General features: G+C 38.7%; 2 protein-coding genes, 1 long non-coding RNA gene, 2 other non-coding genes and 3 pseudogenes across 6 annotated transcripts; 3 read left to right on the forward strand and 5 right to left on the reverse strand.

Annotated features, from left to right (window-relative positions):
* The first annotated feature begins 63,746 nt into the window (after positions 1-63,746).
* LOC128780200 (uncharacterized) lies at positions 63,747-549,841 on the forward strand. Of its 2 annotated transcripts, XM_053918121.1 has the most exons (8): positions 63,747-64,237; positions 64,372-64,441; positions 401,959-402,156; positions 403,434-403,507; positions 438,251-438,390; positions 438,507-438,575; positions 456,765-456,825; positions 469,850-470,041. In XM_053918121.1, the coding sequence occupies exons 4-8, from the start codon at positions 403,437-403,439 to the stop codon at positions 469,950-469,952; spliced, it is 444 nt and encodes a 147-aa protein (XP_053774096.1). In that variant the 5' UTR covers positions 63,747-64,237; positions 64,372-64,441; positions 401,959-402,156; positions 403,434-403,436; the 3' UTR covers positions 469,953-470,041. The 2 variants fall into 2 exon arrangements, 1 of the variants encoding a protein (XP_053774096.1); XR_011650856.1 differs by lacking the exons at positions 63,747-64,237; positions 64,372-64,441; positions 401,959-402,156; ... (1 more) ...; positions 456,765-456,825; positions 469,850-470,041 and adding exons at positions 511,352-511,636; positions 526,705-526,809; positions 549,444-549,841 and having other exon boundaries at positions 438,158-438,390; positions 438,503-438,575.
* Positions 100,481-100,876, reverse strand: LOC112305026 (agouti-related protein pseudogene; annotated as a pseudogene).
* On the reverse strand, positions 256,781-257,923 carry LOC112305037 (PCI domain-containing protein 2 pseudogene; annotated as a pseudogene).
* On the reverse strand, positions 515,016-523,256 carry LOC139440519 (uncharacterized). Its single transcript, XR_011650748.1, has 3 exons — positions 523,085-523,256; positions 516,432-516,568; positions 515,016-515,236 (listed from the first exon to the last, which is right to left on the reverse strand). It is a non-coding gene; the product is annotated as an uncharacterized lncRNA (long non-coding RNA).
* SOX2 (SRY-box transcription factor 2) lies at positions 523,406-525,955 on the forward strand. Its single transcript, XM_053918120.2, has one exon. It carries the CDS (start codon positions 523,885-523,887, stop codon positions 524,845-524,847), a length of 963 nt encoding a protein of 320 aa, XP_053774095.1. The 5' UTR covers positions 523,406-523,884; the 3' UTR covers positions 524,848-525,955.
* Positions 549,842-563,135: 13,294 nt separating the features above from the next.
* LOC112309627 (U2 spliceosomal RNA) lies at positions 563,136-563,323 on the reverse strand. The gene has a single exon (XR_002975286.2). It is a non-coding gene; the product is annotated as a U2 spliceosomal RNA (small nuclear RNA).
* A 381,566-nt stretch (positions 563,324-944,889) lies between these two features.
* On the reverse strand, positions 944,890-945,053 carry LOC112309619 (U1 spliceosomal RNA). Its single transcript, XR_002975284.2, has one exon. It is a non-coding gene; the product is annotated as a U1 spliceosomal RNA (small nuclear RNA).
* A 101,231-nt stretch (positions 945,054-1,046,284) lies between these two features.
* On the forward strand, positions 1,046,285-1,046,838 carry LOC112305048 (large ribosomal subunit protein eL18 pseudogene; annotated as a pseudogene).
* Positions 1,046,839-1,056,357: the final 9,519 nt, after the last annotated feature.

Below are 1,056,357 nucleotides of genomic sequence, written 5' to 3' on the forward strand. Positions count from 1 at the left end.
CAAGAAGAAAAAAGAATCCCCCCCAAATGATGATAGTGTAAACTGTCTCTGGGACAACTGCAAGCATTCCAACATTCGCATCATAGGGGTGCCAGAAGGAGAAGAGAAAGAGCAAGAAATTGGAAATCTACTTGAAAAAATAATGAAAGAAAACTTCCCTAATTTGGTGAAGGAAATAGACATGTAAGTCCAGGAAGCACAGAGAATCCCAGACAAGATGGATGCAAAGAGGCCCACTCCTAGACACATCATAATCAAAATGCCAAAGGTTAAAGATAAAGAGAGAATCTTAAAAGCAGCAAGAGAAAAGAAGTTAGTTACCTACAAGGGAGTTCCCATAAGACTGTCAGCTGATTTCTCAAAAGAAACCTTGCAAGCTAGAAGGCATTGGCAAGAATATTCAAAGTCATGAAAAGCAGGGACCCACAGCCAATATTGCTCTACCCAGCAAAGCTATCATTTAGAATCCAAGGGCAGATAAAGAGCTTCCCAGACAAGAAAAAACTAAAGGAGTTCATCATCACCAAACCATTATTATATGAAATGTTAAAGGGACTTTTTTAAGAAAAAGAAGATCAAAACTATGAACAATCAAATGGCAATAAATACATATCTATCGACAATTGAATCTAAAAAACAAACTAAGGAAATAAGAAGGACAGAGACAGAATAGTGGATATGGATAGCGTTTGAATGGTTGCAAGATAGGAGGAAGGGTGTAAGGGAATGAATGAAGAGGTGAGGGGATTAAGAGGTACAAATAGATAGTTTCAGAATAACCATGGGGATGTAAAGTACAGTATAGGAAATGGAGTAGCCCAAGAACTTGTACATATGGCCCATGGACATGAACAATGGTGTGGGAATTGCCTGAAGAAGTGCAGGGTGCTGGGGGGAGGGGCCAAAGGAGAAAAATTGGGACATAATAATCAATAAAATAATCAATAAAATATAATTTAAAATATGTATAATTATATATCCCCACCTGGTTCTGTTTATCTGCATAACCCTGAATAATACATTAACCTTGTCCATTATCAGGGAAATGTAACTTAAAATCACAAGATCTACACATTCACAGGAATGTCTAAAATTTAAGACTATAAATCTCAAATGTTGAAAAGAATTTGGAGCGATGGAAATTCCCATACACAACCTGTGATTATGTAAATTACCGCAACCACTGCAATGAACTGAATGTGTCCCCCCAAAATTCATATTTTGAATCCTAATTCCCAAAGTGATGGAATTAAGAGGTGGGGCCCTTGGGAGGTAATTAGGTCATGAAGTTGGAGCCCTTGTAAATAAAATTAGTATGCTTATAATTGTACCCAAAGAGCTCCCTTGCTCTTTTCTGCCACGTAAATGTATATCGAGGAGTCAGCAGTCTGTAAGCTCACCAGAACTGACCATGCTGGCATGGTTTATAAGCCACCCAGTCTATGGTATTTTGTTATAGCATCCCAAACTGACTAAGACAATCACTTTGGAAAACTGACTGAGATTCTTCTAAATTTGAACATACATGTATGTTATGATCCATCAACCCCACACTTTGTTATATACTCAATATACAAGTGTGCACGTGAGCCCCAAATACATGTACCAAAATTTTCATAGCAGTACTATATTTAGTAGCCCCAAACTAAAAACATCCCTAATCTCTATTAACAGTAAAATCAATACATAAACTATGATGACATACAATACCAGACAGCAATTAAAATGAAAAAAACTACAAGTACATGCAGCAACAATGAATCTCACAAACACTGGTGAGTGAAGGAAGTTAGATACAAAACGCATACTGTATGGTGATGTTGGGAACCGCCCTGCCTGGTTTTAGAAGTTGTAAACCCTCCATGGCTAAGGCTGAGACCTTGGGATCATAAGCCACTAAGGAGACAAATCTTATCTCCCTGGCAGGGGCACCACCCCTGCCCACTTCACTTTATCCTGCTTGGCCCCGAGCCTGACCAGTTAGCCAATGACAGGTAAGATTCCTTAAGGGAGGGATGACCTAAGACAGGCATGGTCAGGAAGAGGCCCTCAGGGAATGACATGGGAGGCTATAGAAAAAGGGGGTGATGGACTCTCGCCCCTCAGCTTTGACATAGCCTGAGTCCTCATTCTGTCTGCAAGAAGTCTCCTAATCTCTTGACTGCCTTACTTCCCCAGCCTGACTTAAGCCTGAAACAATGACAGAGGGCAGTGCAGCCCTGTGCTGGAAAGGGAGGATTCCCTGGGGCAATCAGGCCTAAGAAAGAATGCATAAAATCCTGTGAAACCTGCTTTGCTAAGAATGCCCTCAATTCTCTGATAAGGGCCCAAGCATGAAATGAGTTTGTTTCCCAAAGTTTTATAGTCCTTTAGCTAACTGACCCTAACTCCGAATAAGCCCTCAGAGTTCTTTGTATGTTATCTATTGTTTGATCCCTACTGCCTGACAATGACTGATGAGCTTTACCTGTATTCCTGTACAAATTGAACCCAATAAAAGCCCACTGAGGAACAGGCTTCTGGTCCTTCTACTTTGAGAGATCAGCTGCTTTTCCTCCCCGAGCAGATCGTGTCTTGGTAACCTTATTCTCATCCGTGGTGGATGGGGGAGGAGGGGCCCCGGGTAGAGCCCCCCAACATGGCTTCACTTTAATATAAAGTGCAACAACCAGCAAGACTACTCTGCCATTTAGTCCTCCTAAGAGAGTTGAGTCCTGTTTAAAAAAGCAAAGGGTGTAAAAGAAAGCTTCTGGGGTACTGGCAGTGTTCTAGCTCTTGACTTGGGTAGTGATTACATGGGCATGGTTACCTGATAATAATTCACTGAGCTCTAGACTCTTCAATTGTGCTCTTTTCTATATTGTGTTATATTTCACTAAAAGTTTTGTAATGTAGTTGTCATTTTTTAAAAAGGTGCTCGGCAGTAACAGATCCTTCCTAAACTAGTTCATAGTATGTCAGGTTAATCTCAGTCAGTCTGTGGCTGATGAGGGGAGCAATAAGTTAAAAAGATAGAGAAAGCGTATAATACATGAGAAATTCATACAAGTGCTGTGATCTCAGTGGGTAACCCAAAAGCTTTTAGTTGCTATTAGTTGTGGTTATCTAATTGTGCTGAGGAATAACTAAATAAGACCTACTGCTAGTAGGACTACCCAGCTGCTAAGCATTTTGAGAGAGATGCAATAATTTAAATCATTAGGCAAGAAGCTCAATATAGAAGTCACAGTTTTTTATTGAGACTAGGAGAGAATGAATTATTTGAAGTCCTTTTCCAGCACAACAGAATGTTGTATTAGGAAGCAACATGAAAGATTACCTACTGAGTCTGAAGATGAAAATCCTGACACCTGGAGAGGTTAAGTAACTGGTCAAGATCAAGGTCATCTATGTGGAGGCAAAGCCAGGAAAACAACTCATATCTATTCCTAGTACAGAACATTATCCATTTCTCCAGGCCGCTTCCCCACCACACCTGCTTTGCTTGTTATGGTTGAAAAAAAATTTTTTGAAACCCAAGAATATTGAAAGTATCCCTTTTTTTGCCACTGTTGTCTTGACTTGCTCTTAAGAACAGGGTTTAATTTTTTTTTAACGTGACTGCATTTGTACCTCATTCTCACAGCACTTCTGCCAGAACTTATACCTTTGCAAATGCAACAAATGTTATTACTGAGAAATTCACTCCAGTGCTTACCTCTCAAATTCAGTTTTTAGAACATAGTATAATGTAATTCCTAAGTAGGTAAAGACATACTTAAAGAAAAGTACCAGAGACCCAATAAGAATATATCTATCTACCTTTTATATCTGGGGCCTCTGGGTTTCCAAATTACCCTAAGGAAACAGTGGTAACAATTGAGTGTCCTCTGTAGGAAATCTGCACTCATAATTCCATTTCAGTTCTCTATACATTTTTATTCCTATTATTTCTATTACCTGGTAACCATGGAAGCATATATCACAAAGACACTGCAGGAAAAACAAATCTGTAATACACAATTTGAAACACATTGGTACAAATGATGCCCTTTGAATAACCATTCTACTTGGATTCTTTCCTCTTTAACAGATTTTAAAACATCAATTTGTAATTGCATACCTAATTAAAAGGGCTCTTCCTGCAGGCAGGTACCACAGGTTAGATTTCGTAAATGTCTATAAGGAAAGCCCATCCAATGTATTTCTCTGAAAAATCAATGAAAATCATTGGTGTAAAACAAAATAATTATCAGGCATAAATACAGGGTGGGCAAAGGTAGGTTTACAGTTGTATGAAAAATAATACAATTAATAAATAATAATACAAGTATTAACTGTGTTTCGCGTACTCACAACTGTAAACCTACTTTTGCCCCACCCCGTATTTCCAGAAGGATTCACAAAAACCTGGTAATGGTGGTTGCTTCTGAGAGAAGAACTTTGAGAGAAAAATAGAAAACATACTTATCCTCTTTTGATCTGTTTTGAGTATTTACCTCCTGTTTTAAAAATAATTAAAAATAATTAATGCCACTCTATTTACATATTCATTTTATATGTTTCAAAAATAAAATATTTTTACATTTTTCTCCATCTCCCCCTTTCAACCACCACTCCCTCCCAAAACATATACTCACAAAGGAGCCAGTGTTTTCCTAAAAATACATATTTTGTAAATGAGACCAGTTTTCAAAAGGATGGAAGAACAATCAGGTAGTCACCTATCCCTACCTTCTCTCCCAGAGCTTCCTTAAATAGTTTCTCCTTTTAGACACTCAAGACATAAAAATAGGAATTACATCCCTTTTCCTAGGCAATAGGGCACCTACCTGCCCCTCTGACAAAAACTGGCTAACCAGGGCCTCCCAGAGGCACTAACCCACTTCCCATTCAAGGGGAGTTGTTATATTCTCTTAAGGACACTCAGAGTGACTCTCTATCCTTTAGTGCTAGAGAGAAAATTTTTGATACTCCTGGATTGTAACTGCCTCTCGCTTCTCACCCTGGAGGTGGGTGAGTTCGTCAGCTGGAGGATCAGAGCCCCTGGACCTCATGTCTGAGTTTAGTGAAGCTAATTTAACCAGAGTCCAGGCATGGAGCGCTGGATCTCAGTCTCCTTTTTTCTCCACCCGATCAGTGGGAGACATCAACCTGCGACAGAGTACTGTTTAGAATACTCAAAGTTAGTTCTGTCCTACAGTCTGTTGCCAACAAAACGAACAGATTTCCTCCCTACTTGCATATCCTCTTGACTCACTTTTGAACTGGTTTTAAATTGGGATAGAGAACAAGGGTGCCATTTATCAAAATATATCAAACACTCTAACAGAAATATTATCATGTTAAATGTATATCTTGGTCACAGAACACACTCTAATTCATAAACATTAAAATGGCTGGGAGTGAGGGTCTTTGAGTAAAGGAAACAGGATGTATCCTCATAACTCAAACAGTTCAAACTCACTCCTCCCTCAGTTGTTAAATTCCTAACCTGGCATCCCGTATCCAAAACCTAGCCACTGCCAAAAGCATGTTTAGTAATCAATAGCTAGACAGTAGTAAAATATATTTCATTGTCTTAACTGGAAAAAATAATAAGGCATGCCCAACCCATCCTAAACTCCTCACTAATCACCTCAAATATCAGTAAAACATTATTAAATGGCTATATAACAACTCACCAAGGATTTCTGCATAACATAAAATGTTTTAATACACAAACAACCTAATCATTAAAACAAAAAACCCTATTAGTTAGGCCTGTTTGTGGACAGTACACATAGATAATGGATTATCTCATAGATAATCAGATGAGAATTCCTTCTTCAATGTAACAAACATGTTTTTAAATGTAAATAACAGTAAAATAAGGTAGTAAAGATAATATCTAATTTGAACCTGGTAGAAGAAAATATGGGGCTGATGTAAGGCTAACCCTCAGACACAATACAACATATTTAAACAATGGAGACAAAAAGGCAGGATCCCGTTGAACAAAAAATATCTAAGATGGGCCCACCACTCACTCACATCCCCTCTCTCTCCCTTCTTTTCTTTCTAAAAGGAAGTTGGGGAAATCAATTAGCATCTGTTGAATGCAATATAGAACAGGCATGTTATCAGAATTCCTCGTACCGTCTCTATGATATAGATACGGTTGCCTCCATTCTGTGAATAAAAACATGGAGACTCAGAAAGGTTAACTGCCCATGAGTCAGGTCACACCACAGCTGGAAAGTAGCAGAGATGAGATCCAAGTCCTGTCTCAGTTAAAAGCCCTACCTTTTCCTATGAGCTCCATCCACCGCTTTAGTTGCTCAGGCCAAAAGCCTTAGAATCATCTTGACACTCTCTTTCTCTGACAACCTTTGTCTGTTCTGTCAGCAAATCTTGTTGGTTCTACTTCCAAATATATTCAAAATACAACCATCTCCAGCATTCTGTTGCAACCCTGATCCACACCATCATCCTCTCCTTCCTGGATGACTGCCCAGCAGCCTGGTAACTCTGTCCCTACCCTTTCCCCCAACCTCAGTCTGTTTTTAACACATCAGCCAAAGTGATCCTCTTATAACCAAAGTCAGGTTATGTCTCTCCTCTGATGAAAACTCTCCAAAGGCTCCCCAAAGCCAGGCACAGAGACCGATAAGACCCCACCTCTTTCACACACACATGCACTCACACGTACACTATAACCCTCTGACTCATGGCCACTTTTCCTCACTCACTCCACTCTACCATTCTGAACATGCCAGGTTTACTCCTACACCTCAGAGTCACTGCACTAGCTGTTCCCTCAGCCTGCCTGACACACTCTTCCCTCAAATCTCTGTGTGATTCCTTCTCTCTTTAAGATTTCATTAAACTGTCCCTTTCTCTATGAGGTCTACCCTGAAATCATAGCAACACTTCTCTCCCACCACATCCCTGATCTCCCTTACCCTGCTTATTCTCCCGTGGCACATACACACTTTAATATACGTTAGGATGTGTTATGTACACTGCCTGCCATCTGTCTCCTCCCACTTGAAACGTAACTTTATGAGGAAAGGATGGGGGGGAAGTTGGGTCACTGCAGTACCAAGAGGCTAGAACAAACAGTGCCTGGTACATTGCAGGTGCTCAGTGAATACTTGTTGTTGACCTAAACACTGCCTCCAGGTCATCCATTACCATGTCCGTGGTTATTTATTGACCTTTTAAAATATCTTTAGGTCATACAGCTAGCTCATTGAGAATCTCATAAAAGCTATGGACTCTCTCCCCAGAAAAACATATATTCACAGAAATATGTATGTACACTCAAAAAAATTTTCTATATAACTTCACTGGGTCTCTGGGCTTCCAGAAGACTGTCCATGAAGACTGAAACCCACAGGATACATAGACACTTAACACTTGATACAGATACACAATGACACTTACTTAGGTGTCATTGATAGGCCACACGGGACACCATGAATGAAGTAAGAGTTTCTACACTTCAGAGCGAGTTAAGAGTTTCTACATGTCAGAGCGAGTCCACAAATCACCAGATATCCCTTGTTGCAGCAAGCACTGGAGTAGGGGCTTTCAGGAAGGGGGCTTTGTGGAAGGAGAGCCTCAAAATAAGACTGTGCTAAGACCCGAGCAGCGAGTAAACAGGAACAACAGCTCAAGTACTTGTTCTTCCCTTCTTCATTGCTATTATCCGGATGACCATGCCTCTAGTCCCCACCAACCCTGCCCTAGATTACATTAAAGTTTGATCAGGAAGCAGGAGCTGGCCTCCCATAGAATGGGGAAGGTCCACAAATAGCTTTGGGGTCTACAGTGGTGGATAGAAGGAATACTGCCAAGTAGATATAGTTGCAAGAGCAAGAAAATTCCAGTGGCCTCCCATCTGGGACAATCATTCTCAGTTATTCATTCATTTATGTATGGGTGTGACTACTTCAGAGACTCCCCAAACAAAGAGAAAAATAAAATGTTTAAGGGCTTCCTATTTGTTTTCAGAAGAAAAAAACCCTCTATAAATGTATATTCAAAATCATTCAAAACTATGAAATACTAAGAAATAGAAAATATTCATTAGAGCGCAAAAGATGTTTTAGAGAAAATGGTCTCAATTTTCTTTACAATAAGATTGATAAATAGTAGACTATTAATTGAAAACTTATTGTACTAACAGAATGACCCCACCAGGAATATTTGGCCTTCGGTGTTCCATTTCCTTTCCTGCCACAGAAAGAGAGCTCATGTAAATAGTAGCAGGAGCAGAGAAGAGAGGAAGTAAAGGTGTCATTCCAGGAACTAGGGAACAAACACAAAATTCAACATAAGCAGGCTCTCTTTCAAGACAGCTATTACTAGGGAGCAGAGTAGTGACATTGAATAATCGCTTTAAATGTCTGCTTAAAGGGCCAGTGCAAAGAGAAGTTTTTTCTTGTCTGGGAAGCTCTTTATCTGCCCTTGGATTCTAAATGATAGCTTTGCTGGGTAGAGCAATATTGGCTGTGGGTCCCTGCTTTTCATGACTTTGAATATTCTTGCCAATGCCTTCTAGCTTGCAAGGTTTCTTTTGAGAAATCAGCTGACAGTCTTATGGGAACTCCCTTGTAGGTAACTAACTTCTTTTCTCTTGCTGCTTTTAAGATTCTCTCTTTATCTTTAACCTTTGTCATTTTGATTATGATGTGTCTAGGAGTGGGCCTCTTTGCATCCATCTTGTCTGGGATTCTCTGTGCTTCCTGGACTTACATGTCTATTTCCTTCACCAAATTAGGGAAGTTTTCTTTCATTATTTTTTCAAGTAGATTTCCAATTTCTTGCTCTTTCTCTTCTCCTTCTGGCACCCCTATGATGCGAATGTTGGAATGCTTGCAGTTGTCCCAGAGACAGTTTACACTATCATCATTTGGGGGGGATTCTTTTTTCTTCTTGTTGTTCTGATTGGTTGTTTTTTGTTTCCTTATGTTCCAAGTCATTGATTTGATTCTTGGCTTCACCCACTCTACTGTTTCCCTGTAAATTGTTCTTTATTTCAATTAGTGTATCCTTCATTTCTGACTGGGTCTTTTTTATGCTGTTGAGGTCCTCATTTAGTTCCTTCAGCATGTTTATATCCACTGTTTTGAACTCTGCATCTGACTGATTGCTGATTTCCATTTTATTTCGTTCTTTTTCTGGAGTTTTGATTTGTTCTTTCATTTGGGCCATGTTTCTTTGTCTCCTTATTTTAGTAGCCTCCCTGTGTTTGTTTCTATGTATTAGGCAGAGCTGCTGACTCCATGTCTTGGAAGTGTGGCCTAATGTAGTAGGTATCCTGTAAGGCCCAGTGACACAGCCTTCCCTATCACTCAAGCTTGGTACTCAAGGTATGCCCTTCGTGTGGGCTGAGTTCACTCTCCTCTTGTGTTTGAGCCTTGGTTGCTGTTGGAAGATCAATGGGAGGGATTTGTCCAGGCCAGTTATCTGCAAGGATTGGCTGTGACCACTTACCACCAACCTCTACCCTCTGTGGAGGGTCAGCTGTGCAAGGGCAGGGTGGTGGTGCTCCAGTGGGGTCTGTAGCTGTCCACTTGCTGCGTAGGCTCTGAAGTTTCCTGAGTGGTGCTGGCCAAGGTCAGCCCCCTACTGTGTTTTGCTCAGGGCTACCCTGCCTGAGTTATAAAACAATCTGAAGTGGCTGCTTCTTGTGTTGGGCTTTGAAATTCCCAGGCAAAGCCAAGCTGTGAATCTAGGCTGGCTGCTGCTAGTGCTCGGCCTGGGACCACTTAGCAAGTGGTATGGGGGCTGCAGGCTCACTGAGACCAGCTGTTGTTTGTTTGAGAGGATCTAGGAAGTCATGAAGCATAAGCCAAGACCAACCATTCACATGGAAAAATCATTGTTAACAGCTTGGGTGGGCCCATGAGTTGGGTGGGATGAAGCTTTAAGGGATCTCCAGGGTGAGGTAAACAGTGTTAGCCAAGTTGATGGGTCTCAGATATGGCACTAGCCTGCTGGCTCCGTGGCTCTGTTGGGGGAGGGTTCAGAAAAGGGGCAATGGCCTCTGCCTGCCTTCCTGTCTGGGAGATGACTGTCCTTCAGCTTCCGCCTCGATGCCAGACATTTCAGTTCCTCCCTGTGTGCTGCTGGTGCCTTTCAAGCTGCTACCCTGGTGCTGGAGCACAGAGGGAGTGAATCTTTGTAAGTCCATGTGTGGGTTTTTTAGGGGGAACTGCTTGAGGCTCCAGAATTTACTTCCATCTACTCAAACCCTGTTGGTTTTTGCAGCCAGAAGTTATGGGGAGTTATCTTCCTGACACTGGAACCCTAGGTTGAGGAGCCTAGTGTGGGGTTGGGACTCCTCACTCCTGAGATATTCCTCCTGAATTTATATTCACTACACATGGATGTGGGACCAGCCTCTTCCATGTCTGCACCCCTCCTACCAGTCTGGATGGATGTGGTTTCTTTAATTTCATAGTTGTTGGACTTTCATGCAACTCTATCTGATGATTCTGAATGATGGTTGTACTATAGTTTACTTGTAATTTTGATGTGGTTGTGTAAGGAGTCGCTCCATGTTTACCTATGCCGCCATCTCCACTGGAAGTCTATAATTATATGTATTTAATTATTATGAGAAATTGGCTCATGTGATTTTGTAAGCTGGAGACCTGGGAAAGCCAATGGTATAATTCAGTCTATATTTGAATGCCTGAGAACCAGAGGAATTGATGGTGTAAATCTCATTCTGAGGATCAAAGATTTGATGCCCCACTTAAAGGGGCAAGGCAGAACAAAAAGGGTATATTCCTTCTTCCCCCACCTTTTCTATCAGATGATAACCATTCACACTGGGGAGGGAAACCTACTGAGGGATTACATGATAACCATTCACTTTGGGGAGGAAAATCTACTGAGCCCACCAATTTAAATGCTAATCTCATCTGAAAACATCCTTACCATCATGACCAGAAATAATGTTTAATCTGGGCACCTTCTGGCCAATTTCATGCATAAAACTAATCATCACAGTTAGTTATTGATTTTTAAAATTGTATGGGCCATTTTTTATTGAATTTATTGGGGTAACATTGGTTAATAAAATTTATAGTTTCCAGGTATACAATTCTGTAATAAATTACCTGTGTATTGTATTGTGTGTTCACCACCCCAAGTCATGTTTCCTTTCATCACCATATATCCCCCTTAACCCTCCTCTACCTTCACCCAACCCCCTTCCCTCTGGCAGTCACCATACTGTTGTCTATGTCCATGAGTCTTTCTTTTTGGGCCATTTACTTTTTAAATTTTTTTTATTGTTGTTCAGTTACAGTTGTCCCCACTTTTCCCTCATTACTCTCCCATTCCCTGCCCACTCCTCCTCCCACATTTAATCCCCACACTTCTCCTGGTCTCTGGGTCCTTTATACATGTTCCTTGACTTGACCCTTCTTCTTCTTTCACTTATTATCCCCCTACTCCTCTCTCTCTGGTCACTGTCAGTTTGTTCTTTTCCATGTCTCTGGTTCTATTTTGCTTGTTTGTTCTGTTGCTAGGTCCCATTACAGGTGAGATTATATTGTATTTGTCTTTTACTGCCTGGATTATTTCACTTAGCATAATGCTCTCCAGTTCCATCCATGCTGTTGCAAAGGGTAGGAGTTTTTTCTTTCTGCTGCATAGTATTCCATTGTGTAAATGTACCACCACTTTTTGATCCACTTATTTACTGATGGGCAGTTAGGCTGCTTCCAGCACTTGGCTGCTGTAAATTGTGCTGCTATGAACATTGGGGTGCATAGGTTCTTTTGAATTGGTGTTTCAGGATTCTTAGGTTATTCTATTCTATTCTTCAGGTTGTACTCCAAGCAGTGGAATTGTTAGGTCAAAAGGCAGTTCCACTTTTAGTTTTCTGAGGAAATTCCATACTGTTCCCCACAGTGGCTGCACCAGTCTGCATTCCCACCAACAGTGTACTAGGGTTCCCTTTTCTCCACATCCTCTCCAGCGCTTGTTATTTGTTGATTTGTTTATGATGGGCATTCTGACTGCTGTGAAATGGTAACTTGTTGTGGTTTTAATTTGCATCTCTCTGATGGCTAGTGATGTTGAGCATCCTTTCATATGTCTCTGGGCCCTCTGTGTGTTCTCCTTAGAGAAGTGTTTGCTCAGGCACTTTGACCATTTTTTTAATTGGATTGTTCGTCTTCCTGGTGTGGAGTAGTGTGAGTTCTTTATATATTTTGGAAATCAAACCCTTGTCTGAGGTATCACTGGCAAATATATTTTCCCATACAATCGGTTCCCTTTTCATTTTGCTGATGTTTTCTTTAGCCATGAAGAAACTTTTTAATTTGATGAAGTCCCATTTGTTTATTCTTTCCTTTATGTCCCTTGCTCTAGGGGATATATTGGTGCAAACATTACTGCATGCAATATCTGAAATTTTCCTGCCTATGTTCTCCTTTAGGACTTTTATGGTGTCACATTTTATATTTAAGTCTTTTTTCCATCTTGAGTTTATTTATGTGTATGGTGTAAATTGGTAATCAAATTTAGTTTTCTTGTATGTAGCTGTCCAGATCTCCCAATACCATTTTTGAAGAGGCTATTTTTACTCCATATTATGCCCCTCTTTGGCCATTTATTTTGAATTGCACTTCTTTATAACCTTATCCCATAAACATGAGGTACTTTTCATTCTTCCATTTAATATACTAATATTAGATCTAAGTGGCACTTTGTAAATGCTTAAATTAATATTAGCCACAACCAGTTTAACATCTGTGATACTTACTAAGTAAATAAGTTTATTGGTCATTTAGTTTTTCATCTTTGTGAAGAACCTGGTCAAATTTCTTCCTGTTTTTCAATTTTCTTTTGTCATCCCTTTCCCATTAACTTGATTTTTACTCTTGTCTAAGTGTGTGTTTTGATGAATAGGAATTCTTAATTTTAATGTAGTCTAATTTATCCAATTTCCTTTTATTGTTAATGCTTTTTGTAATCTTTTTAGGAAATCTATCTACTCAAAGTTCAGGAATCTATTAATTCTAGTACTTTTATTGTTATTTTTACATTTAGACCTTCAGTTTACCCCAAACTGAATTTTTTATGTGAAGTTTGAGACAGTGGTCAAATTTCCTTTTTTCCTATGTGGATAGCCAGTTGAACCTGCATAATTTTTTGAAAAGTTTGTCATTTTCCCCACTGCTATTTTGTTCTATTTGATATCATTGAAGTATCTACACATATATGGATTTTTTTCTATTCTGTTACTGTGGTATGTATGTCTATGCTTACCAATTCTACCCTCTCTTATTAGCATAGGTTTATAATAATTTATGTATGCCACTAGTAGACTAAGTTCTCTCACATTGAGTTTCTTGGTTATTTTGGCCGTTTTTTTCCACATGATTTTGGAATCAACTCATCAATTTCCACAAACTATTAGGATTTTGAATGGGATTTTACTGAACCTATGGATGAATTTTAGGGGAAATGATATTTTAAAAATACTGAGCCTCCCAATTTTGAACATCTTACTACCTTTGCTTGCTTTTCTGTTCTGTGTGTACTTGAAAAAAATGCATATTCTTTCATTTTTGCATTCATTGTTAAAGACTAGCAATTGGTTTGAGTTTGTTCGTTGTATTCTTAAAATCTCTTACATCCTTTCTAATTTAATATCTGCTTGTTCTACCAACTACTGCTAGAGGTTTGTTAAAATCTTCGACTATGATTGTGGATTTGTCCATTTCTCTTTTTAATTCTGTCAATTTTGATATATCAGATATAAATCATTTATATGCCAGGTGCTCTCTATATGTGTATATATGTAGTATCTTTATGCTAGGTTTATCTATGTATTATGTATACCACATATATCTTACCTGTAATAATAATATTTGCATTAAGTTCTACTTTATTGAGTGATTTACTGATGTAATAATATATAACTTTATACTGATATAATAAAATATAAACTTTTACCCTTCTCTTTTCATTATTTCTATATTTTTATGTATAAGATGTATCTTTTGTAAGAAGCAAATATTTGGGCTTTTTGGAAGTCTAGTATGACATCTTTACTTTTTAATTTAATGATTTAGCCTATTTATATTTATTGTAACCACTGATATAATTGGGTTTAAATCTACTATCTTACTATGTATTGTCTATATGTACCATTTATGCTAAGTTCCTTTTAACTTTTTTGAGCCTTGTTTTGTATTGTTTTTATTGTTTTATTTTTTCCCTTATTATCTTTAGTTATATACTCATTTACTCTCTTTTTTTACTGATAAATATTGGTATTATGTCATGAATCTTTGATATAAAGTCTAATTTAAATGTATGCTTTTACCACTTCTTGAGCAATGCAAGGATCTTAGTATATTTTAACTCCATTAACCCTCCTCCCAATTTACCCATATATTTACCCCTTTCATTGTTATTATGTCTGAACTTCTGCACTTCCATCTGAGATTTTTTCTCCTAATGAATAACTTTTAGTATTTCTTTTTTAAAAAGTTTGCTGGTGATAACTCAGTTTTTATTTGTCTGTTAATATCTATATTTCACTTTTATTCTTTTTAAATTTTTAAATTTTTAAATTTTTGTTCAATTACAGTTTTCCCTATTTTTCTCCCAATGCTCTCCCCTGCCCTGCCCACCCCCTCTCCCCCACATTCAATCCTCTCCCCTTGTTGTCCTTGTCCATGGGTCCTTTATACATGCTCTTGGACTTGACTCTTCCCCTATTTCACTTTTATTCTTAAAGAATATTTTGCTGGCTATAGGCCTCTTGGTTGGTAGTTAATATTCTCAATTTTCCACAAAGTTGGGGACAAAAGCTAGTTGATTTAAGCTGTACCAGGGAGGTTAAGGAAAGATTCCTAGTTAAAAAATTACTGACCATGATGTAGTATGTAACAGCATATTCTTCAGACTGCTAATTCCATGGGCTTCTCTAACAAAAAAGGACTACAAGACCTCATAATTTTGTGTAAACATGAATCCTCTATTGCTTTTACTGAAATTCACAGTGCATTTTAGGCCCTGAAGAGGCTGCTGTAATAAAATCCATTTAACTTTGTTAATTCAACATTCCCCCCCAAATATTTGGTCAGTAAACTATTGTTCTGGGTAATCTCTAATGAACATTTCAAGCATTTGGTGATATGAAGCATGCATTTTGGGAGAGTCTTTTTAAGGGCTATATGGTCCTGGGATGAGAATAAAAATTTCTGTGTGAGGTTTTTTTTTAAAAAAAGATTTTATTCATTAATTTTTAGGGAGAGAGGAATGGAAGGAGAAAGAGAGGGAAATGGTGAGAGAGAAACATTGATCAGTTGCCTCTCACACACCCCCAGGTGGGGACCTGGCCCACAAACCAGACATGTGCCCCCACAGGGAAATGAACAAGCAACCTTTCTGTTCACAGGCCAACGCTCAATCCAATGAGCCACACCAGCCAGCACTGAGGTTTTGCTTTCTTAAGATTAGGCTATTCTCTGTCACTAGAAATACTCTTAAAAGCTATTGTTCCAGTTTCTGGCTATAGACAAAGTCTTTCATGGAACTCAATTTCACAGTTGTAGTAATAACATAGTGTGACCAGTACATAGAAGCCATTCTGATGCAAGTGGGTAAAGCTCCTATAAACTGAGATTTGCTCTGAGTTAGAAATATCCATACTCTGTGCAGAGATGGGCATCTGGCTGATCCTCAGGTCACACTCTTTGCAAAACAAGGGAACAGGCATTTACTCATTGTACTCTAAGGACTTCAGATATTCAGGAAGGGCATAGAGGAAGCAGTAAGTCAATCTTATCTAGTGATCTGGTGGGATTTTTTTCATAGAGTAGCATAATGTGTGTCTGATTTTTTTCAGACACCTGTGACCCTTTCATTTAAGCCTCTGTGCAGAACAGGACATTATTTCTATCACATTCAAGCCCAGCTGGCATTAAGATCTGATAGAGATTACCACTAAAACACCCCAAGTGAATGTACCCATCAGATCCCACAGAGAAGGCAGAGGCTCTCACACTGGTATATATGGACAATGTTGCTGGTGACCTTGAGTGATTAGAGGACTAAGGGAATGGCTTCTGGCAAGTCAGCCAACAAAAGAGCTGCTTCATGTGTTATCGTGTGCCTGTCTGACAGCCACCAGCTTACATTCTCTCTGCTTCCTTGTGGATTTTCAAGGAACTCAAGAAGCAAACCCTTGTTGCAATCCCCTCCTTATCTTTGATGCTGCACACATGCAGCTCTGACACGCATTATATTATTAGTTCCTACTTTCTCAATTTTAATTAAAAACAGAAATGAATTATTTTAATCTACCATTTTTGAGAGTCAGCATTATTGTATGCGATTATCCATTGAAATGGGGTTGGCACATAAAATTAATGATATTTAAAATATTATCTTTACTATTTTAGTTTGCTCTCCCAGCAAATCTTAATTTAGTCCCAAAATCTCTGTATACGTGATCCTAGGTAAATAGGCATTTAACCAATGAATTGAGAATCTAAATGTTAACCTTTCAAGTATTAGTTGAACTGTTTTTCTGTCATTAAAAACCACAAAATATCTTAGAATATATAACTGTACACTATATAAAAATCCCCCAAACAAATCACATAGTTAAAAGTACTCAATAAGTCTTCTATAAGTAGAGTGACCACATGGTCCTCTATTTTGCTCAGACAGTCCTGGTTATTCCTGTTGTCCTGGACCAATCACAGATAGTAACCACTTTCACTTTCAAAAGTGTCTTGATTTAGAGAATAAATTATTTGATGACTCTATCCATTAATCCAATTATAGAAATTATCGGGAAACATTTATTTTGATATTTAAGGAAAATAGAAGTTTTGGGTTGATCTATAATTCCCTCTGGTAATTTTCTCAACTAGGTCAGTGGTTGTGGTTTAGAATCACATTTAAATCATCCATACACCAATTAAATAAAAAATCTCTGGAGGTGGAACACAGGCATCAGTATTTTTTAAAGCTTCACAAATAATTTCAACTTGTAATCAAGGTTGAGAACCACTGAATTATGTAGTTTTTGCATTTAAACTGACTTCCTTTGCAGGATTATTCCAAGAAATTTTAAATATTTTTTAAGTCAGCATATCTAGCTAATGTTCTAATTCATTGTGTTTGAAACTTGTTAAATATATGCATTAAACCAAGTCAATGAATGCTTTTTATTCTCTTTTAAAAAAGTATTTAAATTTTTTCTATTACAGTTGACATACAATATTAGTTTCAGGTGTACAGTGTAGTTTTTAGATATTTATATAACTCATGGAATGATCACCCTGATAAGTCTAGTACCCAAATAAATGATTTATGAACTAACTACCATCAGCAAATGACCAAATAAGTCACCGGCCAATTTAATCATGAAGATTAACTCTAATAATTGGGTCAATTTTCAATTTCTTTTTCTTTCTGTGTATTGATTAGATAAACTTTTGAGTGGCGAATCTTAGAACTCAGTTTGTAAATAGCTGATGCAATTATCTTTTATATAGAGATAGAAGACAATTCTTGGCATGAATATTGTCTTGGGAATTATTAGAGTCATTCATAAGGAATTCAAAGGTAGCTGCTTGTTTAGAAGATTTCTTAGGGAAATATACAGTGATATATTCTGAAAATGAACCTGCATATTCACCATAGTATAAGAATGGTTAACACATGGGAATAAGAGCTACAAAATTACAAAGAGTTTGGGGGTTTCTGACTGTGGGGAAAAAATAGCATGTTGACCTTCACTCAGATGTTTCCTAAAAGGTACCAAGGTTGGACCTCCCCTGAGGAGATACCCTGCCATTAGTTGGGACAGGAGATATCTATGCCTCCATACAAACATAAGTTAAATAATTCATAAGAAATTGAGAGTCTTAAGTATTAACAAAATATTCAGATAAGTTTTATTGTTTAAGAGTGCTTTTAATAAATTTATGACCACTTCACAGCCCCTGTAAGTGGTTATCTTTATCCTGAAAGTCTTTATTATATTACTGCTTCCTTATATTTTGGTTTAAAGATGAAATCCTCTTCTAACTCTACCCAATTATTATACTTTGAAGGAACTGACAACACATTCTGTGAAGGTCTCCATAAAGAAGCCAAGGTCAATTTGTTCTACAATTCTTTAGAGTAGTTGATGTTCTATATTACATTTTTTTCTGAGTCCTTAAGGTGAAAATATTCAGCTGTATTAAGATTACGTGACTTCAAAAAGAGCGTGAGCATTTGAAATATCTAAAAACTCAAGATAATGTACCATATGTTAGAAGGAATTTATCTCAGTTCAAATATACTTTAAAAAAAGATAGAAATGAACTTTTTTGAAGAACTTATTTTAGCAAAATATGCTTTTGGAATATTAGTTTTATTTAAAGCATATACGAATAAGCTGATATTAGCCTTTTTCATGTGTGGCCTGCTACTCATATAATCAAATACATAGGCCTAAGGATGATGTACTGGGCTCTAAGATTTTGAAAATGAATGTGTGTTGAAAAATGAATATTCCGAGGCAGGGGTTCTCAAAATGTGGTCCCTGGGCCAACAGCATCAGTATCACCTGGGAACTTACCACAAATGCAAATTCTTGATTTTCACCCAAGACCAACCGAATCAGATTTCTGGAATGTCGGTCAGCAATCTGTATTTTATCAAGTTCTCCAGGTGATTCTGATGCATGTGCAAGTTTGAGATTTCTAGGGATTGAAGCGAGAGGTTAGTGAGATAAGGATGAAGCTTATGTGGTATAGCTAGATGACATGGAAATGGACATACCTGTTTCTCACTCCTGCTCTAGGCTCCTTGTGTGTGCTTAGGGAAGGGGTGTCTAAGGATGGGTGGTGAGGACAACAGAGAATTCATAATTCCAGGGTTCCTAATGTCTGCCCTTGGGGAGTGATGGGAGAAGAGATACCTCCCTCAGTTTCCTCGGTCCCCTGGAATAACAGGGTGTTGACCTTTGGGCCCTTTGCTGGAAGCTTCTTTCTGACTACATCTGCTTTCTACTCCATCCCTCTTCTAAGATTTTCACCTGCAAGAACCATGATTAGGAATTTTATAATATTTTATAGTTATAATGTGATGGAATTCTTTACAACAGGTCTATTGTTTGATTTTCAGAACTTCAACTTTTAAACATTTTCCTAGGAACATTTGTACCAACCTTGTACATTGTAAAGAAAGGACTATCTTTATAAGAGTTAATATGCAGATATTCAAACATTACACAGGACAGCTTAAAGAGGGACCAAAACTCATTTTATATTAACACTTTTAACAAGAGGACTATTTTCCAATTTCTTGCCTAATAGAAAAAATTGATAAGTGGGGAATGATGCACTGGGGAAAATAGTTTTATTTTGTGCCCTTAAACTGTAGACAATATTAGATTATGAAGAGGTTCCTGTGAATTGTTTGTAGTTGTGACAGAGATTCTGAGCATTTCCAAATTATAGGATATTTTCAGAGCAAGATATGAACTCAGAGATCATGTAAATCAATCATCTTATTTTTCATATTAAAAATGTTAGCTGTGATTTCTGTTTCTAAATGCTGGCAAGAAAATGACCCAAAAATGAACATCAGCCCAATTGTATACATACTCTCAAAATATTCACCTGGTAGAATAAATTGAACATCTCACGTTTATCAGGTATTATATTAGCTGTTGTAAAGTAGTTTTTGAATTGTTCCTAAAAAAAACCAAACAAGTTTTATTATTCCTATTTTACAGACCAGTCTGTGAGCCATGCTTGTTCAGATACTTTGGAAACAACTTATTCTTTTTATAATGTACTAAGTTGGAATTATAGGAAGTCCCTCCATAAATGGCCATAATTAAAAACTATTTGAATTCAGGATGCAGTTCCTTAAAGGCACAATGTTAGAAGTGGCAGAAATTCTCAGATTAGCCTACAAATTTTAAAGCTTTCCTATCTGTGATTTGGCTGCAGTTGTATTCATTTCTAATGAGAAAGCAAACTGCTGCTATCCTAGGACTTAGCGAGAGATTTTTTTGCTTTATTATTATTTTTTTTACTTGAGTAAATTAAGTAAATGAAGGGATGATGGGGCAGTAGAGGGAAATGGTGAAATTTCCGTTGTTACTCTTGCTTCATGTCTTCCATCTCATGACTTTTCTTTTCATTGATATAAACATATAACTGGTATTCTCTTCTTATGCTTACTTAACACACTTAAGCTGGTGTGTTTATTTATTTTTCTCAGAATTTTAAATGAGAACAGATAAGGTAAGGTGAAGAAGATAAATTTATATGAAATTGCAGGGCAAGAATTGGAAAAGAGTAGGGAAGGGAAATGTGAAAAGGTTGCTGTCTGAGATAGAGAACTTGAGAGACACGGCCTTTAACAGATTTGTCAACGAGCCACGAGGTGGCACCATCATCTAAGGACAGCTTAGTGCTTTCAGGCTGTGAGAGCTTGCTCTGGGTGCAAGAGTTATCACAGAGTGGAGAGCATCAAGTAGTGACCCTATTGCTTTCCTTTCATATGAAAGGTGCAAAGATCTTATGACAACAAGCTTAGTGAATACTTATTAAATCAATAAATGATGGCTTATAAGCAAGTAGCTTTATTTTACCAACTTTGATTATTCTTTTATTTTTCTTCCCTTTGAAAGGGTTTTCTGTTTCAATTTTTAATAAGATAAAAAAATTATAGTCAAAATTTCTGTAATTCTTTTTATTGGATTGTTATTTTTATATGACTTTATGTCCAACTTTTAAAAAGTAGAGTAGCTTCATATCTAGAAAATACTTTTGTGAAAGACTGGATCATGCAAAAAAAAGTATAAGCAAAAAGAGCAGAAAAGACTACTAGGTAAAGGTTAGAGATAACAAGAGGAAGAAGATTTATTCTTGAAACTCAGATGGAAAATCATTGGAAAGTTTTAGGGATAAGAGATATGTAGTTAAAAACACGGGGCAAAGGAGAGCAATGGGGAAAAAGGTGGGACAACTGTAGTGAACAACAATAAAAAATAATTTAAAAACAATATGGTTCTTGTTGGTATCATTTGCCTTTAAAGCTACTGAGACTTGGGAAACACATGAGAAGATGTTTGCAAACTATTCAGAAGCAAACAGGGATTTTTCTAATGTGACAAAGGAAACTATATAGATCTTGACTCAGCTTTGGAAAGAAAATATAAGTATCTCTTTGTAAGTCTGTAACTTTTTTTACTTGTTGGAATCTTGAAAATTTGTGTGTTTATTTTCACTGATTGGTGTGTAAGACATGGAAATACAATGTAGAGATAAAACAATTTATTTTGTTTGTGATTTTGTGATGCAGAGTTTAAATTTGGTGAATGTTAAATTTTGAGCAGTAATCTAACACTGAATCCTATTTTTTAAAAAAGATTTTTAATTTATTTATTTTTAGAGAGAGGGGAAGGGAGGGAGAAATAGAGGGACAGAAGCATCAATGTCTGGCTGCCTCTCACATGGCCCTCACTAGGGACCTGGCCCACAACCCAGGCACATGCCCTGACTGGGAATCAAACCTGCGACCCATAGGTTGGCAGGACTGCACTCAATCCATTGAGCTATACCAGCCAGGGGGTTGAATCTCTTTTAAAAGTCACTGGGTGAATGGCAATTATAGTTAGAAAATGATGACAAAGAACTTTCAGTGAAGGAAATAAAAGCCTTTGTTACCATAAAGAACTAGGTTTGTATCTACTTTCCCAGACAAAGGATGAGCCCTCATTTAGGTTTCAATTAATTGCAGAGTAGACCATCAATAAAAGAAGGCCTTTTAAGACAAGATAATACAACAGCAAGAAAAATATAATTTTGTGTCTCTAACCCCAAACTTCCTAAATATTAGTGACAATTACATAAAAAACCAACAAATGTTCTTATTGCCTCCCAACTAATGTATTTCTTACGAATATTGTGAGGAAGAAAAAGACCACTGGATAGATGAGAAAGCTATGTGTCTAAACCTGACTTTTCTCCTGGGTCTTTGGCCCATCTGTGCCCCTGTCTACTCCATGTATTCATTTAGATGTGGCATTTCAAACATATTATGTCTGAGACATCTTTCATCACCAAGGGGTTTTTACTGAATGTTGTGGTTATACTGATTTATTTTCAGCTCTTCGTTTCGACAGTGTTTTCTCTCCTCTTTGTGACTTTGTACATGCCCTCCTCTCTCTCTGAACTACTACTACCTTACCCCTACCACACCTAAGCCCATCCTGGGGCTTCGGTCTTCCATGTTTATATGCTTCTGTAGTATGCTGTATTTCTGCCAGTACAGCTCCTATCACAGCACTCTCTTGTCAATATCACCCACTAGAATTTAAGCTCTGTGACAAGAGACCAAATTTACTTTATTTCCTACTATATCATCAGTAAGCACCTATGCCAGGCATGTGTGAGATCAGTCATATTTGTTGAATAAAACAGAACTTAAGTTTCATACTTATGGTAAGGAATCAACATAGAGCACAAATTTTCAACCAGGATGCCACAAGGATTTTTAAAACATGCAGTGACTGACTATTTAGTTAGGGGCCTCAGACATCTTTTCCCTTAGATTGTCAAAAAAAGCAATAGTCAAAACAACAGTAGCTGTCCAGTGTGAATGAATCAAAGTTATATCTATTTTTTTGTCAGATTGACAATAAATAAAATATTTTTTTAGTGTACCACCAAATTTTAGTACTTACAGTTTATTTGTGCCATGAGATGAAAAGGTTCAAAATCGCTGACATAAGAGAGATCCAAGATGGCAGTAAAATAGGTGGATATTATACCCACCTTCTCCCAGTACAAAACTGGAATTGCAACTAAAATATAGAGCCTGAAGAACCTATGGAAGACCTGCTGAAAAGAAGTCTTATAACCAAGGATTTATGGAAGAAACCACAAAGAAACTGGTAGGAAGGGCAGAAATGCAAAAAGAGCTTGCCCTGCTCCCATGGGTGGTGAGTGAGATTCTGGAGGGATATCTCAGCTGCAAAGGTTCCTCCTGAGGAGTATGGGGTTTCAACCACACACCAGGTTTCCCAGCCCAGAGCACCAGAGCCAGGTGTCCACATAACATCTGGTTGTGAAAATCAGCAGGGATTCTCTCTGCCAGGAAGAGGCAGAAGTCTGCTAGAGTTACAAGTGCTCTCTTAAAGAGCCAATGAAAGAAATCTTGTTTGCAGCCACTCATTCTGGTCTCTGGCAGATGGAGGGCAGAGTGGACTAGAGTTGTGTGAGAAAAGATTAGGGTTTATGGCTCTGGGGAGAGAGTTGAGGGGACAACACTGAGACCTCTGTGCTGAGTTTCTTTTCCACACTGCAGGTGCCATCATTTTTGCATGGAGCACTCCTCTCTATATAGCATCAGCCTGGGAGAAAGCAATAGCCCACCCTCTGAACTCCCTGTTGCCCCACCCTGTAGAGCTTGCACCCTGATGAAGAGTCAGCTGCCTGGGCCAGGGTGTACAAGTCTGGGCAAACTCAGGGGGTGTCAGTGCCATTGTCCCCACTTTCCCGTGAACCTGACTGGTGCTTCGCCCTTAGAGGAGATCCACTAACTCTACTCTCTGGGCTACTGTCAGCCCCACCCCCCTGTTGCCTGGTGGTTTAGCCATGACAAGATGTGGGCAGAATCTGGGACAGACTAACTTGTGTGGCTCTGGGGCAAGGGCCACTCCCTACACCTTCCCCCAAACCTGATCCATACCTCCCCCTCTCTCAACTCCCAGGGGTGCTGCCCTGCTGAAGTTGGGCTCCTGGCAGAGACTGGGATAGACTGAGTTGTGTGGCTCTAGGATAGGGACATTTTTCCATCGCACACCTGACCAGTGCAGAACACTCCATAAAATGGCTAAATCTAACTCTGCTGGCCTCATCCTGATGATTCCCTGAGACCCTGCCCTACCACAAATGTGTGCAAGCATTTAGCAGGTGGAAGCTAGACTTGATATACCCTGGGATACTTGCTGAATGTCCTCAGACCCAGCACTGACACCGCGTTTGAACCTGTATAAATTTGGTGAACACCACTCATCTCTACCTGCTGACTCTCTGAGAACATACCTCATACAACTTCAGTACCACCAGAAACTCTTTTAGTGACAGAGCCTAACAGGGATCTGGCAGGTGGAAGCAGGTGGGGGCAGACCTTAGGATTCTTTGGGACTTTTGCTGACCTGCCCCTGTGGCTGGTGTGGGTGAGAGCCAGCCTTGGTGAGCCACTTGATCCTTCCCATGTACAATCAGGTCCAACAGAGGTATCCACAAACCATGGATTGCTTTGTAGCTCCAAACAGGTCATCCAGGGCCAGTCACAGGCAGCATCTGACATTCGTCTGCACCAGAGTCTCTCCCAAGAGTCCCTAGAACCAACACACTCACTGGCCAGCTTCAGAAACATAAGAGCAGAATCCAATTAGCTTCACAAGTGGCACATCCAAAGGGAGATCTCAGCAGGCACCAGATCCTGCTGGGGTGAATTCTGCTTCTTCTGATTGGCATCTGCACAGCAGCTCTTACATTGTCATGAAGGTTAATCCTCACAGTCAGCCAGCCTGATAGTTCACCCCATGCATGAAAAGGCCAACAGAAATCAAGACTCAATTCCAAGAGAAGGTTTACATAACCTACACAAGGGACATTCCTGGAACATTGAGCTCACATCATCAAGGAGACTGTGCCACTGGGTCTACAGGACACCTACTACATGAGACTACCCTACCAAGAATCAGAGTAATACAGATCTACCTAATACATGGAAACAAACACAAAGAGTCAGCCAAAATGGGAAGACAAAGAAAAATGACCCAAATGAAAGAACAGGAGAAATCTCCATAAAAATTTAGCTAAATGAAATGGTAGCAAGCAAATTACCAGATATAGAGTACAAAAGATTGGTTGTAAGGATGCTCAAGGAACTTAGAACTACAACAGCATGAAAAAGGACATTAAACCCATTTTTTAAAAAGTCAGAAATGAGGAATACAATATCTGAAATTAAGAATACAGTAAAAGGAATAAATATTATGTTGGATGAAGCAGAGAATCAATTAAGTGATTTTTGGAAGACAAGGTAGCAGAACACACCCAATAAGACCAGGAAAAAGAGCAAACAATTTTTAAAAATTGAGGATAGTTTAAGAAACCTTTGGGACAACATGAGGCATACCAACAACCACATGATAGGGGTACCAGAAGGAGAAGCACATGAACAAGAGATTGAGAACTTATTTGAAGAAATAATGACTTAAAACTTCCCATCCTGATGAAGGAATTAGACACACAAGTCCAGAAAGGGCAGAGAGTCCCAAACATGATGAACCCAAAGAGGCCCACACAAAGACACATTATAATTAAAATGTAAAAGGTTAAAGACAAGAATCTTAAAAGCAGTGAAAGAAAGACAGTTAAGTTACCTACAAAGGAGCTCCCATAATACTGTTAGCTGATTTCTCAACAGAAACATTTCAGGCAAGGAGGGATTGGCATGAAATATTCAAAGTGATGAAAAGTAAGGATCTATAATCAAGATTACTTTACCCATCGAGGCTATCATTTAAAATTGAAGGAGAAATACAGAGCTTCCCAGACAAGGAAAAGCTAAAGAAGTTTGTTACTTCAAGAAAGAAATCAAAAGATACCTTGAAACAAATGAAAATGAGAAAACAACAATCCCAAATCTATGAGAGAGAGTGAAAGCAATACTAAGAGGGAGATTCATAGCCTTACAGGCCTATCTCAAAAAACAAGAAAAACTAAAAAAAAAAAACCCACACACACACACACAAAACCAATCTAACTGTACACTTAAAGGAACTAGAAAAAGAACAGTGAACAAAACTGAAAATGAATAGAGAAAGGAAATCATAAAGATCAAAGCAGAAATACATGAAATTGAGTCTAAAAAAAAAACAATACAAAAGATCAATGAAATCAAGAGCTGGTTCTTTGAAAAGATAAACAAAAGTGGCAAACTTTTAACCAGACTCACCAAGAAAAAAGAGAGAGGGCCTAAATAAATAAAATCAGAAATTGAAAAAAGTAACAATTGACACCAAAGACATACAAAAAATTGTAAGAAAATATTACCAATAAGCCAACAAATAGGATCATCTGAATGAAATTGATAAATTTCTAGAAACATACAATCTTCCAAAACTGAATCAGGAAGAATCAGAAAATCTGTATAGACAGATTAGAACTAATGAAATTGAAGCAATAATTTATTTTTTTTATTGTTGTTCAAGTACAGTTTTCTGCCTTTTCCCCCACCCCAGCCCAACACCCCAGCTCTCCCCACCTCCCTCCCCTGTTTCCACCCCCCCTCTTGTTATTTTCCATGTATCCTTTATAATTGTTCCTGCAAACCCTTCACCTTTTTCCCCTGAAATTCCCTCCCCTCTCCCCTCTGGTCATTGTCAGCCTGTTCTCAATTTCAGTGTCTTTGGTTATATTTTGTCGAAGGAGTAATTTTAAAAAAAACTCCCAACAAACAAAAGTCCTGGACTTGATGGCTTCACAGGTGAATTTTACCAGGCATTCAAAGAACTAACACCTATCTTTCTGAAACTATTTCAAAAAATTCAAGAGGACAGAACATTCCTAAGCTCATTTTATGAGGCCAGCATTATTCTAATTACAAAACCAGATGAGGACACCACAAAAAAAGAAAATTATAGGCTAAGATCCCTGATGAACAAAGAAGCTAAAGTCCTCAACAAAATATTAACATACTGGATCCAGCAATACATTAAAAAGATCATACACCATGATCAAATGGGATTTATTCCAGAGATGCAAGATTGGTACCATATCCACAAACCAATGAATGTGATATACTACATAAACAAAATGAACAATGAAAATCACATAATATCAATAGATGTAGGAAAAGCATTTGATAAAATTCAACACCCATTTATGGTAAAACTTGGACATTTCTCATAGCAATATTTTTCTGATATATCAACTCAGACAAGGGAAAATAAAGAAAAAATAAACAAATGGGACTATATCAAACTAAAAAATTTTTGCACAGCAAAGATACCGTCAACAAAATGAAAAGATAACCCACTGAATGGGAGGATGTATTCACCCATGATACATCTGCTAAGGGGTCAATATCCAAAATTTATAAAGAACTTACACAATTCAACACCAAAACAAAACAAACAATCCAATTAAAAATGAGCAATGGACCTAAATAGATAGTTCTCCAAAGAGGACATACAGATGGCCAATAGATATATGAAAAGATGCTCAACATCACTAATCATCAGAAAGATGCAAATTAAAACCAAAATGAGATATCACCTCACACCTGTAAGAATGACTGTCATCAATAATCAACAGACAAGTGTTGGTGAGGGTGTGGAGAAAATGAAATCTCATGCACTCTTGGTAATGTGGGTCGGTGCAGCCACTGTGTAAAGCAGTATGGAGTTACCTCAAAAAATTGAAAATGAAACTGTCTTACAACCCAGGAATTTCACTTCTGGATATATATCCAAAGAAACCTGAAACAGTAATTTGAAAGAATAGATGCACCCCTATGTTCATTGCAGCATTATTTACAATCACCAAAATTTGGAAGCAGCCAAGTGTCCATCAGTAGATGAACGGGCAAAAAAGCTGTGGTATATTTATGCAATGGAATACTACTCAGTTGTTAAAAAGAAGGAAATCTTAACTTTTGTGACAACATGGATGAACCTGGAGAGTATTATGCTAAAAAAAAAAAAGTCAGAAAAAGACAAATACCATGTGATTTCACGTACATGTGGAAACTAATGAACAAAATAAAGTAACAAAGAAAATAGAAATAGATTCTTCAGTACAAAAACAGACTGATAGCCCTCAGATGGGAGGGATTTGGGCATCTGGGTAAAAAAGGTGAAGGGATTAAGCAAAAATAAACTATAGCATGGTGATTACCAGAGGGAAAGGAGAGTGGGGAGACATGGAATAGGGTGAAGGGAAGAGACTTGACTTGGGGTGGTGAACACACATTTCAATATACAGATGATGTATTATAGAATTGTACACCTGAAACCTATAAATTTTATTAAGCAATGTCAACCCAATAAATTCAATGAAAAAAAAAAGAACTTGAATCACAGACACACACACACAATAATTATCATGAACAGCATGGCAGATATAACAGTGTATCAGATTAATCTGCTGTACCACCAGCTCCTCATTGCCCATGGAGAGATGCAAGGGGTGGGTGGAGCCAGATGAAAAGTGAGAGGTGGGAGGTGATGGTGGTATGGAGCCAAATGAAATAGAAAAGGAGCTTCTTCCTGGAGAGTAAAGGAGCTCTCCCTAACTGCTCCCCCCTCTGCTTGCTCTCTCAGCATTCTCTCCAATTCTAATTATCACCAGCTGGAGCCACTTAGTCCTAACTGTTTACATATTACTAAAGCATCTGTGTGAATGAAGCACTCTAAGCTTCAGATAGCACCAAACCAAATAATTTTTTTCCTGATTTCTGTTGTTATACCTTTACCTTTTAAAATAGATTACTCTGAGGGATGGGACGAATGATATAGATCAGATTATTTATTAGAGTTATAAGAATGTACCTCCTTGTATCACATCCCAGGGACTGGCACACCTGGACTCATCCTGAATTGCATTTGCTATAACATCATTACTTAATTTATGGATTTAGGTTCCAAAAAGGTTAAGGATAAAAATATACATATGTATGCATCAGGATGTATGTTGTTATCCATTCTTTTGGAGGAAAACAAAAGGGGGGTTTATGAGGACCTAATTCATAGTAAAAACGATTTTGTGAATTAGATAGTATCTAGCTTATAGATTTGGACATTGGATATTAAAGATTTTAGATGACATTACAAATTAGTTGATTTGCCCATTTTCTTTGAAAATATCAACCTGTTCTTGTGTCTACCCAGCCCTTTCTCTTCCTCATTTCCTATGCCTGGAGTGCCTCCCCAAGTCCTTCTCATGGGTAACTTCTATCTGGCTTGTAAGACTTATCTCATCCATCCCCTGATTACTTCATTCCTGCTCTCTCTAGACATTTCTTTAGCATTTGGTCTCCCATCACACCCCATGCTTTGTTTCCATGGTACCATATGTCTCCTTAACCAATTCTTTTCAGAGACTGGGTTTTTTCAGAAAATGGCCTGAGGATTCTAGTCTACTGGAAAAGCCAGGCAGAGCTGGCCCTTCCACAGAACGCCTTATTTTTTTCACAGAAAAACGAGAGCTTGGTCCACTTTTTTTCTGGTCTGTCTACTCTAGTTACCTTCTAAATGCTACTCCATCCCAATCCCTCTTTAGTATTAAGATGTCATATATGGAACACATCTTGTCACAGGAAGTGTGCTTACGGTGTTTCCTCCTGAGAGAAGAGCATGCAAGCTGTTATGGACTGTTTGTGCCTCCCCAGAATAAATGTGTTGAAGCCCTAACCCCCAATGTGATGGTATTTGGAGGTGGATTTTCGGGAGGTGATCAAATTTAGATGAGGCCCTGAGAGTGGGACCTCCACGATGGGATTAGTGTCCTTATAAGAAGAGGAATATTCTGGAACTTGCTTTCTCACTGCCACGTGTGGATACAGCAAGAAAGCGACTACCTACAAGCCAGAAAGAATGCTCTTACCAAACACCAGATCTGCTGGCACCTTGGTCTTGGACTTCCCAGCCTCTAGAGCTATGAAAAACAAATGTTGTTTAAGCCACCTAGTCTATGGTGTTTTGTAATAGCAGCTTGAGGTGAAAAAGCTATAAGCCAAAACTCAGTTTTATAGTGTCATTGGAATACTGCCTTCAGGGCCACAATGGCCTAGGATGAAATGCTAGATATACTAGCTTTGAGAACTTGGGCACATTTCCTAACTTTTCCATGTCTGTTTCCTCATCTATAAAATAAGATTGATAAGTGTCTACTTCTAGGGTTGTTATGAGGAATAAATCAATTAATGCATGCAAGGCATTCAGAACATTATCTAATACATAGAGCTAAACACATGTTAACTGTCATTATACATATCCTACTGCTGAACATGGAATGCAAATTCTGATGAATGTGGCTGGTGCCTCAATCCAGGCCCTTGGTGGGTCTTGCAATCCTCTTGGAGAAGTACTCTTTGGATGACAAACCTTTCAAGGTTTTGCTTATTGTCAAAGATGCTCTTGGACATCCTTCTTTTATTGGTGTTCTTCATCCCAATATCAAAGTGGTGTTTTTCCCTCCAAATATTACCTCTTTGATCCAACCAATAATCAGAGAGTTATAACAGTTTTAAAGGCCTACTATTTGAGGAGGACCTTTGCCCAGGCTGTTACTGCAACTGAGGAAGATACTGAGAAGACATTGATTTAATTCTGGAAGGATTACAACATCTCGGACTGCATCAAGAACTTTGCCTCGGCTTATATCACCAAGCAAAGAAGAAGAAACTCCAGCGGTTTGTCCATGACTTCAAAGGATTTGCTAAGAAAGAGGAAGATGCAAGTATCAACCAGACATGGTTGAGGTGGCAAACAAGTTTAACCTGGGTGTGGATGAGGATGACATTGAGAGTTCCTAGAGATAGTTCCAGAGAAATTGACTAATAAGAAGTTGTTGGAACCAGAACAGAAACACATTGCTGAAGAATAGGCAAGAGAAAAGGAAATAGCAAGAGTAGGAAAAGAAGAAGAACCCCAAAGAAAATTCACAGTGAAGGGTGTAGCAGAAGCTTTTGCAGACCTCAACAAGCTCCTTTAAAAAGTTTAAAAACATAGATTCCTCCAACACTGAAGTATTTCATTACTAGAGAGGAATGTTTGTGGCATTTTATCTGCTTACAAGCAAATCTATGACAGAAAAAAGAAACAAATCAAGCAAACCACCATGGACATACTTCTGCGAAGAAGGATAGACACCTCTTCAAAAGGAGCCTGGGGCAGGGCCTTCAGGAGTTGCTCCCAAAGAAGGTGTTGTCATCATAGGAGAGGACTGCTCCATGTGTGTTATTTCCCCTGCAGACCTTTTGGTGGGACAAGATGTGACGTGGAAGACAGTGATATTGATGATCCTGACCCTGTGTAGGCCTAGGATAAAGGATGTTTTTGTCTTAGTTTTTAACAAAAAAAATTAAAAATAGAAAAACGCCCCTGGCTGGTGTGGCTCAGTGGTGGAGTGCCAGCCTGCGAATCAAAGGGTTGCTGGTTCAATTCCCAGTCTAGGGCACATGGCCGGGTTGCCGGCCAGGTCCCCGGTGTGGGGGCACATGAGAAACACCACACATTGATGTTTCTCTTGTTCTCTTTCCCTCTCCCTTCCCCTGTCCAAAAAATAAATAAAATATTTAAAAAAAAATAGAAAAATATTTATGGAATAAGGATATAAAAAAGAAAATATTTTTGTATAGCTGTAACAATGTATTTAAGCTAAGCATTATCATAAAAGAGTCAAAAAGTTAAAAAAAATTAGCACTGACTGGTGTAGCTCAGCGGGTTGGGCATCATCCTGCAAACCAAAAGGTGGCCAGTTTGGTTTGATTCCTAGTCAGGGCACATGCCTGGGTTGTGGGCCAAGTCCATGGTTGGGGTTATGCGAGAAGCAACTGATATGTATGTCACACATTAATGTTTCTCTTCATCTTTCTCCCTCCCTCCCTATGTCTAAAAATAAATAAACTCTTTAAAAAGTTAAAAATATGTAAAGTAAAAAAGTTACAGTAAGCCAAGGTTAATTTATTATTGAAAATAGAAAGATACTTTTTTAGTAAATTTAGTGTAACTTAAATGTACAATGTTTATAGAGTCTACAGAAGTGTACAGTAATGTCCCCGGCCTTCACATTCACTCACCACCCACTCACTGACTCACCCACAGCAACTTCCAATCTTCCAGTCCTGCAAGCTCCATTCATAGTAAGTGCCCTATACAGGTGTACTATATTTTATCTTTTACACTATGTTTTCACTGAACCTTTTATACGTTTAGATACACAAATACTTACATCGTGTTACAATTGCCTAAAACAGGGGTGTCAAACTCATTTTCACCAAGGGCCACATGAGCCTCACAGTTGCCTTCAAAGGGCCGAATGTAATTTTAGGACTGTATAAATGTAACTACTCCTTAACTAGGGGCAAGGAGCTCTACATTCAGCCCTTTGAAGGCAACCTCGAGGCTGATGTGGCCCCCAGTGAAAATGAGTTTGATATCCCTGGCCTAACATATTTAGTACAGTAACATGCAAAACAACTTTGTAACCTAGGAGCAATAGGCTATACCATACTGCCTAGGTGTGTAGTATTCTGTACCATCTAGGTTTGTGTAAGTGTGCTCTGTGATGTTAGCACAGTGATGAAACTTCCTAACAAGGCATTTCTCAGAATGTATCCCCATTAGTATGCAATACATGATGACGCACACACACTCACACACACAGAGTTTGGTGACAGTGTAGAGCCTGAGCAAGTGAACAAGGTGTATGAGGAGTTGGAGACTATTAGCATGCCCCAGGCATGAAGTAACAAGACCCTGAATTGCCTCTGTGGCGATGACAAGAAAAATCTTAGATGTATAAAGTATTGTGAGGCAAGAATTGATGAGAGAAGCCAGAACAGCAAGTGAACCAAATTTTCTGAATACAGACAGCCCCTCTGGATGTCTGCAAGAGCATGAATGTGGTGCGGATGATGGCCACCATCCCTCTCCTGCACATACACACTCAGAGGAGCCTCCCAGGTGTAGGTGCTCAGGTGGGACTGAGGCCACTGATGTGGAAACTGGCACTTCTATGTTGTTTATATTAAGACAGCCTTTTGATTTGCAGCTGTGACATCTATTTGCAGGATTTGACTAATTTTTTAGTTTAGATTCATGTTCCTTCCCTTTTCTTTTAGCTCAGAAATAAACAGTGTGCTCAGAATCATCAATGAGAAAGGAGGCTGAAAATCCCCATTTGAAGGCTTTTGAACTGACTTAGAGTTCATTGTCATGGGTTTACTGCTGCAGGATATCAATTACGTAAAGGCCAAGTGCACCTGGCTCGCTCTGTGGTACAGAGGCCTCGGTCCAATTCTTTTGAAGGACACAAGGAGTATGCTTGGAAATCAATTAAAGAGATTTTTGTCCCTAACTTTATAAAATAATGAAAATAAACACACCATACAAATCACTTGTGTATTTTTATTTTGCATATTTTCTTCTAGTCTTTGATCATTTACATAGGTCTTACAATTATACTCATGTTTCCAATTTTATTTACCATTTTTTCTTTTAATACACAAATTATTACCCATGTTTCCGTACATTCTTTTGAAATATCCTTTTTCGTGAATCCATAATATTTCACAGGTTTAAGTACCTCAATTTATTTTATCATTCTTTTACTTGAATATTTTAGATTATTTCCAAATTTTCACTCTTAGATAATGTTGCAGTTCATATAGTATTTTCCCCTGTTAATTTATTTACCCAACATAAATTCCTCCAGTTAAACAGTAAACACCTCTTGAACTCCTGACACATATTGCTAAATTGCTTTCTTAAAGGACTACAGCAACCATATATTTAACGTGTATGAATGCAAACATAGTTGTATACTTACCATGTACAGTGTCCTGTTTTAGGTACTTTGAAGCAAGTGATATCATTGGGAGAGGGAGAAATGGCATTATAATGTTAAGACTTGGCATTATATGGTTGGAAAAATACAGAAACACAAAGAAAATACAAGTCTTAGAAGGACACAAAATTGTGGAACAAGACATGTAGGAAGTCGAGGAGATACTGAAAAGATACCAGCTATGTTAAAAATGCAAAACTGGGTTTCTTAAATGTAGGGCTGAGGTGGAATGAAATTGCTACAGGAGAAACAGGAAGTGTTTTAGGCTGAGCCCTGTGTTAGTATCCTGGGGCCTCAGTAACAAAGTTCCACAAACTGTGTAGCTTATACAACACAAACTTCTTGTCTCACAGTTTTAGAGGCTAGAAGTCCAGATGAACGTGTTGGCAGTGTTGGTTCCTTCTAAAGGCTGTGAGGGACAATCTGTTACATTTCCCTCTCCTACCTTCTGGTGGCCTCTCTCGGGCATTCCTTGGCTTGTAGATGACATTATCCCTGAGTCTAGTTCACATTGTCTTCTCTCTATGTCTCTGTGTCCAAATTTCCCCTTTTTATAGGGGTACAGATTGGACTAGGGCCCACCTTAATAGCTTCATCTTAACTTGATCATCTGCAAATACTCTATTTCCAAATTAAGGTTACATTCACTGGTACTGGGGGATCTGTGGACTCCAACATCCTTCTAGGAGACTCAATTTTATTGTGTATTAGTTTCAGGTGTTCAGCATAGTGCTTGGGAGATGTTTTTATTTTATTTCTTATTGAAATCCAGTGCATATTGTATATGTACAAGACATTTCAACTTGGACTAGCCATGTTTCAAGAGCTCAATAGCTTTACGCAGCTAGTGATACTTTGTTGGACACCGCAGCTCTAAAGTGGTCCTTCTAAAATGCAAACCTGATTATGTCACTTCCCTGGTGAAAAACCTTCATCATCCCCCCATTGCCTATTACATAAGGTTCCAACTTCACGGAGGGGCATAAAAGACTCTTTATGATCTGTCCCTGGACTAGCAGTGTGGCCTCATCTTCCTGTGTCTAGTTTATACTCCAGGCATGCTGAACAACTTGCAGTTCCAGAACATTCCACCCGATCCTTTCAATGCCTTTTTGTTGCCTCCTCCCCCTGCTGGAGTGGTCTCCCTTGATTGTCTACCTGGCAAGAAGCTACTGATCCTCCTGGTACCAGACCAGCATCACCTCCTCAGTGATGGCTTCCCTGACAGCCCAGGTGGGAGCAGGCATTCCTTTAACCATGAACTTTGTACTTCTGATCATATTTGTACTGAAATTGTTTCCTGTCTGCCTTCACCAAACCAAGAGCTCCCCAAAGGCAGGGGTGTCTTTTCATGTTTGTATTATTAGCATCTACCCTTGGTTTTTGTCACCCAGGAGGTGTTTAGTAAATACTAGCTGAATGAAAGAATAGAAAGAAGTGAAAATCTCCAAGGTTTTGAGTTTGGGTAGATAGGTGAGGATTTTGCCATCAAAAGAAAGAAGAATTTATCAAGGAATTCTGAAACATTATAATGAGTATTTTGAAAAAAACCGTCTGTGTGTAGCACACAACTATAGTGCAAGGATTGTAGAATGGGAGTCAATAGCCATGGAAGAGCTCATTTGTGACTCTCAAATTATTGCTCATAGAATGAAGGAAACTTGCAGCCAATACTTTATAAATGTTAAGTCATAAGTGAAAATATTTTTGGTGAATACAGAAGGGTGGAGAAGATTTAAGGCACTTGAGAATGAGTGCAAAAATGAGGAGGTTCTGTTGTCCATACAAGTTTTTCATTTTAAATTTGGTGTTATTCCTGGCAAAATTTATTTTTAAAAGTGTAACTGTATAAACCATTATTGAAGACAATTTCCAAGGCTAAAGTGTAAGGGATGATTTTCCTGTCATTTGTCACCCAGCAACCTGCACTTCCAGTGCTGTGATTATTTCAAGGTGAAAGGTGAGAAGAAATGCTCCTCACAGTTCATTCAGCTGGGCTGTCAGTAATGGTGATCTCAGTCGCTACGGTGTTGTAGCTTGTTGGCTCTGAAAGGATTTACTCTTTTATACAAAGAGAGAGTAGAATGGTGGTGTCAAAGATAAAAGAAATGAGATTTAGGAAAAGTGGATTTCTGTGTCCACAAAATAGCTTTTTGTTCAGGGAAATTTTAATGGGAATTAGTAGTATTGTTTCACATAAAGGGCTAGATTAAATGCAGTGTGATGAAAGGTAGATGTATTTATAACTTAAAAATTCATACCTCTCTATGACATCATTTGTGAATGAAAAATCAGAGATGAGAATAAGGCTAGTTCCTGTTATTATTAAAACATTCTATTTTATATTTATAAACACACATATAGATTTAGTTTGAATATTATATTTAGAAGGTCTCTTTTAGGTATAGGAGATGGTGAAAGAGAGCAGGTCAACCCAGGCATTGAGAAACTAGAATTAACTTCCTTTCTGTAATTTTAGTCAATGGTCAAATCTTTGTTTAACTACAACTTCTGAAAATGACAGCATTAGTCAGGCTTTTGGGGAATCATTTTATATGTTTTGGAAAAGTTGAAATGAGCAAAAGATGCAGCACCACCTCACTAAGAGCTGACAGACTTAGAGAAAATCAGTGGCCTTAGAAATAAATAGATCTTATTTTTATTTTATTTGCCTAAGGTCTTAGAAATGGGATTTTAGAGATCCTATCCAACCCATTTGTTTTACAAATGAGAAAACTGAGGCCTGGGGATGTTAAGTAACCTGTTTAAGGTCTCATAGCTAGTCCATGGCAGAGCTCAGACAATTTGCTTTAGGCCCACTGCATTTTCTGGGGCACCACACAGCTCACTTTGAGCACACCAGAGGAAAGTGAAGAACATGTGGGGGTGGGTGGGGAGCCACTAGAGCCTTTGGGCTTTTAACAGTTACTGTTCTTACTTACTATTTTCTCAATGAAAAGTTCACTATCTAATTTCAGTGTGGAGGTTAAAGTTAAAAATAGATGAGTGGGGTGAAAAGTGAAGAGGAACAGAGTGTATGTCTGAAGCTTGGGTTTGCCTTGACCTTCACTATCTGCGGGATTTGGACAACTCCCACTGACTCTGGACTTCAGCCTTTTCTGTTAACATTTGTTTTTTGCTATCATTCTGATGGACATTTGTTGGCCAGTCAACATCCATTTCTCTCTTTTTGAGACAACAGCTTGATTTCCTGTTTTGGGATTTACTTTTCCCCCTTAGTGAGACTATTATTCAAGGTGTCCTCTCTGGGACTGTTGGTCCTGAGAAGATTACAAAAAGGCTCTTGTTGGTGATGATTCCCTGAAGAGATATCCATCATTTCCTTCTACTTGCATTTCTGGGGTCACCTTTGTTCCTGTCTCCTCCCAGATGGACAGATGTTTCCACTCCAGTATTCCCTTCAAGACATTGAATTGATCAAGATCTTTCTATTTCAGTTTTCTGCTTAAGTTAGCTACATTTAGTTTCTATTGCTCATAACCTAGATTGATATACTTATGAGGCTAAAATAAAAAGTAAGCCTCTAGTCAGATGGATATTATTATATATATGTCTGTTACTCCTTTCGTTTTCAGAGTTTTCTAAATTCTATGTTTATAGGTCCTGATGTTTCTGTGTCGTCACATGTCTCAGCCAACTGGGTATAACACACGGCTTTAGAGTGTGGGAATTTGGGGAAACAAGGTAAATATCCTCCATCTTAATATTTAAGGTTCAGGAGCAGATGGAACCTTAATTCTTTAGGGAGGGAATAGATGTAACAAATAAAATGTTCGTGAGGTCTCACAGCCAAGAATAACCTTGACTGGTAAAGGGCATGCAGATGTCTGTAAGCAGGGATCCTCTTTCTCATCCCAGATGGTGTCAAGCCAGGGTGCTGGAGCTCTGATGGAGATTCTGCTCAGAGCTTTAGGGCATGTTGTGCTCTGCACTTACTTTGTATTTGTGTTGCTTATGTCCACAGAGTCTCCCTTGTGTCCTCTCCTGCTCCCATGTCATTATTCCCTGAGAGAATGAAGCATTAAAGAGGAAATACTATATCAGCCCTGAGGCTGCCCAGAGTGACGCTCCTAAAATGACCCTGTAATTTCTTCAAGGTTGGCAAAGCCTGTGAGAAACAAGTGATATACACCTTGATCGTGACGGAGAATCTTTTATATAAATGCACACAAAGCAGTGGTTCTCAAACCTTAGCACTTATCATAAACTCCTAGGGGCCTTGTTAAAATGCAGATTTGGGGGCCCCATCCCTGGAATTTCTGATTCAGCTGCTGTAGAGATGGTCCAAGAATCTCTGATAATCTGGAGATCATGCTTTGAGAATTATTGATCTAGGGTAATAATTTTAAAAGTAAATTAATATGTTTATTGCTTACATTCTGGGGTACATGTTGGAGAGGCCAAAGAGGGGATTAAAGTAGAATTGTAGCCTTCATGGGTACAAAGAGAAACAAAGGGTTAATAATCAGCTCTTACCAAAACAGAATTTTCAAGCATGCGATTTGACAGGCTTGAAAATGAAACTATGTTGATAAAGTATTTTGTGAACTCCTTTATCTCCTTCTTTAACATATAAAGAGGCAAGCCAGTGAACCTGATTGCATAATTTTTGTTTTTGTTTTGTTATGCTTTGTTGGCCATAGAGTTTTAAATGTGGGAAGTGTTGGCGAGCTGGAAGAAGGTAAGAAAAGGTGGGGGGAAAGGTGTTCTTTTTCACCCTCCTGGACTGAGGGCAGGAAAACCAGTAGTGAGATGTGTGTCTTTCTCTAGGCTGAAGGCTTAGATGGGGGTTGAACAGTAGGTCATGATAGAGGGACTCTTGCCCTAGTTTCCACTGCAGTCTGGAAGCAATAATTCAGCAGCCTGCACAACTATGTCCAAGTTACTTTTGCTCAACATAGTTAGATGGGGAGAGAATCTGAGTTTAGGTGTCCTGAGTATCCCTTAGATTCCAGGTAGTGGGGGGGAAATCCAGAAGTTCAATTATGCTCTCTGGAGGGGTGGGGAAGGTAGCTGAAGGTGCTGCTGAGTTTATGTAAAGGGTTTTTCCTTGTGATGGGGACGAAGTCCACAGCTAAAAGCTGTAGTGTGGATACCTGAGTCAGAAGTGAACTGGGAACCCCAATTTACCTTAGGGAAGACTGCAGCCCCCGGGAGAGCTGGAGTGGGGCTCAGTTCAGTACAAAGGTGACCATTGCTCAGGGACAGCATTGCCTCAGCCAAGAGAATACCTGTAACCTTTAGCAACAACAGATGCCCACAGAATGATCAGTAATGGGACTGGTTGTACCAAGTAGTCAGCTATCGATGGAATAACCAGACCAGCCACTCTGCTATAGAGATCACTGTGGGCCCAGAGAACAACTTGTGGGAGAAGCTAGTTCTATCCCCCAAGCCCCTCAGGCCATATTCCTCTTTCTCACACCTATGTGCTTTTTTAAACATGAGTGGGAGGGCCCAGAACTTTGAAACACTGAGATTTACTTGAGTCTTTCAAGCAGAGACTGAGTTAAATTATTGGTGTCAACTGAGATTACCAGGTAGAACCAGTGTTTTTTTCCACTTGCCCCACCCCCCACCTGCTACAACTACACAATTACAGAGAAATAAAGACATTTTCTTTGTACAACTGAGGATGGAATTGTTAGCCTGTGCACTGGGAAAATCCAATAGTACCAGGGTTTTGTTTTTTTGTTTTTTATGTTTTTTTTGGCATACAGGGGTTCAAAGAACATCTGCAGCATTCTCTTTCTATCTCTCAGGTCTGTTTTTATCTTTTATTGACATTATTTTTAGGCAGGATTTAAAAAAATGATTTTTTAGAAAGGGAGAGAAAGAAAAAAAACATTGATTTGTTGTTTCACTTATTTATGCATTCATTGGTTCCTTCTTGTATGTGCTTTGGCCAGGGATAGAACCCACAACCTTGGCATATTGGGATGACATTCTAACCAACTTAGCTAAGGGCCTATGCAGGATCTAAAACTGGCGGTAAGGAAGATCACCAGCAGCTCATTATGCTCGGTGATATTCTAGCATGCTGATCAAGCCTCCCAAAAGGACTCTGGCCTGCTGAGTCACATGCAATCTCATATGGTGGGAGGGGTTGGACTTTGTAACTGATGTCCTCACTTGGTGGGGGAGGAGCCTTTTCTGAAAGGAAAAGTGCTGGACTAATACTTGTAAGAGATGTTGTCTAGAACTGAATTGTGGCTGTAGGCCCTACTGTTAACCGTGATTCTACCTAATGCCTGGGAGAAAATAGTCTTTGCGAAATTATGAAGTGCCCCGTGTCACTTGCATATGTGTTTCTGGAATTTGGAAATGGTGAGGGACTTGTTAAAAAAGGGTTTTGAGGAACCAGGATTCTCCACAAATGTGACATTACATAATTTAAGTGTCCATGGGGTCTTCATCCCCCTTCTTCACTTGGTTGTCTAATTTATCCTTTATGACTAACTCAGACAGCACTTCCTCCAGGAAGCCCTTCGAGTGCTGGAGTGAGGGCCTTTCCATAGTTTCCATAGTATTCCTACAAATATGATCACATAATTTGTTGTCTCCACTGGTACACACAAGATTAAAATTATGAATGCTAATTTTTTTTAAGATTTTATTTATTTATTTTTAGAGAGAGGGAAAGGGAGGAAGAGACGGAGAGAAACATCGATGTGTGGTTGTCTCTCTCATGCCCCCAACCAGGGACTCAGCACGTAGCCAGGCATGTACCCCAATCAGGGATTGAACCAGCAACTCTTTGGTTCACAGGCTGGCACTCAATCCACTGAGCCATGTTGGCCAGGGCATGAATGCTAATTTTAAAAAATTGTGCTAAAATAATAGATACAAACTGAAATTGTCTCAGGCAATGGGGCATGTGGTCCTCCTCTCTATGGATGCCCAGCTATGGTAATTATTTAACTTGTCTTTCTTCCCCACTAGCTAGTGAACCATTTGATGATGGAGATATTTTTTCCTCAAATGCTCAACACAGTGCTTGATAAATGCTTTTTCACGTTGAACGAAGAAGCTCTTCATCTTGGGGGCTGGCAGATTGACTTGGTCTGTTTAGAGGTAGAAGGTTAATACATTCTTTAGATGCATTGGATCAATTCCCTTCCCCTGTTTATTCTTGAATATTAGTGTATATATATATTTTTCTTTGTTGGTGTATATATATATTCTTTGAATGTTGATATATATATTTTTTTCTTTGAATGATGGTATATATATATATATATATATATATATATATATATATATATATATCTTTCTTATGTATCTCTTCAATGTGGGGGAGGCTAATTACATGATTCTACCTTGTATAATCTGAACCACCAACAAAAGGGAATCAGGTTGCTTCTACTAGTGTTTAGATCTAGTAACTAACTCCTTCCTTTTGCTTTATTTGAAAATTCTTATTTCATATATCACATTATAAACCGACAGCCTAAATATAGTAATAGCTTAATTCATTTTGCTTTTTTTATGGAAGGTTTGTGTAAAATTCATTTCAAAATATAATCTTCTAAACTCACAGATATTCATAATCATTTAGAAATGATAAAAAAGTTTTCAAATACTTGTAATTATAGAAATTGTTACTTAAATTACAGGAAGCTTAGAACAGCTTTATTGCTGCTTAGTTTTGTTTGAGTGTTCCTGAGTGTGCTATTGTGCTATTGAGAGCTTTGATCAATCAAGAGGGCTGGAAGATGGAAATGGCCTTAGTGTTTAAGTTACATTTCACTTAAATCCATTTAATTAACTATTTTCACAAACATGATGTTGTTTTGTAAGAAATATTTTAAAAATAATTTTCTTCTGTTTTCCTCTACAGAACCAAAAAAAAAAAAAAAAATCCCTGCATGCCTTTGTATTTCTCATTCTTTGGTTTTCTTCCAATGCATGTATATAATTATATGTTCATGTTGTCATGGTGATTCAGGGATAGTATTGTGAGACTGTTGTAATCACTTGCTTAAGCCTGAAACACGCTGTCCAGCCCAGCTAAATCAGCAATGTAATGCTAGACGGTCAATGTATTCTTTGCTGTGGATTAATCTGTTGTTAGGGTATTTTAAAAAATATTTTTAACTACTAAAATGTATTCAATATATAGCCTTAATTTGTGTTACAGAATTTAAAAATTAGTTCTTCAGCTTCTTACATTTAAATTTCATTGTGATTATTTTTTTTTAAATCATAGTCAGATGGCCCAGCTTCTTCCCAGCTTCCCCCTCCACCCCAAACATAGTTTCTTCCAAAAAGGAATGTATATTTTTTTAATTCACAAAAGCAAGACATTGGCATTTAAAATATTCATAAAATACTTACCTCCATAAAATATTTCTCCATTTTAGCCCCCCTCCCAGATTTCTAAATGCCACAAGATAAACACCATTAATAGTTGTGAATATCCTTCCAACTTTTTCTTTTTACCGTAACCTGGAGCACACTTTGCACACTGTATGTCACTTGACTTTCTGCACTCAATATTTTGCTGACACCTTTTAATGTCAGTTTATGTTGATTTACTTTGTTTTTTAATGTCTGCCTAATATTCTGTTGTATAGATGTAATGTAATATCTTTGATAAGTCCTTAAGTATGTGACTTTTATATTGTTTCCTGCCTTCCCAATTACAAATTACGATAGCGTTGGTGGACATTGGGTACATATATCTTTTTGGACTTCTATGTGTGTTTTCATGATATATATACATATGACTTCACAGGTAGTGCTAAATATTCCTAATTTTTTCCTCCTGGTTCTTGTATCATTACTGTCATTTATTTCAGTTATATACTTATAAATACTTATATATAAGTGGAATGAATGACAGCAATGGTACAAGGGAGATATATATACATACACATACTTACGAGTATAGTATAAATTATAATATATTATATACAAAACAATCTTATGCCAACAAATTAGAAAATATAGATTAAATAGACAAATTCCTTGAAAGAAACAAATTAGTAAAACTGACAAGAAAAGGAAATGTAAATAGACCTGTAATCACAAACAAAGAAATTGAATTCGTAATTTAAAATATATCTACAGAGGAAAACCCATGCCCAGATATATTCATTGATATATTCTATCAAATCTTTAAAAAATAAATTATATCAATCTTTCAGAAACTCTTCCAGAAAGTAGAGGAAGAGGGAACATTTCTCAGTTCATACTGTGAAGCCAGTGTTATTACTATGACACCAAAGACAAAGAAAGATATCACAAGAAAAGAAAACTACATAGACTGATATTCTTCATGAATACAGATACAAAAATCCATAACAAAATATTGTAAAACCATATCTATAAAAAGGTTATACTGCATCATCAAGTAAAATTTACCCCCAAAATGCAAGGTTTGTTTACCATGTGAAAATTAATTAGCATAATATACTGTCTTAATAGAATAAAGGGAAAAAATCACATGGTCATCTCCATAGATGCAAAACAAAACAAAAAAATGGGGTGGGGGCATTTGACAAAATCCAGTGCCCATTCATAATAAAAACTCAACAAATTAGGAATAGAAGAGAGCCTCCTCAACCTGATAAACTGCATCTATATTAAAAAAATTTACAGCTAAAATCATACTTCATAGTGAAAGACTGAATGCTTTCCTCAATAAGTTTGGAAATAGGCAAGGATATTTTACCCTCATAACTTTTATTCAACACTGTACTAGAAGTTATAGCCTGATTAATAAGGAAAGTAAATTAAAAAAAGAGGAAAAGAAGGAAAGAGAAAGATGAAAAAGAAAGAGAAAGAGAGAAAGAGAGGAAGAGAGGAAGAGAGAAAGAGAAAGAAAAGAAAGAAAGAAAGAAAGAAAGAAAGAAAGAAAGAAAGAAAGAAAGAAAGAAAGAAAGAAAGAGAAAGAGAGAAAAGAAAAAAGGCAGAGAGGCAGGTAGGCAGGGAAGGAGGTAGGAAAGAAATGAAAGGAAGGAAGGAAAGAAGAAAGGAAAAGAAAGAGAGGGGAGGAAAAAAGAAAAGAGGTGGGGTGAGCAATAGAGAGAAGGAAGGAAGGGAGAATAAAAACCAACCAAATATGAAAGGAAAAAGTAAAATAAATCATATCTGCTGCAGATATGAAACCTCAAGGAATTCGTACTAAAAGAACACTACAACTAATAAACATGCAATGTTGCAGAATGCAAGACCAATATACAAAAATCTATTTTATGTCTCCCTGAATTAACCTATAGATTCAATATGACCCCTATCAAAATTTTAAGACTTTTTTTTGTCAGAAATTTGACATGCAGACTTTAAATTTATATGGAAATGCAAAGGACAACAAATAGCCACAACAATTTTGAACAAAGTAAATGTAGGACTTAAACTTCAAAATTTTAAAGCTTTCAAAATTTATAATAAAGCAACAATAATCAAGACAGTGTGGCACTGGCATAAGTATAGATATATAGTTTGATGGAACAGAATTGAGAGTCAAACAATAAACCCTTACATTTCAGGTCAGTTGATTTTGGACAAAGGTACAGACCCCATTCAGTGGTGGAAAGGACTGTCTTTTTAACAAATGTTGCTGGGACAACTGGATCCATAAACACACAAAATAATTTTAAAAGGATTATATCCTAAATGTAAAAACCAAAATTATATAACTTCTAGGAGAAAATATTGGGCCAAGCAAACAGTTTAGAGACAATACCAAAATCATGCTCAAAAACAACAAATTGTTCAATTACACTGTATTAACTTTAAAAACATTTTCACTTCAAAAGACATTAAAGAAATGAAAAGACAAGCTATAAAAAGTAGAAATATTTTCAAATCACATATCTGATAAAGGATTTGTACACAGAATATATAAAGAACTCTCAAATCTCAATAATAAGATAAAGTAATCCAGTTAAAACAAAAGATTTCAATACATATTGCACCCAAGAATATGTACAAATGTCTGGTAAACATGAAGAAGATACTCGACATCATGAGCCAGTAGAGAAATGAAACCACAGTGAGATATTTCTGTATACTAGCTGGAAGGGCTGAAATAATGAAAAAAACCACACACACAATAAGAAGTATTGACAAGATGTGGAGAAACTGATAGGAATGTGAACTTGAATAGCCACTTGGGAACATAGTTTGGTACTTCCTTAAAAAATTAAACAGAAACTTACCATATAATCCAAACAATTTTATTCCATGGACATGAGACATGAAAACATATGTCCACATAAAGATGTGCATGCAAATGTTCATAGCAGCATTACTTACAACAGCCAAACACTGGTACTATCCAAATATCTATCCATTGATGGGTGATGGATAAACATGATGTGGTGTAGCCACACAATGGAATATTATTTAACCATAAAAGGAAATGAAATACTAATGTTTACTGCAGTGTGGGTGAACCTGAAAAACTTAATGTGACATGAAAGAAGCCAGACACAAAAGACCTGTAGTGTATGATTCCATCGATATGAATGGTTCAGGAAAAGCTAATGTAAAGAGACAGAAAGCAAACCAGTGGTTGTCTGGGGCTGAGGGTGGGAGTGTAAAAGGACATAAAGGAGCTCTTGGAGGTGATGGAAATGTTCTTAGTGATGGCTGTATAATTCTATAAATTTACTAAAATCATAGAATTGACACTTAAAATTTTATAGTTGGTTAAGTGTGCCTCAATAAACTGCTAAAAGCACTGTCAAGGACTTGAAGCCTATAGGAACAACTTCTGCAAGTTATTAGAACCTCTTAGACTTAAAATAACACCTAAAAATAACACTGAAATTCCAAACGTTTATGGTTTGAGGGCAGGTGGCAACATTAAGCAATGCATAGTGTGTGATCTGCATTCTGGGATTGTGGGTATGTTACAAAAACTAGAAAGGAGTTGTAATTTTGTTCTTTGAAAATATAATCAAGTAAATGGGTAAAAACTGGAAAAGTATACACTGATCATTATTATTGAATTGGCTGTTTTGTTTCAGTATGTTCCTGGACAAGGAACATATTAATAGTCTTTTCCAGTTGTCTTGGAAAAACCCAGACTTTTCTTGATATGGCTTGCTTGTGCTAAGTGTGTGTAAATGAAGGGGAGTGTGGACTTGGGAAAGGTGGGACACAAATACAGCTTCACCCAACCCCTGAAAACCATTGTCCTTTTACTGTCTTCATAGTTTTGCCCCTTTCAGAATGTCGTATTGTTGGAATCGGATAGTACGTAGTCTTTTAAGATGGGATTCTTTCACTTAGAAAATGCATTTAAGGTTTCTCCATGTCTTTTCTTGGCTTGGTAGCTCATTTCCTTTTAGTGATGAATAGCATTCCATTGTCTGGATGGAGCACAGTTTATTTATCTCCTCACCTGCTGAAGGACATCATGGTTGCTGATGAAGCTGCTGTGAACATCTGTGCACAGGTTTTTGGTTTGGACCTCAGCTTTCCACTCATCCGAGTAATATCAAGGAGCACATTTGTTGGCTTGTATGTGCACAAGTGTCTTTTTAATGAAGGAAATATGTTACATTATTGCAGAAAAGATATATGGGTTTAGTAGGGGAGGGTGCTCAATAAACTGGTAAGATTTAGTTTTAACATACATGCAGACAAGACACAAAATTCAGAGAACAGCCTATAAAAGTATGTATTATTACATGGATTTTGATTTTTTAATCAACTCTAGCCATCAGAATTTTTAAAATTAAAATTGTATAAACTTTAAAAAATAAAAGTAGTATTACATGTCCACTTAGAAAAGTAAAGGCCTTACCTATTCCTTTTCCCTAGAAGTAATTATTAAGGATTTGTTTATCTTCTCTGACATTTTAATGCAGAAACAAAGGTATGTATGATGTATATATATTTAATATAATCAGGGCTTACACTATATATATTGTTATGCCTTTTTCTCTCTTTTTTAAAAAATTTATTTACTAATTTTTAGAGAGAGGGGAAGGGAGGGAGAAAGAGAGGGAGAGAAACATCAATGTGTAGTTGCCTCTCACCCTCCCCCTACTGGGGACCTGGCCCACAACCCAGGCATGTGCCCTGACTGGAAATCAAGCCAGTGACCCTTTGGTTCGCAGGCTGGCACTCAATCCACTGAGCCACACCAGCCAGGGCACCTCTTTCTCTTTCTACTTACTCTATTTTGCACAACCTTTCATGTCAGTCCATAAGTTTTACCTCATTTAAAAATGTTCAGCAATAGACTCGTGAGTGCAAAAAGACATAAAGGTTTCATTCTAAACTTGAATAGCTGAAGTCAGAAATTGTTGAGTGGACTGACTTATTATTTTTGAAAAGTATTTATTTCCCCTGCTAGAACTGCAACACCATGAGGGTAGGAGCTGTGTTTATTTTGCTTACTGCCTTTTCTCCAGTATCTAAAACAGTCATAACCATAACACCTAATACTTACTGAATGCTTACTTTGTGCATTTTGTACACTTCCTCTCTTTAAATGCTTAAAACAAACTTGTGAAGTCGATACTATCAGTATCCCCATTTTATATTTTATATAAATTTTATATAACAGAGACACAGAGAGGTTGAGAAATTTGCCCCAAACTACACACTGGTAAAGGTGGAGCCATAATTTAAGCTCAAGCAGTCTGATTGGGCCCACGCTTTAAACCACTAAGCTAGACTGTTAACTAAAGGGCGCAAGATCAAGAAGAGCCATGCCTGGATCCAATGAAGAAAAGTCCATGCCACCTTCAGATTCTGAACTTCTAGCTAGGTGCAGAAACAGGACACAGCGTTGGGTTGTTTTCCTTGTAGGAGGAGTGAGTGTTTTTCGTTACTGTGTGTACATAAGAATGTATGTGATAGCTGTACGTATTATAATAGGTGTTTGTGTGAGGATTAGCCTAGAGTGCAGTAGGACTTCTCAGGTTTTTATCTGTCCAGCACTCCTTCCTCTCTTCTTTGGTAGTAGCTTCTCCTTTGCTTTGAAGATTCTTTCTGCCCCGTCCAAGTAGCACAAGATATCCCTCCTGCTAATGTCGGCCTGTCAATCAGAGCATTTCTCTGGGATTCTTACAACTAGAGCAAAACAGAGAAGCCCTCTCTTCTGCATAAATGTACTTGGATTGGCACTTGAACTTAGAATTCCATAAACACAGCCAAGCATTTTTCATGATTGACTAAACCCATTATGTAATAAAATTAAATACAATTTATAATAGAATTAAATTAAACAAAACTTTTATGCATTATACTACAATAATTATTCTGGCTTTAATATCCAATTATCTCCTCATTAAAGCATTAGGAAAAACAGTTAAGTATGATTTGTCTTCTGGTCCAGGATGAGTTCCTTTTCTTGCACTGAAGTCTGCTGGTCTTCTGTGAGGTCTACAGTATTCTTGTGTCTCACTAGTCTATGCTAGGGATAGCCACTTCCTGTCATCAGAGCACTTTGTACTTGTAATAGGCTGAAATATTTCCCGCCTCCCCTCCCAGAGATAGAAGGTTCTAATCTCTGGAACCTGTAAATATTCCATTATTTGGAAAAAGGGTCTTTGCACATGTGATTAAGTTAAGACCTGACATGAGATTACCCAGGTTTATCCAGGTAGACTTGAATGACATCAGATGTATCTTTATAAGAGGGAAGCAGAGGGAGACTTTACACACAGAAGACAAGGTACTGTGAGAACAGAGCAGAGAGGGGTTTCAAGCTGCGGGCCTTGAAGACGGGAGTCATGTGTCCCTGTGTCAAGAAATGCTGGTAGCTATAAGAAGCTGGAGGAGACAAGGAGTGGACTCTCCAGTAGAATCTCTCTTTGGAGGGAATGCAGCTACCCCAACACCTTGTTTTCAGTGCAGTGATATCAATTGCAGACCTCTGAGCTCTGTAACTGAATGGAATTAATTTCTATTGTTTCAAGCCATCAAGTTTGTTGTAATTTGTTATAGCAGCCACAGGAAACTAGTACAGTACTATATTCTGATATTTCAGTTTACCTCAAATTCATTCGATTTCAAAATCTTTATCGGTAGTAATTACCAAGATGGCTTTCATTTTCCCCAAAAATGTTTTTGCAATACATTAACTTCCTGCTCTCTACATGGACTCACATGGTAACGCAAGTCTTTTTCTCACTCACCTTCTCTCTCTTATCCAAGTATTCTTTATTCTGGCATTATGTTTCATTTTGGTCTATTTCTCTGTTGTCTGCTCCTCTGGGACGTATCAGGAGAGTCTTATTCTCATTCTTCTGATAAAAAGAATTCTTTTGGACCCCCAAAATTGTTGGGGCCAAACTTATATGTATTTCTCCAGTGAGAGGAAATGTGAACATCCCCCATGTTTACAAAGGCCTGGCATTTATTATTTTGTCATTTCATGCCCAATCTCATATAAGGTAGACTTTCTTCTTGGGATATCCTAAAACATTTTTGTATACTTCAAAATATCAGAAGAAAATTCAGAAAGCCTTACTTGATATGAATATTTTATTTAGTAACATAAGAAATGAAGTTAGAACAGAGAAACTTCAGATGGAAGTTGGTTAGAACTTGCTTTCAGTAGGTACAGCTTGGCTTATAAAGAATGAACGAGTGAGCAAATCGTCTTCTCTTGTGATTGGTGACTAGAAATGTATAATCCTTTCCATTGCACGAACTTGTTTGTAGCTGATTAGCTAGGAGACTGTAAGGGTATGCTATAAGGACATGAAGAAAGCTTAAGTTTTGTTTAAGGTCAGAGTCAGCATTTCAGGTAAATTAGGATGGTTTATTTTTTGGTTATGTGACTGTGAATTTTGGTCTAGTGGTATATTCAAACAGTGACCTTCATTTTGTTTTTTCTTCAACAGAAATACATGTGGAGATCTAGGATCAAAGCACCTAGCATTAAATCTCAGCTCTTACACTTCTCAATTGTGTGAGTTTTTGTAACTGTTTACTCTAACCTTTTTAGGCCTTGGAATTTCTCATCTGTAAAGTGGAGATAGCAGCAAGGTTGCTATAAGGATTAAAGAGTTAATATAGGCAAAGCACTTGGAACAGTGTCTGGCACAACAGAAGTGCTTGACAATTGGTGCTCTTGCCATCATTAACATCATCATCGTCCTCATCATCAAGATCATCATCATCGAGCTTGAGGACAGTGCTGTCTCATCTGTGTTTCCATCAGAGCAGGGACAGTTTCTATCTGTTGACCTTACCATTTCTTCAACCTGGCTCTCCTGCTGTAAGTGGCAGATCCTAGTTCAGGACATATCTTTCAATTCACACTTGACCATGAGGAATTAATAAAAAGCTTTCAGTTTGTTTTGGGTCTCATTTTTATGTGTTATTATTGTCTGTCAGAAGCCATAATTTGATTGAATTACTTAAAATAATATTTGAATTTCCAAGTTTCATTTTGTAGTGTACAAATTCTGACAAAATTTTCATATATATATATACATATATGCAAAAGTTTCAACTACCTTTGAAATCAAGGAATGGCTGTGGTTTTGTTATCTTCCTTCCTTCCTTCCTTCCTTCCTTCCTTCCTTCCTTCCTTCCTTCTTTCCTTCCTTCCCTCCCTCTCTCCTTTCCTTTCTCTCTCTCTCTCTCTCTCTCAGCTTATATATACCGAACACCTATTGAGTGCCCAGCCTCTGTGTTAACTCCTGGGAGTATTGTCGTGAAGGGCACAGACATGGTTCCTTTCTCATGTAGTTTACAATCTAGTGAAAACAGACTAAAAAATAAATTAATACAATTATAGTGAATTGAGACAGGTTCTATGAAGGCCAAAAACAAGATTCTGAAATGGAGAGAGAGAACAATAAAGTTGAATGGGGCAGGATGGGTGCTGCCGTAGCCAGGGAAGGCCTTATGAGGAGTGGACATTGAGGAGAAATTGGTAGGATAAGAATGAGTGTGGCCCTGGCTGGGTGGCTCAGTTGGTTTGAATATCATCCCATATACCAAAGGATTGCAGGTTTGATCCCCAGTCAGGGCACATACCTACACTACAGGTTCAATCCCTGGTCAGGGCATGTTCAAGAGGCAGCTGATTGATGTTTCTTTCTCACATCAATATCTCTCTCTTTCCCCTCACCTTCTATAAATGAATTAATGAATGAATAATCAATAAATATATCCTTGGGTGAGGATTTAAAAAAAAGGAATGAGTACAACATAGGAAGAAAAGAACACTTTAGGTAGAGGGAATAGCATATGTTTATGTGTTATAAGAAGACAAAAAATACTAAGGTATCAAGAGGGAAGGGGGCAAGGGAAGGAGCTGTAGGAGATAGTTTTGTAGGGATAGGCAGATGCTAGCTCATGATCATGCAGGAAATGGCAAGTCTTGGGAAGGAGTTTAGGTTTCATCCTAAATACAGTGGGAAGTCTTTGAAGGGTTTTGAATAGTAGAGTTTTAGAATTATTGCTCTTATGGCTCTGAGAAGACTAAGGAGGCATATGGGCTTTGATGGAAGGAGGAGGGGAAGGAGAGAGGTCCATGGATGAACACTGTACCAGTTCAGGCTGAGATAATGGTGTATGGACTAGGTCCCAGCAGCCCACAAGAGAGATTAGTCATGTATTTGAAAGATAAAATGAAAAAAGCATGTTGAGTGCTTGAATCTGGGGTCTGAGGGAAAAGGAGGGATCAGGAAATGTGTCAATGTGTTAAAATAATAATAAAAAATGTAACTCATGACTTTAGTCGTGATTCTTCCTGTTGGCAAATAATTTTTATCTCGGATGTGTGCAGGTAGGGTTAGTATCTGCAACTATAGTACCCCACAGCTATCTGTTTCCATATCAATTTGACTTTGCTCTAACACCAAAACTGACTCATTGCTTAAATAACTCTGCCTTGATTAGTGCCATTAATAGCCATTAATGTAAATAGAAGTATTTTAACTTTTGACTAAGACAGTTAAACTTTGCTAAATCAGACTGATTGCAAATTTGACTTAAATGGTTTGAGTTATGTAACATTTTGAAGGAACTCAGTTTTATTACTTTGAAATTCACAGAACATTTCCAACTAGCCCAAGAAAATACTGCCAAGTAGAGATCCCATAGGACCTACTTTAATGGTTGATAAGATGGTTTTAATTAGCGTAGCAACTATTTGTAATTTAATGTTTCTATAATTGTTGAAATTTTTATTCTCTGGTACACTAAGCACATCCATTTGAGTTTTATTTACACTATTTCCTTGACAAGATCCTTTTTAAAATAGATAATAAAATATTATTTTATGTTCAAAGTACTCTAATTTGTTTTAATGGAGTTACCAGTAACAGACCTTTACAGTTTTATAACATCTCAGTCAATTTTTAAATGTGTTCAAAGTATCCAACATAAATAAGTCCATTTAAGAATTGAAATTGAGCAGAACTGCAAAGCATCTGTGAGCTTGCTGTTTGTTCTGTGTTATTATCCTTAGCAGACACTTCTTATTTAACATCCGTCCATGAAGCTGTGGCAGCCTAAATTATCTTGCATGCAGGCCATTCACAATTCTTGACAGACATCTCTATAAACTATGAAGCAACACTTGTGTTTCCTGTGTAACCTTCAACCCAAATGATAGTTCATTCTCTGTCCGAACATTAAAGTGTTAGGGATCACCTCCTAAATGAGGTCATTTCCATTTCCTGACCATGTTAAATTAGAAACATTTTTATGCTGATATGAAATTTTTCTCTGTAGCTTTTACTTGATAATTTCAAAAATACATAGGAAAGTCTATTGCCCTTTTCCACAGGAGAATGTGTGCATTTGCATCTATACCCACAACTAGATCAACATCTACCTGCACCTCCACATGTGCAACACAATTATGTCTATGTCTATATGTCTGTATTTGCGTTTTTAGAGTCCTCTGGGCACTCCTCTAGTCCAAGTTAAATACCTCTATTTCCTTCAATGGTTCCTCAGCATAAGTAGTCTCGGACCCCTTTTCTGAAGACATTTAATTTGCCTATCTTCTCTGTGTGGGATTAACTCAAATGTGAAGCAGACTTTCTCTTTTCTGAAAGGTGTTTTGGATGATTTTCTCTGGTTTATAAAGCCCTTTTCCTCATGTGGATGCACCTCAGGGGAAACAGTTCTGCATCTTTCGTTGGCCTCTGTGGGACAGACAACATTGCCTTTAGTACACGTGGGGGCTACTCTGCCATTCTGAGAATTCGAAATTCTGTCTCTGTGCTCAGTTTGGGGAATCTCATCTTATGGGAATGAGGCCACCTCTCCTCCTCAACTGTGGAACACCGCAGCATTTGTGCTTTCCCTCCTGAAACACTCTAGCATGATAGCTGTAGTTCTTTTTAGGGTTGGCTTACGGGTGGCCAACCCTATCTGGCTTTTTGCTTTTTCACCAGAAAAGACTTTGAACTCCCCTCAGACCGGGAAAAGTCCAGAACTGAAGGGCATAAAGGGCTAGTCAATAATTCATTTATTCAACAAATAACTATTTAGTGCCTACTCTCTCTACTCTCTGTTGGATACTGTTTTAGGCACTCAGGATATGCAGTCACAAAATAGAAAGCATTTCTGCCTTCATGAGGCTTATATTCAGGTGGAGGAGTTAGATGATACATAAACATAATATGTAAGTAAGGATTATGTAATATTTAATAAGTGATATGTGCTGTAGAGAAAAAGAATAAAATAAGATGTCCTCCTGTGGGGAGCAGGAAGTCCTATTTTGACTCCCAAGTTAAAATAAGAAGTTAGGTTTTTCAGTAGATTATTGTCATACTAAAAATCACAATAAATTGCTCAGCTACAATAACTACTGTTCCGGAGTACCTACTGTGTGGCCGATGTGTAGATGAACTGTCATATTGAATTCTTATACCAATAAAAATATTACAGAGCAGTTACTATGCTCTAGATAATGTTAAGCACTTTATGCAACATTATCTCACCTATCTTACCACTCAGAAAATGAAATACAATAACCCTATTTTTCAGAGGAGAAAGTTGAGACTCCACATGGTTAGGTAAGTTGTTCAAGGTGATACAATCATAAGAGATGAAGCAGGGATTCAAAACTGAAGTCAGTCTTGCTGATGCCCACAGCCTTGCCTTGGACCCTTGACCACCTCCCAAAGATGTGAGTCTGTCCCTCTGTTACAGAACAGACCTGGGGGGCACCTGAATGATATAAAAGGACCCCCTTTTTTCTCCAGGGGTTTCCCCCAACCTACTAGGCTTGCTTTGCCTGCCACCACAAAAAAGACGTCTCTCAATGCCAGAGATTGGTGAAAAGGAAAGGAATTATTTATTCAAAAGCTATACAGACTTAGAGTAATGACTTAATGTCTTCATTAAAATACGAAAGTCCTTTAGAATACCCACAGATGCACACAGTCCTTCCTTCTCCCTCTGCCCTAGTCTGGGGTACTGTATCTCAGGAAAAGAAGTAGAAGTCTGTGGTTCAGGCTCCCAGCACCATCAGCTGTGTCGCCACCATGATCTCCGGTTAATTCAAAACCATGTAGCACCTTCTCATGGGCCACCAGCAAGAGTCCTTTCACCCCTTTTCTTCCAGGCAAAGTCTCTCCTGCTTCCTAAGCCATGTGGCAAAATGGAGCACCCCAAAGCTGCGTGGTTCTCCCCCAGGTATGGCTGCCACACCTGGGTTTAAATCCCAGCGCCAGTCTTCCTAGGCAGCCCCATTTCCAATTTCTCCTACAATCAGGTACACCTGCTAGCATCCCCATGTTCTTCCAGCTTTACTGGGCTGCCATAGTAAGTCTGGGCAGGTGTGGTCCTATGGCATGGAGCCAGTCTTCTCCAAGCTCTCACGCAGGCCCTGTAACCAGGGGGAGTTGCCTCCTAGTTACGTCTTGGGTGGAAGTCACTTCCATCATCCTAGCTCAAAGCATGGCCACAGCTATTTAACATATCTGTGAAACCAGTTAAAGGTTATAAATATGTTAAATGACCATGCCAGGGGTTAGTTGCACAGCTGTTGCTGTACAAAACAGCTCTCAATGGCCCTGCTCCATGTGTCCCTTCCCCAGCTCAGACTTGTGGGGGTGAGGAGATCCTATATATATTTTTCTAATATTTCCTGGACACCTTGAGTTCTGGACCCCGTTACAAATCCTTGCTTGGGGTCCCCCCTCTTGGCTGCACCCTGTTACACCTCTGTTGCTCCTGCCTCAACACCAGAAACTGTTTATCTTTTCCTGAGTAATATTAATGCTCATTCATTCCATAGACATTGGTTGTGGTAGTATTTGGATTTTCAGAGATGGAGAAGTTATAGGCCCCACCTTGAAGGAACTCGTGGTCTTATGGGGAAACAGACATGAAAAAATTTACTTTCATAAAATCCAATGTTTTATAATAACAGTATGCACACCATGGAACAAATCTGAGGCTCTTTTAACCACTTCTGAATTAGAGAAGGCATTTTAATTTTAAGACTTCAAGCTTTATTGATTGTTATTTATAGTAAGAAATGCATTTTAGGTTATTATCAATATGCAATTATACACACACAATTGGAACAAAATGTTTAATTAAAACAAAATTTTCGTGAAAAAATACTTATGTCTAGTACAGACACTGTATTCTAAAACAGGCTATATTTTATTCTTCTCTTGAAATAAAACTTCTGATCTTGACGCATTGTAAGAAGATGTGACATTTAGGTGAAGCCTTGAGAGATGAGTTAGACATTGCCAAATGAAGTAGGAAATGTTATTCAAGGGCAAAAATGGCTTGTACAAAGGTCCTGAGGCAGGAAGGGCAGTGTGGAGTGGAAGGGGCTGGAGTTAAAACTGGGACGATAGAAGGTGGACAGTTTGTGAAGGTTGTATAGGGTGAATGGATCAGGCTACAATTGTGCTCTATTCTTTAGACTGGTGCTTCTCAGACCTTAATATACATATGAATCACCTGGAGATCTTGTTAAAATGCAGATCTAATTCAGAACGCCTGGAGGGGGAGGGGGGATTTCCAGTTTCTGCATTTCTAACAAACTCCCAGATGATGCATTTTGAGTAGCAAGGCTTTACTGTGGGGTACTATTGAAGGATTTTAATCACAGTGGTGGCATGGGTAGATTTCTCCTTTAAAATATTGTAGCTAATCATATATTTTACCAAGTGTTCTCCTGATATTTCCAGTACCCATACATAATCGTTACAATATTATTGACTAAATTTCTATGCTGCACTTCACATCCCCATGACTATTTTGTAACTACCAATCTGTACTCAATCCCTTCACCTTTTTCACCCAGTTCCCAACCCTCCAATCCTCTAGCAACTATCAATTTGTTCTCTGTATCTATGAGTCTCTTTCTGTTTTGTTTGTTAATTTATAAGTGAAATCATGTGCCATTTGTCTTTCTCTGACTGACTTATTGAATGTAAACTCGAATTAAAAAAAAAAATTTAATAAAAAATAAATTTAAAAAGAAACATTCTAATATCCAAGTAAGGGATGAATTTCGAGGATTAGAGAGTTTGGAGATTGTTTTAGTTGTTTAAGTTAGAGCTGCTTCAGATCCAAATTAGAGCAATAGGAGTTTGATAAAAGGGAAGAAACTATAGAGAAATTTATGTAATTTAAAGGTCTCCATGGCTAATTAGAGGCTGAGACATAAGGAATAGCAAAGATGGGCCTGGGATTTGTTGCTTGAGAACCTGTGTTGTTTTTTAGCAAGATAGAAAGGGAAGAATGCAGGTTTGTCTTCTCCCCCTCTGCCCCTTTCTCTCTTTCTCTCCCATTCCCTGCAGGGTTGTAGAAGATGATGAGATTGGTTTTTAACACACTGAAGTCGAATTTGAGCTGGCTTTAGGACTGGTGCTGGAGAGTGAATTTGGGAGTCATTAGCACACAGATCATAGATGATCTTGAAGAGGGAGAGATATCCAGAGAATCTGTAGAGAGAATAGGATTAAAGCAAAAGGGCTTTTGGAGATGAGGGAGAATCTCTCATTAAAGTTAGGGTAGGCAGGAACTCGAAATCGGAGGGACTGGAGAATCAGGGAGGTAATCATTGTTCCAGAAGTCACAGAGGGAAGAGTTAGGATGTTTGTAGACAGTGAATAAATCAAAGGAGAAAATTACTGCTCTTCCTGAGTGAGGTCATAGAGAAAGAACAGCAGAGGGAAAACTAAAGAACGTAGAGAAATGGTTATATTTTCAGAGTGATAAGGGACTACATGTGACTGTAGGAAAGGGATGAAAGGTCTGGATATAATACACCAACAAGTAAATGAACCCTATCAGTTGACTGGGAGGCACAAAGGAAAGGAAGGATTCAAATATGTTTTTGATATTTTGGGTCTGGGCATTCAGAGAAGCTAAGAGAGGAAGCTATTTTGTGTGTGTTTGTGGGGCGGGGGGATAGGGAAATAGAAATAGAGTGATTTGAGGATTTAGTCATAACCTAGTAGAAATGTCCTTTAGTTTATCTAAAATATGGCATTAGTTTGGGTGGGAGGTCAGGGTTGGAAATGAACATTTTAAATACTATCCACAAATAAGTGGTTTTAAGAATGGAGTTCCCTGTAGTTATGAAGAGTGATCAGCACATGTTTTAGATCTTGGGTCAATTTATCTTGTCTCATTTAGAAAAGCCTGATTGTATCTCACATACCATTACTCCAATTATGTGTCACTAGAATTGTGCTCTTCTTTCATACGCTTTAGTAATGGGTATATCGATATAATGCTAGCTGTGTTGATGGCAGCAAAGAGCCAGTGAAGAAGACAATAATGAACTTGAAACTCCCAGGCAAGAGTTCTTTTACCACAGGGGATTGGCCACTAATTCATTTACAAAGAGCACATAACCAACTCTACCATTCGTTCTAAATGATTGTTCTTAGTCTGTCCACATACCAGCCTGGCTCCCTTCCAAGGCCCGTTGACACATATAGTACCATTTTGCAAATTAACAAAGGATGTTCCCTCTGGGCAGATGAATTACAAAATGGTATTCCTCCCTGACCTCCCCCCATTGAAATTCCGCCCCAGGGCATATTATTTAGTCATCATAATTCCTGGAGGGAATTTGACCTCATTTGTCCCCTCTGGAATTTGGGTGAAGTGTACAAATTGCACAACTGACTGCCCTTCCTTTCCCTAATCCCTTCCTCTTTCTATCTCCCTTCCCCTTCTCCTTCCCCAGCGCTCCCTCCCCTTCCCTTTTCTTTTTACGCCATTCCATTCCATTGGATGATAAGATAAAAGAATTGAGGAGTTTAGAAAGCAACATTTTTGTATTCTTTAAAAAATAAACATGGTGAAGCATACATAACATAAAATTTACCATTTTAAAGTACAAATTTCAGTGACATTAAGTATGTTCATATTTTGTGCAACCATCACCACCATCCCTCTCCAGAGCTTGTCATGTTGCAAAACTGAAACTCTGTACCCATTAAACAGTAACTCCAAATTCCCCCTCCCACCAGCCCCTAGCAACCACTATTCTCTCTGTATGAATTTATCTACTCTTGGTATCTAATATAAGTGGAGTCATATGGTATTTGTTCTTTTGTGTCTGGCTCATTTCACTTAGCATAATATCATCAATATTCATCCGTGTCGTAGTATGTGTCAGAATTTCTTTTTAAGGCTGGATAATATTCTATTGAATGTATAAACCACGTTTTGTTTATCCATTCATCCGTTGATGGGCACTTGGGTTGCTTCCATTTTCAGCTATTGTGAATAATGCTGCTATGAACACGAGTGTAAAAATATCTGTTCAAGACCCTGCTTTCAATTCTTTTGGGTAAATGTTCAGAAGTGGAGTTGCTGGATCAGATGGCACTTTCCTATTCTTCAACTTTGCTTTTTATTAACTGAAGTTTCTTGAAAAGTCTAGCACTTAGCTTTTACATCTTTTCTTTCTAAAAAAGGAATAATAGTGTTGTAACTCATGTACCAAGTAATCAGAATTCAGGTTTCTTTTCTTCACCTTCAGCAATGCTCTGTCATTTCCTGGCTGTTTATAGTGTCTTGGGATATTTCATGACTTTCCAGTCACATTTAGTTAGTAAAGACTAGCGCATCTCAATTAAACATTCTAGGCTTCCTCCTTTCCCCACCCTTCTCCTTGAGTTCAGGCTTGACTGAAGGCCCAGCAGGGGGAGGGGTTGGTCAGGTCTGCTCTTCTAGGCACCTCCTTCCAGTCCTCAGGTTCAAGCTCTGAGTGGGTAGGAGGAGGGACAGGGACAGGTGCCTACTTCTGGGCTTTATTCCCTCTTTCTAGACATACCCTTTTCTGTAACCTACGGTTTCTATATTTAGCTGCACCTGCAATTGATTAGATCACTACTCTATCTTGTTGTTGAAATGTCTTGTTGTTCCTTGGCTTTTTCCTTCACCCCTAATTGATTGGATGGAAGCTGTTTGTGTTACACATATCCTGTATATGTTGGTATGTGAGCATCTTTGCAAGTTCATCCCTGAGTCACTTTGCTGGATTCCCCTGTTGTCAGATGCCTTTGGTAAACTATGTACTGAGAGTTTCTTGGGGTGGGAACTTTGTGGATCCATTATGCTCCCATTTAAAAAATATATGTTTATTGATTATGCTATTACAGTTGTCCCATTTCCCCCCCTTCACTCCATCCTGCCCACCCCCTCCCTCCCACATTCCCCCCCTATAGTTCATGTTCATGGGTCATACATGTAAGTTCTTTGGCTTCTACATTTCCTATACTATTCTTACCCTCCCCCTGTCTATTTTCTACCTACCATTTATGCTACTTATTCTCTGTACCTTTCCCCCCTCTCTCCCCCTCCCACTCCCCTGTTGATAACCCTCCATGTGATCTCCATTTCTGTGGTTCTGTTCCTGTTCTAGTTGTTTGCTTCCTTTGTTTTGTTTTTGCTTTTGTTTTTTTAGGTTCACTGTTGATAGTTGTGAGTTTGTTGTCTTTTTACTGTTTGTATTTTTGATCTTCTTTTTCTTAGATAAGTCCCTTTAACATTTCATATAATAAGGGCTTGGTGATGATGAACTCCTTTAACTTGACCTTATCTGGCAAGGACTTTATCTGCCCTTCCATTCTAAATGAGAGTTTTGCTGGATAGAGTAATCTTGGATGTAGGTCCTTGCCTTTCATGACTTGGAATACTTCTTGCCAGCCCCTTCTTGCCTGTAAGGTTTCTTTTGAGAAATCAGCTGACAGTCTTATGGGAACTCCTTTGTAGGTAACTGTGTCCTTTTCTCTTGCTGCTTCTAAGATTCTCTCCTTCTGTTTCATCTTGGCTAATGTAATTATGATGTGCGTTGGTGTGTTCCTCCTTGGGTCCAGCTTCTTTGGGACTCTCTGAGCTTCCTGGACTTCCTGGAAGTCTATTTCCTTTGCCAGATGAGGGAAGTTCCCCTTCATTATTTGTTCAAATAAATTTTCAATTTTTTGTTCTTCCTCTTCTCCTTCTGGCACCCCTATAATTTGGATGTTGGAACGTTTCAAGATGTCCTGGAGGTTCCTAAGCCTCTCCTCATTTTTTTGAATTCCTGTTTCTTCATTCTTTTCTGGTTGGATGTTTCTTTCTTCCTTCTGGTCCACACCATTGATTTGAGTCCCAGTTTCCTTCCCATCACTATTGGTTCCCTGTACATTTTCCTTTGTTTCTCTTAGCATAGCCTTCATTTTTTCATCTAATTTGTGACCAAATTCAACCAATTCTGCGAGCTTCCTGATTACCAGTGTTTTGAACTGTGCATCTGATAGGTTGGCTATCTCTTCATTGCTTAGTTGTATTATTTCTGGAGCTTTGATCTATTCTTCCATTTGGGCCTTATTTATTTATTTTTTTTTGTCTTGGCGCACCTGGGGCGGAGCCTTAGGTGTTCACCAGGGCAGGGTAACGCTGGTCGCTGCCCTATGACGCTATACGTGGGGGAGGGGCCGAGAGGGAGTAATGACGCTTGCTCCACTCTCTGCCAGTTTTCAGTCACTCCCTCCGCTACCCACAATCAAATTGGGCCCCTCTGGTGCTGATTCCCGAGTGGGTGGGCTTGTGCATGCTCTAGGCCCCTGTGGGTCTCTCCAACGACCTCTCCTGTGAGGCTGGGAGTTTCTCCTGCTGCCGCCTCAACCCCCACGGGTGTTTTCAATCAGAGGTTTGAGGCTTTATTTCCCCGTGCTGGAGCCCTGGGTTGTGCGGTTTGTCTTACTCCCCTGCCGTTCCTCCTGGTTTATCCGTGTACAAATGTGGGGCTGCAGGGTCTGCTAGCTGCAGCCTGGCCTGCTCCCCTCCACAATCCACCACCTCGCTGGATCCGCCAGCCACTGCCTTGCTGCAAGTCCTCTCTGCCCCAGCTGCCTGTCTCCGTCCCTCCTACTGGTCTAGGTGAATGTTTCTTCTTTATCTCCTTGGTTGTTGGACTTCCATACACTTCGATTTTCTGTCAGTTCTGGTTGTTTTTTGTTTTTAAATTGTTGTTGTCCTTCTTTTGGTTGTGGGAGGAGGCACAGTGTGTCTACCTACACCTCCATCTTGGCCGAAAGCCTATGCTTCCATTTATGTGTTTACATTTTAGAGCTTAATCATACTTCCCAATTGTGGAAGCTCATCTCATTTCCAGATTTTAGTGCTAAGCATGGAGGTGAGCTGTGGCATAGACTCTGACTTTCCCCTTAGCCTGTCCCATCTCTGATAAATGCTGCATTCTGCTTGGTGTGCTTCCAGTTCTCATCCTTCATAAACTAAGTCTTATGAATATAGGAGTTAAAAATATATTTCAAATTTTCATTAAAAATTTAATATTTAAAAAGTATAAAAAATAAATATCACTTGAAATTACATTATCTAGGAATAACTACTATTGCCAGTTCTTCATGCACATATATATTATTATACATATACCTAAAATCACATAATTAGTTTTGTATCCTAAATTTTTTCACTTAGTATGAATATTTTTTCATGTCATTAAAAACATAATCTCTAATGCTCATATTGCATTCTGTTGTATTTATTTATCACAATTCAGTTAATAATTTTCCAGATTTGGAGCATTTATATGTAATAATAATATCTAATATTTATTCAGTGTGCTAGTCGCACCTTTAATGCTTTATATATATTGACTCACATAATTCTTGTAACACTTTTGAGATCCCCATTTTATAGGTTAGAAAACTGAAGCATAGGGAGGCTAATAACCAAAATCAATAAAGTTGTAATTGGAAGTTGGTCAAGTTGTAATTGGTACTCAGCTAGTTTGGCTTCTAAACTGTCTGACTCACTGTATAATAAGTATATTATAGTTTCTACTGGGAAGATTTCTAGAACTAGGAAGATTTAGGAGAGCTTTCAAATTCTTGAAGCATGCTGTCCAGTACCCTCTGGAAAGATCATATTAATCCACATTTATAACAATAGTGGGAATAGCTCACCTACACACTGGCTTCCCCAGTGTTGTTTAATTCCTCTTTCAATAATCTTGACTTTGGGATCTCTCTGAATGGTTAAAATAGTCAAAGGATCCAGGGCTTCCCTAAAAACAAAGCAAGTACAATTTTATACACATGTGGAGTCATTTGTATATGTGCCTCAGATAATACTATACCCTTGTCTTACTGATCTATACATATATAACCTACTATATTGTGAGTACTAAGACTACTTGTGCCCAAGACTTGGGAGGGGCTCATTACACCTATCAAGGGTGCTTTCAAAATGTAGTGTTAGTATGACAGCTGCCGTAGTGGGTGACACTCTTGGTATTTTCTCAAACTCTTAGGCAGTTAGAAATCCTTTTACATTGATAATCTTAAAAGAAACCTAGGCTTTAAAAAAAAAGCACAGTCAAAATAAATCCTGATCACATATATTTTTACTTTGCATTAGTTTTCTGTAATGTTCATGAAGTGTTACACTGTCTCTACATTTCCAGGTTACAGTAACCTTTGGTAGCTTGTGTTTTATCCCTGGAACATAAATTCCCTACTACCATCCTGCAATTCAAGGAACAGTAACACTAACAGGCAGAAATCCCAATTATTATTATCATTTTGAGAAAAGTTGAAGAAAATTCCATGAAAATATACCAGGCAAGAAAGTTTTAGCAATTTCTACAGTGATTTGGACAACTGCAATTGGGAATCTACCTTATTCCTTGTGATTGGATGAAAATTAATCACCTATCCTTTACTAGTTATTTGGATTAGCATCTTATCATCACTCTTTCTGAAAGCACCTTCATTGAATCACATGTTTCATTATGCTTCATTAAGATTCTCTGTCTTTTAGTTGCAGGTACAGCTTAGTCTTTGAAATGCTTTAGATTCTAACAAGTAAGTGCATGAGAAGCAGGGGAGAGGCTGGTAATCTGGAGCAAATAAAGGCAAATTCTACTGTGTTATATTTTGAAGCATGTGTTGCTTGTGATTCTTTTTGGTTTTTATTATTAAGTGTGACCCTTTGTAGAAGCTTTGTCTTAAACACAATGCCATTGTTAATAAAGAATGAAATGATTGGAGTTGTGCTGAGGAAAAAAAAGTCAGCTGAAGGATTTAAAGCAGACCACTGCAAACCAAACGTTGCAATTATCTGCAGCTGAAAACAAGTAGCTTTTAATGTGTCCATTTGGCCAAGAAGAGAGAGAATTATAGACCGTTGCTCTTTTCCTCTCTCACTCTCATACTGTCTTCTTCTCCTTTATATAGTTTATCATCCATAATTTCAGGATGTGTTTTGCTTCTTTAAGCTGTTTTATCTGTAAGCTTATGAGGTCACTAGTGTGTGAATTCTTTTGTTAGTCATCTCACCTTTTGCCTTGATGATAGAAAATTGATCAGGCCTAAAGTACAAGTTCAATAGACAACCCCCTTGGTCCTTTGTCTAGGAGAATAGCTACCATTGAAGGCCATGAGCAGGTTACTATTAATATGACAGCCTGCTCTATCTCCCACTGTAATTTATAATGAAATACCTAATCTCCATTATTTTGATCCAAGCAGGCGATCCCATGAAAAAGTCTTTTCATCCAGTTCCCAATGGCTGTTACATGAGAAATGGCAAACCAATAATTTTTGTCAAGTTTTTTAAGCCAACAGAAATGCTTTTCCACTGCTACAGTTTCAAAAGGCACAGATAAAGCTCATTCACTGAGATGAATGAAAAAGCCATCTGGGGTTTTTCTTTTTGACTTCCTTTCCTTTTCTCCATCCTTGTAATCAAATTTGAGCAAAATCAAATGGGGCTTTCTATGAAAGTACCTTTTGTTGATCTGAACGAGCTGGTAATTTACAAAATACCCTTCCTTTGTGAGGAAGGCTAAAGAAAAAAAGAATCAGTAGCTTTTAAAGCTGGGCCTTAGTGGGACTCTAAATGCAATGAAAGCAGTCTGTGTTGAGAGATTGAAATGCATTTCAAAGCCAGGCCTGACTCGGGATACAAGGAAGAACAGACCTATGTGCATTTTGAAGGAAGAAAAATGTGAATGGAAAAGGGAGAAAGGGAGAGAAACAAGGGGAAAATCTGGATAATACATTAAAGTAGCCATAATTTTGGAGATGCGTTCATCTTATTGAAATTGTGTACGTAACCAGTGAGACTGAAGTCGGATATTTGCTCAATCAGGATGCTCAACAATTTGAGCCTTTAAAGTTTGGAGCTGCATGGGTTTGTGGAGAAAGTCGGCTCGTGAAGTGTGTGATGTTTTTCTCCAACTTTTTCTTTTTATTCTTTGCTTTGGGATCTTGTGGGAAGCACCTCAAGAAAACCTGAAGATGCTAATTTTCAGACAACTAATACTTGCTATTTTTCCTCTTTTGCCTGCTAGATTTCCCCATGACAGTGGTTCTTCTTCATCCCTTTGAATTCAAGAGGATGGCATAGACATCTTAAAAATAGTAAGTAATGCGTATTTTCTTTAATTATTGGAAGAGTTTGGATTCATCATGCATGGCTAAAAGGAGAATAGGTTTTGAGCATCATTTGCATTGTTTGATGTGAATTACTTTTGATTTAACTGTTTATGACAGTATTACTATCATGATAATGTGTGGTTTTCACCACCACTGTATATTCTGTGATAGTTAAATATTATGTAGCATATAATGTATATACTCTTAGTACAATGGTTTAAGAAACCATGCAAAAATTGCAGAGAACTATCTTTGGGGATGTTAAGTTTTCTTTTTTCATACACCACACGGTCTTCCTAAACACATTTATAATTTTGGTCCCTAGCTGTCATGTTTTCTGAGGACCTTTCTATTTGTGCTTGAAATGAAATGCTCGTATAAATTACCTGAGCTTATTTCTTGAAAATAAATATCCACAAGGAGGCAAAAGTTGTTTTGATATTATGAAGCAATCAAACAACTTTAAGGTGGATTAAGCTTCATTTCTTATTTAATCAAGCATTGTAACTAATATGACAAAGCTTTGTTTAGAGATATTTTCCCCCTTTAGTAAAGTGAAAGTACATTTTCAGCTTCCTAAAAATAACGCAGACCTGTGTTATCTGAAGACATACTTTAAAGCACATGTCACATGTACTTTTTTAAAATGCAGATGCATCACTGGCGTTTTTTTAAGTAACTATGGTGCAAGTTTTAAATATGTAAATACCTTAGTCAGAAAGAAACAATACAGAGCAGAACCAGCTCTAGTGTCTCCGGGAAGGCGGAAACAGTGTTTGCATTAGTGCAGGCACTGCCAGGCAAGTGCAACCTGCGATTTCCACGGAGGCAACAATGAGACCTTCGTTTCTGGAGCCAAGAAACAATACAAGATTAAGTGAAACCAAGACCTATGCTGTTTAACCCTTAAAGTAGCTGTCAAGAGGTTTTTTTTAGAGATGCTGAAATGGTGAACAGGTCCAGATAATTTCACAAAGGTCTATGCAAGGGCCAAAGCCTTTCCCTTCTAGTTGTTCCTTATAGAAAATCCAAATCCCTGGAAGTTTATGTTTAAGAAGAAATCTATTTTCTCTGTTTTGTAGCTTTAGGTTCCTTTCCCAACTTCTTCCAAGTTATCTTTGCCTGTGGTTTTGAGCCATTTGCTGCCTCCTACTGCCTAACTTGAATATTGCATGCATGGCAAACTGCCAAGAAGGTGGCAGTGGGGTATTGGCTTGTATTGGTATTGAAGTTCCAAGGTTGTTGTTACCAGTAATTTACAATAATTGCTACAAAACAGATGATTAAAGCCTGAGGGGTGGGAGGGAGGTAGAAGAGTAAAATTAATTGGTGCACATCTTGATGGATCTAAGTGGGATTTCTTCCTCTGAGAACAAGTTGGATCGTTGTGTTGTCCATGCAAACATGATGCTCTGGATGGTCTGGGCCGTGCTGCTGTGGACGTTGCCTACAGTTTTAGACGGAGAGAGCAGCACAGTGTGAAAGAACTTCTGTTTGAGAGACATAATAATTATACCAGTTATGCAGAATTTTTTTCCTAATAATAATTTATTCCACTTTATATACTTTAAGATTGTTGTTAAATTAGGATTGTTGCTATTTTTTTAAGTTCTTAAAGAAAATGTTTATTATTTAGGAGTGTCATTGTTTTATTGCTATTCCAAATTAGTACCTGGATAGTAATGCTTTCTGTCTTTTGCTTCCTAGTTTCTTGTCTAGTCAATCTTCTAAGCATTTTGCAAAATTTCTCTTCTGTGTTACTTTTAAGTACTTTTGGTGAGAGCCAGAGGTACTTTGTCTTGGTGTAGTTGTAAAGAATCTCTGTAACGGCATGATAAGGAATAGATAATCAGTCCTGAAAATCAGCTCAGGTTCCTGTTTTCTCAGTTTATTAAGGATTAACTGTTCAAAGCTCTTGTTAGTGGAGCAATGCATGTTTCTTCTCCTCAACATAAGTGTAAACATTATTCTGTAAGCACCTGGATTTTGGAAAACTGGAGAGTTGGATATTTCCCACATAACCATTGGGGCAAGTAGAGCCTTCTCAAATATTTTGCTTGCAGGTCTCATATTCCTGGATATAATAACTAATATACTGCACACTGTACTCTTTGCAAAGCCAAAACAAAAACAAACAAACAAACACCACTACTGGAAAGTTTAGAAATCCAGACCTCTCTGGGGTCTTCAGAAGTTATTACACGAAAGGAGAAGGGGAACATGTTTGTAAAGACTCCAGAGCAACTGAAATTGACTGTAAAGTTGTTTTCCTTTTTGTGAAATTAAAACTTCCTTGGGCTTTGTGTCAGGAACTGGGTGCTACCTTTCCATTACATGACAGTATTGAGGTTTCAGGGCTTTCATGGACTAGAAATAGAACCCAACGATGGAGATGAGGCTCATGCAGCCCCAATTCTTCTGCCAATAGAAGCTATTATCTGGAAATTATTCTTTTATAATCTTCAGTAGGATCAAGTAATTGTGCCCATGCTTTGATGTGTCGACAAGCGATAGACTGCCTGACTAATCAGTGTGTGTTAAGAGGTCACATTCTTTAGTGTCCAGGATACAGGAAAGTGGGTGACCAGGTTCCATTCCAGTTTTATATTAATGTGTCTCTGGGCTGATCACTGACATTCGGGGGCCTCACCTCCCTCAAGTGTCTGATGAGAATGTTATCTGTCCCTTGTTTTTTTCTTTTCTTGCTTCCTGTGGGCTGGGCAGAAATTTTGATATGAACATGATGGTTGAGTGTGGTCAGCTTAGTTGGCAATGACATAATGACAAAAAAGACAAGACCAAGTTTCCACAGTCACTGCTTCACTACCAATCCCAGATAGGAGCCAACTTTTTAAAAAAAATTTTTATTGTTATTCAATTACAGTTGTGTGCCTTTTCTCCCCATCCCTCCACCCCACCCCAGCTGAACCCCTCTCCCTCTCCCACCTCCATCCTCCCCCTTGATTTGGTCCATGTGTCCTTTATAGTAGTTCCTGTAATCCCCTCTCCTCACTGTCCCCTCCCTACTCCCCCCTGCCCATTGTTAGATTGTTCTTAACTTCAATGTCTCTGGTTATATTTTGTTTCCTTTTTTCTTCTATTGATTATGTTCCAGTTAAAGAGATCATATGGTATTTGTCCCTCACCGTCTACCTTATTTCACTTAACATAATGCTCTCCAGTTCCATCCATGCTGTTGCAAAGGGTATAAGCTCCTTCTTTCTCTCTGCTGCGTAGAATTCCATTGTGTAAATATACCATAGTTTTTGGATCCACTCGTTTGCTGATGGGCACTTAGGTTGCTTCCAGTACTTGGCTATTGTAAATTGTGCTGCTATGAACATTGGGGTGCACAGGTTCTTTTGGATTGGTGTTTCAGGGTTCTTAGGGTATAATCCCAGCAGCAGAATTGCTGGGTCAAAGGGGAGTTCCATTTTGAGTTTTCTGAGGAAATTCCATACTGTTTTCCACAGTGGCCGCACCAGTCTGCATTCCCACCAACAGTGCACTAGGGTTCCCTTTTCTCCGCATCCTCTCCAGCACTTGTTTGTGGATTTGTTTATGCTGGCCACTCTGACTGGTGTGAGATGGTACCTCATTGTGGTTTTAGGAGCCAACTTTTGATGGCAAGGGGGACAAGGCAAAAGAGTGCAGGGCAGGTGTCATTCTAAAAACTGGTCAGACAGCTCCATGAAGCAGTAAGCATGGAACAGCATCTGAAGTGGAAGGAGTGCACCAATTCCCATCATGTTCTGAAATTCAGTATGGGGAAACTGGGAGCATGGGTGACAGAAACACTACTTACGTAAGACCACTGTTAGTAAGGGCTCTGATGCAGGTTGTAATGAACACACTGGATACAAATAATGACTAAACAATTAGGAATAGAGAGAATATAAACCCAGGAAAAAACAATAGCTTTCATATGAAGGCCATACATTTCAAAGCTTTTTTCAGTACAGACTTGGCTGAGGGTTTTAGTCACTAAAATAAAAATGGAAGAGTACCATCATTAAAAGAGTAACTTCCATATACAGAGCATTTTATACATGTCAGCCCTAATCCTTGCAGCAACCCCCACAACACCTATCATTACTGTCATTGACAGTGGAAAACCTATAGGATCAAAGAACTGCAGTGACCTGCCTCTGGTTACACAAACAGCACGAGGCGATGTGGGTTAAATCTGAGTCTCTCTGACCCTTATAGCCTGGGCCTTCCTTGGGTAACCCAGATGTCAGTGGACCCTCACAGTCCCCTACACATGCATAACCTCTTTCTGTTGTTGTCAAAGGCCAACTCACAGTTGCAGACCTCAGCTCTTCACTGAGGTTATCTAATAGAACCCACTTTCCCAGAAGGGTGAATGAGCAATGTAGATTTCCCCGAGAGGGGAAGGGGTTGTGGGGGAGGGAAAAGAATTCGCTTTGCATATCCTACATCAAAACACTTGAGCATCCCTATTGATCATTCTGGTCTGTGAAGTGACTTCTCAGTTTGTCAGTACTGGAAGTTTCTCTCTCTGACCCTTCCCTCATGCTCCACCCAGCTTCCCTAGCTGTGCTCTTTAATCCTGGATCCCCCTTTCTCTCTCATTCTCTAAATTCCTCATACCTTTATTATGCAGGAGCTATATGTTTTTGCCCCAGCTTCTAAAAGGGAACTTGCAATAAGCCTCCTGGTAATAGTTCTTGTCATGCTTAATTGTAGTGAGGATCATGTAGCAATTGAAAAAAAAAATCCCACTACATGTTTTCCATTAGGGAAAATATACCAGCTTTTCAGGCCCTTAGTTCTGAAAGAATATTCTTCAGTGGAGTTTCATGGAGGATACAGAAGACGGCATTTCTACCAATAGATATAACAGGGTATTTCATTATGCTTTTGCCTATAGCCACCCCTGCTCATGAATCCAGGGTGCCATAACAAAATTTAGAACATGCTACTTGGTGTGGGACTTTGAACAGAAAGTTAAGGATGAAGGAAAAGGTGAAGTTAAGAATAAGAAAAGAAATGAAGGTGGGAGAAACAATTTATGTAGTAACTTACTACTAGAAATCAATTTGAGTCTCCTTTTTCAATTGTGTCCCATAAATTCCATTGTGCACTGCAATAGGGAACTATATTCTTAATTTACATATTAAATGAGCAATGTCAAGTGCACTTAAATGATAATAGAATGCTAATGCCTAGAAAGAGGCCACAGGCACTGATAAAGAAAACCAAGTCTTTAGCTTTACTATCACAAAGGTTTAGACTTGTGATTAGGTATCAGACTTTTATAGCTTCTATGCTATGTAGTTTTAGAAAATATGAAGAGAGAAGTGCAGGAATCAACTACAGTGGCTCAACACATATAATTTGTTTGGAGTTTGAGGCATGGAGTGAAGATTGGGAAACATTTTATAAAACTTTGAAACCCCAGGTTTCTAAAGCTTTCAGTGAGTCATTTGCCTGCGCACCAGTATATTTTCTGCATAGGTTTTCTTTTAGTTACTGAGGTCTTTGCTTCTCCTTTTTGGCTTAAACAGTTGATGTTATGAGGTTCTTAGAGGCTTGAACTTGATTGTCAGCCAGTGTAGCTCTTTTATCCAATCTGCCAGCCATTTAAAATTGCCAGTGTTGTCATAGCCCTAATGAGTATGTCCCCCAAGAGCGAATCGTAAGGCAAAAATAAATGCCTTTTGATGTTCACAGACTCCTTATAAGGTGCTCAGAAACCAATACGAAAATTTATATGTGTTTTTTCTCCTACTAAGAGAGTTACAGAACAGATTTAATAATGTACAATTCCTTTCATTAGAAAGGGAAGCTTTCTTAGCAAATGTATGCTAGATCAGTGGGGGTGAAAAGACATGGGTATAGTGACAAAAAATATGTTGACAAAAAATACCCCATAGCTATTTTCAGCTTCTTTTATAAACTGAAGGAAAGGCAAAGTGCTTCATCCAATGGAGTAGTTTAGCATCCTAACAATTCAAAGGTAGGAGCCAGCAGGACACAGTGAAATGAAAATGTGAGCACAAGGAAAATTAAGACTTCCGTCCCCTTACCCTCCACCCCCAGCTTCTGCTGTTCAGAAAGTTTGAATTTGGCTAAGCCTCATTCATGAATTCAGGATTTCTGTTGTCTGTTGGGGAAGCCATATTTGGAAATAAGGCAAATAAGGCCTTTTAAGACTTCTCGTCTCATAAGTAGAATAGATGATAGGTGGAAAAGAGACAGGGGGAGGGTAAGAATAGTGTAGGAAATGTAGAAGCCGAAGAACTTAGAAGTATGACCCATGGACATGAACTATAGGCGGGGAATGTGGGAGGGCGGGGATGGGCAGGATGGAGTGGAGTGGGGGGGGAATGGGACAACGTAATAACATAATCAATAAATATATTTTTTAAAAAATCAAAAAAAAAAAGACTTTTCTTCTCAACTTGGCTCGGATGACTTCCCTAAAGCAACTTGGGAATATTTTTCTCTTTTGGGCTGCTAAGCATGACCAAGGAGATAGTAACTTTGTTTCCTCGTAGAAAATTCCAAAATGGACAAGTTACTTCTCTGGTCTCTAAAAAAAAAAAAAAAAAAAAAAAAAAAAAAAAAAATCAGCTGCCCACAGGGACAGCACAATCATGATCAATAGGGCGAAAATAAGAAAATAAAATGAAAGGGGGTAGGGTTAGAAGTTTGAAGGGTGGGAAGAGGGCAGAGGATGAGAGAGAGGAAAGGAAAATTCCAGGGGGTCAAAAACATTTTAAGATTTTAGGGCTACAGTTTTAGAGCTGCACTCTGCCTTAGAGAACGTCTAGCACTAGGATTAGCTGCTGGGAGGAAAAGTAGCAGAAGGGGAAGGAGGACCATATCCCCAGCCCCCAAGGGTCAGCAGGATCTCCAGGTTGCTGTAATATATTATTTCAATAGGCCTCTGAACATACTTAATATTATAGCATAATTTTATATTTGGAATGTTCAAAAATACTCTTTTGTTTTAATAATTTAAACTTCAGAAACTAATGCTCCACAGAATCATCTTTGTCTGACTTCTGATGGGAACAAGCAGAGGGTCAGTCATTCTCAGCCTGCAAAAACCTCTGGGTGAAGGGTGAGCAGCTATGTCGGAATGCATTTGGTACTGGGGAGATGGGAAGAACATAAGACTTTACATATTTATTAAAAAGTGGGCCTAGGATAAAATAGGTTAATAAACCCTCATCTAGACTAAGAAGAGCAGGCTTGGGAGATAGTCTTTATTCAACAAATATTTATTGAGCACTCTCCTGGGTTTGACACTCAGGTGAGGATGTCTAGAACAGAACGGAACTGAACATGTCAATGTGGAGCTCATGTAAGCCCTGGGCTCAGGACAGGGACTTGAGACCATCTTTCAGTAGAAATGTCCAGTAAATTAAGAAACAAAAAGGACACAGTATATTTAGCAACAAAGAGTTTGGGACTGGTTTTGTGAGAGCATCTTGGGGAGAGGAATGAGGTGGAAGCCAGATTGCAGTAGGCTAAGGAGAGTGGGCAGATGAGAGAGGAAACAGCATGTGTCCTTTTAGGCAGCTTCACTGGGAGAAGCAGCTTCACTAGGGTCAGAGCTGGAGTAGAACTTGGGAATTAAGGGAGAGTTTTTTTAGGTAAGAGCTAACTGAATTGTGCAGTATTTTAATACATATGAAACACATAAGTAACTATTAATTCACTGGATGTTCATTGAAAATGCATTATGAGGTAGAATATGAGATGGAGAATGCATCGTTCTTGCTCCCAGGGAGTTTGTAGACTGGACTAATCAATAATGCCAATCATTAATAACAGTAATAGGCTGGAAATATTATGGTTCATAAAAGTAGTAAAACAAATGCTATGTGGATTAAAATGTTGAAGATCAAAAGTTATTCATCCATGTAGGATCAGGAAAGGTATTATGGAGAAAGCAGACCTTGAAAGGATGAAAGATCACAACAGAAGGAGTTTTGGAACCGAAGCATAAAGAATGTGGAAGGTCAGGTTGGGTTTTTGGTAATTATACAATAGTCTTAAATGATCACTCAGGACATATTGGAGGGCTTTGAACTCCAACTTTATAGGCTTGGTTCATTTCTTTGAGCAATTAGAAGGTTTTTTGGTTAAGATAAGGACGTGATCCAGAGGTCTACATTAGGAAAATGAACTTGGCAACCATACCGAGAAATGTTTGAAGCAGACTGAAAGTGAGGATGCTGGTTAGGAAACTTGTGAAATAGACCAGGTGACAAGGAATCAGAGCCTCAAGCAGGGAAGTGACAGTAGAAATGGAATAAAAGAGAATTAATTCACTTATTAATTCAATAGATATCAGTACGTACCCCATGATAAAAGATCACACAGGAGGGATATGTGTGTGAAGGAAACCACAGCTACCCAGCTTAGCTTTTGTATCAGGAAAGCAGCCATAGATAATATATAAACAAATGAATGTGGCTATATTCCAATAAAACTTGATTAATGTTGGACAGTGAAAATATTCTGTATGATATTATAGTGATTGATATATGACATTACACATTTATCTAAACACACAGAAGGAGCAAACACCAAGAGTGAACCCTGATGTGAACTATGAATGTTGAGTAATAATAACATGTCAATGTAAGTTTATCAGTTATAATAAATGTCCCACTCCGGGAAGTGATGTTGATAATGGGGAAGGCTGTGCATGTATGGGGGCCAGGAGTATATTGGAACTCTTTGTACCTTCCTCTGAATTTGGCTATAAACCTAAAACTGCTCTAGAACAATAAACTCCTTTATCAAAACCCTTTTTTAATGGGTACTGAAATTTGAATATTTACATGTCATGAAATACTTTTCTCCTTTTGATATTTTTTCTATCAGTGAAAGGTGTAAAACCATTCTTAGCTTAAGGATGGAACTACTGCTTAAGAACAGAACTAGTAAGTGGACAATAGTTGTACATGTTGCCTGAAAAATGTAGTCTCCAGGTCTGAAATCACTGAGTTTGCATTTCTCAGCAGCACAGGATTGGGAGCCAAGGAGGCCCCGTAGTGGTCTGGTGCTTGGCATGGAGGGAATGGCCAAAGATGCATGGCTCAGGACTTCCAGCTTGTGGTTAGTGCTGCACTGAATGGCCATGGATGGGAGTGGGGAGGGGTGCAGACTTGGCAGAAAGTCAAAAAAAGAGAGGAGGAGGCTGATGGACTCAAAAGATCAGGAGAATTAGAAGGATTCAGGCTCATGAGAGTGGGAAAGAAACACATAAGGTCAAGGGTCAGAGGCAAAAGACCAGATGTTTGTGGTTGGAGCAGACTTTCAGAACAGATGTGAACCGTATTGGAGTATGAAGCAGAGCTGCATCAGGAAGTGACCCATGCGGGGAGTGTGGGTGTCAATGGAGACGAGAAGTCAAACACTTGTGAGACCAGAGGCCTAAGGAGAGTTACGTTGACACAACTGGACAACACAACTACACTGAGTGTCCCAGATGAAAACACAGATAGCCAGAGAGGTAAGAGAAGAGACTTGTCAGCATGGGGTAGCCTGGCCAAGGAGGCCTGGAGAAGGGTGCATAATAATTATACAGGTAGAGAGCAATGTGAGGAGGAAGAAAGAGATGTTCACTAGTCATCTACTCTGCACCTCTTTAGTGGGCCTATATGTAGGGAAACTCATTTGACCTTGAACAAACTGCTGAGGGGGGCATTATTCCCATTCCAGCAGTGAACAACTTGAAGTTTATAGAGGTTAAAGTCCAAAGTCATACAGAGAATAAAACGAGAAACTGGTCGCTATGACTGGGAAGCCCATTATCTTTCTTTTTCTGTTTTATCTTGCTTATCAGCTTCAATAAGTTTGTCAGTACCAACTTCTTAAAGCAGTGTATTGAGAAATATTCTGAGGCAGCTACTAAGGTCAGAAAGAGTTGTGATTAATTAGTAGATTTGCCATGGATACGGGAGGGGAGAGCTGTAGCTCTCATTCTTTGTATTTGCCATCTCTTGTGCATGTTACCTGCCTGCCCAAAGTGGAAATACTTTTCACTTCAGGTCGGGTGAGAGAGCCATGAAAAGGAGGTGAGAGGAGCATGTTTAATAGACTATGACAGGGCCAACCTGGTTGGCTGGAGGGGTCAGACGGGGTCATGGAAGGAACAAACCTGGTGCAGAGGATGACAAATTCCAAGTTTGGAGTTTGACTCGATCCTGGGAATAATAGAAGACGTTTTGTTTGTTTTGTTTTCCTTAAAACAGGAGAACCACATAAGGAAAATGATGTTTAGGAAGCTTAGTCTGATGGTTGAGATAAGAGAAGGAAAATTGAAGAAAGGCTGTTATCCAGGTGGGAAATGTTGGTAGCCTAGATCAGGGGAATTAAATAGTGTATGAGTAGCAGTAATGGAAAAATAAAGAGATATTTGAAAGAATCATTAGGATTTGGTAACTACTTAGATACAGGAAGTAATATAAAAGAGGAGGGAGGTCAAGATGACTGGGATAACATTTTATGTGTATTTCACTGAAGCTGGTTCTCCCAGAGAGGAGCTTCCAGAAAGAGTCCCATCATCAAGTATATTTGCAAACATAAATACTCAATCCTCATTCTGAAGACTCACAAAACACCTTAGCATGTAAAAGGCTCTAAGAAGTCCTGCAGACAACGAACCTTTTTAATTGTGTGTAACCCATCTTTCCTTCCATTTAACTGAACATGTATCTCCTCTTACATAGCAGTGTGGATACACACCACATACCTTGGAAAATGCTGGAAAAAATTGTGATGCCATGGTCAAAATGGAGACAACTGTACTTGAACAACAATAAAAAACATAAGGAAACTCATTTGAAGAGAACAAAATGAGTTCTGTTTGGGGCTACGTTGACTTTGAGAGCAGTATCTTAGAGTGCAGACATTCTAGAGCTTGGTGAGGAGGTTAGGGCTGAAGGGATAGTAATAAGCTTAGAGGGGATTGTTGAAGTTGAGTCTGTCTAACAGAAGCTGTTTTCTGGGGCAGGGGGGCACACATGCTTGTCAGTCTTCCAAGTCAGAGAGTGGGAGATGGTGGAGGAGGCAGCTAAAGAAGACATGGGATCAATGGCCAGACAAGTATGAGGAGAATCTGTACAGGGCAGTGCCACAAAAAGTAGGGAGGAAATGATTTCGGGAGTCTGGTGTCAAATGCTTCAGCCTATGAGCAAAGTCCACTCACTGCATTTTGACAAGAAGGAGGTTACCGGTTATCAAGCAGTCAGTTCATGCTGGTGCTAAGCATTCATTCCACAAAAGGGTGTGAAGAAAACAATGTGGCTCCTGCCCTTCAGCAGCTCAAACTATCTCCTGAGGAGACAGTTGTCACACTTAAATGACCTGGGTTTCCAATGCTACTGAGCAAGGTGGAGGGAGAGGCTATTCCTACTTGTCAAAAGCCATAAATGCCTTATTAACAGAAGTGGTTGTTGGTGAGATCGTGAAGTTGGGGATGGGCGTCTGTGGTGGTTCCTGAGTCCAAAGCCTCTGGCTCCTGTGTTGGTGCTTCTTCCTCACTTGCTGGAGCTTCCTTAGGGATCCCTTACTCTTAGGCAGGGATCTATCAGGGGTGTCCAACCTTTTGGAGTCTCTGGGCCACACTGGAAGAAGGATACTTGTCTTGGACCACACATTAAAAATATTGTGACATGTAATCACAAAAAAATTTCATAACGTTTTAAGTAAATTTACGATTTTGTGTTGGGTTGCATTCACAGCCATCCTGGGTTGCATGCAGGCTGCGGGCCACAGGTTAGACACCCCTGAATCATTCATCCCCTTGAAGCCACCAGTGAGGGGAAGTTTGACATGCTGCCTCTTTCCAGGTGTTACTACATTCTATAAAGTGAACAAAGCCGGAAATAAATGTCTAAACTTCTGAAAATGTGTGGGGTTTTTCCTAACCACAAATTTGTTTGAAACCTAAAGTAAAAGTATTAAATGACATTTTAGCATACTAATAGTATATGAGAAAGTAGTTAAAATATTATGTATATATTATGTACATAAAATGTATGTGTATATTTGTATAGTAATGCTTGTATATTGAATATATATTTAGTGATTTTTACAAACGTGAATTAAATTATACTCACCAGATGATTGAAAGCCTGTCATCAAAATGGGTAATTCAGTATGTTCAATATTTAATCATTTTTAATATTTTCAAGGCATTACATATGGAAATAAAATAATTCATAGGATATTATAGTTAATTATTAGAAAACTGAGGAGAGAACAGATAAAAATAAAATAAACAGCTTAAATTTAATATAAAGATCTCATTTTAGCCTATAAATAATATTAATATTAAGCTTTGGAAGTTGAAATGTGTTCTGAAAAATAAGCTGTATTTGTTTTTACACATGACTTTCTTATGTTGGCTTCAGGGAAGGTTACAGTTTCATGGGATGACCCAGAACAAGAAGATGCAGCTAGGTGAGATTCTCATGCCTCCGAAAAGTGAATAAAAGTAATAATTGTCATTTATGAGACCTACTATGTGCCAGGCAATTTGTAAATGATAATTTATACACAATTTCATTTATAAAAAATTAGGAGGTAAATATCATTATCCCAAAGTTATACGTGATGTAACTGAAGAGAGGACAGGAAACCTGCCCAGCATCATAGAGTTGGGATTTGAATTCATTCTGTGGAAAGCTGTGTTCTTTCCACCTTCCACCTGTGAAGGCCTAGTGCTATGATGAAATGCCTTCTCAGTTGGTGTCAGCATCTTCACAGAATGACAAAGGAAGTAGTAGATTGTCAAAAGGTATGACAAAACTAGACACTGGCTATCTGGGTATTAGTGAAGCTCTCCACACATTCCTTCGTCACTTTACACCCAGGTGTTGAATTGTGCAACGTTTCGAAAATCCTTGAAGGTAGTCTTAAAATTGAATGAGAATGAAGGCAGAAACGTGAGTATATGCTGAAGGCAGTGGGGAAGGAAATTGCCTGTCAACTTTGTTCATAATGGAGGTAGACGGTGAGTTTGTTATAAACACCAGATGAAATTACACACCATCATGGGAAGCAGTGTACAGGAATATCGGCCAACCGTGTCCTATGTTTCAAGCTATTTTAACCTATAGAAAAGAAAAGTCTTACAAGGTCACGGTTAAATTCCCTCTTGTTTTGAAATGATTTTAACCAGGATAAGTTGAACTCAACAACTTCGTGTTTCAGGGAAATTTAATCCTTACTTCTCTCTGCCCAGAGTGTGCCCTCCCATTACCTTGATCTCTTACCTGTGCTCACCACATAAAGAGTTTTGTTTTTCCTGCCTGAACTCTCTTGTTTTTTTTGTCTTCATATTTGCTTTACCCACTCCTACCTTTGGATTGTCATTATTGCATCCTCCTGTTTTCATTTTGTTTTGCCCTTCATGTTGGGGGTGGTGAGGGGTGCATCTTCTGGGCAAACACTTTCAGTAAAACAATAAAAGCTTGCTCTTTGCGTTTGCAACTTCTGTTGTGATCTTGTAAAACAGTACACCTCTATCCTGTATGTTCGTTTTTCAACTTTAGCCCAACACCTTTAACAACTTCCTTCAAATCTCTCTCAAAACTATAGTTTTTATCTTTATTTTTGTTTCAGGGGCTCATTCAAGACATTAATGTCCAAGTTTTCCAGGTTGGTCTCAGCTCATTGTTCTCTGTTTTTCTTTATTCTCTCATGTTGCCTTTTTTTTTTCTATCTTATTTCTTTTCTATCTTTCCCCTTGTTTGTCCTTCATATCTGTGTTTTTCTCTCCTCTATAACTCTGGGCAGAATAAACCGCTCTCTATTGTGTTCTTTTTCCATAACTTTCCTCTGAAACTCTCCTTTATCTTTTAACCTTAATTCTCTTTTATTAAATCTCTCCCCCCAAAATCCATTAACTTTTCTTCATTCTTCGTCTATAAACCTTCCCTTCAATCTATTTCAAACCCATCAGGTGTTTGAATCACTTCCTCACCTCTGACTTTCTTCTTGACCTTCTTCCAACTACTTTGTCACTATCCACTACCCTGAAATTGTACTGACCAAAGAAGTTCTGATGACTTCTTTCTGGACAAATTGAATGCTCTTTCATCTGTGATCCTCATCTTTCCTGGCAATAACTCTAAAAGATGCTAGATCATCTTTGAAATAGTTTAAGGTGGGTTTCTTTTTTTTTTTAACAAAATATCTTCTAGAGTATGCATCATTTTATTTATTTTGCTTATGAAAGTCAGAGATAGCTTGCTGTTTGCATTTCTGATAGCTGTCTTAAGAAGCATCTTGACATGTCAGTGGGTTTTGAGTGGTCAGTCAAAGGCTTTCTGAATTTGGATGGGTCCTCTTCCCTGAAAGATGGACTTCTGAGCCACTGTTGTACCCACCCCTACACACTGAATTTCCCTTAATTTAATTTGCAAGTTATTAACCACAGTCAGGGAATCTAAATAAATGACTTTTTTTAAAATAAAGAATTTCCCTTGGTCACTTTTTTGTGTGTGTGAACAAACTTCAAACCTCCTCATGCTCAAATTCAGTTGAAAATTAGAATTTTAAATATTTCTGAGTTAAACTTGAAAGAATAAAAACTCTCTTCCACAATTCAAATTAATAATGAAAATTACCTTATCCCTTATTCAGCTCTATAAATATATTTTTGTAACTATTTTTGTTCTTGAAAAATTTTAATCATCATTATGTACAACAAGAGTTAAAAGTTCCAGTGATAAGGAAAAGCTAATTTAGAGATGATTAAGGTTGTGGCTCTGTAACAAAAGCTTAGAACCCCAAGTTCAGACTGCTGCTATTTTTCCCTGATAAGTGCAAGGGGGTGTAGCCTTAGACTTCTCTGATTCCTTCCTGCTGCTTTATGTCACTCCTATTAACATTATTTAAATATAGCTTTCTTAATTCCTGAGAATGGTTCTGAAAATAGTGTTTTGACTAGTAACATGGAGAAGACAAAGAATCCAAAGACAAAGGCAAGATGTGCGCTGACTGATTTATGTCACTTTAATAACATAATTACTTGATGAGCACTTACATGATTTAGTTACTGATCTTCAACCTTTCAGAGCTGGGGAAAGAATTGCTGATGTATTTCACCCAGGTACTGTCAAAAATTTTGAGCAATGGTATATTCTGTGGTATTTTAGGAGGCATATTCCTGAGTTATATCATTAAGTAGTTCATCATATAAAATAGGGCAGTTTAGTGAAAATATTTCATAGCAGAACCAGACTGTTTTCCAAATTGGTGCTTTTCTTAATTTTTCCAGTTTGGATACATTTTAAAGTAGGGAAAAGAATAATGTACAATCTTTTTTCTGATTTATGAATAATGGAAAAATTCCTAAGTATTATCTATTCAGCATTCCATTAGGATTATGTATCTGATAATATTCTTCAGAACACCAAGTCTAGGCATCATTTCTGCCTTGAACTTAGACTTACACCAAAGAGCTATGTCTTCCATACACTTGAAGAGGAAATACTGATGATGCTCTGTAGGAGTAAACATACTAGTTAGTCTTTCTGCAGTGAAATGCTGTGTTTAGAGCAAACCATCCTATGTGACCCTGTCCAACCTCTTTTATATAGGTCATCAGATTAAAATGATAATGATGGACAGTCTCTAGGAGGTAAATGTGAACATTAATTTACTTACCAACTTGTTTGTATTGAGAACTTATTGATGCAGCTACTCTACCATGTGTTGGGGATGAAGCAATGAGAAAAAAAATTGTCTTTAACTCATTGGGGGGAGTTAATTAAAATTAGGTAATTCCTGGTTTTATGGACATTTACAATATAGTAGGATAAGTGCTACAATGGTTTTAAGCCCAAGGTGCAATAGGAATACACAGGAAGCCAGGTCTGGAGGTACATGGCATGATTGAGGGGAGAAGTAGGGGTCGAGCTGATACTAGAAAAATGAACAGTATTGGGTAGGTAAAGAGATGGCAGGGCAGGCAGAATATTCCAGGAAGTGACAACAGCATGTGCAAAGTCCCAAACGTGAGAAAGTATAACTCACTCAGGGAATGTCGGACAGTGGGAGGAGAGGAGTGGGGAGACATGAAGATGGAGAGAAAGAAAAGCTCACATCATGACCAGTTTGTGTGTCTTGCTAAGGAGTGAGTATGGTATTTATTCTAAGCATGTTAGGGAATTATGGAAATATTTTGAACAGAAGAATGACATAGATATATTTGTGTTTACAAAAAGCACCTTAGTTATATGATAGGGGAAATGGGAGCAGGGATGGAAATGGAAAGCAGAATCTGGTAAGGAGGGTTTATAGTCATCTGGGAAAGAGATGATGATACCTGAGATGAGTAAAGTGGATAGATTTGGGGGACATACAGGAGATAGAATTGATAGAATATGGTCATTGGATATTGGGAATGAGAGAGAGGGAAGATAGTAGAAGGACTTGAGTGTCTGTTCTAGGCAATTTGAAAAAAGGTGATATTGTTTAGTAAGAGGGAACAGGAGGGAGTGGTATGTTTTGGGGTAGAGAGTAGAGTTCAACTTTGGATATGTTGCTTTTGAATGAGTATGTAAAAGAGGTTGGGGGAATCCTACTTTTGTTTTAGAAGTTGTTAGAGGAAGTTTCTCATGGGCCAAATATAGAAATAGTATCAAGAAATCTTCTCAGCATTAATTTTATATTTTAGAACTATTTCCCAAAGAAAAGTTGATTACTCTCAAAAATAGGGTTGAAGCTTGGGCAGAGACTTGGTCTTAGCACCCCTCCCAAAGTTGGAAAGGAGGGACTGCCTGGGTGAGCAGATTCAGTCAGCAATGGAGTTCCATTGCTGTGAGTTGCCAATGAGTCCCCTGATCCATCTCCTTGAAGGAACAGGCAGGTTGGGTTCTGCACACTGCAGCCAGGCTAAGGGGATGCCTATTTTTTGGAGCAGTAGTCAGAAATGTAATCAAGATAAAAATTGAAGTAGAAGTATAATCAAAGTGAAAACTGAAGTTGGGGGGGGGGGTGTTGTGGAGGTAAGGAGAGGTAATCTAGAGAGGAGAGTCTGATGTGTCACAAAATGAACGGAGCAAAGCAAGTAATATGAGCTGGGTTACCAAAAAAGAGATGTGGAGATTCAGAGGCCTAACACACAGAGTAAAGGGTTGGGTTAGTAAGCAAATGAGCTGCTGCGGGCCTGTCCCAGAGGCCCAGGCTGATGCTGGAGGCTGCCTTTGGACCTTCTCAGGAACATGGTCCTGGTTGTATTCATGAGGTCTGCAATAGGGCAGATGTCCAGGTTGCCATTCTTGGGTCTTCTTTTCCTGCAGGCTGGGAATATTTTAGTTTTGCAGATAGTTTCAGTGTTAGAACTTCAGGTCTGAATGCTGCTCCTGTGGGTGAATTACTTGCTTGGGATTTTGAGATAGTGAAGGATGGGTGGAATGGAGGACCTATGGGTTGTGTAGGAAAAGCTGTGGCCAAACTCCAAGGAAGAATGGAGGTGTGGCTCTTCTAGGAAGTGTTAGGGTTGTGGGAATCCTTTTAAGAGAGGTTAAAAATAAAGGTCTTATCTGGGCAATGGGTGGTAGGTAACCGCAACTTCTTGGTACATCCCCTGTGTGCAGTTTTAAGGAGGAGATCTCTTGGGTCATTGGCCCTAGTGGGGAGCTTATTAGCATCTCCCCCTGGGTAAGAAGGAAACTGAGATTCTGGGATGGGGCTTTGTAATAGTAACTTTTATGTGTCAACTTCACTGGGACAGAGGGTGTGCCAATTAAACATTATTTCTGAGTGTATCTATAAGCATGTTTCTGGATGAGATTGGCTTTTGAATTCATGGACTAGGTAAAGGAGATTGCCCTCCTGAATGTGTATGGGTAAAGTTCAATCCATTGAGGGCCTGAATAAAATGAGCAGATGGAGGAAGGGCATATTCACTCTCTCTGCCTGACTGCTTAAACTCAGGCATTGGACTTCTTCTGCCCTTGACTGGGACTTACATGATTGACGCTCCAGCTCTCAGAACGACACCCCTGGATTTCCTGGGTCTCCAGCTAGCAGATTGCAGATTATGGGACTTCTTAGTCTCCATAAACATCTGAACTAATTCCTCATAAAAATTACACATACACTCACATCTGTATAGGTTCTGTTTATACAGAAAACCCTAATGCAGGCTTAGGATGAAAATCTCACCTTTGCCTCTCATTATACTCTGAGTTGGACATGGAAGAAAGTGCCTGATACCAGCAAAGGGACACAGGATACCTCTGATGATGTCAGAGGGCTCAGTTGCTGTGGATACAAAGGGCAAGTCCCAATAGTGATGAATGTGGAGCTTTGTGAACTGGGACCATGTTGAATGGTCAGACCATCAGAACACAAGAAAATCTGACTTTCTGCCCATACATCAGTTATATAGACACCAGTGAAGGGCAGGTTTGGATGAGCACGCACATGAATTTTTTGGTTCTCCTTGCTATGCTGGCCCAGGGTACTCACAGTCGAGAATAGGTATGGGGAAGGCTCAGGTATGCTTCCAACATTACACACAGGTTGTTGCATTCATAGGGGTCAGAGGGGCACACCACTCTGCTAAATCATTGTGCAGAATCTCCCTTGTTGGAATTGATCCATGGCTCCAAGTCAGTTAACTTTGTTGGATGTGAAATCCAATGATGTACTTTCCCTATTAAGGTCTGTAAGTCATGGCTTTGTATACAATTTGGTTTATGGGCCTGTCAAATACCTGTCTCGGGGCAGTTACAAAACCAAGGGATTTCCTGTGCAGAGGAAAAAGGACTCATACATTCTATCATTGAGTATTACTAGATAAATGTGATATAAGGAATGCCTCTTGATTGAATTTCCACATACCTTTTAGCTCTATGTTTCTCTAAAAGGTGGCACTGGCAGCAGGAAGCAACAGACACTGGTAGGATCCCCTCCATGAAACTTAGGAGGAATGGCTGGGGATAACATACATGAGGGTCCAGCCAGAAACGTTTGTGAGCATGAATTCTACTCCTGTGGAGCTGACATCAGTTAGTATAGCTCATTCCTTTTCCCTTGAGGGCCACTTCCCTGAACCAGTGCCTAGCCACCGGATTAACCTCAGCAGACCGGTTCGGAGCATTCCCTCTAGAGGGTCCTTAAGGGACACTCATTCTGCGTAACATGCTCTTGATTCAATTTAGGCAGAAATCCTAAAAGACACTTAATGGACTTTTCTATCCTTTCTAGGAACTTGTTATTTTGGCTTTAGTGGGAATCTACTTGGGAGGCAATTCTGAATTTGCTGTTAGCAGATGATTGTGGTCTCTTGTCCTAGCAATTCAGTAGCCTTGACAAAGGCTGAAGTGATGAATGACTGCATGGATGGCCTGGATATAGTGGGGTTGTGTCACTGCACATTTAACAGGCCAAATAGGTTTTTGGCTCATATTAAAAACAAAACCAAAAATCCTCATGTGCAAGGCTGACGTTCTTACTGTGAAAACATTCCAAAAGGATAAAATCGCATCCAACCATCATTCACTCATTTCAGTGTCTACCAGCTGTTAAATATCCTCAGATGTTTATTGTTACATAGACAGGGAGCCATGCTTAGAACATAGAATTAACTAGGATTATAAGGAAGGGATGATAAAAATTAAAGTTTATTGGTTTCAAATTGTTTGGGGGGATAGAAATGGAGGTCTGAGCAGGGGGAAGCTTGCAGGCCTTTACCCTCATCCTCATCACCTAGATGGAGTAGCTCTACTTTCATCTGGACCCTCAGGTAAGACTCCTTTTACAGTGCATTTCTGGGCTAAAAACCCAAGAGCCTAAAAACCATTGGTGTAACTTCTTATTTTTAGGTGCGGAAACTGGTCCCCAGAGCAATAATGTGACCCATAGGCATTGAGTCAAGGCATAATTTTGGCCTCCTGACATCAACCTGGTTCCCCTGGTTGTCTCCTCAGTTCTCAGTCAGCTCCAGGGACAAGCAACGTCATGAGTGATCTAGTCTCAAAGGGTACATTAGAGATACACTAGTTCCATGGGAATTTATCAGGGACTATGAAGAGAAAAATTTACTAATGTTAAATGAACTTGGGAAATAGAAAAGTAGCTGAAGTTATACAATTTTATCTAGTTTAGTTCTCCCCACAATTACAAATATACTAATGTTAATATCAAACCTTTAACTGGGAGAAGCAATATGTGCAGCTCCTCAAATTTATTTCACTATGAAATCCTCTCTTTATGAAGCAAATTAAGGGGCTAATTTTCCATGAAACACACTTTGGGAAGCACTCTATTTAAATATGGAGTTACCAATGAAGACCTTGAATTACTGGCAGTCAAACAATATTTTAGATGTGAACTATCTCAAGCAAAATGTGCTCAGGTTGAATTGCACATGTGATATCACTGACTGATCAATTGGAAGTTGAGAGGGAAGTTACCTAAATAACCAACTACAATTGTTGAAAATATCCTTTAGGGCAGGGGTGTCAAATTCATTTTAACCGGGGGCCGCATCACCATTGTGGTTCCCTTCAAAGGGCCAATGTAATTGTAGGACTTTATAAATGTAACTACTCCTTAACTTTAAGGAGTTGAAATTACATTCTCCCCTTTGAAGGCAACCATGAGGCTGACGTGGCCCCCAGTGAAAATGAGTTTGACACCCCCGCTTTAGGGTAGTTGTATTGGATGGTGTAAACCTCCCCATGATACTGATTGAATAGATGTTATAGGTGATATTTTGGGTGAGGGGAGGCACTGCAAATCCCTTTTCTTCCTTCCTTCGTTCCTTGAGGAAACCTTTATTCTTTTTTTTGTTGTATTTTTTCCATTGTCATTTAGCTCCCTTATACCCCCTCACCCTCAATCACCACACTGTTGTTCATGTCCATGAGTCCCCTGACTTTTTTACTTGATCCTGCTACCCCTTAAGACATTTTTTAAAATTTATTTTTAGAGAGAGGTCAAGGGAGAGAGAAGAAAGGGAGAGAAACATTGATGTGTGAGAGAAACATCTATCAGTTGCGTCTTGCATGCCCCCAACCGGGGACCTGGCCTGCAACTTAGGCATATGCCCTGACCAGGAGTTGAACCAGCAACCTTTCAGTTCACAGGACACCAACACTCAACCCACTGAACCACACCAGTCAGGGCACAGATCCCTTTTCTAATTCCAAATGGCTTCAGCACATCTTAAGCTTTCACTATTATAATCATTGTTCTGGGTTTTTATCATTCTTGGTAAAAACCCTTTATAGTTATCAGTACCAAAGCACTAATTAACATGCCACTCACTATTCTATCATTTTACTGGCTTGATTAATTAGTAGTCAGAAGAGACAGTACTGCACATAAGTTAACAGCACAGGCTCCCACAGCAGATTTTCCAGATTTGTGTCCCCACTCTGCCATTTGCAAGCTCTGTGGTCTTGGGTAAGTTACCTAAACCCTCTATGCCTCAGCTTCCTCTTCTATAAAATGGGGATGCTGTTTTTTGGAATGCAGTTCTGAATTTTATCACAAAGATTTTTTGATTCTTTGAAAAGAGGTAGTACCAAAGGGAAGAAACATCAAAAGTGAAAACTATGATATTTTTCAGTTTTTCCTGTGTTCCTCAGTCCCCACTGCTAGACCTGCTTGAAACCTTTCTTAGCCTTTATCTTGCATGTACTGGGTAAAATAAAATCTCTTTTGTGGTTCTTATTTCTCAAAACACTTTATTAGTATTCTTGATGTTCATTTACACAGCGTTCTCTGCATCTTTGAGATCATTTTTCTTTTTGAGCAGTTGAAAGGGCGTGATGTGAGAACCAAAGTGTCCCGTTCCACAATAGGGGATGACCATTTGGGAAAGACCTAAAACACTTAACACTGGTCAGTTGGGATAATTCAATGTGCAGGACTAGGATTAAGTACCAAGACAAATAGTTCTTCTCTTGACCTCCTGTGAGCTCTTTAAGCTCTAGCTTCAGGAAAGGAAGGGTAAGGTTAAGAAATAGTAAAACATATTGAAGATATGCTGTGAGGTTGGACCAGACTTTTCCACAGCTGAGGCTGTTGTCGATACCTAAAGATGACAGAAGTTATGGTGGCTGCCTGAGGTATTTTCAACAGAGAGGGGAGACTTGACAAAGCAGGGACGAAAGGACACATGGGGGGGACAATTAATTTGGTCTCTGCACTCTCTTTTTGGAATCCAGCTCATCTAATGAACTGGTTACATCTATTTACTGGTCTGTATCCTGCATCAGTTCATTATTCATCAATAGCAAATGAAGTGTCCAAACTATTTTCCTTATAATTCACATTATATTTGTGTATTTATTGCTGTTGAGTGAAGCAGTAGTAAAATTTTCCAGTTCTTTTATTTAATAGTTTACATTGGAATGGGGCCTCAAATGTAGAGGCATCTGATTATCCTCCTGCACCAGATTTGCATGCTGCTTTGACTATCAGTGGCCGAGATGAAGCATGGCCAACCACATATGAGTGAGTGGCAGTTCCAACACCTCCTGATATTGTCTGCAGATTAATTAACAGTAAGCACATGGCTGAATAATTCAGTAATACTGTTGGTTAATTAAGAGTCCCAGAAGAAAATTTTCCTATCCTCTAACTGCTGAATAGTTATAGTAATTGTTAGAATATTTTAATTGTATTTTGTTCTATAAAACTTTAAATTAACTTTTCATTACAAGAAACATTTCTGGATGTTTATTATTGTTCTTCACATTTTTCAGATGAGGAAATCTGTAAGGAATTGGTTTATGACTTTTGTGAATTTAAGGAGTCATTTCTATATTTTATTAGCCATTCCATAACTTAAGATATTTGTGGAATTTGAAAAACAGCATTCTACCTCAATACTACTATATTTGGTAGTAATTAACTCTTACTAATTTTAGAAAAATGTTCATTTCAAGCACTTGGGGATATTTGGTTTTAGGCCCTTAATATTTAGGCATATTCAATTGTCTGGCAGGACATATAATTGGTGGAGTGGTCATATATTTATCTGTTCATCGTTTCTTTTGGGGTTTGTTATTCATTAAACAGAGTCTAGAATACATAGTACATGTACATCAACTTTTTAAAATCTTAAAACCACAATTCTATGAGTCTTTCCATTGACTGTAATTTAAACAAATATGAAGAAAAAGTAAAGTTCTGAGTCTGACATCAAACATTCAAAATAAAGAAATAGTAGAGATTTAGGTTTCATGTAAACACACTAGAGCTTTTGTTTAAATATCTTACTCTGTTGTTCAATATTGCTGTCTTTCACTGCCTTTTATATTTATTCAATAGAAAATCAGAGAAAAAGAAATAGAATCAGTCAGTTACCAATGTTTATGGAGTGACTTGGGGCCAGAACATGGTCCCCAGTGTTTGGGGGGAATTGTGAAGAAGCCAAGTCCTACGGCCTTAGAAAAAAGTCTGCTATGCAGTGGGGGAGTGGGGATAGATAAACAAAGAGCAATCCGAGACCCCACTTCTATTTCTCTAGCAGGCCTGAGATGAGATTATTTCATAAGGCAAGGACAGAGAAGGCTCAGGAAGGGAGGAATTGCAGATTTAAACCATGGAAGCAGAAGCAGATAAACTGTGACTCTAGGATGTGTGTTAGTCTGACAATAAACTCTTTTCTAATTCAAGAAATGAAACTAGCATCAGAGTCTTGGCTCTTTAAATAAGTGGGTATTTATGAAGAGACACAGGGTCGTGGAGTATGTATAAGCATTGTTGCTAACTCCCGTATTTCCAGGATAAAGGAAGGTTCTCTAACTAAAGAAGTTCAATGGGTTACAGCTTCTCACCACTCCAAACAGGGTTTTGTGCCCACCAGAGAGGTGAAGAGGGTGGGTGGAATTGTTCCACCAGTTGTAAGAATCTTGGGAAAAATGGGTCTTTTCTTGTGCAGTCAGAGGGGGTACAGCACTTCTGTCAGCTGATGAGAGGGTAGATAAGTAGTGGTATTGACTAGATGTTTGTTCTTTTGAAGGCTGGTTTATAGAGGAGAACTTTGGGTATCTTCTAAGGCCAGTAGATATACTTCTGATCTTAAGTGACCAGCTAGTCAGTGGCTGGACTATGAAAATGAAAACGAACTTTCGTGTAGCTAGATACAAACATATTTCAAATACTGCATTTGGGCTCCAGTGCAGACTCATGTAATATAATAATGTTGCATTCACCTGCAAGGTGTATACCTTCAGCTATTTTACGGGGCACTCTATTGACGAAAGAAAGAAAGTTTCATTACAAAGCATCAGTTTCTTCAGAGTGGGATCTCCAAGCCTGCCAGTGTGGTGTGGTGAGTAGATTTTTGGGGGAAGCAGAGAGTACTACCCAGTAATATGTTAAGAATTAAGAAGAATTAGAGAGAAAGACAGACTAATTGTCAAAAAACAATGCTGTCCTTGGTTTTGAATTTTGAAATATTAGGAGAAATTCAGAGTTTTATTCTGGAAAGAGTTCAGACAAGAGTTCAAGAGTGGCCCTTGATTTAGGTACTTTTTGTTGATGTTTAAAGAGGATGGCAAAAGGCATGTGACGTGGTGGCTGCTCATTGGGATACTAGGGTTTTTTGATGGAAGGGAGAAACATAATTCAATAATACTCTGCTCATTTCACAGATGAGAAAACTAAAGCTCAGAGAGGTTAATTGTGTTTTCTGAGGCTATATAATTAATTAGAAAGGGCGTAAGGCTTCAACCAAAGTACTTCTGACTCTAAAACCCATGCATTTATATTTAATATGATATGATAAATATAATAGATGAAACAATTGTAGAACCTAATCGAGGACAGAAAAATTAAAATTTGCTAAAGAAAATTGGAAGAGAGTGATGTCACACACAGCCCTGGGGAAGCATTTCTCCGTGGGTCCCCACTATTACTGTTAGATGTTGACTCAGTTTATATCAAGATGCTTTAATGCATCAAGAGTGTTTCTCAAAGTTGAATAATGTACAGATTCCTTATTTTAGTTAAATACTAATAACTTATTATCATTATACTTTTTATTATGAGAAACTCAAACACAAAAAGTTATATTATAAACTCCCATATACTGATTATCCAACTTCCACAATTTTTAACATTTTACTAATTTTATTTGACCTATTTGTGCAACTTTATTGTTTCTTGTATGAGTATATTAAAGAATTAGATATTCTATTGTATCACCTGTAAATATTTCAGAATGTATCTCTAACAATAATTGCTTTAAAAATATAATGATAATATTATTACCCTTAATAAAATTACCAGTAAGTTCTTAGTATCATCTAGTAACCAATCCATATTCAGATTTGTCTGATTTCTTAAAAAATGTCTTATATTTAGTTTAACTCAAGATCCAAATAATGTCCACATATTGCATTTGGTTGTTTTATCTCTTGACACAATTATAACATTTCCTCCTGCTCTCTACCCCGCTTCCACTCCCATCTTATATGCCATGAAATTGTTGGAGAGACAGGGCCATTGGCCCTATAGAATTTCCAATGTTCTGCATTTGGCTGATTGTATCACGATGGCACTCTTTATGGTCTGGATATTTTTCCTAAATCTACTGCATTAACTATAAACTGGTGGTTAAACTTAGAAGCTTAATTAAATTCAGCTTAGCCAAATGCAAAAAAAGTCAGCTTCACAAATTAAAAAGACCGTTTTTTGAAGAAAAAAATATTTTACTTCTGATTGTCTCACATAATGAATCACATTATACTCGGTTGTTCTACTTTTAGTTTTCACAGTGGTTGTGGTATGTTGGCCTGGTCCTTCACGACACTATAAACGCTCCCGTCAACATTCTGCTAATGGTGTGGCCGGTGTTAATCTTCATTGCCTAGGTTGGTTATTCCATTAAGAGTTAGAAAATGGTGATTTAGTAATATTATCATTTCTTTTGCATTAGCTTGAATTCTTCTGTAAATAATGCTTTCACTGGTTCTTTGTTACTAAAAAACAGTCTGTACTGGTGGGATAAGATACATGTTTGATTCCTTTCTCTAACTTATTCATTTTCATAGTAATAGATTGGTGCTCCAGCAACGTCCAATGGTGACCTATGAAACATTCTTAGTATCATTCTGAATGTGTGTGTGTAAAATTGATATATTTAACCCAGGCATAATCACTATTCTTTTTAATGTTTGAATTGAACCATTTAAGTCCAGTGAGAGCCCTTTAAGTTGTTTCCTATGTTCTTTCAACTTGACCACATTAGTCTTTGATAAATTTCTAGTTTTTTGTTACAGCAGATGCTGGCTCCTCATCTTATGCACTTTCTGCTTCACTTGAAATCAATGATTTTTTTCAAGTATCCCTGGTTCCTTTTATTGGGAAACAGTATTTAGAGATAACAATCTGATAATTAGAGAAAAAACATGTTGATGTTAATAATTACAGTTCAAATGGAAAACTATGGATTTTTTTACTGAACTTTTAAATATTTAATATTGTACTTTTTTCTTTCCCACTAAAAAATCTTGGCATCTACCAATATTAGAATAATTACCTATTTGCTTTATCTTACAGTGTGCCTATAATAGCTATACTACTAATAATAACACCCCTAACATTAATACTAAGAGTAAGACTAATGAATGCAATTTAATATTCCTTTGAGGTTCTTTTTGTCCTTGTAATGTATCCCATGAGAGATACATAGTCAATATTCTGTTTGTTTTTTTTTCAAATATGATGATATATTTGAAGGGAGCCCTCATTTGTATTCTGAGATTTCTTTTTTTTTTTTATAGTGGATTTTTCTTTTTTATTAACAAAGGTTACCATTTTCCATATATTACTTACTGATTATATTTCTTCTTATGTATATTGTCTGTGCCCGCTAGGGTCTATCAGGATATTGATTTTTTTTTTTAATTTTTATTGTTATTCAATTACAGTTGTATGCCTTTTCTCCCCATCCCTCCACCCCACCCCAGGTGAACCCACCTCCCTCCCCTACCTCCACCCTCCCCCTTGGTTTTGTCCATGTGTCCTTTATAGTAGTTCCTGTAATCCCCTCTTCCCACTGTCCCTGCCCTGGCTATTGTTAGATTGTTCTTAACTTCAATGTCTCTGGTTATATTTTGTTTCCTTTTTTCTTCTATTGATTATGTTCCAGTTAAAGGTGAGATCATATGGTATTTGTCCCTCACCGCCTGGCTTATTTCACTTAGCATAATGCTCTCCAGTTTCATCCATGCTGTTGCAAAGGGTATAAGCTCCTTCTTTCTCTCTGCTGCGTAGAATTCCATTGTGTAAATATACCATAGTTTTTGGATCCACTCATTTGCTGATGGGCACTTTGGTTGCTTCCAGTACTTGGCTATTGTAAATTGTGCTGCTATGAACATTGGGGTGCACAGGTTCTTTTGGATTGGTGTTTCAGTGTTCTTAGGGTATAATCCCAGCAGCGGAATTGCTGGGTCAAAGGGCAGTTCCATTTTTAGTTTTCTGAGGAAATTCCATATTGTTTTCCACAGTGGCCTCACCAGTCTGCATTCCCACCAACAGTGCACTAGGGTTCCCTTTTCTCCGCATCCTCTCCAACATTTGTTTGTGGATTTGTTCATGTTGGCCACTCTGACTGGTGTGAGATGATACCTCATTGTGGTTTTAATTTGCATCTCTCTGATGGCTAGTGATGCTGAGCATCTTTTCATATGTCTCTGGGCCCTCTGTATATCTTCCTTGGAGAAGTGTCTGTTCAAGTCCTTTGCCCATTTTTTAATTGGGTTGTTTGTCTTCCTGGAGTGGAGTTGTGTGAGTTCTTTATATATTTTGGATATCAGGCCCTTGTCTGAGGTATCATTGGCAAATATGTTTTCCCATACTGTTGGTTCTCTTTGTAATTTGGTGCTGTTTTCTTTAGCCATGCAGAAGCTTTTTATTTTGATGAGGTCCCATTTGTTTATTCTTTCCTTTATGTCCCTTGCTTTAGGGGATGTGTCTGTGAGGATGTTGCTGCGTGGAATGTCTGAGATTTTCCTGCCAATGTTTTCCTCAAGGACTTTTATGGTGTTACGACTTATATTTAAGTCTTTTATCCATCTTGAGTTTATTTTCGTGTATGGCGTAAGTTGGTGATCGAGTTTCATTTTTTTGCACGTAGCTGTCCAGATCTCCCAACACCATCTGTTGAAGAGGCTGTTTTTGCTCCATTTTATGCTCCTGCCTCCTTTGTCAAATATTAATTGACCGTATAGACTTGAGTTTATTTCTGGGCTCTCTATTCTCTTCCATTGGTCTATGTGCCTGTTTTTATGCCAGTACCAGGCTGTTTTGATTACCGTGGCCTTGTAATACAGTTTGATATCAGGTATTGTGATCGCTCCTACTTTGTTCTTCTTTCTCAAAATTGCTGCAGCTATTCGGGGACGTTTATGGTTCCATATGAATTTCTGCAATGTTTGTTCTATATCTGTGAAATATGTCATGGGTACTCTAATAGGGATTGCATTGAATCTATAAATTGCTTTGGGTAGTATGGCCATTTTGATGATGTTAATTCTTCCAATCCATGAACATGGTACATGCTTCCATTTGTTTGTATCTTCCTTAATTTCTTTCTTCAGTGTTGTGTAGTTTTCTGAGTACAGGTCTTTTACCTCCTTGGTTAGGTTTATTCCTAGGTACTTTATTCAATATTCTGTTTTGAAGGTATTTTAAGAATTTCTGTTCTCTGTGGGGTTATGCCACCATCTTGATGTATAGTTTGGTTTATTCATTTCCATTTATTTTAAAAAGAAAGGGTTTTCCCCTTTTTGATTGAATTTTAATTATGTAAAACATTTACATGATTCCAAATTCAAAACTATATAAAAAATTCACTACAGCAAATATTTTCATTCCTTCCCCATCCACATTCCCCCATTTCTTCCCCATAGAAATAATTTTTATTAGTATTGGTTTATCCTTCCATTATTTCTTCTCAAAAATATAAACAAAACTACATACATTGAAATTCCCTTTCACCTTTCTTACAAAAAGGAAAGAGCATACCACAAACATTGCTGTATACGTTGCTTTTAAAACTTAACTATGTGTCCTAGAGATCAGTCCTTAGCAGTAAGTAGTGATATTGCTCATTCCCCTTTACAGTTACATAGCACTCCACAGTGTGGTAATACCATAGTACATTCGGCTAGTCCCCACGTACAGACGTTTGGTTTCTTTCCAGTCTTTTGCTCTCATACACAGTGCCACAATAAACACCTTTGTGCACAGAAACTTTATATTTTGCTTGTTTATCTTTGGGAGAGATACTAAAAAGTAGATCTGGGATGGATCTCAAAGGTTAAAGGCGCAGGAATATTACCTTACATATGTGATTGTATTATTTTGCGTTCCTATCAGAAACAAGAAGGAGTACTTGTTTCTCCTAGACCATACTCACCAATAGAATATGTTCTTGAGTTTGTCAGGACAAACTCTTTAGAAGGGAGAACATTATTGCAGAGTACCAATGAGAACATAAATGACTTTTATTGTTATACTACTTAAATATGAGAAACATAAAACTATTTATAAATTCTTTATGTTTATATTTTATAAAACTATAAAATAAAACCAAGTGTAGATATTAAATATAAACTACAAACCCAATACAATCTGTATTAAAAATTAATTTAATATGACAAATATATCAATATTAATTGGGGGTGGAATTTAAAGACTAGAGAAATCTTCTGTACTGCCTGGAAAACTCAATCCCAGAAATTGAGAGAATATTTTGAGAAATTCTTACATATTTTGAATATTTATATATAAAACTTATGTGGGCAACTGGAAAAAAAAAACTATTTTTTTTTCCCAAAGACTGCTTTACAACCCAATGATTCCACTTCTGGAAATTTAGCTGAAGAAACTAATTTAGCCAAAATTTAGCCAAAATACTAATTCAAAAGAACATAACCACCCCTGTGTTCATTGCAGCATTATTTACAATTGCCAAAATTTGGAAGCAGTTCAAGTGTCTGTCAGCAGAGGAGTGGATAAAACAGCTATGGTACATTTACACAATAGAATACTATTTGGGCATAAAAAAGAACAAAACATTACCCTTTGTGACAGCATGGGTGGTCCTGGAAAACAGTAAGCCAGTCAGAGAAAGACATGTACCATGTAGTTTCATTCATATGTGGAATCTAATGAACAAACTAACTAACAAGCAAAATAGACTCATAGATACAGAGCAGGCTCACCTCTGGGTGGGGGTGGGTTGAGGGGGTGAAGGGATTGAGCAGAAAGGAAAAAGGCCTTATGGACATGGATAACAGTGTGGTGATTGTGGGGGGAGGGAATGGGTGGAGGTGGAAGAGAATATGGGGGGATAAATGGTAATGGAAAAATTACAATAAAAAAAGAACTATTAAAAAATATCTCTTTTTTAAAGATTTTATTTATTTATTTATTGAAAAGGGTAAGGGAGGGAGACAGAGAGTGAGAGAAACCTCAATGTGTGGTTGCCTCTCTCATGCCCCCTACTGGGGACCTGGCCCGCAACCCAGGCTTGTGCCTTGACTAGAAACCAAAGTGATCCTTTGGTTCACAGTTCCTGCGCTCAATCCACTGAGCCACAGCAGTGAGGACAAAAAGCTATCTCTTTTTTAAAGGTAGTTGTAACCACTTTAGGATGAAATGGACAGACATAAAAGAAGGTTACTGGCTTTGCTTAGCTACAGAAGTTATAGTGCTGGACTGAGATTATCTAGCTAATTCAGTGAGTGCTTCTCGCGCCCCTGACCTTAGTCTGGACTATATCATCGCCTCAAATCATTGGCATCTTTACTAGTTTATAGAGACATGGTCTTCAGTGCTGAAGGAATGAGAACATGGATTGTGAAGGTTAAGGTGAGGTATCAGATAACATTTGTTTCTCTAATGAATTTTGACTTTTAAGCAAAGACACCTTTTCCTCCCCCAAGAAGAGAGATGGTGAAATAGTGAAATGTGGAGAGCCAGCTCTGTGGCATTCTAAGACATTAGAACCTTTGTTTTGAAGTACCCAGTCTTCTCTATCTGACTTTAGAGGAAGTTCTTACAGGAATGAAGGCGTGGTTAAAAATGTTCTGGGGACAGTCTCTACAAAGTTTACTTAAACAAAAAACCCACAGAGTTGTATTTAAGAAGGAGCTCTAACTTTGATGACAGCCTTTATGTTTTGAAAAAAAATTTAATGGCAGAAATTGCCACCAACAGCATACAGACCAGACGGTGAAAAGACTGAAAGTGATTAGACTCAAGAATACAGATACTGCTTTGCAAACATATCCCATGTTGGTGAAAAGTGTAAAATGCCAAATCCTGAGGTAAAGTCGACTTCTTGAAGGAGCTGTTTCCAAGTAAATGCTTGCACTTTCTTAATATACCAGAATTTTTTGTGGGTGAAGATTATTTATGGTAAGGGCACTTAGGTGTACAAACTCTTTTCTGTGTCGTTTGGAGATGGGCAGTTTAGTATGCAAAGTCTCTATTGAAATCAAAAGTAAATTGCATGAGATCCCCATTAGTCGCTTAATGGACAGTTTAACTGGCATGTAGTGCGTGCTAAAAAGCAACCTGAAAACCCAGACACAAAATGGCTTTGTGAGTTATGCTGCTCAGTAAAGTGCTAGCTATTAAATATTTTCATGGTATTAAACATCTTGATATTTAATCTTAAGCAAGATTTAAAAAATCACCTATCACTTTCCCATTGGTGTGCACATTTTTAAACCAATATTTCAAAAGGAAGCAAAATATGTAACTGAACTGTATATAACTGCTTCCATTTTAAAAGTTTGCATTATATAATTCCAACTCTCTCAGACTAGTAAAATAATCAAGTGGAAATGAATCTTAGTTCTTCAGCTTGCACGAAAATTTCTAGCAGAACCAGAAATTTAATTAAAGTATAAGCCAAGTGCTTTAGTCAAAAATAATAATAATGTATGGCTGGTGCTTTCAAAATGTTTTTTTTGTTGTTGTTGTTAAATTTATTTTCATTTTAAAGCGGCAACAGTGTTTTCCAGCAGGTGTCACTGTAGGCAAATATAAAGTGATACATACACAGCTCATACAGCTCGCTGCCAATGGTTCCTTGAGAAAAGAGGTTTATATTCAGAGTTCTCAATTATAATTTTTTTTGCTATTAGTATCAGTTTCCTAGCATTATTTTCTGTTCCTGCTGATGCTATTCCTAGTGACACTACTCAGTTGAGTGAATGGGAGCAGCATCATGTACTATGAAATGATGAAATGACTTAAAAACACCTATTTTGGGGGATAGAACCTTTATCATTTTATGGGAGAGAATCCTGAGATCTTGAAAAGTCAAGTTCAAACATAAGTTTTGTTACAAAAACTAAAGTTTCATCAGAAAAGAAAAGCTTTAAAAGTATTCAACAAAACAACCCCAGTTTATGTGGCTCAGTGGATTGAGCGCTGGCCTGCAATCCAAAGGGTCACTGGTTCAGTTCCCAGTCAGGGCACGTGCCTGGGTTGTGGGCCAGGTTCCCTGGTTCCTGGTGTGGGGTGTGCCAGAGGCAACCAAGCATTGATGTTTCTCTCCTTCTCTTTCTCCCTCCCTTCCCCTATGTCTAAAAATAAATAAATAAAATATTTTTTAAAAAGTATTCAACAAAACACTTACTATTGTGGGATAAATATGAGAAAGGGAAGAATGGTGATGATATTATTGGTTCCTTGAGATTATGCTTCAATAGTTGGGTTAGAATTGAATTGGTATTATTTATCCTGCAAAGAATGTCTCATTAGACCCCAGAGAAACCATTTCTGAGCATATTATTAGAAGAAATCCAGAGAATCCATTATTTCTTTTTCCCTTTTCTTTTTAGTATGCACAGCACAGGGAAAGGAAAGCAGAATGATAAGGTACTGGCAGGAGAATTTTTCAGGAGTTATTTTTCTGATTTCAAAGTTTTCCTGTTTCCTGGTAGCTGCGAGTATCTCCGCGTAGCTTTCATAGCTTCTATAGCTTCTGAAGCAGTGTTTGGTCTGTATATGTAGCCTAGATTTGACAGTTGACAATTTGACACATGCAGATAGAGTTTAAAGAGAAATGCACACAATAGAAAATGGTCTGAAGTACTCTCCTCATCCCACACCCAATGGAAAAGGCTTGCATGATTTAAAAACATTATGTTTCATACAGTTCATTCTTAGGAGGACAAAGTTGTGTTCCATGCATCCAAGCAGGTAACCAAAAAATAATACTTCCGTCACATTGTAATCAACTCACAAACTCTCAGGGAAATTGCTGGTTCCTGTGACTACAGTTCTCAGCCCAAAATAGGATCCACATTTCCTGACTCACTTCTTTCCTCTAGAGCATGTCGCCTAAAATAGAGTTGTTTTTGGAATCTGAAAATGTTTTCCTCTTGATAATACTGCAAAAGTTGATTGAGGCCTGACTCTATACCTGGACTGTTCCAAGTACTTTGCACGTATTCACCTAATTAGTTCTCTCCTCAGTCCCCTGTCCTGGGAGATGGGTGCTATCCTCACAACAGTGGTTCCCTATTATCCATGGTTTCACTCTCCACGGTTTCAGTTACTTGAGGTCAACCACAGTTTGAACATATTAAATGAAATATTCCAGAAATAAACAATTCATAATTTAAAATTTCATGCTTCTCTGCAATATGATGAGATCTCATGATGTTCAGACCCATCCTGCCCAGAACTCGAATGCTTCCTTGGTTTTGTCCAGTGTATTCATGCTGTACACAGTGCCTTCCTGCTAGTCACTTGGTGGCCCTCTCAGAGATCTGATACACTGCCGTGGTATTGCAGTGTTTGTGTTCAAGTAACACTTACTTTATTTAATAACGGCCCCAAAGCACACAAATAGTGATGCTGGCAATTTGGATATGCAAAGGAGGAGCCATAAAGTAGTTCCTTTAAGTGAAAAGGTGAGTATAGTACAAAATAAGATATTTTGAGACAGAGACCACATTCACCTAACTGTTCTTACAGTATATTGTTATGAATGTAGTATTTTATCATTAGTTATTGTTTTTAATCTCTTACTCTGCCTAATGTATAAATTAAACTTTATTGTTGAAATGCATGTATAGAGAAAAACATAGTATATGTAGGGTTTGCTATCCACCAGGGGTCTCAGAATGTATCTCCCACAGATAAGGGGGGCTACTATAGGCGGACACAGGGACCTATTCAAAGAGCTCACCGTGCACAGGGTCCTGCATACAGAAAGGACAGAGGAGGGGCCTGGATTTGGGTCTTTCCCAGTCCCCAAATCTTTGTTCCTTGTCACTATATTCCCATAGCCAAAGCACCATGTTATTTAGAAAAATAACAAAACCACCCTTGGGAAATCACACAGAAAGAAAAACGTACTTTTTCTGTATTTTGTGTGCTTTAGGGTAGAGCCAGCTTCATCCTGTCCAAGGTTCAGTTAGAGTCCTGTAGAGGGACCAGCTGTGTCTGGAATAGTGAGCCCGTACTTCCTAATGATGTTTCCCTGGTTTTGCTTATGAAACAGAAGCATGCATCTCTGCGTTTAAGGCAAGATTCCTAACCAAATCCAGAAAAAGAGAAAATTCAATACTTATAAACTCTGAGCTTTAAAATTTCATAGCATATCACATTTTAAGAAAATATAGTAAAAATAATAAAAAATACCTCAAACAACTAAGAACCACAGATAGTTCAATATGTAAAATGCTAGAACATGTCCATTTGAGGTCTTCAAGGCATTTACACTGTAACTAGTGTAAGTGTATTGTGATTATGAGTTTACAGTGGATTTGAAGTCAGAGAATCCTGGATAGGAATTCTGACTCACTTTTCAGAACCTCTATTTTCTCAACTCTAAAATGATAATAATAGTAAATAACAGCAAAAATATACCCAGTGGGTTCTCTTTATCTTTCAACAACACAGTGGGATAGATACTATTATTTTATCCCCATTTTATAGAGGAAATAACTGAGGCTGAGGGGCTAAGTCCTTTGCCCGAGGCCATGTAGCTAGTAAGTAGTGGAAATGGGATTTCAATAATGCTTTTGAAATAAATATTTTCATACATTGTTATCATGGTAACATGATAAGGAGGTAACATGGTACCTCCTTACATGGTAATTATGAACATTAAAAGAAAATTTTAAATAAGGTAATATGAGGCACTTTACTCAATGCTTGGCATATAACAGAAACCCAGTTTTTTTGTTTGTCTCTTTTTGATACTAGAAAGGGAATCTGACAAAATCATCCCTAAGATAAAAAGGGAAACTAGGAATCTGTTTTAAGGAAACTAGGAATCTGTTTTAAAGAATCAGTGCATATTTGGATTTTGTTTTCTCATATTCCTATTAGTTCATTAATTCTCACTTGGCAAGCTTCTGTGTCTGCAATGCTCACCACTGTTTCTGTAATCTGTTTTCCTGTCCACCTTCTTCTTTTTCCATGAATCTACTGTCCTTCAGAAGTTATGTATGGCCTCTGTTCTCCTCGCTCAGGCCCCTGGTGGGTGAGGCTTGCTGTCTTTAGTTGCTACTGGACCCACTACTTACACATGAAGGTTGGGAGTTAATGCTCTTGGTAGAAATAGCGTTATACTCAAATATGTATTCATGTGTGCACACACACAGAGTTTTCAGTGTGAAATAGAATATACAAGTTATATTAGAAATCATAAAGGTGAATTTAAAAATTTATATAAAATATCAAGTTTACTTTTTAAAAGATAACTATGGTTTCAAAAGCAATATGCTGATTGTAGAAAAGTTGGAAAATAAAGAATGTAGAGAGAAGTCATAATCCCAGCAAAGAGAAATAATTGCAGTTCACTTCGTTTTCCTTCTTTCTAAATATGTTCTTTTACTTAATGAACCCATATGATTTTATATTCTTTTAAAATATGCTTTTTCTCTACATTAAGAATTTTGTTATAGATTTACTTTTTTTGTTGTTGTTGGTACCAAACTTTATTCATGCGCCCTCCCCTCTCCACCCCCCGCCCCCCACCGTCCCAGACCCAACTCTGACATTGACCAGTTAGGTGTGACTGCAAGGGCTCGCAGCAGTACCCAGCTTGCAGCAGTAGCAGAAGGCATTGAAGAACCGGCAGTAGCACATGGCACATGGGTCACTGCGTGGTAGTTGTTGTCCCAGATAGGACTCATGCAGCCTCATGCAGCGACATGGGGAGTGTGGCTTGCATCCTTCCGGATCTAGCACCTCTGCCAAGTCCTTGGCCTCCTGCAGCAGAGCCTTTTCTGCCTGTTCTGCAGTCGTCCTCTTCAGCCTAGGCCTCAGGCCCAGGCCTGACAGCTCTGGGAACAGGGCCTGGTCAGGCCTTCTGATGCCCTCTGGGGGTGCCAAGCTCATCTGGGCACCCTGCATGGCAGGTAGTGCAAGCAGCGGGGCACAGCTCAGCACTGCAGTCAGCATGGCCTGGCTCAACAGGGAGACCCACCACTTAGTCCCTCCTAACCCTTGGAGAACACTCTAAGTGCCCAGTCCCTGAGAGAGGTCCCCCAGAGAGTAGGAGTCTCTGCCCAACCTGGGGGCTTACTTCTGCTTGCTGGATCCTTGCCTGTAGAGTTTGTAGATTTACATTTTTAAAAAACATTTGCAGTCTTGTAATTTATAATGCTGAGACATGGCACACTTGGCAATAGAGAACTTGCTGCTGAAAGTAGTTTCTTTTCTGTCCAATAAGGTGTTTCCTCCAGTATTTGAATACAATTACCCAGCTATCTCTCCCAAAGCGTATTAGACATGTCAGGCAGCACTTGCAGCATCACTGAAGAGAGATGCTCAGGAATGGAGCAAACTGGAGGCTGTGTGGACTGAGGGGAGGTGGTGTGCTAGACACAGTGTGGGACTCCCACTATTAGGGTATTGCAGGGTTGGGGTTAGGTATCTGATTGTACAGTTACAGCCTGCCTGTTAGAGAAAAGAACACGAAGCAACAACACTCTGTAAGACTAATGTCTTAGTTTGCTGGGGCTGATGTGACAGAATGCCATAGGCTGAGGGGCTTATAAACAACAGGATTCTATTTTTCACAGTCTGGAACCTGGGAAGTCCTACATTAAGGACTGGCAGATTCAGTGTCTGGTGAGGGCCCACTTCCTGGTTCATAGGCAGCCACCTTCTGGCTGTGTCTTTACGTGGCAGGGTATGGCAGGGAGCTCTCTGGGGTCTCTTTTTAAGGCGCTGATCCAATGCATGTGGGCTCTAGCCTTGTGATATAATCACCTCTCAAAGGCCCCACTTTTTAATATCATCACACTGGGGGTTAGGATTGCAACATATGAATTTTGGGGGGAGGCACACAAACATTCAGTCTATAGCAAGTGTTACCTTGGAAACAGGAATATGAGGATATAGTAAACTCCAACTCAATAGAACAAACTGATGTGTTCTCCTTGATAAGTATTAGGAAGGGTTTTTTTTTTTTTATTAGGAAGTTTTTAAAGGCTATTGATGTCAAGACTCTCTGAGGCCTTGAAACACTTAGATACAGTAGCAAGATATGCCTGGGTCTGTGGTTAGTTGATGTTGGAATCCAAGATGTGAGAAGTTTAAAACTTTTGCCTTGAAGTAAAATGGAAAACTTGAATTAAATTCAAGTTCAAACAGATTAATAATGGTTGAAGTCTAATGGTAAGAAATACTGAATTTAAATGTTTTCAATTTTATGATAATTTATGTATGCACATACATAGGTATACACACATACAAAATCATTTCCAGGAGCACAAAGACATGTGATCTTTAGGATGACTCAAAACAAAAATTAAATGAGAGTATCTGTGGGGTTGAAGTAGTTTTTGTGATTTGGTGTGGATGACTAATTGAAATTAAATCAGCACCAAATTTACAGTTTTAATGTGAGTGGAGGAGATGCTAGTAAGGAAGAAAAAGCAGTCACAGATTTTGGGGGGACATTTTCTACAAGATTTTCATGTCAATCTAGGTAAGCATGACTCCTCATTTATCCATTCATTCACTTCATTCATCTATGTATCTTTCTTCATATTCCAAAAAGATTTATACATTTCCCAGAAGAACTTGCTTTAAAAATTAAGTTTTTTTATCTGAGAAAAATTGGGGAAGATTGAAACTGAGACCTTCTTGTTATTCATTCTGAGAGCCCTATGATTTGAAATGGATTCATCCATTCATTATCCATCCATCCATCCATCCATCCATCCATCCATCCATCCATCCATCTGTCCATCCATCCATCAATAATACAACATTTATTAAACATCAACTACATTCCAGATGCTATGCTAAGAAATGGACTTTCAAGGACAAATTTCTTTCCCCATTGCTGGGGGGAGAGCTTAAACTATGAAGCAGTCTCAGGTTATAGAATGATCATTGGATTGAGACTCAGAACTAGGGTTGTCTTGCACCCTTATTTGCTTTACTGTTCTATTTTCTTCCCTAAGCCCTGGTACTGATTTTCTAACCTTGCCTATGAAAGAAAAGTAGACCTCTGACACCTGAGAGGTATCTTCTTTGCTCTAAGTATAGTGCCCAATATATAGTCAGCTTTTAATAGCATTCTATTAAGTGAATGAATAAACAAATCATTATATCCTATGGCCTTCAGGAATACAAATTTGGTGATATGATAATAGCATACTTCTCCTATAAAATCAACCAAAACACAGCCAGTTGAACTAACCTCTTCATATGGGAGCAGATGGTGAATGTCAAGTTGAGAAACCCTATTATGATGACCTTTCTCCTCAACTCAGACCATTTAATGTTTTCTTGCTAAGAGTCACGCAAGGTTATCTCTGGGTGTTTTCTTCTCTACTCATTCCATCCCCTGTCACTTGTCATACTTCATCTCAACCCTCGGTCCTCAGCCAGTTCTATCTCCATTCTGTGCTCTAGAACATTCTGTCTTCATGGGCCTTTTCCTGCCTTCCTCCTCTCTCCCTGTTCATTCACTCACTAAAAAATTCACACTCATATGGTACCTTTCTACAGAGCAAACTTCAAATAGAGGCTTCTACAAAATGAAGAATGACAACATGACATAGGCCAGTCAGGGGCTCCCACACTGCACCGTGTAGGCTGACTCCTTGTTCTGGACATTCTTTTTCTTTCTGTCTGGATTTTTGCCCTCCTTTCCAGCAATTTGTATCTATGGGAAACAATCTATGAAACTAATGCCTTCTGAGGTGTGACTGGTTGATAACGACCTAACCTTCCCCTGGGAAATTAACCTTTTCAAATGGACTCCCAGATAAAAAAATTCCCCAATTCATTCTGTGGTAGAATTTTAGGTTCTGTAGCAGGCTAATGGGAGAGATCTATTTGAATTGTGGCTTTTCCTGGTATCTCCATCCAATCAAGAAAAAGCAAAAGAGATGGCTTATATCTGGACCTATAGAATATTGGCTCCATTTATACATTCATTCATTTATAATACTTCTATAGAGGTCCTACTATGCACCAAAACTGCATTAAGTTTATAAAGAGAGGGAGTGACAGCCCTACCCCAAAGAGTTCAGAGTATATCATTTATCAATAGATGCACAAACAGATCATTAGGACACAGCATGTTTGGAAGAGCATCTGAGCTATGGGTAGGAAGCATAGGGTTAGGTAGAATGGATGATGGGCAAAAAGGCAGGTAAAATTCTGAACCTGCCCACACTTAATCTGTGTAGGACCAGAATGCTCAGGATCTGTCAGTGATTGTAACCAGATTCAGTCAGACAATGGAGCCCTTGGCAGGAAATTTGACAGAGGAAATTTGATATGGGGAAATAGTTCCAAAGGTGTTGGAAGAGCTGAAAGACCAAACTGGGAGAGGAAAGCAATCCAGAAATTAGCAACAAAAGGAAGCTGCCAATACTCCTAGGGCTGGAAGAATGAAGGATCGAGGTATTACAAAACCCTGAAGTCAACACTGCTGGAGACCTGTGGGAGCTAAGACCACAGAGGCTACATAGCTGCTCCCAAAGACACTCTGAAAGCAGAGAGATGGGGAGAAATTCCCTAGTCTGCTTTGTGTCTGCTCTTGAATCAGGAGCTTGAATCCCATCAACCAAACTAGGTGTAAGCCAGTTAGCAAGAGTGCCTGGGAATGGAGTTTGCAGGGATCAGCCCTTAGTGATACAGAGCAGAGCAGGCGATATGTGGGAATGGGTCTGAGAGAAACTAGAAAAATGACCAGCATTGTCATCTTAGTTGTTTTTATTTCACCTGCTAATTTACAGAGGGCACCAGGACTGAGAGCCATCATTTGCCAAGATCGTCCTTCCCATTTGTTTTTTAGTACATCCAAGTCTGGAACTTGGGTGGGAAGAAAAGTAATGATTTAAGTAGGATTTATGGGGACATTATTATGTTCTAGGCCACATGCAAAGCTTCTCACATATGTTCTGTCATTTAATTCTTCCAACATCCCTGTATAGTGGCTCTCTGACTCCCACTTTGTTCTTAATGCCAAATGACCTAACATTTTTTTTAAAAAAGTTAATGCCATCTTTGAGCCATAAAAGATTTATAGGAAAATCTTTAGATGAAGACTAAAGAATTTTGTGGTGTTGTTTAGTATCTATTTCATACATTAGCTTTCTACTAGGACAAGCCTCAGGAATGCTCTCTGATGGATCCCCGTGTGTGGGCCAGGAGCTCACAGTCTGTACATGCAAATTTCTGTCTTCTCACCTGTAGATTGGGGGCTCTGCTTTGTCTTGTACTGCTATAGTCTGCAACTTTTCAAATGGAATTGCTAGTGTGAAAATACACACTTGTTTAAAATTATGACTAAATTCAGAGTGACTTTTTGTGATTTTTATACATTCTCAAGTAATGGATACAAAACATACAATCACTGTCAAGGGATGGTCAGAAATTTTGAGGGCAGGAAAGAGTTCTTCATGCTTGGAAGGGTAGGGAAATTATGCTGTAAAGTGTTATCATGGGGAAGTAGGGTATTATAGGGACAGCTAGACCAAATTAATGACAGCTAGCATTTGCTGAGTGTTCTGGTGCTTTACATGTATTAAATCATTAATTCTCTCAGAAACCCCATAGGTGAGCCTTATTATTATTATTAAGATCCCCATTTTATAGATGGGAAAAGAGAGGGACAGAGAGACTAAGTAAGGCCTAAGAGGTCTTTGAACTAGTAAATGGTAAAACCAGGATTTGAACCCAGCCAATCTAATTGAAAGGTTCGCGTTTTAGGCCACTGCTTGTTCTGCTTTGAAAACAAGGTTTTTTCCCCTCCCTTGTCCTATTTTTGTTAAATCACATCAAGCTAAAAGTTAAACAAAAGTGTATAAGGAAAATGGTTACACACCTGTAAAAGCCAGTGGCAGCAAACTATTAACATGCATTCTGAGGAATTTTACTTATATTTAAAAATACCATTTTAATTTTGATGTTCTTTATAGGTAATGAAACAATATACATATGTATTTCTTCTCATTTTTCAGTCCCACAATAATTATGTAATTTTCTTCACTTAAGGTAGAGCAAACTGTTAATAAATTGAGTGGTTAGTACTTAAAGACTGTTAAAAACTACTTCAAATTACATGATAATCTCATCTTTACAGCCACACCAGACTGTTAATTAGCTGAACTACCCACATATGGATATTACAGTTAAAATGGTTTTGAGTGGAAGGTGATAATGGTGCACTGCCTGTTTTACAGCATGCTCTGTGCCACGCACTTCAACTCCCATTTTTGAAAATAAAAATTTCCAATGCTGTTTATAAGTGAGATTCCTTAACAGTGAGATTCCTCTGAAAAATAAAGGTCTTGCTAATTAAATATTTCTATAAACGTAGTGTCTTTTATCCATGAAGAAGTGTGTGAGAACAAAAAATCCTCAAGGAAGGGAATCTTCTTGGCTCTAGGTACAGAAGAGGAAAATGTCATTCCTGTCGAACCTTTTGGAAATGTAAGTTTTAGAAAACTTAAAAATATCTTGATGGTTGAATTAAAAAATATTTTTACTTAAAAAAGTCACTTTTACTTTTCAGGAGTGGCTATCCTTGTACAACTGTAAGCACAGCAAAGATGTCTCCAGTGAATGGTACTACCCATTTCCAGGGAGGGGCCCATGATTGTTTCGCTGGGGAAGATGGACCTGATGCCTTTCATTGTTTCCACATTCTCAATGGCAGTGTGTTGAGCACGGGCATCACATCTGTTTCATGCCATAGCCAAACAACATTTGTTCAACAAACATTTCTTGAGCATTTCAGTGTTCTAGGCCTTGGGCAAGACTTGGGGGATGCATTCAGAAGTAAGAAATTGGCCCTGACCTGAAGGAGCTACTAGTGTAGTACAGGAGAAATTTTCCATTTCTGATATGTACGTAAATGGAAAATTACAGTGTATGTATTTATCATTGAAAGAGAGATCCCATATAGAATGCTGGGGGAACGGAGGCAGAAACAATGAACTGTGACTTGGCTGGGGAGAGGAAAAGAAATAATGGAGTACTGCTGGCCACGAAAAGTTTTGCAAAGGAAATGGTGGTTGAGCACTGGGGATGATGAGGAAGAGTCTGTTGGAGAGTGTCAGAAGAGCATTTCAGCTAGAAAGAAAAGCATGAACTGTAAGAGAGGGGCTGAATAATTGGACAGGCTTGAATTTGAGTTGTGCTGTGCATTCTGAACAAGGTACTAATCCTCTCAGAATAAAATGAGACCAATAATTCCCACCTTTCAGAATTGCTGGGAGGATTAATAAGAATCAGTATAATATACCCAGCCTAGTGCCAAACACAGATCTTCTCAGGAAGGGTTCCTTTTCCTCAGTAAGGCCGTTTGTGTACAGCTCTAATGTCAGAACAATCAGTTTAGAAAATCCATCCTTCATGAGGAATGATGATGGCACAAGAGGAAAGCATCAGGGATGTCTTCTATATTAAACTCCTGCCAAGAAGCAGATCTCCCTTTCTGTGGGTCTAGGCTAGAATGTGAGATGAGGGAGAAAAACAGGGTGTTCTTGGCAGAGTGAGCCCTAGCAAGGGTCTAGAGGTGAAAGAGAACAGGTCAAGTTTATTGTCTGTCTGGAAATTTGAAGTTCAAGGGCTGAACAAAGAGAGCATAAAGCAGCTAGAAATAAAGCTGGAGTGACAAGCACAGGATGGGTTGTAAAGAATTCTGTTAACTCCACACCCCTAATTTAGCCTTTTATCCTGGAGGCTGTGACTTGTCCTTGAAAGTATGGAAATAATGAAATGACAGGATAAAACTCGAATGTTATCAAAAGCATTTTGGTGGGAATGGAGAACAGATTAGAAGGGATCTGTTATGGGTTGAACTGTGTCCTCTTTCAAAAAAGATGGTTGAAATCTAGTACTAGTACTTCAGAATGTGACCTTATTTGAAAATAGGGTCATTTGTACATGTAATTAGTTAAGTTATGATGAAGTCATAATGAAGTTGAGGGAGAAGTTCCCTAATCCAATATGACTAGTGTTCTTGTAAAAGAGGGGACGTTTGGACACAGAGCAGACACGCACAGAGGGAAGGTGATGTGAAGAGGCACAGGGAGAAGATGGCCATCTACAAGTCTAGGAGAGGAGTCGAACAGGTTGTTCTCTCCTGGCCCTCATGAGGAACCAACCTTGCTGACACATCGATTTTGGACTTTTCCCTCCAGAACTGTGAGACAATGAATTTCTGTTGTTTAAAACACTCAGTCTGTGGTACTTTATTATGGCAGCCCTCTCAACCTAAAATTGTAGAACAGTTAAGAAGACTAATGAAGGCCTGAGTTAAGCTGTTGAGATGAGATCAGGGTGAAGAGAAAGGATCTGAAAGATATTCAAGGAGTTGAATTGACAGAACTTGGTGACCAATTGGATATGTGGAGTTAACATAGTGATTAAGATATAATTTAACTGAGCAAAAAGGAGAACAGTAGGAAAAAGGACTCATGGACAACAGTGTGGTGATTGCTGGGGGGTAGGGGGATATAAGGGGACTAAATGATAATGGGAGAAACACAATAAAAATTAAATTTAAAAAAAGGAGATGTATCTAGATTTTAGTTCTGGCTTTCCTACTGCTTAGCTGTGTGACCTTGAACAAGCCATTCATCTTTATGCTTTAGCTTTGTCATCTGTAGAGTACGAGTCATGACGGTTCTGTCTTGCTGGATTGTTGTACCAGACAGGAGAACACATGTCCAATTTCTACTGTAGTGGTATGGTAAATCCAGTGTGGTAACATTTGTGACATACAGTAAATACTCAGTAACTGTAAAACATATGTGGGTGTGTAAAAAAGTGGGAATGACCCATTTCTGATGTGGCCATCAGTTAGGCTATGATATTATTCAGGGAAAGGAAAAATGTGGGAGAGAGATGGGTTTGGGAGACTGAATGATAAATTCAGATTTAATTAAATTTAAGACATAAAAGCAAATGATATATTATTAAAAATATACTGCCTTGCCTTTTATTTTGGCTTTTATGAAGTTCAAGTTTTATATTTTTAATTTAGCTAAAAGTTTATGTTGTCCATTAAAGATAATCTCACATAGAAATGAAATGAGCACTATGTTTATAGGTTATTAGAGAAAAAGAATTACAAAAATCATATTTGTTTAAAACCCTTTAAAAATCTATATTGATTGAATTGACTGTTATAATGGAGATAGAAGTATTGACTTTTGACAACTTGTATAAGAATTAGTTCTTAATTAACCTCAGGTTGTCAACTTATGATCACCCTTTCTCTTGGATGAATGCTCTCAGATGTGGCAATCTATAGCAGAGAAATTGAGTCATCTGGCAGAAATTACCCTTGGCAAGGTTCTCTTAGGGCTGCTAGATAAAACAGAGGACACTCACTTAAATTCGCATTTCAGATAAACAACAAATACTTTTTAAAACATAAATATGTCCCAAATATTTATTTATACTAAAAAAGTATTTGTTGTTTATTTTAAATTCAGACTTAGCATTTTTTATGTGCTAAATCTGGCAACCCTATCAGTTCTCTTTGATGGAATGTACTTCTGTGGAAATCTTTAAAAATAGGTTAGGTTCATAATCATTCTGACTTGAGGTATAGTTTGTCTAAAACTTGGTCTACTTTATTTCTCAAGAACCTTTCCTGAGCTCAGGATTTGAAATTAATGATCTAATTAAGAACATATAAACAAGTACATTGGGAGTAGACACTGCCAAAGGCAATGCAGTATTTAACGGTGAACAGGTGTTGACGGGATCAACCACATACACGGTTTCTCAGAGTGATATTTTTATAAGACTTCATTTACGATTAAGACATCATGAATATCTGCTTGTTTCATGAAGATGACAAACCTCTGCTTCCTTACCTTTGTATAATGATGTTTTCATATGCAGTTTATATGACTATACTCTAAGACATAAAAGCTCAAGCTGTTTTTTAAAATAATTGGAATCATGGTGACATTTTAAATGACTAGAGGATGAGGTAAGATGGGATTAAATACCACATCATTTTAATCTGGGCTTTAAGTCTATCTGTGGGGCCCTCTTTGCTTTTTTGCAGCTCATCTATTCCTATGCCTTTTGGTTTGACAAGAAGCGATTGTAGGACCATTCTGCCTCAGCCTGGAACACTCACAACCAAACGGTGGTGCATATGAGAAACTGAAAAGTTTTGCTCATGAATAATCATTCAGTTTTGCTGGGTTGTGATTTGATTTGCTGCAGAAATTGCGGTGGTTAGTTTGTGTTTGTTCACGTAAAATTAATCAGGTCTTTTGCTGTAAGTCATGCTATTTTGATTTTTCAGAATGATTTATCTTCTTACTTTCTGCAGCATAGTGTAATGCTTGTGAAGTCATCATGCCAAGATGAAAGATATACTTCTCACTTTCCCCAAATATTCATTTCCTTAATTGTTTTAACATGGATATCAGTTATTAAAAGAGCCTGATGTAAATTAGAAACACAAATACATTGAGGTTCACTCCTAAGGAGAGTAAAGAAGTACCAGTAGTTCCCAGACCACAAATTCTCTGAGAAATGTATTTATGAAATTCTAACTTGTATTTTAAAAAAGAAGTCAATAGAAGAGGTTGTCCTCACCATTACCTCATTGGCCCATGACACACAGCTGCTCAGACCAATCCTGCCATCTCTGGAGGACACCTGTGAGAAATACTCTTCTTTTTCTTCAGCAAATAGGCACTTCCTTATACCTCCCCTCTGTTGTTAGTGATAAGAGGCTAGGAGGAAAGATGGAGGGATACATTTACTACAATAGCCATAAGACTTATCCTATATTTATTTGTTACTTCTGGTTTTAAACTAAAACAATACTACAAGGAAGGATATAGAACCCCAACGTGCACAGGGACTTTGGAAGCATTTAAGAGGAGTACCTGAACAATGCTATAAATCAGGGAAGTCTTCTCAGAGGAAGTGACTTCTAAGTTGAGAAAAAAAAGATGATTAGGAGTTGATGGTGAAGAGAGTATTCCAGGTGGAGGGAAAAAAATTATAGGCAAACACCCAAGAGCTGAGAGAGAGCCATTAATTAGGGAATTGAAATTAATTTGCCAACTAGTGTTCTAGGTTGGATTAAGAAAAGTGTCATAATTTTTTTTTTTAAAGCGAATTTTATCCTGAGGGCTTTGATGAAGAATCAAGGAGGATTTAATGTTGTGGAGGACATAATAAAATTTATAGTTTTTGAAAGTGTAGAATAGAGAATGGACTTGGGGATAAAATTAGAGCCAGGAGAACTGTCACAGTGCTTTTCCACTACCCCAGCTGAGGTGATGGTGACCTGAGCCAGGAAATTGGCTGCAGCAATGGAAAACAGTTAACAGGTCCGAGAAATATTTAAATGGCAGAGTCGATTGAACTTGATGATTGATGGGTCATGGAGAGTGCAATGAGGGAGGCTGTATGACGATTTTCTAAGTTTCTGGATTGGGAAATTGGTTGGATAAACTATGATAAGATAAAATGTAGAGGAACTTGTATGTATGTAGAGGGGTTAAGGAAGAGATAATGAGTTCAATTTCAGGCATATTTTATGTACTTGTGGAATTAATTTATTTATTCAGTCAATAGATATTTATAAATTACCAATTATACGACAGGCCGGATGAGTGAGGGCCCCAGGAGTAGATCGGTGTGTATCATATTTTAAGATTATAGTCTAGTTGGGGAGATGTAAAATACATAAATAAGAAATATAAGAAGTGTATACAATAAATCTGAGCACTGACTGTAGTGGAGGAAAGCGCCTTTATGTATTGATTAGTTTCTACTTAAAAGTATGATCATAGACATCAAGTAGACACAGGAATTGTCCGTTTTTTTCCATTTCAGCTTTATTACAGTATAATTGATGTAAAAATTGTAAGATATTCAAAATGTGCATTGCGATGATTTGATATACAGATATATAGTGAAAGGATTTCCTCCATCTAATTAATTCGCACTAACTTTTACTACCCGGCCTCCACCATGGATTAGTTCTGTGCAGCCCACTGTTTTATCTGTGGTCCCACTTCTGACCCCTCATAATTCTTTCTCACACAACAGCCAAGGTAATCTAACAGCTTCCCATCATGTTTGGAATAAAATCCAAACTACTTGCCATGATCTCTAAGGCCTTCTGTGACCAACCCCACCTACCTCTACATTTTGAACCACTTTCCTCCTTGCCTTTTGCAGTTCAGTGAAGATAAATGAAATTATTTATGTTTTAGCAGATGAATTAACAATAGTTATTGATGAATTAGATGTAAGTGTTGAGGAAAAACAAAGGGTGACGGCAACTCAAAGGTTTTTGTTTGGAGCAACCAGGTGGATGGTAGTTTGCAAAGGTCTGACCATCAAATGAATGGAGTGAAACTGTGAAAGAGAAACGTATGAGATAAAAGAAAAAAAGTGCTTGTTTTTGGTTTCTATTTTTTTATGGAAGAGGGTAAAAGAAGCAAATTCAGTACCGAAATAACACTGTGTTTGATTCCCTGTGATTGGAATATGTAGTTAGCAGATTAATTGAAAAAGTCAGTCAAAGAACAGATTCATTAAGAATAGTACTTAAAGAACTAAATGTTTTATTTTAACCAAGAACATGTACATGTATATTCATTCACCAGTTTTTTTTGATGTAGGGCCAAGATTATTCTTTGGGTATGGATCCATTGATTGAAGTATTCTTTTATTTATCTTACATAAAGCACACCCACAATATATTGTGTAGTGTTTCTAGTTTTAATTTCTGTAAACTTGCATCAAAATTTAAATTCTCATCTGAAGAAATCTCAAGCTAAAAAACTTCTAGACTTTTATAATTTTCTCTAATCTGTTACACTTGTGTTCTTCACATCAACTTAATAGGAATTACTTTTCAGTTACTTGCTCTTACTATTGTACAAAATATTTAGTATATTTTTCAGATCATATCTTTTTGTTTTTTCACTCATATTTTGTCAGATATACATTAATACTAATTAAAGTTGCAGACTGTCAATAGCAAGTATAACTGAAATGAAGAGGTTTGGAAACAAATTCAGCTGATTCTTGGTAAACCTACAATACAGTACAACTGGAAGGTACAATTGTGTTTAGATTTTCTAGGGAGCGATGCCTTAGGCATCACCCATAGTATATTTCACAGTGGGACTGAAGAGTATAGGTTAATCTGGTAAACTGAAGAGGGGGAAGTTATTTAAGAGAATTTCTACTGTGTACATGCACCAGATCTCACATGCAAAGAAATATTTCATATGTACACACAGTGTAAATATATATTTTTTCCTCACATGAGGACATGCTTAGAGGGGAAGGGAGGGAGAGAGAAGGAGAGAAACATCAATCAGTTGCCTCTCACACGTGACTTAACCAGGGGCAAAACCTACAACCCAGGCATGTGCTCTGACCAGGAATTGAACCTGTGACCTTTCGGTTCACAGGACAGTGTTCCAACCAACTGAGCCACTTAGCCACACTGGCCAGGGCCACAGTGTAAATATTGAAAGCCTTAGTTTTCAGGAAAAAAAGCTCTCACGACAGTTTCCCACCCCCTTACAGGGTAGAATGTGATAGGGATGTACATGATTGGAGACCAAGATAGCAGTAATCAATCTGAGCAGAATTTTCCTAACTGCAAAGTGGTATCTTTAAAGAGAAAATAGAAATAAAGGAACTAAAATGGCTTTTGTTGAAGTTCAAAGTCAACATTTTAGCAGCCCCAAAATAGGCACTTGGACATAATGACTATGTTTGGAAAGAAGGAGTATTTTCTGGGATTGAGAGCATCAGATGGTAAAGACAGCCCTGTCAAGCTTGAGAGCAGGGCTGTGTTCCTGTTTGGGAGGGCCCTGGTGTATGTACCAACAGAACATCCTTAAATGTCAGTGTTCACCAACACAAATGAAGTAGATAATAATTGTTAGTCAATGACTTGTGTTAGATAAATTAAAGCCTTAACTATTGTCTTTCAAGTCAACAAACATTTATTGATTGCTTGCTGTAAGCAGGGCCCTGTGCTTTCCCCTAGAGATGAACAAATGAAAAGCATGCCTCCACCACAAGTTCACACACACTCTGGTGACAAGCAGGCATTTCACAACTAATTATGATATAAGTCAAACTAGAAGGTGCTAGTATGGCCATATCCTATTCTGGTAATTTCCTTTCTAGAGAATTTCAGAAGTAAAATTCTTCCAAAAGATTCAGGTGAATCTTTCAACTAGTTTCATACTTTATACTATGAAGTAACTTATATAACCATTCTAACTTGGTATAGCTTTCTCATCTTTTAAATGTGTTAGCCATATTTTGGGAAGCAGTGTACATTATCCAAAATGCTGTTTTTACTAGGTAGCTCCATTTAGGTGATACTAATTAATTCTATATTATTAATGGCTAACAAATTTTTCTTGGGGTCAAACATCTGTATTTATTTATCGGCCCCTCCATTTCACTCAACTAATTCCACTTGACTTTAAACTTAGTGCAGAAACCACTAAGAAAGAGCAGAAACCATATATTTTGCTCTTTATTATTGTCTCAACTTTTAGCCCATTGCTTAATAGTTACTCGATGAGTTAACTCCTACCTGAGGTCTTTAGTTCCTTCCTATGTTGACTCTTGTGGGAAGTAGGGAGTGGGGGAGATGACGCTGGTGGAGGTGAGTTCTATAAATTTGCTACCTACCTCCTTGTAGCATTCTAAGCTTGTTTCACTGAAGTTTTGGAGGATGCCCCTCCACCATTATATTGGGAAACAAGCCTGTGACTATATTACCCCTATAATTAATAATTGCATAAGTTTAATCAAGTTCCCCATTAAACAGTTGCCTCTCCAGGCTGAAGAGGCCAGTGTTTTAAAATGCCTCAAAGAGCAACACCCTAACCTCTCAACATGTTAGTAGCTATTTCCTCTGTTGCTTGTGCCTTTTCTGGCTTCATTATTAACATTTGATATATGATGACTGTAATCTCACATGGCCTTCAGAGTGTAAGCACTGAAGTTTTATAGGATGCTAATTTTAGTTTGGCATGTAGTAATTTTTGTCCTTTATTGATTTGAGAGAGAAAAGGAGGGGGGAGAGAGAGAGAAGAGAAGAAAGGAAGGAAGGAAGGAAGGAAAGAAGGAAGGAAGGAAGGAAGGAAGGAAGGAAGGAAGGAAGAAAGGGAGGGAGGGAGGGAGGGAGGGAGGGATTTGCTGTTCATCTTACATTGATTGATTCTTGTATGTGCTGTGACCAAGGATCAAACCTGCAATCTTGCTGTAGCTAACCAAGCCAGAGCTCTAGTATTCTTAATGCACTTATATTTTCTTCACTTTTTAGCCCATTTGTGTGATTTCAATCAGCATCCTCGGGGAACTAATAATGACTTCCAGGAATGTATTTTCTCTACCTGAAGCTGATAGTTCAGAGTTGTTAATTTTATACCTATCCCATTTATCATAAAATATGTTTCCTTATACTTATTAAGTTGAAATCTAGTTCCTACTTTTTTAGCCACTTGAACAAATTGGTAAAATTTCATACCTATATATTGCCTCTTTTCCTAGTTACAAATTTGGAGCTTTTACAATGAATAAATTTGAGCTTTCTGAACATACATTAATGTATTCAATGTTGGCATCAATTTTGATTCACAAAGAACTTCACTCTGGAGGAAATTACACATATATCCCTATTGGAGTAAAAGTTTTTCCTGATTTAGGCCTACCCATGATAAAACTGCCTTATAACACCACACTTTCTGTCCCATGGGGGTATCTGTCTTCCTCTAGTTCAAGGTCAAGCTGATATACAGACAGCATGCTCCAGTATGGTTGGCTTATGATAGAGTCCATTCTGATTGGTTGAGTCTTCTTTTATGGTTTCTTGAAGCCCAAACATTCCCTGTTGTTAATATTTTGAATACCTAAGCTGATCACAAAAGAATTGAATGACATCAGGACCACATTTTAGATCTTGGTTTTAATGCATTGTTTGAAACTAATGTTTTACCTCTCTTTCATGGGTAGAGGACAAAGAGAGCCATAAAACACGTTGAAGTGAAACTGCCAGTGTAAAATAGAGGAACTGAGTTATCAGCAAACTGCAATCAAGAATTAATGGTACATTTATATGTCTGGCTTTAAGTCATGCATCTGAGGCTTCTACGAGCTGAAAGTTCTTTGAGTCTTTCGGGTGATGGGAGGACACATTTCTTGTCTTAACGAAAAGGAGTGGATCCATTAACTTTATATCATTCCCCTTCTTATTTCATAAAATCACTGACTTATGGTATGTTCCTTTCAGCCTGGTCTACATATACCAGAGCTGTCTGAAAAATCTAATAGGTTTAGTTTCTTTAAGGGATGGGGCTGTAGCTTCAGAGTCTTTGCTAGAGATTCTCTATTTCTCAGTGTTCAATTGGGGTCATATAGACCTAGTGGTGAGAAGAAGGAAACATGTCCCTAGATTATCAGAGAAACCCTAGTGTGTAGGAAGATCCAACTATTTATTTTGAATTCCATAAAGTATTAGTAAGAAGGAATCCAGTTTGCATTGATTTCAATAGGTTGAGGTCTAGATAATTATTTTTTAGTAGTTTTGCTTGTTTGCTTCAATTTTTTTCTTACGCTGATTGCTAAAGTTTCCTGTGGTCTGGGCGCTGGTTCCAGAAAGAACCTGAAAACTAAGATTTCAATGGGTATGCAAATGTGTTATTATTTTTTGGAGTTAGGATTTTTCTCTGTGATTGGTCCCCTAGAAAGGTTCAAGGTCAGGCTTGATGATCAGTTGCTGAGGATGTTGTAAAGAAATCCTTGCTCTTCAAAGTGTGGTCTGAGGACTAGCAGCATTGGTATCACCTGGGAGCTTGTTATAAAAGAAGCTGGCTACCTAACGCCCTTAGACCTACTCAGTCACAATCTACAGTTTGACAAGATGCTCACGTGATACACATGTATAGTAAAGTTTGAGAAGCTTGTTGTAGAGGATATCTAATTAGAATGGAGTCAGGGAATAACCCTGGTAAGGCTGAATGACCTTTCAAGTCCTGTACCATAAGGTTCTATGTCACAGTGAGAAGGAACAACCTTCAATTTGGACCTTTCAGCATATGACTAAATGAAAGATGTTGGATGTTAATGTCTTACTGAAAGAGACTTGGGGATGGCAATTTAATTTTCTTTTACTTTTGCTGTTCTTGAGGTACTCTAATGGTATTCAGTTTTGATTTCGGTCTTAAAAAAAGACAACTGTGGATTTGAAAGCCCTATGAGAAAAATCTTGAACTGGATTTGGCTTTTTGTGATTTATTATTAGTCATTAGGTTTTATATGTTCATATCCTTTTTTAACTTCACTTTTTATTATTTATACTACTACAAATGTCCCCATTTTTCCCACCCCTTTTGCCCACCTCCACTCAGCCCTTGCCCCCCCCCTTTCCTCAGGGCATCATCATACTGTTGTCTGTGTCTGAATTACACATATATGCTATTTGGCTAATTCCTTCACCTTTTATACAGTCCCTGCCCCACTCCCCTTTGACAGCTGTCAGTCTGAACCATGAGTCCATGTGTCTGTTTCTATTTTGTTCATCAGTTTATTTTGTTAATTAGATTTCACATACTCACGAGATCATATGGTTCTTGTCTTTCACTGCCTGGCTTATTTCATTTAGCATAACATCTCCAGGTCCATTTGTGCTGTCACAAAAAGTAAGAGTTCCTTCTTTTTTATGGCCACATAGTATACCGTTGTGTAAATGTACCACAGCTTTTTAATCCACTCATCTACTGATGAACACTTGGGCAATTCCAGATCTTGGCTATTGTAAAGAGCACTGCTGTGAACATAGGGGTGCTTATATTCTTTTGAATTGGTGTTTCAGGATTCTTGGGATATGTTCCCAGGAGTGGGATCACTGGGTCAAAAGGCAATTCCATTTTTAAATTTTTGAGGAAACTCCTTACTGATTTCCATAGTGGCTGTACTAGTCTGCATTCTCACCAGCAGTTCACTAGGGTCCCCTTTTCTCCACATCCTCACCAGCACTGGTTGGTTTTTGATTTACTGATGGTAGCCATTTTGGCAGGTATGAAGTAATAGCTAATTGTGGTTTTAATTTGCATTTCTCTGATGATTAGTGATGCTGAGCTTCTTTTTTTGAATATGCATATTGGCTATCTATATGTCCTCTTTGGAGAAGTATTTATTCAGGTCCCTTGCCTATTTTTAAATTGGATTGTTTGTCTTCCTGGTGTTGAGTTGTTTAAATTCTTTATATATTTTGGAGATAACCCCTTATCAAATATATCATTGGCAAATATGTTCTCCCACTCAGTGGGTTCCCTTTTCATTTTGTTGATGGTTTATTTGGTTTTTTTTTTAGCAGTGCAGAAGCTTTTTAATTTGGTGTAGTGATTTGTAATTTAAAGCTGGCAATGATGTATAATATAATTTAAAAAACTGAAACATGCCTAGCTGTAGCCAGTGTGGCTCAGTTGGTGGGAGCGTCATCCCCTGAACTGAAAGATTGAAGGTTTGATCCCCAGTCAGGGCATGTGCCTGAGTTGCTGTTTCATCCCTCATCAGGGAGCATACAGGAGGAAACCAGTTGATGTTTCTCTCCCATATTGATGTTTCTCTCTCACATTGATGTTTCTCTCTCTCTCTCTCTCTCTTCCAAAGCAATGAAAAATGTCTTTTGGTGAGGATAAAAAAATGAAATATTCCTAAAATTATATAGTGGTGGCTCTACTGTCCTAAAAATATAATGACATTTATATATCAAAAATTCTTTCTTTCTATGGTGCGAATAGTTATTCAAATATTTATTTTACTTAGCTATAAGCAGGTTTTGTTTCATTTGTGTGTGTGTGTGTGTGTGTGTGTATTTCCTTTTGCCTTTGGCTCTGAAAGCAGTTTCAAAATAGGGTAGTAGTTAAATAATTGCATTTGAAGAATTCAGTTCCTTCACAAATTCATTTTACAATTTCTTGTCCAGCAAACAAATATAGACTAGTGCACACACCAACACATTTTTCTAAGAGCACTTGGAAAAGTCTTTAGTGAATGAATGGAAAATATACTTTTTTCTTAAAATGATTTCTGAAGCCCCTTTCTCGTTAATTTCTTCAAATCTGTTGAATTCAATCATCTTGGGTGATTTATAGCACCACAGACATTTTTGGTTGTCACACTTGTATGTGTGTGTGGGACGCATCTAGTGGGTAGAAGCCAGGGACCTTGCAAACATCCTGCAATGCTTAGGACATTCCCCTCCCCACCTCCAATAAAGAAATAGCCAGCCCAAAATGTCAGCAGTGCTGAGGTTGAGAAGACCTGTATTAAACTGAACTGGGTAATGTGTAAACTTGCAGTTAACTCCTATGCATGAGGATATGCTATTTAGACACATAAAACAATTTACTGACTTCAAACATAAAGGAGTTTAAATACAATATCATTATTTTTACATAAGCAGTCGAAATGTCAAAGTTCAGCCTATAAGGTAACATGAGACCAACAGAGTGTAAAATGTTATAAATGTCAGAAATAACTTTGGGGGCATCCTTCCTCCCTTTTCTCCTTTACCTCAGCTGCTGAATGGGTTTCCTATTAAGAGAAGCTAAGCAAAATACTGTCATGAAAATATTGGATATTTCAATTAATAAATTCCAAATAAAAGTGGAATTAAGCTAAAAATTATAAAGAGTCCTTGAATGGCTTGTTGATTAGAAACTAATGTAACTCCTTGTCTAGGATAAAATACCAAACAGGCAGCAGCTGCTGGTAATTTGGTGCAAGTAATTGTAGAGCCAATAAGTTGAAGAAGTGCTTATTAAAAGAAACTGCTTTCCTATCTGCTTGTAAGTTCAATTGAGTAATGCACTCTACATGTGGTCTGACACTGGGTAAATTATACACCTGATTTAAAAACACTCCATTCATAAGAGCTCCTATTTTGCTCATCCATAAAATTTTTACTTTCTTCATTACTACTTGCAGCAGTGTATGGCATAATATCTATCAAATTAGGCTTTGAGGACATCTCAGGCTGGCACCCTGCTGACTTGAAACATGTGCTTAATATTACTGCAGTGCTTTTAACCCCATGAGTGCCCTGGTTAGCCCACACAGGCACGCAGAATCTCTTCCTCTGTCTCTTTGCTGTCACATCCTCCACCTACTGAGAATGAGAAACATCAAAGATGAAGGGGTAGGGGTTGGAATGGGGTTTAGCCCCTGGGCAGGAGAAATAACTAGTTGAAATTTATAGAAACAAGGCAATTCCAACATACAAAATAAACACTGTGTAACCTACTGTTTCACAGCTTTCAAAAATATGAGCCAAATGTAAACATTTGAAATTAAGGCATTCTATGTACTTGACCTGATAAACTGAAAAGCAAAACAAAACATACAATAGAACTTTCTGGGTAACTCACATACAAGCCAAACTTGGAGTGCATTTTATTTATATTTATAAATATCTGGGTGACTTTCATTAATTTTAACAAACATTTATTGCCTTCTGTCTCCTAAGTGCCAGGCATTATGCTGGATGGTAAGATACAGTGATGAGCTCATATGCCCTTGCCATCTTACAGCTCAAATCTTGCAAAAGAGTCAGGATTTCAACAAATAATTACAATGAAATGGTAAAATATGAATGATCTCAAGACCATTGTTGAACATTCATTCATTCATTCATGCATTCATGGAAGATGGTATTTGACCCAATTACTCTACCTGCTGGGTTCCCAAAGCAGGTATCACCCTATTGTGGATCTATATACACTTTACATCTCAGTCTGATACCATTAAATATGTCACATGTTCTTTCTTCCTTTTCTTATTCCTTGCTGACCTAGCAGTCCAACAATTATAATTTAATTTCCCACATGGAATGCCCACTGGGGGGAAAATGTGCTCACTAGAGAACTCCAATGTAAATCCTTTTTTGTAATAATACCATTTGTTATAAATTAATAAACTGGTATATTGATCTTAATTTAGTTCTTTTTAAATTGTATTTTAGTGATTATGCTATTACAGTTGTCCCAATTTTTCCCCCTTTACCCCTGTCCACTCAGCAACCCCCCCTCCCTCAGACAATCCCCACACATTTGTTCATGTCCATGGGTGATGAGTATAAGTTCTTTGGCTACTTCATTTCCTAGACTGTACTTTACATTCCCACGACTATTCTGTAACTACCAATTTGTACTTCTTCATCTCCTCACCTCTTTACCAATTCCCTGACACCTCCCTCCCATCTGGCAACCATTAAAATGCTCTCCATATCCATGATTCTGTCTCTGTTCTTCTTGTTTGCTTAGTTTGTTTTTTAGATTCAGTTGTTGACAGGTATGTGTTTATTGCCATTTTATTGTTCATAGTTTTGATCTTTTTCTTAAATAAGTCTCTTTAACATCGCATATAATAAGGGCTTGATGATAATGACCTCCTTCAACTTTACCTTCTCTGGGAAAGCTCTTCATCTGCCCTTCAATTCTAAATGCTATCTTTGCTGGGTAGAGCAATCTTGGCTGTAGGTCCCTGCTTTTCATGACTTTATTTAATGCTCTGGATAAAGTTCCTTTTGACAATATACTTTTCATTTTAAATGAATACTTTGTTATTAGTCTTGTGAGATTGGTTAGTGTGACTTTATCTCCAAAGAGATGGACCCAACTCTCACATAAAGAGACAGTCCCTGTAGAAAAAGACAGTCCCCAGGCAGACATGGGGGTGACAGATCATCTGCTGTCTATTTTCTCTCAAGGTCGTCATCAGGATTCTTGTTGAATATGCAATTTAAAAATTAAATAATATGTACCACAACATTCTCTGTCCTTGTACAACAGAGATAAAATTAAATCAAGGTTAGGAAAAAAGGAGATAGGTTTGCTGTTCTGAACAAACCCTCACTGGCTTTTCCAAAAGGTGAAAGCTTAGATAATTTACCATGTACGTATTTTCCTGTACTGAGTTTTAAAAATAGAGGGCCACTAGCCACAGTAAATAATGTTGATAATACTCTGCAATTAAAGAATATGTCTAAGACAAAGGGAAGGAAAAGAGGGACTTTAGTTAACCACATTTTTCTATTGATAATAGAATGTTCTAACCAACTAATACACAATTTCATACCCATCAATTGAGATGGCCAAGGGAAGAGCCATCCAATGCATTTATTATGTTAACCCTATACTCTCTGAGCTATCAGTTGAGAAATAGAAGGAATAAAATAAGAAGAAAACTTGGAAAGATTTTACAGACCCACTTCCCTGAGCTCCAAATGCTATTTAGAGTAGCGAAGAGAAGGTAAGAAGGACAGGTTCAATTCAAGGAATGATATGAAGCCAAAGGTTGCCATGGGTATTCTGAAATGAAAGTAGCTGGGAGCAAGATCTGCCAGATTTCACCAAAAAATGTGACAGAAATTAGTTTGCAATTTCTTCAGGAAATTCCTTTAACTCAACATAGTTTTGCAATTTTACCTAGTTGTACCTAGGAATAACATTGTCAGAACGTTTTGTGCTGATTTATATAGCAATTTTAGTCACTGCAGGCTCTGAGTAATTTCAGATCTCAAACACATCTGTGAGAAGTTCATGAAGTACAGAAAAAAGATTTTTGTCATAAATTCCTATGGATCAGTTATCCCTTGTCCAGACTCCTTTGTTTACTTATCAAACATGTTTAAGTGCTTACCATGTATCAGATACCATTCCAGGGGCATATAAATATTAATTCATTTATTCCTTACAACAGCCCTCTGAAGCAGGTACAGAGAGGCACTGAGGTTGATTTGTCCAGGATATAATAGTGAAACTGGGATCTAAACTCAGGCCAGTTGGCTCCAGTATCCAGGTGCTTAACCCTTTCTCTGTGCTCTCTTTCTACTACAAAGAAGGAATGAATGAAAAATATGGCTAATCCCTTCACCTTCTTTTGTCAATTCTCTCCAACCCCTCCCCTCTGACATTTATCAGTCTGTTCCACGTATCCATGCCTCTGGTTCTGTTTTGTTCATTCATTTATTTTGTTTATTAGATTCCACATATTCATGAGATCATATGGTATTTGTCTGTCTCTGACTGACTTATTTGCCTTAGCACAATAATTTCCAGGTCCATTTGTGCTGTCACAAAGGTAAGAGTTTATTCTTTTTTTGCAGCCACATAGTATTCCATTGTATAAATATACCACAGCTTTTTTATCCACTCATCTACTGGTGGGTACATGGGCTGTTTCCAGATCTTGGATATTGTCAAAAATGCTGGTATGGCCACAGGTGCATATATTCTTTTGAGTTGGTGTTTCAGGATTCTTGGGATATGTTCCCAGGAGTGGGATCACTGGGTCAAAAGGCAGTTCCATTTTTAATTTTTTTAGGAACTCCATACTGTTTTCCACAGTGGCTGCACCAGTCTGCATTCCCACCAACAGTGCACTACATTTGTTTTTTTGTTGAGTTATTCACAGTAGCCATCCTGGCAGGTGTGAGGTGATACCTTATTATAGTTTTAATTTGCATTTCTCTGATGATTAGTGACATTGAGCATTTTTCATGTCCTATAGACCATCTGTATGTCCTCTTTGGAGAGGAGTCTATTCAGGTTCTTTGCCCATTTTTTAACTGGAAAACCATGGGGGGTAACAATTTGTCTTCCTGGTGTTGAGTTGTTTTAAGTTCTTTATATATTTTGGAGATAACCCTTGTCAAATGTATCATTGGTGAATATGTTCTCCTATGCAACACCCATCCTTTTAAATTAACTGAACAGGACGGAGAAATCGACCAGGGAAAAGACAGGACTTCGGGGTGCCAGAACCCATCACAACACCTCACACATGCAGACCCTTAGAATGTGCAGCTTGAATGAATGTGCTGTAGAAGTTTCTGAATTGTTTTAACTTTCTCATTTATACTTTTTGGGGTTTTTTTTGCAAGTTTAATACAAGCATGTCATATTAGTTTTAACATCATAAACACCATTATTTAAAAGAAAATACAACAAGAACAAAACATGGAAAATCAGGGTACACAGAGAGCTGAGAATGGTGGCAGTGATCGTTAGAGGGGGAGACTTGGGGAGTGATTAAAAGAGCTCTTTTTTTTTTTTTTTACATTTGTGTTCTAGACACTGGGGAAGTGCTTTTTATGCTTTATTGTATTCAATCCTCTTAACAAGCCCAAATGGTAGAGGCAAGTGTTACCCCATTTTGCAGATCAGGAAGCACAAGAAAGGCCAACAGTTTTCCCAAGTCTTGTAGCTATTTGGTGGCTGCTCAGGATTCTGACCCAGTTGCTGTGGCTCTAAAAGTCTCTGCTCTTAACACTGAGCTGTGTTTACTTCTGAGATGATGTGGACAACTTCCTGTGTTGGGAGTATCATTAACTATCAGGAGCTGCTCTCTAAGTTCAAGCAAGTACAGAAACAGTTCAAAACAGCCCACCATGTTTAGTCCACTCATTATTCAACAAACTGTGCCTTGAACACCAATATCTCTTCCTTCCTTCTAAGATACATCCTGTATGCCAGGTTACTCTCGTTACTTGCTAAATTATCCAATCTGATCCTTCTAGCTTTTTCCCAGCTAGACATGTGCCTCTGGTCACTCTCCCTAGAATTCCAAAAGGGCTAGCTTTTGTTTGCCTCTCTCCACGCCTATATCCTTCTCCAAGCACAGGGGTACACCAAAATCTTACATAATTAGGGGGTACCCACTTAAGAAAAAGAATGCACAATTATAAATTTAAGATGAAATAAGCAGTATTTATTTAAAATAAAGAGAAATACAATAAATTATAATTTTTATAAAAAGCTCACAAAAACTTCAGGACCTTGCATTGCTAAGGTTGCTCTCAAGACTTTGCAAATGGCTCATGCAGGTGAGAATGCCTGAACGCGGAGAGTCACTACCTTTGCCCCAGCTTGCTGCTCAGCAACTGGGCCTTGTCGCGACAACCCCTGTCAGCCCTTCCAGTATTAAATGAAAGAGCAGTTACAAAAGGTTTTTCTTTTGATTTTACAGTCAAATAAAATAGAAATTAATAGTTAAAAAGTAAGCAAAACCAAACATAAATGAATACTGGTCACAGTAAAATACGAAAAGATGTGTTTAACATCAGATAAACTGAAAAGCAAGGGAAAGTAAGTAGCAGGTGTAATGCTACAAGCTTACTCCCATGTAGTGTACATGAGCAGAGGGTCTTCTAAGGAGTGAACCTGAAATGCTTCGGGGCCCATGAGAACTTCAGGTTGAATTCCTGTGTGTTACTGGAGCCAGAAGAATTACTAAGTAGAGGAAAATGTCTGTAGGCTTCTCTCCATTTTGCCTTAATTCCTGCTGAATTTGCAGGGCAGCTCTTGATCTTCCTGCTGCCCTATGCTTCAAGTGGTCATACCTAAATCGTCATCCTAGTGGCTTCTCGGGAGGTTGTACTTGCCCAGGCAGAGAGGTCAAGTAATTCAGATCTCAGTGCTATAGAGGGGAATCAAGATTGTCCTCCATATTCTAGCCTTTCTTTTGTAAACAAACAAGCAAACAAAACACTCAGTTACTTGGAGAATTGAAATATTTGAACCACGGTAAGGCCACAGATTGAAGGCTCAACAAGGATCAGACCACATAAACTTAGGCTGCTGCTGCTAACTAAAAGATAATACAATGATTTTTAAACTTGGCATGGTAGTTTACTGACACAAAGTCCTTTAATGTGCTATCTCATTAATACACAGACAACCTTGAGAGGGAGGTGTTTTAGCTCAATTTTATTAATAATAAAGGAGTATTAGCATAATACACTTTTAGAAAGAGTGTTTCGTTCATATTGTAATATCCCCATCATGTCAGAGTTTTCTCCATTGTACACACCAGAAAGAAGAGGCACAGAAAGCAAACTTACAATCTACAACCATGCATCTGTGGGGGTGGTGGGGAGCTGGAATTTGCATCAAGGCAGTCTGGCTCCATGATTGGCACTCCTACCCCCATCTATATATTGTCAGTGAATTGTCCCAGGCTGCACTGCTAGTGAGAAAGCATGGAACTGTCTCCAAAACTCAGGTTTTTCACACCGAGGGAAAATCTTTGTATGTCAAAGAACAAAACATCGTGTCTAGTAGGAGTAGCGGGGAATAAAAATAGAGAAAATAGCCTGAATACTATCCTACCTCAACTGTGTAATTCCTTCTCCATCTATTCCCCCACCACCCTGGGGTTTTCAAAACTCAAGTATAGTAAAAATGTTTTTCAAAATGAACTTTTTGTCGCAGTTTAAAATATTTGTTTTAAGTAAAGTTTTCTACTGACTTAGTAGTATTTTAGAAAGCATGAAGAATGCTTGAAATCGTAACTTGCTTATATTGGCAGCCATACTGTATGCTGTCTTACTCAAAGATCAATGAATCAGCATTAGATGTAAAATGAATAAAAATAATCCATCCTATTTGTGTCCTTTATCTTACAAGAAGAATAATTCTCCATAATCTGTCTGTACTCAGAGTTATAAAAGTATCACTAGATGTAGGAAATAAATCCTCGAAAGTAGAACTAAAATGATCCAGCATCTAAGAATATCAGATAAAAAGCAGAGATGAGATTTAGAATGCTTTTCATAAAAATCCTATTTTACATTTAGCTAAGTAGTATATGGAAAAATTGGCACCTTTTAGCACCAGAGCAATTACCACCACTGTTATAGTGAAGGCTGATGCTTGGCCAACACCTGCAGTGGAATTGAATTAATGGGATTGATTTGTAGGCTCATTTTTACAAAAAAAATGAAGTTGTTTTTGAGAAAAAATTATAGATTTACACAATATTTTTAAAAATTTCCCATGAAAGCAATAGACTTTCTGCTTTTAAAGACATATTTCTAGAATAGATCAAAACACAATTAGATATTTCACACTTGCACAGAACAACATATGAAAGCAAAGCTGATAAAACATTTTTACAGATAAAACATTTAATGGGTGCTTACTATATGCTAGTTCTGGACTAATCACTTTACATATGTTGATTCATCTATTTGCTCTAAACAGTGGGGGGATGACTATGACTATATTTTTGCATATAAGAAGACTGAGGCTCAGAGAGTTTATGTAACTTGTTCTAAGACCCACAGCTAGTAAGTGTGGACCGGGCCTAGAACCCGAGTGTCCAAAGCCTCTCCTTTCTAGACTCTTCACTCTGTCATTAAATAGTGCTTCACCTTCCTCAAGAAATGAGTGGGTACCTTTGGCTGCCTGCACTTTCATCACTATCATTTGACTTGATTTTGCTGTTAGCAACCTGTATGCTAGAGACCTCTGATTCTAGTTGAAAGCCATTCGTCCCGTCCTACTCACTTCAACCCCATTTTTATGGACAGAAGCTTGTGAAAAACCAGAAAAATGAAGATAATGAGAAGTTAAAGGGTATATAATCTATGTTTGGGAATAGAGAAGACAGGATTTTGTCATATTGCCAGCCCCATTGTGATTCAGGGGACTATTGGTACTGAATGTTAAAAAAGTGAAATCATGTCCTTTGTAATATTTTTATATTTTCTCTATGTTCTACAAATTTAGCTTTTTCACAGTGGAACTGAACCAATGCCAATGAAGTACAACAGTAATAATTATATATGTGTGTGCATACATATATACATATACTGTACATTCTTTCTATACATATACTGTACATATATACGTATATGCACATTCTTTAGATACACTGTTTGACAGATGAGGTTTATAGACCTTTTCTAGGATTAATGTGACAATTCTCTATGGCTAAGCTCAGGGGAGGAATTACTCACTGAACCCAATTCTTAAGTCCAAATTTCTACTTGCAAAAGAATTCACTCTGGAATCTCATATATGAATAGCAGCAATAACAGTAGCAGCTGCTGACATTTGCTTTGTGCCCTGCACAGTGCTCATTGCTTTGTGTGCATTATCTCATTCTCACCCCCAGGTGTAGATGAGGGACCTTTTGAGGTGAAGACTCTGGCAGTGTCTCACCAAACCTGAGCCTGTTCAAGCCCAGGTCTGGCTGAGTTGGGATCCTCACCCTTACTTAGTTGTTGCATCATGTGGCCCTTGGCTATCAGCCACCAAATATTGACACTGCATGACTTTCTTTTGGCGCTCCTTTCTCCCTTCTATGTCCTGCATAGCCTCAGATGGGGTGTTGAGGAAAAATTTCCTCCTGCCACTTTTATTTTTTTTTGTTAAGAAACAGTCAAGCACTCAGGTTTGTTGGGGCTCATCATGGCCATCAGCTATGTAGTGGGGGTTGGTGTCGAGGTATATCACAGCTAGCGGGGGAGGGGGTGGTGCTGAGGTGTACCACCTGCATGTGTTTGTGTGAATAGGGTTGACCCAGATGGAGCCTGTGATGAACACTCACTAACAGCCTGTAGTGCTGATGGCTTTGTCATTAGCTTTCAAAGGCAGTAACTGGCTGTTGGCTGGGTAATTTCTCATTCTTAACCAGCAGAAAAGGGCAGGATATAGGTAGAAAATATACCAACTTCTTTGATCAATTCAAAGTACTTGCCAAATCTTACTAAAATGGAATGAGAAACCTATCTGTGCATTAATGTATTTCTGTAAATCACCAGCAAAGGATGTTGGGTGCTGCCTTCTTCCTGATTCTAAAAATACTGTGAATTATTTGATGCTGCCAAATTGGTGAAATAGTTTGGTATGATTTTGCAGTCACTTGTGCAACATAGTTTTTTAAAAAACAAAAAACCAACAAATGACAACTAAATAAGATCTATACAAGGTACCAGATTACTCTATTAGGAAATTTAAAAAATGAAAATATCAACAACTTGAGTTAACTTTCATACCCACCGATGGAATAAAAGTGTTATTTGTATGAGTGTCTGACTGAATAGTTCTTTTCTGACTCCAGATCCAGTTATTAAAATAGGGAAGTAAGTGTCTAGAACATTCAGGGCAACTTTTGTTTCCTTCAATCAAAGAGTGGAGTGCTCTGTAGGAGGACTGGGCACAGAACACCCAAAGTGGGTTTTGGCTTAGCACAGCCAAAGAGCTGGCTTCTGCCAGGCACAGGCAGAGAAGCTGCGTCCTTGGGTGGGTTTCACAGGAAAGACCTTGGTAACCAAGCCATACTCTTGGGTTTCAATCACAACGTGCTAACATTAGCTCTTGCTATGGTGAAAATCACTTAGTTCTCTGACTCCCACCCTTACCATCCCTCAAATGAGAGAACTGTAAGAAATGATACTCAAAGCCTTTCTAACTTGAAAAGTCTCAGAACCATTTGGCTACTGAAGCCTCTTGTGGAGTTGTGAGGTCAAGTTTGAGAAGGTCCATTACAAAGGCTTCTCTGTAAAAGTTTCAACTTAGAAAATAACCAGTCTTACGTGTTGATTGGATGAAGCCCCTTCTACATTTTTTAGGAGGGAAATCTGACCCCCATGGGGGTGACATATTTTTTTTTAATTAAAAGAATGCATTAGTTTATTTGCCCTTGGGAGAAACATGTAACTTTGTACAGACCTTACTTTGCAAAAGCAGCTTTATCAATATTTCCACCTGGACATCTATGATATTATCAAATATATAAAATGGAAGTCATTGGATAAAATGCTTTTTAAAAAAGATTTTATTTATGTATTTTAGAGAGAGGAGAAGGGAGGGAGAAAGAGGGGTAGAGAAATATCAATGTGTGGTTGCTTCTCAAGCACCCCCCACTGGGGACCCAGCCCACAACCCAGGCATGTGCCCTGACTGGGAATCCAACTGGTGACCCTTTGGTTTGCAGGCCAGTGCTCAATCCATTGAGCCATACCAGCCAGGGTGGATGAACTACTTTTTGATATGAATGAGGAACTTAACTTGTTTGTTATGGAAAAATTAACAAAAGACCAGAATAAGAAAGGTCTGGCTATTTTTTTCCTATAAATAATTTGACTAGCATTTCATGCTTGAACTTCTATGGGCGCTTTTATAACCTTTTGATTTTGACTGTAAATTCACATCTTTATACCATTTCCTATATTATACTGAAGTCTTGTCTTCCAAATAGCCTCTGAATTATTGCCTGCCATTCCTATTTGATACATGAATGTGTGGTATTTCTTGCAGAAGGGAATTAGATAGTACATTTACCTCTGTATGTTTGTATTTTCAGAAAGAGAGAATTCCTTAATATATAAGTGGTTTTTAAATATACACACATGGCCTCTTATATAGGTGGGCTTTCTGACTGATGAAAAACTTAATTCTGTTGTGCCCATAACACTTCCCTGTGAATAAAACCTCACAGAGTTTGGAAGAAAAATTCTGCTCCCTGTCAAATACTTTTGAGGAACAATAGCTCCTTTTCTGATTGTGAAAGGCAAGCTGAAACCATACTACAAGAGAGAACAGGGGACCTAGTAGAGTGACATTTCATACTCAGAAAAGATATGCAAATTTAAACAGAGAACTTTTAAAAAATAAAATCAAAAAGTTAAAAAAAAATAAAATAAAATGCCCCTCTTCAACAGTAAAAGCTTTCCTCCCTCCCGTAAGATGTTTAGAAATGTATAGAGATAGTTACATACACGGGCACCTCAAATGAGAGGGCACCACACATACATGTAATTGGCTGCTTTTTCTCTTTTCCTCGGCAGTCTGTACAAAATGTGAAAATGCTCCTGCTTCTGCCTGGCCATTAAAAGGCAGTGGCTGCACCATACTGTGATTTGGGAGCTGAAGAAAATAGCCAGAACTGACTGATATCTGATAAACAGTAACAGGAGTCAGTTTATTGCACCAATCGTTAAATAATGGTGCTGATTATAAGGCTGCTAACTGCAGATGCTGTAATTGTCTGTCATAAATCTTAGTCATTTGTGACAGGAGCACAATGAAAGGGAGCATCTGCTTGAGGGCAAATGACTTCTGATAAATATCAGCTCTACGAAAATGTACTTGGATGTGTCTCAATATTTTGGAGAGCCATTCATGTTGCTTCCACAAATGTGAAGTTATTATTGGTTTGTATTGATTTTGCCACCCCCCCTTTTTTTTTTTTAAAGAGACAGAGAGTGACTCAAGGTTGTGTTGAATAGCATCTCAGCTCTTTATCTGATCTACTCATTTTTCTCAAATGCATGTTTGAGTGGAAAAAAATAATTGCACTGTTTTTCAGTAGATTGCTGTTCAGAAACACAGCCTGGGAAATTCAATATGCAGCTTATAAAAAATAACAAAAGCCAACATTTGTTGAAGGGGGAGGAAAAGCCTTTGGATTTTTATGAAGGTTATTTTTTCAGAAAAGATTTTAAGTGCTAAAATGCCAATCTCTAATGAATTTTAGCTGCATGAAAATGAATTACATATTCTCCTATTATGCCTGTAAAAACAGTTAATGTTATTATATTCATTATAAAATCTACCCAAATAATAAAAACTATGTAACAAGGACTTCTTTAAGTTAAACTAATTGGGAAAAGTTAACATTACATAAAACTAATATCCATGTTTTAAAAATAGCTTTTTCTAAAATATTTATTTCATATTAAACGTTTAGTGGCTGCATCAAGTAGAGCTTAGAAGAAGTACAAAGCAAAGAAAATGAGGAAATCCACATTTCCTACTGTGGAACTTCAACCTTGTGTTGAGTTCAAACTTACAAATGTGGTTTGAAGATGGTGATAGTTATTAATGGGTGAAGGCTGTCAGTTGTTCTCAGAGATGTGGGTCTCCCAATAGGTCTTTCTGTGTGAAGAAGGTAAGTTTTTCCATGTAACTTCTCAGTCTGTTCCATGTAATTTCTCAATTTGGGAGAGTCCAGCTGAGTGGTCCGAGAGTGGCTCAGGGTATGGGACAGAGTGGATGTGACATATCAGGAAGGTGAGATGCACTCAGGAAATCAGAGAACCACTTGCATGTGGGCTGCCTGGAGTCTTTTTTTTCTGAACTATTCTGCTTCTCTTTATAGTTCAGTGCCTCAGGCTGAAATACCTAGATAAAGTCAGCCATATATCAGCAGAACAAAGACTCTAGGGACTGTTGCAGTGACACATATTGGTGGTTTCACAATCTTATTCAAAACGAGATACAGATATACTTTTTTAAAAAAAATCTTCACTCAGACCTTCCTCTTGTCCTTGACCATGAAACAACTTGTGCTCTTTGGAATCCCTGATGACTCTAGTAACTGTAAATACCCAGAGCCTCAGATAATAGGGCCCAGGGTGTGACACTGCCTTTAATTAATGATTTCTCTTAAAATAAAGAGTCTCTGGTATGTTTGTAACTAAATTTGCTGGGACAATATCTGAAACAGAGTGCTCTATAGTGACCCTACTTTTTAAATGCAAATTTTCGCAAATGAGGAAGACAGCTCCTAAACTCTACCTTGTATAAAGAAGTGGGAGGAAGATATACAGAAAAAAAGCATACTCTGGTGTCAGACCAAATTGGATTTGATTCTTAGCTCTATCAGGCAAGTTCCTAACCTTTCTCATCTGTCATTTTACAGGGACACTTTCTATTGTACTAGGGTTGTAAGATATAGTACCTATAAATCACTTGGTACAGTGCTTGACACAAAGGAGACCTCCAATAAATATCTATGGTTACTGTTAAGCATAATGTTAATAACATTGTAAGTTTACTAATTAATACTACATATTAATGAAAGTTATAAATTGTACATACTTGTCTGGGTTTACATTTACACATCAGGTTTTCCCTGATTTAATATTGTGATTTATCTTGTTTGGAAAGAAACTGCTTGGAAATTTAGATAAATTGTGGATTTCTATTTTTATGTGTATATTTCCCTGAATACAGAAAGTACAGAAATGAAGCAATATATATTACATACCTAAGTCTTGCCTACTGGGGTTGAAGATGACAAAAGGACAGAAAGTACAGAAATGAAGCAATATATATTACATACCTAAGTCTTGTCTACTGGGGTTGGAGATGACAAAAGGAGTTCAGGGGGTAAAAAACACTCTAACATGTATCTAACATGTTTTCAGAGAGCTTGCTATACTGCTGGATAGAAAGAACCAGCAGTTAAACAGACATTAATTGTTTCATGTGTACTAAACAGTGTAGCATGATAGAAGGTTAGAAGGGACTGGAGTAATTGGAGAAGGGACCCGAGCTAGGCTTTTAAGGCCCAATTTGGACAGGTCTAGTCACCTGATTTAGTGAGGCAGAGACAGCCTGAGCAGAGACATGAGTATGACCTACGATATATGGAATAAGTATGTTGTATTTGGGGAACAGTTGAAATAATAGTAGAGAATATGGTTGGGACAGAGTGGGAAACAAATGAATTGGAATTGGTGGTGGCAGTTAAGGTCTTAATAGTAGTGTTATCATTTTTATTATCATTAATAGCTAGCACTTATTAACTCTAATCATGTACCAGCCATTAAAGTAAGTTCTTTCATGCATGATTTTGGTGAAACCCAACAGCAATCCCATGAGATAGGAAATATTAGTCCCACTCTTGAGGGGAAGAAATTAAAGCTTAGTGAGTTCACACAAGGGTCAGTATGGTACGATGGGTGAGAGTATCAACGTGATAGCCAAACTGTCTGGGTCTGAATGTCACTTTTACTAATTACCAGCTGTGTGACCTTGGGTAATTGCTCATCTTCTGTATTCCTATTCCCTCATCAGTAACAAGGAATAGTAACAATACTCAGCTCATAGGGTTATTGTAAGGATCCAATGAGTTTAACTTACATTCATATGTGCTTTAGAATACTACTCAGTATGTATGTAGTCATGTGTTATATGTGTTTGCTCTTATTGAATAAATATGGATATCAATTATGTGGAAGACACAGAATCTTTATATGACTACTCCTTATGCTGACTATCAGTTGAAGCTGAGAGGATAATATATACAGTGATTTATATTCATTATCGAAAAAACAGAACATGCAGGTAAGAAAATAAAAAAAATTTTACTTTCTTTTTCATACATAATTTTTATTTTATTGTATCTTCTTTCAGAATGTATATTTATGAATATATATGTCTTATGACCGGATTTCTTCACTTAAACATTTTTTTCTTAGGAACATTTTCCAACACACACCGCTACACTATAGTTGTTAATGGTCATGTAGTAATCTGATATGTGGGTGTGGTGTACAAAATGAACCCAGTCACCTACCTTTATAGACTCTTTTCAGTCTCCTTTTGCTATTACAAACAATGCTGCAGTGAATAACCTCATGAATTTATGGAATTTTCTCAGGATAACTCCCAGAAGTCTAAATAAATCCTAGGACAAAGTTATGCCACTTGTCAAATATATTATGTCCATATATATTGCCAAAGCACCCTCCAGAAATTTTTTAATAATTTCTATTTTTATCCACAGTGTGTATTTTTCATCTCTCTATACCTTTGCCAACACTAGTTATTACCATCCTTTTAAATATTTTCCAATCTGAAATGTGAAATACCATATCATCATTTGGGATTGCTTTACTATTACTAGTGACCACAAAACTTTTAATATGCTTATTAAGCATTTATATTTTTACAAATTTTCTATTTATGTTCTTTCTCCTAATTTCAAAATAAATTGAAGTGTTTTATTAGAAAGACATTTTCATGATTATGGTAATGACCTTTTATTTGCCATATTTTAAAAATAAGTGTTTGAATATGTTTTGGTGAATTTGAAAAGGGGAAGGAGTAAATTAGTTTGGATCCATTGGAGATTAACAAGGACACTCTAAAATTCAAGTCTGAACATGTTCTACCCTTACTTTAAAACCTTTGATAGTTTCCCTTTGCCATAAAGTCTGTATTTGAAAACTTGGCATGTTAGGTTCAGTTGATGTTCCTCACCTCTTTTCCAGTCACTTTCTCCCACAACAGTGCTGCATTAGAGCACAGCGGCTTGTGAGAGGTGACTGCACACCTCTCTCCCCAGCTTTACAGTCAGTGGTGTCGTACTGGCAGTTTGAATCAGCCTTGGGGGACTATTTATACCATAGAAACTGGTAACCGTAGAAATTAGGGCTCTTTTCTTAGAGACTCAATTGTTTAATATTTACCAGCAGCCCACTACACACTTGTATACTGTAAACTTCTAAGCATTCCTGATCCAGGTCAGGACTGAGACATGTAGACACCCCAGACAGGGTAATTGACCAGTTGCCCCTTCAAATCAATATTTTGTCGACACAGATTAGCAATGTGTGGGAGAGGCAGGGAAGCAGACCCACTATGGCATATCTGAACAACCAGTTATGGCCTAAAGTTACCCACCTTGTGAAGTTACATGAAGTCTGCAGTGCCCTATCCTTCTTAAGAAGACTTTGGTCTGAACTTCGAGCGTCACTTCCCTTCCTCATGCCCATTTCAAGTGGCTTATCAAAGCAGTTCCTCCAACCACATATAGTCTTTTCTTTGACAGGAGTTTTGCTCAATACAATTTTTTCCATCTTGTTTTAGTGTCCCTTATAGAATGGGATGCAAGGCAACAGACTGGCCACCCCAACTCTTACCTGAATCTGCCCTCAAGATACTATCCTTCTTTACTCTGTCTAGGTACATGTGCTCTTGCTTTCTATCACTTCCCCCTCCATCTGGTTGATAGGTTACTTCTTCATGGACCTTACTGGCAGTGCACACTCTTCCCTGTACACACCCTATAGAGCTTGATAGCAATAGTACTTATAGTCGTGAGCCACTCCAAGCAGTGACACTCTATCCTCATCAAAGGACCTTACATAGTAAGGTTGCAATCATGCTTGGCTGGATGGATGTCCTTGAAGAGATATTGCCACTAAGAAAAACTTATATTGAAGTAAACATCTTGGCAGCAATGTGTTGGATGACTGGAAGACAAGAAATACAATGACCATTGTTAGGAAGACTGGCGAGGGTGTTGAAATTGTGTAGAGGGCATCATCTAGTCATGAGAAGGTGGTGAACACTGGAGGTGTGTAGTAGTAATAGGACAGAAGGAAAGAGCAGACATGAGACATTTTAGGCAAGGAACTGTGGAAGTTGGTGAAAGATGGCCTAGGAGGAAAAAGAGTAGGAAATTTTATTTTTTATTTAATTTATTTAATTATTTTAATTGAATTTATTGGGGTGACACTGGGTAATAAAATTATTTAGGTTTCAGGTGTACAATCCTATAATACACCATCTGTATATTGTATTGTATATTCACCACCCCAAATTGTCTTATTCCATCACCATTAGACCCTCTTTTACCTCCACCCACCCCCATTCCCCTATGATAATCACCATACTGTTGTCTATGAGTTTTTGTTCTTGTTTTTTCCTTAATTCCTTCACCTTTTTCACCTAGTCCCCCTACCCCTTCCCCTCTGACAGCAGTCAGTCAGTTCTCAGTATCTAAGAGTCTGTTTCTATTTTGTTAGTTTATTTTGTTCATTAGATTCTACAGCATTTATTTATAGAAAATTGTATATTAGAATTTATTTATAGAAAATTGTGTATTTATTCTTATGTGTTTAAACTTCAATCACCTTCAAAATACTCCCCATTTGATGCAATACACCTAGCAAGACATTTTTTCTACTGCTCAAAACAGTTTATTAACTTGTCAATTTTGATGCTTTTTAGTGTTTCTGTCATTTGTGTTTCACCTCTTCTACACCAGCAAAATGTTTCCCTTAGAGGTTTTCTTTCATCTGGGGAAACAAAAAAAAGTCACTCCAAGTGAGATCAGGTGAGTAGGGAGGGTGGAGCCCGGGTGTCATCCCATTTTTGGTTAAAAATTGCTGAACACTCAGTGAGGTGTGGGCAGGTGCACTAGTAAATCCACCATGAAATGGACAAATGTGTTGACTCTTAAAAAAAAACAATCACTGAAGCCGAGCACAGCCCCTCACAACAATGCCAGCTGATACACTGATACAGATGGGTTCCTCGAACACTCACCTAGTGGGGGAAGATTGTACCACTCCAGAAGATAATTCCATTTTCGGGGGGTCCCCTTTCTATAGGTGAATTCATATGGTATTTCTTTTTCTCTGGCAGACTTATTCACTTAGCATAATACTCTTCATGTCCATCCATGCTGTTGTAGGATGTAATGTTTCCTTCTTTTTTACAGCTGGTTAGTATTCCATTGTGTAAATGTACCATAACTTTTTTATCCACTCATCTGCTGATAGGCACTTAGGCTGCTTCCAAATCTTGGCTATTATAAATAATGCTGCAATGAACATGGGGGTGCATATATACTTCTGGATTAGTGTTTTGGGTTTCTTAGGCTATATTCACGGAAGTGGAATGGCTGAGTCCAAGGCAGTTCCATTTTTAATTTTTTGAGGTAACTCTTACTGCTTTTCACAGTGGCTGCACCAGTCTATTCCCACCCATGGTGTACAAGAGGTCCATTTTCCCCACACCTGCACCAACACTTGTTTGTTGATTATTGATGATAGCCATTCTGACAGTTGTGAGGTGATATCTCATTGTGGTTTTAATTTGCATTTCTCTGATGATTAGTGATATTGCATATCCTTTCATATTTCTATTGGCCATCTGTATGTCCTCTTTGGAGAACTGTGTATTTGGTCTTTTGCCCATTTTTAAAATTGCATTTTGGGGATGAGGGTGAGTTGTACAAGTTCTTTATGAATTTTGGATATTACTCCTTATCAGATGTATCATTGGTGAATATGTTCTTCCATTCATTAGGTTGTCTTTTAATTTTGTTGATGGTTTCCTTCACCATGCAAAAACTTTTTAATTTGGTGTAGTCCCATTTTTTTTCATTTGTTTTCCTTACCCAAGGCAATATATAAAAAAACATATTGCTATTAAAAAATGTCCAAGTTTTTGTCATAAATGGGTGCTGGATTTTATCCAATGCTTTTTCTGCATCTATTGATATTATAATGTGGTTTTTATCTTTCATTTTGTTTATGTGAACACATTTATTGATTTGTATATATTCTACCAAGCTTGCATCCCCAGAATAAATCCCACTTGATCATGGTATGATCCTTTTAATGTATTGCTGGATCTGATTTGTTAATATTTTGTTGAGGATTTTAGCATATCTGTCTATCAGGGATTTTGATGTATAATTTTCTTTCTTTGTAACATCTTTATCTGGTTTTGGCATGAGGATTAGGCTGGCTTTGTAAAGTGGGCTTGGGAGTCTTCCCTCCTCCTGAATTTTTTGGAATAGTTTTCTACTGATAGATGTTGAATATTTGGTAAAAGAAACCATCAGGTACAGGACTTTTGTTTAAGACATTTTTGATTACTGCTTCAGTTTCATTAGTTGTAATCTGTCTATTCAGGTTTTCTGATTCTTCCTGATTCAGTTGGAAGATTGTTTGTTTCTAGGAATTTATCCATTTTGCCCAGATTGTCCAATTTGTTGGCATATATTTGTTTGCAATATTTTTCTTACAATCCTTTGTATTTCTTTGGTGTTAGTCATTATGTTTCACTTTCATTCTGATTTTATTAATTTGGGGGCTTTTTTTTTTTGATTAGTCTGGTTTAAGGTTTGTCAATCTTGTTTATCTTTTCAAAGAAACAGTTCTTGGATTCATTGATCTTTTGTATTGTTTTTTAGACTCTATTTCATTTATTTCTGCTCTGGTATTTATTATTTCCTTTCTTCTACTCATGCTAGGCTTTGTTTGTTGTTCTTTTTTAGTTCTTTTAAGTGTAAAGTTAGATTGTTTATTTGAGATTTTTCTTGTTTCTTGAGGTAGACCTGTAATGCTGTGAATTTTACTCTTAGGACTGCTTTTGCTGTGTTCCATAGATTTTGGGCTGTTGTTTACTTAATTTAATTTGTTTCAAAGTATCTTTTGACTTCTTGCTTGATCTTTTTTGGTGATCCATTCATTGTTTAGTAACGGGATATTTAGCCTCCATGTCTCTGTGGATTTTTCAGTTTTTTTTCTGTGATTAATTTGTAGTTTCATACCATTATGTTCACAGAAGATGCCTGATATGACTTCAGTGTTCTTAAATTTATTGAGACTTGTTTTTTGTTCTCAGATGAGTTCTATTTTAGAAAACATTTCATGAACTTGAAAAGAATATATATTCTGCTTCTTTGGGATAAAATGCTCTGAAGATATCAATTTAAGCCTTGCTCATTTTCTGTCTGGAAGATCTAATCATTGATGTCCCTACTATGACTGTATTATTGTCACTCTCTTTCATTTTGTCCATCAAGATTTGCTTTACATATTTAGATGCTCTTATATTTGGTGCATATATGTTTACAAGGGTTATATCCTATTGTTGTATCTCTCCCTTTATTATTACGTAGTGTTCTTCTTTGTCTCTTACTATAGCCTTTGTTTTAAAGTCTATTTTGTCACATGTAAGTATTGTTAATCCAGCTTTTTTTATTTTCAATTGCATGAAATATTTTTTCCATTCCTTTACTTTCAGTCTGTGTGTATCTTTTGTTCTGAGGTGGGTCTTTTGCAGACAGCATATATATGGGTCTTCTTTTCTTATCCATTCAGCAAATCTATATCTTTTGATTAGAAGAGCATGTAAGCCATTTACATTAAAGTGACTATTGATAGTTATATATTTATTGCCATTTTATTCTGTTAATTATGATTCTCTGTTTTTAATTTTTCTTCTTCTTCTTAAGGAAGACCTTTTAACATTTCTTGTAATATTGAGTTGGTGTAACAAATTCCTTTAGCATTTTCTTGTCTGGGAAGCTCTTTATTTCTCCTTCAATTTTAAATGACAGCCTTGCTAGGTAAAGTAGCCTTGGTTTTAGTTCCTTGCTTTTCATCACTTTGAATATTTTATCCCAATCCCTTCTGGTCTGAAATGTTTCTGCTGAAAAATCAACTGTCAGTCTAATGGAAGCTCCCTTGAAGGTAACTAACTGTCTTTCTGTTTTTGCTTTAAGATTCTCTCTTTGTCTTAACCTTTGACCTTTTAATTATGATGTGTCTTAGTGTGGGCCTCTTTGGGTTCATCTTGTTTGGGACTCTGCACTTCCTGGACTTGTGTGTGTATGTGTTTTTTTTTTTCACCAGATTAAAGAGGTTTTCAGGCATTATTTCTTCGAAAAGTTCTTAATCCCTTGCTTTCTCTCTTTTTGTGCGGGTGCCTCTAAGATGTGGATATTGTATTATTTTATGTTGTCCCAAAGGTCTCTTAAACTATTCTCATTAAAAAAAATTTTTTTTTTGCTCTGACTAGGTGTTTTTTCTACCTTGTCTCCCAAATCACTGATTCAAACTCCTACTTCATCCAGCCTACTGTTTATTTTCTGCAATGCATTCTTCATTTCAGATATTGCATTCTTCATTTCTGAATTTTTAAGGGCTTTTATGTCCTTTCTCATGTTGTTGTAGTTCTCATTAAGTTCTTTGAGTATCCTTATAACCATTTTTCTGAACTCTATATCTGATAAGCTGCTCGTCTCTATTTCATGTAGCCCCCCCCCCCTTTTTTTTTGAGATTTTTCCTGTTCTTTCGTTTGGGGCGTATTTCTCTGTCTCCACATTTTGACTGCTTATTTGTGTTTGTTTCTATGTATTAAGTATGTCTGCTATGACTCACAGTCTTGGTACTGTAGCCTTATGTAGTAGGTATCCTGTGACACCCAGTGGCACAGTCTCCTTGATCACCTGAGCTGGGTGCTCCAAGAGTGTCCCTTGTGTGGGTTATGTGGGCCATCCTATTGAGTCCTGATTCCTATTGACCCATTGGTGTGTGGGGTTGACCGTCAGAGTGGTTGACTATGTGGATCAAGTTTGACCACGGTGTCCAAGCTGCTATGCAGGTGCTGACCACAGAAAGCCAAATTTGCCTCAGCATGGTCTGATGCCTGCCAAGATCTCCCTTTGGATAAGCAGCATTAATTGGGTTCTGCTCTTATGTTTCTGAAGCTGGCCACTTTATGTGTCAGTTCTGTGGCCACTTAGGAGAAATTTTGGTGCAGACTAATATCAGAAGCTGCCTCTGACTGGCCTTGGGCATTCTGTTTGGAGCTACAAAGCAACGCATGGTTTGTGGCTGCCTCTGCTGGGACTGGATACGTGTAGGATGGGCCAAGTTGTGCACCAAGGCCAAGTTTTATCAGCATCAGGCCCAGGGGCAGGTCAGCAAAAGTCCCAAGGAACCCTGAGATCTGCCTGCCCCTGCCTCTACATGCCAGCTACCTGTTAGGCCCAATTACTGAAAGAGCCTCTGGTGGTACTTGAGTTGCCTGAGGTAGCTCCTCAGTGAGCCTACTCAGGTATGGGTAAGTAGTGTTCGCCTGACTGATAGAAGTTCAAACTCAGTGCCAGTGCTGGGTCTGAGGCCACGCAGCAAATGTTCCAGGATATACCAAGTCCAGCTGCTGCCCATTGGGCACTCACATACCTTTGTGGTGTGGTGGGGTCTCAGGGAGTCATCAGGTTGAGGTCAGCTGTGTTTATCAGGCCCCCAGCTGACCAAAATTTGGCTATTTGAAATTAGGATCTGCACTGCTTGGGTGTGCAAGGGAAAAACATTCTTGTCCTAGAGCCACACTACTCAGTCTGTCCCAGTTCCTGCTCAGAGCCCAATCTTAGCAAGACAGGGTTGCCCAGGTTTGGGAGAATGAGACCAGTGGATCTCCCTTGAGGAGGAGGTGCCAGTCAGGCTTAGGGGAAGGAGGGGAGAGTAGCTCTTGCACCAGAGTCACACAACTCAGTTTGACTGAATTCTGCCCAGACCTCAGCAGGATGGAGCCATCAGGAGCTGGGAGGGTGGGGCTGCTGGGAGCCCAGAGAGTAGTGCTAGTGGATCTCCCATAATGGGGAGGCATCAGTCAGGTCAAAAGGAAAGTTTGCAGAATGGTCACCACCCCAAAAGCACACAACTCAGTCACTGACAACCCATGAGTCTACTCAGAACTCTACACCCCATCCCAGGCATCTGACTCCTTAGCAGGGTACAAGCTCCACAGGGTGGGGCTACAGGAAGCCCTGAGGGTGGGGCTCTTGCAGTCTCCAAGCTGATGCTATATAGAGGGTCATTCTCCATCCAAGAAAGATGGTATTTATAGGTGGTGTCTGAGAGTGACTCAGCACAGGCATCCTGGTGTCTGTCTCTTCAGCTTTGTCCCCAGAGTGGCAAACCGCAGTCTCTTCTTATACTACTATAGTCTGCTCTGCCTTCCCTCTACCAGATCCTAGGGTGAGTAGCTGAAAATGAGATTGGCCCTTTAAGAGGGCATTTGTGTCTCTAACAGACTATTGTCTCTCCCCGGTGGACACAATCCCTACTGATTTTTCACAGCCAGATGTTATGTGGGCTCTTCTTCACAGCTCTGGTGCTCTGGACTGAGGAGCCCAGCTTGGGGTTGAGATTCCATTCTTCTCAGGGGGGTCTTTTGCAGCTGAGATATCCCTCTGGAATCTCAGCCACTGCCCATGGGAGTGGGGCCAGCCCTTTTCGAGTCTCTGTCCTTCCTACCAGTCTTGATGTGGCTTCTGTATATCCTTGGATATAAGACTTTTCTTCAGATAGGCTTTAGTTGGTTATTCAGGTTGATTGCCCTGTGTTTTAGCTGTACTTCCAGTTTGGTACTGGGAGGAGGTGAGTGTACAGTCTACCTATTCTGCTGCCATCTTGGATCACTGTGATGTTTCTTAAGCAGGAGAGAAATATCATATTAAGTTAGCACAATGGGAACATCCATGGGATTATGTCACATGGAAATATCACTTGTAATGTGTGATATTTTTTCTTGGGTTGTATCCCATGTCTAGTTTTTCTTCTTTACTCTTATTGTGGGGGTTATTTATCCTTGTAGTTTCCTGAGACAGTGAGTGAAAGAGGTAAATATTTTTGAAATGTTATAGGTCTGAAAATATCTATAGTCTATCTTTATACATGGCTAGGTATAGAATTCTGTTGTAGAAGAAAGTTCCCTCAGTATTTTGATGATATTGTTCCATTGTATTCTACCTTTTAAAGTTCTTGAGAATTTTCAATTTGATTGCTAATCCTTCATATATGACCACTTTTTTTTCTACTCTAGAAGTTTTTAGGATCTTTTCTTTATTCCTAAAGTTCTAAAATGTCACAGTGATAGGTTCTGGCATATAACTTTTGTCTATTTTGAAATCTGTAAATTCAGATTTTTTAGACATTAGACAAATATTGTGGGTTAATTCCTGATAATTTCTTTTCCCTGTGTTTTCTCTTTCTGGAACTTCTATTTGTCAGTTTGATTGATATCTACTTCCTGGATTGATTCTTTACTCTGCTTATCTTTTCTCTCCTGTTTATTCATTACTTTGTCTTTTTGTTAAACATTTAAGATGTCCTCAAATCTATCTTTTAATCGCCCTACTGAATTTTGTAAAGTTTTGCTCTTATATATTTTAAGGTTTCAAGAACTGTTTATTGATCTGTTTTTGTTCTAAAATGATTGCAATAATAATTATAAATAAAATAAAATTAAAAACAAATTCATTCAATTATTATTTTATTATAAAAATAATAAAATTATTAACAATCATTGTAATAATTAAATATTTGTTATTACTAAATATTTTTAAGATCCTAATTATATATTTATTTAAGTGTTGCTCTCTTCATTTCCTCTGTGTTCAGTGTGTGTGTTTAAATCTGTTTGATATTTTTCTTAGAGGCTTATTCAAAATATTTGGTATCTTTGCCTTCATTTCATATGTAAAATACAAAGCACCAAGAAAATATTGGTAGTAGTGTGCCTGTCTGTGTATGTGTGTGTGTGTGTTTGTGTTGGACAGGAGAGGATTTTGTATTGCTAGGACTCTTTCACTGTTTCATTTGTAAACTCTTAAATGTCATTACCCATAGGCCCTTAATCTTGACCCGGCCAGTTTCTCCAGAGAGAAATCATCTAGTATGCTGCCTGGAAGTGAAAACCTGACTGCCACGTTTTGAAGAACTCATTACAAAGTATTTAGGCTAGCAGTTTTCAAAATGTGATCTATGGATCAATTCCAGGGGTTCCCAAGACTTTTAAGGATTCCAGAGTCAAAAGTCTTTTCAAGATAACAAGATTATATTTGCACTGATGATGCAAAAGCAACCATAAGTAAAATTGCTAGATCCTTGCACTAATCAGTGGCACCAAAACCTACTGGCAAGTCACTATATATTTCACCATCATGCATTTGCAATTAAAAAAAATAAAGCCAGTTGCACTTAATAATGTCTTTTATGAAAAGTAAAAGTTATTGTTTATTATTTAATCTTGACCCTTGAACACGCATCCTTTTATTCTCTGTAACAAATAAGAAGTACACATAAAACACTTCTGCAGCACACCAAGGCATACCTAATATCTCAAGAAAAATCATTTGTGCAAATTAGTTACAAGGTGAGCTATCTGTTGTGTTTTTTTCCTCAGCGAACTATTTTTACTTGAAAGAATGACTTACAAAGGATAGTCACTCTAATGTGGCTATATGGCAGACATTCTCACAAAAATAAACAAAGTAATCTTGTCACTTAAAGACAAATGATTGGTGATATTTGTTGCCTACAATGGAATTTGAGTTTTCAAAAGAAAGTTAGAATTTTGAGAGACTTGAATTTTTCACCACCATGAACTCAAAATCTTCCTGAAGATGTGCTCAGCAATGACAGTTACCAATGTGATCTTTCAATATTGTATTTAAAAAATGTATCATTATTTGGAAGATCAGCCTACAGCAGTAAACTGGTACTTTCCAAATGACTGACACAGAGCATTACAAGGTGATACCTTAGGTGGAAACGAAAGCTAGACCAGTGGATTGTAATGTAATTGAGTCAAAGACTTCATTCATATGGATTCAAATTCCATATTGCAACTCTCCTTTCAGAAACTACCACTTGTTGAGTTCTGGTGTAGCATCAGAGAAAATTATTCACAATGACCTAAAAAGGTTATTAAAATATTTCTCCCTTTCTAACAACCTGAATTTTCTTGATATTTTTATACTAAAACAACATACTATGAAAAATTGAGCACAGAAGCAGTTATGAGAATCTGTCATTAATGTCTAAGCTATACATTAAAGAGGTTTGTAAAAATGTAAATCAGTGTCATTCCTCACTATTCTTTTTTATTAGTTTAAAAAAATTTATTGTATTTTTTCCATTACCATTTAGTCCCCTTATACCCACCTCCCCTGCAATCACAACACTGTTGTCCATGTCCATGAGTCCTTCTTCCTTTTTGCTCAATCACTATACCCCCTAACCTCTCCCTACTGCCCCTTTGCTGTCATCTGCTCTCTATCTGTGAGTCTGTCCCCATTTTCCTTATTAGTTCAGATAGTTCATTAGATTCCACACATGATTGAAATTATATGGTATTTGTCTTTCTCTGACTGGCTTATTTCACTTAGCATAATGTTCTCCAGGCCCATCCATACTGTTGCAAAGGGTAAAATTTTCTTCTTTTTAATGGCTGAGTAGTATTCCATTGTGTAAATATCCCATAGTTGTTTTATCTACTCATCTACTGATGGACACTTGGGCTGCTTTCATATGTTGATGATCGTAAGTACTGCTGCAGTGAGTGTAGGGGTGCTTATGGTCTTTTGAATTAGTGTTTTGGATTTCTTTGGATATATTCCCCAGAGTGGAATCACTGGATCAAAAGGCAGATCCATTTTTAATTTTTTGAGGTATCTTCATACTGCTTTCCACAGTGGCTGAACCAATCTGCATTCCCACCAACAGTGCAAAAGGGTTTCCCTTTCTCCACATCCTTGCCAGCACTTGCTGTTTCTTGACTATTCTTTTTTTTGTTTTTGAAAAATAGTTATTGTTAATATAAATGTTATTTGTATCACTATATAATAGACTTGCTATTGTTAATTAAATGAGTTGTTAAATAAATATTTTTTCATTTTTTTAGTTGTAATTTGTTATAAATATTGATATGCGTAACCAATGTAAACAAAAACTCTTGAGTTTCTTAAAAATCCAAAGAGTTAAAATGGTCCCAAAACCAACATGTTTTAGCTAACTTGATACAGTTGCTAACCCACAAGTTTTCTGTGTGGTTCCATACCCCCACTCTCTATTATGCCCAATATCCCCAAATAGAGAGTTTATCTGATAAGCCTCCTGGTTGGTACAGGGAGAGAAGGATCTGAGAATCTAATTTTTCTCTAAACAGATTTTCAACTCTCACTTCCTCCTTGATGCATGAATTAGCAGACTTCTTGTTGCTTCTCCTCAGGCAGACACCTAGGTTTCAGCTTTCTCCATTCTGCTAAATCAGTTACCACTTATTCAATTCCAGTTTTTAATTACTTCTCTTGGCAGTCTGTCATCTCCTCTACCATTCCTTTATTCACTTATGGGTTTATTGATTATTTCTTTTCTGTCATATAAGTAGAGTTTGAGAAGCAGTGGGGTTATAGACATAGTTCAGAGTATGTCTATACTTTGAGTAGACAAAGTATAACTATACTCATAGTTATAGTCAGAGTATAACTATACTCATAGTTCAGAGTAAGCATACTTTGTGCTGATTTGTATATGTACCAACTTGTAGAAGCTAATGATTGCTTCCTATTTATAATAAGTTACTTAATTGAAAAATATTAAATGAAACATTCTACAAATTAGAAATATTTAATCAATAGAAAAAGGATATTTAGAATATCTGTTACATATTTTCAGCTAGAGTATCTGCATTAGCTTTGTTATTTAATTATTTAGAAACAATTGATGAAGGTCTTTTAGAAAGTGGTCCTATTTTAAAAAGTGAAAATCTATAAAATGCAGATGTTGAGGTCAAAATTAATTCCATTGTCTACCTAACTAATTTAAAGACCAAAATGCATATGTCTACTTTGGGTTTACCACATATGTGGCTTCCATTGGTAATATGTAGTGCAACTCTTTATCCCTGCCCTGCCCCCCACCTGCTACAGTGTCTCTTTTACATCTCAAAAAGAGTAGTGTTATGCACTGGATTATGTCCCCTCCCCAGATTCGTATGCTGAAGCTCTAATACCCAGTACTTCAGCATGTGACTGTATTCAGAGACAGAGCCTTTAAAAAGGGTGATTAAGTTAAAATGAGCCCACTAGTGTAGGCCTTAAGCAATCTGACTGGCATCCCTGTAGAAGCGGGGGAGATCTGGACACACAAAGTGACACCAGGGATGTGTGTACACAGAGGACAGACCATGTGAGAACACGGTGAACAGACAGCCACCTTGCAAACCAGGAAGAGACGCCTCAGAAGAAACCAATCCTGCTGACACCTTGATCTTGAACTTTTAGCTTCCCGAACAGTGAGAAAATCCATTTCTTTTGTGTAAGCCACCATCTATGGTATTTTGTTATGGTAGCCCTAGCAAACTAAGGCAGGTAGTTATCTGGCCTTTATTTAAATTTCTCCGATGACAGAAAACTTATGACCTCCCCAAACCACCCAATTTTAAAATTGGCCTGAATTAATTATTTTGTAGATCTAATATTGAACCAAAATATTCTTCTTATAGTTTCTTCTCAGTGGGCCTATTTCTGGCCTCTAGAGTCATATCAAATAAGTCTAGTTTTCCTTCCAAATGATGTTTCTCAAATAGCTGTAATTATTTTCCTAGTACAACTTGTTTTTTTCCCCCAGAAATATCCCTCACCTACAATTCCTTTCACTGTCTTCACGTACTGTGTTTTCAAGCCCTCTTCTTATTTCTGTTATCTTTTCAGTCTTATAAATATCCCTTTTAAGGACACATAGAAAAAAATTTCCAGGTTAGCTATTTTAATCGCTGATGTGCCAAATAGTCCTATTTCTTTTAGAGAGGATGAAATTTATAGTGAGAGAGAGAACCACAATTTTTATCATCTTTTTCCCCCTGAAATGTCTAAAACAGAGGAGGAATCACATGTTTAAAGTGGAAACACGGAGAATTAGCATCATGACTCCTATCGGGCCAAATTGTCACTCTGTGTGCTTGTAAACACAAGCATACTTTTCTCTCCCATATGTAATGTGAATTTAAATTGTACTTAAGGACAATTAATATATTTGATGATATATTTAACTTTTAAACTAATATGTCTGTGCGTGTATTTATATGTATATATGCATATACATATATTTTTTTAATTTACAAGAAATTCAGATAACCGTAATATTAATTCAACTTTTTTGCCATTTTGAGGATTCATTCATTCAACAAGTATTTATTGAATATCATAGTAATGTGGAAGAGTTGGTTCAGGAAAAAGTTTAGAAACCACTTGTATCCATGTGAACAGTCAACAGTTTAGTCAAATTGTTGAGCACAGTACATTTATATTGTTTGCATCTCCTTTAACAAATGTTAACACAACAGTATGTTTTAAAATTATACCCCAGTGAGCTGGGATTCAGGGTTGTTGCAGAAGGTACCAGGAGTACAAGGAGCAAGGAGGGAGAGATGTGCCACACTGAGATTTAGGAGACAGTGCTTTAGTGGGGTAAGCACTGTAGACTGACTTCATGCTAAAAACAGGATCAATTCCAAAAAGCAGGATTCTAATATAGTGTCAGCTTTGACTGGGTTAGCCCAGTAGTTGGGAGTTGATCTGACCCTGTATCAGGGTGTCCAACCTGCGGCTGGGCCACATGCAGCCCAGGATGGCTGTGAATGTGGCCAACACAATGTTGTAAATTTACTTAAAACATTACGAGATTTTTTTGTAATTGCATGTCATGATGTATTTAATGTGTGGCCCAAGACAACTCTTCTTCCTCCAGTGTGGCCCAGAGATGCCAAAAGTTTGGACACCCCTGATAGAGTAAAGGCCCTTTGTAACTACAGCTTCAGAAGCTAGCATGGATATTTCAGGTAATAATAACAATGGCAACATAGGTAATAACAGTAATAACAATTATAGCAATAATAATAATAGTAATTATATGAAAGTTTATTGTGTTTTAGCTATTATTTTAGGTGCTATGTATGTATGAACTTATTTATCATCCTCAAATTTTGTTTACTCACTTGATAAGCATTTATTGAATGCCTACTATATGCAACAAAGGATTTTGTTATGAACAAAATCCTTAGGAAATTTGTTTTAGTGAAGAAAGGTAATAATTGATAAACATAAATTAATTACGTAATAAGTTGGAAAGTGAGAAATGGCATTTAAAAAGAGAAAAAGTAGCTAGTATAAGGGGAATCATCAGGAGAGCTGGGTGGGTAAGGTGGATGGCTATGAATTTGCCTTTGTTAAATCAAGGAGCCGGAAGAGATCTCTGTGAGAAAATGAGATTTAAGCAAAGACTTGAAGGAGAAGACACCTTAGCAGGCAGGTGTTCAAGGGAGGTGCGTTCCAGGCTGTGGGAACAACTAGAGCAAAGGCCAAAATGCAGGAGTGTGCCTTCTGTGTCCAGTGGCAGGACAGATACCAGTGTGGTGGAAGTTGCCTGAGGGACTGAGGGGAGAGTGGGAGGGGACAAAAGCAGAGTGTGACAAGATAGAGCAGTGTGGAGGATGCTCTAAGCCATTGTGGGAACTTGAACTTTTAGTCTGAATTAAATGCAAAGCCATTGAACAATTATGATCAGAAGAGTGACTTGGTTTGATCATTCTTGGCAGCCATGTTGAGCATAGATTTGTGGGGCAGGAAGGTCAATTAGGAGACTTGAGACAGTGGTGATGGAGACAAGGATGATAACCATAAGTAATGAAAAGTGGTCTGATTCTAAATTTGTGTTGAAAGGAAAAAGAAATTTATCGAATGTTACAGAGGTGATAAATGGCTGAACTGAGACTTGAACTCAGACTCAGGAAGAACTCTGATACACAAGCATAGCCTGGCCAATAAAAAGAGATGCTGAGAAAACAGGCATCAACTCCATAAAAGGCAGGGCTTCCTAATAATTATGCCTCTAAGGCAGTGATTTTCTATGGTTAGAGGGGTGTAAGTTGAAACTGGAAAGACATTATTTGTCTTGTGATGAGTAAGGGAAACTCATACATGTGGGGGGGCTGGGTGATAACGTGACTTGTAGGCCCCTTCTAACTATAAGATTCTATGATCCAAACACAGAACAACACAGTTTATACTGTTTGTCAGTAGAAGTTGACAACTCCGATAATTACTATACTGTTTTGAAAACCACTTTTTTGCCTCCATCTCATATACCAAGGTATAAACAATGCTAAATTTGGCCTGTGTCCTCACAGAAAGGGTGAACACTTGGGTGTATCTGACAAATCTCTGTTGTAACTCAAAATGAACCCATAAAATTGCCTTTTTAAATGCAAATTTAAAACATTCCCACCTTTGCAGTGCAAATGCTGCTTACTGGGCAGAGCTTAGAGAATGTAAATTTATCAAATAATAAATAAATTCATAACTTAATAGGTAATGATTTAGATTAGGATTCTCTAAAGTCATTGCATAAAACCCTTTAGTACTCTTAATGATGGCATACCAGTGGAGTATTATATTTGCATTTCTGTTTATAAAAAGTACATGGCTCCGTTCCTGCTGTAGCTGTGGATTGGTGCACTGGGAGGTAGTCCAAAGACGTGGCTTTATCTAAATATTTTTAAATGTTCTTTACCATAGCATCAAACATTCTGAGCAACTCCACCTGGGTGTGATATTTCCCATAGCAAGCAATATACTATTGCAAGTCTACGGAATCTGCCGAGTACTCCCAGGGCATTTGGTGAGACAGGAGATGTGGCAATCTGGGAATAACTTTCTGGAAGGAATCTTTCCAGTGTACTGAGAAAAGATAGGAGAGATTAGATGAATGCATGAGTTTGGTGGCCTGTGAAGAAGAGGAAGCAAAATGAGGTGGAGATAAATCCAGGCAAAGAAATGCTAGGGCCCTGTTTTGGAAGAAATGTTCTTGAAATTCAACCTATCTCTGAAAGTAAAAAATTATAGGTTAGTATGTTTTACCTGAATTTGGAGTCCTGTTAGTTAGTCTTTTCAAAGAAGGAAAACTAAACCCAAAAAGAGGAAAGAAAAAATAAAGCCCCTCCAACTACATATAGAATGCAATCTTGGATAATGTCCCTGTTCTTTTTTACACAGCTGTGGTGCATGTGTGTGCATGCGTGTGTACTTTCATCATGCAAATATTCCACGACATAAGCAGAGAGAGCCATTAGTTACTTGAGGCAATTTACCAACTGACTGTAGAGCGTAAGTTCAGATCTTAATGGTGACTTCTTGTCATTTGGGACTGTTAGAATGGCATATCAAAGGAAGAGAATCTCAAATAAGTTGTTTAAATTTAGTAAAGAAAGCTCTTTTCTATGGTGGTTTTGCTTTGTATTTCTTTTGGAGCACCAGAGACTTAATAGATAGCACTAAGAAATTCAGGCCCAATATTGTACTTTTTGAAAAACTGTGACTTTCTTTTCAGGTTTTGTTCAATGTTAGTAACTGATACCTGAAGCAGAAAATAACATCATATCAATCCTACCTGTTGCAATGCAAAACTGCATTCCCGCTCGGACTTTTACTGTTTAATTCATAGTGCATTTTAATGAGTTCTCTTTTTTTTTCTTATTTGTTTTCTCTATATGTAGCATGCAACCTAACATACTCTACTAGAATTTCAGGTCAACTTTTTATGATTGCCAAAAATTAATTGTGGAAAAAGTTTTGCTTTGTGAATTTGCACATGTAGAGAACTAGCACCCCCTAGTGTATTAAAAACCCCCAAAGATTTGATCTGGCATTTAATAAGCTAATAACAACAAACAGAAATGTGGACAGGTTGTTAACTTTTATCACTGGCAATATGACATAACTTGTTTAAGCATAGGGTGAGCATATTTTTAAGTTAATATAAAGCATAAATAAACTAAACATATGAAAGCCACATTTAAAATATTGAAACTAAAGTTAGAAAACTGTCATTGGCCATTTGAACTGTTGGTGATGTTTTCAGGCTGAGAAATAAAACAGGACAATCTCTGGTCATGTTGCTAATTTTCTAAATTCTGTGTCATGGAAAATTTCAGCAACATAATTGTTTATGAAAGACTATAAAACTCAAAGTGTTTAGGATTTCTCTTTTTTTCTGGTGACTGTAATGCTGTATGTTGCCTAATGAAACTGTAAACTGAAAATTATAGCTTCATTCTAGAGAGTGAGAGGACTTATTCCAACAGATGGCATCAAAACACCGGTCTAAACTGTATGATCACTGATTGTTAATTGCATCTGTAAAACAATCCTTTTAAACAGAGTAATGCATTTTATCATACAGATTATAGTTCTACGCTTTTTGGTTTTTCAATGTGTGTTAACATTTTCTGCTCCAATGTAAGATTTAGTGCTTGCATAATTATCAGATTAAACAACAGAACAACAGTGACTCAGTCATTTTTAAGAACCATGCAAAGGGAGATAGAGAATCATGAATCACATTTTTTTTTAGGATATGCTATTTGAGAAATGTTTGGGCTCTTAATATATAGTTACACAAAACAGGAAGAATGGGCTAGATCTTACCCTCACAAAATCAAGACAATGGAAACCTATTAAAGGGATCTTAAATATATGGTAAACATATACTGTATTTTAAAATATATCTCACTGTAGATGGAAATATGTTTACTCTGCATGGATATTTTGAATAAAAGGAAATATATGAGGCACATAATACAAAAGGACTGTTCTCTGAAAAATTTATAGATTAAGGCACACAGCTTCTTTCCTGAAATGGTTGCAGTGAAATCCTCTGTAGAAGGAGAGGGGTAGGTTTGATGTCATGAATATCCTTTCAGTAAGATATTTTCCATGTTATAGATGGCATTGGGAAGGTGGAATGTGAAGATTTGATTCTTTTGTCAGTTCTTCAGCCCCGGGTGATTTGGAACTTGGAGCCTGAGTTTAAGAGAGTGGAAAGAATAATTAACATTCATGCCCTCATGAAGCAGCTTTTTGGCTTATGGGTGTCACATCTGATTCTACTCTTTACAAAATTAATGCCTCCCCCCTAAACTCCTCCTATTTAGATTTCTTGTATCACCAACTGGAAAGAGACTGTTAGAATGCACTTGCTTGTTGAACAGGAAACAACTTGTGGTGATTCCATTTCACCATAAGTTTTCAGGTATCTTCATCTGACTCTAAGTGCCGTTAAGATAATACCTCACTTAGGAAGGGTGACTCATCAGGCATTATCAACAATGCAGACTCTAGAAAGAAAACATACAAACCAAGAACACGATGTAACCCAAAGGATGTCTATGTAGCAAATAGACATGTCTTTAAAATCCACAGTAAATTCTTGCTCAGAGCCCACTTTTTTTATTTTGAAAAAGAATTCTTATGAATGAGTTTTTCTGAGTTTTAAGCCTACAACAGATTACAAAGCAAGTTACCAGAGGCAAGTACACGATGCCTCTCTCTGAGGTAAGAGTTGGAAAAGTGTATTAACAAATCAGAGAAATATTTATTAATTAGTGAGGGAAAAATGGTAAGTTGGAATATCCCAGCAGATATAAGGTTAACATCACCAGAATGAGACATATCGCATCACGAACCCCCTGATAAGATATATGAAAGAAGATATACGACCGAACTGTACTTCTATGTGTAATCTCACTATCAGTATTGGAAAAGTCAGACAAATTGAAAGACAGCTACAAAGTAACTGACCAGAACTAACCACAAGTGACAGGCTCATGGCAGACTGTGGGTCTGTCACAGACTGGAGGGCACTAAGGAGACAAAAACATATTTAACTCAGTGTGAGATTTTGGGTTGATCCTGGAATAGAGAAAGAACATTAGTGGAAAAACTGGTGAATCTGAATAAGGTCTGTAGTTTAGATAATAGTATTTATTGTACCAATGCTAATTTCTTGGTGTTGGTGATTACACTGTGGTTATTTAAGAGAATAACATTGGGGAAGTTGACTGAAGGGCATATGTAGAGATATTCTATACTATTTTGCAACTTAAAATTAAGTCTAAAATTATTTTAGGATATATTTTTTTAATTCTACAGAACACAAAGTGTATAATAGTCTGGGGCCATATAATGTAAGGGGGGGAAGCCCTGTTATATACCTGAATTGTGTAAAATAATTGTTAATATTCAATATGATGAACTTAAGGAAGAGCTATAGGGTTGGCCAAAAAGTTTGTTTTTTTTCTGTAAGGTGGCTCTAGTAGCACTTATGTCTTTAATTTCATTTGAAACAATTTTGTTAGATTGTATTGTGACAGCTATCATATCAGTGTGCATTTAAAAAAACATCAAAATTGGTGAATTTTTCTGTAGCCATCCTAATATTGAAGATGGAAGAAAGTACACTCAACATTTTTGACATATTATGCTTAATTATTTTAAGAAAGGTAAAAACACAAATGCAAAAAAAAAAGAGATTTGTGCAGTGTATGTAGAAAGTCTTGTGACTGACTGAATGTGTCAAAAGTGGTTTGTGAAGTTTCATGCAGGAGATTTCACAGTGGACAATGCTCCATGATTGGGTAGACCAGTTGAAGTTGATAGGATCAAATTGAGACATTAATTGAGAGCAATCAATGTTATACCACATGGGAGATTGCCAATGTACTCAAAATATCCAAATCAATAAAATCATTGGTGAAAATGAAAAATGTGTCTTTTATTTTATGGAAAAAACCATATGGACTTTATGGCCAACCCAATATTTTCAATATCATCTGTTTAAATCAGAAGGCATGTAATACAGTTTAAAAACATTGGTATACATTTTTAATATAAAAAGTTTTGAAATTGTAAATGAGTACATTTTAATTATTTGGGAAACCTGTTTGGAAAATGTTGTTCATTAAGGATACTGTACAATGAGCCATTATTCTGCCGTAAGGGTTTTCCTGGCTGTCCCAAACACTAGGATTCTCCCCCTGTCTTCTACAAGGATAGGGAAGGTATTATAGGTTTGGTAGCAACTGTGTGGCTATTCAGTGTTATCCAGGTCTTAATTTGAACCTGTGATTTAACTAAATTTCAAAGCTGAGCAATGAGTTGAAGGAGTTCCATCAACCCTTAACCGTCATACCTGTAGGAATGGGGAATTCAGATGATTACCTTCAAGGCTTCTCTCTGATTTATGTTTTACACATAGAAGTAACAGATTTAAGTATTTATGGATCAGTTATTATTAAGCAAGATGTAATTCTGACCCACAAATCCATCTACTAATATTCTCTTATGTTTTAATGAAAAAAAGTAAGAGGGGTAATTAGAGTTTTCACTGAAATCCATGCACGATGGCCAGGAATGGAACAAAGGGTAGAAAGTGCCACTGTGCTGGGCAACTTAATGAGCTGTAGAAATGTGCTTTTTCTCAACCTGTCATTTAGTGAATAAGCCTTTTTTTTTTTAAGTATAACATTATACTCCATTGAGGGAGGAAAACTTTAACAAATATTTGTTGAACACCCACCACGTATTCAGTGCTGGGCGAGGTGCTATAGGATTCAGAAGTATGCTCTAGTGCTGTACCTTGTAAGAAACTCTTTAAAGGCCTCACAGGGGCTGACAAGATTGAAGTACGTGTACAATTGCAAATCAACAAGATTGTATTCACCTGAGTGTTTAGACCAGTGGTTTCCAACCTCAGTGAGGTTAAGGTTCCTTTTTAAGATCAGATATTTCACAAACTCTTAAGAGTTTATCTATGTTTAGTACTTGAATTGGGAAAATACATAATGGCAAAGAACAAACATGAATTATTTCAAATTAATGTATATTTTATTAACCACCATAGTGTCTACTTAGTTTTGGAAAGCAGTAGCAAATACATGTGAGTTGCATATAATTTAGTATGTGCTTTGGATCCACAGCCCATGAATTCTTCCCCTGACCTATACCCCATCCCATGGGTGCTTGTTCTTAGGTATGAGCCACTCTGTTGGAGTGTAAGTACTGGAGGAGTCCAACTGCGGAAGGCTGGCATTGTCAGGGAAATCAAAAGAGACGCTGGTGGAGCTTAGGGTGCACCTCAGAGATTGGGAAAAGCTAGAGTGTGCCCAAGGGAAGCTGTGGAGGAGCAGGAATGAGGAAGGCGTATTGAGAGGCAATGAGGAGCAAAGGCTGGCCACAGGGAAGGCTATGTTGGGGAGTTAGAAAAATACAATTGGTTAAATGAGGCAAAGGGAGATTATGGAGATTCTTGAAAGCAAGCACAGGAACCAAAAACTTCTATGAAAGCAAAGCATTGGACCAAGACTCAAAGGACTGGGTTGTAATCCTGACTCTACAATTACTAGCCTTAAGCAAGTTAGATTTTGGAGCTTCAATTTTCATCATTATTATGACTGGGATAATAATACCTACCCCTCAGAGAAGACATCATCTGTGAAACTTCCTAGTGGGCTTTCACTCTATTTTGGTTGCATTTGAAATAGGGAAGTATCTACGATTATTGAGCAGGGAATCAGCATGATGAAAGTGATATATTAAAGAAGATTAGATTGGCAGCTCTGTGCAGCTTGGATTAGAGTCAGGGAAGCCAATGAGAAAACTGTCCCAGTGATCTAGACTCAAAGCCTTGAAAATAGGGACAAAAGGAGGCTGAAATGAAAATCGATTGGATTTTCAGTTTGATAAGGTATCAGGGATGAGATGAATCTAAAATGATTTTGAGGTTTTAAACAACTAGTGGCTATGGAAGAATGGCTGAAGCATTGAAGGAGAAAAGGAAAATGGAGAGGAAATTGATGTGAAGTGAAGGAATGTTGGGTTTGAACATGGTAAATTGTATGTGCGAGCCAACAGTCAAGTAGAAATTGACTCTACTTGACTGAACTGTTGGGTATATGCCATTGGAGTGAAGGTGAAGTCTGTGCTAGAGATGACAAGGTGTGAGTCATAGCCTAGTGGTGACAGCTGAGCTGTGAAGTGGATATATGTCACTTAATAGAGATCATAAACAGAAAAGCAAGAAGCCTGTGTGGCATGTTCTCTTTAGAAAGTATTCCAAAGGCTGATGGATTCATTATTCTGTAGCTAATATAAGATGGAATTGAGTTTTAATCACCTTATGGGAGTAATTTTAAACATATATATATGTTTTAGAATTTGCATGAGTCAAAAGTATAAATACACATTGTTTTTCCCTTTGAAGGGAATGACTGACTGCTCACTTATAGCATTCCTCCTTAGATGAAATGAGACTTAGACTAAATGAGACTCCTTTTGGGTAATTTCTTCCAGAGCGATGGCAAGGGAGAGGGACAATGTTGCTGGAACTGCTGGCTGGCTGAGCCACTCATGACAGGCATGTAACCAGTGAGGTCTACCTGGCATTCAGTACTCTTCTTCCCAACCTCATTATGTAATATTGCCAGGTTCCTTTCAGCTGCACAGGTGGGGACCCCAAATACGCCTTATGCAAACTCTGAGCTCTCTTGCTTTTCCTCCACTTGGAATGCCCTTTTCTTCAAATCTTTCGAGACCCAGTTCCAATGCCTCCTCTTCTGTGAGCCTGTGTCTAATTCCCCAATGGGGAAGAGTCGAATCTTCATTTGTGCTTCCACCCCTGCAGCACACTCCTCTCAGCCCATCTTGCATCATCCTCACTTGTTTACATCCTTGTCTCCCCACATGGCTGTGAGCTCCAGACAGCAAAGGATGTGTCTGACTCGAGTGCCTATCCCACACAGCACCTGGCCTAGTCTCTCGTTTACTGCTTGCCAAATTGAGAAAAGGATGACAGTTTTGCCTGTAACATTGTACTAAATCCAAAGGGAAGAAAAGCAGCTATTGGGAAACAGGAAAGAGAAGAGTCTTCTGTCTTTCGTTGGGAATTGAACTAAGCGGAGAAAGGAGCTGGTGACAGTGGTAGGGGAATAGCCATTTCTGTGGCTGGCTCAGGAGAATGACATAGGAGGATCCTACCGAATAAACATGAAAGTCTGACTTCCTGTGGAGCTCTGGTTCTCTGAGTGTTGGGAGCACAGGTTAAGAATATGACTGCTCCATGGAGAGTATTAGGTAATGTGGTAAATTTTAGGAGAGTTATTCACTCAGGGTGAGCAAGGTGTACAGCCGGTGGGCAATAGCTTATATGGCCCGGAGAAGGGCAGTTGGGGATTGAGAAGTGATTTAAAAGGAAGAATGTCTATTCCATGTGCAAAAACTATATATTTGATCATTTAAAACTTCAAAATGGGCTGGAGGGAAATTAAAGGGATTATTTTGGAGAGAGAAAACCTATCTCAGGCTTGATTAATCTACTCCCCAAATCATCAAATGAGTTATAGCCTATCTCATCTGATTAAAGCTACAGAGCCTTCAATTAAATAGAGGCTGAACATTTAAATTTGATTAAGTAAGGTGACTTCTAATAATACAGGCAATTAGCCTGTGGAATGTGCAGGTGGAGAATGAGGAGGGAACAATGCTGCATTTTGAAAGCTGGTTTAGTGATTTTTAATAATACCTTAAGCTTTTATAGCACTTTTCAATTTACAATACTCCTTAATCTTAATTATCTCATTTGAGTCATGTATTCACCTGTTGGCAGGTAAAAAAAAAGCTGTGCTCACACCTGGTTCTTCTCACTTCAAGCCTGGACTCCCTCCACAGCACCCTGCTACCTCTTATGGGTGTGAAGATAGATCCAGTGTGTTTTGAGTTTTTAGCTGTGATGTAATTAATGTGACAGTGTGGTTTGATACAAGCTATTTGAATGCAAGGCTTGTTTTATTTACTTCTGCAACTGTTCCACACACCATATGACACAGTGCTGTGCATGGTAAATATCCACTAATGTTTGGGAAACAAATTAACTGTTGAACAGTTTCCCTAGGCATCCTAGTGTTTCTAGAAGGTATCGGAGAGGCAGCTCAAGGGGCAGAGGGGGTGGTGAAGATGGGCAAAGGAGGAAAACGGAAGGACAGGCCTGTGGGACTTCAGCCCTGTTAATCCCAGCACTCTTTTATCTGTCTTCTATATTTTTATGGGTTGAATTTTCTCCACCCCCCAAAAAATTCCTATGTTGACGCCTAGCCTCTGGTATCCCAGAATATAGATGTATTTGGAGAATACAAAGGAGGTAATTAAGCTTTTAAGGAGGTAGTTATGTTAAAATACAGTTATTGGGGTGGGCCCTAATCCAATCTGACTGGTATCCATACGGGAAGAGGACATTTGAACCCAGACACCCACAGGGGGAAGTGTGTGTGAAGACATAATGGGAAGGTAGTTATCTACGAACCAAGGAGAGAGGCCTCAGAAGGTAAAACAACCCTAATAGTGCCTTAACCTCAGACATCCAGCCTCCAGAATTATGAGAAAAGAAGTTTCTGTTATTTAAGCCACTCAGTTTGTGGTGGCAGCCCTAGCAAACAAATTCATTAAGGTTCTGAGGAGAGTTTAAGGGAAAAAGAGGCAGTGGGTGGTCTTCATTCACATGCTTAAGAGAGTTACAAAACCACGATTCTGTGGCATAGGGTTATGTGGTCATGTGGTCATCTACCAGAGTTAGATAAATGCTTCTTTTATCTTTAAATCCCATAAACTATCAATAAACATAGGACTATCTCTTTCAGGTGACCAAGTCTATAGCTTTTTTTGGGTAAAAGATCCAAACAGCTTCTAACTTTTATTCCAGCTCTATAATATTAGCAATCAATTATGGCACACATTGCATCTTGCAGTGTAATTAGCATTGTTGTTGGAAAAAAGTTAGTTTTAAACTTGTATGGGGCACAAACCCATGGCTACTTAGTTCCCGGCCCTTTTGCACTGAACACTTCAAATTTTGAGCATCTTCTAAGGTCCACAAAGAAAACACTTGAATCATTTCACAAAAGCATGAAAAGAAGCAATGTACATAATTTTTAAAGTGTAATTTGAAACCTCAGAAGAATTCCAAATCTTTTAATACCACTGTTTGTTTCAAAGTTAACTTGGCTCCCCTGGACCTGAGCAAATTACCAAAAAAGACAAGCTAGCTCTCCAACAATTTGGGGGATGGTACAGCCTAACCATCAGGAATGAGGAATGCATCTTGCGGCAGTGTCACTGTGGAGAACACTTCTACTGCTGTTCACAAAAGGAAATAGGTGGGGAGGCCTGAAATGAAATAGTTTCTAACACCTTCTGTGGTGTTACAGAAGGCAACAGTTCTGTGGTACGATTCTGAAACTGCTCTGAAGGACCCATATTTTCTCATCTCAAATTTGAACCTAAATTTTAAGGAGGTTTTGAATGGAATAAACCATGAAATGTAGTTATTACTCAGCTTTAAAAAGAGTAAGAAACAAACAAACAAACCAAAACGGGATACGACCATATGCTTACTGCCTTTCATACTGGATTGGCCAAAAAGTCCATTTAGTTTTTTTGCATAAAATAAAAGACATTTTTCACTTTCACCAATAAGTTTATTGATTTGGATATTTTGAGTATGTTGGCTATCTCCTGCATGCTGTAATGCTGACTGTTCTCAATGTTTCAATTTGATCACTGTTAACTTCAACTGCTCTATCTGACCGAGTATCGTCCAGTGAGAAATCTGCAAGAAACTTCGCAAACCACTTTTGACATGTTCGATCACTCACAGCACCTTCTCCATACACTGCACAAATCTTTTTTTTCCCACATTTCAGTTGTGTTTTTACCTTTCTTGAAATAATAAAGCATAATATGCTGAAAATGTTGCATACTTTCTTCCATCTTCAATATTAGGATGGCTACAGAAACATTCCCCAATTTTGATAAGTTTCTTAAAAAATTCATGCTGATGTGACAGCTGTCACAATGTAATTTAACAAAGTTGTTTCAAATTAAGTCAAAGAAAACTAAGAGCTACTGCAGCCATCTTATGAAAGAAACCAAATGAACTTTTTGGACAACCCATAATACATATTGTGTGTCACTCTTAAAGCCTTTAAAAAAACCTATCAGGCAATTGTCTAATTAGGAAGTGGAGAATAACACATTATTTGTTTTATTTACAGTCTAGAAAAACTAATGCTTCACATGAAAGCATAACATTCTGAATGATCTGTTGTGTCGGTATATATGGCAAATTTTTTAAATGAAAATAATTATGTGTAAATGTAAATACGGACAAAAAATATATGTCCATTTTCTGGTGATGGAATCTGCAAACTGCTTCTCTCACAGGATCATCCTTCCAGCACAGGATGTCAGCCTGCTGGTCACAACAACCAAAATGCATATTCGATTACCTCATTGGCGGTCAGAATCCTGGCAGGCTCTTCCCGTAAAAAGGCCTATTGTTTGTAAAAGGTCATTGGTTAGATTGACTTCTAAGCCCAATATTGTTATTTACATAAGTATTGAAGCACATGTGACCTGTCACCTTGAAACCTAGAGTTAGGCAATGAATGACAGAAGTCAACTGCTATGCAAAGGACAAAAAAAGGAGCACATTTCTTGTGTGTGCTGGGAGCTGGCAGCCTTCGCAGGAATAGCTCTAAGTTGTCACAGCCTTTTGCAGAGGCAGGGAGGGGTATTTTACAGTCTTGCACTTATTACCAGAGATCACATTAGGTTTGCATAATTCAAACTGCTTGTGACTAAGACGAACTACAGTATCAGGACAAAATGCTATATAATTTGTCCTACATGAAGAGTTGAAGCACATTCCCAATTCAGCATGAGCATGCAGTTCGGCAGTGTGAGTTCTAAATCAGCATCTCTTTATGTTTTCCAGTATCATGCAATGTTCTTGAAATAAATATTCCTCCACTTTTCAAAGTTCGGTTTCATACATTTGCATGTAAGTTGGTTTAGAATTCAGAGAATGCTTTTTTTCCCTATAAAAACATGATTGTTAAGAAAAAAACATGGTTATTAATATGCCAATAAATGCTAGTGCTTATTTGAGCTAATAATGCCAAAATATTGCAGACTTAAACTATATTATTCACAAATAAAACTAGAATAGAATAAGGTGCATTCAGAGTTAGTTTCATATTTATCTTGATCACTTGTGTCTAAGGAAAAGCAGGTTCAATTAGAGAAAGATGAGGCATATAATAGGGACTTCTGGGCACTTGAAGGACCTTAAATGGATGAAGGCCTTAATGGTGTAAGCCTAATAGTGGGGATGGTTTTCCCTTCCTTGATACAAATGTGTGGTTAATCATACTCTAATGCTTATCAGTGATTATTGGTATTGTTCTTTGGGCTCACAATGGTGCAAAAGGGAAGGCTTGAGAGTGTAAGGGAAAAATATTGTTGAAGAAAGGATTAAATGTGATGGAAAGAGAAATTGGAGCTAAAGCTGCACAAGTATATATGTGAGAAAAAATGTACCAGGGAGAGAAAGGAGGATGGGAGCAGAGGCTGGGGCCTACTGGCCCTCCTTACTATTACTCTGGGTGATAGTACAGTTTGACATCTATCTGGAATGGGCAAGAGAACAGGACACAGTGAGGAGAGGGCCTGGAACCAGCTGGCCACTGTACATAGAAGGCATCTGGAGCTTGAGGATGATTTATGATAGCAAGTATTTTAATATACCGTTAGAAGAAGATACTATTTATGAGAGCAGAGCCAGTACAATTTTGTGTTGTGTACTTACTATCTTCCAACACGGTGTTAGTCCCTTTATAAACATTGTCTCATTTAACCTTATAACCCTGAGAGAAGTAATTATCACCATTTTCTAGATAAAGAAACTGAGGTTTCATAGAAGTTAAATGTCTTGTCTAAGAGAGCAGAGCTAATAACTGGTGGTCCTGAGCCTTGAGCCTTGAGCTGGCTGCGCTGGACCAGTGCTCTGGTCTGGAATGAGACACAAGGTCACCCCTCCGATCTGAATTGAGGCATTCTGTGGAAATATGAGAAAGATATGTACACTTAATACAGTGCTTGGCACAAAGTAAATATGCGTTAAATGTTTTGATTATCACCTACCAAAGTAAAATGTTTCTTGTTAAATGCCAACAGGGCCAATGTTGGGTGTGGGTATTTTGTTTTAGATTTTATTTATTTTTTTGGAGAAAGAGGAAGGGAGGGAGAAAGGAGAGAGAGAAACATCAATGTTTGGTTGCCTCTCCCACACCCCCAACTGGGGACCTGGCCCACAACCCAGGCAAGTGCTCTGACTGGTAATTGAACCAGTGACCCTTTGGTTCACAGGCCTGTACCCAATCCATTGAGCCACACCAGCCAGGGCTGGGTGTTGGTATTTACTCTTGTTTTTCTTTCTGCATTTTGGTAGTTTCTCTCTGCCCTGCAGACATCTCACAGTTACACATTTCTATTTTCTTGGAAATCCACTGATTTTCATTTCATGTGTTTGCCAGCCTATAAACTCTTTGAGAACAAGGGATTATTCCAGGCACACAGTAGGTACTCAGTATATATTTTTCGGAGCAAATCATATAATCCACCAACTAAATCATCCACTTTGGACAGTAGGAACAACAAAAAAATTTAGTTCCCTGGACAATCATTTGTACTTTAATATATTAAAATTTTGAAGTTAAACATTAGAAACACAGGAGACTGTGGGGCGGCGGGGAGGGGGGGTGTCCAGAGGCTGTGATAACGCATCCCACAATATATCATTAGGATTTCTAATATATATAAATATAAATGGTGTGTTTCCATGTTTACACTAAACCAGCAACATGAAGAATTGCAGCATTATTCTTCACTGGTTATATAAGACACCTCATTTGAATTCTGTTGCACACCTAGCACTATGCTTCTCTTTCTACACCTAAAAAAATAACATTTAGAAACAAGAATGAATATTGTAACTAAGCATGTTCATAATCATGTTTCTGAGATTTATAGTCTGTCTTCTTTCCTCTGGCTGCATATCCATTCATGGGTGTAGAAAACAAGAATATTTTATTCTTGTTCTGATATGTCCTACTAATACATGTTTGTGGAATAAAATTGCCACGGTTATTAAAAGAGTCTGTGCCATTTTCTAAAGGGTGTGGGTATTGCCTGCACAGCCTGGCTGAATTCCAATTTGGGTAATTACTTTCCGCTGTTTGGTTACCGTAGCGATCCTCTCTTGCTCTGTGGGTCCTCACGGTTGAGCTCGGCTTAGATATTCCCGTGAGCCATCCTAGTTTCAAATAATAGGAGCTATAGGGATCTAGTCTCTGAAAGTTTACATTCCATCTATTTTGACAGATTTAAAGTTTTGTACACACTCTGTGGTATATAGTAAAGCCTGGCTTTCTAACTTGAATTTTCTTTTTTTTTTAGTGTTTTAAATTTTTTAATTTTTATTTTTTTAAATTATTTTATTGTTCACAGAGTGGGCAATCTAATCAGGGAGCAAATTGTGATCCTTGATTTTTTTTCTTCTGTTCTTGATCATATTTATTATTCCTATGGAAAATGGAGAAATTATCTATATCTGTTTACTCTCTCTGGCCTCTGAACCTTCATAACAATTTGCTGAAACTTCCATAACTGCTCTTATAGCCTGACTTGAGGTAGCTTGTGGGCTTATAATTGGGCCTATGGCAAATGTTAAACTCCTAGTCTAGGAACCTCCGTACTTTTTTTCATCCTGATGGAAACTTTCACATAATTGCATGCTGTAGTTGTTCAGTAAGTAATGGCTGAATGACATTCCCTTTGGGTTAACATTATTTACTGTTAAAGACTGAGCCTGTGTTTTGGACACTAGCAGGGAATTTATTATGCAACTTGATAGGATGTTTCAATTGAAATATTTTAGTTCCTGGGTATTGGCATCACTATATTCTGTCAGGTTGCCATAGAGGCATCACCCTTCCCCACCCAATTTACTCTTAGAAAGACTAAGGGTCCCCAGTCAGGACTGTTATGACTATAAGATTATTTGTACTACAATCACAGTTTGCTCTGCACTGGAGGATTCCATGTGCTCACAAAGGGCAATTTAGAGCAGAGAGTTCCCAAACTTTGATCCACTGTACCAAAAAGACTGGAGGTTTAACTGCAACTTCCCTGTCTCCCTGATACAAGCACACTTTTATTTTTTACTCAAGGAAGCTTATTAGAATATAAATGTCTTAGAATGACTTCACTATAGGGTTAAACTTGAATTGGCTTTAAGTTTTGAAATGTAAGTAATTCATAAATGTCAGTACTTATTATAAGGAATGAAATTCTTACTACACACCTCTCAATAGTTCTCCAGGTGTTGATGTCTTACTATAGATTCAGCTTGTTCTCAGAGACCTCTAAGGACATTCCCCTACCTCTTTAAGCTTTATCTTGGGGAATTAATCATCCTGAGCTTGTACTTTAGTAAAACCAAACTGCTTTCACTCCCTGCACATAACAGGTGTTTCTTCAGCCTGAAATGCCATTACTATCTGTGCCTGACTGAAATGCATCCTTCAAGGGTGGGAAGATGGCGGCAACATAGGTGGGAGCGGAATCCACTTCCCCTCAACGCCAGGGAAATACCTAGCTGATCTGAGGAGCAGAGCGAACAGCCAACAGTATTCCAGCATATACGAAGATCAGAGACCAAAGATAGAGGACATTGAAAGATCTGACGGTGAGACAACAAAACCTGGAGTGCTGAAAAGACTAGAGTTAGACCGTGTTAAACACATAAACGTCAGCTCAAGACAGCAAAGACAAAAATCACATGATCATATCAATAGATGCGGAAAAAGCGTTCGATAAGATACAGCATCCATTTCTGATAAAAACACTCAGCAAAGTGGGAATAAAGGGAGCAGTCCTCAACATAATTAAGGCCATATATGAGAGACCTACAGCCAACATCACACTCAATGGACAAAAACTTAGAGCTTTCCCACTAAGATCAGGAACTAGACAAGGATGCCCTCTCTCACCACTCCTATTCAACATAGTATTGGAAGTCCTAGCCACAGCAATCAGACAAGAAAAAGCAATAAAAGGCATCCAAATTGGAAAGGAGGATGAAACTGTCACTGTTTACAGACGACATGATAGTGTACATGGAAAACCCTATAGACTCCACTCAAAAACTACTCGACCTAATAAATGAATTTGGCAAAATAGCTGGATACAGAGTCAATACCCAGAAATCAAAGGCATTCCTGTACAGCAGCAACGAAACTGCAGAAACAGAAATCAGGAAAAAAATCCCATTCGATATAGCAACAAGAAAAATAAAGTACCTAGGAATAAACCTAACCAAGGAGGTAAAAGACCTGTACTCAGAAAACTACACAACACTGAAGAAAGAAATTAAGGAAGATACAAACAAATGGAAGCATGTACCATGCTCATGGATTGGAAGAATTAACATCATCAAAATGGCCATGCTACCCAAAGCAATTTATAGATTCAATGCAATCCCTATTAGAGTACCCATGACATATTTCACAGATATAGAACAAACATTGCAGAAATTCATATGGAACCATAAACGACCTCGAATAGCAGCAGCAATTTTGAGAAAGAAGAACAAAGCAGGAGGGATCACAATACCTGATATCAAACTGTATTACAAGGCCACTGTAATCAAAACATCCTGGTACTGGCATAAAAACAGGCACATAGACCAATGGAACAGAATAGAGAGCCCAGAAATAAACTCAAATCTATACGATCAATTAATATTTGACAAAGGAGGCAGGAGCATAAAATGGAGCAAAAACAGTCTCTTCAACAGATGGTGTTGGGAGATCTGGACAGCTACGTGCAAAAAAATGAAACTCGATCACCAACTTACGCCATACACGAAAATAAACTCAAGATGGATAAAAGACTTAAATATAAGCCGTAACACCATAAAAGTCCTTGAGGAAAACATTGGCAGGAAAATCTCAGACATTCCACGCAGCAACATCCTCACAGACACATCCCCTAAAGCAAGGGACATAAAGGAAAGAATAAACAAATGGGACCTCATCAAAATAAAAAGCTTCTGCATGGCTAAAGAAAACAGCACCAAATTACAAAGAGAACCAACAGTATGGGAAAACATATTTGCCAATGATACCTCAGACAAGGGCCTGATCTCCAAAATATATAAAGAACTCACACGACTCCACTCCAGGAAGACAAACAACCCAATTAAAAAATGGGCAAAGGACTTAAACAGACACTTCTCCAAGGAAGACATACAGAGGGCCCAGAGACATATGAAAAGATGCTCAGCATCACTAGCCATCAGAGAGATGCAAATTAAAACCACAATGAGGTATCATCTCACACCAGTCAGAATGGCCAACATAAACAAATCCACAAACAAATGTTGGAGAGGATGTGGAGAAAAGGGAACCCTCGTGCACTGTTGGTGGGAATGCAGACTGGTGAGGCCACTGTGGAAAACAATATGGAATTTCCTCAGAAAACTAAAAATGGAACTGCCCTTTGACCCAGTAATTCCGCTGCTGGGATTATACCCTAAGAACACTGAAACACCAATCCAAAAGAATCTGTGCACCCCAATGTTCATAGCAGCACAATTTACAATAGCCAAGTACTGGAAGCAACCGAAGTGCCCATCAGCAAACGAGTGGATCCAAAAACTATGGTCTATTTACACAATGGAATTCTACGCAGCAGAGAGAAAGAAGGAGCTTATACCCTTTGCAACAGCATGGATGAAACTGGAGAGCATTATGCTAAGTGAAATAAGCCAGGAAGTGAGGGACAAATACCATATGATCTCACCTTTAACTGGAACATAAGCAATAGAAGGAAAAAGCAAACAAAATATAACCAGAGACATTGAAGTTAAGAACAATCTAACAATAGCCAGGGCGGGGACAGTGGGTAGAGGGGATTACAGGAACTACTATAAAGGACACATGGACAAAACCAAGGGGGAGGGTGGAGAGGGGGGAGGGAGGTGGGTTCACATGGGGTGGGGTGGAGGGATGGGGAGAAAAGGCATACAACTGTAATTGAATAACAATAAAAAAATGTGCCATATTTTGATTATGTATTTGAGTTATGTATTTGTCAAAGTTTATTGAACTATTCACTTAAGATCTCTGTGTTGTCGCATGTAAATTATGACACAATAAAAAAAGAAAGAAAGAAACTCAAAAAAAAAAAAAAAAAGAAATGCATCCTTCAAGACTCAGCTTAGGTCTCACTATGAGTGAAAAGCCTAGAGACAGGGACAGATCCCCTTCCCCTGTGTTTCTGTAGCATCCCGAACTACCTTCACATTCACCCTCTCTGATAGAGATGGTCTGTTTCCCCGTCTGTCTTTTCCTTTACTTTCAGTAGAACAGAAATGAGATTCCTTAGACATTGTACATACACAGCAGACTGGATGTGCTTGCTAAAGACTGATTGTTGTTGTTGAGGGATAGTTCTCGTCAAGACTCCAGTCTGCAAGGAGAAGTAAGTACCAGGGCGTTGAAAACCAGATGGAGCCAGAGCAGGGAAGATTATGTTTACCTGTGTATCTTTTTTCTCTTTCTGTGCATTAAATGTAGTTCAGGTACTTACTGTTTTTTTAAAAAAATATGAATTTGTTTCATGGTAAATAAGAAAAGAGCTTAATTGCCTTCTAGTTCAGCTCTTAACAACTTCTTTCAAAAAGATTAACTGATAAATTGTGAATTCCTAGCTTCTCTTTTGGAATTACTATTTCCTGATTTTTGGAAATTTTCAAAATTAAATCTTTATGCTCTGCCATTAAGCCCAGCAGGAAATGTATCATGTTGGTAAATACTATTATTTATGAGTCAGAAGTTCACAGGTTTCACTTCAAGACTGAATCACCACAGTGGTGCCATGGTGTCAGCAAATACTGAATTAAAAATTTACATTGTACTTAAAATTTGAAAAATGATTAATAAATTCCCTGTAGAGGTGGTGTGATATTGTCAAAAGGGCAGGGACCTGGGCAGGAGAAGGCTAACAGTCTGGTCTCAGATGTGCCACCATCTGTGGGACTTGGAGAAAGTCACATGGCCTCGGTTTCCACTTTTGCACAATGGTGGTATTTTGGAAGCTGGGCTGGGATAACTGCAACAGCATAGTCATGACCAAAACTAAAAACTAAGAGCCATATTTAACTGCTCCATACAAGGAAGTAATTGGAAGGAAACTAGATCTATTCTGTGAACAACCTACCTTTCAAATGCAACGTTGAGAAAATGTTTGTTTAACTTCCCTAATTTCATAAGACCACCAAATGCATAAGAACATGGATGGCAAGGTAAAGATTTAATTTTAAAAATGTTTTGTGTAAACTTGGTAACCAGATTGAAAGTCAGGAGATATATGGCCTGCTTCTTGTTGTTGGGTGAAGGCTGGCGCTGTGGCGCCCAACACAAACTGGACAGGGATAATCAAGACACGCCAAAGAGCCTTGGGCAAATCCAGGAAGGCAGCATCACCTAGCAGGTGGAAACATGGGCTTTAAATCTCAGGTTTGCTCCTTTGTAACAGCCTGATTTTAGGCAACTTGTCTAACCTCTGTGGAAGTCAATCTTATGATTTGGAAAATGAGGAAATGTCAATCGATAGGGTTTTAAGAAACAATACTTGGGTCATTATATGTTAAAGATATAGTAAATTATAGCAATTTTTGTGAGAGGCCCATGGGGACTGGGCCCCGGCCTTGCTGGAGCCATCATCTCAGACTTAGTGGCAAGAGTCCTGACCTCTAATGATGACAGTAAACAACATTTGTGGACCATCTATAGACTTGCACACTGATCACCTCATTTTCTTACCATAATGACCCTGGAATCGAAGTAAGTATTAATCCATTTTAATGGTGAGGAAACTAAAGCAAAGGATTGAAATGAGACAGCTAAGATGAGCCACCTGGTAAGTAGCAGAATTGGAGCTTAAACCAAAGGTCTGCTGTGTCCTAATCTTTATCTGTCCATGGTGCTCTTAGTTCTACTTAGCACTAATGATGTGTAGCCTTAGGTCAGTTACCTAACTTCTCTGTTTAATTGGTTTAATTAACAAAATGACTAGAAGAGCTTTAAAAACCCTTCTGTGACTTCAGACATTTTAGGGGCAGGTACTATGCAAATTCTGAAGAAGATATTTTGAAAAATAACTTTACTAAAGAAGAAATATATGCTATTATTAACTATGTAAATAACAAATTTAGGATAATTCTGACGTTTGTTTGGGGGAATAGGATAGATAGTAAATTGGGAAGGGACTCACAGGGACCTTCAACTTTAGTGGCTAATGTTTTATTTCCTAAGCTGGAGTAATATTGTTTATTGAAAACAATATTGTTTATTTGCCTCATTGATATAAAAATATTTCATAATATACTTTTTAAAAAAGACTGGAAGAAAACACACACGTAAAGAAATAAAAGCAGTCTAATATTTTCATAACCTTACATCAGAAATTTTTGACACTGAATATTCACATTATGGGGAAAGTTGAAGCGTTATAAGGAACCCATTTATATTCCCTAATAGGGATGAGACTTTGCATAGTAAGTCTCAACTTCAAGTTTGGCACCGTAAATCTATTTTTATTTCTCTTAGGTGGGACTGTGGGTTTGGTGGCAGGACTGTTAAGAAAATGAAGCAAACCAGAATTTTTTGAATACGTTGCTTTGTTTGGGAACAGCCTATTTTGAAGAACAGAGTAGGTTCCTACAGAGGAATAGAGTAAGTTTTGGGTTTCTACTAGTCAAACAAAGGTGCAAATGGACAACACATCTGCCAGCGAATCAGAATCCTCACAGAGCTGCTGCCAGCATCCTGTGAAGCTCACACTGGCGTGGTGCTTTACAGTTTACAAAGCACTTCCATACATAATAGTGTGCTAATAGAAATAGTATGCTAATAGAAAATGCTAAACAGTGGTAAGTGATTTTGCCAGGTGAAGAAACTAAGGGGCTAAGTCTAAGATCACTTGGCTGGTGAAGTCTAGAGTCAGAACTGGAACCCCATCGTTTTACTGCAAAAGCCCAGGGTTGTCTTCCTACACTGTAGCATCTTTCTATTTGCAGCCCTCCCTCCACCTAGTACTTTCTTTTCCTTCTGTCTGAGATAGGTACTTACGCCAGGTTGCTATTACCTTGGTTTTAACTTTCACATTTTTCTTTTCTTTTTTTTTTAAAGATTTTATTTATTTATTTTTAAAGAGAGAGAAAGAAACATGAATGTGTTGTTGCTTCTTGCACCCCCAACTGGAGACCTGGCCCTCAACCCAGGCATGTGCTCCAGCTGGGAATCAAGCCGGTGACCCTTTGGTTCGCAGGCCCGGCACTCAATCCACTGAGCCACACCAGCCAGGGCGTTTTCACATTTTTCAATTTCAAAGGTTTTGGCCTCTTTTCTACTAAAATGATTAAATGTGACTAATCCATTCTAGAGGTTACCAAATGTCCACGGCTTTTGATGATCCTGGGCTGCTTACATACTTTACTACTATTTCTTACATCTTTTCCTTGTAGCAGGAAAGGGAAGTTGACTTTTCCATTGGTGCTTGGAAAAATAAGAATGTCCAGACAAACACTCCTCCACAAACCCTGCCAAAAAAACCAAACAATCATCATGGTGCCTCTACTGGAGCCAGGATTTTGTCACTGATTCAGATGAAGGCAAAGGATTCTCTGAATTTTCGTCTTGGCATCTAACACGCTAGCTTGCACAGACTTGGAATTCAATTGATTTGCTTTATTTTTACCTAAGTTATTACAGTCTCTGTTTCCATACTGTTCCTTTGCTGAGGTAAAAAGCACAGTTATGCTTGAATTAGTCAAGTAATCATGAAATCATAAATTTGGTGAGATTACTTATACAGGAACTCATGCCTTTTCTCTCATATTTAAAAAGCTTTATGCCATATTATTATGAATTTTATTGCAAATATCCATTCTCACTTTTGATCCAATTTTGAGATAATTCATATGTGTTAGTTGTATTCTGAGAAATGTCTTCTGCTCTTCCTAGTAATTTATCCAAAAGAGAAAATAATGTTCTATTCTTACCAAAGACACAGACCCTACTAAGTGAACAATGGTTTTGGTGCTTTTACCTGTATGATTGCATTTAGTTCTCATCACTGACTTTGAGGGGCAGGTCACATTATCTGAATTTTACAGACTAGCAAACAGACACAAGGGGTGAAATAACTTGCCATGTAAATGTTAATACAACAAAGAGAGACAGAGCAGGTATCTCTGAATCTTTCAATAACATCACAGTCTCTAAAAGATAAAAGTTAGAGGGAGAGTAATTATTACACATTTTAGTCCTGCAGGAGCTTCCCAATAGTTAGACTGTTGAATGCCCAGCCACTGCCTTTATGAGATGTCTGGCTTTGTGCCCATTTGAAATGGACTGGATCCTTAACTCAGAGAAAAAGCACTCAGAAATTGTGGGTGAATTTGGAAGGTACATTTTCATATGCAATGATAGAGCAGATATGAAGAGTATTATTAATCAAAGTTCCTAAGAAACATATATTATCCCCAAGTGTTCTAAGATGAAACTTATTTCAACTCAGCCAACATTTTTTGTGTGTATGTAACTTAGTTGGTGACAAATATTTTTAATGAATTGAGAGTACCCCAAGATAAAGATGATGTAATTTCTGCCCTTTAGGATCTCCAGAAGAAGACTGAGTTTTATAAATGACTTTTATAGAAGGCAAAACACTGATATTTCTTCTTCCCATTTCATAAATGATGATCTTTACTAGGATTTTATTTTTGGTCATTTCCTTTTTTTTTTCCCCTCATCCTAAGTACACTCATCTATTTTCTTTATTTCAATGACCATGTAATCAGCTGTGACTCCAAGATGTTTATATCTCCTGGATTCTAGCCTCCCATTTATAACTGTCTTCTGGACACATCCACCTGTGTTTTTCAGGTATTTTGAATTCCACATATACAAAATGGAACTTTTACTCATTTTTGTGTTCTTGGTTTTGTTTGATGGCATCACTGGGTGTCAGTTTTCCAAAGTAAAAATCTTAAATGCATCATTTACTCTTCATCAGTCTCCCATCCTTCATCTTCATTTGTTCATCAAATCCTGTGAATTTTTATCTGCTAAATCTGCCTTGAATTTTATCTTTTATCTCTGTCTTTAGGTTTCCTCTCTTGCCTGGATGACTAAAATCATCCAGCTATCCTCTCAGCCTTTTAATTCTTCCCCTTAGAGCTGTTCTCTATATAGTTACCTTGTTGATCTTTACAAAATGTAACTGATAACATGACTTTAACTTATCTGAAACTTTTGAATGATTTCCTCCTAGTAAATTCAAATCATTATCATAGCCCTACTAGTCTGTCAGTGACCTAGTCTTTTCTGCTACTCTTTTGGTGCCAAGTACACTCATTGACTTTGTTTCTGGGCTGATATTTAGTTGGTATGCACAGGTAAAGACCACTGTCAATTTTGATTGGTCAGTACACATGCCCTACTGGTTGTTAAATATTTAAAATCACTTTTATTTTAGCAATGCCAACCTGTTTCCCATTTTTCAATCATGCAGTTCTGTGTCCTTTGAATAGTCAGTTTTATCTGCCCTTCTTCTCTACCTGGCAAATTAATATTACTTGTTTAAGACAAATATCACTTCCTCTGCAGTATCTTCTCTACTCTCCCTCTAAACAGGAAGAGGTTTTATTCTCTCTGGCATTTCAAAAACACCTTGTGCATATGTTGATTATATTATCACATTATATAACATCGTTTGCCAACTTTTTTTCAAGAAAAAAATCTTTTTGAAATCACCAATGTCTAACAGTATTTGGCATATAGAAAGGACTCTCCTAAAACATTTATTGAATTGATGGATAGATGGATTTAGAGAAGTTTCACAAAATGGATTCGAGTTTGATTTTGAAGACTAGGTTGGGGAAAGGCATTCCAGAATGGAGGACTAGGATGTGCCCAAAGCAGAAAAGATCAGCATATGACGATGTCTGTCCAGAAGTCCAGTCATTGTTAATATAATGAGAATGGTTTATGTGACATTGATATAACCTGGCAGCCAAGAGGAGTAGACTGGAATGCACATGGGTGAACAATGATAACTTCACTGTAGTAGTCAGCGGGGGTGGTAGATGCCATTGAGCTGAGCATGTGTACTATGCGACATCACAGTAATAACTGAGCAAATAGAGCAACCAATCTGCATCAGATTTTGTGTTAAGCTTGAACATTCCTCCACGGAAACTATTTGGATGATTCAGAAGGCTGCAGCTATGGGCAACTGGTGATTGGCAGCTTCATCGACGACATGCCCGTTCATTGCATCCCATCTTGTACAGAGTTTTTTTGCAAAACATCAAATCACACAGATGACTCAGCCCCCCTACAGCCTAGATTTGGTGCCCTGTGACTTCTGGCTTTTCCCCAAAACTAAAATCACCTTTCAAGGAGGAGAAATTTCAGACCATCGATGAGATTTAGGAAAATACAACGGGGCATCTGATGGCGACTGGGAGAACTGTGTGAGGTCCTGAGGTACCTGCTTTGATGGGGACTGAGGTGTCATTGTCCTATGTACAATGTTTCTTGTATCTTCTTCAATAAATGTCTTTGTTTTTCATATTACGTGGCTGGATACTTTCTGGACACACTTCATATTATAGAGCAGTGAACCAAAGTTTAGGATGCAGTAGGTGGTAGGTAATAGTTTGATATTAAATATGTTGGGATCAAATTATGGAGGGCTTATGGAGGGCTCTGACAACCACATTGAGGAGTTGAGACTTATCCTATGTATACTCAAGATCTTCACATCAGAAGACTGTGAACAGGAGGTGACATTTTCCAAACTAGTTTTCAGCAGGACTTTTTAATGGCACTGTGCTATGAAAACTGAAGACTGGGAGCGGGCGGGTGGTCACGGTCCCAGAAGGGTTAGGTGAAGAAGGCTCTGTCTAAGCCTGTAAGAGTGCAAAGGTGGAAATAAACATGAAATTCATTTTGGAGACAGAACTGGCAAGATTTTGTGACAGATCTATTTGTGGGCTAAGGGGATAGTGAGAGATTAACTATAGTTACAATACTTCAAAATTGAGTGATTAAGAGACAAGAGATGATGCTTCACAGCAGACTTTGTAGAGTTTATGTTTGGTGAACAAAACAAGACAGAAGAACGTAGATGCTACCAGCTGTAGACTTCGTACTTCCACTCACTCTCAGAGCCCCGATTACTCGGTTTATCTCTCATGTTTTCTATGTTTATCTTAATGTCCAGTTGAAAACAAAGTGGAAAATGTAAAAGCAATGCTGATAAATACTTCTAATCACTGTTATGTAGGCTTGCTAAAGATAATTCAACTAACATACACAATTATGAATTTTTAAAATAAGGGTGAGGGGAATATAAGCTCTATCTCAAACATACTCAGTGGCAGAATAATTTATTTTATATATTGAAAAATACATTATTTTAGTATCATCAAGTACACCAAGACATAATTAACACAGAAGCCAGTAAATATTCAGTTAACAGGGTGTAGATCATCTGTGCTGTCCGGTATGGAAACCACTAGCCACATATAGCTGTTGAACACTTGAAACATGTTAGTCCAAACTGAGATGTGATGGAAATATAAAGTGCACATTAGATTTCTGAAGATTTAGTACAAAAATGAAATAACATCAAATATCTCAACAATTTGTTATTTTTACTACATGTTGAATGATAATATTTTGGATACATTGGTTAAATGAAATGTACTGTCAGAATCAATTTTGCCTGTCTCTTCTTTGGTGGTTCCCAGAGCATGAGAATCACACACACGGTTCACATCATGTGTCTATTGGACAGTGCTGGAATGTTCGTCTTTTTCAACAACCAGCGACAGGCAACTGTTTAGTCCCATGCGTACAGATGGCTATGCTATGTACTAAAAGCTCTGAAGTTAGCTGGGGAATAGCAGTTGCATACCTTATGGATTTTTAGGGCTTGATAATATTTCTATCAATATAGAGAACGTTGGTTAGAAAAGTGAATCGTCTTGGATTTGCTGTCTCCCCTTTCAAACATTAGTTTTGTTCTCTTACACCCTCTCCCCAATATCTTATTTGGTGATTTGTGAGGATCCAATCTTATATTTGTTACAAAACAGTCAGGAGTTTGACTTAGAAGTTCCTAGAACCGTTGGGTTGGAGGAAAAGAATTAGCACTTCACATGTAGTGCTATGCATGTGGCCAGGATGCAGAAACCTGAAAAATATCACTATACATGTACTCAATCCTCAAACTATATTCAACATACATTATTCTTTTTCTGAAGATTCTGAAGAAACTTCCCCGCATCATAAACGTTGGGGTCATCCAAAATATTGTCTGTTAGCCACAGTACAGAAGAAGGAGATTATTTGCATTTGATACATTCTGGAGGTTTAGATAAAAAAAGAATTTACTTTGTGTTGATGGAATTACTGATATTAAATTTGCACTACCCTTCCAGGTAAACCATGTGAATATCTGTGATTGTACAAAAACAACCGTTTTTAAAATAAAATGACTTGTCAATGGCTAATATCTTAATTTTTATATTTTGGGCAAGGCACTTAGTTTTCCATGCTTTGGTTCCTTCAGCTTGCAAATGGAAGAGATTGTTTTGTTTTATGTTTTGTTCTTATGGGAATGAGAAGTAAATGCTTTGTTTTTGTTTTTTAAAGCTAAGTTTCTAATTATAAAGGAAAGTGCTTCAATGCTTTAACAATATACTGAATAGATTAAAGTGGCAGAAACAATGTAACCCAGAAGATGCAAAACATTCTTTGAAAGTGGCAGCTTCATTTTAGAAGAGTTTTTGACTGGGGTAGAGTAGTGCCTATGGAAATAAATAAGTAGCTGAAAACCATTTATGAGTACCAAGATACGAATGCAGTTCAGCCTTGCAATTCTCAATTAATAACCTGTGTGCGGACATCTCTTATTTAAAAAGGGCTGCCTGAATTGAGGTTATGTTCAGTTTTCCAAGTGCCAGTCTAGATGTGTTTTTATACTTTGATTACTAAAAACGGTTTTATTTTCTTTTTAAAAGGAAAATTTGCATCAGTTACTGAATAGCCCACATCATGGACTAAAATGCTCTCAAAAGTATGCACAAACAAAGCAAAAACAGGAAAATAGCTAAGTTTTCAAATGAGTAATATTCATTTTCAGGTAAAAAGAATTGAATTATTCAAGGCTAGACTGCATATTCAAATCAGAGTTATGCATTTTGACAAAACATTGTTAACATTCCGTTGACTGAATAAGTATTACTAATACACAGATTGTACCTGGGGTGCAATTTGTATCCTGGCTGCGTACCAAATGTACCAGTGTTTCTTTGCATTCAGAATGGGGTATGTTTTTGAGTCAGTATTAAAATGTATGCTATTAACCTCAATGTCTACTCAGTTTTAAAAGAAAACACTTGTGGAAATGGTATTGTTTTTTACAGAACTTGCATGCTTTAAAGTATCAGTAACACTTAACCATTTTGGTTTTTACATACGCCTTTAAAATGAAAGGAATCAAGCCATTAAAAAACAAAAACAAAAACAGAAGTACCTTACTCACTGAAGCAAAGATACGTAAAATTGTCTGCTAGACCAAGCTACGTTGCTGGATTAAATCAGTAGACAGGTCTCCAAATATGGAGAAACAGGGTCAGCTGCTAAAATTCGGAGATATGCAGCTGTGTTCAGCTTCCAAACCATGTTTAGTTATAGATTCAATAATTATTTATTGAGTTCTTATTATGGATCAGGCTTGAGCAAAATAGACATATGTGTTCATTGGTCTCATGGCACTTAGCAACTAGTGTGTGTGCTGGTTGGGAGGAGGGAGGTGACAAATTGTGGCTGGACAATTGTGCAAATAAACATGGCATTAAAAAGTAGTGGCTAAGAGCACACACTTTAGGCCCAGACATGCGTGTGAGTCCTGGCTTCACAGCTCACTAGCTGTGGAATCATGGACGTGTGATATAATGTTTCTGTGTCTCGTTATCTTCTGCAAGGTTGCTGTGAGGTTTTTTTGTTAGACTGTATAATAGCCTAGAACATGAATGCTTTGTATTGGCTATTTTTTTTCTTAAACTGTAATAATGGCTATGAGGTTATGTAATAATACCACATGATCTTGGCTGGAGCTGGGGTGGGGTGGGGTTCAGAAGAAAGCTTTCCTAAGAAAAGGATGCTTGAATGGGGATCTGCAGGATGGGTAGGATTTAAGTAGATTGAGGGGATGGAGGTGGAGAAGGAAGTGGGGTTGAAGTTGCAAAAGAACTTTCCAAGCAGTAGGAAGAATCTGTGCTGATACTTTGAGGCAGGAGGGGGTATGGCACCTTCCAGGCCCCAAAATTAGCCCCAGAGTGGCTGCAGTTTGGAGAGGGAGGAAGGGAGTGACTAGAGAAGAGGAGGTAATGACCTTGGCTCACAACAGGAACTTGAGTTTGCTCAAACATTTTTTTTGTTTTCAGTTTTGCTACTCCCCACACCCCCATTCTCTCTCTGCCTCTCTCTCAAGCAAATGATAGGACTGGGGTGGTGGGGTGGGGGGTGTAGGGGATGGGGGGGAGGTATTTCTTTGTGTCATTTCTGCTCAGCCTTGCAAGTAAAAATAATTCACAAGTGGCTCAACATATAAAACTGAAATTCTACAATTTGTCTAAATGTGAGATGTAAATTAAATTTCCTCTTAGTGTTCAACTTACCTTTTTGTATGCATTGTAATCCCCTATTTGTGTTTATGCTCCACAGCCAAAGTTCTGCCATTAGCTGGGGAAAAATTTTATAATGCTCAATACAAAAGAGGTGGGGTAGATGGGTACTAATTAAACCCAAGCAGTAAGAGACTTAAGGAAAAAGATTTCTATAGATCTTATAATGGGGTGAATGTCATGTTCCAATTCCTACTTTATGTAAAATCCATTATACAGTATGTAAAATAATTCTCCAAATCTTGATTTCCTCAATTGAAAATGACCCTGGGCATACACTGTAAGTAGAGCAAGGTTTGAATTTCTTGATCTTTGCACTCTTTTGTTCTCTCGGTACACGATGTCTTAAATGAGCAGAATAATTTAGGAATGGTAGGTATTGAAACAACTAATTTTTCCTTTCTGTAATCTGCATAGACTTCAAAATGCCTACAAAGCACAAAGTGCCAGTTCATATAATTTGTTGGCAAGGATAAAAAGAAGAAAGAAAATTTGTCCTAAGCGTGTGAATCGGCCCAGCTTTAACAGATATCTTTCTGTCATGTGCAGCCTGAGGGCTTCTGCCCATCTGAGCTTTATTTGACAATTACCACTTGCCAGCATAATTAAATGATAATTTATAAATACTAAGAAAGCATAATGGGGAAGAGCAAATAGGTGCTACCAGGGCATTGAATAAAGTTGATCTGCTTCAGTGGCAATTTTCATCTCTTCTCTTGGCTGTTAACTGGTCTCACTTTTTGTGTGTGTTTTGTTTAGGTTTGATATTTGTTAGGGTGGTATTATCTCCCTACATATACACATTTTATCACAGAAATAATTCTAATATTTCTTTTGCTGTTCTTTTTGCAGCCAATGTATTTATGAAATAGTGCTTATACTTTAATTCATAATGTAAATTTAGCACCTAAAATTGTACGTATTACTAGAGAGAGACCAAACAAATTAGTTATTTTTCTGTTTCTCCCCCACCTTTATTTTTTTGTTTCAGTGAATGAGTGCTTTTTCTGTGTTGTGTCTGTGATTTTCTTTTAATCGGTTTTTTAATCACCTGGGCTTTGCAGTTAATTGCATTCCACAGTCTCTCCATCTACTTCGTAGAATGCTGGCAGCTTTTTATAGGACAGAAAGCAGACATGCTAGCCAGGACTCTGGTGAGAAGGGCTCCCTAATCTTGCAGTGGTAAGAATGATACTTTACATGTAGCATGGAAATTTTGCTGTGTTCCTACTGAATATACACATTACTCAAAAAAGAATTCTGTAGTTTAGATGGCTTTTGTCCTATCAGCGTCTCTTCTCAAGTTTCCTTACTCATTATAAATACTAGGGCAATTTCTGCAGAAGCTGTTGTTAGGCCACAGACAGAGACACAGATTTGTCCTGGGTAACCCAGATAAAGCAGTGCAAGAGCAATCCTCCATTTGAATGGAAACGAATCAGTAAAATGAAAAAAAAAGAAAAAAATTGAATTCCCACACCTTTAGAAAAGCATCTTTAAAGAAGGCAAATGGTGGGGGAAGAAGACACTGTTAGTGGGTTGTGAAGAGACAGAGGTCGTTTTTTCCCCCACCATCATGAATTAAATAATTTTAGCGACTACTGATTAGGGCCTTGGTGGTTTGAGTGAAGAGTATGGAAATGGCTTATCAGGAGAATAACAAAATAAAAGGCTTTGGAGTTTAATGTTGTCAGTTCCTCAAATTATTCAGCATTTTGTCCTTATAAATAACAATTATTTGCCTTTTTGAGAGTTGAAAAATTATGTTTCATGTTTAAATATTTAAACATACAGTGCCATCGTTGGGGGGGAAATCCTAATGTCAGAAAAGATTTTTATACAAGGAATAATTTGAAAGTGGTGGATTAGTTTCCACCTTTTGAAACACAGTGCTTTCTATAATCTTCAAACATTATTTAGGATAATGGAAGCCATCATCCTGGTTCTCAAATGTTAGCACTTCCATTAGAATTTGCAGCTACCTCTTATTTTTTATATTAAAATACAAGGCTTAAAAGGTATTATCTTACTAAAGAGGGGCAATTGTAGAGATGATTTGATTGAATAAAGGAAAAAGCTGTACAGGCCTTTTAAGATCAAGGATGTATTGATGGAAAGCTATCATTAGAGACAATTAATGTTCTCCAAGGGAAGAAATTGATTATGGACAAAGATGGACCCTAAGGAGCAGATATGTCTTAATGCTCTAAGGCCTTAAGGATTATGCATTTCATTCACAGCATCTGTATTTTAACCCTTTGTAGGGACTAGGATGCTAGCTTACTCTTGCAAAAATGACATTAATTAAATTTTTACAAAAAAGGTTGTGTCTCATAAAGGATGTTCATAGTGATTGAAATTGTATTCTTTATAACATTAAAATAGTTAAACTTGTAGCATCATTTCTCTATATTGCTCTTTAGAGTAGATCTAGACATAAAAATATAGAAGAAATAAAATTAGATGGTGGTGGCCGGTCTTCAACCTCATGAAAGTGTGATAATGCCCAATAATTACATTAAAGATGTGCTTTCTTAAGGATCCCCTGAACTTCAGCTGCATTTATGTTTCCAAATAACATATCCCTTTAACTTGCTTGTTCTTTCTATGGATCTCGTGCAAAGCATTCATCATGTTGTTAGCCAACCCCTAGTAGCCGTGGATCACAATTGGGTACTTAATAAGGTGGCAACCCCACTGAGAACATTTCACATAATTATTCTCAGCAGAAAGAAGATTGTTATGGCTTTTTCCCCCCTTTTTGAATTTGGCAGAATTCCAAGTGATTTATTTCGGGCTCCTAAAATCCAGTGATATATCATTGGTGAGTTGTACTTCATGTATATATAGTCTGTATCCTCACTTTTTTGTAGAGTGTACTGCAGGCCAGCAGAATCAGTTTAATTGTAAAGCTGGCCTCCTCGAATCTGGGACCAGCCTCAGAACAAGAGAGTGATGCAAACAGCTCTTTGGCCACAAGTTTCAGAGGCTGTCCATCTGAACTGGTGCTTTTAGAAACCAACCTCTCTCAAGACTTCACTGTATTATTTAACAACGTGTTATGGTTATTGCTAAGTAATTGGGAGAAACTTACACATTGCAGACGTAAATGGCTTACTTATCCAGAGAGCTCTGTGGTTACAAATATCAGCTAAGGGAAGGGAGGTTAGACACTGGGCCGGCCCTAACTTTGGTCTTAGAGTTTAGAAATAACTTATTTAGTTAGCTCAAATCATTAAGATAGTTTTTACTTTATGATTTCTTTTTTTTCTTTTCTTTCCTTTTTTTAGGTAAAATTAACTTTTTTTTTTATTCTTGTTCAGTTATTTGTCCACTTTAAATATTCACAATTTAAAGGTACATCCTGATGCTCTTGGACCTTAAAGATTATGCATTTCATTCACCATTTGATATTTTTCAAAAATTTAAAACAATTTGGAAATAATTATTTTGAAAGAACAGCGGGAGGTTATGCATCGTACATTATATTGTGGTGCTACTGGGTTATGAGCTTAAGTCTCCCAGCTGCTGTTGCCCACTTGTGTCTGTGAGCACTCAACACTTACATCAGTTCGAGTACACACATTCCGATGACTATGTCAGTGGCTGTGAGCGGCTTTTTCTGGTAAGACCAGCATTTTTTTCTGTGAGAAGATAGTTTCCTATGTGATTCCTCTAACAGGAAAAACAGCACATGATGTTATATACCCAAAGGTCTAAAGAAAGATTATAGCTATTTTGTAATGTAATTCTGGGAAAAAGAGGAAGAACATATGGGTTGTCTATAAGTTTCATTGGCCATGTTGCCAATGAGAAGTGATATTATATTAAAGGCTTTTTTTTTTAGAGGGAATGTAGTTTTATGAAAAGAGTGAGAATAACTAAGTGGATGCCCCAAACTAACGGAGTGTCTCTCAAGTTTTGAATCTGAGTGCTAGGGGAGGTAGTGATGCCACTAACAAATAAATGAGGGAGAAAACTGAGCTAGGGTGAGGCATATTACATTGGAGTGCCTGTCAAACCCAGGCATAGATGCCCAACAGGCAACTGGAAGAGGTCTGGAGTTTAGTAGAGAGGCCAAAGTTTAGAAGACTGGTTTAGAGGTTTAAGAAAGTATCAAATTGATAAGAGGAAGAATAGGCTAATGCTGTGACATATAAACCCAGAGAAAATAAGTGAGTAAGTAGTCAGGTGCCACTAAGGACCATAGGGAGATCAAGGGGAATGCGAACCTAAATTAAGGCCATTGGGTTTGACCATTCCTAGCTCATTTCTAGGGTAGGAAGTCAGATCTGCTTAAGTTTAAATCCTATTCCCCAATTATTAAGGGCATTGTGTAGTCTTGGGGAATTTACTTAATCTCTCTGGGTCTCACTTATTTACTCCTCATGACAACCCCAGGGGGTGGTAAAAAGTTATTAGGACACAACTGAGATGCAAAGGAATAACTTTCTCCAAGGTTCCACAGCAAGTAATGGCTGAGTAAGAATTAGAACCACTTAGAATTAGATTTCTAAGTCTCCTTCCTAGTTTTACAGATCAATAGCTGGAGATGCAGGAAGATTAAACAAATTGATTAAATATGGGACAGAGCCATGATCTGAACCCTGTCCACCAGACTTTCAATTAATATCTATTCACTATATCACCTTTCCCATTACTGACTATGAGATTTTAGAGGGGGAACAATTTACAGGGAACAGAAATACTGGACTTATTGGGCTAAAGTAGCTCTATTTAGGGACCTAGGACCTCTATAGCCAGACTGTGTTGGAATAACTCAGAGCGTATTCTCTGGACCAGACATCACCTGGGAACTTGTCAGAACTGCGGATTCTCTGCCCCACCCCGGGTCTGTTGACTCTTCAACTCTGGCAATCTGTGGTTTAACAGTCCCTCCAGGTGAGGTTCTTATGCATGCTAAGGTTTGAGAACCACTGTCCTAATCTAACCTTGCTTCCAAGTATTTCTTTTTCTATTGGTGAGTGTTGCCAAGTGCCAGGTGGATCCAATTGTGGCTAGAACTGTGGTTCCCAGCATTTACAACCATCAGAATCAACTGAGAAGGTTTAAATGCTGCTGAAATCTAGGTGCCATTTCCAGAAACTCTTACTTAATTGGTCTGGAGTGTGGCATGGGCACTGGGATTTCTAAAACTTACCCAGGTGATTTTATTGCTTGTACATCAAGGGCTGGATACTTCTGGTCTAGAACCGTGGTTCTCAAACTTTAATATGAATCAGAATTTCATGTGGAGAGCTGCTCCTAAGGCTGATCCATTGGGCCCACCCTCAGAGTTTCTCACTCAGAGATCTGAGATGGGGACAGCGAATTTGCATTTCTAACAAGTTTCCAGGTGATGCTAAAGCTGCTAGTCTGGGGGCCACACTGTGAGAATTGCTAGTTTAGAAGTTACACATTCATTTTGGGGGATGTGATGAACAGAGCTGGTAATTTCAGACAGACCACTCTCATTCCTGCCAGAGTGCCCTGGTGATGCTTCCATGTTTGTATCTCCTCAGCAGGGATGACTTAGCCTCAAAATACATGTCCTGGCTGTGCTTCTCAAAATTTAACTAGTGCACAGATCCTCAAGGGCCCTTGCTAATGTAGGTTCCGATTGAATGGGCCTGGCTGCGGTGACCCTGAGACTCTTCATTTCTGGCTAGTCCCCTGGTGATGCTGATGCTGCTAGTCCATGGCCCATGCTGGGTAACAAGGCACTAAGAGTGTTTCTCAAATTTGCCTAATCATCCAAATTACCTGAGGTGCTTTTACTACAGGTTTTTGGCTTCCCTTGAGTCCTACTGAATTACAATATCCAGGGGAAAGAGCTGTGTTGATTATCTTCGTTAAACAATTTATTAATTTATTCAAAAAATATTTATTGAACAATTACTCTGTGCCAGGCTGTGTGCTAGATGTAAACAAGTAGATGCCTAGTCCTGATCTCATGAGGCTTACACTTTAGTCAAAGAAACAATAAATAAGTTTTGTAAAAAGGTAGCTTATGACAGTATAGTGACAATTGCCTCAAAGCACACAAAACAAGGACATGAGTCCGAGTTCTGCAGTGATACAACGTTGCATAGCATGCTCAAGAAAGGCCTTCTAGGAGGAGCCACCCTGGCCTCACCCTGTTAATGGGAAGATCCTGGGGGAGCAGAAGCAGAGGCTCTGAGGGTGGACTGAGCTGGGCTCACTGCCTGGAGTTAAGGATGGTTGGGGGCCACAGGCAGGATGATTGAATGCCCTGCTAATTTTTTACTTCCTCACATTTTGGAAACATTTCTGAACCTATACCTTTCTTATACCTATCAGAGAGTAGTGGGGTACTTGTTTTGGAAAAGTCATCAATCACCCCATCATTGTTCCCTAGAGGAGGAATGTGGCAGCTATTATGTAGTAATCCCCTAATGGCCAATAGAAATTCTTTCTGAAATCATAGAGAGAAAATTACAATGATTTCCTGCTAATCAGCTATGAAGAAGTGGTCATGTGCACAGGAAGTAAGTAAAGGTTCAAAGAGTTATTCCACTTAGAAAATGTTTCTACAACTTTGAGGTTCCCATTGCATAGTACTTCTTGGAGTGTTTGTTTGATTTCCCAGCACTATTAAGTGAAAGAAATTAAGAGTCATGAAAAAAATTGAAAAAGAAAGTGGGGTTTTCTTGAGGAGTGAGCTCATATGTTTTTAGGATTAAGTTACAAATTTGTTTTATGGCTACTGTTTATTTACATAGATAATTTTAAGAGCTTCTTTTTCTATATATGTTTCATTCACGAGCTACCTAAAATGGTAGAGGAAAAATAAATGAGAAGAAATCTCTGGGCAGAGGCAGATTTCACCTGTATTATTTTTTTTCAAGCTGTGAGCACTCATTAATTATGAGTTAAAAAAAACGTTTAAGATTGGTAACATGTGCTGCTGTTAGCATGCATTTAACACCTGCAGAAATGAACATGAAAAGTGTGACAGCGCATAGGTGGAACACCCACTGGGTTGACTGTGAATACTGTCAACAAATTTTACTTTGTTAATTTTTTCTTATTAAAAAAATCCAAGAAATTTTAATAGTGCAGCTGTTTAGAGTATCACAACAAAATGATATAATGAAGGGGGAGGTTATAAACCTTTAACATGGAAGCTGGGGTCTGGATTTGTGGCTCTTTTAAGCTTTGCTTCTCACCCACTTTCCTGTACTTTTCTTTTTTAAAAAGATCCTCTTTGCTTGTTGGTCTTGGCAGTCTCAGTTGTCCTGTGAGGCATTTCCTCTCCAACTACGGTTGAGAGGCAGCCAGGGCAGGTCAGCTGACAGGATCAAACACCTTAAGCAGTCTTTCCTAGAGTTGGAGACTGAGGTGTCCTTTTGCACCTAATTTTCTAATAATGAAGTTGTAATAACTGTAGACAAGAGGTTATTATCAGCTCCTTCCATAGCACCTATGAGTGTAGGTTCTGTCTTCTGAACTCTGTGTTCACTGTTCCTTAGAGCACAGGCCATTTCATTCACCTCCTGGCGTTACTCACAGTATGGTGGTAGGCAGAGAGCATGCGCTTGGAAGCACTTCCTGAATGATGCTGCGTTGCTGTGCTCTGATCTTATTGGTTAGTTTCATTGTAGAATGAGAATCTTGCAAGTTGCTTCCCATGATCTGCCATCATTGATGATTTTGTCTCCAAATTCTGTAAACCAATTTACTCAGTAGGAATGGGTAATATTTTTCATTTGAAGAGACATTCCTCTCTCTCAAATAATTTGCCTAGATTGAAAGTAAATACTAGTGGGTATGTTAATTTCTACTTTTAAAACTGTAAAGTGCTGAAGTTTTCAAAGTATCCACAGGGTTTCCTCATTCTCCCACCCATTTCCTTCCACACTCTTGCACTGGCCCAACTACTGTTAACCTGTCATACTGTTGCCTTATAAAAAGAAATTCATAAACCCAAAATACTCCAGGGACACAAAATCAAAAGATCTAGGTTAAGCTCAAGTTCAGCCAGGTCTGTTTCCCCCCAGGCCCAGGAAAAGGCTCTTGATTAAGTCATGGCTCTGGCAGTGAGGTGTGGGAAACGTTTGCACTTCTCACAGCCGAGAGAAGACCCTGGAAATGATACATTTTACACCCTCTTAGATGAGACTTGGGAGCTAGAAAGCACTTCACTCTCATCCCTCTGGGACGAAGAATCTGTTTGCAGTAATCACTGGCAGTGTTGACAGAATGTTCAAAACCATCTGCTCAAGGGCAAGTGTTAACTCTATCAAATCCTAATATTTTAAGCACACTGATCCCCAGGCCCAGGAGACCTCCTGACAGAGCTCTCCTTGGGCTGTGTGTCAGCCTGCCATCAATTATTACCCCACTGCACAAAGGCCTGAGACACCAGCCAAAACTCAATGAGCGGAGGCCGTTAGAATGAGAAATGCAGCAACAGAATCCACTTCATTCAAATCCTGTTAGTTGTTATTGATTGGAGGTTTTCTGATTCTTTAATGCAAGAGTTTCTTTGTAATATATGAATATTTTGCCTTCAAATTTATTTTTTGTAAACAGGCTTTTTAAAAAAACCTCAAGGAATACCATCTTCAGTATGGCTTTTAAAAATTAATGTAGACTTACTGTGCATACATAATTGTATACAAATAAGCATAAAAACAGATTATATCAGCAAATAAAAATCCTTCACCAAAATTACTTAGTAAAATAATAAAATTCAGCTGGTAGATTTTTGATATATTACTCTCACAACACTCACTATTAGCAGCCATCAAGTTGTTTAAACTGGTCAGAATATTTATTTAGTGTTAATATATCTTGCTAGTACAATTACTCCTCAGAGTGTTTCAAAATTAAAAGCATATAGTACATTAAAAAAACACATAGCAATAAAACCATTACATAGCCCAACAAGCTGAAAACATTGCCTTCTCAGAGGAAGCCAGTTTACATTTTCAGGACAGATCTGAGCCTTTTGCACAAGTAAGGCCCCCACCAGAAAGGAAAGGCACTGGCTGAACCATCTGTGAATTATCTCCGTGATTCTCTACTCTTGTCAGAAGCATTCCAGTAAAACTGACATTATTTGCCATCATGAGTGTCTCAGAGGGATTAAGGGAAATACTGAGAAGAAACCCAGCACTAAAAGAAAGTTCTCAGCCACAAAGCCCCAAAAGTTCAAATATGACATTTTTATTTTTCATTTCTTTTGTATGTGAGAATTTCATTCTATGCCACATAATCATGCCAGGCTACTATAGGCAATCAGTAAATAATATGTGTTCAGTAAATGGATATAGGTTCTGCAACACTATGGCACTAATGTTACCTGGATTTATGTTCTAGATATATGGAAGAGTACTTGGGGAATTCTCTGGTTGGGGTCACCACCACCACCAGTGCCATCCCCACAGTCTGTCACTGGCTGTGTGCCTTCATGTGCCAGGTGCTTTAACACATTGTCTCATTACCTGTCTACATCAGTTCTGTTATCAATATTATTATGAGCTCCATTTCAGAGGTAAGAAAACTGAGGCTTAGAGAGCTAAGTGGATCGGCCGAAGTTAGTGGTAGAGTCCAAACTAGAGCCTGGACAGAAAGTTTCAAAGTGTATTCTCTTCTAAAAGATAACTATTTCATGTCTGCAAGATCTTTGGAGGCCAAAAAGCATAAATAGGTCTGCATGTTTTCTTTTAGTGCTCATTGAATGACATCCACTCCTATATTATTCAGACATTTGTTGAGGGCCATAGTGGCCTTTTTAAAAAGTTCTAGGGTAGTACTGTACAAAGGGAGGGTTTGGTAACTGCTTGGAGAGGCGAGGAAAATAATTATTAGAGTTCTGTGCATTAAACAATTAGACTAAAACCTGCCTATAGGGTCCTCTCTCACACAGCACCTAGAGCTCTCCATTTAAATTATTCCATCTACAGATGACCTTCCTGATTTCTCATTTGACCATTTCTGAGCCTAATTTTCATGAGACGATGCAATATCTCTCCAATTTCATGTTATTTCTGCCACCCAGAGAACGTCGCATATTGCTCCCAGTGGTCTTTGCTTTGTTGCAGTTCTCTTTGTAACTGAACGTGTCCTCTTCTCTTTCTGTATGTGTATGTGTGTGTGTGTGTGCATGTGAGAGAGACAGAGACAGAGGCACAGAGAGACAGAGGTAGAGCGACGCAGAGAGAGGGAGACTTGGTGAACACATGGAGATGCAAATATACAGTATTCGTAGTTAGGATCCTGGTTCATAGAAGCTCTTAGATCATCTGGGCCTTCAATCAGTTGCTTAAGGTTTCTGAGTTTCACTTTCCCCATCTAAACAAGAATATTTCTCAGCGCTATTGTAAAAGTTAAGATAATATGAAAAAAGTATGTACTTTATCAGGCACATTTTAAATGCTCAATGAATATTAATTCCCTACTCTATTTTCTTCCTGCCATCTTGGGTTTTTTATGTTATTTGTGTAAGGAAACAGTGTTAGTAACCTTGGTTCACAGACAAAAAATGGGAAAGTACTGGCACATTCATATAAAACTCTGGATAAATGTCCCCTAAGAATCAACTTGTATTTATGTTTGGATATTACGACTTTAGAGTTATTGTTACTATAATTAAAATAATAGACTGGCATAATAGTTACTACTTAAAGATTTTTAAAAGGCTGATTTTTGCCTTTCGCCTATATCTTGAACACTAGCCTTTTGGAGTTCTTCTGAGATACGTTGGGTTCTGCAGTGGAGCTCTCTGCCTCCGGATCTAGTCCTCAAACACCTGTGTGGTGAGGCAGTGCGGCACTGTCCTGGGTGCTGAAGGGGCTGTCAGGAATTAGAAGAGCTATCGACTCAAGATAAGACTAGGTAACATGAGCAATAATTTTTAAATGCATATGTGTGTGCAGATAACAGTTGTTCTAAAGAATGTCCTGTACCTCTGACAATGGAATTTAGAAATGGTATGCAAATTACTCCCTAAAATTCCAGCTTTAAACATTGAAGAAGATAATAAGTATAAAACCTATTCATTGACAGCAGACTGTAAAGTCCTATATTAATTCAAAGGGCTATCATTATCTTAACTTCCAGGATGGCCTCCAGGAATAAAATGAGGATCTTTATAAGGTATGTGTTTTGTTCTTTTCTTATTTACAACATTAACAATAAAGAAATTTCATGTGTTCTATAAACAGTGGCCTTCAAAAAGTATGAAGCATTCAGCTTTTTCCAGATGGCTGGATTTTTTTGAAAGGTCTTCTGTGGAGTGTTAATTTGTTATTCACTCTTACTCACAAAATGTGTTCTAATCTCTCTATTGCCCAGGAATTCTGCCCTTTCAAGGACCTTGACTCTTGGTCATTTGGATTTCCCTGAACTGCAGGATGCAGGAAGTAGCATTCCCCTGTGCCTGTGCCGGGTGGGAAGAGGAGAGTGAGTTGCTGAGGCCACTTAGAAGAATAATAGTACTGGGCAATTCCTCACATTTTTCATGGTCAAGACCTAATATAGATGAATGGATTTACCCTTTGGGAAATGAGAGCACAATAAAAGAATTGCCAGCAGGAATATGAATCTTGGGTGGGCCTTGATCACAGAGCCCATGAATGCCCAAAAGGGACAAATTAAAGATTGAAATGTGTGTGAAATTTTTCTTCAGGCTGTAAGGGAAAAGGAGAAATTACCTAAGTCTCCCTTGGGAACAAGTGTCTTCCTTAATCTGTGTGGATATTTAGGGAGTATTGCAAGCTGTGAGCTTCTCTGAGCACATCTTGTCTCTTGCTTTTGCCTTGCTGAGCCCCTTCCCTCTGTTGCTCCGTTCTTCCAGCTGCTTCTGTAAACTCTCTTCTGTCGCATCTCATCCCCCACGGCTGCTCAAATGTGATTCCCCAGAGCCTCTCTTCCTCTCCAGCTGCATCTGTTCACCTCCCCTGCTGATCGATCCACTTCTTTAGCTCAGGGACAGTGAGAGGAAATGATTCCAGCAGCTAAACCGCTTTTATTCAGAGAGAATATTTAAATATTCTCAGTTTGCATGATTCCTCTTCACCTCATGCTATGATCAGAGATTGATGGAGACAGTTCGGGGCTCTCTCTGTTGGTATAGACCAGAAGCCTTTCAGAAATAAATGCCAAGATCTTGTCAACACCATCCCCCATCCACCTTCTAAAAACATATATTCATTTAAGAGAACAGAAATATTTTCCATTCAAATTCCTTATTTTTAGAGAGTGGTCCCACACTCTATTTTTGCCCTAACTTTGGATAAGACTCCAGCCAAATTAGAAGCTGTTATTAATATTTATCATTTCTAGCAGAAATGGGTACTGAATTCTAAATGTTTGTACCACTAAAATTATCTTTTGATACATATCTTTTGTATTTCATAGTGGTAATTACTGGATATTTTAATTTTTTGCTTTTTTTGAAATAATTTAAATTTACAAAAATAAAGTTATGAGACATTGTATAAAATAACCTGCCAGATAGGCTTCTCTTGAGGATTAAATATAGTGATAGCTTAGCAGGGTGTCTGATATATGTAAGGTGTTAGATATATATGTCATGAATCTGTCCAATATACATTTTTATTTTTTAATTAAATGCATATCTCCCAATATTGTTATGCCCATTTCCTTACCTATTTCCTTATTATTGGAAAATTCTTTAAATCCTCACCCAAGGATATGTTTTTTAATTGATTTTAAAGAGAGAGAAAGGGAGAGAGACAGAGATAAACACCGATGTGAGAGAGAAACATTGATTGGGTTGCTTCCCATATGTGCTCCAACTGGAGATTGAACCTGCAATCTTTTTTTTTTTTTTTTTCCATACAAGATGCTGCTTCAAACAACTGAGCCACCCAGCCAGGGCTCTTGGGCATTTTTTAAATTTCCATTTTTCTTTCTTTAGTTCCCTCTCCTTCCCTTCCTTGCTTTCTTCATCTTTTTCATTTAAATCTTTTCTTCCTATTTTTATTCTTTTTTTTCTGTCCAACTTTTCTTCCTCTATTTTTTCATTTGTTTTGTTACTCTGGGAAACATGTGTATTTTCCTCTATATTTTTAGAGTCTTCTGTTGCGATATAATCTCCCCAAATAAGAATTTCTAGATCAAGGATCTGAACGTTTGTCTGGATTGCTTTTCTCCAAAGTTGAGACATTTTCTCAATGATGTGCACTCTTATACGTGCCAGGTTCTCCACAATCCTGACAACATGTTGATCTCTTATTTTTCATTTATTTTGCATATTTATTAAGTTTTTTGAGGTATTTTAAAAGATCTTTTGTTTATTAGCAAGGTTATAATTTTTCCATTTGATAATTTTATATTTAAATTCTCTTATATGTAAAGTGTCTACCTTATACTCTATGCAGTGAAATCTGGGTAATGATATAATATATTTCTTTCAAAGTATTACATATTTTGAGCTGTAACTCAACCAGTCAATATTAATTGAGTGACTATTTTGTGCAAGTCATTGTTCTAGGAACCATAGGAAACTGGAGATACAATGATAAATGACATGGTCCTTGGTTTCCAGGAGGTTTGAGAAATTCATGTAGTAAAAGATGACAAGTATATAAACAAAGTGCATCATAGTGTAACAGGTGTTATGATGGAAATTTGTACAGGGTTCACTGGAGTCAGATAGGAAATCAATCAGGGATTAAAGAAAGCTTTCATCATGGAGGATCATACTGGTAGAGGGTACTTTTACTTGTTACATTTGTCATTTCTTTTCTTTCTCCTGGATCTGTGTCTCTTTTGATTGTTCACCAAAGCTACTCTGTTACTTTTATTTGCCTGGTGGTACAACTGGCTTCTGTGACTCAGTGATGCATAGTAATGTATGTGTGAGCAACACATCATCAAGGTCCATGTTACTACAACGGGCTTTTCAGGGCTTAAGGTGAAAATCAAATATGATTAATACTGAAAGGACACAGTTACCCATGCTTTATTCGTTTTTGGGTTGGTTTTTTTTTTGAGTGCCCAGTTGGTGATTATGCACAGTGCCAAGTTTTAGGCCGATTATCTCATGCCTTCCCTTATACACTCCTGCCAGGGAGTCCATGGGATGACCTCTTGGGAGGGTATTTTAGGGAGCATAGTAGACTCTGAAATGTTTTCCCTTTCAACCTCCCATTCCTGAGGATTTATCCAACTGCACAAACCCTGATCTTTTTGGTATCAAGATCTTCAGCTGTTTCTGAATGATAGAACCTCTTTAGGTCCTGGGTTATGATTAACAGAGTTTATCTAGTTTTGTCTTCTGATGCTTTGGCTATCATTTTTTGGGCAGACCTACCATAGGTACTCAAGAACTACTTCAATGCTTGCTTGACTGGTTGGGTTTAGCATTATTTTTTTTTAATGAGCTCATGTGAGAATGTTCATTTTTTTCTCCTTTGGAGACCTAGCTTCCCTTCCTATCTTTCAGTTTTTTTTTCTTCCATGCTTACATTTCTCTAACGTGGTTATGTTTTCCCATGAGCATCTTGAGGACAGGGTCTCGGTCCTATGCATCTTTGTGTCCTACACGCAGAGCACCAGTGCTGGCTCATGGTGGGCCCTGGCAATGCTTACTGTATGAATGAAGCATGCCCTGGTTGCCTTTGGAATTGCCCTAGATTCTGCCCTTCTTTTTCTTGACATCCAATAATAGTAAGATGTCTTTTTGTGCCCAGATTACCAACTCCTGACCCCAGTCATTGTGAGTTACTTTGACTCCAGGTGTTTGTATATCCACCAGAGGGCACTGTTTTCTCAGAGGCTGTTCCAGCCTTTTCTTCAATACCTTAACTTCATGGTCCACTCCCAGTTTTTAAGTTCTTTCTGTATTTGCTAATGAATGACTGAGCTTTCCATCACAACTATACTTGCTGAAATAGAATCACAATAGTAAATCATGGTTAAAAAACAATTATACTAGGGTTAGATGCAAGCTAATATTACTAACCAATATGATAAATATTATTTAATAGGAAGGGCATATGTTAAATAAGACTGTCATATACAGTAAGGTCATTCTTCTGTTCTTATTTTATTTTATTTTAATCTTTTAGACTTTCTTCTGACCAACACTAGAAGGGCAAGTAAAGTTTTCATTTAGCCTCCAATTTTATTTTTCCACTTACATAATAAAGGCATGGTATCCTGACTGGAGAAACTTCAAGCTACACATTATATCCAAATTTTAAAAGTAACTTCAGTGGAGATTTGTTTTGAATGTGAATGGCAGTATTGAGTCTGCTGCTACTTTGTAAAAGTTATAAAAGCTACATTTTATTTTATGAAAAGTTTTTTTCTTCCTTTATCACTTCTAATCTCATAAAACTATCTTTTGACAGAATCAAACGAGTTTCCTGGGATTTAATGTCAAACAGTTCAAGTTTGCAAATATTTTCAACTTCCACGTGAATTAGCATAGGGGATGTGTAGAAGACAAAGCTGCTCTTACTGTCAGCAAGCTCCCAAACACATCATTAACCCAGTGGTGACTCCAGAGGCCCCACTGGAGCTGTCTGAGGAAGCTGCAGAAGAGGGAGAAGCCAACAGGGAAGGCATCTCCCCCAAGTTTACAGCCTTCCCTAGGATTCACGCCATAGAACCGAAGGAGGTGGTGGAGCCCAGTACCCTGTCGAATGTTAAGGGACAGACACTCATAAGATCTCTTTGAGTCAGTCCTCACAAGAATCTTTGTGATAATCTGCCAGTAAATTCTCTTTTAAATTATGCTTCAAGCCATTTTTTTTAAAGTGGGAATTTTTTTTTGTGCCAGGCTGTAAAGGCATTTTTGAAATGTTCAATTACGCCTACTCTGATTAAAAATATAGGCTTAAATATCTGTTGATTTTGTGACAAGCTGTCGATGTCAATGGTCCTGACTGATTTTGTTTTCTGTTCCCAGGACAACAGGGTCATGTATATACATAACCGTGGTTGGGGAGAAGGAGCAAAAATGTAACTTTTAAAAAGAAACATGTGTTTCTTAAGTTAGCCAGATGTTACAAAACCACATACATGGGAGGCATCAAGCTTGAGAGGAAAATTTGAAAGACCTAGAAAAGAAATTGAAGTTCCCCTCCCCGAGAACTTATATCCGTCAGAAGCACACGATAGTTTCTTTTCAAATTTTAGTTGAAATCTAGAGCCCATCTAACTTCCTACTCAATAATCCTGGTATTTGGATATCTGTAAATGACACCATTTCTCTTAAATATTGTACTTCTTTTCCAGAGGGCTTTGTAACTTTTCACAAGAGGGGAAGCCATTTCTTCCCATCTATTTGATGTAGCAGATTACTTAGGAGCCAACGTGTTGACACACTGTAAACTGTAAAAAATGAAGCCTAATAAGGTTAATTGTCATCTGGACCTTCCTCTGTCGGCTGCAATCTGGGGGCTTTGATTGTCTCCCTGGGGGAAACTCTGCCCAGATGGCGAAGTCCTCAAGGCCCTGACCCACAAGAGGCCTGCAGAGATGGAGAACAAGGTGCTTCTCCACAGACTAATTAATTTACTAGTATAGCACCTGTTCCAGAATAGATAGGGCTGGAAGGGAAAGCGGTCCCTGGGCACAGTGGCAAGCTTGCGGGTAAATGGATTTCAGCTGATTATATTAAGCTGATGCTTTGATCATCTAAAGGCGTTAAAATGGAAATATGTTTTTTCTGGCTGTTGGCCTTCGTGAGTGTGGTTTGTAGTGTTATTATAATGTTGGGTAATAGAAAAGGCTGTTTTAGATTTCAGCACATCCTCTTTAAAAAGTATGCAGTGTATTTGTCCATTTCTTTTTGCAGTTTAGAAATGCATGTTGTCGTAAAGCTGCACCTTTTAAACAATTCCACTTTCTTGTTTCCATTTTATTCCAGCCAAATTACTAGCTGGAAATCAAACACCAACACAGATTCCTTTTAGCTAGAACATTTTATTATGTACTCACACCTTTAATTCAATGTGTGTAATTAGGCTTTAATCAGCTGAACACTATTTGTGAAAAAATATCAGACACTTGTTTAAATGAAATTCTGGTAAAGTCATGCTATTAAGCTTTGGTGACTAGTTACTGGCACGAATAAATCCTTGAGTAAACAAGGCTTGGTAGTAAATGGATTTACAATGTGAGTCTTTCTGCACTCAATTTCACTTTATTGCCTCTTTGATTCCCAAAAGGATTAGAGGTAATTTTTTCAGTCCTTTAGATGCCATAAAACTGTTTCCCTTTCCAAATTAACACTATGATCTTCCATGTAATGTGTTTGGCAAACATTAGGGATTTGTAAGACCACTAGTCGTATGTTGCATAGTAATGGAGATAAAAATATGGTGTCTCAGACGTCATGGCCTTACAGTGGGCGGTGTTCACCAAGGTTTTGAGAAATGAATGTTTTAAAAATAGAAAAGTAATCTTGGTCATATGGGAGACAGCCTAAAGAATACTAATGGTTTGGTTAAGTTAAATGATTTTAACCATCATGTGCTAAAGACCAACATTGCAACAGTGAAAGTGCTATTAACATTACAATAGGTAAATTTGGGTCCTTTTAAAGGAAGATACCACACAGAATATGAAAACAGAACAAGCGCACAAATTTAGCATATAATCTGAGGGTTTATTTCTAGATTGTCCTGCCTGGCTGTGTCTTCATAAGCCTTGGAACTACCTGTCATTTGGAGGGAACTGAAAATTTTATGGCTGCTTTTCCTTGGTTTTCTTTTCTAAAACTCCAAAAGCATCTTTAAAATTTTTGTCTTAGTAGATTTATTCTTAAATATACATTCTTTTTTAAAATCGAAAGGTGAAAACACGTATATAGTGACAAGGATTAACTTACCACCCCATTCTTGACCCGGGTCCCTCCCCCAGCGCCCACCATTGACCAGCTCTCCCTGGGGCTCTCCAGAGGGGCTTTATGGGGCGCAGTGTGAGCTGAGGGGCATTTGAGTTGTTTCCAGGGGTTTGCTCCTGTAAATAACACTGCTGTAATATCTCTGAGAACGTATTTCTGGGCCAATAGTACAAATGCACCATCAGTATATATTCCTACAAGTAAAATGATTAAGTCATAGATTGCATGCATTTTGAATTTGGATAAATATTAAGTTGTGCTCATGTATGAATGTGACTATTTCCCCAGGCCCAAATTTCTTTCTTTCCCTAACCTGAAGTTAAATATTGTATCTTATTATTTTAATTTGCATTTCTTTAATTATGACTGAGGTTGAGCATCTTTTCAAATGATTAAAAAACACTTCATTTTCTTTTGATGTGAACAGCCTGTTCAGGTCCTTTGCCAATCTCTCTATTGGGCCATCAGTGTTATTCTTGTGGGTTGAAGAGCTCTTTATGGAATAAGGAAATCAGCCGTCTGTCTGCCAATGTGTAGCATTTATCATTTCAGTAGCATTTCCCCTTCCTGTCGTCTCTCATTCACCATGCTTTCTATTCCTCTTCTTTCATCACTGGCAGTCTGGATTTAAGGTTTCTTAATAACTCCTGGAAACTAGAAATGATAATGTCACGGGGAAGGGGTTAATTTGGGTGGTTTTCTAACTTTGACTTTTGATAAAGTAGGAGGAGAAGGACTGAAAGGGCAAAATTAAAAAGAGGGTGAAGTGACTTTAGTGATTTGCAATAGGGGCTTTTATACTGAGAAGACCTTGAAAAAAATAATATTTATATAAAAAAGCAATTTGTTTTACCCATAATTTTCTTCTTTCTTTTGCCATTATTACAGGAATTTGTGTCAGAATAAGAATTCTCTTTCTAGGTAGTTCGGCCATAAAGTCGTATTTCTGTGTTCTGGACGTCACAATCTGTGGTCATGAAATGGAAGTGATTTTAGGGCCACAGATCAGCATGATGACCTTGACCCCGGATGAAGCGGGAGGGGAGAGGGAGAACAGCAAGACTGACAGCTCTTAAGCACAAGTAACTTTTTATGTTCCGCTCCACATAATAGCAAAGTAAATACAAAAACATGTTTTAGGTGTTTATGGCTTTATATCAAAATAAAATATATTTGTGATGTTCTGAAGCTTCCATCATCATTTTCTTCAGAGTAGTGGATGAAAGTGTGGGCTTTGGAATCTACCAACTGGGGTTCAAACCTTGAGCCTTTCACTTGATAGCTGCTTGAGCTTGGTTAAGTTCTCATCTTTGAAACTGGGGTAATGAGAGAAATGACTTCACAGATTGTTGTAAGGATAAAATGAGATAATGCGTGTGCCTGGCATAAATTGCATCAATGTGGGCTCTTATTATTAGCCTTGCCAATTATCAAAGAGTATTTGTAAAATGTTGTATATTTATTTATATTTTATTGAATCTATTGGGGTGACATCGGTTAATAAAATTATATAGGTTTTAGGGGTACAATTCTATAATACATCATGTGTATATTGTATTGTGTGTTCACCCCCCCAGTCGAGTTTCCATCCATCACCATTTATCCCCCCTTTACCCTCTCCTACTGTAAAATATTATCTGAATCGTGCTCTTCCCAACCCAATTTGGAGTAAGTGAATGGACATCTGTGAAACTTACATGTGCAGAGCCTTCATGAAACTACACATTAGAATAGTTTCTGAGTAGAATTACTTCATAGTATTTCTTCTCTCTTTAGAATTCTTACTGAAACCTGCTTTAAAGGTAAAAACCTGATATTGTAGTGCCAGAATGACGCTAGCCCTGGGAAAGGGTCTCATGTACCCCTCACTGGTCTTTAGTGTTGGCTGGTTTCTTCCATCTCAATTCCCACTGCATTCATGTGTTTGCTCATGCTGTGCCTTCTGTTTGAAAAGCTATTCCTGCCTTTATCATTCATATAGAACCCCCCCCACATATATATGTACTATATATGTATGTGAGTCTGTGTGTGTGTACATAATAAAATATCCAGCACAAATAACACCCCTTTTATTATAAAATCTTTTATTACAAAATCATAAGCATGTAATTCTATAACATAATATCACACTGAAGCATACCATATGACATTTTAGGTGAAATGTTCAAATTAAAGCTATAAATTATTATACCCATATTGTTATCCTACCAACCACTCTCAACCAGGTGTTACTTCTGCCAGACCTGTGTGTGTGTGTGTGAGTGTGTGTATTCCTGTATCTGTCAAGGAAATTGGTAACTAAATTTTATTCTAAGTCACTTCTGCTAATGAACAAGAATAATGCAAAGGAATACTGCTAAATTCAGTGTGACTCTCCAATATTATAAGGGAGATGAGTGTGTTTACTTATTAGTTTTAAGTGAATGACTTTCAATCACTCCAGCCAACAGTTATGATAAGAATATTTCACATGAAATAATTGCTTTTGTGTTGGTTAGTTTTGCAAATCAGAACCTATTTGCAGAACACCATTAGGCCAATAGATCTTATCATAATATTTGCCAGTACCGCAGATTTTACAAATTAGTTATTGTGACTCTAGTTTTCTATTAACATGAATTTACTGATTAACTAATTTATTTACTTTATGAGTTTTCATATAGTACAGTGCCAATGTTCCATGACTAAGAGTGAGTGCGTGGATTCTTGGTATTAAAATCTACCACCCACTGTACATTTTTTTCCTGGATCTACATGCCCACAGAGTGCTTTGTGGGAAGATTATAGAATAGTCCCTTAGAAATTAATTGGTAACATTTACAGTCAACACCTTGAATCAAACTTACTCAATTTATGAAGTTTCCTTCATGAGTGATTGAAACTTCATCAGAGGAAGATCACTGGAATTCTAGTTTCTAATAAAGTCTTTCCCCCTCACCAAGACAAACAAATGAAAATAATGACCCAATATCATTTCCATCCACCAAACAGGTAAACATTTCAAAAATCATAGTCCATTCTGCAGAATGTAGCAAGATGGGTACACTCGTGAATGGCTGGTAAGGCTGTATGTCAGTACAACCTTTCCAGAAAGTAATTTGGGACAATACATGTAAGAATCTTAAAATGGACTACTTGGCAAAATGGTTAATGGAGCACATGCATATAGCCGCCTTTCTCTTCAGGTACCCATTAAATATTTTATAGTAAAATATAAAAATTGGGAAATACCAATAGCTGGACTCTACTACTATCACACCTGGTGCACTTGTGATAATAATCCCAGATAACAGAAAGCTTAGAAATGGGTAAGAAAGGAGAGGAAGAAGTAAAATGTGCTTCTTCTCATTTAACTCAGGAGTCATTAAGTACTACTTCATTATGGGAAAATTATGTGTGCGTATGTGTATGTGTTAAACTTAAAGGTAATCACTAGTAAAATAAAAATAGGATAAATGTTTCCAAATTACTAGAGAAACAAATATAGTACCAAACAGTCATGACTCAAGATACAAAAAAATAAAAAAGAGAAAATAAATAGTATATAATTAATAATCATAAAGAAAATAATAAGGCAGACATTTCAAACTAGAATTCAGGGATGTGGGCTACATGAACAATACGCCCAATTAAATTTTATAATTTAATTTAAAAGCTTTAAAGGTGGCTATAAAAGGGGGTGTGGCCTGGCAACGAGGGCAGCAACAGGACCTCTGGGTGTCCACAGACATTTCGTGTCTCTAACTTCTGGCCAAGAGCTCTGGCTGTAAGTCATCTTAGTTACCCGTAACGAGTGCTCTCATACCTGTAAATCTAGAAAGATTTAGAATTAATAGCCTTAGTTAATTGCCATGGAAATTGTTATCTTTTAGTAACTATGCATGTTTCAGTTCTAGGAAAATTTAAAATTAAGTATGAAAAGGCAAAGAGAATCAAGACCATAATGTATAAATATTTTTTGTGTTAAGAAGTTATATGCATGTATTTAGTACCTTATGCACTTGGAATGTTGAAATTAATTTGGTTTATTAGAGTCTATTTCTTCAAAATTGATTAATTATTGTCTATGATAGTCTTGTAACACCAACTAGATGTGCTAAATTGTTAACTTGTTAAAGTGAGTAAAAGATTTATAGTTGCATTTTTAACTTGAAATCTAACTAAAGTTTAAGCATAGAATTTGCAACCGAAATAACTATTAATTATATTTATGAAGGTAAACATTGGATTTTTATTTATGTACCTGGGAAGATTAGATTTGTTAATTCAGAAAACTTAAATATTTGAAAAAGAAACCAAATATATTAAACACATAAATACAGTTTTAAATGTTTGAAAGTTTTAATTATAAAAGTAGTTGAACATTACCAATAGTCCCTTAGGAATTATTGCTGAGCTCTTCTAAACTTATAAATAGAATTAAATTTTAAACTCAATTTAAAAATGAGGTAAAACTAGATTTCAAAAATGTGTACCTTATTCTATTCAACATAAATTTTAAAACCAAAAATAAACCAAATAATAGACATTTCTGTATGTAAAAGCCACTCTCGAACAACAAAAAATGTCACATAAACAGATGTCACAATAGGTAAATATAAAAGTGGGTGACAAAATTAATATTAGAAAATGTAAAATTCAAGGCAAGAAGCATCAAGTGGGACAAAGGGGTTTAGTTTATATTAATTAAAAAACCCCAGATGAGGATAAAACAATCATGAACTATTAGGTACAGATAATAACATTAAAATTTTTTATTAAGCAAAATTTTACAGATTCATAAAAAAAACTAACAGAAATACGAGAGTAGAAGACTACATACTTAAAGCAAAAGACGGCTTGAAACCTTAAAACAAGCCCATGTTTTCCCACTTTGAATTTTCACTTTTCAGAATCCACCCTTATGGTATAATTGGAGATGTAAACAAAGCTTTATATGTAAGAATATTATTTGTGTCAATTATAATAGTGAAAAATTAATTATTCAAATATCTAACAATTGGAAAATGATCAAATTAGGGTTCTTAATTGAAAGGATCTATGAACGCCTGAACTTATATGCTAAATTTGGTGTGCCTGTTCATAACTTTTGTAAAGTGCCTCATGTAATAATAATAAAATTTCATATTAATAAAGGTAACTAAATAAGATTTTGAGCATCTAGAGACTGAATAACACAGCCACTAAAAGTTTCCAAATAATTTAATAACATTACAAGGATAACAAAATGTTTCTTATGTTATATGTAGTGAAAATCAAATGAAGCACACGTGAAAAGCACACATCCAAACTCAGTGTAGAAGGAAATATGCATGTAGAAGTTTAAGGGCAAGAAATCTGGGTTGTTTTCATCACTGCTATATACGCAGCATCTAGAGTGGTGCCTGGATATAGTAGGTGCTCAATAAATATTTATTGAATGATTACATGGAAATTTGCCAAAGTGTTAATAGTGATGGTCTCTAAGTGGTAGGATTATGGGTGTTCTTTGCTTTCCTTATACTACATTTTCCAAATCTCTTCTACAATATGCGTTTATTTTATTTACCATGACATAAAATATATCTTTTAAAAACCAGGTCAGGACTTTCCCTATTATCAATCTTTATACTAAGGAGAAACCATTCTGTTCTTCTCCCAAGGCTCCTTTTCCCTGGGCGGGCAACTGTGGCGTAGCCTGTGCTATCTGAGGTAAATCACATCAACCTGCTGGTTAGAGGTCTTGAATATTTGCAAGCCAAATTTTGCATTCAAAGTCTAAAATCTCCCAACGTGCCTTTTCAATGGAATCTCCAACTCTTCCAAGTTAGAAAATGCCATTACATGCTCATTCTCTGTTCTCAGTCTTTGCTTCCAGGGAGTTTCCAGGACTGTACCAGTCAAGTGGTCATCTGGCTCTGCTTCTGTCCTGATCTTCGAAGTCCTGCTTACCCTCACACTCGCTCTGCTCTGTCTGATCGTTCCACCCCTCAGTGAGTGCTGTCTCTGGTACGCTTGAGCACTACTGCGTCTACTGATTCTTTTGACTCAACCCTATATCCTTCCTGTTCTTTGAAATGTTTTGTAAGTGAATACCTTGATTTCCCCAAGGTGGTAGTAAACCTCATAGATTTGGCAAGAATGGTGCTTTATTTCTTTATATCTCTTATCAAACTTGAACATAGCAGCTGACAAACACATATTAATTGAAAATGCTAGATGCTCTTCAGTTCTGATACTGGTCAGAATATTTTAGAAAGGAGAACTTGGGAGTCAGACAAACAAACTGGATTTCAAATCCCACCTCTATTAATGACTGTTTAACCTTGTGACTTTACAGTAGTAAATTTCTTTGAGCCTTTAACAGCAGTTTTCTGCAGAGATTATAAGATTTTACTCTGTCTTCTTGGTTCTATCATTTACTAACTATTTCATCTTGGGCAAATTATTCTGCCTCTAAGTTTCAGTTTCCTCACTTGTTAAACAGAAACAATAATACCAATTAGCTCATAAGGTTATCAAGAGGGTTAAATGACATCAAGCTTGGGAAAGCCCTTAACGTAGCTCAGAGTATGTGATTAAGGCTCGCTCCAAAGATAGCAATGACTTTGGTATTCGGGAGGACAACAATAGAAAAAAATGACATTTCTGAATCTACTTACTGTAATTCCTATAAATGTTAAATAAACTAATGCATAGAGAAGAGCTTAGCATGATTCTGGCTCAGTCGGTGCTGGCAATCATTATTTTAGTTTCAGATACAATGGATTAATAATACCTACTTTGCAGAGTTGTTGGCTGGATTCTATGTGAAATTGATATAAAACACGTGATTAGTAGATCATAATTTTCCCCCCTTATTTCTCTTCCTTCAGCCCCTATACCCTACTACTAATTCTTGGTCACCTTATGACATGGTATTGAACATCTGAAGAACTGTTGGAGTACTCTGTCGTGTCTGAATGTCGAAATGGTTTGTGGGGAAATGCTGGTCCACATTGGGTTTCTCTGCGTTGGTTGTCCTTAGTGGCATTTACTTTGTTTGCATTATGACTGAAGTGAAGATTATATCCAGACTGTGGCAGCATGAGACCAAACAGACTCATAATTCAATAACTTGCAGATATAGAAAATGAGGCCCAGAGAGGTTCTGTGATTTACCCAAGGTCACACAGCATCTTATCTGTGTAATCCTATGCATTGTGCAGATTGACATTGCCTTTCTTCCCCTGGATTTTGCTGATTTCTTCTTATAACCCTCAGGATCCACATGAGACCTGCACAGCCTTCTGTAGAGAGCTGCAAGACCTGCCTCATCTCCTTCTGCCTGTCCCAGAAAATACATTTAAATAAAAGATTTCAGCTCTTATTTTTCCCCCAAAGCTCATGTTATTCATTAAATGGCTATTTAATATAAAGAAACAAATTAAACAGGGGAGGGGAAGGAAAGCCTTTCTTTTATTTTTTTCTCAGTTGCTTCTGGTGCAGGTGGATTGCTGTAGGAGTCCCCTCTTCCGAAGCCCATCTGGGATGTTAGTTTAGCTCTATTGATGTTTAAGACTCTGTCTTTCATCGTAACCACATGCCAAGACAATAAGTAATTGAACCACATGTTTTGCCTTTTTAAAAAGGTGTAATCTCCTTCTGAAGTGTAGAGATGTTTAGCAGGATTTTTCTAATTTGTCTGCCATCACACCATGCAGGCTAGGCTCCAAGCCCCAACTGCAGTGTCTCTTTATCACTGTCTTTTGATGAACACCTGTTTCCAGCATACAAATATATCTGCTGAGATGCAAAATTAAAATAATTTCAACAGCATAGGAATAATTAGGAACCTTTTTTGAAAGGTCCACCTGTTCCAAATATCAAAATATCATATTTAGTTGCATGCACATCCTTTTATCATCATATATTCTTTATGGTAGGTATTTATATATTTGGTAATAATTCTCCTCTGATATTCCATTAAGAAAAAAATAAATATTTTTATTTTAACATACTCAATTGTAAACAGTTTTTAAAAACAACCAGAGTTCTCTATGTTTATTGAGAGAGCTAAAGATAAAGAAAGAAATTACTCCAAAATTTTTATTCATTTTTATTGTTTTAATTTTTCAATTAAATTTATTGGGGTGACATTGGCTAATAAGAGCCCATAGGTTTCAAGTGTAGGTTTCTGTGGCACATGATCTGTATATTGCACTGTGTGCCCACCACCCAAGTCCAGTCATCTTCCATCACCACATATTTGGCCTCCTTTACCCTTTCTGCCCCCTACCCCTTCCCTCTGGTGACCACCACACTGTGGTCTGTGTCTGTGAGTTTCAGTTTTATATCCCACATATGACTGAAATCATATAGTTCTTAGCTTTTCCTGACTGACTTATTTTGCTTAGCATGATATGGGAATATTCTGTTCTTTTTGATTAATCGTACCCTTTGTTAAGGATTTGACTTCTTCAAAAACACAACAATGATTATGTGAGCCTTAAATTAGTTACAATAGATGTCATTCTTAAGGGAAAAGGTATAAGGGCCCTTATCACAAGAGGTTTTTTGTTAAAGTTGGGTACACTAAAACACTTAAATCAACATACTTAAAATGAAGAACTATTATTTTTATAATTATTATTTATGTTAATTTATATTTAAGGCTTTATCTATCATGCTCCTGTTTGGCTTTCCCATAAACTGTGGGCTTGGTGGTTGAGCCTTTCAGGTGAAATTGCACAGTAGCTGTAATCCCCCACTGCATGGTGCTCCTGTTCTGATACATGAGAGAAAAAACCCCATTTCCAAGAATTCATATAAATAAAAAACAAAACAAAGATAAGCTCACATGGGTTTTTTCTAAATCCAAAGTTGGAAGACCTTGACATACAGCAAGCTATGCAATGCTTTCCACTGACGTTAGCCACAGCAGTCTTCTCTCTGGGTCGGAAGTAACTCCGTATTTATTCAGATACACAATAAAGCAAATTCACAGGTGAAAACCCATTTAATGTAAAAGTGTTTTAGAATTTTTTTTCACTTTTAGAATGTGAAATCTGAAGTGCCAGATTTTTGGTAGTTTTTCTGACAACCTTGCAAAAAAACGTAAATCACCAGTTGCCTGGCCCTTATATATGTAGCAAAGTTTGTACATGAGGCATTATGTGGCTGGTTGCTTTTTAGCTGCCAGGGACATTTTGGGCAGTGGTTATATACACAAGACTAATTACATTAATTAATCCACACCAACGTGTGAGCAGTAAGCATGTTTTTACAATAAGGATGTAATTTAAAAAAATCTTTCACTGGGAACATTTGGAGACACAGCAGTTTCACACTTACCATACAATAGGAATAGGAGTGATCCAAATTGAATGAATGTAAACTGGAGCTTGAGCAAATACACTGATATATGGCAAGTGAAACCCACACTCGTGTCACAAGTACACACTTTCATAAAAATGATTTTTCTAAGCAGGTGTATGGGTTGTAGCTTTTGCTGTCGTTAAATTATAGGGATCTCAAATCACTCTGCTTAATGTGATGTCGCCATGTCTCATTACTTCTATAGCTTTTCCTTGTGGTGGGAGTAGCTGTGTTAGACAAAATAATGGCCTCTAAAAGATGTCTACATTCTAATCTCCAGAACTTGTGAATATGTAACCTTACACAGTAAGCAAACAAACAAAACCACCCAAAACAATGCTAGCAAATGTGATTGATTACAGACTGTGAGATGAAGAGTTTATCCTGGGTTATCTTTGCAAGCCCAAAGTATCACCAGGTCCTTCTAAGTAAGAAGGGAGGCAGGAGAGGCAGTGCCAGTGTGATATGCTATGAGAGACTCAGCCTGATATTTCTAGCTTTGAAGGTCAAGGAAGAGACCGTGAGCCAAAGGATGTGGGTAGTATCTAGTAGCTGGAGAAGGCAAGGAGACAGGTTCTTCCTTGAGCCTCCAGAAAGGAACTATAGTCTTACCACACATTGGTTGTAGCCCACTGAGCCCCCCAGAATTATAATATGATAAATTTGTGTTATTTCAAGTCACTAGGTTTGTTATAACTTGTTATAACAGCAATGGGAAACTAATACAGTTTTTCCTGTCTTCAGATTCCTCACCTGGAAAGTGATAGTATCATTTGCTTGTTATGTTTTATAAGAATTAATGAGATGATACATGTGAAATTGCTTTAAAATGTTTAAAACTGAAGATAAAATCTTTTGTAAAAGTAATAAAACTATTTCTAAATTTTACAGCAACTAAAAGACTCCACCAATATAATACTCAGTCTTTAAAAATCTTCCCCAAATCCCTATCTATTAAAAACTAGTGACTAGAGAACACGTAATATGTCTTGCTTCAATAGAGAGCATCCCTCAGAATGTATCCAGGCGGCCAGAGACAGGGATTGAGTATATGACCTGGACAGTGTAAAAAACTGAGAACAAAACTGATGTCAACAGGGCACCGGAGATTCAATGGACAGGAAGTTATCTTGGCAGGGCTGAAAAAAACAAAAAATACTGGGACTCGTTAAATGACTAAACTAGATTATTTACAGAAAAAAAGAAAAGATACCAGACAACTCTTTTTGCCCAGAGATATTCGGGACTGAATTATTTAAAACAGAAAAAAAAATTGAAAACCATCTTAAAGGTCCAACAATTAAGGAGTGATTAAATAAAATATGGTTTAACAATAGGCTTAGGTACTGTAATTAGAAGTACTTATAAGAATCTTTAAATAACCTTTGGGGGGAAACAGATATATCTATGGAGTATAATAACTGTATAAAAATCCTTTTTAAAAACCTAGGAGGAAATTTACAAAGTGAAATGTTATCAGTGGTTGTCTCTGAATAATGGAGTGATGGTGATGTTTTCCTTCCAATTTTCCTTTTCCAGTTTCATAAAATGCACATGTATTAATTTATATAATTCTCCCCAAACAGCATAAACTTTAGAAAATTGTTACATAGTCTTAAGAGAGTCTTCTAACTGGGTGAATTTATTCACCCTTGTAATTCCCTAATTAACGATGGTCTCACTTCTAACTTAATCCAGTGAGACTGCAGAAGAACAGGGGAAAGTGAGGTTAGGTGACTCCTGGAAGACGTAGGGTCTCAGCAGGGCCTTTATAGATGACAAGACCTGAATGAGCAGATTGGGGAGAATGGGAGTGTGTGCAAGTAGAAATGCCATTGGCACCAGCATAGAAGGAGGAAAGGACAAGGGCATGTTTGGAAAACAGTGAATATTCCCAGTTATGGTATCATAAGGGACTGGAATGGAGAGAGGACAGAATTGGAAAGGAAGCTGAAGGCCTGGCTGTGAAGGGCCCTGAGGGCTCAGCTGGTGAATCTGGATGTCAGCTTTGTCCACTCTAGCTTCTTGACACTAGACTGCCTAGACAAAAAAGCTAAGAAAAAAAAGACAGTCATCTGAATGTTTGACAGCAAAGTGGCTGACTAGCTGTTCACCCTTCCTTCAAATGCTTTAGGCTGTTGAAGAAACACCCATGGGACAGGTAGATTTTCCCATTGATTGTATCTACAGGGGCAGATTTTAAAGAGGTGATTCCAACTGGCCTGCTCACTTGTCCCAGGTAGACCCCTGGGATGAATTTTTAAAAATTTTTATTATTATTCAATTACAGTTGTATGCCTTTTCTCCCCATCCCTCCACCCCACCCCAACCGAATCCCCTCCCTCCCCCACCTTCACCCTTCCCCTTGATTTTGTCCATGTGTGCTTTATAGTAGTTCCTGTAATCCCCTCTCCTCACTATAACTAGAATTCAGATTCAGAACCTTGAGACTGACTTCTATATTCGGCAAATCCTCTCTACCCCAACTTCTAGAACTTTTGTTTTATTGTTTTTATTGAGTTCATTTTTATTATATTTTTCCATTACCATTTATCCCCACTATACCCTCTCCCACCATCACCCCACACCTCTGCAATCACCACACCATTGTCTGTGTCCATGAGTTCTTTTTCTGTTTTGCTCGATCCCACTGGTATTTGTATACGTGCTATCTCCTCCCCAAAACTATAGCTCTTCAATGGGTAAGAACCATCTTTGTATGTTTGTTCTTCTCCTTTCCCTCATATTTGGACATAGAAGGATAGCCACCAATTTTTAACTAAATAGATTGACATTCTATCCATTTGTGCCAATTCATGTGCATCAACACCTACTCAGAAGTTAGATTTAAGGATTTCTGTTGGATTCAGAAGACGTTGCCTGAGATATTTAGAACCACGGCAATATCTGGAGTCCTCCAATATTATTTTACCATTTTCCCCATTTCTGCTACATTTTCTGATTGTACATATTATTAGGCATAATGTGTTTCACATCATTCATAATTTAATTCTCCTTCTTTTAAAACTCCTAATATAAGTGTCTGGACTGAGGAAAAATAATCTCTTTTCCTTTTAGGAGATTTCTTTCCCACATGATATTTTAATATCTTTTCTGCCTCCATCACTGATCTGATATTTTGGCAGTTCATGCTCCAATCTCTTACACTCTTTTTAATGGCATGTTTTCCAAGCTTTTTGTCATTATTACTACCCTTTGGATTCTTTCCAAATTAGCGATCTTTTTATGTATGTATATAGAGAGTCAAAAATTGCATGCAGTTTTCCAGACAGAGATTTAGGAGCAAAGTGAATAATGGGACAATTACTTCCCACGTGAGCTTCGGTGAACCCAAATGGATCTGTAGGTGTTCTCTTTTCCCTTTATACCAAGGGATGATGTTCACTGAGAAATGATCAGATCTTTCACTGAGAAAAATTTAAGGAGAAAAAATTTTGCTAAGTAACAAATTAGGTAATGCTGAAATACTGATAACTATCTAAAAGATGGCCATTTCATTTGGGAAGTATTGGATTTGGTGGAAATTTAAAGTTCCAACTAAGTAGTTCATTAATGAAAAATAATTGAGAAAATATGAATAAATATATAAATGAAATGAGGGTTATAATTGTAAAATAGAAATTTAGAAATTAAAATTATACAACATACACTTCTATATTAATAAAAGTGAAAATTTTACCTAAAACTATCTATAGATTTAATGCAATTTCTATCAAAATTCCAATGACATTTTTCATGGAAATAGAGAAAGAATCCTAAAATTCCTATGGGACCACAAAAGACTGCAGATAGTCAAAGCAAAAAGAAAAAAAAAAAAACAAAGTTAGAGGCAACACACCACCTGATTTCAAAATATACTACAGAACTATGGTAACCAAAGCAGCATAGTTTTGGCATAAAAACAGACACATAGAGCAACAGAACAGAATAGAGTCCAGAAATAGATTCATGCATTTATGGTCAATTGATCTTTGAGAAAGTTGATAAGAACACAATATTTGCAAATCTATACATCTGACAAAGGGTTAATATCCAAAATATATAAAAAACTCAATAGCAAGAAAACAGCCCAATTAAAATGGGAAAAGCATAGTCTCTTCAATAAATGGTGCTGGAAAACTTGTTTTCTACATGTAGAAAAATGAAAGGAGACTCTTATCTCACTCCACATACAAAAATCAACTAAAAATGGGTTAAAGATGTAAAACCTGAAATCATAAAATATTAGGAGAAAACACAGTGAAAAACCTTCTTGTCGTTGATCTGGGCAATGATTTTTTTAAAAATATAACCCCAAAGCATAGGCAACAGAAGCAAGATGTCTGTCTTGCTGCAATGGGATTGCATCAAACTGAAAAGCTTCTGCACATCAAAGGAGACAATCAGCAAAACAAAGAGACAACATATGGAATGGGAAATATGTGCAAATTTATACATCCGATAAGGGTTAATCTCCAAAATAGAGAAGAAGCTCAAAACAACTCAATAGCAAGAAAACAAATAAAGTCTCTTTCCCAATTTAAAAAATGGAAAGAGACTTGAATTGACATTTCTCAAAAGATGACATACCAAAGCCAACACTTACATGAAAAGATGCTCAATACAACCCATCATCAGGGAAATGCAAATCAAAACCACAATGAGGTATCACCTCACACTTGTTAGAAGGGAATTATTACCATCATAAAGACAAAAAAAAACAAGTTTGGGGAAGGATGTAGAGGAAAGGGAACTCTGGTACACTGTTGGTGGGAATGTAAATTTGTACAGCTACTATGGAAAACAATATGGAGGTCCCTCCAAAAGCTAAAAAATAGAACTACCCTATGATGCAGTAATTCCACTTCTGGGTATATATCCAAAGGAAATGAAATTAGTATCTCAGATTGATATCTGCATTCCCATGTTCTTTGCAGCATTATTCACAATAGTCAAGATATTAAAAAAACCCTAAATGTCCATCTATGGATGAAGCATATGTGAGATACACACACATAGGAGTATTACTCAGCCATGAGAAAGAAGGAAATCCTGCCATTTGTGACAATATGGGTGAAACTGAAGGATATTATGCTAAGTGAAATAAGCCAGACAGAGAAAGGCAAACACTGCATGATCTAATTTTTATGTGGAATCTTAAATAAAACAACAAGAAGTCAAACTCATAGTGGCAAAGAACAGAGAGTAGAATGCTAGTTACCAAGACCTTGGTGTATGGGGGAGGAAGAAATGGTAGGATGTTGGACAAATGGTACAAATCTGCAGTTATGTAGGATGACTGAGTCTAGAGACCTGATGTGCAGGGCATGACGACTTTATTTATTAGTATTGTATTGAACAGTATTGCTAAGAAAGTAGATTTCATTCACACATCACACCAACAATAGTAACTTTGTAAGAAGATTGCATTTTAATTAGCTTAACTGTAGTAGTAATTTCACTATGTATATGTACAGTCATGCACTGGGTAACAACCTTTGGGTCAGCAATGGACAGCATATACAATGGTGGTTTCCTCAGATTGTAATGGAACTGAAAATTCCCATCAGCTAGTAACATTGTAGCTATTGTAAAGTCATCAATGCCGGTAGCATTCAATATAGTAACATGCTATCCAATTGTGCAGCCTAGGCGTAATGAGCTATACCACACTGCCTAGGTGTGTGGTGGGCTATACCATCTAGGTTTGAGTAAGTGCACTCTATGATGTTTCCACAAGGATGGAGTCACCTAAGGATGCATTTCTTAGAACATATCCCTGTCATCAAGTGATGCAGTACTGTACATCAAATCATCATGTTTAAGTATACAACATGATGATACAACATTATAGATACAATTTTTATTTTAAATTTTAATGACAAGATAATGCCCAGAGATAAAATAAATTGTTGAAAGAAGAGTGAATATGAAACTTTTATTTACAATTTTTGAATCTACATTGATGAGTAGGCATTTTTAATATTAGGATTAGTTCATTGACAACTTTTTAATTTTTCTCTATGTTTTTCTGTTTCTCTTGATTATTAGTGGGATAGAAGTTTTTAAAATCTGTTTATTGGCTATTTTGTTATTTTGTGATTTGTCTTTTACTTCTTTTTAATTTTTAAATTAACAGTTGACATACAATATCATGTTAGTTTCAGGTGTACAACCCAGTGATTAGACATTTATATAACTTAGAAAGTGATCACCCTGATAAATCTAGTACTCACTTGACACCATATATATAGTAATTAAAATATTATTGACTATATTCCCTGTGCTGTACTTTACATCCCTGTGACTATTCTGTAACAACTCTTTTGTACTTCTTAATGCCTTTACCTTTTCACCCATCCGCCAAACCCCTTCTCCTCTGGCAACCACCAAAATGTTCTCTGTATCTATGGGTCTGTTTCTGTTTGCTTGTTCATTTATTTTGTTTTTAGATTCCACATATAAGTGAAATCATCTATCATTTGTCTTTGACTTATTTTACTTAGCATAATACCCTCTATGTCCATCCATGTTGTTGCAGATGACAAGAGTTCATTTTTTAGGGCTGAATCATATTTCACTGTGTAAATGTACCACTGCTTTTAATCCACGCATCTATTGATTTTAGTTTTCTTCCATATCTTGGCTATTATAAATAATGCTGCAATGAACATATAGATGTATATGTCTTTTTGATGTAGTGTTTGGGGTTTCTTCATATAAATACCCAGAAGTGGAGTTGCTGGCTCCTTACCTGTATCTTGTTATAGCCTTTGTTTTAAAGTCTATTTTGTCTGGTATAAGTATTGTTACCCCAGCTTTTTTGTTGTTGTTGTTTGTTTTCATTTTCATGAAATATCTTTTTCTATCCCTTTACTTCCAGTCTCTGTGTGTCTCTCAAATAAAAGTGAATCTCTCACAGACAGCATATATAACAGTCTTGTTTTGTTATCCATTCAGCCACTCTGTTTTTTTATTGAAGCATTTCATCCATTTGCATTTAAAATAATTGTTGATAAATATGTATTTATGGCCATTTTATTATTCATATTTTTCTTTTTCTTAAAGAAGACCCTTTAAAATTTCTTGTAATAATAGTTTGGTGGTGGTGAACTCCTTTAAGCTTCTTCTTGTCCTCTTTGGGTTCATCTTGTTTGGGACTCTCTGTGCTTCCTGGACTTATATGTCTCCTTCCTTTACCAGATTAGAGATGTTTTCTGTCATTATTTTTTAAATAAGTTTTTAATTTCTTTCTCTTTTGTCCTTCTGGCACCCCCATGGTATGAACAAGTCCTGGAGGCTCTTACACTATCCTCATCTTTTTGAGATTTTTTTTTTTTTTTACTGTTCTGATTGTGTGTTTTCTGTTTTCTTATCTTCCAAATCTCTGAACTGATCCTCTGTCTCATCTGTTCTACTGTTGGTTCTCTGTAATGTATTTTTCATTTCAGTTAGAACATCCTTCATTTCTGAGTGGGTCTTTTTTATGGTTTCCATGTTTTTTTATGCTATTAAAATTCTCAGTAAGTTCCTTGAGCATCCTTATAACCATTGTTTTGAATTCTGTACCTGGTAGTTTGCTTGCCTCCATATCACTTAGTTCTTTTTCTGGAGATTTCCCCTGTTCTTTCATTTTGGACCTGTTTCTTTCTCTCTTCATTTCAGCTGCCTCCCTGTGTTTGTTTCTATGTATTAGGTAGAGTTGCTGTGCTTTCTGGTCTTGGTCAAGTAGTCTTATGTAGTAGGTGTCCTGTAGGGCCCAGTGGCACAGCCTCCCTAGTCACCAGGTGCTCCAGGTGTGCCCCCTGTGTGGGCTGTGTGTAACTTGTTGTAGTTAAGCCTTGATTGCTGTTGGCACATCACTGGGAGGGATATACCCCCAGGCCGATCAACTTCGAGGACTGCCTGTGACTATGGTGGTGAAACTGCTGAGTGGGGGCCAACCCCACAGAATAGGACTCACTTCAGTGGGGCTTTGGTGCCTGCCAAGTCTGCCCCTTGAGTGTGCCACTTGTGTAGGTAGTTGGGTTGTAATCTGGTGTGGTCTGATGGTGTTTACCGGGTACACCTAACGATGGCCTCCCAGGGGGTGTAAGCCAAGGTCAGCCACCACCTGTGTCCTGCCTCATGCCAACTAGCATGAGCTCCAGAGAGATCTGCAGATGGCTGCTACTTGTGCTGGGCTTAGAGGTGCCTAGAAGAGGCCAGGCTTTGAAAGGAGGCTTGCTGCTGCTTGTGCCAATGCTGAGGCCACTTAGCAAGTGGTACAGGGTATGCAGAGGCCAGCTGCTGTTTGTTTGAGAGATTTTAAGAACATCCAAAGCATGAGCCAAAAGGGCCAGTGTCTGAAAAAGCCACTGGAATCAGCTTTGGCGGGCCCACTGTTGGGTGTGGCAGGGTCCGAGGGAATCATCATGGTGGAGGAAAGAGTATGAGCCAGATTGATGGAGACACAAATGGTACCTATCTGTAAGCTCGCTCAGGGGAAGGCCTTGATAAAGGAGTAAGAGCATCTGTTAGCACTTTTGTCTGAGAAAAAGCTGCCCCTCCAGCCCTTGTCCTGAGGCCAATTTACTTCCTCCCAATATGTCCCTGTTACCTTTCGGCAACTGCTGACACAGTGCTGCAGCTAAGAGTGAGTGAGTCTGAGTAAGTCTGTGTGGGGGCCCTTTAAGAGGAACTGCGTGGGACTCCAGAAACCCTCCGTCTCACTCAGCCACAGTCCCTGCTGGGTTTTGCAGCCAGCTGTTATGGAGACTCCTCTTCCCTACCTTGGAACCCTGGGTGGGGGTTTTGTTGTGGTGCTGGGACCCCCTGCCTACTTCCCAATTTTCAGCCTATTTTTAGCCCCCACTCATGGGTGTGGGACCAGCCTGTTCTGCAGTTTTGGCCGTCCTACCAGTATCAGGATGGCTTCTTTTTTATATCTTCAGTTATAGGACTTCTGTTCAGCTAGATTTCAGGCAGTCCTGAATGATGGTGGTTCTGTAGTTTAGTTGTAATTTTGATGTGGTGGTGGGATACTCTGAGTACCACATTTACCTATGCCACAGCCTTGACCAGAAACCTCCTATTATTTATCAGGCATTTTCATATCAGGCAGTTTCTATCTTTTTTCTAAACCATTTTATATATGATTAGTCTTAGTCAATGTGGGCCTTTAGTATTTTTTTCTTAACTTAACATTTGCCTTTTAATTGTTTCATTGTGCTTTTGTTCAGTCAGAAGTGTTTAATGTTAATGCAGTAAAATAGGTCAATATTTTCCTGTATTTTTTTTACACTGGTATTATAGTTAGAACATCTTTGACACCTCAAGGCTATATGTAAGAATTAATCTATATTTTAAAGTACTAGTATATTTTATTTTCATATTTAATATTTAAATCTTTAATCCATCTAGAAGTTATTTTTATCTAAGGTGTGAGGTAGGGATCTAACTTTATTTTTTTTTCTCTTAGAGTTGGTTATTCCAGTGCAGTTTATGGAATGATCCTTTTATCTACCAATTAGAAATTGTAACTTATTGGTATGCTAATTTCTTAAATATACTCGAATCTGTTTCTTGAATTCCATTAAGGTAACTTTGCACTAATATCACACCCTTATTATCATTATATAATATAGTATTTATTTATTTATTTATTTGAATTTAAATCATTTTTTATTTTTCAGATACAGTTGACATACAAAATTATATTAGTTTCAGGTGTATACCCAGTGATTAGACATTACATACTTACTGATCAATAAATCTATTACCCATTTGACAGTATATTTAATTATTAGAATATTATTGACTGTGTTCCCTATGCTGTACTTTACATCCCCATGACTATTCTGTGACAACCAATTTGTACTTCTTAATTCCTTCACCTTTTTCACCCATCTCTCCAACCATCCGCCCATCTGGCAACCATCAAAATGTTCTCTGTATCTATGAGTCTGTTCTGCTTCTCCATTTATTTTGGTTTTTTTTTAATTCACTTGTTGATAGATATATATTTATTGCCTTTTTATTGTTCATATGTTCTTCTCTTCCTTCTCCTCCTTCTCCACCTCCTCCTCTTTTTTCTTTAAGATCCTTTAACACTTCATATAATACTGGTTTGGTAGTGACGAGCCCTTTAGCTTTTATTTATTTTTTGTTTAGGAAGTTCTTTATATGTTCTTGTATTCTAAATGGTAGCTTTGCTGGATAGTGTAATTTTGGTTGTAGGTCCTTGCTTTTCATTACTTTGAATATTTCTTGCCAATCCCTTCTCACCTGCAAAGTTTTGCTGAGAAAACAGCTAAGAGTTTTATGGAAAACCCCTCTGTCATTTAAAATTTTTTTCTAGACATTCTTTATTTTTTTCTTTTATGAACTTTCATAAAATCCCCCAGGAATTTAATTGGATTTCATTAAGTTTTTAAAGTATTGGATATTTTTTATAGTATTGTGTCTTGTCATCAAATAATATAATATTTCTGTTTATTCAAATCCACTTTATGTCTATCACTATAATTTTATAGCAAATTTATAAATCATCTGAGCTAACAATGCTATTGTGAATCAGTTTAGTTACCTCAGAACATTCTAGTAACCATTTTTAAAAGATAGGTATGATTAGTTGTGTAATTATTATTATCAGACAAAAGGAAGTATGTGTATTTGTTGTAGAGACAAATTTTTCTTCTAACTTCTTAAAGCATTTATAGGTTAAATTTTAGCACTGATCAACTTAGTGCTAGTCATGTGACTCTCTTTAACATCAACTCTTGGAGAGAAACAATATGACAGAATAATTGAGTATATACACTGAAGAGTATGAGCAGGAAGGTGAGATAACCAGGCATTATAAGATTTTCTGGAGATAAAAGTTAAGTCAAATATAGAACTTAGAATACTTTGAAGAATGAATGAAAATGACATATCTTCAGCTTTCCCTCTAGTATCACTATTCTCAGGTGTTTAACAGGGTTTGGGTGGATTTTGTAGAATCTGATTGTCAGTTCCTCTGTGAGCAGAGCTTTGGGTATAAATGATAATCTGTCGATGAATCAGAGGATACCCCTATGCAAGGATTTTATTTTGTGAACAATGAAGGTCCTGATTATATTCTCCCTAAATGGAGTTCCTGTGTACATCACAGGTGGACCAGCACTGTAGTTAGGTTAGATCCATGTCTTGAAGTCTGTATATACAGAAGCCCTTCCCTTTGCATCATTCCGTCGATACTACCTAACTCAGCCCTGTCTAGGTGCTTACTGTATGCTAGGCACTATGTAATCATAATCTCAGCTAATTCTCTCAGAGACTGGTTGGTATTGTTATCAGTCCCATATTTTACATGAGGAACTGCCCCTATTGGCATAGCTAATCAATAGTAGAACTAGGATTAAGTTCATATTTGCATGACAAGCAAGCCTGTAATCCCAACCACTGCTCCACCTCTCCTCCTCTCTTAAATTGACCAACATTTTTACAATCCAGCTTTAGTGTCAGCAGTGTTCATCTTTGATGCAAAGCGCACATTAAAGTGAGAAAGAAGCCTTTGTCTACTCAGTTCTCATGTATGGACTTTTTCATTTTACAGTTAAATAAATAGCATTTGGCTTGTTTTTAATTCTTACAGGGGTTCTAGAGTTTTGGCTAGAGTACTGTATGTCACACTTTAAGGTACCTGGACTTGAGGATATTGTTAAATAGAGGATTTTATTTCAGTAGGTCTGGGATGGGGCTGAGAGTCTGCATTTCTAACAACTTCCCAGGTGATGCTGATGCTACGGTTCCACAAACCACACTTTGAGTAACAAGGTCCTAGAGGATTATTACCAATTTATAATTCTCTACATTTGGGACAGCTATTAGGTAATGGATGAGGAGGATAAATGAGAGAAGACTCCAAGATGATGCACTGCTTTCTGGCAGGAGAAACTGAGTATATAGAGAAATTCTAAAAGTCTTTATCATGTATTTGTCCATAGAATCTTGGCCAAAATTAGCTCACAGTTGAAGAAGAACAGGAACAAATATTTACTGAGTGATCAGGGCCAGTTCCTGTGCTGGATACTTATGTTATCTCTTTAATCCTCACCAGGTCCTTGTGGAGGATGCCTGCCCACCCTGCTGTGCCACACGTGATAGACTAGTACAATGTGGAAGACAGGGACGGGCAAGTATAGAGAGGGGAGGAGAAACAGCTTGTGAGCACCACCACGTTCCTTGCACTGCACCAGGCACTTGCATTTATGTCACCTAATTTCACCCTCTTGACTACATGAAATATGTGTTCTCACCTCTAGTTTGTCTAAGTGAGGAAACTGAAGCTCACAGTTGTTCATTGCCTTCACTGAGCTTATTAAGTTCTTAGGTGGCAAGGGTAAGGTTGAAATCTAGAACTTCCTGACTCCCAGTTCCTGTTTTCTATCACAGCCTAATGTATTATCAGACCCCTCGTCCCCTTTTTTGGAGCTGTGGATGATAACACATTTTATTATAATTAGGACCCATGATTCATGGTTTGCTGCACATCTATTGTAACTCATAAACACAGGTATAAAACAAGTCAACATGAGTGCAGTCAGCCTTGTTTACTCATTTTGCAGAAATCTGGGCTTGAAGCCTTTCATCATCCAGAGGTTGGGAAAAAGAAGGCTGCTATCGCAGCAATAAGCTGTGGTTCATTGTCCAAGTTGGGTCACATCCAGTAATGGATTCCATAAGCACTGCTGTCCTTTCCTCCTTAAGTTGGCCCCATTGGTCTTTATGTCTTTTGTCCTGAGGGTGTTTGTAGCATCTTCACTTTGATTTTTGAGCTCTAGGGAGAAGAGGGCTCATCTCAGCACCTCATGTGACAGGTCCAAAAGGAAATTAACAAAAGAATAAACATTCGAGGTGGCATTATCACCCTATTCTCTCCTTTGGAGACATTGCTGCAGTGAATCCCTTTTCACTTTCTGGACCTTTGGCCCTCTCACATACACTGATTTTTCTCCTCTGAGGCATAGTGATGAGATCAGGATGACTTCCCCTGGCAGCCCAGCTCGAAGTGGTTTCACGGGTCGGTGGAATCAGCTGATTTGGGGAGAACACATTGAAGTAAAAATGTGAGTCTAGAATTAGCAAGTAACTTAAAAGTCCTGAACATTGTGTGTGTACACATGTACATTATATTGTAGGATGCCTCTGATACCTAAGTCTTATGTTGATGTATTTGTTTAGAAGTGGACTAGAGAAAAACAAGGTAAGGAAACAAAGTTGAAAGTAGTTTCTACAGATGGCTACTGATGTGTGACAGTGTCTTCTCTATAGATTCAAATGATGAATGGGGTTGGAGAGGAGGCAGGCAGAGCAGAAAGGGGGAGAGGAAATCTTGCACAAGAAGTGGGGGACAGAAGCAACAGCCTTCCACTAGCCCCTCAGAAAGAGAAAAATAGAATGGCTGATTATTTTCAGGGGAATAGTGTAGAAAGACTGGGCAGGAGGTGAATGTATATGGAAATTTGGAAATGAAGAAGGGCAAATTATTTCTCTGGAAAAGCAAATTGATAAAAGAGATAAGAGTGTCAAAGAGTAAAAAATTTTGTCATGAACAGGCTTGAGGTTTCGCCAACATTCTGAACATGAATGAGCTGAGTGAGATACATTTCTGACTGCTGCAGGGTCTCCTCACATATGGTTTGCATTTAATTTTAAATTTTGTAAATCATCTCGTAAAGCATGCCTGTTAAAGCATGGGCAGGGTGTGGAAGATGAGCATGCTCAATAGAAGGATAGCAGGAACACAGGTGAAAAGGGAATCAGAATTGTAAAGAAAACAGGGAGGAGTTCTGTTTCACTGGAGTATAGGATTGTGTGTGTGTGTGTGTGTGTGTGTGAGTCACAGGCTTTATTTAAGATCAAAGTGAAAACAGCATTAAAATAAAAAGAGAACCAACAGTATGGGAAAACATATTTGCCAATGGTACCTCAGACAAGGGCCTAATCTCCAAAATATATAAAGAACTCACACGACTCCACTCCAGGAAGACAAACAACCCAATTAAAAAATGAGCAAAGGACTTGAACAGATAAGTATAGGATTCTTGATGTGAAATAGAATAGGAATTGGTTGGAAATTAGGTTATAATAAGATCACAGAGATCTTAAACTTCAGGATGAGGAGTCAAGTTTGAAGTTGTTCAATACTTAGATTTGTCCTGAGAACTTGCTTCTTCTTCTTCTTTTTTTAATGTATGTATAACATGCTCAATGTTTGGTGGAAGTGTCTCATACTCTAGAGAGAGGTCAAGATTAACGACACCAGTTTTGATGCCTTTATTTAGAGGTCGTATTTGTAGCCTTAAGAGAGATGATGTGGTCCAGAGAGAAAATGGAGGGAAAGAAGAGATCACTTAGAACAGAACCTTCAAGAATGCTTACTCTTTTAGATAATCAGGGTAAGGAAAGAAGCCATTGATAAAGACAGAGAAGTAGGAAAGGAATCTGATTACAAATTGCCATAGGAGCTTAATAACAAACTTTTAAGAAAGAGGATGTGTTTAACCATATTAAAAGCCGGGGTAGAGGGTGGAATTAAGGAGGATTTAAACAGAATTTGTGGGGCTTAACAATATGTGGACCCAAAAGCAGGAGTACAAGAATCACAGAGAGATGTGGGCGTTGATTAAACCCATTTCTTGTCCCATTTCTATAAGGGCTGGGAAGGGGTCAGTGTGTCAGTATTTTAAGCAGGAAAGGCCCTGCTTGGTCTGCAGATGAATACTTTTTAAAAACATACATATCATTTAGATCTTTGCAGGGACAGGACCGCTAATGCTGCTCAAAGTCAGTAAGAGGCAGTAAGGCAAGAAGATGTGGGTCTAGGTGCAACATTTGTGAGGCAGTGGGCTCTTTCTTTTGCAGCCCCAATTCTGCTTTATTTTATTTGTGGAGTTTGGGGTTTGAAAACTTTAAAAAATATATAAGGGTGTAGAATAGGAGGAAGATAAGGAGATGGAATGTTCTGATTTCGATATTTTTGCCACTTGTGATCATAGCCAGGACTAAGTATGAGCCTCAGACTTGATCTCCTTGACTTTCCTGCCCTAAGAATAAAGAACGACATATTTAAAAGTGCTAAACAGTGGAAGAATCAGAAGAGGAAAACCTTTCAGTCCCTTTCAATGTGGTCACTAAGTTTGTGTTCAACCGCCAAACCTGCCTAGGTTCCCTCCCAGCTAAGCACTGCAAGCCGAGTCTCCCTCATTCCCTTCTCTTCAAGGAACATATCTGTTCCTTTCCAACATGTTGACTTACAGCTGACAAATTTTAGCATGACGTTTTACGTTGGACCTGGAACTTTCTGAATACAGAGTAAACTTGTAAAGTATATACTCTGAGAAGCAAGGGGCCCGTGATAAAAGATACTGAGAAATGTATTTCATTGTGTTAATATTTAAAGCTGCATTTTGTTTGGAACACATTCAGAACCTGTCTCAATATTATGTTTTTGTTGATTGAAATTTGCATTAGTTGTATATGTACGTGTATTTATTTCTCTGTTCCTTTTCCAAGAATGCAGCTTTTGTGGTAGTCCCCCATATTTCCATGAACGTCTTGTAAAGAGCGGCTATTTTCCCAGTCTGTTTGAAGTTAAGCTTGGCCACATTCACTTTGGCCAATTGAATATGGGCAAAAGTAATGCAAGTCCCTTCCAGGCTGAAGGCCTAATATATAACCTATCCCACTGCTCTCCAGCCCTCATCTGCTCCCCACCCACCCCCATTTCTCCAGATGGCAGCTGCTTATCAGCCTGATCCTGGAGGGAGGACCACAGGCAGTAGAGATCCTGGCTGACCTGTCATGGACTTACAGCTTGAGAGAGAAATACCCTGAGATTTTTGTCCTTGTGGTACAGTTTCCAACACCCTGAAATATTCTTATGGCTTTAAAAGTGTTCTTGATCCCTGTGCCTGAGTCATACTCTTGGTAACCTGCCCAGCCTCCAGACCTGCTACCCGGTAACACCCAACTACTGCCAGCCTGCCTTTCTCAGCATGTTATTGTGCATAATTTGTTGCTCAGCTTCTGACTCCTTAGGTTGTTTTGTATTGTACTTATCTGGCTCGTCCATCATCTATTACTTGCTACTGTTGTCTCCAGAGGTCCTCTTCCCTTTGGAGGCCTGGACTCCCCAGGCTACCTTTGCTAGCTGGATCTGTCCTCTAAGCATCTGGCCCACTCCAGTGTTCTGCCTTCACTAGTTTTCATGGAGCCAGTAATGCCCAACAGTGTCTCATGATATGATGAATCCAAATGCCTCCACACTAATTGAGGGCAGGATGATGTCAGTATTCAGCATTGTAATACCCTGTGTCTTAGGCCAGGTGTTCTATAAACATTAAATGAATAAATGCACGCTTGTAGCAAATTTCATTAAAATTTATTCAGGTTTATTCAAATTTGAGACAGTACCACCTATTAGAGATTGGCATCCATTTTGTTTCAGATTAAACCACAAATTATATTTAAGGTAGAGTGTCTTATAGTAAGTTTCATCAAATTGGTAAAATTTTTTGACAAAGTAAAACATGTCAGTGCTCTTTGGTTGGATGTTAAGAGGTAAAACCATTGTTTTTGCATACTCTTGCAAGATATTTTTAAATACTTAGTAATTCAATATGGGTAACTGTGGTACATAACCTCTGCTATATAGTAATCCATCTCATTGGCCCACCTCCGATTTCAGCTGCAGTTGCAATAGACAGCTCAGTTCAAGCACTTGCCTTTTGCTTTCTGCCTCAGGCTAATCTCCACCTGGGAGCCGATTAGCTGGGCAACAAACCAGGAACTGCAGGCCTTTGCTGCCTCTGGGGGAACCCTTCGCCACTGGATGAATACAGCCTATGAAAGCATGAGCCTCCCATCGTTGAGGCATTCTGAACAATTTTCAGGTGGTCTGCCAAATCAAGTCCCTATTTTCCATGCTGTCAATTTGATACTGAACTTTTATATTTGTCTTTCTTCCTTCCCATGTGTCACTCCCCTGTTCCCTCACTCTTGCTTCCTGGGCTTACCTGCCAAACAAATCTTCTTTACCCATATCTTCTTCACCAAACCTTCTTACCCAGGCTCTGCTTATGAGGGGACCCAAACTAAGACAGTAAATACTCTCTATATCCAGGCAATTATACAAATCAGCCTGCCTTATATAGATTTTATTTGTTCTTATTTTAAATATTTTTGAATTTTATTGTTGTTCAAGTACAGTTTTCTGCCTTTACCCCCTCCCCTCCCCACCTCCCCAGCCATCCCCACCTCCCACCCGTGATTCCACCACCCCTTGTTTTTGTCCATGTGTCCTTTATAGTTGTTCCTGTAAACCTTTCACCCTTTCCCCCTCATTATCCCCTTCCCTCTCCCCTCTGGTCACTGTCAGTTTGTTCTTAATTTCAATGTATTTGGTTATATTTTGCTTACTTGTTTGTTTTGTTGATTAGGTTCCAGTTAAAGGTGACATCATATGGTATTTGTCTTTCACTGCCTGGCATATTTCACTTAGCATAACGCTCTCCAGTTCCACCCATGCTGTCACAAAGGGTAGGAGCTCCTTCTTTCTTTCTTATTTTAAAGTGAATGTTTTACATGTTTGTAAATCTTCAACCTACTGTGTACCTACTATATGTTCAACACTGTGCAAAGTTGTGTGAAAGACCACACTGGAAGAAAATGCACTCAGAAAATCTGGTTTCAGTCTTGGCTTTGCCATTCACTATCTAGTGCAGGGGTGTCAAACTCATTCTCACCAGGGCCACATCAGCCTCGAGGTGGCCTTCAAAGGGCTGAATGTAACTTTAGGACTGTATACATGTAACTACTCCTTAACAGTTCAGCGAGAGCTCAGCACTGCCGCCGGGTAGAAACAAGGTGCTGGGCCGGATAAAACAAGGTGGAGGGCTGGCATGGGCCTTGTGTTTGCCACCTGTGATCTAGTGTTTGGCAAATTACTTAAATTTCCTAACCTTGCCTATAAAATAGAGAAAATAATAATGACTATTTTTGAGAAATGGGCAAATATTGCCAATGTTTTAATTAGCCATTATAGTATAACACATGTAGTCTATACTATAAAATATATTGTGCATTATAGAGCATATCTTGGTATTAGTGTTTCCCTCCTGTGAAGGTTGGAAACACATAGAAGCCATGGAGCATATTTATATTTTTCTAACCCTCAAAAAAAATACCGGAAGTGCTGGATATGTTAGTCAATGAAGAAATTATTGGTTGGCATAAAAATATAGGATTATTCTCTAGACAAGTGACACAATCAGTGTGCTCACCTTTCACTCTGAGTTACTTATAGGTATGTTTTCTAGGTACTGGATCCATATGCTAAAGAAAATAGTATATTGTTAGTTTTGTAGTTGTAAATGGTTATCTGTTTATGTGAGAGAGAGAGAGAGAGAGAGAGAAGAGATGAATCAATGCAAAAATGACTATTTACTTCTCCCCCCAAAAAACTTTTTAGGTTATTGGAAGAAACTCCTATTGAGGCAGGAGATGAACCATAGCTTGCAGAATAAATCTACTGTCAATGTTAATTCATGTAAAACAACTAAGTCAAGGCTCCAATCTTGAAATTTGAGCAAATTGGTTCAGATGGCTATTCTAAGAAACAAAGCAAGCAAAGCCAATGAGATAGAAGATGAGTATAAGCATTTGTGCTGTTACAATAGCTTGATCTCAGTTGATTTTTCAAGGTATTTTCTAAATAACTTGGAATTTCCAGAGGGTCCTTATGCAGTTCTGTCTAGAACTACACAAAAATCAGAAATGTAGTTCTTTGGTTATGGAAAACAAACTGATATTAATACTGACCGTCTTCTGAAGACAATGTCTTAAGCCATTTCCTCCTGTCTGATGGGTTATCTTTGTAATCTCCCCTCTCCCGTGGGTGGGAATAGGTTATAGATCTGGCTGAAGACTTCGGGCCAAAGTTAAAGCCAGGCTTTCAAGGTAGCGAAGCTGGTTCTTTCCTGTGGGCCTTAAATCAAGGGTTCCAGAGGCCTGGACCAGCAGGAACAGGCTCATTTTTGGTTGTAGCTCTTTGCCATCTGGTCCTGGATAAAAATAAAATCGGAAGCACACGCTAATTAAAACAGAGGTAATCAAGCCCTGGTGCAGCGCTTTCCAAATTTACCACTAGTGATATGTGACATAATTTTAAATAATTCATAAATGAACAGTTTTTAATTTTAAAAGTTATATGTTTCTTTCAGTGTTTATTAGGTACATTCTCTATATGATAAGCAACCCCAGTTATGAGAAACAAATAAATAAAAAGGAATGAGTTCACCTAAAAAATATTGGCTACTTTTCAAAGGCTGGGAGTCATCTAACTTATGAGATGATTTCAGGTGCTGTAGGGATGAATATTTCTTAGCCTTTATTTAAATTGGGAAATAAAACCTATAAACAGAAACATGCATAAAACAAGACTTAAGAGTTTAATGATGTATCAGAAAACAAACACCCATGTAACTACCGCCCAAGACAAGGGTAAAAAAACCATTGTCAATACCATCAAAATTTAGTGTTTCCCTTCTAATCAATGCCCTTTGTTGCCCCCTGGAAGAACTGCTTTCTTAGCTGTGTTTGTACTCAATTCTGTGTCCATTCATCATCTGCCTATATTAAGATGCACTACTAAATGCCATCAAGTTAGTTTTGATGATTGTCTTAATTTCCTGTAAATAGAACTATGCACTGCTTAGTTTTCTGTACTGTTTCCAGTTTTTAACTATTAACAATAATACTGCTTTGAACATTCTTCTATATGTCTCTTGGGATATATAGGCACACGTTTCTGTTGGATATTTAGTAAAATAGTATAATTGTTGAGTCATAAGGTATGTATAAATTCAACTTTACTAGATGATGAAAACTGTTTTCAAAGTGTTTGTACCAATTTCTATACTAGCAGAATATGATTATTCCACACTGAATCAATACTTCTCAGTCTTTTTAAATTTTAGTCATTCTGGTGTGTTTGTGTGCTGATATCTTACTATAGTTTTAATTTGAATATTCCTGATTCTTAATGAAAACACTTTTTCATATGTTTACTGGCCATCTGGATATTCTCTTTTATAAAGTATTTGTTTAAATCTCTTGCCTCTTTTTCTATTTGGTCATTTTTTTTCCATATCAGTTTCTTTATATATTCTGGACACTACTCTTTTCTTGGTAAGATACAAGTGTCTTTTAATAAGAAGTTATTAATTTTAATATAATCAATTTTTCAATTGCTTAAGAAAAGTGCTTTTTGTCTTCTAAGAAGTATATCCTATCTTAAGATCATGAAAATACACTTGTACATTATTTTCCAGTAACTGTACTATTTTGCTTGACATATTTCAATCTGTAATAAAAATAAATCTATAATTTACCTGGCACTTAACTCTGAAGAAGCTGTTAGATAGGGCACAAGTTTCTCCTATTTTCCATCACCATATATGGAAAACAATATTCTTTGTCAACTGGTCTGTAGTGCTGTCCTCATAAATCATTCCCTAATATGGGGAGTCTGTACCTGAGGTGTCCATTCTATCTCATTGCTTTATTTGTCTATTCCTTATCTAATACTATACAGTTTTAATTCTTGTTGCTTTTTAAGTAAGTCATGACACTTGATAAAACATTCCTTCCCATTTTGTTTTTATTTTTCAGGTGTGTCTTAATTTCTTTGGTTGGTTCTTCTTTGCCCTTTGCATATCAATTTTAAAATAAGCTCAGTGGTGTGCTGGCCAATTGGCTCTGTAGTGGGGGGGGAATCTCTGATTTGTCATGTTTGCTAATTTCTATAGAGTAAATACTCCCATAATGACTGATTTCAAGCCACCATAAACACCACTATAACTATTGTCATCTGGATTGTATTGAAATCTTTAGATCTGTCTGAGAAAAATGGATACATTTATAATAAGGAATTATCCAGCCTGTGAATATAATATGGTCCTCCATTTATTTAGGTCTTCTTTAATTTCTTTTAACAATACTTTATGATTTCTATCTTTTTCCTTTTTTGAAATAGAGATTCTACTCATCATCTTTGGTTAGATGCATTACTAGAAATGATATTTTATTATATAAATATAATATATTTATATATAAAATGTAAAATTTGTACTTGAGTAAAAAGTTTGTTTCATCTTTTAAATGTTTATTGCTGATTATAAAGAAATGCACTTTTAAAAAAGGTTATATTAATCTTACACTCAGCAACATTACCTAACCTACATATACATTTTAAATTTATCTGTACATTTTTTTCAGTTTATATGTATGCAATCATTTCTGTGTGTGAATGACAGTTGTATTTCATCATTTTTAATCCTTATACCTTATATTTCTCCTTCTTGCCTTGATGCACTGTATTCCAGTACCACATTGAATAAATTAGTGACTGCTAGCATTCTTGTTTTATTTCAGATTTCAGAGTAAAAGTTTTCAGTATTTTTAAATGTGATGTTCTGATATAGACCTTTGTTGTAGTTGTTCTTCAAATTGTTTTTGTACATGCCCCTATTAAATTATGAAAGTTCCCTTCTGGTCTTAGTTTGCTAAGGGTTTTTAATTATGAATAGTTGATGAATTTTATCAAGTGCCTTTCTTCATCTATTTAGGCCATATTATTTTTCTTTTTTTATGCAAATACAATTAATTACATTAATCAGTGTTTTAATATTATACCAATCTCAAGTTCTAGATAAATTAGTCAATATATATTACTGGTTTCAGTTTGTGAAATTTATTTAAAACTATTACATCTATGGGCATGAGTATGATTACCTATAATTTTCCTTTTTCTTAATATTCTTATCAGGTTTTAATGTTCAAGTTATCTGGCACAAAAAGAAAGGAAGAAAAAAAGGAAAGAAAGAAAGACCCCCCAAAATAAGATAAATAAATAAACGGACAATTGATTTTTTGTGCAAAAAAAATAAAAGTAACAATAAAGAAAATAAATGTATTAAATACAAAAAGAGACAAGGTGTATTTTCCCTTTTTCTGTTCTCTGGAAGAATTTGGATTTACTTCTTCCTTAATACTATTTTAAAAAATAGGACTATTCAAGTTTTATATTTTTTCTTGTACTGGTTTTGGAAAGGTATATTGGTAGAAATTTCCATTAGTTCAGTATTTTCAGGTTGCTTGGCAAAAAGTTGTTTAAAACATACTCTTGTTAGTTTTTCAATGTCTATGGCATCTATAGTGATGTTTCCTTTTTGTTGCTGGTAGTGATTTTTTCATGCCTTTTTTCTTTTTCCTTCATTAATATCAATATGGGTCTTTAAAGTTTACTAATGTTCTAAAAGAAGCAATATCCGAATTGCATTGGTCTTCTCAGTTGTTTATTTTCTACATCATTATTTTCTGCTGTTAAATTATTTCTTCTTTTCTTCTACTTTCTTTGGGATTTACTGTTTTTTAACTATTTTATATAAATGCATAGCTCACTGATTATTAATTTTCTTCTTTTTGAATATATGCTTTTAAAGCTTAGATTTTCCTCTAGCTATATCCCAGATATATTGATATTTAGCAATTTTTTATCTTCTGTTAAAAATTTATTCATAATCTCCAACATATTCTCCTCATTGAGTCATGATTCACTTAAACATATATTTCTTAATTTCTAAATCAACAGGGATATTCTAGTAAAATATGTTATTGATTTCTAAATTAATGGCATGTGACCTTACAATATGCTTTGTATGATTTTAATTCTTTAAAGTATGTAGAACCACAATATGGTAAATTTTTGAAATGCTCCAAGTGTTCTTAAAAAGATTGTGTATTATTCAATTTTTAGATGTATTATTTCATGCATGTGAATTAGGTCGTTTGCTATTTGTGTTATTTTACTGTATCCTAACTGCTTTTCCATCTGCTTGCTTTTATTGTAAAGAGAAGTGTTTTATAATCTTACTCTACAATTTTGGGTTTGTCAATCCCTTTTTATTACTAATTGCTACTTTACTTTAAAGCTACGTTATTAGATATATTCAAATGTAGAATTGTTACAAAATATCCTTCTTAAGTTTTACCTTAAATTCTACTTTATTTGATATTATGGTTATATAAACTTTTCATTTATTACATATTTTTCAACTTTTTATATTTCCTATCTTATGTCTATAAGAGGAATATAGTTTTTAATATAGTCTGATAATGTTTGTTTTTCCCTTTTAACTGGAATATTTAGTCTACTTATATTTAATGTAATTACTGATGCACTTGAATTTAAATCTACTGTTCTGTTAGGAGCTTTCTGTTCGCAGTGCTTTGATTTTTACCTCTTCTTTCTTGCCTTCATTTATATTGCTAATTTTTTATAATTCCATTTTTCTTCTATTTCCTCAGAAGTAATGCACTCACTATTCTTAGTTGTCTAAGGATTATAGCATGTTTTCTTGATTTATTGCAATCTATATTAATTGGCTCTTCCTGACTCTACCCAGACAATGTAAGTAGAACAAAGACATTAGAACAATTTAATATAACTTACTTTCATTTTCATTAGAGTGATTTAATCCCATTTATGTATAAATACCACTATTTAGTATGTGCTTATATATATAAAACAAGTGTATATATTTACATATACAAACATATAAATATATAACAAATATACATACACTTAATATATATGTGTACATATAATATATAATACATACATATATAATATAACATGCATATATGCTACATAACAAACATATTGTGTTGTATATATATTTAAATATATATTTATATTACATATATATTTAATATATTTATACTACATATATAAATATGTTAGTTATATTTGTTATGTATAATAAATTGTTGTATATATAACATATATCCCAACAAAACACTATTATGACTCTCTTGCAGAGCCAATAGTCCTTTTTATTTACTCACTTATTTAGCTATTATAACCATTCTTTTTTTCTTTTTTCTTTTTTTCCTTTTTAAAAAATTGTTCAATTACAGTCATCCCCATTCCCACCCCCCATTACTCTCCTCCACCCTACCCACCCCCACCTCCCACATTCAATTCTACCCACCCTTGTTCTGTTTGCCCATGGGCCCTTTATACATATTCCTTGATGACCCTTCCCCTTCTTTGCCCCATTTTACCCCTCCCTCTTCCCCTCTGGTTACTGCCAGTTTGTTCTTTATTTCCATGTCTCTGGTTCTATTTTTCTTGCTTGTTTGTTTTGTTTTTTAGGTCACACTTATAGGTGAGATCATATGGTATTTGTCTTTTACTGCCTGGCTTATTTCACTTAGCATAATGCTTTCCAGTTCCACCCATGCTGTCACAAAGGATAAGAGTTCCTTCTTTCTTTCTGCTGCATAGTATTTCATTGTGTAAATGTACCACAGTTTTTTTATCCACTCATTTACTTATGGGTACTTAGGCTGTTTCTAGCACTTGGCTATTGTAAACTGTGCTGCTATGAACAGTGGGGTGCATAAGTTCTTTTGAATTGGTGTTTCAGGATTCTTAGGACATAATCCCAGCAGTGGAATTGCCAGGTCAAAAGGCAGTTCCATTTTTAGTTTTCTGAGGAAATTCCACACTGTTTTCCACAGTGACTGTGCCAGTCTGCATTCCCACCAACAATGTACTAGGGTTCCCTTTTCTCCACAGCCTCATCTGCACTTGTTGTGTGTTGATTTGTTAATGATGGCCATTCTCACCAGTGTGAAGTGGTATCTTACTGTGCTTTTAATTTGCATCTCTCTGATGGCTAGTGATGCTGAGCATCTTTTCATATGTCTCTGGGCCCCCCATATGTCCTCCTTGAAGAAGGTCTGTTCAGGTCCTTTGTCCATTTTATTATAGCCTTTCTTCAGAAATAGGGTAACTATTTCTCACCTAAAATTTGGTTCAGTTGTCAAAACTGATGATGTTACATACATATAAGGAGGGTATGAAAAGTTTTATTACATACCTCCTAAAGCCCTCTGGGGAGAGCAGATCGGATCTCCCAAGCTGGTCTCAAAACTTAGAAGAGTAGAAAAGGACCCTGGCTTGGGGTTTTTGTGGTGGTTAGAGGGTTGGTCTGAGATCCGGGTTCTGGTGCTTGAGTAGAGGGTTGGATGGTTTAATTCTCTCACTGGTACTAAAGTAGGAGGCACTCAGGCTTTTTTAGCTTGCTCAGATGTGGAGCAGAAAGGGGAGGTGGAGGGGATGGGTTTCAAAAGCTTTTGGCAGATGTCAAAGCATAGAGCCAATCGTTACATCAGCCTTTGGATTGCTCTTTATCACTTCCTGTATTTCTAAGCTTTTATCTGAGATCTTTTTCATTCTGAAAAACATCCTGTAATAAGTATTTATTTTATTGTTTCTGCTCCTGGGAAATTGTCTTATTTTGTTATCAGTTTCAGAAGATATAAGGTGTTAAACACTTTGAAAATATCATTTCCCTGTTAGGTGAGGTTCATAGTTTCAGCTAAGCAGTCTGCTGTAAGTCTGGTTATTGTATACTTAAAGTAAATCTTTCTGTGACTGACTTTTAAGATTTTTTTTGCCCATTTTGGGGTTTTAGCAGTTTAATCATTTAGTGCCTCAGTGTGGATTTCCTTTTTAGTTATTCTTCCTGGAATCTATGGTCTTCTTAAATCAATAGCTTAATGTCATTCTTGAGTTTTGGGAAGTTCTCAGCTATTATCACTGTGAATTTTAAATTTGAATTGAATCTCACTTCTTATTGTGCTGCAGGCCTATTATTTTTCCCCTCTATTTTTAGACTCCATTTAAATGTTGTCCTCTTAAACTGTATCCTCTATATCTCCTACTGTCTTTTCTGTATTTTCTGTCATTTCATTCTTAGAGGTTTCACTGAGCATATTTGAGGTAACTAAACCTCTCTTTGGTTGTATATGATCTACTATTAGACACATCCATTGAGTTCTTGTTTTCAGCTTTAGAATTTCCATTAACTTTTTTGTTCTGCTAAAATTGTTAATCTGTCTTTTGTCTTCTTGAATATGGTAAGTAGGTTTATTTTAAAGTTCTTGTCTAGTTATGCTTATTTCTGAAACCTATATAGGCTAATTTTATTGTTTTAGTTCTGCTTGGTTCTTCTCATATTGTTTTGCTCCTCTTGGGGCTATTTTTTATTATGTGCTAGAAATCATAGCCTTAAATTGCTTATAGAAATACTGTGATACTATGAAAGGATATGTTACTTCCTCTAGAAAGTCTTTTGAGGGCTTCTGCACATTATCTGACAGCACAAACATTCTTGGATGCCTGAGAGCTCTAACAATCTGATTTTACTTTAATTCTATTTCAAGGGCTAAAATAAATTAAGTCTGTGCCACAAGAACTTGTCTATTTCTAGTTTACCCTGTTCTTTAGGATATATTCCCATGTGGTTTTATCTCAAAACAGGAATATTTAGCCCTGGTTAGGGTGGCTCAGTTGGTTGGGTGAAGCCCCACAAACTGAAAAATGGCGAGTTTCATTCCTGGTCAGAGAACATGCCTGGTTGCAGGTTTGGCCCTGGTTGGGGTTCAAATAAAGGATAACCAGTCAATCAGTCAATGTTTCTCTCTCACACTGGTGTTTCTCTCCTCTCCTTTCCTTCTCTCAAAGAACAAAAAACAAAAAACACAAGGCTTTACTATGTCTACCCATCTCTTTAGTGGGTTCTAAACTAAAATCTCCTTCATATAAATAACCTCATGAAGATATCACAAGTTCATACAGCCTCTCAGCTACTTATTGCAGAATCAGAAATATCTACCAGTGCAAAAGTGGCCCTAACTTCCAGGCTCACTTCTGGCCATCTTCCTCCCCTAGATCCTGGACCAGTAGTTCTTCATTATCTTGTTAGGTGCTGTAATACCTTCAAGATAATTTTAAAAAATATTCTGCCCAGTTTTCTAGTTGTTTTGAGAGAATATTGGTACAAATAACATAGTCTTCTATCACCAGAAGTAGAAGCTAGTAGAATAAGGAATTTCACAATTTTAGTAGTTAATAGTTTATGTTGATTTATACCAGAAAGATCACCAGCTTATCCATAGTTTATGGGTAGTATTGCTTAAAATGAATAAAAAATATCTTAATCAGACAATTTGAAGGAGAATATTTAGGAACCAATACATCAATGATGTAAAAATTATGATCAGAATGAAATTAATTATGGGAGTTTAGTAGAATCATGAGGCATAGCCTGGAGATATGTCCTAAGGCACTGATGCATGGGGAATGATAACTTTCTAAACTGTGGCAGCAAAGAGGAACTAGTGTTCTCTAGTGATTGATTAAGGGCAGATTACTAATCTAGGGAGTAATTAAGGGCAGATTACTAACTACAAGTGGTCCTTGAATAATAACCATATTTCAGCTTAAAGTTAATTAACATGTTGCAATTTTGCTGATGGCAAGATCTTTGCCACCTTTGATTTTTCTCAAGTTCAGCAATAGATATTCAAAAACTAACACCAAAACATGTACAGTGGCATGATGAATTAAGTGATTTCTATGTGAATTTCATTTGTTCTTGATATTTTCTCATGTTTTACTAAGACCCTGTTTCTAGGATTCCAGGATAGATCCATATTTTAGTGATTTATTACTTTTAAGTTCAACAAAGACAAAATTGATGAAAAGTTTTCAGAAAGTTCTATGTCATTTTGACCCCAAGTATAATAAGAGAAATTTCAGCTTCTTAAATTACTTTAATGCTATTGGCAATGACCTCAGTTAATTCAAGAGTTGTGCAAACTAAAATGTGCTTGGTTTTAAATCAAAGAAAGAGTTGCAAACTTTCCTAGAATGATTAAACTTCTACTAATTTTTTTTATGAAAGCCTCTGTAGCCTTAATTCATTTCTTACTGAGGGGGGAAAAAGGCTTTCTGTTACATTGAGTTAACAATTTTGTGGACATTGTGATGAAAATGAAGTACCTGTTCATTTGAATCTATGCTAAAACTATGTAACAGAAAATTAATATTGTTTCCATTCATTGGCTCTTCACCTTAAATTACTGGTGCTGTGATTGGCCACAAAATGCCACTGAGGCCCCTATTTTTATCATGGGTGTATGAAAGTTACGTATCTGTAGTCTAACTTTACTTCCAGTGACTTTTCTCCAGGTATCTACCTACTGCTTTATTATATTACACATATAGTTCCAAAATCTTTTGCATTTTACTTTTGATTCCACAATTTTTCTCAAAGACAGGAAAACAATATACAAATTAGAACCCTAATCCATCTGTTTATTGTACCACCTACACTAAAAATCTTGATATTAGAAAATTTAAATGGAGGCTTCTGGTCCAGATGGCAGCACAGGTAAATGCAGTACTTGCATCCTCTCACAACCACATCAAATTTACAACTTAACTACAGAACAACCATCATTCAGAACTGCCTGAAATCTAGCTGAATGAAAGTCTACAACTAAGGATGTAAAGAAAAAGTGATATTGAGAGGGTAGGAGGGCTGGAAATGAAAACAGGTGGGTCCCACACACCCATGTGGTGGATAAAAATCAGTAGAGATATCTTGGCTGTAGAGGTCCTCCATGAGGAGCAAAGAAAGATAGTGATGGACTGGTATACATTAAAATTCAAAACTTCTGTTTGTCAAAGATAGCATTTCAAAAGTGAAAAGACAAGCCACAGTTAGGAGGATATATTTGAAACACATATAACTAATTAAGGAATAGTGTTGAAATATATAAATATTTTTTATTTTTTTTAGATTTTATTTATTTATTTTTAGAGATATGACAAGGGAGGGAGAAAAAGAGGGAGAGAAACATCAGCGTATGGTTGCCTCTCATGCGCCCTCAACTGGGGACCTGGCTCACAACCCAGGCATGTGACTGGGAATCGAACCGGTGACCCTTTGGTTTATTGGACGACACTCAGTCCACTGAGCCACACCAGCCAGGGCAATGTATAAATATTTTTAAATGCATCATACAAATCAATACAAATCTTACAAATAATCCAATATAAAAACACTCAGATATTTCACAGAGGAGGGCATATGAATGGCCCACAGACACATGCTCTATGTAAATAGGTAAATACAAATATAAACTCACTGAGATACCCACCTGATTGGTAATTGTCTTTTTAAAAACTCTGACAGTACCAAGTGTTTTAAGCATGTGGAACTATAATTCTTAAATATTTCTGACTTAAAATGTAAATTGTTATAATTACTTTAGAAAATGAATCCAGCATTAATATATTTGAAGATGATGTCCCATCAAATCCTATGATGTCCCCCCCTCCCCAATTTTACTCCTTGTGTATTTCAGAAAATATTTCCATGTGTGCATTGGAAGCATTGTGTCTAATAGGAAAAAAACCTGGAAACAACTGTAACAGATAGATAAATTTTGGTATATTTATGTAATGGAACACTAGGCAGCTTTGATAAGTAAATAGCATTATATGCATTATGTGGATGAAATCCACAAATGAAATTTTGAACTCCAAAAATGTAAATCACAAAATAATACGTATTTTATGATTTTCATTATATAAAGTTCAAAAACATTCAAAACAAAGCAGTTTATATTCAGTTGTTGTGGTAGGTACATTGTATTATTTATGGAAAACAGTCACTATCCTTTCCATTTTTGTTGTGAATTATACTTTCTACAATTCTGATGTTGGCTTCAGCCATGTGACTTACTTTGGCCAATTGAATGTGAGCAGAAGTGATGCTCTGAGAAGAACTTGAGGAAGCATCACGTGGTTCTGCCATCACCGTCCTCCATCTGCCACAAGCATGGCACATCCCAGGTAGGGGCTGCTCTCCTCACCTTGGAAGAAGACACAGGGAATAAAGCTTTAGTCAAGCCACGGCCAATGTAGAACTATGTAAAACGAGCAAAATATAACTCTTTGTTTTTGCAAGCCATAGAGATTTAGAAATTGTTACTGCAAAACAGGTGCTGCCAGAGCAAACCTCTTAAATCCACCCCACTGACTTTGTGGCAGAGTGATGGGTAATGATATCGGAGGCTAGAAGGACGGCAGCCCATTATGCAGTGGTGAAACATTTAATGAAATAATAGCTACAATAACATAATAAGCAGATAATATATGGAATAACTTTGTGACCTTAGGCAGAGATTGGAAACAAGAACACTACTAGCATGTCCTGGTTGCTGTTGGCTACATTTGACATGATAGTACAGAAAGAAGAAATGAGCTCACAAAAGGATTGGCTAATTTATAAGCAAAGATGAAAAGAAATGAAAGGAAATCAGAAATCTGGGAGCTAGAAGGGTTGGAAGACGCAACTTACTCTCATATCTAAAAGTAAAACTAAGAGGGCCTCTGAGTGACAAAAGTTGATTAAAAGTCAGCTTTTGGGAGCCATAAACCAAATCAAAGATGTTATGGGTGCCTTTTATTGAACTGATTATGGTGACAATATAGTATAGCCCCTCTACAGAAGTCTGATAACTTCTACATATAAGTCTGGAGAAAGAGAAAAATGTCCTGAAAAAGAGTTGCTGATGTGGATGTTGGCACCAAAAGCTGATGAATTTGTTGGGAGAATTATACTATAAAAATGGCCATTGGCCTAGATTAAAGGAGATGGTGTCTGTTCTAAGTGCAGGAAGCAAGAAAATTTTAATCCCCAAAGGAGCCTACTCTCCAATTCCCTTTTCAGATGTGGTCCAATGAGAATAATGGCAAAGGGGCTACCCAGAGAGGGTGGAGCCAAGAGCTGTTTATAACAGTGGGCTGGGGAAGGAGACACAGAGAGCAGAATGAGCCTAATCAAAAGCCTTTTCTTCCCACTTTCCATGGTGGAGGGCCATCACAACATTTGCCCAGTTGTATTTCAGAATTGCTATGCTCAATAGACAGTTTTAGTTTTAGCTCATGGGTCCAGAAATGAAGGAGAGCTATAGATCACAAAATCCTAAAATTAGAAACTGATTCTGTGCTGGGATACATCATTTAAGCTGTTTCCTTAAGATTTGGTGGGGGAGGGAGTGGTTATATTATAATGAAGAAGAGTGAGAAATGAGTATTTATGACCCAGACAACATAAATAGTAATAAAGTTGTGGTCAACTTTACTGATGTTTCTCACTCTTCACTCATTTCCTGTAGGGGACGGTGCATTCCTCTGCTTTGCCATGTGCCTTGTAGTGTCCCTTCCCTATGGTATATCCCCTCGCTGATAATAGGTTTGTCCAGCAACATGTGATGAAACTGATCTTTGCCACTTTCCAGGAGAAGTTTGAGGAGCCATCACAGGGTTTTAACATTGCCCTTTTTTCTTTAATAAGACTGAGCAATAAGACTGAGATAGTGGCTACTCCTTTGAGCCCGAGCCCTGGGATGAAGAGGACACAGAACGGAGCCAAAGCTGACTCCCCCCCACACAGCCAACCTCCAGTAAATGCATACTGGAGCAAAAAAAATTCAACATTTCTCTGTATAAGTTGCTACTGCAGCATAACTTAGCAAAACAGACAAATATAGGATTTACATAAGCGAGGAAAATTGAAAGGAAAAACAAGAGAGTTTTAAACATAAATTTTGGGTTAATGGTTATCTTTAGTGGGGAGGCAGGAGAATACAGGGAGGATCACAAGGGTATTTAGGTGGTGGATGTATGACTGTTTAATTTATCATTCTTTTACTTTGCAATTATGACTGATCAGTTGACGGGGAAGCATATTCATAACTCATATGTATGTGTGTGCACATATACATATACATACACACATTTATGCATATGTGTATATATTCCATTATTTGTAAACATTTCCTAATTATAAAATAGGGAGAGTATATTAAACCTATGACACAATAAACTGAATGTGTGCCCTTTTTCATGTGGGCTTCGTCCCCAACCCATGCTAAAATGACCATAGAAGGACTGAAACAACACAGACAAGAAAAATGAAAATCGAAGGGAGAAATAGCAACGACATTTTGACTTAGCAGACCAGAGACAGCTTAAAACTAGGCTAGCGGCTTGAGAAGCCCAGACTCAAAATGATTCAAGTCAAATTATTCCAGAAAAGTTCAGGAAATGTACACACAATGTCCCTTTAAAGATGGGTGTTCAGTTAACGAGGAAAACAAGATAGTTACCTTAAAAATCCTGTAATTCTCAGATGGACCCCTCAGATCCACTTCTCCACCAAGTTACTGCTTATTCCCTACCCTGCAGAAGACTAGAGATTTAATTCTGAAGATGCTGGACTCCAGGACATCAGGCAAGGCTGATGACAAAAACCTTCTAAAAAACAGGGAGCCAAAATAGCAATCCATAATGAGAAATGTTCCTCCAGTTTTTGCTGTATTCAAAGACAGAATTACTCTGAAAGGATAAGCAGTTAATGCTGTCATGACATTCAAGTGACCATTCTTCTAGGGCTGTTACAGCTCCTAAAATGTGGTTATGTAGGGAATCAGTCATTCAACAATATATTTCTTGAGTAGCTACTATGTGGCAAGAACTGCCCCAAGCAGAACAGATACAAGAAAGAAATTACTCCTTGCTCACTCAAGAGGTGAGTGTTGGAGGGGATAGGAAGACAGTAAACAAACATACAAGTAATTAATCAAATATTATAATAAGTGAGTCACTAGTAACCAACCATTCTGGTAAATACTTTGTGGATTAAAAAAATGTTAACTGCTATGGCACAGATACCAGCTAATCAAAGTGGACACCAGTGGTGAACAGTTCCAGTGCCCCCCAGCTAAGTAACACCACTGGATAAATTATACATTCATTTATAGATAGATAGATAGATAGATAGATAGATAGATAGATAGATAGATAGATATACACACACACACATATATATATAGATATGAATGAATATAGCTTCTCATTTAAAGTTTGGTTCTTTCTTATTTATTATTAAAATTGGCAACATAAAAGCAAAACTTTTATGATGATACTTGTCTAAAGGCCATACCCATTACAAATAGTTGAACTATAATTCCATTCTTGAGCTCAGGTGACATGTTATTCTATTTAAACATAACTGGTTTTCCACACCTGTAGGACAATGAGGAAGAGTAGAAATAATCATCAAACCCCGGATTATTAAATGACCGAATGTGTTTTTAATGATGTTAAGATTATTATTTTAGGGGTTAGGGACATGAGCAGTAGTCCATGAAATGTTGAATGCAGCTTTTTGAGATGGCAATATTAAGACCTGGAGCTATTACAGAAGTTAGATTTTTTCCCCTTCCCTTAACTGCAGAATCTGGGGTCTTAAATTTGGATTATGGAAGTCAGAAAGTGTAGGAGTCTAAAGGGTTTAAAGAAATCACCTACAGAGTGGAGGTTCAAAAAGAGTTCTCTTGATGTGTTTTGAATTCTTCGAGAGTATCTATCTTGTACAAAGCAGCCTTTTTTCTTTCCTTACTCTGCTCTTTCTGCCTCCCTCACGCTCTCTCTCTCTCCTATCCCCCATTTCAAACTTCAAGGTGACCTCCTCCTTGTGGTGGGTAAATGATGTATAAGAGAGACCACCCGGCTTGGCCGACCACACTGCAAGTGCCACCCTGGGTCCAGTAGGGTTCAAGAAGGCCCGCCCCATTTAGAACGCTTTGTATTTTTTGTTACATTGTTCTCCAAGCACTGGATAAAAAACATGGCATGAACAATGGAGCTGTGTGAGATTTAAAATATCTGAATACATAATAATTTCACCCAGCTTTCAGAGAAAACTAAAAAGTAAATAACAAAAACCACTCCTCAGAATGTGTGAACCTAAATTTTCGGTCACTTTGGAAGCATTTTCTTCCTTTTCTGGTTTTTCATTATCTAGGCCAGTTGGCAATAAAACAGCACTTAATTATACATAAATGTGAGAATTCTGGTGAGAGAATGTGGGTTGTGATCTAGTCATAACTAGTTTGGAGCCAGAAATTGTTTGTTCTTGATACCTCCTTCATTTTTATCTGCTTTTCTCCTATTTATTTTGTACCCTATTTTCCCCTGCAGTTTTCCTTTCTCGACTTTTTTTTTTTTTTTTTAGTATGTGGTCTTCATTTTCTGTTCCCTTTCATTATTTTCTCTTTTAAAAGATCCACCTTTGCTAAGGTACAAGCAGTTTCCTTGCAGGAAAAAAAGAAAAGGACAAAAAACTATTTTGTTCAGGAAATAATTACCCCAACTTGGCTTTTTTTGGGGGGGGGCAGCAATGTAAATTGTAGTCACATTAATGAGATCACATCTTATAGAAAAAGGTACTTTCGGGGAAGGTATAATTTTATAAAATGCTCCATTTAAACCTGAAGCTTCTCCTGCAAATGCATTGTGAGCTTTATTTGAATAAAAATTTATCCTGTGAATCTGTTGCTTCTTATGGATTTTCAGAAAGTACCCTGCTCTTCCTGTCAGTGGCAGGCAGCATTTCTTTAATTTTTTTCCCCAATAATATTGCAGTACTCCAGTACTAATTTTAAAGATAGATGGATTTTTTTTTCTCTCATCGTGGGGGAAAAAATGCTGGATGTGATTTCAGAAAATGTCAAAATATGTCAAACGCAGATACCACTCAAGGGTTTCATTAACTGAAGCTTTGGTGATAAGTGTCATCTTGTCAAAGACCCGCCCATCTCTTCCAATACGTTACCAAATGTACTAATTTCCTTGCCGAGCTTGATGTTTATTGTATGGCTGAAATTGAAAATGGTCGGTAATGGAGTGAGCTTCAATCCAAGACCAATTCTGAATCTAAATTACTTGCTTCTTTCAACAGCATCGACAGAGGAGAGCTTTATGCACCTTGTACCTAATCAACCCTTACTGTGACCCTGAATTCAGCAGTCTTCACAGATTAGTAATAAAATCCTCAGTTCAAACAATTATTTGCCCTGAACAAGTTGCCCATTTCTTATTCTGAGAATGAAAGAATGTGACATTATTTTTTAAAAGCTCTGCATGTTGTGGCCCACCATTTATTTTTGATCTCTGACCCTCCCCCTGCCCCCACCTCGCAGCCTGATTGCAGACCCCACAAGCTTAACTTGAATATTTTTGGAGGGATGGGGGGGGGTAGGAGTTTCAAGGAGGTTTCTTTGTTAGCATTTTAATGTGCCTGTTCTCATTCCATATTCCCTCATGGTTATAGTTTTCACAACATAAATGGATATATTCTATCGATATATATTTCTTAAGTTTTTAATATAGAGTTCTATTAATCATGGAAAGCATGGCCGAATTCTGGCTTTGTACAAAACTACTCAGAGCCTCCAGAAAATAAACATAAAATCTCTGGAAAAATCAACTATGTCTCTACTTTCTGAAATAAAAAATCAAATTCGGAGAAAGTCTCTTGAGACTTGAACCATAAATAATCTTTTAATGAACTGTTTTTCTGACTTCGTTCCTTTTGGCAGTATAGCTTATAGCCCTTAAGTGAGATAAGATGAGCAATATCAAATTCTCTTATGCATATTTGCAATGTAAAATATTCCTTCATATTCAATGCCAGAATATTTTTTGACTTGGTATTTTTAACTTCCTATGTCCCATTATTATTCATTAGTGTGGTTACAGCAATAGAAAAGCTCAGTCCCTGCTCTTCATAACATAGAGCATTGGGGGAAAGTTCTGAACAAAGCAGTAAAGAAAATATTTGGACACCCTAACTGGCTCCTTTGATTCATCAGTGAGAGTCAGTCCTCTGTCCAGGAGCCTGTCAGGGGAGGGAAGAGACCATGGTGCATTGCCGCCCTAGAAACTCTGCCTGACATTTGACATTGTCATCATTTCTGCTGGCTGTCTGTTTTTGGAGGAAAACCTTAAAGACTGCCCTGGTTGACAGAATGAGTGTCTCCAGAAGATTCCCCTGCCTTTTGAATGCATTTTTTATGCCCAACAGCAATAATGGCCATCAAGTATTGATTATATAATATGTGTGCTGAGGTGGCAAGTACATTATTGTTGCAAGAAGCAGAGAGGATGAGAAACTAGGTTATCTATGAACTCTCTCAGCCATTGAGCATTTCTTCCGGCAAGTGTCAATATGCAAGCTGTCTTTGGGCCTCATTTTACCTCATTCTGTGATTCCATTTGATGGATAATACGAGATGGCCAGCATGTTCCACATCCTTTGAAAACAGCCTCGTGTTTACCGTGGAATGGACGTAATTTGTTCATCACCACAAGGGGACAGTAGTCTTATGGAGGTTTGATACATGAGGAAGGCTAGGAATTGCCCAGAGTGTTGCCCTGTTAGGGTACCCAGGTGCTAATTAGCAGCAAGGAATTGGTTAAGTAGACTCTGAAAGGCAGTCAGGGCATAATCTAATACTTTTTCTTTCATCCAAAAAAATACAATAGATGCTGTATAGTAAGTCTGCTGTGTATAGTAACAGCAATAAGGGCACTGAGCTTTTATTATAAACTGAATTACATCCCCTGTGTGGGGACACTAGACAGCATATAGTGTTTTAAGAATTCAGCAGAGATCACAAGCTTGCCTCACCTAAACCTTCTGTGATGTGATGAGCATGACTTTTGGTTACCGTATATCAAAGAGGATCTAGCAGGCTAAACAGTGATTGATCCATTCTCCTCTTTCAAGTCCTCTCTTCAAAAATAGCTTTAAAGCAATCATCTAATAAGTGTCAGAATAGAAGATAGAAAATGTTAGTACAAGCACTAGGCATGTGTCTACACTAGCTAAATTTTATGCAAGATGTTCAATGACTGAACAAGGTTTTTGGAATTAATGCTATCACTTCATAAGAGGCAAGAAGTACCAAATGGACTACCATCGGCATGGAAACAATGATGAAATTTTAAGTGATTTAAGGCAAATACTGCGATTTGCTAATCTAGCAGATAATTCAGTTAAGAAAATTTTGGAGTTAGTTGCCTGCTTGTGCACACAAAAGCAATCGTATTTTTACGGTATTCACTTACAAAACTGCAGGTATTTGGTATCCTTCCCAGATGAATGCTGAGGTAAAGGGACCAACCAGTGTGGTCATTGGAGCTGTTCACAAATATTGGGGTTCTTTTCTTCTTCCCTGCTTCCTTGAAGTTGGATCTGGCCATATGACTCACTCTGGACAATAAAATGTGAAACAAAGTGACGTGTGTCACATCTGGATGGAAGCTTTAAAAGCTGGTGGAGGATTTGTCACACCCTTATTTTCTGGTGTTGATGAGTACGTGGAAGCGTGAGTCAAGATGGAACTTCCCTCAGCCTGGATTCCTGAGTCATTCTGAGGAGCGGGCCTTCCTGCCAGCCTGCACTGGGCATGCATGATGAGCAAGAACTAAACCTGCATTATGTTAAGCCACTGAGATTTTAGAGCTGTTTTTTTCCACGCCATAAGCCAGCCTATCCAGATAGATGCATCCAGTGGCACTAAGTAACTTGCTAGTTCCGTCAGGTCTCTGAGTAATGTAAAATGGTGTGGAGTAGGGCATCATCATGGCTCATATGCCTTCATTCATCCAAGCAACAAATATTTATTAAGTATATATTATGTACCAGGCAGAGTACAGGCAGTTGACCAATAATTGCTGAATGCTGTTTGAGGCATTACCCTTTGTTACCTCTTTGCTAAATCCCTGAGAGATAGCTGAGTTTCAAAGTGTTCACTGCTTTAATATAACTAATCGAGATAAAAATAATCTAAGATTTGTGAAGTTTTGACGTTTTTAAATGAATGACATTGTTGCAGGGGACAATTGGAGAAAAAATAAGTACATTTCAGAAAATCCTGAGACTTCTCACATTGGCCAAAAAATGTGTGTTTCTCAACCCCTGCCGTGCAGCCATGCCCGACCGCAGCAGTTACAGGACAGGTTTGCACTCTTGCCGAGCTGTACTCTCTGCCTTGGACACTCTTCTTCTCTTTATCTTTCAAAGATCAGCTCAAATATCTTCCCTTCCGTGAAACTTTCCTTTCTCTGCCTCCTCACAGCATCAGGTACATACCTCTACTTAGCAGTTATTTCAGTCTGCTTTACATTGTGATTATTGTTTACCTGATATAACTTCCCACTGCGAGACTCGTCCCCCCTGCCCCCCACCGCCAATGCTATACATTCATTGTAAAGGCTTTGTATTATTCTTCTTTATGTGTCTCCTATCTGACTTCCCTCTCCACAGCTCAATACTCATTAACTGATATTTGAATTGATTTGAGAGATTTGTTTGGGTGTAATCATGGATTTCTTAAAACAAATTGCAACTGCCCTGTTTTGGAATATTGAAAAAAACCAAAACAAAACAAAAACAAAGAAACCCTTTGAGCTCTAAGAAGGGCGGTTGTGAAGCTGATACTTTTGGCTACTCTTGGGGGAATTAGTTCTCTCTTGGCCAAGGACCAAAGCCTGCCTCCTGAACACCCATCACACTTAGCTAATTTCCATTCTCCCCAGGGACCAAGACAGAAAGACAAAAGAGGAAGGAAGTAGGCATTTCAGAAGAGTAACCCACCCACAAAGAGCCAGTTGAAAGGAAGAAATGAGGAGGGGAGGAGGGAGTTGGTGTTTAAAAAAAATTACCAAACGAATGCAGAATTTAAATTGCCCTTCATTATCCATCTTCTCTGCATCATACCAGTAACTCTCTTGACTTGCTGCCTCTCCCCAGAATAAGTTCTGACTGCTTATAGCTTGTTGCTACTGGGGCACTGATTAGAAACCCTCAGTGTTGTTGCCAAAGATGCCAGGCCCTTTAGTCCTTCTCTCTCGCCTCCCCATTTCCCCTTCCTCACTTGACCCCAGCATCCACCAATCAGACACCTACTCTTCTCTCAAATTTTAATCCCATGAGCAAGAAATATGAGTGAAGAACATGTGGCTTTTCTCTCCTGGTTTGTCAGCCACTTTGACCTCTTCACCACTCATTCAGTTTCTAGCCTTTCATGCTTCAGCAAAATTGAGAAAATCCATGCCTTCAAACACATGGAGGATTCAACCTTATTTCTCACACACACTTGCCTTAAATACCTAAGAATGTTACTCAATCATTTAGCCTGTTTCCTCATCTTATAAAATAGAGTTAAGTGTACCTGTGTAAAGTGATCGTTATTAAGGATGGTGAGATAGGGATATAAAGGCACATAGTTGGTGCTCAGTAAATCTTACTGTTGTTATTACTAGTAAGTACTTCTCCACTACTTTTTCTCCTCTCCATGATCTTTCCACTATGATGGTGTTGGTTGTATTCTAATGATCTCATGTTTAATATCACACAGTCTGTCCTAAGTCAGCTTTCTCAGACTAGAGAGCAGAGCACTGCACCTTCACTTACAACCTCCCCACACCTTCAGAACTATTAAAGACTCTCCAGTCATTCTTGGGAATCTATAAGACAGAAACCTTAAGCCAGTTTAGCACATGAAGGCTGCAGCAATCTGACACCTGTATCTAGTCTCATTGCCTGTTGTTCTAATTGTGTGGGAGATGGTTTCTCCAAGGAATCCAAAGAATCACACCTCCCAGGATACATGTGATAGTTTCCATCCCTGTTGAGACTGGGCTTGGCTATGTGACTTGCTTTGACTACTAGGACATCAACACATGTTACCCAAGCAGAAGTTTGTAGAGTGTTTACACATTGGAGCGTCCCCTCTTGAAACTTTGCTGGCACCATGTGAAGGAAGAAATGCAGTCTGGTCTAGCCTCTTGAGAATGAATGACCTCTTGGAGAGTGATGCCCAGCCAGCCTAGATATCCCAGCTGAACCTAGCCCAAGCCAATCTTCCAGATAAATGCAGCTACATGGGTGTACCTGGCTAAAGCTGGCAGAAGAACTATCCAACCAACCTACTCAATCATGAGAAATATTACAGCATTGCTGTTTGAAGCCATTTTCAGAGTATTTTCTTACATAGCAATAGATAAGTGGTATAGTGCCTTTTATCTCCAAATATAATTCCATGAAGACAATCTATTTGCAAACACCTTCCTTTGCAAATACTGCCCTTGTGCTTATAATGCCCTTCCCCCTTGTCTATTACTCTTTGTATCTCAGTGTATGCAGTGGAGGCTGAATGAATACGCTTCAAATGTCAAAATGTGCCACAAAATATTCAAAGGTGTACGTTAAATCCACCATTGTTCTGATTGGAATTTTAGATAGAAATGCATCCATGTTGCTGCTTTTATGGAAAAAAATAATGGTTTATTTGCAACTATACACTCACATGCAAAGCTACTAGAGAAAATGTCTTCACTTAAAAAGAGATTTAGGTTTTAATAAAAATGAAACAAGTATTTTCACTTGTTAGCAACTTAAAAATGATAATATCTAGAGCTAGTAAAGGTACTGTAGAGTAGCACTCATTTATTGTTAGTGCTGGGAAAATTGGTGAAATTTGGAGATGAATCCTGGTTCATGTTTTAAGAAGTAAACAATAATACAGGTTCTCTTTTATCCAGTAATTTCATTTCTGGTGGCCTAACTCAAAGAAGTAATCCAAAATATAGAAAAATAGGCACAAGAATATTGAGTATGGCATTATTTGTTTTGAAAAGTGTAAACAAGTTGGAGTCCTATCACCAGAAACTTGGCTCAATTAGTTCTGGTGCATCCATTCAATGAAATGTCATATGGCCATTTTGTAGCAATTAATTCCATCATGGAAAATATGAAACAGCAAATATTAACAGAGAAAAATAACGATATATAATTGTATGTACCCAATGATGACAACAAAATTAAAATGTAAATGTGAAAATAATTACAGAGAATTATGGGTCATTTTCTCCCCCAGGTATTATATAATCTTGTTATATTATTTTTGTAATTTAAGTATAATTTTAGGACAAAAAGAAATAATATATAAAATACCATATAAAATATAACATTAAAGAAATAATTTTGAGGCTGGTTTTCAATTTCATTCTCTACCTGAGACTGACCCCCTATAGTAATTGCTGTTACATTACACAATCCAGGAATCATGGTGTTCCACCATCTGGTTTATGCCATCTCTTTAATCAATATTTATGAATATGCTTTGCAGGGGTTTGTGTCATTGCATCTTATAGAAGATATCTTGCGTGTTTAAATTATTTTGTGAATATTATTGGTACTTACTGCCTTTTGTGTGGGTCAGTTTATATTGATGGTGATGAAACTTTATGCCAGAATTGATTTACATATTTCATTTAAAGAGCTGTAGTGTGGACATGGGTTTCATCCCAATCCCAGACACATGCCCAAAGAAAATCACTGCAGCAAGACTCATAAGTTCCCAATGATTTCAACTCTTCCTTATGGTTCGAAGACCTCCCAAATCTGTATCTCAGCCATTAGAATTTGTACAAGGTCTGATCACATACTTCCAGATATATTTCTATTGGAATGTCTGCTTTCATCAAAACTCAATGCAATATACAGATGGTGTGTCATAGAACTGTACGCTTGAAACCTATATAATTTTATTAACCAATGTTGCCACAGTAAATTTAATGCAAAAGAAGAAACTCAACCCTGGCTGGTGTTGCTCAGTTGGTTGGAGTGTTGTTAATAGACTGAAGGGTCGTGGGTTCGATTCCCAGTCAGGGTACATGCCTAGGTTGTGGATTTGGTCCCCATTAGGAGTGCATACAGGAGGCAACAGATCGATGTTTCTCTCTCACATCAGTGTTTCTCTTCCTCTATCTCTCCCTCCCTTCCCCTCTCTCTAAATCAATAAGCATGTCCTTGGGTAAGAATTAAGAAAGAAAGAGAGACAGAAGGAGGGAGGGAGGGAGGAAAGAAGGAAGGAAGGAAGGAAGGAAAAAACTCAATGCACCTAAATTGGCCGCAACTAATTCTCCTGACCTCCATATTTCTCACATTGGTACTCACTTTCTTAGTCACTTAAACTCCCCAAGTCAGAAAATTTTATGATTTTTCTCTCTCCTTTTAAAATATGTATGTATGTATGTATGTATGTATGTATGTATGTATTTATGACAGAGGGAAAGGGAGGGAGAAAAACATCAATGTGTGGTTGCCTCTCACATGCCCCCACTGGGGACCTGGCCCACAACCCAGGCATGTGCCCTGACTGGAATCAAACCAGTGACCCTTTGGTTCTCAGGCCGGCACTCAGTCCACTGAGCCACACCAGCCAGGGCATGACTTTTCTCTCTCGTTCGCATGTATATGGTCAGCAAGGACAGTCTGTTCTGGTAATGCTTCTTGGATCAAAACCCTCCTCTTTGCTTTTTCCTTCTTCCATGCTTATTTAGGTTTTTACCACTATTTCAGAAGTTGCCTAATTAGTCTCTATGCGTCTTCTCTTCACCTCTTATCTTCTTCTCTAAGCCCACTGATGAATATTATGTCTAGAGTGGTCATGCAACTTTCAGGACACCCCCCAAATTTTGTACATTCCCCATTACCAACTGGGTTAAATCAGCAGCATTTAAAAACCCTCCATAATTTAGAGTCAATCTACTTAGCTTCGTTCTCTAAAGCTGCCACATTACACAACTCTGAGGGCACCATTTGCGTCATAGAATACATCTTCGGACTGTATCTCCAGGAAGGTGTAACCATACAGAACAGTGAATGGTGCTCCCTGGAGTTGTGTAACACAGACGCTGTAATCCTGTTCTTTCCTGTACCAATTCTACAAACCCCATTCTCTGAAAAGGCCCCTCAAGCTCTTCATCTTTTCACCATCTTCGCCTCCAAGTCTTGTCCACTTATTAATATCCCTTCTCTTGAAGCCTTTCCAGGCTTCCCCAACCCTTTCCCTCTCTCCTGGTATCATTGTAATTACATTGGTTAAGTCCATGTATTGTGAGAGGTCAGAACTGGACAGAAATAATTTTTAATCCTTCCTCATTTCAGCACTATCTCCATGACCTTGGACAAGTCACTTTACTCCTCTGAGCCTCATCTGTGTGTAAAATGGAGATAATATTACCCATTCCCACAGAGTGTAGGGAAGATCAAACAGGATTGTAAACGTGACATAACACACTTAGCATGGTTCCCTGCACATCGTAAATGCTCCACATACACTAATGGCACTGGGGGAGGTGGCAGCTCTGCTGAGGTGATGGCTGTGGTTTTTATTTATTCTCCTAGGTGGGGACATGGAGCCCAGGGAGAAGGTTGTATGCCAGGCTCTCCCACTTATAAGCTGTGAAGCCTTGAACAAGTTCAAATTCTCTTTACCTGTCTGAACCTTGTCTTCCTTTCCAATAAAATGATCAAATAACACAATGGGTAAGAAAATGCCTTGTAGACTAGGCAGGCTATGTAAAGGTAAGGTGGCAAGATCAGAATAACTGTATGGAGAGCAGGGCTTTTACCTGTTATTCCCCTCAGGGCCTTGTTCCACTGTGTAGATGAGTGTGCTCAACCTACTACTATACATACAACCTACTGAGTATTTCAACAAAATTTTGTATATGAGTCCGAAGACTTAAGGAACATAAGTTATGTGCTTTTAGAGACTGAAGAGATTTTAGAGATTTTTGCTTCAGTGCCCCATCTCACCTAAAGTCATACCCAGGGTCATAAAGAGATTCAGCAGCTGAACTCCGATCTACATCCAATTTTTCAGGTTTTTCTTCCCATTGTTCTTTGCTGATTTTTTATTTATGGTCTCATAAATTAAAAAATGTATGCATTTAAATGTCACTAATGTTTTCTTCTCCAAGGAACAGTAATCACTGTGGCTTTGGGCCTGAGTCCTCCAGAGAAGAGGTGGGTGTAGATGATGACTGACGTAGGGCAAGCAAATGGGGTCAGACACCCAGGACTGGGGAAGAGAGAGGCAAGAGGAGGGGCAAGGCTTCCTCCAACTGGGAGGGTTTGTTTGAACTTCTTTAAAGCCACTCCTGTCATTATCATACTGACCCTACCTTCAGCCTCCTTCCCTAACCAAACTTTGTAGGGCGTTCATATGTACCACCACCAGCATCTCTCAGACACCAGGAGTTCTTTGAGGATGGGGATTCTGTCACCTATGTCTTCAAATCTTCCTTAACACCCAGTAATTCATTATGGAGGCTTCATGATGCATGGATGGATGGATGGATGGATGGAAGACAAAAAAGGGAATAAATACTTATAAAAACCCAGAGGGAGGAAGAAAAGCATAACACATTACTCCTCTGCTACCAAGGTTTGAGCTAATTTTAGACTGACTTCTCAGAAATAGCTTGGGTTCATTTTATTTTAGCACCTTTTAATACAGAGATTGCCAGTTGTTGCCCATTCAACAACTGGCTAAATTCAACCTACGCACATATTTTGTTTGCCCTTTCCATATTGGCCCACTGCTAAATAAACAAATAAATTGATAAAAGCATATTATATTGCACTGTTTACCAATGTTTAAAAATTGGGAGATGTCACCTTTTAAAAGAACCCAGATTTTTCTGGAAAGCTCAGCAATTGTGGACTCATAGTTCCATTTCCTTTGGTTGGGGCAGACACTGACCCATGTGCCACAGTAATATTCACTAACGTAGGTGACAGGTAGGGGCCATTTACTACTCATGTTCAAACTTTTATTTTTTATTTTATTTTTTTTTTGCTTAAAAATTTTTTTAATGGTGGTAAAATACATTTAACATAAAATTTGCCATCTTAACCATTTTTAAGAGTACAGTTCGGTTGTATTAAATATTTTCACATATTGAGCAAAATCCAGGACTGTTTCACCTTGCAAAACAGAAACTCCACACCTATTAGACAACAACTCCCCACCTCCCTCTCACCTAGTCCCTGGCAACCCCATTCTGTGTTCTATTGCTATGTGATTGACTATGGTACAAGTAGAATCGTACCTCATTCCTCCTTTTTGTGAGTAGCGTCTATCACTTAGCATGATGTCCTTAAGATTAATCAATGTTGTGGCATGTGTCAGAATTCCCTTCCTCATTAAGGCTGAATAGTATTCCATTGTATGTATAGACCACATTTTGTTCAACCATTCATCTGTCGATGGACGTGTGAGTTGCTTCCACCTTTTAACAACTGTGAATAATGCTGCTCAGAACATGGGTGTAAATGCATCTTGTATAAACTGCTTTCTTTTTTTTCAGTTACCAGTATCTACATTATACAGTAAGAGTATACCTTAAGGAATGTTCAATTCTGGGGGAGGGAGGTGGGTTCAGCTGGGGTGGGGTGGAGGGATGGGGAGAAAAGGCATACAACTGTAATTGAATAACAATAAAAATTTAAAAAATTAAAAAAAAGGAATGTTCAATTCTTATTCAAATTTTTTCAAGTGTCCCTAAAATATCTTTTGTAGCTGACTTGCCCACAATTATATCCGATCTAGGATCACAGTTGCATCAGGCTATTATGTTTTTTAAGTCTCTTAATTAAGCTTAGTTTCTCTTTTTCAAAGATACCGTACTGGCTCATTTTAGAGTCTGCTGTTCTCACCACTCATTTCTTAACCCTTTGTAATTGGCCTTCTGCCCCTATCACTACACAAAATTTACCTCTAAATAACAAATCCAAGTATCTTTTTCTCTGTCTCTATCCTCCACAATATAATGTGTCATTTGATACGTTGACTCTGTAACAGTCTTTTCTCTTGGTTTCTGTGGCATTACTCTCCCCTAATTATGAACAGTCCCCAAAACGTATGCTGCTGTATAGCTTTCCTGAACAGCTCATAATTCCAAGTTAATGTTATTTTCTATTTCTTGGCTAAGGCTGTTTACGTCTATCTGCAATTATGTCTTTCATCTCAGCCCCCTATTCTTCCATCTTTAATCTCTACCTATTAAAATCCTAGCTATTCTTCAATATCCAGTTTAAATATTATGTTTTCCTCAAATTTCTTCCAATATCACCAATCAAATTAATTCTTCACCCTCTTAAATTTTTTTGTGAGTGTGGTTTGAACCTGTATTCATATTCTCTGTGCAATGACACATTTTATCTTCTATTGTAATTATGGTGATGGCTGTGCTATTTATACTGGCCTTAATTTCATGATCTTAAAAATAAGTCTTGTTTCTAAATGCTTGTTCCACAGAATTTTGCACAATGCCTTATATGCCACAAAGATTAAATGTTACTTGAATGGATAGATATTCATTTGGAGGGCTTAATTTTTTTCTTTTTAAACTGTTTTATTTTTATTTAAATAATTTTTATTTTTCAATTACAGTTGACATATAATATTGTATCAGTTTCTGGCGCACACCCCAGTGATTAGACATTGTATAACTTACTAAATAATCATCCCAATAAATCTTGTACCCCATCTGACACCATACATAGTTATAATATTATTGAGTATATTTCCTATGCTGCATTTTTCATGCCCATGATTATTTTGTAACAACCAATTTGTACTTCTTCATTTCTTTTAACTTTTTTGCCATCTCTTCAACCCCCCTCCCATCTGGCAACCTTCAAAATGTTCTCTGTGTCAATGAGTACATTTCTTTTCTGCTTGTTCACTTATTTTGTTTTTTAGATTCAATTATTGATAGATATGTATTTATTGCCATTGTATTTTTTAAATATTTTTTATCATTTTCTTCTTCTTTTCTCCTTCTTTCTTCTTCTTCTTCTTCTTCTTCTTCTTCTTCTTCTTCTTCTTCTTCTTCTTCTTCTTCTTCTTCTTCTTCTTCTTCTTCTTCTTCTTCTTTCTTCCTTTTTCCTTCTTCCTTCTTCCTTCTTCCTTTCTTCCCTTTAACATTTATGAACATTTATGTAATACTGGTTTGGTGGTAATGAACTTCTTTAGCTTTTCCTTGTCTGGAAAGCACTTTAGCTATCCTTTAGTTCTAAATGATAACTCTGCTTGGTAGAGTAATCTTGATCATAGGTCCTTGATTTTCATCACTTTGAATATTTTTGCCAATCTCTTCTGGCCTGCAAGATTTCTGTTGAGGAATCTGCTGATAGTTCTATGGGAGCTCCCTTGTAGGTAACAAACTGCTTTTCTCTTGCTGCTTTTAAACTTTTCTCTTGGTCTTTACCCTTTGGCATTTTAATCATGATGTGTTTTGGTGTGGGCCTCTTTGGGTCCAACTTGTTTTGGACTCTCTGTGCTTCTGGAACTTTTGTGTCTATTTCCTTCACCAGGTTAGGGAAGTTTTCTGTTATTATTTTTTTAAATAGGTGTTCAAGTTCTTCTTCTCTCACTTCTTCTGACACCCTTATGATACAGATGTTGGTATGCTTGAAGTTGTCTCAGAGACTCCTTAAACTATCCTCAATTTTTTTGGATTCTTTTTGCTATTTTGGTTGGGTGTTTTTTGCTTCCTTATATTACAAATAGCTGGTATTTGATTCTCTACTTCATTTATTCCACTATTGGCTTGCTGTAAATTGTTCTCTATCTCAGTTAGTGTATTCTTCACTTCTGACTGGTTACTTTTTATAGTTTTCATGTCCCTTTAAAAAAAATAATTTCTGTTGTTTTTAAAGATTTTATTTATTTATTTTTAGACAGAGGGGAAGGGAGGGAGAAAGAGAGAGAGAGAAATATCAATGTGTGGTTGCTTATCATGTGTCCCTTACTGGGGACCTGGCCTACAACTCACACATGTGCCCTGACTGGTAATCAAACTGGTGACCCTTTGGTTCGTAGGCCGGTGCCCAATCCACTGAGCCACACCAGCCAGGGCTCCATATCCTTGTTTTGCTGTTGAAATTCTAAGTTCCTTGAGCATCCTTTTAACCATTGTTTTGCTCTCTGCATCTAGTAGATTGCTTTTCTCCATTTTGTTTAGTTCTTTATCTGCAATTTTTTAAATTTGGGACCTCTTTCCTTTTCATTTTGGCAGCCTCCCTGTAGTTTCTATGTATTAGGTAGAGCTGCTGCATCTCCTGGACTTGGTAGAGTAACCCTATGTAGTAGGTGTTCTGTAGGGTCCAGTGGCACAGCCTCCCCAATCACCCAAGCTGGGAATTCAAGGTGCACGCCCTGTGTGGGCTGTGTAGTGGGCTGCTCTTGTAGCTGAGCCTTCATTGCTATTGGCATGTCAATGGAGGGAATTACCCCCAGTCCCATCAGCTGTAAGGACTGGCTGTGACCACTTACGGAGGATCAGCTATGCAGGGCCCATCCCCACAGCGGGTCCTGGTGCCTTCTGAATTTGCCCCTTGAGTGTGTTGCTTGTGGAGGTGGTTAAGTGGTGATGCTTCATTGAGGTGTGAGAGGTACAGGACAAGGTGAGCCATCACCTATGTTCTGTGTGGAGCCACCCGGCATGAGCTACAAAGTGATCTGCAGATGGCTGCTATTTGTGCTGGGTTTAGAGGTGCCCAGGAGAGACCAAGCTGTGAATCAAAGACAGCTACCCTAATGTCAGGCCTGGGGCCACTTAGTGAGAGGTACATGCTGAGGCCAGATGCTTCCTGTTTGAGAGATTTTAGGAAAGTCTGAAGCATGAGCTGGAATGGGGCATTTGTATGGAAAAGCCACTGGAAAAAAAGCTTGGTTTGGCTTGCACATTGGGTGGGGTGGGGCCTAAAGGAATCACCAGGGAGGGGTGAAAAGTTTGAGCTAGGTTGATGGATACAGATATAGTGCCCACATATAGGCTCTTCTAGGGGAGGGCTCAGAAAAGGAACAGTGGCTGCTGCCAGCATTTTTGTCTTGGAGAAAGCTGTCCCTCCAGTTCTCACCCTGATAGCAGACAATTCAATTCCTCCCTGTTCCTGGTGCTTTTCAAGCTGCTGCCCCAGCACTGGAGCTCAGAGAAAGTGAGTCTGAGTAAGTCTGTGTGGGGGCTCTTTAAGAGGAACTTCCTGGGACTCCAGAAGACCTCCATCATTCTCAGCCTCAGTCTCTGCTGGTTTTTACAGACAGAAATTACAGGGCCTTCTCTTCCTGGCACTGGAATCCTGGGCTGGGGGTGCTGGTATGGGACTGGGACCCCTTGCTCCTCATGGGGGACCTCCATAGCTGCAATATCCTTCCAGTTTTATCCATGACATGGGTTTTGTTCCAGCTCCTTTCTCATCTCTGCCCCACATCCCAGTCTTTATGTGGCTTCTTCTTTAAATTGTTAGTGGTGGGACTTCCATTCAGCTAAATTTCAGGCTGTTCTGCGTGACAGTTGTTCTGCAATTTAGTTGTAATTTTGATGTGGTAGGAGGATGAGAGTACTGCATGTACCTACACTGCCATCTTTACTGGAATCTCATGTTCAAACTTTTAAACATCCTGACTCATATTTCTTGCTTATATTACCTGCTTGATTCCATTAGGCTTCAGAGTTTACAAGTCTGGCTTCAGCCAGTAACACATCTCCTATCCACCCTAAAGATGAGAAAAAAAGGTCAAAGAAGAGAAATTTTAAAAAGTAATAATAATAAAAATACTTACTGAGCTTTTGCTGTCTGCATGGACTGTGCTATTTTACATATCCTCACTGTGTACTCTGTGGATAAGGAACTAGTTCTATCACCATTTCATAGTGGAGGAAACTGTGGCTTAGATGCTGGGTAATTTGTCCAAGGCTACAGTTCATAAGTATTCATAATCCAGATATTTCTGCCTCCAAAGACTATCGTTGGAACCATTACACTGCTTTTGTACTCTTTCTTAACATATAAATGATGAAATCAGCACTATAATGTACTTTTTTCATCTCTTAGAAAAAAGCAAATAAATATTGATTAACTGCACTCAAGCAATTTTAAATTAGGCAGTCAGTTTTGAAGTGCTCCAAATCTTGCTTATTTGTGTTCATGCAGTGGTGGGCTGACATTAATAATATGCCTGGGTAAACTCCCTCAGTACTTGGTAGTTTGAAACATCCAACATACAGGTGGGAGGATGTGTATAGCAAAGAAATAACAAAAAATATCTTTCTTTTCTTTTCCATTGAACTTATTGTGACATGTGGGGAATTCATTCTGAAAGATGGTGGGTTTCTTAAATGGTGGCTAATTCTGATGCATCTGCAGCCACTTGACTTATTGGGTCCCTGAGCTCCTTCTGCACTCGTATGTGCGGAAGGGGACATTACCACTGAATTAGAGGAATTAGAGGCATCCCAGACTCATTGTGTCACATCCTCAGTCCCCTTGCAACATGGAGAGGCTTCTTTGCACTCTTCCCAGTTAATAGCACCTATGTATTAATCAAGTACATGTCCCTGGTTCAATTTTTTTCCTAGTTACATTTCAGGTTTTTTATTTTTAATTGTACCCTGTAAATTTTTTTGAGAAAGTCTTATCTAAACCAAATCTTACCCCCACTATTATTATGCAGCATTATAATAAAACAGATTTTATAAACTGTTCCACATTGTGCTGAAGGGGCACACAAGGCCTTGTCTAGTTGTTCCTATCGAGGGCTGTGGATGGAAAAACCCTAAGCTTGTGTGGTGAGCCTGCAGTGGGGTGGGAAGTTGCTTCCTTCACGGGATAAGCAAGGCTGTCAGGATTGCTGCTTTGTTTTTATGTGAATGCCTTGCAAGAACATGTGCCCACAGCTAAGACAAAAGAACATTTATTAAACCTATTTATGGCACAGTTCAGTATCATAAACCTTCTAGCAGGGCTGTCCCACCTTTTGGCATCTCTGGGCCACACTGGAAGATTTGTCTTGGGCCACACATTAAATATATAAACACTAGTGAAAACTAATGAGCAAAAAAAGGTTTTAAGTAAATTTATGATTTTGTGTCGGGCCACATTCATAGCCATCCTGGGCTGCATGTGGCCTGTGGGCCCTGTGACTAGGGAATCATAGCATAGGCAGCAGCTTGGCCAAATGGGGACAAATAATCAGTTAAATGTAATTGAAGACAATTTATTAAGTTATTTTTTGTTCTTGTTTTTGGTATGCCTGAGGATATAATAAAGAACATGCCATTTGTATGAATTCAGGATGCCTTTTTAATAGAAAGAATTTTATAAAAAGTTACAGTGATATATTTATGGATATCAATTATGAGAAGTAAACTGTAGCTGCCTTGGAGATAGAGCCTCCTTCACAGAAGTTTTGTGAACATTCCAGAGCCAAAGGAGTGGTCTGCAAAGTCTGAAAAAGGAATTCCAGCTATCTGTGAAGTTACCAGTAGTTCTGAGTGATGAGAAGATTTTAACATGTTCATGTATGTTGGCAAACTCAGTCTCAACAGCCCTGGGAAAAGAGCCCCAAAGAGATTTCAGCTACAGTGAATAACATCACAGCAAAGGACTGATTTCATCAGAGGAACACACTCCTCAGGACAGTTCAACACACTGTAGACAGCAAAGGGAATGGGTTTTCCTTGCTAACAACTAGCTTCTGAAGCTAATGTGATGTATAGGTTTTAAAGTGACCCATGTATATCAGGTTGGCCAGAATGTACTGGATGTCCTCAGTGTCCACATCTTCCACTTGCATGAATTTCAAGGCAACTAGAAAAACATCCAGAGATAACTGGTGTGTTTTGAGTAACAAGTACACTTTCTTCAAAACACTTTAGCTTCTCAAGGGTAAGGAAGGTACCACAGCAAATAAAAAAGGTCTTGTGCTTTGTCAGAGCCACATTTGATAGGAGCATGCCTCCTTTTACAGCCTTGGTTACTTCAGCAAACTGCAAGAGATGATACTTTTTCAAAAGCTCAGGGGTTGGCCTATGACCCAACAGCATTTTTACTGGAAGTATCTGTATCAGAATCATCTAATTGTTCTTCTGACTTAAATGGTGACAGTGCTCAAAGGCAAAAGACCGGTACTCCTCGACTTGCTTAAAGTCACTGTCAAACATGGCCTTTCATCCAACATAGTACCTGTATGTCTCCCTCTGTGCCGCCCTATAATCATCTTCCAGGTTGGAGCTGTCAGTGGCTCTGACGAAGGGCTTACGCAAATGGAGTTTGTTGATTTAAAGTAAACCTTGAATAACTGATGCACCAGAAACAGCATCCCCCACTTCTTAGAATCCTCTACACCCTCACGAGTGTCACTGGCACATACACAGAAACAGCTCATCAACAGTTCAGCTGCTTTTTCCAACCTGTCCCCAACCTTGCTTTTTTTCTTTCTTTACCAACTGCTGATCTGCATTATTGTCAAACACTTGAAGGTCAACTGCCATGCCACATGTGACTGGCAGAGCCCAGTTTTCTTCTTTGAGGGCTTCCCGTAGAAAAGATTGGGCGATGACAATCTGGCATTTGTATGCATCTACAAAGTCATGGGTTCTGTACTGCATAAGTGCACTTTAAATGAGCTTGCAAGCATTTCATCATAAGTGGATTCCCAAATGTGTTGACACCTCTGTTCCGGAGAGGCGGACTGAAGCTGTGGGCTGGCAACATAAGGATGCTTGAAAGACACCAGCTGCACACCGGATGCCCCATCTCTGGTGCCGATTGCTTCACAGACCATCTAAATGATTATGGTTTCTCCATCAGGGAGTGATATAAAGGTTTTTTAAAATAAATTTATTTAACTAAAAGAGAAACAAGTAGAATTAATGAAAAACGTATTTAAATTATAAAACAGGTAAATACATAGATATAGGAAAGACAAAAATATGTGAAAAGGGTACTCAGCATTTAGAGACCTGAGGAGATTCATTAAGGGATATATGAAAAACTAAAATTTAGAAAGTTTTTTCAGGAAAAACAGACTGGAAATAAACAAATGATAATGCAACTTGGTAAGAGCTAGGATAGATTATGAAAGTATGTCTTTAGGATCCTACCAGATGCTGAAGATGGAGCATCAGACCCAAATTGTCTTGAGTACTGCTCATTTGATCTCCTGTATCTGCCCTTACTTGAGTGTGTATCTTGCCTCCTTAGAAACTACATCATGTGGCCCTGAGAAGGAAGGGTTCTCTCTGTTTCATCATGTCTCCATACAGTAGTACATACATGTAAACTAATTGTTGTTCCTAAAGCCAATAAATAAGGAAAAGGTTTTGTTTTTCATGGATCTAGTGGATAAAATAGAAATGTATGTGCCTTTTAGATTTTTCATCTTACCACATCCCAGATTTATAGTCTTAGTATCTCTTAATTAGTAATTAGAATTCTCTCACTTTTTAAAATTATATTTTACTGATTATGCTATTACACTTGTCCTGATTTTTTCCCACCTCCACCCAGCAACCCCCCACTCCCTCAGGCAATCCCCCTACCCTTTTCATTCATATAAGTTCTCCGGCTACTCCCTTTCCTATACTGTATTTTACATTCCCATGGTTATTCTGTAACTACCTATTTGTACTTCTTAATCCTCTCATCTCTCACTCATTCTCCCATACCTACCCTCCCATCTCTTTATCTTTAACCTTCGGCATTATAATTATGATGTGTCTTGGAGTAGACCTCTTTGCATCCATCTTCTTTGGGACTCTCTGGGCTTCCTCGACTTGCATGTCTATTTCTTTCACAAAATTAAGGAAGTTTTCTTTCATTATTTTTTCACACAGATTTCCAATTTCTTGCTCTTTCTCTTCTCCTTTTGGCACCCATATGAAGTGAATGATGGATTGGTTAAAGTTGTCTCACAGGCTGCTTACACTATCGTCATTTTTTTGGATTATCTTTTCTTTCTTTTAAAAAAAATTTTAGTGTTATTCAATTACAGTTGTCTGCATTTTCTCCCCATCCCTCCAACCCACCCCATCCGAACCCACCTCCCTCCCCCACCTTACCCTCCCCCTTGATTTTGTCCATGTGTCCTTAATAGTAGTTCCTGTAAACCCCTCTCCCCACTGTCCGCTCCCCACTCCTCTCTGGCTATTGTTAGATTGTTCTTAACTTCAATGTCTCTGGTTATATTTTGTTTGCTTTTTTTCTTTTGTTGATTATGTTCCAGTTAAAGGTGAGATCATAAGGTATTTGTCCCTCACTGCCTGGTTTATTTCACTTATCATAATGCTCTCCAGTTCCATCCATGCTGTTGCAAAGGGTATAAGCTCCTTCTTTCCCTCAACTGCGTAGAATTCCATTGGGATTCTCTTTTCTTTATGTTGTTGCTGGTTGGTGGTTTTTTCTTCCTTCTGTTCCAAATCATTGATTTGATTCTTGGCTTCATCTGCTTTACTGTTGTTTCACTGTAAATTGTTCTTATTTCAATTAGTGTATCTTTCAATTCTAAGTGGATCTTTTTTATGTTGGTAAGGTCCTCACTAACTTCCTTGAGCATCCTTAAAAACATTATTTCAAACTCTGTGTCTGATAAATTACATATCTCCATTTTATTTAGCTCTTTTTCTGGAGTTTTGATCTGTTCTTTCATTTGAGCCATGTTTCATTGTCTCCTCATTTTGGCAGCCTCCCTGTGTTTGTTTCTGTGTATTAGGTAGAGCTGCTTGACTCCATATCTTGGTAGTGTGGCCTAATGCAGTAGGTGTACTGTAGGGTGCAGTGGCACAGTCTCTGCTATCACTCAAACTGGGTACTCGAGGTGCACCCTTCATGTGGGCTGAGTACACACTCCTCTTGTAATTGAACCTTGGTTGCTGTTGGCAGATCAGTGGGAGGGATTTACCCAGACCAGTCAACTGCAAGGACTGGCTGTGACCACTCACCACCAACCTCCACCCTCTGTGGAGGATCACCTATGCAGTGGTGGGGTGGTGGTGCTCTGATGTGGCCTGTAGCTGCCACTGGGTGTTCTGGCCCCTGGGGTTTCCCGAGCAGTGCAGGCCAAGGTCAGCCCCCACCTGTGTTTTGCCTGGGGCTGCCCTATCTGAGCTATAAAGCAATCTGAGATGGCTGCTACTTGAGCTGAGCTTGGAGTTTTTTAGGTAAAGCCAAGCTGTGAATCTAGGTGCTAGTGCTGGGCCTGGGGTTCATTGAGGCCAGCTGCTGCTTATTTGAGAGGATTTAGGAAGTTGTGAAGCCTGAGCTAAGACTATTCATATGGGAAAGCAGTTTAGGTAGGCCTGTAAATTGGATGAGGTGGAGTCTCTGGGGATCTACAAGGTGAGTCAAACAGTGTTAGCCAGGTTGATGGGATCTTAAATACAGCACCAGTGTGCCAGTTCTGTGGGAAGAGGGACCGGAAAAGGGACAGTGGCCTCTGCTCACCTTGATGTGAGACTCCTCAGCCTCCCCCTGCATGCCATTGGTGCCCCTCAAGCAGTCACCCTGTCACTGGAGCTCAGAGGGAGTGAGTGAGTAGGTGAGTCCATGTGTGGGTTCTTTAAGAGGAACTGCTTGGGGCTCCAGAATTTTCTTCCACCAACTCTATCCCTGCTGGGTTTTGCAGCCAGAAGTTGTGGGGACTTATCTTCCTGGTGCTTGAATCCTGGGCTGGGGGGCCTGGTGTGGGACTGGGACTTCTTGCTCCTGAGATATCCCTTCTGAATTTTTATCTTCCACACATGCATGTGGGACCAGCCCATTCCTGATGTGCGCCCCTCCTACCAGTCTGGATGGATGTGGTTTCTTTAATTCTGTAGTTGTCAGACTTCTGTTCAACTTGATTTCTGATTGTTCTGAGTGATGGTTGTTCTGTGTTTTAGTTGTAATTTTGATGTGGTTGTGTGAAGAGGCGAGCCATATCTGCCTATGCTGCCATCTTGACAGGAAGTCACCCTTTTAGAATTATCTCACGTTTTAATGAAGTACCCTGATGAATGAGTTAAAGCTCTTGGGGAATACCTTACCAAAATAGATCCTGTTTAAGAATAACCAAGAGATGCCTGAATAAGGCTCTGTGTGTGGTGGTGGGGGTAGATGTGAATCCTGGGAACTCAGGATTTATAATATCCTATAAGAGTTCTCCATAAAACAGATGCTCTGGAGATCTGAGTGACTTCACAGGATGATGCGGGGCACAGATCATCCTGTTCTTTCCTTTCTGACTTCTGCTTTTTTGTCTGTCCTCTGGGGTCTCTATAGGAGGCAGATCCCCTGGAAAATAGCACATGGGCTGAGAAGATTCCTGGTTTGGGTATCAGACATCCTGGGTTTGAATCTTAGCTCCGCCACTTGTGAGCTGTATGACCTCAACCATGTTGTGTAACCTCTCTGTTTCCTCATTAGTAAAATGAGATTCATAGCACCTTATTCTTACTAAGTTTTTTATGAAGATTTGGGATAAGGAATTTAAAGCACTTGGCATATATGGTAGGGTCATTTTATAGTTATTATCATGTGAAGAAAAGTTTCCCTGAAAATAATGCTGTGACAATAAAAGCTACAATACCCCTAACACCCAAGTTCAAGATGATCCTGGGGGTAAAAAGGAGAGGTAAAGCAATTGAAGGAGCTGTCAGATCCTTGCACATCAGCTGAGATCTGTTTAGAAGTGCCCCACCCTAGATCTACTATATCACAGTCTGCATTTTATCTAGATCCCTGGGTGATGCTTTTACACATTAGAATGGAAGAAGCATTGTTGTTAGATATTTCTTCTTCCTCTGCTTCTCTAATTTCTTCCTTTTCTACCCAAGACTGGAGGGCCTTGTCACGCAAATGAGCTGCAAACTTCTTTTCTTGAAGCAGTTCACAAATAATGATAATATCGAGTAATAGTGAAGATATTCCATGCTCTGTTGTAAGCACTTGAATCTATTAATTTAATTCTCACAACAGTACTATGAAATGGGTACTGTTATCATCCCATTTTACAACTGAGGAAATGGAGGTCCAGAGAAGTTAAGTTACTAGGGGTTATACAGCCAGTAAACTCAGGTTATGGAACTACAACTCAGGCATTTGACACTGTAGAGTCCTTGCTCTTAACCATCATGGATTCCAGTGTCTCTTCTCTGTCACTCCTCCAAAGCACAGGTGAACTGAAACATGTGACCCAAACAGTGATGCACTCTTCTGTTCCCTCCAGGCAAATATTTTACCCCTAAACTTCCTCAAGGCCATCTGGAAGTGAATGTAGGAATATAAATTCACAAACCTTAATCCACCCCCACTGCTTCTGACAAAGTTCAATTTCTTCTTCCTAGACTTAGGTAGTAGCTTCTGCAGCTGACTTGCTGCCTGTGGTGTTTCTCCTGGCTATTTGAATACTATAGCCAGCATTATCTTCCTAAAGGGCAGCTCAGATCACCAGTTCCTATGTCAAAACTTGGAAAACTTCCCCATTTGAATATAATCCACCTGCCTTTACTGGATATTCCAGTTTCCTCTTAGATCCTGCCTTTCCAAAACTATTTCCAACCATCTTTTCCAACACATGCAAACTCACAGAGTGACCAGCTATATGCTCAGTCTCAGGGGCCATCCCTTTGTTTCCCTCTGGAATGCCATTTCCCATATTCCAACTGTCTGAGCCAGCCTCAGCCCTGCACAGATACTGCGTTCTCAATAGACTTTTCTATGTCCAAAGTCAAGATTTATCTTTTTCTCCCCACCTTTCCTGTCATCTCTGTGCCTTACAGAGATATTTTGCATTAATATTGGGCACGTGCCCTGTACTAGGCTAGTTAAATGTTCTTTGAATAAAAATATTGACCACAGGTAATGAATTCTTAATCTACTTTCAAGCTTGGCTTCCACAGGGACATTTATCCAGCTCTTTCGATGGATTACCTGGCATTTAAGAAATTAAATGATGACATATAAGGGGAGTTAGTAGAAGTTCCCCTTCACCCTGTAGCAGATCATTCTGAGAAATTTGACTCACTCATTGATTTTCAACAGACATGAAAAAACAATGTGTCTTGCATGAATAGTGATGAATAGCTTTGTGGTAATTACTCCCCATTCACCTATTCTCCCTTTACACCTAAGTTTATTTTACACACATACATATGTTTTTTATTTTTATTTATTTATTTTTATTCAGTTACAATTATCTGCATTTTCTCCCCTTCCCTCCACCCTACCCCACATACATATGTTTTTAAACCTACACTTAAAAATAGTTTGAGCTCTATTGTCCAAAGGAGGTCATGTTATAAAATTATGTATGCATACCCTTTGAAGAGACAGCTTACTTGTAGTTATCATGAATGCATGCAAAGATTATGCTACAAAGATGTTCACTGCAGGGTGGTTTATGTTAGCTAAAATTTAAAAATAACTTAAATGTCCAAAATGGTAGTGATTAAATAAATCACCATACTCATATGTCTAATCAGTGGCATGCATTAGGTAAAATGATATTGAAAATGTTTGTGGAAATAGTGTCATGATATATTTTTAACTGAACAAAAGTATATGAAAGAATAGAGAACCCAAAAATAGACCCATACAAGTATGTCCAACTGATTTTTGACAAAAGTATGAAAGCAATTCAATGGAGGAAGAATGGTCTTTTCAACAACGATGCTGGAGCAATTGAACATTCATAAGGCAAAAGATAAAATAAAAATTAGGTAAATCCTGGCATAAACCACATACTTTATCTAGAAAACAGGAGTAAATCATTAGGAGGTAGGAAAAGGCAAGAGTTCTTATATAGGCAAGTATATGGATGATCCACAAAAGAAAAATTGATAGTTTAGACTTTACAAAATTAAAAATTTTTCCTCTATGAAAAAAACCTATTAAAAGGATTGAAAATACAGCTGACAGGATGGGAAAGAGTATTTGCAAATCACATATTTAACAAAGGACTTGAATCTAGAACATATAAAAATTCTCAAAACTTGGCAAGAAATGAAGAATTTAAAAAGCTGAAAATCAAATTAGAAAATGGGGAAAAGACATGAAGAAACATTTCATTAAAGAGGAGATTTCTTTCATATTCTTTTCATAAAGAATATGAAAAGATGGTCAACATCATTAGCCATTAAGGAAATGCAAGATGAACCCAAAATGAGATGTTACTTCATACCTAACAGAATAGATAAATAAAAATTGATAATACCAAATGCTGGTGAGGACACAAAGAAATTAATCACTTCAACATTACTGTCTAGAATGTAAAATGGTATGGTCATTTTGAAAACTAGTTTGGCAGTTTGTTAAAAAGAAAAAAACTGAACATGCACTTAATATACAACCCAGCAATTACATTTCTGGGCATTTATCCCAGAGAAATGAAAACTTAGGTCCATACAAAAACCTGTATATTATTGTTTATTTGTAATAGTCACAAAGTGGGAAAAAATGAATATCCGTTAATGAATGAATGAATTATTGAACAAATTGTGCTACATCCATACTGGAATATTACTCAGCAATATAAAGGAGTGAGCTATTGATGTATGCAGCAATTTGGATCTCAAGGGATCTATGCTGAATAATAAAAGCCAATCTCAAGTGGTTATTCATGCTTGATCCTATTCATATACATTTGTAAAATGTCAAAATTATAGCAATGGAGAATAGATTAATGGTTGCCAGGAGTCAGAAATGGGAAGGAGGAGTTAGAAATGTGAAAGAGGGAAGGAGGATGGCGTGACTAAATGGATAACAATGGGGATCTTTGTTGTGGTGGAATAGTTCTGAATCTTGATTGGGGTATTGGTCACATGAATCTACATGTGTTATAATTACCTAGAACTATAAACAGATACAAACACATAAATGAAAATGAGTACGTGTTAAACTGGTGAAATCTGATTAAGGTCTGAAGATTGTACCAGTATCAGTTTGCTGGTTTTGATATTATGCTATAGTTATCTAAGATTGGGGAAAACTGGGTGAAGGGTATATGCTACTTCTGTGTACTATTTTGTAACATTCTATAAATCTGCTTATTTTAAAATAAAATGTTTAAAAAAAACTATTTTGTTGCACATGGTAACTTGGATAAATTTCCAGGGTATTAGGCTGAGTGAAAAAATTCCACCCCAAACTGTTCCATACCCTATGATTGCATTTATGGAAAGCTGTATATTGATTAGGTGATGAAAATATTACCAGAGGCTCACAGGAACTTAACTCTGAATTTCCCCTAGGAGAAATGATTCTGTATACGCTAATTCAGTGCTTTCAGTGACTTTATGGACTATAACTACTATGAATAACAAGAATCAACTATAATTCTCACAAGAGAAGAATTATAAAGATAGAGAACAAATCAGTAGTTGCCAATGATAGGGACAAAGAGGGTGGTGATCAAGGGGTAGACTATAAAGGATTTCCATAGGGAGGTTTTGTGTAATCGAATAGTCTTGTACATGGATTGTGGTGGTGGTTACACAAATCAATACATGGGATCAAACTGCATGAAAGCACACACACACATACATATAATAGATAATAGGTGTGTGTGCAGGCAAAACCCTGTGAATTCCAAACAAGGCAGAATATAGTTATCAGTATTGCACAAATGTTGAGTTCCTGCTTTTGATACTGTACTATGTTTAAGTAAAGTGTAACCATTAGGTGGAGATGGGTGAAGGATAAGCTGGACACTGTATTATTTTTTAAATTTTTTATAGTTTATAATTACTTCAAAACTTTAGAATTCTACAAGACAATATGTATAATACAACCACATATACAGGGTCTGGCAAAAGTAACGCTATTGAGTGTGATCGGTAGGGTACGTGAGTGCCTCACACGAGATGGACAGCAATTTGAACATTTCACCTAAAATGTCATATAGTATGCTTGGGTGTGATATTGTTATGTCACAGAATTGCATGCTTATGCTTTTGTAATAAAAGATTTTTATGTAATAAAAAGGGCATTATTTGTGCCAGACCCTGTATATTATTTTAAATTGACATCATCTTAAAATTGCAAGCCCTAATTGCTCATCAATATAAAAGTTTAGGGAGAAATACCAAAATCATCTGGGATGATATCATTGTGTGGCATGATAGGGTCAAAGTATCTTTTAATGTAGATTTAGACTTGACTAAAATTAAATTTAACCAAGATTTAGATTTAAATTTTACAAATATAGAGATAATTTTTAATGTAGCATAAATTTAACCTTAGTGTTTTTTAAATAAATCTGGGATCAATTGTAAATATTTGATAGTTTACCTTCATATAATATTTAGTTAATTGGGAATATTAGAAGTTTATTTACCACTTGAGTGTATGCAGCAGATTAGCTTATTTTCTAATCTAAAATATAATAAATGATTTAAAAATTTGATTTTGAGTTGAGAGTAAATAACTTTATTAGGATTATACATATTATTGGAATGTTTAAGAAAACTTGAGATTCATCATGTTTAAAAGTTTAATATAATAGATTTATAAAAGTTAATTTCAGTATTCAGGAAGATTTGTTAAACAATTTAAAGTATTTAAAATATCAATTTCATCCAACATATAACATAGAGAAAATTTATAAGTACATCATAAAGCTTATGGAAAGTTAATTTCGTTAATTAAATACTTTTAAAAATGATAAAGATGTATCAATAGAATAATAAGATTTGAAGTAAAACTTAAAAGCTTAAGGAAAACTGGGTTTATGAATGTGTGACTTAATAAAAGGAATAATAATATTTTTAAAGTAATCCCAGAATATTTTTCATGTGTCCTCAAAAATACCCAACTCTCATGTCTATACTATAGGATACACATACTCATTTCATTGGTATATAAGCATTTCCAAAAAAAATTATGAATCTATGTACTAACATGGAAAAATGATGGTAATAAAAAGCAGGAAACAAAATAACATAATGTAATTTAAATTTGAGTACAGCAGATTAGGTACAACTTCATTTATTTGAACTGTTCTATATTGATACCAACATAGCCACTGAATTTTCCAAGGACCCTGAAAGGTGTCTTCTCAACTTTACTTAGTAAGAAGGCATGCAGGCCTGGAAAAACAGTTTTGAAAAGGTTGCTTTGTTCCTTACCTTCTAGAAATGAAATGAGATGAGTTTGGTGTCAGAACTGTGTTTGAACTCTAGCCCTGACTCTTTCCAGCCTTATCACCTTGAATGAAAATCACTCACTCCAAACCTCTGTTTCCTTTTCTGTGAAATGAAAAGAATACCACCTGCCCATATAAAAGTGTTTGTTGCACAGTAAGCACTTAATTAAAGTCCCCACCCTTCCTTCCCTTTCAACTTCAGGATGTCATGCACCTCCTACCTGACCATGCCTGTGGCCCGGAACACCACCTCTGGTGACTCTGGTAAAGTGGTTTTGTGTTTCTGCGTGTGCATCTCACCCTTGGTCTTACTATTCTTCAATTTTATTTTTCCTGTGCCTTACTGTCTTCTATTAAATGTATCTCTTGCATTATATTTATGTCTGGATCCAACTTAAGTCCTTTGTGAAAGGTGGGGGTGGGGAGGTCCTGAATAAGTATTGGTTTGTTCCTTTCCCCTCCACTGTGGGAGACTAGACACCAAAAGAGCTCCTCCCTCCCTCTCTTGGCAGTGGACAGACACTTCTGGGTTTATGGGAGCCCACCATCCCACAGAATTCTGTTTAGAGTAAGTCTAGTAAAGAAGTGGCAGCGAAATCATCTAATATGTTCAGCACTTGATTCCTCTAGTGACGGTTAGTTGCTCTGTGTAAAGCTCGCAGTATATTCTTAATCCTCAACTGGATTTCACCTGTTATCCAGCTGTTTTCTGCTTAGGGAATTAAAGTTGATGTTTGCAAGTAACTAAGCAAAGGACAATTAGGAGGAAAATCTGTATTTTAAAGGAGGTGTATGATGCATTTCAAAAATAAGTAAGTGTTCCAGATTACAACCTGGTTTTTTTTGGCTTAATCTTAGCAGTTAACTGTAATATTTTGTTAAGTTATTGGCCAGATCTTTTTTTCCCCCATTGCAAAGCACTATTGTTGAGATTAAACTCCTATTCTCTGAACTTTAAGAATGAAAAAATATGTAAGGGGACTGAATGGTAATGGAAGAAATACAATAAATATTACATTTAATAAAGAATGAAAAAATGCAAATAAATATAAAAACATTTTCTGTTGTTTTGAGTGGGATAAGGATATGTGTACCCTGTGTATGTTTTTAAAATCATTCCACCTGGTCAGAGTGCTTTCGAAAGAGGAAGAATAACTGATGCTTCTTGTTGAGACTGGAAAGTATTGTCATTGCACTGAAAAGCATGGCCCCTCTTGAAGTTTAGTTTTTTACTTCCTTTATTTGAGTATAAAGTGAAAAGGAGGTTTCTCTAAGATGTCCTAATAGAAGCTTTTGAATGATGTGCAGAGATAACATTGAGGTGAATGGAGTCCATCAAGATTTGCCAGAAGTATGAAATAATTATCGAAAGGATTCCATTAGAGACGAAAGCTACCTAGACTAATAGAGACAGAAAAGGCTGACCCCTTTCTGGTTCTTAACTTTCTCTAATGGATGGCCTTAAGTTGAAATCAAGATTCAACTGGATCATTGATTCATAAAAGAAAAATATTGAGATAGTGGCATATACGCAAAAGCTGGAGAAATAGTCAGATTTATCTTTTATTTAAAGCTTGGGATGAAATGTATTTTTATTATTTGCTGAGGTTTGTTTGTTTGAGCTCATTGGAATGGAAGCTAAACAATTGGATATATTCTCATGAAGTAAATAGTAGTTTTAATGAAGAAAACAAAGGCTGCCTCTAATAAGTACCGCATCAACTCAACAAAAAAAATCTACAAATTTTTAAAAGACAGCTGCCATTATACATTACCTATTAGATAAAGCAGAGAGTTCTTTGGCTAGTAATTGACATGTGTCAAATTCTGCATTTTCCAATGCACACTTCAATAACACACAAATATGCACACATACACACATGCACACACGCCTAGCTAGAGTAAAATGGGTCAAATACCTGAAATTATCTAAAATCCCCTGTGTTGGCTGAAAGCAGTAACTGATGGCTTTGCCTCGAGTTGTTGCAAAGCGCTTCACTGCAGCTGGGTAGAAGTGTTCTGAGTGTCAGATTGGTAATTAGCTGGTCTGTTATGGAGGGAAAATTGCTAATAATAAGTAAAGGTACTGCCATTGTCTGAGTATAGGATCAGCTGAAGTCAAGGATGTCAAAGAGAGATGTGAAATTGTGGATGAAGCATTTTGATTGTCATTTTAGTTAATATTAGGTTGCTCCTGATAAGCAAGATGAGCTGAAGTGGCCAGCAATATGAAAGTGGAAATAAAGAACTTACTTTAAAATATGAAACATAGCAACTAGGGTGAATTTTATAATGCTGTATCATTTAAGTGGAAATTTCAATATATTCAATATACTGGTTAAAAACTAGATCATTAATGAATTGTATTAGTACTCAAATTAATATTCTGAGAGACTATAGGAAAATTGAGAATACAGTTAATGAATCTCCTTTCTTGAGAATCATATACGATTGATATAATTTTACACTGAGGATAATAAATGAGTCCACAATAATTTATTCAGCCAATTCTCAATACATTTCTATCAAGATTTTCTAATTTATCTCATTGAAAACTACAAATATTTTAAATTATCAAATAAAATTAGTTAATTCATCCATAAATATTAATAAATCAATATACATACAAACATGTACTATGGAGTATAATCATATATGGTTGAAGTTTTATTAATAACATAAAATGTCTTATGAAATATAAAATAATTTCTTTTAAATATAATATGGCCCTAAATGTTATTCTGAGTTTTTCAATTTCAGAGTAACTTTTTCCTTATTGTGTATCTGTATTATGTTCGTATGGTTATATTTTCAAAATGCTTTCATATTATACATTTTTCAACTTCCTCCATAATTCTGTGAAGAAGATTGGGTAAATATTATTATTAGTTCCATTCTACAGAAGAGAATACTGAGATTTAGAAGGTTCAAAGAAACAATTTACCCGAAATCACACAATAACAAACTGACAGAGTCTGGAATCAAATCTGTCTTCTGATGACTCCCAAAAGTGTGGGATGTGGGTATGGGTGTCCATGTAGGTAGGACACACGGTTACTGTCATTACTCCTCATATTTGAAGATGCTCGTGGCCTCTGTGATAGACTGATTTTCCCAGTGACAGGAGTGGGGAGGAGGAAGAAGAGAGGGAAAAGGACTCATGCTCATGGACAACAGTGTGGTGATTGCATGGGGGTGGGGGTGTGAGGGGACTAAATGGTAATGGAAAAAATACAATAAAATTTTTTAAAAAAGATATATCTCCATCCAGTTTCCACAGTCCCTGTTTGGTGAATGTTTGACTGTTTGCTTAAGATGTTTGTGTGTTTTGTGACTTACTTGTATGCCGTTCAGACTACATGACACCTTTGTTTGAAAACAAGACTACATCATAAAAAAAAAAAGGGAAATTGTTTTCCAAAGGAGACTAGGTTATTTGCAAGAGAGCGTCTCAAGTATGGCCTTTGGATCATGCCAGTGGCTGAAATTAAACTAGAATGATACCAAGGATACCAAGAATTGAGAATATTAGGAGGTTTATATCAAAGCTATCAAACAATATAGATGATAGATAATTAGAAAATGGGGTCAGAAGATTTACTATTATCATTTTTTTTTTCTTGCTTAAAAATCACTTTTAGCCCTGGCTGGTATGGCTCAGCTGATCTCCCACAGACCAAAAGGTGGCAGGTTCAATTCTTGGTCTGCACACATGCCTATGTTGGGGGTTCAGTCCCCAGTTGGGAGGTGTACGAAGGGTAGCAAATTGGTGTTTGTCTCTCACTTCGATATTTCTCTCCCTTCCTTCCTCCCTTTCTCTCTCTCTAGACCCCCTTTCCCTTTCTATCTCTCTGCAAGCAATGAAAAAATGTCCTCTGGTGAGGATAAAAAAATAAAATAAAATAATAAAAATATTTTTTAAAATCTCTTTTATATCTGACTCATGAATAGGAAGTATGCTCTATACTATGCTGTATCTAGGAATGGAGAATACAATTATTTGCTGGTTCTAGGTAGTAGAATTTTATATTTACAGATTTAAATTGTCTTAATGGTCTAGGGTAATTTGTAATTACCTCTTAGGAGTGTCTTGAGAGGTAAATAAATCAATGATTATGAAGTGTCTTCTACAGATTTGACGCTTGCCATGAGAAAGTGACCCAAGCTAAGTGCCCAGCAACTTATCTCTACATCAGAGTTCATAAATAAAGGATTTATCAATGATCTTTGGATATTGATAAGAAAATATTGAAATGCCTACTCAGTTCTTTGTATTATAATGAGGATTTTTGGAAAGAATTTTTCATGCAATATAGTTATAAAAAAGGCCCTTTCCTGCCCCCACTGCAAACTGGTTTACAACTATAATTTGCTTGCAAGGCAAATTCTAATGGTATCAGAATATTTAAATATTATGTGTTTCATCTGTTGATAGAACTGATCAAGTCCAAATGTTAGTGTTGGTTTTGCAGACATCACTGATGAATAATTTGGAAGAAAGAACACTTGTGTATGAATGTTCTGGAAATGCTGAAATGTGTTTAATATATATCAAATATAAATCCCAATAATTGTACATTTCAATTATACTCTGGGCAAAACAAACACACACACACACACACACATACACACCCCAGTTGTTTTCTAATGTGTTTTTCAGGTTTCCAAGTAACTGCAATATGCTGAACGGGGGGTAGGGTAGCCCAACTAGAGTGAGTAAGTCCAAAGTGATTAAAATATGTAGAGCGACAGGCCTACCAGTAAGAGTTTGTTTGTTTGTTTTAACATGAAGGGGATTTGAGATTTCCCAGACATATAAGGGATAATGATGCATATTACAGATTCTGATAGTCCAAATGTCATTTCAATTAATAGGTAATGATATTTATGTAATAAATTAAACCAAGCTAATATTATGGGTGAACTTTAGGGTACAGAGTTATAATATATTCTACATAGTAAAAAAGGAAACAAGGCATTTGGCTTTTTGATGAAATTACCACTGTCAGAATATTTTTAGGGCGAATGTTTAAAAATATTGACATGTTACTAGGTTCCTTTGCCATTATGTAGCTAAGTATATTCAGAATATATAGAAAATCTCCCATTGAAAAGCTCTTGGAGAAAATCTGCAAACTTAGTCAACTCCTCTTGGTACATGGTTCAAGGGGGAGCAGAGGAAGGGAGGGAGGAAGGTTCATTTAAGTTTAGGTTAATAATAAAAAACAATTTTGGATTGTGTTTGCATTCCTCTGAATTGGAAAAAATGCTTTTTTTTATATATTACATAAAGAGAAAGAAAAAATCTCTTAATATTATCCAAGATTTAACAGGTTCAGAGGTCTAAAGAAAGTGCTCATCCTCAAGTTAATAGCTTTACTGAAAATATCTTTAACTGAAAAAGTTTGAAATGCAATTTACATGGAACAAATCAGTTTTAGGTTTCAACATACATTTCAATCTGAAGCCGTTTGCAAAATACAACTACATATATCCGCAAAACATTTCATTTATTTTAGATAAGCATGTGCTTTTGCAAATGAGTTTTCCTTTAGAGTGGGAAAATAGCACCAATTTTTACTTAGAATTTTATTTTCTCGTTATTATACCCTAGGTATTTGTTTTAGTTATTGTTGTTTTTACCTGGATTAAATGATTAACTTTATTTAGATTCTGTATGTCAGTGGCCAGTCCTTGCCTCTCTTCAAAATCTACCCTGTGTTCACAGTCTGCTTGGTTGAAGTTACATAAACTCAACAGCCAGCTAACTAAATGCATTTTCCACTCCTAGAGCAACTAGAAAAGCAGCTAACATTTATTTGTTTTTCTTTTTGTTTGTCTTTTGAGAGAATCAGTCAAATAATATGTGTTTAATTCGAGACTGGAGGAAAATGCTTCATTTATACCTATTGTGCACTAAAATCTCTTTGTTTTGTGTCAACAAAGATACAGGTTACATAAATGTCAACATGTAAATAATTTGAAGTTTTATTTGAAAATGTTGATGTATGGAGATTGGGGCTGTCATTGTGCAGATAAGAAAATAAATGAAGTATTTCCCATGATAGATGAAAATCTTGAGTAAGACCTTGAATTCCTGATTTTTAAAAAAATTATACACATTAGCATTTGGTACACAAATACTGTGCAGGCTGTTCTAAAAAAATGGACACTCTTCTAATTTTCCAATGAGATGTCCAATGGAGGATTACTTTCTGCATCTCAGGAAGGATCAAACACTGGATATTTATTTGGTTTGCTGCAAACTGAAGCCAATAAACTAGACAAAAAAAAGTTCCACATTTGCTTTTAAATTCTTAAGTCTCTAGTGCTTTACCATTGTTTGAAACATTTAAACATTTTGTCACATATTTAAATTACTAATGGGCCACTGAGTCATTTTCTTTATAGGATATCATCCACTATTTGTAAATTATCCATGATCCATGTAAACTTGGGACAAATAGTCATATGTGTGTGGGATTTAGAAGGAAGTTCTCTTTTGTTGTAGACACTACTGCCTCTGTCTTACTTCATTTACTTGATTTAACACTTCAAAACTGATGGGTTGTTTTCTGTGCATGATTTTCCTGCCTGTTTTCTATATCTACTAAGTAACAGGTAATGTCTTAAATTACTTATATTAAATTAGATATACTATAAGATTGGAAATAACTTTCCATGAAAAATAAAGTTGTTATATTTTAAAAGTCATTCTTGAAAAATGATAGCCAGAATAGTAAAAACAAATTTTTAGACAAATATAAATTTTAGGATGAAAATTTGCTAAGCCAGTAGAATAGTGAGAATAAATTTATTGACATAGAGCAGTAGGGAGTATTATAGAATTATAAAATTTAACCTTAAACATGATTTATTTCAACACCCCTATTTATAGATGAAAAAACCAAAAACTCCTAGAGTTCAGTGCCTTGCCTAAAATAATACAAGTGACCAGGAGAGTTATCTATTCATTATTCTACAAATATTGTTGGATAACCTAATATATGTTGAATATGGTGAAAGATCCAAAGATGAAAAGGATCTAGACCATGTTTGATCCTCATAAGAAATTTATAGGGTAGCAGAGTAGAAAGACACTTGGAAATAACTAAACCATAGAGAGAATATGACTTATAAGAGTGATACAAGTAATAGGAATTCTGGGATTTGAGAGAAAAAGCAAATTTTAGATCTCAAATATTCTTTTTTCCTGATTTATCTCTACCCCCACTAGAGTATAAACTCCATGAAAGCAAGGACCTTCCATCGCTGATAAGGTGTTTGGAATATAGTAAATGATCAGTGAATGAACAAATGAATGTTCTTTCCATACTCTAATGCTGCCTCTGAAAAGTAGCAAGTGTGTATGTTTCTGCTAGAAAGCATTTATCCTCCAATAATTAGCTCTGCTCTCTCATTGCCTATCCTGTGTTTAATACTATTCCGGTCATCTGCTAGAGTATAATATTTCTATTTCACTATATTTAAGTATTAAAGTAAAAAGGCTCATATTTATCTTTCAGCTTAAAATATGCAATTTATAAATTATTCATTGTAAAGTACATGGAGTTTAAAAACATGGACAGAGTGAATCTCACTGTTTCTAACATATTGCCAGCATGTATAACACATCTTTTGTAACTAGGAAGATGGCTTTTTTTATATAACACTTGAAAAAAAATTGGCCCCTTTCCATTGTGAAAATTTTGGCTTCTAGATATAGATTACTATTTAAACCCTCACATATACATGCTCACAATTTAAAAACTTGGAAGGATTTCTAATTTTTTTTAAAAAGTGGACATTATTACAAGACTATGCAAAAAAACCTCCTAATACTTTTAAATACAATCATTCTGGTTTAGAGACAGGGAAGAGAGCAAAATGAAATGTCATTTCTAGGTCATGCATTTCAGTATAAAGGACTGGAATGACTTAAAAAGTGTGACAACCTGTTTGGGTCTCCATATGTAAAACAAAATGAAAAAGAGAAAAAAAATCATGTTGGTTTCAGGCATTGGTGCTTGTTCTAGCCAGAATTCTTCAGATAGTTTTTCTTTGATTTCTTTTTTACTGTTGTGCAAACATAATATGCTTTATAAATTTGTTTAGAAATTTTTATGAAAACCATTCACTTTACTTATCATATTCTTATTGAAGAAGATAAAGAGTATTTCTTGCAAAAAATATGACAAATAGAGCAATACTAAGTATTTTTGATAGTTTCATGTAACATTATTTACACTAAGTTAAAACATATAGATAATGCCTTCTTTTTACTCTTCTTGGATAATATTCAAGTATAGGAAAATGTTAAAATTTGGAGGCCATTAGCTAGATTTTTTCTCTGAATTATAAAATATGGAATAACATATAATATGTTATAATCAAATTGGAATTCTGGGCATATGTGATCATTTGATAGAAAATAAATTTTCTTGCCGTTACCAGAAAGGGGAGAGAGCATTAATTTAAATTTAGGGAAGGCTTAATTTGGATAATTATAGATCTCTTTGGTGTTCATATGTTGTGGCTTTCTTGAATAACACAAGTATTTGAGTTTAAATGTGGAAATGTCATATACAAGCATCCATAGAAAAACTGACTGAAAATAAAGAAAAAAGCATGCATTTAAACTGAGGAAATAATAGAGATGATATAACATTTTATTTTGAGAAATGTACATTTAAAAATTATTCAGAGAATTTATTTTATGAAAAGTACTCCAGCACTTTTTGGCAATTTTACTGTTTAAGTAAGCAGATTAAATTTTGAAAATACACAATTATGTGTGACCACTAGAGTAGTCCTATGTCATGAAATATACAGTAATTTGACCCAGTCTGTGCTTTAAAATATCCTAATCATAATTTTAAAACTTTTAAAAATACATTAGATTTAGTTAATTGTAAATTACTATTACAACGTGGAAAGAAGTTATAAAGTCTCCTAGTGCTGACAATACTGTTTAAAAGAAGAACAAGAAAAAGGAGAACAACAAGAAGCAGAAGCCACAACCAATGTAATGCCCAAGTGAGTGTTCCTAGTAGTGGAATTAAATATTTTACATTATGCTGGTTTGTGACTTAGTATTTAGCCTATGCAGTGTAGGGAATGTGCAATATGTGAAAATTGTATGACACACGCACAAAAATTTTCTAATACTATAGAAATAATTGTTTACCATTTTATAATTTTGTAAAGAACAGGACACAAAATACATCTTCTGGTTACAAAACAAAAGTCTAATAAATGTACCTTTGCATGGCTGACTTTGAAGTCCTTATAAATGAGCAATGCATTTTGCGTTTTTTGGTCATTTTCCCCAAGTGCCTTTCAGTTGTAACAATCTGAGTTCAGTTTCCTAAGAAGCCCCTCTTTCTCATTTGTCACATCTAAGAGGTTACAGAGTATGTTTAAACAGATATATTTTCTTTTCGTCTAACCTTGTCTGGAAGATATAGGAAAACTAATTTGCCTTATTTACATATGGCACAATCTATCCAGTATTCAAGGGTTTGTCAGAAACAGGAACCTTGTGCATTTCCATGGTAACCGATGGCATGCTGACAGTATCTGGCTTGTTGCAGCTTCGTCTAGGCAGGCCGGCAATTAATCAGCCATCTACATGCACAAAATTCTTTGTGAGTGAATGGCAGCGCGCCTCTGTAGTGCTGTCTGTGCTTTTACAATTTTGTATTCCTGCCGGGCAAAGTACTTTTTTGTCTCTTCTATTCATTTTCCATAGCTCCCCAAAATGTGCTAGAAAAGCGTATGAGGGGGTGGGGAAAAGGGAAATACATCTACCTGTAATTTCAAAATGACATTATTTCTTCCTAGCATCAAATATGCCAGGGTGTGTTTCTTTTATTCCATGCCTCATAGTGGGTTTGCCTTTTATTTTTTTGTGAGTTTTCTTGGGATTGTGCTACATAGTCCCTTAACCTGTGTCTCAAGGTCCTTTATTGTTGGTGCAAGTAGGGCATACCTACTAAAGCAGGTCCATGCATAAATCATGGCTGGGCCTGTGTCGTGCAGTGTGGAGTCCACAGGTCCTTTTACATCCTTTATCTAGTCCCATCCTCTCAGCTACCTCGAATGGCTGTTATTCCCATTTTGCAGACTGAGATGCGAACAATTGAATGATTCCGCCGGCTTTCCTTGACACGGGTGGGATAGAACGTTTCAGTGCTCTTGCCACTGCGCCTGTGCCGGCGCTGAGACAGAGCCAGTTCCCCTTCATGTGTAGAGATGTTTCAGGGTCCAGGAATCACTATTACTTTACTCTACCATCCTGGAGTTTTCTTCCTCTAAAAGTAGTACCATTTAATTTGTTTATTTGGAACCTTACATTGCCTGGGATCTAGACAAGAGCATAAGCAAGATAATAGTTTGGGCCTTGCCTTAGGTGGTTATTAGAAACCTGTGTTTGAATTTTACCTACAACCCTACCTACTGTCATGTTTGGGGAAGTTGCTTACCTTCTTTCTCTGTAAAATGAAGAGAATGGATTCCGTTATCTTGAAGGGTCTACTCAGCACTGAAATTCTTTGATTGTTCAAATTTTCTAAAACATCATTTTAGTGAGTTCTAGGTAAAAATTAAGATCCACAATTAATTCAGTCTTTTGTCCTTCAAAGATGACAGAATGATTTGCATTGAATTAAATTGAATAAAATTTTTTTATCAAAAAGAGGTAATAAAGATTTTATATCTGGGTAGCTGACAAATTTTAAAAGGTCAAAGTTCACTAAAATCAGATGTGGACACTAGCTTTTGCACAAAATCCACAGAGTAAAAATGTGATCATCTTCAAAGTCAAGTTTCAAACAAAATATATAAAGAAAGTCACAAGTATGTTAGGGCCTAAAGATAAGTTTCTGAAAAGTTTCATGCATTAAAAGAAAAGTTTTTGTTGGGGGAGTTTCAATGGGGGGACAAAACTAGCAACAAAGGTATTTATTCATAGAGTGGAGGGAATTAAAGTAAAAATATATGTAATTTTTAATATTCTCTGTAAGTCTAACATCATTTTATTAGTTTAGGAATACATATTCAATTGTATAAAACATGTTATACATGACTATTTTTTAATAAATTCATTACTTTTATAAAATTTATTTCTTCAAGGAAGAATTACTTATAAATTTTCCTTTAAAATTAAAGCAAATGTTTAAAATAAAAATATTACTTAATTTTGAAAGTAAATCCCATTTCAATAAGATGAGGATGTTTTCTGGTGCAAATATTTTCCAATGTCTCCTTCAAGTCTGTTTTGTTTTGTGAATGACAAAATCTCTAGTATAACTGTTTTCTCTCTCCAATTTTGTGTTTCTACTGTTAGAAAAAAAGTTGAACTGTGTGCACAAATCTTCTCTTTTCTCCAAACTAATGATTCTCCATCCTTTTTAAGTGCTGCAAACACAAGGGTTTCATTTATTCTTTCATAACTCACTTTCTCTTATTTGTTAATGTGCTAATTCTAAGTAACACACTCAATCATATCCCATCTAACACTTTGAACATTTTAAACCATCCTATTTCCTTCCAAGTTCAATTAAATTTGTCAATGATATTCCAAAATAGAATGTTGTCATCCTTACATTTAAGTCCTTTTTCCCTCAGTTTTTTTTCAACTCTTATGTTTACATAGGAAGTTTATGTATCTTTTAGTATAGTATTGCTCATAGTATGTGGTCTCATCTTCTCTGCATGCATAGTGTTACCATGAGCTTTTGCATGTTGTCCCTGAAAGTTTTCACTGTTTCATATTGTCTTTTATCAAGGAGGATTTCTGTCACATCCTTCACTTAGTCATTAATCAAGTATTTAATGAGTTCCATTACTTGGGGTTTTGGAAATACACCAACGACACAAACACTACCCCTCCCAAAAATAAAAAGTGTGGAAAGTCTTCTCTTTGTTAGAAATTATTTTCATTGGTAACTGATATGGATTTAACAAATTAGAATGCATACAAAAATAGATTAGTTATATACCTTACCTTTCTGATTTCCTAGGCTAAAAATGAAGGTGATATTACTTAATTCAGAGTTTTCTTAGGATTAAATGAAGTGTGTGAGCCATCTCACTGATTGCACGCATTCAAAAATGGTAGAAATATGAGGTATCTAAAGCAGTTGGATTTGTTGTTTTGTTTTTTCTTCTTTTTTAAATTATATTTTATTATGCTATTACAGTTGTCCTGATTTTTCCCCTTTTCCCCAATTCACTGAGCACCCCCACTCCATTAGGCAATCCCCACACCATTGTTCATGTCCATGGGTCTTGTGTATAAGTTTTTTGGCTACTCCATGTCATATATTGTACTTTACATCCTCATGACTATTCTGTGACTACCTATTTGTACTTCTTAATCCCCTCACCTCTTCACCCATTACTCCATACCCCCCTCCCATCTGGCAATCATCACAACACTCTCCGTATCCATGATTCTGTCTCTGTTCTTCTTGATTGCTTAGTTTATTTTTTAGATTCAATTGTTGATAGGTACATATTTATTGCCATTTTATTTTTCATAGTATTAATTTTCTTTTTCTTAAATAATACCCTTTAACATTTCATACAAATATGGTTTGGTGATGATAAACTCCTTTAGTTTTTTCTTGTCTGGGAAGCTCTTTATCTGCCCTTGGATTCTAAATGATAGCTTTGCTGGGTAGAGCAATCTTGGCTGTAGGCCCCTACTTTTTGTGACTTTGAATGTTTCTTGCCAATTTCTTCTAGTCTGCAAAGTTTCTCTTGATAAATCAGCCAATAGTAGTATGGGAGTTCCCTTGTAGGTAACTAACTTCTTTTCTTTTGCTGCTTTTAAGATTCTCTTTCTTTAACCTTTAGCATTTAATCATGATGTGTCTTGGACTGGGCCTCTGCATCCAGCTTATTTGGGATTATCTGTGTTTCCTGGACTTGCATATCTATTTCCTTAGCCAAATTAGGGAAGTTTTCTTTCATTATTTTTTCAAATAGATTTCCAATTTCTTGCTATTTCTCCTTCTGGCACCCCTATGGTGTGAATTTGGACCTCATGAAGTTGTTCCAGAGGCTGCTGATACTATCCTCATTTTATTGGATCCCTTTTTCTTCTTCTTGTCCTGATTGGCTGTTTTTTGCTTCCGTATGTTCCAAATCATTGATTTGATTCTTGGCTTCATCTACTCTACTGTTGTTTCCCTGTAAATTATTCTTTATTTCAATTAGTGTATCATTCATTTATTACTGGATATTTTTTATGCAGTTGAATTCCTAACTTAAATCTTTTAGCATCCTTATAACCAGTGTTTTAAACTCTGCATCTGAGAGATTGCTCATCTCCATTTTGTTTAGCATATTTTCTGGAGTTTTGATCTGTTCTTTCATTTGGGCCATGTTTCTGTGTCTCTTCAATTTGGCAGCCTCCCTGTGTTTGTTTCTATGTATTAGGTAGAGCTGCTTTGACTCCATGTCTTGGTAATGTGGCCTAATGTAGTAGGTCTTCTGTAGGGTCCAGTCACACAGACTGCCCTATCACCCAAGCTGGGTACTTGAGGTGTACCCATCGTGTGCACTGAGTACACCCTCCTCTTGTAGTTGAGCCTTGGCTGCTGTTGGCAGATCAGTGGGAGGGCTTTACCCAGGCTAGTCAGCTGCAAGGATCGGCTATGACCATTGACCACCAACCTCCACCCTCCGTGGTGGATAAGTTGTGCAGGGACAGGGTGGTGGTTCTCTGACATGGCTACCCACTGGGTTTGTAGGCTCTAGGGTTTCCTGGACAGTGCAGGTCAAGGTTAGCCCTTACCTATGTTTTGCCCAGGGCCACCCTGCCTGAGCTATAAAGCAATCTGTGATGGCTGCTACTTCTGCTGGGATTGGAGATTCCCAGACAAAGCCAAGCTGTGAATTTAGGCTAGCTACTGCTAGTGCTGGTCCTGGGGCTCAGAGAGGCCAGCTGTGGCTTGTTTGAGAGGATTTAGGAAGTTGTTAAACATGAGCCAAGACAGGCTACTCATATGGAAAACCAGCTTGGGTGGGCCCGTATGTTGGAAGGGGTGCAGTCTCAGGGGACCTTCAGGGCTGGGCAAATAGCATTACCCAGGTTGATGGAGTCTCAAGTATAGCAATAGCCCATCAGCTCTATGTATGGCCTCTGCTCGCCTTCATTCCAGAAACTTCAGTTTCTCCCTGTATACCACTGACGCCTTTCAAGCTGCCACTCTGCTGCTGGAGCTCAGAGGGAGTGAGTCAGAGTAGGTGAGTCAATATGTGGGTTCTATAAAAGGAGCTCATTGTGGCTCCAGCAGTTTCTTCCATTTAGTAAATCCCCACTGGTTTTTGCAGCCAGAAATTGTAGGGACTTATCTTCCTGGCTTGGTACCCTGGGTTATGGGGCCAGTGTGGGGTTGGGACTCCTCACTCCTGAGATATCCCTCCCAAACCTTTATTCACCACACATGGTTGAGGGACCAGCCCATGTCACATCTGCACCCCTCCTACCTATCTGGATGGATGTAGTTTCTTCAATTCCCTAGTTGTCAGACTTCCATTCAACTCAATTTCTGATGGTTCTGAGTGATGGTTGATCTACACTTTAGTTGTAATTTTGATGTGATTATGGGAGGAGCTGAGCCATGTGTACCTATACCACCATCTTGACTGGAAGTCCATCAGTTAAATTTGGATTCAAGATAGTGGATGAGTAAATAGAAGCTACACTAACTTCCTCCCAGGGCCAATCTGGAATTACAACTAAATAGTAGAGAAATCATTCTGAATAACCATCTAAACACTAGCTGGAGAGAAGTCTTATAACCAAGGAGAGACAGAAAAAACCACTTCACCACAATGTGACTGGTAGGGAGTGTGGAGGAGGCATGAGAGGGCTGGCTGGGTTCCCATAGTCAGCAGATAAAGTGCCAAAGGGTTATTTCAGTGGCCAGGGAAGTTCCCCCTGAGAAGTATGGGGACTAACCCCCATGCTGGGCTTCCCAGCCTACAGCACCAGAGCCAGTAAAGAACCTAGACAGCATCCAACTGTGAAAAGCAGCAGGATTTATGTCTGCCAAGGAGACATTACTGGAGACACAGAGAGCCTCTGAAAGGACCAACATTCATAATTTCATTTGTAGCTGCTTTTCCTGGGCTCTGGCAGAGGAAGGGTAGACTAGAGACACATGAGGAAATTTTGGGTTTGGTAGCTGTAGGGAGAGAACTGAAACAACATCTGCCAACATCCCTGTGCTGAATCATTCCCCATGCAAAGAAGCATCTTTACCAGGCAGAGCACTCCTCTCCAAGTGGCATGAGCCTGAGGGGAAGCAATAGCCCCACCCACAGGAATTACTCTGCCCCACCCTGTGGTACTTAGGCCAAGCTGAAGATTACAATTTAAGACTTTATCATTAATTAGTTTAACAACTAAATCAGAAAATACAAAATAGCAGCCAAAATGGGAAGACAAAGAAACAGACCCCAAATGAAAGAACAATAGAATTCTCCAGAAGAAGAGCTAGATAAAACAGAAGCAAGCAATTTATCAGATACAGAGTTTAGAGTAATGATTATAAGGATACTCAAGAGCATGAAAAAAGACATAGAAATTATAAAAAAGACCAGTCAGAAATAAAGAATGCGATATCTGAAATAAATAATACACAAATAAATTAACAGTAGGTTAATGAAGCAAAGGATCGAATTAGTGATATGCAAGACAAGGTAGGAAAAAACACCCAGGCAGAGCAGCAAAAAGAAAAAGAATTAAAAAAAAAAGAGCTTAGGAAACATTTTGGACAACATGAAATGTATCAACATCCACATCATGGGAATACCAGAAGGAGAGGAGAGTGAGCAAGTGATGGAGAACCTATTTGAAGAAATAATGACTGAAAACTTCCCTAATCTTTTGAAGGAAAAAGACATACAAGTCCAGGAAGCTCAGAGAGTCCCAAACAAATTGGACCCAAAGAGGCCTTCAGTGAGACATATCATAATTAAAATGACGAGACTTAAAGACAAGGAGAAATTCCTAAAACCTGGAAGAGAACACCAGGTAGTTGAACACAAAAGAGCACCAATTAGACTGGAATCTGATTTTTCAACAGAAACATTTCAGGCCAGAAGGGAGTGATATGAAATAGTCAAGGTGATGAAAAGCAAGGACTTACAACCAAGGCTACTTTACCCAGCAAAGCTATCATTTAACATCAAAGGAGAGCCCTGGCTGGTGTGTCTCAGTGGACTGAGCACAGGTGTGCGAACCAAGGTATCGCTGCTTCTATTCCCAGTCAGGTCGTATGCCTAGATTGTGGGCCAGGTTCCCCGGTGTGGGGCCGGCAAGAGGTAACCACACATTGATGTTTCTCTCCTTTCCTTTTTTCCTCCCTTCCCTTCTGTCTAAAAATAAATAAATAAAATCTTTTAAAAAACCCCCTAAACCTTTAAAATCAAAGGAGAAATAAGTAGCTTCCCAGACAAGAAAAAGCTAAAAGAGTTTGTTAACACCAAACTAGTTCTGCACCAAATGTTAAAGGGTTTGCTTGAAGAGGAGGAGGAGGGGGGGGGGAAGAAGAAGGAGAAGGGGAAGGAGAAAAGAAGAAGAAGAGGAAGAAAAAGAAAGGAAAACTAACAATAAAATGGTACTACATATCTTTCTATCAATACTCACCTTAAATGTAAATGGCTTAAATGGTCCAACCAAAAGACACAAGGTAGCTGAATGGATAAGAAAGCAGACCCACATATATGCTGCTTCTAAGAGAGACCCATCTCAGATCAAAAGAGGCACACAGACTAAAAGAAAGGGGTGGAATAAGATATTTCATGCAAATGGAAAAGGAAAAAAAAACTGTATTGGAATATACTACAAAACTCCACTTCAGAGGCCGGTACAAATCATTCTGTTGTATTTGATTTCTGACTCCTCAAAATTCTGGCTGTGTGATCTTCAGCCTCAGTTTTCTTATCTGTGAAATCAAGAAGATAAATAAGGTTTAGGTCAGCATCGTATGAAGTAAATTATGAAAAATACTAAACCTAGGGTCTAGCACATAGTAGGTGCTACAGAAATGTACTTCCTTTCACCTGGATAGCAAAATATGTGACAATATGGCATAGTTAATGGCCATAGTTAATTGAATTAGGCAGATGTGAATTCTAGCTATCTATTTTAAAGACATTACTTCTCATTTGTCCTTAGTCTTATCTTCTGAGAAGAGCTACCTCAAATAATTATGAGGATTTAATGTTATCTCTGGCATAAAGCACCTTACCCAGTTCTTAGAACATATTAGATGTTCAATAAATTACCCTAACCATGGACTTACTGTTTGCAAAATATTTCCCCACCACAACTTGTTGATTGAGAGAAGAGTACAGAAAGAAGAGAGTGTTCTCAGAAACAAAAAACCAAATAAACAAAAAAACCACAGCAAAACAAACAAACAAACAAACAAGAAACACTCATCCCCTTTCCTCAGAATGTTTTTTCCTCTTTTGTTGTTTTTTTCTCTGCCTATCTCCCTGACCCCAGTGTCATCCCTAATCCTATTATGCAGGGCAGGATTCACTTCACTTTACACCTAAGACCCTTTGTCATGTTCCCAAATCCAAGCAGAGGATGATTAGAAGAAACACTGAAGGGGACTCCAGAGACCTGGGTACTGGTTCTAGCTCCAATAGCTACTAATTTGTAACGTTGGTCTTTCATTGCCCCTCTGAAGAGTTTAGAGGAAATCAGAGTTTTCTCAATTCTAGTTTTGACCAGTCTAAGATGAAATGAGGAAAATAAGGGCAGTATTTTATGTCGCTATAGCATTTTTATGTGTATAAAGTTGTACCTGCCCTTGTGTAGGAGAGGCTGCCTTTTATACTGAGATGAAGCTCTTCTTCCTTTTTTTGTTTCCAAATGCCTCTTCATCTATGGAATCACAGATGAATAGATGGTACGATTTATGTGACATCCTAACCTGGCAAAATTAAAAGCTGGCAATCCTCCATCTTTCCCCATAATCATTGTAAAATCCAAAACTCTGGTCCTTTTGGAGTTAATTCTAAGGATTCTCCTCAATCTGACATTCAATTATTCTAATGAGAATTCACCAAAATTGTGGATCCTTAAGTGGTGCCTTGGCTTCAGGATTAGAGAGGCAGCCCTTTCGGAGTCTCAATGAAATCTGCAATTAATTGTTCAGGCTTTTCCCCCAGCGTCTTTGCTTCATTAATACAGAAGTATGGACCTCTTTTGTTTTTAAGGCTTTATCTTTTTAGAGCAGTTTTAGGTTTACAAACAAAATTGAGAAAGAGATGTAGGGGTCGTACATTCCTTCCTTTGCAACCACACATACATAGCCTCTTCCATTATCAACATTACTCACCAGTAGGGTATACTTTTTGCCAAGGGTGAATCTACATTGACACATTGTAATCACACAAAGTCCATAGTTTACCTTAGGTTTTACTCATTACTCTTGGTGTTGTACATTCTGTGAGTTTGGATGAAATGTATAACAACATATTTGCATTGTTAAAATATAAAGAGAATTTTCACTGCACTAAAAATCTTTTGTGTTCTGCTTATTAATCTCCCGACCCTCTACCTCTGGCAACCACTGATCATTTTACTGTCTCCATGGTTTTGCCTTTTCCAAAATATTGTATAGTTGGAATCATGCAGTATGTCTTTTCAGATTGGCTTCTTTCACTTAGCAATATGCATTTATGTTTCCTTCATGTCTTTTCATGGCTTAATAACTCATTTTTTAGCATTGAATAGTATTCCCTTGTCTACATGTACCATAGTTTATTTATCCATTCACTTACTGAAAAACAAGATTGCTTCCAAGTTTTGGCAATTATAAATAAATCTACTATAAATATATATGCACAGGTTTTTTGTGGGCATAAGTTTTCAACTCCTTTGAGTACAATACCAAGGAGCACAATTGCTAAATAGTGTGGTAAGAGTGTGCTGAGTCTTATAAGAAATTACCAATCTGCCTTCCAAAGTGGCTATACCATTCTACTACTCCACCATCGATGAATGAGAGTTCTTACTGCTCTATATCCTCACCAGAATTTGGTGTTGTCACTGTTCTGGATTTTGGCCTTTCTTGAAAGTATTTGTTTTAATTTGGATTTTCCTGATGACATATGATGTAAAGTATCTTATCATATGTGTATTTGCCATCTGTACATCTTATTTAGTGAGTATCTATTAAGGTCTTTGGCTTATTATTTAATTAGACTGTTTTATTATTGTTGAGTTTTAAGACGTTTTTTTTTTCTTTTTGCATATTTAGGTAAGAGTCCTTTGTCAGATGAGTGCTTTGCAAATATCTTCTCCCATTCTGTAGTTTATCTTCTAATTTTTTTGATACTGTCTTTCACAAATCAGAAGTTTTTCATTTAAATAAAACCCAGCTTATTATTTCTTTTATGGGTTGTTCCTTTGGTGTTGTGTCTAAAAAGGCATCACCATACCCAAGGTCATCTAGGTTTTCTCCTGTGTTATCTTCTAGGAGTTTTAGTTTTGCATTTTACATTTAGGTCTGTGAGTCATTTTGAGTTAAATTTTTGTGAATGGTTTAAGGTCTGTGTCTATATGAATTATTATTTTTTTGCATGTGGATATTCAGTTGTTCCAGCACCATTTGCATAAGTGATTCTCTGTTCCATTGTATTACCTTTGTTCATTTGTCAAAATCAATTGACTGTACTTATGAGGGTCTAATTCTTGACTCTCTATTCTCTTATTGACTTGTTTGTCTATTCTTTTACCAATAGCACACTGTGTTAATTATTGTAGCTTTATAATAAGTCCTGAAGTTGGGTAGTGTCAGTCCTCCAAATTTGTTTTTCTTCTTCAATATTGTGTTGGCTATTCTGGGTCTCTTGCCTCTCTGTATAAACCTCAGAATCACTTTGTAAATATCCATAAAATAACTTGCTGGGAGTTGGGGATTGCATTGCATCTGTAGAATCAGTTTTGCAAGAACTGGCATCTTGACAATATTGGTCTTCATGTCCATGAACATGGAATATCTATCTCTCCATTTATTTAGTTCTTTTCTGATTTCATGCATCAGAATTTTATAGTTGTCTTCATATAAATCTTGTACGTATTTTGTTCATGGAAAACTTTTGAGAAAGATAAATTTTATTTTTACAAGTTGGGTTCTTTAAACATCCATTTTGTGTGAGAAATGTGTTAGTTTAGAGAGGAAAGGGCATTACCTAAAATTGTGTGAACAGGAAAAAAAGAATGCATCACCACTTGTTGCATTTTCATTTTACTCCACACACTGCAAATAGCAGGAGAATTTTTTCATAGCACTTATGATAAGTGAACTTGTACCTTTACTAGTTGTGTAGTTACAGAGTGACCTTGGTAGATTTTAAGTGCCATGAGGGCAAAGATGTGTTGGTACATTCACTATGGTGTGGCTGGTGTATAGCACATGCTTTGCTAATTTAAATAAAAAATGATAAATACCATAAGAAAGGGATGGATCTCAAGTTCTATAGTGAGATCAGGGAAAAATATTTTAGAAGGAATAGCAGATAAACTAGCTTTAAGGCTGATACTTTGGCATACAATTATAAAACATTACATACTATTCAGTGTAATTATACAATTGAGTACCCTTTAATGTATACTAGCCCTTTGAAAATTGGTGATCTCTGTATAGAAAGCAGCTTCTAAATAATCTTTAAAATATAGAATTAATCAGATATTCTTACCCTAAAGCCAATGTAGGAAAAGAGATTTCTCCATTTAAAAGGTAATAGGAGAGGACTAGCTTGAAAGACCAGCAAACACAACCTCATTTTGATGAAGAGACTGATCATGAGGAGAATTTAAATAAGAGAAAAAGGGTTCTGGGTCCATCTACCTGTAAAGTAGTCAATGAAGTAGCAACCTTTAGAGACAAATTGTAGACATGAGGCAGAGAGCCAGGTGGGAAAGAGCTTTGCTATTAAATAGATTTGAGCTTTATCCTCAGCTCTATTATGTACTAGCTGGTAATGTGGGACATATTAGTTAAGTTTACTAAATCTCAGTTTATCCTTTAGTAAAATGAATATAATACTCTGTAGGATTTTGGGGATAGATAAAAATATGTGAAGGGGACTAGCACAGAATTTAAAACATATTAGGCATTTTGGAAACACTTTTCCCTCTACCCTTTTTTTGTCTATTTTATCTACTTTAGGTGTTAAGTTTTGCTCCTTTGCAGGAAAATACCTATTCATTGGCATCACAGAGGCTCTTTGTGTACCCCAAAATCTGGAATCAAATATTTAAAAGGAATGACAACATGAGTATAATAATAACACTAAATTAGCTTAATCTGCAGAGTCAAGCCTTGTAAATTAAAGCTTGTAATCTTGACTTCTGTAAAATGCTCAAAACAACTTATCCATTTATTCTGCCTTCTCTGTTCTGTTTTCAAACTGAAAGACAATTAAAGGTCAAGTTTATAGTTCAGATGCAGATTACTTTATATGAAATTACCTGTTTAAGTTGATAAATTCAGCCAGGTCTTGGAGTGATGGAACAGACATATGAGAGGAGGCAGCTGGAAGGACTATGGAAGTGAAATGGAGCAGAGACCAAACCATTTATCACTAGGGACTGAGAAGCAGCATGTTACACTGTTTAGACTGTTGACTTTATAGTCAGAAGAACTCTGCTTGAGCCACTGGTCTTCTGCTCGTTACCTTGGTGAGCCTGAGCAGCAGTCAATAACTCTCTGAGTCCCCCAAAGGAAAACCTGGCGCCTCGATAGTGCTAACCCAGTGGAAGTGCTCCATGAATTTTGGTTGAATGAATAAATGGTACAGAAAGTGACAACAATGCATAGTTTCGATGTATTTGTTCTGTGGTCTCTTATAACTTTCCTTAAGCCTACAGACTTATGTAAAACCAAACTTAGTTATTCCCCACCATTTAGCCAGAACTATGTGTGTGCCTGATATACAATAAAAGTAACTAGCCTAGAAGGGTGACACATGACTTGTCATCTTTAATATCCCTTCATCATACAATCCCTCTACAGATTCATATATCACCTGTCAGGTAATCTTCTAGAGAAGCTTGACTATAAGCATTTGTTCTGTGGTTTGGATGATGAATGAGATGGGTTAGATCATTTAATTCACTATTTGGCACCCAAATGTTAAAGCTGAAGGAAAAGAATGTCTGACAAATTGTTTGTTGTCATTAAGGTTTATTTCTCATATGCCTTAGATGGTTTCTGCCTCCTCATTCATTGTCCAATACACAAAGCCAACTATTATAAGGAAGACAATACTTAATGGATGCTAGACAAATGATAGCCAAAGCTGTCTGGTGCATTATCCGATATGTGAGAGCCAAATTATAATGTCATTAGATGGGATGCCTCAAGTTATTATAAAGTTGTGCTTTCCACAGTGCCCTTCCTTTATGCTCAGCATGGTTCTTCCTGGCATCTGTTTTCACTCAGAAGCTTCACTTTTTTAAAATAACACTGAGATCAAGTTTTTGATCTTCTGTTATGCCAATTTTGAAATGCCTAAGTTATACCCAAAACATACACCATACAAATATAAACTTTAAAAACTAGAGTCACAGGGATGTTGGATGTATGTAAATCCCCACTTACCTTATCTCCAGGGCCTATTTTCTTCAGGCACAAAGTCTCTTCTCAGACAGTGTTCTTGTATTCATTTCATAGCTATTTCTTGGAATATTGGCAGTCTGTTAATAACAGGAATAAATAAATAAACAATGAATGAATGAATGAATGGATGAATGAAAGTACATTCAAAAGTACAGATAGAAACAGATTAAATGCATGTTAGTGTAACATATTTTCCTAATGAGTTGACTATAGAGAAAATGAACTCCACTTCTACCACAGGAAAGTTAGGATGCTTTGGCATTTTTGTTTGCATCAAATCAAGGATCTTGATTATTCTTTTAAAATAGCTTCATGAGTTCACTTATCTTTCTTTGACCTAAATAATACCTGACAAACAGACTTGTGAATTTATTTGTGTGTATGAACTATGAAAGAACAAGCTTTATTCTGTTTTGGTTTTAAGTAGAGCACTCAGTGGACTTCATCATTCAATGACAATATATGCTGTGGAATGAATTAATGACTGTCTCCTTAAATAGAGCTCAGAAATGGACCACCTTAAATTACTTGTCATCTGAATGTTGTCTAGTTTATTCAACCAAAAATTGAGCAAGAAGGAAAATATTAAAACAAAAAAAGCAGATCTTAACATTAGCAGTAAATAAATTTGTATAACAGTTCAGTCTGTGTGACATGATGAAAGAAATCTACATCTTTCGATGCTTTGAATTATACATGTGAACAACAGTTACAAAGACTCGATCACCAGCATGTGGGCCTGGAAAAAGGCTATCTGAAACTCTCAGTGCCAGTATGTGACTGTTACTATGGGTTGTCTGAACTGATAGAATTCCCTAGGCAGAGACCCACAGCTTTGAATAAATGATTCGCCTATGACTTTTTCTTCTTCTTTTTTAATGCATCAAACACCTGTGGCACATTTTCAGTACAGTCTTGCCATTTCACTAATGTGAAAAACTATAAAATTAGATAGATCTGGGATCAAATCCTGGCTTTGACACTTAAAAATGCTGAGACAAGCTATGTGGGGAACCATTCCAAGCATGGGAAATGTGGCTCAGCCCCCACTCGGAAAAGCCAGTTGGGGGTCAAGGTTGGGGGGCAGGACCCACGTCCATGGATAGGTTCTCCAGTGGGAAATCAGGCCTGCATTGTATCTAGACTGCTATGAGACTTGCTCTTGCTAAAATTCTCTCACCCTGAGGCAAGTAAGTGTTTACTGAGTATCTTTATCTTCCTAAAATCTGAGCTAGACCTTCCAGATATGGAGCAAAGCCTGTTTTGACCACTTCTCCCTTTACGTTGCAAATATCCTCCTTTGATGTATTCAGCGACACCCTCTCCTTTGTCTGCAAAAGATAACCACCCAAAACAAACCTTTGCATAGTAAAGGAGGACCATCTTTGATGTAAGGGGCCTAGAAAAACAATGAAAGCCTGTCAAGGCAAGGGTTGGGGTGCTCTCCTCTTGAGGGAGTGGCCGAGGCACTCAGAGGAGCTCTCCTCTTGAGGGAGTGGCCGTGCTGTCCCTTTTCCTCCACGGGATTTCTGTAGTCCATGTGTATGTGTATATTGCGGCCACAACAGCAGATCCTGCGGCCGGGATCTGCGTCATCTGGTGCGTCCGCGTCAAAGCTACATCAACTATATACCTCAGTTTCTTTAATTTACAAGTAGGAAGAAAAATAGTATCATAATTGAGTTGTTATGAGAACTGTTCATCTATGAAAACGAATTTAGAGCAGTGTCTGGCACTCAGTAAGTATTCAACAGATGTAGTTATTATTATAGAGTTGTCACTAATCTTAGTTTTATTATTTTATAAATGACAAAGCAGAAAGGATTAAAAGCTGCCAGTGTCACATGCACTTCTGTCTTTGGCCCAGCCTGGCCCCTAAACCAATGCTTCCCAGAAGAAATATAATGAGAGTCACATATGTAATTTAAAATTTTCAGTAGTAGCAGCATTAGAGAAGGTAAAAAAGAAACAGGCAAAATTAGTTTTTAAATATACTTTTTTAAACCATATATCTTTAAAATATTATCATTTTAACATGTAATCAATATAAAAATTTAATTAGATATATTCTTTTTTTCTTACTAAAGCTTCAAAAATGTGATCTGCATTTTACACATACAGCACATCTTAATATGGGAGAATATGGGAGCTAAATTTTGATTAGGAAGACTTGATTTAGATTACATAAATTTACAGTTGAAAAAGCAAACTCCCAAATCCAAGTTGTCCCAAACATATTTAGAGTTTTTCTATTAAATTTAGTTTTTAGACTTAAATTAATTAAGTTTAAATTCCAGTTCTTCTGTCCCACTAGCCACATTTCAAATTCTCAATAGCCTCATAGAGCTGGTCCTTCCCAAATTAGACGGTATGGTTCTCAGCAGTCTCAAGCTCAACATGCAATGCACAAACCCTGCCACTGTACCCATGGTGAAGCTGAGCTGCATTTGCAGCATCAGTGTTGGGATGCAGGGAAGTTTGAGTAAGATGAGTCCATGTGACATCTGAAACCTGCTATAAAAGAGAGGAAACAATGGCAGGCTGGTGGTTAGAGTTAAGTAACTCAAAGCATATCCATAGCAACAGAAGCTTTGGCCATGCATGATCCTACAGACTGCTTGGTCTCCTCTGTGCACTTGTCTGCACGAGCCATCCCTCTGGTGTCTAGTGCACATACTGGCCTGGGGTTAGAATGCTCAGGCAGGTGTCACAAACCACATCAGCACAGTTCTTTGTTAGAGATCAAGAAATATAAATATTCAGCTCTGGGGAAGAGTATTACTCAGAACCAATGTTCTCTGAATCAGAGGGTTTATTTGTTTTATTTTTATTGTATATGTTCCACAAAAAAATCTGATGTGACTTTAGTATATAAAGCTTTTTATAAAAAGGTTTAACACCCAGTTCATTTATTTATGCTTCAAGGACTATTTAGTAATTACTTACTTTGTTTCAGGCTCTCTGTTAAGTAATAGAACTTAGCTAAGAACTTAACTAAGAACACAACAGTGAATTGTAGTAGATAAGCCTATGTCTTCATATAGCAGTATCTGGTTGGGTTATAGATTAGTAAGTGGAAAACTCCATCTCAAGGTGATATACCTAGACAAAAAGGGTGATAGAAGGGCTAAGGAGCTAAAAGAGGAGGTGGCTAAGCCCGAAGCAAAGCATTGGAAGAGAGGGTCAGAAAAGACTTCTAAAAGAAGGTGATATCTAAATGGAAAAAGACTGATGAAGAATACTTCAGGGAAGAAATGTCAGGGAAAGGAAAAGAATGTAGGAAGGCCTGGGAAAAAAGGCAAAGAGAGGAACATTTAAGAAAAATTTGGTGAGACTGAACCATCAAAATCGGGGCTGAGTCAGTGATTAGGCTGGGCAGTAGTCAGATTATCCAGAGCCCTGTGAGCACAAAGGAGAGCCAGTTAAGTGTTGGAGAATGCATGATCAAGTTTACATTTAAGAACCATCACTCCCGCTGAGATGTGAAAGATGGAGGGTAACAGGACAAGAGGCATATGGGCTTGGTAAGAGACTATCACACAATTATCTAGGCAAGAGATAAAGCTGGTCTGGGCCAGAGCCTTAGCAGTGGGGATAGAGAGAAGTGGATGAACTAGAGAGAAATTTAAGAGACAAGAGTTTACAGGATTTATTAATAGATGAAGGGAGACATAGGAAAGTCAAGAATTATGCCCAAGTTTCTAACTTTGTGGTATTTCTATTCTTTGGGTCAGTGGGGAAAGGAGATTAATAGTTTATGGATAACAGTTCAGATTTAGCATGTTATGTTGAGTTATCTTGGGGATAAACTAGTAGTTATTTTCAATGGGTGGGTATAGCTGCAGGGTTAAAGCCCAGGTAAAAAGCCAAACTGAGGTGGGATTCTTGGAATTAGCATGTAGAGAGAAATTGAAACTCTGGTAATATGTGAGGCCACCCAAGGGGACTGCAGAGGGGGAGGAGATAAAAGGCTAGCAGAAGTCCCTATGGAATGCTAATCTTAATGGGACAGACAGAGGAAGCAAAGTATGCAAAGGAGATGGGTAGGTGGATAATCAGAAGCAGAAAATAAAAGGACAAAAGTATTTTAAAAACAAAGGAGTTGTTACAGGTGTCAGAAGGAGCAAGATGGTTGATGACTTTGTTTTGATGTTGATTGTTGGTGAGGCCAGTTTCATTGGTGTGATGGAGACAGAAACCAAAATGCAATGGGCTGATTGGAAAGTAGGAGATATGGACAGTTGCATTCTTTGGCTTCTTGCTTAAATTTCACATCTTAATTTTCAACCAAAATACAGTATAGGAAAGGAGAATATTTTTTTCTTATGCCCATGGCCAGAACAACTCAGTATAACATTTCTGCCCTCAGTTTCTGAACTCAAGTACTACAGTGCAGAGCAGCCATTAGCAGTCTGTCTAAGGCAGGGTGCCAAGCCTTTGTTGAGTCATTCTCTACTAAACAAACGGGAATTCAAGAGAGGCAAAGACCGGTTGTAACCTAGGTTCTTGGAAACCCCACACTGAGAATGGAGAGTAGAAATGCACAGTAGAGAAATTCCCAGTACTTTTCCCTCTCCTTGCATTTCCTCCTTCCCTGTTTTGTGCTCTCCTATTTATTCTTTCTTTATTAAATTCCCTGTTAAAATGCAAGGTCTGGAGAGTTCTAGCCAAAAGGGAGGCGTAGGTAGAAACCCTTTGCTGCCTTGCACAACCAAAAGGAGGATACAACCAATCTAAAATCAATAAACAAGCAAAAGTGCCAGAAAATCAAACTGCATGGAACTCTGACTGTCAAGGAATTAAAGAAAAAATCAGCCAGAACAGCCAGACTGGTAAGGCGGTAGCCTGCTCGGCGAACTCTGAAAAACCCTAGCAACACAGCAACCTTGGTGGCGGGGCTGGCTGCCTAGCTTGGTGGGCTGCGTGGGCAGGGCTGACTTAAGGGGAAAACTGAGACTCAGAGCTGACTGTGGGCTACAGCTGGGGTTGCCACAGTGGGAGATACTGCCAGCCTCACACAAGAGTTCATTGAAAAGTGAGCTAGAGACAAGCAGGTGAGCTGCACTGTTCCCTCTCTGGCCCCTCCCCGACAGGCAGTGACGTGCACAGCAAATAGGGTTGCCCTGCCCAGGTGAGTACCTAAAGGCCCACCCCATTACAACATATCAGCTTTGCCAAGACAAAGAAATATGGCCCAACTGAAAGAACACAGCAAAGCTTCAGAAAGAGAACTAAGTGAGGAGGAGATCGTCAACCTATCTGACGGAGAATTTAAAGCCCTGGTAATCAAAATGCTCACAGATCTGATTGAGCTTAGTCGAAGAATTAAAAAACAAATGAAGGGTACCCAGAGTGAAATAAAGCAAAATATTCAGGGAACCAACAGTGACAGGAAGGAAACCAGGACTCAAAGCAATGATTTGGAACAAAAGAAAGAAGCAAACATCCAACTGGATCAGAATGAAGAAGCAAGAATCTAAAAAAATGAAGAGAGGCTTAGGAACCTCTGGGACAACTTTAAATGTTCCAACATCTGAATCATAGTGGTGTCAGAAGGAGAAGAACAAGAGCAAGAAGTTGAAAACTTATTTGAAAAAATAATCAAAAGAAAACTTCCCCAACCTGGCAAGGGAAATAAGCTGCCAGGAACTCCAGGAAGTTCAGAGGGTCCCAAAGAATTTGGACCCAAGGAAGCAGACACCAAGGCACATCATAATTACATTACACAAGATTAAAGAGAAGGAGAGAATCTTAAAAGCAGCAAAGGAGATAGTTACCTACAAAGGAGTTCTCATTAGATTATCAGCTGATTTCTCAAAAGAAACCTTGCAGGCAAGAAGGGGCTGGAAAGCAGTATTCAAAGTCATGAAAGGCAAGGACATACATCCAAGATTACTCTACCCAGCAAAGCTTTCATTTAGAATGGAAGGGCAGATAAAGTGCTTCCCAGATAAGCTAAAGTTAAAGGAGTTCATCATCACCAAGCCATTATTATATGAAACGTTAAAGGGACTTAGAAAAAGAAGATAAAAAATATGAACAGTAAAATGACAACAAACTCACAGCTATCCACAAATGAACCTAAAAAAAAAAAAAGAAAAACAACAAAAAACAAAAACTAAGCAAACAACCAGAATAGGGACAGAATCAGAGAAATAGACATCACATGGAGGGATTTCAGTGGGGAGGGGGAAGGGAGGAATGTGGAGGGAAAGTTATAGGGAAGAAGAATAATTAGTAGGCATAAAATAGACAGGTAGAGATAAAAAAATGGTATAGGAAACAGAGGACTCAAAGAATTTATATGTACAACCCATGGACATGAACTAAGGAGCAGGGAATGCTGGAGGGTTGGGAGGGCAGGATGGAGCGGGGATAAAGAGGGAAAAATAGAAAAACTCTAATAGTATAATCAATAAAAAATACTTAAAAATGCAAGGTCTTTTAAAGTTCTTAGCATCTCAATTAAAGGCTGAGTTTTATTAGAATGATTGGGAGATGGACTATAGACTAAGGAAGGAAAGGGGCAAGGGCAGAAGCAACTGGGCTACAAAACATGACTCTTGTTTACCTCACATTTTTTACTTAGTGTTGGGCCTATCAGCCTCATTGTTACACCAGTCATACCCATTGAATATAACATTAGAGCCATTTCTGTTACGTACTTGATTACCCCTATTGCCATCCTCTGGAAAGCTTAGGTGGAGAAAGTATCAGTCTGATGAAGGAACACATTTTAAGGGTCATTCCTCAGAAACATTGTGTAATAATGATAGATTTTGAAAAAAAAAAAACTTTGAGTGCAATGATCATCTTTTTAAAACTAGAATTTACCCTGAAGTTTGTGTGACAGATGTATGGATGGATGGATGGATGGATGGATGGATGGATGGACGGACGGATGACAAGAAGGAAGGAAGACAAGTAGGGAGGAAGAGAGAAAGGGAGGGAGGATCGGTGGCCTCAGAAGAGGCCCTGAGGTTATTATTGTTGTTGCTGACCTTGTTTTAACATTAGAACATATTGCATGCCATTCACTACATTTATGGTGGGAAAGCACAGGTTTTGGAAGAAGATGACTATTACCTTCTGAATTACATTCGTAGGGAATTCACTTTCCTTTTCTGAGCCTCATTAACTCATCTGTCAAATGGTATTATACTGTGCACATTACAGGGGTGTTATAAGCGTAATAGATCTTTTGTGTAAAAGATCATGTATGTAAATTATGCACTATACATACATTAGTTAATATTTTACATCTGAATATAATTTATCTTCCCAGAAGGAGGATTGCCTGGATATAACCTATTGTGAACAAGTGTGAGAACTTTTAATACACTAATAGCCTTAGGCCTCAAATCCTGAAGAGCTTATTAGTGCTCATTAGTGCCCATGTAGTAAGTCCTCACTGATTCCTTTGAGCATTTTGTATCCTATAATACTCTTCATACTGCTTTTGGTTATTTCTCCCATATACCTCCCCGCAAAGTGCCCACTTTTTCTCTTGCAAGCCCTTTCTCCATGCTTAGCGCTTACGTTTCATAAATAATCTTACCCACTCCCACCCACTGGCATACTTTTAATCACTGCTAATACTTGAACATAGTTTTATGCTTCTACTTACTCTCCAGAACACTATGACAAACCTACTCCAAGTGCTAATTAGGACCAACTTGAACATATGTCAGCAGCCCTTTAACTGTTCTCTTTGAAACAGTTCCAGTTAGTCCTTTTAAATGAACTTCAGAAAAGAACTCAAATTAATTTGATTCTCAATGTCCTATGGTTCAGACATTGGATTTTTTCCTCCCATAGTGACTTCTAGTCAGCAATCAAAGAGCTGCTTTCCTACGCTCTGATTTTAACTCAATGTCCTGGGAATGGAAAAATTCAGTTATTTCTTCAAAATTCATAATTATTTTTTGTCTTTACATTTTCAGCTTCCCCCACATGTTTTCTCTTTCCATTGAAGCTACCTCCTGTTCTGTTTAGGTTATACTCTGAGGGTATAATACTTATGAAGAGTCTTCCAGAAAGTCTAAGACAGGAACACATCCTGCCCAAACTGGTTCTATTATTTGTGGGTCCCAGTGCAAAAGGAAAAATGCAGGGACCTTTGTTTATTTTTTAAAAAATTATTAAGACAGAAATGACAGAACATTAAACCAAATGCAGAGCCCTTCTGAACAGGGCCCTAGACGACTGCACAGGTCACGCACTCATGAAGTCCTGTGGACAATCACTGTGTGGTGACACATATTGACAGTCTTGTTCACTTTGTGTCTCAATCATGGACTTCACACTTTAAAATACATGATTTTGATAATCTCTGTCATAGGCTCCTATTAGATATAAAGTTTTTAATCTATTTGGTAACTTTGGATAACTCAATTATTTTATGTGAATTTTCTGACACCCCATATTTTAGTGACTGCTTACCTTAGCTTTGGGTTGACAATTAAATGGGCCATTATGGGGAAGTTAAAGTCTCAAATAGTCATACTTTAATGATGGCATTAAACCAGAAATTGCATTTATTGTAGTTTCATTTGTTAACAAAAGTACATTTATAATGTTGTACATTTATAATGTACATTTATAATGTTTGTAGTCCAAAAACATGGAGAGGGTCCAAGATGGTAGGGAAGTAAGTAGATGTTACACTAACCTTCTCCCAGGACCAATCCAGAATTACAACTAAATTGTAGAGAAATCATCCTGAATAACCCAACTGAACACTAGCAGTAGAGAAGCCTTATAACCACAGGGAGATGAAAGAAACCACTTCATCAATTGTCACTGGTAGGGAGGGTGGAGGTGGTGCAAGAAGGCTGGCTGGGCTCCATGAGGCAACAACTGAAGTTCTAGAGGATTTCCTTGGCCAGGGGGTTCCCACTGAGAAGTGTGGGGACTAAACCCCAAGCTGGGCTCCCCAGCCTACAGCACCAGAGCCAGAAAAAAACCTAGGTAATATCCAGCTGTGAAAAGCAGTAGGGTTTCTGTCTGCCAGAGAGAGATGGATGGAAATGCAGAGAGCCTCTTAAAGGGCCAACACACAAACTTCATTTGCAGCCACTTACTCTGGGCTCTGGCAGAGGGAGGGCAGAATGGACTAGAGAAGCTTGAGAAGAGTCTGGGGCTAGTGACTAGGGAGAAAACTGAAGGATCAACTACCAAGACCCCTATGCTCAGTTATTCCCCATGCTGCAGAAGCCACCTTTCTCAGGCAGAGCATATCTCTCCAAGTGGCATCAGCCTGAGGGAAAGCAATAGCCCCACCCACAGGAATTACTCTGCCTCACTTTGTGGTGCCAAAGCCAGACTGCTGATTACAGCTTGATCAGATTAACAACTGATCAGTTTAATGAATGATTAGTTTAGCACCTAAGGCAGAAAATACAAAGAAACAGACCCCACATGAGAGAACAAGAGATTTCTCCATAAGAACTAAATTAAATTGAGGCAAGCAATTTATCAGAGAGTTTAGAGTGATGATTATAAAGATACTCAATGGTGTGAGAAAAGCATGGAAACTATAAAAAAAGACCAGTCAGAAATAAAGAATGCAATATCTGAAATAAATAATACACTGGAGGAAATAAACAGTAGGTTAGATGAAGCAGAGGATCGAATCAGTGTTTTGGAAAATAAGGTAGAAAAGAATACTCAGGCAGAGCAGCAAAAAGAGAAAAGAATTTTTTTAAAAATGAGGAGAGCTTAGGAAACATTTTGGATAACATGAAATGTAACAACATCCACATGATGTGTCTACCAGAAGGAGAAGAAAGTGACAAGGGATCTAGAACTTATTTGAAGAAATAGTGACTGAAAACTTCCCTAATCTGCTGAAGGAAAAAGTCACACAAGTCCAGGAACCTTAGAGAGTGCAAAACAAGTTGGACCTGAAGAGTCCTACACCAAGACACACCATAATTAAAATGATAAGGCTTAAAGACAAGGAGAGAGTCCTAAAAACTGCAAGAGGAAAGCAGGTAACCTACAAGGGAGTACCAATGAGACTGGAATCTGATTTCTCAACATGAACGTTTCCGTCCTGAAGGGAGTGGTGTGAAATATTCAAGGTGGTGAAAAGTAAGGACCTACAACCAAACCAACTTCACTTAGCAAGGCTATCATTTAAAATTGAAGAAGAAATAAGGAGCCTCCCAGATAATAAAAGGCTAAAGGAGTTTGTTAACATCAAACCAGTACGGCAACAAATGTTAAAGGGCTTGCTTTAAGAAAAAAAAAAGAGAGAAAGGAAAATAGTTCTAACAATGAAATGGCACTACATAGATATCTATCATTCATCACCTTAAATGTAAATGGCTTAAATGGCCCAACCAAAAGACATAGGGTAGCTGAATAGATAAGAAAACAAGACTCATGTATATGCAGCTTCCAAGAGACCCATCTTGGATCAAAAGATACACTGAGACTAAAAGTAAAGGAGTGGAAAAATATATTTCATGCAAATGGAAATAAAAAAGGCTGGGGTAACAGTATTTATATACAATGAAATAGATATTTAAACCAAGGCTATAATAAGAGAAAAAGGACACCACATAATGATAAAGGAAACAATCCAACAAGAGAATATAATCCTAGTAAACACTTATGCACCAACAAAGGAGCACCTAAATACATAAAGCAAGTCTTCATGAACATAAAAGGAGAGATCAACAGAAATACAGTCATAGTTGGGGATTTTAAGACCCCCATTAACTTCAATGGATAGATCTTCCACATAGAAAATAAACAAGGAGACAGTGACCTTAAACAACACACTAGATCAAATGGATTTAATTGATATCTTCAGAGTATTTCACCCCAAAGCAGTAGAATATACATACTTGTCAAGTGCACATGGAACATTTTCTAGGATAGAAACAAGTCTCAATAAATTTAAGAAGATTGAAATGATATCAAGCCTCTTCTCTGAGCACAATGCGATGAAACTAGAAATCAATCACAAGAAGAACACTGAAAAATTGCAAAGCCATGGAAGCTAAATAACATATCATTATACAGTGAATGGCTCAACCTACATTCACGTCTACAATCTACAGTGAGATCAAGGAAGAAATCAAAATATACCTTGAAACAAATGAAAATGAGGACACAACAATCCATAACCTGTGAGAGACTGGGAAAGCAATCCTAAGAGGGAAATTAATTGCATACAGACCTAACTCGAAAATGAAAAAAAGTGTCGAATAAACAATCTAAATTCACACTTAAAGGAACTTGAAAAAGAACAACAAAGCCCAAAGTGAGTAGATGGAAGGAAATAATAAAGATCAGAGCAGAAATAAATGAAATAGAATCTAGAAAAATGATAAAAAGATCAATGAATCCAAGAGCTGGTTCTTTGAAAAGATAAACAAGATTGACAAACCTTTAACCAGATTCATCAAAGAGAGAGAGAGAGAGAGAGAGAGAGAGAGAACCCAAAAAATAAAAAACCAGGAATGAAAGAGGAGGAATAACAACTGACACAAAAAAGATGGAAAGGATTGTAAGAATATATTATGAACAATTATATGCCAACAAACTGGGCCAACAAACTGGACTGGACAAAAAGGATAAATTCCTAGAAACATATAGTCTTCCAAAAATAATTCAGGAAGAATCAGACATTCTTAATAGACAGACTACACCTAGTGAAATTGAAGCAGTAATAAAAAAAACTCCCATAAAACAAAAGCCCTGCACCAGATGGCTTCGCAGGTGAATTTTACCAGTCTCAGAAGAACTAAATGTATCTCCTTGTCAAACTATTTCATAAAATTCAAGAGGAAAGAAGCCTCCCAAACTCATTTTATGGGGCCAGCATTATTCCAATTCCAAAACCAGGTAAAGACACTATAAAGAAAGAAAATTATAGGCCAGTATCCCTGATGATATGCTAAAATCCTCAACAAAATATTAACAAACTGAATATAGCAATGCATCAAAAAGATCATACACCAGGATCAAGTGGGATTTATTTTGAGAATGCAAGGTTGATACATTTGCAAATCAATGAATGTGATCCACCACATAAACAAAATGATGGATAAAAACCACATGATCATATAAATAGATGCAGAAAAAGCTTTTGATAAAATCCAGCACCCATATATGATCAAAACTCTCAGTAAAGTGAGAATAGAGGGAACAAAGCTAAACATAATAAAGGCCATATATGACAAACCTAGTACTAGCATCATACTAATGGGCAAAAACTACAAACATTCCCGTTAAGAACAGGAACAAGACAGGGATGTCCACTTTCACCTCTCTTTTTCAACATAGTACTGGAAGTCCTAGCCACAGCAATCAGACAAGAAGAAATAAATGGCATCCAAATTGGAAAGGAAGAAGTAAAACTGTTTTTATTTGCAGACAACATGATACTGTACATAGAGAACCCCAAAGATTCCAACAAAAAACTACTAGAATAAATGAATTCAGCAAAGTAGCAGGATACAAAATTAATATCCAGAAATCAGTTGCATTTTTCTATGCCAATAATGAACTAACAGAAAGGGAAGTTAAGAAAATGATCCCATTCACAATTGCTTCAGAAAGAATAAAATATCTAGGAATAAACCTAACCAAGGATGTAAAGACCTGTATTCAGAAAATTACAAGACATTGAAGAAAGAAACTAAAGAAGATACACATAAGTGGAAGCACATATCCTGTCCATGGATAGGAAGAATAAACATCTTTTTAAAATGTCCATACTACCCAAAGCAATCTATAGATTCAACATAATTCCTATCAAGATTCCAGTGATGTATTCCACAGAACTAGAACAAATATTTCAAAAATTCATATGGAACCACAAAAGGCCCCACACAGCAACAGCAATCCTAAGAAAGGAGAAGTTGGGGGAATCACACTACCTGATATCAAACTATCCTATAAGGCCATAGTAATCAAAACAGCCTGGTGTTGGCATAAAAGCAGACACATAGATCAATGGAAGAGTATAGAGAGCCCAGAAATAAACCCACATCTTTATAATCAATTAATATTTGACAGAGGAAGCACATACAGTGTGCTAAAGATAGTTGATTCAATGAATGGTATTAGGAAAATTGGACAAATACATGCAGAAAAATGAAACTAGACCACTTTCTTACACTACACACAAGAATAAATTCAAAATGGATCAAAGACTTAAATGTTAGACCCCAAACCATCAAAATCCTAGAAGAAAACATGGGCAGCAAAATCTTGGATATTGCTTGTAGAGATTTTTTATTGGATATATTCCCCCCAGACAAGGTAAACAAGAAATAAATAAACAAATGGGACTACATCAAACTAAAAAGTTTTTGCACAGTGAAGGAAATCATCAACAAAATAAAAAAAACAACCCACATAATGGGAGAACGTATTTGCCCATATATCTGATGAGGAGTTAATATCCAAAATGTATAAAGAACTAATAAAACTCAACACCAATGAAACAAACAACCCAATTAAAAAATGGGCAAAGGACCTAAATAGATACTTCTCCAAAGAGGACATACAGATGGCCAATAGTCATATGAAAAGATGCTCAATGTCACAAATCATCAGAGAAATGCAAATTAAAACTATGATGAGATACCATCTCACAATTGTCCGAATGGCTATCATCAATAAGGAAACAAACAACAAGTGCTGACAAGGATGTGGAGACAGGGGGACCCTTTTGCTCTGTTGGTGGGAATGCAGATTGCTGCAGCCATTGTGAAAAGCAGTATGGAGATACCTCAAAAAATTAAAAATGGATCTGCCTTTTGATCCAGCAGTCCCACTTCTGGGAACATATCTGAAGGAACCCAAAACACTAATTCAAAAGAACATAAGCAGCCCTATGTCCATTGCAGCATTATTTACAATCGCCAAGACATGGAAGCAGCCTGAGTGTCCACCAATAGATGAGTGGATAAAACAGCTATGGGACATTTACACAATGGAATTCTATTCAGCTGTAAAAAAGAAGAAAATTTTACCCTTTGCAACAGTATGGATGGACCTGGAGAACATTATGATCAGTGAAATAAACCCATCAGAGAAAGACAAATACCATATGGTTTCACTGATATGTGGAATCCAATGAACAAACTGAACTAACAAGCAAAACAGAGACAGACTCATAGATGGAGAGCAGATGACAGCTAGTGGGGTCAGGGAGGGGGGTTAGGGGTGGAGGGATTGAGCAGAAAGGAAAAAGGACTCATGGACATGGGCAACAGTGTGATGATTGCTGGTAGGAGAGGGATATAAGGAGACTAAATGGTAATGGAAAAAAAGACAATAAAGATTAAATTAAAAAATAAAATTAATATTGTCTAAAACACTAGAAAGGTATAAACATGAAAGAGTATACAGTCTGGTAAAACCCTGGAAGTACATTTCATGCATGTTTGGGGGCAACCTACAGTATTGCAACTGATTGTAAAATATATTTAATGCTAAATTTGATGGCATCATTACAGTGCTTTGTGCTCTTGCATGCATATTTTCAGACCTTCTCCTCCTCCACCTGGGCTAGCCACCACTTAGCCCTGCAGGAAGCTGAGTTTCTATGCTTATCTGCTAGGCTAGGGGAGAGCAAGTGGCGTTGATTTTGCCGTATGTGGCCAATTATGTTGACCTTTATGAGATCAAGCCGTGGCAGGACCAGGAAGCTGAGTCTCCCTCCCATTTGCATCTCCTTCGAGAGAGTGTAGCACATTGCCATTGTGTCAGTTTGTGGTCATATATTTCACTCCCCAGCAATGCACATCTTGAAATACTGTGATTAGCATCCCTAATTCCTAAAAATTGACTTGCCTTGTTAGAACTAGAGAACTGTCGCCTAAAATACATTACCTACTGTTCGAAAGGGTATTATTTTAGTGCCCTGGGGATAGGAAAAGTTTTCAACCCACCAGTGCAGGGATTAGTTTTATTTTAAAGTATTTGAAGTGTTTTAGATAACTTAGCTAAGAATGATCCAAGTTCAGTGGCCTCCCAAGAGTCTTTAAAAATGTGCTATGAGTCCTTATCTGACAACAATGTGTAAAAATGCCTATATTCTGTATGTATTTGAGCATCAAGATTTGTCTCCTTTATATGCCAAAGAAATTAAAGCACCTCTACATCAACTAAACGCAGAGGGTGATATCGCTTGAATAAATAGCTCTCTTTGAATAGCATTTCTGACTGAATTATCTAGAATTAATCATATGTCTATTGAATAGCAAATGCACTTTTCCTTGTTTTTCATACCTCTGTCCACTAAGCAAATAAAGGCCTTTCTCCTTTTATTAATTGGGGGTATTCATAATTGCTTGTATAATTTTACCACCTTCTTGGACTGTTGACTGACTTAACCAGTCAGAGCAGTTTATGGGTCTAGACTCAGTCTGAGTCAAATAGCTAGTGTGAATAGAATGGTTTTTTTTTAATTAACTATTTTATTCGTTTAACAGATTTGGCTAAAATAACCAGACTTTTCCATGGTAATTCAGAGATGGTGTATTTTCTGTTTCATTTCTGTACATGTGCAACAAAGACATATGTCCCGAACATATGAAGAAAACGTGTATTTTCACTTTTCTTCATGGTTCTTTACCTGGACAGGAAAGAGTGACATACTGTCCCCTCAATACAAACAGCAATGATGAGAGCTGGCATCAGAGAGCTTCTACACTCATTCATAATTGCAACTCCCCTTCCTAAATCTTATTTTTCAGAGGGAGAAACTGAGACATAGAAAAAGCAAACCTATATTAATTAGTTAAACAGCTTAGTCAAATAGCTGTTTTGCTTCTGTGAGTTTCTAAGGTATTCTCTGACACACCTTATTAATGGTCACTCACAGAGCAGCTGCATGGGGATTCAACCTAATCCAATAATTGGGAGTTATTCTCCCAATTATTGCTTGAATGCCAGGCTACTGTCTTCCTGTTTACACCTGCAACTCTTTACCATTTCATGTAAAGTAGAGCTCTTAGATGATATAGTTAAAGAAGTCAGGTGTCATGATTTTAGCATATTCAGGTCATAGGTTACTAGTCTTTCTCTGCAGAGATGTGATTGGTGCATGTTAGAGAAGAGTGATAAACTATAGAAAGCTATGTACTTCAAGAGGCAGTTATTGTGGGTGTGTTAAAAAGAAAGTCAAAGGCATTGGTAGCTCACTGTGTAAAAGTAAGTAATTATTTTTGTAAAAAAAAAGTGTGGAGCAGGATTTCTTGGCCTCAGGACTATTGACTTCTTGGACTGGATAATTCTTTGGTGTGAGGGGCTGGTCTGAGTATTATGTGTTAGCAGTATCCCTGGCCTCTACCTATGAGATGCCAGTAGTTTTCCCTCTCACAACTGTGACAATTAAAAATGTTTCCAGACATTGCCAAATGCCTTCTGAGGGGCAGAATTGCCTTCACTTGAGAACCACTGTTATAGAGCTTTCCAATATTAAAAACATTTGGACCTCTCAACAACTCCGTTAGGGATTTTTTAACTCCTTATTTTACAAAAAGGAAACCGAGACTCAGACAAGGGAAGTGGTTTGCCCAAGGTCTCACAAGTGGTATATGATGGAGATAGATGGGTTTTCTAAAACCATTTAAGGTGCTCTTTTTATTATACCAGTAAAGAAATATATTGTATCATTCTGAATCTGACTACCTTCATTTCACTTTTCTGCTTCTTCTTCTGTTATTTGTGTTTTCTGGGCTTTACGTTAATAGAATGGAACCATAATAATTCTCAGTGTCCCAAGAGGTCAGCCTTCTAGTAAGACAGCAATTTCTTATTTGGTCTTTAGTCCCAATAGCCTCAACATTTGATATGTTCACATGATTAAATCAGGTCACTGTTGAAAGCTGTAAAATTTTTCTAAGAAATCATCTTAGATTCCATTAAGATGAAGGAATATCTTTATTTAAGTAAGGTTATAGATCCAAATTTCCCTTCAACTTAAAATTTCTTGAAGCATGAACAATTCACACTCAAACTTGTTTTATTAAAAAATAGAGTCAGCCCTGACTGAAGTATCTCAGTTGGTTAGGTGCCATCTTGCAAAGCGAAAGGTCACCGGTTTGATTCCTGGTCAGGGCACAGGCCTGGTTGCAGGTTAGGTGTCAGGCTGGGGCATCTCTAATGAGAGGCAACCGATCAGTGTTTCTCTTTCATATTGATGTTTCTCTCCCCCTCTCTCTCCCTCCCTTCCCCTCTCTCTCTCTCTAAAATAAATAAATAAATAAATAGACTCACTTTCTTGATAAAATTTCTGGGTAGTCAAGAAGAGAAAAGTTTAAACGTTTAAAATGTAAATAAAGAAATGCCTCTAAGAACCAACCTCATATTGGTCTGCTTTGCACATTTAAACATGTTCAATGACCACTGAGTACCAAGGCTAGCGTTTATTTATGCTTCACCAAAATGAAACCTCGGTTACAGTACCAGAAATAAAATGGAACATTCCTTTGTCATGAGACAAAATTTGGTCAAATAAATGAGTAGTAGGCTCTCAGACTTGTTTAAGTTCCAAGGATCATTCATGATAGAACCTATTTCGAGAGCTACAAGTAGCAACCAGTCAACTCTGAGTGAAAGAATTGATCTATTCAGCAAATATTTCAGTAAAGAGACTGAGGAGATTATTCTGATTTACACTTGAGATATTTTTTCTTTTAAAAAGGAAGATAGACAGTATGAACCTGCCTTTCATGCTAAGGAAGTACATAGCTTCTTTTAGATGCTAGTGGCATTTCCAAGGCTTAAAGAATAACAACAGTTCAAAGATTCCTCAGAAAGTTTATCATAAAATTGCCATATGACCCAGCAATTCCATTCCTAGGTATATACCCAAAAGAATTGAAAACAAGGACTTACACGGATACTTGAATGCAAAACCTCTTAGCAGCATTATTCACAATAGCCATAAGGTGGGATAAAATCCAAGTATTCGTCAGCAAGTGAATGGACAAACAGAATGTGGCATATATAAACAATGGAATGTTGTTTAGCCTTAAAAAAATGATGTTCTGATACATGCTACATCATGGATAAATCCTGGAAATAGGCTGAGTGAAATAAGCCAGACTCAAAAAGGTAAATATTATATGATTCAATACATATGAAATATCTAGAATAGGCAAATTCATAAAAACAGAAAGTAGATTGGGGCTGTTGTGAATGGGGTAAGGGGAGAATAAGGCCTCACTTTTTAATATGTACAGGGTTTCTGTTTGGGATGGTGAAAAGTTTTGGAAAAAGATAGTGCTGATGGTTGCAGAGTGGTGTGAATGTAACTAGCACCAATGAATTATACATTTAAAAAGGGTGAATATGACAAATTTTATGTTATGTATATTTACCACCCAAAAACAAAACTAAGGGAAAAAATGTTAACATATAATGGGTGAAAGGCTAAAATCCCTAATGCATGAACCAATTTGAAAACTATAAGGAAAACCTCAATATCTGAAAAAAAATGAATGACAGAAACAAATAGGCAATTTGCAGATGAAATATTAATGATCAATAAATATATGGAAATATAATAATATCATGATTATTCTTTTTTGTACTAAAATAAATATAAAGACAAAGGAGGTAACAGATTCCATGCAAAAGGGCAGATGAAGAATTGGCATCTTTTTAAAACAGGGCAAATGTTAACAATATCCCTCAAAATTTTATTAATATTCCTTCCCTTCGGCCCAGCAATATGACTGCTAGCAATTAACCTGAGGGTCATCAGACCCACATAGAAAATATATATGGGGGGACCCCAAGAAACCTGGAATTATCACCTGGAGGGTGGGCCCCTTGTGGTACAGGCTTCCTCTGCTAGGTGAGTGTTCTAGGAACCCATCTGTATCTGTGTAACAGCTGGTGTTGTTGTGAGAGGCTGCTTTCAGCCTCAGTGAGTTTTTTTTGAAGACTTATTGCATTTGCCCATTTCATGCTGGGTGGTTTACAAGCGCACCTACTCACAACCCTCTGAGTATTCAGCAGTTTTTGACCCAAAATGGTATGACCCCCCATATTCACCTGATCTCACCCTGAGTGACTTTTTTTTGTTTCCTTGGATGAAAAAAGTCCTCAAAGGGAAACATTTTGCTGATGTAGAAGAGGTGAAACAAAAAAAAACAGCAGAAGCACTAAAAGGCATCAAAATCAATGAGTTTAAAAACTATTTTCAGCAGTGGAAAAAATGTTTCAAAATATATATTGCATCAAATGGAGAGTACTTTGAAGGTTACTCGAGTTTAAACATGTAAGAATAAATACACAATTTTTTATAAATAAATTCTGAGTTTTTTGGGTCCCCCCCCCATATATGTGCCAGATGTTCTTTATACAACCTAAAAGTTATGTCAGCCATGGGGCCACTGTATGATAGAGTGAGTACTGTGATATTATTAAAAATTTTATCAAGGAGAATATATAATGGTGAAATACTTAATGGGCAAAGGTTCATAATATGTTGTTAAGTGAGAAAAGAAAAAAGTTAATGACTCTTTAGAGTATTGAGATAATGAATGATTAAGCTTTTGTATCTTCCATATATCCCCATTTCCTATAGTGAATACGTATGATGAACGGAAGTGCCATATAAAAATAAATATTAATAAAATAAAAACTAATGTCCTGAGGCCATGTTTAGTCAAAAAGAGTATTGAGCATCAGGTAGAGGAAGCAAGAGCCAGAGCAGTCCCTCTCTGTACCACCCCTGGCCCCCCTACCCCATAAGACTTGGTGGTCTCTCTCAGCACTGGGAGGAAAGCCTGCAGTAACACAGAGCCTGGGAAACCCCACCCATACACCAAAGAAGATCACATCAGCCTAGATGGACATCTGGACTCAAATTTAAAGAAAATTACTCTGCTGATTCTACTGGTCACCCTTATTGAAAGTCCTGTACCCATTATTGTCCATTAGCCAGATGAGATAAAAATGTCCTTATCTCCTTGAAATTTACTTACCTTCCTGAGCTGTGCTCAAATCATGCACAGGGTAACTGCATAGGATTCTGTATAGTTGTAACCATTATATTTTGAATAAAAAGTGAATAATAAATGATTTTCTTCAAAAACATGTTTAAATGGAAAGCCTTATAAATATGTAAAATTAAGTCACATTTAGGTCTGCATTTAATGAATACCTTTAAATAAAAATCTGTAGCTTTCATCAAAGAATCCACTAGATTTATGATCATCAAAAAATATTTGTGCTATCATATGCTGTGTAATCATAAACTCCTTAAGATCAGCATGCATTTCTTTCCTTTGTAAATCTTATTTTTCTAGTTATAAAAATTAATATCTGTTTACTGTCAGCACTTTAGGAAATATACATAAAAATAAGTTAAAAATAAAAATTATTAACATTTCCTCCGCCTAGATATACTACTGTAAATACAGGGTGGGGCAAAAATAGGTTTATGGGTGTTTGTATAAGAAATATTATAATAACTAATAAATAATACAAGAATAAACTGTGTTTTGTATACTCACAACTGTAAACCTACTTTTGCCTCACCTTGAATGGTAGAATATATCCTTTTAGATTTTTTTCTGTACACATTTATTTGACACTTTTTAAAACAAAATATTTTTTTAACTAATGGCTTGTAACCTACATTTTGTAACTTAGTATTTTAGAAAATATTCTGTGTCATTAAACATTTTTTACATGATTTTTGAGAGTGCATGGTTTCCTTCCCTTGGGCCTTTCGTGCTTTACTCCTCCGGTCCCCTTACTTTCAGACACTGAGGTTGTCTCCAGCTGTACCACTGTGAACAAGGTTGTCACACACATTTCGGTATTTCTACACATCCATGGTCACTTCCTTAGGACAAATTCCTAAGACCAGAATTACTGTATTAAATTTATGAATGTTAATGCTTGTCATTCATATTGTAAAATTGCTCTCAAGAAAGGCATTATCAATTTGCCCTCCCACCGGAAGGATAGAGCAGAACTGATTTTCCAACACCCTCACCATTACTACTTTCATTGAAAAAATAAAGCCAGACTGATAGAAGGAAAATAGTATCTCATTATTGTTGGATGATGAATTTTGTTGACTACTACTGAAGAACTTTTTTTAAAAAGATTTTATTTATTTATTTTTAGAGAGAGTGGAAGGGAGGGAGAAAGAGAGGGAGAGAAACATCGATGTCTTACATGCCTCCCAGGCGGGGACCTAGCCTGCACCCCAGGGATGTGCCCTGACCAGGTATCGAACCAGCCACCTTGTGGTTTGCAGGCCAGATGGCACCAAACCCACTGAGCTGCACCAGTCAAAGCAGAACTTTTTTTTTTTAAGGTGAACTTTTTAATATGATAATTGATCATTTATAATTATTCTTTAAGAAATTTCCTCTTTTTGCCCTTTGTTCATTTTTTTCTCATGTTAATCTGTTTCTCATTGACTTATAAGAGCTCTTTTTATGTTAAGAATATTACAAGAAGGCCCATTTCTTGTACTTTATATCTTCTACAGTATCTAGTAAAGAAGTAGGCAAATGGTGATGTGTCTTTACAGGAAAACTTTATACCATGTCTGTGATTAAATCAATCATATGTATTCCTTTGGTTAAAATAATGTGGAAATCACATTATTTCACTTACTATCTTTTACCTCAAGCACTGAATGTGATCATTTCAATATTTCAAAGGATAAAATAGCCCATGACTCTCAGAAGAAATTTAAAGGAATTAGAGCTATTAAAAAAAAAAAAAGTGAGGTGGAGAGAACTTAAATTGTACCCCCCCCCCAAAAAAGAGAGAGAGATAGTTGGGTTCTTTACGCACTGAGTTGCACTGAGTTGGGTTCTTCTAGGTAATTTTAACATACTCTTTCTTAGAAGTTCTTAACAAGAGCAACAAGCGGATGGCAGAGAGAGGGTCTTTTATTTTTGTGCCAGCAGTGGCTGGATACCCCTGAGCCCAGTGGGGATGAAGGAGGACAGTGGGGCCGTGGACCAGGCCTCATGCTCACTGAAGGCCTCCAGTGGGTAAACGAGTCCAGTCACAGAGATATTCCGACAGGTCACAGAGAAGGGAACTATAGCACCCCAGGGCCAGGTCATGACACCTGGAATGCACTGCAAATTGACAGTCTTATATATTTTTTGTATAGACAATCATATAACATTGTTATCATGTGTGTTTATACCACTAATATGTTAGGTATTTGTGCTATAAATAAAGCACTTTAAGTGCTATATTTTAAATATAAAACAATTTCGGTAACTCTGTTTTAAAGCATTTTAACAAATCAGGAATGTCATAATATGAGAGGGCCTGAGCTTTGTGCAGCTTCTGACTGGAGTTTATCATGGAATGACAAATTGGAAATGCTGAAAATTCCCTTGTAGGGTTTGTCAATTTGCAGATTATTTACCTGGATATGTAATTGAGCAACACTGTGCCTGGCCTGCTAGTTGCGATTATGGGGGCCTCCCAGGGGATTATATTAATACCAAAATTACTTAGCTTTTTATTAATCAATTATGTGCTGCTTTATTTAGGGGATGTAGGGAGTTCACAGCAGTAGAGAATCCACTGGAGCTTTGAAATTTCTTATTAAATCTTCTGAAGGTTTTTCCCCAAATGTGATTAATAACATAGTTCTATGACATGATAAGAAAACAAAGTACACCATTTGTAATGCTAAAAGAAAATTACAGGTAACTTAACTCCAAAAGCAGTAATAATTAGGATAGCAAGAGGTACCAAGATAAAACAAATTAAATCCTTTGGGCATCTTGTGGTTATTTTGGAGAAATCATTACCTGCTTTAATCATTTGGATTACATGTGTTTGGAATGCATTGGTGATTAGGGGTTTGATGGATGCATAATTTGGCTCTGGGTGTCAATAGGACCACAACTCTAGATAGTAAATATTGCCAGTTACTGATGATGCCTGCATATCAAAGTGGAAAAAATCTTGCAAGTTGTGACTTGGACCTCATCAATGTATTTATGCTAATTAACTCCTTTATGCAAGAGAACATTATTGATTTTTCTTTGGGAGTTTATTTTGGGGGCAATATATATATATATATATGTGTGTGTGTGTGTGTGTGTGTGTGTATACATATATATACACACACACACATATATATCTTTGGGAGTATAATTTTCTTTTTATTTTTTCAATTTTTAAAATTCTTCCCAGTAAAAATGGACTGAGATATAGAATATTCAAAGTAATATTTTTGTTTGCCTACTTGTTTGCTTTAAAAAGGCTAGTCTTTCCTGTTGGTTCGTCTCAATGTTACAGGAAAATTGTACATTGGTGTAGTAGTTAACACAATCTTATTAAGTTAACAGTATAACTGCATCCTGATTAGATTGTGTAAGACACAGACAGGGTAAAGCCTAGTACTGAAGAGAAAGGTAGAAGGATTCATTTAAGTAATAGATATACTTTGAGCCTAACATGTGCCAGACATGGTACCAGATACCCTGGGTATATTCCCTTAACCTGCTATATGGCAAACACCAAAAGTTGCTAAGCTCAACTCTGTCTTCACTGGGAAGCCACAAATTCAGGCATGTCTTTGTTGGGTTTGAAGTTAATTAAGTGGATGACCAAAATAATTTTTCTCATATGAATTTCCCAAATCTTAAACACTATCAGAAAAACAATGTTAACCTTGTGGAGAATGAAACTACCTTAAAATAATCAGTATTTTAAAAGTTTTGATATTTATAATACAGTTATTATAGTTTTGCAGTAGAAAAGTAACCTGCTCTTTACCTCCTAGAAAAATGACCAAAAGGGAAAGATGTGCTGATACATCTTTTAGTAGAGAAAACTTATACTTTAGGTTTGTCAGAAATTTGGAGGAATGTAGATGAGGAAAGGAGTGACTGTACTTGGTTATCTATTCTAGTGGTCAGAAACAAGATACAAACTCAGCAACAGTATCAAAAAATATGTATAAAAAACAGGATCTAAACTATCACTCACATGACTTGCCTCACACCTCACCCTAATCCAGGCCTGAACAACATGTTTCCAGCCCACTAACCCCTGGCAACCATTCTATCCCCCCATGGACAAATGAGTGTTGGGTTGGGTGGGGTCCCAGGAGCCTGAGCTGGATGAGAACTTGCTGCCTCATCCAGCTCAGGCTCCAGCTTGCAGATACAACAGATTCTGACCCAGGGGACTACTGAAAGCAGGGTCCTAGAGAACAGTAGGTCGGACTCAATCAACAGTCCATGCTGGGCCATTCTCTGAATGGAACTAAAGGTGGAAAGGCAGCCAAAGTATAAAGTGAAAGAGACAGAGACAAAGGTTGCTGCTGAATGAGGATGTGGGGGAGGTGAGCCTGCAATAACCCCTGAGTCATCTGGGGACATTTGCATGGTCTTTTCTTACCTTCTTTCACAGCTGCTATGAGAGCTCCAGGAGCTTTGAAAGTGATAGCCAGAGGCAAACCATTTGTTATGGCTTTTCTAACCATATGACAATATACACAGCCAAACCTACATATTTTCCCCATGATCACAAACCTGATACTACCTTTAATTCAATCTTGAGGCAAATAAGATCAAGATACTGGCCATATGCATGCCTTTTCTGGAAGACTCCTGGTGTGAGACATCCAGTTGGAGAACAGTCACAGTTGGGTTAAGAATGGCCTTAGTTGTGTCCTGTACTGGACCAGGCAAGTCCATACCTGAAGCTCAAAAAGGCTGAGTGAATTAACCAATAAACTGGTAAAACTGTGAATGGGTTCAACCCAGGAAAGCTGTAAAAGGAGAGTTTGAAAACTTGAAGAGTCAACAAGATTAGCAGCCTCCAAAACAACCAGAAACTATTTCTCCTATGCATTCCCAAACCCACCTGTTTCCAGAGCTGAGGCTTTTTCCATTGTGCAGGGACTCTCAAGTGAAAACGCAATCAGGAAAATTCTGCTCAAAAGAGTCTGCTTTGGGACTTCCTGCCAAGATGGAGGCGTAGGTAGATACGTGTTGCTTCCTCGCAACCAAAAGAAAGAAAACAAATTTAAAACCAAGAAACAACCAGAACTGCCAGAAAATCGAACTGTATGGAAGCTCAACAACCAAGGAGTTAAAGAAAAAACATTCATCCAGACTGGTAGGAGGGGCAGAGACAGGCAGTCAGGGTGGAGAGGACACATGGAAAGACAGTGGACCAGGCATGCTAGGTGACAGCTGGTGGACCAGGACGTCCCACATTTGTGTGCAGATAAGCCAGGAGGAACAACTGGGGAGAGAGAGACCACACAACCCAGGGTTCCAGAGCGGGAACTATAGACTCAAAAACCTCTGACTAAAAATCTGTGGGGATTGCAGTGGAGGAATAAACTCCCAGCCTCACAGGAGAGTTCACTGGAGAGATCCACAGGGTCCTAGAACATACATAAACCCACCCACCTGGGAATCAACACCAAAAGAACCCAATTTGCTTATAGGTAGTCGAGGAAGTAACTGAAAGCCCACTGAGAGCTGGGCCAGTGGCATTGTCCCCTCTCTGAGACCTCCCCTAAATACAGCACCACAACACAGCAAAGTGGGTTGCCCTGCCCTGGCAAATATCTAAGGCTCCACCCCTCACAGTATAATAGGAGTGCCCAAAGAAACATGGTCCAAATGAAAGAACAGATCTAAACTCTAGAAAAAGCACTAAGTGGTGATGAGGTAGCCAATCTAACAGATGCAGAGTTCAAAACACTGCTAATGAGGATGTTCACAGAAATGATTGAGTACAGATGCAAAATAAAGAACAAAGCAAAAGCTATGCAAAGTGAAATAAAGCAAAGTATACAGGGAACGAACAGTGAAGGGAAGGAAACCAGGACTCGAATCAATGATTTGGAAGAGAAGGAAGAAATAAACATTCAACTGGAATGGAATAAAGAAACAAGAATTCAAAAAAATGAAGAGAGGCTCAGGAACCTCTGGGACAACTTTAAGTGTTCCTACATCTGAATCATAGGGGTGCCAGAAGGAGAAGAACAAGAGCAAGAAGTTGAAAACTTATTTGAAAAAATAATGAAGGAAAACTTCTCAAATCTGGCAAAGGAAATAAACTTCCAGGAAGTCCTGGAAGCTCAAAGAGTCCCAAAGAAGTTGGACTCAAAGAGGAACACACCAAGACACATCATAATTAACTTACCCAAGATTAAAGATGAGATCATCTTAAAAGCAGCAAGAGAAAAGGAGATAGTTACCTACAAACGAATTCCTATAAGACTATCAGGTTCTCAAAAGAAACCTTACAGGAAGAAGGGGCTGGAAAGAAGTATTCAAAGTGATGAAAAGCAATGACCTACATCCAAGATTATTCTATCCAGCAAAGCTATCATTTAGAATTGGAGGGCTTCCTAGATATGCTAAAGTTAAAGGAGTTCATCATCACCAAGCCCTTATTATATGAAATGCCTAATTATATAAAGGGACTTATCTAAGAAAAAAAGAAGATGAAAAATATGAACAGTAAAATGGCAACAAACTCACAACTATCAACAACCTAACCCCAAAAAACAAAAACAAAGACAAACTAAGCAAACAACCAGAACAGGAACAGAATCACAGATATGGAGATCACATGGAGGGTTATCAGTGGGGAGGGGGCAGGGGGAGAATGGGGGAAAAGGTACAGGGAATAAGAAGCATAAATGGTAAGTACAAAATAGTCAGGGGTAGGTTAAAAATAGTATAGGAAATGGAGAAGCCAAACATCTTATATGTACGACCCATGGACATGAACTAAGGCGGGGCAGGGGGGCAATGCTGGTTGGAAGGGGTTGCAGGGTGGAGGGGATATAGGGGAGGAAAAAAAGTGGGACAACTGTAATAGCATAATCAATATAATATACTGAAAAAAAATAATCTGCTTGGTACCTGTCTTTCTCTGACTGGCTTATTTCACTTAGCGTAATGTTCTCCAGGTCCATCCATACTGTTGCAAAGGGTAAAATTCTCTTCTTTTTTACAGTTGAGTAGTAATTCCATTGTGTAAATGTCCCATAGTTGTTTTACCCACCTATCTACTCATGGAAAATTGGGCTGCTTGTATATATTGGTGACTATAATTAACACTGCAATAAACATGGGTTGCTTATGTTCTTCCAAATAGAAACAGATTCATAGATAGAAAGCAGGATGTCAGCTAAGTGGGGGGAGGTTAGGAGGTGGGGAGACTGAGCAAAAAGGAAAAAGGACTCACGGACATGGACAACAGTATGGTGATTGCAGGAGGCGAGTAGGGCATAAAGGGACTAAATAGTAAGAGAAAAAAATACAATAAAAATTTTTTGAAAGTGTCTCTACATACATATTGCTACCTCCACCACCACCACCAGCACCACCAAATTCATAGGGACACATGTCCCAAGAACAGTTTGTCCAGTGAGCTAATCAGTTGAAAACAAACTTTCCTTCTGGAAGTTTCCAATGCTAGAAAGTTTTCTGCCCATTGTGATGAAAACTGAGGAAGTCGATGCTCCAGAATCTATATCCTCCTTGTTCTATTACCACGTAAGAAGCTGGGGACAAGGTATAAATGAGAGAGAAAGAAACAAAAAAGAAAAACAGTATTTTTTTACTTGCATTTGTTTAATTTCTTTGTAATAATAGCCTATACTTTTAGAAGTAAATTAACTTTGTACATTGTTTAAGGTATATTGTATATGTTGGGTCAAATGAGGGATAAGGATAGTTTTGCCAAAGGCAACTGTTATCAAGGTTCTGAAATTAATTGGATGCTTTAATTGAAGTAGATTACTAGCTAAAGCTTGCCTGAATACAGTAATTCTCCTATTAAATTATCTTTGAATAATTACCTGAAATTTCTCAGCTGCAGGGACTGATGGCTATTTAATTGCACAGTGATGTTGCTATATAATTACTTAACAAGGTGTCCTGTAATAGTTTAATTCCCTTTTTACTGAAAAAATGTAGATGAAAAGTAACTACAAACACCTTTTTCATAAAAAATATAAATTGCTGTTTTTTCTTCAAATTATTTAATATTTGAAAGTAAATGAAATTATTTCTAAATTTATTATTTATAACTTATGTATTGATGATTTTTTAAAGTAAAATAGAGCCTCCCTGTTATGTAATACATTAGATAACTCCCTGTTATGTAATACATTAGATAACATTTCAAAAGGTTGGAATTGTTGGTTTTAATTTTTCCTTATCATGAGCATTTCGTGTCTCATTATTAAATACCCAAGAAACCATACATTTCTCTTCACTTTTACAGCATATTTTATTTAAGGTTTTCAAATTAGGTATATAGTCATTACATTAATGATCAAATATTATTGAAATATAGCCCTAAATCATATGAAATCATGGAGGAAAATTTAATGAATTGCCTCAAATAATTTGGCCAACAACTTCAAAATAGGTAGTTTCCACCAATTTATTAACATTTAGAATATTGTTACAAACATTACTGGAGTATCATCAACTAGTAGTATTTGACCCTTACCGGAGTTATCTCATTGACCTCTTAGTAATCTAATCTGATACCAAAACCAAAAGCAAAGGACACAATATACTTTGACAATTTTGGCCATGTTAGAAGTAGAAAATCTTAGAAAGGCACAGCTGATGGGGATGTTGACTGAAACAACAAATTGACATTAGTGCATTGCCAATCGTAGCACATTAAATATACACGGTGGGGCCAAAGGGGTTTACAGTTGTCCTGTATTTTGCATACATACAACTGTAAACCTATTTTTGACCCACCCTGTGTTTCCAGGATTTGTCCTAATGATTTATCATGGTATACATGGCCTTAATGCCAGAATACCATGTTTATTAAGCTTAACAACACTGACAGTTTGTTGACAAAAACTAGAATTGAAGATTAGTTTGGTAAATTAAGAGAATCGGTTGCATTAACATGATGAGGCTTGACAGATTCAAGCAATTGCATTCATTTATAGAGAATAGACAGGAATGGTCTATTTTTGGTATGGCGGGAACAGTCCTGAGTCACTGTGGAAAATCAGCTGAATATGAGCTTTATGTTAAATCTTGTTTCCAAGCAAACCTGATACTGAAACACATAGAAATCTCACTACCCTAAGTATTGGTTGATACCAAATTGCTGATAGATACTAAAAAGACACTGAAAAGTCAGTGTCTTTTCTCTTTCCTTTTTTTTTACACAAATGTCCATAGCAGCTTTATTCATAACAGCCAGAAAGCCTTCCGTGGAAAATGGTTGAAGAAACAAAGTGATGATACGTGCAACAACCTGGGCGAATCTACAGACAATTGTGCTCAGTGAAAAAAGCCGATCTCAAAAGGTTACATATGGTCTGATTCCATTTATGTAGCACTATGTATTTATGTATAACATTTTTTAATGATTTCTATTTTCTATTTTATAAAAGACTTTATTTATTTATTTTTAGAGGGAGAGGAAGGGAAGGAGAAAGAAAGGGAGAGAAATATCAGTCTGTGGTTGATTGCCTCTTCTGTGTCCCCTATGTGGGCCTGGCCCACAACCCAGGCATGTGCCCTGACTGGGAATCAAACTGGCGACCCTTTTCTTCTCAGTCTGGCACTCAATCCACTGAGCCACACCAGCCAAGGCCTTTTTTTTTTATCATTCAGTTACAGTTTTCCTGCCTTTTTCCCCATTGTTCTCCCATACCCTGTCCCCCCCTACTCCCACAGTCAATCACCCCACCCATTCTCCATGCTCATGAGTCCTCTATTCATGTTCTTTTGCTTGCTCCTTCCCCTTCTTTCCCTCATTATCCTTCTCCAGCCTCTCCTCTGGTCACTGTCAGTTTGTTCTTTATTTCCAAGTCTCTGGTTCTATTTTGCTTATTTGTTTGTTTTGTTGATTAGGTTCCACTTATAGGTGAGATCATGTGGTATTTGTCTTTCACCACCTGACTTATTTCATTTCATGTAATGCTCTCCAGTTCCATCCATGCTGTTGTGAAGGGTAGGAGCTCTTTCTTTCTGCTGCATAGTAATCCATTGTGTAAATGTACCATAGTTCTTTGATCCACTTGTTTACTAATGGGCACTTAAGCTGTTTCTAGCACTTGGCTATTGTAAATAACACTGCTGTGAATATTGGGGTGCATAGGTTCTTTTGAATTGGTGATTCAGGATTCTTAGGGTATAATCCCAGCAGTGGAATTGCTGGGTTGAAAGGTAGTTCCATCTTTAGTTTTCTAATTCTGTTTTTAAATCATAGTTCATAAATATCATATATGCATTACATGAGTTAAAAATCAATAAACTCCTCAGTACCTTGAAGTTATTTGTCCTAGTTTTAGTATGAACACTTTCATCGTACTTATGATAAAGTTTTGGATCAGGTGAAAATATGCCACAAAATACCCCTACTGATTATTGTGCAAGGAATATAAGAAATGTAGATGATCCATACTTGTATGAAATTATCCTCACACGTTAAATCTATACATGGATTCATTGCCTGAGAAGAATCCCACACAGTGAAATGAACACTTTGACTTGAGAAGATTTTGCTTTCTGCAAGGAAATCTAACAACCTTGCCCTATGGAAGTAGTTGTAATGAATTTAGTAGCTAGTGAAAACTGTACAACAACCATTATGTCTTTGAACTCTTTAAGATTCAAATGGAGTTTTGAAATTCTGTTGAATGAGGAAATAGAACCAAGGTGTTTGGTCATTTCAGCCTTTTGGTCCCTTAACAACCTTTCAAAGCGAAAGCCAAACAGAAACTGGTTGCTACAGAGTCTGTCAGGAAGAAGGAATGAGGTGAGGGGGGAATGGTAATGGGGCAGGAATGGTGGAGATGAAGTGAAGGAGATGCAGAAAATGAATATTCTTAGTGATCCCCAAGAGGCTGTGTACCTCAAGATGTAATCCTTTGTTTTCTTATGAATATTGCAATTGTAGCCACTGTTTTCTGACCCATATCACTCTTATACACTTCTGGTTTTGAGGAGGGGGTGCAACACGATTCTGCTTTGAACCTGTGAGTAAAAGGGGAAGTGGTCAATTTCCTTTTTCTGGGAAATTCTCTCTACAATATGGACACTGGCCGTGCTGTGCATGTGTATATGGCACGCCCTCTGGAACTGCCTCACCGCTGTGCAGGACGAGATGATCGTGGCACAAGGTAATCCTCCTGAGACAGTGGGCCCTTAGTTAGCGCTGTGTGCGCTCTAACAATCTCTTTTACTCTTAAATAATAGTATTATGGCAACAATAATAAATAGTCTCAGAGGTTTCCTATAAATACAATAATTCCTTATTTCTCCAAGTAACAATTATGGATAAATCTCTTTTTTTTTTATTTAGAAAATATATCATGTGCTTCACCCAGAAAAACAGTATCATTATCTTTTTCTAAATGGTCTTAATTTTGTTGATTTAAAATTGGAGCTCTCAATCACATGATTTAATCAGTGGGTGTGGTGGTGTAATACAACTGTTGTATTTGACTTTAGAATCAACTATGTTCATTTTTATAAATAGAAGTTGTCCTTGAATAAAATGAATAGTCTGATTTATTAAGAATGGGCTTCATTTTCTTGTATGGCTTTTCCTCAAATGGAAATATGTATCTCAGAAGTAATTATACAGGAAATCTACCCTCGACTCACATATCCGCTCACCCCTAAAATAAAATTTCTTCATGTGGTTCCAAAAGGAAGGAGACATCATCTCTGTGCCCTGTCTGACTAATGCATCTTCTGCCAAAAGACAAATGTCAAATTAAATAGACAAGACAAAATAGAAATGTCTTTATTGGGAGCAAGCTGCTTTGTCCTGCAGGGTGCGGGTGGTGTTTACAGTAGTGTCACTCACTGCCCAGGGACTGAGATCAATTCTTCATTGGGATTCACATTTTCAACATAAGTGAGAGACCACAATTAGGTCGAACTTTGATCAATCTTCCTGCCAACAGATCTGGAATCAAATTTTAAGCCTGATCAGAGCTCGTGTTCTTCCTTTGTCCCAGTACAAAAGCTTGGAACCATAGCACCACTGAAGCATCCTTGCAATCATTTGTGTTTCACTGGTGATGTGAGATATGGCAGTTCTTTCATTCCACAAACTAGATAGGCTCTTTTTCCACTTTCATCTAAGCAGGATTATTTAACCTTTTGTGGCCCTGTTTTCTTGTTGGCAGACCTAGGGTTTTCGACTATAACGAGTAGTTCCCAAACTTTATCAGGCTGAATAATTACCCAGGAACTTGATAAAAATGCATTTTCCTAGGCTCCGCCACCAGAGGTTCTGGTTCAGCAAGACTAGGGTGGCACTCAAGCATCTGCATTTTTCACAAGCTCCCTGGATGGTTCATTGTATTTTGATAAGCACTATGTTTAGATGTTCTCTGAGGTCCCTTCCCAATTCTAACCTGAGTCAATTCATGAAATTCTAGAGCTCAAGAGCCTCCTCAAGATCAAATGGAATTATATCTAAACTGATTGCACAATACAGAGGAGGTAGTGTGTCAGATAACAATAATATTAAACAGCTAACAGTTTTTGAGCATTTCCTAAATTTAGCCTCATTTTAAGGCCCTTATAAGTATTATCTCACTGATCCTCAAACAATATTAGGAGGAAAGTAACATTATTGTGTCCATTTCAAGGGTGTAGAAGCTAAAACCCAAAGAGGGTAAGTCATTTACTCAAGATTGGACAGAACCTGGAGAATGGGCTGACAGTTGCAAGGCTGGAAATGACATTCTGGGTGGAGAGAGCAGAATTATAAAAGCTCAGATTTATAAAAGCTAATGAATTATTTAATAAGAGCAAGTGTTCCTGTGCCTGAGGCCCAAGGGGCCTTGGGGATGGTATGAGAAGGTAAGCAGGAGGGAAGGAGACAGGGCAGGGAGAGAATTTTGGCAAAAATGTAAAGGTAACTCAGAGACTAAGTTTATAGAGTAATTAGATGTTAGGGAATTTGGACCCTTTTACTTTTCTACTTTTTACTTTTTTTTCTTCTCATTATACAGTCAAACTATGGCAAAAGAAAGGTCAGCCATGTTAATAATGTACATATTCTTTATAAACCAGTAATACCACTCTGTAAATTATAAATTCATAAACAGAAATGCACATTAGAGGTTAAGTAAAAGGCCGTTATCCATCCCAGTTATTTATAATACTAAAGTTTTGGTAACAACATAAATGTTGAACAATAGGATATCCTTGCAATAAATCCTTGTATATGCTTATAATGGAACATCATTTAGCTATTACAATGTTTTAGAAAAATATTTAATGACAGGAAAATGTTCATGATACAATGTCAATTCATGAAATTGTTATATTTTAAAGGCAGTTATTGAACATTATAATTCCAGTTTTGTGAAATTTGTGAAGGCATATGGTATATTGGCATATATTGGTATGAAGGCATATATGTGTATTGAACAAAAAGAAAAGAAAAAAGAAGAAAAAGAAGAAAAGGAAAGCTGGATATGATAAAGACAAGCCTTACAAACCTCACCACTGTACATAGGATTGGCTCCGTTCACCTTCAGTTGTCTCTGGCCAAAGAGGCCTTGAAAAACAAACAAAAAAAGACTAAAACACTGAAGGGTTCTCACAGCAAATTGGAGTAAAGCTTGATTTTCATTTCCTTCATATTTGTCCATGTTTTATAATATTTTCTCTGCGAATGAGTTGTATTTTATTTGGTAAAATAATTATCATAAAATATATTGTTTAGATAGATTTTCAATGTAAATTGAGGCAAAAAATATTTTCTAATAAGTAAAGCATTTAATCAGCAAACTCCATATAGTTAAGTTTTTATTTGCCAAGTGAAAATGCTTCAATATCATCTCAAAGTTGTTATTTTTTTTTCCTGAGCACTCATCCTCATGGAAATTTAGTTTCCTTGCTACTGTGCAAATTAACAATGAGGTACAAAGTCATAATATAACAGTGTGTGTGCTGTGAGTTTAGGAATTGTCTGTGGTGGAGGTAGAGATAGTGGGTGGGGGGGCAGTGATTAGATTGTTTCTTCCTTCTCTTTTGGCCACAAAATGTAGGTAGTAACTATGGCAGTGGTAAGCAGGCCATTTACATAACTTCACAGGCCACCTATTGCCGAGAAGAATCAACACTGAGAAGAGAGATTTGGTTACAAAAGTATTTTCTGTTAGAATCTAAGCAGCTTTGCTCAAGAGAGACTGGCACCTGAAGTCTAGCTAAGTTTTTGAAGCATATGGCAGTCGGTTGGATGATGGCATACTGGTCTGCTTTCAACAGCATCTGTGGAAGTGGAGAGCCTGATGCTTTTCATTGTGGTGACAGCGTTCTGGGTGTGCTCTCTAGAGCTGCTCCCTGGTGTTAGCCATGTGCAGGGAAATAATTAGAATGGCAAACCCATACGGTGCTCACTATGAGCTCGGTGTATTCACCTGTCATATAATATTCCCAGTCACCCATATGATGTAGGTAACATTCTTATCCCCATTACACATGTGAAGAAACTGAGAGGTTTCATGTTGTCACCATTTCTTAGGGTCTTATATGTGCCAGGCACTAGTGCCTCAGGAGCATCTAGCTGAAGCACTGTGCTCTAATAAGCACGTTACCCATTTTGAACTTCAAGCCTTACGACGACCCTGAGAGTTACCAATATGCCCTCAGTTTCAGATGTGGAAACTGAGGTTCATTTTAAGAAAACATAAAACACCCACAAGAGGAAGGACCAGGTGGGGAGGAGTCGCCGTGCCAGCGTCCCTGTTTTTTCTGAAATTTCCTTTCCCCTTGCTGCTTCCACCTTGCAGACCCCAAGACATTATTGTTTCATTCCTTGAAGGTCAGCTCTAACTGCAGACTCAAACACTGTGCAGGCAGACCTACATAAGCCCCATGGAGGAGGAATACTGGTCTCCGGAGTCACGCAGGAACAGTTGGACCCTGACTCTGCCATTCAGAGGCGGATGACTTCAGGGAAGTGTTTTAATTTCTCAAGGCCTCATTGTCCTCATCTGTCAAATGCAGATTATGGTGATACTTACATCAAGTAGTCATGGTGAGGATTAAATGAGGTCATCCTTATAAAGCACTTAACAAAATATACTTAGTAAATAATAATATTAACAATAATAATAATAATAGGATCTTGGTTTTTAAGGAAATTCATCACTAAATCAGTATCAAATTGTGCTCCATGAATCACTAGTCCCCTGAAATAGTAATGGGATTCTATATAAAGGAAGGGGGGGATAAAAAGCAAAATAAATGTAGGAAACTCTGCATTAAACAAAATTAAACCAGATTTTTATTATAGAACTCTTCCAGCCCCTTACTAGCCAATATTGTTGGTGAAGCTGCGGGAGAGCAATTTGGAAGACACGTTTTCCTAACCCATTTGAACAGTTATGTTTTTCTGGGACTCATTAATCCTGGGAACTTTTTGGAACCACTAATAGACTAAATTCTAGTTATACCAATTATTCAGAAAAATAGGAAATTCTTCCATTAGCAAACAAGAGAGTCTCATGTCAGAGATTTTGAAATAAAGGTACAAATGGCATATTATAACATTTTCAAATTTATATAACCCCCATATACTAGAAAAACTTAGGGCTTTAGGAGAAGTGGGATATGAATCCAATAATACTTGATATTAACCACAATAGAATTGAATCTCAGCAGAGGTCTAAGGTGGGCTTGAGAAAGGGCAGAGAGAGAGGGAAAAGAAAGCCCCACCTGGGGAGCAGAGGCCTGCTGGGCAGATGCGTGCAGAATGGGCTCCAGGTTACAGAGGAAGCTAGTAAAGGCGGGAAATGTCCTTGTAACCCTGGGGAATCAGGGAGAAAGGCCCTGAGGATGCCAAACAGAGGGTCCTGATTTCGCTAAGCACCACCTTGCTTACCCTCAGTGGTTTCTGTGTAACCAGAGGCAGTGTGCAGGAATTTTTCTTCTACACGAGTGCACTCACTTATTTGCAAGTCAGTGGAAACAATACTAGTGAGAGACAGCACTGCTCTGGATGATTTGTAGGTTTCTTTAGAAAATGTGGTTGACTGTGTCCTAAAGCAGCTCCCAGGTGATCCCACAGAAGTATGGCCGCATGTTCTTTGCAGTGGAATTGGCATACAGTGGTTAGTGATGCCCAGAAAGATTTCTTAGGGCACCCCAAGGCCAACTCACTACACCAACCCTGAGGAACTTTTAATAGTGACATCCACAGCCTTCTCATTGGCTTCCTCAGTTTAAGTCCCCATGACAACATCTACTGAGTTTTCCAAGTTGAGGATCTCAGAACTATCTTTGACTCCTCCCTCTCCCAAACCTTACATCCAAAGAGTCAGCAAGTACAACTGATTTAAGTAATGTAGTATTTTGTTTTGTTGTTAAATTCTTACATGAATACATTCCCATAGAGAGATTGACAGGCAGATAAAAGGATAAAGAAATGAGGGGGGATCATCCCTCTTGATGCCACTGTGAATATTTTCCAATATTTTTTTATGAACTTGTCTGTCAAGCCCTGTATAGAACTTTGAAAGTGGATTTGGTTTTTATTTTAGTTTTTTTTCCAATCTATGTTTGACTCTCTTGCTCACTCTCATGCACCACAACTTTATTTCAGACCTCTCCACATGGGAAATAAGAGATTTTCTGTCTCAAAGGACACAGTGGGAAGCAAACAAGCACAAACCCTGTGGTCATGGAACCTGTAATTGAGATACATTGTCAGTCTTTTCCCCTTCTTTACCGTCAGGAGTCCCAAACCGTTCATGCTTTTTGCCTTGCTTCTCTCCCTCTTCACCTTATGTCAGAGATCATTTTATATCAGTTGTGCATTCTTTTTTACATTGTATATTATTTCCTTGCATCCTTGCATCATAGTATAATCAGCCCCTATCAATGAACAGTTAAGGTGTTTCCAATCTTCTACTATTGCAAACAGTACTACATTGAACAACCTTATATGTATATATGTCATTTTGCACATGTGAGAGCAGAGTCCTCCTGGGAGCAGGGCTTAGTAGAAATTGCCAAGTTGTCCTCCACAGATGTTTACCAAGTGACATTCCACCAGCGACCTACAAGAGTGCCAGTTTCCCCACCTCCTTGAAACCCTCTCTTCATTGTCCTCAGCAAACCACTTGGGGGCCTAGGGAAATCCCTTAGCTGCTGGAACTAAAGGAGAAGTAAAGGTAAAGAGAAAGGATCCCCATCTTCTCTGGCTCACAGGGACTTTTCTTCATGGAGGTCTGGGTTCATTTTTAAGATCCCTTTATTCCTTAAAGAAAGAAAGAGAGAGAAAACCCCACAATGCTACTGTGCAGGTGCCATGAAGAGAAACAGATTTCTCCCCTGTGCTTTTAACTAAACCAACCACTTAAAAAAGACCAAGGGCACTGTGCAGGGGTGTTGGAGCAGTGGGGGCTCAGAGCCGAGCGGCAATCAGACGGCCACTCGGGAGAGCAGTCTGTGCGCTCTTACCCGCAGAGCGGCCGGTTTCAACTGGAACACGCTCCGCGCCCATTCGCCAGCCTCTTTGTGCGACGGTCACACTCTCCATCCTGGCGGCTGGGCAGGTTAGGACCGAGCGCCCATGTTGTACAACAGTTATCTGAGCTGCCCTTTATGCCTACCTATTTCTTTCCCTGCTTTCTCCCCTTTGTGTGTGTTTAATGGGGATAAGTGTGAGATGTACTGGAGTGCAATCACATTGTGGTCTTAAAAGGATCTCTGATGATAGAAAATATGTCAATTTATTATTTCCCTCGGGACAGAGAAAAAAGTACAAAAGGTTCAATGGATGTTGAAGATAATACTTGTGCACTGTATAGCATTTTCCAACAAAAGATTTTAAGGTGATTTTTCTTTAAAAAATATTTTAGTCCCATTTTGTAGGTGGGGAGACAAGAAGATTTCCTAGTGACTGAAATGCCCTAGTGGTGGGACCCTGCATAGAGTCAGCATCTCTATGATCCTTCCCAGGCTCTTTTCACTCCCTCTAGTGGAATCTGGTTCTTCACGTCAGAGTTTTGTGCAGTAACAGCAAGCACTGTGCTATTATGCGTGATCTTTTGGGTACCAGAGCCACAGTTTCATCAAATCTTCAACCCGTTGGCTCTGTCTGTGATCCGAGCTACCTCCTGTACCTGCAGCTCCAGTTTCCTTAAATAACAATTAGCCCAGCAGATCCTGGGCTGCTCTCGAATGCAGGAAGCATTCTGGTGAGGCTCAGCAAGGAGGTGGCCGCTTGTTATTTGTCACGCGGGGTCATTCATTATGAATCAACAAAGCCTTGACAATAGTTTTCTTGTAAACTGAACAAACCTTATAAATGGTGTGTGGTCTCCCCTCCCCCATGAATTAGTTCCTTTGTCCTGAAATGTGTGGTTAGCACAGATATTCATTCTGCTCTGCTGGGAGAGTGGCAGAGTCTAGGGAAGCACCAGGAATGTGCAAGACAAATCGACATTTTACATTTTGGTCTTCTGTATCAGAGCTCGATATATCTCATCTGCACCTTGAAAAGCGAGAGACAAAACATAGGTGGAAAACATAGCAAACTTTCTAGACAATCTGAGTGATCAATTTTAGAACATGAATGTGATGGCTCCTTCCTCTCTTTTATGTGAACAAGGATGAAAGGAAATTAAGACTCTAGCAACAGTTTTTTAAATGCTTTGTATGAATGCTTGAGATTCATTGTATGGTTGCCTGTTTTTAAAAAACCTAAGTAAGGAGGGCTAAAGTACTTGGAAGAAACTAATTGCTTTAAGCTTTTCCTCCACAGTGTATGCTATTCTCTGCTGTTACATAATCTTGGATATTGAGCAACTTCAGTGTCTCACTTAAAGCAAATGGGCAAACATCATTTGCTGCTGGCATCTTCATTGGCTCCTGGTGGGGCGGGTGGGGGAGAATATTTTATAGTTAAATTTTAAGTTCATAATATCAACCTTATTATCAAAACACTGAAATAAAAATTCACGGAATTGAAAAGAGCCAATCTATGTGGAGGGAAGTTTTTTAAATCTTGAACTATTCAAGTGTTGCAGTTTATTTTTATAAAAAGGCAAATTACGAAGGCGTACTTGTGACGCGTTGTTACCAGGTAGACTGTGTGCTGGAATGTGTATTAGGTAGAACTGATAGATTGCCACATGAGAAGAACTGCAGTATTCACACGTGACTTTATATATAAAATTAGTTACAGGACTATACCGCTTGAATCCCATCCACTTTACTTCAGACACAATTTTATCTAATGGCAAATATTTATTGAATGTACTTTTCCCTTTTAAAAAGAATTGCCAAAAGCATTGCTAACACATGACAACAAGTCAGTGATTAAGATCACATAAATCCATGTAACGTGTATATTCAACCTAGAATTGTTTTAGAGTTTTTGTAGCGATAGTGTTTTCAAATAAGTTATTCAAATATAAAAGTAGATTATGTATTTCCCTTGCGGCTGGCCAAATGTCTTTGCAACAAAGGGTAAAATAAGAAAGCTATTTTTTGTGTAAAAGAGTGATCTTTTTAGTCATGCTTGGCTGCCTTTTCAGGACCGTCTCCATTTATAATGAGATATTCTTGAACTCATTTGAACCAGAAAGTTTAGTAAATTTGTGGTACATTTATTTGTACATGAAATATCATGATTTGTTTACAATGATCAGGGCTAGAGCAAAGGGAGAGTAGATTAATGATTGTTTTGATTTCTAGATCATCATTTTGAGCTGACATTTAAATTGGACAAAATCTAGAATATTGAAAATGTGTCTTTATTTACTTTATTATTTCATACTTCTTGGCAGTTCTAATTTCACCTTATTGTCGGCTTAAAGGCACACTTGCTATTCCAATCTCAGTTAAATCTCCACTGAAGCTGTCAGGAAGACTATCATAACAACAGCTTTTACAGTTGTATTTTTCAGGGTTCCTGACATTGAAAGGTGGTGAGGGCCCTTCTAGAATAATGAGGGAAAGTGTTTCCTATCAATTTTATGTCTCTGATTTGAAGTAAATTTGACTTATATGCAAATTTGTAAACATTAACTTTTTCCTTTTCTTTATGAACATAGTAGAAAATTCCTGAGAATGGAAACAAACACACACAGTGGTGAAAGGGGTCTTTATGAAACTATAAGTGAATTTTGACATATTCATTAACATATGAAAAAATGTTTGTTATTCCCTAGTGTAATTTAACATTATCTATATTTATATTATCTAACATGCCTGAAGGTCATTAAAAAAACACCTCATATATGTATTTTTTGCAATTACAAGCAGAAAGCTCAGTTAATAGATCTTATTGATATAAAAAATCAACTTATATTGTACTCATTCCCAATCTTATTTCTCTAATTATATTTTAGATGGACACATTACTTATTTTACATTTTTGTTTTTCTTAAATCTCCTATTTTCTCTTTAAATCCTCGGCAACAAATGCTATTTTTTTCTATCCTCTGCCTTTCCCTGATATTTACAGTAAATGATGTGTCATATCTTTCCTGAAATTGACCATTCTTTTCAGAAAAGATTTTTTTTTTTTGGCCTACGGTATTACACCAAAAAAGTCACCCAGCTAAGATGAGTTACTTCATTTCCAAATAAAAACAATAGTGTTTTTATGCCTGCATTTATTATTATTCTGAGAATGTACTAATTTGTTACATCCAAGATGACGGTTCGCTGGGTCTGTGAGAAGGGCAGTGTGCCAACTATAGCAGGGAAGTAAAAGGACTCCTTTCATGGGAAGTAGTGGAACAGAAAGTAGCCCGCAGTTCAGTGGGTATCAGGAGGCACGCTGCCAGTGGAGTCATCCCAGTATCAGGGTTTCCTATGTTGAGTTCTGAATCAAGTAAAAACTATGATTTCACTAAATGTCAGCCTGGGCAGCCAAATTTTCAAACCCGCTATTGCTCTAAGGAGCAACTGATAAATGTTTTATCCCTGCAGGCATGGCTGATGTGGCACAAGGGTTCTGAATGTGTACAGTGCATTATTACTTTGCACATTAAGCTTAGATAATTGTCTACTTACCCTGAGCCGGTAATAGCAAAATACAAGTGGAAGATATTTTCATAAAGTAAAACTGCAAAATAGATTTATTTATACTACTATGGATTTTTTTTCCTGCTGTTCTTCTCCCCTGTTACATTTGAATGATAATGAAGTTTGATTCTATACTTTTCTTCGGCTCTGAACCAGGGTGGTCTCATAATTTTGTTTTACATGCATGACATTGCTTAAGGTCATTAGTTGTAAATCGTAGTATAAAAAAGCTGAAAATATATTCAGCACTTTGTAGTTTCCGAATACACATTTAAGAGCTGCTATGAAAAGTCGAGACCTACATGGCAGATTTTCTGGCACTGAATGGTCAATTTAGTGATGTAGATTAGTGAAACCAAACCGTAAGTGGAGAGAGACTATAATAATGCTTTGATATGTCCCTCTGTTGAAGCATATCCTGGTTGATCCATTTTCTGTTATTGTAATAGTTTTTTTTTCTTTGCCTTATAGCAAAATACTCTCTACTCTTAGTTTTTAAGACTATAACTCAGATAAAATGATCACTTTTGAAAAATAATTTCCATCTGTTTTTGTACCACTGAATTAATAAATGAAAAACAGATTTGGACTGATGAATTAAATTTTATTTTGTTGGAGTAAAAACTCTCCTTGGGGGATGTTTGCTTGTTGTTCAACATATATTTGTCAAGTTTTCTTTTAATGTAAAGTTTAAATTCATGGTCTTTTTTATTTTAAAGGGGAGTGTACTTTAAACAACATTTAAATAACAACCATTTAAAAAATAAGAATGTTATCTTATTTAAATCTGGAAATAGGTCTTACTTACAATTTGACTGACTTTATCTTGGTGTTTTGAGTCCTATTTTATTTTTATAACTATTCATGTTCCTAGAAAATGAAAAGAAGTTCTGCATTTTGTATTTTTTATAGATTATGAATTTTATTTTCTTAACAACTTACTTCAAAATTAAGGGCTGTATGTATTATTCTTTTTCATTCCAAATGGAAACTGGCTGAATTTAAGATGAAGATAACTGAAAACTGGAATTGTTTAAATATAAAAACAAAAATACATCATCATAACAGATTTTAAATGAAGTAGATTATCAAGTGGATGACTAATTTTGCCTTTCCAAAATGTGGGATATTTAACCCTCAGAATAATTAAATATTTGTAATAAAGCAGTTAATTCAAGCAGTTTATTGCTGTAATTTGCAAAAGTACATTGAGCTGCTTTCTTTTCAGCTCATTGATGGAGGAACAAACATTTCTTTAATAAGACTACAGCACATTCTAATTTTGTTGCAAAAGCTCAGATAAGGATCAGGCCCCCTCTGAATCACTGCATTGACCTATGACATTGAAAGTGCTGAAGCTCTTTGGCAAAAGAAGAGTTAGACAGTCATTATTATGCACAGGACTTTCCAGTTCTAAAGGGGCTCTGTGCTTTCTCTCAGATAGACTTTGTTTGTTGGAGATGAGAACTGTATTTTGGCAGCAAAGGACCAGAACTGAAGCTACTCTGCAGGCACACTCATTATGACATAATCCTTCATTAATCCTCATCCTCTATTAATAGCGCATGCAGAAGTTTTGCTTTAGTTGATCATCTTCATCAAGGAGCTATGGAAAAACATTACCGGTGAAATGCCTACCTCTGGTCTTAAGGCTGCTTGTTTATATTCATCTTTATTCGTTGCAAAGATTAATGGTGAAAATAACCTCTTGGACTTTGCTTCGTATACAAATGACATATGAGAGCGCCTAAAAAAATCTGATGTAACTGGATCTCAGTGTTTGAGGGGTAAAACCCACCTGGGGAGGAAACATGTCATTTAGCAATAAAAAAGAAAAGTTTATCAGGCTGAAATCTCCCTTGGCAAAATAAAAGGGTTCTAGTTGTAGAAATGTGGGAATAGTGGCTGGACGGGCCAAGTTCACCTAGTGCTTCAGAAAGCAAGTTATTATACAGTATATGTACGTTAGTGTTATTAAACAGATTGGCTTAATCTTGGGAAGCTGAGCTTTTTGAGTGCCAGGGGGAGGGTGAATCGACTTTAGAAACACATAGGTGTCCCAGTTATCTGCCTAGGTTAATGAGCTGGAGCATTCTGTTGCTTGTTAGATTTTCATCTCACCTTTTTATGGCATTCTGGAACTCATGTAAAAATTTAAAGAGAATAATTAAATGTGCTTTGCTGAGGGGTTTTGTCACTTGTTTGTTTTTGGTTAATTTTGTAACACCCTGGGGGTCACTGGTGAGCCAGCCAGGAGTTCTCATAGCAGGTCTTGCTCATCAGCTCAGCCTGATCACCTCCCTGAGCACCGTGACCTCCTATCCCTGACTCTGCCACTATGCACCAGGTCCTTCCTTATCTTTGTTGATGGGCCCAAACCCTTATTGGAAGGCTCAGTTTAGGAACCTTAGGAGGAGATTCTAATGATATTTATTTCATTATTAGCCCATGAAGATTGAATATTACAAAATAAAATGCTGTCGATGGGTAGCTTATTTGGTTAATTGGTATGTTCATTTTCCTAGAAGAATATGCTGGAAACTTTTTTTCTGTGGTTAGTAGGTGAATGTTCTGGTAGGAGTTGCTCACAGTGTTGAGTCATTAACAGAGACTGTGCCTCTGTTGCAACGGGAGGACATCTCCAGACTGATCCCAGAAAATAATGCCACTAACATTTTTAATAGAAAATATGCATGTTACAAAAAAGCAGGCAGGGATGTGTTTTTATATTGTCTTGCACTTATTTGTGAATTGAAAAAAACTCAAAGGTAGAGATGTTGTCCACAAATGTGCAAATTGTAATGATTTAATTTGGCTTCTAATCCAGGCCTTCTCATCTCTTAATGTTTTTGTTTATATTCTACAGTAAAGAGAACTAAGATTTAGTAAATACTTAGTAGAAATGGACCACCTCCCTAGGTACTTTACATAAGTGAACTAAATTAATTAGGTTAATAGTCCAAGCTAATTGAAAGAGACTAACCATAGAACTCTAAATCAAAAGATGCATTTTTTAACCTCTGGATTGACACTCAAACTCTGTTGGAATTAGGATTGGACACTGGAGATGGTCGAAGGACAATCCAGGCAGAGCCTGAAATGTGAAAACATGACTGGAGTGCTTTTGGTCTGGTGGCTCTCATTTTGTCATCAGAAGTGGATGATAAGACAACATAGTCTGCACATAGGTAATATTCAGCCTCCAAAAGTGTGTCTTCATAATAGCAAATGTTCATACTACTCAAATCTACCAAGTAAGACCTTTCAAGTTATCGTGACCATGCCAGGACCTGCAGGCCTGAAAAGCAGTCTCCCCACAGTGGGCAGTTTCCCAGACCTGGCTGGCCAGATCTTTATTGATTCGCTTTTACCTGAGGTTTTGCTTGGCAATAGTAACATAAAATTTAGTTAGTTTAATTTTAGGAAGATTCTACACAACAGAGTATTGTTGTATATAAACAAAATGAGGACTAGAAAATGTTTGACAAATGTAGTTAAAATTTCATAAAAATGTAGACCATGCTAATTCGGTCTTGGCTTTTCTTTCTGATATTTCTGGCATTTGCATATTTAAGGGCCACAGAGCTTTCCACTAGACCATTTCAAATGGCTTTTAGACAGAATTCATCCACCCCTACATTATTTTTCTACTGCTGTGGGAATAAATTATTACAACCTTAGTGGCTTAAAACAACACAAATTTGTTCACTTCTAGTATGGGAGTTGTATGTCAAAAATGAGGCCACTGGGCTGCATTCCTTTTGGAGGCTCCAGGGGAGACCTTCCTAGCTTCCAGAGGCCGCATACATCCTTTGGCTTGGGGCACCTTTCTTCGTCTTCAAAGCCAACAGGTAGCATAGTGTGTTCACATTTCTTCCTCTCTATCCCCTAGCTTCTTGTCACACACCTGTCTGACTCTGACTCCTCCTGCATCCTACTCATAAAAGACCCCAGTGATTCTATCAGGCTCACCGGATAATCTAAGACAAACTCTTTATCTCAAAGTCCTTAACCTGGTCACCTCTGCACAGCCATCCAAGGTAACAGGCACAGGTTATAGAGATTAGGATGTGGACATCTTTAAGGACCATTATTCAGCTTACCACATCCCTGACCCCCGGGGAGGAAGAGGGGACTGTTTTCCATTTCTGCAGGCATGAAATACTGCTGAAATCGGGAGTTTTTAAATCCCAAAGCCTAGGGTGCACCCCAGACCAATTACACCAAATGTCTGGGAATGGCCCACAGGCATCAGGTACTTGTAAAGCTCTCCAAATTATTCTGGTGTGCAGCCAAGATTGAGAACCACCCATTTAGATATCTCTTTTTCTTTTTGAAGGCCCTGCCGGGGCGTGGCCTGGATATATGAAGGTGCCTCAGTTTTACCAACCTGATTTCAGAGTTTGTTAAGAGGCAGATGAAAACGTGTAGGAGAATGCATCTTTTAACGGCTCAGTATTTGTTAGTTTAGATTAGCTTTAAGGTGCTACAGTCATCCTATCCTACAGGATAGGATGAAAACAACCTATTCTACAATTATCAAGTTCAAGTACTAATGATTTAGTTACATAAATCTATACATGAATTTTGTATATGTTGGTTATGTAAATTAAAATGCACTTTCTTTTTGGAATTTTTCCTATAATAGTGAAAATTCAGTACAACATCTCACATGCTGTTTGAGCTATAAATCACTGATACTGAATGTATTTCAATATACTATAATTGAAACTGGCTTAATTGTGAGTTACATGGATATGAATCCAAAATAATTCCTGCCTCTCTACGATTGTACTTCACTTAAAGTTTACTTCTCCACATGGCTGGAAGGGTCTGGTACTTTAGGAGGGCTTACTTGGTTGATATTTGGATATTCAATTAATATACAGTCACTGAATCAAGATAGTTAGCCATGGTATAATCTCAATTTTCTTTCAGATATGTATATACACAGCTATCTCTCCAGATGATTACTCCTAAAAAAAAGAGAGGGACAAAAAGTGTTGAGATTATTTTTTACTCCATTGACTGAATATTTGGATTGTTCATGAGTTTTTACTGGTTATTTCTATTTCCTAAGATTGGAGATCAATTGTATACTAGGCTTCATTGAGGAAAAGTGTGTAGGAACAATTAAATGATGGCATTAACATAAAATGGTCAGTTGGTGTTCATGTTTTGTTGCTACAATGACAACAAGGAATATAGTGGCTGCATTTTTCAGATAAGGGAAAAAAGTCTAACAAACAACTTATGCCTTATTCTCAAGTAGAAGAGGTTTAGAAAATGTTGTGTACATACTAAATACTGGATTGCACAGGACATTTTCATAGGTCATGGGGACAATGAATAAAACATTTAAAATCAAACTGTTCTTCAGATTTATTCCAAAAGTGGACTTGGTTCTGTCATCTGTTTGATTTTTATGAATACTGAGAAATATTTATTAATAATAAATACCAATATAATAAATAAATAACACTGAGTAATATACCAAATTGCTCAGCTATGTTGAACAAAGGAATGTACTCATTCATGTTTTTAACAAACATTAAAAACACTAAAAAATTCCCCATGGAGCAAGCATTATACCAATGCATATGTAGTAAATAATAGCTAATTAATGAATTTTAAATAAATTATCTGATTTAATTTAATCCTCACAATAAATGTTTGATATAAATACAAATAATACTCCATTTTACAGGTGAGAAAACTGAGAACTGAAGGGGTTTACTGACTCTATCAAAATCATATAAGTACTAAGTGGCAGAGCCAGGAAGCACACCTAAATATGATTCTTAACGACCCTGGACCACTTCAGTTCCAGCTTGTTATAGGATTTAATGAACTTTCAAGTGCTATGGACTCACAGCTGTAGGAACTAAGATCCCAGACCAAAAGGAAAGAGAATGCACAGGCCAAAGCTTTGTGGCCAGGTTGGTTTCGAGGATATAATGAAGTTACAATGAGAAATCTTACTACAGAGGAGAGGTCTTCAAGACTCAGTCTTTCATTTGGAACTATATCATGTGCTTATGTAAACCATCCTCAAGATGATATTGATTCCTGTATGTATGTTCCACTTTGAAAATCCTGATCATTTGGAGGTAAATTAATTTGTTCCATTTCACTTTTAGCCTACCTATAAAATATCTAAATTTTATTTTTACAACTCAGTGTTTCTCAACCTGATTCTTAGATCACACGGCCTAGAATTACCTGCTTGTTAAAAATATTCTTCCAGGTTCTCACTTTAGATCATTTTAATCACACTCTCTAAGGTCAGAGCCTGTGGAAGCTGTCTTTCTTCTTACAAACCCATCCAGTGATTTGTGGTGGAAACTAATTTCATTTGCTTAAAATGTAGATTCTGAAATCAATGGTCATTATAATGACTTAGACAGACAGTACAAAACTTCAGGGAAATAGGACAATGATAACGATGTGCTCCATATTCTATTTTCCTCTATCCCCATTTTCTCAAGTTAACTTCCTTTTCTTCATTCATCAGACATAAACAATCTTCTACAATGCATAGCCACTGGGATGCCCGGAACACAAGACTATCGTCAAATAGTGTGGGAGATGCTGCATGCTTCATCCTCCCTGCTCTTGCATGTTAGCAAAGTCCTGTCGTAGAGAAACTTGTTTGATATTGTTAATTCCGGCATTTCCCACAATTATTTACTCACGTATTTACCCGTATGTACCCTTTCTTTAAAGAATATCTGTTATCCTTTAGAAAAAGTGAATACGTCAATGATGTAATTTTTTTACATAATTAAAACACTATCAATAGTTGGTGGGATTTGCTGGTGGTGCATTCATTGACTTTTTAAAACAACTGTTGCTAAAAGGGTAACAAGTGAAGGACTGCTGGTGGATTATCTATACCCTGGAGCCTTCTTTTTAGAAGACTTTACCTGCACTAAAGGAAAAAGAGGAAATCCTGAGTTTTTATGATTATACCATACTTTATGTAGGGATCCTAATTTAATGTTTCTAATTTTTTTTAGAAAAGCACAAACTCATCCAATTCAACTATTTTGTCATAAATTTAGATAAATGAGTCAGGAATATCAGCTTGATCTCCATTTCACTGTTGTTTTTCAGTTTTCAGTCTTTGCTTTTAAATTATTCGAGCAGTATGTGTAGTTTAAAAACTCAGAAATCAAACAAAAGCATATAAAGTATGCTGTAAAAAATTTTTAAAAATGACTCCCTATTCGTACCATGTCAATCTCATTGTGTCTGTGTGCATACACACAGAAAATATATGGGGAAATAAATACATATCATGTATAAAATAAATACACTTTTTACAAAGATGAGATCATGTATTGTTCTAAACTTCACTTTGTCTATTAAACCTATTGCATCAGGTTTCTGAGGTTCCCTGGAAATAAAGCTCTTAGGTTCCTAATGACCTTTTACAATTTTTAAAGTGCATTTCCATGAGTTATATATAAAAAATAACACCTGTACCTACTCTTTAAAAAAATTCAAGTGAGCGAACTACTTGCCCAAGTACCCAGGTACCACTTGGTTAGTTGATGACATCCAGCACATTATTACGGGAGGATGTATTCTCGTGCATCAGTTATAAGATAGCCACACAGTTTTCACAACCGAGCTCTACATGAACACATTATGTGAATCAGATACTTTTTAATATTTTAGGGAAAAATCACTATTTAAAGGAAATCTGGACACATTACCGACTTCCAGACAAGATGGAGGTGTAGGAGATACACTGTGCCTCCTCGCACAATCAAAAGAAGGACAACAACAAATTTTAAAACAAAAAACAACCAGAACTGCCAGAAAATCAAACTGTATGGAAGTCTGACAACCAAGGAGATAAAGAAGAAACATTCATCCAGACCAGTAGGAGGGGAAGAGATGGGCTGCCGGGTGGAGAGGACTCATAGCAAGGCAGCAGCTGGTGGACCGGGCTAGGAGGTGGCTGGCTGAGTCAGTGGTACCACATTTGCATGCAGATAAGCTGGTAAGAACAACAGGGGAGCAAGACAGACCCTGTAACCCAGGCTTCCAGTGTGCAGAAATAAAGCCTCAAAACTTCTGGTTATAAAAATCTGTGGGGGTTGAGGCAGGGAGAAACTCCCAGTCTCACAGGAGAGTTCATTGGAGAGGCCCACAGGGTCCTAGAATATACAAAATCCCACCCACCCGGGAATCAGTACCAGGAGGGCCCAATTTGCTTGTGGGTAGCCGGGGAAGTGACGGAAAGCTGGCAGAGAGCTGAACAAGTGGCATTGTTCCCTCTTGGACCCCTCCCCCACATATAGCACTGACATGGTTGCCCCACCCTGGTGAATATCTAAGGTTCCACCCTTTACTGCATAATAGGCATGCCGAGACAAAAAAAAAAGGCCCAAATGAAAGAACAAATCAAAGCTCCAGAAAACTACAACTAAGCAATGAAGAGATAGCCAAACTCTCAGATGCACAGTTCAAAACACTGGAGTTAGGATGGTCACAGAAATGGTTGAGTATGGTCACAAAATAGAGGGAAAAGTGAAGGCTATGAAAAGTGAATTAAAGGAAAATGTACAGGGAACCAACAGTGAAGGGAAGGAAACTGGGCCTAATATCAACAGTTTGGACCAGTAGGAAGAGAGAAACATTCAACCAGCGCAGAATGAAGAGACAAGAATTAAAAAAAATGAAAGGCTTAGGAACCTCTGGGACAACTTTAAGTGTTCCAGCATCTGAATCATAGCGGTGCCAGAAGGAGAACAAGAGCAAGAAGTTGAAAAGTTATTTGGAAAAATAATGGACAACTTCCCCAATCTGGCAAAGGAAATAGGCTGCCAGGAAGTCCAGGAAGCTCAGAGGGTTCCAAAGAAGTTGGACCCAAGGAAGCAGACACCAAGGCACATCATAATTACATTACCCAAGATTAAAGAGAAGAAGAGAATCTTAAAAGCAGCAAGAAAAAAGGAGATAGTTACCTACAAAGGAGTTCCCATTAGATTATCAGCTGATTTCTCAAAAGAAACCTTGCAGGCAAGAAGGGGCTGGAAAGAAGTATTCAAAGTCATGAAAAGCAAGGACATACATCCAAGATTACTGTATCCACCAAAGCTATCATTTAGAATGGAAGGGCAGATAAAGTGCTTCCCAGATAAGCTAAAGTTAAAGAAGTACATCATCACCAAGCCCTTATTATATGAAATGTTAAAGGGATTTATCTAAGAAAAAGATAAAAAACATGAACAGTAAAATAACAACAACCTCACAACTATCAACAACCGAACCTAAAGAAACAAAAACAAAAAGAAACTAAGGAAACAACTAGAACAGGAACAGAATCACAGAAATGGAGATCACATGGAGGGTTATCAGCAGAGAAGGGGAGGGAGGAATGGGGAAAAAGGTACAGGGAATAAGTAGCATAAATGAAATGGTAGGAAGAAAATAGGGGGAGGTTAAGAATAGTATAAGAAATGTAGAAGCCAAAGAACTTATATGTACAACCCGTGGACATGATCTAAGGTCGGGGGAGGGGGATTTGGGTGGAAGGGGAAGGGAGGGGAATAAAGGGGGGAGGGGAATAAAGGGGGGGAATGGGACAACTGTAATAGCATAATCAGTAAAATATGATAAAAAAAGATATACATTACCGATGTAACATTGAAATAGTGAAAATTTGTGGTATGTGGGAATAAAATTTGTAATAATTATGTAAATCTATAATTTTTATGTAAAAAGGTTTATTTTTAAAAAGTATTATTGCAATGAAATTCAATGAACTTCAAGGAAATAACAAAAAAATAAAGGAAATCTGGTATGAATTCTATTTTATGTGTAAGAATCCATTGAAAAATAAATAATTGCTCCCTAATTTATGAGTCTGGGTGATGCAGATTTTTACAAATCACATATGTGGGTTTTGGGAAGACTTTACAACCCCTCAAAACAATAAGTTAAGGGATCTTACTCAAGTAAAGCTAAATCTTTTAAGTTAATTTTTAAATGTATTTTTTAATTACAGTTGACATACGATATTATATTGTTTCAAAAGTACAACATAGTGTTAGACATATGCATACCTTATAAAGTAATAACACTGATAAATCTAGTACCCATCTGACATTATACATAGTTGTTTTAATATTATTGACCTGTTCCCTATGCTGTACTTTACATCTTCATGACCATTTTTTAACTGCCAATTTGTACTTCTTAATCCGTTTCACCTTTTTCAGTGCCCCCAATCCTCCTCCCATCTGGAAACCCTCAGTTTGTCTTCTGTATCTACAAGTCTGTTTCTGTTTTGTTTGTTTTGATTTTTAGATTCCACATATAAGTGAAATTATGCAGTATTTGTCTTTCTCTAACTTATTTCATTTAGCATAATACCCTCTAGGTCCATGCATGGTGTTGCAAATAGCGAGATTTCATTCTTTCTTATGTCTGAGTAATATTCCATTGTATATATGTACCACATCTTCTTTATCCATTCACCTATCAATGGACACCTAAATTGCTTCCATATCTTGGCTATTATAAATAATGGTGCAATGAGGAAAGGGTGCATATATTGTTTTGAACTAGAGTTTTGGATTTCTTCAGATAAATACCTGAACTGTAATTGCTAGGTCATGTGGTAATTCTATTTTTAATTTTTTGAGGAACCTTCATCCTGACTTGCATAATGGCTACACCCACTTACCATCCCACCAGCACTGCACTAGGTTTCCTTTTTCTCTGCATCCTCGCCAACACTTGTTATTTGTTGATTTATTGATGATAGCCATTTTGACAGGTGTGAGGTGATGTCTCATTGTGGTTTTACCTTGCATTTTCCTGATATTAGGTGATATTGAGCATCTTTTCATATGCCTATTGGCCATCTGTATGTCCTCTTTAAAGAAGTGTCTATTCAAATTCTCTGCATATTCTGTACTTCTTAATGTTCACACAAATCATGAAGCAATCTTGTTAAAATGTAGGCTACATTTCTGTGGGTCTGGGCGGGGCCTGAGATTCTGCATACCACGCTCCCAGATTATGCAGTGTTGCTCGTCCTCACACCATGCTTTGTGTTGCAGAAGTCTACAGTAACCTATCTAATTCCAGCATTGCTCAGGTCAGTTTGTTCCATGGTACTTTATCAATGAGTTCTTCCTTTTAGGACAGAATAAACTCCAGAATGATATTAGTTCCTAAGCCTTATCAGGTGATATAATAGGAAGTAAGTCAAATGACTAAATTATCAAATGCTCTGCTCTTAGTGAAATATATGTCCAGATAGCTAAAGTTGCCTATCATAAATATATCTTGTCATTGTGCCTATTTTATAGACTGTAAGATACTGACAAAAATTTTATAGAGTCACACACACACAGTAGTAGTATGAAGCAGGTATAATGACCTTCATTTTGTAGATGAAAAAAAGCAGGTTCAGAAGAACATGTAAATTGCCCCAAGTCAAACGGCTGGCGAGTGAGAAGTAAGTGCTGCCTCCCTAATCTGGAGGGATCATCAGATTCGGAGCTCTACAAAATTAAAAGGAAGAAATTTGGTGAGGCAAATTAAAAGGAAGAAATTTGGTGAGGCTAAGAAAAACGTTGCTTATCTTCTAATCACATGAACCAATATTCCAAACACAGAACACCCTTAAAGTCTGGGAGCAAACTTAAGTAAGATTTTCCAGGTATTTGGAAAACAAAGCTATTTGTCCGGACATGACAAAGATTATCCTTGATTCATTCTCTGTAAGTGGCCATAGATAAAGATATATTCTCACCTCCCCCAGTTCTCCAAACAGCTCTAATGACATGAGCAACTTCAGGTCTCCCCCCTCCCTAGTCCCCGAAGAACAGGCTTAGGTGTAGTGATGGCATTGTCACATCGAAGTTGTATTGAGAGCTTTTCTTCTTTGTTGAACATCAAGAATCAGGTCTGGGGAAAAATCTGTAAGTACTATAATTAACTTCAATTTTAATTTCTGGGTGTCTTTTTTTCTCCTAGCTGCTGCCAAGGTTCTCCTTCAGTCCCATCAGTTAGAGCAGCATTCATGAAGCTCAGGCCAGACTCCCTTTGGCAATTTTTATGAGGTTTCAGGCTGATGTGCTCGAGCCCTCCTGGGAAAGAAATTCGAGTCAAACTAAAATATGGGTTAACTCTTAACAAAAGAAAAGAAAAGGCCACCAGTTTCAAGAAGCCAGTTTATATTTCTTAGTTTGGTGAAAACTTTTTGAAGTTGGATTTTTAATACTTCTTGGTTTTCAAATTGTTTTGGTATACTTTTAATCTTTAGTTCATTTTCTTCATAGGTTATTTTTATTATTACTTTTTCCTTTCCTAATCATATTACTTTTCTGTATTTGTGTTCATAGACAGCCCTATGTCTATGTGTTCTGTTACGAATTGAGAGCACTGAAAGGCCCAGGCAATTGATTCCTCTAACCTACTCTAATGCTGTTTAAATGGAGGTCCTCACTTCTTTTAAAATCCAATTTATATTACTTGAGAGGCAGATTTCACATTATCCATTATAATGCCTGTTTACCCACAAATTAGTAGTGGATCAGACAGAACCAATGGAATATTTGAGGAGTTAGGCTTGAGGAACAAAAAGGGCCTACTGCATAGTTCATTGTAGGGAGATGAGGGCTGAGGGCACTGTTGATTGACCTGAAGGCTGCAAGGCATCGGTACTATCCAGACATTTCCTGAGGAGTAAGAATGTGCACGGTGTACGAGGTGGTCTGGCTTTTAAGAACATACAAGACATGATTTCAGTCCTCAAGACACTCACAGTCTAGACAGGGAAGTAGATAAGAACATAAAAAGCAAAGAGTAATGCTATAGGAATAACATAGGAAAGAGATTTCTTTCCATGGAGGTAGAGGAGTTTGGGGTAAGTTCATGGAAGCTATTGCATTTGTGTCAAAACCTAAAGGATGGACAGATTCAATAAACATGAATGAATGGGAAGGATGGCTAGAGAGAAAAGATAGTGTGTGCTATTATCATCCACAGAGGTGGGAGAGTGACAGGCATGTCCAGGGAGTGTGTGATTAATTGGAAAATGTGCATGAAGGGCTGTATTGGAAGCTAGAAAAGCAAACCCTCTTTCAATCGTTTTGCCAGTGCCACATGTCCTCTAAGACCAACGTTTCTAACGTTTTCTGTAAGCTCACTTCCTTTCCATAAGACCTTTGACTGAGAATGAGAACTGAGAGTTTTGTATTTGTTGACAGATAAAAGGAAGAAGGGTTGGTTTTTTTTCACACTTGAGCTTCCTAGTTCCCCTGTCTATAGTTCCCCATCACCTTTCAGGTATGTCCATATTCTTTTAAAGTGTAGACATCTAAACCACTTAAAGATAAGTTTATATTGTGGATATGAGATTGATAACATAATTTGTTTAGTTCAGGCTTAGTGAAAGTAAAAGTCATTGACATGTCTTTTTTTTGTTCAGTTTACTTTTAATTTTATTCTTGTATTTCATATAGGATGTCTCTGCTTCACTTATGGGAGCTATTGAAAGATACTAATTGAAAGAATTATCTTTGAATTAATTTGGCTTGAACTTAAGTTGATGTATTCTGAGTTTTCTCCAGACACAAGTGTGAATATCTCTCTTTGTTCTATAAACATTGTCAGGTTCAAATTCAGTATTATACTTTCCCAATAATTCTGAATGACTTGCATCATTTGATCTAAAGTGTATCTGTTCTCTGGGCTTCAGTTATTTCAAAGGTAACATGGACATCACAGATTATTTGGAATGCCACACATTCTAAATGTATGCAAAGGTGCCTTATTCTTTAAATTTGTCCCCTTAGAGAGTATAACTTAATTATTTAAGCTATTAGAAGGTTTCGAAGGAAACTTTGGACAGTATAGAAATTGAGGGTCATCATCTGACATCCAGAAGCTCCTTCTTCACTACCCCACTTCAAAATCCTACTTTAGATAGCAAGAAAATTTTGCATTGCTGAAATGTATATATTTGGTATACATTTAATCGTTAGTTCCTTTTCTTTACAGTTTATTTTTATTATCCCTTCCTTTCCTATTAATATTACTTTTCTTTATATGTGTTTATGCATAGCTCTGTGTGTATGTGTTCTGTTATGAATTAGAGCCAGAAAATTTATCTTACAAGCCAGAAATCCTCATTTTTAAAAATGTATCATTATTTTGTTGGACTCATAAAACCGTAGTATTTCACATTACTCTATTATTTAAAGTGACTATTTATGTGCATATTGAACATATCATAGGTCACAGATAGCACCTCATCCACATATTTACTGATAAGCGTGGTGGGTTTTGTTTTCACTTTCATTTATACTCTTTTTCAAGATGTGAAGGCAATCCATTTTGCCCTCGCCTCCATCTGCTTCCATCACCCCCTCTTCTTTTGCTCACAGCATGGCAACAAGAGTTACAGCTTAGCCTGTTTTGCTTATGGAACCGTGCCAGAAGCAGTTTTGAAGGTGTTTTAAAAATGAAGACATCTGGCAGCTGGCATACTTACAATTCATTTGCCAAAGACAAGTTGCACGCTGCTGGAATTTTCCACTGAAGGTCACGCACCAGGTAAGAAGCAGTCAGGTGGAGCTGGTGCATAGGGAGCCACACACTGAAAAATCCTGAGCTCTGTGAAGCTGGGTGGGCTGAATCAAGAAGCATACTTGTCTCCTTGTTCACCCCTCGCCCCATTGTCACTAGGCCCTTTTGTAAGAGGTAAGTGGGGAAAAAATCCAGGCCAAGAAAATTGGCAGTGAATCACAAGACCTGGCAGCAGAAGCCCTGGAAGGTGGGCAAGAGGAAAGGGGATGACGTAAAAAAGAAGATGAAAAGGGAATTTAACATAGTGCTGGACAAACATGTCCCTATCAGTTGAGTGGTCCAGTTTTTCAGAAAGAAATGGCCTAAGAGATTATTGGTTTACAACTCTTCCCATTAATGAATTACTTACAGGACACCAGTGAATGCTCTTTGACTGAAGACTTGCTTGATGTTTGATGGTATTAGTATAGTATTTTGGGTTTTCTGTATTAAAATCTTTTCTTATAACTGGGAGTCAATAAATGCTAGTGTCAAATCAATTGGTTTGTGATTTTATATTTGTGTTAAATGAAACTCTGTTATATGGTTTTGTTTTGTCTTTATTTTTCTGCAACAGGAATTTAATGCATAAAAGTAAGTATTTCAATAATGACATCAACACTTGACGAAACAGAGAAAAATTAGGAAATTTTCTCACTATTTTGACCATCTCTCTCTGACAAATTTCAGTACTTTAAAAGTAATGTGGGCCATATTTGACATATAAGCAATGACATACATATTTATAAAGCAATAACTAGAGAGTATTTGTATTAGAATTTGATATATTTCCACATGATATGTTTGAGGGTTTTTTTTTCCTTATGTCTGTCTAAGTTAAGGCCTGTTATATTGAGTGTTCTTGTCTTCTGTTCAAAATACCGTGCATAGTGGATGGGAGTGGGTATAAGGGGGAAAATGGTAACGGAAAAAATGCTATGTGTAGAGGTATCGGTTAATGGAGAAGGAAGGAGATAGTATTATTGTTATCCCAAATGGGAACAGAATTGCTGGCCCTCAGAGGCTGCGAACTTGTGCACCGACTGCAGGATCTAGTCCAAAGATATGTGCGTTTGATGCACTCACTACTGAGCTACAGAGTTTACATTTTTAGAAAATATGTTGACAGGAGAGTTTACATTTTTTTAAATCAAGATTTCCTGGGTGTTTTTTTTTTTAATTGGACTATCAGGCATCACTGCTCACAATCCTTCATGAGAATGGTCTGCTGGTTCTGCCCTCTGCAGGTGAGTCAGGGGTTCTCTAGTCTCCAGGGTCTTGCCACCCCCAAATTTTCCCCAAAGCTGCATGCAAATTGCTGCCTGGTTGCATTCTGTTGTTATTTTTCTGAAATCGGAGTGAAGAGAAAAGAGATATATTTCTGGCATGTTTGTCTCTGTCAAAAGGAAGGAAATGGAAATATGCCAGAGGGACAAGATTTTCTAATACCAGGCCAGTGGCCACAGTAATAGTACCTCTCCAGCCCCTGCCATCCTTGGAATTTGTTTCCCTTCTTACATGAAGCACCTCCTCTGACTACCTTAGGTTCTGGAGGTGAAACTCCAGCCAGGATCACAAAACTTCTACCCCACATCAGGGCTGCTGATGCAGAGAGGGGAAGGGAGGGAGGAAGAGAGGAAGAGAAACATCAATATGTGGTTTCCTCTTAAGTGCTGACCACTAATGACCTGGCCCACAACCCAGCCATGTGCCCTGACTGGGAATCGAACTGGTGACCCTATGGTTTGCAGGCCGGCACTCAATCCACTGAGCCACATCAGCCAGGGCACATGAAACCTTCTTAAAGATACCCAACATAGAGGCTATTCCTGGCTTTCAAACCTGTCAAGGGATGGGAGAATGCAGTGGTAGGGGGCATCTCACATACATCAGTAATGAAACACTAGAAGTATTCCCATTACAGTCAAGAAAAAGTCTCAGTATTCAAGATTGTACTGGCTGTCCTAGGCAGTACAATAAGAAATAATAATAATAATAATAATAGTTCTAACAATAATATTAAATAAGAACTATACAGGTTAGAAAATAAGAAAACAATAATCATAATCTATAGATAATATGATCTTGTACTTTGAAAATCCAAAAGAAATAACTAAAGAAGATATTAAAAGTAATTTTTAAAAAGTTTAATAGAGTAACAAAATTTTAAAAATGCATAACTTTCCTATACACCAACAATAACCAAATAGAAAATATCTTGAATTTAGTTCACAATTACAAAAAAGAAAAAACACACAACATCTATAGAACATTAACTTAATATATAAGATTTATATGAAGAAAGTAGTAGAACATTTCCTCAGTAATGGATGGAATTACTCGATATTGTGAAGCTGGCAACCCTCCTCAAAGTAATCTGTAATTCAATGCAAAGCAAAACAAGAATATAAAAGCTAATTAAATATATCTGGAAGTGAGAATACTCAATAAAATAAAGGAAAGACAATGAAAGTAAAATATCCTCTAAAACCTTCTAAAATATCACAACATGCTATGAAATTAAAAGAGCTTGATATTGGTGCAAATAAATAATAAAATAGTTGGAGAATCCAGAAAGTGAATTTAAAATATCATCAAGATTGTATTTTAAACCACTAAATACAGGGAAATATTTTTTATAATATTAGAATAAGATGAACCCTGTTAGGACAAAACAGAAGCTAAAGCTAAAAATCAAATAATTGATAGATTTGTATACGTAAAATTGAAAACCAATGCATGACCCTCCCTGGATGGTGTGGCTCAATTGGCTGGAGCATCATTTGGCAGACTGAAAAGTCATAGGTTCAATTCCTGGTCAGGGAACATACCCAGGTTGTAGGTTCAATCCCCAGGGGGACACATGCAAGACAGCAACTAACTGCTGTTTCTGTCTCACATCAGTGTCTCTCTCTCTCTCTCTCTTGCTCGGCAATGAAAAATGTCCTCAGTTGAGGATAAGAAATAACAATAATAATAAAAAACATGTATGACCCTATAAAAATCTACAAACACAAATGTAACAAGCAACAGATTGGGAGAAAATATTTGCAATACATATAACAAAGGATTATATACAGAATATGTGAAGAACTAATAACAGAAAAAAGATAAACAACCCAGTGGGCAAAGAATATTATCAGGCAGTTTTAAAAAGAGGAAGCAAATACTTAATTAACAAATAAAAAACGTATTTCACCTTAAGAGTAGTCAGAGAAATAAGAATTCAAAAAAAAGTGAGATGTAATTCTTCAGGCATCAGATGGGTAATTTTTTTTTTAATTAGCTAAATTTTAGTGTAGTCAGGAGAAAGTAAGGAAATGAGTAATCTAATATAATGTAATATCCTTCCAGCCAGCACTTCCACTTTGAGATGTCTATAGTGGACACTGTTGGCTGCCTGGCCAGGGTTTCCTCCCTCTAGAACCCTGATTTCCTCAGTATTGCCCCTCCCTCTACCACCCTTATGCCTCAAGGGAAGCTGATGTCATCCTCACCTCTAGGGCAAGTCTGATTGAACCAATGGTAATTTTAGCCCCTGCTCTCTCAATCAGTGATTGGTCAAAATTCTGTTGGGAGAAGCAAGGAGAATTTACTAGAAGTTTTCAGAAAAGTTCTTCCTCACTCTTAAGGAGAACATCAGGAAGCCAATCTTACTTTCTCCCACAAGACATGAGCAGGGAAGAAAATAGCACAGAAGCTTCTCCCACCACTGAAATTCCTCTTAAATGGACTTGTAATTTTCCTACCATGTGCCAGATAATGTTTTAGGTGCTAGGAACACACAGTTTAGAAAACACAAAACTCAGGCTCGTGGGACAGTGAGGAAACTCTCATGCTTCCTGTCTTAAGTCACCTGAGGAAACATACATAAAAAGTAAAAATTAAATAAAATATACAGTCTGACAAATACTAAAGCGAGGAAAGGGGATTGTAAATGTTGCAATACAATTTACGTACGATAGTCAGGGAAGGCCGCACTGAAAAGGGATGTTTGAGCAAATTCTTGAAGAAGGGAGGAAGAAAGCCGTGCTCACGTATGAAAGGGAAAGATTCCAGGAAGGAGAAAAAGTTAGGGCCAAGGCACAGAGACACAAACGTGCCTGGCAAGTTTAAAGGAAAGCAAGAAGCCCTGTGGGGTGGATCAGAGTGAACAAGAAACATAAGAATAGATGATAATAAGGTCAGAGAGATAAGAAGGGGCAGATGTGTGGGGCCTTGTATAATGGCTTTGTTTTTTGCTCTGAATGCAATGAGAAGCCATTGAAGGGTTTAGAGGGGTGACATAGTCTTGGATCCATTTTATCAAGATAACTCTGGTTGCTGGGTTGGCTGGACTGTAAAGGGACAAGGACAGAAGGGTGATTCAAGGAGCATTGACTGTGGCTTGGACCAGGATGGTTCACTGGGGGTGATGAAAACTAGGTGAGTTCTGGATATATTTTGACGGTAGATCCAACAAGATTTGTTGGTGGACAAGATAAGGAGTGAGAGAAAAAGAGGAAAATCAAGAAAGACTCCAAAGTTTTGAGCCCAAGCAACTCCTGAGGGTGTTGTTACCTTAACTGAGAAGGGAAGCTGGTTTGGAATGGAGGTGGGGAGAGATCAGGGGTCTGGTTCAATTTTATTAAGTTTGAGATACTTACTCTTGTCTCAGTGTGGAGACATCAAGTAGGCATTTTGATATTCAAGTCCAGATTTTATGGAAATATTGGTTTGGAGGTAAAAATTTGGGAGTTGTCAGAATTCACTTATCACTTAAGTCATGGGAATGATGAGACCATCAAGTGAGTAAATAGAGAAGCAATTCAAGGATTTAGCTCTGGCCACTCCAATGTTAAGATTTAGGAAATCCAGCAGGGAGGAGCAGGCAGCTGAGATGACTTTGGGAGAAGCACAGTGTCCTGAAAGCCAAGTGCAGGAAGCATTTTAAGGAGGAGGGCGCAATCAACTGAGTGAAATGCTGCCAGTAAGTCAGCCTTACATACTGGCAAAGACAAAGGCTCTGAAACCATTCTGCCAGTTTGCTGTGTGACCTTAAAGCAGGAACCACACCTCTTTGTGTCTCCTTCATCTGTAAAAGGGTATTATAATGGCTCCTATTTCATATGGTTAATGTGAAGCTTACGTGTCTAAATTCATTTAGCACACTTCAAATGGTGCCTGGAGTATAGTAAAGGCCCGGTTTTAATAGCAGCTATCGTTATTAACTTTTGGTGGAAATTTTCATTATTTTCCTTCCAGTTTTACTGAGATATAATTGACATACATCACTGTGTAAGTTTAAGGTATACCACATAATAACTTGACCTATATACATTGTGAAATGATTACCACAGTAAATTTAATTAACATCCATTATCTCATATGGATACACACACACACACAAAGAGAAAAACATTTTTTTTTCTTTGTGAGAACTCTTAGGATCTATTCTCTTAACAATTTTTGAATATGCCATACTAGCTATGACTATTATTACCTTTAATATTAACAAAAAGTAGGAGGAGAGGAAGAATAAGGAAAGAACTGAGATTTGACCATTGGCTGTAGCAATGTTGAGGTCATTTGTGACTTTGACAAAGAGCAATTCGGGTAGAACAGTGAGAGCAAAAGCTTGTTTAAAGTGATGCCATGACAAAACAAACAAACAAAAAAAACCCAACCAGTCAGATGAGCCCTGGCTGGTGTGGCTCAGTGGATTGAGCACCAGCCCGTGAACCAAAGGGTCGCTGAAGCTATTATCAGTCAGGTCACATGCCTGGGTTGCTGGCCAGATCCCCAGTAGGGGGCACTTAATAGGCAACCACACATTGATGTCTCTCTCCCTCACTCTCTCCCTCCCTTCCCTTCTGTCCAAAAGTAAATAAATAAATAATCATTTTTAAAAAGCAAAAGATGAACTGGAGACAGTAAGTATAAGTACTTTTTCTTGAAAAAGTAAAGGGGAGCAGAGAAATAAGTTGGTAGCTACAGACAGAAGATTGATAAAAGAAGATTTTTACTATAGGAGAAATAACAGGTTTTAAGTAGTAAGTGTATTTATTTTAAATATACTTCAATCATAGCTTAGCCTTAGAGGAGTCACTTTGAACGCTTGCTGGTGATAGAAAGGGAGGATGGAGGGGTGTGGAACACTATGAAGGGACCAAGCTCCAGTCACCTCACATTATATGTATTTATTTGTTAATAAGTATTTCTCATAGATGTAAGCCCATAGAAATGGCCTTGTTTCATTCCCTGTTATAGCTCCCTCACCTGGAACAGTACCTAGCACCAGAGGCATTTAATAAATAGTGGGTTGGCCAAATAGTTCGTTTGGTTTTTCCTGTAAGATAACTCTAGTAGCATTTAGTTGTCTTTAACTTCATTTGAGACAATTTTGTTAGATTTTGTTGTGGCAGCTGTCGTATCAGTGTGAATTTTTAAAACACTTAACAAAATTGGTGAATTTTATGTAGCCATCTTAGTATTGAAGATAGAAGAAAATATACAACATTTTTGGCATATTATGCTTTATTATTTCAAAAATGGTAAAAATGCAACTGAAAAGCAAAAAAAGATTTGTGCAGTGTATGGAGAAAGTGCTGTGACTGATCGAACATGCCAAAAGTGGCTTGTGAAGTTTTGTGCTGGAGATTTCTCACTGGATGATGCTCCATGGTCTGGTAGACCCGTTGAAGTTGATAGCAATCAAATTGAGACAATAATTGAGAACAATCAACATTATACTACACAGGAGATAGCTGACCTATTCAAAATATCCAAATCAATAAAGTTCTTGATGAAAATGAAAAATATATCTTTTATTTTATGGAAAAAAATATGTGGACTTTTTGGCCAACCCAATATTTGTTAAATGAAAGCGTATTTCCAGTGAAAATTTGAGACCCAGAAAAGTTAAATAAATTGCTTGTCTAGCTCATCATGCCTGAGTAGGATCTAATACCTGAGCCTCCTGGTTCCCAGTACAGTGAACATCCCAGGATTAGGAAAACCTGGCTCTCGGGATGTACGTCCTGTCCTTCCGAGCAGTATTGAAGAAAGTTACAGCTATCTACAGGCTGAAATGAGGCAGGAAAAGTGGAACACCTTCCCCCTTCTTTCCAAGACTATCCTATATCACTGCAAACACTATTTTTATTCTGTTGAAAAGTTAAATTTTGTCAATGTGGCTCTTAAATAATTAGAACTTACAAATCTTGAAATATCAATAAACGATCTAACAAAACTAGTCATTTATTGAATAGTACAAATAAAAACAAAAATTTTGAAAATCATTACAAATCTTGACACTCTGCCCACAGCACACACTCTCTATATATTTTTAAGGAATTCAAACAGTTGAAAACTTGTTTCCTTTTGTCTCAAGGAAATATGATTCCTTGAGACAAAAAGTTAAATTATTTATAAATGTAGCAGACACTTCTACAAAGCTCATCAGTAATAGTAACTTTTATGCAATTAGACATTACCTTGAATGTCTTTTTCCTCAGTTTAATAAGCTATATATTTACTCCTGGAAGTTTAATGATATTATTAAGTAGCAATGACTCATTTCATCAATACATATAACTTTCATTTTACATATATGTATATATATAGAGAGAAAGAGAGGTAATAAAGATATATACCTTTCACATCATGTAAAAATGGCACTTCTTTTACACATACATAAATAAATTGGAATTTTTGCCCACTAGAAGAGGATTGATTTTACTTTAATTAAATCAAATTTTATAGCTGTTTTATAGTTCTGTTAAACTTCATAACTAGCTGAAGTTGGAGAAATGTTTTTAGAATGGCCAGGGACTATAAAATGAAGCAAATTTATAGTAGTCTCCAGTGAATTATAGAGAGAGTACTAGACTATTTCTACAAAAATATACAAAGTATGCCTAAGTCAACATAAATAGAGACATGTAATGTGCCTGTATATGGAAGTAAAAAACTGGGTCTCTATAGTCATGTAACCATGAAGTGTCCCTCTGGCTAAGTTTCTAAAAAGGCATGACATTGTAAAATAAGAGAAATATTTTGCCGGAGGATTTTTTTTCATATTAAAAGCAGCCTTCTCTTTTGACCTGTAATCTCACTTCTGAAAGATTACTGCAGGGAGATAATAAAAGGGAAGAAAAATGCTACATATTTAATGATGTTTATTGCAGTGTTATTTATGTAATTGTAGAATTAGGGAAAAAACCCTTAGATGTCCAACAATAAGGAGATGTTTAATTAAATTGGAGTCTACTTAATATAATATGTTATCATTAAATGCATAGTATATAATGTTCATTGTATAGAAATATGCATTTAATCTGTGTGTGTTTCATTAAACAGTTCAATATCAATCAATTTAGTTATCAAGTCAATATGAGGAGGGACCCAAGAAAGCTTGGGATGTATTTATTAAAAAGTGTGCATTTATTCTTACATATCTAAACTTCAGTCATCTTCAGAGTGCTTTCCATTTGAGGCAATACACATATCGATTTTTTTTTCCACTGCTCATAACAGTTTTTGAGCTGGTTGATTTTGATGCCTTTTAGTGCTTCTGCTGATTTTTGTTTCACCTCTTCCACATCAGCAAAATGTTTCCCTTTGAGGAGTTTTTTCATCCAGGGAAACAAAAGAAAAAGTCACGAGGTGAGATTGGGTGCATAGGGAGGGTGGGGCATGGAGGTCATGCCATTTTGGGTCAAAAACTGCTGAACATTCAGCATAGTGTGGGCAGGTGCACTTGTAAATCACCCATCATGAAATGGGCAAATGCATTGAAAGTCTTAAAAAAAAAATTCACTGAAGCCAAATGCAGCCTCTCACAACAATGCCAGCTGGTGCACTGACACAGATGGGTTCCTGGAACACTCACCTAGCGGGGGAAGATTGTACTACAAGGGGCCCATCCTCCAGAAGATAATTCCAGTTTTTTGGCATCCCCCCTCATATATATGTAACTACCTAGACATATATATATAAGTACTACCTTGGCTTAAGAGTAGAAAAATACAGATAAGTAACACTTTTATAAAATTTTGTTTTAAGAATGCTTAATTGTGTCTGGTTGAGCCACATGACACATTGACAAAGACTTCGATTCCCAGGATAATTACAAGTCTCACCTAAGCAATCACCATTCAGGCTTTCTCATTCATTACGATTAGCCTTATGAAGCAGAGAAATTTAGTTTATTGATTCTGGGTATTTTGCTACCCTCTTCAAGACATTTTGGAATCCTTTTTCAGGCGATATGAAGTGGCTCTATATTTCAGTGAACATCTTTGCTATAGAAACATGATTTTCAGCTTTGCAGCCCAAGGATGCGCTCCATGTATGAATAGGAGTCTTTGTGCAACAAGAGTCAAGTCATCAGCCTCTATGCTATGAAGAAGAAATGTTCATCTTCTAATGTGCATATATGTAAGCCCTCACTTTAAAATCAGCCCCCTTAAATGGCACTGAGTACGCGTCTGTGTATGACACATCAATGTCCATTAATTGCATGAAGAGAACCGAAATTCCAATGGCAAAATCTGTAAAAGTAGATATACAAAGAAAAGTGGAAGCATCTGTTTAATATATACGACATTAGAATTTAATTTTACCTCTGTGATGCTTTTGTGTGGCTGCAGTGTTACAGCAGAGCACATAAGCATAGCCGTGCAATGTCAGCAGGTGCATGCCACCAAATTACTGCTTTTAATTTGCATATTCATCTGCTAAGAAGCATGTCATTATCATATCAAAGGGATACTAAGCAACATCTAACTTGGAGAGATGTGGCATAGTTTCAATAGGAGCAATTAATGCAAGATGAGGACTCTCTTTCTGTCATGTCTCCAGGGCTAGCTGTAATCGGGCTGATTATTGGATACCAATAAGACTGGGCCCAGTTGGCACAGAATAAGAGAAGACCTGGAAAGGGAGCCTGCTAGTCTTCTCCACTGTTCACTGGATGGCAACGTGATGCTCTGGTCACTCGGATGAATCCTGTTCTTATTATAGACACTGTCTACAGGGACTCATCTATTTCAGTTGTCATAAAAGGACCAATGCAGTCCAAATGTAATCATGTATTTAAAAAGAGAAAGAGAGAATGATCGGGACTCTGAGCTTTAGAGGACATGTAAAGGAAATATGAAAGAGACATTAAAATTGTGTTCAGGAATATAGATTTTAGTACTTAGGTAAATTTAATGCAGACATCTCTTCTTCCTTTAAACACTTATTGATCACCTACATATGTGTCAATGTCAGGTGAGGAAGATGCAGACAGGGACTAGTCACAGTCCCTTATCTCGGTGAATTTGCAGTTGAACAGGGGAGACAGGCATAGAAGCCAAACAAACTGTGAATAACGTTTTCTTTCTCATTGTTTAGGAACTTAGGAAATGTCACAAATGCGCAAACCTGTTTTTTGATATGACAGTAAGGACATGTGGGATGATCTCTTTTTAGGAAAGTCTTTAAGAACAGAATTTTTTATTTTCATTTAGTTTTAGAAATGATCTCACTTTTCTTCTCCTAATGATAGTAGTTAAAAACAATGTACATATTTGAATATTTAAACAATAGAAGTATAGACTATTTTTTAATTTTCCTATTATTTCTTAATATTTTCATTGGATGCATTGGTATAAGTAAATGCTTTTTATAAGTGGAATCATTAATAGGTTGCTTGATAGGGTGTCTGGGATGGGATGGTACACACATACAGTTTCATTAACTTATTCAACAAATATTTTTTTGAAAACCCACTCTATGCCAAGCCTTGCTCTAAGCACTGGGGATACAACCGTAAACAAAAAGGGCCAAGTGCCTGCCCCGGGGGATATATTCACACAGACTCTCTGTGTGAATATATGCACCAAGAATAAGCCTAAGGAAAGCTCACTGACATTCATTCAAAAGTGTTTATCTAATAGCACCTTATGTGTACCAGACTAGGGAACTGAAAGGGATATGCATGTTACATATACATGAACGTGTGTTACATGCACATATGTGCATGTATGTGTGTTACATATACACAAAGGGTCATATCGACAACTTCTTAAGTTCTATGATTTTTTTTCTACCACAGCAGAATGAGGAAAATGTTGCCCTTCAACAAGTTCATATCCCAGCAGCATATAGCATCCTTCCTCTGGGTGAAATGGTGGGGCCCACTAATGCTGGAGTTCTACAGAGAAGTTTATTTATTTGGTTCTCCTGTTCTATTAACAGGAGTCAACTTTATGAATCAATCATGAGTTCATTGAACTTATAACTATTTCTATGTATAACTATAACTATTATGTATCACTGTTAAGTCAAATATCATCAAATGATGTCCTGTGGGCATTTGGAGATTTTCTAATGCGTTTGTTAAAGCCTGCATTCACACAAGGCCTTGAAGATCACCCTACTGTTTTCAAGAGACCTTAATTCAGACCTAAACTTTAACCTCACAAAGAAAAACAATCACACATTCAACTCTGTCCTGCCAGCCTCGGTACAACTTCCCAAACTCCAATACAGTAGTAATTGTAGGCATCAAATAAATGCTAAATATCTTAAAACTTTAAATTGATGTTTTAATTTAGAATTCATGGAGGAAGCTTTTGTGTTACCTATTATCTTCATGCTTTTAACAGTCATGGAGTTTCTGAGTGAGACCACTTAAAAAACCCGTCACCTGTGCGTGTAGCTGCTGTAGTGCACAAGAACTTCGATGCTCTTATTGGAAAGATTCAAAGTACTTCATCCATTTTATGTAACCAAGGGGTGTTGGTATAACCAAAGATTTTTAGATTTCTTAGAAAAGATAAAGAAGCCATTTCACTTAGTGAAGCTATGTGGTATTATTGAATACAGTAGAGTTAGAAAATGTGGTGTTGTTTAGAAGAAACTAAGCTTTATTGGTACAATTCTAATGGTCAGAAATAACATTGGTTTGTCCCCAAAAGAAAACCCCCAAATTAAAAGTATTGTGATGACTCTAATATATTACTGAGGTTGAAATTAAAGAAAGAATTCTAATATCATGCATCGGTCTTACTCTTGGTAAGAGGAGGGGAGATAGTCAATACAGCAAGATAAAATCATACATCATGGGTAAATTTTAACTGCACTAGCTCTGAATAGTAACATATTTATTATATTCTTATATTATACAAAGTCATATTATGCAAAACTAGAAATCTTTCATCCGTTCAGGAAGAAATGCCACAATGATAAATGAATACTTAATTTTTATTTAAAACTAACCTAAAAGATGTACAAATCATAAAACCATCCATGACTATATGACAAAAGTACATTTATATGGTAAGAGAAAATTAAGCCTTTCCAGAATAAAAGATTGGTGACATATAGATATGTTTTGTTTTGCTGCTTTAAAAGTAGGGACATTTCTCACTTAAAATCTCCAGATTTCTTTCTTTTCTTAAAAAACATAAACAAACCACCCAAAAAGAAGATCTGAAAGTACTGCACATATTCCTACCTGACCACTGGCAGGGACTAAGCAGTGGGTGTCCCGTTTAGACTGAGTCTCTCCTATTTTGCCATAGTCCCCACCAGCCCCTCTCCTATTACACTCAGACTGGTTACTACATGATCTCTTGGTGGTTTTTGAGTGTTCAACCCCTGATATGCTAAGCATTATTCTGGGCCACATCTTTTATCTTGATAATCCTTGAAAATATCCCAAAAGACAGGTAGCATAGTCACATTTTGCAGCCAAAGAAACCAAAGCTCTGGCAGATTAGATAATTTGCAGAACTGTTCACATAAGAATAGACTTCATGCCCTTTATTACCTTTCTCTGTAAATAATACCTTAAGGATTAGAAAAGTTTAGGCCAGTCCTTCTTAGTCTTAGCTACCTATTAGAATCACCTGAGAGGCTTAAGCAAAATTGTTGCAGGCTCCATCTCAGGCCGTATAAATCAGAATCTCTTTAGGTGGTACAGGTAATTTCTTTTTTTAAGTTTCCCAGTTGATTTTAATGTACCGCCAGGGATACACACCCCTAGTTTAAGATCAAAAGATAAGATGATTTCCCTTTTGTCCTTAATTCTGATTTTTATTAGTTGTATCCATGAAGACACAGTCAAACCCATCTGGCATTACAAAAACAAAAACAAAAACAATGAACTTACTTAGTGTTTTACTTTTGAAAGTGCAGATTGTATTGTGTAGGCAAAACATTAATAAACCTCCTAGAGTGAGTCTGATTTGACCCAGTTCTACGTGGAGTTTGTATAGCCCTGTTTGTTAAGGGACTGAAACGAAGCAAATATTTGAATTCTGGTGGCTGTTTGCTGTAGGTATCAAGGCTCTTCACACAGCTAAGTTTCAATTTCGCACATATGAGGCCCAGCCAAGCCTCTGACTGCAGTGAGCAATTAAGTTTTTTGTTTTTTTAAATATATTTATTGATTATGCTATTACAGTTGTTCCATTTCCCCCCCTTCACTCCACTCCATCCTGCCCACCCCCACCCTCCCACATTCCCCCCCTGTAGTTCATGTCCATGGGTCATACTTATAAGTTCTTTGGCTTCTACATTTCCTACACTATTCGTACCCTCCCCCTGTCTATTTTCCACCTATCATTTATGCTACTTATTCTCTGTACCTTTCTCCCCTCTCTCCCCCTCCAACTCCCCTGTTGATAACCCTCCATGTGATCTCCACTTCTGTGGTTCTGTTCCTGTTCTAGTTGTAGCAATTAAGTTTTAAATATAAGTCTCATGGGCAAATCTTGCATCTTTTCTGATGCCTGAGGCCTGTTACAGGTACCATAGGCAAAGCCTGGTTTGACCAATCAGTCAAAAAATAATGAAACTGGTTGTTTGATTACTTTTTTAAAATAAGAGATTGGACTTTATCTGGTCAAATTATCTCAGGTGGATTGCACGTGTAAACCATCTACAATATCACTGCTGTTATATTTTATTAAATGGTTGGGAAAATTTGATGTAATATTTCTATAGATCAATTCAGATATTACTAGGGTTGGAGAGGAGGGAGAAAGTGGAAAATATAATTATTTACTCACAGCAAAATGTAACGCTTTTTTTGCTTTAAAATAAACTCCATGCATTATAGATAAGTATTTGTTTTAGAGGCCTCTTTCGGTCAGGAAAAACCTTGCAAATTACTTTCTGCTTTTGGAATATGTCTTTACCAATAAGAATACTGAAAATGATTCTACTTTAAAGTGGGTTTTTTAATAGAAAAAAAGTATTATCTAAAATTAGAACTTTTACTTAGGCATGACTTATTTTGATACATCACAAAATTTTATAGAGAACAATTTTGAAGCAAGGTTTAAGATTGCAATGTTCTCTATTTTCATGAATAGAGCACTGGATAGCAAATTTTGGAATTTGAATATTAATTCAAAATGAGCAGCTAAAGAAGCACGGAGTGTGCACGAGTGTGTGGAGACCCTATAAGCCTGCTGTCAGCAGGTCGCTGCTATTTATTAAATAATCACTCGGCATCAACAGGCTCTATTGAAATCCCCTAACTCAGCTAGTTTTAGCTCATTAATTCTCAAAGTATCTTCATAAGTAAGATACTAATAAGAATGTATTTTACATAGAATATAGAGAAAGAAAATATGTCTTGCTGAAGGAGAGATTGAAATTGCATTAAGTTTAGAATGGTGTACTGAGCACAGTATTATAGTCTGTACAAGACAGACAGATAGATGGATAGACAGACAGATATACATATACCAAACATACATATACACATATACCAAACATGTATATAATACTTATAATGTAGACATTTTTGCAGTTTTTTCTCTTTTTTAATTCTTATTCAAGTACAGTTGTCTCAATTTTCATCCTGCCATACCCCCCCAACCATCCCTGCCTCCCACCCTCAAATCTAAACTTTTGGCTTTGTCCATGTGTCCTTTATACATGTTCTTTAATGACCCTTCCCCTGTTTTCCCCCGTTACCCCCGCTTCCCTTACCCTCTGGTCACTGTCAGTTTGTTCTTTATTTCCATGTCTCCGGTTATAGTTTGCTTGCTTGTTTGTTTTGTTCATTAAGTTACACTTATAGGTGAGATCATATGGTATTTGTCTTTCACCTCCTGGCTTATTTCACTTAGCATAATGCTCTCCAGTTATAATGTAGACTTTGATATAAATATCATGATGTCAAATTCTTTATGATAAAAGAAATTTTACTTCAAATCAAGTTTATTGGAAACAACAAAAACCAATTCAAATTAACCTAAACAACAAATGGGATTTATTAGCTAACAGACTATAAAATCCAGGAGACAGAGCTGGCTTCATTTAGTGGCAAGTGATGTCATCAGGGCTGTGTCTTAGTTTCTTTCTCAGACTGTCTTCATTTGGCAGCAAGATGCTGAAACACCCCCTCCATCACTTCCAGTCCAGCAACCCTCGGGAAAGACTTGTTCTCCTTCAGTAGCTGGGACAGGGCAGCACCCTGATTAGCCTGGCTTGGGCCAACCTGCCGGTCCTGTGACAATCAGTAAGGCCTGAGAGACAGGCCACACTCTATGCCCAAGCTTAGGTCATATGCCTACTCTTGTGTCTGAGTGGGGAATGAAGGGACCAGGGTCATTTTGCCTCCCCAGCTACATGGAGAGGGTCTTCTCCTGGAAGAGAGAGTTCTGTTACCACGAGAATGTAGAGAAGGGCAATAGCTAGACAAAAACAGCACATGCTCCACTTCAACATACAGGTCCTTTTATCTGGCGCCTGCCTACCAGCTGAGCCTTATTCACTCTCATTCCCCATAAACGCATTGACTCCAGCCAGACCCAGTTCCCAGAGTTTCCTGAATTTAGGATGTTTGTTGAATGAATTAATCAGCAACTGTAGCAGTAGATGTGCCTCTTTGCTATTATTGGGTATGTAGAAAAGTTGAAGCTTCCTGAGTTAACTGAAAATTCCAGATAACTAAAGATAATGAATGTTGTCCTTAAGTGATTTTTATTATTCCTTAGAGTGTTGCCTAATATAAAAGTGGGCTTATTAATGATGGTTTTATGTGTTGAATGCACTTCTGTCAATTTGTGAATCTAAGTACCTGTCTCCTTTCCCGACTCAAGGTAGGAATCTCATCATCACTGCGCCCTTCAAAGCACCTCCCACAATGCGGTGCGCATACCATGTGTTTAGTAAGAGTTTCTGAACTGGAATGAATAGTTGATTTCAGGTCTTAAGCAGGACACTTTCTGCTTACTGAAAATAGGGTGGTTATATTCCTTCAAGCAGCTCTCAAATGTTATAATTTACATATGTGTATTTGATAAAGAGACTGCCCTAAGTAAAACATTGTGATGTTATAATAGTTGTCCAAAGCAACCTGTATGACAAAAATTGTTGCCTAGTTTCTGGATTGAAGCTGAGCATGGGAGTGTTTTAGAAATATTACAGTCCTTGGGTGATAAAGTTCCTACTTACAAGATGTGCCTCTATTATTTGCAGGCAGATTGGCATAACTTGTTTTTTAAAAATGGTATGGAGATTTTTAAAAGAAGTAAGAGTGTCCACCAATTATTTTTCTGTGGACTTTTTTGCTTTAACTGTAGGTCAAATCTGCCATTTATGCTACTATTAATAAATCACATTAGTATAGTAGTTTATAGTCTATAAAATGCTTTCAGATTCATAAATTTCATAATTCATATGAAGAAAAAAAAACACTTAGGGCTTTAGTTGACAACAACTATTGGGTTGGCCCAAAAGTTGGTTTAGTTTTTTTCCGTGCGATGGCTCTAGTAGTGCTTAGTTGTCTTTAACTTCATTCAAATCAATTTTGTTAGATTGTATTGTGACAACTGTCATATCAGCATGCATTTAAAAAAGAAGTTTATCAAAATTGGTGAATATTTGTGTAGCAATTTTAATATTGAAGATGGAAGAAGATATGCAACATTTTCAGCATATTATGCTTTATTATTTCAAAAAAGGTAAAAATGCAACTGAAATGCAAAAAAAGATTTGTGCAGTGTATGGAGAAGGTGCTGTGACTGATTGAACATGTCAAAAGTGTTTTGTGAAGTTTCTTGGTACTATTGACATTCTGGCCAAATAATTTTTTGCTGTGGGACTGTCTTATGCATTGGAAGATATTTAGCATCACCCCTGGCCTCTAGCCCCTAGAAACCAATAATGGGAGATAGCCAACATATTCAAAATATCCAAATCAATGAAGTCACTGGTGAAAATGAAAAATGTGTCTTTTATTTTAAGTAAAAAACTAAATGAACTTTTTGGCTGAAACAATATAAAGTAAACCAACAAGTACTTAGTTGCCAAGAAACACAATGCAATTTCAGACTACATTAATAAAAGTAAAGTGTCTGAACAAAGGAGGTGATAGTTTCACTGCAGTCTGTACCAGTTAGAAAACATCTGGGGCATTGTGTTCAGCTCTGGGTTTTATCAAATTTTAAGAGTGACATTGATTGACACAACTGGAGCTTCTCCAAAGGAGAGCAACCAGGAGGTGTGAGACCTGAAGCCAAGTCACATGAGGAATAGCTGAAAGAACTGAAAACATTTGGTCTAAAAAAAAAAAACTTAATGGAAAAAAAAGCAACATCCTTTAAATATGAATAGGGCGATCATAAGAAGTAAGAATTAGACCTCTCCATGTATTTACTTAGAGTACAGAATTAAGACCAAGAGCTGTAAGCTACACATTTCAGTTCAGTATTTTCTATAAAAAGTTGTTAACACCCAAAAGTTGTTTTCAAATGACATGATGGTTTACCTGTCACTGGAAGTGATTACAGTGTCTACATGGTCCTTTATCAGGGATCCCAGCTCTATCATCTGTTAGCTATGTGACTTTGGGCAAGTTGTTAACCTCTTTAAGTCTGTTTTCTAATTTTGAAAATAGAACTTTTAGAGTTTCTGTGGGGTCACATGAGATAATGTGAGTCAGCCCATCAGCAGCGTGTGCTCACCGTGTGTGCTCAAGGAAGGACGGCACCGTCAGAGTAGCTGGAGAAGGGCATCTCCAAACCATGCGGAAATAGTAGGGAAGGGTATAGACATAAGGTTGAACTCACCAGACCTTTATACACAACTGGAGGTTGACAAATGTTGATGTAGAAACCTGTGTCCTCCTCATGTTGTACAGCAACTGATTATAATATTTTCTGTCTTGAATTTCATTAGAAATCTTAGCCAAGGGAATTTTACGGAACAGCTCCCTGATTTTCTGGAATGCCATGGAGTATTATTTTAGGCACTTGGGAAGGAGAAGTACACAAAAAGCGGTAGCAGAAGAGGAAAAGGGAGGTTGTTGAGTCAAACAAAGGCCAACTTACAGTTTTTGACACACATTATGCATAAGATATAACTTAGGATCCTCAAAACAGAATACAGAGAACATAAATGTAATGTGTAGCCAAAAGTCAACATAGAATTTATGGGAACTGACTCCATTCAAATTGCAAACATTTATTAAGCACCATGTCAATCTCTGAAGAATACAAGCTGAATATAGGAAATACAGAAGTAACTATAGGAAATGATCCCTGCCCTGAGGATTTTATATAGTGTGTCTGAGACACAAAAATATATAGAACTCATTATAAGTCCAAACAAAACAAATTAAACCAAATGCCGTGGGCAAACAGAGTAGGGAGCAATGGATACAATTTGTAATTCAGGTTTGGGGAGTCAGGAAAGTTTTGTGCAAGTGGTACTGATACTGGTCCTACCTTTCTTTACATGGTGAAAGAAGGACAAGCACTCGAGTTCTTGGGAAAAGCATTAGTCAAAGCGAAGAGATGTGGAACAGCATCAGTCTTCTAGGGATGGCAAAGTGTCTGGAGCTCAAATACAAGAAATTGTGGGGAAGGAAGGAGTGGCAGGAGATGAGCCTAGAGACACAAGTGTGTTCAGATGTTAAGGAGTGGAAAACTGTATTAAGGAATTGAGCGAAGAAAGAGTTACTGGTGGAGAAGTTCCATGATAGCATATACTATTAAGTATCCCCCATGGGTCCACCGATGACTTCCTTAAGCCAGAGGGTAACCAAACATCTCATAAAGGTTGCTGAACTTGCGTTGAGATGATTAGTAGAGGTCTCAGACTGTGGAGATGAGAGAAGATGTAACTCAGAGATCCCTAAATGTTCTTGAATGAGAAGTGAAATAATGAAAACTGTGTTTGGGGAAGTACAGACGGACGGTTGTAAAGTTCACTGAGGGGAGAGACTAGAGGCAGAGATCTGGTAAGAGACAATGGGGAGGAGCCTGTTGTGTGCGCTCTGGCTAAGGAAATGGATAAGAGGTAGTGAGCTAGAAGGCAACAGTGAGGAGTAAGTGGAAGGATTAGTAAAGAAATATGTAGGAAAGAAGAATAGTAAAATTACATATAATATATGTTTCCAAAGTTCATGCTGTATAAATATATATTCAAAAGATGCTAAGGCTCAGGTTGCCTTTTTGGTTGCCGTAGTCAGTCACTGTCCTGCTTTAGAAAACAAACACCCCATCTTGTTGAAAATCTGCTTGTTTATTTTCCAATTTTAATTTATTTTGGGGGGATTAGCTTTCACTTATAGTTTACATTCAATATTATTTTTTGTTGTATTTTTTCCATTACTATTTATCCCCCTTATATTCCCCCCTGCCCCCAAAATCACAAAACTGTTGACCATGTCCATGAGTCCTTTTTCCTTTTTGCTTGATCTCCCCACTCCTAATCCCTCCCAGAGCTGTCAGTCTGCTGTCTATCTATGAGTCTGTCTCTATTTTGCTTGTTAGTTCAGTCTGTTCATTAGATTCCACATATGAGTGAAATTGTATGGTATTTTTCTTTCTCTGACTGGCTTATTTTACTTAGCATAATATTCTCCAGGTCCATCCATGCTGTTGCAAAGGGTAAAAATTCCTTCCTTTTTACAGCTGAGTAGTATTCCATTGTATAAATGTACCACCACTTTTTTATCCACTCATCTACTGATGGACATTTGGGCTGTTTCCAGATCTTGGTGATTGTAAATAATGCTGCAATGAACATAGCGGTGCTTATATTCTTTCGAATTAGTGGCTTGGGTTTCTTTGGATAAATTCCCAGAAGTGCAATTGCTGGGTCATAAGGCAGTTCCACTTTTAATTTTGGGGGGTATCTCCATACTACTTCCCACAATTGTTGCACCAATCTGCATTCCCACCAACAGTGCTATACTCATCTGCAGCTGGGCTTAGGATCCACAGGGTGGGGTGAGAGGGAAACCTCCAGGTTGGGCTATTGCTTCCCCTCAGGCTGATGCAGCTTGAAGGGCCATGTTCTGCCCAAGAAATATGGCTTCTGCAGTATGGGGAATGACTCAGCATGGGGATCCTGGTGTCTGTTCCCTCAGTTCTCTCCCCAGAGCTATCAACCCCAGATTCTCCTCATGAGTCTCTAGTCCACTCTCCCCTTCCTCTGCTGGACCCCAGGGTAAGTGGCTGCAAATGAAATTTTGTGCATTGGCCCTTTAAGAGTCTCTCTGTGTCTCCAGGTATCTCTCCCTGGTGGACAGAAACCATGCTGCTTTTCCCAGTCATGTTATTTGGGTTCCTTTCTTGGTTCTGGTGTCTAGGATGGGGAGAGTTTGGAGTTTAGACCCCACACTTCTCAGGGGGAACACCCCTGGAAGCTGAAATATCCCTCCTCCCAGCACTTCAGCTGCCACCCATGGGAGCCAATCCAGCCCTCTCATGTCTCCTCCTCATTCCCTACCCATCTCATTGTGTTGTTCCTTCCATATGTCCTTGGTTATAAGGCTTCTCTCCAGCTAGTGTTCAGTTGGCTATTCAGGATGACTTTTTATAATTTAGTTGTAATTCCAGTTTGGTCCTGGAAGGAGGTTAGTATAGCTTCCACCTACTCCTCTACCATCTTGAATCTTAATTCAATATTATTTTGTATTAAAAATTCACAAGGAGAGAAGACTCCCAAGCTCATTTATAGGGTCAGTATTATCCTAATTCCAAAACCAGATAAAGGCACTACAAAAAAAGAAAATCATAGGCCATGATGAGCAAAATGCAAGAACCCTCAACAAAAGATTAACAAACCAAATTCAGCAATCTATTCAAAAGCTCATACACCATGATCAAGTGGGATTTGTTCCTGGGATGCAAGGTTGGTACAATATCCACAAATTAATTTGTGTGATACACCACATAAGCAAAATGAAGGATAAAAATCCTATGATTATTTGCCAACTTCAGTTCTATCTAGTCACAAAAACTTCTTAACAAAGAACACAAGTATAGTTTCTGCACTAAGGAAAGGAACTTCTGCATAATGGATCTAAAAAAAAAGGATAGTTACTGATTATGAATTTCCCCTAGTTATATTTATAAAGACTAAAGTAGAAAATAGTATTTTAATTTTTGGAGCTCTGTAAGCAAACTGATAATCAATTTTTCTATTTACAAATTGGTGAATTTTAGTGATGACTGTGAAGCACACTCTGTCATGAGTGTGTATGACACGTACAGTTCACTTCCAAACTCAACCTTGGGAATTAAAAATGCAATTTCCTTGCCTGGGCCAGGCGGCTCAGTTGGTTGGAGCATCATTCCATGCACCAAATGTTACAGGTTGGGATGCATATGGGAGGCAACTGATGGATGTTTCTCTCTCACATCAATATTTCTCTCTCTCTCTCTCTTTTCCCCCTTCCTCTCTCCCTAAAATTAATAAAAATATATCCTCAAGTAAAAATTAAAAAAGGAAAAAGAATGCAATTTCCTCTCAGTTGATTATCTTAAACTGAACACATGTCAAAGTCATGATGTTTTCAATACTCTTTGACTCAGATTCCTATGAATTTATCATTCAAATTTTTCATGGATATAGTCAAAAACTTTGATGCATGGATATTTTGTTTTCAGTAGCAAGAAGGATACAATCTAAATGTCCCATAAAATAGAATTAATTAAATAAATAATGGCATAGCTATATGATATATAGTGCAATAACCTACAACCTAATAAAAAGTTATCTTAAAATGTGTTTAATGCTATAATGCTTATAGTATAGCAATACGTGAAAAAGTATATCCTAAAATAGTCTGTACTATATAATCCTATTTTTGTGAAAATAAATGCATATATATTTATGCATAGAAAAAGAATAGAAGAATATTCATAAAAATATAACTGCTGTTAATATATGCTGATATATTAATATCATAAACAGCAGTTATATTATCTCTGGGTGGTGATTTCTATATTCTTCTTTGGCCTTTCTGTATTTTCTACAATAAATATATAGAAAATAAAACTTTTTAACTAAAGGGAAAATATTTAAATATTATTGTTTTAATGACATGTCAGTAGACTTTTATTTTGAAGCTTAAGATATCACTGTATTTTTCACAGCCAGTTGGTGGCTAAGGCATTTTTAAAACAATTTAATTCTTCACTTATATGAAATTCATCACAATAGTGAGAATGGTATCATCTGGGTCCCCAAAAGTAAGAAAGATGAATAGTTTAATTCTAGTTGAGAAATTTTTTTTACCCTGTGACTATGTAGTTAGGATAATTCTTAGGTCTTTTGGCTCAATCTGATCATCTAGCTCTATGTTTGTTGGTTGTATATATGTGACCCAAATGGAGTAAGTTTAGAAGTCAAGGGTGTGAAAGTGATGAAAGACTTCCCACTTGGTTAGTGTTTTTTCAATGCTAGAACAATTGTGACAAGCAGAGAAATACCTTTGAAAGAATCGAGAAGCTACTTGGGGGAGAAAGAGAAAGATAGGAAGATCTCCCATTGTTGGAAGGAAAGCTTTATAGGAGCATGTTTTCATGCTAGAGTTGGGGGTAAAAATGGCTTCCAAAAGAGCTGACCTGAGATTGTGAAAAAACTGAGGTGTGACCTCATACCAACCTAAGCAATGTGATGATTGGGCAAAGTATAGCCAGTGTGTGGCACAGGGCTCAGAGAACCTGAACTGGTCACCCTCCCATTAACATATCACATGACTCAGTAAAATGTTTGATACCTGGAGAAGTTGGAGAGGGGAAGTAGGAGGAAAAAAAGAAAGATGTTATCTAGAGAAACATGTGCAAAGTAATGGAATAAGAAGGGAGTAAGAATTCTAAGTTGATGTCTTTCCAGTGCTTTGAAAACATAATTCCTTTGTGTTCTAGCTTTCATTGTTACTTCTGAAAAATCAGCCATATTATTCTTGCTTCTTTGAAAGTAAGGTTTCTTTCTTTCTCTTTACTTTAGATTTTTTCTCCTTGACTTCGGTTTTCAGTTGATTTAATATTATGTGCTTAATGATGGCTGTCATTGTAGCTATTTTATATAGAATTTACAATGCTTCTTTTTACATTATACATCATTGATTATGTTATTACAAATGGACCATGGAAGTTTGTGTGGAGGTTCTAGCAGGGAACCTCCTGCTGGAGGTACAGCTACTCCTATACCCTTGATGGAAGTCTTCTCCTCTAGTTGGGAAAGTCGTCCTTCTCAACCAAGTGTGCAGCTTAGGGAGGGACGCACGTGGTTTGGTGAGGGAGGGAGGGGACACCCACCTAGCCAGCCAGATCAGCCGAATCAACCCAGGTGATCAGTGGGGCGACATCTGTCCCCGTGAATAGGCAAACACCTTGATTGGAAAAGCTAAACAAATGCTAGACTCATCTCTCTAGTTTTCTTTTTCGCTAGACTTGCATCTACAATCTCCACTTTCTCAAGAACTCTTTAAAATTTTTTACTATAGTTAAAAAATATGTTGTCTTAATAAATTGCTCTCGGCAGGAAGGCTGATCCTAAACAACCTAGATTGCCGTTGTAGGAAGTGTAAATTCCTTTCATCCCTTACCAATTTTACTGTGATAGCCTCTTAGCTATGCTTCCTGTTCCACCCCTGACCCATTTCTGTCTGTCTATTCACAACATACAGTCAGAGGGACCACTTTAAGCATTTGTCACATCATCTCATTCTTTTGCTCAAAATCTGCTAATGATTTCCTATCTCACTAAAAGTCAAAAAACTCTTGATGACTTACAAGGTCCTATATGATCTGACCCCTTCTAAGGAAACAGCCTCATCAAAAGAAAACCAATAAGACAAAACAGATTTTTAACTAAAAGGCATTAATGGGGATAAAGAATGATATTACACATGATAATAAAGGAGTCATCCTTCAAAGAGATGCAACAATCATGGACTTGTATGTATCCAGCATCATAGATTCAAAATATTTTAAGCAAAACAGTACAGATTACAAATACAAATAGATAAATCCACATCCTTAGAGTTATATTTTAACATATTTCCTTCAGAAATTTATAGATTAAGCAGGCAAAACATTAATAATAATATAAAAGATTTGATCTAACAGATACATAGAAAACAGGACATACATAACATAACGTTCAAAGGCATTGTCCATATACTAGGCCACAAGACAAATCTCAAAAAAAGTCATAAAAATAGATATCTTGCATATCTCTGACCATAATGCAATTAAGTTTGAAAGCAAAATATATACTTTCTTAAGTATATTGAAAAATTTTTAAATGTTCCCTTAAATATTTTTACCTAAGGCATAAATCACCTGTGAATTTCAAAATATTTTGAAACCAGCATTTCTGAAAATACTTGGGTTAAGAGTTCAAGAAACTAGAAAGAGAACAACAGAGTAAATCCAATGAAAGACATATGAACAATAAGAACAGACATTAATGAAATAAAAGTATATTAACAAAAATTGACAAAACCAAAATCTGGTTTCTAGCAAGACACATAGGGGTTGGGAGTGCCGTGGAGAGAGCAGGAGTGAGAGCAAGCAGTGGTATAGACTCGTTTCCCCAAATCTTTAATGAATAAATAATCTCTGTTCAATTACAAACTGTTTCAAAGAATAGAAAAGAGGAAAAGCTGCCTGTAACATTTTGGGGTCCAGTCAGGAAGCAGAAACCATGTAGTAGGAAGGCAAATATAAAAAATATTAACTATTTATGGGGTATTAACTACTAAAGGGAATTTTAAAAGCTACTGAGGGGGAGTACCCAAGGAAAGCACAAACTTGGAAAGGTGGCCTTCCCAAGACTGGGATTCAGATCTCATGAAGAAGGAGCCATCACAGTCCACTGAATGGAGGTCAGGTTGGCTGGGTTGATCTGGGTCAGAACTGGCTCACAGATGGCAGGCCTAGGGTACCTCTGATCTTGGGGGTTAGGGTGCTCATTGATCTCACTAGGAAGTGTCCCATGAGAGGTGCTACTGAACTCTCTGGGAAGCTGGTGAGGGTGCCTGAGAACTCAGCAGTAACCTGTCCAGTGGGGTGGCTGCTGCACTTTCTGGAAGCCACCTCCCAAAAGAGGGAAGAGGTTTCTGAAATTCACTAGGTATACAAAGTACCCACTCAGCAGTGCCACAGCAGGAAGGAAGAAAAGCACACTAGAACCCAGAAGGAAAGAGGTTTAAAACTACTCATTGCCACCTTGTTTGTATTATCAAAGAGCCGAAAAAGAGCAGTGGAATAGATAAATGAAATATATTTATAAAACAGTTCAATACAGGGTTAAAAAACTGGTCCTACATGTGTCAATATAGACATACCTCAAAATAGAATTTCCAGGGAAAAATTGCAGAAATATTATACTGTATTTCATAATTTATAATAACCTTAAAATATATAAAACCATACAAATGCATAAAGTGATAGTATATATGGGAATGTATCAAATTCAGAATGTTGGTTACATTTCAGAATAGGACTGGAAAGAAGCATGCCCGGGAATTTAATTTATCAGTAATATTTTTAAGTGGGAAATGACTGAATAGAGTTGAGTAGTGTGGACCCACATCTTATAATATTATTATTTATAAATCTTTATATTTTTCATATGTTATAAGAATTGTTTTTATAAGAAAGAACAAGTACAATCCCCATTATTTGTCTCCCACAGAAGATATTTTATAGGTAGTCATGAGCACTATTATTTCAAGAAAGCCATTCCTCTAGGTGAAGGTGCTCTGAGAAATTCCCAACCTGTGTTCTGGAGGATTCTACTAGATATTCTGTGAGAAAAAAACAAGTCCGTGCTTAAATAAGTTGACTTTTGACTGGCTACTATAGACAGGGTGGGGCAAAAGTAGGTTTACAGTTGTGAGTAAATACAGTTTATTCTTGTATTATTATTTATTCTTATATTACATATTTTTCTTTTCTTTTAATTTTTTCAAGGTTTTATTTATTTATTTTTAGAGAGAGCAGAAGGGAGGGAGAGAAACATCAATGTGTGGTTGCCTCTCGTGTACCCTGTCCTGGGGACCTGGCCTGCAGCCCAGGCAGGTACCCTGACTGGGAATCGAATCTGCAACCCTTTGGTTCACAGGCCAGCACTCAATCCATTGAGTCACACCAGCCAGGGCTATATTACATATTTTTCCATACAAACAACTGTAAACCTGCTTTTGCCCACACATATATATATGTTTTTAATATAATACTCTTTGATATCCTACTGAACCCTGTTCCATGTAGCACATATTAGAGCAAGTGCCAGTTTGCTCAAATAAACTGTGGTTATGACATACATAATTCAGTCATTAAATATATGAAAAAGACAGAATTATGCTATTAAAGAAGTCATCCCTCTGTTTAAGCTGATTCTGATTTCTCAAATGATAAGCACAGTTCTCCCTGTATTTGATTTTTCCGTCATTCCTTATCAACTCATTTGTCATACATTAGTTCAAGGTTTGATTTTCAACGGAAGAATCGTTTATAGTAGAAAATGTTACCAAAGGAGAATGGTATGACCTATATGTCCATTCCAATCCCACCAATTTTCCTGATTCTATGCAGCTTCTATCAATTGTAACACCCTTTAATTATCCACTAAAATAGTGGTTTTCCAGTTCAAAGCGTTCAAAACCTACAAAAATTTATGTCTGGAGCAGTGATTAACAACACTGTTGTGGGCGGGGACCAGGGAACTGCAGCTAATTCTTCACAGTTTCTTCTTATGGGTGTCCTCAGGGTTGAAAAGCGTGGACTTAGATTTTGTAAATATCACTTGTCTCCTCAGAATGTTTGGTTCTTAAGTGAGTCAAGGAATTCACAAAAGCAATCTAAATGGAAATATACATCAGTACACTGGCTGGTACCATTTAGTGTAATTTGCTGACCTCAATATTTGTCAGTTTTTCTATAAACACATAAATTCTAATGTAATCTTAATTTGTAAAATCGCAAGAAAGGTTTGGCAGGGGTGACTTACTCAAAAGTTGAAAATTAGCACTACATTTAAGCTTTGAAAAAGGGTTATGTATTCTCCTTTAAATTTCTGTCTTTTGTATATGATGTTGAGTCTCTTTTTCGGGTGTTATAAAAATGTTCATTCATTCATTGATTCATGAAAGGCTTGTTTTCAATGTGCCAGGTACTGAACAGCTTTAAGCCAATGTTGCCAACTCAACTCCTGTATAAAAATGGCCAGTGAGATTACAAAAACAGCTGTATGACCTTGGAATGGTGTCGCTTCACTCAATAAATATTTACTGAGCAATGACTATGTGCCAAACATTGGTCTGAGCACTGATAATTATAACAGAGGTGAACAAGAGAAACATTACACAAGTAATTAGGACAATGAGTATAAATTAAGTACAATGAGTATAACTATAAGAGAAATAAGGTTAATCTTGGAGAAGTTACCTGGTCCTTATTCGTTCATTTAACAAATATTTTTGTTACCTAATATATGTTAGGCATTGTTCTAAGAACTAGAGGTACAGCAAGAAACAAGTCAAGTGCCTGTTCTCACAGAGCTTCCATGCTTAGGGAGGTCCAACCTGCAACACGGGTCCTCATCAGCACTGTGTACCAACAGAATTCTCCAAAGGGTGGGACTCATACCACTAGTGAAATATGAAATTGTGAAGGTTGTACACAGATTAATACAATAATAGTTACCATTCGTGTTTATGATTATATTTTATTTATGGCTCATAATACAGGATTTCCATTTGTGCTAGTGTAGATGATCTCTTCCTAACTGAATTTATTTAATTTTAAACAGTTAATTTTGGTCAAAGAAAAGTACTTTACAAGTAAGAATAGATTGTATGTAGACTTGGAAAAAAATGTTATGGTGATGCACATATTTCCAAAAAAAGAAAAACAGCTTTCACCTAAAATAAGATGTTGTTCAGGTATGAACAATATCATTCCATTGCCCAAATTCTCAAGATAAATTTTTCACTATTTTAAAGTTTTATAACTATATGATATAAATTTAATGCAAGGCAAGAGAAAGAAAACAGATTTAAAACATTCTTTATGCCACACTTCTGTAAACTACTTGAAGGCAGGGAAAATCTTATCTTATTCATAGTTCTCAACATAGTGTCCTCTACTTGGTAGGTGCTAAATAAATACCCGAAGAAAGATTGGGAGAGTTAATGAAGTAGAAAATGCTCAATTGCACCATTCAAACTACAGTTACTTCTCTGGTCTGACTGAATGTAATTAGCCATCGGGCATGAGAAAAGGAACAGTCTGTCCAAACTAGTCTACAAAGAACAATTTAGGACTCTGCCCTGAAGATTTGAAATCTGCCTTTCTAATAGAAGGAACATAAAAGAGATTAACCTTTCTGCTATGTAACTTCAGATCAATTGGTACAGTCTGCCTTATATCACTACCATGGAAGAACAGAGATAATGAAAAACCCTCACCAAGTTATATGCATTTTTAGAGGACTAATTAAATTATGACCCTGTTAAGTATTCCTTTACTACCATCATGGTCTTTGTATTATGCTAACATCCAAAGAGAACCCACAGAAACTATAAATTATAGAGTTCTCTTTGAACCTATAGAAAATTTTTTAAAAAGAGGGGCAACCTTTAAAAACTTGCACCCCAACAATTTTGTGTATAAGAAAAAATATCAAAATGCTACAAGATAGCTACTGTCCATATTTTCTGCAGCTTAAGAATAAAATTTTATTTCCCTTATTTCAAAATGTTACTTCTCACCATCTTTGGCTACTGAGGAGACCATTTTCTATTTTGAGACTTTGAAGAATTAAAAGTTGTTAAATTTTTTGCTAATAGAAAATCTTAAGAAATAGTTTAATGTCAAACAATGAAAAACATCCCTAGCTGGTGTAGCTCCATGGATTGAGCATCGGTCTGCAAATCAAAGGGTCACTGGTTTGATTCCCAGTCAAGGCACATGCCTGAGTTGCAGACCAGGTCCCCAGGATGGGGCATGCGAGAGGCAACCACACATTGATGATTCTCTCCCTCTCTTTCTCCTTTCCTTCCCCTTCTGTAAAATAAAAAAAATAAAATCTTTTTAAAAAGAACTAACGATTTATTATGATGAACAGTCCATATTTTTGGTTTTTTGCTGTGACAATTTGAAGAATAATTCTGCAATTGGCAATCTCTCACAATCACATCAGTTCAACCAGGATCTGTTCTCTTTTCCTTCCCAAACTGTGATTGTCTCACAGTTACCAACACACAAATGAAGTTAATACCCTGGTTCTGTTGATGTCATTCTTAGGTTTTCTTGTCAACTGTCATGAGAAATTTTCTCATTAGGCAGGTTGGCAAATGCCCACTGCCAAGTTCTCTTGCCTCATTAGAGCAATTTCATAAGCCTTTTTGAATCTATTCGGTAGAAATGGGATCCAGACATCCATGTCTGAAACAAAGTTTTCCCAGCAGTAATACCTCAAAGAGTGGTCATCTTTTTGCTTTCTCTTTTTTCTTGGCTGTGGTGTGAATTGTGTAGAATAGGATGAGGATGGACAGCTCAGCTTTTAAACTCTCCATTCTCTGAGGAACATGCATGTAGTCTCCTCAATATGAAAAATTGCTGGGAGCAGGATTCAGTCCCCGGTCCTGCCTAAGTTCACTGTAAATAGCTTGACAAGTGGGGAAAATGGCTTTTTTTCCTCTTGCTAATACATCTTCAATATACACTGTGTCTAGACCCACTTACAGTTGCTATGTCAGTCCTTTGACTACCCTTGCAAATCAATCAAAGGGTCTACCATTTCTCCGTAACAAAGCAAATGGTTTCTTAGTGCTGACTGACACTTCCATGATAAAAGATCCTTTACAGAACATGCATTTTGTAAATCAAAGCTATGGTAAATATAACACATGAGCATGCTTTCTTTCCAAAGACCAAATAAGCCAAGATTATTAATTCATTTATTTATTTGCATATTTACATTCACATTTTTGTTTGGGGGCATGTCAAGTAAGAGATTAGAAGCCAATTTCCACTCAAAAGCCCCAAAGAAGCAGGATGTTATTTTGTGGAAGTTATTTGATTGTTCTTCATAGCCTTTTTCTTTAAATTGGCATTTAGAGAACTAGCCACACAAGCTTCTCTGTACCTTCCTGCATGATACCATTTCTTCCTGTTCTCCTTATCTGTACCTGCGAGGATGCACAGCTTTCTCTTTTTTCTTTCTTGTGGGTTTGTGCAGTTTCTTGATGTTTGTGACAGGCCACCATAGGGGAAGCTTTTATCACCGTGGGGTTTGGAGGCCTCAGTAAATTGAAAATTGCAAATGAAATCCACTGGGCTTGAATTCATCAGCTATTATGTCAGATGACCTTTGGCAGCTGCTGATAAAAATGAGAGAATGTTAGCTCTGATCCAATTTTCAGCACTAACCATTCCTTTTCAAATCCATTCACAGTCAGGCAGCAGACACATGGGAAGTGAAAATGATAGGGTTTCAAGAGAACAGCATTGTGTTGCAGATTAAGATTTTCTCCCTCTATTTCTAGAGGTCGGCCCCCAAGCCCCTGTCTGGTATCTACCTATTGTCCAATCAGTTTCAATATCTGCTTCAGAGGACATGTTAGCCATCCTTACAGATAAGTGCTTACAGGAGAGAATGTTGGACTTAATAGTTTTGCTTAGGAGGCATCAAGGGTCGCAGTGTAGCAATATTGACTGGCACATGTTAGTTTAATCTGACATTCTAAGGAATGTGACACTAGATTCTCTCAGAGTTGTTGATCTCTAGGTGATTTTTGTTACCAGCTCTGGTTTTATAAAATTTCTTTTTGCACAACCATTTATATTCATGAGTCAGAGATATTCTAAAATGTCTATCATAGCCAAGCAAAGGCACTCTAAGCTTGTCTAAATCACGTACCAATGCCCAAATTATGAAACTGAGAGTCAATTGACGTGTGCCTTCTCTTCTTGCAATCCAGTTAGAGGTAAATGTCATCAATAGTATTGCAGGAGCTAGATTATCCTGAAATAAATGAGTTCCTACAAACGGGTGGGTTCCTCATTAAATGTAATAGATTTTTATCATGCAGGGGAAAAAATTAGACTTGCTCTTTTCCACCGAGGTAGCATGAACCAGCAAAATAACACTATGGATGGCTGAGTCATCAGTATGAATTTTCACCTCTGAAACACAGAAGCCTTCTGAAAATTTAAAAAAAAAAAAAAACCCTAAAATTGATCATTGTTTTTCTCATCTGATTGTTCAGAAAAGAAAAAATTCTCTTTCAATCTTTGGAAAGTGCTGAGTTTATTAAAGGAACAGTCCTAAACAAATGTGAAGTCAAGAAGCATCAAATAATTGAAATCCACATATCATTATAAGCCTTTTCCAAAACAATCTAATAAACTGAAAAATATTAAACCTGTACTTACCTAGTTTTTGTTGGTATGCAGATTTCCTTTTATGTTTTCTTTGGTACTCTATTGGTTAACATTATATTAAAACAGGTGTTTATGTGATAATAGGGTCACCAAAATACTTTTCATGGCACAATAATTGCTTTCTTTCTGATATACCAGTCTATAGCATATGGAATTATAGAGATGCTTAGATGACTCTTCTAAATGCCACTCCTTGGGGGAGTAGGTGCAAGGGGAAGGGGGAAAAGAGCGTGATTCTATAAGGTTCCTTTATAAGGAAAACAAATTAAGCACATACATATCAATAGGATGTATATTATCCATACAGTATATCTTACTTTTAAAAGTAATTACTTGAAGTTAGGATCTCACTGTTGTTTTCCCTACCTTTTCCTGATAATCTTAAATCCTTTTAAGAGAAGACAATTATCTGTTGACCAATGAGCATGGGTAAGTAAAATGTCAAATGAGGTGACCCCCCAAAACAAACAAACCATATGCACAGTAAAAGTTTATTATCATTGAATAATATTTTTTAAACATTTTATTTATTTATTTTTAGAGAGAGGGTAAGGGAGGGAGAAAGAAAGGGAGAGAAACTGTGATATGTGAGAGAAACATCAATAGGTTGCCTCTTGTACACCCCCAATCAGGGACCTAGCCCGCAACCTAGGCATGTGCCCTGCCTGGGAATGGAACTGGCAACTCTTCACTCTGTGGATGACACCCAACCCACTGAGCAATACCACTCAGGGATGAATGATATTTTAAAGGACTCAAAGTCAAGTTGTAAGCAATGATTGGATCTGAAATGAAGAAGGATCATCCAACCAAAAGGTATGGATTTGGGGCTGCCTTTGATGACCCCAGACGATTGATTTTCTAGACGTTTTTTAACCAAAGAAGGCACACATTTTAGACTCACAGGTTTAGGAAGCCTTGATACGTGATTTCCTGGCCCTACCTACCTCCGTCCATGTGTACCCCAGGGAAGTGATGACCTGGCTGGCTCTGTGAAAACACCACTGCAACTTTGAGTGATTTAGCCAAACCACCCTTCCAACAATGCAGACAACAGGTCTTATAAAAAAGCTGAAGTCTGCACCTTCACAAATTTGTCAGTGATTGCTGGCACACTTGCTCAGTCCATCCACGTTCATGCAGCAGGACTTGTTTCTCTGAGTTATACGTTCCTCAAACCTCTACCTGCCTTTAGGTTTTGCAATGAATACTACTTCTAAAGAAGCAAATGATTTAAGGATGAGCATGTTCTTAGGGGACTGCCACTGCAACTACAACAGGCCTAAGCCATTCATCTGGGACCCAGTCAGCTAACAAGTCCCTGCAAGAAGAAACAGCAGCACCCACACTTGGCGGGGCCATAGGGCCTTTCTGCCGCTGTCATCTGCATGCTCAGATAGATGGAGCAGTTACATAGGCCTGTTAAGTCTTATGTCTTCGTTATTGATTTATAGTATGAACTCAGCATGATTATTGAACCAGACCAGCCAGTGGAACAATTGAGTTATTGATCTATACCTAAGCATATATTTCCAATTTACATTTGGGGAGGAAATACATGGATATACCATTATTTCTGAGATTTTGTCCAAGGGCTTCAACAGAAATTTGGATACTTTATTGTTCCTACCTTCTGCCCTTTCATTGCCGTTTCTTCTATAGATACATTATCTGATAGAATTTCCTGTTGCGATGGGAATGTTCTACTCTACCCTGTCCAATGCTGGCCACATGTGACAGTTAAGCATTTGAAATGTGAAATGTGACTGAGGATCTATATTTGTATTTAATTTTAACTTTATGAGCCACCTGTGGCTAGTGGCTACCATACTGGGTAGAGCAGCAACTCTGTAGCGTACTAAACTTTTCTCCTCCCTTCATCAAAGCCACTCGTCAGAATTCTACCTCTGTTTCAAGACTCCATTTAAATACTACCTCTCTTACAATACCTTTATTGACTTTCACACCTTTACATTTCCCTGTCTGTCTCTGAATACACGTTATTTTGTTCCCTTGATCATTTTCTGCCTTGCATTGTAATCTCGTGCTCACCTACACCACAAGCTGCTGGAGGACAGGGACTGTGCCACCCAATGAGGTGCTTGCTGCAGGAAACATTTGAGGAATTAAACTGAGTTGTAGGTTTTATAGGAAGAGAGGACGTTAATTTTGGTTAGTTTTTGAATACATGCTAATTAGAGAAGCCCCGACTCTTTGTCATTCTTCTTTTCATGCCCTCTTTTTCAAGAAAATTTAGGGAAAGCCCTATTATTTCCCTCTCCTGATTTGTCTATTAGCACTGAGGTGGAAGTATAAAGCAACACTGTTGTTATAGTTTCTCCTTTTGAGGATAGGAAACTTGGGGAAACTTCTCCCTCATCTTTGTAGACAACAACACAATGCTACACATGTAGGAAAAGCTCAGTATATACTATCTGAGTCAATGAATAAATGAATGAGAATTATTATCCAACTGTCAAATATAGTTAAGTCCCTGAACATGGAGTTGTACTTATATTGGCTTCTAATGTTATAAAAATTTTTTCTACAATATTCATATAAAATTCTACTCAATAACAAGGTCTAAGAGCTGTTCTATATCCTGTTTGTGGTAGGCATTACACAACTGAATGTGTCTGTCAAAACTCAGAACTATATACTTAAAAGGGTAAGTTTTATTACATATAAAATTTTCAAAGATGAGTATAAATATGTACTTCAGTGCATGCTTATAACTTAAAGTAGCTGTTTAGCAATTAGTATTAAATTAATGATATTTATATCATACTAATTTTTACTTGTGTGTTTCTGTGATGTCATATGACAAGTAACTGACTTTTGGGGAATGGTGAGGTTAATCTAATATAATTGTGCTGTGATTAAAAGTTAGAAGACTTTGTTTTGAAAACCAATTCTTCCACTTTCTAATTAGAAATATGACTAGTAATTACCACGTTATATTATAATAGCTTACACTTATTGAATGCATGCTATATGCCAGGCATGTTCTCAGTACTCTAAATTACCTCATGTAATCCTCCAGCATCCCTTATAATGTCAATATTATTATTTCCACTTTAAAGATGAGGAAAAAAAGGCACAAGATTAAGTGCCTTGGCAAAGGTCACACAGCAATTAAAGTGGTACTTGGCCACAGTAGATCCTCCACAATTTTTGGCATATCTGAATATTAGCATGGTAGAGATAGGAGGCAGGTTTATGCAGCACATATTGGCTCTTGCCACCGTACTTACCATCACTAAACTTGTCATCTCTTCAATAAAGAGGTAATATGCTGTTTTCTTTCCATCTCACAGGGAAGGCTGCTACGAGGGTCAAATGAGATATTAATATGAAAATGTGAATACCCCTTGACTTACTGTGCTTGGTCCTTGTGCTTGGTGTTCTACCTTGAGATCGGTGTGCCTTTTTGTGTGTAGGAAAGTCGCTGACCCCAAATATGCCTCATTCGCTGACAAAAGGCCCTCCTCACTCCCATTTTCATAGTCAGCAATGATCCCTCAAAGAAACCCAAGGAAATGAACAACAAAGATTTCAGCCTGCTGACACCTAATTATAGAGCAGAGCCCTTTGTACCATTTTTCCTTTATGAAAAATCGGGGAAAGAGGAAGAGGTAGAGCAGATGAAAAGAGAAGGAAATGGAGGTTGAAGGAAAAGGTAGGAGGGTCTGCCAGAACTCCCCGTTTCAGCTCTTTCCTCTGCCCTCTTCTGTTCACCTCTGCCGGGTGCCATCAGACTCGCAAACTGCTGGCCATCAAATGGCTTCCTGGTGTAAAACTTGTGAAAAGAATATTAAAATGCTTCATATCAGAGCATTTTGAAATTATTTCTCATTCCCTTAAAAATATACATGGAATGTGTGGAGCTTTTTAAAATGAGGTTAAATTGTCCTACCTAGTGTTACTTTGGATGTTTTATACCTATTCATTGTCTATGAATACATTTCTTGAACAGAACCACATGTCCATGCACTTAAGTTTGTTAGTCTATAAAGTCCCAAAATTATGTCCAAACAGATTTACAACTACAAAACAAACTTTACTAATCTGTACCTCCTACCAACATATTATATTAATTTCCATTTCATAAAAGCAATTATTCAGGTGAGTAAGAGCCAGTGGCTTTAAAGAGTTTAGGTTAGGTAGAGACCTTAAAGAAATGAAGCTGATTATATTAAAATATAAAATACTTACCGCAATTTTTTATACTTCTTATGAAAAGAGCTTCCTGAGGATATGCATTTTTTAAGTTGGGTAAGGAGAGAAGTTTTCAGAATCAGAAGGAAATTGTTTGAGTCAATCTGGCCAATGAATATTAAGTATAATTCAAGTCTAAAGCTGACATTGGCCATTACTTTTGATTGTGAATAATAACAATGAGAATACCTTTTATTTCTTAAGTTTACCATGTGCAAATGCAATACAAGGTGTATAACTCTAGATGGTACAATCAGCCCCCATAATTTTAATAAAAAATGTCTGGTAGATATCAGTAGCATCTGCTATGAGTCAGGTGGCTCTTCTTTGTGGCTTTCTTCTAAGTGATGATTCAAAGAAACACTTCCTTCCATTGTGTAAATGTGCCATCTCAGGATCTCTCACCTCTAGCAGTGGGGGAAAAGTAGAGAGAGCTCTATCTGCTCCAGCCGACATATGGCATATCGCTTCTCTACATTCTGTTGGTGAGATTTAGTCATATGACCTTACCTAGATTCTCAGGGAGCTGGGAATGTAGTTTGACTACATGCCAAGCACGGGGAACCTGTAATGTTGTGTCTCTCACGGCCAGGCACTGTGCTTTACATATTTTCATTTAATGTTTATAAGAACCCTGGAAGGTAGATGCAAAAAGTTTAAATAAGCTACCCAAGACACGCAGTTTGTGAATGATGAAACCAAGATTCAAACCCACCAAACAGTCTGTCTTTAATAAATTAATTTTTTAATGGACATGCAAAGAATATATATAAATGAACAAGAGATATGTAAAAAAATAAAACAGAGCTAACAACTTTGTTATGAGAAGTGTTCAGGCTCAAAAATAGTTAAAGAAATGAAAATTTCAGAGGGGAAAAATTTACATGTGAAATTAAAAACAGCAACAAAAAATTTAATGCTATACCCAATGCAGACAAAGGCATGGTAGAAAGAATATTGAGAGATGTGTCACTGAAGTACCAGTAGCGGTTGTTATATGGTGGTGGGTATAGGGGTGATATTTCTCACTGATTTACATTGAAAAGTTATTTTATTTTATAAAACATATGCATATGTCTATGAGGTCTATCCAGAAGGTGTCCAGCCATGTAATATGAAAAATAGAGACATTTATTGAAAAGGATACAAGATACAAGAAACATTGTACACAGGACAATGATACCTCAGTCCCCTTCAACGTAGGCACCTTGGGACCTCACACAATTCTACTAATCACCATCAGCTGCCGCATCCTATTTTCCTGAATCTCATTGACAGTCTGAACACTGTTCCTTTTTGGAGGTGATTTTAATTTTGGTGTTTACTGCCCCCACTGGCTAGTTCAGTGAAGTCGTCATTGTTCACACATGCACATTCCAGGCCACTCTCCTTGGCTGCCAGGTTACACTGATGTCACACAAACCATTCTCTGGACTTTTGGGCTGGACTTTTCTGGACAGACTGCCCATGTGCGTGCATGCACACACACATACACATAACAGCATATAACTGCTTGCAAGAAATTCTAATTGGGCTTTGGCTGGGCAAGAAATCCATGGTTAGCCCACACTTCAAACAAGAACTGTGCCCATACAAGTGAACATAGTGGCTTAAAGAAATATGGAGCACCCTGACACCCTGTCCTGTGTGGCTCAGTGGGTGGGGTGTCATCCTACGAACTGAAAGTCACCAGTTGACTCCCAGTCAGGGCACATGCCTTGGTTGTGGGCCAGGTCCCTGGTGGTTTCTCTCATACATTGGTGTTTCTCTCTCTTTCTCCCTCTCTTTCCCTCTCTCTAAAAATAAATAAAGTCTTTTTTAAAAAAAAAAAGAAAGAAAGAAGGAGACATGCATGGCCCTAAAAACTTTCACTACCTCAAAATAAAAATGTACCTCTGTTATGATTGTGAAAGAATGAAATTGATTTCTATGGATTGTGGAATCTGTCAACATTCCATGGTCACTCATGAGACTTGTGTCTTTTAAATTCATTTCTATAAGGAAATATTGGTTTTGCCATTCATGAAGCTATCAGAACATTAGTGAAGAGAGAATATTATCACATAGTAAAAATAAACCATCCTGGGTTACCTAATAGTGAAATGCATGTAAAGACTACAATTACAGAATAAAATGGTTTAAAAAGACCAGATCCTGAGAAATTGTGTGGGGATGGGATGGGAGGGTGGAATGTATTTACAATGTTTATGTTTCTGGTCATGTGGGGAAATCCATTCTCAATTCAACAACCAACTCAGACATGACTCTTTTGTCCCGAGAGGAAGTCTTTAACCACCTCCCTCTTTCATCACGACAGCACAGCGACACAGACTCAAGACACGTACTTAAAGACAGGTCTTTTCTCATATTTCTGTACTAGAAAAGACAAACTTTCGTGAAAATCAGTTGATAGATAGTTGCTACTAAGTGAATTTTGAGAGATTCAATGAACAGAGTTCAAAAATAATCTGTAAATAGTAAAATGTCCCAAACTAAGAAAGTGACTAAAGTTAATATAGATGAGTATACGACCAGAAGAATATGGAGACAGCAATATAAAATGTAAAGAAATAGAAAAAAGATCTCTATAACCAGGGAAAAAAAGAAAAATCTAATGTGGATAATATTTCCCTGATCAAGGCACAGCATAAATTTTCTGACTTTAAGGCCCATTTCACTAAAGCTAAATAATGGGTTTGCCTTGCTAAATACACAGGGTTCTCAAAAACAAGCTTCCAGGTTTGCATTTGTCAAAGAAACTGTTAGCAACAGTTATTTCTGTAACATGGCCAGTTATTATAACAGCATTTTAACACTTTGATACAGTATTTCCCCAAGTGTAGTTTATATAGTATTGATTTTCAGATATAGTAATAAAATATTATATAAGTGATCTTTCCTGTGTGGGTGAAACAGATTATAAAAAGATTTATTTATGAGAAAACTTATCAGACCTTTTAATACCAGTGATATGGATCTGCAGTGGGCAGGGGAAAGAGGGAAATAGTGTTTGGCATTTCACCAATGGACCCTATTTTTGCTGTGAAACATATTGAGGGACCAATGTCTTTTGGATCATTCTTTGGAAGCACTGATTTGACACCACTGCTCTTGAACAACAGAGGGCTTTATCTTTAGTTGTGAATGGGAGGATAACGCGCTGGTTAGGACTATGGATCCTGGAGCCAGGCTGCCGGTGTTTAATCTCTGACTCAGTGAGAACTCTTGGGCACATTACTGGACCTCTCCTTGCTTGTTTCTCCCTTTCTAGGGTGGGCATAACAGTAGTTCCAGACTAAGAGAAAGTTGTTGTGAGCATTAATTAAACTGACACCTTTAAGGTACCTAGAACATTTCCTAGCATACGGTAAACTCTCAATATTACCTTTTGGTTACTAAGGCAAGCAAGAAATTGTACCAAATGAACATCCTTCTTTACTAGGACAACTCCAAATCTACTTTAGGTTACAATATACAGGACATCTTTATTTTGTACGGAGGTTTTATTCCAAGACTGTAGATGATGATTCATTTTTTTAAAAGTCTAAATGTGTGATTAAAACTAGGGAGTTTTTTTTACAGCTTAAACATGTGACCATTTGAACCTTTTCTTTTTCCTGTTAAGACTCTACTTCTTACCATGTTGCAGTGATAGAGTGATAAATGAGGTTGTTTTTACTTTTGTTTTACTATCAATTTCCCAAGATGACCATATCCTATCACTGAGGAATATCTCTTAACTTCCACATCCATGAATAATCAGAGCACTTAGGTTTGATTAGTGCTTCGATAATACATTTTCACATACATAAGAGCACTTCTGCGTCTTGCTGTACCATTCATTTTCCTTTAGCGCAGGCTGTCTCCTTGGCCCCATTTGTTTCCTTAAGAAGAATTTCAGACAGATAACAAGAGGTTAACTATCAACATAAGCTTTGCTACTTATCACCCTATTACCCCTAGCAAATGACCTGCTGCTCAGACACCCAGTAGCTGGATCTGACCCTGTTGCTCCAGCTCTCTCCTACCGAGGTCACACACTGCCATTGTCTAGAGGCTGTCTTGTTGGCCCCAAAGACCCTTTATTCTAAACCGCAGGCCCCGACAACCAGATCTCCTACATCACAATCTGTTTTAAGGAACCCTTGATCAGCCTCTCTTTCATAAACCCTTCTGGGGAAAAAAATAAGAAAAACTGTAAATAATGATTGTTAATATTCTCAAGGAAGTCATACCAATTTTCATGTTGACTTTGCTCAGAAAGAAAAAATTTACATTATTGAATTCATCAGACAAACAATACTTGCAACTTTTTTGTGGGAAATGTTTGTTCAAAAATTACCTGTTTTTTTTTTTGTTTAGTTTTGCAACAACAACAACAAAACCAAATGTGACCTGTCCAATAAGTCCCAGCAATGAAGTAATGGGGCCATCACTGTTGATAGAAATGGCCAGAGTGCTCCCCATGTCTTTGAAGCTGATGCCCAGATTACTTACAATCTAGAGGATGTAGATGTGTTTACACTACTGAAAAAGAAAGAAGCAGGATTCTGAAATTAATGATTAATAGCTGAATGGTATATACTAATGATGGTTTTCTTTGTTTTACTGAATGACTTATTCAGATTTTCCCATTTTAAGAATTCCAAGATCCTAAAACACAGATTAATTACCCTGATACTCATCTGTTCTCTCAGCTTCCTTAAATAATATTGCCCAAATTTTTGTATGTTTTTTATTGTGGTAAAATGTATATAACATAAAATTTGCATTTTAATAATTTTTTAAAGATTTGATTTGTGTTGCAGTTGGCTATTTTTGTAAAGATTTATCTTTTAAAAAAATGAGATCCCAGCTAAACAACAAATAACCTATAGATGATGTTTTATAAATTGTCTAGGTCTTTTTCCCTCTAAAAATTAACCTGAAATTTAATAGTCAGGCCTGTATTTTATCTACATTCAAGTTACTGAATATGGGAACAACCTTCTTTCCAATTTTAATAATTTTAAATGTGTAGTATATTAGTATTAATTACATTCACAATGTTATATAAGCATCTCCACATTCTATTCCAAAACTTTTCAGTATCATACTATTTTGATTACTGTAGATTTACAGTAAGTTTTGAAATCAGAAAGCATGAGTTGTCCAACTTTGTTCTTTTTCAAGATTGTGTTGGCTATTTAGGGTCCTTTACCCATATAAATTTAAGGATTGGCTTACCCATTTTGGGTGGAGTGAGTTTGTTAAAATTTTTATAACAATTGCTTTGAATCTATAAATAGATTTGAATAGTATTGACATCTCAACAACACGATCTTTCCATTAAATAGGATGTCTTTTAATTAATTTAGATCTTCTTTAATTTCCTTCAGCAATTTTTTACAGTTTGTAGTATATATTTTTCATTTCCTTGATTAAAACTATTCCTAACTCTTTTATTCTTTTAGATGTTGTTATAAATGGAATTGCCTTCTTAATTTCCTTTTGGTTGTTCTTTTCTGTTGTACACAAACACAACTGATTTTTGTGAGTTTGTATTTTACTCTGCAACTTTGCCAAATTTGTTCATTGGCTCCAGTAATGGGTATATGTTGGGATTTTCTATACATAGGATCATGTCATCTAGGATCATGTCATCTGTGCCTAGAGATAAATATACTTCTTTCTTTCCAATTTGCATGCCTTGAATTTCTTTTTTCTTATCTAACTGCTCTGTCTAAAACTTCCCATACAGTGTTGAACAAATAGCAGGTGTTTTGATCTTGTTACAGAACTTAGGGGGAAAGCTTTTAGTCTCTCACCTTTAAGTGGGTTTTTTCATTAATGCCCTTTCTAATGTTAAGGAAATTCTCTTCTATTTATAGTTTTCTTAGTACTTTTATTTTGAAAGTGTGTTGGACATTATATCTTGAGGAGAGAATAACAAGAACATTAAAAAAATACCCTCTTTCCTTGGTCTCTGGGTCTCTTGCAGTACTGAAATTTCTGTGTCATTACTTATCTAATAGGAGCAAACTTATGCCTGACCAATGGAGGGAATCACCCCCGATTCTGTCAGGTATCTGATATACAGCCTTTGCTGCGAACCTGGACAGTTCTGCATTCTTAGATCATGATTTACCACTTGTGTCTATGAATCCAAATACACACTGGCCTTGGGACTGGGTCTCTTGACTCACCAAAAACACTTTAGTCTCCAATCTCAGCTCCTCTCACTAGATTGACATTATCTGCAGAATCCCAGTTTCTACATTAATAACTTCTCTTTACCCTCAAGCTGTGGCCCTTTTTTCAGTTCCTCATGACCTACCAAGACTTAAATCAGCCTCTCAGCATTGCTTGTCAAGCCCCCCATAACCCTTCTCTGCAAGGTGTCTGGGCATTTCTGATGCTCTGATTGTTATGGTCACCTCTGGCTTTGAGAGCCTATCTCTGCAGAGTTCCCACATGACTTGTGCACCACACTTCCTACTCTCCCATCTAGGCTGATCTAAGGATAAACCTCAGCCTTCTCTCATTTCACAAAAAAAAACCACTCACACAGATGCGTGTAGAGCAGAATACATGGAAAGTTTGGGTTATAACCCAGTAACAGAACAGCAGATTTCATTATACTTTAAAAATCTGCTCAACCATTTGTACTGATTGGAGGTCCAGTCTTCCTCCCTGTTGCATTTCCCCCTCTGTCTTTCACTGCAATGCTTATTTTACTATGCAGAGCAGTTCAGTTCTTTTCAGTCTATTCTAAACTAGGTTCTGGCATCCAATTGCATATCAATAGACTCATTCTTGGGCTAGGTCTCACCCTCCCTTCTTCCCTCCACCAAGAAGAAAAGAATAGTATAGAGATATTTTGTCCTCCTTATATGAAGTTGGCCACCTTCCTCAGAAGATGCAAAAGGTCAGCTTGAGTTTTAAATACTTGGTCTCTCTCTCTCTCCTCCCCCCCAATACAGGTTAAATACTTAAATACTTTATGCTAAAAGTTAGGGTATCATATATAATGCCCTAATCCTACGATTCCCAAACTGTGTATAGACGCGCCCCAGAGTACTGTAGTGAACTCACAGGGGTTGCCATGGGATATTTTATAATTTTGAGGAAAACACAGACTTTGTGCAAACTACCAGCTGTAGGCGGTTTGCAGTTTCAATATTAGATTTTTCTACCTTCTTTTGAATGATTCCGTATCTTTGCAAAGCTGAGTTATCAGTGGTTGTTTTGATAAAAAAAGCAAGTACCATACTAAAATCAATATGAAACAGGAAATAGGACGGTGAGAACAAATCTGATTCCAAGGATTGAAACATTTTGCAGCCAACGACTGCTCACACCCCATTAGTAAGTAATTGTGATTATTTAAGAATAGAATAAAAATATTTTTCTCTAAGTTTATATATATTATTTTTTCAAAGGCCACTAAGTTGTTAAGATATAATTATGTTTTAAGTCCTTTGGACCTTACCACTTAACAACTGAAACTATTAAGTACTTCCTTTGGCCTAGAGGCACTGTGGGAAAAAAATACCAAGAAAATTTAAGAACCTCTGTTCTACTTTCATATACATGTAAGCCAAAAAAAAAAAAAAAACAAAACAACAAACCTGTATCTAACATAACAAAAAGGTAGCTAGATGAACACAAACGGCCAGGAAAATCAATACTATAAAAAGCATTAATTTACAAGAACATTATTGTGATTAGTGTTCTCTCTGTTTTTAGTATAAATACCTGAAAAACTTTAAATGGTATAAAAACTTTAAGTAAGGAAAGTCTTGGAAGAAAGTCAAACACTGATTAATAAAACATTTTAAAAAATGAGATATTCTGGTTAGTTAAATATTTCTCATTAACAGAATGTTAACGAAAAATCCTCTACCAGCTTATAAAAAAGCATGTTGGCCATTCTTCTGTCTTGCTACATACAATTTACTAAATATAATTAAATTTTCTTTTGGTGACTAAGCAACTTGATAAGAGGTTGAATCACTTGCTCAGGGCTACAACCATGACGAGTGGCAGAACCAGTGTCTGCAACTAGACGTTCAGGCCCCAGCACTTCAGCAATCCATCGGGTTCAGTGAGTTTGGAAAATACTACGTATTATATTCCACTTAACAGAGTTGATGTCCACTAGAATATTAAAGACTGAGAAAGCTGAAAAGAAAGAAGTTTTAAAATGTGGTTTACTTTGCATTTCCAAATTCATTGGCCCCCAAATCCCCACATGCTCTTTTGCCTGGCAGCTAGGCTGTAGTGATGAAGAGTGTGAGCTCTGGAGTCCGGCTGCCCGGTTCCCATTCCAGCTCAACCTTAACCATGTCACACAACTTCCCTAATCCTCACTTTCATCACCCATGAAATGGAAGTAATACTAATACCACTTCAAAGACTTGTGAGCATTGGGTGAGAAAGTGCATGTAAAGCATGTACTGAGCGCTCTACAAATTTACCTAAAAATGTTAACATTCCTCAGAATTAGTGTTTGTGGAACATAATTTAACATGCCACCATAAGTATTCAGACAAAAGCACTTAAAATGCATACACAGGTAATTGCTACAGGTCTGTAACATGCCACTGAGCACACAAAATTTATTGGAAGGCTTTCAGGTAGCACAAGTTTGTGAGAGAAACAAAGGATTATTTGCAATCGTGGAAAAGTCTAGAGTTTTCAATCAGGGAAGAAAGACCAGGCGGTGTTGTGGTCACTGCTGGGCCTGGCTGACGTCTCCCTAATCACTGTTTGCAGGCATTCAGCTGGTCCCTGGAAGGATCAACGGAACGCTGGTCCTCAGGGCAGACCAGCACAGGGCCCAGAGAGAAGGGAGCACCGACTCCTGCTGCTCCTCTTACTCCAGCTGATGGGAAAGGAATACCTACCTTTCCACTAACTTAACCCTTTTATTCACCTGACAGAAAGAAATGATGCTCTTTTTAGTGGTTGCTATTCCCAAAGAAAGATAAATCATGTTTTCTTTCTTTGAAACAGAAAGTGGAGAATCATGTAGAGAAACTACCAATTGGTTTTCTCCTTCTGAAATGAAGGGGCATTTGATGAAATCATAAAAGACAATACAGAGGAAATATGTCAGGCTTCACTGAGGTTGGTAAATTTGAAAATTCCTTGGGAGACCTAGGACAACTACCATTGCTATTGTTCATATACCTGTGTAGCTATTACTTTTCTATACAGCAAGGTATTTTACATACTACTGAAGAACTTTAATTGCCTAAAATCACTTCATTGTGGTCAGTTATAATTTCATTACATTTACACAGTGGAACAATGGAAGATTTGTTAATATTAATGTACAATTGGGAGACAAATAGTTACACTAGACTCTAATAACCGAAGAGATTTTTTTCTCAAAGAAGAATGCAATACTATGTTTCTACAATGTTCCTTGGCCACCTGCTTTTCTGTATTAAGCTGTCTCCTCAATGCATTAGTCATACAATTTATACCTGGATAGGGTTGCATGGCTTGTCAAGAAATCTTTATGCAACACAACATTACATAAGTAGGCTGCCTGATGTATCATTCCTTGCTGTAAAAATGTTTATCTTTCCTGAATGCGATGACGAGCAGTTGATTCATTTGTTCATGTCTCTCTGAGGATGATTTATCAATGTCAATGATACTTAGAGATCTGAGAGTAATTAATGTTGTCACAAGTAAAGTTAATATAGCAGCCCCACTGAAGGTATCCAGGGAAAACATTGATTCTTGTATGGTTAAGATCACTTATTTTGTGACTGAAACTCTAACAAGTCAACCTCAAGAGTTCATTACATTTTTATAAACAAATTGGAGAACAATATGGAGTACACACACAAAAAAATATCCCCCCAGTTCAGATGTTACCTTTACCCAAAATTAGCTCACAGAACCAAGATAAGCCGTGTAAACCTCACCTCTTTGCTTTTTATTTTCTCTTGTGGTACGCAACAGCAGTTTAATGTTTTATGTTGGCAGTTCAGAAATTTAAAGCACTATTTGTTGTGCAAATTAAAATATATTTGAACCATGGCATGTTTCTGAATTCATCAAAATCATCACATGTTATGCCATCCTCTGATAATCCTCTGCTTTGTTTAGATGAATCTCAAAACTTTGCTCTTGTAAAGTAGTGGCAGGAAAGAAGCCAGCTCTTTCAGCAGATTCTGTCTGGCTGCCCAGCCCTCTGAAGTTCGGCAGGCGATAAGCACTTGGTGGGTGAAGTCTCTCCTGGTGGGAGGGGCAGGGCAGTACAAAATGGCACTGGTGCCGGGTACAACCTCACCTAAGCAGAAATTGGAATTTGAGGAGATTGCAAGGTGAAAAGAGAGTGCTTGTGTTGATTTTTTTTTAAACAGGGAAGTTGGTGCTACATACAAACTGTTGTGGAAGTATATCAATACCTATTTAATTTTCATTGGAAAAAAAAGTGTCTTTATTGCATTCTTCTTACCAGTAGGTGTTTCAGGATGTATTTTGGTAGGGCTGCAGAGCTGTGAACAATTTCTTTCACTCTCCCCAAGAGATCAGGATATTCTCTCTCTCTTTATTCCTCTCTTCTTTCTTCCTCTCTCTCCCCCCACCTTCCTTCCCTCCTTCCTCCTCCCTCCCTCCCTCCCTTCCTTCCTCCCTCCCTTCCTTCCTTCCTTCCTTCCTTCCTTCCTTCCTTCCTTCCTTCCTTCCTTCCTTCCTTCCTTCCTTCCTTCCTTCCTTTTGGTGTTTCAGATTGTTTGTGCTTCAAAAGTTTCAAGGTATTTCTGCGTTGAGGAAAGTTGGCTCCATACTCAAATTAAAATATATCATTCTTAACTTCCAAAGAAATTGCATTTATCTATAGACAAATGCATAGAAGTCAGGCCTTCTTTGACACTTAGAAAAAAATAAAGAGATAAAAACCTTCAAATAACAGAGAGGGCTTCGGTGGCCTTGTGTTGTTATGGCATATTAATACAGAACACTTCAGAGTCTTAATTTACTTGAGCAGCCCCTGCAAAAATTTATGCCAGAGAGTGGGAAAAAGCTTGGCAGCCAGAGAACTAGATGCCAAATGGTTCCTCACTGGCAGTGGCATCTGGATGGGAGGTTGGCCTGCCTCCGGGACTCTTGGCCAACAGCACTGTTGTCTATACAGACGGCTGTGTATCTGTGCAAGAGTCCAATAACTGTGTGTGTATTTTAGAAAGCTATTATTTCTGGGCCAAAGATTTCATTTTTGCATCTGTTGGCACTGACTCTATATTCAGCAGCCCCCATTCCCACCCGCTGCTACGTTTTAGTTTTCTGATCAAAAACATTGCACATAAATGGAATGGATTAAGAGAAGAAAATATTTCTTAATATTTTTCTTAAATCTAAGAAAACACATAGGTATGACATTGACATTATTCTAATGGTCTGTCTTCATTTCCACAAGCCATGAATAATGTGAAAATTCCAATCTCAATGAAAAATCTCCTTGATCTTAGCAGGATTTTGATAGAACCTAATTACAGAACTATCAAAAGTTACTTTTTATCAAAAATGTAATGCACCATTAAGAAATTTAAAGTCAAGTTACTCTTTCAATGTTTCCAGAGTAACAAAATTATTTTACAATTTTATGTGTACTTACTGCAACATGACACTGGGAATTGCCACACATCCAGTTGAAGTCCTGCTTTATTGTGCAGGGTTCCAGCCTCTCAACCTTTTGAGATTCTGCTACTTCAAAGTTATTTGCTTGGAAGACACTCCCAACACTAATTTAATGGAAACAACACCTATCAAATGGCCCCTTTACACAAGATGTGGGGGATGCAAAGTTGAGTAAGATATCTACCAGAAAAAGTTTATAACTTTTTTTCCATGTTGATGAAGAAAATCGGGAACACTTTAAAACAAGTAAAAAGAACACCAGGAAAAAGAAATAAAAGCTAAGTGGACATCCACAGTGCCATATGGAATATGCTAGGAACAGGGATAAGATACACAATTTTATGTGCATCTTACAGAGGCATTTCAGTTGAACTCATTGTTTTAAAGCTGGAAGGGACCATGAAGATCATGTATTCAATATCCTTCTCCTATATTTTTGATAAGGAAACTGATAGCTGAAGAGAAGTGATTTGGTCATGTTCGTACAGTAATTAGTAGGAGGACACAGATCCAGTTCCCTCTCAGTGCTACTCCTCAGAATTTTAGAGCTGTGATATCCTTAAAATGAAATTTGCAGGGAAATCCTTTAAAATACCATGGCATAAATTCATAAGATAATAGTAAAGAGTGAACCAAGATTGGGGAATTACTGTGGGGTGATAATGAGAGGAAGAATAAAGTTACTGCCGTTACAAGCAAGTCTCTGGCCAAAGTGGCTGGGGCATGACTCCTAGAAAGATAACTGAAATCAGCCTATGGATGTTGCAGTTAATTGTGCAGAAGGCACCTGCCACAACTCTTCTCTCTCCCTATGGCCTACAGACATCTTTATAGAGAAAGGAGGTATGTCCAGAAGCTTATAGATGACCATAATATTGCCTCCAAAAGCCCTTCTCCAACTTGGTAGTGTCAAGATTGTTTTCTGAGTTAAATGAAGTAATCAACATGTGATGGATTGGAATCATGTTGAATTTGATAATCAATACACAAAAATCAATTAAAAGAGGCCAGAGGATCTAGACCAGAAGGACTCCTACATAATCTAAAAGAATTAGCAGATCTGAAGGAAGAACATGTCAATTAAAAGGGAGGTTGGTCAACCACATGGGCAGTGTCCATCCCATAAGCATCCTGGGAAAGGCCCCGGCCCAAGGACCCACCTGTATTAATCATGCATTTTATTTATGTATTTCCCAGTGTTTTGACATCTGGAGCCTTGCTGACAATGGAGAGGGTGACCCTCCCAGGGCTGGCTATCTGCTAGAGATTGCAAACAACTCAAAGCAACTCTTATATGCAAGCCAACCAATTCAAAGCCCATTCCCCCACACCTCCCTACCCCTGTATCTAGCTTTTATACTCTGGGTCACTATCCACCAGCTATAATCACTCCAGGGCCAGGTACCAGACAACTAGAGACAGCCCCTTATCCTGAGAACCTGTTGAAATTATTCACATCAAACCAGCTTACCCTCTCTTTCTCATTCCTCCCCTCAAAATCACAATTTGGGTTCTTGCCCACATTTTCTCCTCACTCCTTCTGGCTCCTGACCAACCTTGGTGCCTTCCTGTGTGGACACCTTACATAGTATGCTGTGCCTCCTGTTTCTAGGGACCTGGGAACACAAAAACTCCTTCCTTCATAACAGCCATTTCCATGTCTGTGTGTTTTGTCATACCTGATTCAAACAAATTCCAGGTACATTTTGAAACCACCACTCTGGGGCCAGTGGCATTGAGCTAGCATGTCTAGTAGCCTGAAGTCTTTGAACAATCTATGCACACAACTACCACCTACTGTTTCTTTTCCATTCTGACTGAATATCCTGCTGCTCTAGTTTAGTATGTCAGGGGGCATGTCTATAAGAACAGAAGATTCTGCATCAGTCTCTATCACATTTCTCATGAACAGATTAATAAATTAGATTTCTAAGTTTCTGTACCAATCATGTGAGTTTAGTTAGTTCATTACTGGTCAGCTCTTTATCATGCTGACATCCGTCTTGTGTGCCTGTATGATGAGGGTCATGGTCTAGAGCAGGGGTATCAAATTCGTTTTCACCGGGGGCCACATCAGCCTCGTGGTTGCCTTCAAAGGGCAGAATATAATTTCAACTCCTTAACAGTTAAAGAGTAGTTACATTTATACAGCCCTAAAATTATTTCAGCCCTTTGAAGGGAACCACGAGGCTGATGTGGCCCCCCGGTGAAAATGAGTTTGACACCCCTGGTCTAGAACCTTGCTCTTCAAGATGTGATCCAATAGCATCAGCATTACCAGGTAGCCTGATAGAAATGTAAAATTGAACTTCAGGTCCTACTCTAGATCTACTGAATCAGAATCTGTATTTTAACAAGTTCACAGGTGATTTGTATGCACATTAAAACTTGAGAAACGCTAAGTACTTAAATGCATGGACTAGCAAATTATTTTTTAAAGTACCAAATAGTAAATATTTTAGATTTTATGGGATACATGGTCAATGATGCAACTACTAACTCTGCTATTTTGGCCCAAAAGCAGCCATAGACAATATGGAAGCAAATAAGCATGGCTATGTTCCAATAAGACTTATGTATAGACTGTAATTTGAATTTCATGTAATTTTTACATCACGAAAAGTTTTTTTAACCACTTAAAACTATAAAAACCACTTTTAGCTTCTAAGGCCTTGCAAAAATAGGTGGCAGGAAAGATTATACTAGTGGCCATAGTTAGCCTACCCTTGCTCTAGTCTAGACCATGGAAAATTCAATAGATCAAGTTGTTCTACGAAAAGAGGCATTCCCTGTTAACCTCAAACCCCATTTTAAAGTGAGACATTTCCTCTTTAAATTATCAGAGTTGGTTACTTTTTTTTTATTTTCAGAATACTTGATAAAACACAATTGAGTTGTTTCTAATAATTTAGGATTTATGACTTTACAGGGCCACAGGAATTCTAGAAGATAGGTGTAGCAGTTAACAGTCGAACTGTATCATAATATGGAATATCAGTGTTTTAATCAAACAGGCAATTTTCAATTTATTTCATGGGGTTGCCTGGGTTATCAGACCATGAGAAGCTGTGAAGGAGTGACAGACCAGTGACCTTCCTACAATAATGCACACGTATGCAAGTATGACCAAAGCGCACGTGACAAAGTGCAGACAGAAACAGGCGTATAGTACCCATCACCTGGTCTCTCGGTTCTCTGTCACTGTTTGTGCCGCAGGGTATCTACATGGAAGCAGGCCGCGGTCACCGTCAGCCTGCCACCATCTAGTTCCTCTACCCGTCAGCCACAGAAATGGTCTGGCCTCCTCCACGGGGTTCATTTTCCCCAAAGAGATGAGGCAGTTGCCAATGCAATTCTATTTAATGATATGAAGTGGGTTGATGAATTCAGAATATTACTTTTACTGTTTGAGTTATTAGGTTTTTTTCTTGGATTGGATTATCTAAGAAATAAAGCATATCAGTCATGGTGCTTTAAGTAGTCATTTCAGATACCTAAAGCTCGCATACTGATACACTTATATTTCTAGACATCCAGTTCACAATAATATTTTTATAATTTGAAGGAATTTTTACTTCCTAAACTAAACCTTATTACATAAATGTCTAAGTTTACATATTTATCCACAGTTCTAAAGCTTGAATATACATGGTAATCACCTAGGGAATTTTTTTTAAGTCAAATGCCCAAGAGGCTCCTCCCAAGACTTCTCTATTTAAAAAAAGAAAAAAACCCTCCCAGGTTGTCCCGATGTCTGTTGGTTGAGAACCACTGCTTTGGCAGTTACCAAACAAGAGTGCTACACTTTTTTATTAAACATGGCTATTTTTTCTGAAAGTTTTGTAAGACACATTTTTCATCATTTAAATGGGAATGGGAAATACTAGTAAAAGAAAAAAAATTTTAATCATTGTGATTCTGCATAAAAACTACTTCCAGAATGTTCTTCGGATCAGTATAGATACAACTGAAGCTATAAACCTCCTCTATTTTTGCTTTTTTATCTAGATAAATTGGCTTTAGGCATTAATTAAATGTGATTCAACAAGCACATATGCCCTGATGGCCTAAAAACAAGGCAATTTTATTCTCAACACTGTTTCAGAAACTGTAATCGCACTATACTGCCTCTTCTGTACAGTCATCACTTTCATTCTCTGTTAGATGATCGATGCCAGAATAGATATATAATGAATTATAAAAATAAACTTGCTTTGATGATACTTTGTTGCTGTTCATGCTTGGTTTCTTACTATCTCATTTCCAGCAGAATATGGGACTGTGCTAAATAATCATTACTCTGATCTGTATCTGCCATCACCCCAGAAGTGTTTGAAGACATTCCTGTGTAGATTTGGGAGGACAAAACAGTGTGCCCTCTTCTAGCCCCTGCCCCATCCTGTCAACTCCACCATCTGTGCCTCTGAGAAGCAACTGAACAACTCAGAGGAGCACCTTAGGGTATCAACTACCCAGAGATACCACTCATCTTTTCTCAATTTGCACTCAGGGATAAGTGGGCATAAAGTTTTTTTTTAAATAATTTTTGTTATTATTTTGGAATGTGTGGAGTAAAAATAAATTAAGTTGTTAAAACATGTCATCATGTGTAACAGAAACTGAAGATAATTGGACTATTCAAATTTCAAACAGTTGTGTTAATAATAACTAAATTTTATTTATTGAGTGCTTTATATGCAAGGCACTGTGCTAGAGTGCTTTATATATATTATCTCATTTAATCCTAACAGTAACACTATAATACAGTTGGAAATGCTCCCATTTTACAATTAAGAAACAAAAAAATTAGATGAAGTAACTTACCCAAACTCACACAGCTAGTTAACAGAACCAAAGTTTGAAAGCAGGTCTTTAGGCTTCCAAAGCCCACAATCCTAACCATGCTCTACATGCTCCCAAACCAGCACAATGAAAGCAAATAGCTTCCTGTACTCTGACCTAAAACAAACAAACAACGACAAAAAAAAGGTGGCCTGGGTTGCTTCCATCATTCACACTTTGCTTAACTTATGCACAAAATTTGAGTCTTGGTTAGTAATTGGTCAACTACAACAGATTAGTCACCTCTTGACCAATCTGTTTGTAAGTGGTCAATTCAGTCGAAGCACCAAGCTGGCAGCAGTTTTGAGCAACTGCCTCAGGAAGAGGGTCCCTTCAGGATGGGATTGAGACACGGGACTAGGACAACTCAGACTGCCAATGTTTTCAGGGAAAATATCCAACCTGAGGAAAAAAATCAATCAAAAAATTTTAATAAGTAAACATCACACACCTTAAGTTTGTGTCTGTGTTTTTTAGCATGAACATTCCTTAATATTATTGTATATATATATGTAAATGATAAAACGAATATATGTGTGTATGTGTATGCACTCACACAGATTACCAGCAGGTGAGCATAAATTAAACCAAGTGTGAATCTGGCTATTTTTTAGTCTTTTTTTCCACACCTGGTAGATTATAACTCCTACAGGTCATCTTGTCAAAATACAGTTTTAGTTCTGAAATAAAATAACAGAGGAGAAGCAAATACAAGCTATTATAACTCACTGCCAATGTTGCCAGATAACTACAAAAAAACCAGAGTGTCTCAGACAGAAATATCAATAACTTTAATGCGTGCGATTTGTTAACAGGGAAGAAAACAAGCAAACTTGCTCTCCGATGACTGTCACTAATATTTATTCGTCCAGTGACTGTTAATCAAACCAAGTTTACAGTCCCGTACAGCACCTGTCACAGGTGCTGATCATTAATCAGCTATTACAGCAGTTTATTCTGCTGCTGACAACTCGCAATTTTCTACTGATTCAGCTAGTTTGTCAGGTGGGAATTATGGCATAGCGCATGTGACAAAACACATCACCCTTTTTTTTTTTTTTGCATTTTCAGGCTCCTCTCTCCTGCTTTCTCCCCCTTTTTAGACAAACAATATCTGGGAACTCAGAAGTAATAAGGCGGAATGCATAATTAATTACCCAGCTTGCTCTAATTAGGGATGAATAAGTTGTGTCCCTCTCATCATCACAAATGTGGTGATGGGTAATACCAGTTTATGCTGTATTAACTGCAAATATGCAATCCTTCTGAGAGCACTTTTGTTGATGAATTTGATGAATGTGACAATAATTAGCAGAGACAGATGAGAGCTAAATTACTACTGACAATGTAATGCTATCCTGCTCGAGGGCCTGGGAACGTGGCAGGATAACATGGCAGGGACCTGGGCCTCGTTTCTAATTAATAGTCTTCTTCTTCTTCTCCTCTTTTTTTTTTTTTTTTTTTTGCCAGTGGGGGGAAAAAAGGAGTAACGGTAATTGTTTTCGTCAAAGGCTGCAGGGAGTTATCAGGGTAATAAAGTTAATTAGCAGAACAAACATCCTTTCACTGCCTTACCAGTCTGAGGAAAAGAGGGTAATTCAAACTGCAGAAAGATATGACTAGATGGGATGATAAGAAAAGAAATTTTACATAAGAGGCCAACAGAGAAGGATGATTTTCTCCCTTCGTTTCTTTGGCATGACACATAGAAAGAAATTAGACAGCCCCTTCTTGCAGTTCACAAAGTTGCTCATGTGAAGAACTTTACTGCTATGGTTTCATTTTGAAAAATAAAGTTAGCTTAGATCGAAGTCCACTGTTTACTTCTTTTTTTTTCTAGGTAGTGATTGGTTTGCTCAATTTCATCTTTATTCAATTGACATTTTCATGTCTCAGACTTAGAAGTAAGTTAGAACATTTGCCAAACACACCATTTTGCTGCATTTTGTCCCACAGGAATCTGCTTTAGTCTCTGAATCTTTGGGGAAAAATAAGAAATTCTTAAGTGATTTCCACCAAGTGGTATTTCTTCATTCTCTTATGTAAATTAAAATTAAAAGTTTTTTTAATGCACGGATAAAAATGGTTTCTTTTGATTCCGTGCATCTAAAGATGATTCACAGATAAATCATCTTTACCAAAATGTGGCCAACATCATTTTCTTTTCCACTGCACATTTTACATATACAAGTCACCAATCAAAAAGGTGAACAATTTAATGGATCTCAGTTTTACATTAGAGTTTTATTCAGTTCAGTAACATTGCCTGACATAAGCGGATACAACATAAAGACAGACATCCACCTAACCTTCTAAAGCTTTTAAAGTTCGTTTTCTCTTTTTAAATATCATGGTGATTGGCCTCCTTTAAACATCAAACACTTGAAACATTTAATATTAAGTAAATAACACTAGGATGAAAGCCTGATGCCTTTAAAATTATATCCATAAGAAGGTATCTATGGACTTTTATTCCCTTTTAGGTACATTTCAAAAAAATTATCTTATGCTTTTAAAATCATTAGGTATCCCACACATACTACATATTTACCGTGCATATAAATGTGCACAAATTTGTTTCTTGTCAGAGATAATTAAAACAGCCAACCGTAATGACTCTGTGTTTGGTTCTGAGTTAAGAACATAAGGAGTAAGTAAGTGGTACTTCCGTGTTTGATAGCATTGCTCTGGGTTGACTTTCCAGCATAAGATCCTATAAGAATAGACTTCCACCAAACATGGGAATGCCCTTAACTCCTCATGTCTACATTTTAAAAGTATTTTGCTTGTCCCTAAAGATAAGAGCAGTGTGGGAGTGGAAACATAGCATTAAACTAAGAAGCAGAAAACCTGAATTCTTTACTGGCTCTGCTACTAACCCCTATGTGATTGTGAGCATCTCCCTGGCATGCCTCTGATCCTCTATTTCAGGGGTGTCAAACTCATTTTCATTGGGGGTCACATCAGCCTCGTGGTTGCCGTCAAAGGGCCAAATGCAATTTTAGGACTGTATAAATGTAACTACTCCTTAACAGTTAAGCGAGAGCTCGGTGCTGCCGCTGGATAGAAAGAAACAAGGTGCTGGGTGGATGAAACAAGGAGGAGGGCCGGATTCTGCCCGCAGGCCTTGTGTTTGCCACCTGTGCTCTATTTGCTCATCTATGCATTTGGTTCCCTTCCCTACCGACCTCATAGTATTGCTGTTGAGGCAAAAGAAACCATTTTTGTACTTTGGAAACCATGCAATAATAATCTATGAATACACTGTTAATATTATTATAGTATTAAAGAATCATGAGAAATAATCTTGAGAAATTCCATCTCTTTTTAATAGTCCTCTAATGTGTGATTAGTCAGAAACCACAGCTAAAAGACTTAACAAGAACCTTTTCTAATTCTAGGGACTTAAATCTAGCCTTACTTTGTGATGTTGCTGTTAAATTTATCAAAGAAATTATCATTGTGAAAATACTCCCAAATTCATTTGGTCAAAGCTATCTCCCTTTATACGATTTTCTTAATCTCTCATTAGAAGAGCCTATTAAGATCAAGACCAGAAGAAAATTAATTTCATCATTAGTCAATATAGTAAGACCTGTTAGGCTTGTTGAGTAAACTCCATTTGAAAATACCCACGTTTCTCAGACAGGCAGGCAGGCAACAGGCACGACAAACTGAGACTACAGGCTTTGCTGTGTGTCCTTGGGACCATTTTGAAGTTTTTACTGGATAATCTAACTTTAGCTTTAAAAGAAAAATCTGGAAGTGAAAGAAGCATTGGATGCTCCTTTCAACAAATTGTAACAGTTCTTATTTAGCTACTATGTGAGGCAATGAATTTTAATATAAGTTCACTTACAGAGAAAGGGAGAGATTGAGACACTATGAAAGAAGGGACACAAAATCCAAATGTGGAATTTTGTTTTGTCTTATGTTAGAAATGGGAGAAAGTAACAGGGAGCATGTTTGTTTGTTTCCTTTAGGAGCTACACTGAATTAATGGAATATTCTGGTCTTTTCCTCTCTAGCCTCTACCTCCTTCATTAGACCACAGGTGCATCCTTTTGGAAAAGTAACGCAATCCAGTCAGTTTAACGTCATTGATCTCCAAGGACTTTGAAAATTATAAAACATGCCAGAAGCCACTAGAAAAAGAAGTTTGACGTTCAGAACCTCATCAAGAGGTTCTCCTCATCTTTGGATAGAGACCAAAATGATACTTTCAAGTAAGTACAATAATCATTTCCAAAATTAACCTATTGGGTGAGCTAAAAATGCTTCATGAAAGAATATGTTGGAGTCAGGGATTCACCGGTCAGATGCTAGAGGCACTGTCTATATGTACTCTTGGTATTGTTATTTATATTCAGGAAATTTGACTCATTATTTTCCTTTTTACTCTGAATTCCTTGCCATTGTTTTAGAGAGTGTATTGACAAAGTCTCAGGTCTTTAGGGCTCTGAGACATTTTTTTCTTCTTATGAGTGCAAAAGAATGTTAGCTAGTTAAATAATTACAAAGAACTAAAAATAAATCATAGTTCATTTGTTCAGATTTTTTGAACTACAAAATTATTTAAATATTTTCTCTGTAATTGAAGTGCTACTTTACTAGGTAATAAAATTGCAGTAGTACTTAATGGCATTAGGGAACTGCATGCAAAAAAATATTTGTACACAAGGTGGTGATGTTAGCAACCAACTACAGTACTTTTATTCTGCTAAAAACCACAATAAATAACAACAGATCACATTCCCTCAGATCCCTCAGATCTCCAAAAGGTATGTTCAGGTGTTAACATAATGATAGTATGTAAGGGCCCAGAGCCCATAGGACACCTGCCATTACATGTCATTAAACTAGCAGGGAAAGAAGAGAAAAAGAAGGAATTACAAAAAAAGAGAGCTAGAAACTTGTAAAGAATAAACTTATATTTACATGCAGTAAGGATTTACATATTCAGCTTTTAATACCTAAGTCTCTGTTGATGCCTATTTAGATATTTAAGTCCAAGGATTAAATTCTAAATATAAAATTGTTTCTGTAGCTTTAATGAAATATTCCTACCTGCCAAAAAGATTTCTTCAGAAAACCTTTGCCTCACAACCCTCCCCTGCCATGAGAAACAGGCCTTCTTATCCCCATCCCGACTACAGTGTCCATCCACGGAGGGCTTACGTCTTTCCCTCTATTCATATTTCTTGTATAGAAATTCAAGTTTTTAGATGTATAGGAGCATAATCAGAACAATTAAAAAGTGAAGCTGATAATGTCACCAACCTCATTTCTCATAAATATCAGACCTGTTAATGTTATCATCATCAATACTAAAATAAAAATTAATATATTCCAACACTTAAACCAATTCATATGTTTTGTATATTGGTATATTAATAATGACCTCTAGGACATAAATAATTAATTTTATTATTTAGCCACCCTAAATCCAGTTATTTATTACAGTGAAGTAAATTTATTCTCAGATACTTTCTTCTTTTTAAAGTAAATGACGGCCTGGACAGGAACACAGAACTTGTCGGTTACAAGATGGAAAGCAGTGTGCAATGCATCGAAAAGGTAGGCAGATGTGTTTTCAATTTTAAGATTCTTCTCCCAAGATGAAAAGAGCAGCAATTGGTATTTGCAAGCTAGAAAGCAAAATATCTGTTCTGGAATTATCTAAGGATGAGTCAGAAACTTAAACCCAAAGAAAAGTAATAAATAATGACAACAGATGTTTGTAAACCTGTGCTACCCTGTCCAGTGTTTCTATGTGTTGTTTTGCCTTGACGTGCTGTCAGTGCCTCTCACCTGGGAGTAGTGATATCTTATCAAAGCCCAAACAGTTCCTCTTCACAACAGACAGATAATAGTGCCTTTCAATTTATCATACTGGAAGTCTAAAAGAACCATGGGAACCATTGGTCAGGTGACAGCTTGATGGACAGTTTGACAGCCCTTAAAGCATCATGGGAAATGGTTGTCACCTGATTTTCAGAGCAACCAGGGAGATAACCTTCAGAAAGACGAGGAAGGCAAAAATCTGAATATTTGTATAAGATCCAGTGGCAGCGTCAATGTTCACTTAAGTGATAATAGGTATGAATTTAGATGACTCAAAATGTTATCATCAAACTGAGGGGTTTCTCCAAATCCTGAAGTGCCCTTCCTCTCTTTAGACGCCTTTTACTTTTTTATTCAAGTGTCACTGAAAATATATACATAATATAAGGCTTTTTATTTTAAAGAGACATAAAACATATTAGATATATATATGCTAAATATATTAGCTGACTATTAATAGTCTTCAGCTTTGACATGTTTCCTTTTGACAGACTCCTTGCACACCTTTTCCTAAATATAGTTTGCACATTACAGTTCTAGTTAGAAAGGCTGTTAAAGAGAATCACATGGATCAAATTTTACACTGTGGGCTGATGCATCCTAATGAAGATCAGGGGAGCCTTGGTGTGAGAAAGAAAAGAAGAGAAATCGATTTGAAGGTCTTTGGCAAAAAAGTTTGAAACTGAATTTATTCATTCATACAGTCACAGAACATGAATCGAGCACTTACACACAAATGGGCTTATGCTGGGCTTATAAAGGTGAGAAAGATAAAACTCCAGCTTACAACTTGCTTGTAGTCTGAGAGTGAGGACTGGGTGTTAAATTCATGGAAAGTGGCAAAAGAGATCAAGAAATCAGTCCAAACCTACTGCCTTCTAGTTGGTGAGACTTACACATAGCGGTTTATAAAGTTGTCTCTTGCATGTTTTCTCCTGTGTGTTGTATATGCAGTTTAAAATAGTTTCATGGTCTGAAGAAATTCTGCCTGAAAATTGGGACTCCAGAGAAAAAAGTAAGCACTCAAGTTTATATATTTATAGAATGCCTCCCAAGTTTAAAGAATAATTCCAGAAGCGGTAGGGAGGTAAAAGAGACTTGAGATGCAGCTGCCGTACTTGAGGACTCTATGCATCCCAACCCTCAGTTCTTAGATAGGCCAGCTACTGTTTTTTTTTTTTTTTTCAGAGAGGACACTCAATAACTTTTTGTGTTAAATAATATCTAACGTACAGAAAAGTTATAATAGTACATAGAATTCCTGACACTCGTGATCCAAAATTCACCAATTGTTAACATTTTGCCAAATTTCTTTTTTATCACTCCTCTCTTACATCCTCCCTCTCTTCTTCAACTATCTATATAATTTTTATATTTTTAAATAATTTTAATAGAGTGAACTCAGATTAGATTTGTGTCTTACTCATTGCTATATTCCTTCACAAAACCAAGCAACTGCCTTGTCTATACTTAAAAATATATATATATATGTGTGAATGAATGAATGAGTGAATGAATGAATGAGTGAATGAATGGCAAACAATATGCAACATAAACCTAGTCTTTGATCTTTTAGAGTTGTGTTTATACATAAATATAAAAGGTACTATATTATTTGTCTAAAACATATGTAATATTTTACAAAGTATGAATCATTCCCCAACTATATCTTATCAATAAGTGATTTCATTAAAAAAAAGGAAATAATATTGATACAATCAAATAAGGAAAGTGCAGCAGAAATATCAAATGACTTTATAAAGGAAGTAAAAGATAAAGCTTCAGGTGCTCCTGGCTCTTTTTCTTTTTCTGGGACAAATAGATCATCTATAGATCCTGGACAAAAAAGCAGGGATTTAAACAGAAACTGTCTTTCTGAAAAACACTCTGGCACCATTATTGAAACTGGTACCATTTGGCTGCTTGACACTTTTGGGATAACACTCTGCTTTCACAAATTTGGATGCTCTGGAGTCACATTCCAACATGATTTCCCAAATCCAGTTGTGCCAAAGCCAGCCAAGCCAGATAAGCCAGACAAATGGTAAGAGCACGTTTAGTGTTTTCCAGGGAACTGAAAAAAGCCAGTAAATAATTTAAATGACTGTTAACAACAAAATGTTCCTCATGTAATTATTCACAAGAAGATACATTATTTGAAAAAGATGAAGCTGAAGTTTGCAAATGCAAAGCAAAATGCTTTTGATTGCCATGTGCAATAGAGACTGATAAAAACACATTTTGCTTATTTCAAATTGGGAGGGCAAGATGTGGGAGGAAGATTGGTAATAACTGATATATGGACAAGGTCCAAATGCTACAGAACAATTGAATTCTGAATCATTTCTCGATCAGAACTGCGGTTATAACGCTTTTCCTTTCCTTGTTGAAATAAATCCAAGCGGCATCAGGTCATAACAGGTCCCAGATGTCATCTCGAGCTCACCTGATATAAATTAAGTTTCATTGTTAACAACTAATGTTGTCATGTAAGCCAACTAAATAAGCTAAATATAAAGCCAGAACCAAAGTCTTATAACATATTTTATAACAATGCCACAATTTATGGTCTGGAAACATGGAATAAATACTAGTGATGAATTTTCAGTCAGACAAATTTTCACAGAAAGTAATTTTTAGGCTAAATATTTCACAAAAAGAAAAAATGATCTATTAGTTATAGCATAAAACCATTTTTAAAATATGGCATGTACTTTCCCATGATAAATTTCATCATATGAAATCAGCTTGATGGTTATGTAGCATTTTGAAGAGCACAAAAGTCTTAAATTATTGGCTAATGTAGGTTATATTAATCACAGATTTTTAAAACAACATGCTTACTTAGAGTTACAAAATTGATGATCTTTTAGCTCAAAACACAGAAGTATCACTATCTGGGCTCTTCTACTTAAAGCACACCAGGGTCTCTGGTGTGAGACCTGAAGAGAGTCTTATGACCCAAATGAGAGTATTAAAGTTATTTCTGTTAGTTCCTTCTTCTTTCAAAATATGTACACTATGCTTTAAATGTGGGAAATTCTGGATTCATTTTCTCTTATTTTTCTGATTACATCTTTGCACATGTGGTAGATCTTGGTATTCAAAATGAAAATGTTTTCCTTTATGTCCCTTATTTTATGGAGACTTTTTGTTATTCATTTGTTTTTAATGATAAAAACACATTCCTTATACATTTAGAAAATGGGTTTAAGAGTTTAAGGGTTTAAAATCTTCTAAACTCATCATATTTGTTCTGCACATTTCTGGTAAACTTGCTGGAGAACTGAATCAATGAGTATGTTGATTTTTTTAAAAAAAATGTAGCCCTGGCCAGTGTGGCTTGGTTGGCTGGAGCATCGTCCCATTTAGCTAAAGGTTACAGGTTCTATTCCTGGTCAGGCACATACCTAGGGTGCAGGTTTGACCACTGGTCGGTCAGGGCAAAAGCAACCAATTGATGTCTCTCTCTCTCTCCCCCCCCCCTCCTTCCTCTCTCTCTAAAAACCAATGAAAAAAAAAATCCTTGGGTGAGGATTAAATAAATAACTACATTTTTTAAAAAGATATTTAGAAAAGCTGTCTAATATTCTCAATGCCAGAAAGTAATCACTTAAGAATCAATCATACCTAAAGTTACCCTGTTATGTCTTTTAAAACTTCTTTACAGCTAAAAAGGTTAGGTTTGTGTTTCTCTCTTTCCAATAAAAAATGTAAAAAATGCAGAGGAGGAGAAAGATATAATATTATATCTCACTAACACTGTTCGAAACATTTACTATTCTGTTACTTAAGCTGCATATTTACATTTATAAGACAATGTTTTGAATGCAGGAAGGGAATTGATTCTAGTTTTCTGCCCAGCCATTCTCAGAGTTCTATTTGTGATTATTCAGAGATTTATGATAAACTTTCTGAATCTTACATATGCTGCATAATCCTAGGATTATAAAAATGGCACCTCACATGGTTCAACTTTCATGTTTATCTAATTCATCCTTAAGAATTATTTGAAGGATATAAGAAAATACATGCAGTTAGTTAGGTTTTAACTAATTCTTAGAATCCAGGTAGTGTTAGTACCTACATTAGTACATTTATTTTTCTGATCTGTAAGTAGAATGAAGAAAACCCAAAGTAGAAAGTGAAATTATTGCTCAACTAAGTGATTATTTTGTCTACATTATATCAAATTAATAGTTTGACTTTTTCACTGAGTATGCTTAACTGGAAGTAGTGTTGGAATTTTATAGGTGCAGCCAAGTGTTTTAACAATGAAGGAACAATGCTTCCCATAATTTATTCTATATAGCATTTTAAACCCACTGTTTTCTTTGTAGCCTTATAGTTAATAGAGAACAAATGAACATCATTACTTTCTACCCTTGTGATATTCCTTATATCTGAAACTTGATCTCTCTTCTTCTTTCAGTCAAAAAACGCTAAATTCTTTCTTATTTATTTTCCCTCACAATCTTTGGAAATTAACTTACAGTTGTCTGAGACTCAGTTTTCTCACCTGTAAAATAGAAATCGTTATACGTCACTCTTAGATTTGTTACAAAGATTGGAGATTACTACAAGTAACTGCATAGAACCTCCCACAACACAGTCAGCTTCCCATAAGAACAAATTCCCTTCTCTTTGATTGGTATTGGAATCCTAATTAGTCGACTTGTGTCAATAGACAGATTATTCAAAGACAACTCAATAGAAAATTGGCAATGGCTTGAACAAGCACTTCACAAAGAAGATATAAGAATAACCAATAAGCATTTAAAAAGAGATTCAACATCATTGATAATTAGGGAGTGCAGTTTGAAACCATTAATGAGCCCTGATCAGTGTGGCTCTGTTGGTTGAGCATCGTCCTGAAAAATGAAATGTCTGGTTCAATTCTTGGTAGGCAGCCAATCATTGTTTCTCTCCCTCTCTCTCCCTCCTCCCCTCCCCTCTAAAAATAAATAAATATAATCTTTAAGAAAAACTAAAAACAACCTTGTGCATTTAGTTTTTGGATTGTACCATGTTTTTTATGAATGGAGCAGTTGGGTAAATTGGACTTTACGTAATATTGTAGAAACCTGAAGAGCAGAGCCTTTCAATGACCTTCTTCATGCCATAATCCAAACACACTAGTTTGAACTTCATTTTCCCATTGATAACTTGTAACTGCAATCTCCATGCTGGAATTGCTCTCATTGTCAAGATGAAAGTAAAATTTATATGAGAATGGCAAGTGATTGTCAAAATAACTTTTCAAAAGTCAGGAGATAACCGTATCTCAAGAGTAAAATACTGTCCGGTGATCATGTGTTCTGAATGAAGGAAGGGTCTTGCTCCTGCTCTCACTTTTCCGTCGTGGAAATGGTAAAAATATGATAAAATAGAAGCTATTATTTGAGTTCAGGGAAAATTGAAGGTATTCTATTGAAATATTCCTCTTTCCTCCAGTGTGCTATTTGTTGTTGATTTTTAAATGTAATATAAGTTCATGGTATTTTGGTAGAATTTTTGTACATAAAAGAAATCTTAATATAATTTATATTATTGACCTGAAAGTTCAGAGGCAATATTAACAAATAGCAAGCAATGTCTGAGTAAGGTTGTATTATTTATGACAAAGGTATCTCTATCATTTCAGGACACGTTAGTCAATTGTGCTAAAAATGCACTCTCCAGTACTTTATAGATTGTGCTTATTTCTTAATGTCAGGTTCCTATTCTTTTAGAAACCTTAAGTCTATATAACTGATTTTTTTCTGTTCAAATTCCTTTCTTCCTACTTCTAGATGATTGCACAGTTCCCTTCCAGTTTCATGACTCTATGACTGTGTAGTAAAGTTGAATCTGATATAATTCCTTATAGATGCTCATGTATTACTTTGAATTTCCAGAAACATTTATGGAGAAAATTAATTGATGATATGTACTACCTGTCTTATAGAGAGTACTTACTCTCATATAGTCTATTTTGCTGTATACTGTAGGGCCTACACTACTGTATTAAAGCTGGTGACTTTTTTTTTGATAGACCAACAGACTGACTGACATATATAGATAGTTGGATGAATGGGTGGATGAATGGATGAAGGGTCAAGGAGATGGATATATGTGTGGTCTCTTCCTGATGAGGTCAAAGCTTCAACTACAGTATTTTCCTCCCAAAGCCTTTGTATCAATATCACAGACATTGTTTGTCTTGCCGAATATTTCTGCAGAAGCCTGTCCAATACTGTTCTTTTATGAATGGCCTTCTGGGATGCTCTGAAACTATGTCAAAGTTTCAGCCAACTTCGATTACTACCATGAAGATCCTTCCAAGCTTTGGTTTTTAGCATGGCTGCTGAATCTTCCATTTCTTCTCTTTCAAGGCAGTGGTAGACTGATCTAATAAGATACTATAATTCTTTGGTTTTTTTCTGAAATGAGCTAAAGAATATTTTCCAAAACTGTATTTTGAACATTATATAAGGAATAAATAATTATTTTAAAAGAAATATTGATGGTTTATAAACAAAATAAAATTGGTTTGTTTTTAAAGGAATTTATTTTGTGTAACCAAAAGAGTAAGCAAATGAATTATTTACATTAGTATATTTATTTTTCTGTGAAAAAATTTCACAACCATTTTTTATTATTTTATTTTTTGATTATGCTATTATAGTTGTCCCAATTTTTCCTCCCTTGCCCCCATCCACGCACACCCCCACTCCCTCAGGCAACCCCCACAGCCTGTCCATGTCCGTGGGTCATGCATATGTGTTCTTTGGCTACTCTTTTTCCTATGTTGTACTTTACATCCCCATGGCCATTTTGTGACTTCCAATTTTTACTTCTTAATCCCTTTACCTTTTTTGTCCTTCCTACCAACATCCTCCCATCTGGCAACCATCAAAATGTTCTCTGAATCTATGATTCTGTTTCTGTACTGTTTTCTTATTTATTTTGTTTTTTAAATTCAATTGTTGATAGATATGTATTTGTTGCCATTTTATTATTCATATGTTTTATATTCTTCTTCTTAAAGAAGACCCTTTAACATTTCATATAATAATGGTTTGGTGGTGATATACTCCTTTAGCTTTTTCTTGCCTGGGAAGCTCTTTATCTGTCCTTTGATTCTGAATGATAGCTTTGATGGATAGAATAATCTTGGGTGTATGTCCATGCCTTTCATGACTTTGAATACTTCTTTCTAGCCCCTTCTTGCCTGTAAGGTTTCTTTTGAGAAATCAGCTGATAGTCTTATAGGAATTCCTTTGTAGGTAACTGTCTCCTTTTCTCTTGCTGCTTTTAACATTGTCTCCTTATCTTTAATCTTGGATAATGTAATTATGATGTGTGCTTTAATCTTGGATAATGTAATCTTGGTGTGTGCTTCCTTGGGTCCAACTTCTTTGGGACTCTCTGAGCTTTCTGGACTTCCTGGAAGTCTATTTCCTTTGCCAGATTGGGGAAATTCTCCATTATTTTTTCAAATAAGTTTTCCATTTCTTGCTTTTCCTCTTCTCCTTCTGACACCCCTATGATTGGGATGTTGGAACATTTAAAGCTGTCCTGGAGGCTCATAAGCCTCTCCTCATTTTTTTTGAATTCTTGTTTCTTCATTCTGTTCTGGTTGAATGTTTATTTCTTCCTTCTGGTCCAAATTGTTGATATGAGTCCAGGTTTCCTTCCTGGCACTGTTGGTTCCCTGTATATTTTCCTTTATTTTACTTTGCATATCCTTCACTTCTTCCTCTATTTTGTGACTATACTCAGCCATTTCTCTGAGCATCCTGATTACCAGTGTTTTGAACTGCATCTGATAGTTTGGCTATCTCTTCATTGCTTAGTTCCATTTCTGGAGCTTTGATCTGTTCTTTCATTTGGGCCATATTTTTTGTCTTGGCACACCTCTCACATAGTAAGGTGTGGAGCCTTAGGTATTCACTGGGGTGGAGCAATGCACGTTCTGCTTTGTGGTGCTGTCAGTGGGGGAGGGGCCCAAGAGGGAACAATGCCACTTGCTCAGCTCTCTCGGCTGGCTTTCAGTCACCTCCCCCACTAACCACAAACAAATTGGGCCCTCCTGGTGCTGATTCCCTGGGTGGGTGGGTTTGTGTATGTTCCAGGACCTTGGGGATCTCTCCAAGGAACTCTCCTGTGAATCTGGGAGTTTATCTTGTTGCCACATCCCTCACAGGTTTTTACAGTCAGAAGTTCTGAGGCTTTATTTACCTGAACTAGAAACCTGGTTGCACAGTCTGTCTTGCACCCCAGTTGTTCCTCCCGGTTTATCCACCTGCAAATGTGGGACCACTTGGTCCACCAGTCCCTGCCTTGCCTGTCCCAGTGTTCAAGCCACCTCCTTGCTGGGAGTCCTTTCTGCCCTGGCTGCCCATCTCTGCCACTCCTACCGGTGTGGATGAATGTTTCTTCTTTAACTTCTTGGTTGTCAGACTTCCATACAGTTTGATTTTCTGGCAGTTTGGGCTATTTTTTGTTTTTAAATTTGTTGTTGTCCTTCTTTTGGTTGTGTGAGCAGGTACAGTTTATCTACCTATGCCTCCATTTTCAGGATTCCTTTTTCTTCTTGCTGTTCTGATTGGGTGTTTTTTGCTCTCTTATATTCCAAACGATGATTTGATTCTCAGCTTCTTTCACTCTGGTGTTGATTCCCTGTAAATTTTTCTTTATTTTAATTAGTGCATCCTTCATTTCTGACTGGTTCTTTTTTATGGTTTACATATCCTTTTTTATACTTTTGAAGTTCTCACTAATTTCACTGAGCATCCTTGCAACCAGTACTTCGAACTCTGCATCTAGTAGCTTGCTTTTCTCCATTTTGTTTCCTTCTTTTTCTGGAGTTTTGTTCTGTTCTTTCACTTGGGCCATATTTCTTTGTCTCCTCATTTTGGCAGCCTCCCTGTGTTTGTTTCCACATATTAGGTAGAGCTGCTACATCTCCCAGGCTTGATAGAGTGGCCTAATGTAGTAGGTGACCTGTAGGGTCCAGTGTCACAGCCTCCCCTATTACCCAAGCTAAGTACTCAAGTTGTGCCCACTCTGTGGGCTGTGTAAACCCTCCTCTTATAGTTAAGCTTTGATTGCTATTGGTACATCCAAGGTCAGCCACTGCCTGTGTTCTGTCTGGGGTCACACAGCATAAGCTACAAAGCACACTGTAGATGGCTACTACTTGTCCTGGGCTTGGAGGTGCTAAGGTGAAGCCAAGCTGTGAACCAAGGCTGGCTGCTATTAGTGCCAGGCCTGGGGCAACTTAGCGAGAGGTATGGGGCTCACTGAGGCTTGATGCTTCTTGTTTGAAATTAATTAGGAAAATCTGATGGATGGGCCAAGGCAAGCCATTCATATGGAAAAGCCAAACAGCTTGGATGGGCCCAAAAGTTGGGTGAGGCTGAGCCTCAGGGAATCACCAGGATGGAGCAAACAGTGTGAGCCAGGTTGATGGAGTCTCAGATATGGTGCTCACCTTCTGGCTCAGTGGTTCTATTGGGAGGAGGGATCAGGAAAGGAACAATAGCCTTTGCCAGCCATTGTTGCCCCCTAGCTCTCACCCTGATGTCAGGCAATTCAGTTCTTACCCGTATGTCTTTGATGCTTTTCAATCTGCTACCCTCATGTAGGAGCTCAGAGGGAATGAGTCTCAGTAAGTCTGTGCACAGGCCCTTTAAGAGGAACTGCCAGGGAGTCCAGCAGTTCTGTCTTCCACAGCCTTAATCCCCACTGGTTTTTACAGTCAGAAGTTATGACAACTTCCCTTCCTAGCACTGGAACCCTTGGCTGCGAGGCCTAATGTGGGGCTGGGACCCTTCGCCTCTTAGATATCTCTCCCAATTTCTATCCACCACACATGAGTGGGACCAGCCTGTTCTGCATCTCTACCCCTCCTACCAATCATGATGTAGTTTCCTTTTTAATTCCATAGTTGAATGACTTCCATTCAGCTTGATTTCTTGATGGTTCTGAATGATGGTTGTTCTATAGTTTAGCTGAAAATTGAGGTAGTTGTGTGAGGAGGCAAGCTGTGTTTATCTATGTCACCACCTTAACCAGAAGTCCAGAAGCACTTTTTAACAAAAATCTAATATCAAGAGGTAGCACTGTGAATGACTAACATCCCGTTGATACACATTGTCCCACTATATTAGAACTAATTGTTTTACCTCTACTATCTCTCTACAAAATGGAAATAAATTCTTTCCAAGTTGGCATTAGAAAGTGCTTCAATATATTTAGGGCAAAAGTATCCTTTTTCATAGGGGAAATAAAATACACATGCAAAACACATTCATTCAACAATGATTTTATCAGTTAAAGAGCATCATATAAAGTTTCAAAAACATTAAGTGGTTGAGACCAGAATTTATCTCAATACAAGATAGTTCATAATACTAATGTCATTGATTAAAGACCTTTCCTGAGAATACAATGGAACTGACAAGCTAAAACAACATGTCTGTGTTCATCCTACCCACCCCAAAATATCTAGGTACTATGAATACAATTGCAGCAACTGGACACCTTAATTTAATAAAGTTGTGTGATGGGACCTTGAAGACTTTCAGCATAGCTCAAAGCAGTGAGAGGGAATGAACCTAATATTTAATGAACAGCTACAAAAACAAGTACTGTGAAGAATATTTTGTCAGCATGAATTCACTGAATGCTTAAAATATTCCTGACAGAGTAGATTGTTCCCACTTCACAGGTGATAAAGAAACTCGGTCTCAGAGACGCTGACTTTCTTAAGTTGATATAGCCAGGGTGTGTACAGGATTTGCCCTTTTGGTTATCTCTGGTATATTCTAGGAGCTGTGGAGGAATAGAGGAATAGATAAAATATTTTCCCCTTTCATCAAATTACTTGCAAGTTGGTGAAGTGATATAGACATACATACCAATGTAACGGCACAAGGATAAAAAGAAAAAGAATAAACACAAGACTGAAAATGGTGGTCACTTTGCTAAAGAAAGAGGAATTAAGGAAGGACACTTCCACTTCTTAAGTAGAATGAAGTGTACATGGGTTTTTGTTTTATTATTCTTTATGATGTATATTACATTTATGTGTATAAAACAATATAATATATAATTTTGTTTTGCTTGTATGAAATGAGGGTCTTCATGTTATAAAAACACTAGTACAAATAGCTAAACTGTATGTGATTTACAGGTACCATAGCTACTAGTGGAAAAGTCCAAAATATAATTTATATATCAATTGGATATTATGTGATTTGGAAGAAAATAATTCTAATGTCCTATATAACCAATGGGCTTAGTGTCAGAATAAGCCATTTGATAAGTGATGAAACTAAGAAATGCTTAAAGGCAATTAAGTACTTCATCCTCAAACCACATTAGGGACATTATATATTTGTGACAGCTGTCAATGTCATAAGATAAGAATATTAGAAAATGTCTAATAGAGTGATATAATAACTTGCTTCTTCATAATTCAAAATATTCACCAGCAACACTGTAAATATACTGAGGTCTATCCAGAAAAAGTTCAACTATTGTTAATATAACAAGAACAGTTTGTATGTCATCGATGTAACCTGGCAGCCAAGGAGAGTGGACTGGAATGTGCGTGTGTGAACAATGGTGACTTCACTGTACTAGTCTGTGGGGGCAGTAGACACCATTGAGTGAACATGTATACTATGTGGGCATTGCATTCAAAATGACTGAGTGAGTAGAACAATGGATCTGCATCAAATTTTGCATTAAGCTTGAGCTTTACTCCTCAGGAACTATTTGAATGATTCAGATGGCTGCAGCTATGGGCAACTGGTGATTGGCAGCTTCATCACAATAATGCATCTGATCATGCATCATGTCTTGTACAGAGTTTTTTAGCAAAACATCAAATCACCCAGGTGACTCAGCACCCCCTACAGCCAGATTTGGCACCCTGTGACTTCTGGCTTTTCCCAAAATTAAAATCATCTTTGAAAGGGAAAAGATTTCAGACTGTTAATGAGATTCAGGAAAATATGACAGGGCAGCTGATAGTGATTGGGAAAACTGTGTCAGGTCCCAAGGTGCCTAGGGTGGACTGAGGTGTCATTGTCCTATGCACAATGCTTCTTGTATCTTGTATCTTTTTCAATAAATGTCTCTATTTTTCGTATTACATGACTGGATACTTTCTGGACAAGTCTCATACATGTTTCTTATAGCAGGTATAACAGGGCCTTAAACATAATGGACACACAAATAGGGCTTAACTTAAAATAACTGATACTAATTCATACCTACCATCTAGGTAATTTTCATACATTATTTTTTTATCTTCATATCTACCCTGGAAGGTACATGAACTTTTCCCATTGTCAATGTAAAGAAACTGTAGCTCAAAGAGATTTAATATTTTTGCCCAAAGTCATAGGCTAATACATAGAAAAATCAGTATTTGAACCCATGTTCATTCCACCATACAATCACCTAATGGCAGGTAACATTAATCCTCAAAACCATCTTGTAAGGTATGTTCTATTGTCTTCCTAAACTGACAAATAAAGTAACTGAGACATGAAGAGATTGCCGCATGTTCATAGTCACACACTAGACTTGGACCTGGGGATACTGAAGTGGGAGGCAGACTGGACCAGATCTCATGCCCGCACATCTGGGTTCGTGGCAACCACTGTGGCAGAGAAGAAAGACACCATCTCACATGCACACTTCCTCATGGCAAACCAGGACAGAAGCCTTACTGAAAGGCAAACCTTACTCTCTGGATTTGAGGGGCCTGAGACTGGCAAAAATACCCCCTGCCCTTTGGCTTCTTGAAAGTGGACAGGGCCCCAGCTGGGTAACTCAGTTGGTAAGAGTGTTGTCCAATACGCCAAGGTTGCAGGTTCAATCCCTGATCAGGGCACATACAAGAAATCAACCAATAGATGCATAAATAAGTGGAACAATAAATCAATCTCTCTTTCTCTCTCTCTCTTTCTCCCCCCCCCTCTCAAATCAATAAAATAAAAAATATTGAGTGGACAGAATCTCCCATGCAGTCCAGAAGACCAAAATCCACAGCAATATACACTTAACACTTGAGTTCAGTGCCCCATTAAAGTGTGGTGAGGCAAGAATCCCCCCAAAACTATCTCCATTCTTCCTTCTCCTTCTCACACTCAGGCTTCTAACATCAAAGTTTATTGTTAAAAGCATCCTTAATCGAAATATTACTGTATATATTTTCACTAGAGAGAAGAATGTCAGGGAAATTTGTCATGATAGGTGTTTACCATAAGTTTGACATGCATTATTGTCAGATCATTCTGCTCTCCTTCCATAATTTTTCTATGCAATTTATTTATGTGCATATTTAAATGGTGTGCCACTTAATTGAAATTATAGTGTGTTCAAGCCAGATTTGACACTGACTGGCAGTTGCTACTAAGGAATACTTGGAACCTATGAACAGGTCATTTTCCAAATAGTACCGATATAACCATATTATTCAGCAGACTATTTCAGCAAATCAGATAGCTGATATTGCCAACACAAGTACCTCACTCAGTACAGGCAGGATTATGTCTCGGTCACCTTTACGGTCCTCACTCCAGAACTACATCTGTCATAGCAGATGGCGGGACCCCTAGCTGCTTCTCACAGCCTGCCTACGAAACCCACAGCCTTGAAAATAACTTTTAAAAAATTATTCAACCCTCAGAATCCTTCTTTAAATATGTAAGTATTTGTATTTCATATTAAAAAACAGTACTTGATTCAGTTTTTAGTAGTTTTCATCCAGATTTCTGTTATTATAAAAGTACAGCCTGTGGCAAAGGAAACAAATTACAAATAGAAGATGATTACAAATAGAAGATTCTTGATAGGGCAATAGCCCAAACAAGTTCAAGGAACCAACAAAAACAATAAATATGTTTAGATTTTATTTTTTTATTTTAGAAAAGCTAAAATTTTATGAAGAGCAGGAGATACTTTATGTTCCTTTTCCCTCCCTTGTGTCTTCTACTCTACACATCTCTGGATCTCGGGCACATGACTTTACCACTCTGTGCCTCTTCATCTGTAAAATAGGATAACAATAATAATAATACCCTTCTCATCGGGTTATTGGGTGGATTAAATGAGGTAAAACAGGTAAACTACACATCAGATACTTGGCATGTGATAAGTGCTATATTTCAGCTAACATTATTATTTATAATTGTTGTTCCATTATTATTATTCCATGATTATTATACATCACGTCTTATCTTACAGTAGCTTCTAAAATAAATTTATGAAATATTTGGAGTACCTCTATGAATATAAAAAATTATAAGCATAATTAAAATGAGAATGAGTATATAACCAAAGGTCATACTAATTAGTATATAACCTAAAAGGTCATTTTGGAATAGTAGTCTTTGAAATTATAATATGGAGTCACTAATAAAAACACCTTTATTTTTCTACAGACTAGATTCTGCAACATACTAATGTGTTCTGGAAAGAAACTTCAACCCTGTATCAATTGTACATGTAACGCCAAGAACTTTGCTATTGGGAATATCTGATCACCTTGACCATGGTCTCTTTAAGATTATATTTTCTCCTGTAGCTTTTGTTTGGCAATTAGTAATTAAGTAAATAGCTAAGTAATCAGTATCTTGGAACTATTTGGGATGTAAAAGGGGAAAGGAACTAACATTTGTTGAATACCTTCTAAGTGCCAGAAAGGTTATTATGTGCTTTACATGTTATCATTATTCCATTTAATTCCCGTAACTGTCTCCTGAGATAGATATTATCCCTATTTTACAAATGAGGACTTTATTTCTCAGACACTTCTTCGTCTGATGTGATTAGACTGCTAAGAAGTGGTGAGTCAGGGTCTAGAACCTAGGTTTATCTGTCTCTTGAGCCTATTCCCTGTATACTGTACAAAAAAAAAATTATGTTTATTTTGAGCAACTACTTTTGACTGATAACAGTTCTCCAGATTATCTGAAAATCACCTTTATTTTTTTGGTAGATGAGCTCTTTTTTTTATTTCTGTTCAATTACAGTTGTCCCCATTTTCCCCCCATTATTCTCCCCTACCCAACCCCACCTTCCACATTCAATCCTCCGCACACACCCCCACCTCGTTATCTTTGTCCATGGGTCCTTTATACCTGTTCCTTGACTTGACTCTTCCCTTTCTTTCCCTGTTATCCCCCTCCCCTTCCCTGGTTACTGTCAGTTTGCTCTTTATTTACATGTCTCTGGTTATATTTTACTCACTTGTTTGTTTTGTTGCTGAAGTTCCACTTACAGGTGAGATCATATGGTATTTGTCTTTCACCATCTGGCTTATTTCACTTAGAATCTGATTTCATGGCCTTATGGGAAATGCTAACAAAGTTTCTTACTTTCTGAATCTAATTAAAAGGATATTTCGGTTTAATCTTTGGGATTTCGGGCAAAAATTCACAGACAAAGGGTGCAGGAATTTCACACACCCCCAAGGAGGTGAAATGTGCTGTGAGAGATGTAGTGAGCTGCCGTCAGTCAGAGCCCTGCAGGGGCACTTAGGAAATGGAGTCCTGCAAATGTGTTTGCTCCTTGAGCTGCTCCTCGCCCTGTTGCCAGGAGAGGCTACCTCTCTTCTTTATTCTGCTTGAGTTTACCTTCCAAGACAGAAGAAGAATGGTTAGTCTCAGGAGGTGGAAGGAGCTGGACTGATTTTTTAAGGGCCTGGGTTTTACTCACAGCTCTTCTGCTTTCTAGTTGTGTGACTGGGGCAAGATTCCATTACTTCTCAGAGACTCCACTCTCTCAACTCTGATATGGGGAAATAATATGATGATTAAATGAGGTAGTATTTCTGATACACCTGCTACACAGTAAGCAAAGGACTTACTAAATAGTAGCTATTCATTGTTACTGATGAACCAGTAACACAAAATAGCATGTCATAAATACGTACTATTAGATATCCAAGATATGTTAATCATTTTTGCCACTTAAGGACTTTTGTGCAAAAAGGCCAACCCAGTACTGTTCCCTTCCCACTTACTGGTTGCACATATAGTTTGAATGGAAACTAATATCCTCTCCCGTATTTCTTCTTTGGCTCTCTTATTCCCCAGAGTCTGTATAGTACATTGCCTCAGATTATCTCACTAATAACTCAGATCCTATTGTCTAAATATGGGGTTGTAAAGTCTCATCTACTTCTAGATGTGAAGAGTAGTATACAATGTAAATATATGGTCAAAAGAATCTATCTACACAGTTCATTCTACCCTATATGTCTAAAGAGCCAATTAGACCGACGTGGGATTATTATTTTCAAAAGAGCTCTACTACCTGGAATTAATGGTGAAGCTCTCCATTTTCAAAAACTAGACAGCATGAAATACCCTTTTCAGTTCCTCTTGAGCCATCCTATTTTATTATATTTAATATAGAGGCAGGTGTTTTAATATGCAAAGCACAAAACGCGTCTTGAGGAGTGGAATGTGCATTAGAGTTGTAGAGAATGTTTCACCCTCAGAGAGAGAATGAGCTTTTCTGTTTACTTTGCTTTAGTAAAAAAAATTAAAATTAAAGTTTTGTTGTCATGAATTAAAACACTACATAATGAAATAGAAGTAAGTAAATTAAATGTTTAGTTGATTCTATGAGGCAACAATATGCCAAAAAAAGGAGAATCACCAACACTTAACATAAGAAAACTAGAAGTTTCTGTCACTCATCCCAGTATTTTGTTTCAGAGAGCCCCAAACTTCTCTGCATTTGGTGCTGATTAGGTCACTGTTCTCCAAAGTGATAAATGGGATATTAGTGGTGCATAGTTGAACATTTGTTTTAATATTTATTTATTTATTTTAGTATTCTTTCAGAAATTTAATTAGTAATTATAATTAAAATTAAATTATAATGTAACCTTTTCTTTTTAAATAAAATTACTTATGTGAAAAGGGGCAATTAAAATAAAAGTATTACAAAAATAATATTGTAGGAATTAATGAGGAAATGCCAAAAATTATAGAACTGAAGTTCAGGAAATAATGATCTAAGTGATGAATTGAAAATGTATTGGCACTTTTTATTAAGTGGTTTTAACATACAACACATTAGCGTCCACTTGGAGACAGGTTTGCCTACAGGATTCGAGTGCTTGGGAAGCAATGTGTACTCGCTGCACAGAACGACACAGCTGAGTCTCCAGGCTGGGTCCCTACAACATACTAAAATAAAAGATCACTAAAGGACAGTAGAAAAACAAAGGTTATGAATGCGGGTTACAGCCTAGGAAAACATACATAGCTTTTTAATGTATAGAAGAGTGTTTACTGTTCATATTTTTTATCTCCTTTTTCTTAGATAAATCCCTTTAACATTTCATATAATAAGGGCTTGGTGATGATGAACTCCTTTAACTTGACCTTATCTGAGAAGCATTTCATCTGCCCTTCCATTCTAAATGATAGCTTTGCTGGATACAGTATTCTTGGATGTAGGTCCTTGCCTTTCATGACTTGGAATACTTCTTGCCAGCCCCTTCTTGCCTGTAAGGTCTCTTTTGAGAAATCAGCTGACAGTCTTATGGGAACTCCTTTGTAGGTAACTGTGTCCTTTTCTCTTGCTGCTTCTAAGATTCTCTCTTTCTATTTAATCTTGGGTAATGTAATTATGATGTGCCTTGGTGTGTTCCTCCTTGGGTCCAGCTTCTTTGGGATTCTCTGAGCTTCCTGGGAGATCACATGGAGGGTTATAAGCAGGGGAGGGAGAGGGGGAGAGAGGAGGGAAAGGTACAGAGAATAAGTAGCATAAATGGTAGATAGAAAATAGACATGGGGAGGGGAAGAATAGTATAGGGAATGTAGAAGCCAAAGAACTTATATGCATGACCCATGGACATGAACTATAGGGGGGGAATGTGGGAGGGAGGGGGTGGGCAGGATGGAGTGGAGTGAAGAGGGGGAAATGAGACAACTGTAATATTGATTTATAATCAATAAACATATTTTAAATTTTTAAAATATGTATATTAAAAAGAAGAGTGTTTACACCCTCCCATAATAAAAGAAAGACAAATTAAACAGATATTCCTTTTTTACCTGCTTGGCAAGAATAGAAATTTGATAAATATATTGATAAATAAATTGTGTATTGATGTGCTCAAGATCAAGCATGGATAACATTGAATAAAATATACAAAAGAAAGGGGAAAAGAAAAATGATCTGTTGTTCTTTATAAACTTTTAGTTTTTCTGAATTCAAATTTTAAATCTAAGGCTACATGGTGTTTTTGTTGGTTCCTTGAACTTGTTTTGGCTGTTGCTCTGTCAAGAATCTTCCATCTGTGCCCTGGCCGGTGTAGCTCAGTTGGTTGGAGTGTTGCCCTGTGAACTGGAAGGTCATGGGTTTGATTCCGGGTCAGGGCACATACGCTTGTTGTGGGTTTGATCTCTTGTTGGGGCAGGCAATTGATCAATTTGTCTCTATTCTATTCTCACAGAATATTCTATTCTATTAGAATTCTATTCTATTCTATTTCTCACATCAATGTTTCTCCTTCCCTGTCTGTCTCTCTCTTTCTGTCTGTCTGTCTGTCTGTCTGTCTCTCTCTCTAAAGGCAATGGAAAATGTCCTCAGGAAGGTTTTAAAAAGGAAAGAAGAAACTTCCTTCCATCTGTAATAGTCTGGATTTGTTTCCTGTTGCCCTATTATCTGCATGAAAAATACAGAAGACTGAATCAAATACTAGGGCATATTATGTAAACAAAACAAATACTTAGATTTTTAAGATGAATTTAGAGGACTGAGTATTTTTTTAAGTCATTGCTAGGGCCCTTGGATTTGTAGGCAGAATCTTTTTAAGGAAGGATGAAGAGGCTAATGGCACTGCTATCTGTTTATGCAAGTCCTCATTAAAAGTTCAATCCCAGTGCAAGCATGACTACAACAAAGGGTCCAGGGAGAGAGTAGCAGGAAATTAATTCCAAGTACAGCCAGAGGCCAGATCTTTTAGGTCTTTCAGGCAAGGCAAAATAGTTTGCACTGTATTCTAAGTGTCATACACAACCACTGGAGTATTTTATTTTTGATCATGTCATTTTTTATGTGACCTGATATATTTAAATTAGACAAGTCTGCTATAGCCATTTTCTATATCTATGGTATCTCTTATTCTTTATAGCAAAGGGTATTTTACTTTTGCAGCACTTAGTTGTTTTTAATTTTTAGATTATGAAAGAAATGTATGTAGAAAATTTAGAAAATACAGAAAAATATTAAATAGTAAATAAAATAAAATAAAAATATTTTAAAAAGAAGTAAATACCGTATTTTTTGGACCATAAAATGTACCTAGGTTTTAGAGGAGGAAAATAGGAAAAAAATTTTTGAAGCAAGAAATGTGGTAAAATATTTAATAACATAAATAACATAATATTTCACCAATGTAAATGTAAGCTACAATTAGATTATAAGACACACCCCCATTTTCTTCCCAAATTGGGGGAGGGTGCATCTTATAGTCCAAAAAATACGGTACATCTGTAAATGTCACCCAGAATTTGGCAAATTCTGGCCAGCAGGCTAACTGCCTGCCTTTTGTAAATCAAGTTTTGTTGGAATTACAGCCACACGTATTTGTTTACTATTAGCTGTGGCTGCTTTCCACATCGCAGCAGCGGAGCTGAGTGGTTCTTACAGAAACTACATGGGCTCAAAACCTAAAAATGTTTACTACCTGGCCCTCCACAGAAAAAGTTTGCTGACTCCTGTTCTCACCCTCTGAATAATGTCAGCTTATTAATGCCTTTTTCAAAGGTATGTTCTAGACGTATTTTTAAAGAGTCAAGATCATATCATATATATTATATATATAATTGCATTTATAATATATATATATTGCTGAGTTCATTTACCACTATGCCATCAGCATTTTTTCATGTAATTAACATTCACTCATTACGAAAGATAGCCAGAGGCCAACCTTTTTAATGCTTGTATAAATTCCATCTTATAACTACACCATCATCTGCTTAAATAATTTCTTATTTATTCTATTTCCAACAATAGGTTTTTCTGAAATTTGCTTTATAAATAATGCTGTAGTGAATATCTTTGTTTATAATTGTTTGTATTTTTATTATTTCTTTAGGCTAGATTTCTTAAGGTGAAATTATGAAATCAAAGGATGTCAACATTTTTAAGACCTCTCATAAATATACAGAGGTTTTAAGTCAGTGGAAATTACTTTGGAATATCTTGGGGAAATTGCTAATTTTTTCATGTTTCAAATGTAAATGAGCATAATTATAAAAATAACCAAACTTTACGTTGGGTAGAGCATTGTTCTGAGTGATTTACATACATTGACTCACATAATCCTTAGAACAACGCTTTGAGATGCGTACTATCATTCCCATTCTAAGGTGGTGGTGAAAGGAGGAAAACCGGGACAGTTGTACCCCAGAGTATTTGCATTTAACCATCATGCTAAACTTCTCAGTATTTCTGTGTCTTGTTCCTTTTCATATTCTCTCCTATCATAGTCTACCACTATCAAGGATTATATCCTGTGTTAAGTTTCTAGGAAATAGTCTGTGACTTCAAAAAAGTTGGAAACACATTCATTTCAATCAGTGCCTGCTGTTGACAATGGAGTAATTAATGCACTTTAGGTATTTCTCCTCCCATTTTCTCAGGCTTTCTCAGTGTTTGTTTCTTCATTTTTTTCTCAGTATTTTTGTCTTGTTGACATCTCTCCAAAGTTTAAAGTTTACATATCATGCTGTTACTGAAAAAAGAGTTTGGTGCTTTTTTCTGATTATTACTACCCCTAAGAACATGGGCAGACAGAAACAGCTTCTAGAAACTCAAGGAAAATTGTGTCTCCTATTTTTAAAAAAGATAAATGCATACGCAACTTTGGCTTGATTATAATTACTTCTTTCTGGTTTCTAGCTGTTTTTACAACAAATTTACACCATTTTGTGCTTATTTGAAACCTTACAGATAATAATGTTCAAGAAATCCTCTAATTATTTTTCCAATGGGTTAGTGCCACCTCTTAATTGTTTTAATTAGCAAACCTGTGAATATTAATTAAAATTGGCATCATACTTCCCAAATTACATATCACTGGCTACTGAACATAAAATCTTAATCAAAACATTGAAAAAGCTTGAATCCAACTTATTTTGTCTCATATGCTTGCTCAAGGGGGGAAAATAATGAAAACAGTAAGGGTGAGTAAAAAGAAGATGCATTTTTCAGGGAGTCTACAGTGCCTTTTAAATGGAGGCTTCAAAAAAATGTATGATGCTGATGATGTTTCTAGTTTATTTTCCTTTCTACCAAGATACAGAGCTTGTCTCCAGCAAAGTTTTCCACCCTCTTGAGGCAGAAGCAAATCATTTACAGTGAGTCCCCGGCACTTTGTTAGGAGATGAAACGTGCGTGTGGCCTAAGGGTTCCAGCGGATCAAGGCAGGGAAAGAAAGAGGAGCAGGTGGTCTGGCAGACAGTGGGAGAGTAAACTGGCACTCCTACTAAGTGCCAGCCACTGAGTTAGAAGCTTTCCCAGAGGCTGCACTATTTTTTTTTCTGAAAACCACCAGGCCAAATTTGTTATTACTAACCTCATTTTACAGGTAATGAAATCAGATTAAAACCTATTAAGTTACATGCGTACAGCCACCCAGAATTTTCTTCTCCATCTGCTCTTTTCCCCCTTGGTGGTGCATGTGTTGGTATGTCCTACAATCGGGATCACCTCTCCCCTTCGAGGTCCAATCCAAATTCCATCTGTGCCATGGCCACTGTAAGGTGGGAAACAGTCATTTGAGCTGGCTCCTGAATAGGAGGAGGTAAAGAATAACAACAAAATGATGGCAACAAAAATAATTAATTGAAATTTAGGGTTTGTTGTATACCAGACTGTTTCAGGCTCATTAGCTCATTGATTTCCCCTAACAACTAAAGAAGTGGCTACTATTATTATTATTATCTTTTCTATACATGAGGAAACTAAGTCATCAAGAGTTTAATCTGGGAATTATAAAGTTAGTGAGCAGCAGAATTGTTATTCAAACCTAGGTCTAATTCCAAACTGACAGTAACCAGAGGGGAGGAGGGAGAAGGATAATGGGGAAAATAGAGGAAGGGTAGTCAAGGAACATGTATATAAGACACATGGACAAAACCAAAGCGGGTAGGATCGAGGGTGGGAGGCATGGATGGGTGGGGTGGGGGGAGGGAAGTGGGGGGGGGAGAAATGGAGACAACTGTACTTGAACAACAATTAAAAAAAAGTTAAAAAAATTATAATTCCTAAATCAGACTTTTTTTGTATTTTTTATTGTTTTTCAAGTGCAGTTGTCTCCATTTCTCCCCCCGCACTTCCCTCCCCCCGCCCCACCCATCCATGCCTCCCACCCTCGATCCTACCCCCTTTGGCTTTGTCCATGTGTCTTATATACATGTTCCTTGACTACCCTTCCTCTGTTTTCCCCATTATCCTTCTCCCTCCTCCCCTCTGGTTACTGTCAGTTTGCTCTTTATTTTGATGTCTCTGTTTATATTTTACAGACATCAGACTTTTAATCACTTTTCTTGAAACATGCACATACATACACACACACAGCCTGAGCATGGTCACATAGGTATGACCTTCAGCAGGTACAATTGTACAGCTTCTTAAAGTACAAGGAAGACTAGAAGATGGGGAAAGCCTATCAGTTAAGGCTAAACTCTTTAATACCTGAGTTCTCCGATCATTCCCCCTGTTACTTTTAATTATCTTATTTCTATAGTGTTAGTTCACAAACCCTATAGATATTGAGACTGATTAGGTGTAATAGAGCCAAATATTTAACTGTTTAAAGATTTCCATTTATTTTGTTTTATATACATCAAGTCTTTGTTCCTGTTTCATCACTAGTGCTTCATCTGTCATTGTAAGCATTACCAAATTGGGCTTTTTTAGGTGATGAAAAATTGTCAGAAAGATGTGAAAGCTGGCACAATTATTATACAATTGAGAAAGATTTAGCTAAGTGTGGATTGTTGTTCATTTGGAATATTCATGTCAACACCTTGTTGGGTAAGGGCCAGAAAATTGCAGTTATAAAAAGTGGATTATGAAATTCAGACTATATTATCCAGTACACCTAGCAGGCTGTTAATAAATGATTTTAAGATAAATAAATAAAAATAATTCTGAACAGTCTTTAAAGACTATGTCTTAATTAAATGGTGATCTACATAGAATAAACTAAAACTGTTTTGAAAATAAAAAGCATTTTTAAAGGGTTGATGCTTGTCTATGCAAATGAGATGATTCCTCACACATATTTCCAGTAATAGCTTTTATAAAAAATTCCTACTCCTGCTTTTTCCCTACTATTGTTTTTATGCAAGTGGTACAAACATCTTTTCATATTCTTTCTGCCTGATTTAATGTGTCAACACTGATCTAAGCACTTTCTACTGTTATGTATATTATGTATTTTATTTGTAACACATCTTTCTTATTGCATGCAAAGGCATGCAAGATAGAGGACTTGGCAATAATTCTTTTTGGCCCACTTGGTTTGGAAAGTTTTCTTGCAGTGCTAGCCTTCACATTTATTCTTTGAGCATCATGGATTCATGTTTTTGGACCTTTTCTCTGGATGAGTTACAAAACAGTGGTGTCAACTGTCTTTCTCTAACAATCTATTAGTGAGTACACTTTTCTCCACTGTCATGTATGATGCCATCATAGATTTTAATCAATGATTAAATGCACTTTCATTATCATATTTATAATTTGATTTTGGAGTTCTGGAAACCCCTCTAGGGAACTGTGGGTATAGAACACAGTATGAAAACCGTAGCTATGGGAAATGGATATCTGTTAAAGGTGAGAGATATAGACAGATCTGCATTTCAGAATAGCAACACTGGTCATGAAGTAGAGGTCGGGTTAAAGAGGGACATATTAACAGCCAAGAGATGTGCCAGGTTATTGTGAGAGACAATAGAGGGTTAAAATTTGGAACATGATTTAGAAAAGATGAAATATCTGAGAAGTACATTTTCAATAAATTAATAAAATGTAGATAATTACTCATCATCAGAACGGATAAATAAGAAGAGATCGTTGATGCCTTCCAGCTTTGGAGGCCCCCATAATTAATGATGAAGCTGGTGAAGACAGCATGCTGAAGACAGAGCACCACATTTATGTCAGTTCACAGTGAAGCAGAGAAAGAATTTGATTTTAAACGTAGTAAACGTCCAGGGGAAAGCTGAATACAGATCTGGAGCTCAAGAGAAAGATTAGGGCTGGCTTTGAGTTGAATAACCATACTGATAAATCCGTGGGTGTGATGCCACAAGGAATAATTTTTAACAATGACATTCCAGACAGGTTTTATGTTGAAGAAATAGGTTGAAAACTCTCCCCCTTTTTTCTTTTCCTCCACCATATTTATCATATACAGACTCTTCTGGATCATTAACTGAGGAATAATACCATTTGTACCAGGAGAGTCAGTTTTGAACAATACAAAGCATAGAGCCAGACAGAACTGGATGCCAACAGCAATTCTGTTTACTGACCAGGTAGCCTTGAGAGATTCAGCTAACCTCTCTAAGTCCAGTTTTTCTATCTGTAAAATGGCAATGATAATTATTACTTCACAAGATAATCCTGAGGGCTAAATAAATGTAAAGTACCTATTACAGTGCTTCAGACCAGCAAATGTCCAGTAAATGTAGGCGTTACCACACTGGGTTAGGTTAGCGACCAAATAGGCAATTTGTGGACTGGTCTAAAAATGCAACTATACTTTTATGGGGGATTTTCATGTTCCAAGCAAATTGGCTTTGATGCTACAGTGTTTATTACACAAACATTTAAATCCTTGCTTTAAAAATTCAATTTACTTTTTAAAAGAACAGCCAATCTTTCCCATTGCCAATCCTTTTTATTTAACTCCTGAGCTACTGTCTTAATCTCACAACTAATATAAACTCCACCCTGACTTGAGAGCTCTTAGGACCAAGGACTGTGTCTTTATTGAATAATTATTTATTGAGCATCTGTCTGCCAAAAACTAGACATAAAAATATACATGCAATATATGGTATTTCACCATGTATAATGTGCACCCACATTTTTTGTGCACATTATACACAGGATTGCTATACCTATGGCATGGAATCATTTTACCCATGTATAATGTGCATCCTTATACTTCCCTAAAAAATTTGGGCAAAAGAGTGCACATTATACTCAGCAAAATATGGTAGTTCCTTTTCTCATGGGGCTGAAATTCTACCTGGACAAAAGATACTGTGTATTATAGTAAATATGTGTACCAAAACTATGAAGCATAGTGGAAGAAGAGATTCATTTTCTCTGAATTAACAAGGAAATCTTAGTTAAGAGGGTGGTGTTCAAACTGGACCAAATATGCATCAAAGTCAATAATGAATGAATAATGAGACATATACATAGGCTGCTACTACAAGCAATGATTCTTAAGTGGACCTTGAATACAGAGATGAGGTTAAAAGGTGGAACAGCTTGGCATGCATCTAGGCACGTACGTAATAATAAGATACACTATTAATAAATAGTAAGCTGGTTGATGCAAAATAAGTAAAGAAAGATCAGAGAGGTGCTACCTCAGAGCTAGACTCTGCAGAGCCCTAGTAACTCATCAAGGAAGGTCCATGGACTTGGAAGTTCCAAGAACTTTATGCAATGAACCAAAAAAGAGGGGCTATACATTCTAAAGCCAAAGTACTATATGTAACATGGTAAAAGCAAGAGTTGGAGGAAGGCTAATCAAGCAGGGAAAGTTGTGGGTAAAGATACAGATTGAATCATCTTGAAAACAATTTTATTAAAGTATATGTGTGACCTTGTTGTAGGTCTAGGGCTAGTACATCTTTGGAGAGCAACTATAAACATATAAAATGACATTTCATGAATATCATCTGGGGTATTTGAACAATAATGCCACTGATAAATACAGCAAAGGTGACATGGAAGATGATGAATGCTTTTTTAAGTGAAGAAAATTTATTTGTGCTATCAATATGCCAAATAACATGTGACAATGTATAATGCTCATATATGTATATTTATTTAATGTGCACACGGTTTCATTCAGCAGTTATTTCCTCCTGAATATGTTATTTCTCCAAATAAGTTCTTCATTTTTGCTGAGCAGGATCTCATCCCATATTTCTTATACATTATAGAGCCTACCACCATAAATAACATAAAGGGACTTCCAGTCAAGATGGAGGCATAGCTCTATGCAGTACTCACCTCCTCCCACAACTGCATCAAAATTGTAGCTAAACTACAGAACCACCATCATTCAGAACTGCCTGAAATTTGGCTGAATAGAAGTCCTACAACTAGGGAATTAAAGAAGAAGCTACTTCAGAGACTGGTAGGAGAGGCAGAGGCACAGAACAGGGTGGTCCAACACCCACATGTAATGGATAGAAGTTGGGAGAGACATCTCAGATGCAGAGTCCCCCAAAGAGCAAGGGGTCCCAGCCCCACACCGGGCCCCCCACCCCAGGGTTCCAGTGCTAGTAAGAGAAGTTCCCATGACTTCTGGCTGTAAAAACTAGTGGGGGTTGTGCCTGAGTGAGACGGAGGGCTCCTGGAGTCCCTGAAATTTCCTCCTAAAGAGCCTACACATGGACTTATTGGAATCATTGACTCTGAGCTCCAGCACTGGGGCATCAGCTTGAAAGGCACTAGAGACAAATAGGGAGAAACTGAATTGTCTCAAATTAGGGTGAGAGCCGAGTGGGCAGCTTTCTCCCAGACAGAAGAGCTGGCAGAGGCTATTGTTCCTTTGATGAACCCTCCCCCAACAGAGGTGACAGGCAGGCCACATCTAAGACTACACCACACTGTTTTCTGTGCCCTGGTGATTCTGTGAGGCCAAGCCCCACCCAACTTGCGAGCCCACCTAAGCTGATTCCAGTGCCTTTTCCATACAAATGGTCTGTCACAGCTTGTGCTTCAGACTTTCCTAAAATCTCTCAAACAAGCAGAATCTGGCCTCTGTGTGCCCCATACCTCTCACTAATTGGCCCCAGCCCTGGCACTAGCAGCAACCTGCCTTGGTTCAGAGTTTGGCTTCACCTGAGCACCTGCAAGCCCAACACAAGTAGCAGCCATCTGCAGATCACTTTGTAGCTCATGCTGGGTGGCCCCAGTCAGAAAACAGCTGATGATTGAACTTGGCCTGCACCTCCTGAAAGGTCCCAGAGCAAGCACACTCAGTAGATAGCTTCAGATCATGTCAAAGCGCCACCACCCAACTACCTTCACAAGTGACTCAGAGTCAGACTCAGCAGGCACCAGAGCCCTGCTGAAATAAGTCCTGCCCTATGATGTGGGCCTCTGCACACTGATTCTGCATGGTGGTTGGAAGTCAATGGTCGGTGGTGGCAGCCTGACCTTGCAGCCAATCCTTGAAGCCAATAGGCCTGGAAAGTTAATCCTTCTGATTGACATACTACAGCAATCTAGGCTCAACTACAATAGGAGGGTATATACCACCCACATGGGGGGAGGGTACACCAGGAGTGTCCAACTTGGGGGATCAGGGAGACTGTACCACTGGACCCTACAGAACACGTACTATACTAGGCCACTCTACCAAGCCCAGGAGACATAAAAGCTCTTCCTAATGCATAGAAGCAAACTCAGGGAAGCTGCTAAAATGAGGAGACAAAGAAACATAGCTTAAATGAAAGAACAAATGAAGACAAGTAATCTGTAGATGTAGAGTTCAAAACACTGGTTATAAGGATGCTCGATGAACTTAGTGAGAACTTCAACAGCATAAAAAAGAAGCAGTCAGAAATGAAGGATACACTAACCGAAATGAAGAATAACTTACAGTATAATTTAGAATAAATGAAACTGAGAATAAAATCAGCAATTTGGAATATAAGGAAACAAAAACCACCAAATCAGAATAGTAACAAAAAATATCAAAAAGAAAAGTGTAAGGAGTCTCTGAGACAACAACTTCAAGTTGTAATCCCTTAACAACAAGTGTTAAGGGATTAAGAAGTACAATACAAATTGGTTATTAAAGAATAGTCATAGGAATTTAAAGTACAGCATAGGGAATATAATTAATAATATTGTAATAATTATGTGTGGTGTCAGATGGGTATGAGATATATTGGGATGACTACCTAGTGAGTTATATAAGATCTAATCACTAGGGTATACCTCAAACCAATAAATATTGTATGTCAACTGTAACTGAAAAATAAAAAAATGATTTAAAATTTTTAAAAAGAAAGAAATTGTTGAATTTTACCATTTTCTTTGTCCAGGTTCTGAAGTAGGCCTATTTTTTTCTTTTTTACCTTTTTAAAATTTTATTGATTATGCTATTACAGTTGTCCTGATTTTTTCCCCTTCGCCCCCCTCCACTCAGCGCCTCCTACTCCATCAGGCAATCTCTACACCATTGTTCATGTCCATGGGGCATGAATAGGTTCTTTGGCTACTCCATTTCCTATACTGTATTTTATATCCTCATGGCTATTCTGTAACTACCTAATTGTGCTTTTTAATTCACCTCTTCACCTCTTCACCCATTCCCACATACCCTCCCTTCAATCTGGCATCCTTATAACCAGTGTTTTGAACTCTGCATCTAATAGATTGCTTAATCCCTATTTCATTTAGCTCTTTTTCTAGAGTTTTGATCTGTTCTGTTCTTTCATTTGGGCCATGTATCTTTATCTCTTCATTTTTGCAGCCTCCCTGTGTTTGTTTCTATGTATCAGGTAGAGGTGCTATGACTCCCTGTCTTGGTAGCATGACCTAATGTAGTAGGTGTCCTGTACATCCCAGTGGCACAGCCTCCCCTATTACTCAAGCTGGATACTCAAGGTGCACCCTTCATATGGGCTGAGTACACCTTCCTCTTATAGTTGAGCCTTGATTGCTGTTGGCAGGTCAATGAAAGGGATTTACCCAGGCCAGTCAGCTGCAAGAACTGGCTGTGACCACTTACTATGAATATCAGCTGAGCAGAGTCAGGGTGATGATGCTCCAATGTGGTCTGTAGCTGTCCACTCGGTGCGCAGGCTCTGGGGTTTCTTGGATGATGCGGGCCAAGGTCAGCCCCTACCTGTGTTTTGCCAAGAGCCACCCTGCCTGAGCTACAAAGCAATCTGAAATGGCTGCTACTTGTGTTGGGCTTGGAGATTCCAAGGTGAAACCAAGCTGTGAATATAGGCTGCCTGCTGCTAATGCTGGTCCTGGGGCTCACCGAGGCCAGCTCAAGTTTGTTTGATAGGATTTAGGAAGTTGTGCAGTATGAGCCAAGACCAGCCATTCATATGAAAAAGCAGCTGGTGTGGGACTAGTAAGTTGGTTGGGGCGGAGTCTCTGGGGATCTCCAAGGTGAGTCAAACAGTGTTAGCCAAGTTGGTGGAGTCTCATATATGGAACCAGCTTGCTGGCTCTTGGGGGGGTGGGGGTAGAAAAGGGTAAATGGACTCTGCTCACCTGATGCCAGACACTTTAGTTTCTCCTTCCACTGGTGCCTTTCAAGCTGTTAACCTGGTGCTGGGAGTGAGTCTGAGTAGGTGAGTCTATGTGTGGATTCTTTAAGAGGAACTTCTTGGGGCTCCAGAAATTTCTTCCACCAACTCAATCCCTGCTGATTTTCTCAGCCAGAAGTTGTAGGGACTCATTTTTCTCGCACTGCTCCTCTGGGCCAGGGATTCTGGTGTGGGGCTGGGACTCCTTGCTCCTGAGATATCCCTCTCAAATTTTTATCCACCACATGTTGATGTGTGACCAGCCTCTTCCACGTCTCCACCCCTACTACTAGTCTGGATGGATGTGGCTTCTTTAATTTCATAGTTATCGGACTTCCTTTCAACTCGATTTCTGATGGTTCTTAGTGATGGTTGTTCTATATTTTAATTGTAATTTTGATATGGCTGTGCAAGGAGGCAAGCTGTGTTTACCTATGCTGCCATCTTGATCGGAAGTTTGAAGTATGCCTATTTTTATATGACAGAGTTTTGGTTTTTTGTTTTTTTTTTGGAGATCATTCTTTACTTTGAGGAAAAGAGTATGAGGCAATGGGTAAATTATTGGCCTAGCACATTATGTAAGTACTTTTTTTTTTAAACAATACAGGATTTTTTTAATATATGTATTGATTATGCTATTACAGTTGTCCCATTTCCCCCCCACTCACTCCACTCCACCCTGCCCACCCCCTCCCTCCCACATTCCCCCCCTATAGTTCATGTCCATGGGTCATACTTATAAGTTCTTTGGCTTCTACATTTCCTACACTATTCTTACCCTCCCCCTGTCTATTTTCCACCTATCATCTGTGCTACTTTTTCTCTGTACCTTCCCCCCCTCTCCCCCTCCCACTCCCCTATTGACAACCCTCCATGTGATCTCCATCTCTATGGTTCTGTTCCTGTTCTAGTTGTTTGCCTAGTTTGCTCTTATTTTTGTTTTAGGTGTGGTCGTTAATAACTGTGAGTTTGCTGTCATTTTTACTGTTCCTATTTTTTATATTCTTTTTCTTAGGTAAGTCCCTTTAACATTTCATATAATAAGGGCTTGGTGATGATGAACTTCTTTAACTTGACCTTATCTGAGAAGCACTTTATCTTCCCTTCCCTTCTAAATGATAGCTTTGCTGGATACAGTATTCTTGGATGTAGATCCTTGCCTTTCATGACTTGGAATACTTCTTGCCAGTCCCTTCTTGCCTGTAAGGTCTCTTCGGAGAAATCAGCTGACAATCTTATGGGAACTCCTTTGTAGGTAACTGTGTCCTTTTCTCTTGCTGCTTCTAAGATTCTCTCCTTTTCTTTAATCTTGGGTAATGTAATGATGATGTGCCTTGTCGTGTTCCTCCTTGGGTCCAGTTTCTTTGGGACTCTCTGAGCTTCCTGGACTTCCTGGAAGTCTATTTCCTTTGCCAGATTAGGGAAGTTCTCCTTCATTATTCGTTTAAATAAGTTTTCAATTTTTTGTTCTTCCTCTTCTCCTTCTGGCACCCCTATAATTCGGATGTTGGAATGTTTCAAGATGTCCTGGAGGTTCCTAAGCCTCTCCTCATTTTTCCAAATTCTTGTTTCTTCATTCTTTTCTGGTTGGATGTTTCTTTCTTCCTTCTGGTCCCACCATTGGTTTGAGTCCCAGTTTCCTTCGCATCACTATTGGTTCCCTGTACATTTTCCTTTGTTTCTCTTAGCATAGGCTTCATTTTTTCATCTAGTTTTCGAACAAATTCAACCAACTCTGGGAGCGTCTTAATAACCAGTGTTTTGAACTATGCATCCGATAGGTTGGCTATCTCTTCCTCACTTAGTTGTATTTTTTCTGGAGCTTTGATCTGTTCTGTCATTTGGGCCATTTTTTTTTTGTCTTGGTGTGTCTGTTACTTAAAGGGGAGGAGCCTTAGGTGTTCACTGGGGCGGGGTAACGCTGGTTGCTGCGCTGTGACTCAGTATGTGGGGGAGGGGCTGAGAGGGAGCTATGGCACCCGCTCCACTCTCCACCAGATTTCGTCACTCCCTCCACTACCCACAATCAAATTGGGCCCCTCTGGTGCTGGTTCCCGAGTGGGTGGGCCTGTGCACACTCTAGACCCCTGTGGGTCTCTCCAACGACCTTTCCCGTGCGGCTGGGAGTCTCTCGTGCTGCCGCCCCAACCCCCATGGGCGCTTTCAATCAGAGGTTTGAGGCTTTATTTCCCAGAGCTGGAGCCCTGGGTTGCGTGGTCTGCTTCTCTCCCGGCCGATCATCCCAGCTTATCTGTGCGCAAGTGTGGGGCCACGGGGTACTATCTGCAGCTCTGCCTGCCCTGTTCTCTGCCACTCTGAGTCCGGCCCTCTCGGTTTATCTGCGTGAATGTGGGGCCACAGGGTCTGCCAGTGCTTGGACTGCCTGCACCGTTCGTCCCACACTCCGCCAGTCTGGGTCCCGCCATGGCCACGCGAGTCCTCTCCACCCCGGTGCCCGTCTCCGCCCCTCCTACTGGTCTGGATGAATGTTTATTTTTTATTTCCTTGGTGTCGGACTTCCTTGCCGTTCGATGTTCTGTCAGTTCTAGTTGTGCGAGGAGGCGAAGTGTGTCTACCTACGCCACCATCTTGGTTCTCCCCATGACAGAGTTTTTTAGGCAATCTATTTCTACTTAGCAAGATGCTTATAAAAATATGTTATCCTACATTAAAATTAAACTATAAATTCCTCATAAAAAGAGAACATAAAGTTGGCATTTTATAAAATCTTATCTGCTCAAATAACTGGGACCAGAATTATCAGAAAACTAGCCCAAATCCTTGATGGAGTTGGTAGTGAATAAGAATGGAATCCACTTCTTTTTATTGCCGTATAACTTCCTAATATTGATAGAGTGGGAAAAGTTTCAAACAGTACCAAGTCATTCTAGACAGTAAAACTATGGTTCAGTTTATCTTGTGATATTCAGTAGAATGAATTTTATGGATCTAAGAGATCAAGGGAAGTAGAAATAATGTTTCCTATCTACTAGGATGTGGTTTTTCACTTTAAAAATGTGATCTTAAAAGGAGTTTGAGGAGGTGGGAATAAATCAGTCCAATCATTCATTGCAATGAACTTACTCCACCAGAAAATAAAAATGACTTTAATTGCACAGAAATGGAAAAAAAATGTTTGAATACCCTTCCTTGTTAAGAATCAGGGCTTTCATGTGAGATAAAATACACGTTTACAGTAACTTTAGATTTGGGGGTAGAATTTCAAGCCCTTGTCCATGAACATATCATAATGGATGAATGTGACCCTTGCATAATAGCCCTTGCTTGAACACTTTTAGAAAGAGTAAGGGAGTCCGTGCAATAAGGGAGTTGAAAATTTTAAGGATTTTTTTTCAGTGAGAAACAACACCTACTCAGAATAAGTTGGCAAATCCATGTTCAGAACCTGTGTTGTCACTGTAATGTTCAGGAACAGATAAGGAAGGAAAGAGAAACTCAAGGTCACTGGGAATAGTCTCAAGAGTATTTTTGTAGGGCTTATCTGTGCTCACATGCCTAATTTTTTTCCAAGTGCAGAGAATGGCCACTTTCTTGAGACAGGCCCAGTGCCATCCTTTATTCAAGTTCTTTTATATTCCTCTTTTTAAAGAAGCTGTCAAGTTCTTTTTCTGCAGCTGACAGAAAAGGCCAAATCTGTGGTACAGGAAAGGAGGCGCAAAAAGAAACTTTTTTGTGTTGATGTTTTACTAAGTGAGCTAAGGAGAATTTTAGAATCATGTAATTTACTCTGGAGGCATTTACTGTACATAGCTATAGTGATGGTAATTTCTTTCATTGTTGAAGTGAAAAGATAACCATCAATCAGTTGTCAATTGGTCAATTGCAGAAGTGATGAAAAGAAACTGGTAGGAACAATCACTTTTGTGGCTACCTAGACCATTTGTAGGCTTATGAAAAGTATGGGAACTGGATTGTGTTTTAAGAAGGGATTGGACCAGATTTTCAGAAAGGTTAATAGGCATAACTTCCTTATAAAGAATGGCTTTGCAGTTCTAAATAACAAGAAAGTGCATTTTAAAAACTCAAAAATTAAAAAGACATAGGATTCACTTAAAAAAGCAAAATAAATTTTATTAAACTATATATCAGATAAGTAAACTCCAAGAGACCTTGAATTTCAGTGAGTTCTTAATGGAGGAAATATACATAGCTTACTATTAACCCAAGAGGACATGTGTTTGGAAACAAATTTATGAAAGTTACTTTGTACTTAGGCATTAGTCTCAATATTGGGCACTTTGAAACAAATAACTTCCCAAGTATTTATCATAAGAAGGTGAAAGTCCAAATTAATTGTGGATACTATTAAGCAAACATCTACAGATAATTTAATTTTTTAAACCTATGGAAACTCACATAAAGATTAAGATATGTTTGAAAATCATTAACTGGCATAAAAGGCAAATGGCACTTTGGGATTTAGTGTTATAAGCAATGTTTCATTTTAATTTATCCTCTTTTCCTAAGAATAGCAATGTTATTGATTTATTCTAAGAGAGTTTCCCCCACACAGAGCGATTTTTTTTTTTTTTTTTACTGTGGTAGGTAATAAAAAGGATTACAGGCCCCCAGAAGGATGAGATATCATCAGTTTGTAATCCAGCCCATGGTTTCCTAGATACCGTATTGTCTATTCTGTTCCGCTATGTGAAAAATGTTGAATATCAACAATGGGTTTCAGTGCTGTATTGTTGAGTTTTGTATGAACTAATCTAGCTTCACTAAGAAAAAAAGAAAGAAAGAAAGAAAGAAAAAAAAAAGAGAAAAAAAGAACCACAGCTTTGGACAAAAGTCTATAGCCAGTGCATTTGGAACTCCCCTTGCACAGGGGCTGACGGTGGCTGGGGGAAGACAGTTTACTCATTTGCTCTCTCCTTTCATCCAGTCAGCAGGCCCTCTTCTCAGGTGTAGATCACCTAACCTATTATCATTTCACCTGTTTTGATTCTCTGACGAGGAAAGTCCCAGGACTTATCAGCTGGGATAGGCCTCATATACAAGACAGCTCTGTTCAGTATTTGGAAGGTAAGCTATTTGTACAACTTCTCTGCTGTAGTGTGCTGGCCTAGCTCTAGAACTTTGCAGCCTATCACTTATTTTTAACTTTTACTGTTTCTTCTCTCTTCTTCTTTTGGAGAAAGAAAACCTGACAGGTTTCTCCGGAAAAGTGGCCATCCATGGAATGAATGAAACGTTCCCTTTCTATTCCAGTAAGTAATTGACTTGTAACTAAAAATTGAACTGGCTGCTATGTCAACTGCAATGTGAGCTGCTGCTGGCACAGGTGTTGCTTACTCTTTAGCCTGGAAAGAAAGGGGGCTTAACCTGTGATTAAATTTCAAGTCAATTGACCTCAACATGATAGTACATAATTCTCACTTGCCTAGCGAATGGCCTGAGTTCTTCTTTTGACCCTGCTTCAGGCACCTGTGTTTTTAATGTTTGGTGTAGCTAGAGCTGCTCTTTTGGTTAGAAATAAAGTGGGTGGAGAACAGTTCTAAGTAAATAACAAATGATGGTCAGCCATCTACGTCTTTAATCCAGTGCTCAACGTGATCTATTTCTTTAATGCATAAACTCTAAGTTCATGTAAATTATTTTTTAAACTTTTATTGTAAAAGGTATGGATTCATGGACAACCATTTTATTACTAGAAAGGCACAGTAAATCCAAATCTGCGAATTACAAATAAGCAAATGATGTAAGAATTATGGTGCTGAGTTTTCAAATGCTTAACTTTAATTATGTAACTTATAAGCTTTCTAAATATGCCTTGCACTTTAATGCTTTTCTTAGCCCTGAGAATAAAATAGCAGCATTGTTTTTCCTAGTTTCTATAAATAAAACAAAAGACTGTTTATCTTTAGCAAGAAGGCACTATTTGAATTTTGGAGACAAACCTATATCTGTTTCCTAAGAGCAAACTAAAAATCAGTGACATCTCTAATTACCATTTACACTTGAAGCTATTCTCCATTCATTTTATGTAAAGTGGTTGCATGCTAAGAGTTGGTCTGTAAGGTGAGGGCAGTGCAGACTGTTGTTTTTCCTCCCTCACTTCCTTTCTAACCTGGGAGTTAGAAGAAAGTGCTGATGATGCTTGCTTAACCCTGCTTTTAGTGCAGGCTGTGACCAGCTCTCTGTGAGACCATTTCTGACCCTCTGCTTGCAGTGGTGAGCCTGAATTTTTCCCCTTCCTTGCCCAGCACTGTCAATCAATTATAGGATTGAACTGAACCAGAAAATCTGGTACAGTCTGGTAATTAGTACAAAGGGTTTCCAGTCTAGTGTAAAGACGGAGATGCAAGAGCCCCAGCAGTCACAGAAATGGTTTTGATTGGCCATGGACATTGCCTTTTAGTGCTGCTCGGTGACTTCCTAAAGATATTACCTCCTACCCTACAGGTTTTCTCCTTCAAGTACATTATGGACCTTTTTTAAAATCGTGTGTGTGTGTGTGTGTGTGTGTGTGTTTCTTTTTTTAGATCTAACTTCTCCCATTTTTAGTCTGTCATTTTTGCCTATCAAACAGACACATTTTGACTTGCCCAACAAAGAACCAAGTTATCAACACTCACAGAAACTGACATTTTTAATTCAGGCTTCATTATGTCTCTGAATTATGACAGTGAAGTACAAAGACGTTTTAAGAGTTTTTTCATTATTTTTTAAATCCAGTATTGGGATGTTTATCTTCCTTTGGTATTCATATTTCCTTTTCTACCTTTTTTCTCAGTAATATATAATTAGCATTATCAAAACCATCAGTTATTATCCTTTATGACTTTTGACCTTTATTTTTTTTAATGTCCCAAGTTAAATATTCTCTAAAATAAGTAAAAACTCCATGAGAGATTTTAATGAAATATTTTAAGGTTATAAAAACAATGAAATAATTTAAAATGTGAATCTCTTAAACATCAGCATTACATGTCTAGGCAAGTAATGAATTATATAATAAACTATAGCAACAGAGTTCATTTCAGAAACAATATTTTGTAAATGAAATGCATTGATGGTAAGTACAATTTTATCGGCTATTTCATCATGCATTTTTAACTACTACTTTGGAGTTCCTGACTTATTATCTATGCTATTTTTGGATAAATTATATATATACATATATTTTTTTTTTTGCAAAAGGAAACATTCTCTTTGGTTATAGATTGCAGTCACTCATTAGTCACACATTAGGTGCATGAAAGCAGCTGATAGCTTATCACTGTAACAAATGCCTGCCCCCAAAAGACAGATATTCATATATACTTAAGGGCAAATTTAATTCTGACATCCTGTACAAAAAAAAGTACAAAAGCAACAACACCCAAAATAAGGGAAGCAAAAGAAAGCACAAGATTTTTTCACCTTCGAGAATGCTGTCTTTAGAACACTGTACATCATGGTTTCAGTTGTGATACATGTATGTTTTGAATCTTCTAAAGGCTCTTTATTTACCCGTATCTCAATGTAGCTGCCAGTACCTGTGTACCTATTTAGTGCCTTTTATCCTATGTACCATCTCAACCAAAGTAGTATTGTTACCACGTCTGCTACTGATTTTTACATGTCTGACTTTGTTATTGAATTTCAAGAAGGTTAATATTGCTTTTGTAACCTTGTCATGAGTAATGCATTTTCCCAGTCAATATGTCATCATTTTAAAGGCTGTTCAAGAAGCAGTGTTTCTTTTTTAATAGCTTTGCATTCATTTCTCTGTTGTTTTTTAACCATAATATAGTGTAGTGCTTTGAAGGGAATACACATATTTATATAATTATCACTTTTTTTTAACAGAACCTTGCCCGTTAAAAACTAAGAGGGTCTTAGAAAATCATATGGCAACTTTTCAGTCACCAAATTTACATTCAATTTTAATTCACCGCCAAATCTATATCTTGAAATGTATCCATAAAGTAACAAAGAGAAGAGTACATTCTGGTATTTTTCTTAATTTAGTTTTTAATCTAAAATCTATGTTGAAATTCAAAAGGTGCTTGAGACACATGGTATGGCAGTGTCCTATGCTCCTTAATAGCTGAGTGCCATGTGGGTCTGTGTAAAATTACAGGGGTTCACGGGCTCTAATATGGACACAACCACTCTTTTCTACCTCAGTCTTACTTCTAGCAGCAGGAGTAAGGCTTGGAATGCATCCTAAAGATTATCTAGCCTTGTGAGCTTGAAATTGTGTTCCCTTGAGCTCTTAGGTTCTTTGAGGATACTCAGGGCTGTGGAGGAGGGGAGGCTAAGTGGCCTCTTACCTCCTTGAGATCAGAGCATCTCTGCTTTTATCTGCTTTGTCTATTAGAGTTCCACATAAGATGAAAAGTCCATGCTGAAGGGAAAAAGTAAAAAAAAAAAATTAGTAACTGATAATCGCTATCTTATAAACAAGGAAAGCAGGGTTTACATAAGGTGGCCACTGAGTCAGTGACAATGTCTAATCTTGTAGTCTGGTCTTGCCTCCTAATCCCAAACTCACTCAGCTAAGCTATTATAAATTTTCCCTACGTAGTCATGGATCTTTCTGTGTAATCATCCTAAGCTATGGTATTTACAGCACACACAAATAGATCCATAGCCTATGTTGAAAATTGTTATACTTACTGAGGTACAGCATCTAGTTGGTAAATGTAACTGAGTAACATGTTGTTAACCAAAATCAAGCCTTTAATTTGGTAATACCATTAAGTTTGGGGACACATCACAGCCCTAAAGTAACATATTGACACATCTATTACTTAGTCAAGTGGTAGTTCACGAGTAACTTTTAAAAATTTGATTGTGGTAAAAAAAATGCATACCAAATTTACCATCTTAACTATTTTAAGTATAAAGTTCAGTACTGTTAAGTCCATTCATACAGTTGTCCTTGGCGGTGTTTTTCACAGTTGAAAAAAATCATTTAAACTTAAACCTAAAAGAGAGACAATTAAAGAGAATGAAACTGAATTAAGATGCTACTTTTCTGAAAACATGTTCTATAGAATACTATTCCCATGGCTATACCACGTTAAATAGTAAAATGGTCAAGTAACTTTGGGAAATGTAGCATGCTATGTCCCTCTCTAGGAAATTCACACTGAAAATTTGCAATTGAAAAACTATGAGAAATCATAATTGTAAAGATCTCTTTGAACTTTGTTTACTGTTGAGTATCCCAAACTATTTTTTCATACTCTCCCTATGTTTTCTTTAATTTGTTTTCATTCTTTAGGGCTAATGTCTTGTTGAACACATTTTAGAAAATTCTCCTCTAACAGAACTTTTGCAGTTAAAAAAAAAAAACCTGTAAGATAATGTTCATATTTTCACGTTAGCTAGCTCTCTCTGCATTTACCAATCCTTTATCCTCATCTTGTGGATAGGACATTAATGGACATCCCATTAATTCAATCACTCAACAAATATTTAGGCACAGTGCTAAATGCTGGGAATATGGTAATGAATAAATCAGTAAGGGCCTCTGACCTTATACAGCTTACAATCCTAGTCTTTAAAAAAGAAAAAATAAATAGAAGGAGCACAAGCAATGTTAGCTGTTTCTGGCACTCATCGCTTATCAGGCAATGTTTGTTTTGTTTTGTTTTCCCAATTCTAAAATGAAAGAAGAGAGGGGGGAAAAAGCAGAACACCAGTCCAGAAGTCTACAATCTGCCCTTTGAGTAGAGATAGCCCATATTTTCCTGAGATGTACTTATGCACCAGCAATCAGATCTATGTTAAAATTCTCTGCTAATCCATAAATGGACTTCTGTTGCTTCAAAAGAGGAAGATAGGATGGAAAGGGAAGAAAAGAAAAGAAAGCAAGGGAGGGAAGAAGGAAGAAGGAAAGAGGAAGGAGGGAGGAAAAGAGGGAGGTAAAAAAACAATGTTTCCTGGTCTCCCTTCCTATTGTAACTCCTTAGCTATTGATGTTACTTACCTTCTGTGTAAGAAGATTCCTTTCAAGTGTCAGCTGAAGACCTTGTTTGGTCAACAGTCAGCATGTCATCATTGTCTTTCTAATATTCAAAGTGTGTCTCTCTATCAGATTCAACTCTTGGTGGCAACCATGGGTCCTACCTCTGTCAGGAAATATCTCTAGCTATCCAGCGTCCTTTCCCAGGTTCTGACCTTAGTGCTGGGGAATCTGTGGCTTCATGTGATCAGGTGTCTCCCAAGCAAAGGAAAAAACAGGCCCATGGGCATAGACAGTTCATGGTTCTCCAGAGCAGTCCCAGCCCTAGAATACCTACTTAAACATATTAGAAAATGTTTCAAGAAGAGCCTTGTTTTCTTATTGGACAATTCTCTCACTTCTCATTTAAGTAATGGAACTGAGTGACTTGAGGGGTAACTCCTATATATACAACTTGAAAATTAATATTGTAGGTTCTGACCTTTTGGTAACAGAAATTTGAAAAGAAGGAAAGGTTGTATGATTTTAAAGAAGAAAAAGGCTTACAACTAAGAGCAACAGAAGGAAGAGCTTAGGCCAGCTCTGCTTTAACTGCCTTTGCTTTCCTTAATGGGTCACAAGTGAGCCTGAAAGTGGGGACTGTTAACATCCCTAACAGTCCTCTGGGATGTTAGCTGTTTCCCTCCTGCCCCTCCCAGCATTTCCTGTGTTGTGATAATGTAAGATGAGATCATTGTTCGAATACGATGAGGAAAGGACTTAGAAAAGAATTTGGGATTTTCCAGTTAAAACTAAGAGCTGTGTTAGTTTGTTTCCTTCTTCTAGTTAGCTGGGAATCAATTTTCTAATTCATTCTCCTCTCTGTCATTTGCCTATTGATAATATGCGAGGCCATGCAGTGCGTGTCCTTTTTTATTCCTTTTAATTAACCTTTAAAATCAATTATGATCACTCATATGGATTTCTATTCTCTCTTCTCATCAAATTTGTTTGGCTTATTTTTTTATTTACACACCCCTACCCACTGCTGTGAATTAGCAATAACAAAAAATCCGCACTCTTCCCTTCCACCTCTTGAACTAGAGAAACAGTTAGCTAATAAGAGGCTAAATGAGCCTTAGAGTATAGAGAAGCTGGAATCCTTAAATTATTTAAATTGAAAAATGGCTGGTTTTACAATCAGAAAAACTCAAGTGGACCATAAGCCCTACTTGATTGTCCCCCCTTATCTGGATGATCTTGTAATGACAGCTGGAGTTATCTGCCATCAGCATCACTGTCCACAAAAGCTTCTCTGCTCTCTGCTCAACTCTTCAGCAACCCTGGGGAGCTGGAGCTATTTCAGGGGAGAGGGCCCTACAGGAATGGAAACTTTATTAAAATGCAAGGCTGTCTCTAGTGACATAAAAGCTCAGTAAAAAGGGATGGATCTAAGACCACAGAGGCAGAAATTAATTGCAGAATGAAAAACTGAGATTTTATACACTGCCACGAATAGGCTAGGGTCAGTGTAAAATAAAAAGCAGTGTGAAATAAACAGTAGTGTAAAATAAAATCTAGAGATAGAGGGAAAGGCAAATAGGGTGTTTGACATGAATAGTGCAACAAATGCTGTGTGTCAGACTAGCCCTTGCAGAGGGCTGTCTCAGGAAGCAGCCCAGTGCAGTGTACCGTGGGATGTCAGGGTAGTTGCTTTGAAATGTTAGGGAAGTACCCCTAAAAGATTCCTGATTTTCTTTTGGTAAGCGATTCATTCTTGAGCTATCATACATGAGTTTTCTGAAACTCCCTGTTACTAACAGAGTTAGGAATAAAAATAGTAACAGGGCCAGCATGCTGTGAGTTGAAGTCTGAAAATGGTCCTTCCCTTCCCTTGTCATATGACCATGAGGAATCTAATCCTCAAAATATATTGTAAGTGCATTTGCCTGATTTGATCCACTGCACTGTAAAATAACAAAATAAGGTCCTAAATTTATTTGACACTGTCCATTCAACTCAAAGGACACCGTGTATATTACTTACTAATAAGCTGAAATGTTTAAACAAAAACCCAAGGCACTAAAGCATAGAACACTTATGTAATTTGTTATAAACAAGGAAAATTAAAAACAAGGTCCAGGTGATTTTAATTTGAGTATATTAAGTTCTTCATAAATCCCTCTTTATTTTGCATTCAAATTTCCTTACTATAAAAAAAATGACTGTAAGTACAATACTCATAAAAACCAGAGTAGTCTGTTCCCTTCTGAACTTCACTACTTTGAAAAAATTTCTCAGGAGAGACTTGTTAACAATATCATGACCACCATGGCAACGACCGACAACGTTTGCTGAGCGTTACCATCTCCCAGGCCTTCTCCCTTCTCCAGGCCTTATCTTCAAGCCTCATTTTCCCTTCTGCTCAGGACCTTGAAAATGAAAAAAAAAAATTGAAGTGGCCATCTAAATTACATAACTGGAATTTCTCTTTCTATGCAACTAGCAAGTTTAGTTAACAGTTGATAAAGCGAAATCAAGTACCCCATTCCTTCATCTTTAGCAGAAGACATTAAAATTACTAGTTACTCCAAATATCAAGAGAACCCCCCAGATATGTAATACTTTTGTTCTTATTTTTTTAAAAAATATTGCATTATTCTTGACATTTTTATAAACTTATTTTTTGTGTGTGATGGGCAAAGATTGGGTGAATTACTTAGGACTCCTTTTTTTTCCATTTCAGTTCACAGATGGCTTAAGGTGTGATCTTATAAACAAGCTTCCTTCTCCAATAGAAGAAAACAAGCTCCTTTTTCTCCCCCAAATCCCAGAGTGCCCCCTCATCCAGCTCCCCCTCCACCCCATTAGTATGCACGCTGCACACTTGAGGTCCAGCGAGCAGCTTGTTTGGCTTGGGAGGATGGTTTTTGCAAAACCCCAACCTCTGTTCCACAGGGACACATATCGAATGACAGTTCCTCATCGTAACTGTAACTCACTCCACCGTGTTCTCCCGTTCAAGACAGCGCCTCCAAGTGCGAGTGGAGTGAAAACAATGCTATTACAGGGATAACCCTGAGTTTGCTTTATTATTATTTCGCATTGCTTGTAATCACAGCTGATCATGACACACTACAGTCTCATGACATTGGGGTTCAAAACTACCCATTTAGCAAAGTTGGCGGCCAGACCGGGAGCACAAATAAATGATAAGAGATCCTTAGATCCCTGGAGCTGACCTGAGATCTGAGAGGACACTCTGAACCAACACTGGCTCTTGGGACTCTCAGCGAATGATAGGACCACATCGTACTGCTCTGCTCCCTTCAGCCTGGTGCCCCTTGCTCCAGGTCAACTCAACAGACTCAAATTTATGGACAGGACAGGGCAGAGTGTGTTACATTAAACTAAGATTTAAATAGGCTTCAGACACCTGACAATGAATAGTATGAAGTTAATTTTATGCACCATGATTAAATTTCTGTCTTAATTGTATTATTGGCATATGTTAACATATACTTTACATTGAAAACAAAATTATTTTTAAGATCTTCAGTGTTACAAATGCAATTTTGATTCTCTGGAGAGCTTTTGAAAAGGCCGATACTGAGACCATACGCCCAGACAAATGAAATCGGAATCTCTGAGAAGGGGACCCAGGCACCAGTATTTCTTAAAGCTCTGTGGGTGACTCCATTTATAAGCAAGGTTAAGAACCACTGGTCTCAAGGAAGGAAAAGCGTAGGAGAGGGAGATCAGCATAGCGAGGTATTAAGAAATTGTGGTCATATAATTATAATCGGTGTTATTTACATTTGTCAACCTGATATTCTGAGAGCTGCCAGTGACACTGGGGATGAACCTAAGATTGCCAGACACAAGTCTCTCTCTGCTTCTATGTATGCATCTATCCTTGGAGCCTATGTCCCTGGGAGCCAAGGACAAAAAGGAAGTGGTAACTTCTCCATGGTGGCAGCATTCTCTCAAAACTGATTCAATTGCCCTGGCTTGTGTGGCTCAGTGGATTGAGCGCTGGCCTGCGAACCAAAAGGTCACCAGTTCAATTCCTGGTCCTGGGTTGTGGGCCAGGTCCCCAACGCGGTTGTGAGAGACGCAACTGATGTTTCTCTCCCCCTCTTTCTACCTACTTTGTCCTCTCTCTAAAAGTAAATAAAATCTTTTTTAAAGTGTATTTTAAAAATTGATTCAGTAAAACCTTTCTCTACTTTTTTCTCCTTAGAGGCAGGTAGTAGAGTCCTGTGCCTACTACAAATTTCTTCAGAAAAAGACAGATTCAGACCAGAGTTTTAAAAATAATACAGAATATTTCTTGGGGGCAGGGTACTAACTTAACCCTTGCTGCAACCCCATGAGGCAGGTATATGTGCCTCCATTTTACAGATGAAGACACTGAGAGACAGCAACATAGGAAGGCTGCTCAAGGTCACACAACTAATGTGCGTCTAAGACTGGACTTCTTATGCTAAGGCAGATGGAAAACTGACCAAGGGTCACCCAGCTATTCATGGACAGCTGCCTGTGTCAAAAGAATCTTCCATTCTTTAAGTAGAGAATCAAATTAGTATGCTAATTTTTGTGTTCTTTGCTAGTATGTATAAGCAAGCATTCTACTGACGGACATAGAAAAGAATCTTAGTATTCAGACACCAGTATGGTATTTGTCCTCTTTTGAAACATCATTGCTAGTTCTCATGACCAATTTAAGTCTATTGGAGTTTCTTTGATTTAAGAAAAAAATGTGGGGAATATTTAAGAGAACCCAGCATAGGCATCTAAGCTCAAGCTTACATGGAATCTTTGAAAATGGAGTATGAGTCCTTCTTACATTTCTGAAAAGGGAAATAGCTCTTGAATTCATGGTGGCAGAAAACAAAAAGAAAAGATCCATTTTGTATGTTCTCCCTATGAAGTCCTAAAGTGTGATAGTGAAATTGGGATTTGGCATCAACCCCAAACAGCTGAAGCCATCTGTTTCCTATTTTGTAAACTTTTCCTTAACCAGAAATTACTAGCTCCCTAAAGACACTGCCCAAGGGAGGACCGGCCCACAACCAATTTGAAGAAAGCAGTTGAGCTTTTATTCACTCATCAGGCTTTGCTTTGTGTCGATTGTGTCTTAGGCACTGTTGCTCTAGCTGTTTCATTTTTATCCCTTCCCCAGCTTACTGGCAATTCTTGTCCCCCTTCCTCTCACACTTCCCAACGGCCTGTCCTGCCCCTCTACCCTCTGAGCTAAATCCTATTCTCAGATCCTTCATTCATATAAAGATAAAAGTGGTTGATAACAGCGAAAAAGAGTTGATTTCCAGGGCGATATGCATTTTAACAGGGATTACATGCTCCTGTGCTGTAATCACAGACAGTGGTTCTCTGGAGCCCAATGAAGGCTGCTCCGATCGTGCCGCTCAGTGGCAGCCTGCTGCTCTCCTGAGGTCAGGTCCACGCCTTCTTGTGTTTCCTACCTGAGCGCCCTCACAGCGCCCAGCTTGTTTGGCACTCGGTAATAAAGGGAACTTTAGCCTTAGGAAAACACATTACGATAGGAAAGATGCTCTGACAGAGCTGAATGGGAAGACTCTGGAGCCGTGAGCCACAATGCCATGGGGAGAAGCCAGGTAAAGCAATAAGAGGGGATAACCTAGTCCCATCATTTGAATGCTTCTGGTAGCCAGTGTCAGTTCTGAGACACTTCTGGGAGTTCCATGTAGTTCAAGGATCTGCAGATCTGATTTTACTCGGTGGCTCTGCTACATTTCAGTTTGTTACATTTGGGTTACACTGAAATTGAGATAAAGACTAAATGAATCATTTAAAATATATTTATTGAGCACCTGCTATGAACCAGGAATGCTGCTAGGCGTTATAAAGATAATAGTATAAACCCCAGTTCCTGCCCTCATAAAGTGAACATTCTCCTTTAAAAGCCTGATGTGAAAGCATTAATTATATAATTCATTATTTAGTTGGAGTCATATTAAGTGCTGCAAAGGAAAATTGCCAAGTACTACAAATTTCTTATCAGAAATTTTACAGATACCATGACCTAATATTAGACAGAGCTTCTTAGGAAAAAAAAAAAAAAGTCATTTAGTCTGATTCCTGAAGGATGAGTAGGAGTGAGCCAGAGAATTCATAGAAGGAAGGGACACTCCAAATAAACACCTTTGACACGTGACACACTAGAGCTAATCCTGAGAATTATCTAGATTCCTTTTCTTGAGGTCTTCACAACAAGCTGCCTGTTCAAGGCTCTGAATCAGACAAAAGGAAACATTGGCACAGAGAAAGAAATTTCCATAGAGGTGGACAGCCCATGAGGCATGCACAATATACTGTGATCTCGTGCATCGTACTGTTTCGCTGCGCTCTTGCCTAGGTCATCAGCACGAACACATTCCCCATCAGTACGCTCTAGGCCAGCAGCTTTCAAATTCAGATACATCCACAGACTAGACTTTCCCTGTGGCTCTGTCCAGAAACCCTGGGCAAAAGAAAAGGAGTTAGGGGGAAAGGGAATGAATCAAGAAACCGAAAACCTCAGAGAGAGCCTGCCTGGTCTGTGTAAGGGATGCTTGAACTATCCCACCCACACTTCTTTTAATATGGAGCCAGTACTTTGTAAGTTTGCAAAATGACATTCCCAAATTCATCACGCCGTTTTATACACCATGATATTTCGTATCACCTTCCTTTGGCCCTCTTTTTTTAGCTAATTAAATTCTTGTTCCTAAAAACTCAGTTCTGGCATCTGACCCTCTTACCCCACTGTCCCAGTCTGCTTTAGGTAGCCTTCCCCTGTGCTCTCATAGCGCGCTGCGCTTTCACACCTCATCCCAGCGATGCTACAGTGATTGATTTACTTACCTGACTCATCCACTTCTTGAGGGAGTAAGTTCCTTAAGGGGTCCTGGCTCACATGTTAATCATTTTTATATCCCTGGTTCCTAGCAGAGCACTTTAAAAAATGCACTCACTGCGTGAATTGATGTTCATACATGATAGTTACTTTCCCTTTCTTAGCCTCTGGAGAGATGTGGAAACTTAGATTTTTGTCTATCTAGTAAACAAGGCTGGTTTTACATGTAAGAAAATTTGACCCATGCCAGTCTGATATCCTCTCCATTTCTAGGTAGCCTGTTGTGGTTACCTTAGACTACCTTTATAGTCTTCCTTTGGAAACATCCTCAGAACAAAATAGGCCGGTATACATGGTCCCACTGACCAATATATCAGTCAAAAACAAGGTTGGTTTTGATGTTCAGTACTGAGTAAGATATAACCATATGCATGTCTGATCTTTTAGTGAATGCATTTTAAATAATGTTCATGTTTCGTATTAGGAATGGCATAATTTCCAAGTAGGAATAGGGAAAGAATAAACTATGACTAGCAGGATATTTGTCAAGTATTTAAATATTTATTTAATGAAAAAAAGGAAAGGATACATTAATAAAGGAATAATTAGATGCATGTATAAATATAGTATAATCCACAGGAATATCAAGCCATTAGTTTAAATAAAGGACTTAATCATTGGCAAAATGTCAAAGCCATCTAACATAAAAATAAAAGCTATTGGAAGTTCATATTTTCCAAACAAACAGCATCCAAATATCATTCAAATAGAGGAAAAGAAGAGTGTGCTTTAAAAAAAAATACTACTAACCTGGAGGAGACAGAAGTTTGATATGAGGAGAAAACCCATTCCACCAATCTTTCTCCTTACACCACCCCTCCCCCCCACCCCTGCATACACACACACAGACCAGCCTCACATATGACATCATGGTTGTCTGGTCGACTTGCTTTGTGAAATAACCTGGAATTGAAAAGCAGGAAGTTAGAGGTAATAGTAGAGTAAGAGAAAGTTCCTGTCAACTGAAATTCTTACTTCTCTGCCTCTTATTCTTCAAGATAGGCATAATTGCCACCTCCTCTACAAGAACCTCTTTTTATCCACTATAGCCCCCAGCTAACTGCCCGTTGCTCTGCACAATCACTACAACCTACCTCTTTTCCTCGTTTGCACCTATTTCCCTATTTTCTATTATAGTTGCCCACAGCTGTCCTTCCTCTGGAATAGGAGCTTTGAAAGAGGGGTTCTGTCTCATTTATCATTATATTCCATTCTCTCTCTCTCTCTGCTTTCTCCATTGCTAACCCAAATCCAGGCAAAAAATCAAGAACTCAGAAAATAATGGTTGGATGGCTGGAAGGGAAGAAGGAAAGAAGAAAAAGAAGGAAGTTTATTTCTGAAGGGGGAAAAAAAAACACTCATCCTCTTTCTTCAAAATACTTTATCTTTCAAAAACCGGGGGACAGCCTTTTTCACCCTGGGTGTTAGGGTACGTGCTCTTGAACACCTCGCTTTGGCAAAGAGCCCAAATTCTATCTCCAACTTGCTGAGTCATTTTCCTTTTCTTTGTGGTTCATTCATGCTTTCCCCCTTCATTGACACATTAGTGTTTCATGGTGAGTGGGCCCTGTTCAGCTGGCAGCCCCGCTCAGCCCCCACACCTCTAAGCTGTCCTCACTTCACTAGTTCCCAATTGCCTGCCTCCCGGGGAGTTCTGTCACTGTCACCATAGAGCTACAAGAGCTGTTTGTTTGCTGTTGCCATACCCAACTGTTGATAACTAACCACGGGAAGCAAGCTCAGAGAATGAGGAACCTCTGCTAGACACCACCTTCTCCCATGTTTTCTTTTCAAAAGCACCCCATTTGTTTTAAGAAAATGAGAAAAATACTGATAATGAAGGAACTGAACAAACAGATCCTGCTTAATTTGGTATCGGGTCATAATCTCTTAATTGTTTTCTTCAAATACCTATACATCTGTTACTTCCAGGCCGTCTATAATAGTGACTCCCAATGAGTTTCTAGTTCAATCTTGTTTCGTAGATCAGCAATTTGTACCTTAACCTCGAAACTAGCAATAATCTGTGAGCAAATTGGTAATTAAAAACTCGCATCTCTAAAGCATGTCATAAAAGTGTTTCCGTTCATTGACTTCCTAAAGGGAATCATACACACACGCAAACACACACATGTATCTGTGACAAGGTCAGCATTTCAGGATTTACTTTTGGGCCTTAAGTCCTTAGTGGGTGCTTAATAACTCCCTGCAAACACACTGATTAGTTTTACTAGCTCCTTGTTATTTCCAAAAAGAGAGTATTTTCTAGATTTTTCTGATCAACAGATGAAGCGTACGTTTTCTTAAACTGTGGAAATAGAATAATTCATATTGCAAGGTCATTTATTACCAGCCAGACCCTCATGTTGCTCGACGGGGCTCTGATAATCACCTATTTCAGAAGCCATTAGCCTTCTGTGTGTTGTAAAGCACTCTTCACTAAAACTGGTCTATGCCTTTGTATTCCCCGGGGAGGAATGGTGTGTTCGGAAGTAACAGACCTCTGTTGACCAAGTAAGAAAGTCCTTGATGCACAAATAGTACATTAAACTGCGTTTATTTGAGTGTTGAAATTAAACAGTGTGTGGAATCCCTGCCCAGGTATGGGAGCATATAAAACCTTTGAGAAGTTGTACATTAATTCAAATGCGTAATATTACAGAAACACGAACATTTAAGAAAAATACACATCGAAAGAATGTGACAATCAAGGCTTAGGTAGGCACTTACAGCAGGACAGCAGGAGCTAGATTTAACTTATTGATTTTAGAACCACTGTTTTTTTAATAAAAAAAAGAGGTGAAATATTGCTTTTTACTGTTTTCAGATAATAATGACTGTTGTTGCAAATTATAAAATTTAATTAGCTATATAAATGCCAGAGGAACAAATAGTATGCTATTGTCTTGATATCTTTCCAGAAATTAGTCTTTTAAAATAAATTTGCCATATTAATCATCTAAAAATATTTTTGATCACTGAATTAATAGTTTGCAGCCTGTTTTCAGGTGCGCATTGCCATAGGTGATTGCTTCTTAATTACTACATGGGCTCTTTCTATTCACTCATATTAATTCATGTTTTCTGGCATAGTCCCAAAAGGCAGCCTTGCCCTATATCTTCTAATTACTTCTATAATTGAATTTGCCCACTTTTTCTAACCTATTTTTTAAACTGACTGTGTTTGTTCATGGTTTATTGTGTCTTTTTTGTGTCAGTTCTCTGCAAGCAGAATGTACATTGATTCTTTCCTCGTTTCTCATTAATTTTCAAGAGCTTTGCTGCATGTCTGTTTTTTCAGTCTGTCAGACCTATTGCAAGACCAAAAAAAAAAAAAAGACTCTTATTATTAAAGGTTAGGTAAAATAGACTGAAGTTAATTAATTCATTAGTAACTCTGAGCCAATTACTGAAGCCTTCTCTTATTTATATACTTGTTAACAAGACAGAAATGAGAAAGGCCAATTATAGGCACATGTCCTTCCGAAGTTCGGCAAAACCAGAGCTTATTTATTGATGCCCCTCCACAAAAATTTTTAGTTTATATATCAGATATGTGAAATTGCATTTTTAAATTGTTGACCAATACTCTATTCTATTAATAAATTTTAAAGGTTTTTCCCCCATCTAGATATATTTAATATGTCTAATATTATTAAATTCTTCTAAACTTATCAGAAGGAGTTCTGCTGAGCCTTAGAGCAATTACAAAAATAGGAGAAATTTGACTTATTTTCTGATTTTCATTAATCTCTTTTCCCCAAACTATTAAGTTTTTAATTCTTGAAATGAGATCATTGATTAGCAGATCTCATAAATAAGCACCCTTTACAATATGTTCTACTTGATTTTTACTGAATTTGCCAAAACCTTACAACATATGCAAAGGCAGTTTTTTTCTTCTGGATTTTTTCTATGACATATAAAAAATTGTTAACTGCTTCATCCATATAAACTACCTGCATAGTATACACTGTACCCATCACTTCCTCTTCCCTGCCTCAGAAATATTTTGTTAATAGGGGTTCGGAGGGAAAGGGTCCACGATTGATTAGTTTTCTGTACATCTGTATTCTCTTCCTGTGCTGATGCCAGCATGGGCCCAACAGATCAACACAGTCAACTGACACTAATGTCTCAATAAATTGACTGGTTGTTTGAATTAACACTAATTTATGTTTTTTCTTTCTTTCTTTCTTTTCTTTTTCTTTCTTTTTGAATATCATGTGGACTCATGTTTTCACAGTTGCCAAACTGTGTAAACGTGATGGTGATGCCAAAATAAGTAAGGGTTATTGCTGCCTAACTTTTTAGTTTTTTCCTAAGTTTCAAGTGTATTAAAATTTAATCAAATATTTTATAGAATAGTAACAATAACCACAGCATTGTAAAATGAGAGGGAATCTCGGTAGATGATTTATCCAAGTCTTTGATCCTTGGAAGACCAAAGGAAAAAAATTTTAAATGTGTAGTATACCTTTTCAGGAAGTCTTTCATAATGGTTCCAAACCTCTATACCCTCTTATTCACAAGTATTTTTTTTTGGAAATTTTCACTGGGCATATAACAACTTGTATTGTACTGGCTTATTACCTAATTGAGGACATAACTATGTTTTATGTGCTCTGTAGCCCCAGCATTTAGCACAACGCCTGGCAAATAGTAGGCCCTCAATAAATATATGTCAAAAGCATTAGGGATGAGGAGTCCATAATCTCTTTCTAACGTGTTCCATGTCTAACCTCCCTCACTGTCTAGGTTAGCTAAAGAATTTCATGCTTGAAATCAGTTAATGTATCTTAATTTTCTGTGGTAACTGCAATAAAGTGGTAGCAAATGTTCCGTTATTAACTCATTATGTAAGCTTCCCTGCTCCAAGATTAAAAATTTATACTAATTTTTTCTCAGATGAACTGTTTTTTATTCTTTTAATTATATTTGACTTTTTGAAAGGCTTTACTGACCTCAAGTTTGTTACTTGGGGCCAAGACCACACAGGACCTTGTTCCCCTTCCAGTTCCCTGTGCAGTGCAGGCTCTGTGTTTTCAGAAACACCTGTGTGAAACAAATTAGATTCCCTAGACTCCTTTACTCTTCAGGGCTTTTTTCACCCGTTGGTTCTTCATGCCCCTGCTTCAGTGAAGCTAGTTTTCCTTAGGCTAACTTTTGTGTGTTGTCCTTGCCTTTCTGTTTGTTCTTTCCTTCTGTCTGTCTCTCTGTCCATTCGTCTCTGTTTCTCTCTTTCTTTCCTCCTCTCCTCCCCACTCAGTCCCTCCCTTCCTTCTCTCCATTTCCTTCCTTCCTTCCTTCCTTCCTTCCTTCCTTCCTTCCTTCCTTCCTTCCTTTCTTCCTTCCTTCTGTTTTTGTGAAATAAGGTATTTTATATCAATGAGTCATTGTCTCCTAATAATGGCACCACATATATTTATAATGTTTTTCTGGTGTACAACCTCTTATCATGGATACTATCTCATTTGATTCTTACAGGCTACGTATTATACAGATGAAAAAACTAAAATTCAGAGAGGTTAAGTGACTTGCCTAAGGCCACAGAGCTAGTTACAATTTTTTTAAGGATTTTATTTATTTATTTTTAGAGAGAGGAGTAGGGAGGGAGAAAGAGAGAGAGAGAAACATTGACATGTGGTCGCCTCTCACATGTCCCCAACCAGGGACCCTGGCCCATAACCCAGGCATGTGCCCTGACTGGGAATCGAACTGGTGACCCTTTGGTTTGCAGGTCAGTACTCAATCCACTGATCCACACTGCCACAGCTACAATTTGTTTTTAAATTCTTGACTTGTTTGCCTGTGAGAACAAAATCCAGAAGGATTTTTTTTAGTTGATTCTTACCTGCTCAGTGAGGAAATTACTTGATGTACTCCCCAAACAGCTGGATTTCTACTCAGCTAAATGATTTTTCCAGTAATTATATTGGTCACTAAAAGGAAGAAAATGTGTCTTAGTACTTTAACGTGCATATATCATCCTGTGAATATGCAGGTTTCTGGTTCAGTAGGTCTGCGTTTCCAATGAGCTCTCAGGTGACTTGGTGAAGGGGGAAGGTGGAATACTGCCAGTCCTCGGGACTCACCTGAAGTAACTAGGTGTGGTGGACAGAGTGAGGAAGGCTTTGGAGTTGTAAAGACTTGATTCAAGCACTGGCTCATCTGTTTATTCTGACCTTGGGCAAGCCACTTGGCCTCTGTGAGCCTCTGTGTCTTCAACCTTAAAATGGTGGTAATAATACAGATCTTAGTCACTGAAAGCCAAGGGTATTGACTTTTAGTGAATTGGCCTGCTTCCTCTCCACTACTGCCTTATTAATCTTCCTAAGGTCTCCCTCACTCAGAAACTTTCAAGTGAGCCTCATCGCCCAGTGAATTATGTACAAACTCCTCCCCTTGAACCTCAAACCTTCAATGTTAGAGCCAAAGTCACCTTCCTATCTGGCTCTCTCCCTACTTCCTACTCAAACCCTACATGTAGGTAACACATCAGATTTCCTCTTTTTGATTCAGCTTTGTCCCACTCAATCCTTGTCAATCCAATCTATAAAAATTCTATCCTTCCTTTAGGTCTCCTCCCATCCAGGCTCTTACTGGATATCCATCCCCTGCCACTCCCAACTCCCACCAGGTATGTCTCACTAGCATTTGAATTCTCAGAACAGTTTTTATCTTTGGATGGTTTCTTTAGTATTCTATCCTGTGTGCTAGTTATTTCTGTAATCATCTCTCCTCCTGTTAGGACTCTAAGTTCCATGAAGATGAGCATCAGGTATTGTTCAGATATCACAGTGGTAGGAAGATAGCTTTGGGGTGCACTGACCTGGGTATGGACCTCAGCGCCACCATTTGTCAGGACTAGCCTCCTAACCATCTGAGCTCGTCTTCTCATCTTTAAAAGCAGGTGCCAGTAATACCCAACTTGCAGAGTTACTGGAAGAAATGTTGTAAATAAAGTACCTCACAGAATATCTAGCACATGTAAAAGCTCATGTCAGTGAAACTGAGTAGATTAAAACTGGCTATTTAATCCCTACACAACACAGACATTTATTCCAGTGTGCAAACAACTGGACTGAAGCCCAGCCTTCCTATTTGTGCGAAATTTTAACATTTTCTTTTCTGGCTATGTTTATGTGAGTACTGAGTCTTATCAGAATATTCCATGTTCAGCCCTCTTCAAATTAAAGTACATTTGTTGATGTAGTTTAAAGTGCTAATGAAAAAGCAATGTAGTATGCTGGGTTTTGTTAAAAAGAGCACGGGGTTTATACTTAATACTGGGCCTGAATCCAAATTGCCCCCGCTCTAGTAGTTTCCCTAACCTCTGCAAACTATGACAACCTCAGAAGTTCGATTTGAGATTTTTCTACTTTCTTCTTTATTTGTCTGTATTTTTTTTTGGAGATTTAAAAAATAAAGAGTATATTATTTCTATAGCCTAGAAACAATAGTAATATTATCATGGATGACAGCAATAACTTTCAGTGCCTAAATCTCCACTTTTGTGAGTTGAATTTATACATTTTGCTTGACTGTTAGGTGAACTTAAATGCTTTGTTTATTTCAGTAATTGCTAAGAAGCAGTACATTTCTCTTTCAATTATTACCAACTAATTTTATTTTTTAATTTTTTAAGTAAATTCTTATTTTTCAATTATGTTTGTTGTACAATATTATCTTAGTTTCAGGTGTACAACCCAGTGGTTATTTATATAACTTATGAAGTGATCACCCCCCCAAAATCTAGTACTCATCTGTATGGTATCGAACATTGGGGTGTTCGATAGTAATACAATACTATTAAATAGTATTGTAATACATAGTTATTACAATATTATTTACTCTATTTCCTATGTTGTACTTCATATCCCTGTGACTATTTTTTTCTTTATTTAAATCATTTGTTATTTTCCAAAAGAACCTATGCACCCCAATGTTCATAGCAGCACAATTTACAATAGCCAAGTACTGGAAGCAACCTAAGTGTCCATCAGCAAATGAGTGGATCCAAAAACTATGGTACATTTACACAATGGAATTCTACGCAGCAGAGAGAAAGAAGGAGCTTATACCCTTTGCAGCAGCGTGGATGGAACTGGAGACCATTATGCTAAGTGAAATAAGCCAGGCGGTGAGGGACAAATACCATGTGATCTCATCTTTAACTGGAACATAATCAACAGAGGAAAAAAGCAAACAAAATATAACCAGAGACATTGAAGTTAAGAACAATCTAACAATAGCCAGAGGGGAGTGGGGAGGGGACAGTGGGGAGAGGGGTTTATAGGAACTACTATTAAGGACACATGGACAAAATTAAGGGGGAGGGTGGAGGGTTTGGCTGGGGTGGGGTGGAGGGATGGGGAGAAAATGCAGACAACTGTAATTGAATAACAATAAAAGTAAAAAAAATAAAATAAATCATTTGTTATTTTTCAACTGCAGTTGATATATAATATTATATTAGTTTCAGGTGTACACCCCAGTGATTAGACATTATGTAATTTACTAAGTGGTCATCCCAATAAATCTTGCACCCATGTGACACCATACATAGCTATTAGAATATTATTATGTTCCCTATGCTGTGCTTTATCCCCATGACTATTCTGTAACAACCAATTTGTACTTTTTAATCCTTTTACGTTTTCATCCATCCCCTGATTTTCCTCCCATCAGGCCACCATCAAAATGTTCTCTATATCCATGACTCTGTTTCTGTTCTGCTGGTTTATTTATTTTTTTAGATTCAATTGTTGATGGATATGTATTTAATGCCATTTTATTGTTCATTTTTTGGTCTTTTTTTTTTTTTCTTTTCCTTAAAGAAGACACTTTAACATTTCATGTAATAAAGGTTTGGTGGTAACAAACTAGCTTTTTCTTGTCTGGGAAGGTCTTTATCTGACCTTTGATTCTAAATTGGGTAGAGTAATCTTGGTTGTAGGTCCTTGCTTCTCATCACTTTGAATATTTCTTGGAAATCCCTTCTGGCCTGAAAAGTTTCTGTTGAGAAATGAGCTGACAGTCTTATGGGAACTCCCTTGTACGGTAACTGTTTTTCTCTTGCTGCTTTTAAGATTCTCTCTTTGTTTTTAACCCTTGGCATTTTAATTATGATGTGTCTTGCTGTAGGCCTTTTTGGGTTCATCTTGTTTGGGACTCTCTGTGCTTCCTTGATCTGTATATCTATTTCCTTCCCTAAGTTTGGGAAGTTTCCTGTCATTTTTTCAAGTAGGTTTCCAATTTATTGCTCTCTCTCTCTCCTCCTTCCAGCACCCCCATGATGCGAACGTTGGTACACTTGAAGTTATTTCAGAGGCTCCTTACACTCTCCTTATTTTTTGGATTCTTTTTCTTTTTCTGTTCTGACTGGGTGTTTTTTTCTTTATTATATTCCAAATCACTGATTTGATTCTCAGCTTCTTCTATTCTACTGTTGATTCTCTATAAATTTTTCTTCATTTCAGTTAGTGTAGCTCTCATTTCTGATTGGTCCTTTTTTCATGGTTTCCATGTAATTTTTTATGCTGTTGAAGTTCTCACTAAGTTCACTGAGCCTCCTTATAACCAGAGTTTTGAACTCTGCATCTAGTAGATTAATTGTCTCCATTTTTTTAAGCTCTTTTTCTGGAATTTTGTTCTGTTTTTTCATTTAGGGTATGTTTCTTTGTCTCCTCATTTGGCAGCATCCCTATATTTGTTTCTGTGTATTAGGTAGAGCTGCCACCTCTCCCGGGCTTGGTAGAGTGGCCTTATGTAGTAGGTGTTCTGTAGGGTCTACTGGCACAGCCTCCCTGGTCACCCAAGCTGGGCAATCCAGGTGCATCTCCTGGGTGGGCTATGTACACCCTTTTGTTGTAGTTGAGCCTTGATTTGTGTTGGCACATTAATGGGATGGATTTACCCCAGACTGATTGGCTACAATGACTGGTTGCTACAACCATAGAAGATCAGCTGTGAAGGGGCCCACTGCCCAGCTCAGGATTTACTTCAGTGGGGCACTGGTGCCTGCTGAGTTCACCCCTTGAATATGTCACTTTTGGAGGTGGTTGGGCAGTGCTTTGACATGGTCTGAAGATGTCCACCAGGTGCACCAGCTCTGGGGCCTCCCAGGAGGTGAAAGCTAAGGTCAACTGCCACCTATTTTCTGCCCAGGACCACCCAGCATGAGCTCTAACATGATCTGCAGATGTCTGCTACTTGTGATGGGGTTGGAGGTGCCCAGGAGAAGCCAAGCTGTGAACCAAGGCCAGCTGCTTCTAGTGGTGGGTCTGGAACTACTTAGTGCAAGGTATGGGGCATGCTGAGGCCAGATGTAGCTTGTTTGAGAGATTTTAGGAAAGTCTAAAGCATGAGTGGCAACAGGCCATTCATGTGGAAAAGGCACTGGAAACAACTTGGGTGGGCTCAAAAGTTGGGTGGGGCAGATCTCAGGTAATCACCAGTGTGGGGCGAACAGTGATAGCCAGGTTGATGGAGATTTAAATGTGCCCCTATGCAGGCAGTGTGTGGTGTGTGTGTGTGTGTGGGGGGGTGTCTCAGAAAAGAGACAATGGCTTTTGCCAGCACTTTTGGCTTGCAGAAAACTGCCCCTCCAGCTCTCGCCCCGATGCCAGACAGTTTAGTTCCTCTGCACATGTTGCTGGTACCTTTCTAGCTGCTCTCCCAGTACTGGAGCTCAGAGGGTGTGAGTCTGAATGAGTTCATGCATGGGCTCTTTAAGAGGAACTGTCTGGGACTCCACAAATCTTTGTGCCCCTCAGCCTCTCTATCTGCTCATTTTTACAGCCAAAATTAATGGGGATCTCTCCCCTTGGCACTGAACCCCTGGGCTGTGAGTCCTAGTGTTGGGCTGGGATCCCTCAATCCTCACAGGGGACCTCTGAAGGGAAGACATTCCTCCTGATTTTTATCTGCCACATGTAGGTGTGGGACTAGACCATTCTGCGTCTCTGCCCCTTCTACCAGTTTCATTGTGGCTTCTTCTTTAAATCCCCAGTTGTGGGACTTCTATTTAGCTAGGTTTCAGGTTGTTTTTAATGGTGGTTTTTCTGTACTTTAGTTGTAATTTTGATATGGTTTGGGGAGGAAGCAAGTACTGCATTACCTATGCTGCCATCTTGACCAGAAGTCCTATTATCCACTAACGCTTTAAAATAATTAATCAATAAGCTATATCACCATTCAGTTTACCCTTTTTGAGGAATAACTAACTTTTTTAATTACTAGAAGTTAAATGTCATCCATGTAACCAACGTTGCCTCAAAGCCTGGACAAACGATGGATCCAAGTTGCACCTAAACTTAGGGCAGTCAAAGCCAATGTCGTGGCTATAGTCAGTCTGTTGTTTTGTTAATGTGGGGAAAGAGGGTTTTTAAAAGAGAAATAGAAAATGGGGCAAACCTTGTTTTAATCAGGGAGTGTAAGGAAAGAAAATTAAATGCCTATGTTGCAACTTATTCTTTCAGACTACCAATAACATTTTCCCTTAGCCTCAAGAGACAGTCATAAAACAATGGCTCATAGTGTTTTAGAACAGGAAATAAAGTTGTGTACTGTATATGTATGCAGTCCTACATAAGAGGAAGGCAGCTTTAAAGCTGCTGTTGCCTCCTGGAATAAAAAGAAAATAAACTGGGATTCTGAGTTGAGTATGTACGCATTTTCTGTTTTTCTGTCTTATGTGTCTTTATTGCTAAAAATATTTTTATGAAATTGCTCTATGCATCTTTAAGCTTCATGTGGTCCTGTTTGCTCATTCTCAAATCTCAAATCATGATGGAATTATGAAAGATCTTGAGTTATTAAAAGTAGAGAAATTGCATTTTGTTTGTGAACTGAACAGCAGGCCAGGCAATGTCTTCAGAAACAAAGATTTTATTTTTTATTTTTAAAAAATGTTCTTTTTCATTATAAGCTAAAATGAGGGATGATGCCAGGACAAAAAGATTAAAACTGTCTGCCTGAAAGCTATAACATTGAAGCTGTCTACATAGCTATAAATGAAGTAGAGATTGTTTTCTTTTTATTAACTTCTTAGGCCCATGTAAAGCATCTTACTGGGTGATCAAATCTTGAAAAGTCACTGAAGTTTCAGTTACCAGTCTGCAGCATATTGTTGCTCAATTTAACAATAAAAACAACAAAGAGGTATTTAGTTTCACTTCATGCAGCATAAACACAGACTGAGACACATTCCATCAAATAGATGGTTATGAGCATGGGCTTCAAATCAAACTAACCTGAGTGTGAGCCCTGGGTCTACCACTTGCTAACTATGTGATGTTTGGCAACCTAATCTCATGAAGTTTGTTTCCTCATCTGTAATATGGGGAGTATAACATATTTCATCTGAGTTAAGATGCACATTCTTTCACATTTTATCATCTCTAAATCAGAAGCATCTTATAACTTGATTTAATCAACATTTTTTCTTAATTATCTAATTTATAAACTATAGCATTTGCTATTCAAGTAAATAATTAATGTATATTTCATAGAGTTGTTTTGATATATATATCAAAATAATGATATATATAAAATGATATATATGATATATGATATATATAAATGATATGTATATATAATTATATATGTGTGTGTATATATATATAAACTAATGATGTAAAACTTTATGACCTAGAACCTGGTCCACAGAAGTCTCTTAGTGAACAATACCCATTAATGTTATACAGTATGATCTTTGTAAACACTGGTATTTACCTGGATTTTTAGTCATAATTTTTGTTTGCCAAAACTGGAAGTCAATTTCTTTACAAAATCCTTTTTGTTGGAATAGTCTGCCTACCAAATTGTTCATCAAACTTCCTCCAATATATCTGGCAGCAAGATATTGACCCTAAGTGTTTGAGTCTGAAATGTGGTCAAAATAAAGTTTGTGGAAGTCTACACTGACTTGTCAGGTCGACTTGTCTGCAGGCACAAAGAGGAGTAATTAGTAAGCATGACTCCACAGTGCCTAGCCCACAGTAAGCACTGCAGAAATGTTGCGAGGTAGCAGCATGTCGAGAGTGGTAGAAGAGCATAGATTCTGGAGCCAAACTGACTGGGTTCGAGTCTTGGCTCTTCCCCTTACAAGTTGTACAAACCTTGGACCAGTTATTTAACCTCTCTGTGGCCTCCATTTGCTACTGGGGTGAAAATTAAATGAGCAATGTCCATAGAAGGTGCTTTATAAGGTTGCTATTATTATTGAAAATACAGTCTTTTTTAATTTAAGTTCTTTAAGGTCTGAATTTTCTGATACTAAAAGGGAATATTGCTATAATTTACTTTTCAAGCAGGTGAGTGTTATAATTCTGTTAGAGGCATATACCATATAAAACATGTAATCTACTAATAGTATCTTTGAGGTATTTGTGATTATGTAATCTAGCTGATAAAACTAGCCTATCTGGCAGTAAACACATGACTGAAAACAAAGTCTGAAATTGCTTCTAACAGCTTCTGGAGTGTCTGTATAATATTATCTTGTTATGGCTTAAAATTCAGTGGAATATATGACAGCCTGCCTTCCCCAAGAAAGGGTCATATGACTAGAAACTTTAGAATGCTCTTCTTCTAACATTTGTTCACTTGTAACCCATATTATTCTAATTTTTTAAAGTTGTGAATATAAAAAAAGGTTATCAACATAACTGTTATGCCTAAAACAACTATGGCCATCAAGCATGTATGTCTAAGCACTAGTGTGGTTTTTAACTTATTGATCAAACCTATTAAATACAAAGAATCAACTCTGAAATGAAGTAAAACTTACCAATAGTTAATCATTACTTTTGAGTGGTAATTATGTGGTAATTCACTTAAATAATGGTAATCAGCATTATTTCTTCATAATCAAAGCACATATTTAGCTTTTCTCTTCCTCACTCTTCACTTTTGGTTCCCCATCAAATATCTAGCATTGGTGTAAATACTAAGAGACTGTAACACAATGTGTTGGAACGTTGGTGTTCCAACAACGTGGCTCCAGAACCCAGTGTGTCACTCAACTAACCCCCAAATCTTGAATAATATTTGTTCTTGCTAATGTCATAAGTCTCCTGTACGCTGGATGGCCATTCCTTTACCCTGCAACTCTGCCATCTAAAATGTGCCTTCCAAGGTTTACCTGGTAAGGAAAGCAGAGCCTGGAGGGACTCAGGAGACAGTACTGGAACTGGCTTACATCACTTCCTTCCCTTTCCATTAGCTAACATGCTGTCATACAGCCCCAATTAAATCACAAGGGAGACTGAGAAATATCATCTTCCTACTTGTCCAGGAAGAAAAAATAGTGTGATGAATATGTCACATTTTCTATGCCACAGCTTCTTACTAGCTATATAACTTTAAACAAGTTACTAAACTTCTGAGTCTCAGTCTTCTCATTTGCAAAGTGGCAGTAATAATACCTATCTCACAGAGCTGTGGATAAATGAGAAATGTAAAGCACTTAGCATAAGTATGTTATAAAATTGCCCTGTTTTCTTACTAATAATCACAGTCTCTCACTAGAACACACACCAATACATAACAGAATCCCAGTTGGTCATGAGCACCTGAGTTCTCCAGTCCACACCCGTCTAGCTCCCTGTTGATCCTTTAGCTCCTGCCCAGCCTGTCGGGGGAGCAGGCCTCAAGGCAGCCGAGTCTTGGCCATGGGACTGATACCAATATTAGCATCACACCCCAAGGGCTGATACAAAGAGAAGGCAAATTTAGGGCAGGACACTGAGAATAGGCTCCAGGAGTCTTGGAGGGGAAGATTTTTGAGGAGATAAATTAAAGGAGTGGAGGACAGAGGGGAGAACAAGTTATATGAACATATATTTAAAGTGGACCCCAAGTCCCAAGATAGCAGCTGCAAGAAATGGGGAAAATGAACACATGTCGAGTACTTATAGGGCTTTCACACAAGTAACCTCATTGAATTCTCACAAGAAACCTTGGGTAAGAATCATTAACCCCAGTTTTCACACAGTTGAAGTAACTCACCCAAGCTTCACATAGCTCAAAGTGACACAGGTGGGACTGGGTCTCCAAAGTCCTAGTGTAGCATTCTTTGTACTATGCCACCACTTTACGTCTCCCAGTGATGCTGAATTGTGCTGAGGACCAGAAGACCTCAGAGAATAGGCAGGAAGTTTATCCTCCTCAGGGAGCAGGAAGTGAATCCATCTACCTCCTCAAGCAATCCCTGCTAACCCCACTTCCCACAGAACAGAACAGCTTAACTCAGGGTCAGCCAACAGTACAATGTATTTTCAATAGACCCCAGACTCACACAAATATAGCCCTCTCTACTTGCTAATATTTAAAACAGATCTCACTGAGAGAGGCAACAAGTGTGTGGATAGCTTTCCATTAACATGTATGTGAGAGCATTTCCTTTTGGGGGCACATGTATTATAGAACGATTCTTACAGAGTAGAACAAGGATTTAGGTGGAGAAAACTTGTCAAACCAAGGTCACAGCTCTCCGATTTCATAGTCTGACAGCTTGTACACCAAAACGTGGTCCAGAAGAAGTGTTGGGTCCTCTGCAGCCAGACAGGCCTGAAATATGGTGGGAACGGGCCCCACTGCACCATCTCATGCAGTGAACCTGACTATCATGACGTGAAGGGCCCTCAGGGTGTCCAAACAGACCCAGAAAAACTAAGGAATTGGGGGCTTGGCATTTTAGGAATAGTATTAAAACAGAACTACAACTGCAGCAGCAGAACTGACAGGAATCGCAGACTAGGTTTTTCTAATCTGTCAAAATAAATTTAATTGGAATTGTGAGCAGCATAAACTCTGTAAATTCCAGTCTCTGTCTTTATCTCTAACACATGTGAGGATTCTACCTGCCAATTTGGACAAGTACAAGAAATAGTTCGTGACCCAACATGTCTCTCATACTTTGAATATATTTTGGGACTCTTCTGTCATTTCTATGAAATGGCATCTTCCTAACCATCCATTTTCATGGATGCTACTTAGAATAGGGTTTTTGTAATCCACATGATACTCAGAGGCAATACAGAGTAGTGGGTAGTGGTTAAGAGCTGAGCTCCGGAGTCAGAGTACCTTTGTTTGAATCCAGGCTTTACCATGTAGAAGCTGTCTAACTTGGAGCAAGTTATTCCTGTGTGCCTCAGTCTGTCAAATTCAGAAGTTAATAGTGCTGCTGCGTAAGTTTGTTTCAAGCAATAAATAATTTAATATTTGTAAAGCACTTAGAAAAATGGCTGACACATGGTAAGAGCCCAGTTCTCTAGCCTGGGTCTCTAGAATGAGGGAAAGGGCCCAGGTTACAGAAGAGCCAGTCTTCCACTGCAGTCACCATGAAGAAGGATGGAGAAGAGCTAGCATAGGCAGCTGAATTTGTCTCAGTCCATATCTCAACAATTGAGAAACAAAGATCAGTGCTTCGCCAATTTTAATGTGCTTATGAATCACCTAGAGATCCTGTTAAAATGCAGATTCTTATCCATTAGGTCCAAGGTACAGCTTCAGACTCAGCATTTCTAACAGGCTTCCCAGAGGTGCTAGTGCTGCTGGTGCTGCTGGTCTGCAGACCTCACCTTGAGGAAGTAGAGTCCAGAGAACACCTAGTTCTCACATGCTAAATAGGCTCTTTCTCTAGGATGAGAAAATTCTCCAGGGTCTTTCCTTTTACCCTGCCTCTTCTGTCATTTTTGTCATGGGTCATGGTCAACAAAATATTTGAAAATAAGCTTCAGAGGAAAAGACATAGCTATTCAACCTTGAATTACATAAGATATTTTAAATTTTAAGCATTTGATGATTTTCTCCCTTAGCATCCAAAATTGGCTTCTACTTTTTGCTCATTAATTACAAACTACAAGATTGAGGTGATGTTTGTTTTTTGTTTGTTTTGTTTTGTTTTTGAGGTAGGCAAAATGTCTTCCTCTGCTTTCCAAATAGGATGAGATCAGCAAAACCAAGCATCCTTTTGCCAAATGATGACGTTTGCCAAGCAACCAGTCCTTTCATTTTAACTTCATGCATATTTTTTAAATTTTTTATTAAATCTATTGGGGTAACATTGGTTATTAGGATCATATAGGTTTACAAGTATACATTTCTATGATACAAGATCTGTATATTGCACAAGATCTGTATATTGCTTGTATTTAACATCAAGCATTATTTCAAGGGAAATGTAAACCACTTGTTTGTTTTCCACTGACACACAAATCAGTTGTTGATATTTCACAGAAAAATATTTTTGGTTGTCAAGGAGCTTGAAACTACCAAGGGGGGTTTGCTAAGACCAAAGTTGGGCCTTAGTAAACAGCTGAATTGAACAGCCTTCAGATCGGAAAGTCTAAATCCAGTCAAATGATTTCACACATTCAGGCTAAATTAACTTTTAATCACTTAGTCAATTTCTTCACTATTTTCTATAGATAGTTCCTTGCACAAGCTCAGGCTATGCAGAGACTTGAACTGCATGTCTGTCTTAAAAACATATTCACAAGCAAAATCAACCAAGGTTAAACCAGAGCCTTACAGCAGGAGTTGACAGACTTCTTATGTAAATAGTTATCGGTAAGCATTATGGGTTTCGTGGGTCACATCGTGTGTCAGTTTGCTAGAGGAGCTGTAACAAGGTACCACACTGGGTGGCTTAGATAGAAATTTATTCTCCTATGGTTCTGGAGGCTACGACTCTGAGATCCTGGTGCCCGCGGGTTGGCTCCTCCTGAGGGCTTCAGGACTCTGCCCCATGCCTTTCCCCTGGCTTGTGGTGGTTTGCTGGTAACTTGGACATTTCTTAACTGCATCGACCTGTTCTCTGCTTTCATCGTCACACAGCATTCTCCCTTGGGCATATCTGTGCCCAAATTTCCCCTTTATAAGGACACAAATCATACTGGATTAGGGACCCATCCCACTCCAGTATAACTTTATCCTACTTAACTAATTACACCTGCAAAGACCCTATTTCCCCAAATAAGGCCATATTCTGAGGTATTGGGGCTTAGGAGTTCAACATATGGATTTGAGGGAGGAGATGGGAGGGAGAAGAGGACACGACTCAACCTAGAACATACAATTTCTGTCCCAACTACACAACCCAGCCCTTGCAGTGCAAAGGAAATACTAGGAAATAGAAACGCAAATGGGTGTAGCTGTATTCCAATAAAGCTGTGCTTAGAAAAACAGGTCCAGGTCTGCCGGCAGTAGTTTGCAGATCCCAGTCTTGGAGTACCTCCGATCCCTTCTGAATATGAAAGAAAGAAAACAAGGAGAGATTTGGCACTTGGCAAAAAAGAGAAGGAAAAACTTCGCAAGTTTTGGCAATACCTACTTTATATTTTGTATTCTAGTCACAGTGTTTTACATTTAACATTAATGTTTTATGCTCACATTCAAATATAACCTGCATTAGTATACACAGTTTCAATTAAGCAAATTGGTGTAAATTTTATAATGGTGACTCTAATTATCATTATACCCTTTTGGGCAGGCCGGTACTGAGTTCTACAATGACAGAGAAATAGACTTTTCCATTTAACATTATGCTGCATGCTTTGCTTTTAGTATGAATATGTCTAAATGTTAATAATTAATTATGATTTTAATCCTTTTAGAAATGCATGCATATTCTCATGAATACATATGTATGTATTCCTTTTCTTATAATTAATATTTCTGGAGTGCCTACAGGCACTACATTAAATTGTATACAATGACCTCTGGATGAGATACAGACATTGCCTCCAGAGATTTACTCTGGCCTGGAAGATGAAGAAAATAGATAATATAGTAACACATATTCAGATGTCATCCGAAGACTTACATATACACCTGCCATGTAGGGGGCACTACTTTGTCCTCCTTGGGTCCATATACATGTGCATACATATATAAATGAATCTTCCATCTTTACTTAGAGAACTTTAAATGGAACTAAACCAGGGAGTTCTGTATAGGGCCAGAGATGTGAGGCTTAAAAAAGCTTTCATGAAAAGCTTAAAAGTTGACTCATGCAGTAAAGAAAAGAGGTCAATCGGGCACGTACTATATATTTTGCAATAGTAGCAGAGGCTATGCTCCCACTTACATTAAAACATAGGCTGCTTATTAATGTCTTTTCATATTAGAACACTAGGTATCTGGAAAACCCTAGAACTCTTCCTTCACTTGGTTATAAAGGTGGCCAGGGTCACCTGCTTTAAATTTTAAGGGAACAGATGTACAAGTAGTGAGTGGTTTTGTTGAGGATGAAATGAGCCCACTCACAGGTGTCAGTATTGGATGTTGAGGGCTCATTCATCTTCAGCAGGGGTGCCCCATGAAATCACTTACTTGGAGTGCCCTAAGATTGGCCTTGTATTTAGGATGTGAAAGAAAATACCCACTAAATTGTACCAATTATAAAGGAGGTCAAATTTGGGGGCCAAATAAGTGGACCATATGCCTTTAATCAGGTTTGTTACCTAAAATGTATTCAGTTCAGACAGAGATTTTCAGAGAAAGTGTCAGCTATGATTATATATATATATATATGTAATGCTATATGACCTGAAATGTCACATATATGGTATTTAATAATTTTAACCATTTTAGGCCCAAAGAAAACTTCTAAAATCATATCTAAAATGCTATTGTTCTTTTTATAATTATAGAAACACCGCCACATTTTCTGATGACTACTCCCATGACCTTCAAGAATACAAGCTAAACTCTGCCTGTACACATACAGTGGATTTCAGGACCACATATAATTAATGGTATCTTCTGAAATAAGATTTGAGCTCAAGGAATAAAACTAGAATTTATTCTACCAATGAAACAGTAGAGCACCCCTAAATAATATGGAAACTTTTAATGTCTTGGATTCACTGGTCTATAGTTTAGAAGTGCCTGTCCCAGCCTAAGAAACTTGTACACGTTTGTTTGGATAGGGGGCGGTTTCTCTCTTTTCCCTCTACTTTTACTAAAATAAAGGGAAAGGTTGTCCATGCTCCCACAGAACTAGAAAAAGAAGATGGAATTGAGTGGCTTTTTTCTTTTCTACATTTTGCAAACTTTATGAAGCACGGCAGCATGTCAATGCAGAGTAATGATAAGATTAATAATGATGGTGATGATGATAGTGATGAATTAGACAATATAATTCTCTTCTTATTCTAAGTGTGAAAACTGAAGCAAAATGATGAAGTGCCTTCCCCAAGATCAGTGGCTCCACAATTAGAACTCGGGCTTTTCCTCCCTGCACACTTGTTCTTCAGAGGAGAACAAATATCACTAATGCTCATCCGCACCAGAAGAAAACCAGACTGGCCCATTCAATGGCCAATTAGGATAAATTGTAAATTAGGAAAAATATCATAGGTAATACAAAAATCAAAAGCTCTCTAAAGAAAAGGAACAAAAAACCTGAATAAATAAGCCTAACGGTCCATTGTTTGTGGGAAAAATGATGAAATTACCATTAAAATATTCTATGAATTGAAAGCAAATTTTTATATGGAAAAATTTTACTTAAAAAAAATCTACCTAGAAAAAGTAAGACTCTTCTAGGACAGGTATTAGTTTTCATAAAAGAAGCATTAATCTGTCTGATAAGAGATAAAAATATGCTTTACGTGAATCTTAGTAAACCGGTCAATTAAAATTCTTCCTACTAAGCCACATTTAAAGTAACGTCTGTGACTGTGCTAAGCACTTGGGCCCTTAGACCGTGTCTACCCAGGAGAGTGTTCTAATTACCCCAGAAACAACCTCACAGAGTCTGCATCAGTCAGGTGAAAACACTCTTTTTCTTTAAGAGCAGTTTTAGGGACACACATTAACAGCAAATACTATAGCACTTTTTTTCCCTGCAAAAAACAAACCCAGTCTAAATGTCCATGTTCAGATGCCAAACCTGTGTTTAAACACTGTGCCAATCTGCTTCCCCATCAAAACTCTGGGTGAGGTATTGTTTTCACATTCAGGGACATTAGCCCAGCAATGCGTGGGGGGAAAAAATCTTCATTTGGACGGTGCATCTTTCAGACATTCCCTTCTTTTATTGATTTGTTTTCTCCTGTCCCTTTTCTCCTTCTTTTGTTTCCTTATCATAGCTTCAGGTTATTACGTGCAAAGTATTGATGGGAATGGATGGTTTTGGTCGATGGAGAGCTAATGCATCCCTAATCCCACCATTGTTACAGAGTTATGCTTTACTCTGGTCTCTGATGGGGGAAAAGGTGCAAAGCTGTTGATCCTAGTTTTATTTGTCACAAACCCATCCATCAATCAAGCGCAAGCATGTCTGAATGCTGAATGACATGTGGGTCTCAGCTGAAAAAATTCGATAACACTGTATTGTCAGGTCTCTCACTCTTTTTTTGATAAGAAATACATTTGACTGAAACAGATAAGCACACAACTACTAAAGACTTGAAGAGAGAAAGTGACATATTGGCACCAAAGGTTATATATCTTTGGTATTAATGATACTTATAAGTAAATAAAATGGGAAGGGCAGCTACAGCTAAACATACAGCATCCCTAAGGCTTGGCTATTTAACTATCATCGCTCTACTCTTACTCAGATTGTTAAATATTAGTCTGACCATGTTTCACAGTTCGCTAGCCTGGTTTTAAAATGCAAGCAAATGTACAGTTGGCGAAGGTGGTGCAGTGCAGGGAATCAAACACCACTTGTTTACACTGCTCTGAACAAACAGACAGACCTCTTTCGTTACGCGTGGTAGGTAAACCCTGGCGTACTTTTGTGTGTGTCTGAACTTGGAAGTTCATAACTGTCTTCTCTGGTGAGTAAAAGCATTTAGGGGGAAAAAAGCTTTAATTATTTTAAACTGGAAATGTATATGCATGTCATTTTAATAGTAACTTAACTTATACTTACAGTCTCAAAAATGGTTTCTGTGTGTCCCTTTTATTCCAGTTACTAAATTAGGTACCTTGATACATCATGAAAGCCTATCTTTTCAGTTAGACACAATTTTCTATTCACAGTCATTTCAAGATAATTGCATTTGGAAATAGTTAAAACATTCAAAACAACATTACTAGTATAGTATAATTTTAGGGGCAAAATTAATCAATAAATCAGAACATTTTAAAAATCATTTTATTTTCTTGTCATAACATTTTAGAGAAGATAAGAATTTTTTAAGTGACCCAGAAAAGCCCAACGAGAACGGTAACAAAAAGACAGTCCTGAATTAGAGGGCACTAAGATGAACATTTTGTGGCTGTATCACCACACTAGGAAAGTAAGCCATTTTTTCTCTGTTCAGTGACTGGGGGCTAGGAATCTGCAAACAATCGATGCGGGAGTGCTGTAAATTTGTGGGGTAAATTACATGTGCTTGGCCGCTCCTCTGTATCTGCCCTATATTCTATACAAGATACTTTAGATGGAGCTGTCACACAATACATATACTTCATATCGATTTTGATAAACACAACTTGAATTGAAATCCATAATAAAGCAAGAGAAATTGTATCTCCTTCAGATCCCTAGTACCTGAACTATTCTCGAAATTAATTAAATGGTTGCTCCCAATTCTGAATTCATGGTGCGAGACAAAAAAAAAATCAAGTTTGATTTCTAATTTTTCTCACCTTTTGTTTTTCTTCTCTTATTTACATTTTATCTTAACTTTCCCATCTTTTTAAAAACATGTTAATTCTTAAAGACTTCCCGGGAGGACCCATGAATCAGCAAATGGGAGCGATATAAACCTTTGAGAGTTGCTAGAAGCAACTCTAGAAACAAACAATAATCTTTCTGTTGATCGTTCTTTTGGGTTTCCCGCTTGCTTTAGTTTGGACTCACTTTGCAGTGATTTTTTAGGCAGCTGTGAATTTGGGTCTCGTTTCAGTAAAGTATCTGAAACCACCATAAGTGTTTGAGCAAGGGTTCAGGGAGTCCATGGTTACCAAGGGCAGCCTCTCCCAGCCAGACACATGCTGTGAGGCTCTAAACAATCCTTGCCAAGAGAGAAGCAGTTCAGCTCCTACTCAGAAAAATACAATGAGGTTGTTCTTATCAATTCTGGATATCCAGGCCTTGGACGGGCAGAACTCTAACCTAGTCTCTTCATACCTTTAGAATAAGGATTTATTGAATCTAGGGTGGCCTTTGTTCACAGTGGATCTTCAGAAGTATGGACTTTGTAATTTTATTCAGGATAATAAGAAACAACAGCAACATCAAGAATGCAAGGAATTGACCTGGCTGGTGTGACTCGGTGGGTTGAATGCCAGCCTGTGAACCAAAAGGTCACTGGTTCAATTCCCAGTCAGGCCACGTGCCTGGGTTGCAGGCCAGGTCCCCAGCTGGGGATGTGAGAGAGGAAATCGACCAATGTTTCTCTCATACATCAGTGTTTCTCTCCCTCCTTTCCCCTCTCTCTAAAAAATAAATAAAATCTTAAAAAAAAAAAAAAAAAGAATACAAGGAACCATCATGAGATTTGGTGGCATTAGGGACTCATTTCACCCATAAATGCCTTGGGGAGAAGGATGAAATGTGGGATAAAGTGGATTCGTGTTCTGGTGACATTTTGAAACATTTTTGAAATATTATAGAAAATATAGAATATTATAAAGAATTAAAAGAAATCATTCATATTGGCATCACCCACAAGTGGCATTTGTTGCTTTTCTACAGTATACGATATGTTATACAATGAACTATTGAGAGACAGATCAATTAATTGATCTCATGAGAATATTTTTAATGTGGCTAATTCTATAATTCTATCTTTAATGTAGCTACATTAATGGAGCTAATGTAGCTACATTAATAACCCTATTTCAAACCTCCTCTAATTAAAGAAAAATCATTAAGAAGTCTACTATTTATAAGTGACTTGGAAGCAATTGTTTTACATGAATGAATGTTAAAGGTATCGAAGATATTAAATGACACCTATTTTCCCATGAGACAGAGAATTTCCGGCTCTACTCTCCAGTGGCGAAAGGGTTTAGAAACAGCTTTTTTCCTATGACTCCATGATAAAGTTCAAAGAACTTGTAGCAATGCTTAGTACAGCAACTAAGTGTGTGTATGTTGATCCAGAGCAAGGGACCCAGGGTACAATTTGTGAGTTCTTGGGGAGATAGAGGGGTTAGAGACCAATGAAAATTCTGAAGGCAAACTATTGTTTCACAATATGTCCTGCTGATCCAATTAGATACACACACGTGCGCGCACACACACACCTGCATGCCCGCATATCAATTGAATGCCCCCTGACTACAGCGTACCTTCGAAGTACACGGTGTCCTTACATGAAAGGTTTGCCATATAATGTTTCATTCTATATTCTGTATTTTAGCTACAGCTGCCTTTCTAAGACTTTACTGCTAAAAAATAATCAAAATGAGAACTTCCTCTGGTGTAAACAGAGAATCTTAAAAAAGATGACTTCGGCTTCATTTAGTTGAAGAATGTTTTGATGATAAAAGCAGATGTGAGGGTCAGAACAGGCATCCTGACCTTGGCTTAAAATATTTTTTTAAAAGAGAGTTTGTTTTCTACTTAGAAAACCATTTTCTATTCATTATATTGTATTGATCATGTGTAGAAAATTGTAAAGGAAAATCATCTATAGTTGACAGCAGCTAGTAGTTACTTCTGGGAGCACAGGGTGGGGCAAAAGGCTTACAGTTGTGAGTACATGAAACCCAGAGTTTATTCTTGTGTTGTTATTTATTAATCATATTATTTTCCATATGAACAACTGTAAACCTACTTTTGCCCTAACCTGTATTTTAACCAATTAGTCCATTAAAGCTGAGCTTGCTATTTATTAATAGGTACCTTCAAGGGCAACTGTGTTAAATGACCCAGGCTGCTGGCTTGCTAGCCTCCAGTTTTGTGTCTATGCTCAGGCTAACACAGAGTTCAGGTTCTGAGCTGAAAGGAAACCCAGGGATTGTGTTTGTTGCCCTAGAACAGTGGTTCCCCAAGTGTGGACCTCAGACCAGCAGCTTTGGCTTCACCTGGCTGCTGGTTAGAAATGCAGAACCATGGGCCTCAAACCCCCTGCTGCATATAAATCTCTGAGAAAAGGGCCCAGGAAATAGTGTTCTAAAAGCTCTCCAGGTGATGTCAGTGCACATTCAAGTTTGAGAACCGGTGCTGGAGAACACTTAGCTAGCTAGTGATAGTCATGAATCCGCAGAAAGTGCTAGGAATAACAAGTCTGATGCTGTCTTGGGTGACTCGCACAGTGACTCGCACAGAGTAGGCACTTAGTAAATGCTTGCTTATCGGAAGAACTGACTCCTAAACTCTCCAATTTTCTAACCCTTTTCCCATATCATTTTGAACAGATACACCTAAATTTGCCCTTGAAGCAAACAATTTATTTCCCCCAATTCTCTTTGGTCCCTACTAACAAAACTAAGTACCACAGAAATTTCATCTTCATTTTCTTCATCGTAGGGCCTTCTGACTCACAGTGTGGGCAGCAGACCAGCAGCGTGGGCATCACTTGTCAGCTTGCTGGAAATGTAGAATCTCAAGCCCCACTCCAGGCTTACTGAATCAGAACCTGTATCTTAACACAATCCCCACCCTTAAGTAATGCATTTACACGTTAATATTTGAGAAGCAATCTTCTAGGAAGCCAGTTGCTACTCTTAATCCTGCTCATGTGATTTTTGTAGTAAGTACATTTTGGTATTAACACTATGTTCATGTGTCCCTCATTTATTCATTTATTCAACAGGTATTTCTTGAGTACCTACTATGTGCAAGGATGGGCAGTGTGGAAATACACAGATGAATAAGACATGGTTTCAGACTCTTTGAGGAGTGTATAGGTAATAAGGGAGCTAGTGTACATCAGCAGCTATGTACCAAGAAGGATATGGTGAGAGTCTTCTGAATGGTCTAAGATACTGGCATTCAGAGAGGGCCGAGAATAATTCCTCCTACAACAGAAGAGGATAAATAAGTCATTCAATTTTCAAATTTGATTGTAGTATGAAAGTAAGTTTATAGTTCTAGCAGTGACTTTAGAAGGTCTACATCTAAAGACATGGCAGAATAGAGGAGAAAGAGCATCTTCTTTGAAAACAGAGACCCCTGAGTTCAAATCCAGCCAGGTGTTCTTAGATTTTCTGAAACTAACTTTGTTGTCTACAAAAGAATGTAGTGCCTCTATTTCAGGGTTGTTCAGAGGGTTAGGGGCAGTGCGTATATAGACCCTACAACACTGTCTGGCACATATTAGGTACTCAGTGGTAGTATTATTGTTGCTGTTCCTGTACCCAAGATTTCTGGTGTCCTGTAGCCTATCTCCCTTGATCTCAGGAGCTACTTGAATGTGCCCACACTTGGGAGTGGCTGGATCTGGCTAACAAGGCTCTGGCCACTAGTTCTTAGTCGTCACTCAGCAGTATTCTCTTGATTGTTCAGTCCTGAGTGCTACACAAAACCTGGAAATTACGTACATCTCTGTGAAAAATCACTTATTGATCTGCACAAAACAAAGAAGAAACATCTAGTTAATTTATTTTATACAATAGTGTAGATCTGGTTACTTTGAAATAGTTCGAGTCTGGACTGCATAAGTGAGTTTTCAGTAGGATAATTGGCCTGGTGCACACATGGTCTCCGCTCCTCTTGCTCTGTCTAGACCAATTTGGATTTAAGCTCACCTTGTGTCTGGTAATCCCAGGAGCCATCAGGCTGCAGACCTAGGGACGAATCCTTTCCTATCCTTTCTTCTTCCTCCTTTTCCTTTTCCTCCTCCTCTACTTCTTTCTTTTTCTTCCCCCCCTTCCAGGAACTAGACCTTGCTCTAGCTGTGTGCTGCCAAATACATGACTAGATCAGCTTGACATGTAAATGATAGGGCAGGCAAAATCATTGTTCTCCGGTGCCTATCTCATCATCCTGAAGAGATCCTCGTAATCCGTAAGAGAATCCTGACAGTGTTTTTTTTTTTTTAAAATGTTCAAGACTCATAAAGTAATAGATGTTGTGCCCTACTAATTCTCTAAAGAAAAAATGAAAGTGTCACACAGCCCAAAAGATTCTAAGGAACAACAGGGCAAGGAAAAGATCTTGCCAATTACTCTTGAATACCAAGGTCTTAAAGCTCAGTGCCTGGCTGTCCAATGGATGGGCCCACACAGAATGAGCTCCGCACAAGCAGCGTTGCCATGAAGTTAGGGTGATCGTATACCTCATTGCTTCTAAGTCTTTTTAACAATTAAAGAGATACTATTAATAATTATTATCGTAATAGTTATTACGATAATAATTATTAATCCAGGATGGTCCTGGGAAACCAGGATAGACAGCTACCCTGCCTCAGGGCAAGCAAGGAGAAGAATAAGATTTGGAGCGAAGGTAGTGGTAGGTAAGGAGATACGGGCAAACATTTTTCTGCATTTAGTAGACAATGTTTGATGAGATAAGTGTATTTATAAAATCTGTTCCCTCTGCTACAGCTTAGTAGGACTTTGGCAAACTGCTTAGAACCGTACCTCACCTCACTTATTCAGCAAGCTCAGCTACCTTGGACATAGCCTGGAATTGAGTCTCTGGGTGGCAGAGCACGTCGTTAACACTCACCCGACCAAGAAGGCACAAAAGGGAAGCCCCTAAAACATTCCCTCAGCTTACTGAGTCCTCCTCGAAATTCAGCTCATTAACACATTCAGTTAACTAATGCTAGCCATAGTCCATAGAAATACAAAGTCGCATGTAAGAAAATATAGGGGCCCGACATATTCAGCAGTAGAGAGGAGCTGAGAGCCTCATTAGGACGGGATAGACAGACAGAAGAAGCATAGCCTCTCTGGTCTATAAACCTGTATAGCCTCTGAAGATGCCACTGGTCACAGCATAGCACAGTAACTGGTGTTCATCATTGTGCTCTGGAGTCATCAAGAAAAAAGTTATAACTTAAGTAGAGAAGCAGTGTAGGGACATAGGAAAAACACTGACAGTGGAGCAGAAAGACCTGGGTTAGGGACCTAATTCCGCCATTCACTAGCTTTGTGACCTCAGATAAATTATTTAATCCCTTTAAACATTATTAGCCTAGCATCATGTGCAAAATAGAGAGAATACCTACCTAAGGGTGATAATAATGATGAAGAGTGATCATGTATTTACAAAGTCCAACGCTGTGCCTACTATATGGAAGCCGCTCCATCAGTGGAAGTTATTATTCATAATAAGAAAAAGTTCAGTATGTTTGATTTAAGAAGAATGTTATCCTGAATGGCAAGAGACATTACAAGATTGTCACTGTTGGGGATCTCCCCACATGGGATGTTAACTGAGCCAGTTTAGGGCAGCAGATTGTCGTGACTTTTCTTAGGCCTAAAAATCAACCAGACATAGTCATGTAAGTAGGAAGAGGAATACGAGTAGTAGATGCTCATGGACTGGCAGACCAGAAGGCACCTTGTTTGGGGACAGGACAGAGGTGACATCTCAGGGCCTGAGTTCAAGCAGTAATAAAATACCCTGGATAACAAGGTCCTTTTTCCGGAGTCAGGGCCTAGAACCCAGTGGTGGACCATTTGACCAGTGCATTAGTTGTATTAGAAAATTAAAAGAAAAGGTTCTTTTGGTGAAAGATTAGACTTTGAAATTTCACAGAATAAAAAATATTTATAAATAAATTGCATTACCTTGAGATGTAGTGAATTTTTGATCAACAAAAGAGTATTCAGATATAACTAAAAAACCTCTTGATATGGGCATGGTTGAATGGATTTAAACATTGCCTGTAAAACTGTTTTAAATCACTTTACGATGGTGCTTTCCAAAACTAAAACAATATTTGACTTGTGTGGAGTAATTTAGACATTAATAAAAATGCTAAGTAAATGAGATGCTATTGTAAATAGCATATTTGTTTCAGAATATAGAGTGAATGTAAGTTAAAGAAATGCATAAGGTATTAAAAATATATACAACAAGAGAGATCATGATTCTACTGTTCCAGAGGTAACCATCACAAACATTTTTTCAGTCTATCTTCCATAGGATTTCCCCCCAATGTTGAAAATATATTGTACATACAATTTTATCCTACATTTTTTTCTTTTATTATATCATAATTGTTTTGTGTCATCAAAAAATGTTTTAGGCAGCATTTTAAAGTTACAAAATAGCCCTGGCTGGTGTGGCTCTGTGGATTGAATGCTGGCCTGCAAACCAAAGGGTCGCTGGTTCAATTCCCAGTCAGGGCACAAGTGTCAGTTATGGTCAGTTTTATGTGCATTGTATCACAATAAAAAAAGAGAAGCCCTAGCCAGGTGGCTAAGTTAGTTGGAGCGTCATCCTGTAGACCAAAAGGTGGTGGGTTTGATTCCCACTTTGGGCACGTACAAGAGGTAACTGATAGATGTTTCTCTCACACTGATGTTTCTCTCACATTGATGCCTCTCTCTTTCTCTCTCTCTTTCTCTCCCCCTTTCTCTCCCTTCTTCTCTCTCTCTAAAATCAATAAATATATCCTTGGATGAGAATTAATTTTCTTTTTAAAAAGAGGAAAGAAAACAATAGAAATAGATATTTTCCTTTCCTTAAAAAACATATTGGCCAAGCCAGCAGCTCCAGATCAATAGCATCTATTAATGCATTGCCTTATAGCTAAAGCAAGTAGCTAAGACAAGTTTAAAAATGACTAAAGAGTGTAATATTTTGTAATTTCATTTTTTAAAAGATTTTATTTATTTATTTTTAGAGAGAGGGGAAGGGAGGGAGAAAGAGAGGGAGAGAAACATCAATGTGTAGTTGCCTCTCATGCGCCCCCTACTGTGGACCTGGCTCACAAACCAGGCTTGTGCCCTGACTGGGAATTGAACCAGCGACCCTTTGGTTTGCAGGCCAGCATTCAATCCACAGAGCCACACCAGCCAGGGCTATTTTGTAACTTTAAAATGCTGCCTAAAACATTTTTTGATGACACAAAACAATTATGATATAATAAAAGAAAAAAATGTAGGATAAAATTGTATGTACAATATATTTTCAACATTGGGGGGAAATCCTATGGAAGATAGACTGAAAAAATGTTTGTGATGGTTACCTCTGGAACAGTAGAATCATGATCTCTCTTGTTGTATGTATTTTTAATACCTTATGCATTTCTTTAACTTACATTCACTCTATATTCTGAAATCTTGTAAAATTTGCCAGGATGTTTTCTGGCCGCTTTTCCAAAAGATAGTCCCAAATATAATGTACAGAAAGGAAGACAGAAAAAGTAAATGTTATTGGCCTGAAAATAACTCTCATGAAAAAGGAAAATTAACTTCCTCATTCTCAAATTTTATTAGGAAGTCATTGAGTCAATCACCAAGTTATAACTACCTCAAATCCTTTCTGTAATATAGTCATGCCTATTAAAACTTCAGTTGGCTATATTTGCATAGTGAGGAAGAGAAGAGCTGAGAGGGGACTAACACTCAAGGAATCCTGTTAGAGTTCAGACACTGTGGAAGATGGTTGATGTAAACTACCTTAAGTAGTCATTACAAAGACTGCAAGTTATAACTATTGTTCTCCATATTGCATACGAGGAAACTGAGGTTTGGAGATGTAATTTGCCTAAATTTATACAGCTGGAAAGTGGCAGAGATGGGACTCAAACTCAAATTTACCTGATCCCTAAGCTCCATGCTATTTTCATTGTATCACACTACATTGTTGTTATACGTGTATAATATTATCCTACGAGAACAAAATCCTTTGAAAATTACAGCAGAAATTCCAATAACGACCCAGATAGAAAATTGTAAGTCTACAAACCAGGGAATCTAGTTTCTGCAGCTTTTCTTGGTGTTTGATATAGTTCTAACATTTCATCCTCCTCTGTTGCTATCAGTTTATCGCCTGGATCTCTCAGCATCCCTGAAAGGTTTATTCTGAATGGATTAGGCATTGGCATTCTCAGCTCTGTGCCAAAACACACACAGGCTTGTTGACCCAACAAGAAAGTGCTTGTAGAGCAGCTTTACATAAACTGAAATCACAGATCTCAAAAGCTTTCTCTCTTCTTCTGTCACAGTTTTTTTTTTTAATCTGACAATAAACATACACAGACTATCAAGAAGAAAGGAAAAAAACTGTTTTTCATAGGAAGAGTCACTAGAATTTAGTGAGAGAAATAAGCAATGAAAAGTAGAGTCTTCTGTTCAATCTCTATCTATCTAAAGTCTTGTTTTTTAATTACTCATGTTCTTGGGTATTCTTTGATGCTTAATTTCTCATTTGCAACACAGGAATCATTTAAAAGGGTGGCTCTGGAACACATAAAATTATATTCGTAGAGCACTTTGCTTTGAGAAGGGTTAGAAAGTCGTGCGTGTACGTATGGAGCCCTTAACACTGTGCTTAAGCACAAGGAAAGCACAACTAGTAGTGAACAGGGACCGGCTACCTTACGAGCATGGTTCCCTTGTCCAAGCAGCCCTCAATGGATTGGTGTGCTGTGGCTGCTGAGTTCAGCTTCCTTGACACTAATCTACCTGGGCTGTAGGAATGTCCTAGAATTCACTATTATGAGAAGCCACTAAACTTCTAAATATATTGCATGTTAAATAGGTTGTATATTTCTGCCATTCTACTTCTCTGCTCCTAACATTTTTGTATAGCGGTCTCTTTCTGCCTCCCCTGCTCTTACCTTACTTTCACTGCACCCCTCACTCCCATTGCACCCATACTCTCTGCAGCACTGTGTGACCTTCCTGAAACAGTATTAACCTTCTTAAGGAAAAAGAAAAAGAGCTAGCAAATACTGTAAACCTTAGTGGGGGGAATCCTTCCTAGGTGACGACAGTTGACATCTCTAGTCTAAGCAGAAATGATCAATTTTAAGTTAACCTTCAACTTTTAAGTAGGGTCAGAGTTCCCCACTCCTGAATCAAGTTCAGTGCTTCGGGTGGGTGATCAACATGTGTCCATAAAGCAAAAACTCTTTTTTTCAGAGTGACATCTATCTGCCCAGACAAAATTAACTCCATCAGCAGGAACAAGTTTACAGAACAATGACTGTGTGGATTCACAATGAAATCCCCTTTTAAAATCTAGAATCTTCCAGAGCATTTTAACCAACAAACCTGTGAATGATTAAACTTCTCTTTCCCTCCTTCCCTGCCTTCCTCCCCTATCCACCCCAAAGTGATATCAATATTCAGTATAACTGTTTTAATGCTCCACGTGTTAGAGGAGTAAAAAGGCCATGGAACGCCACTTCAGTCTTTCAGTACACGAGGAGGACATACACACAAGAAAAAGGGAAGTATCAGAGAGGCACTTTATAGTTTATCAAGATATGAATACTAGTAACTATATATTATAACCGAATGTTTATTGTAACCAAAGGCACTAGGTGTGATTATCACATAGAAAGCCTCTGAGGATTGCCACGGATGACGTCATGACTGGCTGGTAGGACACTCAGTGCTCCCTAAGTCACTGCTCCAACGTGGTTGCCTATTCCACCTGGGACTACAGGTTCACTTTTCTAGGGTGTGACTACAGAATATAAAAAGCCAGCTTGTAAAATAGTTTGAGTGAAGCAAATTGTTAAGAAAAAAAAAATCATTGAAACCTATCCTTTAGACAATTTGGAACACATCTATCAAAATTATAAATACATATACCTTTAATATAATAATTCTACATCCAGGAATTTATTCTAACAAAATAAATGTATATAGAATCACAAGTATACAAAGTTACTTATGGCATCATTGTTTGTAATAACAAAATATTGAAAATAAGTGTTCATTAATTAGGAATTATTTAAATAAATTATAGGAGATCTATGCAGGAGAACATGAAGCCATAAAAAAGAATGAAGAAACTCTATATGAATTGATATAGAAAGCTCCAGAAGAGCTAAACTTAAATTAGCTGTTAAATTTTAATAACATAATTTTTTCTGGAAAACTACAGAAGAAATTCACATCAATTTTGAGGAAGGGAATTAGGTGGCTGGAGGTCCAGGATGAGAGAGTTTTCCATGTTTTGAATTTTGAACTATAGGAAATAGTTTGGTCATTAGATTAAAACAATTGATGTGCAGGAGGCCTCAAAAGTAAAACTTTGTAGCCCTGACTGGCGTGGCTCAGCTGGTTGAGTGTCGTTCTACAAAGCAAAAGGTCACAGGTTCTAGTCCTGGTTAAGGCACTTGTGTAAGTTGTGGGCTTGGTCCCCCTCACACATTAATGTTCCCTTCCCTCTCTTTCTCTCTCTCTTCCCCTTTCTCTAAACATGAACAAATAAAAATCTTTTTTTAAAAAGTAAAACATTGCAATTCATATATTTTTCAAACTAGCATGTAATAGAAAAATTGATGAAAATATTCCTTTTATAAATGTTCTCATACTCCTAGATTAAAAAATTGGTAAAAAAGATAAATAGGCATATCAACAATAAAAAGGCTTTAATTATATAGCTTATAATATATGCATATATACAAACACAATGAAATACAATTTAATTTTTTGTCTTTTACATAGTTGTAATAATACCATGTAGACATCATTATTTATTCTATCAATTAGGAGAGAAACAATCATTCTTTATTCTCTTAAATGTATCTTACACACCTGCACAGTACCAAGTACCAGGCTGGATTCTGGAAATCCTGTATTGAGCAAGACAGACATGGTCTCTGCCCTCCTGGACAGTTCTGGTACTTTAGCTATTAAGGCAGAAAAAGTTCCTTTTTCAGAATGATATAGGCAACACTCAATAGCTGCTTTCCCAGCTCAGTAAAATAATAAACATTCAAATGTGAAATGAAAACAGCTGGAGCAGCTGGATACAATTTAACTTTACATGAGAAAAGTCCTCAGACACAGATCACTTCCCTGCACACACAGACACACACGCTAATAACTCCTGCCCAGGAGGCTCAGTGCATAAGGGCGGAGTGGGAGCCCACCCTGCTCTTCCTCACCTCTCCATCTCCTTCCTGTATGTCCAGCCCAGAAAGAGGAAAACACAGGAGTGCTTTTAACAAGGGCCCATAATTGGGTTGGATTAAATGATAATTTGCTGGATATAAGCTGTTTGTGTGATATGTGCTCTACTTTTAGAGAATCTAGAATCATGTTGCTTAAAACTTGTGGGGAAATTATTGCACTGTCCATATTAGGATTAATTCGCATCCTTGTTCTTTTTATTTGAGTGTAGACACACAATCATAAATCTCCCCAAACTAGCCAAGCATACTTTGGTGAAAGGTGACATGGGGGATGGTCTTCAAAAAAAGGAGCAATGAAGGGAGAATAGGGCAAAGGTGGTGAGAATAATTTCATTTCGTATGCCTCCTTCACACATGGGAGATATCATCCTTCAAAACAAGATGATTTCCCACCTGAGACAACCATAGCCAGGGGATGAGCGTAGTCCCCGATGAGGTACTTAACAGAAGGCATGAATGGCCAATTAATGTACATTCCATTCAAGACTGAGTAAATCACAGGAAGGAGACCCACGGCCACAAAATACCTGGACTGCCAAGATGGAAGAACAGCATAACTGCAAATATTAATAGAACATCAAGAACATGTCAAATAGCTAAACTGGTCTCATCACTGGTAACTTGATCAAGTGGATTTCTGTCTTTGCTGCCATGATTCTTTTGTACAATTACTGTACATACACACTTCTGCAAGTATGCACAAGTTTCACAAGCAATAGCCTTAGAGAAACAATACCTACTTTGCAAACCCAAGTTCCTCTGCTGAATGAGAGAGATCATTTTCAAGTGCTTTTTTTTTTGGATGCTTTAATTATACATAGAAAAGGAAACAACCTCTATTACATTATTGCATTTCTTTTGGCTACCAGAATAGTGGATATGATTTGAAGCAACCGTTATATCACTAACTTTATGCTATAAAGAATTCCAAACTGTCTCATAGGCTACAAGACCACACACTTGCAAATGCCTTGCACACACAATAGAAAGAATGAGGGCTGTACTCCACGCATTGACACGGGGTGTGGTGAGGGGGGCTGCATGGACATAAATATGCCGACATTGAGATGAATTGGTAAGAACAAGTTTACTGCTGAAAATTCTAATATTCCACAGAAATAGTCCTGTGTTGTCTACTTATCACATACATACTGAGCTCCAAAATGTTTTGCTTATAAGAACCATATAGGTTTTTGTATATTTAAAGATTGAAAGACTAAGGTGCCAATGCATTTCTCCTCCGGCAATAGCCTACCAAGTGGCGTGTATCTCATGTGGTTATGGAGAATTTAAGTCCTGTAGAGACAAATGAAACCTAGATTATATATTCAAACATCCTTCAAATAGCTCATCTGACAAAACAGTGAGTTGTTATGGATCTCATTAATACTGATTCCTCATCAAATTTCGACTGTTTGACCAAGTCACTTCTAAGACACAATAATGAACAATTTGTTTTTGGTAAGTACAAGCAACCTAAAAGTAGATGTCATGCAATACAGCGAAGAATGTCAGTAAGATCTGTGACAATTTGTTTTTTTATAAACAGGAAAGATGACATAGATTGTCTTTGGAATCTCTTTTCAATTATATTACCTGATGATTTTAAGGAGTTGATAATGATTTTAGGTCCATAAATATATATGTGACTACAAATGAAATTCTTTACATAAAGAAAAAGTTCACTAAAGTTTTACAATTGCTACAGGACTTAGGACCATCTTAAACCACAAATTCTCTAGTCTTTTTGTTATTATGTAAACTCAATAGTAGCAGCTGATGGCCACTACATAATCTTTCCAAATGAATAATTTTGAGTATCACCATCTATATCATAATTGATAAAGCAATTGAAAGCAAATAAGATTATGTTGCTTAAGAGGCCTTCAAAAACCTGAATTTATTAGCTTTTCTAAAATTCATCTTCTGGGTGTTCTGCACGGTTCTCCACTGGTTACTTTCCTAGCAGCTATCTTTTCTTCCTTCCTTCATGTTCTTCATTCACCAGATATTTATGGAGCATCTATTGGGCACCAGTAGGACCAAAACAACAAATGAGATAGTAAAAGGTTTCGTAGTCCAGGTTTAATTCCCTTTGGGCCTTCATGAATCACCAGCTACTCACTCATACCATGAATGTAGCCTAATTCATTAAGGTTACAAAAGTAATAATTCCCCTCTCTTAAGTCCTATATTTAGTTAACTAAACAGAAAATCCCATTTCTTCAAGCCAACCTATAAAATAACCTCAGACGCATGGCAAGTGTGACCTCTTCGTCGTTAGCTCCTTTCTTAGCCCATCCATCCCAGGCCAACACCCCTTCACATTTCTTTAACTCCCTTTGGAATGCACCCCATGTTATATGTTGACCGTTTGAATATATATTCATTAGTTAATTTTTGTATACGTAGTAGACTATATTTAACTCTTAATTTAAAGCAAATGTCACTATGCCCTAATAAAAAGTAAAACATTTAATAAATTATATGGCTTTTTTTGCATTGATGTCTACATTTTTTACTGTTTAGATAGATGTTTTAATATTGTAAAAAAAAAAAAAAAAAACCCAAAACAGTACCTACATTTCTGGATTTCAAAACCAATAAAACTTCCAAAAAACTACAGAGATCTACAGAAAACTGCCACCAAAAAGATGTTGAAAACAATCTATCACCACCATTATGTAATAAAGAATGAACTTTTTAATATTTGAAAGAAATAACAATCTCAGTGTAAAAGATAGTCCTAACTTAAAATGGATCAATTTAATAATGAAAAATTTGCCATGTTGTTCCAATATTCCTATTTCACCATAAATGGGGGAAAATTTAATCATGAATCACTACTTAGGAACCACTTGTAATAATAATGCGAAGTCTAGACATACCAATTATTTTAGGAATTGCATTTGAAAGGTGTTTGTGAAGATTTTGCTGCCTTTATTTTGTTTTTGGTTTATTTGTTCATTTGTTTTTTAAAGATTTTTATTTTATTTATTTATTTTTAAAGAGAGGGGGAGGGAGGGAGAAAGAGAGGAAGAGAAACATCAATGTGTGGCTGCCTCTCAGATAGCCCCTACCGGGGGTCTGGCCCGCAACCCAGGCACGTGTCCTGACTGGGAATTGAACTGGCGACCCTTTGGTTTGTAGACCTATGCTCAGTCCACTGAGCCACACCAGCTAGGACATGTTGCCTTTATTTTGGACTAAATAAGCTTTTATTAGGTTTTGCTGACCAAAATAAGTTCTTGAGACTTAAAAAATTTTTCTACCTCTGCTTATAGGTAGGTGTTAATAAAACCATTTTAGAAATGAGGAAATCTATGCTATTCTGAAAAAGCAACTTCTAAGAGCTTCCGACACTTCTCAGGATAAATCATTTTGGGGTTTTCAACTGTGTGGGAGAACTTTGAAGATCTGATACAATTGTATCTAAGAACTCAGGTCAGGCCTATAGGGCAGGAAAATATCTGTTACCTGTTCAGTACTGTAGTTTGACTCACATGCACTTTCAGAAATATAATCCAGTTGTCGAAACCACAAGTTTCCATAACATTCTCAGGGAGGTGAACAATATAACTTTTCTGTTAAAAATGAAAAATGGGGGGGGGAAGGGAAAACCTTTGACAGACTACTCCATAATTCTGGTCCCGCTCCTCCCATGTGTGAATCGGAGGCAATCACTGCAAGGGAATTTTTGTTCCAACTATATGTGGAAATGGAGCATGGCACCTCCACATTTGAAATGATGCCATTCTCAGATATTTCTGTACAACACAGTAAAAATGAAAATGGATTCTGCCCCTAATGGATTTCTGATTTTTCTTCTAAGTATAAAGGTTTACCTCCTACTTTTCCATAAATAAAATTTTTTTGAAATAAAAATAAATGAATTTGATCTCATACGTAGAGTAAATTTAGGAGAATATTGGCCTTAATTCATTAGTTATTGAAGGTAAGAGTCTATAGCATAATAATTCTTACTTAGAAAAACAATGAACAATTTAATGATGGAAGTGCTATGTCAAAAATGACGCCTACAATTATGTCATTTATAAATATGCATTTGTATCAAACATCTGACTTTTCATTATGAAAGCTTTCTTAAAAGTAGTCAAAAGATATTTTGTATCAACACATGTATATGCCCATAAGGACATATGCAGAATTGTAAAATGCTTCATCCAACAAACTGAATTGCATCTTTGCTCTGTTTTCCAATTATATGTCAGAAATTTGACACCATGTGAATGTATTCTGAACCTTTGTTGCCAATAATTAAAAAAATAGAGAAAATTTATGGCAATTAGTGTATGATTGAAGGAGTTTATAATAATGTGTCTCATGTGTGATAATTCAGAAGAGTTTAATTGAGAAAACAATGAGGCTTCTTATTCTGTTATTAGTCACATATACTAAATTTATATTATATTATGTTATGTTATATTAGTTTTTTGATTACTGGACTCTAAGTTTTTATGAGGTATTTTCTTTCTGACCAACCTGTTGACCAATATGGGAAAAGTATGCACATTCAGGAATCGATAGATCAATTATAAAAGTCTCAAACTCTGGAACTTGTCTCAGAATTCAGCAATCCAGCTTCTGTTCACATCTTCACAAAACTTTAAATAAAATTTTTAATTTTCAATCAGTTTATTTGGTATAACATAGAACCCGTTTTATTTTTTAATAAAAGACACTGGACATAATTCTGAACCCCCCAGGATCTCATACAGATATGTGTCCATTCTCATGGAATAGTTCTTTCTTCCAACATTTTACTCATGTCTAGGTGTTGGAACATGAGTGGAAGCTCATGTTTATGAAAATGAAAAGAAAAAAGGAAGGGTAGTATTTCAGGGATAGTGAAACTAAAATAGGAATTTAACTGAAAGTGTACCATTCCCACAAAATCAACTTCATAGTAGTGCAATGTCATTGTCTGTCTGTTTCATTCACTTGATAAATATGTATTAGGTAACTACTGAAAACAAGACACTCTTAGGTATATAATTTCATTCTCACTTCAGCAGAAAACAGATAAATTCTTTTTCTTCCCGTTTTCAATCTTAGTAACTGCAAAGAAAAAATTTAGTACTTGCCAGGTCGTATAAAGAATTTTTTTTTAATTCTTTAAAAATTTGAATGGATAATATATACAAAAATTTCCAAATAAAATGTATGGAGATGGATGTACAATGAAAAGTCTCCCTCCCATTCTTGCCCCTGAGTGCCCCAGTACCACTAACTCCTTCAATAACTGTTGAGCCATTGTTAATGGCGCCCTACTCATGGACATTTAGTCGTTTCTAAACTTTTGTTAAGTATAACCAATACCAATAAAACCCCAGAAATCCAGCTTGGTTTAAATGTCATCTAACTTAAATACATATGCAGGTCCATCTATAGGGAAAACTCCAAGAAGTGGAATTGCTGGGACAGTGGGTAATTTGTAATCTTGATAGATATTTCTAAGTTGCCCTCCATAGGGGATATACCAATTCATACTCCTATAAGCAGTATACAAGAATATCCTTTTCTTTACAGTCTTGCCAATGTATTGTCAAATTTAAGGATTATGTCATTTCTGTAAGTGAGAAATGGCATTTCATTGTACTGTAATTTGCACATATGAAGAGTAAGGTTGAGCATTTTTCATATGTTAAGAAGCCATTCATCTTTCCTCTTCTATGAAATATCTGTTTATATGTTCCATCCTTATTCTTTTGTATCTAGGATTTCTTTGTATATTGAGGTTAGTCCTTTGTTTGACATAAGTTTCATATATTTGGCTCTTGACTTTATGGTATGTGATTTTTGTCATGCAGAAATGCTTTTATTTTAAAGATTACAAATTTTAAATATAATTTCTGAGGTCACTGTTAAGAATACTTTCCCCACTCAAACATTCAAAGGTTAAAAATAAGTTCTGACATGGAGATTTCTAAAACACAGTCAGACTAAGAAAATATAATCCAAATCTCTCTCTTTCTCTCTCTCTGCCCTTCCCCTCACCACTCCCCCACCCGCCCCCCCACACACACATTCTGTCTTTCCTATTCCTCCTTCTCTTCTACTTCTTGGCCTGTCTCCTAAGTATTGTTTTGAGCCTCTGGAAGGAGAAGTACAGCTCTCCTAATTCATGAATTTAGGAAGTGGAAGACATGGACACTGGGGAAGGGTTTATGAACTCAAGTAACATTTCTCAAGACAGATATCACCACACATATCCAGGTACACAAACTGTTGTCATTCACCCCTGTGCAGGGAGGGAAACCATTTTCTCTTACAACTGTCCTCGATGAATCCGTAGAAATTAGGAATTTTACTATATTTCAAACCTTGATACAAGTCATTCTCATATTTTGTTACAAAAGGGGAAGTATGCATGAAGCACATCTGCTGCACTTGAACAAAGGACCGGGGGTGTCTCATCATACTCTTCGGTGCAATTGAGTTGCAAGCTGAACTTCTAGCACTTCCAGCTCCTATTTTTGTGGAGCACCACTTTTATTTGAAAGAACAATTGGCAAAAAAAATATGATTTATTCAGACTTGGGTATTTGATATTTTCTCAAAAATAAACAAAAAGTGAGTCTGTTACCTCAAGGCCGAAAAAATGACAGTATTACTGCCAATGATAACTTTCAAGGGGAAATTAGAGTTTTGGAAAACTTGTATCCACCACTGTGAGTTTTGCAGCTTCCCAATACCTAAGCATTTTCCTGATGAGATCAGTATTCTGTATAATTAGCAAATGTGATTTTGTAAATATTGTATAATGATATGCATAAATTAATGAACTGATATCTTCCAATTGACCAATGCATACAATTACAAAATCATGCATGGGTAAAAGATCCATCAAAGTATAAGACATGCCAATGGATTTTAATAACACTAACTACAGGAAGTTTCAGATTTCACTCTGAGAATCACCTTCAAGAAACTGCCACTTGTCGAACTTTAGCGCAGCATCAAAGAAAAATATCCACAATTATCTGAAAAGGCTGTTAAAATACTCCTCACTTTTCCAACTACATGTCTGTGTGAAAGTGTATTTTCTAGATATACTTCAGTCAAAACGGCATTTCATACGAGATGAGTGCAGCTGTCTTCCATTAAGTCAGACACTAAAGAGATTCGAACACATGTAAAATGATGCCATTCTTTTCACTAATTTTGTGTGTTGCAAAATATAATTATTGTATAATTATATTTCATTTATTTTATAATTATTTTTAAATCTTATGTTAACCACTTATGGGTTTATGATTATTATTTTTAAATTATTAAATATTTCAAAGTTTAATTTTTAATATGGTAAATAACAAAAGCTCTTTGGGATCCTCAATAATTTTAAAAGTATAAAGGGATCCTGTGACCAAAATGTTTGAGTATATTTCTCGATCACTGAAACTTCAACAGTCAGGGAATCTATGTAAAATCCTGAATGTTTGCTGGACACATAACTGTAATTTTACTTCTGGCTGAAATACCATGTGAGTCTCTCAGGAAAGAATAGGAGTAGAGTAGATACCCCAAGAATGCATAGTACAAAAAAATGTTTCATTGGTTTTTTTATTACAAAATGAGATATTACAAAGATAGCAGTTGCAGCAAAAGATTGAAAACCACCTAAATTTTGGATTGGTGGTGGTTGTTTTTGTTGTTAGTTTTTGAACCTCTGGTGCACACACAACTGGTTGGTTTTGTTGTGGTCTCAGTTTATCAGTATGTTGTCATCTTAGGTCCACGCCTGCTCCCTTTCCTTCACTCTATTTTGTTCTTTTAATTTTACTGTCACTTCCTTCCTCTAAGCACCAACCCATTTTAAAGAGATCGGTATGTATCTTTGAGAGTGTATAGCTTTAGAAAGTTGATATAGTTGTTCTGTAAAGAATTATGTGTGTTCTATTTAAACAGTACTTGTGCTATAACTTTCACCATGTCTCCTATTTTTTTCTCTCATGGTTTTGTTTTGTAAATTTCTCCATGCTCAGTTAGTTCATTGCTTCTTACTGCTGCATAGCCTTCCATAGCATGCATCTACTATATTTTACTTAGTAAATAAATGTATTGATTGATTAACATTGGACACCTCAGAGGCATCCCTCTACTTTTATTAGTGATACTAAAACACCCATGAATATGTCCTCACTCAAATTTTGCTAGTTCTCTGGAAAAATATATCCACGGGTGGGATTGCTGTGTATATGATTGCTTTCCAGAGTGAGTATATAATTTACACCCCACCAGCAGTGCAAAAGTCTCCACTGCCCATATTCTCTCCAGTACTTAGTTGTATCCACCTCTCCAACTGCTGCCATTCAAATACTTACAAAGTAATATTTTATTATTGCTTTAATTTACATTTCACCTCTTTATAATGAACTGTAGCAACTCTTCAAAGATTTGTTATTCATTCAAACCTATTCTGTGAACTACCTGTCTAACCCTCTTATGAAATTTATAAATTTTTCTCTTGGGTTTTCCATCTTTTTCTTATTGATTTAAGGAGTTCTTGCCTATTCTGGATATTACCCCTTGCTGGTTTTAAACAGTGCAAATATAGGGGTGGGCAAAAGTAGGCTTACAGTTGTGTGTGAAACAGCTTATTCTTGTATTATTACTTATTAATTATTGTATTGTTTTCAATATGAACACCTGTAAACCTACTTCTGCTTAAGCCCTGTATTTTTTCCCATCTGACGTCTGTTTTTAGCTTTACATATGATATACTACATTGAACAAATTTTTTAATTTTGTTGTAGATAAGTCCAACCATTGTTTTTTTATTTATAGTTGGTTCTGCTTTGAGAATTTCTTTTGAGATTCTGTTTTTTAAAAACTTTCCCTACCCCTTGGTCACAAAGATTTTATTTCACATTTTCTTCTATTATCTGTATACAGTTATTGCTTCCATTTAAGTCTTTAATTTATCTGGAGCAAGGCTTTGTGTAAGTTAGAGGTCTTTATTTTTCTCCTCATAATGAAACAGTTATCTTAACATCATCTGCCAAACTATCTGTACTTTTTTCAACTGCTTTGCAATACAAGCCTCTATCATATAACAAGTCCTTACCTATAAATTGAGAGCTATTTCTTAGCTCTCAAGTCTTCCACTGGTCTATGTATTGCTGGGACACTAGCACTACCATTAGCAGCAGCATCATGATGTATAGTCTGTGTTAATATCTGGTGAGTGAGAGTGACTAGTATTTGGCTCATCTTTTTCTATGTACTTTTTTGTGTTACAAATTTTGGGACCTTGAGACACCCATTTAAATTTTAAATATTGTTGTACTCCTCAAAAATTCAGTTAAATTTTCATTGGAATTTCATTTACTTTGCACATGTATCTGGAGACCATTGATAACTTTGGTGGGTTAAATCATACCAATCATGAACACAGTATATCTCCCCATTATTCAAATCTTATTCTATGTCATTTTCTACCAAAAAAATGAGGATTTACTTTTTTAAATAACCTATATTTGTTATAAGAATGATTTGTCTATCCCTGACTGGTGTGTCAGTGGGTTGGGTGTCATTGCATGAACCATAAGGTCACTGGTTCAATTCCCAGTCAGGGCACATGCCTGGGTTGTGGACCAGGTTCCTGGTTGTGGGTGTGTGTGAAGTAACCGATTGATATTTGTCTTGCACATTGATGTTTCTCTCCTTCTCTTTTTCCTTCTCTTCCCCTCTCTCTAAAAATATATAAATAAAAAATCTTTTTAAAAAAAGAATTTGTCTAAAAGGAACACTTTCATGAGTTGATTTGTATATGTCTATTAATCTTGCTATACCTTTGTTGGCACTCATAGTACATTGATTTGATGGAGTTTTCTGTATAGATAATCATATCATCTGCTAATAATGATTTTTATCTCTTCCAATTCTAATATGCCTTATGCCTTTATCTGCCTTAAAAGATAGGACCTCTTTCTGAGTTCCAGAACTTCCTCTCTGTCCTCATTCTTTTGGGCCTAGGAATGTTAACCAGCCCTGCTGTTGTTACTGGGACACTACACTAATCTTTGCAGTCTCCCAACACCTTGTCCACATGTTTGTAAAGAGTCTTTTTATTAAACTCTTCTTGATTATCCTGATTTGAATGTGCCATCTGTTTCCTCCTGGGACCCTGACTGGTGCGCCGTTATACACTTGTGCAGAGAAGATCTATCCCCTTCCCTCCAGACTAACCATTGCTAATAGTTTGGTGTGTATCCTTCCAAACACAGAACATGTTTGTAATTTATATAGCACAAAAACATGCAGATACAACAGAAACTATATTTTTTAAAGAACTTCTTTTAAAAAGTACACATTCCTGGTTACTATTGACCTCACCTCATTTTTAAAACTTTCTTTTGGGGTCTGGTGAAGGGATTAAGCAAAACAAACACACAAACCAACATAAAACACCTGTGGTGATTACCAAAGGAAAAGGGGGTAGAGGGAGGGAGAAGGGTGTAAAGGAGGTGAGTGGTGATGGAAGGAGACTTGACCTGGAGTGGTGAACACACGATACAACATACAGTTGATGTATTGTATTATACAATTGTACACCTGAAACCTATATAATTTTGTTAAACAATGTAATAAATTCAATGAAAAGGAATGTTAAAAATTTACCAGTAAAAAGTAAATTGATTAATTAAAATAAAACTCTTTTCTTGATCCCAGTAACTCTCATAAGTCTTGTATTCCTTTAATCTGTTTGCACCTCTGTCTCCCCTTGCGGGTTCATCCTAAACTGCAGTGTCCAGGTTCTGTCCACAGTTCTCTTTGCTCACCACCCTCTGTCTTTCTCTTTGAGACCTATTCCCTGAGGAACTTCAGTTATCATTGCAATGCAAATGATTCCAAAATTTGTCTCCAGCTCTGACCTCTCTCCCAAGTGCCTCCATTTTCATTACTCTGTGGTGGTTATTGCCAACCTGGAACTACTAACAGCAATTCACATCCAACAGCATCAAAACCAAATTCGTATCTTTTCCCACTATACCAGTTTCCTCTTTCCATTCCTAATAGCCCCAGTCTTCTTGTCTCCCCAGTTCAAAATCTTGTTGCCATAATTGAATCCTTTTCACTGCTTTCATCACTCCTGTTTAGGACAAATTTTAGCAGCTCAGGTAGGTACAGCTTTCATCCAGTACTCATCTCCTTCTTCCAGTCACTGCAGCCAAAATGCAGTAGGATACCGCTGTGCTGGAATCTCACACCACCTCCCCACTCAGCTCCCACCACTGGTTTTCCCTCCTGTTGCACAGCCATCCAGCAGTTTGTCAGTCTAATCTTCCTAAAAAACACAACATTTCTATTTTCTAAATTAAAAAATAACTACATGGTATTCCCTGAATTTTAGTGTAAACTTCATGGTTTGTATCCAAATGTCTCTTTTATATACCTTAACCTACACAAGGCTTCATCCCAATACTTACACCATGCTCCAGGCATGGAGTCTCGGGATGTGCTGTTTTCCTAGATTATAAAGTCTTCCTCACATCTCTGCTGGTTTGAATTCTTCAAGCTGCAGCTCAAGCCCCACTTCCCTAACGTGCCTCCCTTGAGACAATCATATTCTACTTTACATTATATTATATGTGTTCAGTCATTTTGTTCACCAGATTAAAAGTTCCCTGAAGGCAGGGCTATTTCTTATTTATTTTGTTTTACATTTTACATTTTTATTAATTAAGTTTATTGGGATGACATTGGTTAATAAAAGGATTATATAGGTTTCACATATAAAGTTCTATGATACATCATCTATATATTGCATCTTTTCAAGATCCATCCATATTGTCACAAACGGCAGTATTTCACTCTTCGTATAGCTGAGTAGTATTCCATTGTATAGATGTACCACATCTTCTTTATCCAATCACCTATCAAGGGACACTGTGGGCGTTTCTATGTCTTGGCCACTGTGAATAATGCTGTAATGAAATAGCGGTGCATATATCTTTGTGAATATATGTTTTCAAACTTTTCATGTAGATACTCAAAAGAGGGTTGCCGGGTCATATGGTAATCCTATTTTTCCTTTTTTGAGGAACCTCCATACTGTTTTCCATAGTGTCTGTACCAGTTCACATTCCTACCCACAGTGAATGAGGGTTCCTTTTTCTCCACAACCTCTCCAACACTTGCTTGTCTTGTTGACAATAGTCATTGTAACAGCTGTTGGTGGTACCTCATTGCATTTTTGATTTGCATTTCCCTCATAGCTAATGAAGTTGAGCACCTATACATGTATCTGTTCTTTATTTGCATGTCTTCTTGGGAGAAGTATCCATTTAGAGCCTCTAACCATTTTTTAATTGGATTATTTGTTTGCTTGGTGTTAAGTTGTATGAGTTCTTTATATATTTTGGATATTAAACCCTTGTCAGAGCTGTTGTTTGAAAATATCTTCTCCTATTCAGTTGGTTGCCTTTTTGTTTTGTTTGCAGTTTCTTTTGCTGTGCAGACGCTTTTTAGTTTGTTATAATCCTGTTCATTTATTTTTTGCCTTTACTTCCCTTGTGTTTGGGGTCAAATTAACAAAATCCTGTCTGAGACCAAGGTCCAAAAATTTAGTACCTATGTTTTTTCTGTATTATTTATTGTTTCAGGTGTTATATTTAGGTCTTTGATCCATTCTGAGTTAATTTTTATATATGGAGACAAACAAGAAGGTTTGATACCTGTTTTTCTCAAACTTTTCCAAAAAAAGAAGAGGCAATACTTCTTTCATTTTTGTTTCCCTCCCAGCACCTACATAACCCCTTTCACAAAACTGGTAGTTAATAAATATGCATTGAATAAATTAATCAATGAAAACAAATCATCAGAAAGAAAGAACCAAGTTTTCTTTCTTTAATAAAGATTTAGAAATCATTTGCTTTTTGTTCTTTTAAAGTAGGGTGTTTTTTTCTTTTTAAATGCATGCACATTTATATTCTTCAACAATGGTTTTTTTTCAGACTTTTAAAAGATTGTAAATCTTACAAACTACGTGAAGGAGTCACAGTCCAACACTAGGTACGATTGGTCGCTACAGGACCCATAATTGTTGTATTGTCTCTAATCAAAAATACGTGTAACTTTGCCACAAGCCAATCCTCCTTTAGAGACAGAGTAGAATTAAAACTTTCACTTCACTGGGCCTTTAACTGAAATACCCTTTGTGATTACTTCCTCTTTAACAACATTACTATCTAAATCTATTTGAATGAAATTGTTTTAATTGTATTTTTGTGGATAATCAGTGCAAACAAAAAATAAATACAGTACGTATGTTTGTCAAAATTTGAACGTGTTGTAACCAGCTCATCTTAAAAGACAAACTATGAAGTGTTATATAATAAAAAAACAACTTGTGGTTTCAAAGATGGAGTGACACAAACGGCAATAGATCTGTTTACTATTTCATTGTGAAGAAAAGATTTATCATCTTTCTTCCTTCCTGCCTCCCTCTCTCCCTTCCTTCCTTTACCTATCTTATGTGCCAATCAGGCATTGGGGATATCAGGTAGGATAAAGATATAAATCCTTCTTTAAAGGAGAGTCAGAATTATAAGGAAATGAGAAGGAAATGATGTAAATGTAAAGTTTGTTCCAGACCTGACAGTAACACAGGAAAAGAAAAAAATGATTCTTACAAATAAGTTTTATCCTTGAGAACTTTTGCTAATCTGGTTTTCTGTAGCTTACTATAAAATATCACCCACTGGACAAAAGCGGGGGCTGGGCGGGGGGAAGAACATGCTGTAAGACAAGTGTTTGAGTAATTTGTAATGGCCTCTCTGCTTAGAAACCTTTAAATCATTTTGGCAACATGATGAGATCAGTGGTCTCAAAGTTAAAGAAAAGCATATAGCACTGCAGGGCCTAAAAAAAATATATATGATTACATTTAAAAGTGAATGCTAGTCGACCTGGCCAGTGTGGCTCAGTTGGCTGGAACACCAGGGATGGTCTACAAGACTAGGTCAGAAGGTCGCAGTCAGGACATATACCCAGGTTTTGGGTTCAATCCCAGTCAGGACGTGTTCCCTGGCTCGGGTGTATATGAGAAGGCAACCAGTTGATGTCTCTCTCTCTCTTTCCCCCCACTTCCCTCTCTCTAAAAAAAGCAATGAAAAATCCTCAGGTGAGGATTTTTTAAAAAGTGCTAGTCATTATTTTCTGTAGCCAGGAGGAAAAATATTTGTTTACTTCAGATTTTAACAACATACTTACCTACCTTATATTTCTTATCTCTGAACTAAAGAAATCATTTTAACTTTGAGCAAAGCCACAAAGCATAATTTCTCAAGATACATATTAATTGCTTATTTACTTGGCTCTCTCCTCTCTAGACTGTGAACTTCTAGGACAAAGACATTTCCTATTCATCTTTACATCTGAGGCCTAAGCACAATTCCTGGCACATAGAAGACAGTAACTACTGGTTAAAGGAACGGTGCAAACACAGACTTTTAGATCCTTACCAGCTCTTAATATTCAAATTATCTAATGCTCATCATTCATATCTTGTTCATATTCTCATTCTACTTACAAAAACAAGAACAGGGGAGGATTTTCAAATAGCTTAATATGTAGTACATGGGTGTTTCAACAGACTAAAGCTTCATGACTTACCAGGGAATGTCAAAGAGAGAGAGAGAGAGAGAGAGAGAGAGAGAGAGAGAGAGAGAGAAGAAACCTTATTAATATTTCAACTCAAAATTATACACTTCCTAAAAATGCTCTTCTTGCTAGATATCTGTGAGATGACTTGAGCAAATAGAAAACTACAGGTATGGCCGTAAACTTCACTTAAAATGATTATATTTATTATTTTTATTTTTCACTTCACTTTTGCTATAGTTGTTGTGAATGGTTTGGAACATATGAAATATGCTAAGCAACAAACACAGCCCATACCTGAAGAGTTAGCAGTAGAAAGGGACAAATAGGTACAATGGATTAAAAAACCTCTTAAGAACAGCCTTTTGCTGCATAGATGCCAGGCAAGACAGTATGTGGCAGGAAAAGAGTTGGAGAAACTGCTTTAAAAACCTATTAACTAGGAATGTGAAAAAGCAGGGAACAATTGAGAAAGGAAGGAGGTGCTCACTGCTTAAAAGGCTTTTAAATGTGACCATATTTTTGTTGGCTTTTTGCCTGCGACATAAAATGAGGCTGGGGTACTGAATGGCTAGCAGGTCTGCTGCAGGTGGAGTGAATGGAAGCTAGGCTAGGAAGTCAAGGCTGAATTCAGAGACACCAATCTGGACCATGTGCAGCAGATGAGACACCTCTCAGCAATGATTTAGTGTAGTAAACACAAAATGCAGTCACCCTTTCGTTCTACTGTTTTTCTTGATCCCATGAATATTTGCCCATGCGATCTTTGCTGCAGCTATTAAGGAGTTAATAAATTAGCCTGCCAACAGACAGAAATCAAGAAAAGCCACAGAATGTAGAATTGAACAGCTGACAGCAGATTCTGCAGGTGTGAGATGGGAATCAGCGCTGCGTTTTCTCTGTAGCACAATTTTCTCTGGGTTGTGGCCTGATTTCCTAGCCCCTTCAAGACAAGCTGAGTTATAAGGGAGAGATCTCCAGAGGGTCTTGTTCTGTGATCCTATGAACTCTAACCTTTAAAAAGGAAGCAATCTCCCTCTATGTTTAGACTGATAATATTACATATTGGTGATGGCCTTGTAGGATTTAAGTTTCCTATTAGGAAAAGAAAAATACTCTAGAGGCATCCTACTTACATAAGAAATGGTGGAATAAATTGCATAACACAATAAATCAGCCTCCTTCAGTTGGTGTCAGGGGTGAGCCTATATGTGTGTGGCTAAGGGAAGGGGGTCGTTACTTGCATTGAATATATAAGAGCCACAGCAGATAAAAAGGTCAAAACAGAGTGGAGAAAAGGAGAGAAATGGACTGCATGAAAGTGCATATTTCATATACACTAGTTTATCACATTCTTCTAATCCTTATATTTGCTGGTGATGGGCATTCGAAGCTGAGGAATCCATATCCACATTGTGGCAGTTCTTCCAAGTCTTTTTTACGTACATTGGTAAAAATACTAATTATGTAACAGTCAAAAGTGTTCAGTATGATCCATTGATTAATGAAACATTCTAGTGCTTCTTCTGTAAAGGGCTTTGGGTTGCTTGCAAGAGAGACTGTGACTGATTAGATTGACAAAGAGAAAATTAATTTGATTTTCCTTTTTGCTGGTGAACATGTCCTATACATCCAAATCTTTCTGACCAAGCCCTAATATGAGGTATATAATTGGAATAAAGATAGAAAAACTCAGAGAACTGAGACTTTTTTTCCTAGATAGACTCCACGAAGGACAGACAAATGCCTTCAGTATATCGATAGTCAAAACGGAAGCTAGTACCTACTATTAAATCTCACTTTCGATCTTCTCTTTCCTAAGGCCTACTTTATGCCTCTAAAATCCTGTGCTTCCACTTTCTCCTTCCAAAATGAAAAGATCCTATGATTTAGACCACGAGATTAGCTACTTTCACCTGAACCCTATCCAACTTTATTAACCAATGTCACCCCAATAAATTCAATAAAAAAGTTTTTTTTAAAAAGGTACTTTCAGAAATATTGGCCTTAGAGAGCTCTGACAAAATGTCTCCCCAATCCAAAAATATCTTCTCAGACTTTTCTGAGGACCTAAAATTCTACCATTAGAAATTTTAATATTTACAATAAGCCTTTGTCCTTTAATAGCAAATTCAGTGTCAAAGCCCAGCAAAATGAAATGAACAGAAAACCCCCCAAATATGTGCACTATGTAACTTTTAAGTATGTGTGGGCCAAAGATCAGAGAGGAATATTAAAAATGTTAGGTTATTTATGGTGCTATGGTGGTAGTATTATAAATTACATTTTTCTTTTAAAAATTCCCTTTAATGTGCTTATAATAAACATCAGTAAGAAAAAAAAATAATACCACTTTTAAGGACTCTAATTCTGTCTGACTGTTGTATCTCTCTAGCTGCTGGGACCTAAAATATAAATATATAAAATTAAAAAAATAAAAGATTAGTCTCAGTGAGGTAGATAGATAGATAGATAGACAGACAGATAGATAGATAGGCTGACTGACTTAGGGAGAAAAATATAAAACTCAACAAATATTCATTTACAAGTCAATGTTTATTAAGGGGAAGACTCTTCGTTGAGTGATACAGAGGATACAAAAATGACCAAGATCTGTGCCCCATCCCCCTTCAAAGAGCTTCTGGCATAAAGCTGGTAACTTTGAAGAAAGAACACATTGTTGTTGTCAGTCATTAGTATATTATGATGAATCCATTTATGAGTCATTTGTTTCAGATTTTGAAAAGCAGAAGGATGGGGCAAGCCTGGGACACTACCTAGGGAAGATCAGCCTGGATTAAGGACCTTAATGAAGGAAGCTGAGGGCAGGGGCACAAGCCGGGAAAGGCGATAGCATAAAGAGGGAGGAAAACGAGAGCATGCCGACTGCAAACGGTGTCTGTTTCAGAGGGTTGATCAGAGCCAGCTCTGACTTTTGGACATAATTTTCAACATATAAAATGGTCCTTAACAAAGTCTTATTCCTATCCAGCAAGGAGTGCCAAGTAATCAAGGAGATATATTCGCAGACAACTATGCCTTCGCATTCACAATATAAACTCTGGAATAGTATGGATTTTTGTGTAAGCCACCACTGCAGTGAAGATTGTTTTAGTCCAGTAATTTTTGAAGCTCACTCTAATATCTGATGTTGCAGATTCCCTTGTACTATTATCCTGTTCAAAACATTTCCAGGTGGAAAAAGTAATGCCCTTAAGGAGTCATCATGTTTTTAAAAAGCATTTTCAAAAAAAAAAAAAGCATTCTTCAAGTTCTTTGAGAAATGGGTTACTTTCTCTTTTTTCCCACTTTTCCTAGATGTCAGAATATATTGATTTTCCCTTGCTGGTAAAGAAATATGGCATTGAGAAATATCAAATGAACCCATTTTCACAGACTTCGAAACAATGCTACTTAACTATTATTTTCAATGTTTCTTTCATACACTCATTTCGTACAGCTGATCACTCTCTTGAAATGCTAACGCTCACAGGGCCTAAATTTTCATTTGATCTCTAATACCCCATTTGGTTATCAACATCCTCTTTTGCACCCCCCACACACAATCTTATTCTCTGTCAGTACCTCTCATATTTTTCCTTTTCTTTCAGTCACTACCTTTCATTTTTAATCCATCCCTTTGGGCCGAGTTGTCTACCTTTGAAATATATATTTATGTCCTCCTTCTTTCTCATTTGACCTTTTCTAGACCTTTAGATTATTAGAAATTTGTGACTCATTTTTTTTGCCATAGTGACCTTCCATTAATAAAATTACCCTCCTCCTGAAGATTGTTCTAAGAAAGCATAATTTCAAGCACCCACAACTATTACCCAAATAGAGATGCACTTCATTTTATTCTTCACATGTGTTCAATCAAATGTGTTCAAGAATATGATTTCCTACCCCTATTCTTTCTCAGTTTTTTCTGTGTCTCCTTTATTATACCTTTCAATTGCAATGTGGAAATTTTAGCTATCTGTGGTCTACTCTGAACTGTACATGGGACAGTGATAATGACCTTCTGACCCTACAGTTCTTCCTGGCTGTGGGTAGAATTGATAGCACTTTTTCAATTTCTCCCTTGTCTTTGCTTGAACATACTGGAATTACAACCTCTGACAAAGGTAACATCCCTTTTGTAGTGGAAACAAAAGGAGTGTGCAATGAATTGGTTAAGATTACATTGCATGTTTAGATGATGAAATCCAACTGCGGCTCAATTCCTTTATTTTCTCTAGCTGGACCTGGTCTTTCAATAAGACATTATTGACTGGCATCTTCCCCAGAACAGGTGCTTTGGAATATAGTCTTGCTGCTTCGAGTTCCTTAGACTGAAAAACAACTATAGTATACGTCAAAGGAATTAGATATGAGGCAGTAATGTGCAGGGTCTTAGGAAGAGCACTGTGGATGATCCATTCTAGGTGGCACTAAAAGAATAAAGCGTCCTTGGATTTATAGGATGTGCTAACCCTTTTCAAATAAACTTTAGTTATAAGATGGCAGGGTGTGAATTATAGTTTTATATGTCTTTTTTCTGCAAAATTCTAGGACTGAGAGGAACAAGGAAAAGGGAGGGAAACAATTTTTTATAATTCATCACTACAGATTTTGCTATACTGACATTATAATGTGAATTTTTAATCTTTATGAATATGGAATCAATTAAGGCTACAATTGTGTAGTATTCAGAAACTCTGTTTTTTAATCACAAAACATAACATCTTTGGTTGCTCTGAATAGCAAATTATTGGCCTCTTTCTACCTTTCCCCTTATTTTATGTGTACTTTTATCTCTACTTTTCAAAAAAAATCACTTAGAATTTTTGCCTTTCAAAATGGCATACTACTGATATTGGCTGCAGAAAATATTTAAAATATGTGTTTTTCAAAGAATGATCAGATCGTTTATTCATCTTTTAGAGAAAAATGATTCTATTCAACTCAATTATTTTTGCCAAGGACTATAACACTAATTTTACTCTTTCTAAAAATTAAAATAGCAAACAGTTTATGTAAGGTGTTGATAATTACCTATATTATTGTACTGCTGTGACAGATGTTGGCAAAAAAAAAAAAAAAAAGCCTAAAATGCCTACAGCTGTGCACTCCATGACATCTAGTTTATACTCAGACAGAAGGCTAACAGATGTTCTGAACTGTCACTTTGCCTAAATGTTTTTTTAAAGTCTAAGGACCTGCTTTATAATTCACCCGGGTCTGGTTTGGTTTCACAGAGGTCCTCAGAATTCCCATCTGTGACAATTAACGTTGAAGACATTGATAAATCAAGCCGTGTTTTCCCTCTTCTTCAACAAACAGACATCAGTTCACAGACGAATTGTGGGTTGGAAAAGCTGTTTTTATATACATCCTAATTGTGAAATTCTTTCCTTAAACACAGAAAGAATTGGGCCACCAGAACGCATGAAGATTTGTTTTGAGCTGGGTGTGTGGAAAGAGCCAGGGAATCACCCACCCTTTTCTACCCCAGCACCTTGGAAGTAACATTAACTATTTCCAATGAGATATATTTTTCCTAGGAAATAAAAAAGTGGTTTGTTGTTTTTATTGAGGATTTTAATAACTCTTCCCATAACAATAACGATTAATTCTGCAGCCTGTTAAGATAATGGAAGAAGAAAATAAATAGCCTTCACAAAGCACACAGCACATCTCCTGCTTGACACTCTAATACTTCCTCTTCCCAAACATACCTTCAGATCCTTCATACAGAATTACTGCCCCGTGCAAAGGCCATCAATGCCTTATTTGCTGTTGCTCTTAATTTTAACAAGCTGGATTCCTGTAGTACACTTGCTTAATAGTTTAAACATTCTGTTAACAATCAGGTGTTTGGCCTATCCTGTTTCTCCCCCATTCTGTGTAGAAATATAACTCCAAATAGTACATCTTTCTGGGTTTGTTTCTAAATTAGTCCCCACACTTAATTATGAGGATGAGAGGGCTGCCTTATTCCTCTTTGTTATAGGCTAAGCTCTCAGTAATCCCAAACAAAAGAGCCAGTTCTGGAAGATATAGGATTTGCTAGCAGGATTATGGTCTCATAGATAATGATGTGCAGTCAGCAGAAGCGAAGCTTTATTTTAATTCAAATAAGCTAGTAAACAAACCACTGACAAGTCTGCTGGTGAGAGTAACTGGCTGCTGTTGCCACATTGGCAGCTAAATTATAGAAAATCTATTATACCCTGTTCACCATATGTTTAATTTAATACAAGATACAAATTAAACTATCCACAGTGCCTATTAAAATAACAATACTTTTTTATATTTGAATGCCTTAAAATAATTTCTACTGACCTTTTAAAGGGTGGTTTTGATATAGGTGATTATCTGGGGGGAGGGGGAAGGTAGTTAATAAGAGGCAAAAAAAAATTTAATTGCCTTTTGAGAAAATAATATAAATGTTCACTAGTTTGCAGTTGTTAATAAGGTTAATTAGCAGTCATGTGTTCTGTTATTACTATATTTCCCTCCCACCCTTTTGCTTTCTGAGGTTGGGTTTTTAAGACTGATACTTAGTTTGACCTGTGTGTCAAAAATGTCCTCATGAAATCATTATCCTGATCAAGTCAGCCTGTGGGTAGCTTTAAACCTGATGCCAGTTGAGACCTGTATTAGGAAAACTGACTCTAAACTCTAGGTCCAACTTTAGTATGGCACAGGAAAAAGACATAGACTTTTATATTCTTGCCCCAAGTCAATCTCCTCATAGCCAAAGATCCTAAGGAGAGCCAGAATTAAGAAGCTGCCTTCCAGGGGAAGGAAAGGAAGATGGAGAGAAAACACTGCTTACAACCAACGTCCTCCTGTATCTACAACATTCAGTAACCACTGATACTTGTTTGAGTCCATTGGGACTCCATCCACCTGATTCTAAAGACCAGTCTGGGTTTTAGAATCACAGAGCCAAATGTGAGACCCAGGTCTACTATTTCCCAGCGATGTAACGACAGACATTTAACCCAGCTGGATATTCTGTTTACTCTGTTAAATAAAAAAAAAGGGGGGGGGGAGGGATAATCTCAATTTTATAGGATTATTATGAGAATTAGAGAAGAGATGGTATCTGGTACATAATAGATGCTCATTAAAGATTAGTCCATTTCTCCTTTTTAACTCTCAAGCAAATAGATTGGAAGGAGCAGTACAAATAGAAATTCCCCCTAGAATCAGTTTCCTTGGATCATCAACTTCTTTCCTCAGGCAAAACCCAAAATGGCATGCTCCTTTTCTCCCAACATTCACCATAATATTTACTCTGTTTTAAGACGATGTCGGTAAGCAACCCAGACCAACCGCTATCCTTGGACCTCTGAGAAGTAAACCATAATCACCACACTTTAGTGTAACTTTTCAAACATTTATATACATACAACGTTTGCAGTTAGTCTGCAGGTGTGTTGATGGGCTGCACTATGTGAATCGTGGTTCAAATACATGCCTGTCAAGTCCAACTGTGTACTGGTAGTTAAATATTGGATAAGGTGTACATTTGAAAGTGTGCATGGTTGTTCTTGAAGTCTGGCAGGTGATAATATTTTATCCAAAATGCAAGCTAACTTATTTTAAATTGATGCAAGAGGTAATTTTGGAAGCATGACACTGGTAAGCACATGCCAGAGGGACAGACACAAGACAAATGTCCCATGGTCCCCTCCTCGCACACCACTCTGTTACTCAGAGGCTGAGTGGAGATATTTCCATTTATTGAAACTCTGAGATATTGATAAAGTAAGAAATTGAATTAAAAGGATCACAAAATGTGTGGCATATTTAAATATTTAACATTTTAAAATTAATGCTGCTACCACATAAGCACAAAACATGTGATTGCGTGGATAACTTCATTTTATAAGGGGTGGGGAAATGGAAAAGTGTCCATTGATGAATTCACCTGTAGGCCTTGCCACCACCTCCAGCTTTCCTCTCACCCTTCTCTGACCCTGCTGTCAGTCTTAGCATAAAATAAAGACGGTGGGAACCTCAGAGAGTTCCAGAAATTTGAAGACCAGTAGGAAAGAAGGTATCACTAGGTTTTCGGCCCCTAAGGGAGCAGGCTACCTTCAATTCCTCACTCCCACCTTCAAAATGTCGACTTTGGTCCTGGATCCCTGGCTCGCCAGATGCCCTCCTCTGCCCCCACTCCACTCTAGGTTCCCAACTTTCCACCCCTGAACCCCTCGAGGTGACCCTGTTCCAGACCAAGGAGGACACACATTTTCCAATGCTTCCCAATGTTCCCAGGGCCGTGCAAGGCTCACGTTTCCACGGGCCGCTCGCACTGGAGAAGAAACCAAACTGGTCTCACTATGCGCCAGGGACTAAGCAGTTCCCAGCGTCACTTTGACAAATGAGTCTAGTCCCGGAGCTCTTGCCAGCCCGCTCGCGCCTCGGAGCAGCCCTGAGGCCGGCGAAGGCGCATGGGCAGGAGTAATCTGGAAAGGCCAGCCTGCCAGCGTCCGGGGAACCAGGCTTCCCTGTTGGAGCTGGGCCCGGGCGTGCAGGCCTCGCGGGGCTGGGGCTGGGCCTGAACCGCGCAGGAATGTGCGGGCTGAGTGTGCGGGAAAGTGGGCGGCTCTCAAGGGCTGGCGGGCTGCTGGGGGCGCAGCTCCTCCGGAGTAGGTGAGCCCTGCCTGCCGAGCCTCCACCTCCTAACACGCAAGTGACAGGGAGCTGCCCATCCCGCAGGGCCCGGCAGACCGAAAGGCTGGCTGTTGGCTCTCAGGAGATGCGTTCATGCTCAGCCCCAGTTCCCCCGGAGTCCACTCCCAGGGCAAGGATGAGTGGAAGGCTAGAAGGTTTGTCCAGAGGCTTCGAAGAAGAAGGGCCCTCTTCCCTTCGGGCGCGCGCGCTCTCGGGTGAGATTTTAGAATCTAAAGAGCTTGGATTGAAAGCAAGTCCTTCCTGGCCTGGCTGCGCTCCCTCGTCACTTGCAAGTGTTCATCAAGTGGCGGTGTCCTGTTGTGTCGTTTTGTCTAAGCGAATGACTGAATGGTGCTGGGTGATTTGAAGGACCACCATGTTCGGGGTCTGCGGTCTAGTTCCTAAGCACTCGCTGCCATAACCCCTCCGGGCTGGGGGAGTCGTATCCGCTCCGACTTGGCAGGAGCCCCGCACCGGGCAGTCCAGCAGTAGCAGAACTAAGAACGTGAGATGAGGGTCTGGTCGCCCACTCCGCGCGCCCCGCCCCCAGTTAAGCGACCCCGGACCGCGAGAGCCCTCGAGGGAGGCCGGAGCTGGAGAGCTGGGAGCCAGGCCCACCAGGGTCGGGGCCCTAGCCGTCCCAGTCCCACTTATTTCCACGTGGGGAGGATAGAGAGGCCAGTTGGAGAATGTTTGATTGCTAATGAGATGAAAGGTACAGCCTTCACTGAGCTGATGGCTAAAGCATGACACTATACCATCTCGGTGGAACTTGTGATTTGTATGGTCATTGGTTCGCTGGAACATCCAGACCGCGGTCCTAGGTATAGTTGTTTCCTTATAAGAAGCACTTGCCAATTTAAAACCAGGTCCTGGGAACCCTTCTTGCTAATGCCCTCTTGCCTTTAGTCTGCTTACATCCTCTTTTTTATCCTCTCCCCACTTTTCCTTTCCCTCCCTCCCTTCATTTTAGTCTCCCTCCCTCCCTCCCTCTGCTCCCTTCCTTTGGTCCCCCTCAACCCCCTTCCTTCCCTCCACACCCTTCAGATGTTGGTGCTGAGTGCCCTGTTGGTGCCGAATGTCACTCACTCAGGACATCCCCAGTGTGGGATTGGCCAGATAAACCCCCTACATCAACCAGTGTGGCTTGCACTTATTGAATTGGAGAGCTCAGGTTTGGCCCCAAAGCAGTTTTGATTAATGAAGTTTCCAATTCAGAGCCCATAAATGGTGTATGTCAGCTTCAATGAAAAAGGAGCTGGCCAGTCAGCTTAGTTTCGGGATACAGAAAGATTATCTTTAAAGGAGTTTTCCAGTTGCAGACAACTAATTCTTGATTCCCTCACCTAACAAGGCAGTTTGTCATTGTGGCCTTTCACCTTAACACATTCCACATTTTTGAAGGGCTCAAGTCTTCTCCCATGTCACATTGTATACATTACAGCTTTTGAGACAACTTTTGGGCACTTGCCTACAAAATTCTTCTTGATCCTTTACAAGCGATTGAGGCCAACTGACAGATTTTAAACTTCCTTATGTCTGGGATTGAATAGATTCAACTGATAAGATATGTAAGGTTCACTCACCTTTCGTCACCTTTCGCTACTCACTGATGCTTTCCTATCTTACAGACTTAGGCTCAGCCCCAAACCTCTCCCTCAGTGGAGAGAGCACACCAGGTCAGATTCTTATTTCAGTTCATCATAAAAAGGAAAATAGCTTTTAATCAGGTTGGGGCATCCTTTATGAGATTTTCTATTCCAGAAAAAAAAAAAAAAAACACATGACAAGGGCAGCAGGAAGAGATCATTCTATCATTCAGGTGGATTACTTTCTAGTGCAGTTAAGAAACACTGTATAAAAACATTTTATATTTGCCCTCTACCACCTCCCACCTTAGTTGGGAGAAGTGATTCTACTACTAACTTTCAGTTTTGCGTAATCCTCGCCAGCCACTCGCTCCCCTCCCACCTTTCCTACGTTCCTTAGCCTGCTCTATTAAAGGTCACTCTTCGCTTACACTCTTCACTTTCCCCCTCCCCCAACACACTCACACTTATAAAGGCACTTTTTTCTTGATCCAGAGAGTGTTGGGGTGTGCAGACTTATTTAGTATTGCCCTGACTTTCATTCTTTCAAGCTGATATTAAAGTGTTCACCCTGTTTGTTATTTGTGTTTGTTTTTCAAGTTTCATTTCCTTTTCAAGGAAAGGTTTGAATTGGTGTCTAAGTAATAGTAGCCAAGAATCCCTTATGAGATGACTTCCAGATCATTTGTAAGCCACTAACATTGTTGCCAAAATGGAAAGTGGAAGCTAAGATCATTTTTGTGAAGCGATTCATTTGAGCATTTATCTTTCTTTCATTTTGAATGGTTTGTGGGAAGAAAGGGAGGACTAAATGGGGCAGAGGACAGAGATAGAGAACCAAATGAAAAGTCCTTTTTAAAATTAAAGCCATTTTCCCAGACCGTTCTCTTGCCACAAATGAAAACACACAGAGCAGAAGTCAAAAAAGTGGATTGTTGTCACTCTGGGCTACTGGAGGCCAGGAGAGCCCTGGCATTAATTCCTATAGAAAAGTAGACAAACCTATCCATCTTCCCCTTCTCTTGAAGTACCCTCACTGCCTAAGGGTTCAGGACTCTCTTAAAGTTCATACCAACCTCAGCTCAGTCTAGATGGCAGGGCTTCCCTGGTGAAGGGAAACAGACCCTCTCCAGGGAACTAAGGAGGAAGTGGGTGACTGTAGAAACAAGCCTGAGAGAGTGGGGTGCTATCACAGGAAGGCTGTGGCTACCAGTCCCCTGACAGCATAGCCATGAAGGAGTCAAAACTAGCTAGCAGTGTGTGAAAGAGAGCCAGGTGTGGGGCCCTTCGAGTGGTAGAGACTAACCTTTAACTTATTCCACTCCTCCTCCTGGGCTCCCATCCTAGATTTTCTGAGATTGGAGGCCTAGCCAGAGGAGAAGGTGTGGGTGGTAAGGAGATACGCCTAGCCCCTAGCCAACACACAGATACAGGTGGAAGCTGGCAGAGATCGGGATACACACCTCAAGTCCTCAGTGATCTGTGCGTCTGGCTCATGCATGGTCTCAAGGGAGAGGAGAGAAAAGCCTCGCTCATTTTCTTCAGTTGCCCTCTCTAAGGTGGTTGTGTCTCCTCTCCCCCAATCCTCCGCCTCACCCCATCACGACCAAACAGTACTGAAACTCCATTGCCTTTGCCAGCACTGAGCCTAAAAATTCAGGATTTGATAAGGTTACTGCACCATTGATTTACAATTTTAGATTTTTAAAACCTCCTCAAAGAGACAGATGTTTGGGCTGTTTAAGGACTGAAGAGAAAACCTGCAGCTGCACCAAGGAGTAATCTACTGGACAAATATTTTAATAAAAAGATATGAAGAGATCAGCCCGACCTTGCAAGGTCTTCTGCTTTAAAAAAATCTTTATCAAACCCCTATTCTATGGCTTCAATAAACAGAACCCATTACCTCACGGCATCTTTTGTTGGCCCCATACAAGAGAGAACAAAATGGTTATTCAGGGGAACGCTTTCGATTTTTATTGTGGGTAGCCTGCACAAAGAGCCGTGTTATTGTATTTAAAAGAACCATCTGTAGCAGAAACAATGGCATCAAATTATCTTTGAATACCCACTGAAAAAACATAAAGCTTTTTTTTTTATTCTTCTTCTGTACGGTGGGGGGGATAGAGCAGTGTTAGGATAACTGACTTTTTTGTTGTTCTCTGGGTGCATTCTTCTCGCTCCCCCTCTCTCTCCCCCTCACCCTCTCACTCCTCTCTCTCTCTCCCTCTCCCTCTCTCTTTTAAAAAATCAGCCATTTGGGGTTTTAAGCCATAAACGATTTTTCTTGTTGCAGGGGATTGCAGTGGCAAAGCTAGGCTAGGTCTTGGAGGCTGGTGTAAGGCGAAGCGGGTGAAGGCAGGAGGCTGATGGAGAGACTGGGGGGAAGAAAAGCCGAAATGGATTCCCGGTGCCTTGCATGGAGGACAAGAGGGGAATTGCAAGCTCCTTCAACTGTTCTGTCCGGTGAGAAGTGATCTAGCTTGGACTGACAAGAGGCTCAGGGAGCCCTCACGTTCTTTCGCTTTTTTACCTGCCAATCAAACTGCTACAAGACAACACCCTGATCTGGCATGGACATGTAAGTAGTTTGCAACCCAACTTTGACATTCACTGCTAGCTCACTCCTCTCCGCCCACCCCCCCCAACTCACTTTCTTCCCCTTCATTCTATCTTTTTTTTCTTTTGACCTTTCAGAGATCTGGAAATATATCCTGTGTGGTAGTCATTTAACACAGGCAGATTTAAGTCCGAAAGCGTTAACTTTTGGAATTGAATGCTAATTTTGATTTCTTTAACAAATGCAGAAATGAAGTGACATTATTTTATTCTCTTCTGAACAGTTTTAGTGCTGAACATAATCAGTTGCCTTGCAAGGATGTGTGTTTCTTTTTCTATGAAAATGAAGAAATCTGTGAGCCCCCAGAGAAAAATGCAGAAAGGAAAAATTCAGACTTCCATTTTAAGAATGTTAAATTCTAGCATTTCATCCCTACAAAGAACCTTCTCCAGACCAAGATTACATAGGATGGAAAGAGTGATTTGAGCCAAAGGTACATGTTATTAAGGGGCTGCTGCTATTTCACCTGGAGTCCTCCTATTTTGTTGATGGTTGGGAGGTGAAAAAAAGAAGGAAAGGGACAAGGCGACACCTCGTTCTCTATAAGAGATTGTCATTGACATCTAGAGAGACAAGAGGGCAGAATAAGCAGGAAATATTACCTGAGAGAAGGAATTACAGAGCATGGCGAAGCTGGAAGCTGGAGAAGGGGGGCCTTCTGTGGGAAGTTGTGTGAGGGTTGATAGGGGCTTGTTCTCTGGCGCCCTCTAATGGCAATTTGAGTCAATGTTTTACTTCCCTAATTCAGTACTGGGAAAAGCAGCTGGGTTTTTGTTGTTGCTGTTGGTGGGCTTTTTCTCCTGACTTAGAAACTGGAAACTCTTAGTGGAATAAATTGATTGTTTTCATCCCAGAAACTTATGTATATGCCTTAAAATTATAAATGTTTTCTCCTCAAACATCCCCTCCTTTTCCAAAATTTTGTTAGACTATTAGAGGAGGAGAGCCTAATGGTACATTGATTTATGGAGGGTGGCCCGTGCTCAATTAGTAACTTGGGAAAAGGGATTCCTGTGCTACCTGAACATCATTCTGACTCTTCTAATATACTCGAGAGTTATAGGGAGGTAGGGTAGGGAGGGATGATTTGGAAATTGCAGATTCTGACACGGGCTCATTAGAATACAATTTAAAGGGGGCTCTCAGGAACCTCTGTTATTGCGACATGCGGTGGTCAGGGGGCTTTCCTTCCCGCCTCCTTTTCCTTTTTTCTTTTTCTTCTTTCTTTCGTTATTTTTTTTTAATTTGGTAGATAAAGGTTAATCTTGGGCTGAATGATAGAGCTATGATTGACAAGAGAAAAGGTGTTGAGGGCAGGTCGCGCTGTCTTATTTACAGCCCACTGCTTGCTGTAGAGTCTTTGTTAGGACTGGAAAGCTAATTTAGTGCTGATCAAAAGCACCACAGAGTTAAAGGACTGGTAATGACTGCTAATTTCATTTCAGCCTCATGCATCCCAACTGCTGTAATTAAAGACACGCTATTTAAATACAGGTGAAGGTTTTTTGTTTTTTTTTTTTTAGTTGGGGTGGGGGTGGATGGATTACAATTTTACTTAGATTTCATCTAATACATGGGTGTTCTGTAGTCCAACATCAGATTTTTTTTTAAAGAGCCGATTTATGTCATTTATACCTGGCTTTGCAGAATCGGCAGTGTGAAATGTGTCAATCACATAAAAGCTCCTGTTTAAAGAAACAGGGGGGAAAAAAGGATGCAGAGGAGTAACTGTTTGGGGGGGGATTTAAATATTTGGGTCTCTTTTTTTTCTGCTTCAAATTAATAGAAGGGCCTTCGAAATAGCTAAAGTATTTGAAACTTGGGGCAGGGTTAACAGGCCAAAGGGATCAGTGTCAGCTTTTAAGACTTCTAAAAAGATCATGTGAACAGATGGAAAAATATATTTTTAATTAAATAATTTTCCCTACACTGGAGCAGAGTTGGCTCAGAAACCGTGTAATTCCTCAACCGATAGGAGTTTCTTTATGAGAACATCAAAGCATAAAAAGCTCTACATTTTCGTAGTTGGTTAAAATTGATAACCCCCCCCACACACACACACACCCCAAAAAAGAATTTAGCCTTTAATCTCTTTTTATCCACGAAGACTAAAGCTCTGTACTCGACCCCGCGAGCGGTTTTCGCCTTCCGGGGCTGGAACCCGACTCAGATGTGAAGCGGCACTGAGCGGCAGCGCAGGTTCGTGCCCAGCGCCCCCTGTTGGACACAGTGGGAGCAGCGCAGCGCCAGTCCTGGAAATCGCTAGAACCTTGCTCTGGGGTTAGATACAACTCTTTATTACCCTCCAAAAAAAGGAGATGGGGTGAAGAAACAAGTTTTTGTATCCTTGAAATATAATTTTTACCCAATAAAAAGTTAAAAGGAAAAAATACACTTTTAATTCAGTAAAAAGACTAACCTATTCCTCCTCCTCACATCCCAGCCACCCCCTACCCCCATTTGGGTTTGGGACTCTTATTAAAGATTCTGCAATAGTAAATCAGGTAGAGAAGCATGATTTTTAAAACAAAGAGAATTTTCTTCTGTAGCAGAGGAGAACCAAGAAAAAAAGTTACTTCTCCCGTTCTATCCATATTCAAAAAATAAAACGGAAGATGCTGCTGCCTGCTTTTTTGACGTCGTCAGCAGCATCTTGAATGCCATTACAGTCTTGCAAGTATTGTAACTGAGTCACCGAGTAAACGCAATATTTGCTCCATTTTATTTGTTTATTTTTAGAATGTAATTAAAAGGCCAGTCTGTTCTTGGAATCCTTCCCATCCCCCAAACCAAGCTTGGTCAAACTTTTCCTTTACCGGCTAGCGGTTAAATTTCAGGTATTATTTCAGGAACAGGTGCCTAACACCTTTCTTCTTTTATCCCAGCCATAGGATTTCAGGGGCAGTGTATCAATAATAAAGAGTATTTTCTTTTGAAATTCATCATTTTAACTGACCAGGAATCCCAATTACCCTAAGGGTAAGAGGACTATGTTTACACTTCCAAAAACTGCCTGTGTACATAAGAAAGAGCTTTGGCTTTTTCTCTGGTCAGCAAGTAAGGACAAAAGTACACTATGCATTCTTTCAGAAAGGTAAACTATAAAAATGAGACATCCTTTGAATTTAAAACAATGGGAAAATATGGGTTCATTTAGATGTTTAAAATCAAATTGAAACAATTCGTGTGCTCAAATATAAGATCTCAACAAGGTGTTTTATGATTTCAATCATCAGGAATATACTTAAATTTTTAATATTTAGATAAAAAACCTTAGGAAGTTTAGGGCTTGCTCTTTTCCTTTTCTTTCTGAGTTTGCCAGTTGAAAGAAACCAGCTAAATGTTCCAACAGGATTACTTTTAAAGATATTTACTGTAGCTACGCAAGTTGTCTATGTTGACCTTGGTTTATTCCTCCCACCTCCCAAAATCAGCGGATCCGTGATGGTGCTTGCTTTCAGGGGTATTGCTGGAAATAATTTGGTGCGATGAGAGATGACTTCTCCATCTGATTCCAGAATCGAATTTCAGCTTATGTTTCTCAGTAAATTAATTCGGATACTGTGGCAGGTAAAGAATCAAGGTTTTTGATCAGTTTTTACCCGGAATTCTATCGAAACGAGCTAGCGGGATCCCCTGCTACAGTCACCCCTACCCTTTGCTTTACCAAAAAAACTAGCACCATCGCAGCAACATTAAGTCCAGGCCAGGTTTGGAACCTGCGCCAACCCCGTAAGGTGACAGACGACATGCTGACGGCAGCGGTCCGAGGCTGCCCGTGTCGTGAGGAGGCCAAAGCCAGCAGAGCCGTGGGGGCGACCCACGAAATGGGATGTACGCCTGCAGTTTGTAAGTGATGCAGAATTTGCAGGAGCAGAGGCCTGGGGATTTCTACCCCGTTCCGCCCCCTCTGGGGTCCCAACTCGTAGGGAGAAGCCGGGAAAGGGGAGGAAGGAGCCGCACCTGGCGGTGGGCAGGCGGGCGGGCAGTTTAAGTCCTCGGCATCCCGGGGCCCAAGGAGAAAGCGCAACTACTAGCTGGGGACAGAGAACTAAACAAGTGGGTGGCCCAGGCCTGGCAAAGCACGCAGCTCTCCCAGCACTGTGTCGTTTCTGTGGTTTCGGGCGGCCTCAGTCCCAGCCGGAATCCCACGCCCCCCGGCCCGCCAGCAGCAAGGCAGCTCTCCAGTCCCTGGAGATCGGGGAGGGGGCAGCGAGTGACTTGACTCCTTAGGAGCAGGCAAAGCCTCGCTGGCCACCGGCTGCGCTTTTCCGCAGCCGGGGGGAAAAAAAAAAAAGCCCTTTAGGGGCGGGGCGGACATTTCTGGTCTCCTGTCCCAGCGTCCAGGCCTGAGCCCGAGCCCGTTGGCTGCGCGCCCTGTTTTGTAAGGAGTCAATCTTGCCGGATTCTGAGGCCATCCAGGATGATGGGCCGGCCTAGCTTGGGACCCCTGAGCGGATGCCACCTCCTCAGCCCCCTCTTCTCTCCGTGCCATCTTTCCTGACGAACCCAAGCCTCAACTTTGAAAAGCCGGTTATGTGGCTTGGAGTTTGTTAGCTATTAGGAGGTAGAGAAAGTTACTGATTATTAAGACCGAGATTCATGGATGAGCCCTCATTTAAGTTTGCTCTTTTACTTTGTTTTTAAACTTTGAAGATACTTTAGTTTCTTGATCCAACCCTTAGAGAGAGAAGGCGCCAGGGAGAAAGCCCAGCCAGGCAGGCCTGAAGGACCTGGGACGCTGACAGATACTCACCTTGCCACCACTCAGCGGGCAGACAAACTCTGCCAGACTGTGGGTCCTAATCCAGGGCCTGCTGTGTGGGTTGCCGAAGGGTGTTGAAACCACAAGTACAACTTGACACCGTTGAGCCCATGGTGCTTGTCAATAATCTGTGAATTAGGTGCAGAGATTGTCACTGTAGATCATAACAGTTTCTGAAGGACTCATTACAGCCTATCGTGTCAATGATCTTCAAATTAAGGGGAGAGGGTGGGGCGGGAGGGAAAAGGAGTGGGGAGAGCCTACAAAAAAGGGAAGAAGGGTTGGAGGGGAGATAAAAGTCAGAGCCCCAGCTCAGAAAGAGCCTTTAAAGATTATCAGGCTAGCTATCTGAGAATTCCATTGGGATGGGTTTGGAAGCCCAACTCTATTTGAGCCAGAGCAGGAGGGGGGTGGGGGCGCTAGGGGGTGAGCAGAAGTGGGCCCCTGGGAAGGCAGACTTCTCAGACATTTCTTTTGAGGCCAGAAGAGCTTTTGGGGAGAGGGCTCCAGATGTCAATGGGAGGCCCCGAGGATGCCAGCCCGCCCAGGACGGGTGTGCACTCTCATTTGGAGCACTTTCCAGGGTGAGCCACAGCTGCAAATCTTTGAAAAAAGAAAGTGGGTAACAGTTTTGTTTAGGGTGGATGGTGCTTGTAGGGTGATTTTCCCCCCAATGGTTTGCTTTCTGCTTCTTTTCATGCAAACAGGTAAAAGACTTTCTCCCTTTTCCTTTGATAGTTTTCCTGTCCCTTAAGCAGACCTAATTGATTTCCCCAATTGATTTCCCCAACTTGCTTTTTGAGGTACCAAACACCTCTGCCCCCTGAGGTAGTTGGTTTTTGTCACTTTTTGTGAGTTTGTATTTTGTCCAATTACACTTCTGAAGAAAGAAGACTAAATGCCATTGCTGCAGCTTGGAAGGGGCAGGATAGGAGAAGCGTGGCCTTCTTGCGTGGTGGGCTGCTGGTGCATTGAGTGTGTGCCTGGCATGCACTGGGGTGTGATTCATGCACCATTTAGGTTTGTTTTCCCACAAAAGTTGTGGTCACAACTAAATGAAATAATCACGGTTGGAGAATCTAAAACAATCATCCTTTTTTTTTCTAAAATGAAGGTAACAACCCTAGTACCTAGAAAATTGGGGATTCTAATGAAGCCTCGTTCCTTGGCTATGATGAATTGCACAAGAGTGTGGTCAGTCAGGGTGATAGGTATTTAGACTCCCAAGCAGTGATTTAGAGGTATGGTGTGGCACATGGGTGTGTTGGGCCAATTGCAGTTCCTGGTGATTTGTTTGCCAGGCTTTTGTTTTTTATTCCCTTTTCCTAATTTTTAAGATAAAAATTACAGGCTCATTTCTTTTTTCAGTGCAACCAACAACCACTCTTGGTGACAGCTCTTTAAATTTTCAGATTGTCTTTTTTTTTTTAAGGGAATTTCTATTTTAATTAGATTATTTAATGGGTGCACTGTATTTTTTCCCCTGGACAACACGTGCAGAGCAGAGACAGAATTTTACCTTAAATCACGTGATACCTCAGTAGTGAAGTGACATTGTGAAGTGTAAATCCTTTTCCAGGAAATATCTGAGCTGGGCTATCTGAAGGATGTCCATACATGTGTGATGCTATAAGCAATATGATGGTTATTATGTAGAGCCCTGAAGACATACACTAGTGATTAGATATTACTTTTGTTGCTATAATTTGAAGAGGAAAATATATTTAGTTTTGTAACTACCGAATTCTCTTTAAAATGTATTTATTTCATCAGTGGGAATTAGATGAAAGAGAATGAGTATAAAAAGGGCCTGAATGCTGAGCAGCTCTGCATTCCTTAGGTTTCAAGGGTCCTTACAGCTCTTGAATGAAATTATTTGGTAAAATCGGGTCTGGATTGAAATCGCATTTGTTACCCCCTTGTTCATTTGTTATGTGTAATACCACTTCTAGAAATTAAAGCAAGGTGCTGAAGGGACAGACAAGAAAAAAAAATATGATTAAGCAATTTTAAATTGCCAATCTACCATGTGTCCATATGCATATCATATGCATATCTTTGCCTTAGTACATAAAAAAGGATAGAGGTATATGCTTGTGTTTGTATCATCTGGAAACATTTATTATAGTTCCCATCAATAATCCTTCACACTTCCAAAATCTAACAAGTTTAGCAATAGGAAGAAAATGAAGGAAATGTAGATGAAAGAGTTTCTATCATTTTGAAAACTGCTTTATAAAAATTGCTCCGGGATTGATTTCCTGTGAGGGGTCCTTTTACAGTTCTCTAAAGCAAATGCAGTTTGCTTCACTTTACTAATTTTTGCTCTTACTTTCAATACCCAAACTTTTTCCAGCTTGTGTCTTATTATTTTTTTTAAACGTGTGATGCTTTCTTAAGGAAAAGAAATTCTCTAGTACCTTTCTTTACCTCCATTTATCAGTGTTTGTTTCATAAATCTTGGAGAATCAAGTGTTGATCATTCTGGAATTCTTGTGGCATGCTCCAATTTGGAGTGATTGAAGTGTTTTGTGATTTAGTGGGGGGAAGGAAACATTTTTAAAATTGGCTTATACCAGTGTCTTTACTCTGTAATTCTCAGTTTTCTTCTGCTAGGGGATAAACATCAATAAAACCTCATTTTACCAGATTGCACCAGCATTGTCCTAAATATTGAAATCTTCCTTTATTTTTGGCTTTTCAAAACAGGAAATTTTCTTGAATTGCCACACTTCTCTTTTTCCTTCTATCTGCCTGTCACTTGCCATACTGGGGCGACCTCTCCCACTGCATCACGATCCCTGCTACGTCCACTGAGAGTGGCCGTAATTGGAAGGTTAGGATCCGGAGGAAACGGAACAAAAAAGGGAGGAAAAAAACCCCTTCACTTGGCCAAATCTGGCTCCTAATACATTTAACCAGTTCCAGAATTAGAAAGCTTTTCTGTACATTTTCTTCTATTTCTCTCTCTTTTTTTCCTTACGTAATGAAATTAAAACTTTTGGAGCCCACAGTTGACATTTTTCAGAAAATTGAGTTATCAAGGCAGTAATTATTTCACGGGGAGATAAAACTCTCATAGCCCTAACTGTCAAATAGGGCCCTTTTCAGATTTTAATTACAAAATAAAATTAGTCTGCTCTTCCTCAGAATGGTTTGTGAGTGGTTAAACAGAGCTTTCCCCCCCAATACTGGTGGTCGTCGTCAAACTCTGCTAATTAGCAATGCTGAGAAATTCCAGTTAACAAGGACATTCTCCAAGACTCTGCAGGTTCCCTGCCGTTTGCCTTCATTTCCATAAGAAGATTAAGAGAGGAGGGGAACACACTCAAATGCAGATGCAGAAAAGAAGCGTTTTTTTTAACAAGCATCATAATAGTAAGATGCTTGGCTAGTTCTCACCTAATTACTGCAAGTTAAACCTCTATTTGCCACTAAGAAGAAAAAATAAGTCTGCAGTCCCCTATCCACAAAATTGTTAGTTGGCTTCAGATATAATACTTGAGGAGGGATGAGGGGAGTTTAGGAGAAAAATATCAATGAAAAACTTTATTTTTAAATAAAATTGAGCTACACATAACCAGTTAAGGTTTTCTGGCTGGGGCCTATGGTAGAACAAAATCAGATCTGAATATCCCAGGAATTAGGCATTTTTATTCTTAATTTCTAATCTTGCTCTAAGTGTGCCGCTGTTTGCTGCTCATGAAAGGGGAATGTTACACTCTCTTTGGATTAAGCACTTCCAATTTTCATAAATTGTGCCAATGGCAACATTTAAAAATTTTGGAGGGTGAAGTGCCCTCTTCCAATTCTTATTTTGATTCCCAAGTAGTCAGTGTTGTATTATTATTACTCTAGCCCTCTGTTACAAACTTAAAACAATACTGCTTCTTTTATCCATTGTAATTGTTATAGTTATAATATTTAGGGGCCAGTGATGGTGCTGGGTTGAATTAGAATGGCTAGTGATCTGATTTTTTTAATGCATATGTTCTTTTAAAAAAATCCACTGAGAACAATTGTTTCTGCTATCACCATCTTCTTTAATCTTATTTTCATAGCACATTATTATGCATAAATACCAGCCACAGTTAGTTTATTGCCTTGATAAGTAGAGCAAGCTTAATTAAAATAAAGCTGTAAATAAATGCAACCAATGATAACACAATTGTAATGTATTTCCATAGCTTATTTATATGATAAAAGCAATTAACAAAAGACCTAGCCAGCCCCTTTAACCTCTTAAATGAATTATTAGAGTTTAGGCACAAGCACATGCATCTGAGAATGTATAAAAGCTTTTATATATCATCCCAAGGGAAAAAAAAATGTGCTTCTTACTACTTCCCCTTGAGAGACAGGAAGAGAGAGATTAGAAATGTTTGCTTCTATAACCATCCGTTATTAATATTTATTTTAAGACATGTATACCACCATTATCCACACCAACCCCTTGGTTTTATCTTCAAACTTAATTATCCATAAGTTTTTATTTTCCCCTGGTTTTTGAAATAATGCTACTAAGCAGAGACCAATGCATACACAATCATAAAGTGGATGCTTGGTCTGTCTGCCCTTCGTGGCGTCTGGACAATCATAATTCATTCATATGTTGAATCTCATAATTTGTACCTCTTTTTTCCATGGTTTAACCTCCCACTTATCTCGAGGTTATATATGTACATTTCTATGTTAAGCAAATTAAATCTGATTCTCATGATTTGGTTCCATCGCTTATATGATATGTGAACTTCCCTTTTGTTTAGATTAAGTGTAATTAATTTGATCTTCCTCCCATCCCCCTCGTCGTTTTTTTTTTCTTTATTTCGAAACACCTTCTTTTAAAGGTAAAAGCCAGTCTTGGAAAACAGCATCCACCAGTAGGGGGCGCACCAGCCACATCCCTGAAACCAAGTCGCACTGAAAAGTCTTAGTGGCCGCCTTCTCTTCCCCAAATCCATGCAATCTTTCCTCTTTCCTACTCTTCTTGTCTGTGATTAGCTTAATATTACATCTCGAATAAGCAGAGGACAATGCTTTATTTTGAAGAGTGATATATTTATGCGTTTCGAGGAGGCCAGTCTCTTCCTTCCCGGGTTCCCAAGAACTAAAACAAACCGTAACTTAAGAGGAAAAGGAAAACCTGCGGGGGTTGATTGGAAATGGTAATTTATTGAGAAAAGTCTGCTGCAGGATTCTTGTTCTCAACTTTTCTGAGTTTCCAGTAAGCATCCTTATCTTGAGTTGAACAAGAACAGAGAAGCTTGGGAGGGCAGGGATTGAAGAAGTTGGAGTGGGGATGATGACGGTTATGTGGAGCTTAGTAAGAAAGAAAACAATGCAAAGTTTTGTAAAGATAATAAATGGAATGTGGCCGACAGATACAGTTTAGTACCTTTTCTTAGGGTGAGTAGGGTGGATCACGGGGCAGGGGGAGGAGAGAGTGTTACAGAAGAAAGAAATTAAGTAACCCTGATGGTTTAAGCCCTTTATAAAAAAGAAATGGCATCAAGGTTCCCCCCACCCCCACCCCCGCTTTGTAGTCAAGTGCATTTTAGCCACAAAGATCCCAACAAGAGAGTGGAAGGAAACTTAGACGGGGCTTTGTTTGACTCCGTGTAGCGACAACAAGAGAAACAAAACTACCTATTTGTAACGGACGTGCTGCCATTGCGCTCCGCATTGAGCGCCTACCTATTGAAATCTTTACGTCCGGACAATGGGAGAGCGGCTAAAATTACCCTCTCGGGTCCTGGGCGGGCGGGATTTCTGAGCCCCTACCCCCGCCCCCACCCACCCTCCTGCAGCCCTGGCCTCGCCGGGCTCGCGGCTTCCCCAGTGCCGGCCGTTTCCTCCGGCCCCAACTGCCTGCACCTGTGCCCGGCTCGCACCGCCCAGCCTCTGCGGCCCAGAGCCCCCTCCCAGCGCGGCCCCCAGACCCCGGCTGATCGCCTGAGGGCAGTGCCGGGGCTGCTTCTGCTGGAGGCCCGGGACTCTGCGCGGGAGCGAGCTGGCGAGGGCGGCCCGCTGGCCACCTCCGCGCGGCGCCGCGGCGCGCCGGGCGCCGTGGAGTGGGGCTGAGGCTCCCCCAGTGTCCCGCACTTCTGGGCGTCCTTCGGTTGAGCCCTTTCATCGCCCTGCAGCCCCCTTTCGAAACCTGCACAACTAAAGCCCCCCTGTGGGGGCGGCTCAGCCGGAGCGGGGCCCAAGACGGGCAGCCCCTCCGCGCGCGCCGAGCGGGGCAGCGCCCGGGGAGGCGCGGCGGCGGAGAGCGAGCGCGCTGCGGGCCCGGGCTGAGCTGCGGTGGGGCGGCCGGGAGCGTGGCGGCGGCTAACCCAGGGCCTGCCCCGCCTCGGCCGAGCAGGATTCATTTTTAAACCCAAGCAAATTGCGTGGAAGCCAGGAGGGCGTTCGGGACAGAGCTTCCAACTTGTGGTCGGGACAGAGCGAGCGGGGGGGGGGGGGGTGAGCCAGCCGCGGGCCCCCGTGGAGTGAGAGGCGAGGGAGCAGCCCCGGGAGGCCGCAGTCGGGGCCCGTGTGCGGGGGAGCGGGAGAACAATGCCGCGCCAGCCCCGGCGCCGCCCGCTCCCTGAAACTCCGGGGGGACGGGCGCCCCGGCCGCCCACCCCGCCCCGCCCCCGCACCTTCGCGGCTTCTCGCGCCGCGTCCGCGCCCCGGCGGCCCGCACCGAAAAGTGAATCACTGCGAAGTTTAAAGGGAAGCGTCGCAGACTTAGTGCTGTTTACCCACTTCCTCCGAAAAGGCGTGCGGTGTGACCTGTTGCTGCGAGCGGGGATACAAAGGTTTCTCCGCGGCGGGCGGGCGGTGGGAGCCGCCGGCCCCTCCCCGCCCCCCCCCGCCCCCTCCCCCTCCCCCCGCGGCCCGCGCGCCGAGGCCCCGCCCCGTTTCATGCAAAACCCGGCGGCGAGGCCGGGCTCGAGTGGAGGAGCCGCCGCGCGCTGATTGGTCGCCGGAAACCCATTTATTCCCTGACAGCCCCCATCACATGGATGGTTGTCTATTAACTTGTTCAAAAAAGTATCAGGAGTTGTCAAGGCAGAGAAGAGTGTTTGCAAAAGGGGGAAAGTAGTTTGCTGCCTCTTTAAGACTAGGACTGAGAGAAAGAAGAGGAGAGAGAAAGAAAGGGAGAGAAGTTTGAGCCCCAGGCTTAAGCCTTTCCAAAAAATAATAATAACAAGCATCGGCGGCGGCTGCATCGGCCAGAAGAGGAGGGAAGCGCTTTTTTTTGATCCTGATTCCAGTTTGCCTCTCTCTTTTCTTCCCCCAAATTATTCTTCGTCTGATTTTCCTCGCGGAGCCCTGCGCTCCCGACACCCCCGCCCGCCTCCCCTCCTCTTCTCCCCCCGCCCGCGGGCCCCCCAAAGTCCCGGCCGGGCCGAGGGTCGGCGGCCGCCGGCGGGCCGGGCCCGCGCACAGCGCCCGCATGTACAACATGATGGAGACGGAGCTGAAGCCGCCGGGCCCACAGCAAACTTCGGGGGGCGGCGGCGGCGGCGGCAACTCCACCGCGGCGGCGGCGGCCGGCGGCAACCAGAAGAACAGCCCGGACCGCGTCAAGCGGCCCATGAACGCCTTCATGGTGTGGTCCCGCGGGCAGCGGCGCAAGATGGCCCAAGAGAACCCCAAGATGCACAACTCGGAGATCAGCAAGCGCCTGGGCGCCGAGTGGAAACTTTTGTCGGAGACGGAGAAGCGGCCGTTCATTGACGAGGCCAAGCGGCTGCGAGCGCTGCACATGAAGGAGCACCCGGATTATAAATACCGGCCCCGGCGGAAAACCAAGACGCTCATGAAGAAGGATAAGTACACGCTGCCCGGCGGGCTGCTGGCCCCGGGCGGCAACAGCATGGCGAGCGGGGTCGGGGTGGGCGCGGGCCTGGGCGCGGGCGTGAACCAGCGCATGGACAGCTACGCGCACATGAACGGCTGGAGCAACGGCAGCTACGGCATGATGCAGGACCAGCTGGGCTATCCGCAGCACCCGGGCCTCAACGCGCACGGCGCCGCGCAGATGCAGCCCATGCACCGCTACGACGTGAGCGCCCTGCAGTACAACTCCATGACCAGCTCGCAGACCTACATGAACGGCTCGCCCACCTACAGCATGTCCTACTCGCAGCAGGGCACCCCCGGCATGGCGCTCGGCTCCATGGGCTCGGTGGTCAAGTCCGAGGCCAGTTCCAGCCCCCCTGTGGTTACCTCTTCCTCCCACTCCAGGGCGCCCTGCCAGGCCGGGGACCTCCGGGACATGATCAGCATGTATCTCCCCGGCGCCGAGGTGCCGGAGCCAGCCGCGCCCAGCAGACTTCACATGTCCCAGCACTACCAGAGCGGCCCGGTGCCCGGCACGGCCATCAACGGCACACTGCCCCTCTCGCACATGTGAGGGCCGGACAGTGAACTAGAGGGGGGGATTTTCAAAGAAAAAAAAAAAGAGGGGAATGGGAGGAGAGTAAGAAACAGCGTGGAGAAAAACCTGGTACGCTCAAAACAAACAAGTCATCACCCACAGCAAAATGACATCTGTCTGCAAAGGAGAACACCAATCCCGTCTACACTCACAAAACGCGCCGCGATACCGACAAAAAAAACTTTTATGAGAGATTCTGGACTTCTTTTGGGGGGGGACTATTTTTGTACAGAGAAAACCGGTGGGGTGGGCCTGGGGCGGGCGAGGGAATGGACCCTTGTATAGATCTGGAGGAAAGAAAACTACGCAAAACTTTTTAAAAGTTCTAGTGATACGGTAGGAGCTTTGCAGAAAGTTTGCAAAAGTCTTTACCAATAATATTTAGAGCTAGTCTCCAAGCGACGAAAAAATGTTTTAATATTTGCAAGCAACTTTTGTATAGTATTTATCGAGATAAACATGGCAATCAAAATGTCCATTGTTTATAAGCTGAGAATTTGCCAATATTTTTCAAGGAAAGGCTTCTTGCTGAATTTTGATTCTGCAGCTGAAATTTAGGACAGTTGCAAACGTGGAAAGAAGAAAATTATTAAGATTTGGACATTTTAATTGTTTAAAAATTGTACAAAAGGAAAAAACTAGGATAAGTACTGGTAAAACTATCTCCGTGGTCTTTAAAGGAGCAAAAGTTTTAGATTGTACTAAATTTTTTAACTTAACTGTTAAAAGAAAAAAATGGCCATGCAGGTTGACATCACTGGTAATTTATAATAGCTTTTGTTTCCCAAGTTTTCATTTTGTTCAGATAAAAGAAAAACATGAAATTACTGTGTTTGAAATATTTTCTTATGGTTTGTAATATTTCTGTAAATTTATTGTGATATTTTAAGGTCCCCCCTCCCCTTTTATTTTCCGTAGTTGTATTTTAAAGATTCGGCTCTGTATTATTTGAATCAGTCTGCCGAGAATCCATGTATATATTTGAACTAATACCATCCTCATAACAGGTACATTTTCAACTTAAGTTTTTACTCCATTATGCACAGTTTGAGATAAATAAATTTTTGAAATATGGACACTGAAATTATTCTTGAGTCTTTCATTTATTTGGATAACACTGATTATACTTAACTTCGGGGAATGTGCTGTGCTCATCCAAGAAAGCAAAATTCCTAGAACCTTGGTATTCTTTTCCAGTAGCATGTGCTAATGTTAACAGCAACAAATAGATGGCTGGATGATTAATTAAGTACTCGAAAAATGTGAAATGCTATGTCATTTCTAAAACAGGAACTGGAGGCATATATTGTGAGTCCACCCCCTCCTTTCCCGAGCAGCACGAGTAAGCACGATGGGGACTTAGACTTAAACTGATTTGTGCCACTTGTTGCCAGAAAGGAGTCAATTCTGAAAATTTTCATGTAGCTTAGCAGATGGGGTATTGAGCCAAATCAGAACGAGGTTGGCTGGTTTTGTTTTCGTTTTTTTCACAGTACAATGGCCCTTTGGAAACCTGGTTATAGGAGGGAAATGATGCTTCTTGTATCGGAATAATTGCAAACTAGACGTGCAAAGTGCTCATCTGCTGGGTGGGTGTTTGGATTACTCCAGCCCTGCTATTGTCTGAGGGGAAACAAGTGGTTTGCTTTCTTTGTTCCTTGACTTTATAAACTTTCTCCCCTAATTTTCCTGTTTAGGGGCGAGGGAAAGAGAAGAGCGTCTGGCAAAACTCCCCGATTGATCACGGCTATTATTATTATTATTACTATTATTATTATTTATTTGCTTTTTTCCTCTCTCTCTCTCCACGAATTCCATTTTTTAAATTGGCAGCGCGGGTCCAAGCCTGTAGCCCCCAATCGGATAATCTCTGCAGCTGATAACAAGCAAAAAAAGAAGCCGGGCAACAGCCGTATTAAAGAAGAAAACAACTCTGAGGTAGATATTTTACTTTGTCCGGTCTAATCACATTTGGAGATTATTATGCTTTTGATCTTTTAACTATGTTTTACTACAGTAGTGGGGAGGGGGAGGGGAAGGGGTGGAGAAACAAGATTGGATTTGTTTTTTTTCTTTTGCCCTGGGAAAGGTAAAGAAAGGCTATAGCTGTCCTCAGTGGGAGCGGAAAAGTTGGGGAATCGCCCTGGTCTTTGCATTAGCAATGTTTCTGCATCACAACCGACTCGCGCTTTGGCGCAGCCGGAGAATCCTGTACGACCGACTCAGGGGACTTTTCTTCCTTATTTACTACTTACCTCGCTCATCTTCCCCCACTGAAGGGGACCAAGAATCAAGAGCCAGGCTTTCTTAAGAGCGTGGATTTGCTTCCCACAATTTCAAGGGCTTGTTGTGTCAACTTATTACAACTTTGGAGAAGTTGAAATTCGGCAGCGCCTTCCCACCCTAAGTACCGGCTGCAGCCACTGAGTTAGCTCATCCTTTTGGCTTGCATCCTCCCGTTTTCCCAGAAAGTGTTTCTTGTTCTAGGTGTTGGTAATGTTAGTTCTGGGTTCGGCTGGGATATCCTCGTATTTTCTGTACTTTGATCACATGCGGATTGGTTTATTTTCAGTGTATATTGGTTTTTATTTATTCTTGTCGTATCCTCATTTTTAAGGGTAATATTTTACTGGGAAAGGGAAATTATTATGCCAGCTCCCAATTCTCAGCCAGGCATTTCTCCCCCCACCCCCTAATTAATGCAGAGACTCTGAAAGAATTTCCCCCCAGCCCGGCCAGCCATTGTAATGCATATACGGATTATTCACGTGGTAATGAGCACTTTCGACAGTTCTTGCTCACATATGAATAAAAGAAACTTTGAATAAAGATCCAAATGATCTTGCTGGGGGGTGGGGAGGATATTCCCAGCATTTGAGCCAATCAACTGGATGGAGAGTACAAATTTGAAAAATAGAGATATATCAGAAATATGTGTTGGGGTTTACAGTAATTGCACTGCACTGACTTCCCTTGAAAAATAAAATAAAAACAGCCCACAGAATCAGACTTAAAAAAGCAACTTTTTGGCAAAATGCTCGGGTTCAAATATTTTGCAAGAGGGGAGACAGCAATAGTTGGGGAAGTTAAACTAGTTTGGAGTGATTGTCACTGTCTTCATAAAACAAGGGAACTCCCATTCCCCCTCCTACCCCTCCCTATTTCCTAACCAAATGAAAGCTAAAATATTTTATTTGTAAATATAAATTATTTGTTAATCTGCACTTAAGAAAAATGTTATACATGTGTCATCGTTCATTTAATTGGGTTACTGGTTCCCGAAGATGTGTAGTTTCATGACTAGATTAATATTGAACGTGTAATATTTTAATTATACCATGATTTCCAAGAAGGAGTTAAACCCTTAAAATTGCCCAGAGATGGTTATTTGCTAGTGCTTAAATTAGTTGTTGAGTGTTCAGTTCCTTCCTCGGGATATTATTCTGCTCCCTAAAACCATTTAATTTCCAGTCTAAAGGGGTGAATTTAATGTTTTGTTAGCCTACACACCGAATAGAAATGTGCAGAAGGATGAGATTATAGTTTGTTCCCTCGGCGATTTTTTCTCTACCCCCAGCCCCCTCCTTACTTTAAATAAAGAGCGTTAAAATATTTTGCTGAGCTGTAGTAGATTAGCAAGGTTTCTTGCCAATGCTGGGAAGCTGGTATTACAGACGGTCCCAGGGGAAAATGGCTCACATTAACCACTAAATGAATATTTGACAAGGGCTCATTCGGAGGTATTATTACTATAAACGTGTCCCTACTGGACTTTTCAAGGGTCAAAGAGCAACGCTTCAATTAATTATTTAGTCTGCTAGTAGATTTGGTTGTAATAGCTGTACTTATTTCTAGAACCAACACATTCTTACAGTAGGAAATCTCAGGAGAATCTTCTCCATCAGCAATGCCTTGGATTGAAATACACACAGAGCCCTGGTATTCTAAAGCTTACTTTTTCATTAAACCTGTTCTTGGGTGGGGGGTGGGGGGACAGGGGTATAGTCTCTTTTGCTATTTTATTCACTGTTTTTGGTTTAAAAGAAAAAAAATCAAGAACATAAGTTATGTTAATTTCTACATGTCTGGCAAGGTCTTTTATGGCCTTTCACTTTGGGGAGAGAGGGGAGACGATTTATTTATAACGTTTGCCTTTTCTAAGTGCATGTGTCAGAAAATTTCAGAGACGGAGGCAGGGTCTGAATTTAGAAAGGGTACACGTTCCTGTTTGCCAATAGAATCTGGGTTTTAAAATGGGAGGCTGAGTACTCTTGAGTTCTAGTAATCTCAGCAAATTGGGGTACCAGATATTCTGTCCTCCCCTCCTTCCCACCTATTGGTTTGAACACCTTCAGATGTAGTTGCGGGGAAGGGGGGTGGCTTTCATTTCTGTGGGTCATAAGTTCCTCCATGGCCCCAGGTTAAATGGCAAAGGCATGATTTTGAGAGTACGATTCCTTAACAAGAATATAAGGTGAATGAATAAGAGATAAGCTGCGAGGGGTGGGGGGACGGGATGCTGTAGTTACAAACCCGATTCATTCAGCTTTTCAGAACTTTTGTTGTGGGAGCTCCATTGACGGCTTTTGAGCTGCCAGTTTTCTCACATTAAAAAGAACTGATCAGCGCCTCAGGGGGACAAGAAATACTGCTTAACTGCATAGTGATGGGGTCTTCATTTAGAACCATTACAAGAAGAAAATTAAACAGTGCCTTTGTGTGCACAAGGTTTACTTTTCAACTGCTAACAGTTTATAGCTAACTGCTCTGAGATTGAAGTTTGACTCTGGTTTGTCACCTGCTAGTTGGCACTGCTTATTTATTTATTTATTTGTTGTAATTAAAAGAGCTTTGTATATCCCCGTTCCCCCCCCCCTTATTTTTTACTCTTGGAAAATTTTCAAAACAGGTCCTCATATTTGGCTTTCTGAAAAGGGTTTGCCATGAGCTTCACCAAAGACTGGAGTTAACATTCTCCAGTACTACCCCCCCCCCCCCATTATTGCCTTAAAATAATTTGCATCTCACTTTTTTATGCTGCCTTTTCTTGTTTTGAAAAGCAAAGGCTGCTTTTCATGACTCTAGTAGTGAGGTTGGGAATGGAGGTTGATTTATTCTTCCTTCTTTCTTTCTTTCTTTTTTTTTTTTTTTGACTAAAATTGAAAGATGGCTGGGTGGATTTCCTTTGGGACCTCGTCTATGACAGGAGAAGGGGAAGGGAAGTGGGGAAGGGGAAGAAACTTGACTTTTACTGTGGAAAATGTGGATAAAGTTAAAAGGGACACAGCCTCCAGAGTTCTAGAGTAAGCAGCTGTGGAAGGAACTTTCCAAAGATTGAGAAATTGCCCAAACCAGAAAATTGATTTGGTGTTTTTCACAGTTACTTTCTATTAAAAATTTTGCTGGAAACATGACCTCTGATATCACCCACGGAGACTTGTAATGTCTCTCCCTTCTCGCGACACTGTCTAGCTTTACAATTCTTGTTTTCAGTTTTTGTTTTGCTTTCTGTGGCCTTTAGGAAATAATGGAGTTGACTTTCTTATTTCCACTAAGAGACTTCTCTTTGGGAGGGTGGATTACTAAGACAAGGCCAGGGTTTCCCATGGCAGAGGGCTCTCTTTCTGTATGCAAGTCATTAGATGGATTTTAGTTTATATTTTTGGCAAGATGTTTTTTGGTTCCTTGAACAGAGTACTCCGTTTCTCTACAGAAGCAAATAGAACGTCCTTTCCTTTCAGAACTCAAAGATGTTTACTGCTTTGGAGCTTTTGGACTTGAGATGCTTGCTCTACTTTGCAAAGAAGTGCCAGGTGATTTAAAAGCTCCAAGAAGTCATTCGTTTCATGACCCGTCTGCCTGCGTGTACAGAATGAAGTGTGCACTGTTAGTAAAGATTTCGGGTCTCTGAACTATCATTTGCCTCCCTCTTTGGGCTTCGGGGCTAGGTGCTGAGTGCAGCCCAGGGCGGTCAGCGCTCTGGCTTCCCACCCTCCCGCCCTGCCCTAGGGAGTGCACCGCGCCCAGTGCCAGGAGCGCCAGGAGCGGGTGCACCCGGCAGATGGAATCTGAAGCGGGCAAGACATCCCTGCGGGCCCCACAGGCCCCGCGGCCCTGAGCGAGGCCAGCCCCCCTTGCGACTCCCCGGGAAATTTCCCTGAGAAGGCTTTGTCTGGGGCTCAAGTTCTCTCCACCCGGGCCCTGCCAAACAGCTGATTTCCTCTCTCCCAGCTCCGGCGGTCCGTGTCCAGTGATTCTGGAAAGTCACCGGAGGTGTTGTGGGCCCTTATCCCTCCAGTTGGCTTTTCCTCCGGCACCACAACCCCAGCCCCCTCAATGTTGACCTCGTGACCCCGAAGGCAGGCGGTTCTAGGACCCAAACTTCCCAAAGCAAAGGTTGTCCCACTTAAGTCTTGTCTTCCTCTTGCCTCTCACCCCAGGGCTTCACTTTTCTGGGGGTTGTTGGTCCCTGTTTGGTGCCAAGGCTCAGCATTAGCACTCTACCTCTGAGTCCTTCCTGATGCCAGAGACTGCTGATTGGCATAGCTGTGGGAAGCCACAAGAGCATCTGGGCTCCCTGCAATATTGGACCCCTCTAGGATCAAAGCAGGTAGGGATGGGAGGATGCAGACCCTTCACTTCCTCGTTGGTAAAACAGGGATAATATGTATTTACCTTGCAGAAGATGAGTGCAAAGCCATTGACAAAAACTGGATTACGTGATAGCTATTACTTTTCTTACTGTCTAGTGTAGTTAGGTTCTAGGGAAGGCAAGAGAGTCTCATTTGAGACGCCAGAGGTTAATACAGAAATTCGGGCCCTTCCTCTACTTGCTTGTCCTGGGGAGTGAAATTAGTAGTATTCAGTCCACTCTTCTCCCTTTAACAGTGTTCTTCCTGGCTGATGGTTTACCTAGGAAGTTATCCTGCAAACTTGCCATCCCAGGGCATCTTCCTGAAGGGACGGATACCGGCATTCCAGGCAGAAGCAGCCCCCACTCTCTGAAGGCAGAAAAATAATTACTGTATTAAAGGGAGCAGTGAATTCTTTCCGGGGGTTCTTATCGCTAGCAGCCAGGCCAGAAGTGGGACTGCGCCCCCACCCCCACCTCGTGACGTCAGGGTCTGCAAGGCCTGGGGGATAAAGTGATTCACTGATTCGTTTGAGTCTTCCGGATTGGAAAGGGCAATCCGAACACTTGCAGGGCGAGGTCAGTGGAGTCGGTCTCCATCTCCACTATCCAGCCCCAGTTTATGGCCGCGGAGGGTCTCGCACCCCAGGGCTTAACCCAACCCAAATCTTCAACGCAGGTACCTTCAGGCACACAACTCCCATCGCCATGGCGTCAGAGCTCATAGACTGCCCTTCTTCCGCGTTTATATTTAAAGTTATTTGATTTGCCAGACAGAGTTTGTTGTCAGGTCTTAGAAGAGTTGTTTTTGTTTGGTTTGTTTAGAGACGCCAAACTAAGCATGCCAAAAGGCTTAACAAAGTACATTGTAGCTTGATTTTATGTGGCCCTGTGTAAGTTTCAGTAGTGGGTTAAGAATTGGACTTCCAAAGAGTTTTCTGGTTCAGAGATGGACTCATTGTTAGGACAGTTGCTTCTGGCTGTATGCCATTTCTATTTTGCCTTTCCTCCTGTACTCCTAATAATTTGTATAGATTTTTATAATCTTATTTAAGAATTGAGAAAGGATTGCTGAGAGAACTCCTTGGAACCACGATTTAAACTTTGGTAAGAGGATAAACATTTGGTCCATGGTCTCTGTAAAATGGATAGAACTCTGTTGGTTGAAAGCATCTCAGCATTTCTAGCAGATGTACTTCCCAAGTTTTCTTTACCAATCAGTTTAATTCACTGAACACCCTTCTAGTAGGAGGGGTCCTGGGACCTAGGCCTTATGTTCTGATATTTGTCCAGGATCTAACAGACTAGTGATTCACTGAGAATTAACCAACATTTCACATACGGTCAGTTTCATATGAATTCCCATCCAGGTAGATTTGACTATCATACTTAACAGCTGAAATCTGAGTTATCGCATAAATTCACAGTTTAATAAGTCTGGAATTCTAAGTGGCAAACCTGTGTTCTCCTTCTGCTCAAAGTCTTCTTTCCTTTCTTTGTTTCTCCCCTTCTCCCACCTCCAAGAACATTTCTTAAAACCAAGTTTATCTTGTGAGTTTGTTTACCCCAACTTCTGCTGAACTGGACTAACACTCTCTCATCAGTTTTCTAAACACTCTCATCAGCTTAGTGAAATGGTGCAAAAACACCTTGGAATCTAAGATGGCAAAATAAACCTGAACATATGGAGGAAGACTTCGTTGTCAGGAAATGTATTTAAATAATATATTTAAATGTTTAGCTCACACTTCAGCCTCCATGACTCCCTTACCACCCTCTTTTGCTTTGCTCACTGCCCGTGGGCTCTTGGGTACCCCACCTCTATTAGCAAGCTGTTTCACCAGCATAAATTATGAAAGCATTTCAAGCAGGCCCTTCTGATAAGATAAATCAGGCGCTTTTCTCTTTTGCATGTTTCTGCTTTCATTCACATTGAAACTTCTTCCTGAGCCATGCTGCAGTGTCTATGTACAAACTTACTATCCCCCTGCAAGCTATGGAGGTATGCTTTTAATAGGAAAATCAGGTAATCTTTTTTTTTCAAGAACCCATAGAAGTTAAGCACACAAAATATTTCATGGTTAGTCATGTGAGCTTCCAAATTAGCTGCATATAAAGTATTTTAAGATTTTTTTTTTTTTTGGCTGTCACTGGCTGGCAATACTCATTTTGTGTATGTGTGTGTGTGTGTGTTGGTTTGAAAAGCAGGAAGAAATGTAATGAATTGAGTGCTGTCAGAGATGTCTTCTGTTTGAACAATCTGCGATGGGCTGAATGGCAGGGACTCCCTCATCCAGTGCAGGTGCAGTAGAGCTGGGGAAGGGGGGAGGGGGGCTCCCTCTGTTCAGTCAAAAAGCACCATTCTCCACAATAGACCACACACTGACAGCCAGCGTGACATCAACTCACACTTTCATACCCACCCCCCATCCATAGTTCTGAGTTCACAAAGTGGCCATACAGTAGCCTTGGTTAGGTTCCTTTAATGAACATTTTGTGGCTCCTATGACCAACATTGAAATCTGCTGAGCCCTGGGAGGAACAAGTACATTTTTGATCCTGAGTTCCCAATCAAAATGTATAGCAATAGGTGTTTAAAGTTAATCTGGTCTCTCCACTCTCTCCCAATACCAATGCCCACAACAGACCCCAGATGATCGGAAAACTCTGAGTTAAAAGTTCTTCTCAGACTTACTTAGTGTCCAAGGAACTATTTTCTCATATCCCAAGAGAGGCCAAACAGGAAAGGAGAGAAGGAAAAAAATTGTGACTTTATTTAAACTTAAAAGGGCCTCTAGTATTTTATTTGTGCTGCGTGAGAGGGTTAATCCTGCAAATGAAGAGACATCAATCTTGTGGAGTGGAGTCTGTCCCCTTTTGAATTGGTTTTACTGGGGAGAGCGGTGGGAGATGGAGAAGGGGCTTAGTAAAGGCACTAACTTTTAAAACTCCACCAAGATGCGACCACACTCGGGCTGCCCCACCCCGGCTAGGGTGCTGCTGCGGCCGGACCTCCCGAAGACCTCATTTTACATTTGTTTAAACTCTGGCCTTGGTGCCTCGGTTTTAAAGGGAATTATTCAAAGGAGGAAACTACCAGAGAAACTGTTCTAGTCAATTCCTTTCCCCCACCCGGTTCCTACTCTTCTCCGCACCCACCCCCTTCGCCACTTCTTAGTCTGGAATCTGTGCATTTAATAGGAAGAGGGAGGAGCGACGAAAGGGCCGTTCTGGCAAAGACGCTCCCCCCAGAGCTACCCCCGCAGGGGCCCAGTCCCCAAGGTCCTGCTGCTACTGGCTGATTTCCTTCAGTGCCCATACGTGCTGGAGCACCGTGCCGAAGAAAATTTCTCCCTGTTTGCCTATTTCAAAAAATTATATTAAATATATATATATAAACTATATATATATATTACTGCGGTAACAAATATAAACTTTCTAGCTCTCGGAGTGAAACCTTTTTAAATCATTCGCCTAAATATTGTTCAGCGGGTGGGGGGCGGGAGTAGGGAGACCTCCCAGGACAGCGGCCACAGCACTCCTCCTACACCCTCCTCCGTGTGGAGGCCAGGCTTTGGGAGTCAGGTAGGGCGGGGCTCAGGGCAAGGGGATTTGGTGTGCAGGCTGAATAAGGGCCAAGTTCTTTAAAACCTCAAATAACACAGAAGAAATGAATTTTACCACCTCCGTAGACCCCTTTGCTTGCGACTGTGAATTGCCGGGTGGCCTGCCTTAAGTATGCCTACGGCGCCTACTAAAGTCTAGGCCTAGGTCGAGAGGCGCTCTCCCTCGGCTCGACCCACCGCCGGCTAGATAGCTGCCGGTCTTCCGGCAGGTACACACCCACAATTAATCTTTCTTATTAAGGCCTCCGTTCTGCACCCAAGGGGCAACTCAAACCCATTTAGATTTCCTTGGTTGGCTGCACAAATTTAAGTGGGCAAAGAGTTATAAACCTAATAACAGAGGGCGGGAGACAGTGATTTGAGAAGACGGAAGGATTCACCAGGGGTGTAGGGATGCTGCGGGCCTTTCCCGCCCCAGTAACCTGCCTCCGGGTGCACGCCAGGCTCTGGGAAGGAAAATGCACCTCCCATGCACACACCGCACGCACCCTCCGTACACACACCTACTCTGCTAGGCTGTAGTGCACAAGTACACTTGCAGTGAGTTGGCCTGTTCCGGATTTCTTATGAAAACCCTTCCAGAAAGGCAAAATTCTCAGAGCATCCCAAACCAAGAAATTTCCAGGGAACCAGAGGTTTGCATTGTTCGCGATTAATTGAGAATAATTAACACTGGAGGCCGTTAATCACCACTCTGCTGCTCTCTGCCTCCTTCCGGGGCTGCGGCGACTGCCTCTTGTGCTCGGGCTGCCGGCGCGGGTGGGTTCGCTGGTGAAAGTGAAGACGTCGTGGTAGCTGTCACCCAGTGCGGCTGTACTTTTTAAAACGCTCGCATATTGTTTGATTACTAATTTGAGTTAATATGATCTTTATGGCAACATAACAGTGGATAATTGGCCTTTTTCTCTGAACAACAATGTAAATCACAATCGCTTTATTATTTAATAACGTCAAACGCTTCGTTGGATTGGCCCCGACCGAGAAGACCTTTTCTTTCTAGACAGTGTTGTGGAGGAAGAACAATGAAGATCTAATTGTGGAGATTTCATAAGTTGGCTCCCGTAAATGAACAGCTTAGATATGGAAGTTCCAGCAGATGTGGGCACTATTCCCCGTAGGAACTCTACCCCCACCCTCGCACACGCAGTCCAAACACTCTATTGGAGGCTTTTTGTGGTGGTGGTGGTGGTGGTCCTCAGATCCTAGCAACCACCTAAATCTTCCACTACCAATTAGAGCGTTTATCGGGCTCGCTCTCCAGCCCTTTCTATTGCCGGTTTAGCCTTAAGGCAGTGAGTCCGCACACCAAATTAGCGCACCTCCTAGAGCCACAACCTCTAATACGCCCCTTCGGTCACTTTGGTTGTTGGACACGGAGAGCACGGGCCTGGGGCATTTTGTAAGTCTTATTTTGTTTCGATTTGATTTTTAAAACGGAGTCACCAACGCAGTGTCTTGGCACATACTTGTTTCAGGCAGTTTGGCAAGGGACAGGAGCCATTGTTTTGCCAATACCTGGAAAAGCAGAGGAAACTAGAGACCCCCTCAAATACAGACGGCAACGCTTGGAGGAAATGGGTACCCGCTGCTCGAATTACGTTTGTCCCCAAAGCCTCCATTCTAACGGTTTTCTTTCGCGCTTTTTCTGGCGCTTGCTGTCCCTGGAGGGTCGCTGTCTCTGGCGCCCTCTGACTCCGGAGTCCTTTGCAAATGAATCCTCACCATTTGGAATTCGGGTCAAGGAGAGAGACTCCGAATCTACAGCAGGTTTTGTTTTCGCGTGTGTCCGTCTCTCCATTTTATTCAACTTCTACTGCCTGTCGGGAGACGGAACAATTCGCTGACCCCCCACCCCCCGCTTCTAGGACAAACAGGAGGTGAGAAATGCTGCTCCTGCACACGCGCCCTCGGGGCCCCTCTCCGCTCACCCCCGCCCCGCGCACGGACGGTGCAGCTGCCCTGCGCCTGGGTGGAGACACTCCCCCCCCTCTCTTCCCACCCGCATTTTCAATCAATCGACGGTTCTAAAGTCGTGTTCACATTTTCGGCCACCTTCCAATTTCTTTCCGGTCCACTCTCTCCCTTTCTGAGAACCTGGAAAGTGACAAGGGGAAGAGTTGAAGAATGGAAAGAAGGGCCTGGGTTTTCAGAACTGCCCCCACCCACCCCCGGTGGAAGTGCACTGGGAAACTCCGTAACAGGAGGTGCGCGCAGCGCTATTCTTCTCCGAGGGCCCGCCGGCCTCCCGGCCTCCGCGGACAATGCGCGCTTTGAGGCTCGGTGGCCTGCAGGCGGCGGGAGACTAGGGGTCTGCGCGGCCTTCCTCCAAGGGGCCCGCAGCTGGGAGAGCGCTGGGCAGGCAGCCGGGCTGGGAAGGCGGACTACGCAGGAAGAAAAACCGTAAAAGTTCGATTTTCCGCCCCACCCCCAGCCCGCCACAGAGACAGGCTTTCAGGACCTGGGGCCAGGACGGAAGGAGAGGGGGATGTGAGAGCCAACCCCCCCCCCAAACATTTTATTTCGACACAGAATCATGCATTCTACATTTTCCATCCTCTTTGCCCTCACTCGTGGGCACCTGGTCTCTGGTTGATAGTATCTCGACCCACGTCTTAAACGCTCAGATCAACCCTGGCCCCAGCCAGTCTTCCCCCCACTGGAGCTTTCGGGGTGCCGCACCACGGGAAAAGTCTCTGGGCCAGGCGCTCTGGGACATTACTTCTAGTTTGTGTGTGTGTGTGTGTGTGTGTGTGTGTTTTCTTTCTCCCAAGAGAACCCCGCCGCCCTCCCCTCCGGGAAGTCTCTAGGTTAAGACATTTGACATCAGTGGAAGCCCTCATAGGGTTACCGTCTTGGGGGAAGCATTTGTCTGATGTTTCAAAACGTATGTTGAACGGGAGCGTCAGACCACGTGCTGTGCCATCGAGACGCCGCTGTGAGCCCCAGCTTTCCGAGCCACGGAAGCCGGGGCTGGCGTGGCGGAGGCGCTGAAGCCACCGGCGGGCGTCCGGGTCCCGCGCTGCGCTGCAAGGTCTGACCGCAGCACCGAGTGGGGAGAATTATCTGGAGCATGTTTGATCAGGGGCTGCGTAGTCGCCTCTGCCTTATTTGTTTGTTTGTAATCTCATATTTAGCGAGCTGCGACGGCGGCAGCAAGAAAGGAAGGGATGGAGGAGGGGGCTGCGCCGTAACCACACCCCTTCCTAATGAGTAATTTCCATATGTGCGCCTCCCGCATCTAGCGCCCTCTTTTTCCCGACGCTGCTGTGCTGCTGCGTCTTGCGCAGCGCAGACGCCTCCACTCTGGATTGAAATGAAAAAGCTCGCGGTGGGAGCAGAAAATTGGTCTATCGATACTTTCGAGCTGAGTGTTGATTTTTGCATCACCGGCAGTGGGTTATTTCTCCCCCACCCCCAAATGGGGCGCACGAGGATCGCTGAGGGCTTGCGGACACCCAGGCAGGCAGCAACCGACATTCCTCCCCTTCCCCGCCTGCAGTTGTCCAACCTCCACGTCTCTTTCTTTCTCACTCAACTCCAGGTGTTATTTTGCTCTCCAGGTGAGGACAGTGAGGGCAGGGTCGTCATAGAAAGGGGGGGTATCATCTCAAGTGAATGAGTCAAAAGTGAAAGTTTCAAACTAGCTCCCGGTCCTGTTGGAGAAGAAGGGTCACCCTGCACTAGAGAGAGAGGGCGAGCCCGAGCGTGTGTCTGGAAGAGAGGGAAGGCGAGAAACTGAGGTGGGGAGATTGTGTCTGCTGTCCGAGTCGGGTAAAGGTCGTGGCACAGTGAAGTTTGGGAAGAGTCCTCAGGAGAAAGCTCGAGGCGGGTTTCAGCTGCTCCTTACCTGGTTTCCTATACATTTTTGTGGTGATTCTGTTCGGGGAAATCGGGGAAACAGACGTTTACAGTTACCGCCTCCTGACCCTGGCCACACCACCCTCCTGATCTCGCCAAGCGCGCTGCGGTGTGGGCTCCGGTTTGAGCTCCAAAACAGCTTGCTTGTCAACTGCGAGTTGTAGGTCTATCAAAGTGAACTGTCCCAAGTAACTCTTGTCCAGGAGCTGGGAGGAAGCTTAAGCAGCTCGCTTTAATGATGATTTGTAGCTCGGCGAGGGGCACGGACAGCAAACACCCCGCAGGTGTGTGCCGTAGCACCGCCATCCGCACTTGAATGCAGATTACTCTGGCGCTCGTTTGATCCGCCCTTTGAAACCCTTTACAATTGCCTGTGACGAACGGCCAGTCTCAGTTTTTCTCCGAATAATGCCCTGAGGGTAAGTCCTCCAGGCTTTTAAAGAGCTCCAGTATTTTTTTTAAGGGAAAAAAAAGGAAAAATGTTTGATTTTAGTTTAGACTTCGTCAACTTTTTGTCGCTAACGGGCATCATTCAACCCATTCAATACTTAATGAACGTGTCCTTTGCTGTCTTCCCAAAAGATACACACACACACACGCACGCACACACACATACACATATATATATACATACACACAATGCATTAATAAAAAGGAGAGCAAAGTTATTAATTTCGTTTTCTTTAGTTCCAAACTGCCCTGCCTGTTTATAAATGTTTGTGTGGGTGTTTGTTATAAGCATGAGTTACTATTATTAACGCCATTGTCAATCTTGTTTTAATGCCTTCTCTCTATTTTCTGAATTATATCTGATTGGTCAAGTCAGAGTTTAACTTAAACATTAAGGCTTTCCAAAGTACAACTCTAGAGTTTAAACCCCCTCAACACCTTCACACCAATCCCCATCACCCAAATTTTAAAAAGGTGGTGCAGTTCAACCTTTAATATTTACTTAGACTGTTTACATAAGAGGAGGAAAATGAACTTTTGTCTGAAACGTGCAACAAGCGGCACTTTGATTTCACAAAATAAATGTCAACAATTGCAAAGGCTTATCACACTAGGGGAGGGGTAGAGAGTGGGAGTGCGGTTGAATTAAAGGCCCATTCCTGCCACTGCTGACTACAAAGGGTTACACATAAATAAGTGCCACATTTGCCTATTGCAAAAGTTTTCTCAGTGCTTTCTAAGTCACAACGGGGGGGGGGGGAGCTGTCGTTTATTATCCTGCTCTGGGCAGGAGCAGACCCCAATACCAAGAGGCTCTTAGCTTTGGCCGGCAGAAGAGGGGTAGCCTTTCAACAGCAGCCCCCTTTGTTCTCCTGATCTCTTTCCCAATTTCAAGCTTCACTTGCACATCCCAAGTTTGTGTGTTAATGACGCTATTACCATCTGGCTCGCCCTACTTTCCAAAAGATATAAATCTCCTAGCTCCATTGCCCGCATTATCATTTAAGTGCCACCATAGCCAGAAGAAAAAGATGCTTTCAAGACTCCAGATTCTCTTGCACTGACTACCCCTGACATGACTCTTCCGCTGTATTTATAGACTATACATTGGATGCGGGAGAGCTCCTCGACAGAACTGATTTCCCAAGAGCCGTCCCTCTGAGCCAAGGCAAACATGATTCTGGGAGAGAGAATGGCTTCCAATGAATTTCTCCTTAAAATAATTTTGCTTTGTTTGCAGCAGGCAGATACTTTTATGTGCTCGTGCCTTCCTTTCTCCCTCTTAGGTTTGTAAAAGTTGTGGTGCAACTCCCAGACATTCAGGATGTGCCACTTTTCAAGCCCTATTTTGAGCAGGCGGATCGATTGGTTTCTCCGTAGGAGTGGGGGCAAGGGTGAAGGGAGATAAAAAGAGCCCTGTGAGGCCAACTTTTGGGAGCTGGGCCACATGCATCCCTTCTCTTACACCCTCACTTTACAGATGTGTAGATGTGGGGTTTACACACAGCTAGCTGTAGATTTAGATCCACTTCTCTCTAGTCTCTCCTGAGTAATCGGTGATTTGTGTGTTTTGAGTGCAACAGCTGAGAAACTACAACAAAAAGAGTTGGGCTGGCTTGTGAATAGTTCCACAATGACTTCATTTATCTGGCCAGGTCCAAGTGAACTGAGCAGAGAGCAGAGCAGAGTCTAAGTGTGGGCTTTTGGTTCAGGCCCCTAGCTAATTTGAACAGCTAATGTCCCTCTGAGGGCTTCTACTGTTTGTGGCCCTAGACTGCCCTATCCCCATGCCCCTTTCTCCTTGTGATGCTCTCTCTCCTTCCCAGTGCTATCTTCAGAGGTGAGTGAGCTCCACGAAGATAAGCCAACGTAACAGGTTGGAAGACGAATTGGAAAGGTTAACTTCCCAGGTCCCTAAGAGAAGCTCTTAAAATCATCAGAGTTTGAGCAGACATCTCTTTAAAAATAATCTTGTCAGGCAGAAAAAAAAAACCCCACCTTGAATGAAATACATTTTTTGAAGGATAAAACAATTGCTTGTTATATACAGTATTCCTAATACTTTGAACTGAGCATAGACAGTCCCTAAAATGGTGATTAATTTATATCTCACCGGTGTAGCTGTTTGCATGCACAAGACACTTTATTTCTTTCTACTTCACTTTCCTGCTTTTCCTCCCAAATTCAAAAAGGATTTTATTTAGAAATTTGTATCCCTTTTTCTTTCGAGAATATTATCGAGTTGACATGAACAAACTGCAGAGGATATACCGTTTAAGTAAGATGCACTTTTAATCACTGATCATTAAAATGGTTATGTTAAATATACTCAATTACATGCATGAGTTAACTCTAACAGTACTTTCCATTCTCCCAGCTGCTCACGTATTCCTTAACGATAGTCTGCGGTAGAAACTTGATTATGCTGAATTCATACATTTCGGTGGATTTCATCAGCCTAATTAATGCCTCAGTGTGGTCCCGGGGTCTGAACGAACCCTTTACTATGTTTGAGGTTAAAGGCAGTGTTGGAATGTGGAAGGTTTTTCTTTCTTAGTTACTCAGGACTACGTTGCCATTCCACTAAGCAAGGTAGGTAGCAGTTGTTAAACAGAAAGACTATACAAAACAAGGAAACTGATCCCAATGGCAGAAAAATAAGGCTAATTCTTCATCCTTACTGACCCAGCAATATTTTTGGATTCCACATACAATCTCCAAATATTTAGTGAGGAGTAAATTACTACCTCTTCGTTGTACCTTAAAACTATGCTGAAAGGGAAACATTGAAACAGATTTACAACAGTGTCTCAATAGATTTCCATTACCTCATCAAGACTGTCCCCGTTCCCTTACTTCTTCCTGTTCCCATAACTTGTAGACTATTCTCCCCATCCATTTGAACTTTCGTCTTTCCCAAGGAAGCACTCAGGGCCAGTATTCATAAGAAACTCCAGTCACACACACACACACACACACCCTTGTGGATGACTGCATTCAATCTTTTCAGGTGTAAATTAACATCTGAATACATCTCAACCTTACTGACCCTTACCACCACCACCATCCGGGCCTCTGCAGAGTTGCTGCTAATCTGCACCTCCACAACTGGCGGGGCAGACTGAGGTCGGATTTCCCAAACCCCACCCCCAACAAAAGCACCTGTCATTGCCTGTGGTGGAAGTCCTGAAATTTGCCCATGTCCAGTGAAACACCTGTGGAAGAATATAATTTAAGACATGTTTTCTTGGTGGGCAAGGGAGGAAGAATAAGGAAAGAGGAAGGAAAAAAGAGATGGAGGCATCTTGGTTCTTTAAGAAATGTCTCGCCCTGGCTGGTGTGGCTCAGTGGATTGAGTGTCAGCCTGCGAACCAAAAGCTTGAAGGTTTGATTCCCCATCAGGGCAATGCCTCAGTTTCGGGGCCAGGTTCCCAGTTGTGGGCGTGTGGGGAGCAACAGATGGATGTACCCCTCACACACTGAAGTTTCTCTCCCTCTCTTTCTCCCTCCCTTCCCTTGTCTCTAAAAGTAAATAAATAAAATATTTTTAAAAAGAGAGAGAAAAAAATGTGTCCCAACTTGGACAGGTGAAACTCGAAACCTTCACCTCACTCTGAGTTCCCAAGGACACAGTGTTTACCCCTGTAGAACTTCCCTCAAGCAGGGGCTCTGCTGACCCAGATTCTCATCCGAGCGGGGGCAACCTCACACCTCATCATTGATCTGATGGAAATGGAAGCGTTTCAGATCCATAACCAAATCACCACCTTGGAACTTTGTACTTGTTACGCTAATACACTGACTTCTGCAGTAAGAGTATATTTTCAGGGTTGAAAATTAGCTTTTTAGAATGCTTTGTGTAATGACAGACTTTAGACAGAAGAGACAAATGCGCCAGTGACGATGGCACAATACTCCTGGCAGACACCCTGGGCTATTTCAACAGATAAATGGAGACCCAGATATGTTTGTAAAATTAAGCCGAGAGCGAGCTGGGGGAATTGGGTGAGAAAGCAGGTGCTGGCAGCCAGGCCACAGCAGCGGTGAAGATACTCTTGCCACCCCTGGCTTTTCTCTCATCTAGTTCAGTAGCAGCATAGCATGCCACTTAGTCCCTTGGGGTGGATGCTTAGGGAGAAAAGAAAAAAGGGAGAAAAGTGTTTCATAAATAGCACTGCAAACAAGCAGTTACCTCTAGCTCATGGTTTGTTTACTCTTAAGTTTAGATTGCAGAGAGTAAGGGAAAGAAATATTTCCTGAGGAAGGGGGGAGGAGGGGTGCTGGGAGGTGTATGCAAATATAGAGAGAAATGAAGAACTTTGACTTTTAGAGCCATAGGGTGGCCCAGTACACCTCCTGTATCCAGTATACCGTACTTCTGCATTGTGTGATGAAGAATTCAGGCAAATCCATCTGAAACCAATACCAAATAATGTTCAGTATAAACTGTAATTAAAGAAATTAAAAAGAATTCAGGCATTTCCTCAAATTTGTGGTGTTGACCTCATATGGTTTATATCTTGGGAATCAAGGATGAGATAGTGTAAGGTACCATATCTCTAAAAATAATAAGACTCTTCAGTGTATAGGGCTGGGATGGGGTTAGTCATTTGCCATAATTATAAATAAGGTAAATTCACACACTGATGAAGTATCCAAGAGGAGAACTCTTTTCATCAGTTACCTGCCCTTGATGGACACCAGAGTGAAGTCATTCACAGCCTGATTATTGCGTTTCTACTCCTTCCCCTCTCCCTTCCCCACTCCCCCTATCCCCCCAAAACCTGGACAATTACTTCAGAAATAAGTGACTTGGTTCCTGGATGGATTTTCACCCTTTCTGCATGACACAGGTTCCAAATGTCAACTTGCAGCTATGGAGAAGCCTGCGAACTATGATAATGGATACACTCTACTGTATTAACAGTCTTGTTTGGGGCTAAAGTAAGGTTGCCAAGACATAGTCTGAATAAGTTGGGGGCTCCTGAGATGTAAAATGAGGCCAATTTGAAATGTTGGCACGGAGTGCTGAGTTTTTTATAATAGCCCATGTTGTCTCATTTTCTTCAGGAGTTGAATAGGAGCAAAATACCTGGCTTGATGCAGTGGTCTCTGACGACAAATGAACTAATTAGAGTTTCTTAGTTCATCCCAAAGATGTTAGCAATGTTATATGGGAAATGCCGGCTCTGAAAACTTTAGTTTTAGGAAAGAAAAATTTTATGCATCCACCCCTTAAACTTATAAACCGCATTTGTCTCAACTAGCTTGCTACTCTCTGATCCCCTCTGTCACTTTTCTCTGTATAGATGGGTCCAGGTAGGTCAAGGGGAACTGTAATATTTATACATCAACTCACTGACAGAAAATTCATGAATCAGACTACTTTCCACCTTTGGTGTGTAAGTGATTCATAGCATGCCAAGGTCATGAGGCTTCTTAACAAGGTTCTTCTGAGATACATTAACATGTTTATCACATAAACTAATCTACCAAGAGGAATAGGTTCCCAGGTAGGTCAACCCAGTCCCACCTTTTTAAAAAAAAATGCTCTTGGTGAAATGAGTCATTGAGTTAAAAGTGCAAGTAGTACCTCATAGATAAAGGGAGAGAGAACAGATAAGGAAGGATTACATCGTATTCACGCCCTGCTATGATAAGGCAGCATCTGTATGTGGCAGATTGTAGAGAGCAGGCTGAGAGTGCAACAGGAGCCAGTGATGCTGAGGCAGAGAAACAGCTTGCTGCAGAGTTATGGGTTCATGTTACTTATGATCAGATGCCGTTCACTTACTTTTGCATTATACTGCAGAAATTTTGGTCACATTGATGAAAATGACCTAGGACTTCAAAGGATTGGTTTTGAAGTTGTTGGACATTTCATTTCAGATTTCCACTGAAAAATCCGAATCTGAATTGCTTATTGGTTTGGGAAGGAAACTGCCTAACTTGAAATTCTGTTATAAACTTTATGTGAGCAAACAAACTTAGGTGAGCTTAGAAACAGCTTGGATCCCAGCCCCCCATACTGGTGCACCACTTGTTTATGGACGGGAAAGGAGAGTGCCTGGTCTCTAACCAGAAGCCTATTTGCAACATCTCAGCGGATCTCAGCAGGTCTGTCCTCAGTGGTTTGTGGAGACCACAGACAAGTAAGCTGGCTGGGTAGTTCTGGTCTCCTGTCATCCAAACAGCACATTTTTCAAACTCAGAAGTGACAGATCATGTTATTTGTGTGGCAAAAGGTTGCTTAGGATCCGTGACAGCTGAGTTTTTCCTATCGATTATATGACAATGCAAGTTCATTCACAGAGTTCAGGGAAATGAGAAAGGCCTCCGTTTAACAAGAGGACCCTTAATTCAAGTTATGTGTTACATTTAAAGGCAGAAATCAAAATTCAAGTTGGAGAAAGTAGAAGAGTGAATTAAATTGTGAGCCCAAACATTTATAGCTAAATCAGTCTCCTGGGAGGGCTGTGACTGATAATTTAACGTGAAGCCTTATTTATTTACGGCTGGGTAACTGGATTTGTAAACAACACAAAAGGTCATCTTATGTGGAAAATTCATATTTAGGTCAAGGTATGTGTTTAAAGTTGCTCCTAAATTTAAAATACAGTGAGTCCAAATGTAAAAAAAACAAATCAAAGGGCACTCTTGTGAATGAGGGGCGGGCAGGGGAGGGAGCTATTTATAGGGACACTAACCTGCAAACACACTGAGAGATCTTTTTCAGATTTATCACGTTCTGAAATGATTTAATATACATACATTTTTCCCATTCATCCACAGGTTTTAAAAAAATCATTATTTATCTTGAGCATTAGTCAATTCCTAATAATTTTCTCTGTTGCAGGATACACATAGGCATGCAGAAATAACTAGACATCCAACACATGCCAAAGTCTTGTAGACCCAGGATTTTAAACAAACAACAAAAAACAAACTCGGGTAACATGACTGTAAATCACAGGCACTTGAGACCATAGACAGGCGCACCCGGAAGGGTTCATTGGAAAACGGGGCCGGGGGAGAGAGGGGCTGTCTTCCTTCGTACAGTCCGTGTGACAGGAAAGAAGGGAGCAAGGGCTGGGGCTGCTGGTAGACCCCCTGCAGTCCCCACACTGAGCACATTCCCTTGTTGGGGTGCAGGGGGCAGCTTGTGGCGGGCACCACTGAAAACCTTTCAGACCGGGCTCTGGCCTGCGCCCACCCCTTCATGCATCTAATTCTTTAGTGACTGGAGGCCATACAGCATGTTGAAGTCTTGACTCTTGACGATTTGTCAGCCAGAATTTGTCACTAGCAATAACTCCTCATGAAGTTTTACTCTCAGGCACCGGAGTTTAGAAAGCTGGCATTATCCCGTGGCCTCTCATTTAGACATGGCCCAGGTAGGCAGAAGAACAAGGAACATTAACCCAACTACAGTCACTCCACCCAAGCCATGGGGACCCAGGGGAGAAACAGGTTATTTCTCCTATGAACACCCCCCCCCCCCACTTCTCCCAACGTCTATCACAGCTTCCCTGCCCAGACCTCAGCTGTGCGGTTCCTAGTGTGTGAGACACAAGGAGGACAGAGGGCTTCCACATCTCCCCCTCCCACCCCATATCCTTCATCCATTGTAAAAATTTGTGTTCTTGGGCCTACAGTTCATTTGAGTAACCTGGGACTGAGACCCTGAAGTTTTAAGTGTTGCTTTGGGATTTTGTTTGTTTCTTTGGTTTTGCCTTTTCTTTTGTATTGTGCCAGGGCCAGGGCCCTCACTCTCAAGTTGAAACCTTCACTTCACTCCTCCTTTTCTCTTCTTTTAGTTGGACTTGTGGGTGTGGTGGCCACAAGGCTGGCCTGTCCCTGGGATCGAGCAGCTGCTGTGCCTCACCCCTCTTTTCTGACAGTCATTAAAATGCAATTTCAAACCTTCTGTCTTTAACAATTCCCTAAGGAGCCTATGAAAAGTGCCAGAAGAGTGAGCCTTTTTCCAGGCAGTCGTGCCTTGGTAGCAGGCAGGGACCATCAAGTTGCTCCTGTCTGTGTCCTTTTAGTCACTGCCCAGTAGATAAATTATCTAGATGGGAGTGCTGGGCCTGCCTGGACTGCGGGAACGGCTCTGGGCAGGTCTTAAGGCAGGCCAAGAAGCTGGGGAAGGCAACCAGCTCTTCCCTCATCGACGCCATCCTGGAGCACAGCCCATTCAATCATGGCGGGGGAGCTCAGAACCAAGCGGGAAGCTCTCACTCTTTAATCTCACCATTCCTCACTTACTTTCCTCTAGTGCTCAGCTCACTGGCCTCTCCTCCTTGATTCCAAAAAGAAACATATTTGTGTATCAGAAGTTCCCTTTTGCCAAGAAGCTTCCCCTCACAGCTTTCTCCCTTGGGTAGAGAAGTCTGCTTCTGGGTCAAGGGGAGAACTCTGAATCTGAAGTGTTTTGAGAACTAGAACAATGCACGCACGTCCACAGCCTAGGTAGGTAGGTAGCTGAGTTTCATCAGGAGCTTTGACTGAGGTTGCCAAGCAGACATTCTTCAGATCCAGCCTCAGGTAGTTTTTCACTTCCTGCTCCAAAAAGTTAACGTGATTAATACCAAAAATGCCTCCCTTAACTAACACTGATTGGAATCTATGGAAGAGATATAGCATTTCTTTGAAATTCTAGATGGGAGTTAAGGACTACCTGACTACAATTGCCTTCACCTCTTAATCACATATCTTCCTAAACAGCAGCCTCCTTTCCTACAAACTCATTGGCCTCTCAGCACACCTAATACTTTTCTCCTCCCTTCAGATTCTTATCCCTTACTCTTTTTTTCCTCTGGGGCCCCGAGCCAAATTCTTGGAATTAAATTAAGATCTTCTCCCAAATGCCATGACTTGTTCGAAGGGGAATTTGGGGTCCCCGCCGAAAATGTATGATACAGAAAGTAAATGTTATAGCTGAATGCAGTTGACAAGCGGCAGTTTGGGGTATCAGCAATGAATTCCACATTTCTTCTACAGACTTTTTAATTTTTTTCCTTCATTTTCAGGATCCACTGATGGTAAGAGATACAAGTTAAAACTGAAGTAAATTAGAGAAACACTAAAGAAAGACCACATTAAGCTCTTTCGGGACTGACAGCTGTCATAACTTATGGTTATTTGGACAGACTGTTTCTAACTGCTGGAAACTTAGATGGACTAACACCCAAAGCCCTGCTTCTTGGTATTTAATTACAGACCTGGCAGAGTGAAGACTCTGTACTGATTAAAAGGAAATCAATCTGTGCTTATTAGCCATAACAAGTCAATAAATAAAACAGCTGGAGAAGTAATATTAACAATATGCCCTTGTTACCATCAGACATAAGTTCCTAAGAATTTTGAAACTTCCATAACACATTATTTCATTGTTTCACTGCTTGGTTTGAGGGAATTTCTGCTTGTGTGGCACCTAAAATTATTTCCTGAAAGTGTAAATGAGTGAGTTTTACAGTCATTTTATACCGAGGTTCCAGAATAACTCTGTCTCCAAGGTTTTGAATATGTCTACTGATGTGGGCTTTCAATTTCTTTGCCCCGATGAGAAGGGTCTTGTATTGTAGTGAACACACTGGGCTAGAAATGCCAAGCGAGGTCTAGGTTCCGGTTCAGGCAAGTAATTAATAGCATGAATGTAAGGGAAGTCATGTTCCTGGGCTTCACATTTCCCATCTGTATGTAAAGAGGTAGGACTAAGCAATCTTCTAGGGCCCTCTCAGTCCCTAAATCCTGTAGTTCTGTAACATATTTGTGACTTTTCAACATAAGAGGAGACTCAGGTCTATGAGTTACTGAATGAAATATCTATTTATTTTCTAGTTCTTTCAGTAATAGTTTACACAGAAGACAGACAAATGTTTTTTGGTCTTTTCTTGGGAGAGATCCTGAATTTGACTAGAGGAAACCAAGCTAAGAGACTTGGCCTTGTGTTCTTGCGTACAAATGAACCATTGTCTTATACTTCAACTTCTTTTCCTTTTCAGATCCAACTTAGACATAATGTTTCACTCAAGATAAGGCTTGTGGTTTAGGAGACTCTGGTCTGGCTTGCCTCATTTTAAGACTTCTATCATCTCTTTTCAAAACCTGAGGAGTAGCTCATTTCCTGTTTGAGAGCTCCTCCGGCTTTGCCAGCCACCAGCCAGATCTTCAAGGAAGCTTGCCAAGAGTTCCCGGCTGGGAAGGACAGTCTGAGTTCATCACCGAGAATGAGCTGGCACCACTGTTGCAGTGCCTCACTGCCCTGGCTGTCCACTTTGCCACGGCAAGGACCACGCCATCTGATTGAAAGACTTGCATTCTAGCGAAGGGCAGTCGGATCACCTGGCAAAATCATCTCAGACTCTCTCTCTGATCTTCCCTTTCACTGGCTGTTTTGAATGCAAGGCAAGAAAGGAAATTCTATCCTAAATTATACTTCGTTTTAAGATTAATTAACAGGTCCTTGGTTTTTATGTCCATTTTGTTCTAGGAATTGAGTAGTGATTACAAAGCAGTGAAAATAGGTCACAGCAGAATGCACATTCGGGACCAGGTTAAAACATCCCTCTGAAATTTCAGTATTCATTTTTGGAGTGTTAGTTACTACATTTCTGTAATTCATCATTTTTTTTCTTGACTTACAGTCAAGATGAGAAATGATATTTAGACCAAAGACATTGCTTTTTTATATAGCCACTACTTTTTAAAATGCAAATCCAGCCCTGGCTGGTGTGGATCAGTGGATTCAGCGCTGGCCTGCAAACCAAAGGGTCGCCGGTTCAATTCCTAGTCAGGGCACATGCCTGGGTTGCAGGCCAGATCCTTGGTGGGGGGCCTGTGAGAGGCAACCACACATTTATGTTTCTCTCCCTCTCTTTCTCCCTCCCTTCCCCTCTCTCTAAAAAGAAATAAATAAAATCTTTAAAAAATATAAAATGCAAATCCACTCTCCCCTCATCATTTGTGGGTGCTCACGCACTTCTGGGCTCCCTCTCTCTGTCTCTCTCCCTCTCACCCACACACCCAGGTACACACACCACCCAAATTCTAGAGAAAGTCCTTCCAAGACTTGCATGAAAAAATTAAGGGAGGACCAGAGCAATTGCAACAGTAAAAGGCAATGGTTTCACTTTACAAAAAGTCACTGTACAGTAAGTACACAGGTATTTTTAAAAGCAAGTATGATTATGATCGAAGAATATTGCACTTCTAACTTATTACAATTCCTGTCTAATTTTAAGTCATATAGGAACTACTTTAAAGTATTTTGTATTACACTATGTCACCACAAAACTAGTAGAGGTTTATAATGTACATAGGTTTACCCTGTAGATAATTTTTTAATTTTTAATGTTTACATTATTTTTATTAGGTCATTTGGTAAAAGATAAAATATGTAATAATAATGGCCTCTTGCTTTTCTACTAATTTTATTATTTCAAGTCAAGCAAAAATGGACACTTTTCTCTTAGGAAAAAAGATTATGAGTGTGTTTCTGATGCAAGAATGGTTATTTAGTTACTGTATTTTTCCTTAATAGATTAACATTTATGATGGATCTTATTTCAAAGCTGATTATTCTCAAAGAAAAGCTAAAAGATATTAGAATTTCCAAGTAAGTTATGGTGTTTAAAAAGTATTTTAATACATTATTCAAATTGATGTCAGCTATGGGTAAAGAAAAAAGTAGTACCTGTTGCAAATGTGAAATTTTGCTGTTTGAAGCACCTTACCAATTCCAGTTTCTTTAGGATAGAAGTGAAAATTAATATCAAAGATATAGACAATTTAGAGCTTCCTCAATTTTTTTTTTAAACTTTAACTGTGATAGACATCTCTGCAAGGTGGGTTTTAACATATTTTTTCCTCCTTTCAGTAAGAAGGATAAGCTTTTAGAGTACCCAGTCACCGTGGTAACTGCCAAAAAAATTCTCCTGAAGTTTGAAGAGGTCAGCTAGCAGGGTCAACAACTCTGGCCTCTCTCTGGGCTCAGTCTAGCATGCCCCAGCCTGCGGTTGGAGCGTCAGGCCAGATCCGACCCCGGGAGGTGGGCTATTCGGGCTCTGATATAAATTTTTCGAGTCAGTTCATGGCCTGGACTCTCCAGGTGGCCTCCAAAATCGATTTTGACCCCCTGACCCTGTCTCATGGAGGCATAGCATCCACCCTAAGTAAGGATTTAGCCAGGAATGACAGCTTTCCACTGAGTGTTATTGGGGACAGTATAAACAGTTTGGAAAGCACGTAAGGAGGTGTGAGTGCTAGAAATCATTAAAAGCGTATTAAAAAACAATTTAAGAAAATGTTTAATTTTGAACTTTGAAAAGTTTAAAATGTATATGTGTTACAAAATTCTTATGTGATTTGTAGAATTTTTAAATCAAGGAATAGTTTTGAATACACTCAGTAAACCCACACATCTTTATCTTTAATATACTTTGTTACAAATATGCAAATAAGATAGCCCAACTTGCAACAAAATAGGTCCAGCAGGCATGTAACATGTATAGAAAGGGGAAACTAGTTAGTAAAATACATTAGTAGATCTAGTATTTTAAATACTAAATATGGTGTGTGTTTCTTGAAATGTTTAAAATGGGGAAATAAGGAACCTTAAAAAAAAACTGGAGTGAAAATAAACTTGTACTGCACTCCAAGTACCTTGCTACTTTGTAAAACAAATAGCCAATGCACTCAGCCCTTGGGATACAAATGACATAAAAATTATAAATCCAGAAAGTTAGATCTTGTATGGAGCTAAAAAGGAGAAAACAGGAAATTAATAGTCTCTGAATTAACTTGGAAACTAAAAACAATGTACATAAATCATCAGTGATGCTTTTCCCTTCTGTCTTTCTCTCTCTTTTTGCAGGATGCCACCCTGAATGTTTTATTTTCTCCAGGAAAGTAGAGTTCTCTTTGAGAGTTCTAGCCTGTGAACTCAGTATGTAAATGTGGTCATCAAGCAAGACTGAACTGCCAAGAGGAAAGATTTTGAATGTTTCGCTTTCTTAAAACCCTTCACAGCATTCCTTCTTCCAGTGGTACTTAACTCAAAGTTTCCCCCTTTTCCCAGCACTGGGGAAAATGGCTCCAAAGCAACAGTGCTGTAGTTAAACCAATTGTGCTGTGAGTTGTTGAGATGGCGTTTTATCTGAATCCTTTGTAAAAATTAGATTTTAAGTAGGGGTGAGTGCCCTTTTGGGAGAGGGGGACAAGGAAGAGTGCAGGCAGAAGGGGAGGGGACAGAGCAGTTTATATATATGTATATACTCTGTGTTTGAAGGCATCTGTGTCTTGGCTTCTCACTATGTTAAATCCCTATTATAAAAGTTATCTTCACAAAGCCTATTATAGTAGTCTGAGAACAAATTGGACCATGAATAACTTAGTTGGAAGTGTAGATTATTTTCTACTCAGGGAAAGTTGGAGATGACAACAGTGGAACTAAAAGAATAGTGATTAATTTTAAATAGATGGATTTCAAAGTTTCACTCTTGATAAAGAGTGCCTTTGATATTCCCCCTCTTCACACTCATGCTTTCACTTTCCTTGTATGAAGAATGGTCCCACTGATTGCACTGTCCACCTGATACAGCGTGGCTCAAACTGCAGGTCCCTTTCTTTCCCGCTGCTGATCTGTCAGAGAAGCCACCACAAGGACACTCTGCTTCCTCGCGGTTGAGTATACGCTTCCCAAGTGGCGCCTGCGCTTAGACGTCAAACTCGTTCTTACATAAATCACAATTTCTCAAAGATAAAATTATTATTGTTATTTTAATCTTAATTTTGTTTAATACCCTATAGCTTACAAAGCACTTCTCAGCCAATAATTTTGTTGGATCCTTAGAATAATGTTATGAAATAAACAAATATAACTAATCCCACTTTACCAATGAGGAAACTTATTTGCATGTTGTGATCTGGCTAATAAATGGAAGGACTGAATACCAACTCAGATTCTATAAAGCTTCTGCTTCAAGAGAGTCACCTGTGGCAATAAGCTTTTTAATTATTTTGTGTTCTACATCCCTGAAAATGAAGATTTCTTATGAAAGAGCAAAAGTATATTTCACAGATAAAAAAAGTTAAAAGGCACTATTTGAAAAAATGTTATTGACTTAAAAGTGAATTTTGCCAACTATTGTTTTCCTTTGTGGTCTTTTATAGTTGAAGAGCTTAATTTCTAAAAGTCGAACATGGGCAGCTCTTTATACATCAAAAAACTACCTGGAATTTTAAAAATGTATATAAAAATATAGATTATATGTTTCAAAAGTAAAATATAACAGTAAGCAAACCTTTAGAAGTAGGTTATGCATGTTAAGCAGTTATCTGAGAACGTGCAGGTATTGTCACAGAGTGCCATACGTGAGGTTTTCCTTCTGGTGCTTTTTTCCTAGCTATATAATTGGCAAATAAAATAATAAGATATTTAAAGTGTACATCATGATGATTTGATACATGTACACATTGTGAAAGGGCTTCTCCCATCGGGTTAATTAACACGTCCATCACCTCACGTATTTATCTTTTGTGTGTGTGGGAGAACATTTAAGTTCTACTCTCACAAATTTCTTTGTGTGAGAACACAAAGTTCTACTCGCTGTATTATTTAGTACAGTGTTTTCAACTCCAGTCACCGTGTTTTAACTCAGATCCTCAGGCCTTGCTCATCGTACAGCTGAAAGTTGGCACTTTTTAACTTGTGCACTCCCTTGCCCCTGCCCTGCTCGTTTTTAGACTGGTGTCTTTTAAAATCTTAGCAAGTCTGGGTAAACAAAGTTGTACAAGACTACTTCTGTTTCTCATGGGTTTTTACTCTCCGGATTAAAATAAAGTTTGCAAAATACTCTAGAAAGAGTAAGTGAAAATTTTGTTAACCTGATATTGATGTAATCTATGTAAACATATAGAAATCAAGAAATACAAAAGGATTACTCCAAGTGATTCTTAAGTTTTTAATTATATTGTTTTAATTATGTAATGCAGATAGTGTGCATGTTAATGTGGAAATTCTACATCTTTTGTTTCTTAAATTGTATGCAATGAAATTAGTCATTTTATATATACTTAAACTAAGGCTTTTGCTCCTGAATTATGCTGGCAGCCAGACAAATCCAGCTTTAAAGGATTAGAAAAAATGAGAGTCCAGAAAAGGAAAATCAACTGTTCTGATTGGATGTTGCATTTGTGAGGTTGTGTCAATAATGACATATATTATAACCTTTTTCATGCTCAGATTTTTCCATTACAGCGTGACATTAGACTGAGATTGTTGATTTTGATTTGGAGGTAAATGACCGAGCCCTATAATTCAAACTTCTCGTGTCTTCTCTACTAATTCACAAATTAAGAAATGCAAAAATAAACATTTGTGTTAACAGTGATATGTTTGTTTAGATGCTCTTTGAAATTTTTAAGTTTCTTTTTTTCATCCCCAACCTCATTCATTTTGTTCATGTGTGTTTTTAACAGCTGCCGCAGATTCCTCCTTTACTTTTTTCATTTTTTCTTCTTTTGTCTCTTCCCTTCTTCCCTCTCTCCCTCTCTTCCTTGCTTCTCTCTTTTCCTCCTTCCCTCTTTCCTGAGTTTTTCAGTTAGTTTTGTTCTAAAATGCACAACATCTTGAGTTAAGGGACTTATCTCATGCAATATGTTATGCTAAAATGATAAGCTACACTACAAAACACTCACTTCAGTGAACCCATAACACATCAGAGAAACTTCAAGTATAATACCAAGACTTCTTGACAAACCAAATCCAATCTTGAGGAATTAGTTTTTACTTTAACAGATTCTGGCAATTTCCTTCTTGTCTTTATAGTCTTTGTAAGTCAGCTGAGCTATTGGTTATTTTTTCACATAAACTGCTCATGCTGTGAAGGACAAGGAGGAGGAGAAGGAGGAGGAATTTTTTCAGAAATCTGAAAAGAAATACTGTTAAGTTGCTACATTTAATTTGTATGGAAGTACATAAAAGTATTGTGCTGGCATTGGAAAGCATAAATAAAGATCCGTAATTCATTGTTTTTCTAAGTCACACCTGCCCAGTATATTGTTGTATCAAAAATACATTTGTCCTTTCTCGCTCTCTTTCTTCCCCCCTCTTTCTCTTTTCTCTTTCTCTTTCCTGAAGCTACTATAAGTCTGAACAGGTTAATCTAATTTGGGGAAATAGGATTTTATCTGAAATGATACAGTAATTTTTCTTAATGCAGTTTTTAAGTGAGTCAACCAGGCATACAAATATTTTGTGTTCTTCTGAAAGGAAGAGTATATGTCCAGGTCTATTTAGCAAATCGCAATGCACAGTGAGAAATTTAGTCACCTATTTGGGTGTTAGATTTTTCTCCATCTCTCCACATTGTGAATACGTCTCGTATATTCAAGCGCTGATAGAAACAACGCATTTTTAGGGACTTGGTGCACCGGAGAAACCGAGAGTTGTCCTGTTTGTGTGGGGCGCTGTTGACTGCTGGCTGTTCATGAAGTGAGCACACTCGACCCCCTCTGTAAAAGGTGGGAGGCATTCCTCCAACTCATGTGAAGGCTAAATCTCTGCCAGCGTTGAATTTTGTGCTAGGTCTTGGGAGATAGTAGGGATTAGAATTTAAAAAATACAAAAAGGCTCAAGATTTGGGCCCAGCTCCTTAGGAAAGAAAAATTAGCATGTATACAAGTGTCTTTTCAGAATAAGCTATGGTAAAGGTATGAGGAGGGAACCCCCTCCCCCCCAAAACCGGAATTATCTTCTAGAGGGTGAGCCCCTTGTGGTACAGGGTCCCCCTGTACCACAAGGTGAGTGCTCTAGGAACCCACCTGTATCAGTGTACCAGCTGGCGTTGTTGTGAGAGGCTGTATTTGGCATCACTGAAGTTTTTTTGAAGACTCTTTCAACACTTTGCCCATCATGATGGGTCATTAACAAGCACACCTGCCCACACCATGCTGAGTGTTCAGCAGTTTTTGACCAAAAATGGCATGACTCCTACACCCCAACCTCCCTATTTACCTGATCTCACCCCAAGCGACTTTTTTTGTTTCTCTGGATAAAAAAAGTCTTCAATTGTTTTGCCAATGTGGAATAGGTGAAACAAAAAACTACTAAAGCACTAAAAGGCATCAAAATCAATGAGTTCAAAAATGTTTTTGAGCAGTGAGAAAAAGAGTCTTGATAGGCACGTTGCATCAAATGGAGAGTAGTTTGAAGGTGACAGAATGTTAAACATGTAAGAATAAATACACAATATTTTATAAATAAATTCCACTGGGGGGTGTCCCCCTCATATAAACAAATGGCTATGAAAATATGGAATAGCCTAGAGATTCTTGTTGGAGAAAACGGGACTTGAAGAATGAACAGGACTGTGATAGACAGATATAGGACCATATCCCATGTGGAGTGAAAAGGTAGAGAAGTGAGATTGTGCAATGTAACATAGAAAATTATTTAATGGATTTTTTAAAAAGTTCCTAGAATAACATAAACTAAGACCTAATGCTGTCTATGTCACTAGGTTATTCCATAGCTTTGTTCCTTCAGGAAATACTGTTATCAGCCATGAAAATATTTTATTAGTAATAAAAACATTTCTTTTAAAGACAGTTAAAATTCAATGAAGACAAGTGTGAGAAATCCAGTATTTCTCACATTACATTATTTCAGGATTTGGGTACCTGTGTGTTTCTCAGTATCTTCATCTGGGCATCTATTTATCATGTTTGTGAAATAACATTTCCTATGTTAAAATAAAGACTCTTATGGAAAATCAGCCAATCTTTTTCAAAGATAATTTATGGGTCACTTCTTATGTGTCACTGCCTTCCAGAGTTCCATTACAGAGTTACAAATAAAGACTGCGTCTTAAACATGTACTTTTAAGTGAGTGACTCTTCAGCTTAAGAGAACGAAAATATCAGTTTTAAATTTTGCCTATCAGAAGTTCTACATTTGTGCTTATGCAAGAAGATGAAAACCTAGAAATAGATTTAAATATATTTAAAAGCCCACAGAGATATCTTGAAATCATGGCATTTCACCAAATTGCATGAGCCACCTCAGAATTTTTTTTTAAGATTTTATTTTTATATACTTGTTAAGAGAGGGAGAGAAACATTGATGTGTGGTTACCTTTTGTACACCCCCTACTGAGGACTTGGCTCACAACCCAGGCATGTGCCCTGACCAGGAATCGAAGCAGCGACCGCTTGGTTTACAGGTAGGCATACAATCCACTGAGCCACACCGGCCAGGACAGAATTTTTGATAAAAAGATACTAAAAGGCAAATAAGCAGGGAATAAAGGCACACTAAGTAAATTCTAGCAACATGAGTCATCCTGCAATAATCAAAATAGTGAAGTAATACAAACGTTTTCAGTGACGTAAAGCACAAGAGTCCAGGAATAGAGTGTCTGTTGTAACTGTCAGTCTTCCTAATATGAAACCTCAAGTCAAGGGGAAACTAAATCCTAGATCCAAAGCTTAGAAATCCAGACCCAGTGAATAGTTTACAGGGCAAATGGGCTGAAATATACTGAACACCAAATTAGAATGAAATATGAGCAAATAATGTGCATGGATGCTAGTGTTTGCAAGGGTAAAAGAAATACTCATTATCTGTGGCTGGTTAAGCGCTGGCCAGTTCTCTAGAACTGTTTGTTTATTTATTTATAATTATATTTTATCAATTATGCTATTACAGTTGTCCTGATTTTTCCCCCTTTGCCCCCCTCTACCCAGCACCCCCTACTCCCTCAGACAATCCCCACACCTGGTTCATGTCCATGGGTCATGGATATAAGTTCTTTGGCTACTCTGTTTCCTAGACTACTTTACATCTCCATGGCTACTCTGTAACTACCTATTTGTATTTCTTAATCCCCTCACCTCTTCACCCACTCCCCAACATGTCCCTCCCATCCAGCAACTATCAAAACATTCTTCATATCCATGATTCTGTCTCTATTCTTCTTGTTTCCTTAGTTTTTTAGATTCAATTCTTGATAGATATGTATTTTTGCCATTTTATTGTTCATAGTTTTTTCCTTCTTTTTCTTAAGTAAGTCCCTTTACCATATCATATAATAGTGGTTTGGTGATGATGAACTCCTTTAGTTTTACCTTCTCTGGGAAGCTCTTTATCTGCCCTTCAATTCTAAATGATAGCTTTGCTGGGTAGAGCAATCCTGGCTGTAGGTTCCTGCTTTTTGTGACTTTGAATATTTCTTGCCAATCCCTTCTAGACTGTAAGGTTTCTTTTGATAAATCAGCTCATAGTCTTATGGGAACTCCCCTGTAGGTTAACTAACTTCTTTTTTCTTGCCACTTTTAAGATTCTCTCTTTATCTTTAGCCTTTGGTGTTTTAATAATGATGTGTATAGGAGTGGGCCTCTTTGCATCCATCTTGTTTGGGACTCTGTGCTTCCTGGACTTGCATGTCTATTTCCTTCACCAAATTAGGGAAGTTTTTGTTCAGTATTTTTTCAAATAGATTTCCAATTTCTTGCCCTTTCTCTTCTTCTGCACCCCTATTATACTAATATTGGACCCTTTGAAGTTGTCCCAGAGACTGCTTACAGTATCCTAATTTATTTGGATTCTTTTTTCTTCTTCTTGTTCTGACTGGTTGTTTTTTCTTCCTTAGGTTCTAAATCATTGATTTGATTCTTGGCTTCAACCACTCTACTGTTGTTTCCCTATGAATTATTCTTTATTTTAATTAGTGTATCCTTCGTTTCTGACTGGATCTTTTTTAGGCAGTTGAGGTTCTTTGCTAAGTTCCTTGAGCACCTTTATACTCAGTGTTTTGAACTTTGCATCTGATAGATTGCTTATATCCATTTTGTTTAGCTCTTTTTTCTGGAGTTTTGATCTGTTCTTTCATTTGGGCCATGTTTCTTTGTCTCCCTGTGTTTGTTTCAATGTATTAGGTAGAGCTGCTTTGACTTTATGTCTTGGTAATGTGGCCTAATGTAGTAGGTGTCCTGTAGAGTTGAGTGGAGCAGCCTCCCCTATCACCAAAGCTGGGTACTTGAGGTGTGCCTTTCGCATGGGCTAAGTATACCCTCCTCTTGTAGTTGAGCCTTGGTTGCTGTTGCAAATCAATGGGAGGGATTTACACGGGCCAGTCAGCTGTAAGGATTGGCTGTGACCACTTACCACCAACCTCCACACTCTGTGGAGGATCAGCTATGCAGGGGTGTGATGGTGGTGCTCCAACATGGTCTGTAGCTGTCCACTGGGTGCACTGGCCTTGGAGTTTCCTGGGTAGTACAGGCCAAAGTCAGCCCCTACCTGTGTTTTGCCCACAGCCACCTTGCCTGAGCTATGAAGCAATCTGAGATTGCTACTTAGGCTGCTACTCGTGCTGGGCTTGGAGATTCCCAGGTGAAGCCAAGCTGTGAATCTAGGCTGGCCACTGATAGTGGCAGGCCTGGTGCTCCCTGAAGCCAGCTGTTGCCTGTTTGAGAAGATTTAGGAAGTTTTGCAGCATGAGCTAAGACCAGCCATTCACATGGAAAAGCATTTGGTGGTCCCATAAGGTAGATGAAGCTGTCTCTGAAGATCTCCAAGGTGAGTCAAACAGTGTAGACAAATTGATAGAGTCCCAGGTATGGCATAAGCTTGCTGACTTTGTGGCTGTGTGGGGGGACAGTTTGATAAAGGGCAATGGCCTCTGCTTGCCTTGATGCCAGACACTTCAGTTTCTCCCAGTATGCCACTGATGCCTTTCAAGCTGCTACTGTAATGCTGGAGCTCAGAAGGAGTGAGTTTGCTGAGTAGGTGACTTTTTGTGTGGGTTCTTTAAGAAGAACCAATTGGAGTTCCAGCCATTTCTTCCACCAACTTAATCCCTGCTGGTTTTTGCAACCAGAAGTTGTGGGGACTTATCTTCCTGGCACTGGAAATGTGGGCTGGAGTGTGGGATATGGGGCTGGGACTCCTGACTCCTGAGATATCCCTCCCGAATTTTATCCACCACATGTGAGTGTGGGACCAGTCTGTTCCATGTCTGTGCCTCATTCTACCGGTCTGGATGATGAGGTTTCTTTAATGCCATAGCTGTCAGACTCCCATTCAACTTGATTTCTGATGGTTCTGAGAGATGGTTGTTCTATATTTTAATTGTAATTTTGATGTGGTTGTGTGAAGAGGCAAGCCATGTCTGCCTATGCCGCCATCTTGACTGGAAATCCCCTAGAACCATATATTTAATTTCAGTTTAAGTTTGTTCTATTACATAGCCTCAAACTATAGCCCTGCCCTAATAGGAAACTTTCAATTATAGGTTCCTTTCAGTCAGTAAATAAAACTTGGAGTGCTCATGGGGATACTGCAGGTGCTATTGAAAGAGTAAGGTGTTAAAATTGAAAGCGAAAAATGTCATGTCTCCTGCTCTCAAAGATATGAATAATATTTATATTTAGGGCTCTACCCAAAGTAAATTATTGACATTGCTTTTAGTACCCACTTAAGGATAACTTTTTGTTTGTTTGTTTGTTTTTTAAAGATTTTATCCATCCATCTCTAGAGAAGAGAAAGGAGGGAGAATGAGAGGGAAAGAAACATCAATGTGTGGTTGCCTCTCGTGTGCCCCCTACTGGGGACCTGGCCTGCAAGCCAGGCACGTGCCCTGACTGGGAATCGAACTGGTGTCCCTTTAGTTCGCAGACCAGCACAGATCCACTGAGCCACACCATTCAAGGCAGGACAACTTGTTTATAAAACTTTTTCTTTATAACTCCTGCAGCTGTATATTAGATAGCCCCAGTACCAAAGTTTTAAACTTGACAATGACACTGCAAGTAATGCAAAAGTTTATAGAAGCAGAAGTGAAAGTGATGTATAGAATAAAAAGAAAAGTTCTCTTTATCACTTCCCCAGAAGTATATATCCTTCCAGATCTCAGATAAAAAGAAAGATGTATAGGTGGATGGAACCACAGGTAGATAGATTAAATAGGTAGGTAGGAAGGTAGGTAGGTAGACAAAAATTAAGAACATAGACTCTGAATCTAGACGAAGTTTGAGTCCCAGCCCCTACTACTTACTACATGTGTGATCCCAGTTTTCCTCATCTATAAAACTGAGGATGACATTGGGTTATTGTAAGGATTAAGTGAGTTTATATGTGAACTGCTTAGAGAGTGCTTGGCACAGAGTAAGCATTTTATAAGGGTTTGCTACTCTTCATATATACTTATATCTGTACACATACATACTTTTTTAACAAATGAGGTTTTACTATATGTATTTTCTCACTTCATAAGTTTGGAAGAATGTGCTTATAATGCAGATAGGTCTATTTCACTCTAACTGCTGCATCATATCCCACAGTAGAGTCGGGTCACAATTTCTTTAACCATTCTCCTATGGTTCATTTAGGTTGTTTCCAGGTGTTCTGCTTCAAAGCAACTGCTAATATCTTCAAATATAAAATAAGGCTTGCAGAAAGGGCAGGCATATAAGGTATCCCCATTTTATAAATGATCAAAATGGTGCTCACAGGAGCTTAGTGAATTGCCCAAGTTCACACAGCTAGTAAGTACCAGTTCAGAGAACTAGTTTAACACAATTTCACACTGTCTTACCTCAAATTTTTCCACTCGATGTAGAATAGCTTTACAAATAGAGAGGTCTTTATGTCATATGTCATAATAAGACTTTTCTGCTTTTTGAAGTAAGCATCAGGCAACTACATATTTATGTGCTTCCAAAGGGGCCATAAGTTAAGAGATACAGAGGAATATACTAAAAGATAAAATAAAACAGTAAGCCTGGCACTGTTCTAGGTATTACAGAGAACATTAAAATTATGACACCAATCTTAAATACTTAAATAATTTGAAATCAAGATAAATAAAACATGGAGGTGGGAGAGGAAATAGAGAAGATGACTTGCAATTTGACAGTGTGGGAGAATATTATTTGAAAACCTGCCACATTTGACTTTTAGTTTTCCAGGTGGTACACCCTTGATTAATTCTGACCTGGCTCTATTAAGATTGGTCCTTATACTCCCCTATACCACACTCGCTAACCCTATCACACTCTACTAAATAGTATTAAGATCATAAGATCATCAAAACTTCATGAACTACATATATACATGAGACAGTTAAATTGACTTTAAGTTATTGTGGCTTAGAACATATAATTATTTTATATACAATGAAGCTTCAGCCAAATATAATCTTCTCTCATACTACTATACAACGACTTCAAAAATGTGCAGGGCTCATTGTAAAAATAGCTATTTAATAACCCGTGTTTCTAATTTCAGCTGTTTGTGGGATCCAAGAACAGAGAAACAACTTAATATCATAATATATTTGTCGTTGCTAATCTTGCTATACTCCCAACGTTAGAAAGAATTTTATTCTCAGCTAGATCATTCAATGACTTTAGGACTGGGCAAATGACTTCTCCACGTTGACATTTCCTCTTACATAAAACAGAGTTAGTGTACTTGTTTTGTTGGGAAATAGGCATACTCATTTCATTGATGTTTATCTGAACATTTGAAAAAGCATAGGAGACATAAATTATAAAATTTTACTGCAGTGAGAGAAACACTAAACTTTAGAAATGTTCAGGAAATAGTATCACTTTAAAGCAGAGGATGGAAAAAAACGAAGCACCATGGCATTTTCCAAATACACACACACACACACACACATTGGTCTGCAACAGTGTGCACCGTTCCTGAAGGTACTATACCAGGTCAATGCCTGGCACGGATGGAGCAAGCTCCTATGTCATCTCCCTGCTGCAAAAATCCACTTACGGTAAGATGTGGTCCTTGGTTAGAGGATGTATCAGATGATAAACTGATAAGAACAGATAACTATGCTTGATCAAAAGGCCAAGAAGCAATCGAAATATATTTCTCAGATATCACTAGGTCAGTTCATTTATCAGACTGCTATTTGCCTTCTGCCTCTGCTTCTGAGTTATGGTAACATAGAAGAAGCTTACAAAAAATACTTATCAAAATCAGTTTGACACAATACAACAATTTAACTCCTAATGATAGCCACCTCTAACTCTGAATGACATGTAATAAATTATGTTTGAACTGGATTTTCAGTGGCAGATCCTTATTCTACCACCCAGACAGCCCTATAAAGTTGCGCTTGTGGCCTTAATCCCACTTGGATGGGTGCCCTGCTGCCTCTACTTTCCATCATTCTGGTGCTTTAGTCTTCTTGAATAAGTGAACAATCTTTGTTTCTGTACCTTATTAGGCCAAAGACCATAACAGCTAGTGATGGCATCGGCAAGCCCTGCGGGCAGGATTCTCTGCAGACCCAGCCAACCTCCAACAAACCCCTTTTTATATTCCTGTTTCTAGGAAGAATTATGATGGCGGTGCCCTGCTGTTGATCAGTCAAATCTGTGGTAGGCCTAGAGATAAGTCCTGTAAGTGTGGTGTACTGTAAAACAGCGGCTCCCATTCATTAGTAGCTTGTGTGTAATAAACCACCAAGAAGGGGGGGGTAGTGAGGGGAGGCAGCTGCAATGTGCAAGAGCAAACAAGGCGTCTCATTCTTGGGAGCCAAAACTTTGTAATTTGCTACTGGGCAGCCTGCTCTTGCTGACATTCTTTCTGATAACATAGTAGTGGCCGATCTATATTTATAGTTTGACTACTAACCCAAGGGATTTTATTTGGTAAATATATATATATTTATATATATAAATATATATTTTATATATACATTTACCAAATAAAATCCATATATATATATATACATACATATATATATATATATGGACATTTTCTCTACCAACTGTTAACCTTAAACCTTAAACTAATTTATACTAGCCATCATTTTATAATACTGGTTTTATAAGGGAGGCACTTCAAAAGATACCAAGTAAAAGTCACACTGTGTGAATATTCCCTAGGAATGAATGGTGTCTCTTCTGTAATATATTTTCTAGATATAGAAGTGTTTATTGAGTAGAAAGGTGTTTTGGGAAATGCTTGTCTTTTTAAAATTAAAAGTACAAACTAAATCTCACTTTTTGGCTATTAAGTATCTAAGAAACACTACTTTGCAACACTCCTGCAGATTATTCATCTGCCTAAACCAAAATGTGGAAAGCAATTTAATGGAGAAAAGAAGACAATACACCTGTTGGGTAAAAAAAGGAAATAACTCTCAATAGATCCTTTTAATTCAGATGGGTTACACCTAATAAAAGGGAAACACACTTGCTTTTGCTCACAACTACTTAATGAGATAAAAAAATACTGCAGTTTCTGCAACAAATGCTTTCTTTTTACACCCAAAGCAGGTGCATGGCATTGTGGTATCAACGCTGTACTTGTTCCTCGTCCGCCCCCACTGCTCTTCCAAATGGGAACAGAATACTGTACATTCTAGGCATTTTTGCTTCCCCGCTCCAAGCTCAGGGTCAGGAGAGCGGCCATGGCAGAGTGGAAGGCATGCCAGTGTTTTGGAATTCTTGCAGGTGTTTAAAACGCAAAGGATTCTTTCGAGAGGCACATCTGCATTTGTCATATGCTGTTTGTGCGAAAGCCTGTGGTGTTTTTGTTTGTTGGTTTGACAGATTGACACATAATGGCCTGGGCTGTGGGGTGGCTGCTCCCGACCAAGTCGTTCTGATGAGCCAGAGTTCTCTAAAACCCAACTGCCTGGATGACCCATGATTTTTCTCTGCCCTTCAACGGACAAGGTGTTTTAATGTACTTGTTGGCTTTTTGATTGCTTTCACAATTTTTTTTTGTTACGTTGTTTTAAAGTCTAAGTTAAGATGAAATAGGGACTTTGTTAGGTTAATAATATCTACAAAGAGTTTTCAAAACCAACCAGTCCTTCAAATGTCCTTAGAAGTGGTTGAAGAGATTTATGGCATTAATGTAAGTATTGGGATATCATAAAATTTCGAACTTGAGAACACATCTGCATCAGTGATGAATGAGGGAACTTAATAGAGGAAAAACTGCAACATTAAAATTTTTTCACATTTTAAACAGTAAAACGAAACTTTCATTTTAAGTTATTTTTGAAATCTTTTTTTTCTTTTGCATCTCAGTGAATAATGTACCCCAATCTATATGTAAGCATGTATCTTATCAACCATGTTACCACAAAGCCAAGTAAATGTGTGTGAAAGCAAACTTCGGTATGGTGTCTGTTGTTGACAAAGTGAAATCAGGAATCATTAACATTCTCTGTACACAGGGAGTGTCTCATGAAATTGAGGGTTTGAAACTCATGCTTCTAATATTAACCTTATTGTTGATATGACTTTCTGAATTTTATTGTACTGTGTGATAGGCCTTCACCCTGCCACCCTATTCGAAAGGCATAAAATAACAAAGGAATACCAAGTGTTAATTAAGCAAATGCAAAATATCATAAACATGTTCATAAGAACATTCATTTTAGTTAACCTTAACATAAATACTCCATTGACCTAAACATTTCCCGGACATACAACCTCCCTTAACCGCATAATACCTCTCTGGACTGGAAAGGGCCTTTCCTTTGACAAAGCATCTCAGTTTGGGTGTCTTACTTGTCGGCATATTATCAGCTCCACAGGTCTATCTGCATAACCAAGTTTCCATGGAGCTCTGCACCGCAGAAAGAGAAAAGGCAAAACAAAACAAAACAAAACTCCTTTCAGGCCCAGTAATAGCCATTCAGAACCAGCTAAGGGAACCTAGAAAGAGCTCACTGCCATGATTTGGGTGAGAGACTATTAAAAACTAAAAGCCACTCACTAAACTGTAAAATGGAAAAATGGCCATTGTTTTGCTTTCTTATATTGACAAGTTATGTTCTGGATATTTAAAATTTTTAATAACTATTGTTTATTAATTTTTTAAAACTTTCTTAAATAAGGATTCCTTTCCTGTTCCTGCAGTAGGACTTAAATGTACTCAGGTCTTTATTGTTTGTAGTTAATTTGCTAGATTTAGAAAGTAAAAAACAGTATGACCAGTTAAAGCTGAATTTTGGATGAACGATCATTGTTTAGTATTAACATAATATTGTGTGGGATATACTTAAAAAAATCTGGCTCAGATATTTTTTGCTGTGGCTCAGTGGATCAGGTGCTGGTCTGAGAACCAAAAGGTCGCTGATTGGATTTGCAGTCAGGGCACATGCCTGGGTTGTGGGCCTGGTCCCCAGTTGGGGGCGCATGAGAGGCAACTGATCGATGTCTGTCTTGCACATCTCTGTTTCTATCCCTTCCCCTCTCTAAATATAAATAAATAAAATCTTTTAAAAAATCTGTTGTCCATCCGGTATTTAACTTTAACTGGGCGTCCTATTTTATCAGGCAAGTCTATTGGTAGCAGGGGTTAATTAATGACCAATTTATGATCAGAAGCCTCATGGTTTGAAAGGCTTAAAATTTTTTTATTAGGTTTTATTTTTCTGGGGTTCACAAAGGATTTCCCTAAGAGTTTCTGTTATCTATTTAGAGTAACATGATTAATGACAATAACTATGATTCCAAGTACCTGCCCAAATACACAGCAACAGGAGGAGACAGATGATGTTATCCCCATTTTGCAGGTGAGAAAACTGAGGCCCAGAAACAATGAACAATTTTTCTTTTTTGAGTTAGATGAAAAAACAAGCGGAAGAACTAGGGTGGGAGACGAGGTCTGCAGATTCCAAACTTGGGGCTCTCCCTCTTTGCTGCAGAAGCTTGTGAAATAAAAAAGGTTGTTAAAATCACAAGTGTAATCAGCTAATTACAACTCATATTAAACAATGTCATATTGCGAGTCATCTTTGAGTGTGTACGTGTATTCTTTTTCCGGCTAGCCTCAAGGGTGGCGTCACTGTCTCATATTGCTTAATGTCACCCCTTAGACAAGCCGTCATGTTGTTATAATGTCACATTATTGAAGATTATCAGAAGTTTGTCTTTTGATTGAATCAAGTGTGTTTTCATTATTATTCAAATGTAGAGCATATTGTCACAATAACCCTCACTTGGTGCACAACCTCTGACTCTATTTGTCACTCTGCATAATTGTGTGTGGGGCTTTCAAAGTTTTACTTGCTTTGTAAACTACTTACAAACCTCCAACATCAGCATTGTCTTGCCAAAATACCAAAATAAAAACAACGATCGCTTCAATGTCTCACCCTTCTTTGCTTCGGGTCACGACCATAAAGTGTTGAATTTGGGGCTCTTCTCTCCCAGAAAAGACTTCAACCCCTGGTTTACCTTTGCCTGCGGTGCCCTGTCAGATGGAAATACTATTACACAATGACACTCCTCCCCCTAGCCCTTTTATGGTTCTTTGATATTACTTGGAAGGTGATTACATAGTTTAATTTATTTCTTTGAATGCACAGGTTTCATGGTCATTAAAATAATCATGGACTCATCAGTTCTCCCCATGCCTAAATAAGATCAGTACAAACCAGAACGAGAGGCTTCACTCCTCTGGTCACCGATTTCTCTTTTCCTACTTCTCTAATCCCTTCCCTTCTTTCCCACCCTCAGACGTGGTCTAGAGAAGAATGCAGTAACTTTTTGGTAGTTCTGTCTGTAATGATTCATAACATTTATCCCGCCGTCATCCCAGACGTAGAGAAGTGCTGCCTTTATACAAACTGTCAGAGGCAGCTCTAACAATTTTGGTGTTGGCTAGCGAAGAAAAGCCTGCTGGCCCAGCCTTAAAAACCAGTTCGGCAATGAAATGGTTAATAAGATGAGTAAAGGCTATTTTTAAGTCTGGCTCCCCTCTCTGATGCACTCTTGAAAATTCACCCTGTACTGCAGAAATCCTAAATTGCAGTGCCCTGCACCCCACTGGAACTCTTCAGTCTGCTGTAAGTAAGCCTCAGCATGGGCAAGATTGGGGGTGAACAGCTGGGGGAGGGGCTCAAGCCCTGGGCCTTTGTAATGGAGGGCGAAACACTGAGATCCTGCCGAGAGGGAACACAGAAACCCTCAAGGCACAGAGAAATAGACCCAGACAAAAGCCCCGTTACATGGTTGCAAATCACCCCACTGCTGTTATTTTATTTACTGTGGTCTGCAGGAGGATTGTTTTCTCTTTGCAAAATTTTTAAGCTTCATAGGCCTTTCTCCTCCACAACAGCGGTCACTTATACCACAGTGCCACATAGAGACAGTCCTCACCTTCAGCTTTCTCAAGGAAAGGGGAGGGGGAAAAACAAACAAACAAAAAACTTGCCTAGTCAGGATTCAACAGACAGAATGAAATCGATGAACTTCCAGTCTTCCAGTTCTTTTCCAGGGATAAAAAGAATGAAGTACTGTGTATTTTAAATATTGACTTAAATTGGTTCTATTGGTGTGGTCTCGTTCCATGTTTTTCTGGCTTTATTTGATTATTTTCCTTAAAGATGACACCTACATGCATACTTTTGGACCTAAATTTACTTAGATGTGGGAAGGAAAGAAAAGGTAGCACAACTGTGTATTGAATCAATTAGGGATATATAAATAAATATTTTTCCCCAGTAAAATAAATTTTTTTTTCCCATTTCAAAATGGATGGAAATACCCTATCACTATGGCAGGACATATGCTATGAGTTTGAGGGTTTTTTCTTGGAGGGCTAAGAGAGGAGGGAGGCTGACAGAAACAACTATTTTAAAATCTAAAGGGAAAGAACGGTCGGCAAGTCCTTTTTGTACAAGTTTCTTCAGGTATTTGGAAAAAGAGGCTCTTGCCTCACTGCAGAGTAAGGGGAGAGAGGCCTGTGGAAGAAAACGCAGCTCACTTCCCTGAATAGAATTACGTGGCGGACTCTGGGAAACATTTCTCCACAACTGAGCCGAAGCTGCAAGCTCTGCCTCGGGGTGGCTGGGGAGTGAGCGTCACTGTAACCAGAGCAGCAGAAGGCTCCGGTGCTGTGAGCCTTTCATTGTCACGACTAGGAAGTTGAAAGGGGAACTTGCAATAAGTGTTCTCAATTTAAGAAAAATAAAAAAGTGAAATTTTCTTATGACAAATCCATGGAGGTGTTTACAAGGTGTTTGAGCAGGTAATTAGCACCCAAAACAGGTTTCAGGAAATAGTTCTGGTCACCTCAAATGAAGAATATATAATGAGCTGAAGAGCTTGATTTTCAATGGATGATTTACCCAGGACAATAGCCCAAACAGAACCGGGTAAAGGGTTTACAAATGGTAACTTGAGAAGCAGTGGGCTTCCTTCCCGGGAGCTTAATTCTGTTTCCCTCTATGACCCTGTCCCTTCTCTGCTCCTCTCTCCTCTCCTTCCATCGCACCCACAAAATACACACATAAAATAACCTTTCTTGAAAAATTGGACTTAGTCCTTAAAAATAGAAATTCTGTCAAAGAAACATAAGGAAGGTGCGAAAACTAGTACAATGTCCTGTTGGCCTCTGGACCTTACTAGCTCTGGGTTAGTTCAGGCTGAACCTTCTCTGTGTGTCTTAGGGTTACTCGCTGAGACTCATTGTGGAGTCTCTTTATTGGGGTTTCTTGCCCTGGATAACAAGCAATGCTGAAAAGATTACCCATTCTTTCCAAAGTCTTTTCCAGAAGACTGACAACACTGAGAACCAAAGATGACCACATAAAAAATGGTTCCACATTTCTTAACTGACAATGTTATATGATTTTGTTGATTTAAGAAAGGCTCATTAAGGCTCCTCTGTCCGCGGAGCAGCCCCTTCTCTGTCCCACTGCTCCCTGTTACTTAAAAAAGGGGGCTCATTACCCATAAGCACTATGGTTTGCTATGCTACAAGCATTATCATTTTTAGGAAACTAATATTTGTCACTGTAACTCTGGTAACAAAATTGAATAATCATAGTTAACTTTCACCTAATGATCTTATATATTGAAAGATGAATTTTACTGTATCGTAATCTAAAAAGTTTGCATGATTCTTATTTTACCTGTGTATGGCTAAGGTCCTCTCCCACTGTACCCCACCCCCAATTGTCTTGGGTACACATTTAAAGCTAAAAGAAGGTAACTTAGATATCATCTTACAGACCAGAAACTAGTTTCAGAAAGTTCAAATAATTGCCCAAGGTCACCAGTGTTAGACAAAAACCAAGATTTACTAATTCCTAATTTTGACTTTTTTTTTAAACACAGTGCAATAGGCCATCTTCTTATGTGGTTAATAATACATGAGAGCTGCCTCGGAATACCAATTTCTACTGAGGCATGCTCTCTGTCATTAAGTGCTCCAGCAAACTGTTAATTAAGATTGTTTTGAGCTGTTTACCAATTTAGGTGATGTCAGATACTTCTCTTGGATTCTGTTAGCCTCTTGGGATGGCAGAAAACTCTGTTGCTTCTGTTGCCTGTGGTTTGGCCATCTGTTCTAAATCATGATTGCGCTGCCATTTGGAAATCCATAATCTGACACCATTACCCAAATTGTACATTGAAAATGCATTAAGCTCTTTGTGGGTCACAGGCCCTTCATAAGCTCTCCTTAATTTTATAGGTTGTCCACAGAGAGCACTTAATTTTGGAGTTGAAAGGTACAGGTTAAGAGACTGAAGCAGACTCACTCCTCTAGACAGTATATAGAAGCTATTTTGTTGAAACAACGTGAGATAGAAAATACAACACTATTTCAATGTCTCTGGTTATATTTTGCTTGCTTGCTCATTTTGTTGATTAGGTTTTACTTATAGGTGGGATCATATGGTATTTGTCTTTCACTGTCTGGATTATTTCATTTAGCATAATGATCTCCAGTTTTATCCATGGGGTAGGAGCTCCTTCTTTCTTTCTGCTGCATAGTATTCCATTGTGTAAATGTACCATAGTTTTTTGATCCACTTATGTCCTGATGGGCACTCCAGAGTGCACAGGCTGTGAACCAAAGGGTCACTGGTTTGATTCCCAGTCAGGGCACATGCCTGGGTTGCAGGCCAGGTCCCTAGTACAGGGCGCACAAGAGGCAACCACACATTGATGATTCTCTCCTTCTCATTGTCCTTCTCTTCCCCTCTCTCACAAAAATGAATAAATAAAATCTTTAAAAAAATCTTTAAAAAAAAATTTGTATGTCACGCTTCGCACTTGCCAGAGTTAATTATTAGTACCTTAGTGTCCCTAACATCCTTTACCATTCAGGCTGTTATGTCCCTAAGGGCTAATTCTTTAAAAATTTTGAATTAATGCACAAAAATAGACGGAACAGAGCCTGGTATGTGGTAAGCACTCTGTAAACGTTTGCCATCATTACTCATTTGCTCACGGATCATTTATTGAGTGCCGATGCTAGGTGCGGGAGAATGCTAAAGGTGAGGTCATGGGTTCTGCCCTCAAGGACTTTACAGTCACCTGAGAGAAACAGATAGGCAACGTGGTCATAACAGACAGATATCAATGAAAGTATGTAGGTGATGTTGTGGGAGCAGTTAGGAGGGGCAGACAGATTTCCTGGGCCCCACCCTAGATCTGCTAAATCCCAAAATGAGGGGGTGAGGCTAGAAATCTGTATCTGCAAAAGCCCCTCGGGCAATTGCAAAGTAGGCCTGGGATGTTTGTCTAATCTAAATTAGGCTGGAAACAAATTCTGGGAAAGCCTTTCTAGAGGAGTTCATACTAGAGTTGCAACTGGGAAGAATGAAGGGGATCCTAGGTTAAAGGAAAATTGCTCGAAGGAAGCTGTGGAAGAGCCAAGCCTGCTTGGAGAGCGGCGGGTAGATGGGTCTGGTTGAAATGAAGGCCTTGTGGAAAAGGGTTGGAATATAGGTAGAATGCCCACATCTGTCATTACTCAAACCAGAGCCCTTTTGAGAGTGGAAGGCAGTATTATAAATAATTGCAGGGGAACAGGTATCCTCCATAGAGGTGAAGCTGGGGCTTGAAGAGCTCTAAAGAGATCCTGAGGCTTCCTCACCTGCAAAATGGTAACAGTGTTGGCAACCTTACAGAGCTTGTTAAGTAAATGATTTTCATGAAGATCTCTGTCAGTAGATTATATAATAGACGTTCAAGAAATGTTAGCCTTCTTTCCTCTCTCTTGAGAAACTGTTGTTGGAGTAACAGGAGAACAAGGTTAAGAAAAGCAGAGGTGCTAGGATTCCCTCACCCTCCCTCCTCAAGGACATGCCTCTTGCAGACCATGGCTTCCTCCCAGTGTAGGACTCGGGCAGGAGGTAGGAGAGATAGGTAAAGGCCAGTCATGTGTAGCCTTGTAGGCTGTATTATAGAGGTAGGAGTTGCTTGATCAGAAAGGGGTTTGAGGTTCTTCTTTCTGTTCCTCCAATTCAACAAGCATGTTCCTACCTCAGGGTCTTTGCACTTACATCCTCTTTCCTCTCCTTGAAACATTTGAACCTCAGATGGTCACTTGGCTCACTCCCTCACTGCATTCAATGACACTGCTTCAAGAAAGCAATCCTTATCTGAATTAATTAAAATATCATCTCCCAAACTACTAGTTACTCTTCAACCTCCTAACCCCTTGCCTGTCTTTTTTTATCCTTACCTGAGGATATGTTTATTGATTTTAGAAAGCAAAGAAGGGAGAGAGAGAGAGAGAGAGAGAGAAACAATGATGTGAGAGAAACATAAATTGTTTGCCTCCCATACGTGCCCCGACCAGGGGTTGAACCCTTAACCTAGGTTCAATGGTCAACTTAGACCAACCCGGACGATGGTCTAACTGACTGAGCCACCTGGCCAGGGCAAACCCTGGTCTTATCTTGATTGGGGTTTTTTGTCAACACTTACGAATACCTGATTCTATATTACATATTTATTTAATTATTGTCAATCCCTGTTAGAATGTGTGCTTCATAAAGACAGGGACGTTCTCTGCCTTGTTCACTATGTTTCCCCAGTGCACAGAGGAGTAAGTGGTAAATATTATTATTTCATTCTATTAAAAGGCCTTCCACTCCAGAATGTCTTTCAATGCCTTGGAGCCATAGGTCGCATTAAATAGGGCATGCCAACAGTCCATTCTACCTAAAAGCCAGTTCCTGACAGCAGCTTCAAGGCACACTTTGTAAAATAGTATTTTGTATAAGGAAATATCAAAGACTAGGATATAAATCTTGTATATAGTGTAGTAAAATCAAATGCCAACAATAAGTACAAAGGCCAGGATTCCAATTCAAATGCTGCAACTAATTAGCCCCGTGTTGGTGTGCCCTTTATTAAATTCCCAGAACTTTCTTGTAAGTGTATTTGACCAGTAACAAAATGCAGTATGAATGATGGGTTCAGTTTCTGAGGTTTGGAATATTAAAACACACACATAAATGCACACAACTCTTAGAGTGATAAATAACTGTAAACTTTTCTTTGTGAGCTAAATAAGGTATTTTACCCTTCGGTCTTTTTTATTCTTGAACTTTGAAGACTGAATATAGAGAGAATAAGAAGCTGTTTAGGCTTACTACCAAGTGAAATGAACTGTGGGGTGCCTTCTTTTTAGGCACTACATAAAACAATTATTTCAAGAAACTAAAAAGGAGACAGAGAGGGAAAGGAAGGAAAAATAGAGGGCAGGTATAAGAAAGAAAATTTTCAATTTATGTTTGGCCATGTGGGCTTCTGTGCAGTGACTTAGTTTTAATCACCTGTTTTGGACCAGTTGCGGTCTAGCAATACTATAGTGAGGAAGTAGAAATGGCATAGAAGAACTGGACTCCTTAATACCCTTAAAACTCCTAAGGAGCAGCCTGTGTAGGACTGCCCAGCAAAGAAGACTTCAGCAGGCACTGGACTCCTAGGCTGAACTTCCATATGCAGTCCAGGGAGGGAGGCTGAAATGAAAGCAAGAACAGTTCTCTTAGGAAGAGTGGAGTTTCAGGAAGGCTGTAAAGGGTAGAACTGGTGTGGAAAGATCAGTTAACCTGAGGGGTGGCTATAGCCTTTCAAAACAGGGTCAGTGTGGTGTAACCTTCTTAACTTTTCATTTCAGAGTTTAGTTTTAAACTTTTGTACGGTTTCCTTCCCCAGAAAAACATAAGCACTATTGAAAGAATGGAAAGGAGAATCAAAGTTGTCTAAAATGTCCCTATCAACAGGAATCTTTTAGAACTGAAGAAGAAAAGGTTCTACCTGGAAGAGTTTAAATGGAAAGGAAGGAATCTCACTCCAATACTATTCTTCAGAAGATTAGAAATTAATTACTGCAACATTTTTCTTCTTAAAAATGTCTCTATCTTTAAGTAGATTCGAAATGCCTGTTGTGATTTCAGATAAGGATCCAAGATTTCTTCCCCTGGGACCTGACCAGGTGGAGCATGGGCTCATAAATTCCATCACCTGGTTTAATCTCATCCTCTCCACCTCTGACATCTTTAATCTGAGGAAGTCACTGGTTCTTCTTGAGCCTCGGTATCTCCAGGTGGGACTTGAGAGGCTTAATGCCTGTCTAGTATTTAGAATTGAATAAGATTTCAAGGGGAACAAAGATGAAAAATCATTGAGATCTCACATTTAGTGAGTTAATAAGTGTTCATTCCTTTCCCCTTTCTTCTGTACTTGGCAAAGAACCCACATGTTCTTAAAAGCCAATCAATAGAAAAGTGGTTTGTTATTTCTTTTAGAAAGTGTTTATTAAAGCTGGGGATGGGGAAATGAGGAATGGCTTAGGATTTTGGAAGCAACAGGAAAGCCCAGTAGAAAAGTATTTTGATCAGAGATTTGCATAGCTAAATTTGTGTAGTTTCCCCAATTTTAGCATCAAAGAACAAAAATAGAAGTTTTAGAATAATAATTCACAGGCTGCAATCTCCTTAGCATTTGGGAGTACTTCTTTCATATTTTTATATAAAGCTATTTCTTCAGTACTTATTATGAGACCAGAACTTGTTTTTAGTGATTTACATTTATTCTCTCACTTGATTCTCACACACCTTGAAGTAAGGTCCCTATTCCCATTTTAGTGGCTAGGAAACTGAGGCTCAAGCTGTTAAGCACTGTACAGCCTCCTGGGAAACTCATGCACACTAGATACTCGATAACTAATAACTAATTGATGGTCGAATGAATAAATTGGCTTGTTACACCTACAGAGTGCTTTCAATTTGCACACCCTTTTCACGTACTGGAGCTTGTTTTATCCTTTTTTCAGGCAATCACATCGTTCTTTCTTTATTCTCTTCTGAAATGGGAGGGACATTATTGCTTTTAGATACACTAAGGGCTTTAAAATATTAATGGTTTTGGACAGAGGAAGAAGTGTTTTCCAGTTCTGTCATCCTGACTGGTAAAGCCTTCCAAAGGGAGGAGGGACAGGAGCATGCCCAGTTCTAAACAGCCCAAACCGGCTGCTTACTGTGCTCTGTTCCTTGCTAAGAGTGGAAAGCCAAATGACAAGACAAAAGATGAAAGTCAGTTTTGATGTTAAAGTCTGCTTTGGTGCCCTTTGGTGTCCTTGTAATCTTATCATACATCATTTGTATTAATTTAATATAATTACTTTAATAGTGGTACGTATTATAAATAGACTAATCATCCTGAATGCAAACTGTAGAAATTAAATTAAGTGTTTAGCTCAAAGGGTTTCTTTTTAAATTTCTTCTCTTCTTCTTGTTCTTCCTCCTCCTCTCCTTGTGTCTCTCCCTGAACACAGGCAGCCAGAGATTCAGGCCCCCAGATTTCTCTCTGCAGAGTGTACTTTACCTTTTGGATGGGACTTTAAAGACTTTAAACAGCTTGAGACTTATAGTTTGCCACAGGAGCATGTAGCAAATTCCTGTTTCTACTTTTTGAACCCGGAGCTGGAGTATAAGAGCCCCGCGCAGGAAGTCGCAGGTGGTGGGAAAGGGGAAACAAGGTCATTTTCAACCATGTACATTGAGGTTGTACCTTTAAAGTCAATTCTAAATTTAATTGAAAGCCGAGGGCAGAGAAGCCAAGATCGGAGCAATGTGGTGATTTATTCTGAAGCCTGTAAGAAGTCATGCGGCTGAATGTGGGATGAGCTGGGGCTTTAATAAAAATGGCACTGGGGAAGCCAGCGGGAAGAAGCACAAGAATGGAACTGGGTTAGATGAAGGATCTCCAGGCCTGAAAGGGAGCGGGGGTCTGAGAGAGCAGTGTTTGCCCAAACTCTGCTGTTTTCACCATGATGGACGCACATAAGTAATCCGCATCAAAAGGGAAAACCAGGATCAGACAGAAGCCACCAAGACTCTTCAGACGGTGAATTTTTGCATGAAATCATTAAGGTGTCCAAATTGCAAAAAGGCTACAGAATAAATGGCAATGAGAACTCATCTGATATTATTTCTAGCTGAAATTTAGCTGAAGAAAAATGATATGTTCCTTTATTAAAGCACTACAGGACTTGACAGCAAAGCTCCCACACATTTCTACGGGTGTTATTGTCTACTAAATTATATTGGACCATTGCTACAGAAAATCCATAAAATGTTCTCAGAATCACATCTTCTCTGTTGACAAATGGTTTAGAAACTATCTTTCCAAGTTAAAAAAAATTTTTTTTGTAAAGGAAACCGAAGCTTGCTAGCAGGTGTTATATTAGAAAGGGAGCAAGACTGGGCTGGAAATTATACTTCCTTGTTCTAGAGTCTTTGACCTGAGAGAGGGACTGCTTGTCCCTCCAGTGACAGGGACCATGTGATCTGTCCCTGTGACTCTAATTTTTATAGGCCTTTCTCTTTAGAGCAATTTTTCATCATATTTGGCATTACTATAATATTAATTTTGATCTTATTACAAACATGTTACATGTTTATTGCAGAAAACCCAGACAATGCAAAAAAATTCAAGAAGAAAAAACACATTATTTATCATCTCACCATCCAGAGACAACCACTGTTAACATTTTGGTTAATAGCGCTCTGATTAAGATAAGCATCAAAGGGCTAGGAAGGTTCTACATCAAATAACTCGCCACCTCTCCTTGTTGAGGAATAATCATCACATTCAGAATTTGGTAGTGGTGGCTCTATTAAAAATCCTGAGATGAATGACTACTAGCTAGCTTTGAGAAAGTGTTTCCCTCATTGCAACTCTTCTCTCTAGTTGCCTGGTTTATGATGGAACTATGTACAGGCTCTCCTTGATGCCGTGACAACTTTTAGTCACCGTGAAGTTTTAAAGACTTTCCGAGATGAGTTTGAGTGTTTGTGTGTATGTGTGTGCACCTGTTTGGCAATATTTGGATAAGGACTACGTAGCAGTAATGGAAACCTACAAATAATTTATATGTTGGCGTACTGGAATTATAAATCAACTTTCTTCTAATTATGTCCTTTATTTTGTTACAATATTTGTGCAACAAATGAAAATAGTAAAGAGAAAGGTAACAGTGGAGAGGGGCAGATGAGGAAGAGGGAGTGGGCATGAGGCAACTCTTTAGAAACAAGCAGTTCTGTATATGGTACACTTCAAGCTTACTAGGGTCAAAAAAACTCACAATAAAGATGCTTTTGCATTTAAGTTTACTAGGTTAGAAAGTAAAGACCTGGGTTCCCATCCCATTGTTATTTGGGGCTTAGTTTCTCTGAGCTTCAATCTTTTCATTCATAAATGTGATCACAACAGTTCTCTCACCTAATTTATTTTTCAAAGCTGTAAAAGGAAAGTTCAAGTGAGGCATTATGTGAAGAAAATTTTGTCTTAGGATTCTAAGATACTGTGTTTTATTAATATATTTGCCAATTAGAATTACTCTGATTAGCCATGGAATTTCCAAAGGTTCTAAGAATTTCCCTCATGATACTGTCGTTTCTGTTATAGCTGGTGGTGTTCAGTTTCTTTCTTCCAGGAAATCAAGGCACAGACACGTGAATTTAGACATGGATTTCTGAGTCAGATAGTCAGATTCTATGCATGTGTGAGAGGCATTGGACAAGTCACTTAGACTCACTGAGCCTCAGTTTCCTGTTTTGTAAATTGGGGATAGCAAAACCTACCTTGCTGGGCTGCTAAAAAATTAGGAATAATGTGTGTCAAGCACCAAGCATTGAGTTAACCACCTGTAAGTAGCCAGTCCATGGTGGCTATTATTGTTATAACAGGATCAATTAAAAAAATATTCTCCCTCAGCTCCCTCTCACAGTTCACATATAAAAATACAGGGACATGTTGCTCCTGATGCACTGTCCTTCCAGTCCTTGGGAAAATTGTCTAACTCAGTACTCTGGGAGCAGGGCCAGTGCCTTAGTCTTGTAAGGGATCTGCTTGCTGATGATTCTGTGTTCTAACAAACATAGTCAAGACAAAGTTTGGTTTCAGTAGCAAAGTGGGACTTTACTATAAGCTATCAGCTTGGAGTTAAGACCAAAGAAAAACAAGGCCATGTGCCAACTCATACCAGGAGAAATATACTCATAATTGAGAGATTTCTTTCAGCATAGTATGCTTCTGGTTGTTTATTCAAAAAGATATCTTGCACACTAATTATGCATTAGTGTGCCAGCTCTGGGGATGCAGTGCTGAGAAGCAGTCCTCACTGTGGTCACTTTCAGGTTGGAAGTTAGAGGGACATGGGTTTGTATCCCTGGTTTAACAGCTTAAGTGACCACTGCTCCACTTACTGGCTGAGGGACATTTTGCAAGCACATCAGTCTCTCTGAAAACCAGTTCTCACACTGGTACATTGGATAAAAACCAAGTGTCTGTGTCATAGACAAAAGAATGAACTGAGAAAATGAATGAAAGGGCCTGGCTCTGGCACATAATAGGTACTCAGAAAATGATGGTTGTTATTGGTAATGACAAGATGAAGACTTCATCTTTGAAGAGGGAGCAGCATAGCCACAGGGAAAATGTACAGAGTCCTGTATGTGCTCACGGTGCTTCAGTGTTAGGAAGGCAGAAGCAATGAAGCCTATGTGAAGAGGGTAAGATCAATGGAGGCTTCAAAGAGGATTGTTTGAGCCTCACCTCGATAGCTGCGTAAAATTTCTCCAAGAGGAGAGAGAGGGAGGTCCAGGCAGAGAGGGAATTGCAAGCAGCATAAGGGTACAGGGTATGAGGCTTGGGTAGGGATGTTGACCTGTGTGCTGAGTGTAGTAGTGTCACGTGGCTAAGAATGGTGGGAGATGGGTGGAAAGACAGCCCCAAAGCCACTGGTCTTGGTTTCTTGAGCAAGACACCGAAAATGAAGTTATGCTGAACATCCTCCATTTGTCCCGCCAGAGTCACCCTTCACTCATCTCCTTCTGTTCCTGACCTAGGGGCTGATCTGTTGTGGACCACATTAGTGAGCTCCCTCATCCTCTGGCTCCCACAAGGGTTTGGCCAATGGGACCCAGGGAAGAAATGAAAAGGGAGAAAACTGGGAATGGGGTATTTATTTTCGTGACCAAGATCACAGCACCTGTCAGATGGCCTTCACACACAGCTCTCTCTCCCCAGGATCACTCATCCCTCCCTCTCCCCTGGCCTCCCACTGATACTAGCACCAAGGTATGAAGCCATCTCTTACTGTGTACAAATAGTCCTTTTATTACCTCTCCCTAAATTACTCAAGTTGAGGTACTAAATGTTCCCTGCCAGGCCCCCAGCTGATATGTAACTTAAATAAGTAATAAAATCATCGTGTTTATGGGGGAAGGCTAGGGCAGAGAGACCATGGCACTCATGCCAAAAGACATGAAGTTCCAAGGCATATAATTTATATAAAGAACAATGATTTGTTCATTCCCTTGAGGCTGCTAGTCTGGAGCCACATGGAGACATGGCCTGGCTCTTGGAGAGTGTCCTCAGCTTGTGTCTAAGTGAGCCCCACTCATGACATGACTGAAGGTGGACACCATAAAATGCTGTTTCCCATCTCAGTGGGGAGACTGACTTCGAGAGGAGGACTTGAAATAAGCTGTCTTGATGTCGAGATTGCTCTTCTTATTAGGATAGCTGCAGAAGAGAGACAAAAGGTGGACGTGGTTGGGGTGACTGATGTGGCTTGTTTTTCTTATAAGGAGCCAACAGTTTCTCTTCTCCAGCTCTGCCCTGCCCCTTCTCCCAGGTATGGAGGAACCATCTCTCTCTCCACTCCTGTCCATCCTGTGCTCTGAGAAGGATACGATGCAACCACTTACTTTTTATGGCTTTCCCCAGGGGGTTTGAATTTTGAGCCTCAACTTTAATTATGTAATGAAAACATATGTTTCCTATTGCAAGAATTTTAGACAGCAGTGAGGAGGAGGGAAAGATGGCGAGAGGATAGGGGGTAGAGAGGGCTAAATCACTTCCACTGAGCAGTAATTACACCAGAGAGAAGACCATTCTCAGAGATCTGAGGCATAGCTGGAAGCATTTCATTCACTAATCATTTAGTATTGACAGCTGTGTATGCAGGGCACTACTGGGCTTTGGGAAAATGTGAAGTGGAGTCCAGGGGGACAGTGCGGGAAGAAGGCTGACACCTGCACACACGTGTGTGAGTAGATAAAGGGCCTGGGAACTTAGAAAACAAAGAGACTAGATTGGGTTGTGGGAACTAGACCATAGAGACACAGTATTTGAACTGGGTCTTGAAAGATGGTAGTCAGGGAAGCAGCAGGGGATTTCTGGAACTCTCTTCCTCACCCTTGCCACCTCCCTTGCCCTGCCCTCAAAGGCAACAAGCGTGCTTCGTTGGGTGTGGAGAAGACTTTCAAATTTTGATGAGTAAGTATTACATAGATAAAATTTAACCAGGATATGCTTCGGGGTGTATGTGGTCTAGGACAAATTACATATTACATAGGCTACCTTCATCATCTGAACCACACCAGCAGTAAATAAATATTTGCTCCTAATTGCAGAATTAATACAAATACTTTTTGATCATAAAATAATTCAAGTATTATCGGCACAACAGAAGTTCCTTTGAAATTACCACCCCCGAATCCATATTTGCTTCTAGAAATATATTGTTCTGTGTGTGGGCCTGTGGTTACATGGTGGCATCTTACTACATGTTCAGTCTACAGTCTGCATTTGTCACACAATATATCTTGGAGTCCATTCTGAGTTGCTTCACAGAGATCCACCCTCACTCTTTCTAACCCTGCCTCCCATTTGTTCCTAGACAGTTTTGGAAACATTTTTCCTAACTCTTCCAGAAATGTTCCTGATGATAAATATCACCTGGAAGTATTCAGGGCCTCACCAAGAGAGTCTGTTTCCACAGGGCTGGGAGGGGCATTGAAGAAGTTACTTTCAACCAATAGACCAGGTGATTTTATTATTCAGCAAGTTTGGAAAGAGTCTCACAACTTATTTAACCATTACTTATCAGAAGACACATAAGTAGTTTGAAGATTTTTTTTCTTAAGATTTTATTTATTTATTTATTTTTAGAGAGAGGGGAAGGGAAGGAGAAAGAGAGGGAGAGAAACACCAATGTGTGGTTGCCTCTCACAGGTCCCCTACTGGGGGCCTGGCCTGCAACCCAGGCATGTGCCCTGACTGGGAGTGGGCCTGGAGACCCCTTGGTTTGCAGGCCGCGCCAACTCTTATCAAAGTCCTGCTCGGAAGAAACTTTACCTGTGAAAAAGGACAGCGGCCTATCCATCCTTTAGTTAATCTTGATTCTATTTGTTCAAAAACCAAGAGCAGTACTTGGTCAATACTATGGTAGAATTGCATTTTATAAGTTATTATTTGCTTTGCATATCTTCCTTTTAAGAAGCACTACAAAAAATCTCTATGCCCAAGTCCAGTACAATGCTTTATTTACATAAGTATTGTTATCTACTTATCTGTCTATCTATACACACACACCCAAACTGAAACCAATAAGAAAAACCCAAACTTAATCATCTACCCTGGAAGTCTTTCCTGGTTATTTTTACCTACTATACATTACATAACCCCAGACCTACTTACTCTTCCCTGAGTGAGTCAGACTTCGTTATGCCTCTGTGCTGCTGCTTCCACCTGGACCCCTTCCCCCACCCACCTCTTGTTAAGCTGAGGAATTCTGACCCAGCCAGAAGACTAACTCAGAATTACTCCAGGTAAACTGAGCTGCTCCCTCCTAACCTTACCACTTCTCACACTGCCTTGCAGTTATTTGCTTTTATGAGTATATCCCCTCCTCTAGATTGTGTGTTTCTCTAAGGCAGAGTGTATGTCTCCTTCATCTTTTTGTCCCTCACTCTGCCTAATAGAAACGTGGAACCTCACATAGCAGTTCCTTAGTAAGTGTTTATTGAACCAATGAAAACATAGCACTAGGTCTTTTTGGTATGAGTGTAACGGGGTGCTGAGCTAGAGGTTCCCCCCAAATGGAGAATACTCCCATAGCTGTCACTTGGGGGGATGAGGGAATCAGAGCAGGGCCATTGAGAGCTAATTTGCACATCTGAAGAACTTGGCCAGTGTTTAAGTGCCTCTACTAGGAGCCAGGAGGATGGGCATGACTCTAACCCTGGTGCCATGTAGCTGGAGGAGCTTCCTGCACCTTGGCGGCTTGGTCATGGCTTCTGCCTCAGGGAGCCACGCTTGCAGCAGAGAAAGGCAGAATAAACCAGACTACTGGCAGGTGTAACCTAGTGTGGGAAGAGTCGGAATGGGATTGCTGAGGAAGACCCTGGCAGGGACTTAAACCCAAATGTGGCAGCCATGCCGGGGCTTTTTACCATGTGGTTTGGGATTCAGTCTGGGAGCAGAGAGGGGGTTCTCTTGACTATGCTGCTTAGAAATCAGGAAAGCAAGATGTAGCAGCCATGTGGAGCTCTCTCTTGGCCCCCTGATTTGAAAGGATGCAGAAGGATTCCCCAGCCCACCATGAGGATGCGGTTTTGGATTAAGAACAAGAGCCTAGCTGAGCTATGGACTTCTATTTTCTTTTCCTGAAATATGGCACCTCTGACTGGCCTGGTCTGGCAAGAGAAGGCAGGACTGTGTGTGTGTATATGTGTGTTTGTGGCTGTTTTAAAGGGAGTTTGAGATTGAACTGCAATGTTCCACCATTACTCTAAATCTGTATAACTTTTGAATAAAGTTTCTTTCCTTTTTACCAAACTCTGGCACTGAGAGCCACAGTTCATATCGGTGGTGGGGAAAATGAACCACAGCGCTACAAGATCGCCAGGGGGGTTTCTGTAATATGAGCAGAGGCAGCTTCTTTCAACCTTCTTCCCTTTCATTGCAGCAACCTGGAGCCCCCAAAATGCCCATGATCGCTCACACTGCCGTAACTTCTGTGCACAGCTGTGACTGCAAACATTTCACCCCCTGGCTTTGGCACCGAGCACGTGCGGCTGGATGTGTGTGGCCAGAGGACACAGCCTACCATGTCTGAGAGTGTCCTGCCTAACTGGGTTGTGAGGTAAGACCGGAGGCTGGACTGGGGAAGATCAAATATACTCTGTTTTTCTTTTGATGGTACCACCTCTTCCTAGGGAAGACCTTAGAAAGCAAGTCATTCCACAAAAGGACAGTTTGTTGAGTTGTTTTTTTTTTTTTAAGATTTTATTTATTTATTTTTAGAGAGGGAGAAAGAGAAGGAGAGAAACATCAATGTGTGGTTGCCCCTCATGTACCCCCCACTGGGGACCTGGTCTGCAACCCAGGCTTGTGCCCTGACTGGTGACCTTCGGTTTGCATGCCAGCATTCAATCCACTGAGCCACACCAGCCAGAGTTCGAGTTTGTTTTTAATGTATTAGAAACAAATGTATTAAATTTCACTAAAATACAGAGATTTTTTTTAGCACCAAAAAATCAGCAAGTACTTTTCATCGCAAGGTGAAGTTGTGTCCTTTGACAAACCAGGGAACGTCTTTGGTTTTTGCCCTGTGTATGAGATAAGTGTTGTAATATGCATTTCAAAAAAGAAAGCAAGTGTAAAAGAAAAAAGAAAGCAAACCAAGGACCCATCACAACCAGTTCAATAGACTGAGGAACAATTGGGTGTAGAAAAGAAGGAAATCATTATAGAGCTTAACAGATGCCCCACGGGTATGGCAAAAACATGATGAAACCAGCAGTTTTGACTGCACCCTGTGGAGGGCATGGGCAGAGATGGGGACAGGGAGGATGGTGCTTGCTGACTGGAAGGGCCCAACTCTTGACTTTGGGTTAAGGCTTCCCAGGAGGCTTTAATCAACTACCATGGAGTTCTATTCAGAGATTTTCTAGTTTTCCATGATGATTTTTAATTTAAGGTTTTTCTCTATTTTTGAGCCTAAGTTTCTGTTTGTGATTGAGTAGGTGCTAAATTTGCCACTTTAATTACCCAGCTAAACAGAAAAGCTCATGAGTAAGACCTGATGCATAAGAGATGTGCTAGCACCATGCAAAGGCTGAGGGGTCCCACACCCAGCAGTGGAAGGAAGACTCACAGAACAGTGAGGAACTGGGTCATCGACCAGCCCCCAGTGACCTGGGCATGGGGATCCATGAGGACCTGCTATAGTATATGCTCTTGAAGAGCTGTGATTCGGTTTCTGCAAAACGTCACCAGACGTCATATTAAACTAGCGTACATTGAATTCCATTATTTTTAATTACTTTTCATTTAAATTTATCTTTATTGTTGCCTAAGTTCTATGTATGTAAGGAGTTAATGCATATATAAATAGTAATATAACATTTAAAAATTATAATAAAAATAGTCTAAGTCAACACTGGATCCCTAAGAGTTTGTGTTTTATTTTGCTTCTCTTTTGAAAGGGGTCTATATCTTGTTGAAGATTGAGGGACGCTGATTTTAAAGTCTTGCTTGTCAGACAACTGGGCATTGGTGTAATTAGAACTCTGATATAAGGGCAGAAGACTCTGGTTGCTAGTCTCCAAGAATGGCCAAGTGACCGGGGTGGTGGGGGGTGGGGAGGAAGGGAGCCTTGGCCATTTGACATTGAGCTTACAGAGACTGTCTAGTAAAGGCCAAAGGGACTTGCACATTAAACTTCATTTAATCCTCACAAACACCATTGTCCTGATTTTACAGGTGGAAACAAATAGCCTCAGAGAGGTTAAGGAAGTTAATTTTGGCATGGCCAGAGCTAAGTGGGATTCCAACCCAAATATGCACAGCTTTAAAAACCAGTTCCACCCTTCCTTTTTAAATTTTTAGTATTTGTTTCTATTCTTGTATCAAAGTTTAAAGAATATAATGGTTCCAGCAGGTTTATAGTTCTCTGCCTCCCTGCCCCCTTTCCCCAGAGGCAAACACCTCCATGTATCAGCTGCTGCGTTTTATATTTACCTGCATGCTTCCATACAGCATGCCCATGCTGATTAACGTCCTGACTGTGCAGTGGTAGGTGCTACCTAGTAACTTTTCACCTTAGAAGACAGGCTTAGCTCTCTTTCTCCCAGCCCTACATTCCACCAAACACACCACTCTTCTCATTCCCCTCCGCACGAAGATTTACATCACATTGACTCTTCACAGCTGAGTCGTTTGTAAACCACCACATTGTATTTGAGGGGCCACAATTTGAATTTGTTACATTTTTGTATATACACACAGTACGCATTTAACAAACATTTGTTTGCCGAGTCAGAATCCGTTTGAGATTAACACACATTCCTAAAGTAAAAGGACTAAAGCACCATCCCAGCCCTCAGGGAGCAGGCAGTTATTAGGGGAGAGAGACAACACAATCTCACTGCAGGGAGATAAGCTTTGGAAATATGCTTCAGTGCACAGAGTTGGAGCACGAGGCTGGGGTTAAAGGGGAGGCGAGGAGTGGTGGCCTCCAGGGGTGAGTGTTGAAAGCTGAGTAGGAGTTAGCCCCACGAAGGTGAGGTGGAGAAGAACCTCTCAGGCCAGTGGTTGCAAACTGGCAGCTGGCTTTTTGGTCAGCATATGTGTTTCAATTATTCATAATTAAATTACTTGCTAACATTTAGAAATTGTGAGATCTCACATAAATATGAAGATTTCTGAGTTCTCTTGAAAAACTAGAAGATCTACAGACCTTGAGCCCACCTCCATCCTGCCTGACCACAGTTGCTGGATGAGGGTCAGGGTGCCCCCTCTGAATGGGACAGCTCACTAGTACTGTAGCTAGCAGAGAGTTCCCTTCCCCTCTCTAGTGGAGGGGCTTGTGGAGCAAAGGAACAACATGGGTTTGTACTGACAGCTGTTGCAGTTGCCCAGGGGTAAAGTTTCTGACACAGAGCTTCTGAAGAAGGGCCAAGTAAACTGACTAAAACTCTTAGTGGGTTTGTAGATGGCCATTTGGTTATATTAAATGGCAATGGAATAATTGTGAGGAATAGAGACAGTAAGAACCATTTCCTCTCTCTCTTTTATTAATTTTTTGCCTCACATGAAAGGGAGTTTCGTTTACCTTAACTTATCTAAGTCCTCAATGTGAAATGTGCATACTTGAAAACAATGATCCTTAAGCTTTGCTTATTTTGAAGATACTGAGGCCCAGGCCACATCCAGGCCAATTATATTATATTAGACTCTACCGAGTGGCTAATTTTGAGAACTAGAGGTCCAGTGTCTGCCTTGCCTCTTACTTCGTCTCCCCAAAGCACTGGTTCATCTCCAATGACTTGCAAGTTGATGGCAGTGAGGTCTTTCAATGTCAATTTGCAGACTGCAGAAAAGGAGCTCCAGCTTAAAGTCCCCAGGTGTTTGTCCCTCTGATTCAGACGAAAGCCCAGTTCTAAACCCCAGGAAGAAACATTTCTGCATGCTGAAGAGACTTGCTGCTTTTGGCACCTAAAGCATTTTTACCCGAGGGTTCTGACAGTTTAAATAATTGGTATGCTATAACTATTCTGGCTGACAGAAGTGTGGTTTAATGCTTGTAAGTTGTAAAAACATGTAACAAACAGGGTTTGAGCTCAAGATATCTGGATTTGAAAAAAAGAAAAGGAGAGAGAGAAATAGAGAAGGGAAGGAAGGAAAGCAGGAAGGATGGAGGGGAGGAAAGAAGAAAAGAAGGGAGGAAGGAAGGAAGGAAGGGAAGGAGGGAGGGAGGAAAGAAAAGCAAATAAGCTAGCTCCCTCGATTTCACTGACTTGTTTAACATTTTAATTAGCTTTCTTCCTTCAGGATAGCAACCTAGTGAACATGGCCACGTTTCCAGATGCCTGGGTTCTTTTGGATGACTGTCTCATATAGAACTCAGTATGCAGAATAACCTGTTTCAGCATAAACTAAAACAATTTTTCATGAGAGTATTTCTGTGAAAAAGAACTGATGAGCAATATCTCTATCTAAATTCAATCTACATTTTTGATCAAAGTACTGAATTCTCTAGTCTCCAAGAGGAAGTATCAGTGAAAATTGTAGCCTCTGCCTTTGTAACAATACTTTTCTGGCCAAGGTACAAATGGATCATTGACTAAAAAGGATGAAGAGTGAATGAATATTTCCTGAACTTTTTTTTCCTCCCAATCATTTCACATCTTGGAGCCAAAGTATCTTTTGTGAGATTTAAAACTGAAAATGTACGAGTTACAAATTCAGCAACTCGAACTTCCTTGCTAAGACAATGTTCGTATGCAACTCATTTCTGGGGCAGATCACACACTTGTTTGATTCTTGAAGAAAATGAGTCAAGATAATGTCTTACATCAGGGAAACTTGGCAGTTGCTGTTCGAAGAACTTCTGGAGCTAATCAGAATGTTGAGTTGTCTTCAGCTTTAAGAATGACTTTGTTTTAACATATGTTAGCTGAAGCAAAAAATAATACAGTGGGAGCAAGGTGTCTATCAGAGTGACTGACAGATTGAAATTCTCTTGAAAAATAGATTATTTTCCCTCAAAGAGAGTAAAGTTTTGGTTTTCAAAGTCAATCAGAAAACTAACAATTTGGACAGGAGAGGAATCAGCTTCTCTTTTTGAGACAGTATATTTCTAATGATTTTTATGGAGACTATAATAAGGATCAAGAAACAAAAGCTTGATATGGACATGTTTTTAGCTAGCAGATTGAAAAGAAATAATGACATGAAATAAAATGGTTTTTTAAAATATAAAGTTCTCATTTCTTTTAAATTGTCTGAAATAAGATTGATAAGTGAGAAAAAATCTGTAACAGTTCAGTTCGCCAATGCTTGCTTATGTTTTTTGTGGTTAAAACTTCATCATAGATATGTTCATATGCATTTTTCGGTAAGATTCAAGTTTATGTAACAATCTTCCAAATATTCAGTGTTTATGACATGAATATATAGTATTAAAAATTAAACTAAATGAAAAAATTTCCTGATACTCAGAAATTTAAAATGTGATAGTTTATCTTAGCAATGCTGCTTTTAAGATTATGGGGCAAACATACTTAAGATACTTTAAATACTTATATTTGTAACAATATTAGCATTTTTTTGATAAGGAAAGGGGAAAAATCCCTTACACACCTGCCTACCTCATAGCCTTTAATTCCCTTCCCATAAAAAGGCATTTCTGGGCTTTAGGCAAAATTAGGTCAGCATGGGAAGACAGCTTCATGTGCAAACAGCACTCTTGCTCATTCCTCCTCTAGGTGTAGAATCTCACCAAGGTGTTCGCTGGAACAGCAGCAGACTTGTTGTTACAGCTTCCATAACATCCTTCCTTAGAGTTGTTGGGGATACTATTTCCTCTCTCATCCCTGAGAGGAGCATGAATTTTCTAAGCAATGATGCTACTACACTCACTTTGCAAAGTTCTTGTCATGTCAAGCCTTAAATCCACCCTCCCTTCTCCAGCTGGTTAACTCCAGGTTCAATTCGGGTGTCATGGACTTTTTTTCAGGGGAGCCACCCCTCCCCTGACAAAGTCTAGTTAGGGCCCTCTCTCCAGGCTCTCCAGACACCAGCATCTAGTTGGTGTCACAGTCTGTACTTCTGTACTTGGCTCTTGTAATTCTTTATTACTCGCCTTTCTCTCCAGACTGTCCATGAAGACTGTCTCGTTCACTGTTGTACTCACAGTGCCTAAAACGGAGCCTAGCAAACAGTAGCACTCAATGAATATTAGTGGAATGAATAATTTAGTGAAAGGTCGGAAAAAGAGTTCTCAGAAGACAGAGGTGTAGCAGACCCATAGATGAGGAAAACCACAGGGAAACCCGGTCAGCAAGGCCCACTGACCACATAGCTCCCCTCCATGGGAAATGGGAAAGAAGACATCAGTGGTCTTCACATTTAGCTTTGGAAGCTACTTCCTTTAAATGTCTCTCCCTTTCATCTCCATTAAAGAGCCTCCCTGGATCTATAATAGACAAGAACATAAAAGCATCATTCTCTTTCTCATCCCATCCTGTTTACTCAGCAACCCCAGTCCCCTCCTTCGCCTCAGCCCACATGTTCTCTATTAATAAAAGTTAGGAAAGGCCAACCTCACCCAGCAGTTCCCCCACTGCTTTCTTTTCTCCTCTGGAAGGCCTCAGCCAACTGCCAGAAGTCCTGAGTGAAAGGCCTTGCGTGCTCTTGGGAGCTTCTGTCTTGGGAGCTTCTGGGGGTGGGTGAAGACAAAGGTGACGCCGGGGCTTCCAGTGTCTCTGAGACCCAAATGACCTCAAGTGTTTTCAAACCACCAAGCAGCTCATTTACAATGTGGTGATAAGCTGTGGTCCGCATTTGGGGAAATTTAGTGGCACATTTTAAGGAGTAAACATATTTACTATAAGTGGAAATAAGGTCAAATTCTGTGCTTTCGGAAAAGTCAGTAAAGCAGGCACACCCTGGTGCCTTCTAAGTGAATTAATGTACTGTATTCCATTTGAGAGTCATTTCTCTCTTCATCTTTAATTCCTGCCCCGAGGAGCCATCTGTACTTGGAGGGTATGTGCACAGGATAACTCACTGTGGACTAAGGACCTTCATGCTCAGCCCTCGATGAATGACCCTTTCATACACTGGGGGCTCCCTCTGATTTTCTGACAAACCAGAATTGAACAGGGCATAGTCATTTCTAACAGCAGAAAGGTTCACACACATGTAAAAACAAAAGGCAATGGATGGATTTTCTACATTTTGTTGTGCTAGTTGAAATGGTAGTTGCTTTTTAACCCATAAATGCCACCCGTTAATCCACAATATAGCATTATTTTCCTGAGGATCTCATGCTTACCTTTGAAAAAGGCAGCTTCACAGTTCAAATATTTTTAGGGCTTTGGGGGCAGGGTTTTACATGAATTTTTCCATCAGTAAAGACAACATTTCAGAGTCCAGAAAGAGTTAACGCCTTCATAAGGTGAATGGTATATTTCCTTCTTGCCAAAGGTTGAGACTCAATGCCCGATTAAAATAAAAAAAACAAAACAGTCAGTTAAATAGCTGGAGTCATGCTGTCCATCAATATGATTGGCAGTCAACTATACCAATCAATGGACTTATTTACATTTGAATCTCTTTCTTACTTGTATAGTCTTTTGGAGACTTTTTTTCTTTTAAGGCTTTTACTTTACTGTTTTCTGTTTATATGTTATATATGCTTATTGTAGAAAAAAATCAGAAAGTATTTTTAAAAAGCATAACAAAGGGAAAAAGCCCACCGTGTTACCACCCAGAGACATACAGAGACCATTAACATAATGGCCTGTTTCCCTGGAGAATTTTTTCAAGCCTACTTTTTTATTCCTGCCTGCCCTGCTTCAGAAATGCTTTTTTTCTTTTTTTCTTTCCCCAGTATTTTTGCCAATAAAAGAGAATTCTTGTCGTGGCCTCATGTGAATGGGAATAAAACTGTCCAGCTGCTGGTTCTCATGTGGCACATAGTAGGCACACAGGAAAGCTTGTTTACTAAAAATGACTGATTATTTCCAGAGACCTATTGAACTAATTCTTGACTAACTAGTGCTATTCATCAGCTAGACCACAGAGATATGAAATTGAATGCAGTCAGAACATCATACTATGAAAATAAATGCTAATAAGTGTGACTTTAATGGTTGCTGAGCAGTTGGGATGAAGAAGCTAAACTAAAGAAGATGCAAATTGCACAATACAATATACAGATGACATATTATAGAATTGTACACCTGAAACCTATATAATTTTATTAACCAATGTCACCCTAAAAAAGTCAATGTTTAGGAAAAAATTGTCATTAAAAAATTAGAATAAAAGAAAAAAAAAAAGACACAAATTACTGAACTGCTCTTTCCTTCCCAAAACATTGTAAAGGTTATAAACTCTGGGAGGCCAGGGAACCCCACGCTATTCTCAAACACTCTCTTATACCTCTGGTTTCTACATTGTATATCACCTAAACTTACCCAAAGTTTCCATTAAGGGCCAAGAAAATAGCCCTTATTTCTGATTTCTAATTTATGCCTCTTCTTTAAGTTCCCACACAAAACCTAGCATTCAATTCTTGCAAGCACCTCCACTGTGTTTCAGCATATCCTTTTCAGATCATTCAGCAGACAGCATCCTACAGCTCTCATTCATAAAGTCCAATTATAAGACAAGAAATGTCAGGAATATACACTTTGAGAGTGGGAGGCAAACAGAACAGTACATTGTGACTTTGTAAGAACAGCCATGCATTTCCTCTGGGCTTGTTTTCAGTTCCTTTGTCAGCTGATTACATGGTCTTTTATAATTTCTCATCTACAGAATGGAGCTATTTGCTTGTGGATTATTTGAAAGACACAGGCTTATGCAAAAGAAAAACGAAATCATCATGAGGTAGAGTGATATTTCTGGCTAGATGTTTTTGCTTTTCTTTCTCTTTTTTTTTTAACATAACTGTGAGAATATAACATAATCGTGACTCTTTAGTGGTATTAAACAAGTAAATATTATATTAATTCAGTCTTAATGCATATATAACGCTACATATGCATTTGTTATTTATATAATTGCATTTATCAATAATTTTTATTTATTTTCATATAAAGAAGAAAAATACTACGTTATATGTATTTTATTTTCAAAGCACACAAGTTTTCAAAGCATATATGTTGTGCTTCTAGTCTTTTTATTCTGGACAGTACTTTACAGTTTACGAAGTGCTTTCATTGTAATACATATGCTATTTAATTCTTGTGACATTCCCCAGATGTAGAACTGGTCAAAGTACTTTGGGCTTTAAATCCTCATTTAAATCTCCCCTTTCATCCGACCCCACAGGTAAGGTTCATCTTCTGTGCCTTACATCTCTTTCCTTGCGTACTTGTTCAGCCCTAGGTCAGGATTACCTTCTTCACGAAACCTTCCCCTAATAAATTAAGTAGAAGTGCTCTCATCTCTTCACTGTGTCCCTTTACGACTCTATAAATTTATTTTTCATGAGAAATTTAAAAAATCTAGTTATTAAAAAAATTATATAGTACATGACTATAATTTTATAAAATTGTTATAAAACTCTCTTAGTCTGGTGAGTCCATAACCACTTAAATAAAAAGTTAAAACAAACAAAAAACTTCTATCCTTCCATGTCAGTGCAGATAGAGGTTCTGGATTCCTTTCAAATATTGTACAGTATTTCATAGCATGAGTATTTTATAACAGCATGTTCGACAGAAGTTTCTCGTCTAGTCCCACGTGGCAACTGAGCACCTGAAATGTGACTAGTAAAACTGAGGAACTTTAAATATTATTAAATTTAAATTTAAATAGCCATATGTAGTGGTGGTTACCATAGTGAACAGTGCAGTTTCATACCTTATATTAAAATCTATTGTTTGTCATTTAGATTGTTTCCAATTCTCTGAATTGTTTCCAATATAAATAAACTGTTATCAACTAAGTAAAGCATGAGAACAAAAGAGAATTTTGCCTTTTTATATGTATTCATTCTTGAGACTTGCATTCATTCTAATGCAGGCTTTTTTGAAGTTCGACAAGAACTTATTGCATAAAGTAGGACAAAGAACATTTACAGTAAAGGCATTTTCTATATGAAAAATGCTTTAAAATCTACAGCAAATAAAAATATCTATATCAGTGTTTATTAAAATAGTGATATATTGATCCTGGCTGGGTAGCTCTTTATCTCAAATCAGTAAATAAGTTTAAAAAAATTTTACATAGTGATATGTTGTAATTAATCCTGTATCTAACAGTGGGAAATTGGCTCCAGTATATGATCCTCTATATATTGAAGGGCAAGGCAGTCATTAGAAATAATGATGAAATTGCAATTTATTGAGATGAAAACAATAGGTTATTGAAATAACAAGTGAAAAAATAGGTTATTATAATACGCATAATAGGCCCCTTTTCCATAAATATATATGCACACATATATACAGGTTTGGTTTAGTGGTCAGTCAGACACCTGGTGAGAACATGATCTTTGAGGTCAGACAGATCCGGGTTTGAATCCAGGCTCTGCCACACATCATCTGTGTGACTGTAGACAAGTCTCTCACTTTCCTGAGCCTGGGTTTCCTCATTGCTAAAATGGGATGATAAGCTTTTTTATTTTGGGGTTGATGTGTTAAGTAACATGTGAAGCACTTAATACACATATTTTTTTAACGAATGGTAGTTGCTGTCTTTCTAAGACTAGTAGGCATAGACATGGAAAGAAATCAGAAATGATACTACAAGATGATATTCCAAGAAATGATATTTTGGTATGTTGAAAGTGGCCATCTCTCAGTTGGAAAGGATGTTGTTGTTAATTGGATGGAAAATCAAAATCTTGAATATGAAAAAGTTCATTGAAAGTATGAATATATGGTGTTGGCTGGTGTGGCTCAGTGGATTGAGTGCCAGCCTGCAAATCAAAGGGTCGCCAGCTTGATTCCCAGTCAGGGCACATGCCTGGGTTGTGGGTCAGGCGCCCAGCAGGGGACATGTGAGAGGCAACCACACATTGATGTTTCCCTCTCTTTCTCTTTCCCTTCCCCTCTCTATAAAAATAAATAAAATCTTTTTAAAAAGTATGAATATATGAAACTAAAAAAAGTAAGTAAACTCTCTATGTAATGTAGAAATATGCCAAGATAATAAATTGCAAAGTATCATACAGTGTGATCCCATTTGTGTTTTAAAGTTTTTTTTTAAACAAAGTATCAAGTTGCTTTTGGTAAGTGACTCAGGATGACTGGCAAAGAGGGGCAGAGAAATCTTTTTAACTTCTATTTTATTGCTTTTGAATCTGCTTTAAGTTTTTACATGATTTATTTAAAATTTTTATTATTTGTTAAAATAATAAGTACTCTCAGATTTTTCTACAAAAGGAAAAATAGAAAGAGGAAGAAAAAAACTGCTTTTCATTCAAGTCTACCTTGCCTAGTCTGAAGACACATGATTTTCAAAGCTATAAGAAGGACGGTAAATTTCTTCAGTAGTAGCAACTTCCCAATTCAGATGAAAACTGTGATAATCCTGCCACTGTACCATATTTCTGTAATGTGTTATTTTCTCTACTAAAATACTTCTAATATTTACTGAGCATTTATTAAAATAAAACCCAGAAAGGTGAGAAAAGGTAACTTTGTTAAGAAAAAGATCTAATCTTTTACTATTTGCTTGTATTAACAAAATTACAGAAAAATGAATATGGCATCTTATTCATGTCTTTCTGGCCTCTCTCCATAAATTTCTATCTTGTCCCTTTAATATAACATTCCACAGACCAAGCTCAATGGACTTAAAGAGATTTTTTATTAACATAAAAGTACTAGGTATTTATTATAGAAAAGAAAAAATAAAAAACGAGATGACCATGGAGACAGTTGTTGACATATTGGAGTGAAATGTGAAATCTCATCAGTATTTTTATATGTATACTATAGTCTCTTCTCTTTTACATGATCTATAATGGCTGTATAGTATTATCTTTCTTGAATTTACATAACTAATCCCCTATTGCTGGACATCTAGATTGTTTCCATCTTCTTGCCTTTGTGATAAACATTTCTATAGTTGGATATTTGTGTACAACAATGACGTTTCCTTGGAATAAATCCCTAATGATGTAATTGTTGAGTCAAAGTTCAAACAGGAATTTAAAATTTTGATGTATCTCAATACATAAGTGTTGAAAAGAATCAGTGAATACTTGCGAGCTTATGGCAAAGGGGAGACATCTGTGGAGGAGGTACCCATAGTCAAGCTCAGAGGTTGAGTTGGTGAATGGGCTAACTAGGGAAGTTCTTAGGACATTTTTGGGGTCAGGAGAGTGAAAAGGGTGGGAGAGTCCTCACATTTTTATAAATACAATGCACTAACTGCTGAAGAAGGAAGGCTTAACCTCCTTATTACAGCCAGCTCCTGGTGCTGCTCTACAGAGTACCTTGTAAAAGAATATTGAAAACACAAAAAAGAACAAATCTTTATCCAGCCTCTCTTCTGCAGTTGTGACTATTCAGAATCTACTTATCTTTCAAGGGGTAACTTAAATCTTACCTTCTTCATGATGCATCCCTGACTCTCAAGGATTTCTTCCTTTATTAATGCATAGCATTTCTCGTCTTCATTCCCATATTCAAGAATCATTTTTGAAACCACTTTCTGAAGCCACTATGCTTGTTTACCACATTAATCTTCACAAATATCATGTGAGCTGGGTATTATCATTCTCTAGGGCACTGAAGCTGAGATAGATTATCAGCTTGTCTCTGTGGTGCAAAGAAGAAGCTAATCTAGAATAAAAACAAGGTCTTTCACTCTCCCCAACTTTGTCTAAATCTATTTTTCCTAAGAGGGAGCTAAAGGCAGAAAGGGAGGTATGCACAAAAGCAGATGGAGAGTGAAAGTAAAAGAAAGAGTGGTGGTTTGGGGGCTCGCTGGGAGGGGGTTCAGTGTGTTCACTGGCAGAGAAGGTCCTCGATGAAGAGGCAGGAGATGGAGCTGGGAAGGAAAGTTGGAACTGGGATCCTCATGAATGCAGAAGCACATAGCACAGCTCTTGGAACACAGTAAAAAAAAAAAATTATTGTTGTTCAACTACAGTTGTCTGCATTTTCTCCCCACCCCTCCACCCCCCCACATCCACCCTCCCCCTTGGTTTTGTCCACAAGTCCTTTATAGTAGTTCCTGAAAACCCCCCTTCCCACTTTCCCCTCCCCACTACCCTCTGGCTATTGTTACATTGTTCTTAACTTCAATGTCTCTGGTTATATTTTGTTTGCTTTTTGTTGTTGTTGATTATGTTCCAGTTAAAGGTGAGATCATATGGTATTTGTCTCTCACCGCCTGGCTTATTTCACTTAGCATAATGGTCTCCAGTGCCATCCATGCTGTCACAAAGGGTATAAGCTCCTTCTTTCTCTCTACTGCATAGAACACAGTAAAATTTAACAGAGGCAGTTGAGTCTTACACTACATTGAAGATTTAAACTGTCTTTGTTCAATGGTATCTTTTTAGCTAGCCTGTGAGCCCTGTGAGGTCAGTGGTTGTTTCCAGGGAGTTGGTCTTCCTGTCTGTAGCATCCAGCACAATGACTGGCATGTGGCAATGGCACATAAGTCTTAGTTGGATAAATCAATTGATTCATAAACATTCTCTTGGGAGGCTGCATAGGCAAAAATGAACCAAAAACAAAGCAAAATCAAAATAGTGCTTTTCAAATCAGATCTGATTTTAAATACCTTTTCTCTAGCTCACAGGTTATATGACTTTGGGTAATTTATGTAACCTCTGTGAAGAGTCTATTCACCTGATGATAATACTCACCTCAAAGTATTATTATGAAGATTAAATAAGATTATAGTTTTGAATTGCTTAGCACAATACTTAACAAATTGTAGGTGTTCAACAAATGTCTGTTTCCTACCTCCACCTTCCCACTATTCAGAATTGTGTAGTAAGAGAGCTTATATGCAGATTTATGGAATGGTTCATTTCTAATATTTGGTTCTATTATCATGGGTCTCAATTTAATATTTAAAAAAGGTTAGCACTGTTTCAAGCATGTATTACAAAGTGTCATATATAGGTTGTCAATACATGAATGAATGAATTGAACTAGATTAATACAGTATGCCCCCTTATTGGTGGTTTTGCTTTCCATGGTTTCAGTTACCCATGGTCAACCATGGTCAAAAAATATTAAATGGAAAATTCCAGACATAAACAATTCATAAGTTTTAAATTGCATGACATTTTGAGTAGTGTGATGAATCTCATGCTGTCCTGTTCCATCCTGCCTAGGATGTTAATCATCCCTTTGTCCAGCATATCCACGCTCTATACACTCCCCGCTCATGAGTCACTTAGTAGCCATCTTGGTTATCAGAACAACTGTCCCAGTATTGCAGTGCTTGTGTTCAAGTGACCCTTAATAATGGTGCCAAAGTGCAAAAGTAGTGATGCTGGCAATTTGGATATGCCAAAGAGAATCTGTAAAGTGCTTCATTTAGGTGAAAAAGTATGTATGTATGGGGAAAAACATTATTTATATATACACATGTATATATGTATACACACACGTGTACATATATGTGCATATATGTACATATATGTGCATGTGTATATAAAAGGTTTGGTACTACCTGTGGTTTCAGGCATCCACTGGGGGTCTTGGAACATATCCTCAGTGGACAAGGGGAAACTACTGTACTCAGAAGTTTGTCAGAGTGTCTGTAGTACTCTCAAAATTGAAGATATAGAAACACCTCAGTCACTACTTGATTTGGTTTGTCTTTAGTTTATTTGAAAGGCCCCTTGAAACCATTAAATATCTTTGGTTTTCACTCTGTCTGCACCCAAGCAAACTTGTGATGACAAAATCATTTTAACTATTTTGATACCAGATAAGAGGATCCTGGAATCAATGAAAAGAAATAACACCCATTAAAAAAAATAGCCTGTTGTGCTCTGGCTGGTGTGGCTCAGTGGACTGAGTGCTGGCCTGTAAACCAAAGGGTCACTGATTGATTCCCAGTCAGGGCACATTCCTGGGTTGTTGGCCAGGTCCCCAGTAGGGGGCGCCTAAGAGGCAACCACAAATTGATGTTTCCTTCTCTTTCTCCCTCCCTTCCCTTCTGTCTAAAAATAAATAAAATCTTTTAAAAAGTAGCCTGTTGTCTCCCAGCTTAAATGTCAGTTTCTTTTTTTTTTTTAACAGCTTAATTGAAATAAAATCACATACCATACAATTCTTCCATTTAAAGTGTGCATTTCAGACTTCCGGCAGAGATGGAGGCATAAGTAAATACACATTGCCTCCTTGCACAACCAAAAGAAGGACAACAACAAATTTAAAAACAAAAAACAACCAGAACTGCCAGAAAATCGAACTGTTTGGAAGTCTGACAACCAAGGAATTAAACATTCATCCAGACCGATAGAAGGGGTGGAGATGGGCAGCTGGGGCAGAGAGGACTCAAGGCAAGATGGCAGCTGGATGACCCAGGATGGGTGAGGCAGAGGCTGGTGGACCGGGTGGTCCCACATTTGTGTGCAGATAACTGGAAGGAATAACTGGGAAGCAAGAAAGATCACGCAACCCAAGGTTCCAGTGTGGGGAAATAAAGCCTCAGAACCTCTGACTGAAAACACCTGTGAGGGTTGAGGTGGCAGGAGAAACTCCTAGCCTCACAGGAGAGCTCTTTGGAGAGGTCCACAGGGTCCTAGAATGTACACAAACCTACCCACCTGGGAATCATCACCAGAAGGGCCCAATTTGCTTGTGGGTAGCAGGGGAAGTGACTAAAAGCCAGCCAAGAGCCGAGCAAACAGCATTGTTTCCTCTCGGAACCCTCCCCAACATACAGCACCACAACAGCAAAGTGGGTTGTCCTGCCCTGGTGAATACATAAGGCTCTGCCTCTTACTATGTAACAGGCATGCCAAAAAATATGAGACAAAAGAATATGGCCCAAATGAAAGAACAGATCAAAGCTCCAGAAAAAATACAACTAAGCAATGAAGAGAGCAAACTTATCAGATGCAAAGTTCAAAACACTGGTAATCAGGATGCTCACAGAAATGGTTGAGTGTGGTTGCAAAATAAAGCAAAAAGTGAAGGCTATGAAAAGTGAAATAAAGGAAAACATACAGGGAACCAACAGTGAAGGGAAGGAAACCAGGACTCAAATTAAAGGTTTGGAGCAGAAGGAAGAAATAAACATTCAACCAGAACAGAATGAAGAAACAAGAATTCAAAAAAATGAGGACAACTTTAAATGTTCCAACATCCAAGTCATAGGGGCTCCAGAAAGATAAGAGTAAGAGCAAGAAATGGAAAACTTATTTGAAAACATAACGAAGGACAACTTCCCTAATCTGGCAAAGGAAATAGACTTCAAGGAAGTCCAGGAAGCTCAGAGAGTCCCAAAGAAGTGGGACCCAAGGAAGCATACATCAGGGCACATCATAATTACATTAGCCAAGATTAAAGAGAAGGAGAGACTCTTATAAGCGAAAAGGAGACAAGAGAATCCTCATCAAGAGAAAAGGAGACAGTTATTTACAAAGGAGTTCCCATAAAACTATCAACTGATTTCTCAAAAGAAACTTTACAGGAAAGAAGGGGCTGGAAAGAAGTATTCAAAGTCATGAAAGGCAAGGACCAACATCCAAGATTACTCTATCCAGTAAAGCTATCATTTAGAATTGGAGGGCAGATAAAGTTCTTCCCAGGTAAGATCAAGTTAAAGGAGTTCATTATCACCAAGCCCTTATTATATGAAATGTTAAATGGACTTATTTAAGAAAAAGAGAAGATCAAAAATATGAACAGTTAAATGGCAACAAGCTCACAGCTATCAACAACTGAACCTAAAAAAGAAAACAAGAACGAACTAAGCAAACAACTGGAACAGGAATAGAATCACAGAAATGGAGATCACATGGAGGTTATTAGTGGGCAGTGGGAGGGGGAAGAATGGGGGAAAAGGTACAGGGAATAAGAAGCATAAGTGGTAGGTACAAAATAGACAAGGGGTGGTTAAGAATAGCATAGGGCTGGAGAACCAAGATGGTGGAGTAGATAGACACACTGCGCCTCCTCGCACAACAAGAACTGACAGAAAATCGAACGGCAAGGGGGTCCGACACCAAGGAAATAAAAAATAAAGATTCATCCAGACTGGTAGGAGGGGAGGAGACGGGCACCGCGGTGGAGAGGACTCGCGTGGCTGTGGTGGGACCGAGACTGGCGGAGAGTGGGACGAACGGCTCAGGCAGTCCGAGCACTAGCAGACCCTGTGGCCCCACATTGGCACACAGATAAACCGAGAGGGCCGGACTCAGAGTGGCGGAGAGCGGGGCAGGCTGAGCAGTGGGTAGCACCCCGAGGCCCCACATTCGTGCAAAGATAAACCGGGCGAACGGCGGGGAACAAAGCAGACCACGCAACCCAGGGCTCCAGCTCAGGGAAATAAAGCCTCAGACCTCTGATTGAAAACGCCCGTGGGGGTTGGGGCAGCAGCAGGAGAGACTCCCAGCCTCATGGGAGAGGTCGTTGGAGAGACCCACAGGGGCCTAGGGTGTGCACAGGACCACCCACTCGGGAACCAGCACCAGAGGGGCCCAGATTGATTGTGGGTAACGGAGTGGAGGATTGAAGTCCGGAGGAGAGTGTGGCGGGCGCCATTGCTCCCTCTCAGCCCCTGCCCCACATACTGCGTCACAGCCCAGCGACCAGCGTTACCCTACCCCAGTGAACACCTAAGGCTCTGCCCCTTAAACTAACAGACGCACAAGACAAAAAAAAAAAAAAATGGCCCAAATGACAGAACACTTCAAAGCTCCAGAAAAAATACAACTAAGCGAGGAAGAGATAGCCAGCCTATCAGATGCACAGTTCAAAACACTGGTTATCAAGATGCTCACAGAATTGGTTGAATCTATTTGAAAACCAGATGAAAAAATGAAGCCTATGCTAAGAGAAACAAAGGAAAATGTACAGGGAACCAATAGTGATGCGAAGGAAACTGGGACTCCAATCAACGGTGTGGACAAGAAGGAAGAAAGAAACATCCAACCAGAAAAGAATGAAGAAACAAGAACTCGGAAAAATGAGGAGAGGCTTAGGAACCTCCCGGACATCTTGAAATGTTCCAACATCCGAATTATAGGGGTGCCAGAAGGAGAAGAGGAAGAACAAAAAATTGAAAACTTATTTAAACAAATAATGAAGGAGAACTTCCCTCATCTGGCAAAGGAAATAGACTTCCGGGAAGTCCAGGAAGCTCAGAGAGTCCCAAAGAAGCTGGACCCAAGGAGGAACACAACAAGGCACATCATAATTACATTACCCAAGATTAAACGCAAGGACCTACATCCAAGATTACTGTATCCAGCAAAGCTATCATTTAGAATGGAAGATAAAGTGCTTCTCAGATAAGGTCAAGTTAAAGAAGTTCATCATCACCAAGCCCTTATTATATGAAATGTTAAAGGGACTTACCTAAGAAAAAGAAGATAAAAAATATCAACAGTAACAATGACAGCAAACTCACAGTTATTAACAACCACACCTAAAACAAAAACAAGAGCAAACTAGGCAAACAACTAGAACAGGAACAGAACCATAGAGATGGAGATCACATGGAGGGTTGTCAATAGGGGAGTGGGAGGGGGAGAGGGGGGGAAAGGTACAGAGAATAAGTAGCATAGATGATAGGTGGAAAATAGACAGGGGGAGGGTAAGAATAGTGTAGGAAATGTAGAAGCCAAAGAACTTATAAGTATGACCCATGGACATGAACTATAGGGGGGAATGTGGGAGGGTGGGGGTGGGCAGGATGGAGTGGAGTGGGGGGGAATGGGACAACTGTAATAGCATAATCAATAAATATATTTTTAAAAAAAGAAAAAAAAAAGAATAGCATAGGAAATGGAGAAGCCAAAGGACTTATATGTATGACCCTTGGACATGAACTAAGAGTAAGGGGAATGAGGGTGGGAGGGGGAGTACAGGGTGGAGGAGAATAAAGGGGAGAAAAAAAATCAACAACTGTGATAGCATAATCAATAAAATATATTCAAAAAATAAAGTGTGCATTTCAGTGGTTTATAATATATTTGCAGGGTTGTGCAACTATATCACCACAATCTAGTTTTAGATTTTTAAAATCATCCCTATGCCTAGTAGCAGTTACTCCCCATCCCTTCTCATCTTCCCAGATCCAGACAAATGCCAATTTACTTTGTGTAGATTTGCCTATTCTTGACATTTCACGTGAATAGAATCATACAGCATGTGTTTTTTTATAACTGGCTTCTTTCATTGAACATCACGTTTTCAAAGTTCATCCATTTTGTAGCGTGTGTCAGTTCTTTATTGCTTTTTATTAATGAAATATTCCATTGTATAATTAACCACCTTTTATTTGCCCATTTATCATTGACAGGCATTTTGGATTGTTTCCACTTGTAGCTATTATGAAGAATATTGGTATGAACATCTGTGTACATGTTTTTATGAGTGTTCATGTCGTATGTCTTTCCCGTTCTCTGGGTACATACTTAGTTCCCATTTAGGTTCACCCTGCAGCAGCATTTGACTTTTTAGTCATTCCTTCCCACTGAAAACATGTTCTCATTCTGACTCTCATGATACTGCATACTTCTCATTTTATTCCCTCCGACCTGAGAACTCCTTTCCAATCTCCTTTGAAGATTCATTCTTCCATTCCTGGCCACTAAATGTTGGCATTTCGTCATAGACCCTTTTCTCACTCTGTACTCTTCCCACCGGCAACCTTATCCCTTCTTATATAAGGCCACAGTTACCACCTCTATGCCAACGACTCCCAGATCTCGGGTCCCATCTCTCTTCTGAGGCCAAACCCATATATCCAAATGCCTACTTGATAACTCTTCTTGGATATCTCAGAGTCACCTTAGTCTTCACGTGTCCAGCCTGACTCATAATCTTCTGGTCCTCTTTCACTCGGTCCTCTTCCCATGTTCTTCTTAAGAAACACGGATTGCTGGAGCCCACATTCGGAATTTCTGGAAATCTTGGAGCCATTCCAGCCCTTCTTTACCAATATACCCCATATCCTACTTATTCCAAGCTTTGTATATTTTGCTTCTAAAATGTTTGCTGAATCCACCTGCCTTTCTTCATCTCCACTGCCATTGGCTCAGGACAAACCACCATCGGTTTTCATCTAGACTCTGGCAGCACCCTCCCAACTGGCATCCGCACATCCTCACCTAGTCCTTTCAACAGTTTTTCATATGTCAGCCAGAGTGATATTTGCACAACACACAATATGTTAACCTCCACCCCAGCCCCACCCTGCCATGTTTAAAACCTTTCAATGACTTCCCACTGTTTTTGAACATAATGTTCAAAACACTACATATGATATTCGGTGCTCAGCAAGTTTGGGCCCCAATGGTTGCTCTAGTCCAGTATCATACTCTTTACCTCTTGTTCTCTAGCCACACCATCATCCTCTAACTTCTTCAGAAGAGCTGCCCCCAGCTATTTGCATGTGTTCTTCCCTATTCCCAGAAACCACCACCTCCTTACAAACCCCTCTCTCTCCTCCCCACCTGGTTAATTCCAATGAATCCTTCTTATCTGAATTCAAATATTTTTCAGAGAAGTAGTTTCTGAAATTAATCTCCTTGTCCCTTCCGCACTCCACTACCCACCTTGGTTAGGCTCTCTGTTTTATTCTCTCTTAGTTCCATATTCCTTTCCCCCCAAACATGTTTATAGTTATGCATGCATTTGTTTGATTATTTAATCAACATCCATTTCTCCATGTAAATAGGTGTTGAACTCGTTTGGCTCCTGTTGCTTGCCTAACAATAAACACAGTACCTAGCCTTAGTAGATAATAAATAAATCTTTGCTGATAATGTTAATAAAGAAAGACCACCAGATTTCTGGCTTGAATAACTGATGGATCATGAGGCCATTAACCAAGTTGAGGAATGTAAGATGAAAAACATCTTATGGCAGCCAGGAAAAGGGAGACCTCAAGCACGAGGGAAGTTGCAGTTGAGGGAGACCCAATGAGCAAGGCCAGCAGGCAGCTGGACTGTGGATGTAGGGCTGTGAAAGGGGTCTGGGATGGGAGCACAGATTCAGAGCATATCATGCTTGATTAAGATCTTGGGAGTGGCTGAGATTGCTCCGCTTAAAAAGAATAGAGGGCAGAAGAGTAAATACTAAAGACACCCGTATTAAGAAACAGGCAAAAGAAGATTTTGAATAAAGTTTGGAATGAAAAATCAAAGATAGGAAAAAAAGACCCATGTCAAATGCTTCAGAGGGAAGCTGTGATTTTGACCATTTGGGTAAGGTGATGAGCATCAGATCTTTACATGTTAAGGAATTTTTGAGTATCCTGTTCTTCCACAGTAATTTCTCACCTAATGGTTTTAGCATCCATTAACAATCTTTAATTGAATCAGTTGTTTTGCTGGGGTTAGCTGAGCGGTGACTTTAAATTTCATCATTCCTTCAAGAAAAATTCCTATCTTTCCTGTTCTGTCCCTTTTAAAAAATTCCCATGTTCCTCTCAGGGAAAAGTTTCTTTGGGCATCTCACTCTTCTACGGACCCACTGAAGGGAATGGAGAATATTCTGGAGTGAGATTTGATAAACCTTTGGAGAGAATAGCCAAAGAGATGAAGGCTACTCCTTTTGGTAAATAATATGATCCCTTCCAGCCTGTACCTCACCTATAAAAAATGCAGAGAGAGATGTGATTTGCACAAGGTTGCACTCATATTCCTTTAGAGCTACTCTGAATACAACCTAATTTCTTCAGACAGCCTTCCAAGACTTTCCAAGTCTGGGTAAAACACCCTTCATAAGTACTCCTAAAGCAGCAGGCTCTTCCCTCTTGCATCACAAAGCACCCAGAATTGTAATGGCCACTTCACTCACCTGAACTTTCACTAGACCTCCGGGTCTTTGACAGCAGGGGCTCTGTCTGTCTAGTCCCATAGTTGTATTTCCAATATGTAATTGAGGGCCTTACTCTAACAGGAGCTCATTTTTTTGGTAGGGAGGGCTAGGTGAATGAACAAGTGAAGGAGACACAGTGAGGACAACTGTATCTGGGGAGGTGCAAGTAGCATTCTGTGGGGGAGCCTGGAGATTGAGGGAGGTTCCCCGGGGGGCTGGATTTTACCAGAAAGGCACAGAGAGCCTTGGAGAGCCTAAGAGCAGTAGAAGCCAAACTTCTAAAGGATTTGTGACTCAAAGATCTCCTTTAATCCTTTTAACAACTTGACGAGATAACTCTATCTTTATTTTACTGCTAAGGAAAGTGGCTTCAGAGAAATTAAGCAACTTCTTCAAGGACACCCAGCTGGGAAGTGAGTGGACTCTAGAATCCTGAATTTCATCCTTTTTCTATCTCAGCCAGCCAGTCGCTCAGACTAGGACCTAAACTACCGTGGTCAGGACTCGGCCAGACTGTCATCACCTGGCTCCCCAGTACTTAGTTCCTTCGGTGAGCCAGAGATAAAAACAGGCATGCTCATTTGCTTCACCTGATGGATGTGCTTGGGGGGCTGCAGCCCATTGTAAAGTTTTTTCAATATTTGCATCTTGCTGCACCATCTCTGAGATCACAAGCTGTAAATAAGGTTGACCTTGCACAAGGTCAGAGGCAGAGGTCTGTGTGGAGCCCTTGCAGGTCCCCATGGGAGGTTCTGTACCAAGGAGAGAGCAAAGACTGTCTCCTCCTCCTGAAACCCTCCACTAAGGTTGCTTAGGATAAGGAGCTACATTTTAGAAATGACAATTACGTGCCAGGCTTTCCATTGTTACTTCACTGGTCTTGGCTTTACCATTTGCTAGTTGTGTGATAACCCTAAGCCTCAGTTTACCTAACTATTAAATAGTGCCCATACCATCTTTCTCACAGGGTGGTGTGAGGATTAACCAAAAAGTACATATAAGGAACTTAGCACGTTAGAAATATTCAGTGCATATTCATTATTATTATTATTTGTGCTTAACCCCTAAAACAACACCCCATGAGAAATTTGTCTTGAGGCAAATGGTATTATTGCTCCCTTTTACGTAGGAGCAAACAGACTCTGAAAACATTGACTAGCTAATAAGGCAAAGCTGCTAGGCTTTAAATTCAAATCTAACTTCAAAGCTGTTATTTATTTACTTTTAATGACTATATTTCATCTCCCTTAAGGAGAACAACAATAATGGGAAGTGCTCAGGGATACTTGATTGGAGGAAATATAATGAAATAACCCTAAATTTTCAGTTCATAACCGCTTGCTTAAATTTCTGAGACTTCTGACAGACTTCCCTGGGCTTTGAATCACCCCATGTGGCCCCCTCCCCACTGCAGGAAGAAAATGGCAGATTCCACACCCTCCTGGATTTGGCCAAAGCCTTTTCTTCAAGACTTTGAAGTAAACCATTATTTTGGCTGTGGGTCTCTGAGAGTATAGCATTAACTATAAATATGTCCCTTATTTTAATATAGGAAGAAGAGGGGAAACACAGTCCAGTTGCTTGTCTAACGCAGCCTAAGTATCTAATCAAGAAAATGTGTGTTTTTGTCAGATAGAGATTCTAGATATTATCATGGTTGCCCTTGTTCTTTATTTTCAGTTTTTCCCTGTCAAACAATTCATCCACCCCCTTTTTTTAAAAAAGCTTTACATGTTAACAAAAACAATAGAAGCAACAATTGTGTAGTCCATTTCTGTTTATGGAAGTGCTTTCATACACATGATTTAATTTGACTTTTACAAAATCTTGTGAGCTATTTATTACCATTTATTTCAGTGGCTATATAATATTTATTTCAGCATTCTCCTATAATGGGCACTTAAATCATTTATAATTTTTCATTATTTGCCATGAAATCTGTGAAGCATACACCATGTTCTCAATAAATGTTGTAAAATGAATGAATGAGCATACTCAAAGAACTTATTTTTAATCCAGGATCACTTACTAAACCTAAATGAAAGTCTCCTTTGCTAACTTAGCTGAAGGCATTTAACATATAAAGAAAATATATGACTTTGAAAAATCAGAGTGACCATATTTTTGATCTTCTCTTAGGAATATAACCTATAATCTAGTAGACAGCTTAGTTTCCCTAAGACTTATAAAATAAGATTTTTTCTCAATTTACCTTTAGATGAATTGACAAAGAAATAGTATTTCCTGTGAGATCACATATAACATGCACAAGGCAAAATATGTATGCATTTAATACAACTAAATTTCAGTTGTATTAAATACAACTAACCTATAAATATGGGCTCAATATGCAAAAATTGTTCCACTTGCAATGGGACCAGTTCATCTCTAGAGAAAGACTGGACTTTTTTTTTTTTTTTATACTCATGTCTAGGGTTTATTAGAGGGAAAATAGACCAAGAGCAACAGGAAAAAGATATGAATCAGGAAGAATTCAGAGAGTTCAGGCACATGCTTTGGAGTACTTCCCCATCTGGGACCACCCACAGCAGGCTTTCTTTCCAGCAACAGACGAGAAGGGCACGTGCAGAATGTCTCTGCCCAGAAGGGCCTGTGTGAGTCTCTGAGTCTGAGGCTTTTATTGCGAAGTGGTCACATAGGTAAATCCTACTACATGACCAGCCATAGCAACTGAAATTCAGGATCCCAACAATGAAACCAGATGCATTATCATCAATGTTGATGTTTGTGCAAAGCAGTCCTGATAATGGCATGGTTCATTGCTCCAGGTGTCTATCACCCATTAACACAGACATTCTGAGAGCCACATTCCCAGAGGTTGGCCAATACTCAGTCATGGTTCCAGGTTCCCTTAAAGACATACAAGGACTAAACAATGAGAGCTGCTGTGTTAATACTTTCTCATCATATGCTTAATCCCCAACAGTCCCCCATTACATGGGGGATTATATAAGTTAACTGAGGTTCTCTAACATACAGTAACCTAACATCTAGTAATTGGTTGAATTGAGATATGAATCTATGTTTAGCTTATGCTCAAATTTTCATTATGTTGTATTGCCTTCTCACTACCAGCTTCTAGGGCCCCTGCTTGTTTACATATCGCTCAATCCCCTGATGTAAGCAAAATCCTTACTTGACTTTTAATCAGTCTGGGCCATTCTCCCAGCCTTCTGGGGGCATATGAAGTTGTCTTACGTTCGTTCAGATCTGACTTTCCCATGACCTCTGCCTCTACTGGTGGTTCTGGTGGGGTCTGTACCCATAAGGTCATCATGAAATTCACAGATGTCACTAAGACTGGATGTGGCTGTGGTTGGGGGACCATGGTGGTGAATCAGAGCAATAAAGTGGCAAAGTTGATTTCTAACAATATTTATATTTATTTAGAAATGCATAACTCCAGAAGCAAAATAATAAACTACCTACCTTTTGCATAAATCAGTATAAACATTGTCTTACTGATTGGTTTCCTCATTTACTGTTTGTGGACTCGATATCGTTATTAGAGATTTATTTAATTTTAATTCAGTGCCTTTTAAAAAGTCCTGAATCCACCTTTTCTATATTCTGATATTTCCTCTGATACATGGGTTAGTTCACGTACAAAGTGCTGTCTCCAGGCTTACATGGTATGCATCTAACATGGGGTAATGGAACACATCAGGGTTTGGAATGATAATAATAATAGCTTATCCTTACGTCGCCCTAGGACAGATTATAATTTACAGGTAGGAGATGGTACTACTTACTTTAAACATATTAACTCATTTAATTGTTAGAACAAGCCATTGACGTAGATACTGTTGTTATCCCTGTGTCACAGGTAGGGAAACTGAGGGAGACAAGGCCATCTAGCTCAAGTGAAGGGTGAAGCTGAGGTTTGCATCCAGGCAGGGCTGCGTTGCAGCCCAAGCTCCCGTCCAGCATCCAGAAAGACCAGACTTACATCCTGCCTCCAGATTTCCTCCTGAATGACCTTGTAAAAGTCTTTCATCCTCTGTGAGCCTCGTTTTCCCATTTGTAAAAGAAATACCAGTGTACAAGTGTTTGTTTTTGAATCCTTTGGATATACACTTCGTAGTGCAGTTCCTGGTCTGCATGGTAAATCTGTTTAACTTATTGTGAAACCACCGAAATGTTGTACATACTGACTGTGCCGTGTTATATTCCCACCAGCAATGTATGAGTTTCAATTTCTCCACATCCTCAACACTTGTTACTTTGTTTTTTTCTTTTTCTTCTTTTTTCTCCCCCTGCCCACCCACACTCTCTCTTTCTTTCAATCATGACCTTCCTAATGTGTGTAAAGTGGTATTTCATTGTGGTTTTGATTTGCATTTCCTTAATGACTAATGAGGGTGAACACTTTTTAATATGCTTGTTTGCCATTTGTATATTCTTCTTTGGAGAAATGTCTGCTTATGTTCTTTACTCATTTCTAGGTTGAATTGTTTGTCATTTTGTTTTTGAGTTGTAAATATTCTTTATATATTCTGGATGGACATATACCACCAGATATATGATTAGCAAATAATTTATCCAATTCTGTGGGTTGTCTTTTCACTCTCTTGGTAGTATTCTTTGAGGCAAAACATTTTTAATTTTGATTCCTATTTTTTTATATGTCATTGAAGATGTTTTTGACTTGTACAAATAAACCCTATTTTTTCATAAGCCTTGTGGTTTCATTGCACAATTTTGCATAGTGTGGTGTTTTTTTAGGGGCACATTTCGCTAGAGCAGACCTGGGAAAAGACCCAGTGGAGGGAAAGCGTGGCTTATCTGAGTAACTGGAAGTGGCTCAGCATTGCGGGGGCACCCACCCTTAAAGAAGCCCTGATTGGAGCTCACCCTCTGTGAGCTCCTACTGTGTGTCAGGCAGTGTTGGAAGCACCTGCCACCCATATTAGCTCAGTACATCCTCATGATAACACTAGAGGAAGGTTCTATTTTAAAAAGTGGTATAGATCAGAAATAGAGCTACAAAGATTTGAAGGAAACTTTTCAAGGTCACACTGAAGTAATTGGTAGAGATAGTATCTGAACCCAAGCGGCCCCAGAGTGCCTGTTCTTAACTAGGCCCCAGGACAGAGATTATTTTGTTTCACTTTTCTTTCTTGCCCTTAAGATTATGCTGGTGAGAGAAAAAAATTAAAAGAACAAAAACTGTTCTTCTTTTGCTGTCTCTTTCCATATCATTTGTACTTATTTTTCAATTATGCCTGAAAGAAGTAATTGCTAAATCACATGTATAGGAGAAGAAGCTGCTTAACTTAGTACTTATGAGTCTTATGAAGTAAGCTTCACTTATTAGTTATTAGTTATAAAATTACTTGGTTGGACTGTTATCCACATTTCTAAAGGCTTACTCTTACTCCACACTGTGTGCTCACGGCTAACAACTCTCAGACCCCAAACCGCACTGGTCCCCAGGCCAATACTGAGGTCTCTGGTCCACGCAGGTCTGACAGAGAAGTGGGATCTGAGTTTACAAGGGTAATGAGACTAAACAAGATTTGCTGGGCTAGGCTACCACAGAGAATGGTGCAATTTGTCCAGTTTACCAATTACTATTTTAATTTCTGGTAAAGTGTCCTTTGGACTGCTCCCTCTAGTGCATGGGAGGTCTTATTGTTACAATGAACCAAAAGAAACCCGTTAGAGTTTTCTTTCTCATAAGGCATAATTTTTCTCATAAGGCAAAAATTTCCAGTAACCCCTGCCAGAACAGCTAGTGGCTATCCTGAATTTAGTCCCTAGGTAATTGGACATGTTCCATACATGGACTGGCAGTTTGGCAGGCTTCTCCGTTCAATATTTCTGCCTGCCAAGAGAAAGACAGGCGTGACTCTTTGCTTGCTCATTCTATCCCTCCGCAAGGAAGAAGAAGAAAAAAAAAGACCTCAAACTGTATTAGCACTGGAGGGAAAGAGCTAAAATGCACTTACACAATCCAAGATATACTTGCACAATCTACTGAAGGAAACGCCAGAGTGACATTTGCACCTAATCCTTCCATGAGTTGTGACTAAGACTGCAAACAGCAGAGGAAAAGCACATAGTTGCTTGGTACATGGGGACAAATGAAAGTTACTTGATAGGTAAGGGGAACTTGCAAAAATAACAACACAAATTTTTTACCTCTATTATCCTCAGATAGAAACACAATAATAACCCAATTGGTGGCAGAGCTGGGATGAGAGGTGTAGGGCTTCTCAGGGCTTCAGAGGAGATGGAAGATGAACGGAGGAGGGAGAAGCTGGGGGACAGAGTGTCACAAGGGCTACAAAACCATGTGGACCTAGCAGAATAAGGTTGTGCTTATTTTACACCAGTGACGCTGAGGCTTCTGTACTGGCATCCTGTCACATCTTATATGTGGTATTTCCTTGTTCCTTATTCAGACGAGAAAGGAGGAAGGCAGTGGCCTGTGTGTACCTACACTCAGCTCTGTGAGGAGCAGATGTGAGCATAGCAGCTCGTCATACTGGTGTCCTTATTCTGCCTTTGGCCATTTCAGTTCTGAACTGCCACTGTCTTCTTTTTGCTGTTCTCTTGAATGCCCATGTGCTTTAATGATAGAATGATGGCATTCTGGGGGCAGGCATTAAGATGGCTTTCTTGGTATTTGCCATCAATGTCTGTTAAGATTCTAATATTTGTAAATTTCTTGTGTAAACCCAAGCTAGCTATTACTCACCAAACCTCCCAGGACTCCTTATCTGCCAGTCCAGGTGTACCTGAACATCACCATTTTCTTGATCCTCCCCAATCTGCTCCTCCAAATACAAGTGCTATCATGCTAACCACACCTGCTCCCACCCCCATCTTCCTTACTTGGTTATCCAAGACAGAAACGGCATAGGAGACACCACGACTACTTCCTTTTCTTCATTTCTGACTCCATATCCATGTTCAATCAATCACAGTCTTATCAATTTATTCTTTATATATATATTTTATTAATTGTATTCTTTTTAAGGATTTTATTTATTTATTTAGAGAGAGGGGGAGGACCCTGGCCTGCAATCCAGGAACATGCCTTGACTGGGAATCGAACCAGCAGCTTTTGGCTTTTTGGGATGAAGCTCATCTGAGCCACACCAGTCAGGGCTCAAGCCTATTTTTAGAGCATTGTTTAGTACTAAATGCCTACTAGGTATTCAATGAGTATTCACTGAAAGGAGTGAAATTCACATTTCTCTGTTTTTCCTCATTTCCTTATTTTATGTTTATTCCCTTGTATGAGCCAAGTAAACCAAGGCTCATTTTCATATAATAAGAGCATTTGCTTGTAAGAAATGATGGCAAAGGGGAGAAGCAGATGCAGTGAAAATAATGTGTGTGGGGGGACGTTGGGGGAAGCTGACAGAATAAGCTTCCAGGGAATCTGTGCAACCTTAACAAACTTAGAAATTACCAGAGCCTTCAGTTACTCTGTTATGTTAGTTTTGATTTATTAATAATAATTATTAATACTTATATAGTATTTTACATGTATTTTTCCTTTATTGTCTCATTTGTGCTTCCTAATAGCTATGTAATGTCACTCTCCTTATTTTAGAAATGAGGAAACAGATGAAACACTTTACCCAATGTCACTATGTGAGTTGGCTGAGTATTGTCTGTTAATATCCAGTGCCTTTCCTGTCCCATGATGCTGAAACTTCTTTATAGTTAGGAGCTAGAATGATGAAGACCTCTGTCATTTGGCATGTAGAAAAACCAAAGGCAATGAAAGTGAGTGAATATTATTGTCTTTTCTTTTTTTTTTAATTTTAAAAAAATTTTATTCAGTTACAATTATCTGCGTTTTCTCCCCATCCCTCCACCCAACCCCAGCCAATCCCACCTCCCTCCCCCACCTTTACCCTCCCCCTTGATTTTGTCCTTGTGTCCTTTATAGTAGCTCCTGTAGACCCCTCTCCCCACTATCCCCTCCCCACTCCCTTCTGGCTATTGTTACATTGTTCTTAATTTCAATGTCTCTTGTCTTTTCTTTTTTGACTAGGAAGAACAAATGGAGACCTTAACAGCATGCATTTATAAACTACATAGCACGGTGTTTGATGGTGTTTGGCACACGGACATTGTTTAGCTAATTACCTCTCCATACAAATTTGAGAATACAGTTGACCCTTGAACAACCGAGGTTTGAACTGCATGGGTCCACTTATACACAGAATTTTTTTCAATAAGTACTGTAAGTGTACTTTCCTTATGTTTTTCTTAATAAGATTTTCTTTTCTCTAACTTACTTTACTATAAGAATACAGTACATTATACATATAACATATAAGATATGTGTTAATAAACTTTATTTTATCAGTAAGACTTCTGGTCAACAGTAGACTTTTATAGTTAAATTTTTAGTCAAAAGTTAAACACAGATTTCCAACTACACCAGGGTGAGTGCCCATAACCCTTGAGTTGTGTAAGAGTCAACCGTAATCTTGTTTAACCTACAATAATCTTGCTGAGACTTCTTTTTTTAAATTATATTTTATTGATTACTCTATTACAGTTGTCCCAATTTTTCCCTTTTTGCCCCCCTAAAACCAGCACCCCTTACTCCCCCAGGCAATCCCCACACCAATGTTCATGTCCATGGGTCATGTGTATATGTTCTTTGACTACTTCATTTCCTATACTGTACTTTGTATCTCCATGGCTACTCTGTAACTACCTATTTGTACTTAATATTCTCACCTCTTCAACCATTACCCCACACCAACTCCCATCTGGCAACCACCAAAATGCTCTCTATATACATGATTCTGTCTTTGTTCTTTTTGCTTGTTTAGTTTGTTTTTTAGATTCAATTGTTGATAGATATGTATTTATTGCCATTTTATTGTTCATAGTTTTGATCCTTTTCTTAATTAAGTCCCTTTAACATTTCATATAATAATGGTTTGGTGATGATGAACTCTTTCAGCTTTTTCTTGTCTGGGAAGCACTTTATCTGCCTTCAATTCTTAATGATAGCTTTGCTGGGTAGAGCAATCTCAGCTGTGGGTCCCTGCTTTTCTTGACTTTAAATATTTCTTGCTAATCCCTTCTACCCTGCAAAATTTCTTCTGAGATATCAGCTGACAGTTTTATGGGAACTCCTTTGTAGGTAACTAACTTCTTTTCTCTTGCTGCTTTTAAGATTTTCTCTTTATCTTTAACCTTTCGTATTTTAATCATGATGTGTCTTGGAGTGGGCCTCTTTGCATTCTTCCTGTTTGGGACTCTCTGCTTCCTGGACCTGTCTGTCTATTTCCTGTGCCAAATTATGGAAGTTTTCTTTCATTATTTGTTCAAATAGATTTCCAATTTCTTGCTCTTTTTCTTTTCCTTCTGGCACCCTTATGATGCAAATGTTGGACCTCTTGAAGTTGTCCCAGAGGCTTACACTATCCTCATTTTTCTTGGTTTCTTTTTTCTTCTTGTTGTTCTGATTGATTGTTTTTTTCTTCCTTGTGTTTCAAATCATTGATTTGATTCTTGGCTTCATCCACTCTACTGTTGTTTCCCTGTAAATTGTTCTTTATTTCAATTAGTGTGTTCTTCATTTCGGACTGGATCTTTTTTATGCTGTTGAAGTTCTCACTAAGTTCCTTGAGCATCCTTACACTCAATGTTTTGAACTCTGCATCTGATAGATTGCCTATCTCCATTTCATTTGGCTCTTTTTCTGGAGTTTTGATCTGTTTTTTCATTTGGGCCATGTTTCTTTGTCTCCGTGTTTTGTCAGCCTTCCTGTGTTTGTTTCAATGTATTAGGTAGAGCTCCTATGACTTCTTGTCTTGGTAGCATGGCCTAATGTATGGTAGGTGTCCTGTAGAGTCCAGTGGCATAGCCTCCCCTATCACCCAAGCTGGGTACTCAAGGTGTACCCTTGTGTGGGCTGAGTAGACTCACCTCTTGTAGTTGAGTCTTGATTGCTACTGGCAGGTCAATGGGAGGGATTTCCCCAGGCCAGTCAGCTGCAAGTGGCTGTGACCATTGACCACCAACCTCTGCCCTCTGAGATTCAGCTGTGCAGGGGTAGAGTAGTGGTGCTCTGATGTGGTCTGTATCTGTCCATTGGGTGTGCAGGCTTGGGGTTTCCCAGGTGTTGCAGGCCAAGGTCAGCTCCTACCTGTGTTCTGCCTAGGGCCACCTTGTCTGAGCTATAAAGCAATCTAAGTAGGCTGCTACTTGTGCTGGGTTTGTAGATTCTCAGGGGAAGCCAGGCTGTGAATGTAGGTTGGCTGCTGCTAGTAGATTGGGCCTCAGGCCACTTAGTAAGAGACATGGGGGCTGGTGGCTCACTGAGGCCGGCTGTTCCTTATTTGATAGGATTTAGGAAGTTGTGAAGCATGAGATAAGACCAGCCATTCTTGTGGAAAAGTTATGGTTAACAGTTTGGGTGGCCTCATAAGTTAGATGGTTCAGAATCTCAGGGGGTGTTCAGTTTGGGGCAGTGTTAGCCAGATTAATAGTCACACATATGGCATTTGCCTGCCAGCTCTGTGGCTGTTTGAGGGGAGCGGTTAGAAAAGTGACAATGGCCTTTGTCTGCCTTTCTGTCTGAGAGAAGTCTCTCCCCCAGCTCCTGCCTTGATGAGAAATACTTCAGTTCCTCCCTGTATGTCACTGGTGCCTTTCAAGCTGCTACCCCAGTGCTGGATGGAGCTCAGACAGAGCGAGTCTGAGTAAGTTCATGTGTGAGTTCTTTAAGGGAAACTGCTTGGGACTCCAAAAGTTTCTTCCACCAACTCAATCCCTGCTGGGTTTTGCAGGCAGAAGTTATGGGGACTTATCTTCTTGACACTGGAACTCTGGGCTGGGGGGCCTGGCGTGGGGCTGGGACTCCTTGCTCCCAAGATACCCCTCCCGAATTTTTATCCACCACACATGTGTGTGGAACCAGCCCATTTCTGTTTCTGCCACTCCTACCAGTCTGGATGGATATGGTTTTTACAATTCCATACTTGTCAAACTTCTATTCAACTCTATTTCTGATGGTTCTTAGTGATGGTTTTTGTATATGTTAGTTGTAATTTTGATGTGATTGTACAAAAAGGTGAGCTGTGTTTACTTATGTCACCATCTTTTTTCTTTTTAAAATATATTTTATTGATTATGCAGTTATTACAGTTGTCTCATTTCCCCCCCTTCACTCCCCTCTGCCCTGTGCACCCCCACCCATCCACATTCCCCCCCATTTAGTTCATGTCCATGGGTCATACATATAAGTTCTTTGGCTTCTATATTTCCTATATTATTCTTACCCTCCCTCTGTGTATTTTCTACCTACCATTTGTGCTACTTATTCTCTGTACCTTTCCCACCCTCTCCTCCTCCCACTCCCCTGTTAATAACCCTCCATGTGATCTCCATTTCTGTGGTTCTGTTTCTGTTCCAGTTGTTTGCTTAGTTTGCTTTTGTTTTTGTTTTAGGTGTGGTTGTTAATAACTGTGAGTTTGCTGTCCTTTTACTGTTCATATTTTTGGTCTTCTTTTTCTTAGATAAATCCCTTTAACATTTCATATAGTAAGGGCTTGGTGATGATGAACTCCTTTAACTTGATCTTATCTGAGAAGCACTTTATTTGCCCTTCCATTCTAAATGAAAGCTTTGCTAGATAGGGCAATCTTGGATGTAGGTCCTTGCCTTTCATGACTTGGAATACTTCTTGCCAGCCCCTTCTTGCCTGTAAGGTCTCTTTGGAGAAATCAGCTGACAGTCTTATAGGAACTCCTTTGTAGGTAACTGTGTCCTTTTCTCGTGCTGCTTCTTCTAAGATTCCCTCCTTCTGTTTAATCTTGGGTAATGTAATTATGATGTGCTTTGGTGTGTTCCTCCTTGGGTCCAGCTTCTTCGGGACTCTCTGAGCTTTCTGGACTTCCTGGAAGTCTATTTCCTTTGCCAGATTAGGGAAGTTCTCCTTCATTATTTGTTCAAATAAGTTTTCAATTTTTTGTTCTTCCTCTTCTCCTTCTGGCACCCCTATGATTCAGATACTGGAACATTTCAAGATGTCCTGGAGGTTCCTAAGCCTCTCCTCATTTTTCTGAATTCTTGTTTCTTCATTCTTTTCTGGTTGGATGTTTCTTTCTTCCTTCTTGTCCACACCGTTGATTGAAGTCCCAGTTTCCTGCGCATCACTCTTGGTTCCCTGTACATTTTCCTTTGTTTCTCTTAGCATAGCCTTCATTTTTTCAAGTAATTTGTGACCAAATTCAACCAATTCTGTGAGCTTCCTGATTACCAGTGTTTTGAACTGTGCATCTGATAGGTTGGCTATCTCTTCTTTGCTTAGTTATTTTTTCTGGAGCTTTGATCTGTTCTTCCATTTGGGCCTTTTTTTTTTTTTTGTCTTGGCGTGCCTGTTACGTAAAGGGGCGGAGCCTTAGATGTTCACCAGGGTGGGGCAACCCACAACACTGCGTTGGGACACTGTATGTAGGGGAGGGATCCGTGAGGGAGCTATGGCCCTTGCTCCTCTCTCTGCTGGATTTCAGTCACTCCCCCTGATATGCACAATCAAATTGGGCTCTTCTGGTGCTGATTTCCGGGTGGGTGGGCTTGTGCACACTCTAGGCCCCTGTGGGTCGCTCCAACAACCTCTCCTGTGAGGCTGGGAGTTTCTCCTGCTGCCGCCTCAATCTTCACAGGTGTTTTCAATAAGTGGTTTGAGGCTTTATTTCACCTCACTGGAGCCCTGGGTCTCCAGCCACTGCCTTGCCGTGAGTCCTCTCCGCCTGGTTGCCCGTCTCTGCCCCTCCTACTGGTATGGATGAATGTTTCTTCTTTAACTTCTTGGTTATCAGACTTCCATACAGTTCAATTTTCTGTAAGTTCTGGTTGTATTTTGTTTTTAAATTTGTTGTTGTCCTTCTTTTGGTTGTGCGAGGAGGCACAGTGTGTCTACCTATGCCTCCATGTTGGCCGGAAGTCATGTTACAATCTTGACTGGAAGTTTCTTAGATGTGCCAATCTTGGTGGTACTTTGGTAGGAACTTTGTTATGCCCGTATATCAGTTTGAGGAGAATTGACATCTTTACCATGTTGGTTCTTTTTAATCCATCAGCATGGCACATCTCTCCATTGGGAATATCTTTGATTTTTTTTATTAGTATTGTATAGTTTTTATATACAAATCATATTTTGTTAGATTGACACATAGGCGTTTATTTTTTGGAATGATTGTAAATGGTATTGTATCTTTAATTTTGATGTTTATTTGTTTATTGCTAGTTTAAAGAAATATAATTGATTTTCTGTACTTGACCTTATATGCTGTGATCTTGTTGAACTCTCTTTTTAGTACTAGTAGGGTGTTCCAGGGGACAGACTTTTTGGATATTCTCTGTAGACAGTCATGTTATTTTTCAAATAGGGACAATTTTACCTATTACTTTCTGATTTCTAGGTCTTTTATTTACATTTTTTGACTTTTTGCACTGGATAAAATTTCTAGCACAATGTTGAACAGGTGTGTTGAAAATGTATATCTTTCACTTGTTCTCCATTCTAGAGGAAAAGCATTCAGTTTTTCTCCATTAAGTAAAATGTTATGTGTAGGTTCTTTGTAGAAGTTCCTTATCAAGTTGAGGAAGCTCACCTCTAATTCTATTTTTCTGAAACTTTTTATCAAGCGTGAGTATTTACTTTTGTCAAATTATTTTTCTATATCCATTAATATCATCACGTGATATTTTTATCCTTGAGCATGTTAATATGGTAGATTACATTAATTGATTTTTGAACATTGAACCAGTCTTGCAGGGCTAGAATAAATCCCACTTGGTCATGTGTAGAATTCTTTTTATAGCTAATTTCTATTTGCTAACAGTTTGTTAAAGAATTTGTGTGTATCTATATTAACTAGGGATATTGATCTGCAGGGTGTTTTTTTGGTCTGGTCTTTGTGTAGTTTTGGTATCGGTAATTTTTAAATATATTTTCATTTTCATTCAGTTCAATGTATTTTTTAAATTTTCTTTGAGACTTTCTCTTTGGCTCATGGATTATTTAGAAGTGTATTATGTAGTTTCTAAGCATTTGAAGATTTTCTTGTTATAGTCCTGCTATTGATTTTCAGTTTGATTCCATTTTTGTTGGAGAACACATTTTGTATGGTTTCAGTTCCTTAAAAGGTGTGGATTTTTCTTTTTAAGGCCCAGGATGTGGCCTATCTTGGTATGTGTTCCATGGTATATGAAAAAATATGTATTCTACTGCTGTTGGGTAGAGTGTTGTATAGATGATGATTAGATACTGTTGGCTGATGGTGTTGTTGAGGTCTTTTGTATCTTTGTTGACTTTCATTGTTGAGAGGGGGTGTTATAGTCTCCAACTATAATTGCAAATTTGTCTATTTCATTTTTTGGTTCTATCAGTTTTGCTTCATATATTTTGTAGCTCTGTTGTTTGGTATATATACATTTAGGATTGCTATTGCCTCTTGGTGGATTGACCTTATAATTTTATAACTCTCTGTCTCTAATTTTCCTAACTCTGAAGTCTACTTCATCTGACATCAATATAGTGAATCATGCTTTCTTTTGGTTAATGTTTACATGATATATCTTTAAACCTGCCTATATTATTATATTTGAAATGAATTTCTTGTAGACAGCATATAGGTTATGTTTTTAATTCACTCTGACAATCCATATTTTAATTGGTGTATTTAGACCATTTATATTTAATATAATTATCGATAAGTAATAGAGCTTAAGAATGACATTTTGTATTCTGTTTTCTCTTTTCTTCTTCTGCCTTCCTGTGGGTTATTTGAATATTTTTAGAATTCCAGGTTTATATAACTCGAATGTTTTTAGGGGTATCTCTATTGGCTTTTTAAAATGTTGGCTTTGGTTTTCAGGAGTTTAATTATGATGTTTCTTGGCATGTATTTCTTTGGATTTATTCTGTTTCGAGTGTGCTCAGCTTCTTGAATCTGTAAATGCATTCTTCTTCCCAAATATGGTAAGATTTTAGTCATTATTTCTTTGAGGACTTTTTCAACCCTACCTTTTTTCTCCTCTCCTTCTGGAATTCTGATGATATCAATGTTACATTTCTTAGTATGGTCCCAGAGGTCTTTGAGGGTCTGTCTTTTTTTTGTCCATTTTTTTCCCTGTTATTCAGATTGGGTAATTTTTACTTTTCTTTCTTCCAGTTTCCCAATTCTTTCCTCTGTGACTTCCATTATGCTGTTAAGCCCACCCTATGAGTTTTTAAATTTTAATTTTTGTGTTTTTAGTTCTAAAACCCTTTAGTTTTTTCTGTATCTTTTGCCTATTTGCTCGACCTTTCTAATTTTTCATTTGTTTTAAGCATGCTTGTCATTGTCCATGACACATTTTCACAGTGGCTGCTTTAAAACCTTTGTCAGGTAATTCTAACATTTCAGTCATGTTGGTGTTGGCAGCTATTGATTGTCATGTCTTCATTTGTTTCAAGACATTCCTGGTTCTTTATGTAATTCTTTTAAAACAGGATATTTTCATGTTATGTTTTGAGACTCAGTATATTGTTTAAACATCCTGTTTTTGTTGGCTTTCTCTGACACCTCTCTTGCAGGGGAAAAGGGGGAACCATCTTATTACTGCCAGGTTGAGGTAGAAATTCAGGTTACTCGTGCTGCATTTGTTGACACTTGAGATGAGGATGTTCCTTGTTACTAAGGGGTAGAGAACTCCAGATCTGCAGCTAGTCTGCAGTGACATAACAGAAGGTGGCCTCATTGCTATTGGTCAGTAGTGAAAATCTGATTCTTCATTAGGCTTTCCTAACTCTACCCTGGTGGGGATGTGGAAGAGTATCTTATTACTACAGGTGGGTATGAAAATCCCAGCTCACTACTTGGCCTTCTCTGAGGTCATCCCTGGGAGGGTTGGGGTACCTCCCTACAGTCTCACGAAGATGGAATTCTAGGCTCCCTACTTGGTTTTTGCTGACCTGGGTGGAAATGGCACCATAAAATTCTTTTTTTTTTCTTCTTGTGAAGTTGGCTGGAGTAGAGCAGTTATTGTCTAAAAGTTTTCTGTTTTGCTAGGTGGCCCTTTTCCTGGTTCTTTGGCTAGGGTTTTGTTGTCGTTGTTTTCTGTGTACCTATTGACATTTCTGGGTTGCCAAGCTTCTTCATCTCCAAGTCTGAGATACATGAGGCAAAAGAAAACCCAGGGAATTTACCACTGTGTTTTCCTTTGGGTCCCAAAGTTCCTAACCTTCTCTCTTCATTTTTTAGAGTCTTTTTATGTTTCTTTTTTATCCAACACACAGAGTTTTAATTGTACTTAAGAGAACTAGTAGAAAAAAGTATGCCTATTTTATCTTTCCAGAAGTGGAAAATATATTTTTTTAATGATTAGAGATAGATGTCTATGTTTTTCAATGAGAATAATTTAGTATAAAGGGGGAAAATAACAATATAGAAAGGTAATACAGAAGAGTCCTTGAGTTGGTGAGAGAAAATGAAATTCAGAGGACAAGAAGAAGAGTTGGTTTTCTTAGAGGATCAGGACACTTCTTCTGTTGACACAAGAAGGAAAGTAGATAGGTATATTGCAGACAGGTCTAAGAGTCAGGGTTAACTAAATGAGGGAATTATTCTCCTCTGGACCAGAGGTATTCAATAGAAATTCCTGAGATGATGGGAATGTTCTATATCTGCATTGTCTAGTATGGTGGCCACTGGACACATGTAACTACTTAGCCCTTATAATGTGTCTAATACAATGGAGGGACTGGAATTTTAAGTTAATTTAAATAGCCACATTTACCTGGTGGCTACCATATTGGACAACATAGCTCTAGATGAACTGTGAGGTAAATTCTTTAGCTGATAGTAAAACGGGGAGCTGAGAGTGTGGGAAGAAGTTGAAAGTTTGAGAGTAGATGACAAGATATAAAGGAGTCCTCTTAATTTGAGGTCATGACTGGTCAGCAGAGTTGTGGGATGTTCTCCAGCAGAACTCTGCTGCAGGAAAATCCTATTATAAAAACATTATGACACCAAAGCTGGAAATCCCTTAGTAAGGCAAGCCCCACAAACCACTAGTTTTCAGTTGATGAAACAGATAGTTATGAAAATTTAATAACTGAAGTTACTGACCCAAGGTATTATGACAAACTATCTGGTATAACCATGTCTTTGACATTTTGTTCCCTCAAGACTATACTCTTTTCCTAATTCATGTGTCCCCTCTTGGCCCCTTCTGTTTGAACAATTTCAGGCCACAGACAAATGTTTTAAATATTCTCTGAAATCAGACGTTCTCTGGGACCCAGACTGATCTCTGCAAAAGATGCAATTCCCCAATATTACTCATGTATAAAATGTAAATGGATATTTGCTTTCCTTCATGTTAAACCATTTTCCTTTGGCTTCTTTTGTGCCTATGCAGAGTCCTGATACCTTAACAGCATTGAAAAGCTGCAGCCAGGTGAATTATACAGGAACACAATGCCTAGAAAATGGCAAGACCAGTTCTTCAACTGCTTCTTTATAGTTTCTGAAACATATGCATGACGAGTGATTGTGCTCTTATAATTCCCTGGTATTTTGGACGTTGAGTCTTCCATCCTGACCTGGTCTTGTGGGGAGCCTGTTGCAGTGCAACCTTTGCATGTGCCTGCCTGGACCACTGTGGGTCACCTGGACAGAACCCTTTGCCTCCATGAGAAAGGAGCATAATTGTTTATCTCTTCTATTTTTTTCCTGTGTCTAAAGTTAATTATTAGAGCAATTTTTTGTGCTCTATAATAGACAGACTATTAGTTCTTAATAAAAAAAAAGAGGAAAGGAAAATAAATGAACACTTACTGAGATTCTACCATAGAACAAGTGCTATCACATAAATCATTTATTTACTCAACAAGTAGTATATGCATAATCTGATAAAATGAATGGAGGATTCATAGATAATGACAATGAGGTCCATGCTTAAAAGGAGTTCCTACTTTACTGAGAGAGACAGATAATGTCTAAGGAGAAATAGCAGAAAAAGTAATACTATAATAAAGCTTAACAACGCTGGGAGGTAAATATTTTTATTCTTATTTTACAGATTCAGAAACTGAGGCCACCAGAGAGTAAGTGATGAATTCATGGTCACAGAATTAGTATAAGGATTTCAACTCATACCAAATCACACCAACACATCTCCCCTTAGGAGAAAAATCCTTGTCAGAAAAATTCATTTTAAAATTTATCTCATATAGGCTTAGAATCTAAGATAAAATAAACATATATCATTAAAACTTTTCTTTTTGCTATGCCAGAACATACTAGTAGGAAAATTCATCAGCTTTGACTCAATCAAACTATAGAAGACACAGGAGTTGGAGTCATGTAAAATAATAGCAGGACTGGTTGGACAGAAAGTCATTGAAATTCACTTTTGGCTTCTGGACATTCCAGCCATGTGAACATGGACTTGCCATGTAATGTCTCCTAGACTTGAGATTCCACATTTTTAAGGTAAAGGTAAACAATACCTACTTCACTGGTTGAGGATTATATAAGATATGTCTAGGGGTGTAGTAGACACATTAAATGTCGGATGATTTTGAATCAAGGAATTTCATTGTTCTGGCTATTCCATAAGATTTGATTTTACTTTATTTGGTTTGTTTACTTGTTAAAAAAAATAGTTAAGAGATGGGCAGAAGAATGATGCAATAGGGTGGGGAAAGGAATAAGGAACATTCTCATTGGGAAGGGGAGTATCGATTTGTAATCTGTAACACTAAAGTTTTAGGTTTAGAATTGCAAAGTGAACTCTGCCAGAGGGTGGAGCTCCATGGTGCTTCACATTATGGAACCTGGGAATGACTTCCCAAGGATTTACAGAATTAAGAAATTATAATCAATGTTATCTCTAAGGTCATTTCTAACCAGTGTATCCTATACAGTAATATGAGGCCTTTATGCTTGGAACCACTGGATGAGCTACAGATTGACTTAAATTAGTTGATACAAGGCAATTTTGGTTGAACCAAATTGACCCAGCAAACCACAAAATCATCCTAACAGTGGGGCTGTTTTTGCATTTCACTGGATGCAGTTGGAGCCCCTGTACTGTCTCGTGACATCTCTGGTTCTGTTGCTCCCAAACTAGTGACTCCTTGAATGATAAAGCAACTCTAGAAAGTGCTGAATTGCTGACCCTAGGAAGCCATCCACAGATTACTGCCTCCAGAAAGTGAGATTGCCAGCCCATAACAAAGACACTTTTGGGGTCTTGCTCACAGGCATTTAGGTATGTGAGAATACAAGAGTCTCCACAAAGCCTTAAGGAAGGCCACCAATCTGCTTATATCTAGTCATTTGGGCCCATGTAAGCATGGCCTTGAGTAGAAAAGCATTGAATTCACACTTTCTCCATCCGGGTACTAGAGTGATTTCTGTGCTGGAAAATTTGCATACATAGCAATGCCCTGTTTGGGACCTGACCTCTCCATCCCAGTTGACTATGAAAGGAAGCCAAGGAAGGCAGTGGGGGTGTTAGTGCATTTATTTGCATTTGCCATCTTTATTTGCCTCAGGGACATTAGACTGCAGGCCTCCTTAAGCATGGACTGTTTGTTAAAGTCTGGTGTTGGCTTTTGTGGACTGGTCTAGCCAAGAGTTGTTTTAGCCCAAATGGGGAGATGGGGGTGGGGCTCGGGTGGGGTAAGACATCTGCAGAGCCCAACAACCGTTACCAAGGCCTACCCAGGCTCTGCCTCTACCTGCCAAACAGTAAACAAAGCCCCTGGGAGAACCCCGGGGAGCTGAACACCTTGGTCAAACACTAAGCAAACCACCACCAGGTGTGCTTGCAGAACAGACTCTCCATCAGCGTCCTGTCATGCAGAAAATGTTTATCCAATTTGTCAAGATAATCTTTCCTCAAATAAGCCTTGGACCTACTCCTTGGAACAGCCTGAATTTAGTCGGTATAATGTAACTCTATTTTTTCACCCATTTTTGTTTAATCGCTATGTCAACTTTTTGCTGGCTTTAAACAAACTGAAAGTAATTATATCATTCTTAAGTGAGTAATCTTTTGACTGGGTTAGCTGATTTGTGAGTTACTCTAAAATTCTTCTAAACTGTGCAGTCCTTTTTCAAACACATTTTCTTAGATGTTTCACAAAGTTTGGCTCATTGATGACCCACGGATGTGTTTATTCTGTCACGTTTTGTGGCTACGTTATGACTATGTTACGACATTTGAAAAGCAGCTGAGTGTAGAAATTTGAGAGAGGGAAAAAGGTAACTTCATCCACTAATTTAGGCATTTCTTGGAAATCTTACAGTCATTGTAAATAACTCGCAGTGTCAAGCATGAAGAACGTTTGATTAGTACTTTGAATCATGGTGTAATATTAAAGGCTGGGCTTGAAGCACTTAAAAGCATTCTCTTCTTACATTTCATTCTATAATTTATTTGCTATTTGAAACCCTGTGTGATATTGTTTTGTTTAAAAAACAGAAACACTCAAGGTTACCACATTTTTCTTCGTTCTACTCATTGACATACTCCCAGAGAACTCATGATACATTTAAAAATAGAAAGCTCAGCCATCTGGCTATTTGATGCTTTCTATTTTTGTTTCTCTTTGCATTCACAAACTCTGTTGAGTCTGAAATTTCCTATGTTCTGCCCTATATGTAATTGTGTATATGTACACACATACTTTATCATTTAAACTTAGCCATTATCAATCTGAGTTTGTTTTACAGACCACAAAGTAGCACTTTGGTAGGAGCACTAACCTTATTTAATCTCTGCACTAGAAAATCTGCATTAAATCCTGACTCTGGCGATTGTTATCCAAAGTCTAGGGGATGCCAAATCAAAGGCATTTCTTATTATATATACCCACTCATGTTTACTCAGAAGTTTCATTGATAGAAATATGCTCTTTGCCTTGGTTTGGATGGAAAAGATGGAACCTTTGGACCACGAGGAACTTTAAGGCTCATACCTAATCATACCTAATCATACCTAATCCCCTTTGCTTTTCACGCCTGAGGAAACTGGGATCTAGAGATGGACAGAGATCTGCCCAAGGTCACTTAGCTGTATAATAGCAAATTCTCTTTAGAACCAGGTCTCCTGAGTTTTTCTAATACTCTACCCATTTTTATAAAATCAGACAAGAGCTTTTAAAGATATTTTTATGAGTTTCCAAATGTATCTCTTCATTACATTCATTATACATGTGTCACTTTTGTTATTTATAGATTTGTGTTTATAAGTGAAATTTGAGTGCATTGTTGTGCTTCAATGGCCAAAGAAAGATTTCCTCACCCTTCAGGTTCCAGTGACTTCAAATGTTATCTATCACACACAGAAATAAGCTGGTGAAAAAGGCAGATTCCTCAAGAGAATGAGAAGACAAGTCACAAACTGGGAGATAATATTTGCAAAAGACACGTCTGATAAAGGACTGTTATCCAAAATATACAAGAACTCTTAAAACTCAACAATAAAAAGATGAACAACCTAATAAAAAATGGCAAAAACCCTGAATAGACACCTCACAAAAGAAAACAAACAGATGGTAAGTAAGCATATGAAAAGGTGTTCAGTATCATATGTCATTAGGGAGTTGCAAATGAAAACAAACCTCTATATACACATCAGAATGGCCAAAATTTAAACCAGAAACAACACCCAATTCTGGCAGGGATGTGGAGCAGCAGGAACTCTAATTCACTGCTAATAGGAATGGAAAATGGAACAACCACCTTGGAAGACAGTTTGGCAGTTTTTTACAAAACTAAACATACTCTTACCATACAATTCAGCAATTATGCTCCTTTGTATCTACCCAAGTGAGTTGAAAACTTACCTGCTCACAAAACCTACTCATGGATATTTAGAGTAGCTTTATTTATAATTCAAAACCTAGAAGCAACCAAAATGCCCTTTAATCGGTAAATAAATAAACTGTGGTACATACACACAATGGAATATTATTGAGCACTAAAACATGAGCTATAAAGCCACAAAAAGACATGGAGGAATCTTAACCATGTATTTTTAAGTGAAGGAAGCCAATCCGAAGAGGTTACATACTGCACGATTCCAACTATATGGCATTCTGGAAAAGGTACAACTGTGGAAACGGTAAAAAGATCAGTGGTTACCAAGGGTTGGAGGGGAGGGAGAGATGAATAGGCAGAACACAGAGGATTATGGGGGGCAGTGAAATTATTCTGTATGAAAACATAGTGTGGATACAGGTCATAATACATTTGTCCAAATCCATAGAATGTACCACACCAAGAATAAAGCCTATGTAAACTGTGGACTTCAGATAGTAATGAAGAGTCAGGTAGGTGTATCTGTTGTACCAAATGAACTGCTGTGGCGGAAGATGTTGATAGTGGGGCAGGTAGTGAGTACGTGGGATCAGGGGGTATTTGGGAACACTTTGCTTAATTTGCTGTGAACCTTAAAACTATTTTAAAATATGTAGTTCATCAACTAAAAAAGGCAGGTTCCTGCCCTGCTCTACCTCACTGCTCTACATCACCTTTCCACCCTATCCCCACCCTAACCTCTAACCTTGTTCAATACTCCTCCTCCCCAAATGCTGATTTAGCTCTTCTGAAGTGAGGACCTGGAATCTGCATTTTCAGCAATTCCGAGGAGGGACAGGAAACTGCACGTTCAGAAACCCTGGTCTCCATCCTCTAGCCTGCTGAAGATGTGGCTCATCTATGAAGGAGACACTGTTTATTGAGTCTGAAGACAATGCGTGCTTGCAGTATGCATTTGCTAACCAGCGGCCTCTGGAAGTAACCCTATTTTGCAATTAAGGTAGTTAAGCTAGAGATCAAACTGTTCTGGAAGGAGGCTGCATGTTGGGCAGGGCGGTGGTGTGGTTATTTCCTTTCTACTAGAGGTGAGGATTTGTGGGAGGTGGGAGGGAGAGGTGTGGGTGGAGCTTTTCCAACAATCAGACTGTTCAGCCTGCCCTGGTTGGCTGCACCAGCTGGCCTTTGCTTTCCTGTCCTATGATAAGAGAACAAAGCCTCCAACTGAAGAATTGCCTGCTGGGGGTGTGTAAAAGCAAAGTATTCCTCAAAGAGTTTGGTCCTAATCAGAGGCTGAGAAGTTCTCTCAGACAACTGCAGGCAATGCTCCACAATACTCCACGTTAGGTGGCATTATAGTCCCTGTTTACAGATGCAGAAACTAATGCACAGAGGGGTTCAGAAATCTGCCCAAGGTCACAGGAATCCTCACCTGTGTTTGGACCCCCAACAGGCTTCACTTTCCTTTTGGTCCTTGGGTCAGACTGCTCTACCTCAGCAGCATTATATGATTCATAAGGAAGGAAAGGGGACTGACATTGGTCAAATATAGGCCATGTGCCAGGGACTTTCTACTCGTGACCTTATTTAATTCTCACAGCAACCTAGGTGAAAAGTTGCAGAGCTGGTGAGAAGTGGACTTCTTCTGATTCCAAGTCTGCATAGTGCTGGGAAAATGTGTGTGATTGATCTAATGCAAACTCTCCTCCCCTACTAGAGAAAAAGGACAAACACATCACTAGTGTTCTTAACTCAGAGTGCACTGATGGCCTTCAGAAGTCTGTGGATGACTTTAAATTGTACTAAAATATGATGGGGAGCAGGATCTTGGCATCATCTTAAAGTGTCTCCTCATGGGCTGTTCTGGTTGCAAATGAGAATAAAGCACACCAGAAATACAGTGGAGATACTGGGCAACACCCTTCCTGGGTGGTCAAAATGAACTTCACCCATGAGCAACAGGCAGACACACCCAGTGAAAGACACAGCATCCCATACGTGGTTTGCCGGCCCAAAATGTAAAGTCTGAATCTAATCACGAAGGAACCTGAGAGGAACAAAAAATGAAGAGTGTTCTATTTATTTAGGAAAAAAAGATGAGAGATTTTTTTAATGTCATTATCAAAATAAGACAGTCTGTGGAAATGTTCCCGATTAAAGGACGCTGAGACATGACAATTAAATGCAACACCTGGCCCTAGACTGCATACTGTACTGGAGAAAAAATCAAGGCTGTAAAAGATGATGTTAGATCAATTGACAAAATAGGAATAGGAACGGTGGATTCGATAAAAATATACAAATTTATGATGTTGATAATAATAGTATGATTTATAAAAGAATATCCCCATTCTTTTTTTTACATCATCTGTATATTATATTGTGTGTTCAGCACCCCAAGTCAAGTCCCCTTCCATCACCATTTATCCCTCCATACCCTTATATTCCTCCTCCTACCCCCTAGACAGTATCCTTATTCTTAGGAAATGGACACTGAAGTCTTTAGGGGTAAATGGCTTTGATTATGTGACTAACTCTCAAATTGTTCAGGAAAAATTATATAATTTCAAATACACACATCCATACAGAATGAGAATGAACAAGCTGGAGGGAGCAAATGTAAAACAAATGCTGTCAACTGGTGAATTTGGGTAAAAGATATATGGATGTGCCTTGTACTATTTATTTTTCTCAACTTTTTGGAAGTTTGAAATTATTATCAAACAAGAAGTTAAAATATTGTACATAAATATTTGTCTGGATAGGTGCACAACATTTTCACAAGAAGAAGGTCCATAAGTTACCTTAGTTTCTCATGAGTCTGTGACAGAAAAAAGTGGCCCCAACGCAGCATCTTGATTTGTGAAGAACAGTTTATCCTCCACTGGAAAGAAGACTGTGCTTTCAGAGGAAGAAGCCTGTTATTGTCAACTTGTGGATTCCAATTTTTGGCTATTCACATCTGCTTTTCACCTTAACAACCCAGAGGTATGGAGTAATTAGTCTGCCGTGTTTGGTTGACCTCTACTCTTGGTTCATTGAGCATTAATTGAGAAATTGCTATGTAGCATATATTATGCCACAGATATACAAAGATAAACCAGATGTAATTATTAGTGATTCTTTGTTCTTTAAATGCATCCTCTGATTTTAGTTAGAAAGTGCTGATGTCCCAAACAGGTGTGAACACTGTGATTACATAAGAGAATATCTTAGGATGAGAGATGCTAGGCAAGCTTCCCAGGAGGAGAGTCATTTAAGCTGGAATTTTCAGGATTAGGGGTTCTGCAGAGGTAGAGTGTGTTTGTGTGTGTGTGTGTGTGTGTGTGTGTGTATAAAGTGGGCAAAATGTGCAGATGGGTGAGTTTGTGCTGCTTTGGGAGGATTCCCCCACTGAGTTGGGGTACCTGAAATATATTAGAGAGAACTTGGAGGTAAGGTTGGTCATAAAGAACACAGAAGGTTTGGCTAAGGAGTTTGGATTTAATTTACTAGGAAATAGGGTGACACTGGATTTTTGAGCTGATAAATGATGTGGAATGATGCTTTGGGAAGCTCGACTGGTATTGATGTGGAGGTGAGACTGGATGCAGGGAGGAGGCAGAAAGGGGAAATGGGGCTTGACTCTTCTGCTCCCCTCTGGGCTCTGAGGCACCTGAAGTATGGGCAGAGTGCAGGAAGGCAGGCAGCCATGGTTCCCAAGGAAGACGGAGGGAGGGATGCAGGTTCTCACCAAAGACAGGATGTGTAGAGGTGAGGGCTAAGTGGACATCGGAAAAATCCTCTTCAGCCTGGAAATCAAAGCAGGCTGGCTCTTGGGCAGAGGGATGGATCTGTGCCACCTCTGTGAGCACACCTGGCAGAGGACAGGGACATTTAAGAGGGGATATGTGAAGGCAGTGCCCACCCTGGGCACTGGGTGACATCACAGCAGCCCTAGAGTAAGTCTCTGTTTGAAGGATTCTTAAGGCGGCCAAAATCTGAGGGCCCACAGAGCCAACCCTTTTGGTGTCAGCTGTCACTATCCCCTAATTATTCATGAACGCTTCCACATGGCACACCTATGACCTTGTTTCTTTGCCATGGAAGGAAAAATACAGCTGCAACCATCCAGGAGAAAGACAACTGCCAACTCACCTGATGCATCCAGGCCTTTTATTTGGAGAAACGTTTAATGAGTGTTGAATCTCTACTCTCACCTCTTAGTTTTCCGAGAGTAGGGGTGGATGGGAGTAGCTAACACTTCCCCTGACACACAGGCCCTGCATCAGTTCCCACTTCTCCTACTGTGAAGGAAGGGCGCATCAGCCCACCCTGGGCCCTTCTGCCACTGACCATAAGGAATTTCTTCTGAGTCAGAATTTTAGAACTGAAATAGACTTTAGAGGTCATTTACTTTAATTCTGTCCTTATACAAATGATGAACTGAAGGTCCCTAAAAGTTGGGTGACTTGTACAAGGTCGTCTGGACAGGGCAAAGTACAACCAGAATCCAGATCTGGCTCCCTGTCCAGGGTTAACCAGTAGCAGGCCCACAGAAAGTTTCTTATGAATTCTCAGAGCTTATCTTCTTTTCCTGGAACTTTTTACAAAGGGGCAGCAGATTCCTGGGGAAGACTGACCATGACGTTGCCCCAGTGGGAATGGGGAACGAGTCGGGGTACACTGTGTAAGTGTGATGACATGGCTCGAATCTCCAGAAGCCTTCAAGGAAATGGAAGGATCTGATATTTTACAAGACCTGAGGCAGGTGTCTTGTTTGTTCTCAGGATCTTTCCAGAGCAAACCATAATGTATCCTGAAAGAGAAGAGAAAATCGCAAAGTTCTAAGCAGATTAGATAGTTGAGATTAGCTTTTTGTGATCTTGCAATATTTTCATTTATTCCCAAATCATATAGCACTGAGCATGTTGAGCAATCAGGAGAAAATCGCTTGCAAACAGAGTCTAAGTACTGATAAGAATCCTAAAGGTAAACAATGAATTCCTACTAATGGCTAAGTCACTAAGGTAAGATCCAGTCTAAATACACACCCTTAGTTAAATAGGGTTTCATTAGCTCAGGTTACAGTGGCTCAAGGAAAATTTTCCTTTATGCTTGTCAAGTGAAATTAATTATATATCATCCATCAATCATTCCTGCCACAGAAGTTGTATGGGAATATTAAGGATTTCACAGCAGCTTCCCCACTGGGCCCCTGCCCCTTCTCCCCACCCCACCGGCAGCACTCTAGGGCATATTTTGGTGCCCATAGTTGAAGCTCCTGGGATTTTCTGGGAAGTAACAACTACGGTTTTTACTGATAACCTGTAAAAGTTTCCTTTTTCAAATTTTGATATTTGGTGTGTGCTTCAAGTTACTGGCAAATATTTGACTTTGCAGAGTGTATCTCAGACTGCACAGCAAATTAGATTCTTGCAAGTTTCTATAATAATCTTGTTTTCATTGGACAAGTAATACAGATCGTTGAAAAACATTTAAAGATAGAGAAAATAATTTTAAAAATATAATATATCCTCATCATCACATTAAACCATTATTAGAATTTAAATGTATTTCCTTCCATTTCTTTTTCTTTTTTTTCTCCCTATTACAAAAACAATGCATTGTAGTACAGAAAATTCAGAAAATATGGATGAGAAAAAAAGACCATGAAAACCAGCTATTAACTCTTTATCCTGCCGTAATCAAGCTTCCTAGTTGTTTTAATATTTGTGTATTTTATTTTGCTTAGTTCTGATTATATTGCAAGGCTGCTTTTCCACTAATCTTGTGAAAAAGCATATGTAAATTAAAAAATCTATTTCTTGTCAAAGCAGTGCATATACATACTTAAAAAACAAATACCACACAGTCATTTCATTGATAGTTTAGGAGTCTCTATCTAGTAGATGCTTAATAAGTATTCTATTACAGAGATAATTTGATTTTATTGTCTTTAATATTTAAGGTTCTCATCCTGCCTTTCTTTTCCTTATAGTATTTTATTCATCACAAACTTATAGTTAGTAGGCATATTTCTGGTCCAGGTACTAGGTTAAGATAAAAATGCATTTATTTTAATTTTTTAAAAGAATTTATTAATTTTTTAAGAAAGATGGGAAAGGAAGGAGAAAGAGAAGGAGAGAAACATTGATGTGTGAGAGATATATTGACCGGTTGCCTCTCACATGCCCCCAATCAGGAACCTGGCCTGCAACCTAGGTATGTGCCCTGACAGGGAGTCGAACTGGCGACCCTTTGGTTTGCAGTCCGGTGCTCAATCCACTGAGCCACACCAGCCAGGACATGTTTATTTTTTAAAAGTACTGAATATCTAATATGTCCCAAACAGTACTTTATGCTTTTTGGATGCAGAAATCACCAAACTAGACAAAAATCTCTGCCTTCTCAAGGTTTAAGTTTTGGTGGAGATGAATAAGACATAGTCCTTGCTGAGATCAAAATATAGCATCTTTAGGAAATGAGTAGCAAAAATTTGAATCCATATTTACTGTATTAAGACAAAAGATTTTTTTCCTGAGAGTTTGGGCCAGAAATGTGTGTGTGCATTATACACAGCAAAAATACGATAATCCTTGTGAATATCTACTCTATTAATGAATATTCAAGGTGATTGGAACACACAGTGAACAAGATATGATCCCTTCTCCTCAAAGGGCTTAGAGTTTAGTATCTCTAAGAGGGTATTTTGGGGGCTTGGGGAATTGGCATCCTCAAATGAATGTAGTGATACTTGTCCTGCTGCCCCATTGGATGAGTGTGAAATCAAGTGAAATGAATCTGCAGGTGCTTTGAAAGCTGTAAAGTGAGATACCTGGTGGTGTTAGTGGTCTTAGCAGTGGAGATTCCTGCAACATATCTCAGAAAAAGAGACAATAGTACCTAAGAGTGATTGTTAACAGCCAGGTGGTCAAATTATCTACTGGGGTGGGTTTTCTCAGTCCAGGAGACGTTTTTTACTGGTGGGCAAAGACATGACTGAATTAAGAATTTTATCCTTTCTTCCCTGGCTGGTGTGGTTCAGTGGATAGAGCGCTGGCCTGTGGAGACTTTGCCAGTTCGATTTCTAGTCAGGACTTGCACATGCCTGGGTTGTGGGCAAGGTCTCCAGCTGGGGGCGTGCGAGAGTCAACCGATCAATGTTTCTCTCACACAGTGAGGCTTCTCTCCCTCTCTTTCTCGCTCCTTTCCTCTCTCTCTAAAAGTAAATAAATAAAATCTTTAAAAAAAAAAGAATTTATCCTTCCCAAATGGTGATGGAAGGAAACTTGACTTGGGGTAGTAAACACTCAATACAATACCTAGATGGTGTATTTTAGAACTGTATACCTGAAACCTATATTTTATTAACTAATGCCACCCCAATAGATTCAATTAAAAAAAATAAAAGTCCTGGAATGAAGAAAAAAATTCCTTCCCAGAAGTAAAATTGTTAAGTAAATAGGCTTTATGATAAAAACAATGATGTTTTAGTAGCACTTAATGTGTCATCCCACTAATTCTCACAATAGCTATGTTTTTAAAAAACTCTGCTCTCTCATTTTTTCCCTAATTCAGTGGTTCTCAAACTTTGGTTAGTACCAGAATCCCCAATGAATATGATAAACATGCCAGGGCCAGGTCCTGTTCTTCATGCTCTTCATTAGCTTTCTAGGTCAGTCTATATACACCAACATTGAGAATTAGTAACATGTAGTTTACTTACAACAGGACAGTTTTCAGAACTGAAAAATACCTTGGAAAGCATCCTGTGGCTGCCTCTTTACAAGAAAGAGGACGGTTTAGCTATGTTAAGTGGCTTGTCCAGGGTTCCTCAGCCAGCCAGCGTCTGAGCCATCACCCAAATACAAGCCTTTGGACTGGATTGGCCAATGTACCGTGCCCGTCTTCCTGCTGTGGGTCTGCTAGGAGGAGTGCCCTTGTGACTGTTGAGTGTTGGTGGCACACAGCCACCAGCTCTTGTGTTAGGAGCAAGTGTGACTTCCCAGAGAAAAGCCACCCTTCAGAGTTTCTAGCACGGCCTTACCTAACCACAAAAGTACTTATTCTGTCTGATAACAATGTATTCTATGTAATGGCCCCCAAGATAAGCCCTTAGAGCACTATAAAATTTCCAGTGGAACACTGGGGAATTTTCAAATTCATCTTTCCAAACTAGGACATTATCATTTCCTGTCGAAAAGCATTTCTCCAGCCATCAAGATCTTTTGCTTCTTTAGTGTCCTGCCTGAAACTAATTTTCCTGGGTTCATTCTGAGGCTGATGCCTGGATTCTGACTAATAGCCCCACAATTGGAATCGATGGACTGTCCATGATACAGCGGCAAGATGGCACTTGTTAATATGCTGCCTCTGTTTTTATTTTGCCCAGGATACAGAAGGGGTAAGTTGTGAAGTGCGTTCCTGTTTTATGAAAATACGCAGTTGCTCTTGTAAAATTTTTGGCCTCCTGGGGCCCCAGCAATAAGAATATTCCTGAAATGTCCACCATGGGCACTTACTCCTTAAAGTGAGTTGATTGGTGTCAGTTAAAAGAGATTCCATAGGGAATAAGGAGTTAATATCTGCTGTGGTGAAACGGTAGAGAAGGATTTGATAAGAAAAATAGGGTTTGTATATAGCAGAATATTATATGTCATTAAAAATGTGTGAAAGCTATGTTGCTTGGTAGTAAAAAGATACAAAACAGCGTGTATTGCTTATTTGTTTATGCATGTGTGGATTAATATTATTTATCCATCCACTTCTCAACTTCTCATCCCGCAGTCTGAAAGTTAGTCAGGTGTCAGACGTGACACATACCACATTGCTAACAATGGTTATTTTTGGCGGGTGGGGGTATATGGAGGATTTAGTCTCTATAGTACACTGTTTATATTTGTTCATTGCATTACAACTTGTAATCAGGTGAAAACAATACTAGTTAAGCATGTGTTTTTCTTAAAGAATGATTTTTAAATGTTTTTTAAAGAAGATCATTTCTCCGGTTCAGGTTTTACCCCCAGGCAATGCTGCAGAGGTTTTATCCTCCTTCAGCCTTCTCCCGAAGACAATCGTATGAGAGCAGCCAGACTCTCGGAATCTTGGGAAGGCCACAAACAGGTGAAGTCAGCCCGAGGCAGTTAGGGGTAATTCAACGCAAATTATTAGACTGGTTTGAGGAGAACATTCCGGACCAGAGGTTTCTGGTTTCAGGGAGAAGTTAATATCAATGGGAATGCAGATTTCTGGTGAGGAGGTGACAAAGGTTTAGTACTGAAGGACAGGAGGGAAAGCAGCCTGGGGGCTGGGAACCCAATCATCTACCCTTGAACTCCCTGCCTCCAAACTCTTCACCTTTCAGCCTGCTAGTGTGAACTTGACACTTCTCTGTTGGGCTGGCTTGGCTCTTATCAGGTCCTGCTTACTTTGTGTCTCACTGTGTGTGTGCTATGCCTCCCTCACCAGACAGCAAACACACTGAAGGCAGGGCTAATCACATTTAGATGTACACAATTATTATATTGCCAAGCACTTGGGACTGAGTCTTCCCAGAATAGGTGCCTAATAAATACTTAACTGGTTGTGTCACTTCCTTGCTCAATTTCTTTTGTTTCCTCATTTCCCACAATTTCCTGGTATCAGGTTCCAAGTAGCTTCCCAGTTTTTTCTTGCTTTGTCACCCTAGATTAGCCCTGTGCTCTCGAGAAGTGTGACCTGTGACGGAGCCAATCCTCAAATATAGTCAAGATCCTCCCTGCACACCAGAGCCTGACTCATCATTGCCTTCAGAATAAAATCCAAGTGTTCACTTCAATGCCTTTTCTTGAATTTCTGCAGTGCTAACAAGGAACGTGCTGGAGTGATTAATCACATGGCCTCCAGCTTCCCTACTGGGAACTTGACTTGGGGTAAATTACTCACCCTCGGAAATGAGAATAAGAATGCCTACCTGTAGGTTGTTAAGGACTAATTAATTTAGCATAGTTTGGGGGCATGGGCTAAATGCTGGATATTGTTAAATTATTATTGATTTAATGTATTTATGTTAATTGTCTGTCTCTCTTCCACCACCCAAGGTATTTGAGTTTGCCATATGTTGAACCAGGAGAAATAACACTGTTGGCTCCATGGGGGTAGGAATTGGGGAAGAATAACCTACAGTAAATGAACCTTGTAATTCTTAAAAATGAAGTTGGAATTAAAGAGTGAAGGGCTTTGAATACCTTGCTAAAGGTTTTAAGTTTATGGTAAACTTTGAGGAGTAATGATATGTTTTAAACAAGACCCTTTAGATAACTTCCCAATCTCCCTGACCCATCAGGTAATTTTCTTCTAATTTTTCCCAATACAGGATGATGAGGAGGATTATTATTATGAAAAATAGTCACCATTTATTAAATACCTATTTTGTGCCCTCCTCTATATTAAGTGCTTTCCATTTTCATCTATTAACTCACCCATTCACTTACTCATTCAACAAACGTTGGCTGAGCACTGCCTGGAAGCCAGGCACTGAGCAGGCTTTTGTGGACACTGGTAAATGAGACCGATGAGGGTCTTCCTTCATGAAACTTTCACACCAGTGGGGATTCAGACAATAGACAAGGTAGCATATACATATTGTGCTGAGTGTTATGAAAGACAGAGCTTGGCACACTGTTATCTATTGTTATGATCAGGACCTGATCCTAACTCATTTTTCCATCTGGTTTTCCATGACATACTCACCGACACCATGTCCTCCAGGTCTAATGAACTTCTTTCTGGACTTTTCTATCTTTATGTCTCTGCTGACACAGTTCCCTCTAACAAAATATGCTACTGTGCATTGTTGCCTTTTGAAGTTCCTATGCATCCTTTGCCTTACTGTAAAACAAAATTGATTTTAGACTGTAATAAAAAATAAAAAGCATTTATTTAACCAAAAAGGAGCTGTAGCTGGGGAGACACAGATTCAGGTAGCAATGTAAATTGTGTTCACTGAGACAAAGGGGAGGTCACCTTTTATAGCAAAAGTTTCTGCACAGGTACTCTATCAGGTCCATTTTATGTAAATGAGGTATCCAAATTGTGCAGTTCTGATTGGACCAGTCAGGTCTCAGAAGTAATTAGGTACAGTCAATGAACTATAGAAATACAAAACCATGGTTTCCCTGCAGTGATTGACTCAAGGTATAACCAAGCAGGGCATAGTGCAGGAGGCTGAGAACTCAGTCTGAAGTTCTTTCAGGTATAGAGAGTAAGTGAGAAGCCTCTGTCAGCCAATGGCTGCTAGGCTTTTATTATTCATAAAATGTGAACACTTGGTTGACCTAAAGGGAGTCCATCTCAGCAGATAAATTTCTTCTTGGAGGTTTTCATCAAATGAATCTCTCTTCTCAGGGTCCACAGCACATTTCGAAAGCACTTCTTCCAGAGCCTTTTTAGTCCTCCCATTTGGAATCAGCTACTCCTTCCTCCACGTGGCAGGTTTCATGTTCGGACCTCACTTCCAGCATTTACCTCACCCCACCTGCATATTTAATACGATAGTTGTACGTATTGGTTATTTGTTTTCCTTCTCTAGCAGACAATCAGATGCTTATTTCCCACCGCAGTTTCTTGCATCTCTTGCCTGTATTAAAACAACTATTTCAGAGTAGCCAGACTTGCTCTTCTACATCTCTTTTCCAAGCCAGGGACCCTGAATCGTCCTCCCCTTTCTCTCCAGCTGATCCTGTCCATGAGTCTGAGTACATAACTGCGAAATGCTGCTGACAGAGTAATCCTTCTAAAAGGCAATTCTGAAGATTTCACTGCCCTACTTAAAACTTGTCAATGGTTCGTACAGTGAAGATAAAATCCAAATCTTATGGCACACAATACACGTGCCCTTTTATAACCCAGGCCAGCTTTATCTTTCCCTCTCTGCCTTCGACTGGGCCCCGACTGTACCCAGCTACTCGCCAACCATCTCTTCAGCCTCCATTCAGCAGTGTCCTCCTCTGGAAATTCTCTTCTAACTCCTGCCAATCTTCCAGGTCTCAATTTAGATGGTAGCCCCTCCAGAAAGTGATCCTGGGTTTCTCTTAGGTGTTTTATGTGCCCATTAGGACCTAATACTTACTCTTGCCCAAGGTGCTGTCATTTCTTATTATAATCACATGTTTAATCATCTGTCTTCACTGCTAGACTATAAACTCTATGAAGGAAGCACCCTTGCTATTGTTTTCTAGTGTCTACTTAGTTTTTGATGTACAGTAGAACCTGAATAAATACATATCAAATGAGCTCTCTTTGTATCTCCCAAAGTCCTCCCCCAACTTTTAGATGTTTTTAAAACAATATGCACATATAATATGAAGGCAGGTTTATTATAAAAGCAATTCAAATTAAACAGAATAAATAGTCTGTTTAATGCAAATATAGGTTTCCTTTTATCATACCCCTAATCTTTTCTCTCTCTAATTCTATTCTCATGACTGGGCTGTTAACCGTTTAATGTACATCTTTTCATTTCTTTATATTGCACACACGTGCACACATACATGATATAGCCCCTGCTCCCAAACCCACATGGAGTTCTTTTGTAAACAGAAATGGGATATTATAGGTGGTATAGTACCACCTATAATTTAATTTATTTAATTAAATACCTTTATTTAATATTTGACATTTTCTTATTCCCTATGAAATTCATACCTACTACCTCATTCTTTTAATTTTAAATTTATTTATTTATTTATTTATTTATTTTAGAGAGGGGAAGGGAGGGAGAAAGAGAGGGAGAGAAACATCAATGTGTGGTTGCCTCTTGCACGTCCCCTACTGGGGACCTGGCCTGAAGCCCAGGTATCTGCTCTGACTGGGAATCCAACTGGCAACCCTTTGGTTTGCAGGCTGGTGCTCAACCCACTGAGCCACACCAGCCAGGGTGCTATTCTTTTAATAGCTAGATGTATTCCATAGTAAAGTTGTATCATGGTTGACTTATTAATTTCCCATTGGTAGACTTTGTATGTTCATCTTGTGCTCACACACAACAGTGTAGTTGTAGGACAGGTTCCTAGAAGTGGAATTGTTGGCTCATAGAATGTATACATCTTAAAATTTCTTTAGTTCTTAGCTTAGTGGGAGGATTACAAATTCTCAAAATGTTTAATTTGTCAACCTGGCCCCTGGCAAAACTGTGAGAAGGCACAAATTTATCTCTACATCACTTTTGACCCATTTAGAATTGTACCCTTTTGCTCCCGCCTTCTTCCTATCCCTTTGATCCCACCTAGATGCACCCTACCTGCCTTGTGTGACTGATAAACCTTGTGATTTCTCATAGCAGAACATTGCTTCCCTATGTGTTCACCACCCTCTACATATTTTCTGTTTCAGTTAATGGGGCCACCATCTAGTCAAAGAAATAGGACTTATGACCTAGATAACTGGGTTTTCTTAGACTCCTCCCTCTTCTAAACTATCCTCAGGCAAGTACCAAATCCTTTTATTCTCCTCCAGATTCATTTGGGATCTAGCCTTGCTCCTGACCATCATCTCAGCTAGAGTTCTATCCATGGCCTTTGTCTTCAAGGTGCCAGCTACCGCCAGAATAATTTTCCTAAACTTTTAATCTATTTTGATTTATCTTCTGCTTATAATTTTTCAGAGGTTTCTTCAGGACAAGCCCAAGCCCCTTAATATTCTGAGGACCTCTCATTGGCTCTAACCTACTGTTGAGCCTCATCCCCAGGAAAAATTTCTCCCTATACCCGTATCTCCAGCCCCATTGGTGCCTCAGCTGGTATTATTGGGTTGGCCAAAAAGTCCATTTAGTTTTTTCCATAAAATAAAAGATGCATTTTTCATTTTCACCAATAACTTTACTGATTTGGATATTTTGAATATGTTGGCTATCTCCTGCCATTAGCTGCTAGTGGGTAGAGGCCAGGGGTGCTGCTAAACATCTTCCAATGCATAAGACAGACTCACAGCAAAGAATTATTTGGCCAAAATGTCAATAGTACTAAGAAACTTCACAAAACACTTTTGACATGTTTGATCAGTCACAGTACCGTCTCTATACACTGCACAAATCTTATTTTTGTATTTCAGTTGCATTTTTACCTTTCTTGAAATAATAAAGCATAATATGCCAAATATGTTGCATATTTTCTTCCATCTTCAGTGTTAAAGTGGTTGCACAAAAATTCACCAATTCTGATAAGTTTTTAAAAATGCATATTGATATGACAGCTGTCACAATAAAATCTAACAAAGTTGTTTCCAATGAAGTTAAAGATAATTAAATGCTATCAGAGCCATTGTACAGAAAAGCCTAAATGAACTTTTTGGCCAACCCAATATATATCTGTGCTGTTGTTTCCTGAAAGGCACCATAACCCCTCTTTATATTTTCTGCTTCCACTGACTAGAATGTCCTCCCCTCTGATCCACCTTTGCTTCCCTAACTCCCACTCATCACTAGGCCTCGGCTGAGATGACACCTCTTCCATGGCTCATGTTGGCTTAGGTGCGTGTTCCAGTGTTCCTACCCTGTGCTGAACAACCTCGTGCTGGCCATTCACATTGCTGGTCTCACTTGGGGTGTAATTGCTCGTTTACTGTCAGTTCCTGTTGGAATGTAAGTCCTTTGAGGGAGGGAATCACCATGTTCCTTGCTCAGTAGCCCATGTCTGGCACAGTTCTTGTCACAATACAAGTTTGTGGGTTTGAGTGAAGGGACAAATGAATGATTGAGTGAATGAGGTGTTTTCTGGCAGCCTATGCACTTTCACTCAGACCTATTCATCATCATAGCATCAGTTCTCATCTTAAAAGTGTGTTGTATGCCAGGCTTAGAGCTTTGTGTGTATTACGTAATTTAATCCATACCATCATTGTGAAGCAGGTCTTATTAGCACCATTTAATGAGAATGCTGAGATGCAGAGAAGTTAAGCTACTTGCCCTAAGTCACGAAGCCAGGGAGGGGCAAAGATGGTCTATAAATTTGTCTGGCCCCAGGGTTTGTGCCCTAAGCTAGCTCATCTGCCTGCAGACTCTGACTCTGCTGGTTCCAGTTGGTCCTGACTGGGAGGGAGGGCTTGCTGACTGCGACGGATCAGCCTTCTGTCTGGTGGAGATTTCTTGGTTCTGCAAACTGTGCAGAGTAGGTACTTGCTGCCTTCTCGTTCAGAGTAGGGGCCACAGAAGTGTTTTTGATTCTTGGGCTAGGATAAATATCCAGAATACATAGTTTTAAAAATATTTGATAATGCTTTATTCTGAAATAATTTCAACTTACAGAAAAGTTGCAAGTATCATACAAACAATCCCCATATGCCCTTCACTCGGACTCATCAACTTAATATTTTGCTATATTTGTTTTGTTTCTTTCTCTTAAAAAAAGGGTGTTTCTTCTGAACCATTCAAGAACAAGTTCCAGCCATTTATACCTAAACTTCAGTGTGTGTCTCCTACGAACAAAAGCATCTTCTTACATAACCACGGTCATTATCAAAGTCAGGGAATTTAACGTTTATTAAACACTCTTACTGATACTCAGATTTCAAAAACTATGTCAATAATGCACTTTAGAGAATTTGTTCCCAATACAGGGTCTAGTTTAGTGCATTTTCTTGTCATGTCTTGTTTTTTTAAAGCCCTGAAACTTTGCCTGAACCCTGTGAGTATAGCCCCTTGAATCAAGTTCAGGGGTGACCATGTACTTCTTGTGAACTGAGACACCAGACCAAGAGTTCTAGACTGGGACCCTTGCTTTTGACTTTGAAAAGTCTGCAGGACCTCAGTTTCTTCTCCTATCAGTGGGGAAAGGGGGAGTTGGACATAAGCATGTCCAAAATCCTCTCCAGCCCCTTATAAAGCACCAAAATAAATAAACAACACATTAGTTTTAAAAGGTTTTTTTTTTTCTTTAAAAAAGATTTAGGTGGGAAGAAAACTGCCTCCTTCAGAATCTGTCAGTTCTGAAAGCTTGCTAAATGATTTTATTTTCTGGATGTTTTACTTCTATGATGTTCCTTTTTCTTTGCCATTATCTTCTGCAAATGCTGGGCTGACAGTCTTTTTCATCTTAGAAGTATTTTGAACGTAATATGACTGTTTATTTAATGTCTCATGCACTTCAGAAGATAATGACCAGAAGTAGGGACTGTTTACCTATTTTTTTCAAGCACCATCGCTTACTCAGCTCCAGACTTTCCAGAGAACCTACATTAGTTTGTCTTTATTTTGTCAGCTGAAGTTAGATTAGCACTTGTGGGCTTTTAGTCTCTCTCTTCTGAAATCTGATGTGAGTTTATGTCAGTCAGATTTCTTGGCGTTTACCTTTTAACTTCCACAAGTTTCACTGCCCAGATACAAGTACTCTGCCAGGAAATCCATCAGGTGGTGGCAAAGTTGTAAAATAGTGAAGATGACTTTTTTAAATAATTTTTATTTTTTCCTCTGTGCTACCCTTAACTACTTATTTCAAAGAGTTAGTGGAAGATTTTAAGGTGGCGAGTATTTGTTCTTTCAAAAGTTGTTTTCCCTGTTGCAATTGCACATAGATGAAAGTATCTGCCACAGTGAGCTTTTGCTGAGCACCTGCTTTGCTGAGGAACTGCGCTGGTGCAGGGCGCTGGGGTTGGGGCACTGTGTTAGATGGTCCCCAAACAAGCCCAAAGGAAAGAAGGTGTTCTGCTAGAGGCACTGACATGGTACACTCCAGTACAAATTAGGTAGTGATCAGCTCTGCCAAGAGGGGTGACATGAGGCTATTCTTCTATGTTCACTAGCTTTAAAACCTTACACTTTGCTCTGTAGATAATTTGTGAGTTACTCCCAAAGGGATGTTTCTACTTCATCTTCCCATTTCACAAAGAGCTACTGAACTTTGAGTTCTTTGAAGGAAGCATCTGGGCATCTAGTAGGTCCACAGTAAATAAATCAGCAGTTGCATTGATATTAATAGCCATCTAAGAGGAACTGCTCCCTTTAGTGTTGTCAAGGAATAGAGCTCATTCCTCTGGCAGCTAGACATGAAATATACTTTGAGAATGGACCTACCGTGATGGAATGTAGGGTATCCCCAAAGGCAATGAACCTTTTGAATTGGGAGAAAACCAGGAATTTCTAGAGTAGGCAAGGCTGATCCAGCTCACAAGTGAGTCTGAAGTGAGTCTGTGTGAGACAGGAGACCTTGTGGATAGAGGGGAGGAATATCTCAGGCCAGAGGCTCCTTCTATAAGGTAAGGGTTTCCAGGGGGTTCCAGGCAAGTTGAAAAACCTTCTGCTGTTAATTCTGGGGTGGAAAAAAATCTTGTTTAGCTTGTGGGCTAGCAACTATTTTTTATTTATCTCTGTGGACCTGTGTGTTTTCCACATTTTCTACGCCACAGAACTTGTCCTGCTGTGGAAACTAAGACATAAAAACTTAAAAAACGAAACCAAAAAACTTCGATAAGGTTGGAATGATGGGTCAAAACCACAATGTTCTGTGCTCTGGGTAGATGTGGCAACAAGTCTGAAAATGAGGAATATTTTTGTTGACCGGGAGCTCAGTGTGAATCAGCAGCGTGCTCAGGCTGCTGCTCAATGCTGGTGTCCTCCAGGGTGCTGACAACACGGCATTAAGACCTGTGGCCTAGCATCCTGAGAAAATAGTCAGAAATGAATCCACAGATTTATCAACAAAGATGTTCCCTGGCATCTTTGTTTGTCTTACTTATGAGTGAAAAATGGAAGTAAATTACATGTTCAACAATAGGGGCTCAGAAGTAAATCAAGATTTAGTATGAAGCTGTGAAAATTTATCTGAAGGATAATTAGTAATATCGTAAGCATTTCTTATATTAATCAGTTACATTAAAAAACAAAAGCAGGAGGCTTTTGTCTAGAAAAGTTTCCTCTAAATGGCAGCAAGAAAGGAGAACTAACAGATGTATAGTGTTCTGAGCAAGCGAGCGTGCCTTAGTCTGTTCAGGCTGCTATTACAAAATAACACAGACTGGGTGGCTTAGAAAGAACAAAATTTCTTTCTCACAGGTCTGAAGGCTGGGAAGTCCAGGATCATGGTGCCAACATAGTCGAGTGAGGGCCTTCTTCTGGGTCACAGACTGTGCATTGTATCCTCATGGGGTGGAGGGAGCTAGGGATCTCCCTGGAGCCTTTTTGATAAGGCACTAACCCTGTTCAGGAGAGATCCACCCTCGTGATTTAAGTACCTCCCACAGGCTCCACTTACTAATAACAACATCTTTGGGGATTAGGATTTCAATAAATGAATTTTGGGGGAATTCAAATGTTCAGACTACAGCAGAGAGGATATTAGGTTTATTTTTATATAGCACAAGAAGACCTCAATGCATATTATAGATGGCAGTTACAATCCAAAATAAGGGTGGGAGCCCTGGCTGGGTAATTTAGTTGGTTAGAGCATTGTCCCAATATGGCAATGAATGCATAAATAAGTAGAACAAATCAATGTTGTACTCTCTCTCTCTCTCTCTCTCTTATTCTCTCTCTTATTTCCTCCTTAAATCAGTGAATAAAAATTTAAAAACTAAGGGTAGGCTTTTTTTGGTTTTACTTTATTTTAATCTTTAGTTACGACATTGTAATAACAGTGAAAAAAATTTTAAAGAGAAAAAAATTAGCCCCAATAGATTACTTTTAATGCATTAGCTATTAAATAATCTTGTTCTCTCTGGTACTTGTCAATTTGCACAAACCCTTTCTGAGTTGCAGTTATTGTAAAGTGCACAAATGTTTGGTAGCCACGTGCGCCTGAGTACTACCCCATGGCACAGACACCACTGACTCATGCCCCTCCCCCGGAAGCAGCCTCAGTCTTTTTTACCATATTTCTCTGAGAATCCACAAACGATCATAATAAAAGTAGCCAACACTGTGCCAGGCGTTATTCCAAAGATTTATTTATATCACCTCATGTGAGTTTGTTTTAACAGTCTTGTAAATGTGATAGTATTATCCTCATTTTACAGACAGATGAAGATTTGGTGTGGGAGTTAAAACTCTTCAGTCATCTTACTACAGACTTTATTAAACATTATTTAAAAAATAATGACATTATTCATTTCTATTTTGCTCCATAATTTTCTAAATTATATGTGCAATGATTATGTAAGAAATAAAAATCTTTATTATAATGAAGACTGAATAAAACTGGAATGAGGAATGTTTCATTACTTGTTCTCAAGCAAGGCTGATGGGTATTAGATGGGTGGGGGTTATACCTGGGGTATGGAGTTAATAAAGTTTCAGCTTAGATTCCTTCCAACTTTTAATATGATGATTCTGTGAGTTGGAGTAAGGTCTGTGATCGCCCTCATAGATCTTAAAACAGTCTTCTGCTAACAAACAAGTTGTCTTCTCTTGGGCTAAGTGCATTTGCAAGCAGATGGTGGGAATTCTTTTAACTGAGGATAATGCTTTAAAAATAAGGCATAATTCTTAGGATAAGGAATTGTGACACATACTCACATTAAGAAGAAAATGACAAAGAGGATTCTTTTCCAAAAAAAGGCTTTGAAGTGGATGAAGTAGAAAAAACACCTGAGGGCATTTATCACCCAATGAAATGGGATGCAGTGATAAGGAGACTCACAGAAAGGCATGGAACAAGAAAAAAGGGAAGTTGAGGCCTCTGAAGAAGCCCACAACCAACCCTAATAGGCTCATGTAGTCATCACATCTTTGATTCAGTTTAGATTTAATTGGTCTGGGCATCAGATTTTTAAAAGTTTCCCGGGTGATTCTACTGTACAGACAAGTCTGAGAGCCACTGTCTTCTTCACAGAGAGATTCGTGTCTTTTAGTTTGTTTTAAATTTCAGGTCTGTAGTCATTCCCACTGAGACGTTTTAATGTGTAATTATCTTCATCCTCCATGAGGACTTTCTAAAAATGCCTCAAAGGTCATCTGTTAATTGCTGGGTAGAGTGTTCTAAAAATGTCAATAAGATTGAGTTGGTTGGTAGTATTGTTCAAGTCTTCTATGGCTTTTCTGGTTTTCTGTTTATTGGCTGTATCAACTACTATTTGAGGAATGTTGAAATTGCCAATTATATGGATTTGTTTTTCTTTTTATTTATTGTAGAGAGAGGGAAAGGGAGGGAGAAAGAGAGAAAGAGAAACACTGATGTGCAAGAGAAACCTTGATGGTCTGCCTCTCGCACATCCACAACTGGGAACCTGGCCTGCAACCCAGTCATGTGCCCTGACTGGGAATCAAACTGGAGACCTTTTGGTTTGCAGGCTGGTGCTCAATCCACTGAGTCCTACCAGCCAGGGTTGGATTTGTTTTTCCTTTCACTTTTGTAAGTTTTTGCTTCATGAACTTTGACATTTTGCTATTGTGTACATTGTTATTTTGCTATTGTCAGTATTGTAATGTTTTCTTGATGAATTGGTATTAAACTATTGTAAAATGTCTCTATCTCTGGTAATATTTCTTGTTCTGAAATCTGCTCTGTCTGGTATTAATATAGACATTTGTTGACCAAATGTAAGGGAAGCAGGAGGCTTCACTGGAATTAAATGACAAAATTTTATTCAAGGGCCTAAAGATTTACAAAGACGAAAACACTAACAGGTAACATTCAGAGTATTCTAAAGAGAAAACAAAAATTGGCAGTTTTTATAGTAAAAAGTACATTCTTGAGACGAATCAGATCTGCATTCTTAGCTTGTGGATTGGTCTTAGATGGTAACCTCCCAGATGTCTGGTGGTCTGGACGTGTGAACACTCTTTCCTAATTCTTCAGAGGGTAACCTATAGGATTTATACGTATCTCTAGGAAATGCACGACTGAAAAGTTCAAAAGCTTAAGTCCTTGGCTAGTTAAAGCTAAATAAAATCTATTCCTCACGTTTCAGCCCCTTCTTATTTTTCTGTTTGCTTGGTTTTTCGGTGAGCCCATTTTGTTTCTTCACTCTTTCCTCACATTCTGGCTTTCTTAGGTTTTTAAAGAATCTTTTTCCATACTTTTACTTCTAGCCTATCAGTGTCTATGCCTTTAAAGTACATTTTAACGGCATCTAAGTGAAAATTTAAAGCCAAGCTGAATGTCCAATCATAGAAAAAGAAGAAAACAAACTGTGGGTATACTACATACATAAGGAAATATTATATAACCATTTCATTATATGCATAGTGTCCAGTGTAAAATGGCATACATCGATCCCAATTATGTGAAGTATAAATTCATATCAAAAAGATTTGGGTATAGTCATAAAAATATTTTCTCTGGGTGGTGAGATTGTTTTATTTATTTATCCATTTATTCATTTTTTCTAGCTTTATTGAGGTACAGTCAATAAATAAAAGTTGTACGTATTTAAGACGTATGATGTGATATTTTGATAAGTGTAGAATTCTGTTGTGAACTTGATTTTCTTCGTTATTATTTATTATTATTATTTTGTATTTTCCAGAATTAACCTCTCTGAGCATTACCATTCAAATCAGACAATAAAACAAAACAAAAATGAAAGCATCAGTAAATATGATTTATGGTAAAAGCAGGGCCCTTAGTCGTCAGAAAGACTGACCTCGGGTGAGTCTGGGAAGCCTGAATCTTCTGACCACAGCTGCCCTCTTGGACTGCTTTTCTACACGTGAGTTACTGCAACGAGTGAACCACAGCAATATCTGCCAAGTCCTGGACTTTAAAAAATTATTTCACTTCCTTCTTTTTTAAACAAGGAGCTAGTGACTACCCAGGAAATATGTGTCATTTCAGCACACCAGTTGGCTCTGGGTCCTGAATTGTTGCAGCCTGTTTGCCTGGTAATCTCGCTGTCTGTGTGAGTTGTTAGGGTAACCAAAGGCAGCTGATTACTTAATTGTGGAAGGCCAGAAACCAGCCTCTTTCATTAGTTCCCAACAGGATCTTGAGAGCTGCCAGGATCTGGCCTAGCCAGGTTTCCCATCCTTTCTAATTCAAAAGCCATGTACAGGGTGGGGCAAAAATAGGTTTACAGTTGTGAGTATGCAAAATAGAGTTTATTCCTGTATTATTACTTATTAATCATTGTGTTATGTTTCATATGAACAACTGTAAACCTACTTTTGCCCCACCTTTAATTTTTTTTCTCATGCACTCCCCTGAGGTTTATAGCTTGGTGAGTTGTATATAGAATCAGCTGCATATTAAAAACAAATAGAAATTTTTCTGCAGTTGATAACAGATAATGATTTAAAGCAGGCCAATGAAACCATTTTGGTGTCATTTATAGAGAATTCGATTTTTTCTTTGCTTCAAAGGGACATAAAAGTGTTCCATGTTTCCTATTTCATTTTTGTTAGATCATTGATTGAAGATACTTAAGTATGTGGCAGTTGGGAGTACCTAGTACCTATATGAAGCAGACGTGACTTCTTCATGGGTCTGTTCTCTTATGTGGTCTAGAATCTCCGTTGTTATTGGCAAGTACAGTTAAATCTAATGTCCAAATTCAGCTATGTACGTGGGTAGCAGGGTTTTAAGGAGCTGAATTTGCCTTTAGAAAATAAGATTTTCCTTCTTTTCCCTCCCATCATCCCCACGTTTGGTTTTCTAACACAGCAGCTATGAGAACCTAATGCCAAAGCAACCAGTTGAGAAGGGAAACATCCACATAATTACTGGTTGTTTTGTCTGTACAGTGTGAAACAAGAAGTTGGCATGATTTTTATTTTTCACCTAGTTGACAGTTTTGTTTTGTTTCATTACCTTCTTTGGACTGAAATGATTTGTTGATTCGGTATTGTGTAAATCAATTTCAATTCCACAATGCCTCTGTGACTGTTAGGGGGAAAAAAGAAGAATGAAAAGGATAGTTAAACCAAAAGACTGCAGGATTTTGTTCTGGGTTTGTCACCAACCAGATACGTGACCTTGGGCAGGTCATTCACCTCCTAGGGCCTCCATTTCCTTAAATGGAAAATGAGGAGGTTGGGCAAAACAAGTCCCCAGGTGCCTGGTAGTTTCACCTCTTAATTCTCTGACCTGGACTATGCAGAACAGAGCCCCAGTGTGGCCCCCAGGGATCACTGGCACCTAACATTTTTTGTTGGCTCAGGGAAAGAATCAGTTTTCTAGTGGACTTTTAGAACCAGATCACAATTTCTGGCTGGATTTTTAAACTTAAAAACATTTTTTCCTAATGTGTTATTAGGAAACTTAGCAAATATAAATTAGCAGAAAGAAAAAATTCAATTATTGGTGGTAATCGTATACCAAGATAAAACGAATGTGAATGTGGTATATGTTTCCAGATTTATGGGTTATCTAAATACAGTGAATTCTTGGTATGCATTAGTTTTGAAAACATAAATTTGTCCCAATACATTAACATTATGGTGCAACTTGAGTGGCTTTGCATATGCACAATTTCTTCTGGGAGAAACACTAGGCGAATGCAGGAAACTGTGCAGCTGAATGGAGCCTCATAGCAATGCATACAATACATGCACACACACACACCCTCACAAGGACAATGGGCCACAGCCCTGACACCTGTGTTAAACTTTCTGTCCTGTTGCAGAGAACCCTCCTTCTTCGCCAGAGCCGGCAACCCACAACCCTCCCCTTCCCGGACACCCTGGCCCAGCCCATACTATCCTTATCTTCAATTTTTCCCTTTTCTCTCTCAGCCTATTTTGTATTATTCTTGTCTGTTCTCTGTTATTTTCCTCTCTTTATTTCACCTTTCTCTCACTCTTTTTTCTCTATTGTTTTTGCCTCTTCCACAGAGGGTTGTGGGTGTGGGAACCCGGCAGGCAGCCTGGCAGACACCCGCTTCCACAACAAACTGCAGGTCTCTTTCAGAGTAAAGCATCATATTTATAAAATGCATGTTTAACTTGTGTAAAACTGTGCTGTTGCTTTTTATTGTTTCTTTTTTTTAGTGTGTTACTGACAAAAAGTTTTTAAGTGTTGGGCCCTAAATCCATTTTCCCATAAGTCTTATAGATTGTATTCCCTGATTTTGCCTAGTGCTGTGAGAAATACTATTTAGCAAATAAATAATGATTAATAAAAGAACAGTTAAACAATAATTTATTTAAATATTCATTTAACTAATTGTTTAATTAAATAATAAATTATTGTATTCTATTTCAACATGGAGTACATGCCCTATTAATATTCTGTGAAATGAAATAAAAAGTACTCATAAAGCACTTCTAATTAATACTGAAGTAACAACGAACATCTGGAGGAAAAGCCCTTGAGCAATTGTTTGAGTTTCTAGTTCAATTTCTCAGTTCAAATTTCTAATATAGCAAATATTAATAGATACAACCTATGTAAGCAAAAGCTCTGTGGAGTACTTGATAATTTTTAACAGTGTAAAGAGGTCCTGAAACCGTAACATTCGAGAACACCTGCCAAACCCACTTTCCTATAATTTTTCAACCCATAGTGAAAGTATAGAATGTCCTTAGTGTAGATTCTTAGAAGTGCAAATTCTGAGTCTACGAATGTGAATATTTTCAAAGGTTTATGTATAAAGTGCCTAATTGCCCTACAGAAGTGTAGTACCAGTTTATAGTCTTATCATTAGCATACAAGTAAGCTCATTTAATTTTGGCAAAAGTGGGGATTATCTTAAAGTTATCCCACTTTTTAGAAATATTTGAAGCTTCTTTATTTGGAAGTTTAAGATAACTTTATTTTTTAAGATTTTATTTATTTATTTTTAGAGAGAAGGGATGGGAGGGAGAAAGAGGGAGAGAAACATCAATGTGCAAGAGATACATTTATTGGTTGCCTCACACACAACCCCACCTGGGGACCTGGCCCACAATTCAGGCATGTGCCCTGACTGGGAATTGAACCTGTGACCTTTCAGTTGGCAGGCCAGTCCTCCACTGAGCCACGCCAGCCAGGGCTATAACTATAAAATGTACTTATTGATGAATTAGTAAATTTTTAGCAAGAGATGAAAACTTTTTCCCCCTTTCCTGAGAAGCAAATACTACAAAGGAAACACTACAAATACCTGTAATTTAATAGTTCAGGGCTTTGTAAAAAAAACAAAGGACATACCTCCAAATAGTGTTGTGACCAAAAGTTTTTCTTTCATAAAGATCACAACTTGGAGAAAATATTACCCTGAAAATCCTACTTATGGAACGTACAGGAATGCTCTTCTGGCCCTTCTTGTCTTTCTTCTGGCCTTCCCTTCTTCACTTTACCTCTTCTTTTCCCTCCTAATGAGACCACTTGAGTCCTTATTCTCAAGGAGGCTTTTCAAACAAGCCTTGGTCTCTCCAGGAACTGATAGGAGTTGGATGAAGCTGAACAGGAGCTACAGAAACAAAGCTGGTTTTCTGTCTCGTTTTTCCATTCTTTACTTCAACCCAGATTTGGGTTCAACTTTTTTTTTTTCTGATTTCTCTCAGATGCTTTTTGGTGGCTCTTATTGTATAACATGATACATTAAACAATCTTTTGTAATTATATGGAACAGAAAATATTTCCTTTTTTTAAATGTTTTTAAAAGAAGATTTTATTTTTAAAGGGGAAGGGAGGGAAAAAGACAGGGAGAGAAAGGAACACTGATGTGTGAGAGAAACATCTATCAGCTGCTGCTCGCATGCCCCTAACTGGGGACCTGGCCCACAACCAAGGCCTGTGCCCTGACTGGGAATCAAACTGGCCACCTTTCTCTTTACTGCTGGCACTCGGTCCAGCAAGCTACACCAGCCAGGGCAGAAAATATTTCTTAAATCAGATCCATTTGAGGATCTCTAGAAATCCTTCAGACACAGCTTCACTGACCCTCTTGGTGTTCCTGGGCTTACTTAACCTCCAGGTATCTGAAACAAAGCCATTTATTTCACTGTCGGGAAAACAGACTGAAAACTAAGTTTCACTAGGAATTGATCCATTCTGTAATGGAATACTAGGCAGTTACAAACAAGAATGAAGAGTCTCTTTGTACCAATATGGAAAGAGTTCTGTGATACCTTTGTTGAGTGAAAAAAGTCAAGATTCAAAATAGAAAGCCTCAGATGTTATCTTTGTGTAAAAAAGTGAGGCAGTATGAATATATGTTTGCATTTGCTTGTTTCTTGCATAGATTCTAGAGGAAAGCATAAGAAACTAAATACAGTGGCAGTGTTTGGGCAGAAGGCAGGTGAAAAACAAGGGTAGAAACAACACTTTTCACCTTGTATCTTGTTTATTTTGAAGATGCTCTTAATAATAATAATAATAAAGAATAATAACAATAAAGAATTATACTTGTGTTCAGGAAACAGAGCCATGGCATATTAATAGCATGTGAGAGAGCCCAGTCCCAGACAGTAAGGAGGACTTTCTCACATGTTTATATTTTGTTCATAATTCTGGGATTCTTTCCACCATTAGTGTATGTGACAGGCTTGACCTTGGCACTTGGCAGCTCTTCCCAGTTGGAGGGCATCCCTGGAGTGGAGGAAGTGAGTCTTTTCCTTACTCCAGGCAGAGACAGGACCCTCCTCTGCCTTCCTTGCATTCCTCAGCTGTCTGGGTCATGCTGGAACTGGCATGACCTACGGTGGCAGGCAAGGGGAGGAGACAGCCCTGGGTTCTGGCACTGTCCCCAAGGTGAGCTGTGTCTGACTGCAGGCATTGCGGAGACAGCTTTGAAGAAATGGCAAAACCAACCCCTCGCTTTCTTTGTAGGATGATGAAGATGCTAATACTGGGGCAGTTGAAAGCAAACTCTGAATGTTTAATTCAGAGAATATGCTCAGAGGACAATGCTATTAATGATCCTTGGACGGGCCTAAGTTTGTTAATATTCCAAATACCTTAGAAGAGTTCAGCAGCACATGTCTGATTTGAACTGATTTATTCTCTTAATATTTTGGTGTTCTTCTGCCAGGAACTCTGGGCATGTGGCATTCCCCTAAGACACAAAGAAGGAAAGCATTGTGGGTGGTAATAAGGAATGCACATGCATCGATATGTTTAACATCTTGGCTTGAAGATGAAATTCTAAGCCATGAATTCCAGTGGCTTTCCAGCTGTGTACAGGCTAAAGCCCATTTCCCCAGGACTGTTCTATTTATTCCAGTACTGTGATGACTCTGGGGGCTATTCTGAGTTGTGGCTTTGTGATGGTGATGAGAATCACCTGGATGCTTGCTAAAAATACAGATTCCTGGACTCCACCTAAGCTCTGGAAATCAGCTCTGTAGCAATTGCCTCAGATAAGTCTTATCTGGCAGGTTTGGGAGATATTGCATTTTAGAACCCTGAGAGGAAAATGATGTTTTATCTGATCATCTTGTCCTCAGGCTGACTCTTACATCTGGAATGACAAATGCCTCTCTCTGGAATGAAGGGAGCAAGCGTTCTCCTTACCTGGGATGTGTCAGACCTGGGGGAGGTCCTTTACAGTCTTGGTCTTCGTTGTCACTACTAGTGACTCATAATATTTGAAGTTTCTTTTCTTTTTTTTTTTTTTAAGGACAAAGTAAGTTAAATACATGCTGTTCCATCACAGAGGTTTCTATTTTATATGCATAGCTTGGAAATCTGTGGAGCCATATGGAACATTTGGGCTTGTGATGGGTAGAGGCATCAGCTAACAGCTACATAATTCAGTTACCCTTATAATTCACAATTTGCCATACCTTATTTCCTCTATGAGATACATACAGACCCCTAAAGGGGACACACTAGTCACAGATAGAGTATTATTATATGGCATACAACAAAATGTCTCTCATGTAAAAAACATTTTCACCCACTAGTAAAAATTCCAAATTGGAAGGTTCTATTTAATAAAGTTTAGAAGTTCAAATTGGCCTCTTCTATTCTAAGGTGGAAGAGGTTACAAATTAAATGAATCCTCCCATGGGGTTCCCCTAGCAGTGACTTTCAAAAATCTCACCCACAAGTGAGTGAACTTTTGACTGCATCAGCAAGTGGGTTTATTTTGACTTAACCGATGAGGAGAATAGACAGTTAAGTAAAAAAAAAAATTTTTTTTAAATAAGAAGAATAAAAAGGAATTGGCCAAACAGGTTGTTTGACAAATTTTTGTTTTTGATCTGTCAGCATTGTGTCAAATTAATCAAAATGGCTGAAACTTTCATGAGACAAGAAGTAGTTTGAGTTTTACATGCACTATATTTTCAGCAAACGTCATTCACCACGTTGACAGCAGAACTCTCCTCGCCTGTCTCAGTCAAGGGCACTGTGATTGTTCCACTCAGTTTGCTCTTTATACATTCTTATTTTTCATTCCTCAGGCTTGACCTTTTCTTAAGTTTTACATTTCTATTCATTAAACACAAAAACAAAACTTCCTCTTTCAGTTCTAGAAGGAAGGAAGGAGGAGAGAAGGGAAGGAAAGAGAAGACAAAAGAGAATTCAACCCAGAATACAAGGGTGGATGCAGGTTTTATGGGTTCTGAGGCTCATTGCCTTCTTTCAGAAAAAGAATGCACAAGTATCTCACTTCTGCAAAGTTTATTCAGTCATATGGCCATGTGAACCCATAGTAGGGTCCTCCCAGTACCTTGGAAGGGCCCCTGCCCCTGAAGGACTCTAAAACTGAAGGGTCATCATCTTTGTTTAAACCAGCCTGTCTGAATTCCCCTTTTTATCTTTTGAATTGGAATGCTATCAATTAATTTTATTTCCTGTCTTTAAATATTACACATTTCTTAATAAGTAATGAGTAAAGGCATTTCCATGCCCAGGTAAAAGGTATTGAGTGATGTATAAACAAATTCTGAGAAGAGTCTCCGGGGGTACTAATGGGCTCCAGGACAAGTCAGCTTCTACCATCTCTTTTCTTCCCAGGACTTTGCAATTGAGTGGCATGCTTATTTCTTTTTGGTGGGACAGAAAGAGCCCAGGGCAGGGGCCAGGAGGCCTGGGTTCCTGTCCCAACTTTACAACTACAGAGAAGGTTGGAGTGGCGCAAGCAGCGGTTGATTTGCATAACTCCCCGGACAGAGAAGCCTGAGGCCAGGAGAGATGTGGCTGCTGATGCCGGGTGTCACATTCTGTTCCTCGTGCAGCAAGGAATCCCAGTCCAGTGCCCTTTCCACGCTGTACTTCTTCTTGCATCACCCTCTGATTCTTCATTTTTGGGTAAAGGACTTCTAATCCTTCTCATACTTGGTTTCCCCCTCTGTACAAGAAAGGGCTGGAAGCAGATAATCTATACATTTCTTTCGGTTTTAATGTTTTCTGGTTCTCTAGCTGTTTTTCTTTTTTTGGCCATCCGGGTGGGCATTCATCTTCTGATGAACTCTGTCTAGCTCTAGTGCCTGACACATGGTTTCCTGAATGCTTTGAGTGGAATGAAGATTTCATAATGTAAGACTTCAAGGTGGTGCAGTGAGCAATGGCTTTCACCTTAGCGCATTACTGACTTCTTCAATGTTATTAATTTGATAGTTGTTAGAGAAGCACAGGGCCAGAGGCTCCGTTTCATTATAGAACTGAAGAAACAGAGGTCCGGAGACCCTCCTAAGGCTACTTCATGAATATTCTTGACAAAAAAATTGGAACTTGGGTCCCCTCATTCTCAGTCTGATTATTCTCAAACTTTGGAATGCTTTGCAGCAGTTACTACTGGTCTGTAAGTGCCTAAGTTTAGTTCTAAGAAAACTGCTTCTGGGAGACCCAGCTGCATTGTCTAGAGAATAGACTACACTCGTAGTGAGGCTTCTGATTGGGATCCACGTTGAGGTTACAGGTGTTTATCTAAAGTGAAGTCTCTATAACAATACATGTGTTATATTTTTGTAAACTATATATAATTATATATAATTATAAACTATAATATAATCAGATCTGTAATTCTTTCTTATTTTAATTTTGCTTTTACAATGTTCTTCTACCACTAGGAGATTACATGTATGTTATGCACCCCTTCTGTGAATCTTTCTATAAAATTATCTTCTCCTCCCTCTTCCTTAAAAACCAGATTCTATCCTTTGAAACCATCCTTGATAACATGCACATCCTTATACTTCCCTGCCCGGCTCAGCTTTGGGCAGTGCTTTCAGCTGGCCCCCACTGCCACCCTCAACCTCAATTAAACTTCTAGTCACCCTTTGAAGTGGATGTAATTTCTCCATTTGCTGAGATGAGAATTGTGACTTTCCCACAGTTGTACAGTTCATTGGCAGCAAGATCCTGATTCCCACCCAGGTTTTCTGAACTAATTTCTAATATTCTTTTTGCTACCTCTAGCCACCTGCAAGACAAAATGTGAGGAATGCCATTAAAACCTTTGAGTCAATACATGTGAGAAGTCAGAGGACTAGGGCATGCTTTCTATTAGTGGAGGGAGGGAAAATCTTAATGCAAAGACACTGTTTGAGTCTGGGCTGAGAAGGCAGGGCCGAATGTCATAGGCAAAGGTGAGGGGCATACGAGGGTGGGCTGCAGACCCTCATTGTCATCAGCCACACCAGCACTGGCTTGGTTTGGCAACTGCTGTGTTGATTCACTCATTTATCACTGTGAGGATGAATGGCCTTTGCCATGGGCTTCTCTCACCCTTTCTTTATAAATAAATTATGCTTCTGTTCCCCTACATATGCATTTCTCCTTTTTTCACCTTTTGTTGAAAGAGTCTTTCTGGAGCATAAATTGTAAAACATACCATGTATTAGTTATGCAACTTGAAAGGTAAAATTCCACCATTTAGCAGCTAGTTTCTGTCTACACGTTAAAAACTCATTTAATGGGCAAGAACATTTTCTCCTCATTATCACCTCCTTAAATTGAATAGAATTAGGAGGCCTAGACTTGGCCTTGGGGGGTTTTCCAAGGTGATAATGAGATAGCATTTTGTCTGACTTGTACCTTATTTTAGTTCTTGGTGCATTTTCTTTATTATCTCTACTAGATTTTAAGTTGTTTTAGCAGGAACTGTGTTTTTTCAGTGTTGAATTCCTCCCTGCGCCAAACTCATTCCTGGCACATAGTAGGTGCTCAGGCAATCAGAGATTCTGAGTGGAGTTTCCAAAATTTTCCTGATGATAGAATCAAAGGGAGGTTAAGAGAATAATGATTATTTTACCTTATAGACAGTGGTAGCTTGGTAACTCCTAGTTCATATAAGATTTATTGCTATATATTTAAATACAAATCTCTCTTTCTAGGGCTAGGAATACTTCTGTGTACTCTACCTGGACACTCCTTGGGGGATCTAGCTGTTAATCAGAAGGTGAATATACCATTTAAACCAAAAATGGTGGAGAATCATGAGGATGATTTCATCCAGGTTTGGGTGAAGCCTTAACAAGCACACTGCTTTAGGGACAATATACCATCACCTACCATATTTACCTACCTCCCCACCCCCCAGTCTGCCTTATTCTCAGACCCCACCAGACCTTACTGGCAGTTTGGGGTCAACAGAGTGAGATGCAATTCATTTGTTGACTAAATCTAAGATAGAATTATTGATTTTTAAAATTGTTTACTCTGAGGTTAGTCTTATTTATATTTGGACTGCTGGACAGTGTTGTGTGACTGTGGGTGATTTTAAGAAGAGAAGATATGGTGTCATTTTCACCATATCTCATTTAATCCTCCTGACTACGCCACAAGGTAGACAGAGCTGGGATTTGAACACTGTTGCTTCCAAAGCCCGTATCTTTACCCTACATTATACTGCCTCCCCATGGACACTCAAGGCCCTCCACCATCTCACTCCCATGCATCAAAACAGTCTCACCTTCCTCCATTCATGCCTTCCTCTAAGATTGCCTAGCGGCTCTCAACCCTCCGTATATGCTGTGCTGTATCTGTTCCATATGCAGAATGGTCTGGTTGTATTATTCGTGTTTGGCTGAGATTTGAATACCATGGACCAAGAAGATAATAACATTACAATGGTAACAACTAAAAGGAAGTATAAATTGGTTATGTGCCATGCACACTATGTAATAGGTCCTTCATATAGGTTGTTTCATTTAATCTTCATAATTATCTCATGCAGTATCAGTGAGAGGGCATGTATGTCAGGGTCAAGAAGTTAATCTCTGGAGCTAATTTCTCGGGTTTGAACCCCAGGTTTGCTATCCTAGCTGCATGATCTTGGGCACGTCACTTACCCTGTCTCTGCCTTAGTTTGCTTCTGTGCCTCATTAGTTGGTAATGAGGACCAAGTCAGCAGTGTCTGGCACATGGGAAACTAGTTCTACGCGAGAGTTAGCTATTATTAGTACCCCAATTTAGAGGTGAGAGGAATTTGGGTTTGAAGAGGTCATATTCACCTGTGCAATATCATACAATTAACAAATGTTTGCACTGATTTTTAAACCTAGGTCTGTCCCCTTCCAAGGACTGCATTATTTCCAGTACACATCACTCTGTTCATTAGGATAAAGACAATGAGCTTATCAGGATGAGGGACTATATCTTAGGTGCACTTATAAGAATAAGGTGCAATATTAGGGCATTAAAGAGAATGAGTTTTGAGATAAATTACAAGAAAATTGTCCTCAGTTTATATACTTTTCATAATCTAGCATTACCTTCTGGAATCATGAAAATCTAACTTGGTCACCTGGGATCAATTAATGCTTATAACCATGCAAACCCATAGAGATGAACCATCATCATTACAGTGTGACAATTTTACAGTGTTTAAAGAAGTTAACCTGGGCCAAAAGAAGCTAAGTGCATGCCCTGGTGGAATGAAATGCCCTCAAGTGTGAAACGAATGTGCAGCACACACAGAGAAGAAGGAGTTTTGGTGGGAGGTAGATTGCATGGATCAATCTAGAGCCAAGAATCCAGCTTGGGACTGGGGGCTGGCTGCTTAGAATTCTTGCATTGGAAGAGGGCAAAGGGACTAAAGGCAACCCAGAGGGGAGATAGTAGTCATGACTACTATGGGTAGTAGTCATAGTAGTCTTCCACAGCTGGAGGTTGTGTCAATGGTGGTATCCTTTCCGATATGGAATATGGCACCATACAGCAAACACCTTAAAAATGTGCCTGTCTTTTTTTTTTTTATTTTTACTTTTAACACTCTCTCCTAAGACATAATGAATTATATATGGCCAAAGATTTGTAGTCATCAGTGTTATTACAAATAGGGAAAATTTGGAGATGATCTGTTCCAAAATGGAATGGTAATTTTAGGACTGGTTTTTAAACTCTATGGGTGCAAGGATTCTTGTTTGAGCTTGTGCATTTCTTGCTTAAGACAGTGTCTGCCTCATAATAAGAGCTTGATTAATATATGTTAAAGAAATAAACATGATGTTAAGTGTGGGGAAAACATCACAATAGGAAAATAAACTGAATCTCTTGCTTTGAAAAGAATTTTGACCATAGGAAAGGGAGTATTAAAAATGCCTTTATGTTGAATGTGGTACCCTAGATTGGATCCTGAAACAGAAAGAGCACATTCATTAGTCAAGCCATGAAGATCTGGGGGAATCTTAAATGCATGTTGCTAAGTGCAAGGAGCCAATCTGGGAAAAAAAAAAAAAACCCAAACCCTATGTACTGTATGATTTTAACTATATGAGATTTGAAAAAGGCAAAACTAAAGAGAGAGCAAAAAGATCAGTACTTGTCAGGAGTCCTGGGGGAAAGTGGGGGTATGAGTACATGAAGCCTAGGGGCTCTTACGGGCAGTGAAACACTCCGTGTGATACTGTAGGAATGGACAAATGTCATTAGGCATCCACAGAATGTACAACACAGTGAACTGTAATGCAAACTGTAGACTTTAGTTCATAGTAATGTATCAATACTGGCTCATTATTTTAACAGATGCACCTTACTAATGCAAGATGTGAACAGAGGAACCTGTGTGCTAGGGGTGGAGGGGCAAGGATGGGATGACATGTACTACCTGCTCGATTTTTCTGCAAATCTAAAGTTATACCACAAAAAAGCCTATTATTTCTTTTCTTTTTTAATTGATTCTAGAGAGGGAGAAGGGAGGGACAAAGAGAGGCAGAGAAACATCAGTGTGAGGGAGAAACATGACTCGGGTGCCTCCCATACCTCCTGCACTCGCCCTGACTGGAAGCTGAACCTTCAACCCAGGCACATGACCTGCCTGGGACTCAAGCCTGAAAACTTTCTGTTTGCAGGACAATGCCCAACCAACTGAGACATGCTGGTCAGGGCTATTAATTACTTTTTAAAAAAGTATATAAATGGAAAAGCTGGTGATACCTGAATAAAATCTGGATTTTAGTTAATAGTAATGTGCCAATGTTAATTTTTTAGTTTTGACAAATGTACCATGGTTATACAAGATGTTAATATTAAGGAAAAATAGATGAAGAACATGTGAGAACTCTCCGCATTATCTTCGTCACTTTTCTGTAAATCTAAAATAAAAAGTTTGTTTAAAATAGAATGCCTCACAGCAAATGACAGTCAGGGCCTTCCGGCTGACAACCCAGGCACTGGTGCTGTCCCCAAGCAGGGCAGGGCCACGACCACTGGGCTGTTTAGGTGGACAGAATAGATGATAAAGGGAAATCAAATGCTCACACCTCCATTCTGGACCTTAGTGACAACCAAGGTGCCAAAGTTCCTAAGAGATGAAGGTAAATTGGTATAAAACAGTAAAGCACAACCCAAAGAACTTATACAAATGTCATCATTTATTTTTGGAAATTAATAGAAATGGCAAAGGAACAGAACTTGTAGTTGTCCCTTCTGAACTTGTCCCATCTTTCTTCTTAGAACATCTTCCTTTCCTCTGTCCTCCCACAACTGAGTGGTTAAGTTAGACTGGAGATTCTTTAAGGAACAACACAGGAAGAAGCAAGCTGTGCCCTCAGAGCCACCAAAACTGGTCTTTCAAGAGTCAGAGTAGGTGTTTGCCCTTAACCTGGGGTATGGTCTCATCTTGAATCTGAATCAGTGCTGATCTGAATATTCATTGTTTTCTAACATACTCTCCAAAGTCACAAGAAGAGCTGCCAATGCCATCTTGGGCCATTCTACAGGATTTCAAAGACTTTCTCAGCTCTGCTTTGTGATATTTTATCAATGGCTGCTACCTCTGAAATTGATGTTGTAAGGACCTCTTTAAAAACCCATCAACATGTCATTATCTTTCCTTTGGTGAGATAATAGCCATAGTGAGAAGGCCATAGAGGTGGGGAGGAGCAGTCATTTAGCTGGTGGCCATATAATGTGTTGCGTTTCACACTAGGACTCCTTAGGTTTAACTCATACCAAACTGGCCCTCATATTGGCTCATGGAAGTACAAAGAGGACAATTCTTAATGGGCCACCAGTCTCATTTTTGGCTCTCAAGTTCAAATGCTGGACTGTTGCCACTTTACTCCTATGGTTCCTGTCTAGCATCTGGCTCTTCCTTACCTGCCCATATGTTTAATCTGTTTCATTGCAGTAGCAAGGGCAGGATACCTATTCTTAGAGAGTTTGTTTTATTTGATTGGTCAGTGAGGGTCCTGGAGAGCAAAGCACACTATTTGCCCAGTCCCTACCTGCTACCTCATGTTGTGAAACAGGCAAGGGATGTCCTAGGGTCTCTCTCATAAGGGCACTAATCCCATTCATGACCTAACTAGCCACCAAAATCTCCACCTCCTAATGGCATCACGTTGGGATTAGGATTTCAACATATGAATTTGGGGGACGCATTCAGACCATAGCAGCCCCACAAGTTATATAGCCAGTCCTGTTAATGTGCAATACTTCAGGAGGATCAGACAGATTGGACTTCAAATTTGGGCTCAGCTCTTTGCTAGCAGAAAGGTCATGAGCAAATCTGTAAGCTTAAATCTGTCAGCCTCGGTGTCCTCATCAGTTACGTGGGGACACTTCCCTCATTGCACAAAATATTTAAATGAGAAAGCATAGTTTAAAGAACTAGCTTAGTGCCAGGCACACAGTAGATATTTTCTATTCATCTATTCATCATCCATCCATCCACCCATCCATCCATTCCAAGCATTTCTCCAGATTTCAAAAAAAATTACTGTTTGCCTCTTTGTGCAAGGCGGTATGCTAGGCCCTGTTTGGAGAAACAGTATACAGAGTTGATCTCAAAATGTGTTCTCAAATTGCTTACAATATAATAGCCAAGATAACACCCCTCCCGACCAACAGAACATAAATATAGTATTACATTGGGAACCCGTTATTATTTGCTGGGAGAGAGGGAGGAGGAGAGAGGGGAGTCAACTGTAAAATTTAGGAATGAGAAAGTTGAGTTTGTAACTTGGGTAGTCTGAGTCATAGAGCAAAGTTGACAGAGAGCTTTGACAAGTGTAATCTCATTTTAACAACCACCCCAGGGAGGGAAAGGGTGATAACAGTGATGCGGGGAGGCAGATGAAGAAGGCTACAGAGGGAAGTGGCAGTTACAGTTCCAAGGAGCAAGGAAGGAGCAAAACTGGATCCAATAATTGGATAGAATACAAAATTGAACACTCCCATTGTCAAACCAGCCAGCAGGATTTAAATAATAACAGATTTCTGGTTTTAACCACTGCAGCTTTTATCAGGTTAAGCGTGAAAGCAGGCTAGCAATGCACATACATGGGGAAATTTACCATCTTGGTTTAATAAATGCGTGTATGTGCTGTGTTGAAACAGTGCAACTTCCTTAATCCAATATCTGATGAAAGAGCAAGGATAGAAGAATTAATTTGCCACACACTAATTAAAGAGGGGTGTGCGCTGTATATACCGTGAAAGTCTCTGAAATGAATATTTGATAAACAATATCTGGTAAATTAAAAATCTGAAATGTTAAATTAAATGCAAATTAAAAATCTGGAATGTTAAATTAATTAAATACAGAAAACTGCATCAAATAACATTGCAGGTCCCCGTTAAATCAGGGAGAAAAAAAGCCACGTTACTCAGCAGCACGTCTTGCCAGCGTGCACTCTTGACTCACCTGTGGGGAGTAAATGAGAGTGACAGGAGCTTCGGCTTTATCCATGAATTTACATGTCACAGGCACAAACATTAATGGGTACTTTTTACTTGTGAAGCTAAGTGGGGAATAAAATGAACTTTTTTTCTCTTTATCGTGGAAAAAAATGTTGGGAGATTTATTCAAATCATCGGATCTTCTAGCTTGAGATAAGGACAGCCACCTTGTTAAATAAAGGGACCCCGCTCCAGCAGGATGATTCATACTGTGCGGTGGCTGAGTGTATGTTTGATGTGCAGCAGAAGAGTGTGGCTCAGAATGTTCCTGGAGACCTGCCTATTCCTGTGGCTTTGCTGTGGACAAAAGACGGAGATGCCCTGCTCTCCCCGTAGGCACGAGCCCCATCGCCCTGTAAAGAAATCTGCTGGGTGGGGTCAGCCACATTTTCTTGTGCTTTTTGGCAATAGGAGATGCCTCTACACTGTCACCTACTATCACCTGGCTCTTCATTTGAACACAGGATCAATCCCAGTGGGCCTTCTGAATTTGGAATTCCGCTCCTACCCCTGACTATTGAACTCTTGTGGACAAGGCACTTGTTTTTCCCCTACCCCATTTCTTCACCTGTTGGATGGGGCTCACACTGTTGACAACACAGAGCGCTGCCAGCAGGAATAACTAATCAACTTGAGTGCATCATAATTAACCAGGACTCTAAGGCAGGGGTGTCAAACTCATTTTCACCAGGGTCCACATCAGCTTCGAGGTTGCCTTGAAAGGGCCAAAATAATTTTAGGACTGTATAAATGTAACTCTTTAACTGTTGGAGTTAAAATTACATTCAGCCCTTCGAAGGCAACCGTGAGGCTGATGTGGCCCCAGGTGAAAATGAGACCGACACCCCTGCTCTAAGGTCATCATCCTAAACTGCCGAAGTAGTTTATCTTCGTCTAAGTCTCTGGGTGGCTATGTTATGAATGCTTGAGATATATGCTTTATTTCGGGAAAAAAAGAATAAAGGTATATTTTATTTAGTGGATATTATAATAAAAGTATATTTAGTGGATGGGAAACTGTATAGAATAGATGATTTTGCCTCCCTTTGGGCCACATAGTACCTGTTCGTGTCTCTATTTTAGTACTTACTCTGTGTTGCAATTAGTTTCTTAAAACTCATTCATTGTAAACATTTATTTAAGAAAATGCCAGTGATATATGGAAGAATTCTTTTTAAAATATCCAAATAATAGAGGTGGAGATCAAGGCTCCTGAACCACAGCTGTCAACCCAGCCACAGCCCTCGTCATTGGTTTGGTGCATGTCCTTCTAGGCCTCTTTCTTTCCACATATGTACAAGGACATAAACATATACTTTTTAGGAAAAAATTGTTTATGTAAATAGTTTTGACCATATCTATCCATTGTTAACTTGCCTTTATAAACACTGTATGTCTTGGACAATCTCGTGTCATTGAATGATAAACGGATTTTTTTAACTGCTGCACAGCATAGCGTGTCCGTATCAAAACTTACTTAGTTATTTCTGTATTGATAACATGTAGGTTGTCCCCAGTTTTCGCCAACGTAAACAAAGCTGCACTCCTTTTGTTCAGTGTTCCTCAAATGCTTAGTTCTATTTATTTCTCTGTTTCTAGTGTTTAGTGCAGTTCCTGGCATGTTTACGAACAAATGAGTCAATGAATAAGTCAATAAATGAATTCGAGAAGAATTTCAGATTTGTGAACATGTCGACCATAATGATTTTGATTGATAGCAGTGAAATCGAGCCAAATGATGGTGTTGTTAGATATATTAGAAGGAACTGAAATCAAAGACTATTGTACTAAAGTTTCTATTTCTGCCCTTATTCTATTCAGCACTTTTAAAAAACAAAGAAATTTGTTTGATTTCAACAATTGGTCATTTAAATTAACTTAGGTAGTTTCAAATCCTATCAGGTTAGTTCTTAAACTAACTCAGTATACTATGAAATTTGATTTTAAGGATCATTTCTATAGAATAAAATTGGGCCATTACAGTGAGAGCAGAGGGGCAGCCAAGTTAGTACTAACTGTATTTACAGTTTGTTTTTTTAGAACTCAATTGATCCCAGGCAGTAAGTGGCATAAGCCTATGTTCTCAGATTAATACATCACGTGAGGCGAATGTTTAAATTGGGAAGAATCAGTTAATAATTACAATTCAAGGAAAGGTAAAGAACAAAGACATGACTTTGGCCAAATACAACTATTTGATATGTCTGTATGTACATGTATTTGTGTATGTACATATTCACACACTTGTTGACATATGTTTGTCTGTGTGATGCACACGTTTTAATCACATTCTAGGTACATAAAATAGAACAGTGAACACGATATAAGGAAGCAAAACCTCAAATGGATGATGCTACTCAGTGGAAGGTCAAATTGAATGTGACTTACAAGGGTACGATCTGTTTGGTAAGCAGTCTTGTATGAGGAAATAAAACAGAAAGATTTGTGGGATTAACGATACAACCCCCCTCCGAGTGTGCGCATGTGCCCACTCACACACACGTGCACATTCACAAGTAAAGAATTACCAGAATTAATATTAATCCTTTGGTTTCCTTTTCTCTTTAGTACTAACCCAATTCTACCTTGAGGTTTTTATTCATGAAGAAAAAATATCTCCATTTATAGAGACTACACTCCTCCCACCAAGGCACAATATGAGATTGATGTGGAAATAAAGTTGCAGTTCTGTATTCTGTAGTAATTAACAGAGAAACTTCCTATATATTAGTAGGTTTTCCCTGTAGGTATAGTTAATTTCCCACAGCAACAGAAGATATAATTATACTGATGTAAATCACAGAGAGATGCCTAGAAGGGATTGGCCTTTCACCTTCTTTAAGTCATTGAAAGATCTTATCTTTTTGACAGGTACTGTCAGGCAGAGCAAGGGTCTACGAGGAAGGATATTCCTCCCCCTTTACCCCCTCAACTAATTTGCTTGGAGGGAAAAAAAGTATTTATTGCAAACACTCAAAAGCAGTGTGATAATCCAGGTTTAGCAGAGAATTCTCTAAATATTTTTCTCCCCCACTTTCGTAATTGTTCTTGTATGCCCTCCCTCTCTATCTCTCTGTCCCTAGGTCTCTCTCATTCTCACCTTCCCCTCTGCTCCATAAAACACTACCTATTCCTTCAGGCCTCATGTTTCCAAAATATTTGCAAAGAAATGTGTATACATTTGTGCGCACTTGTGTATATTTTCCTTCTTTATAATGAATCCTTGCTGCCAGCTTTTGTGCTTTACATCATTTATCCAGAAAAACCAACACTGGGACACCCTGGCATTCTGGGAACGACTTTCTGCCTCCACAGGGTCTGACTTACTTTCACAGTTGCTTCCTGGTTTGCTGCTTTTGTTCAAGAGACATTTCCTTTTGGATAAAACCACCTAGACTATAACACAGATGTCAAGGATTGCGTGAGAGGCAAAGCAGCTCCAGTGACTGATGTGAGTTGGTGCCGAGAACCTGAGAAGCAGAAGGAGATGTGGCCTCAGCCGCCCAACTAGAAATGAAAAGATGCCTGAAGTTTGGTAGTTTCTCTTACCTTCCCCCACATTCATTTTATTTTTGTGGCAAAACTTGAAACAAAGCTAGAGTAAAAGTGCTTTTCATTCAGTGGGTGGTGAAGGTTCTGACTCAGGCTTTGCAAACATGACATTGCTTGAGCCCCAAGGTGAACGCTCCCACAGGATTCCAGAGAAACAAAGCCTCCTGCTCTGCTGTGTGACATCACCCACCTTGGGAATTCTGGCCGGGCTGGGGAGGCGGCGGCACAGGTGCAGGCCTTCTGAGGCGCATGAATGGAGTCGTCAGAGTTCAAAGAGGTTTTGAACTTTAGTTCTAGGCTTTCTTGGCTGCATTTAGTCTGTTGGGATAATAGCTTTAGGTCTGGAACTGCTAAAGCAGACACTTTTCAAACTCTAATATTTTTTTATTATTTTAATAAATCAGTAAAATATTAGAAGCATCCTAGTACCCCTACAGAGGATTATTAAATAAATTATAATATGTCCATATAATGGAATAGTGTGTAGTTATTAAAAAGGTCAAAATGTTAGCATTAGTTATTTGTGGGTGATGGGATAGCAGGGAATTTAATTTTCTTCTTTTTCTTAATCTAAGTTTTAAGATATAGTGAATGTGGGTTCACTATATTCAGTGAATATAGTGAATGTTTGGTAATGATAATAATATAATTTAAGAATGGAAACACATTATGTGGTGCTCTTGGAGCTTCCCACTTTTGTGCTTGGCAGGTGGCACCAATTTAGCAAAAAAACAAAACTTGTGCCATGGATGTAGAAGATTCAAATGACAGGAAGCACCCAGAAATTCCCTGGAAAGCCATAGCCTTTCTACCGAGTGTGTTGGAAGTTGGTGTCCATGCTCACTCCAGTCCCCAGCCCACATCATAGTAATGGATGCTCTGTCAGGGTACCACCTATGCCTGTAGATGCGAGCTTTCATCAGCCAACGTGAAACAGACTTTGTCACAGAAAGGAAATGTTTTTGCCAAATATTTGTTGCTGATGACTGTTCTGAGAGAATGTAAAAAATTCTAGCCCCCAAATCTGAGGTTCTGTAGGGCAGTATTCCCAGTCAACATGCCAACATTTTAGTGTGCAGAGACATTCTGGCTTTGCTCACAAATTTTGCCAGCCCTTCACCCTACAGACTTGCAGGAGGTGAATGCAAGTCTATATCTGGTGGCTATGATGTCTGCCCCCACAGTTGGCTGGCGGATATCATGGGCGAACGGCAATGATTTAGAGGAGCCGTGGATCCATGAATGCAGGATCCCCTAGTGTTCATAGGCCAAGTGATTCTCACCTGGTATGTTTGGACTTTTTATCATTACACTTAGTCAGCAAGGCCTTTGGCCTCACCAGAGTGAGAGGCAGGCTGTGATTTACTCGTGGCCCACTGTGGGCCAAGCTTTTCACGTACTTTGTCTCGTCTCCACATGAACTCTGCAAGGTAAGCGTGATTATCCTTCCTTCTACAGATGAGGAAACTGAGACTCAGAGAGCTTAAGTCATTACATCTGAAATTTATAGTGCTTAAGAACCCATAGCTGAGTGAAAATCTCATGTTTATTCAATCATCAATACATAATTTCATTGTAAACAAAATTTCACAGCCTTACTTACTCAGTAATTTTCAAGTGTCTATTCAAATCTAGTTACTAGTCTATGTTATTTTGTCCTTAAGCTGACCCTTACAGTCTCTTCCTGCTTCCTCTTTCCTTTAGTGGATTCATTTCTTTTTCCCCCCATAGCTTTTAAACAAAGACAAACAACATTTAAATTTCAGTAAAAGTAGCAGGTGATTTCATTCATTGCTCTCTACTCTGCAACATACCAAAGGTATCTTTTACTCTTTTAATGAAGTTATGTAGCTATATAGCTTTTCTCTTTCAGTCCAGGATATCATATCAAATTTTTACTTTATTACAGGGAGAACAGGAAGGAGGAAACTAACATTTATTGATACTATCTATTTTTTAAAAACTTCTTTATTAAGCAAGATTTTAAAACAAATGCAAGTAGAATAGTAGAATGAGCACTCCTGTGCCATCACCACTCAGCTCAACTCATGAACACTTATTTCAGCAAATCCCCCACCCTCCCCTCCCATACTATTTGGAAGCACATCCCAGGGATCATGTCATTACATCCATAAATAGGTAAGCATGTATCACTAACAAATAAAGACTTGTAACAAAATCACAAAATACTATTATCATATTCTAAAAAATTAACAATAAATCTTTAATATCATCAAATATGTAGTTGGTATTAAATTTGCAATTGCCTCACAAATTTCCCATTGTTTTTATAGTTTATTTAAATCAGTGCCCAGTCCCTTCCTTCAGTGACCCTGCACAGGCCCCAGGACACAAGGCTCTGCTCCTCCCTATGCCCCTCACGACCGTGAATGGGAGAGGCCCGGGCATGTGGACCCAGACAAGCAGTATATCCTTGGTCACAGTCTAGGGCAGATGGAAATGTAATCTTGATTTTTAAAAGAAAAGTATTAAACATCTCTTTCTACAAAAAAATAAATAAATAAATAAATAAATAAATAAATAAATAAATAAATCAGTGCCCAGATAAAGGTCACGCATCACAATTTGTTGATACATTTTTAAAGTTTCTTTTAGTTTATAGGTCTCTCTCTTTCTCTCCCTCTTCCCTTTTTTCTCCCCCTCTCCCTCTCTCTCCATGTGGTGTGAATTATTTGTTGCAAAATTATGTGGCCTGTAGAATTTTCCATAGTCTGGAATTTGCAGATTGTATCCCTGTAGTGAACTTAACATATTTCTCTGTCTCCTGTCTGTATTTCTTATACGCTGGTATTTGAATCTAGAGGCTTGAGCAAATTCAGATATGATTTTTTTTTGGCAAGGTTATTTCACAGGAGGTGTTTGGGTCTTTCATCAGGGGCACATATTGACAGGCTCTCTCTTCTCATGAGGTTAGCAGTTGGTAACAATCTTTGCCTAGACCATTCATTCATTAGTGGCTTTGAAATGGTGATACTCCAATATTATCAATTCTTCTTCTTTATTATACTGCTATCGTGAATGGTATATACATTCATTAGCCAGAATACTTCTATCAAGAGAAACTCATTCTCATCTACTGTTTATTAAAGTGATACCATATGCTGGGCATTTTAATGTTTCATAAGTCAAAGTATTAATAATTCATCCACCATTTTCCCGTAATATTAGTTCTTAGGCATTTTTCATTTGGTTGAAGTATTTCCTCCTCTCTCCCATCCTTCTTTTCTCCATTCCTCTTTCCACTTCCTTCAAGTTTTCTCCTTTTCCCCTTTGGATTTGTTTCTGGAAGGACCACAGTCACATCGGTGGGCACTAGGAGTTCATGAAGAGTTGGAGGCTCTGAGTGTTCAGAAATTAAATTTGAATGATGTTTTCTTTTTGCTTATTCAAGAAAATGTAGTCTTTTCCTAGAAGCACTGGCCATGTGCAACTATGGTTACTGGAGAGGTCCCTGAGCTGGTCAGCTTTTACTGGATTCCCTGAGATTTGGAGGGTAAAATTCATTCTGAAATTTATATGTACAATTTTACCTTTTGGGGGGGTGACTTATTACTGCTTTCAGCCAATTCATGAAGTTTATGAGTAGATAAATAAGCTGGTTGTTTTTCTTAGTTTAAATAAATATTTTTACTGATATCTGTATGATATAAGATGCTATCCAACACTAAATCAAAGAATATTATTACTTCCCACAAAATTACTTTTGGCCCACAGAATTTGGGGTACTTGAAAAAAATCCATGCCCTCTAGGGGCTCTGAGAAAACATTATGATACGGTGGGACCTTTTTAGGTAAGTGATCTTTCAAAGACTACCAGGGCACCTTAAAGGCTGGGTTGGGTTAAAGCGCTTCACCCAAAGGACCTGACCAGACCAGGCTGGAGTAATCAGTCTACTTGAGGTGAACTGAACTTGGCATATCAGGGAAAGAGCACTGGGGGAAGGGTCAGGAGGCAGACTCGGTCCAAGCCTTGGCACAGTCATTGTCTAAGAGGACCTTAGACGAGACTAGGATCTCTCTGAGCCCATTCTCTCCATTTGTCAGACGGCGATGGATGCGCCCTTGCCCCCTCCCCAGGGTTGTTGTGAAAATCAAATAAGATAGTGCCAGTGTTTTGATGGCCTCAAGGCCCTATTCAAATTTGTGAAAACTAGCATAGTTAGGAAAAAAATATATCTCACCTTCTTCACACTTTATTTTTATTTTTGCATATTATTTCTGGTTATTATATACATACCAAATTTTCACAGATTTGAAGTCCTGCTAGGGTACCATTTTAGAGTTTGTATTTTTAGTGTAACATTTTATTATTACTATGGTTCTGGTTGCTACATCATCTTTATAATAATTATTTATTTGTTATTACCATGGTTGAACATTAAGTGATTTCACTTCTACATGTGAAACTGCCACAAATATTTTTGTGCATGAACTATTTCCTCAGGATAAATTCGCAGCAGCGTGATGACTGGGTGAAAATATATGGGCATTTTTATGACTCTTAATAGATTTTGCCATATTGCTCTCCAAAGGCTAGTAACAATGAAACTGGCACCAGCAACGAATGTGTGTCATTTAAAGTGATTATTTTAAATCAATTATTCACCAGCCATATGTGAAGGCATGTCCCAGGATCCCTATCTGCCAGGACCTTCCATTTCTGACTTGTTCATTCACAAAAATAAATAAATGAAACAAGGAGACTGTGTACGATGAATAAATGAAGAGTTCTATTAGTTAAAATTCTAGAAAGCCAGCGGGTTGTTGTCGGTAATGCTTGCTTGCTTGTTTGATTTTACAGATCTAGTGACATTTTTGCCAGTTTCATGAAACCTACAGAGAATCAGTACATACTTCATTATCTGAATCTTTTATAAAAAGCATACTAGAAGTGGTATTTTTTTCTCATGCTATTTTTCAGGAACTTATCTTTTTATACCAGTCAAGGTCTTTTTTGTTGTTTTATTTGAGGATTGTAGGTTAGTTAGGTTATGTTTCAAAAGCATGACTGAACTTGAGTAGGTATTAACACGTATAATTTCAAACTATGGAATGAGAACAACATCCATCATTGGTGCATGTAGATCTTTTAACGTTTAAAAACTCTTTCATGTGTTTTTCTCATTTGATCCTCACAACCGTGCCATGGGATAGGCTGGAATGGCGCTATCATTTTTATTTGACTGATGGGGAGACCGAGGAACACGGAGGCTTGTCTAAGATCGGACCACTTCTCAGAGCTGCCGATCTCTTCTCTCAGCTTCCGGCTCTTGTCACCAGATTGCACAGTTTTTAAAAAATACTCTTTCATATCCATACTGTGCTTCCCACTTAGCATTTTGAAATATATGGTTGTATAGAACTTGTCTTTTAAAAATAGTCTTTTGAAGAATGGTATTCGCTTACTATTACTATTTTTTTTGCAATAGTTGTGGGATAAAAGGAGTTTCTTACCGTCCCGGCGATAGCCATCAGTGCTCAGTGGCTAGTGTGTGTCGGGCAGCTCTTACTGTTTTAATCCCTATCACAACTCTGGAGAAGCGCCGTCAGTCACTGTGTAACAGGGGAGGAACTGCAGTTCAGAGAAGTAAGACCTTTTCCAGTTTCACAGAGCCAGGAGGTGACAGAGGGAGGACTTGAACCCCAGTCCATTTCAGTTGAACCAAATGACCTTCATCTGTATTGTGCAGCTCTCCTCAATGGTCACTTTTGAAATAGTGGATGTAACAAAAATTAATTTTGTTCTTATTATAAAAGAAACATATGTCCACCAAAGAGCACTTGAAACTAAAAAATTACTTTTTTTTCCCAATTTTTATTGTTATTCAATTACAGTTGTATGCCTTTTCTCCCCTTCCCTCCCCCACCACCCCAGAAAAAATTACTTTTAAACAATGTCAGGCTATACTTTTTCATGTAGAGTACCTAATGTAAGGTACTGTAAAGGCTCCTATTTCATCCCAGAGATGAAAGCACGGAGTTTAAGCCTCCAGTCAGCACAGATTTTGCCTTCCCCGTCTCCCCAAAACACACCCCCACCCCTGCCCCAGTCTGGCTTTCTGCAAAGCTTAAAGGTTTAACTCAATTAAATCCCACCAACCTGGTTTATGTACTCTCTAGTTTCCGGTCTTGTACTTATTTTGTTTGTTCACTTGGGAAGAAAGCAAACACGACAAAAAGAAATCAAGCCCTGACTTGGAACAGTAGCTAATAGAGCATCTTAAATCAACACAGCCAATGTAACTTGTACTGATTCAAGTAATAATTTTTGTCTCTAGCATTTCACATTGTCCGCACTACCCAAACTTCCTGATACTTAGCCAGGGGACAATGGGAGGCCCACGTGTTTATTGGTATAGCACTCTACTTTGGTTTATGAAAAGACGCAATTGACAGTCCTGTCTCCTAGACCTCCTGCATCACACCCTTTCTTTTGACTACGTTAAAGTGGTAGCAGAAAGCATTTCTTGAGACACAATAGAGCAACTTAGCAGCCACCCCAGAGTTGGAGTTGGTATTAGGTTACCATTCTGCATTTTTTTTCATACCATACCTGTTTACAGGAAAGTTGGGACAAGGTCAGGGAAAGTGCGTAGTTGTTATCAGCTTTGCTGAGGCCACACCTGAATGAAGAGTTAGGTGCTGAAACAAGATCGAACTTGAGTGCTATTTGGAACTTAAAACAGCAAACGTCACTGTAGAAATGAGACTGCCTCGTAGTAGAGTTGTTTTAAAGGGGCCCAAAGCTCAGCCTCAGCAGTTAATTTTTGGCTGGCGTTTCTCATGGGTGTATTGTGCTTCAGGGTCCAGGGTGGGCCTGGAGAGCCCAGACTGGCCACAGCTGAGTGTCCCAGTGGCTAGCAGCTCAGGTCCTAGCTGCACATACTCTCGCAGAGTTGTATTTATCACACTGATTGTTCACATCTTAAACAGATTTGCTCCTGTTCTCAGAAACAAATTCCGCATAGCAAAAGCTTGATAGAGCATAATTAACCTATATCCTGTTCTGTCCCCTGACCCTGGTGATACACAGATCTTCTTTAATGTTTTGCTCATATTCTAGCTGCTGGCATGCTGACTCTCTTAATGAAATTCATATCTGGTCTGAGAAGCTGTCATTAGATGAAAATTATTACTGAGCCTGCAAGCAACTCTCAGATGATTTTGAGAACCTCCAGAATTAATTATGCAAGCTACATTGGGTCAATCTGTTTCTTCTCATTTTAATTAAATTGAATTTACTAAACGTTCATTGCATTCCTACTGTGTGCCAAATACTGCAGTTACAAAAATGAATGGGATATAGTTTATGCCCTAAAGAGTTCCTGATCCAGCAAGTTTGAAGTCTATCATTCTCCCTTGCTCGCTTGCATCTGTATTCTACTCCTCCACCCTCTTTTTTTTTGTGCGGCAGGGTGGGTGGGGGGTGCTGTTTCTTTTCTTTACACCATATGTGGGTGGTTTTTCTTTCATTCACAGTGTGTAAACTGTCCCCAGCCCGTTCCGACTGCTGCTCTAGTCTTCCTAATTTTAGTGCCATAGCAGCTTCGGGGAGATGGGCCTGTGCATCTAGATTTGAAACAGAAGCTAGTTGTCATAATCCCAGAAGTGGCGCAAAAGGTTAGTAGTGAATCATGGATTTGTCAGGGGAAAAAATAGTTAGGCTGTGTTTTTCTGAGTTATGGGAAGAAAAGTGGTTGTGATTTTAATTCCCCTGAAGTATTTGTAGGGAAGGAAGAACATATGCAGAAGCCTCCAGTCTTTTCATTCCTGGCCCCGTTTATAAGATTCCCCAAGTCATCACAGACCATTTGCTGGCCTGGCTAAGGATGGCTGTTTAGAAGTTTTAATTGAAAATTTGGCTTGAAGTTTTCAGTTTAGACCCACAGATGAGAATCTGCATTTTGAGGCACATTTCAAAATGAGCAATTTGCCTTGAAAACAGGCCTATTTTCCAGCTTCCTATGACTAATGGCACATGAAGGGAGCCTAGTAATTACATAATTAGTTTGCCATTACTAAGAAATCATTTTCAGAGTCTATGAGATGTGGTTTGCAATAGCTCCAGTGGTTCTGCACCAACAACCTAGACTTCGGAGGCCTGCATTTGAGGACAAAGGCCCAATTTTCATTGATAGAGCTGCAGGGAATTCTTCTAACTGGGGGATAAAACTTGGTTTAACTATTTTTCTTTGTATTTTGTTTAGAATCCAACCCTTGGACCAGGTTCAGGAAAAACCTTTCCAGAGGATTTGTAAACTTTTCACAAATCTCAGGCCCTACTCAACTTCATATACTTGGTTTGATTCCATTCTGAGTTTGACAATTTGATGGATCATAGAAATTTTCTTTTGAAAATTTTTGCAGCTTGTAATACTATAAACCATGATTCCAAAAAGACTGGGCTCTCTCTCTCTTTTAAAAATTTTTAGTAAGCTAAAGGGAAATAAACTATAAGTAGCATTTATACATTTGAAAATAATTCCTGGGGTAGTTGAGATTTTTAATAAGAGAAACTCAAGTGACCCAACCTAACAAGTAAGCTGAGGAGGATTTTTTTCTAGCTAGTGTTAGCTTTTAGAAGATTAGCTACAAGTTAATAGTTGTTGCAGCTGAGTGATGGATATTTGAGAGTTTCTAATCTCTCTGATTTTTTAATGTTTGAAATTTTCTATAATAAAAAGCTAAATATCAAATTTTAAAGAAAGAAGAAAGTGATAAAAATATAAAAGGAAATTAGAAAGAAAGAGAGAGGAAGAGGAAGAGGAGGAGGAGCAGGAGACTTGAGAGGGAAAGAAAAGTTAACCCTTTGCAAATATGTGGTAAAAATACCACATCTCTGGAGCCACTGGTTAAGTCAATGAAAATGACAGTAATAATGGTCCCTTACTGTGTACTTAATATGTACTAGGACCTTAAGAATGTTATCACATTTAACCTTCATAACCACACTTTAACATAACTAGTGTCAAGACCTGCATTTTTAAAACATAAGCACGGGGGGCGAGGGGCTTACAGAGTTCATGGGACTTGCCTCCAGACACACATGAATAAATGGCAGCTTATCTGCAGCCAGAGCTCAGGCCCCAAAGTGCGGCTATTTTATAATTATCCCCTAAAGGGTGAAGAAGCTTGGGTGAAAAATAACTCTTTCTTTAGAGTTGTGAGACCTATTTCCACCTAAGTGCAATGGAAACACTTTGGGGTTAGACTTTCCTCACCTTGAGTCCTGCCTCTTCTGCAGCATATGGCAGCGCCACCTCAGGCAGGACTGAGCGTCTCTGGGTCCTAGTTCCCTCATCTGTAAAACGGAGTACAGAGTAGACATAGGAGCACAGAGTAGGTACTGAGTAGAGCACAGCTATCCTTTTCCGTCTGGCACTGTTCCAGTGAGCGTGCATACTGTTCCAGTTTTCATGACGGAAGAAACCATATTAGATGGACTTTAGAACAGTTTTTAGCCATGAGAAGAGGCTTAAAATTGAACTCACCTTTATATAAATAGAATACAGAGTCTAGGCTGCCTTGAAATTTATTTCATCAGCCTGACCTCTAAACTATTTTATTTTTTACCCATACACTCAAAGGTATTTTTATAATTGCTTGTGATGCAATGATGAATCATCTTATTACTACTGAATCATCATTCTAGTACTGGGAGAAAGATGAACAACGGCCCATCAGGGCTGATCCCAGATTCCATAGAAGTCTGGAAGTTCTTTTCGTTTGTTTGATTATTTTCCTATTCTTTCTATGAGCCAGAGACAATGTTGGGAACATAATGGTATAGTTAAGGTTACTTACCCAGAGACTAAGTCTATTTAGACCTACTGTTCCAATAGATTAAAAAAAAAACAAACAAACCACAGTTGGTTAACTCAGTAAATAATTAGATTCCCCACACAAGTTGTTTAAAAGATATAACTAATTTAATTAAGACAATGACTCAATAACCCCTAGCAACCAGCCAAGGAAAGTAAAATTAACTTAATATTCTTAAATGTGCAATGACACATGCTGAATTGATAAAAACATGAAGAGGGGGAGCATGTGAAACACAGAGAAGAAAGTTTCTAAGTGCACCAGGCCTGTGTCTGACGGCATCACACACCTCTCTTGACTTTTCCTCTCCACCGCTACCCCCAACCCCGTCCGGGTTATGTTACTTGACTCTGAGCTCTTGAATATCTGACCTCACAGAGGTTTTCTTCAAACCTCCTTAGAGGCATAGAAGAACTTATTGCTATGAAACAAGCATTTTCATACACTTTGTTAGACAGGCTTTCTTCCCATAAAGGAAGCAGTACTTATTTCCAAGTGCTACAGTTCATTTTAACACCGAAAGCTGGCTTGCTGTAACATGGACACGGTGGCCTATGGTACTAGATCAGGCACTTAATCTTAAGTTTGGGTCATCCCAAGCGAAGAAGCTGGGGAAAGAATTTTTTTGAGTTTCTTATTATTTTTTCCTATCGGAAGGTTTTCATATTCTAAGTCATTTATATTATAAAACATTTTTTTTAATTGTTGTTCAAGTACAGTTGTCTCCATTTTCCTGCCACCACTCCCCACCCACCCCTACCTCCTACCTTCAATCCTACCCCCTTTTGGCCTTGTCCATGGGTATTTTACACATGTTCCTTGACCACCCTTCCCCTTCTTTTCCCGGTTACCCCCCTTCCCCTCCCCCCTCTGGTTACTGTCGGTTTGTTCTTTATTTACAGCTTTAGTCTTAGACATTGACAGGGTCGTGAAGGAGACAAAAATAAAGCATTATCAAGTAAAAGCACATGGTGCCTCAAATATTATTCGGTGGTTTTAAAAGTTTAATCTTTCTGAGAAGGGAGCCTTTTAGCTGCTTTGCAGAAAACACTCCAGTTTGTAAATTAACTACCTGATGTATTTCATCTTCGCAGCATGATTTAGAAGTTCCTCACTTGAGCGAATTCCCTTTAACATCATGGGTGTTTATCTGAATGATTACTTTAGACTTTGGCCCAACACAGATTTGTGAATGGGCAAATTCTAGATAATGGGTGAAAAGTTTTGATTTTTTTTGTGTCAGGTGGGGGTGGGGAAGTGAAACCTCATAGGTTCAGATGCTAGTGCTTATTTTATTTCTGGCCTCCATTTGGTGAGACATCCATAGAATACAAGGGAACTACTTGTGGAGGCTGCCCGTTGTTACATGGAGAAGTGAGTCTGACATGTGCAAAATCCTGAGAATTATTTTGAAAATCTGTTTTCAGAATAAACAACCCTTTAGTCAGCTGCCCTTCCAATACAGGTGGTCTCACAGGCAGCTTTTTCTGTGTGAACAAATGAACAAGTAGAGGAATCTGACTGTTCCATTAGTGAATAAGCTGCTTTTGCAGAAAAACGCAAACTGGATTAAGGCTGGATTTTCTAAGAAAAAGGATAGGATCTAAGACCTGAAGATTGGTATTTGGCTTTAACATACACAATACCTTTTAGCTATTGGTCCAATAGTTGGCAATAGACCTGGAAAGGAAGTCTAGCCAACCCTCATCCACTTGAGGGGAGGCCCTGAAACTAGCACCCTGGGAGCCGAGATGGGATGGAGAATTAAATGTTGGGCTAGGCTAGCTCAGGACAGAATTGTGCAAAAGGGAAAGCTTGATTTTCAGATGCACTCCCACCCCCAACCCAGGCATCCAGTAACTTCCACTGGGGGTACAACGTCTGTCATTTCCTACCTGAGCCTAGATTGCCCGATTGGGATTCACATCTCAAAAGAAACAAGAAAATAGTAAAGCAAACAACAAAAGTCAGCAATTTACATATTTATTTATGCTTAAAAGTTAGTAGATACTAATTGTAGAAAACTTGGAATACTCAGTAAAGAATAAAGACCATGAGTTGCCTTCTACCCATCATTCAGAAATAATGACTTACTAGCTTTTCTGATAATTTTATTTCTATTATATATCACAGACATTTTGGTTAGGAATGGGGGTACCAGAGTTGACCCTTAAGATTATTTTTTACCTTTTTCTCCATCATGATTTATTTGTTCTACACCTCAGCTTTTTAGGATCCTGTTGAATGCCAGAGGTCCAGTCAGTTCTGTTATAACATGATCTATGTACTCCTCAGAATATTCGTGGTCTGCATAATTGCACAGTAAGAGCCATAGTGCTTGTGGGAAAATGAGATTGAAAGGACACTACTTAAAAACTTTCTCAGTGGCACATAAAAACACAGGAACCTAATAAAAATGGTAGCACAGTTGTACCAATGTCAAATGATTATGAGATACATATATTCTTCAATAAATATGGTAATTTATCTTGCAAAAGAGCTGATGTTTACTTGCAGAAGTGGGCACTGGAAGGGTTACCTCAGGAATTACTGTGAAGTGCTAGAAGGAGAATCATCTGAAATTAATGAAAAATTGTACTACTCGATTTGAATGGGTGCAGTTCATTGTCCTCAGTTTGGTACTGGCACCAAAGATCACAGGTGAGTGATCGTTCACAGCCTTAAAATCCTAGGGCATGGTTTTCTGCCTTTGACATGTAGATCTTTCAAAGCATTTCTTTAGAATAAATGTTTCATCAAAATTAAAAATTTGACCTAATGTATAGCCTTCTTTAATGAATTTTGTATCATAGCTAGAAATTATTTTATAACTTTCTCACTAGCTTGCAGTTTCATGGGACAGCTGAAAGCCTTGAACATTGTAATGATGTTTGAAGCAACTAAAGCAGCCACTACGAGCATAAAATAGAACCAACTTTACAGGGTTTGGTGATTTCTGTTTGAGGTCTTCGCATACAGATGGTGCTTTCCTTTACGTGTGCCCTGCTTGAAGTTGTGAACCAGGACACTTAGACAGGTTTGGGATGTTGAATGAGTGTTTATCTAGAAAAGTTCATAAGTGTGAAAGCACAGCAAAACACAACCTTGTTGGACAACACATGAATTGAGGTAGCTAGTAGTTTAAAATGTGTGTGTATGTGTGAGTTTTATGCATTCCTATCCTTGTTGGTTCAGCTGGATATACCCTTCTCTGTTCATCTAGTATTTCCTGCAGACAAAATTGTACATAAGCTATTGTTAATCTGAGTTGTACTCCGGTTGTTCCCTAATATATCAATGGTGTTGGAATAAATCAGTGTTTGCTAAACAAGTGCTATAGCAAAATTGACTGTAGTCTGACAAACATTCCTAACAAGGCATTCATTGTAGGTGGTAGAGACCCTTGATTTTTTATTACAATTTTGAAATTCATAAACTTCTGAGGATTTTTTGTTCTGTTTTGTATCGCAGCTTAGGTAAAGCTTGATCAAACTTAGGTTAACTTTGTCACCACCTGGCTTATACTGATGTGAAGCTCTTTATTTATTTCACTTAGTGTGAATATGTGCACATTTTGCTGCAGAAATAATTTTGCATTTGTTAATTAGATGCTGTCTGTGGCCTCAGTGGAGATTTAAATAATATATGGTATAAGCAGCCTTCTAATATCCCCCAAGTTCTGAATTCTGAAACACATGGCCCCAAAGGTTTTGGATAAAGACTGGGTCCATAAGGGCCAAAAATAATATTTTGACTCATTTTAATTTTTATTTGTTTAAAAAAGATTTTATTTACTTACTTTTGGAGAGAGGGGAAGAGGGGAAGAGGGGAAGGGAGAGAGACATGGACTGGTTTCCTCACACATGCCCCCAGCTGGGGATCTGGCCCACAACCCAGGCATGTGCCCTGAACAGGAATCCAACCAGCAACCTTTTGGTTCACAAGCCAATGCTCAGTGCACTAAGCCACACCAGCCAAGGCATACATTTCCATTTTAACAGGGACCCTCAGTGCGTAACATTTAGGGGTGACCAATGGCAGGCAGGCTGGTGGAGAGAATGGAGAATGGTGTGACTGACCACTTCTTCCCCTATTGAAATTGTCTCCTTTGGCTCCAGGATTCCATAGTCTAATCCTTCTCCTTCCACTCTAGCTGCTCTTTCTTACATTTCACTGTGTTTCTCCTCCCCTGCCCATCCATATATAGCAGAAGTTACAGCATAAATAGGAGTCAGGCATTGTTTAATAGCCAGTTGATCTTGCAGGTCTTGGTTTTTTCATGTAAAAAGATAATAATAGCTGACTAAATCAGTGTTTCTCAAGTTAGAGCCCACAGCCCATCTGCATCAGAGTCATCCAGCAAAAGCAAATTCCCAAGCTTCAGGTCAGCCTTTCTAAATCAGAAACTCATAGGGGGTGGGCCTGTATTTTTAACAATTAATCCCATGATTCAAATGCATTTTTGAATTTGGAGTCCATTTGTAGTATTACTTAATATCCTTCCTCATATTCACTTCTTAGTCTCATTATGGACTCAATCAGTCAATGGCCACTTTATCATATATCACATATCAGCATATAATACCTTTATTTCTACTCTTGGCTTCAGACTCTTATACACAACTCCTAATTGGGATGTCCCATGGGCATTACAAAGTCAGTGTATTTAAATCCAGACTCATCTTCTCCTTAACATTTCAATGAATGAAACCATAGTCATTCCAGTTTCCTCTGACAAAACTGTTTTTGTTCTCTCCCTCTCAACTTCCATACCCTTCCTCCACTGTCAAAATAGTTCTCCAATCTTTCCAGTTTTCTCCTTCCCTGAACCTAGGCCACTATCATCTCCTGCCTAGACTACTGCAGAAGAATGACCTTCCCATTCCAGACTAACCTTGCCCCATCTAATCTCCATACTTGAGTCTGACTCACCTTTTTAAAGATTTTATTTATCTGATTTTAGAGAGAGAGGGAGGGAGAGGGAAAAAGAGGGAGAGAAACATCAGTGTGTGGTTGCCTCTCATATGCCCCTAATTGGGGACCAGGCCCACAACCCAGGCATGTGCTCTGACTGGGAACCACGTCAGTGACCCTTTGGTTTACAAGCCAATACTCTATCCACTGAGCCACACCCACCAGGGCTAACTGATCTTTTTTAAATGCAAATCAGAAGATGTCACTCCCCAGATTCAAAGCACCTAAGAGCAGACAAGGCCCCACACATCATCACTCAGTAGAGCCCAGACTCCTAAGGCCCACAAGGCTTTGCTCAGCCCTCCAGCTTCATCTCTATGGGCCATGTACCCTGTGGTGTCTTGCTTCCTTCCACATTTTATTTAGGGCTCTCTGCCAAGTGCTCCTGTGATACCTCATACGACCTCTCGGAGCACTCATTGTACTGTATATGCTTCCTATCTTAATTATCCACTTCCCTCATCATCAGACTTTAAGTTCCAGGACAGCAGGACCCCGCCTGTCTTGCTTAGTATTGAGCATGCCCTTGGAAAGCACTCAATTAATATCTGATGAACAAATGAATGAATAAGTTAATTTGGCATGTGTGGATGTGAAGGCAGGTGTAAGGCCCTTATGCTTCTCAAGCAATACTAGTGAGGATGGCTGGCCGATTCGATTAAGTTCAAGACAACTCAATTTAACAAACGTTATTATTGTGTATTTATTATGCTCTATTGGGCATGTCACAAAGCTGGAGAAGACAAGGCCTCTGTCCTCAACAACCACTGCCCTAACCTAACCTGTCATTTGCTGGCCTCCTGCTGTTTATAGATGGATCAGAATCACAATGCCACCGATTCCCGAACTTCAGGAGCTGCTGCTATTCTGCCCTTGGTGTCCTGCCTGTGCCCACCTCAAGTGTTTGACCAAATTATGCCTGAATTTGCCTCAGTATGAAAAGTAGAACTGTGTAATAACTGGATTCTTTAAGGACTTTCCAATCCCCCACTGCTATGTGTCCATGGCCAATGGGAGACAAGCACTTTCTGTAGAGGATTTCATATACACCAGAACTTACAGCAGGAATAGGAGTTAGGCATCATTTAATAGCCAGTTGACCTTGCAGGTCTTGGTTTTTTCATGTATAAGTAAAGATAATAATAGCCGACTCATAGCTTTTTGTGAGTATTAATGCTATTAACAAAAAAAAAATAATAATGGCTAAGATTTATAGAGTGCTTACTCCATGCTGGGCATTATCTTAAGGGCTTTACCTCATTTAATCTTTGCAACAGTCCTAAGCATTAGATACTATTATAATCTTCATGTTACAGGTGAGGCTAGTGAGGCTTAACTAACTCTCCCATGCTAATGGTGAGTGAGTGGAAGGGTTAGAATTTCATCCAGGCAGCCCAGCTCCAGAATCCATTCCCTCAGTCAATATACTGTGTCCTTGGGGTTGAGGTTAATTGAAGATTTGGACAAAATTTCTATTCTGTAATTGGGGAAAAGATAGCAAAATATTTTTAGAAGGGATTGATGTTATTTTACTTTAATTCTAATTCTTAAGCCTAGTAGCTGTCTTCAATACAAATATTTTTGCTCTATTTAATATATCATTATCTTTATTCCATGGTATAACTAGAGTAATGTTATATCATGTAAGATTTTTTGTCTGAGTGCTTGCAAACAAACTTGCAGTACTTGCAGTGACTAAAAGAACATCATACTTTACAGTGTAGTCAAGAGGGAATTATACTAGTTAGTTTGTTTCTTTAACTATTTTATTCATTTACAATGTATAAAGTATCTACTACATGCTAATGATTTCCAGGGTCTAGAAATTTGGAGACAAAGAGGGAATAGTTAATGACTGAATGGGGCTAATATCCATTATCCTAAGATATTCCTGCAGCCTCACTTTTACTCCTGTGGGGCTCAAGCTTTCAAGGTTTTTTTTTAAAAAAAACAAACAGTATAGGGTTCCAGTATGATGGGGCACATTTAAGGAGATAAGACTTCTGGTCAAGATGGCAGCATAGGCAGACATGGCTTACCCCTTTGCACAACCACATCAAAGTTACAACTAAAATATAAAACAATCATCACTCAGAACTGTCAGATATAAAGTTGAGTGGAAGTCTGACAACTATGCAATTAAAGAAACCACATCCATCCAGACTGGTAGGAGGGGCACAGATGTGTAATAGGCTAGTCCCTCACCCATGTGTGGTGGATAAAACTTTGAGAGGGATATCTTGGGAGTGAGGAGTCCCAGTACACACCAGGCCTCTCAACTCCGGGTTTCGGTGCCAGGAAAATAAGTCCTCACAACTTCTGGTTGCAAAAACCAGGGGTAATTGAGTCAGTGGAAGAAACTACTGGAGCCCCAATTGGTTCATCTTAAAGAACCCAACATGGACTCACTTACTAAGACCCACTTCCTCTGAGCTCTAGTACCAGGGTAGCAGCTTGAAAGGCACCAATGGTTTATAGGGAGAAATTAAAGTGTCTGGCATCAAGGTGATCAGAGGCCATTGTCCTTTTTCTAAACCCTCCCCCCACAGAGCTGACAAGCTGGTGCCATATATGAGACTCCATCAACCTGGGTAACACTGTTTGATTCATCTTGGAGATCCCCAGAGACTGCCCCACTCAACTTATGGGCCCACCCAGGCTGCTTTTCCATGTGAATGGCTGGCCTTGGTTCATGCTTCACAACTTCCTAAATCCTCTCAAATATCAACAGTTTGTCTCAGTGAGTCTCAGGCCTGGCACTAGCCACAACCAGCCTAACCTCACAACTTGGCTTTGCCTGGGAATGTCTGAGCCCAGTACAAGTAGCAGCCATCCCAGATTGCTTTATAGCTCAGGCAGAGTGGTCCTGGGTAAAACACAGGTGGGGGCTGACCTTGGCCTGCACCACCCAGGAAACCCCAGGGCCAGTGCACCCAGTGGACAGCTACAGACCATACCAGAGCACCACCACCCTGCCCCTGCACAGATGATCCTCCATGGAGGGAGGAGGTTGATGGTAAGTGGTCACAGCCAATACTTCCAGCTGACTGGCCTGGGTCAATCCCTCCCATTGATCTGTCAACAGCAACCAAGGCTCAACTACAAGAGGACCCAGACCACACAAAGGGAGCACCTCGAATACCCAATTTGGGCCATACAAAAGGCTGTGCCACTGGACCCTACAGGATACCTACTATACATTAGGCCACACTACCAAGACACAGAGTCAAAGCAACCTTACTTAATATATAGAAACAAACACAGTGCTGCTGCCAAAATGAAGAGACAAAGAAACATGGCCCCAATGAAAGAACAGATCAAAACTCCAGAAAAAGAGCTAAATAAAATGGAGAGAAGCAATCTATCAGATGCAGAGTTCCAAACACTGGGTATAAGAGTGTTCAAGGAACTTAGTGAGGACCTCAACAGCATTAAAGAGACCCAGTTAGAAGTGAAGGATAGACTAATTGAAATAAAGAACAATGTTCAGGAAACAATAGTAGAGTGGATGAATCCAAGAATCAAATCAATGATATAGAATATAAGGAAGCAAAAAACCAATCAGAAGAACAAGAAAGAAAAAGAAAAAAAAATGTGAGGATAGTGCAAGCACACTCTGGGACAACTTCAAGAGGTCCAACATTCGCATCATAGGGCTGCTAGAAGGAGAATAGGAGGAGTAAGAAATTGGAAATCTATTTGAAAAAATAGTGAAAGAAAACTTCCCTAATTTGATGAAGGAAATAGACTTGCAAGTCCAGGAAGCACAGAGTCCCAAACAAGATGGATACAAACAGACCCACTCCAAGACACATCATAATTAAAATGCCAAGGGTTAAAGATAAAGAGAGAATCTTAAATACAGAAAGAGAAAAGAAGTTAGTTACCTATGGGGGAGTTCCCATAAGACTGTCAGCTGATTTCTCCAAAGAAACCTTGCAGGCTAGAAGGGACTGGCAAGAAATATTCAAAGTCAAGAAAAGCAGCGACCTGTAGCCAAGATTGCTCTACCCAGCAAAGTTATCATTAAGAATTGAAGGGAAGATAAAGAGCTTCCCTGCTCTCTTATCTTTAAGTTTTCTCTTAAAGATAAAATTAAAGGAGTTCATCATCACCAAACCATTATTATATTAAATGTTAAAGGGATTTATTTAAGAAAAAAAAACAAACTATGAACAACAAAATGGCAAAAAATGCAAATCTATCAACCATTGAATCTGAAAAAACAAACCTAGCAAATAAGAAGAACAGAGACAGAATCATGGATACGGAGTGTGTTTTGATAGTTGTTAGATGAGAGGGGACAGTGGGAGATGGGTGAAGAGGTGAGGGGATTAAGGAATACAAATAGGTTGTTACAGAATGGTCATGGGGATGTAAAATACAGTATAGGAAATGGAGTAGCCAAAGAACTTATACACATGACCCATGGACATAAACAATGGTAGAGGTATTGCCTGAGGGAATGTGGGGTGCCCATTGGAGGGGGGACAAAGAGGAAAAATCAGGACAACTGTAATGGCATAATCAATAAAATATAATTAAAAAAATAAAGGAGATAAACATTTGGGTCAAAGGTCCAGTCTATGGGTACATAATTGACCTCACTCTCATTGAAGATCAAATAAGCAAATTTCCTTAGATATACCTGGCTCAAGATAACTGAAGCTATTTATGTATGTATTCATATTGTTCTTTCAAGGGAAGATTGAAGCTCTAGCCAGTGTTGCTTCATTGGTTGGAGCATTGTTCCAAGGACCAAAATGTTGCTAGTTGAATGCCTGATCAGGGCACATGCCCAGGATTTGGGCTCAATCCCCAGTTGGGGAATACATGGGAGGCAACCAATTGATGTTTCTCTTTCACATCAATGTTTCTCTCTCTCTCTAAAGCAATGAAAAAATGTCCTCAGGTGATGATAAAAAAAAAGATTGAATATATTAGCAAGAATGTAAGTAAATATACTATAACTTCATAAATCTATGTATATTTATGTACTCATGCTCATTAAAGTCTAGATTAAAATATGACTTAATGCAGTAAATAAGCCCCTCAGCAAAGAGTACCTTTTGTGAAGTAGCTGCAGTGTTCGAACCGGTTAAATGCTTTAAGATTTATATATGGGTTTCAATCCATTTGAAGGCAGATTCTGAAGTATAGTTATAAGGCTTTAAAAATGTATGTGAAAACACATGTGCATTAAATAAATAAGATTGCAAAGTTAGTTAGATGACATACTAGCATTTAGAGAAACTATATTAAAGGAGGATAGGCAAACTATAACTCAGACCATGGAGAGAAATGTCTGAGTGTTTCTCCGGGAGGAATTGTTTCCCCACAACCTGTATGTTGAAGTCCTAACCCCTAGTGGCTCAGAATGTGGCTGAATTTGGAGATAGGGCCTTTAAAAAGGTAAATAAGTTAAAATGACATCATTAGGTTGGACCTTGATCCAATATGACTAGTGTTCTCATTAAGAGGAGATTATGATGCAGACATGAACAGAGGAAAGACCATATGAAGACAAAGAGACAAGGCCATCTACAAGCCAAGGAGAAAGGCCTCAGATGAAACCAATCTGGCTGACACCTTGATTTAAGACTTCTAGCCTCCGGAATTGTAAGAAAATAAATTTCTATGTTTTAAGCTATCCTGCCTTTGTTATGGCAGCCTGCGCAAACTAATGCAAGTGGCTTTACTGCTTCCCACCCCTTGATGCCCTCGCCTTTGTTTTTAAAGACACAACATCTACTTGATTTGGCTTTAAATATGATGTGACTCAGAATAGTTGAAAAGTCCCAAGAGTTTCATTTCTGTATTGCAGTGTTAGCTGAGTCAAGTTGGATGCTAAGAGGCCCTATGTACATTTTCAAGTTTATCTCCGAATAGAAATAAAGAAAGGATGCTTATTATATTAGTAGATTGCAAGAAAGCAGACAGCACAGTCAAACCAAATCATCTTGATTGGTTGAACAAGGAGCTGAGACCGAAGTTGAGAAAAATCTGAAAGAGATAAATAGAAGTTCTTGAACTTGGATTTAAAAACATCAATTTCATTAGTGCAAGGCAGGAGAGAAATTGATAAACAGCAATACGTATTGAACGAAAGCTTATTATGAGTCAACTGAATGAGGAGAATGCCCTGAAATCCAGTGTGCTTGTAAGCTATCATTTGTGGAATCCTTGTTTTCAAGGGAGCCTGGTAAGAAGATGAGCTGCCTTAGTAAGCAGTGAGTTTCCCATTGCTGGAGGTTTCCACGCAATGATTGGGTGACCACTTCTCAAGGATGTGTGTGGCAGTGTCCATGTTTAAGCTGAAGACACACCAGTGGCTGAGGTTAAATTCACTCTACTTGTTGCCTGAGGAATTGAAGACAACCTGCCCCCACATAATTCTAAGGTTTTGTGATTGCTATCTTTTAAACATTAGTACTTAGATATTTACAGAAAATAAGTATTAGTACTTAGGAAAACGGAGGGAAGAAAATAGAGATAGCCCTGGAGACCAATGATGCCAATGTTACCTTGCTTTTAATCTCCACTTATTTACATCTTCCCTTGAAAGAAATCATTTCTTTAAATGATTTTCTTTAAATGGGGATTCAGAAACAGTGGACTTTGGATGTAGGGTGAGTCGGTCTAGCTCAAGAACTCCAGATAGTGATTGAATCTGATTTATTCTGAGGTTAGTATTTTAAATGATAATATGTTAATCTTGCCATCACTCTCACGTCTGTTGCTTTTAAGATAACAAACACATTGATCTGCATGTGTTTACCCGTGTAGGCTAGTGAAATCTTATGCTGGGAAAAGTCCCCATTTTAATAAGCTTTAAACAAAAAATTCCACCTTAGGTGCTAATTAGAATCTAAATTCAGGTGTTAACCTCTTTGACTGAAAGTGCATGTTGAGTAATTGCAGGAAAGGGGCCAATTTCAGGCACAGCAGTAATTACTGAATTAGTAGAAAAGTTCAAGTAGGGCTTCAGATTTCAGATCATTACTGAGCTTTCTGAGGAACAGCTAATCCTGGAGTGATTGGGCTTCTCACACCTGTGTGTGTGTGTCCTTGTGTATGTGTGCGTGTGCGTGTGAGCAGGCATGAGTTTGAAGGGACCCCACTTAAATTTCAAAGAAATAACCATACCAATGACCACAGAATTAGATACCAGTATTTCTTGCTGTTTTAGAATATGGTTTTAAGGATCTCTGAATTGATCTTTAATGTTTTTGCCCTTTACTTCAAAAATAAGGAAAAAAGAGTGTCTGTTTTATCTGACAAAATGGATTCATTCTTAAAATTTTGTCTGTTGCATTATTTACTTCCTAATGTCCTGGGAATTAGCCTTTAAAATGCCATCTCTGGGGAGTATTTAAGGGAATATTCATCTCTGATATATACGCTACCTTTGGGGCCTCAGTTGTCGCCGAGGGTTGAGTAAGCCTTCAGACCTGCCGCAGTGACACTCTCCGATGATGTAGAAGAGGAAAACATATGGGAGACTACAGTCGCTTTGTTTGTTGGTACATGGTATGATGTTCAGTCACAGTGTCATCTGCCATCTTCAAACAAAATCTAATGCCAACCCCCCCAAAAAAAAACAAGACCAGTAAAGACAAAATCATCCCACATCTTTAGGTTACAAAGTAGCTCATGCCCTCCTTCACTAGGTGACTGTTTCTTCACCTCTGAGTGTAATTTGAAGTGTTAGCTCTGATTCAGGAAGTGCTAAATGGTCTGTAGTCTTGTAAAAAGCTCTTTGCTTACCCTAAGAATTATGAAGAGTTATTACCATCTAGTCAGTGACTTAACTCAGAAGTATAACTGTGGACATTTGTGGCACCAAAACTGGTTATGGACATTTTTCAAGGAGCCTTTCAAATCGAGGGCAAAGTAGACACTGTAATTGAAGCATACGTTGTTTTCTGGTGCTTACAGTGTGTGATAAAAAGAAACATGCAATAAACTTCATGCCCTAATGCAGAGTTCACAATCGAATAAGTTATAACCTGTGTAAAGTTCAATGGTAATACCTAATAGACAAAATAGTATAAAATAAGTCTAGCTGTTTACCCATGTGAAACTAGGTAAATAAATTATGGAACATCCATGTAAAGTGATACTCTGTAACTACTAAAAAGAATTAAGGAGCTCTGTATGTATTGGTATGCAAACGGCCTCAAGATAAATATTTTTAAGATTAAAAAAACAGAATAATAGATATAGCATTAGATTGTGCAATTTAACAAGTGATATCTATTAATATATGTGTATACTTAGATAAGCATACTTTTTTAAAATGTCCTACAAGAGATATGATAAGGGTTATTTTAGGGGAGACAGACTGGGGATAATTATGGGAGGTTAGGAAACTGTGAATAAGGAAGAATTACTTTCATATATATCTTTTGGGATGTTTTGATTTTTAAAGAACATATGTACATATTCATTTGATTTTTTTTAAGATAAGTCAATTTTAAAAAGGCATACAAGAGGCAAACTATACTGAAAATAAAATAAGGCGGTATATTATTCATGATCAAATGAATGGTATGGGCAGTGAAGATCATAGCATTTCAAGAGCGAAAGAGACAAGCTTCTGAATAGTGACTATAATTATTCCATGTATGGAGCTGTGCCAAGGCCATTTTTGATATTTTTATCCATTACAGTTATTATCCTTATTGAAACTCAAATTCTCCCTTCTTCAGCCAGTGGAAGTCTCTTCAAGCTGGTCCGAGTCCTTTAGATACAGCCTTAGTAATCTGTGATAGCTTCCTTGTTTTTTGGTATGACGAGATGTTTCAGGATTATCGTGTACATTTCTTACCTCAGTCCTGGAATCAGACATTTCTCCAAAGACCACTGGTCCATTTTAATGGGAAATGGTATTTAGAGATCATGATCTAGGCACTAGTGGCCTTTTCAGTGAATAGATCCAGATGTGTGTGTGCTTACATGATAAAATGTGCATAAGTGTATACTGATATTTTCAATTCAGATTCAGAGGGATTTTTAACCTCATTGATCTTACATATTGATCTCTTTTGATTTCTCCTGAAAATTCCAGTTCTCAAATATATCAACATAATTACACAACAGCCTCAGAATTACAATGCCAACACTATTACTACTAATATAATTACTGAAAATAGTAATAATTAGTGAAAACAGTTGTTCTTAGTGTATGTCTTGTTAAGAACATACAAATAACTGTGTTGTGAAAGTCATTTGGAATAGTTCTTCTCAGTGAGATTCTGCCATCAACTGTCAATACACTGAGGTTCATTTATTCCATGTTATTTTTGATTTTTTAACAAATTGCATTTTAAAATTCAATTTTGTTTAGTGATTATGTAAACTATTAACTTGGTTCCAAAGTCAAAACTATAAAACAATGTATATTCAAAAAAGTCTATCTCTTACTTCCCTAGCCCTATAGGAAATCTTTAAAATATTTTTATTTCTTGATTTGCCTTCCCTTTTAATATAATCAAACGGGTGTTCTTCTAGAAATGGAAGCATCTAACTTAACAACATATTGTGGAGATCACACCACAGTAGTAGGTAACGACTCTTCCATTTTTTTTTATAGAAGCTTTCAAACTCTATTTTCTCTGAAGTTAATAGTTCTTGGTTTCAATTTTTATTGAAATTTTATTTTATTTTATTCTAGTTTCTTTTTTTATATGTATTACCAATTTATCTTTATGCGCTCTCCAGTTGTCTAACTCTTTTCTCAATATATTTAAGCATAGCAGGTATTCAGTCAAGTTCATCTCCTTGGGCTCATTCTCCCAGAGTCTGCTGCCTGCCATAATCTGGATGGAAAACTCCCCTGGCCTACTGCTCAACTCTCATCCCACCCTCCACAATCTTCCTTCACCATCAGCCTGGGAATTTCCTCCTTTTTTTTGAATGTCATTGCCCGCTTACTGGTTCCCACGTTACCTTGCTTTATTCTCCTTCATTTTGATAAAGCTAGTTAACTCTAGCCTGATATCATGATAAGGTTCATAATTCTTATTCACTCTCCTTCTTCTTCTATTACCCATATCCTGGAGCATCTTCCAATGACTTGATATTACCCAGTGTGTTCCATGATGTGCTTTCATGTGGCTCTTAACTTGTGTAACGTACAATGTAAATGCTTCACAACCTGATTTGGATTCTACCATTACTCAAGAAGGCCATGTCTTAAGGCCATCTTGTTGGCAATTAACTGGGGAATCAGTCTGTTGCTCCAAGGTCAGGTAGCTCCTTTGCCTAGGAAAAAAGATAGGATCTAAGACCTGAAGATTAGTATTTGGCTTTGACATACACAATACCTCTTAGCTGCAAAGCAGTTTCTGATATAATAGAAGCAAAGTCTTGCAACAGACTGATAAGACTTGAAAGCTATTTTGTGTACATGGTAGAAGTATGAAATGCAGCTTCAACAAAGCCTTGAATGTGTCTGAATATCTCAAAGTGTGATCGTTTGCATCAGATTATCAGTGTATTTGTGGGGATGATGAGTGTCTATGACAGGTATGATATCTTGATGCCAATAGAACATAATTCTCTATGCAGGTAAAATAAAATTTCTAGGATGAATTTAAAATACTGAGGGGTATAATCTACTTGTGTCTAAAGTAAGCAAGCAAGAAAACAAAACAAATAACACCAACAAAGTCAATGTTAAGTGAGAGATGCGAGCATGGATACATGAATGGATGTAGCAGGAAACAGACCAGAAATTCGCAGGGAGGCTTTTGCTTATGTGTTTCAGTAATGTACAGGGTTTGTGGTTTATAACATCATCAGACTTGTACAATAGCATTATATCCCTGAGAGTAGTGCAGTTATCTCTCCCTCTCTCTTTCTTTTCTTTGCATACAATGGAGGATCTAAGCCTGGATCCATGCCCTACCCAGGACATTTCCTCTTTGTGGCCTGTGAGCCATTACCAACGCTAAGATTTACTGCTTTGGGGATCGGTTCAGAACAAATGTTCCAAACAGCCGTCTGCCTCAGGCAAGGTAATTTTGGACAAATTCAACAAGACTTCAAAGGAAGCCACCTACTACAATGCCTAAGGAGGATAAAGACCTGATTTAAATGAATGTATTGCAATTAGTGGGTATTTACTTCATATGTTGCCAAGTTCTGATAGCTTTCTCTAACCCTCAGGGAAATAATATATATGTCTGCTTCTGGTGAGCTGAAGAAATAGGATATGTGCTTCCCAAAGAGACAGGTGTTGTGAACATACATGGATCTAAAAGAGAGAAAAGACAAAAAGTCCATAAAAGCTGGAGACAAAGAATAAATGCAATGTTTGTTTTAAAGCAAAAAATTTTTTAAAAGATAAAAGATGAGTGTAAATTGTGTTCTCTCAGCATCCCCTTCCCTCTTCTGAAGAATTCTGTCTTCTTTGAAAATAGCTTGTATTAATTAAAGAAAGTAAGCAGGCAACATTTAATATCGATAAATGCAGAAAATCCATTTATCAATTAAAGGAGTCTCCGGCCACCAAGCTGACTTAGGGACATCCTGAAGTGCTGTGAGTTTAATCCAATCATCCAGCATGAAGCATTCCAGCAGTAGAGGAAATTAAGGATTAAACTGTGATGGAAGAATGAGAAAGTAAGACCCTGGAATTATGCTGTGAGTGGACTTTAATCAAATCAAGCCAGAGACAGACCAAAATGGAAACCAAATAGCCCGGTATTCTCATATTTATGTTCACAGTTTCATTTTAGATCTTACAGTTAAAACTGAGGTTTAGTGTAAGAATTGTTGCAGGAAAAGACCAGCGGATTCTCGGCATTTCTCATAGAAAAAGTGAATGTTGAGAGAGACAGCCCCAAATTTAGTCAAGAAGTTCTGTATGGAGACTTCTGTTTGAGGTGAGGGGAGAGCAGAAGGAGCTAGATGCCCAAAAGTTTTCTAATCTGACTTCTCTTTTCCCTGAAAAGATCCTAAAAACCAAAATGTACTCATTCTAACCTGTGTTCCTTTTTCTTTTTTCAGGTAGTTCACAATTGAGCAAATAATCTCTCACTGAAAAATCTAATCCAAAACATGGATTTAAAAGCAGGTCGAATTAGTAGAGAAGTCCCTTAATCAGTAAGACTGTCTTACTCAGATTTAAAAACCCAATTTATCTAGAAAATTGCCAACCTCTTCTTCCACTGGAGACACAGCCATGTGCCTCCACTGTGTATATCCCTACTTCTTCCTGAGTTTTGGACTCAAACAAAATCGTATTTTGATAGTTAGAATTTAGCTGACAGATAAAAACACTGTCTAAAACTAGCCTCTACAAAACCCCACTCCCATAGCCTTTTGACCATGTTATCTTTTGCTGTCTGAAACTCATATTCCGATCTTTATTTCTACATATTCTGTGAGCCAGCCGAATGTTTTATGGTTGGTGGCGTATTTTCTCCTTGTTGCCTGTAGCATTCTGATCCAGGAACTTGGCCATTGCCCCTGGATTTCTGAGGTTTCTGAGACTGATCAGCTATCTGATTACTGGTGTTTTTAAGGAAGTGAAGAAAGAGAGAGAAACTTATTCAGTGATGGGGAGTGGGGCTGATGATGGCATTAAGACTATTTATTTTAATCAATCTTAAACCATTCTGACATGTGCTAATGGTTGAAATGTAGGTGTTTGTTAGGTGTGTGGCCTGGCGTTCCTCTCCCCTGCTGTTTACTTTAGCAGCTTGTCTGTCTGAAAGTTATGATACCACAAAGCCTCTTTCGGGTCTCAGAGCAGGATGCAGCACGCAGACGAGGAGAAGCAGCCCCCAGGGCTGGCCCTCTAAGCCGGTGCAGGTAGAACTACAGAGGTGTAGGCAGGTAAGCATTCAAGGGAACAATGAGGAGAGAAGCAGGTGAGTGCAGCCTGGCTTCACCTGGATGTCCTGAAACAATTAGGCAGCCTCTGCCCTAAAAGGCTCTCCTTTGGAAAGATAAAGGGAACTCTGTTAAGTAAGTACTGTCACATTCTGAAATACCAGGTGATGGGAATTTTTCATTTCCTGGGCCTGCCATTCCAGCCAAATCAGATTTTGCTCAGTGCCCTTGTTAACAAAGTTGATCTTGTTGATTGGTGGCTTTTAAGTAAGGAAACTTTCTAATTTTTAAAAACACATTAGCAAAGGAATTTATCTCAGATAAGGCAGAGTGAAGTGGCAGTGTAAACATAACGACCTAAAAGAAAGCAGGCTTTACGCCACACACACACACACATACATGCACACAGGCAAACAAGAGGATCGAAACGATCAATTCCTTTAACCTGGCGGTCATACTTTGGCAAATGGCTTCGCCTATATCATTTCCAAAGCAATTACTTCTAACAAAATTTTAATTGTTTATCCCCCCTTTCACAGTCTATTTTTGACTTTTTTATTATGTAGGTAATATACAAATATAGTATTATTAAAGATTCAAAGAATGCTTCACCCCAGCCCTCCCCACACTCAGTCTCTCGGCAATCATGTACGCCGTGTTTCCTCTCTTAAAGGGAAGTGGCTGCTGTCAGAAGTTTGCTCTGTATCTTTTGAATTTTTTTTACCACATTTACATACAAATATAAATTACAGATCACTTTGCTTTTGGGTTTTGCTAAGTGCTCCATAGGAAATATTTTATTTAACTTCTAATAGATTCTGATGAGATAATACTATTTCCTTGTTATAAATAAGAAAATAGAACTTGAAGATATTAAGTAGGCTACCCAAAGCCACGGAGCCAATAAAGATGCACAGCTCAGTAAGTGAGCTGCTTGAAAGGTAATGCGCACATGCAGGCAGGGCATGGTGGGGCAGGCAGAGAGAGGAATGTTGGGTCAGGTAGGTGAGGGCCTTGCATACCCATGCTGATAGGCAGTAAGGGAATACCTAAAAAAGTTTGAGCATTGGAGTGCCATAGTGAAAATGTGTTTAAGATGAAATCCTTTTATTTTTATTCATAAGCTCTCCCCCACCCTCTGATGACAAGTGAAGACTCTATTTCATTCTAGGTTTGTAAATGTGTGCAGGGATGGCATGTAGTGATTGCAAAGGACGAGCTGCAGACAAGAAAGCCTGAACATGCAGCTGTACTCCTTTCATACCTCTTGGGATGTATATGTATATGTAGTCTCCATCCAGTTCTCTTCCTCTATGTGTATGCGTGTGAATACACATGAAAGATGTATGTTGGACACATATCTAAACATGACGTTTTACAATCTGCTTTTTTTCTTTGTGTGGGTAATACAATCAGTATTGTAAATCCTCATTTGCAGTTTTCATAATTACATTTCTAGCCTGTTAATAATGAATTCCTTGTCAGTTAAATCTGTGTTCACCAAGGATCTACTTTCGTGGCTGAATTTAACTATTTCCAAAAGGATTGGTAAGCACAATTCAAAAATAAGCAGCAAAATGGTTTGCTTGGCATGATGTAGACTGAAAGTTTTCATACATTTTATACTTTAAGGACTGGTGAATTATCTTACAGGAACTACTACAAAACTGACATATGAGTAAAGGCATTTAAATAATCCAACTCCACCTAATGCCATTTGTAGTGGCATTGAAATGCCACTAAAGGAATGACATTTCAATGCAAAAATATTAAATACGTTTACTTTTATGAAATTTAAAACACACCCTCTAATGAGATTTGGAGACCTTATTCACCCTAGGCTTGTGCAGTAAGAGGGCACATAGCAATTACCAACGATGAACTGAGGATATGAAGGATAAACTTGAGAAGTTTGCTTATTTTGCCCCAGACTAGAGATAACATTGTTATTAACTAGCTCTAACCCTTCAGTATCAACAAAAGAAACTCGTGTCCTTTTTTGCTCACCCATTTTATTTTTGATCGCTTACTTGTGGGCTTCTGGAAGGTAGAGGCCACAACTAATTGATCTTCGTAGCCTTAGTGCTTAAAACTGTGCAGGTAAAGTGAATGAAATAATGGCAGGGGGAATTTGCTAAACAGAGAATTCCAGTGATGAAACACATCCTGTTTCTCAATTCTTTCTTTTCACTTTATCACTCAAGTTCCCCAAAATTGCTCTTTAAATTGATGTCCACTCTTTGAGCAAAAGACTTGGATCATAGAATTGGGAAACAGGCAGTTTCTATGCAGCACGAACTCGATTTTCAAGCTCTGGCTGGATTAGAGACAGGTATTTAACATTTATTTTTGTAGCAACTTAAACCATAAAGAAAGGGACATCTCGAGAAAGTGTGAACACACTGCTGTTGCACAGGTCAGGTGGAAACTGCTTTGTAAATTTGGTCCCTGTTGCTTGCACACTTCGATATCTCATTGCTATTTCATTTGCGTTTCCTCTACCAGATGGTCCATCCTCTCCCTGCTGAACTCTTTCTCCTCTCTGAAAGCCCAGCTCAACTGCCCCTTCCTCTACAGAGCCCTTTCCTTCCTCCCCTTCATTGTCTCCAGACTGGCCAGAATCAGTCATTCTCATCTTTGCGCTCCTGTAATGCTTTGTTCACACTTCTGTTTTAACACATCATTTCGCTTTTTTGGTTAAGTGTGTATCTTGGTCCATTCATGCTTCTGTAACAAAATACCATAGGCTGGGTAGCTTATAAACAACAAACATTCATTTCTTACAGTTCTGGAGGTTGGAAGTCTGAGATCAGGATGCCAGCATGGTAAGCACGGCATTCTCACATTGCAGAAGGGAAGAAGGGAGCTCTCTGGGGTCTCTTATACCAAGGCACTCACTAATTCCATTCATAAAGGTTCCTCCCTTATGACCTAATCACCTCCCAAATGCCCCATCTTCTACCATCAGCTTGGGGGTTAGAATTCAACATATGATTTTTGGGCAAGACAGGACTATTCAATCTATAGCAGTATATATGGGTCTGCCTTTGATGCAAGGTGGAGTTTCCTGAGGCCTTGGGAGGGTTATTATTTACTTTGTATCCTCAGTATCTGGTACAATACCTGATCTAGGGTAGGGACTCCTGAACATTGACGTTTTCAGGGCCCTTCTATTCAGCCTCACCAGCTGTAAATACACTCAAGTCCTTTTTTGTTCTCACTGGCTGCTAAGGTGAATCTGTGATGATACACAGCAGACTCAGGATGTCCTTTGTTAATGGGATCTATTGGCTGGGTGGCTTCCCAGGCATCTTCAGCCCATTGTTAAACCCCACGAGAAGGCGCTGTGGGTGGGGTAGGATGGGACTCTTGAGACAGATGCAGTATTCAAACTCTCTCTGTCCACACTACTACTAAGCAGAGTGGCTTGCCTCTCACCCCATTGGTCTTCCAAACCCAAATATATTTAATCACCTACAAGTACCAATCATTAACTATCCCCCAAAACAATAATTAGATACCACATTTTAATGTGAAGTGATCCATGTTACTATTGTTCCCCCACATAGTGACTCTCCCACTGCTGGTATTGTGACAGCTAAATAAAAAGGCCAGTAATATGTGGGTTTCTGTTTTTATTTTTTCTTTACCTTGAGGAAACAAAGACTCCCCTGACGTAATGAGATACTAGCAATCTCAACGGAGTCAAACAGAACAATACAGATTCTTTCTTTACTATTATTATTATAAGGCTACCAGAAAAGAATTATTCAGCATTATTGTATGAGAGACTGGTTATTGCTACAGCTCACAATCCATCCTGGGGGTGGGGAGACCAAGCTATTCAAGGCAACATGGAGGGGTGGCGGATGCATATAAGTTGCTGAGCTGACACTGTCTCCCAAAGATAGACATTAAAAAGCAACAAAATGCTAGTAAAAATTCATTTATATACCTTTTCAACAAACCTCTCTAGTACCCCACTGAAAACTTACCTACCCTAATTTCCCAGGAATTTCTCCATTTCTTGATTGAAAAGTTTGGAATATGTCAGCCCTAAGATTCTAATTCATTGGCCTGAGGTTACGTCCCCCTCTACCAAGAGCCCTTCCTCTGTTCTCTGAGGAAAACCCCTCCTAACTGCCACAGAAAGCTCAGGGTGACAAAAATGACATCTTGCCATTGGATTGACCTGGCGGCCCAGAGCACCATGGGAAACAATTTGAATGCCCTTGGCAGTTGAGATGCATGTTTTGATGGCTGTAACTGAGGGACTGCTGATAAAGTCACATTTCTGAGAGAAAAATTACCCAAAGTAAGGAGTTTTGCATGACAGACTAGGCTCAGCAGCATGTATCACCACTGGAAAGATGCAGCATTTCCAGGAACAAGCATTTGAACCCACCTGGACCACATCCCCTGAGAGGGCTTTGTACCTTGTAAATGAGAGGTTTATGAAAAACAAAACAAACAGCACTTGTGTTCTCTGCCACTTGAGTTGGGCATTAGAGGAGGAAATGTTTCTCTGCTGGGTGGAGAGAAGTATTACGATTGGAGTTTAGCAGGTAGGTGATGAGGAAATACAAGTGGGGGTGAGAACAGATACAGTCACTGGAAGTCAGAAGAGGCCCAGTCCTCCCTGCAAGGGGCTCTGAGCTGGTGCCGATCATCACGTTATCAGGCACTGCTCTGAGGGCTGAGGGGGGTTTCAGAATCAAGAGAAGGTTCTTAATTTAAAGAGAAAATAATCCATGTGGAAGTCTGTGACATACCGACCAACAATACAGGGCAGTGATATTTTGAAATAGTACCAATAATAAGAACACTAGTGCTGCAGAGGAATAAAAGATTTCTTGGAAGGTGACTTGAAGGGGCATAGAGGAACCTTAATAGAAAAGCCTTAAAAGAGAGGCAACATTTAGGTAGTTGGAAGGGGAAGCATTCACAGCAAGAAACCTTCCTAAGAGCTAAGATACACCTTGATTCTGTCATGCACCTTCTTCTGGATGTACTTTCAGTGTCTTCAGTGTCTTCTCCAGCTTTCTAGAAGTTGTTACATGGGGCCCTGACTAACTGGAGAGACTCATACAGAAACCCCCACCCCCATCAAGACTACCTCAGTACCATGTTCCTCCAAGATGCCCCCCCCTACCTGGAGGATTGTCACTGGGCCTCGGAGAGAGACAAAACCAAAGGCCATCAACAATAATTTGAAAGGCCTAAAGATTGGAAATAAAAGTTGTATCTGGTATAAAGTTATATTCTTAAAGAGAATGAATTATTTCCTCCCTTCCTTCCTTCCTTCTTCTTACCCCCCTCCTCTCTCACAGTCCACAGGAAATTCGAGACTGCATTCTCCTGTGTCACCTAGGCCGAGGTGACCGTAGTGACCCTTGAGGTCCTTATCTGGATGCATCTCTATGAGGTGTGCATGGCCTGTCACCTGGACCTCCTGGCCCTGTTCCATTTCAGTTGGGCCACCACATGAACTGTAGGTATTGGGAGAATCTTTGCTTTTCTCCTCAATTGCTCCATGAATATGACTTTACACTTCCCCACTTTATACCCTTTAAACTCTTCCATCCATTGCCTGTTAGTCAGATACAGAACCTCAGGGGACAGTGAGGAATTAAGCCCTTCTTCCTTCTACATCATCTTCCCCAGGGAAGAGCCATTGGAGAACTGTGACCTAGGAATAACATTGGACTCTCTGAAAATCAGGGGATTTAAGGAGTTTAAGGGGGAGGTGACTACTCATTTCTCTGGAACTCTTTTCTCCTCAGGGCTTTTGGTGGATGGGCTGAGTAAATGTGGGCAGGGAGCTACAGCTACAAGCTTCAAGCTCTGCAGAGAGCCACTGGCCCATGGGATGGGTGGTTGTTAAAATATTAAATGAAACAAACAGTTTAACATGTAATAATGTGTTCAACCACATAAAAAGGAATATGTACAGATAAAGGATCTGAAGTTAACTATTCACAGTTGCGTGTGAGATTATAGCTGATAGTTTTCTTTGTTTTTTTGCATTTCCCAACCCACAAACAGCATGTATTACTTTTATCCATAGAGGGTTAAAAAAAAAGCCTTTAAGAAGAAATAATGTAGGGGTAGGAACTGTGCTTCTTTCATTTCATTGTTGTGGTTAATGACTTCTCCAGTGGACACCTGGCTTAGCACCTGGGTCATGATTTACTAACCTTACAATCTGGAGTCTGCTCTATGGTTCCTTGGGCAGCAGAAGCAGTGGGTTTTGGAGACCTGGAAATAGGCCTGGAATAAGTCCCTGAAATGAATTCCCAACCAATGAAATCTCATGGGCTTATCATAGTAATCAAGATAAATTGCCAACTTGCTAATTTAAATAACAGAATCATAAAGTTTTAGACCTAGAAGGATTTTGAAAAATCATCTCTTTAATTTTCTCATTTCTGTGGCAGAACCACAATGAAAGTTTCATAGTAATAATATATACCTTAAAATTTTTTTTTTGTTGACCAGTTACAGTTGTCCCCCTTTTAACCTTTAATAAGCATTTCCTATGTTCCAGAATGGTACTAGATACTTTATGTAGATTAATTTTTTTAGTCACACTATCAAGGTAACTATTATCCTTACCTTGATTTTGTAGACGAGGAAGTTGAAGCATAGAGATTAAGAAGTTTATCCCAAGTCATCCAACTAGAGTCCAAGGCAGGTTTTGAACTCTGTTTGTCTGGCTTTAAAATGAGCTCTCACTCTGCATAATTCTGCCTCTTCATTGCCAGCATGAGCTACCTGATTTCCAGTCTTAAGAATTTTATCTCTTGTCTTCACATTTAAAACTCAGGTCTGTTTAAACCTATGTTAGATGAGCGGATCAGCCCCAACTTCCATTCCTCTAGCTGGGGTTGTCTGTGTTGTCATGAAGAGGCTCACTTCCAAGGTTAAAGGCCCACATTTGCTCTTCCTCAAAGTCATGTGGCTGCAGTCCTTCAGCCTGAGCCCAGACCTGCTTTCATTTACTCACCCCTTCCTTTCGCTGCAAGTGTTACATTTACAAGCTGTGGGAATGTCCAGCCTGGGTGAGGGCATGGTGACCGAGAGATTGTCACCAGCATCCCAGCCATGGGAGGGAGGGACCTGAGAGGGGAGCCTCAAGGCTGTAGCACCCCAAGGCCACTGCTGGTGGCCTCCCTGGTCACTCCTCCTGACCTTTTTGCCCTCTGGACTGCAGGACTGAGCTGGTCTTAGGACAAAAGTGGATTGAGGGCTTTCTCAGGTGAAGGTTGAGGGGAGTCAGTGCAGAGAGGCATCTTCTCTTTCAGAGGAAAGTGAAGACTTTCAAAACATGAAGGGGATCAATTTAGAGTAATTTCTCTGTGTTTCAACCTGGCCAGAGGCATTCCGGTTAATCAAATATGCTTAATTAGGGTGACAGTGTGTGCTATACGTGGCTGAACACTTTTCCAGGGATTATAACACAGGAAAGTATGGGTAAGACCCAAACTGCACTAAGTATAATTAAATCTTTCTTTGATGATTCATAAGGCCTTTAGGATCCTGTCGTGCCTCAGGGTCACCATTATGTTTATCATCATTCTTGATGAGGCAGGTAGCTGAATAAAAATCCTCCATTTAAAGTTCTAGGCCTCACTCCCACTCTGTCTACCTGGGTGGCCTTGGGCAGGTGACTTGACCACTTGAGCTTCAGAGTCTCCTTCAAAAGAAGGGTGGTGACATTACATCATAGGGCTGTCATAGTAGAAAACTATGTGCATAACGAATATTATTATTATTCCTGTTAAGCTACCAGAACCACAAACTCCTGGCTGATAGAGAATTCTACTCTAGGTTTCTTTCCAAGTAATTTAGTCCTCTTTTACGAAAAACCTGGCTTCCCGAACAGCGAGATTGCTGAGACGTGCTATTTATTCAAGGGCCAGTAAGAGTGTTTGCACGGTGTTTTTAAACTACAAATGTGGTGCATGCTTTTTGTGAAAAAATTCAAATACAGAACATACTAAAGAATAAAACATTCTACCCTCATTGTCTCAATCTTCCCCAGAGGGGAAGTAAACCGTATGGAGTTCAGTGTATGTAATTTGAATTGTATTAGTCCTTATTGTTCTGTGGCTTCACTTTTTTTTCACTTAGCATATTTTGGGGATCTTTTCATTATTTACAGCAGCATCTGCATAGTCTTTTACAATATGGGTGAGTTTTCTCTTATTTAACCTTTGCCCGATGGATGAGCATTCGGTTATGGCTAGTTTTTATATGGCAAACCACGCTTCAAATGAGCATAGGATACGCTTATGTGCGAACTCAGTGCAATCAGTCTAATGTTTATCACCCCAGGTGACTTTAACCCAGACTTCCGAAAACACTCTTTTTGATTATATGCCACCCAAAAGAGATAGCATCAGGTGTGAACAAAGCAAGGGGCCCTTTACTGTTTGGTGATTCCTAGTAAATTTATATATTTGTGCAAACTATTACCACAGCCCAGTTCAGAGCATTTCCACTGCTCCCCAAAGTTCTTTTTGTCCCTCTCTGAGGTTCATTCCCAAACTCACTCCAGCCCTGGGCAGCCACTGGTATGATTTCTGTCTCTAAAGTTTTGTCTTAGCTAGGACTTTCATAAAAAATGGAATCACAATATCTGGTCTTCTGTGTCTAGTTTCTCTTATTTAGCAAAATGTTTTTGAGGTTTAACTACGTTGTTGGGTGTATCAGTTATCGGCGAATAGCGTTCTATTACATTTTGTTTATTCATTTGGATTGTTTCCAGTTGGACCTATTTTCAGTTTTCAACTATTATGAATAATGATACTATGAGCATTTTTGTACAAGTTTTTGTGTGGATGTACATTTTTATTTCTCTTGGGTAGATATTTAGAAGTGGAATTAGGGGGTCTTATGATAAGTATATATTTAACTTTTTAAAAAACCTGCCATATTATTTTCCTTTTAAAATTCTTCATTTTATTTTTATTGTATTTTTTCTATTGCCATTTATGCCCCACTCTCCCCATCCCCCATCACCACACTGTTGCCCATTAAAGTGAATGTTTCATTATACATTTCTACCAGCATCGTATGAGGATTCCAGTTTCTCCACATTCTCTTCTACACTTGGGGTTGTCAGTCCCTTTTATTATAGCTATTCCAGTGGTTGTATGGTGCCACATAGGCATTCATACATGTGCTATGCTAAACTGCATAATCTAATTGTTCACTTTTCACTGGGCTATTAGTATATTGTGAATAGAAAACATATGTGTGTGTGTGTGGTGTGTGTGTGTACGTATATTTATACATATGATTTAATATAGATACTAGACTTACCAATATTTTTTCACCTCTGCAGCTTGTGTTCTCATTTTCTTGGTGGTAACTTTTGAAAAACAAAAATGTTTAATTTTGATGAAGTCTAAATTTGTCATTTTTTAGATTATGGGCCATGCAAAAAGAGAACTTCACTCAAAGTCATAAAGATTTTCCCTTGTGTTTTCTTCTAGAATTTTCATAAAAATAATGTGACTTTATAAATTATTTCAAAGACTAGATGAACCTAATGTTCTCTGTAGGCCCTTCCTAGGCTGAAATCAATGGACTCGTAGAGAAATCTACAAAACAGATTTTGTCCTCCATTCAGGGTGTTTTTCACAGGTTGGCTAGATCCTGTACCTACAGAAGCAACTAAAGTGGCCTTCATTACTAACTTCTCAAAAATTTTTCCCAAGGAAAAATGTGACATCATGTAAATTTAGAAGGATTGGAAAAATCCCTTGAGGAGGTCACATTTATTTTCTATCCCATGAATAGAATGTTCTCAATGGGTTATATCATTTAGCAAATGTGGGGCAATAGTTCTCAAAACAAAAGCACTGAAGAGTTATTTCCCTCTACTAATGGGTCTGACATGGGCCCAACTCCACTGGCCACGCTTCATTTTTAGTAAGTCACTTTATTGAGTTACATTGTTCTTGATTATTGGGAGAACTTGAATCTCATTTCTTTCAAACCTGCATGGATCAAAACATATATAGGTCCCGATTCTTTATTTGAAACTCTTAGGACCAGATATGTCTTAAATGCATATGTATACTTTTTATTTTAGAAAGATAGTACAGAGAATATTCTGGATAAATACACTTTTTCAGAGAGTCAAAAATGACTAGTATTTTGTAATATGGATCTATTAATATTTAAAACATACTGAATACTTATACTACAGGAAATAATGACTATACGTAGGTAGCTTCAGTCAGTTCAGGTCAGGTTTTCTACAATTTAAATTCAGGACTGGTTTGTTTTGGGGGTAAAATCAGATAAAAAATATCTCCATGAAGAGCATTCGTGGATTTCTTTCTTTTCTTTTTTTCTTTTTTGCTTGTTGAAAGATGCTCTTTTTGAGACTAAAAAAGGATGAGTACAAATGCACCTGCGAGCTGAGAGTAAACCTAGTCACTCCGTGTTGTGTGCCTTGGAACACACTATACCGGCTGCTCATTGAGGTGTGTTGGATTCCTTAGCCGTAGTTGGCCACTGCCGACTCTGCATTTGGACCCACTGTGAGCGGCTATCACACGTTCCAGGAGACCTGGGGAAACAGACTTCGGTGAGCTTTGGTGAGACTCTTAGCCTGAGAGAGTTTTCTGAGTGAACATTTTAGAGAAAGATAATTTCCACTGCACACAATGCTACGGTTTAGATAGTTTTCTAGAGGAGGGTGTTTTGCCATTTGCAATCAATATATGCTTTAAAAGAACACTCCTCATCTCCCACTAATTCCGGTGCACAAATTCTATTTGCCTCAGGGCACAGGCTCCCAGATGCAGATGCCCAATAAAGATCTGTCATTTAGGGGGCCTGGGTTCCTGGCTTGGGTGAAATTATATCCTATAAAATGGAATTGAGTCAAGCTGTGATACATTTGAATCCCATTGAGAGCTAGATTATATGGTCAATGGAGCTCAGAAGCGCGTTTTAATCACCGAGCCCTGTGGTGCAGACCTGACGGTGCTCGCAGAAACCTCTGGCTCACGTTCCTGGAAAAGTAAGAGCCTCCTCGGCACCCACAACTTCTCTCCTCATGAACAGGAAGTGTCTTAGGAATTTACCTAATGGCACTTTGTGAAGAAATAATGAAGCAGTATATGCTCATCATAAAATATTTACATAAGTAAATTCTATACTGAGTTTCCCCAGGTACATGGAGTCAAGATGTAGGAGGCCCTCCTGCCACTCTCCCACTCCATTCCTGCCACCCTCTTCAAGAGGTCACCACTGATAGTAATTTGGTATTTGTCACTCTAGGCCTTTTCCTTTGCCATGCACGCGTGCACCCAAACACACTTGCACAGTCATATGCACAAGCAAATGGGTCACACCTTCGGGCTGTCCTGTCACTTGCTTTTCTTAATTCATCAGAGACATCTTTCTTTCACATTACTGTCCTCTGATGTCTGTAGAGCTCCACCAAGAACGCATTTAATCAATCTCCGAGTGAAACACTTGAAGGTAATTTGGGGGGGATATGACGAACTGTGCTTCAATGACCTTTTGTTGTTTCTGTATTTTGATGTACAGATGTATTTTTATAGAATAGATAGTAAAATTTTAATGTTTTTTGATTTATTTCCAATGTCTCATCCCCCCCAAATTGCTTTTAGTCTGAATTCCAGCATTCTTCTCTGTCTTTCTTTTTTTTTTAGATCTAGAAAGCCATTTGGGGCATGGGTCACCTTGTTGGGCATGGGGGTGTCGGGGTGAGCATGGGGGATGTACAAAGAGGAGGGCGTTTTATGTTTGTCACTGCTTTAGCTTTTGATTTGGCCCTCTACCTATTAACTTCATGTCATTTGTAGGACAATTCAGATAAAATAAGAGTTTGCCTTCCGCTGGGTAAATTTTTACAACCCTTTTGGAGAATTCTTGACAATATCTATTAAGTTTGAAATTTTTATACTTTTTTTTGATTCTGCAATTCTACTGCTACAAGGTACTATGGTAGTAACTTTATTTTGAGACCTGAAAGATTTTGTTCAGATATGAATCTTGGAAGCTTTTTAAGAATCTACTTATTGGAATAGTTCCTTCAATGGAGTGAATGTTTGTGTTCCCTCCCTCCCTTCAAAATTTATTATTTATTTATAAATATTTATTTATTTTTAGAGAGGGACAAGGGAGAAAGAGAGGGAGAGAAACATCGCTATGTGAGAGAAACATCAGAAAAAACAATTTGTTACCTCCCGCACGCCCCCAACTGGGGACCTGGTTCGAAACCCAGGCATGTGCAAGTCCTGACTAGGAATCAAACTGACCCCAGCCAAAGGTGATGGCAAAGGCAGGCTGATGACAGTGATCAGAGCAGTACTCATGGGGGAGCTTCTGCATTCAGGACAGGGGTCCCTTATTGCTTTCATTCCCAAAGTAGAGATTTTCTCATTCTGTTCTTTTCTATTTTATGGTCCTTCTTTTGTGTGTGTAAATATTTCCATCAGCTTTAAAAAATTCCTTCACCTGAACTTATGTTCATAATTTTACTAACAAAGGGTAATTAGTGGAGATGTAACCAAACTAAGAAACAGGTTATCTTTTTGACTATGAAGAATGGTTGTTTTTTAACTTTTAACTGTGAATATGCTGCATTTTTCCTATGGATTTGATGTTACCTGATGTTTTAAGATAGTTTGACATTTATTGAACACAAGAGTTATGGTGGGAATAAAGAATCCAGAGATAAAAGATATAGAGTCCTTGTCCTCAAGGAGATTATAGTTTAGTAGGTCATATTTTGGATTTAAAAAAAAATGCAATAGTGCTGGGGACAAAATAGGGTCAAAGGGTCAAAGGGTGGAGAGAGTTTTCAGCACAGTTTAAACATAACCCAAACAGACCCAACTCTATTAGCCCTTGAGTGTAATAAACAAGGTCTTAAGACTATGGACCAAGTTATGATGACCCTGTATGTCCTCTTACATGATTGTAGGACCCAGCTCCCCTCCACATTTCTTCCAGGTTCCAGAGAGGGAACAAGTTCATGCATGTTTGCCCAGTCTGTTAACCTCTCATGTCACCTTGCCCTTGGCCCAGCCTCAGGTCTCTGTGTCAACACTGCTTCATGGCACAGGGTCCCAAAGAAGCACAGCATTGTGGCAGAGTAGGGGGAGGAATGGTGCTCTCTCCAGCTCTATAAGTACTTTGTCCCCTGGGCTCTACAGCTGCCCTGCTTGTGCCTCTAGTGCCCCAGCGAGTGACTCTGATGAGAAAATGTTCTTCAGATTCTCACTCCATAACCTCCCTCATCAGGGTAGATGCAAACCAGTGCCTTAGGCTGTGTGAGGGGCGGATGGACTGATTTGCTGACTTTTCATTGTCCCTGCTTGTTTTCTCCCCATTTTTTCTATCCAGAGTCTTGTAGGTACTACCACTCTTTAGAGAAAACCACTCCTTAGAGAAAACCACCTTCTCCATGTACATCTCCTCAGTCAGATAGATGCCCAGGAACATAACCAGCCCACCAGTTCCCCCCCAAACCTGACCCTGACACAGATCATGTCTTGTTTGACTTTGCATCCCTAGTGTCAGTTCTCTGCTTGCCACAAAAAAGGACCTTTACTTGTGGAATTAATGAATCGACGTTATTAAGTTAATGAATTTAATTTATTCAGCATTGAATTAAGGAATCAATGGTGAATTAATGAATCAATGCTGTGAAAGGGGAATTTAAATATAATCTAGGGAAATAAAAAAATAAATATAATTTAGGGAGATGAAACAGAGTTGACCCAATTTCATAGCCAGGCCCACGAGAGAGGCTAGTAAATCCGAAGAGAGTGAACAATTGGTATCTTTCATGTTCCATAATTAATGACCTCATAATTTGTGCTGCCCTGTCCTTATATTCTTATATTGTTAGCTTTGTCACCAAAGAGATATATTTGCAAGACATTTGACCAGAATTAAAGCTACATTTTTGTCTGGATCTGTAAAACAGTTTAAAAAGATTAGTAAGCATTAATTCTCTATCAAGAAATGTATATGCAATTTAAATGCAAAACAACCATGCAAGGCCATAGGAACTTATCAGCATTATGGAGAGCAGCAGACACAAAGGTTAAAAGGAGACTGGGAACCTGGGGGGAGGGGCATAGAGGGGCATAGAAGGCGGAATAGAGGGAAAGGGTGGGAGTCAGGGCAAATAGTGACTCAGGACTCATGTTAGAACTTCTAACCATCTGGAGTCCAAGTTCTAATACTGGCCCTGAAGTGAGAAAGTTAACTTTGAGTTTTTATTCAAAATTTTTTTCTAAATTAATTTTATTTTTTTTAGATTAGTTTGTCAGGAAAGGCTATTTCTTGTTTTTAGTTGCTTAAAATGCAGGACTGTATTATTGTGACTATTGAAAAATTTTTAATTTAAGTATATAGTTGTTATACAATATTATATTAGTCATAGTAGTCTCAGGTGCACAATATAGTGATTTAAGATTTTTATACCTTACACATTCTGGTAATCACACATCATCTGGCAAACTTATCACATTATTATTGACTACATACCCCTTTACCTTTTTACCCATCTCCTTCTCCCTCTGTGAACCATTCCTTTGGTCTCTGTTTCTAGAAGTTTGTATTTTTTATTTTTCACATGGATTTATCTTTGGAATAGGTAATAGGTTCACATGGTTTAACAACTAAAAGTTCCCCAAGTAAACAAAATATTTCTTCCACCATTTCCTCTAGTCACCTGGCTCCTGGAGGAATATTTTATATCTTCCAGCACAAAGTTCAGATTGGCATCCAAGAGAAACGATAGAGAAACTTTAAAAATGTTTTGTCCCTTAGGCAAGGTCAAAACTGACAGACTCATTTAGGAAAAAATCTGTGATCTTGGTCCTACTAGTTTTATGTTCTAACACATTGAGCTCATCAGCCTGGCCAGGAGCCCCTGATTGTTCACAAACCAGCAAACCTTCAGAGGTCTTGCCCTCTGCCTTAAAGTATTTTAGTTATAATTGAATCTGATGGTTGGGTTCTGAGGAGGCTGTGACCACGCTGGGAACTTCCCCATAGTGGTCTGGGAGCAAGTCAGAGCCAAAGGCCGAGAGGGAGAGGGGGGACCGAAACACCAGGAGACCAAGCATTAACAGCCTGTGCAGAGGGTCCCAGGTAGGTAAGTGGACAGGTGTGTGTGTCCAGATTAGCTTAGGGTCAGTTGTTGGTGGGGAAAATATACCTCTGACATTTAATTCAACCAATGAAAGAGCTAAGAGAATGTAAATCATTCTCAAGTCATAGAGTACCTGAACAAAAACATTCAGGCTTCAATAAACCTAGCTAATTTAACCTAGTAGTGTAGAAAAATGATCAATTAGAAGAATTTACATGGTTGGCAAAAAGTGAATGATATTCATGATTTTCTTCTACTAAATACTTTGTTTTTCTGTTTTCTATGTTACATTTTTAATTAATTAATTAACTTTTATTAATTTTTTAATCCTCACCTGAAGACATTTTTCTTCATTGCTTTTAGAGAAAGAGGAAGGGAGAGAGAGAAACATCGGTGTGAGAGAGAAGCAGTGACTGCACACACCCAGTCCAGGGGTTGGTGCCTGGACCAGTGACTGAACCCGTTGCCTTTCTGTTACCAGATGCTTCAACCAACTTAACCACTTCGGCCAGGGCTATGTAAAATTTTATTATTTGTTGTTTGCCCTGAGTTATTTTCTAAAATACGAATTTGTTTAGATACATAATAACCTTATTACATTTTAATTTCTCATTTAAACTTTTTAACATTTAAAATGCAATGAAATTAAGAATCATTATGTTCTTGCCCTCAAGGAGCTTACAGAGTTTCTTCCTGGCACGTGACACTACTGTGAGTAGCTAATTTTGACTCCATATCTGTTTTCCTCACTACACTGTAAGCACCCTTGGGGCAGAACCACATTGATCTTGCTCATTTAAAAAAATTCTAGCAACTTGTACAGTGTCTGGCACACAGCAGGCATTTAATATGGGCCAAATGACAGAATAAATAAAATCGCATGAGGTGAAGTAGTTAAACCAATTAAGCGACACCTTGTTTACTATAGGCTTTCCGTTTTAGCCCTGGAAATGGAAGGTTTTGGGGGACATAGAGTTGTTTGTTCTACAATGTATGTGATTTGGTGAGTCACGTACTCATTATGTGTACATATAATCTATCTATTTATAACAGTTGGAACATAGAGTAGTCTAGAGAAATAAGAGAATTATCACACAGAATGGCTAGAGTAAGTGGGTGGCAAAATGACTTAAAGATCACACACAGTAAGAAGGGGGATAAAGAAAGAATCTGGGATGACCATCATTTAGTGTGTGATGGGAAAAGAGAGGTAAGAACAAGGTATAATAAGGTAAGAGTGTTGTCCTGGTATCCAAAGGATGAAAGGGTTTCAAGCAGATGGTGTGTGTAGGTGTCAGTTGCTGCCAAAATGTCCAGCAAGATGAGGGCAGAGAAGTAACCATTGGGTTCAATGACTCTGAAGTCTTTGGTGATCATGGCAATGCCAATTTTAGTGCAGTGGTGGGTCAAGAAGTGACTCTCAGGGTGAAAAGGAGGAGGCCAGGGATGCAGAGGGCAGTTTCAAGAAAAACTCTGTGCCTCTTCTCTTTTCTTGTAAAGAGAAGAGGCACATAGCTACAGGGCCATTTAGAGTCAATGCAGGGTTCTATTTTTAAACCCTTTTTTTTTTCAAATTATAGGTAGAATACATGTTCATTCTAGAAAATTGGGATAGTAATTAAAAACTATTTAAAAAAGTATAAAGAGTCAAAAAGATCACCCATAATCCTACCACTCTAATTCAAACATGCTGCCATTTTTTATTAGTTCCATCTTTTGCATGCATTTTAACTTAGTGGAGAAGAGGCCAAGTGAGTGATTATAAGCTCTGTTGAGTGAATGAATGAGAAGTTTTATCTCTGGCTAATTAAATAACTCCATATGGAGAAACACCCAGGGAGTGGTAAGGAAGGAAAGGGGCCTAGCCAATTAGATCAGGCCAATCCACCTTGCTGATTTATGCAGGGAGAGCTGCTAAAGCCAATCCTCTGTGTAAAAGCAGAGCTAGCTCATAATCATTCATTCACTCAACAAAAATCATATACTTGCCCACTGTGTGTACTCTGTTAGTTGCTCAAGGATAGAGCAAGATGTGGACAGACACTTATCAGCTTAGGATATTTGAAAAGTGTTATTTGTAGAGGGACATCACTTGATCCTATGGTACACAGGTATTATACTCACCTGCTAGATCTTACAGACAAACTTAATATTATTTGTTTAACTGTCTCACTTGATATTCCCCCAACATTAAAAACTCCTCAGAAAAGTTATTCTTAATGCCTGATGTTTAGTTTTTCTTTTCCTTCCCCTCACCCTATAATAACACTGTCAGAAATAGCTTTGAAACTAATCTTGGTCCATATTTTGTAATATTTTCCTAGAACTGATTTTAAAAGAGGTATTTACTGAGTCAAAGATCTGAACTTTTCTAAGGCATTTAGATAGCTATTGTCAGATTGCTTTTCAGAAAGATACTGCTAATTTAAACTCTTAACAGCAGTATGTAAAGATTCCTTTTTCACCTGGAAGAGAGGGTTCATTTGCCTATATGCTGATTTGATTGAAATAGTACAAAGGCAAAGGTTGAAGATAAAGAAGATGGAATAAGCTCCCTGAGAAGTAGTATTGATGAGATCTTAGAGAAGGGGCTAGAAGGTAGTTTTGTAAAAGAAAACAGAAAACTCTCCTATTGGGACAGGAGTTAAGGAGGGCATGACTACAAAGAGAATTTGTGCATGTGTTGAGAAGAGTTGCTAAGGGAGTTTCTACCTGATGGACTCCATTTTCTTCATATGCCAAGAGGCAAGATCATCTTGGCCGGCAGGGGTAAGATCAGGGTAAGTAGGCCAATAGCCTGAGGAGAATGAAGATGTTTTAGAAGGGCTGTGTAGAAAACAGGACACCCTCTAAAAGTTGCTGATGCCCAGATAATGTAATGTTGCATTTTGTTTATAGTTGTAAGTGAAAACTTGATCATTGATACTGGGACTCTGTTTGCAGGGTATAGTGAAAATTGAGACTTGACGATTATTTGATTAATTTGATGAATGCTCCAAATTAGGAACACCAGGTCAGGGTATGTTTCCGACCTAAATTATACAGTGCAGTTGTCTACAGTGATCAAATTAACCAGCTGATTGCCAAATCTCTACTTCTCCCTGTCCCCTGTGGACATAGCTTAAATAACTAATAAGTGAACTGGACTCTGCCTCAATCTATTTTGGGATAATTGATGCCTTTGTACTCATATCCCAGCAGCTTGATGTTAAACACTGAAGCTTTGTGGAGAATATGTCAGTAGGCTATTTACTACCTCAAAGCAGTGTTTCTCTTGTAAAGCTTATCAATCAGAACTTTGCAAGTTTTTCCAAACTCCCTGATGAAAGTTATATTTTATTGCTATGGAAAAATACTGGATTCCATGATTTTTGCTTTGTAAAATGAGTTTGTTTTAAATTCTGAGTACTTACAATTTTTGTTTCTGTCTTCATGAATTACTTTAAAGAAATTTTAGTTTTATATTTAAATGGTTTTGACTTAAAAACATTTATGCTCACTCAAAATTGGCTCCCCCTCCCAAATGAGAAGTATCAGTGATTTCTTAACCTCTTAAAGAATAAGGAAAATCAATTATGGTAAAGAAGCATTTCATTCCTTACTATTTTAAAATTTCCTCCCTAAATTGATGGCTGATGGAATGTAGGCTGTGAAATAAATAGACACAGTTACTGAGGTAACTTGAGCTCTGAAATCTATTTTGTGAAAACTGCAATGTAATCAGAATATTTTAGGAAATGACCTCAATTCTTTGAGCTTCCTTCATATGTTCTTTTTTTTTTAAATTGATTTTTAGAGAGAGGGAGAAACATTGATTTGTTGTTCCACTTATTTATGCGTTCATTGGTTGATTATTGTATGTGCTCTGACCAGGGATTGAACCTGCAACCTTGACGTATTGGGATGATGCTTTAACCAACTGAGCAACAGGGCCAGGACCCTTTTGTGTGTTGTTAAACGATGCTGTGACCTGTCATTTACTTATATATGAAAGTGAAAGTAACAAGTCGGTTTATTCTAACTTTGACTCTTCCCTTCAGAGACTCAGCCCATCTCTTTAAAAATTAAAAAAAAAAAAAAAACTTCACCTGAGTACATGCTTATTGATTTTAGAGAGAGGGGAGGAGAGAGAGAGAAAAACATCAATGTGAGAGAGAAACATTGATTGGTTATCTTTCATATGCGTTCCAACCAGGGACCCGAAAACCTAGGTATTGCTCTGACTGGGAATCGAACCTACATTTTGGTTTACAGGATGATGCTCCAACCAACTCAGCCACACCAGCCAGGGTTAAGTCCACCTCTTTTACTGAAGTATTCATCAACCTGCAGGGCTGTGATGGTGTGAGATGATGGTGGAAGAGAGCCTGGCATAAGGTTTCAATACTCTCAGAGAACTTAGAACCTGTTAGAGTTTGTTAGAGACCAAATTCTAACAAACGACACCCCTGTTTCAGTTTGAACATTGTTCAAACACAAGTGTGACCATGAATGCTAAGGACACCTTTTAGCATTAGAGATTGTTATGTGTTCTTACCACTTGTAAAATGCATAAATGAGCAGAAATTCAAAATGGCAGAATTATATTCTTTGCATCTAGATTTTAGTATGTTCTTGGTCCAAGTCTTAGGATCAGCAAGAATGATAAGTTGGACTCAGATGAGTTACTTTCACAGCAGCATAAAGGAAATGAATGCAAATGAGGGTCCCTGGGTGCACCTTGTTTTCCTTCTGTTTCAATCTCCTGCCCAGAGTGGTGAAACCTTCAGGGCAGAGGAGCCCATAACCCACTTATTGTGAGACACTAGAAATCTAAACTTTTCACAGGAAATTTATGATTTCTAAATGTTGGTATCTCATAGGTACTTGTTTGCCGGTGGCACTGGGCCAGGTTCAGCCTGAGGCTGTTGGTCTGTGAACTTTGATGGAAGGTTCCCAAGCTCTGAATTTTTAGGTAAAAAGCCAGACTTCACCACTTTTCTTAGAGGTCTATGCTTACATCACATGAGGTTGAATACATTTTTTTTCATCATTTAATGTGCTCAGCTTCCCTTTTAAATTTCAGAGAAATAAGAAGAAACTCATTTGAATAGAGGGAGAACAGGGCTAACATTAGACTTACTACATTGTTTAATTTCCTCAGAACTCTGCATTTATTTTTTTTCTGGCTAGACTATGCTTTAAGAAAATATTTACTGCATATTTTATGACATTTTATTTCTAGTAAAAAATTGTGATTTTTATTTGTTAATTTCAAATTCAAAAAGTCATACATTGCCTGTTGTTTTAGTAAAAAAAAAAAAAGGAAATAACTTATTTCAGGTAGTATCTAAGGAGTGGTTAATTAGATGATGGTTAAATGTTACAAGGTGAGGTCTTCATTCACCCTGGGAAGTGTAGGAAAAAGGGTTCTGTGATTTAGGTGTGAGAAAAATAATTATAACGGGAGGATCAAATCATGCTGGAATGGGGCCCAGGGTAGCTGTCCTCTCTGAACCAATGCTGTTCCATAACTGATGCTGTCAGGGACATATCAGGAGATATATTTGTTTCAGGTGATGAGTACTTTATGATACTAAGAAATAAAAAGCGATTGTGGTACATGCTGTACGTAAACTTCCATTTATGTGAGAATGATGTAAGATTAGATGTGTTGGTCAGTGAAATTTGCTTTACTGACTTTCATTCATTTATAAAATACATATTTCTTTGGAACCTAGTATTATATTGAGATGCAAAGGTAAATGAACAAAATAGTTAATATTCATTCAACTTATGGCATATGTAACAATTAAAATAGCATTCTCTCCCCTCTCTCTTCTTGCAGGTAGCAAACTATATCTTTGAGTTGCAAAATTTGAAAGTGAGAGAGATAGGAAAAGCACTTTTCCAGGAAGTTCTTTCCTTTCTACACCTGCTGAGGTCTGTAACTCTTGTCTTTCACTGTCAGTGGGGACCTCATTACAGGCACACGAGGATGTGTCAAGGAAGTCTTCAGGATAAGTTTGGGGGAGAGTTACTGCCAGGTCTCAACTGAGCTCATTCTGGGTATAGAAATTTATATAACATTGATAGCAGTGAAAAGAAAGCCAGTGAATAAGTTTTTATAAGGTTAAAAAAATCTTAATGTCCCATTAATTGAATTTTGAGTACTTGCCTGGAGTCCTAAGTGCTTTTTGATTTTCCAGTTAGCATTTCAGTGTAGACACAAAAGGCAAGATTAGCACAGACCAAGTAACAAGGAAAGAAAAAAAGGAGACAGTGCTGGATGATACAGAAGCAGATAACAGGAAAAGAAAACCCAGACCTGGCAAAAAACCACATATTCCAAAAACACTGTAACTTTTGCCCATAAAACTCTTTCTCTGTTATAATAGTAAACATCTACATAGCACTAAGTATGTGCCAGGCAGTTCTAAACATTTACATATAATAAGTCATAGATGGATGTATAGGAAATAGATGTACAGATAGATGAGAGAAGTTAATTTTACAAGGGTTATTTTCATTTTTAAAAAACCCTCCATTTTCACATCAGTTAAGACTTCATTCAAAGTGTCATTTGGAGAAAAGAAGCCTCAGTCCTCAGGAACCAATGGACATTTGGTCACCAAGCCAGTGTGCCTCGATGGAGTTAGCCAGGTCAGCATCCTTTATGCAGGAAGTGCTAACTTTTACCTGGTTCAAACCCATGGACCACTAAAACTGTTCATAAATGATTAATGTCTACTATATCATAAAGCACATTGATGTCTCACAATGTCATGGGTTACCAATATGAATAATAATCACAATGACGTACAATGAAATAATGGCCATTTAAGATTTTTAGACACTTGAGTGCCAGAGGAGAAGAGGAAGAGCAAGAAATTGAACACTTATTTGAAAAAAGAATGAAGGAGGACTTCCCCAATCTGGTGAAGGAAATAAGCATGCAAATCCAGGAAGCTCAGAGAGTTCCAAAGAAGTTGGACCCAAGGAAGCACACACCAAGGCACATCATAATTACATTATTCAAGATTAAAGATAAGGAGGGAATCTTAAAAGCAGCAAGAGAAAAGGAGACAGTTACCTACAAAGGAGTTCCCATAAGATCATCAGCTGATTTCTCAAAAGAAACCTTGTAGACAAGAAGGGACTGGAAAAAAATATTCAAAGTCATGAAAGACAAGGACCTACATCCAAGATTGCCCTATCCAGCAAAGCTATCATTTAGAATGGAAGGGCAGATAGAGTGCTCCCCAGATAAGGTCAAGTTAAAGGAGTTTGTCATCACCAAGCCCTCATTATATGAAATGTTAAAAGGACTTATTAAAAAAAAAAAGAAGAAGAAAACTATGAACATTAAAATGACAACAAACTCACAGCTATCAACAACTGAACCTAAAAAACAAGAAAAAAAAAAAAACCTAAGCAACAACTAGAACAGGAACAGAATCACAAGAAATGGAGTTCATATGGAAGGTTATCAGAGGGGAGGGGAGTAATGGGAGAAAATATACAGGGAGTAAGAAGCATAATTAGTAGGTACATAATAGACAGGGGAATGTTAAGAATAGGGTAGGAAATGGAGAATCCAAAGAATTTATATGTACAATCCATGGACATGAACTAATGGGGTGGGGGGAATGCTGGTGGGAAGGGGGTACAGGGTTGGGGGGATAGAGGGGAGGAAAAAATGGGACAACTGTAATAGCATAATCAATAAAATATAATAAATAAAAAATAAAATAAAGATTTTTAGACATGATACTAGTGAAATGGTTTTTTGGCTTATATGGCTATGCAAAGTATGTGTGTTTCTGTATCTGTATGTGTATATGTTAGCATGTATGCTCATGCATGTACCCATGTGTGTACATTTACATATTGTTGATGACTTTGCCAAAAAGAAAGATGAGAAACTACTGTGTGGTCTTAAAATCAATCAAAACTTGCTGTTAGCTTGTAGAGCTCCTAGAATGTCTCATATCTAAGGTCTCTGGGACAGGAGGAAGAAGCTAAGCCTACATGTGGGGATGAAAAGATTCTAGGTGGGGTGGAAGGGGAAATGCAGAGACCAAAAGCCAAGCAAGATGTGACACTTTGGGTGTAAAAGGAAATGACAAGAGAGAGTAGCAGGAGTTGGCAAAGGGTCTGAAAAGTGGAAGGACAATGTTGGGCAAGGAGAGGTGGTTGACGGGCATGACTTTCCTATGAGTCAGATTCGCTTTGTGGTCCTAGCTCTTTTCTCCTTCTCTTCCTGGTCTTGTCAGGACTTGACTAAGTACTTAGTGTCCCAGGTGATCCTGAGAACTCTCATGCACGCATTTTGAAACTAAACATCACCAGGCAGATAACTTTAAGAAGTAGATATTCATTACACATTGAACTGGATTTTTGGAACACGTTTTGATGTGCAATCCTATTTCCCCCCTTTTCCTAGTGTTTCCTTAGGGACTGTATTTTTTTTTTAACAAATACCATGTGATTTTACTCATATGTGGGATCTAATGAACAAAATAAACAAACAAAATAAAAACAGACTTATAGATAAGGAACAGGTATAAAGGAGACATGGACAAAGCCAAAGGGGAGTAGGATTGAGGATAGGATCTGGGGATGGGTGGGGCAGAGGGGAGAGGTGGAGGGAAAATGGAGACAACTGTACTTGAACAATAATAAAAAAATAAATAATTTTTCTAAGAAGGTAGTTCCATTTTAATTTTTTTTAGGATATGCCACACTGCTTCCCATAGTGGCTGCACCAGTTTGCATTCCCTCCAACAGTGCATGAGTGTTTCCCTTTCTCCACATCCTTACCAACACTTGTTGTTCATTGATTTATTGATGACAGCCATTCTGACAGGTCTGAGGTGATATCTTATTGTGGTTTTAATTTGCATTTGTGCGATGATTAATGGTGTTGAACATCTTATCATATGTCTACTAGCCATCTGTATGTCCTTTCTGGAGAAGTGTCTATTCAGATCTTTTGCCCATTTTTCAATTGGATTGCTTTTTTAAAAATAAATTATTTTACTGTTGCTCAATTACAGCTATCTGCATTTTCTCCCCACCCCCTCACCCCACCCAAACCCACCTCCTCCTCTGCTTCCACCCTCCTCCCCTGCTTTCACCCTCCCCCTTGATTGTGTCCATATATCCTTTATAGTAGCTCCTGTAAACCCCTCTCCCCACTATCCCCTCCCCACTCCCCTCTGGCTATTGTTACATTGTTCTTAATTTCAATGTCTCTGGTTATATTTTGTTTGCTTTTTTCTTTTGTTGATTATGTTCCAGTTAAAGGTGAGATCATATGGTATTTGTCCCCCACCGTCTGGCTTATTTCACTTAGCATAATGCTCTCCATCCATGCTGTCACAAAGGGTATAAGCTCCTTCTTTCTCTCTGCTGCATAGAATTCCATTGTGTAAGTGTACCATAGTTTTTTGACCCACTTATTTGCTGATGGGCACTTAGGTTGCTGCCAGCACTTGGCTATTGTAAATTGTGCTTCTATGAACATTGGGGTGCATAGGTTCTTTTGGATTGGTGCATCAGGGTTCTTAGGGTATAATCCCAGCAGTGTAATTGCTGGGTCAAAAGGCGGTTCCATTTTTAGTTTTCTGAGGAAATTCCATACTGTTTTCCACAGTGGCCTCACCAGTCTGCATTCCCACCACCAGTGCACTAGGGTTCCCTTTTTTCTGCATCCTCTCCAACACTTGTTTGTTGATTTGTTTATGCTGGCTATTCTGACCGGTGTGAGATGGTACCTCATTGTGGTTTTAATTTGCATCTTTCTGATGGCTAGTGATGCTGAACATCTTTTCATATGTCTCTGGGCCCTCTGTATGTCTTCCTTGGAGAAGTGTCTGTTCAAGTCCTTTGCCCATTTTTTAATTGGGTTGTTTGTCTTCCTGGAGTGGAGTCGTGTGAGTTCTTTATATATTTTGGAGATCAGACCCTTGTCTGAGGTATCATTGGCAAATATGTTTTCCTATACTGTTGGTTTTCTTTTCATTTTAATGCTGTTCTCTTTAGCCATGAAGAATCTTTTTAATTTGATGAGGTCCCATTTGTTTATTCTTTCCTTTATGTCCCTTGCTTTAGGGGACGAGTCTGTGAGGATGTTGCTGCGTGGAATGTCTGAGATTTTCCTGCCAATGTTTTCCTCAAGGACTTTAATGGTGTTATGACTTACATTTAAGTCTTTTACACCTTGAATTTATTTTTGTGTATGGTGTAAGTTGGTGATGGAATTTCATTTTGTTGCACGTAGCTGTCCAGATCTCCCAACAGCATTTGTTGAAGAGGCCATTTTTGCTCCATTTTCTGCTTCTTCCCTCTTTGTCAAATATTAATTGACCGTAGAGACTTGGGTTTATTTCTGGGCTCTCTGTTCTGTTCCATTGGTCTATGTGACTATTTTTATGCCAGTACCAGGCTGTTTTGATTACAGTGGCCTTGTAATACAGTTTGGTATCAGGTATTGTGATCCCTCCTGCTTTGTTCTTCTTTCTCAAAATTGCTGCAGCTATTTGAGGTCCTTTATGGTTCCATATAAATTTCTGAAATGTTTTTTCTATATCTGTGAAATATATCATGGGTACTTTAATAGGGATTGTATTGAATCTATAAATCACTTTGGGTAGTATGGTTATTTTGATGATGTTAATTCTTCCAATCCATGAGCATGGTACATGCTTCCATTTGTTTGTGTCTTCCTTAATTTATTTCTCAGTGTTGTATAGGTTTCTGAGTACAGGTCTTTTACCTCCTTGGTTAGGTTTATTCCTAGGTACTTTATTTTTCTTATTGCTATATCAAATGGGATTTTTCCCCCTGATTTCTGTTTCTGATGTTTCATTGTTAATGTACAAAAATGCCTTTGATTTCTGAGTATTGACTTTATATCCGGTTGTTTTGCCAAACTTATTTATTAGGTCAAGTAGTTTTTTGGTGGAGTCCATAGGATTTTCTATGTACACTATCATGTCATCTGCAAACAATGATAGTTTTGTTTCCTCCTTTCCAATTTGGATGCCTTTTATTTCTTTTTATTGTCTGATTGCTGTGGCTAGGACTTCTAGTACTATGTTGAATAGGAATTGTGAAAGTGGGCATCCTTGTCTTCTTCCTGTTCTTAGTGAAAAAGCTCTAAGATTTTATCCATTGAGTATAATGTTGGCTGGAGGTCTCTCATATATGGCCTTTATTATGTTGAGGAATGCTCCCTCTATTCCCACTTTGCTGAGTGTTTTTATCATAAATGGGTGCTGTACCTTGTTAAATGGTTTTTCTGCATCTATTGATATCATCATGTGATTTTTGCCTTTTGTTTATATGGTGTATTATGTTTATTGATTTGTGAATATTGTACCATCCTTGCATCCCTGGGATGAATCCCACTTGATCATGGTGTATGATCTTTTTAACATATTGTTGGATGTTCTTTGCCAATATTTTGTTGAGGATTTTAGCGTCTATGTTCATCAGTGATATTGGCCTGAAGTTTTCTTTCTTTGTTATGTCTTTATCTGGTTTTCGGATTAGGATGATGTTGGCTTCATAAAAAGAGTTTGGGAGTCATCCATCTTCTTGAATTTTTTGAAATAATCTGTGGAAGACGGGAGTTAGCTCTCCCTTAAATGCTTTGTGAAATTGTCCTGTGAAACCATCTGGTCCAGGGCTTTTGTGTGTTGGAAGCTTTTTGATTACTTTTTCAATTTCATCAGGTATTACTGGTCTAGTCAGGCTGTCTGCTTCTTCTTCATTGAATTTTGGAAGATTATATTTTTCTAGAAATTTGTCCATTTCACCTAGGTTTTCAAATTTCTTGTCATATAGTTCTTCATAGTAATTTCTTACAATCCTTTGTATTTCTGGGGTATCAGTTGTAATTTCTCCTCTTTCATTTCTGATTTTGTTTATTTGAGTCCTCTCTCTTTTTTCTTGATGAGCCTGCTTAAAGGGTTGTTGATTTTGTTTATCTTTTCAAAGAACCAGATCCTGGATTCCTTGATCCTTACAATTGTGCGTTTAGTTTCTATGTCATTTATTCTTCTCTGATCTTGCTTATTTCCTTCCTTGTACTTGCTCTGGGTTGTCTTTGTTGTTGTTCCTTGAGTTCTTGTAGGTGTAGGGTTAGGTTGTTTATTTGAAATGTTTCTATCTTTTTTAGGTAAGCCTGTATTGCTATGAACTTCCTTCTCAGGACTAGGGACTATATATTTTTAAAAAGTTTTAAATAAATTCTTCCAGATGCTGGAGCCTAGATGCTTCAAATAAAAAAACACAAGTATACCAGAAAAAATTTATACATTAATTTATTGGTTCAATAAATATTTTCTTAGACTTTGTGCTAAGCACAAGAGACCTGGTTGTGAATAAGTCATGGGGCCTTTTAGTGTCTATAGTCTTGTCAGGAAGAGATAACTTTCTAGTTCTATTCCTTCACAAGTCCTATCAAGCAAACTATTTGAATCAACCTTGCATGTTTTGGATTCACTCATCTCATACAAAAAGATCAGAAATTCAGTTGGGAGTAGCAATATTAGAATTTGAATTTGGGTCTGGATCTAGACAATCACAGAATTCCCAAATGTAGTGTCTCTTTTTGACAATGGGATTGGCTTTCAGGACCAGATGTCAGTGTAGACAAGCCAATAGGTAGTGACTCAAGACAGTGTCTTTCATATTTATGGGAGAACATAAATGTTAATTTATTCCCCCATTTTAACAAACTCCATGAAATACCAGGATACTTTAATAGCTAAAACATAAAATTATTTCCATGCTTACCTCAGTTTTCATAAAAAGTTTGGGTCATTTTATGAAACAACTACATTTTTCAATTATAACGAAAGTAATGTATAGAAGATTTATTTTTTACGTGGGAAAAGAAGAAGAATGCAGTTTAAATTCAAACGGGATTTTTTTGGTTTTTTTCTCTGTGGCCATGCTCTCTACCCAAGTTCCTAAAAACCATCTTAAAAGAAGACTCTTCTGACCCATTTTGTATAAATTAGAAGACCATTTCTATCTTTGCTTAGTTAAAAATCTACATGCAATTATTAATAATGATATATACTTGTAAAGTAATTTTTTCTGATAGCTCGAGGTGCTTTTAAGAGACAAGTAAATTTCCAACACCTAGAGAGTACCTTATTAGAGGGATTATAATTTAAAATACCAACCTGCCTTACCCTAATTGCTCCTAGTTTACTTTTTATGTCCATGACTGATTTTTAAGGCATGATATATCTTCAAGGCCTCTAGACATAACATACATTACGATGATTCTTTGGTTATAATTTGGGCCATATAACCCTTCTGCATTCATTGAGATAGCAATTCATTGATCATTTGCCTTAAGAAGTAGATTTAAGCCCTGACTGGTGTGGCTCAGTTGCTTGGGCATCATACCTCAAAGCAAAAGGCTGATGCTTTGATTGCTCATCAGGGCACAAGCCTGGACTGTGGTTTCTCTCCATCTTTTTCCCCCCTTCCCCTTTCTCTAAAAATAAATAAATAAAATCTCTAAAACAAAAGAGTTTCATTTAAAATAGCTCTGGGGATAGAAGGGATAGAAAGAGCTGTTACCTTGAATTTTTGTCAAGATCTGTCATTTTAGAAGTGCTCTTTCAGGGAACGACACCAACAGTGTGGGAAAATGTATAATGGGTATCAGTAGACAGAACACTACATGAGTGGTGAAGGAGCCAGGTCCTATCTCTGTCCTGTTTCTGCCATAACCTGGTCAGGAAGCCTTGGACATACTTAACACCTTTTTTTCCCAGAAACTCTTTTTATCTTGTCATCATAGGTTTGTAAAGGAGGGGTCCTCCTCTGTCTGTTAGTGTGCTTCAAGAATTGGATTTGGGGGAATGGGTGTTTGTAAATCCTCATAAATAATATGCTTACTTCTGTTCATAGATGTTACTTTTTTCTGGGTCCATAACTCTATGTTCAGATTCTCCCAAGGATGTGTGATCTTCAGTAAAAAATCTTCTAGAGGATCACTCAATTCAGTAGTAACATTCTGTGGCTACAGGCTGTCTTTATGTGTGTGCATGTTTTCTTCCAGTCCATAAAATGTGGTTAGCTTGTCACTTACTTGAAGGAAAGAGTCTGACCATGACACTTAAGATTCTTACTAGAGGGCAACCAGGACATTGTCTGGAAATCTCAGCTCCGCTGTATATAGCATATATATACATTCTTATATGTGTATATATGTACACATGTATGTACACACAAATATAAAAGTACCATATATTGTATTAAAGACAACCCTGCTCAAAATTTTTTTCTGTTGCAAACTTCACTTTTATTTTTTTTATCTTTTTAAGTATATTTTAGTGATTATACTATTACAGTTGTCCCATTTTTTACCCCATTTATTCCCCTCTGCTCTGCACCACCCTTCCCATCAACATCCCCCACCCCCACCACTTTAGTTCATGTCCATATGTTGTACATATAAGTTCTCTGGCTTCAACATTTCCTAACCTATTCTTAGCCTCCCCTTGTATATTTTGTACATATCAATTACTCTTCTTATTCCCTGAACATTTTCCCCTATCCTCCCCTTGCCCCCTCCCCACTGATAATCTTCCATGTGATCTCCATTTCTGTGATTCTGTTCCTGTTCCAGTTGTTTGCTTAGTTCATTTTTGTTTTTGTTTTTATGTTTAGTTGTTGATAGTTGTGAGTCTGTTGTCATTTTACTGTTCATAGTTTTTGATCTTCTTCTTTTTCTTAAATAAGTCCCTTTAACATTTCATATAAGGGCTTGGTGATGACAAACTCCTTTAACTTGACCTTATCTGGGAAGCACTGTGTCCTCCCTTCCATTCTAAATGAAAGCTTTGCTGGGTAGAGTAATCTTGGATGCAGGTCCTTGTCTTTCATGACTTTGAATACTTCTTTCCAGCCCCTTCTTGCCTACAATGTTTCTTTTGAGAAATCAGCTGATGGTCTTATGGAAACTCCTTTGTAGGTAACTGTCTCTTTTTCTCTTGCTGCTTTTAAGATTCTCTTCTTATCTTTAATCTTGGGTAATGTAATTATGATGTGCCTTGGTGTGTGCTTCCTTGGGTCCAACTTCTTTGGGACTCTCTGAGCTTTCTGGATTTGCAAGCCCATTTCCTTCACCAGATTGGGGAAGTCCTCCTTCATTCTTTTTTCAAATAAGTGTTCAATTTCTTGCTCTTCCTCTTCTCCTTCTGGCACCCTTATGATTTGGATGTTGGAATGTTTAAAGTTGTCCTGAAGGTTCCTAAGCCTCTCTCATTTTTTGAATTCTTGTTTCTTCATTCTATCCCAGTTGAATGTTTCTTTCTTCCTTCTTCTCCAAATCATTGATTGGAGTCCTGGTTTCCTTCCTTTCCCTTTTGGTTCCCTGTATATTTTTCTTTATTTCACTTTTGATAGCCTTCACTTTTTCCTCTATTTTGCAACCATATGCAATCATTTCTGTGAGCATCCTGATTACCGGTGTTTTGAACTGTGCATCTGATAGGTTGGCTATCTCTTTTTGCTTAGTTGTATTTTTTCTGGAGCTTTGATCTGTTCTTTCCTTTGGGCCATATTTCTTTGTCTGGCACACCTGTTACAAAGTAAGGGGCGGAGCCTTAGGTATTTGCCAGGGTGGGGCAACTCAGGGCACTGCTTTGTGGCTCTACCTGTAGGGGAGGGGTCAGAGATGGAACAATGCCACTTGCTTGGCTCCCAGTGGGCTTTCAGTCACTTCTCCCACTACCCACAAACAAATTGGGACCTTCTGGTGCTGACTTCTGGGTGGGTGGGTTTGTGTACATTCTAGGACTTGGTGGGACTCTTCAATGAGCTCTCTTGTGAGGCTGGGACTTTCTTCTGCCATGGAAACCCCCACAGGTTCTAACAGCCAGAGTTTTTGAGGCTTTATTTACCTGCACTGGAACCCATGTTTTGTCTCACTCCCCAGTTGTTCCTCCCAGCTTATCCACATGTGAATGTGGGAAATCCAGTCCTCCAGGCACCACCTCACCCACCCAAGTCCACTGGGGCCTTGCAGTATGTCCTTTCAGCCCTGGCTGCCCGGCTCTACCCCTCCTACCAGTCTGGATAAATGTTTCTTCATTAATTCTTCCATACAGTTTGATTTTCTGGCAGTTCTGGTTGTTTTCTTTTGTTAAATTGCTTGTTATCCTTTTTTTGGTTGTGCAAGAAAGTGAAGCCTTTTTACCTACACCTCCATCTTTGAATCCTCCCGTAACATGAAAACATGTAAAAATGAGACCCAAATTTAGTCATTGATGAGATCTTGTAAGCTTTTCAAGACATTTAGCTTTTATGTAAATTATTGTATGATTTATGTAAGAAAACATGCAAATTCTAAGATACATATTACAATATTTCCCAAACATTCATAATCCTGTGAAGGAAATATATCTTTTTATTCAAAGTGTTCTGAGATAAAAACATAAGATTATACCCTAGAATCTTAAAGAAGTCATTCAAAATATTAGGGGAAGTGTCCAAAGAGAGAGATGTAATTGCCCTGGGAGTTCCTTAATGAGCTTGAACTTTAAGAAGCTATGGATGAATGGACACATAAATGAGCATAAGTGAAAAAGAATGATACGGTCTTGTTTAGAGGGTTAAGACGGGCTAATTTTAAAATGCAATAGATTTCATGAAATACCAACCTTTGCAACGAGGATATTCAGAGGAAGAAGAAAAAAATGTACTACTTGGGACTGATAGTGTAATATTAATAGATGGTAGAAAGATGACAGGTATACTCACTTCCTTTCTTTTCTATGAAGGAGCATTGTCTCCAGACTCTTATTTGTACGGTAAACATTCTAGACAGGATACATTTGACTAACATAGAATAAAAACTCTAAATATAAATAAGTCCATGCCTTCAAATGGATTCATGCCTTCATTTTTGAATGACATACGTAGGATGTTTACAGAGTTAACAGACATGACCATGCAATCCACTGCGGATAAAATTTAACAAGATGTTGATGATAATGTGGGTGGGGCCAGTAGACAGGAAATGAACATGTGCTGTTGCTGTTCATGAAAGGAGAAACAGTTGGACTACTAAATTTTAATGCCAACCCTCGGTAATACTCAAAACCAAATGGTAAGTAAAATGATTTCTAACTACCTAGAAGAAAAAGCAGAGTTATTAGTGGTTATTGGTTTGGTTGAACAACCAAATACTTTGATAAGCTGTATCTTATTCTCAGCAGATGGCGGTCTGTCATAGAAACCTGGATGATGGAGAGTTGGATGGATTAACAGCATGCTTCTGTGATCACTGGGAGAGGTTCTATAGAAGAAGGAAGGATCCTAACCTTAATCCAGTGCTGTTCAGTATCTTTAGTAATGACTTAAATTAAAAAATATATAATATTCATGAAATTTGCAGTGAAGTCCAGGTTGAGAGAGAAAGTAAATAGAACAGATGGCAGCTATTTAAATTAAAAAATATATAATATTCATGAAATTTGCAGTGAAGTCCAGGTTGAGAGAGAAAGTAAATAGAACAGATGGCAGCTATGAAATGATAATCAATTCCTGGAATAATGGGTTTACACTAACATGATGAAAGTTAACAGAGATTACTATAAAATTCCGGATTTAGGTAAAAAAATAGAATCAAAAACTAAAGGAGGAGTTGGGAGTCTGCATGGGAAGAGTTTGTCTGAAATGTTGATGGACCATCTCAACCACTCTACTTTTCTATCTCATGAAAAGTAAAAGCTCATCACAATTTATTATGGTCAGAAAGCACGTTTTGATTAGAGTGTTCTCTTTTGGAAAGAAAGCAGTGAGGATGGTGATGATTTTTAAATTCCCTAAAACTGGTGGTTGGTTAAATGGTTAGACCTCAATCCAACAGGCCAGTTTATCTGCAAAGTGTGGCACAGGCGAAGGTTTTTGAACTAGTAACATCCACCAATGAATCCTGGCCAGAGTGTTGGGTGTATGTGTGTGTGTTTACAGAACTCACATAATTTCTGTGAGCTTCAGTCTCCTTGGCTGAAAAGTAAGAATAAAAATACCTCCTTGGCAGAGTTGTCATGAAGATTATAGATGTGTAAGAGACTTAGCCAGGGCCTGCCACCTAGTACTTGCTTGGTACATGGTAGCTCACAGTATAATAACTATCATTTTACCAGTTCTTGGAGACAGGAGCATGTATGGACTTTACATACTAGGGCTCCTTCACATCTCACTGTTGCCCAGGAATGGAGTAAAGAGACTATGAGGACACTACCTTTAGAAAGACTGCACTCAAAGTTTTAAATTTTGAGGAAGTGGTCTCTTTTGGAAGCAAATGTCATCTGATATGTACACCTTGAAAGAAGATGATACCCAAGCTCTGGGGTTTAAGGCTGCAATGATGGAGACTGATTTCAGGCTGGGTGCTAATGCCAACAGAGATTTAATAGCTCAGGATTTTTAAAGGACCGTTAATGTGTTTATTAGTACTCAGTAACAAAGTCCTACAGGTCTTGAGTTGTCTGCCTAACACTATCTCTCCCCACCCCCCAAACTATTATTTTTCATGTGCAATTTTGCAGATGGCAAGATTTTTTTCAGTTACACATATATTGTACTATGGAAGAAATGCCATAGATGAAACATAGGAATGTAAATGGAATCTTATATTTACTTGATACCTTACTCTTAAAATAATTCCACAAACAACATGTAGTCAGGAATAAACACAGACAAAATGGTACTATGGAAGAGAGCCTTGAATTAAGACTTTGGGCTGCTGAGTTCTAGACTGGTCTCTTCACTTGTTTACTGTATGTTGTGGGCTGAATTGTAGTCCCTCAAAATTGTAGTATTAACTTCTAATACCTCAGAATGTGAGTATATTTGGCGATAAGACCTTTAAAGAGATAAAGTTAAATGAAGTCATTAGTGTGGGCCCTAATCCAACATGACTGGTGTCCTTAGAAGAAGAGTAGCACATGGACAGGCACAGAGGAAAGACCATGTGAAAAACGCAGGGAGAAGAAAGCCATCTACTAGGCAAGGACAAAGGCCTTAGAAGAAGCCAACCTTGTCAGCACCTTGATATCAGATGTCTAGCCTCCGGAGTTGTGAATAAATAAACTTCTATTATTTAAGCCACCTGGACTGTAGTACCTTTGCAATGGCAGCCTAAGCAAACTAATACAATGGATAACCCTGGGTATTTTACCTCTTTGAATTTTCATTTTCTTTTCTTTTTTAAAAAATATTTTATTTATTTACTTTTCAGAAAGGGAAAGGGAAGGAGAAAGAGAGGGAGAGAAACATCAGTGTGTGGTTGCCTCTTGTGCACCCCCCAACTGGACACCTGGCTCTAACCCAGGCATGTGCCCTAGACTGGGAATCGAACTGGTGACCCTCTGGTTCACAGGCCAGCACTCAGTTCACTGAACCATTCCAGCCAGGGCTGAATTTTCATTTTCTTATCTGTAAAGTAGAGATTATTATACAAAAATAAAAGGTATTTTAAAATAAACAAGTAAAATAACCTATTTTGTATTGGTTATTCAAAAACTAGTATTGAATTACCATAGGCTTGTAATTTTACTTATTTTTTTGAAAGTCTGAGAGGGATGAGTACATCCTGATTTCAAAAGGCCAAAAATGCTACATTAAAGCTAAATAAATAAAAGAATGGGTAATTGTTGACAAAAAAAGTGACAATGGCATTAATTAAAGAGTGCTCTGAGGGAATTTCAAATATAATTTGACTCCGTCTCACCCCAAATTTCAATTTGCATCAACTCTCCAGAAACACAGATATTGTACAAGTTAGGACACACCCATACTTCTTAAATACTTAAGGTTTGATTTAATATAAGATTTCAGGATGCTGAGAGCAGCCTAGGACTGCTATTATTGAAATGCATGCATAGACTGAGTTGATAATCAGAACTGTGTTGGGCATTCCACTTTGCACCTCCTAGGGCACCAATTTTCAGAAGCTGTTAGAACCCAATAGAAAAATCTCACCTAAGATTCATCTGTGAGCTAAATTACAGGGGAAGCCATTATCTTTCATTTTCAATGCACTATTGAAAATGTCCAGGTTGGCAGTTGAGCACCTCAAGGATCACAGGGAAGGATTTTGCTAGTTTTGAGAATCCTGAGAATTGAACTGGTCAACTAAGGTATTTCACTATTCTTCTGACTAAGAAATAATTCTTTATTGGACCAAAAGTATATGCTGAGTCCCCATTACATGCCTAGTCCTGGATGCCTAAGTTTTGGAGGAGAGATGAAGGAGTTAAAACTTAAAATTTAGTTGGAAGATATAAAACAAAGAGTAAACAATTAAAAATCAATGAGATGTGAAGCCATAGGGAGTTAAGTGAAAGGAACTTCAGAGTAGGGTAAGAACAGTGTGAGTTTGAGGAAATGGCTGAGGCTGAGGGAAGAGGTGGGAAGGATCTGCAAATGGAAAGCTTAAAGTAGAGGATACACTGGAGGTTATTTTGAGGTGGGTAGAGTTTGAGGGGAAGGATGTGTTTGTAGTATGTTGTGCACATGTGCTTAGGCACCACACTCATGGGGGGAGTGTTGAGAGGAGAGAAAGTGTGAGCAAAGACATGTAAGTAGGAGAAACTAGGTACTATGCATAGTGAACACAGAGAGATCTCGCTGTGAGAGAAAGATGTGAGGTTCAATTCCATTTGCGGTCTGAATAGGAATGTATTATTCCTAAATCTTGAGAATAACCTATAGTACTAAGTATTACCAACTTCATTTTCAGAAAAAAGAACTGAGGTTTAGAGAAATTAAATGACTTGCCTTCAGTCCCATATGTTAAATGCACAAACCTTTAAGGTCTTTATGAGGTTGTCTAGGCATGGTGGAACGTCCATGGGTTCACAAGGGTACCACAAATTAATGGATGGTTTCGGTGTCCACAACAGCATCCACCGTATCAGCTTGTGGACACAACCTTCAGCTGCATTAATTCCTTGGGAGGATACACCCCTCTAGATCTTGACCAATGACCATAGTGCATGGGATACAAAAGGCTGGACCCCTTTGCTCAAGCTGGGACTCACTTTGTAATGTGTTTTGTGCCCCAGAGTTTGCACAGACCACAGCTCACTTGAAGCTGAGATCACGTTCTTGCTTTGCTTGTCCACCTACACTCTATCCTGCATCCTTTACTCCTTCTCTCCTAAGAGCATTCCCCCCCGCAAATCAAGCCCTACCTAAGATACAAACATTCCCCAGATAATGCCTCTAGATTGCCATCAGTGTGTACAGTGTATTGTTACAGCAAGTGAGGACTCTGTGTTGTGAAACTGTCAGCGCTGTGCTGGGCAGACTGTGGGAGCGAGGGATGGCGACCTCCAGCATTAGCCAGCATGTATATGGTGAGCACTTTACCTGCATCTTTTTACCTAAAGCTTACGGCCAACCCTATCAGTTGGGTTCTTTTTTAAAAAAATATATTTATTGATTATGCTATTACAGTTGTCCCATTTCCCCCCCCCACTCCACTCCATCCTGCCCACCCCCTCCCTCCCACATTCCCCCCTTATAGTTCATGTCCACGGGTCATACATATAAGTTCTTTGTCTTCTACATTTCCAATACTATTCTTAACCTCCCTGTGTCTATTTTATACCTACCATTTATGCTACTTATTCTCTGTTCCTTTCCCCCCCTCCCCCTCCCACTCCCCTATTGACAACCCTCCATGTGATCTCCATCTCTATGGTTCTGTTCCTGTTCTAGTTGTTTGCCTAGTTTGCTCTTGTTTTTGTTTTAGGTGTGGTCATTAATAACTGTGAGTTTGCTGTCATTTTTCCTGTTCCTATTTTTTATCTTCTTTTTCTTAGGTAAGTCCCTTTAACATTTCATATAATAAGGGCTTGGTGATGATGAACTTCTTTAACTTGACCTTATCTGAGAAGCACTTTATCTTCCCTTGCATTCTAAATGATAGCTTTGCTGGATACAGTAATCTTGGATGTAGGTCCTTGCGTTTAATCTTGGGTAATGTAATTATGATGTGCCTTGGTGTGTTCCTCCTTGGGTCCAGCTTCTTTGGGACTCTCTGAGCTTCCTGGACTTCTTGGAAGTCTATTTCCTTTGCCAGATTAGGGAAGTTCTCCTTCATTATTTGTTCAAATAAGTTTTCAATTTTTTGTTCTTCCTCTTTTCCTTCTGGCACCCCTATAATTTGGATGTTGGAATGTTTAAAGATGTCCTGGAGGTTCCTAAGCCTCTCCTCATTTTTCTGAATTCTTGTTGCTTCATTCTTTTCTGGTTGGATGTTTGTTTCTTCCTTCTGGTCCACACCATTGATTTGAGTCCCAGTTTCCTTCTCATCACTATTGGTTCCCTGTACATTTTCCTTTGTTTCTCTTAGCATAAACTTCATTTTTTCATCTGGTTTTCGAACAGATTCAACCAATTCTGTGAGCATCTTGATAACCAGTGTTTTGAACTGTGCATCCGATAGGTTGGCTATCTCTTCCTCGCTTAGTTGTATTTTTTCTGGAGCTTTGAATTGTTCTGTCATTTGGGCCTTTTTTTTTTTTTTTTTCTCTTGGCGTGTCTGTTACTTAAAGGGGAGGAGCCTTAGGTGTTTCCTGGGGTGGGGTAATGCGGGGGTAATGCTGGTTGCTGTGCTGTGACGCTGTATGTGGGGGAGGGGCCGAGTGGGAGCAATGGCGCCCACCTCACTCTCCTCCGGGTTTCAATCTTTCACTCCGACACCCACAATCAAATTGGGCCCCTCTGGTGCTGGTTCCCGAGTCGGTGGGCCTGTGCACACTCTAGGCCCTTGTGGGTCTCTCCAACGACCTCTCCCATGAGGCTGGGAGTCTCTCCTGCTGCCGCCCCAACCCCCACAGGCGTTTTCAATCAGAGGTTTGAGGCTTTATTTCCCTGAGCTGGAGCCCTGGGTTGCGTGGTCTGCTTTGCTCCCTGCCGTTCGTCTGGTTTATCTATGCGCGAATGTGGGGCCACAGGTTGCTACCCACTGCTCTGCCTGCCCTGCTCTCCGCCACTCTGAGTTCGGCCCTCTCGGTTTATCTGTGTGCGAATGTGGGGCCGCAGGGTCTGCTAGTGCTGGGACTGCCTGCGCCGTTCATCCCATAGTCCACCAGTCTCAGTCCCGCCACAGCCACGTGAGTCCTCTCCACCCCGGTGCCCATCTCCGCCCCTCCTACCGGTCTGGATGAATCTTTATTTTTTATTTCCTTGGTGTCGGACCCCCTTGCCATTCAATTCTCTGTCAGTTCTGGTTGTGTGAGGAGGTGCAGTGTGTCTACCTACGCCGTCATCTTGGTTCTCCATCAGTTGGGTTCTATGATTATCCCTACATTTACAGATGAGGAAATATGGGTTGAGAGAAGATATATTATTTACTTATATAGTTTGTAAGCCACACAGTCAGGATCCCAACACATCTGTGTTCATTTCAGCCACCTCCAAAATTTTTGGAACATATAACTTAATAAATGTGCAACTTACTGGAATGTTTAAGAACTATGGCTCAGCACAGTCAGGGCAGTAAAAAAGCTTTATGCAGTGTTGGAAGGAGAACCAAGTACCATATTTTACCATGTATAATGAGCAGTTTTTTGCCCAAATTTTTGAGGAAAAAATAAGGATGTGCATTATACATGGGTAGTACAATTCCATATCTGTAGAAATGTTTTTAATTCTTTTATTTATGTTTAAGTGTCAAAAGTATAACCCTAGAAGGCAATAATGACATCCATATGCAAAATAATACCCTGGAATACAATAATTGGTTTTGTTTCTAAATATAAATAAATTAAAAAATTAAAGCGAAAGATTTTTTTTCCCTGAAGGTTTGGGCCAAAAACGTGGGTGCTTATTATACACGGCAAAATAAGATAATAATGGTGGATCCAATTTAATCCCTTCAATGAGTCACCATGAATAGAAAATGATGTGAGAACTACTGATTATAAAAGAGGATATCAAATTGGGCAGAGGAGTTTGCAGTTGGTAGAAAGTATGGTGATCACATAATTATCCAAATTGGAACAATGTTGAGGATGATAGGAGATGCTATTAGTAATTACACAAGGATAACAAGTGTAAGCCAGGACTATTTAGCAAACCAGGATGCACGATCACCTCAGTAATAGGAGACAATGGGGAGCTATAGTAGGTTCTTGAGCAGCAGTGTGAAGCAATTTTTCTGTCAATGGTATGCAATGTGATTTAGAAGAAACCTTGGAGGCTGAGGGAATAGCAGACAGGAAATTGTTCTAGAGACACTAGTGTGTGATCTGTTGGAGTTGCTGTCCTGGCCCCTGGATTTTTCTCTAGTTCATTGCTGGAAATGGTTGTCCTTTCTGGACCTCAGCATGCTTCCCAGAGGCTATCAGCCACTCCTTTTGTCCCAGGGCATCAAAACTCTGTTCAGGTTCCCCCAACCACTGGTTAGATCTTTTGTTTAATCCAGATGGACTCTACCTCATTCTGCTGGCTCAGCTCCCCATGGAGGATCTACACTCCCAGGGATGTCCCATGCCCCATGGAGCTCTGTCATTCTTCCCCATGGACACTTCTGGATGAATTAGGGGGTAGGAATGCACATGAGACACTGCCTGAGACACTCTTCCCGTGGCACACTCAGGCATTCTGCCTAGAAAGAGTTGTCTTCAAGGTCGTCTTTCTTCAGCTAATATATGAAGGTGAATGAAAGCTGTTTGTGTAGGAGGTCCAGTTTTTTCCCCCTTATCCTTCTCAGCGTTTGCAGCAGTTCTGGGTAAAATAACGAAGCCTTCTTTCCTCATGTAGGTCCTTATGGCCTCCTGTCTCCTTGAGGTTGAAACACATTGCATTACTCAATAGTTCTAATCATGTGGGTTTTAGAGGTGGACAAGAACAGAGGACCTATAACTATTAATGGAAAGCTCCTTTGTAAAATGGTACAGTATGGACTTCCAGCATTGAAAAGAGGGAGACAAAGAAAGAATGCCATCTCCAGCAAAACTCCAGGGTTCAGAGATTCAAAAATTAAACATGTCGTTTGTGTCCTTTGGAATTGAAATACAAGTTCTTTTGTGAAGTAGCATTCTGTCCTCCAGAATTTTCTCATCCTCTGAAAAATACTGTCTCTTGGTCTGCTTGTGTGGGGGAATGAAGAAAAGAAGGAAACTGAGGAATAAGTGAAACAAATTTAGAGAAGAATCCTTCACTATGTGAATGTGAGAATTTGTTTCTGAATGTAGCTTAATTGTCCAGTGGTAAAGAATTCACACTTGTGATAAAAATGTAGTGAAAGCACTCAAACTTTGGAGTCACACAGACCTGGGCTCACACCCTAAAGCTATCACTTAAATAATTACGGGACTTTGGATTAGCTCCCTAACCTCTGAGCTCTGTCTTCCTCATCTGTAAAAGATGGTGGGGAAAACAGCAGCTGCCCCCTGCCCAGCTTGCTGTGCGGTGTGAAAGAAGTACTAATGATCAAGTCTTGGACATGGAGCCTGGCACTCACGAAGGGGAGCTGGTGCTGTAATGGTTCTTGTTCTCGGGCTGACTTCAGTTTCCTCTGGGCTCCTGTACCACTTGGCACCGCCCACTCTTACCGCTCTTAGCACATGTCACATCTTCTTATACTCAGCTGTCCATGTGCCTCCCCCATCAAATCACTTGCTTCTCCTTGTATTCCAGAGCCTGGCACACAGGTGCTCAGAATATGACCATTGGATAGAATTTCCTTTTTTTAAAAAATGTATTTTTGGTAGTAACAATAATAGCTTCCAGACAATATTCTCTTTAAAATCTTGACTGTTGACAAAGTTTTAGTCCCTTTTTTTAAAGAGGCTATCTGAAACTATAATTTCCAAGCCTGTTTCCTCACCAGGAAAATGGAGAAACTCATGGAACCCCTTTAACATGGGGTCACTGTGAGGATCAAATGACTCAGGACCCATGGAGGGTCTGGTGTGAGCCTGGTGCTAAGCAGGCATGTAACTAGCACTTGTGGAGATTATGTCCACTTTGCTGTGTGTTTACTATTATAAGTTACCTCAAACTTATTTATTTTCATTTTATAATTTCTATTTTCTAAAAAATATACATTTATATTTTAAAAACTAATGACATCCTCATTATTGAAAATTTGGAAAATAACCAATTCAGCTCAATGATTGGTTCTTCTCTGAGGCCCCTGTGGAACAGGTTTTGGCTGATGCCGCTCTTCTTGGAAGACACGAAAGAATTGGAAACCAGAACTGAGATCCCCAAACAGACCTGCAGACGTGGAAATCCTCTGACCCAGGGCCTCAGTCTGGGCCTGGAGCACATTTCCTCTTTCTGGGGTTCCTGAATCCATTTGGAGAACATTATCAATTTGGAGAACATTATCCCAGCCACGTGGCATCTTTCATTTCAGTCTGTGTTTTGGAAGTTGTCTTAATGAGGCCAGAGCATTGCTGTGGAAGCTGTGGCAAGGGCCCAATTGTCCTATGATGTCTAGGGTCCACAAAGTACTGCCACCCTGGTCCCAATCCACATTTCTAGTCTCATGTCCTGGAAGAAGATGTGGCAACCCTCCAGTTGTTGCAGACATTTGCTGCCCAGGAATCTACTAGCACAAACGCCCAAAGTCCATGACTTTCCAATGTTGTTCTTTTGCCTAGAATTTTGTCCTGTTTTGGAAAGGTCCTGCTCATTGTTTTCTGCCTAAACAGAATGTCGCTACAATGACATTCTTTGTTGACTGGAAAAAGGACAGTGATCCACTCCCCTCAATGCTCTCAGAGCTGTTTTGTCCCTGTTCCAGCCCTTATGGTGCGCTGTAACTATCCATTCACACATTTGTCTCCTCCCACCAGGCTGGGAGAGCAGGACAGCAGAGAGAGTGTGTATTTCAGTGGATCATCCCCACAGCCTAACACAGTGATGTTCAATCTTTTTCATCTCATGACACACACAAATTCATTATTAAAATTCTGCAACACACCAAAAAGTATATTTTCACTGATCTGACAAAAAATAGGTATAATTTTGATTCATTTACACTAGACAATTATTATTGTGTTAGCTGTTGTCATTTTTTAATTTAACAATCTAGAAAAAAGAGGTCAGTACCCCTGACTAAATAATCAGTTGTTGCATGTTTTAAAAATACTTGCAGCACGCTGGTTAAAAATCACTAGCCTAACTCATAGTAGGTGTGCCGCGTTGCTTGGATGAATAAATAGTGACTGGATGCAAAGTTCTTCTGCTCTTGTAAATGACCTTTAGATTGCTGTGCTGTTGTAATTTAATGTGAAATGATGAACTGTAAAGGTAAAAAACTTTCCTAACCTGTTGCAAAATACAGCAAGAGACTTTATTGCTTTTTTCTGTTCTCATCTGCCATATGGCTTTCTGTTCACAAACTGCTCTGGTGAGAATTACTTTTGCAGGTAATTTTCTAATGATTGTCTTGGGATAAACAAATTTATCAGACTTGTTTGGCTAATGAATTCAAGAAGGTTCACAGGGGAAAAGATTAATCATCTAAGAAGCAAGCCGGTGTCTGTCATTAGGCGGAAGGGTCCAGACATGATCAGAACTGAGCTGGTTGTTGCTATGACTGCAGATAACTTTTTCTCCCTTTGTGAGGTCAATGGCAGCTCCCAAGCTGATTGGCTAAAATTAGATTATCCTACTGGCCAACCACGGGGAGTTAATTTCATCAAAAAGAGAAAAATGGTGGGAAATCCTGCTGTGATGCTCCAAAGGAATTTTTCTTTAGAAACCTGCAGGGTCCAAGTTTGCTTTCATTATAATTAATATGTTTCTTCTAATAAAACAATTTAAGGGGAGCAGACAATAGCATTAGCCTATTATTTTGTAGATCCATATGAGCTGTAATATGGTTTGTCCTAAAATCAACTTTCAAAGTAAAGTAACCTTTATTTTCCTGTAACACCGCCACAACCGAAGCCCGTAGTCATGTGTGTGTTTATATAATTGGAGATAAGCTAATTGTGAGAAACATAAAAGGAGCTGACACAGTTAAAGATATTTGCTTGCAGGGCTCCTGTCCTATGGGAATAACGGGCACAAAAAACTCAAGAAGGACTGTTGACCTTTGGATTGGGAGCATTATTGGTATTGAATTGGCAGAGAATCCTGCCTTCCAAAGGGTTCCTTCCCAGAAGTCATATGTGGCCTATGCTCTGTCTTTCCACCTGGTACAACCTTCGTTCTAGGAATTAATCACCACTGGCCTCGCTTATTGTATTTATTTCTGTCAGGAAGGATGCAGAACTAGTTAATCTTGAAAACAAAGCTGTGCCTATGGGCAGGCTCTGCTGAGTTGTAAATCTAAGTGCCTGTGAAATACAAACACCGAGGAAAACCAGCTCAGCGTTTATTAGAAGAGCTAATGTTGATTCATTTCTGGACATCTGATGCTTCTATCTGTAAGACTGCCAAACCAATGAATTTAAAAAATCAAATCAGTTTGTTGTGGTGCCCTCAGCTGAAGGGTCCATGAAGAGTGGCTCTGGTGCCCCTCTCCAGAGAGCCATGTCGGGGGGAGTCGGGGATCAGTATCCTCCAGGCAGCATAAAGACACACCAAGCAGTCATTTCAAGCTCTATAGGAATTCCTAAGAGTTAGAGAACAAGAGCATCCCGTGAGATCATGGGCTGAAGCAATCCAGGCAGTTCTCCCAGAGGCCGGGGGAAGAAAGATGGAGAGACTGCCATCACGACGTCTGTATAATCAGCTCATGACTGAGAATTTAGGAAACAAGGGCAAAGCACCCAGCATTCCATCCCCCTCATGATAATCATGATGTTAAGCACATCTATTGAGTGTCTGTCCTCTTTCAGCCGCAGCACTCGTTTCGCTCCCTGCAATACTCCTAAAACATCGGTTCTTTTGTGATTATCATTATCCTCACATTACAATTAATGTGAGGAAATTGGGCCACAGACAGTAACCCACTGGTGTTTACACCATTTATGAACTGGGGAGCCAGAATGCAAATCTAGTTCCCCTTGTGAGCAACTTCTGCAAAGTCTCTGAGTATTTTACAGAGATATTATCATAATGTGCATGTTTTGCTACTGTTTTCACTTGAGGGAAAACAGTAATATAATATTATTATATTATATAATAACATCACTCCTGCTTGAGTGATATTACATAAATGTAATAGTCATTTTTAATTACTGTACACTGTTTCATTGAGTGATTGTACGACCATTTACTTCACATTTCATTATTGCTGAACTTTAAACACTTTGAAAAATGGGAAACATTTTCTATATAAGACTTATTTCCGTCCATATTTAGACTATTTTCTTAGGGTTAATTTCTAGAAATGAGAGGGTAGGAAGGCTCTTTGAAAAACTGTGTTGTCAAATTCTCTCTTGTTAAGAGGATGAGAGGGCTCACTTTATTACCACATGCCTGTCAGCACTGCGGGAAAAAACTTAAAAAAATGAAAATACCAAAAACAGAAAGCAAAAAATGTGGATTGATAGGCAACAACAAGCTTCCTGTGTTGATGTTTTTCTTGATCACTAATTCATTTATTTGTTAAAAACTTTTATTGAACATCGATTTTAGAATATATCAGTGAGCAAAATAGGCAAGTGATGATACAGGTGTCTACTAATTCTATGGGAATATTTTTATTAAAAACACCACTACAGAAGCATGTAGGAGGAAGACTGATTAGAAAGGAGGACGATGTGAGGAAGGGAGACCAGGTTTGGGTGCTATATTAACAAAATGACTAAGGTAAGTGTTCAGCAACCCAGACATTTTAAAAAGTGACAATGAAATCTTTAGTTCTAGTGGAATTCTTTTTGTAATGATGTTAGCAAATGTCCCTCTCCCACGCAGTTAAATTTGTTGAGATCTTTGCAGGTAGGGGAGAGATCTTCAGAGCTCACCCTCACATGTCTTTCTCTTCTAGACTCTTAATAGTGTGAGTGTTGTGTTGTCCTGTTGAATAGCTTCAAATGTAGGTAGCATTTTTTTCAAGCAGGAGTGATGTGGTTGTGATGAGAGATGTTGAAATTTGAGTTTTGCTGGCATAAAAATAAAACTGAGACACCTTTGTCTCGTGGATCCCCAGCATGGGAGGGGAGATGGTCACCCATCCTCCTGTCTCTGCCTACAGTGCAATCATCATATAGCCAGACTGTTTGTTCCTGAGCAGGGCACTATTCAAGTATCACCCATTTAATTTTATGCTATTATAAATAATACCTGAAAGCGGTCCTGTGGTTGTACAATCAATTATCGTCATCTTAGAGAGTTAAATGTGATGAAATCATTCAGGGTCTGTGTTTCTTTCTACACACCATTATCTGAAATAAAAATAGCTTTAAAACAGAAAATTTGTTTATTCTGAGATCATGGATGCAAGGTATATAACTCAGTGCCTGGCACAAAGTAAGTGCTCAACAAATATTTGCCACTGTTGTTATTTACATTATTACTATTTTATTATTAAATTTGCTGAAGCGAGGCTTTTTCTGTCATATTCCAAAGGCACCTAAAAGTGAAAGGGAGACGGAATAGCACCACACATGAAAGAGCAGGCAGGATCAAGGCGGGAGCTAGTTTTAGGACAGGGCTGTAGTTCCCCAGTGCGGAGGAAGCAGCGAGAAGAATGAAGAGGCTGGTGAGGAGGGCAGAGGGAAGACCGATGGTTAACTGTGTGGGGCTGCAGGAGGAAATGAAAGGTCCCCCAGACAGGAAGAGCAGTTCAGTAGAAAAATGAAAGAAATGTCAGCAAGTCAGGATTCTGAAATTCCTAAGGAATTTCGCTGCCTCAGGCTAAGACATGCTCCGTTTCTAAAGCCATGAGGTACTAAAGGCCATGTTCACGGCTGCTGCCAGGGGGTGTGGGGATTTGCAATTGAGACCAAATCACTCTATTGCTGAGGAGAATTTAAAGGCTGAAGCAAGCTTGTGGATGATGGGTTGATTGACCATTAGTTTGCTTCCTTTAAAGCAAGATTAACAACTAAAAGTAGAGCTTTCAGTTTGTTGACTGGGCAGAGGGGCCACCCTCACTGTTACACACCAGAATCAAACTGAAACTTCCAAGATCTGGACCCTGGTTTGAGGAGGTGGGGAAGGACCAGGTGAACTCAGTTACCACTGAGCTCTTGCACAGAAGGGAGAGGATGATTTCTGTCTTCCTCTGGCAGGTTTGTCGAATTTTGCCTAAGTGAAGGAGGGAGGAGGCAGCCTCTGACTTGTTTGTGGGTGTACAGGCTGTTGGGGATCCCCGAAGACGATTGGCATGTGAAGTCTCCATAGACCAAATTGTGCTGCAGCCAGTCCCGAGCACTTGCTGAAGTCACTGTGTTTGTGGTGGTGTCAGTCCTCCAGGGAAAGGGACACTGTGCTGTGTTCAGGCTTAGACTTAGGACACTGTCAACCTCCCTGTGGCCTGAGGCAAGTCCCTTTACCTTGCTGCACTGCAGTTTCTACATCTGTAAAGTGAGGGGACTGGGTGGAGAACGCCTGGGTGCTGAGCCGTGATCTGAATACATCTACAGTACATAGGCCTGGAGAATCATTGGTTTGATGGAAATGTTGATCAAAATAGGAGGAATGGGATTCTTTTCAGTTGTATTTCCTCTGACACAGGACCAAGTAGTTCCTTAGCTCCGTGTTGTACCCAGTTAGATATTTTAAGTGAGTTCCTCTCCCTCGTACACTCATTCATCTGTTCTGACTGTGAGCTATGCGAGGACAGGGGCAATTTTGAATAGGTAATGGACTTACAGGGTTCCAAAGGTACAAAAGGGAATATAGTGAAGCTTGCTTTCCCCAGCCACTCTTTCCCCTTCCCCTTGGCAAGCAAATATTGTTGTTATCTTGTGTCTACTTCCAAAGTTGTTTTAGGCATACACAAATATATATATATATATTTTTTCCCTCCCCCCTGCTCCCAATATCATATTTGGAAAAATGGTGTTGTAGTATATGCACTGCTTTGCATTTTCCACTTAATGCTGTACCATGAAGCTCTTTTTACATAGTATATAATGAGTTTCCTCAGCCTTTTTTAAAATAGCTGTGTGGTATTTCATTTAATGTATTAGCTGTAATTCATTTAAACAATCCCACATTGATAAATATTTAGGTTGTTTTCAATCTTATGTTATTGTAAATAACAGTGTAGTAAAGAACCTTATCTATAAGTAATTTTGCAGGTTTGTGTGTGTGTGTAAAATTTATGCTATTAAAATTTGGGGGTATATATGCATTTGCAATTTTGCTAAATATTGTCAAATTGCCTTCTACAGAGGTTTTACCAAGTGACATTCTCACCATAATAACTGAGTGTCTCCCCACACCTTCACCAACACAAATGTGTCTTGGTGGGAGCCTAAACTTCTTCAAGGGCTTATGTTGGGAAGATCAGCTAAATCCATCCACTTGTGATTGGTATTCATCCTACAGCACTGTCCACGGTGCCTGTCTCCTACCTCCTACTTGAGGCAGCAGAGTGTGTGTGTGTGTGTGTGTGTGTGTAATATATGTGACCTGGGTGGTGGTCAGGATACCTGCTGAAGTTTACAGCAATGTCTGGGTCAGGTTAGGCTGATATATATATACAGGCTTCATACTTGCCTTACAACCCTTGGCAAATTATTTAACACTTCTGTCACTTCTGCTGTCATCTGTAGAATGGGTTGATGATAATATCCTCATGAGACACTTTCAGGATGAAATGAGTTAATAATGCAAATCACTTTGACTGGTGCTTGGCATATAGTAAGTGTTCAATATATGATAATGATTATTATTATCAAGCCATTCTGCACAATATTTGGAGTGCTTAAAAGATGAGAAAAAGTGTACTGTGTATAAATCCTGGGTTGGGGTGTGGTATTGAAAATATGTACCAGTTCTCACCTCTCTCCTCACCTTCTCAGGGAAGCCTGGAGATATAATAGCTGGGTCTGGGGACCTTAGATGTCCTTGGGAGAAGAACAGGCCCTGGGGCATGAACCCAGGCTGTGGAAGGAAGCTTGGCCACATAGGGAGTAGGCTTCAAGAGTGTGCAGGTGAGCATGGGTCATCATGGCCAAGCTGCTGGAGCCGGTGCACAGTGAGAAACTGCAAGTCATGTTTCAGACAGAGGGCTAGTTTCCATGCTCTGCAAAGAAATCTACAGGCCAATTTAAGAAGCCCCCGAACCCCATAAAATGTCAGTGCAGGATGTGGACAGTGTGCAGGGAAAAAAAAACCAAAAAGAAAAATGACTCTTAAGCACATGAAAAGCCACTCAGCCCCACTCATAAAAACAGAAATGCAAATTAGAATGACAGTAAAGTTCATTTTTCACCTGTCAGATTGCAAACATAAAAGAGTTTGATAACACTGAGAAATGGCTCTCTGCCAGTTGGTACAACTTCTAAAGATAGAAGTTTGTTAATATCCATCAAAATTTAAAATGCATTAAGCCTTTGACCTAGCAGTTCCACTTGTAGCAATCTATTCCACATATATGTTCTCAAATGTGTAATATGATCCATGAAAAAGATTATTACTGAGACACTATTTGCAGTAGCAAAGTTTTCAGACCATCCTGAAAGTCCACTAACAGGACTGGTTAAATAAATAATGATGTATTAATTTAATGAAATACTAACAGCTGTAAATAAGAATGAGGGAGGACTTTGTTTACAGATATGAACTCCAAGATTTCTTGTTTAATGAAAAAGAACAAAGTGCAGAAAATCATGTCTGGTGGGCTCCTATTTATGTTTAAAAGAGGGGAAAAAGGCCTATGTACATACTTACTACTGCAAGTATATATGCAAATGCATAAAATAGATAATAATTTTCCTATTGAGAAGGGAATTGGAAATTGGGGCTTGTGGGATAAGTGAAAGAGAAATTTTCTACTCTGTACCATTTTGTTGTATTTGAATTTTGAATCATGTTAATTCACTGCCTATTGAATCTTTTAAAAAATATAAATACTGCATCCTGCTCTCTTATATAGCCATTGAATTTAATGTGTTATGAACTACTGACCAATGCAATTACTTAATCTTATACCACCCTATTCCTGTTCTTTTTGATACCAACCAACCTTTGAGTAAATCTGATCCCTGGGAAGATACCACAGGTGTGTTCTACATCCTTGGTGTCCACCATCAAGTGCTGCTGGGCACACATTTGGCCCGAGGTGAGACGGCTGCAGTGGCATGAGTGAGGCTTTGGAGGAGACAGCTGAGTTGGAATCATGCTCATATTACTCATTGGCTACCTTGACCAGGTTGAGTTGCCTTACCTTTCTAAACCTCAGTTTCTTGATCTTTAAATGGAAATAACTGTTGTTGCATCATGAAATTGACCTTGTCTTGTGTACCATAGGGTATCAATTATTTAAAGATCAAACGCTTTAATGGCAACAGCTTCACTGTGGCCCACCACACTGATGTCCGAACTGGCCTCTGTCAGAGTACTGGTCGAGCTGGCCGAACTCGCCTCTGTGCCTTGTTTCACTGACTCACTCATGAATGACTCAGGCCCACTGCCTTCTGGTCCCTGCCTTCTCCCTGGAGTTGGTCTCTCTTCTTTCCAACTCAGCTAATTCTCCCTCTAGGTACCCTCGACTTAGCCTTAATAATGCACCTCTTATCTTCTTTCATGTTCAAAGTCTCTGGTGACTTTTTGGATGGTCTTAGTTATTTTCTCATGGTTGAGAGAAAGGGCGCTCCTTTCATATTGGGGTTGTGGAGCCATTCTCTGGTGTCTGGAGCACCAGGGACCTGGTGACAATTACACTGATCTTGTGGGGATTTGTGCCCACACTAGGAATGGCTAATCTCTTCTCTCTCCTACTTTCTCCAGCTCCCACTTACCTAGAGCGAATTTCAGATCCCGATGCTAGCTCTTCATCAATAAGAGATACATAAAATATATCTGTGTCTTGCCAGCTGTTTACTTAGCAACTACTGAGACCTGTTACAACCAAGTGACATCAAAGGCTCTGAGGTAGTTGCTTTATAGTCAGTCTATGAAATGGTAGAAGGTTCAGGTTTATATGCGTTCACATACTATAATGGGAGAAAGATTCCTATACGGTTAATAGTTTAGTTGTTATGGTGAGATTGAGTGCTTTTTGAAAAAGTTTCTCTTTAAAGTCAAAGATTAATCACCTTCAAGGCAGAGGGAAAACAAGGAGGAAAAAACCCCAGACTGTGGTAGGCTAGATTTCCCCCCAGATATTATTGCGGCTTCTGTCTCTGCAGCCGAACATAGCAGCTGGTGAGTAGGGAGAAACTGGAGAAAGATCTTTTTTTGCCTTTAATCCAGTATGCTGTTTTCCTGTGCCCGTTTTACTGTAATTCTCAGCGTCTGTGGGACAAAAGCTGTTGACTGATACATGCAATTACCTCCTCTAATATTGCTCTCAACTGTCGGCCCTGACTGACAAAAGTGGATGAGGTTTAGTTAAGGTCTGGGAAAACACTCTTTTAATAAAAGCCATTCCCATCTCTATGATCACCTCCCTCCCTCAGACCTTTTCATCTGTTTTCTGGAAAGATAAGGCCTGGTGATGGAAAGTTAAAAAGTGGTGCTGAACTTGGACACTGGCGACGCCACCCTTCCCTCACAAAGATTCTCCACAGCCTGTGTGTGTGTGTGTGTGCACGTGCATGTAATTTGCATTTGAAATGGGGAAAATAGGTTTGTGTCTTTGGGCAGGTTTTCCCAGAAAGAATTAGAAAGTTAAATCAGATCCTTATTGGTTTGAACCCTCATTCGGTCTTTGTAGGCAAAAGAAAGCCTTGAGGAGGTGCTCAGAGTCCTTCCACAGACTGATGGACTCAGATGCTCCAATTCCTGGAGGAGGGGCGAGTGGGCAAAACTGGCTCTAGTGAACTGTGCTTCCACTGGAGCGTGCTACATGCTGTACACTCACAGACACAGTGGTCAGCAGAGGGAAGCTCCATCTCACGGGGATCCCCTGCGCAACCCCAAGGGAGAAGAGGGGTGTATCTAGTGAGAAGCTCACCGTCACCACCCGCTGCCCATTCAGTTCACATAGAATGAGGATAAGATCACCAACGTGAGGGTGATGCCCTATATGCGAGTGTGGTTTGCAAGACTGAAGTGAAACCTCTGGGTGTGGATTGAACTGGGTCCCTGTTTCTGAATGCAAACTGCTGGCTGTGGGGCAGATGGAATCTGATTCTTGAGGAAGGCCCGGTGGCACTTGGCAGAAAGTCCTCCCCGATTTATTTGACTCGAGTGACTGTTGAGGGGGTTGGGGCTGAAGAGGTGGCAGTTTATTCACAGGCCCAGAAGGGAGCTAGCTTAGGTCAAAGGAGGCCTGCTCTCTTACCAAAAGAGTGAAGGGGCTTTGTCCTCTCAGTTTTCCTTGTGTTGGCACTCGATTTTCTTAATGCAATTTGTAATGTGATAAGGCCTACACATTATTAATAGTAGCAATAGTGTAGCAAGGTTATTCCTATGCAATTTTAATAAAGAACAGAAGGACACACTGCTGATGAAGTGAGTTATCTAGGATTTTAGAACCAGGACAGGACAAAACATATTTCTTTCTTTCAAGTATCTTCAGACTCCTCACTAAAAACAGTTTCTTTCAGAAGTGAACCTGCCTTCTAATATCCCCCACGACCACCTATGTGGAGATGATACACCAAGTTAACACACCTTTGGCTTTTTGTAGTGGCCTCAGAGAAAGTCAGCTGTGATCTCATGGGAACAGGAATCTGCCTCACAGGCATTTCTCATGCTCCTGCTGCAGGCCAAGGAATGCACTGAAATCTGGGAGTGCATAACATGGGAAAAGAAAAGACTCATTGCCAAGGAGCCCTCGCTTCAGAGGAGAGAGCAATTTCAGCCTAAAGTGGTGAAGTGCTGAAATGCTAAGAGGATGTGAGTACCCTGAATCCAGGGGGAAAGGCAGGAGTGAGTCAAGCATGGCCAGGTCAGGCATGGCTTTCTGAAAGGAAGAGATGCCCAGCTGAACCATAGGAAATGAAATATCTGTATTTTCTACTCAGAAAATGGAACGAGTAGCAACTGATCAATTCTGGAAGGAGAGAAGTATACAAGTGTGTGTGTGTGTGTGTGTGTGTGTGTGTGTATCCCTATTCAGGGTTTCAAAAGAGATCATAAAGAGCTAACGTTTAGACCCTTATGCATTCTCCAAGGCACATCTGAAATCAAGCTGGCCCCAGAAGAAGGGAGAGAAAGGCAAGGTGGCTTCCATTTGGGGAAATCAGAGTGGCTGCTTCAAGGCGACTGGCTCTCCACTCCAGGAGTTTCTGTCCCTACTATTCTGTCATAGCTCCCTGCCTGTGGGTCAGCACTACCTGCAAGGCAGGCTGCGTATTTTACCTAAGTGACTCCTTCCTTGGGATACTTTACAGGTATGCAGGATGCTTTATGTGCAGGGGACAGCAAAAGTTATATCTCTGGCAACAAAGCTGGAACATCTGAATTTTTCCATTAAAAAAATGGAAAATTAAAAAGTTAAATCACATTTCTAATGCCCTAGGAATACAGACAGGCACATTAACAAGTAGTGGGATTATGGTGAGATTCCATATGGACAGGAATATGTGTACCATCTTCTTCTTATGGAACAGAAGAAGATGGCCTGGCTCTGACTTTAATGATAACAATGGTCTCACCTGCTTTCCCCATTTGTTTGTGCTAATAGTGATTACATTTTGGTTTCTCCACAGCAAGCCTGGCTGTAAGTACTCTGGACATAACAACACATGTCATAGGCACACAACCCTGCATGAGGAAACCGTGCCAGAGACAAGTGCCCAAAGGCACGCAGTTATGAACAGGACTTGGTCATGGGCTGCTTGGCTCCCTGGGTCCATGCTCACCACCATTCATTGCCTGCCATCCCATGGGGATCAAGCTCTGTTCCAGCCTTTCTTGTGGGAGGTGACTGTCTGAGCCCATGGTCTGATCTGGCCTTTGGGGAGGTAAAGGTCCAAGAAACTTCTACAACAAGGCATACTGGGGAGAAGGAATTTTTTTTTAAAACTATGGAATCTTGCCTTCACCCTCTACCCAGCCACACATATTATGTTTGCATTTACGCCTACACAACATTCACATGCACACACTTTTCCCCCCTAGTTCCATGGGTCCTAACACTGCCTTTGCATCAAAATCACCCAGATCTTTAAATAAAGTAAAGATGCTGAAGCCCCTTTCCAGATATACTAAATAGTTATCTCTGGCGCATAGGTTGAACATCTGAAATTTTCTTCCTTCCTCCCTCCCTCCTTTTTTCTCTCTCCCTTTCTTCTTCTCTCTTCCTTCCTTCCTTTCTTCTTTCCTTCCTTCCTTCCTTCCTCCCTTCCTTCCTTCCTTCTTTTTCTTTTTCTTTCTTTCTTCTTTCTTTCCTAAAAAAAGAGAAACCAAAAACTAAATGCCCTACATGCCCAAGATAAAAAATTACTGTACAAAAAAGAAAGTCTTCCTAACCCTGTCACCTAATCCTCAGTCCTTCTCTCCAAAGGCCAACACTTCTAACAATTCCTTGTGATCTGCTTCCTTCCAGAACACAATGGCGAAACATACTCATCTGTTATTTTTTAAAACCTCTGTACATGATTGTGATGAGTAGCCAGGTGAGAATCTCCAACCTGTGTTCTGCTCTATCCACCTTGAGATGCATCTTTGGTGGGAAAGGAGGGCCCAAAGAGGGAGGTGTAAGGAGCAGGAGCTTCTTGGGTAGACAAGCAGACAGCAGAGCCCAGAGGGAAGATGTTCAGTGCAGCAGACTGCTTCAGAGCAAAAACAGGTGATGACTTCTCTAACATACATGGAGTTCAGAAAGGCTAAGAAAGGCACAGTGGCAAGAAATTGTCAGAACTGAATGGGGATCAGAGGGAATGCCTTCCAGAGGAGACTTGAGAAGTCTCAAAATAAAAGGGTATTCTGGGTGGAAAGAATGGCATGGGATGTGAATCCTCCTTCATCCTTTCTTCAGTCTTTTGGGACAAGTATACTTTTCTTCAGTCCTTTGGGAGGCAGTAGGTATAATCTCAAGAGCATGTGCTTTGGTGTCAGGCTGCCCTGGGTTGCAGGGGTTGAATATGAAGGTGGGGTGTCATACAGGAGGCACTGGGGAGAGAAAGGTGAAGGTGACATGTCCTTATGTTCAGTCTGAGGGGTAAACAGACTGCAGAAATCCAAGTGCAATGCGATTAATGGTTTTCTATTGGTAAAACCTAAGTGTGAGGTGTGTCGGAAAGGTGGAATAGGAGCAGAAACCCTGGGATTTCTTTTAGGAACAAATTCAGGACCTTGTTAGCCACAGTGTTGAAATAGGTCATTAAGTTTTGTTCACCAGATTCTGGAAAAGGTCCAAACTTACCTTTCACAGAACAAACTTGGAGCCGTTTGAGGTTTGGCTGACTTTGGCAAACACTTGGATATCGTTCTGTGGTCTGTTTGCTTTCCAGAGTCTCCGTGAGTCAGAGGAGGAAAGGAGCAGTACGCCCACATACCTGCCTGATAGCCCTTCCTCCTTGAAAAGCAGGTGAAATCTGAGTTAGAAATCAAAGGCTTACTTGAGTTTTATTGCTTTGGGGACTTTTACAATTGCTTTTTTATCTTCTTAATAATACATTTACAATTTCTGAAGACTTGTACCTGGAAAGGATCCTTATGTACTCAAATCAATTATTTTGAAAAATAGATCACAAAGAAATTTTCATGTTGTGTCCCAGACTAACCCCTGTTGGGTTCCATAAATTTTTTGCTGAATAGTCATTTCTGAAATAGAAAGACTGTGAATCTTTTTTTTTTTTTTTAGATGGAGGGACTTTAGACAGCCACACTTTTTCTTTTTCTCTCCTGTTTAAAGTTCCCACCATGTGCCAGGTGTGGTTGTCCACACTGTGTCTTTGCAGCAGCACCGCAGTGGAAATATTTTGCTCTCATCATCATCTTACAGATGAGGGGAATGAACAGAGCAAAAAATGCAGTATCTTTCTCAAGGTCTTATTGTTCTGATAAATGGCCAGGGTGGTATTTGAACTTGGTGACTCCACACAGAAGTCAAGCCTCTCATTTTGCAGATAAACCAGCTGAAGTTCCAAGGTCACCTGCCTCATTGGTTGCAGATCTTGGAGCCCACTCTGGAGGAGTGGCCTCTGCCTTTGGTCTCTTCCCTTTCCAGTACATCCTGATACAGTCACCCTAGAACCTGCTCCCCCCACCCAATACACACACATCCATGCTTGTGGTTTCCCCAAAACTACAGATGATGGTCCCAGACTCTATCCATCCTGATCTCTAACATATCTGGCATGGATCCCACAATCCAGCCAAATGGAAACCCTGCATGAACAAAATGTGTACTTTCCTGTCTCTGTCTTTATTCATCACTTCCCAGATGTTGCTATGCCCTCTTCTTGCCATATCTTTAGCTCCAAATGCTACCTGTCCTGCATATCCACAACAAATGCCCCTTCTTTCATGAAGCTTGTGAGGCCCCCAAGTTGTGTAGGATCTGTTGTTTATGCCGAGGGATAAGAGACAAGGTGGGGAAGAAAAGGGAAGGGAGAAAATGGGTGGAACTCAGGACAATAGACAGGAAACTCAGAGATGGATACAGCAATGATGACCCCAAAGCTAATCAATAGCCACAGGAGTTGTGGCTTATTGAGTGTTTGCTGTGTCCTGGAACAGCGCAATGTTATCACCTTAAATCCTCACAGCAAGCCATTAAGTTGCTACAGCTGGGATTCAAGCTTCACGTTGCCTGACATCAAAGCTGTGCTCTCCTTGCTGTTTGTTATCCTGTCTCCCAAGACAGGTAGTGGGGCAGGATAAGAATGGAACAATCCCTAAAATGAAGGCTTAAAGAGAAGAAACAAAATTGGGGTCACAGATTGAGGCAACTCAGTGAGGGACACTGGAATTGGAAGAGATGAGTGAGGGCCACCACCAGAGTGGAGTTCTCTTAAGGTTGTGGCCTTCGGTCCCTGGATCCTTCATCGTAACCAGGAAGCTCAGCTTGCAGTGATCATCTGAACACTAGGGATTGCACTCAAGGCTTGTACATCTTGCTTTGTGTTTTAGGCTTTGGATTCCCAGGCTCCTTGAAGTCAGGGATTGTGTCAATGAGTTTTTGAAGTAGAGACACAGTCAGTCCTACCAAGTGGCCACTGGGGAGGGGCAGCGAGACAAGCACCTCAATCTTCCCTGGGGACATAGTGAGGCTTCATAGAGAGCTGAAGGGACCAGGCAGAGAAGGGAAATAGGGTGAGGGAAACTTAAGGAAGAGGGCAGGGCCTATGTTCAGGAAAGAAGCCTAAAAAGGCATGGAAGCAGAGTTTAGAGATGTGCCCCGAGGGTAAGTCAAGGGCAAGGAATAGCAGGAAATAAGGCTGGAGAGGCATCTTGAGGCTGGGCATAGATGTAAAAGCCTATCCTTTAATTTATATGCCTCCAACCCATTAGCAAAGACTATTCCCAGTTCTCTGTCATTTGAAGTATTGCCTTATTTCTGAACCTTCTGTAGGCCCAGGGTATCCTTCCTTACTCAGCTAGGGAATCCTACTCATCTTTCAAGGCATTTTAGCCATGTGTCCTGCCAGGAGAATCCACTGTCTCCACAGACATGTCTTTTTTACCTCCCTGTTTTAGCACTTGTCATGCTGTTTTGTCTGTCTTCTCTACTATTGTGAGAGCTTCTTTGGGGGGGGGTGGATTTTGCCTTCTCTTTGCATTCCCAGTGCTAGCACATAGTAGGTACTCAGCAAATTTTGATGAAGGAATAACTCTGGTTCAGCATTCATGTGTTTTTCAGGCAAACAGAGTGAGAAGTCATTGGGGACCCATGACTCTGGGAAGAGCAGAGGGGAATTTCCCTACTTGCTCTGTGAATGCTGATGGTGCTGCTCATTGTTACAGAGGAGAGTCTGCATCCTGCTCGCCCTGACTCCCTTCAGCCTCTGGTACTTACCTACCAGGACATGTAATTTCTCTGCATTTTTCCCCTTTGATACTTCTTTTGTTTGTTTTTTGTTTCCTGCAAGAAGGGTAGCAACCCCTCAGGAGTTTGATTATATTGCAACATGAATAAGATATTTCAATTGTGCTATTTAAATAAGTCATCTCAACCCTAGTGTAATTGTTCACCCCGTCACACTGAATGTGATCTACATTTCCAAGAGGGTTTTTGGCCTGAATAGGCAATTGATGAAATTGTTGGGTTCCAGTTCTCAGCAGCTTATCATTTGCATCAAAGAGTGTGTCTTTTATTTCACATCTGGGCAGATGTGTACTTTTTTAATATTAGGCAAATATATATACATATATCATTGACTTTATTGGGTTGACACTGATTGATAAAATTATATAGGTTTCAGGTGTACAATCTTGTAATACATCAGCTGTATATTGTATTGTGTGTTCGCCACCCCAAGTCAAGTCTTCTACAAAGTCTGCATTTTCTTTTGTTGAAAATCTTCAACTCAAAAATTTGCTGTTCAGTGACTTGGTATACATGATTCTTTACAACAGGGATGGTTCTCCAGAAGGAAATGATAAATTAAGTAATTCCCAAGAAGGTAGTGATAAATACAGGCTGCCATGGCAGTCCATAATAACCAGGTCCAGGCTAAACATCACCAGGCGATACAGAAAGTGGTGTCTTTGTTAAATAAAACATGAATGAATATATTAAGAGAATTGCATTTTCCAAAGGTATGACACTCGCTGGCTCTTCAGCATGTATTTCTAGTTGCTCTTTCCCATCCACATCATTGCCAGGAAGGCTTTCCATTATGAATATCTCTGGGTGTGTCTTTCTCAGTATTTGGCTTCTGTGATACTTCTAAGACACCCAGGTTAGTAGCCATGGGTTGACCTAAGTGGCTGGGCTCTTCAGGAATCTGTGTTTTAAGATCTGTGTTCTCTTATGGGAAATTATGTTCCAGTGGTGGCTGTATTTCTCCTTTTCTGAACCACTATTTAAACCTGGAATTAATGTAATGGGAAGGCAGCAGATCCAGATGTGGACTTTTACATGGTCACTCACTTGAGCTACCAGAATAAGCTGCATATATTTACAGAGAGAAGTTGAACTAATTTTCTGCATGTATGTACATATGTGGTGTGTGTGGAGGGGGTGGAGAGAAGCAGCGGAGTGCAGGGTGGCGCAGAAGATGATGTCTCATCTTGGTTGAGCAATTTCTCAACAAATAAGAGCTTAAATGGAACATGTCTAGATTTTGGATTTGTGATCTGAAATCTCCCTGTTTTACATTTCTGTTTTGACAGTTTTGGTAGCTCTGAAAAATAAACTCAGGTGGCCCCCTTTTGCCTTAGCATGTCTTCTTCTGGGAGCTGAACTATAGAACAGAATTCTTAACACTGCCCAAATGGTGTGGGACACATCATTTCCCTTCATTGTTCTTTTCCTTTGATGAAGAGGACATGTTTGATTGTCAGATTGTCAAACATAACTAACTCCAAAGCCACCTCTTGAAATTTGTGAAGGTCTCAGGAACTGGTAGTTGTGTTGTCTCAGGCCCTTCAATTATTCAGAATCTGTGAACTTGAGTCACAGCTAACTGTAATTATATATACCAGTTAGCTGGTATAAAAAAGGAATTAAAATGTCCAAATTAGTGGTACACAGTATTCCTGAAGTACTCAATAGGTAAAGTCAGGTGTTACATTCATTCAGCAGATATTGATTGTGTGCCCATGAATCAGGCACATGCTCAGGAGCTGGTAATACAAGGGAAACAGGCCCTTGAGGCCCCTGCCCTCAAGAAGTTCACAGTCTAGTGCCGTTGATGGGCATGCAAATGGTTACAATATAATGGAGGGAGGCATGTAAGAATTGCTGTGGGAAATTAGGACAGCAGAGACTGCCTAGAAGACTGGGCAAGGTCTTAAAAAGGATGAGCTACTTTTGTTGGAACTTGAAAGACGAATATAGTGGTGTTTCCCAGGGTAGATAATTTTGGGGAGGGTATTCTAGCAAAAGCTAGGGTGACTAGAGCCTTGTGTATGGCGATGGAGCTGAGGCAGTTAGAACAAGAAGAGCCTTGTGGGCTGAAAAGCGTTTATTAATTCTACCCTGAAGATTTGTTAGTAGTACATGTTCTCCTGGAAGGAACTGAAACACTACAGGCTTAAATATGAAGAAAATCTATTAGTGCATATAATGTGCTCAAAGGCAGGGAGGTTCCAAGATGGTCGAATTCACTGGTTCAACTCTGTTGTTAAGGAATTAAGCGCCTTCCATTTTTCTGCTGTGCCATCTTGAGTATGATGGTTTACCCTCAGACTTGTTCTTTTCCTGACCACAGAATGACTGAAGAAGAGAATTTTTTTTCTGTCCTGATATGTGTGTTTTTTAATCAGTAAGGAAAACCTTTCGTAAGAAGCCCCCCATCAGACTCGTCCTCATGCCTCAGTGGCCCAAACAGCATCGCACACCCAACACTAAATCACTCACTGGCATGGGGGATGCAACCACCCTGAGTGGCCCAAACCAGTCCTGACTCACTCTCTGAAGGGGACAAACCCACTTCTTCTGAAGTACATGGCCAGGTAGAAGATACTGGAACAAAATTGGGCTTCAGATAGGAGGTAGTGGAAAGGCTACAGTGCAAAGTTGGGAACGAACAGGGTTTGCCACAGTAGATGATGAAAGACTATTGCAGATGATTAAGAAAGAGTCAGCATGACCAGATTTTCATGTTAAAAAAAAAATCACCCTGTCACTAAGGTAGAGTTTAGTTTTGTAGAAAGGAAAACTGAATACAAATGGAATATTCTTGGTAGGTCAAGGAATCGATCAACATACAAATGGAATATTCTTGGTAGGTCAAGGAATCGATCAACATATATATGGAACTGGAGGTTAGTTTTCCTTGAGCCATGTTCTCTGCCTTAAGGGTGGGAGTAGGGTTGAGGGATGGGGAGGTGACTGGGGCAGAGTAGAGGCTTTTCATTCGGGATTTACCAAGAAGTCCTTTACAGGGCTGTAGCAAGCATGCAACCTCCTTTAAGTCCAGATGATAATGCAGTCCACTTGGAAGGACTGTTGTAATCATAGAATCCTAGCATGTTGGAGCTGGAAGCGACCTTGAAGTCATGTAATTCAAGACCTTTATTTTTACAAATGAGGAAACTGGGACACAGACAAGCAAAGTGACTTGTTAAATTCCTATGTCTGGTACATGACTGTGCTGGAGCCACACCCACAGATTTTCTTAACTCCCAGCCCTGTGCTCTTTGTAATGGGTTTTCAGGGCCATCTTTTATGGAGGCTTATGTATACATTCAGGAGAGCTCCACAGGCCCTCTTCCTATGTGTCTATTATCCTTGACAACAATCTTATTGTTGAAAAAATTTTTCTAAGTAATGCTTTGGTTTCTATACAAATGCAAACAATACTGGTAGCTATTATATTTAAGCTTTCTTATTATTCATTTATAATGTGATCTTGGTGTGAATGTGTTCCTCTGGTTTTTTCTTTGAAGCAGTTTTAATGGGGAATGAGGCTGAGACCTTTGGACCATGGGAAACCTGAGAGAGAAGAGGAAACCCTAAGAAGAAGCTTTAAATTGTGGAATGGGAGATTTGAGGGCTCATTGCTTTGTTGAGGGCTTTTCCTGTGACTCCAAACCAGATAAGACACTAAGAGCCTTGAAGACTGAGTGGCAATTGGTGTGCTACTATGAGATGGAATCTCTGGCAACTCAAACATCTCTTCACAGTGACCCATCACACTCGTCTCTGCTCTTTACTTTGGCCTTCAATGTATATGTGTCCATCCTGCTGCCCTCAACATACATTCTCCTCGCTAAAACTTTTACCCAGAAACCTCTGAAAATCTACCCTGTACATGACCAGTACTTCAAAAACAGGCACACAACACACATACACACAAACAAAAGCTTAGTAGAAACTAGAAATAGTTTCAAAATCAAGTTTTACTGACACTCAAACAACTATGGGACATTTATACAATGGAATACCACTCAGCTTTAAAAAAGAAGAACATTTTCCCCTTTGCAGTAGCATGGATGGACCTAGAGAACATTATGCTGAGTGAAATAAGCCCATCGGAAAAAGGCAAATACTATATGATTCCACTCATATGTGGAATCTAATGAACAAACTGAACTAACAAGGAAAATGGGGACAGACTCATAGAGAGCAGGATGACAGCTAGTGGAGGGGGTTAGAAGGTGGAGGGATTGAGCAAACAGGAAAAAAGACTCATGGACATGGTCAACAGCGTGGTGATTTCTGGCAGGGGAAAAATACAATAAAGATTAAATTAAAAAATCAAAAAAATAAATTAATTAACAAACTAAAAATGGAACTGCCTTTTGACCCAGCAATTCCGCTGCTGGGATTATACCCTAAGAGCCCTGAAACACCAATCCAAAAGAACCTATGCACCCCAGTGTTCATAGCAGCACAATTTACAATAGCCAAGTACTGGAAGTAACCTAAGTGCCCATCAGCAAATAATTAATTTAAAAAAGATTTTACTGATAAGCTGTTATATGCAAAATACCAAGACTGAACTGTAAAATCCATTTATTTCAACTTTGCTTTTGAAAATATTTCTAAAGTATATTAATTTGTTTTTCTGGTAGTATGCAAACATTATAAAACAGTTAGTTTTAGATGTAGATGGTGGGTAAAGATTGGGCTGAATCTGTATAGACCAGGGCATCACTGGATATTCTGTAAAACAGGTGATCTTATTTTTGTAAAACAAGTAATAAAAAGAGGGGGGAAACACCCTGTATATATATGTGTGTCTGCATAGGATTATTTAAGCCTGGAAAAAATATGAAAGGATAGATGAAGTTGTTGACCTAGGTCCTTTGCTGGGCATTTCTGATGTGGGTAGAAGAGGACCAGAGCAAGCCATATAAAATGTAAGAGGAAAAAAGGGGACTGAAAAGGCATGCATATAGTGATAGTTATATAACTTTATCTTTATGTGTGGGTATGTATACAAAAAATTGAACAAAATATTTTTAAAGAGATCTGGAAAATGAGAAAACAGAAGTGAATCCAATTCTCGTGTGCATCAAAAATTAAAATATGCTTCAGATGTTTGGCTAGATTGCATGATCATTAAGGGGCCTTCAAACTTGAAATTTTATAATTGTCTAAATTAAAGGTGCTAAAATGTGGTTGGGAATGCTGTTCTACTTTAATTTATAATTTGTGCTACTCTCATTCTACTGGTATGTAGTTTTTTAATCTCATTTCATTTCATTTTTGCCAACTTTGTGTCAGTAAAGGCTAAGTTAAAATTTTAAAATATATATTAGATATTGTAGCTGAGTTTATTCCAAAACTGTGTACAATTCTACAATGTGAATTTGGTGTATCTGAAAAAATCCTTTAATATTTCTATGACGTCCTGATTTAAAGAATGCACTCAAATTATTACGGAGAGATCCCTGAACAAGCTGGTATCATCTGACATTTTTAATTGAGATCATGTAATGCCCTTTCAAAAAGTGTGCCCAGTAAACAGTAATGCACCCAGTACATTCTTTTGGTACTTCACTTGTGGAGAGGCTAGAGGCAGTCGTCTCCTCCTTCCGCCACCCACTACCTCCACCACCTCCCAGCACACAACAGGAAGGCCAACAGCATTTGAGTACTTACCAGGTGTCAGATATCTTCCTCACACTAAATCAGCAAGGGCAAACATTTTAGGCCCATTGAATAGATCAGGAACCTGAGGTCCAGAGGGGTTAAGTCATTTGTATTCAGGGGTGAATGAACTGAGCCAGCTGTAAAATCCTGGGCTCTTTGATTCCCTAGGACAGTTTTTTGTTTCCCAAACTACACAAACTCGGCCACACCAGAAAGAAAACTGGAAGGGTTTTCTTACTCCAAAGACTTTCCCTTCCTTCCTCTGCTTCTTTCCCCAGCCACTGCTTTTGAAATGTGGAAGAGGAGGTAAAAGAGAAAGAAAAGGAGGGAAAAGATGGGGACAGTCTCTATCCACACAAATGCCAGGTTTTCCAAGGAGAATTGATTGTTCTAGAACAGCTCAAATTCGGGTTAACCTCCCTCCAAGAACCTATCTGCCCTTACATTACTCACCTGGCTTCCAGACAGTCCTCATCTTCTTTAAGGCCTTTCCATGCTTACCAGGTTTAGGCAGAGAGGAGCAGAACACAGAAGTGTTCAAAGACACAAAAATGAGAAGAAAACAGGAGGAGCGGGTCCTGACGTGAGCACACCAACCTTCTTTCCCCAGTCTTGGCTTTCTAAGGGTCAGCTTCCTTTTGTTTAGTAGCAAGAGCTGCAAGAAACTTCCAGGAAAAGGAACACTCGTTATAATCTCCTATGGTCTACAATAAAATGAAAACAGGCAATGTGGGTTTTTATTCTCCACCACTTTGGACCTCCCCCCAATTCTCAGATTCAACTGAGTACAAATGTATTTGTTGTGTTTCTTTCCCTTTGGTACATGTACTTTAAAATTAAACTACTCTTAGAGTTCCTTAAGGAGAAAGTGTCTAGGGTGCGTATTTTACATTTTAAATCATTAATGACCGTGTAGGTTTCATCAATTGTTTTAGAAGAAAGCTCTTCTGTTTGCTTCCCACATATATAAGATTTAAAAAAATATTTTTAAATAGGACAAAATAGCACAGGACTAATTTTTACTTCCTGTTGGCTCAAACAGGACACCCACACCAGACTTGAGCCCTCCATCAAGTCTGGTTTGACTGGTCACTTGGAGGGCATCTAGACAGGTATCCTGAGTGTGATCCAGCAGGTAAGAGATGGACAGTATGTGGCAACAGAAACCACACAGCAAGAAGCCAAGTCACATTTTTCATTTATGATTGAACAGTTTTAGGATACATTGATGCTTAACACATTGCAATCTGATGTTTTGACACAGTGCATAATATACGTTACTCTGGGTATAGCCACACAATTATGTTCTTTCTGCTGTGTGAGTGCTCACATAATCTATTACAAATTTGTAAGAAACATCATTAAAATGTATCCTTTGAATTTTTAGCAGAAACTTATGTTTGACACAGGTTACTACGAATTATATATAAGATTAGACCATGTGTAGTTGTTTGGGGTATGTGTTCCTTAGGGGTAGGCACCCAATTACAAAGTGTGGGCTTTCCCCCCCACACTAAGCAAAACTCCAGCACCAGCTGAGTGCCCTGTGATTCAACTCAATAAATTTCTGATGCTGTTTCCCTGGAGATAACATCAGGTTTCACAGGTTAAGGGGCTCAGTCCCAAAGATTGTCCTCCACACTTCAGTTAGCAATCAGCAAGTCCAGGTTGTTACCTTTGCTACTGACCAACTACTGTACGTCAGAGATTCTCATGACTCCCTCCTTAGATTCAATTTAATTCACTAGGGCAGCTCACAGAACTCAGAAAAACATTTTAATTATTAGATTGCCACTTTGTTGTGAAAGGATATAATTCAGGAACAGCCAGATGGAAGAGACATATAGAGCAAGGTACAGGAAAAGGGCTCAGGGCTTCCATGCCCTCTGAGAGCCGCCACTTTCCCCAAATCTCCACATGTTCTCCAACCTGTAAGCTCTCTAAACCCCATCCTTCTGGCTTTTTATGAGGGCTTTATTATAAAGACATAATTGATTAAATCATTGGCCATTGGGGGAGCGTTTCAGATCTTACTCCTGGCATATGTCTTCAGTAGGTTGGTTCCCCTAGCAACCAACCCCTGTCCTAAGGTGTGGTCCAAAGATCGCCTCATTAACATAACAAAAGACATCTTAATTGCTCTCATCATTTAGGAAATTCCAATGACTTCACTTTCCATCTTCTCATTATTTTTAGTCAATGCTTAAATGTGATGATTATAGTACAGTGTGAAGAGCTTACATATACATTTACATATGAATTATACATAAGATATATAAAAATGAAACTTGTATCTAATGAAAAAAACAAACATTTTCAAAATACTTGTAATTTTGAGTGGTATAATCTAACAACATTTTAGGATGTATAAAAGACATGTTCCTATAATTCATATACCAAAGATCAAAATGCCCTATTTTCTGGGTACTAGGAAGGTTAGCTTCACGTATCCTCAGTACTTCAGCTGCCATTGCTAGGACGCTCAGTTTCCAGAGGCACCTCAGTCACTGGAAACAACCACCAAGAGATTCTGCCTTGCTTCGCCATTGCGTTTCTACCTGCCCAGATCTATCTCAACTCATAGCTTAACCTTAGCTCCTTTGCTTCTGACTTTTTTCAGAGTAGAAATTAACTGAAGTTGTTAGAGGGCAAAGAACTGTAAATTGTAGCACAAAAATAGGCTGTCAAACCAAAGGAAAAAGGAGCTGTTCTAATTTTGGACACTGCAAATACATTAAACCACGTATTGAAGTTTTCTTGGTGCCTTAATATTACATGGCCTCCTGGCCTTCACTCCAGGCACCTGCGATTAATCAGCTTTGTAAGGAAGACAAAGTCTCAACTAAACAAGAAATAGGACACCCCAAATCTGGGGACAGTCACTGTGAGACTAGAACATAACAGCACATCTGAATTTTGTAAGGTCACAGAAAAGACGGTTCTATTCAGGAATCCTTTAGTAACAAAAGAAGGCTGTGTGTAGCAAGTGGAGGAGGAGGGTAAAGTAGATAAGACTCTTTGCTTACATTAATTGGCCAGATATATGGACTCTGGGAGTAAGACATGTCTACAGTAGTTTTTGAGGGGGATAGTTACCTCTCTGAAGTTATGGCTTTGGGAAGAGATCAGGAGGAAGTTTTGACTTAGTTATTGGTGACCAAGTAGCAGTTAATTTTGAAATTTCTTATATACTTATATACAAACAAAATACTGAATTTTATTTGTACTTAGTTATTCTTAAATTCAAAGTACTTTTACCTTTAACTGGAATATTACAGAAAGGATCTTACTTAACCAACTGTAGGTAATTTACTTTTTATACGCTGCCTGATACCATAAACACTATTAAAACAAAAACTCTCTGGCTCCAGCTCTCACCTGGGTTAGCAGCGGAGATAGTTTCAGTAACTTCTGGCATCTGGCCAGATGACCCCTTCCACCTCCTCTCCCTGCCTCCCTCACATCATTCCCAGGGAAACATCTAATTAGATTTGCCTCTAGGATTTGATATGTGAACATGTAGACATAACAGGCCTGGGGCCCTGGATTCTAGAGGAGCACACCATCAATTCAGTGTGGTGTTCACCATCAGGCTTCAGGGTGGCAAGGATGTCTCCTCCACTGAAGACAAGCACTTTGCCCTTTGGGATTTCATCCCACAGCATGTATATCGCATCCCTATTCATCATGCCCAGCTGCTTCTACACACCCAACCACCAGGAACCTCTCCTACGTTATGTCAAAACAACACTTGTCTGCAGCAATTTCAGCATCACTGATGATTGAGATAAAAACAACACTGGCACTCTCTAACAGCTGTATCCACACAACAGCATGGGGGCACCCACTGCGCCCTACAGTAGGATTCGTCCTTCGTGTCTGTTCACTCATGCTGAGCCTATGTCCAGAGGAATACTGGTCTAGAGCACACTGTATATTGCTTCTTTTTTTTTAAAAAAAAAGATCTTTCACCTTTTAGCCGGTTCTTACTATCAGTTCCAACTCTTCTGGCAGAGGATTAACTTTCAGCCCCAGCAGAATCTGTTTTTTCCAAATTGACCCTTTTGGCCACTAAGGGCTGCAGAAGGAAGTCTGCAAGAGGAAAGGTGAAGAAATTGATCTCTCCTGTATGAAGGGACCTTGGTGTCTGTACCATAGACGGACCATAGCTTGTTATTCTTGGCAGACTCAGACATCATTTGTTGCTTTCAAGGAAGATCAGCCCTGTGAGTTCAGGGAAACGTAAAATGGTAAACTGGAAAGACAACGACTCATGGAGAAATAGAGATGGTGATGGAAACTTTGAACCAAAAGGTAGCATGGGTTTGTTGTACTCTTTATATTTCATCCTGAAACTTTCTATAAAGTTCTAGTTGTTTCTTTCTTTCTTTTTTTCTTGTTTCTTTTTTTTTGGAAAAAAGAGAATTTTATTTGCATCAAAACAAAGTGAATTATTGTTTTTTTTAAGTTCTACTTGTTTCTGTTTAAGGAATCTTATTCTTCTTTCATAAGCTTCATTGCTAAGCTATTTGCCAGCATCCTCTGAATATTGACATTAGGATCTAGTAAAGGGAGATAGCTGCAACTGATATGAATAAAAAGAGAGAATCCAGCTTCTACTGTATGTCAAACTAACAAAGAGTAGTGGTACAGAAAATGCAGTGTGTGTTAGTGGGGGCATCATTTCCAGTAAAGAAGAGACAGAATGATGATTCAAAGATCAGTGTTTTCTCCCCAGAACTGTGTGGTCAAAACCATGGGAAACATAATTCCTGTCTGGGCCTAAATTTAAAGCACGTCTAGTGCAAAGAATATGGGCTTTTAAACCAGACTAAATCTTGGTTTCATTACTTAAAAGCTGTATAACTTTGGGCAGGTTGATTTATCCAGTATGCATTAGAATCCCCCAAAAGACTATGTATACATATTGGAAGGGCTTGTCCCAAAATTTCTGATTTAGTAAGTTACGATTTTGCATTTTTGGAATCTAACAAGTTCCCGTGAACTAGACTCTGAGAACCATCAGATGAACCCCATCTGAGTCTCAGTCTTTTTATCTATGAAATGGTGCTAATATTACCTCCCTCCCAGGATTATTGTGACAATAATATCCACATTGAGCACTTGCTATGTGCTAGCCCCAGACATTATACTAGCATGCCACAAAGGTTATAGCTTTAATTTTCAGAGAAACCTCACAGAGAAGGATTTACTATCACAGAAGAGGTAATTGAGACACGGAGAGTTTTCTTAAGGTCAAACAGCTAAGAAGCAGAATTTGACCCCAGGTTGTCTTGGAACCAAACTCAGTGCTTACAACCTCATCCTGTGCCATCTTTTGAAATTAAATGAAGTCATGTGTAAGGTATCTATTTTGATATTTGAGATATTGTTGCTTAATACATGTAGTGACTGGTGGTAATTTTGTGTTGTTCTTTCTTGAAATGACCCAGGGGCCAAAGAGGGAACAAAAAAAGAACAGGGTATGGGAGGGTATGCCTAGGTTTCCAGCAGCTTCTTCTGTCATATTGTGCCAGGCTGGTGGTTTGGTTCCCTAAGCCTCCTTGCTTCCTCTGCTTAATAGAAACAGGTATGTCAGAGAAAGGGAATAGTCATAGAGACACAGTTTTCAGGGTTTCACCCAATCATTTTGCCTGGCGTGATTAAAGCCCTAGATTTCATTCCCTCAGGTTGAGACAAATACCGCAACCCCAAAGCAATTTTTATACATCATCAGGATTGGCTCAGGGGTTGGCCAGAAGGGAGTGTGGTATCTAGAGCCAAGCTTTAGTGTTCTCGCTGGAATTTGAAACCACTCAAGTTTGAGTATATCCCCTTGAGCCCTCAACTTTGACTATCTGGCTAATGTAATAACACTTTACAAATATCACAAGATAGGGTATGTAAGTGCTCTGAAGAGAAAACTCAAAAAGGCATGAGATGATCCTGGTTATTTGTTGCATCATTCTGCCTTTAATGAAAGTCTCTGGAATGATTTATGGGGGGGGGGATAATGGAAGTCATTTCTAGGGCAGCTGCTGCAGGTTGTCACTAAGTTGTCCTAAGAAGAAGCCAGACTCTTTATTAGCTTGTAGACCTCAACAAGCCCCAAACAAAACCTTGAATTAAAAATAAAATTTCCCTGATTCAATGCTTTAATAAGTATCATCAGCAGCAGGAAAAATGGTGACTTATTTTGGAAGATATTGTGATGGATATGGCTTGTATTTTGTTTTATTTAGAAAATAATACCTTTAAACTCAAAGTCTTCAACTTTGCCTTTCTGATACTTCTTTATTTATACCTTGAAAAACATTAGTCATACAGCTTGAAATATTCAGTGAAACTTATATTGCAAAAATCTGACATTTAGAATCGTTGGAGGGCTTTTCTTTCCCCAAAGAAGGAAATAACCCCAAATCCAATTATTTATGGTTATAACTGGAACTATTCCAGTTACTCGGGATTTAAGCACTGCTGCCCTGAGAAGGCAATGTGGGTTACCACGGATGAGGGGAATGTGACGAAGGGAGACATGGCTTTTGCTTCTGTGACTGTGATCATCAAGAAGCCCAACACATGCACACACACATTCACATACACATATGGTCATGTGTATGTACCTCGTACATTTTTATCAGTTATTACATATTGAGAACGAAGACTTAGGAGAAATTCAGATTAGAAACCATAACTGACAAAAGTGGACTTTTTTCATCAAGAGGAACACGTGAGATGCATTTTTCTGGCCCTGCTACACCGTTCTGAGGAAGTTGTCCCAGCCCTGCACGGACTGCATTACTCCATCCACACCCCTCAACTCCAGGAGAGGATGTTAGGAGGATTACCAGGGCAATGTCAGCAAATGTACCTGGAGCTCCCTGGTAGGATGCAACACTGGAAATCAAAGCACAATTATGTTTGGCACGTGTGGTAAGCTAAGGTGTATCCAACTTCTCTAACTAAAGCTTCCTGTACATACACACATGAATATCAGATCTTAGTGCCTGTGCAAATTCTGTGGCCGGTTACTGCTCTGTACTCATTAGCGGGGACCTTTGATGTTTTCATCTAGAAAGCTTCTAATCTTTCTGAGAAGTAAATGAAGCTCTCATTCCTTTACCATTTACATTTGGTTCTTTAATTTTGTAATTCCACCTTCCCCTCCCCCCTTCCTTCCCACTTCGCAGATCTCACAGATGTCTGGTCAGACCTGTCAGGTGGGTCTCTGTTTGCCTGTCATTTGGGAAGCTGATGGTCTTACCTGGGCATGGCTGATTGCACAAAGCGGAACAGGGGTTAGTTTGAATTGCAGGTGTGAGCAATCAGTGTAGATCAGCTCTAATCCATCAGATATTAGGACTGCCAAGCTGCTGCAGACACAGCAGAAAGAGCCAAACGCTGTGTAACTAGATGTATGTGTAGCCAATGGTTTCCAGTGCCGAGGGATTTTGTACGTTACAGAATGTGGTCTCCCTGACTCTTACAAAGACAGTCCCTTATTGAGCCCCGTTCTGTTCAAAGCTATACAAGAAATCTTGGTGCTAGGACATGAGAAACTGACCACATCTTCAGACAGTTTATAACTCAGAAGAGAGATAAAGACGTACAGCCTAAGGGGCAAGAGCTCAGGCTATAGAATTCCGGGTTCAAATATCCATCCTGTCATTTAGTGTCTGTTTGATCTTGGGTGAGTTTCTTGTTTTTATTGAGGTTCATTTTCTCATGTACAACACAGGGATAATACTTACTTAGAAGAGTTATTGTCTCTGGGACACAGTAGGTGCTAAATACATGTTAATTGTTACAATTGTTAGTTTTACTTTATCATTAAAAAGTGGTAAATAACCTGAGCAGCATATAATGAGAATAGGAAGACACCACTCCCAGGCTGGGAAGCTAAGGACGCTCTCAGGAGGGGTGGGGTGTGAGGAATCTGGGCCTTGAAAATTCAGATAAGATCAAGGAATTGGCATTAAAAAAAAAAAAAAGGCTGGTGTGTGGGTCCTCAGACCAGCAATAAATTCATTTGGGTTGGTGTGACAAAGACCCAAAGGGTATCTAGGACTGTGTTCTTAAGGGTTTTGTCCCTTCAAGACAAGTTCTGAGATATGAGAGCCCTAGCAGCCATTTATCAAGAGGTTCTGTTGTAAATGTTATCACTATGACCCACCTGCTGTGCAAAAAGCCAGGATCCACTTTTCCTTCCTGCCAGTGAGTTTGCATGACTACATGTGCATTCCCCTGTCAAAGGGTGTGTTAGAAGTAACTGATATGTTTGGGGTCATTTGCCTTTGATTAGCTTTAGCACTGAAAACACGATGAGGAGCCTTCAAGTTATGGGGAGATTGTCCATAAGATCCTTTAGTGTGTTTATACTTCATATCAAAATGTGAGGCCGTAAGCCTGTGAGGTCAAGGAAGCCAAATGCTGCTTAAGATACACTATATGAGATGAAGGATGTTAACTAAACTTAATGTGGTAACTACTTGACAATACATGTAAGTCAAATCATTATGCTATATACCTTATGTAGTGCTATATGTCAATTATATATCAATAAAATTGGAAAAAATAAATTTAAAAAACGTACACAAAGGGTATCTCATGAGCAGAATGATGGGGCATATCGTCTGGTGCGAAGTAATATATGAAGTCAGGAAACCTCTGTCATTTATTAGTGGGGAGACCCCCAGGAAGTCACTTCATCCTCCAGGGCCTCAGTTGCCCCACTTAAAAAATTAGCATGTCACACTTATCATGAGTGGAAGTCAAATTTTGTGTTCTAAGTCTTTCTTAGGAGGAAGCAAAAGCCTGTGTAGGCCAATAAATCCTGTGCAGAATCACAACATATAAAAGCAGAGTAGCTCTGACTGGTGGGGGGAGGGCTCTGCCAGGGACTAGGATACTCTTCCTCCTGCCCTACCCTCAAGTCAGGCAGAGAGGGTCATCTCATCCTCTTTGGGGCATGATGTCCAAGCCGATGGACTGCATGATCACTGAGATTCCTTGTACTTCCAGCACGGTAGAGTCCTATCACAGCTTAAATTAATGTGACAACACAGGGTTTGGAGTTTTCAACTTTTCCATTTAACTTAACTAAAAAGTTTTAGAAAATAAACTCATCTCCTCAGGCCTCTCTTTTAGCAGATTGCATAATATTTATTTATGTCATGGTTTTTATTCACAAGACATAGTTTATCAATAAACGCCAGAGCACCAATGCCAAGTGTCCTGACAGGAAGGGCATTAAAAATTTTATCTTGCTGTGAGTTGGAGATATTATTCATATGGGAAGCTATCTTTGTTAGGAATGATTACCAAATGTTTGCAGTAAAAATTGTGCCTGGCATTGAAACAGAGGTGTGAAAATTTGAAGGAAGAGATTTTTCTCAGCAGCAGAAGAGGCTTCCCCTGGAGTTGGCCGATGCTTGTCTATTGATGACTGGCCAAGTGAGAGCAGCCTGGTCATGCAGAAGGGCAAAGGCTCTGTCCCTGAGAAGTCTGAGCAAAAAGGAAAGCAGCTGAAAGAAGCTGACATCCTAGCCCTTCAAAAGGTTCCCAGTCCGCTCTGCCCCTCTTAGAGCAGTCAGTGCTAAGCTGGAGATGATGATGCCTTAAAATGTGGGCTGTGTGTGCCTCCCAGCATGTTAGCCCCCAGCAGCAGACCTTCAGTGGAGAAGAAAGTCAAGGCCTTGACGGTCTCTAATGCTACAAAAACTTGGACTGTACTATAAGCAGAATGATTACGCACCTACCCCAGAATTCTTACATCACAGGCTTAGATATCATATCCTACCCCAGTACCAACTGCTGTCAAAGAATACTTGTCACCAGTTGGTCTCAGAGGAGGAGCTGTGCAGACCAAATGATTCCCATGCCCTTCTAGGGTCTCCCAAACTTCACCTTTGCAGCTGGGGAACCTAGCAAAGAGGTGTGGCATTCTCCTCTGGGCTTCGTTTCTGCTATGCATTCAATGAGGGCTTTTATTCTGGAAGTTTTATCTTAAAGTCTCAGGTTCATCAATAATTCCCTGAAAGTTAGTCTTGAAATTCTATGCTAATTTCAAATTCTGTACCAATATTGTATTATCATGCTAATTTTTCATGAATCTAAATGTACATTATTATATATATTATAAACGGAAAACAAAGAAACAAGCCCTGGCAAACAGAAGAGCCAATAGCAAGCTAAATTCTGTGTGGTGGTGCTACCAGAAGGGACAGCTGTGTGGCCGTATTATTCTTGCTGTGTAAAGATGTTCTAATTTAAAACTTAATACTTTGGGAATTCCTTTAACCTCTCCAACCCTCAATTTCATCTTTTTAAAATCAGCCTAATAAAATTTACCTTGTAGATTGATTATGAAAAATAGAAAGTATATTTTTACCTTCTTACCTAGAGCCTGGCCCATAGGAAGTGAGAAATGGGAACTTCAATATTGTCATTTTTAGTCTCCGTATGTTAATAGATTGATACTGTTGATAATTGCGTCTGAACCATGAATTCATTAAACACAAACTATTTCTGTGCAATTCTCTAAGAGATTTGTCCTATCTGGGACTGGGAACTGGCAGCTGTGTCCACACTAAGAACACACCTGAGAGAGAGCCCACGGTCAACCACTTAATAATATATGGACATGCTGTAAAGGGGAATTTATTATAAATAAATTTATTATTAGTTTAAAACAAATACTAAATAAGTTATTATAATAAATAGTTTAAGATGCTCCTGAGGCATGCTTTAGCCTTTTTGGAGGCAATTCCAATATAGTTTTGTTCAGACCAACTCCTAAAACACAGGAGATTAATATTATGTAAACACATTGACAAAGTGATATGAGTTAAGTCACTCTCCAGCCTTGCTAGCTTAGTGCTAATGTGGACGAAGCTTAAATGGCTAATTCTACCTAGAAAGGCAGGTTTGAAGAGCTATCTTTTGACCCCTTTGCTGGCTAGAGTGTTTTTCTTAGCTTGTGTAGAAAAAAAATACCTAGAAAAAGATTGCTAGGTATTTCTTTCCTCTGGTTTATTTTTTCAGCCAAAGTATAAGACCTTACTTACATGACTAGCAATTAAGGAATTTTTGTGGTTTATTTCCTGATCTATCTGCTTACTTCTGAAGAGAGCAATCCTGACAAGCTTATGTTAACCTGGATCTTACCAAAACTGTAAAGCCAAAAACGTTTTTGAAAGGTTTAGATAGAAAAATCAGGGTGGAAATTTAACAATAAAATGCGTCTTAAGGTTGGTTTTCTGGATCACATGGACTTTATTTTTCCCCCTTGGATACTGATTTTGTGGAAAATAGACCAGTGTTCCAACGCATCAACCTCATATTTTAATACCACTGGAGACCTGCAGTGGAAGTAGAAGTTAAGGCTAGTAATCAAATCAATGATGGTAATTCCACTTACAATAATACTTTGAATTAATAAAACCCTTTACTTATAAAGATCTTGCCACTGTTTGTATAAATTCGACCTCATATTTCTGTAAGCATTGGTTGAATATAGACTTAAATTTTACTCCTTTTTCACAACATTCTTCTAAGGATGCAAGAACTTACTAAAATGCATTTTCTGGAAGGAGAAACTCAGAAATAATACCATTCAATGTCAAGATGTGGAAATGCATCTTCCTAATCATCGTTAATGCTGGGTAGCGCTAGTGTTGAGTGAGGCATGAATCAGCAGCTGAGAATGTCCCCAAGAACCAGATATTTTCACGTCCCTGTTTGCCGTCCCTAGGAGGCTTTACTTGTTGCAAGATGACTGCCAGCAGCTCTTAGGGCTGTTTGCTGCCTGGCTGACCCAGTAGAAGAGTGTGGCCATCTTTCCTTCGCACTACTGGTGGAGGAGGTTCTGAGCTTCATTCTGATTGGACTGGCTTAGTCAGGACTTAGTCTCTTGGCTTGGGGAGGCCCACCGACCACATCCACTGACTACGTGAACACAAGGTGCCCACTGGCCTTCGTGTTTGGGGTCCTGAGGCAAAGTGAGCTTCACCCAGAGCACATGGTCCAAGATTGGGGGATGAGAAGTTCCCCTGGAGCAAAATCAGAGTGGCTGCCAAGCAGAAAACACCAAGGAAAACGTTGAAATGACAGTGAGATTAATCACCAATTCACACAGTCACGCTTTGGGAAATACTGTTGAAAGTGGAAGTCAGGTGGGAATGAAGATGGGGAAGTGAGAAAGTGGAGAATGAAGGCTTTTGAGTAGGCATGTGGCAGGGTCAATTTAGGCATTGAATAATAATGATAATAAAATCAATAATAATATCTATCATGACTAGTGCTTTATATTTTCCAAAGTGCTTTTTATTTACCTAAGCCCTTTGGATCTATCCTTTTGTGAGGTAGGAGGGGTAGTTATTATACCTATTTTGTAGATTAAATTGGTGTGCAGAAAAATTACTTAGAGCTAATTAGCTAGGATGGTGATTTAGGCCTCTTAAGTTTGGGTACACTTTTCACTGTATTATCACTTATAATATAAATTATTATTAGATCAACTTTGTCAAAGCAGCTTACTCAGTTTTGGAAGGTTTTCTTCATTCATAGAATATTAATTGAGTGCATGCTATGTGCTGGGAAGCATGTTAGGTGTTGGTGTTCAAGGAACTTATTAAGAGTTAATAACAAACAAGCCACTGTTTTGCATCTGTAGCAAAATGAAAACACCAGGTGGCACAACACTAATCTAGTCTTGGGAAAGGTGGAGGGGCTGTCAGGGGGAAGATAATGACTCCATTAAAACCTTAAAAATGTGTAGAGGTGAGCCGGATAAAAGAATGAAAGGCCAAGAGTGGGGAGGGTGTAAAGCTGTCCAACAGCATGTACAAAGGTCCTGGTGTGAAAATGTGGCTTGTAGAAAAACTTCACAGAGTTGAATACTATGGCTGGAGCACCAAGTGCCAGAGGTTGAGTTGTGGGGATGAAGGAGACTGTAGAGATTGGCTGTGGGTACACCATGAAGTATCTTGAATGTTTTGGCCTTTATCTCGAGGGAATGGGTGGATATGGAAAGGTTTTAGGAAGGTAAATCACCTTATAAGATGGAAAATGAGTGGGAAAAGGAGGGAGGAAGTAAAAGGCATGGGACAAGAAGCCCAATATGACTATTTCAGTCACTGAAGAGTGAGGTGATATGATGGCCTGAATTAAAGCAGGGTCAGAGGAAGGAAAATAAATATTTGGATTTGCATGATATTTAAGTTGCAAACTTATGAAACATTATTTTATCCAAAGAAATAATAAGGGATGTCTATTCAGAACTCTTAATTTTATTTCTTCATTCAAGGTTCACTTCTTAAAAAAAATTGCATTGGACTTGCTTTATTCAGCAAGCAGTTATTAAACACCTATAAGTCATATATTCCAATAGTGTCCAGTGGTTGGCATTTTTGTCAGTTCATTGTATAAAATGCAACTTTAGATACGTCTTTTGGATATATCACAAAGTCAGTCAGTTTCCACCTATCTTACGGAATTCATATTATTTTCAGTGTAAGAGAAAAGGTTTTCAAAAAGAGTTGTGAGATGACTTGTTTTTTAGCACATTTTTCTAAGCTAAAATAACCTTGTTTATTTTTCTGATAACATCTGGGAAAAAGGACAAAGTGTATGGAACAGATCACTTCACCAATTTATATAACTGTATAAAATTGCTACAAAAATCACCCCCAAAGCATTTTGCAGGGCTTCTTCTAGTATCAAAATTAGGACAATTCTGTATTTCCACAGATGCAAATGAGGAAAGGTATTTAGCTCCTGCATGGAATAAAAGGATTTAGGCAAACCTGCAGTATGTGTTTACTAATTAATTCAGATAAATTTTGATGAAGTCTGATGCTTAAAAACATTCTATTTATTTATGGAATTAAAAGTCCATACACTCCTTCATAATCAGCGGGCTGGGCACAGTCTGCCCAGGTATCAATCAGTTCCTCTAGTAATCTCTAGGCTGCTGCAGAGCTTTACAACTCTGGTCGATAAAGGCAATTCTAATTTAGTGCTCACGTTAATTATCAGTAATATTAAATGAATACATTGGAACTATTTACATGTGTCACTCATCGTTCCTGTATTCTAAAGAAAATGATTGTAATTGTTCTTATTAGTTATCATGTTTCATGCTTCTGCAGTGACATTTTTTTGTTTTGTTTTGGGAATATTTTAATGAGGAAAAAGGTTTACAGTATTTAAAAATGTTCACAAGGCACCAAATAGCACTTTCTAATTCACTAGTCATATGTTATTGGAAAATTCCTTTGTGTTACTTTTTTTTCTGAGCACATGTAAACCAGATTAAGAAAGAAAAATGGGGCAGTCAGTCAATCTTCTCTGATAACTAGCAAAGAGATTATAATGCAGAATGAAAACCAGAATACCTCTGAGATTTGAAACAATTTACATAACTCTGCATTTTGCTCTTAGTTCTGCTAGAGATTGAAATTTTGTTGCCTATAGATTTTCCTACAAGAGTAGGGAATTTGGATACCTAAGTGGCTTCTTTTTAAACCTTATTCCATAGAGTTTCTGTCAAATAGTATGATCTTATAATAACACTCCAAGTTTTTCAACAAGGATTTAAAGAGAAATTGCAAAGAGAACAAAGGGAAAGGGGCAAATGCATATTGTGGCTGTTGATGTATATTTTTCTGTGAAATTTATAAAATGCTAAAAAAAGAGAAATTTTGTGGCCTAAATATTACCAAGTTAGAATCCTGATTCATAGAAAGCCTGCAGAATAATTTGTTTTCATAGTATGTTTCCTCCAAACTGAAAACATTTCACTCTACCCTATATTGAACAAAGTCATATATTTCTAACATGTTGGACTGCCCGATAGAGACACTTGATTAAGTTTCAAAGTTGATTCAATAGTCAAAACTCTGACAATAAAAGCTGTCAGATGTTCTCTGATATAGTTTTGACTTATATTGAATAACATGTTATCTAGTGCAATTGGGGGAATGAGGTGTTTCCAAAAAATGGATTGTTTCCAAATGGCTACAGTTCAAAATTTTAAATTGTTCTCACCCTGAGCACTCTGATTCATCATCCAAGGAGCAACTCAATGTCACCTTTTCTCAAGATCTTCCCTAATCTCTCTGCCAGCCCTGGTCAGAGTTTATGCTCCCCTGTTCGTATCACCATGCCATTTTGTACTGTAAGCATCTGTTTTACTTATTTGTCCTTCTCAGCCTCCTTCCTCCTCCCCTCCAGGGAGAGTTGGGACTCTGTCAGACTCAGCTTTTTTCCTTTAATGCCCGGATGCCGCATCTCATACATAGTGGGCAGGTTCTCACCATGAAATGAAAGCCAATTGAAAATATATCACACATTTCCTTACCTTCTTAAACAAAGCTTACCAAAAATAATAATAATAATTAAAAAATGGTGATCACTTAGACTTCTCACAGTGAGCCACGGAGCTTCATAAACCCTCCAAATATGTGTGTGGCAGTCTTGCATGGCCGAGCAGCCTGCAGTTTGTGTGCCCTTTAACAAGCTCCCGGGATGAGGTGGGCTCTTGGTGGTAGGTTCTAGAAGTGTAGCAGAATCCTTTGTGGTCCTTTGACTGAACCCCTAACATCAGGGTGTATGCTCCTCACTGCTTTAATTGACCTTCGTCTCTGTGGTGTCTCAGCCTACTGAAAGTGATGCTATCAGCTAGACATGCCTGGGGAAATCACCTTGCCCTCGACTTGTAGCGAGCCCCCATAGACACTTCTCCAATGAGATCAATGTTGGATTTATTACTCATGGATTGTGCCAGAGGGGGGTACATGGTATACCCAAGGGAAGAGGGAGATACATCACAGACCTGGCACTTTGTCTTTATGTTCCAAGGGAGGGATATGTAGGGTTTCCAGGATTCACTGTTTATTGGCTAATTTAAAGCACCAGAGAGGAAATTAGGACACTGGAAGGGAGAAGTGTGGCCACTCAAGTGGTCAGTTATCCAGGTTACCCAGGGCTTTCTGAGAGAGGGGGCTTTGTGGGTGGGGACAGCCTAATCCCATATTGGGTCATCTTGCTAGTAGCTGTGTCATATCGCTGGCAATATGTTCGTTCAAGATGGTGTCTTGAAACTGATGCCTTGGCAATTAAAACCTTACTGTCAGGCACTTACACTATACCCTGCCATGTCCAGCAGGCCCCTTAGTTTAAGCAACTCCCTTTAGTTTAAGCAGCTGTTGGCTCTTACACCAAATGCCCTGGTTTTCAGGCTAATCACCATCCATTCCTCCAACACGTAAGCCAAAAGCTCCCATGATATCTTATGGCATATTTTTGGCTAGTTTCTTTAATTACTGTTAGTTTTTCAAGTGTTCAAATACCTGTGCTCCCTCCTTTTTCTCTACTGACAGACAAGCCTTAACTTAAAAACAAAAACCAAAAAATTCTAGGCTCAATTTCCTTCTGAACGCTTAAGCTGAATGTTTAATGTTTATAGAATACTACTTTCTAGAAGATAGAAGATAGATGTGTTATTAGAGTTGATTCTCATGTTAAATGATTCCCTAAAATTCAATTTTGTATCTCAAAGAAAGACAAATATAGCTCAGCTTTTCAAAGGAAAGATAGAATATTGCAAAGGTACCAAATTCATTTAAGTCATTCTATAAACTTTACTTTAAATCACCTTAGGATGAGATCTTTGTCCATTTCCTTTAAATTCTCCCAGGACTCTCAATAGTCTTTATTTTAGTATCTCATGACTCTTACATTAGAGCATGCTTCTGATAGTGAACCCAAATACTTCCTATAGTAATTTTTGCCTTTTCTTTACTGCACAATTTGCAGTATAAACAGATTCTTCAATTAACTACCAATCATAGTTCATACTTTCAAACACCTAGTGACTCCTCCAGTCTATTATTTTTTAACCCAAAACTCACTTTTTTTAAAACTTTTACTTTTAGGATTTATATACAAACTTCTTATTCCCCTTTCCCCCTCTTAACTGTTTCTTCTTTCCAAGATGCTCATTAGAGCAGCATTTCTTAAAATAAGATCCTTGGAGCACTTGCATCAGAATCAGACTTATCCAGTACTTATTTTAAAGAAAAGTGCCTCAAAATCACACCCCATATATTCATTGTTTCCAGTATCCACGTTGCATAAAAATAAAAGTAACAATAATACTAAAGTGAGCATTCTATTAATAACTAAACTGAGATTGTGGTCCACTCCGCACCTCCAATGTTTTTCCCCCTTTACTTTTCAAAGTCAGTCCATGTCACTGTAAGTGTGGTCTTGGAAAGACCCTACAGAGGTCAGGTAATTCTCAGTCACTTCTGTGGAAGTCTTCTGCTTTTCCAATCTCAGTTTGGATTCTCTTTTCTATCCACAGTTTCTCCCAATGCATGCATTCAGTGTCATGGTTTTAAATGACATCTATGAGCTGATAGTATCCAAATTTATATCTAGCCCAGCCTCTCCCCTGGATTCAGACCTGCTTATTCAATTATCTACTTGTCATCGCCATTTGAACATCTAATGGGCATCGCACATTAAGAATGACTGAAATTTAAATTTTGATTTCCATTCCAACCTCTAAGACCCATATTTCTTTAAGTTTGCCCCATTCACATAAATGGCATTACGTTTACTCATTTCCTCAACCAGAAACCAGGTGCCACTTCTGATTCTTCTTTTTCTCTCATCTCTTCTATCCAGTTCCTTAGTAAGTCCTATTGGTACAACATCCAACTATGTTCTGCATCTGACCACCTCTCCCCACTTCACTGCTACCATGGACATCCAAGCCATCATTATCCCTGGACTAGTTCTACAACAGCCTCATCACTGTTCTCATGGCTTTCACTCCTATCCTCCAACCACCAGCAAAATCCCCTTTTGATAGCTTTAGTCAGATTGCATTACTCCACTGCTCAGAACCTGTCAGCCGTTGCCAGCCATACTTGGAACTACAAGGCCTACAGGTCGTGGCCTGCCTACTTCTCCCACTTATCTCCTACTACTCTTACCTGTCTTGTTCCTACCTCAGAGCCTTTGCATTTGATGTTTCTTCTGTCTGGAATGCCCTTCCCCCACAAATCTACCTGACTTTCTCCATCACTTCCTTCAGGTCTCTGACCAGCCACACCCACTTTATTTGAGGGGGGTTTCCATCATTTTATCACTCATTATTTCCCCACACTGCTTCCCTTTTCTTCCCATGTGTGCTGTCTAGCATTATAGTACATACTTTTATTTCACGTGTTTGGTGTCTGTATTGTTCCTGTCTGTGTCGTGCTATTCCTTCACATCATCCCTCTGGGGTCTAGAACAGTAGCGGCACTTAACTTCTGCTGAATGTATGAGTTTAATCCAGGCCCTTCTTCAGGCAATACTTCAGTTAAACTGTGGCTGAGAGTTCGAAAGAGACAATTCTGAAAATTTTTCACGGCCTAAAATGACAATGATGTAATTCAGCTTTGGACAATCCTGCAAAGCATACTAACCTTTCTGTTCTTGTTTGAAAGTGTTTCCTGAAGTCTGATCAGCTTTATTGTCGTACTGAAACTCCTCTCTTCAAATTGGCTGAGGGCTCCCACAGTCTCTTTGCTGGACCCTTTGTCTATCTAGCCCCAAATCTAAATTGTAAGACAGTCATAATTGTTTTCATTATTTGATATCACTGTAAACCTATGAATGCAAGTTACCCACAGAATTTCCTCTCAGGCTATTTCATGATCTTGTTCTCTGATTTATAGGTTACATGTATTTTGGACATGTTTAGTCATATTTTCACTCCCTGGAATAATACGGTAGCATGGAAACATGTTAAATTGGCTATCAGGGATATTAAAAGCTTCTTCTTACTTCAGTGTTATCAGCCATGCTTATGTAGGTAGTTGAATATATTATGCCAAGAATTTAGTATATGCATTAAATATGATCAAGTTCAGTAGGAAATGTAAAAATAGAACAAAATACAACACATTACTTTCAGATTGGAGGTGAGGTGATTGGTATGTTAATTAAAGGTGACCTCAGCACTCTTAGTATTAACCTCCTGATTTTCTCCAGTGTTTCAGGTAGGAAAAAAAAATTATTCTTTAATATTCCAAAGAATGAGATTGGATAAAGGACACAAATGAAGTCTAGACCAAGTACAAAAACATGAGCTCCTTCTCCTGGCTGCTCCACTAATGCAGACTTAGTCTGGGGATGAGATAACTATCTGAGCAGCCATTCCATCACTCAGACTTCAAATTACAGTAATTATGACAATTTGTACCAATAGCCACGAGGTGGGATTTTTTGATGTGGTTAAAAATAACATCTGTAAAACCCAATAAAATTACATTTTGCTAATTTTCTGATAAGATACTGTTTTAACTATCCTATGTCTTCTGCTGCTGCCAGTTTTCAATTAGAGGATTCGTTTAAAAAAATTTTTTTTAACCCATTTTGTCTCCTGGATCCAATTCCATTCTCAGCAATGCATTTGTTTTAATGCTCTTAATTAATTGTTTTGTGTGAATTTTGCCTTTCAAACTGATAAAAATCTTTGAGACTTTATTAACTTGCTGATTGTTAAGTCTTGATACAAAAGGACCAATAGCGGTTCTGAGCTTATTCTTTCTGGCTTAGAAAACAGAGTGCCCATAGAGGCCTGATCAGCCAAGTCAGTGCAGACAAGGACAATGATGAAGTGAATAATGGGGCTACTAAAGCAGGTTGGGTCTGCAGTTCTGTCCGGCTTGGAAACTGCTAGCTCATCCCGGGGACATAATCCTTGGTGATAGCTCCCAAAGTGTTCCCCTCAAATGCATTTTAACAGTGCCTCATGTGTCTTCCGATGCTGTGCTTCCTTAGACACCTTGGCTGCTCTTGGTTAATTTTTGATGAAAAAAAATTACATATTTCCCCATCTTTTTATTGCATAGATGATAAAATTGATGTTCTGAGACCTCACTCAGTTGGAGGATGAGTACCAAAGGCAAAGCTAGCGCCTTTTGATTCTCCTCCTACTGGTCTTTCAATCAAATCATGAGGCCTCCAAGTTCACATAATTGTGTGTGGGTAAGACCCATCCCTGGCTCCTCAGAAATCATTTTTCCTTTGCCCTCGGTCTACTCCTTCTTCCCTCTCAACAAACAAATGCACTCTCCCTTGATCCAGCAGCCACCTCCAGCCACCACCTCATCCTTATCCTTTCCTCGTCTTCATGTCTGTAATTTTTAAAGGAATAAGCTACTCTTGTTAACTACACATTCTCCCATTGACTCAACAACACATCACCATTCAGCTGAGACTAGTTGGTGACAATATTTCTCAATTTGAATCTTGATTTTCCATCTTTCTATCTTCACTGCTCTATTTCTTGCCCTTATCATCTCTCCTCTGCAAAAGTAAGTATTGGGTGAGATGGGAAATAGTGGTTTATTCATTCACCCATTTATCAATTCCTGTGTCTATTAAAGTTAGCAAGACCAACACCATTCCTGTCCTCACAGAACTGTCTCAGATGAGATTAAATTTCTACTTCCTCTGATTTTCTCTGTCTACCTCAAGTATGTGTACAGAATCCTCTCACTTAGAAATAAAAAATTTTTTTACCATAAAGACCAGAGGTCAACACTATCCTTTTACATATATTAACTTTGATAATATAACAGCTAACATAATATCCTAGTTATTGGGTATCAAATACTAGTCCTATTCTCTAGCAGTATTTTTTGAGGTCCAAGGTCAGCGTGTTCTTAGCAGATATGCGTGCGCACGCACATGTGCGTCGTGGTCAGAATTTCGATGTAATACTTCATGTGATGTTTATACACAAAGACATTTTCTTACTTTGCCATATTGACTAGTTTTGAATATTCAAGAACTTTCAAACTTATTCAAAAAGTCAAGATTCAGGAATTCAACTTTTTATCCATTTTTTCCTACTTGCAACAAATAATCTCTTGCTGACTAGAAAACACATTGATTTTAATATGATGCATTATCATCTAATTCCTCAGCATTCCCTTTCTCTTAACTAATTCATTCCCTTCATTATTTCAAAGATTTCATTTAAAACAAACTAGACATTTTCAGTTTATTTTAGTTCAAGTCAAAGATACAAACATTCTCTTTAGAGTGACTCATGTTTTATTGTTTTATTTCATTTTTGCTTTTGCTCACTCTTCTTTTTAGAGCTTGAAGACTCAAATGTGCTAAGAAAGCAGCCTTTCCTGAGTGCTTGAATCACTTGTTAGGAAACCCAACTCTGGACATGAATAGATATGGCACAAGCCGTTCTGGGCTCTGGTAACCTTAGGAACCACCACAGAGTCCTAAAGGATCATTCCATATCAGTCATGAAGAAGGCTGGAAAGAAATAGTCATCTTCAGTTGTTATCTCACTGACCCGTCATACAGAAATTTGACTTTAGGAGGAACAGTGAACAAGGCCCACGTTTTTCAACCTCATTCAAGCCATGGTTCACCTGAACCTTGCAGGAGCACAGTTCAGTATATGGAAGGAGACATGAAGGTCATTGGGAAGAGAGTACTTGGCCATTCGCCCCATTACTCCCAAGTTCATGCTGGAGATTCAACTCGAGGGCAGCTAGGCCACAGTGCTGTGAGGGCAGGGCCCCTGGCAGCTTTGCTTACTGTCATGATTCTTTCATTGGTTGGCCAAAAAGTTCATGTGGTATTTTTCATAAGATGGCTCTAGTAGTGCTTAGTTGTCTTTAACTTTATTCAAAACAATTTTGTTAGATTGTGTTGTAACAGCTGTCATATCAGTGTGTATTTTTAAATAAACAAGATTGGTGAATTTTTGTGTAGCCATTTTAATATTGAAGATGGAAGAAAGTAAGTGACATTTCCAGTATATTATGCTTTATTAGTTCAAGAAAGGTAAAAATGCAAAAAAAATTTTGTTCAGTGTATAGAGAAGGTGCTGTGACTGATTGAATGTGTCAAAAGTAGTTTGTGAAGTTTCATGCTAGAAATGACTCTCTGGGTGATGCTCCCTGGTTGGGTAGACCAGTTGAAGTTGATAGCAATCAAATGGAGACATTAATTGAGAACAATCAATTTTATACCATGAAGGAGATAGTGGACATACTCAAAATATCCAAATCAGAAAGTTATTGGTGAAAATGAAAAATGTATCTTTTATTTTATGGAAAAACTAAACATACTTTTTGCCCAATCCAATACTTGATGAATGTTCATTAGTGAGAATTATTTCAGGTGAATGTTTTAGCTCCAATGGCCTTGAGTTGCAAAGTAAATGGGAAGTGAAAAGACAGCCAAGTTGGGATACATTGACTGACTGATAACAAGCACGGTTTCCCATAGTTCCAGTGGAGCAAAAATTGGAAAGAGCCATGAATGTCAAATATGGATAAGATTTCTAGTAATGTTAATACGAATATGTCCCAAATTTATTTTTGTTTTATCAATAAATTTTCATATAGACGTCGTTTCACATTATTCAAGAACAGCTTGGGATATATTGTTTTTTTTAATCAGAAGGGGAGAAATAAAAATAACAAATCCATTTTGTGTATACTGAGAGAAACGTATACTTTAGGTCTCTCATTTACTAGTTCCACACTATGCCATTAAATGTCATTGAACATATTGAATTCATTGTATATTATTTATTGCAAATTACCCAGCATGATTTGATCTAAACTCTAAGCCATGGTAGTACATCTAGGGATTCAGCTAGGTCAATCCAAATTCCATTCAACTTCAAGCATTTGTTGGTGTGGGCAAATATCAATTGGTTTAACATTTATTTCCATTTGATTTCTGAAACCAGATGTCTACCACCATATAATTTGGCAATAAATGGTGATAAACAGATGTGGACTGATTTGATAAGATCAGGTAAACAGAAGGTAAAACTCTATCTGAAGACTAGAATGTGGGGATGATAATATTTTTTAACTTCTTTATTACCAGTTATGTTGATACCATAGATGTTCTTAGCATAGGTAGCAGAACAATTTCCTGTTTTCCACTGGGATCTCTGGAGAAAGCTGTTGGCTGAATGGCATTATATATGATGTACAAGAGACTAATGGAAAAACAAATATTTTAGTAAAGTTTGAGATCTCAGAGATCCTCAGGCCACCATCATCTTCAAATACTGTTTTCTCAATGGCTTTGGGCCAATTACTTAGCCTCTTTACCTCAGCTTCTCAAATGGTGAAATGGGAACTGTTATAGTAGTGTGATTAATTTATCTCCTAAGGGGGTTGTTTATATTAATTAACTGCTGTTAAGAGCTTTGAAGATGAAAAGTGCGAACTGCTTATGTCATGATTAGCCACGGAGTAATGGAATATGATAACTGCTTCGCTAGATAAATGACTAAACCTGATACAAACAAACTGTGAAATCTGTGGGAGGAGTTAAGACCCAGGGCAACGACACAGCTGAGGAATCAGTCTCATCAAGGAATATTAGTTACCATTGAGCCTTGGCTTAAACAGTTCAAACTACCTTCGGAAATAATGTTTAAGATGTCATGACTCTGGCACCTCATTTTGCTTTGTTAGTGCCTGTAATGACATTTCTTTCCTGGACATATTTTTCCCATAAACCCACGAAATGTACCTTGACTCGTATTCCATAAAGTATCAATTATTTTCATTGCTCTTTGTATGTGCACTCATGTGCATCCACGGACAAGCAAATTGCTATGGCTGACGGGGTAGAACACTTTGCCTTTTATTTGTATTGTTCGAAGCAAACCAAACACATTAGTGGAACATAAACGGCCATTACGTTAAGCCAATGAATATTTAAGGATATTAATTTACTTCCTCTGTAGAAATTTAAAAAATAAACATATAGGACAAAGAAACAAAATGTCAGACTTTAAGCCTGTGTTCTCCCTGACGACTGTGTTTTACAGTTGACAGTATCATTACCTACCTAGTTATGAGGTCATATTTCTGCACAGTTCACTAGAATTTGTCTTTAATATTATAGCAAACCATAACTGCAAAGCCAACATGTCTTGGTCAATATTTATTGCACTGGCACATTTATTTCATGGGCCCATATTAAGGAAAACTAAAGAGATAGTCTTTCCAAAGGTTTTTGGATTACGATTTTTATACTTTAAAATGATTTTTCATTCAGGATATCATTTTGGAAACCTCTTCTAGCATTCTAAAGATTCACAGATAATACATAATTCCATTTTGTTTTGAGACAATTTACAAATTTTCATTAACTTTTTTTCAATTTTTATTTCTTTTTTTTTATGTACATACATCTGTTTTAAAAGAGATTTAAGACAGCCTCTTTTATTTGGAAAAACACCTCTGTACTACAATTACTTTTATTGTTGTTCAAGTACAGTTGTCTCCATTTTCCCACCACCACTTTCCCCCGCCCCACCCATCCCCATCTCCCACCCTCAATCCTATCCCCCTTTGGCTTTGTCCACGGGTCCGGGTCCTTTATACATGTTCCTTGACGACCCTTCCTCTTCTTTCCCGTTATCTCCTTCCTCCCTCCCCTATGGTCACTATCAGTTTGTTCTTTATTTCCATGTCTCTGGTTATATTTTTCTCCCTTGTTTGTTTTGTTGATAAGGTTCCACTTATAGGTGAGATCGTATTTGTCTTTCACCGACTGGCTTATTTCACTGAGCATATTTAAATACTTAAAACTTATTCTGAAGTGGGATATGAGAAAGCTCAAATTTAAATTAATTCTCATTTCAAAGCAACCACTGAAGTACTTAATATGCATGCTTAAGAAGTGTCACTGTGTGGTGAAAAGAATGCCAAATTTTGAGTCAGAAAACCTGATTTTACATACTCACCCTGATGCTTTCTTGGCAGGGCAATTTTGACAGTCACTTGGCCTCAGTATTTCTATCTATAAACTGTGAACAATAACATTTTCATCACAGATTTATTCTAAGGATTAAATGACCAATGTTTATGAAAGAGTGGTATCTAGCAGGCATTACAAAACATTTTACTTATTCTTTTTGGCCAGTAGAATCCAGTAGAGAGCCCTGCCAAGGGGCCACTGTAGATTTTTATCTAAAAGGTCATGTTTGCATCATTTCTATGTTTCTGAGAACAATTTATTCTTGAATAATTTCCACAACTATAATGTGGCTGTAGCTTTCAAATGCCATGAGTCATAACATTCATACTAAAAGCTAAATTACTTTTAAAGTATTTAATCTTAAGGGGAAAAAGAAAGTTTGTCATAAATGATTCTTCAAGTGAGAATTCAATAATGTAAAATCTCACAGGGTGTTTTATTATTAAAAAAGAAGATAAAGTTTCAGAATGGTGAGCTGAGCATATGACTATATGAATTGAGTTTGTTTAACAATTTAGACTTTTACAGCCTTTAATTTATGTGTCCCTGAATCCACTCTTTTTGGGTTCCAGCTACTATTTCAATGAATAAAACATCAGTCCCTTAGAACAAATGACAAGGAAATCGTCATATAATCTTAAAGAGAAAGAGTGAGGAATGGGGAAGTGCCTACACCTAACAGAGGGGTAAGTCTTTTTGGAATGCAAGCCCAAATAAATATTTGAACAGGAATAGTATCCTTATGTGTGTGATGACAAATAGCTCCGTTTTAGGCTGCACATTTTGAGGGGTTGGCGTGCTGACTTTATCACCTGTGGATCACCGGGTTTCAGACACGGGGCCTTCCGAAGGTGTCACCATGCACATGCGCAGACCCCTACCACAGGCCCTGAGGCTGCAGGCCCAGGCTTGTGACCTACTCCCTGGAATATTGCCTGGTCCAGGCCTCAGGTGCCCGGAGGCCTCTCTCGGACCACCGCCTTCAACTCTTCCACCTTGTTTTTAAGTCACTTCCTAACCCATGCCATTTTTGTTTACATCTCCTTAATATCCCAGAAAGTCAGAGTTCTCTGTACAACAGAACTGACAATATTATTAATAGAGGATGAGTTCTTTCTTCATTTTAGTTTTATGGTAAGACTCCACACATTTGGATTGAGAGGAAAGGCAAAAGGCCAATTAAAGTTTTGAAAGTTTGGATTGCTGACTAAACTAAAATAAACATAGACCATAGCAGCCTGCTCAGTACAGATCTTTAACAAGTTGTGTTTGTTCATGTAACACAGTGGAAAGTTTAAAATGCTATTTTGGAGGCAACTTAGCAATCATAAATGTGGACACTGACCAGGTTGCCTCTTACTGGTTAACAAGTAGAAGGGGAAAGGAGATGGGTTCCAGACATTACTTCTGAGGGCAAAAGACTCTTCACCCCAGTGTTGTAACACCCATAGCCGATAGCCCCAATTCCATGATCAAATGGGACAAAAATTAGTTTGAAAAATGTCATTACACTCTTATATGAAAAAAATGCAAAATAAATTACTGTCCAAATAGGAATCATCTGTTGTTTATAAGTATTTAGAGGTATTTGTAATATTTATAGAAAATGAATCACTTTGCTTGCTTTTTAAAAGCCACTTTATGCTGAAAATGGTTATGTCATGTGTTTCTTTTTTAGCTCACCTCCACTTTTCAATTTCAGAGGTTAATAACTCTAGTTCTTCTTATTATTTTAAAATAAAATAACAATCACTGTGTATTTTTAACATTTTGATTGCCTTGCCTTCCTGAACTGGATCCCATATGTAGAATCCATATGAACTCACCATGTAGTTTGTTCTTCCAGGCTGATTTTGGGAGAGTGGACAAGGCCTGGGTTTTCAACACTCAAACAATCGTCAAGGAAGTAAATATGACTTTTATACCAGTGCCCAGCTTATAACTCAGAGTAGATGCTGGAATAAAGAACCAATTTTAAAATAAGAGTGGTTTAATTCTTGCGAAGCATTTATCCATATTTGCAAAGTTGGATCTAATGAATATGTGCCCCACTTCATGGACAAATTGTGAGCTTGCTTTCCAGGTTGATAGGATTAGATGAGATAATGTCTGTAAAGTTCTGGGCACAGGGTCTGGCACACAGGAAGCACTAAATAAATAAAAGCTTATAAAACAAACTTCCAGATTTCATTCAAATCAAAGAGAGGGAGCAATGGGAGACTGTGCAGACCATTGCTCCTGTAGCTCTTGTACTGTGCTCCAGTGTGTGATCGGTAATGTACTTTGGAACATCACAGATCACTATGGAAAGATGGCCCTCCTTAGTACACAAATTCACTCTGGAGAGACAATCAACATAGAATTGCTCAGAGGATGTTGGTTTGCCCTGTTTGGGTAGCAACTATATGCCAGTAAGAACAATATGAGTCTCAATAACAGAATGGGAAAGTTCTGGGGGCATGTTATCATTTAGATCCTCCCAAAATTAATATCAGTCCGAGTTGGCAACTTCCCTCCAGGCCTAAGATACATTCTGAGTTTCCCAGGATATTGTCGTTAGTTCACTACTAACTTCACTGCCCTGACTCTGTTCTTGACCAACCTGCTATGTAAGAACCATGGCTTCCAGTGGTTGTCCAAAACTTGGCAGATGGGCTGAACTCTGAAATGGTGTTTTGTAAGAGGGCACTTCTCACTCTGGCTGGATTTGTATGCAGAAGCTTCGTTTGGGAGACAAATTGTTCAAACTTGAGTGTGGGTAGGGGAGAGGAGGCTGGACTATGACTTCCCAGCCTGAAACTGGCTCATATCCCAGGTTGCCATTAACTTTTCCAAAACTTCAATCTGATAATCAACCACCTCAAGCTGACCTTTAGGACTTAGCACAATAACAAAGCACGAGGTGCCAGCAGGACCTGAAACATCTCCATAGGCCTTAGGATTGAAAACTCAGCGAGCAGCCATCCATCCTACTTTTGTGGCTTTTCTGATTTCATGGAACAGCAAACCCTGAAATTCCAGGACCAGTATACCAAGGTCTTGGAGCCAGATGCACCCTGGCTGGTGTGGCTCAGTGGATTGAGTGCCAGCTTGCTAATCAAAGGGTCACTGGTTCGATTCCCAGTCCAGGGCACATGCCTGGGTTGAGAGCCAGGTCCCCAGTAGGGGGCATGCAAGAGGCAACCACATGTTGGTGATTCTCTCACTCTCTTCTCTCTCCCTTCCTCTCTAAGAATAAATAAATAAAATCTTTTTAAAAATTAAAAAGAAAAAGAAAGCCATATGCCCCCGATAGCCTCTTTTCAGAGAATAGCAGCAGGAGAGCCCTCCTCTGTCACTTGCATGTTCTGGTTTTCTGTCTTCATGGATTGATATGGGGAAGTAGCAGATGAGTGTGTGTAGAATGGGGGTTGGGAGCAGAGATTGGATAAGAAGAATATGGGTCAAATGGGGAGTGTGGATTTTATAAGCCCAACCCAGGACAAGTAGGGAATAAGGCTGACCTGGGTGAAACCGAGATTGCCAACTTCCAACAGAGACGTTAGCAACCTGGTTATGGCAGAGGCCAGCTCGAGAGCAAGTTGGGAGGCTCTTCCACCCCCTTTCCTGAACCCTAATCTTTTCCTTCTTGCTTCACTTCCTCCACTTTCACCATTCTCTTTATATTTCTTTTGTGGCTTTAAAAAAGACCCAAAATACTGCACCAGGCTGCTAATACTAGATAGTGTCAATGGGGAATATTATTCACTTTAAAATCTCTATATTCTGGGGGACTTCCAGCCAAAATGGAAGCATAGATAATGTGCTTTGCCTCCTCACCAAACCATAAGAAGGATCACAACTAACCTAAAAACAGAAAACAACAAGAACTGCCAGAAAATCAAACTGTATGGAAGTCTGACAACCAAGGATTTAAAGAACAAATATCCATCCAGATGGATAGGAGGGGCGCAGATGGGGAGCCAAGGCAGAGAGGATGTGGTGGGGTTGTGGAGGTGGCCAGCAGAATGGGCAGTCCCACATCCATGTATGGCAGAAAACTCTGAGATTCAGAGTCTGAAACTCTGAGACTCAAACTCTGAGTCTGGAGACTCTGGGACATCTCCAAAAGTGCCAACATCTGAATCACAGGGATGCCAGAAGGAGAAGAGGAAGAGCAAGAAATGGAAAACTTATTTGAAAAAATAATGAAAGAAAAGTTCCTTAATTTGGCTTAGGAAATAGGCATACAAGTCCCATAAGCACAGAGAGTCTCAAACAAGTTGGAACCAAAGAGCACCACACCAAAACATCATAATTAAAATGCCAAAGGTTAAAGAGAAGGAGAGAATCTTAAAAGCAGCAGGTGAAAAGAAGAGAGTTACCTACAAAGGAGTTCCTACAAGACTATCAGCTGACTTTTCAACAGAAACTTTGCAGGCAAGAAAGGGCTGGCAAGAAGTGTTCAAAGTGATGAAAAACAAGGACCTATAAGCAATATTACTCTATCCAGCAAAGCTCTCATTTAGAATGGAAGGGCAGATAAAGTGCTTCCCAGACAAGGTAAAGCTAAAGGAGTTCATCATCACCAAGCCCTTATTATATGAAATGTCAAAGGGACTTATTTAAGAAAAAGAAGATCAAAACTATGAACATTAAAATGACAACAAACTCACAACTATCAACAACTGAATTTAAAAAACAAAAACTAAGCAAAGAGCTAGAACAAGAACAGAATCATAGATATGGAGATCATTTGGAGGGTTATCATTGGGCAGGGGGAGGAGGGAGGATGGGGGAGGAAGTACAGGGATTAAGAAGCATAATTAGTAGGTACAACATAGATGGGGGAGGTTAAGAATAGTGTAGGAAGTGGAAAAGCCAAAGAACTTATATGTATGACCCACAGACATGAACTAAGGGGTGGGGGTAATTGCTGGAGGGGAGGGGAATGCCAGGAGAACAAAGGGTAACAAATTGGGGCAACAAATAGCAAAATCAATAATATATACTTAAAAAATAAAAAATGAAAAATGAAGAATAAAAACTCCATACACTTACTACATTTGAAATTTAAATAATGTTGATAATTATGTCTTCTTTTCCCTAATGCTCCCTTCCCCCACATATTCTGGCTCAAAAGTGATTCTTCCATCCCAGCCCAATAAAAATTTCCATTTCCATAATATTACCTTCTTAGCAAGATAGTGATCAAACTACTTGGGTAAAGTAATTCCACTAATGTGTGTGTGAGAAATGTTGGTGGTTGATGTTGACCTTACCATTCCCCCAAAGAGTGGCTGGAGGGAATTTGAAGAGCAGTCAGACGGGATGGTAATCCTGCCACCACTGTTAACTTCATTCAGGATTTAGAGCACATCCCTTTGAATGCCTGTATCTTTCCCCTATTTTTTCTCACCTTACATGCAAAACTAAGAAAATTATATTACTATTTTCACTAATGTCACAGGACTCTACAAGTTTTGAAAAGACATTTTTTTGTTAGTCTCTGATTATTCACTGCATTTTCTCCTACGTAGGTGGCAATGGTAATAGTGGTGATGATGTGGAGGGAGATGGAGAGAAGTGAACACCATTTTTCTTTACAAAAGGAAGAAGATGTGTCCCCACTGATCTGGATGTCATGAATATTTTTTCTCAAAAGGTTATGCAGGTTCAGGAAGTACCTTGCCATTGGTAACCACTAAAACCTAAAACACAAACTACTTTGCTCTGTACTCTTTATAGACCAATGGTACCTAACAATTGTCTCTTACTGTCAGGCCAGTTTCCAGAGAGCATCATGAGGGAGAAAAGGCCTCCTCAAGGACATGCTTTCCTTTGTCACACCACGTACCTACCTTGTCCTTAGATTGTGTTCTTGTACTGGGCTCCATTTTACAAAATAGAGCTTCTTAAAATGAGAACATTTCAATGCTCATTTAAGAAGTAAAGTCAGACTGAAATTTCAGTTGCAAGCAAAACCTCTGTTATTTTTAAAAACCAAGGGAAATTAAATCATAACTTTTACCTGAACTTGTTCCTCCTTTTTTTTTCTTTAACTTTATTCCTCTCATAGGACAATAATTCATCTGGCATGACTGTGTTCGTTACTACATAGCTGGCATGGTTGTCTCATACAAGCACCAAGAAGATATGAAGCTAAATCAACAGACCTGATTTGTTGGCTCAACCAAGTATAAACTAGCCACTGGAAAATCAAGTTGAAAACATAGGACAAATATATGAAAGAGACAAGCCACAGCTTGCAGGAAAGAAAATGTTTGCAGAAAACTCCAGCATTACAGGTTTATCTAAGGTGTGGTCTCAAGTAAGCCGCAGTAATTACCCAGGATACCACAGCTAGTGGCTGAAAAATGAAGGGCTTCACAGACTTAACCCTTTTCTCCTCCTCCTCCAACCCCGACAATTTCTTAGAGGAAATCACACTAGAGCCAGGTTAGACCAAACTTGAAAATTATTTTTATTGTAACTGAAATTGTTTTAAATTTATTCCTTCTACTCTGTACCCATGATATGTCTTAGCTGTGGCCTCTATTTTGTTCTTTCTATAACTTAGGTTTACGAAGGGATAGGTCTTCGTCTTATGATACATCATAGCTGATAATCTTACACCACTTGGGGTATTTTTGCTTCAGGGATGCTGTAGTTTAGGAATCACTAAGAGCTAAAAATTGCAGGGCTCTTCACAACTTAGTTCTCATTTTTCTCATCCTACACATGGGGTGACATCGCATGGCCTTTGAAGGCCATTTTAGCTCTGACTCTCCACTGTTTCATTTTGTATAAGTATGACATCGAAAAGTTTTGTCCAATTATATTCACAAAAATAGGTCTAAGTTATTAATTATAGCATCTGAATTTAGAAAAGTCACATTTTGAGGTTGCTTTATTTATTTTAAGTAATGAGGAAGTATAACATGCTCTTGTTTTACATTAAATTGTACCCTAGGTTTTTTTTTTTAATCTTCTACTTACTTTCCTTGAAAATAAACTAATTATTTTTATCTTACTATGTGTTTTCAGATTTCACATCATAATAGCATTCTTATTTCCCCTGAATATATTTGCACACTTTCTTTTCCAATGGGTTTAGTTCTCCATCAGATTTAGTGTTTGAGAGAGACGACACCTATCTCCACATTTATACTCCTCATAGAATCTACCACTTCATTTTACCTTTATACTGTAAACAGTCCCTTCCCAACAGAAACTCTGCAAACCTGTAGCTAGTGGTCCATCAAATCCTTTAGTTGTATGAAAATTTAGGCATAATATTATTTGACCTCTCACTTTTTAAGTGATAATAATAGTATTATAATAATTAATAGCTTTCTTTGTTTGAGTGCTTACTATAAAGCCAGATGTTGTGCATATGTTGTGCATATTATGTTCATCATTCATTCCGTTCTTCTTCTCTTTTCTTTTTTTAATGTTTTATTGTTTATGTTATTAGAGTTTTCCCCAATTTTTCCCCCTTCAGCCCCCTCTGCTCCGCCCATCCCTGACTTCCATAGTCAATCCCCACACCATTGTCTATATCTATGGGTCTTTCATATATGTTTTTTGATTAATCCCTTCACCTTCTTTCAAACACTTCCCACCTCCCTTCTCCCCTCTTACAGCTATCAGTCTGTTCCATGATTCTATGCCTCTGGTTCTATTTTGCTCATTAGTTTATTTTGTTCATTACATTCCTCTTATAAGTGAGATCATATGGTATTTGTCTTTCACCAACTGGCTTATTTCACTTAGCCTAATAGTCTCGAGTTCCATCCATGCTGTCATGAAAGGTAGGAGTTTCTTCTTTCTTTCTGCTGAATAGTATTCCATTTGTATTCAGTTCTAGTATTTGTATTCAGTTCTTAAAAGAGCCTTAAAACAGGTAGAAGTTATTATGTCCATTTTGCATATTAGAAAACCAGAGCAAAGCACATTTAAGTAACTTGCCTCTAAGCCCACATGCTTAGTAACTGTTGGAACTTAAACTCAGGCCTGTCAGATACTAAAATCCTTTGAATTTTACTTTTAGAACACAGTGAGAAAACTGAGGCCAGAGACATTAAATACAGCCCAGGGTAAGAGAACTTTGCACATGCTGTGCCCTTTGCTTAGATTGCTCTTCTTCTCCACTCTCCATCCCCTTCTCTAAGCTCCTACATCTCCTTGAAAAAGTGTGGCCCTCTTCAGGAGTGCTTTCCTTTCTCACAGAAGGTGTCGATGTCCCCAACACCATTTTACTTTCTCATGGTTCCTGTACTTTTCTTCAATGGCACTTACTACTGCCTGTAAGGAAACATTTTTATTGATTATTTGACCAGTGTCAACTCCATAAGGAGAAATACAATGTCTGACATTCAATTTTTGGCTAAATTTAAATAAGCTTTCTATTTTAGAATACTCTTTAGATTTACAGAAACATTGCAATGATAGTAAAGACAGTTCCTGTATATTCTGGACCCAATATTTCCTATTGTGAAAATTAATGGTTATGATACATTTGTTGCAACTAAGGAACCATCATTAGTATATTATTATTAACCAAATTCTGTGCTTTCTTCAGATTTCATTAGTTTTTTACTTAATGCACTTTTTCTGTTTCAGGATCTCTTATGGGAACACATTACCTTACACACACACATATACATTTAGATATGTCTCCATAGACTCCTCTGGCCTGTGACCATTTCTCAGACTGGCATAATTTTTGATGACCTTGACAGTGTTGAGAAATATTGGTCAGGTATTTTATGGAAAGTCCTTCAATTTCAGATTATCTGATATTTTCTCATGGTTATACTGAAGTTCATGTATTTTGGGAAGGAAGACTGTAGAGGTGAAGTATCTTTCTCACCATCATATCAAGGGAATATGCTATTAACATGACTATCACTGACAATGTTAAACTGGCTAACATAGCATTTGACATGGTTCTCCACTATAAGGTTATCCTCTCCCCCTTACATATTTTAATCTTTGGAGGTAAATTACTAAGTACAATTCACATTCAAGGTGTATAGGGCAGGTGAGATGGAGATAAGCTCTACCTCTTTAAAGAGAGAGTATCTACATAAATTATTTGGGATGCTTCTGCATGGGATTTGTCTCTTCTCCCTCATTCATTTATTTATATCAGTATGGACTCCTTAGTATTAGTTTTATACTTTGGGTTTATTTGGGATTATACTTGGGGGGTTATAATCCAATATGATATTATTTATTTTATTACTCAAATTGTGACAGCTTTGGCTATCCAGAGTCTTTCAGGTCAGTTCCTGTGTATCATGGAAATACCCCCATCCTTTGTCTTTCAATGATTTCCTTCCTTGTTGTCCAGGGTCATCTTGTATATTTCCTGCCCTAGCCCTAGACTTGGTCATTTCCCCAAAGACCCTTGGTTCCTTTTATTAGAAAGTGTTATTAGAAATCAAGATCTGAGCAGTAGTGTGCTCATTGTTCCTGGGGTGTCATCGCTTCTATGATATGTCTTTCAGTGGACAGAGCTAGGAAATATATTTGTCCATCCTAACCTATATATACACACATATCTATCATTATTTCTCTATATATCTATCTGTATAAGCTAAAGATGAGTTCACACTGATGTCTCTCAATCTAATCCAGGACCAAAATGTTTATTCTAGATTTCTCTCCCTATTTAGATTTAACCTCCTACTCCAGCTGTGAGGAATCTGGTTCCCATCACACATCAACCATTCACTCATTTATTCAATCTTAGTTTACATATACAGCAATTTTAGAATTGTTAACCAATACCCACTTGAGAAAATTTACAAACTAGGGTATAGTAAATGCAGTATAGTTTCATTTGTTTTTAGTCTTACAGTTTCCAGTCAAGTCAAAACATCATTTTTCAATGTTACTTAAGTTGGAATATTTTCTCATACAAACTTATTCACTTTTCTTTTCCCCAGAACATAGAGTAATGATTGACATATAGAAAGCATTTAATAAATTCTTACTCAATAAATGAGTGAATGACATGCAAATTCATAAAGTGTCCCATATTTTTTCAATTGTTATCTTTTAGTGAAACTGCTTGGCAACCAAGATATATTGCAGTCTTAACCCCACACTCCCTATATGCCTTCTCTAGTCTACTTTTATCCATAGCACTTCTCACCACCTAACATATTATAGATGTTGGATCCTGGATTGATCTATCTATCTATCTATCTATCTATCATCTATCTATCTTCAAGTCTCTTTCACAAACTGAAGATGGATAGTAGTAAAGGGTCATAGTTGTGGCATGAACCTTGCAATAGAGTTTACCATTTGTGCACTAATAATTCTTGCTAAAAGTTCACTGAGATACTCAACTACTGCAATATACAGGGTGGGCAAAAGTAGGTTTACAGTTATGAGTGTGTGAAACAGTTTATTCTTGTATTATTTATTAATTATTGTATTACTTTCCCTATGAACAACTGTAAACCTACTTTTGCCCTGCCTTCTACTTCATATATGTATCTTTCATTTTAAAATGATTTCACATACAGAACCTTATTTAAACCCCACAATAGCCTGTGAAGTGAACAGGATAAAATGCCTATAGATGATAAATCAAGGTTTAGAGATATTAAATAATGTGTCTTAGATCACACAGTTTATCAGTGGTGAAGTTAGGATTCTTCTGTAAGCCACTGTATCTCCTTTGAACTTGGACAAACGGTGTCTGGAGTTCATGGGGGTATGGGTGAGATGGCACTGATGGAGTGAAGTTAGGCATGGTAACCAGGGCCCTGACACAGCTCCTTTCTCTCTGTCTCTCTTTCTTTCTCTCTCTCTGTCTCCCCACTCCCAACCTCAGAGAATCCCTGTTACTAGAATAGACTGACCATGGCTTGTTAAAGAACAAATGCATGCCTTGAGTATAATTCCCCTCTCATCACTGGCAAGTATGGCTGTGATACAGAGAGAAATGGGTATAAAATGTTCCATGCCTCTTACCTGTTACCACTGGGAAATCACTCTACAGCAGTTTATTTTTCATAAGCCCACACAATTTGGCCATTTTTTCCAGGCCCAGATGACCATTTTAGGGGGCTGTCCTGAAAGAAATTAATACAGGGAGGGCATAGAGAGAAGCAAAGGGGGGACTTGACTTTAAGATGAGCTGTTATGTTGGTGTTGGAGAGCAGGGTCAGGGAGTAAGTGATGGGATGATTTGACTCCCAGTACTTATTCAAATATGTGTACGATTGATTGATTATCTTGATTGATTACACTCCTCACCTTCCCACCACCAATGCATTTACATAGGTTTATAACTATTTAATGTTAAAACATTTTGGAGGATTCCCTGGGAAATCTAGGCTTGACTCAGAGCTACTGTAGTCTTGACAAAGACTGGGTAGCTGACTGTGACAGAACTAAACTGCCGAGCTCCTTGAGTAGCTTCCTTTAGTTTTCTCCTCAAGATGATGTGCATGGTAATTATTTACCGGCTAGAAGAGGCTGCAGAAACAGCCATCTGGGATAGTGCTGAATACACACATACCTCACATTTCTTTGATGGAAGGCAGTAAGGCTGGGGTTGGTGATAAAGAAGAGGCAAGGTGAGAAAGAAGATCTAATTGTCATTTTTCTCTGAGTCGTGGAATGTTAGTAATCTATTGTTACACAACAAATTACCCTAAAATTTAGCAGCTTTAAACAATAAACCTTATTACCTCAGTGTCTATAATTCAAGAATTCAGGAACAGCATATCTGGCTCTTATGAGGTTGTAAGCAAGATGTTGGCAAGGCTTGCCGTCATCTAAAGCCTTAATTGGAGTTGCATAATCTGCTTCAAGACCATTCACTTACATAGCTTCTATGTTAATCTGGGCTGGTAACAGATAGCCTCAGTTGTTCCTATGTGCTTTGCAGGGCTGCTTGAGTGGCCTCATAATATGGCAGTTGCTTTCCCCCAGTGTGAGTAATCCAAGGCAGAAGGTGCGTTGTCTTTTATGACATATCCTTGGAAGTTATACTCATCATTTTGGCATTATCCTTCTGGTTATACGTGTCAGTACAATTCCATGTGGGAAGAGACTGCACCAGGGTGGGAATACCAGGAGCCTGATTACCCCATTTAGTTTCTGTGTTCATAAACTTAAAATAATAGTCTGTCTCATTGATTATTTCCAGTGTGAGAATCACATGACATAGTGGATATTGAAAACTAGACATGAAAGAGCATAGATGTATAATGTGTCATTGTAAATGTCATTTTAAATTTACTGTGGAGAAAATATTTACTGAGCACCTGCCATATCCCTAGTAAATGGCGGTGAAAAGATGGACATGGCTCTGCTTTAGACCTTACAGTCTAATAGAAAAAAAGAAAGAAAAGAAGAAGTAAAAGGACAAACACTAATTATAAAGTTCTGTTAAGTTTCTATGTAAAACAAAACACAACATCACACAATACAAAACACAACATCTTCTGAGGGTAAGAAATTGGATTCTGAAGCTCATCAAGGACTATGAAATGTCCCTCTCAGAATCTGACTTTTCGGGTGACTTCTGTAGGTTAAAATGGCCACAGACACATGATGAGAACCCAGACCTCACTGGACCAGGGCTCACTGCTGAACAGATGTGTAGAACTCCTAGGCCAATCCCACCAAACACCAAAATGTGTATTGTAAAAGCCCAAAGGGCACGTCTTGCCTAGTCATTCTCTCGAACACTAGAACTATAAAGTATGCTCATTGTGCTTCCCATTCAGGGAAAGCCCTCTACTGACCTGTCAGTTGGAGTGATGGCACCTAAAGGAAACAACCCAAAGGTAATATTTACATGGCTTAAGAAACATCTGGGGATCCGCAACCCCCCACCCTCCACCCTTGCCCTACCACAATGCTGCCAACCTTGGAGTTTGCCAAAATGCAGATCTAGTCCTGGAGGGGCCTGGGGAGAAAACAATGTGGTCTTTTCTGCTCTTCTCATTTCTGTTTTAGGTGTTCATGGAGCCAGCTGGGGATGGGTAAAGGAGATTAGAAGACGGACGATAGAAATTAACCTCCATGACAGACTTCCTTGCCTATTTATTCAGGGCCAGCCTCTGACCCAGATTTTTATACCTGTCAGTATATTTAAAAAATCTTTCAGAGTTGATGGTATCTTTAGACACAGGGCAGGCTTACCCTAGCAATGCTGGTTTCCGAGTTTTTTTTGTAGTTAGTTTTTAAAACCATGCTCTTGCTTTAATTATTTTGTTATTTTTGGATCTGAGCAACAAGGGTAATTCTTCCAATTCTCTGATGGGTTAAGTAAGTATAGACCTGAATGGAGAGAAATAGGACACCCTTAGTTTGGGGGGATATTAAAAGATAAAATGAAGTACTTCTATCAAGTCTTGACTCAGAATCCTTTTGTCTGAATCTAGCAGAAGTGTCCTTTGTATGAGAAGGTTTTAGAAACAGATCACTGAAGGCAGAAGACATTTCTGGGTTTCTTATGAATGTGTGTGTATTCCTTCCCATTCACCCCACCTGTATCAGAACAAGCTGAATGATAATATACTACAACACCTGAGCAGCTGGCAAAGGTAGGCTTTTGGTCCACAGAGGCTTTAAAAAGAAACCCTAAAGCCCACAAACTCCCCCAAACAATTTTGTTTTAAATATGTTTTTCACGTTAATCTCAGTCACAATGGATGATCTAAATCAAAGGAACGCGTTATAGAAAATCACTGTAAAGCCCAACAGGACAGGGTGCTGCGAGGCCAAGAAACATATCTGACAAATTGCTTCAGGATCACGCTGGATGAAGCCTCATTGTGGTTATGAGATGTACAACTCAGGGCAGTCAGGGCCACTTTTGGTCTAGCCCACTATTGTCGGTGATTGCAAACAGAAGACCAGGTTATATTGTCAGACAGATCCCAGAGCTCACGCTCTTTAGAACACTGGAAGTCTGGCATTGTGTTTATGAATGTGGACACTGATGTCCAATGAGCCTGAATCTCAGCTTTGCTGCTTCTTGCGTTTAGAACTTTGGGCACCTCAAATCTCTCGGAGATTCACTTTCCAATGGTAATAAATTAGTGCATACTTCCCAGGCACACTGAAAATTTAATAAGATAATATTTATATAAAACAGTTTCATGGAAAGTGCTCAATAAACATTAGTTATTTTTATTATTTATTATGTATTATTTACATTACATGTTTATTATGTCTTTCTGCTCACTTCCTCCATTTCAAAGAGCCAGTTATGGCCTATAGGCAGATGGATTCTACATGTACTATTGACTACATGTCTAACACTCCTTTTCCCTGTGGGTTTTATTGTTTATTTTTGGGATCTAGTGATAACAAACCATCCAGCAAGATTCTAGCATTGACTCAAGCCTATACTCAAGAGACCACAGTTCTGGGATTATACTGCTATTGTCTAGGTGGACAACCTCAACGATACTTTTAGTTGTTGAATATGAACCAGTGTTGAAGTTAAGTTTTAAGAGTACCATTTAGGTGGGATGTTTTTCAGGCACCTAGTGTGTGATTTTGTAAGTCATTTCAGTCACTTCATAATCTTCCTATGAGCCATTGTATTATTCTAGGCATCCTTTGCAGAGACATTAGCTAAAGATTTTGTATTATTTAAAATTCACCTTAGAAGATCTGGGAATAGTTGAGCTGATTGGAAAAGGCAATGGGCACTTCAAGTTCAATGTAAATTATCAATGTGGTTTAGACAAATTAAAGGCCTCTTTAACTCTGGTGCTTAATATGAAAAGCATCTAGACTAACATAATAGGTCACACTTAAATGATTCCCTCCTTAAGAATGAAACTATCTTTGCACCATGCATTGGTGGCAGAAGATAATAAAATGCAGTTCCTCTAACTGAATCTTTCTTAAAGGAACTGACCAGGTAAAAGAATGGAGTTACTGTGCATGAAAGAAGAAAAATACAAAAATAATTTGACCTGCTAAAGAATCAATTTTTCTGTGTACTGGAGCAAGACACTAACCAGCACGACAGTGAGCCCGCCGGCTATTGAAACACTCTATAAAGGCTTTGCTCCTGCGTGGAAGACATCCGAGGACCAGACTTCTATATGGGGGTGATTCTGGCGACTGAGGTCTGAATTCATAAAGAGTTTTAGATAGGATATGTTGGCAACTACTGAGACTTGGGATTATTTACAAGATTGTATGTGTAGGAGAAGAGGGGTTATTCAGATATCAATGATTTAACCCCCTAATGAAAGAGAATATTACTTCTGAGTCTGCCAGCCACCACTGACCAATTTCCTATTGCTCAACTTTCATATTTTGAAAAGTGGGCACTTTTGTTAGCCTTCGTATAGAAAGAGCAGAAGACTAAATGAGGTTAAAACAATTCATTTCATCTGAATCAGGTGGTATTTCACCTGGATAAGATGGTAGCAGGTACGGATAGAGTTAGGCAAGGGCTCCATTTTTGTAGTGAGTTTATATAAAACTGCCCGAAAGCTCTGTCATATTCTTTAGTAAATAAGCCTTTAAAGTTCTTCATGAATTTGAAATTATTTCATTCCAACAAATACATTACAACTGAAGAATTTGCATTCCATTGACTATGTGAGAGACACTGTTCTTTATATTCATTTTCTTACTTGATGTTCATAATAACCCCTAAGGCAGGGGTAGGTTTTCCCAATTAACAGATGGGCAAACTAAGGCTCAGAGATTAAGTAACAAGGCCAAGTTCACACAACAGTAAATGGAAAAGTGTGGTTTTGAAGCCAGGTCTATCTAATTTTAGATGATGTTTTGATGCTTTTAACTGCTATGTGATCATCTGGATTCCATCCGGTCTTCTTTGTCCCATAGTGAACTGCTGGACCGCCACAGGACAGGAAAGAAGCCCTCAGTCGTTTCTCAAGGAGAGGACTTCATGTTATGGTCTGACTCAATTTAAAGAGCTAAAGTGTGTCAATTGTTTGTGTGTTTTGAAATGTTAATTGTAAATGCACTTATGCAGACCCTGAATAAAATATATTAAGTTAGAATTACCAGACAATACTGAATATCAAAGGGTTCATCACTCCTCCAGCTTCTGATATGTGTTGAGATTGGCTTCAGTGGCAGTTTGTGAGGGAAACCAGACACTGTGACAACGCTAGCTAACAAAGTAAACCTTATGAGCAAAACAAAAACTGCTACAACCACAAGAGACTGAGGTGCCTGAAAAAGTTCCAGTGTGCTGCTTCCTGGGTTTAGTTCCTCATCATTGCCTATGTGCCTTCTGCTCTCTGGGCAGAGTTCTCATCCCTGAATAAAATCTCCTGGTAAGAGGGCTCAGGCCCACTTTCCCCCACCCAGTTAACTAGACTCCATCTGTAAAGTAAATTGGTATATTCCTACCAAGGATATTTGGAATTCAACAGGTTCAAATGGACCCAAAGTCACCTTGCAAAAAAAGGAAGTATCAAAAGCACACACTTATTTAAAATCTTTCACATTAGGGTTGACTGCTAGAAATAGAGAAATAAGGAACCAAGGTGAATGCAAGAGGACCCAGTACTTTAATGCAACATTTTTTTTTGAAAAGTTCAAATTATTATGACAAAAGTCTAGACAGTGATAATGACATTTTACTAAGTGTTGCAAAAAGACAAAAAAAAAAAGAAGAAGAAGAAGAAGAAAGGGGGAGTGAGAAAAGGAAGAAAGGAAGGAAGGAAAGAAGGGAGGGAAGGGGGAGGAAGAAGGGAGGAAGAAAGGGAGAAAAAATTATGCCCATGTAATGGGTGCCTGAGCCATGTACTTGCAACCAGTTTGTCCAAAATATGCATCGGGTTAAATCTAGGCTGGCAGCTAAAGATGTTGTGTTACAATAAATTTAAATGCCTTCAGACTTTGTAAGCTTCATGGCAGAAACTTGGGGGGAGAAGGAAATTAACTGAAGTTGTTATTGTCATTTATACTAAGTCAAATGTTAGGGACCAGCACAAATCTCTGAAAATAGACTGGATTTGCTTAAAAGCAAATGGTTTTTGTTAGGGGTTTATTTTTCTCATGTCAAAAATATGGAATTACACTGTAAAAGGAAGTGGTAAAACCTACATCACTCAAAGCCCTGGGGATGTATCCACGTGTTCCCACATGCTCAGCAGTTATTGAAAGTGTGATTCTCATTTTACCTGCTAATCCAATACTTGGAAGTATTCAACAAGGAGCTTAGCCTTCTCCTCAGTTCTGATTTCCGAGCAAATGCAGAGAACACATTTCTTCTGGGAAAAAAAAAATCTTCTCAAATGTTTGCAATTGTGGAATTTGTTTTATGACCAATAGTGTTTTATGTGGCTTATCCATTGTCAGAATGCAACACTAATTTCTGATTAATATATATTGTCTGACTTAAGGTTTCTCTGAAGGGAGTTCAGGAAATACCCAATACTTAATGAATTTATATACTTCATTTATATACATTTTTGAGAGGCTCTGTGGTACATCATGATAATAAAAAAAGGGTTTTCTAGATGTAATAATAATGGGAAGAGTTCTGAGAACTGAGAGAAAAGAAAGTTTGGCCCGGAGTTTTCTAGATAACATTTAATTCTGTCATCCTCCCTCTGCTGTGATCTCATACAGTTTTAAATTGGGGCTCTTTGAATGGAAGTGAGGAGAAACACGCACATTTTATTGCAGCATAAATGATCTCAAAATGAAGTTGATTTTTAATTTTTTAATGGTACTATTTTTGAAAGTTTAAACCTATTCAAATTTTTAAATATGTAAATATAAAATATGGTATTAATTACTTCTGAGTATAAGAAAAGCAAGAACATTAAGTCATTATATTAAGCCACTTTTAACATTGTGTGTTTGTGTATATACATATATACACACATATATGTTATATATACACATATATGTATATGTGTGTATATATACATACATATATTATTTTTAAAGCAGTACAGGGAGTGCATGTATATATATGAGTATGTATACCTGTGGTGTATATATATGTATATGTTTTATTTTTAAGGCAGTATCAGGGAGCAGTTGATGTCCTGTGAAATTTGTATAGAGTCAAAACTTGTTGACTTCAAAGGCCACAGTTGTCCCTTACTTGCTGATTTCCTGGGTCCAGGATTTCAGGGCTATGTATAGCAAAGGATCACTTGACTTAGAGAGATGGAGGTGCCAGTAAGACAGGGCTGACGTGGCCCTTATATGACTCTTGTGACTTGAGGGGGAACTTCAAGGTCTGTTGAGAGATATCAGTGGTATTAGTAATAAAGAAGTCATTAATTATGCTTTATGTGATGTATTACTCAGAGTTTCTGTGGGCTCGCATTTGTGTTATCTAATTTCCGAATTCAAGAGGCAGCAGTGTGCCTTAAACTGTCTACACAGTTGCAAGACTAAAACAAAAAGAAAGAAAGAATCTGCCAAGTGTCTTGAACCAAACAACCATCCTAACTGAATTTTAGTTTTCTTCTGGTACTATAAAGCACTGGTGAATGGATGATGCTTTTTGCATATCATTTCCTTAAGAGATAAAATGAAGATGGTCATTTCTGCTTATTTGGGGGTTTTGTCATGGAAACATGCTATAAAAATAGGCCTTAACCACTCGGGACCAATCTTCTCAAATGGATGTGCCGAGGCACACTGTTGATTCAGGCTGAAGCATTCACTCAGCTTAGTGATTATCTAGCTTTAGCTCAGTGGATAATGATTTTAATACCTCATAACACTCATTATGGCATTAGCAGTCTCATATTAACAAGATATTAGTTTTGTTATCAGGAAATCTAATATGTGAAAGTAAAAAAAAAATCAATCTTAAAGTCTTTATTACCCAACAGAGTTTTTGTTTGTTTGTTAGTATCAAAATGCTGTTCCTTATTGAAACAATTATTTGAGTTTTCCATGACTATCTCGCTCTTCTTGGTGTCAATATATCTTATTGTTTAACAGTTTGACCTTGTGACTGCCATACTTTGCATTTGGCTATTGTTGATCCAGGGGAAAATGTTACATTATCTTATTTTAATTTCTTACTTAGCTCTTAAATACAAAATGACCTGATCTTAATGCTGATGCATATTTTTCATTTTGTGCAGATTCATTATAAAACGTGGTGTAGATCAAAAAGCAGAATTTCAGTGATAATATCATTATATTTGGGGCCCAGTGACTTTCAAAGGTTATGAGTTCACAGAAAGTCCCTTAATACAGCATCAACCACCTAGTCCTCGTGATGAAGCAGGGAAATTGACATGGGAGAATGCTATGTCAGGGTTTATAAAAGGTCTGGTAATGTGGATGAGGATTTTACTATAAAGAGAGGAAAATTGCCTGAGGAGAAGATTTCCTTTAAAATCATAATGTTGCCCCAAAATTTTTAGACTTTTGAATTTAATCCCAGAACAAAAAAATAAGAACTCTGTTTAAAATTTTGGAGGAAATATATATGTAGCTCAAGTAAGGGGAAAACTCTTATTAATTATATTTAGATGCCTAATACACAATTATAAATAAAACCAAAACTGATTTATTCATTCAATAAATATCTATTAAGGGCTTGCTATGTCTCTGGTGCCGGGCTAAAAATTAGGAATAGGAATATGTTTATGAATAAAACACAGTTCCTTCCCTGTGGAGGTGCTTATTCAGATGGTCACTTGTCATATCTCACAAGTGTAGGCCTAATTTTTCAGTATAAATGGTAACTGCAGATTTTAGAATACCCTATCATCCTACAATGAACAGCAAATAAAGAATTTGGATGTCAGAAAGTCTGATGTAGAAAACAATACTGTTAATAATAACTTTGAATTATGAAGGCATGAGGAGGATATGCTAGATCTATTTTTTCTCATCAAATTGGAATGTGAAAAACTGAAGCTTCTGGAAAAATGTTTGGAAATGCATTTACGGTTTCATAAAACTAATTTTAGTTATTTTGATTCCTCCCCCCCTCAAGTTCTTATTTTATCTATTTCTCCCAATAACAATGAAAAAATACACTCTCAGTGAAATTTGATTTTGTTACAAATGACTCATGATGGAGCCTAAAGGGACTTATAAAAAGGATTTTTTTTTTCAATGCATTTTTTTCTTGGCAACTTAATCAAAAGCTTTGAAAATGCAGAGTGAGCAACAAATTCAAACTATGAGAGCTGAAGGGAATGCCACCAACTCAGAAATTATGGTTTTCAATTTCTTGCATTTGGGGAAATACTGGTTTCTAGGAGACTTTAATGTATGTAAATGACAAAAATCATTGTAGATGGTGATATTTTACTGAAGAATGGAAAGTAGATTTTTAAAACCTTGAACTTTGTGGAAAGCAGTGACTTACAATTTTAATTTTAATTGTGGGCCTTGTGGAAAGAAGAACTGGGGCTAAGAAGAATCTGGTAAGAATTACCCATGTCATGGAAACTTTAAAAAAGGTGTGAGGATTCTAAATTTATCAGGTAGCTCTTAATCTTATATTAAATGCACTTCGGAGATCATACTACAGCACACTAAGTAAAGTAAAAAGGCGGGCACTAAATGTTTTCAGTAGCATTTTTGCTGCTTTTCTCAGTCTAGTCACTGAAGACATTGTAAAGATCATACTGATTCAAGAGCATCCCAGAGCATTTATATACCCCAAGGTGAGCCCCAGAATGAATACAATTCACTTCTTTTGCAAGTTTAAAGTTACATATATCAGACGTTGACTTCTGGACCTTTTGCCACTAGACACAAGTGATCTTTGAGATGAACTGATGCCACTCAGTACTTCAAAGAACACTGGACAGTTTCTCAGAATCCTCGAACAAAGCCAGCCTAGTAATACCAACAAAAGTGAACCGTGTTCTCCAAGTGTCTAGTGGACCAAACAACAAGATTTGACAATTTTGTGTGAGTCGGGGAGATTGCAACTCAGCTTTACTTCTATTTGTAACTTAGACTCTAATTTTGTTTATTTTTTTCTAGATTTTACTGTGAATTTGCTGGCAGAGAACAGACGCATCTATATTTCAGCAATATTAACTCTCTCAGTGACCTCAAAATTTTCTCTCTCTCTCTCTCTCTCTCACACACACACACACATACCCAAAAATTCCTGCCACCTGGAAGTCTCCCAAAGTGTCTCTCTTAACACCAAAGTAAATGGAAAGCTCAAAGAATACCACCCTTTTACTGCAAAGGTGACAAAGCCCATCTTTACAAATATAACAGGTTCTTGTTTATGGCACTCAGTACAAAAGTTTTCTGTATAAGACTCATAGATAAAGAAAACAGAGTGGCAGCTGTCAGAGGGAAGGGGATAGTGTGACTGGGTGAAAAAGGTGAAGGGATTAAGGGAAAATCAAACCTCAGAGACAGATAAGAGTATGGTCTTCACCAGAGGAAAGGGAGGGCAAGGGGAGGTAGGAGAGGGTAACGGGAGGATAAATGGTGATGGAAAAAGACATGACTTGGGATGGTGAACACACAATACAAAATACAGATGATGTATTATAGAAATGTACACCTTAAACCTATATAATTTTATTAGCTAATATAACCCCAATAAATTAAATTTAAAAAGTTTTCAATATATGATATACAGATGACATAATGCTAAATGTTAAAACTCTGTATTAGTGCCAAATCATCCCTTTCCCTAAAATTATTATACCCAAGCCTCAAAATTAAATATGTGGAGATTCATATAGTTTCCCATTTTTGGCAAGAAACAAAAACATCCGAGGGGCAATTTGTATGACACGTGCATGAACAAATATTCTTATTTCTTTGTAGTTATTTTTCAAATAAGTCTTCCACGTTAGGTGTAATAAACATGTGGAAGAGTGAGCTCTGAATTCTAAAAATTAGGTTACCCTTTGCTAGTGGAAATCAGTGATGATAATGTGGGAATTATGCCACAAGAATGTATCGTTCCAGGAGCAACCCTGACTGTCAAATCCTGATCTAGTTGCAACCCGAGCTCAATAGCTTGGAAAATAGCAAACCCGTAATTGTGTGAATCCAATCAGGGAACAAAATCACAGAATATTTCAGTAAGTAAGAAAATGGAGTTGTAAATATCAGCCTTGTTTATTTCCCATTACCACAGCTGGAGGCAAAAAAAGAACATGGTTTAGTATAATATAGTCAGGTAGGAATTATCACATACAATGATGTTGAAAATTGTAGAGAAATATTGGAAAAAGAAAGCACAGCACCTTCAGAAACATACTTGGGTGTGGCTACCTTGTCCCATAGCCCCATTTAAAATCACCTCTAGTTTAAGACAAAATTATTTTGAAGTTTATAGTAGTAGCAACCTCCCCTTTTTGCCAAGAGTAAATTATCAGCATATTTCTGTAAGCCAATATTATTTTTAAAAGAGGGATATCTTTTCCCTGTATGCCTTGATGATACTTTCTTCAGGGTACTCTAATGGCTGGATCGTTATTAACAAACAACTGATAGCCGATGCTCAGAGGCTACTTTTATGTTACTCCGCAGATATCTTGGGGAAAAATTTGTGTAACCACCCATTATGCGTTCTCCATTCACAAATGCTGACATATAAGGTGGCCTGCACCAACCAGATTGACAGCTACACTTTGCCTGTAAGGAGAGCTGCCACTTAGTGTCCCCTCTGTGAATGCAGCCCCTAAGGTCTCTCAACATACACATGGGGCCCATGGATTCACTTTCCTCCAAACCTCCCTTAAAAGACTCTGTTTCTTATACACTTCCTCTTGCTTATTGCTCCTACCAAAACAACTCTCTCATTCCTTTGTGACTCTCAAAACATTGACTTCTTCTTTTTTTTTTAATTTTTATTGTTATTCAATTACAGTTGTATGCCTTTTCTCCCCATCCCTCCACCCCACCCCAGCTGAACCCACCTCCCTCCCCCACCTCCACCCTCCCCCTTGGTTTTGTCCATGTGTCCTTTATAGTAGTTCCTGTAATCCCCTCTTCCCACTGTCCCCGACACCCCCCCCCCCCGCCCTGGCTATTGTTAGATTGTTCTTAACTTCAATGACTCTGGTTATATTTTGTTTGCTTTTTTCTTCTGTTGATTATGTTCCAGTTAAAGGTGAGATCATATGGTATTTGTCCCTCACCGCCTGGCTTATTTCACTTTTGACTTCTTATACTCATTAGGATAAAAGCCTGACTTCCATCGTCCTATAATCAATGGCAATTAGAACCTACTTCCTAAGATGATGCTTTAAAATCTTAATCAGCCTGGCACCAAGTGTTAACTTTCTACTAACCATAAAGCAGTAAGGACAACAATAGGAGGGAAAATAGGGTCATGCAAAGATGACATTAGGATATTTGATATAGAAAGTCCAAATTCATCTTATAAAAAGCTTAGCAAGATCCACAAACTTACTTTGCATACATCAGAGTTCCTGGCATCATCTGGTCATTGCAGTAAGGACCAGAAACATGAAAAAAGAGTGATAATGTCCAAGGGGCAGTTTGTTCATGTTTGTTAAAGCCTTCTTACTCAGAGGATACAAACTGGCTCACAAAACTACATAGAATGCAGTAAGTTAAATTAAATAGAGGTGAAAAAGAATAAAATAAAACAATGACATGACCATGTCAAAAACAAGAATCATCAGTCCAGGATGAAAACATGCTCCATATAAATCTCTACACTTGCTGAGGATGGGGTGTATTAGTCAAGGTTCTCAAAAGGAGAGAAATAGAATGTATATATAATTTATATTTTTACAGGAATTGGCTCACATGACTATGAAGGCTGACAAGTCCAAAATCTGCAGGGTGGTCAAGCAGGCTGGAGACCTAGAAAAGAGCTGACGTTGCAGTTCAAATCCAACAGTCATCCTTCATTTTATCCTGTCTCTGAACCCTTTAATCTGCTGCTATAGCTCATCTCCGTTCCTGGTTCCTGCTGAGATGGCTGTTTTGATCCATGAGTCACATCCTTAGTCTCTTTGTGGAGTGACTGTCCAGCAATACCCTTGGTGTTCTCTCCAAAACATGCTCCCTCAGTTTTTATTTCTTTTTCAATATAGATAGGTTAATCTTCTAATTGTTCAAGTTATGGTTTGTTTTTCTTAACATTTCCTTCAATCCGTTTCTCTCCTTTTGCATTTTACTATAAACAGCTAGGAGGACCCAGGCCACCTTCAATACTTTGCCTGGATATCTCCTCAGCTAAATATCCAAGTTCATCACTCACAAATTCTACCTTCAAAACACAATAAGCCACAATTCAGAGGACTTCCAGCCAAGATGGAGGTGTAGATAGGCACACTGTGCCTCCTCACACAACCAAAAGGAGGACAACAAGAATTTAAAAACAAAAAACAACCAGAACTGACAGAAAACTGAACTGTATGGAAGTACAACAACCAAGGAGTTAAAGAAGACACATTCATCCAGACTGGTAGGAGGGGCAGAGGCGGGCATCCAGGCAGAGAGGACTCACAGCAAGGCAGCAGCTGGCAGACCCAGTGAAAGACCACAGAAAAAAGGGCTCCAGCACTGATTGAAAACACCTGTGGGGGTTGAGACTGCAGCAGGAGAAACTCCTAGCCTCACAGGAGAGTTCTTTGGAGAGACCCACAGGGTCCTAGAATGTACACAAACCCACACACTGGGAATCAGCACCAGAAGGGTCGAATGTGATTGTGGGTAACCAGGGAAGTGACTGAAATCTGGCAGAGAGCATAGCAAGCGCCATTATTCCCTCTCAGACCCCTTCCCCACATATAACATCACAGCACAGCAACGTGGGTTGCCCCACCCTGGTGAACACCTAAGGCTCCACCCCTTTACATAACAGACTTGCCAAGACAAAAAAACCTGGCCCAAATGAAAGAACAGATCAAAGCTCCAGAAAAAATACAACTAAGCAATGAAGACATAGCCAATCTATCAGATGCACAGTTCAAAACACTGATAATCAGGATGCTCACAAAATTGGTTGAGTATGGTCACAAAATAAGAGGAAAAAATGAGGACTACAAAAAGTCAAATAAAGGAAAATATACAGGGAATCAACAGTGAAAGGGAGGAAACTGAGACTCAAATCAACAGTTTGGACCAGAAGGAAGAAATAAACAGTCAACCAGAAAAGAATGAAGAAACAAGAATTCAAAAAAATGAGGAGAGGCTTAGGAACCTCCAGGACATCTTTAAATGTTCCAACATCCAAATCATAGGGGTGCCAGAAGGAGAAGAGGAAGAGCAAGAAACCGAAAACCTATTTGAACAAATAATGAAGGAGGACTTCCCCAACCTGGTGAAGGAAATAGCCTTCCAGGAAGTCCAGGAACCTCAGAGAGTCCCAAAGAAGTTGGACCCAAGGAGCAACACACCAAGGCACATAATAATTACATTAGCCACGATTAAAAATAAGGAGAGAATCTTAGAAGCAGCAAGAGAAAAGGAGACAGTTACCTACAAAGGAGTTCCCATAAGGCTGTCAGCTGATTTCTCAAAAGAGACCTTACAGGCAAGAAGGGACTGGCAAGAAGTATTCCAAGTCATGAAAGGCAAGGACCTACATCCAAGATTGCTCGCTCTATCCAGCAAAGCTTTCATTTAGAATGAAAAGGCAGAAAAAGTGCTTCTCAGATAAGGTCAGGTTAAAGGAGTTCATCATCACGAAGCCCTCATTATATGAAATGTTAAAGGGATTTATCTAAGAAAAAGAAGATAAAAAATATGAGCAGTAAAATGACAACAAACTTAACAACTATTAACCGAACCTAAAAAAATACAAAAACAAAAACAAACAAAGCAAACAACTAGAACAGGAACAGAACCACAGAAATGGAGATCACATGGAGGGTTATCAACAGGGGATTGGGAGGGGGAGAGAGGGGGAAAAGGAACAGAGAATAAGTAGCATAAATGGTAGGTAGAGAATAGACAAGGGAGTGTGAGGGGGAGGGTAAGAATAGTACGGGAAATGTAGAAGCCAAAGAACTTATATGTATGACCCATGGACATGGACTAAAGAGGGGGAATGTGGGTGGGAGGGAGTGGGAGTGAAGGGGGAGAAATGGGACAACTGTAATAGCATAATCAATAAAATATATTTAAAAAAACACAACAGACCACACTTCAGTTAAATTCTTTGCCACTCTGTAACAAAGATCATGTTTTCTCCAGTGTCCAATAAAATGTTTTTCATTCTGTCTGAGACCCCACCGCAGTCCCCCTTAACGTGCATGGTCTACCAACAATCTAGTGAAGGCAATCTTGGCCTCTTCTTTTGTTTTTTCTTAAAATATTTAATTAATTAGTGGCATAACAAGTGAAATAATTCAGTACCGGTCAAACACTCATGATTTGAACTATAGCACCATCAACAATGCACTTTGGAGCTCGCTCGTGGCCCATTCTCTTTGCATAAGGATGACATTGGGATAGTCTGTACATCATTGGTCCTCACGTTGTGGATTCTTTTTTTTTTCATATATTTTATTGATTATGCTATTACAGTTGTCCCATTTCCCCCCCTTTATTCCCCTGCTCCCTGCATACTGCCTCCCACCCGCTTTCGCCCCTTTAGTTCATGTCCATGGGTCGTACATGTAAGTTCTTTGGCTTCTCCATCTCTTATACTATTCTTAACCTCCCCCTATTTTCTACCTACCATTTATGCTTCTCATTCCCTGTACCTTTTCCCAGTCTTGCCCCCTCCTACTCCCCTGCTGATAACCCTCCATGTGATCTCCATTTCTGTGGTTCTGTTCCTGTTCTAGTTGTTTGCTTTGTTTGTTTTTGTTTTTGTATTTTTTTAGGTTCGGTTAATAGTTGTTAAGTTTGTTGTCATTTTACTGCTCATATTTTTTATCTTCTTTTTCTTAGATAAATCCCTTTAACATTTCATATAATGAGGGCTTCGTGATGACAAACTCCTCTAACTTGACCTTATCTGAGAAGCACTTTTTCTGCCTTTCCGTTCTAAATGAAAGCTTTGCTGGATAGAGCGAGCAATCTTGGATGTAGGTCCTTGCCTTTCATGACTTGGAATACTTCTTGCCAGTCCCTTCTTGCCTGTAAGGTCTCTTTTGAGAAATCAGCTGACAGCCTTATGGGAACTCCTTTGTAGGTAACTGTCTCCTTTTCTCTTGCTGCTTCTAAGATTCTCTCCTTATTTTTAATCGTGGCTAATGTAATTATTATGTGCCTTGGTGTGTTGCTCCTTGGGTCCAACTTCTTTGGGACTCTCTGAGGTTCCTGGACTTCCTGGAAGGCTATTTCCTTCATCAGATTAGGGAAGTCCTCCTTCATTATTTGTTCAAATAGGTTTTCAGTTTCTTGCTCTTCCTCTTCTCCTTCTGGCACCCCTATGATTTGGATGTTGGAACATTTAAAGATGTCCTGGAGGTTCCTAAGCCTCTCCTCATTTTTTTGAATTCTTGTTTCTTCATTCTTTTCTGGTTGACTGTTTATTTCTTCCTTCTGGTCCAAACTGTTGATTTGAGTCTCAGTTTCCTCCCTTTCACTGTTGATTCCCTGTATATTTTCCTTTATTTGACTTTTTGTAGTCTTCATTTTTTCCTCTTATTTTGTGACCATACTCAACCAATTTTGTGAGCATCCTGATTATCAGTGTTTTGAACTGTGCATCTGATAGATTGGCTATGTCTTCATTGCTTAGTTGTATTTTTTCTGGAGCTTTGATCTGTTCTTTCATTTGGGCCAGGTTTTTTTGTCTTGGCAAGTCTGTTATGTAAAGGGGTGGAGCCTTAGGTGTTCACCAGGGTGGAGCAACCCACGTTGCTGTGCTGTGATGCTATATGTGGGGAAGGGGTCTGAGAGGGAATAATGGCGCTTGCTATGCTCTCTGCCAGATTTCAGTCACTCCTGCTGCTATCCACAAGCAAATTGGGCTCTTCTGGTTCTGATTCCCAGGTGGGTGGTTTTCTGTATGTCCTAGGACCCTGTGGGTCTCTCCAACGAGCTCTCTCGTATGAGGCTAGGAGTTTTTCCTGCCACCTCAACTCTCACAGGTGTTTTCAGTGTGAGGTTTTGAGGCTTTATTTCCCGGTGCTGGAACCCTGGGTGGTGCGGTCTCTCATTTCCCAGTTATTCTTCCTGGTTTATCTGCATGCAAATATGGAACTGCCTGGTCTGCCAGATGCCACCTCGCATACTCCGAATCTTGACCTTTTCTTACATGCACCTCAAAACTCTTCTGGCTTCTACTTATTATCCAGTTCCAAAGCCACTTCCACATTTTAATTTTTGCTTTTTTATTATTAAATCTTTAAAAAAATTTTATTTTTAATTATAGCTGACATAAAGTATTAGTTTCAGGTATCCAACATAGTACTTAGTGTTCACCACAATAAGTCTCGTAAACCATGTGTCGCTGTGCATCGGGGATAGGATATTATTGACTCTCTGATCTGTGCTGTACTCTTTATCCCTGTGACTTACGAGTGGAAGTTTTTACTTCTTAATCCCCTTCCCTTTTCCTGCCCTTTCCTCTAATCCCTTCCCTCTGGCAACCATCAATTTGTTCTCTGTATATGTGGAATCTAAAAAACAAAAAAAGGAACAAACAAAATGAAACAGAAACAAACTCATTTGCACATTTTTAGGTATTTGTTACCTCAGTGCCCCTCTTCTTTGGAATAACAAAACTCGTATTAATTTGCTAGAGCTACCATAACAAAATGCTACAGACTGAGTCATTTAAACAATAGAAATGTATTTTCTTTACAGTTCTAGAGGCTGGAAGTCCAAGGCCAAGATGCTAGCCAAGTGAGATCTCTTTGGCTTGCAGATGGCAGCCTCTTGCTGCCTCTTCACATGGCTTTTCTCTGTGCATGCACATCCCTAGTGTCTCTCTGTGTATCCTATCTCCTCTTCTTGTTAGGACACCAGTTGGATTAGATTAGGGCCCCAATGGCCTTATTTTAACTTAATTACTTCTCTGGCAGCCCTATCTCCCAATATAGCCACTTTCTGAGGCACTGAAGCTTTAACATATGAATCTTAGGGGACCAAAATTCAATCTATAACTTGGGGGCTGGGAGAAAATTTGGTTTAAGCTTTCTTGCCACTAAAATGAGTAGGAAAAGTTGATCAATTGCACAATTTCATGTGTCCATGAGACAAAAACAAAACAATTCCTCTGGAGAGTACAACTCTCCTGCTTTTAAGACTTGGCAGACTTACAGTACTGTGAACAAGCAATCTGAAGGGCTGCCTCAGTAGTCAGAAATGGGGACCAAACTGGGGTAATATTACTAAGGGTATTGGTTTGCAGCAAACTCTCCAAGAATCATTTGGTGTCTGGGTGTGTTCAGAAAACTCAAGGCAGAAAAGTGGAATTTTAATTATATGCAGATATGCTAACATTCTAGCTAATGTCCTCTGAGAAGAAATAATGGGTTAGAGACCCAGGCAAAGAAATGGGTCTCTGTGAGCAAGGGGGCAGAGGAGACCATCAGGGGAGCAGAACCAATCCCTTTTGGAGGGGGTCCAGATTTGAAATACAGTGGCAATTCAAGGATGAGTAGGAAATCTTGAGGTACAGATTGAAACCAGAGGTTTAGCTCAGAGGACTGAGTGAGATAACCAAATGGGAAATTTCTGCAGATGGAGTGGAGGGCCAGCAGTCAAGATGGCGGTTCTGGACACTGAAGGACCAGTAGTGTGGCCTGAAGCTGAAAGTAAAATTTTTTAGATCAGAAGAAAAGTACTTCCTCCTCACTGCACTCCCAGCCCCTGGCCAGGGAAATAAAGTGTGTGTGCTTGGACAGAGAGAGAGAAAGAGAGAGGGGTGGGGGGAAGCTGGCTGTTTAGCACCATCCTTCAAAGAGCAGAATCCAGGATATTGGATGGCAGTTGACTGGGAGATTGATTAAAATTTTGATTTAGAATATCTAAAAAAAAAACAAAACCAAGAAATTACAATTACAAAACATTGGGTTTAGCAATTCTGAGCATGCAGAATACCCATTAGCTGATTGGAGTCTCACCAAAGTTTTTGAGATCTGCTGAGCAGAGAGTTTTCTCTTCAATTCACATCTGAGAAGACTGAGACTCAGAGGAGTTAACTGACTCGGTCAAGATCTAAAGTTGGTGGAACGGGCCTCCATGAAGAGTAAGTCTTCTGAAGCCACACCCAGCAATCCCTCTTCTGGGCTCAGCTGTGGCTCTCTTGAGTGGACAGGTGACCATACTGAGACTCATATCACAGCAGCATGTTACAGACAGAGTGGGTGTGGTTCTTGAAGAGAACCAGCTCTTGTACCATCTGTCTTTTTCTATACTTGGTGGCAGCAGAAAATAACCTAAAGTGAGTGGCAGTTACAAAATGGCTTAAGGGTGACCGTCTAAGGAGGCCTTGACTCATCATAATGACCACACTGGAAAATATTAAATCAAACTAATGAAATGAATTTTTTTTTTTTGGCCTGAAGAAAGGCAGAAGCAAGGAAAAGCTGATTCAACTCTCCGATAGTGATTTACAATAGATGTATGTAAGGGTAACTTCCTCTCTTGCCTTAACAATAACAAGAAAGTAGAAATGAATAGCTTTAGGGATATTTTAAATTCAGTGCTCTATTTTCAAATGGAACTCTCCTTTTCTCAGGACCCAGGGCTCAGCCCATCATGAAAAAAGTCAAGCAATGAGGAGACAGTATTAAAAGTGCAGATTTAAAAAAATTATTAGAATTTATTTAAACCCACAATCATAATTATCTTGTATCTTTGGTGAAGAGAAAAAGACAGACTTTTAAACTTTTATTTAATTTAGTTCAGAATAAGACAAAGTTATTCACATTTAAAAGATATGTAGAGATAAGGAATAGTAAAATCATCCAGAATGTCAGACGTAGAGCATAGATTAGATTAATTTCATGGAATTAACCCCAGCTTCTGCTATTCTTCTTAAAAGGGTGATCTTCATACGTTTAATGGAGATCTGACAAAGTTGGAATAAAATTAAATATCTGGATGAGGAATACACTATTCTTATGTACATTAATGAAAATATTACACTAATTTTAAGCAAAATCCAATGGCACTGAAAAAATTAGAATTGTGTAGGCTTTATTTCTACCATAGTCATATTTCCCCTCACATTCTGCTACAAAATCAACACAGATTAAATATTCAGGGGTCTTGAGAACATGTCCAAGCTGGTTTGGGGAGCACTTATCTCTCCAGTGTTCTCTGGACTGGTTTATCAGTGAGTGTTCCAAAAGGAAACAGACGGCTCACCCAAACATTGTGGTCAGGAAGGACACTTGGTATGATTTCAGTCTTCTTAAGTGTGCTAGGACTTGCTTTATGATCCATCCTTGTGTGCTTGGGAAGAATGTGTATTATGCTGCTATTAAATGAGAGGTGCTGCTTGTTAGGACCATTTTTTCTAAAGTTCAAGTGCAATGTTTTCTTATTGATTTTCCATCTGGATAATCTATTTATTATTGAAAGTAAGGTATTGAAGTCACATCCTATTATTGTATTATCTATTTCTCCCTTCAGATCTGTTAGTATTTCCTTAATATATTTTGGCATTCTGATGTTGGGTGCGTGTATATTTATGATTGCTATACTCTTTGTAAATAACCGTTTTCCATGGTAGTATGCTTTGTTTCCTTCTCTTCATTCTTTGTGTATCTATTGCAGGTTTTTGCTTTGTTACTCTGAGGCTTACACAGACATAACTGTTTATTTTACACTAACAATTTAAATTCAATTATATAAAAAAACTACCCTTTTACTCTTTCCTTTCATGTTTCCAATGTCACAATTTCTCTTTTTGTATTTGTGTTCATTAATAAATTATTGCAGCTATAGTTATTTTTAATACTTTTATACTTTAACATTTATAGTAAAGCATTTAAATTATTCCCATATTATAATACTAGCACATTCTAAATTTGACTATATACTTTCCTTTACCAGTGTCTTTTACATTTTCATATATTTTTATGTTACTTATTAACATTCTTTCATTTCAGCTTGAAGAACTCCTTTCAGCATTTCTTATAAGGCAGATCTAGGGGTAATGAACAATCTCAGCTTTTGTTTGTCAGGCTAAGTCTTTACCTTTCCTTCATTTCTGGAGGCCAACTTTGTCAGATTAGAATATCCTAATTATTTTTTTTCTAGCATCTCCCTGGCCCCCCACACTTTGAATATATCATTCCACTCTTCTCTGGCCTGTAAGGTTTCTGATGAGAAATCTACTGATAGACTTAATGTGGGTTCCCTTGTAAGCTACAAGCTTGTTTTCTCTTGCTAATTTGAAGGTTCTCTCTTTATCTTTGATTTTTGACAGTTTTATTATGATATGTCTTGGAGAAGATCTCCTTAAGTCGATGTTGTTTAGTGACTTATGAGATTTATAAACTTGGATATCCAAATCTCTCCCCAGATTTGGGAAGTTTCGTCATTTCTCTAAATGAGATTTCTGCCCTCATCTTCCTCTTTTTCTCTTTATGGAACTCAAATAATTCACAATTTCTAAGTGGTATTCCATAGATCACATTTTCTTTTAAAATTCTTTTTATTTATTTTCTGACTAGATAATTTCAAAGTTTCAGTCTTCTAACTCATAGATTCTTTCTCCTGCTTGATTCATTCTGATATTAATGCTCTCTATTGCTTTCATTCATTATATTCTTCAGCTCCAGAATTTCTATTTTTTAAAATAAACTATATCTCTTTGTTATACTTTATTTTTTTCTTGTTTTGTTTTCTGGTGAATTTTGGTTTAATTTTCTATGTTTTCTTGTAGTTCTTTGAGCTTCCTTAAAACAGTTGTTTTGATTTCTTTATTGAGTAAATTGCAGATATCTGTGTACTTGGGATCAGTTACTAGAATATTTTGGGGATCTTTTGGTTATGTTTCCTTGATTTTTCTTGTTTCCTGAAGTTTTGTGTTGTTGCCTTCACATTTGAAGTAGCAGTCATCTCCTCCAATCTTTACTAATGCCCTCTCCAATGCATCCACAATTACATATTTTTTAATTCATCAGTGTGCCAGCATTTCTCTACTGGATACCTGGTCTTCCACAGTGGGTCTCTCATCCATAGGTGATTAAGATGTTGTTTTCCAGGGGCTCCCAAACTAAGGCCAATACAATATAAAACCAGTTCATGGACCTCTGCAGGCTCCACAACTAGGACTGAGATCTGTATGTCTATTACCTGACAGATGAGGGGGTGAAATTCCTCCTGGGTCCCTTGGTGTATGATGCTGGATCTCACAGCCCACACAAAGGCACTTTTGTCCATGGATGAATGACAAATTGTTGGTGCTGAGGAAGGGTGACACAGGAGTGATTTCTCACTCAGCTGTGTTGCTCAGATAAAGACTTTTAAAAAAACTTAAATATATAACATTATCACTCTTAAAAATGGCATTAATTTTAATGCTCGTATTTTATTATTTTTTGCAAGTTTGTTGTCATTTTACTATTCTTATTTTTTATCATCTTCTATTTCTTAGACAAGTCCCTTTAACATTTCTCATAATAAGGGCTTGGTGATGATAAAGTCCTTTAACTTGACCTTATCTGAGAAGCACTTTATCTGCCTTTCCATTCTAAATGAAAGCTTTGCTGGATAGAGTAATCTTGGATGTAGGTCCTTGCCTTTCATGACTTGGAATACTTCTTTCCAGCCCCTTAATGCCTGTAAGGTTTCTTTTGAGAAATCAGCTGATAGCCTTATGAGCACTCTTTTGTAGGTAACTATCTCCTTTTTTCTTGCTGCTTTTAAGATTCTCTCCTTATCTTTAATCTTGGGCAATGTAATTATGATGTGTCTTGGTGTGTTCTTCCTTGGGTCCAATTTCTTTGGGACTTTCTGGGCTTCCTGGACTTCCTAGAAGTCTATTTCCTTCACCAGATTGGGGAAGTTTTCCTTCACTATTTGTTCAAATAAGTTTTCAATTTCTTGCTGTTCTTCTTCTCCTTCTGGCACCCCTATGATTTGGATGTTGGAGCCTTTAAAGTTGTCCCAGAGCTTTCTCAGCCTCTCCTCATTTTTTTGAATTCCTGTTTCTTCATTCTTTTCCAGTTGGATGTTTATTTCTTCACTTTGTTTCAATTTCTTGGTTTGAGTCCCAGTTTCCTTCCCTTAACTTTTGGTTCCCTGTATATTTTCCTTTATTTCACTGTGTATAACCTTCATTTCTTCCTTCATTTTGTGACCAAGCTCAATAATTTCTGTGAGCATCCTGATAACCAGTGTTTTGAACTCTGCACCAGATAGGTTGGCTATCTCCTCATCGCTTAGTTCTTTTTCTTGAGTTTTGATCTGTTCTTTCATTTGGGCCATATTTCTTTGTCTTGGCACACCTGTTATGTTGTAAGAGGCAGAGCCTTAGGTATTCATCAGGGTGGGGCAACACTTTTTGTTATATTGTGGCACTATCTGTGGGGGAGGAGTCTGAAAGGGAACGATGCCACTTGCTGGCTCTGCTCTAGCCCCACTTTCTGTCACTTCCCTCACTTCCCACAAGTAGATGGTGCTCTTTCAGATGCTGATTTGAAGATGGGTGGGTTTGTGTACTTTCTAGGACCCCGTGGGCCTCTCCCACAGACTCTCCTGTGATCCTCAGAGCTTCTCCCACTGCCACAACTCCTTCAGATTTTTACATCCAGAGGTTTTGAGTCTGTAGTTTCCCATGCTGAAACCTTGGGTTCTGCATTCTTTCTCACTTCCCAATTGTTCTTCCCAGCTTATTGGCCCATGAATGTGGGACTGACTGGTCTACCAGCTACCTCCTTGGTTGTGAGTCCTCTTTGCCTCAGTTGTCCATCTCTGCCCCTCCTACCAGTCTGGATGAATGTTTCTTTAACTCCTTAGTTGTTGGACTGCCATGAAGTTTGAATATCTGGCAGTTCTGGTTGTTTTTTGCTTTTAAATTTGTTGTTGTCTTTCTTTTCGTTGTGCAAGGAAGTGAAGCATTTCTACCTATGTCTCCATCATGGCTGGAACTCCTGGGCTATTTTCTCCAAATCCTTGGCATATCAGTACAGGAGCACATCTACCTAGTTTTTAATATTCTTTTAATGTCAAAGTCTGAAATATCTCATCAATTTTATAATTTAAAAAAACAGTTTTATGTTTAATCAGAAATGAAAAATAGTGTTCACTTATTGCAATTTGTTGATATATATTTTAAGTCCATTTTAATCTATAGGTTCTTTCTGTGTGTCTCTCTCTCTTTTTTAAACCTCCCTTGCATTCCTTTGTTGAAGAAACCAGATTGTTTGTCCTGTAGTTTCCCACAGTCAGAATTTTTACTGATTATATCCCTGGAGTTCTTTTGTTCTCTGTATTTGCTCTAAATTGGTAGTTGTACCTAGAAGCCTGAAGAGATTTAGTTTAGATTTTTATAGCAAGTATACTTCAAAGAATAACATGTGCTTTTACCAGAAGGCATATAATGTCTAGTTGCCTCTCTTCTGATGTTAACATAAATTCATGTGCATTATTTAAGTTTGCTATTTAATTAGGAATTGCAAAGTGGATATTATGGTTATCTTATTCATTTTTCACTTATTAGCTGAAATATCTCTATACAGAGATATTTGTCCTTATTTGGTTATTCAATGGTACAGTTTATTTAGGAAAGGCAGGATTCAAACCAGTGCTTTATTCGTCCCAGTGCTGAATAATCCACGAGCCATTTCATTTACTCGTTTGGACCAGAGGTATACTTGTTTTGTTCCAAGAATCCTTTTAAAAAAATTTAGTCATGTAAGTTTTCTTTCTGACTGATATTTTCCAAGATACTTACCAATTCTCTTTATTAGAAAAACATGCCCAATTTTTGATGATATGAAAAAAGAATGGTTGTGGCTGCAATAAATATCCCAAAGTTAAATTGCTTATCTGAAATGCATGAAAATCAGCCATGGCTGGTGTAGCTCAGTGGATGAAGTGCAGGCCTGTGAACCAAAGGGTCATTAGTTTGATTCCCAGTCAGGGCACATGCCTGGGTTGCAGGCCGGGTCCCCAGCAGGGAGTGTGAGTAGCAACCCCACATTGATGTTTCATTCCCTCTCTTTCTCCTTCCCTCCCCACTCTCTAAAAATAAATAAATAAAATCTTTAAAATGCTTGAAAATCATTTGACTAGAGAAGAAGACTAGAAGCTACATGAGGACAGAAAAAAGAAATTCTAAATTGATTTGGCCTATTTTATGATTATCAATATATTGGACAGAAAAATTTAAATACAATAAGGAACTAATACTTCAACTTAGATCTTTTAAAATGTTTGGTTTTTCTAGGAATATTTAAATACAATTCATTATTGGCAGAAAATCTGAGACAAATTCGTTTGATTTGGCATTCTAATTTCTTATTGTGCCATGGAGACAACTTACTGTTTTTGAGAAGAGGCCATTGTTGTTGCTTCATTCCATCTAACATTTTCTTATTTTCAAGCTTTGTGCAAGGAATTGACCAACTTGACCACTTGAGAACCTTCCTTGTTCTGAATGTTGATTCTTTGTTGATACCCATGATTCAGAAACAGTATAATTGAATTTGGACATTATGGGTAGATTATTCTAAACCTTAGCTTCAATTTTGAATATTTTATCTTATTATCTCATGATTTTTAAAAGTAAAAGGTATGGTGAATTGTAGAGATAGATACTATAAATAGCCAGCAAATAGTAAAGAGGCTATTATTGCTGTTTGTCAAACTACAATGTATCTTTCTGATGTTTCTATATGTAATTTGTATGTATGTGTGTGTCTTTTCTTCTTTAAAAAGTTTTTTTCTTAATCTCACCAATCTGTTTATTTTAAGGAACTATAATGGGTGGCAGAACAGATACCATTTATACAAACCCTTTAAAACTCCAATTTTCAGATGAAGAAGTTTTATGTGATAAAAAAAGAAAAGATTTGAGCTTTGTAAAATCTGTTTTGACACAAAATGAATTCTCAAGGAATATTTATTGATTGAATACAATTTAGAACCTTATTGATTCCTTGTATAATATTTGGAGCAACTACAGCTGTAGAAGTGTCATAATAGACATTCCATTTTCAAACAGCCAATTTCCTGTCTCTTTTCCATCCCATCAACACCTGCTCACCCTCCCCAGTCCCACATCTCAATTCTATCTTTCTCTCTTGATAAAAGATACGCACTTAGGAAGAAGGAAAAGAAAACAATGACCAAATGTTATTTGAGTGCTTTTCTATCCCTAACTGTAGCTTGGTATTTTGTTAAATGTTACTACTTTTCACTTTCAAAAAGGTTTAGTCAACAGTATTCAATCTGCTCTCCAGCAGATAAACTTCGCCCACCCCCTAACCTTTAGGTCATTCCAATCATGTTATTTCTCCCATAGTGTCAGAAGTAATGGAGCAGGCAGAAAACGAAAGTAGAAGTTATGCAGCTGTGCTTGCCTGTCTTTTGTTTGGTTGTCTCTAACTACCTTAAACTACTTCCTTCTCCTCTTTATAATACGACAAAATGGTTCCATCTAAATAGTCCCAAAGCCACCCCAGAATTTTGTTACCTATTATTATGACCTTTCTCTCATCAATAATCATATAGCAATTTGTACCTAAAGAAACCTTATGGCCTACAATGCCCACGTAAGATAGGGTGAAAGTAGCTTGGGAGGTAGGAATGGTAATTATGAAGTACTAGGATGTTACAGATAACTCAAATGCAAGAGGCTTAAAATACTTTGAAATATTTGCATAGTGAAGTGTTGGGCACAATTTTAGAGTGATCTTTAAATTTCAATTTAATAAGTATCTACTCATGTATTCCTGATCTCAGTTTTGTATCTATTATGAAGGTTAAAAAAAAATTAAGATGTTTTATGCATGTTTGGCAGAATATAAGAAATAGCCATTCAAAAAATAAATAAGTAAAAGAGGAATAATAAGAAAAAAGTGATAGAAGTGGAGGAGAAAACATCAACATGAAAACATGTGTTTGTGTTTATTAGTTGCTTATAAATCACATACTGTTGTTTGTCCATGTGAAGTGACAATGGGGAGCAGGCCCCAGTGACAGCAGACATAGCATTTACAAAAGAAGGGATTTCTTCTTTATCTTGATGTTCTTTCAGTATCTCTTTGTGTTATTCCCTTCCCACATACCTCTTATTGCCATTGCATTCTCTCATAGTCAGAATTCTACTCATTACTATGCCTAGAGTAGTTTTATGAACTAAGTGAGCCTTTAATCAATATCAATTAGTGATTGTGGTGTACTTCGTGTTATGGACTGTTGTGCCTTTTTTGGTTTACAACCCATCAGCCTGATCTGAATCACAGAGACCCTATAGAAAAGCACATTCGTAATGACAGCAGGTCTCTAAAGAGCTGCTTTTGGTTTCTTGATGTTGAATACTTAATGAGAATTCCCATTTAGTAGTGAAAAACACTAGAAAAGCATTTGGTAAGAGAAGGTGGGAGGAATTAAGAAGCAGGTGGGTGATTAGTATACATGTCCTTTAAGGCCCCCTTCTTCTAGCGGGATTTGGGATAATTTTTTGGTTTAATATCATGTAGTCTGCTATCATTCACCATTCCCAATGTTCTTTGCAGGCTCCTCTTAATTCATTCTTTTTGTGTCTGTTCATTATGGATATTTACCCCCAGGTAGTGAAAGAAGTCAGAAAATTCTTTCTGAAACTCTAAAGCTTTACCCACCAGGGTCTGGGAAAGTGGCTATGCACCCCAGGGGTATGCAAAATGGTCCAATAGTGGACCTTCTACTTTTAGGTTATTTTAACTCTTTTTACTCTTCATATCTCTCTTTTGTATCTGTTTTCTTTTACATGTACTGATTTAGCAGTGAAGTATTCATATTTGATTTCTCATCAAGCAACCAATCAATAGACAAAAAGATTTTGAGACTTCCGGGCAAGACAACACAATGTGATGGAAAGGGAATAGGTAATAACAGTGATGAGATTCAGGAAATAATGAGGTAAGTTTGTTAGGTCCAAAATAAACAATCCTTGTTCTCTTGAAACCCGGGAGTAACTTACATTGTATTAATACTCATGAAAAGGGGGAAAAGAAGGCTGTTGACAGGGACAATTTCTCTTATTTGATTCTGGCTAGCTTTGTGCTGGCTTTTCTTTTTTTAAATTTCTTTAAAATTAAAATCACAGTTTACATTCAATATTATTTTGTCTTGGTTTCAGGTGTGCAGCATAGTGGTTAGATTATTATATACTTGGCAAAGTGTTCCCCTGGTATTTCCAGTACCCAACTGGCACCATACATCATTATTACAATATTATTGACTATATTTCTTATACCATACTTTACATCCTCATGACTATTTTGTAACTACCAGTCTATACTTCACCTTTTGCACCCAGTTCCCCACCCCTCTCCCCTCTGGCAACCATTACTCTGTTTTCTGTATCCATCAGTCTGTTTCTGTTTTCTTTGTTCATTTCTTTTCTGCTTTCTTCACAGAGATTGGAACGGTAGGGAGTACTTATCCTTAACAAGATAAAAAACAATCTTCTGCATTTAGGTTCAGCTAAGGTGGGTGATTATATCTATAAATGTAATTTTTCATAGACCCTCAGAACTCTTTGACAACGTAGAAGGTGCTTTACTTAAGAATTGTCAATCTAAAAATATTCACATATATGAACCAAGCCATGCTTCATATGTGGAGATTTCAACTTTGACGGCATTAACGGCCCCTATAAAAGCAGGACGCTTTTTTCAGTCTATTATCCACAATGTTGGTGCATGGCTTTGACATGTTTTACTAGAATTATTTGCTCCATCATATTCAACTAAATGAATGCAAGAGCAATGGGATTGTGGAAAGTACTCATAAGATGAGATAACTGAAAGTTGTCAAAATACAGCAGAGGTAGTCAAACAAGTGAAAGTGGGCAGCAAGTGGCGATGGTTGCATGTGAACAAGGACAAACAGTGAATCACTTAAAACACAGTACTCATATGAGTCACAATAATTACAGAGAAAAAGAACTTGTGGTGGGAAGACTTTTGAGGAGGGGCCTAGGCAGCAGGTTTTCAACCAGTCTAAGCAATGCAAATTTTAACTATGTATTCCAATACACTTGTATTTATTTATTTATTAGACATAATATACATATACAACTATTATTAGCTAGTATCTCAGAAAAAATTATGCTTAGGTAAGGTTATTTATTAGTGAGAGTGAATGCAAATTCTGGAGAGGAAAAATGTCAGATTTGATAAAATTATTAATTTTTTCTTTGTACTGTGCTCAACAAATAGCTTATACTAAGAGTGGGAGATGCAGTATCTTTGCCATTTTCTTATTGTTTACATGTGCTCACATAATGAATGTTATGTAATGAAAATACGAAATATTTTCTTCCACATACACTCAGAGTATCTAAGGAAATGGAATGCCTTGTAAGTTCATAAAACTAGTTCATCAAATTCTAAGACTGGTATCGTACAGATCATATAATCTGGATACAATGGAATTAATAAACAATAAAAATAAAGGAAAACTCCCATAAGTTTGGGGAGTAAGAAATATGCTCCGTACTTTTCTTTCACCTAGGTATACCACCTAGGTGAAAGAAAAAATAAGAAAAATTAGAAACTGAGAACTAAAAAGCAATAAAAATACTATAAAAAATAACTTCATATTAGAAAAAAGGAGAAAGGCTAAATATAAATAGGTAACCAGCCAACATAGAAAGTTAGAAAAAATGAACAGAATAATAGAGGGAAATTGGAGAAAGTAGAAGGAAATAAATAACAGGAATAAGAGCATAAGTTTCATAAATTGAAAATAAAGATGTACTACAGAAGACATATAAGAGCTCACTCTGGAAGAACCAGTAAAGAAAAAGAAAGGAAGACATACAACGTTAAAAATGAAAAAAAAATTAATAGGGAAACAAAATTACAGTTTCTTCAGAGAAGAATGATAAACAATGATAACAGGCCATTATGAAAATTGTTTACTAATTAGCACTAGCTGGTGTGGCTCAGTGGATTGAGTGCTGGCCTGTGAACCAAAGGGTCACTGATTCAATTCCCCGTCAGGGCACACGCCTGGGTTGCAAGCCAGGTTCCCAGTCAGGGGGTGCACAAGAGGCAACCATACAGTGATGTTTCTCTCCCTCTTTCTCCCTCCTTTCCCCCTCTCTAAAAATAAATAAATAAAATCTTTAAAAAAAAAGAAAATTTTATACTGATTAACTAGAAAGTTTATGTGAAATGGGAAAATATTATTCTCATGCCTCAAAAGAGAAGGGCATGACCTGAGTAGCCCAACAACAGAGAAATGAAATCAGTAATTAAAACCTTTCCACAAAGAAAACACAGGCCCTGATCATTGTCCTGGAGAGTTCCATTAAGATTATAAGAAACACATAAATTCAATCTTATGCAAATTACTCTACAGTAACAAAAAGAAGAAATAGTCATGAACTCCTTTTATGAACTAACATAAATTCACACTAAAAAAGCAAAATTGGAGGGAGAACCAAGATGGCGGCGTAGGTAGACACACTGCGCCTCCTCGCACAACCAGAACTGACAGAGAATCGAACAGCAAGGGGGACCAACACCAAGAAAATAGAAAATAACCATTCATCTAAACTGGTAGGAGGGGCGGAGACGGGCACCGGGGTGGAGAGGACTCGCGTGGCTGTGGCGGGACTGAGACTGGCGGAGTGTGGGACAAATGGCGCAGGCAGTCCGAGCACTAGCAGACCCTGCGGCCCCACATTTGCACAGATAAACCCAGAGGGCCGGACTCAGAGTGGCAGAGAGTGGGGCAGGCAGAGCAGCGGGTAGCACCCCGCGCGGCACCAAATTCGCCCACGGATAAACCTGACAAACGGCAGGCAACGAAGCAGACCGTGCAACCCAGGGCTCCAGCTCCGGGAAATAAAGCCTCAAACCTCTGATTGAAAGCACCCCTGGGGCGGCAGCAGGAGAGACTCCCAGCCTCACAGGAGAGGTTGTTGGAGAGACCCACAGGGGCCTAGAGTGTGCACAGGCCCACTCACTCGGGAACCAGCACCAGAGTGGCCCAGTTTGATTGTGGGTAGCGGAGTGAAAGATTGAAATCCGGAGGAGAGTGAGGCGGGCGCCATTGATTCCACTCAGCCCCTCCCCCTCGTACAGCGTCACAGCTCAGCGACCAGCATTACCCCGCCCTGGTGAACACCTAAGGCTCCGCCCCTTAAAGTAACAGACGCGCCAAGACAAAAAAAAAAAAAAAAATGGCCCAAATGACAGAACACTTCAAAGCTCCAGAAAAAATACAACTAAGCGAGGAAGAGATAGCCAACCTATCGGATGCACAGTTCAAAGCACTGGTTATCAATATGCTCACAGACTTGGTTGAATCTATTCGAAAAACAGATGAAAAAATGAAGCCTATGCTAAGAGAAACAAAGGAAAATGTACAGGGAACCAATAGTGATGAGAAGGAAACTGGGACTCAAATCAATGGTGTGGACCAGAAGGAAGAAACAAACATCCAAACAGAAAAGAATGAAGAAACAAGAACTTGGAAAAATGAGGAGAGGCTTAGGAACCTCCCAGACGCCTTGAAACGTTCCCACATCCGAATTATAGGGGTGCCAGAAGGAGAAGAGGAAGAACAAAAAATTGAAAACTTATTTGAACAAATAATGAAGGAGAACTTCCCTACTCTGGCAAAGGAAATAGACTTCCAGGAAGTCCAGGAAGCTCAGAGAGTCCCAAAGAAGCTGGACCCAAGGAGGAACACACCAAGGCACATCATAATTACATTACCCAAGATTAAACGCAAGGACCTACATCCAAGATTACTGTATCCAGCAAAGCTATCACTTAGAATGGAAGGGAAGATAAAGTGCTTCTCAGATAAGGTCAAGTTAAAGAAGCTCATCATCACCAAGCCCTTATTATATGAAATGTTAAAGGGAGTTACCTAAGAAAAAGAAGATCAAAAATTGGAACAGTAAAAATGACAGCAAACTCACAGTTATTAACGGCCACACATAAAACAAAAACGAGAGCAAACTAGGCAAACAACTAGAACATGAGGGTTGTCATTAAAGGAGTGGGAGGGGGAGAGAGGGGGAAAGGTACAGAGAATAAGTAGCATAGATGATAGGTGGAAAATAGACAGGGGGAGGGTAAAAATAGTGTAGGAAATGTAGAAGCCAAAGAACTTATAAGTATGACCCATGGACATGAACTATGGGGGGGGGGAATGTGGGAGGGAGGGGGGTGGGCAGGATGGAGTGGAGTTGGGGGGGAATGGGACAACTGTAATAGCATAATCAATAAATATATTAAAAAAAAAAAAAAAAAAGCAAAATTGTAGGCCAACCTCACTCAGAAACATGGAGGTAAAAATCCTAAATAAAACATTAATAAATCCAGCAATAAAATGATAATATACTATAATCAAGTTGGCTTTATCCTGAAAACTTAAGATTGGTTTGACATTATGCTAATTAATGTAATTCATTACATTAACAAACTATAGAGAAAAATCATATATTATCTCAGTAAATGCACAAAAATATAAAATTTGTAATAAAAATTCTTAGCAAATTAGGAATAGAAGGGAACTTCTTTAACTTAAGAAAGGGTATCTACAAAGACCTCAAAGACTATTACACATAATGTTGAACTACAAGTTTTCTCTTTTAAGATCAGGAATGCGACAAGGGGGCATAAATATCAGTGATCTATTAAAATTATTCTGAAGGTTCTAATCTGGGTAATGAGGTAAATAACATGTGAAAAGAAAGAAGGAGTGAAATGAAATTCTTTACTTGCCAGTGATATGATTGTCCAGTAGAAACCCTAGAAGAATCTACAATAAATCAATAAAGTTAGATTAGTCATAAATTTTGATAGATACAAAAATCAATATATAAACATTATGTGTATACCAGCAGTAGAGTTAAAATGTAACTTAAATATTATTGACAATAGCATCAGAAAATATGAATAAACTAAGAATAGCACGTGGTGCTTCAGACATTTTTAAAGAGAAGACCACTTGACTAAAAGACATGCAGAAATATACTAAGCTTATATATAGAAAGACTCAAAGTTTTAAAGATATTATTTTTCCCAGAATTGACTTGTAGATTCCGATTTGTGGAAATTGGTACTTAAAAAGAAACCAATTTTTTTTCCTGTGGCACTTATCAAACTGGTTTTTAAATTATGTGAAAGAGCAAATCTCACGAATAACCAAGGTGCTTCTGTAGAAAAGACAGTGGTGAGGAAATTTGCCATAGCAGAATTCAAAATTTTTTTAAAGATTAAGGAGATGTGGTATTAGCACAGTTAGACAAATGGATCAACAGTACAGAATGGAGAGCCCAGAGAAAAAAAATAACACATATATTGAAACTTTACTTGTGATAAAACCTGTAATAAAAACCAGTGAAAAAATATGGCCTTTTCAATATATGATGTTCTGACAATTCAGAGAGAGCAAAATAAAATTGTACCATACTTTATACATACATCAAAATAAATTACAAATATACTTAAATGTGCAAAAACTTTTAGAATATAGAGGAATATATATCCTTCGGGATAACAAAATATTTTTGTAAAAGTAGAAAACAAACACTAACCACAACAGGGATTCAACTATATGAAAATTAAGATACTCTCTTCATCAAAAACACAGTAAATAAGGTGAAAAGATAAATCACAAAGTGAGACAGGATATAAGTAAACATATGATTGACAAAGCACTAATAGTACAAAATGCATAAGAACTCCTATGAATTAATAAGGAGGCAAAAAACATAATAGAAAAATAGGAGAGTTGAAAAGACACCTCCCAGAAGTGGAAATAGAAATGCCCTATAAACATTTGAAAAGATACTCAAATTCCTCAGTAACTAGAAAACTGAAATTAAAATCACAAGACTCCATGTGCCACTTATCAGCTTTGCACAATATGAAACATTTGATACTATCAAGGGTTGGCAAGGAACCGAAGCCTTAGGAACTCTTATTCCCTGTTGGTGGGTACACACACGGTAGAACCGTTTTGGAAAACAATAAAATAAAATATATAATAAAATTAAAGACGTGCATACTCCAGAAAACTCTCCCTCTGTCATCTACATGACTTCTGCCTCATCTCCTTCAAATTTTTGTTCTTGTCAACTGATGACCACTTTGTTCTTCCTGACCACCCTATTTAAAACTGGACATTCCCCAGACACTTCCCAGCTCCTCCCCTTGCTTCATTTTCTGCACAATACTATCACTTTCCGAAAGATATTTACATGTTTATTTTATTATGTTTCCTCCTACTAGTATGTACGCACATGAAGGTAGAGACGTTTACCTACTGTTTTTTTCATGGATATATGCTTGGAGTCTGAATGGGTGCCTGACAGGGAGGAAACTTGTTAAATTAGAGATCCTTTGACCCAGCAATCCCACTGCAGGCGCGCACCTTAGAGACACTGTTGACATGTACAACAGGGTCATGTACAAGAATGTAATGGAAAAAACACAACACAGTACGACAAAAATAAAATTTTAAATAAAAATTTAAAAACTCTTAACTGTACATCAACAGAAGATATTGCATAATACATTGTGAAATATTCACATTATATAGCAATTAAAATAAATTATCTGTAACATGAATTTTAAAACCTAATATTAAGCCAAAAATACATACAGTATGAATTTACTTATTTAAAGTAAAAACTTGCAAAATAAAAAACATTATTTAGGGCTGCAAAATACTATGTAAAATTTTTTAAAAATTTGTTCATGTTTTAAATATATTATTGATTATGCTATTACAGTTGTCCCAATTTTTCCCCCTTTTCTCCCTTCTACCTGGCAACCCCATTCCCTCCAGCAATCTGCCCCTTAGTTCATGTTCATGGGTCATGCATATAAGTTCTTTGGCTACTCCATTTCCTATACTGTTCTTAACTCCCCCCTGTCTATTTTGTACCTGCCCATTTGTGCTTCTTAATCCCTGCACCTTAAGAGAAAAGCAGATAGTTACCTCCAAAGGAGTTCCCATAAAACTGTCAGCTGATTTCTCAAAAGAAACTTTGCAGACTAGAAGGGACTGCCAAAAAGGATCGAAAGTGATAAAAACCAAGGACCTAGATTACTCTATCCAGTTAAGCTATCATTTACAATTGAAGGGCAGATAAAGTGCTTCTTAGACAAGGTAAAACTAAAGTAATTCATCATCACCAAGTCCTTATTATATGAAATACTAAAGGGAATTATATAAGAAAAAGAAGACTATGTAAAAATGTAAAGATGAGCAAGCAGTTATAAATGCACTTCAGTGGGATCTACGCCTGAGGGGGAGGGGAGGAAAGTGTGCTCAGGCTGTGTTGGGGCTGCACAGGCGCACCTTCTCCTGATGCTCTTTTACTTCATGTGCAATTATGGCAACAGTGCTTCGGGGCCCATAAGCTTCTCAGGCTTGGTTAAGCTGGAGTTTTTTTTAAATGGATTTCACCCTCAGGTCTTGTAACCTGTTTGGAACTAGAGTTGTTTCTGTATTATGCAAATATCCCTTGTTGAATCAAGCAGACTTTAAAACAGGGAGTGGCCATAGGGTTACTTCTTTGGGATGCCTCTAATCTCTAGATCTCTAGACTTCCCAGGACCTGGTGCACTTTGGGATCAAAAAGCCTGAATAATTCAAGTTCAAGCTTTAACACTAACCAGTTAGTGCTATGTTGGTAGGAGGCACTTTACATAAAGAACATCCGTGATATCTTAACAATGACCCTACAATGAGATAGTACAATTATGCCCACTTGACAGATAAGAAAACTGAGACACTTGCCCAGTATCTATAGCTGTTAAGTTGTAGAACTTAAACTTCTGCCAAGGTTTGTTTGACTCCAGACCTGCGGTTTTCCGTATGACGCTGCCCTCTTGGCTCCTTCCCTCCGCCCCCAACCCCCGCTCCAAGTCTTTGCTCTTACAGTTAATAAATTCCCTCTGTACCTCTCAGTAACTTCCCACATATAAAATGTTTCATGAATTCGGTCCACAGTAAGGAGCTGGGTAGAGAGGAAATCCATTGTTCCCGCAGGAGGTGGGCTGCAGCACACCCCCATCTGTTGTTTACTGAGGCGGAGGGTGCTGAACGGTTCCCTGCAAGCAGTGTCTGCCTGCCGCATTTGCCTCTTTGGAAGATGTTCCTTGTCCTGCCCCTTACCACCCACTCGCTTGGGTTTGGTTTCTCTTTTGCTGGCCCTTTTCCCATAGCAGTTAATGTTTGCCCTGCAAGTGCCAGAGCATTCGTCCTTTCTTCCTTGAATGGTGTGCCCATTTGCATATCATGCAAACAGCCCAGCTGCTGGAGTCCCGGGTAAAGTAAATAACGGTCACAGTGTTTATGCCAATTCCTCCCGCAGCCTTCTGGAACCTGCTGCACAGCTCCAGGGAGAACACAGCTTAGCTGGAATCTCTGCTCACATCTTCTGACATCACCAGTGAACACTTCAGCTAAAAATGCATACCTAACCCTCTCCAGGTAAATATGTGCTTTTAGAGTCTGATGGCTGAGGGAGGTTTGTAGATGGAGAGAAATGCACCTATTATTTTTATCTTGTCTAATTCCATTTATTAGTCTTTAGACTTTGAGTATGTTTTCTAAGTACATATTGGCCTTTTAAAAACAATGAAAAAGTCATGAACTTAACATATTTCCACATGTATTATTTTCAAATACAATCAACTATACTCTTTATACACCTATATGAATTCTCTGACATCTTAGGAGAGAAATGGCAATGAATAAAGAACTGATCAGTAAATTTACTCTGAAACAGACTATCAGAATTCTAACGCTATGGCTTTATTTTTTCTTCATTTTTAAAACTCTCATTCTTTAAATTATTTTAAAAATGTTTTTGCCTTCTTTCTTACAAGTGAAACTTACACACCAAACCCAGAGTCAGAGTTACTTTTCCTGGACCAGCTGAGGCTGCAGATTATCCCTGGGGACACACCCCTCTTTTACAGTTGCACTTGGTCCATTACAATGGAAACGCTGACTCTGAGTTATTCAAACAGATTTTGTTTTGTGTGACCCTCTCATCAGTACTCCCTAAATGATGCTTGTTTTGTGACTCTTATTTTTTTAAATATTCTGCAGTTTTTTCAAGCACCAATTAAGGTCTAAGTTTCTTAACTTTCACATACACATGAATGCATGAATATCCCTCTGCTAGTTCAGGTCACGTGTGCTTTTAAAAAATAATTCATTTAAAAAGCTTCTAAAAATCTGATCATTAGTGATTTAGGGTTAGCATAGGTGAAGCTCACTGATTAAAAAAAAAGTAGTCAATGGTAAGATCACAGAAGCTGCTAACCCCCTGGAAAGCCTAATGAAAATATGTAATTATTTTACACTTTAACATTCTGGTTTTTATGAGTCATTGCACTAGAATGATTTTACCAACAACTGTTTTGAATTCCAAGACTTGAAATGTAGGAATTGCAGGTGGCAAGAAGTAAAGTTAAATCATAACCTGTATGACATGTATTCCAGCCAATTCAACTCATTATTTAATGCTTACAGTGTCTGGTGCTAGGCCCTGTGGAGCAGGTAGGTGAGTCAGATTGCAGATTGGCCACCTACACAAATACAGCCTAGTTAACACCTCTGAGAAACACACTAACATGGTACACAGACCAGCCAACAAACCCACATGCACAGAAAAGTACCCTTTTTTAGAAGAAAACTTAGCTGCTGACCTCAGTCTAATGTTGGCATGTCCTCCTCGGTCATCTTTTTCATGAAAGCTCATCCTTGTGATATTCTGATCAAGCATCAATTCTAATGGCACACCACCTGTATGCCAACAGCTCCCTACATATCTCTTCAGTCTGGACCACTCCACTGAATTCCAGTCCTGTGCGTTCAACTGATTGAAATCTCCACTTGAATGATTAACAGGCATCTCACACCAAGCGAGTACATAACAGAACTCTCAAACCGCCTCCTGTTGTAGTCGTCATCTCAGCTAGTAGCGACCCCCTTCTGGGAGTTCAAGATAAAACCTCAAGTGTCATCCTTGACTCCTCTCTTTTTTCTCTCACCCCATATCTGATCTGTGAGCAATTTCTCTTGGCTCCATCTTCAAAACAGATCCAACATCCATCCACTTCTCACTTCCACTGCAGCTACTCAAAAGTGGATCTTCCTTTCACCTGGTTGCGTGAAGCCCTGTGTCTCATTTACACTCATTTTGTTTTACTAATCCTTCTGGGTGACAATTTTCAAAGTGCAATGTTTGCAAAACTTTTTATGGCAGAGTGTTTAGAAGATTTCTTGAAATTTGGCTTATCTTACTGGAAGCAATAAAGAAAGGAGAACACATCTTCACTCGTTTATGAACTGTAGGCACTTTGAGAAGAAAGGGAAATTAATAGCCTTTGCTTGACCAGGAAACCTCACCATCAGAATGGTTTGGTCCCCAGTTTTATTAAGCATTGCCTTTCTTTCTATACAAGAGAGTAGTTGATTTATTAATAAGATCTCCACTTAGAAGAAAAACATCCTATCATGATGGAGCCATTAAGATGTAAGTTGCATTTCTGATATTTGAATCAGAGAGGAGAGTGGAGGTAACCCTACAAGTTTGAGGCCATGTATTTTATTGTCTTAACTGGGACACCTCTGTGAGTGAAAGAAGGCAATATGATTAGCAACAAACTCAGAACAACAGGTATAGACTGGGAGTGAACGAGCAAACTGGCACATGAGGTCACCTACGGACCTAAGGAGACAGACTTTTCACAGAGAATCCCTGGAGAGTTTCTAGAGTCTGGTTTCAAGGGACATTACTAACACCATCTCTAGCTTATCCAACCTCAAGAGGAATGTCTGGATCACTAGAAGATCCTCCCCGGCAGCCAGGGCTAGGGTATTATGGAGAGTTGGGTCATTGCAACCACCTACTCATTGTTCAGTGCACTCAGTTTACCAGTTTTATAACAAGGCTGCATTTGATCCACAAAGCTGAGAGGGTTCAGAGAATTAGATTAAACTTTTTCCTCTGTTCAGAAGTCACGTGTATACCTTAAGACATACTTACTAAATCTGTGTTTCTTAAACTTGTGTGAACATAAAAACCATGTCACAGAGGCAACTGTTAAAAATACCAATTCTTGCCCTGGCTGGGGGGCTCAGTTGGTTGGAGCATTATCCCATACATCAAAAGGTTGTGGGTTCAATCCCCAGTCAGGGTATGTACTCAGGTTTCAGGTTCAATATCCAGCTGGGGAATGTACAGGAGGCAAGCAATCAATGTTTCTTACATAGCTGTCTCTCTCCCTCCCCCCTCCCCCTGCCTTCTCTAAAAATAAATCAATAAAAATGTATCCTTGGGTGAGGATTAAAAAAAATCAATTGTTGGGACCAACATCAATGTTAGTGAATTGGTTCTCTGTGGAAAATTCTGAAAGATCTACATTTTAAATAAGGACTTCAATTTATTTTATTCAATAGGAAAGTTTGAGAAATGCTATTTTTATCATATTTTAAGAAATATTAATAGTATGGAGAGTATATTATCAAGTATGCAGATATATATTTTCATATTTGCATGTAGATAGGATAAAAGGAATTAAAAGGTTAATGTGAAGAAAGAATGAGAGGAATTTATTCATTCATTCAAGTAACCAAGAAATATATAAAGAATATCTACCATATGCTAAGCTCTGTATGGAAAACAAAAATGAATCTGGCCTGAATTTTTACCAAGGAGTTAATGATATGGGGGTAGGAGGAAATAAGGCTTGTATATAAATAATTAAAATGCATGGAAGAAAATAATGAGCCTCATATTAGGGAAAATCCAAAAGGGGGAGAAATTCACCCACATCTTGGGACAGGTGTAATGGGAATTAGAACTTTTCTGAAGGAGAGCCAGTGCAAGAGGGACTGTGAAGAATGGGTGGAGTTTGATGACTCTGGTCATTTAGGGACATGAAAGAACCAGTATGTCAGGCTGAGGTCATGAAGAAAGGCCCAGGGATGAGGGAAGGCAGAGGACACATCAATGGTTCTACTTATGGGAGTGAAGGGCTGTGGCCTTCTGTGGCAGAAGCTGAGCATCAAGTGATCTGAGCACAGTCACAAAGAAGCTGAGGATGAAGTTCATTCCTCTCTGCAAAGGTCAATGTCACTCTGTTCATGGTCTCAAAAAGGGATCCCGTTAATTTCAGAAAGCAGGTCTTATGGTCACAGTTTGGCTGCTTATCTGACCTCTCAGAGGGTAAAGACCCATTGCCTTCTTAGTCTTTGGGAGTGAAGGCTAAACATTTTATATGACAGAGTGAATGTGACAAAGCTGTGTTACATCAGGTTATTTTATTATTCACATATAATTGGTAACATTAAGATTTAAAAAGAGTATATTATTGATATAGGCAATTGGCTGGGACAAGAAAATATTTTTTACACAGAATCCTTCTTTGGTGAATTTACCCAAAAAGTATCTTACCTGCCTATCAGAGGAAGATTCTTTTGTTTTCTTCATATCCCCAAAGAACAAGATGATTCAAGTCCAATGTGCACGTGCATTTGTGCTGTTGGTGGTGGTGGTGCTGTGGTGAGTGTTGCTGTCTCAGTTATTTCATCTATAATGGGTCGAGGAATATGGAAGGGTTGATGAGGTATGACTAGGTAATGAGTAAGGCTGATTCTAAATGGGAAGGATGGAGGCCACTGAGACCTCTGGGGTCTGAGTGGAAAAATAAATAAATAAATAAAGAGGCTTTCAGTTGCTTAGTCATCTGGCGAAAAGGGAATGAAAATAGCTGGATATCACCCTGGTCCTGGAACCGGAAGCCAGCAACCAAACCTAACCTCAATAACTCCATACCCACTGAACCTCTGTTTTACCACCTTGAGTGCCATTTTTTCCTTGGTAAAGTGGTGATCATATTTGACTTCAAAGAATTAGTAAGAGGATAAGATAATTAGTCTAAAAAAAGTGCTCTATGTTTCAAACTGGCAATAATAATTCTTATTACCAATGGAGTGCTTAATATATATTAGGAATTGTGCCAAGTGCTGTAAATTATCTTAAACCTTGAAAATATGTTTTTAAGGTAGGTATTATTAACTCTTATATAGACAAGGAAAAAGGTTCAGAGAGGTTAAGTGCCTTGACCAAGATCACAAAGCATGATAAATGTCTGAACAAAAATTTATACCCAGGCCTGTTCTGACCTCCAAGCCTTTGCTTCTCGGCATTTGAACTGTTTTTGATTTATCGTCTTGCTTTCATTAATCACTTAAAGGCTCTCCTTGGAAATAAAACAATAGTAATAATAATAAAATATTTATTGACTGCTTACTATGTGATGTGCCAGGCACTTGCCATGTAATAACCCATTTAACCCTTATGACCCTATGAAATAGGTTATATTATCTCTGTTTTATAGATGAAGAAATTGAAGCCTGGCATTTAATTAACTTGTCCAAGCTAGTAAGTAGTGGAGCAAAAATTCAAACTCAGGCAGTCAGTTGATTAAATTATTTAGAAAGTACATCACTGAAAAGCAAGCAGGGTTTTCCTGACTTTTCACTGATATGATGCATGATGTAAAATATTCCTAGCATGTTGTACAGAGATTAATGTACAACATGTATTTATGCTCCCAAAGCCTTGCCAAGAATGTTTCTATTTGGGGGCCTATTTTATCTCTCAAGAAATGAAGTTCAGCAATAAGCCACATCTCTGAACATGTGTGTACATTAACTGTAAAAACTTACTTTCCTGAACATCAGTATAAGTCTATAGTTATAGAATTGATAAATTGAGAAAATGTCTTTTTATTTTGGTTTCAACTTAGAAAGCTATACAAATAAGTTGTGGTTTGTTTGTTTGTTTGTTCGTTGACTTACTAGTTTTCCAAAACAATTTAAGATTTGGTGGCTTGTTGAAACAAACCTTTTTAGCAAGATTAATTTTAAAGTTAGACATTATAAGCATCAAATTAAGCTGTCAGCATGTGAAGTGATACTGAGAAAGATGGGTTACAACCACCCCCCCCAACCTCTTTAGAGGCTGGTGAGTACGAACAGGAACACCAGAGGCCAGGAATCACATTTTAGTCATTTTTTCTAGTTATGTCAGATTCCCAGTGTGCTATTAGAGACACATGTGTCATCCTCACCATCAACCAACATATCATTGCTGTTTCAAACTGTTACTAGAGCTGTTGACACAGAATATTGTGTCTGTCGACAGCTCCAATTAGCTGGCGTGTCTGACTGGTGACAGCATGGTCTACTTTTGTTTATGGGGACGGTGGGAGCTGTATCTCCGTCTCCCAACCTCCCGTGGCAGACAGATGGATAGAGCTATATAATCATCAACGGAAGCGTGTGATATTCTGTCTTCACAAACCATCATGCGGAGCAGAACCAACGGCCTTTTGTCTGCTTTTAGAAAGGACTACAAGATCCCTCCCATCTGTCAAGTTATGAGGGTGAATATGTTTAAAATGCATCATATATACGTATGTGAAGAACCCAGGGGCTTGGGTGTGAGGAGGAAATAACATTTTTTTAAAAAGTCCATGTGTCATGTCAGCATTAAAGATATTTTTACCTCCTTACTAAGCTTATAAAAATATCTTTTATTGAAAAAATTTAAAAATAAACCAATCATTGTTTTATTATTATTTACCTCATCCCAGCAAGAATTGTTAAATTACATTTTATAACATTTGACAGTCTGTACTGTGAATGGCCCTTCTTTTGGAATGTGGTAGAATCATTGGCTTGGAATTCCCTATGATATGTCATCTTCTCCACTAGTTCCCAGCCTTTCATCATAGAGGCACATGCGAGAGATGATGTTCACAGGCACACAAACCCACCTTAATAATCATTTCCAGTGTGTGCAATCAGAAAATATATAGTATATGGCTTATAACTCCGTTTTTTCCAATTGTGTGAGGAAGAATACATAACAGGTGATTGGGAATGATGGAATTATAGGACTAGTCTGGAATTTATTCTATAGAAAAATGTAAACCATTCTTAAACTTTATTAGTTTTATTTTTAAATATAATTCCTAACTAACCACTATGTGGCTGGAAACCACTGACCTACTTGATCAGTTCATCTCCTATGTTTAGTTACTACAACTCATCCCTCAGGTTTCAGTTCTAATGCCACTTGCCTAAGAAGACCTGCCCAGAACCTCTGATCTATGCACTCACCATGCTATTCTTTTCCTTTCTCAAACTTACTGCAGTTTGGAATATCCATTGTGTAATTATTTTACTAACACTTGCCTCCCCAGGAGGGCATGGAATGGGGTGGCGCTGCTCACCATTGAATCTCTGGCGCCCAGCACAGTGCCTGGTACCCAGCTGGGGCCCAATATGGACATGTTGGATAAATGTTGTTCAGATTAGCTCATATCAGAACTTTTAAGATAATAGAAATACTTCTCTTCTGAATTTCTAACACCACAACTTATTATTTAAAAAACTGCTTCTTCATATCTAATTTATATCTGCCAACCAGAACCAGATTTAGGCTGTTGGTGGCCTGAAGGCCAGGGGGTATGTTCCAGGCAGAGGGAAAAATATGCATGATGTTTCTAAGAGCCCAGTTCCATACATGGCAGGATCAAAGGAGAGGTCTGAGAAGACTGAGAGGAAGCCTTTAAGTTATGAACCCCTTATAGCTATAGGAGGCCAACCAGAAAGTCTGAGTTGGAAGTGTTGAGGGACATTTCTTTTTACCTCTATTCATGGATACTAAGTATATTAATATTGGTCCTATTCACACCATGTCCAACAAACATGGCGATGAGACTCACCCTCCTGAAACCTGGCTTGATAGTGATATCCCACATGAAGTAGACAGGGGGCATGTAGCAGAAGTAAACCTTCATTGTGCCATGTGACAGAAATTGTGGGGTTGTTTGTTATGGTAGCATGATCTAGCCCATTCTGACTGATACAAAAATCTTTACATTATACCAAATTATTTACATTTTTTCTAATTTCTATATATCAGGTTACATGGTGAACAAAAACAATGTTTTCATTTTTAGTGCTCCACATTTAACAGGTTGGCTGACCTTTAGTAAAAACTTAAAACATTTTTCTGAATAAATGTTTTGAATTTAAAATCACTATGTACTCAATTAATAGCTCATTGAGAGAAGAGGTCATGTCTTCTACAATTTGATACCTAACATCAAGCCCTACATGTTTAATAAATAGTAAGCATTAATGTTTGCTGAATGAATGGATTACCTCTTAATCATTTCTTTTCATGGCTGAAGCCTGTCAGTTAATTTCATTTTTCTGTATAGGTTCCACTTCCCAACACTTGCATCCCTTTCTCCAAGTTCCCCTTATTCTTTCTGAATTATAGGCCTCACAACAGATGGTGGTATGAATAACTACAAGCAAAAGCCCTGCATTTCTGAATTTAGTCATGCATCTTTTGACCCCTGGATTTGGTTTTGTTGCCTTTGCTCAGCCAGACAGTTTTGCTCTGTTATTTCTGCCGTTCTTTCTTTTTTTTTTTTTTTTTCAGGTATGTTGGACCTTGGCAGCAACATTTAAGAACTTCTGTTTATTTCACTTTCACTTCCCAAGACATTTTCACATTTTTCTCATTTGATCCTCCCTAGAACTCTAAGAAAAGTAGATAAGGTAGGTACTTTCCCCATATGATAGATGGGCAAAGTATGTAAGGTAAAGAGATGTCACCCAACTAGCAAATGAAACACATACCATTGAATCACTGGCAGGAAGTTTTATTGTACTAAAATCAGGAAACCAGATAAATACTTACTTTGCTGTTCTTCACCACCAATTTGATCTTCCAGAAGGTAGAGGATACTGTTACTCTGAACTTAATTTTTATTAACAAGGGGACACTTGTGAAGATGTCGGGGATTATGGGAGAAAAGAAGGACCTTTTTTAGAGTTAAAAATAGTTGGAGGGAAGAAGACTGAGCACAGTCGAATATGTTCTTTAGGCATTCAAAGTGCATTTTTCCTAAATCAAAGAAATGATCCTCAAGAAATGGCATCATTCTATGGGCAAATTTTAAAAGGGAATGCAGCTCAAAGGAGATAGGGGAGTCTGGAAAATGTAATTCTGATCATATATTCATGAATAATCGCCATGTGAATAAAGGTAGGCACATCTAAAGACGCTTTTGTGACTGCCAAGGGGACTCTCTGATGAGCTTATATTTAAAAGCACTAAAAAGAGAGATGGAAGAAGGAAGGCACAAAATGATGGAGGAGATTAGCTAGGCAGTGCCATGGACAAGCCCTGAGAGCAGGAGGACTAGACCCACAGGCTCCTCAGCCATGTTACCTTCGATGGGCCATTCCCTTCTCTTGAGGAACTTGGAGTGGACAGTCTCCCTCCCAGCCTTAAGATTTAAGATTCATGCATATTAAATATGCAAAAGAGAGATTCTAAATGGAGTGTATTCAAATGAGAACAGCTTAGAATGCGTTGAAGGTGGTAACAAATGCTAAAGAAGTATAAAGTTGCTTTCAAGCAAGAACAAAAAGAAAGAGAGCTGTGAAAATGAAACTGGATGGCATGGGAAAACATGGCCTGCCAACTGGGGGCGAGATGCAGTGGGACGGGCCTGGCTCTGACTAATGTTAGGCTCCTTGCTTGGCAAATCTTTTGCCTTATTACCAGGAATAACTTCTGTTTTCTGGTGGACTGATCTAACAATAAGAATAATCTTCAAACTGAGAAGGCCCAGCAAACAATGTAAAGAGGAAACAGAGCCAAGAAGGATGAAGGGAGAGGGTATCCAGTGTTCTTAATGAGGAAACATCTGTGCTCAGAAGAACTGCATCCCAGGACACTGAAACACCTTAAAGAGAGGATCAAAGACCCAGTCTTGCTGCTCTTAAGAAACCACAGAGAACAAGAGAACAGTCAGAAGACTGAAGGACAAACACTATCCCAGTTTTCTAAAGAGGTAGAAGGATAAAGCATTAGTCTGATGAACATAGTGTTGTTTTCTAGCAAAAATAGAGTAGATATTTAAACCAAAGAGTTTGTGAGTACATTGTGATGAAAGCAGCAGGTGTTGAGAGTCAACTCGATTCTCTAAGAACAAATTCTGGTTATTTAACACACACACACACACACACACACACACACACCACTACTGGATTGGTAGATTGATGGGTATAGAATGGCCTCATTCTCACTCCCAAACTTGTGAATAAGTCAGGTTACATGGTAAAGTGGAATTAAGGTTATAGATGAAATTAAAGTTGCTAATCAATTGAATTTGAATGGGGGGATTACCCCATGTTATCTGGGTGGGCCCAGTATAATCTCAAGGCTCTGTAAGTGAGGAAGAGGGAGACAGAAGAGTCAATGTCAGAGTAATGCCCAGTGTGAACACCTCCACCAGCACTGCTGCTTTGAAGACAGAAGGGTGCCATGGTAGGTTCTAAAAGCTGGAAAAGGAAGACAGTTCTCCTCTGGCACCTCCAGAAGGGTCACGGCCCAGCAGACACCTTGATTTTATCTAGTGAGACTCATTTTGGCCTTCTGATCTCCAGAACTGTAAGATAATAAATGTGTGTTCTTTTAACACACTAAATTTGTGCTCATTTTTTACAGCAGCAATAGGAAACTAACATAGGCAAGGGCTGTATCTTGACTCCACAAGTCCTTTGAGACATTTTCTTATAAACCTGATAGAAAAATTGATAAGTACTATTGTTTAGATTGATTTCCAGTTGCTTGCACAGTCATCCCATGTCACTCTAAGAATATGCCCAGTGACCTGCCACAAGACTCTGTCCTGGGTTAATTTATTTACTCAACAAATATTTATTGAGCATCTTTTATGTTGCAAGCACTGCTGTAAGAACTATGATATCAATAGGGGGCCAGAAAGCAAGGTTCCCACACTCCAAGTTTACAATCCAATGAAACAGACAAAACCCATAGTTTTCAGTTGTGATATGGACTGTGAAGGAAAATCAAGCAGATTGAGGGAATAATGGAATACAGAGATGGTCTCTTTTTTTTTGATAGTGTGGTCAGGAAATGTGTCTTTGGGGTGATTTGAGCAGACCACTGAAAGTCACAAGAAGGTCTCGTGAAAGAACCTTTCTAGAAGAGCAGAAAAGACAGCGCAAAGACCCTGGTAGGAGAGTTTGTCATGTTCTGAAGACAGAAAGAAGATCAGAGGGACCGATATTAAATGAGCAAAGGTGAAAGTGATAGGAGACAAAATAAGAAAGGAAGCAGATATATAATGGTTGAAGAGACTAAGTGATTGCCCATGAGGTATGGCTAGTCTACATCTTTAGTTCCCAACCTCAGATGCTGAGACAAGAAAGAAAATAATATGTATTGCTTTGAATCTGGTTTCTTCTTGATCTGCAGCCACTGTTGCTATGGCTTGATACCTCTTACTGTAATACTGCTCACTGCTCTTTCCCTGACTTCAGGGGTGGAGGATATAGGATAATTTAGTCCTCTGCTGTATAATTTTAGCTAAGGGTCATTTGGCCACGTGACTTCTTAAGCCTCTTCAATCTTTAGGACTGTATGGTTACGGAATTAGTCCATTCACAGGACCACATTGCTTTTGGGCCTTAGAATCTCAGAGATGAGAGTAATAGGCACTCTCCCTTTCTCAAAAAGTGACTATGGGGATGACCGTGACAGAATGTCTTAGAGTGGATTACAAAGATTAGAGCTGCACAAATGTTAGTTGCTATCATTAACAATTAGGTGTATTAATTTCTTATTCACTTTTTCTAAATCTTGATCATTTTGAATTTTTATCTAATCCTCTCAGTGGACCACTTTGTATTTCATAATGCTATGAACTCAAATAATATTTGAATAATCAAAGGGAAAAATGGACAACAACAAATGATTCCAGGCAAATTCCCACTGAATATCAGGTATTATTTCATGCTTGGATGTATGTCCATTGATATTGCCAACCTCAATCTTCTGAATGATTGGTGTCGATGGAATACCTAGCAAAGTGAGAGGCACTGTAGTATAGTGGTTAAGAGTGTAAACCTTGGGTTTGGATCCAGGCTCATTCACTTATTAAGTGCATAACCTTGGGTAAGTAACAACTGTTTTGTGCCTCAGATTTCTCATCTGTAAAATAATAATGATAATAATAATAATAGTAGTAGTAGTAGTAATAATAATAATACATGATTTAATTTATGTAAAGCATTTAAAACAGTACCTGGCACAGGGAAAACATTAAAGTATTCAGTTATTATTTATCACTGCATAACAATATAAACACTAACTCGTGCTTATTTATTGTCTCATGGTTTCTGTGAGTCAGGAGTCCAGGCATGGCTTTGCTCAGGTCCTTTGCTTCAGGGTATCACAGGCTGCAATCACAGTGCCTGCTGGGGCTGTAGTCTCATCTAGGCTTGACTACCTTCGAGCTTACATGATTATTCTCAGCATTCAGTTGCTGGCAGGTTGCTGAACTGAGGATCTCAGTTTCTTTCTGGCTGGTTGCCCAAGGCCATTCTCAGCAACTTGCTGCATGGATTTCTCTGTATAGAAGCTCACACCATGGCAGCTTGCTCCTCCAAAACCAGCAAAGGAGGGAGAGTCACATACATGCAATCACATACATCTTGACCCCTCTGCCATATTCCGTTAGCCAGAAACAAGTCACAGGTTCTGCCCACACTCAAGTGGTGGTAGTGGTGATGTGTATGGGGTGAGGGGTAGGGCAGTGCACAGAACTGCACACATGTCTAAATTTTAGGATCACGGGGGTCACAATAGAGCCTGTCTGCCATACTATCCTATTTTCTCAATTCACTAATGAATATACTTCAGATAAGGGAGAAGCACGGCTGCTTCTCTAGGAAGTACAGAGAACTTGATCCAACTATTTTATTGAAACTGTCTTTATCAAGGACAGTAAAGCACACTGCTAAGCTTTAGTCCCATCAGATCATGAGGTCTTCAAGGACAACAACCCTTCTGTTGGTACCAGCATTGTTGCAATATTAACCACAAATTTGTCATTACCATCTATTATATATGATGTAAACTTACAATGAGAAAATCCTAAATACCCCCTCCCACCTAGGAGTTTATAGTTCTGTTGCTACTTTACAAGTGAATCAAATTGAAACAATTTCACCCAGTTATGTGAGTTTGGTATTTATTTTATATACAAGCAGGTAGGTAAATGAAGAGAGAAATAAAGGCTCTGATTTAGAAGGAATCCTCATCTCTCTTTTAAGTAAAGAGAACTTCATGGGTGTAGAGTCCTTGAGGATCTGTTTTTCATTGTTGTATGCTGACTCCTTGTGATTCTTGCTTTTTCTTTCAGACACTTAAAAACCACCTGCTTCATGACCTGCCCTGCCTGACTCTTCAACATGACTTCATGTCACTCTCCCCCTTTCTTGTGATGCTCCAGCTACATTGACCTTCTTTCTGTGTCTCACATTCACCAAGATTTTCTGCCTCAAGGTCTTTGTCATGCTGTTTCTTCTGCATGGAAAATGCCTTCCCAAGTTGCTTACGTGGCTGACCCCTTCTCAATATTCATACTCCAGCCCAAACATTCTCAGAGAGGCTTTCCTGAGTTCTCAATCTAAAGCTCCCTCTTGTCCATCTTACCACCAATCTATCTATCAGAGGAGTTCTTAAGCTTTGCTGCACATCAGATCTCTGAAGAATTTGTTAAAACACAGATTGCTATATCAGAGTTTCTGATTCAGTAAGGCTCAAGAATTTGCACTTAAAATTTTTTATTTATTTATCTTTAAAGAGAAGAGAAGGGAGGGAGAAAGAGAGGGAGAGAAATATTGATGTGTGAGGGAAACATCAATAGGTTATCTCTCACACGTCCTCAATGGGGGACCTGGCCTGCAACCCAGACATGTGCCCTGACTGGGAATACAACCAGCAACCTTTCACTTTGTGCGCCAATGTCCAAACAACTGAGCCACATCGATCAGGTCAAGAATTTGCATTTCTAATTTGTCCTCAGAGGGCCAGATTCTGAGAACTACTGGTCTAACACATCATCGTATTTTATTTTTCTCAATGTACTTATACTTATTTTCTGTGCATTTGTTTACTTGTTTGTTAGCCTTTAGGTCCTATGAATATCAAGGATTCTATATCAAGGTAATAGAGCAGTGTCTGGATACCTGGCATAGAGCTTTTATTGGATGAGTGAACAAATAATGAAGAGGTTGAAATATGGAAGTAAATTCTACTAAAACTCACATCTGATTTTGAAGCTAATTTGGAGGATTAGTTTTTATTTGTATTCACAATATTTTCACAAATAGATATCAAAGACTATAGAAAATGTACACTTTAAGTTACAGTAATTTAAAACTAACTTTTATGGTTCTAATCACATATAACACTGGTTTCTATAATGCTCATATGAGGGCAAGTACAATATTGTATACACAATATGACGGCAAGTGTGACATTAAACTGGTTAATTTGCTAAATAGTATGTAGCAGTAAACACATTTCAATGAAAATGTTAAGATCAATATATTTTAAACTAAACAGGATAGGTTTTCATTTTATTTGGAAAATACAGTTTTCTCTCATTTTGCATTTTTCCTCTTCCCTTGTCTCATAAGAATACCAAAGATTGTGTTTTTGGCCTGTCTGTAGATTGACTACACACCTCTCCTTCTATCCCTGGAGCGTTTCTGTCTTTTTCTTTCATTATATTATAACTGTGACATTTTTGTTAACATACATTCATCACCAATTACCTGTGACACCTGCGGATACTGCATGCAGAACAGAAATCTTTTAAAATGAGCCGTCTGATTAAATAGAGTTGGTATATGCTAATTGTGAGGAATATGCCTTCCAAAAAAGGAGAAGCCAGATAAATTCACAATAAAAAATGTATATAGAGAGAGACTCAAAGTGACTGCAAAATTGGCTTTTGCCAAGGAGTGTGTCGTGTAGGTTGTGCACACATACCATCAGGTGAAGTGGAGATCAGGCACTCGCCCCCAGGACTTCAGCGCTGACTACCCAGATACCACACACATTTCAGGGGCCCAAGTTGTTGTGGTGACCGGATGAACCTGATACCTCTCAGTCCTCACCTTTGTCTTATATTGGAGAGACATTGCCACTGGGCAAAATGCAAATATTTATGCTCAGGTCTAACAATTGCAGCATGTAACCAGTACATATAGCTTTCTCCATCTCTGAATGAATAGCTTTTGATGGACTAAGTTGTAAAGCAAAGTCACAAAATCACAGGTGTCATAGTTAGAAATGGCCCAGATATTATTATTTTTTTAAAAGCTTCTTCTCGAAGAGATCAGACACAAAGATAAGTGATTTTTCCCAAGGTCACACGGGAAGTTAATGGCAGAACCAGGACCATGTTCATATACCCTTTGTGCTCTTAGCTTTTGGCACACTTTTCTCCCCTTGTTCCACATTCCATCAATTGCAAATTGACTTAGAAGAAACCCATTTGACATAAACTAACACACAATTTAAACAATGTGAGTAATTAATACTTGTATACTTATATGTAACATTTCCATAATTTCATATTTTCATGTAAGTTGTATTAAGGCTAATTATGAACTAAATTGTGTCCCCCACCCCCCAAATTTATATATCGGAGTGCTAACTGCCCAAGTGACTATATCTGAAGATAGAGCCTTTAAGGAGTTTATTAAGGTTAAGTGAGGTCATCAGAGTAGGACCCTAATCCAATAGGACTGGTGTCCTTATAAGGCGAGGGAGATACAGACACAGAGGAAAGGGAATGAAAGGACACAGCAGGAAGACAGCCATGTGCAAGTCACAGAGAGAGGCCTCAGGACAAATGAAACCTGTCAATACCTTGATCTTGAACTTCCAGCTTCCAGAGCTGTCAGAACACAAGTTTCTGTTGTTTAAGCTACCTCGACTGTAGAGTTTTGTTATGGCAACTCTAATGCTGATTAATGCAGGGCAGGTTCAAGGTCAAGTGTTATATTAGAGAAAGCTTTAAAAAGGAGCCCAATTATTTCCTTGTTGCTGTCACTAAACACTTGAAATAAAGATATCACATTTTCCCTGTAGTAGGATTGTTCTTTTGGTAAATAACTGGAATTCTCAAACACTCTTTTTGAACAAGAAGTACTATTCTATCTGGCTGGACTCACACACCACAAGTGAATTGTGGGTACCATGGTAGAAAAAGCTACACCCAGTAGTGCACCTCTTGAGACCAATCTGTTCTTCCATCATCTTTCTCTAGTCTCCACCACACTGCAATTGTTTTTACCATTATAATTTTGTTTAAGAGAAAAAGGAGGTGAGGATAGATAATGGAGGAGAGGTCTATGTTTATCAAGGAGAAATTGTGGTTGTGGTAAAAATGAGTGAATAGTATTCAACTCCAAGTCTGGTTTGGAAAATGACCACCAATTTCAGCGCCATGCTATGTGGAATATTGAATTTGTAACATTATCCCTTTCACACCCTCATCAGCATGCACACAGCTCATACCTTCATTTCATGACTGATTCACCAGAATGAATGTGGTGGGAGCGAGTTTTGAGATGAGCTGGCTGCAGCCTTCCCTCTTGGCTATGAGTAAAAAGAAACATCATAGTAACCGAGGCTGCTTTGAGTTACAGTCTCCATGTGATTCTGGCTCCCTGTTTCCTACCCCATGAAATCTAACTCTGTTTTCTGTTGTTGTTTTTTTAAATTTTTATTTATTGATTTTTAGAAAGACAGGAAAGGAGGAAGGAAGAGAGAGAGAGAGAGAGACATCAATTTGTCGTTCCACTTATTTAGCATTCGTTGGTTGCTTCTTGTATGTGCCCTAACCAGGGATCAACCTCATAATCTTGGTGTATTGGGATGCCGCTCTAACCAACTGAGCTGCCTGGCCAGGACTTTGTCTGGTTTTGAGTTCCTCTGCTTGTCTGCCCTACCCAATTCATCCAGAGTGATAGCACAGTCCCTCTCAGCATCAATTTCACCCACTGGGCTTACCCTTACTAATTCTCTCCCCAGAAATACCCCCTTATCTAAATTCTGCCAGTTTTCAAAGTTCACCTTAAGTCCCACCTTCTCTAAGACACCCATGAAAATACTTAATCATCTTGATCTTTGCTTTTTCCAGGCTGCTTTTGCAATTTGTCATTACCACATAATTAGTATCTTATTATACTCTTTGATCCATACATTGTCCGTTTTTAACTCCATAAAATGCTGGCAGCCATGTAGAGGCAGTCCTGCATAGAAGAAAAATTACAGGTTTTAGAAATAGACAGAAAGGGTTGAAATCCCAGATAAACCATTTGGTGACTTGGATAAGTTACTTACTTTCCTAAGCCTTAATGGCTTTGTCTGTATATAGGGCTAATAGTAACTACTTTCTAGTGTTCTTGTAGGAAGTAAGCTAAATGAGATCATGAATATGGTGCACTTCTTTCATGTATATTAGTCTTCTTTCCCACACTTAATAATATTAACAGTTATATAGATTTTTTGATCTACAAAGCACTTTTATATATTCTGTAATTTATGAGCTCTTCCCTATGTGGGATGACTAAAGACTCTGGGTGGGAAGTAAGTTAACTATTTTTCATACTAAAACAGCCAGAAGCATATAGGAAAGAAACACTGTTGTAACTGGGGCAGTTTCAAGCATAAGAGAAGCTGAGACTTCAATTACCCTCTACGTAAGAGAGAAGGAGGAAGCTAGCAGCAATAGGAGGAAGCTGGGGAAGCTAATGAGCTATAAGACTGGCTCCTTGAGGGACCTCAGTTTGCCCAGTACATGGTATCCACCGAGTCACCATCTAATCAAGGGACACTACTCTAGTAGGTATAATCCGATGGGTAAAAATCAAAATTAGAGTCTTAATTTAAGAAAAGTTGGCATGCAAAGTCATTTGGTTGACAATACGCTTTCAGGACATTAGCCTACTTAAAACAGATGGCGTGAAGAGAAGACCCAAGCAACAGAGTCACTGGGGCCAACCCCTAGAAGGTATAGGAAGGAAATCACCTGATCTCCAACCAAGGGCTCTGAGACCCAGGATAGAGTCTCATTTCCAAAAGAATAGAAGCTAAAGGCATGGCCAAGGTAATGAAGACCAGAAAAGGCTGGAACTCCAAGGCCAGATGTGTGCCGAGGCTCTTGGTAGACAAGCCAGAAAGCATATCCATGCTAAAAAGACTAAAATTAGGTCCCACCAGCTGGTCACCTGGGCTCTGTTCTTTTCCTCCTGCCTGTGTTCTTTGAAAGCCACTGACCACCTGGTAACCTTGGCCTGAAGTCCAAGTGAAAGTAAGAGGCAATAGTCTTTGGCTCAGGAATGTACCAGACTTCTCTCGCACTTACCCTTTTGTTTTACATCTCTCTACATGCCTGATAACTCCACCTCTGCATACCAATTTTTACTTCATCTTTAGCTCATTCGAACTGCCTGTTCAAGCTTAGCCCCCTCACACATACGCACATCCAAACATGAACCTTGACCTTGCATATATACACTTAGTTTAAAGCATTGTTTGCCACTCTTGGAAAAGGTGTCTGCAGCATTTGTTTCCAGCCCTGGCCATGATGCCCTCACCCTCTAATTAGAGTCAGCCTCCTGGACAGGCCAAGGCTTTCCCTATTCTGGTTTGGCCCAGGGACTGGTCAGGGGGTGGGATGAGGACTGGCTGAGCTGGCTGTAAGAACATTAGTGACTCCAGCTGAGAGAGCCAGGGCAAGTTCTCAACTGACAGGCAGATAAAAAGCCATCTTGATTCATTTGTTGGGAGACAACCATGAACTTAGGAACAATTCTGCCCTTGAGAAAGGGTGGGGAGGGGAGTTAATTTTCAACTTCAGGCTCTTGTCTTGGCTAGCTTCCTTAGCAACTAAAACAGGCCATCTGCTTAATTTCCTATGCCCACTTTCTTGCTGGAGGAATTGAATGTCTACCCTCCCACCTGGCTAAAACTCACAGAGGAAAAAACTAAAGATGTCCCAATCTATCCTAAAAGAATCTAAAGATTTTACTCTCTGGAAATGTATTTCCTATCTTAGTAATTCTTAGTCACTTTTGGAAAACTTTCCAATATTTTTATTGGTTTTATTTTCCACTCAGTAAAATGGAGATGGCCTCTTCAGTTGCACAGCACAGTCAAAATACCCTTATAGTTCGTTACCGCAAGCTCAAAGTCAAAGCCTAACTGAAGGGTATATCAGGTCTTTGAAGAAGGTATCCAGCCATGTAGTATGAAAAATAGAGACATTTACTGAAGAAGATAAAAGATACAAGAAACATTGTACATAGGATAATGATGCCTCAGTCCCCTTCAAAGTAGGCACCTTGGGACCTAACACAGTTCTCCCAATCTCTATCAGCTGCCTGGTCTATTTTTCCTGAATTTCATCAATGGTCTGAAATCCCTTCCCTTTCAAAGGTGATTTTAGTTTTGGAAAAAGCCAGAAGTAACAGGGCACCAAATCTGGGCTCCAGGGGGGCTGAGTCACCTGGGTGATTTGATGTTTCTCCAAAACACTCTGCATGAGATGTGATGCATGAGCGGGCACAGTGTCATGATGAAGGTGCCAATCACTAGTGGCCTATAGCTGAGGCCTTCTGAATCATCTTACTAGTTTCTGCGGAAGAATGTTCAAACTTAACACAAAATTTGATGCAGATTCGTTGCTCTACTCGCTAATTTTGAATGCAACAGCCACACAGTACACATGCTCACTCAACAGTGTCTACTGCCCCCACTGACTAGTACAGTGAAGTCATCATTGTTCATGCAGGTGCATTCCAGTCCACTCTCTTTGGCTGCCAGGTTACACTGATATTACACAAACCATTCTCATTATATTAACAATGGTTGGACTTTCTTGAGAACCACCTACCTCTATATTCTCAGAGGTAAGAAGGCTTTCAAAATAATAGCTCTATGCTGGAACACTTAAAGAATTGCTCTGCTACTGATCTGTACTGCAAATAGCTACTTCTGCACTTCTGAGAATGCTGACCACATGACCATTTCGTAGAGACTACTTCCAGCACATGTGAACTGCGTCCTAAATCTTTAACTCTACAAGCACTAAACTAAAGCCAGGACTTTAAAATGGTACAGCTGGAACAGGACAAGGAAAATGACTCTTCAGCACAAAAACTTCAATGGCTCTCCATTTTATGATACATAAAATCAGAATTTCCTTACCAAGCACCAATATCCTCCCTACTTCCCCTCCCCCCAAAGTAACTTTCCAACCTTATGTCTTCCATTGTCCTTTGAGTGATTCTATAAACATAACATACGAACACCCCACAGAAAGACAAGTGCTCTCTGTCTTTTAAGCCACATGTTGAAGTGTAGTGGTTCAGTTCTTTTTAAGGATATTTTAACATACCAAACAAACTAGACAAACTTCATCCTGAAACCAAGAATTGCTTCTGAATGAGAAGTTCTGTCATGAGAACATTCTAAGATGCTCTGCATCGAGGAAAGGTCTCATCCCGGAGCAGGAGGAGCTACTCAAAACACTCTGCAAAAATTCTTTAAGTTTTCACAGAGAAAATTCTATAAACATCGCTCTCCAGAATTCTCATTGAGTTTTACCAGAACAGAACATAGAGCCAGCTGCTCATAGAACTCTTCTGCAGACATCAACCTCCTCCTCCCACCCATGCTCCAAACTCAGAGCTAAAATATACTAAAGTACTAGTGAGTTTTTAAGGCCCTTATACTATTTGATTGTGAGAGGTTGAGTCCCCCTTTGTTAGGTACTGTCACAAGTGATGCGTATCTGTCTGCGTGTGTGCCTGGGTTTGAGCAGTTTGTGTGTGTGTGTGTGTTTGGATGGTTGGTAGTTATGTTTCATGCATTTGGCCAGACCTTCCAGAGCTGTATATGCCATATTGCCTGCTGTTACTAATCCTGAGACCTACCCTAATTCTTGGAGTTCTTGCCCCATTTTTCATTGTAGGATAACAAGTATCTTGACTGTAATCTATTAACTGAATAATTGAATAAACTTGTTTCCCTCCAGCGCGAGCATATTGTTTGCACACAGTGTCATCCTGGGCCCTCCAGCTATGGAAGGCCTGCCAGATATGTTTATTAAACCCCCTGTGCTTGGAAAGAACACAGAAAACTGTCATCTAGAGCAATACAAAAGTGCCTATCTCAGCTGGAGATCTCGCTGTTATGAATAAAGGAAGAGTTTGTGGTACAGTTTTGAGATGTAAAGAGAAAAAGCTTCCCCATGGTGCAAATGTGTTGTAACCCTCAGGCGAGAAAAAAATATTGAATTGTTGCTGGCAGTACAATGTAATTATTGAGTTAGCCGCAGCTATGTTTCTAAGCTTCTTAAGGTAAAAAACACATTAATTTGGCCTTCTCCAAAGGACATTCCAGGTTGTTAAATGGAAACATTGAAACGTTTTTCACTAATGAACCTAGCCAATGAGCAGCCATTTCCACTTAAGTCAAACACTGGACAAGTTGGCAGCGAAAAAGGAGATGTGCTACTGTGGAGGCTGCCTTTGTTAGCCTGAGGCCACACTGCCTTGAGAAGTGTTTTCCAGACTCCTGAGGTGGTAACTGAGTGGGAGGCATGTTGGAAACCATGGCGTTGTACTCAAGTGAGTCAGATCTTGGCTTCCTCCTTTAGGAGGATGGAACTCATGGCGCACCCTCTGGGGTGATGGGCATGAGGCCATGAGCTTTCCAAGATGCTATCTTCTAGACAAACAAAACACTCAGCTCCTGAAAAATGGTGGTTTTTGTGTGCTTCCCTCTGACTCCCCAGGGTTTACGTTGTTTCTGAGTCACTGTAGACCTTGCCCCTGAATGGCACCACTTCTGCCCAGCAGGGAAAAAAGCCAGGGGTACTCCATAATCCCAACTCAAATTTGGGGTCATCCTGTGGGGGTTAGATATCATGGTACAATATGCAGGAACTATATTCCTGCAGTGGGGCCTTCCTCAAAATGTCAGTGGAGGAGAAAAAGCTGTGCTTTCTGTTGCTAATGCGGGGCTGGGCTACATGAGCCTGGTAGGTTCATTCATTGTGCTTCCTCTCTTAGACACTGAGAGGATAGTTTTCTTGGCAACCAGGTCAAACTCTTTTGTTGCTTCCTCCTCTTTACTCTACTGGGTGGGATCAGAGCAATGTGTTCAACAAAGGGGATCAGTGGGTAAGCAAATAAGGTTGAGGATTCCTTGACTTACTATGCTGCAGTATCTACGCACTATTGATTCAAGCAGTGTGTAATGGAAAGAGCTAACTTTTAGGCCACACTGAACTACATTCATATTCCTTAGTCTTGTAGACATGGGCAAGCCATGTATCTATCCTCTTTGAGCTTCAATGTCAACATCTCTAAACTCAGTTTAAAAGTGCCTAACTTGTAAAGATTAGCTATAATGTCTGTAAAGAGACTAGAATCATATCTGGCAAACAATAGAACCAATACGTTTAGTTACTGCTTTTTAAAAAATTGATAAAAATAAGTATCTGAAAGACCCAAATGAGTGAATCCAATTTGCGAGGCTGTTTATCTTATAAGGAGTCTCACGTGTGTTTTGGGAGAGTCCAGCACATTCTGCCTCAGTTTGGAGCAATTGGAAACTTGTTTTTAAAGTCCCTCTTGCCATCTGGCATGCCGGGGACAACCTGAGCAGGAGTCAGAAGGAGGACTATTCAATAGACCTTGAGCCTCAGAACCAGGCATTGGATCCCATGCTATATATAAAATGCTTCTGTGGCCTTTAGTGAGAGCTCACCCAGATATTTTTTAAATGAAAAAAAGAAGAGCTTAGTGATAAGTTTTTTAAAGTGCTTTCATAATACAAAGTCTTTGACACCAGTATTAAACTAGATAGTTAATGTTTTTTCCCATTCTATGATTAATTTTATTCGTTTAAATTTTTATAGTTGTTATACAATATTATATTAATTTTAGTTATAAAATATAGTGATTCAACATTTTTGTACATTACAATATGATCACCCCACTAATTCTAGTATTTATCTGTCACTGTGTAAACTTACCACAATATTATCGACTATATGCTCCTTCACCTTTTCACCCATCCCACTCCTCCTCCCCTCTTGCAACCATCCCTTTGGTCTCTGTTTCTATGAGTCTGTTTTTGTCTTGTTTGTTTTGTGATTTTAGATTCTACGTATAAGCAAATTGGTGCAGCCCCTATGGAAAAGAGTATGAAGATTCCTCAAAAAGTTAAAATAGATCTATCATGTGGCCCAGCAGTTTCAGTTCAGGGTTAATGGTTTTATTGGGGAGGTGCCCCACGTATTCAGGACATTCCTCTGGGCAGGAGGAAGTAGCTATCCAGAGTTCTAAGAGATAATAAGAAAAAGAGACAGAATGGCAAAGGAAAGAATCTTTCATTTGTGAAAACATCTTCAGAACTCCAGAAAATTGAATTTCTACACTCAGTCAATTTTGCTAAAGGTAGAGAAGCACTTTGGTGTTTCAGTACTATATGATACATTCTTAGAAGGTAATACCCTGAATAACATTAACTGACTGCATCCCTATTTTGACAATGGACAAACTGTGTTTCAGAGAGGTGAAATAATCTGGTTACTTTCTCACAGCTCCTTATGTTTGACTCCAAATTATGACCTTTCCCCAGCATCATACTGCCTCCATTAGAGCACAGAGGCAAGTATTTTTTCTCCTTACATCTTGCTTGGAGCTTCCCAGCATGCATTGCTCGTAACTGTAACAATAGTCCACTCTCAAGGGAACAAAAGCAGGGATAACTGTGTTACATACTTTGGTATTATTTGCGTGGCCAAATAAAGCTATCTTGCTACAGATGTAACCTTCGATAATTTATTGATGTAAAAATGGCCTCAGGTACCAGGTTTTTGGCAGCTGTTACAGTGTCAGAGTACACTGTAGAACATGGCATCCATGAATATTTTATGTGGAGAAGAAATGGAAAAATACACCTTTCGATATATCAGTTCCCAACCCTGATCTTCATTACTGAAATATGAATCGAATCCCATCTCTGAATTTGATCAACCAAAACTGTGCAAACTGAGCGCTCCTTAAATTGGGGTTCAGCAATGAATTGAAGTGAACCCTAATTTTTGTTGAGCACATCAGTCCGTCCTGTGGTAGTTGGTTAGTGATCGCAGTGATATGTTGGAAACTACAGACTTAACTGTCAGGAGGATTGGCTTGGCCCTTTATCCTTCAGCAGCAGATAAATAGAGCCCCATTGAGTAGGTTCATTGTGTAGGGATTTATTGGAGTTTTATTTATGCAGACTTGGAAGCAGTTGGAGATCATCAACATCTAATACACCCTCTGTCAAATATTTCTCTTCCATTGTTGGGTTATTAAAATATGGGTTGGGAGGTTGGGGGATTCTGTCCCTTTTTAGAAGCAAATACGTTTAAAAAATAATCAAAGGGGCATTCTTTATTTGTATTTTTCTTTTTTTTTTTGGTATCCACGGTACCTCTGAGTAGTAGATTTTTGATCTCTACTCCATCCTCAAAACTGAAAATCAATCCTCCATTTCTCTAGGGCTTACCTTTTCATCACTTGAAGACCAATGGTTATGTGATTTGGACCCACCGAGGAAGGTAGAATGATATCAGTTCAAAAGTATTGGATACCTGTGGAGTGCTTTGCAAGATGTTGCAGGATTCTGTGGCCTTTGTGCAGAACTACACAGAAGTATTGCTGAGTACTTTGCAATATGAATTCCTACAATTTGCAGGAATTTGCCACACTTTTCAGGTGATCATACTAGGTAAGTGCTTCATTTTTATCTCAATTGGTCTGATTTTGTGCTTTCATTATATTATTGCATTTAGGTTTTGCATACTTGGGGGTGGGTTTACATTTTTAACTGATCTTTAATCCCATCTCCTCTGATGAGCAGCTGACTCAGCCTAGCTGTATCTTTAATTGATGCTCTCTTCAACTCTGCATGCTAAATTGCACTTCCACGATCTCCCTAAGCAGGTAGACAGTTTAATCAACGTACAAGTTACTCTACTTACTTTAAATAAATGACTTTCTGACTTAGTAAACACCATTAGGGGAAATATAGATGGTTTAAAATAAGGTAAGTGATTTATGTTTCTACAAATGAAGCTCTTAAACTCATTTAACTAATGAAATACTTATAGGACCTTGGAAATTTTATTTTTATGTAAAATATGCTTTTGTTTTTATAATTTCATAATTGAACAAGATTGCTTTAAGACCCTTCTTGGTAGCTGTTAAATCTTCTGGTGATATACTAGGGTTCTAAATTTAGAATGCTAAGATAGCACACTGCGCCCCCGCAATAATATTTGCTATAACCTAAAATGTAGTTATCAAGAGGGAACAGTTTAATAAGTATCACACTTAATGCTTGAGAATTAAAACTCTGTAGTTTTTTTTTTGAGATATAAAGTAAAGGGATTGCCAAAGAATCACTAAGTTTTATGGATAAGCCTAAAAGCTTTAATTAAACTTTCAGAACTGTCTGACCTTGTAGCCACATATGAATGCAGGCGCTGGGAGAATACTGCTCCCCCTCCGGCTCCCCCTGCTCCAGTCCAATGAGAAGGTGATAACTTTCTGTTTTACTTTTTTATGCCCAAGTTCTTATAACTAGCTGGTACAGAATCAGAATTAAAACTCAAGTCTTCTGATTGTTAGACCAGAGGTCTTTCCACAAGCATGCCTCTCCGGAATGCTCTGCTTCAGCACTGATAGAGAACTGAACAGATCAAACGTGAATATCCAGTCTATTCAATTTTAGAAGGAGAGTAGCACAGGCCCTCTTTCCTGGCAATGGGTGAGCTTGTGTTTTCACACTGGAGTTCCAGAGCATTTGGTCAATCAGGAGCAATGAAGCTTCAAGGTATTACAAACAATCATTAATTACTAGGGTCTCTTTTCCCAAAAACTGGATTTTTATGAACTGGATTTTTCCTGGGAATCCCAACTTCAACAATTTTTCCTCCTGTTTTTATAAATTTACTGATACAGAGCAGATAATGGCTGCAAATTTCTCATCTCAGAAATATAGTATTTAACTATAGAATTCCTTTAAATGGTGAGAATCCTTAGTGAATTTAAACTATTATTTGATTCAGAAAATAATCAATAATCACAAAAAAATCCATCTCCAACAGCCCCAGACTCACCACATTTGCCAAAATTCAACTTAAGTCACTGAAAAGCTCTCCTTTAAATATCAATACAATCATAATAATAATAATTACCATTTGTTGAATGCCTACTGAGGGGCAGACTGGGTGCTTTACATACATTATATCTTTAATCCCCACGGCTGTCATTCAAAGTCTGCATTATTACCATTATTCTAAAGATAAAGATAAGCAACTGCCCAAGGCCACACAGCTAGTAAGTCCTAGGGCCAAGGCTTGAATCCAGGTCTCTGTTTTTGAAGCCTTTTCATTTCCTCCGTAAGCCGCAGTAATGAATGCATGAAGCTATACTAATCAATGACATGGTGTCTCCATTACTTTAAAACTAATGGAGGTTCTGAAATAATGGCTCCAGGGAAGATGCTACAAAATAAGTACTATGATACAATATAAAAACTTGACTTCCTTTCCTTCATGGTTTTATCTCAAATGCAATGGCTTTGCCTTCCCTAGTCTGGATTTTGCATCTTTTGGCCTGCCAGTGTAGAATTGGCTGTTTTGGGTTACTCAGTCTCTTTTCCTTCATCCAAATGTATGCTTTGATGTAGAACCAAAGTCGGAGAATTCCAGCAGCATCTGGTGGCAAAGAAGGAACAGCCCATCACCACCTGTCAGGCAGGCACAGATAGAATGACCACAGCTGAGCCCACGCTGGCCGTTTGTCAACATGCTCCCCTCCCAGGCTGCACTGCCCTGTGGCGACCAGGACCAGACTTCTGTGCAGGGATTCTGCATAGAGCACAGTGTTTTCCACTAAAGGTGAATCATATTTCACAAGCATGACCAGCGTCCTCATGTACCTTCACGCTGTATCCCAGCAGGGGTGAGGTCAGCTGTCAACATTTTGCAGCTCACGAGTGCGCCACATGGTGGGTGGATGGTGACTAATGATCATGGCTTCCAGACTTGCAGTTCCCCAGAACTGCCTCCGGATCTTTGCATGCACTGTTTCCCCTTCCTGGCTTGTCCTTCCTTCCACTCTCTACTACGTTAATGCCTGTACATCCTTCAGGACTTGGCTGAGAGTTTGCCTCCTTTGACCCTCACAGCTGGATGTAGTGGTTTCCCATTTGTCCCCATAGCAACCCAATGCCTGTTCTTGCTTCAGTTATCACTAATGCAGAAATGGCATTTTACATCTTTCTGTCATAGAAGACTAAGATCACTGGAAGCAGGCACTTAGAGACAACATTGCAACTAGTTAAGATGGGCTCTGGAATCAGACAAAAACTAGTTTTAAACCCCAACTTCAGTATTTACTTACTTACCTAACTTTGGGTAAGATTAACCTTCAATTAAAGAACCACCTAGAGCATAAATTTTCTCCTCATCAAGACTGTGATAATAATAAAAACTATCTTGTTAAATTGTCTTGAGCATTAACTGCAAATAAAGTACTTAAGACATGCTTGGTATATAATACATGTGCAACAAAGGGGTAAGAGATATTCTATTATTGTACCACATTTCCTACCATAATATCCACTTACTAAGTGTATTTGCAATTCAGATTGTATTAGACAGCTTGAAAAGAGACAGAGCATTTGACTGAATTTAGGATGAAGTTTCATTGCTGGATGTTACGGGGGTCTCAGGTCATTTGTTGTCTGTTTCTGTACCACTGAGAAAAATTCGTAATTGCTTGTTTAGTGCTAAATCCCTCCATTCAACATCAACCGCTCTCTGCTTTTTTGCTCTAAATTTGCAGGAGAGGGAAGGTTAAGACCTAATGAAGCTGCAATTGAAGATCAAACCCAAGGTCTGGCCAGGGCCCTCAGAACATATCAATGAGCCCATCGTCCTCATGCAAGCTCCAAGAGACTGAGAATCATGGTTTTCGTTCACTGTGGCATTACCAGCATACTGTATAGGCCTGACACATAGTTCACACTAGAAAAATATGGGTTGAATGAAGTAATAAACACATCTGTAAGGTTTGAATCAGCCAGATTTCTGTTAGGAACCACTTAACCCTGTAATTTACCAGTTTGGTCAAATTTTGAAACATTTTGTGTATGTTTTCATTAGTCATACCTGAAGAGATAAACGGATGACTTATTCTTATGTCACTTATATTCATCTTACTCAACTTCCAAAAGATTCCATCTTGTTCTATTATTTGTCAGGATTTTGTGAACATGTTTACATTAACCACACTAGTTGTAATTTATAGATTTTGTTCCCGTGCCTCTTGGCTTTGGCCTCTCTGGGCTGAAATGGCTAAAGTGTATAGGCTTGCCCATGCATAGCATCCCTATACTAATTTCAGTGATATAGGTTCAATCCTACACCTACAGGGTGCAGTTAAGGACACCTCTCCTCTAATGCCAGGCACTGAGCAAAGTGCCGGGAATACCGAAGCCATGCTCTGATCTCACTAAATCTTCTCTGGGATTAGGTAGTGACCCAAGCTCCCTCCAGGTGCAGAGCAGTTTAGGGTGAGGTCCTATTTTCCTTGGGGTTTTTTCCCTAATCACCATCTTGGAGATTCTGGATTTGTCTTGGCCTCTTGAATGCTTCTCTATTGCTTTCTTGCTCTGACACTTCTCTTGTTGCTTGGGACTGTTCCTCTTCATCCCCAAAAGCCCAGCACAGGGAGGCGGCAGTATCTCAGGTGTCTCATTGTATTTTTAACCAGTTTGGCTGTGTAGCCCCTGGTTTTCTCTTCCTAAGAGAAAGAGAAAAGCCGGGACCCAGTCCTCGCTTTATTTCTGCGTGATGCCAGGGAGAGCACTGGGTCTGGAGTCAAAATACCCAGGTTCCAGTTCTAATTCCGCTGCAGCCTTGCTGCATGACCTTTGGCAACACACTTAAACTCATGCGTTTCTTCATCTGAAAATGAGGTTAAAACCTATCTCACAAAGTTTTCCAGGAGGATTTAAAAATGCTACATAGGAAAACACTGTATAAATGCTAAAGCACTCATAAATGTAAGTTATTCATTATCATTGGCAATGATGTTTAGAAGATTTATGTGGATATACTAGGCTACACAGTCTTCTAGAACCTCAAAGACTTAGGCAACCAAAGCTAAAATTTCCCAATCGTTTAGTGGGGACTTGACTTAAGGATATGTATTTGTTTAAAGATTAATGGAACTGCCTGTGCAAAAGCAATGTAAGTTTCTTGAAGGTGAGAAACTCTTTTTCAGGAGTTTATAGTTGGCCATGAGGAAATGTTAAAGAAACAAAGGGAGAGACCTTAATCAACCATTTTATTTGATCTTCCCCAGCTTGCTGCGGCTGAACTAAGAAAGAATAAAGAGTGTTCTCTCACAACAATTCACTCTATAAATGTGTAATTCAGCCAACATTCCAATCAACAAACATTTATTGGATGTTTGCTTTGTAGGTACTCCACTATTTATCTAGGTGTAATTTTCTAGTTGTTAAATTAAGACTTTTATATAAATACATGAGGGCAGCTCAGTTAGTAGGATGTCGTTTCACAAAGTGAAAGGTGGTAGGTTCGATTCTGGGTTGCAGGTTCAGTCCCTGGTTGGGCACATACAAGAGGCAACAAATCAATGTTTCTCTCTCACATTAGGGTTTCTCTCCTTCTCTTTCTTCCTCCCTTCCCCTTTCTCTAAAACCAAATAAATAAGGTCTTTTTAAAAAGAAAGAATAGGATATTGTATTCAGAACAGAGTGAGGAAAAAACACCTATTCAGAACAAGGTGAGGAAGAACATTCCTGGCTCAGAGTGAGATTCTGCCTGTTTGGCTCAAAGGATGAGTTTGGCAGAAGGACTGGGGCATGTCAGTGGAGTGGTGAGAAGTACTGTACATGGGACACTCTGAGGCTCATCTATGGAGCACTCCCTGTATGCAAAAAGATAAATTTTATTCCATGAATGATGGGGACCTAAAGGAGTTTGGAGGAAGAACTGTGACATCATTCAGGGAAAGAAACCCTAGTGGCAATTTAAAGACTAGATCTAAGAGGCAAGGCAAAATGCCGATTGTATGTAATTATGGAGGATGAGGAGAATGAATAGAAATCATCAAGGCAAGAATGAGGAGGTAGTTTGTGGTTCTCAGATGAATACACCTAGTTGGTGGACCATCATATGCCGATAGGGTGGTCATCATATCAGTGTTTGCTTCATCTGCCTCAATTTCAAACCAGATATGGTGCTTTATACAGAAGCATAAAAATTATAAACCATTTTAATAGTCTTGTCTTAAGTAAGCTGACTTTAAAAGAGAAATGTTAAAATGTAAACAATACAAAGATCTATTTTGAGGAAGTGGGGAAGCAACTGACATATACGTGCATTTGTGTGTGTGTAGCCGACGTTCTGCACTAGAAACATGCATTGTAAAGATGCCCATGGTAAAAGAATAGGACTCAGTAGATAGGACTCTAGAGAACATTTTTGCCTAAATCACCCACAATTGATACTTGATGTGAGTAAAATCTATTTTTAACTTTCTACAATATCATGCATGTTAGCGATAGCCCTATCATAAGTATATCACTAAACCGTATTTCTATAACATACATTTAAAGTAGCAGTTTAGAGAAAGAATTATTTGGGTAATTCCAATTAACCACATAAATATAGTCCCCAACGTTCTTTTAATTGTTTTCACCTTACTTTTTGGTAAGCATCTCTGCCTTATGAATGAAAAGAAGTACTTAAAAGATCTGGCTTGACATAATTGAAATATTTAAGTCAAATATCTGATAATTTATTTGTTCAACTATCGGCCTTCAAGTCTAAAGGTCTACAACTGTCTATTTTCTACACTTCCACCCCCAGTTCAAGCCTTACTTGCTCCAGGAAGCTTGCCCATTGCTCAAAGGCAGCACCAACCTCTCTGTCCTCTGGGTTTCTGCACCAAAACTCTGGGCTTTAACCTGACCTTGGGCCATATCTACTCTTGGGCAGAGAGGAGAAGACACAGCAGTTTACAATTAGTTTACTGTTCCAACAATGCTTTGGGTGAATGAACCATATTCAGTGATATCATATGTGAGACAGCACAATCAGCAAGGGAGTCGGGCAGTCCACCCAGCATCAAGGCTTGGCACCCATGGTGGGAGCTTGTCAGTATGCAGTATGTATGAAAAGACACTGCACACTTTATTATATCTTTTATGGCAGAGAAGGTTGTAGATGTTGATAAATATTATTTTAAAATGTTCCAATCCCATTCAGCATGACTAACAATGGTTATTATTACTGAGTGCACAGAAACAGACCAGAAGAAGGGTGCCCTAGGTCTGCCAATTACTGATTTTGTGATCTTGAGAAAGCCACCTGAACCTCAGTTTTCCTATTTAAGAAATGAACATAATGATGTCTCGCTCACAAAGTTGTGAGGGATCCAGTGGAATGATATAAGTTATAGAAAAGTGCTTTGAAAATAATACAAAGCTGCATGTGTCAAACCATTACCATTATTAAATGTGATGTCTGTTCAGTGAATAGCAACTTATATTTGGGTAAGGAAGCTTGAGATAAAATGGTTACAATCTGTGTATGTCTGTAATAATGTTTTTAATATCCTTACAATATTGATAGTCCTTTAAAGAAGCCAAATCTTTAGTTTCTCTATGAGGGATGTCATATATGTTAACTATTTAAAAATATTATAAAATTCATACATAATTGTTTTTAAAGGTATCCTCTGCATAGGAATTTTCTCCCCCAAAAGTATAATAGGTTCTTTTTAAACCACAAATGACAAGGTGTTCTCTTTATTGCTCTTTCACATGCTGCTCGGTTGTAGGACACAGTGTCTGTGCTAGCAGATCGGAGACTTGCAGCCCCCAGCCATGAACGTCTACAGCCCCATTTACCTGTCAGCACCCATTCTCTCGGGGCTGAGTGTTTCCTCTGGTCCTGCCAGGTGGGCCTTGCTCTCCTGGTTATGGCAACCTGGTTTGGCCTCCAAGCCAAGTGCGCTTGGCTCACTCTCAGGTTTTGTCTATTGCTTTATCTGAAAAATGTAAATGGGAAGGAGGGTGGGTACGGTGGGAATTTGGGGGAAGGTGAGGAGGGAAGATAAGAGACATCAGCAAAGTAATTGCCCTAAATTACACACTGTCTGCTAAATGGCCATGAGGAGGAACTTAAGTGAAAACTGAGCTCTGGGTGCTGGCGAGCTTCCTGGCTCCCTGGGCCAGGGGAGGAGGGAGGGGGGCGCACTGGCTCTGCTACTGCTGGACAGAAATCCTCCCCTGAGGTCCCCAGGGGGTCTTTCTCTGAAGATATATTGTTTGAGGGGCTGTAGATTAAGATCTTTGTGTGTAGAGGAGAGGAATTAGTTTGACAAACTTGTTCCCTCTACCCTCCAATAATTAAGGGAAACTGACACCTTTTACACAGCTGGGGTACTCAGGCTACCACCAAAAGATACAGTTTTTAAATAATCTGAATTTGTACTAAATTCCCTTAAGCTTCTTTACAAAATATCTCCTATTTTTGTTTCAAGATCATGGTATCTGTCAAAGCTGTGAATTTCCAGTATGACAAAGGAAAAATGTGGTTGGTCTCCACCTGAGTTAATTCTGAGATATGAATTTCAGTTTTATTATTTTTTAAAAAGTGGAACTGCCTAATCCCAGTAAAGTCCCCAATCTGAGGCGGAGTAAGAAATATTGGGGACGGCAGGGACCATCAGACCTGGGTCTGAATCTTTACTCAGCCCCTTACTGTCTGTGTAACCTTGGGCTCCAGGCCTCCCTTTCTTTGCCTTTAAAATGGGCACGACTGTAGTATTAACTTTTTAAGGATTAGCAAATGTAAAGCCCTAAACCCTGAGTCTTATCTGGATGATAAAAGACATTTAATAAACACTACTTGTTGTTTTAAGAGTGAAACTGACATAAATTTAGTTGGAATAAATATATCACCATCATAAAAATCTCAAATAGCATGCATGTATTTTTTTTTCCAATATAGAAATCCCATACAGCCATTGACTTAGAAGAGCTTTGAACACACAGGTCGTGCATAATGTCGTTACAACCTGTTTAGCGCTTTTATTTGCTTTAACTGGGGTTTATTTGTGCTTGAATGAGAAGAGGGATATATTTGGGCAAATTTGACATTATAAGAAGCATAGTCCTTTGTTTCAGCTCCCCACTTTGGATTCCTGAAGAGGTCACCCCAGTCGAAACCTCTGGCTGCAGCACAAAGCAGGTTCTGATTCTGAAGAAACCATGCAGTCCCTTTAACCCGCACAGAAACATTTCAAGGGTAACTAGAAAGTACGTTAAGAGGATTCAGACGTTCCACAACATACATTTAAAATTCTTCCATTTCCAAATGAGAGCACCATAATATGCAGAAGCAAAGTGCATCAAAAAGCTGAAGGTCCTTTGAGGCAGGCGTTTGGAGAGCTATGTAAGTATTATTTGAAAAATAAACCTCAAAGAAGGATCAGGAGAAGAAAGCACGTAAGTGTGGGGCACAGAGGCTGAGCCTCTATATTCACAAATGAGACTGCAATAGGAACTTGACCTGTTCAGGTAATTTTACCAAATTCTAAACCCCACGTGGTGTTCCCAGTTACCCAATTCTCTTACTAAATGTCTGTAAAAGCACGCTCACCTCCACACAATGCAAACACCAAAGAGCCATGAACCTGCTTTCTGTCTGCCTGGCCTGCAAATGGAGTTAGGAGCTAACCGCAGGCATTGCTCTAATGGGTCCCTCTGCAGAAAGACCTACAGACTCATTCTGTTCACTCAGAAAGTAAAACACCAGCAAGATTGAAGCTGAATCAGTGGTAGCAACACGGCCGAGCTGCAAGTCAAAGAAGGACAATAATATTTGGACAATAGTTATTATTCAGGAGAGTCCACTGTGAACCAAGCACCACTTGAGCTTATTATTACTTTGATTTTTGCAATAACTCTGTAAGCATGCATGTAGAATTGTTTCCCTTTTATAGATAAGGAAACTGAGGTTCAGTGGTTTAGTGACTCGCCCAACATCACAGGTAGTCAGTGGTGAAGATCCAATTTGAACTAAATTTTGCCTGGCTACAAAGTCTCTGTTTACTCTATGGGCATAAGAATATAATAGCAAGAAAAAAACAAAATAAAATGTCTGATCAGAGGTTTTTGCCCCTGACATCAAGAGTCTTCTTTGCGTTTTAAGGCTCAACTGGACTAAGAGATGCCTCTGACTTTAAAGAGATACTTAAGTGGGCCTCATTATTTTTTCGCCAAACTTTTTTGACACCCTCCTCGCTTTGGAATATACTTGAAAGGCAGTATAATCTACCATCCCTTCACCTTTACAGAGGAAAAATAGTATTTCCTCTGTAAATACTATTTTTAAAATATTTAATCTCCTTCTTAGAGCTACTTTCTTTTGTTAAGTCCAGAACTAAGTAAGGTAGGGTATAGGCTAAGCCATTATAACAAAGTATTAATGATAAACAATGACATAAATAAGACAGGACAGTGGTTCATGCCTGGTGGGCAGCTCTGGCATCCTCAGTACCAATTTCCAAGGTTGTTCGCCACTTTCCAACCAGAAGAAAGGATGAAAGGGAAATGCATGGCAAGTGGGTTCATTTTTGAGATGACTCAGAGAGGCACGCATCACTTCAACTGTCATCCCATTGGCTCAGATGGAGCCTCAGGGACATACTTAGTTCCAAGGGAGCCTGGGCATGCAAACTCCCAGTTGGGCAGTCGAGTGCTTAGCTCAAACTCAAGACCTCTATTACTAAAGGGAAAAGCAAGAGAATGGACACTGAGGACAAGTAGCTGAGTCTGCTACCATCTGTTTCTAGTATGGTCACCAGTCTAGTTCCGACTGAGTGATGGAAGTATTAAGAGCCAAGCCTTAAATCCTCTACTTCTAAACAGTGAGCTCAATGCCTGGAACTATAAAACAATAAGCAAATAAAACTAAAACCATCTGCAGATCAAGTTTGTGGGCCCTTCACTGGCAAAATTTCCTGGTCAGACTCGCATCAGTTGCCAGTTAATAAAAGAATAGTTATTAGGGAGAGTTGTTTATAAAGAGCTGTGCCAAACATATTTTTCCCCGCTTAGATAAGTTGATGTAAATATTTAGGTCATGCATTGGGGATTGGCTAAGAAACTATAGAATAAACATATGGAAGAGCTGTCCAATTTTATATTTTAATAGATGAGGAAACTGAAGCTCAGTCATGAAATGACTTCTGATTTGAGAAGCTGACTAATGTACAAGTATTTTATGAAACTGTTGATTTTCGGTGGTGTCTACTCAGTGCTAATGGAGTGAGGAAATTAATGAATGAAAGTTTGACTGAATATTAAAAATGAAAGGTAGAGCAAGAAGCCACTGAGAAGATGGTAAGGAAACAAAGAAATTGTCATTGACAGGTAAACAAATAGATGGCAGATGTAAGAGGCCATGTGGCAGTCATAAATAAATTTCATGAGATTTAAGTTTTAAATGGGCCACCCTGAGCTAGATATTTATATTTAATTTTCTCCGGAAACTGTTGTGGCTTTGCTTATAAACACAGTATGATGACAGCAAGCAGGTTCCCCATGCTGAAGCTCTGCTTATCCCAGAATTCAGTCAGGTTAGGTCAGGTACCTTGAAAATCATGAGCAGAGTCTTCAAAAGAAACCTAGCACAACTGTTTGAAAATGTATTTTTTCTATTATTAAGACAGGGCACTGTCTCGCTGAGCTGTTTTTTCCTGTACCTCGACAAGTGTTTCATGAGTCACCTTTGCTCAGCCTGACAGCGGAACAGTTCAGAAGGTCACAGCCTTCTTCCTGGCTCAAAGCCCTGCCCATTACCAGAGCGAGGGGCATTGTTTCATTGGAAAAAAGCTAATTAGGTTAAGAGATACATTAATGAGCCCTGCAGTAGTCTCTACACCGTAAATAAAGAAGAAGAGAGAGGGTAATAAGGAAAGGAAAGCAAAACACATAATGAAAGCCTTAGGAAGGTGAGTTTTTACACACGAAACTATCTGAAGAAAACCAGAAAGAAAAATTAATTTGCTTCTTCAGTCCTTAGAACAGATTCCCAACCTTGGTTTTGTGACACTCCAGGATGTCCCCAATTATCTCAACGAATGTCATGAAATGTCCCAAAGAATTCTCAAAATGAAATTACTTTTATTTCATTTAAAAATAGATGGCCAGTAGCTCTTGCAAGAGTAAGGGAAACAAATGAGCAATTGGCTGCCACCAGCTCGGAAGGTTCCCAAGCACTAGGTAAGGGCTGATGAGGGCTTCACAGACATTTTGGAATGGAAAAATTTGATATATCTCTAGACATTTTTATCCCCCTAATCCCTTGATTTAAAAAAATAGAAGAGGAAGAAGATCATCGTTGAGATTTACTTCACAAATTGACCATAGTGATGTGGGAGGAGGCAAGGATGGGTGAGGGGTGAAGTGGAAAACACTGGCCCTGCCTTGGAATCTGGCTTGGCCACTTAATTGTGGAAAGAACTTAGCTTCTTCTGCATAATGGGGATAACAGTAAGTACAGCTTCTTCGGGATATTGCAACAAGAAATGAAATAATGTATGCACAGGTGGAAAACACAAGGCCCGGGGGCCGAATCCAGCCCTCCACCTTGTTTTATCCAGCCTGGCACCTTGTTTCTACGCAGCGGCAATGCTGAGCTCTCACTTAACTGTTAAGGAGTAGTTACATGTATACAGTCCTAAGGTTACATTCGGCCCTTTGAAGGCAACCGTGAGGCTGATGTGGCCCCCGGTAAAAATGAGTTTGACAGCCCTGATTGTAAAGCATATAGTAATGTGGAAAAGTACAAGCCTAGCTAAACTGTTTTCTTCTCATTTTCCATTAGTGCATCTGGGATAGCAGCCTCCTCACACCTCAGAGGTATTTCTACTGCACTTTTTAAAAAGTGGAGAAGCCAGCAATTTCCAAGTATATGCAGATACTGAGGCAGGAACAGAGAGAGAGAGAAGTGCTTTTTCTCCTGGGGAGGAGATTCTTAGAACATGAGAGCATTGGAAGGTCAATTTTATTCAACTCCGTCCCTTAAGGGATAAGGAACAATCTTATTCATCTCCCTCCTTTGAGGAACAAGGAATCTGAGGCCAGGAAAGAGGAGGTGGCTTATCTGCAACCACAGGCAAGTCAGGAGCCGTATTTTCCTATTCAGCCATACTGCGGTCCTCTGCCTTGTGGGATGTGCAAAACTCAGAATTAGGGAAAGAATTGAATTTTACCACCCTGAGCAGATGTCCCTGCTTTGATTTTCACTAAGATAGACAGGTTTCATTCAGCCTTTATTTGAAATCTGACTACCCTGAGTAACCTGTTATCAGTATACAGAAACTGGAGTAATGACAGAAAGTGAGTAAATCTAAGGTGCTATTTACCACGACTAGTAAACTATTTGCTTAGAAAAATTGGTGTAATTGTACTTTGCGTTATTTTATAACCCTTGCCAAAGCCATCTGTTTTAGAAGTATTTAAGTGCCATAAATATTGGCCTCTCTACCCCTCCCCATAGTGTCATAGAATCTCAGGATTCCAAAAGGTCATTTAGTTCAACTTGTGACCCAAAGCAAAAACCCCTCTCCAGCATTCCAGCCAGCCATCCTCTGCTCAGCCACACTCTGTAAAGGTAATGCCCAAACATATAACCATGTTTAATAGAAAAGAATGCACAGAAAAAAGGCTCGGAAAAAGACGGCGTGCGTGTGCTCCTTGCCACGTCAGGGTCCGCTGGGTCACAAAAATGACACTCCCACTGCAAGTCTCCACACCAGGCAGCAGCCTTGAGGATGTCCCCTCCCAGATGCTGTTTACGCGTCAGACTGGAGGCCGTGCTCGTGGTGGAGTTTTAGCTGTGTCCGGCGCAAACACAGCGGTGTGGGCAAAACAAATGACAAAACAGAGCAGAGTGCAAACAAACAGAGTTGGCTGCACATTTCTGGGCAAAATGCCTCAGGTATGGAAGTGCCTGAGAGGGTAAAAGGTCATGTCAGCCACTTTTGTCCACTCCCCTCAAAAGGGTAATTGTGACAGGTGTTGGAGTAAATTTACATTTTGAGGCAAAAGCTGTCACAGGACTGAATGTATATAGTCTGTGCTAATCAAAAGATAGTTGAGAAGTCCAAATTGCTGAAATTAAATATTTGATTGAATTTATCATCTTACTATGCCATGGGCATACATGTGACCCCAAAACATTACTCTAGGGTGTCATCGAAGAGCCTCCTGAAGGTCTAGCAGCTCGATCATCCTGCAGTGTGTGGGTAAAGGAGATATTAAGGATCGATAACCAAAGTGAGTACTCATGTTTCTACTATGGGCCTCTTGAACACTGGGGAATTATATTTTTGTTAGTTCATTTACCCCTCAAACTCTAAATTATGTTTGAGTTTTATTAATACCTTAAGGAGTAGCGGAGCAACGTTTTGGGATTCGTAATTTACAATTCACAACAAAGTCCAGTTATGAGAACCGATTATGTGCTTGGTGCTAGCATATAAATATAAGTTAAAATGGCGTCTGCTCTCAAAGACTGTGAAAAAGGTAGAAATGAAGAAGAGATAAAAAGTAATATTACTTTTTTCCTTTTTTCACGTTAAAAATCATATACTTGTAAGTAGATTTTGAGTGTATTTGCCGTGCTTCTTCAGACACACACGCAGCATGTATTATATTAACTGCTTTCATTCATATTTAAGCAAGAAAGTAGACTTGGATTTAAAATATGGCTTTACTGCTTACTACCTGTGCTTCTAAACAAGCTCTTTGATATCTTTGATTCTGTAAAATGGAGTTGGTAACATTGACCTTGGAAGCTTGCAGGGCTCTGCAGCCCGTGGAGCACCTAGCATCATGTTGCATAAACTAGATGTTCGATAAATGGTAACTGTCAGAGCTTACTTAGAGTTCCGAAACGTCCAATTTAAAGTACAAGACATTTAGGCAATATTCTAAATAACTTTTGGTCATAAAAATCTGTCCATAGATAATTTTCTAATGTCTTTTATGTTACCGCTTTATATTTTTTAATTATGGAAACATACAGAGGGTCATAGATATCATACAAATGTTATGAAACCTATAAAATATGTGAACCAGACATCCAACTTACAGGATTGAAACATCACCAATAGTATGAAGTCTTTTCTGACAGTTCCTAATATTAAGTATCAATAGTTAGTATAATGTTTTTATTTTATTACTAAAATTCCTATTTCCCAGAATCACAGGTAGTGGTTTTGTGAGAACGGTAAAAGTGGCAGGAAGGGTGGGATACTTTGGCATGAGGTAGAGGAAATATAAGGGCAGAGTATTTCTTTATTTCATATTAATATTTAAATATGCCCTGGATATCATTTATTTGGGTGTTTAGGCTGAATCCCATTGTCTCCGTGGGAACCATTTTGCTTTATGGTTTTATAAACTATAATACAATTGCAATTTATTAGCACTTTGTAAATTTAAGTACACCAGGGAAAAATTGCATTATTTAGCATTACTTAGTTACCTGAAAGACACAATGTTAAAAACTAATATTTTTATAGAAGACTGACATTAATGATTGGTTATGCTTACCTCAAGAGTCCGATGATTTTGATGAATAAAATTCTCTTCAGAAGAGGAAATAAGAAAATATTTTAGAGAGTAAACAACAGTTGATAGAGGACTCTTTCCCTGTCTAGTAACCCAAAATGACCGTCATAATCACCAATTAATGTCTATGCAAGTATCTGTCACAGAAGACAGTTACAGGTAATAATAGACTTATTATGTTAAAAAAACACATTTCCTGCCAATTGCACATAAAATAAGCTATTCATATAGGGTTAACAAATGCTGATGTAAAAAAATAAAGAAGTAAAAAACGATGAAGACAGGAACATTGGAAAAGAGGCTTATATTCTATTTGATTTTAATGTTAAAATACAGAGAGAAACAGTTTTGAGTGTAACATAAAGTATGTGTTTGCTTTTTGGCTACCGATGGTGGCTGCTGATTAAAAATTCTGTATGTGATATTTCCTCCTGTCTTGCTTGAAAACTTCGCTGAAAATTTTTTGGTTTTGGTTTTGCTTTGCTTTGTTTTTTACAATTCCAACACACTCGCAGATATGGACAATGTATTCTTTCTTAAACCGTAAGCTCAGGGACAACAAAAGCGGTATGTTCTGTGTGGTCCTGTCAATGCCTGAGCAGCGGTGATAATCAGATGGTCTAATCATGCAGTTGGGAATAGTATCATCAAAAGGGGTTCCTTATGGAAATCGGTGCTCCTGAAGGGGTAAGAAGCTGCAGGCTGATGGGGGCACTGTTTGTGTTCTTTCGTCTCAAGCACTAGTCATTTTATTGTTTTGATTAGGAGATAGAGATGGAGATGTGGTTAAAGAAAGATCGTAAACAGCAGGCAGAGAAATCTTTTCGCTTTCAGTTTTTCTTAGAACTCCTTTATGTATTGCTTCTCAGGGCCATCCGCCTACACCACCCCACCCAACACACACACACACACACACACACACACACACACACACGTCTGCAGTCTGGCCTCCACTGCCTTGGAGCCTCTGGGACAGCGTGATATCCTGAAGGGTGTGTGAAATTGAAGACAAACATTTTTACTAGGAGTTTACAGCCTTAACAAAGTAAACTGTGAACCCTCCAGGTGTCCTTGACGGTAGGAACAAAGGCCTGTGGTGCAGCAAAAAGGGAGCTGGGTTTTGAATTAGAAGGAGTTGTGTTTGAATTCCTGCTCCAAGTTCATGAACTGGGTGAACTTGGGCAATCACTTTCTCTCTCAGTCTCTAGGTTTCATCATGAGTCAAATGGGGGAGCCAGACCAGATTACTTCTAAAAGTCTTTATCCAGTGCTGGGAGTCTATGATTCTAATGTTTGCTTTACCTTTTACAGTATATTAGTTACTTTCCCACAATTTACAAAAAAAAAGTCTTAAGTGTCTAGAAACCAAAGAAGGTAATTACATTTCAAACAGTCATAATTGTTTTGGGTGATTTTTTCCCTCCTTATTTTTAATAATTAAAAGTTACTTTTAAAAACAAATGAACAAAAAAATAAGACCCACGTTGCCTTTCGATTTCTCATTTCAAGAAGCCAAACGATGATGGTGGTGTTTTAGTGCCCCTTCAGCACAAAGGAATTCTTATTTTCTTATTACTCTAAGATAATACATTTTTCAAATATTTAATAAAAAACCCTCCTAAGCCATAGAGGTTTTGTACATGAAACGTTATAACTGATGAAACTGTGTATTATGCATGTCAGTTCACAAGCCACGTTTCCGTGCAGGACCACACTGCCTTACCCAGCACCCATCCCACTCTATTAGGAAGGCAAGGGAGGGACTAACCACTCCCTCTGACCAGCGGGGAAACTGAGGCACAGAGAGGCTGTGCCTTGGCCAAGGCTGCATGGAGATCTGCAGAGCCAGGACCTGAGTGCAGATATCTCTTAGTGTTGGGTCTCATGTGAGTGTTAACATGATGAAATTAAAGTTATTTATTTCCAGGCTACTATATATGTCAAGTGCCACTTCACCTGAACCAAGTCAAGAAGGTTATTTCATTTCTAGTTTGCAGCTTAGATTCCTTGAGTCTATAAAGTGGTTCAACAACTGATCATCCTTCAAGTTGAAGGGTTAGTATATCAATTGAAAGGTTGCAAATGGCCTTTGACGAATAGTACAGAACCCACAAAAATAAGTCATAAGGGGAAAAAAAAGAAAAGGATAAATAGAATCTTAGAGCCATTGTCTCCTGACTGAAGAACCTAGATATTAGATGTGAGGGGGAATGAACTTGGACTTTAGAGTTGGAGAGGCCTGGGCTGAAACCCTCGCTCTTACACACTTGCTGATACATCCATCAGAGGTTCTGTTTAGTCATATTCTAAAACGATGTTAACATGAATGTTAAACTTGAAGGTTTTTGTAAGCATTAGAAATAACTCTATAAAACACCTGTTGTGCAGTGCATGACCAAATAAGCACTTCACAATCGGTGGCTATTATTGATAGCATTTATTTTCTTTCAAAAAATTGTTTTGGAGTCTCTTTTGTGGCACATTGTACTTTTTCTTAATGCAAGAAAATTTAATGTAAGTATAAGGGGAGTTATATTAATGGGAGGGTATTGGAACTAGATACCTAACGAGATCCTTGCAACTCTGAGCTCCTATTGTTATAATTCATATTTTCCAATGTGCTCTGCCTATTAGAGACCTTGGTTATGGTAGTGAAATAGATACTATTGTCAATACATATGATCTGCTTTATATATATATATATATAAATACACACACAGGGTCTGGCACAAATAATGCCCCTTTTTATTACAAAATCATAAATGTGATTCTGTAACATAACAATATCACACTCAAGCACATCAAATGGCATTTTAGGTAAAATGTTCAAATTGCTGTCATCTCATGTGAGACATTCACATACCCTACCAACCACATTCAAGCAAGCCTTACTTCTAAGGGACCTTGTGTGTGTGTGTGTGTGTGTGTGTGTGTATGGCAGATGACTTCCAAAATGGAACCTGCCTACATGCACAAAGGAAAATGCTGTTTTCAATAAAAACAGTACCAAAAGGTGACCCACACTGATAACAATAGAAAAAGTAGCAATAATTGCAGCAATCATTTCTAAAGCATCTAATGTACTTCAGACAATGGAAGCCATCATAAGGAAACTTGATGGTATTCTCAGGACACTGGAAATCACATCCCCTGGCGGTGCCAGGAATGGGGAAGACACGCTATACACTATGTCTGTGCAGCTGAAGACACCCACAAAAGACTGCAAAACTTTTCTAGGTGCATCATCAGGTATGTCAAGGAACATAGGTTGTGATGGGCATCATAGGACAAGAATCTATCTTTCATTAGTCCTGGGTGACTTTGCACAAGTCACAATCTTTCTAGGCTTCAGTTTCCTCAACAATTAAAAACAAAAGCTGAAATAATCTTCCTCTAAGTCTAGCATTCTATATTGCTGTTATTTATTATTATTATTATTATTATTATTATTATTATTATTATTATTTACAATTTGCCTGACCCCTTTGGGTTCTTATAGGTATATACAATTTATTAATTCTTTTTTTTCTTTTTGTCTCCTTAAAATATTAAGATCTGTTGTTTAGCTGAGTAAGCTGGAACATCACACATTTGTTTGAATATTTGAATTTACTTAAAGAGTGATACAAGCAAATTTTCTTTTTGTCCACTATGCATTCATTCCCTACAAACAGGGTGATCAAACCCATAGGAATGAAAAGAAGTGGGTATCAGACGTCCAATTACTATATAGTTAAAACGTGTCTACATGAGATATTGAACACTTGAGTCAGTCTTTTTCCTTCTTCCTGAATGGCTCTTAAGGAGAGCAACCTATTAAGGAAATATCCAGATATCAGACTGATATAAGAAAGGTGGGAGAAAATAGTACGAGGCAACAGGGGTAAGAAAAAAAAGATCTCTATAGATGTGACAGACAGAAAAAAAGGAAAGTTAAAAATTATCATAGGGCAGGCAGGACACCTGCTAAAGAACCTACTGCTGCCAGTCACAGCTGGAAAGAAAAATGAAAGAGATGCAAACAACTGTCCTAGAAGCATGAAATCATTCTTTTGTCTTTTTTCTTGTGAACAATTACAGTATGCAAAAATTAAGGGGGGATCTCAAAGTCTTGGGATGAAAATTTCAGCAGGCTCTGCATATAAACACCAGAGGCATGGAAGTGTGCTTCTTTGAAAACAGGCTGTGTTTGGGAGCTCCCAGAGCATTGAAGAAGGTGGTAATTAATGCATAGTGAATGTCTTTGACTGCAAGATGAATGGAGGGCATAACAATGGGCAGGTTTTTTCTTTCCTCTTTTTCCTCTTCCTCTCTTTTCTTCTCCCCCCCTTTTCTCTCTCTCTCTCTCTCTCTCTCTCTCTCTCTCTCTCTCTCTCTCTCTTTTTAGGTTAAAGCATCGAAGAAAAAAAGCTGTTAAAAGATGGCTACTGTGAGGCTACACTTCAATGTCTGTCTTGTACGGCTTCCCTTTCCAGGCTGTGGTGGGAGTTTGTTTTGTATTGCTCTCCAATCACAATGGAGTTAATTTGCACCAATTTCATTTTTGTGTGTGCTCTCAATGTTTTCTTTTCTGCTGGATTTAAAAAAAAACATTATTTTGGCAGGACTTGGTCCTTTGATGATCCTTTTGAGCAAATGGTTTGCCCAAAGTTCAGATGGTGCTGGCTTCGTCTTCTTTTTCATTTACAACATCAAGAGGATTACAGAGAATAACTTTGTTGCCCGACATCAATGATATATCTTCACGCTACTAGAAAGGTAGTTCTCAGAAAGTGTGTCTTCTAATAGTTTAGAACCTCCACAGGCTTCAGATAAAACAAGTATTAAATACAGAAAGCTCACAAGGATACCAAGGAAGGTTAAGCTCACGCAACCTCCTTCATCTCAAACACCTGAAATATATCTTTTTTTTTTTGACTGTCGAAGTGTGATCACGGTGAAGACGGCAGTAAGATCTTATATAAGAGAAGACAGAAAAGGGGGGAGAAGGAATCACATGGAGATGCACACACACATTGGTGAGAGAACACAAAAACAATCTTGTTAAAAGGCAAGTCGTTTATTCTAAGATCAAAATAAATTTATGTGTCAGTTTGAAAAAAAATATAGTGCAAACATGGTGCTCACAGTGTGATTTTTTCTTAGTGAAACCATCTGACATAAACCACAATTTGGTTTTAAGAAAATTTTAGGAATTCTCACAATTTTAACCATTATGAACGTGCAGAGGAATTCCCAAACAGGTAGGCAACTTGAACATATCCCCGGGGTTCCAGTCACCATTACAGCTGAGGCTGGACATTCAAATGTGGATGACTCATGAGCTCCTTCAAAACCTGTCACTTCCCTCTGCCCCTTCCCCTTGAAGCAGCTTCTCTCATTCTCTGTTCGCAAATTCTGTGACCGGTGATAAGGGTCCATCAGAGGGACCTGGTATGATCATGGTCGTTAACCATCCCAGAATCTGACCACAGTCTCAGTGTCAGGTAATTGTGTCCTTTTACACAGTCACTTTTGTTGACTGCATTACTAAATATGATTTTTGACTTTACACCTTTATATGGCTTCTCATAAAATTAAATTCAAACCGAGCAATTTGTTGGTGAGATTATAAGCATGGAAGGATTCTCAATTGGCTCAAAAAAATTACTACGCATCTCAAATGCCTACTAAAGGTTTTTGCCTAAAGGTGTCCTCCCTGATTTGTCACATCGCCTGAAATTCCACAATGGAAAGTAAGTTTGTTTTTGTTTTGGGTCCTCAGAGCCCCTGTATTCCAGCAGCACCCCCTGAGTTGGAACCTTCTGTTAGCTAGGGACGCAGAAGTGCCTCAGAGAAAGTTGCTGGGAGCAGAACATGCAAAGGGGCCCATGAAATTGTAGAACATCGCTTGCCACCTAGTCTTCATTTCATCTTTCCCTCTTCATTTCCATTGTTGTCCCCTTAAAAATCAATTGCCATCCTTATCCTCAACTATTTTAATATCTCTAATCAGGTTCTCAGAATTCTTTATCATCCTACTTCGATTTACTCTTGTACTGCCACCAAGATAATCTTACAAGAGCATGGCTGTGTTCATTACCCTACTCAGAAACCTTTGGGCTTGCCTTTGGTCTACCCAAGATATTTAACCCTCTAGTTGAGCACTCAAGGATCTCCATAATCTGGTTATCGACTGCCTCTCTGGCCTCAGCTTCTACTGCTTCTTCATGAGGATTCCCTGTACCTCCACCTCACTGGAATATTTCATGGTCTGAACATGATTAAGCGTGTCCACCTTCATGCTTTTGTTCATGCTAGCCTCATCACCAGATGCCTTCTTCCTTCCCCTAACCTCCTAACCACCCAATAAGCCCATGTCAAATATTCTTTTAATTGAAACATTGCTAAAAATGGTGTCACCCCGCTTTCAGGAGGCTCAGGGTATGGGCAGTTTCTGGTCACCTAGGACAGTAGAGATCGTTATAGACTTTCTGGAGAAAAGAGAGGTCATCACTATCAAAAGCATGAAAATTTTATATACTATGTGATACCACAGTTATACTTCTGGGATTTTTTTCCCTAAAAACATATATGTGGGAATAAATATTTGATGTGAAGGATAGTATTACATACAATAGCGGAAAATTTGCAGGAATGTTAATATTCCTAAATGGGGACTTAGTGAAATGATGATATATTCAGAAATGGAATAATCTTTAGCCTTCAGGAGTAATTTTACAAAATGACATTTAATAATATAATATTCTCAATAAATTATTAATAGGAAGGATTTCTTAATAGCATAGACTGTATGATCATCTGAGATGCATATGTCTGTCTATATCTATATATTAAAATGCTAGAAAGAAATAAACCAAATTGTTCATAGTGTCCATCTCCAAAATTGTGAAAAATACTTTATTCTATTTGGTAAAAAAAAAAAAAAAAAGAACACAGCTAACAAGCCATGCAAAGCATGGAGGAAGCTTAAATGCCTGTTGTTAAGTGAAGGAAGCCAATCTGAAGACACTACATACTGTATGATTCCACCCATATGACATTCTGGAAAAGTCAAAACTATTGAGTCAGTAAAAAGATCAGTGGTTGCCAGGGGCTTGGGGATAGGGAGAGAGGTATGAATAGTGGAGCACAGGAGAATTTTAGGACATTGAAGCTATTTTGTATGATCTTATAATGATGAACACATCACACTATACATTTGTCAAAATCCATAGAACTCGTACAACACAGAGAATCCAAATGTAAACCATGGACTACTACTAATAATAATGTATCAATATTGGTTAATTATAACAAATGATCCACATTAATTCAAGATGTTAACAATAAGGAAAACCATATGGGGGAAAAGCAGAGCTACATGGAAACTGTACCATCTTCTTAATTTTCCATAAACCTATAACTGCTCTACAATAAAGCATATTAATTTTAAAAATATGAAATATTTAATGATACAAAAGCATTCCGAAAATACTCTTTTAATTGAAACATTCCTAATATTCCTTTGGAGCTCAATTTAAGTGCTTACTCTCCATAAAGTTGTCTCTTATCTTTCCGGCATGCGCTCTCACCAAGGCTGGTGGCTCATGGTGCTCCTCCCACACGTGCACGGGCCACGGTGGCTAAGAACAGCGCTGTCAGCTCCCAAGGGCAGGGACTGTGCCATGTCCTTTCCCTTCGTGCCCAGCACAGTGTCCATCGTAGAGAAGCCTGCCCGAAAACTCGTTCACACAGGTGCAGACACACACGAACACACGGAGAAAGGCAAAAAATTAAAAATATATATAACAAAAGCTATATTCAATGCATGTTACATATGTTGACTTATTAAGTTTTAAAAATATTAATTCAGCCTTGGAAAGAGCTATTAATCTACATGTGTCAAATTAATGATGAGTTAGGTCATTTGAGGGAAAAATAAAGTATTCGCGTAATTGAGCTTTCTCAGTGTTTTTAGTAGGTGCTACTAGTTGAAAATGTTAGTGCTTTAAAGTTTGGATAACCATCGATATCTTACCAAATATACCATATTTTTGGACTATAAAACGCACCGGACCATAAGACGCACGTAGGTTTTAGAGGCGGAAAATAGGGGAAAAATTCTGAAGTAAAAAATGTGATAAAATATTTAGTAACATTCTTTAAAGCAGAAATCCTTTTCTGCTTTGACATCTTTCCACAACTACAGTAGGTCCAGCAGGAGACTACCACATGCTATGGTATCTTTCTACAACAAAATACAGTAAGGACAGAACTATCAGCACTGCGTCCTTCATAGTTATGGGGGCGCTGTAGCTGAGAACATCAGTGGATGACGCACTGTTATGGGGGATCTGCTGCTGACACTGTTATGGGGGATCTGCTGCTGACCCTGTTATGGGGGGATCTGCTGCTGGAGGGCCACAGGTTGTGCAACAGTCTTGTATGGGGACAGCGGTTTTCCACAACCTGTGTGGCTCTGCAGCTGTTGCCAAATTACAGCTCCCATCATCCCAACCTGTCCAAGCATGATGGGAGTTGTAGTTTTGCAACAGCTGCAGGGCCACATTGACAGGTGACCCTGCAGTGGAATTGCCTATGCTAATGTTAATGGGGAACACACCAGTCACGTGATGGAGGCACGCAGGGGCGCCGCAGGCTTTCTTATCCTAACATGCCAGCACCTCCTGTACCCCTCTCCCTAGCACTATAGTATGCCGCAGAGGGACTTCACTCCTCCCTCCCTTGCTTCACACCGCAGGGAGACCCCCTCCTCCCAGCCCAGAGCCGGCAGCATTGTCCCACTCCTGCCTCCGCTAGGTTCCTGTAGCCACGACCCTGCTCCTGCCTCCTGTGACCCCGCTCCACCCCTGCCCGCCCCGCCACCCCCAGCGAGCCAGGTAAGCTACATTCGGACTATAAGACTCACGCCAAATTTCCTCCCAAATTTGGAGGGGGTGGGGGGAAGAGCGTCTTATAGTCCGAAAAACCCTGTAGTTTGTTATTTTATTATGAGCATGATCCGACTATAGCCACCGTGCAGTTTTCCCCCCAATTTTCCCTTAAATATACAGTCTGGTGCTTTCAACATGCATAAAAGTAATAAAAACATCACTCAACCTCTTAAAATGATTTGAAATGTTGCAATTTAAGATATTAAAAAGTCACATCTTTATTCATTTAATTTTTGGATTCCAATGGCATTTTGTAAATATAGTTTGACACATCACTTCTATTAGTTAAATATGTAATAGTCTAAGTTGTAGAGGAAGGAGTAGCAATGGGCAGTACAACAAAGAGGATAACTTTCTGTTGTGCTTTTAAAAAAAGGAATGTATAATATACACCATGGTCCTTAAATAAACCCATTTCCTTTCTAGAAGAAAAAACATATTATTAAATGCATTACTTCTTTGGTTCTGTTCATCACAAATAATGTAGATACTCTTAAACTTAAGGCACATAGTGTTGGCTGCAAAGATGGTCCATCATTTTGGACGCTTTTCATTATTTTGCTTCTAGTAGCACTTTAAGTCTCTGGTGTCTTACCTCTACTGAGACCTGGCATTTCTTTGTGTTGGAGAGGCAATTTAATCCATTTTTACTGTCTGCAAACAGACTTTCAAACAAAACTTCAAACTCTTTGAATGTGCCCCAAGGATTCCACCAAACCTATCATCCTTCACTCTCTTCTGGGGCTGTGGAGGGTGGTGACTGGAATAGAACTGGCACCAACCAGGGAGTCTCATTAGTGTTTGTGATTTTGATTTTTGTTACCATTCTGCTCTGTAGCCATTTCAAAGTGGGAGCAATAACTACCCTCACATCTCACAGCACCCCTCCCCCTGCTTCCCCAAATTCAAGCCACCTGGAATGATCTGGAAGAGCGGAGGAGGCCCACAGACATGCTTTCTCTCATGGAGCCAGGGGTCCCGATTATAAAGAGATGAGTGTTCCGCATCTGGATGTTGACAATTTGAGTGAGCTGCAGAAAGCCATGTTGCAACTTCCTCTGGGCATGGAGAGGTGAGGCAAGCGTGCCAGGCCGCACAGGCAAAGCTGAGACAGAGATGAATTAGAAGGAGAGATAAAATGAAAATGACCCTACTTGTCTCTTTCTCTGTGAGAAATCACGCCTAATGTTTGAGAAGACAGTACATTCTGAAGGCAGTCTGTTGAAAAAATTGAGACCAGTGTAGTGGCAGGAACCATAGGCAAACAATATTTAACAAGTGACTGCCACGTTCCAGACAAGCAATATCACCTGACTCTCTCAATCATCTCAGTATTATCATCCTATTTCATTGATGAGAGAACTTAGGTTAAGAAAGATTAAGGTTCTTCTACATCCTATGTTCAAACTGGGTCTGTCTGACCCAGAATGCCTGCTCTTTGCTGCTTTGCGGACCGCCTTCTGGTGGGACCTTGCTGGTACTTACTGTGATAAGCTCAGAGACGTTTTTCCCACTTCTTCAAAGATCTTGTACACCCTCCCCTTCTTTGTTGAATTTGTGATTAACTGTTAATTTTAAATGTAGGTAAAGTTTTCTAAGTACCTAAAATGTAAACACTTAATATTTATAGGTGCCATTGAATCCTTTGAGTTTATGAAACAGGCCTTGTAATGCATGTTTGAATTTATGCAGTAAGTGATTTAATTGGGGACACACAAGTCTCTATTTATGAAAAAAAAAAAAGTATAACAAAAGCATTGCTCAGATAAATCCTTTCAGTCCGGATTAATCTTCTACTAGAAGAGTCAAACTCCTATTTGTTAATGTAGAGACTTGGTTGGTTAATATTGACTTTTTTACCATAGCCATTCCATCACATGCATATTCCCAAGAAAACCGTGAGAGTACAAGTCACCAAGAAGAAAAGGGCCCTAATATCCCGGAAAGAGCAGGGCCCTCACACTAGCGAGCTCTTGGTTTGAATCCTAGTGCCCCTGCTGTTGAGTGTATAACCAGTTATTTATCTCTCTGAGCTTCATTCAGGCACATTCATGTGAGAATACAATGACACCTTTTACCTGCACTTTCATTTATTTTATTTATGTATCAGTGGAGGGTTCATCCGGGTACCTCTGTACACTGGCACAAAAACATGTTTTACATGATCAAGACGTGGACACTTAGGACTTTTAGCAAATGAGGTCATGTTGGTCTGAGCCAACACCTCCCTTTTTCTCTGTCAATTTCTATATATATGTAACATAGGAAATATATACATTATAGGGATGAAGGGTTAAGAGATGGAAGTCTCTTCGTTATCATTCATGATTCAAATTGGAGGAACTCATATGTGTGTCCGTAGACATTCAGGTGGGTAGAAGTAACTGATGCCAGATTGTAATCCTTTGAAAAGAATGAGACTGGATCTATGTAAATAATAGCACAACCATGAAATGGGCTGTCTAGTCAGTCATAAGCTCAAAGAGTTTATGTATCTATTTATAAAACAGTCATATTAGCTAATTCCTTCCTTCAAATTTTAAACCTTTTCACATTTCACATCAGCCCTTTTCAGGAGATTTAAAGCATGTGAATTTTTTCTGTATATTATAGGTGCACATGTAAGGTTCCTTTAAGGCAGAAATATGTTATTGTAATTTTTAGAATTTTACATCATGCATGGGAGTAATAATCCTAACAGTGAGTGAGTGCTTGCTGTGTCCCAAACGTTGTCTTGACCGCTTGATCCCTGTTTTACAGACGGGGCAGCTGAGGCACAGGGAGGCTAAGGAAGCTAAGTAATGTGTTTTAGCCTGGCTACCTAAGGTCAAAACACAACAAAGCAATAGAGCTACAGTTTGAGTCCAAGAGGTTTGAACCTAAATGGACACTTTTAGGTACTTTACTGTATAATCTCCTTGGAAAGTATTCAGTAAATATTTACAAATGAATGAATTAATGGGTACAGTAGTTGATATCTAGGACAAGAAAGCTGTTTCTTAAATTTCTCCTTCTTAAAATGAAAAAAAATTATTATATTTTTATTTTCTCCTTTTGAGGAGATATTTCCCTTCCAGAAGGCAGGAATACTGTAGGACAACTAGATGTGAACTTCAGGAATCAGGCAGACACACTCTTTGTCTACCAATAACTAGGGGCAGGATTCTGCTCCAAATTGGAAAATTCCAGTTCCACTCCTCTGCTCTGCTCCTGCAACATTATTGATTTTCAAGAGAATAAATCCAGGGCTGGGGAAGGAACCACGTGGCAGGAGATGGGGCTACATCTTGTCTCCAGTGATACCATTTAGTCTATTTGAAAGTATAATTATTTTTACATTAATCAATCTTTGGTCAATAGCTTTCTATCTACACACAGAACATTTTACCATGTTTAAATAAGAATTTCCAGAAAAGACTTTAATCCCCAAAGATTCCCACAAGGGAAGCACAACATTTGGGGTCCTCATTGCCCGTCTCTACTTTCCAGTCTCCCAGCATTTCCCTCAGTGCCTGGGCCTTGTCTTCCATCATAATTTATACTTAATACTGGAGAACACAAAATGAAACCATGCTTGTCTCATTAGTGGAGCAGGGCAATAATTTAAAAGGCTGGTGGTGTGTACTTAACATGTTCTTAAAAGTATTGTAGAAGTGACAACATGAACGGGTATTTTTCATGTTTCTCTCCTAAATTATTTTTGGAATATTTAGCCCACTCAACAAAAAAAGTTAGGCTGTTTCAGGCCAGGTTACAAGTAGAAAGACATTTGTCAGGGCTGCTTTCACTGGCAATATACTTTAATAAGATGGCATTGAGAGAAGATGGTTAAAAGAACAAAGTCAGGTTTGTTGTGAGGCCATCAGTAACCCAAGAAGCCACACTGCTTGGGGGCAGGCACTGTGGAAAGGGTAATTGCAGGGAGTGCCAATCACACATACGCGCTACACAGAAACAACTGGCCATTGATGGTCCATACAAATGGAGGGGCATGGAGGCAGAGAGGATGGAAAAGAGCAGATATTTCAGAATTCATTTTTTGCCTTTCAATTGTGCTATATGTGTTCCTTGTCTAGGAGAAAAACAATAAAGAAAAATGGTGGCAGGAGCAAGGAAACTACAGCCAGGGAGATTACACAGTCCGAACCGTGAAATGAAAAGAGGTGAGTCCTGTTTCAATTCAGTTGAGTTAATGCAATCCACAAAAACTTTTGCTTTAGCCTAGATGTTCCTATTGGGAATCACTACAGGTTTGTGAGTCTAGGGAAGATCTGTCCTCCCCAAAATCCTGGTGAAAGGATGTCCATGGATATGAATGCAGAGTCCCTGAAGTCAGGGCCGGATCACCGATGTGCTCAAATATTTATAGTGCAATTCTACAATGTAAGCCCCTACCTACAAGATCATGGGAATTATGGGCTCCACTGCCATTGTCAACAGTAGACTGTTCACTTCCTCCCAGAGACCTGGGAAGGACTGCAGTAAAATTCAAAACTCATATTGCATTACGAGAGAGATTAAGATGAAACACTGGGAGTCCAGGAGCTAAAAGACAGATAAGCGGGTGGAGTGACCATCTTTCAGATAGATGCCATTAGAATGCTTAATTCAAAGGAGACAAGAATAGAGGGAGAAACTAAAGAAGTGCTTTCAACAACGCTGGGACCAGAGTCATTAAGCAGCAACTGTTATTGAGGGGAAGCTTCCTCTACATCAGGCCACTGGGCAGGAAGAGTAGGAAGTTGTTCTAGTGGCAACAGTACTTCAGAAATAGGATAAAGTTGCAATACTTATTAGGGATTAAATGGAGATAACGAGGAATAATTTTGATGAGCACAATCATACATGATTGACTTTTTTAAACAAAATCCTCTGATCTTGGTTACACACTTTGGTATATAAACCACCTTTCCTATTTGGAGAACTTAATCTCTCTGAATAAATTGAGCTCATATTTCAAATTATTATAATGCTGCAATTGAATTTAAATTAATGGGGTTTTTTTTACTTATTTATGATTTTTATTGTTGTTTCTCCATTGGCTTGGTAAGGTGTCTTTCATTTAGCTGGTGATCAATAAATATGTTGACATGTTTGGTTTAATTGGTGTTTGTGATTCTTTTCAACATCCTATTGTTGACAGCAGAGATTCCACCTTTGGCCTGATAGTGGTTTTTTTTATTGAACATTTTCATCTCTTATTTTAATTAATTTCACCTAGAATTTAACACTTCTCCTCCTTTTCCTTCCATGATTTTTTTTGTGAAAACTGTCTCTTGGTTCTTCTTGTACCTCTGCCTGCCTTCCTTTTGGTTTTCTTTGTAGATCTTTCCCCTTGTCTTCCAAAACCTTTAAATGATGCTGTTATTTTGTGGCCCCGATGCTCTGATGAGCCCCAAATCTATCTTTACAGCTCAGAGTGGTTTTCTGAGCTCAAGATAAATATATCCACATGCCTACTAGAAATCTGCACCTGAATGTCCCAGAGGTCATTAAAAATCAAGTTTTTCTCTTTCCTCACTAAACCTCTTATGTTCTTGTTTGGATGAAAGGCCCAACTTTTATCCAGTTACCCGAGGCAAGAACTTAAAAATTATTTTAGAGTTTTTCCTCCTCAGTGCCCTGATGTTCAATGAGTGGGCCTCCTAAATGTCTTCCCTGTACCCCCAACATCTGCCAGAATTCCACCTCTCATTGTTTCTTTCCTAAACTAGAACAGTAGTTGCCCTTTTGAAAGCTAAGCTTATAATTTTCTATCTCCAATAGAGTCTCAAGTCTGCCTCCAAGATGATTTCTCTAAAACATAGTTTCTCTAAAGTAAACTCGATCAACAGAAAGGGCACAACCGCGTTGTTAAGAGAGGGAGTCCTAGGGTACCCTGCAAGCCCCAAAGCAAGTTCTGGTGTGGACTTGTCAGTTATGTGAGTCGATGGTGCCCTGACCTTCACTGCTTTCCCCATTTCAGCCAGTTTGAATTGGTTTTTGTGTCACTTGCAACCAAAACAGACTTGTCAGACACATCGTTGTGTATACAGAATAAAAATCAAACTTTCTCTCCTTAAATGTTCAATCTTATCCCCTCTTTTTACTCTCTTATTCCAGTTCCCCAGTCTAGCATACTCTCATGCCTTTATAGTTCATCTCTCATTTAAAATTCCACTCTTCTTCAAGCCTCCTCCATAAGTCCCTCTTTACTCTTTCTGGCTGGAATAAGCTTTATTAAGATGTATGGTGTTTAGTGGAATCACTTACAAAGGAATCTCAATGAATGGATGATACCATCCATGGAGTGAACCACTAAATAACCTTCCACAGCATCTGAGTGAATGAATTCAGGAGAAACTTCCTGAGTTGTCAGGAGGGCCCTCTGAACCCTTAGAGCCTCAGTGCTGCCTTTCAAGAAAAGGATGAATGGAACGGTGTTTTGAAGTAAGAAGACCCTTGATAAATATCTTGTCAGGTCAAATTTAAAAAAAATCACAGTGTCTCTGTGACAGGAGAACTATGAGAGGGTGGATAGGAGAAAGAACTCCCATTTCTCACAAAGTCAGTGAACCAGTGGCTTTAGAATATTAGCACAGAAAAAATGAACATTAAAGCATCCCGCTAAATTTTCCTAATTAGTGAGTGATTTTTCTTCATTTTCTGCTGTCTTTACATCATTGGTTGTATTTAGTTTTTCCATTTATTTGATTTCCACAATGGCATGTTTAATAAAAATTTATTTCAGAATGAAACATTAATTTTTTTAATGTACAGAGAACATGTGCCCTCACGTTTCTCCTGGATTCACATAGTTACAATTTTTTAATAGGGAAAGGCAGAGTAGAAGGCAGGCACTTGGATTAACCACTCACTCAGTGTGCAAGAGCCTTTGCGTGTGTTATGTAATGTGATCCTCACAGCAGTATTACACTGATATGGGCAGTACTGGTTGAGAACATGTTGTATTTTCAAAAATATGCGTAAGATGGATTAGGCCTCATGGAGTTTCTACAACTTAAAGAGGGAGAAGAGTAGTAGTTGTTAAGAACTTCGTCAAGGATAGCATGATGGGTTTAAATTCCAGCTCCACGCTTGACCAGCTGTGTGACTGTGGGTAAGTTGCTTAACCAGCCTGAGCCTTGGTTTCGTCATCTGGAAGATGAAGGTATTTATAGTACCCACATCACAAGGTTACTGTGATGATTAAATGAATTAGTATTTGAAATGTGCTTAGAAGAGAACATGGTACTTGGAAACTAATACAATATTTGTTAATGAAATTAATAAAAGGTTCCACAAACATTAACTCTCATCTTTTCAATAGAACAGCAAAGCAATTCCCTCAGTTCAACCAGCATTCAAATACAAGACTTCCACGTCAGTCTTCTAAAAATATTGTCAAACCCACCAAACCTTCCAAGTATTTGACCCACTTTACAAATCCCACCAGAATAACTGGCACAAGTCCAGGCCACTGGGGAAACTTTCTAAGAGTACCAATCATTTGTTCTCCCTTTATTCCTCTCTAGTGATCTGAAATATGAAACCTAAATACCCTCTAAGGGTCTAACTTAGAGAAAGTTTTTGAGGAAAAAATATCCCCAAACTTACTTTAATGATGTTTCATCTAAATGTCTATATCAAGGGTGTTGCACTCAGGATTTTGTAGCCATTTCCAGGCTCATCAGGAAAGAGTGTGGTGTCCAACTAGTGATGTCTTCCCTGGGCACAGACGGGGCACTGTCAGGAAGCACACCTCTGACAGACCGGCTCCCTCATCTTATGGAGAAGGAAACATGTACCTGAGAAAGGGAGTGACTTATTCAACATTACATAGGGCCTAGGTCAAGGGTATAAAGCTAGGATCAGCAGTGGAGTGTGTATGTGCTGGAGGTGGTAGATGGAGACGGAGTTAAAGATAACATCTAAATTTGGTTAACCATTTCTCCAGAGTTAGGACTTTCCTGTAGGCCAGGCTTTATGAAAAGGAAAACATAGTTTACATCTTGACTCCAGGCTGACAACAACATAATTAAAGGTAGACTCACCCAATAGGATTGTCTAGGATGACAGAAAAAAAGATCCAGAGTTTCACCCCAGGAAGCCTCGATGACAAGTATGGCAATGACTCACCCCAAATGCAAATACAAGAATGAGGAATGACGAGCAAGAAATGCTGGCCAAAATCTTGGCAATGAGAAAAGTCATGCATAACTCACTGCAAACTCGCTGTGGAAAGACTCGCTGTGGAGCTGTGGAAAACAAACAGGTCGTGCAGGATCCAGTACCTGGGCGAGCCTTCTGTCACTGTAGGTGCCCTTCAAATATTGAGAGGTCGCATCAAGACATATATAAACTCATCTCCCCCTGATGGGTCTCAGAACAATTTTGGAAATGAACAGATAGATGTGGGCCAATATTTAAATGTTAACAATGCTGCTCTCTGATAATGATGTGTCACTTTGTCTGGAAGAATTAGGGAAGACTTTGAGTTGCTGAAGCGCCACCACTTTTCCAAGGATATCAAGTATCAATAAGTTCTGTTACTTACAACAAGATGTAGACTTTGTTTAACTCCAATAGAAGCACAGTGAAATTCTAATTTCAGTCAAATAGCTGACTAGAAAGGACACAGCAAGTGTTATTGTCTCTAAGTTGTCAGTAACCAGTTTTACACCAGCAATCGTGACACAGGGAAAAGCTTTCAGTAATAATTGGATGATTCTGTTTTCTGAGGCGGGGGCTGGGGGGAGGAATTCTATGGGGTTGCTGCAGATAAATGCAAGTATAGGCATTTGGTAAGTATGGTTACAATGACTGTAGACAAAGGATATTTGCCACAGTCCAGGGGGGAAAGCATGCTAGTTGATTTCAGGAGCCCTTTTGGCTCCTCTGCGTGTTCCTGGGAAGCCATGAGTCAGTCAGAATGTCCTCACCAGCCGTGTGAGGCCAAGAAGAGAGCACAAGTCTGTTAGTCAGAGGAGCAGGGTTCTGGTCCTGGTTTCACCCACAGTAGCTGAACAAGTCACTGGGCAAGTCCTCTCAGTCTCTCCCAAATCTCAGTTTTCTCACCTGTAAGTGAGGCTAGAACACCCTCTTCTGCCAGATTGTTTTGACAACCATTAAGAAAAATATATGTAAAAATGCACAGCACAATAGGCTATGCATAGTTCATGCTCTCTATAAATTTGTTCAACCTGAATCTACAATAAATAGGCCTCATTTTCATTTTGAACTTGTGGTCTTCTAATAAATACTTTTAAATTGCCCAGTCTTTGTGTGCTTTCTGGTTTGTGAATAATCTGTAATCAAACTCAGGCACAGGTTCCACTGGGCAGGAAGACTTAGTTCTGTAAGGCTAATGGTCAGCTCCAAATTTAATTGAAGTAGGAGTTCAGATTGTGCTATATCAAATAATGCAAAAGAACATATCTCTACTTGCACATGATTAGCAAGATTACTTTATCATTAAAATGAGAGAGTACATCATTCTGTTACCTGTTTTGAAAACATTTCAAACATCTAATCCCAGGTCCTTTAAAATTCAGTATACATTTTTTTTCATTATATTTTAAGTAATTTTTGTTGTATAATTTTTATTAAAAATTAACATAGCACACCAGTTCACTTAAGTAAGAAGTAAAAGTCCTGGATTTATTTATTATCTTCTAATCCTACTCATTAAAAGTAAACATTGTTTTGTGTGTTCATCGATCCAAAAAATGTTTCTATGCATGTACACATATATTAGATAGGTATTTTACAACACAAAATGGAATTAGATTGAGCATATTGTTCTGTAATTTACTTTCCTTTATGTAATAAATATATGGTGGCCATTTGCATGTATTACCCTCCCTCAACAGACTGTGGGTAAGTTACGAGAAGTGACTAGAAGAGGGCCCCACTGGAATGCAGCTTTCATTATGACATATGGCATAAACTCTTAGATGGAAATAGAAACATCCATCTAAGGAGGGGGAGGAGTGAGTGCAAAGCTGGCAGGCTGAAGAGTAGGTTGGGCTGACCAGGCCAGGCTTCCTGGGGGCTGCAGGCCTTGAGCTGTGTGAGGTCAAGGCAGGGAAAGCAAATCACAGTGAGATTGCAGAGCAGACCCCTGGAACCACGCGGAAATAAGCAGTTTGAAAGAAAGGAGGAAGGGAAAAGAAGATTAATGTTTCCTAAATAACCATCATATAGGTGTGGGGTGAGCCCACCCCGCCCTCATGTGACCCCACATGTAATTCTCATTGCAATTCTTGGAGGAGGTGCTATTGTCCCCAATTTACAAATAAACTGGAGCTTAAACAGGCTAGTCACTTAAAACATACCAAAAAACGTCAGGGCTGGAATCTAAGTCCAGCTGTCTAAGTCCAAACCCCAGCTCCTTCTGCAGTAAGGCTGGGGCTAGGGGTGAGGAGGTGGGGAGGAGACAGGGGAGGTGGGTTGTGTGATTAAGTAAAACACACAGGCAAAATTGATTTTAACAATTAGTGAGTTGCTCAGGAAAATGTAGTCTCTCTGCCTCAAAATATAGATCTATTTTGAAATGTTTGTGTATCGGAAATTAGGCACATATGGCAGGAGAAAAGTTTTTCCTTTATATTTATTGCCAAATACGCTATTGTATAGTAGCACTCCAATTAATCTTTGCAAAACTGGAGGACCAAATTGGTACTGGCTATGATGTGATGTGTCTGAATTAAAAATAAAGAAAAAGAGAATCTATTGTGATTCTATTAACTTATTGGTAGAATGTGAGGGCCTTTACTTTTCACATCATAGCTATGACAGAAGAATCTTGGAAATCCAGTCTTCTTGCCACAACAGCCAATAAATATTTAAACGACCAGTGAGTCAGAAACATATGAGTTGAAATTCCCCTGAAATCTGTGGTGAGAAAGTACTTATGTCAGCTCCTGTTATACTCCCACTAAGCACTCTGCTGATTGTAATTAATCAGGGAAGTTTGCTCACTGACCTGTCCTGCAGGTCAGTCAGGTTCTTGGGCAATGGTCTGGGGAACAGCTCTTGACCCACAGCTGTGACACAGTGATCAACATTGCCACTCACACAGGAACTTGCTCTGATCCTAGAACTGCAGAGAGAGCCTGGGACCCAGGAGACCCTCCATGAGTGTTTGAGGAATGAATGAACAAACTCAAACCAATATGGAGATCTGAGTGCTGGTCTCATTTCTGCCACTAACAGCCATATGTCAATGAGCAAGTGTTCAAGCTCTCTGGCCTTATTTTTGTTGTTAATGAAATGAGGCTGTTGAGCATGGTAATTTGCAATGCTCCTTTCAACTCCTAGCCTCTTTGCTTTTCTTACTTTTAAATCCTACTTGAAAGGATGTGCTTCCTAAGGATCTTTGTATCTTTCTTTACATTCTTCCCTGGCAACATTTCCTGGGGGAGTTCCTTAAATCTGAGTTTCTTTTTAACTCTCTCTTGATAAATGAATTTACAATGAGTATATTAATTATTACATGGCTCCAGAAACCTAAGCAAAACACCTTTAGAGAAGATTAACCAAGTACGATTTGCTCTAACAAAAGAATATGCTTTTGGAAGGGATTCTAGTTCTAAAATAATCCTGTCTAGAATTCTATTAATAGGAGTAATAAACATCATTCTGTAATAACTATTAATAGCTTAAACATAGATATCTTGGAGAAGAAAAATATTTAAAAATTTATACTAAAATGTGAGTGACTAATAGATATTTCTTCACATGAGTAGGTTTTCATTGGGATAGAGAGAGGGAAGAAGGCAAAGGAGGAGGCAGAAGAAAACTGAAAGTACCTGAATAAGGGAAAGGGGAAAAAAAAGTGGCTTAGATACAAACAAAAAAAATAAATGTGACCCACTGGGGGACTGCCATTTGTCCAAGCTTCCTAGAAGGAGAGTTCTACAAATGGGAGGCAGAATTCTTTACAAAATTAGGAACTTTGTTTGCTTGTTTGTTTTGGTAATCACTTGCTTTTTAGTTTTTCCTTTTCTTTCCTGTTATTCTTTTTTCCCTATGAAATCCTCACTAAATAAACTAATACTATTTTGAGTTACAATTCTGCTTTTAAAAAATACACCTTCGAAGATATAACCTACAACTCTTTCTCGTAGCAGCTATTAATGATTAAGCTGCTAACTGAACAGTTCCTAACGGACCAGTGCTATGTTCCTATTGAGCACATAAGAGTCTTAACTGCAACCAGCAAATTTCAGGATTTCAATTTTATCCAGTCAAGTATTTCTAAAATAATTTTCTCTATTATGTTTAAATGGTCTTACATAAAGAACTGAATTGGGGGGCAAAAAAATCAAGATTTTTCAGTTTCTAAAACTTTATGATTCTAAATGTTAATGGCAGAAAGAAATCCATTTGTAAGAGGCCTGAATGCATGGAAGAAGTCAAAGGTCAATCTAGAATTACTACTCAGAATGAGTGAATGTACAATATCACGATCACGGTTAGTTCAAGGCTTCCGCAAATGCCAGTAGTTTCATCGTGGTTTCTCAGCACGTACAGAAACATATCTGGCTTCGTTTGCACTGATGGAAAGACTTATAATATGAATTATTTGGCAAATGTTCCTCGAACATTGTAGGACTTCAAAAAGTGGTTTCATAGCAGGGTGAAAAACCGTATCCAGAACATTCACGTTAATGCAAGTGGGCATGGCAATGAAGTAAGTCGCAGTGTCACAGATGCAAAATGCTGGATTCAAAGACCATCCCAACATTACTGGGAAGAAATAATTTAATTTCATTGATCAGTAATAAATGCGAAAGCTACCTGAGTTTAAAAAACCCTCACAGAGGTCATACAAAAAATTGGAGATTTTGGTTGACTTTCCATTTAATAAGTTAACAGTGTGTCATGGTTTAAATAGATACATAGATAGATACATAGATAGATAGATAATAGATAGATAGATAGAAGCCTAGTTTGCATTATTAGCAATATGGTGTCAAAAATAAAGCCTGCTAACTACGCATCTACATATATCTTTTATATCACTCACCCCCCCAAAAAATATCCCTTGTCTCTATTTCCTAGTTCTTTTGCCCCATTTCTTTGCTCATCCTTTCTGTAGAAATCCTTCAGAGTTGTCTGTATTTGCTCTCACATCCCATCCTCTGTTCAAATAGCGTGTTAGGTTTTCTCTCCACCACTCCCCTGAAGCAGCATTAATCAAGGCCACTGATGTCTTTCATTGGCAAATCTATGGTCAATCCTCTGTTCTTAGTCAAATCCTCTATTTGACTCTCAATATCATTTCACACAAGTGATTGCTCTTTCTTTCCTGACATTATCTTCTGAGGCTTTGGGGTTACCACATTCTCATGCTTTTCCTTTAACCTCATTGGTCACTCCCACATCTTCTCTGCTGTCCAAACTCTTAAATCTAATCTCTAAATATTAGAATATCTCATGCCTCTCCTCTCTTCTTCCCTTTACCTCTCTTCTCCTCTCTCTTCTTCTCACCTGCCCTTCCCAGGCTCTTCTCTTTCCTCCTTTCCTCTATTTACTCGATCTTATCCAGTCCTACACTCTTCAAAACTTTATTTCTCCAATCTTGATCTCTCCCATGAGCTCTAGAGTTCTCTCTCCAATGGTCTACACACAATCCCTGCCTGGATGTCTGATAGGCTGTACACTTAATGTGTCCAGGATAGAATTCACGTTTCCTGCCCCAATTTCCATTGGCTGCTCCCTGAGCTTTAACCAGACATACAAGTGGCAACACTGCCCTCTCCCCTTGCTAAGGCCATAAACTTTGGCAATGTCTTTGGCTTCTTTCTCTTCCCCTCACAATCCATCAGCAAGATCTATCAATGCTATTTCCAAAATACATCACAAAGCCCTAGCTCCTCCTCCCAATCTTCTCTGTTACTACTGTAGTTTAAGCTTCATTCTCTCTCTCTCTCAGTCCTGGGCTCCCAGCTGGTTTGTTTCTACTTTTGTCTCACGAGTGTCTTGCAGCTGATTGTCTACAGAGTAGACAGAGTGATCTTCTTGAGTCAGACTAAAATTCTCTGATGAAATCCAGCTGCTTATCATGAAATATATAGGAGCTGATGATTGGTTAATTGATGAGCCCACTCCCCATCCTTCCCATCACCCACTCCATTTTAGCAAGTTTGGCCTTCTTGCATTCCCGTGAACAAAAGAAACTGTCTCAGGGCCTTTGCTTTTGCTGGTCCCTCTTTTGGGAAGATTCATCTCTCTGTGGGTTGTAGGACTGACTCTTGCTCATCGTTAAGGTTTTAGCTCAAAAGTTGTCTCTGTAAGAGGCTTCCCCACCTACCCTAGCTAAACACACCCACTCATATACCTACAACACAGTTATTCTCTACCCAACTACCATATCATGTTGTCTTCATCTCACTTAAAAGCTTTCTTAAGTGACAAGTATTTTTTTGCTTTCTCCTCTAGAATGTAAACACCATAAGCAAGTTTGTCTATTCTATAGATGTATATGTATACACAGTAGCAGTCTGATACATAGGAAGCCCACAGTAAGTGGAATGAGTTTTGACTGTTCCAGAGAAAAAATATATCATTTAGAATTTGTGTATTTATTGATTGGGATCACATAGAATTTATAGGTTACTACAGGGAGACATAATATTCTTAACATATTCAATGCTAAGAATATTGAATGTCTTTCCAATTACCCAATTGTTTATTTTTTTAATCAAAGCTATAGTAGCCCTACTTTAGGGGAAACTTTTTTATTTTAGGGGGATATTTATCTCAGAGAAGCAAATACTCAAGGTTATCACATTTGTCTCCAAATGTGATGTCACTATATTATATTCCAAAGACTAGAATTGGATGGGAGTTAATAAAAAGGGAAGAAAATTCTAGTTCAAGGAAGAAGTTTCAGAAGATAAGAACTATTCGATGTGGGCTGAGCTGCCTCGTGAGGGTGTGAGCTCTCCATCACTGCAGATATCCAAGCAGAGACTGTGCTATTATAGAGGAGATTCCTATATCATAGAGATTGGACTGCAGGACACTTAAGGACCTCCTGAACCTTCAGCGACTATGATTCATATTCCTACTACAAGTTTCTACAATGTTGATGCATTCCCAGAGATTGGATCAACTCAAATCTTTCCCAGCCAAAGATACGTAGAGGGTTCTGAAACAGTGATTTCATGTAAACTCGACTTCACTCATGTACTTCTAGTTCTACCCTATGAATTACATCTCTTTTCACTAAATAAATCTTTAAGATTGCATTCTCTTAGGATCTAACTTTTCTAAAATATTTAACTTTACTAAGGCAGCATGAAACAGAGGGTGTTAAAATACAAAGCTACTTGGTATTTTCCTTAAGAAATAAGATGACAAAGCTGAACAGTCAACAAGTTTTGCAAGATGTTACTTGTCTCTGCAGGTTATTGCTTCCAAATAGGCTAAATAAAATAGTGTGAAGCTTTATTGAAGAAGTTTTGTCCAAAGTTGTTACTACTGACCTGCAAACCTGGATTTTTTTTCCTGCTTCCAAAACCTTGAAACATTCACAGAGGAAAAAAAAGAGTAGAAGAGAAAGTAATAATGATAGTAGCCTTCCTTGCTATTATCTTCATTTGAAAGAAATGATATTGTTTGCAAAAGGTCCAAGGCTGTGGAGCTAAACCACAATTCTAGATAGCTCAGCAAGGCTTACGAGAAAGAAGAGAGCAAGCTTCTTTGTTCCAGGGCTTCATGGAAAGGAACCACTTCACAGCTGGTATGAATTCTGCAAAAGCCTCAAGATAAGAAATGTAAGGTGACCTGCAGGAAGTGTGCCGGGGTCACTCGAATTATATGAGATGTCTCTTCAGGCTGTAGGATTACACTTCGGAGCTCTTAAAATGCGACTGCCACTCTGACCTTCTTGCTGCTCAAGTCCAGGTATCTTAGGAGATAAGAAAAAAATCCAAACCAACCCACCCTTAATATGGCACAATGTCAGTCATTTGTCCATCCAAAATTCAAGCAGAAAAACTTCCCCTTCTCAAAAATGTTTTTAGACATCTGAATGCATCAAAACTACTTTTTATACAACAGATTCTTCTCTTAGGAAGTACATTGTGATGTTAGTCAGTGTCAGTGGCCTAGAAAATCCACCAAGCTGGTCTCGTGGAATTTCTAGCTCATTCAGAGCTTTGGATGCTCTTTTCCTACGTGTACACCACAGGCTGTAGTTGTTAGTCACAGTCAGAATTATAAGAAATCCTCTTCAGAACCATGGATCACTGATGCCTGACACCATGCAGGAGACAAGCCATTTGAGACTCAAGAAGCTTGCTTTTATCATATGCCTGATGAGTTGTCATTTCAGGGAAAGCCAGGCTAATGCAATGTTCCCTAATGCTAACATCTGTTAAAAGGGAAACCCCATTTGATGGCATTCCGGCTTCAACACTAGAACCCAGGGGCCCTGTCTCCTTTCTCTTTTCAAGTTTTACTGCCCAGCTTTCGTTTTTCACTCATAAAGTGGAGATAACATCACCCCCCTCTGTGCTTCACAACGGTGATGGGGAAAGCTAATAAAATAATTTCTATGAAAATACTATAAAGAATTTTAAAGTGCCATTCAAATATAGAATGATATTATTACTTAAGACCTAATTGTAGGAAGCTTTTTTGTTGTTGTTTTTGCTCATTTTTACTTGCTTTCTTTGTAGATGACAAAAGGGGCAGGGGCATGAGAACTAAATGACCCAGTATGTTCTATCCATCCCTAAAATGTGACGTTTCTGTCGAGAGGGGGAGATGATGGACGACACATGATGAGACTTCTCTGGGTGTGTAGCTTCAGAAACTAGTCTCTCGACTTTTAGGCATACCTAGATACAACAATAAGTACATAAAGCTAGTACATGTCTCAGAATTTAATTATAAAGACTGTGAAATGCACAGGTTGCTTCAAAATATCCCTTAAGAGGTGCTTCCAACTTAAAAAACAGTGCTGGGCTTACGTAAAAATAATAGCTTTAATTCCTGCCACCTCCCCGATATTAACAGTTGTTTCAATTGGGCAGTCAAAATTAGAAATTACCTTATAGAGGAAACCTCAATGGATCGTCATTAGATTAAATGACTTACTGATTTTAACCACCTTTACTTGGTATTTAGAGTAATTTTTGCATTATGATTTTGAGTACAAATTATAATCATAGAATAAAACAAAACTTAGTGCCAGGAGGAATTTCAGAAATAATCCACCATATTCTCTGGTTTTATAGAAGAAAACACCAAGCCTCAGAGATGGAAAATGATTTGACTAAAGACACACAGTAATACTTGTGGAAAAGAGATTAAGACTCACCTGTTCTGGCTCCCAGCCCACGGCTTACTCTGCCCTATGCTACCTTAGCCCAGGGTAAGAAACATTTAATCAAGGGCTAATGATGAAAGACAATGAAGATATACTGTGTTTCTTCTTTGGATTTCTTCACATATCAGTGCAGCACCTAGGAACTCAGATAATTATACTGCGAAAAGAAAAGTGACAGGAGAGCAAAACACCTCCTCTAATTCTTAGCCCTCTGTCAAACGCAGAGGATGTGGTAAATTGCTACCTGTGGGCTCCAGGTGAGTGCATTACTTGAGCAAAGAAGCAGTCTTGGCACCTCCTTTGTGAGATGTAAATCTAAGATTTTGGTAGATTTTGGCGATGGGGGTCTGGAAAAGGAAAGCCCTTAAATCGGGGTGTGGACTCAAAATATTCTTTCCTCAGTTCCCATCAAATTGATTTGAGCCCCAAGCAACCACCTCAGCTGGGGAGCACAGCCGGATGGAGAACATAAGGTTGATCCTGTGTTACTTAAACTCTTCAAGTCTTCTATTATCTGATTCAGCTTCCCTCTCCATAATGAAGATCAAATTATATCCAGGATTCTGGTTTGCTGAAAAGCGAGAGAGATCATAGGGACATATCATTTTACAGAGGACAATACCAGCAATTCCTGAATGAATCTGGAAGCTAAGCCCAGCAATTATTTGGACCAGCAATCACCAGTTCTTTGGGGATGGACTGCACCACCAGGCTTTAGAAGGAGCGAGGCCGTGGTAGCATTCAGTCTCTAGGTAGCAGAGATCATTGGTTCGCACTAGTCAGTTCCTTCCATTAAATCACAATGTTTCCCTAAAATTTCAACATGCTATTGTGAAAAGTAAAAAGGCATCAAATCACTATGTTCAGAAAAATGTTAATTTTCTATTTAAAGCCCTTAGGAGAAAATCTGCCTCTCCAGAACAAGGAACCATTGGAACATTTTCTACATTAAGATGTTTGGAAGTTTTTGTTCATAAGGTGAAAATGTGGGGTGTTTTTTTCATTATAAAGAAATTTGGTGCCAGTTAGAAAAAAAAAAAGATTTGTGAAATCGCTAATTCAAACCAGATGCCTAGAGAAATTGAGTTCACTGTTCTTTCCTCAACAATGTTTTGGTAGTGTAAGGGTCTGTGGTACCCAATGCAAAGAGAAGTATAGCCAATGGGTAGAAAATAAAGGTGAATTCTGGTTCCATGCTAGGAAGAATTTCCAAATGATTCAAGCTATCCAAATATGTCATGGGCTGCACTGAGAAGACCCTGTGGCTGGAGATTCTTATGGAAAGGAGGGAAGGAAGCTGAGATGGAGCAAGGCAACTACATGACCTCTCGATACCATTGTAGAATTTTCGAAACCCTTTCCTTTATCACTGAAAAACACTTTCACCATGCCCATGGCTTTAGTAATTTAAAAATCATGGATTCTTAGAAATGCATATTCAACATCTCTCCCAATACAATAAGGGAAGAATAAGTCTCAAAACAATGGCTTTAGTGAGGGAGGTTTTTATTTAAAAAAAAAAAAGTCTCACCCACGTATCTATTTTTTTCAAGGGTATTTTCTAAAATGATTCAAAGTTTGAATAACTACTGAGCAGTCAATCCCACTGTCTTTGGTTGGTTATGACCTTGAGGTAAGGGTGCCCCCCCTTTCCAGCATAATCCCACTTTCCGTAATGGAAATAGTTGATGTAGGCAACCAACGCTTTTGCCGTGCTTCCGCACCGCAGTGTAAATGTCAGTAGGTCACAATGGAACAGACGAAGTGAGTTTGACAAGCAATCTGTTTATTCTTCAGATTATAAAACTGCTCTCAGGGCCACATCAACACCACATGCACTCGGCCAAGAGAAAGAAGCCATCAGTCAAAACAGACAGAACAGGAGCTTTCAGACAACCGGGAGCAGAGCCCTGTTGAGTTGTCTGTCCCCTTTCTAGGTGGTGACAGAAAGGAGTTCTGTTTCAAAGGCCAGTACTGCAAATATGAAGCACGAAACTGCTATGGGGAAGGGAGGAGATAAGCCAAAGGTGGGGAAAGCGGTCTTCAACATTTAAGCTATTTATAAATGGGAGCAAAACCAACCAAAAAGGAAACTTTCTGATTATTTCAGTACCATAGGCCATTGTAAAGATGCTACCTATCAAATTGCGTACACCCAAAGAAAACTTTAAAACATGCAAAACGCACCTTCGTCCTTGAATTTAGGTATTCAGTTGGCATTTGGTTTAGGCTTTTGGGAAATACCACGAATACCTGCCGTTTCAGGTGCACTGCACATCTGTCTGTCTTCCTCCGTCCCTCTGCTCCTCTCTTTCTCCAACCTCTTCACACATCCTCTTTCCTCTGCTTGGGAAACTCGTCCTCTTTCTATTTACCTTCTTGGACTCCATTTTATTCTTCACCTCTCAGCTTGATTGTCTTTTTCTCTTCAGAGAGGCTTCACTTGATGCTCCTTTTATTCTTTCCGTGTGTAATGGTCTCTTTTCTTCTTAGAATTTACTATATTTTTCACTTATATTTTCATTCATGTGTTTGCTTAGTGTCTGACTTCAATAAGTTCCTGGGACTGGGGATCTTATCCTTCACACTTTCTAGTCTGTCTCTAGTGTCTTGCATGGTGCCAAAGGAATGTTTTTCAATAAATAAACAGATGCCAGAACAAGATCAGAATGGTAATAAGCAAGGAGGGTCCTCAGCACCAAGTGTAAATGCTGATGTGTGCCCACGACCTTCCCTTTGGTGCCCCAGCAGGTGGGTGTTTTGGGGCATGATGCTGTAGATCAAGAGTGCAGGGTTAAGATCATGAACTTTTCTGATTTCCAAGGATCTAAACATTCCAATATTTCTCAATGTGCTGAGCCCAAGTTGACCCACAAGACTCAGATTGCTCTACCATAGCACACTCCCCTGGCAAAACAGCAGTGATGAGGAAAGCTGAAAGGGAAGAAGATTCTAAGTTGCTGATAGCTACCCAGTGAAACAAGTTGTTTTGCTTTCAGAGAAATACTTTATTTATTAAAGTATCACATAAACAGTTAAATAAAAGTGTGTAAGCCTACAGTTGCCACTTGCTTTTCTCAAAGAAGCAGATTGATTGGGGACTTCTGGACCAGTCAGAACCTGGCTCTAAGTACCTCTTCTTCCCATCACTTAACACAATAAAAAGTTTACATTTATTATTGTGATTAGTTGTTTAATATCTGTCTCTCCTAAGTGGAGACATAAGCTGCCCATGGGCGTCTGCTTTTGTTACCATTGCACCAAGCCCAATAGCATTTAATGAGTGAGTGAATGAATGTATGAATGAATGAATAAGACTTCCCTACACCTGGCTTTTCCTAACTTGCTGAGCATCCTTGAACAAGTCACTTTATCTTGCGAGTGTTCATTCTCTCATTTGAGAAATGGTGAGATCATTCTGACCCCTTCTTAGTATACTTTCAAGGATCAAATGGCACAGAAATAATATAAATGTTCTAAAGGAAGCACTCTTGCTACTGGAGCTTAGATAGAGGCAATGGAGCAAAAGCAGATCTGAGACCAAGTGTGACCTAAAAGCCAGTGTGGAGCTAGGACAGGGAAGGACTAACTTTAGAAATACTAACTTTAGAAATTTTGAATGATCAGATTCACCCAGTAGAAGTCCTATTGGCAGAGGGACCCCCTCTGTCACCTAGGAGAGGAAGGGAAGGAAACACGGAAGTTTCAGGTAACCCTAAGCTACAACTCCTGAACAATTGGGAAGAGAAAGATTGCCCCGGCCTTCATGCGGAGGATGTCAGGGTGACATGCTGACTCCAGACAGCTCAGTCCTGGTCCTTCAGTTCAGGGTGGCATGAGAGTATACTGGATGATGTCCTGGACACTATTCAGCTTGGGCATCAAGAAAACTAACCTATGTGTCCTTAATCAAGTGAAAGGTAAATTCAAAGAGCAAGGTGACATTTGTGGGGAGGAGTGTCTTAAAGCTATACTTATTCAATAATAATCAATTTTAAAATAGTATTATTTATTTCTAATATGTATTAGAAGCTTTATACATGTTCATTTTTAACCTCAGCTCTGTAAAGCAGGTGTCTTTCCATATGCCTGTTTTACAGATGGGGAAACTAAGACTTGATAACACAGCTAGGTGGCAGAGCTGGGATTCAAACATGGGACTGCCTGACTTCAAATATCACAGTCTTTTCACTCTGCCTCTCCAAGCAAAACTCTACCTGGAGGCCAAACCATCAGGCCCAGCTACATAATTTGCAGACCCAATGTAAAATAAAAATGCAAGGTTTCTTATTCAAAATTTATTAAGAACTTTAAGACAGCAAGAACAGAGCAATAAGCCAAGTACCAGGACCTCCCAAGTATGGGGCCTTGTGCTACAAACATTTAGGTCCATGAAGCCAGTCCTGCAAACTATTTAAAATGGCTAAAAAGGGTCATATAACCAAAAGAACCTTCACCTCCTTCTGGGTGAGCTTACCCAGAGAAAGAGTGCCATGGTGGTGAGGCAGGATAAAGGATAGTGATGGGGGGAGGCAGGGGGAGGGCCACAGAAGTGAAACAAATTACCGCCCTTGCCTTCCAGGGACCCAGGCCACCTGGGACTGGCACCAATGGGAGGAGCCTGGGAGCTCAACATTCCAGGAGCAGCCCTGGGGAGAGGCTGTAGTCAGGCACCATGGCCATCACCATCCATACCCTAGTTTTCCTCAGTCAGGTCCCCTGGAAAACCAGATAAGCAACTATGGCACAGACATACGAATATTCAAACAGAATGAAGGGAAAAAGTTCCCATGGGAAAGCAAGTAAAAATCATTTATTGGTAAAAACTCAAGCAACCTAGAGACAGAACCAACAACACGGCTTTTCCAGTCTGGTCTCAGACACTGCCATAGCCACAAGAGCGGGACAATCCAAAGGCAAGACGTTGTCTCAAGAACAAATGAAATCAACCTGGTGGAATGTGACTACTGACTGACCGAAGCGTGTGGGCTCTGTGAATGCAGTTTTGGGGGAGGATGGCTACAGTGAATTCTTATCAGAATGTATTTATTTTTCATTAACACTAAAATCATACACGACAGTTCAGAAAACTTGCAAAACAGAAGATCACAGTGAACAGAAATCACACATAATTCTCCCACTCAGTGATAACCATAGCTATTTGACCTTTGTGTGTGTGTGCTTTCAAACTTCTGTTATATACTTATACACATGCATACATAAATAATTGTTTTCAAACATGAAAACTTTAGTAACATATGATATTTTCCCCTTGTTAAATATTAAGCTATGTGATTTTTAAATAGCTGCATAGTCGCTCATCAAATAAATCCTCTGTGCCAGGTTTCTCTTCTTTTCTGTATTTATAAATAATGCTAATATAAACATCTTTTGCACACACATACACTTAGCCAATTCATCATTTATTCTTGGTGTTGCTCAGAAGATGTTTTCACCTGGTGTGACATTTTTCTGTGTCTACTCTTAGGAAAAGCCACAGAAAGGAAGTGCTGATGACGGGGCAACAGAACCTGGGCAGATTCCTTCTCTGAGCTCTGAACACTCTCCCAGTACTTTACCTGCTCCTCTTTTATGGCACTTAACGCCCTCTGCCTTCTTGTTATTTATGCTGTAACTGGATACTCCTCCAGGGAAAGGGCACGCGAGACTCATCTCTGTATCCCCCAGGGCCTTGTCCACATTAGCTACTCTATAAATGTTTATGCAAGAGCTGAACAAGTTTCTCAAGTCCTCTAGCCCAGTCTGAATTTCAGTCCCCTGCCAACTAGCCTCCATAATTGATGTGACATTTCCTTCTCCTCTGAAGGACTTAAGTTCGGGGATATGTCCTAAGGGGGTCAATTAGTTCCTTTGATGCATCTACCACCAGATGACCAGAGGTTGATCTTTTGAGAAAGTCAGCAGGAAAAGTGGTTTAGGATTTCTGAGGTAGGTATAGAATTAAGAAGCTGAGATTTATACTAAAGTCTATGCTCTCCAAAAATGACTTGGTATTTTACACTAAAAATTAATTATAGTTTTTATATTCAGAAAAGCACTGCTAAACTTATGTCTATAGGCCATTCAATATTATATGAAGGAAAATGACAAGCTTAAGCACAAATGGCATGTGGCCTCCTCTGAAATGTGATGACCCCCCAGGTCTCGACATTTGCTTGGCTTATTCCACTTCCCTCAAAAAGTTCCCTCATGCTTTTCCATGCACCAGCCTTGAAATGTTCTTGGTGGTTCTCATCTGTTAAAAGTGTTAAATCACATTCTATCTCTTAGGAGTAATCATTTCTTTTACCGGTAATCAGCTCTCGTGATTGTTCTTTACTGATTGTTCTGTACTGAAGGAGATTAAGATCACCTTCCCCTGGTGGGCCCTTGAGCAGGTGTTCTACTATGAGCTTCCTACTGTGTGCTAAGTGTAGGTCAGGCACGGGGGTGCAAACATGAATAAGGCAAGGTCTCTGGCAGGAGCCTTGGAGGGCATCCCAAGGGATAGAAAGTCACATGAGTCTGACCCACAGTCCTGGGTCTTTGGTCAGATTTCTGCCCTTATTAACCCTAAACACCCCCTTCTCCCAAACTTCCACACTGAAGAGGCATCGTAGTACACAAAAAACAGTTGGGAGAAAATCTAGCTTTGAATTTTGGCGCAATTCTTTATTAACCTTGGGTCTTGTGTAGGTCACTTCCCCTCTCTGCGCATCCACAGAGAAGGACACAGTGGTACTAATATGTGATTGCAATAGTAATCATGGCTAGTGTGCAGCCCAACTATCTGGGGTCAAATCTCTTTCAGCATTATAAGTTGTGTGACCTTGGGCAGGGCATTTCAGTTCTCTGGGTTTCAATCTCATCAACTGTAAAATAGGAATAAAAATAGTGCCTATCTCATAGGATTGTGAAGGTTAAGTATATTGATCTATGTAAAGTGTTTTATACTTACATAACAGACGAATGTTAACTCTTATTCCAATGACCTGATGATTGCTGCCAGTAGAAGTCATGGTAGTGGTGGGTGATGGTGCTGGCAAGGGTTTTAAGAATCTATGCCTAGTCACAGCGCGACTCTGGTTATATTTAATTTCCTCTGGCTAACTCTACTAGGATTTAAAGAACCAAAATACTTGCATCTTTCCTAACTTAGTAATGACATCAACATTTGTTGACTATTTTTCATGTGTCAGAAAAATTCTCAGAGCATTGGAAGCATTGGGTTACTCAGTTCTCCCAATGATTCCAGGTACTGATATCATCTCCATTTTACAGAGAGGGCAACTGAGTCACAGGCTTGTCCAAGAGTAAAGAGCTAATAAGAGGACCAGTTCCAGGCTCACAGACTACCTCTCTAGTGAGAAGAAATATCCCACTGTGCTCACTGCTAAATCCTACTGGGGCTAGATTTCCTCCTGAGAACAGCCAATAGCCATCCAATACTATCTGAGCTGTCAGGCATCGGCTGTTCTGTTATATCACACGGTTCTATTCTAAAAAGGACTCACAGAAATGGCCAGTTTTTGCCAGTGACAGTCGCGGTATTTTGAGAATTTGGCTGAGCATTTTCCTCTGGCCCCTGTGTTGGGATAAGAGGGAGTGCTCCTGTTTGCATTAGGCAGAGAAGGGTTGTGAGCTATTATCTTACCTTGTTATCTGAGCTGCTGGTGCACAAGGAAGTTTCCTTTGCTAATGGTTGAACTGCTCTTCAGATAAAGGCCTCCCCTGGATCTCAGCGGCACTAATTAATCAGCTGTTAAAACAGTAGTTGATAAAGACAGGCTTACTTAAAGTTCGAATTGCCTGCAATCAGAGATAACCAGGAGTCTCTTTTGGCAGTGAGATATGAAAACGGGAGAATGATCTCTTATCAAAGCGAACATGGCACTCAAATGAAAAATGAGGTTCAAAACATAGTTAAAGCAATGTTCAAATTGGAAAAAAGTAAACATATAATTATTTCTTTTCATCTGTGCGGACAAAGTGAAAATGGCACAAGGCACACACACACAGATGCACGCATGAATGCTAAAACATGATCCACGTTAACGCTCGGGTGTAATTTGTGTGAGCAGAGACAGAGCAGGCTTCACGAATGTGGTTACACAGGTGTGTAACATGTGGCCACCATTTCCCTTTGATGGTTTCTCATTTGCTAACATTGATCGTTTAAAAAGTTAAATCAAAAAGTTGATTTCCTCAGAGGAAAAGCACATGATTTAAGAAAAATATTTATTCATAGAAAGGGAAAAGGAAGATAAGGGGAGAGACAGTCACAACCATAGGGCTTTATTGTAAGCCTAGAGCTCTTCCTGAACGATTCCTACAGTAACAGAATGTGAGAGCCCCTCCCAGAAGCCCTAGCTCCTTCCACAGACTCATGTTCTGTAACTACTGCTCTGTCTTGGCAGTGTGTGCGAGGCTCCAGTGTGTGCCTGGCTCCAGTGTGTGCAAGGCTCCAGTGTGTGCAAGGCCCCAGTGTGTGCGTGGCTCCAGTATGTGCCTGGCTCACCATGTCTGCATGTGTTGGGTTACAACCTTCTTTTTTTCCAAAATAAATGCTTTGTGATGGAAAAAAATTTATTAAAGAAATCACCTGAAAAAAATGAGGAGTTGGTGGATGAATGGAAATAGACTTCCCTGAAAAACTGCTTAGATGAAATGGAGAAATAAAGCATAACAAATTGGAAATTTTGATCTTAAAAATTCAATGGTAATTTATAATAATTAAGAAATGTTTTGACAGAACTTCCTCTACTTATATATTTACATAATGCTGGCACAATGGGATTAGATATCACTATATTTCCATGTCGGTAACCCCATTTTGCATGCTAGAAATAGCCTTCTGCCTTCTGGATTTTCCCCCCCATTTCACTTAATATGTATGTAATGTTATCACCACAGTACCCACGCGCTTTGTAAAATAAGGTAGAAATCAGCCATTTTTATTGTTTTAGACTGTGACAGTTCAGAAAATGGCAGTGGGGACAGCTAATGAGGTTGGTGTGTGCCTGGTGGCAAGGCAGGGTCTGAGATCAGGACACCCTCGATGCCCTGTGCAACCCTGGGCATTGCATTCCACATGCTCTCTGCGAGTTATATGCCCCTCACATGAAATGTTGGTAATAATAACCCAGCCACCGTCACCATGCACTGCTGGCTGTGTGATTCAGATGTGATTCACTTGATCTAAAAAGCCACAGGGACTCAGAGAAAAGTCGTGTATAAATTCAAGGAACTATTATTATTCTACAGGATGATTTCGTTGTAACATAAAAAAGAACCCATTGTGGTAAAAACAAACAAGAAAAGATATAAATATCCCTTAACTAGTTAATAAGAAGTAGCTTTTAAGAAAAAGTAGGTGCTCAAAATCATTTCTCCAAGATTGACAATGGAGAACCTGTTAAGTAGGGTTAATATGCCCAGAAATGAAAACAAACAAACAAAAAACTATGAGCACTTCTATATGCCAGTATTGTGTTGCCAGTTTACACACAGTATCTCCTCTAATCCCACAAACCCTATGAGGGAGATGTTAGGTTAGCTTCCCTATTTTATAGAAGAGGAAGTGAGTCAAAGAGGTTGAGTAAGTTGCCCAGAGTCACAGAGCTAATAAGTTGCAGAATCTGGATTGAAACCCAGGTGGGCTGGTTCTGCACCTGAGCTTTTAAACACTACACTGAGGCGCAGAGAACAAATATAAAAAAATACAGTAATTTGCCTAAGATTCCATGACCTGTAAGTAGCAGGCCTAGCCACCAAAAGTAGGTCTTCCTCAAGCAGAGCCCTCAGGTTCCCAGCATTCCTGCCTCAGTTTCCACTCTGCTGGTGGACAGGTGAGGTGAACTTGACAAGATATCATACCCACCTCATCTTCCACTCAAGGTGAGTCAAGGCAGAGCCTGAGAGACATGCGACAAGGTGACTCCAGATGATGAAGAGAAAGAAAGAAAAAGCACAAGGTGCAGGAGCAGCTCCAGGCCAAGAGAGTAGGAACAAAGACTCAGTTCTGTCAAAAACCTCCATCATGTCTACTTCCTTCCTTTCCCTCACCCCTTCCCAGCCAGAGGTCTGCCAGCACCCAGTACCATGCCTGGCATGTAGCAGGTGTTTAATATATATTATGTGCCCTTCCTTTCTTTCTTCCTTCCTTCCTTCCCTGCCCGCTGTGGACACAAGGACTGAGTATTCACAGGTGGACTCATCTAGATATTTAATATGACTACTAATGGCGATAGATGGTCACCCTCTGCCAGTAAATGGAAAGCTTCAAGCTAAATAACAGCCCCCTTTTTCTTCCCGCCACACCCCTGTTAAAATGGATAATCCTCACTGAGGAATAACCATTTATTCCCAGTCTATTTTAAATTCTCAGTCATATTTACAAATAGAAGATTCTCACCCAAATGCCATGCTCCAATTTGGTGTATTGTGATGCATGCTAGCGCTCAACAAATGCCATGGACCCTCTTGTAATTGCTGTGAGCAATTCAACATCTTTCCTGGACTACTCACTCACGTGTTCTCAGGGACTCAGAAGTGAAATGCTTTCTTCTTAAATTCAGTGTGCAAATTCCACCGATTCACTAATTAAATACCAAAGCCATCTGCCTTACAAAACTACAGAGACACAAGTCATACTTGCCTGGATTAGTTGCTGGGCCCAGATCTCTTAGAAGGATTTTGTTTGCATTATTTGGTACATTTTTTCTCCCGGTGCTCAACAACGGGCGATGAGTGAAGCCAGATCTTCACGTGATGCCCTGAATTTGGCTGATGTCTCCTTGTTCCCCAGCACCTGCCTAAACAAAAGGCATGAGCTTCTCTGGCCTTCCATACTATTCACTGTGGCATGCTTCTCTAATTGGGTTAGGGATGGGCACATGTGCACGTGTGTATCTGCGCATGTTCAACACAATAATTGCTTGGTTCTTTTTGCTTCCATCTAAATGCATAACTCAGAATGAAAACATAACCAAGGTGCATATTTTATTGAATATGTCAGGGTAGAAGGGAAAGAGGACTTAGAAAGGTCCCATTGAGAACAAAAGCCTTTTGATATAAAGGTGTGTTAAAATTAGTGCAATGACTTCAGAGGGTGAGATAAGGGAAGGAAAGGTAAGATGGAGTGAGATAAGATAAGAGCAGGTGGCAACATCAATAAGTAATGCAGGCTTAAGAGTATAAAAGCTGAACACATTAAAAATGTTTGAATCTGAAGAGAAACTGTACACTTAACCCAGGTTCTAAGCAGGCTCAATGTTGTTCTAATCTGTGTTACAGAAATTCAGTAACTGACTCTGTAATCTCTAGAAAGACTCGTTCTTCAGAATGCTGCTGAAGGAAGCACGGGTGTGGAATCACCAGTCAGATGCTCTTATAATGGGACCGCTCCTATTGGGAAGAAATGCACCAACCCCACTTTGAGGTGGTGTATCAATTCTTCCAAATTCTGTGTCCTCTCAGTAAATGTCTTCTCATAGTTGAGTTTAAAAGATCAGTGACATATTGGAAAAGGAAAATCAGACCATGCTAGTGTTTCCTTTGTCCTTCCTAGTGAAAGAGTATAAATGATAGAATAAAATGTGTTTTTGAAGCATATTGATATCATCACTTCTATTTTATTTATTATAATGCTCATCTTAGACACAATAACGTAGAACTGGGCTCTCTGGTCTGGCACCCAGCTCCCAGGATAGCAAATATTCCTCGAACACGCTATACTGCCTACCTAGCATGTCTTTGGATTATTATTGTTGATGGCGAGTTTGGGCTTTTGAATATGTTATACTCCAAAGTGCTGCCCAGAAAATTTGGGGAAAAAGTCTCATTCTATATAAAACACGTTTTAAATGTGAAAGAACTTGAATTTGACTGAGATTAGAAGAGAGAAGCCAGTTGCAACAATTATTAGCTAAATTCCTCTGTGGTTAGAGCAACAGTCTGGGAGTCCTGCAAACTTGATTCTAAATTCAGATTTGCACCAATCTTCCAATTGCATCTAACATTCAGTGGGTAAGACCAAGCTATACTTTTAAAAAACCTACTCATTTACTGATGGGCACTTGGGTTGCTTCCAGCACTTGGTTATTGTAAATTGGGGGAAAATGCATACAACTGTAATTGAATAACAATAAAGTAATTTTTAAAAACCCTACTGAATTTTCAGAGAGGGTGGGAGGGAAGGTAGGGTAGGAGATCAGCAAAAAGCAAAGAAAGCCTCCTCAAATTATTTCTTTTTTTCCTCCTTCCCTCCTTCCCTCTATTTCCCCTTCCCTCCCTCCCTCCCTTCCTTCTTTCCTTCCCTTCTTTTGCATAAACAAGTTTATCCTAATGCAAATTTTCTTCTACTTTATGTCCTTTCTTTTGTGGTTCTGTTTTCTTGCCCCAAACTAGAGGAAAGAGGAGTCCAAAGCAAGCAAAACAGCACTTTTAAAGAGGAATTTCTGTTCTTTTTGCAATGAAGAATGGTTTGGATTGGAAGTTGGTAACAGTTAAAATTTCCAAATCTTGCTTCTGCTCGTCCTCTTTAGTTTTACAGATTAGTTGGCTTCATAAAATACAATTGTGGTTTTATAAATCCTTTCCAAAAACCCAAAACCAACCTAACTTCCAAATCTGCATTTAACTACGGAAAACATGAAGACATAGTATTTACTCATCAATAGCTGATTAACTTATTAAGAGCTTAGGAACAGATAATGTGAAAAAAATCCTTTATACAGTTATACATGGTCAAAAGGAAAGTTAAAGATCATAGGGAGCATAAATTTTTAATTTGGAGAGTTGGTAGCAAGCACGAATCTTATTCTCAACTACATGTAAAACTATCTGTGAACTGGGACATGGCAGAAACAACTGTCAATAAAGGGTGAGGTTTGGTATCAAATAGGCATGGGTCCTACTCCTGGCTCCCCTTAAAAGCTGCTGATCTTGAAAAGATTCCTGTAGCTCTCTGATTTTTCATCTTGAAAATGGAGATGAGGATGCTGATGATAACATTTTGCAAACAGGTTTGTTGCAAAGATTAACATTTTAATCATATATGTAAAACTCTTTATAAACTGTAATCCACCATGAAATTATTTACTATTATTAGCATCATCTTCATTGTCATTAAATAAAACATGGTCTTTTCAGAAGGCTGGCATTGCACACCTGAGTGTCTCTAGCTGGCAGCTAGAGAAGTACGACAGTCAAATTGGTTTGTCATCCAGAAGTCACTCAACTGTAGCTATATCAAAGAACAGGGATCGGAGCTTCTGGGCTCCAGAGAATTAGGAGGGTGACATTCCAAGAACATAAGAGTCCGAAGGCTATGATTTTCAAAAAGGTCAGTTACAGTAATAGGTGATTTAATACATATAGAGAATCCACAGTGGGCCTAGGTCACAAAAAAAGTTCACACAACTCAGACAACTGGAGTTTACATCTATCACTTCACCTTATACTGCATGTGTCCTTGGGCACATTCTTTAGGCTCTCTGGACCAGTGTATTCATAGTTAAGTATGGATAGTATTAACAGCCTGTGAAACCTTATAGGATTGTTGAGAAGGCAGAGTATGTGTTTAGCACACTACTTGTCTCACACAGTGGTGCTTCAATAAACACTTGTTGAATGAATGAAAACATAAGAAGGCATATTCACTGATAGTACAAGCACAAAAGATGTGAATTGTGACTGATTAAACTCTGCATAATGACAAAGGAAAATTTTCTTTTAAAAAAAGATTTTATTACTTATTTTTAGAGAGGGGAAGAAAGGGAGAAAGGGAGAGAAACATCAATGTGTGGTCGCCTCTTGAGTGCCCCCTACTGGGGACCTGGCCTGCAACCCAGACATGTGCCCTGACTGGGAATCAAACTAGTGACCCTTTGGTTCATAGGCTGGCACACAATACACTGAGCCACACCAGCCCAGGCAGAATTTTTTCTTTTTTTTAAGTATAATTTTATTGATTATGCTATTACAAGTCTCCCAATTTTTCCTCCTTTGCCCTGCTCTGCCTGGTGCCCTATTTCCTCCAGTTCATGTCCACTAGTTGTGCATATAAGTTACTTGGCTTATTCATTTCCTATGCTATTCTGAACATCATCCCCCTGTCTATTTTGTGCCTACCAATTATGCTTCTTAATCCCTGTGCCTTTTCTCCCATTCTCCCTCTTCCCCTCCACACTGACAACTCTCCAAATGATCTCCATATCTATGATTCTGTTCCTGTTCTAGTTCTTTGCTTAATTTGTTTTTGTTTTTTTAGATTTGGTTGTTGATACTTGTGAGTGTGTTGTTCATAGTTTTGATGTTCTTTTTCTTAAATAAGCTCCTTTAACATTTCATGTAATAATGGCTTGCTGATGATGAATTCCTTTAGTTTTACCTTGTCTGGGAAGCACTTTATCTGCTCTTCCATTCTAAATGATAGCTTTGCTGGATAGAGTAATCTAGGTTGTAGGTCCTTGCTTTTCATCACTTTGAATACTTCTTGCTAATCCCTTCTAGCCTGCAAAATATCTTTTGAGAAATCATCTGATAGTCTCATGGGAACTCCTTTGTAGGTAACTCTCTTCTTTTTTCTTGCTGCTTTTAAGATTCTCTCCTTATCTTTAACCTTTATTTTAATTATGATGTGGCTTGGTGTGGTCCTTTTTGGGTCTACTTGCTTGGGATTTTCTGTGCTCCCTGGACTTGTATGTCTATTTCTTTTGTCAAATTAAGGAAGTTTTCTTTCATTATTTTTTCAAATAAGTCTTCAATTTCTTGCTCTTCCTCTTCTCCTCCTGGCATCCCTATGATTCAGAAGTTGTCACTTTTGGAGATGTCTCAGAGTTTTCTTATACATTCCTTGTTTTTTTGAATTCTTGTTTCTTCATTCTGCTCCGGTTGAATGTTTATTTCTTCCTTATGTTCAAAACCATTGATTTGAATCCCAGCTTCCTTCCCTTTATTGTTGGGTCCCTGTGGATTTTTATTTCACTTAGTTTAACCTTCATTTCTTCCTTTGTTTTTGCTGTTCCGGATGAGTTCTCTGAGCATGTTGATAACCAGTGTTTTGACCTCTGCATCTGATAGGTTGCTTATCTCCATTTCATTTAGTTCTTTTTCTGGGGTTTTGTTCTGTTCTTTCATTTCGGCCACATTTCTTTGTCTCTTCAATTTGGCAGCCTCCCTGTATTTGTTTCTGTTTATTAGGTAGAGGTGCTTGGTCATAAAGAAGAATGAAGCCTTACTATTATGACAACATGGATGGAACTAGAAGGCATTATGTTAAGTGAAACAAGTGAGACAAAGAAAGACACATATCACACGATTTCACTTGTATGTGGAATCTAAAGAAAAACAAAACAAAAAGACGTATAGGTGCAGATACACTCTTTCATATATTCTGCCCAATGACCTGTAAATCACGAGGTTTTTCGGTTTGGCTGATTTGAATAGAAACCATTATAAACTTGTGTTGGTACTGGACAATCCTTTCTGGTGGTTCTTTCCCAGACCTCAGGTAGCTTCCTCACATGCATGCATTTTAATCAGAGTTTTGCTGATTTTTGAGGAAGATCTTCTACAGATATCCAGAGTTTTCTCTCCAAGCAGCTTTCTCCTCTCTGGTACGCCATCCTGTGGTCTTCCCAGATTCTCAGAGCTATTTCTTCAACTCAGAGAGTCTGCGAGACTTCACCTGGCTTCTCACTCCCTATATCATAGCCTGGACACTCTCTCAAGGCAGTACGATGGGGACAATAGTAGAGCTCATCCTATTATCTTGGAGTAGACTCTGGTACAAAAAAATCAAAGACTAAGAAATAAACTTTATGATTTGTTACAGTTATTAAAAGTTACAATTACTTTAATATCTTGTCACTCTGAGGGAGGTTTTGCATTCCCCAGTGTCATCCAATCATATATTTAAAGCAAAAAGGAATCTCACTATTTTTGTGTCTGAAGATGATCCTGCATATTTGAGGTTTGGCTAGACCTGGCATTAGCTTTGTTATAATAGCATAATCTCAGTCTCTTTAAAAAATGGAAATACAGTCTGTTCCTCCAATTCTTTCCCATCCTCCCATCCCTTCCTTTCCTGTCTGGGTTTTTTTTTTTTAACTCATGGTATTAGACACTATAAATATATCGATTTCTCTACTTCTCTGGGGTTCAAGACTTAGGCATTGAGTTTTTCAACTTTATGTGATTTCTGAGATTCCATTTTACTCTTGTCTTCTCTGCATATCCAAGTATGTCTATTTCTAAGCTAGTGATACCTACAAAATATGCCTAGTTTCAGAACTATTTTAAACTTTTTGTTTAGCCTTCTATTTCTATTGTGGCACTAATTACTAGCAATATGATTAATGCACTACTTACTTGTGGCTTTGTTCCCTTTGTTTTTCTGATAATGCTAATTAATCCAATTTTGAAAAAAATACTTTCATTTCTGCTCACATGTGTCAGATTACAGGTGCTTTTGAAATCACTTTTCCCCCTCTTTGGTTTTAAATTAAAGCAAAAAGTAAGAGTAGACCAATTAGTGATGTGGCTGAAAACACTCCTATCAAAGTTGTTTATCAGAGAATGCCTAGGACTGGCTATGTTAGAAATGACTCTGAGGAAAGTTACCATTCACTAAAAAGTTATACTGCCCTTTACTCATTTCTTAGTTTGTGTGTGTGTGTGTGCTACTGTGAGTGTAAAGTGGTTACTATTTAGGTTTCAGTGCAACAGACTTTTGATATTTCCAAGTGGAAGCATGGTTAAGGATGGCTACATAAGATATGGGCGGCAGTCATATTTAACCCAGAACCCATCTACCCCCTCCTTTCTAAGTGCATCAGTCTTCCCGCAGTTCTCTCTCGCCATGTGCTCATTTGATTTAATGTTGGGCAGCTTGGTTTTAAAGCTGTAGTTGGTACTCGCTGTGCAATTTGGTTTATGTTCACAGTGTTCGTTTTCTTTGACTGATCAATAATACCCAATGGTACTCTTCCATTAAAATTCTCTTAGCACTTTTTAAGGGCTGTACTAAAGTACATTACATATAAAGTGATTTTTGTCCTAAGAAATATTATTTAAAAATTGATTCTATTTCTCCTCTTAAAAAATAAATAAACATTTAAGTTTGTATTTACTTTTTAATAGATAGGAAAAAAAAACTCTACAACTTCCAAAACACTACATAAAGAAATATATTATTATTTATGGTTTTAAATTCAACTTATAGAATTGTATGTTGTATATATAATTTAAAATTTTTAAAAAATGTTACTGTTGTTCTACTACACATGTCCCAATTATTCCCCCATTGCTCTCCCCAGTCCCACCTACCACCCCTGCTCCCACAGTCAATCCCAACCCTGTTGTTAATGCCCATGGGTCATTTATACATGTTCCTTGACTAGATCCTTCCCCTTCTTTCTCCCCATTTCCGCCTCCACCCTCCTCTCTGATCGCTGTCAATCTGTTCCTTGTTTCCATGTCTCTGGTTCTATTTTGCTCATTTGTTTTGTTCATTAGATTCCTCTTATAGGTGAGATCATATGGTATTTGTCTTTCACCTCCCAGCTTATTTCACTCAGTATAATACTCTCCAGTTCCAACCATGCTGTCGTGAAAGATAGGAGCTCCTCCTTTCTTTTTGCTGGGCAGTACTCCATCCTGTAAATGTATCACAGTTTTTTTGATCCACTCATTTATTAATGGGCACTTATGCTGTTTCCAGTACTTGGTTATTGTAAATAATGCTGTTATGAATATAAAGGTGCAATATATAGGTTCTTTTGAATTGATGTTTCAGGATTTTTAGGGTATAACCCTAGCAGTAGAATCGCTGGATCAAAAGGTAGTTCCATTTTTAGATTTTTGAGGAAATTTCATACTGTTTTCCATAGTGGCTGCACCAGTTTGCATTCCCACCAACAGTGTTCTAGGGTTCCTTTTTCTCCACATCCTCACCAGTACTTGCTGTTTTTTGTTATTAACAAATGACAGCCATTCTGGCCAGTGTGAGGTGATACCTCATTGTGGTTTTAATTTGCATCTCTCTGGTGGCTAGTGATGTTGAGTATCCTTTCATATGTCTCTGGGCTCTCTGTATGTCCTCCTTGAAGAAGTGTCTGTTCAGGTCCTTTGCCCATTTTATAATTGGATTGTTTGTCTTCCTCACGTTGGGTCATATGAGTTCTTTATACGGGGGTCTGGCACCAATAACGTGTCTATTTTATTATAAAATCTTTTTTTCCCAGTGTGAATGCCGTGTCTTTTTAAAAAAATATATATTTATTGATTATGCTATTACAGTTGTTCCATTTCCCCCCATTCACTCCACTCCATCCTGCCCACCCCCGCCCTCCCACACTCCCCCCGCCATAGTTCATGTCCATGGGCCATACATATAAGTTCTCTGGCTTCTACATTTCCTATACTATTCTTACCCTCCCCCTGTCTATTTTCTTTCCCCCTCTCTCCCCCTCCCACTCCCCTGTTGATAACCCTCCATGTGATCTCCATTTCTGTGGTCCTGTTCCTGTTCTAGTTGTTTGCTTAGATTGCTTTTGTTTTTGTTTTAGGTGTGGTTGTTAATAACTGTGAGTTTGCTGTCATTTTTACTGTTCATATTTTTTACCTGCTTTTTCTTAGATAAATCCCTTTAACATTTCATATAAGGGCTTGGTGATGATGAACTCCTTTAACTTGACCTTATCTGAGAAGCACTTTATCTGCCCTTCCATTCTAAATGATAGCTTTGCTGGATACAGTAATCTTGGATGTAGGTCCTTGCCTTTCATGACTTGGAATACTTCTTGCCAGCCCCTTCTTGCCTGTAAGGTGTCTTTGGAGAAATCAGCTGATGGTCTTATGGGAACTCCTTTGTAGGTAACTGTCTCCTTTTCTCTTGCTGCTTCTAAGATTCTCTCCTTCTTGTTTAATCTTGGGTAATGTAATTATGATGTGCCTTGGTGTGTTCCTCCTTGGGTCCAGCTTCTTTGGGACTCTCTGAGCTTCCTGAACTTCCTGGAAGTCTATTTCCTTTGCCAGATGAGGGAAGTTCTCCTTCATTATTTGTTCAAATAAGTTTTCAATTTTTTGTTCTTCCTCTTCTCCTTCTGGTACCCCTATAATTCAGATGTTGGAACATTTCAAGATGTCCTGGAGGTTCCTAAGCCTCTCCTTATTTTTTTTAATTCTTGTTTCTTTATTCTTTTCTGGTTGGATGTTTCTTTCTTCCTTCTGGACCACACCGTTGATTTGAGTCCCAGTTTCCTTCCCATCACTATTGGTTCCCTGTACATTTTCCTTTGTTTCTCTTAGCATAGCCTTCATTTTTTCATGTAATTTGTGACCAAATTCAACCAATTCTGTGAGCTTCCTGATTACCAGTGTTTTCAACTGTGCATCTGATAGGTTGGCTATCTCTTCATTGCTTAGTTGTATTTTTTTTCTGGAGCTTTGATCTGTTCTTTCATTTGGGCCATTTTTTTGTTTATTTTGTCTTGGCATGCCTGTTACATAAAGGGACGGAGCCTTAGGTGTTCACTGGGGCAGGGTAATGCTGGTCGCTGTGCTGTGACGCTGTATGTGGGGGGGGGGGGGTTGAGAGGGAGCAATGGTGCTTGCTCCACTGTCTGCCGGATTTCAGTCACTCCCTCTGCTACCTACAATCAAATTGGGCCCCTCTGGTGCCGATTCCCAAGTGGGTGGGCTTGTGCACACTCTAGGCCCCTATGGGTCTCTCCAACGAACTCTCCTGTAAGGCTGGGAATTTCTCCTGCTGCGTCCTCAACCCCCACGGGTGTTTTCAATCAGAGGTTTGAGGCTTTATTTCCCTGTGCTGGAGCCCTGGGTTGCGCTGGTCTGCTTTGCTTCCCCGCCACCATTCCTCTCGGTTTATCTATGTGTGAATGTGGGGCCGAGGGCAGGGTCTGCTGGCTGTCGCACTGCGTGCCCCGTTCATTCCACAATCTCTGGGTCCACCAGCCGGGTTGCCATGAGTCCTCTCTGCCCAGCTGCCTGTCTCCGTCCCTCCTACCGGTCTGGATGAATGTTTCTTCTTTATCTCCTTGGTTGTCGGACTTCTATACAGTTCAATTTTCTGTCAGTTCGGGTTGTTTTTTGTTTTTAAATTGTTGTTTTCCTTCTTTTGGTTGTGTGAGGAGGCACAGTGTATCTACCTACACATCCATCTTGGCCAGAAGCCTTATTACAAAATCTTTTATTACCAAATCAAGCATGCAATTCTGTATCATAACAATAGCACACTCAAGCACATCATATGATATTTTAGGTGAAATATTCAAATTAAAACTATAAATTATTACACCCATATATTACCCTACCAACCACACTGGAGCAGGCATTACTTCTGCTGGACCTTGTCTATTTTGGAGATCAACCCTTGTCCGAGGTACCATTAGCAAATATGCTTTCCCATATGGTTGGTTCCCTCTTCATATTAATGATGTTTTCTTTAGCTGTGCAGAAGCTTTTTAATTTGATGTAGTCCCATTTGTTTATTCTTTCTTTTATTTCCCTTGCCCTGGAGGATATATCAGTGAAAATATTACTATGTGGTGTATCTTAAATTTCACTGCCTATGTTTTTCTCTACACTTTTATGGTGTCATGACTTATGTTTAAGTCTTTTACCCATTTTGAGTTTATTCTGGTGTATGGTGTAAATTGGTGATCAAGTTTCATTTTTTTTGCAAGCACCAGTCCAGTTCTCCCAACACCATTTATTGAAGAGGCTATATTTACTCCATTTTATGCTCCTGCCCCATTTGTCAAATATTAATGGACCATTGAGACATGGGCTTATTTCTGGGCTCTCTATTCTGTTCCATTGATCTATGTGTTGGTTCTTATGCCAGTATCAGTCTGATTTGATTACAGTGGCCTTGTAGTATAGTCTGATATTAGGTATTGTAGTCCCTCCTACTTTGTTCTTCTTTCTCGAGATAGCTGAGGCTATTGAGGGTTATTTTTGATTCCATATGAGTTTTTGAAATATTTGTTCTGAATCTATGAAATATGTCATTGGTATTTTAATAGGGATTGCATAGAATCTATAGATTGCTTTGGGTAATATGGACATTTTAATGATGTTAATTCTTCCAATCCATGAACACAATATGTGCTTCCATATATTTGCATCTTCCTTAATTTCTTCAGTGTTCTGTAGTTTTCCAAGTGCAGGACTTTTACCTCTTTGGTTAAGTTTATTCATAGGTAGTTTATTTTTCTTGTTGCTGTAACAAATGGGATATTTTTTCTGTTTGTTTCTGATATTTCATTGTTGGTGTAGAAAAATGCCTTCAGTTTCTGAATATTGCCTTTTTATCCCGCTATTTTGTCAAAATCATTTATTAGGTCATATATAGTTTTTTAGTGGTGGCTATAGGGTTTTCTGTGTGTACTATCATGTCATCTGCAAATAATGACAGTTTTACTTCTTCCTTTCCAATTTGGGTGCCTTTTATTTCTCTTTCCTATCTGATTGCTGTGGCTAGAACTTCCAATAGTATGTTGAGTAAAAGTGGTGAAAGCAGACACCCTTGTCTTGTCCCTGACCGTAGGGGGAAAGCTTTCAGGTTTTGCGTACTGAGTATGATGTTGGCTGTAGGGTTCTTGTATATGGCCTTTATTATGTTGAGGTATGCTTCTTCTATTCCTACTTTACTGAGTGTTTTTATCATCAATGGGTGCTGTACCTTATCAAATGCTTTTTCATTATCTAATAATACGATCACGTGGTTTTGTCTTTCATTTTGTTTATGTGATGTATTACATTTATTGACTCGAGAATATTATACCATCCTTGCATCCCTGGGATGAATCCCACTTGATTATGGTGTATGATGTTTTTAATGTATTGCTGGATCTGGTTTGCCAATATTTTCTTGATTATTTTAGCATCTACATTCATCAGCTATTTGGCCTATAGTTTTCTTTCTTTGTTGTATCTTTACCTGATTTTGGAATTAGAATAATAATTTTGGAATAGTTTGAGAAGAATAGTAGTTAGCTCTCCCCTAAAGGCTTGATAAAATTCACCTGTTAAGCCATCCAGTTCAGGGCTTTTGATTACGATATGTCTTGGAGTGGGCCTCTTCTGGTTCATCTTGATTGGGACCCTCTGTGCTTTCTGGACTTGTCTGACTTCTTCTCTCATCAAGTTAAGGAAATTTCCTGTCATTACTTTTTCAAACAAGTTTTCCATTCCTTGCTCTTCTTCTCCTCTTGGTATGCCTACAATACAGATATTATTGTGTTTCATGTTGTCCTGCAGCTCCCTTACACCTTCTTTGTTCTTTTTCAGTCTTTTTTAATTTTGTTGCTCTGTCTTAGAATTTTTTTCTACCTTGTCCCCCAGCTCACTGATTCAATCCTCTGTTTCATCTAGCCTGTTTTTAATTCCTTCTACTGTGTTCTCTGTTTTGTCCTGGCTGTTATTGATAGTTTCTATGTCCTTTTTCATGCTGGTGTAGTTCACCATAAGTTCCTTGTACCTTCCCTGGAGTTCTTTGTAGTTCTCACTGAGGTCCTTGACCATCCTTATAACCATTATTTTGAACTCAGTGTCTGATAGTTTGCTTGCCTTAATTTCATTTAGCACTCTTTCTGGGGATTCCTCCTTTCATTGTGATTTGAGGTTGTTTCTTTGAATCCCCATTTTAGGAGACTCTTCTTGTTTGTTTCTATGCCTTAGATTGATCTGCCTTGACTCCCTATCTTCATGGTATGAACTTCTATTGTAGAAAACCCGTGGGACTCAGTAGTGCAGTCTCCTTGATCTACTGAACTCGTTGCTCTTGGGATGTCCTTTATGCCATTTATGTGAGCTCTATGATTGTAATTGGATTTTGGTCATTGTTGGGTCATTCTTTGGTGTGTCCTTCCTTCTGGCCAACTCACTCACCCACCAAGTCTTATATGCTGTTGTACAGATGCTGCCAGAACAAAACCAAACAGCCCAGAAAACAAACCCACACCTGCAAAAATAACTCCTACCCACAACCACACTATCAACAGCAAATGAGCCAATATTAATAAAGGTGTAAAGAGATTAAGACTATTATAAGAAAGGGAAAACAAATATGAGATGACTCACTGAAAGAAAAATTATTTTGAGGGGGTAGACAGACCAGCAATAATAAGAGTAAGGAATATAAACAAGATGAAAAGAGAAAGAAAAATAAAATTTACATCATAAATAAAAAAGGAGGGAGGAAGATGGAATGGGGTAAGAGGAGGGAAGCATATAGTATTAGGCTTAAACAGAAATTTGAAAAAATATATAGTGAGAGAGAAAAAAATATGAACCAAATTGGAGAAAAAGATCTACCACAGCACTAACAACAACAAATGAGCAAAGATTAATGTAAGTGGGAAAAAGATGGAAAAAAAGAAGGAAGAAAAGCTTAAGAGATGTCGAGAGGAAAGAGACGTGATTTTGAGAGTATAAACAGAGAAAGAGTACTAAGAGTGAGGAATGAAAACCAGGCTAAGGGAAAAAAAAATTTAAAATGAAATAAAGGAAGGGCAGGAGGAAGACAAAATGCAGTAGGAGAGGGGAATGGTAAAATTTGAGATTTGAAGTGTACAAATAGTGAAGATCTAGAAATAAAATTGAAGAAATGCAGCAACTACCACCATATCCACAACCAACAAATAAAGATTGATAAAAGTGGAGAGAAAATAAGGGAATTTTAAGAATGGGAAAAAGAATGTGAGCTGACTAATGGCTAGAAAAATGTTTTTGAGAGGATCGAGTAGGGAAAAATAGTAATAGTGTGGAATAGAAACAAGTCATTGGAAGAGAGAAAATAAAATTTAAAACAAAAATAAGAGGAAAGAAGAAGATAAAATAGAGTAAGAGAAGGGAGGAGCAAAATATGAGATTTGAAATAAACTATAATATAAAAATGAGTGACATAATTAGCACAAACTTAAAGGACAAGAAATGAAAGTTACAAATCTATGCAGGAGAGAAACTAATGCAAATCATGAAGAAGACCTCAGTGGAATTCATCTCAATAGAATCCAGTGTTTACCACTGTCTTCTCTATCTGTATCCACCCCAGGTGATGTTAGATGGTGTCCAGGTCTGGCCTTAGGCAGCCTGTTGGAGACTCCCAAGGATCCACAGCCCGTGGCTGTCTCCTTCAGTTGTTAATCTAATCAATCTGTAAGCAGCAGTAAGGCTTAAGCGCCACAGGGTGAGGCAGAGTAATTCCTGCAGTTGGGGTTATTGCTTCCCCTTGGGCTGGTATCATTCAAAGAGGCATGCTCTGCCTGAGAAAGATGGCTCCTGTAGTACAGGGAATGACTCAGAATAGGGATTCTGGCAGCTGTTTCCTCAGTTTTCACACCAGGACCACCATCCACAGACTCTTCTCAAGCATCTCTAGTCCACTCTGCCTTCCTTTTGCTGGACCCCAGGGTAAGTGGCTGCAAACCAAATTTTGTGTATTGCCCCTTTAACAGGCTCTCTGTGTCTCCAGTCATCTCTCCCTGGCAGACAGAAATACTGTTGCTTTTCACAGCTGGATGTTATCTGGGTTCCTTACTGGTTCTGGTACTGTAAACTCGGGAGCCCAGCTTGGGGTTCAGATTACACACTTCTCAGGGAGAACTCCATGGCCACTGAAATACCCCTCTGACACTTCAACTGCCACCCGTGGTAGCCCAGCCAGCCCTCTTGTGTCTCTTCCAAACTCACTACTACTCATGTTGTGGTAAAGTGGTTTCTTCTGTCTGTCCGTGGTTATAAGTCTTCTCTCCAGCTAGTGTTCAGTTGGTTATTCTGGATGATTTCTCTAAAATTTAGTTGTAATTCCAGATTGATCCTGGCAGGAAGTTAGTGTGGTTTCCACTTACTCCTCCACCATCTTGGATCTACCCCCTCAAAAAATTTTAACAAAATTATAATGTTTATGATCAACATTATAGGAAGACTGTATTGATTTCCTTAGATGAATTGTTTACCATGTTATCTTATTTTGATCATGTGTACTCTAATCTGTAATTTGTGGTTCTTATAAAATGCCAGGGAGGGTTTTCAGAATGCCTCTGAGAACCTCACTCCCAACCTTTTTTTTTATTTTTTTATTTCTTTCTTTTCATAAATAAAGTAGCAGAGAAAATCTGTTTAAACTCTCCTATTTACTCACCAGGGGTGGGTTAAAAATGAGCACACTGCAAAGAATTAAATATTTCTGTTGAATTCAAGGTTGTGTTTTTAATTTTTAAAATTAAATTCATTTCAACAAAAACAGAAGACTTAGTAAAGTCCTCACCCCCTACAGAATTGGATTGAAGTGCTCATTGTTTTATCTGAAATATCACTTTTGACTAATTAACTCATTTTGCCCTTGACTGAACTGATTGGAGACCCCCAAAGATTCTTTGGGAAAGAAAGAGGGAGCTGTGTGCCTTGACCTTCCCTCACTGCCAATCACATCTTTATTTACTCCATTAAAACATGAAGATCTGCTGTAAAACAAAAGGTGAGAAAATTATGGAGGTTGAGAGAATAGTTTCCTCTTATGAAAAGCAGACTAATAGAGCTTCTCTTTTAATAAGATGAAATTTACATTTCTGAATGGCTTTAAAGAAACTAAAATCATTCTAGTCTAGACTTTCAACCATTATTCAATCTTCCTTAGCCCATATTTTGGTCAATTCTATTAACAAATTCCATGTCACTTATTAGTCACCAAATAAATTTTAATGCTTATTGTTAAAAAAAAATTGGAGTTGTACAACAGAAGAATTGTTGTTTTTGTCTTATTTTAAGGCAAGTAGAAAGATAAACAGGCCCAGGTAAAATGCCTTTAATTTTCTGTTTTTAACTTGTTTGTTCTGTTAGACTGGAGTAGCTTTTCTTACTGTAAGTTATAATGTAACACTGTTCTGGTATCTAGTCTTTTTGCATGAGGCCCTTTTACTGATTTCCAAAAGTGGTTAAATGCAGCAGGTGTTACACTTTTTTTTTTGAAGTGTATACTTGTAAGTGAAATTCTATTAGGCCAATACAACGCCCTCAAAGCATCTTTAAAAATCTTCGATGCTATTATGCCAGAGCTCAGAATATTTTGTAAAGTATTTTGTGACTGTTTGTGTGTGTTTCTTTTTCACAGCTCATTTTAATTTTTATAATATATTATCAGGCCTTTGATTCTTTCAGTTTCTGATCAGACTTAACACATAAAATGTTTCCTAAAATAAGGTTTTTTTGTAAGTCTAGTATTTCTATGCATAACTGCTTATTGTTTTACTTCTATAAAGTTTTTCTGTAATGACTAATAGCAACAAACATGCCATCTGAGAGTTAAATGCCTTTACTCTGAATTCTATAGTAGTCTGTTGTTTACCTAGAGCAACATAAATGAGCATTTAGGCAACCACTCTATGTACCATGAGTTCAGTACTATTTGTACCACACATACAAGGAAATGATATATAAAATAACTGAGAGCTACTGTTTATTGAGCACTTGGTATATGGCAGGCACTCTGCGAGGGCTATACAGCCTCACTTTATTTGTACATCAATGCTCTGAGGGAGGCATTGTTAACTTTCTTATTTTACAAATGAGGAAACTGAGGCTCAGTGAGGTTAATACAAAGTTACAATTGTTTGTCAGTTACCCAAGCACCTGAAAAATGATGGTTCTGTCTTTAATTCTGGAGTAAGGGCACAATGCTTTCTGGGATTCAAAAGTTAATTTGATTAGGAAGCAACTCTGTTATTACCAAATCAGTAAAAAGTGTTTAAAGGGCCTGCCTTGGAATCTTTGTCAAGTATGCTTACAGAAATTGCCACAAGATAAAAGGACAAACAATCCATAGTTTGTTCATAGGACCCTGGAACATTCAAGAAATTTCATGAACTTTGTTAGAAACAAAGAGAAGGAAGACAGAGAGGGAGGGAGTGGAGAAAGAAAAAAGAAAGAAGGAAGGAAAGAAGCAAAAAAGGAAAAGAAAGAAATCCATCAAATTAACACCTGGTTGATCAAATTTCTTCACTTTTTCAACTGCTTAATGTGGCTCTTGTACAGATAGCCTGAAATGGCTTAAGCACTTTAGCAGCCACACAGAATCTTAGATCTTCATATATTCTGTTGTTGAAAGACAGAAGCTTGGTTTTATTAAGAATCCAGAACCACTTAAAACTTCTTTTTTCTGGAAAGTTAAAACAAATGCAGTGGAATTATCCAAACATTTTTGTCTAAACAGAACCATATTCTAGTTGACTAATTTGTAAAAGAGTTTTTGCTATTTTTATTTTAATATATAGATAATCAAACTTGATCCATATGATTAAATATAGAAAATAGATACATATACACATGTGTGTATACATACAAACATTTATATACATAGAAAAACACCTCTTAAACTCTGTCCCTTTATTTTATTTTGAAATAATTATAACCTTACCATAAATCAAGCACTTTTACTGAAAATGATACATATGAGAAAACAGGAATGATGTTAGCAATACTCTTTTCATAGCCGATTTTCATCCCGCTTTCTTTCATGGTCATTCTCTGTGTAACAGCTTGTATTCAAGAATAGTTCCATGAATTTTTCTATGTTTTTTTCTTTCATTATATACAGTACTTATTATTTTAGAAATTATCTTTTGTTTTAGAAATTTAAAATGGAAACTGTCATGTAAAAGTTAGTCTTCTTTTTTTACGATCATCTTCCCTAGTGCAGAAATATGTTTATGAAATGGTAACTGACCTCACATATACTGGTAATCAACACTTATATTATTAGAAGCAATAAGAAACTGCAACTTAAAATGACTTGTTAAAATTTTGTACACACAAAACATGTATTAATATTTTAATGTAATAAGACAATATAAAGGACAGAAAATATTTATGTATTATGTGTATTTTTAATTTGTTCTCCTCTGCCAGTTACTGTATTCTTGAGTTACTCTCCCCCTTTTAAATGAAATATCTTTCATCCGGTTTTAGCAAAATTCAGAAGATAAGCTAGTCACTGAAAGAAAGGAAAATAGAATTGATTTTTAATTACTCAGTCTATTCATATTTCCCACTGTGGTTGGAATCAAGAGTTGACTTTCCTACATGATCTTGTATTTATCTCTCTTAGTTCAAGGATGTTCACACCTGTGAAAGTATGCTGCCATTCACCTACTTTACTCTTAGGAAATACTTATAATAAAAATTTATAAACATGGACAATGTTTATGGTATTTATGTTTTGGCAAAAATTAAAAGTTGGGTACAAAGTTGCTTATGCAATATGATTACAACCATGTAAAAGAAAAGTAGGAAAAATATTAGAGGGTAATATACCAAAATGTTAATAATGATTATCTTGTATGACAAAGTTGTGAATAATTTTTCCTTTTGTTTATTTTCCAAACTTGTATACATTATTTTCATAATATAAAAAGTGTCATGTAAAATGAATAGTGTGAGAGTGAGTATATTTTCAGGTGATGTTAAAATCATTCTTCCATTCCACTGGAGTCAATTCGTGTGTAGATGTGAACATTCTGAGTCTCTGTCAATAACGAAGGCTGACCACTAGTTGGTAGGTGTGCTGGTGGGAAGGATGATCTGGATACGAACAACTGATGGATAGGAAGGAAGAAAGGGGGAAATGGCTAGAATAACCAGATAATAGGAATAATGACACATTGATTATTTTCATATTAGTGTAATACCGACTGATTCTAGTGTAGGCCTCACTGAGTTTTACAGATTGTTAGTAATTGGTTTACAAGCCTTTTTCCCATATCGTACCAAGTGAAAATACGTCCCCCCCTAAAACAAGTCTTAAAGAACAGGATTAAAAAGTAAAACAAAAACAGTAGTGACTAAACTACTTGACTGTTTTATGGGAAAACACAAGCTGTGGGAAAACACAGGCTGTGGAAAAAGAGTTTCTGATTTTGCCCTCAAAAACTAGGTTTAACTTTCCTCATCAGTAAAATGAAGATAATAATGGATATTTTACAAGATAAACTATCTTGAGAAGTGGCCTCCCAAATCAGGTATGTTCATCCTACAAGGTGAAAAAGAAAAATGTGGAGCACTTTCATCATATGTATATATGTGCATACCTACTATGCATTATTATTTAATATACAAATATATCTATTTACATAGAACTCTGCTGACTTTAATGCTTGCTGCATGGGTTGGTCCTGAGACCATCATTTGTCCCATTTGTCAGGTCACAGCAGGTCTCACAAAGCTCAGGAGAGATCCTGAGGGAGGGACCACTTCCCTGGAGGCTGACCAGGCACCCTCACTTGAACAGCTGCTTTGGGCACATTGTAAGACATTACAGTGAGGGAACTGAGGATCCCATCATATAGTTTTTACCACAGTATTGCTCAGAAAACGCACTCATGGCTTACAGTGATCTCTAAAGTGAAATCACATATTGAAATTAATACTAATTACATGAGTACAATGAACAAGAAATGGCAATGCTGAGATTTTTCCTCCCTCTTGTATGAGCTCATTAATGGCCTCACTGAGCTGAGAGTGATGACAATCTGTTTACATTTTGGCATCATTAATAATTAATAACAAGCATAAAAATAAGGTGAATTTGGAGCCAGAACTTTAAATCATAAACTGCAAAGTCAGGATTTTCATAGAACATGAAACATGTTCAGTTATATTGTTCCCTTTAAAATGTTATTAGTTATATTTTTGTTGAGAACAAAATATTATTGTGCCTTTAAGAACTAAAATAATTATTTAAAATAATGTTTAATATTCTTCTGATTACTTTAAGTTTTCTGTTTCATACACATTTTATAATGTGTGTAATATAGTAGTGGTGCAGTCAGTGTAGATGATAAATAAGCAAATATACATATTATATGTATTTTGGGGACATACCAGTGGTTGTCAATTGAACACACTAAGGGGATTCTGCTGAGATGACTGTCAGTGAGAACTAAGATATATTGTTTAATTCATTTCAGTTTATACCAGATGCTTATGAACAACCTCATTCTTATTGGGATATTTATACCACAACTGGGGGAACCTAAGGGTTGCACAGGGACCCACGGGCTAACCCACTTTTTGTCCTTATAAAGTGAGAACGGAAGAAGCCTCAGGAACCTAATGGACTTGAGGCATTTTGGACTTTTGCTCAGCTTAGTTTGTCCAGAGCAGTGACAGCAATCTTATTTGGGGGATCTGAAGAGATGGATAACACAAAATAAAAAAATAACACCACCAAACTTAGATAAGCCAAATGGGTTCTAACTCAGAGAAATTTGGATTTGGGCAATGGAAATGTTTAAGTATATATAGCAATTTGCAAAAAATGGGTTTTTTTCCTCAGAATGAATTGAAAATATTATTTACTGATCCTACATCTTCTTAGTCCGAATAATTTTTTAAAAAAGCAAAAATAGTCATTTTATCATCCAGTTTTGGATGGTCGATACCAATAAAGGATTGGAGAATTTAGCATAGTACATTTTACAAAAGGTTTACCACAGTTTTCTCTCAGGGCCCTTTCATTCAAGGTACAGGAGCTGTTACTTTGAAGGGAGACTGTGTGTGTGAGAGAGAGAAAGAGAGAGACAGAGGGAGACAGAGAGAATATTAGAAGAATATTAAAATGTTCAGGAGCCACATTTCAACTAATTCTTGAAATATGTCATTTGAAGTTTTATATTTATTAGGTATTCAAATTTGTAACCTGTTAAGAAAAATCAGAAAACTTTATCTTTCTTTCCTATCCCCTCTGTATTTTTCCTCAACAAATGTACTTTTAAAATAAAATTAGTAAACAAAAAAAAGGAAAAATACCTGCTTGGAAATTATTTTGACCCTTATTCTTATTCTGAAGGGATCAAGTCACAGGAGCCAGGGGAAACTGGCGAAAGTTTCCTTCATCTTTTCTTGCTTCCTGTCTTTCCTAGACTCTCCTCTCCGTCTACTGGAATGTTAAAGAAAGTTCTTTGGCCCATACATAGGTTGACTCATTCAAATTCCATATGCATTCAGCTGTGCAACTAGAAAAGGCCTCTATTTTGCTGGTGCTTGGGGGAAGCCAACATAATTTGATCAGTAAAATTATTGAAGGTGATATTTAAAACAAACAAAGAACTGAAGGGTTGGGACCCAGAACAAAGAAGTGGTTGAGAGATGTGAAAAGATTTCTTCTCACAGTTTTTTGAGAGGTGTGTATTCAAAATCATAACTCACCCGTCCTTTCTAAACACAGCACAGTGAACCGGCAGCCCCTCTCACCGTCCAAATGCCTGTGCAGCCATGTGACTAAATTCAGCCTTGCTACTTTTCCAGTTCTGATTTCCTAGCCCTGTGAGAACGTCCAGCCATTTAAGGGAGTGTCACTCAAGCTTATCCTTTTAATCGGAGCCCTTAGAAGAAATGCCAGTTTGTTTTTGGAGACAGTTAATCTGACGGAAGTAAATTCAAGTTTTGGCAAAGATCTGTGGTAAGATAGAGTGAAAAGCTGCCAAACAGTATTATTAGAAGAAGAAGAAAAGGCACGACCTCCCCAAGTCAAATGCCAAGCACACCTACATCAGTTTCAATCAAGCTGTAGAAAAATAAGATATTTTTAGACATATTAAAGTGCTTCTTTGCCCCAAGGGCTGTTTTATTACTGCAAAAAAAGAGCTTGTAATCACTTTTCCATGTGGTTATTGTAATTTAATATGACATGAGCTTTTAGAAAAACTATAAAACAAACCTAAACAGTTACTCCTCTGCATCACCCCACTGACCCTGGACACTTCTCTTGGCTCTCACTTTGCTTCATTGCAGGGCTCCTCTGCACGGCTCTCCAGATATCTGAACAGCTCTCTAGATGCACCTCCAAACTTGGGTTCCCTAGGCCCTCTTCTGCTGGGTGATTTATTGTTACTCTGCTGAGCTAACGGCATAACTGAGACCCACAGAGCCGAAGAGCAAGCCAAAGCCTCCACTGTCGAGGTTACCCAGGGATGAGATCTTGAAGGTGCTCTTGTCTAGTATCTCCTTCTGACAGATGAAGAGGTTGAGGCTCAGGGGTCTGTGATGGGCCCAAGTCATACAAGCAATTACTTAATATAGAGCTTGCGTTAGAGTTCCAGTCTAGCCCATACGTTTTTCCAGTCCCCCACTGTAGGCTGTTTTTGCTCATACAAGGAGAGTAAGGGTGCCAGTCCAAGGAACCTAAGTCCTTTCTACCCCTCTGTCTGCCTCTTCATGCACTGGCAGGTCACAGGAGTCCATGCCAGCCAGAAGGTAATTTATGATTTATCACCCCCAGGGAAACCAGAGAGAATGCAGCCATAAGCCTTCTTTCATAAAATTTCCTCTGGATCATGCCATGAAGGTGGGGAAGAAAGTGCTGGATAACACCCCCTTTCTCAAAGGAGCGAGGAACATCGGTGATTGGATTTCTTTAATCCCACATACAACCGACTCCACCGAATGGAGGCTGGGTCTGCTCACAACAGCTTCTCCTGTTTGCCTGGAACCATAATTGGAACCATTTGAAACTACCCATATTCAACCATTTTTGACCTTCAAAAACAGCAATCAATCTCGTATAGTACAACCTAATTTTATTGAGCAGCAGCCAGGTGGCAGGAACTCTGCCACATGCCCTGCAGTAGGTCAACCCTTCAAACAGCCTGTAAGTTCAATATTTTAGTTCCTCCCATGCAGATAAGGCAACAGGAGCTCTGAAAGGAGATGTGATTCACCCAAGGTCACAGGTCCGGAAAGTGAGGACAATAGGATGTAGCCAACTTGAGTGTACTTCATTCATATTCCCATTCTTTCATGTTTTCTTCAGTGGGGGGAAAGGCAAGTATTCTGCCACTCACTTCTCCCCTGCTCTACACATTCCTCCCTCGTACTCCTTGCATGCAGGATTTTGGCATGAAGCCCATGACCTTTCTCCCCCTAACCCTGTGTCATTTATCAGACCATCACTGGGAGCCCCTCATCCCTCTGTCCCTGCCACTGTCCTGTGTTCACTCTTTCAGCCCTCTGATCCGCTTCTGTCCCTATCAATCCCCTTCTGAGCAGTTCCCTACCCTCTCCTAGAGACTGACCCACCAAGCCCCAGGCATCACACTTCCTGGAGGTGTTTGAAAGTCCCCACCCCCACTATCAGGGCAGTGCTGGGCCTACAGGAAGGGTGAGGTGGCAAGGACCCAGCCTGTCAAGAACCTGGCCACAGTAGGAGAGTATAGTGGGCCCAGGAGGTGCTAACCTAGAGTTATTGAAGAGAATTCAGGTGCTTATAACTGGAATGAAAACGACACGTTTTAAAAAGATTTATTTATTTATTTTTAGAGAGAGGGTATGAGAGGTAGAGAAACATGAATCAGTTGCCTCTCACCTGCCCCCAGCTGGGGACCTGGCCTGCAACCCAGCCACACGCCCTCACTGGGAATCCACCAGTGACTCTTTGGTCCTCAGGCCAGCACTTAATCCACTGAGCCACACCAGCCAGGGCGAAAACTACATTTTAATTTTCACTAACTTTTAACTAAATTTAACATTTCTTCCATGTTGAGTATAACAAAACAGTGGTATTAGTGGTAACTATGACTTTGTCATCAGCAGAAAGCACAGGTATTTTCATATTCCACCGTAGTTGTTGCTCAAAGCATTGTTCACATTCATCATGACTTCCAAATCACAACCTGCTACCACTTCATGTCCATTAACAAAGAAGCACATATATTACTATGTAAAAATTTTGCTCTTTCATATTTTGGTAATTAAATTTCAATGTAATTGGTTTTCTTTGTAAATCTACATGTGTTATTTTATACATTTAAAAGCATTTTTCTTGGAAGTGGTTCATGGGTTTCACTAAATGACCAAAGGGGTAAAGGGCACACAAATTGTGAAGAGCCCCTGGCCCAGTGGTTAAGAGGGCACCAGTGAGAGTTGGATCTGAATCCTGACTCCACCCCTTACCAGCTGAGAACCTGAGGAACATTTCCTTACTGTTCTAAGCCTCAATCTCCCCAACTTCTGAAGGTGGGGTGCAAACCTACCACATAGGTTTCCTATGAGGATAAAATGAGATAATCTATGCAATACGCAGAGCCCAGTGGCCACCAGCTCAGAGCGAGGGCTCAGCAATTTTAATGCTTGGTATTATTAGAAGGCATCCCCTCTCCTGTGGTCTCACAGGGTCCTCCACTGTTCAGAGTTGGCCCAGAGGACTGCTTATGAAGCACATTCACTTCCAGCACCCGGTGATGTCAAGTGCCCACAGAGCCCCTTGAACTGTTGCCCTCCCAGAAGCAAGGGATGCATCATTTGCCCCACCCAAGCCACTGGTCGTCAGTTAGCAAGGACAGACTGATTTCCACAGGGGCCATTGCTCTATCCAAAGAGGTGTTTTACTTGTGGACCTGGCATCAGGCCTTAGATCTGTTGACATTCATGCCATGTCCTAGTTCAATCACCATTATGGCGATCCTTTAGCCTTTCTGCACCCCATGGAAGCAGGCAGGTAATCTCTGTGTTGTCCTCCTCACCCAGCTGTTGTGCAGAACAAATGAGAGAAAGAGTGTGAAGGTCCTTTGAAAATCGTAAAGTGTGGTATAAATATTCACCAGACACACACCCCACCCATCCCTGCCTTTGCACATTTTCTCCTTCGCCAAGAGTGCTTTTCCTACCATATTTCAAGGCCTGACTCCCATGGCACCTCCTCCAGCAACCCACCCTGACTGCACCATCTGAAAGACATAATGGAACCTTCCTTTTCTCCTATCATCCCTTCATCTATACTACTCTTTAAGCATACTTCACTTTCCTCTTTATTCTATAGCTTTTTTGGGTCACATCCTCCCTGTCAAAGCAGCATTCTGAGGGTAGGACAATTGTTTAATTTTACTAATTTTACTTTGTATAAATGAAACTTTATGGATTACAGGCCTATATCTAAATAGTAAACACTCATTAAAATTTTTTTCAAGACGATGAAGACAATTTCTGCTCTAGAAAGGGTTGATGGGGAGGCAATCAATAAAAACATGGGACAGCTCAAGGGCAAATGCATTACCCAAACATTATGTGAACTCTGAAGAAAGATTAAGCTGTGGACTCTGTGGGTTAGGGATGCAGGCAGATAGAGTAGGGGAGGCTTCCTGGAGAAGATGAATGCTGCCAAGAGATAAGTAAATGCCAGGATCGGTCACCTGAATGAAGCAGGGGGGATAGGTAGAGTAGTAAGCATCAAGAAACACGGAGGGACCAGCAGTGAAAGTTTATCCTTTCATTCCTCTAGTTCCTCCTTCCATCAGCAAAGCTTTACTGAAGACCTGTTCTGTGTCAGGCACAGTGCTAGGCACTGGAAAAACACGGATGATGGAGCGTGACAGTGCACCATGAGAATTATGGAGGTGGGAGGATATAGATGTGTCTCTAATCCATATTAAGGACATCACTGATGCAGAAATCCTGGCCTATCAAATCCTGGCAAATGCCATTTATAGGGGAGATTTTCCCAAGCAGATCATGTGTCTACAATACTGATAGAGGGTCGCATGTGCCACTGTCGGACCTTTTATCTCTCAGTGACCTAAAGGACATGGGGAGATTATGGAGGGTAGTGGTCACTGAAGCTATTAACCTTGGACACAGCACCTATGGCAGGCAGTTTTAGAACCTAATGTTTCAGAATGGATTCATAAGAATTCAAAATAACTAATAATAAATATGACGTGGCCATTATTTTTGGTGAGCAATTAGAATAGCATTATCTTGACAGAATTGAATTCTTATTAATGGAAGTAGGGAAGAGTACTTTAGAATTTGGCACATCTTTGCTTTCATGTTTGAAGGAGGCACTGGAAACAATGTTCTAGAAACTTCAAAAGCCCACTCACTGTTGGAAATTTGTTCACAGATCTGTGTAGCTATTTTTGGCACTTATTTTGTAGGATGCTTTAATATCCAATTTCAGAGCATCCATTCACTCACACATTTTAAAAGTGTATTTAAGTTAGTGCAAAGAAGCATTTGAAATCCATAGGACTTGTGTCTGGGCTCCCTGAGTCATGAATATGCCAGTATTGTTTTCACAAGGATGGGTTTGTTGAGCTTCATACATGTGTGTGTGCAGAAGCCTGCTGCAGATACAAGCCTGTATGTGCATGGGTGTACATGGATACATGCACTTTTTAACAAAAGATTTTATTTATTTATTTTTAGAGAGAGGGGAAGGGAGGGAGAAAGAAAGTGAGAGAAACATCAGTGTGTGGTTGCCTCTCATGCATCTCCCTACTGTGGGCCTGGCCCATAACCCAGGCGTGTGCCCTGACGGGGAATAAACCAGCAATCCTTTGCTTCGCAAACCACCGTTCAATCCACTGAGATACACCAGCCAGGGCTGGACACATGCACTTTGCATCCATGTGTACTCATGCTGTGGAATTGCCTTCAAAAGGTCCATTGATTCATTTATGGATCAATATGACTTAGCATATCTCATGTGCTTCTTTTCTAAATAACTGCATGAAATTCAACAATCCTCAGAATCAGTCTATTAAGGGGATGGAAGTCAAAGAAAAATAAAATGCTAAATACCTAAGTAAAATGTGCTATTGGTTACTGTAAGACCAATGTGTGGTCAGGGTTATAGAAACAAAAAGAATAGTACTCATGGCCTCATACAAGAGGCCATGTTTGTAGCTGCCGGTAATTACTGCCATCTGCTGAACTCTCATCATGTGTCAGGTAAATCTAGACGATATCTCTGTTTCACATCTGTATTTCTGAAATGAGAAAACAGACAGTCAGGGACTGACCCAAGGATACACAGCAGCCAAGGCAAATCCAAACCCAGTTCTGCAGGATGCAAAGTCCTCACACTTCCCACTCCATCCGTCTGCTTCTCTTCTTCACTCAGTTGTGCTCCTTAGGAAAAAACAAGGTCTTCCTGTAATGGAACAACCTGAGGCTCATTGCCAGTGCTGCACCTCCCTTGCTCTGCTGTTCACAGGGCACACATCATCCATCGTGAGGCAAGGCCCAGGCACTCTACCCAGTGCCCAAAGATGGAGTAGGGCGGGCAGTTTGGGAGGGTGTTAACACTAAAACAGAAATTTCTTTCTTTCTTTTTTTTTTTTTACTTCAAAAGCTAAATCTACTTCATTTAAAAATGTTTTAAATATTTTTAAAATTTTTAATTTAATCTTATTGTTTTTCCCCCATTACCATTTAGTCCACTTACATCCCCTTCCCCAGCAATCACCATACTGTTGTCCATGAGTCTTTTTTCCTTTTTGCTTAATCTCTCCAGCCCCTAACCACCCCCAATAACTGTCAACCTGCTCTCTATCTATGAACCTGTCTCTCCTTTGCTTGTTAGTTCAGTTTGCTCATTAGATTCCACAAATGAGTAAAATCATATGGTATTTGTCTTTCTCTGTATGGCTTATGTCACTTAGCATAATATTCTCCAGGTCCCTCCTCACTGTTGCAAAGGGTAAAATTTTCTTCTTTTTTATAGCCAAGTAGTATTCCATTGTGTAAATGTCTCATAGTTGTTTTATCCACTCATCTATTGATTGGCTCTTGGGCTGCTTCCATATCTTGGTGATTATAAATAAAGCTGCAATGAACATAAGGCTGCTTATGTTCCTTTGAATTCGTGTTTTGGGTTCCTTTGGATATATTCCTAGAAGTGGGATCGCTGGGTCAAAAGGCATATCCATTTTTAATTTTTTGAGGTATCTCCACACTGCTTTCCACAGTGGCTGCACCGGTCTGCACTCCCACCAACAGTGCACAAGGGTTCCCCTTTCTCCACATCCTCACCAGCACTAGCTGTTTGTTGATTTATTTATGATGGCCATTCTGATAGGTGTGAGATGGTATCTCATGGTAGTTTTAATTTGCATTTCTCTGATGACTAGTGATGTTGAGCATCTTTTCATATGTCCGTTGGCCATCTGTATTCCTCTTTGGAAAAGCGTCTTTCAAGTCCTCTGCCCATTTTTTAATTGGGTTGTTTGGTTTTTTTGGTGTTGAGTTTTGTAAGTACTTTATAAATTTTGGTTATTAACCCCTTATCAGATGTATCAGTGAATATGTTCTCCCATTCTGTGGGTTGTGTTTTACTTTGTTGATGATTTTCTTTGCTATTTGCTGTAGTCTCATTTGTTAATTTTTTTTCTTTTTGTTCCCTTTTCTGGGAAAATATATATGATAAAAATTTCCATGAGTAATATCTGAGACTTTGCTGCCTATGTTTTCTTCTAGGATTTTTCTGGTTTTAGGTCTAACATTTAAGTTTTTGATCCATTTTGAATTTATTCTTGTGTGTGGTGTAAGGAGGTGGTCTATCTTAATTTTTCTGTATGTATCTGTCCAATTTTCACAACACCATTTATTGAATAAACTGTCTTTATCCCATTGTATGTTCTTGCTTCCTATGTTGGATGTTAATTGAATTTAAAGGTGTGGGTTTATTTGTGGGCTCTCTATTCTGTGCCATTGATCTATGAGTCTGTTTTCATGGCAGTGCCAGTCTGTAATGATTACTATGGACTTATAGTACAGTTTGACATTAGGTAGCATGATTCCTCCAAATTTGTTCTTCTTTCTCAGAATTGCTGTTGCTATGTGGGGCCTTTTGTAGTTCCATATAAAGTTTTGAAATATCTGTTCTAGTTCCGTGAAATATGTCATTAAAATCTTGATAAGAATTTCACTGAATCTATAGATAGCTTTGGGTAGTATGAACATTTTAATGGTTAATTCTTCCTATCTATGAATATAATATGTGCTTCCATTTATTTGTATCTTCTTCAATTTAGACAGAAATTTCAGCCCAAGAATAGGCTGACTTAGGAGGGACTGGCAGGCTATGTCAGGGACTTGGCCCTGTATAGGCCAGCTTGGCAGGTACCAGGCACTTCATCTGCCTTGGATCTTCCAAATACATGCTCTTCAGATCCCAAAAGAGGCTTGGGCTCAGTACAAAGTAAAATAAAATGTAAGGCCCCTTCACAGGACCTCTGGAGCTATGATGATAGACCAGAAGCCTGTCTACAAAAGGGTGGCTCTCCTATTTCCCATAGGCACACACTTCAAAGATAGTGGTGTGGTGTATATCGATGTACACACAAGTGTCCTATATAGAGATATGAGTGGTTGGCATGACTAGAGGAACATTTATTAGTAAGACAATAATCTTCTGGTAAATTTTCAGTGTTAAAAACTGGCCTTAGGTGTAGAATTTATTTTTTTCTGTTAGTAAAATCAAATATAATGTTGATTTTTAATTGCTACAATACTTGTTTAAGTGCTCTTATTTTATTTTTGTTATGCAAATATCACATTTTTCCTTTTTAAAAGATGGTGAGCAATTTTTTAAGAGAATTATTATTGGTGTCTTTCAGATTAAATGATTATTGTTTGATGCCCTGTGGCCTCAGAAAACTTAAACCTCAGTAATCTAATATAACACTTCACATCCTAAGGTGAGAACATTTAAGCAATTTGCTTAAGGTGCCCAGTCAAGTAGCAGCAGGACCTCCTGACTACCACCAGGCTGGGGGTTATGGCAGAACAATAACCAGATAGGAAACACTAAGAAGTAGAATATTTTCCTTTTCCTCCTCATCCTCCACCTCATTCTTATTCTCCAAGTAAAGCAAAACACTAGGCTTTTATTTTTTAAATAACATTTTTATTTAGAAAAATTTTAGATTTACTGAAAAATCTCGAAGATATCACAAAGAGTTCTCATATAGCCTACATCCAGTTTCCACTATTATTAACATCTCACATTTGTATAGTTGTCACAATTAATGAACCACTATCAATATGCTATGAAATATGGTCCACTCTTATTCAGATTTCCGTTGTTTTTATCTGATGTCCTTTTTTTGTTTCAGGATCGTGTTTGGGACACCACGTTACATTTATTGATCATGTCTCCAAGGCTCCTCTTAGTTGTGACAATTTCTAAGACTTCCTTGTATTTGAAGACCTTGATAATTTTGAGGATTACTGCTTAAATACTCTGTTAAATGTCCCTCAATAGAAATTAGTCTGATGTTTTTCTCATCATTAGGCTGTAGATATGAGATTTGGGGAGAAGGTCCAAAATATAAAGTGGCACTCTTTATATAATGAGACTTACAAAAAAACCCACAAAACATAAGTTAAACACCTGGCACATAGCAGGCACTCAACAAAGAAAAAATTCTTCCTCTTCTCCCACCACAAGGCCAGTTTGGTAACCAGAACACAATCTGTATATGACACATCTTTGCTATGTTCCAGTTCATCTCTTCTGGAAAAGGTGTGATCCGGATAGAAAACAAGCTGAGAAGAAAGTGAACATTCAGATTTTGCTAATCATATCCAAGCAGTCCCCTGAATATAGCTGACCTCTGTGCTGGACATTTGCCCTTCTGGGACTTTGCTCACCCTGTCCTGTGTCCCAGAAAGGTGATCTTCACAGCCTAACAGTCTCCTTGCTGTCTAGATTCTTGTGGGGTTCAGTCAGTGGAGCACCCATGGGAGTACTGAGTACAGGAAGAGGACCCTTGTAAATTGTCCTTTCATTTGTCCATGTTGAGTCTCTTTCTCTCCAGGACATTGAGTATACAAATTTGGGATATATATAATTTCTATATAAATTTGGATACAGAAAGGACTGAAAAGGGCTTCTGACAGGTCAGGTAGCCAAGTAGCATCCCATGAATCATGACCTAATAGTGTGGTTTCATATGTTTAGAGAATGAATCACTGTATCATCTGTGCACATCTGTGCAACTGCTCACTGTTAATCTAATGCTCTTCAGAATGACCTCTGCAAGCTTTCTACATTTCTTCTGATGATGCTGACATTACACAAAATATTTTTGGAATTTTAGAATCCCTCTTCAAAAATTACCTTTAGAAACAGTTTAATTTAGAGCCATCTTAGCGAACTTGATTCCTTCTCTCTTAGCCAGCCTGGATTCTGAATAACTTTGAACTGTTTCCAAAAATTAAATCTGACCTCAAAGAGTGAAATTTTTACTGGTGGTATTTAGGACAAGCCATGGTCTCTAAGGAAAAAAATCAAAAAAAGAAAATTTAAAAAAGGAGTTCTGAATTTGTTGAATCTTGGCAACATTTGGAATAAGTAGAGAGTATACGTAGGTGATTACTTTGGAGTGTGCAGTATTATTTGGATATAGAAATTATGCTGTGTTGTTTTAAAAATCTGTCATTTGACCATAATAACATAGTGTTTTACAATGCAGGCTCTGGGGTCTGACAGGCTGGGTTTAAATTCTAGCTTCATCATTTATTATATGTATGTGACATTAGGCAGTTGATTTAATTCTCTCTGCCTAGAGTGTTTCATCTGTAAAATAGAGGCAATAATAGTACCAATGTTATAGGGTTGTTGTGATAATTGAAAGAACTAATACAGGTAAAGCATTTTAAACGGTGTTGGAACAGGAAGGAATCAAACGTTAGCTCTTACTATTAGGTACTATGTTGTGTCTGGCTCTCGATTACTGACCAGCAGTATTCAGCACACACGCATTGTGGTTGCATTGCCATATTCTTCCATCTTGGTTCTTTGCTTAATTGACAGCTGTTATCTTCATTAGTCACCACTACCGTATACAAGTAAGGTTTGTTCAAAGATTAACAACAAAAAAAGAAATTCATTTGTCTTTATATTTATATTTACTTGTTTCCACAGAAAAAAAAGACCTGCATCCTCTCTCAAAGTCTGTTTGTAACAAAAAATGACATACATAGGAATTATTTTTATTTCCAAAGACTTTGTATTGGCCGTGTTTTAATTACTCAATAACAGGTCTTATTTTTTAATTTCTAAGTTACAGTGCATTTCTAACATATAAATACATACACACACACATAAATATGTACACATACATACATATACATATATACACATGCACATACATATATTTTAAACTATTATACAGTCAGATTAAGTTGGCTGGATCTACTGAGTAACCCCATGAACTAATGAAGTAAATATTTGCCCCCGCTGGGATGTGGAAGGCTTCCAGGACGCCCGCCCGAGCGTACACCTGCAGAGATCGGTGATTCACCTCTGACTCACTCGGCAGGCATTAGGGAGAAGCCAGCCGGGATGCAGAGGGTACACTTAGCTGCCGGTTCTCTCCTGCCTTCCCAGAATAATGACATTAATGACACTTCCAAACAGCTCACCCAGTCACAAAGTGGCAGATTTCAAAATCCATGTGGCAGCTGATTTCCTAATAGGATGCATTAAACAGGACATTGCATGTTTTATGGACTGGGGTTGATTAGACCATAAGATTTAAAAGATGTAGCTAAAGTGCTTGAAAAATAGGCCTTGGAGGTTCAGATCAAAGCATTACAGGGGGGTGATTAGATAAATAAAAAGTTTAAGCCTAACTGAGCAAATAATTGCACATCCCCTGAAAAGCTCAGTTCACAGGGATTGATCAAATGTGAGTCACCCAGGCACAGATGTCTTTCTAAGAATATTCCTTTTAATTTTTTAAATATACATCAAAAGGGAAAAAAAATCTGGGGACTGACCAGCAAATACTCTTGTTTGTATAAGAAAAGCCTCTTTAAGAAACTGACAAAAAATATATATCCCTCATTGTTTAAAGAGGCCAGTTTCCCCTTTTCTCTTCCTTCTCAGGAGTAAAAGGTTTTTGCTTGACACAGGCTAATAGAGCTCACCTAAAAAAAATTCTAAAAGATTTTCTAGTGCCCGATCTTTGTCTATTATTCTATAGAAGTCAGGTTCGGGTTTATTTTGAAAGCATGTACTGATATCTTTCTATAGAGATATATGTCGGGGGCAGGGGGAAGATTCATCTTTGTCTAGTTAAGACAACAAAAAGAAAAGCCTTTGCGAGCCTTATTTGTGCATTGCTAGGTGCCAGACACATGTTATCTCATTTAATCCCGATGACAATGCTCGAAGGCAGATTTTCATATTCCTTGTTTATATGCGAGGAAATTCAGGCACACGTGCGGATTAGGTAACTTGCCCCAAGTCACAGTGCTGGGAAGTGGCAGAGTGGAGTGCAAGGCCAGGTCTACTGCTGGACTCTTCCTGCCTGAGAGCACTTCCTGCTGACAGTCATTCCTTATCCACTACAGGACTCTGCAAGTGCACCAGGATTTCGGTCATTTCTACAAGCTGATCCTGGCTGTTTCCCTGAGGCAGGATCTAGTATTATCTCAGATTTTGAAAGTAAGCAATCAGAGGTAGAGATCGTGGCTTTCCTAAAACCGTGTAACACAAGGCAGATGGGTGGGTGGAAAGGCACTCAGAGCTGCTAAGTTTCAAGTCTGTGATTTGGTCACTAGTCCTCTGCAGCCAGAGGGTGACCAGGCAAGAGATCTTGGTAGCCAGAGTTCTTGGTGAGCTCTTGCTCATGTCTCAGAATCCACAGTTCCTTGGAAGCAGCATTTATTGCACAACAATCCCAAGAAACTGGTGATCAGAATTAGGGAAGGGGGTGGAAAACTGGTAGCATCAATGCCTGCCGGTGAATCAATACAAGTTTTAGTCTGCAGTTCTGCCTGTGAGCTACGTGTCACAGTATTGCTGACAATATTTTTACACTTTAATTTATGTTCCACTTATAACTAATATTCTTCGTGACTTTTATTTACTCAAATATTGCTGCAACAGGGTATTGCTGTGTGTTTCAGTTCCCACTCAGACAGCAAGGGGCAGGGAAACAGGTTCACAAACGCCATTCCCTCAGGTAGTCAGACCAGCCTGGTCCAAGTCCAGGCTGTTTAACTTTGAGAAAGTTGTTATGCTCTCTGTCTCAATTCCCTCATTGATAAATAGTGTCAGCTCCAAGGGACTGTCTTAACCAGCTTAAACTGCCATAACAAAATTTTATGGACTGGGTGGCTTAAAACAACAGAAATTGATTTCCTGTAGTTTTGGTGCCTGGCAAGTACAAGACCAAGGTTCTGACCACTCATGTTCCTCGTGAGAGCCCTCTTCCTGGCTTTTTTGCTGAGTCCTCAAGTGAGGGAGAGAGAGCACTAATCTCATCATGAGGACCCCACCCTCATGACGTCATCCAAACCTAATTACCTCCCAAGGGCCCCACCTCCGAATACTGTTACAGTGGGGTTAGGATTCAATTTTGAATGGAAGAGTAGGGGGTGATGGAACATAAACATTCAGTCCATAACAGGTACTGTCTGTGAGCAATTGGCAAGCACCTCATAAATGTTACCCATCATTATGGTTGCTCTGGTACTAAAATTAAGGAAACAGATGATTTTATATACAAATATACCTGCACGCCCATTTGGATGAATATAGAGGGAGAAGCACTTACAGTGGTAGTTACTGGGCTACACGTGCACAAAGGACACGACTAAGAATAAGGCGGGATTGCTTCCTTCAAGGAGCTCCTGCTCTCCTTTCCAAGAAACTTTTCCAGGAGACCTCCTGTCCTCCTTGTCCTGCCCTCTGTTTTGCAGAGGAGGTGACGTGACAAGCTATGGGGAAATATCCGTAACAGGCCTGGAGCACAGTCTGGTGCACAACTGTGTGAGCCTTCGGATGCAAAGTTACTCAAAGGTGTTCAAATCCCAGCTATTGTTGTTACTGGCTATGACTTTGGTAAAAGGAGAAAGATTTATACGATCTGAAGAGAAACCAGAGTATACTTTGGGCAAGTCATTTAGCCTAGTTCAGCTTTCTTCTCTGTGGAACAAGAAAAACACTAATTTATTTAGTTTTCCCTTTAAGATATTAATATGTTTATTATTCTCATTGCATCAAAGAAATGGTGCTCACCTTTGAGCTGCTCAAGGAGGAGACAAGGAGAGAGCTGTGCAGAGCATCGGGCTGCAGTTCTTGGGAGGAATGGGGTACCATTATTGTTATCATCATAATAATATGTCCTAGGATGTAACAACAGCCCTAGTTTGCAGCTGTTGTGAGAACCACATGAAATATATGCAAAATCAACTAGCTGTAGTTATCCCACACAAGTACCTGATGTTCTTAAAACAAACAAAACAAGACCAAGCACAGTCCCCCTTGTTGGGAGCGTGTATGAGATGAAAGCCTGGGTACTATCAACACGTGGATCTTCAGCCACAGGCCAGAGCTATAACACATTTAGAATGGAGCTGCCTGAATTAAAAACAAACAAACAAACTTACACACAGAGTGGCCGAGGGCCATAACCTCTGTCATCATCCTCAGGAATCTATTGGTTGTGTGTCTTCCAAATTTCAGCATTAAAATTGAATGTGCGCTGGCACCACAGATAAAGCAGATAATACAGCCAGAACTTTTTCCACAGTGCCACTAGGTTTCCACTGACTAATTTAGAGAATTACCCACATGTTCGAAACCAAACCAGAGGAAACAGCACCAGTCTCAAATAGGGCTGGTTGCTTTTCCCCTAGAGCAGTTTTCCACATTTGCTTTACCTCGTGGAAATGCAGACTCAAGGGAAAGTTTTCAGAATTATACATGCTCATTCCCCCACCCTGAGATTTACATTTAAATCTCAATAAATATTAATGGAGAGAGTGAACCAATGTAAAGCGGTGTTTTCCAAAGACAAAGTATTCTCAGAGTCAGCTAAGATCCTTGTTAAAAATTCAGACTCCAGACCAGTTATCTTGCCCTCTGTGGGCAGGGCTCTGGACTCCACGTATTTAACAGGCTTCCCAGAGGACTCTAGCACACGTGGATATTGAAGAATATCTGATAAATGGGGACAAAATTATCTGGTTTTATTTTACCTTTAAGCAACACCTGCCACGTTTAAAAATACACAAAACAATAACAGGTTGATTTTAAATGGACAAATGAGAAGATGTAGCACCTGAAAACAGTTCTAACCTGAGAAGTAGCAAACCCCAATATTAAAACACAGCAAATGACCTTTTGACCAAGTCCGATGCCAGGGCTTTTCTAAGCTTTCTAAGTATTAGGAAGCATTTCATAATTTAAAAAGAAGTAAGTGTGCATGTGTGTATTAGAGACCAAATGTTAAATAATCAGAGTAAGGTTGCAGAATTACTAATTATCTCTCTATGGATACATAAAAACTGTCAAAAACTAATAATCCTTAGCATCTGAGAAAGACCCATTGCATATCTACAAGAATTGTGTGCCAGCTCTGAAGAACACCTCCCCAGCCCCAGACGTGCAAAGAAGAAGCAAACAGTCCTGCCCTCTAGCTCAGTTGAGCAGGGTTTCTTAAACCATCCAGGCCTCAGAGTCCTTGGGCTTTCACCCCTGAAAAAATGTCCCCGTGCACAAGCAATTGATTTTGAGTAAGGTTGCGGAGGACTGGCAGAGACCTCACTTAGAAATCCCACATCAAGTGTAGACACAGAGAATGACTTGAGTAGGTTCTAAATCCTGGTAGGTTGCGGTGTTCCCTTTGCACATGTAATTCAAACTACAATTTAAATGTTTTGAAGACACGAAAGTGAAATGCTCTAAATTAAAATTGCTTCTTTCCAGAACTTCTAATTGCTGTTTCTGTTTTGTAGTTGTTTGTTTGTTTTTGGTGTTCGTGTTTTTAGTAGTTTGTTTTGTTTAACGCCTCTGCTTTGCAGAGCCCTAAGTGTATACTTAATTTGCCTGTGGATAATCCAGCATTACTCTGGAGGAAGGCACAGCTTACTACAATACAGGATGCCTTGAGCTCTGTAATGATGTGGGTGTACAGAGCAGACTGCACAAGGAAGAAGGTTTCACCTCAACACAGTCATCCAAATATAAGTTTTGAGCTCAACTTGAATGTTCCATTAGTGATGCTAAGGGGAAGAAGTGACTCTCAATTAAAAGGCAGTGCCCTCAGCAGTCCCTCCAAAACCAGTTAGGAAAGGCATATATAAGGCTGGTATGGAAAGCAGACAGGGAAGGCATGTGAGTAACATCAGATGCTCCGGCCTTTTCCAACAGAGGATGCCATTCTACACCTACTAATGGTGAGGACTCGGGGCAAGGTAATGTGACAGCCAATATGGAGCTGGGGACAAGCAAAAGAGAGGGAGAGCCAAGATCATGGCAGGAAGACTAGTCAAGTGAAAGAAAATCCCCCTGCACAGTAAAGGGATGGGAAGGAAAATGGGTAAGGGAAAGACAGAGAGAGTAGCCGACCCAGGAGGACTGCTTTACAACTTACCCGAATGTTGGTAACAGAACAAAGAGACCCCCAGGGAAGACACCCAGCTGATGTGGGCATCTATTCAAGAAAGATCTGTACTCATTGCTCAAGTTATTTACCTCATAGGACACTTGTTTTTAACTCACACAGACATTGACCCATGTCTTCTCAATCGCCACCTGCTTTCACCCAAACATCTAAGGAAGAGTTGACTGTTTATTTATGTAAGCCTATTTCCAAAATGGATTTAAGGCAGTGGAACCCAGAGGTAAGTCAAATTTCAATGTTAATAATTCATTGCTATAAGAATTTTCCACATCTTTAGTCAGACAATACTTGATCATTAGAATGTTGTGTTAGTGCTGCCAGCACTGTTTATATTCAGGTGTTTCTGGTTACATAATAGAGAAAGAGATCTCTTGCCCTCAGCTCTGCACTTGTTCCTTCTAAATATTTCAGGACACAGTGTCAGGAACCATATTTTCAGATGGAGAGTCAGTCCACGGGTGTAAAGGTTTTGATGATAATCATTACAATTTCAAAAGTGCCTGGCATTTTACGTGTAACCACAACGAATCCTCCCAACAACCCGTGAGGAATTTATTACTATTTCTAATACTACCGACAAGGAAGCAGGACCAAAAGGATTTACTAACTTGCTGGAGGTCACATAGTTAATGGTGAGAGGTTTCAAACACAGTTGTGACTGATGTCAAAACCCTCCTGTTTCCCTTCAGCCTGAAATAGAGAGGAAGTGAGGAAAGGGACAAAGGGTCTGGGGTCACTCAGCTGTTTGTGGAAGAAAACTCAGGACCAATGGCCCTAATGCAGACATGGATACTCAGCACATAGCATATGTCCTCGCTTCTGAAACACACCTTTGCTATTCATCTGTTCTCAGGGTTTGATTTATGTTTTCCACCTAAATGAACAGGCTTTGCTTTAGGATCACTTATGTAATGTGAATATCATTTTTCCCCATGGGAATCTTTTCCCTGTTTGAGGTTGTGGGTTTGGGCCTGGATTTGTCCACGTTTTGCCTGGCTGACAATGCATGAACACCTTAAGTGACTGTGTAAGAAAAAAGGTAAACACACTATTTTCAAACGCCACTGCAGAAGTAAGATGTAATTAAGGCTCTCAGCTTCAATTTTTGTCTTTTATACAGTAATTTAAAATTTTTAGGGGTTAGAGGAAAAGGCTGGATATGATTCAGATGGAAATGGTGATTTAATAAAATCCAATCAGGTATTAATTAGCCATGTATGGGCCATACAGTCTTAAAATATCCTTCCACGAATACCTGCTTCTCTGAATTCTATCTGGAGAGATCCTGAGACCAGGGCAAAGGTCAGAGGTGCCAGCAGAATTCTGAAGCAGGTACTCAAACCTGTGTAAGTTCGCAGATGAGCTTTATTGGGGAATGTTTCCCCATGTCCAAATGCACTGATCTGGATTTGACTTCCAGCGGCGCAGGGCTGAGTTATTGTACAATCGGTGACTGAGCAATGATTCTCAAACTGTTTCTAATAAATGAAAGAGGGGTTCCCCTCCCCCAGGAAGCCTACCATGGATCTTTTGCACATTATCGGTTTAAAGTCCTCTTTATGTCAATAAAAGTAGTGCTGTTTCCAACAAAAGATTTATTTTTGTTCCTAACCATAAGCAACATCAATTCAAAGTCCCATCCCTGTGGCTGTGGGCCTGGATCAAAGATGCTCATTTTAAGAACAGCTCGCCAAAGCCTGTCATACGCCTAGGCTGACGGCGCGGTAAACTTGAGGACAAGCAGGGCTGCACGTACAGACAGGCTTTCCACAAACGGTTTTGATGGTAAATAACTGAGATACACTGACTGCCATTTTCTTAGACCACTTCCCATGTATTTACGGAAAAACCTTAATACAAAAAGCGATGTACGCGCATGTATCCTTTAGAAAACTTAGAAAGTACAGATGAAGAAAACCATGAAAATCACATGTAATCCTACTTCATAAAAAATAGCCACAGTTAAAATTTTGGTACATAAACTCCCTTTTAAAAATGTATAGTATATGTTTTATATAAAAATAGATCATGTTATAGGTGATATTTTTTTCCCTAGAGGAGGGAGTGAACACAGTCCCTCACTACCACCAATTATGCAGTCGGGTTTCCCACATGGGGGGAGATCGCAGGGGTCAGCCCGCCCGGAGTGCAATGGATAAAGCTCGCCCTGGGAAAACCACCTTCGTGAGCGTGGTAACTCCCCTGCCAGTTAAATATATGTGATATTTTTAAACTAGTTTTTTACTTTAAAAATATAAGAATCTTTCTATGCCACTAAACCTTCTTTTCCAACATTATTTTTCTGTCTTTGTAATTTCCATTGTGTGTCATTATCAATTTTCAAATAAATGGCTTTTAAAAACCTAATATTAAAGGTAACACATGCTCACTGTTTAAATAAGAAATCAGACATACATGAAGGAGAAAAATTTTTTTTAAAGCTATAGTCAATCCTCTAACACAAGGTGGGATTTCTGCAGCGGAGCTTTGTGTACTGTTGAAGTTTCATTCATGTGTTGGTAAATTACCCACAAGAAATTATGTCAGCTTATGAGAGAATACGAGAGTATCTATTCTTTTTATGACCTCAGGGAGGTACCTTTGAGTATTATATTTTTAATTTTTATTGATTAGGCAGAAAAAAGAGGGACATGGTTTTCTTTTTTACATCTTTGATGCTTAGTAAGTTTGATTATTCTTATATAATAGGAATTTCTCATATAAATTGTTTATTTATCATTTTACCCCTTTTCAATGGGTTTAAAATTCCTATTTGTAGTAAGGCTGTCAATAATTTTTCTGCCAACTATATTAAATATATTTCTTAATTTGTTCTTTGCCTTTGAATTGTTTATTTGTTTGCTTTTTTTATTTTTAAATAAAGAGATTTATAGAAGAGTTGCAAAAGTAGTATAGAGAATTCCCATATACTCTTCATCCAGCATCCATTATTAACTTACATAATCACAGTACAATCACCAAAATGACAAAATAAGCATTGGTTCAATACTGTTAACTAAACTGCCAACTTCATTCAGATTTTACATGTTTTCCACTGTGTTTTTCTGTTCCCTGACCTAGAATCTCACAGTGCATTTAGTTGTCACGCCTCCCTAGTCTCCTCCAGTCTGTGACAGCCTCAGTCTTTCCAGGATTTTCATGACCTTGACATTTTTGGAGAGTACTGGTCAGGTATTTGTAGAATGTTGCTCAATTTGTGTCTTTCTACTCTAAACTTGCAAGTTTCTCTTTCCATACTCAATTTTAAAAAAGAAGTCACTAAGCCCAGCCTATACTTCTAGGGAAGGTGGGCTGATCTCCACCTCCTAAAGGGAGGAATATCAACAAATTTACAGATGTATGTTAAAACTATCTAATTAATAAATATTTGGGGGTAGAGATACTTTAAAGCTATGCAAATATCTTATTTTTTCATTAAATCTTCACTAACTAATTTTAGCATTCATCACTGCATCTTGTTTGTAGTAATTATTACTAAGATGTTCTTAAGGTGGTTTCTATTTTCCTCATTGTTTCTGCATTTATTATTTGGAATCCTTCTGTAACGAACATTGTTCATTCTCCCCCAGAGATATGGTAGATTTCCATGGCCAGACAATGTCACCAAGGGCCTAACTTCTTTATTTCTTCTCTGTTCTCTGTGCCATTGGTTTTACTGTAATGGCAAGAAGACCATCAATTGCTCCCAGGGTGTATTAGTTTCCTCTTGCTGCTATAACAAATTATTGCAACCTAGTGGATTAAAAGAATATAAATTTGTCTCTGGGAGGTCAGAAGTCTGAACTAGGTTTTGTTGGACTAAAATCAAGTCCAATTGTTGTTGGCAAGGCTGTATTTTTTTTCTGGGGGCTTTAGGAAAGAATCCCCTTGCCTTTTCTAGCTTCTGGAGACCACCCACATTCCTTAGCTGAGGGCCTCCTTCTTCCTTTTCAAAGTAGCAATGTTAGGTCAAGACCTTCTCTTCCTGCAATTTATCTGGTTCTCTCTCTTCTACTTTTCTCTTTCACTTATAAGGAGGACCCTTGTAATTTCATGGGGCCCATGTGGATAATCCAGGATAATCTCTCTATCTCAAGGTCAGCTGAATAACAACCTTAATTACATGTGCAACCTTAATTCACCTTTGCCATGTATGTCACAAATATACAATTTTGAGGATTAGGATGTAGACGTCTTTGAAGGCCATTGTCTTCCTATTATACAGGCAGAGAGAGAGAGAGAACACTATTCCATCAGCCTCAATAGGTGCAACACAACAGAATTGTTTTTTTACATGGGTCACAAATATATAGCATTGGGCCTTCTTTATTTTGTGAGCTAAATGAGTATAGTCTTCAAATGACTAGTGTCCAAATGAGACATTATGGAGAATGAACAGACATTCTCAATAACTCAGGGTCTTCAGGTACTATGCTGGGCTCTTGAGGTACAAGTAACCCTGAGACAAAATTTAAGCTGCTGCAACATCATCCATCCTTGTATTTAAGGCCTCCAAATTTCAATTAATTTGGGGAACAAAGAAATAAGTTGGCATTCCAATTGACCATCTAAAGTATATTTTTTTGCCCTGGCCACATAGCTCATTTGGTTGGAGCATCATCCCTTACACCAACAGTTTGCAGGTTTGAATCCCAGTCAGGGCACACACTTAGATTGTGGGTTTGATCCCTGGTTGGGGCACATACCTGAGGCAACTGATCGATGTTTCTCTCTCACATCAATGACTCTCTCTCGCTCTCTCTCTCTCTCTTCCCGTCTCTCTAAAATATATGTGTGTATGTGTGTGTGCAGAGTAGATACTATTGTTAAATAAATGAGTGAACAAACCTAGAACCTAGAAGTACCTCAAATTCTCATTTAAAGGACAGAGAAGAAACATTCTTTAGGAACGTTTGTGCTAACTAAACACTTAAACACACACACACACACATATATATATACATATCCTTAGGTGAGGATTAAAAAGAAAAACATGTTTTTGAGAGGAGAGCTCGCTAATTCACACACCCACTCTTGATTTAATATAAGCCATGCCAAAGATCTCTTAAACCCAAAGGCAGCAGGGCTCTAGAAACTGTCTTCCTCTCACATTAGTTGTTTTGGTCTTATTAGGAGTTATAAACTCTCACTCTCCTTTGGATTAGGGATTCCTCCCTCACTGTTAGGCTCAGTGAGCGAGTAACAGTGGGGATTTTTTATTTGTTTTTAATTGTGCATCTATATTCTCTGTGAAGGCTCACTTCTCTTAGGTCCATCTTCATACTTCTGTAAACACATTCTTGTTAGGGGCCCCTCCTCCACTCTGCTCCATGAAGCACGAAAGGAAATGTTCTATCATTAGAACACACACAAGAAAACCAAAACAAAAACTGGCCTCATGTTCTCAATTGCCTAGAGCCACCTTCAGTGGCACAGCTCTTTCAGTATTTGGAAAGAGCAGGTCTTTAGAGCCATCGAGACCAGATTTCAAAGCCCGTTTCTGCTTTTAACAACTGTGTGCTTTTTGAAAAATCACATCCTCAGAGCTCTGTGTTTTCACATAGTCGTGGGTTAGAGTGGTCATTGTCTTCGCTGGGAGAGCTAGTTCTCTCCGACAGCCTGTCATCATTCTCTTATTCACTCACTGAGCACCTAATATGTACAAGGCAGGTACTCAATATAAAGAACACAGAGGTGAACACAATCAACCTTTCCCACATGCTGCCTCCAGTACACAGGGAAAAACATGTTATGAGCTAAGGACTCTATAGGGAGCATGGTGCAAGGGAGTCAAAGACCTTTGTAACTCAGAATTTTGTTGTAGCTGGTAGTGCACATGTCTGCCTCTGCTGGATGATAAGCTCTGTGAGAGCAGGGGCTGAGTCCTCTCCAGCTGTGCAAACTCCTCCGCCATACAAAGCAAGTGCTGAAAACACTCTTCCTGGTGAACGTGAAATAGACTCAGCTGATCATCACAGAAGACTAGATGGTGGGGTCCTCAGAACAGCAGGGCCTTCCTATCAATTTTGGTACCTCTAGTACCTTGTCTGGAGTTGGGTGCAGAGTAGATACTATTGTTAAATAAATGAGTGAACAAACCTAGAACCTAGAAGTACCTCAAATTCTCATTTAAAGGACAGAGAAGAAACATTCTTTAGGAACGTTTGTGCTAACTAAACACTTAAACCTCATTAGGAGTAAACATAATCCTATCCTAGTATGTCTTAAATGTGCCCTGAATGAATAAGGTGTGAGTTTTATAATCTCATTTTCTCTATCTAAGTAAAAGCTTTTTATTTGGCTTCAAAGTCTTCAACTTCACAGCAAAATTTCATTATGTCCCAGCTGAGTTCTGTTTAATGGAATTAAATTTCACCCTTTCTAATTATCCTTTGGAACAGACAATCTTTACAGAATAATTAGTAATAGAAGAACATAATGGATCATTGTCTTTATTACTGCAAAGAAATCCTAGATGCTGCTCTAAATCTTAAAAAAAGATCTCATGAAATATAAAATGTATTGAATCCTTCCTCTTAAATTATGTAACATTTAAACTTTGTCAACATTGCTTAAAGATGATGGGAGGTAATTATTTTCCTGCTTCACCTTAAATTATTTTATGAAACTACCTTAATGATCCCACTCAAATTAATTATGCTTACATTTCATTTTAAAGATTTTTATTGGCAGAACATTCTATGATCAGATGTAATTTAAATGCATATTTTTCTCACTCATCTCAATATCTATTTTGCCTCCCTGACCATTTTTTTCTAGACCCTAACCTAAGTTCATTAAATTGCATATACAGAATATAAGAGTGGGCTAAAAATATAGCTATTCTAATATAAAAAATAGAATGAAGTTTAATTAAAAATTATTTCACTTGCTCATCTGTAATAGCAGAGTGTCATTGGAGACATTTTATAAAACACAGACCCATGAAAAAGAAATAGCCAAACATGGGTAGTTTTTTTTTAAAGCGCCAATAGACAAAAATATTGTTCTTTTTTCCTCTCTAAACATTCAAGCAATTAAAACTTATCTTTAAAAATGAAAGAGGGAAAATGTAGTGGAAAAATGAGTAGGGTCCTTCTTGGACTTCTAGTCTTTATAGTTTAATTTGTTGAAAATTTAAAATTACAGTAATTGCCCTTAAATAACTGACACTATTTGACACTACAACAACAGAGAAGTGGAAATGACTGACAAACACACAAAAGACTTTTGTTATCTTTGTTTGTCTGCCTGAATAAATCTCAACAAGTATTTCAAAGATTTAAATTTATAGCGTACTCAATCTCCAGAAGATGGCCAATCCCATTGGCTTTCATCTAAGTCTCACTGACGCTCAACATTTTTGGGATCAACTTTTTTTAACACATGTAGTTTGTCTCAACAGCTATCTTTAAACTAAATTATTACCTCCAAATTAAACATTTTGATAAAATATGCGGTATTAAACAGAATTAACTTGAGTTAAGTAGAGCCCTTTCTTTTCTTCCCCTCACTGAGGACTGAACTGTGGGGGAGGAAAAGGTTGAAATTGTAATTTTGAAACAATGTAACAGACTGTCTACCCTCAATATATGATGGTAAGTTGGTTAATATTTGGTTTAATGATTTATCTCTTAGCAAATCAAGCACCTCTAAGAAATTGATACCCAAAACCATTTATTGTGACTTAGACGTCAAGCAGAGGTCACAAAAAGACAACAAGTCTGCCATGTGATTGAGAATTCCTGCAGAAAATGTAGAATCCAAATAACGTGGATTAAAAAAATAGGAGTTTATTATTTTTATTTATGTATTTAGTTCTTATATTTTTCCACTTCTAAAATAAAACATAATCTATGAATGAACCTAAAATAAGTTTCTTCTTGAAGGCTGTATTTTATTTTCTATTGAAAATAAACACTTAAAGAAAACAACTAAATTGCAATAATCCCTTCATTGGTATCACACTTTACATTTTGTAAACTATTTTTTCCCATATTCACTTGACATTTACCTTGTGAAAATTAAGCTCTCTTTTGTGTTTTTGATTTTGATATCAAGTTCCATCCATACCAAAACTAGAGACACAACCCATTCTGTGTGCATTATAATATAGTGACTTTCTGATTGGTAGAAAAGTAAGGAAATACTACGTACCATATTAAAATTAAAAAAAAGAGTCTTCCAGGGTGTGAGCATGAGTGAAAATGTATTAGGTTTCTAAGAGGTCAGGGGGTTAGGTCAAGAGGATGAATGGGGCAGAGGGAGCTTTAAGCTCAGTGCATGGTTCACTTCAGAAGAAAGATTGTCTGCTGTGTGTTTTTTTAAATAGATGTCTTCCTCCTTGCCCTTTATTACATTATCTGAATGGATTAAAAGTGACTAGCTCATTTGTTCATCAGAAAACAAAACTATTTTTCATATTGCTTGAGACTAAGTACGCAAGATTATGAAGACTCAATTTTTCTTTTTCAGTCCTCCTCTAGTGCCTTCCTGAAGAAAGCACACCCTGCTTATCCTGGCTCTAAGGACTTTTCCCCCCACCCCCGGGAGCTGTTTGGTCCTTACCAGCTCCTTATACTAATTGCCTAATTAACTAGTAGAGACTTAGATTCATTCTTCTGGCCAAATAAGGGAAATCCCTTCTCTGGTCCTCACCTGGTGCAGGTGCAAAGCTCCCATAGCTTCCCAGCTGATATTGTCATCGCAGTGGTACTCCCCCTCCACCCCACTTCCTTTCTTGCCAACTGATAAAGCCTGGCAACCTCATTTTCTTGATGGCTAACAAAGATTTCGCCCAGTTGCACAGGAAACCAGTCTCTTTTCAAATCTGAAATATTTCAACAACCTCTAAATGTGAAATCACTGATATTCTTTATGTCCAATTGAGCCTTTGCAGCCCCATGCTGAGCTGAGGATTTGAATTCAAAGTTAGGATGTTGAATTCAAAATTAGGGATTGGTCTCTTCTCTTTACCTCAATCCATAGTTACTCTAGTATTTGAGCCAGCATTTAGAGAGTGGCAGTTGACACATGGCAGAAATTATATTTTAGCAACTTGAGGGTGACATACTAATGGACCTATCAGCTCCGAATAGCCAGTTATTGAATCTCACCAAAGGACAAGCAGAGTGTCTACAGTTTTCTCCCTGCTTCCAGAAAGGACACAACGATCCTGGGTGCTCCGCTTTCCTGTGGATGTAGCAGCTTCTAAACTGATAGGATCAGCAAATGTCTGAAAGCCTACAGGGGGATTGATCTTTTCCAAAGGGTTGTTTAGGAAAACAAGGGAAGCAGAAGTTTCTACTCTTTGGGGTAGAAGGGAAGAGTAGGGAGAATTTTATTTAAAAGCTGAAACAAGAGATTGTTCTCGTGTTGACTCTATTCTGATGGGAAAGGAGAATGTGTTCTTACATTCTTTTTCTCTTTAAAGATTTATTTGAGGTAAATCTTTACTCACAATGGAGCTTAACAAAGGGGGAATGTATTGGTCATGTGAGTGGCAAACACAGAAACATCACCTGAGGAATAATGCATTGATAGATTGTATATCAAATTAACCTAGCATTTAATTTTGGACTCTCTGTGAGCAATAATTTGGCTATAATTATAACAGAAAATCCTTAAGTTTAATATTAGTGTTTGAATATGTGTAATAGTGATAGAATAGCTTTACCATTTTGATTCACATAGACTCTAGTTGCAACAATTTGGAAACTGATGTGCAAATGGACTGCTTTCCTGTATTTTGACTTATAAAATGGCTATTCATTTGCATTTTATTCAATGAAGGTTTTATGGTTGGGATGTCTTTTGTTAGTGATATCTTGTCTCTGCTTTGAGATTATTTGAAAGATCACCTTTTACAACCTTGTGCAGGTATTAGTGAGTTTACTTTGTTCATATCATACTTTCTTCTGTGGTCACAGACCAAAAAGGTTAATCTATAGTCATTAATTATCTTCTTTAAGTGATTACCAGTTTTCAGGGTGAAAACAGAAATATTTGTTCACAATTTGCTTGATATCAGAGCTAAGTAATTTGATTATTTGTTTCTGGTTCCTAACAAATTTTAACCACCAAACAGGAGAAAAAAGCAATTAGTATTTATATTATTTTTTGCACTGGATGAGTGATATGTCAAGATTTTTTCACACACACACACATACACACACACACATGTTTAGAAGCACACTCATTTGTAATCATTGTAGTTAAAGGAATATTTAACATCAAAACATTCTGTTTGGAGACATTAATTTTTTTGAAATCTTATGTCCACAGCTGTCCCCCACTGCGGCCAAATAAATTGTATTGTTAGAGCAATAAGAAACACAGCATATCTTTTTGCTACTAAAAACATTTAACAATCAAGTTGAACTTCTAAAATATTTTTATGATAAAAGTTGGGGAGGAAAACCACAAAGATACACACAAATAAAATTTAAGTTGAATAAATATTCTGTTCTTGCCTGCCAAGGGTTGTAAACATTTTCATACTATTTCCTCTTTTTTTTAGTATACCTAGTAACTGTATAACTCTTTCCTCCTCACTTCTACTTGATTCTTTTATCAATCAATCAGTTAATTAATAGTCTTACCTAGGCAGAGGACCACACAAACATACTAATATTTTACTAAGTTGCAAACAGCAACATTAGAGAGAAATAGTAATTAATCTGCCAGTTCCTGGATATCTAGCTGTTGAACTCAGTCATACACAGAGATTCGCAGTCATACCCAGGAAACAAAAGGTCCAGAACAGTAGGGTTTTCTTTTGAAAGTAGCTGTATGCTGTCTATTAAATGTTCAGGCTGGTTCTATGCAAGGAAATAGTTTTATTTGCTCCTCCAAGAAATCCCCTTGTATTTGTAGCACTCTTACACTGAAAAAAACATTCTGGTGCTTTTTAAAATCATCACATGCTGCTCAGGGTTTTCTTATGATTTGCTATTAAGCCAAACCACGTGTAATGTTGGTGGGGATGGCCCAGATGGAATCAACCTTGTGGTGATACACAATAACATCTAAGCCCTTTTTAATGCCCTGCAGCAATAACAAGGATACCAAATACTGTTTACTGAAGACCTGTATGCACGGCAGGCACTGCACATACAGCAGAAACTGCCAACACATTGCATCAATTATCCCATCGCCACAACCTCATGAGATAGATATTATTATTATTATTTCCCTTTTACAGATGAGGAAACTGAGACTCAGAGGTAGTAACTTGCCAACAATTTTAGAATTAAGATATTATGCAGATCTTACAAACTTTCCAATTGATAACTCAGAATGGAAGCCCCAACTGGGTGCAAAAGCTTGGAGGAGCATTTCCATGCACATTTTCATTCAGGACACTTCAATAAGCTTCCATAACCAGAGAATTATCTGGTTTGATTTAGTCACTTGTTTAAAAAATAGGATGTTTCTTGGCCTTGACTGAAGAATGAGTAGAGCGGTCGCCCTTTGATTTCAGTCAACACATCAGGCAAACGGAAGGCTGCTCACCGATCAGCATGTGCCTCGGGCTAGTTTTCTCCTGCGAAGTTCTTATTGTGATGTTTCTCCAGAACTGTATCTCCAAGTGGAAGCAGAAGAAAAATATAAAACATAATGGTGTTTTAAGAAACACCCTATTTTGCCCTGACCAGTGTGGCTCAGTTGGTTGGGAGTCATCCTGAAAAGCAAAAGGTCATTGGTTCAATTCCTGGTCAGGGCCCATGACTGGGTTGCGGCCCAGTCCCCAGTAGTGGAAAGTAAGAGAGATAATGTATAGATATTTCTCTCTCACATCAATGTTTCTGTACCTCTCTTTCTTCCTCCCTTTTCCTCTCTCTAAAAATAAAATAAATAGAATCTTTGGGAAAAAACGAAAAAAACCCTATTTTTTTGAAAAATCAAGAATTTTTTCATGGATAGCAAATGCAGCATGTTTTGCTAAGTCTTCAAGAAACAGTCAAGTACTAGATTATTTATACATTAAGATTCATTCTCTATAAGCATATTTTTTTTATTTGATTCATCAATCAACTAAGAAAAACCTTTGTCTCCCACATACAGAAGTCTTCTGGTATGCAGTTCAAAATAATCATTACTCTATTCTTCTCACATTTTATTTTTTTTTCCTCCCATTAAACCAAAATGCACAAAATGTTGAGGGGGGATTACCAGAGTCCAGACAAATTCATAATATAATTTAGCAGTACAAACAAACTATATTAAAAATCATGTAATAATAAAAAAAGACTCGGGGAGGCAGATAAAACTCAGACTGGGTTTACTCAAGCAAATTATTTATATTATTTTTGTCACAGCTTAAAAAAAAAGTTTATTTCCTCTTTGTCTGCCACAATACTTTCCTGCACTTTAAAAAGCCTTATTATTATTGCCCTTATCATATAATCTAATCGACACTAGTTAATTTTTGAAAACCATTAATGAGTTGGGTAAACCGGTTTCTGACTTTTGGAGAAAGTTGTTAATGTCATCTGAAACTAATAAACTAGAAAATAACTGGTGGCCCATGTAAACAGCAAAATGTCACCTCAAATTTGAAAACATTGTTTATAGCAGAGGTCTGGGAGCTGAGGACTCACATGCTTTGGTTACCAGTGACATTGAATCCAAAGGCAATAACAAATTGTCCCTTCTAAGTTCTGATAATGACACTAGCTCACATTTATTGAGGGCTTAGTATTCAACAACTCCTCTCCTAAGCGCTTGCACGCATTACCTCATTTAATCTTCACAGCAATCCCTATGAGAAAGATGCAATTATTGACCCCATTTTACAGATAATGAAACTGAGGCTTCTAGAGATCAGGTGACTTGCCAAGAGCTACACAGAAAGTTGTTAAACTGAGATTTAAACCCAGGTCCATTTGATCCCAAAACCTGTGGGTCTAACCTATAATACAACCCTGTCTCCAACACTTAGCATCCCGAAACATTCTAGCTGAATGCAGTGTCTGAGGTTGTAGACCAGCCCCTTCCTTTTACAGATGAGGAAACTCAAGTTTTAAAAAGTAACTGTCTTGCCTGTCCTCTTAACAACAAATTAGTGACTGGGAAGGACTAGAATTCAGATCTCCTGCTTTCAATTCCAGACAGAACACTATTCTATCATTTAACAAAATTTACATGACCCAGGAGACTAGGAGACTAGCTTTGCAGTTTAACCCACCAGATAAGATGGCAAAGAGCTAAATTCAGGTTGCTTCTGTGTTTTCTAAATTACAGCGGCTTCATCGCAGGATCATACAACACATGATGCGACAGGGACTTAAAGCCACACATAACACATATTAAGTGTAGTCAGCAGTGATGAGATTTGGTACCAAATAAGAAGCTTTAATTAATTTTAAATGGTGCTTTTCATAGTGTCAAAAGCTCAGTCCACTGATGTGGAAAAGGGGGTTGGAATGGCGAGATCCTAGCAACCCGGCTAATCTGGGCCCTTCTGAGCAAGCTCATTTGGAATGCTTACATCAGTGCATCGGCACGCCGAGGTGGGGCTCACGGGGACAAACAAAATAGCAACCCCAACTACAGCGCCACTCAGAATCCCGCGTCCCGGGGGGGCCTGAGAGCTCAGCTGTATTAAGGGGCCGTTGGAGTTTCCCTGTTATTTGTCTACTTTTCGAGGATTAGAACTTCCGCTGGGCTGTGTTCCTCTGTGCTGAGAATTTAAACTCAGTTCGTGCAACAACAAGAACAGTGAGATCTGCTAGAAATGTTCAAAAAGAAGTCTGTTTTGGTTTTTAAAAGCTTTTTAGATGCACAAAGAGAAGTAAATTGAGGGTTTCCGATTTCTTTTGGGACTCTACATTGTGTGGTTTCTTTTTTTCCTATTTCTTTGCCCCCCTCCACCAGCCTTTGTTTTTAAAACTGTGCTCATGCAGATACTCACCGTGTAGACCCATTGGAGTGGTATTATGATAGACAGGCTGGGAGGGTTATGTGGTTCTTAAGCACACACACAAATCTTTTTCTCTTCGTGACATATAAATGGGAACTATCATTAAAGCCCTTCCTAATAGAGACCACAGCACCATATAGAACCCTATAGTAAGAACCAAACTGTAAGGACTATTTGAAGTTTCTATCTAACACAGTTCCCTGTCTTTACAGCTAAGGAAACTGAGACGAGGCTGCCATGACAAGGTTAAGGACACATCCAGATTTCTCCATTTCCCTGTTCCTTTCTTTATTACAAAGCTCATCATTTACAGATACCATTCATAAGAGTAGCACACTCGCAAGTAGGATATTTACTGTTTTTAATGCAACTATGCTATTAATCCATATCAAGGATATTAATATTATAAATCAGATTAGCTCTTAACAAATGAAGCGCTCATTTGGGTCAACAATCATGAACTGATGTTTTCTTTTTCCGTCTTCTTTTATCTTATATAAATGCATACCTATCACCATGAAAATAACTAACAGCAAAATAATTCTAAGTTTCTGATGGTCATCCATGTATTAACAAGATCAATAAGCCTTTACTTTTCTAAATTCAGACTTGATTCTGTGTTGTCCTCTACAAAAAAAAGGTAAAACACCACCTATTCCCTACTGATGTTCTCTGTTCCTCCTACATGTACAAGGGACTTTAGAATCAGAGGCCAGTTCTGCAGGCAAAGCAAGTTGCTGTTAGTGATAGGAACTGCGTGTAAAACAATTTAGGCAAGCATCCAGAAGGTCAAGTCTACCCAGTGGTCTACACTCTGAAAAGGAACTAGAAGTGATCAGGTTTCCATCACAGGATATTTCGAAACTGGATATTTGCAAAACAAAATATATATATATTTTAAGGACATTCCTTCTTAAAGTGCTCCTTTTTTATTATTTTTTAAGATTTCTAGTTTAGATCCAATTACAGTGAGAAAGTAGAGGGAAGAGCAAATAGAATAACAATTATAATTTGTAATAAGGAAACACCACAACATTGATTTGCTAGTATTAATTTTTAATATGTTATCAATAACGAAAAGTCACAGCAACAAGAGTCAACTCTTTATTAAGGGTTTCAAACTTTTAAAAATAAGGATATTTGAGATATTCTTCACAATTATGTAAGTCATTCCATTTACTCTGCCTTGAGTATCCAGATGCCCCCTCTCCTGCCCCCTGAAAACAATCGGATTTTCTTTTCCACTTGACCCTCTGCTCCTTAAATGCAGTACAGTTATGACATGCTGGTGCTAGTGTAATTATAGTGAATTTTTAGATTGAATATACTTTATATTGAATTTTATGTTTTTGATTTGATCTGTCGATCATTAAATTCAGAAGGAAAAATAAAAAAATACATATGGCAATTTTCAAAAACCATAATGTTCTTGGCATACATGAAGTGTAAAACTACCAAATATTAGCATAATTGAATCAATAGAATTTATAAATAGATATCTGCTTTGCCCATCTGCACAGCTAAAATGCAAATAATGTATTAATTACAACTTTGAACAGAATAAAAATGAAGCTTAAACACTGATCTGAAAACATTCTTTTTCACATGTAAAAATGTACAGTATGAAACTGCCTCCCTCAAGTATCTAATAACTGAGTAGTAACACAGCAGGTAGCAGATCGCGTAAGTATAGAAATGGAAGGAGGTATGGGGGTGAACACATAGGGAGGAATCCAAAAAGTGTTAGTGGAAAAACAGGAACTTTGTACACATTTAAAAAATTTTAAATTTATTTATTGGATACACACAGAGAGAGAGAGAGAGACATCAATTTGTTGCTCCACTCTTTCATGCATTCGTTGGTTGATTCTTATATGTGCCCTGACTGGGGATCGAACCCACAACCTTGGCCTATCAGGACAACACTCTAACCAACTGGGCTACCTGGCCAGAGCAACGACTCGCATTTTTAATCATTGCTGAAAAAAGAGTAAAGAACTTTTGTTACTCTTATATAAGTTCAACAACAAGAGAGTAAAGGTTAAGAATCCCACTTTCAGGCCTAGTGTGTAATTAGAAGTCCATTCTCCCCTCAATACACAGGGGACTTGCACACGAGAATGGGAGTTACATGAACAAATCCTTCAGGGATCTGTGAGAAAATAACCTCTCACAAGAATATTTGAACTACATTTTACAATAGAGTGATCTTTAAAAAAAAAGGCAAGCATATGGAAACTTTAATATTTCAAGAGCAATCTACAAATACACATCAAAGTGTATAGACATATATTTATACACACACACAGCATATACACATGTATTTGCAATCCGTATGTGCCAGTGTGATTGTGTGGTAACTCTAGTCAGTAACAGGAACTAGCTCATAAGTGCTCCAACTGTTCCATGCTGCTGTGCTCCTCCGAGGACATGAGCACAGCATATAAAATTTCATTTAAACAACTGAAATACTATTACAGGAAAACTCAAATGCATTTCATATAAATCTTTCATTTACTTCCTTCTTTTCCTTTCTTTGAGTCGCTTCAGCCTTAAAATTTACATGTATCTGCTCACTGCAAATCTTCTCAGTTGAGCCTTTTCAGACAATAGATATAAGCATCTCTATTTTTCTTTAAAAAGACATACAGTTCTCCTTCTGCAGAAACACTTGGGGCTTTAGCGTGCAGATTTTAGTACAAACATTTCTTCACTGTGAGAAAAGCGGTGTGCTATCATAAAATTGTGATAGACAATTCTTACATTAAAATATGTAAGGACAAGAGTGAAAAGACTGGTGTTTATCAGATTATTTCATTTCTTCGCAATCGGTTTGCTTACGCCTATAGCAACTTGTTGATAATAGGATGTCCTCTGTGAGAAACGACATGAAAAACAATGAAAAGCATCAGATTTAATAAAGTATCTAAGGACAGTCTTAAAATGACACCCACACTACGAAGGGAAAGCCAAATTTGCTTTTTCTGAGGGGAATTTGTGTTTGTCAGGAAGGGTTCCTGGAGGCTTTGTTGGGAGGCCTTGATGTGTGACCGGTGCGCTACGGGCCGCCCTTCACCCTTGCCCTCCTTCCACCACCGCGCTGCCCACCCATACTGACACCGCAGGGGGAAGGGTTTCAGAGGAGAAAGAATCAAAAGCTGAGGACGGGAAAAAAAGTGCTTTTCAGGGTCTGATGTGTGGGAATCAAATGAGAGGCCTAGCTCAAATCCTGTCGCCAGGCAACCAAAGTGATATGCTGAGGGAATATCATTAAAGTTGGAAAGTAAGCAGTCTCTCTGAATTAGTAAACCAACCACAGGATCGCCGATGCCCCGAACTCCATCAGTGCTGGAGTGCGATTTCTCCAAGGAGGACAAGCGGGGGCTTCGAGAAGTTAAAGGGGGGACGGGGAGGGAGAGGGAGAACGCAGCTGATTTGTAGAGTTTTTTCATAAAAAAAAGACAATGGCTGTCCAGACTTGGAGTTGGTGGTGAAATATGGTAACTGCCACGGCTGCAGCTGGCTCTCTGACACAAGATTAATAAGTTGCCGTTTCCTAGCCGACCAGAACCTAGTGGGAACTATCCAGCATTTTATCTTGAATTGTGGGTAACAGCCTTACTGCAAGCTGGCCTAGTTTACTGCTCTGTTTTTTCCAGATCTCCCAAAGTGCAGCAAACATCTGTGACTCTAATGAGGTCATCATTGAGGGTGTCCAGAGAGCTGGGCCCTGAGAACTGACCTCACCTCTGCTTGAACATAAAGTACAAGTGCTGTGGGGAAGCAGGACAAATTAAATGGGAGAGCTGGCACTTGGCTGTAAGTTAAGCTCTTAAGAAACTTTTTGCTGCGATTAAAAAAGAGAGGGAGAGGGAGAGAGGGAGAGAGGAGACTGAGGTTCGGAAATGACAGTACAACAAAGCAGTAGCAAGCCTACAGAATTAAATTTAGGCCTAACTGATGAATATTATCACTGACGTGAACAAGCAAAGCTTATCGGGGCCTTCCTTCTTGAAAGGCTGAATAAAAATTGAATTGCCAACTTCTGCATTTTACCACATTTTGGTGGAAATGGCTCAGAGACCTACATGATTTAAAATGAAGCCTCGGTGAATTCAACCACAAAGCATATACATGTGTTTCTGACAGCAAAATTTCAAACATTATGCAACATGGCATATCATTCGTAAGTAATTTCATTACAGACGCAGAAAACCAATCAAACCAGATAGGTATCTCTCCCTGCCCCAATTATTCCAACAGAATCCTAGTGTTTATAAATAACACCACCAAACAAACATGCAAACACAGCCCCAAACTGCATTCAAATCAGTACACTATAATAATTTTGTTTCGGTATCTACGGCAAGAGTATCTAAGAGAGGACTCTCACTGCTGCTTTCTTTAAAAACTCCATTCTTATGGGATAATAAATGTTAGCTTAATAAGGAAGGAAAATTTTTTAAGTTTGGAGGGAAACAATGTGTTTCTGAAATTGTCCCAATCACTCAATTCATAAGTACATCAGCCACATGTTGAACACGGGTTGTTCGCTTCAGCCACATCTGCCCACAGTGAGCAATCAAGTCAGCGATGTCTTCTGTGATGACTAAGGAAATGACTATATGGATAACACATAAAAGGAGAAAAGAAAACGTGGAAGTCATCTTCAGAACTCCTCCAGAAACCTTAAGTCACGTATTAACTCACTCTGGCTGTATTTTTACTCTAGATATATTTTTCACTGATACAAAATCAGTGAGATCCAGAATGTTATGTCCTGGTAATTTTATAATGAGCTGATTTTGGAAAAATGGGAATATTCTGATGGGAATAAATTTGCATTTATATGTTATTATTCTCATATCATTATTATTTTTAGACTAGATCTAATGCAAAAGTTACAGAAGATTAGTATTTAGAGACACACCCGCTTTCTCAAAAGCCAGTAAATGTTGCACAAAACTCTCACTTGACCGTGTAGTAAAGGTGGTCAGGGAGTGAAAGGGCAGTAGCAGATGGCTGGCAGGAGAAAGTGCTAGCCATTTCTGATCGGTACTGAGCCTGTCCACTGTGATAGCAAAAGGAAAATCAAGGTGCTGTCCTAAGCTTAATTTATGAATGGTGGACACTTATGGATTGAGGGTGATTATGAACATGCACTTAGAATGTGGGACATTCAAGATGAAGTGTCTAAAACACTAACACTAGGGCAAAGTTCTAGTACTACCTGTAAGTCCCTCCCTAAAGACAGTTTCACCTTAGAAGAAGAAAGACTGCAGCTCATTGTTCAAGTTCTTGAGCTAGAATTTAATGGGAAGAGTGACTTACAAAGCAAAGCAACCTCTGCTTGCATGTGAATTGGGGAGAGGAGGATTTGGGGAGCACAAATCTATCCCATTACATTCTTTCTCAATTTTCAGGAAGGGTTTGGCTAATGCCCATTTCAAGGCTGAGTTTATTTTTTAAATGCAAATGAAGAAAGTGTTGCATTCAGCTTTGCAAACAGTTTGCAGAAATCCTGTTGGCCTACATTTAGCTGAGAAGCAGCACCCGGTACCAAGTGTAGGGGCTCAAACAATCAAGCAGTTGTTTGCCTCACTCACATTCCTGAGGCAATCTGGTTCCAGCTGAACTCCTTGGGAACAGTCTGGGCTATGTACCCCTGGGGCATCTGCCCCAATTAGCACTGACCCTTGGGGGCCTCCTTGCTGGCCCTAGGTCACTCTCAACCTCTTGGATTCTGGGTAAAACAGATTGCTTTAGGAATCTCTAAACTTTCCACAGCTCCAAGATGAATTGGACTGCCAGGCTCACCAACAAAAATGTAGTCACCCTAGAAAGCCCAAACCAACACGACCTCACGCAGGTTCTCTGAACCAGGGAAAACACACACAGGTTATGGTCTTTGCAATGACTGGGGAAGAACAGGAGAGGAGGCTCCGAGAGTGCTCCGCCAGGTGAAATTTGGTAGTGCACAGAAAGAGTGCACTAGATTTGGCTCTTGGTTCTTCTCTACCTAACTGGGTGACCTTGGGCAAGTCACCAAACCCTACCGAACTTCAGGGTTTTTCTTGTGTAAAATGGAGACAATGATATCAAGTCTACAGTGTTTTCATGAAAACCCAATGGCTTAATGCGTGTACCCTGTCCAATAAAATACCTGGCTCGTTAATGGTCTGCAGTAAATGGGAGTTAATTGTGAAAACTGAAACTCATCATGTTTGCCCAGGAAAATACCACTCCCAAGAAAATCAGGAGCCACAAAATTCTTTAAATTTCTCTGTTTTGCTGTCATTTGTGACCAGTGTGTGACTAGTCTTTTATTTCTAAGAAAGCAAGCAATCCACTACTTTTTCGTGTCGCTGTCCACCCAGCACTTCTAGGCATTGTGAGATTGACAGAAGGAATATGAGACATCATCTCCAGGCTTGAGGATCTGAGTGCAAGAACAGCACTGACAGAGCATGAATCAATCTAAGAACAGTTTAGGCATCAAACTGCACAGTCCTGAGTAGTGTGTTCAATGGCAGTTGAAAGGAGGGAGGCATCAGCAGGGGTGCTGTGGTCAAGAAAAAATCCACACAATTGTTGGCCGTGGTCATTATTGACTGAATGTCTACTATGAGCCAGATAGCAACAAAGCCAGATAAGGTCTAGCCTTGGCTCTAAGGAGTTTAGAACCTAGAGTGGAGAAAGGCACATTAACATACCATTCACATTGGTACAGCGAGTGGTAACAATTGGTTTTGGAGCAGAGATTGCTGCTCCAAAGAGCATGAATGAGAAATGGCTTGCGTGAGCTTTGGAGGAGAAACTGGGTCTAGGTAAATCCTAGGCAGGTAGATCACTATAAACAAAGATATAATAGTGGGGAACAGTTGAGGTACTGGTATGTGTGTGTGCTTGTGTATGTGTGTGCATGTGTGTTTGTGTGGGAGGGAGAGTGAGTGCAGGAGAGGAATAGGACATATAAATGGAAGAAAAATAGAACTTCTAAAAATAGATACACGATTTAAAGAAGAACCTATTTTACATTATCTTTATTTCTTTTTATAGATGTGGCATATGATCACTCTAAAATGCTAGCATGGTCCATAACTAGCCGGTTATAAAAGCCAAGGATTCTTGGATACAGATTTAGTGAGTAAGCTGATAGGATAGATGTCAGCTATAAGTCTGTTCACATTTGATTCCACTCCTATTTCCCGTAGGTAAACTTCACAGGCTGGTGGATCAACTATAGTGGGACTGGAAGCAATGGTGGCTTTGTGAGTTGGTTTTCTGATCAAGGCCTTTTCTTGGAAATTAGCCAGGAAAGCAGAGATCTGCACCCAAGGTCCTTCAGGAGAATCAGCTGACCAGGCTTGGGTTGAGGTAAGAGTAAAGGGATTATGGGAGTTGGGACACAGACAGTATTTCTAGAGTTAGATGAGAGAAAGGAACTAGAACTAGACACAACTTTGAGACTCTCTGAAGACCCCTATATCTCAATCCAATTCCCTGTCAGTCCTCCCTGCTTCTTCCCTGAGTCACTAATGGCCTTGGCTGATCCCTCCTGGCTTGGCAACCTCCCCTGTACACTGGGGCCAAGAAAGGAAAAGTATCGAGGGTGGGTCATTCTTAGCTGGGTCATCCAAGGTCCTATCTCATGGGATTATCTATATTTATTGATGATATCTCTGAGCCGTGATAGCCCAGAAGGTCTACAGTGCTAGAATGAATGTTCCTTTGAGGAGAAGTATGAGTAAGCATAGGCTTCTTCCCTTAGCCGCAAGAGGCCTAGAGGTACTTACTTGCTCCCATTATGGGGACTGGACATAATCAAAGAGTAGTTCTGCTGTGTTGTTACTTAAGGAGCACTGGGAAGATCAAACTGTTGAAATACAACCATTTCATATAGCCTAGGAGTCATTTGGGTTTTTTCCTCTTTCTCTCATTCAACAAACATTTATTAAGCACCTATTATGAGATAGGCATGGTTTCCATTCTCAAAAGCCCACAGTCAAGTGGAAGAGACTAGAAGACTGATAAGTGCTCACAGACGTAAGCACAGGGCACTGAGAGGACCTACAGGAGTAAGTTTGGGGGTTGGAAAAGGTTTTGAGGAGAGGAGACAGAAGACAATGTGGCATAATCGACTTAGTTGTATGTAGGGACAAAGGGAGCTGAAGCAGGACGGGTAGGCAGGTGTCAGGCCACTGAGGATTTTGCACAACAGGCTAACAAGTCAGGGTTTTACCGTAAAGGTTAGACAGAGCATTGCTGAAGGTCTTAAGCAAGGAAGTGGCACAATCAGTATTGTGTTTCACAGCAACTTTCCGGCAGTTGAGCAGTAGAACACCTCCAGTGGTGGGGATGGGGCAAGAAGGTACTCTAACCTGTGTGGTAGACAATGAAAATATGATTAGTTACCCTTCTACAGATGATGAAGTTGAGATCCCAGTTAGTCTATTTGATGAAATTTTCATGGGGCAGGGGCCCATGTTTCTAATCTTGGTGTGCTTTCCTTGGACAAGACAAGTACCTGCTCCATCACAGGCCCTCTCAGAATGTTGGCTGAGTCCGTGGCAAATTTAGTTCAAGGTAGTGGGTTTTCAGTGTTCTGAATCTGAGCTTTTCCAACAACCACACATTGGTTTCCTGAGAGAGTTTAATTTTGAACATAATTAAAGGCTGGGTGGCATTATATGTAGTACAGGGGTCCCCCTCCCGGGGATTCGTTCTAAGGCCCACTGTGGATGCCAGAAACCACAGATAGGGCCGAACCCTACATATATTATGTTTTTTTCCTACATATATAATACCTATCATAAAGTTTAATTTATAAATTAAACAGAGTAACAGATTAACAAGTAAAAATAAACTAGAACAATTGCAACACATATTGTAAAAAAAGTTATGTGAATGTGGTTTCTCTCTCTCTCTCTGTCTCTCTCTCTCTCAAAATATTATTGGATTGTACTTACCCTTCTTCTTATGATAATGTGTTGACGGTGGGTGAAACCACGGAAAGCAAAAACAGATGGGGTGAGGAGGACCACTGTATACCAGGGCACTATTGAGCACTTTGTCAATACTGAGCCAAGCAGGCTAGTCTGTGCAGAAGGAGCTCCAGGGAGGTGAAAGAGCAGACATCCTCTTCCATCTCCAGGAGGTTGTTGGGGTGACACAATCTGACAGGAGCTGCCACCCTTAGATTACGGCAGAGGGTGACTTCCGGCAATCCCAAGTCAGAAAGCTCCTAGGGTGGCTGAAGGGAAGGAAGGTAAGAAGTTTCTAAGAGGTTGGGAAGACTCAGGAAGAAGATGAAGGCAGCCCCATTTTGACACTGGTTGCTATTCTGCCTCTTCTGCACTCTTCCACCTGAAGACTAAGTGAGGAAATCTTTGACATCTTGTCCTTTGTCAGGTCAATTTTTGCCACTGAGTACCTAACAGGTCCTGCCCATAATAAAGTAAAAGTGAGATGGGAATGTGGGGTGGGCTGCACAGCACAGTGGCTGTATGGGCTCTGGGCTCTGACCTACCGGGATCTTTTGGCCACAGTTTCCTCATCTGTAAAATGGAAATTGCATAAGGCTGCTTTAAGGATTTAATAGATGATGTTTGTAAAGAGTTTGGCATACTGTCTGACACAAGGTAAGTACAGAAATAAAAATATTAGCTTTCTTTATTGTCAGGAGCTACGGAAGTGGGAAGGTCATGGAACCAATCACTAGTTGTCCCAAAGATGCACCTACCTCTCCTCAACTACATCAAACTAATTGGCCACAGGATGGCTCCAGAGAAACTCCCTTTTCAGCCATCCCTGCCCCTCACAGGTCTGGGGGAGCTGGCCCCATTCTGACTTGTACGGACACCTGGGGCAATGTGTGAAGGAAGACCCTGGTGAAGAGGGAGTGTGCAGAACCAACATGGAGCTGTTTGGGGAGCCCTGGGGTCATCACCCATGAAAGCAAGAACCAGCAGCTCAAAGGATTACTTAGCAATTTGTCTGCATATTTTTGAAAATACCAGACCAGCTAAAATTGGGAAGAAAAAGAAATATGGTAATTTCTTCAAAGACAGCTTATCAAGAGCACCAACTCTAACTCTGACCCAGGAACGTCTGAGGAGTTGAAACACAAAGGAAGCTGTATTGCTTTTCATCATTCTATTTATTTTTTGTGGGCATACACAGAGAAGTAAACAGTTAGAAAACATTAGGAAAAACAAGCGAAATTTTCATAACTCAATAACCCAAAGAATCTTTATTCAAAAGAAAAAATTATATAGCATTTGATTTCCCCAGAAACATTTCTGATTGAAATATTTTCTGATTGAAGCATTTTTACTGATACATTTCCCAAATTATTATAATAACTTTGGTATTTCTCATAGACACTATATCAGCAGAGAGACCAGTAGAGAGCATATATAATAAGGTGTGAAATGGTACCTTAAAAAATTAAAACTGCTAAAAATTCATGTTCTTCAAGAATGAAAAAAAAATATTTTCACTTGGGAATCTAGTGTAAACCAATGGGCAAAAATTAAGCCAATGAATTCTGTATAAAGACATTTATTACATAATTATTATAATGGCAATAATTGAAAACAAACTGCATGTCCAGTAACAGGAGACCTGTTAAATCTGAACAATGGAATACTATGCCATTATAATAAATGATATATGTTAACATGTTAAAGATATGGGGGAAATGCTGAGGATATAATATTAAGTAAAAAGGATATGAAACCACAAATGGAGTGTACTATCAAGTACACATAGTAATAAGACTAAAATGAAATATGTTAAAATGTTCACAGTGGTTACCTTTGGGTGTAAAGTTATGGTTGATTTTAATGTTTTCCTCTATTATAATATTTTCTAGTTTTATAAACTATGTGCATGTAATACTTTTAGAATTGTTTTTAAAAACACAATAAAATTATCCAGCATAGTTATAGTTGTCTTAGACCTTATAAAAGGAACTCATTATTTCCGTTCATAACAAAGACCACTTAACTCTATCATGAAAGACTTAAAACTAATTCTGAATCATGAGTTTTAAACACTTTCTGTTCCCACCCTTCCAGTCCCAAGCCCTTTTTAAGCCAGAGTGCCTGATTTCTGAGGTTATTCACAGGATTGCACCCCTCCCCCCAAATTGTTCCTCCTTTTCATACACTGGAGAGTTTCTACCTCAAACCCACCTTAGTCTTTCTTATATTAATGAAAGGGAAAAAATGAAGATAATAAATAGTCACATTGAGCAAGAAGGCATATGTGTGCCTTGTTTTGAGTGAAAAAAAATATATAAAACCAAATATGTGATTTTAAAAAACAATGTGATATTTTAAATTCACCTTTAGAATCTACTCCAGTGCATTTGAAATACGACATAGCTGGTAAAGGTGTGAGTGTTTCCACTTCTCAGGACCCATCTGTCTGCCTCTCCATGTCCCTTCAGTCTCCACGTTCTCCTGATGTATATTCCACTGACCCTGTGGTTTAAAGGGGCCCAGGCAAGGCTGTGGGAAAGCAGCAAAGTTGTTCTTTAGGTTAGGATTAGTCTAAGGTGAGCAAGGCACTAGCTTCAAGCATAAAATTTAAAAGGGGAGACCAAAAAAACCCCACATAATCAAAATGATACTATTTTAAAACAATATTTTTAAAAATCAAAATCAATGCAAAAAATCCATAATAAAGAAAATGTCAAAAATTTGCAAAGATTGGTACCATGCCAAGCCACATGAGAGCCTGAGGTAAAGGAAAAAATGTGTGTCCCTATATGTCCTTAATATGTTTCAATAATTCATTGTATCCAAAACATTAACGTTATTCAAAAATACTGAAACATCAAAAAATGGTATATGATTCCTGAAGGAATGAAATCACATAAGAATTACTCCTCAAACTCTGTCATCTCCTCAAAATCAGACGTGCTGAAAAGGCCCAAAGCTCTGGGTCAAACATTGAACAAATATGGGTGTCTCGGGTCCTCTAAATTGTGGGTTAAAGTTCCTATTCCAGGATAGGCACGGAGGGCTTGGGTTCTAGGAGCGGAGATTCTATATAGATGTTTGTTACACACCCAGTATATGCAACTCATTTTCTAGGCATTGATGCTACACTGGTGTCATGGAACTCACATTTTATGGAGCCCATAATTAACTGGGTTAGCCTGCTTATTTGTTGGCTTTTAATGGAAGTTTATTTCTCACCAAGCTTTTCTTTTCAAACTGTTGTAAATTGACTCTGCTTATCTGTGTCATTCGTTGGGTTACTGAAATGGGCTATCTCTCTAACTCTTGTATTTCTCACTGGACCTCAACTGGTGACGGTTTGTTTTCCACATTTAAGTCTTCTCTTCCATACTGCATTAGCTTTTCCCGTTTCTGCTCTGCTGACCCCCAGTGCTTTGCACATAGTAGATGTTCACTAAATATTTGAGGGCCCCGTGATTGTTGAAAAAATGAATTGATGGCAGAATTAACAAAAGAAGAAACAAATGAATGAATGTACCTGGTCCCTAGAGAAGTGGGAGGATGGGAGGCAGAATCATCATGTGCCACCTCACTGCTCTTGTATGACTGACATGTGAATGTGTTATTCTGTATGTGTTGCTCATATGTATTGAGGAACATTCGTAGGCGGGCCAGGAACATCAGGATGAGACCTTTTCAGCTGTGGTGTTTCAGAAAGGACTCTGGCCCGGAACATGTGTGCTACGTTGAGTAAGCTACTCCTCACTGAAGGGCCTTTATCAGCTGTCACATAAGGGAGCTGAACTGTGAAGTCTAAAATTCCTTTCAGCTCTAACGCGTGTAGAATTCACTCCTTCTAATTCACTCCTTCTAATGGGATAGGTACCAGTAAATGTGAGTGTCGATAAACACAACTCGGGATTCTTTTAGGCTTTTGGTGTCCATAGAAAAGAAATGTCCTGTAATTCCACAATATAAACACCAGCCAGGAGAAAGGGGGCAAATGTTTCTTCTGATGAGGATTTGAGGAAAGAACTGTGTGATTCCAGCATGTGCATCTGGTAAGCAGTTGTATCAATGTCAAGATGAAGAATATTCAAAGACTCACCTCAGGTCCCTTTTAGGAAAAGCATCTCTGATTTAGCATGCTCCACTTTAGGGCTTTTTGTGCTCATGTGTGGTGTGTGTGGGGTGGGAGAAGAGGGAAGGGGGTCATTGTTTGGCTTTTAATTTAACCCTTGAGAAAATCAGTGAGTCCCATGCCAGCTCCTGGATACTGTTAACAGTAACTGATATTTGTAGAGTATTTTCCAGTTTACGCAGACATTTTCATATTTATATTCCAATTTAATCCTCATGACAGTCTTGTGGTATGGGAATTTTTTATTATAATCCTTTTTCTATTTGAGAAAAATGAGCCTGTGATGCCCATCTTTGAGCCCCAAACCTCCAGCTCTTTTTAGACACAGATTTTAAAAAATCTCTTTCAAGGAAGAAGGGCCCCAAATGGAACAGGCATCCAGCAGAGTCAGTGCCATTGTCCTTCAGAGATTAGGGGAAAGCTTCCTGCTTTGGAGGACAGGGTGGAATAAATCAGTGGTCTCCCCCAAACTGGGCCTCCACCTAGTGCTGAGGAATCAGAATCTCCAGGGAGTGATTTAAATTTCAGTTATGGAAAACACTCAGAATTGCATAACATTTTGGTATTAAAAATCTCTCATGTGAAATTATAATAAATATTTATTCAGTGACTGTTATGTGCCCATTTGCTTTTATTTTTCTAGTTGACAAAAGCAAAAGTTGCCACACTATTTTGGGTTCCCTCCACTTTTATTTGTGCGTGTGCATACCTGGAGGTCTATAGATTTCTCAGAACTTTTTTGGGTGGTGAAATTCAAAAGTCTACAAAACAGTGGTGTACACCCATTTGTCATATTACTTCCTTACGTAGAAATCTCTGATGGTCCTTCATTACTATCAGATCAAGTACTAATTCCTAAGTCTAACTCGATTACAAACTGTCTGATCTCAACTGCTATAGGTTTTCATTTTTAACCTGTAAAATTAGGTATTAAATAGTCTCTGAAATAATTCTCAGTCTTTAAATTGTGTGATTTTATAAATATCACAGATATGCATCCTATGGCATTTAAAGAACAATAATCAAAGCTTCCTTGGGGAAAGTTCTTCCTGAGGACAGAGCAAGGCTGGCTGGGGGAGCCCCCGCCTTCTCTGAGTGGTATTGGTGCAGTGAGTATGGTTTAGGCGTCAACTCTCAGAAGCAAGATCTCCACTCATTTCCAGCCAGTAGCTAAATAAGGCATTCTTCCATTGCATTCAACTCTAATGCATGTCTATCAAAATATCATAATGAAATAGAACATAATGAAGCAAAAGGTAAAAATCATTTAATATGAACTGTCCAGATGACAATTCAATGTTAACTTCACTAGTATATCACATTTATGTCTTTGAAGATTTTTGTTTTATATAGTATTAAGAACCTATGTCACTTTTTCGTGAACTAATTAATTTCTCTTTCCTCTCTCCTCTATCCTTCCTTCCTTCCTTCCTTCCAGACTTCCTTTCTTATTCCATTGGCACCATTAACAACAGCAACAACAACAATGAACTCTCTATGACTTATTTTAACCCAGATCTCATCGCATGCATGAAAAGAAGCAAATCAGAGCAATGAATGTGTGTTGTGAAAATGGGTAATAAAGTGATGATAGATGGCTATTATTGTGGTTATGATATTGTCAAATTAAATTCATGTCCACTATGTCCATTCAAAAATCCAGCAAAATCCAAAAACTATCTTTTCTTCCCTTTTTAAAGCTCTGTTTTAAAAAGACACATTCCTGTCACTGGTGCTTGTAAGTGAATAAAATGAAATTGATGCCTAGCAGGCGAAAAAAAGAAAAATACTTCTTTATTTTGTATTAAGAATACGTGACACCTTCCCTGTCAATGATAGTGAAGTGAAATACACACCAAATATGTCTTGACATAACTTGACAGGAATGTATGTCTTCTTTTCTCTCATTTATTTTTGTGATAAGAATACGTGATTTTGCTGCCAAGGAAGCTTGTAATGTTGTAGAGAAATGGAAATGAAATTGTGTTGGGCATGTCCAATTTCCCCTGACAGAGCCTCATAAGCTCTGGTGCACACGCAGTCTTGGGAAGTTAACAACAGGACTCAGCTAGCAAGACCCAGGCGTTGACATTTGTCAAAACAACTTTCCTCAACACATCAAAATGTTCCTTTCTCTTTTGTGTTATTCAGATGTGTTCCAGTAACCACATCTTAGAAAGTGGTGACTGTCAGGGAACCGTTGCCGTCCACATGCGAACGATATCGAGAGAAAAGATCTCGTCTTTCCCACTCAACTATGAGCTTATTTCATTTTGACTGTTCTTAATCCACGAGTGTCCTTTAAAACCATTCAAAATCTAATATAACTAAAAGTGTCGTCTTTTTGTTTTGTGTTGTGTTTTTCTCCATAACTTGGCAAAAGTAAAGGACACAAATCAGTTCTTTTCTTCTTCTTTTCAAAGAATTATGCAGATGGGTGTGTGTGTTGGTGTGAGTTTGGTCTATTGTTCTTGAGTTCATTGCTTTTTATAACTGATAGCTTTCTTAGAGAAGAACTCAACTCATTTGGGTGCCCCTGGTCCTTTAAAAAGTGTTCCGTTATTAATTTCTTATTTATTGTTATGGAGCAATGGATATTAAGCGAGGTGGTTATTAAGAACAACAAAGCAGTATTTTAAGTGAACCTCTGATTCTGCCTTTTTGGGACTCTTTTAAGGATACATACACACAATTTCTAGAACCCTAGCAACAATTTCTACAATAAATGGTGTTTGAAGCAAGAATCCCTTACCCAGGGCAGACAGAAAGAGAGGCAGCCCAGCAGTGTAATCGTTGCTCTGCTGTTTGAAGGAATATTGAGCTCAGATGCCTCCAGAAAGCCCACCAGGCCCAGCGGCACTGGACAATAAAAGGGGGAAATAATAGACACCAATGCTTTATTAAGTATATTTTTTCTCACTTAGGTGCCCATTCCCTGGTCAGACAATTAGTTGAAGTTCTTTCCAGAGAAAGTGTTACCCACCAAGAAAAACTCTTTTAACCTTTCAAAATAACAAATATCTTTAATGACTTTTATCCCCTTTCCATTGACATCACAGATACAATGTGGTCTGTCTTGAAGTCAAGCCCAAATTGAAATCACTGCTGGCAGGGACAGGAAAAATAGAACATTTGACAATAAGAGTGACAGACGAAGCTTTGGAGACCTTGAAAGGGAGAATAACTCAAGCTATGACCTGGGACAGAAATACTGCACCTTAGTAAAAATACCTGGCCAATCTGTAAGTTAACAGGCAGGTACATTTGCACATGATAACGGGCTAAATCCAAAGCTTGATAGAAGTTGGTATTATTTTCCAGGCACATGTTTTAAAGGAAAGCTGCACATGCTTTCTAGCAAGAACCTTTTGATTATAGACCAACTGTTCATCACCACACTCCCTGGGGAAAACATTTTTGTTTGGTGGTATGAAAGGATAACATTTACGAGAAATATTTCTAAAGACAGGACTTCCTAAATTTGTTTAATCCTGCTACAAATTGACTATTAAGTACTTAAAAGGGTAAAAAACATACATATATGTTTTTCCCCAAAATAAAGAAAACTTCTTATATTATCCCTTGATTCATGTTCAGGAGGGAGAAACTTTATATATCATGACTTAAAAAGTCTCTTAGGTGCATCCCGACTTTCGTTTCATTTTATCTATGTCGTGCCGCACTTCTAAATGATTACCTGAAAAATCGGGGAATACTCAGTAGGACCAGTCCGTTTCTAGTGATTTCTGTCACTGGTTCCTCATTACCTGTGCTTCCTTTGCTCTTCACCTTAGATTCCTTTAAAACACTATTTGTTTACGTCCCATTCACTTTTGGTTTGGTAATTGGTAGTGAAGTTGTGTTTTACCCCATTTGCGGTGAGAATTTCTCCCCATGATTGATGGTCATTGTAGGTCTTTTATATCAGGTATATTTGACTTCAAGAGCTGTCAGAGAAGAATTTAATTCAGCAATTAATTATTTGAGATCAACTTTCCAAAGAGTCTTCAGCTTTAACTTTGGAAGTACTGCCTCCTATTCAAACAGTGTGAAACCTTTTAGGTCAAATGGATAATTAAATTTGTGTCATTGGGAAATAAACACATAGGCCTGCATTTTCATTGAAGTTTATGAGTCCATGGTTGAGAGGCATGTATCACAAATATGTGTTTTCCTCTGTTACTAATAATGGCAGAAAGTCATAATGTTAATTTGCCTTTGATATAAATTTAAATCAAATGAGGATGGTTAGAGTTGACACAGGGAAAATCAGGTTACATCTCTGGGTCCATCAGCATCTTAACTCATTTTTCCAATGTTTTTGGGGCTTTGCAAAGCCTGAAACATATTTTACCTTGCCTCTTTTCCATTATTTTATAAACCAATGTAATTTTAAAGAAAAACTTAATCCATATGATTCTGATTAATCTTTATTAAATTCATCAAAATGGTGTTTTGTAAGAGTGATTTGGTGTCCCAGAAGTCTTTTGAATCTCTCTACAGTCCTTCTTAATGCCATTTCTCTTTGAAGCAGGAAGTTGTGTTTTGCCAACAGTAAAGAAATTCAAACCCCCCAAGGGTTGGGATCAGTTTAAAACTTCAAGACTGAGGGCTCTGTTGGGTTCTCTGCACTTGGCAAATAGGCTACTTTCCTTCTGACTTTGAAATACCTTATTTTCTCCCACAAGAAATTCTCTATTTACTGCTTTACTGAAATATGTGTTTAAAACTATCTTCAGGTTCTTCGATAAATAAAATAGTAGGAACAAGAAAGCAGGGCCTAATGTCTAATTTACTCTTAAGCAACTTCATCTGATTGTCCTTTTGGATTCTTCTTCAAGTCCTCTCTTTCCTGACCCCACACAGCTTTGTAATTCAGGTTTACCCAAAGATTTACCCAAAAAGGTGACTCTGAGGATCTCACAAGCTGGAAGTAAGTGCTGGGCAACCACTGGCTTTTCTTCCTGTGTTTCCCAATAAAGGCATGTTTCTGGAGGTACGAAGCTAACATCTCATGCTACATTTTGTGCTTTTTATTTATGTTGACAACCAAAAATGCAATGCAGAAAATTTCCAATAAATGTGCTCTATGTCACAAGGTGAGCCATAATTCACAGGTATAGATGTTTGCTAGTTTTTCAATATAGTTTATTTCTATTCATATGTTTAAAGGGAGACCTGTATAATTTCACTTTGTTTTTTATACAATGGGTGAGTAAAAGGTGGAGAGAGAGTGAGAAAGAAAACAAAATAGGTACGAGTTAAGCATCCAGACCACTGTGGTCCTTTGTCCTTGCTGCCTCCTGGCCATGAAGTGGGAGTGCCCTCTAGTGAAACTTTAAAATCATTGGAAGATATTGGGTGTAACGTGGTTAAGATTTCCTCCTAAATTCTTGTTCAAAAATCTGTGGACGTAACAATTTGCATATGATTTGAGTAAGACTTAGAGAAAAACACAAAATGCTATCAAGTAAAACTACTTCTTTAAGAAACAAATGAGGAATTAATATAGTACCATAAATACCCAAAGTCTATATCTAATGTCTCTTTTTGGCATCTATCCATCCATCCATCATCTATCCAAGGAAACATAAGTAGCATATAACTAGAAGCTATGGTTATCTAAGTAAACACTTATGTGAAAACATAATTATCTGCCTCTCCAAAAGATCGATAGTAAATAAATCACTTTGAAATGTGAAAGTAAAGTATTAGTAGCAGTATGCTCAAGTAAACAAGAAGTGAAAACACATTTTGTCATCTGTACTATTCCAAAGCTCTTTGTAGAAAGCAGCATATACTTATTGTGATTAAATCTGATTTGTTCTGGAAAAAGTACAAGATTGGAAGTCCATGTTCATTTACTAGCTGTGCCAGCTTGGGGAAAGCCCTTAACCTCTCTGAGCCACTGGGTCATCATTTGCAAAGGGTGCTTAAGGGTACCTGCCCTCCCATCATAAGGTAGTATTGGAGAAGCTAAAGTATGGGGAGACGCTTTGGAGGTAAAGCACTATATTGTGAGGGTATTATAATTTTCTGACTTTTTTTTTCTGTCTTCCTACGGGGGAGATTTCATGCAATGTCACCTCTCAGAATAAAAAGGCAGAGAAAGACGGCCCTCCTAAAATCCCATGGAGTTAGGAATAATGGACAAAACAATTTTCTTTCCAACCAAGCAGGGGCACAGAGAAACAAGCAGGGATGCAGAGTTAGACTTGATTGCTGTGGACCCACTGGCTCTCCTGGGCCAGGCCGAGCCTGGTGGGCGGCCTGTGTTGGAGCAGCAGCTGGTAGAGCTCAGGAGCGTGTCTTCACGGGTCTGCAGTGGGAAGTGTCAGTCTAATCTGCACCTTGCAGAGAGGAGCTCAACAGCACGGATGCTTCATGCTTCTGTGTTTTCAGTCTCCTTGCTGATTACTATCCACATAGCACATTTCCCAGTTTTGTTGTCTTGTAAAAATTGAAAATATTTTGGATTTGATTATGCCAACAGTAATAAACTCTTCATTTGAACAAACAATCTGGTTTTTCCTTTTAGTTGTAGTTAGCTCAATTTTAGGTTTGTACTTTAAAAATTTTTTAACTTTAGTTTTGTACTCTTAAAATTTTTTACTCTTCTTTATATAAAGCTTGTTTTTAACAAGACATGGTTTCTCCCTAGTTATGTTTGCTTTAAAGAGGGCTTTTTAAAAAAAATTTTGAAATCAACTTGTATAGGTTCTCAAAACCCATGTATTTCAAATTGCAGATATCCCCCAATATTTCTTCTTTTTAACAACACAAATATCTTCTATGTTCTTACTGCCTGGATTTTCACCATTTATCTTCTAGATGTATATTCTTCTTTCTTTTGTCCAGGGTGAGAAACTGTTTCTAGTTTCTTTACGCAGAGGTACTTCACATTGTCAGATATGCACAATCAATCTTGTACTTAAACCTTTGTAAGGAAACACAACAGATGGATAATGGGAACATGGTTGCCATTTGGGCTCTGGTGGACTCGGGAGCTGCCTCAGCAGCCATGACTCTGAGAGTAAAGGAGGAATCCATAACGTTAATCTCTAAGGTTATCTGATGGGTTCCATGCCTGCTGTCTGTGTCCTCCCTCCCATCTGACCTAAACAGTTGGCATGGGAGTGGAGGGGTGTTACTTGTCCTTCCGATACAATTAAACAAGACACTCGACAGGTCTTCAACTGCTCAGGGATTTTATCCAAATTAAGTGACCAGCTTCAGTTGAAGGACTGGGGTTTCCATGTCACAGAACCGCTCTCCGCTGACCCTAGAGTTTTCTTTGTCTAGGCTGCATGCTCACGCATTAGTGGAACACCACGACTCCTCATTGAAACTTTGGGTTTCTTCTGTATTAGAACCTTCCCTGACCTTCGCTGGACACCACAAAGAAACCAAATGCTAACCTCTGTTTGTCTCAAATTTTCCCCTATTAATGCTTGGTCCAAGTCTACATTTCCAGCCAGACTTTCATTTAAAAACACAGTCTCATTCAAAACCTGCATGGTAACTTTATCACTGGGGTAACTGTTACCTATGATGCAGGGCTGACCTGGGTCCTTGTAGCACTTGACATCATCTTTTGGACGGGTTACAGAGCCTTTTGAGGGAGTTGTTAGAAGCAGGCTCGCCCTGCAATGCAGAACCGGTCATAGAGGAAAATTAGTGCATTTATCTGTCAGCATTAGACTAGATTTTCAATCCAGTTCACTAGTCACAGCGTCTGGTTTTCTCTTGCTCTGGGAGATGAAACCGATATGCTGGTAGGTAGTAAAGGTGTCAGTTATAAATTGGACCGTTGGAGCACGCACACACGAAAAATAGACGAGAAGACTGTAAGGCCACAAATTTAGCTCAAGGCAGAGAATTTCCCTAAAAATAGTCCAGCTTGTTAAAACACTGTAGGAAGAATGTATGTCAGGTAACTGTTGGCACTATCAGAACCAGTTCACATATTCTTTTATGGGAACCAGCGTTTGCAATTCTCTCTCCAATGTGCTATTTGTTTTAACTGCATGAGGGGAAAAGGATCTTGCTGACTCTGGTAATAAATTAAATAATAAATAAATAAATAAATAAACAAAGGACTGGTTTGCTTGTTACTGTCTCTTCATGTGTGAGGTTGCTGCAAACCCGAGTTGCAAAGAGAAGGGGCAAGTTTGGCAGACACCATCAAGCTCGCCCCCATGTTCCACTTACTGTTTACCTACCACTTAACTAAGTGGGGCTCCCATCCTGACTCAAAAGAAGCATGTTGCTTTTTTCTCAACTCAGTGAGTGATCCTGTCCTAAATTGCTTGTTTCCTAACCTCAATCCTGTAATAAAATAATCCAGGTGGAAACCCTGAGGACCAACCTAATGTTAATGACCCATTACTGAAACATAACACAAACTACAAGTCAAAGCAAAAGTGTTTCGAGGGTCCCGTGACTCCCATACTTTCTACCAATAGGACCCACCAATGAGCCCACTCAGTTCAATCAATATGGAGTGTCTGTTGACCCTGAAACATTGTGCCAAGCTGTGTGGGCTTACAGATCCAACACCTTGACTCAGAGAGCTTATAATTTAGATTGGGAGGTAATATCCAACAACCCACCATATAATAAACCAGAGTTGAATAAGAATTGGAGCAAGCATCAGTACCATATCATAGGAAGCACAAGAGAAATAATCCACAATATACAATATAGGTAATAGTTTAATTCACTTATTATTTAAACCTTCATACATGTCACCTACTATGTGTCAGAATCAGTGCTAGACATTGGAGACTTTTTAAAGCTTTGCTTTCATGGAGCTATATTCTCTCTAGGGTAACAGAAATAAATAACTATAATCTATCTTTATGTTCAACTTATTCTCTTGTCACTATAGTATCGTTTCCTCAGAGAATGGTCTCATTTTATTTATCTTTATATCTTTGTGTCCCTAGAAAGCACCGAGAACAGAGCAGGTGCTCAATACATATATTTTAAAGGAAAGAATGATAATTAAAATGTGATAAAATGTGTGATAAATCCTCTAAAAGGCTTTAGTTTTCCTGGATGATGGAGAAAGGATATTAAAAATGGAGATGTGAAAAACAAGTCCTAAGTTTTTAACTGGGCATATGGTTGATAGGAGGCCATGACAGAGACAGAACACAGAAGTGGACTCATCTGGGGAAAGGGGAAGGTGATGATGCTAAAGTGGATATGGGACAAATGCACTGCAGGCGCCAGCTGCAGGACATTCCATTGCAGATGTCCAGCAGACAGTTTAAAGAGTTGGTTGGGAGCTCAAGTGAGCACCTGGAGCTAATTCATCAGTATGTTGAGACCATGAAGTTTATGAAGAATATTAAGGACTGAATTCAATTTAATAAGAATTTATTGAGCTCCTACTATATTTGAATTTCTGTGGGGATTTCACATTTGATTAAGGAAATAATCCTTAGACTCAAAATACTTAAAATCTAGTAGAAGGCACAGATCTAGTCTACCTAAGTGTCTTGGGGACTAGCGTGAATGGCAGGATGGAGAATGAAGGACCAACGAACAGCAGTGGCGTAGGAAAGCAGGGGGCTCTGAGCTCAGATAGTCTGGATTTGTATCCTGGATCTGTCGCTTGTGGTCTGTGTGGCCTTGAGTCAATTAATTTCTCAAGAGTATCTCTTAAAGGCAAAATAATAGTATCACCTATTAGGATTCTTATGAGGATTAAATAAAATAACATGTAAAAATAATTACCTAGTAGAGATTAAGTGCTCAACTATTAGTGATTGTGGGAAGCAATATTAGTAGTTGGTGAATATGTTTTCCGTCTTTAGTTTCACATGTCCTTGGCTAAGGTTAAGAATTGCTTTCCATATTATTCAGAGAGATAAAGGGATAGTGATTTCAAGCCCCCCCAAAAAAAGAAAAGAAAAGAAAAGAAATATCAGACATGTCAGAGAAATTTTTTTAGATTTTAATAATTTATTTTTAGAGACAGGGATAGGAGGGAGAAAAAGAGGGAGAGAAACATTAATATGTGGCTGCCTCTTGCACGCCCCCCACTGGGGACCTGGAATGCCACACAGGCATGTGCCCTGACTGGGACTCAAACCAGCAACCCTTTGGTTTGCAGGCCGGCACTCAATCTACTGAGCCACACCAGCCAGGGCCATATTAGAGAAGTTTATATCAGCCTTATTTCTCTAAACCTGTTCTGATTTCTGATTAAAAAATCCAATGCAATTCAAAAGTTAGTATAGAGGTACTGGAGTCCCAAACGGTTAGCATTTGGATAAAAGAAAAACAATAATGCAAAGCACTTTCCTAACTGCAATATCGTTGGCCCAAAACAGCCCCACAACCACCACAAGGTAAAACAAACATTAAAACCCATCATTTTAACTGGATGATAGTTGTGCGTACTACCCCATAACCTTTGTGTTTTTGTCACTTTCTGCCTTGAACTTTGGTTGTTTGTCTGTACTGAACCTCTCCGCCCCATCATGTGTAAATTCAGTATTTATTAAACAAACCAAATAAAAACAGTGGAGTCAATAGCAAAATTTCCTCAGAGACTGTTTCTCTTGCTTGGGGTTGGGTGGGGAGCACTGAAAGCTCTTTGGGATGGAGGACAAGGACTAGAATGCTTGTAGTGAATGTGCATGTGCAAAATGATGAACTTGGCCAAAGTCTCCTCATTTCAATGAAGCACTGTGTACAGGGAAGGTATAGTATACACATTTGTTAGTAAGTACATTCTCTCTTGTTACAGAGAGCTTTAAAAACAAGATTAAGAACTAGAAAGATCATCCAGTTCTGATGGGCCTTTCCGGAAATCTACTCGTTCTAGCCCAAATGATGCTTTAAAAACTTCACCTCTCATTAGGAGCCACCAGGCCCCCACGGCCACCTCCCTGCTGTGTACCAGCTGGCATATAGCTAATGGGACTCTTCTGCCTGGTAAATCAGCCAAGTTGGCCAAACTGGCTCTGAGTGTAGACACATTTAAAACAGAGCATTCAAAGGGGAAGTGTGAGATACAGACGTTCATTGAAGGAGAGCGGATACTGCTTCTTAAGAGTGAATCAAAATTCTTCAGGAGGAGAAAAGGCAAAGAGGATCATGGGATTGGACCACTGAGGAGCCCTTAAACTCTAGCTTATAGGCATTTTTGAGGAAACAGTTTGTTTTTTGCTTATTTTAAATAGAATTTTCATGGAAATGGCTTTCTGGACCTGGAGTTAAATGAGGTAAACAATCCTTACAGGAGAAATTCTTTCTGACTTTTTTTTTGGGGGGTGGGGGAACCAGGTACCCTTTTTCTTCTTACATCCAACTGATTGGTGGAGGCCAAAGAACTAATTTGTTGGTAAATTAATCTACAAACTAAACTTCCTACCAATGTTTGACAAGATATAACAAAACAAAGTGAGTTTTTCACATCTCATTTTACTAGGTAATAATCCTATTAAAAATAAAACTTGCCCTGGCCAAGTGTCTCTGTTGGTGGGAGCATCGTCTTGTGCTGCAAAAAGATGAGGGTTCAATTCCTGGTCGGGGCACATACCTAAGTTTTGGGTTCAGTCCCTGGTTGGGGTGTGTATGAGAGGCAACCAATTGATTTCTCTCTCACATCAATGTTTATTTTTCTCTCTCTCCCCCTTCATCTCTCTCTAAAATCAGTAAATATATCCTTGAGTAAGGACAAGAAAAAATTTAAGAAAATAAAAATAAAAAATTAAAACCATTAAATTTTATAGTATGGATTTGAAAAATCTCTTTCCTCTTTTGAGAATGAGTATTAAGGGCATTCCTACTTTTCCTTCCCCCAGCAATTAAGAATTTAGACACTATGGCTAGACATTCATGGAGATTCACCAGGAAGGACAAGGTGGTCAAGCTCCTTTGTTTAATGCAGTCACCTCTCCCATGAAGTCTTTCAGGATATTTTAGAAAATTTCCCTTTGCCAATATAGCTCCAACTTTGTACCTATCCTGTTATCTCACTTGATTTACCCAATTTCATGTACTCACCATCTAGTATGTGTCAAGTCTGCGACAAGTGCTTGAGCTACAAGGCAAGGTAAGATTTTAGAACAATCCTCAAGAGATTGGACATATAAGCAGTCTCCACACCATTTGCTACTTGTCCTCCTAGTTCCAAAACATTCAGACTCAGACTTGGCATGAAGAGTAAAATCCCTAACAAGGATCCAGAGGTTCTCAATCATATAGTATAACTCACTTATTGTTGACCCATTTGGCTTAATATTATTTTGTTTGCTTGTATATGCATCTACTTTGTGGAATTGCATTAGGTTATTAATTTTCAGAGATAAAGATGAGTTCTAGGAGATTTTCGATGTCTGTTTGGACAGGTTTTGTTTTTTTGTTTTTGTCTTTTTTTTTTTTTTAGCTTGCCTCTTCAGGCAATTTGTTTCTTAATAAATAATTCATGACAATGATAAAAATGCAGATGAGATGCTGCTCCTTGGGAAGGTGATGGTACAATAGTCTTGCTTATATCTTTTTGGTAGAATTTGAGATCACTTAAGAGTGAAATTACCCTTAATGGAACAAGTTGCTACTGCAAAATGAGAATTGTGTTTCTCCAAATCGTTTCTAATTAAACATCTATAGGTCCAAGATCATTGGCTTTACAGGGGCATCAGAATGATGCCGTTTGGCTTCTTCTGATAGTGAATTACATCACCTTTCCCAGATTTTTTTCTTCCATTTCTTTAGCTCAGAAAATCTTATTCTTTTTTGTTTCCATTTTGTGTTTCCTGCAAATATAAAAAAACACTGTATTCAAAGAAAGAAAAATTGAGGTTAAATCGCAGACACATCACATACTAGCTATATGCATTTAGGAAGCCATTTACTGCTCTGTGACTCAGTTGCCTGACCTGTGGAATGAGGAGCGTGTATTGTTGCTGCCTGTCTCCCACGGTTGCTGGGAGTAAACCACAGAATGTAACATATGTAAATGTCATCTTTCTTCTTCATCTTTGTCTTTCTCTTATTCTCGTTATTTTTGGACCTAGTCTTTAAAGATTAATTTTTAAGGAACACATTATGTAAAGATGCAAACAATACAGTAGTCCCCCTTTAACCATGGGGGACATATCCCAAGACCCCCAGTGGATGTCTGAAACTACACATATACTGAAACCTACATATACTATATTTTTTCTTATACGTACATATGTTTTCACTTAGAGGAATGAGTTTAAGGCTTCTCTTTGTCATATATGAATTGCCAGCATCACCACTCTTACACTTTGAGGCCATTATTGAATAAAATAAGAGTTACTTGAACGCCGCACTGCTAATAACCAAGATGGCTACTAAGAGACTAACGGGCGGGGAGCGCACACAGCACAGATATCCTGGACGAAGAGGTGATTCACGTCCCAGGCAGGATGGAACAAGGTTTCATCACACTACTCAGAATGACATAGAACTTAAAGCTTATCAATTGTTTATTTATGGAAGTTTCCATTTAATATTTTTGGACCACCTTTGGCCATGGGTAACTGAAACAGGAAAGCGAAACCTCGTGTGAGGGGGGACTGCTCTGCACACAATGAAAATTAGCATGCTCAAAGACCTCTTTCAATGTTTCTGCTTCTACACATAAAATACCCACAGCATTGGTTGGAGTTGCTGAAGTAATATGTTTGATAATTATAATCACTTCTGTATATTATTACGAAAGGAGACACAGTATTCAGTTCTTTGCATGGATTATTTCATTAAAGTTTGACCCCAATGCTGACATTGTAACTTTGTTATTATTTACACTTCACAGAGGTGGAAGTCATGATGTGGGGCAGTTGAATAGCTTGGTCACGGAAACACAGCAATGAGGGCCTGGCAGTCTGACTCTGGAGTCCATTTTCTTAAACACATTTTTAGGTGGTGAAGAGGCTGCACGGCCAAGTTCTATCCCAAATCTGAAGTCGAGTTTCTCAGCTCTTGGTTAAATGTACAGCATTGAGATCCTAAGGGAAGAGTCAGAGTTCACACCTTTAGGTCTCACTTAATTCTCAGTACCCAAGAGCAACGGAAAGGTCATAAAGACAAGGGGCACTCAGGCCTGCATGAACACTGGACGGGACCTGTGCCAGTGTCCAAGGAGAGAAAGAACTTGTCAATTAAGTCCTGGTGTCAGACCTGTTAATCATGTTCCAACATTCTGAGAAGAAAAAATCCAGTAAAATCCAATAATCAGCTAGTCATGGTACTTAAATGGGCAAGAGCAAATCAAGTCACTCTGACATAAACTACTAAGTTAAAGAAACTATACACACATACACCAGCTCACTACCTTTAGCAATAATCTTTGCCACCTTTGAAAGTCCATGTGTAGCACGTGGTATGGAAGAGGTGATCGATCTTTTGAGCCATATGTTGGGGTGAGATCATTTACGTCCCTTCACTGGTCCTCTCCATGCACGGGCACTTGACCAGCTTGCATCTTCTCAGGTGGGTAGCTCCAGGGTCTCCCTAGTCACAGTGGAGATTCGCTTCCTTCCTCTCACTCCTGTACTGAACACAACAAAATTCACCTTTAAATATGAACATATTCCTCTCCTGAGAGCAACATCCGGAGGATCCTCGGCTTTCTTAGAACCAATATAGCTTCAAATAAAACCCCACTAAATCTAGCCATAAAGACACCTCTGAACCTCCTCACTGCTGCATGGGATTAAGACTCAGTGCTGAGTTCAGGCTGGCACTAATGAGCCCGCAAACATCCTCAGAGCAGAACGGAGGAAGACACAGGTGAAACAAATCAAACAGAACAATCAGGGGTGAATTTTCAGTGTGGCCCAGTGTGGAGATTTCCTGGCGGGATTTCCATTAACATGAATGGGAGTTGTACCACTAAATCCCTACACACTGTGCAGAAAATGTGCTTCTAAGTGCTCGGCAGCATTATGCCTGATGGAACAAAAACACAAACTACCCAAACGGAGAGAAGTGTTCCTAGGGCCAAGGTACCAAGATTCACGGCAGAAAGTGTCTCAAGTCCTAACTGTCCTGGGTGAGACAAAATGGACTCCCACTTGGCTTGACACAGTGCACTGGAAATAGAAGGGCTCTCCACAACCTGCCTGGTGATGCTTCTTGCTCTCCTCAACACAGACTTTGATTGTGAGTTGATCTGGTGTTCCACACAAATGGCCTGTGTTTGCTAAAATGATTTCCCTCCTGCTCTGATTACCTGAAATTTCAGTAAACCTTAGCATTGCATCAAGCCCACCGGAACCAGAAACTTAGTGGGTGATAGTGCATGATGTGGTTTTATGGCCTCTGCAAAGTAAATGTTGCAGAGGACTTTTACCCTAGGATCAAAGAAAATAGTCAAGAAATCACTTAGCCTGCTTGCTTTCACAGAGCAATTTCCTTTCCATATCGTCTGCAGGGTGGCTCTGAAAGACAAGTCTGACCATGTTGCTTTCCTTCTCAAAAATCTTCACCGGGCCCCTTCTTCCTCTAAACATAAGGCTTGAGGCTCTCCATAAATTATTTTTCTTTCTCATCTGCCACTATATCTCTCCATGTATTACACACTCCAAACATATTTTTTATTTGCCATTCCTCTAAAGGAAGTCACCTCTGATTGACCTTATTCACACACCCAAAATAGCTCCCTCTCAGTGATCCCTCTCCTCTGTCTACATATCCTTCAAAGTCAAGGTTGTATATGTCATCTTCTGTATTAAACATTTCTCCTGCTGACTTAACCAGTTACTCTGCCATGCTATCTTTGAACCTGCATTGTAGAATTCATTGAATTCTGCTCTTAGGCACCTTAATTTCTATTATATTTTGTTCTTTTTCTCTGTTTCCTCAACCACATTCTAAGTGCCGCCAATGAGTATTCCAAATCTTTGCATTTTCCAAAATGCCTTGCTCATACTAAGTGTTAATAAATATCTGTTAAATGAGTAAAAGTTAGGAGAAGGTCCCCCTATTCCTTTTAGCTTTGGTAGCAAATGTTTTTATCCTCTATGGGCCATGATGATGAAGATAAGCAAATAAAACAAAGTCATTACCAACACCCCTCTAATTGTTCTTCCGTACAAGCACTTATGGATTACCTCACCTGTGTCAGGACGCTGTCATGGCAGCTCAGGTGTGAGTAGGAAACACTCCTTGCCCTGGAGCAGCTCACAGTCTAGATGGCAATGCAATGATGACTAAGTGTTAAGGAGCATCGCTCTGTGATAAAGTTTGTCACAGTGGTGTCCATTTGCACAGAAAGGCTGTGATGAGGGGCCTGTGACATCTAGGGAGTTCTCTCCTGAATGATCAAGTGTTTAAGAAGCTGAGTTGCAGCACCAGGCAGTAGCGTGCTCACCTAGAAGTTTGGCAGGGGCCAGGTGTGATTATGAATGAGGCAAAGTGTGTCTTCCATATTAGGCCACCTGCCCTCTTCTCCTCCACCTAGTTCCCTAAACCCCCCCCCTTCTTCACACTCTCCAGTTTACAAGGTCATTAGTCTGTTAACCTTTGATAAACTGGTCAAGCAAAGGGGCAACTGGCTCAAGTTTTACCTGGAAAAGGTTAAAAAAAGGAAGCACGATTTCATAAAAGCAGTACAGGTTTTGGAACCTGACATCCCTCAAATCCCAGCCTTAGCATTTCTCATCTGTGTGACATGGAACGAATGATTTAAATTCTCTGAGCCACATTTTTCTCCTTGGGCACATTCCTTGGACTCTAAAAGCCCTCCGCTGTTTCTTTTGCAAAATTCCGATATTAATACTTACCTGGTAGGGCTATTTTAAGGATTAGAAATACTGTAAAAATGTGCTTAGGCAACACATAGTAAATGCTCAAAGTGCGGTGGTTATTAATAGATTCTTTAAAGGGGGTTCTTGCAGAGGTATAATAACTTGTTCAAACACTTGTCTTGCTAGCAGTGGAAATGCAAGGCATGCTAACAAGCAAATAGTGGAAATGTTTGAGGGCTGAAAGCCATGAGTTCTTAGAGTGTCCTGCCAGCACCTGTGAGGTGGCCATCCATCCAACCCACAGGTCATGGGATAAATGGGGCGTTGTGAGTTCCCAGCTCTGCCAATGGTATTAGCATGGGAATCTGGGTAAGTTGCTAATCTTCTTGCCTCAATTTCCTCCTGCTTAAAATGTATCCTGAGATCGCCTCCCCCGACAGGGCGATTTTGACTAATGTACAATTGAGCTTCGAGCTCCTTGGTTATAGGAGGGCTATAAAAGCCAGAGGTATTGCTATTCATTTCAAGGCTCCTGTATCTGCTGTGAGACTCAAAGAAGTGGAGTTCCTTCCCCCACCCTCCTTGTAATATTTAGTTTCTTTGAGTTGCTTCATCAGAAGAAATACTGAGTTCTCCATTTCCCTGTCTCACTTTCCCACTGACGAGGGTGATGTTAACATCGAATCCCGAATCGCGGCTAGATCAATATTATAGCAGCTGTGAGAGAAGGGCACTAGCCCTAGAACACAAACACACTTTCTTTTCCAAGAAAGACTGTAGTTCCCTTAGTGTTAACTTCCCGTTGTTCCCCTCGATGCCTCCCCCACCGCCCTCCCCTCCTGCCACCAGCACGACCCAGATCACATTAGAGTCCCAGAGCACAGGGAACAGTTCTCGTCTATCCGTCACCAAGGAGGCAGACGGGACAGGGGGAACAACAAGTCATTTGTACCTGATGAGGAGGACACTCCTGGGAAACAAACAGATGAGCCACCCCATGAATCTGAGCCCTTCTCTGAGGTAAACAGAACTGCATGAGAAACCACCAATTATCTCCAGCATCGCCCTTACCTCTCTCACTGCCCTTCTGGCAGTCGGGTGGGGGCGTGAAACTGTAGCTTGGACCAATATCTGATTCTGAGAAAGTTAACCCTCGCAAAGGTGATTTTCTTTCCCCTCAGTCTCTTGGAGGGGAATAACTATCCATTTCTTTTACCTTTTTGTCGATTATATTTTTTATTGGGGAGGCGTATTTTCATAGGAAAGTGACAAACGTAACTTCCGGAGTTTGAGCGAGTGTTCAGACACGGAGTGCCAACTTTTAACTAACAAAATTAGTACATAGTGAAGTGAAAGCAGAATATGTACTTCCAAACATTTTTTGAATACTTTTCTTAGAAACAAAATAAAAGAAAATAAAAACCCCCAGCTGCTTCCAAGACAGTTGGAATATTGACTCAGTCCTCAAAAGCATTCTAAGACCCAGTGGGGAATCCGGGGATGTTACCATACACCACTGTAGTTTTTTGTGAACACTATTATTATCTCCTAATTTCACCAATGGTAATGGTGAATATTAGGAAACACTGACAATGGCTAAAGAACTGGGTCTGCAGGTCAGGCAGCCTGCCCTAGTGGTTAGAAAACACACGCTGGACAATGTTGTTTTGAAGAAAAATGATGTCTGTGATACCAATAAACCAGAAAGTTGGAAGGTAAGTGGAATGGTAGCTGGGGATTCAAGAACAGACTTTTAAGAAAGGTGAGCTTGGCACGCCAAAGTGGCATAAAGCCCCATTTCTAGTATTCTTTTTAAAAATATGAAATCCATGCTTAAACTTGGCACAATTTGAGCACCCTAACATAATTCAAGGGACTGTTCTTATCCTATATTTCATTAGTACTCACCCAAAACATGCCATTGGGAAATCTCATGTGATAAAGTTTCTTTTATTCAATGTGAACCTAAATTACTGTTCTAAAAATTATTGATATGTCCCAAGAGCGTAACAGAGTTAGTTCCTATGTCCACTCTTCTGAAGCCAAATAGATGACCTGTTCTTCTTTCGTAGGAACTTTCATCTGGTCTTCCCTGACCCGTGATGAAGGAAAGCTTAGGAAATTCATGAGTTGAATTAATACAAAACAGAGTAGATCTCTTAGGACAACCACAGAAAAAAAAAAAATGGAAACATCCACCAATGCCTTCTTATGGAACAAGATGAGCTGCTCCTATGTTCATTTTTGAAAAGTCACTAATAACATTAATAATTGCATTGTACCTGGTAATAGCTGATCACCTATCAGATATTACCAGAAACGAGAAAAAAAAGGGAGGGAGAATGAATAACAGTTATTGGGCATCTACCTTATGTGAGGCCCTGGGCTTTGCATGTATCGTTTTACTTGATTTGCATAATATTTAAGTGAGGCACTATTTTAGACCAGGAAACTGAGGCACAGAAAAATTCAGTAACTTGTCTTCTCAGGTTCCTGTATGTTTAAAACTTTTGGAAAAATCAGAAAGCTAGAAATATTAACGAAAATGCTTCAGTTGGGATTTTTGCATTCCCTGATGATCCTTACAACTAATCATTTGAAAGATCACCCTGTAGTCTTTTAGAGTGGAATGTCAGTTCTTCTACAAGCTCTCAAACCACTGAGTGTTGGGAGTTTTAAAGAGGGTCCCCCAGGTCAGAACATTTTCAATGTATGCAGAATGGGGTTATATGAGAGAGCAAATGACCCACTTTAGTACCTGCTCATTCATGTTCTTAGGTGAACCCAATGCCAGGAGGAGAACGGCTCAGGGGAGTGAATGCAGCAGCCGCGTTTATAAGATTCCACCCATGGAGACACTGCAGAAAAGAGTGAGGAGGGCAAAACCGTAACGGTCAGAGTACAAGCAAGAACTGATGGCAGAGGAGAGAACCTCGGGCCTGGAGCCAGGAAACTGGGTTCAAGCACACACAGGCCATTAATTTGCTCTATGATCTCAGGCAAGTCACTCCATTTTCCCGAGCCTCAGTTTTCTCGTTTACGAAAAAGGGAATTGGGCACTGAAGGGTCATTGCCAAAGCCTCTTTCACTTTTGACATACCTCTTGAGAAGGAAAATTCATTTCTTGCCTCAGTTATTAATGCCACAGTGGATTAGGGCAGCAGTTCTCAAACTTAAGGGTACACCAGAATCGCCTGGAGGGCCTTACCCTCCAAGTTTCTGAAACAATAGGTTGGGGAGGGAGCTCTTGAATTTACATTTCTAAGTTCTCAGGCAATGTTGGTGCTACCAGTTCAGGGGCCACAATTTGAGGACCTTTGGTTTAAAACTTCAAGGCTTTTCAGTGGACTATGGATGAATGTAAAAACCTATGAAGGTCAATTCACTTTAGGTTAACCTAACTGATCTAAAACACATCAGACTAAATGACAGAGCTGGGGGAGACTCCTCTGATTGGGAAGAAACATGTTCCTTTGCCCTACAAAGGTATCCTGTAAAAGGTGGGTAGCTTTTCCTTCTATAATCTTTTCAGACGTATTCTACCAGATATTTTTGAGACTGATAAAAATGGACATTATCACATTTGTGCAGAGGTGGCATGGGAATATTCAGGCACTTGACCCAATCAGGCTACTGAGTTTGGAAAGACATAAGCCAAATCTTTCCTTTTCTAGGTTCCGACCTACACCAACAACCTATCAGAGCCAATTCATGAAGTCAATATAACACGAGTCAGACAGCCTAAGTTTTCTCCCTTAATACTTAGCAGCTGTTCAACCCTTAGTTCCCCATGCCTGTTTATGTCATCTGTGAAAATGAGAATTATAGTCTCATAGCATTGCCATGAAGATTAAATGAGATAACACATGTAAGGTGCTTAGACTGTCTGGCACATAGTAAGTGTTCAATAAAACCTGAGCTATTATTTCACTTCTTGCCAGAGAGTATAATATAAAAACTTTCTACTCTTTATATTTGGACAAATACAGTCTGAAGTGTGCTATTCAAAGAGGATAATTTGAAGAATGTGCTGCCCATGTCTTTTTCTAAATCAAGCCATTATTACAAAGTCTACCTGTTTAGACCACACTTCGTTTGGGGGGCAGGGGGTAGGGAGCTCTTAGAAAACTTGCTATCACTAAATTTAACTTTGGCCTTAGCCATGTAATGAAGGGCATCATGAGAAATAAGTCAATGAGATTAACTAACTGAGGTAGAGATGGGAAGTACCTTTTTAACTGCACCTTGCTCTCTTTACAAGGATTCACTGGAGGAATTTCTCCCGAGCAAGGCTTTCCTGTTATTCTTGAGCCCACTAAACTCGGGTCTAAATGTGTACTTGCCTCTAACTGGTGCTGGAAAAGACGTAATGACATGTGCTAACCTTTGCCCTGGTTTCATTTCCTTATCATATCTTCCTTCTCTCCTGATTTGTCCATCTTTTTATTTTATCTTTTCCGATTGCATGTATTTTGTAAGCTTCTTAAGAATAAAGGTATATATAAATGAATCAATCAATCAAACAATTCAAATCATAGGAAACTGTAAAGAATTATCACATTTCAATAATAGAGTTTCTAGTGACACAATATCCTTTTAACTTGATTTATAGCTTAAGGTTAGGATAGGGCATGTTTTCATTCAATAAGCGTTTTAATAATCATTCTTCTATAGCTTTCCTTAAGAAGAACTTTTGGAAGGTTACAGATTTAAGGCACTGGAATACTTAATAGAAAACATACTCATAAAATAGTCCCCAAATCACAAAGAAACCATAAATTCCATCCAATCTGGAAATGTGTGTACACCTCGTGATGCAAGGCCTGTGTTCTCTCTGGCTGGGAAACAGTGAGAGGATTCTCTGCCCTGTGACCAATGTCAGAGGGGTTACGATGTAAGGACGCCTGTGGTCAACCATTTTTTAAAGTGAACTCATCCTTTTGTAAAGTGAATGTGAACCTTCCCCCACACCATCACATCCCCCCTGCCATGTAAAAACAGTTTTTACCTCAGGTTTTCTCAATGTAAGATCCACCAGTGTAAATAATCTAGGTGATGCCCAAATTTCTTTTTGTATGGATGTCGTTTCATTACTTGGTGTGATGAAATCACTGTCAATGGAGGAATAATTCCTCTGGGAATGATGAGAACAAAACCCTTTAGCGAGCTTTCATTCTCAGATCTAAGCAGGAGCCACACAGGCTGAGCCCACGAAGCTCTGGGTGCTGCTATACAGCTGTTAGAAGTGGTCAGTGCTGGCGCCTCTTCAGTTTCAGTTCCCTACCCAGGGGTCCTGGGAGTGACAGACAGGGTCAGCGCCAGGCAGGAGGCTGCAGAGCACTCTGCACTGCAAATTCTCCCTGCAGGGGTGGGGGGTAGGGGTAGGGGGATGGGGAGGCACTTCTTATCACAGCACTTCCGACCAACCTGCCTCCTGATCCCTCCTCCCTCCCGAAGAATACACTTTCCTGTCTTATGATCTTTGTCAATGGGAAGGTCCCTGGGACCTTTTTCTCATCCTTTTCTGAAGTCTCATCTTTTTGGATCAGCTTCTCCTTACTCTGTCCTTCTGTATGAAACTTTCCTTCCAGTTCATCCATTCCCACCACATTGCCTTTCTTTCTCCCAAAAAATAAAACAGCCTTTTCATTTTCAGAGGGCTCTGCTTAATATTGAGGAAACTAATTAGACTGTCTCCAAAAGGTGTCTGATTCTGGAATTCTCACCAGATTCTAACTCAGATTTTTCTTAAAATTGAAAAGTATAACTTGAAAATGTTTATGTTTCCTAGTGATTAATCTCAGTGTCACTAATAATAGGATAACTATGGGCCTCCTGAGAAATGCAATATGAAGTATGTAGAGTCATCAACTTTTTCCCTTTATCAAGGTGTTATTTATATACTGTAAAACTCAAAATCATTCGATGAGATTTGAAAAGCCTGTGCAGCCATGTTCCCACCATGATCGAATACAGAACTTTTCCATCACTCTAGAAAGTTCTCTCATGGCCCTTTATTGTCAGTTTCCCCTGTGCTCAAAGTCCACCACTATTTTGGTTTATAATATCATGGATTAATTGTGCAGAATTTTGAACTTCAAATACATGAGATTATGTAGTGTGTGTGCTTTGTAAATAACTTCTTCCATTCAGTATACTGCTTTCAAGATTTATCCATATGGATCTGTAGATCGCTAGTTAATTTGTATTTAAGTAGTACTCCATTGTATGAATATTTGGCATGTTGTTTGCCCACATTCCTGTTGATGGATATAGGTGTTATGTTCAATTTGGAGTGATTGTAAATAAAGCCATTATGAACATTCTTTTTTAAAATACATTTTATTGATTATGCTATTACAGTTGTCCTATTTCCCCCCTCTACTCCCTTAAGCCCTGCACCCCCCCTCCCACTCAGATTGCCCGCACCCCTTAGTTCATGTCCATGGGTCTTACATATAAGTTCTTTGGCTTTTCCATTTCCCAGACTATTCTTAATCTCCCCCTGTCTATTTTGTAAGAAGCATTCATGTTTCTTATTCCCTGAAACTTTCCCCCCATTTTCCTCCCCGACACTCATAACCCTCCATGTGATCTCCATTTTTGTAATTCTGTTCTAGTTGTTTGCTTTGTTTTGTTTTTATTTATTTTTGGTTCAGTTCTTGATAGTTGTGAGTTTGTTGACATATTACTATTCATATTTTTTATCATCTTCTTTTTCTTAGGTAACTCCCTTTAACATTTCTTATAATAAGGGCTTGGTGGTGTTGAACTCCTTTAACTTGACCTTATCTGGAAAGCACTTTATCTGCCCTTCCATTCTAAATGATAGCTTTGCTGGATAGACTAATCTTGGATGTAGGTCCTTGCCTTTCATGACTTGGAATACTTCTTGCCAGCCCCTTCTTGCCTGTAAGGTTTCTTTTGAGAAATCAACTGATACTCTTATGGGAACTCCTTTGTAGGTAACTGTCTCCTTTTCTCATGCTGCTTTTAAGATTCTCTCCTTATCTTTAATCTTGGGTAATGTAATTATGATGTGCCTTGGTGTGTGCTTCCTTGGATCCAACTTCTTTGGGACTCTCTGAGCTTCCTGGACTTCCTAGAAGTCTATTTCCTTTGCCATATTGGGGAAGTTCTCCTTCATTATTTATTCAAATAAGTTTTTTTTAATTTCTTGCTCTTCCTCTCCTCCTTCTGGCACCCCTCTGATTGGGATGTTAGAATGTTTAAAGTTGTCCCAGAGGTTCCTAAGTCTATCCTCATTTTTTTTGAATTCTTTTTTCTTCATTTTGTTCCAGTTGAATGTTTACTTCTTCCTTCTGCTCCAAATTGTTGATTTGAGTCCCGGTTTCCTTCCCTTCACTGTTGGTTCCCCATACCTGTCTCTTCATTTCACTTTGAATAGCCTTCACTTTTTCCTCTATTTTGTGACCATGTTCAACAATTTCTGTGAGCATCCTGATGACCAGTGTTCTGAACTCTGCATGTGAGAGGTTGACTATCTCATCAACTCTTGGTTATATTTTTGGAGATTTAATCTGTTCTTTCATTAGGGCCATATTTTTTTTTTTTTTGTCTCGGTAAGGATGTTAAGTTGTAAAGGGCAGAGTCTTAGGTATTCTCCAGGGCGGGGCAACCCACGTCACTGTGTTGTGGTGCTGTATGTAGGGGAGGGGTCCAAGAGGGAACAATGCCACTTGTTTGGCTCTCAGTGGGCTTTCAGTCACTTCCCCCACTACCCACAAGCAAATTGGGCCCTTCTGATGCTGATTCCCTGGTGGGTGGGTTTGTGTAGGTTCTAGGACCCCATAGGTCTCTCCAACAAACTCTCCTGTGAGGCTTGGAGTTTCCCCTAACACGGCAACCCCCAGAGTTTTTTACAGCCAGAGGTTTTGAGGCTTTATTTCTCCCCACCAGAACCCTGGGTTGCATGGTCTGTCTTGTTGCCAAGTTGTTCTTCCCAGTTATCTACACACAAATGTGGGACCACCTGGTCCACCAGGCACCACCTTGCCGCATGTCCTCTGCACCCTGGCTGCCAATCTCCACCCCTCCTACCAGTCTGGATGAATGTTTCTTCTTTAACTCCTTGGTTGTCAGACTTCCATACAGTTTGATTTTCTGGCAGCTCTGGTTATTTTTTTCGTTTTAAATTTGTTGTTGTCCTTCTTTTGGTTCTGTGAGGAGGCACAGTGTATCTATCTATGCCTCTATCTTGACCAGAAGTCTCTGAACATTCTTGTAACAAGACTATTTTGTGGCCATGTGCATTCATTTTTCTTGGTTATATATTTAGGAGTAGAACTGTTAGGTCTTCTATGAAACATTCTTGCCAAAAAATGTTTAACTTGAATCTAATCAGACCTGTAGACACAACTTCCACTTTACAGTGAACATGGGAAATAGAAGAAAAAGTTAGACCACAGCCAGAAAACAATATGACATTGTACAGGACAACTGGCCTACAGTCATGTAAAAAAGTAGTGTCACGTAAAAAAGATCACTGTTGATGGGGCTGGGGAGTGGATGGTATTGGTTTGCATGACAAGAAATTTAAGAGTCGTAACAGCCAAATATAATATGTAGTCTCATTGATCTTGGTTTAAACAAATCCAGCTATAAAATGTGTACTGGGTAGGTTGATTGTGAATTAAGTTATAGGCAATATTGACAAATATTTGTTAGTCATATTAGTTGTGGTACTGATATTGTGCTTATACCAAAAAAATCATAATTGTAATAGATACATATTAAAGTGTTTAGAAGAGAGATGTCATGTTATTTGAAATTTGCTTTGAAAGACTTCCCCACAAACAAAATATATGAAGCAAATATAGCAAATGTTTAAAATTATTAGATCTAAGTGATGGGTACTTGGGTGTTTATTATAGGATCCTCTTATTTTATTACAAGTTTGAAAATTTTAACAACAAAAACACAAAAATTATTTTTGATGAGCAAGAGTAATTTAATTTGTATTTCCATCTTGATTTAATTCCTAAAAAACAGGGCTTTTTATTTCTTCACTATATTCCTCCAAATTTAAATCAGTGGATGGGAAAATAGAGAACCAGCAAGGCTGAAGTAACATCTTTTAAAAGTTTTCATTTAACAAATGCACACTTTATAATGTAAACATAATTTGCAATTTCTTAGTCTGTTATCCAGCGAGATATAGCTAGTCTTCACGAAGCAGACACAAGACAATGGATTTAGATTTCAATTCATACAACCTTTTGAAAAGCTGCAAAAACTTCAACAATTAAGAATTTTCAAGCCATCTTTACCTGTCTCTCTAATAAGTTGCAATACAACAGCAAGTTTATTTTACACGAGCAATTTCTGTTCACAATTTTCTAATTATGAGAATCAAACAGAGTTTCACCTTCACCACCCAAGTGATTCATAGCATTCTTGTCAGCTAAGCTAAACTTTGTTTTGTCTGGTTAAATGATTAAAATTTTACACAAACAGATCACAACTTCTTTCTTCTCCATTCATAAAGAAGTCTCCTGTGCTCCTCTCACAGTGGTATCAGGCAGGTCAGCCCTGCTGCTCTCTTCACCAGCTGGTCTGCCCTCTTTTCCTCCAATGTATTATCACCGTTTCACTGCATTCATCTGTTTTAAATTCAGAGAGCACCATGGTCAAAGACAGTATGGCTCTTTTCCATACAGTGCTTTCCTGATGTTTGTTGAAGAAAGGCACTTACTAGTGATTAAAACAATAGGGATATGGAGGAAGAGCATGGGTTAAGTAAGTGTTTGTCAGGGCTCAGACGTTGTGCTTAGACCGCTGGAAGAGGCAGCATGGAACAGAGGGCATATTAGGAAGCTATTTCACATCAGAGAATCTGAGGCTTTTCTTTAGCTGCTATGTGACCTTGGGCAAACTATTTAATATTTCTGAACCTCAGTTTTCTCAGCTGCTCAGTGAGGAGTTCAGAGAAAATGATCTCCAAGATCATATAAGTTCTAACATTTAATACTTATTTATTTTTAAAGATTTTGTTTATTTATTTTTGGAGAGAGGGGAAGGGAGGGAGAAAGAGAGGGAGAGAAACATCAATGTGCAAGAGATATATCAATCAGTTGCCTTTCCCATGCCCCCCACTGGGGACCTGGCCTACAACCCAGGCAGGTGCCCTGATTGGGAATTGAACCGGCGACCTTTTGGTTCCCCGGCTGACTCTCAATCCATTGAGCCACACCAGCCAGGGCTTAATATTTAGTACTTAAAGACTAAAAAATGAGGTATGTTAGATTTCTCTGTACCTTTTACATTGGAGGAATTTAAAGAGTAAACAAGATCATATCAAGTCAAATGGATTTTTGCAGCAGCACAAGTGGTAAAAATGGGATGGACCAAATTCTCATTCAAGTGTATCATCATAGCTGGGCATTCCCTCCACAGGCTGCTTTCATCTCTCATCTATTTGTATTCATTAATACTCTCTCATTGTCCTTAATTCTCCCCAATTATTATTATTTTTAACTAGAAACAGACACAACAGATTAAGGATGTAAAGTTCAATGGCACAGAGCATTAGTCAAAACAGACTTTTGAAATAGTACACAATAGTCCCCCGAAGTGGTTTGTTTTATCCCCTTTCAGACTGGGCTTCTCCCTCGCTCCACCTTTCCTGTCTTAGTCAGGTTTTGTACCAACCAACTCCCCTCAGCTGGGACCAGGTAAGGTCAGCTGGAGGTGAAACCCCGGGAAGGTGATGGGAAAGGAAGGGTGCTGCCAGGCTACGTGACCGGGCTCTTTTGTGGTATCATGTCGAGGTCATGGTTTTAACCCCAGCAGATTTTCATAGGTTCCTTCATTAAAAATTAAGATTCAACTACATTACAAAACAGACTGGCAGGCTGCTGGAAATTGCTATAAATAATTTATCAGCTCATCCATTCTGATTTCTTCCAAATACTATCTTTGTTATTTTCAGCACAAAAGAAATCATGTCTAACTATTGAACTCAGTGAAAATGGAAGAAAAATGCCACCAAGTAGTCCACGTCACCAAATTAAGGGAAAACAGGTTATCTTCTTCATATCTTGTTACATTGGTGAATAAGACAATATGTGATTGAATTTAGTGATGTGGATGGGCCATGTACTTACCAGAAACATGTCATTTGAGTTAGGAGAAGGCATGCCACTGAAGCACTGAGGCTGAAAACCTTTTCCTATCTCAAGGCTGCCTTGGCTAAAATAGATGATCCCTAAAATTATATGACTCGATTCCAACAATATGAAGTGAGTCTGTCTTATGGAGTATAAAATAAGAGAGTCCTGTTCTTCTCCACATAGACCTCTCAGTCTGGCAGTTATTGCTGAAGAAAAGTGGTTGGTTGAAATACAAATTTCATAGTCCCATGAAAACGATATAATCAATGTAGTAAAGGTTAGATCACAAAAAAACCCCACTTAGCCTATACTGCAGCTCATCTAGAACTCTGAGAGTTCTCTGGAAGCCACACACTGTGAAAAACGTTGTTTCTGTGAAAAAAAGGTGTATTCTTATTTCAACTCAGTACCAAAGTTTAATTCCTCTTGGGGTCATTCCTCCTCTTTTCCTGGCACAAGTATGAAGATGGAAGAGCAGTAGGTGAAGCTAGAGCTAAAAAGGAGTGAGGAAAATGAGGAGGCTTTGGGCCAGCATGCATTCAAGGTCATATTGATGGCTCAGGTAAGTGAGTGAGGTCAGATCACAGAAAGGAGTCAATCAGTGGGATTGATTAGGTAGGTGTAAGTCATGGTTCCCCAAGCCCTGGAGAGGGGTTTGAGATGGTTACATTAATAAAAACAAAAAAACATTTGTTTGGCTTAGTCCCCTCCCACAGAATAGTGGCAACTCCAATATTTCTCAAATTCAAGGTTTCTTTATAATACGTCTCATGTCTGCTCTTGTATACAGATCCCTCAGCCTCCCAAGGGGTCTGCCCCATGTGAGCACAGGGATGACTGAGCATGTCCCCAGACATTGGATCAACTCCTCTGGCACTGTGGTCCTCCTCTGCTTCTAACGCTGGAAACAGGGGTCACAAGCAGCACCAAGGAAACCATCAGTTCCCTCTGATTGTAGCAAAATTTCTAATCCTTGCTTTAATTTGACTTTTAGAGTCTCTGAATTATAGAGCAAAAGATACGAAGCCTCCTCTCTGTCCAGTTCCCTGTTAGTGAGCTTGCAAAGCAGTTCTGACTTGCTTTTCTTAACATTCAGCTATACTTTCCCTGTTAAAGTGGCAGTAGGAGCTTTAGCCAGAAAACTTTGTGAATAAGACACAAGATGTACCATTATTGTTAGATCCAGTCTGTGAACTACATTCCTTAGCTTGTGAAATCTCTTCCCATGAAGTTCCTCACTCTCTCCTACTAAGAGAACTCCAGAGGCCTGTCTTGCCAACCTTCTAGACCCTGACTGAATTTGTAGTGGTATACAGCCGAAGTCCTTGTTCCAAGACCTTGGTTAAGAATAAACTGTCCAGAGTTTGATACATTAGTGACTTTCTTCATACAGATATTTCATACAAGAATAACAATGTTCAGAACATAAATTGAATCAGAAATGTTTTCAACCTATTAAATACATAGTCATGTTATAAAAGCTTGGGATACAACTCTGTGAAGGTGTTCCAGTTTTTTGTTCTTCCAACTCTTTCTAAGGCTTACTGGAGATGAAAGAATAGGTAATTTGGACTGCTGGGAAGGATGGAATGATAAACAGTGCTTCTGGAATGTCATAAAGTGTGACAAGAAGATAGAAAGTGGTGCCAAGCTAACAATGCCCCCATATACTCCACCTACAACTAAGTGGCCCCAAGAGCAACTCTGGTGATTGTGTACATACGGTTGTTTTAGCATCAATCATAATAACGATCATGGCCACAGTGCTTCCAGCTAATGAAATACTAGCACACTCATTGTCTCATTTAATCCTCACAACAGCTCAGTGTAACGACTTAATATTATTTCCAGTCTACAGGTGAAAAATTGAGGCTTAGGAAGACTAAGCAATTTGTCCCAAGTAGGAAGGAAAGCTAAGACTGAAACCCAAGTTTTCTAGGTTTAAATACCATTCACATGTACTGCTGCACTGTTCATTCATGGACACACCCTCCATGAGCCTTATCAAGAACATGAAGTTTGCTATACCAGTAGCTGTCCTGGGCCCTTGGTGGTGGGGATAGTCATAGGGGGCGGGGTGTGCATAAAGATAGATATTGTCAGGGAATTTCTTTCAACTGAAGTGTTTATTTTGAAGCAATTACAGATTCACATTAAACTGCAAAAAAAATAGCTCAGGGAACTTTTGATTTAAAGAGAAATTAGAGTTTATCCATGGGCATCTACAATGCAATGCAGAATGTGTTAGTTGAGGGTCTCTAGGAGATTTGGGCAGGAGTGACCACATTTGGGTAAGTAGGCAAGGCTTCTGGAAGAAGTGGCATTTGGACTCACATAGAAAAGAGAAAACTAAATAAAATTGGGGCTCCAGAAGGCCGGATCTCCATTTCCTAATTCAAACCGGTATATTTTCTCTCTCCCCACTTATCTCAACCTTGTTCCAAACAAACCTGAGATTTTTACAATAATGTGTACAATTCAGCGAGATAGTTGAAATTAAAAATAAGAAAATGAGGCAAAGTATATTTTTTTATCATAAGGATATTATATAGACATTTTTTTTCTTTTATAGCTCAGAATCCTTCCTAAGAGCAGTTATGGGACATATTTCTCTCTAGTCTCAATACCTATATTTTTGTTCGTTATTTGGGACGTTGGTTTGTTCTTGCTTTCATGTACCCACTGGGTCTTGTAAAGGCAGCGTTTCCCTCTTTTCATCGGCTGTTAGAAATCACCGAGTCAAACGTGTGCCTCACCTTTCGGAAATACATCAGATGTATTCATGGCCTGAATTTGTGTACCAACCTCACTTGTCGCTCGATAGACATGAAAAACATTTCCCCTTCTGATCAATCTAAAGTTAAGAAATATAGAAATGATTCTAACTTACCTTTGAAGGTTTTTCCTTCAGAAAAATTTCAAGAGTGTTTTCAAGCAGTACAAATATAATTTCACTAAGAAAATAGAATTGGGGTATTTTCACTATGAAAAGCTATACATGAGTCAGAAAATGGCAAATCCATTGTGTCCCACTATAAAAAGAATCAATCTCTTTGAAAATTCTCCAACAATTCCCCACCCACACCTCTACTCCACCCCGAATAGTCTTCTCACGAGCATTTGGGAAACAAGTGGTAATAATACAGCCAATCTCTCCAAGCACCTTTACAAATACAGCACCGATCAGGGAGACCGTCCTTAATAAACTATACTGAATATGTCCATTACATAGCACTGGCTCTATTGAGGGTCAAAACAATACCTTGTTCAGAGTAGATGCTCAATAAATATTTGTTAGTTATATTAATGTGTGTCCATTTTACTGGAGCCCCCACTCCCACCCCCACCCCCACTCCCCGCCAAAGAAAGAATTTTTGTATTGCAAACAAATTTTAAATATTTATTTATAATCACTCTTAATGTCATCCTCACATCTAGTACGGCTATAACTGAACCCAGTTGCAAAACAAACTGAAGCTTTCTGTTAATCTAGGTGCATCAGAGCTTTCCTAAGTTCCAGTCCATCCTGCCGGCTTCTTGTTTGCTGTACCATTTCCCTGACTAGGGGCTCTTGGTAATCAAGTATTTATGGGTCTTCTATCCACAGATGCAGCTCTCCTGGTTGCTCCACCACCCTGCCTGTTTTAGGGTGTGGAGGAGAGGGAGCTGGAACCCACAAAAGGCTTCAGCCCCAGGTGTTCAGCAGGTGGGCCCCAGGTGAGCTCCAGCCTCCTGGGTTCAGCAGAGACACTCTGCTCTTTTGTTTGAACACCAGTTGCTTTCTCTGCCTGTTTGTTTTTCTGGTTTGGTTTCCTGTCCTGTTCATTAGTCAGTTAGTTCTTCCTTGTTTGTTCTGTGTCTCTTGTGTGTTTCTGCAGATTACTTCGCTCCTCAACACCGGAAGGCTGATGTCCTTTGTTCCTCATAATTTGCTTTACCGTGGTGGCAGGGAGCGGTTAGACACATGTCTACGTGTTTGATGTACAGGGGAGGTTATAGACTCCCCTGGTGAGTATGATCAGTTTATAGAAATGGTCAAATTCTTAGTAGAGGGGCCATCCTTCTTTTTTAACCTTAAGTCTTCAAAGTGATCTCTAAAGGGAAATCTTGGGGATGGGAAGTTGACTGTCTCAAGTGGTAAATTGGTATGTTATGCTTTGTTTTGTTTTCATTTTTTGAATTGTTAATGAAACACTCTCTTTACCAGGTAAATATATACCTGTGATGTTTAAAAAGTCACACATGAAAACAAAGTGTTATACAAAACTGCCCTCTGAATAATAGTTCCTGTAACCAACTGCAAAAAGGAGTGAGACATATTTGTGATTCCAGCTGACATAGAGTCATTTGTTACTGGTAAGAACCATTATTTGATTTGTAATTTAAATATTGGGACAAAAGTAGAATGAGATGATTTTTAATTCTCACTGTCTCTTTTTGAGCTTGCGTTTCAATTTAATTTGAATAGACCCAGGCTGCTCAAATAAGAAATTTGGGCTCACAAAAGACTCCTAATTATTACAGACTGCCACCAATTTGGAATTTTTCAGTATTTGGAATCATTCTAATGCCCAAAGCTAGAATGTACTTTATATAATCTGAGAAAAAAGCAAACTAAAAATTTGGAATATAAAATGTGGCTATCAAAGTGTTTAGGTAAAACTGCTTTTGAGTCCCTTGAATAGTATCCCAAACTTCCTGAATCACAGGAGAAAAATGTAAAAATCCCCATTCCTAAAATTCTAATGCAGTAGGTCTAGGGTGGGAACAAGAGAGCTAGATTTTTAGCAAATTCCCGTCAGATGATTTTCACTCAGACAAATTTTGCAAACCCTGCTCTAGAGGTATTGACTGATAATTTCTATAAAAATTACAAACCAGTAGCCTCTGTTGTGAAAACCAACTTTCCTCTATCCTAACCTTATTACAGTTCTTGATTATGCCTGAAAATAATAATTCAGCCCCAATGGCAAGCATTTCTGTCGACAACTCAGTGTGCAAAAGAGTACTCCTAGGCACTGAGAATGAATACATAAGCAGGATGTAGTTTTTGCCCTTGAAGAGTTAATAATCTAATGATAAATTGCATTTATTAATTCAGTATTCTGAAGAATCTTGAATAAAATTTTACTGCCTTATCTATTCATTAAACCAATTATACTGGGAGTTTCTACTCCATGCCAGGCATTGGGCTAGATGCTGGCACTGTGTGTAAATTAAAATATCTCCCTGTCTTCAAAGAACAAGTGTAGAGAAAGTCAAGTAAGGGACAAGTGACAGTACAGGCTTCACCTGCTGTGACAGAGGTAAGTGCAGAGTGCTCTGAGAAGTCTGAGACAGAAAGGATCCCCGACCTAGCCAAGGGTGTGCATGGGTATGTGTGTGTCTGTGTACGTACCTGGGGGCTACTCAGGGCCCAGTGGCTAAATAGAATTTACTGAGGTAAGACAGGTAGGGAAGAGTGCTTCTAGCAATAAGGCATAACATGAGTAAAGGCATAAGAGACCTGTGCATTGGGTGGTATCAAGTAGTTGAATAAGACCAGAGGCATAATCTTCCTCCTTCCTAGGACTGCTAGCATGCACTCTCATTTTACTATTCAGGTATTAGCCTGCTGGGAGCAGTGCCAAACCAAACTGTACTTCGTTAAAAAGGAAAATTATCTGTGCACTTGTGTGTCAGAGTTTAATGCCATGTTGGAATTTTGTTGTAAAGCTATTGTTTTGGATAAGAAGACAGATCTAATATATAATCAGGTAAATTCCCGAGAGGTGGGGAGACAGGCTGGGGAAGGAGAGGGGACAGAGGAAAGGAGAGGGGGAAGGGGTGACATATACCTTCACGCCTCCAGAATTCAAATCACTTTATCAGTTCTGTGACTTAAATGTAATACCAAGAATACATTTTCCCCACAATTTTCAATAATATTATAAAATTATATTTCTATACCTACCTAGTAGTTGTCACTAAACAAAGTTGTTTTCTTTTTGCCTTCAACAATTCCTATGTAAACTTGTTTTACTAATAAAACCAGGATCCCTTTAGTTTCATCCATTTGCACCCTTTCTCAGTTTTGTCCCTTTAAATCATCCATGATTTTAGTCAGAGCAAAAGGAAATAAGTAAGTCTTTGAGTTGGAAATGACTCTAATATACTCCATAGTCCAAAGGATTTCAAGAGAATCCAATTTTATTATAATTATTTTACAATGTATTGAAGTAATATAATTTTAATATTGGGGTAAAAGTGTTTATGAATCTTTTTTACATATTAGGGGTTTGGAATTTTAAGGTTGGGATTATTAATCATAATTTATAGCCATAAAATATCTGTCCGGGATTACCTTGTTCTCATTAACTATACATAATATATCATAAATCACCCTTCAGAAATTAAGAGTCAGATAGTCAGGTCACTCTTGAAAAGCTGCCTCAGGGAAGCTATTAGAAGAATGTATTTTTATTTCATGTCAGTCCATCCCTGTTGTAGACATCATGTTACTTTCTTTACAAATCAGACACAATTCCGGCGCAATGAATTTCAAACAAAAAATAATAGTAAAACATCACTTTGGTTTTTCTTCATTCAGGGAATCAATCAAACATTTATTGAAATACAAATATTTATTGAGCCCAGTAACTGTCAGGAAGGTCCATATCCTCAAGGGTCTTGTTTGGTACCCACTTAGTGCTGCAGTCAACGCGTTGGGAAGTTTAAAAGACATGCTAAGATGTAGCCCTATTTTTAAAATGCAAATAGTCTGATTGAAAAGATCAAACTAACACAAATGGAACTCTTATCAAGAAAAATAAGCTGGGCACTCCGTGGCTTTGGTACACTCTGGAAGGGACTATTGCTGTTGGTGAGTTGTAAAGACCAAGGCTAGAAGCCAAGGATGTGGAGCTGGATTATAGACCGTCTGGAAAGTTACCCAGAGATGCTTGTTAGCAGTAGGGAGTCACTGTGGGCTCCTGAGTGGGGAGTGACAAAGTGAAATGGCATGTTAGGGAGATATTTAGGTCTCTATCTTCCCACCTCTCACTCATTTGGGAGCTAAGGAACAGTATAAATTACATATCCCAAAAGTTGTCATCTGACCTAACTAATGGACTGTGAAACGTAAAACACAGTCCCCGCTCCCTGCCATCAAGGACTGCAGGATTTTAAACCTTAGACTCACACTCGCAGGTGGCAGAGCCAATGGCTCATGGGATTAAAGTCTAAATAAAAAGGCCTGAGATGACTTTAGACCTCAGACAGATAAACTTTAATCTACTGAAGACGGCTGCAATTAGTAATAGTAGCTAAAAACAAGAAACCTGCTTGTTTCTGCAATCAACTTGTCCTTTAAAAAAGGTTATTGAATATATAAATATGTGCCAATCCTTTCTAATGCTCATGGCTTTGGCAGGCATCACTAATCCATCGCAGAGTTTTCCCTTGCTGTGTTCTGCTAAGCCTTGCAATACTTCTCAAAAGATCTATAGAAAGCTACTACCAGTTGGTTGTAGTTGGCCCTAGAGATAGAAACTGTTTGCCTAAGAGAGTGGTGAGGAATTCACCCAATTAGCTGTGTCCACTCACTACAATATAATTTTTTTTAATCACAAAATTTTTATGACCCATGGTGTATGGTTTAAAAGAAAGGGTTGGGTGGTTCCCCAAATCCTCTCATATTTAGAAGCTAATATATTAAAAGAGTGATTTGCGACACCCACACAGTTCATAGTTCAAGTAAACAAGCACAAGAGATCTAGGAACACCTCGCTGGAGAACTCTAGAATGGAATCAAAGGGATGAGGGGACCACAGCAAAGACCTGTCTTCTCCTATCCTTCCAGCGTTGGCTGAATGAAAATTAAAGAGTATAAAACGCCTCCACGATCAACAGAATGTTCAGTGCTGACGAGGCTGATGATAGTCCAGGATTACTGAGTGTTCGCCATGTGCGAGATACTCACCCCGAAACTTCCCAACATTATCTCATGTAATCTTCACTACGGCTCTATGCATGGCTATAATATCCTTATTGCACAGATCAGGGGATTCAGATTCAGAGAAATTAAGTAACTTTTCCAAGATCACTCAACTGTTAAGTGTTGGAATCATGATTTGAAGTAGAAACTATTTGATTCCACTACCAGTGTTGCCCAACAGAATTGTCTGTGCTGATGGAAACATTCTATATCTGGGCTATCCAATACGAAGCTACTAGCCACATGTAGCTGATAAGCACTGAAGTGTGACTGATCCAACTGAATAACTGATTTTCATTTCTTTTCATTTAAATATAAAGAGCCATATGTGGCCAGTGAATACCATATTGGATAGCATAGTACTGGACTATGAACTCCATGGGGGCAGGGAACACATATGTTTTACTGATTACTGTATCCTCAATTTAGCATAGTACCCTAGTATATATTAGGTACACAATGATATTCTTAAATGAACAAGTAAGTTTAAAATTTGTGCACATAATTCATGTGGAAATCATGTCCCTGAGATGCCAACCCATTGGAAAATTCACTCAGGTTCTTCATGATTTGAAACTCACCCTCACAACCAGGATAATATAGAATAATTATAAAATAATGTTATTTACCTATGTCAGTATATAAGGAAAAATTAATCAAAATAAACCAATTTTGTAAAGAAAAGTTTTACATGCAAATCAGAGAACAAAACCTCATTCTTCTTTTTATCTTTTTCAGCAGAAGAAAATGAATTTTTACTTGATATAAAGAGGCCAAGTAAAATTAGAAGTTTCTTGCCCCCTTTCCAAATACAGTAGAGAACCATCTCTCTCAGTAAATGTTTATAAGTATGGCAATTTCCATGACCAGATCCAAAAGAAAGTTAAGATGAAGTTTAAGTACATGTGGATAATTCCAAAAGAATGTCTTAAAAAGAGAAAAATGCAATGCATAATTGTTTTGCTTGCATGGTGCCAAACAGCTATCCCACACCCCATAAAAATATAATTTTATAGATAGCTTTAATAAAAGATTTTACTAAGATAAAATAAGGTCAATTTTAATATCAGATGTAACTAGGATGGTAACTATTGGTAGCTATTTTTGTTCAAGACAGTTTGCAAAGGTTCTATAAGAAACTCTGCCAAATTTTTCAAAGGCAGAAAGTCTCCTGATACTTTAAACTTTGATCAGGTTAATATGAAATTTCCATACTTTACTGGGCATAAAAACCACCCAGGAAGTTTGCTGAAAATGAAAATTCCCATTTGCCACTCACAGAAATTATGATTCAGATGGTCTTGGGAAAAGCCCAGGAATCTGCATTTTAGCAACTCTTACCATTTTGGTCCATGAATTACACTTTGAGAAATACCGTAAATGCTTCTAAGATAATTCTGTTAAGGAAGGAGGAAGAACATTTACTTGATGAAGTGTCTCCTTTCCCAGGAGCGATGAAGAATTGATAGGCTTGGTTAATGGCACGTATTGTGAACTGACTTGCCACGTATGTTCCGTCACTTTTCTCCGCACCACTATCATTTTGCAGTTTAGGGGTCATGGAGCCCTTATCCCCAATTCCAGATGCGAACACTAAGTTGATCATTCCCATCACAAACATAACTTAAACTAGGCCTATCAGAATGAAATCCAGGATTTTTGTTTGGTTGGGAGAAAAACAGCCTCTCTCTCTCTCTCCAGATGATATAGATATAAATATAAATATAAATATAGATATAGATTAGGTATAGACATAGATCTATCTATATATATATTTATAGAGAGAGATACAAATATACGTATATATTTGTATCTCTCTATAAATATATACATATACAAATATATGTATATATTGTACATCTCCCTCTATATCTATCTGTATCTATTTATATATATATAAAGAGAGAGAAAGCATGCAGTCCCAGGAGGTGTTGGCAGCCATCTTGCAACCATATGTTGAACCAGTCTCAGGATAAAACTGACACCATGAGCAAAAGGCAGAGCAAAGGGACAGAGCCTTTAGAAACATTACTAAGCCTGATCAAGCCAATCTTGAAGCCTGCATTACCTCTTGATTCCTGTTATGCAAATCAATAAATTCTCCCATTGTTTTAAACAGCTTAAGTTTTCTCTTTGGAACATTAAAAAGACCTGATTGATACAGGCTACCATTTCTTATTTTACCCACCCATTCTTCTTTCTTAGCTTTGCTCTCTGTGTCTCCAAGATGTTTTGCATTCCTTCTCCAGCACTGAGGTAAGCATTACGTAAGGGCATGGCTGAATGTTTAAGTTCTCACTACTCATTTACCTCCCCCCTATACAATTGCTACTGATTCCCTTGCTATTCCCCTTCTTCCCCTGACACTTTCTCTTCTCACTAGAACTGAGCCATCAGATATACAAGTACTTCTACCTCCAGGCAAAAAGAGAGCTATTAAAACCCTTTGACTGATTTAATGAAGTCCATATCTTTACAAGAAACTGCCTTTCCAAAGGCTTGATGAATGCATTAGCTCCCTCTCAGAACCCTCTGTGCACTTTTATTCTGGCTGCTCTAGGATTTTAGGTGCATTTCAAAAGCATTTAGACATTCTTCACCCTTTGGTTCTTTCATGCAATATCTTTTCATATTTTGTCTTGTCACAGTAGAAAAAGTTGAAGATGCAGGGGAAGCCACAGTAGACATCCAACAGAAGTCAGACGGCCCCTTGCAGGGGCCTCAGGCAGTTGAATAGAGGAGCCCACCAAAGAAAAACCTGCGGCTGTCAATCCCTCCGTGCAAGAAGTAGCAACTGTGGGGTTCTCTGCTGTTAAGACAGAAAGCAGAAAAATGAACCCTTTTTCATCCTCTTTCACTTAAGGATATGAGAGCATAAGAAATTTTAAAAAACAAATAGTAGAAACTGAATCCAGGAAGTTTGCAAGGCAGAGAGAAAAAAAAAAGTCAAATAGAAATTAAACTAATTTTTTTACAACTTTGGGAATATAGGTGGGAGAATCTTAACTAAAAACCTCCTTCTAATTATTTCATGGGCCAAAGAGGGATCAAAACAACTAAGGACTACAGAATATTTTCATTAATCTCCTGTTTCCAAAGGAAAGGCCAAAGGAAAAGCCAAAGAAATCAAGTGTTCATCTAGAGAAATGTTATCACCAAACTTATTTGTCTGTCTATTTATTTAGTTGTTGCTGTCTGCTTTATCACTTATATAATGTTAACATTCTTTTAAAATGGGCAGATGGACTTCATTCAAGTTCTGACAGTAACTCTTTGTTATTGGTACAAATGGCTTCAGAGGTATTTAATTACCATTAGTAGTCATCTGTTTGCTCCTAGCTGGTGACATTTGGAATAGTAAGCAGGCAGAATTCTTTGTGTCCAGTGAGTTCATAGAAAGTTAAACCTACTTTTGACAACAAACTCAAGCTTAGCTACCATTAACCCCCCTCTTCAGTTACTGGATGATGTGTTTGAACAGTATGAATGATTAATGAAGGCTAAATAGTCCACTTTCTATCTTAAAACCTTTTTGTTAACTGCCAGATAGCTCAGTGACTGGCAAGGTGAGTGGAGCTCAAGTAAGTATTCATGCAATCTGTTATTTGTACTCTAAAACAAACAAACAAAACATTAATTTGTCAGTTATTTATTTTCAAAAGATGTAATAAATTATCTCATCCTTATGCTTTTCCCTTTCACAGACTCATACCAAGAACAATGAATCTTTGCCAGTTTGGCATCTGAAAGCAAATTTTTCTTGTATGTCCAAGTGCATAATTGTTTTCTCTCAAAGAAACCAAGATAAAATGATGTCAACTGCAGACGACCCATCACAAAGCTCCTACAAGTAGCCTGTGAATTTTCCCTGCTGTAAATTCTAGGATTTCTCTTAGCAAAAGGACAACGAATCATCCATTAAGGTGAGAAAACCACTTATGTCTGATAACTTGCTAGAAATAGGCAGGTGTATAAAGATGCTTAGGGCATTCGCCGTGTTGATCTGTAAGAGGCATCCCTACTGTTAACTCCTCTGGAGACATCTCTTACAAAAGAGATTATGGAGAGGCCAGACGGAGCCGGAAGCTGAAATGAGGCCGAGATTAAAAACACATGAAGAGGTCCAAAAAAAGTGAAGATGACCCTTGACTTCAAGAAAGGGAATTACACAGGACAAGGAAGCGGGATTTATAAGGAGATAACACAATCTGGGAGCATAGTTAAAACATATTTTTACATACATTTTTAGAGGTTTCTTTAGCTATGCCTTAAATTTCCTCTTCACATTTGCAGCTTCACGGCATTTAGGGCATCACTTATGACACAGCTGATCACCCAAACAGCCCAGAACTTGATATCCTTAGCGAGTGACACAGACACATCTACCCCACGACAGTTGCCAAAACAAACAAACAAAACCCTGTTATTTCTTGTTTGATGGTCTGTGTGTCATGTAGCCCTAACACTCTAGAAACTGTTTCCAAGTGAAGTGCCTAGTGGTATTTTAAATTAATTATTCCACACCACTTACTTTCTAGTGTGTTTTTAGCCATCATTTTCATCAATTATGTATTGATACAGCCCAGGTATCTCCTTCCAAACAGAAGAAAGTGACGTAAGATCAGAACTACTATTTTCTAAAGAGAATTCACAGGTCCACCTCATTCAATTATTGATTCAGCAAATGTTTTGGGAACACTTATTATGTGCCAAACAACGTGTCAGGCACTAGGGATTCAGAGATGTTTAACATGTAGCCTTTGTCCACAAGGATCCCACTGTCTGTTTGGAGAGACAGACACGTCAGGGTACCAGCGACACAGAGGGCACTGTGGGAGGGCAGAAGAGGGATTTTTAAAAGCTATCCTGGAATGGGGCCTGTGGGTCTAAAGAAGGTTTCCAGAGAAACCAAAATTAAGCTGGGCTGTGCAGTGTGGCTGCCCCTGGATTTCAGGCACTCGCCCTGGGCTGCACTCATTTACCTAGGCCTCTGCCTTACCTGGAGGACATGGAGGACCTGGAGGCCCCTCCTCTGTAGCTGACACAGGGAGGGGTTGTCAGAGGAAACCAGGGCCCACAGTCATGCCCAGAGTCCAAAGAAACACTATTCTGATGTTGGATTATCTTTAAATTCCATGTGTGACACCTGTGGAAATGAGCAACAGTTAAATGAGCAGGATATATAAAATGCAATAGAGAAAGATAGGAAGGAAGGATGGGAGGGTGGGAGGGAGGGCCGGAGAGGGAGGAGAGGAGAATGAAGTAAAAAATGTCAGTCTGGCCCTGGCCTGTGTGGCTCAGTTAGTTGGAGCATTATCCAGTAAACCAAAAGGTCGCGGGTTTGATTCCTAGTCAGGGCACCTACCTAGGTTGCAGGTTCAGTCCTGGTCATGGTGTGTGTGAGAAGCAACCAATCACTGTTTCTCTCTCACATCCATTTTTCTCTCCCTCTCTTCCTCCCTTCCCCTCCCCCTAAAATCAATAAACATGTCCTCTGGAGAGGATTAAAAAAAAGTCACCCTGAAAGGAGTGAAGTGAAAGGGGATACTACACCACCCAGATGACCTAAAACACCAATCTTGAGCAAAGCTTGTACATGTTAATAATGCCTGACGCAGCTCAGGGCATGCAGACAGAGCCCAGGAGCAGCACATTGTAAATGTGTGGTGGGTTAGAAAGAGGATTTTGCAGAACCAGCAGATCATGTAAATTCTGATGAAGGCCTGATTAGCCTTCAAGTGTGGGAATCTTCACCCCAGTGGATGTGTAGCCAACTGGACAGCTCATAAGGTAAGCTGGAGGGAAGGAATGCCCTGGGGCCAATCCTCTTAAACCTGACAACCACTAACTGGAGATGGAGGCAGGGGGGAGAGCAACGAGGCAGGCTGAAGTCTGCAAAGTGGAGGGGAGGGTATGTGGGCCACCCAGAAAGTATAAAGGACACACCCGTTTCAGCACACTGATGGCCTGTAATTGGACGATTTTGCTCTCGGCAAAGGCCTTTGTCTCAATGGCTTCTTTATTAGAGGCTTCAATATTAGCTCTTACAATAACTAAGGATCTCACCAGAAAGAAGAAACACTTTTAAAATCAAAGGAAGCTTGCATTTGGATGCAAAGGTTTACCCAATACTGTTAAGCTTAGTTTAGGGCTGGATTATGAAAAGGAAAAAATTCTGGCAGGAACAAGTGAGTGGGTTCTGACTAGAATGGGCCAGTGCTCAGAAATCCTGCAACTGAAACAGAGAGGAGTTCCCCTGGGTGGGTCACTAGGGGAGAGCCTGAGCTGGGCGGGACATCTCGCTCCGTGTCCCCAGTGCGATCAGTGCCTGGAGGAATGGAGTCAGCAACTCTCCACTCAATGCCTCTTTCCATCTCACTGGCTGCATGACTGTTAGAAAACTGTTCGTCCTTCTCTAGGCCTCAACTTGCACATCTGCAAGATGAGCAAAGGAAGGAAATATCTACCCCACACAGTTGTGAGATAATCCATTTAAAGCGTTAAGGCTGTAAGTATCATGTAAGTATTCAAGACGTAAGCTAATAATATTGCCAAACCCTAGAACATTCTGCGACTTTGGTACTGTGACCTCTGACAAGCAGATGAGGAAACTGAATGTGATAAGGTCTGGATAAATTACCGAAGGCCAGGGAGCTAATCCAATGGCAGAGTCAGAATTTGCACCCATGTAAATGGCTATATTATCTCTATTTCTTCCCGCTAATCCCATGCTACACTCACTGATTTATTTTCGGTTGGTCCTCTTGCTTTGTTTCTATGTAAATATGTTTAAATTTATGTATACTCATTCCCAGAAATTCCACTTTGGTCTACACCAGAACCAATAATGCAAGGCAACTTGAACGCTTCTCTTTTTTTTTCTGTGAACTTGCCCACAGCACCTCTGTAGCAGCGCCTGGAAGTATGTACCCACTTCACTTGAAAGAGCTGCAATAGCTTGGATCAGTCCTGCCAAGGATCAGGGACCCACAAAACTGGTTCTCAAGGAACCAATTCTAAATAATGGTAATATTATTTACTCTATAATCTGGGTAGTGTACGCAGACCATGGACTGTGCAGACTGGAATGGATGACAAGACATGTTTCCGGCTTGGCCAATTTTTACTCCTTTCTGCAAGGTTGGACCCATTCCAAAAACGCTGCTGTGTTCTGTGAGGAGAACTAAGAACCAAGGAGAGTACATTCATCAGAACTTACCCAAAACAAGGGTTCCTTCTGTCTTAAGTCCCTTAAGCTTCTCGGAGAAAAGGTGTCATTAGAGGTGAAACGTGCAGTTGGTATTAAGCCTTTGGCCCAGCACAATCACTGTAAACACACTCACCACTTTCCTGTTCCACTGTCCTTTGCTGTTTTGTTTTAAGATACTTGTTTCCTCACGTGCCTGGGATGTTTCAGCTTGCTTATGAACTCTCTCAGGCAGCAGTGTTTTGTTTTGTTTCTAATTTAATCTCGGTTTTGTTGAAAGGACTTGAAATTTGTATCTGAGAAGATGTTTTGCAAGACTAAAAGTAGCCTAAGCAAAAAGGAAAATGTATTATTTCACATAACAATAGGCTGGGGCTAAGGCAGTCCTCGTCCGGAGAATACAGAAATTCAAGTGCACCATCAGAGACCCAGGTACTTTTCATCTTTCCTGCTTCTTAATGTCAGCAGGTGAATCACATCTCTCCTGATTAAAGGCAGCAACACCATCCAAAGGCCAAAGAGTGTCTCTCTTCTGTGGACCTAGAGCAAGAAGAATCTTTCCAGAAGCCTCCAGAGCAGTCTACCCTTCATGTTTCATTGGCCACATTTGGGTCATTGTCCACTCTCAAATCCGTCACTGGCAAGAGGTCGCTAGACTAGTCAAGGTTGACTGCCTGGGACTGGTAATAAGGCCAGAGTGGCAATGGATGTTGACTAGGACACCAACAATGTCCCTGTGACACTGGAATCCTACAACCCTGTATTTGCATCCAGGCTCACCATTTACAAACCTAGACAATTTTACGTCTTGATATTTTAGTGCCCTCACTTGGAAAATAGGGTTAAAAATATCTACTGCAAAGGTGGTTGGTGAGGATTAAACTAGGTCACGTTTGTGAAAGGTACAGCACAGTGCACGGCACATAATAGTTACTTAATGCCCAGTGGTTTATCCTGCTTTTCTTTTTGCCTCCCTTTTGGAAAGCTTTCAGCGTACGTGTTGCCGTTAGAACTAGAGGACTTTCTCTTGTCTCTTCATGTCCGTAGTAAGTTCTTCTGCCTCCTCTTGGGATTTCTAGTTTCACAACACTATTAGTAAGGCTTTTAAGAATGTAATTTTATTAGTCGTTATATACTACTAGTGGAGTAACTGATAAATGTGTAGTATAAAACAATATTGACCCAAAGTTCATTTCTGTTGTCGTATTTGACCCTGATAATGTGGTCAATCAGGGATGCTACAATTAAAGGTAATGAACCAATTTATTTCTTTGTAATTTGTTATGTTTAATAAGCAAGAGTCTTCCATGCACTTTGTCCAGTGAATAAACCCACACATTAATCTTGATCAACTGCCAGCAAGTGTTTAATGAGGCCTTTGTTGCATGATTTAAGATGCCCCTTTGCTCTATTTACCATTTGTGGTGAAACTTAAGAAAGGAAAATTTATATATTTTGTCACTAAAAAAGTTTTCCTGCTGCCCTGTTTACATAACAGAACACAAAAAGGGCTAATGAGGCTGTATTGGTTTAAATCACTATTAAGAGACACACAATTATTTTTAAAAAATCAAAGATAATCTTTAATATGCATGAGTTGTAACAGCTTTTACGTAAATGCTTCAGAAAATGCTTATTCTGCATTACAACAGAGCTGATGATTTTTTAACTTTCTTTGCTATTTCTAAAGTTTTTTCATATCCAAGGAGAAAATTCATTAGTTCTTAATCAGTCTGTCATTTATTGAGAACCTACTATGTGCCACACCATGCTACATGAAGCAGACGGCACAAAAGTCAAGGAAGACCAAGTCCTGGCTCTTGAGGGTGACAGTCCAGTTAGAGAGAGGACACGTATAGTCAGCTTGAACAATGCAGGACAGGAGTGTGGAGTGAGAGGAGAATTGCAATGGCCCCTGGAACTGTCACAGCTAGATGGTGGCCTTGGGCAAACTCTCTATCTTCTTTGGGCTTCCACGTCTCTCCTTTGTAAAATGACTGATTTTAACCAGAGAATGCCAAAAGGTGGTCAGAATCTACAATGTGGTTCTCAAAGTGGTCCAAAAACTCACTAAAAGCTGGAGTAGTCGGCAAAGTTTCATCAAGATGAGCTACACCAGAGGTGGTTTTGAAGGATGAAGAAGATGGGACTCTGTGGACAGAGTATGGGAGAGGGGACACATTTGGGGCAGCAGAAATTGGAAGGAAGAAGCAATGATTCTGGGGTCATGATTGTCACCCTAGTTGGCATAAGAGAATGTGCTGGGCAATCACCATAGGAAATCCAAGAGATCAATCACTGCACAGCCAGATACGAGGCTCAGCAAGTTAGCCCCGATGTCACTAGGACGTCAGAGGCTTCACCCTCTCACCTCCTTCTTAATTTTCACCCATTTTCTCTTCCTCCTCTTCTTTCTCTCCCACCTCTTTTTCCTGCTTCTTCATCTTGATATTTTTCCTCTTCTCTCCCTTGTTTTCTTCTTCATGTTTCCTTCTTTCTATTATAATGGCATTTATAGTTTACAAAGTACTTCTCCCTGTATGAAGATTTTTAATAAGGACATAATTTATACCATTCTCTGACTTCTCAGAATTCAGACTCTGGAGTTAGAAAACGTGGGTTTGAGTCCCTAGTTAGGCCATTTACCAGCTGTCTGGTCTTAGACAAATTCTATTCTTTGTATTTTAATGTTCTTTCCTGCCAAATGAGGATAATAATGATACCCACCTCACAGAGTTGTAAGAATTAAATTAATAACTAGAGCACTTATGACAGTACAGGGCACTTGTCAGATTCTAGGTGTGTTAACTATTATTTGGAAAAGACCTATCAGCTCATTTTCTCTTCTGCCTCTGTGGGTCATAATGTGCATGATTTTCTAAGTTTTTGTGTCCAACATTCACACTGTGTTACCTATTAACAACTTTTACTTGAGCGAGTTGGAGCACCATCTGAGTTAATCGTTTAAATGTGCTAACCAAAATTTCAAGAACATTTTAAAGTCTTCTGAGCAAGGCCATGGCCTGAAGTTACAGCCGTTTTAATTAGTTTCACCTTCTCTGCCCCATGATCCAGAAATCTCTAACCGCACCATGGCAGCCTCCTGCTCCCTGTCACAGATCTGACTTCACTTGCTACTATTTAAAGTTTATGAATCATGCTCCCTCCGTTTGAACTCCTGAAGCTTCTGAAACTAAATGAATAATTATAAAGATGCAATTGTCATGGTTTGTGAAATATGCTGCAAAAAGATTGCTTTTCCTTTTTCTATGAACCTGTTTTTTTCCTGTTGTCTCCAAGTTGCAGCCATGAGCCTGAAGAAAATATCAGCTCTTCCCCCAGTGAACAGAGAAAAAGATTCTTAGGATCAAGAAGCCTGACCTCTGGTAAGCAAACCCCTCCTCCTTTAAAAGGTGGTGAGAGTATACAATGACAACCTTTTCTGGGCACTAACTTTCAGGCTTGCCTTCATGCTCTGCCCCATACTTTGCCTCAGTGGGAGCCCCTGGCATGCATGCCAATAAGAAAGGAGCTAGTGCTGGAAGTCCTCGGTAACACAGTGAGGCTGTTCCTCTATGCAAAAGTGTCATGTTCTCAGTAATGAGCTCTTTCCTTCAATATCTTGGGCATATTCTGATTTTTTCCACTAGGGCAAATATTAAACCTCATTCTACAGGTTATAGAGCCATTAGACTCAACACATTAAAAAAAATTGAAGAAACATTGAAATAAAAGCTGATCAATCTCAATCATTTGGTATTTTCTCTCCCATTTTATTTACCATTGCATTTTTAAATCTCAGAGAGGGCCAATCCACTCCCCACTTTCAAAATCCTTTCCTCTCCTAATGTCTACAGTCCTGATTTCTTATTCATTCATTAATTCATTCATTTATTCAAAAATAAAAAGGTGCCTAAAAATAATCTGATCATGCTCCCCCTTGACCCAAACAAAACAAGTAGAGATTTAAAAATATTCTTCTATTCATTTTCTGCTGCCTTAAGATTATCCAAAGTTCTTAGCCTGACATATTGAGTCCTCCACAATACTCCCATAATCCACCTCTCCAACCTCATATCTCACCACCTGTGCTATACCCACCTTACGCCACAGTGATCGTTTCCCCACTAGGCCCCAGAAGTTCCAGCCGCTTTCAGGTCATCACACATTTGATCACATATTCCAGCTTCTTCTTCAGATCTTTCTTTGCCTATTTACCCCTGCTTATTACTTCACTGCCCAACTGTCTCTGACTTCCTAGGCACTTCTATGAGTGTGTGCTCATGTCAATATTTTAAATCTCTCATTTTATTATAAATGATTCATTCACATATCTATCTCTCTCTCCAGGACGGAAACTCCGTGAGGGTTGAGATCATGTCTTAGTCATCTTTGTATCCAATGTGCTGTGCATAGAGCCTGGAACACAGCAAGTTGTTATTAGATGTATGTTGCATAAATGGGTGGAGGGAAGGATGGATGAATGGATGGATGGATGGATGGATGAATGCATAAAGGAATAAACAAATGGTTTCTATTGCCTCTTTAGTAAGTAAGAGATTAATAGTATGTACAAAGTTTTAACCTTATGTATAGAGCTGGATTTTTTCTGCTATAGATGAAAACAGATTTAACTCAAGCTAACCTAAGCAAATAACTGGTTCACGCAGTTGAGAAATTCAGGGATGGAGCTGGACTCAGAGACTGCAGGGAACTCAAAAGTCACCATCAGCTTTTTCCTCACATACATGCATACACTCACTCTCTTTTCTCTTCATCTCTTGCCTTTGCTTCCCCCCCCCCCCAGCTTCTGTTAATTAACAACCTCATTCTCTCCTGTACCTGATAAGCATCCTTCTACTACTGGAACCAAAGAGGCTGGTCAACCTTGGGATTGTATCATTGTACTTTAATGACCCCAGGAGAAAAGAGAGAACTTCTTTTCCTAGAATTTATCTACAAAACCCCAGTGAAGGATTCTAATTCACTGTCTGATGTGACCAGCACAGTAGGAAACTCTAATGGGCCAGGCCTGAAACACTTTCTCAGCAATTTTAGCCTGGGGAAGAGGGGTGGTGCCCTTTAATGAGTAGTCCCACAGAATCCCACACAATGAGGGCAAGACAACTACTCAGACAGTAGTGATATAATTTCATAAAGGGGGAAAGCAATGCTGAGAAGGTAAAAGAACAGATTTCCACCACACCCTGGGGTTTCTTAATGCATGTAAGCTGCTACTTAGCACACTTCAAAATGGCTATCTTCATGTTAAAAGATAGACATTTAAATATTTGCTAAAGAAATTTTATAAACAAAAGAAAAAGACTTAAGTGTCAAAAAAAAACCTTTTTTACTTTTTTTGGTTTGTTTTTGAAGAGTGTACCTTTGGATTCATGCCTTTATTTTAAAATAGCTCAAATAGCAATGTCAAAATGAGAATTTCTCCTGAATTTTCTTTACCTCATCATAAATTGAGACTCAGGAATTTCAGCAGGGGTCTTTATCCTTTTGAATTTCAGGCTTGTTTTCATCTGTAGCATGTTATTGGAAACATCTGAAATCAGAGCTGCTCCATAGTTCTCTCAAACTTGGCAAGTTAAAAATTTCATCTTCAAGTGCATTTTTCTCAACTTAATTCTCCCGTGCTGCATGCTTAGTGGCCCTTCCATTTGTCTGTTTTCCAGAAGAGTATTTTTTTAAGACCCAGGTTCTTGCTATGCCAAAAGGTAAAGGGTCCTTGGATCAAAATGGGACCACAAGTTCCATTTGACATCTCTCAGTCAACCTTATCATCAGAGGCCAGGGATGTTTTTTCTCTGAAATTCAGGACTTTTATCAAGACCACAGAGCACAAGTGAATTCTGCAATCTGCACTTGCAACACTTATGACCTAGAAACCAGCCCCAGGTAGTCAGGAAGACTGACCCTTTCGACTGCTCCAAAATCCTCTGCTTGATAACTTCCTAATCTCCCATGACATCTTGAAAATGGATTAAATTTGCTGTTCTTTAATTATTCATGCTTAAGTTGCACCTTCCAAGTTAGTTTCTAAGTTACTTTAGGGCAGGAACACACAATGTCTTTCTGTGTTCTGCATAGTGTTCCCGGATCCTCAGAAAACACTTATTGAATAACTTAGATCTTTTCACATCTTTTCCATTCTAACAACTCACATAAGACAATCTAAGAACAAAACTATGGCAGAACATATCCAGGCTTTGTTCTTTATTCCAGGACCCTTAAGTGTAGCAAACATGGTTCCAGATTGATAAGTACACTGGACGGTTCTTTGGAGCTCTGACACAGCATTGGAATGTTTTTACTTTGAGATCTTGACCTCCTAACAGGAACAGAGTGGTTACCTAATTGCTAGAAAGATAACCCTTTGGAATGATGTAAATGACAACTAATCATCCTTGCAATGTCTCTGCATCATTGGCATCTGCCCTAATTATTCCCATGAAAGGTGAATTGCCTTTCTTAAGTTTCTGAAATATGGCCCAAGGTGTCTCACATAACAGTAGTTAGCCACTGGCTGGTCGACTGTGCAGATCAATAAGTATATTCGGTATATTTCAGTGAAGCAATACAAAGCAGTATTTATTTTCAAAATTTTTACTAATTATGTCCTACCAGTCCCTTTCTCAAGAAGATACCAATAAGATTCTTCAGTTTAGACAAACTACTTTTGATTCACTTTATGTAAAATTGGATATTTTTAATATATAAGCTTTTGGAAATAATTAGAATTCACACATGGCTTCTTTTTGTAATCAGAATTTTTAAAATTGCACTGTATAATTACAATGTACTATAAGAAGTAACCTTGTTGCATTGAAATGTTTTTGCTGTAAACAAGCCCATGTTTTAATGGGGTATTTGTCAGTGCAGGTATTCAGAGAAGCACTCGCAAGCGAGACATGTACTCAGAAGTTAGGAAATAATTATATTTCCAAACATAATCTTTTCTAATCATCCCATTTTGTTTTACTTAAAAATAACCTGGGGGTTTCTAAGACAGGTACAATTATCTTCGATCTCAGCTATGAGATATCATCCTTCCAGAAAATGATTTGGGTGGGGGAAACAAATAACTCATAGGTCAACTTTTCTTTTTCTTTCCCTAAAAATCCTCAATCTAATTATAAATAAATGCACTAGCAAGGAATGGTCTAAATTTAGCCTCTAGCTTTTTAAAGAAGATACGATGGAAAGCACTGAATGCATAGTAACATTTAACATCGCATCCATGCAGTTGTAATACACAACAATGTCCACCAGTATACATACAAGGCTGATTTCAGTTCAACAAACTTTTATGAAGCCTTTAAATTACAACAAAAACTCTGCTGAGTTTGGGGGGCATTAAGGTGAAGATGACAAGGCTCATGAGAGATAGCTTACTATTTGGGGGAGACAAAAAGCCAATACACAATTCCAATGCAATGTACAGCTATGCCCAAACTGATACAGGAACACAGAAGAGGCAGGGTTGCTGATGGAGTTCCGAAGGGGCCTTCTGCCATGCATAGTGCCTGGTCTGAGCCTTGGAGAGGTAAGTGTTTCATAGGTGGGAAAGGTGACGGGCAAAAGGAGAAACAAAGATAGCCAGTCCAGTGGTGCAAGAAAATACCCAATGTTTCTGCAACAACATCTCCTGGATTGGGGCAAGGTAGGGAATAGGCCAGTAGGTGTTAGGTCCCAATGTATCTGTGTACTACAGCTAACTAAGAATTTGCTTTGCTCCAACTAAGAAGCAGTCTCTGGCCAGGCCCTGGTCTTCCAGGATGTTACAGCAATGGGGCCAATCCCAAGCTGAGTTATTGAATGTTCCTCGAGAACCCTTTTGTAATGCCTCCTCTAGCACTCAGCACTATTCCGCTTCATGTGTAAAATCCGCAGTGCCTGACACTGTGGGTCTTCTTTGTTGCCATCCTGTTTAAGGAAAGATTAGTGAACACCTGCCACATTTTAGTGACTGAGGAGACACACGATAAACAATCAGACCCTGGGTTCAAGGAACTCACAAGCAAGCGTTTATCCCGGATCCCATCTCCGCAGGACTCCAAGGGCGCTCCAAGGTGGCAATTAGCCAACATGCCAAACAAAGTCGCGCAGTGTTAAGAAGAGAAGACTATTTTCTCAGTCCTCTTTCCCTTTCCAGGTAGCATATATACATTACGTCAGCAGCCCTCCTAAAGACACTACCCTGACTGCAGTGTACTCAGGAGAAATACAATCTTTGAATTACCTAGAACTATCTTCATATTAGCTTCTTTATTTAGAAGCTTTCAGAGTGCTTTAACATTTAAATCTTCACTTGGTTTATTTTTATTCTCAGGCATGACAAAAAAGAAAGATGTACAAAATATGTAAGCTTTTGGCAAAACGAAGAACGCTGCTCTGGAGGCACTTTGTACCAGAGGGAAGGGGAGAATGGCATCGGCACCAGAATGTGGGGGACACAGTTTGTCCACAAAAATTGGCATCATCAATAAATAATTTCTGAACATTTTCCAGGTGGAAGATGCTGGGGATACAAAGGAATCTGATGAGCCGCCTGTGTCCTCAGCCGGCTGACCTCCCCCTGGGTGGCAGGTAAGCCTGTGGGCAGGAGCATGGGAGGTGCGGCTGAGAAGAGGAAGCACAGAGCTGCAGGTGTGAGAAGGCCTAGCTGACAGGAACACTGAGCGGCAGTAGCAGGTCTGAGAGACATAATGCACTGAAGAGGATACGTGTCACCTAGAGAATGAGCTCCACCCGCGCTGTTGGCTATCGTGTGAAACCCAAGACCTTTCAGGAACCAGCCATGGCCAAGGATGAAGACATTCTTCCTGCTCTGGCAAGAGTCGACTGCTCTCCGAAGGATTTCAGTGGGCAGATCCTCCTGGGGAGGCTGTGGCCCGGAGCCAGGGTGCTGAGGTTGCCTTAAAGCTCCTCATAGTCTGAGGCCTGGTCTCCAGGCCCTGAGGACCTCTCACAATTCAGCTCAAGTCCCACAAAGTTGTAATTAGCTATGGTAAGGCAGACTCTATGATTCCTTAATTTAAATGGGGACTTTCCCTGCTTGGGACAGAGTCACCGTAGCTATTAACCTTGAAGACGTAACTCATGGCCTTGTGTGATTCCTGTTGTTTTTTTAGCATATTTTTGTCAAACACCCTTTAAAAATGAGAAAAAATCAGACATATTTAAGGGAATGACCAGTAAACCCTGAGACAGGGAAGCGAAGGTTTTTCAGCTAGAAAGAATCTAAATGGAATGCTGTTGCTAAAAGAATCCACAATATCATAGAATCACTAACTATTTTTAGGTAAATAAAACCCAGCTGCAGTTCACTCTAGACCACGACACACGGAGCTGCCCAGGTGAGAAGCAGTTCAACTACAGCCACACTTGCTCCTGTGTGACTTCTGGATCGGGGCCCCTACAGGCTACCTGCTCTGTCTTCTTTGTGCTCTGTGCTTCCTCTGTCCTTGGTCTCGGCCAGCTGGCAGTCACCGAGACTTTTCCTGGTTCCCCAGTTTCAGTTAATCCACATAACCACTGTCTATATCTCTTGCCCACCCCCACCCTCTGGAAATTTCACGTATACCATCAGCCTATAAATCAAGTCAAATAATCCCAAACACAATCTTTAAGTTTGGTTAAAATCTTCCTAGTCATTTTTATCTGACATGGTAAGCAATAAACAGACTGCAATTTAATACAACTTACAGAGATTATTGGGAAGTAAAAGAAGATTCTTTCCCTGAGATCTCTCATTTGTGAAGGAAAGTTTTGCCTTGGGGGCAGAGTTTAAGTATTAAAAAGCTAAAACTTCACATAAAAGCCAGGAAGCCCTTTTATTTGAGAGATGACCTAGCGTGAGAGAAAAGCTTAGAGTTTGGAGTCTGACAGATTTGAGTTTGACCTAGCTACGTGACCTGGGAAATATCTTTACTTGTCACAAGGACCAAAATATTCCGGGGGGAAAGGTGGTGACATTCCCTACCTACTTATTTTATAATTACCCAAAAGAAGGTTCTTCTAGAAGAATTTCTCTGGAGGCATGCACTGTAAATTTACGACATTGCTTTAATTGCAAAGTTTGTTCAGGTGAGCTAATCAGAGGATTAGTGAGCCATCTTCATTGTGACGTAAGTTACCATAACCTTCCTCTTGTTACGGAGTTAGACACTGGTGTTCTCCAACTCAACAAAAATAAGGAATACTCTTAAAGTCACTGTGCCATGTCGCTTCCTGCATGGGGGAACGCGCTCCCGGGCCAAGCAGACACAATGAGGACTGTTAGCGCAGCAGAGGGATGAAAGGCACGCATTGTTTCCCCAAGTCTATGGCAGCAGCTGAATAATGGCATTTTCTTATGGACAGGAGCAGGTTTGCTTTCAGAACATTTCTCTGTATTTTCCTTGGATCCAGGGCTTGTCAGCAAGGACACCATAAAACCCAAGAATAAGACTCAATCAGCAATAACTCAACACTCATAGGAAGGGAGGTTTTCAAAGACAATTAAGAAGCTGTTTGTAATTTGAGCTTCTGAAACCACTTAGGAAGTTCACCAAGCTGGGGAAAAGTGTGAGTGTCTCCCTTTGTGACCAGGTTGCACAATGAGGTGGATGGCCCCATGGCAGGGAGCGCCTCATTCTTGCTGCTTCATGTTGGGTCCTTACGGCTACGGTCCAGCATGGTTTCCAGGAAGAGTACCTTAGAGAAGGTTTGTAGTTTATAGGATTAGCACTCACAGAGAAGATGTCTACACAGGTGAAATGATTTCAGAGCAGCCCTCTAGTCCTCTGTGAAAGCCATCCCTCATGATTTAGTTCTTCCAAATTCCTAAGAGGGTCAATGCCTTTCACTTAACTAAAAGTGGTGAAGTTTATTACACATGTCCTGACTTTTTGCAATTTGAATTGTATGTTTTCAAGTTAACATGGGCTTCTTACCAATAGCAGTTGCTCTTCACCACAATCCTTAAACGTGATAGAAAGATATTGCTATTAATAGTACTATTATATCAAATTATTATTGTGGATTGTTTAATTAGCTCTTTTGGTAAGAGGACAGAAGGATCAATGATGGACCTGGAGTTGAAGGGGACACATAGAAAAGATCCAGCAACTATACTTCTAGGAATGTATCCTACATAAGTTATTTGTACATCCACATGGCTACATCCACCCCAGCTGGGTAAGGATATGCATATAACAATGCTCACTGCTGCAGCGTTCACATAAAAAAACTGAGAACTAAGAGTCAATTCAAAATAAATTGTGGAGCATCCACAAAGTGAGATAGTAAGGCACAGATAAAAAGAAGAGAAACTCTGACTTGTAGGCTCCTGTGTAAAGATGTAAAGAAAAAATTGCCTATCAGCACATACAGTATCACCTCATTTGTGACTATAAAAAAAATGGGGAGCTAGCTACCTAACTAGATCCTTAGATATACCAGGAGAATTTTCAGAAAGATGTTCTACAGTTACCTAGGGAATAGGCCTAGAAGTTTAGAAGCAGAGCGGGAAGTAGGAGTCATACTTTCCATTATAAACATGCCAGTACACATGTTTGAAATGTTTATATATGGTAAAAAAAACCTTTACTCTTTTAATTTAATCTTTATTGTATTATTTTCTATTACCATTTAGTCCCCGAATATCCTTCTCACCCAAGCACTCACCACACTATTGTCCATGTCCATGAGTCCTTTTTCCTTTTTGCTCAATCCCTTCACCCCCTAACCTCAAAGCTAATGTTTAAGTGTGTGTAAAGTTTTATGTGAAAGGAAAAAGGAGGAGGAAAAATAGTCACAGAGTACTTCCATGTGCCAGTTCCCGACTCTGCATATGTTATCTCACCTCCTGTTTATGATAACTCAGGGAGCTAGGACTTTTCTTCATCTTGTGGGTGAGAAGTAGAGGCCCCAAGAGGCTGATTCATTACCTTCACAAGCTACATGAATAGATTCAACCCAATTTTCTGAGACTCCCCCAAGTCCCCATGTATGCACTTCCATAGGCCACACTGATATGATTGTGTATAAAGGTAATGAGAAGAAAAACAAGCAAAAGCAAAAATATTCTAACTTTTGGAATTGGAAGCTGAAACACAAGGCTTGTCCCACAGGGTCAGCCTGGTTCTATAAGGCCACACCTTGACCTCTATGCTAGAAAGTAAATTGTGGTGGTACACTTTGTTCACATTAACTGCTTTGCAAATATGTTCCAAGTGTTGTTGCATTGGAAAAAAATTAAAGGCAAATCAGAATGCAGTGGATCCAAAGAACAAGGTGGGAAAGAAGGATTAGAAAAAGCAATACGGTGTACTAGCTTTACCATGTTTCAAATATCTTCTGTTGTTCCAGTTAGGATTCTAAAATAAAAGCAAATATTATTTTGTCTTTCAAGGCTAAATGGTAAAATGGAAAACCAATTTCATGTTGCTTTGTATTACCTTCAAATTAAAATTAAAGCCACCCTTTTATAGAAATGGCTCGCCTTACCAAAGTTAAGAAATAATAAAAAAAATCCTATGAAATTATTCGTTTCGCTGTGATTTTTTTCTCTTTTGTTCTTTACTGTTCAGAAAGCTTATTGACTTGTAAGTGACTCTTCATGCTAATATGCACAATATTTATACATCTATAAGTAATACCCACTTGCCCAGTGGCATTCCACACAGAAAAAATAGAATTTTATGTATCATTAAGCAGTTTCCAAGGTGTCAGCAATTTCATGCAAAGCATCCGTATAATGACTTGTAGCAATACTTGCTAAATAACAGAGTGTTTGGAAATTTTTAAACCACCACACTGAATACACCTGGATCCCCTGATTGAGCTAGGCTCTCCCTCCCCCACCCCCATGGCTTCTGCCAATATGAGCAGCCCCCAGCCCCTTTACAATGGTTTCTCTCTAGGGAAGTAGCCCTGGGAAGGGGGCTGGGGGCCAAAGGCTCCAGCAGACCTAGTGGCTGTCAGCAGAGAGACCCAGTGGCCAGGGCCACTGCATGTTTGTAGGACTCAGTGCCAAATGAAAATCTGGGGCCCTTGCTTAAAAAGTAAGAAAAACATGACATTACAGTTAATAAAACAAAGTTTTTAAGTTTTTCTGTGATCTCAACCTGTCATTGTGTTTTTATTTGCTATTTAATGTCTTCCTAAGTAAAGAATGAAATTAAAAACTTTAATTATTAGCATGAATTTTTAAATTCATCTTTGTGTTGTGCAAAACCAGTTTTATAAAAGAGCATTTAACTCAAAAGTAAAATCATTGAAATTACACAACTCGTTTTTCATAGCTCATACATGATATGTATATTGTTCTGATCAGAACAGTGAAAATGTTACACAAAACTAACTCAATTGTTTTTATTTCATTTATTGATATGCCCACATTCCACTAACATTTTCCACTTGGCTTAGGATGAGTAAGGAAAGACAGAACTAGGAATTGCCTATTTTTCCTTTCCCTTCTGCTATCATTTTCAGCATTAGTGGATGGCTAATACAAGGAAGTAACACACCTAAGAAAGGATTTGATGAATTCCTTGGTCTTTTGTGGTTCTTGGAATTCTATTGCTTTGTTTCCAAATTAGAAGCAATTCTGTACTCAGCGTGAGGCTCACTGAAGTCCCACAGATGGTGGGTCCATCACAGTTCTGTGCTCGTGGGCCATCGTTGATCCTGTGTGCAAACGAGGAGAAAAGGAGTGATAACAACATATTGTGTGTACATCCTTGGCTTAAGCTCATGCTCCATTGTCCCATGGGTTTGACATGGAAAATGCAGTTCAAAGGTAAAAATATTAAGAACTTAATGAGAGCAACAGGAGAGCATTAAGCCAAGCATGGGCCCTTCGGAGTCCTGTGTGACTGCTCCGGTCACACGGTCGTAAGCCTGGCCCTGTGTTTGAATCAGCAAAGGCAGAAACTATGTCCCTTCCCATGACAGAATGTTTAGGGGTACCAGCTGTACAAGAGGAGGATTGAGGAGCAGAGCAAGAGAAGGAAAAAGTGCCCCCCATTCAGAAAGAAAGATATAATGGCACACCAAAAACAATCATTTTAGTCCAATCCCAGCCTAGACAAATTAAGTTGGCCAGTATTTTACTAGACCATTCAAATGTTTTCTCCTCCTTCACAAAATAATAGTTCGTTGTCAATGCTATTTCCAGCCTATATATACACATATTTAAATACATATTTCAAGCACAGGAAAATGTTCCTATGTGTTATAATGTAATCAGTGGCAACATGTCTCTTCTGTCCTGGGATGGCAGTTACACTGTGCTAAACTGCCAAACGTGTATGTGAGAGCCCCAGCCTTTGGGGATTATGAGGGTAACCCGCAAATCCCTAACAATCCCAGACTAGAGAAAACGGAAATGTTTTTACATGACCCCAGATGGCCCATGAATTATTTTCTGTGCATATCTTCACACTATAAATTTATTGCCTTTTCAACTGTGACTAAATATATTCCTCATTTACTACCTTTGTTGCCCAAATAAAGTTTCTTTTTAATTTTTAGGAGTTACTATATTAAATAATGAAGAGAAAAAAACATAAAAATGACTCATTTTCACAATTCAGATGCACATTTCAGGTGATTAAATTTTATACCTCAGAAAAACTGCAAAATACTATATAGGCTAGGCTGACTCACTGAAGTGACAAATGTTAAATCTTCAGACGTCCAGGAAATACTCTCCATATTTCTACATCCATCACACCTAAAATGTACACTAACTCTTCTGAAAGAACTCGCAAAAAAATAAAGAGTGTTTGCTACTCATCGAACATCGGGCTTTTTAAAATTCACTTCATAGTTGCCACATAACATTATGTTACTTTCAGGTGTACAACGTAATTCTGAGACACTTACATAATTTACAGAGTGATCATCCCAATAAGTCCAGTATTCATCTGATACCATACATAGTTATTACAACAGCCTTTAAAAAAAAAAGGTTTTATTTATTTATTTTTAGAGATAGGGGAAGGGAAGGAGAGATGGAGAGAAACATCAATGTGTGGTTGCCTCTCATGCACCCTGTACTGGGGACCTGGCCCACAACCCAGGCATGGGCCCTGACTGAGAATCGAACTGGAGACCTTTTGTTTCTCAAGCCAGGATTCAATCCACTGAGCCACACCATCCAGGGTACAAAAGCCTTTTATAATGATTCTTTCAGAACCTCCATTCAGTGAGAATCTTAACTGATGCTTATAAATTTTTTTGAAAATTTCAGCACTACTAACTTTTTAAGTAAGGCAGAAACAAGCCCTCTAATAGAGCTATTAGGAAAGTTATTATTTTTATTAACACCATAAATATCACAGAATATCATTTATTGTTTAATTAAGCATCTATTTTCCTGGCGCTTTGATAGGCTGGAAGGATGCAACAATGAATAGGAGAGTTGTAGCATCTGCTTTAGGGGGCTTAGGCATCAGTGGGAAAAATAAACATTACAGACTATATCGCTGGCAGAAGTACTTACCTGTGTGTGCTTGCACGTGTGTGCATGTGCATTAGATAGGTGAGGGATGGGAGGTAAAATTAAGTGGTGTCGGGGAGGATCCCAGGGAAGGCACAGAGAAAAGGGAAGAAGTCCCTAGGAGAGGGTAGGGAATGAGGAATTAGAGATTTTCCAAGGTCAAGGTAACAGTGCCTGTGAAGTGGGAGGCCGAAGTGATAAGCCACACTAAGAATGTTGGACTCCACCCTAAGCAGTGGGAACACAGAAAGGCACCTTAGAGGGGGTGGTACCACCCACACATGGGGTGTTGCAAAATGGTGGCATAACAAGTATATCATAATTCAACATAATGAACCGGACCAACACTCACAAAGCTGGTATCTATCCTAGAGCAGCTTCCGCAATCTCTGTCCCTGGCGTGCTGGCTTCTCTCTTTCTAAAATGGAGCAAGTAGCAACCGCTGTGCACTTAAAAGAGCACCTTGTGCCACATATAAGTTTCATTGCCTGTGAGCTTTAAAACTGTTTAAACTGAAAGAAAAATAACCTTATCTCAATATATTACTAATACAGGATCCAGCACAAATAATGGCCCTTTGTTTTTCAAAATCTTTTATTACAAAATCACAAGCATGTAACTCTATAACATAACAATATCACACTCAAGCACACCATATGATATTTTAGGTGAAATGTTCAAACTAGAACTATAAATTATTACACCCCTATTATTGCCATACCAACAACGCTCAAGCAGGCGTTACTTCTGCTGGACCCTTTATTATTAGTTATAAGATACCAATGTAAAATTAAACAGCAACTGAGCTCAGTTAATAGTCTCCCAGTTAATATACAATAAAATTAACAGAAAAATAAAAAACAACAATGAGCCACAATCCTTAAGATCATCTCCCTCAGCAGAGGGCTGTATTGGGAGTAAGACTGGGTTTCTGTCATAGGAGATTCACTGTGATGTAAAATTTGTCTGCCTTTTAGCTCCTTGGAGGGTACCATCATCTTTCATGGGGTTACTTGAGTTCTCTCAATCTATAGTCTTTTTCAGTATACCTGTTATTCAGTCGCCATTAGCAACCACGTTCTGACAGATGCTAATAGGGGAAACGTGGGCACTAGCTCTCTCAATTATAACCACTAGCATCTTTCTGTTATAATATATAGTCAGTGCCAGTCTGTTTAGCACAGGATCTCGAAAGCTCTGTTTGTGTTGCTTTTGACCCCTTAACCAGATCATTCTCCTAACTGCTGTAGGCCTGAACGCCTCACTACTCCCAGAAAACACTCGGCGATAAATGTCAAGAGACCTTGCCTAGACCACGCAGCCATTTCTTCACAGTGTCATCTGCTCACAGCTGCTTCCTGGCCACATGGTCACGGAAGGCAAACTGAATGGATCACGCTCAGCAGGGGTCCCCAACCTCTGGGTTGCAGACCAGTACCGGTCCAGGCCTGTTAGGAACCGGGACACACAGTAGGAATTGAGCTTCAATGTAATGCGCTTGATTCATCCCCAAAACGTCCCCCTACCCACCATCCGTGGAAAAATTGTCTTCCACGAAAACGGTCTCTGCTGCCAAAGAGGCTGGGGACCACTGGTCATTCAGCACTTCCCGGCCCAGGTGAAACTGTGAAAAATAGAGTACTGTAGTGACCACAAGCATGAGTCAGCAGAAGTCCTTTCCAGCAACAAACTGCTACAGGTTTTTCTAAATTTCGTAGTTACACAAAATGACTGGTAAGTGAATATTTTTTATTCCAACAAATTAATTGACTATTTAACAATTGATTCTGATATAAGCTGTGAATTGAGTGAATTCTGTATTTCACATCAGGACGATAAGCACAGTCAGCATTTTGCTAAGATTAGAGCAGGAAGTATGTTTAAACACTGTCTTTCTGATGATCGGTTTAAAAAAGACAATCGAGCCTTTGCTAATTATTCTTCCTTGCTACCGTCTTTCGTCTTTATAACGGAGCCAGAATAAAAGCCTACCCACTTTATTATCTGTTATGATTTCCACTAAAATCTTCTGCAAAGTATGTGCTTTCATAACTCCAGTCTTAGGAGATGCTCTTGGAAAAATAGTTTCATGAGAAAAAGAGTGCATGGTCAAATAACTTGGGGAAAGACTACAAATTGTGTCACTCCTTGGGTATTCACGATAGACATTAGCATACTAAAGCCACAGAGAAGTTCTTCAGTGAGAAACGCAGGTAATTTCATTTCACCCATAGATACCCCAAACTGCCTGACCACAACCCTTGTTTTTAAATACCTCTTATTAATATCCTGTGAAATAGGGACCCACAGAATGTCCTGTGGAAAAAGTGCCTTAGAGCAAGGAGACATCCAACAAAGCCAGGTTATTTTCTGAGCCTCAACTTTCATAAATACCACACTTCAATTGCACCCATTCAGTTACCTAAATTATAATTCATTTTAAAAGTACACATTTGTAACTTTCCCTATTCTAGTCAGTAAGCATAGGAGCTGTATCAGTACAGTATCTACCCTTAGGAGCTTCTGGTATTCTCGGAAAGGAGATGTATCTCCTTAAAGGAAGTTGCACAGGAAGGCCACATGTAATTGTGTAAAATTTAGGCAGAAATAAGTACTATGGGAGTTGAAAGGAGGAGGGCAAATGATTGAACTTTATCCACTTTCAGAGACAATGGCAAAGCATACACACCCTTTGTTCCCTTCTGTCTGTCATTTTCTTCCTTTTCCCAGAGACACTCTGAATACAAAATGTGTTATTTGTTCTGTGCCTACAGCTTTGGCAATTTGGGATCCCTACACTGTTAAGCCAAAAGACATTCAATATTAGAGTTTATTGTCAGGAAGTCATAGATCGTAGAGCCAAGATGGAAGGAAACTGTCACCCTCATCTAAGCTACCAGAAGCCCTTGAATGGCCCCCAATGGTCCCCTTGATTCTAACCTGGCCCCCTAATACACAGTTCCCCAGGCAGCAGCCAGAGTCATGCTTTTCAAAGGTAAATTTAACTGAGTCTTTTTCCAGTGGCTTCCTTTTACACTTAGACTAAAACCCCAATTCTTTACCAAGGCTACAAAAGCCCTATGGTGACCTAGCCCAGCTACCCCTCCCACTGTGGTTCCCACCACTCTCTTGGCTCTCCCAGCTCCAGCCCCGCTGGGCCTGTGTACTTCCTTTTCCCCTGAGGCATTTCCCCTCATTTCATCAGGTCCCTGCTCATCTGCTATCTCCTCAGACAGGCTTTTCCCAGACACCTCATCTAAAATAGCAGCCTCATCTCCCACCTCACTCCCACTGCATCCTCCATTCCCCTTGCCCTCCTTATTTTTCTTCAGTAGGCTTATTGCTATTTTTAAGAAAATATTTATAGGTCTACTTGTTTACCTCTCTGAAGGCAGAGACATTATTCTGCATTTCTGTTTTTGCTGCAGTCTATATGTTTGGCACATTTTAGGCACTTCATAAATGTTTGCTCAATGCATGAGTCAATCAATGAATAATTAAATGATACATTTATAGGAGAATAAACCTGTATGGTAAAACAGGATATATGTCAACAAATAACTGAATGAATTAGAAAATATACATTTTTCTCATCAAAATCCAGCAGGTAACAAACTATGGCGGTAGCACAGGAATTTTAAGAAGTTGTTCTGGAGAGAATCTGTCGCTTATAGCTGGGTGGCCTTGAATAAGCTACTCAATTCTGTGTCTCCGGCCTCTTATCTGTAAAAAGGAAAACAATAATATCTACCTCACAGGGTTATTATGAGGATTAAATTAGATAATGGACATGAAGCCCATGGGACAAGTGCCTTCCACAATGAATGGTAGCTATTATTAATACCCCAAATCCTCTTTTATAGAATTTTCTTTAATAGAAAGGTACTTTTTATTAATTCCAAGTGGAGGTCCTTTGGCCTGCTAATACATGAGAAAGATAGTCAGATACTCATGAAACATTTGGTAAGTGCTAAACAAAGGAATTTTTTTAGATAATTGTTTTGAATTACCTAGACAAAGAATCTTTGGCATTCTAAGGATGTGAATATATGATACATCACTTTTCTACTATTGTTTTTTACTTTTTAGCCTTCTAGGAAAAAAGCTGTATAGAAGAGAGTGAGGGGGGAGAATGAGCGGAAAGGCACAGGGAATAAGATGCATAACTGATAAGTACAAAACAGACCCATGGAGGTTAAGAATAGTATAAGAAATGGGAGAAGCTAAAGAACTTATATGTAACCCATGGACGTGAACTAAGGGGGGTGGGAATGCTGGTGGGAGGGAGGGTGCAGGGAGGAAAGGGATAAAGGGGAAAAAAAACATGGGGCAACTGTAATAGCAAAATCAATAAAATATACTTTAAAAAGTTGTTTTGATTTTTTAATAACTTTAATTTTGAAATAGTTTAGGACTCCCAAGAAGTTGCAAAAATAGTACAGTTTCCATGTAGCCTTCACCAAGCTTCCAGCAACAAGTGCATCAGACATAACCATAATAGCGTCTCAAAACCAAGAAATTGGCACTGGAGCAATTCTATTAACTCAGATACACACCTTATTTGAATGTAGATAAAGGATTTTTTTTAAATCTTAGGGTTAGGAACTAATTAGGATCCTATCTTAGCTCTATTAATCAGGCAAATGAGGCATACATATTAGTGTATAAAAACTGTAAATTATACAGTTTCTTTCATTTTCAAAGAATTTTAAAACTTAAAAAGCTATTAGTTCCAACCCACCTAGAATTCTGGTCTGCCCATTCTGTAACAGCAAAACAAAAAGCCCTTCACAGTTTCAAAGGGGTGGAGAGGAGAATCCCTGAATTTAATCACTAAGGTCAAAGCCCTTCTTTCCCTGAAAAACGAATTCCCTTTTTTTTTTTTTAATTAGCTCTGGATTGCTGTGCGTTCGTATTGGAGGGGACGTGAAGTTGCAAGCAGGCCCAAAACTGAAGAAGCATTTTAACTCCTGCTAGGTGAGTGTGAGGGCAGAGATGCAGGGCAAATAGTCACTGCCTTCTGGCTGGTCCCACACAAGGGGACATATCCCAGCTGTCCCTCACCCAAACCACATTCCCTTTGCCCATGGCCCCTCCTCCCACTACTTTTGGAAAGAACACTTCAGAGCAAGGAGGTATCTCCCAGCTCTGAATGTGTACAAGTTAGCACCAAGTTAAATTACTTTTTGATGGAGTACGAAGGGGTACAAAAGTGTCCTTTAAAGGAAAATAAAATCTAGAAGTACAAACACAAAACTAGCTACAGGTGAGACACTGACACTTTTTGTGTTTTGTTAACTAAAAGCTTCCCGCTTTTCTCTTGTGCGTAATCCCTCCCCACAGGGTGGTCCACTTGGGATCATAAAGTGTGACTACATATACCAAATCGGAGATGACACACGCTTGTCATTAGAGTGTCCTGGGACTGAGCACATAGCTTTTCATTTTAGGTCTATCCTGGTTGAATTTCGGGGTCTTTAAAAGACTTTCCCAAAGTGTGATAATCTTGTTCTAGAGAATAAAATAGATTGAGCAAGGCAAAATGTCAAGGTACCTCCTTCTTTTGCATTGAGTAAAGGAGAACAGAATTTGGAACCAGAGGGCATGTGGTTAAGTCCTAGCTCCACAACTTAGCAAATATGAAAACTTGAGCAAAGCTTACCCTCAGCTTCTTCATCCATAAAATGGGTAATGTAATAATAATAATAGCAATAAAAATAACAATAATATCTATAGGATTTGTTTATGGAATCATAAGATTATAAATGTGAAAGTCCTTTACAAATGAAAGGTATAAGTTATTGTTATGTTACCTGAAAAAAATACATAATCAAAAATCCTATTTAAATCCATTGGGACATTTTTATAACAGAAATTCAAATACCATCTCAATGAAATGATTTAATAGAAAACGTTTCCTTTCCTTTCTTTTTTTCTTTTAACTATAGAGTGAAAAAACTGTATAGAAGATGGATGGAAGTTCCTCATAAAGTTCTTCATAAAGAGATCTTCAGAAGTTTTTCTTCACAAGTATATAAGGGTTATGAAGTCTATAATGTTATTTTTCTCTTCATGAGTAATCTTCACAAAACTCTCCCCTGAGTCTTGCTATTATGGAAAATCAGGAGGGAAAAACCTAAAGCTAGTCTGCAAGAGAGTTTTCCTAAGTCTTCATGGTAATGAGAAAAATAACCACAAGTTGGTGAGCTAAATTAATTAAATTTATGTGACTGTCATTTATCCTAAGATTATGTCCTTCCTACATTATTTAGTGTAAAAATCCCCTTTTCTCTTCTGAAATGATGGTTGACAGTGGATGGCAACTGTTTTGTTTGTTTTCAATGTCCTTACTCGGCAAAATAAAAGTTGGCTACCCCATGTCAGGCCCCAATTATTTTTTGAAATTGGACTGGCCCCTGACATGCCAGCCCCTGGGAACCCTTGGCTTAGAAGGTTAATTGGAGGGGGCAGGGGAGGCGGTCGGGAAGCCAGTTCAGCTGCCTGTGTTTTGCTCCCTTCCCCAGAGGCCCCGGGCCCACTGCCCCACATCCGGGCTGTCGCCAGTCCCTGGCTGTGTATCTGCAGACCAGCTCCCCACCTCCCCACTCCTGGCTCCTAATCCCTGCCCGGTTCATTCTCCCAGCTTCTCTTAGCTGGCGTCATCCTTCCAGACACAGCTCCCTAAGTTTGCCATGTGCAGTGACCCTGTGTTGACCCCTAGCCATGATACAAACTATGGGATTGTAATGAATCTCTAATTACCCACAGTACCTCCATGAGTCGTCGTCAGTCCTGCTGCTCAGCTATATTCCTCACCAATTTGGTCATCACTAAGCATTCAGAATGCAGCCAAACTCTTGTGCCCGGAAGCTGGGAGCCCCCACAGTCTCTGCCAAATGAGGCTGGCTCTGCAGGCTTCTGGGAATGACAGGATGATTTTTTCCCGTGTTATGAATCAGAGAGGGTGTTTGCACATGAATCATCCAGCTCTGCGTGGGGACCTTGTCTTGACTTTTCTTTATTCTAGTAGTTCTGGCTGAGTAGATGCTCAGGAACTCGGGGGATTGCCCTTGGGCAGAGGGGTTAGCATTTTTAACTTCATGTGATAATTCGGAAATCCTACGTCTCTTCCTCAAGCCAAATAGGGATATTGCCTAGATTTAATAGAGTGCCAGGCAGCTGGTCTTGATTTTCAAGCAGAAAATACCATTTCTTACCAGAGGGGAAGATAGCTTCATGACAATAATAAGAGCTCCCCCGTGTGCCAGGCATTGTGCTGGAGGTTTTATACACATTCTGTCTAATATTGACTAAAGCCACAACCACAAAGGCATTTAACAGATGAGAAAACTGAGGCTTGAGGAGTTCAGGAATGGTTAAGTTTCCAAACTCTTAGAGCTACAAAACAACAACTTGCCTTGCTCCAAAACACCTGTGTTTCAGGAGTATTTTGTAGTTGGAAGTGAACAGACATGACTGGTCTCACAGAGCAGAGGGGCTTTCAATTCACTATCAGATCCTAGGTGAAGAATTACTCCTATTTTTCAAAATAACTCATAGAATTGTATTTTGTAAAGATTAAATGAGATCATCAGCATGAAAATAATGACTTGAGAAAAAATAGTAAAACACTTGAGAAAGTGCATTGCTACCTTAAAAATAAATTCAATTAAAAAATCTCTGGCAAAAAATATTAAATATTTTCTTAAACCTTTAAATATCCTCTTGCCTGTGAAAGGTACTAAGGAAATGAAGACAAATAAGACAGTTCCCGCATTCAGGAAGTTCAGAGATTATTATTATTGTTATTATTATTATTATCTCCTACTTAAGGTAGTATTAAAAGTTATATTTCTAATAGTACCACATTTGAAATGCTTTAAAGTAGATCACTAATATTTCTCTTGCTTTCTAAATGCAAGACTGGCCATAGCATGAATGATGTCACACTGTCCAACTCGTGTGGGGAGAGAATGCTTATGGGCACCTGACACCCAGGTTATGCCCAAACTGTGTGACAAATATTTTTCAAGGAATAAATGCGTATGTTCAGTGATTGTGTCTTAAAGCAGAAATGGAGGAGCTATAGAAAATGGTTCTATACTGCATTTCTGAAGCCAGCCTGTTTTCCTAGCTTCAGACGTTTTTAGTCCATAGGTGTCTTGCAGTCCAATTAAGACCTCTAATTTGCAGGTAATTTGTACTTTTGTTGTACAACAAAGCCTTGTGGTTAAGATAGTAATACTTTGTTCTTGAAACTGCCAGCCTTCTCCTACCCGCTAGAACAGATACTAGAAAGTAAGTTGCCGCTTAGGGAAGAGTTTCGTAATGGAAATCCATAGCTCCTGAACCCAGAGTTTCTGAGCCGTGCCCTCTCTCACCGTATCAGTAAGTAGGAGGTTTGAGTTAGAAGAGAATTTGGAGATTAGTTCACACCCTATTTTACAGATGACGAAAACAGCCCACAGAAAACTGAAGTGACTTCGAAGAACATTGGCACACAGATGCCAATGGGATCTAAACACATTCTGTTTGATTTAAGAAGTTTCATTACCCTATTTTTTGAAGGTTTGCTCCTGCAGTGATATTTCCTATATGTCTCTATAAAACACTTGACAGTCTCATCTGTCTAAAGGAAAGCCATTTTCCCAGGAAGTCTGTAAACATTTTGGCAATGTGGGTCCGAGTAAAAGGATAAATTAGGACATATCTACATAAATTGAACATAATGTAGGGTTCCTAATACAGTTTAAGCATTACAGTTAATAATAATAATTACCATTTATTGAGTGTCTTTTGTATGTCATGAAGCACTCATCGTCACAACAATCCAGAATGTATTATGAATCCTACTTCTCCAAATAAAGAAATAAGTGCCAAGAGTCACACAGCTTGTAAGTCAAATGAGGTTCCACCTGCTTTTAAAGCTAAGGTTCCTCCCCCCAACCCCATGTTTTAACCCAAGTGCCAGAAGAGAAGGGGAAGTGTACTTTTACCACATTTTCAAATCCTGATAAAATGTTTGTATCATGAATTTAAGTCTGGGAAGAATTTAGACAAAACGTCCTTAGTTAAGTCTCTACGTGCAAGGGCTTCATCCTGGATCATGGTCCCCTCTGACTTATCACAGCCACTGAATCAATAAAAATATTTCTCTCCAACTCAAGGAGGAAGGACACCCACCAGTTACCCCTCCAATCCCACTTCTACATCAGCCTTAAAGGAATAAGGAGTCGGCATTGATTAGGCAAGTATTTGCCTTTAGTAGTATTCTCTTGCCTGCTATTATTGTGTTCCTACTTGATAGTTGGAGCCTAACCTCAGGAAGTACTTATTAAAATTCACACATACATCAGGGAGTTAAAGAGGATTGGCTGTTCCATTTTTAGTCCCTCTAGTACTCACCTGCAGCTGAAGAAAAGAGACAATGGGCCTTCCTACCATTCTGATGGAAAAACAAAAGAACACCACTACATTGTTAAAGATAACAAATCAGATAACTGTCTAAAATAAGGCAGCAGACGAAGTGAAGCAACAGAATAGGTGGAGGTGAATTTTGTCTCTGTCACACAGTTCTGTATGCATGTTTTTTTTTAACTGTTGTTCAGTTATAGTTGTCCCACCTTTATCCCCATGGCTCACCCCTACCCCATCCACCCTACTCCCACAGTCAATCCCCCCATTGTCTGTGCCCATGAGTCCTCCATTCGTGTTTGCTTGCCCCTGCCCCTTCTTTATAAGACTTCTATGAATTTCCCTGTGTAGTGCAGTACCTCACGCTCATCTTCAAATAACTTTTAAAGAAGAAATGGATGTTTCCATATAGAAGAAAAGTCTATTTGTGATTAAAAAAAAATAGCTATAATCAAAACAGTGATGACCAAAATTTGCAGACTGCCAAATCTTATGGAGGACACCGGGCTACTGATAAATGAATTGCCAGGAGATACACTTTTTATGTCCGCCTTTCCTAGACAACCACAATACACATTTTGTTTTGTTGTTGTTTAGAGTTAAAATCAAATTGGGTCCAGTCAGCTTTGCAGTACACATTATGGATCTGAAGGCTTCAAATTACTTTTAAAAGCCTGATTTATCATTATATAAATGTTAAATCATGTATAACACCTTTGAAGAACTTATATGGAGGAGGTTAATTACTGTTCATAAAGTGAAGGTGGTAACTCAAGGACTTAGGAATGCTCGCAACATTAGGTAACATGTAGTGACATTCACAGAGACAAAGATATATCGTCACCAAATCCTAATTTATCTTCCGCTCTCCTGGACTCCCAGAAAACCACACTTCCCAGTCCACTCGAATATAAGGAGGTTTGTGTGCCTGCTGATGGTCTATGCAATGTGTGCAGGAGTGATGGGAGTCACTTCAGAGCTGAGGCAGTAGAATGCCTCGTGTGGTCTCTCTTCCATTCTTTTGTTTTAGCAAAGGGCCAGATCATGGGCTGAGTTGGTGAAACCTGTATCAGCTGGGTCCCTAGGTGATTCCATGGAGCAGAGTTCTCCACTAACCTGCTCAAGACAGGTATCATGGGCAAGAAATAACATGTAAAGCATTCAGAATTAATTAATTAATGCAATATCATTCAACCTAATCTAACAGTACTCACCAAAAATGAGATATTTTAGCCCAACCCTATTAAGGTAGAAGGGAGGGAATTTCTAAAAACTTGGACAAACAGGGGCCTAGTACCTCTACAATATAAGAATTCAAACTAGTGGCCTCTACCAAGATGGGACCACATAAAGGTGGCCCCTTCAGACAGTGAACTAAAAAAAAAATGTGCCCCACAGAAAAAAGGTTGAGAATGCATACTGACCATTGGCTCTTGGAGGAGCAGAAAACAAAAAGAGAAATGGGGCCCTCTGAGGAGTCCCATCCACATCAAAGTGCTCTCCTGTCAGTTTGGGGCTGGAATTTTGACCACCTGTGCAGCCACATCAACCTTCCCAGCTGAAAATTCAGTGAAAGTGTTCCTGAGTTGGTAATTACCTCAGACACCTGGCAAAAACAAAAGCCAATCCTTTCTGAAGGAGTCAACTGTGAAACCAGGCCTTAAAGAGCTCAGTCAGGTAAAGTGAAAAGCACAAAGGCATGAGGAAATAAGCCTGCATTAGTGAGAGTCATCAGGTGTTTGAATTATCAAAATGACGCTACAGAGTAATACACCACAAAGTGGAACATATGTATTTTCTTACGCAGACGTGCAGTATTTTTAAGAGTTTGCTATGTTCTAATCGAGACCATAAAGCAATATTTTTAAATCCATGTTACATAAAATACACTTTCAGCACACAATGCAATTTTCAAAAATCAGTAACAACAGAAAACCTTACACATACATTTGGTTGTTCCCTGTGGGCCAATTTAGCTGCACCATAAATTTTGGTTGGTAGTAATTTCATTATTTTTTAACTTCCATTATAATTTTATTTGGTCTATCAACCAAAACTTGGGAGATGCAGCTGCTGTGGCACTTGAAAGGAAATTTATTGTCCAAGTTCTCCTTAGAAAGGAAGAAAGGCTGAAAAATAGATGAAATGAGTATCCCACTTAGTATGTTAGAATAACAGCAGAATAAATGAAATGAAATTTGAAAAATCAAAATATATTCAAGAAAATGAAAAGGGAGGAAGTAGTAAAGATAACAGAAAAAACTCAATGCAATAGGGAAAAAAAATGATTTAAAAAATGGATCTCAAGAGTATGAGAAGCCACAGGCTAGGAGAAAATATTTATTAAAGACATAGCTGATAAGTGACTGTTACCTAACATACTCTTAAAACTCAACAATAAGAAAACAAACATACTGAATATATTATGATCAACAGACCTGAACAGATACCTCACCAAAGAAGATATACAGATGGCAAAAAAGCACGTAAAAAGATGACATCATATGTCATCAGGGAAGTGCAAACTAAAATGACACTTCTCCAGAACAGTGAAAATGCAGAACACTGACACCAAATGCTGAAAAGGAGCAACAGGAGCTCTCACTCATTGCTGGGGAGAATAGTACAGTCACTGTGGAGGACAGTTTTGCGGCTTCTTACAAAACTAAACAAACTTTTACCACATGATCCAGCAATCACACTCCTTGGTATTTGCTGAAATAGGTTGAAAACTTATATCCACGCGAAAACCTGCACATAGGTGTTTATAGCTGCTTAATTCCTAATTGCCAAAACTTGGAGGCAACCAAGTTGCTTCAGTAGGTAAATGGATAAATAAACTGTGGTACATCCAGGCAATGGAATATTATTTTGCACTAAAAAAATTGATCTATCAGGCCATTAAAAAAATGGGAAGAAACTTGAATGCATATTACTGCATGAAAGAACCCAATCTGAAAATGCTACATACAGTAGAATTCTAACTATGTGACATCCTGAAAAGGGCAAAACTATGGAGACAATATAAAGTTCAGTCGTTGCCAAGGGAGCAGCGTTGGGAAGGGTTAAATAGAGGATTTTTAGGGCAGTGAAATTATTCAATAAGACACTATAATGGTTGATATGTATCATAATGCACTTACCAAAACCCATATAATGTTCAAACCCAAAAGTAACCTGTAATATCAGTTTCGGACTTTGGGATGAAATGATGTGTCAGTGCAGGCCTAACAATTGTAACAAATGTACTGTGTAGCTGGGATGTTATTCGTGGGGGAAGTTGTGAGTGTTCTGACTCTGTGTTCAGCAAGCAACTTCGTATTCCCAAGCAGATCTGCCTATAGGAAGGGAGCATACCATTCACCTGGGTTTCAACTATTTCTGACTCCTGAGCATGATTTCTGGATAAATCCAAAAGCTGGCCTCTGATTATGATTTGGCTACTCATATGCTTTGATTATGGGAAAAGAATTTTACACCAACCTGAATAAGCAGGTTACGTTTCTCACTGAATTCATAAAATAGGCCTTCTGATTTGTATGACTCTGTGCCCTTGAGTTAGTGTGAGTTCCACATTCCAGGGATGATCATCCTTGAGCAAATGTGCAAGCACGAAGTCCAGGTCTTCAGCGGAGTCCAGATCCAGCTGTTGTCATGTTACGTGACATTGCTGCCTCACATCCATATTCCACCCCTTTCGGTTGATTCCTGCACAGATTACATGAGTGTTCGACCGGCAACGAAAATTAAAGGTTACAATTTAAAACTACAATATATAAAGCCATTCCTGAAACTCCACAAATTTTGAAAAGTCAACTAACTCATTCTACTTTTTAAGTATATTCAAAATTTGATATGAAAAATTGCTGTACACAAACAAAAGCATGTATGCACATAAAATAGTGTTTTGATGTCGCCTTTATGAGAATGTTATGATTCAAGCAATTGATTAAGAGACTGCTATACTTTCCTGATGCTTTTTATAGATTACAGGCATGTCACGACTGGGCACTGACCAGTGGGTGAGCTAACTACATGCAGATTTAGCGAGTGAGGATTTCCTGTTGGGACAGTAAGTGGCAACATCAATAGTCGCACAAACTAGCTGAACCTGTTAGGACTTGACTATGATAAGCATGTGTCTCAACAACCACAACCTACACCCTCTTTAGTTGACCTTTTCTTATCTGGCTTTTTTTTAACCTGCCAACAAATAATGCCCACTTGGTGCTGCCTCTGGCCCATTAATTCTGCTTGGCTCTCTTTGAAATTTTGGACAACATGCTTCTCAGGTAATTGCAATATGAGTCAAGTAGAAAAAAAGGTTGTCAACAGTCCCAGTGAGGTCCAAAGTCTTGGCAGTGGGTTTCGTGTGAGGCTGGTGCTGTCACCACATCCATCAGGCCTGGAGCACACTGTTATTATCACAACCAGCCATTCCCATTGCCATCACACCAGGAGAGAGGGAAGCTTTCTCTTCACAACTGACTGCAGGCAGCTTGATCCCTGTAACCTTGAGAGGTACAGCACCTCGCAGGCGGGAGCTGCCCTGTGGCTCACCTGGAGGTTCTTTCCTCCTTGAACTGCCCCCGCCCTCTCCCAAGTCTTCATTCTTCTCAAACTGGAAGACAGTCAGGAGTGAGACTGTTTGAGCCCAAGGATTTGGCTACAGGCCAACAAGACGGACTAAAAGTACCACAGAGGGGAAGCAAAGGTATAATTTTGGACTGCTGGGGAAGAGAATGCAAAATCCAGAGGCAGAGTCCCTGGGAGCCCTTGACAGGGCTCTTTGTGAATGAATACTGATCACAAACATCAACTAGTGATCCTTACTTAGCAGGGCCTGTTTCTGGGCTAAAATAATAAAGTTTATCATCTTTGTTTACCTTGTCCTTGTCCTGCCCTTCTTCCCTACCCACTAATAAGGGCCTTTTCTCTCCTGGCCCTTGATTCTGATGGATGTTGGAATCATCCATATTATAACTCATGGATCACACTGGCCCTCGATTCTGGTGGATGTTGGAATCATCCATATTATAACTCATGCAAATGATGAAAGGACTGCTACACTTTACTGTGACGCTATTTCTGGAGGATTTGAATATGAATGGAGGATAATATGTCAATTCAGAGAAATAAGGCTTGATTAGTGAATGTTTGCTCCTCTCAATCCGGGCTCCTCTGCTGCTTAGTCAGTCTAGAACTAGATGTCATTTTCTCATGTGTTGGTGAGAACAGCATGGACTAAGCTCATTTAAAGCTAATAACAATCATAGCCACAGCTGCTATCTATTAAGTGCCCACCTATTCCACTGACCAGATGCTTTACATAACATATCTCATTCAGTCATCACAAAAACATTATTAAATGGACACTATTATTTCTATTTTACAGGTAAGAAAACCAACATAAGTAGTTCTAAGCAACTAAATGTTAGAGATAGTGACGGGCTTTGAAAGCCCTTGACTTCTCTACTATACACTATCTCAGAAAGCACAAACTTCAGTTGAATTTTAAAATTAAAACATTAAAATTGGATTTCCAAAGTAGCAACAGAATACAATTATGAGACTGAAAGAGGTGATTGGAGCATATTTACCTGACCCTCGATTACTACCTCAAAGGAATACTGTGAGATTCTCCAAAAATCTGGGCTTTTTTCTAAGATGAAACTATTAGAATAAATCTGTTTCACTTTTTAAAAAAAATTGTATTCCTATACCTGGACCACAAAGAAAACCTCAATGTCTTCTAGGAAGAAATAATACAAACAACATTCTTTGACAAAAAGGCAATGAAGCTAAAATTAACAACAAAATAAAAAACCAAAAAGGAACTTCCACCTAGAAATTAAAAACACATTGTTAAATAACATAAGAATTTATGTTGAGTGGAAGAAGTCAGACGCTAAAATTACATACTGTATGACTTATTTATATGAAGTTAACAAGCAAAACTAATCCATGGCGACCAAGATTAGAATAATGATTACCTCTGAATGTTGGCTGAGAATGGGCACAGAGGAACTTTCTGGGGCATGAAGATAGTCTAAATCTCAATCTGAATGCTGGTTCCTTGGGTATATACATATACAAATATTCATCAGGCTGTACACTTAAAACTTGCATATATTAATGTACATAAATTATATCTCAATTTGAATTTTAAAATCAATTAATATAATTCAACACACTAAAAATTAGAATAGCCCTGGCCAGTGCGGCTCAGTTAGTTGGTACATCCTCCATAACTGAAAAGATGCAGGTTTGATTCCTGGTCAGAGCACACACCCAGACTTTGGGTTCAATCCTTGGTCCAGGTGCATAGAATGCACAGTCTGGACATGTCAAGGGAGGCAACCGGTCCATGCTTCTCTCTCACACTGATGTTTCCGTCTCTCCTTCCTCTCTCCCTTCCTCTCTAAAAAGCCATGAAAGAATGTCATCAGATGAGGGGAAAAATTAAAATAAAAATTATATTATCACTCCATAGTTAGAGAAAAAGAATTTGATAACATTCATCACCTGTTCATTAAAAAAAATCAGAAAAGAGAAATAGAAAACTAGGAATAGTGGAAATTTCCGTAATCTGATAAAAAGTGTAAGAAAATCCTACTGAAATCGAATACTTAACATTGAAGTGCTAAAACATTCCTCTGAGATCAGAAAAGAAGCAAAAACACATGTTATTACCACTTTTATTCAACATGGTTCTGGAGGCCCTAGCCAGGGCAGTGAAGTACTTACTGTCATCACCTGTAAATGGCATAACTGTGCACGGAAAAATCCAAAATAATTTAGAGATAAGTTATTATACTTAGTAAGTGAATTTAGCAAGGTCTCAATATCTGATCAATTTCCAAAAATCAATTGTGCTTTTATAAATAAATGAAACTATTAGCAAAGTAACATTTATAATAGCATTGACTTTAAATACCTTAGAATAAATCTAATATGCACGAAACCAACATGGTTAACTTTAAAACATTATTGAAAGAAATTGTAAAGTCCCTAACAAATAAAGAGCTATCCCTTGATCACAAATCAGTACAGCCCGTGTTGTAAATATGCCAGTTCTCCCCAAAGCAAGTGACAGACTCAGTGTCACAATCAAAATCCCCACGAGGATTTTTGGAGGGAGAAACTGACAAGTTTCTAAAACGTGTTTTTAAAATGCAAAGAACCAAGAACATACAACGTAGATTTGAAGAACACACTTGGAGAACTTACACCACTAGCTATCAAGCTACATCAATTAATGTGACACCAATTCAAGCTTAGGCAAATGGCCCAGTGAGACGCAAGAGGGAAGCCAGAAAAGGATCTTGGTGTGGACACCTGCCTTGGAGCAGAGGTCACATTACAGAATCGTGAGCAAAGTGGAATTGTAACAAATCATGGCAAGTCAATTGGATATCCAAAGAGAACACTTAATCTCCCATTATACCAAAGAAAAATTCAATTCTAGGTGAACTGTAGATGAAAATATATAAGGTGAAAACAATTAAGCTTTTAGAACATGATGTAGGAAAATACCCTCATGGTCTTGTCATAAGCAAAGACTTCCCAAAAAGGAATTTTAAAAAGTACTAACCATAAAGGGAAAAAATGGTAAGTTTGACTACATAAAGATTAAGAATGTCTGCTCATCAGAAAACTCATTTAGAGGCTTTAGAAGTTAAGATGCAGAGTAGGAGTCCATGTTTGCAATTCTTACAGCTGACCAAGGTCTGAGGTAAGATTACATATGTCATCTCACGTCTGACAAGCTTTGTCAGATGTATCCAGAATATTTAAAGAACCTCTTTAAATAAAAAGAGTGATACAATCCAATAGAAACATGGCCAAAGGCTTGAACAGATATGTTACTTCTCTCCAAAGAGCGAAATCAATTTTGGCACACCCAGTGGAGTACTACGCTGCTGTATGAAGGAACGTGGCGTATCTCTATTCATTACTGTGCTATGCTCGGAGAAAGAGGGAAAGTGGAGAAGAAGGTGTGTGGTGCTATAAATGTTTATGTATGTGTTATACTATTTCTGTCCTGAATTTGGCAGCATAACCACACAGAATGGAAATAACCCCAGTAAGTTTAAAATGTAGTATTTCAGATATTTATCCCTAGTGGAATATAATCTAAGGACCAAAGAAATACAAATAATACTTGGACTGTTTTCAGTAATCACATTGTTGGTGGTAGTTTTAATATTATTCTGATTCTGTTACATATTTTTTGTAAGATAAAGCAAGTAAGTAATTACTTTAGTGCCAGAATCAGGAACATTTGTATGGAACAAAAGAATGCAGATGTAAGAAGAGTTTAAGTAAAAATCCTCTAGTCCTGAATTTGAATTGGAAGTATCGGTATGAAATAATGATGCATTTTGTCTTTGAAAAATACTTATTTCTACTCTTTCTGGACCCGGTGGAACAGGAGGCACCATCATGGGAGTGGACATTCACCACAACAGAGACCAAAAGGCCCGGGGCAAGGAGCTCAAGAGCCAGGACATCTACCTAAGGCTGTTGATCAAGCTGTGCAGGTTTCCAGCCAGACGAACCAATTCCACCTTCAACCAAGTGGGGGTGAAGACGTTGCTCATGAGTCATACCAATCGGTCACGTCTGTCCCCTTCCTCTATGATCCAGAAGATGAAGCTTCTTGGATGGGAAGGCAACCCCGCTGTCATTGCGGGACCTACAACTGATGACATGTAGGTGCAGGAGGTGCCCACGCTGCAGGTGTGTGCTCCTCATGTGACAAGCCCCTTGAGCCGAGTCCTCAAGATCCTCACCTTCATGCAGCTGGCCCTGGAATCCCCCAAGGGCTACAGCACCGTCCTGCTTCCTGGTCCTTGGCCAAGGGCCCAGAGGTGCACAGGCATTTTGTCAAGGTACCAGGAACCCCTCACAGCCACTCCAAGCCCTACCTACCCTCCAAGGGCCGGAAGTTTGAGCACACAGGAGACCCATGGGCCACACATGGCTATAAAAATTAACCCCATATCCTACTTTGTAATTAAAAGATTTTGCATGAGAAAAGGTACTTATTTCTTAGCTCTGTCCACTTAAAAGGCCTAGAAGCAATGACAAATCCAGAAGCAATAGGTACTCCTATCATCAAAATGGTAATATTTACATGCAACTTCCCTTTAAAAAGAACAAGAGATCCTTAAAAATAGTGCCTGTTTTAGGGTGGGGCAGGCAATCTACAACTTGTCATAATAGAGAGTAGGAAAAATATTAGGATTATTAGAATTTTGTCAAATAAATGCACTAGACAACTTATAAAGTTCTCCAGATATGGTAATTTGAGAAACAATAACAATAATATCTAAAATGGGTTGAAACATAACAAGTATGTTTAAATTTTTACATTTATAACAATACTTTAAAAAATGTATTGGTTACTTTTGGAAAATGTTAAAGATTTAACATTATTTTGAAAATTGGTTAACACAAGGAAAGAAACATTTGTTCTGTCTTTACTATTGCATTGTACCTCAGTTTGAATAAATACTTGATAAAGAATACTTCTTTAGAGAAGTGTTCCAGCTAGTAAATAAAAAAGGAATAATGGACAATCTAGGACTTATTGAAACGTCGGTCAGTGTTTTGCAGCTCTTAATGAATTAATGGATCTAGGCAATGATCATTAATGGCTGTTAACATCTCAAGAAGAGAGACAACCAGTTTATACCTCCTGATGGGTGTACACACAGTGAAATATTCTTGCCAAAAAAAAAAATCAAACCTGAATCTGATCAAGGCTCTATATCAAGCTATCAATTTATGGGAAACAGCGGGACAAGAAAACATTCTCAGCAATACCAAGGGGATACGAATAGCAAATGCACAAAGAAAAAGCTATAGGACAAACTTTGAGAAGAAAAAAAGATGAAAGAGAACATATAGATTAAATGAGGCTTCAGAGGTATATTAACCTGCAATTTATGTACCTTATTTGGATCCCAATTTAAACAAACAATATATGTGCAAAAATCCAGGAAATCTTTAACTGACCAAATATTAAGGGTATTATTAATTATTTAAATTAATTTTTAATGTAATATTGTGATTATGTTTTTAAAAAGTCTTTATTTTTTTAGAGGGGCATATTAAAATATTTACATGAAATTATAGGACATCTGAACTTGCTTTGAAAGAACCAAGCAGAGAGGTAAAACAAGCAGAGCTGAGACAAGCTTGGTCATAAATTGATACTGTTGAATCTGGGCGATGGGTCCATGAGAGTGCTTTAGATTATCTCTCAACTGGCTCATGTTTGACATTTCTATAATAAATTTTAAAACTTTCAAACATCATTGTTCATTTCCATTCATTGACATTCATTTAAAATTTATTGAGCAACTACTAAGGATTTGAAAGAAACCACAAAAAAATCAATTTATAGAAATCTGGAGGAAAAGTTGAGTGTAATAATACGAAATAGAAAAAATAAGGACAGAATCAATGAAGATGTTCTCCTCTTTTCCATCAAGTAACATGAAAACAAACAAGCAAACAATCCTTGGATGAGTCTCTAGAAGGAGGACCTCACTCTAGACCCGGATACATTAATGAAGTAGGTGAGCTGGTTTTCATTAGTCTCCGAATAATCCTTTCAGGGCCCCCCGCCCCCTTTTTTTTTAACCTTCATGCAGATGCCTTTCAAACCTAACACAGTCGTACTCTCATTTGGTAAACTTGCCTGCCAGTGTAATGTGTTACCTTTATGGGATTATTTTGTTTAAGGCATGTGATGCACTATATTACACGCCTTGTTAAGTGTTCCAGGTACATATTGTGAAATGCGCATAGCTAAGTGATTTCTGTACAAAATCTCAATTATTATGGTTTTTAAATTAAAATGCCTCCTAGAGCATCTGATATAATTAAGACACTCTGACCAACATTTCAATTAGTCCCAGTTATGAATTATCTTTCATAATATATTCTAAAAAAATGTTACTTCTCTCTAAATAACCTCACTTGAATTGGTCACTTATAAATCATCTCACCTTTTATGTTATTATTATTCTTTTTTAAAGCTCAGGAAAGTGAGGTACACATTGAAGAAGATTTAGATTTAAAATTGACTTTTTAGACATATTTTAGATGAAGAAGAGAAAATGATGAGACTTAGGTCAAATTTCTTAAAGAAAAGGACTGGGTAATATTTCCAGGAACAAAAATAAATCAAACTATGCACTCAGGTAAGGTGGCTCTGGTCTGCTCTGCATGGCAGAAAAAGTTCTGCAGAGCCTTGGGCACCAGATGTGAAAGGCGTCAAGTAGAGAACTAGCTAAGTTAAAAAGAAAGCAGTTAAGTATAGTATATGTGTATAACTAGATATATGTGTGCATAGAGAGATATAGCTATATATAAGGATATACACATAGATATGTATCAATAGAACATGGAGGGTATTTTGAAGTAATTGCTCTGATTAGTTAGTGTGGGCATATGATCTGCATCTGCTGGGTGGCCCCTGGGCCAGTGCGGGACAGAAATGACAATGTAATCCTGTTGAAACACCAATAAGAAGCTTGTGTATAAAAAGCGGTGGGAAAGACTCTCAGCATATGTTTAAGATGTATGAGTGAGGTTTATTTTTATGGTACATTATGGAATATTTATTGTGGTTATTTCCAGACTTTTGGGTCTCAGAGACCCATAAGAAAATGTTTTAAACAATGATGTTGGCATAGAGTTACCAACTTTCTCTTTTTCTGAGTAAATGTATTTTAAATTACCATCCGCTATCTTTGTTATTTCATTCAAAATGATTATAATGAAAAAAGTAGGAAAGAAATAATTTTGAGAGGAAAAGGAAAATAAATATTCCCTCTCAAATCACATAGATTAATGACAGGTATCAAACTGGATACTATTTTAGCAGAGCTGGGTTTTCTTTTATTAAAGTCTTTTAAAACTCAAATTATATAAATAACTTATACGCACAATACAGAGAACTTGAAAAAGCACAGAAAACAACTAAGAATGAAAGTTTGAATCTCCCCATCCAAAGATAACCATGACTTGGTATGCATGCACTTGGCTATTTTATTAGGTAATTGATAATTTTCATTAACTAAAGGCCATTTTTCTATACATACTATTCTTAGCTTTCTTATTTAGCACTGTATTATAAATATTTCTCAAGAAAATATATATTCTTCCACCACATGATCTTTAACAACTGCACAATATTATATTTGTATGAGCACAGAATAATTCACTTAATCCTCTCAATGTTGAACATTTGTTATTGGTTTTTTGTTTCAAGTTTTCCTCTACTGTAAGCAATACTTGAATTTCCTCAGGTCTCTTCAGCCAGTGAGTGCAGCTGGGATCTACTTAACAGTAGTGACAGGCCTGTCACCATCTCCTGTCCTTCCCCCGCATTCATGCAGACTCCCAGCCTGGAACATTCATAGAAGTCCCTGGGGATAGAAGCTTCTCTTGAGTTCACCAACAATTTGGCTCCTGTTGGGGTAGTGGCTCTTCTTGTAAACATTCTGGGAGCACATTGGTATCCTCTGGAAACCACCGGTGTCCCCAGTAAGCTTTAAGTGGCCCACATTCTGTTTCATATTTGGAGGAAGCCTAACTTCCATGACCATTTGTTATTTTGTGTTAGAGAGATTCAGACCACACATTGCTGCTTAACCCGCAAGCCCCTCCCTCCCTGCAATGAAAACCATTCCTTCAGCTCTGCCTGTAGGCCCTCTTTCTACAGACCCTCAGACACTAATGCCCGGACTGGTCGGAGGGCAGACAAATGTGGTCCCAGAGGTGCCCTGCTTCCTCAGGCCCACCCCGGCAAAGGTTTGAATGCCTTTTTTGGCACAGGCAGGACTCCTGCTTCAAGGAACACTTTGGGCACCTCTCTTTCTTCCCTTGGAATAAATTCCTAGATGTGAATTCCTACATACGCCTTTAAAGGCTTTCAGTGTTGTTATGGGCTGACTTTTGTCTCCACTAAATTCATATGTTGAAGCCCTAACTCTCAGAATGTGACTGTATTTGGAGATCAGGCCGTTAAAGAAGTGATTAAGTTAAAACGAGAGCCCCCTTAGGGGCGGGTCTTAATCTACTCAGGCTGGTCTCCTTACTGGAGGGGGAAATTTGGATACAAAAAGAGATGCCAGGTGAGCTCATATCATGTGAGGACACAGAGCAAAGGTAGTATCTGCAAGTCTTTGGAGGCCTCAGGAGGAACCAAACCAAACCAAGCCAAACCTGCTGACCTTGATCTCAGACTTCTAACCTCCGCAACTGTGAAAAATATATTCCTGTCTTTTAAATCATTCAGTCTGTGGTGATCTGTTAGGGTAGCTCTGGCAAATTAATACAGATGTATACTCTAGAATTGGGCAAATCACTTTCCATTTTCCATGTTATTCTCTTCATTTATTGTTGCCATGAAATTGCAGGGTGTCGAGTTAGGAAAGACGCGAAGATCCATCGATGAACACTGATAAGAAGCAGTTCTCACTGGAATGGATCACAGAGCTTTTTACATAAACGTGCTGAAGCCCAGCCCAGACTTCTGAATCATTTCTCCAGGACTGGGTCCCAAATTTGTATATGTACAAACACTCTTACCCAGTATTTCCAGAAACTTGCAATTAAAAAGACCACTGACAACTTCCACTAAATAGTAAGAATAGAGGGAAAAGGGTGTCATCCCCAATTAATGGCTGAACTGGCAGTAAAACAGAGGCCTGTTGAGGGCTCTTTCCGAGAACCTGCACCACCTTCTTCTCTATATAATGTGAGGTGCCAGTTCCTGCCTTCACGTCAATAAGGATTTCTCACCATTTCACCCCTCAGATGTTGCTTGTCCTGAAGTGACCATTGCAATAATGAAAATGTTGATGAAGATTATAATAGGTGCTGGCATTTATTGAGCACTTTCCGGCTAAGCACTCTGAAAATGGAATTTTATAAATTAATTCACTTAATCCTCATTACAGCCCAGAGAGAGAGATGTTATCACTCCCAATTTTCAGGTTAGGAAATAAAGGCACAGACTTAGGTTCATGACATAGTATCAGGTTCATGAGAAACCCTGATTTGAAACTCCCTTGAAATGACTCAAAAAGAGAATCTTAAACTTCTAAAGGATTCTCAAGAGCAGAGGGTCATATTTCAAAACATAGGTGTGTGTTCTCCAGATGGAATGAAGCCAACTATGGGAGATTGGGGATAGATTTAGACCTGCCCATTGGAGAGGGCAGGTACTGGGTCTTGAAGGGTAGCTCAGGTCATAGGGAGCCCATAGTACCCAAAGTGCTTGACGGCAGCTGAAAGAAGGTAGTCTTTGCAACCTGGGGTGTGAGGTACATCAAGAGCAATAAAGAGCTTCTACAAGACAAGGAGAGCCGAGGCAATGCAGACTCTCGATCTGAGAAAAACATGGGACAGACAGATTGTTGGCACTGGGATTTCATACAGGGAAAAGGACAAGACTCAAGAGGCCATGACCAAGGGGTAAAACTAGACTGGCTGCAAAAATGACTTGTTGCAGCGTTACTAAATGATTGGGCTAGGACTGCTTGAAGTCTCTTCTTAGGTAGCCCACAGATGAGTGTCTGAATGTATGTGTGTGTGAAGAAAGGATAAGAATGTGAATTATAAAATCTCTATTACCCCACCATTCTTAATGGGGGCATTTTTATCTACAGGAGCTCACTGATTAAGCAATTCTGGGATTATTGCCCTGGGGCCAAGAGCATATCCTTTGGAATTAGACAGAGGGCAGTGTGCATTCTAGCTCTTTGCTTACTAGCTTTGGGATTCTCACGAGTCATATAACCGATCTTGAGCCCAAGACTTAAAGGATTCTGTGAAGTTTCCCGTTGGACCTTCAAGCAAACACACACATTTTTTTCTTCCTAATTAAAAATACTTATATTTGTATTATGAGAATTTCACTTTTATTAATGAGTGAAATAATAGATTTCTCATTAATAAAAGAGTACCTGTGGTATGATGGGAACTCAAGAAAGAATGTACTGAAATGTATAAATCAGTGCATTATTAGATGAATGTAGCATCAAAACTCTCCACATGTGGATCTCAGACCCGCAAAGGGGGCCATAGTTATGTCTTCTTTGAACATATTGAAATCGAGCTCTCTAAACCCTAGATTTTATTTGGTATTCCTTTCCTTGACTGGTAGGAATACACTCTACCCATTCCTCCCAAAGCTCCTGTCACTTCCACTTCATCAGATCTTTCCTTCTCAATTCTTTCATCATCTCATTTCCTTTAAGAAGATAGTTGGCCTGCAGAAAGTTTGGAATAAATTCCATGTCTTATAATTATACAAAAAACTCATTTTACAGATTTTTTAAAGCTATATTAGAGGAAGCATTATTATTATTGTTGGGATTAAATGACTATATTGTCTGTTTCTGGCATAGAGTTCAGAGACATTCCCAGTCAGAGGGAAGGTACTCAGTCTTGTGCTTCATCCATAGTACCGAGCAAAAGCACCAAGAGCTACTCTAATCCCACCTTTCTCATAATCTCTCTCCAATGAATTTCTTATCATCATAGGCAGTCTTTTATGAAATTCATGTTTCTGTATGTCACACACTAGAATAAAACAAAGACCGGCCAAATGCCATCAACCATCCAGAAGCCCCTTCCCTCCTTTAAGGGGACCGACAAATCTATTCTTATTGGTATTCCTGTTAAATCCTTATAAACAGTGGTTAGTCTTCTGTGGCCATTTAAGACTTTTATATGGTTTTTGAAATGCTCTCCAGACATATTGCTTTTATCTTTTTTTCTTTATTGATTTTTCTCCTTAAGACTTTAATTCACTCTTCTGAGGTTGCTACAGTCAAGAAAGAAATTCTGCAGATCACATAGAGATAACATTCTAACCCAGACTGGGTCACATGCATCTCACATAAGAATACCAGCTTCCTGCAGATAACTGGTCCTTTCCTGCATTTCAAGCCCTTTCGTTCTCTTTTCATTTTTTCTCTGTCCCTTAGTATTTGAGACTTAATCTTTCTTTAGTTTTATCCTTCACGCTGAGCTCATCTGAAATGTCCCAATAATTGCCACCAGCTAAATCTGGTTTCATCGTTCTGAAAATTCTTCATTGAAACAAGCCCTGTAGAATACAAATCTGATCATTTCTGTGAGTTAAAGTGACAGTTGGGATGTAGCTTTGCTAATATACTATAATATAAGCATAGATAATTCCTGGGTGAACTTGATAATGTTTCTAAGAGGTACAGGCATATAACATTTAGCTAAGTGCTTTAACAAAACATCATTTAACTCGATTAAAGCATCATCTAAGTGGAAGTATTTTTTTTAAACATGTGGTGACTAAATCTTTATAAAGTTTAATACTCTGCTAAAAAACATCTTTAGTTTTGATTGTTACATAGGCCAAGTCCTGGATGTACAGGAGAATGATAACTTAATCTCCTTTATCTTCCAGATGTTGTGTATCTATTAAATTCCACATTTTCTGAGTTCCTATGATATACTAGGAATTCTGTGAGGTATTGAATATAGAATTTAAAAGAGTATCAAGTCACTGTAAATATGGATATAGTACAAATGGGCAAATAAATGAATGTCCATTCATTTGAATTGAATTCATTTCTTATGAATATCATAAGAAATGTATATTTGAAGTATATACCATGGTTGTGTCTATCTGGGAAGTCTTCCTGAAGGAGGTGACATTTGATATAGTAGGTTCAAATATCTTTGAGGAAGACCATTAATTTATTCCTTTCTGCAGAAGTTCTGCCGAAGATCACATAGCTAGTGGTACAGTTGGTACTGGTCTTATGTTGAGGGCCCAGAGCCTGTCATTGTCACCTTTTTATTTGCTAGGGTGGATGTTGTTAATCTGTTTGATGTTTGCATAATCCTGCTACTGTACACTGTGAGGCCAATTGAAGAAACCAGTTTCCATACACAGGTAGCTCTTCTGCAGTCAAAGACATAAAAATAGATGTGTTTTGAGGCCAGAAGTTCCCCCCAATCCACCGAAGGTCCATATAACATTTGTGAAGCCCAGGTATTCTAACTTTTATTATTTTTGCATTTATGTTTCATAGAAGAATTATAGAACATGTTGCATATTTATGACACCAAAATAGAAAGCATGCAATGCCCACTGCAATCAGTAAGTTCCAAGGCACAGAGGCCTCAGCAACCCTGGATACACAAATCCTCACCCTGCCCTCTCTTCTCCAGTGGTATTAGTGGACTTCCTGTGCGATTCTGACGTGGAGTCAGCTGAAGTCGTAAGTGTTGGCAACCAGCTCCCCTCCATAGATGGCATTCATTTAGGAAGCATGACTGGTGGCTTCATATGATTGGAGAAAAGGGGGAAGGGGAGCCAAAGAGAGGAGGAGGAGCCCTCGGCAGAATTCCAAGTTCCGTGGCACTGGCCCCACAGAACTTTGGAAACAAGAATCAGGCTGGGGCTGTACAGGTTCCAAGTCACAGGGCTTCCATGGCTGGCAAGCGTCGAGCCGGAAATTCAGTTGAATAGAGCCCTAAATGTTTTTTTGTTTGACATTCATGCTTAACAGAAAATGATGAATCCATTAGCAACTCCTTCCGTTGCCAAAAGAAACAGACTTGCACTTGTAGATTGCTTTCATTCTGCACTATCAAGCCACTGCATGTGCTGCTTTCACAAAACTGACAGTCATCTATCATTTTTAAATGGGTTTAGAGGTACAGTCGTCTTTGTCTGAAGTGTGTGGATGTGTCAGCGTGAATGCAACTCATTAAAACAGACTGATCCAAACAGTTTAAATAGGATTCACAGTAGGGGGAAAATGTTTTATTGGAGGTTTGTTTGGAATTATTTTGAAGTTTGTCACTAATTTTGAAAAACAATGGGCTCATTTTCCTAACTTCTTTTTTTTCCCTGAGATGTGTTCAAGAGAACAAATAGCTATATTATATACACAGTCTCAAAAACATGCTCTTTTGGAAATGAGAGAAGATTCTATGATTATGAAATTTTAAGAATTCCCTTGTGCTCTAGAGCATGTCACATGTTTAAATGACTTCATGAAACACCCCCAAGTTTCTCTCTCTAGTCAACCCCTGACCCCCAATCCATAAATGACATCTTTGAGCATAATCTTTAGACCTTTTTTTCATCATTTCAATTAGCTTCACAAGAAATACCTTTTGAAGTCAATCATTTAACATATGGATTAAATCTCCCATAAAATGGGTTCAAAATTAGGAGGAAAGCACCTGGGTATATGCCTATTTGCACCTGTGTTCCCTAGGATGTTGTTTGTTTTAAATGCTTCAAGATGTTCAATAAAGTTGAATATGGCTAAACTCATGTCCCATGTGAGCCTGTGGGCCTTCTACTTGCTTCCCAATGGCCCTCTTCTCTCCCTCTTTCTCTCTCCCCCCCCACCGGCCCCTTCTCTCCCTCCTTCTCTCCCTCCATTGACAGTATGTTCCTAAAGCAATAATAGAAGCACAAATCACAGGAA

Source organism: Desmodus rotundus, chromosome 2, assembly GCF_022682495.2.
Source record: "Desmodus rotundus isolate HL8 chromosome 2, HLdesRot8A.1, whole genome shotgun sequence".
In the NCBI taxonomy this organism is placed as follows: domain Eukaryota; kingdom Metazoa; phylum Chordata; class Mammalia; order Chiroptera; family Phyllostomidae; genus Desmodus; species Desmodus rotundus.

Bases quoted from the DNA above. Each gene is read 5' to 3' on its own strand.
- LOC128780200 (XM_053918121.1), top strand. From the start codon at position 403,437: ATGACGGCCTGGACAGGAACACAGAACTTGTCGGTTACAAGATGGAAA. The intron at 403,508-438,250 runs GTAGGCAGATGT...CCTTTCATCCAG, and splicing joins GTGTGCAATGCATCGAAAAG to TCAGCAGGCCCTCTTCTCAG. The intron at 438,391-438,506 runs GTAAGCTATTTG...TTTTGGAGAAAG, and splicing joins CTCTGTTCAGTATTTGGAAG to AAAACCTGACAGGTTTCTCC.
- SOX2 (XM_053918120.2), top strand. From the start codon at position 523,885: ATGTACAACATGATGGAGACGGAGCTGAAGCCGCCGGGCCCACAGCAA.